Source organism: Acinonyx jubatus, chromosome A3 (genome assembly GCF_027475565.1).
Source record: "Acinonyx jubatus isolate Ajub_Pintada_27869175 chromosome A3, VMU_Ajub_asm_v1.0, whole genome shotgun sequence".
NCBI lineage: Eukaryota > Metazoa > Chordata > Mammalia > Carnivora > Felidae > Acinonyx > Acinonyx jubatus.
Genome location: NC_069388.1, coordinates 63,986,998 through 65,129,017, shown reverse-complemented (window position 1 = coordinate 65,129,017; position 1,142,020 = coordinate 63,986,998). Strand labels below are relative to the sequence as shown.

At 45.1% G+C, this 1,142,020-nt stretch overlaps 9 protein-coding genes, 4 long non-coding RNA genes, 1 other non-coding gene and 4 pseudogenes across 39 annotated transcripts in view; 9 read left to right on the top strand and 9 right to left on the bottom strand.

The window, feature by feature from the left end:
* Nucleotides 1-11,063: 11,063 nt before the first annotated feature.
* On the top strand, nucleotides 11,064-63,820 carry LOC113603264 (guanine nucleotide-binding protein G(I)/G(S)/G(O) subunit gamma-10-like; annotated as a pseudogene).
* LOC113603333 (U6 spliceosomal RNA) lies at nucleotides 38,515-38,620 on the top strand. The gene has a single exon (XR_003424912.1). It is a non-coding gene; the product is annotated as a U6 spliceosomal RNA (small nuclear RNA).
* Nucleotides 63,821-97,142: 33,322 nt separating the features above from the next.
* SOCS5 (suppressor of cytokine signaling 5) lies at nucleotides 97,143-162,416 on the bottom strand. Of its 5 annotated transcripts, none has more exons than XM_027072521.2 (2): nucleotides 162,276-162,416; nucleotides 97,143-101,353 (listed from the first exon to the last, which is right to left on the bottom strand). In XM_027072521.2, the coding sequence occupies exon 2, from the start codon at nucleotides 101,339-101,341 to the stop codon at nucleotides 99,731-99,733; it is 1,611 nt and encodes a 536-aa protein (XP_026928322.1). In that variant the 5' UTR covers nucleotides 101,342-101,353; nucleotides 162,276-162,416; the 3' UTR covers nucleotides 97,143-99,730. The 5 variants fall into 5 exon arrangements, with proteins under 5 accessions (XP_026928322.1, XP_053056529.1, XP_026928321.1 ...); XM_053200554.1 differs by lacking the exon at nucleotides 162,276-162,416 and adding an exon at nucleotides 162,227-162,244; XM_027072520.2 differs by lacking the exon at nucleotides 162,276-162,416 and adding an exon at nucleotides 161,941-162,081.
* On the top strand, nucleotides 162,390-268,820 carry PIGF (phosphatidylinositol glycan anchor biosynthesis class F). 6 transcript variants are annotated; one of them, XR_008289297.1, is made up of 7 exons: nucleotides 234,938-235,085; nucleotides 236,823-237,071; nucleotides 238,283-238,374; nucleotides 239,849-239,965; nucleotides 253,987-254,095; nucleotides 260,905-261,031; nucleotides 268,483-268,504. XR_008289297.1 is itself a non-coding variant. In XM_053200559.1 (6 exons), exons 2-6 carry the CDS (start codon nucleotides 236,844-236,846, stop codon nucleotides 268,594-268,596), a joined length of 660 nt encoding a protein of 219 aa, XP_053056534.1. In that variant the 5' UTR covers nucleotides 162,390-162,500; nucleotides 236,823-236,843; the 3' UTR covers nucleotides 268,597-268,820. The 6 variants fall into 6 exon arrangements, 5 of the variants coding, with proteins under 5 accessions (XP_053056534.1, XP_026928328.1, XP_026928329.1 ...); XM_053200559.1 differs by lacking the exons at nucleotides 234,938-235,085; nucleotides 260,905-261,031 and adding an exon at nucleotides 162,390-162,500 and having other exon boundaries at nucleotides 268,483-268,820; XM_027072527.2 differs by lacking the exon at nucleotides 260,905-261,031 and having other exon boundaries at nucleotides 234,943-235,085; nucleotides 268,483-268,820.
* On the bottom strand, nucleotides 224,298-234,868 carry CRIPT (CXXC repeat containing interactor of PDZ3 domain). Its single transcript, XM_015074715.3, has 5 exons — nucleotides 234,732-234,868; nucleotides 229,799-229,864; nucleotides 229,002-229,056; nucleotides 224,827-224,930; nucleotides 224,298-224,493 (listed from the first exon to the last, which is right to left on the bottom strand). The coding sequence occupies exons 1-5, from the start codon at nucleotides 234,745-234,747 to the stop codon at nucleotides 224,429-224,431; spliced, it is 306 nt and encodes a 101-aa protein (XP_014930201.1). The 5' UTR covers nucleotides 234,748-234,868; the 3' UTR covers nucleotides 224,298-224,428.
* Nucleotides 265,851-303,371, bottom strand: RHOQ (ras homolog family member Q). Of its 3 annotated transcripts, XM_027072532.2 has the most exons (6): nucleotides 303,230-303,371; nucleotides 302,611-302,669; nucleotides 270,890-271,054; nucleotides 270,477-270,572; nucleotides 269,413-269,519; nucleotides 269,071-269,188 (listed from the first exon to the last, which is right to left on the bottom strand). In XM_027072532.2, coding segments are annotated over exons 1-6 (570 nt in total). In that variant the 3' UTR covers nucleotides 269,071-269,187. The 3 variants fall into 3 exon arrangements, with proteins under 3 accessions (XP_026928334.1, XP_026928335.1, XP_026928333.1); XM_027072533.2 differs by lacking the exon at nucleotides 269,413-269,519 and having other exon boundaries at nucleotides 265,851-269,188; XM_027072534.2 differs by lacking the exons at nucleotides 269,413-269,519; nucleotides 270,477-270,572 and having other exon boundaries at nucleotides 265,851-269,188.
* Nucleotides 303,372-304,005: 634 nt separating this feature from the next.
* On the top strand, nucleotides 304,006-326,025 carry ATP6V1E2 (ATPase H+ transporting V1 subunit E2). 4 transcript variants are annotated; one of them, XM_015074719.3, is made up of 2 exons: nucleotides 304,006-306,484; nucleotides 325,152-326,025. In XM_015074719.3, exons 1-2 carry the CDS (start codon nucleotides 306,394-306,396, stop codon nucleotides 325,838-325,840), a joined length of 780 nt encoding a protein of 259 aa, XP_014930205.1. In that variant the 5' UTR covers nucleotides 304,006-306,393; the 3' UTR covers nucleotides 325,841-326,025. The 4 variants fall into 4 exon arrangements, with proteins under 4 accessions (XP_014930205.1, XP_053056533.1, XP_053056532.1 ...); XM_053200558.1 differs by having other exon boundaries at nucleotides 325,057-326,025; XM_053200557.1 differs by lacking the exon at nucleotides 304,006-306,484 and adding an exon at nucleotides 317,712-318,269 and having other exon boundaries at nucleotides 325,057-326,025.
* Nucleotides 326,026-333,126: 7,101 nt separating this feature from the next.
* On the bottom strand, nucleotides 333,127-334,226 carry LOC128311188 (small ubiquitin-related modifier 2-like; annotated as a pseudogene).
* Nucleotides 334,227-352,890: 18,664 nt separating this feature from the next.
* TMEM247 (transmembrane protein 247) lies at nucleotides 352,891-357,467 on the bottom strand. 2 transcript variants are annotated; one of them, XM_053200556.1, is made up of 3 exons: nucleotides 357,240-357,464; nucleotides 356,229-356,567; nucleotides 352,891-353,139 (listed from the first exon to the last, which is right to left on the bottom strand). In XM_053200556.1, exons 1-3 carry the CDS (start codon nucleotides 357,354-357,356, stop codon nucleotides 352,906-352,908), a joined length of 690 nt encoding a protein of 229 aa, XP_053056531.1. In that variant the 5' UTR covers nucleotides 357,357-357,464; the 3' UTR covers nucleotides 352,891-352,905. The 2 variants fall into 2 exon arrangements, with proteins under 2 accessions (XP_053056531.1, XP_026928332.1); XM_027072531.2 differs by lacking the exon at nucleotides 352,891-353,139 and adding an exon at nucleotides 353,146-354,580 and having other exon boundaries at nucleotides 357,240-357,467.
* A 4,130-nt stretch (nucleotides 357,468-361,597) lies between these two features.
* On the top strand, nucleotides 361,598-373,753 carry LOC106977231 (uncharacterized). Its single transcript, XR_008289299.1, has 3 exons — nucleotides 361,598-364,540; nucleotides 366,715-366,817; nucleotides 369,707-373,753. It is a non-coding gene; the product is annotated as an uncharacterized LOC106977231 (long non-coding RNA).
* A 20,957-nt stretch (nucleotides 373,754-394,710) lies between these two features.
* LOC128311385 (keratinocyte-associated protein 2-like) lies at nucleotides 394,711-396,579 on the top strand (annotated as a pseudogene).
* A 34,719-nt stretch (nucleotides 396,580-431,298) lies between these two features.
* EPAS1 (endothelial PAS domain protein 1) lies at nucleotides 431,299-515,106 on the bottom strand. Of its 2 annotated transcripts, none has more exons than XM_027072518.2 (16): nucleotides 514,523-515,106; nucleotides 467,256-467,446; nucleotides 458,760-458,911; nucleotides 458,254-458,338; nucleotides 454,736-454,854; nucleotides 454,433-454,638; nucleotides 445,581-445,687; nucleotides 440,256-440,403; nucleotides 439,379-439,593; nucleotides 438,065-438,255; nucleotides 437,440-437,550; nucleotides 435,942-436,435; nucleotides 434,933-435,068; nucleotides 434,599-434,722; nucleotides 434,114-434,275; nucleotides 431,299-433,569 (listed from the first exon to the last, which is right to left on the bottom strand). In XM_027072518.2, exons 1-16 carry the CDS (start codon nucleotides 514,546-514,548, stop codon nucleotides 433,418-433,420), a joined length of 2,619 nt encoding a protein of 872 aa, XP_026928319.1. In that variant the 5' UTR covers nucleotides 514,549-515,106; the 3' UTR covers nucleotides 431,299-433,417. The 2 variants fall into 2 exon arrangements, with proteins under 2 accessions (XP_026928319.1, XP_026928320.1); XM_027072519.2 differs by having other exon boundaries at nucleotides 434,933-435,059.
* On the top strand, nucleotides 440,398-441,561 carry LOC128311189 (uncharacterized). The gene is made up of 2 exons (XR_008289298.1): nucleotides 440,398-441,047; nucleotides 441,228-441,561. It is a non-coding gene; the product is annotated as an uncharacterized LOC128311189 (long non-coding RNA).
* An 83,719-nt stretch (nucleotides 515,107-598,825) lies between the features above and the next one.
* On the bottom strand, nucleotides 598,826-1,093,795 carry PRKCE (protein kinase C epsilon). Of its 6 annotated transcripts, XM_053200551.1 has the most exons (16): nucleotides 922,346-924,483; nucleotides 919,849-920,000; nucleotides 910,327-910,390; nucleotides 782,065-782,224; nucleotides 779,946-779,980; nucleotides 778,667-778,752; nucleotides 774,470-774,599; nucleotides 757,483-757,625; nucleotides 754,853-754,949; nucleotides 751,788-751,987; nucleotides 748,718-748,891; nucleotides 685,395-685,549; nucleotides 636,032-636,170; nucleotides 630,420-630,608; nucleotides 625,621-625,767; nucleotides 598,826-602,060 (listed from the first exon to the last, which is right to left on the bottom strand). In XM_053200551.1, exons 2-16 carry the CDS (start codon nucleotides 919,921-919,923, stop codon nucleotides 601,914-601,916), a joined length of 1,941 nt encoding a protein of 646 aa, XP_053056526.1. In that variant the 5' UTR covers nucleotides 919,924-920,000; nucleotides 922,346-924,483; the 3' UTR covers nucleotides 598,826-601,913. The 6 variants fall into 6 exon arrangements, with proteins under 6 accessions (XP_053056526.1, XP_026928336.2, XP_053056528.1 ...); XM_027072535.2 differs by lacking the exons at nucleotides 919,849-920,000; nucleotides 922,346-924,483 and adding an exon at nucleotides 1,093,448-1,093,795; XM_053200553.1 differs by lacking the exon at nucleotides 919,849-920,000.
* Nucleotides 1,070,846-1,083,236, bottom strand: LOC128311187 (uncharacterized). The gene is made up of 2 exons (XR_008289296.1): nucleotides 1,082,983-1,083,236; nucleotides 1,070,846-1,082,489 (listed from the first exon to the last, which is right to left on the bottom strand). It is a non-coding gene; the product is annotated as an uncharacterized LOC128311187 (long non-coding RNA).
* A 28,923-nt stretch (nucleotides 1,093,796-1,122,718) lies between the features above and the next one.
* Nucleotides 1,122,719-1,135,559, bottom strand: LOC113603269 (uncharacterized). The gene is made up of 3 exons (XR_003424843.2): nucleotides 1,135,077-1,135,559; nucleotides 1,134,142-1,134,221; nucleotides 1,122,719-1,125,843 (listed from the first exon to the last, which is right to left on the bottom strand). It is a non-coding gene; the product is annotated as an uncharacterized LOC113603269 (long non-coding RNA).
* LOC106977204 (60S ribosomal protein L23a-like) lies at nucleotides 1,130,349-1,130,998 on the top strand (annotated as a pseudogene).
* SRBD1 (S1 RNA binding domain 1) overlaps nucleotides 1,135,273-1,142,020 on the top strand; it is a 385,358-nt gene continuing 378,610 nt past the window's right edge. For 3 of the 5 annotated variants that reach the window (XM_053200547.1, XM_027072539.2, XM_015074725.3), the window contains exons 1-2: nucleotides 1,135,273-1,135,350; nucleotides 1,141,992-1,142,020. The exon at nucleotides 1,141,992-1,142,020 is cut by the window's right edge and continues 51 nt beyond it. In XM_053200547.1, the coding sequence (XP_053056522.1) occupies nucleotides 1,141,992-1,142,020 (29 nt within the window). In that variant the 5' untranslated portion in view covers nucleotides 1,135,273-1,135,350. Of the gene's footprint in view, nucleotides 1,135,351-1,136,678; nucleotides 1,136,828-1,141,991 lie in introns of those variants that run through there. The other 2 variants (XM_053200548.1, XM_053200549.1) reach the window with 2 other exon arrangements.

Genomic DNA, 1,142,020 nt, shown 5'->3' with positions numbered 1-1,142,020 from the left:
GGACAATGATATTTCTCACCTCATAGCCTCGTGGTGGAATAAATGGGTCTTTGTGAGAAAACCTCTAGCTCTGTGCTAGGTTCTATCAATTTGTGGTTTATTCTTTTGCTTCAGAAGTTTCCTATAATGTTTTCTCTTTGGGATCTTGTGGAGAAGAGAATGAAATGAGATGAATGTTCTTCGTGATACAATTGAAGTCTCCATGCGGATAATTAGCATTTAACAGTAAAGATATTAACTAACTTTATATAACCTTCCACAGTTTAACAAACTGTATTTAAATATTTTTAAATGTTTGTTTATTTTTGAGAGGGAGAGAGAGAGCACAAGCAGGGGAGGGGCAGAGAGAGAGGGAGACACAATCGGAAGCAGGCTTCAGGCTCCGAGCTGTCAGCACAGAGCCTGACCCAGGGTTTGAAATCACAAACCTTGAGATCATGACTTTAGCCGTGCAGTCGGACACTTAATCAACTGAGCCACCCAGGCGGCCCAACAAGCTGTATTTAATGTGGCATAACCTCACAGGGCAGACACTACTATCCCCATTTTTCAGATGGGGAAACTGAGACTCACAGAAGCTAAGTGACTTGCTCCATGTTATGTGGCCTGTCAGTGAGGCAGGAACCACAACTTTTGACATCTTTTTTTATCTTCCCCTTCTCATCACAGCAGAGCCAGTGTGAAGAGCTCCGGGTGGGTGGTATTGAAACAACCCAAACCCCCAAGCCCCACAAGGTTCCTGCCCAAATCTTGAAGTTTGGTTGGAAAACTTAAACACCCTCAAGGGGATCACTTGGAAATGATGACCTAGCAATCACAGAGGGTGCCATCAGCAGATGCCCTGGTGAGTTCACTTGCACAAACATGTGGAGGGCAATGCGAGATCGCCTCAGAACCTTCAAACTAGCAGACTGCACAGATGTCTCCCCCGTCTGTGGTTCCTGACTATCATGCTTCCGTTACCATCCTTCCTGTGTGTGCAGGGGAAGCAGAGCTCAGAGCTGAAGTGGCATTTCTTTCTCTTTCCCTTGGCTGCATTTAGGCTCTCAGTTTTCTCCAAGACAAACACTAAATTCTTGAAAGCTGAGACCATCCACCCTGGGTGTGAATGCAGATGGTAATTTAGTCTTTGGTTTCTCCAAGTATGAACTTTATTGCCCACGCTGCTTATTGACTTCTGAGCTGATTAAAAGGAAGGAAAAAAAAAAAAAACCCTCTCCCAACTAAAGACACGCACCAGACTTTTCCAAAGTTTAAATCAACTTGAAATTCGGCAGCAGGTTGGCTGCAGTTGAGAGAAGGGGGTTTGAGCCAAATTCAGCCTTTGAATTAAGAAGGTGTTAAAAGGGCCAGCCTTGCAGCTCCAAGGAGTACAATGTCTTCCCTTAAAAGGGGGGAAAGTTAGCTTTGAAAGTTGATTCCCTCAACCTTGGGTTTTGCTGAAAAGGTAGAAGCAATTACTCACATGCTTCAGAAATCCAGAGGGAGGTGAGAAGACCTGGCCACTGGTTTCTGGAGCTGGTGCAGTGTGATGGTCACGATCAGCCGTCCTGATCGCGTCACCCATGGGCCACCTGGGCACACAAGTCGTCTGGGTCTCCGGACCCTTATCTGTCAGTGCGGGGGCGGGAGGGGGGAGGGTGGCTTTTCACATGGAGGGTTGGAGTTGACTCTTACACAGATGTGTCTAGCCAACACAGGGTTTTAACTTCCCTTCCCTCCTTCCCTTCCCACAAGGTGCATGCCATCAGGAAGGCCGTACCTCTACAATTCATCATTCCTACCATTTCCTGATTTTTATACCCCTTTCACACACCCACAGAATAGGAGCCTGTTAAGGACTCTTTCAGCTTTAAAGATTCTATGACTAAGATCTTTGTGATTCATTCACATTTTGAAATACTAAAATCATTTGGCTGAAAAATACCCATTGATAAGGGGAAATATTCACAATGTAATGCTATGTATAATAATAATGCTGATACCAGAAAGTCATGGACTAAAATGGGAACCATGGAATTCTCTGGGCTTTGGGATGGTGGGTAGGCTTGGGTTTTTTTTTAATCTTTCTGCATCACGTGACATCATAATTATTAGTTTCTATCTGACGCCATGATGAACTGTAGGCTCTCTGAGTGCAGGGTCTGTGTCTAATGTATTTCTTGATGTATCTTTAGTGCCAAGAACCATGTCAGGTACACAGAAGGCACTGGGTAAATATTTGTTGAGTGAATTAATGAATGCTTTTCTGAGTTGTATGAGTTGTTGTCCAACAAGCATATATTACTTTTATCAGTATCGAAGGCTAGGGACAGCAATAAATGTTAATGAGATGTACTCTGATGAAAATTCATATCCTTAAATGCCCTTATTTGAAAACAAGCAACATCAACAACCCACAGAAATTTGAATATTGTGTAACTAGCCAAATATAGAACAGGGCTTATGCTGTTGTGTCATTTTAGGAGACATTGTCAAGTCCCGGGACCCCCAGCCATGGGGAGTCTCTCTGAGCCTGGAATCTTCCCCGAGAGGTAGTGTTGAATGCCAGGCACACCTAAGAACCTTGAGCCGCCTCAAGGCTGAGCTGACTGACAGAGGAGAGGATAGCTGTTTAAAAATGGGTGGGAGTTTGGGGTTTTGATATTTGATTGAACTAGGCTTTTTATTACAGAGTATGGGATTATTTATTAATACTCAAGAGTACATGGAAAGGTATGGAAGCTGCCTGTGATTTTGTTGGAAGAATGGGAGTTGCTAGAGGCTCTCGTCAACCTCTTCTCGCACCCTCCTGAGGCAGTTTGTCAGATGCTTGGTTTCCGCTTGTTAAGTGATCAGGACTTCTGTGTCCTTGAGGGAGCCTTGTTGACTCCTGTGTCCCCGCTTCCTCTTAGCCCGCTGCCCGGCAGTCCTGGTGCTTGTTACGTGCCTGATGTGGCCAGCAAATGTTCATAAGGAGAAGGAGAGGGGATCCTGGGGCAGCTGGGTCTGCTGTACTAGGACACTTAGTGAAGGGCAGAAGGGCAAGACAGCAGGCCCGAGAGGACGTATGCATGTGTGATGACAGCATGGAAGGGCATTAGTGGTGTGCATTGGTGGGAGCCCCAGAACATGTTCAGCCCCAAGGTACCATACATACCCTGCATGGGGCCCTCCTCCCAGGCTGCTTGTTGGGTGGAGGGTCAGCCCCTATGGCTTCATGTAAATGAGCCTGGGCAGAAACTGTGTTCTATTTCTGGTTCCTCCCACCAGCTTGCACTTGCTGAAAGCTTCCCCTTGGATTCATTGATTGGCAGGGCAGCACAAGGTCTATTTGGCTCTCAACCTTGGCTGTACATCAGAATCACCTAGAGGGCTTTTAAAGCTCCCAATGCCCAGGCTCCCTGCCCCCCCCCCCCAGACCAATTACATCAGAATCTCTGAGGGTGGACCCCGGTGGCAGGACCTTTTAAAGCACCCCCTCTCTTTCCCACCAGAAGCCAAGGCTGGGAGCCAGAGATGTACCTGAACTCTGGCCCTTCCTGATGCCTGCCCTGGCCTAATCCTGGCTGACCCCTAAGTGCTCCCCCAGAGCACTGTCCTGGGGCTTAATGAGCAGGTGAGAGGCTGGGGTGATCCCCCGCCTTGGTGAGGCTGCCTCTGGATGTGCCTCTGGATGTAACCATGGTCACCAGCAGCTCAGGCTGAGATTTACGAGGCAAAAATTTCTCTCTTCATAAAAATGTCCTATGTTCCTGTCATGAAGGGTAATTGAGGCTTTTAGCTTCTGTGTCACAGTCATCTCCCATCTCCTCGTGTGCCTGGTGGCATCGCCCACAGGGAATTAAGTCATAGTCTCCGGCAGTGAGTAACAGAGGCTGCAAAGTGGACCCCCGGGCCCAGTGACTCAGCCGGGACCTGGGTCCCAGGAGAACTGTTCCTCCCACCGCTGATCCTTGCTTCCCCCAGATTGTGCCCAGTGGGCCAGCATCGAAGAAGTTTGGAGTAGCTTCTGCTTCCTTATCTGTAAAAGGAGGTGACTGCATTTACTTCTTGGGGATCACGAATATGAAAACCTGGAGCCCACTAGGTGGGGGTTCTTTTGAGCCACCTGCCTGCTGCTTTGGGTTCCATTGTCCCCGCCCACCCGGCTGCCGCAGGACCTATTCTTGAACAAACACAATTTTACCTGCAGCAGCAGCCAAATAAATCCCTTGAACTGAATTTCAAACAGCTGTAAGTTGGGTCTGGGGCTGCTACTGTTGGGGGATTGTAGGGCCATCCCCTGTACCTTCCAGGAAGCCCTGTTCTCTCTGAGCTCACAGTCCAGACCAAGGGCTGCTATCCACAGAACCGCCGGCGCCCTAAAGTACCCCATGCCCAGTGAATCTGGATTCTGGATTTTTCTGTCCTTATCCAGGGAGCAAGGGACTGTAGAGCCCTCCATCTCCAGATGCCCCTCCCACAATTCCTCTTGCCTTGTCCCCAGCCCAGCTCTGCCTTATCAAGGTGAGCAACAAAGACAGGGTTCAGGTTTCATCGCATCAGGTGTTGAGGACATTCTATGTGTACTTTTTGTTTGTTTGTTTGGTGAAATCTGATATGGATGAAATATTGTATTATTTTTGTTTCAGTTTGCATTTCCTCCAGTTCTAACTCCACCACTATATTTATTTTGTTTTCCTTCTAATCTCAACACAGATGCGTACTTTTGACTAGCATGTGATGAGCTTTACAGTTTACAAAGTACCCGCACATGTAAAAGCTAATGCAGTCCTCCCAACCAGGAGACGTTTGCTCATTGTTCCCACTGCAGGGATATGGAAAGTGGGGCAGAAGAGGTTAAATGATGGGCCTGAGATGCAAGTGTACTGGAATACGGATCTAATGTCCCAGCCTGTGCTGTTCTATCCACCAAAATACCTTTCCTCCTGACTTAAAACATGGCTCTGCAAATATATACATTTTTACTTCTTAATACTATTTCAGAAATATGATTCCCTTACATTGTTATTCAGTTATTTTCATTTGAATAACTGCATAATATAATATTTTGCCATAATTTACTCACCAGCCTGGGTCACTGCTTGCTTGAGCCATTCTGGTTTGCTCTATTAGAAGCAATGCTGCTGCAACCTTTGGGGGTTAGAGCAGTTGTTTTCCTCTGAATTATTTCCTTATAGCAAATTCTCAAGAATGGGATTAAGGACTAGAGGAGTATGAACATCTTTATGATTCTTGATTCACCTTGGTATTACTGGCCTCCAAAGGAAGCAGACATATTTACTCATTATCCACCAGATGTATGCATTCATTGCTGTGTTTAGCCACCCAGCCAACCATCCATCCATCCATCCATCCATCCATGCATCCAGTATATAATGCATTTACTCTATAAACCTTAAATATATTGCAAGAGTTCCAGAAGGAGTGTGTTCTAGTTTACATGTGTGGATGTGGGTATAGTGGGGGAAGTCCCTGTTTCTACCCTTTTCTTAGACCAGGCCCATGCAGCTTTCCTGGCTCCCCCTGAGCAACATGTTCCCAGGCCCTGTCCCTCACTTGCTGCCCTCAGCTGACTCCCTCGTTGATGCTGGCAGTCTTGGCTCCCTCAGCTTCCCTTTGCTTATTTTGGAAGGCCTGGCCATTTAGCTGCAGCCGCTGGAGTCATTTGGGTCCAGCTGTTTCCCCAGGGCCTGGCTGGTTGAGGGTCTGTGCCAGAGACAGCTGGCCTGAGTCGGGGGAGGTCAGGTCTCTGGAGGAGAGAGAGGCCAGCAGTAGCTCTGGGATGTCCTCAAAGGCCATTGTCCTGTTGTGGGAGACTTGACTGTGGGTGGGCATGACCCCCAGCCTCACCTTGGAAAGTCATAGGATGCTTCTGAGATGCTCTACTCCCTCCCACCAACAGCCTGTAACCCACTAACCCCAAGTTGTCACAGCATGTGAGCATGTGTGCATGTGTATGCATGCGCACGTGTGTGTTTGGGGACTTTGGAGGGGACTCTTTTCTTAAAGAGAGAATCTTGACAATGAGGTTTGTTTTTTTTTTAATTAAAAAACTTTGTTTCTTTGTTAAATGAGTAAAACATTGCTGTGGTAGAAAGTATAGTTAAGCAATAAAAAAATCATCCCTGATTCCACCATCTTGCTGTGCCCATGCTAACAGAGGGTGTACACCCTTTGGAGGGGACTAGTGTGGCCAAAGCAGGGGGACTTGACCAGGGCAAGGAGAGGATGAGGTTGGAAAGTATGCGTTAGGGCCACATTGTGTGTGTCTCCAGGAGCCATGAGGCTGGAGGTCATGGGCCCTGTCCTCAGACCTGGGGTCAGAGCCTGACTCTGGCCACGTCCTGGCTATGTGATTTCGGGCAAGTCTCTGAACTTCTCTGAACCCTCACTTGCTCATTTGTCAAACGGGAACAATAGTATCTACTTTGTGGGATTGAATGAGAGTGAACGTGTCTCATGCCTGGTACATGGTAGAGGCTGTTCAGTAGGTGTCACGCCCTCTCTTGTGACTTTGGATTTTCTCCTGTGAAGCTATACTTTAAGCAGGGAAGGGAAGAGTTTATTTCTTGTGACTGATTGCTGTGAAGCATATTTTAAGCAGAGAAGGGAAAAATTGATTTCTTATGGCTGATTGATGCTTTGAAAACCATTTGCAGAAACGTGGGAGTGGTAAGGTGTGAGGGAATATTGCTCTTAAAGACTGCTGGAAAGGGAAATTTTCACTGGTACAATCTTCTCTTGGACAGCAGTTGGTTGTTATGCAACAAAAAACTGAAAAAAAACCCCTAATGCCTACCCTTTAGTGCATCAATGCTATTGTGAGTAACTGATCTGATGGAGATTATCAGTCAAGATGCGTGTACAATGGTATTCATTCATCGTGTTGTTTTCAATGTAAAAATGACTGATAAGCTAAATGTCCAACAGCAGCACGTATACATCTAACCCTGACTTGTCCTTACGATGGAAACACTACCAACAACAAATGAAGTTTTAGATCCAGGTTTATTAGCATGACAAAAATGTTTGCAATATATTGCTGAGCGAAAATAACAGGTTACAAAAGAGTGGATGTACAGTTTGATTTCATATTTGTAAAAATGTGTAGCTACCTACATTTGTGTGGAAAATGTTGGGAGAGATTTCTAAGGCCCTTATCCTCGGTTTAAGACACCCTTGATTCCTTAAACGGAGTTCCCTGAAGCCAGCTCCGAGGGGCACTAGCTGTTGGTAGCCAACCTTGTCACAACCAATTCAGAGACAAGCCCATCTGCTTGCAGCATTCCTGTTCTTCAGAATGCTCCCTGGAGCAGACAACAGATGCCTTCCTGCCTCGGTTTCCCCAGGGTAGGGTTGGGGGAGGCAACTGAAAGAGACTGGCTGCTCTCAACCCTGTAAGCCAAGAAGAACTCAGGCTTCCTAGAGGCAGAAGACACCAAGGTTAAACCTGCTCTTGTCACTTATTTGTGGGATCGAAGAGATTCAAGGTCAACACTGGCCTTGGGACATTGGTCCCAGAGTATTTATGGAGCACCTATTATGTTCAATGCACGGAGCTAGGTGTACAAAGATAAAGGAGCCACAGTTCTTGCCCTTAAGGAGCATAGTTGGGGTGGGGGTGGTGTCAAAATGACTAGCAGGAAGAAAAGGGGTGCCCCATAGCAAGAAGGGGGTGCCCTGCTTGGGGGGCTTGGGAAAGGCCTCACTGAGGAGGTGACCCCTGAGCTGGTCTTGTAGGGTGAGGGCACCATGTGGGTGGGGGCCAGGCCTTGGACCAGGGGAACAGCATGTGTGGGGCAGAGGCACCGAAGGGCTGTGTGTTTTAGAAGACCTCTCCCTTCTCGGCTCCTCTGGGCATCTGCTTCCTACTCTCCAGCAGCCACTTTCTCTGCTTTCCAGCCCACAGTGTGGGGAAGACAGCCACCCACCACCCCAACTAGGCTTCTGGTAAGGGGGACAGTTGGACCGAAGTTGCAATCTTCGTTCCAATTCCCATTTCCCGAGTCCTGCATCCACTCCTGGCCTTGTGAATTGCGTCAGGGGGCAGGGGCAGGGGGCACGCTTTACGGACAAGTTTGACATGTGGTGGGCAGAGGGCAGTTCCAGGTGGGTGCAGTGCTGAGGGGACAGGGCCCCCATGCCCCCTGTGCCATGGAGGGACAGTCCCAGAGGCTGATGCCTATAGAGTCGATAGCCCTGTTAGCTTTAGCTTTAAGACACCAGCTTGTGATTGAAGGACATTCTTATCCCAAATGTGTTGGGAAATCGTAATTTTCCAGGTACGTGCCCGTCCCACGTGCACTCAGGGGGTCCAAGCAAACACGTACACACAGGCACGCACACACGTAACCTCACATCCCAGAGCAAGAGGAGAAAAGTCAACTTCTGCAGTGTGACTGCTTCCTCCCTGGATCATCAGCACAAACAATGCGCGGTGACTCATCACCAGTGACTCACAGCGCTGCGGGGCCTGAGGTCCTGCCGGCAAAGGGCAAACGTCTCATTATTTGTCCTTTCTGTTCTCTGAGATAGAGGATCCCCCCAGCCTGGCCTCCACCTCCATCCCAGGTGAGGCTGGTGGGGAATAGCTCATTAATTTAGGAGGTGGAGGAGGAGCACCCTAGGGGAGCTCACCTGATCTGTGCTGTGGGAGTGGCGGTGGGGGTGTCACTTTATGAAAGGATTTACAGAAGACGTATTTCAACACATCATTCCCCACTGGGCATTCAGAGCAGGGTATGATTTCCCAAAACCCAATTTCCTGGCATCTTTTCAGGAATCTGCTGGTTGTGCAAAGTGAGGTTGGAGTGTTGGGAGGGTGAGGAGGAATATCCTGGTGGCGGGGGTGGGGGGATGGGCTGGGGGCAGACATTTCCAGTTGAAAGGAAAGGCCACAGAGAGTCCTGGACCGTTGGGGCCATGTCCTACCACTATCTTGGGCACAGTGGCATCGCTGGCCCTGGCCCAGCCCCCTTTGCCCCTCTGCCTCACCCTCACCTGGTGCCGGCTCCCGTCTGGAGACTGCGGGAGAGGATGTTCTGGTCCTTGCTGGTGGCCTGAGTCCCTTCAGCTGTGCCTGAGAGCATGGCCCCAGGGGGTTAGTTTCCTTCCCCACCACCAGTGTCTATCCCACATTCACTGCGGGCCCTGTGATGTTTAAGGGTGATGGGGACGTGCCACAGGCTGGCTGCGCAGCCAGGAGCCAAGAGTCACATGTGGAGTGCCGTGGGGAGGGGGGCTTTAAATTCTTACCCTGGGGTGGAGGTGCGGGGGAAGACTGCCAATTTGGGGGACAAGTTTCCATTTAGAAACGACATTGCTGCATCCGAAAGCAAGCTTGCGCAGTTCTGGGCAGCCGGATGCCCACATGTAAGGTCAGTAGCCACCCACCATTCTGGGAGAGGGTGTGCCTGGGTATTTTGATCCATCTGGGCCCGAGTGGAGCCCTGTGGGCACATGGAGCTGTGTCACCTTCTCCCACGGTCATAGAGATAAGGGGCTTGGCAGCTGCTTGATGAAGTGGTGGTGGCTGTGGCGGCAGGGCGGCAGTGGCTAAATTTGCACACTAAGCCTGTGGCCCTTTCAGGAGAGTGAAGATCTGCTCTTGAACCCTTTTCTCTGAGGGTTTAAGTTACTGAAACAGATCAGGGTGTGTACCAGATAGTCCTGGGACCCAGACCCAGTAGCACAGAAGGACCAAGATATCTCTGAGATAGAAGTCATTGTACAGACAGGGGACCAAAGTAGTGGGCTTGCCCACTGGACCAAGAGGGATGAGCGTGCCCTCGACTGATGTCCGTGTGGCGAAAGGATTTCAGAACCAGGTGTTCACGTCCAGCCTGCCATGAAGCCCATGGCCTACAGTGACTTTGGAGAGCGTACCCTATGTACCTTGGAGGACCCACTGACCAGCCAGTGGCTTCAGTGAGCACAGCCACCAGCAGATTTAAGGATCAAAAGTTTTTATAATTTGAATGAAAATTATAAGGAACCATGAACTTATTCTGTATCTCAGAATGGTCACATGGGACATCTTGGCCGTTCATACAATATACCGGTTAAGATGGGCTAGGTTATGCTCCAGTAACAAATAGCTCTAAAAATCTCAGTGGCTTAAAACAACAAAGGTTTATTTTTGCCCGCAATTACACGTCATCACAGGTCTGTAGGGGCTCAGTCTTTTGTCAGACAGGGACTCAGGCAGCCATTATTGGGAACTTTGACAATTGTCATGGAAAAGCACATACTGAGTTTAAAACTATCTTGCTGGAAGTGACACCTGTCATTTCCACTCACATAGCAAGTCACATGACCCCACCTGGATTCAGGTGGGTGGAGATGTACACCCTTCCCAAGTGTCCAGAAGGAGAGAGAGCCAGAGCTGTCCCTGAGGACAGTCCCAGTGACTTCTACCCACAATCAGAGGATATGGCTTACAACAGATTTCTGGTACAGATTCTGTTTGCCCCAGGAATTCTGAGAAGGGTGGCAACACCATGGCAGGAATCAGGGAAGTCTTCCTGAGGGGGTGAGATCCGAGGTTAGCCTTGAAGGACAATCTATCTTCAGACCTACTGATCTAGACAGAAGGAGGATGAGATCAGAGGGAGCAGCCTGAGACAGCAGATTTGGAAGGAGACCCAGCCTTATCTAACTGCCAGGTAGTCTCAAGTAATAAGTGAGCCCTTTGATGAGAAAGTGCTAAATAACAAAAAACAACATTAATTATAGATAATTCAAAAACCAGGGCCTACGTACAGGCACCTTGGTTTGATGTCAAGACCCCAGGAGTGGTCTAAAGACTGGACCTCTCCCTCCCTTAGACATGGTCACCGAGGGCCAATACTCTGGGAACACATAGTCTCCTTCAGGGCCAGCATCTGGGGAGAAAACAGGAGCCACAGCGCGAGTGAGGAATAAAGGAAAGGTGGCAGACCCCTGTGGTGAAGGAGGGTGGGCAGAGTAGGGACGGATAGGAGCCCAGAGAATTGGCAAAGAGAAATAGGGCACAGCACCTCCTGGGGCAAAGTTTGATGGAAGGGGCTCAGTATTGTGTCCAGGGGTGGGAAGGGATAGAAATCCTATATATTGACCGATGAACCCCATGGTGGGAGACTGAACTTGTAGTGAACAGGGAGCGCAGAAGGGAAGACAATGGAGAACATGGCGGCCTGGCCTGGGGCAAAAGGCCAGCCTCCTCAGCCTCAGCCCAGGGGTGTCCCCGCCCCTCTACCCAGAAGTAGGCTTACAAACCTCTGAGGGGCTGCTGATGTGGCTGGCAATGGAGAAGGTAGGGCTGGGGCGGGGAGAGGGGTTGGCCTAGGGAACAGACACCAGGTTCCAGGGACAGGGCAGTGGACCAGACACAAGGGCCAGGCTTGGGCACCCCACCCCCATCCCTAGAACTGTATGTTTATGGCAAAGAGCTATTTGACTCTTCCTCAGAGTGGTGCCTGTGCCCCCAAAACCGTCTCCTACCTTATCTCATCCAGTCAGCATGGGACATGCCCGGGGGGGGGGGGGGGGGGTGAGTAGGGAAGGCTGGCTTTGCATCTGCTGGGAAGGGGGATGGTCTTCACCCCTGCACAGACCCCCTGGTGGGCCCAAGGGCAGGACTGCATGCCCAGGCATCATAAGGAAGCACTAATGCATCCAATGATAATAATAGCCACCCACTGTTACCCAGCGCTCAGCTCTGCTCTCCGTACCTTGCAGCTGGAAGTCCTCATTACAGCACTGCCATTATACAGATGGGAAGACAGGCACAGAGAGGGGGCAGGACTTGCCAGAAGTCACAGGGCAGGAAGGGGCAGTTGGATTCTGAGCCTGACAGTTCGGCTCTCTCAGGCCTGTTCCAGCCCCAACATGAACTGATCTCCTGGAGCATTTCCCTTGGAGCCAGCAAGTCTTTGGCTCATGGCAGATGCTGCCACACTCGGGCTGGGTGCTGTGGGGGCTCCTGGCACAGGAGGCCAGCCGGGCACATGGGTTGTGGGAGTCTGAGGGTTGGGCAGGGCATGGGCCCAAGGGCAGCGGTGAGAGTGGGGTTGTGGGAGAGGAAGGGAGGGGCTGGGAGTGGGGGACAGGGTTAAACTGACAGCAAATGCAGGCCCCATTTCATATACAAGCAAATAAAAGTGAGCCCCAGTCAGTGGGCAGAAGCCATGTCCTGGAGACGGACCTGCTTTTGATTTATGTGCTTTGGTTTGCCTGTTGGAACTCCTATCCATCCTTCAAAATCCAGTTTAGGAACTATCTCCTCCGTGAAACTTTCCTTGACCTCCCTGACCCAGGAAATTGTTTTCCTCCCTGACTTACTCTCTGATCCTTATCTCAGTGAGGTTTTTTTTTGTCTGTCTCCCCTACTAGACTAAGAATTCCTGGAGGGAAGTTCCTTGAGGTCAGTAATGCCCAGCACAAAGCTAGGCACATGGATGGCATGGCTCAGGAAATGTTTATTGAGTTGAATTTAATTCAGAGGCAGAAGGAGAGTCAGCCCCCATTAGGAAAGCACAGGCCTTTCTCCAGGAAGATCTGACTTGCCAAGGGAGAAAAGCTGCCCTTTCCTACCATGGGAGTTTATAGGACACCCAAATGTAAACCAATGTAGGAATATGCAACAAGTATTAATGTGGCACCAACTGGTTCCAAAGTGAAATTCTGGAACCTTGAAGTTGAAAGGGGTCCTGAGATCCAACATTCTTGTTTACATGCAAGGAAACTGGGGTCCCAAGAAATACACACCCTTCTCTAGCACATCCAGGTAGTGAGTGACTCAGGTGGGATAAGAAGACAGGTCCCTGTGATCCCAGTCTGGGGAACTGTGCCACTTGAAAAGCAAGCCAGCCCCTCTGAGGAGTAGCCCGGGGCTTGGCCTCTGTCCCTCCCCTCCCACGAATCTGCGCAAAGGAAACATGGTGTCTGCCCCCCAGGGAGTCAGGGTGGGCATCCTGCAGCCCAGTGCCAACAGGTCTTCACAGAGGCGAGTCCCCCTCATGGTCTGCACAGGGAAGGGGCCAGCACTGAGGTCATGCGGTTCAGGATCAGGAAGTTTGTTGGAGGCGAGGAGCCAGGGTTTAACAACAGGAACTGCTGTTTCCTGAGAACACTGTGTTCCCCGAGGCCTCCCCTCCTCTCTCCAGAGCCCTGTCTACCCCACCTTCATGTAGGCACCCATCACTGCAGGTCTAGCCTCTGCTTCCAAATCTGCATCCCCATTCCCACAAGCCAGCTGGACATTGGCCTTGGCAATCACATCCTTACCATAAAGACCGAAGGTCTGAAGTCATGCTCTGGTCTTCAGTGTGACACCCCAGGTGCTTTGTCAGAGTCACCCTGTTGTCGCGAGAGCTGGTGTTCTAGGACAAGAAAGGGTCTGATCTAAGTCCAGGTGCTTTTTAGCTCCACAGGGCACAAGACACACACTCTCTCTCCACCTCTCCATTGCTCAGCTCCCCAATCCTGGTCATCTGTCTCCAGCCTCCTTGGCCTTGTCTCCCTACTGCTAAGTTAAATGCTGTTGGGGATGGGGACCACATGTCAAGAAGTGCATGGGCTTTTCAGCTGCAAACTCCCAAGGGTCAAAGACAGAGGCTTTTTATCTCCAGAGGCTCAAGGACACAGCCGACCTCCCTTTTCTCTTTTTTTTCTTTTTGCAGTATAGCTACCACTACCCACTCTAGATGTCATGGAGAGGCTGAGATGGCCATGAGATGGATATTAGATCAGAGGACTCAGAAGTACTCAAATCTTTCCCAGCCTCCCAGCCCCTCAGAGAAAAAGGTAAAGCAAAGTAATAGGATGCCTTGTTGCTGGCTGGAGCTTTGACCCCAAACCTGGTGAGCCACACCAAATGACCTTCTTCCCAGACCTCAGAGCCCTGGACCCAAGGCCCTTTACCCCCTAATGCCACACCCAAGTCTCAGGTGAACAGAGGCCAGCACAGAAGCAGTGGGGGCCCTGGCGTGTGGGCCCGTGTGGCCCAGGTGGCCTTCCTAGAACAGATTCACTCTCACCTTGTCTGAATGGAGCAGGTGGGGCCGAGGGAAGAAGAGGATGAAGGAAAGAGCTGTCTAGGGCTACTTGCCACAAGTGAGGAGTGAGGGCACATCTGTTTTAAGGGAGGGCCATCCATGGGCCTTTCCTCTCCGGGCTGAGCCCCCAGCTCAGCACTGTTCTGGCTTGGCCTGAAAGTGTACCAAGTTTTTTAAACAAGCACAGGGACCCCACCCACTAGCACATTTGCCCAAACGACATCCTTGATTTAGCTTAGGAGGGCAATGGGAAGGGAGAAGGAGAACTTTTTCCTCTTTGGGCCAAGGGCCACACCTGTACCTCCCTGCCCTAACATGCCTGGCTTTTTTTTTTTTTTTTTTTTCCTTCAGACTGCTTCCATGTGGTGATCCTGGAGGCCATTCTCTTTTTGCCAACTTTTCTGGGCTCACTATGGAGAATCAGGTAGCAGACAGCAATAGGCACAGACACAAGGAGGGCACAAGGCTCTGCAGTGCCTGCCTTCTTTTCTTAGAGGCGGTCCAGGATGCCTGGTGACCTCTGAAACTGTGGTTTTGTGTCCTAATTCAGTGATGTTCTTTTCCCACATCTCAGATTTCTCCAATTTCTCCAAACTACCCCTCCCCCAAATATAGATGTATATTACTCAGATAAAATGTAATTGCAAGGCAGTTGGCATAGTAGAAAAGTGGCAACTCTGGGCTCTGCCGGATCTGGGCTGCAGCCTCTGTTCTCTCACTTCCTGGCTGTGAGAGCTGGTCCTAGCTCCTTGGGCCTGGGTTGCTCTCATTTGCAAGACAGGAGCATTGTCTTCCCCGGGTGGTTGTGAGAATCACTGATGCCATGTGGGGACAACCTGGATTGGGCCCGGTGGCATTAGATGCTCAGAGGTAATAAACAATTACTCTAGGTTAGAAAATAAGCATAAATAGTGGCATAATGAAAAATGACATTTAGAGAACACTTATATGTCAGACATGAAGCTAAGGATTTAAAACTGATCCTATTTAATCCAAGTATAGCTCTATGAGGTAAGTCCTATCATTATCCCCATTTTACAGAAGGAACCTGGGACACAGGCAGGTAACTTGTTCAAGAAGTAGAGTCAGGATTCATATCTAGTGACCCTGACTTCAGAGTGGTTATTTTAGGAAGGGGCAGCAAAAGAGGGCAGGAGTGAGGCTGGCCCAGAGGTTTGTCTGTTCTTAGGGATGGGAACCCTCTGAAGCATATGGTAAAGATCTTATTGGGGAGGTAGGCACCCATCCTCCCCACCCCCCCACCCCCGCCTTGGCTGCAGACAGGGCCTCCTGAGACATCCCAGGTAGATGTTGGGTGGAGAGAGTAGCCTCTCCTATCTTTCAGAGTCTCTGTTGAAAGAGATCATTCAGCTTCTCACCTGACTCTGATACACTCCAGGCAGCTGGCACCCAGACAATTATGGGCAGGGGTGGCAAGAGGGGGTGTGTTGGAAGGGCCTGGTATCTCAGAATGCGGAGGGAAGGGTCCCCTGCAGTACTCATGCTGGGGACTCCAGAGAGGAGCTGGGATGGCAGCACTGCTGACTTGCAAAAGATATCTGTTGGCATGCAGACAGAGTGAAGGAAAGCTTGTAATTGTAGCCATAAATCAAATGTGGACAGAGGAAAAACCGTCAGACTTTTTGCAGTTATTTTGTGCAGAAGAGGTGGAAAAACACAGCTGTGGTGTGATAGCTGGGCCGGCTGGATGTTGGCAGAGGTGGGACTTGTGGTTTCACATCGCGGAGGGGAGGGTCTCCTGCCCCAGAAAGCTATTGCAGTGGCCCTCACCTTCGGGATGACAAAATAGCCAGTTCCCCAGAGAGGGAGGGCCCTTCTTTATGGGGGCTGGCCTGGCAGGCACCTGAACAAGCCCAGCGTATCTTCTGCATGCACTCTTGCCTCTTTGTGGGTTTGAGTTCCAGCTCTGCCACCTAGAGCCCTGAGCCCTCTGGCAAGCCACTTAAACGGAAATGGATGTATGCATTCGGTCCCTGCCATCTGCCAACTCTTGGGGTTGGCCATCTCAGCTGGAGTGTAGCTTCTCCCTCACTAACAAACCTGATTTAATTCAAACATCCTCCCCTCCGGGGCTCTTGGGTAGCTTAGTCCCTTAAGCGTCCCACTTTGGCTCAGGTGTTTGAGCCCCGCTTCCATCTCTGTGCTGACAGCTCAGAGCCTGGACCTGCTTTGGATTCTGTGTTTCCCTCTCTCTCTGCCCCTCCCCCTCTCATGCTCTGTCTCTGTCTCTCTCTCTCTCTCTCTCAAGAATAAAAAAAATTAAAAGACAACAAAACAAAACAAAAAAACTGCCCCCCTCCCCAGCTCCCTGCTTCAGCTGGGAACCATGCTTAGCTCCAGAAGGTGGTTCCTGATTGGCTCAAGCCAATCATGGTCTCATTCCTTTTGCTGGTGACTGGCTTAGGCATGGACATGTGACCTGATCCTGGCCAATGAGATATAAGTCTGTTGGAGGTGCTTCAGGGGAAGGTTTCTCATCTCCTACCCCAGGGAGGAGATGGTCGTTAACACTCCTGGATGTTGTGCCTGCAACTGCTCCCAGCCATTTTGGGATGGCAAGCATCTAGCTCCCAGCCATTTTGAGTTGGGTTTTCTATTAATGGCAATTAAGTGTCCCTACACTTTGTGCTTCACTGAAAAATGGGTAGGAGAAGTATGTTCTCTTCCCCAAGTTATAGGGTCCAGAGCTGGGCTGCTTGGTCCCAGTGGTGTAATTCTCTCTTAATTTTTCAGAAAACAAGTTACCCCCTCAGATGCAAACACATCCCTAAAGTGGGTTCAAATAACAACCACTTTGACCCAACAACGTTCAGGCCATTTTGCTGGATAGGGCTCATTAGGGCAGGTGCATTTTCTCAGGCAGGCATAAAATGATCTTAGAAAGTGCCTATGCAATAAATGTGTTATTGGTGCCTTGCATCAGTATGTGCTATTAATTGGAATAATGAGGTATTTTATATGCAACGCTAGTGAATTATTAAGCACCCATTGTCTAGTTTTGCTTCAGAAGGTCTTGTGCTCCCTGAATGAAAGCAAGTTGAGGACTGAAAATGTCATAATGCCTGCTGGGGAACTCCGGCTTTCTAATAAAGGATCCTGGAAGAGCTATCCCATCTGGGAGTCTCTCACCTCAGCCCTTTGTCTGGGGGAGGAGCTGACTAATGTAGGATGGTCAGTTGTCTCATCAGGGGAGGAAGATTAAAAACTACATCCACCCCCTACCGCTACCACACACACCTCCAAGCCAGACAGCTAGGGCCATTGAGATTCTTGTCCCTTTCAGAGATGCTAGGGGGCCAGGCAGTGGTCAGGGAGGAGTCCATTTCTGCTGGAGAAGACTCCCAGTCTGTGTCCCATATTTGACTAATGCACCCTAACCAAGTAGGCCTCTGCTTAATATACTAGAGGTCAAGTGATCAAGTCAAACAACCCCATGGAGGACTAGGGAGATTCTACATGGACTGTCCCTGCTCTTACCCACAGTTAATCCCTCCTATGGGGCTCTGTAAGGCCCAGGTTGAACTTGTGAGTAGATACTCCATACTGGTTCAGCTCTCCTGTTTACGATCTTTCTTTGACGTTGTCTGGCCTGTCTCACCCAGTCAGGAGTTTTGCTCGGGGACCTCAAATGAGAACACTTAGTAAAGAATAAATGGCAGCTCCCCAGGACTCTGGGGCAGAAAGCAAGGGGTTAGGGGCATTCAGGGCATCTCCCCTAAATGCTTTTGCCCCCTCTGAGCTGTGCTCTGAGTGTGACCCATGTTGAGTTGGAGTCCATCTCAAGGGCTGGGGGAATGATTTGTCATAAGAAAGCAAGGGGCTGATGCACACAAGAGACCTGGACACCTTTCTTCTGGTGGCTTTTAAAATATTTCAAGGGGGCTGCCTGCCTTCACCCCTCCACCCTCCCTCCCGCTCCCCCTACAGCTGTTCCCCAAGCTAGATGAAGCCATTTCTTCTGAAAAGTCTGCCTCTGGATTATCTCTTGTCAGTCTAAAAACAACCTGACCATATCAAGAAAGGAAAGTTGAAAGGAAAAAGTCAGGTACATAAATGTCAAACATTGTTATTTTTCCTTCTTTTTCCAATCTTCGTCCAAGTGCTAGCCTGTTTTCACCCCACCATCCTGTGTCCTACTTGTAAATCTGGCATCAGAAGCCTCAGTTGCACATTCTTATGATACATTAAATTGGCTTAACCCCCCTCCCAAATATGTGGGTTCCCGCTGTCTGTCTGCCCCTCTAGGTCTACTGTCCACGTTCCCCAGCCTGCTCTGCCCTATACAGTGCACACCCCTGGTATCTCTTTGTGTATTTAAATTTCAGTTCTCTCTGAACTTAATCACCTCTGTAAAGGCCCTATCCCCAAATACAGTCACATTGTGAGATACTGGGGGTTAGGGCTTCAACATGGTTTGGGGGAGCCACAGTTCAGCCCATAATTTCATTCCCCCTGCTCCTCCCCTGTGGGGTCACTGAGGCCTGGCTGTGCCCTCAACAGAAGGTCACAGCTCTTAGCAGGCAGCCCATGGCCGGTTCTCTCTGGTTCCCCTCAGGCCTAGTGGAAGTAATAGCACTGGGCTGTTACCAGCCCTTGGGGTGTCCACACATCCACACCCTGCCCACACCTTTGTAAATAAGCCTTTTCTTCTACTCTCTCCCGTTATCCACATTGAGCATGCCATCTCTCTCCTGCTGCGCCCCTGCTGGTTATACCAGGCATGGTGGCTGCTCCCGGCAGCTCTGAGGATTTCTGGGGGTGTTGTGGGAGCCACACTGGTTCAGCTCTCCTGTTTACCATCTTTCTTTGACGTTGGAATATGCTGCTTTGGTCACCTACTAGAGGGTAGAGAGGGAGATGACCTCATGTGACAATATAGCAAATGCCTCAAACAGAATGTTACACCCTCTAAGACTTCCCTGCCCTGAGAAATCCTCCTCCCAGCCCTTCCTTCACACGGATATGCATTGAATGTTCTACTTGGTAGTTCCTCTCTTTCCTCCAGCTGCCAGCCCCAACTCTCAAATTACTGTTATTTCTTTTGTATTATCCAATTCAGAGGGCCCCCCTCCACACTTTCAGCCCATCCAGGCTGATCCCTGGGGGGGTTTCACATTTCCCACCCAAAGAGGCTTCCTGGTACTGGGCCAACTCTAGGTGCTTCTGGAAGATACTGCTGCCATTTGGAAACTCACAGTTTCCCCTCCTGTGTTATCTCCTCTTTCCACCTGATATCAAAGCACACTTACGCCATTCCGAAGAGGCAGCAGGCCTCCATTTACCTGATCATTCCCCTATTGTTGTATATTTGTGGCATTTATACTTCATTAAACAAATCTGCAGATCCAATTCCTTCCTTCTTCATTTCCCTGATCTCAGGGATGTGCAAGTTGTCTGTGGACTGTGTTTTCCTCACCTTGCCACACAGAAAGCTTTGACTTGCCCTGAGTTATCTTGAGCTGGTGGTTGTTGGTGGTGCTTATCCTGGGTTTAGGGCTCTCAGGACTACCATTGGGAGGGACTCACCCCCCAGACCCAGAAAAGCTCTCTATAGATCTTGGAGCTCATCTGAAAGGGAACAGTTGGCCAGCCTGTTGAATGTAGAGCCTATGTTGAAGGAACTATGACAAGAAAAGCTTTGTCACCAAATATTTTAATAGCTGCTACTTCCTCTACAGATCTTTCTATTTACAATCCTACCACCTGTGTAACAAGCCAATGAGAACACTTGCTTTTTATGTTGAGCCTAACAAATGCAGCATTTCCCAAAGTCTGGGCCATGGAACACCAGTCACATGGCCTCCTCCAAGAAAAGAAGAATGTGGAGTGGTTAAGAAAGTTTGGAAAACGCTCTTTCTACCTCTAATGCATTTTAGTAAAGTCGCAGAATCAGGCAATAAAAAACACATTCATTTTTAAAAGCCAATGTTTCCCAAAGTTGTTAGACTTTTTTTTTTTTTTTTTTTTTTTTTTTTTACATAACACCATTTAACATCTCACAAAACTTGAGGTTTATGGAACAGACTTTAGGAAACATTGCCCAAAGAAACATTGCCTGCAAGGCTCTTCTGAATAAAAAGAAAAGGGAGAATTATCAAAGACAGTCAGTTTTATAATCTTGTGACAATTGCTGATACAAATGTGAGAGCTAACTGGGATTCTGGGTCCATGAGGACACCCCTCGGTCTGGCCAACCAGTAGCAGTCTCGGGGCGCATAGAGTAACCCTGAAGGAAAGTACAAATTAGGTCAAGGAGGGTTTTTAGTAAGGTCTGGAGTGACAGGCTGCATTATCACAACTACAAACATAAAGCAGGAATTAGGGGTATTTGGGATGCTGTGAATCTTTTGAAGAAAAATCAATGTAGAAAAATCCTAGTCTTTTCCTCAACTGTTCCTAACTACTCTTTTTGAAGTCTGGATTCTGAGCTAGGGGATGGCAGCTCTGTTCTTAGATTTCCCACTTACTGAGTAACCTGGCATTCTCGTCTTTAGGCAGCACAGGGACAGCTGGAGGGCAGATACCTGGGCTCAGGCCCACCTTTCCAGTGTCTTTAGAAAAAGGCCTGTGAAGTGGGTGGTCCTAACGCTGCCATTTTAGTGCCAGTTAGTCTTTAAAGTTGTTTTTTTTTTAATTTTTTTAAGTTTGTTTATTTTGAGAGAGAGAGTGTGTGTGAACAGAGGAGGGTCAGAGGGGAGAGAGAATCCCAAGCAGGCTCCTCACTGTCAGCATGGAGCTTGATGCAAGGCTGGAACCCACCAAACCGTGAGATCGTGACCTGAGCCCAAATCAAGAGTCTGACGCTTAACTGACTGAGCCACCCAGGTACCCCGTAGGGCCATTTAGTTTTGCCTGAGATGGTTTTCCTAGGTGCCAAACAGGACACTGCATGGTCATGAGAATCCATCAACTGTGACCTTACCTGCCTCCCACCATGTCCTAAGGCAGTCCAGCCCCCCTCCAAGATCAGCACTGGAGCCCAGGAGAGAGAGAGAGAGAGAGAGAGAGAGAGTGCAGACCCAGGAACCACTGAGTTCTCGATGAAGCCTGGCCTGGACCTGCAGCAAGGGAGGTGTTGTCTGCTTGCCAAGAGGGACAAAACTGTCCCAGAAAGATGGAGGGAAAAGGAAGGGGAGCAGGCAAGATCTGCTGTGTGAAAACAGGGGTCAAAAAGGTCGTTATGTGGCTGGTCTGGGCGCCCACTTCTGCATTTCCAGCCAGACCCAGCTGGGCAGAGAACAGAGCTTGCCCTTCTCAGCCAGCTTCCCACTGCAATGTCAGTTCAGCCTTGAATGGAAAAGCTGCTGGCAGTGGGTGCTAGGGGACAAGCTTTTTTTTTTTTTTTTTTTTTTTTAATAATTTATTGTCAAGTTAGCTAACATACAGTGTATATAGTGTAGTCTTGGCTTCGGGGGTAGGTTCTCATGATTCTTCATTTACATACAACACCCAGTGCTCCTCCCAACAAGTACCCTCCTCAATGCCCATCACCCATTTCCCCTCCCCCCAACTCCCCACCCCCATCAACCCTCAGTTTGTTCTCTGTATTTAAGAGTCTCTTATGGTTTGTGCCCCTCTCTGTAACTTATTTTTCCTTCCCTTCCCCTATGGTCTTCTGTTAAGTTTCTCAAATTCCACATGAGTGAAAACATATGATATCTGTCTTTTTCTAACTGATTTATTTTGCTTAGCATAATACCTCCATAATACCCTCCAGTTCCATTCATGTTGTTGCAAATGGCAAGATTTCATTCTTTTTCATCTCCAAGTAGTATTCCATTGTGTGTGTGTGTGTGTGTGTGTGTGTGTGTGTGTGTGTGTATCACATCTTTATCCATTCATCAGTTGATGGACATTTGGGCTCTTTCCATACTTTGGCTATTGTTGATAGTGCTGCTATAAACATTGGGGTGCATGTGCCCCTGTGAATCAGCACTCCTGTATCCTTTGGATAAATACCTAGTACTGCTATTGCTGAGTCGTTGGGTAATTCTATTTTAATTTTTTGAGAAACCTCCACACTGTTTTCCAGAGCGACTGCACCAGTTTGCATTCCCACCAACAGTGCTAGAAGGTTCTAGGGGACAAGCTTTTAAGTTACCTCCTGGGGCTCCTCCTCCAAGGGACTGACTGTGTGCATCTGGGGTTCCTTGTGAAGTTGTCCACTTGGATGCGGGGAGTTGTGGGGATATGCAGCTGTCCCCGGTTCATGCTCCACAGTGAGAGACAGGACAGCAGTGTGCCAAAGCGGAGGGTTGCCAAGAAATCAGCGGTCAGAGGGAAGATGCTGTCAGGCAGCTGGGATCATACAGAGGGCCAGGACCACGTGGCTTATGGAGGGGGCAGGGACAGGAGTGCAGTATCCTCAGAACTGGTAGTGGTATTGAAAGAACCCCATAAGCGCCTGGGTGGCTCAATGTGTTAAATGTCCAACTTCAGCTCAGGTCACGATCTGTGGTGAGTTTGAGTCCCACGTCAGGCTCTGTGCTGACAGCTCAGAGCCTGGAGCCTGCTTCAGATTCTGTGACTCTGTCTCTCTCTGCCCCTACCCTGCTCAGGCTCTGTCTCTCTCTCTCTCAAAAATAAATAAACATTAAAAAAAAAAGAGAAAGAACCCCATAAGAATAATAATATTGATGGCAAAAGTGAAAACAATACTGATAACGAGGACAATAGCAACAACAAAAGTGATAATAGTTCCTGCCTTATTCATTTAACTAGTATTCATTGAATCCCTGCTGGTGTCAGCACCTGCTAGGCATCCAGCGTGTACACGGATAAGGTCCTTGCCCTCGGTGTTTACAGTCCAGCGTGGAATCAGGTTGAGCTTGCAAATACATAATCACACCGTGATCACGGCAGCGTTTACTGAGAGAGCTTACCAGGTACCAGGCATTGCACTCTTCACCTGTATCACCTCTTTTAGTCCTCCCACAAATCTATGTGGCTAGTGCTTTTAGCATCCCATTTTAAGAGTGAAGAAAAGGAGGCTCAGAAAGGTGAAATGCCATGCCTTCAGACATCCAGTATGTAACTGAATGCGGAGAAGGAGGGACCCAGAGACATCGACCACCTTTCTTGCTCTTGGAGGGGAGGCTAAGTCTGACACAAAGTGAGAAGGGCACATTGTGCCTGCGGAGGTGAGGCGGGTGATGGTATGGCGGTGCCACATGTCAAATGGCCACATGTAGAATGCCGGGTTCTAGGAATCTGTGGATAAGGCTGGTGGGATAAAAGTGGCCACGGTGCTTTCTGTCCTGTCACCCATCTCAGGGCCAAGCACCTGCTGTCTGTGTCTGCACAGGTGCAGGTCAATGGATACCCACTGAGCTGTGGGATGACAAGGGGTTTTCCTACCCAGAGCATATGCATGCCCTGGCAGATGTGAAGACCTTGTATATCTTGTGGGCCATGGGATGTTTGGGTGTGAGCTTAAGTCTGGGGGTAGGAGTGGGCAGGGCATTTAGGTGGGAGGGGGGCAGACTGGTGGGGCAGGGTGTGTGTGCATCATGGAGATGGAGGGAAAGGCTGGGGGAAGGTTGGGCGTGACTTTAAGTGCTGGCTGTGACTTTCTCCTGTGGCTGAGGGAGTCATCAGTGGCTCAGGCTGGATTGACCTGGCAGAGGGGCAACTGCAGGCCTCGGATCCCCAGCCTGTGATGGGATGGGAGAGAGGCTTGGTGTGGGGGCATCTGAGCTTCCCCAGGGGCTGCCTGTAGGAGAGTTTGATGCCCTGTCTTCTGACAGGCTCATTGCCTCCCAAATCCTGACCCACCCATCAGCTCTTTGGAGCCACCAACCTCCCCTTCAGGGAATTGCTTGCTTTTGGACTCTTTGCAACCTGACTGAACAGAGGAAACTCTCAGGCTCCCTGGAGACCCTTGAACCCAGAATTCGAGGCAATGGCTAATAACCCTCTGAGAGTTAGGGAGGCATCAATGACTGGAATTATCTGCCTGGTGTAAAATGGCCCCAGACCCTCCAACCAGCAGGGTCTCCTCATTGGCTGCACTTTGGAATCACCTGAGAAACCTAAAAAAGTACTGACATGTGGGTCCCATCTCCAGAGGTTCTGATTTAGTTGGTCTGGGGTGTGACTTGGGCATCAGGATTTTTAAAAGCTCCCCAGGGGATTCTAGTGTATGACCGGAGCTGGGAACCACTGCCCTGCAGCATTCTGCGGCCTTTTAGGCAGCAGTGACCTTGAAGTCTGGGAGAGCCTCCCCAAATCAAAGTGTTGTCTGCAGACCCGGAGTCTTGCTCTTGCTAGGGTTACTGTAACACTGAATTTCTTGAAATGCCCCAAGGTCCTGAGAGGAGAGTTCCCGATTCTCACTGGAACCTCCTGGGACCTGACACCGAGAGGGCCCTGTCCTCTGCGCCTGTCTCCTTCTGTCCATCATAACTATTCTTTCCTGCCCAGAGCCAGGATCCCCACCCCAATCTGCCTCCAAACCAAAAAAAAATTTTTGACAGTCATTAAAGATAAAATTTTAAAAATCATCTAAGAAGACGTGTGTAACCCATTGGAAATTTCAAGGCAGTGAGTCATTGTGCTCCTGGGCCCCCTCAGATTCTTATGTAAGGTTGAGTCACTTTTTGTGAAGTCCGTGCATAGCAGAAAAAAATTGGAAAGCTCTCAAGATGTGTGTGTCTGTGTGTGTGAGAGAGAGAGACAGAGACAGACAGAGACAGAGACAAAGAGAGAGAGAGAGAGCAAGAGAGCCTTGTCATTTGTAGCTTTAAGACACTGGTGGTGGGGCGCCTGGGTGGCTCAGTCAGTTGAGCGGCCGACTTCGGCTCAGGTCGTGATCTCACGGTCTGTGAGTTCGGGCTCCGCGTCTGGCTCTGTGCTGACAGCTCGGAGCCTGGAGCCTGCTTCGGATTCTGTGTCTCCCTCTCTCTCTGCCCCTACCCCGCTTGCTCTCTGTCTCTGTCTCAAAAATAAAAACATTGAAAAAAATTAAAAAATAAAAAGACACTGGTGGTAACTCTGAATTAACTTCAGAGATTCCTCATCCCCTATTCTTGTTCTCCATCCCCTCTACTTCCTTTTCCATCCAAATTTTACCCCTTCATAAAAGTGACTTTTTTGCTCCAGAGGGCAGTCTGGCAGATTCCATCATCCAGCCACATGGCTGTCTCTGGTCCCCAGGACAGACAGGGCAGTGTGGGTGGGATGCCCCTGTTCTGCTCATCCTGGGTGGGGGCTGCGCCCCTACTAAGTGCAGGCCTGAGAGCCCAAAAGGTGGAGAAGACATGTCTGGGCCCAGTTCTGGGTCTGGGTCCTGTATTCCTGGTTTTCTCAGAAAAACACAGAGGCGGTGGAACAGGATCCAGGAGAAAGAAGAATTGTGGGCACTTCAAGAGAAGAAAGTGAGGGACCCCATTCCTTGGGGAACCAAATTACTCTTTGAGAGTTTGACCAAAAAACTGACACATGGGCATGGAGCAGACAGAGGCAAAGTTGTCCTAACAAGAGAGAATGGGCCCATTCCAGTAAGACCGATTTGGGTATAAAGGGAAGGATGTCCATCTGAAGGGGTCAGGCCCGCAGTGTAGGTGAAGAAAAGAGCCAGGCCCCAGAATGTGGCCACAGTCGGCTCCACTGCCTCGGAGAAGGAGAGGGGGGCTGGCTGCCTCCTCCCAGTGATGGGCATGCCTGCCGTGGGGGAGGGGAGGGGCAGATGTCTCACACTGTGCTGCTGAGGTTTTTAGTCTACACTCAGTGAGGACTGTTCCTGGTTCTGAGTCCAGGCTCCCCAGGGCTGGCTCTCCAAGAAGTGTGCCATGGGGAAGGGGTGGGGCCACACGCACAGATGAGAGAGCAACCAGATATAGATCATTTTCCTTGTGAATGAACAGATCCCCCTCTGGGTTTGATAGAACAGTCTGGTGAGCTTGCCCCAAGTGGCTGCTGCTTCCATCACCTGACAGATCGTCAGGAAGGCGGGGAAGTCATCAGCAAACGCCACCTCCCAGAACCCACTCACCTCCCCAGGAGTGTCCTCAGCACTGTCACAGGCCTCACCCCTTTCTCTTCTGACTTCCTAAGCTGTGCTGTTCAATAAGATACCCACTAGCCTCAAGTACCCTAAGGGTCAAAGACATATGGGATTTTGAAGATTTAGCATGAAAAAGGAATGTAAAATGTCTCACTAATAATTTTCTTTTTTTTAAATTTTTTTTTTTTACATTTATTTATTTTTGAGACAGAGAGAGACAGAGCATGAACGGGGGAGGGTCAGAGAGAGAGGGAGACACAGAATCTGAAACAGGCTCCAGGCTCTGAGCAGTCAGCACAGAGCCTGACGCGGGGCTCGAACTCACATACCGCGAGATCGTGACCTGAGCCGAAGTCAGATGCTTAACCGACTGAGCCACCCAGGTGCCCCTCACTAATAATTTTCTAGGGGCACCTGGCTGGCTCAGTCAGTAGAGCATGCGACTCTTGATCTCAGGGTCATGAGTTCGAACCCCACATTGGGTACTGAGATTACTTAAGAATAAAATCTTTTTAAAAAATAATAATAACTTTCTATACTCATTACATGTTGAAATAATATTTTGGATATATTGGATTAAAGAAACTGTCATTAAAAATTAATCTCTCTGGTTTCTTTTTGCCTTGGGTCCGATGCCTCAAGCATCTCCAAAATGAAAATAGAGGGACAAAGATAATGGAAGAACAGATAACAGCCACAGAATCTTGGAAGCCAAAATCCGATGGGTAAGGGGTCATGACCAGATAAAGTTGAATTCGACATTGCTGTACTGGGCTGGGTAGTGTCCCCCTAAAATTCTTGTCCACCTGGAACCTCAAAATGTGATCTTATTTGGAAATAGGGTTTTGTAGATGTAATTAGTTAAGTTAAAATGAGATTTTACTGGATTAGGGAGGGCCCTCAGTCTAATCAGGCCACATGAAGATACAGAGACACAGAAAGAAGCCCATGCTGGCTGCAGGCAATATAGGAGTAGGGTCTTGGGGTTACCCAAACAACTCATTGGCTCCAGAGAGTGGGGGGCAAGGGAATGGAAGGTGGGGGGAAAAACCACCTGGCTTAGCCAGCCCAGACTCATGTTTTCCTTGGCTGGAACTGGGATTCCTCTCAAGGTTTCTGCCCCCAGATAGCAGTGAGGCTGAACTGGGTAGCGGCCGGATGCTGTATTTCACTCTGTTTGTTCAGGCTGAGAGGAGAGCCAAGGATCGTCCATGGAATGTGTGAGTTATGAAGATCTCTCTCCAAGCGTGCGATCCTGCTGGCGGCTGTGGGATTGTCTTTAGAGGTGGGAGTTCAAAGGGCAGGGATTCAAAGACGGTCTGACCCTGAACCCCTAAACAGTCACACTTTTAGTTGAGTTACAGGGAAACAGGCTGGACTGTTCTGGTTATTCTTAAGGTTTCCAAGGGATCCCAGAGGTGACCTTGAAACTGCTTTCTGGAGCTTCTGTCAGAAGAGACTCTCTCCATCCTCTGCACACTGGAGTACCCATTATTATTTTTCTTGTTATTGTTGAATGGCTTCCCTAGAAACTCCCCAGACAAGTCAAGAGCTCAAGTCATCCAATTTTTGCCATGCAGGCCACCTGCACCTAACCAAACCTTTCCATGTTTGCTTTGAGGGACTCCCCGTTGCCCTTTCTGCCTCCGAGATCCCATCCCTGGGGAATTTGTTACAGCTCAAATACGGGCTCACCCAGGAGCAGTAATACAGCAAGTTATTCTTTCCACAGATGTTTACTGAGTGCCATCAGGCCATGTGCCCGACCTTTTCCAAGCACTGGGGGATTGGATTAGCTCTCCCATCCCAACTCTGGGCAGCTCTATGGGAGCTCTCTGGGCCTGTGAGTAGTGCTCAGGGGAGCACGGACTCTGACCAGTGAACAACTGGCTGGGTGAAGGGCCCAGACTCAGCACCATATCAAAGTGAGGCTGAGAGCTGGCAAACCCTTGCCCATCATGTCCAGTCTCCGGCAGGGTCTGCCTCTCTCGGCAGGGAGGCTGCTTCCCTCCCTGGGCCCAGCTCCAGCTCTCAGGCCTCTCCTCCCTGCCTGCTTCTTATCTCTATTTTCAGTGTTTAAAAAATGTCATCCTGCGTGGCCAGGGCTGTGAGCTGCTGTGAGAACAAGGAGAGATTTGCTACGGGGTGATGGGGGTCCTCTGGGGCCTGGCTTCAGTGCCCAGAGCTTGTCAGAGCTGGAGGGGCCGCCAGAGACCAACTGCTCCTGCCAGATGTCTGCTCCCTGGCCCCACCAGCCCACCTCTACCTCACCTTGGGAAAGTTGAGATTTGTAGTTTTGATAGATCGGGGAGGGAATGAGATGGTTTCTCTAGACCCCAACTTCCCCCTCCCCCCCCGCAACTGGCACTTTTTAAACAGAAAATCCAGGGACACCCACTCCGTTTTTCTTGGTCAGCTCAAGACCAGAAGACTGACCTCATCTGCTTAGGAAGAAGGCCTTCCAGTGGTGATGTGCAGACCAGTCCTGCTGGGCAGGGGGACAGGGAGGCCCGGAGGGGGGCAGCCCTGGCTCTGGGGCTTGCCCTTTCACACTGGCAGTGTAGGCTTTTTAAGGACTCAGTGCCCTGCCGTGACAGAGACCCCCAACCTGCTTTCCTTCATAAGGACCCCAGTCACTAGCTCTTCTGGTCTCTTGGCCATTTTTCCATGAAGACTGAAAAGAAGAAATGAACTTTAATCCCAGCAATGGGGATGTGGACAGACTTGTGGTACGGGGGCAGCTTGAGACTGGGGGCTCCAGGACTGCTGATAGAGCTTCCCAGGGCAGGTTATTCATAGACCAACCCCTGCCCATGGGCTTTGGTGTGTACCTAGTGGAGGCAGAACCAGAAGACAGATGTTTTCTCCAGATCTTTCCAGCCTTATGGTTTTTATAATTAGACCTGGAAAAACATCTTTTCCTTTCTTCATTTCTTTGAAAAAGCAACATTGGCTTAAACACAAAGTGATCATTGGGGCCTTTTGAAAGTAGAAAAAATAATGAAGTGACCTTTTGAGAATAATGCTTCATTTCCTCATTCTGCCTCCCCATCTCTCCCCCATGACTCCTGCCCCTGCCTCAGTGAGGAAAATGCCCCTGTTGTGGCTTTGACTCTAGAGGAGATGGGACCAGATAACAGCTCAGTGTTTCAAAGCCATTTTCCCCAAGGGCCCAACTGCTTGCAAAGCCTCTGAAAAAACCTTGGCCAACCTCCTGGCCCAGCTGCTGGCCTTGAAATCGAGGCTGCTTGGCCTGTCCAGGAAGCCCGTAAATCCCCAAGTCGGCAAGAAAATGCACTCTGGAGCTTGCCTCTTTGCTCAGATGCCTGGCTGCAGGCCCTGGACTGTCCTCAGCCAGTCTAGAAGCTGGTGTAAATAAGCACATGCATCTGAGGAAGACCTCATTTTCTGAGGAATCGTATCAAAAAGCCCATTGTTCCCTTTGGGAGCCACAGCTCTTTCCCACCTGACAGTTGATATTTAATTGATGGCTGCTGTCCTTCATAGGGTTTTTAGCACATCATGTAGGTATTAGTAAAATTTCAGCTAAATATTAATGCTTTTGCTCCCAAGACAGAGAGTGGTAGCTCTCTTAATATCTATTTAACCTATTATAAGCCCCCAAAGGATAGTTGTACCTATATCATAGTTCAAAAATCCAAATGTCTTGCCTTCGCTGAGGCCTGAACCAAGCACAGATTGCAGATGATACTTCCTGGGAGTTGAAGCAAGCTGGGAGGGGAGTGTTAGCTCAGGATTGCTTCAGACCTGGGAGAAAAGAAGGGACCTTTATCTTGAGAGTGGAAGGAGTGGGGAAATATTAATCTAGAAGCCTTGAGGGCATGAGATGTCAACTTTAGAGAGGTACAAGATGTCAACCAGACAGAATTTGGGACCCCACCAGGGCCATGCAGCAGATGTGGAGCAGATGAAGCTAGACAGCTCATGAAATAAATCTTCAGGGGCTAGGCATGGTGGTAGGCTCCAGGAGAAAGCAGGGGAGTCCTAGAGACAACCCAGGCTGACCTCGCAGCTTAAGAGCATCAGGAGGGATGCTGTTGGCCAGATGGGCTGCCAGGGGCTTATATTCTACTCATCTTGGCTCCTCAATGGCCAGCCCCTTCATTTCTGTGCCTCAGTTTTCCCATCTGTGGTAGGGGATGGTGATACTGAAGGAAAGGATTGGGGAAATGCTTAGTACAAGGAAGGAGCCATATGAGGAGGGGGACCACCGGCCTCACCTTGCCAGCTGAGTTCCATCTTGGGCCCGGGGGGGCCAGCAGGATTTATAACCACAAGCGATCCTGAGACGGCTCTTGAACCATGAAGCCCAACAAGCGGTCAATCCTGGCCCCCTAGTGGGCACACAGCCTAGTCTCAGCTGGTGGGCGGAGGAGCAGAGGGTGGGGCAGGGGCAGCGTTCTGCCTCCTGGGCTTGTCTCAGGAACTCTTGGTGGGCTGACATTGCCCTGAGAGATTCTGGCCAGCCCTCTCCCCCTCTCCCCAGTCCTTCCTGCTTGGGTGTTTGGGATTAACATGCATCCCTTGAACCTTTTCATTTTTCTACCCAGATGGAAACTTGGCCAGCAACCAGGCCTGGATGTGTGCACGGTATGGCTGGGCTCAGGCCAAGCCCACGGTAATTATAATCACATGTGAGGCTCCCGCTGGCTCACTGGGCTCCAGGGGCTGGGGGAGAGCACAGCTGCCAGAGGGGAGGGCTGGGTGCTGGGCTCTGGGCAAGTGTGCAGACAGCGGGGCCTTGGGCTCCTGCCCTCATCTCTCTGACCCTCAGTTTCCTCGATTAAATGAAGGATTGGCTTACAGGACTTGTGAGGGCCCAGCCTATGCTCTGGAAATCTCAGATAGCATGAGATGTGGACCAGTTGTCACATGCCCCCTTTGGTCTTCCCAGTCCGCCTGGCCTCACGTGTACCCAGAGTGGGACGTGCCCCTGCCCTGCTTCATCAATCTAGATGCTTTCTCACAAGACACAGAGCCGGGAGGGTAGGGGGGTATTGAGCCTGTCATTATCCCAGAAGTAGCTGGAAGTGTAGGATACCAGGGTGGGATTGAGGGTGCTTAGGGAAGAGTCTGGAAGGAGAGGCAAAAGAGGGTCCAAGACAGCCTTCACCAGCGCCCTGTGGCACAAGGGCAAACACGATCCCATGAGCATTAGCCCAGGGCTGGAGCTGCCCCTCTGCTTGGTTTGATCTGTTTTCCAGTGTAACATTATTCTGAGCATGGATGCGGCAGCCCATAGAGTTCTTTACCCAGTGGAGTTTTGTGGCTTTTTCCATTCACAGCGGAGTCTCAGAAGGCTGGAGAATAAGGAGTTGTTGAAGAGCTGTGAACAGTGGTTAGCCAGCTAAGTGGTGTGGCCACGGGCGGGGGTCACATTCTGCAGCACACGGTCTGCGTAGAGGCGATGGAGAGGAGAGTTTCTCCAACTTTGCATCACCCGTGCGAGTTCCCTCCTTTCCCCCACTTTCTACCTGCACGCGTGTCTCTCCCCACTTCTTCCTTGGTCTCTTCTGTCCTCCTCCGCTGCTTTTCTCGTTCCCCCTTGTTCTCTCTTCCTCCTTTCTAGTCTGGGAGGAGCCAGGTGATAAGGCAGAAAGAGAATGGCTCAGCTTTGAACGCTGAGCCTCAGGCTTCTAGTCTACAAAACGGGGCAGGGCTAACCATAACCTAACCACGGCATTGTTGGTAAGATTAAACAGTATAATATGTGTAAAACCTCAGGCTGGACATAGGAAAGTGTCCAGTAAAAGGCAGTATTAATAATTTATCCAAAATATCAACTGTAATTTGTCTTAAAAGATTATACTTAACATTTGTTCCCATTCTTTTTTTTTTTTAAGGTTATTTATTTATTTTTGAGAGAGAGAGAGTGTGAGAGTGTAAGCAAGGGAGGAGCAGAGAGAAAGAATCCCAAGCAGGCTCCGCACTGTCAGCACAGAGTCTGATGTGGGGTTTGAACCCACCAACCGTGAGATCATGACCTGAGCCGAAATCAAGAGTCAGATGCTTAACCAACTGAGCCACACAGGTGTCCCACATTTGTTCCCATTCTTAATAAAAATCAGGTAATTTAAACTTTTTTCTTCCTAGCTCTTATAGAATGACCATATTCAAATGGATTGCTCTTTATTGCCTGTGGCTTCTCGTTTTGCTGCCCACATCTAACTTAGGACCACACGGCAAGGGGCAGGGGGAGCTAAAGACCCTGGGTGTCCTGCTGGAGGCAGAGGCCTTGCAGAGGCAGGCAAGGTGCGATGGTCCTGCCAGGCCAGAGGACCAGTGCCCCTCGAGCGGCCACTCCCACTTTCTTGGCTGCCCTTGGCAGGAACAAGGGGTTCATAAGCCACTGTGTCCTGGGAAGAAGGAAAAGGGCATGGGAACTGAGAAGTAGCAGAGCAGTCTTACAATGTGTTGAGACAGGAATAAAGGCAGCTGAATAAAATACTTGTCTCTGCCCAGGGCACACCACAGAGTGGGGAGAGGACTGGACTGGATATTGTGAGCAGGCACCTGTAGGGGGCGCTGGTAAGTCACTCCTCCCTCTGCCTTCTGCCTCTTCATTGCAAAGTGAGGGGCTAAATGCAAAGGTCCTTTGAGTCCTAACCTGTCACGACTCTGATTTGCGTGAGCAGAAGACTGGTGTGCTTGGCATGAAGGATGGGACTCTTCAGGCCTCCTCTGGATCCTTCCCCAGGCCTCTGAAAGGATGCTCGGGTCTCTGCTGCCTCAGACACAGACAACCAAACACAACACTTCCCAGGATCTTATAATCCTCTCTTGAACCTTCACCTTGCTCCCTCCTTTTACTCCTGAGGACCCTCGAAAGCCTCAGGGTGTGAGTGTGGAAGGGTAGCACACTGGGGTGCAGGCCCTCTTGCCTTGCACGCCTCAGGCCTTGGAGGGAAAGAGCAGAGAGGGTCTGCTTACTGGTAGGGGAAGGAGGTGTGGCCTTCTCAGAGAAATTGCCTTGCACAGGCTTCTGCTCCCAGGTGGCTGTGTTTTTAGCAATGAGCCTATTTTCATTTCCTAGAGCTGTTGTAACAAATTACCACAGACTTGGTGGCCTAAAATAACAAACTTATTCTCTCACAGTTTTGGAGGCTAGACGTCTGAAATTAAGGTGGTGTCAGGGCCACGTTCCCTCCAGAGGCTCAGGGGGAGAATCTTTCCCCGTGTCTCCTAGCTTTGGGTGGCTCCAGGTGATCTTTGGTTTGTGGCTGCAAAATTCCAATCCCTGTCTCCATCTTCACATGGGTTTCCTCTCTGTCTTCTCCGTACGTTTCTCATAAGAACACTTGTTATTGGATTTAGGCCCACCTGAATAATCCGGGATGATTTCACCTCAAGATCCTCAATCACCTCTCTGCAGAGTCCCCTTTTTCCACATAAGGTCGTATTCACAGATTCCAAGGATCAGGACATGGACATATCTTTGGGGGTGGGGGGTCCATCATTCAACCCACAAGAATGCTCCCCCACTCGTGTCCCCACAAGAGCCTGAAAGAACCAAGAAAGACATTCCTTGTTCTATGGGTGGAGTCTGAGGTCACCGCCGAAGACTCTTCATGGAGATGTTTTGAATAATTCTTCCCATGTGCCTTAGCAATGTCACTTTACTGCTCTTCCCATCAAGAGGTGAAGTTGTCTCTCCTCCCTTGAATCCCAAGCTTGGCAATGTGACTTATTTTGGCCAATGGGACTTTAGCAAATGTAAGCAGAGGCTTGAAACACACTTGGGCGTGAGGATTGCCCTCTCTTTGGCCATGGTTGGGAGGCGGACATCATGATGTGGATGGGCCTGAGCTAGTTGCTGAAGAGGCCACATTGAGAACGGAAGTATCTCAGCCCTAAGCTTGCTGACTGCTAGATATGTGAGAACATGCTAGATCATCCAGCCCTAATCAAACCACCAGGTGAGTACAGCTGCATGCATGACCCCAGGGAAGCCCAGTGGACAAACCACCAACTGAGCCCAGCCAAACTGCTGACCTACACACTACTGAGCCAAGAACACAGCTGTTGTTTTGAGCCACTAGATTTTGGGGTGGTTTTCTGCTATACCTGATACAGTCCCCATGCAGGTGAGCCTCCAGCACCCCCAAGTATAGAGTCAGGCCCTGGAGGCAGACTCTGGTGGCTCTCAGGGGTGTGTGGCTGGAGCTGTGATCCCTCGTGAGCCACCATCCCCCTTTTCTTTTTAGGAATGGAACTTTTTAGTAACGGCAGAAGTCCAACTAACTAGAGACTCTACTCTGCAGCTAAGTATGATGACATTTTTACTGATGGAATGGAATGAAAGGGATGCGTGCAACTTCTGTGTTACTTCTTTAAAAGGAGTTTGCATGCCCTACACTTCCTCCACCCCCCTTCCTGCAGGCTGGAATGCAGAGCCGAGGCCAGCAGGGTGGACAAGTGTGGCAGGGAGGCAGGACTGTGTAAGATGGTGGCTCCCGTTGGCTCACACAGCCGAGTGTGGGGAGCAGTTCCACAAAAGGGGGGCTGCTATTCCAGGAGAGGGCAAGCGCTGGGCAGACAGGAGCACATTTACCACATGAGGCTCCCAGCTCTCTCCCAACCCCTTTCTCTTGTCCCCCAGCCTCCTCAGCACTTTCTCTCCAGCTCCCACAGCAGGAACAAAGAGGGAAAAAGGGGAGAGCAGAGGAAGCAGCATGTGCAAAGGTCCAGAAAGGAAAGAGGTCATGCTGCATTTGGTGCACTAAAAGCAGCTTGGAATGGCTGGGGGTTGGGGCAGGAAGATGTGAGGCCAGAGACCATGTCCTGAAAGGGGTTGGTCAGTGGGGAGTCCCCAGTTGGCTGTAACTTAAATGAATGGCTCTGGCTGCTGTGTGGAGCATTGAAAGGGGACCAGGCAGAGGCAGGGAGGCCAGTTTGGAGGCTGTAGGAGCCATCCAAGCAACAGATGATGGTGGCCTGAGGAGAAGGGTGGTGCAGAGGAATAAGACAAGTACATTCAGAAACATTTAGGAGGGAAAATGGACCGGATTTGTAGAGAAGTCTGTTGTTGGGGATATGAGAGAGGGAGGAGTCCAGGCTGATTCGTGGGGATGCAGATGGCATTCACTAGGACAAGGGACACAGGCAGAGAGGTGGTGTAGGGAAGGTGAAGCCGACTGACTTCCGTCTTGGACGTGGTGGGTTGGAGGTGTCGATGGCACATTCAGATTATCTATGCTTTTTGCATACTCCATTTCTGGAGTCTCTTAATTGGTTGCTCTCCATTTCACCCCCCTCCACCTTTTAAGTTTATTTATTTATTTTGAGAGAGAGAGGAGAGAGAGTGCCTGTGCACGCATGTGTAGGGGGAGGGGCAGAGGGAGAGAGAGAGGGAGAGACAGATTTGCACATCTTCTTCGGAGAAATGTCTATTTTGCTCTTTTGCTCATTTTTATATTGGGTTATCCTTTTATTGAATTATAAGAGTTGTTTATATATTCTGGATACAGGTCCCTTGTCAGATTGATGATTTGCAAATATTTTATCCCATTCTGTGGGTTACCTTTTCACTTTCTTGATGGTACCATTTGCAGCACAGTTTTTTTTAAATTTTAGCACATTGAAAAAAACCTGATTTGCTGAGGTATAATTTTAAATGCTTCGTTCAATGATTTTCTAGTAAATTTACAGCGTTGCGCATCACTGTAACCATTGTCATAATCTAGATTTCGAACATTTCCATCCCCTCCCCCCCCCCCCAAAAAAAACAAAAAAACCTCATATGGCCATTTTTGGTCCACTCCTGTTACACTGTCAGCCCCAGCCAGCTCCTCTGGATGTACCTGTTTGGGACATGTCACGCAAATGAAATCATACAATATGGACTCTTTCACTTTTGGCTTCTTTCACTTAGCATAATATTTTTGAAGTTTATCCATGTTATGGCATGTATCAGTAGCTTGTTTCTTTTTAATTGCTAACTACTATTCTACTGTTTATCCATTCACTAGCTGAGTTATTTCTCGTCTGTTGCTATTGTGAATAATGCTGCTGTGATTCAATGTAATTGTCTTAGTAGCTCGGGCTACTGTAACAGAACACCATATTCCGGGCGGCTTAAACAATAGTTATTTCTCACAGTTCCGGAGGCTGGGAAGTTCAAGATCAAGGTGCTGGTTGGTAGATGGCTGCCTGTTCTCTCCCTCCTCATGTGGCAGAGAGAGTGATTTGGCCACTCTCTTCTTATGAAGACGCTAATCCCATCATGGGGGTCCCACCCTCATGACTTCATCTAATTACCTCCCAAAGGCACCACTTCCAAATACCATCACATTTGGCGGGGGGAGGCCTACAACATATGGATCTGGGGGGACACAAGCATTCAGCCCATAATAGTAATTATTGATACGATTGGCTTTACATCTACCATTTCAATATTTGTTCTTGACCTAGCTCATGTCTGTTTTGTTCCTCTGTTTCTCCTTTACTGACTTCTTTGGTGTTAAATAGATACTCTTCTAGCATACCATTTTAATTTCTTTGTTGGTTTTTAAATGGTGTTATTTTCTTCTTGGTTATTCTAGGGACAATATGCAGTCTTATCGCAAGGTAAGAGGATATTTGACATTTTATGTGATGATTTGTTAGTTTGAATTAGTTAATAATTTATTGTTTCACAAATAATATAATTTAAATATCTCATATTTACATTCAGCTTATATTAATGTAAATTATTAGTTTTAAATTAATAAATAGTTGGTAATTATTTCTTTAATATTTAGGCATTTGGTATGTGGTCTCTCTACCCCTGCCCCGGGGTCTGCACATGTTGGGGGCAGACCTACCTTTCTCATATTTTCACGCATGTATTTTTTCACATAGCTATGGTCATACTATGAATGATATATTATGAATATTACAATATTTATCCTGCTTTTTATTTTATTTATTTTTACCTGCTACTTTCTTTTCTTTTTGTAATTAACAAATTATTTTTATTTTTTATTCATTGTCTTATTGTTTATTATTGTTTATTTTTGAGAGAGAGAGAAAGAGTATGAGTGGGGGAGGGGCGGAGAGAGAGGGAGACATAGAATCCAAAGCGGGCTCCAGCCTCTGAGCCATCAGCACAGAGCCCGACACAGGGCCTGAACTCAAGAACTGCGAGATCATGACCTGAGCCGAAGTCAGATGCCTAACTGACTGAGCCACCCAGGTGCCCCTATTTTTTTGTAATTTAAAAAAAAAAATGTTTATTTATTTTTGAGAGAGAGACAGAGGGTGAGTGGGGGAGGGGCAGAGAGAGAGGGAGACACAAATGTGAAGCAAGCTCCAGGCTCTGAGCTGTTAGCACAGAGCCCCACATGGGTCCCTAACTCACGAACCATGAGATCATGACCTGAGGTGAAGTTGGACATTTAACCGACTGAGCCACCCAGGTGCCCCTTATTTTATTTTTTAAAGTAGGCTTTATGCCCAGCACAGAGCTCAACGTGGGGCTTGGACTCACGACCCTGAGATCAAACTTGAGCTGAGATCCAGAATTGGACATTTAATTGACTGATCCATCCAGGAGCCCCTCTTTGTTTTTAAACTTTCCATTTGTATGAGCTCTTTATTAATATGCCCTCCTCAAAACTTTTTAGGAAGGAGGCAGAGTATAAATACATAAAACAGAGAGTAACCTTTTATCTCCCCTATTTGCTGCCAATACTTCTCCCCACTTGCCCCTTTTCATTTTTTTTAAGGCAAAAAATTTACATTTTTCTCTAGTCAAACTCGCTAATCTCTCCTTTGTGATTTTATCAGTGATTTCCAAGTTTAATAAAAGATATTCTTCCCCTGGAGATTTGATGAATGTTTAAGTCTCTCCTCTTCTAGTTTTCCTAGGTTATTAAAAAGTATGGAACTCTTTAATCTCTGTAAAATTTCTCTGTAAAGACTCCCTCTGGTCTGAGGAGAGAGATGATTTTGAAGTATAAGTTTCTCAAACTCAGCAGTTTCCTTCCCTGGTTTCCCTGCCTGCGTTGGTACCTGGGGCTGAGCCTGACCACGTCCTGCAGGCCGTCTGTCTGTCTGATGGATGGAGGGGATAACAGAATCAGAACTTGCCTCTTAAACTACACCCACATGCAAGGGGACAGACATCACAGGGAGAAAGTGGGAGAACATGACTCTGAACCTGAGTTTGGCCCCTGTGTGTAGACTCTCAACCTCCCATTCTCTCTCTGCAAAGTGGGGCCAAGGGTGCCGGATAGGGCTGCCATGAGGATGACAGGAGATGAAATATAGAAAATTCTAGAACACCACTTGGCCTATCGTGGGTCTCTCAGGGCCCTGCCTTTGCACTGACTTGACTCCTGGGTCCCACCTCATGACCAAAGGTGTCTCTGAGCCTGCCTCACCACAAAGTGTGGGCAGGCCTAGTGGAGCGTTAAGAGTATTTACTTTTTTAGGTGAGAAAATCGAGGGTTAGAAAGTTTAAATGGAGTGCTCGCTTTGGCAGTGCACAAACTAAAAGCGGAACATACAGGGAAGGTTAGCGTGGCCCCTGTGCAAAGATGACACACAAGTTCGCGGTGTTCCATATACATTTTTTAAAGACAGTTTCAGTGTCAGAGTAGCAGACACTCCTGAGCGCTCTGACACACTGCATCCCCCCGCTCCACTTTGCCTCACCACACCTCAGCTTCTTGGCGTCCTCATATGTGAAATGGAGCTAATTGTCCTCATCGGTCTCTACTGCTGAGCGGTTATTTGATGATCAAATGAAAGCCTCTGAAAAAGGCCACGGAAAAATCCAGAGGCAAGGTAGCGTCCCTGTGGGTGGCTCAGTCCACTCCCCCTCCACCTGGACACAGACGGGGCCTTGTGTTAGGTCTGTGAGGTTCCCTGCCTGCCCACCCCCGCCCCCCAGGAGAACCGCGCAGAGACTCTGTGGAGGCCCCTTGTGCCCGCTGCTCACTGGGCAGGAGGCCCAGGGCTTGGCAGAAGCCCCAGGAAGCAGAGCCTGGAGGTGAGCCGTACTCAGGCCCCACTGTGTTCAGCTTGGAGCAGCTCCTGAAGTCTCTGAGAGCCATGGTGAAGAGGAACCTGGGGTCACCCAGGTCTCGCCCATTTCACAGATGTGGAAGCTTGGGCTCAGAGGGGCAGCTGGTTAGTGGTCACGTCAGAACTTGGGCCAGGGGATCTTGGTTCCCAAGCCCAGCGCGCTTTCCACTTGGCCTCTACTGCTGCAGTGGCCTCCTTGGGAAGGGCTCCTTCGGCCTTTCTGGAAAATTCTTCGCAATGTGATGACATTTGAGCAAAACTGTATGATGTTGGAGGATCAGAGCACTTCGACAAGCGTGGCAAAGCACTAAGAATGAGATGCCTCCAGAGTCGGGAGGGAGTTCCCTGGGAGTAGAATTTTCCAGAAAGGGAAAGCAGCATTTTGAGCAGGAGCTTGAATTTACTGGAACAGCTTGGAAGAATGTGGGGGCAGTGGCTGGAGGTAGGCAAAGGTAGTGAGGAAATCTGACACCAGCACCCCACCCTGGCATTCTGGCATTTAAAAATAAAGTTGCTTTCTCTTTTAGCACTTTTTTTGTTTTGTTTTGTTTTCTTTTGTTTTGTTTTGTTTTGCTTTTAAACAGAAGCCATACTGCCCCCACTGAGGTTTGAGAGGCAATAGTCGTGAACCCTGCTGCACATTAGAATCCCCTGGGTGCTTTTAAAATCCCAATGCCCAGATCAAATCCCAAAACAACCGTACGGGAGTCTCTTGGGGGAGGACCCAGACCTCAGTAGTTCTTAAAGTCCCCCAGGTCGTATTAATGAGCAACAATGTTGCTCAGAGGACTACTAGCCCCTGAATTACTTTGCCATCTGGTTTGTGAATCTAAATATATAAACATGAGGGGCAAATGTGTAATTCTGTTTACCATGGACACTTGTCCAGTCCCTCTCAGGAAGGCCACGAAGAGAAATGTCATTCCTCTTCCTCATTCCCACCGTCCCCCTCCCAGTTCAATCTTACCGTTGGGGCCCTACCCTGAGCCCACCTCCTCTAAGAGATGGCCCAAAATCAGGATTACTTGTCTCCTCTACTGAGTTATACTGTGCTTCTTTTGACTGGGGACTCTTGGCCAGCCTGCAAATCTTCCCTGTGGCTTTACCTGACATGGGTTGTTATGTCTATTTTCAGCCATGTGCATATTCTCTGCCCAGTGAGATGGTAAACCTTCTGAAAGGCAAGACCCCCATCCTTCCCAGAAGCCCTGGGCTTCCCAGGAGCCTTCAGTTAAGACTTGTCCACAGGCTGAATGAATTCACTGGATCCACTTGGGTTATACTCAACACATTTAAAAAAATTTTTTTTAGAGAGTGAGAGAGTGAAAGTGGGGGAGAGGGGCACAGAGAGAGAGGGAGAGAGAGAGAAAGAGAGAGAGAGAGAGAGAGAGAGAGAGAGAATCTAAAGCAGGCTCCATGCTCAGTGTGGAGCCTGATGCAGGGTTCTATCCCATGACCCTAGGAACATGACCTGAGCCAAAATCAAGAGTCAAGATGCTCAACCAACTGAGCCATGCAGGTGCCCCTACACTCAACACAATTCGGACAATGACTCGGGGAAATTGGGACTGTATTATTACCACTTTTAATCTCCATTTTATGATGAAATGAATCTCAGCTCAAAAGTTTGTGTGAGGTCATGGATCAAGGAAGTGGCCATACACTAGGCCCATCACACTTCCTTCTCTACCACACAGGTTTCTGCTAATAGTAGAGATGCCCCCAGAGCAGGGAGGACCTTGTTGGGGGCCAAGCTGGGAGACCTCTTTCTCCTAGAGTCCTCTCTGACTGGACAGTTGGGGAGGACATCTGTGAAGGGCTGTTTGGTCTCCAGTTCCTCAACTCTGAGGAGGGGGTGTGACAGGGAAGAAGTTTCTGCTAAGATCTTAGGATGATAGGTATCAGTTCTCAGAGTCACCAGAGCAAAAGGCAAATTTTATGAGGAAACATTTAAAAACTTGTATTACAAATATTACAGCCTCTTTTTTGTGGCTGTCAGTTTATTGGAAGTTAACGGGAAGATTCTGGGGAAGGATTTATTTATTTATTTATTTATTTAATGTTTATTTTTGAGGGGGGGGAGGGGCAGAGAGAGAAGGGGCCAGAGGATCTGAAGTGGGCTTTGTGCTATCAGCACAGAGGGGCTCAAACTCACAAACTGTGAGATCATGACCTGAGCCGAAGTCTGACGCTCAACCGACTGAGCCACCCAGGTGCCCAAGGATTTATTTACTGAATGCCCTCTGTGAGGTGTCTGTCTCTCGCATCAAGAAGCCCAAGAGGGGGCTTCATCAGAGCTTCTTGGGGAGATGTGTATGGGATCCCTGCACTGTGGGGTGGCAGACTGGCGCTTGACTCCCGCCCGAGAAACCACAGGGCTAGAGATGGTTGGCCAGCTGCTCAGTAGACAAACCAAAGGAGAGGCTGCTGTCTGGGATCAGCCTGAAGTTCCCGAGTCTTCTGGGAGAACGGATGCCCAAATGTATCCCATGGAACACAGCAGAGAGGGTCTGCTGTGAGTTGAATTGTGTTCCAAGACTCAGAAGTGATAGCTGGTGTCTCTGAATCAGGGGCAGGGCCACAGGGAAATAAATGCAGCCTCAGGTGGGCACAGGGGGCAAGGAAAGGACTCTGGAGGCTTGTCCCGCCTCTGGGCCTCTGTCCTCTCCCCGGACTGTGGAGCCTGGCATTCAGGGTGGTTCCATGCCCCAGGGAAGCCTTTCTTGATCCTGTCAATGCTCCTGGTGACTCTGTGCACAGCAGTCCCCTCTCCTGCACTGCATCGTAACTGGTCAACTGGCCATCTCTCCTCCAAGAGGGCGGGCGTGTTTTGTCCGCACAGCTCAGTGCAGCGAGGTGCAATTTTCTGGGTTCACGTAACATAAGGGTTGGCAAACTTTCTCTTAAAAGCCCAGAAAATAAATGCTTTCAACTTTGCAGAACCATACGGTCTCTGCTGCAACACTCCAATTCTGCTGCCGTGGTGTGAAAGCAGCCACAGACCAGACATAAACGAAGGAGTGTCCTTGTGTCCTCCAGTAACGCTTTATGTACAGAAATAGCCTGCGAGCCGGAGGGCTGTGGTTTGCCAGCCCTGGACCTGGGGAGTTTCTCATGGACGAAATCACACGTGAGCAAAAGCGAAACTTGCGTTATGCTCACACCGTTCCCTAATATCCCAGTCATATGGGAACACATTTATATTTTCAGAGTGAGCGTTAAGGCAGAGCGGACTGAACGATGGGGATGTTATGAGTGAGCGGACTGGCGCCTGTAAAGCCCCACCAAGTCATCAACGGGCCCATGACCAATAGATGGTAGCGATCATTATTAGCTATGGTAGAGGTTGTTGTTGGGATCACACTGCATTCTGGATGTCATGTACTTAGAACAGTGCTTGAAACTTTGTAGTTTCACCATTTTCATGAAATCTAAGACATACTTTTAAAAATTATGGTAAAATATACCGAAAATAAGATTTTCCATTGTAGTCATTTTTGAATGTACGGTCCAGTGGCACTTAGTGCCACACAACGTGTGCAACCATCAACCATCACCCGGAAAGGAAGCCCCGCACGTACTAAGCAGTCAGTCCCTAGTCCTCTCTCCTCCAGGCTCTGGAAGACATACTTTTATTTGTTTTTTTTTCCTTCACCTCTTCACATCTCTGAGACCAAGCTGTGCTTACAGTCACGTGTCTAATGATCACTCCTTCCCAGGTGGCAGTCCCACACTGGCGTGTCACTGAGTGCATGAGCATAAACTTGACCGTAGCTCTTCAGTAAAGTTTTGTGAATTCTTGGGTATTTTATTTGAGTTTAACTGCCATCCAAACCACCTTCAAAGATGCTATGATTCAGCAGAGAAATGAAAAGTTGATGCGTGTGAAGAAAGATACGACATAGAGTGGCAGGGCATAAATCTGATTTTAATGGAGCAAATATTCATCATCAGAGGAATAACCACAGTCTGTGCTTCTTCCAAAGCAACTACCAAGTGTGTTATGGGAGAGAAAAAGAAGATACCAGTGGATAAAGCTGTGCTACATTTCGTTACTGAGGTATGTCTAAAAGATGGTCTGTCACATAGGAAGCAAGACAAGTGGAGCCCGGAGAAATTGCGAAATCCCTTGGAATAGATAATAAAAAATTTTCAAAGTAATGAGAAGTTGGTGTGACTGGCTCATGTGTCACATGGGACTATTATTAAGACATCATGTCTCAGTTTAATGGCAGTATTATTTTTCTTGATGGTACATAAAAAACAGTCTATCGTACAAGTAATGGCATCTTAAGATGATGATACGGTATTACTGTCATCACAGTGCATTGTTATTTCCATTTACTCATTTCCCCCACGAGACTGTCAATGTTTTGAAGAAAAGGAGTTTATCTTACCCACTGCCGGATTCTCAATGCCTTGTCTAGTGTCTAGCATGTTGTAGCATATGGAATGAACAAAACTCATTTGGGAGATGAAGCTCAAAGTAATTCATTAGTGTTAGCACCCAGCTTTCAGATTGTGGTGAAAATTAAACAAAAAGCCACCTTTAAAAAAATCCTGACTTGTCCTGCACTTGGCACAAAGGACATGCCACTTACTTGGTGGTTGTTTTGGTACCAAGTGGGATTGTGTTTGGTTAAACTGGTCGAACACCCAAAACAACAATGGTTGAAACAATTGAAACAAGATGGAAATTGATTATTGTTTCAGATAAAGTGGGGAAGGTGGTGCAGCAATAAGACCAACAGGCCCGCAAGTTACTTTAGTCATGATGCTGTGCCATCCTTGAACATGGTATCCACCCTTAAGGTCTAAAATGGCTGCTCGAGCTCCAGATATCGTGTTCACATCCCGGCTGGTAGGAAGTAGGAAAGGAGGCCATAAAAATGAATACATATTCTTCCCCAAAGTCATAAATGCGACTCTGCTTATATTCCACCAGCTAGAACTTGACTACATTTAACCACATGGAAACTGGGGAACACAGGCTTTTGTCTAGGCAACTATGTACCCCACTAAAATTCAGGGGTCCCATGACTGAGGAAGAAGGGGGGGAATGCATGCTGAGGGACGAGTAGCAGGCTCTGCCACAACTGTTAAACTCCGTGGTGCTGATTATATGTGCAACACGGTAACTAGACTCGTTCTGTCGAAGTGACAGAAGGCTTTCAATCGGAAGTAGGGGGCGAGCCAGGCTGCGAAAGATGAGTAGGATTTAAATGAGCAAAAAGGATGGGTAAGGGCATTTCTAGCAGGAGAACGACCAAACAAGGGCCCAAAGACAGGAAGGCACAAGATGTGCCTGTGGGTTAGTAGAGAATCCTTGGCCAAGCAGGGACTGGGTGTCAGGAGGGCTGGCTCGCTGGTTCCCAGCCCTGCGAGCAGGGGGCCAGTGCTGTGCTGACTGTAATCAGCGTGGCGTTGCCTTGGTTTCCTCCTCGGTAAAACATTCACAGGGACCATCCTATTGTGAGGATTCAATGAAATGCAGTAGGAGGAAGTCCTATGTGAACTGTAAGATCCTATCCGCTTTAGATGTTCAAAAACAACAGCCACTGTCGTCATGACACAGGTTCAGCCTTGGAACAGGAGGAGGAATTTGCAATCCACAACCCCCTCCTCAGGCAGCTCCCACTTGCAGGCTCCTGGTACAGGTGGGAAACGTGAGTGGTGAGTGGAGGGCATGCAGGCACACAGGAGCCTTTAGTGGAGAGCAGACGAGGCACAGAGATGCTCCCGGAAGGCAAGACAGTGACTGGGAGAATGCAGAGACAGTAGCCCTGGACTGTCCACTGCTCTCCCCCACCAAGGAGCACAGTGGATCAGTGTCTTGTGGCTAACCAGGGGTCGAGTCTGGTCCCCCAAGCCCATGTAGGCTCCTGGGTTGGAGGCTGGCTCTCCAGCAGGCCAGCCACGGGGGCAGAGAGCCTCCTTCACATCCCTGCGGGAGCCCCCGTGGGAGAAGCCAGAGGCTACAAAAGCCGAAGGTGAGGGGGGAGAGTGCAGGGTGGGGCTGGCCTTGGTCCAGGTTGGGCCTGGAGGTCTGACCAGGCTGCTGCCTCTCCACAGAGGGGCCAACTGTTAGTCTTTAGTCCTCTAGGGCTGCCATGACAGGATACCCTAGACTGGGTGGCTTGAATGAGATATTTATTTCTCATAGCTCTGGAGGTTGAGAAGTCAAAGATCCAGATGTCAGCTGATTTTGTTCGTGGTGAGAGCCTCTTCCTGGCTTGCACACAGCCGCCTTCTTGCTGTGTCCTCACGTGGCAAACAGAGAGAGCTCTGATCTCTTCCTCTTCTTACAAGAACACTGATCCTGTTATGGGGGCCCACCTTCGTGACCTGACCTGAACCTCCCAAGGTCTCCAAAGTCCCAAGTCCCAAGGACTCCAAATACTGTTGCTTTGGGGGTGAGGGCTTCAGTATAAGAAGGAACACAAACATCCAGTCCGTAATAAGCACGCAACTGCTGTTGGAAACATGCCCTGGGCCCTGTGGGGTCCTGCTCTGTCCCCACGCTTGGCCGTGCCTCCTCAGCACGCATCATGGCTGGCATGTTTCTGCTCTCGCCTGATGGAGGAGTCAGGTGGGAGCTCGGAGCTGCTTCCTCCTGCTGTTGCGCAGGGAGGGCCCGCCAGCACAGATGCCCTGGAGGGAGGGAGGCCGAGGCAGGGAGGTGGGCAGGTCTGCAGCCACATTCCAGGCCACCAGGGCTTTGTTACACTGATGAAAACCAAACTGTGCCTTTTCTTTTCCTTTCTTTCTTTCTTTCTTTCTTTTTTTTTTTTTTCTTCACGGGATTTCTGCAAAGTGGGTTACAAAGCCTGTAGTGATGAATGCAGAGGGCAGGGCCGGAGGGGAAGGAGAGTGAGAGAAACAGCCAAGAAGAAGCACCAACTGGGTCAGGGACACAGAGGGTAGAGCGGGAGAGGACAACGTGAAGACCCGGAGATGGGGACAAGCAAAGAAAGACACAGGAGGAGAGGGAGCCAGAGCAAGAGAGAAAACAGAGGACAAAGTGGCCAAGAACCTGAGGGATGCATGGGAAGATACAGAGGACCAGGGGGCAGCTGGGGATGGGGAAGAGGCCCTAAGGGAGGAGAGGACCTGGAGGATGGGAAGGCAGACAGAGGGCCCTTCCCCACCCCAGCCCAACCCAGGAGAGGGAGAGAGAGGAGCCAGGGGAATCCCACTCATGCTGTGGAGCTCACTGGGCATCAGGGTCTCTGCTTGGTCGGGCTTGGCTGCCCCTCTCTCTAGTTCAACTCCAGATTGGAGGTCAAAGCCTCGGGGGCCTGACAGGATGGCTGGTCAGATAGGTCCAGTGTGGCCAGGCCTGTGGGCTGGGGGTGGGGATGGTGACCTCTAGGAGCTGCTCTTAGTTCCAGGGCCTGCTGGACAGCAACAAGCTCTCATGGTGCTGGGAGGGAAAGGCAATCAAAATCAGGGGTTGAAGGCAGAAGTGAAGAAAGAAAGAAAATCACACCTGGGGCGCATGGGTGGCTCAGTCGGTTGAGCGTCCGGCTTCGGCTCAGGTCATGATCTCACGGTTTGTGAGTTCGAGCCCCACGTCGGGCTCTGTGCTGACAGCTCAGAGCCTGGAGCCTGTTTCGGATTCTGTGTCTCCCTCTCTCTCTGCTCCTCCCCTACTCATGCTCTCTCTCTCTCTCTCTCCCTCTCAAAAATAAATAAACGTTAAAAAGAAAGAAAGAAGAAAGAAAGAAAGAAAGAAAGAAAGAAAGAAAGAAAGAAAGAAAAAGAAAATCACACATTCACATCATTAGCAATTAGTTGCCTTCCCTTTAGTTGCCTTCCCTTCTGAAGAGTATGGTCTTCCCAAACCAGGTGGTTGTGAATCATGCCCATCCCTAAAGCAAGTCCATGGCTAGACCCTTCTCTGAGAGCAAATCCCAGCAAGCTAGGGCCCCATCTAACCCTGGCAGGAAGAGAGGAGGCAGCTTTATTAGAAAAGAAGCTCCATTGGCCTCTGCCGGCACCCACTGGGAAGCCCTAGACTCTAGGAGCTTGGTTCAGGACCCAAGACCTGGCTCGGCCAGAGTGGCCATCAGGGCAGGGGACAGCCTGTGTGTGTGTGTGTGTGTGTGTGTGTGTGTGTGTTGAGTACAGGGAGCTAGCTACCAGGGATCTCAGACACCAGGGCAGGAAAACCCACCTAGGGAGCCAGAGGGTGTGGAAGGAGGGGAGACAACATCACATTCTCAGGCCGGGGGGTGGGGGGGCAGAAGAAGGGTAGGACTTGCCTCTTTCCCTTGGCCCAGGGCTCCCCATACATCCTCAGAAAGGTCAAGTGTCCAGACAAAGGCCATTGGCAGGTGCTCTGAGGAACAATGTACAAACAGCCCGTAGCACCTCCTCAGAAAGGATCCCTTCATAAGGGGAAAGACAAGGGTGTTGAAAACAAAGAAGGCAATGAGAGAGACTAGAATTGCAAGAGGCATTCAAGATCTGCTGATCCACCTCTCAGTGCACAGAAAGGGGCAGGAACTTGCCCAAGGCCACACGGCTAGGCCGTTGTTTTTTTTGTTTTGTTTTGTTTATTTATTTGTTATTGAAGTATAGTTGACATGCAACGTTATATTAGTTTCAGGTGTACAACATAGTGATTCAACAACTACGTATTACTCAGTCACCATGCAACATTATTATGATATTGTTGACTATATTCCCCATATTATACTTTTCATCCCCTTGACTTATTTTATAACTGGAAGTTTGTACTTCTTTTTTTTTCAAAGTAGTCTCCATGCCCAACGTGGGTCTTGAACTCATGATCTTGAGATCAAGAGTCGCATGCTCTACCCACTGAGCCAGCCAGGTGACCCTGGAAGTTGGTACTTCTTCATCCCCTTCACCTGTTCCCGCACCCCCATGCTCTCTGGCAACCGCCAGTTTGTTCTCCGTATTTATGAGTCTGTTTCTGTTTTTTGTTTGTGTGTTTGTTCATTTGTTTTGTTTTTTGGATTCCACATGTAAGTGAAATCAGATGGTACTTGTCTTTCTCTCTCTGACTTATTTCACTTAGCACAATACCCTCTAGGTCCAACCATCTTGTTACAAATGGCAAAATTTCATTCTTTTTTATTTTTATTTATTTATTTATTTTTGAGAGAGAGAGAGAGAGAGAGAGAGAGAGAGAGCGCTTGCATGAGTGGGGGAGGGGCAGAGAGAGAGGGAGTCACAGAATCCAAAGCAGGCTCCAGGCTCTGAGCTGCCTGCATAGAGGCTCGGGGCTCGAGCTCATGAACCATGAGATCATGACCTGAGCTGAAGTCAGACACTTAACGGACTGAGCCACCCAGGTGCCTCCAAATTTCATTGTTTTTAATGGCTAACATTTGATCGTATATATATATACCATATTTTCTTCAGCCTTCTTTTGTTGTTCTGCTCCCAACCCTTCCACAGTGTCCTGCGTCTGACTTGCCTGCATCCTTCAGGTCTTATCTCAGTGGGGCTCCCAAAGCCCCGTGATATAGATAGGAGTATTCCCATTTTACCAGTAGGGAAACTGAGGCTCTGTGGCTGAGTTGCCATAGGGCACGTCCAAGGCCTGGCTGAGGCCTGAGTTCCCGGCTCAGGGCTGTCCTTCTGTGCTGTGACCAGGCAGCCCATCTTCTGCAGTGGGGGTGGCCTACACCATGCTGACTGCTAGGCCACCCTCCCCACCTTCCTGCTCAATCTTGCCCGTCGGGACCTGTTTGGGCAGAGAAGGTGGTCACCTGAGTGGAGCTCTCATTCTGTGGCCCTGGCTAGACTGGTCCATCCCAGTCTGAGGGTTTCGTTTCTTTGATGAAGCCTTGTTTTCCTGGGGCTGCTTGTTTAAACGTATGCCCCCTTCTTTGTCCTCTGCCCAGGCCACCTCTGTTCCTCAGTGTGGGTGCATGTGTCAGCCATTGCCCTGGGCAGGAGCCTGTGGGACGGCCACAGCACAGTGACACATGGTTTGATGTGGGATAGGAATATTTTAAATCTGAGTTATCCTTCAGAGACTGGAACATGTGGTTTCCAGAAGCCCAAGGGCACTGGTTCCCTGAAGAGGGGGAGGGGAAGTGAGGAGAAAGTGTGGAAAGGGTAGGGGGTGGGGTGGGGACCAGACCGATCTAGCACAACTCCAACCTACTGAGTGCAGGCCTGGGAAGGACACTCTGCCTGTCGACAAGCGTGGGTCGATTCCTCTAGACCCTGGAAAACACCGCCCCACCCCCCCGTCCCGCCTCCAGCCCTCTTGGGACCCCTGCTCCCAGCACGTTTCCTGCAGCATCAGCAACATGTTTCTATTTTTTCCCAGTCTCCCTGGTGCGGCTCATTCCACCCCACCAGAGTGAGCCTGTGTGCCAAATGCTTCGCCCCTCTCTCTTAAGAGAGTGTGTGAGGACTGGCAGTCACATTTTCCTGCCCCCCGTGCCCCAGGCAGGTGGAGGCTGGGCAGACAGGACAGCAGGGCTCCAAACTCATCAACCAACTGCAGCCTGTTGGGGTTGGGTCCAGTGGGTGCAGGTCGTCTCCTGCATGTGACCAGCTGGGCCAGGCCTTGGCCGGGGAGCAACCTCCGCCCCCCCTTGAGAGGGAGGGGGCCCCAGGGGAGTGGCCAAAGATGGCCAGAGAGCAACCAGAGGAGGAGAGAGACAATGTGGATGGCTGCCCTCGCCTGTGACGCAGGCTCTTTAGTTTGCTGGGAAGAGATGGACGGAGATGCCCTGAGTTCTGAGGCGTGGGAAGGGGAAAGGCTCTGCAACCAATGGCTTCCAGACTGGGCCAGAGAGCCATCTTCCCCAGGAGCCTACGTGAGACTCAGCAGCCTTAGGGAACCTCTTCCCAAAAAGCTGTGTGATTGGCCAGCTAGCCACCATCCTGTACAGAGTCCCCCAACTAGGTCCCTGGACTGGGCAGAATCTCTGGGTGAGCTATTGGCACAGAGGCCAGCCTCCCTCCCACCAGCCTGGGCACGGTGGCCTTTGGCTGTGGTCCCCATCCCTGGGCCAATCTGTGCAGCAGGTTGAGGAAGTGGTTTTACTGAACTTCATGCAGAAGGAACTATTGGTGGCCACTTTCCCCCAAGGAGCTCTGAGAGAGCCAGGTACCTAGAGTGTCTGGAGTGACCCCCCAGTCATTAGTACCTCGAGGCAGGGTTCCTTCATTTACTCAGCCAGCATTTATTGAGTGCCTCCTGTGTACCAGGCTGGGGATATAGAATCCCAACCCACATGGTGCTTTAAGAGGCAGGTGGGGAAGCACAGAAGTAAGCCATGATCACAATCAAAGGTGACATACTACACTGACAGGGAAGGATAGGGTGTCTGGGTGCTCACTCAGTTTGGGGGGATCAAGGAAGCTCTTCATGGAACATGGACACCTAACTGATGCCTGAAGATGTTAAAGTGAGTGGTGGGGGGTGGAGGATAGGGATGAGATTTCCGGGTTGAGGTGGCAGTGGGGGCGAAGACAAGAGTAATGATGGTACTTTCCAGAAGTGAGTCCCAGAGCAGGTGGTGGAGGAGGAAAGGGCTGCAGAGCTAAGCAGAAGCCACACTCACAAGGACCTTGCATGTCTTAATTTGTATACCTTTCTTGAATCTTCAGCCAGAATTTTTCTTAGCCTCTAACTCCAGCAGGAAACCCAGTGGGAGATAGTGATTTCCTGCCCTCGGAGAGAAGAAAACAAAACTCCAGCAATTTCTGTCTAACCCCAGAATGTTAAAACTTGACTCATGCTTGTTGGGGTAGCACAGATGATGGCAGTTTTCTAAAAACAGTACTTATTGCTTTTCTATTTATAAAGGTAATGCGTGCTCGGTGTGGAAAAGTATAAAGAAATAAAAGCACATATAATCCCTTCATGGGAGATAATCAACATCAACATTTTGCAATTTTCCTTCCAGTCTTTTTTTTTTTTTTTAAAGTACTTTTTGTTTGTGGTTACATGGTTGAGGTAAAACTATATATCAATTTTCTTATCTGCTTTGTACCCTTGATATAACATAAGTATGTTCCCTTATTATTAAACATTCTTTTTTTTTGGTGCACCTGGGTGGCTCAATTAGTTGAGTGTCTGACTTCGGCTCAGGGCATGATCTCATGGCTTGGCTTGTGAGTTCCAGCCCCACATCAGGTTCTGCGCTGACAGCTCAGAGCCTGGAGCCTGCTTCAGATTCTGTGTCTCCCTCTCTCTCTGCCCCTCCCCTGCTCACGCACTATCTCTCTCAAAAATAAATTAACATTAAAAAAATTTTTTTTTAATTCTTTGTTTTTAAGGGCCACATCATGTGGTCTTTCTCGAGTTCCTCTGCTGACTCCAGGCCTTTGTATCTTCGAGAAAAGTGGAGCCTGAGCCAGCCAATCATCAAAATCACCTGGGGATCTTGGGGAACAGCCAGGCTTCTGGCATCAGAATCTAACACTTGAGACTGGAGAATGTGCAAGTTTAAAAAGCCCCTCAGGATGCCCTGAAACCGCTGAGGACCAGCAGGTTGGTCAACCTGTCGTGAAGCCCTCCAGGCCACACGGTACCTGCAGAACTCCCAGGAACCCACAGAGTTTGAGACGTCTCATTTTCAGTCAGACAAAATTATGTCCATTATCAGGAAAACACAGATAATGCTCTTGGAACCAGGTTCTGGCATACTGTAGGTGCTCAAAAAAAAAAAAAAAAGTAACTGCTGTTGTTGGAATCCCAGGTAGAAGCCTTTGTGCTGTTCCCCAGTAGACAGACACTCTTTGTTTCCACACCCACCCCTGGGAAGGGCTTCACCGCCGCCTCAGGACCCTGCTGTCTTCAACCTCCTTGGTATCACATACAGAATTGATGCTCCCTTCTCAGTAGCATAGCTATTATATGGCAGTCATTAAAAAAAGTAAGAACACCTTGCCATGAGACAGAATGTTATATATTCAGGACTATCCCAGAAAAACTGAGGCATATGGCCATAGGTGACCAGGAAGGCCCTGAAGGGTGGCAGGGTGGGAAGGATTCTAAGCACATCATGAGGGGCCGTCAGGACCCCGCTTCCCATCCGAGAAGGAGGCAAGACGGCAGGAAGAAAACAAGGGAAATTGGCCTTTATGGAGTGCCTGCTCCAAATGCAGTGTGGTTGTCACCTGTACCAACTGTCACTGGTTGCTGATAAGCCTAGAAACTGAGAACAAACACAACTTTCTAGGGCAGTTTGATGTTGCCACAATATTCAAGTGTGTGATCATTTTTTCTAGTAATTCCCTTTTTTGCTGTCTATTACAAAACCACTGGTCTGTGGCCAATTGAAAATTTGCAAAATTGGTCCTTCACAAAAAGCTTGAGGCACTGGTCTAGAAACTGATGTGTGGCATCTTATTTAATCCTCAAACAACTTCTGCAGGGGCTTGAATGAGGGGGTCCTTTCTCCTCCCCTGCTGTAAGCTAACATCCATCCCAGTGCTCGCCAGCTAAGCATCAGCGGGAGGAGGGTGGTTCTGTTCCCGATCACCTGTCCCAACCCAATCACGAGGCGGGACCAAGACTCTTGAAGAAGACCCCACAGAGAGTCTGGGGGCTCTCAATTTCCCCAGGAGATGGGGGCATCCCACCTCAGGGTGGAATGACACAGGGAGGTAACTTCCCGAGGCCTCCCAGGGAGGAAATTGCCCAGCTAGCATCTGCCCTCCATTTGGCATCATGGGAGCTTTCCCTCCCATCCAAGCCGGGTCCCGCTGTGGCAGCTGCTGTCCTGAGCTTGCCATCAACTAATTGTCAAGCCCCTGCCATATACTGAGGCGCGTACTAGCTGCGCTGGGGGTTCCAAATGAGGATATTTTTGGTAAGCACTTACTCTGATTAACTCATTTAATTTTCACGACAACCACATGGGAGAGGTCCTATTTTTACCTTCATTGCACAGGAGATTCTCAAGGAGGTTAAGGGACAGGCTTAAAATCACACGGCTAATAAGTGGCAGGACTGGGGTTGTCTCAAGGCTGCCCTACTCTAGGCCCTGAGCTCTTAACTTCAGTGCGATGCCACAGTCCTGCCCTGGAGGGGTTTGGAGTCCAGTGGGGTCCGTGAGAGCCCTGGAGAATCCTAGCAGAGTCAGATTGTCCTGACTTATGGCCCAGGAACCTAGAGGAATGAGGGATGCTGGGGCGGAGGCCATGGAGGGACTTTGGGGAGGGAGGCAGCCATTCTTAAGGCCCTGCTCCTCGGCTCCCCCATGCTCCCCTGGGAGCACACTCATATCCTGTGTCCTTGCCCCCTCCCTCCCCAGACATGATCTCACTCCTCCTCACCCCTGGAGGCCCCAGAAAAGAGACTATTGTTTCCTCCCACACACGGGAACTTGGAGACCCGCAAGCCTCCTCTCCCCCTGTTAGGGCAGCCCCAGTTCCCGCAGTGCAGTAATGGACCCCAAGGTCCCCAGCCCCTCTTGATACAGCACTCCCTCCCTAGTTTATCCCATAAGCTCTTTGCCTCCAAACCATATTTTTTGTACTTTTCTGCCTTTGAGAAGGCTATGAAGTAGGAATCCCAGGCTCTGCTGGGAGACTTTCTGCCTTCCCACCCTGGCATCCTCTGTACCCTCTGCTCTGTGGAGAGGTGAGAGGCAGCGTAGGGCAGAGTGGGACCAAGGCAGCTGGCTTCAGGAGGTCCAAACTAGTATCTGGTTGCCTTAATCTCTCAGTGGTCAGTCATTTAAACCCTCAGCACTCTCATCCTAGAAAATCGGGGTGCTTGTGAGGATTAAACGGGAAATTGCTGTGGAAGCTCACTACCAGTTCTAAGTGGCTCTACCTGGTTGGGCTTCCCTTCCAGCTCCTGGCTTATTTGAGCCTTGCCCAGCCTTCAAAGCTAGCCTCAAGCCCACTACCTCCAGGAAGTCCTCCCTAAGTACACCTGTGTGGTTCGAGTCTTTGGCCTGAAGGCGTCATCATCCTGTGTTCCTGCAGCCCTAGAGAGACACGTGAACGGCAGGCGTCACTCTGAGGACCACGTGTTGGCATCTGTCATGCTGCCTGTGCTGAGCCAGAGCCAGGGCAAGCTCAAGTCTGCTCTACTCTGCAGGACTTCTGGGTCTTAGGACTTCTCGTCTTCTGACCGTTTTTACTGGGGCGGCCAGATCTGAGGGCTCTCTTAACCCAGGGAGGTGGTTTAGAGCGAGATTTTTGTGATCCTCACTAGACTGGTAAGGACAGTGAGGCTAGGAAAGCCCAAGACCCGGCTAAGGTCACAGGACTGGGTAGTCAATTGCAGAGTCAGGGTTCAAACCGGAATTTCTAATGCTTTCTACATTCCCTGGGTGTCACCGTTGCTCAGGGCCCGAATAAAGCCAAACCAAGCACCAGAAGTATGTGCATTTGGGGCCCATATGACCTCTTGAGTGGGCTTTTGCTATTTCTTGGCTTCCCCCTGCTCCCGCCTCCTGGCATTCCTCCAGAAGCCAACCCTCAATGCCCCGGGGAGCCAGCCCGGGCCTGGGCAAGGTGGCAGAGATGGTTCCAGGCCGGAGCCCTAGACCAGGCCTTGCACACAACAGGAATCGGGATCCCCGAAGGCCGCGAGCGGGTCCTTGCTCTCTGCAGCACAGACAGTCCTGGTTCTGAAGAGCCCCAGAGGCCAGGAGAGGGTTTTAAATAGCCAGTGACAAGCCCCTTGTGAGGCTCGGTTTAAATTAGTTGTCAGCGCTTGATTGAATCAGGTTTAATTGTTGGTTGGCGCTGAAATGATGAACGAGGTATGGCTTTAAATAGGAACCATAAGTGTTTCAGACTCACCCTGAGCAGGATCTCCAAGTACAGAGCTGCTCTCCTCCTATTCCAAGGGCTCCTGGGGGAGGGGAGGCGACTGAGAAGGTGAACTGAGCCGGGCTGGCCTGCACTGCTTCTCCTGTTCACTGGTGGTTTATTATCCCAGCAGAGAAATCCAAGAAAAGCCTGATGGGGGCTCTGGGAGATGAGGTCTTGTGATTCAATCGACCAGCCCATCAATCACTTTCCTCCCTGCCCTTTGACTAGGCTTGCTTATTTGCATCTGTGCCTTTGTAGCTGTCCCCAGGCCCGTCTTCCTAGCCTTGACGGAGGAAGAGGGGGGCCCGGCCGAGCGGACATCTCTACTGTGTGTGGGAGCCAGAAGTCCGGCATTCAGGCCTCACTTTGCCCCTCGGAGCTCTCTCAGCCTGTTTCCACATCTGTAGAGTAGGACGAAGCTCGCCCTACCTACCTCCATCTAGAAGTTGTTGTGGGATCAAGGGGCTAATGTGGAGAAAGAGCCCTGAAAACTGTCATCTGTGCCCTTAATGCTGGCGAATCTGGCCCTGGGCTGCCAAGCTGGGGTGTATGGCAGGTGGAGCATGTGGGTGGGGAGAGGGGACGCTCGGTTTGCCCCTACAGTCCAAGGGCTCTTCCCACCCACAGGGCACCACACGCTCAGTGCTTTGGTGTCTTCCTCACGGTTGCCAGGCCTTTCCAGTTCTTTGGGCCACGGTCCCCGTGCACCTCTCTCACTTGGGGCCCGACTGGTAGGCTCACCTGGCTACACCTGTCACCCTCAGCCTCCTCTAACTTCCACCTGGAGCCAAGTTCCACCTCAAAGGAGCCTCACAGAGCCAGAGTTCTGACTGCCAGTGTCCTTGGGTGGGCATCCATACCATACCCACAGCCACACCAGTCCTAGAACAAGAACAGGGCTGACCAAGAGTCCTCTGGGCCCATCTTCCCATCTCTGAAGAACAGGTAAGGCTAAAGGCAGAGACCTGGATTTCCTCCCTTTGCCTGAAATTAGATTGAGGACATCTGGGGCCCGTGGGAGCAAGTGACAGGGAGGCAGTTTTTAGTTCAACCCTGGAAAGGCTCTCACAGGGAATACTAGAGGAGCTCAGACATTGCCTGGACAAGACTTCTATGGGGAGTGTTGCAGAAGGGACGCCTCCTGGGCTGGGGCAGACCAAGCGATGTCAGACCTGGAAGGCCACAACCTGCTTCGACCCTGACCTCCTTCCTTCAGGGGCTCGAACCAATGGTCTCCTAGTCTCCCTGAGCCACAGGCCCTGCGTTTGTGAAAACAGGAAAGTGAGGCCTTCCTAAAAGAGGGTGGTGTGAGGATTGGGAAATACAAGCTAACAGATGCAAAAGCGCTCCTGGCTTGGCCCCGGGTTGGCTTTCGAAAAACCGCTATGAACCTAAGCCAGTGGGGGCTTGGCCCGGAGGACAGTGACGATCCCTTCCAACTCTGGGTGTCTACTAATCGGTACGCTGGCCACAGGCACCTGACTACCCAGGGGCAGAAGCCGCCAGACCAAGTGCCCGCAACATTGAGAAGGGATCTGCTAAGAGCGGGCAGGTACCACAGTGCCTCATCCTGGGACCGATGTCCTTCTGAAGGGGACAATGGAGAGGATGGGAAAGAAAGCCCTATCTCATGTCCTTCTCCGAGCTACGTGTGATGGCTGTAACTGTGCGTGGATGTGCTGGGAGGGCAACAGGGACTGATGGGGCCTGAGCCACATTCTCTAGGTCCTCTTCCCACAGAGGCGTCCAGGGGGCGGAATCGGGCCCTCTTCACGGTGCCAAAATAAACTTGCATTGTTTCCAGCAACACAAGAGGCCTCAGTGAAGCAGCTTTTGCCAAACCCTATAAGGAAGCCAGAGAAGGGAGGGGAGCCTGGAATGAGACATGCCCCCTCTCCCACCCACCTCCCCAGCTTTCTTTTGACTTCCATAAAACTCCATGTAGGCAAGCCCTAAGGCAAATACCCATGGGCGCTGTGGGAATCTGGAGTTTTAGGGGAAAAAGAAGGGACTGGAACTCCCATTTGTTGAATGTTTACTATGTGCTACTTATTTTGCTTATAAAGACAGTCATGTTAATGAGCTGGGGGTGCACACAGACCTGGGTTCACATTCTGACCCTGTCATTTTGCTATGTGATCTGGGAGAGGGAATGGCTCTGAGCTTGTTTCTTCATAGGTGAAATGGAGCTCCTAAGAGTACACTTCAGAGCGTTGTATTAAAGATTAACTCAGAAAAAAAAAAAAAAAAAAGAGGTTAGAGAGGGAGGGAGCCAAAACATAAGAGACTCTTAAAAACTGAGAACAAACTGAGGGTTGATGGGGGGTGGGAGGGAGGGGAGGGGAGGGTGGGTGATGGGTATTGAGGAGGGCACCTTTTGGGAAGAGCACTGGGTGTTGTATGGAAACCAATTTGACAACACATTTCATATTAAAAAAAAACAAATTCAAATAAACTATACTAGATAAAACACTATTTTAAAAAAAGATTAACTCAGGTAACATGCTTAGTTAGCATAATGCACAACACATAAAATGCACTCAATATGTTAGTTGTCATTATTATTAAATAGTTGCTATTAGTAATAATAATATTATTTTCAAACTTCGTGACAATACAGAGCGGTAAGTGCTGTAGGTAACTATTTCAAGTATGGAAACTGAGGCTTGAGAGGGATCAAGGCACCTTTTCAGGGCCTGACTCAGGATTCAAACCCAGGTCTACCTGGCTCTAAGGCCCACACTTGTCATGTCTGCATCTGAGATGGGGGCCCAACTGAGTATCCTGATACAGATGCCAGGTTGCTCTGAGGCTGGGAATCCAGAAAGCAACCAAAACAGAGCCTGCCGGGCATCATTGTCATGGTCCAACTACTCCCTAGGCTTCATAGGCTTGGCCACCATCATCCAGCTGGGCTTGGCTGACCACCAAAGCCCAGGGTTGCCCTTGCCAGGCCCCAGGACTCCTCTGTCCCTGGACCATCGATCTGAAGTGAGTGTCTGCACAGCTGGACCCCAGGCTGCCCAGTTGGTTTCCCATTCCTGCACGGATGGCTTACTGCAGTTGATCCAAAGCAGGCTGGGATTTAAACGCTGGCTCTGTCACTCATTAGCTGGGTGACACTGGGCTTGTTACTTGCTCTCTCTGAGCTTCAATTTTCTCATCTGTAATGCTGGAGCAACGGTATCTAGCTTTCTGGGTCCCTGTGAGAATTACTTGAGACGATGGACATGACATAAGTGTCTGGAAGGTTAGTTCACCCCTGCTCCTGGCCTCCCCGTCTTGAGACAAATTCTCCCTGGGACCGTGGGACTGTGGGGCCCCAGACCGGGACTGATTTTTCCTCCTTAGATATGGATTCTCTGCGTGACATCCTTAATGAAAAACGAATAACTCATGTGTTCATTTCATTAAATGCTGCCCCCACAAAAGTGTGGGCTTGTGCAATTCTCCAAAGACTGTCAACTGGAAGATATCTCGGAATTCCTCGTAAATCAAAAGGTTTCATTTTTCTGCCAAGACAGTCAATTTTCTCTGCCTTGAGTCAGGCGGAGGGGCGGTGCTGGGCTGGGATCCGAGTCAACAGACCTGCCTGCTGGTCCGGACTCTGCCCATGATCAACGCAGGACAGGAGCAAACCGCTTCTTTTGCATTGAGACTCTGAAGTCTCGGTTTCCTCCTCTGAAAGTTGGGTGGTGTGTGTGTTGGGGTGGCCTGCTAGATGGTCTTCTGTCTCTTCCTCCAGTTCTAAAATTCTGGAACTTGATCTCTTCTTCTGCCTCTGCTTCTCTCTACCCTCCAGACTCCACCTCTCCAGCCCCCTTCCTGCTCTCCTTCTCCCCTTGCCCTGTCCTTTCTACCTTTCCTGTCAATCAGACCAGATCAGCCCAGGGCAGGGACTGGAGAAAAAAACGTCTATGCATTCCTGGCAGACGACAATCTTCTAATGCCCTTATTGCAAAAGCAGCCCTTCCTTGGGGTGAAAAGAAGGGCAGCCAAGATCTGTGTTTCTATTATGGGGTCCAGAAAGGGGGGCATTTGCTCTTGGCGCTAAGGATGGATACATTTAGGAGTAAGAGGTGGCCCCTTCTCTAAATGCAGCTTTGGGAAGGGGTCCTGGGCCAGCCCAAGGGGGCTTCGTGGTTGCCTGGTGGGGCAGATTCCAGGCCACCCAGAGGGGTCTGTGGCCTGCAGGGCAATGGGGTGGAGAGTATGCAGGGCAAAGGGCCCCGAGGGAATTCAGCCGCCTAAGAACTGCAGTCTGAGCTGGTCTCTTGGGGAGGATAGGGGAGAATAGCTAATGTATTTGGGTTTCTTCACCACTGAGTTCATCTGATTGACAGAGGGAGATAGAAATAGAGGCCTGGAAAGATTGCCCAGCGCAGGGGTTGGGCGAGAGAAGGAGAGCCAGAGAGAGACGGAGGGGCCAAAGAGGGAAGCAAAGAAGGGAAAGAGGAATAGAGAAAAGAGAGAAGGGAAGGAGAGAGGAAAGCAGGCAAGAAGGAAGGAAAAAGGAAGGAAAGAGAGTGAGGAAGGAAAATGTTTCCCAGACCGTGTCATCTGAGTGCCACCAATCCTCCAAGACTGAGGGGTGGGGCAGGCATGCTGAGGGTCCAGCCCCGTGCGGGGCGACTTTCCCACCATCCCTCTCCTGGGGCTTTGCTGTGCCCACTGCTCCATGGCCTCCCCAGCAGAAGCCACTTCCGAGCCTCCTCATTGCCCCACTCTGGCAGCCCTATTTACCTAAAACACAAAGTCAGCGGGGCGCCTGGGTGGCGCAGTCGGTTAAGCGTCCGACTTCAGCCAGGTCACGATCTCGCGGTCCGTGAGTTCGAGCCCCGCGTCAGGCTCTGGGCTGATGGCTCGGAGCCTGGAGCCTGTTTCCAATTCTGTGTCTCCCTCTCTCTCTGCCCCTCCCCCGTTCATGCTCTGTCTCTCTCTGTCCCAAAAATAAATAAACGTTGAAAAAAAAAATTTAAAAAAATAAAAATAAAAAAAATAAAACACAAAGTCAGCAATTGCCCTGGAGCTGCGCAAGGAAGTAGCTAGCGGGCCCTGTGTGGCTGGCAAGTCCCAGAAGCGAATCCTAGCAGCACAATTAGACGGGCACAGAACCGAGTACTCAAAATACAGCACGCACTGTCCCACTCACTAGATCACTAAATATGCTTTTGCCTCTGTTTTTACCATACTAGCACATGTACACGTATAAACCCACTCCATTCACCATGTTTGGCTTTAAACATCTCTTTACTAGTTCTGAAAATAAAATCCACTGAAAGACCTGCAACCATTAAGAGCTCTGTCTGTCCATCTACCCATCCATCCATCCATCCATCCATGTAGAGTCTGCCCTTTCAAGGGACTTTTATTATTTATTTATTTATTTAAAGTTTATTTATTTTGAGAGAGAGAGAGAGAAAGCATGAGTCAGGGAGGAACAGAGAGAGAAGGACAGAGAGAGAATCCCAAGCTCTGTCAGCACAGAGCCAATGCAGGGCTTGAACTCATGAGCCATGACATCATGACTTGAGCCAAAGTCGGACGCTTAACCAACTGAGCCTCCCAGCCACCTCTCAAGGGACTTTTAATTGAGTATCTACAGTACGCCAGGCAGTTGGCTTTACTGGGTCAGCCACAAAAACAGGCCTTGCCCTCAAGGGGCACACTTTCTGTTGGGTAAACACACATAAATAATTTATTACTATATATATTATAAGTGGAATAATAAGAATGTTACCAATTGTTATCTGGTAAAAACAAAACAAGACAAATCAACTGTGTCAGGCAACTGTTACACATAATCTGTAATGTGGACCCTGACTTCCAGAACAGAGGTGCCCTGCTCTCTGCCACCCACCTGTGGATAGATGACCTGTCTGGCTAGTGTGTCCTGATTCAGAGCTGGCATCTACTTTTTTAAAGAAAATATTGTTTTTTAAATGCATAAAACTGGGGCGCCCGGATGGCTCAGTCGGTTAAGTGTCCGACTTTGGCTCAGGTCATGATCTTGCGATTCATGAGTTCAAGCCTCATATTGGGCTCTGTGCTGACAGCTTAGAGCCTGGATCCTGCTTTGGATTCTGTGTCTCCCTCTCTCTTTGCCCCTCCCCTGCTTGTGCTCGGTCTTTCTCTCTCTCTCTCTCTCTCAAAAATAAAATAAAACATTAAAACAAATAAATGCATAAGACCTATAAAGCAAATACCTTTGTAACCATCCATGAGATCAAGAAATAGACTAGAACATCTCCAGTACCTGTGAAGTGCCCCAACTCCACACCTCTCCCAATCAAATCTCCTCCCCTTCTCCCCAGAGGTAACACTATCCTGACTTTTCTGGTCATCATTACCTTTCTATATGGTTTTATCCTCTGTGTATGTACCCTAAAAATCTTAGAGTGAACTGTAGGAGACTAAATGGTTGGATAACAGCAATTTTATACAGTTTAAGCTAATGGTTAATTTACCTTTAGGCTTGGCAAGTAAGTACTTACTGTATGCATTCTTTTTTTTTAATTGAGGTATAATTGACTTTGTGTAACCTGCCGTGCTTCCCTATCCTAGAATGTGAGTATAGTAAAGCATAATTTTTTAAGTGTTTATTTATTTTTGAGAGAGATAGAGTGTGAGTCGGGGAGAGATGGTGGGGGGGGCGGAGGTTGGGGGCACAGAGGATCCAAAGCAGGCTCTATGCTGAGAGCCTGATGCTGTGCTGGAACTCATAAATCATGAGAGCATAACCTGAGCCACAATTGGATGCTTAGCCAACTGAGCCACCCAGGTGCCCCAAAGCCTTTCATTTCATCTGCCTCTCCAAGTGCAATGTCCATGGCCATGTTGGAGTGATCTATAAAGACACCACAAGGTACTTTCTCCTCCTTTATAACACATTTCCCTACCACTCTTTTGCTCCAGCATTTTTTTAAAGTCTGTTTTTCTTTCTCACTGCTCTGTAACCCTACCTCTATGTTATATCAAGTATCCCTATATGTGTTGATCTGTTCATGAGCTCTCTATTCTGTTTCAGTGATCTATTTCTCTATGCCTGTGCCAATGACACATTGTCTTAATTACTATGACCTTATGGTAAGTAATAATCCCTGATAGGACAATTCCTTCACTTTGTTTTTCTTATTTCACTCTCATATGAATTTTACAATAAGTTTACCAAATCCTACATGCAATAATGTGTTGGGATTTTGATTGGAATGCTTTGAATCCACATATAAATTTGTGGAAAATGACATCTTTACAATGCAGACCTATCTATCCACGAATATAGTATACCTCTGCATTTTTTAGAGTATCCTTTAGTGTCCCTCAATAAAGTTTAATAATTTTTTTATAGAAGTCTAACATACAGGCCATTGGAGCCCTGTGTTGCTGCCATGTCTTTTGGGGCCAGCGTGAATGTCCTGCAATGCCTGATGGAGCAGCTCAAGCTGGATGCCAGTGTGGAGAGTATCAAGGCCTCACAGGCACCTGCAGAGCTTCAACAGTACTGCACGTAAAATGCCTGCAAGGATGCCCTGCTGGTAGGTGTTCCAGCTGAAAGCAACACTTTCTGGGAGCTCAGATCCTGTGCTTTATTCTAAAGGCTGGGAAGAAGTTTCCTGAGGAATGCTTTTAAGCGTAAAGTGATGGATGACTGCTTCTAAGTCTCAAGAAAACACTTTTTTCCAGCCAAATGACTCTTAGATATTTTGGGCCTGTCCTGTGGCCTGGTCCTATAGCCAAAATTCTACAGAAATTGATGAGTTTCTACTCAGATAAGAGAACTGAGTGAAAGAATGGACTTTAGATAATAATGGCCTGATTCTTTTGGTAAAGTGCTTCTATATTTAAGACAAACAAAAATGTTACCACCAAATATACTTTTTTCATGAGCAAATTACTAGTGTTTCTATATCTGGAATATCATGTTTGTTTTATTGACTAGATGTTTACAGTTTGGGAAGGAAAACATTTTTGTTAAAAAATTTGTATTTTGTTAATTTGTTGTTCCTAAGATTTTTATACCATAACAAAACTTGTTATTTTCTCATGAATTTAACAGTTTCTAAATGAAGACAAGCAAGTATAAAACTGGGAGAAGAATAAGTTTTATTGATCAAATGATGTCTTGATTTTTCTAAATGAGAAGATTATTTTATTTGTAACACTAAACATGGGAGCTGTTTCTTAGCAAACATATTTGTAAAGATTTGGTCTTTATCTTAAGTTCCTCTACTTTATTGTCGTGGTTGTATCTTAAAAAAAGGTACATCATTTCATGTCTTAAAAAATGTTTACATGTGATCTTCTGAACATTGCAAATGATTAAAAACAAAATAATGGAAAATACTACAACCTAAATTCTTAATGTCACAAGTGTTTTACTTTGATGATGTGCTTTGATTTAATTTGGGACACTTAAAAAGATTTTTTTAACGTTTTTATTTTTGAGAGAGAGAGAGACAGAGAGAGAGAAAGAGCATGACTGGGGGAGGGGAAGAGAGAGAGGGAGACACAGAATCTGAAACAGGCTCCAAGCTCTGAACTGTCAGCACAGAGCCCAACACAGGGCTTGAACCCACTGCCAACCACGAGATCATGACCTGAGACGAAGTCAGACGCTTAACTGACTGAGCCATCCAGGTGCCCCAATTTGGGACACCTTTAAAAGATACTTTGTGTTTGTAGTAATCTTTAATGAGCTTGGAAATAAAATTCTGCTTAATTAATCATTTTCTAAGAAAAAAAGTATAACATAAATTTTGTTAGACTCATTCATGAATCCCTCATTTTTGTTGCAAATGTATATGATCACTTTTTAAAAAGTTCATTTTCTCACATTAGTTGTTCATGTATTGAAAAAAACTCATTGTTGGTATGTTAATTTTATACCCAGCAATCCTGCAAAACATTCTTACTAGGTCTAATAATATTAGTAGACTCTTGGATTTTTATTCACATAATATTATTTGTATACATTTAAAGTTTTGTTTCTCTATTTCTCAATCTTAGCCTTACATTGTTTTTTTTTCTCTTTATTTAAACGGGAAGGACTTCCAGCACAATGTTGATAGAAGTAGTGATAGTGACTACCCTTGTCTTTGTCTTATTTTCTATCTCAAAGGCAGTGGTTGGACAGGATGAACTCTTGAGTGCCTTCCAATGTGAAGATCTTGATTCTCCCTATGATCATATTCTTTCTGGATAAGACAGCTACTAAGACTTCTGGAGTCTTTCTCCTGGCCCAGAGTAAAAGTCATAATTTGTATCCAGACCTTTAATAGTTGCATATGTCCAGCCTGAGTGTAGAAGATCCTAGAATTTGATCTCGTATTCTCCAACTTTTCACACTTGTTGAGTCATTTCCTCCCAAAAGTCAGTTCTGCCCCAAACTCAAACTATTTCTGGTTCACATTTTGAATCATGACTAATATTCAAAAAAACTATGATGGTTGTGCCCATCTTCCTTTTTAAAAACTCTCCCTGATGTCCTTCAAAGAGGGAGAGGAGGAGAGTGACTTTGCTCCCCAGTCTAAACCCTGCCTGAAAGACCAGTCATGCTACATTGTGCTATCTTCTCTGGGGTGTCTAAGCTACATCCAGTGGTAAGAACACCAGGTATAGCATAACTGGACTCACCTGATTAGCCCTCTTTCATCAGAAGTGCCTAATATTCTAGTCTACTTTTAGGAAGGTGATAAAACAAACAGCTATTGGAAGAAGGCTTGTAAAATAAGCATTGGAGACTAGTGTTCACCAGGTTGTTCAATCTTTCTTGTATAGAAAGGAGGCATAGAATATAGTTGACCTTTGAACAATATACAGGTTGGGGTGCCAACTCCCCATGCAGTCAAAAATTCACAAACAACTTTTGACTACCCCAAACTTAACTACTAATAGCCTACCATTGACTTAAGTCATACTGATAACATAAACAGTCAACTAATACATATTTTGTATGTTAAATGTAATATGTACTGTATTCTTGCAATAAAGTAAGCTAAAGAAAAGAAAATGTTATTAAGAAAAGCATAAAAGAAAATACATTTATAGTACTGTACTGTAAAAAGTCCTCAGGACCTGTGCAATTCAAGTGTATTGCTCAAGGGTCAACTGTACATTTCTTTTGAAATTTAATATCAGCATAGTTCATTTCTCCTGTTGAACTACTATGTTTCTGCAATGGGGTTAACACTTTTAGATGAATTTTCATATCCTGTAAATCTTGTTATTCTGGGGTTTTTTTGTCCACTGAAGCAATGTTCAGGGCAGGCAGTGAGAGGAAGGCACATAAGATACTTTAATCAATTTGTCCAGATTAGATTTTTGTCTGCATCTGTAGCAAGATTCTTGGGTGGAATGTAGTCATCGTTAAGAGAAAAGGCTTTCTAAATTCCTTTAACTCTCATTTAACACAGCAAGAGTTAGGTCTGCCTGACTAGTTCTGAGAAAATGGAGAGGGGAACACCTGTTCCTTCTATTCTGATAGACTGTGAGAAGGAGAAAAGGATAGAGAGGGAATAGGTAGACAGGCAGCAAGGTTTTCTCTGCCACTACCATTCTTGCCTCTACCACCTTCCCCACACACAACTTGGCATGTTGGGAATTTCTGAATCATCCAGAAAAGCATGGAGGACACAGTGTCTGGGCCAGGTGGGTCCTTATCCAGGCATGTGGGGGAAGACCACAAGTCCAGGAGAAGCACCCACATGATAGCATGGGGGTACAGCAGGAAGTGGTGGGTAGGGAAGCCTGAGATAGCACCAGAGTAGGTGCTGAGAGAGCTAGCAGAGTGGCAGAAGATAGGCCTGGTGATAGACCTGGTGACAATAGGACCAAGAGGTCACTTGGGCAACTGGCAGGGACCATGGCCTCGAGTGTTAGTTATATCCTAGCATAACACCCCAGAAAGCCAGAAGGGACCCATCCTACTGTGGTGGTCATCAGCTCAGGTAGCTGGCTAGTCTAGCCTCTTGTGAAGGAGACCAGTGAGGATCTGGGGCATGCCACAGGAACTCAAGGACCCTCTCCTGGTTGCCATGAGGATCTTGGTCAGAACCATTCACCACAGTGGGTTCAGGAAGCAGAGAAAGCAGACTCCCAAAGGTTGAGATTCACCCAAGTCATCCAAATTACTTAAAAAAGACAACTTTAGTTACTGAGATTGGAAGTTTACCAATTTAGACAAAATTTAGTTTCTATTCCCTCACCCCCAACTCTGGGCTAGATCCCTAGTGGAACTGATAAGAAAGAACAGATTACTTATAAAGCAAATGAGGAAACTACATTTTCCCCCCTACAATCACATTGTAAAGTGAGTACCTGTGCCTCAGTACACATCTTTTTTATGAAACAGTATTATTTATCTTCTCGTGGTCTCTTTTTAGTTTTAGAGCAGAGTTGCATGTTATACTCAAAGACAGCAAATATTCTCACTTAGGCATGGAAAGAGCACAGGTTTGGAGTTAGGCAGGCTGGAGTTTGTAGCACAGGCTTGCATTCCCCTGGGGGAGCCTAGGCACTTTAACATTTATGGGCTCCTTCCTCCATTAAAAAAGTAAAAAGTGTATTTTATAACTAAATTGTTATAAAGAAATATTAATTTCTATATTAAAACATTTTCTTCACCTTAAGCTTTCTTCTTCCTCTTCTTCCCCTCTCCCCCTCCTCCTTCTTCTCTTTCTCCTTCTTCTTCTGATTTTATAAGAAATTTTAAGACATTTTCATGGGCTCCTGAAAGTATCATGGGCCCCAGGCGCCATGCCTGTTGTTTCCGTACTTGCCCTGGAACACCACTTTGTTCTTGTTTTTCTCATCTGTAAAGTGGGGTTGTCGGATTAAATGACAGAATGCATTGAAGAACATGGCACATGGTGATAACATTGGTTTCTTTTCTTTTTGGTTTCTTTTCCATGGATTTTACTTTCTATTTTAGTGATCTTGCTGCATGTGTGGTTTTCATTGTGAGTCACCTTCAAATTCTCTTTGGAAGTAGAGGGGGTATAACTTATAAATAAAAATTCCTTTTTACTTCCTCAGCACTTAGCACAATGCCTGGCTTTATATTTTCAATCCTTGTTTGTTGACTGTGCTGGTAAATGGCTCCCTCCCTTCCCAGCCTCCACCCACCACCCTGTCCCACTCAGGCCCTGACATACTCCAAAAGCATCCTTTCTCCCTTTCTTTTTCTTCTTTTCTCTCCCTCAAAAAATTTTTTCCTTAGTGGCCTGTGTTCATTGGGCACCCACTGAGCATCACACCATTGAACCAGATGGTCTCCTCACACCCCGGTTGGGTAGCATCCTGGCCCTGCTCGGTCAGTGAGGAAGCTGTGGCTCAGAATATAAGGAATTTGCTCAGTAAATGCTGAACCAAGGATCTGAACCCTGGCCTGTCTGACCATGACATGGCATAATGTGTTAAGCCTCCATGACTTGCAGTTCACAGAGGACTACGTGGGGAGGTAACCCAAGGAACGCCTTTCCAGGGGTAAGGGAGATGCTTTTAGATGCTTTGCAAGGATTTCATGCTGCTCAAATTAAATGTCTAAGTCCCTATAGGTATGTGCTAAGCTTTGACATTGTCACCTGCTACTTGCCATTCACCAAGTTGGAAGTCTGTGCTGAAACCCCCTTCCTGAATGTTAGAGGGCAGTGATGCCAGAAGTAATGGGGAGCAATAATGAGCCACGGAGATCAAGCTGGGGGGTTAAAATGTTGTGTCCATCAAGAGAGGACTGAACACATTTCCTTCATAAGCTAGATATTTGAGTGCTTTTCCTCTGCCCAGCGTGGAGACTTTAAGATGGTGTCAGTGCATTCAGTGAGTGAGTGCGTGTGAGGGCTTAGAGCAAACAGCACCTGGCATAAATGTTGGCCCAACAGAACCAAATGCACACATTAAGCACCTACTGTGCTGCGTGCTGGGGAGAGGCACGCGAATAAAACATCTTCCCACAGATTCAAGAGAAGTCGAGGCAAAAATTGCCCTGTGATGGGATGAATCTGCAATTAAAAAAAGCGAGGCATATGAAAGCTTATTTATGTCCTATTACACAAGCTCCTCCATTCTCCGCCTCCACCCTCACCCCCAATCTGTCACATTCAGGGATCTGGGGCTCCAAGCATTAGAATGAATTAAATAGATTCAGTGGCATGTCGGGGCTGGGAGGCAGAGGAAAGAAGGTGGAGGAATGAGATGGAAGAACAAGTTAAAAAGAGAGTGGATATTGGCAGTCAATACACGAATCTCCTGGAGAAGAGACTGCGGGTCATATAGAGACCTGGAATGTTCCATTTGGAACCATCATGCTATTAATAATAGTGACAAAGTCTCACATTTCCTGAATGTGTCCACTGCCAGGCACCCTTCTAAGCCTTTTACGCATATTAGTACGCATCATCTTCCAAATTACCTCGTGAGGTAGCTTCTTTCACAAACCCCATATTACTGATGAGAAACCAGAGAGGGCCAGTGACTTGAGCCAGAGTAATGCCACCAAGAGGCAGCCTCCCATCTGAGCCTGCAAGCAGCGGGGGACAGGTGAGGTCAGGGTGGGCCATGCAATACCACCACGGCCCCCCACCCCGAGGGGGTTAGGGCAGAAAGTGGGGAGTGGTACTGCCTCTGGGCTCACCACTGCTAACCCCGTGGCTTTGGCCAAGTTCCTCATCCTTTTTGTGTCTCTGGTTTCTCATATAGTAAATGAAGACAGATGATGATGATGATAGTGGTGGTGATGGTGATGGAGGTGGCACCCCTCATAGGGTGGTTGTGAGGGTTTAATATGATTCTGCACAAAAGGGGGTTAGCACAGTGCCTGGCCCCACAAGTGCTCGGTGAATGTCAGGTGTCCCTGAGACTACGATTTGTTTCCTAGAAGAGCTCCCACCATCCCATCAGCTTTGTGGCCCCCGTGGGACTCATGCTTACTCAGCACCAGTGTCAAACATCCAGCCTACCGCACTCGCACAGGCCAGCCTGCAACTTGAGGTGGGACCACAAAGAAGAGAAAGGTCGATGATAAGTGGCTCTGCCCATGGGGCCTGTCCCCAAACCCATAGCCACGTTGGGAGATGAGGATGGCTGGGCCTGCCCCGTGGAACACCTCAGACATGGGTGGCCTGTGACTGGCCACAGGGATGCTGGAGGACAATGGCTGGTTCCTACCTTCAAGTGGGCATGGTCTGGCTGGGGGCACATGGCTCTGTCATGCAAAGCAATAAGTAGACCAGGCAGGATTTCCCCAGGGCCCCACAAGTCCTGGCACTCAGAGAGCTGGTGTGAGTGGAGCAGACAGGGAGAAGGCTAAGGGGCTGCAGAAAGTGATGTGTGTGTGTGTGTGTGTGTGTGTGCGCGCGCGTGTGAGAGAGAGACAGAGACAGAGACACAGAGAGAGAGAGAGAGAGAGAGAGAAAGTGAGAGAGAGAGAGAGAGAGGGAGAGAGAGATGACTTGGCTACCCCAAGGGCTTTGGTCGATCTCCACATTTTTGACCAGGCATGTATGATTTTCTTTCTCCTTTTCTTCCTTTGTGTGAGGAGCAACCTTGTGGCCATAGGGGAGGCACAGCCAGGCCCGAGGGCTTCCTTTCCAGGGCTGCTCTGGGTCGGGCTGACTATGCAGTTTGAACGTGCAGGGCTCCTGCTGCAGCATCCCCAGTAAACGGGCCAGTACAAAGAAGCCCTTCAGAGATGTGCTCACACAGATGATTCTGTCCCACCTGTCAACGAGGGAGGCCTGGCAACCATCTGTTAGATTCTTTATTCCCACCCCTCCCCTTTCATTTTTAACCACAGATTTTCACAGTTTGCATTACTTATTTAAATCTGTTATTTGAAAAAAACACATGTATTGCTAAGTCCGGCGATGGCCGCTTTTGCCCATTGAAGCCTGTCCTTTCCCATTCCTGGTAGCTGGCTGTGGCCCCATGGGAGACCCTCATGTGCAGGCCTGCGTGTCCCTTGACCAGGCTGGATTTAAGACTCAGAATTTAGGACATGATGCTCTGTACTAGAGTTGGGGGAGAGGGGTGCAGAGTCAGGATTTCAGCCTTGGGGCTTTGTTGCTGATTCTCCTTGTCCCTTACTGTGAAATTTAATGTGACACAACCATAAGACTAAAAATGAGTCCTCAGTTTCTTTTCTTTTTTTTTTTAGAGAGAGACAGAGGCAGCATGAGTGGGGGAGGGGCAGAGAGAGAGGGAGAGAAGAATCTGCAGCAGGCTCCAGGAGTCAGCACAGAGCCCGACACGAGGCTCAAACTCATGAACTGTGAGATCATGACCTGAGCTAAAATCAAGAGTCAGATGCTTAACCAACTGAGCCACCCAGGTGCCCTGAGTTCTCAGTTTCTTGATCTCTCCTATGGGATGTTGTCGATCCCTACTTTAATCCAGAGAGGACACTACATGTTTAAATTCAATGTTCTTCAAGTCATGCTGCACAGCCAGACCATGATTCAGTTATTCAGCACCTACTGTGTACCAGACACTGTGTACCAGGCACCAGAGATACCTCAGAGCAAGTGACAAAGTCCCTATTTCCATGGAACTGATGCTTTGGTGGGGGGAGACAGAATAAAATCCAATAAGGACAACTTGGGGTCAATGCTGTAAAAGAAACAAATGGTACCATATAGAGAAAGAATAGTGAGGAGGACCTATGAGCGAGGAGAGCCCCTGGGGGAGCATGTGGAAGCTGGGATCCAGAGGATGAGAGGCAGGGACAGTCCTGAACACAGAAGGAAAGCAGGTGCAGAATCACTGAGGTACGAAGAGCTTGACATATTTGAGGGGCAGGAGAATAATCTGGGCCTGGACCTCTTTCCCACATCCTATCCTCAAGATCTTGGGTCCCCTCCTGGCCACCTCTGTCTTTGGAGCTCCTCAAGAATGGGAATGATCAGACACCGTACTTCTGCCATTCCTGCAGAACTCCCTGGAGGGCCTGGCCTCCCTGTTCGCCCATTGGTTAACTGACTGAACCACCCAGGTGCCCCATCCTACTTGCCCATTGGTTCCAGGGGCTGCCATGCCTGCTCCTGGCCAGGGGCCCGGAGATCTGAAACCTCCTCTCGCCCACATGTGCTTGCATCCCACCCTGCCTCGCTGCGGCAGCCGGCTCACCAGCCCTGCTGCCTTCTTGAGTCTCCAATCCCTCCCCGATAGCCTCATTACCCTGTTTTTCTTTTGCTGCAGCCACAAAGCTCCATTCACTGCTCCTGTCCAAACCTCCAGCCTGCAGCCCACTGCCAGGAAGGCACTACTTCCTATTGGCCTTTCTTCCTGGTGACATCTGATTTCTTCAAGGTCTCTTAAAAATTTTTAAGTTTATTATCTATTTTGAGAGACAGAGAGGGAAAGAGAGAGAGAGAGAGAGAGAGAGAGAGAGAGAGAGAATCCCAAGCAGGCCCCATGCTGCCAGCGCAGAGCCCCATGTGGGGCTCGAACCCACGAAACCACAAGAGCCGAAACTAAGAGTTGGACACTTAACCAACTGCGTCACCCAGGTGCCCCTCTTCAAGGTCTCTTCAAATACCACTCTCTTCCACACCCCCAGATGCTTTCCTCTCTCCTTCCCCTATGTTTTTGGCACTTCACTATAACACTTAGCCATTGTTAGTATTTGAGTCCCTCTCCTCAGCTTCCCAAGGACAGAAGCACTTTTATATTTTCCTTCCTAGTACCTTAACAGAGTAGATTAATCAGTAAAGCTTCATTGAATGAATCCCTCCTGAGCCTCTTAGAATAACAGCCTCATTCATTTATTCAGCATTTACCAAAGCTCTTTCAAAACTCTGTCCCCTTTAAGAGTAGGTGGTGAGCCACAGCACAGGTAGGGAGATGGAGAAAGGTTATTTGACTTACTCTATATCACACACAAATTGGTGGCAGGTCTGGGACAGTCCTAATGTCCTTACCCCTAGCCAGAGCTCTTAAACAGCCTCAGAGCACCCAAAGCTTGGAGCCAGAGAAACCCAAAACTTCTCAGTAATAAACATTAAAATATTAGTTGAAGGTACTCACCTCAGTCCAGTTATGACACAAACTTTTTGAAAGTTCATTGTTAGATATGAGCTAATACAGCCTTTCAGGCATTCATTAAGAAGCATTTATTGAGCACCTATTGTATACGGAGCTCTGTCCTCTGGGAGATACCAAAGAATTACAAGTCTTTCCTTCATAGCATTTGCAATTATTCAGGGGAAAGGACCCCCCGAGTGACACAACGAATGGAGGATGGGAGTCAATATAAGGTAATATACAATCAGGTGCAGAAACTCTGGATGGCACAGGGTTATTCCAGAAAGGTCCTTGGAGAAGGCCCCAGGAGGTCATTGCCCTGGGAAGGGGGGAGTGAGAGCAGAGAGGAAGAGTGGAAATAAAGAGTAGGGACGGACAGGCATAGTGAAACGGGAGCAGCCCAGGGACTGGCTGCAGTGAGGAGCTTCATGGGGGCACCTATGGAAGTGTTGCTTCTGGGGACTAGAAGAGAATCTTGAGAAGGTCTTCCTGGATGTCTTATCCACAAGCATTTCTCTGTCTCTGTTTTAAGGAAAACTAACTCAATCTCTGCACAGAAAGGATGCCTTATCCCAGAGGATTCTAAGAATAAGCTCTATCTTCCAACTCAACTCAGCTCAGCTCAACTCAGCTCAGTTCAGCTCCACGCAATTCAGCTCAATTCAACTCAGCTCAATTTAACCTCTCTCTTTATATTACCTGCCAGTCATAGGTCATCACTACCTACCCTCAACTGCCAGAGACAAAAGTAGTGAAGCAGGTAAGACACACAGAGAACATTTCTTTCTCTCTTCTGTCCCAACATCAATCGTGACATGTCATTCCCTTTACCTCCTTCTTCTCCCCACCCACGGTTGGCAGTCTCCAGCCATGATAGGAAAGCCTCTGTAGGACACTCAGTTCAGGTAAGAGTGTGACTCCTCTTCTCCCCCTGCAAACTGAGCCCATGGTGAAATGGGCAGGAGGACAGAAGGCCTCACTGTAGGCCCACAGCCCCACCTGACCTGCCACTGAGGTTGTGCTGGAACCCTAGTGAGACTCCAAAGTGTCCCTAGCTTGGCTTTAAAGGTTATAAGAAGGTTCCTGAAGGACCTAGCACATGTGAGTTGCATAGCAAAGCAGGTTTGATGGAGCCCTTCTCTATTCCTTCTTTCAGAGCCTTCCTGGTTGGGAAATAGGCAGAGCTCTACAATCTTTCATTCTGGCCTCAAGCAGCACTGATGCATTTTAGCAACTCTTTAACCTCAAAGACCTGTGGGTCACTGGGGAGCAGGTCACATGCATCTCTGGCTGAGCCCACTGGCCTTATCACAACGTCCTTGATCTGTTGTTCATGGCCTATAGAGGCCATCAGGTGAAAAGTCATACAGTCCCACATTGCTCCTCATGGGTCAACACAAGAGACAGTCACTGATGAAAACATCTATTGTGTTCCAACAAATATACTGGGGGAAATGTCCCCCATCTCTTTTTATAACTTCTCTCAATGTTTGATATCTTTTATTCAGCTCTAACCTGAATTTAGTCTCACACTATAATGCAAACCAGTTCTTTTGGTCCGTTCCTCAGAGACAGCCCATTGAGTGAGAAACTCCAGGCTCTGAACATTATACTGGGAGTGGGATGGTGTGGGACAGAAACAAAGGAAGAGGGGAAATCCCCCATAGCGATTTCAAAACAAGCAGAATTGTGGTAGATGCCACAATCACTATGATCACTACTGTTTATTGATCACCCCCTCTGCAGTAGACACCCTTTCCAGACTTTACAAATATTCCACTTGAACATCACATGTAGACCTCATTAGCTATTCTACAAATGAGGAAACTGGAGCCTCAGAGATGAAGTTACTTGCCTGATGCCATAGTAGTCGAGGGCAAAGCTCATATCTACATAAAGGCTTACTATTTCAACCTTATAATATTCATCTACTTAAAAAAAAAAACCATTTGTGGAGTATCTACTACACACCAAGCACTGTTGTAGGCATTGAGAACATGGGCAAATACAAACACAGATAAATATCCCTGCCTCACACATTTCAGAGACACTCACAGAATCACAGCTGCAGTGGGGATATAAGTAATCAGTACAGATGAATGAGACAGGCCCAGAGACACTGAGTGGCATCCTTGGTCACTTAGGATGTCTAAAGGCAGAACCAAGTGTCCTGACTTGGGCCTTTCCTTGCCATTCCCCCCACCTTTGGAATTCAACCTTTACCAGGCAGTCAAAAGGTCTTTTATTCCTGGATTCCCTGGCTGGGAAGTCCTTCTCCATGCTTTGGAGGTGTTTTCCTTGCGTAGGACCTCTAGGCTTACGGCCTTGGGACCCTGGTGGGGCCAACGTCTGGTGTGCAGAGAGCTGCCTGGATGCCTGCCACTTGCAGAGCGCTCTGTTCCTTGCCCTAGACCTTCATCTTTTAGAAGTATGTAAATGCATGGCATTAATTCTTTTTTTTTAATGATTGGTATTTATGAGGTTTCCCCCCCCTGGGACCACACCATGTTCTGAAATGTGAACATGGCAAACAGGATGGATACATTTTTAGATCAGTAAGTACAACCAGATGTGTGGATGGGGCTGAAGAAACACAGCAAACTTTTGTGAGGTATGCAGAGCCCTTAGATGTGGCCTGGTTCTCTCCTCCCTAGGGAAATGAGTTCATGACTGGCAAAAAAAACCAAACAAACCCACACGGGTCTAGGTACTCTCCAGATGAGTACCAGCTCCATGTAGCCCCAGCCAGGTGGGGGGCCTGGTCCTGCATCCGTCCACTCAGCTCTCAGTGACAGCAGATAACAGGCAGGTGCTTGACACGGTTCTCTCTTATCTCACTCCAACACACACAGCCACAAAACTGATGAGGAAAATGTGGGTCAGTCTGGCTCAGTAACTTGGCCACAGTCACACAGGTAGGCAGAAGGCAGGGCTGAGATTCACAGCAGGATGACTGCACTCCAAAGTGCATTTTCCTTAGACCACTACCTAATTTCTCTAGACCATCCTTTTGCCCCCAGGGGCATGCTGGCCAGGGGCGGGAGACTCGCAGGGATCCAGCAAGCTGGGGAGGCTCTGTCCCAGGTAACGGACAACTAGAAACACCTCCTGGCAGTGTTGGGGCAGGCAGTGATAAGGGCGCAGGGGATAAAAAGTAGTAGTCAGCCTTGAGGAATTCAAAACCAATGGCGAGGCAAGACACGGGTTCATCTATAAGTTGTGAGTGGCACATGTCAATACACAAATATGCTTCACTCTGCTCCTGGGGAAACACTTAAAGTGAGTGCTTTAAGAGTTCTGAACTGTGACCTAGAATAATGTGGGAGGCATTTGGATGGAGGGGTTTAAGCTGCACCTTGAAAGATGGGAGGAATTTGGAAAGAGAGAAGGGTGTCAAAAGTGTAAAAGGCTGAGTGTATAAAATGGCAGGAGCACAGCAGGGGATTAAAGAGGTGGGACTGGGGAGATGACAAATAATATATTAAGCACTGATCAAGTGTCATGAATGGTGCTGGGGGGCTTGGATGTATTAGCTCATTTATTTAAGTCAATTATATTTAGTTTTAACTTACATGTAAGAAAATGCATACACTCTAAGTGTACAGCACAGTCTCGGTGACCTGTGCAATAATACCAGGCAGTTTTGTGTCCATGAAATTGGAATTCCAGAAAGATACAAGAGAGGAGGAAACAAAAAAAAAAAAAAAAAAAAAGAAGAAGAAGAAGAAGAAATTATGGCCATATTTTCTCTCCAAATTTGATGAGAACTATAAATGTACAAATCCAAATATCTTACACAATACGATTAAGTTTCTGAAAAACAGTGACAAAGAGAACATCTTGAAAGCACCCAGAGAAAAGAGACACATTTTGTACAAAAGAACAGAGAAAATTCATCACAGACTTATTATTAGAAACTATGCACTCCAGAGGACAGTGGAATGCATCTTACAGTGTGTAAAGGAAAAAAATATATATCAACACAGAATTTTAAATCTAGCAATAATATAATTCAAAAATGAAGGTGAAATGATGACTTTTTCAGACAGACAAAAAGATGAGGGCATTTGTTGCCAGTAGGCTTGAACTTAAAAAATATAACAGTTCTTCAGGCAGTAGGAAAATGGTGCCAGATGGAAACTTGGATCAACACAAAAGACTGGAGAGACCAGGAAATGGTAAATATGTGGGTAAAAATGAAAGACCTTTTTTTTCTCATTTAAAATTTTTACAAAAAAAAATAATGATTTAAAGCAAAAGGATACATTGTAGTGTTAATAACACATGCAGCAGCAAAATGTATGACAACAATAGCACAAAGTACAGGAGAATGGCAATATGGAAGGTTGGGATGTTCTGGTATTATATTCACATATAATAATATTTGAAGGTAGGTTGTGATATATTAATTTTATTTTAAACCCTAGAGAAACTGCTAAAAAAATAAAACAAGGTGATACAGTTTAGCAAGTCAATGGGGGAGATAAAATGGAATACTAAAAAATGCACAATTAATGCAAGAAAAGACAAAAAGAATAAAAGGGGAACAAGGAACAGATGGGACAAATAGAAAGTAAGTAGCAAGGTGGTAGATATAAACCTGACTCTATCAATAATTACATTAAATGTAAATGATCTAAACTCTTTCTCCTGATGAGCAGATGGGTTTCAGAAACAGACTCCCTCCCCCTTGAGGTGCCTCAGGGAAGGGGGTTTAGTGCAAGGATCTGTATGGAAGGGATGGTGACCACTAGAACAGGAGACTTGACTCAACTGGCTCTCATGGGAGCTGGGATCTGAGATGGGAAATATATCCTGAGCTAAGGCCATACTCCCCATCTTTCCAGGAACTGGGGCCTCTAGCTGTTGCCTGAGTGTCTGCTCCATGATCTTGTCTCTACCCCTCGCCCTGTTAGGCCCTCAGCCCTCATGTGAGCCCTCACTGTGAGCACCTGCTTCTCTCCTCTTTCTGCACCACAACCTTCTGCTTTGGCGCCCATTTCCAAATGTCAGTAGCCTCTCAGTTTCCCATGCTTACACCCTGAAAGAGGCATCTTAGTAGCCCAGATCATCTTTTTCACCAGGCCACAGCTCAGGAGAGGTAATCTGAGGTCAGAGGCCCACACTGGTAGGTAGTTGCACCTAAGGTGGGAGGAGGGGAAGTTTCTCGTGGGAGTGGGCTATAGTGAACAAGATCGGCCTCTCACCTGACATCCTTTTCCTCAGTGGGAACAGAGAAGACAAAAGCCATCCTTTTGAGGATTCAGAAATGGCCTTTTTACAATACTCTCCAAAGAGAAGAGAGAGGTCATATTTAAACTTGGGGTTAATTCCATGGCACCTGGAATATTATAGAATTCACAGAAAAAAAGTTTCCATGTGAGAATAGGCAGACTCAGACCTTGAAGGCCTGAAAAGGAGCTAAGAGAACATTAGTTCTCATTGTCCTCCTTGCCCTCTTGGGAGAGCTAGGCGTAACAGCATAGCATTTGTAATTGACTCTCTTATTAAAGACCCTCCTTTTTGTCTGATTCCAGCAGAAGAGTTTTATAATTTGCTCTGTTAAATCCTCACTTTCTTGGGAGGGGGCAGGAGGTTAGAGTGAAATGCTGGTCAAGATAGATTCCAGTTCCCTGCAGGTGTTAGACATAACAAACTGGCAGGTGTTAGAGTAGAAAGAGCATTAACCAACCTCCCCACTCCCAGTCAGGAGACCCCAGGCCACCTCCAGGACTCTGAGTCCTCCTAGCCATGGGCCAGGCCTGCTCCCCGTGAAGGCTGAGTAGTGGGGCCAGGCCCAGAAGGATTTGGAGTCAACAGAGCTGGGGCAGGGCCCGTTTCTAGCCCCACAGACAGCCCTGCCAGGATGGCTTGGAGATGCTCCCTGGCCTGGGACCACCCCTGGGAAGCAACAGGCTACCAGCTCGGAGCCAGGGCATCAGATCAGGGCTGGAAAGGTCACAGAATCCTGCCAGAGCTGATGCTGACATGGCCACAGAGCAGCCTACCTTACCCAGGGTGGGGAGAGCAGGAAGCCCAGCCTTGCTCACACAACCTCCAACTGTCCACACTTTCTTATTATTGTTTTCATCATATTAACACAGGAATAACAAGTGTTTTCAACATCCTAAATCACATATTTGGAAGCTACAGCAGGTTAGAAAAACACAAAACCTACAAAGAGTTGGTCACTTGTCTCAGCTTCAAGAGGTTCCCATCACCTTGAGACCTGTCACACTTGATCCTGAACTCAGCCCAGCGTCACCAGGTTGTCCTGCCTCAGCAAGGACAGACACTGTGGTTGTTCTTACTAAGACACCAACCAAGTTCCAATGTTCTATCCAAATGTCACCATCTCCAGAACCACTTGCAAGAACTTGGATTTGGAAATTGGCTTGGTAAAGAGAGCTTGCCATTAGAAATCCAGCCAGCTGCAGTGGGGGGCTGAGAGGGCGGGTGCCATGGAATCAGGGTGGGCAGGACTGCCTCAGGCCTCAGATGGCTGCATCTAGGCACTTGATCTCTGCCCCCAGAGGGACAGCACTATCCTCTGTTGTAATAGTTTGGACTGGCCCCAGCGGAGGGAACATATTCTCAGGGGTCTGCAGACCTCCCCTATTGCCGCATGCTGCAGGAATGAGTGAAGCCACATGCCAGGCTCTGGGAGAGCCCCCACCCACCCTTGTAGGGTGCTGCCACTTATAGTTGGGTCACCTTGGACACATTAAGAGATGTGTCTCAGAGATGGGAATCTCAGAGATGGGAATACAACCCTCCCTTGCCTTGCTCACTGCACCAGACTATAATATCAGTGTAAAATACAAGAACTATATAAATAACCAGGCACTGAAAAATGTAATGATAGCACCTACTGAAATGACGTTTAACCTGGAGGACATAATTTGTTACCCACTGCATTTGCCTGCAAAAATTCAAGTGGCATTTCTTCGTTCTCTTTTGCTGTACTAGACACCGAACGAGATGCCTTCCCCCTCACTTTGTGCAAACTGCCTCCCACCAACCCATTGGGTAAAAGCCACCGGCCCTGTTAGCTACTGTGTGCAGTAACTCATGATCGTGGCTCTGGTTATCGTTAATTATTTCAGGGGTGGGCTAACTGGCTAGAAATTTAGAATATGAACGTAGCAAGAGAGTAGTGAGACCATCTCTAGGTGGCTGGATGTGTAACATAAACTCAAGAGCTGGAGAGCAGCCAGAAGGGCCAATGTTTTCTACCCGCTCTTGAACCTGGGACACAGAGCCAATGCAGGCCCTGCAGAGGGGATGCACCAAATTCGCTCCAAAGGCCTCCTCCGCTCCTCTCTTTTTTTTTCTCCTTAGCAGTGTTCAGTAGTTTTCAGTTTTCCTTGAGCATTTTTGGTTAGATTTATTCCTAGGTACCTGATGTTTTTTATTCTATTGTAAGTGGCATTTAGTTTTAACAGATAGATGTTGGCCAAATGGAAACCTGGCAGTCTTGTCTCTGACTCCTGGGGCCAGTTTGGGCCCCAGAGGAAGCAGGTTCTAAGGCCGCCTAGCCACTCTTTCTGCTTCATTCCTTTCTGGTGATTTGAGTTGCATTCTGATATCATTTCCTTCTGTCTGAAAAAAACTGCCTTTAGCATTTCTTTGTGCTGGCATCAAAATCTCTTAGGTTTCTTTCATCAGAAAATGTCCTTATACTGCCTGCATCCACGAGGGATATTTCTGCCTGCTATAAAGTGTAGGGCTGACAGATTTCTTTTAGCGCTTCAAAAACACTGTTCTCCTCTCTTTTGGCCTTCACAGTTTCTAATGAGAAATTAGCTCTTTACTGAAGTATTGTTCCCTGGATATAAAATGTTGTTCTTTTCTTGCTACCTGAGCAAGGTTTGTCCTTTATATTTGGCTTGCAATAGTTTGACTCTAATATGCTTGGTGTTCTCTGAAATCTATAAATTTACGTTTTCATCAAATTTAGGAAATTTCCACCCATTATTTCTTCAAGCATTTTTTTCCCTGTCTTATTTTCTCTCTCCTCTCCTTTTGCAATTTCAATGACACGTATTTTAGACTAATGTTATCAGAGATCTCTGAGGCTCCATTTACGTTTTCAATCTTTAAAAAAAACCTCCACATTGTGTTCCATATTGGATAATTTCTACTGATCTACTTTTTCCTCTATGTCCACCCTGCTGTTAAATTTATCCAGTAGATTTTCCAAGTCCAGTAGATACAGGAGTATCTATTTTTGTTTCTATTTATTTGCTGAAATTTCCTCTCTAGATTCACTGTGAACATATTTTCTTTTACCTCATTGAGGATAGTTATGATGATAGCTGCTTTAAAGTTCTGGTCTACTAATTGCACACCCAGTTCAGCTCAGGGTTTTTTTTTCCCCCTCATTAATATTCCTTTCTCAAGAATGTGTTCCATATTCTTGGTTCTTTGTATGTTGGGTACTTTGAGATTATATCCCCTGGATGTTATGAAGGTTAAAGTAGGAAGACTCTGGATTATGGATTATGTTATTTTATCCTGATGAATTTTGTTTCTTTTCTTTTTCTTTCTTTTTAAAAAATTCTTCCCTCCTTTCTTCTTTTTCTCTTTTAAAAAAAATTTTAAATTATTTTTAAGTTTATTTGAGAGAGAGAGCACGTGCACGCACACACATGCAATGCATGAGAGGGGAAGGGGCAGAGAGAGAGGGAGAGAGAGAATCCCAAGCAGGTTCCAGACCATCAATGTAGAGCCTAGATGCCAGGCTTGAACTCACAAACTGAGAGGTCACAACCTGAGCCAAAGTCAGAAGCTTAACCAACTGAGCCACCGAGGTATCCATCTTCTTTCTCTTTCTTTTTCTGTAAAAATGTTTTTTTAATGTTCGTTTATTTTTGCGAGAGACGGAGAGAGAGAGGGAAAATGAGTGGGGGAGGGGCAGCAAGAGGGCGACACAGAATCTGAAGTAGGCTCCAGGCTCTTGAGCTGTTGGCACAGAGCCCGATATGGGGCTTGAACTCAAGAACCTGACCCGAGCCAAAGTCAGGTGCTTAACCAACTGAGCCATGCAGGTGCCCCTTCTTTTTCTCTTTTAAAGCAGGCATGTATCTTTGTTGGACTCAAACTGCAACCAACTCTTTCTTGGCTGGCACTTCTAATCTCAATTCAGATCTTCTGTCCTCAGCAGGGCTGTTGTGAGTTTGCTCCACACACACGTGTTCCAGGGCTCAGCAGAGATGTAGGCAGGCAGAATCCGGAGATCCTCCCCCAGCGTTTGTAGCTCCCCTGCACTCAGTCTTCTGGGTCCCCACAAAGACAGCAGTTTCTTCTACCAGCAGCCTTGCCCCCCCATGCACCGCACTGACGGCCTAGCCCTCATCTAGAAGCTGTGGAAATGGACACTCACGCCACAGGATTACCCCCCCCCCCCCGCCACAAACACGGCCTCCTCACCCCAATCTGCCTGCTTCTGTTCACGCACCAGGGCCTTCAGACAGTTGTGTTTTACTTTAGAATAGTGCGCATTCTGTTCAGAGTTTATAGTTATCATCTGCAGGAGGGTTGGTCTGGTAGGGTCTTTCTCAGGCAATACCAGAAGTGCAAATTCCTGAATTTCAGTTTTAGTTTCACCAATTACTAAAGCTTTGTGACCTCAGACTAGCTGATTAACTTCTCCAGGCCTCGGTGTGCACATCTGTAAACTGGGATAATAAGAGCACTCACTGAATAGGGTTCTGATGGGGATAAGAAGAGATAACGTGTATCTGGTGCAGAGCAGTAAAGGGCAGCTATTGCGGGACTCTCCATGCTGCCGCATGGTGGCAATTCAGCTTCAGCAATGATAACGTCTTCCAATCTAACTAGCTGCTCATCTACTGAGTGGCTACTATGTGCCCAGCATGAGAGATGAAAGTGATAGTAAACACCTTGCTCTCTGGAAGCTCACATCATAGTTGAAGCCCAGTGGGCAGAGAGGTAGCACAGGCCTTCGGGAAACAAAGATGTTAAGTACTGAGTAGAGGGGGCAGCAGGGACTCACACATGAGCACACAGTCTCCCCCCAGAACTGCACAAAGCTCCTTTTCCTGCTGCAGCAGGCAAGTTTCCCATGATGTTTCCAATAACAGGCGTTTGCGGTATGAATTTAACAATTTCATAGTCTGGCGGCAAATACATTTGTGCATTTGTGCTGGATGAGCTTGTCAGACACATCTTCCCACAGCGCTTCTGTTTCCTAGTCCTAGTGGAAGGCCTCCCCTCGGACCACTCCCCCCCCCCCCCCAGACCACAGTCAAACATCAATCAGACCTATGCAACCCGCAGACGAGGGAAACTCTTTCATACCAGTCCTCGACCCCAGGTTCCCAGGGTTTGACAATACCCTTTAGTGTACTGTATGGATACCCTCAAACATGCTTTAGCTGGGAGAAGAGCTGAAGTAATCCCTTTTTTACCCTCTGGGAGTCATACTTAACCAGGTTTATGAGCAGATGGCCCCCGTCTTGATCAGTTCAAGCTGCTCTAACAAGATACCATAGACTGGATGAATTATAAACAGCAGACATGGAAGTCAGACCAGGACGCCAGCATAGCTGGGTGAGGGCCCTCTTCCAGGTTGCAGACTTCTTGTTGCACCCCCACATGGTGGAAGATGCTAGCGGGCTCTCTGGAGCCTCTTTTATAAGGCACTGATCCTGTTTAGGAAGATTCCACTCTCATGCCTTGAGCACTTCCTAACGGCCTGCCCCGCCTCCGGATACCATCACTTTTGTCTGGTAGATTTCCACATAGGAATTTGGCAGGAGTGGGGGCTACCGACATTTAGACGGCCCCCTCCCTGCCACAAGCCATGACTTGAAGGCACTGAGAGGACTACTTCTCCCTCCCCCATATCTCTTTTCACTCTCCTGCAATTGCTGCTAATGGCTCAGAAAAGAAAGGCAGAGTGTTGCCTGTTAAGAGGGGCTCTATTCCCTAATTCAGTGACATTATACTACTTGTGTACAGATGTGGAGTATTGTGGTTGGCATAATTTATTGGAGATGCTATGGCCAGAAGGTAAGACATCAAAATAAGTAAACAAAACAGGACAAAAACAAGTTCTTTCCGTAGGGTCGATGTGTGTGCATTGGGTGCAGAGGAAGCCATTTATTCAACTTTCTACATGCAACACTTTCTCAGGCCCACCATGTGTCAGTCCCTGAGATGGGACTGGTGACAAAAAGGTGAACTCGATACTGTTCTTGCGCTTCAGGCATTCACAACCAGCCCAAGTGTCGGAAATGAAAAATCAATGGGCTCTGATACAAAAATCTGTTATGATGGAGGAATAAACAGAATATCAAGGGAACCCAGAGCGGGTGGGAGGTGTCAGAGAAAACACCAGAGGTGTAAGGGGCCTAGGGTTGAGCAGTACTTTGCAAGGCAGATGGGGTGAGTGGACAGAGGGCAGGTGTAAGGACAAAGAACAGTAGGTGTGGAGGCAGAGCTGAGGGAGTGAGTGGGTGTTCAGGGCTGTGAGAATTCCAGTGTGGCTGGAGCGCAGAGCACGTGGGTGGGAGAGTGGCCAGAGGGGGGTGGGAAGGTGGTCAGTGGTCAGACCACAGAGGCCCTTGTGTGTCAGTCTAAGGGATCTGGATTGCATTTCGTGGCCCTGGGGAGTCAGTGGAGCAGTGACCTGTGGAAGTAACACCCGGGAGCTGAGTTGAGAGAGGCAGGCTGGGGAAAGTCAGGCCTGAGTAACCAGGCCAGGGCAAGGACAGGAGAGGTGGGAAGAACATCGGCCATGGCCTCTGCCTACCTTACAGTCAAGCCCAGGGCTGTCCCCCCAACCTGAGGCTCCGTGAAAGGTATGCTTGTTTCTTGTGATGCACTTTAAGGGTGTCATATTTGCTTGTTTTATATAAAAAGCCTTGCCTAAAGTAAAATGTAAAAATCACCATTTTGATCTACTTCCCAGGACTCAAAATAACCTATGTGGCAACACAGCAGAGACCCCCGGACCTGGGATGTTAGAAGGGAGCTTGGGTACCCTCTCATCCAACTCCTGATTTGATGGAGGGTCTTTCAGAAAAGGCTTGACCTTGACCAATTTCATGCAAACAGATCCAGTGCAATCCGACCAAGCCCTCTGCACATGATGCGGAAGGATGGAGTGTGTCTGCCAAGAAAGTGGCTTTCAACCTTCCAGATACCATATTTTTGAAGTTTCAAATGGAATATTTTCCATTCTTACCAAGAATTACTCACATTTATGATTAACACTACTGAAGCCAAAACAATAATGCTGGGTATAGAGATCTGAAGCTGAGTATCAATCCTGTGGGTCCTGTTTTTCTATTTTTTTATTTTAGAGAGACGAAGGGAGAGAGAGAGAGAATCTTAAGCAGGCTCTACACTCAGCATGGAGCCCAACGCGGGGCTTGATCCCATGACCGTGGGATCATGACCTGAGCTGAAATTGGTGGATGGTGGGTGTACTATGGAATGGAGGAAAGTAATTAATATATGTATATGTAAGCACACACACACACACACACACACACACACACACAACTCTGGATGAGAGGAAGTCACAGGTTAGATTCTCCGGAATCAGATACTGAAGCAGGACCTGGAGTGCAAGATACTCTTAGGGGGTGAATCCCTGTGAAGGGAAAAGGGAGAAAGGATGGGACAAGCGGGAGAAGCTGAAGTGTCATAAGGCCTTGGCCATCAGCAAGGAGCTCGGAAGCAAACGCTGTCCCCCAGAATTGTCTAAAATAGCTGTGCTTTTTTTTTTTTAAGTAAATCCCTACCTCCAATGTGGGGCTCAAACTCACGACCCTGAGATCAAGAGTTGCGTGTTCTACTGACTGAGCCAGCCAGGTACCGCATTTTGAAAAGTGTTTACTTAAAGAAATAAATTAAAAAAAATAAATAAAATTGCTGTGCCTTTACATCCTTGCCTGTTACTGCTTGCAAACCGTCTTCAGAAGGGCATGGCCTTGAACATGACGGCTTCCCACAGTGAGGTGGCTCTTTGCAGCTGAGGCCGACCCTGAGGGAGCTGGCCCCTGGAAGCTGCCCGCTGCCTGCGCTGCCCCTGGATGGGCAGCAGGTCCTTTCGGAGGTAGAGATCCAGCTGGTGCATCTCATCTACCGCAGACCATGGTACCCTTACATTCTTGGCCATTTCACCCCGACTGCCTCTTTTGGCCAACTATAACTCACGCTGGAGTTTCCTTCCCACTCCCTGTGCTGCCTCCCCCCTTTTCTCTTGGTTCAGTTTCTATCCTCCTTGCTCAACTAAAGGCAATCTGAGGGTGGGAAGGTGAAGAAGAAAAGAACTATCCCAGGCCTCTCCCTCCACCTCTCCAGTGCTGGATGTGGCTATGTGCAAATATTTATAGTTCCAATGACCTTCATCCCTGAGGGTTGGCTTCAGCTTCCGACTTCAGAGTCATTAATCATTTATGATTATTATCCAAATCATTAATCCCCTGAAATAGGCCCTCCATCCTGCCCCTATTTATCACCTTTCTTGCAAACCCCCAAATCCCTATTCTCGTTGCTCAGAAACTACATTTGAGGCAACATTTCACTATACATTTTAAATCCTTTGTTTTGTGCACAAGTTTCTGCAAAAGTTAATAACCGAGGGGTAGGGATATGCACCTTTTTTATTCCCTGAAGTGCGTAGATAGTAGTGGGTGCATGGTGTGTACTCGTGTATTTTGTATTGAACCAAAGGAAATTTCTTTTAAAAGGTATGTTCAAAACATAACGTGGCTAAATTCCTATCACATACAAGCACTTCTAGCTGCTACAGTGTCCAATCTGGAGGAAAATGAGTGCTTGGGAAGGAGTCTGGAGAAGCAACATGTGGGAATTTATGTTCATTCATTTACCAGCCAGAAAAAACAGCAATTTTTAGCCATGTGGAATGGGCTCCAGGAGTCATACTGCAAAGGTGGAAGGAGTTAATGGATCCAAGTTAGAATCCACAGCTCCTGAACTGTTAACCTTGGGAGGCACTAGTTATTTTTTTTTCTATAAGGTTTTGTTTTTTTTTAAGTTTTTTATTTTTGAAAGAGAGAGAGTACAAGCCAGAGAGAGAGGGAAAGAGAGAATCCCAAGCAGGCTTCATCCACTCTGTCAGTGTGGTGCCCGATGTGGGGCTGAAACCCACGAACCGTGAGATCATGACTTGAGCTGAAGTCAGATGCTCAACCAATTGAGCCACCAAGGCGCCCTCCCACTAGTTATTTCATTTTAAGAATCAGCAACTCCTGTGATCCAATTTTAGGCTCCACAAGATGCATCAAACAATGAAAAAGTGGCATACTTCCCCCGCCCTTGGCATATTTTAAGATTATTTAAACTCATTCAAAACTGTTGGCTACCTAGAGTGTAGTGTGGGGCTTCTGGGGGCTCTAAGACTTTTTCAGGGGATCTGTGGGGTCAAAACTATTTCATAATAATACTAGGAAATTATTTGCTTTTTTCACTTTCATTCTTTCAGGAGTATATAGTGGAGTTTTCCAGAGGACATGTGGTGTATAATGACATGGCTCTGGCAACTAATGGAATGTGTGTTTTGTGTTTTCTAGAACTTTCTAAGGTGATGGGTTGAGGGTATAAATATGTGCATTTTCAGACATTAACCGAGCATGTCTGCCATGCCTGGACTGCGCTCTTACTAGCTTTCCTTATATCTGCTATAATTTCTATAACCTCATTATTCTCCAATGCTTTGTTTTGAAATCCCAAAATTTTCCTTGCATCTTTCTGGAAACTCACCAAGAAATGAGTATACTTTGTTGTCACTTTTTGCAATAATTTAATTTTTTAGAAAATTTTCATATTTTAAAAATTGTATCTAAAAAGTTTCTTTAAGAATTTCTTATTCAAAGATAAAAAAATTCAGAGGAGATTTTTATTATTGGTAAGGGTAGACTGGTGGCCTGAAAACAAGAGATAAGAAGACTCACTCTTTCAAACCAGCCCTGTAGCCTCTATGTCCAAAGATACTGGAGAAAATGAAACTGAAGAATATCCACAGTTATCTGAAAAGGCTACTAAATTCCTTGTCTCCTTTTCCAACTACATATCTATGTGAGGCCAGATTTTCTTCATATGTTTTAACCAAAGCAACATATTGCAACAGATTGAATGCAGAGGCAGATAAATATAGCTGGCTGTCTTCTATTAAGCCAGATATTGAAGAGACTTTCAAATATTACAGCAATGCTGCTCTTTCACTATATTCCTACAAAACATATTTATTTTTCCCCAAAACTGTTATTTATGTTGATGTATGATGGGTTTATTATTTTTAAAATAGCAAATATATAATAAATTTGTCTTAATTTCTAAAAGAGTATTGTTAAATCAACAAATAAAAGGTTTTGAGGGTCATCAATACTTTTATAGAGTGTGATGGAGACCAAAAGAATTTGAGAACTGCTTTCCTAAATTGATAGGAGTCTAGGATTTTAGGGAAACGGGCTCAAGCAATGCTCTGTTCACCTTGACCTTCCTTCCCGCCCTGACAAGCCTGGAAGGAATATGTTCCTCTGCACTGAATAGCACACATCACACATGTCACTACACAGGCCAGGATGCAAGGACAAGGCAAGAACTGGAAGTCACAAACCATTAAAATCAAAATACCACTTTCTTTGGCTTGATCTGAATTATGGCTTTCAGCAACATACCTCAAAAGTGTAATATTGTTCACAGAACATTCCATTAGAAACTGCTCCAGTGTGGGTCCCAAGGACAAGATTCTAAACATCTTGCCTTAACAGAATGAAAGCACCTTTCTGGATGCCCATCAGGCATACACAGAAACATTTGGGAGGGACAACTCTGTGGTCTTTCACCTATGTCATACCACTGTCTTTGGTCTCTTTTTAAGGAAAAAACTCTTATTAATTAGGTAGAAGAACTTCCCTCTTTTTACAGATGCACTACAAGTCATATGAGCCCAACTTCTCAATAAATGGTAGGCACTTTAACTTCAAGCAAACCTGGCATCTTCTAAACCTCCAGCATTTCTAGAATCGGAAGATGTGAAGGCAGTCTCTTTACAGTTGAAAGGGGGTATATAATCAGCAGAATGATGCAATGAGACCTAAAAAGGTTGAGTCTCAATTTCAAAGTTAATAAAGTCAGGGACTTTAACCATAAGGCAGTCAGTTAATTAAGTCATAAAGTTAGAAAAAAGCACAGTGACTTTTTATCAAAGTTTTTGACATAAGGCAAGGGAAAATAAGAAGCCACACAATGCCATCTTGTTCTTCAATTCTTTCAAATCGAAGAGAATAAAATTTTAGGGGAAAAGATCATGTTTTATACTTTTAAAATATATGTACAATAGATACTTAAGTTGTTTTTGAAAATTAATTCATTCTTTCAACAAATATTTACTGAGTGCCTGCCATGAGCCAAGTAGTGAGCTGGGCACTTAGGGGTACAGCTGATAAACATGATGGTAATAAATTCTTTGCCCTGAAGAAGGCCGCAGTCATAACTAGCAATGATTCCATATGTAAAATGGGGAGGCCCCAAACAGATTAGCTGAAGGGACACTAGGGAGTTTTTCCAGAAACCTCAATCATGAAAGGAGCCACATTGGTTTTCAAGGTGTCAGGCAGCAGTTGATAACAATGTGGATTTCCTATGGGATGACACAGTTGTGATCATCTGTACTGGTACAAGATGGCTACCACAGGTCTTATGGCATACTGCAGCCATACCCCATGCCGTGTGTGTGTGTGTGTGTGTGTGTGTGTGTGTGTGTGTGTGTCCTGGTCCCATAGCCACAGCCAGGTTATAAAACGGAATGGTGCATTTGGAGAAAAAGAATTAATGAATCTCTTCTATGTCTACTGCCACATTTCTACGAGGATGTAAAAACATGAACTAAATTTATAATAACTATACTATTAATTTCAAGGATAAATTATTTCGCTTTATGGAAGACTGAAACATCTTATGAGCACTGAAATAAAATCTGAATGGAATCATGGTTGGCTTCATTCTATCTGCTTCCCAGTGATTTTCTATGCAAGAAGTTTTATAGATTTTCTTCCCCATGAAGATTTAGAGATCATGTTTCAACGTTTTGACTACGTCCTTCAATAAGATCACACATGTGGCCAACAGTATATAGAACTGCTGGCTGAATTTATATTTTAGCCATGCTTTCAGCAGAAAAAAGACCAATTTTGATAAGAATTTGATTTCAGTTCTGCATTTCTACTAATGGAATCATAATGATGGATATAAGGATCGAGGAAACAACCACAACACTTATTGAGCACGTATTACATGCCAGGCACTGTGCTATGCACGTCTCAAGGACTATTCAACGTAGCATTTCCACACCAGGATGAGGTAGGTGGATGAGGCAGATGAAGAAACCACGCCTGAGAAGTTAAGAAGCTTACCTGTTAGTAGGTAGCTGAGCCGAGGCACAGCCCAGGCAGTCTGACAACAGCTACACAGCTATGAAATAAATTTTAGTTCCTTAGAAGAAAAATGCTACATAAAGAACTTCCTTCAAGAAGGCCACAGTATTTTGTTCATGACAAGAAGCAAAGGCCAAGAGAGAACTGTGACTTGACCAAGATGACACGAGCAGTGGCTCCTCAACCTGAATGCGAGTCTTCCACCACCACCACATGCCAACTCTCTAAAAATCTCATCAGACCTCGTACAATGTTCCTTCAAGGGCATTGTTTTCCTTCTTCTTTTTTAAATGACTTTCAGTACCATGTAACTAGGGTCTGTATTTTCACATATAGTTTCATCCAACTCCATGGTTATTGCCTTAGTGTTTCCAGCACTCATTTGTTCTGGATATCATTCATGGGTTTCCCCCATTCGCCACAGCAAAGCCATCAGATTAGTTATTTCCTTGTCTCTTTTTTTAAAGCTACCTGGATGGACAGCTTTGGGCCCAAACTATGAGAGAGCAGTCTCTGCATTTCTTCCAAACATGAGCTTTTAAGTCCCCTTGAATCTCTTCACTCAATTAACAAGGACTGAAGGATTAGTAATCTTCCATCAATCAGTCTACTCACTAGAGGTTTGGTTCAGTGAACTGAGACTCTAACCACAATCCATTCGAAAACATTATAGCATACTTAGAAACTTTCTCCATTTCCAAAGCAGCGTCCTTTTGTGGCTTTACTGAAGTTCTAAATAGCTTTAAGGTGTTAGTATAAAGGCACTTTTACCTTTTGTAATTATATATATATATGCCTTCTTTGTATTGGAACTCACTAGAAGCTACCCAAAAGACTGAAAAAAAATGCATGCTTAAAAAAATCTGAACATATGAAGGAGGAAGATGATGTGGACACTCAGTAAGAAAACAAGATTAAGGACACAGATGAAGGGGAAAAACAAGTAGAGAAGTGTCTACTTAGTTTTTTCACTCCTGGGGCCCTGCATTCTGAATGTTCAGGCAGAAAACACCATCTATGTTTTTTGTATCTATATTACTTGTATTACATATACTCTGAAACAACTTTTTACAGTTTCAGATTTGGTGTTATTTCCAACTTTCTCTTTTAATCAAAGATCGTACCCTTCATTCCTTTAAATATCTAGTTGTACTTTTAGCATTTACTACAGTGGTGTACTTCGTTTTAAAGGGCAAGCTTTTCAAGAGGAATTATTTGAGAGTCACCTGTTTTTGCTACACAGCTGTGGCATATTTAAAGATGATCCAAATGCACTGAAGAAGGTATACAATCTATTACTAGGAAAGTATTTTGATTTAAACACACACACACACACACACACAGTTTTAGTAGTGTATGAGCTAAGTAGATGATAAAAAGTCAGTGGTATAATATTAATGGATGAATGGAAAGCACAGTTACTGATTCCCGTTACACTTTGCCTTTCCTGAAAAAGGCAGAAGAAATGCTGGCAAGAAGGCATCAATGGTCCAAACGTGTGAAGAGATTCTAGGAAAATACCCAGTTAATGTAAATATGTTCAAATATCCTGGCCTAGGTCGATCTTTTTCCCCTGAGAACAAAGAGTCGCCAAATATGGGCTATGAAGGCTGAGTCATCAGAGGTATTGAGGAAAATGGAAGGTGCACTGGAAGACCAGAGAAAGGCGATTCCTACCTTTAAAAAAGGGGAAGCAGGTGGTTTCACAAACTGCAGACCAATGAACTTGACATAATCCTGGGTGACATTCTGGGATGGATTACTAAAGGTAGGGCCTGTGAGAATTTAGGAAAGAAAGTGGTAATCTCCAGGAACCAGCGTGGGCTCACCAAGAACAATTCATGTCAGATTAACCTTACCTTTTCTCATATTACAAAATAACTTAATAGATTATGAAAATAGGTAGAACAATCTAGATTGTAGAAGGACATGCGGTAAGGTTTTCGTGATATTCCTGTCAATAAAGTGGAGAAATAAATATAAGTGCATTATTAATTCATTCACTCACTTAGCAAATATTAAGGATCTACCCTGCGTTAAGCACTTTGCTAGGCAACGAGAATAAAACAGACAAAATAGACACAGTCTCTGTTCTCAGTTTCTCAAGAGGGAGAGTCAAAACCCAACAACTCAAATAAAATATATGCAAGTTTTTTGTAATAAAGACTATGAAGAAAACAAAAGCAGGGCAGAGACACAGAACAATAGGAAGGAAATCTTTAAATGGCGTGATCAGGTCTCTCGGAGGAGGTGACATTTAAGCTTAGGTGTAAAGAATAAAAAGAATGTCTTGCTACGTGGAAGCATGGGGAGATGAGAATTTCAGGAGGGAGCAACATGTGCAAAGGCCCTGAGATGGGAAAGAGACCAGAGCGCTGGAGCCATTGAAAGGCCAGTGTGACAGGAGAGTAGTGAGCAAGGGGCAGAGTAGTGCTAGAAAAAGTTGGGGAAACAGTCGGGGGAACTCCCCAGATAATGAACTGGAGAATATGAATAAGGAGACCCTTTCTCCTTGGTCTGTTCTTTCAACACTTTACCAATGGTTTATAATCTATTTTTATCAGTTGTTGCAAATCTACTGTCCTCTTGAGATGTCAATAAAAAATGACAGTGTTAGAAGAGCCATGAATATGGCTAGCAATATTAGTATCCAAAAAATATAGTGGATAAGGGTCTGGGTTCTGGCCTCAGACCGGTGTTTAAATCTAGCTCTGACATTCATTCTCTGTGACCTTGGACAAGTTATTTAACCCCTGTAGGTCAGGTGTCAAAGACATGTAGAGGATTTAGACACAGGCAGCTCAGGTAAATCTTATGTACCACAGAATAATGTGTTGCATCAGGTTAGATATGGTTTCCTGGGCCTGGAAGCTATTCTGGCAGCTTTCCCTCTATGATTATTTTAGGTATATCACCCAGCCTCTGACAGAAGTGTTTATAGATCAGATGTAGACTCTTACATTTATTTTGTTCATGTCACCAATAAATTATACTGCCTCTCAGACTATCTGACTATTGGATATTAAATTTAGCATAGCCAAATTTTAGAAATTAATTTTGGCCTTCTAATCCTATCATCATTCAGGAAGAAATTGCTCTAAGACAGTGTTTTAAAGATATGATTTAGAAATTTATATCATCCAGTATTGGAACTACCATACCAAAATATTTCTCTGTTCCCAAGATGTCATTAAAATTCAGTAGTGTCTCAATTGCACCCAAGAGCACCTACAAAATATTTATAAAATTAGATGACAAGGTTTTCAGTCATTACAGTTCAATTTTGATAAGGGGTTTTAAAAAAGTCCTATAAATTTTAAATAATTCATCCTAAAAATAGAAGCTATAAAAGATAGGACGAAGTGCATAATTGTATGTATTTTAAAACAGATGAGAAAAAAGCCATTTAGTGTAATGATAAATTTCCCTGAAGTTAAAAAAAAATACCCTAAAATCTTGGGTTTCCAGTCAGGGATAAGTAAACCCCAAGAGAAAGAAATGTCAGGTGGTAATATTATACATTTCTAAATGTAACCTTGAGTATTAAATAAAAATTCAACGCAGTTTTACACTTACTAAAATTAATGAGAAAAACTACCTCAGTCACGATAGCATTTGGGTGGTTAAATTCACGAACTCTCTCTTCAATCCTTTTTGCCATGCTTTCATAGCGCTTTTTGTCAGGTAAGCAAAACTTTTTTGATGTTCTTTTAGATTTTACTTAATTTTCCCATTTTCTCCATGAAAGTATATCTAGGAGTGATAAAGCTGTCCTTATTTGATCATTTTTTTGCATTAAAAAACCCTGCCTTTCAAAAATATACTATCTATATTTTGCTATATTTAAAAAGATAGGATGCAGATTATATTAAATGGGAGATATTAGCTTGGCTTCCTATGATTTGCATGAATTTGGATAAACTATGACAAATTTAACTCGAGATCTCTTAGGCAAGCAAATTGCTCGCCTTTCTTTACCCCAAACTGAGCTATTTTTTTTTCTCTTGCAGCTTCAGATGTACTCCTCAGTTTAATTCTAGTGCTAGAAATCTGATCTAGGCAAATTTCACAGGGCTTCCTGTCTCTCTCCCAGTTATAATCCATTGTACAGCTGCTGGCATAATTTCTAATACTATCTTAAGACAGTAGATAGATAAATTCAGACTCTTCAGTCTGGCACATTCAAATGCCACAAACAACAGGTTCTTCTCCCTCAATTCTGCCCTTCATTAGTTGCTAGTCATCACCGCACTTCCAGACCTGGTTTCCCCACCACCATCTGCTAAGTCCAATTATTAGACAGTCTTGTGATAAAACAGACCTAAGACACCAAATCATCCCACCTCCACTTGGATCATTTCTGTTTTTCCTTGTCAAGCATGTAAGCACGTTTTTTAAAATTACTTTTTGCTTCGTCTATTTCCATATATTGTCATCATTAGACATTTATGTATTTGTCTGTGTCCCCACTAGTTTAGAAGTTCCATGTGGTAAGGGTTCTCCTACTGAAATTTTATTTGAAGAAACCATCAGTGACTGGGCCTTTGCAATGTCAGTTACTCTAACCCACTGAATGATCTGCCTCAAGAGTTGGAAGGGATTGAAGATGTAAAGCCCCCGCTGTTTCAAATAAGGGGTAGAATCTGTATACCATTCTCAAAATAATTCAAGGACTACAACTGTCTTCCTCTTTCTATATCTTATCACCTATCTGTATCCGTATCTTATAAACTTTCAAACCTTTCACTGTAAAGTCTCATGAAAAAATAGTGGAAGGATAATTAATAAATGTTGACAGCAGTTACCTCTTGGAAGATTACAAAAATGGGAGTTAGGAGAGGCAGGCTTGGGGCTGGTGATGGGAAATGATAGAGAAAATGACAACATGGACTGATTTTAAATTTTGGGGGCACATATTCTTTATAATCCTCAGTCCTTCCTAAATATTGCATAATGAACTGGCATTTCTCACATAAAAAAATCCATACTAAAAAAGATACACAGGGGCACCTGAGTGGCTCAGTCAGTTGGGCATCTGACTTCGGCCCAGGTCATGATCCACACTTTGTGGGTTGGAGCCCCATGTCAGGCTCCGTGCCGACAGCTCAGAGCCTGGAGCCTGCTTGGGATTCTGTGTCTCCCTCTCTCTGCCTCCCACCCCCTACTGTCTCTTCAAAATTAGCATTAAAAAAATTAAAAAAAAAAGATACACAAGCTAATTTGACATAGGAAGCATGACAACCCAACTTGATATGGATAAAACTTTAAATAGAGTGCAGGATTTAGGATTCCAGTAAGTAAAAACTTTTTCAAAAGTGAAATCCTCCACCTCTACCAAATCCTTCAGATTTTCAAAGAATCTAATGATACAGAATCTTGAATTGACAAACTAAGATAAATGTTGCCATAATTACCCTCCCCAAAGAAATATGCAAATTCCTACCTGTTGCCATCCTGTCCAACGGTCTGAAATACTATCCATAAGGTGACTCCTCTATTTCTTCCCCTAATTCTACGTTCATATATACAACTGCCTGCTCAATGTCTCTGTTGGGGTAACTAATAGAAATCTCAAAACTCAACATATCCAAGGGAGAATTCAATTTACACCCTCCATTTTGCTCCTCCACTGGTTTTCTGAAATCTCAACTAATGGCATCACCGCCTTTGCTCAAAATCAATCATTTTTTGAGGCGCCTGGGTGGCTCAGTCGGTTGAGCGTCCGACTTCGGCTCAGGTCACGATCTCACAGTTCGTGGGTTCGAGCCCCGCATCAGGCTCTGTGCTGACAGCTCAGAGCCTGGAGCCTGTTTCAGATTCTGTGTCTCCCTCTCTCTCTGCCCCTCCCCTGTTCGTGCTCTGTCTCTGTTTCAAGAATAAATAAACATTAGAAAAATTAAAAAAAAAAAAACTTAAAAAAAATAAAAAATCAGTCATTTTTTATTTCTTTCTTCCTCCCATATGATCCATTACCAGATTATCAGCTTTACTACCAAAAGAGACAACCTCAATCTGACTTCTCCCTATACCACCCCAGTCCAGGCTTTCACCATCTCTCACCTAGATGACTTCAATGGTCTCCTTTATTTTACCCCATTATAGGCTGTTCTCAATCTACTAGAGAAATAGAAAGCAGACCACATCACTCTGTTGCTTAAAACCCTCCAATGGCTTACCATCACATTCAGAAAATATAAATTCCTTTCAATGCGCTCACAGTCTGAAGCAGTCCAGCCCTTGCCAATCTTTATCACCTGCCATTCCCCACCACACTCACTGGACTCTGGTCTTATAGCCATTCTCTTTCTCATCATATAAGCTCATTCCTGCTTCCAGATTTTTAGTTTCATTGTTTCTTTCATCAAAATGCTCTCTTCTTTGATCTCGGTTATTTTCTTTTTGTCATCCAAGGTCACTATTTCCCAGTGATCCTACAGATTTGTCTTGTACCCCAATGTATAACAATCACCTAAAATGGTGACTGGCACATGAGTCTTCAATAAATAATTGTTGAATGACTGGCTGAAAAGAATCTAAATATTCAATCAAGCCTCCTGGGCATAAAAACAGTTGTTCCAACTGATCCATAGTTTGCAACAGCAACTCCTCCATTCCACCCCCAACTTCAAAACAACAACAAAACACAACAACCAGGCACTTTCCACAAAAATGCCAACCCCAAATCTCCTCAGAACATACCACATTTTAGAAGTCTATGTTCGGTATCAGCTGTTGCAAAAATAGGAAACAAAACCTGAGCCTCATAGATATACACTGTTTATGCATACACACACCATGCAGTATTGTCCCCTTAGGACACTTTTTTTCACCTTTAAGCCAGCCCTTGGTGTGCATTCTTATTTAATTTCATCTAGGTAAAGTGCATGTGTTGGGCCACAGAAACAGTGGAGAAACTGGTGTGAGCTTCCCTGTGTTAACACACTCCCAGAGATGGACACAGGCTCTGCCTCTTTCCTAGGGGAGTGCTGACTCACTCACAGCCTCTGGGCCTCTACCAAAAAGCAACTTTATAGCTTTCTTTGCTACAAAAATAAAAGATCTAAGACCAGTCTCAATAATAAGTTACCAAACTAGTGTTTACTGCCAGGGAGCAAAGGAAGCTTGGGATAAAAATGAATAGCAACCAGATCAAAACATCAAGTAAAAAGGTTCATAAACTCTGAATTTTGTCAAAGTGAAGCACAGAATTCAAGTTTCAATTTTTATGGCTCAAGCCATTATAAATCTTATATAAACATTCCAATGGACCATAAGAACACAGAACAGTTTGTGGAGTAGGATTATTTGGGCTCAGTTTTTGTTGAAGAAATATAAATTTAATAATGACTCTTAATAACTGTATTTAAACCAAGCTGTTCCTTTTTCAAAAATTTTTTACTGTGTTTAGCCAGAAAATAACTGATGCATGCTTTTTCTTGTTGTAAGGGGACTGTATTACAAATAAGGCTGTATCAGCAAGACTAAACTTTAGGTGTGGATAATCAAATTTGAATGGTACAAGGATAGTATGTGTATATATATACACACATACTATATATGTGTATATATATACACAAGAATAAGGCCTCTAAATGATGTTAAATCAGATGGCAATATTATTGTTTAAAGTAATATTAACATCATAAACGTATATACGTATGTGTATACATCCACGTGTGTATGTGTGTATATGTATATGCATACACAGAGAGAATGAATGAATGAATGAATGAGAATGGATAGGAATCAGACCAACCTTTCCTTGGGTTAATTACTTTACTATGAAGATGTGTCCAAACTTCTAAAGAATTTCCTGGTTTGTATTAAAATGCACTTCAAAAAGACCATGAAAACAAAAATTTAGTTGACAGGCTACAGTGGGATTCAGAAAAAGACACAGTGAATATAGACTAAGGTGCAATTTCATGCTGGTGATTTTTCTTTTTTAAAATGTAAGCCACTAATTTTTTAAGAAAAAAATTTTAAACCAAAGGTTGCATATTAATATTACACACAAACTGGAACATGTGACTTTTAGCACAGTGTATACATGCTCACATAAAACTCAAATATTTACACATTTAAAACAATTTCCATTTAACATATGAAAGTTCTGAAATACATAAAAGCATTAATATTTTCTATAAAACTACAATTAGAACATCAATTTGCTACAAGCATATAAAACATCAAGTGTTTTCTTGGAGTTTCAAGTTTCCTCTTTAAAACAAGATCTTGCTTGCATATATAATCTTTCTCCAATAATCAGTAAGGACTTTTTTCTTTTCCAAGAGATTATTTTCCAGATACATTATAAGTTCAAGAAAACGGACCCAACAGTTATGCAATATAATTATGTCGTAACAACTTAATTGCACATAATGCTTTAAAGTAGGTTTGGATGACGTTCTCGAACACTTTGGTATATGTTCTTCAGGGACTTCTATTAGAAATAACAGGAATTATAAGTCCCCTCAATCCCCATTTTGCTTTAAAAATGGACAAGTCTTTGGTTAAAGTTCTACATTTTGGGCATTTATGACTAATAAAAATGGTCCCCAAACCAATAAATGGCACTGATATATTCTTAGTTCACAAGACTTCATTTGTTTCTGATAAAGTGGGAGACTAAAGATCTTCATTTATTATAACCGTCATTGATAGCTTCAATCTTTCATTTATAAGCAGAGAAATCAATAGGTTAGTCAATATTTCTCTGTTCATTTTGTGTTATAATCTAAACTGTACAGTAATGTGCAGTAACTATAGATACTGCTCCACAGTGTATGTGATTATGATTGGAAAGATGAATAGCATTAAATTTAGAATCTGCTTACTCAGAATAAGTCAATATTAGACTGTACAGTAATTCTGCATTAACTATAGTAGGTTGTCAGGTAATGCTTGTTTAAAAACCCCAATACCATTGCATTTATAAGAGAAATTGTTGCAAATGTATAAAACAGCAGATATACAAGGAGAACACCAAACGTACTTTATTAGCACAAAAAAGCAGCCATAACAAGGCACAGCAAGCAGAAACGCACATTAGCAGTCAAAGGGTTAGTGTTGCATACAAATATAGCTTTTCTTTTTTTGTAGCCTTGGCAATAGCCATCAGGATGTAAAAGAACTTTCTGTAGCAGCAGGTAAGGAAACCAAGGAGCACTCACCAGTGGTACAGAGCACATGAACAAAAAGACACAAGAATGGATTCGACTAGTGCAAAATGTCTAGGACAGAACTGTAAATTCAGTTCATTACTAAGAAGCAAACACTAGAACTTGGTATTACTTCCAAAATAGCTCACTCAAGTAGTATTGCATACTATTCTAAGTGACAAAAAGGTGCTAAGTAAAGTTATTTACAGATACAATGGTTGTACAGTACCTTTTAAATCTGCAATGTAGGTTTCAGATTTTCCATTAGAAATTAACTGCACTGAAATTCTATAAATTGTACTTAAGCAATTCAGCTACGAGAGTTTACAACAAAGATATAAATACTGCCATCCAAACTGTTCATTACAGTTTAACAATAATGTCAACATCAGCAACCACTGTAGCTATTGTTATCTGACTTGGTTGGGCATCTTCTAGTCTCATTTCCTTCATGGTTCACAAACTCATCATGGGCACAGAAAGATCCAACTTTAACTAATGAATGATTAGAATGCGTGTATTAACTTAAAAAAAAATCACACACAGGACTACACTGCAGCTATTCCCAATGTGTTTTAAGTTAAAGCACTCACTAAAAAAAAACACCTAAGGCCTTTAAATAAAATTCACTACCAACTTTGTAAGCCTGAAATTTTAAGAACTATTTAGAAAACCTGGTTTATTTAACAGTACCTTTTGCAGAAGAGACAGGGGACTGACTATAAACTACATCAACACTTAAGTGAACTGCACTATGCCCTTGTGGCCAGAAAATTGCATTTTTTTTTCTCAAAGGAAGGCAGTCTTTATTTTTTGGACTTCCAAAGCTTGATTTATAGTAACTACAAACATCACTACTTTTGGAAGGTTATAGAAAAATTCTTAGAAAAAATAACAATTTCAAACATTAGTCACACTGTTGAAATACTCATCCAATATTAATAATTTGTTCTTCAGTAAGAAATAAAATTCTTCATAGCAAATGCCCCAGAGTTGCCTCACTCAATTACTACAGTCATTAAAAACCAAACCGTTAGCTCAATCGACAAAGTGTTTTTGTAGCCTCACTGAACACCTGTAGCTGTCTTCTGTTGTCTCAACAGGCACCACGTTTACCTGACTAACAGCAGACTGCATCTGACAGATACTAACACTAAGCCTACATACTGTACTGAAAAAACCTAACACTGATACGTGTGCTTGCTATAGGTGTACTGTCTGATGCACCTAAAAGCAGATCTAGTTAATGCCCTTTGGGGGCAGGAGAGTTTACTTTGCCTTGACCGGTTCTCGTTCTAACCAGCGAACTCTAACTTTTTGCTTATAATGATACTCTTTCAAAAAATCCTGCAACATTGACGGTAAAGGGAGCCCATCAATTCCATCATATGTAGTGCATCTACAGATTACTGCACGGCAGATATACTGCAGGCTAAAAGGGAAAGTCCTGTTTAGTGAGATAGTAAGCAATGGTTCAAAAAACATGCAAGAACTGGGATCTTTATAATGTTCTAAGAGTCCTGTTACAGTGGAGGAGTGAAATACACATGGGTCATGGGCATCAAAACTAAAGTTGTGGTTCCACTGTTCAATCCGGGCGTGCAGGGACCTGTTGTAGCGCCGGAAGCTCACAGAGAAGAGGTAGTCCTCTTGCGCAGAGTCCCTGAGCAAGAATGTGCCTTCAGGTTTTCCTTCAAGGAGGGCTTCTGCTTCGTAACGGTCCATCACTCCCCAGTAACAGGGATTCCCTGTAATCTGAAGCAAATCAGGCACGAGGCAGTGTATGTAATCAATCTGTGTATGGACTTTCCAAGCTCCCTGTCTGCTAACGTGGGCATGGCTATCTCCAGACACCTGACGTTGCTTCTGCCTCCGAGACTGTAGACACAGGGTAGTAGTGTCCTCTTCTGAGTCACAATTAACTTGTGGAATTGCAGTATTGTCCCCACTTACTTCGGTCATTCCAGGAGCTAACTTTGGTCCCAGTTTATATAACGGATTAACCTGTGCGGTGGCTTCAAATGTATGTATTTGTGCGTTAGGAGGAGGGTCAACCCCCTCTTCAATACTAAGCCGTCTTCTCTCTCGAAGTCTATCTTCTTCATCTTCTGTAGAAACCAAGGATGGATCAAATGTATCAAAAAATGTTGAGTGTGGGCTCACAGGGGCTGTATGCTGTTTAATCAAATGCCATTTTTGGGCTAAATCTGAGCCGGCAGGAAAAGGGCATTTCTCAAGCATTAATTCAGAAAGGTGTATTTTTCTTTTATTAGAGAAGAGGGGTTTTGACTGCTTGCTGTAAGTTCGCATGGGAAAACACAAGCCCACCGTATCCTGCAACCTCTGTCTCAGAGAGCGACTTCCCACAGTTCTGCTGGACATGCCATCCATATCGTGCACCGAGCTTACGCCATACCGCCTCTCTCTCCTTTGAAGTCCGCTTCGAGTTCTACCAAACTTTTTATCAGTATCCAATGAACTCTGTGTCTTTGTAGAACAGGAATGTTTTTTCTTCCCACCCCATGGGGCATGCCGAGAGTAGGAATCTCTTCTTGCCAGTCTTGTTCCTGGGGTGACACATGAATCATTATCCTTTTCAATGCTTATTTCAACAATCTGAGGAATTTCAGTGGCACAGTTAGGGTTTCTCCTTGAAGAATTCTTTGAAGGGCTTAATCCCAGTTGTAAGGCAACATTTTCTCTTAAGGGACTGCTTTGTTGCTGAGGAGCTGAGTCTCCTATACTGATGTTTCTCTCTTTAACAGACAGATATCTGTTGGAGTTCATGTCCACATTTTCACTACGGCTCCCTCCCTCATGACCGAAGAGATTTTGACACCTGTATTTGAAGTTATTCCACATCTTCCCCACTTTATCCATTGATTATAAGATCTAAAGACAAAATAGGAAGAGAGAACACTAAGTTAGGTGGTATGTGCGAACAAAACAGGCAGTTCCCATACACATCCCCCCCCCCCCCCCCCTTATCGTTGGAAATTTCAGTGATGCGGGTCAGGAATCTGCCCTCCCTTGCCCTGCTAAAGTGGTGAGGCAAACAATGCTGGTAGTGGTAAGGTCTCTGGCCCTTTCATGGCACTCACAGCACCACTAGTCAAGCTAGTCCTCACTCGCCATTTCCTTTCAGACAGAATACTCAGATCTCATGGGAAAGGAAACAAACCCTCTCAATTAAACTCTGGTTTCTTTTTCCCACGCATCAACCTAATGTCATTATGACACCGACTTTGGTCTCCTTACTACAACTAATTCAGGCACTGGCTCAAGTACTACAAAGGGAAGATATGTTCTGTATTGTTGAAACATATCTGTACTCAACTACTCTGAAGTTGAAATCAGGACATTTGTGTAACACATTAAAATTAGTTCAAAAATCTTTAAGTACTAATCTTCCTGACTTCACTTACCAACTGCTATACTCCACTCATCTGGCAACCTACAGCTTACAGATAAACCACTTGTAAAAATTCAGTATCCTCCCTTCCTATTCTGCAATGTATTGAATTTTATCCACAATCTTGAAGAAGCAGTTTGAGTAGAAAAGAAAGTAGGAGGAAAGAAAGAGAATATTTGGATTTAAAAGGAAAGGTGTCTTTCAGCTTCCCAATTCTTAATCCTGGAAAAGCCTGGAGATAACAGAGTAATAGAAAAAGCTGTGATACCGCAGTAATTAACAAAACAAATAAAAAATATGCAATTTGGCTTATTTTTGTTCCTTTAAAAAAAATCAAAAGCAGATTATCACACTTTACAAATTATTTTACGACTCTAACACTGACAGTCACACTGTCTCCTTCAATAACCTAAAAGTCAACATTAGAAGAAATGGAAAAATGTAAATTTAAAATCAAGTGGTTTTGTCACCAAAGGATAGCAGAAACTTTTTTTTTAAAGTTCTTTCTTTCTATTTTCTATTTTTCTATTTTCTATTTCTATTTCTTTCTATTTTCTTTCTATTTTCTATTTAAAAGTTCTATTCTTTCTATTTTAATGAGTATGGTACTTTTTTCCCCAGAATTTTGTTTTGTTCATGTTTATTATCTCATTATGTTTTACTCTTCATAGTTTACAATCCTGCTGGAATGTTTTTCTTACAGTGGTGACAGGCATTAGAGCTGACCTTTCTACAACTGTGCCTAATGCTCTTTGTGATAAATAGCTGGATTTTCAAGACGTTGACTAGGGCTAAGACAACAATAAAAAATAAACTTTATATAGCTTCATTCTAGTTTCTTACAGAAAGGGCTCTTGGACTAATAATGATGCCAACATAGAGAATTTATGCCTATGAAATCATAAAATACACTTTCAGATTATTCTTTATTATAAGCATACTGCTAGGTATATAGCAGTTAATATACAGAGGGGCAATAGGTGAAAAGTCCATGATCACAGCAATTCCTGGTCTCCTCTTATGTGACCTGTTTTTATTTTGTGAGAAGTTGCGGTTTCTTCTTTTTATCCTTAGCCTGGGCCTTTTTTACATTCATCGTGTCCTTTCCATGTCCTTCCCACTGCCCCCGTCCCTCCCTCCTAAAAGTCCTTTTGTTAGACAGCAGACCTCTTAGATTCATCTTCTGATTATATATATTTTCTTTTCAACATTGCATTTCTTTTTCTTTTCTACTGTCTGGAAGATTTCTTTAGTGTATCACTTTGCAACACTTCTACTGCAGTTAGAATGTTTCCTATCACAGCTTTAATTTCCAAGACCGTTTTTCTTATTCTCTGAATGTTCTTTTTAATAACATTCTATTCTAGCTTCTTGGATGAATATTTCATTTCTCAGAGGATACACATTTTTCAAATGTTTTCTTCTTTTTTTTAACACTTTAAATGTTTTTATCTGTTTCTTTCTTTTTTCTCCTTAAATCTTTAGGTCTCTGTTTTTTATTTTGGAGGCTTTCCACAGTGTCTGATGAGTCCCAGCCGTCCATCACAGATGATGCGGCCACTAACACACTGATCAGAAGCTCTGTCTACGTGATGGTGCAGGAGGTTGGGTTGGGTACTTGTAAAATGACTGGCTTTCCCTACAAGGTGAGGAGGCAATGAGTTGGTTTTTTATTATGAAATCCACAAATGCCAGGATCTGTAAGTCTTGTCTCCTGGCTGCTTACCCTGGAGAGAAATACTCCAATTTCCTCTCTGGGACATGTCCACCTGACTGCCATGTTCTGAGAACAGGGCAAGGAGAATAGTAGGGTTTTAACCACAATATTCAGACTTTTGCTTAGTCCTTATTTTTAAAAAGGTGTCCTTATTTTCAAAAGATACTCCACTTCAGTCCTGACTGGACCTCTTAGATTAAATTTCTCCAAACTCTAACCTCTAGTTTTACCCTGGTAAAAAAGAGCAGTAGTCTCCTGACCGCTAAGGGTAAAGGAGGGCATGTGTGAATCTGAAACATACAGACTTTCCAACACTCCTATGTTCAGCTTCATATTTCACCCTTACCTTCTGAGCTAACTGGTTCCTCTAATTTCTGAGCCAACACTATAGATTGCTTTGCTTATTTTTAATATCTTTGTTTGCAGCCATTTATATCTGTTTTCTCCATTCTGTTAATTTCTAGCTACCTGCTTCTACTGAAAACCAGTTGATCAATCAGGCTTATTATTACTTCAGTCTCTCATTTGCTTTCTTATGGGTTTATGCCTTATGCCTTCTTTTTAAATTATTATTTGAAAGAGAGAGCACACACACCAGCACGCAGGGGTGAGGCAGAGAGAGGGAGAGAGAGAATCTTCTCTCAACATGGGGCTCGATCCCACGACCCTGGGATCATGATCTGAGTCTAAACCAAGAATCGGACGCTCAACTAACTGAGCTACCCAGGTGCCCCCCTTATACCTTTTTTATTCCTTTAATTTTAGCGAGGTTCCAGGAGTGAGTAAAGTTAACATGCCAATGTTCAACCTGACATATTTAACTGGAAAGCCCTCTTTTCACTGTTACAGAGAGTGAATAGTACACCACACAGAAAACCCCCTACCCAGATTAGTGATTCTTTCCAAATGGAGAAAACAGCAAATTTTTTTTCCCCCCTGGGGTGAAGGATCCACACAATAAACACTGGCTGCATAATATAATCACCCGGAAAGCTCTTTACACTACATGATACACAGGCCACCTCCCGAGAGATTGTGATTCAATTAGTCTGGAGATGGGCCTGGACACTGCTGTTTTTTAGAAGCTCCTGGGTGATCCTAGAGTTGAGCCTGAAAACCACTGACCTACTCCAGCCATGGGCTCCAATGGTAGCTCTGAAAGACGTAAGAAGGAGGACACTGCTCTGTAGCGGCTGGAGGGATGGGAGCAGAACTAAGTACACCACCCACCACAATCTCATCACTGGTGCTCTTCGTTTCATTTTTGCCATGTACACAAGAGGCCTATGGAATCTTAGGAAAGACTATCTACAGTAGTGCCTCTTAAACTACCCAGAATGAAGAGGCAGTTTCTTTTTAATTTCACAAATAGATTCTTTTGTAAGACATTCTAAGAATACATTAGAAAAGTGAAATGTGAAAAAAGACATATGAAATACAAGTGCCAATCTTACTAGATTGAATAAACATAAAATAACTATCAAATAGCTGTAGAATATTTTAAATGCTTCTTTTTAATTCCTATACTTAACTTGTCCCAGAATGTTAACAAACAACACTGGCACCAGTTCACAGCCCTCACAGTAGCTCGTCATCTAGAGCTGTGCTGTCCAACACATGGGTTATTGAGCCCCTGAAATGTGGCTGGTGCCATATATTAAAATGATAAATAGTTTGGATATAACTAGCCAAATATATTATTAAAACTAATTTCATCTGCTTTTTACTTTTCTATGAATGAGGTTTTTTCTTTTTAAGGATAAGTGCCAGCAGCTTATTTAAAATTTTATTTTAATGTTTATTTTTGAGACAGAGAGAGAGAGAGAAAGAGAGAGAAATCATGAGTGAAGGAAAGTCAGAAAGAGAGGGAGACAGAATCTGAAGCAGACTCCAGGCTCTGAGCTGTCAGAGCTCTGTGCTGACAGCTCAGAGCCTGACACGGGGCTTGAACTCACAAATCGTGAGATCATGGCCTGAGCTAAGTTGAATGCTTAACCAACTAAGCCACCTAGGAGCCCCGAAGTTTGTTTTGTTTTGTTTTTTATGTTTATTTATTTAAAAAAATTTTTTTTTAACGTTTATTTATTTTTGGGACAGAGAGAGACAGAGCATGAACGGGGGAGGGGCAGAGAGAGGGGGAGACACAGAATCGGAAGCAAGCTCCAGGCTCTGAGCCATCAGCCCAGAGCCTGACGTGGGGCTCGAACTCACGGACCGTGAGATCGTGACCTGAGCTGAAGTCGGGTGCTTAACCGACTGAGCCACCCAGGCGCCCCTATGTTTACTTATTTTTGAGAGAGAGAGAGAGAGAGAGAGAGAGAGAGAGAGAGAGAGAGACAGAGCATGAGTTGCGGAGGGGCAGAGAGAGAGAGGGAGACACAAAATCTGAAGCAGACTCCAGACTCTGAGCTGTTAGCACAGAGCCCGACGTGGGGCTCGACACGAACTACGAGATCATGACCTGAGCCGAAGTCAGACACTTAACTGACTGAGCCACCCAGGTGCCCCTGAATGATGTTTTCGAATGTTTATTTATTTATTTTGAGAAAGAGAGAGAGTACATGTGTGTACATGCGTGGGGCTGGGGCAGAGAGAGAAAGAGCATGAGCAGGGGAGAGGCAGAGAGAGCGAGAGAGAGAACCCCAAGCAGGCTCTGCACTGTCAGCTTGGAGTCCGATGCAGGGCTTGAACCTACAAACTGTGAGATCATGACCTGGGCCAAAATCAAGATTCAGACATTTAACCAACTGAGCCACCCAGGTGCCCCTGCCTTTTACTTTTTAAATGTGCCTACTAAAAATATTAAAAATTACACATATAATCCAAATTATATTTCTGCTGGAAAGTACTGATCTGGATCAGGGGTCAGCAAATGATAGCCCAAAGACCAAATCTGGCCTGTGGCCTGTTTCTGTATGGACCCTAGCTGAGAACGGTTTTTACAGTTTTAGAGGGATAAAAAAACAAAAACAAAAAATCCACAAAGAATATTTGACAGAGACCACATGTAGCCTGCAAAGCTTGAAATATTTTCTATTTGGCCTCTTACAGAGAAAGTTTACTGACCTCAGTCTAGAGTATGTCACTGTGGACATCAGAAGAGCAGTATTCAAGAAGTCCAAAAGTCTCTCTTCTCCATGTTTATAAGATAAATTCTGTAGCTATTTATTTCAGCTATACCTGAAAAATGTCCATTTTAGAAAGCAACCAAACTTAAAACCACTTATTATCTCCTTATACAGTTCTTTATACGCTGTAAAAACAAGTGGGACATGTAGAAAACATGGACTTGCCAGGTTACAGAAGGCTGTTTCTAACACTGAACCTCGGTTTCATTTTCACAGAGCATGAAATTTAGTGAATTCTCCATTCCTAATCTGGAGACTGTTGCTAGACTACATCGTGACAAAATATTCTAATTTAAAGAAAGACTATTATGCTTCCACATCCCTTGGGGATAGAAAGTAGATTTTTCTTGACATGGGGAATGTTATGTGGGCGGCTGTAATACTGCAAAGAAAAAAATACTGATAGTGATTCACAGATGAGTCCCGTAAGAAGAATCAGGAAAGCATTTCAACTATCTTAATATTTACAATGTCAGTTTTGAGGTTCTTCTGTTTGTTTTGTTGTTAAATTTTTGGAAATGTATTTAGCTGAAACTCTTTGAGGCCTAACTTACAAGTCCATTACTTTAGGGCTTTATATAAAGTTACACAGGACTAAAAAAGTATTGAATTTCCTATGTACTGACTCTAGATTACAAGTTCATCATCCATTATAAGCTTTCATTCACATTTTTACACCTGCATAGCTGTCCTTAAAATGATCCAAAGCAAATTCCTAAAAAGTCATTCCTTCCCCCAAGGACACTCACAATTTAAAACTGGTTTTATAACTATTGTAAGTTAAAGAGCTTTTGTTGAAAAATGATATCTAACAGGATAAGCTATAAATCAAAATTATGGAAAATCAGAGGTCAAATTCCATTACTACAAAAATTTACATATATAAAAAAAATTAAGGACTATATAGTCAATGGCCCTCTTAATGTCAAGCAGTATATGTTACAAAATTTCCACAAAACAAAATAATTGAAACAGTTCCTGGGGTTCATTTCAATGGGACTTAATTCATACTTTATTAGAAATAAATTAAATTCAACAAGTTTTAAGACTACACGGCACACAATAGTGGGTAAAGAAGGGGAATATAACCCAACCCACATCCCTCCGCTATCTATCTCCCTCCTCTTAGTCTATTTAGACTACTTTAGTCATGGTAATACCTGTCCAGTGAAAAAAGTCCTTCAGTCACAGTAACGAAAATCAAGACAACAGGGACTGATTAAAGTATTTTTGTGCCAAATTCAGGTACAAGAGGAGGTTCAGGAGAAATGAGTTTTGATAGATATTTTGGTGGCACTTCAATAATTTTTAGAAAGAGATGATACAGTGTTTAATATTAAGAGTAAAACGGAAATCCAGGGATGTATGGCTGTCATAGCTGTAGTCCCGTAAAGAATCTGGGAACCATTTGGGCTTTTAAAAATGTTATTTTTTAATTGTTATTTATACACTCTCTTGTGACATGGTCTGTGTTATCTAACTGGATGCCTGTTTATCTTTTATACTGGTATTTAATATCATGTTTTGTGGGTAATAAATGGTCATATAATTCAACCTTATATACTTTACACTTTTACAACACACATAATATATTAATACAGTAGACCATGTACACGTGCACTCGAAAACTGTGAGGCCCAGGGGCGCCTGGGTGGTTCAGTCAGTTAAACGTTATGACTCTTGATTTCGGCTCAGGTCATGATCTCACGGTTCGTGAGTTCGAGCCCCACATCAGGCTTTGTGCTGACAGTGCAGAGCCTGCTTGGGATCTTTTCTCATCCTCTCTCTCTGCCCCTCCCCTGCTCACTCTCTTTCAAAATAAATAAATTTAAAAAAAAATGTTTTTTAAATGTGAGGCCCAATGATCTAGTACACCCAGATACTTCTGTTCCCACCAGTTGAGTTATACTTTTACAGAGTTAGTTATGTTAGCTTCCAACACTGTCCATGTTATTTATACTTATTATTGTAACAGTGTGATTTAATTGTTACTTAACCTACTGAAATGTGGAGGAATGGGGAAGACTGAGTTGAAGGACTCTGAAATAATAAAAGGGAGATACCACTGTAGAAATAGGTATAAGAAAATAGTAAAAGAAAAAAAATCAGAAAAAATATTGCAAAGATCTACAAGGAATTCTAAAGTCAGAATGCATGATCAGAGTCTGAATTCTTGTTCTACCTAAAAAACCCAAACTGGAAATCTTAGATGATACATACAGGATATGGTTTCTACAAGATAAGCAATATGGAATTGCAACTAGTGAACCTACTCTCAAAGAAAAGATCTTGGCCCTTAATAAAAAATCTGGCAAATGAACATGCAGTCTTATTCTTGAAATTAGAGTAAAATATTTAAGGTATGTATCCCTTCTTATGACTTCTTCCTTTATTACACTTTGTAGGCCACTGGTCCTAAGTGAATCAGATAAGAGGTCTTCCTCAATAACCATTTAATTAAAATTTATAGTAGTGCCAAGAGGGTGTAGTACAAAGCCCTAAAAGTAGAGACATGACCTAGTTTATGGTGATGGTGAGCAAAGACAACTTCTCTCTGAGGAGGTGATAGTTCAAATTTTTGTCCTGACAGATGAGTCAGGACTGTTCTATAGGCAGAGGGAACAGCATTTGCAAAAGTCCCAAAGCAGGAGTGAGCATGGCCTGTGTAATGGCTAAATGAGCAGAGACTGGCAAGTGAAAGGACGAGTGTACAGGTGAGGCTGGTGAACTTTGGAATCAATGAAATGAGAATAAGACAGAATGCTAATACTGCACTGAAGACTACTGCAGCAGACAAGTAGGAGCTCAACTAGGATGGTGATGGTAAACATGAATATGAAATATTGAGAAGTCAAATCTATAGGAGTAATGACTGATTGGAAATGAGGAATGAAAAAGAGGCAGATATCAAAAATAACTGCCAAGTTTCTGGCTCGGGGAATTGGGAGTATAGAGATGCCATGACAGAAACAGGAAACACAACAGACAGAACAGTTTGGTAACTGAGGGTTGGAGAGAGTAATAACTTTAAGTTAGGAAATGCTGTAGTTGAGACAGTTATTGAGATATCTAAGTGAAGCTTCATTGGTCCATAAATGTACGTTCATATAATGCATTACTATACGTATAGCAGGCATGATAAACTACGGTTGTTTGCATCTATATGTGAATCTCAAAAACATAATGCTTAGAGAAAGAAAGGATATAGATGATACCTACATGATGAATCAATTTACCTTTTAAACAGGCAAACCCCAAAATATATTGTTTAGGCATACCTAGATATATAATAAAAATGTAAAAACCAGGGAAATGGCTCCCTATTGAGGGGAAGGATACAGAATTAGAAAGAAGCACTTAGAGAGCTAACATGGTTGGGGGGTGCTGGTTGGCTTAGGCAGTAAAGCATGCAAATCTTGATTTCAGGATTGTGAGCTCAAACTCCACATTGGGCATGGAGACTACTTTACATAATAAACAAACATGGGGCGCCTGGGTGGCTCAGTCGGTTAAGCATCCGACTTCAGCTCAGGTCACGATCTTGCAATTTGTGAGTTCCAGTCCCACGTTGGACTCTGTGCTGACAGCTGAGAGCCTGAAGCCTGCTTCAGATCCTGTGTCTCCCTCTCTCTATGCCCCTCCTCTGCTTGTGCTCTGTCTCTCTCTCGCAAAAATAAACATTATAAAATTTAAAAAGAAAACAAACAGATAAATAAATAAAACACTGGTAATTTCTATTTCTTAGACTGGGTGATGAGTACATGGTTTTATTTATTAACTGTTCTTCAGATTGCACTTACATTTTATTCACTCTTTCCTGTGCATGATACATTGTATAACAGGAAAAATTTTAAATTATACAGGCCACATTTTGGCCACAATGGGAATTAATAACCAGATATTAAACAAAAAAACCACTAGGAAAATATAACTCTTAAGTAAAAGAGGAATCCAAAACTGAAAATTATAGACCATTAAGAAAACAACATATTCATATATTAGAGATTTTTTTCTGCATGGAAATTTGGGGATATTTATCAAAATGCTCTTACTTTTAATTTGGAAATTATAGATTTTAAACTAGATGGTTACCCTAAAGCAGGCAGAGTTAAAAAACAAAAACAGAAACAAAAAAACACAAAAACCAACAACCAGAACAAAACTCTAAACAGATTTCTCCAATGTAGTACAGGTGTCGACAAAACTTTTTCTGTAAAGGGCCATATAATAAGTATTTTAGGTTTTCCAGCCCATACATTCTCTGTGGCAACTACTGAACTCTGCCATTATAGCCTGAACATAGCCACAGAAAATAAGTAAATGAGTAAGTACGACTGCATGTCAATAAAACTTTATTTGTGGTCAATGAAATTCAAATTTCATGTCATTTCCACTTGCGACAAAATTCTTTTTCTTCTGATTTCTTTTTCAACCATTTAAGAATATAAAATTTATCATTACCCTCAACGGTTGTACAAAAACAAGTGGCAAACCAGATCTGCCCTAAGGGACATACTTGGCCACCTCTGATATAACACATTATAACACCTTTGATATTATATTTACTAAAACTAATGGACATTCTATGGAACAACTTAGGGAAACAATACCTTAAGAGGATAATCTTAAATTTGTAATGATAAAGGTATATGGATGGTTCCTAGAGCATAACAGCAAACAAATTGGGAACTATTTCTTATAAAAATGAAACATATACATATTAAGGAAGAATTAAAGCACTATATAAACACACCCAAACAAGTCTAACCTCACCTGAAATTCCACCACTCAGAGATAACCACTGGTTATGTTAGTATATGTTCTCTTTTATACAAGAAGCTATACATAAGATTCTTTAATAATTAAAAAAATCTCCTTCATGTTGGTGGCTATAGCCCTTCTCATTTCTTGAAGAATGTATTTTTTATTTAATTAGCTATGTCAGAGATGGGATCAGATTAGTAAAAGAGAAAAATGTCTAGCAGCTATGTTTTTTAAACCAACAAATAAATCCAAGAGTCTTTGAAGTAAGCAATAAAACATCAAACAAACAAACGTCTAGCAAGCCGAACAAAAGAACAGTGGTGACAGGATGGCTGAGGATGATTTCCATTACTGAATGCTAACCATGTGCCAGGCACTGATATAAAAATTTTGCTTCTCCCAACAACCCCGCGAGAAAAAATGATCTCAACTTTATAGATGCAGAAATGAATACAACAGAGAGATTAGTAATATCCCGGATGTAAGTTTCTTCCATTATTATCAGTCTGTTCAGGTTTTCTAGCTCTTCTTGAATACAGCTTAGAACAGTACACTAACAACTCTAAATCCAGGTAGTGTCATGACAAAGCTCTTTAAAACCTATAGGAATATATCATTTCTATATTTCTTCAACTATTACAGAACAAGGGTGGAACTGATATTAAAAGTTGACAGAGCCACGGGGGCGCCTGGGTGGCTCAGTCGGTTAAGCCTCCGACTTCGGCTTGGGTCATGATGTCACAGTTCGTGAGTTCGAGCCCCACGTTGGGCTCTGTGCTGACAGCTCAGAGCCTAGAGCCTGCTTCAGATTCTGTGTCTCCCTCTCTCTTTGCCCCTCCTCGCTCCCTCCCTTCCTCCCTCCCTCTCTCTCTCTCTCTCTCAAAAATAAACATTAAAAATATTTTTTAAAAAAAGTTGACAAAGCTAACACATACATACTGAAAAGAAAACTACCGCTTGTTCCATTTTAATTGAAATGAGTGAAACAATAATCTGACCAAAAGAATGCCGAGTAAAAGGTGTATTCACAGGCTTACTGTGAATGTTTTACATGTTCTAAAGCATCCATGTTTCTCCCCAGGCTTCATGGTACAAATGTGGTGGTGGGGTAAAATGGAAGTAACAAGAAAACTGATGTTTTATATAAGAAAACTATATATTTTTTATAGTTCACATATGTTTCTTTTGTCATTGTTTCATTATTTGTATAACTTCTTCATTTACAAAAGAAATATGTATGCCTATCTACTATGAAAGTCCTAACCCTTTGTATAGGCTAGTGTGCCACTCAGAAATGTTCTGACATTATTAAAACTAATGGATCTATGTAAATAGGTTCTACTTTTCTAGAATACTAGCAATAGTCAGTTAAGAATATGTTTGAAACCACATGCCTAATTTCAAGGGATGAAATTTAAGAAGTTCTTACATTTCTTCCTGCATATTAAGAGAAATACAGTAGCCCATTTAAAAAAAGAAGAAAAAGGGGACATCAAATTAAGAGTCAAGTCACAGTGTTAGACTGCATTAATACTTTCTCCAAAAAGATAACTGAAGGGCTATTTCTTTCTTTTTTTTTTTTTAATTTTTTCAATGTTTATTTTTAAGAGTGAGAGACAGAGAGACAGAGACAGAGAGACAGAGCACAAGCAGGGGAGGGGCAGAGAGAGAGGGAGACACAGAAACTGAAGCAGGCTCCAGGCTCTGAGCTGTCAGCACAGAGCCCGACGCGGGGCTCAAACTCATGAACTGTGACATCATGACCTGAGCTGAAGTCGGACGCTTAACCAACTGAGCCACCCGGGCGCCTTGAAGGGCTATTTCTAATAAAAAAAACAAGTAAATAAAATTTGTATCTCCGTTTCTCAAATTTTACTCACACAATTCTAACTTCCAGTGTGTAGGAGGGTGCTGCAGGCCATCAAAATCCCATTCTTAAACCCAAATCACTTGCAGAGATGCTGCCTGCCCTTTGCTTCCAGCAGCATAATGTAAAGGGCACAGGCATGAGACAGTCTATGAAGAAGTGGAGCAGGATACAAGGTTCAAGTCCAGCTTTACCACTTTAGAATGCTGTGAACTTGGATGTATTCATACTTGGATGAATTTCTGAACTTAAATGTCCCTCTTGGTAAAATGAGGATAACAACACCTACCTCTTGGGTTAGATATGAGAATCAGAAACCACATCTATTAAAGCCTTTCACATGTGAGACACTCAAAAGACAGGAGGCTTCAAAAATGCTACCAGTACTATCTAGCATAAAGTTTTAACTTTTAAATAATTCTCCCATTCAGTTCTGGGTCATGGCAAAATGTCAGTATCTGTCAATGTACAGTATCTGTCAGACTGTAAATTCTATTAACCATTTCAACTTCTATATTATTTCCTGGGAAACACTACAGGGATTTCAATGTTCCAAAGCAGTTGAAGCTATAGTTCATCTACAGCCTAAACTGAACATAGTTAATCTGCACCGTACTGGGCAAGGCCCAGAAACATAGTCCTCATTCATTTATTTTTTACTCTAATATTCCTTGTTAATCTATAAAAACAGTGCCACAATATTACCATATAGATACTGCATACTAGAGGAGCATAAAATCCTAATAAGTTACACTTCATTTTCCATGGATAAAGTATCTTATGTAATAAGCTAACAAATATACCATTCACTGAAACGTTTCTTATCTGGCCAGCATTACTGGCAGACCATGGTGGAACACAACGAACATATGCTTTAGCTTCAGAGAGCCCGAAAATCAAATTCAAGCACTCTGCTAGCTGTGTGAAATCTAACTCTCAGCCTTTCCATCTAAAAATAGGAACAATTAGCCCTCTCTTGCAAGGGTTTTTAAGAGGATAACATGATACAAGGTAAGTACAGCTGAGTAGATCGCAGGGGCTCAAAAATTGTAGCTTTTGTTTTACAACCAATCCAAAGCAGGAGAAGGTACATGTTGGTGACAGTAGCATAAAGCAAAGCTGTTTTATGTCTAGGGAGAGGTAACTAGTGAGTTAGTCTTTCCTTCATCTCTTGCCTCAAGGGAGGCCGCTTCAGTTAGGCAAATCAGGCACCTGCCCTAAGCGCTGTAACAGTGTGTGATTAGTACTGTAGATACTGCCTCTACATGCATACAGACACGTGACATCAACACCCCTGTCCCCCCATCTCCCTTAACACCAAAAGGCAGCTACAAACAAACAAACAAACAAACACCAACAAAGCAAAACAACTCTCTGCTGAAGAATTTGGCAGAGCAAGTTACCAGGCTGGCTAGTCTTAATCCAGAAAAGAATCTCTGATTTGGGAAAGTGCTTAACAATGAGCTCCTTGTGATGGTGCTAATAATTCACAAAGAATATTCAGTTACTAATGGTAAATGAGTAACTGTAATCTGGACCATTTCCTTCTCCAGGAAGGGTAACCATTTTATAACCCCAGGAGTTTAGTATCACAAGAAATACAAAGACTCTAAGGACTAAAATAAGATAATTTTTTTTTTATAACAATACTTTCCTTTTACCCTTTTACTTTTTGTCTAAAACTACTGAGAATACATGTATCCTCCTCGTATAAACTAAAGGGCACTACTCTCTTCTATGCCAAATTTTAGGCCTGAAGAAAACTAAGGGTCTTCAAATAATTTGATAGCTTGTAATGAATCTAAGAAAGAAAACAAACATAATTAGGACAACTTTCCTTTTTTGATCTAGATTCTCTACCAGCTTAAGAAAGAAGAAAATTTAAACATCTTGAAATCAGTCTATTCTTTAGAATATTTGGGAGGGATCTTGGAAGAAGTAAAGGCAAATAAGGATACCATTTAAACACTTACGAAAACTAATATCAGGAAGAACACTTTGACCAAAATTACAGACTAGGAACTCCAAGTAATACACCCCAGTTTTGTGTTATCTATTAACACACAACATATATTAAAAAAAAAAGAGGACAATTAAAAAATCTTTAACTTGTTAAAAGAACAGAAATAAAACCTTATCTATCAAAAGCTGAGAAACAAGTAAGCTGAAAAGATGATTAAAAATATACTCATTTTAACATTTACTGATACTGCATGTGGAAGACATTATACTGAAAGTTCACATTCTCAGATGAGAATACTTGCTCGATGCATATTTACTCTAAGCTCACCCGCATTTTAAACAAACTTTACTCTCTGTTTACCAAGTATATAGCAGTTAGAAACTCCAAGTTAGAAACGGGGCCCGGGGTTAGTGTGCCCACACACGGACCAATCAAGAGAAGACCAAAACTCTTAGAAAGCACAATAGTCTAGGGTCACAAACTACAGGGATGAATACTGTAAGACATAAGGGGAACAAACAGAGATATAAAATAAAGATTTATGGGGTAAAAGGCCATTATGAAAAACTTTAAGCCAATAAGTTTAAAAAGAAGAAATAGCTAGATTCTTTGAAAAAATATAAATTTCCTAAGCTGACTCAAGAAGAAATTAAAAAATCAATAGCCCATAACCCTTAAAGACTTTGGGTCAGTAATTAAAAATCTTTGCACAGGAAAGCACCAACCCAGACAAGCATTCCAGGCAGAAGTCACTCTAACAACTGTGATTTCTAATCACTGGTGGCCAGAGCAAGAGCTTAGGGTGAAAAGAAAAGCGACAGCCAGCACAATATGGCTAGAAGAAGAAATAAATGCATACTAATTGCAAAGGAAGAAATAAAACTGTCCATTCTCAGATGACATGATTGTCCATATAGAAAACCTAAGGAATCTTAAGGAAGGAAGGAAGGAAGCAAGGAAGCAAAGAAGGAAGGAAGGAAGGATGGTCCTTCCAGCAGGGTCACAGGATACAAGATAAACACACAAATCAAATCATATTATCTATATGCTAAGTACAAATATATCTATATACTAACAACAAACAGTGGAAACAGAAATTAAATGACTTGCAACAAAGAAAATGACCTTAAAGGGCAAGAAAACAGACTGATATTTCTGTTAAATAATTCCTTTAACCAAAGTCCTAACTTCTATATGCTCCAGAGGATGAGATTAAAATGGAAGGGGGGAAATATGCTAGAGTTACCACTGCCTTTGTGCTTCCCTAGGGAGCAATGAACCGTAAGAATGTGGTCTACAGTCCAGCCCATAGCCGTGACAGGTCTGTCTGTTCTATCTCACTGCCCCTCTTCCAGGTTCAGGCTTCAGCATCATTTGCACGTCTGAGTTGTAACAGCTACCTAGCCTATCCTCCTCCACTCCCTGCCCTCTGAACATCTTCCATAGTATTGATTCCAGGATTTTAAGCAGTTAAGAACAAAGTCTCGGTACTCTATATCTAGTTACTTCCTCCATACTTTAAGGACTATGCACCAAAGGAGCAACAAACAATAGTTCTCAGTATCATAACTTAGGAATACAAAGGTAACTAACATACCTGAAATTATAACACTTGGAGAAAAAACGTGACCAAATGGTTGTTTTTATGTGTATAAGGAATCTCTCTCTAAAAAGGAGAATTCCTTCGAAACTCTTAGGAAAAAAATTAATATTGCAAATAGTTAAAAATGTAAATAAACAACCAGAAGAGATCTGTGAGGAGTCTTTCATGGGAGATGTTGAAGAGGATAAGCAACCCTCTGTCTCTAGCCAACCCAGGTAGTCTTTCTTCCACAAGCAACTGAATTAACTAACCTCAAAGGGCTATTGATTTTTTTTTTAATGTTAGAATTAAAAAAAAAAAGCATAGCATTCCACAAATAGAGTCACATTATTTAAGATCTAGCAGCAGCACAGCAGTTACAGTTCTGATTCCTGATCACACTATTGTCCGATTGAAGTGTAATCCTAACATCCAACGTACAGAGCTGTCTAAATAGTCTCATTACCCACAGCTAGTCATGTTTCAGTCAAGTGCTGATTTAATGCTCAATTTAAACACTACAAGTCAGTGCTAGCTGAAAAAATACCTAATAAAAGCCATACTGTTCTGTCAATACAAACTCCCCCCATCCCCTGTCTCCCCCCAAAAAAACCTTCCTACAGAGTTAAGGGAATATTTACTTCCCATAAATATAGCTTAAAATGGGGGTTCTTTTTACAAATAGAGAAAAATAAATTTAAATAGTTTCAAAGATGAATCAAGCAGCTTAAAGTACAGTTAATTCTCATATTCTCCACCCTGTCAAATAATAATACTCTAATTTTCCCCTATGTCAAATTTTCCAGTTAAATACTTGGATCTAATGTGGATGAACCACTCCACAATTTCTATTTCTAAGTAGAAATCACAAATATGTATGTCAAAATCTGATTTTTAGAAATCTTGATTATTATGTTCAAACACCTAGTTTAAGGAATATCAAACCATCCACAAAGATTTTCTATGCTCTGTACCTGATCAAATTACTTCAATATGTGGTCTGCATTATTTTGACTTCCTACAGATATACTTTACTGGAATTACAACTTAATATTACACCCTCAACTTTTATTAAGAATTTATAAAATGGGGCATCTGGATGGCTCAGTCAGAAAGCATGTGACCTTGACTTCGGGTTATGAGTTGGAGTCCCACGCTGGGTGTAGAGATTACTAAAAACAGAGAAATAAACTTAAAAAAAAAAGAATTTATAAAATAAATGGCCTGTATTATTCCATATTCTAAAAAATGGTATCTGTCATATAAAGACCCACACAAAAAAACTCCTCTTTGACTTTACTGCCAAGACTTCTCTCTCTCTCAAAAAAAAAATCAATATGCTTCCTTTAAGCAGACAATGAAAAACAAAACTTATACTGTTCCTCCTCTTTTCTGCTATTATCAATAGTAAACCCACACGAAAGACCTTAGTTTATAAGTTTGTGATTGACTTGGAGATCCTCCTTCCACTCCCGTAAATAAGGCTAGATCAACTATCATTATACTAAATGTTCAACCATAGGTTTATTATTAATCATCTTTTTTCCTTCTGTTTGGAAGTAGACGGGAATAAAAATACAGCTAACAGTCCAATTTTCTGAAACTTGAAAACTGTGCTTCTGGGTCTATAATTTAGTCATCTCAAATGTTCCTATAAAAGGAATGGGTGAGAATTTTAATGAAGTAAATAGAAGGATAACCTCTCAAAAAAGAGACGGGAAAGCCTATTTAAACAAAATGCTGAAGAAAGAAACCAAAAGGAAATCCAAATACTTAATGATATAAAATTTTAAACTTTGGTTAACCAAAAAAAACCCCACAAACGAAATTAAAGGACAAATGACATACTATACCTTTAGACCATTGGTTTCACAATTAGAAATTTATTCCAAGAAAATAGTCAGGTAAGGACATAGATTTACATACAAAAGATAGGCCTCATACCATTATTTTAGCAAAAATTTGGCAATAACTGTATTGTTTAGTTAATAGAGAATTTGTTAAATAACTTGTGCTACTTTCATATGCTGGAATAACAAAAAGACATTAAAAACCATGTCTCAGGAGTTTTTAAAATTTTGGAAATCTTCATGATATTAAACGAATATGGACACAAAACAATACATCTAAATTTACCTCAACATACACATATACATATAAACATATATTTACTAAAGAGATTACGCATAGGGAATACTAATGGGGTTATCTTGGGTGGGTTTTTTTATTATAATTTCATTTTTTTCCTTTTCTGTATTTTCGAAAACATTACATTCAAATGTATTCATTTCCTAGTTGGAAAAAAAATGCTATTGAAAAAGGAAGCAAATCTTGAAAAAGACCAAACTAATTTCATATTATAAACCCAGAATTATGTGTAAAACACATAAGAAATAAATAATGAAGTATTAAAAAAACACTTTTTAAGAAAAGGTGGGGGGACAATGAGGGAGGAAAAAGTCACACAAAGACGGGGGTGAGAGAGGTCGGCGAACCAAATCAACGGGGAAAGGAATAATACAGAGAGAGAGATCTCCACAAAGCCAGCCTGATTTTCTCAAACAATACTAAGTAACAATGGACTGGGGGGGGGGGGGGGAACCCTTTCTAAAAGAATACCAATAATAAGTAATGTGCATTTTTTGGTACATGGAGATACTATGTATAGGACAACCAACAGAAGTAGATTATGCGATGCCATCCAACAATACCACTTTTGACACAGCTGAGGTCAAAAGACAAGTTTCTAAAATGTAATCAAAAGAAGGGAATAAGCAGTGGTAGCAATGGTGTGTATTCCACTGCCATGAAAACATTCTCAAGTTGTTAATCAAAAAAGTAGCACTCTGATATGAATTCAACTCTTCTGGTATCAGTCTCTTCTGGCTGCAGAGTACGGACATTCACTTAGGTTGGCAAATGTCATTGTGTATGGTGGGAGCCAAGGACTGGTTCTAAGTATGAATGTGAGGATAAGGGAAGTAGTAAGAATCCTCACAGAAATCCAACAACAAAACCAGTAACACACGTGGGGGTAGGTCTCAAGGACACTGGACCTGAGAACCCGGTCTGGTCCCAAGGCTGCCCTAGGGGATGGAGCAGAAGGAGTTGGTGAGTCCTCATTCTAGTGCCCCTGCTATTGTGGTGACTCAGCAACTCCCTGGGTGCCAGCTTTTGGTATCTGATTTGCCTCCAGCCACCAGCTGGTCTCTCTGCTCCTACAGTCTAAATTTTTTTTAACTCCATGGCCACCACTTTGTCATACCTTTCGCTAATTCTTGGTGCATTACAGGTCCCTCCTATCTCCTTCTCAAATTCTGCTTCTTTCCACTGCTTAACTGCAAAACCTTTGACTTTTTCTATGTTCTGTGATCCAACATCATCGTGTGTCTCCTTACAGCAACCACCACTCCCTTCTACTTGTCTACCCTGAGTACATCCAGACAGAAAATTAAAAGTTAGATTTAAAAAAAAAATTTTTTTTTAATGTTTATTTATTTTTGAGATAGAGACAGCAAGCAGGGGAGGGGCAGAGAGAGAGGGAGACACAGAATCTGAAGCAGGCTCCAGCCTCTGAGCTGTCAGCACAGAGCCTGATGCGGGGCTCCAACTCACAAACTGCGAGATCATGACCTGAGCTGAAGTTGGACGCTTAACCGACTGAGCCACCCAGGCGCCCCAAAGAGTTAGATTTTTTTAACCAGCCAATGAGATCTGTGGGAACCTGACTGGTTGGGCTGGTTCCCATCTGGAAAAACTCTCTGTGCTAGTGCACCCAGCTGGCCAGTGGCTGACCTATAACTGGCGCCTCTGATTTGGGCACCCACACCATTCCAACCACCTACAGCCAAATAAGAGAAGGTCATTTATAATGTAGAGCACAGCTGCCTTGGTTTACTCCCTCGGCAAATGTTCCCCTTAGACATGACTGGGAAAAGCAGGAGCTGAAACTGCTCTGTGACAACACATAATATAGAGATGTTTACTACTACTCCAGAATCCTACTCTAGAATTTCATAAATCGTGTTCTTTGCATTACTAGTATGCTATAAAATATCAAAAGGCATTCTATACATAAAGCTTCCAGTTTAAGTAAGATAATGACTGAGCTGAGAGAAGATAACTTCCTGGGCATTAGTGCCCAGACTTATTTGACAATGGCTACCTTATTAAGATTAGATAGGACACTAATATTCTATCAGTTTGGAAAATGCTATCTTATAGTGCTACAACTTTGCCCACAATCCAGAATCCACCTCGTTAGTTTCAAGAAAGCAGGGACTTTGTTTTGTGCCACGTTTGGTATGTATTATATGCTCAATATATGAATGTTTGTGAAGGTCATTAACAAGGAGGCTGAAGGAAAAATAGCAAATAGGAGGCTAAGCGGGGAAAAAAAAAATCAAGATCAAGAGGATACCATATCTGGTAATGACAGACTGGGATTTTTCAGACCAAACCTCCTGCTGAAAACAATTAAAAAAATCCCTAAATACAAAAGGAAGGAAGGAAGGAAGGAAGGAAGGAAGGAAGGAAGGAAGGAAGAAATTAAGAAAGAAAGAAAGAAAGAAAGAAAGGAAGAAAGAAAGAAATTAAGAAAGAAAGAAAGAAAGAAAGAAAGAAAGAAAGAAAGAAAGAAATTAAGAAAGAAAGAAATTAAGAAAGAAAGAAATTAAGAAAGAAAGAAAGAAATTAAGAAAGAAAGAAATTAAGAAAGAAAGAAATTAAGAAAGAAAGAAATTAAGAAAGAAAGAAAGAAATTAAGAAAGAAAGAAAGAAAGAAAGAAAGAAAGAAAGAAAGAAAAAAGAAAGAAATTAAGAAAGAAAGAAAGAAAGAGGAAAGAAAGAGAAAACACCACCAACAACAAAAACCCCAAGCCCCAAAAGCAACTTAAAGTAAAAAGCTGACAGAATGATGGGAAACTGCCAGAAAATTCAAGGGGCAACTGGGACCCCAGAGAGGTAACAGGACCCCCCTGAAGACACTCTGGCCCTGAAGGCATTTGCAGGTACAACACAGCAAATAAACCTCACAGGGTGGGGGGAATGACTGTCAGGGTAAACATGCCTCAAAAGGTGGAGAGTATAAGGGAACTCTTTCCCACATTTACCTGGGACCCCGAAGGGCTATAATCTTAGGTAAAGGTAAACTGTAACAAAACCTAAACCCTAATCCCAACCCCAGGGGATTGTAGGGAAGGTTGCTTTAGCCCAGAGAAAAGCAAGAGAAAGGAAGCATGGTGGGTAGGAAAACCAGGATACAAATCCCTAAGACTTTGTCCACCCCAGACAGGATTTGCAAACAGGGTTTGCAGTCTGGGTTTGCACAGCATATTCATGTGGTGGAGCAGAATGGGTACAATGGATTAGAGAAATAAAAATATCATACATATAGCATATGGATGAATGGCACAAAAATCAGTCAGACACAAAAGACTCCATATTGACATATATACATATGCCTGCACATATGTGTACAAAAGGGCAAAAATAAACTACATCATTTAGGGATGCACACACAGGCAGTAAACTTTACAGAGAAGGAAAAAATGATTATCACCAAAGTAGAAATGTTACTTCTGGGAGATGGGATAGGGTAGAGACAGCTGGGCTCTGATCGGGAAGGGGCACTGGCAGGCACTGTATGTGGTTGAACACGGACAGTGCTCTACTTCTTAATCTGGGTGGTGTGCTTTTTAATTAGTCATTAAAATGACCCTTTATATTTTATTCACTGTTCAATATATATGTATATTTCGCCATAAAAAGGGAAAACAAAGAGCAAAAAGGCAGCATACACGAAGGAACAAAGAAAGCAGAAAGCAGTATTTGCTGTAGGCACTAGCAAAGTGCTGCTAACAACCACCTCAGGAATCTTTAGTGAAACTCAAGTTAACAGTCCATCTCTACACTAGACTATCGTTTCCCTTATTATATTACCTTTATCATTAGTGTAACATGCTACATCTTAAGACAATTTCTAATCTAATTGTAAGAGAAACACTCCTTTGCCAAGTTTCTTTTCCTACTTGACTCCATATGGTTATATATATTTTGCTATATACACAAAGAGCCATTCCGAGAGAGAAAGCCATAAACATTTGGCACAGCAGATCCAACAAAATGTTCCACTAAAGAAAAACATGAAATATTCAATTACATACTGGCAGATTACTTCTAATGTTATGAAATTAAACTACACGTTAAGTAGTTAATTCAATAACTTACAATAATACTTAAGAACATAACTCTCCGTGGCATGATGGTATTCTGCCACAATACTGATTTATTCTAAGATGCTGTTCTTTATGAAAGAACCTAGGTTCTTGCCCCTGTTCTGCATCCCATTAGCCATGTAAGCAATTTGGATTCCATTTTCCTATTTAACAGCGTGGGAGAAGAACTTCAGTTTCCTAGGTGTAATTTATGAACTATTTAACTTACTCCCTTTAGTTGAAATGAAGCTAATGGGAAAAAAATTTGTTTGATTTTAAGAGTTTTCACATATATGTAGAAGCTGTAAGAACATGTGTTCTTGCCTTTACCGTTAGTATTTTCTAGGACCAATTCTTACGTCGTCAAGTATAGCTGGATGTGTATGAGAAGCACACTTCCAGACCACCCATTCCACCCACTTTTCAGTCCCAATAGCCTAAAAAGTCTGCCTCAATTTGGCTATTCCCAATTGTACTTCATATTCACTATATCTAAAATTATCTTAAGATTCTCCCCCAAATTGGGATATCAGTACTCATGTTCTACAGAATTTCTCAGAAAAATTTTATTTTACTCTTCTTCCACTTCCCACCCTTATATTTAATGTTACCTAGTTCACCAGTTTCTTTTTCCAGGATGACTCTCACTGCCAGTAGCCTTGTCCAGATTTCTACTGGCACACTCCTAAACTTCCACAACACCTTAGTCTCTCCTCTCTTCCTAGACTCTTAACATTGCTAGACTCCTCTCCTTTCAGGAACAGTCAACAGTCACATGCAGCATCTTTTACCCGACTTTCACTTGCTGCCATCCATCATTAAGCCCTGTTTAATCCCAACTTAATTCTTCTTCCTCTGAAACACCTTCACTACTCTGTAGTTCGCCATTCAATTCAATGTTTAATGTCTATACCAAGCTCTAATTTCTCAAAAAGGGTTTACTGCTAACATCACAGTTTGTTCTCTTCTGCTCAGATTGTTGCAGGCATGTTAACTGTATCTCTATAATGGTACTGTGAGATTCAAAAGACAAAGAAGTCTTCTACTTCTTTTGGTAACTCAAAATACCTAGGTGAGGGATGGGAATTTATATCCAGATGTTTTTGGAAAAGACAAAAAGGTATCAGAACCAATGTACTCTATTCTATTCTGGCTCTTCAGTCTTGGCTCAAGCAACGGAGTGAATCAACTGCTGGCTCGTAAGGTGGCTAATCAAGTCTGATTCACCATTTTGCCAAACTGACCAAACAATCAGCAGCAATGGGAAAGTGTTTTGATTCTGCTTCAACCACTGCACCTGTACTCTACTTAGATAATTAACTGAAAGCTTGATCTGAGAATTTTAGTAAAAATATTAGAATACTATTTGGACTATGTGACCAGTTGGATAGAGGCCAAAACCGAGAATTTTCTAGGCAGCAGTCATATTACTGGCAATCAAATATTCAATCATTCTTGTCACTAAGATAACTTCCACTTAATAACAAAGGGGGTCAGATGATAGGAACAGAGCTAATTTTCCTTATTCTACCCTTCTTATTCTTCTTCAATGCTAGAGAATTTCATAAAAGCAAACCACCAAGCTACAGCCATAATTTCTTTCTCATGGTCCAGTGACAGTAAAATCTCTGTATTTTGTTTATTTATTTTATCTCTACACCCAATGTGGGGCTCAAACTCACGACCCTAAGATCAAGAGTTGCATGCCCCTCCAACACAGCCAGCCAGGAGCCCCTAAAATCTCTATATTTTAAAATGATAGGGACTCACAGGTTGTACTCTCCTATGGCTTTAACATATAGCAAGAGACTCTTAATTAAAATGAAATCTAATCTTTACTTGTGAAAAGCCACTTATGCTTCTTTCTAATTTCACTCTTGTACCCATTTTCCAGATTTTACACCACGATGTTTTTCATAATTTTATTCTTTAGCTTATATTTCAGAAACTGTGATTGGGAGAGGGGAGTACATTACTTCCCATAAAGCTGTGTTCCTAATATAGTGATTGTTTTCATCTTCTTTTTTTAAATTTCTTTTAAAAAAGGTATATAATTATGTGGTTTGTGTTTGGGGATAGTGGTGGTGAAATTAGAATAAGACTGCATCTGTCTTGAGGATATTTGTGTAAAAAAAAAAAAAACAAAAAAAAACCTCCCCAAAACAGTGTAACACAGCAACCCAAACATCCACTGACAAATGAAAGGATAAATAAAAGGCAGTACCTATACATGATCATACTCAGCCTTAAAAGGGAAAGAAATTCTGACACAGGCTACAACATGGATGAACCTTGAAAACATTATGCTAAGTGAAATAAGCCAGTCACAAAAGGACAATATTGTATGATCCCACTTATATGAGGTACCTAGAGTGGTCACATTCATAGAGACAGAGAGTGGAGCGGTGGCTGCCAGGGCTGGACAGAGAGGAGAATACGGAGTCAGTGTTTCATGGGCACAGAATTTCAGTTGGGGAAGATAAAAAAAGTTCTGGTGATGGCTGATGGGGATGGTTGCACAACAATGTGAATGTATTTAATGCTGCAGAACTGTCTATCTAAAAATAGCTAAAATGGTTAACTTTTATGTGTCTTTTGCCACAGTTTAAAAAAACCGAGTATAACACAGAGAAGAATATACAATCTTTTAAGTAACTTTGTGTTCTGTGTGGTTAATTTAGAGGCATTACTGAAAAGGAGAAGCCACACCCTCTTATCATTGGCAGTGTCCTCTCCACGTAATGGAGAAAATGGAAAAAAAAGTTAAGTCTAAGAAATCAGTGTCTACATAAGCAATTTCCTTGTTCACATGGGTATTTAAATATCACTGGCTGCTTAGGTCTCTGACAATTTTGCTGTCTTATCCATTCATTCAATACTCTATGAGCATGAACTATGTGCTAAACTTTATGTAAGATGCTGGAGATGAAAAAGAGAGAGAGAGAGAGAAAAGAAAAAAAGAAAAAGACACTCAGCCTGAGAAGTCCACAATCTGGTGGAGAAGGCAAACAAATTACAATGCAACCTAAATTCTAATTAATTCTAATTAGCGCTGCTGGGAACACAAAGCGCAAAGCAACTACCTCGAGCTGGGGAAGTGTGGCACACTGCTAGCTGCACCCTATACGTGTCCTCCCCTTCTTCCATAATAATATAATTAGCTGGTACAAAGCCACCAAGAATAAAGACATTTGTGCCAACGAGGCACAAAAAGATACATGTTTGAGGGACCCAGGAAACTCTGTATGCCCTTAGTCCCTTTTTTGTTCCTTCCTATGTCAGGCTGCTTAAAACAGATACCTCCACTTTGGACCATGAGGACAAGGGTCGAATCTGAAGGATTTTGGAGCCATGAGCTGGAAATTACTTCCCTAAAGGCTTTATGGAGAAGAGCAGTCATTTTAGCCCTACACTGCAAATTCTGAACTCTGATAGGAGAGAAAGAAATTCTCTCCTGTTTTTAGGCCACTGTTATTTTGGAGGTTCTATTACTTGCCGTTGAACCTGATCCTAGCTAATGCAGGGGATCAGCGAAAAGCCTGACAAAAAAGGTGACTTTCAGCTAGGTTTTGAAGAATGAAGTTACCTACCAAGTGGAGAAAGGCATTTCAAGCAGAGATCATGCAAAGGTAGAGACTCAGGAAAGGGTCTAGCTTTCCAAAGGGAGAGGAGTGATTAAGACTGCTAAAGTACAGGGCAGGTGGAATGGAGTAAAAGAACAAGCAACCTTTAAAGCTGGGAAGAATAGACTTTAAAGGGTATTACATGCCCTGCTAAAAAAAGTGCTTTTATTCCTGTACTTGGCCACATTAAATGACCATGACTTCATCGATGATTCTCTGCATATTCTAATTTTTTTTTTTTCATTTTATTTATTTAAGAGAGAGAGAGAAGGAGTGAGAGAATCTGAAGCAGGCTCTGGAGCTTGCTCCCATGAGCCTAGGATCATGACCTGAGCCAAAATCAAGAGTCGGACGCTCAACTGACTGTGCCCCTCTGCACATTCTGGAAGAGCCAAACGGCCCAGTCAGAAAACAATCAAAACTGTATGGATTAAAGTATGGTGATGACAGGGGTTAGGGAAGAAAAGAAAATCTTATTTCTGTAAGAGTAAGGCTCACTAGTACTTCTGCAAATGTTGAGGACTAGAAGGAATAAATATCTGGCACAAAGAAAAGATTAGGACTCCTGAGAAAGTGAAGGGAGAGGGATAATGGACAATATGGAAAACAGTGAGCATATGTAAATTTTGGCAATGTGTGCACAGATAAAGATTAGAATACCCACCTTCCTTTTAAAGCAAACTGAGGTCTATGAATTATAACTATGAGCATCTGATTATAATTTTATTTTTATTATATGCTTATACCCATGGTTTCCTTTCACAAGTGGCTGTCATAAGTTAGTAAGAGCCAAAGAACACTAATCCTATAGTAGGAATTTGGTATTTGATGACCAAATACCTTTTCCTAACAAAGAGAGTTATAAATATGAACAAGGGAGAAAAAATAATCTGTGCTCTTTAAGGTTTTTAAGAGTTTTAATTTTTATTCAAGCAAGTAGTATTCTTTTGTTTCTGCAGTAATCATGTATTATTATTCTGAATTTTTAGTTTAAAAAAAATTTCTTTAACGTTTATTTATTTTTGAGAGACAGAAAGAGGCAGTGCATGAGCAGGGGAGGGGCAGAGAGACACAGAATCTGAAGCAGGCTCCAGCCTCTGAGCTGTCACCACAGAGCCGGACGTGGGGCTCGAACCCACGAACCATGAGTTCATGACCTGAGCTGAAGTCCGCCGCTTAACTGACTGAGCCACCCAGGCGCCCCTGAATTTTTAGTTTTATAATTCAAAAAACCACCACTAATGCCTCATCAAAAAAATTTAAAAACAGCAACTGTTATCTTACAGAAGTATCAGGGCAACTGAGAGGGTCTATGGCCTCTGAGAATCTCTAATACATTAATACATTCTCCAAAGATTCAAAGATCAAAAAATTCTTTAAAAAAGTCTTACAATGTTTCTGTTATTTTTGTTTAGCTCTTCCTATATTTATGTACCGCATTTTAGCCTTTTAACAAATATTTACTGAATGCTGATCATACAAGACTGTGTGGGATAACAGAGTTTATTAACTAGAAAACTGTAGGACATGATTTTTTATGTTTTATCCTGATATTCTTGTTTTCAATTAGTTTTAGAAAGGGTTTTTGGTACCTTCAATCAGATCATGAGTTTTATCAGTATTCTATCCTGATAACAGGCATCAAAACACTTGCAAAGGAACACTAAGAAAAATGGTTGAATATTGTAAAGAGTGAGGTAGATGCTTTCTCAACTTAGACTTACAATTATATTGTTTGTATCTAACTTTTGCTTAGAAGGACGCAGTTACCTCACTTATTAGCCCCTTAATTTCTCCTGATATTTATCCATCCTTTACAATGGTTATTCTATATTATAAAATAACTGGGGCAAAAATAGGAACTCAATAGGCAAAGAGATCTTTGACCCAAGTAACTATTTCTTAATGAATGCACATTACAATAAAAAAAAAATTCCCCAATGATGAATCACCACACCATTTTTAAGCATCGGAAAAACAAAGCTAACAGTGAAACTGGCTATTGTGAAAACTGGTTAGAAAGTCACCTGACTCATTCATCACCATAGAGAAGACTCTCGTGGCCCCACTCCTTAAACTCAAGAAATGGGAGTACAGTAATAGTGATGTCTAGGAACACAGAAAGGGCACACCTCCTAGTAAGCATATACAGCTTTTGTAATATTCTCAAAGGGGTCAAGCCCATGCAAGATCCACCCTGGATCCTGCTCACCTCACTAGAATCCCAGACTCCACCTGGGCGTCCTTCAATCTGCCCTCTGTATGGTCACCAGGGAATGCCATATACACCAGTCTCAGAAAATAAAATTCTCTGTTCAAAATGTTTCAGTGTTCTCTACCCCCTTGAGGGGCAAAATGAAAATGTTTTTAAGTGGCAGATGGGGCCACTGAGAATCTGGCCCCTACCTTTTAGACACTACATTTTAATAACAGCGTTTCCTTTTCCTTCCAAGTTCTAACCATCTTTAAACCCTGAACTATGTGTGAGCTTCCTGAACACACTGGGCTTCCATCCGCATGCTTTTTGAGGTTGCTCTTCCCCTTGTCTGGAATGCCCTCCCCTTACTCACACAATACCCGGCAAAACTACACTCATTCCTCAGGTCGAAGTTCAATAGCCATCTTTTCGTCAAGCCCTCTATCACTCCTCCTCCAGGCTGACTGAAGAGCTCCTGCTCCCTGGTGTGTTGCTAAACTAGCTCAGAAGGGGAAAAGAGCCCTGATACTGTCAGTTCTCCTCACATTTGTTTTGAAAACTCAAATTTGCTTCAGGGTGCTTGTTACACCGGGGAACACAAGCACAGCCCCAGTCCCATTTGCTTGTGTGCCATGAAGTGAGAACTGTACCCAGTGGTACCCAGCCCTGCGTGCCCACCTCAAACATTTCCCAGCTACCTCTGTCAGCCTTCTGTGTCAGGGCCATCCCTTTCCACATCTGGTGTTACCTTTCCCTCAGGTTTCAGACACCTACTTAGACAACTTCACAATAAGTCACAACAGGCAACCTTTCTTATGCTCACTTCCACAAGCCGACTTCAAGTTTTTTTTTTCAAGGTAAAGCACCGTAGTTAATATTTATGTTCCTCTTCATCATTTTAACATGTAATAACTCTGCTGCCCTTTTTATCTGGTTCCTTTTTTTTTTTTAATGTGTTACTGAGGAAGTTTTTGTGTTATGTCTCGTTTTTCCCTAAGCCTGGTGATTTTCAGAAATGCACACGTCTCGTGATCGCAGAACTGACTGTATGTATGTAGCATTTGCTGATTTCTGTGGTATACAGACCACCACAGACCATTTCAAATACTAAGAGCTGGGCTCTAATGTCCAGCTTGGCTCCAACACAACATACCCACAGTCTGTTACAGGTTTTTATCATAGCAACCATTTTTTTTCATAACAACCATTTTCCTGTTTAAAGACAGTAAGCTCCTGGGGGGCAGGGCCCTTTTCACCTTAATACCAACATTCCTTAAATAGTATTCAGCTGTTAAGTATGTTAGTACTCTGCTAATGTAGACACCACAGAGTAACAAGACTAAAAATGTAACATGAATAATGCTAACTATAGGGGTGCCTGGGTGGCTCAGTTGGTTAAGCATCTGACTGGCTCAGGTCATCATCTCGCAGTCCATGAGTTTGAGGCCCTACTCAACTGACAGCTCAGAGACTGGAGCCTGCTTCGGATTCTGTGTCTTCTTCTCTCTCTGCCCCTCCCCTGCTCACACTCTGTCTCTCTCAAAAAATAAATAAACATTAAAAAAAGTTTAATAATGCTAACTTATACCTATTTCTACAATGGAAAATTAATATCTGCTCTGCCCCAACCCCTGCCACCCTATTAGTAAGAGGAGAGATGGGATTCAAACAGTGTTTCTAACTCCAAAGTTTATCACAAGACAATGCTTCATAACCAATCTACATATACCTACTAATCTACATATACTTTAAGGTATATGTGGCTTACAGACTAATTAAAAAAAATAATCTGGAGATGTGGTCTAATGGATTTTTCCTCCTGATTGGTAAATTTATATAAAATGTCTTACAAGGGGTACCTGGGTGGCTCAGTTGGTTAAATGTCCAGCTTCGTCTCAGGTCATGATCTCACAGTTCGTGAGTTCAAACCCCATATTGGGCTCTGTGCTGACAGCTCATAGCCTGGAGCTTACTTTGGAGTCTGTGTCTCCCCCACTCTCTCTGCCCTTCCCCTGCTCATGCTCTGTCTCTCTCTCAAAAATAAATAAACATTAGAAAAAATTTTTAATGTCTTATAAGAGTATGCAAATTTATCTTAGTTATACATTTAATATTCTGCAAAAATAAAATAAAATTACACAAAATAGGACCTATTCTCCAAATACGGGCCATTTTATTGAACCCAAACTTAATCTAAGCCAGTATCAAAATCTAAGTTGATTTCTTTACAGACATACATACATATATGTATACACACACACACACACACGTACACACATATTTAAAACTTTAAAATTCGTAGTATTTGCATTTCAACTACTATTTTCTTAATATAGACAAGTATGATTTTAAAGCTGTATGTTAGTGATTTCAATAAAAAAATTAGTTTACTCAGTAATATCTGAGTCTCAAACAATGGAGAAAAGTTTCTTCAGCTTATTTCCAAATTTTGCTAAGAAACTAAAACATACTTAGTGCCCGTGAATCCTACAGCACAGAGAGCGGCTGCTCAAATTTAGCTTGAGTCCGGACAAGTGAAGCTGATCAAAACGAATTACTGGGCTCCAGTCTCAGAATTCTGATTTAGTAGGTCTGAGGTGGGGCTACAGATACTGCATTTCTAACAACTTCTCAAGTGACTCTGATGCCATTGGTCCTGGGACCACACCTTGGGGTCAGAAATACCTGTGTTCAAATCCTAGCCTGTCACTTAATATCTGTGTTCTCTGGACATAGTTTAAAATTTTTACCCTTTAATTTTCTCATATAGAAAAGCCAAAGAGTTGCCAGAAAATTAAACAAATAATATATTTAAAGTGTTGAGCACATGATGAGGACTCTAATGATAACTACCTATGTTGGCTGAATAAATGAATGTCATACTTCAAAGTACACACTACAAGTAGTGGCTGAGATGGGATGAGAACACTCCATACCCTGTCTCTCCTACTGAATCTGATTATAAAATCTAAACACAATGCATGGGGTAGTTATTTAAAGACTGTGAAAAGTAAATGGTAGCAGGCAGACTGGGAAAGAAAACCAGAATTCAAAGAACCATAGAAGCAGCATGGGTTTACTTTTCCTGCCTTGTATCTTGCTGCCTAGACTGGGGGAAACTTATTAGTGGCATCAGTGTAGGCAGTGCTCCAGGAGAAGCCCTGTAGTTCTGGCTGAGCAGGGAAAGGGATTCTACTGGCAGGAACAGCAAGGGGCCCATACGTACCCTAAAAGTCTGAGTAAAGTCCCTAAGCCCAGAAGCTGTGGTTTCAAGAGGGTGTTGCAAACCACTCTCCCAACTTTCCCCCTCTCTCTTTGCTCCCATCACTTGTCCCTGGATGTGGGCACAACTGCAAGAAGTTCAGTAGAGTAGACAAAGTTTTCTGGCTGGAGAACTAAAATGGGAGCCCCCAGGGAAGTAGAAAGTATAAGGGAAATTGATGAATGGGAGAAACTCAGAAAAGCAACTCCATAACATTATGACCTCCTGGGGCTCACTCCAGAGCTAAACATGTCGTGGAGCTCATCCTAAACAACAAACCAGAAACTCTGAGAATTGAACAGAAAGAGAAAGTCACCTATCTCCAACTGACCAATGGGCAGTATACTCATAGGACAGATCCAAATAGCAATGTGCTGCAGGCTTTGAAAACCAAACTGACACTGAAATCGCAACCCACAGAAAGCTGGCTGCAAGCTGCATGCTGAAACCAAAGGGGATGACTGCATGCTAAAACACAAAAATGAACAGTCTCCATAGAATTTAAACAAGACTCAGGGTCTTATAATACCATAGAATGCAATCCAAAATTGCATAGGAAAATCCCAGCTTGCATGGGATAATAAACAGACATCAACACTGAGATGACGCCAAATGTTGGAATTATCTGGTAAAGACTTTAAAGCATTATTATAAAAATGCTCCAAGAAGGGTGAACACTCTTGAAATGAACAGAAAGTCTCAGCAAAAAAAAGAGAATCAAATGGAAAGTTTAGAACTGGAAAATAACCGAAATAATTCACTAGATAGGTTCAATAAGTAAAATGGAGATGACAAAAGAAAGTCAATGAACTTCAAGACAGACTGATAGAAATGATTTAGTCTGAACAATAAAACAAAAAAGTAACAGAGCATCAAGGACCTTTAGGATACCAAAAGGACCAACAATGGTGTCACTGGCATCCTAAAAGGAGAGTGAAAGAGTGTGGTGCAGAAAAGTATCTGAGGAAATCACAGCTGAAAACTTTACCAACTTGGGAAAAGACACAATGTATATGCAGATTTGAGAAGCTCAGAGAACCTAAAGAGAATAAACCCCTAAGAAATGCATGCCTAGACACATCATAATCAAATTGATAAAAACTAAAAATAGTGAAAAAAATTGAAAATAACCAGAAAAAAAGAAAAGCAATGCATTATGTATAGGGTACAGGGGAACAGCAACTTGAATGAATGTGAGTTTCTCACCAGAAACCGTGAAGTCCAGAAGGAAATGGCATTGTTAAGGGGTTGAAACAAAAGAACTGTCAACACAGGATTTCCATATCCAGTGAAAATACTCCTCAGGAATGAAGGCAAAATAAAGACACTCTCAAGTGAAGGTAAAACTATGAGAATTCATTGCCAGAAGATCTATTCTAAAAGAATCACTAAATGGCAGAAGGCAAATGATGCCATGGGAAAAACAGAACGTTAGTAATGATGAAAGAACAAAGAAATGATAACCATCTGGGTAAATATAATAAACTATTTTTTTCTTCTTGAAATCCTTAAAATACATTTGGCAATTGAAAGCCAAAACTATAACACTGACTGGGTTTTCTATGTATGTAGATAGAATATATAAGGCATTACAACAACAAAAAAGAGGAAGGTAAACAGACACATATAGTGTTAAGATTTCTACATCCCACTTAAGTGTAAAAATATTCTAAGTAGACTATAAAAACTTAAATACATTACCTCAGAGATATTGGGGGTTCAGTTCCAGACCAATGCAATAAAGTGAATATTACAATAAAGGGATTCAAATAAATTTTTTGGCTTTCCAGTGTATAGAAAAGTTATGTTTACACTACGCATAGTCTATTAAATGTGCAATAGCATTTTGTCTAAAAAAAAACCAATGTACAGGGGTGCCTAGGTGGCTCAGTTGGTTATGCATCCAACTTCAGCTCAAGTCATCATCTCATGGTCTGTGAGTTTGAGCCCCATGTCGGGCTCTGTGCTAACAGCTCAGAGTCTGGAGCCTGCATCGGTTTCTGTGTCTCCCTCTCTCTCTCTCTGCCCCTACCCTGCTCACACTCTGTATCTCTCTCTCTCTCTCAAAAATGAATGAACATTACAAAAAAAATGTACATATCTTAATTTAAAAAATATTTTATTGCCAAAAAATGCTAACCATCAGCTGAGCTTTCAGTGAGTCATAGTCACTGAACACAGATTACCAAACAAATATAATAATAATTAAAAAGTTTGAAACATTGTGAAAATTACCAAAATAGGACACACAGACGTGATGTGAGCAAATGCTATTGGAAAAATGGTGCCAGTAGACTTGCTTGATACAAGCCTGCTTCACAAGGCTTCAATCTGTAAAAAAAAATGCAGTACCTATGAAGTACAATAAAGCAAGGTATGCTTTATATTATATATTATATATTATAACCTCTAGAGCAACCACACGCACACACACACACACACACACCCGAACACTAGAGTGAGATACAGTAAAAAAAACCAAAAAAAAAAAACCACAATAGGGAAGTTAAAATGTAATACTAAAAACTGTTCAAACAACCCAAAAGAAGGCATGAAAGGGAAAAAGATGAACAAAAAAAACAAAAAGAACAGATGGAAAGCAAATAGTAATCATAAAATAGTAGCACTGAATCTAAACACATAAATAATTATATCAAATATAAAACACCTAAACATACCAATTAAGAGACAGATTATCAGAATGTCTTTTTAAAAAAGATGATCCAATTATATGCTACCTAGAAGAAGTATATTTCAAGTATGATCATATGGGTAGCTTAAAAGTAAAAGGATGAAAAAAGGTGTATCATGGACATACTAATCAAAAGAAAGATGGAGTGGCTATATTAATATCAAATACAGTAAACTTCAAAGCAAAGAAAATTAACAGACATAAAAAGGGGCATTATATAATGATAAAAGGGTCAATTCACCAAGAAGATATAATAATCCTAAATGTGTATGTACCTAACAAGAGAACTTCAAAATACATGAAGCAAAAACTGACAAAACTAGGAGTAGAAATAGACAAATCTCCAATTAAAGTTGGAGACTTCAACACTCTTGTCTCTGTAGTCTGTAATTAATAGACAAAAAAATCAACAGGGAGATAGAACTGAACAACACCATCAACCCATTGGATCTGACATTTATAGAATACTCCATCCAAAAAGACCAGAGTACATTTTCTTTTCAACTACACAGAGAATGTTCACTAAGACCGTAACTTGGGTCATAAAACAAATCTGACAAATTTAAAAGAACTGAAATAACACAAAATATGTTCTATGGCCATAATGAATTACACTAGAAATCATTAACAGCAAGATAACAGAAAAATCTCTAAAAACTTGGAAATGTAATGATGCACAGGTCAGAGAAGAAGTCTCAAGGGAAATTAGAAAATATGTTTAACTGAAAGAAAATAAAAATACATCAGAATTTGTACAATGTAGTTAAGCAATGTTCCGATGAAAATTTATAGCATTAAATGCTTTATTAGCAAAGAGGAAAATTCTCAAACCAATAATGTAAGTGTCTATCTTAAAAAGTTATAAAAAAAAGAAGAGCAAAATAAACTCAAATCAAGTAGAAGGAAAAACATACCTACACCTAATATACAAAACCGTGAAAGACTGAATACTTTTCCCCCTACGACTGGGAACAAGTCACTGATATTTACTCTCACTGAAACATTGCACTTGAAGTCCTAGCCAGTGTGAGAAGTCAAGGGGATAAAAAAGCATACAGAGTAGGGTGGTGAAAAAAAGTCCCTATTTGCACACAACATGACTGTCTACTTAGAAATCTCAAAGAATTTACACAAAATCTCCTAGAGTAAGTAAAATTACAAAGCCCTAGAACACAAGGTCAACACAGTATCATATACCTACATATTAGCAACGAACAATTGGAAGCTGAAATTTAAAAATACTATTACAATACCTCCAAAAAAGTTGGAAATACTGAGGTACGAATCTAACAAAACATGTACAAGAGCTATGTGCTGAAAATTACAACACTATTCAAGAAATCAAAGAAGACCTAAATAAACAGGAAGGCATCACTTTCATGGACTGAAGTTCAACATACTAAAGGTGTCAATTCTTTGATTTGATCTATAGCTTAACAGAGTTCTAATCAAACCACTGCCCCACAAAATATATTTTGTAGCCATAGACAAATTTATTCTAAAATCAAAAGCAAAGGAACTAAAATAGTCAAACAATTTTGAAGAATAAAATTCAGTGAATCATACTAACAGGTTTTAAAACTTACTCTAAAGCTATAGTAACTAAGACAGTATGATACTGCAGAATAAACCAGTCTTGAAAGGTTACATATACTACATAATTTCATTTACATAACATAAATCGTTGTCAGGGATTAAGGGTGTGATACAGACGGTTAGCAGGAGGGAGTTTGGAGGTGATGACATTATACTGTATCCTGATTGTGGTGGTAGTTCCATGGATCTATATATGAATTAAAACTTATAGACCTATACATCTCCCAAAATCACTTTTACTGCATGTGAATTTAAGAATTTTTAAGCTTCTAAAAAATACACAGTATAAATTATTTTAGGACTTTCTAGTTTTTTTACAAATTAAGGCTCGAAACCAAATGTTTTGAGAATGTGTACATCACTACAATCAGAACATGTAGAGGTAGGAGAATTCAATTTTTAAAAATTACTCACAAAGATACAGTATAGGTATAAATTGTAGACTCAGGAACAACTATACCCCTCAACCAATCATACAGACCAACTAAACACATGTTTAATATTGTCTTGTAAAAAAGAAAATAAGATAAAACAAATACAGCATATGTCAAATCAAAAGGAAGTCTGAATGAAGACTCCACATTCGTATGAGATATTCATTTACTCCTTAGAATGGAAATGATAGTGTGCATTATCAGTATGGTATGTACCTTGTCTTTTCAAATAGCAGTTAAAGATTTACAATGGTTTATCCATATTTTTTCTCATCTGATTTCACTTGACACAAAAAACATGCACTTTCAGGAATGCTGACTGGACGAAGAAAATGTGACACATATATAATGAAGTATTATTCAGTCACAAATAAGGGAGGAAGTTCTGGCATTTGCAACAACTTGGACCAGCCTAAAGGACATAAAGCTAAGTGACAAAAGCCAGACAGAAAGACAAGTGCTATATGATCTCACCAATATGCATAATCTATGAAAGTTAAATTACAGAAGCAGAGAGTAGAATGGTGGTTGTCAGGCACTGGAGGGTAAGGGGAATGGAGAGACGTTGCTCAAAGGGCACTAACTTTCCGTTACACGATGAATAATTTCTGGGGATAAAATATACGGCATGGTGACTATGGTCAATATCATATACTTGAAATTTTCTGAGAGTAGATCTTGAATGTTTTCACCAAAAAAGAAGGGGGGGGGGGTGTAATTACTGAAGGCAATGGATGTATAAATTAGCTTGACTATGGTAATCATTTCACAATTTATGTTTATCAAATCATCACACTGCATACTTTAAATATATATAATTTTTATTTGTCAATTATATCTCAATAAAGCTGGCAGGGGTCTAGGGTGGGCAGTAAGAATGCTGACTGGAACCAAGTACCAAGACTGGTCATAATTGCACCAACACATAACCCATCCTAAGAAGGCATTAACTATTTCTTTTTTTTCTTCCTAAGAAATAAAGTCATAGCAAATGAGTCTATCAAAACATGTGGAGGATTATAATTCAAGATAGCTATTCTCTATAATCATATATATTTTTGGATGACTGCCATAAAAATTAGTAGGTCTTCTCAGATTGTGATTTGGAAAAACAAAAACACAGCTAAATGACCATAAATCATTTTATTTAAATAAGTGAGCAACCTCACGGTCCCTGACTTTTCCTAGTTCTTAAAGCATTAAATGTAAATTATTTGTGGGAGCACTCAATTGCTTTCAAATGATAACTCTTTTTCATATAAAATCTTCTGGGGTTATGAACTTTATAAAGAGCAAATCCAACTCTATCAAGAGCTGAAAGATGTTAAAAGGTAGTTTGGTGCCATTAAAAAATTGACAAATATTTACCTATTGATTGAATGCTTAAAATATTTCAATTCCTAAGGGTAATACAAAAGAGATCAAAACGACATAGGTCCTCAAGGACTTAGCTGAGGAGATGATGCACACCCTTGAGATAATTAAGACACTGGAACTATAAATAAGAAAGTAACTATATAGAACAATTAGAGATAACATCTAAATAGATGTCAAAACATTCTTTAATAAGTGTCCCATATAAGTCAAGTGGTATTTCAGAAGAGAAAATAAATTGAGCTGATGTAGGGAGGCACTGGGATCCAGCGAAGAGAAGAGCGTGCTGGGGTCCAGAGGCCTGCTTCAGCTCTGCCATTAAAAACCCTTGGCTACATAAGTCCCAACCACTTCAGTGCCCGGTCAGCACACGTGGTGCTTGACACACACAGAAAAGGACATTTGCTCATTCACCTCTGATTTGGATATGGCTAAGCAAGGAAGGGAGGCAGGCCAGGGGCTCCTACTAGAAGAAACACTCAGAATATCTGCAACTCAGGACTACGGCAAGCTCATTGCTTGAATTCAACACTGCCTTCTCAGAACCCTGTGAAAGAAAGGATGCTGACACCCAAAAGAAGGAGCTGGCTGCTCTCCTGGCCTCCTCCAGAGAGCAAAAACCCTTATACCAAGGGTCTCACTGTCCTGGGCCCAGCTGCACTGGCACCTCACGGTCCCAAGAACCCCCTGTGATGCATCAGCTGTCTGGCTTAGTTTCAGTCTGCTTCTCTGGGTCTCGGTAAGCTCATCTCAAAGAAAGCAAACTGGATCAGGTCCTTTACAACATCACAATCTATAAATATAATAAATTACACATAGAAGCCATAGAACATTAACCTTATTAAGTTGTCACCTAGAGTAAAAATAGCTTGTTAAATTTATTATCTGGACTTCACTTTTTTGTTTTACAAGAAATATCAAGCCGTTTTTACAAATGCCAAATTGGAAAGGCAAAACTACTGAATTCCTTAACAGAATGATTCGTACCTTCATCTCAAAATATCAAAATGGCTAGATCTCACAGTAAAACATAACCTGTGCAAAGATTCATCACAGTTCTTCATGAAAGTGAGTTAAATTTTACAACACAGAACAACAATATTCTTACACATCAAGTATTATTAGTACCTCTACAATACCAGCCCACTAGGGTTCCTAGCAATGTCTGCAGGGAACAAGAAAAGATCAAGAGTGCCTCCTTAACTGCCAGGATTCAAATCCAGAAGTAGAAGAAAACAAGTCATCTTAACAACTACTGAATGGCAAGTAGGAGCTCGGCACTGTGCTGGTCACTTTACATGGGTTACCTTATTTAGTTCCTACGATGATATTATTAGGTAGCTAGTTATTACCGTTTTAATGATGAGAAAATTGAGACTCAGGAAGTTAAGAAATCTGCTTACAGCTTCAGAGACCTTCACAAAGCTTAAAAATAAGGTGATCCACGAAGGATGTACCACTGTCCCAAGCCTTCAGGAAAACACACTCTGATCAGCAGACCCAACTGTTCACGTCCCTTTGGTAGATGTAGCCCTACTGTCACAATGTGCGCCATCAAACAATCACGGCTTGATATTATTTAACATAATTTAAGAAATTAATGTTGTCTTCCACGTTAAGTCTTTAGTAAATTTGCTTAGCATGCAATCACTTCTTGTGACTAAAATGAGTTTCTGGATCTACAACTGCTAGGAACAGACACCAGACTACTCAAGTTAAAGTCATTCTCTGAGGTCTGGTATGAATGGCACCTCCCTGGAGGATGTGTCTATTTCTTTTTTTCCATTAACCACAACATTCCTTTGTCTCTTCTTTTGAATATTAACTTTCTCTGTTGGATTGCTGACATGTTCTAAATATAGCAAAAAATGTGAAGCTGAGTCACTACAGTGAGTTCCTGAAGAGCACCAGGTCCATATGCTCACGATGCCAGGCAGAGAGACAGCAAATATAACATTTTATTGAGAGAACTAAAAACTATGACTTCTCTCCTTTCTTTAAAATAAGGATATCACATCTGCAAGGAGGTGGACAGTAACAGGAAGACAAAACTCCTTTACAAAAACCCAAAAGCTCTGGGAAACAGAAAAAGGGAAAGAAAGAAAGCAATACTCAATCTCTTCAAGTGTACAAAGAAGTGCTTGATAGAAACCCACAATTTTAAACTATATAACATGAGAAATTGCCTCAGTTTAGAAAAAGTTTAGAACATATACTACACATATACTGTAAGAATAAATGTCTCTTTCACTAAATTATACTGATAAAGCTCAAGCTACAGAATCTGCAAACACGGAAAAGAGTCATGATCAAGAGGAGAAAAACTAAAAATCACTTAATTCCTTCTTCCCTCATCATCCCAGTCATTAATTTTAACACAATTTTAAAAATTAAAGCAAGTTGTATTTTGGATGATTATTAACATCACAGTACATGGTTTCTGTAGCAAATGAGAAAAACATTAAATAGTATATGAGATGAATGAAAAATAACTCATTATCTCACTACTCAGCATATTTTATATTCTATCTTTTATTTATTTATTTATTTTTTAAACGTTTATTTATTTTTGAGACTGAGAGAGACAGAGCATGAATGGGGGAGGGTCAGAGAGAGGGAGACACAGAATCTGAAACAGGCTCCAGGCTCTGAGCTGTCAGCACAGAGCCCGACGTGGGGCTCGAACTCACGGACCGCGAGATCATGACCTGAGCCGAAGTCGGCCGCTTAACTGACTGAGCCACCCAGGCGCCCCTATATTCTATCTTTTAAATGAAGGTTTCCTTTTTGGGGCGCTTGGGTGGCTAAGTTGGTTAAGCGTCTGACTTTGGATCAGTTCATTATCTCATGGTTCATGAGTTCAAGCCCTGTGTCAAGCTGTATGCTGACGCTCAGGGCCTGGAGCCTATCTCCCCCTCCTCTCTCTCTGCCCCTCCCCTGCTGGTACTCTGTCTCTCTCTCTCTCTCAAAAATAAATAAAAAACATTAAACAAAAAAGATTTCCTTTTTAAGAAACTCAAATATATCACCTTACCTTTTTCATTTACTACACTATGGACATTTTCTTATACTTCACACCCTTAAACATGCTAAATCACATAATTTTTATCACCAATCATCTTTAGTATACTAAACAAAAACGTTAAAGAACACGATTTATAATGGTTTTATAGTTTTTGGTCATACAGTGGCATAACTTAATCAGTTAAGGGGTTCCTCATTTTTTAACATTATAAATAGCATTGTAATGAATAAGTAATACACACCTGTACATACATTTATATGCATCTCTTATTTCCTTATAATAATTATTATTTAATTATTAAATAATTTCCTTATTTCCTTATAATAAATTCCTAGACAGAATTTTTGGGTAAAGGTTATTGAAGGATTCTATTACCACACTGGCATTGCAATGGACTGAATGTTTGTGTCCCCCAAAATCCACATGCTGAAATCTAATCCCTGATATGATGATATATGAAAATGGGGCCTTTGAGAGGTAATTAGATCATGAGGGTGGAACCCTCATAAATGGAATTAGTGCCCTTGTAAGAAGAGGCCACAAAGCTACTAGCTCTTTCTACCATGTGAGAAAACAAGAAGTCTGCAGTTGACAACCCTTAAAAGGCTCTTCACCAGAACACAGCTATGCAGGCGTGAGCCTTACCTAGGGCTTCTAGCCTCCAGAACTGTGAGAAATAAATTCTATTCTCTATAAGTCCCCTGTCATTTATAATACTGTAAGTTTATGGTATTTTGTCCTACCAGCCTGAGCTAACGTAGCCATTTAGAATGTGCTATCAGGGGCGCCTGGGTGGCGCAGTCGGTTAAGCGTCCGACTTCAGCTAGGTCACGATCTCGCGGTCCGTGAGTTCGAGCCCTGCGTCAGGCTCTGGGCTGATGGCTCAGAGCCTGGAGCCTGTTTCTGAATCTGTGTCTCCCTCTCTCTCTGCCCCTCCCCCATTCATGCTCTGTCTCTCTCTGTCCCAAAAATAAATAAACGTTGAAAAAATAAAAAAAATAATAAAATAAAAAAGAAAGTGCTATCAATTTATGCTCCCACCGAAATCAGGAATTTGCCAACACTTGATTCTTTTTAATATGACAGACCTATTAAAGCATGGAACCTATGACATAATGATTCTAATCTCTTAGACTTTTTCCATAATTTTGGGAAATAATACCTCTTAGTGTAAATAAATATTTATCTGTGGTTAAGCAATTTTTCCCATGTTGATTTTTAATAAATTTATCTCTGTTAATTAAGTAGTTAATTGAAATAATATGAATTGCATAATCATTTAAAAACTAAAGTTATCCTTCTATGTGTATATTTGCAATAAGAGATGTCTGAAATAAAGAAGATGACCATGGTAAACTTGGTTTTGAGATATTTAGTTATTTGCTTTCTTTCTTTTTATTTTAAAATCTTTACTGATTTTTAATTTTTACACTTGGAAGATTTTAAAACATTTTCTTTCTTTTTTTTAAAAAAAAACTTTCTTCTTTGTATGTCTCTGGTATAGCGTGAAATAAAATATGAGCTAGCATTCTTTTAATGAAGCCATACTCTAAAAAGCATCACGTATCAAAAATTATGATGCTTTTCAGAAGAAGAAAAAATTAAAATAAAATCCTACATGTTTATTTCCAGTTATGCTGGAGTAACTGGTACTGGGCTAGACCTCCTGATATGAATGACCACAAAACTGGGAAATATATATGAAATATTATTTTCAGATACTGGGCAGCACAGATCTGTGATTCCTGAGAGAAGGGAAACAAAGATTTCTGAATGCCCTGGCTTTTCTGCTTGTGCCACAAGGAAGGAAACCCCAGAAAGAGTACAGAGATCTCACTGAGTTGAGGAAACAGAACTTGAAGTTTGAAGCTACTAAAGTCACTGGAATTTAACGGGCAGAATACAAGAAAGAAGAGAGCCGTGGAGAGAAAAAGTTTCAGAAATCTGTAGAGAGATCTTCTAATTCTTTACCTGAAGACTAACCTGCATATGCACAATGCAAGACTCCACGAGGCCAAAGAATAAAATCTGGGGGAAAAACAACTACAGAAGGTGAGCTGAACAACTACAGGAGCTTGCAAAGGTCTTGGAGACATTCAAATTCCTGGCAGGTGGAGTGGAGAGACTTCACTGAACATCACATGTATTTATTTGATAGAGACCCCAGGAAGGCCATACCTCTGTATTGGGGCTAAGCTAGTCCTAGAATAAATAAAATGCTAAAAACCATAGATAAAAAGAATTGCGAAAGCAGAGAGGTTAAAAAAAAAAAAAAGTATTACACCAAAAGAATAATGGTAAAAACGATCACTAACTTCTTTTATTTATTTATTTTGAGAGAGACAGTATGTGGGCATGCATGCACAAGCAGGGGAGGGGCAGAGAGATAGAGAGAGAGAGAAACCCAAGCAGGCCCCACGCCATTGGTGCAGAGCCCGACTCAGGGCTCAGACTCACTAACTCTGAGATCATGATCTGAGCTGAAATTAAGAGTTGGGACACTTAACCGACTAGGCCACCCAGACGCCCCTGATCACTAACTTCTTATCTGTAAAATTTAAGCTAGAAGGTACTTAAATGATGACTTTAAAGTACTACAAGGGGGAAAAGGTATCAACATAAAATTTTATCAGGATCGTTCAGTTTCCAACAGCCCGGGGTTCATGTGATGAACACGTGAGGCAATCATGGGAGACACAAGAAGTGGGTCCAAACTACCCTACAATGAAAGCTATTCTAGAACTACCAAAACTTAAACCCCAAAAATCCTGAAAACAAAACTCAAAAGATCAAGCTGATCCACAAATAAATTAACTGCCTGCCAGTATAAAACTTAATACTCAAGAAAGAAAGAAAAAAAAAAAATCAAGACACTCAACATAACTTCATAACAAATTACTAGACATAGAAAAAAAAAAAAGAAAAAGAAATGGCAACTTATAACCATGATCCAGAAGTGGCAGAGATAAGGAGAACTTTTAATACAAGGATTTTAAAATAGCTATTAAAAAAATCTAAAGGCTTAAAGGAAAACATGAAATAATGAAGAAAAGAGAAAAATTTCAACAGACAAATGGAAATTACTTTCTAGAAAAACCAATAGTAATTCTAGAATGATATATATATACACATATATATAATAGTTATATATATACCTGACATTAAAAATTAACTGGATGGAAATAAGCATATTAGACAAAAGAGACCTGGGAAAAAATCAGTGTACTCGAAGACAGAACAGAAACTTTCAAACTGAATGAAAAGAAAAAAAGATTGGAAGAAAAATGGATAGTTTCAGTGACCTGTGAATTAATATTAAGTGGCCAAACACATGCAGGATTGAAGTCTGAGGAGAAAAGAAACACTGGGGAATTGAAGATTTTGAAGATAGATGGTTAAAAATTTCACAAATATGATGAAAACAATACACCCATAGATTTAAGCTCAACAAACACCAAAGATAAACAAAACCACACCAAGCAGCATCATAATAAATTGCTGAAATCCAGGCACAGAGAAAAAAATCTTAAGAGTAACCAAAGGGTAAAGGCATATTACATATAGGAAAACAAATATAAGAATCACCATAGAATTGTCAGAAACCATGCAAATAATAAAAGAACATTTTTAAAGCGCTAAAAGGAGAAAAAAACCCCATGAAAACCTAGAATTCTGTATCCACTAACAATAGTTTTCAAAATTGAAGGCAAAATAAGTGGGTAGGGTAGCTGCAATGTAAGAAATGTAAAAGAAGTTTTGAAACAAAACGAATATGGTAGCTAACATAAACCTGGATCTACACACACAAAAAAAGATATCTAAAGAAATGGTTAAAATGAAGATAAATATTAAAGACATTTTCCTCATTTTTAATTGCTCTAAAAGATAAGTGTCTGACAAAAGCAAAAACCAGCAATGGGGTTTAAAGCCCACATAAAATAAAAATGTGTGACCATACTGGGTCAGAAATCAGCCCTCCACAAGTACAAAAGATAGAGATCATACCTTGCATATTTTCAGACCACAACACTATGAAACTCGAAATCAACCACAAGAAAAATCTGGAAAGACCATGAATACTTGGGAGATTAAATAACATCCAACTAAAGAATGAATGGGTTAACCAAGAAATTAAAGAGCAAATGAAAAAGTACATGAAAGCCAATGAAAATGAAAACACGATATCCCAAAACCTCTGGGATGCAGCAAAGGCAGTCATAAGATGGAAGTATATGGCAATCCAGGCCTTCCTAAAGAAGGAAGAAAGATCTCAAATACACAACCTAACCTTATACCTAAAAGAGCTAGAAAAAGAACAGCAAATAAAGCCCCAAACTGGCAGAAGGGAAATAATAAAGATTAGAGCAGAAATCAATGATATAAAAATCAAAAAACAGATCAATGAAACCAGGAGCTGGTTTTTTAAAAGAATTAACAAAATTGATAAAACCCTAGCCAGACTAATCAAAAAGAAAAAGGAAAAAACCCAAACAAAATCACAAATGAAAAAAGAGAGATCACAACCAATAGCAAAGAAATACAAACAATAATGAGAATATCATGAGCAATTATATGCCAACAAATTGGGCAATCTGGAAAAAATGGACAAATTCCTAGAAACATATAAACTACCAAAACCAAAACAGGAAAAAATAGAAAATTTGACTAGACCCATAACCAGTGAAGAAATTGAATCAGTAATCAAAAATCTTCCAACAAACAAGAATCTAGGGCCAGATGGCTTTCCACGGGAATTCTACCAAACATTAAAGAAGAGTTAGCACCTATTCTTTTGAAGCTGTTCCAAAAAATAGAAATAGAAAACTTCTAAACTCATTCTAGGAGGCCAGCATTACTTTGGTTCCAAAAGTAATGGAGAACTAAAAAGGAGAACTACAGACCAATTTCCCTGATGAACATGGATGCAAAAATTCTCGAGATACTAGTAAACCAGATGCAACAATACATAAAAGAATTATTCACCACGATCAAGAGGGATTTATTTCTGGGATGCAGGGCTAGTTCAATATCTGCGAATCAATCAATGTAATACATCACATTAATAAAAGAAAGGGTAAGAACCACATGATCCTCTCAACAGATGCAGAAAAAACATTTGACACAATACATCATCCTTTCTTGATAAGAACCCTCCAGACAATAGGACTAGAAGGATCATACCTCAAGATCATTAAGGCCATATATGAAAGACCCACTACTAGTATCATCCTCAATGGGGAAAAACTGAGAGCTTTCCCCTTTCCCCCTAAGGTCAGGAACGTGACAAAAGATGTCCACTCTCACCATTGTTACTCAACATAGTGTTGGAAGTCGTAGCCTCAGCAGTCAGGCAACACAAAGAAATAAAAGGCATCCAGATCAGCAAGAATAAAGTCAAACTTTTCACTCTTCTCAGACAACAGGATGCTTTATGTGGAAAACCCAAAAGACTACCAAAAAACTGCTAGAACTGATCCATGAATTCAGCAAAGTCACAGGATATAAAACCAATATACAGAAATTGGCTGCATTTCTATACATCAATAATGAAACAGCAGAAAGAGATATCAAGGAATCAATCCCCTTTACAATTGCACCAAAAACCATAAAATACCTAGGAATAAACCTAACCCAAGAGGTGAAAAATCTATACACTGAAAACTATAGTAAGCTTATGAAAGAAATTGACCACACACACACACGCACAAATGAAAAACATTCCATGCTCATGGATTGGAAAAATACTGTTAAAATGTCGATACTACCCAAAGCAATCTACATATTCAACGCAATACCTATCAAAATAACACCAGCATTCTTCACAGAGCTAGAACAAACAATCCTAAAATTTGTATGGAACCAGAAAAGACCCCAAATAGCCAAGCAATCCTGAAAAAGAAAACCAAAGCTGGAGGCATCACAATTCTGGACTTCAAGATGTATTACAAAGCTGTAATCATCAAGATAGTACGTTACTGGCACAAAAACAGACAGATCAATGGAACAGAATAGAGAACCCAGAAATGGACCCACAAACATATGGCCAACTCATCTTTGACAAAGCAGGAAAGACTATCCAATAGAAAAAAGACAGCCTCTTCAGCACATGGTGTTGGGAAAAGTGGACAGCGACGTGGAAGAATGAACTTGGACCACCTTTTTGGAGCATAAACAAAAATAAGCTCAAGATGGATGCAAGACCTAAACATAAGACAGGAAGCCATCAAAATCTTAGAGGAGAAAGCAGGCAAAAACCTTTTACCTTGGCTGCAGCAACTTCTTCCTCAACATGTCTCTGGATGCAAGGGAAACAAAAGCAAAAATGAACTACTGGAACCTCATCAAGATAAAAGGCTTCTACACAGTGAAGGAAACAATCAGCAAAACTAAAAGGCAACCGATGGAATGGGAGAAGATATTTGCAACTGATGGAATGGGAGAAGATATTTGCAAATGACATATAAGATAAAGCATTAGTATCCAAAATCTATAAAGAACTTATCAAACTCAACACCCAAGTAACAAATAATTCAGTGAAGAAATGGACAGAAGACATGAATATTTTTCTAAAGAAGATACCCAGATGGCTAACAGACACATGAAAAAATGCTCAACATCACTCATCATCAGGTAAATACAAACCAAAACCACAATGAGATACTACCTCACACCTGTCAGAATGGCTAAAATTAACAACTCAGGCAAGGACAGATACTGGCGAGGATGCGGAGAAAGAGGAACTCTTTTGCACTGGTGGTGGGAATGCAAACTGGTGCAGCCACTCTGGAAAACACTATGCAGGTTCCTCAAAAAATTAAAAATAGAACTACCTTATGACCCAGTAATTGTGTACTAAGTATTTATCAAAAGGATACAAATATGCTGATTTGAAGGGGCACATGCACCCCAATATTTATAGCAGCACTATTGACAATAACCAAAATATGGAAAGAGCTCAAATGTTCATCGACTGATGAATGGATAAAGAAGATGTGGTGTATAGTGGAACATTACTCAGTTATCAAAAAGAGTGAAATCTTGCCATTTGCAACAACGTGGTTGGAACTAGAGTGTATTATGGTAAGTGAAATAGAGAAAGACAAATACGATTTCACTCATATGTGGAATTTTAGATGCAAAACAGATGAACATAAGGGAAGGGAAACAAAAATAATATAAAAACAGAGAAGGAAACAAACCATAAGAGACTCTTAAATACAGAGAACAAACTGAGGGTTGCTGGTGGGGTGCTAAGTGGGGGGATGGGCTAAAAGGGCGAGGGGCATTAAGGAGGACACTTGTTGGGATGAGCACTGGGTGTCATATGTAAGTGATGAATCACTAAATTCTATTCCTGGAAAAAAGAATGTGTGACCAAAAAAGCCTCCAAAATGAGAGGAATTGGGAGTATATCATAATGTAAGATTTTTGCACTATAAATGAAATGGCACGGGGCGCCTGGGTGGCGCAGTCGGTTAAGCGTCCGACTTTAGCCAGGTCACGATCTCGCGGTACGGGAGTTCGAGCCCCGCGTCAGGCTCTGGGCTGATGGCTCGGAGTCTGGAGCCTGTTTCCGATTCTGTGTCTCCCTCTCTCTCTGCCCCTCCCCCGTTCATGCTCTGTCTCTCTCTGTCCCAAAAATAAATAAACGTTAAAAAAAAATTAAAAAATAAATAAATAAATGAAATGGCATACTATTTGAGGGTGGACTGATATTTTTTTTGGAGGGGGGAAGCATTCTTTTATTTTTATTTTATTTTTTTAATATTATTGTCAGGTTGGCTAACATACAGTGTATACAGTGTGCTCTTGGTTTTGGGGTAGATTCCTGTGATTCATCACTTACATACAACACCCAGTGCTCATCTCAACAAGGAGGGCAGACTGTTATTAAAAAGAACCCATCTAAGGGGCACCTGGGTGGCTCAGTCAGTTAAGTGTCCAACTTAGCTCAGGTCATGATCTCGCGGTTCACGAGTTTGAGCCCCGTGTCAGGCTCTGTGCTAACAGCTCAGACCCTGGAGCCTGCTTCAGATTCGGTGTTTCTGTCTCTCTCTGCCCCTCCCCTGCTCATGCTCTGTCTCTCTCTCTCTCTGTCAAAAATAAGTTAAAAAAAACAACAACAAAAAAACCTTTTAAAAAGAACCCATCTAAAAGCAAATAGAAAACCAAGACCATGTAAATGGTCTAAACCAGTGGTTGGCAAACTTTTTCTGTAAAGAACCAGATGGGGCACCTGGGTGGCTCAGTTGGTTGAGCGTCTGTCTGACTCTTGACTTCGGTTCAGGTTATGATCTCATGGCTTGTGAGATCGAGCCCCGTGTGGGGCTCTGTGCTGACAGTGCACAACCTGCTTGGGATTCTCTCTCTGCTTCTATCTGTCCCTCCCCCACTCTCCCCCCCCCCCCAAAATAGATAAGTAAATTAAAACAAAATAAAACAAAACAAAAAGAACCAGAAAATATTTTAGGCTTCAAGGACAATACGGTCTCTGTCCCAACTACCTAACCTTGACACCACAGCACAAAAGCAGCCATAAACAATATGTACATGAATGGGCACAGCTGTGTCCTGATAAAACATTTACACAAACAGGTAATAGGCCAAATTTGGTCTGCCAGCCATAGTTTTGCCAACTCAGAGTCTAAACATACCAAACTTACGAAGTTATCAGACTAAATAAAAAAGCAAGACTCAACTACATGTTGTGTACCAAAAACCCACTTTATATATAAATGACATAAGTAGGTTAAAAGTGGATGGAAAAATATATACCATGCAAATATTAATTAAAAGAAATATAATAAATTTCTAAATTTCATAAATTTAGTATCACACACAGAGACTTCAGAACAAGAGACGTTACCAGAGATAAAGAGGATATTTCATGATGACTGAGGGGTGAATTCATCAACAACCTTAACAATCCTAAATGTGCTGTAACACACGTAACAGTGCTTAAAACATGAAGCAGATCTGATGGAACTGAAAGGAGAAACAGACAAATCCAAAACCATAGGTGAAAACTTCAACTCTTTTCTTGATAGAACAAGTAAACAGAAAATTGGTAAAAACATGAGAAAATACAGAGATCACCCTAACTTAACTCACTTACGGAACATGGCACCCAACAACAGAAGATACATTCTTCTCAAGTACACACTGAACGTTAACCAAGATACATCACATGTTGGGCCATAAAACAATCAAAAAGCTTAAATGTATTGAAATGTTTCTTTTTAATTTTTTAAGTTTATTTATTTATTTTGAGAGAGAGAGAGAGAGAGAGAGAGAGAGAGAGAGAGAGAGAGATAGCAGTGGAGGAGCAGAGACAGAAGGTGAGAGAATCCCAAGCAGGCTCCACACCATCAGCGCAGAGCCCAATGCAGGGCTTGAACTCGTGAACCACGAAATCTTGCCGAGCTGAAATCAAGAGTTGGACACTTAACCAACTGAGCCACCCAAAAGCCCCTCCACTGAAATTATTAAGGGTATGTTCTATGACCAAAATGCCATTAAATGAAACCAGTAATACAATAACTGGAAAATCCCAAACATTTGGAAATTATTTGACAACACTCTTCAAAACAAACCATGGGTCAAATAAAAAATTACAAGTGAAAACAGAAAATATTTTTAATGAAATGATAATGAAAATGCATAGCTTTAAAAGTTGATAATGCATAAAAAAAATTTAAATCAATGATCAACCTAACTTAGATCAATGCTCTAAGCTTTCACCTTAAAAGCTAAAAAATGTATAACAAATTAACCCAAAGTAAGGAGGGGATAAGGAATTAATGAAAGAGCTCCACTCATAAGCTTAGAAAACAGATAAGCCACAGAAAATCAACAAAACCAAAAGCTGACTATTTGAAAGGACTGATAAAATTGATAACTCCTAGCTTGACTTATCATGGGAGGAAAGGAGAAAATGCATCTAATATCAGGAATGAAAGAGGAGGGGACATTAGTACAGATGCTATTGACATTAAAAGAAAACACTTTCATAAAATGTGTATTTTCAAGATGATAAATTTGATAAATTAGGTGAAATGGACAAATGCCTCAAGACACAAATTACCAAAACAGGAATAAAAAGAAAAACAAAATCTCAATTGTCTTATATTTATTCATTTACAAACTGAATCCTTTAACAAATAAACAAACAAAAAAACCTCCAGGCCCAGATAGCTTCATTGGTGAATTCTATCAAGCATTTAAGGAAGAACATCAATTGTACCCAAACTCTTCCATAAAAGAAAAGAAGAGGAGACATTGTTGGTAGGAATATAATATGGTAAACCCACCTTGGAAACTGTTCTGTCAGTTTCTCATAATGTTAAACATACATCCATCCTATAATGCAGCAGTTTTGACTTCTAGGTATTCATTCATCCACAAGTAAAGAATATATGTGTCACAAAAGGCTTGTACAAGAATGCTCATAGGAGCTTTAGTCTTAATAGCTGAAGACTGGAAATAATTCTTTCCCACAGCAATAACAGATAAATTACAGCATATCTATACAATGGAATGCGATTCAGCAACTGAAAGGAACTATTGTTCCATGTAACATGGATGAGTCTATATTTTAAAGAAGGGCTTTGCATAAATTTTATGCCCAAGAAAGTTTGAGAACCACTGCTATAGAAGCACATACATAATAAGAAAACAAAAAGGGGAAATATAAGAGATTTAGGTAGTTCATAAATTAATCAGTGCCATATACAACCATAAATTGTATGTAACAGTTGTCATTTTCCTTAGGTGCTTAATTGCAATTACAATTATGGTTACAATAGTCCTCTGTTCACGTTGAATTTTCTACTGATGTGCTTCAAGGACTTCCAGTTCCAAATTTTAGTCTTTGGTCCTCTAACTACCCTAATTTCTCATCAATTCCAACTTAAACTATGCATTTTAGATAAGGAATCCTGTTGACCAGTTCCTTTGCTTTTTTTCTTAATGTTCTACTTCCTTGGTACAGTTTTCCCCACCTCTTAATAGTGTTATTCTTACTGTTTCCTGTACAGCCTTGACTTTCTACCTCCTTTAAAACTGAACCAAAAACTCATCTTTTCCACTAAGTGCAAAACCACCTCAGATTCTTTCCAAATTCCCTCAGCACTTGAAGATCTTGCTCCTATTTATTTTACAGAGTTTGGACACCTCCTCTTAATGACTCACCAACTCCATCCCCTGGCTTAGAGAGGAGAATCTTTGGAAGAGAATTGAAAAGATTACAGTTCTCTTCAAGGTTCTTTCTCTTGTGATGTTTTTACTTTTCCCTCTTGGAATGCATTCTATTTGCCAGAACCTTAAGCTCTATAGTGCTAGAGGGGCAGGAGAGAAAGAGAGGCAAAGAGATGGTTGATTAGGACTCCTCTGGACTAGATTTTTTGAAGAAGGCAAAAAAAAAAAAAAAAAAAGAAAAATGCCTTCAGGCTTCAGTATCTGTTCAGACTACCTCACCAGCCCAAGGAAGCAAACAAGACTCCAAAGAGAGTTTCAGTGAGGAATAAGAAAGTGCATTTGTTACGAATTCCTTGTGTTGCATTGGGATGGCCAGTATACTACAGCACACTGTTTCAAGGACACTAAAATATTTCTGGCTTTCTGGCAGCAAATATTTCTACATATTCTTTGTAAGGCTATTTGGTGGTGGGGGGGAGGTTGAGTTGAGGGAGGCAAAAGGTAAACACTAAAAAATGTCTACACTCTTGAACTAAATACCAAATTTGCAGTTACTTTTTGTTCTGCATACATTATTATTTAGGAATTATGGTTATCATTCACTTAATTTCACAAGCTTCAACTCTATAAACTTTTTGCCTTCCAAATCCTATCTATAAACCTGGCCATACTCCTCAGCTAGACCTATATTTCCAACTGGTATCTTGGTCATGTTATTACTTACCTAAAAAGTATAACTACTTACCTGAAAGCAAACCCAGTATTACCCCCTCTCAAACTTGCACATATTATTCAACTTCCAAGTCAAGATCCTTAAACTCATCTTCAGTTTCTATCACTTCCAAACACTAACCAAGTCTAGAAGATTTAAACTCCTATATAATCTGTGAAATCAGTGCTCTTGTTTCTATCCCCACTACAAATTCCTTAATTCAGACCATCATAATCTCTTTCCTGATCTAGTGCAGAGCCTTAAATGGCATCCCTGCTTGTGATCTACCTATCAGAGGCCAGAGAGAATGCCCCATTCACTCACCCTGCCATATGCATTACTTGTTGAATAAATGTCTCCAATCTCTATTCCTCCAAACTATTCTCTTTATTACTGCTGTAACCAACTGGTTTTCTACAACAGCAAACTATTTGTGTCACTTCCCCACTTATAAAACAAAATAAAAATCCAAACTCCTAGTATGGTATATAAGACCATTAACAATTTGTTCCCATTCTACCTTGATTCTAATTGGATTTCCTAATTTTCTTTTGTACTCATTTTGACAGATCAAATTTCACCCTTCTCCTTAGCACACTATGCCCTTTCATTTTTTAATAATCTAGAATAAACAGAAACTCAGTCCAGCTTGCTTTATTTTTATGATCACCCTTATACTATTTAAAACCATTAGCTAAACCTGTACAGAAGTAATGAGTGAAGAAATAATCAGAAGATACAGCCAACTCTCAATTAGCTTATTTTCATAGCCTTATTAACATGGTCAGTGTAGACTAAATGGAAAAGTGAATAAAATGTTTTAACCACCTTCTGAGCTTCTTCCTTACAATAAATTAATGTTAAAAGTCTTCAGTTACAGACTTATTACCTTTCTTTTGATTGACAGGCACAAAGAGAACTATAATTCAAGTTTTCTCACATCTATCCTTTTCCTTCATCTTTAACACTTCCCTTTCCCATTTCTGCTGTTTCTCCTCTGGTACTATCCTCCCCCTGCTATCTTAGTATTCACAGCACGCTGTCTGTCCACTCTTCACAAGAACATTAGTATTCCTCTATCACTCTTAATTGGTAGAGAACCTAAAATTTTATGAAGTATTTTCACATATACTTACTCACTTGATTCTTGCAACTTCATTTTTTTTCCCAAAATCAACAAATATCAAGGATGTGGGGGGGTGGGGGAGGGGGAGTTATACTGTGAAAATTAAAAGGAAACAAGAAAACCTCACTTAGAATGGAGTCAGGGGCCAGCAGGGGGAGCTCACACACCTACCACTCACTTCAATTGCAGACCCAAAAAGAAGACAGAGGACCTTCCAAGTCTGTACTCCTTTAGCTACTACTTTACTATCCCAGCAAGAGGGGCAACAGCCCAGCCAATGAGAGACTGTCACAACTCAACCAATGAGAGGCCACCATACTGCCAACTCCTAGTTTACTCCAATGAACTTTTTGTTTATAGCAGCTTTCCTACTTTCTCCTTTCTCCATAAAAAAGAGGTCTTCTTTTTTGTTTTCCAGACTTGCTTGTAGTTTTGCCATAGCTTGCTCGTCCTGGATTGCAATTCTGTTATTTCCAGGTAAACCCATTTTTGCCAGTAAAATAACTGTCAGTTTTAGTTCTAAGGTTAACAATATGTAGCAGATGCTGCCCATCTAAGTAAAATTTAAGATACTTTCTTATAATTTAACTCAAGTTTGAGGAAATCCCAGTTCAAAAAAGTTCAGTTATTCATCTAACATATTGCTATTCCTTCTGCCTAGAATTCCACAACTCCTCTTCACCTGCTCATCTCTCAGGACCCATCTCAAGTCTTCCCCTACTCCCAGAGCAAGAATATTACCACTATTTCAATGCTATCTTAATGTTTTTCACACCACTATTTCACACCACTAGAAAAATCCAGGTATCTGGACTCTTCCTCTAATGTCTTTTCCACCAAACAAGATTTTCCTTATTAATGCCCATTAATGATCCAACATTTTATAGTGAAGAGGAGAAACATTTAATGCATGGCCTGTGCTGATTTTCCAATTTCTAGAGTAAATCTGTACACCAAACTATCCCCTACCTTACCTTTCCTTAAAAATCAGTAATTTGATATGCTAACTAATTTGGATGTAAATTTTAAAAAATAAAATAAAAAAAAATCAGGAATTTGAGGAATGTCTCCAAATCCTCTCAAAATACACAGATATGATCTCTCCTGGTAATGACATCCAAAGCTGCCAGAGCAAAGGAGTAAAACAGCATTTCATAAACCCTAAATTAAACTATTATAAATTTTTAAAAATACCTCTTAATATCTTGGGAAACATTTAGGATTAACAATCAAGAGATGAGGACCTTTGTCCCAACTCTACTACACACTGGGTGACTTGGGAAAGTCACTTAACGTCCTTAAGTCAAATTTCCTTTTTTGATAAAACTGGATAATGCCACTTACATTTCAGAATTAAGAGAATACAATGAAAAAAATGACAGCAAATCACTTAGCCTGGAACACACTAAAGAGTCAGAAATCGGTAATCTCTTTCATAATTATTTTCATGTACATCATTTTTGTTTTCAGAATTATGCCCAACAGCCCTCAACATGTTCCAGAACTTTGTGGCCCAGCAGCAACAACAATAAATGCCTTCAAAGAAGTTATCTCCATGACTTCTGGATCCCCTTCCTAGGTCACAATTCAGGTCCTGTAAATACCATTTGGAGTATCTCCTCCTAAATGCATTATCTTGTTCTCTGCTGCATGGAAACTCGTCAAAGGATGTTCCTGTAGCTTCTCCGTGTTTGCCTGGCTTTCAACTACCTGGAACACACACAGAGTCAACTGCAAATCTGGCAATTTGCACTGCCAGTCTGTCTTTTAAATAATTTATTAAAATGTTAAATAAAATTGGTCCCAGCACTGATCACTTGAAGGGCAATGAGGCTGGAGTACTGTTCTCATGTTAATAACCAAAGTCAAAGACTAAATAATTAGATAAGTAAGCTCCCCTTTGGCTACATGCATATTTTAACCCTTAAAAAAATACCTGGACTTCTCCCAACGTTTTTATTTAATGTCTAATAAGTTTATTCTCCAGCTTTGAGATATGTCACATGTTTTCCTAATACAAAGACATGCTAATCTGCAGAACCCAGGACCTACGTTAGGGCTAAACTTCTATAAAATCCTCATTTTCCTCCACATTTTTCTCTATCCAACCTCCAATTCTTAACTCCCCTATCTCAAAGTTACATGAAGGCTTGAAGTTCAGTTCCCAAATTAATTCTGTTCCACCATTCTACCTTCCATGTTCCATCTTGAGTATATGTATTATTTAAGTGCGCATCTATCCTTCTTAATTGCTTGAAATACAGTATATCAATACTTGATTACCACTCTAACTGAAGAATCTTGCCCAGAATAGAAAGACTGGATATTATTCCTGTTACAGGAGAATTCAAATAAAATAAGGAAGTCATAATTTGAAGACAATCCCAGAGCAGACACACAATTTCAAAAGTATTTTTTCAAATTATCTTCCTCACTGCTTCTTCTTATCAGCTTTGATAAAAGATTATTGTATGACATCTCATCAAAGCAAAGGTAAATTTACTTTTGGTGTTAAACATCACATAAGTAAAATGCTTATGGACTATCATTAGGGAAACTGTGGAAATATATTCTTACTCTACCGTACTTAGCAATAACTGTCATTATGATTATGGTCTCTCTCAAGTCATTCCTTACAATTTTTCACCTACATGTCCAATAAAGGCAGGTAACTAATTCTCAGTTAAATTCAGATGTAAACTTACCCAACATTAACATGAATCAACAGTCCTGCTAGTTACCCTTCAAGATTACTTCTGCTCTAACCAGATTCAAAAGCCTTTTGCCATTTCTCCCTAAGATACTTGGCTAATTCAGAAAAAGAAATTTATTAAATTGAGTAAAGCAAATGATTCATATTTTCCCTCAGTCATTCTCTAACAACTACACTGAAGCTAAGAAAGTAGTTTGAGTGGTCCATAACTATTCAGTCCTTGTGTCCATGAATTTTAAATATGAATAGGCAACTCACAATGCCATAATTATTTTTAAACATATAAAGAAAACTGCAACTTAATGAAAAATTGAGCAACTATCGGTTATATTTTATTAAAACATGGTATTTCTAATATCTTTTGAAACCACATTTAAATATTTTGTTCATATAATTAGATTATGTAATAGATCTAAAGAAAAGATCTGCATGTCTAAGTTCTACGAAATTCCTAAAAGCATTTCATGATTCCAAAAATATCCAATAAATTATAATTGCAAAATCTAATAGTTAATCAAAAAAAGATTAGTAGGAGCTGGTCACTCTCAAAATGTGATCTTGGAAGCTTTTGATGGCTCCATGTAATGCATTACTTCCAACTAAAGGGATGACCCATGTATTTATCACCTGAAGTACGTACCAACAGAATGCTTGAGAGCTGAAACAAAATAGCATGAATCTACTACTAACATAATAAAAATGCTTTTGCGCTACACTTGTTTCTGATTTTAATCTGTAAACTGTAAAATGCACTCAATTCAATGAGACTCTACAAATAAGGGCAATTAAAAACATTATGTGATATACATTTTTTTAAATAATTGAAGTTAATGTTTAAAAAGAGGCATAAAAAAAGTGAGCCCGTGTGCGACAGACAGGAGGAATTTACATGTTTCTGACAGGAGGCAAAAAAGCATGAAAACTAAAGTTAAGGGGACTATAAGCAGAAGAAAAGCTGCTATAAAAGCAACAGAAGAACCTGGCAGGGCAGAACCAAAGAACAGACAGAAGAAGCCCACCACCGTCATATTAAAAAACATTTGCTAAACCACAGGTTCATGACACTAATTAGACCAGGGTTACAGCAAAGTAAAAAGAACAAAATGCTACAAAATTGGAATTACACAAATTTTATCACTAAAACCCAACAGCATTATAAATGAAGTCATCAGCTTCATTGACCCAAAGCGATTGCAATTAATAATAGATCCTATAAGTTTCCTCACTTAAGCTTACCCAGTTAGCCTTTGGAACTCACTACATTTTCACTAGAATACCTACAAATCAGTTATTGGCATTTTGATTCTAGAATAATGTCACTGCAACAAGGGTCTCCAAATGACATTTAGATAAATGCACATTCCAACTTGATATGCATACTTAATTAAAGGTCCAAGACGAGCAGAAGACGGAGAAAACAAACATGGGGGCATCATTTGCACTAAGTGTCCCTTAAGACAATTATGTGATCATGTATTAATTCTAGGAATTTTTTGTAGTCTCAAAGTGACTTCATTAATAGCAAAGAAACAAATGGGCATACGAGTGCCTGTATACACCTAATGAACCATAAAGAATGGTGTCTATTATCCGTACCCTTTGTACCTTTACTGTGTGCTAAGGAAAGAAACACTTTTTATTTATTTATTTTTATTATTTTTATTTTTTTCTTGTTAGCACTTTATTTCTTTTTATTTATTGTCAACTTAGCTAACACACAGTGTAGTCTTGGCTTCAAAAGTAGATTCCCATGATTCCTCACTTACATAAAACACCCAGGGCTCATCCCAGGAAGTGCCCTCCTCAACACCTATCACCCATTTTCCCCACCCCACAGCCCCTATCAATCCTCAGTGTGTTCTCTGCATTGAAGAGTCTCTTACAGTGTGCCTCCCAACACTTTTTTTTAGTGTATTTTTTTAAATATTTATTTTGATTTTTGAGAGAGAGAGCATGAGCAAGGGAGGGGTAGAGAGAGGTGGGGACAGTGGACTTGGCACTGATAGCAGTGACCCCCATGCGGGGCTTGAAAACGCGAACTGTGAGATCAGGACCTGAACCAAAGTCCAATGCTCAACTGACTGAGCCACCCAGGTGCCCTAGAAAGAAAGACATTTAATCCTCACCACGATCCTAAGAGGTAGGTACTTTTATTACCCTCACTTTACAGATGAGGAAACCTAGGTACACAGTGGTTAAATCACTTGCCAGAGATCATAATGTTATTAAGCGACTGAGATACAAAGCCAGTCTTTCTCTATTACAACTATGATCGAAGTTATGTGTTCATGATCATCATGTAATTCTATTACTGCTCTTATTTTTAAAGGTACTAAGATCCGTTTTAACATAACCCCCACACTTCCTGAGAATAATTTTCATATAATTTACTTTTAAGATACAGGAGCCTTCTGAATTCTGAAAATCTTGTAAGCAATTTATTTTTAGAATAAAAATGACAGAACACTAACCTGCTCTAAGATGTCCATCTAATATTTTAATCTAGATGACATGATGATTTGTCTCTTTCCAACGAGAGAGAAATATCAGCACTTCCACTAACAATGCAGCATATTGTTTAAAACTTTTCAATAAAAGCTCATCCAGTTTTACATCATTTCATGTATAAAAGTAGTCAACTCAAACTTCCCCATCCTTAACAGAGAACAACATCACAAATAATCCAAACACCGTTTATAACTGGCACTACAACTCTTTAGAAATAAACAACGTGAATGTGATAATATAGAAAAACCCTGGACAAGAGTCCAGAGACCTGCCCACCCATCCTGGCTCTGTCACTAACTAGTCATCTAGTCCCTTTCACCGCTCTGGGCCTTGGTTTCCTGATCTGTAAAATAATCACCTCCACGGTCTACTCTTCCAGTTCTAAAAGAAATGTGACTCCTGTACATATATCTTTTCTCCAAGCTTCCCATTCCCATTCTACTTAGTTATCATTACACTGCAGGCATTAAACATTATTTTTCCTTAGTTCTACAAAAAGAGAAAACAGCCCATTCTCAACTAAAGTGATAAGTGAAAGCCTTCCGGACCACTAGTTTTCCATAGATGAGTCTCAAGGTGAATAATGTAGAAGCTATTATAATGCTAAAAGGTGTTAGGTTTCAATATTTTAGGCTACTGTTTGGTGTGCCAGTACATTCTCCCTAAGGACAAATAGTAAAATTCAAGGACAATAGGGGGAAAATTTGTAATTATCCATCAGTTATTGAAGAACTAAAAAGGTGCCAAATGAAAATATTAATACTTTTTTGCAAAACATTTTCCTCTGATGAATTACATTACAGGCAATGTATCACCAACAAATTTTCTCAAATATGTTTAAGTACTTCCTAAAAAAAAAAAAGCTTTCCTTTTTTAAATTGTGAGGAATTAGTAAGATAACATACATATGATTGAGAAAATATTTAAAAGATTAATGATCTAGCTATGCAATTCTTAGCTTCCTCTTCTCAGTGACATGAAGAACCTCAAAGGGGTGCCAGAGGTAGATTCTGTGGACTGCCACTGCCTAATCCTGGTATGCATTTTCTGTGTTCCTTACCCATTCTCAAGAGTGTTATGCAAATACAAGGTTATAAAAATTAAACTAAGGATCTGACATTAATATTCCAACTGTCAGCTCAACCTGATTTCAGTATTGCTTTCTAGAGCTGCTAGCTTACCAGTATCTTTCCAGTACAATACTTAAAGATGACCTTGTAAAGAAACAATTAAAAGCCAGGGAAAGAAAGCGTGCGAATTGAATTACTTAATATTATCTTCTGGAATAAAGTCAGTAGCAAATTCCATATTATCTTCTGGAATAAAGTCAGTAGCAAATTCTAACAGTACAGTCTACTCTAAATGTTAAGTCAGGAAGAAGTAAGCCACCGCTATAGAATGAGAGACCTGAAGAAAGGATTTTCAGCAGATGTAGAGGCAGCTACAAGAATTTCAAGGTACACTTATAGGCATTTCCAGCAAAGCTAGTAACTGGTAAAACATCAAACACATACATACATTTTGTACATGAAGGATAACTGGCAAGTTCCAGGAGCAAGCCTCCTCTTGGTTGGAATGCCGAAGTAAAATGTCAAAAATCACCTCACGAATCCAATCCCCCAGCCTTTCAAAGTTCGGAAACAAACCGACATGTGTACTTAAACTGCTTCGTAGCATCCTTCTTTAAATGCAACTCCCTCTCCAGAAAGTCAGTTCGCTTCAGCTATTTGAATGCCCAAATCTCAGCACCGAACGATCGTAGGAGTCCAAGTAGCTGAAGGGTCTTCCAGCAGCCGCCTGCGCACCCCTTTCCGCCTCGGGTTAAACCCCCGGAGGTGCTCCAGTCACTTCCCCCATCTAAGCTCCCCAGCTCTCTCTCTCATCTCCCAGTGGACCGCTTCTCGTTGACCTTGGCGACCCCCCGAATCGGAGCCTTGGAGCCCAAGTGACTTAGCCGGTGGCCCGTTCCCCACAGAGCGCGTAACTGCCCCCCTAGTCTCTGTGGCCTCTCACGACCCCGATCGCTAGCGCCCTCCAACTAGCCCTGGACGACCCCCTTCCCCTTAGGCACCCAACATCCCTCCAACCAGAAAAACAATTCCTCAGAAACGCTTCGAGAGCCTACTAAGCACAAGCCCCACTACGCATGGCGCGGTCTGCACAGGGCTCGCGGCCCGGACTCGCGGTCCCCCGCCCGCCGTCCTCCTCCCGGCCCGAGGGCCGGCGCTGCCTCTGCCCCGGTGTGGAGGCACCGGCCGGAGGCGGACTGTGCCGGGCGCGGGCACCGGGGAACCGGCAGGCGGCCGCTAACGCTGGCGCGGGGGCCGGGGAGCGGGGCTGGCCGGGTCAGGCGCGGGCCGCGGGGACACTCACCGGTCGGGGCGCGCGGAGCGGCCTCATTCAGGGGCACCTGCGGCCAGGCGGACGGGCCCGGACGGCGCAGTCACCGAGAAGGCGAGTCCGCCTGCTCGCCCGCCAGTCCCGTCCCGTCTCCTCCGACTGCCTGATCGAGCGCAGTCTCGCTTCCTCAGGAGGGAGCGCGGGGACCCCAGCTCAGCCGGATGCCCCCGCCAGGCCCCCACCCCCTTCCCTGGCCGCCTCCCCCCTTCACCCTTTTCCCCTCCCCCCTCCCACCAACCCCCACCGGAATGGAAAATACCTCCCGGGGCGGGGGTCGGCGGGGCACGCCTCTTTGAAGGGCAGCCTACCGTGACCAATAGCAGGCGGGGCTCTGGAGGGGCGGGATTTCTAGCGGCCAATCCGGAGGCGTGTAGGTGAAGGCCGAAGGAGGGAGGCAGGGAGCGAGAGGGGGGCGGCCCGGGAGTCAGGGAGGTCCAGCCGTTCGGGTGCGGGGTGTGCGCGGCTGCCATTTTGGAGTCGGGCAGCTGAGAAGGCGGCCGGTCCGGCCCGGGGGAAAGGAAGGAGCCAGTCAGGTAGGAAAGAAGCGGTCACATGGGCTTGAGAGGCGGGGTAAAGAGGGCTGCAGCCCGAGGGGAGGGGTCGGAGGCGGCGAGTCACGGGGGCTGCGAAGAGTCACGTGGCCGGAGAAGGGCCAACGGTGGGCTCGGGGGCGGAAGGTCAACCTGAGTTGGGAGAGGGAAGAAAGCTTTGTCCCTGGCTTAAACTCTGTTAGGGAAAAGGAAAGGAAAAATGATGAATGGAGGCCGTGAGTGCCGGGTCGGAAAATGTGAATGAGTCTCCCTGTCTCCCTCCAGCATGGAGCCACCCAGTTACTAAATTCCAAGATCCACGGAAAACTGGGCACTTCATTTGATTCAAGTAGTCCCATCCCTGCTCCCCTCTGTCACAAGCATGACTCCCAGAACTGGTGGAGGGGTGATGGCCCTCCACTTTTTGCCTGCACTTTACATGGATGGGCCCCCGCCCTAGAAATGGCTGAAAGGGTAGAAGCATAGTTGAGGCATTGTGACGCCAGCAGGACTCTACATCTGGCGTTTTAGAAACCGTGTCGTCATTCACAAATTTACTAAACACTTCTCTGTTGAACATAACCATGATCATGTTCAAACGCCTCCGAACTTAAACAAAAACAAAACAAAACAATTTGCCCATGAGTCCCTGTTCAATTCATGCTTCAAGTACAGGCTAAATTAAATTCCCCGCTAGTCCACTTGAAAGTGCTCCTCTTAAGGCTATCGGTGACATCCATATGGCCAAGTTCAAGGGTCACTTTTTCATTCTTATTTGATCTCCACTGCAGGAAACTCTACGAAGTACATCCCTCTTTAAGCTTTTTCTGCTCCCCAATGCACCCCTCATCCCAGTTTCCTTGAGACCTTAAACACTCAGATTGTTAACCTTACTAAATCTGTTATCTGTTGGCTCTTTAAGAGAGTCCCAAGAGCTGATCCCCAGTCCTCTCCTCAGTAGGTACCAAGTCATTCTACTGCACACTAGATGACCTAACCATTTTTGATGGATGAGTGTACCTTTAATGAGGTCCAGATCTGTTTGTCTAAGTGTTTTTGGACATCTCCACCTGAACCTCATTATGACCTGTCTAACTCAGACCTCAGATATGCTCATAAGTCCACAAAATTTGCTGCTTCTCCTCGGCTCCTTATCTTCTTTGATAATGTCATCACCACTCACCCAAGTCCAGAATCAGGAACCTGGGAGTAATCCTCCATGTTACTCCCTCACTGCTGTAAATACCCTCCCTACCCTTTCTAACTTTGTCATGTTGATTATATTTACTGGACGCCCTTTCCTCTATTTCTAGAGGGAATCCACTGCCTCACCTGGGTCACTAATTCATTAGGCCAATATTTACTGAGCACTTTGCCATGTTCCAGGCATTGTTTGAGATACCCAGGATACAGTGGTGAACCAAAGTGCAAGGTTCCTGAATGGGGTGAGACAAACAGTATACGAGTAAACTAATAAATGAACAAGAGTATTCAGGGGGTGATAAGTGCTATAAAGATAAAAAACAAAACAAACAACAACAACAAAAACCAATAGGGAAACCTGTAAGAACTTCCTAAATTATTGTGTATCTCTTCACCTCAAATCCTCCCCACCCGCACCCCATATCTTATCCTTTCTTTTTATTCTCGAAGAGGGAATGGCCCTGATACTTTCACCTGGAGTTTGATTTCATTCCCCTTCATTTGTCATGACTTCCCTCTATATTATAGCTGCCTGAATATGAACCCCACAACTAGAAGATAAGCTACTTTGAGGGCAGGGATCATACCTTATACATCTTCATGCTTCCACAGTGTGTTGGCTCAGAATAGGTGCTCACAAAATGAGTGTTAAATGGGAAGTTCCCGGACACCCGAATCAGGTTGCCACAAAAAGCATCTCCAGCCCAAATCAGAATGGGAAGGTCAGTGAACTTAGGTGTTAGAGTGTACTGGCAGTGGTATGTCACGGCAGGGTGGGGTGATGAATGAGATCACCTCCTTTGGTCCCTTCCGGGCCTGGGCTTCCATGATGCTGTGCCCCGTGAGTGGCAGTAGTTGCTTCATAAACACTATTTTACTTGATAGTGCCAAGTACATGTGGACAATTCAAAAGTACTCTTTGTTTCTGATGATGAGCTTTAAACCTAGAGCATTCTGGGTAAATTGCCAGGATAGGCCCTGCAGGAGAAGGTTGCAGTTGCCACTTCACTTTGTATTTCCAGGCCCTTGGGTATTGCACCCCAACAGGGAGCGAGATGTTGCCAGTTCCGTCATAGTCATTGTAATTAAATCCAAGTTCTGGCAAAGGGCAGTGCGTAATTATGAAGTATTATTATGGTTTTTATCATTATTAGGCACCCAGCTGCCCAGCCCAGGAAACCACAGTAGTAAAACACTGAGAAGCCAAGCTCCTCTCCCAGCTGGCATGAATCAAGACCAGGTGTATTGGCACCGGTCTTGCAGCTCCACTCGTCAAGATGAGACCTTCCGTCCCCTCTTTTTGGCAAGATAAAAATTTAAATGAATGGAAAGAGGAAATGTGAAGGACCTTTGCCACCACCTCTGAATCAATTTCTTTTTTTCCCCATCTACCCAGAATGGTCTCATCTATGATTTATTGTGTAAATCTTTTACAACTTTATCCTTGACCTGCTAGCTTCCTAAACATTATCCCACAACGTCTACTGAGGATATATTAGGGTGGGATATAAAGAGCAGAAAACTGTTTCTACTTTCAGAAAATTTATGATATGGTCTAATTCAGAAAGTATAGTTAGGCTTAACAAGACATCTGCCTTCTGTTGAGCACCTACTCAATACCAAACTGGGCACTTTCAGATGTGCTCTCTGACTTAATTCCTTCCACCCTGCAAAGTGGATTTCGTTATCCTCATTTTCATCAAGGTATCAAAGACTTAGTAAATAACAGAACTGTGATTCCAACAGAAATATACAGATTTGGTGATTATATACTCATGGTGGATGTGTCCACACTGGTAGATGAATATAGGTGTCAGATTTCACCTCTTTCTACCAAATTAAAATTTTTTTTTTTTTTTTTTTTTTGTACAAAGTAGATTTTAAGTTGAGCACTTTAAGGACAATTCAGAAGTGATGCTGAGGGAATGGTGCCAAATGAAGAAGCCAAATTGGCCATAAGTCTAAGATCAATCAATAAGGAGAGATTTCTTGTTCAGCAATGTCATATTGTATTCTTCAAGTACTTTTATTGTCTCAGCTACTCCAAATGCGGAAGTCAACCCCGGTCGTACAAGGGTGGGCTGATGAGAGAGGAGGGTATTTTAGGTAGGGAATATGGATTTGAATGGAGAACTCCGAAATGGCCCATAAATTGACATATCTAGTACTGGCTTCTGGAACAGCCAGTGTGTTGTACAAGGCAGTTTGCCTTTATATTTAGTGCTGTTTTTTTTTTTTTTAAGGGATTGAAGATTTCAATAAAATCTTTGAGACCTGTATGCCCTTGTAACCACTACCATAATCATGAAATAGAACATTTCCATCGTCCCTAGAAGTTCTTTCTTGCCCCTTTTCCATAGGAATTTTAATACAGTTTGCATTTTGATGACTCTAAAGTTTAGATCTCCAGCTTCAATCTTGCTTTCTAAGTCTAGGCCCATATTTTTTAGCTACCTTTGACATATCTACCTGGATGTTGCAAACAGGCACCTCAAACCAAACATGACTGAAAGATAAAGCAGACAGTGCTTATTTTTGCTACAAGAAAACCCCATCTCCAATTCCCTTCTGAAATCATTTTTCTGTATTCTTCAATTTGGTTGAGATAATCATCTACCAAGTCACATAAGCTAGAAATTTTTAAAAATAATCTTTACTCCTCCCTCTCTTACACCTCCCCAGGAGTGAGTCTTACTCACACATTTTTAAATCAGTCCTTTGCATTTCCAGTATCCTCATTCAGATACTTACCCTGCTTGCGCGATCACCAAAAAACTCCTAACTTATTTGTTCATGCTCCAATTCATCCACCAATCTGCCACTTTAATTTTGTTTTGAAAACCCAGATCTGACTGTTTCAATCCTTTGCTTTCAGGGACTGCCCAACTGCATAAAAATGGCACTGAAAATCTTTAACAATATGGTCCAACTTCCCCATCTGGACTGCTCTGCTCTTTGCCACATTTTCATTCCACTGTGCTTTTCATCAGATATGATTCTGAAACGTGCCTCCTCCTCCACCTGAAAACTCCTGCTTAGCTTTCAGAGCCCCATTTATATGACTTTTCTTCATGAAACCTTCCCAGACCGCTCCAGATAAAAATAGTCTCTCTCTTTTACACTTGACCTCCCATACCATGTTGCACATGCATTTATCACACTGAATAGACGAGTGGTGAAATAGAAGAGAGCTGAGTCACAAGATCTGAGTCTGACTTAAAAATCTCATTCATTGCTTGCTGTGTTATGCAAAGCAAATGACATAACTTCTCTGAGCCTCAATGATTTTATCTGTGAAATGGTAATAACAACTAGAATAATATCCTACTTCATAGGACTCTTGTGATCAAATCATCATAAATGTGAACACGATTTGCAGTAATCAGATAATAGATATTAAAATTACAAAGCTGTATCTTCTCATGGGTTTTGTACTTCTTGAGTACCAAACCAACATCTGGTCATCCACCTGACACAGTGCATGGCCTTCTCGTTGCCTAGATTGGTTTATGATAATTTATCATTTTTGGTAAGATCATATTCTCTCAATTAACTATCAATTCTACTTTCTACAGTGTTTCTTCCAAAGCCAATCAGGACATCCTTATTTCTTTTTATAATTGTTCATTGCTTTTTCAATTAAATAAAAGCTCATTAAAAGGTCTCTAAGGAAATGAAATAAATACTGTATTCATGATTAATGTTAAATGCCTTCATTTATTTAACAGAAACTTTTAAGAGCCATTATGTGCCCAACCCTGTTCTAAGCCCTTGTTATAGATGGAAAATAAGAAACTTCGCAGAACTTACATTATAGTGGGAACAATAAACACAAACCAACAAGTAAGATGTTAATCTATACAGTTAAAGGTGCCACAAATAGAAGAGCATTGAGGGTGCAGCTGATGTAACTGGAATGGTCAGAGAAGGCCTCTCTGAGAAAGTGGTGTAGAGTATCAGTGATGACAAGGAGGCAGCCATACAAAAAGAAGGGGAAATCGCCTTCCAGGTGAAGGGAAGAGCACAGACAGAGGCCCTGAGGCAGGAGCAAAGTAGATGAAAGGATAAAAGGCGGCCTGTGTGGAGTAGAGGAAGTGAGGGGCAGTGGTAGGAGGCTAAGTCAAAGAAGCAGACAGGGGCCAGATCATGTAGGGCTTGGAAGGGCAGGTAAAGAGTTAAATTTTTATTCTAATTGTGATAGGAAACCACTGAAGGGTTGTAAGTAGGAGTGTGATGTGATGTGATTTAGTTTTTAAAAGATAACCCTAACTGTGAATGGAGAATACACTCTGGGGGTGGTAGGAGAGCAGATTAGAAGGTAGACAAATTGTTTTAGTCCAGAGCAGAGCTGTTGGTGGTCTGGATTAGGGTGGTAGTGCTAAGGATGGTAAAGAGTAGTAGGTTTGGGAGTATGTTTGGCAGTAGGACTGACAAGTCTTACTGATGGATTTAATGACACCAATTGGGGGCAAAACATTAAAGATGGTTCAGGAGTATAATCTAAGCCAAGCCATTAGGTGGATGAAAGCTCAGTTTACTGAGTCCACAGGGCACCTGTGGAGACTCCGTGCTAGGCTCTGAGAATACAAAGTTCAGTGAATAAGACAAAGTCCTTGGCCTCAAAAAGCTCACAGTCTAGTGGAGAGGACTGCCTCCCACCCCAGGAGGACTTCTGTAGGAGGTTTTAAGCACAATTACAGAGCCACGGAGAGGTTATGAAAGCATCAAGAAGGACTGCCCTAGCCCAGTCTAGCCAAGTGAGCCAGGAGTCCTGTCTTCTTGGGAAAATTACCAGGGGACTTTCTCAACACTTGTGAATATGTGCAGTAATCCTCACTCCAGTTTAGCTGAGCTCTTTATGAATGAAGTATAATAGCTGTCCGCAGCATCTTCCAGGATCTCTGATTTGTTACTTCTTTTAAGAGGAGAGGAAAGAGATACAGAAAAAGAGTAAGGATGCTAAAGATTGGGCCGAGAGGCAAGATGTTTAGCTAACAAGTATGAGAGTCCATACGGTCGAGGCTTCTGCTGTGCAGCCCCCTACTCAAACCTACCAACAGTATGCCCTTGGTTGAGGATAGATTCAGGATGTTTTGTTTGGTTTTGTTTTGATTTTAATTGCAACTGCAGCATGACCGTATGACTCCCGAATGACTTTTCTCAAGCTTGTTTTCATTTTGGTATTTATTTAATAACTTCTGTTTGACCAACTGACACATTCACATTTCAAAAATCCAAAGAAGAAGGTATGTGATGAATAGTCTTCTCTTTTCCTGCGTGCCCCCAGTTCGCTACCCCCACCCACCCTGGTAGGTACAGATGACTATCCTGATTTTTCTACGTATCCTTCTAGTGTTTCTTCATGCAGATACAAGCAATTCTTACATTTCTTCTCTTCCTGCTTCTTACACAAGAGGTGGCCTACTTTATCCTCTGATCTGGATCTTGTTTTTCCCTCTAACAATGTATCTTGGAGATCGTTCCTATCAGTACTAGGAGAGCTTCCTCATTCTTTTACACAGCTGCATGGCATTACACTGCAAGATCTGTCATAGTTGATTTAACTATTCCCCTATTGATGAATCCTTGGGCTGTGCCCAATCTTTGCTATATATTACAAACAGTGCTATAATGGATAACCCGGCACATATGTCTACAGGTATAGCCTTAGGATAAATCCTCAGGAGTCTTACAAATACTTTAATAAAATGTTCTAAAAGAATGTTCTGAGATAGTGTGACTGGGTTGCCAAATTAGAACCTCAGCTTTCCAGGCATTAATTCTCACATTCCATCAAGAGTAGTTCCTCATTCTTCAGCCTGTAAATTGTATCTTTGTATTTTTCCCAATAAGGAATTTAAAAAATATGTAATCGGCCTCTCCTACAACCAACAATAGTTGGCATGATATTTTAAAAAAGAAGAAAAAAGACTAAAATTTGGTTGGATTGTGCTCCAGTTAGTGAATTGCAAGCTCTAGAAAATGCTTGAGTTTTCTTAAATTTTTAATGTTTATTTTTGAGACAGAGAGTGCGAGCAAGGGAGGGGCAGAGAGAAAGATGGAGACCCAGAATCCAAAGCAGGCTCCAGACTCTAGGCTGTCAGCACAGAGCCCCATGTGGGGTTCGAACACACAAACTGTGAGATCATGACTTGAGCTGAAGTCAGATGCTTAACTGACTGGGCCACCCAGGTGAATTTTCTTAATTCAATACACAGAAGCATCTGTAGAATGAGGTCTCAGATGGGGATGATAGGTTTGGAGTTGAGAACTTGCAAGATGTACCCTGCTTCAACCAGCTCTTAGTGCTACCCCAGCTTTAGGGCCAAATACTCCTTGGCCATTTTTTATTGGCATCTTTTTATTTCTTTTCTTTTTAAATTAATCTTTATTTTTGTGACAGAGAGAGAGAGAGAGTGAGCAGGGAGGGGCAGAAAGAGAGGGAGACAGAATCTGAAGCAGACTCCAGGGTCTGAGCTGAAAGCACAGATCCTGATACAGGCTCAAACTCATGAACCATGAGATCATGACCTGAGCTGATGTTGGACGCTTAACTGACTGAGCCACCCAGGCTCCCCTACCATCTCTTTTCATTTCTCTTAGTAATTCTTCATTTTTCCATAGTTGCTTTTGGAAAATAGGTTTAAGGTCTTGGTGAAACATATAGGCTTTGGTAAATGTGCTTTATAACTAGGCCATCTAAAGTAAGTATGCTATTTTTATAATACCCCCCCCCAAGACTTTTTTCTTATTTATTATATTCCAGGTATATGGGACCAGGATGGAAAAATCCTAGGGCACTTAATCTACCTGAAATCTTTGGGAGAACATATATAGATGCAGAAATATGCACAAGTGATGTGGGCCTTAAAAAAAACAACAACCCATATATATATCTGAAGAAATTAGACTACCGTATTACTATCATTATTAGAAAATAAAATTATCTTTCCACGTAGTGCTTCTCTTTAGTTTGGTTCCATGTATGTGGAGGTGTTTTGTTTTTGTATAATATAGCATGAGAGAGAGTGTTAAAAATAAGCCATGAAGTTGACAAGTTACAGCAAATAGCCATCCAGAAAGCTTTTCTTAACTCTAAAGCTCTTTCGCTTAGGAATGACAAAACCTACAAATTGTAGAACTGTCTAGTCTCTGTGAAGAGCACCTAGCTCCAGCTCTGGTTGAAATTATCTTACATTTTTAAAATGTCTCACATAAAAATTCTACAGTCTTCCTTTTGGCCATTACTTTTTCCCCTTAGCTGGTAAGACGTGGGGTCTCTCTTTTAGATGTAATCAGAACTATTCCTCTCTCCCCATCCTGCCACTGCTGTAGCCTCTTCTTCTTCTTCCTTTCCTCCTCCTCCTTCTTTTTTCTTCTTTTCACATTTATTCTTCCATAAAAAAGTTATGACAGTTGTCAACTTTTAAAAACTTCTGTTTGGATTTTGGTTGGCGTTGAGTTTTCCAGGTAGACAATTGTATCATCTGTAAATAATAGTAAATCTCATTCATATTTTTGTTCCTTTTGTATCAGCAGAATTCCTTCTTAAGTGAAAAATAATACTTGCTGACATTATTTGTGCATCTGATCCCTGAGTATCTGTACAGAACATCCATTCAACTAACCACCCTCTCATTTTGTTCTGGGGACTATGGTCCTCCCTTACTCTTAGTCCCTGGGCTTGGGGAAAAGAATGATGTCTCCACCCCCCTGCTTCAGAAGTGTAACATATGACCTTAGTCTAGGTCATCTAGTATATCCTATTCCTCCGACCACAGTAATCCATTCTAGACTTACTAGAAAGTTGGTTCTGAATTTGAACCTAGAGGCAAGTACTCCATGGAGTGGCTTGCATCCATATTGGCTACATGAAGAGACACCTTGCCCAAGAATGAAGCCAATATTGAATATGCTGAATTGAGAAATGGAGAGAGAGAAATGAAGTCCTAGGTCACCCTGTTTGAACCTTAGAGCAAGCTTCACCTGAACCAGAACCTCTAAATTATTCAGTTACGTGAACCAATAAATTTACCTTTTAAATTAAGTTAGTTTGGATTACATTTTTCATCTTTGGCTGCAAAGGATTTTTAGTTGATGCAATATCTTCTAACAAAATTAGGCAAATTAAACTCCTGTTGTTTCCATGGTTTGACAGATTACATGATTTCCCCTGCTAATTCTCAGATTCCTGAGAATCTCGCACTTGGAGTGACTCTACCGTTGCAGCATACCCTTCTAAATACCAAGCCAGAGTCCTCCTCCCCTTCCCCCAAGGACTCCTCCAGTTCTGTGCTTAAACCCAGCCCACTGGTGAAGTTAAAGAAGGAAGGGAACAGATGGCAACCTGATTCATACTGCTTTTATAGGGAATTAAGCCAATTTATTTGGGGGGTCAATTTCAGTTCAGTTCAGCAATGAATGAAGTTGTTTGAATCCATTTTTGGTTCAGGTCTATAATCATCTGCAGTAATCCCAAGTTCTTCACATGGGAAAAATACTTGCGGGGGGGGGGGGGTTAATGTTTGTTCCAGTTTGAGAGAACTATGTAACACGGAATCAAGTTGCACCTGTCTTATTAGGCCTTCTGTGCTAAAAGAGGTAGCATATGGGCAGGACAGGGAGGCGATTAATAGTATACTTAATACTAAAATAATCAGCCTAGACTGTATCCATAATAAGCAGTGTTATAAAATCTACTCTTTGGATTTGCTTTTAATATTTCCAGTCCACATCACAGCACACTTTGAAATATCATATCACATAGTATTGGCCAAATTATTAGAATATAGTTTGAAACATTTTGCCTCTTTTAGAGTAACATGCATTTTATAGGTAAAACATTTATGGTCTCTGTTTGAGAATTATTTCTGATTAGACTGTATTCTGTCAGTATCTTGAGGTGCTAAAACTCAGTGAGCAGTTTTCTGGAAAAATGTTATTGAAAACCTAGGCTCAGCATAGGGAATGTAGTCAATGTATAGTAATAGTGGTGTATGGTGACAGATGGTAGCTACACTTGTGGGGAGCACAGCATAATGTATAAACTTGTCAAATCACTGTGTTGCACACCTGAAACTAATATAACGTTGTGTATCGACTATACTTCAATTAAAAAAAAATCTAGGCTCAGAATAGTCACAGGACCATTTTTCAATTGCTTCAGGTAATCTAATGGATATGTTCTGATAGGAAACATTTTTTGTTTCATTGCTTCCATAATAAATACATATATATTTATATGTAATACATAAAAATAACTAAATAAGTGAGATTTCACAACACAAAATGTTCAGCTTGTTCCAAAATATTTTTTTGTTAGTTGATTGTATGCAAACAAAAAGAATGACAGATGCCATCCGTATACAATTTATGAAGACACCTCTTGCTTCTGCATGTGTAAGGAGGACATCGGATTTGACAAGGTGCAAAGAGATGTCTTACAGATGGTACACACGAGGCCCATGAGGACAGGTCTTCCCAAACGAATGGAGCTGTGAAAGCAGTTGTCATGTGCACGTCTGTCATACCTGTTCTACAGAGAAATTCCCACTTGTAAATATGGTCTTCAAAATCAGAGCCCAAGGCTGGCTGAGCTTAGTTTAGTTTTCGATTAGTTTGAGAGAGACTACAACTACTTAAATGGATTTCATATCTTTCTGTGACTCTTCTTTGACTTATGCATTTCACTGACATTGTGTTTTTTAACGTTAAAGCTTAAGATTAAAATTCTTTTACTTGGTCCTCAAAGAAATAGCCGTAATTTATCTTATAACATTAAATTCATTGGCAATGTGCTTTGGAGGGAATAATTTGTTTTCTGCAAAAGGGCTTGGATATACAGAATTTCAATGGTTCAAATGATGTAATTTTCTATAATATTTAGCCTGCCATTTTTAGTTTGGTATTTGTATAATAGGAGATTTCGAAGAAAAAGCTAAAGAGAGGCTAATTTGCTTGGTTAGTGCTTCTGTTCTTTTGTTCTTTTAGAATCTAAAATTAACCAACATCTGCAGTGTCAACAAGGACTCCATATGGCATTCAAGTTTGTACTTTTCCTAAATAATGCATTTGAGGCAATATAATCTGAGAGGAATTCTGAGGTGATAATGAGTAGAATTGTATATACCACTTTACGGTTTCAAAGTGATTTAACAACTAGGACCTTGTTTGGTCCTCACAATGATGTTAAGAGGCAAGGAGATCAGGTGTTTCTTATTTTTGTTGAACAGATGAGAAGATCGAGGTCCAAAGTATTGAGGAGAAATGGCCGTAATCACAAACCTGGTGAGTAGCAGCATGAGAAGGAAACCCAAGCCATCTGGTATCTAATCCAGTGCCCTCTCTACCATATTACTAGGACCACATTATTGACACCCCATGTTAAAATAGCACATTTCCAAAATAATAGACCCCATAACTCTGTAGGAAAATAAAAATAACTTAATACTAGAAAGTAAATAACAAACATGCATATTTGGTTTTCCAGAGTTTAATGGATTTCGTTTGTTCAGTTAACAGATGATTTCCACAGAAGTTCTTGTACTTACTCTTGTGATTTCTTATTTTACCTACAAAAAAAAAAGAGTTTCTGCCAAAATGCTTTTTCCTTGCAAAATCATACCTCATAAATCTTTGTCATATCTAGAAAATCTAAAAACTTCTCCTATAAGAGGTGTTGCAGCTGAGAGTGTTTTCTTCACAGTAATACATTATAATTTAAGTCTACCTGGGTTTTGAAACATTTCATTTCATCTCAAACTTCTGTAAATTTCTGCAGCGTAGCAATCATTCAGAATTTCTGGGATAAGAAAAAAAGTAGGTTGAAGTAAAAGAATGTATTAGAAACATAGCTTGTGACTGATACACAGGCATAAATTTAGCAGGAACCCATTTTTGAAAGTGTAAATAATGTTGTTGCCAATCTATATTTTATAGAAATTTCTAGCTATGTAATATTACCATTTCTACTTAAAAATGCAGAGAGATTCAGTTGCTTCCACTTCTTGAAAGTTTGAGGCTTAAAAATTATGAATGCCGGCATTCTTGAAGAGGAACACTGTGAGTTTGTAATATCGAAAAGGTACTGGCGTTCTTTTACATTGACAGGCAGATATATTTCCAACAAGTGGAAACACAGGCCTATACTGGCATAAGGAGAAGCCAGCAAGAATTTTAATCAGGATTTGGCTCAGTCTGCGCTGGTTCTGACTTCACAAAAGTGCATCTTTAGGAAGCACCTTCCACCAAGTGGAAAGCTGGCAAGACACAGCATTAGAGGTTGCTGACACCAAAGCAAGCAAAGCTCACTGAAAACTTAAAATTTTTCCTCCCCGTTAGTTGTTTGGATATGTCTCAAAGAACTACAAACAAAAAAGCAATATTTAAAATTGATATTGTCCAAAACTCTAATATCCTACCTACTCTGTGTCCAGGATTAGTGGAAATACACCAAACATTTTTGAAAAGGTCATCTAACCTAAGTAGAAGAATATTGTCTTTCCATGCATGAGCATACTTGGACATGGGAGCTGTGAAAACGAGATACAGGGAGAAAAGGACAAGGGAAACACTATGCAATGTACTTTGCTGGGAACGAGTAATTGGGAGGATTGGGGGGGGTTAAGGAATTTGGGTAGGAAAGCCTTAGAGATGGGAGGGTTAAATCATTGGAGTTGGCAATAACTCCATCTGGCTAGATAGGGGAGTCTAGAGGGAGGGGCCCAAGGGTGCTAGAAGACCGTACTTGTGATGGTAGTGCTCAGAGTTAATCTGACTGCGGAGAAATGGCATTGCAGAGGCAGGGAGAGAAGGCAACAGCATGAGGAAGGGAAGTGCCCGAGGGACCATGAGAAACCCAACTGCAGTTCTTTTTGTTTATTCAGTCAGATCCAGTTTTTCCTACTTCCTCGTCTCCACACCTCTGCCCCTCCCCACCCCCACCCCTGCAAGAAAAATCCGTGTTCACTGGCCCAAGTTTCTTTAACTTAGTCCTCCTTCATCCCCTGAATGATTTGTGGAGCCTGGGGCTGGTAATCATTATTTAGCAGTGACTTCAGCATTAATCAGTTAGAACTGGAATGATATAACTTTGTTCCCACTCAGCCGACTCACAACCACAACCTTTTTGTGCTACAGAGAAGTAACGTGGTCCCTTGGCTATCTTGCTGCTGATTAATGGACTGTTGGAAGGGCCAGTACAACTCCCACAATAGTCTAATGCTTTCCTGCCAGATTGGCTTTAAAAAAAAAAAAAAGGGCAGCTGATCGTGTCAAACCACGTTAGCCAATACCTGTATTGTCTGTCTGAATTATAAAGCACAACAGTACATCTCGTTCTCTGCAATTCATTATTAGAAGAAAGAACATGAGGAAGTATTAGACCATGCCTGTATCATATGAGATAGCTGGACAATCTTGCTCACTCCCGCACTGCCCACTGGAACATGTCATCTGCACACTGATACAGTGATGATGACTCTTAAAATTACATACAATAGCACTCTCTCCTCTCCTCCTTGCCTGGATGCAGCTGAACAATGACTCTCAGAGACGGTGGGAGGATATGGCCTTGCCAGCTGATGCCAAGGACCCAAGATTTAAGTACATAAAAATAACTCATTAACCTGCCCCTCCCAAGTCACCCGCTCCACATACATCATTGCCCTAAGAGGAATCAGGTTCCCTAAGGTCATCCTAAGGGTGTCTGTGGAATTTTTGACTTCCTCCCTCCACAGACACCCTTACACTGGTCTTTTGAGGCCTGCGCACTCCCAGGAAACAAAAGCAAATTTCTCCTGTGTGAAAACATCAAGAGCCAGAAAGAATGGAACACTGCATGATTTATCTCTGAATCCCTCATCCTGCTGGATAATGCCCCAGGGTGGAGTTATTCTTGCTGTCACAAATAATTCAACCCTGAGTGGATCAACATGTTTAAAAGAAGTTTCCAAATATGTCTTAGACTCTAGGTGCAGAAACTCAAAGTGCCAATTAGCAAGGGCAATTTCAAATAGAAGAGAAATTGGAAATTAGAAAAGCAAAGAGGCATGGGCTACAGCAGAAGGAGCCAGCTCTGTCGGTAACTGGTTGTAGGCTGTCAGTCATGATGCCCATGTCTCGGTTTCCTTGACTCCAAAATAGACACTAAGATGAAAGGAATTTGGTGAGAGAAACTTTTGAGAGATGTTGATTTATGTTCTGTCTCTGTATTTTTCCTTTTCTCTCTCTCCCATTATGGCTGGCTTACATGCCTTTACCTCAGGAGAGACTTGGGGGTTGGACTTATAAGCTTTAGTTCCAGATAAAGCCATGAGGAGAGTAGGGTTTGAGGAAAGTTGTATTTTCCAGACTAAAAAGATCTGTTCTCCCAGAAGCAGCAAGGATGTTGCCCTATGTGAGGGGCAGTCCCCTCACTATGTATCCCTCGGGGAGGCTGTGTCTTTGCCGAAGAGCCCTCCTTTTCTAGAAATGCATTTTGGGACTTACCCATGTGGGGGTAAGGGCCACCAGATATTCTTGCTTCTAAAGATGCCTAGTCCCTGCCAGAGCCCTCAGTGTGTGCATGAAAGATACTTCTCACTGACCTGAGGTGGATTTCCTGTCTGCCCTACAGCACAGATGCACCAAGTTTAAATTGAATTATCATACTCTCAAGACTAGGGAATCATCAGTGGTAAGGTGACCATTAGTTTATTATCTATTAAAGCCAAGTATTAACAACTCTTCTACACTATAGGGAATCCACTTTCTTGGGGCTGAATTCACGGAGGGTTTACTTTTGCCAGCCCTGCTTATCATTCCCTTTTCCACACCAGCCCTTTCTGGTCTCCATGTTTTCTCATTTGGGGTGCTTGAGAATGGCTGGCAGCACCTTGAAAAACAGCATGTGCCTCCTTCCAGATCCCTGCATGTTTTCTTTAAAGCTGGAAAGGAGTGTCTTTCATCCCCAAGTATACATATCTGACGTCTGTGTTGCCCTGAGGAGCAGCTCCAAGTAACACCACGTAGCTAGAAGACCAGGTCTTCAGTAGGATTCTCTGGGGGCTATGTGCCTTTTTGAAGTTGCTAACAAAACAAACAAAACAGAACAAAATAAACATTGAAAGATCTTTTATGCAATTGTCTTTGTTGTTACTACTGCTGTTTGGTGAAAAGTACATTTATTGCTTCAGGACTGTGCCATAATTAGAAAGGGGCAAAATATTAGTGCAAGTGAAAACCTTCCAGAACAAGCTGCCAGCTTTTGGGATCTCTGAAAGCACTTATTGGACATGATCTCATGTGTGTTTTTCTTGGTAGCAGCCATAAATTGCCATGTTCTTTCTGCTATGGCTTGCTTTTCTCTTTAAATATTTTAGGAGGAGAAAATGTATTTTCTGTTTGTTTTGTTATGATGATAATGATGGTTTGTAATTTAGAGAATCTATATTCTTGATTCAGTCAAAATAATCTTTGGGTCTCTTCATATTTCATGCCTAATAGTCTTTCTCAGAACTTGGAAAACAAAGTAAAATGGTACCCCAAATGTTCCCTTTCCTCTTATCTTTGTAAATCCTCTCATATCTCCAAGGAATCAACATTCTCGGAGGGTGAGGGGAGGAAGCCTCCCTCTAAGTTAAGACCTCCTAAATCTGAATTACCTATGTTGTTCAAAGAACTAAGTATTCTGAAAATTCTAGAAACCATAACTCAAATATTCTTCTCCCAATAGAAACTACTAAAAGTAGTCATGTGGTCTATCTCTAAAAGTAGAATTTATTCGTTCTTTCTTAATTAAATAAGAAATAAAAGGAAGTCATGCACCAGCTTTCAGAGCAATGACTATAAAATAAGAAATGTAGTTCCAGCCAAGAAAGAAAAGAAAAGGATGTTGCAATATAGGAGCAATATGAGGTCTTACTCAAGTGGATTCTTATGCTTCAACCAAAAGCTGGAAGAATTAACAAAAGCTCTAAATAAAGAAAGGTAGAAGAATGCAGACAGTGGAGAAAAGCAGAGGGGTACAGAAAATAACAAGTGTATAAAGTAATAAATTGGAGTCTGGGATGATTCTTAACTAAATTACTTGCAAATTGCAGTTTCAAAATAAAATACGAAGCTGAAAAAATTCATTTCCAGAACAGATAACAAAAATCAATGTGTAACAAAAGCCATTTTGCACGAAGAGCCTTCAGAGACAAGGTCAGCTCCCTGGAGAGAAGCTGAGACGAAGCAAAGTGGCACAGTGGTGTGCATTCGCTAAAAACCATCGTGGCATGACTGTCCACCCTATGTGACAGACAGTGCTCTCAAAGGCAACTGTCTTGCCTCATGTGGTCCACTTCCAAAGGGAGATGGGGCTTAGTCAACCGTATTAGTTACTTATTGTCGTGTAACTAATATCTCAAAACTTAGAACTCAAAACAACAACATTGTTATCTCACAGGTTCTTTCTGTGAGGGATCCAGCCGCACGCAGCTTACAGCCGCACGCAGCTTAGCTGGGTTCTCCTGCTGAGGGTCTCTGTCTTTTACAAGACTGCAATCAAAGCATCCACCAGCAGGGCTGAAGATCCGTCTCCCAGCTCACTCAGTGCTGTGGGAGTGAGGACCTCGGCTCCTCACTGTATATTAGCCAAATGCTGTCAGTTTGGTGCCTTGTGCCACGTGAGCCTCTCCACAGCTCCCAACACATTGCAGTTGGCTTCCCTCAGAGCCAGTGCGTGACAGAATGCCAAGAGAATGTACAAGATGGAAGTTAATCTTTTGTAATCTAATCTTAGTACTTGACTTTTGCAGTATTTTATTTATTAGAATCAAGTCACTAAGACTAGTTCACACTCAAGGGCAGGGGATTAAATAAGGGTGTGCGGGGCGCCTGGGTGGCTTAGTCGGTTAAGCATCTATCTCTTGACTTCGGCTCAGGTCATGATCTCATGGTTCTTGAGTTCAATACCCACGTAGGGCTCCACAGTGCAGAGCCTGGTTGGGATTCTCTCTGCCTGTCTCACTGCCCCTCCCCCATGCTCTCTCACTCACTCTCTCTCAAAATAAATAAGTAAACATAAAAAACTAAGGGCGTGAAACCAAGACGTAGTATCATTGGGAGCCATCTTAAGAGCTGCCACGTACTTCAACTTATTTTATTCTTTCCTGAATTTTATAGCATAGAAATAATAGGCTGTCATCTTCAAGACCAAAAATACTTTCTTTGGAGAAAAATGCTCCAGAAATCTTTATTTCCATTGTCTCTTTTATTGACCAGCAAATGGCTTTATTTGTTTACATCATTTATATGGCAATGAGTAGTCCAGATCATCTTAGCCAACAGGCAAACTGTTTGAATAAATGAAGGAAATATTCTTTCACACATTTCATTGGGATGTAAGCACTATGAGGGCAGAGATGTTATCTGTCTTGTTCTCTATTGTATTCCCAGTGTGTACCATAGAGCTTAACAAATAGTTGTTAAATGAAAGGCTTAAACTTACTGGATTGTTATGATATGCCAGCCACTTGATTTCACTCCTTTAGAAATTGAGCATTAGAAATACTTGCATTTCAGGGCACCTGGATGGCTCAGTTGGCTTAGCGTCTAACTCTTGATTTCACCTCAGGTCATGTTTTCAAGGTGGTGAGATCAAGCCCTGTATCAGGCTCTGTATCAGCAGGGAGCCTGCTTAAGATTCTCTTTCTCTCTCTCTGCCCCTACCCCGTTCATGCTCTTTCTTTCTCTCTCTTTCTAAAAAAAAAAAAAAGAAAAAAGAAAAAAGAAATAAATACTTGCATTTGTACCCAAGAGTGGAGGGAAGAGATTTTTATCACTTGGGATTTCCAAAAGCAGCCCCCATTGGTGACCATCTTTGTTAACAATTCAGAGAGTCTACTGAAAGAAAGGTCAATTCCATTTTCTCCTGAAGGGAGAGTGTGGCCTTTTCTCCTTTAACACATCTTCCTTTCTGTGGCCTATTACTCATTGTTTGAGAGGAGTGTAAAGGACCACAATGAAAAAAAACTTAAACTAGGTTTTAAAAAATCATGAAAATAAAATATACACATCATTTTAAAAAGTATAAAAGCATATAAAATGGTGAGTAAATTCTCACCCTTTGATTTCATCTCCAGTCCCACCTCAACTTCAAAGGTAAGGCATTTAACTGTTTCTTAGATATGATTACAAGTATTTTCAATGCAAATATAGTGTGTGTGTGTGTGTGTGTGTGTGTGTGTGTGTGTTTATACATATGGTTTCATCATAATATTGTTCTACACCTTCCCTTTTTTTCACTTAATGATATGTCTGGGAACCCACACAGACCTATCTTAATTTTTATTGGCTACATAATATTCCACTGTAGGGATGTGCCATAATTTATTCAATTAGTCCCCACCTATAGATACTCATTTCCACCACCACCACTCCAATGTTTTAGCTATTAAAAACAGTGCTGCAGTGGACACATCTATACAGATATCTTTGTATATTTTGGTGAGTTTATCTTAAATTTTTTTCTTAGTGTTTATTTTTGAGACAGAGAGAGACAGAGCATGAGCAGGGGAGGGGCAGAGAGTGAGGGAGACACAGAATCCGAAGCAGGCTCCAGGCTCTGAGCTGTCAGCACAGAGCTGGACGTGGGGCTCAAACCCACGAGCCGAAGTCAGAAACTTAGCCGACTGAGCCACACAGGAGCCCCATTTGGTGAGGTTATCTTAAAGACAAACCCCTAACAGTGGAATTACTAGGCCAAAGAATGTGTGCATTTAATTTTTTGAAAGCCTTTTTTATTATAAAATAAAATACAAATACATAAAACCAAACCAAACAGTTGCAGAGCTTAATGGATTGTTATAAGACAAGCACCCTTTTAACCATCACCCAGATCAAGAAACAGACTGTCAGCCACGTCGTAAGCCCTCCATGTGCTCTATGATCACAACTGCCTCCCCCTCTGAAACTAATCACAGTAATGACCTCTGTAGAAGTCACTTTCTTCTATTTTTTTAAATGACTTTACCACCCAAGTGGCATCCATAAACCTGATAGTTTAGTTTTGTCTATTTGAAAAAAAAATCTGATCTTTTATACCTCTTTAAACTTACAGTTTTCCCCTCCAAACTTTTCTTTTCCATTCAATTTCTCTGTTGAACAACTCAGGGCATTTGACCAGTGGAGTTTCCTACAGCCTGGATGTTGCCAACTATGTACTCTTGAGGCAGTTCAGCGTGTTCCTCTGTCCTCCAATTTCCTGCAAACTGATGGCTGCATTTGGAGGCTTGATGAGGCTCAGGTTTGATTCCTTTGGCAAGATGATGAGTGGTACATCAGGAGCTACATAATGTCTAGTTGCCTCTCTTTGTGACTTCAGCAATTACTGATGTTCAATGCTTAGAACCATGCATTTATTATGGGCTGCAGAATATTCTAACTATGTTCTTTCTTTTTCACTTATTAGTTGGAATATTTCTGTAAGACACTTCCTCTCATCTATGAGTTGTTTAAACCTAATGGTACCATTCAGATAGGAGGGCAAAGTAAATGCTTAATTCTTTGCTTTACTTACCAGTTTCCAAGATAAGGAATGTTCTCTACCATCACCCTGCAAAGGTGACTTTTTATTTTACTCATCATGAACTCATGTATTCATACATGTATTCAGCATATCTTATGAGTTTCAAGTCATTGCAATCATTATCTTTTCTGCAGATCAATTTGTCCCATCTTTGGCCTCTTCCATTGGTACTTGAATCTCTTTGACATGACCCTAGTTAGTGATCTGATAGTTTCCTTGCTATCTGATATGACAAGATACTCCAGCCTCACTCTGTATGTCTCATGCCCCAGACTTGAAATCTGCCACTTCTCCAATAGGCCCTGGGTTTTTGTTCAAATTTAAAGTAGAAAGTGGTATTTCAAAATGACAGTCTAGGCACAAACTGTTTCTAAGACTTTTCAATGGACAGAGCTGGGAAATAGCTGTATGTTTGTAAAGAGAAAATACTTCATGAGTTCATTTAAATACTTCCAACATGAATTTAGTACCGTAGGTTTTTATAACCACAACAGGTTCAGAACAATAGTACTAGTGCTACCACCACAAATATGATTTTGCTAAAAGTTACATTTAAAAAAAAAGTCAATATTTATTTTTATTTATTTATTTTTCAGAGTAAGCTCTACTCTCAAGGTGGGGTTCAAATTCACAACCCTGAGATCAAGAGCCACATGCTCCACCCACTGAGCCAGTCAGGTGCCCCAAAAGTTACATTTTTTTCATTTGCTCTCTGCATTTGCCTCTATTGGTCAGAAGTAATTTTTACTATATCCACATTGTCAGAGGATAGCCATTGCACACAGGAATCACTCTCATTTACCCCTCACTTAATCCTGATGCTTCAAGTAGCTCTGCGTTTAACACTCACCATTATTTTTGGTATTGATGTGTCTCTAGTCACTCTGGAGCTTGTTTTCTAGGAGATACACAGGAAGTGTTCACAGGAACTGTATCTCCTGAGTCCTTACATGTTGACAAAACTTTGTGTCCTTTGTGCCCGAAAGTCAGTTTTTCTAGATGTAAAATTATCAGCTTATGTTTCATTATGAATCTTAAATGTATTTGTTACTCCATTTTCTTTGGACGTAAGTATTGTTGAAACATTTGATGTTAAGCTAATTGTCTTTAAAAAAATAAAAACAAAAAATAATTCACTGCCTTTTAAAAACTATATGCCCAAAGGAATTTTTCTCTTTCTTTAAAATTCAGTAATTTTATTAGACTATGTCTTGGTTCATCATTCTGAATCAATATTCTCAGGGACACAGTATGCTTTTCTATATGTAGTTCTCTCTCTCTCTCTCTCTCTCTCTCTCTCTCTCTCTCTCTCTCTCCCTCCCCCCTACCCCTATGGACTTCCTATGGGTATTTGCTTTAAATAAATAAATATATATACATATATATGTATATATGTATATATATTATTTAATATATATTTAATGTTTATTTATATTTAATATATTATAGTTATTTAATACATAATTAAATATATATTAATTTATTTCAAGGAAGTTTCTTAAAGATTTTTAAAAGAAATATTTGTTCTTGTTTCTTGCCTTGGGCCTCTTCTTCAGGAACTCCCATTGTTTGTTGGGTCTTCTTTGCCTACTGTCACTACTGGTCACAATCTCTTGAACCTTTTTACTTCTTCCTTCATTTCATATAGATTTGAAAGATTTTCCCCTCATTTTTACCTTACACTTAGTTTAAGGAATTATTTGTTATATTCCTTTGCTATTGTGTTCCTTCCTTATAATTTCATTTTTACTTCTGAAATAATTTTTTCATTTATTTCTTAAAAAAAATTTTTTTTAACGTTTATTCAGTTTTGAGAGAGACAGAGAGACAGAGTGTGAGTGGGTGAGAGACAGAGAGAGAGGGAGACACAGAATCCAAAGTAGGCCCCAGGCTCTGAACTCTCAGCACAGAGCCCAACACAGGGCTCAAACTCCCAAACCGTGAGATCATGACCTGAGTCGAAGTCAGCTGCTTAACTGACTGAGCCACCCGGGCACCCTTTTTTCTTTTATTTCTAATTCTCTTCTGAGTTCTGTCTCCTCATTTCTGATTTTTTCCTAATTTTGATTTATGTTATCCCTTCATGTATAACTTTCCTGATATCTTTCACTTCATTTTGAAATGATAGGTTACTTGTTCTGATCCTGTTTAAGGACTTGCCTTTCTGAAGTGACTTCATTGTTTGTAGACATATCATTCTGCCCCTTAGTTTCTTTTTTCTCACAATGTTTGTATGAAATTTGAACTTCATTCTTTTCTGTTGCTCATTTCTATGTAAAATTAGATTTCCTAACCTTTTAGAAAGAGGCATGGTTTAGTTCAAAGGCATGACTGAGAAGTTAGGAAAGCTGACTTCACGGAAGTCCCTTTTGTTTTTGTGAAGTGTTCAAAAACAAGGTGGCTGGCTTTCTGGGATTTCCTGGCTGTGTTCTTCTCTCCATTTTTATCTGAAATTTCTCTTCCTTTGTCTTTCTTGTCCTAGTCCAGCTCAATTTTGGTTCTGCTCCCAAAAGTTCCTCCTCCGTGGAGGCATCTTGAAAGATGCCCTGGCTGGTCTAAAGAGTTCATAGGGTTTACACAACTTCAACCTCTTCAGTCCTTCTTACTGAAGGCTCCATGCAGTCACCAACTATAGAGCACAAAATTCTCCTAGATTTAGCTGTTTTTATCACATTGACCTACCATGCTTTCCAGTGAATACCTGTTGGCCATTTTTGAGCTTCCCTGGATACACAGTGCCTTCCCTTTGCTGCTTCTTGCACAGAACCATCTGTGCAAGATGCTGATAATGTGCCGGTCTTGCGGCTACCCGCTTCTGCTTGTGTTTTGAAGTTCATGGGGATACTTTGTCACTTAGCTTTACTGCAAACATTTTTGAGGGGTTTTGGATTTTCTGTGGAGTTATTCTGTTTTTGTGAAGGGACCTGGAGAGAGTCAAAGCTATGCTGCTACCTGCTCCATCTTCCCAAAATTTCTTCCCCACTTGAAAATGTGGTTGGTGTTACCAAATTACCTGAAGGGCGATGTACTTCCTGTGGACATCTGCCTTAAATTAACGCACTTCCCATTTCTAATCAGCAGAAGGAAAACAGTGAACATTCTGGGAGGAGACTGTACGTCCTAAGCATTTTCATTCTGAGCCATAAGTCTGCAAATGGTGTCAGAGAACTTTGTAAATAAGAGCTGGTGGGATCTTAAATTCTGCAGAATATTTATAGAACCTGTGTGGGCCACTCTGAGATGATCGGTGCCCCTGGAGGACGGACTGCCTTTCAGTGGCCCAGTCAGGAGGAAGGTGCATATGCCACGGCATCTTTGGAGCAGAAACTTAAGATCATTGCAGGATCAAGCTTGAATATAAATATGTTGGAGGAATTCATTTGGGCATTTCTCAAGCCACAGATCACATGTCTGTGTTTTTTCAGGTCTCTTCAAAAATTAAGTCAGCTGGGAAGGACAGTTGGTTTGTATTATATTCCCCTATTCCAACAGGCTTCTCATTAACAACAGGCAGCTTCTGACAGGGACTTTTAGTTATGTTCTAAAAACACTAGCTTTTTTGGACCTCATATTTAGTTTATGTCTATACTGTAAAAATGAGTCCAAGGCCCCTAAAATTAGCAATGGGCATGGTATTGTCTAGTCAGCTAGTGCAGATATTTAAGGTGGAAAAAGAAAACATTCTGTGTTTGACTTATCTTTCCAGACTGATGTGTGGATGTGTTCCTAGCCATTGACTAACTCCGTATTTTAGAGTATTAGACTTGGCCATCTTCTTCCTTGTACTTGGGTTGACATTTGTCCCTGTGAATTTTGTGTTCACTCCCAATTCAGTGAAATATGAGGCCACCTGCTTAGTGTCCGGATCGTGTAAAGGCATCTCCATGCAGCCCAACTGGCACTGAACCTGCCACTAGCAAATTCAAGATGAAAACCCAGTAGAGGCTTTCTCTGGGGAGTTTCAAGGCCAGTGATGGTTCTCTAAACTAGACAAAATGTGTTTAGAGTGGACAACAGTTTGGTGAAACATTGAAGAAAACCTGGCACACCTGTACTACTGATTCTCATTTACTTTTTTGTTAAAGCTTTTCCTGAGTGATTGGGTACACTGCTGCCTTCTTTCAAGATAGACTACAGAAACACTTAAAAGCATCTACTTCTAGAACTAATTAATGTATTTAAATGTGTGTTGCTATCATGTTCATATGAATTCTACTGACTACTAGACCACAGGCTATCCGGAAGGTCCCAAAGGGAATATTACCCCTGAAAACTTGAAACCTATACACTCCATCCATTTCTCATCAATCCACCACATGATTTCCATTCATCCATCAAAAACACTCACAGAGTTAACTAAACTTCCACCAGATGTCTGCGTTAAGAAATATAACCGACAGGATAGTACAGTATTTCTCATGTAGTTTTTAGAGTAAAGCCTCATCAATTATTTACTATCCATTTCCTACACACAAGGTGCCATGCTAAATCATACCCAACCTTATGGGGTCTAGTTTTAAAGCAGTCAACTATGTAAATGCAACTTTTACAATTGACATATGTTAAGTAAGAAACGTCAAAAACTGTATTTTTAAGTTCCATGCACAGAAGGTATGGTTAATTGCTAAAATTTATTTGGCTTATGAGACCTATTTTCTCCTCACTGCACTGGCCACACGTTAGCCAGAGAATGAGAAGTCTTTTCTTTTTGTTGTGTTTTTTAACATAGACTCTGTGAAAAAAAGATGAGAAAGAACCCCTACAGTGCAGAAGAGAAAATGGAGTTTAGTGAGGGAGTAGAAATGCATTAAAGAGAAAATGGAAGTGTATGGGGAATAAGGAGAGGGTTTGTTGTTCGGTATTATTCAGGAGACAGGAGGGATATGTTGTTTTTTGTTTTGCTTTGCTTGTTTATTTGCTTTGAACACACAGATGAATGCTTAAGTGTAGATAGAAAACCAAAATCAGAGAAGAGATTGCAGCAGCAGACAAGGAGTTTTGAAGGAACGTTCTAGACAAGTGTTTGCTGCAGTAGAGCTATTTTGTTCATTTGTTTTTGCAGTAGGGAAGCTCATACAGCGAGGAAATGTCTGGATAGAAAACATGGATTGATGACAAATGATTGTGTGACTTAACTGGCTTGTTTATTATTAAAGAAGTAGGTAGGCATCAACCTGGATATATATAGAACAGAGTAGCCTACAGCTCACCTGCTTATTGCCTACTCTTGGAAACCATACACATTGATACAAACATGAAGAACTAGAAAAGGTCCAGAGGACTAGTGAGCTACTGCATGGGGTAAAGACTGAACAGGAACATTATTAAATTATTGAAAGTATGAAGTTCATATACTGTATAATCAGGAATGACTCACCAGATGATCCAGTGCTAAAACTAAAGGAGAGAAGAAGCCCTTGAACTTTGAGAGATGTAATTTTAGAACATGTAAGAGAAATTGTACTTTACTCTTGGAGTTATAAATTGGTCACACAAAGAAGTGATACAGACATGGACAAAACAAATGCAATAGAAATTTAGGTAACTGCATGGAGAAAGAACTCATCATGGGTTTTTTTAAAGGGAGCTTGAGCTGTTTAGGATATGGCTATAATTTTGTAAAGATGATATCCTGCAGATTAGTTTTATCTTTCCACGAAAACATCTCTTGACTTGTCTATCAGAGTAGTCTTCTGAATGAATGATACTCGGTCTTACCAGCTGGGACATCCAGTGCTTAGCACAGTGCCTGGTAGGAAGTAGGCTGTTGGTCTTTGATTTGTTGAATCTCTTTTATACCTCGAAGAAGTATGGCCCTCAGAAACTGATGTTGTTGACCTAATATCTGGATGTTTAATTTGGATAAGGAAGTCATTTGAGCAGTGCAGATAATGATTTATTATTAATAAATAAACGGAATTAATTGCTATTAGTAATGGGATGTTAATGCGCAGGATGAAAGACTGGGTTCCACTGTGGTTTCTACTACTGCCCAAGGACTGGTCCAGTCCCCTAGATAAGTGAAATGACACAGATAAACAAGGTTAGACGAAGACAAACAGCTGCCTTAATAGCAATCTGGTATTGCTTCAAACCCATATTCTTTAAATACGTGCTTCATATTTAGTTAAAGGCAGCCTGACAACCACAGGTGAAAGAGGATAGGATCAGTCTCTTTTCCATTGGCTTGAATAATTTAGTTCTGACCCAAACTTGTACCCTGTGCTCAGCAGAAGAACTCTGCTGTTAACCCCACCGCAAACCCCTTTGATGGCAGGTGAGTGAACTTCTGTTGTTCTTTGAGCAGCCCCCTTGGGGGCCTCAGCAGCGCCTTGGAAATTTCCCACCCCAAACAGCTTCCTGAGGTGTTCTGAGTAAGCATAAGTGTCTCTATTTTATTACATTTCAGTATACAGATTGGGCTTCCATTTCATTTATAGAATGATGCCTGGAGTCCTACCCTTAATTCAGCTCTTCGGATAAAAGAAAGGGTGAGAAACAAAGTCTAGTAAATTTAAGATTTTTACTTAAGTTATTTACAGTAGCCATAGATGGTTACTGGATTGGCATCCCATGAGGGTAGAGATTTTGTGTTATTTTTGCACCCTCATCATCTAGCCCTGCATGGACAGACAGAATGTTTTTAGTCAGTGCTGATGGAGATAGCACAGGGATGACTGACAGACAACAATGCTGGATCACTCTCTCATCCTCCACTAGTGTGGTCCACGGAGGCACCCTAAAGACCGCCGTACTTTATTCTCAAATAGACTTAAGGTGATAATCAGTTCAAGCTGATGAAAGGAGGAGGCATCTTTGGGAGAGGAGAGGGCTACTCATTTTATGCTAGAAACAGCATAGGAAGTTGAGTTTTTCAAGCCCAACCATTTAAACTGTTCTGTTCTTTCTGAATAGCTCAATGTGCATTGTGTTAGATTGAGCCGTATGAAATAGCCTGTTTTCAACCTTTTTTGACCTATAGAGAAGCTCATCACAGTGGAAACAGTGTTACTTTCAGCATGACCTCATAGACAGAACATGAGGATCAGATTCTGAGTTTTGAATTCAAGTCCCAATACTGTGAAACCTTAGAGAATCCACTTAACCTCCCTGTGTCTCACTTACTCATTCAGTAAATACTGACTGAGCTGCTACTATAGGCAAGAAACTGTGGGGATCAGAGTTTCTGCCTCCTCTGGGCCCACAGTTGACTTGGGGAGATAAAATTCACTTGCAAAAAATTATAATCCAGAGCAGTATATGATAGCATCGAAATTGCATTTTTTAAATTAACTGCATCCCAGCAAGAGAAATTATTTCCTGCTGCAATAATCAGGAGGACAATGGAGAATAGAGGACAGTTGAGCTTGGGTTTAAAGGATGCTTAAGTTTTGTTACACAGAGGATTGGGGGAGGGCAGTTCAAGCAAGTGACATGGCAGGAGCAAAGGTGCAGAGGCAGAAAACACGATGCTGTTTTGGTGTGGCTGGACAGATGGTTTGTGTGGGCGGGCTGTAGGAGAGAAGACTAGAAACCTGTTTCTTCCATGGCACGTGGTAGGAACTTTTTCGTTTTCATTGCTACACTGAATAAGTAAATTAAGGAAGATTGGTAGAAAGAAACCCCAGAGTGAAAAGCGGGAGACCAGACATCGGCTTTGTCACCAATTCTCTGAACTCCTTTAAGCGACTCACAATGGGGCTGTGTTTTCCTCAGCTGTGGAATGAAGGTAATTGGACTATGTGGCCCTGAGGGTTACAAGGGTGAAATGAACAATCAGAAAGAAAACTCTTGGAAGAGTAAAACTGCTTTTCCCCCTAACGGGAGTCATTACAGATTAAAGTAAATTTAGATACTCCTGGTAACAAATGTGTGTACTTTCTACCTACAGTACTTTTCAGGATAATCTCATTTCTCATTTACAATTGAAAGAAGCTGTGTGAGTGGGGGAGCAGGGAGCTCAGCCTGTGATCATTCGGGTCAGCTAACAATACAATAAAGTCTCCTGGATGGAGGCATGGACGGAGGGGATGTGGAAATAGCTGCTCCATATCAAACGAGAAGCCCATCGTTGCACCTGGAATGAAGCCAGGGAAGCAAGCCTCCTGGAAGTAGGAGACTGGATGGAAGATTCTTTGAGCCCAGGAATCTCATCAGATTGCAAAAAGCCTCCTGGTGTCCTTCCAGTTCCACACCATGCCCTTGCTCCAGCAGCTCATGACCCGTGCACAGGTTGCTGATGCAGAACAGGAAGAAGTGCTCTTTGCCAGTGACTCACCTGGAGCCAATCTACTTTGGCGGCCAGCCACCAGGGCAGGATGGGTGTGCCTCCATCACAGCTTCTTGGATAAGCCTTGCTATTTTCAGCCAACTTTCCTCAGCTCTTAGGTTCCAGGATGGACTCTCTACCAGGTCAGAGTCTAAGAACAGCCACACATTTCCCAAATAAGATTTGGTTTGACAGATTCTTCACTGACTCAAATCAGGTCAGACACCCATGGAGACATCCCCTCTGCAGATCCCAGGGAGTGTGGCTTCTTTTGATGTTTACACTCTGTGGATATGAGAAGGTTACTGGCGGACAGACCCATCCATGTGGCACTGCCACCAAAGCCACAAAGGAGTAGCAGTCTTCTGGGGAGTTTTTCTTGGCACTCCTGGCCAAAGTCATTGCCATCTGTCAGGTCAGTGATGAGATGAGCTCATTTCCACCAGTGCGGTGAGTTATCCTAGAAAATCTAGACCAAACCCCTATGAAGCAGAGCCTTAGGGGCTCCAGTTTTCATCATGGAGTATTTCCACAGGCATCTTCTTCCTAAGCAAACACTGGAGCCACCATCTCAAGTAACGCTCACAGGCAGTTCCAGGAAAGGAAGTGAGGACTTGGTGGCCAAGACTTTGGGGCTGGGCAGAGAGGCACTGCACTGATTGCTTCTGTTCCCCAGGTAAGCTGAGTTGGGGCCAGTATCAGGTGCCTCTGATTGGGAGAATCCTGGGCTCTCTCATTCAACTTGAGCCATGCCATGGAGAAGGTCCAAACATAGTGGGAAAGAAGCGTGCAGAAGAGCAATGTGGCCAGTTGCCAGGTATGGACAAGATGAGAACAATTAACATCGCTCCATGTAGAGAATTAGAGCAACACTTCTCTGGACCCTTTGAGAAACTTTCTCTTTCAAATTCGAGTGAGCAAGAAACATACAGTCCAGGAAAGTTCTCCACCATACCAGTCTCCTGATCTGGGAAATGATATCAAAATACCTCCATGTAAATCTGGAGGTAAAAATGTCTGCCATTTTTGTGTGTGCCTGTCACTCGTATCGATATTGTTTCCGAAGGATTAGCTGGTGCATGTGACATGTCTCCTCTATCATGAGGTGGAGGAGTTTCAGAAGAGTATTGTTTATGGCATTTGGAAGTCTGTCAAAGTCCCAGTACCATAAATGAAGTTAAAGTTTAGACCTTAGGTTCAACTCCAAGAAGACAAGCACAGAGCCCGATGGTGAGCTATTAACAGGACTGGCATTTCACAGAAGAGCTGCCTTAAGCGAGATCAACCTTAACTAATTACACCTTGGCATACAGTGGGGTGTTGCTTGGCAGCCCAGAAAAGTTCTGTCAAGACAGGCAAGGGTCTGAGCTTCAAGGTTGTGTATTTGCATGCTGAGCCATCCAGGAGGACAAGGGTCAAATGAGGTCTCGGAGTTATGGGAGTAGCCATACTCTCACCTGAGGACCTGGCAAGGGTGAGCCATTAGGAACGTGTATGGGTATGTCACCACAAGTCTGCATATAGATTTATGGTTTTGATTACTCATGGCTTATTTTTATATAATGACTTATATTTATAGTAGATATTTATGTCCTAAATGTCATTATTCTCTCCCAACATAGACTAGGCTGAAAATTTTAGAAAACCTATTTTTACCATCATAGGTAGTTCACAGAGTTGGGACATATATATCGAAGATGTTTCCACTCCTCAAACAAAGAGGCTTTGGGGGAGTCATCAGATGTGTAAGATTTTCATTCTCTGATACCTACCTTCTGAAAGTGTGTCCAGAATAGTTTCACTAAAGCATAGTTCCAAAAGTAGTGGAATGGACTTTGGAATGCTTGGGGATCTGTGCCTGGGCTTCCTCTATGTGTGACTATTGCATCAGAAAGGTTTTCTTTCCTTTCTCTTAATTTTTTTGAGTATTCTCTCTGAGCAACTCTTCTCCTTCTGAATAACCCCAACCTGTTCTGCTCACTCCTTCAGTGTCCCCTCATTATTTAGGGACTCTTTTCCCTTGGAATTGTTTACTGCATGCTGCTCTGTGATAATTCTTGTCTGCTAAGCCAGAGGCTCCCCAGCACTGGGAACTGCTGCCTCATTAGCCAGGACTTCCCCAGAGCAGGGCCCAGTTCTCATGCACAGGCACAGGGCAGAAGCCTGTCTTGTCTCTTGTCTCTTCCCCAGGGCCTTTTTGTTGGCTCTTGACCTCAGGTTGCTGTTCAGCCACGTGGCTGCAACAGGACCACAGGTGAATAGGCCTCCTCTTCACAGTAAAACTTGCAATCATGGCCACAGCTGATTCACAGATCCTGGAGCCTGGGAATTTCTGGGAATTCTCAGGTGTCTTGTGGAGTCTGTTCCTTCTCTCCATTCTCATGTGCTCTCCCTTTTCCTTCCCTTCTCTTTGTCTCACGCTTAGTTTCTGTAACCTTATCTGAAAGCCTTGTACACGCAAGAAAATCTGCATCTGCCTGTACCTTTTGCATAGGTTAAAATAAAAAAAAAAACAACAACTGGGGCACCTGAGTGGCTCAGTCAGTTAAATGTGTGACTCTTGATTTTAGCTCAGGTCATGATCTCACGGTGGTGAGATCGAGCCCTGAGTTGGGCTCCTTACTGGCCATGGAGCTTGCTTGGGATTCTCTCTCCCCCTTTTTCTGCCTCTCCCCTGCTCGCGCATGCTCTCTTTCTCTCTCAAGAAAAAAAAAGACACCAAACTAAAAAGCAAAAACAAAACCAAAAAATAAAATATATTGCAAAGCCTTGGCATTGCCCTTGAGTCTTTGCAGTTGGTGGCATCAATGCTCATGAACTGGTGAAAGTTGGGAGGTGGGAGTGGGGGTGGCTGGATGCCTACTAGAGAGTTTTGGAACTCTCTGAGCTTCACCATATCATATAGCCCCAGGTTATTTGGATCCATTTTGGGGCAACTGCTTGGTCTGGAATTGTCCTCCGAGTTCATTTGTTCATTTTCTTTCTTTCTTTCTTTCTTTCTTTCTTTTTCTTTCATTTCATGAATTGGCTGCATTTAGCAGAGTAGAGTTAGTGTTTTTAATGGCCTGAAAAATGATATCCAGATGCTCCACACAAAGGAGGGGCCCTTCCCTCTAATTGCAAGCCTGCCACAGTGATCCTGAGCCTGGTCCCTCCCAGCTGGACAGTTGCCCTGAGCTCCCTGGGGGTCTACCTTGGGAGACCGCCCGGGAGCTCCAACTGGCCCCAAACCCAAGGAAGGAAGGCGAACCATCTGGAATGCATCGTCCAGATCGGCTCCACACTGCCCAGGCACCCTGACAGCTTTTTGGGACTGCTCAAGGCTTGGAATTAATCCATCAGCCTCTCTAGTTGGAGGCCTCCAGACCTCTCTGTCTCCTTGCAGAATTTGGATCCCGTAGAGGCACAATTAGGCCTGCCAGCCACTTCCAAGTTTGGCTTACTCAGGAAAAGGACCAAGGTGTGCTCTGAGAGACACCTTGCAGCAGCTCTTGGACCAGGAACAAATAAAAGAAAGGGAATGGTTTCAGCAAGAGCCTTTCCCTTTCCTCCCCTTCTATTCCCACTGCCATATCCTGACCATCCACTCCAGCCCTGGTGATTGACACTTATTTGGAGAGAAGAAAGAAACCTTGTCCATTCCAGGATGCTTTGGGGAGCCTTTAAAAAGGACAACCTGGCGTATCATAGCTTCTCTTCACCATGCAAGATCTGCTTGAGAGAAATAAAGGGATAAACTCTTAAGGGGGAGGGAGTGGTTAGAAAGAGGTTTGGAACTATCCTCCAACTAAATTGTAGAAAAAGGATTGAGGGTTTAAAATTTTTTTCTCTGAAACCATAAAGCCCTACAAGCTATCAATGCACTTATTGCAAATTATTTTTTCCTAGAGCAATAAACATTTTGTTAGAGTGCAAGAATGAATTGTTCCTTTACAAAGACTAAACCTCCTTCCCACCATCTTTTCTCTACTTTGGATTTGTTTCTTCATAGACAAGAAAAAGATAATTTAAATCCCTGACCACAGGAGCACAGATTCCAAGTTAATTGGATCCAAATTTAACAGAATCTAGTATGTCTCACATCAGGCTAGTTCTCGCAAATGGTTAGAGTGAAACAACAGCGAATCCCAGAATAACCCAGCACCGCACCTAAGAGTTGCCTTCGAAGCCTCCAGTACATTTGGCAACTGGGTATGTTTCATGTTCCTGCCTGAGTCGTCCACCTGGCAGTTGTTTCTGTGTCTAGTACTCCTCCCTGCTTCTTCCAGCCCCACTTTTAGCCTCTGCTCACCCCTCTGGTGTTGGCCACCTGGAACCAGCAGATTACAACCTAGTATCAAGACAGAATGCTGCTAGGTACACATGAATCTCAGCAGAAGTGAGTGGAGTGGGCCACACTTCTGGATATTGTCCCATTCTCTCCCCGTGTCACCCCCACAAACGTTGTGCAGGGGTATTAAAATTTGGACCAGGGAGGAAGTCTTATTGTACCACGGAAGACAACTTAGAGTTGAGTAGCAGAAGTCCTCTGGCCACTCCACATAGGGAGTCTCTAACTGGCTACTTCTCCCTAGGTTCCAGCTTCCTGCCGTGTCACTCAAACTACATCAGCCTTTTCTAGCATCTTCTTTTGTATTCGCTCCCTCTCCTCCAGTATCTTTATGCAGTTATATATTGGTATATATACCAATTCTTTATGCAGAATAATGTAACCAACTCTTACCTCCTTGCAGACAATGCCTTTGGAGCATCACTTCCAAATGAAAAGAGGCCTCAATGTACCATTGTGGATGGGTCACTGTATCCCTTCCCCATGCCGAGGGAAAACTACTTAAGCACTTGCCCTCTTTGGGACATCTTTGTGCTGGGTCTCACAGGGCAGATGAAGAAATGTGGCTAGGGAGAGATGGGCTGAGGAACTAATCCAGTGTAGAAGCTGGCCCTGAGAGTGCCAATAATAGGTAGCAAGCATCCCAAGGCCATGAAAATCATACCAAGTCAAGCCTCGGGTTTCCAATCTAGCAGACAGAGCACAGCCTCAGGGAATTCAAGAGGCAATCAATGCTCAGAAGATCTCTGGATGGGCAGAGACCACGTAGGAGATTTGCCCGTGGGCTACAGAACCCAGCCACCAGCTTTGGGTATAGACCAACACTCCAGCCCAGGAATAAGATCAACAGAAGCACAGTCCCCCACCATTGGATGGTCAGTCAGAGTGAAGCTCTAGCCTCATCAGGGCACTTAGGTACTAGGCAGGTTAAGGGGATTAGATATTAGAGACCGCAGTCAAAGCTCTGGTGAACATGGAGGACATAAGAAGAGCTGTAACTCAGGACCAGTAGGCATGACCAGTGGTTGCCACAGAGGCCTCAGATCTGTGGCATATTTACCAGCAAAGATATGAGGAGAGTAAAATAGGCACTAGCACTGCAGGAGTGGGCACCTGGCTGTGGGCACAGGACTGAATTCTAAGTCCCACGGATAGTAGGGTGAGCGGGCTGGGCTGGGCTATTTATGTACTGAGACAGCAGAGCCAGTGATGTTGGGCTGGAGAAGGCAAGAGAAAACAATGTGGAGACTGGTAATCTTCAGCCATAAAGGATAACGTGTTTATTATTAGAATAGCACCTCCCTGGCGCTCTGGCCATGTGCCAGCCTGCAGAGGTAGGGAAAGCACCAGATTAGGAGTCAGGAGGAGTCCGTTCTAGTCTGGTTCTAGCCAATAACCAGTTGTGGGCCCTTGGACATGTACTTTCATTAACTGCTGGGCTTCAGTTTCCTCATATGTGACATCAGGAGAAATCAGCGGTCCTCAGAGCACAATCCTCACACTGGCAACATCACAGCCACTTGGCAGCTTATAAAAAATGCAAATTCTCAGGCCTCACCCCAGAACTACTGAGTCAGAAACTCTGGGAGTGGGACCTAGTAATCTGTGCTTAGCAAGCCTCCAGGTGATTCTGACATACAAGAAAGCTCAAGATGCACTAGGCTAAATAATTTCTAATCCCCTGTATGCTCATATGCTTTTGGATCTTTTAGGATAGATGAAGTCAATATCTCTCCCCCCTCCCTTCACACACACACACACACACACACACACACACACACACTACACGCACACACCACAAGCCACATATAACTTGGCCTGTAAAGTACCAGTCTTCTGATCTTGCACTTAAAAGCTCTGTGAGCAGGTCTTCACTAAATGTCCCAGAAACCCAGCCCACATCCTCTTTCTCATTAGCCTGTCACTAAAATCAGAGCCTGCCTCTAAAATGGATACATTACAGTTCTAGTCAGCAGGTGGCAAATTGTACAATAAATTCTAGTCTCCTCTCCCTCCTGCCCAATTAGCCTGAGATATGATAGGAAGATTTACTCTTTTCCACAAGCAAGGTCACAACCTGAAGTCGAAATAGAAGCCAGTTTCCACCCTGGCTCTCCTGAGGCTGCTGCAGCGGATTGGCTAGGAGGCGGGTAGATCTGCCTGGTAGCAGGGATGTAATAGGCAAAGCGGTGCAGGGAGGAGAACCAAAAGGGAAGAATAGCTGTGCTAAGCCTGTTGCCTTCTAGTTTAAAAAAAAAAAATTATAGATCTATTTATAACCTGTCTTGTTCCACAAAGGATTTGAGGCACTGCCTTCTTGTTGGAAAACCCTTGATGCCAATACTTGGCATCTGATACCATGGACTTTCTGAGCTAAAGCAAGGGGCCAAGTCTTGTTCACACAACCTCTGTCGAGGGTGTAATGGCTACTCCAGGCATTCTGTTCTAGAATACCCTTTTCCTGTTCATCCCCTTCCTTCCTTCCTTCGGCCTCCACAGAGAAAATAGGGTCACCATAGTCCTGTTCCTTTTTGTTTTTAAACTGCATAACCTGACTCCTGGCATTACACTTCCCCCGGTAGGTCCAATAAACAAGATTCACTAGGAAATGTTCAAAAGACCAGTTTGAGGAGTGGTTGTCAAAGGTCTGCACACAAAGGGAACTCTTCAACTTCCCTCAATGTTCTGTTCCTCTTGGGAATGTGCCAACTGATCAATCATCAGTTGGCTACTTCTCTGAGTTGATTTGGGTCACGGCAGGGGGTAGGGAAGATTTAAATCAACTAATACCTGGTAAATGCCTAGAAGAGAGCTAGGCCCATAGTAAAATACTCAATAAGTGTTACTTAAAAAACCAACCAACCAACCAACCAACCAACCAACCAACCCAGTAATGGGCACAGATTTGTACTGGAACCATCTACATCCTCTTTGGGAGAAAACGAGCAGGGCCATGCTTTCAGTTAGGTTTATTTCTTTGTGACAATAATTGATTCCTGTGAATCTGAGTCCCCAATTCTGGCCTCTTTTTCCATTTTCCCTGATACCCTTATCCTGGAAGAGTGATGAACAGCTAAGTCACTTCTAGTTTTTCTTTTTCATAATAAATAATTCCAGTTCCTTAAAAACCCCCTCAAAGGAGGCTTACAGGAGAGGTTTAGTACCTTTATGACATCCCGGGACCACTGGACTGATAAAAATAAGCAGGACAGCCTCATCATTTTTTGACGTTGGCTGAGCTTCCCCACACCAGGTGGTCTTGCTCGGGCCCCCAGAGGCCTTGGCCCCTGCACTTCAGATATTGTCTGGTCACTGGCACCACCTTGCGTGTTTCGGACCCTACTGTACCCCAAGTGGCCCTCATTGCTTTGAATGTAGATGCTCCTTCCTGCTCCTTCTGTTTACCCATGACACTGCCTACTAGGCTTCTTTCTGAAACATGACAAGCCATTTAAACATTTTTATAGGGAAGAGATAAGAGCAAGGAATAGATAAGATATTTGTAAGAAAGAAAAGATACCTTACCAGATATCAAGACAGTATTAAGGTATAGACATTAGAAGTTTGTTATTGGGGCAAGTATATAAAAATAGGCCAGTAGAATGGAAGAGCCTAGAAACAGACCCACATGCACACACAAATATGACAGAGAAGATACAACAGATAGGCAAGAGTGATGGTGGCCTATTTCATAAATGGTACTGAAAAATTGGTTTCCATTCATACAGAAAAAGAAGAATACGGACTTTTACTACAAACATAGATTAATTCATGATAGAATGAAATTTGAAATGTAAAAGGCACAATTTATTTGTTTAAGTTTACTTATTTATTTTAAGAGAGAGCTCATGTGTGCACACCCATGCGTGAACAGGGGAGAGACAAAGAGAATCCCAAGGTAAGAGCACAGAGCCTGATGTGGGGCTCAATCCCACAAACTGTGAAATCCTGACCTGAGCTGAAACCAAGAGTTGGATGCTTAATCAACTGAGCCACCCAGATACCCCTATAAAGGGCACAATTTAAAAAATCTTTTAGGAGAAACTACACAGTAAATTTATGAACTCAGGATAAGGAAGAATATTTCCACTAAGCCACAGAAGGCAGAAACATAAAGGAAATTATTAATGCACATTTCTACATTATAATGTTAAATTTCTGTCCATCAGAATTCACCTTCAAGAGAGTGAAAGGGCAAGTCACAGTCTGGGAAAAATATTTGCAACATATGTTAACTGGCAGAGGATTCGTGTCTGGAATATATGAAGGCCACAAATGGATCAAGAAGAGAAACACCCAAAAGTAAAGGAGACAAAAGACATAAACAGGAATTCACAAGAAAGACAACACAAATGGGCAACAAACAAGTGAAAAGTTTTGATTTATAAAATGCGAATCAAATCTATAGTGAGATACCTAATTCATATCCAGCAGATAGGCAAACATTAAAAAGTCCAACAATAACAAATGCTGGAAAGAATGTGGAACAACCAGAACTCTCATACCTTATCAGTATGAGTGTAACTTGGTCCTGGTATAGGAAAACAATTTGGTATTTCCTGGTAAGGGGCAAGGTAAGCACACCTGTACACCCAGCAATTGTACACCCGGGAATATACCCTAGAGTCAGTCAGGGTATCTTCCCCTCTCTCTTTCCCCCTCTCACTTTTCCTCCTGTGTCTCCCCCTTTCTCTCCCCATATCTATATCCCTATTCACATCTATGTCTCTACCTATACCTGGAGACATGTACAAGAATTTTGGGGCCACATATTCAGAATAACCAACCCAAATATCCACCAACATGAACAGAACATGTAAGTTATGTTATGTTCATTCAGCGCACTGCTATACAGCGGTGAAGATGAACTACTTACATCAGTATGGATGAATCTCACAGGTGGCAGGTGGCCCGGCTGAAGCCCCCGCCCCTCCAGGATGTGCTCCCTTTGGCCCCAGCAGAGTGTCTCCCTAGCCCCTTACACGTTGTAGATGTTAATAAAAATAGGAATTGAGGTACTATCACAGAAGCTCCAAGAAATTCAGTTTGGACTATTACTGATCAGTCACTTGAAAAAATTGGTTAGAGGAGTTAAGACATTGAAATACTCCAGCCTTAAACGTCTTATTTTATTTTAATAATGCTTATTTATTTTGAGAGGGGGTAGGGTCGGGGGGGGGGGTAGAGAGACTTGACATGGGGCTCAATCTCATGAACTGTGAGATCATGACCTGAGCCGAAATCAGAGTCGAATACATAACCGACTGAGCCACACAGGTGCCCCTTAAACATCTTATTTTAACTCAAAACATACAAATACAGGTTTATTTGCCAGTGTTTTGATGAGAAGACTAGACTTTTCATTTGGGCATGAGTTCCTCATCATCTTTCTTGCATTGTTCCAGTTTCTCCAAGGTGGGGCAAGAACACAGTCACTCGAGAAGCCCAAGGTCACAGGGCTTGCAACAGACCTAGTACCACAGTGACTTTGTGTTTCTCAGCACAGTGTGGAGCAGAGGAGTGTCCTATAAATTTAGTTGAACTGCACAGAGCTGCTTGGAAGGGTGCCTGAGGAGGGCTGGGATGGGAACAAAGAGGATAAGCTGTGAGATGCAGGAGGGTGCCAAAGAAAACTTGACTTAAATGATAACACCGCCTCTCCTGGTCATCCCCAGATCAAGTGCTGGGCACAGCTACATACACATACACAAAGCTTCGACCAGTATCTGTCTCTTTTACCCAATTGCTCACTCTGGGACTTAATGCTCTGTTGGTTTGTGAGTGTTGGGGGGGATGGGTTTGGGAGGCTGGGCAGGAGAGGAGGACATGGATGGTAAGAGGAGCAGGCTTTGGCTTTCCTCCTAAACTCAGCTTCCCGGGCATCCCTGGATCCTTCTGTATCTAGTTTGTGCTCCGAGGTCAGAATGTAGTCCACAGCTATTTAAAGGTCTGCACTTGACCCTGGAATACTGGCAAGCTCCAGAGGTATTAGGGTTCGTAAGTACAGTTTCCTAGGACTGTTGATGCTTCATGTGAGAGCTTAGCAAATGCCAAGGAGACAGTCAACATGTGTGAGTGAGTGTGTGTGTGTGTGTGTGTGTGTGTGTGTGTGTGTATGTGCCCTCACACATGATCTTCCCTTCACCTAGGCCAGGCAAGTTCACATTGCAAAGGGAGTCAGGAAGTGCTCTTCCAGTTCATGGCTCCTAGAATTTCAAGGTGTGCATGCTACTGTAGATTTTATTGTTTCTCATAAATATTATCTTGTTTCCCCCCCACATGGGCAGTGCTCTCCCAGGGTGCAGGGGGAGGCCATGCAAGTCCTGCCTGTTAGTTTATCTTGGCTGGGCCTGCCCAGGGATAAAACATGGCTAGTATTGGCCCTTCGTGGGGTGCTGGCAGCCAGCTGTGGGGGAGCACGCAGCTGCACAGGGAAAGACATCAGGGTCCAGCCACACCAGCTACCGTGGCTGGCGCAGGAGAGCAGGGGAGTGGTAAGGTAGAAACCCTTTAGCACTGTGTTTCTCATCCTCCTGCCCCCTCAGAGATCCTGATTTAGGAGAGCTGGAGCATGGCTGTGCAATTGCTGCCTGGCAGGAAAAAGGATGGAAATTCCTGAAGTACTCCTGATTAATACTCTATGAGTATTAATCAGTTATTTCCTGGTAGTATGATTTACATTCCTGAGAGATTTGGGGTAGGCAGGAGGACGTCCTTTTAGAACAAGGATAATTAAAGCCTGGGTCAGAAGCTCAGGTCCCTCTAGAACAGCCTCCTGATTTTATAGATGTTCAAACTATAGTCCAGAGAGGTTTGCTGACTTGCCCCAGGTCACACAGCTCATTTGTGTGAGGTACATTTCATGAAGCCTTTTTTTTTAAGTTTTTATTTTAATTCCAGTTACTTAACTTACAGTGTTATTTTAGTTTCAGGTGTACAATATAGTAATTCAACACTTCCATACATCACCCAGTGCTCATCACAACAAGTGCACTCCTTAATCCTCAACACCTATTTAACCCGTCCCCCCCACCTACCTCCCCTCTGGTAACCATCAGTTTGTTCTCTATAATTAAGAGTCTGTTTCTCTCTCTCTCTCTCTCTCTCTCATTTTTCCTCTTTGTTTTGTTTCTTAAATTCCCCATGAGTGAAATCATATGGTGTTTGTCTTTCTCTGACTGACTTGTTTCGCTAGGTATTATACTCTCTAGCTCAGCCATGTGTTTCAAATAGCAAGATTTCATCCTTTTTTTAGGGATGAATAATATTCCATCGTGTATATATACACCACATCTTCTTTTTCCATTCACCAATTGATGGATGCTTGAGCTGTTTCCATATCCTGGCTATTGTTAATAATGCTGCTATAAATATAGGGTGTGTGTGTATCCCTTTCAATTAGTGTTCTTGTATTCTTTGGGTAAATACCCAATAGTGTGATTGTGGGATCATAGGGTAGTTCTGTATTTTTTTTTTTTAGGGTAGTTCTATTTTTAATGTTTCAAAAAATATTTTATTTATTTTTGAGAGAGAGACAGAGAGGGCAGGGAGAGGCAGAGAGAGGGGGGGACAGGGGATCTGAAGCTCTGTGCTGACAGCAAAGAACCTGATGTGGCGCTGGAAGTCACTAATGGTGAGATCATGACCTGAGCCGACGTTGGACACTAAACTGACTAAGGAACCCAGGAGCCCCTATTTTTAATATTTTGAGGAACCTCCATTCTGTTTTCCACAGTGGCTACACCAGTTTGCATTCCCACCAACAGTGCATGAAGGTTTCTTTTTCTCCACATCCTCACCAACACCTGTTATTTCCTGTGTTGTTGATTTTAGCCATTCTGACAGGTATGAGATGGTATCTCACTGTAGTCTTGATTGCATATTCCTGATGCTAAGCAGTTATGAGCATCTTTTCATGTGTCTGTTGGCCATCTGGATGTCTTCTTTGGAGAAATGTCTGTTCGTGTATTCTGCCCATTTTTCAATTGGATTATTTGTTTTTTGGGTGTTGGGTTTTAGAAGTTCCTTATATATTTTGGATGCTAACCCTTTATCAGAAATGTCATTTGCAAATATCTTCTCCCATTCTGTAGATTGCCTTTTAGTTTTGTTGATTGTTTCCTTTGCTGTGCAGAAGCTTTTTATTTTGATGTAGTCCCAATAGTTTATTTTTGCTGTTGTTTCTCTTGCCTCAGGAGACATATTTAGAAAGAAGTTGCTACAACCAATGTCAAAGAAGTTATTGCCTGTGCTCTCTTCTAGGATTTTTATGGTTCAGGTCTCAATCCATTAGGTCTTTAATCCATTTTGAATTAATTTTTGTGTGTGGTGTTTCAAAAAGTGGTCCAGTTTCATTATTTTGCATGTAGCTGTCCAGTTTTCCCAACACCATTTGTTGAAGAGACTTTTTCCCATTGGATATTCTTTTCTGCTTTGTCAAAGATTAATTCACCATATAATTGTGGGTTTATTTCTGGATTTTCTATTCTGTTCTTTTGATCTATGTGTCTATTTTTATGCCAGTACCATGCTGTTTTGATTACTACAGCTTTGTAATATAACTTGAAGTCTGGAATTGTGATGCCTCCAGCTTTGGTTTTCTTTTTCAAGATTACTTTGGCTATTTGGGGTCTTTTGTGGTTGCATACAAATTTTAGGATTGTTTATTCTACTTCTGTGAAAAATGCTGTTGGTATTTTGGCAGGCATTACATTAAATGTGTAGATTGCTTTGGGTAGGATAGACAATATTTGTTCTTCCAATCTGTGAGCATGGAATGTCTTTCCATTTCTTTGCGCCGCCTTCAATTTTTTTCATCAGTGTTTTATAGTTTTCAGAGTTCTTTCACTTCTTTGGTTAAGTTTTTTTCCTAGGTATCTTATTTTTGGTGTAATTGTAAATGGGATTATTTTCTTAATTTCTCTTTCTGCTGCTTCATTGTTAGCGTGTAGAAATGCAGCAGATTTGGGGCGCCTGGGTGGCTCCATCAGTTAAGCGTCCGACTTCGGCTCAGGTCATGATCTCGCGGTTTGTGAGTTCCAGCCCTGTGTGGGGGCTCTGTGCTGACAGCTCGGAGCCTGGAGCCTGCTTTGGATTCTGTGTCTCCCTCTCTCTCTGCCCCATCCCCACTCGTGCTCTGTCTCTCTCTCTCAATAATAAATGTTTAAAAAAAAAAAAAGAAATGCAGCATATTTCTGTACATTGATTTTGTATCCTGTCACTTTACTGAATTTGTTTATCAGTTCCAGCAGGTTTTTTGGTGGGGTATTTAGGGTTTTCTATATATAGTATCATGTCATCTACAAATAATGAAAGTTTTACTTCTTCTTTACTGATATGGAATCCTTTTATTTCTTTTTATTGTCTGATTGTTGTGGCTAGGACTTCTAGCACTGTGTTGAATGAAAGTGGTGCGAATGGACATCCCTGGCTTGTTCCTGACCTTAGGGGAAAAGCTCTCAGTTTTTCCCCATTAAGGATGATGTTAGCTGTGGGCTTTTCATAAATAGCCTTTATTCTGTTGAGGTATGTTCCCTCTAAACCTACTTTGTTAAGAGTTTTTTTATCATGGATGGATGTTGTACTTTGTGAAATGCTTTTTCTGATCATGGTCTCTCGTGGTGTCTTTTTCTGGTTTTGGTGTGGGTAATTCTGGCCTCATAGAATGAATTTGGAAGTTTTCCTTCCTTTTCTATTTTTTTGGAATACTTTAAGAAAAATAAATATTCATTCTTCTTTATATATTTGGTAGAATTTGCCTGTAAAGCCACCTGGTCCTGGACTTTTTTTTTCCTTGGGGGTTTTTTGATTACTGACTCAATTTCTTTGCTGGTTATTGGTCTGTAAACATTTTCTATTTCTTCCTGTTTTGGTAGTTTATATGTTTCTAGGAATTTATCCATTTCTTCCGGGTTGTCCTATTTGTTGACATATGGTTTTTTATAATATTCTCTTATGATTGTTTGTAGAAGTCTTTTTGTTTTAAAGGACTGAATCATTCAGAAAAATTTCATTAATTTTTACACTAAATAAAAAGCAAATTGGCAACTGGCTTCTCTGTTTACTAGCTCTGGTACTTTGTGCAAATTATTTAGCTTCCATGTCCTCCTCTGTAAAATGGGATAAATAACGCTTTCCAAGACCACTGTTAGGATGAATAAATTGACGTATGTTTGGCATCAATCTAAAAGCTCTCTAAGGTCTCAATAAATGCTAGGGCCCTTTCCCTTCCCTCAGTATTCATTTTTTTCCCCTCTCTGCCCTTTATATCTTTTAAACAAAAATGAAAGACATTCATACCTTATTTCATGGACAGTCTCAGCTCAAATCCATATGGTAAGGAAATGTAAACAGGAATGTCCCAGGCAGCCTAGATAAGTCAATAGCATTGTGAATGGTATCCTGGGAGGAGCCGGGGCTGAGAGGGGGTGGGGAGAGTGGACGTACTGAAGAGAAAAGGCCTCCAGATGGAAGGTCAGAAGAGACCCTCTTCCCAGTTAAAAAAAGAAATTTGCTAAAGGAGGAGAGGCGTTAAGGAGATGGCAGTGACCACAGGAGAAAAGTAAGATGCTCTCTTCCCTGGCGAGGACTGGAATGCCATCTGTGGGCGCTGGATTAAGAAAGGAGGCCAGTGAGACTGAGCAGCCCACAGATCCCAGCAAGGTGGCAAGCAGCACACTCCCCAGTGCCCCAGGGCAAGAATGGGAGCATCAGAAAGGTGGGGGCTGCCTGGGGATGAAGTCCAAGAAGAGACCCCCCCCCTCCTCTGCAGCACTGTGCGCTAAGGAAGGAGTGCCCAACCCAGGCAGTCTTTGGCAGCATTGTGGCAGAGAGGGGCTTGCCAGCTTCATATACCAGCCACCAAATTAGGGATTCTAAAAACTGTTTTACATTCATTACACTTCTTCTTACAGCTCCTGTGCCAGAGATGCTTGGCAATGGGAAGCAGACTACTTGATTTGCATAATAGATATTTTCACATACAGCATACATAAAAAACAAAAACAAAAGTGTCATAAAATTTTAATCTGGTCTTTTTGTAGCAGTAGTGGGAAGCACAGAGGTTTCATCACCATGATTATCTCCTGTCAGATCTGAAGAACAAAACAGAGCATTTGTGGAAAAGAGTGTGTTACTTTTAAGCAAAACTGGACCTGGGGACCACTGAACATAGGCACGAATGCACAGTGTGGGTGGCCCACCCCTCAAGCCCAGTTGGAGCCCAATTCCAGTCTTGGAAGCTTTCCTAGTAGAACCCTAGAGGCACATGGTGACTTTAGCTAAGTCTCCCCAGGCCACATGAATTTGTGGGAGAGGATGCAATGGCCAAGACCAGCAGGGTTGCCAGACGCTCATTTCCTCCCACAGATCGTCCTTGGCTAGTCTCCCCATTGTTGTGCACCCCTCTGCCACGGGGTGGCTCCACTCTCCAGCTTCCTCCCCACGACCCCAGACTCCTGAAGCCAGAGTTGAAATGCCAGACACCAAGGTTGCACAGCCATCACTCAAATCCCCCTGCACTGACCAGGGGCCCCAAGATGCCGGCCCAGGGCAGGGGGTAGCATCCACACAAAGGGGAGAGGCAGAATTTGCCAATCTTGGCTGCCAATGATTTGAGAAGGGCAGCATCTGGGGGAGAGATGGAAATGCAAACCAGGTACTGTCCAATCCAGTTGTCTAAGTGAAAGGGCTCAGGGGAGACAGAGGATCCATCTGGGGGCAAAGCAGTGCAGCTGGGGAGAATTCCCTGAGCATGAGAGCACAGCTTTTTAAGAGGTAGGAGAAGGAGAGATGAATGTGGCTTGGCTGGACAACTGTGTCCATTCAATGTTTACTGCCCTTGGAACTCACCCTGGACAAGAGTTCTTGTTTTCGCACTGATAACCACATACAACTCTTACTAGGTTTCCAAAATGAAGTTTATCACCCCACTGATGAAGAATGTGGGTGAGTTCCTAAGACTTTGCCAGGAGTCTAGAGCTATTTGTGAGTAACATTGCCACATCTCTTATCAGAGATATTCTTCTTTGCTTGGGTTCCCTTGCTTGGGCCAGATGGGCATGTATCTTCCCTGGAATCAGGGGGACAAATCAAAAACAGAGCAGGCAAAGGGACAGGGTTGGGTTCTGTGAGCCAAAAGATGAGAGTCAAGAAGGATGAAGCCAGGGAGGGAATTCTAGGACAACAGTGGTTTCAAGCGAGCAAGCAGGAGGATGATCACTAGAGAAATCTGGAACATGGGCTGGAGCCATTACCCCACCCAGGCTTTCCACAGCAGGAGGCAAGAAAAGGCTGCATTTATAAGCCCAACTCACCATCCGAGCCCCACACCTGGGCCTCTCCAGATGCCTCAGCTTCCCTGTCTGGGGCTTCTAGAGCTTCTTCCCAGAGGTGAAGACTTTTTTGTTGTCCCTCTTAGATCAGGAAAGTAAGGCGTGGCATTTGGGGACCAATCATCAATCCTTTTACTTTTTTTTTTAAATTTTTTTAACGTTTATTTATTATTGAGACACAGAGAGAGACAGATCATGAGCATGGGAGGGGCAGAGAGAGGAGGAGACACAGAATACGAAGCAGGCTCCAGGCTCTGAGCTGTCAGCACAGAGCCTGACACGGGGTTCGAACTCACAAATGGTGAGATCATGACCTCAGTTGAAGTCAGATGCTTGACCGACTGAGCCACCCAGGCGCCCCACCAATCGTCAATCCTTAAAGTCCTTTTTGCCACTTCTCCCCAAAGGTCTATGAGGTCTATCGTGCAAATAGGATCTTTGGGCTTGTCCTCCCGTTACTAAGTTCAGGATATTGTATATACCTTGCCCCACCCCAGACTTCTCCAACTTTACCATTTGGTCATTTTCTTAAACTGCCAGTTATATCTTTGATAATTACAGCATGTAATAATAGGTATTGTCACTCCAATTAAGCAGTAAGTATGTTATGTTTAAGTATTGAGTGCTTACAATGTTCTAAACGCTTTGGTAAGTGCTTTATATAGCTTATCTCATCGAATCTACATAACAACCCTATGAGGTAGGTACCGTAATTTATTACCTCCACTTTTCTGGGGAACAAGGTGAACAGAGATGTCAATAAACTAGCCCAAGGTTCTGGCCTGTGGGTGAATTGAGCAAATCATAATCTCTCTGTGCCTCAGTCTCCTCATCTGTAAAATGGGATGCACATCAGTTCCTACCTGCTAAGAAGTGCCAAGAACAATGTCTGGCCCTTATGTGTTTGTGAAATAATGAATCAACATCTAAATGGCAGAGCTGGATGTAACACAGGTGATTTGATTTCAGAGCACACGTTCCTAACCGCTGTCCATGTTCTTGTTGATTGTATCTTGTTCTGTTTCTTCTGAAAGGTCTGACAGGGCTTTTGGTTTCCACTTTACAAAGAAAGAGAAACTGAACTATATAGTTCAGGGCTACACACGAGCTTCTCCTTCTCATTCCAGGGTGACAGGTCACATACTCTCATAGGCCAGGCACGGCTCTGAGCACTTTACCTATATTTAAGTCTTGTAGTTCACATATGGTCTTAGGAGGTAGGTACGGTCATCCGTTCCATTTTACAGATGAGGAAACTAAGGCACAGACCAGCCTGACTCTGCTGTCATATCTGTCCTCTACATGAGGCCAACTACTTCTGCTCCCAGGTCCTGAAGTGGGAGTTCTGGGCTCCCTGGCAATCCAGGGACTCAGCACACAGGTATCCTGCTGAGGGATCTACACCACCCCTTGTCCCACCTTTCCTGCCTTGGACTATGACCAAGCCTTCCACCAGACACCAGGTTTCAATAACTGTCCTGGCCTAACTTCCATGGGTATATCAAACTCTCGTGGTCTGGCCCATTTCTCAGGTGACCAGAAATGCTCCAGCTTTTTTCCTTTAAAAAAAAAAAATTTAATGTTTATTTATTTTTGAGAGAGAGAGAGAGGTGGGGCAGAGAGAGAGGGAGACACAGAATCTGAAGCAGGTTCCAGGCTCCAAGCTGGGCACAAACTCACGAACTGTGAGATCATGACCTGAGCCGAAGTCGGATGCGCAACCGACAGTCACCCAGGCGCCCCCAGAAATGCCCCAGTTTTAAAGCTGAGAGTCCTGTGTTATGGGAAACCTCTCAGTCCTGGGCAAACCAGGATGGTTGGTCACCCTACACACTGCACAAGAGTTTTACTCTTGGTGCTTGGAATCTGTGCAGCTTCCTATAGATCTCCAGAAAATAACTTCTCTCCAAATGATTCCTCAAGTCATCTTAATTTAGCAACAGCTGCATCACATTTTGAATCAAAAGAGCATAAGGAACGTTATTAGGGAATGTTCTTTCTGAATGGAGGAGATCCCTCAAGTTTACTTTTCTAAAACACACCAACAGAACGTAAGCCAGCAGTTTCCTCTCTGCCTTCACACATGACCCACCAAATTATCATTTTATTTTCCCTTCGCGTTTTCATTCTCCCCAAACATTTCTTCTAATGATTTCCATTCAGCCCAAAGCAAACAGCAGAATAAAAAGACCTGGGGTTGGCATTAGGGAGACAGCATGAATAGAATAAAGGACGTGGGCTTTGGAGGCAGAATGACTGAGTGTGGATCCTGTCTCTGACATGTCATTTTATATCTGTGTGGAACTTACTTAACCCTCTTAAATATCATCTGTATAAGGATAACACGAGAAGATCAGTGATGACACCTGCACCAGTGACTCACAGGGAGTGGGAATGATGGATGCTGAATGGTTGATGGAAGATGTCAGAGCTCAAGAATGGAGCTCCCCACAGACTGGCAGGATCCTGGTCTGAGTTGAGGCACCCAGAGAGATGCTGCTGGGTGACTGATACGTGCCTGATGTAGTCTCTTGGCCAGCTTCTTCCCTTTTTACCTTCAATGGCAGTTCCGTAGGGAAGTCATATTACAAACTCACAGGATCCTGTACTCTTTCTTCATACTGCTTTTCACAATCTTAATTCAAAATTTAATTTCAGTCTTCCCCATCTGACCACAAACTCCCTAAAGGAAGAGACCATGTCTGTCTTGTTCACTGTTGCACATTCAGCAGCCAAATCAGTGCCTGGCACACAGTGGCCGTTCGTTCAATAAATGCTTGTTGAAGGGAATGACCATCAAAGGTAATAGAGGGGGAGACCGAATTCTGTAAGGCGGCCTAGGCAGAAATACGCCACCAGATGGCGCTATTACCCCGCGTGTAAACTATCCAGCAGGCTTTCTCAGGCCGCTGAGTATGGATGGCTGACTCAATTTCCAATTTGAATTGGAAGTGATTATGCCAGAGTGTAACGTCTGTCTTTTATTGAGCATCATAGTAGGCAATTTACAATACATTTTCTACAGTTCTGACAACAACCACAGGAGAGGGTATCCCATCTTACTGACGAAGAGATAAATTCCCAATGAATTTTAAGAAACTTTTCTAAAGACACATAACCCATGGGTGACAGAATAAGGCTCTGAGCCAGGGTGTGTTTGGCCTCCAAGCCTGTATTCTTTCCAGTATACCCCACTGCTTCCCCCTCCAGTGGTCTAATACAACCAGTGAACAGGCTTCCCACTGTGATAGGTGTCCAACCCCCCTTTTTTCCTCACAGCTGCTTGCTGTTTTATCACATATCCAATCAGACTCTCCACATAGCCTTTGGTTTCTAAAAGGTCAGCTTACATGACAGGCAGAATAAACTCACTGTTTCTTAGACCAGACGTTTAAGTCTTAAGCTCATTGATGGGTTAGGTACAGCATTCTAAGGAAGAAATAATCTTCAATTTATCAACCAGTCATCAATAGTTCTTCATTCAGCATCTGTGTTGCACATACAGGGCTGAGCAAACCCAGGCTTACAGTCTGGTTAGGGATATAAGACACGCACATACAGGACAGAATACACTGACATACGCAAGGGCATCATGGAGATACATAACAATAAGAACACTAGGCATTCAGAAGCCAGGATTCCTGTGACTGGGGCAAACCAGGATGGTTGGTCACCCTACACACTGCACAAGAGTTTTACTCTTGGTGTTTGTAATCTGTGCAGCTTCCTATATATCTCCAGAAAATAACTTCTCTCCAAATGATTCCTCATCTTAATTTAGCAACAGCTGCATCACATTTTAAATCAAAAGAGCATAAGGAACATTATTAGGGGATTTGCTTTCTGAATGGAGGAGATCCCTTCACATCACAGATGTGAAAGCCAGGGCTTCATTTCACAGCAAATGCATTTCAAGAGATAGGCGGCAAGTAAACTGGTCTGTTTCTACCAAAGGTGTGCACCAAGGACCAGCAAGTTTCACACTACTCGAGAGTTTGTTAGAAATACAGAATCTCCAGGGGCGCCTGGGTGGCTCAGTTGGTCGAGTGGCTGACTTCAGCTCAGGTCATAATCTCATAGCTTGTAAGTTTGAGCCCTGCTTTGGGCTCTGTGCTGACAGCTCAGAGCCTGGATCCTGCTTCAGATCTGTGTCTCCCTCTCTCTCTGCCCCTAACTCACTTGCATTCTGTCTCTGTCTTTCTCAAAAGTAAATAAACATTTTTAAAAAAAATAATAATAAAAAATAATTAAAAAAAAGAAACACAGAATCTCTGGTCTGGCTTCAGACCTCATGAACTAGAATCTGCATTTCAATGAGGTCTCCAGATTGGGGGAGTAAGTATTTGTATTTACATGTCCCTTTAAAATGAAGTAATACTTTGGGGTGCCTGGGTGGCTCAGTCAGTTGGGTGTCCGACTTCGGCTCAGGTCATGATCTCATGGTTTGTGAGTTCGAGCCCTGTGTCGGGCTCTGTGCTGACAGCTCAGAACCTGGAGCCTGCTTTGGATTCCGTGTCTCCTTCTCTTCCCCTCCCTGCTCATGTTCTGTCTCTCTCTGTCTCAAAAATAAATAAGACATTTTTAAAAACTAAAACAAAATGAAGTAATACTCTAAAGCACTCTTTAATTTCACTGTTTAGTTTTAATTTTGGACTTTGATTTGCTTTTAAAATAATGGTACTAAATATTCTTAAACTTCTGCCATTCCTCTCTACAAGAACCTATGGAGATTCCTAATAGCTCAATTTTCTGTGGCCTGGTGATTTACTGACTGGAAAGAAAGTTCTTATCCAAAGCACCTTTGCATGTATTTGTGCAATGAGAATTGTTCAGGAAACGAGGCCTTGAAAAATCCTAAAGGGTATTTTTTGAATCACATCACTAAAGTAAGTTTGCCTTATGTTCAGTGTAATATTGGTACACTCTAATTCTTTGCAGATAGCTAACCTGTGTATGGTATATGATGGAACCATAATACTGGCTCGAGTCTCATCAGGTCACCCCCTGTCCCTGCCTTCCCACTGTCCTTCCACCTATCATTTGGGGTTAATGAAAGCTGATAGAATGTGGAATCCGTGATAACTCTAATGGAGACACTAGCATATTGACAATACTTGATTCACATCTCAATAAGAAGTGATGATACCCTGTGTCTAACTGTGGTCCCATTTCTCTTATTCACTTGTGGAAGTTGGGTGAGTCCATTCAGAAAGGCAGCCTGGTATAAAGAAAAGCGCATTAGACAACTACATGAGGAAACATGGGCTCTGGTCTGATATATGTTAGCTGTGTAGTGTCACTTCTCTGGGTCCCGCTTCCCCATCTCTAAACCTGGGAGGTGGAACCAGGTCATTGCCAAGATTCCTTCCTGGTTTCGCAATATATGAGCCTAGTTAACTAGGAGTCAGGGCATGGGTAGTTATTCATTAAACTCAGATTATATACTCCCAAATAGAAATGTCCCATGCCGTCTTTACTTGCAGATATAATAAAAGTTGAGCAGGCTGGTTACCATAGCAATTCACCTTCATGGAGTCATTTTATAAATTCAGTTCTGTAAAGTGACAATATTATGTACTGGCACCTGCAAAACTCCCTAATGTTTGCTTTGCTTCCATTCTTGCTCCGGGCTAGGGTGCCAAGAGCTGTCCTAATCTGGAGAAGCAATCAGAGTTCTCCAGCTGCCTTTCGGTCTGCTGGAACAGAAGGTGCTGACAGGGTGGGAGGAAAGGCAGGCCCCCTTTCAGTTTACTAATTCTGCAGCCGCCCCTTCAAAATGCCGGCAAATATTTTGCGATGTTGCAAGGTGTTACGAGAAGTGAAAAGCAAGCTGTGATTCAGCTGGTGTGAAGACTTTGCAAATAAAGAAGAGTGATCTGTTTTGCAGCAAGCTATTATTTCTGCCAGAGCCCACAGACTGGAATACTGAAAGAGGTATTTCTACAAGGCACTGCCATCATACATATTGGGTTTTCCAGATAAGACCAATTTCAAATGTATTGGTTCAGCAGGTCCCAACCTGGGGACTGCAGACCCCTGGGAGCCGAGGAATTACCTCAAAGGATCTGCACACCCATGTGCATGTTTTGTCTGTAGATGAATGAAAAATCTGCCCATCCACATGGATTACCATCTCAAATATGCATAAATATTATAATTAATAAATTAACTTACATTAGTAAATATATCTTTGCCTTTTGTTATGTAGTTTCTTAATCAACTGACACTGAAAGTAGTTTCATGCTTAACTTTAAGAAAAAAAAAATTTTCTTGGTATTGCCATACAGCCTTCACACTAGTCAGATTATTTGATTTGAATCTGAACATACCTTCTCTATTCCCAGACCCCATAAAGCCATCTGTGATTGCGCCATCTCCCGGAGGTGAGCCCGCGGAGTAGCTGCACAGGATCCAGCCACATCTCTCTGCTCTTGGTATTTGCCCAGGAATTTACTTCATCCCCCAGGCGCAGGGAACTCATTTCTAATCTCCTTAGCTTTTCTTCCAAATATTTTGTCTATGCTGCTAGGTCTTTCTTCTTTCTCCTAAGCAGCTTCTGGAACCAAAATCCAGGAAGACACTCTTCTTTCTCTGCCTCTTGCTATCACTCCCTGGTCTACGGTAAGAAGCTTGAACTAGGCCAGTGGCCTGAATGAGGGGAAGGAAGGAGGAGAGTAAATATGGGGGACAGGGATCCACTGATATTATGCTGCCACATTAATATGGCTTTCATGGGTCCAGGGCCTGCAAGAGAGTAAGTCAGCCCCAAATGAAACCAGACACCGAGCAAAAAGTGAACTTTGATAGAACAGTTAAAATAAAACCTCCAGCACCAGAGCAGTTTTCCTATAGGCTCTTCACATTTTCTGCAGTGTGGTATCCAGAGCTAAGCAACTTTTAGACACGTCACTGAGAATAAAGGGATCTTCTCAAGGATGGGGTGAACAATGAGCTCCACAGTGGAACATGGAGGCCTTTTGGCCAGACTGGGGTGTCGGGAGAGGTGATGGGAAGAAAGGGGCAGTAGCTGCACACCTTGAGGCTCTCTCACTCACAGTCTCTCTAGAACCTTCCTGCCTCTAACTTGGTGTTCCTGCTCCAAGCAGATCTGAAGTCCCCTCATCCACTCAAAACCATTGACTTCCTATTCTGGGCTGCATATTGGGGAACAGGTAATCCTATTTCGGTCTTGGCAAGTGTATCTAAGTCTCCTGTTGAATAAGCTTCTTTGGACTTAAGGATTTTACAGTTTAGATGGGGGAGGGAGTTGCCCTTGGGAAGACATGTGAAAGGGTGGTCTCCTGCTGAGGTGTCCAAGAAGGCTTCTGAGTTGGACAGGAAGGGATAAGGTGGGAGGAGTCCCCAGGGCTCTGGGGACAGGGCAAGCTCTGACAGGACTGGCCACAGGCTAGCTGCCACTTACTTGGTTGGAGGCTGATCTGGCCCAGAAACAGCCCCAAATTTCCAGAAGCAGTGATGGCTATACATTTCAAATTTGATCATTATGAACACACATTTTGCTCATTCGAAAGAGCTAACTGCTGCATGATTCGGCAGGGAGATTGCATTTCTCTGTTTCTCAACTTGCGCTGTTTGAATCAGGAACCTAGGGGAGGAACACGGGGGTGGAGGATCCTTCACAATGTGAAAGCAACAAACTCTCTCCCCCTCTCCTCTTGGAGAGAGAGTGGCAGCTGACTTTAAAGAGCCTGTATTGCAGGCAAAGAAGAGTTTGTTGGCAAACCATGTAGGAGGCACCGGAGTGATAAATCAGAGCTTTTGCGGCAATGTATTTTTATCACTGACTGCTTGGCTAAGGCTCGTTTGTTCCAAGTGGGCTGCCTTAGCTAAGTATGCTCAGTATGGAGCGAGCTCCTTGAGAACACAGGTTTGTTCAAGCAATCCACAAAGATCCCAGGTTAACATTTATTTTACTAAAGGAGGATAGTGTGAGAAGGTAGGAGGCTCTTTGGCCCACTAACTCATGAAATAGGATTATGTTTCTCCAGCTGTGAAGAGTGAAAGTTAATATCCTGTTAGAGGAACCTCAACCATGTCACCTAAAGGCCAATTCCATGTTATGGAAACAAATGAAAAGACTCATTTGGAGAAAGTCCTCAACATTCCAGGGCACACAGGAAATAATTACAGAGTATTATTTTTGAGTGAATGTAGCAAGAAAATATAATCCTTGGGTAAATAACCAGAACGGACTAAAGACATATCCATTAAACTGTAAACAATGATCTAGATCAAATTACTTGTTTAGCTCATAAACGTACAATAATAGGTGCTTTTGCTTATGTCAATAAGATAATCTTTAGAGATGTATGAGTGACTTCTGGCCTGAAATGTAGTTCATAAAGTGATTATGGAATTAAGAAACAATAAAAATGGCCTGGGAAAACATGCTAGGACTACTTTGCAGCCACTAATCTTTTACATTGACCCAAGGTTTTTTTTAAAAAAAAATGCCAGTCATTTCTAGAACTATCTAGAACTGGGCTCAGCAGACTTTTTCTTAAAGGGCCAGGCAGTAAATATTTTAGGCTTTGCCACTGTGCCATTGTACACAAAAGTGACCCCAGACAACCTGTTAATGAATGGCTATGCTATTCCAATAAAACTTTCTATACAAAAATAGGTGACTGGCCTGTGGGCCATAGTTTGTTGACCCTTGATCCTGAACAACTACAGAACATCACTGAACATCACTGTGTAACCACTCTGTCCCCTACCTAGCCTCTGTCACAGTTGGCCACTTGGGTATGTACAACTTGTGCTTTGAGTCGTGCCCTAATTCTCTTTCATGCATTTGAACTGAGACTAGAGGGAAGGTGCAGTTGGTGGCAGAGATGTAACCAGAAAGGTTATATGGGCCTCAGGGGTTGGAAGGGCCCCATGTGGGCCTTGTATAGGACGTGTTCACTGAAAAAGCAGAAGTAAAACAGAGAAAGGGTTTCAGTTTCTTTTCAGTTCCATGATCTATGAAGACTGACTGTTCATTAGGAATCCTTATATTCTAGTGAGACCACTTTGTGGACTTATAGTAGCCTCTCTTACCCTTTTCTTGAGTTGTGTTCATCGGGTCTTTTCTCAGTAACTAAATCACATGGTGCTGTAGGAGGTACGTTTCTTGCCACAACCAAAACTGTATTTAATGCATTTTAGATCTGCCATCCATGAATGTAAGATCTGTGATCTACTTAATTTCTATACCAGCTGCCAGTAACAAATCCAATCAAATTCTCCTGATCAATGACTTTTCAATCTATCCTTTCTGTTCCCATCCCTCCACTATGGCCTAGTACCTTATCACTCCTATCTGGATTTCAGCCACAGTCTCCTAGAAAGCTCCTTTGCCTCTGTTCATTCCCTATTCTTAGCCATCTGTTGTCAGAGCTGTTAGAGTAATTTTTACAAACCTACTTTCATCAATCACTTAGACTAAAAGTCTATAATCCTTCCCTACTGCCTCCTGGATACAGTCTGATCTCTTCAAATCAGTACTGTAGGTTTCATAATCTGGTCCCACCTAATCTATTTATTAGATTCATGTCTATTTATTAGATTCATGTCTCCCATGACTCTTCAACGTGAATGTCAATTTCAGCCAGGTTCACCTCCCACATCCTCCATTAATCTCACTCTTCATTCCCACTTCTTTGTCTTTGTTTATTTTTGTCCCCACCACTTCTCCTATAAATTAGAATATCTCCTCCATGTATCAAAATCTAATTATATTAAAGAGAAGGGGTGGGAAGGAAATGAAGGCTGTATCTGTCCTCTTCTACCTGACAGCCCACATTCCAAAGTAATAGTTAATGTCTGGTGACCATGAGAAACATGATGAAACTATCAAAAGTGTATGAAATTGAAGCTTTTGGATAAGGATGACATAATGAAACACACATCTAAATTTTATCGTTTTGAACCTCCCCACATAAAACTACATTAAAGGTATTTTGGGGGGTGGCATAAATCCCAGGAATAAAGAGTGAAAGAAGATACCAAAGGAACTAAATTTGAGAGGGTAGAAAGTGGACAAATGGTAATGGATTTGGCAGACTTGAAAGACCACACTGTAAACTGACAGTAAGTAAAGATAAAAACAAATTTCAATATGCACTCCAGAATACTCAAGACTCAAGGATGAATATCACCTCTGAAAGTGGAGTGAATTGGGATGTTGAACTAAGGAAGACTAGTTGAATGAAGACTGAGGATCAGGACAGTTCTTGGATCTCCCAGCCCCCTACTCCATAACACTGGCTGATTGCCCCTCCCACGATCTGGCCAAAGTATAGTGGTTTAGGTTCCAGAGATGGGAAAACAGATGGTTTCTAAATGAAGGAACACCAGGCACAGCTGAGGGTGGGTGGAGAGTATTTAAAACAGGAGAGTAAGTGAATGCGTGTATATTGACGGCTCCCAGCTCTCTCCTTCCACTTTATCCTTCAGGCAAGGGAAACTGAAGGACAATTCTGTGGAGAATATGACCATCTCAAGAGGAAATATCTAAAGATACTGACTTTAAGAGTCCCCTCACAAACAGCCCAGAGAGGTCACCTTACATTAGTGATTCTCAACTAGAGACATATGGCAATGTCTGGAAACATTTTTGATTGTCACAAACCTTGTGGCGGGGGTGCTATGGCATCTAGTGGGTGGAGGCCAGGGATGTTGCTAAGGATCCTACAATTCACAATAAAGCCTCCCACAACAAAAAATTATCCAGTACAAAATGTCAGTGGTGTCACTGTTGATAAACTGTACCTTACATGGAATTCAGAGTCAACTTGCCCACCAACACAAGCAATGTTTCCAAAAAGTCTCCTACTCTATTAAGAGTGAGCAGAAAACAAAAAATGACCAGACAACTGAGGAAAACTTCTAACAAGGAAGACAGAAATCTAAATGAACAGATAAAAGCAACTGGAAAAAGGAAAAAGAAACTGCAGGAAGAAAACTCTAAAAAACAACATCTGACTTTCACTTACAACCATGATTAGTGGGGACCAGATTTACCTTCCTGGTCTAAACAACTAGAAAACTGGACAAGAATTAGAAAACTGTTTTCTGATGTTGGAAACAGGCAGCTCAGGACTTCCTGGATTTGACTTTTTTTTTTTTTTTAAGTTTTTTATTTTAATTCAAGTAGAGTTAACATACAGTGTTATATTAGTTTTAGGTGTACAATACAGTGATTTAACAATTCTGTACATTACTCAGTGTTTGTCATGATAAGCGTACTCTTTTTGGATTTGACTTGAGTATAGGGATCCAGGTTGAATTTAATGAAGAATTTCCCCACTGATTTATAATGCCACCTTTTACACATATGAATTCATCATTCCTGGTCTCTCTGTTTGTCTTTGTGCTGGTGCCATACTGTATTAATTCTTCACAATGTTGTTGGAAACTCAAATCCATCTGTTTGATCTTTAAATTGCTAAAACTGTCAATCTTTTAGCAAAAAAGATTTAAAAAAATTAAAAACCAAGAACACTATTGCCATCTGGTGGAGAGACCTACTATTACCACATCTAAATGAGACCCTTTGTGACTCACCTCCTCATTCCCCCATACAGTTAACAAGTCTTGAAAAATCTTCCTTTATCAGGTTTTCAAATCTTTCCCTTCACTTCCATTCTCCTAGTACCACCTAGTCTACTTCCTAATTGGTTAGAGTTGTTGCTTTTGAACCATCCCCTCTCTTTAGTTGCTATTCTTTCAAGATTTTCCTTGTTCCTATTGTCACACCTCACAATTTCACATTAATTCGATGGGTTATCATGTTCTTGCTAATGAGAAAACATTTTGGAACCAATAACAGCAGTCTGCCTACAGACAAACAGAGAGAACAAAGTAGAGGCTCAATAAACTTCAGCTGAACTGAAAAAGTTATTTAGTACTATTTGCTTATTTGCCAAATTTATCTGGGAGGCAGCGTATGCACATAAGTTTCCAACCTTTCTTTCTTCTGTAATACCAGACTCATGAATGACATTCACATGTGTAAATTTTCTGAGGGCTTGCTAAAAAATTATTTTATTTATAAAATATATGACCAATATAAAAAAAATTCAGAGCTCTGCAAATGAATGACTCTATGGATGATGTTGGAAGCCAGGGTTCTCACTGTGGAAGAATATACAAATACAGACTGAAGAAAGACAAAAAAGAACCCTGTAGGGCTGAACTGGAATTGGAGGTATCAGTAAAACTTGTGGTTTCTAATATTTGTATTTCTTAGCTTTTTCTGTTGAAGGGGCCGAGGCGCAATGGCAACCCAGCAGGTATCTTAGTATTCAAACACCATTCTCCACTAAAACAAACTAGGGATCTTTGGAGAAGTGGCTGATTCCAGGGCTGGGTAGGAAAAATATAAAGTAAACTTGAAACATCTTGTGCTAGAAAGTAAGGAATTCTTCAAAAAATGATGGGAACATGTCTAAAAGACCCAGGAACCACCTTGAAAGGTCTCCCACTGGCCAAATCTGAGACCTCTTAACAAGTGAGAGCAACAGACCTGAATAAAATAGCAATCCATGAATTCCTCCTAAGCTGGAAAAAGAGAAAGCTTTTTCTTACAGCAGAATACCAAGTAATGAATGTAAAAAGAATGATAGAATTGGAAAGCCATTTGGCAACTCTCAGGGTAACAATTAATTCAGCCAAAAAACAACACGGGATGCTAAAATTAGTGTAAGTTTGCTGAGAAACAGAATATTTACATTCTCAAAGTATCTCCCAACAAAAATGCTTAACGTAATAGAAAAAATAGGAACTTTACAGTGAAGAAATCTAACAGAGACCACCTAAAACAAGTCATTCAAATTAACTCCTTGTAAGGGACAAATGACACCATAAAATATACTGAAAAGGATGTAGCATCACTTCTATGATATTCTTGCCAACAATGCAGAAGCTCAATCTACTTGTGAAAAAACATCAGAAATACTCAGATTAAGGGAGGTTTTATAAAATAACTGACTTACTTGTTTTATGACCTTGAGGTTTTTGAAAGACAAATTCAAGAATTGTTCTAGATTAAAGGAGACTAGAAACATGGCAACTAAATATAAAATGTTATCCTGATTTGGACCCTGAACTAGTTTTTTGTTTTAACAAAGGCCATTACTGGAACAACTGGTGAAATATGGAAAAATATTAGATAACAGTATTAATGTTAATTTTCTGGTTTTGATCATTATGATATGGTTATGTAAGAAAATATCCTCATTCTTAGAAAATACACACTTAAGTATTTGTGGTAAAAAGGCATCATATCTGTAACTAACACTCCAATGGTCAGAAAAAAAGCATTTATTCTATACAAATATCTATACTGATAAAGGGAAATATTTTCTTTAGTGTAGAATGATTAGTTAATACAGAAAGAATGATGTAGTTAGATAAATCAGTTTTGGGGGCGCCTGGGTGGCACAGTCGAGTATCCAACTCTTGGTTCTGGCTCAGGTCATGACCCCACATCAGGCTCCACACTCAGTATAAAATTCTCTCTCTTCCCCTCTGCCACTCTCCCCCATTCACTCTCTTAAAAAAAATAGAAAAATCACAGTTTTATACACATCACAGTAAAAAATGTTTTCAGATAAGAATCATCAAAGGATGCTAAATCTACAAGAGGCAGGTTTGATGAGAAATAGAATATCAACATGGTCTCAAAAGTTTCTTGGGGTGCCTGCATGGCTCAGTCGGTTAAACATTTGACTCTCGATTTCAGCTCAGGTCATGATCTCACGGTTCATGAGATTGAACCCCAGTAAGGCAGAGCGTGCTTGGGATTCTCTCTCTCCCTTTCTCTCTGCCCCTCCCCCTGCTCAAAATAAATAAATAAACTTAAAAAAAAATTTCTCCTCACAAATTATCAACTAAGTGCAAAAGGAAAAATAGTAACTATACAGTGGAGAAAATGGGTGACATCTTACCCAAGTGATCAAAATGGACACCAATATGGACAAAGGGATATTTTGTGAGTCTGGATGTGACACTGGGAGGACACATCACTCATAGTATTTCAGCTCACACTGCATAACCCACATTTAACACAAGGAAACATCAAAAAAAATCCAAACTGAAGGATAATCTATACTTTAACTGTCCTGTATTCTTCAATGTATTGACACTCGTAGTATCAAAGACAAAAGCTACCGAAATGTTCCAGATGACAGAATCATGATAATCTAACATATGATCCTGAACTAGATTCTGAAGCTGCAAAAAAAATATCAGTGGAGCAACTGAAAGTGAGATAGGGGCTGTAGATTAAATGAAAGCATCCTATCAGTGTTAAATTCCTGAATTTGATAACTGTACTTATTAGTATGTTTGTTCTTACGAAGTGCATATGTAACATTAAAGGTGAAAAGGTATGTCTGCAACGTATTCTCGAATTGGCCAAGAAAAAAAATATAACGAGATAGAAAATGGTAAACCAAACATGAGAAACATTAAAAATGAAGTCAAATGGAGAAGAACATATGCTTCTTCTTAAAATTCTCAGAACATATACCTATATGTGCATGTAAATATATATACTTCTAGGATATATAACTATAAGTCTCCTGTTCCCCCATGTAAGGGAAGTAGAAACTAAAATGTGTTAAGTAGTTGCCATTAGGGTAAAAGGGTTAAGTCTCTCTTTTCTCAACCTTCTGTTCCACTCCACAGAGAAAACAGTACTAATTGCTCTCAGATGTTTTTGGTATGTGCACACAAGCTTATGGACATGTGTCATTCTTCACATCACTTTTTCATTTCACATTCATATTCTATGAATGAATGTACATAAAGGTATTCTATTGGTATTTAAGCTATTTCTACTATGCATATTTTAAATACAATCTGAGATTTAAGAAATACATTATTTCATCATTTTTACATTTACTTTGATAAAACCTGTTTGGCCTTAATTCTGTCAACTATAGTTTGTTTTTATGCCTTATTTTTTTTTAATGTTTATTTATTTTTGACAGAGAGAGAGAGACAGACCGGGAGCGGGGGAGGGGCAGAGAGAGAGGGAGACACAGAATCCGAAGCAGACTCCAGGCTCCAAGCTGTCAGCATAGAGCCTGACGCGGGGCTCAAACTCACAGACCGTGAGATGGGGACCTGAGCCAAAATCAGATGTTCAACTGACTGAGCCACCCAGGCGCCTCTTTTTATGCCTTATTTAAAAAAAATATTTTAAAATATTTTTATTTATTTTAAATTACTTTTTAAATGTTTTATTTTTGAGAAAGAGAATGCAAGTGGGGCAGGGGCAGAGAGAGAGGAAGACACAGGATCTGAAGAAGGCTCTGTGCTGACAGCAGGAAGCCTTATATGGGGCTCAAACTCACGGACTATGAGATCATGACCTGAGCCTTAGTCAGACACTCAATGGACTGAGCCACCCAGTCTCCTCTAAAAAATAGTTTATGCTCATGTTTTGATTTGGGATTTTCCTTCTCACTTAAAACTTTTATTCAATTAAAAATATATATATATTTACTTTGAGGGTAGGGAGGGACAGAGAGAGGAGAGAGAGAATCCCAAGCAGGCTTCATGCTCTCAGCACAGAGGCTGATGTGGGGCTCAATCTTATGAATCCTGAGATCATGACCTGAGCTGAAACCAAGTTAGGACACTTAACCAACTGAGCCATCCAGGCGCCCCAACATTTATTCAACTTATGGCAGTCATATTATTATTTCAACAATATGAAGACTTATAATACTTATAATCTATTCTGAGGTGTAACATTAACAAAAATCTTCATAGAAGAACCTGAGTCTGGCCAGTAGGTCATTTAGGGAAGGAAGTTATGCAAGACACGAATGTGAAATGTGAGTTGTGGAAGTCAAGATCCCAGCTGATACCTGAGAAATGTACTTTCCCAAAGTCGACCAACCCAACTTTTAACGGATCTGGGCTGCTCTTTAACTTGATCCTATTATGGGCCCCTTGTGTTGATTTAATGAAAAATCCCTAATTGATTAAAATGTGAGAAGATACTTCTTGCTCTCAGAGCTTTTTTATTATATTTTGTATCACCTTTGTGATCTTTCAGGATAACAACGTATCCTAGAAAAACACTGTGTTAAAAACCTTACAGATAAATTAAATGGTTAAAATTTTAAATATTTTCCGTAATAATTTTAAAGCAAATAGAAATGTAGTATCTACACCATGTGTATCATGTTCTCTCTCCTACATATTTTATAGTGATATGTATGTTCACATACTGCACTTGGCGATAGGGAGTATGATTTTGGTTTCCCACAGAAGGCTGCAGGCTTCAAAAGCAGAAGTCCAAAACCTTTGAAGGCAGCATAAGAAAAATCTTTGTCTGAACCTCAACGTAGTCTTTTAGCAGTCTATGTTATATATAAAAAAAGAGTCAAAATGTTGGTTTTGTTCTATTTATTTTTGGGGGTGGGGAGAGAAGGAAAAAAATTGGTTTTTGCTTCAAGGAGCCTTCCTAAAGAGTAGTAACTCATTTGTTACACACTACCATGGACAAACACTGTTGTTTTGGCTTTCGTGACGGTTCCAATTCAAGGTAATGTGCATAACCCGTATTTTTCTGAAATCCAGTGTGTTCATTTGGACATACATGGGCTGACCCTTGTATTCTCATAGGAAAGGGACTGGCACTTTGGCATCAAGAACAAATAAAAAGTATCATCACTACAACTTATGACTGGGGTCTGGGCTAATTACTAAGGAACGATTCAGCAATAATGGTCTCAGATGTTTCAATGCCCTGTGAACTTACAATTAATAAAGAGACTGCTCATTCTAAGAACCATGCAACAAGAAGGGAGTGAGGGAAGAGTTACAAGTCTGATGCAAAATTCAGAGCAAAATATCAATCAGTAATCTCCTTCCCACTTCTGTAATATCTATAAATAAAGTAGAGGGTGAAAAAAAGAATTATATGAATAATGATAAATAGAAAGCATATAGAGAACTGGGAAAATATTTTTCATTAAATTTTCCACTTATGCTAATTCAACAAGACGCTTGTGAGAAAAAGAACTAAGGCAGAAAACTAGTTACACTGTTGTTTAGAAATTCTTGAAAGCAAAATAAAAAAGAATACTGATCAGGTAATCAACGGTTTAATATTAACTGTCTTAAAATGTGTTATTTTTAACTTGAACATCTATGTTATGCCTTGGAAATTCAAAGCAAAAGGTAAAATCACATAGAAAGCCAGAAACGTCATTGACACATCTACACAGACGTTTGCTTGTAGTTTTTGGTATCCAAAACCTTTTTTCCACACATTGCACAGATGCCTAAAATAAACAAACAAACAAAACATGTAAGCAATCAAATCATAATACCAACTCATAATACCAATCAAATACCTACTATTAACACTTTGGTTTATTTAAATCACTCCTGAGGCTTAAAACATAATTTAACAGCATCAGAGAAGAGAAAAAAGCAAGCACGGACTTGCAGCTATGAATCAGGTTCTAAGTGTCATCTTGCCTTAGAAAAAAGAGCACTTGACTAACAGGATCGATCTCTGAAACTATGAAAGGCTACTCCTTTTCTATGCTATCTAAGTCAGTGCCAAATGTAGGCTGGATATGAACAGAAACACAGTATTGAAAGAAACTTACCCTTTTTGTAGGCACAGCCCTGGCAGTAATGGGAACCCGGCTGATGTACCGAACTTTTACAAATTCTGCAAGTAGAGAACTTATTCTTTCCATATGGATCGAATCTAGAGTTGTTTTTTTTTTTTTAAAGAAAGAAAAATGTAAAATAGAAAGAAACAGTTAAATGACTTCCTTTAGGCAACAAATGGGATTAATCCATGCTTTGTTCCCTCTGTCAAACTTTACAGTTGATAGCCACAGCACGCTTGCAGCCAGCTACCCTCTCTCACTGCTCCTGCACAACCCTACCCCTTCCATGTGAGTTGTATGCTTATAAACGACTTATCAGTTGTACTTAATCCCAAGCCTGTTTCTACGAGTTGTATTTGCCAATCTATTTGTATGATATAGTTAAATATTATGGAAACTGATGAAATGTGGGTGCAAAAAGTGACCAATTCTATGAAAGACTATGAGAATGCTTTAGGATGGCTAGATAAATGTGAATCACTGAACTGCCATTGAATTAGGTGAGACAACTTCAAAATACAGGCAAAATCATAAGTGGAAGGACTTGGCACTTTACAAGTTGTCAGTTCTTGCTCTACTTTAAGATACCGGAAATGCGCATTCTGGTTATGATTTATGTGAGGAAAATGATGAACTCTTATAAGTAGACTCATACTCAAAAGGCCTGTCTCAGTGCCAAATGACTGATGAATGCATGTACACGTCATGTGCCATGACTTACAATAAGGTATGTGTATCTTTTAATGATTGCCTATTTTAGCTGACATTTTCAACTAATTGATCCAATCCCTTTGCATAGAAGAGTTTCCGCTATATAAAAATGCCATTTTACAGCAGCTGGAGTAGAAAATAATTCCCCCTAAACTGGCTGTAACTTTTGTAACAATACTCATGTACTGAATACCAATACTGTCCTAGAGCTGGTTTCTTCTCTTGGGGCACAACAGCTTATTTTCAAAGGTTAATTTTTCCAAACCCAAAAGAATGTCACCTTACTCTGCACAAAGGAAGATAGCATAGACACTATTCCTCTTTTTAATAAGGCTCGATTTGTTTGCATCCGTATGTCTAGAGATTACTTTTGTTTAAAACCGTATTTAATCCTAAAATGCACATTTTAATATGTCTGACATCTTACAATTCATGGTAGATCTTTTTCTTTATTAAAGTAATGATACCTCTTCTAAATGTTGGTATCTTAGATTCAATGCAATATAATGGTACACTTTCCAAAGTGAGATATTTAGAGTATCCAAAAATAATAGCTATTTATTAATGATATTGGAGTAAGGCTGGGAGCAAAAAGTAACTGGAGGTATCTAAAACTGTATAGTCTGGGGCGCCTGGGTGGCTCAGTCGGTTAAGCGTCTGACTTCAGTTCAGGTCACGATCTCGCGGTCCGTGAGTTCTAGCCCCGTGTCGGGCTCTGGGCTGATGGCTCAGAGCCTGGAGCCTGCTTCCGATTCTGTGTCTCCCTCTCTCTCTGCCCCTCCCCCGTTCATGCTCTGTCTCTCTCTGTCTCAAAAATAAATAAAACGTTAAAAAAAAATTAAAAATAAATAAATAAAACTGTATCGTCTGTAAAAATTACAACTTAGTTAATAATAACTGAACTGTCTTAGAAGACATCAATAAGTCAGAGCAATACTTAGTGAGATGCTCTACTGAAGATTAAATCTATTATGCTGTTTTATATCCATTACTTAATAAGCACCATTATGTGCCAGCCACTGCAGGTAGTAAAAGCTTCATTATTATTATTATCATTATCGTTATTATTATTTCTAATCCTTGGGACAATGTCATGAAATAGGTATTAATTCTTTCAGCAAATATACATGAGTGCCTACTATGTGCCTGTTACTGTTTTACATATCAAAAATGAGCTTGACAGACAAAGCCTCTACCCTCTCAAGCTGACATTGTAGTGAGGAGACAGACAATAAGTAAAGGAACAAACATGGTTTTCAGACAGTGATACACACTGTAGAGAAAATTCAAACAGGACACTGTGGCAGACATGAGGAGAAGGAGGGGAAGACATTAATTCAGATGCTGGTTAGGGACCCACCCTTAGGAGATGACATTTCAGCTAGATCCTGGCAACAACAAGGTGCCAGCTATGTGAACTCTGCAGGATGAGCTCTAGGAGGAGGGAGCAACAAACATAAACCTCTGCCAATGGGAGTGGGCTTGGCTTGTCTGATGCAGGAGTAGTCCAACTGGAAGTCAGAGAGGTGGGAGGGGCCAGATCATGGAGAACCTTGTAAGAAAGTGGAAGGGGGCCTAGATTATATTCTACCTGAAAAGAAAAGCAATGCACATTCTGAGAAAAGTACTTATGTGCCTTTTAAAGGACTGCTCTGGTTACTATGAGACTGAATTATAGGGAACTAGAGAGGAAGCAGAAAGATACAAAGTTACTACAGCATCTACCAAATAACAGTGGTTTGGAACAGGGTAACAGCAGTGAAGCAAGTGTATTCAGGTTATATTTTGCTGGTAGAGCTAAAGAATTTACTGATGAAAGGAAAGTGAGGAAAATGTGCAGAATTCTCGCCTTTTGGTTTGCACAACTGGACCGGACAGTGGTGCAGTAAGACTCTGATTAGAAGACAAGGACCAAGAGGTTGCCTGTTAGACATCAAAATGGTAAGACAAGTAGGCAGTTGGATATATGTTTGGAGCTCAAAGAAGTCAGGACAGGAGATGTAAATCTGAGTTATTAACATACAGTATGAATTTCAAGTCATTGGACTAAAGTCACTTGAGGAAAGATTATATATTTGTAAATAGAAAAAAAAAAGAGAAAGGTCTAGGATTGAGTCTAGAGGCACTTGACTGAGAAGGAACGGTGAGTTGGGAGGAGAAAAGAGGGTGGTATCCCAGAGCCAAGAGAATACAAGGTTGCAGGGGTGCCTGGCTGGCTCAGTCAGTGGAGCATGCGAGTCCTGATCCTGGGGCTGTGAGTTCAGACCCACACTGGAGGTAGAGCTTATGAAAAGAAAGGAAGAGAAAAGAGAAGAGAAGAAAAAAGAGAGAGAATAGCAGGTTGCAAAAATGAGAGTTGTTAAAAGGTTAATCAAGATAAGAATAGAGAAGTGGGGGGCACCTGGGTGGCTCAGTCGGTTGGGCGGCTGACTTCGGCTCAGGTCATGATCTCGCGGTCCGTGAGTTCGAGCCCCGCATCGGGCTCTGTGCTGACAGCTCAGAGCCTGGACCCTGTTTCAGATTCTGTGTCTCCCTCTCTCTGACCCTCCCCCATTCATTCTCTGTCTCTCTCTGTCTCAAAAATAAATAAATGTTAAAAAAAAAAAAATTAAAAAAAAAAAAGAATAGAGAAGTGGCCATTAGGTGTGATCCTGCTGCCATTAGGTGAGAGCAGCTGCAGGGATTGATGGGGCTGAAGACCCGACCGGAGTGGCAGAAGCTGAGAATGGAACTTATAGACATTGAGAAAGCCTAAGGCTTTTGAAAACTTTTGCTGTGAAGGGAAGCAAGGAAATGGGATGGCAGCTGGAAGAGTTCATGGAATTTTTAAGACTGGGAATAATAAATAAAGCATGGTGTCAAAAAGTGGTTTTTAGGGTAGGAGACATTTTTATCTCCACTCTTAGATGAAAAAATAAAGTTCAGAGAAGTCAAGAAACTGGCTTAACTTCCTTAAGGTCTCAGAGCAAGAGAGTGACAGAGTCTAAATACAAATTTAGGTCTGACTCCAGAGCTTCTGATCTGTCCACATCTCTCTATTGCCTCCAATTTGCACAATAATGAAGATCTAGATGAAATAATGTACAGTAAACAAAACCAGGCAGTATTATTGCATACCACACTGAAGCACTTGAATGAAACTGCAAAGTAGTTTTAGCGGGGGTAAGGCCAGAAACCATCATTTTGAAAAGAAAAGAAAAGAGCAGAAAAGAAAAAGAATGAGATGAAATAAAAGTCATGTTTTCTGGTAAAAAAGAGCAGTAATATCTTCACAAATTGATAGAGTGGGGAGGATCAGGGTGAAACTGGCAGGTTATAACAAATAGCTTGGCTTTGCATGCTGGTACCTGACTCTGTTTAAATCACAACAGAATGATACACACCAAGTTCAGTATGCTTAAGACTAAAAAGAATGGAAAGTTATGTCTCCACGATGTAGCTGCTCCTTTACCTACCTTGCTTTTTTTGAAGTTAAAGCTTTATTTTCATTCAGCTTTCTTCCACCACTTTCTATATCAAAATATACACATATTTTAGTGGGTTATTCTGCACGTTTCACCATAACATGTACATTTACCACTTAACAATTTGTTAAAGAGTTCATTCTTAGACCTCCTACCAATAGACTAGCCAATATCAACATTTTCAAAATCTTCATTTAATAGCCATGTTTTTTAAGACACCACTTAAAAAGGAAACATTTATGATGAAACAATAAAATTCTGGATCATCATTTTACTTCTCAGACTCAAAACAGGACTTTAGGAACGGGTCTGCATTTAATTTATCTATTGTAAAATCTAGAAGCCATTACTTTGGTGCCACCGACACTGAATACAGTATAAGTGTTTCTTTTCTCTCCCTTTGAAAACATCTTAACTGTATATAATGATATGAAAGTGAAAACAGTGTAAATGATTTAAGAATATAAAAGTCAGGTGAAGAAAGGGGGAATTAAATATATACTCTAATAAAGCTGAATCAAATCAATTACTATGATATACTCATTAGTTGAAAATCATTTAATGATTTTGCTATCTCTTACCTCATAGATTAGGAACCTCTAACATGTAACCAAGAAAACTAAATAGAAGAAGATATTAAATTGTTGGGGGGATCTAGAGTTCTTTAATATTTAACAGATGAAATACTTTGTGCACAAAACATTTCCTTTTACAAATAGTGTAAAGGCTAAAACATCAGTCACAGGAAATATTTGATTCAACTTCTATTTTCTAAAAAGGAAAAATACCTGTGGTATTCCTTGCACCGTCTTTCCATGTGTCTGGAGTGATAACAGTACCAAGTTTCTTTTCACCTGTTGTAACAAGATAGTACAATAAGGGGAATTAGGATTTACTGTCTAATAAAGACACTACTTTGTGCCTAAAGTTCACAATGGTATCAACTATCTTATTACAGTCGGAGACTTTTCATGCTGGGGTAGGGGCTATGAACTGAGACTGAAGTTACCAGCTGTGGATAATGGATAACTGACTCTCAGTAAAATCTGTACAGCACAATGGCTTATGATAGGCTTTCCCTGTACCTGTATACTTTCAACAAATCTGATAGATCTATTTATTCCATAAACATACTAAGCACTTAAGATACATAAACCACTATGCAAAGTTTAGAGAAAAATAAAATGGTAATTTAGATAAAGCTCTACTTTCAAGGAACCTACAACATGCTATTTTCTTCAATAGTAATCCTTAACCTGGGCTCCAGGGGTAGACCTCAGAAGACAAATGAACAAGGTGAAGTTATACACCAAACTACTGTATATCCATTTTTCTTCTTGTAAGAGTCCATAGCTTTTCCAGGTTCTTAAAGGGGGTAGATACCCCTGAAAAAGAACCATTCAAACCAAAATATAAGCTAGAAAACAAAAAGCATAGTAATTGACAACTTAAGCACCAGAAGAAATACTATGAAGGAAGAAATAACCTTGGCTAGGGAAGTCCAGGGGTTTCAGGAGAAGGCAGTAGAGAGAGTGTCTGCATGTTACAATGGCTTTGGGAAGAAAAAGAAGAGAGGATGAAGGCAAACTAGAAAAAGGACGTATCCCGAGGAAAGGCATGGGCAGCTCATGGGCATGCAAAGTACTTTGATTTGGATAAAGAGTAATGAAGGTAAGTGAAAATGTAATTGGAAAGATAAGCTGGGACCTCATTGTGGAGGGTCATCCTGAATGCCAGGCTCCAAACACAGAAAGCCAGAATTATTCTCTGCTCGCTGAGAATGTATTAAAGGTTTTAAATTCAGGAAATGATACAGTACACTTATATCAGGTTCAGTTCAAATATCTGTTGTGATTACTCTAAGCTGGCATACTGATGAAGGATAGTAAGACAAAATACTTACCTTTGGTCCTACTATCTAGCATTTGGTAGGAATATAATACTTGTTGCATGAATGAAAAGAAAAGGTGACAAAATGCAAGAATGGAAGGTGGAGTTAGGATTTAATTGAGCATTTTTATATGGAAGGGGAGCTGATTAAAAGATTCCAAAAGATAGAGAGACAAATAAAGGACCTGAAAAAGGTAGGGAGGGATGGCAACAAGAACACAAATAGGATATTCCTCGAAAAAATAAAGGGAAAGAAGTAAATGGGTATGGATGCAGAACTGATTATAGGCATAGTAAAAGTAAGATGAAATGTTGGGAATGTTCCCATTTAATTACCTCGCTTTTCTTATACCTATAAGGAGCTATTTGTCAACACAGGATGGGGTAGATGAAGGTGGGGGAAGTTTAAGGCACTGAAGAGTTTGGAATAGTCGCTAGAGACAAAGGGCGAAGGCTGACTAAAGAGAAGTAAAAAAAGATTGATGCATAGTATTAAAGATCTTGGAGATCAGGAAATATACTCTTTTAGTGGTACCAACTGGTTCATTTGTGCAGTTTTTCCTACTGGTCTTCACACGCATGCAGGACATTTTTGAGAAGAGCCAAAGGCTGGAAGAGCACGGTTTGAGGGGAAAGGGGCTGGTAGGGGATAATATTAGTCTAACTCAGAGTGATGGAGACCTCAGCTAGGGTATTTGAAAGGCTAGGGAAAGTCAGAGCTGTTGAATGAGAGTAAAATAAGCAGGGCATACACGTGTTTGGATGCAAGTTCACAAAGGGATAGGAGAATGAATGACAGATGATCGAGGCTTTGTCAATAGGTGACTGGGAGGATTGTGATGCCATTAAATGATGGGAGAGAAGGTACCGGTTTGTGAAGCAGGACGACACATTCAGTCTTGGAAGTACTAAACCATTAGGTAACAACCAGATGGAGGGTCCCAGTATTGTTTAGAGAAAATTTTTCTATTGGTGCTTAGTTTAGAGAGAAGTCAGCTGGAGATGTGGATTAGACATTCATTGGCATGGATCTGCTACTTGAAGCCAGATATTTCTAAAAGAGTCAACTGTTCTTTAAAACTGCAAAAAGAGTCAAAAGAAGGTCAGATATAGATCACTGGGAAACATCTACTTTAAGGGGATAAGGAAAATAAGAAAACTTGGAGATTATAAAAGTAAAGAAGCACTGGGAGAAGTAAATTCAAAGAGAATCTACACCAAGTTTCAAAGTCAGAGGCATAGACAAGCACTGAGAGAAAGGTCTTTCAATTTGGTGTTTAGGAGACCTCCAGTGAACTTCTGAAAGTTCTTCCAGTAGTGGGGCATAGCGAAAGTTTGGAAAGCACTAAGAAGTAACAAAATATGAAGGCAACAAAAATAACCAAGCCTTTCAAAAAATTTATCGTGAAGGCAAAGAGAGAGCTAGGTAGTTGCTTGAGAGTCTACCTTTATGTATAGGAGAGATATGAGCTTACTTATAGGGTGAGTGGAATGAGTTGATAGATGGGGGATAAGAAATATGTAATAAAATTTTTTTTAAATGTTTATTTTTGAGAGACAGAGCATGAGCCAGGGAAGGGAAGGGAGAGAGGGAGACACAGAATCCAAAGCAGGCTCCAGGCTCTGAGCTGTCAGCACAGAGCCGGACGTGAGGCTCGACTCCACAAGCCGATGTTGGATGCTTAACCGACTGAGCCACCCAAGCGCCCCAAAAAGAGTATAATTTTATTTGAGGAGTAAGATGGTATAGAAGGTAGAAAGGCAGTAGAACAAAGAAATAATAGAGTTGGACTCTCAGACATGCAGGGAAGTAGAAAAGCAAATGGCCTTTTATAACACATAGCATGTCCCAGAACCAACTATGTGTATTTATCTTAATACCACATCAGGTCCTGAGTCCTCAAAATTTTTATGTACCTTAGGAAATTAACTCTCACAATTTGCTCAGTATCCTTAGTTTCCCTGGGAAAAAGCACTTATGGTGTAAAGCATATCACACAAATTAAACCAGGCAGAATACCCGTCCTCTAAAGCTAAAATGTACAGAATTAACACAAGTTACATAGAAAGACAAATTTATATGTTTAGAACTACACTACATGAGAGAAAAGGTATCACGGAAGGTGCATAATCTAAATGTGTAAGCCATATTTACTCAAACAAGCAAAACCAAAAAACTGCTTAAGTACAGGATAGAATAGAATTAAAGGACATCAATGTCAAAAAGCTTCATGTACTTTTCAGAGTGATGAAAATATTCTAAAATCGATAGTGGTGATGGTTGCATAGCCCTCTGGACATACTAAAAATAACAAAATGATACATTTTAAATGGGTGAATTGTACCTATATCAATTACATTGCAATAATTTTTTATTTTATTTTTTTAATTAAAAAAAATTTGTTAAGTTTATTTATTTTGAGAAAGAGAGAACAAGCAGGGTAGGGGCAGAGAGAGAGGGGAGAGAGAGAATCCCAAGCAGGCTCTTCACTGTTAGCACAGAGCCCAATGTGGGGCTCAAACTCACAAACAGTGAGATCATGACCCAAGCTGAAATCAAGAGCCAGACACTTAACTGACTGAGCCACCCAGGCACCCATCAACAATTTTTTTAAAGCTTAATGTGAGATGATGATATAAAGCATAGAAAAATGGATACATTATTTCCACTTTACCCCTCATAAAATGAAGGAGAGTTTAATTCTCAGTGCCACATACTGGGGGTTATGATAGAAATAATCAGTTTTTGAGTATACGTGAAGGCACTTTTTTATCAGGCTTTACCTACATTATCTGAACCCCATAAATTATGTATTATTCTCATTTTTCAGATGAGGAAACTGGGGCCAAGATATATTAGGTAACTTGCCCATGGTTATTCTTTTACCTAATATAAGAACTGTGATTCAAAATTATGGGTGCCTGTGTTCAAAGTTTTATCTACTAGGGGGGATATAAACAAAATTGATCATGTTAATGTTAACACAGATAAGAGGATTTGAAACCTTGCCTAGAATAGCCAAAGAGGCTGAGGAATAAAAAGACTTAGGGATATGACAGCCGTTTTAAAACGTATAGACAGTCTAGGATATCAAAAAATCGTAAGAAACTTTCTAGAAACCTTAAGGGTTTGCATTAGAATCACCAAATGGCGACTACAGGGTGGAAAGCCTTCTCTAAAAGTTAGTGACATTTACACAGACTGCTTTGAAGGTGGTGAGACTTTCTGAACCCTGCCTCAATACCACAGGTATGCATGCAAAGAGTATCTAAGCCATTGGATAGGATGCTAACTTAGGGTAGCTAGTTAAAATATAGGATGCCCTGTGAATTTTTAATTTCAAAACAACGAATGTTTTAATTTCAAAACGACAGTACTGTCATGTCCTAAAAGTCAGTCAAAAGTACTTTCAGTAGTGAGGAAGAGCACGCAAAGACATGTCTCAAATATTGCATGGGACATACTTCTAGAAAAAAGGTATTCCTCTTTTTAAATGTCTGTTAAATCTGGCAACTCTAGGACTTTTAAGATCCAGTCCAACCCTGAGGGTCTGTAAGGCGAAGGGGCCAGTCAAGAACTGTATGGGATAAGATCCCGGGTTGGAGGGGAAGGCAAAGGAAATACGCAAATATCTACAAAACTGAGACCACTCTGAACGCAAAACGACTATACGATCGTTGGGGAGGGACAGGAATGGTCAAAAAGGGTAAGAGGACAGAGGCTGGAACACGAGAACTGAGGCTGAAAGAAAAATAAAAGACAAGGACCCGAAGAAGCCCAGTTAGCTCCTCCTAGCCTCCTTCTCACAAAGATGCGGCCTCTTAACTCACATTTTTCGCACACCATCCTTCCCCGACGGTTCCCTTGGCCACAGAAACTGCAGCAGCTTGAAAATATCAACACAATAGCCAGAAAAATATTCCCCTTCCGGGTTACGAAAAGCCACTTCCGGCCCCTCCGCCCCCCGCCCCGCCTATCCCACACCTGAAAAGCCGCGGGAGGAATTAAACGCCAGCGGGAAGCGAGGCTGCTCCCATTGCCCGCCCCTCCACTTCTTCAATTGGCTGTGCAATCTTGGGTCTCCGCCCCCACAGGCCTGCGCATGCGCGAAGATCAGGGCGGCGGGTCGTACCTGATGGTGGCAGGTAGTAACCCCCGCTTCTCTTCCGCGGGCGGGAGAGTAGGTAAGCCAAGCCGAACCCTCCCGGCACGCGAGCCTCCGGGGGGTGCAAGCAGCCCCCACCAACTGCCCATGTGGCCGTCAGCGTCTGTGCCCCGTCCCTTCGAACGCCACCCTTCCGGAGTGACCCAGGGGCTGCCCTGATGGACCGGCCCTCTTTTGGAGTCGACTTTCTGTGTGTGACCCTCCGTTTCTCCTGGTCTCCCCGCCGGTGCTCTTTGATTATGCCTCTCAACTTGTTCCTCGTTCCTCACGCTCGTGCCGACTGAGGCTTGGGCAGAGTCCCCAGCGACCGAGTTTGGGGTGGGGCTGTAGAGACCAGTCCCGCGATTTCCGGGAAGGCTCCTATGCGAGCCGCCCAGAAAGGCCTTCTCTCCAGCCTCAATACTTGCGGACCCGGGCCAGGTCAGACGCCGGAGGCCAGGGCCGTGGCCTCCCGAGGGGCGCCCTATGGGCGTCCTCGCGTGCTCGCCAAGGTCCACCCCCCCGGGCTTCTTTCTCAGGAGGGGCACTTAATCCATCCTCTTCCTTTTTTGTTCGTTCGTTGATTCAGTAAGCATTTGAGTTTGGGTACTTGCTCACTGTATTAGATCCAAATCTGCTCATGTCATTTGGGATTCTGAGAGTGGCCCAGAAAAATGCCCGAGGAAGTGAGGTAGCTCTTAAGACCCTGTATTCCAGATCCTCTGCCCCGCCCCTCAGCCGGCAGAGGGTAGGAGCTATGCAAAACTTTCCCTTTTCACCTTCTTTGTGTATCTCTATATTAAAGAGGTGAGACTGACATGGCTCTAGCGCTTGAGAGCTTGGGACCTTGGACGTGCCTCCTAAAGTGTCCTAGCCTGTTTCCTTATCAGTAGACTATTTGCCTTTGAAAATTACAGTGCGAATTAGCTCAGAGCTGTTAGTATAAGGCCTGCACTTGCCCTTTTGTTTTTCTGGAATATTCACCACAATGTAACATGTGGACTATTACCTTTAATAAAGACCTTGCTTAACATTTGCCAATGTTATATATAAGCTCTGTTATATATATATATGACATATAATGTGTATTTTATAAAAAGAGAAAGTAGACTCTTTTTTCCTTCATTTATGCTCTAGTTTTGATTGGAACCTAGCACCTGTAACAGACATTGTCATTTTGGTATTTCTGGAGCATTGGGCTGCCTTAGTTTAGCATAACGTTCTTTGAACTTTCTTGATTACACTGGCCACCATTTGAGAATTCAAGTGTGCACTTGGCGTCACTTGTCATTTGCCAGAAGGTGTGAACTACTGGCAGGGGTTAGACAGGGGTCCACAATGGTTAAAAAAGGAATACCTACAGTTTAGCCAGAGTGTATTCATGGGGTTTATAGAACACATAGCTTATATTTCCAATAAGAGCAAATCATTAATCCATGCATGTTGTTTTCACCTCTGTGATTTTGGGGAAAAAACAAAACAAAACAACAACCAAACAACCAGACTCCTTAATTGGGCCTAGGACATGACCCTTTGACAGAAACCAGTTACAAATGTTTAAGATATTCGTAAATTTGTCCTTTTTAGCCTCTGAGAGCTTTTTTGAACCATATTACTCTACATGTGAATTTATACATATGCATCTTCTCATACTCTGAAACTAATACATTATTGCACATAGAAAATTGGTACATACTTACTTTTAGGCGTTGGAGCATTTAAACAATGGAAAAGGTCATTATTGCATATGCTCTTTTCTTAATTTGTTTTTCATTAGATAGCCACTCAAGAAAACACCATGAAAGATACTGATATCAAGAGACTACTGTATACTCATCTTTTATGCATATTTTCAATTATCCTAAGCATCTTCATTCCATCATTCTTCTTGGAGAACTTCTCAATATTGGAAACACACTTGACATGGTTGTGCGTCTGTTCTGTTTTTGTAACTGCCGTCAATCTAGTATTATATTTAGTAGTGAAACCAAATGCATCCTCTAAAAGAAGTTCATTATCCTATAAGGTAAGGCTTATTTCTTGATAACTGATTTTTAGATAGAGATGGTGTTTCTTTTAATGAAAGAATGAAGTATTAGTCATGTCATTATGGGGTTATTTACAGTGAGTAGAGGACATGTTTCCCCCTGCCCCCCTGCCAAAATCAGTGGCCTATTATTGCTGGAATGCTGCCTACAATGTTTGATAGATCCTAGCCATGCATCAGCTGTGGAATTAGAGTGTCTTCAGTGGATACTATAGCATTGTGAACCTATATAGTCATGTTTTAAGTCACCATTGAAGATAAATATGTGATGCAGTAGTCCTATCTTTAAACTTTAGAAGACATTTTAGTTTATTTTCATTTATTTTTTTGCATTTCTGAAAGAAACTTAATGGGTTTCTCAGAAATTACAAAAAAAGCCTCTGTGGTAGCTTTGTTTTAAACATGGCCTTCCTTGACCATGTTTTGGTCAAGGAAGTGACACTTCCTTGACCAGTGTTAGAATTTTCAGATGTTAGAATCTACTTTCTGAAATGTTTACTAGAGTATAACACTTAACTATTACTTTAATAAAGTCCTCACTTAACGTTATCCAATACTATATGTAAGCTGTCCTAGGTAATTTAAAACACATTTACTGCTCTGTGATTAAAAAACTCAACATGTGTTTTATAATTAGATCTTTTTAAGCTTCAAATCAAGTAGGTCCCACTCTGATTTGCGGACACGCAGGGCTTTTTTCAAATGGATCATATAATAACATGAATATGATTTAGGGATTAATTTAGTATTGGTACAGTTTTCTTAGGAATTTTGTTTTTAAATGAAAAGAATTATTATTATTTTCTGCAAATATTTCATGTATCACATAATTAGGACTGTGTGGGTTTTTTTGTGTTCTAGCATCCTGTTGTCGGTAAATATTTTATAAATACTGATTAATAACATAGCTCGATACCCTAGGAACAGAAATGCTTTTTGATTCTAGTGCTGATTGGGTGGGTGGAATATGAGGGTCGGTTTGTAACTTGTAGGCTGTTGTGTGGAGCTATATAGAGGGCCATACACCTGAATGTGTGCCAGACATGGGATCTGACTTCAGGCTACTCAAAGGAAAGAATATTCAGCTGTTTCACCCATGGGAAGAAGTTGTGTTTATAGATAAATTGGAAGCATTTGCTGTCCTCTAAGCATTGTCTTGAGTCTTTAAATCATTCTTATTTCTTTTTTAGGTAACCAGGTTTTTGAAATGCTGTATCTACTTTCTTATGTCATGTTTCTTCTTTCATGTAATTTTTGTTCTGTATGGAGCACCACTCATAGAGTAAGTGTGAAATTTTTACCTTCAGGCAATTATGTTTTGGTTTTAATTTTTTGTAATGTTTATTTTTGAGAGAGAGAGAGAGAGAGAGAGAGAGAGATTGAGAGACAGAGCGTGAGTGGGGGAGGGGCAGAGAGAGAGGGAGACACAGAATCCGAAGCAGGCTCCAGGCTCTGAGCTGTCAGCACAGAGCCCGAAATGGGGCTCGAACTCAGGAACCATAAGATCATGACCTGAGTCAAAGTCGGACGCTCAACCGAATGAGCCACCCAGAAGCCCCAAGGCAACTGTTTTAAAATGCTCGCTTACTAATACTAAACAAAGATTAAATCTGTTGGTGATTAGAGAAGAACTGTCATGTGTTTAATTACTGGATCACAGAAGGATACTGACATCATTGCCTTTCCTTAGTAGTGTTATTGTTTTAAAAAGTGGTAGAATGACAAAATTCATTAAATGCTCCTATCAACTAGCCTTCTATTACTGCATTGCATGTGGGGAGTGGGGAGGTAGATGAGAAACTATACTATACCAATAAATGTGTGGCCCTTAGGACTTGTGAGTGAATTTACTATAATGACATGTCTAAATTAGTTACAGTTAGCATATCAGTTCTTAGGAAATGTGATTCTGAAGTGCTTGAAAAGAGTTTGTTTTCTCAAGAAAAGTCAATAAATCCCTGCATTTAATTATTTAATAAGCTAATGTTTATAGTTTAAAGGTAAAATTTAACTCAAAACTTTTTCAGAGCTGACCAGTTTTTAAAAAAAAACTCAATTCATGAATATTTCTTATATATGTTCATCATGGATTGGGAAACTTCATTTAGCAGTGATTAATGATTACGGTGAAACCAGTGATGTGATACACACGCACGCACACATAGTTATGTGTATAGTTTTATACACACACTAAATTCACAGGTAATTCCTAGAGAGGGGAGGATAAGACCTTTGTAATGAGAAATGGTAGTTTCTTTTTAATCCATTTTAGAGTAGGATGAATGTCTTGAGCAGTGGTTCTAAAACCAGCAGCATCTGCATTTTATCAAAGGCAAATTATCAGGTCTCAGAAACTCTAGGGGTGCAGCCCCCTAATTTTAGTTTATCTAGCTTTCCGTTTGGTTCCAATACAAGCTAGAGATGAACCAGTGGTTGCAAAAGAAAGTTCCAGAGCCTATTCAGGAAGAAAGTTAATTATCTAGAAAAGGAGTTTCTCGTAGTGGAGTGTCGTATGGATTACAGGGCATTTAACACTTCTGAATTCTGTCTTTAAAGCCAGATACTTGCTAGATTGTTTTTTAGAGCTTGCATTTCAATACATTTTTTATAGTTATCATTTTGGTAGGACTTGTGTTATCTTTCAAAGTAAAGTGTAAGAAAATGTTTTTATATTAAATGTATTTAAGAAACAAAGATTATGTGTGTATATGAATCTTTAATGCTTTTAAAAAAATTAATGATTTTTTTTTTCCTAGGCTGGTGTTGGAAACATTTTTATTTGCAGTTATTTTGTCTACTTTTACTACTGTACCTTGTTTGTGTTTGTTAGGACCAAACATCAAAGCATGGCTGAGAGTTTTCAGTAGAAATGGGTAAGTTTTAACTTTACATTTTAGTGATTAGTAAACTTTACATTTTAAAAATTAGTGTTTTTCTATTCATGGCAGCTTGCTGATTGTTTTATGAGTGTTTTTCAGCACTGTATGTTCTCAGGGATGCCTTAAGGGCCCACTGCATTTGGGGATTGGGACAGGCAAGAGGTGGTATGCATTTGAGGAGAACTACAGGTTCTTCCTTCCACTTTCGCAAGTTCAGCTCTCCTTTTCTTCTGTATGGTAGGATTCCACTTAGCCTTTTGTTTGAAAAAAGGTTTCTGCTACCAAAAGAAGGCTTTGAAAATCACTCCTCAGGGATCCTCAGGGATCATTTGTCACTGTGATAAAATTGCTACAGATAAAACTGCTTCCATACATCTTATAATGTAGAATTGGGGTCTACAATCTAAAAACGCTTAGTGAAACAGCTATAATTTCTTGTTTAGCTTCTTTGTGGTAAGACACCTGAGGTTTTACAGGATTTTGTTTTCTTAGCAGCCATACACACACACACACACACACACACACACACGTGTGTATATATATATTCAACACAGCTGAGTTAAAATTTTAGCTTCTTGAAACGCATTCAAATCATTCCTAACAAAAATGGTTACATTGTAACTAAAAAAACTGTGAAGTTATTTGGTGCCCATTATTTTGTCTTGTTTATCACCCAGTAGCAAAAACTTCTTGAGCTCTTACTCTGTATTCCATACTGTGCAAGCTTTGTGTAGATTCTGAAATATTAGCCATGATTCTCTCCCTGAGGAGCTGTACGTTCAAGGGACATGAATAAAATGAGCAAACAATATGAGATTAAAATTGTGTAAATCATATAGTAAGTGCTGTTGGAACTCAGAGAGGTAGGAAACCAATGAAGAATGAGCTGGAAGGGGGGAATGACCTATAAAGGATTTCGATCAGAAGTGTGAGATTTGGTGAGATGAAGGGAAAAGGGAATGACTCCCATGTTAGGGAAATGAATGAAGCCATAGAAACTGAAATAAAAGTGGTATTTTTTGTGATTTGGAAAGGAACAGCCCAAGTAGTGCAGAGGAAGCATGTTGGGTCGCTAGGCTCCATAAATTACTGACTTTTTCCTTTTGCAATGAATATTGTTTGTTCCCCTTCAGAACCATCCTCTGGTGTTGATAAGGTCTCTGGAAAATAGGAATGTAAACATTGAAAACTTTTTCCCAGGGGAGCCTGGATGGCTCAGTCAGTTAAGCGCCCAACTCTGGATTTCAGCTCAGGTTATGGTCTCATGGTTTGTGGAATTGAACCTGTGTTGGGCTCCACACTGACAGCAAGGAGCCTACTTGAGATTCTCTGTCTCCCTCTCTCTCTGCCCCTCACCCTGCTTGTGCACGTGTGTGCATTTGCTCTCGCTCTCTCAAAATAAACTTAAAAAAAAAAAAAAAAGAAAACTTCCCCACGTCATTACTATAGTATCCCTAATGGCATTTATTTCTTTTAGCATTTTAGTTTGAAATTTGTAAAAATTTTGTAACTTATTTTTTGAGAGAAAGAGAATGTGTGCATGCAAGTAGGGGAGGGGCAGAGAGAGAGGGGGAGGGAGAAATCTTAAGCAGCCTCCACGCTCAGCATGGAGCCCCTCTCAGGGCTGGATCTCACTAGTGTGAGATCATGACCTGAGCGGAAATCAAGAGTTGAGACACTTAACCAACTGAGCCACTGAGGTGCCCCTTCAGTTGAAATTTTTAAATAGTGAAGACCAGTTGAAACATTGTAAGTTTGGATTGGTGATTTATCCAGCTTTGAACTGTGTTTCTGGTAATGGTATACTTGGGGGAGATGTTGTCATCTCATTCCGCAGTAAGTTCTGCTATAATGTGGCGTATGCATTCCTTGAAATCCCCGCACTATGCAAAATTGGGCAATAAAAAACAGAGCCTAGAGGAAAGACAGGCTTGAGGCATAACACTCAAAAACTTTGACAGTAACACATAAAAAAAGATAGGAACTTAATAAAAATGATAGTTCAGTTTTATATATGTTAAATAGTTAAGAAATTTATAAACATTATAATGAATATGGTACTTTTGCTTCGAAAAAACCCTGAAATTTGGTTTTGGAAGTAGGTGTGGGAAGAGTTGCCACTTGTAAATTATTGTAAAGTGGTAAAGGAGGTTTGTTGGAAATCTGACAGGAAGTTAAAGACCAGATATGGAAGATGTGACTCATACACATGAGGGAAACTAAGAGAGATGAGAGATGGGATTTTGTTTTGTTTGTTTTTGTTTTTGCTTTTTTATGTTTCAAGTTTTTATATATATTCTAGTTAGTTAACATGTAGTGTAATTTTAGTTTCAGGAGTGAATTTAGTGATTCATCGCTTATACGTAACACCCAGCGCTCATCCTAACAGTTGCCCTCCTTAATACACATCACCTATTTAGCCCATCCCCCATCCACCCCTCCTCCAGCAAGCCAGGGAGGGATTGAGATATAATTCAAATACCATACACTTTACCTATTTAAAGTGTGCAATTCAATAGTTTTTAATATACTCCCAGAATTGTGCAGCAATCACTGCAGTCAAATTTAGAACATTTTCATCACATCAAAAAAGAAACTCCATACCCTTTAGCTATCAATTCCTTATCTCCCCTCCCCTAGCCCTAAGCAACTACTAATTCTCATTACTGGTTCTATAGATTTGCCTCTTCTGGACATTTCATAAGAGTGTAATCATATAATATGTGATCTTTTGTGATTGGCTTCTTTCACGTACCATAATATTTCCAAAGCTCATCTATGCAGTACTTCATTCCTTTTTATGGCTGAATAACATTCCCTTGTGTGGCTGTATACCACATGTTGTCTGTCCACTCATCAAGATGGACATCTGGTGGTTTCTACTTTTTGCTGTTAGGGCTAAGCTCCTGCAAACATTTGTACACAGGTTTTTGTATGGACATAGGTTTTTATTTTTATTTATTTTTTTGAGTACATACCTAGCAGTGGAATTGCTGGGTTTTATGGTAACTCCCTATTTAGTTGTTGAAGAAACTGCTAGACTGTTTTCCAGAGTGGCTACACCATTTTACATTCACACAGCAATGTATGAGGGCTCCAATTCCCCCACATCCTTGCCAACCGTTGTTATTATCTGGTCTTTTGATGATCACCATCTTAGTGGGTGTGAAGTGTTAACCTCCTTGTGTTCTTTATTTGCATTTCCCTACTGACCAGTGATGTCAAACATCTTTTCTTTTTTTTTTTTTAATTTTTTTTTTAATGTTTATTTATTTTTGAGAGAGACAGAGACAGAATGCGAGTGGGTTAGGGGCAGAGAAAGAGGGAGACACAGGATCCGAAGCGGGCTCTAGGCTCCAAGCTGTCAGCACAGAGCCCGACGTAGGGCTCGAACTCACGAGCTGTGAGATCATGACCTGAGCCGAAGTCGGACGCTCAACCGACTGAGCCACCCAGTCACCCCTCAAGCATCTTTTCATGTGCCTATTGGCAATTATATATTTTCCTTGGAGAAATATCTCTTCAGATCGTTTCCTCATTTTTTATTTGGATTATTTGCCGTGTTTATTATTATTAAGTTCTTTATATATTCTAAGTACAAGTCCTTTATCATATACATGATTTGCACATTCTTTCTTTTTGTGGGGTGTCTTTTCACTTTCTTCATTGTGTCTTTTGAAGCACAAAAGTTTTTAATCTTGATGAAATCTAATTCATCTGTTTTTTTTCTTTTGTTGCTTGTGCGTTTAGGGTCATTTCTAAGAATCCATGGCCAAATCCAAGGTCATAAAGATTAACTCCTCTGTCTTCTTCTAAGAGTTAAATAATTTTAGGTTTTACATTCGAGTCGTTGGTCCATTTTGTGTTAGTTTTTGTGTACCATGGGGATAAGGGTCTAACTTCATTCTTCTGCACCTGGCTTGCCAGTTGTCCTAGCACCATTTGCTAAAAAGGCTATTTTCCCCCCTTTGAGTGATTTTGGCACTCTTGTCAAAAATCAGTTGATCGTAAATTCATGATCTTTAGTTTTTTTTCCATTGACCTATATGTGTATCCTTATCTCAGTACCACACTATCTTGATTATCTGGTAGATGTTTGAGGGATGTGCATGTTTTGTGTATTCACATACTGCTTAGTGCAATTGGGTGTAGTTTTTTTGTGTTCACTTAAGTGTTTCTCACAGACTAAATTGCTCATATTGTTCCCTAATGTATCAGTCAAATTGGAACAAATTTCAATGTTCAAAACAAGCATTTTAGCAGAACTTATTATATAGAAATTCCTAATATTTTTGAATTGAAAAAAAATCAAACTTTAAAACTCAAGGGAAACAGAGAAACTATCTATCCTTAATTTCTCTTAGTAACTTACCATGAATTTAATATGCATATATTTTCTGATCCTGCTTTAACCTGTTTCTCTGTTTACCCTGAACTATGTCTTAGAGCAATGCCTATTATTGCTGGGTTCTGCTGGGTTCTGCTGGGTTAAAAAGAGCTTTGTAAAAATTTATTATAAAATTTGCCTTTTGAATTCTTTGAGATTTGCAGAATAAATTTATTGTCACCTTGTTTTTGCACCTGTCAGCACTTTATCCCTTCTCAGAAGGATCTGTAACAAAGTAAAACTAAAAATTATAGGAAGGGAAATACCATTTTCCAGCTAGCAGACTGAAAAAAATATATAAGTTTCATAATACATTAGTGATAATGGTTTGGGGAAGTAAGCGCCAATGGGAATATAAATTGATTCAAATTCTTGTTTAGTAATACCTATAAAGATTAAAAGTATCCATCTTTGGCCTAGCAGTTCCACTTCTGAGATTTTATGTACTAGATATATTTTCATACCTACAAAATACTAAATGTGTAAGATTACTCATTGTATCTTTGAAAATAGCTTAAATGTCCTTTAATAAGGAGAGGATTGGGGCGCCTGGGTGGCTCAGTCGGTTAAGCGGCCGACTTCGGCTCAGGTCATGATCTCGTGGTCCGTGAGTTCGAGCCCCGCGTCAGGCTCTGTGCTGACAGCTCAGAGCCTGGAGCCTGTTTCAGATTCTGTGTCTCCCTCTCTCTGACCCTCCCCCGTTCATGCTCTGTCTCTCTCTCTCTGTCTCAAAAATAAATAAATGTTAAAAAAAATTTTTTTTTAAAAGAAATCTTTAAAAAAAATGAGAGGATTAAATTAAATTTAATGCAGCTATAAAAAAAAAAACAACCAGCCATTTATTTACTGATATGCTGTTAGTGGAAAAAAGCAAGGTGAAGAAATGTGTGTAGGATACTACCATATGTGTAAAAAGTGAGCAGGAGAGGATAGATATACCTGTATAACTTTGGAAGAATACATAAGAAACTGATAAAAACATTGGTTATCTCTGGGGGGGGGAGAATCTGAGAAGCTCGGAGCCCATCTCAGAAGACTTTCCACCAACTACCCTTTGGTGTCTTTTGAAATTTGAACCAAATTAATACACTATCTAGTCAAAATGAAAATTATAGTGGTTCAGGTTTTGCCAATACTTAGCTTATTTGGGGGGACATTGAAAGTTAGTCCTGTATCAAGAAGTTGTTAGATTTGGGGGCGCCTGGGTGGCTCAGTTGGTTGAGCATCCCAACTTCAGCTCAGGTCATGATCTCACAGTTCTTGAGTTCAAGCCCCGCCTCGGGCTATGTGCTGATTTAAAAAAAAAAAAAAAGTTAGATTTCTCTGATGCCACTTAAACTTCAGTAGGCTGCAAAAAAGGTGCTGAGGGGCTATAGCTAAAAATAATCAACTTATAATACGAAACATTTTATTTAACATCACATAGGGGTATGAAATAGTAATATGCAAAAGTAATAACTTTTAAAGCATTTTCGTGTGTCTTAAAGCATTTAATTCTCACAGCAGTCTGATGACATACTCCTGTTTTCACCATCTTCTAGGTGAAGGTACTAGAAAGCTGACAGATTAAGTGATTTGCCTAAGCCCTTGAATAGCCAGTAAGAGGTAACTTGAATGCAGATCATCGGATGGTTTTAGAAGGCTACACAAACTGAGGGTCAGAAAATGAATTCCTGCCCTCTCCTTACTGCTTAATAGCCAAGTGATCTTAGATAAGCTATTTAACTTCAGAGATCCTCATATGTGATATTGTTAGAACAATACTAATATGCACTTTGCAGGGTTATTGTCAGAACTGAGTGAGATGATGAGTGAAATCAAATAGCAAATGCTTCAGAAATGTTTGTCAAATGGATTAACAAATGTCAGGGAGCATTTGTATATTTCACACTCCCAATGCTGACTGCTGTTTGCCTTAGTACCTCTTTCTGGTTTAGGTAGCAGACCCAGGAGTGCAGGGCATAGGCAGCTATGGAGAAGGGAATTCTTTCAGTCGATGTAGTATAAAACTAATTTGAACTTTGTCGTGAGAGGGCAACTGCAACTTAAGTTTTCATTCCTCCACCATAACTTAGTGATAGTGGTTTCTTCCCTAGCACTTTTATCATACTTTAAGAATTTAGCATAAAAAGCATGTCAAATTTTAAATGAGTTAGGGAATAGTTAATTCGATAGATTAATTTGTTTGATGTTAGAGTTGGCCTTCTCAAACATTCACAGTTACACAAAAATATTTATCGTGTTTATTACAAAAGAATATGTAAGAGTTTGAATAGTAGAAAAATATAGGAAGTTCAAGATCCTAGTAATCCTATCAAAGAAGCAGCCATTACTGACAGATTTTAGTCTAATTTTGTCCACACATATCACTTATTTGCAATTTAAAAGCAAAAAATGGTTATACTATCACTGCTTTGTAACTTACTTTTTTTTTTTCTTTACTTATTAGGAACATCTTTAATTGTATAATCTAATTTTTCTTGCATAATGTCTTTAGTATATCTTCATCCTTAATTAAGAATACTTCTGGGGCGCCTGGGTGGCGCAGTCGGTTAAGCGTCCGACTTCAGCCAGGTCACGATCTCGCGGTCCGTGAGTTCGAGCCCCGCGTCGGCTCTGGGCTGATGGCTCAGAGCCTGGAGCCTGTTTCCGATTCTGTGTCTCCCTCTCTCTCTGCCCCTCCCCCGTTCATGCTCTGTCTCTCTCTGTCCCAAAAATAAATAAACGTTGAAAAAAAAAAAAAAAAGAATACTTCTGTTTATATTGGTTTGAACAATCAGGAAGCGGATTATCTCACATAGCAGAGATTGTATGGTTCTAGATACAGATAGATAGTCAGGGTGTAGCTGTGCTTCTCACTGATTTTCCTGGTTCTTATCCTCAGGCTGTTAGTGAGATGGCAGCAGTCCTTTCCCTTGAGTCTTCCTAAGCTAATCACTGGGAGAGAGAATGGGATCACCATGATTTAATTAGTCTGGTCATCAGGGATGGGATGAATGTTGGGCAAGCATTCCATGTACCATGGTTTATTTAATTCCCTATTGAAGATTATATCAAATTCTCAGGATTATAAATAATGTTATTATGAACATCTTTGTACTATATAACTATATATTGTATAACAGTTCCTGTAGACTAGATTCCTGGAGTAGAATTCCTACGTCAAAAGAAGTTGACAGACACTGCCAAACTAAAGTTCTAATTGGAAGAATATGTATATACCTACCAATAGAATGCTAGTTTCCCTGCATCCCAATCAGGACTTTTTACTTTTTTATAGTTTATGAGGGCTGTTGCCTACTGGGCTTTGCCAAGGGGGCTGACTGTTACCATCATCGCGTCGTCTGATTTCTAATGAGATACATAAGCCCTGGCCAGAAATTTTTGAAAGTTGGATCTATTGAACCATTTATTAAATTTCAGCTGAATATTATTGATTAAATTACAGGGATAGCATATCCCTTACCCTGCCTCCCTTCTTTTCTTCTGCCTCATGTTACAGAAAACTGAGTAGAAGATAACATCCAGCACTCAAAATTCAGCTTCAAGACAGGAAAAATTGTAGTTAAGATGAGAAGACAGCTTCCTAGATAATTCACTCATGGTATCTGAGCAAATATGTAGTGTGGGCAGCCTGCCCTTGTGAAGGTTGAGCAAGATGAAAAGAAATGGCATGGCAACTCTAGAAACACATTATAGAATAAGAAGAAGAAAAAGGCATGTGAAAGACAAAAGAATCCAGCCTGGAAGAAAGTAGTACTCAAGGAACAAAAACAAACTACCCAGTTTATCATAGAAAAATATTATTAAGGGCATAAATTCAATAAAATAAGAGCTCAAAGATAAGATGATGGGAAAAAAATGAGGTGGAGAAGGAGATTACAGAATTAATTAAAATGAGAATCCAAACCACACCATCACATGTCATATATTAGAAACATAGACAAGTTAGAAAATTAAGTTCTAGCATGGAGGAAAGGTTTGAGCTAATCAAAACAAATGAGGGGTAGGGAAGAGTAAAGTAGTTAGAAAAGAAATGATAAATGCAGAGAACAAAGGAGATGAGCTTAAGACTAGCTAGTAGTGTCCCTAAAATAACAAAACAAATTAATTCAAAATATGACAAGACAGTTTCCCCAAATGGAGGAATCATTCAGTTTGTACATTAAGGGGACTCACTACATTAGAAAAATAGTTGAAAATTAGGGTTACAGAACAATATATAAACACTACAAAAATAATATGAGCATTAGAGGTTATGTAGTGGGAGAGAGAAGATGGAGAAAATATAACTGTACCCCCCAACTACTCCGGCTGTCCCCACAACCTGAGCCTGTTTGATAAAACCTCTGGAGGGAATAAGAATTAAGTGAAATTCTATGTATCGAATAATGATTCCTCATCTTTTGCCTCGTCCTTTTCACTTGCTTGGTCCAAAACACTGGCAGCCAGGCTTATGCAATCTAGGCAGAGTACGGAAATATTTCTTTCAGTGAAAAATGGCATAAAAGAAGAACCTGCAGATACTGATATTTGGGGGTTCTCTAAAAGCCAAGGTCCCTAATCAGTCCCTGGGACAGTGAAGCCCGCTTGTACGCAGTGGACATCTAGTCATCTGTTTAGTGTTCACTTTTTTGTTGTTTTTTAAAACATACATTTATTGAGATACAACTTCAGACCATAAAACCCACCCATTTAAAGTGTACAACTTAGTAGTTTTTAAGTATAGGCTCAGCTTTATAACCATCACCACAATCTAATTTTAGAACATCTTGCCACACCAAGAAGAAACTCTGCCCATTAGCAGTCCCTCTCCTGCCCACCCTTCCCCCCTTCCCAGGCAACTGCTAAAATACTTCCAGTCTCTCTAGATTTGCCTATTCTGGACATTTCATATGTAGTGTTTTAAGTAGAATGAGAAATGAACAATCATTGGACATTTCAGGAACACCTCTAAAGTGAAAGGCAGAAATGAAAACAAAAGGAAACTCAGAAACAAAGGCGATATAAAGACCAGAAGATAACTTTAAAAATGTCCATTGTTTTCACATCTATAAAACACAAACAGGAAGCAGTCAAAAGGAATATTCTGAGAACAAGAAAGCTCCTGGAAATTAAAAAATAAGAAAAAAAAAATCAACAGAAGTAGAGACAAAGTTAGAAAGATCCCTTAGCCAAACAGAAAAGGCGAAAATATGGGAAATGGGTTAAAAGATTAAAAAAAAAAATCAGAGGGTTAATTCCACATGGTAGTATTCCCAGCAAAAGAGTAAGAAAAACAGAAAATTCTTAGGGGATCTGGGTAGAAAAAGCAAGACTTTATAAGTCTTTAAAGAGAAAATGGCAAGAACCAAAAGACTTGTGACTGTAGATTAAGAAAGCCCATGAGTGGGGCGCCTGGGTGGCTCAGTCAGTTAAGCATCCTGCTTCCTCAGGTCATGATCTCACAGTTTGTGGGTTTGAGCCCCAGGTCGGGCTCTGTGCTAACAGCTCAGAGCCTGGAGCCTGCTTCCAATTCTGTGTCTCCCTCTCTCTCTGCCCCTCCCCACTCACACTCTGTCTCTCAAAAATAAACATTAAAAAAATTGTTTTAAAAAAAGGCTCATTGGTTTCCAGCATTATGGCTGAAAAGACACCCACTCCAAGGCACAGGCTTGTGAAATTTTAGATAACCACCAGGAAAAAGATGATTCTGAAGGCTACCAGAGAGGGCAGTGTGTGTTGTAGGGGGGTTGGGGAAGGGGGGGGGGGGCACATGTTACCTAGAGAGGACTGAGAGCCAGAATGTCTGAACTTTTCAGGTGGGAAACAGAAAATAATGGAGCAATGTCTTCAAACTTCTAAGGCAAAATGATTTCCAACAACTACAATAAAGTCATTTTCAGACTTTAAACGATCTTTAAAATCTATTTTATCCTTTCTCAGGAATCTACTGAAGGAGGTGCTTTAAAAAAAAAAAAAAGGAAAATAGGAGAAAGTCTTGGAATTTGGGAAGCAGGAGACCTAAAAGCATTGAGAGAGGAAAAGGGAATTCATAGGATGATGGTGTAGGGAGCTTACAGGACAGTGGCTGTGCCTCAGGCTTAGAGGGCAACCAGTCCCACTCGCAGCAGGTGAGGTGCCCTCCACAAGAGAAAGAGGGAGAACAAAGAACACAAACAAGAATTTAGAGGTGATGTTTAGTTTCTTTAGAATATTTGAGGATGGTTTAGTGACAAGTACCTAAGCAAATAGAGATTGAAAAAGAGGCAGTTCTTAACATCCAAAGAAAATTTAAAATCTATAAGAAAGGAAATGTGACTGTGGTTTATTGTGTGGTTCAGCTATGACAAACATTTTCATAGTCATGTTAATGTAGATGCTGTGCTGTGGATTCAGCCGGGAGGAGAGGATGTTACCATCAAGGAGGGGATGGTGAATCAGAGAGAATGAGCACATGGTGATGGGAGGCTTGTGGGAAGAGTGCTAAGTCCTCTTCTTCCATTGTAGAAAGCAGGGAGTAACTAAGTCTTGCAAACTCTATACATAGTGTACGTTCTTTACATTCGAGAAACACTGACGAGTTCATAATGTTTCTGCCTTGGGAGTGGATTTCAGGAGTGGGGAGGGATGCAGGGAGGGATTGTTAGTAGGTGTGCTCATCTAATACGATGTGGGACCTTAAAGGTGCTTATACATACTATGGTTTTGATAAATGCAAAATTTTAATTTTACAAAGATAGGCTACACAGTTTTTCTATTTTTAAAACCAGCTCCTGGTTCCTTTTTTTCCTATATTATATGTGAGATCATAAACTCCCTTGGGTGCATCAAATAAAATAGAGGACAACCTCTTGCATGTTTGCACTTTTTGTAACAAATATCAAATGGCCTCAGTGTGCTATAAAAGTGAAAAATGTGAAGACATGGATCTTGCCCCTCAAGCCCAAGGAACTTGGAGCTTAGAGGTTAGATGAGACATGTACATAACCCTTGTTGAGACATAGCTTTGATCATCTCTGCCTTGATTTAAAACCTTCAGTGGCTTCTTCAGTTTGACTTTTCAGGCTTTCCTAAAATCCTAACCCTAATTCTACCACAATGAGATACTGCTTCACACCCACTGAGATGACTGTAATCAAATAATAACAAGTATTAGAGGGGTGCTTGGGTGACTCAGCCAGTTAAGCGTCTGACTTCAGCTCAGGCTATGATCTCTCAGTTCACGAGTTCGAGCCCCGCATCAGGCTGTCTTGCTGTCAGCATGGAGCCCACTTTGGATCCCCTGCCTCCCTCTCTTTCTGCCCCTCCCCTGCTTGTGCTCTCTCTCTGTCTCTCTCTCAAAAATAAATAAACATTAAAAAAATTTAAAAAAACAAACATTAGCAAAGATGGGGAGAAATTGGAACTCTCGTACACTGCGAGTGGCAATATAAGATGGCTCAGATGCTTTGGGAAACAGTCTGGCAGTTCCTTTACAAGATTAAACACCGTTACCATATGACCCAGGAATTCCATTTCTTCGTATATCCCAAAGAAAAATGAGAACACAAAACATGCACATGAATGTTTATAGTGGCATTATGCATAGTAGCCAAAAACTCAAAAAAAATCAGATGTCCAGCTGATGCATAGAGAGAATAAATGTGGTATATCTATACAGCAAAATGTTATTTGACAATAAAAAAGAAGTATTTTCAGGTGCTACAAAATGGATGGATCTTGAAAACATTACACTAAGTGAAAGAAGCCAATCACAAATTCCATTTATATGAAATGTTCAGAATAGGCAAATCCCTAGAGACAGAAAGTGGTTGCCTGGGGCTGGAGGAAAGGGGAATTGGGGAGTGAGTGCTAATGGGTAAAAGGGTGTCATTTTGGGATGGTGGTTGCACAACTCTAAATGCACTAAAGACCATTGAATTGTGTGCTTTAAGTGAGTAAATTATATGGCTGAGAAAGGGCTATCCGGGGCAGGTTTTCACTGTACTCAGTAAAGGTGCTATTTTTAAAAATCCTAACTCTAACCTACTTACCCAGCCTTATTTCCCATTCTTCCACTCAGCCTCAACCACTTTTACTTGAGTTCTTTCTGTCTGCAGTGCAGCTCTGTCTCCAGTTTGTCAAGCCCAGATGCCACTCATTCTCCCAATTCTGATGGAACTTCCTCTTCCATAAAATGGGAGAAGTAAATTCTTCCCAGCAGAAAGTAAACCTTACTCTCAGCCTCTCCCAGACTTTATGTCTCTAGGCACATCACTTTATGTATTGCAACATAGAGGACTTATGTGTTAAGTGAAAGCTAGTCAACATATTTGTCAGCCACAAATAGTCAAAAATTAACCCTAGAAAATCCTTTAAATTGCCTGAACAGTAGAGTTCCCTCTTTACGTTCAACTCCCCAGTTTTTTTTCCTCCAGGATTGGGACAGATCTCTGTTTTGTTGAATGCTTCAGCATGTTGAATGCTGAAGAAATTGCATTTTTAGGTGTTGTATAAAATAAAAAGAACAGTGAAGCCCAGCAAATAACACAGATTGGGACCTGTGGTGATTGGTTCCAACCTTCTTCCAGTCCTGATTTTCAGTACAGACAAGCTAAAGCTCTTATCTTGTGTAGGTGGACCAAGGGGGAGTAACGAGAGAGACAGGTGACAGAGGGATTGGCTTAGGAACTGACTTGTCATTTGGGGCTACTTTAACTCAGTGTATATTTTGTATGTAATGGCCCATTTCTAATGAAAGAAGTCCTCTAACAGAAGAAATGTTTTCCTTTTTTCCCACACCAGCTGGAAAAAACTGCTTTTCATAAACTTTATGTATCACAACCTTTCATTTTGAACAAGTGAATATTTGGACCCTACTTACTGCACTGTGGTGGGATTTTACTCTCCTGTAACCAGACTCATGCTCCACATGGCTAAGTGGTCACACTGTGAGAGGCTGAAACCCAGACCGATTCAGAATGGCAGAATTCTGTCTTTTCACCTTTACCCCCTAAGATACACACTTAATCAATAAGGATTGTAGGCGAAATCACTGGATATTTTGAAATTTGTTGTTCTTGTTCTCTACTCCTGCCCCATCAAATAAATAGTGTTGATTTGTTTACATGAAATGTGCAATCAGAAGAACTAGTTGAATAAGTGATGTTCCTTCCATGCAGTGGAATACTAGTATAGCTAGTATAATTAACAAGGGAAAACAAAACAGCAAAATTGGGTTTATAAATATGCATTTGAGTTTTGGTAAAGGATGTATACATAAATGCATACCATTCCAAACAAAATTGTGTATATATTTGTGCATGCATAAAATATTTCCAGAAGGATATGTACTACATTGGTGATAGCAGCTACTGCTAGGAAGGGACCCAGAGTTGATAAGGGTGGGAGGAAGTCAGCTTTCACTGCAAATTCTCTTCTATATTGTTTGACTTTCACCATGTGCTGCACATAGTACCTTTCCCACTGAAAAACATTTATATTCTCTTACCGATTACTTGTTAATAGTTCATGGTAAATATACGCCAATTCGAGATGATCGTTAAATGAACAGAGCATATGTGTGTAGTGTCAGTTTGCACCACTGTTTGATTCTCTAGCAGCTAAGGTATATACCACCAATGATTTACGTATTTGTGTTTTACAGAGTTACATCCATTTGGGAGAACAGTCTTCAGATCACTACAATTTCTAGTTTTATAGGAACATGGCTTGGCGCCTTCCCTATTCCACTCGATTGGGAAAGACCATGGCAGGTTGGTTTCAGCTACTTAAAGCAACAAAATAAATGTTTGTACAGTGATGGTAAAACTGAGGAAGCTAGCCGGTATGCCTGTATAAATGATGTTGTTCAGTTAAGTAGGGATGCCACTTCCCTGTCACTGTAATCTCGGATACCTCTTATTGGCCACAGGGCCCATTGGCATCCAGATCAGCCTGGTTCTGTCTTCTAGCACTATTTTTTTTACATGTATAAGTGAATAAATAAGCTTAGTTTACGAATATTTATAGGATTTTTTTAAAAACAAGGTAGAGGTGCAGAAATTGCCTATTTTCAACTTAGATGTTCATTGCCTTTGTGCTCTTAGATTCGTATTTTCTTAACTTGATTTATGGCCAAGTTGAATGTTAATTTTGAAAGATTTTTTAAAAGCATATAGCAAAGTACGTTTTGAAGTAGGGGTACATGATATCGAGGGGAAACTCATAAACCTCAGGTTTTTGTTTCTGATCACAATAGGAAATAGCTAATAAGCTAGGTTAAAACACTGAGTAAGTGTTCTTTTTATTCCCATTTTACAGATGAGGAAACATATAATATTTCGAAGTGCACCAAGCTAGTAATGAATATATCTTTGTCTTCCTTTGTCTTCATTTTTAATGACTTCGTAGTATGCCATTATATAGTTATCCCTACATTTATTTAGCAAATTCACTAGTGATCCTTTAGGTTATTGCCAGTATTTCACTATCATAGACAGTGCTGCGATTAACACCTTGAATCCATATTTTCATGGATTTTCCAGTTATTTTCTCAAGATAATTTTTCCCAAATGGAACTGTAGTATTAAAAACCATACTTTCTTTTTTTCAACATGAAGAGAATTGTTTTCGTATTACAAAGACAGTACATATTTATTTAGAAAATTTAAACAATATTAATAATTATAAAGGAGAAAGGAAAAATTATCAAATATCCAACCACCCAGAGGCAACCCTCATTTCATTTGTATTTTGGTGATAATTTGTGCAGTTCTCTCTGTGTATAACTATAATGTATATGTCATTTTTTTTTTTTTAATGCCCTGTCCTTAGTCACTTTATTGCTAAATTAAAGAAAGACTTTTTAGACCTTACTGTCAGGGCTTCTCTGAGCATTAACTCACTGGAAACACACTCTTTTCCTTCTTGAAACTCTTATCTTGACTTTCTGCAACAACAGTGTCCACAGCTTTTCTTTCTACTTCTCTAGTTTCTCCTTCTCAGCCTCCCAGAGAGCTTCTTCCAGACTACCTATTCTTAAAACACCAGTATTCCCTTGATTTCTAACATCTTTTTTTCTCTCACTCTCTCTGCATGACATTATTCATTGGCCATGACTGCAACTAAAATATGGCCAATGAATCCCGAATCTTTATCTCCTGCCTGTGGCCTCTGAACTTCAGACTCATAAATGCAACAGTGTGTTCCTCTTGAGGTTCCATAGCTACCTTGAACTCAGTGTACTTAAAATTCAACTTTTTCTTTCTCCCCCGTGATGTAAGTAGCACTGTCATCCACCCATTTGCTCCAGTCATCAACCTGAGAGTCATCCCTGATACTGCCTTCCCTTCACAGCTCAGATTGAACAGGTTACTGGCCCTTTTGATTCTAGTGTTTTGTTTTTTGTTTTTTTTTTATTTTTTTTTTTTTTAATGTTTATTTATTTGGAGAGAGAGACAGCGGGAGCAAGGGAGGGGCACAGAGAGAGGGAAACACAGAATCTGAAGCAGGCTCCAGGCTCTGAGCTGTCAGCACAGATCCTGACCCAGGGCTTGAACCCACGAACCGTGAGATTATGACCTGAGCTGAGGTTGGACGCTCAACTGACTGAGCCACCCAGGTGCCCTGTTGATTCTAGTTTTTTAACATTTCTTGGATCTATCTTCTCTCCATTTGCATTTAATTCCATAACTTGTACAGGCGTCTCTCATCTTGCTTTATGTCCTCCCTGCCAAACCATTCTTTACCTAGCAAACTGCAGACCTGATCCTGTCATTTCTCCTGCTTAAAATCTTCCAGTGGCTTCCTCACTGCTTGCCTTGAATAAAGTCCAAGCCCTTTCGCATAGCTTATAAGGCCTCTATGCTCTTGTTTCTGCTTAGATGTGTAGGGCTGTTATTCAGATCGCAGCTCTTCCATTTACTGTGTTATTGAACAGGTTCACTGTAACATGGAGGCAATAGTTGTGAGGACTAAATGAGATTATGTGTAAGAAACGTTAGCTGTTATCTTAATTCATAATTAACATCCTTATTTATTAAGTCTTTGGAAAATAGTACCATCATTTCCTTAGATAAATTCTTAAAGTGGAATTGCTGGGTATGCATTTTTTAAATCATTTTATTTTTTCCATCATGGTAAGTGTACTCTTTAATCCCCACCCCCTATTTTCCTCATCCCCCCCGCCCCCACCTCCCCTCTGGTAACCCATCAGTTTGTTCTCTATAGTTAAGAGTCTCTTTCTTGGTTTGTCTCTCTTTTTCCTTTGCCTGTTTGTTTTGTTTCTTAAATTTCACATAACCATGAGATCACATGGTATTTGTCTTTCTTTGACTTATTTCACTTAGCATTATACTCTGTATATCCATCTGGGTCATTGCAAATGGCAAGATTTCATTCTTTTTTATGGCTGAATAATATAACAGTGTATATATGTGCCATATCTTCATCCATTCATCAATCAGTGCACACTGGGCTGCTTCCATAATTTGGCTGTTGTAAATAATGCTGCTATAAACATAGGGGAGCAAGTATCCCTTTGAATTATTGTTTTTATGTTTTTTGGATAAATACCCAGTAGTGTGATTCCTGGATCGTAGGGTAGTTCTGTTTTTAATTTTGGAGGGAATGTCTGTACTGTTTTCCACAGTGGCTGGACCAGTTTGTGTTCCCACCAATAATACACAAGTGTTCCTTTTTCTCTACATCCTTGCTGACACCCGTTATTTCTTGTGTCTTTGATTTTAGCCATTCTGATAGGTGTGAGGTGGTATCTTGTTGTAGTTTTGATTTGCATTTCCCTGATGATGAGTGGTGTATATATGTCATTTTTAATCTTTTTTTTTTCCTTCAGTAGTATGTTATGGAGCCCATTCCTTGTCAGTGAACATTTACATATATATATATATATAATATTCCATTATTTGGGTGAAATCATAGATCAGTTTCTTATGAATGAACATTTAGATTGTTTATAGTTTCACAATTACTGTTTTACTGTTACTAATTATGGTGATTATTATCATTTTTAAGCATACATCTTTGCATATTTGTCAATTTTCTCTAGTATAATTCCTAGATAATAGCTGAGTTAAATTTTTGATATGTATCTCACTTTCCAAGGGCTTTATGTCTTGCACTTAAATGCCTATTTTGAGTCCATTCTTTGTTTTCTAGTAGATGTCTCCTAGACAGACAAGTTGTTCTTTTATGTTCAGTAAGTCTGGTGGGTTTTTCCTTCCCTATTCTATTCATCTATTATGTGTTATAGACATCCCTGGAGGTTTGTGTCACTGATACCCTTTTCAAGGTTTTAGTACTGATAAAGGTTTTTGTTTATATTTCCTTGGCCATCTCAGTGATCACTAGGAGATGGAGACTCATTTGTACTCAAGTTACCATCTATGGAACTTAATTTCATTCAACAGGGTCAGTGATTTCTAAATTGGAGCAGGACAATCAAAATCATTGAAAAGTATACATAGCAAGTTGTGTTTTAATCTGCAGTAGATTCATTACTTTCAGATACATGCAATTAAATCTAAATACAAATTATTGATATATAAAACACTATGGGCTATCAGCTTTAATGAGTTGGTAAGGTAATGTATGATTAACATGTCAGTTTGCATGTAGATGGAATATTTCAGCGTGTGTTTGGTATTTTATACCTGTCTAAATCATAAGTAGAAGTAGAAACTGATTTGTGGGGAGTAGATGTGCCTTTGTAAAATCTGGGTTTAGGTTTGCATAGAAAATATATATGTTGATGATTTTCAATCCATTTATCTATTTTGGATTGTCCAGGCTTTTAGCTACCTACTCTCATTTTTCTACCTCAGTGCTTATTTACAATAAGAGGTAAGCTATCCAAATCGATAGTTTACTTTTTAAATTAATGTAAAGTTTCCGTTTGAATTATTGACTTTTAAAAAAGATTTTCCAGCTTGTTAATTTCTGTAAAAAGTGTTGGTCTTCATTAAGAATGTTTGATTCAACTGGAATATTACTCGTTCTTTTTTTTTTAATGTTTATTTATTTTTCAGAGAGAGAGAGAGAGAGAGAGAGGGAGAACTGGGAAGGGGCAGAGAGAGAGGAAGAGAGAGAGGATTCCAAGCAGGCTCTGAGCTGTCAACGCAGAGCCTGATGCAGGGCTTGAACTCACGAACCGGGAGATCATGACTTGAGCCAAAGTCAGACGTTCACCCAACTGAGCTACCCAGGCGCCCCTATTACTGTGTCTTTAATTGTCTTTACTGTTGGGTTGTTTTTAGAGTGTTCCAGGTTAATGACCTACATATTCACTATAATCTTTTTAAAATTATGAAACCTACTGTTGGTGAAATGATAATGTATAATTAATCATCTTTATTCATATAATAATCACCTGCTCCTCTCTCTTTTAGCAGTTACTTGCTGACAAACTAGAGAAATGATGAGGTTTCATTTTTTTCTTTCACTTTTTAATTTCAGCAAACAAGTTGTTTTGTTCTGTTCTTCGTAAGTAACTACATAGAGTAAGTACTCAGTGTGGCTGTTGATACTGACAGAATCTGCCAGAGTAACAAATAAACCTGATAAAGAAATATGGCATTACCTCAAAATGGAGATTTTTTCTAGAGCAAAATTTCATAAGAAGAGCCTACTGTATATACTTAATACTATCTAAAGCATAACATGTATATAAAGAAGACATTTTAGTTCTCTGTTCCTTTTATTTATATTCTAGTCAGAGGAACAAGAGTATCTTGTCAAGTGAGTATTTCTTCTTTAAAACCACACATACAAACAACCCCACAAGAAAACGTTTACATGTATTAGTTCAATTTTCTATACTTTGAACTGAAATCTGACTTTGTATAAAGTTCCAGAGGCCAAACATAAGGTTATAATGATACGAGTTCTGTATTGAGCAATTTCAAGCATATTTATATTTCTAAAATCATTTCATCACCAAATGACTAAGAAAGGCTATTGAAAATATGTAATCTTGGGGCACCTGGGTGGCTCAGTCGGTTAAGCGTCCAACTTTTGGTTGAGTGTCCAACTTCTGCTCAGGTCATGGTCTCATGGTTCATGGCTTTGAGCCCTGCATTGGGCTGTGGGCTGACAGCTTGGAGCCTGGAGCCTTCTTTGGATTCTGTGTCTCCCTCTCTCTCTGCCCCTCTCCCACTTGTGCTTTGTGTCTCTCTCTTTCTCTCTCTCTCTCAAAAATAAAAAATTTTTTAAAAATATGTAATCTCAGTGAAAAAAGTTTTTTTCATTTACTAGTATGAATTTTAAATAATGACAAGTGACAAAAGAGAGTAGACATCTTTAAAGTTGGAGGGGAGCCTTCTCTTGCAGATGGCAGGAAGAGGATTTGATTAAAGAGAATATGGTATGGTGGCTACCCACAACCATGTTGGTCATTTTTATTGTTTTTAAAAAAAATATTTGCAAGATATCTTCTCTTCCCTGCTTTAATTACTTGCCTTTAAATATCAGCAAGAAAATAAACATTTAAATTGCCTGTAACCCAGGCAGCCCCCTTTACTCCCAGAGAATGCTCATGGTTTTATAGTTACTGACAAAATAAACATTCTGACTGTGGAAAACCTTTGTACATTATAATTATTTGCTGTAGCTAAATAGCTACATAAGTTCCTACTGTGTACAAAGCATATATTCAATGTAAGTATAACAGGTAAATATTACACAAGACTGGATTTAACTGATAACAATAATTTAGATTCAGATTTAATATGCTCTAAATGTTTTATAGAATAGTTATGAGATTTTTATCTTGAAAATGTCTTAATTCTTTTTTATCAAAAATGCCAGTGTTTCATGTTATTAAAAAAAAAAATGAATGTGAGGTTAAGAAATGTTGGTTATTCTGAGCAAAGGGAATTTGCCATAAAGTTTTTAAACCCACTTGTTTTATTAATAGGTAGATAATGTGATGATTAAGAGCTATTGCTAGGTTCAAATCCTGGCTCTGCCACTTACTAGTGAGGATTAAATTATATGATCCTTCTAAAGTACTTAGTTCAGAACCTGACACATAGTTACTGCTTAATTGATGTTATAGGCATTTGTGACCTATAAAAGGACTAGTTTAATGACTGTATTTTTAGCATTACCATAAAATACAAATTCCATTATTTGGGTTTCAAAGTATTGGAGAGCGCATTGATTGCCTCCTTGTGTTATTTGTACTGCCCAGGTTTAGGATCTAACCCTGATTCTCTTTATTGCTGGGGACTCAGAAACAGCTTTTGTCCACCCCTTCCCTCCCCTTCCTCCCCTTCCTTCCCTTCTTCTACCATTCCTTCCTTCTCTCCTTCCTTCCTTCTTTTTTCCTTCCTCTTTCTTCCTTCCTCCCTCTCTCTTCCTTCCTTCCTTCCTCTCTTTCACTCTCTCTCCCCCTTTCTTTCTCTTTCTTTCCCTTCTTCCTTTCTAAAAGGCCATAGTTTAGATCTCCTTGGAAAAGCTTGAGTAGTTATTATATTGCATTTCTTTCCACAAAAGAATTTCATATAAATGCCATGACCACTGGTGGTGTATGTATTTTAAACCATAAAATTTAATACACTTGCAGGAGAGAATTTGAAGTTAATATTCAGAGCTTTTGTGCCTAGAGAACCTACAACTGCCTTTAAACTCCGCACTTGAGTGCTGCTATCTCTAAAATGGAATTGAACCAGATAATCACATCTCTTCTGAGTATACGTATTTCCTATAAAGTTAAAAAGCAAAATTGAGCATTTTTTAAAAACAATTTAAAATTGTTTAAAAATATTTGTACTTATTTCCATAATCTATATAAGGCATTGTTATATTTAAAAACACTTTTTTGTTTTCTCTAGTTTTAGGTTAAAAATTTTGTGAAAAATATATATTCATTTTCTAAAGTCACAGATGCTACAGATAATGCATAAATTGAAGCTAGGGATAAGGATTACTGGAAATACTGCTAGAGTGAGGGATAAAACTAAGATCATGGATTTAATTATTAAAGGGTGGAATGTTTTTAGGTTAATTGGTGTTTCTGTTATCAAAGGTATTATACAGTGTTGTAGGCAGACCAAAATAAAATACGAACTTATGAATAGGATTTATGTTTCAAGCATGAGGGGAAAAAAAACCTATATAATATTTAACTGACAGAAAGTGTTTTATATTTATTATTTATTTTTTTAATATGAAATTTATTGTCAAATTGGTTTCCATATAACACCCAGTGCTCATCCCAACAGGGGCCCTCCTCAATGCAATGGTTTTGTATTTAAAAGGTGGGTTCATTGTATGGTAATCATGCTGATAATACTCTGCTGGCAGGACTTCCACATGAGAAAGACTGGTGCTAGCCTGGTTAATTTATTTGCACAATCTTGGCAAGGAGCACTATAGGTTAGCATCACTTCAACAAAAAGTTGCAGGTTGGAGACTACGCACCTCTCCACAAATAGCTCTTCTAAATGTGTGCTTGGTCATAGGAAAGTGGTAGGGTATGCCTGGATCGGTGCAGACTTAAACCATAGAAATGCATTCGGGTGAGTAGATTCATCTATAATGTATTTCTACATCAGACAAGAAATAGCATTTGCTTTAAGAACATCTGGAAAAATGCATCACTAACAATCAAATACACAGGAAAATACAAATGATCATTTAAAGCTAGTGGAAGTGTCACCAGGCTTTGAAAGATGAATTGTGTCATGCCAATGGACATTTGTGGTAAATGAGCACAATAAACTAAACATTAAACTGTAGCTTGTGGGAAATTTAGAACTAGCTCCCTGGGTTTTATCTTACTTTGTTATCTGGAGGAGCCAGTCATCCTAGTGATTGTGAGTTGTTCTGTTTCTAGATTTTCTGATCTGTAGAAAGATCAGTTTCCCTAGGATATCTATGATATCCTATACCTTTCCAAAGATTACAGTTCCGTTGCAACACGTATTTTTAAGAATTTATTGTTAAAATTAAATATCCAAAATCAAATCATCTTAGTTTCAACTTAACTGCTTGGTTTATAGTAGGGGCTCAGTAGTTTTGAATGAATGGAGTCATTCGAATGAGACTATTACAAATGGCACACACGTCTACCAGTGGTTGGTTTAAAATCAGTTTTTGTACTTATGCTTCTTCAAGTTTACAAAAACTGACAGCCAGGAGCAAAAAGTGCCCTTCTATTTCTGAGATGAGGCTACATATGGTTAATATAATGCAGTGTGTTGTATGGCTTTTAGAGTTTTCCTGTAAGCTTTTACTCCCCAGACATTTCATGTGAAGATTGGCATGTATTAAAGAGGATTACCAAGGCAAGGGAATAGTTCCTATAGCACAGTATAACATTGCTCATGAACTATTTTATTTGTTCTAAACTGCCACTTCTAATTATTACCTAGCAGTGTCAGTTACCTAAGAAATACTTAGTGACCATATAAGGTTTTTTTTTTAATAAAGTTTATTTATTTTGAGAGAGAAATAGAGTGTGCACACGTGAGTGGGGGAGAGGCAGAGACAGAGGGAGAGAGAATCCTAAGCAGGCTCTGTGCTGTCAGTGCAGAGCCCAGCGTAGGGCTCTATCCCACAAACTGTGAGATCATGACCTGAGCCGAGATCAAGAGTCAGATGCTTTACCGACTGAGCCACCCAGGTGTCCCAATGATCATAGAAGTTTAATTTTTTTCAAGTTAAAACACATAATATACAAAGTGATACCAATGCATGGTGCTTCACAGCTTTCATGACAGATTCTAAAATAGTACAATTGCCCCATGTTTTAAGTACAAGAGGTACTATTATCCCTGTTTTGTACATTGGGAAACTCAGGCTCCAATGGTAAGCGACCTGGCCAAGGCCACACGCAGCTAGAAGTGGTTCCACAGCATAGCCCGTTCCTACCCCACTGACTGTGCTGCTTATTCCCCAGAAGAGCCAAAGAAAGCTCCTAAGCAAAATATTAAGGATTTTTTTTTAAGTGGCCTAATGTTTTTATACAGTTATTTTAAAACTTCTGTTGAGTATCTGAAACTAATTTCAGAAAAAAATCCTCCTCTAATTTCAAATACCTGATCATCACTTTAGGACACCTGCGGTAGCTCATAAACTGCCATAGTCAGTGACTTACCCGACTAGCGGTCACGTGGCATCAAAACCTGTGGATGCCATTTTGGCAACAGGAAAAGGGTGAAAATCTACTTGCATTTAGTATGTATTAAATGAACCTAAGTACTATTGTGCAGATTATAATAAAATATATTTAAGTTACTTACTCTCAAATCACATAACAAATGCCATCTACGTTACTGAAATTGATCCTTAAAATGCTGAACCAAAATGTAGAGGGTCACTGTATTACTTTGGCTGACTAGAACAGTTAATAATACTTGTGAGGTTCGAGTACAGTGATTCTTCACCAGGAGTCCATAGGTGGGGGGTCTGTGAGCCCCTGATATTATATGACATATACATACAAAACCTGTGGATCATGTTTGACAAGAAGGAAACATGAGTTCAGTTCGATGTAGTTTTTAAAAAATATTTTTAAAGTACTTAAAAAATTTTGGGAAGCATTTTTTAATAGGATCAGCTTCAGAGATTGTGTATTTGGGGAAATGATGGTGTTCTAGATTATAATGGCAACTTAGATGTGTCTACTGGGAATATGAAATAAAAGATTATTAGCAATTTATAGCTCACATGTACTATGAGCCAGATACTGTTTTAGGCATGGTGCTAAGTACCACATAGTGCATCCTGTCGTTTACTCATTACAGCAGTCCCCAGTGAGGTGGGTTTTATGATGAGGTGCGTTCCTCACTTCACAGGTGAGAAACCAAGGTACCAAGGTAAGGTGACTTTCACAGGGTTCCATATTTAATAAATGGCAGAGCCAAGATTCAAATTCAGTCTAATACAAAAACTAGAGTTCTTAAATCATTCTGTACCACTTAGAACATACTTTGAAAAGTCCCAAGACTATATAGATACATCAGTAATGCCTGATCAGAAGAGAGCAGTGTGGTCTTCAGGTGGAAATAAGCTTGTGTAATTTTGAAATGTCGTTCAACCAGCAAGAATATTGATTTAACTGAGAAAACATACAAAGTTAAATATGTACTTACTGAGAAATTGTTTTTTAGCTTATTAGGGTGGAATTGTTTTATTTCTGAGGTTAACACAACTTATTGCTGATATCATGTACCCAGACCCTGTAATATAGGCCTTTCTTAATGTTGAGTATTTTAAGGGAACACTGACCTTTTTTGGTTTAAGTGATGGAAAAACAGTAAAAAGTCATTTGGTTCAGAGAAAGGATAATAGTAGTACTCTCAGCAAAATGCTTTGTTCATGTGATATAGCTACTCATTTTTAAAAATAGGTTTTCTAACAGTTAATTGTAATAATTTTACCCACTTGCATTAAATTTTGTCATGCAACAGGATTTTTTTCTTCCATTTAGTGGTTAAAACATTTTGTTACTTTATAAAAAACTGGATAAAAAGAAGGTGGTCATTTTCATGGCAAACACTTGTGAATGACTTTCTTTACATGAATGTCTTTGAGTTTTCTATTTTCCTTAAACAAAACAAGATAATTATATATAGCTATCCCAGATGACCATAATTTGGAGAAATGTCTATAACATTGTGGTTGGATTGTCTGTTCAGTAGATGATACCACAGTTGTTTTAAGCCTGCTTGTAGCATGAATGTTAAACTGAAGAAGCATCTCTGTGTATGAGACAAGTACACAGTTTTAAATGGAAGACCCCAAGATCAAAGTACGAAAATGCGTGATGAAGCTGGGATAGTTTGATAAGTCATTATGAAATCTGTTGCCATTGTGTAGTTTTAAAATTTTTAAAGCAGTTGTAAGAAGCTTAGTAGGAAATTCAATCATGAGGACTTTAGAGGAAAGGTGATTTAGTGGGCAGCCTCCCACTCAGCTGCTCTTTTTTGCCATTCCCTATCCTGGGGATAAAAAATCAGGAAGGTTGCCCTTAAATGAAGAAATTCTCCTTTACAAAAAAATGTGTTAGAGTTAAGGGCTACTTATTTCAGGAAAGTCAAGCAGGAAAACCTGATCCATCACTAGCAAACAGTCTTCAAAGCCAGTCCAACATTTTAACTTGCTGATGGCTTGGATTTCTTGAGAACTGAATAAATAGCAAGTGTTCTAAGCCTCCGCCCCTCATTAGACAAAACTTTTAAGCTAATATTTCATCTTTGGCATTCCACCGGAGGTGCGGTAGGCAGCTGTTTAAAGAATGTGCGTGTGACTGTGTATGTACATGTTTGGAAACAAAGAGCCATACTGAAATTAGAGTGATTCAAGTAGAAGTGACCCAAATTGGAATCTGGCTGGGATTCACGAGGGATTATTATTCTGTCTACACTTTGACAATGCGCTTTTTAACAAAGTGCAGGTGCTCACACTTGGCTGGTGATTAGACTCACAACATGAGAAACAGAGGAATGAGTATTATCCCAAATGTTTACATTGGGTGTTAAATAAAAACTAAGGTAAGAAGTTCAGTGCTTTACATAGATAGTAAACTATGCATATTATTTTATTTATAACCCCATGTGTTAAAATGGGACACTGTTAAAGTAACAATCACTTAAAAAGCAACAACCAACAAACCAGTATTTAATTTGGTACTTAAAAGTAATAATTAGAAATCAAATGGAAGCAATGCCTAAAGTAACTAATTCACAATAAAAACCATTAATTCAGGCTCTACTTATTAGAAATAAGATAATTCAACATGGGCTAACCTAAAATGTATCTGTAGAGACAAGAAAAAGGTACAAGTTAGCAAAGTATTAAATAAGATTTCAGGGAGCCCCTAAAATTACTCTTGAGAACTTTAGAATTGATTATATGCAAAAAAAAAATTAACGGTACGTTTCTTTTAAATTCATTCATACATGACCTTATTTGAAGCAATGCATTTGCATTAACTAGCAAAATTCATGTCAGTCAGATATTTTTGAAGTATTTTATTTCCCAGATATTTGACTACTTTGAACTAGTTGTTCCAGTGATTAGTCTCAATTTCTACTGAAACTTAAGTCTTTAATGAAGACATGCTTCTGAAAATAAGGCAATTTTTCTATAATCTGCTTATGAATAGAAAACAAATCTTTGGTTTTTAGTTAAAGTGACAGGAAGGATTGAGTGCAAAAAGAAATCCTAAAGAACCAAAGCAATGAAAAGGCTCTTAATAAGCAATGGGAAACTCCAAACCCCATCAAGGTCAATAGAGTACCTAAGGCACCTCAGGTTCAGATGATACAATCATCTTTGCTTAGAGTTCTAATAATCTATGTACAGGATTTTTACCATCTTAAGAATGTGCAGCTGAAAAAGTAAGGTCCAAAAAAAGAAGAGAATCAGAAGAGTTGATAAATGGGAGAGATGTTGGAGATCCTCTCGTTCTACCTCCCATGTTTATAGATGAGGAAACTGAGGCCCAGGCAGGAAACAGAGGTGACATCAGAGTTTGTGTTTCCAGATTCCTAGTCCATTTCTCTTGGGGCAGGACAAATTCTAGCTTTTAATTTTAACTGGCTAGTAAACCCAGGTGTGGAAAGTTTCAGAGGTGAATTTGAGAAAAAAAAAAATCCCCATCAAACCCCCAAAGTCAAGTTGGAAATGTATAATACTTTACTGTCTTAATTCCTTTATACCATGTGTTGGACAACTTAACTCATATACTAATTGATTTATGCAATTCTTTTCAGTTCTAAAAATAGCTAATAATTAATAGACCCAAATTAAGTGAGAAAGTACATAAGGATTCCATTTGAGCATACATAAGGCCATGGTACTTAATGTGAACCATCACTTCTTGGGAGAAGGAAGACATCCACTGTCCAGTTCAGAAAGAAAGTTCCTGACTAGTTATCCAGTAGACTCTCCACTCTTCAATGGGGAAGATGATGCTTATATTTTTAAAAATCTCTACAAAGCTCACATACAAGACAGTACATCCTAGATTTGTGACTGATATGAGCATTTAAGGCTGTCATTTTCAAGTATAAAAGTTTAGTGTTCCATTACCCAATCTGTGCAATAGACACAGCTATTAGCTCAAGTCATGGAAATTGACAGAAGCTCACCAAAGACATAAATAAATCATAATTTAGTCAACAGCAAGTTTAAATGTAGGAAAGACTGGAGAAAATTTTATGGGTTAGATTATGCTTCTCTGAACCGCATTAATTTGTTCACACGGAAACTTTTTGTCTAACACTATTGTCTGTTGCATGGCACTTGGAACAAGGTGGATCCACAGCAGACCAAACAAGAAAGCTTAATTAGGTTATAGAACTAGTAATTAAGATGGTTCACCTCTAACACAGTTCTATGGCCTGATCCCCCAGAGAAAGATTAGAAATGGCTCCAGTATACCAAGTAAGCTTCTCAGATGAACATAATTTTTTTTAAAGCAGGGCCTTTCACCTAGGGACCGGCATGCACTGCTTGCGGATGAAAGAAATCAACATTATTTACACTTCTGGCTTGCTTGATGTAATAGTGCGAAACGTAACATGGCTGGAGAAGATAGGTATTTAGAAGCCAGTATTTAACTGACGCTCTAGGTGTGTACTGAAGTTGTGGCTCTAGAACTCCTGCTATGGTTCCAATACCTGTGTCTGAAAGGTGACATCAGTTTTATTATGGAAGCAGTTGCTTTGTTATAAATTCCACGTAACATGCTTGAATTCTAGGTCTGTTCTCTTTAGCACAGATTCAACTTTCTTGTATTTTGGTCAACATACACTTCTCGTTTCATTGTATATATAAGCCAAGGTGGAAATTAAAGAACAAAATTGCCAACTACTTCAGACAGCTATATCGAGTCCAGGATTATGACAAAGTCTGACCCAGAATTTTAATTTGTAATTTTAGGATGTATCTCATGCAGTTTGGGGAGCATCAAACTAAATCTACAGTCGCCAGATGCCTTGTTACAGCTGAATGCACATAAAAATGTGTACATTTTTAGTGTTCGTGATAAATGCAGTTATGACCTTATCACACTTTTGGCATTCTTTAAGAAAGCACATTAAGCTTTAATATAGAAATATTTAGGTTACACTTGTGCTCAAGTAATAATAGAACAGTTGTTCTTTTTTGATCTCATACATTCTCTCCTCAGGTATGGCCCATCTCCTGTACGCTTGGAGCGACCTTTGGCTACGTGGCTGGCCTTGTGATTTCACCACTCTGGATATACTGGAATAGAAAGCAACTTACATACAAGAACAATTAATTGGAGCAAAGGGAGAAGATAATTTCTTTGTGCAGATTCCATAAAGACTGTGCAGAAATGTATATGGTCTAAGCCAGGCAGTTCCATTTACAGCACTGTTGTGTTTTTTTGTTTTTTTGTTTTTTGTTTTTATGTAGTTACAACATGATGTGATTGTAGCTTTTTAAACTATGAAACCCCTGAGAGATTGTACCTTCTAGTTGAAATAAAGTATTTATAATAGATTGTGGCTTCAGATGCTGTTTGCTGCTTCTTGGACCTTATTTAAGAAACATTCTTAATGAATTTTATAGAATTCTGAGGACAGGGTTTTTTGGGTTTTTTTTTTTCTTTCAAGTTTTAAACCGCTTCATTATCAGATGTCTGGGTATAGCTGTAGCATTTCATATGCTTTTTGAGAGAAATGGACAGTTTCCTTGGCCACTGAAGATGTTTCTCACGTAATCAAACAACAGTTTATACATCTTGATCCTATTCTTTTTTTTACCGTGTGTTTCTTTGGAGTTAAAATGGCTATGATAGCCTCATCAAAAACAGTCTTCAGTCCCTTCTGGGTTAAAGCCGAACATTCCACATAACAGCATGCTCCTATCTGGGAAAGAGGAAAAAACACCACAAACATATAAAATCTTTCTTACACATTTGGTATGATGCAACACACCATTATAAGGAAAATGATAAAACACAGCCGTGCAGAAAGAATGAAATCATTCATAGTCGTAAAACCCAGCAATAGCTAACTTCAAAAGTAAGCATATATCCTTCCACACTTATTCTATGAAAATTTATTGCATCAAGTATTTACTGGTTACCTACCATATGCCAAGCACTGAATGTCTAAACCAATTTGTCAGTGAAGCTATCTGTCTTTTTGTTTTAGGAAAAACTGTCCTCCAAAAAGTTTTCTTGCTCTCTTCTGCCTCCTGATAGTACATTTAAAAAGACTTTATTAGATTGTTTCCACAAAAGACCTATTAAAGTCACATCTGAAAAATAGAATCCAATAATGTTAGGGCCAAACAGAGAAAAAAGTAGGCCTAGCTTCGGGGAGAGGAAGAATAGAAGTTAAAAGTTATTGTGCACAACACAGTTGTATATTTTTTAGAATGCGAATGTTCTCTATCTTTCATAAAAGGGTGGAAGAAAATTCAACACGCTTCTTTTCAAACCTAGTCATACATTTTTGCTTTTAACTGCAGATTTAAACTCCTCCTGTGCCACACCACATGCACTTACTCCATGCGTCTTAACCAAAGACAGACCCTGCGTTGGCACAGTACAAATGTTTAAGTGATTAAAAAGGGCTTTTTTTGATGCCTCTTTCTACATGTGACTTACTAAGAAAATACTGCTGGCAGCGTCGTGCAGATGTAAGAGCCTGGGCTCTGCAATCAGGCCTTCCCTGCACTCCAGCTCCGCCATTTATTAGCTATGGGACTGGACAAGTTATCTGACATCGCCACACCCATTTTCCCTTCTGTAAATAGGGAACTGGTCAGACCTACCCGAGGAGATGCAAGGATTACATGAGATAATGCATGTAAAGCACTCAGCACAGTGCCTGGCATACAGCAAACGCACAATGTTAGCTTCTATCATTACCGAAGCTTGTCTTACATTCACTTTTATTTTTATTTTTTTGTTTTTGTTTTTGTTTTTGAGAGAGACAGAGACAGAGCAAGTGGGGCAGGGGCAGAGAGAGAGGGAGACACAGACTCTGAAGCAGGCTCCAGGCTCTGAGCTGTCAGCACAGAGCCCGATGTGGGACTTGAACTCACGAGCTGTGAGATCGTGACCTGAGCCGAAGTCAGACGCTCAACTCACTGAGACACCCGGGCACCCCTTACATTCATTTTTAAATTCCGTGAAGGTTCTATTACCTCTTTTGCTAGTTTCTGTCCTTGTTCCACACAAATGGGCTTTTCTTTCATATCATTCAGTCTTGCTAAAGTTTTGGGGTCATCTCGGAGATCAATCTAATCAAGAAAGTTCAATATGTCCCATAATGTTACAAGTCTTTAAAGATAAAGCCTGTAGTCCCATTTAATCCCCACATATCAAGAAGAGAGTAAAAAAGAGAACTTCACTTCTAAAACCCCAACTAGTATGATTGCTTTCCTTTGGCACTACTTTTCCCAAATTCTTATTTTTCTACAATAAATAGAATGTATTAAAACTTGCAGCTGAGATTCAACGTGCATTATCATTGGCTAAACTTTTGTACCATTTGAGAGCAACCCCACAAGATATGCCAGAGACTCTTCTTCAATGGGTAAAATCAAAGCAGACATACCTGAGTTCCTATTAATAAAAAGGGTACGTTTGGTGCGTATTCCTTAAGTTCGGGTACCCACTCCTCTTTCACATTTTGAAACGAGGCTGGATTTACCACAGAGAAGCATATAAGGAAGACATCGGTCATTGGATAAGATAAAGGCCTCAGACGATCATAGTCTTCCTAAGGAAGAGAGAAAAACCTCATTAGTCCCATTTCTTTAGTTTATTATGTATGTAAGACTACACGGTCAAGGAAGCAAAGTCCGGAGAATTCCACAAACAGGAAGTATGACACTCCACATAAAACAAGAAAATTCCATTTGTTTTGTTACTCTTCCTCTTGAGGTTACCGGTGGGCTAAGGATGTGACAGTATCATTAACAACTACAACCAAACTTGGAGAAAATATATTGTGATTAGTAAAGCTGTCACTAGAAACATTGTAAACAAAGTTTGCACAAAGAATTGATTAAAGCTAGAAGTTGTCGGAGTATTTTGGTTTAAAATGACTAACATATGCCGAATGTGTACTGCACGTCAGGACGTGATCCATACGCTCTCCCTGCGTTACTCATCTCATCCTTGTAACAACCATATGACAGAAGTACGATTAAACCTGTTCTCCAGTGTAAAAGGAGGCACAGAAGTGAAATATTCTGTGGAAGGAGCTACAACCAGAGGAACGGACATGGGATTCAAACCCTGGCAGTTTTACTCCAGAAGCTATGCCTTAACCACTACATATCTTCACCGAGACCTTAAATCTTTGCTTTCCCTCTTTATATAGTTCTCTTAATTACATGTGAGCACGTGTGTGTAAATTTAAAGATAGAAAACACATAAAGTCAATGCACAAAAATCCCCCTTTCCTCTTCAATTTCCATTCCCTTCTCCCACTGTAGGTGTTTTCATGTGTACCTTTCCGGTTCTCTTTCCATGCATGTATAAACCCACAACTGTCCATATTCAAACATCTGTACACAGAAGAGATCAGTCTGTGTTGTTCCACATGCTTCAAGTACTTCTTGGAGATCTTTCCAAACAAGAATACATTAGACTGCGATATAATTTTATTTACTATTTTTTTAATTAAAAAAAATTTTTAATGTTTTTTTTTTGAGAGAGAGGGGCAGGGCATGAGGAGTGGAGGGGCAGAGAGAGGGAGACACAGACTCTGAAGCAGGCTCCAGGCTCTGAGCTGTCAGCACAGAGCCCGACACAGGGCTCGAACTCACAAACTCCTGATCTGAAGTTGGATGCTTAACCGACTGAGACACCCAGGCGCCCCTCCCTTATTCATTTAATTTTAGAGACAGAGAGTGAGCATGTGCATGAGCACAGAGGTGGGGGAGGGGCAGAAGGAGAGAGGGAGAGAGAGAGAATCTCAAGCAGGCATGGAGCCCAATGCAGAGCTCAATCCCACGGCCCTGGGATCATGACCTGAGCCGAAATCAAGAGTCTGGACGCTCAACCAATCGAGCCACCCAGGCGCCGCTAGACTGCTACAAAATTTTAACCTGCTCCTTTGACTTCCACAGAAGGAAGGGCTGTCCTATCGATGGCTGATTTAGCATCTCTCTATCACAAAAGGCGGAGGATCGTGTTTTGCTTACACTACTCTCTATGACACAAATATTCTGCTTATTTACATTCTGGAGAGCGAGCTGTCAGGACTCTATTTTTGTCGTGGTTAGATTCTCATCTGGTTTCAGGGAAGCTTTATTCTTCATCTTGGCCACCACCCTTCACAACTAAAACTGCACAAACACAGAACTGAAGTTGTATTAAAAACACTTTCCACTCAGAGTTCAGCAGTACATTTCCCTTGCGGGACAATTTTCTTTCCACGTCACCTTCCAATGTTTTTCTTAATACAATGTCCACACAAGCGTGTTAATGTCTCCAATTCTTGACTTTGCAGTTAACCCTTCAGTTTTCCTGTGATCCTTTCAAAAAGCACACTGCCAGTCTGGAGCCGGGGAGCAGTGGAAGATTTCTCAGGTATTGGCTATTACAGGACAAGAGGAGAAATGCCCTCCCCCATCTTCTTTACCCTTCATTTTTACAACAGCGGGCCTCTAACTGGTTTTGAATAGAGCAGTGCTCTGGCGTTAATGAATGATGTTAACTAATGACGATATCAGGCAGAGTGGGTGTGAAACACATTGTACCACACAGAGCCAGTTACTTAAAGAGGGCTACTATGGGGGCGCCTGGGTGGCTCAGTTGGTTAAGCATCCAACTTCGGCTCAGGTCATGATCTCGCGGTTCGAGCCTCAGGTCGGGCTCTGTGCTGACAGCTCAGAGCCTGGAGCCTGCTTCAGATTCTGCTTCCTTCTGTCTCTGCCCCTCCGCTGCTCGTGCTCTGTCTGTCTCTCTCAAAAATAAATAATAAAAACATTAAGAAAATTAAAAAAAAAAAGAGGCTACTGTGAAAAATGCAACACGTTTTTACAAATCAGTTTGAGTGTTCAACAGTAGATGAGGGGCATCAAATAAATACACTTGCTGCTCTGCTGCCTATACAACTGCATGTCCATAGGGGAAGTAGGACAGCATTAATGTTAGCATTCTACCTGGCACTCTAGGATGCTGAGCAAACATGGGCTCAGCATGGTCAGGGAGTGAATGTGTGGGTGCTCTTGTTAAAAATCTCTCCTCAGGGCGCCTGGGTGGTTCAGTCGGTTAAGTGTCCGACTCTTGATTTCTGCTCAGGTCATGATCTCACGGTTCATGAGATAGAGCCCCACATCAGGCTCTGCCTGCTTGGGATTCTCTCTCTCTCTGCCCCTCCCCTGATCATGCTCATGTACACACTCTTTCTCTCTCGAAGTAAGTAAGTAAACATTAAAAAAATCTCTCCTCATACATATCCATTTTTCCCAGAACGAGAAATGAGGAGCCTATCTCATAGGATTCTGAGGAATCAATGAGAAATAATGCAACTAAAGCATTCAGCATGGTGCCAGGCACATGCAAGAATTCTTCCGAGGCTGCACCATAAATCCTTCGTCCCATGGGAAACCAAGGCTCCTTTTCCTCTGCAATTCCAGGCCGGGTCCCCTCCGTCTCACACCGGGGCTGGTTTCACATCACAGAGAAGAGACTCGTTTGTGAGAAAGAACATTTTCTCCACTGGCATCAAAATACACAAATCAAACTGAGGTCTCCTGAGGACAGTATAATTTTCAGATCAATGAAAGAGAATGCTATATTATCATTGTACTAATTAGTCATTTTGGAACTCAAGAGACAGGGCTGCTTTAAATGTAACCAAAAGAAAGAAAGAAAGAAAATCAAATTAGATTTTTTAATGAAAAATTTTTATTTTTCAAGCAAATTTACCTCATCAGGGAAACAGAATGTGTACTCTTTCTCCAGGAGGGGATTACCAGAAATCAAGAATGCAAAGTGAATGCAAAGTTCTTTAGAAATGCTTAATAACATTAATGCAAACATTCTACAGAACATAGGTCTGCTATACAGATTCCTTTTGTAACTACAACGAATACTGACTTTCCTCAAGGAGACACACGCAGACATATAGGAAGGAAATTGGCCTAATCATTTCTAGATACCTGTTAAATTGCAGATTTTGTTGGAATAATTAAAATGTGATAGATTGAGATTATTAAAAGAAAAACAAAGACAAGTATCTTTAGAACTTCTTGGAAGCCAATGTTACTTCTTATGTGTGAACTATCGAAAATGAACTTCTGCCTCTAATCTGCTGCTAAATAACTGGCAGTTATTATAAGAAGACCTTTCTGCTTCCATTCAGCATGAGTAATTGGAAGCCCAATAATAGAGAGCAAATTAAAAAAATAAATTATCCCCTGTGCATGCTGCACCCTGCATCACCGTATGAAATTGTTTGTGCCCACTGAGCAGTATCTTTTTGTTTTTAAGTAGGCTCCACACCCAGCACTGAGCCCAGTGCGGAACTCGAACTCACAACCCCGAGATCAAGACCCAAGCTGAGATCAAGAGTTGGAAGCTTAACTGACTGGGTCACCCAAGCATCCCCACTACTGTGCAGTATCTTGAGTGAACTTAATAATGTGCAACGAAGATTTGGATTCGGGGATAAATAAGCTGAAGCACACAGAACTTTTCATCTCCAGCTGTACATATGAAATCGGCGAAACAAAGAAAGTGGGATGTGGAGCAACAGTCCTTACTTTTAATTTTTTTTTAATCTTTATCTTTGAGAGAGGTGGAGAGAGAGAGAGCAGGGGAGGGGCAGAGAGAGAGGGAGACACAGAATCTGAAGCAGGCTCCAGGCTCTGAGCTGTCAGCACAGAGCCCAACGCGGGGCCCAAACTCAAGAAACGCGAGATCATGACCTGAGCAGCAGTTGGACGCTTAAGGGACTGATTGAGCCACCCAGGCACCCCGCAGCCCTTACTCTTAAACAGCCACTTAACCAAAGTCAGAACTCCTCAAAGCTGGTTCTCTAGTGTCCTCCTAATTAACCAATCGATTGTATTTAAACCAGTCAATTTAAAAAGGCAGATATTTAAATATCTCCTCATGGTAACTGGAACATTCTCAGGAATAGAGAAAAGCGTATTAAAAACAAGTACCTTAACATCAAAACCATGAAAAACAACAGTGAGTTTGGTCAACAGGATTGTTGGATTACTTAGTGAAATCCTTAGCTTCCTACCCAACTGGCAAGGTACCAGAACTATCAGTTTTTTAAAACTGTGTCCTGATAGCTTCATGGATAGGCTCTCTCCATTCCTGTCAAGAGTCTTTGATCTGTGATGATGACAACCTTAACCCTTGAAAACTATCATACTTTTACAACCTGACCGGAATCTGCAACAAGAAGAGACAAGAAATGGGCTCCGAGAGGAAACAAGAGGTCTTTACGTGCGACAGAGAACCGCGGCAAACGCCCATCGGTCGGGAGACCTCTCTTTACGTACAGGACAGCCGACGGTGCCCTGAGCGCCCCTACTTCTGCACCACCTCTGTCCCCTTCCTGTGGACCTGGGTGCTCCCTCCCACTTTTGTGAACCCTGTGTAAAATGCACATTTTTAGGCCGCGTATGCCTGTTAGAAATACATATCCAAAACATACACCTTAAGCAAAACCACTCACAGTGGACAGCGCGGTCCTTGCCACGTTTTGTTAGCTGGCATGCGACCACACGCTGGTCACTTAAAATCAATCAGCAGAGATTCACTGAGCCCATACGCCATGCGAGCTATTCCCAAGATATGCACACACAAAGAAAGGAAATAACTGTCCCCTCTGGAGCTTGTGGTTTAGTTGGGAATTCAGGATGTATGCATATAAAAGATAGTCATGGGGCGCCTGGCTAGCTCAGTCGGTAGAACGTGTGACTCTTGATCTCGGGGTTGTGAGTTCGAGCCCCATGTTGAGTGCAGAAATTACTTAAAAATAAAATCATTTTTTAAATGTTGTTTTAAAATTTATTTTTGAGACAGAGAGCATGAGCGGGGTAGAGGGAGAGAGACAGAGAGAGGGACAGAGGATCTGAAGCAGGCTTCTGCTCTAACAGCAGCAAACCCTATGTGGGGCTCCAACTGACGAATTGTGAAATCATGATGTGAGCCGAAGTCGGACACTCAACTGACTGAGCCACCCAGATGCCCCTAAAATCAAAATCTTAAAAAAAAAAAGATAGTCATACACAATGAAAGAAAGAAAAGTGTAAACTAGAGTAGGCTGAATATATAAGTGCTTCATCCAAGGAACATTAATAAGCACCTACTATGTGCCCAGAATGGTGCAATCATCAGGGAAATTAAGGAAGGAAAAGATTCAGACCATATCTGATTTATAAAACACCTTATAAACGTGTGGAAAGCTCTCTCATAAGATATCTGTATGTCCAAACAAAGGCAATGAGCTCACATGGGCGATGTTGGCCGTGCACCTCACCAGTGCTTCGCAGACCTCAAGGCCACAGCCTAGAAGACGACACTGCAGTGCTGGTATGGCCACACGCAGAAGTTTAGCTCTGAGGAGGAAGAATTGAAAGGTGTGGAGAGACACAAACATTTCTAACAGCTTCTGCTCAGAGGCATTTCCTGGTAAGGGAGACAAACGTATGCAAACACTTTTAGGACAAATCAGAATGGGGTAAATGCCAAGGGTTACGGTCATTAGGCAATGCTAAGAAAAGACTTAGAAGAGGCAGCATCTGAGAAGTGCCTTACCAAATGGAAAGGACTGGCACATGTATGACCTACTGGCCACGTGGCCTTGGTCAACTCATTTCTTGGAGGCTTAGTTTCTCTGCCCATAAAATGGGAGAATGTCAGTGACAAATGCTTAGAAGGCAGGAGGTTACTTCAATTTAGGAAACAAGTCATTTATCAAAACCTGTAAGAGTTTTCCTCTGTAACAAACTACAATGAGAAAAAGCGAGACCACAGCAGAAGAATTCTTTAACAGACAGGCCCCAGGCGTCTAAAGTCTAGAACAGCTTCCGACTACTTTAAGAGATAGATAAAATGTAAGACAAGCAAGCAAGAATGCCCCTCACAACTGGTGGCTTGTGAAATATGCAGGAGCAACTTGGTCACTTCCCAAGTGCACAGTAGCAATCTCCATCCAAACATCTGTTTCTAGTAAGAAGCCCAAAATAGGTATCAGGCATGGCTCTTAAACCCTCCACCCCCCAAAGGGTGCTTTACCAAAGCCAAGAGGCCACCTGCACTCCAGCTAGCTTCTGAAGATGGAAAGTGTTGTGTCTTCCATCCAACTTATAAACACTTCTGCAGTAATTCTCGGTGATAGCAGTCTGGGAAGCCTCGGCCTCTCTGTATAGTGTTTTTGGTCACCTTTGAGTTCATTTTGCATTTAACTCTGTGAAATGAAAGTATCACTTTGCACCCTGTTAAAAATAACTTTGCTTTTCAAGGAAGCTGGGTTGGGTCCCTTTGGGGAGCGTTTGGTTCAACAAGCATCAGTGAGGAGTTTATTGAATTTGCCCACCCCCTCCTTGGACTACAGAGAATTGGGGGAGGAGAAAGAATTCTGTCCAAGGGCTATACATTCCTAAGAGATCACGGTTTTTCAAAATCTTTCCAAATATTTGCCTTTATTATTATTATATATTTTTAATCTTCAGTTCGGTTGGGATACGCTATTTCTAGATCACTGGCCTGAGTAGCTGTGGGCAAAAAAAAAATTCTTAAAACTGAAGGTTTAGCTTCTAACTTTTGGCGACTGTCGTCTTCATGTATTTGGATTCAAAATAAGTCAGTCTTCCAATTAATTTAACAATTATTTGAGAGCTAGTGAACCAGCTCTTTGGCTTCTGTTCCATCACTATCTTCCTTGTGACCACCTGACTGATCACTTAGGATCAGCTGGAAAAAAAGGAGAGAAATGAGACGTGGGGCAGCAGAAAGCGCCCTGAGGGACTGGCCAGTTATGAACTAGCACTTCCTCGTCTCCAAAAGGAGAGGCCTGAACAAGACAGCCATATCACACGGTTAAAAATGCTCAAACTCACACTTTTCACCCTTGTGAGAAGCCCTAGTAACAGATTTCATGTGGGAAGAGGTTTCAACTACTGGCTAAAAATCAAGCCTTGGGATTCTATTTTATCGGAGCTGACCCCACAAGGCAGAGAGGATCAAGACTTAGCTAAATATGGCCCTTAGGCAAGCTTCATTTCCCCATCTGTGAAGGGAGAGTAAATATAGCATACACATGTTAAGATAAATGAGAGAGCCGGTCAAGTGTTTTGAGCTCTTCAACAGACAAGCCCGACTTTCCAAAAAAAGACAAACCACAACCTCAGAGGCAGTGCGATTTCTTATGTGCACCGTGAGATGACTTCCCTTGTCGTAAAGGATTTGGAGCCGAAATTCTACATTGTTTGCAGCTCTAATTACAAGTCTCTTTCACTAAAACGGAAGTCAGCTGGCCTAAGGCATACAGAAAGAAGGTAAACGTCGGGTCACACTTCCATGAAGTATCCTCCTTTTCTAATCTTTTCGGTACAAAGTTCATATTGGGGGCCTAATTGTTCATTCATTTATTCCACCAAGTATCTGCCAGCGAGGTGCCGAGCACTGTGAGCACTACAATGAAAGACAGACATGGACGCTGCCCTTGGGAATTCACAGTATAATAGAGGAAAGGCGCCTCTCCACTCGGGCAGTACTGTCCATGTTGGGGGGTATTTTGGAGATGTGGGGGGTGTTTCTGATCGTCAACATGAATAGGGGAACTCTACGGGGACCTAGGGACGGAGGTCTGCGTGCTACATAACTTGTATTAGGAGAAACGCTCCCAGGTCCCACACGATTGGTGAGCATGCTGCCAGGCATTGATGAATATGAAAAACCTTTTATAGTAACCTGAATCCGGGACCTAACTCTGTTGTATGTAAAGAGCATAAAGTATTTGTTGCACGGTTTTAATGAATTTTCTAGGAAGGTAATGTCAGGGCAAATTGAAGGAGAAAGGTAGACTGTACTTTATTTTGTTCAAGACATTACAGGAGTTGCTTATCATTGTAGAAAACTGCAAGCCACTCGCACTATCGCTCTTAGCCTGGAACCGCCAATAAAACACAACTACGCTAGTCAACATCTATGGCTGTGCATTGATGGCAATTCCACCTACAGGTGTAGGCTTCTGACTACTTCACTGTGATCTGTGGAGTACTCAGCCCTCGGAACTTAGGTTTTAATACTGAAATAAACATTTTTATTGTGAGTTACTTCCCTTTTACTCTCCTACATAGCATAAGATGTTACACCGACTTAAAATTATATGCAGAGAGAGGTTATACCTCCTGTAGATTTCATTTGAGGATAAGGAAAGGAGACGCATTCGTTATAAAAAGGGGAGATGGGTCTGATATAGTTAAGGCGCTGAGCCAGGCATTTAACAAAATGAGACAGAAGTGACATGACATGCAAATCGGGATAGTTGCTATGAGGGACAAGAGCCAGGTACTAGGAGAGAGAGCAGCCAGGAAGACCAGAGTCAGTTGGAAAGACCTCTTGGAAGAATCAACACCTAACGTGAGCTCTGTGGGACACTTTAAGGAGCCAGATACAGGCCAGTGTGTGCAAAAGCCCTGAGGCAGAAACGCCAGGGTAGATGCTGAGGGCCCGGGGGAAAAGGCCAGAGTGACAGACAAGGGGGGTAGGAGGGGTAGCCATCCTGGATCCTTAGAGCCTGCTGCAGTGGAAAGTCATTTAAAAGTTCAGAAAACAAAGTCACAGAAATTTGTTTTTTTAAAAAGGCAATTCAGGCTGCTTTGTGGAGAGTGAATTAGAGGTAGACAAGAGTAGCGGAGAAAGGCCATTACAGTAACGCAGGTGAGAGAAGATGGTGGTGATGGCACAGACTAAGCGGTAGCCGCTGACAACTAGAGAAATGGTGGATTCTAGATCTACTCTGGAAGTGGACTCAGCCTTGGGTGGATGGGCTGGGTGTGGGGTTGAATGTCAGAGAGGTCTCTGGATGAATCCAGGGTTCACTCGTGCAGCTGGATGGATGGATAATGTCTTTTACAGGAAGGAAGCCTGTGGGTGGAGAAGCACACCACAGAGAAAACTCAAGAGACCAATGTTGGAGGTGTTACGCTTGAGAGGTCAAGTACATGGTCAGGAAAGTGTATCTGAAGGAGCTCTCTGCCTTCTGAATTCCTGGCCCGGCTCTAGATGCTTCCTTTTGGCGGAATCAGAAGCATCTCAAATGCGACATTTCTGCACTGTACTTATTTCTTCCACTTCAAATCTGCAACTCCTCCTGTGTTCACCATCTCAGTAAAAGATATCACCACCCAATCGGACCCAAGCCGGTCCCCAATACCTGGCAAGACAGCCCCTTGCCCAGCTACTCACTGTCCTTCCCCTCCCGGACTTCCTTACCTGGGCGGCGTCTACTCATCTTCCAGGCTTTGGTCACAAAATCTCTGTATCCAGCAAACCTTCTCTGAACCGGCGATTCAGGTTTAGCGTCCACTGCTCTTCGTTTCCACAGCACCCTGGGCCTCGCCTGCCGTCTCATTTCTTACAACGTAATAGCACTGCCTCTCTTCTCATCTGTATCCTCCACAGACTCCCTGAGGCAGGGACAATTCAATGCCTGGCTTATAGTAGTTGCTTATTAAATTCTTGTTGAATTGAACGAGGGCAGTGCATGGGAAGGTGAAGTCCGAAAGGTACACTGCAGCTGGCTCACGGCTGGCCTGCGCTGGGCTTGCTACAAAGCTGGAAAAGGTGGATCAGGTGTCTCGATTCTCCAGGCTAACTTCTCATATTGCTGTCACTGCCGTCAGCCAAGACTCAAACTGTCTCCTGCGAACAGGGCTCTTTTTCTAATGTTGCACCAATGGGTCCAACCCATCCGCCTGAATAATGGAAGCTAAAGAGTAGAGCCTCAGACTGAGGCACTTTCAGCATTTTGAGTTCCTGCTACTGTTCTTCACCACTGTCTTTTTTCATTGTCTTGACATTTATTTTACCTAGGTAAGGAGGATACTGTTGACTGTCTATCCAGCATCCTTCTACTTCCTCCTTTCCAAAACTGATGGAGTTCAGACCCATCTCTCCTCTACCCAGACACATGCCTCCAGTGATTCTGACTCCACACTAAGCTAAAAGAATTCCTAGTTGGGCTAAACCGATCACGGAGTTTCATTCGGCACGGTCTGGTCAAAGCCATTGGTTCCTGGGTGGGCACCTGACCTAAGTAGTCCAATCAGAATGAACTAGGTCTGGATTTTCTAAGGGGCTTGTTGCCTGCCCCTGGGCTATAGTCATTGGTTCTGGGATGGGCACAGGACCTAAGCAGTCCAATCAGAATGAAGTATTCCCCAGATTATCCAAGGTAGCTACCTTCTTACTCTTCTCCTGCTGTTCCTCCTCTTCTCTATCTCTCCCTCCTCCCATCCACCCCCACTCAATATGCAAGGATTTGCCACTCACTGGCCCCATCTCTGCAGCTCATGGAGACTATATGGAGATGGCCCCCTACATCAGCCAGTGCTGTGGTCCCTGGCATCACACTGGAGTAGGTGTCACCCCAAGACTAGCTACACAGAGGGAGGCGTATATGAGTACCAGGACTGACACTTCCATGGAGCAGCCCTCAACATCTGGGCTACAGGTATCCTGGGCTTCTCACAGGAGGGGCTGTGGGGGACCACACATGGAACACAGACAGCCAACACAGAACTGGGATTATGGATGGGCCAAAGCCAGAGGAAACACCATTTGTGGACTAACGCCTGCCTTTCTCTGCCTTTGAGGCCAGGGAATACCTTCAGGGAGTCTGAAGGCTTTCATTGACGTATATGCTTACTCCTGGGCTTTTACTATACTAGGAAGCCAAGCAGTCAAGCAGCAAGAGAAGACCCTGGGAACTGCACTCTGATTAAGCCTGAAACGCTGGTTTCCTCCATGCCCGGATGAGGCAGCCAAACTGCGTGGAGGGGTTAAACCGTGACTAACAGGCCCATTTGGAATCTGAGTACTTGAACCACACTCCTTGGCCAAACATACAGTGCAATCTGCCATCAGAGGACGAGGAAGATCTGTGGGCAGGCGGTTAAGATCAGGACAACCGAATGTAGTTTGCAAACACACTTTCATGGAACAGACCCTTTAAAAATGACACACGCTTTATGTTGGGGTGATGAACAGTTTTGCAGCCACGCAGAGGTGGTGGTTGCGTGACACTGTGAATGTACTAAATGCCACTGAACTGCACACTTTAAAATGAGGAAATTTACGCTGTGTGAGTTGCACCTTAATTTCCAAAAAACACACACAGGTCCACAAGTATGCAAGACCGGGACCCTATGGGTATGCACACGTGCACACACACACACACACACACACACACTCTCTCTCTCTCTCTCTCTCTCTCTCTCTCTCTCTCTCTCTCTCTCATGGAGATTTCTCCGAAATTCCGGGAGGTATTGCACATGGCAGAAACATCCGGGGTTAGGTCACCATGACACTCCCCCACGGTGCTGAGCAGGCTTATCCTCCTTTGTGCGTGTTCTAGACCCCTGACACTACCCCTTCTGCTTTACTTCCCTCATCCACTCCCCCCGCGCCGCCCCCAGCTCTGTATGACAGAAGGTTCCCAGCAAAGCCCTTCCAAGCCTGCAGCACGTAACTGCACCACCTTATTCCAGCCTTATTTCACTTCCCAGCCCTGAGAAAAGCAGCTTGCTCCTGCTTTCATGAGAACGCCAGCTCTCCCACTGAACCAGCACCATTAGCCTATGAGATAGGGCAGCTCCCACTTTACAGATGAGGAAGCTGAGGCTTGAAGAAGCCCATCACGTGTCCAGAGGCACAGGAGAGTGGGGCAGAAGTGAGGCAGGAATGCATTCCTAAGAACGAGTTTAGGCCCTCTTAGCCCCTTTATTTTAACCAGGCAGCAGATCATGGGTTTGGTCCACAGACCTTTTGCATCTTTGACTCACAGGCTTACTAGCTGTGTGGCCTTGGGCAAGTTACTTACCATCTCTGTTTCCTTTATCTATAAAATGGACTAAGCCTTGGGAAGACTGAGTACGAATGGCACTTAGCATACGTGGTGGCCGCTAGCTTAGGACCATGCCCAGTGGTGCTCCTTCGCCATTTATTTCAGCCGATTTGGGGCAGAGGAATAAACAGGTGGCAAATGAGGGTTGAGGGTAAAATCGACTTTGTGAAAAGCACACTGAGTGGTTTTGCTGGTTTAATAAATGTGTATGTTTACATGGCAGACAAGGACTGAATACAGCTGCACCAATACACCTGAAGTGTGTTTTTTATTTTTATTTTTTTAAGTTTATTTATTTATTTGGGGGGGGGGGAGGGGCAGAGAGAGAAGGAGAGAGAGAATCGCAAACAGGCTCCACGCTGTCAGGGTGGAGCCTGATGCAGGGCTCGATCTCAGAGCTGTGAGATCATGACCTGAGCCGAAACCAAGAGTGGGACGCTTAACCAACTGAGCCAGCCAGGCGCCCCTCAAGTATGTTTTCTAAAACAAAGGCTAATGAGACCTGAGCAGTGAAAAAGTGTCACACACACATGGACTATGACATGGCCACCACAGTGCACACAGCCAAAGGCAGTTTTCGGTGGCTGGCTGTAAAACGGTAATCGGACACACACATTTGCACCAGCAATTTTGTGTGTTCCAAGAAGCTCAGCCAATCCAGAAGCAGGACTTCCCACTATAAAGAACCTGACTAGGGAGATGGGACATGTACTGAAGCAAACAGAGCCAGAGAAACAAAATCAAAGAGAAATAACACTACAGGCAGACGAGGAAGCTGGCAACAATAAAACTTGGTGAGAAAAGCACCAGATAAGTGCCATTCTCTTTGGCGTATCCTCACAAAACCCTTGGAGGCAGCACTGGGACAGGTGCAGTGATCCCGCCCTCCAGGGCACTGAGGACAGCAGCTGAGCCCAGGGCACTAGGTGAAGTGGTGTCGAAAGTCCCCCGGGAGCAGCTGGGCCGGTCAGTGGGTGGGGGGGAGGGGGGAAGGGGGAGGAGGTAGCGTAGCTTTCAAACTTAGAGGTGTGGGCCCTACAGTCCAGTCAAACTGCACAGGAACCTGTGTGGTTCCAGCTCTGAGCCCACCCTGTGCACCCCACTAAGGGGAGTCCTGTCGGAGCCCATGGACCAGCATGTCAACTCCTTTACTGAGTGTGTTATGTGCTGCCTGGAAAATCCAACAGCACACATCTCCCTTAAGGGAAGTCAAGCGATTGAATAAGACACTGGCAGCAAGGGGAAGGCCCTGGAATAGTGAATTAATTACACGTGGGGAACCAGAGGGCCTGGTCTGAGGTCCAGCTTCGTCTCTTGTGGGCAGTGCGGGTAACCTGTAGAGGTTATTTCAGTGTCTCTGAGTCTGTTTTCTCATTTATTTTAAAAAAAAAAAAAGGCAGGCGACGGGTAGATTAATATCATCTACCTCAGAAGGTCGTTGTTATGGTTAAATGGGATGAACGAGTCCAAAGAAGGCCTCAAATGTAGGCACAAAATTAATGACTGGAGATACATATGCTAAGTGGCACAGGAGTTCAGAGAGGAGATAACTGATCCACCCCTGAGTACTAGAAAAGGCTGCATGGAAAAATCCATATTACCTAATGCATCTGTAGAAGTGTCACAAGCATGGCACAGATCTTCAGACGACTTCCCTGGCCTTCACAGTACCCCTTAGAAACTCCAAACCCTTTTTAGCCTGGTGTTGGAGGCCAGCCCCAGCTGACATCAGATTCCCTTCCTAACTTATGTTTATGGGCTTTTCTGGGGACCACCCAGTGGAAGCAGCCTGCTCCTCTCCTTCCTCTCCTGTGCACCTCCTTCTGGGCTTTTCTCTTGACCCGGAATACCTTGTCTCCCGTGTCCTCTCCTCATCCTAACCCACACACACACGCCATCTCCTCACCTAAGAAAACCGTCCAGATCCTCTCCCTACCATCTCCTGAGCTGGGAGTGTTCCTTCCCACCTCCCATTGTCATTAATACCTGTACGTGTAGTTAACAAATCAAGGGGAACTATGGTAGGACACCCCAAGAATCTGACATGAGGCTACATTTTGAGAATTAGATAAATGAAAATCAAACCGTAGTCGTTTTAGTCATCTGCAGTGTGGGTCACACTGGAAAACACCCAAATCTAATCAAGGGGACTAAAATGTAACTAAGGAAAGCCTGTAACCTAATACGGTATGTTTTAAAACTGGCCTGGCTGAAACATAGGTTAAGTGAAAAGTCGCGGTCTATACAGACTCTACCCAGAGTCTAGCAAAGGAGAAATTGCATAATTAGAGTATCAGTGTCCACTCGGCTCGGCCTGGCGGTAAGATGCTGGATGTGACGGACATACAAATTCTGGTCACTAGAAGGCCACACTCTCACGTGGAAGGAAAAGTTCATCACAGGGATCCAGGACCCAGATAAAATACAAATTCCCTCTAAGACTTCTAACTCTGTGTGCTCCAAAGCCTCCATCCCAAGCAACCCTCTTCTGAATTCATTTTCCCAAGTAGCTCGATGCTAAGGAAAGGTACACTGGATAGCAGGCACTGGAAAGAATACCCATCGCTGTAACTCGGTTCTTCGTATTCATGTTTTCTAATTATATAAAAAAATGGGGATGACTTCAGTTAAATCAGTTAAGGCCAACTGAACACATGCATTTATCTCAGATCACTCCAAAATCCTCTAACATTACAGTAATTAAAAAAAAAAAAAGAAAAAGAAAAGAAAAGGCAGAAAGCCACAGGGACAAAGCAAATGGAAAAGGAGACGAGAACCACCCAATTTTAGAAGCTGGGATGCAAAAGACTGAGTGGGAATGAACTTAACAGACTCAGGGGACCAGCAATGAGGGGAAAGCCAGGAAGCACCCATCCTGCATGACAGAAGCCCCTGAAGGTGCAGGAACCAGTGGCGGCATGTTCTTCTGACATGGGTTGAAGCTGGAGCCACAAACAAGAGGATGAAGTGAGTCTGCTTGAGAAGCAGTTAAATCCCAGATTCCACTCCCCTATCACAGTGAGCACGTTCCCCAACCCTGACAAAAGGCAGAGGTATTGAGCGTCTGGGAAGGGTAGAACAGAGGGCTCCCCGGATGGGAGGACAAGGTCCAGTTGAACATACTGAACACAAGTCCAGAGCACGTGCTACAAATTAAGCCTCCCACTCTGCTTCCTGCACTCGCCTCCCAGAACAGTGGCAGCCCAAGAGGAAAGGCCAAAATCTGATGTTAAAGTTTCCCCAATGAAAAGGCCCCGACAGATCACCCCTAGCAGTGGTTCTCAACTGGGGGTGCCAGGGATAGTGAGGAGTGATGTTGCCCCAAGGGAACATTTGGCAATGTCTGGAGACACTTTTGATTGTCATGACTGGGGTGGGGTGCTACAGGAACCTAGAGGGAACAGGCCAGGGATGCTGCTAAATGTCCCACAATACACAGGACAGTTCCCCACAACAAAGAATTTTCCAGTGAAAATATCAATAGTGCTGAGGTGGGGAAACCCTGAACTTCAGTAAAGGCCAGAGTCAGCCAGCTGGACTCACACACAGAGTGCCACTCTCACAAACATGAATGGACCTCTGAGGAATGACCATGAAAGATGGAGACCAAAATGTGATACTCTGCAGGGAGACAAAAACTTTGAATAACTATCATTAATATCTTCAGAAAAATCAAAGAAGATGCTCAATCAAAAAAGTAAGACAAACCAGACTTAGAAGATGCCAAAGGGGGGGGTGGGTGGAAAGGAACATCTAAAGAACAGGAAAAGGCTCTTAAAAATTAAAAATAGAATCACATTTAAAGAAACAACTGAAGGGGTGGATGATAAAATTGAGGAACTCTCCCCAAAATAGAATAAAAAGACACAGAGGGAGCAAATAAAAAAAAATAGAGGACCAGCCCAAGAACTCCAACATCTAAATACTAGGAGTTCTAGTATAACAGAAAAGATTAACTGGAAATGAAGAGATCAAAGAAATAAACCAAGAAAGTTTCTCAGAACTGAAGGACATGAGTTTCCAGATTGAAAGGGTCCATGAAAGCCAGCTGGATCCTACCCCAAAGCCCATGTTTATGAAATTTCAGGAGGGCAAAATGGCAGATCCTAAAAGTTTCCAGAGAGGAAAACCAGGTTCTGGACAACAAATCAACTATCAGACTGGCATCAGACCTTTCAATAGCATACATTGAAGCTAGAAGACAATGGAGCAATGCCTTCAAGACTCGGAAAGGAAAAAAAAAAAAAAAAAAAGATTTCCAATCTATTTTCAAACTGTCAGTCAGGTATAAAGGAAATAAAAAACATTTTGAAAAATACCCCTGTATTTGAAAAATACCCACTGTAGTTTGAAAAATACAGTGCACCTTTTCTCAGAAAATTAATAAAAGATATACTCCAGCAGAATGAGGGAATAAACGAAGACATGAAAACTACAAAAAGAGGGGCACCTGGGTGGCTCAGTCAATTAAGCATCCGACTCTTGGTTTCAGCTCAGGTCATGATCACACGATTTGTGGGTTTGACCCTTGCATCAGGCTCTGCACTGACGGTGCAGGGCCTGCTTGGGATTCTCTCTCTCCCCTCTCTCTCCTCCTCCAAATCTTTCTCTCTCGTTCTCAAAATAAATAAACTTTAAAAAAAGAAAGAAAAAGAAAAAAAGAGATCCAATCCAAGACATAGATCCCAAAAGAATCCCACTAATAATGAAGGGAAATCCCAAGCTGTGCAGCAGGCTAGAGGTAACCAGCCCAGATTGGAGCACATCAGAAGTCTCACAAAGGATGTCTTCAAGAAGAAACTGATAGAATATATGATATGTTTGATTGCATGGAAAGGCAAGTTTGGAGTGAAGCAGGGAAACATGCAGTGAAAAAAGCAAGGGAAGAAGCAAGACAATTATTAATTCCATGGAACAAAAAGTGGTACAGAAGGGAAGAATAATTATAGTACACTACATGGCTCAGCTAAGACAACACAGTGATAAAAATACAAATACTGATTAGTGATCAAACACAAATTACACTCTAGCTACTGTGAAAGGGTGGATGGCAGGTGGAAGGCATGTGTGAAAGAGCTAAAGCCTCATCATTCATGTTGTGAAGTCAAAAGAGGGTATTTTTTTTACCAAAATAAACAGCCAAGAGTTAATGTTTGTTTATTTTTGAGAGAGAGAGAGAGAGAGAGAGAGAGAGTGAGCAGGAGAGGGGCAGAGAGAGAAGAAGACACAGGATCCGAAGCAGGCTCCAGGTTCTTAGCTGTCAGCACAGAGCCCAACGCGGGGCTTGAACTCACAAACTGCGAGATCATGACCTGAGCTGAAGTTGGACGCTTAACTAACTGAGCCACCCAAGCACCCCAACAGCTAAGAGTTAAATTGGAGTAAGAAATGGCTTTTCTGTAAGGGAAGTGGAGAGGGATCTTTTGTTTCTCCATAATAAGATCTCACAGAATAGTTGGGTCTTTAAACTGTGTGCTTATACAATCTTAATAAAAATGAAATGACTTTTTAAAAAACTGGAGAAAACTAGCATACAGTACAAAGAAGTAAATTTCTAAAAATATTCAATATCACCATGTAGAGCCAAACACTAACATTTTGACAATTTTGTTCCAATTTTTTCTTCACATATTACATATATGCATATTTTTCAAAGTTGTAATCATGCCATATATAATTTTGATTCCTGCTTTTCACACTTAACACACCATTAGCCTTTTCACATATCTTTAAATATTTGTTGAAAGCCGTCTTTAATGGCTGTGATTATTCTAATACACATCATGCTGTCATTTAACAAATCCCTTTTTACTCCGCATTGATGCATTTATAATTTATCACTATTATAAAAATCGCTGTGAAATACATAGTTTCATGTAAATCTCTGTGTACTCTGAATGCTTCCTTGGCGTAAATTCATAGGAATGGGTCACTGAAACGGTCTTTGCCAAATTAATCCCCAAACAATTCGGGTCCAGTTTTACTCTCAACAACGGTGCGCAGAGCATCAGCTTCTCTGACTCCTGGGTATCGAAGTTTCCAACTTGTCCAATTTGATAGGTAAAATCAAGTCTGTATTTGCATATCTTTGCTTACTAGTTTTTATTTGCATATCTCTGCGTATCGGATGTTCACTGGCTATAGCAGTCCCCATTTATCCATGGGGATACATCCCAAGACTCCCAGGGGATGCCTGAAACTGCAGAGAGTACTGAACCCAGTACTAGACCTGTACACACATACGTATGATACAGTTTAAGTCATAAATAAGGTACAGTGAGATTCACGGCGAAATAAAATAAAACGATATACTATAATGATATTTATGTGAAGTGGTCTCTCCCTCCCTCAGAATATCTTACTGTACTATCCTTCCCCTTCTTGTGATGATATGAGATGATAAAATGCCTACCCGACGAGACAGAGTTAGGTGAAAGACGTAGGCATTGTGAGGCCACAACTGACCTTCTGATGATATGTCAGAAGGAGGATGTTTCCAGACCACAGTTTCCAGACCACGGGTAACCAAAGCTGTGGAAGGCAAAACCACGGATGGGGGGGGGGGGGGACTTCGGTATGCTTTTCTTCTTTTTGTGAGCTTCTGGTTTATGTCTTACATCTATGTTACCACCGAGACCACATGGTAAATTAATCCTTTGGCAACCTCATTTATATCTGGATCTCTTATGAGTTAACACAAATTGGACCCATGGACCCAATGATCCGTGAGTACCTGGATCGTGTTTCTGAATCTCAACGGCCCCGCTTATCTGTGAGGCTCTGGGCAAGTGGCCAACCAAAAAGACAATTGATGTCAGCCCTCATGCTTTGCCATTTCCACCTTCTCATGGCACATCCCATTTCTACTCGCATTTTGGTCATCTGTATACATCTTCTCTTCCCACTTGACTCTAAATTCCTATCTAATGGGTCTTTATTCTGCACCTCACCTGTATTTAACAGGTACTCTGATATCTGGTGAGTAAAGACATAAAGGTGGGGAGTGGGCAGGAGACAATGATCAGAAGTACTGACAGAACCAGAACACTGGAAGGGGAGAGGGGAGACCAGCCCCACCACTCCATGAGGCAGGGGTGAAAACAGTACCAGGAGCACACAGGCGGTAGACCTTTACTTTCTGCCTCAGAACCCAAAAGCTGGTTCCCAGAGCCTTGGACAGTGTCCATGTAATAAAGACTGACAAAAAGGAATAGAAAGGAAAGAAAGACAAAGATTATTCAGCCATAAAAAGGAATGAACTACTGATCCATTCTATAACATGGATGACCTTTGAAAACATTACATCGAGTGAAAGAAGCCTGACACAAAAGGCCGAATATTGTAGGATTCCATTTATAGGAAATGTCTCGAACAGGCAAATCCATAGAGACAGAAAGTAGATTAGTGGTTGCCAGGGGCTGAGGGGAGAGGAGAATGGATAGTATCTGCTAATGCGTATAGGGTTTCTTCAGGGGATGATGAGAATGTTCTGGAATTAAATAGTGGTGGTGATTGCACAACTCTGCAAATATATAAAACCCTGAATGTGAACTGAATCCCGATTTTCAAAAAGGAAGGAGAAGTAAATGCATACACTGAACAGTCTGGCCCACCAGGAATTTCTAAAGAATCACTTTCTTCCCAACACCAGCTTGCCCAGACTGTGATGCTTCCACACTGCCCTGTTAGGTGGGGGCAGCAAGATGTCACAGCTCCCCACAGGGGAGCAGGTAGCATTGGTGTCTCCTTTCCTAGTGAGGCTGAGCTGAACAAGTCAGTCCACTCGCTCTCCCCCTCCCCTACCTTTAACAGAGTGCCACAGAACACTCTGGAGGGACGCCTGACATAAAACACACTCGAGGACTCCTATAGATCCACACTTGCCAGAGTACCCGTTCACATCCTGGTCAATATCTTAACCAAATAGACCCAGCAGCTTTTCTGCTAATGGACACTATGAGTTAAGAAATGAGTTCTATTATGCTTAAATGGGCGATGCTTTGAAATGACCACCTATAATCTGATTTTAAAGACCTTCAATGATGTCCAAACAGATCAGAATCCCCTTTAAAACAAGCTGATAAGAAAGCTAACGTGGAGGGGACGTCAACTCATCAGAAAGGTTCTTTCCACAATAATCTTTCCGACAGATTCCCCTAAATCCCACACTCGCCTGGCTCCTATGGGATCCCCCAACCTTGTGCTAAATGCTAGGCACCACATGCAGTCCCCTTCTGGGGGCTTACAATCTGGGTGCTGAGTGAAGATTTATTCATGAGTAAGACCAAACGCTAGACTGTGGCCAATACACAATTTCTCAGTTGAAATTCAAAGAAGAGGTTCAACTGCAAGATGGCTGGAGTCACAGAGGAAGAGGTCACAGGATGCCTCAGTCTCAGAAGGATGCCTCTCACTTTCTGCAGGCTTGACAAAGACCTGAAGCCCCCCCCCCACCCCACTCTGAAGGAAGAAGGGATCCTGCCACCTCTCTCCTCTGTTCCCCCTCACATCAGCCCCTTCTCCATCCCTCCAGAGCCAGAGCCTGCTAAAGACACCTTAAGGTAATAAATGCGAGCCCCGAACCAGCTCACTGGGGAGGACAGCCCTTTGAAAAGTAAGCTGGGATAAATGGAATTTTAATTGAACCAGACAATCAGGAGTAAATGTTCTCTCTCACTGGCAGCTCTTAGAGGGGGCATGCTTTGAGCCAACACATTTATAATCCCAATCATTATGCCACTTGACAGAGGATGTTTTTTCTATATTGGAACAAGTTGGAAAAAAAGAGAGGGAGGGAGGGAGAGGGGAAGGAGGGAAGGAAGGAAGGAAGGAAGGAAGGAAGGAAGGAAGGAAGGAAGGAAGGAAGGAAGGAAGGAAGGGGGGCCAGCCAGGAGAATGGAAGAGGACACTAGCACAGAAAGCTTTGGTCAGCCAGAGTAATTACTGCCGACATGCATGTTTGAGTAACAGCCCTTCCTCCAACCGCTCCTGGTGACCTGCCTGGGGAGTTTTGATACAAAAGGACGTCATAGCTCATCTGTTGCTCTGGAACTAATTTAGCACAAACCAAACTGGCATGGTCCTCAGGGGCAGGTCTGTCACCACCCAGACTGCTAACCTCAGCCACAGTGAACAGAGCAAGGCTCAGGCCCCAATCTGTCTAGCTGCTTAAAATAGAGGAGAAAAGAATGCCTTGGCACTAAGACCTCATCAAAGAATACCAATGGAGTCTACTATGTGCACAGCCCTGGGCCAGAAAGCACATCAATGCAGCCAAGGGCAGCTTAGGAAGTTCTGCTTCAATTTTCTCCTGATAGTGCCCTTGGTCCCACCTCCACCAGATGAGCTAAGTAGGGAGCTTCCAAATATGGAGAGTCCCAACCATGTGTAAAGAACTAGAAACAGGGTGTATGGAGGTGGGTTTGCTGGGGTGGGGGGGTTAAAAAGTGAATAAATTATGTTCCCTGCACTCCAGGGACAGTGTATAAGGTATAAGGTAGAGGTGCATGTGTGTGGTATCTGTGTGCACCTGTTATGTGTGTGCAGTGTGTATGCGTATAGTATGTGTGTACATACGTGGAGGGTGTGTGCATGTGTCTGGTGTGTGTGTGGTGTGCGTATGTGTGTGGTATATATGTAGTGTGAGGGGGAGTGTGGGGGGCAGCAGAGTGAGGGGGAGTGTGTGGGAGGATGGAGGGAAGGGGAGGGTGGAGGGGAGTGACTTGGTATGAGGAGATAGTACACAAATACTCATTAACTCAGTGGTTCTGACTTTTCAGCCCATGTCAGAATCACCTGGAGGGTCTGTTTTAACAGAGATGTCCCTGAATTTCTGATTCGGAAGGTCTGGGTTGGAGCCCAAGAACCTGGATTTCTAACACGTTCCTAGGAGACGTCTTTTGGTTCGAGGAGCACATTTGAGAACCAGTGCGGTAATTCAAACTTTTGCTGAGCATCCAGTACACGTAAGAATCCAATCTGAGCACTTCTCCACCTATAATTTGACCTGGAGAACCCCTACTGAGCTTAGCTCTTAGGAGCAGTTCATCTCCTATGGACAGAACCTGGCCCCCTCTGGCCCCCAATGAACGGGCACCAGTTCCCCTCCCATCGTGCAGTGTTGGCCCTACCCCTTGGCTGAACTGCTCGGCCTCTCCGGTAAGGCCTGCCCTTACCACAGGACCCTGCCCAGATGTGATACTCGGGGAAAGTTTGCTGACTGACTGCATGAATGTTGTCATTGCATCCTGACAGCCACAGCGGCTGCAGCACTGGCTGGAGGATCCGGGGGTCCGGGCAGATGTGCTGTCAATGGGGACAGCTCAGGAAGGTGAGCAAAATGAGCAGCAGGTGGGAGAGGCAGTCTTAGGTTGTAAACAGGGAATATTCAGTTGTAAATGGGACACACAGATTTGAAACTGTTTCAGTTGGAGAGTTTCCACCTACAGGGAGAAAAGAAAGGCCTAGGGCAGCCCCTATGGGACAGAAAAAGCACCTTTGCAGGTCACAGTTGCCCTGCCCAGCAGTCCAGCCCACAAACACCAAGTTCCTGCCAAGTCAAGGCTAGCAGGCAGAACAGGACACGAGGAGGTGGGGGGGGGGGGGGGGGTCCTGAGTCCTCACGGAGGAGAGTCAACTTAAGTCAGCAGAGAACTTTCCCAGCCCCACTTCCGGGGCAGAGGCTACACCCGTATGCAAATAGCACCAAGGTCCTTTCACACCCTCACCTGTACCACCTAGGAGGAGGCTCTTTTTTAAAAAATAAAAATTTTTTAATGTTTTTATTTATTTTTGAAGGAGAGACAGAGCACGAGTGAGGGAAGGGCAGAGAGAGAGAGAGAGGGAGACACGGAATTCGAAGCAGGCTCCAGGCTCTGAGCTGTCAGCACAGAGCCCAATGCGGGATTGGAACTCCCGAAATGTGATATCATGACCTGAGCAGAGGCTGGACGCTAAACCGGCAGAGCCACCCAGGCACCCCGAGGGATGGGGGGGCTCTTTTTAAGCTAGAGTGTAGGTAAATGAACAAATTAACAAAACACCCTAACCTTCTAGGGGGCAGTATTTACAAGAGCCATTTTAGCGGCAACCCTCCTCTTCCACTTATAGCCACACATTTTACCAGCTCTTCTAGCTAGAAAATGCAACACACCCCAGGGGCACCTGGGTGGCTCAGTGGGTCAAGCATCTGACTTCAGGTCAGGATCCCACAGCTCATGAGTTCAAGCCCTACGTCCAGCTCCTTGCAGACTGTGCGGAGCCTGCTTGGGATTCTCCCTCTCCCTCTCCCACTCTCTGCCCCTCCCGCGTGCAGAAGCACAGGTGTGCACTCTCTCAAAATTAATAAACAAACTTTGGAAAAAATAGAAAAGCGACTGCACGCAGAATGTACTTTTCACATGAAACATTCAACAACAGAATATATGCAATGTAAAAGAGACATTTCACACCATCATGATGATTAGCATGGGTAATTTAATGTAAAGAACCCAAGGCTTGGAGTGGGACAGCTTGCCCTGGAATCTTGCTGTTGCCTGTCACCAGCTTTGTGGCCTGGAACAAGCCATCATCTCTCTGAACCCGCAAAATGAGGCACATGCCGCTTACTTCCTTAATTCACAGAGCAGGTGAGAGGCCTCTGGGAGGTACCAAATGCAACATGCTTTGTGCTCTGTAAAAATGTCACTCAGTGAAGAGTGTGTCGTTATTAAACCCCAAATTCTATCCTGAGTCTGGGCGGGGCTGGCAAGTCTGCCGATTGGGAGAGAGGCGGCTGGTTCCCTACTCCCACCAGTCACTTGAAAAGAAACCGTGACAACAATAAAGTCCCTTCCCCCTACTCTGGTGTTCTTTCTATTAAAATCAACAAGCAACACCGCACCAGATTAATTATCTCTCTAATTACTGAGTTGTCAGTTACCCAGTGAAAAACTCCATAATTTAGTTATCAGCCCTGCTCTACAAGTTGACAACGATACCAGGGATCTGGGGTCCACAGAGAAACATTTGGGACATCCCCCCACACCTGTGCTCCCCATGCTCTTCCTCCTCACTCAGAATATGAGCTCCCCATGACCCTCTGCCTGCATGACCTCATTTAATCCAAGGCTCTCCAAGCTTTCATTCATGGGACAGAGAAGAGATTATGTGTTCTGCACACGGTGGGGTGGAAGGGCCTTGAGTGAAGTGACTGAGGTTGAACAGCCCAAGCCCAGGGCTGCCTGTTGGCCTTACCCCAACGCCTTGAGCCTAGGAGCGGGGAAGCTCAGATTTGATCCAATGACTCCACAAGGAGATGCAACTATAGTCCCCATTTTACAGATGAGGAAAACTGAGGTTCCGACAGGTCAAGACTCTTGCTTGGAAGGGGCCCTAGCAGAGTAACATGGGGGCCCACAGAAGTCACCAGTAGAATACTCTACTCTCTCTCACTTCCTCCTGCAAGCCTACATCTTCCACAGAGCTTATCCCCATCACCTCTTCTCAGCTGGGACCGTGCAACACTCAGTTTCACAGGATGACTTTTCCCAGCTGCATAGGCAGACCTTTCAGAGATCTGACCCCTCCTTTCTTCCCCCACAGAAGAGCAGAACACAGAGCAGGCACTGCACCAACTCCACTGAACCGAACTGGTGTGGAGCCCCAAAGCTGGTCTGGACCGTCACTCCCAGCAGGGGTCTGGTACTCAGTCCATGGTGGCTGAGAGTGACCAGGGTGATCCCATACACCATCTCTAATCCTTACGGCAACCCTGTGAAGCAGACATTATCTCCCCAGTGGGCAGGGAGGGAAGAGCCAGCGGACCAGAGAAGAGGAGCTGGGATTCAGATTTGGTCTGGAGAATCCAAAACCCACCCTTTCACAGCCAAGCTGCCTTCTCCTCAGAAGCTCTAGATGTGAAAGGCCTCAGGGAAGTTGCAAAGGCCTGAGACTGAGAGACAGTATTGGGAGACAGGCCTGCTGGTGACCACAAAGCCCCCGGGCTCTAGGTGGGGGTATAACTGATGCCTGCTGCATACCTCCATGCTATACCTCCTTTGAACTTTGGAGACTTCTGTATTAAATAAAACTTTTCTCCAAGAAACCGGTTGTGCCTGAAGCTATCATCTAAGGGCTATCACCTTAGTCTTTGGTTAACCTTTTAGCAGAAAGGAGTTGAAGCCAAATTAAGGATTGACTCAACCTGAGAAGTATTTGTTGTACCCCTTCCATGCCCCAGGCACCAGACTAAGTGCTGGAAACGTGCTGGAGAAAAAGAAGGACAAGGCTCTAGGTCCTCAGGGAGCTCAGAGAAAGCAGGAACCGGCCCCAGAGGGGATCTACTCAGGGAACCCGGGAGAGCTCCCATGAACCGTCCACAGCTACCTAACCTCCTCGGAGGGCCTCCCCCACTCGCTCCCACGTTTCCTTGCTTCCTTGTACGAAGCAGCTGCCTGCCAGAAAGAAGAAGAGGAACAGCAAACTGCTGAGGGCAAGGAAAGAGGCTCCTGGATCGTGGCTTGCCAAATTAGGGCAAAACCAAGCCCCTCCGAGGGAAAGGAAATCCAGCTGAGACTCAAGAACTTTAGCTTTTAAAGACCTGTGTGGTCCTCGGTTTTCTTTCTTTGTAACTGCTTCCCTTCCCTCCAACTTGCAGTTTGCTATTCTGTATCTGAGACCTCTTGGTAGTAGTGCCCGCGGCTGCCAACATATGTGTCACTGCTAGAAACTGATACCCCCGTGGAAAGCTGCTTTGTTTTGTCCTATTTTAATGCCGTTAGGTCTCCTCTCCTGAAACCCCGAATTCCACAACAAAACCGCAAACACCCAGTTTGCCCTGAGGCCCCTGACCCATGAGCTGTAAAACAATGCTTCCTACCTTTTTCGTATCCTGGCACGCACAGAAATGACAACATATGCTCAGGCCCCTTGAGGCTGCACAAGGAACCGCGAAGATGGGATCTTAACACACCTATGACACCCACTTCTGCTACACCTGCGGGAAGCTTTGGTTCCCAGAGTGTAAATGGCAGTAAACCTCAAGAAAACCATGAGAGAAGTGGAGGAGCCAGCCAGATCAGATGGCCAGGAAGGGGACAGGGCCCACCTGCACACAGACAAACCATTCAGAACTGATGCAGACTGCCCCCGCCCTGAGGCTCCTGCTTGCGGGACCACGGTCGGAGCTAACATATCCCAAACCCACATCACAGTGAGAAGAAAGGGAGCACAGGACATTCAGTCACTGCAGAGGCTTTGGAGCCAAGAGAGGCCATCCACCTTCCCAATGCAGAGGAGGAAACCAGCATTCAGTGTAATGTGGTGCAGGCTGCAGATATAAATAGCTTCTAAAAAGGTTAGGAAAAACGCACAGACGACAAATCTACAGTAGGTTACTAAGGGAAATCGGGATGTTTAGTGCCAGCAGCTCACCTGTTGAAGCTGGGCTGGGGAGGAACTCCGTGGCTTCTCCCAGACTCTGCTCCCCAGGCCCTTCAGGGACGCGGTGAGGGGCTGCTGACACCCGGAGCCTGCGGAATGCAGGCGGGTGTTTCCCGAGCCCTCCTGATGCTCCCCGCAGGGCCCCTCCAAAGTAAGGAAAACCTTTCTCCTAATTACATCTCTGTCCAGTTTCCATTCGCCTACTCACTCTCAATTTCCTCATCTGGCAAAAGTGTACCTCCGCAGGTACTGTGAGGATGCCTGCCTGAAGGTAGGAGGAGCCTGAGGTGGCAACACCCCCCCCCAACCCCGCCCCGTGGCCCCTTCCCATTATATTAGACCCTTAGGTGCTGCCCCATGAAACACACAGAAGTCAGGGCATTCCAAGGCTGCCTCCCCTGGAGATTCCCTTCTGGAGGGAAAGTACTTCCCTGGTTACCCAGAGGGCTTGGAGGTCAGCCACAGCTGCTGGGCTACGTCAAGTAAGAAACAGATCTCACTTGTCACTGAAAAGCCAACCCCAGGGACACCTAAGTTAAGGGTATTTATGGCTCTCGTGTATGCATCCTTGAACCTGTGTGTGTTTCAGTGAACAGACATAGCAACAGCACACCCAAAAGCATGCATATGGACTTCCACATACTGAGGCAGTGGCTAAATCTGGAACTTTAGGGAACCCAAAAGCACCCCCAACACACACCCTCCTGAGTGTGGGTATTCCAAGACCTGGGATAAACTGGGCGCCAGTCCTTCCCTCTTTAGGGTATCAAGTTCTGCCTTCCTGCCAAGGATTAAGAGATCAGCCAGGAGCCCACAGCTCAAGAGCAGCTTGCCAGGCAGCTCCCCACCAGCTCATCTGCACAGAGAGTGAGAGCTCTTGCCACCTCCCCTGTGCTCCAAACAGTACGGGGGCAGGAGGGAAAATACTGCCTCTCCAGTCCCACCCTGAGTGGACAAGAGGGCTGCTACAGAGCCTACCCTGAAGTCCTGAAAGCTGGGCAAGAAAGGAGAAGCTGCAGAGACTCCCAGGCCGGAAGCCAGACCCCTCTACAAGGCCCCAGCGAGGAGGAAGGCACCACTGCTCTCAACTTCCACTCCAAAACGCTGGGCAGTCAAAGCGTCAGGGATGCTCCTGGGCCACCCGGGGGCTTGGCCAAGAGAGGGGGCTTCCCCTCTGGTGTGGGGGACATTGAGGGATGTGCCCAGGCAGAGCCCATGATAGGGACTAAAGCTGCCCAAAACACTCACATTCCTACTCATTCATTCTCTCCCCCAACCTACGCTCCACCCTCCCAAACCCCCCTCCCCACCTCCACTCTAGACCAATAGTGGTAGAGGGCAAGGGGGAAGCAGACTCCTCCAGAAGGCAAAAGGTCATCTACCATGGTCATCTCTTCTGTTCCCCAGTATGTAAACTGGGTGAATGTTACCTATGGCTTTGAACTTGACTGGGGTCAAAGAGGAGACCAAGAATAAGCACATAAACTTTAAGTTCCAACCTAAGGGAGGCCCTTATTGCTGTTATTCAAATACAGCGAGTGAACATTCTGGGAGAGCATTTTGGAGAGAGAGCGACGCTTTCCAGTCCCGTGCACTTCCTCCTCAACGCTTCTTACCTCCCAAAGTAGAATCAACTGAAACCTACATACCCCACTTGTCTCTCGAAGTGTGCACTGAACTTTTAGTTTTTCTAAGTTTCTCTTACATTACTGGGGATACAGGCTCTGGGAAAGAAAGGAAACCATCTGATACAACAAGGCATTTAGAGCAGGGAACACTGGACTGCGTCCATGGGTCCAGTGATGGGGACTGTGGGAATCAGGAAGTACAAAGCTGGCTCCACACCTCCAGTGAAAAGATTCTAGGATCTGGAATCTAGTGGAATTTCTATCATCAACTCCAAACACAATACACTATCCTCTTCCACCTGTGACCCCCCCTTGCCCCAACAAAACTGACCAGGGTGCAGTACAATAATTTCTTGTAATATTTATACTCATCTACTATGAGGGAAGAACAGTGTCAGCTGTTTTCACATACATTGAACAGTTTAAGCCAGTTTACAGCACTGCAGCATAGATTCTAATTGTCCACATATTTTACTACAACACAAAGGTTAAATACAGCTAGAACCGCACGACTAGTACAGTAAGATGGAGATCTGAGCCCAGGTCTCTTTGGTTCGAAAGCCCGTGGGCTTTCCTCTGCTGTCCGTAAGGCTTAAATGCGGATGTATATGTGTGTATGCATGTCTATGTGTTTACTTATTGTAAACATGGCTTCATAGAGGCATCACATCTTAATGACAACACAGGAATCTCCTATGTAACACACATGAACAGATATCTGGTTCAGACACTTCTACTTATCCTATCATCAGCCATGGCAGAGCCCTATCTTAAACTTATTCTTTTGTAGTCCCCAGGTGCTTAGCACAGTGCTAAGGTAGACAATGGGCACTCCTCACTTAATCTCATTGATAATTACATTGCTAAGATTGCTTATTAGTAATAAACCCTTAAATGCTGAAAGATGAATTATCACTAACATTGATCTAAAAGGAAAAGTTCCAGACACTGGCAAAAACACCAAGGGGGCCTAAAATGCATCTTGGCCGATAGAGTAGGTGTCCGACCGCTGGGTAAAAACAGTAACATCTGAACCTTACTAATAGTTTGGTCCCACTTGGTATTGTATCTTACAATCTCCATAGGAAACAGCAATCACGATGACTTATGGGAAGCCCTGGTTTTGTGAGTGGGTCCAACTTCAGGTGATTCTTTGGATCTGGGTTCTCTCCTCTGCAGCGGTTGCATACAATCCCCACTCAGAGAATGGCCATCAAGATTCCAGGTGTGTCTATAGACACACAAGGAATCCAATCAACCCAGGTAGCATCTCAGCCTCTCCTGTTGCTCTCTGTGTGTATAACCACCTCAAACTGGGGCAAATTCAGACCCGTGCCCTAATCCCAGCAATACCCGTCAGTAGCTGTGCAACCTTAAGTCAGCTACCTAGCTTCTCGGAATCCCAGTTTCCTCATCTGCAAAGATAAAATATCACTTATCTCATGGGGTTGTTTTGTGGAGAAAATAAAAAGATATTTGCATGTGGCTGTCCCATGCCTGATATGTCGAAGGAACTCAGTAAATATTAGTTGGGTCTAAAGGTGCACAGAACAGGTCTGACATACATACATCCTGTTGAATAGGGCTTGTGGTCAAACAAATGGTCATGGTGACAAGTTAAATGAGAAAAGGGAAGAGGTGCTAGTGAGAGAAGTTAAAATTAGAGACGATGTTTAAAAACCTCTCTCCTTTCAACCAGTAATTTCAACCTGTTATTTATCTACTCTGTTGCTCAAAAGTTGGTCTTACTTAACTGACAGAGTTCTGCCTCCTGCCCTCCATACGTTCTGACAGAATAAGTAACAACTACAATACAATAGGGCAGGCATCCAAAAGGGGCCCTGGAAAGCTAAGAACTGGTTGTACTGACTTAGGACGGTCTGGTGAAAGGGGACAGCCTCTGGCACCTTGCACTGCCAACAGTTTCTCTATCCTCGGATGCTCCTCTAACTTAACAGTTTGGAAACCAGAAGCCACATCAAAACACTCGCAATAAAACATTTTTCAGACTCTAACCTGGTACCACAATTCTGAAATCCGAATCTAGAAAAGCTACAAAGAATAGCTCCCCTTTATTGAGCACCTGTGTGTGCCAGACTCAGTGCTAAGCATCTGGCATATATTACATGAACAGGAATTTTTTCTAACATTTTATAGAAAAGGAAACTGTACTACCAGACATCCTCCAAAGCACTCTCTAAGCCCCTCAGCTGTTCACATGGCCTCAACGACTCAAGTCTGGATGACACGTGGAAATTTCTGCCCAAGGCATCATGTCTAATCACAGGGCTGGATTCTACAAAACTTCATTACACACAATCATCCCAGCCCCACAGCAAAAGTGGGTCTGGGAAGAGGGTGGCTGGGACAGAGACAGGGAGGAGACTTTAATCCTTTAGGAGCCACCTCTGATTTGCTAATGGTCAGAGGCTGCCAGGAGGAGTGTGCATTTTCTTTCTGCACAATAATCTCTCCCAAAGAAAACCCAGACAAAGTCACCTGGCCTTCCTAAGGAAGAAAAAAAAGAGCTCTTCCTCCAAGATTCATACTGAACTCCTAACCCTTCCTCTTCCTCCTTACCCCAGGGAGTGGCTGAATGGTTGTTGTTTCTTTTCTTTTTTTCCCTATGGTCCTCTGGTAACACCACAAATTACGTTTGCAGGGACTCGAGTCCCAGAGTGCAATGATGTTGTAATAAACATAACCAGGACCAAATGCCTTCCCATCATATTAGATGATGCCATTTCGCACCAATCAGGTTCCTCGGGCAGGCAGACCACTCTCCAATGAGGGACCAGACAGAGGCTGTGAGGGGGAGACCTGGTCATCTGCAACTAAAAATAAGGGCGCTTCATGATTGGCCGCTGCCACTTTGCAACAGGAGTTGGGACCCACACACCAGGCACCATACAGAAAGCACACACAGGCAAAAACTTTCACAGCACAGGGGTTCACATGGGGTGGGCTGGGCTAGGTTTGTTGTTGCGTTGTGTGTGCTTGCCTGTGTTTCTCCTTTTCCTAATTTGCTGACTTGAAAAAAGAAATAAAGATTTGATCCAGAGGGGCCCCTCGCAGACACACCCTCCCTCTTGGACACCTCAGTTTCCAAAGGCCATTTGCAGCCACCCTGAATTGAGGAAAGGCAAGGGGATGTCGGCCAGGGGCCAAGACACTCACCTGTCCCGCCGTGTCATAGAGTCCCAGGAGGTACTGCTTGCCCCCTACGGTGACGCTGACTGCAAGGGCAGAAATGGGGGTGGGGAGAGAAGTTCAATTATCTAGGGTCTGGGGCAACCTCGCACCCCACCTGGACTCTTTTATCTCAACCCAGCCGGAGGCATGCGGCGCTCTCGGGGAGATGTCACCCCTTTTCCCTTGTGCCCTGTTAAATGGTGTGAGGCCAGCGTGTGATGTGATCCCCGCTGCCCACTCTCTTCTCCCAAGTCCCGTAGCCACGTCTCGCCCGGTGCCCTAAGTACTTCCCCCGGGGGTTTGGGGCAGTAGGGAGGAGGCTGTGGGAAGGTCATGGAGGTCGGCCCAGGGCGTCCGGGGGTTGGGAAGTGCGGTGAGCTGGGACTGGGCCGGGGGTGGGGAGGAGTAGAAGAGGGGTCTACCGAGCCGGCGACTGGGAGCGCCGGAGGGGAGGTCTGGGGGTGGGGCCGGGCGCCCGGTAGAGGGCAAGGCGGGGGAGGGGTGGGGAGCGCGCTCGGGGGAGGCGGCGAGGGGGCTCCGCCAAAGTTGCTCCAAAGTTCCCGGCCCGGGGAGCGGCCCCTTAGTCAGCAGTTCCGAGGCTTACCTGCGTAGTGGTCGAAGACGGTGGGCACGTACTCCTCCGGGAAGGCGTCGTTGGCATAGCTCATGAGTAGGCACGTCTTGCCCACCGCCCCGTCGCCGACCACCACGCACTTGAGCATCAGCGCGCCGGGCCCGTGAGCCATGCTGCGGCCGGCCGGCCTCCGGGCATGGTCCCCCCGGAGCCCCCGCCCCGGCCCCGGGCTCAGCCCCAGCCCGCCTGGGGGGTCCGCCTCCGCCGCCGCTCCGCGCAGCAGGGCCGCCCCCCCGGCCCCATGCAGCGGCTCCCCCCGCCCGAGGGGAGGGGGCGGCGGGCACGGGGCTCTGCCGCCGCCTCGGTCGCTGCCCGGATCCCCGCCCGGGCCCCGGTCGCCGCGCCCGCCCGCTGCCCCCGCCACTCGGCGCCCTCTCCCCGGCCCGGCCTCCCCAGGAGGATCCGCTGGATCATAAGACTGGCCGGCCCCAGGGGAGACGGCAACTTTGGGGAGGGCAGTGGAGGGGAGGGGCCAGGCGGCTCTCCCCGCCCCGCGCGGGTCCGGGCCCCCTCCCAGCTGGGCCCCGGAGGAGGGCGGGCCCAGGCGCCTCCCCGAGAGCCGGCTGCCAGCCCCGCGCCCCCGCCCGCCGGCTCCGCGCCCCGCGCCCGGGGCCCCGCCCGCGACCGCCGCTCAGCCCTGCCCGCTCACCCTAGCTTGACTCCCCGCGAGGGCTGGGGAGGGGGTGAGGGGGAGGAGCCGCGGAGCTGGGGCGGTGTGCGGTGGCGAGGGGGTGGGGGGAAGGTGAGGCTGGGGGAGGAGGCCGAGAAGGAAGCGCTCGGGAGGAGCCGAGGGCTCCTCGCGCAAGTGCCCGCAACGCCCGGAAGCGTCCAAAGGCCCGGTGCTTGAAGAAGCCTAGGAGGCCTCTTGGGGAACCACGACGACTTCAACGATGACGCAATAGTCATGCAAAATTATACATGTATATTTAAACCCCACCCGGAAGGTAGGATCCATCCTATCGGCCTCTAAGTGCACAACAGAACTAGAAATGGGGAAGGAAGAAAGGCCAAGAGGTTTAAAAAAAAATTTTTTTTAAGGCGCGCGAGGTGGTGGGGGAGGGGTTGTGGTGGACCACCACAGCTGGCTTATTGCTTGGCACACCCCCCCCCCCCCCCGCCCCAGTAACAACGCAGGCTGTTCACAGCACGAACTTGAATCATTTACTTTGAAACTGGTGCCTAAAGGAGTCACACCATCTTGAACCTCTGAAGCAACCCTCCAACAGCCAGAAAAAGGAGACCCTGTGGGGTCTGGATGCAAATGTACCCCTGTGTCCTCTGGAGGCAGCATTCTCTGAGGTCGCCTTGCAGTCCGGAGTGTCCTTCGAAGTGGTGGATTGTGATCCCTGAGGATACCCTTGCTCTAAGACTTGGCCTGTGATCCAGGGGGCAACCTCTGACCACTGCCTGGGCAGAGCTTGGAAATATTGTCTGTCCGGGTCCTGTTCACTGACCTACAGTGCTGCTTTGACCATTAGGCACTGGAGGAGAGGGCAGGGGAGAGTGCCAGGGAACCACAACCTCCCATCCCCTGCTGAATGTGAGAAATGGCTTTCTTTCATTGATTCACAAGATTGGAAAATGCTATGTTGAAAAGCTGTGCAGAGGTCAACTGGACCATCTCCCTTAGCTCTCTTGAGGTTGTAGATGAGCAAACAGACCTAGAGAGGCAAAGTGGTTATCCCAAAGTCTTCCAGCTAATTCCAGCATTCAAAGACCTGGAGTACTTTGGAGAATGTCCCCATGCCTCACTTCCCAGGACTCAACTCTCAAACCCCAAATCTGATTTCCACTGTCCCAGAAAGACTTCCTGGATTATTGGAAGGTCTTTGTGGAGTCACACTGAACATCTCACCAGACCCCTCCACATTTGGGTCTAAGTGTGGGTGTTGGCATTGCCCCACTACTTTAGATTATGCAGTGAATCTGGAAGATAGTTTTTGTATTCTGAATGACAGGTTAAGGAAGGCAGGACAGGGCCTTGAAATCAGGTCTTGGTTCAAGGCCGGTGTCTGCCACTTCCTGTGAGAGGGGAAGAAAGGAGGATTTGCCCCCTTTGCCTACAGGACCATTTCTTCAGGCAGCATTTGTAGAAACTAATGTTCTAAAAGGAAGGTCTATCAGAAGAGGTTAAGAAGCTACCACAGTACCTCCAGCAGGGAGAGTGCATTTGGTCGCAGCTCTGATACTTGTTAGTGGTGTTACCATGAACATGTGACTTCTCTTCTCCCAGCCTCAGCTTTCTCATCTATAAATGTGAACTCATCTGTGGAATCAGGTCTCACCCTTGAGAACTCTGGAGGCTTTCAGAATGTGTCTGGAGAGCCTGGTAAAAAGTTTGGGACAAGGAGAGAAGCAGTTGCTGGAGACAACGGGAAGGACTTTATGAGGGATGACAAGGTCTGTCCCGGGACTGGAGGATAAAGGCTTCCCTGAGGCTTCCCCCATTCAGGACTCCAGCCTCTCGGCTCTTATAATACTTCTCAGAGGGGGCAGATATTCACTAAGGATCCAAGAAACTGGAGGATCAGCTCCGGAACCTTGAAGGATAGCGGGAACCCAGGTTCTGGATGCTCTGGGAGAAGCTCTGGGAATGTCAGAGCACCCCAAGTAGGGAGCTGATGTTGGATGAATCATGCAGTGGTGACTTCATTGGCAATGGTGACCTCATCCCTTTGGCCCATAGAAGAACCCAGACTGACTGCCAGGAATACTTAGAGTTCTGGTCTGATTCCACCAGTGCGTATGTGGACGGGTGGGGGCATTATCCTGGATCCCCAGGTCAGCATGTGGATGAACTGATGGGTTAGCCGGCAGGACCAAATAGATGTCAACAGAAAGCTTACTTTCCAACAAGCAAAGAAGATAATACAGTGGTAAAAACAACAACAACAACAACAACAAAAGCCAGCTTTCACATTTCAGGGATTGCAGGGACAGGAAGCAACTTTGTTTCTAAGCATCCGCAGACTCTGCTGGCTATTCTCCCTTTGAAACTGCTAATGTCGAAACACACAGGTCTGTGTGTGAACAGTGAAATCTCTACTTAGCCTTCTCCTCGTTTCCCTCTACTTCCTCCTCTGCATTGATTCATCCTGTATTTCATTTAACAAGCATTTACTGAGGTCTACTAGATGCCAGGCTTTATTCCTGGATGCGGGACGAAGAGCTGGAAAGCCACAATCTCTGGAGAGAGAGGAGGAAAACAAACAGATGAGCAAACAGGTAATTACCGTATGATGTGGTCAGTGCTGTGCTGGAGGCTAAGAAGAGGCGTCTTGAAGTGCAGAGAAGGCTGTTGGGTCTGGGTGTGCTGAGGAAGGATTCGAAGAAGGGTATCACTGGCTTGGGTTTAAGGGGCTAATAGGAGTAAGTTGAGAAAGGCTGGGAAATACAGCCCTGCACCAGGATAGGAGGAAACAGTACACAACTTTTTGGGATTGGTGAGCCATCTAGGGTGAACAGGGTACAGGATTAGTGGTGCAGGGGAACTGGTTTGTATTAAATTGGGAACTTAATTGAGAATTTGCAGAGCTGTGTATTGTGCTCAGGTGCTATCCGGGTACTTGGTACTCATTTATATGAGCACATGAGATAAAATTTGGAAAGAGTATCTACTGGGTTGTCTTTCCAGAACAGCACCATTTGCTTCTGCTAAATGTTCTTTCTGATTTATTCTCTGTGATCATGTGGTTTAAATAGAAGCTGCCATCTTCTTACACATCCTGCCCCTGCCCCTGCCCCTGGTTGATTAGCCCTGGGTGGATGCCTGATCCAACATAGGACAGTCAGAGCCATTCCTGAAAAGCTTGAATTTGGGATTCAAAATAGGAGTCTCCCTTGTTCTATGAACTAAACTAGAAGATGTGAGCCTGGAAGCTGTTGGCCATTCATGTTTCACATTCCAGCCATTCACAAAATATCCAATCCAAGAAAATAAAGCTAAAATGCAGAGAGAAACAAAAATGGAAATATAAACCCTCCCTTACCACCATCCCCTCCCCAGAAAGGCAGAGACAGTACAGGCTATTTGTGAATTCTGCTTCTCGTTATCCCTGAGACCCTGTTGTACTATTTTTCTTCAGTTGGTCACTTGAGTTAATGAGTTCCTCCTCCCCTTTTATCTAATGAGTATGGGGTCATTTTCTGTCACTGGTAATCAAAGGAATCCTGCCTGTTGTTGAAGTAGGTGATGTGTAGAGAAATGAAGAAATTTGCCCAAAGTCACACAGCTGGTAAGTGGCAGAGATGGATTTCAAAATGATCTGTCTTCAAAGCTCAGCTCTTTCCCATGTTCCACATGAGGGAGGCATCAAAAATTTTTCAGTAGGAAAATGTTTAGAGCTCTCTTTTGAGAAGATCACTCTGGTGGTGGTGTAGAAAATAAATTTGGAGGGGATGAGAGCAAAGGCAGAGACCATGAGAAGGAGAGAGAGATCATGAAGGTCTGAACCAAGCATCACTGTGAAAATAAAGAGGAGGCCGTGGGGACTGGGGATATGTAGATGACAGAATCCACTGGGCTTGGTTAACACAGCATCCAGAAGAATAGGATAATTCTGAGGCTTCTGTGTTGTTTCCATTGACGTTCTGCCTCTCTTTTACTTTATAATCTCCTGTTTTTATTTTTCTCTACCCTTTCTTTGGGCTTCTTGCTCACTTTTCAAACCTTTCCCATCTCCTCTTCCTAACAATGTGACCACCTGCCTAAACCAAGCTGAGAGTAGAACCCCAGAAGGACAGTAAGGCTTTAAAATATATTCATTTTTTTGGTCATTTTGTTTGTGTCCCTTCACATCTACCCAAGAAATGGAAAAAGGGATTCCAATAGATCATTTGGTATCACAGGCTAGGATGCTTTTGGTTGCAAGAAATAGAACAGTCAACCCAATTGGCTTCACTAGCAAAGGAAGTATATGGGCTTCCTTAGTCAAAACATTCAGAAGTTGCTTGAGCTTCAGGCATGGCTTGATCACAACTCTGGCTCTATTTTTTTCTACACTTCTCTCAGGTTTTCTCTTCTCTTTGGGTCAATTTCCTACTTAGGTTGGCTTCCTTCCTGAAGGATAAGTGGCTGTACCGTCCAGGCATTACACCACACTGCCCAGGAGAGAGAGCTTCTCTTGACTCACTCATCACACAAATGACTCTTGGATTTCCTCTGAGCAGATCAGCTTAGTTCATCCCTGACAGCACGGTGGCCAGCAGGATATCAGATGGTTTTTACCTTACACCTGGGCTACTGCCCATCCCTGAAACCATTGCTGTGACAAAGGGTTGGGACTACCCTGATCTGGCCTATCAGGCCCCACCCGAAGCCCATGGAGGGAGTGTGCACTGGGGAGGCAACCAGCAATTCCATTCCATCAGGATTATTGCCCACCTGGGGCGCCTGGGTGGCTCAGTCGGTTAAGCGGCCGACTTTGGCTCAGGTCATGATTTCACGGTCCGTGAGTTTGAGCCCTGCGTCGGGCTCTGTGCTGACAGCTCAGAGCCTGGAGCCTGTTTCAGATTCTGTGTCTCCCTCTCTCTGACCCTCCCCCGTTCATGCTCTGTCTCTCTCTGTCTCAAAAATAAACAAACGTTAAAAAAAAAAAAAAAAAAGGATTATTGCACAACAAAGTTCCTCGGTCTCTCCAAGCTACGCTAGACATAAAGAACTTTAGGAAAAGCACAATTCAAGATAAGAGGGAAGCGAGAAGGTCCAAGTCAGATCTGTGATTTGTTCGAAATTTCAGTTAGTTGGTTTGTCAATGCATGAATCTGTATGCTCACTCTGAATCCCTAATTCTTGGCTTATAGTAGGTACTCTTCTCCACCCTCTGAACCTCTTTCTTAGAATTATTGGCAAGGAGGTAGAATGGTTATCTTCCTTTTACCCAGGCCACTCTTATCTTCTGTTGTTCTTTCCTCCATTGATGCCCAGTATCTTCAGATTGCAGCCTCTTCTCTCCCCAGGGCTCCCCTGCTTCCCAGACTTCACGTGGCCCACTTTATAGCACCATCCCATCTGCCATACCCAATCCTCTTTTCCTTACCATCGCTAAAACCTCCTGTCAGCACCCTTTTTTCTTAGGGCTCAGATATAATGTACCCTGCACAGTTTTTTCATTTTTTGTTTTTTGTTTTTGTTTTTGTTTTGAGCTAAGGTGTTAGTAATGGCTTAAACATTGCGCCATTTGGTCAATGGTCCTTAATGATCAGAATAATAAATAAATCCAATAGGATTGGCTCACTTCTTGTTATGGTTCTAGAATGTATCTAGATCCTTTTTTTTCCCAGTTCATTACATACCAGAAACTCAGAAGTATGCCCCACCCTCCGAGAATTTTGGCTCAAGAACCGTTAATAATATTTTGCCATCTTCATTCCTGTCTTCTTCTGCAACCTGAGGTCAGGAGACCGGTCATTAGAACTGATAGTGTTACTACCAGTTGCTGAACTGTACAAAAGGCCACTTCTCTAGAGGTTGCTTGTATGGAATACGCATATGATCTGGCAGTGGCCCCCTCTCATAAGCTCCAAAAGAGACTGGATCGCGGATCCCTTTTCCAGAAAGAAAATGAGTGATTTTATTCCATGCTCCAGTACTGAGTGCCAGAAAGCCATCCAAGATTCGCTAATAGTTCCTCCATGGTGGATGTTTTGGCTGAGCATCGCAATCACATTTTGAATTGGGGGAATCATCCACTTCATGAGTCTTGGTGGGAAGAAAAGCTCATTCCTTATAGAAGCTGAAAATCACAGACTCTTGCTTTCCTCGCCAGACTCAAGAGCGAGTGCAACTAGAGTTAAACACAGGGCACACTCTGTGTGGAGGTTGCAGCTTTAGCGGTGGGGACACAATTTAGTTCCTGACACAGGAAGTGGCACCTCCGGGTAGGCAGTAGCGGTGGTGGTTGTGGTATAATTGAATTCCTGGTGCAGAATTGACAGTTGTACACACTGATTGTCTAGAATTTGGTGGCAGCAATGGCACCAGAAGTGGTTTTCTCATCAGAACAGTGTCTGAGGCACGTGTTGGGCATAGTTCCTATAAAGACAATCTTGAGGGGTGGCTGGGTGGCTTCGTTGGTTGAGCGTTCAACTCTTGATTTCAGCTCAGGTCGTCATCTCTGGGTTGTGGAATTGAGCCCTGTGTTGGGCTCTGTGCTGAGCATGGAGCCTTCTTAAGATTCTCTCTCCCTCTCTGCCTGTCTCCCTGCTCACGCTCTTTCTCTGTCTTAAAAAAAAAAAAAAAAAAAAAGACAGTATTAAACAGCTTCTCTGGCCCTTCCGCAATCCTGTGAGCTACCATGATCCTTTGAGCTTCCTTGTCTGTTTAGTCAGCCACAGACAGCTTCTGTTTCTTGAGAACCTAGCCTCTTGAGAAGGGGATGGAAGAGCACATCACTATATTGAATGTGCTTCCACGGAGGAAGTAGAGATTCCCACTTCTGCCATACCCAAGTAACTTCTCCAAGACTACTTTTTTGTCTTAGTCTATTCAGGCTGCTATACCAAAATACCACAGCCTGGGTACATTATAAACAGCAGAAACTTATTTCTCATGGTTCTAGGCACTAGGAGTCTGGGATCAGGACACGAGCATGGTTAGGTGAGGGCCCTCTTCTGGGTTGCAGACTTCTTGTTGTACCCCCACATGGAGGAAGGAGCGAAGGAGCTCTGTTGGGCCTCTTTTATAAGAGCACGAATCCCACTCATCAGGGCTCTGCCCTCATGAATAATGGCTTTCTAAAGGCTCCACCTATTAATACCATCACATTAGGCATTAGAGGTAAGGGGGACACATTTGGCCTGTGATACATTCCTAATGCAAGCTACTCGAAAATTGCACAAAATATATGAAATCACGGTTTCAGATATTGGACAGCACCTACCACAGGACTGTGATTCCAGAAAGAAAGGAAGGAAGAAAGAAAAGAAAGAAAGGAAGGAAGGAAGGAAGGAAGGAAGGAAGGAAGGAAGGAAGAAAAAGAAACGAGGCAAGCTCTGTTGTCACCTTAAATTTTTTGCTGGAAGTACTTTCTGAATTGCAGCACAGGGAGGGGGAACCTAAGCAGACCATAGCGCTCTTGCTGAGTTGAGGAGTTAGCTGAGAAGACTTTTCAAGGCAGAGGATCGGAGAGGAAAGACTATAACAAGGACTCCAGCACTATCTTCATGAAAGTTGCTAACACTAAGTTGCACGTACATACAGTGAAACACCTCAGTGTGAGCTAAACTGCCAGGGAGCATGGGCTGCTTTCCAGGACTCACACGAGGCTGGGACATGTTTGACTTTCAACCAGCCAAAGTGAAGAGACCTTGTTGAATGTCCAGAAAATTCAGTAGAAACTCCAGGAAAGTTATATATTAGTAGAAGGGCTAAATTAGCCCCAGAGTAAAAGTACCTCTAGATGTCCCCTCAACAAAATTTATAAGCAAGTCTCATAAAAAATAAGTTCATCCGTGATGACCAAGACTGCCAGCCAAAACAAATTTCATGACTTGTTTAAAGGACAATGACAAAATACAGACATTCAGCAACATAAGATTCAGAATGTCAAGAATGACCAAATATGCAAAAGGGTAGGGAAATGTAATCAGGAGAAAAATCAGTCAATAGAAACAAACCCAGAAATGACAGATAGATGAAGACTTAAAAAGGAATAAGAAATAAACATTATATATTATATATATTATATATATAATATAATGTATATATTATATATATTATGAAATGACAGATAATAAAATTAGCAGATGAAGACTTAAAAAGGAATAAGAAATAAACATTATATATTATATATTATATATATTATATAATATATAATATATAATGTTTACTTATTCTTGAGAGAGAGAGAGGTAGAGAGCAAGCAGGGGAGGAGCAGAGAGAGAGGGAGACAGAATCCCAAGCAGGCTCCACGCCATCAGCATGGAGCCCAATGTGGGGCTTAAACTCACAAACAGTGAGATCATGACCTGAGCTGAAACCAGGAGTCTGATGCTTAACCAACTGAGCCACCCAGTCACCCCTATATATATAAGAACTTAAAGGAAAATGTGAACACGGGGAGGAAGGGAATCTACATATATAGAGAGAACCATACTGAACTTCTAGAGTTGGAGAATACAATACCTGAAATGAAAATTTCACTGGCTAGGCTTAACAGTCTAATGTTCAACAGATTGAACATTGTAGAAGAAAATATCTGTGACCTTGAAGACATGGCAATGGGAACTATGCAGTCTAAAGCATGGAGACAAGAAGACTGAAGGAATAAAACAAAACATGAAACACAGTAGCTGTGTCCTAAACTGCAGTTCCTGAGACCTTCAGTTAAGGGTGGGAATTCCCAGCAGATCCCATAGGGGCAGAGCTAACTTTCAACTCCTTTGCGACAGTGTGGCCCAACAGGTTGTAAAAGTGCTGAAATAATGTCACCTTGGTTGGTAAATGCCCCTTGCCCTGAATGCCCCCACCTTGCCCCCATCACTCAAGTGATGTCTCCCTCTGACCTCCTGATTCAACATCTAAAGAGTTAATGCCTACCAGAGTAGAGGTCTTTCAACACCCTTTCCCAAGTGAGGCAGGATCACTCCGGTTGGTTAGCTGTTAAATATAGTGAGTGTCATCCCTGATTAGGGGGTGGGTTAGGATTGTGGGGGCCTGCTCCAGTCACCTCTCTGAGTAGAATAAACTCAACCAGAGGACCCTGGGTGAATTCCTTTAAATAACTTACATTTTAGGAGTTCTCGTGGAGTTTTGTGTTCCAGGAGTGTGGGCAGTACACAAGGAGGTATCCCTCTGGGCCAGGTCACTGCAGAACTTCTTCGATCTTCACATGCCTGTCTCCTTTGTCTGAAAGAGGATCGCAAGTCCTATGGTTGTGATGGTCTGTGGGGGAGATGATTTCCTCATCACCCGTCATTCATCTATAGGCCCAACAAATTGTTGTTATTAAGCTACCACTGTGTACTCGACTCTGTGGGAAGTGTTAAGATGAGTATAGAGGGGTCAGAAACAGCACCTTCTCCCTCAGGGTCATTGTGGAAGTCCCTATGCACGGTGAGGGACAGAGTTGGATGGATCTGTTCTCTTCCTTGTAAACCAGAACCTTCCCTGTGTCAGGGGTTGAGCTGTGTCTCTCAGCAGAGCTGAGGCCAGTCAGGACCTGTAACAGTGAGAGTTAAATCAATAGCAAAGCAGCACTTGGCATCCGAATGTGTCCCCTGAGCTGAGGACTGGTAGCAAACATTGCCCCTGTGTGTTTCTGAGCAAGTAGAGCACCTACACTCTCGTGGGACTGTCCCTGACCGTGGCTCACAGGCTGGAGGCTTGGCCAGCCAGCTCTCTCCGAGGGCTTGTTGCTGACTTAGCACTCACCCTTGGCCTTTTCGGAGGCTTTCTGGGGCTAAGACTGCTATCCTGTGCCTACCTCCCCACAGGCAGCCCAAGGAGTGTGGTTCCAGGAAGGACAGGATGATAGGGGCCCTTTGGTCAGGGATGGAGCCACAGGGCTTTTCTTTCTGGGAGAAACCAGCACTGAAAACCTTTTAGCTATGCAACTTTGAAGCAAATTGCTCTTGGGGAGAAACTGACTGCTTTGAAGAAACCTTCCTGCAGATGTTTGGAAAGGACAAGTTAAGTTGTGAATTCTTAATATACATTATTTGGGGAGGGATATTTCTTACCCCGCCCGGCTCTCTCATTTATATAACGTGCCTGGCTCCTGTTGGCATTAGCTCTCTCCGGCCCCAACCAAAGCCTGCTTTGCCACGGGGATGGAGTTCCTGGAATAAAGCCGTATGAGGCCCATCACTCCTGAGCCACCGAAGCAGAGATGAAGCTTTATGGCCACTTCTGATTTTCTCTCTGGGTGGCTCCTTTCACTTTCTGATAAAATGAACTCTCTGGCTCTTGCTTTCTCTCTTCCCAGCTTGCTTCAGAGGGAGCAGAATGTATAATGCCTGCTTTCCTACATCTTTACCCTGAGCTGAATGGCTCAGTCCTGAGCACAGAGCTGCAGCAAGTGCCACCGGGGCCAGACCTTGAGTCACCAAAGCTGTCGGCTCCTCTACCACGTCTCCTTCCATCCCCAACCTCCCTTCCTGTGGTCTTGTCCGAGCGCTCATCCACGCAGTCTTGTCCTGGCATTTGGCTGATAGCCAGACTCTCCTGGCTCCGTCACCACCAGGCTAACCTTCCTAAATCCGGGTTTGGCCAAGTTACAGCCCTGCTCAGACACCTTTGATGGGTCGCCTTTACCTAATGTCCCGGCTCTCAATCTGACATTTTCAAACCTTCCCCAGCTGAACTCCAGCTTCTTTCTAGATATTGCTCACTCCCCCTGCCCCTGTGGGCCTGCCTGCTGCTACCAAACCGGTTGTCCTGCACATCCTCAGCATCTTGCCTTTGCCCACAGCATTCTCCCTCTCCGGACTACCTCCCTCTTGCTGAGCGTTGAAATTGTCCACTCTTCATGCCTGTCTTGACTCCTCCCTCCCGGATGGCCCCTTGCTGGCCCCTTGCTCGTAGGACCACTCCTCCAGCTGGAGCCTGCAGCCTGTGTTCTTTCCTGGCTCTCATCCCAGCCCATTTTGGTTCCCAGGCTCTTCTCTACATTTCTGAGCCAAGAAGGTCCTCTCTGGAAAGTCCAAGATGTTGCCTGGAATAGGATGTCCATGTAGACTTGAGTGATTCTTGTCTCTTTGGATGAATTCTCCTTAAGGAATACTACCAGCTCGCTACCTTTTCCAGGGGACCTGCCTCCAAAGTGAGGTGTCTGTTGTCACGGATGGTATGTGTCAAAGCACTCACCACACAGTTTACCTGCCTGAAGGGCAATACATTATAGAAGAATGCCTGATGAGCTTGGAAGGGGGGCTTAGAACCTTGATGCACTTAACTTCATTCACTTAACTTTCTTGCAACTGCTGATTCTGAACACACCAGGCTGTAATGTGAGGACCTGCGTGCCTGTTCCTTTTCCCCATTACATCGTGGGCTTGGGAGACACGGCTGGTGTCTGCCTTGTTCTCTATCTCCGGTGCCTGGCACATAGTAGATGTTCAACACACATTTGTCGAACAACAACAACAACAAAAAGCCGGGGATGCCCCCTCCCGCATATTTAGTATTTGAAATTCCCCCAAAGGAGTCATTATTCTTCTAAATTTCCTCACCCACTTCCTGGGCCCTGCAAGTTGCCCCATGCTCCAAGCTCCGGAAATCCCCTTCTCTCCCTCACCCTGTCATCTCTAAGTGTCTGGAGGCCCAAGTGTGGAGCTTCCTGTCTTTTGGCTAGGGTTGGGAGCCCACACCCAGACGCGTACATCTGCCCTCAGACTTGCTTACATACCCCAGCTGGAAGGAAGAACCCTTCCAGGGTCTGGGCATGGCTCCAGGCTGACAGACGCACTTTGCCCACCAAGCACTCCTGCCTCCCCCTCCTCCCTGTTGTGGTTTCTGGGGATGCCGCACTTTGCCAGGGTGCACACAGGCCACGTAGGCGAGGGTGAGAGAAGAGAGATTTCCAAGCGCACACTTCATCTACGGACCCCTCCTATGCCCGTGGATACAAAATCAGCAGTTTCAAAAAAGTCTCCTTCCCCAAGGTCAGAAGGAGGGTTTTCTGGGGTGTTAACAAGGTTCATTGCTCGACCTGGATAATGGTTACAGGATATTTGCCTCATAATAATTCATTAAGCCGTGCGTTTACATTTTATATGCTTTTTTGAATGTGTGCTGTATTTCACAATAAAAAAGACACACACACAAAAGAAAGTTCTCCCCCTCCGCCCAGTGCTCCACTCCCAAGCCCTTGATCCAATCGATCCCTGTTTAACCAGTGCCTGTCTTCATCCAGCCCCTGCCGGAGAAGGAGCTTCTTGTCCTCAAGGAATTTCCTGGAGGAAGCAAAATAACTGGAGCAAGAAAAAAGACACGAACTCCGGCTCTGAATTATATCTGGAAAATAGGCCATGCTGTCATCATTTGGAAGAGTCCAGAGGTCAGGGGGTTGGTGGGGCTCAAACTGGGTCTGAAAATAGGGGTGGGATTTAGGTAAGTGGAGAGAAGCAGAGGAGGGCCTTTTAGCCAAGAGAATGGCGTGATCATAAGCTGTTAGGTGCTGGTGCGGGGGGAGGGGGGGGCGTGGAGCGCGACGGCGCCTGGGTGACTCAGTCGTCGGATGAGGGTCCGACTCTTGATTTCCTGTTGGGTCATAGTCTCACGGTTCTTGAGTTCGAGCTCTGAGTTGGGCTCCATGCTGCTGGCATACAGCCTGCTTGGGATCTTCTCTTTCCCTCTCTCTCTGCACCACCCCCCCCCCCATCTCTCTCTCTCTCTCTCTCTCTCCCAAAAATCAATAAATAAACTAAAAAAAAAAAAAGCTGTTAGGTGAGACTGAGCCTGATGTGTTTGCCAGGAGTGGGCAATGAAGAGACCCTGGTGCTGAATAGTTCATCAGAGTCAGACTGGCTTGAAGAGTCTTAGATGCTGCCTGCCCCCAGCCCCAAACATGGGCAAGGTGGACACCATTGCAGTGTCCACCATTGTTGCACCATTGCAAGCCTGCGTCACTGAGCCCTCAGCAAGAGCAGACATGTGCGTTTCCCATTTCTTGGTTCATTTTGCGCTTTTGCTCAAGCCACAGGCCCATGTGGGCTCATAATCCCCATCCCAGACGGACTGGAAGTTCTATCTGCCAGACACATTACACGGCACCGCATTCTTGCAGAGATGCTTGCTCAATCCCTGATTTCAGCCCTGCTACCCCACCCTGCAGCTGCTGTTAAATCCAGCCTGATAAGCTGTTTAGAGGTAGGAGTAGAGGCAGAGGCAGGCACTCAGCATGGCAGGTTCAGGGACGGTCGTGTGTGCCAGTGTGTGAGGTGACTTCACACACCCCCTGCCCAAGAGCCCTGGAATTCAGGACTTCACCCAGCATGGCCAAGGATGTGGCTGTCACCTGAGACAATGGGCAAGGGGGCCACACGGTGTTGGGAGGTTCCCAGGCTCCAGGCAGGGCTACCAAGTTTCATATAAGGAGGCAATACTTGGGTGTGGTTCGACTTACTTTAGGGAGCAGAAGTCACATCAGTCCTAAGTACTCTACATACACAAAGAGCAATTGTGACAGGCACGAAGCCTAAAGCAGAGAAGAGCTAATAATGGCAGTAGTAACAATGATAGCGCCTGCCAAGCACGAAGATGAACCCTGCACATAGCATTAAGCTAAACATCCCCTTCTTCTGTTTGATCCTCACGATGATCCTATGATGTAGACGCTACTGTTATTTCCATTAGACAGATGAGGAAACTGAGGCTTTGAGGTGTGAGCCGCTTTCCCAAAGTCATGGAAATGGTCAACGCAGAACTAGGATCTGAATTCCAGAAGTTCGACTCCAGCACCCACACTATGGAAGCCGGTGATGCCCACTTAAGCCCTGTTTGCTCTTGGAAAGGACGTCCTCCTCACAGACTAGAGCAGAGCCCAGCAGCCCCTGTGGTGGGGGTGGCACCCTAAAGACCGACTGGCAAGTTTTGCTTACTCCGGTTTCTTATTCAACAACCTTTGGATTTGGCTTCCCATGTGACTCGCATACAGAGAAAGAGGTTGTGATCTGCCAACTTGACAGCTGTATTTTTCATTAGTCAATTAACAAGCTGGCTGCCTGGGTTCACACACATATCTGTATCTGCGGGCTTGGATAAAGTGAGCCCACCCCAGAGCCGAAGCCCACCATGTGCCAACTTAATTGCGATTCCGAGGGTGCGAGGGTAGCCCCCAGCCTGGCCTGTGTGCCCAGGAAATCCCTCTTGGCGTCCTTTTGGCAGGCTTGGCCAGCTTTCCCCAGTGACAGCCTGGCTCTTTGGATTCGAGTTGCCTGGTCAGACCGCGAGGGTCCTTTGCAGAAAGAAGGAAGCAACAGTGCCAGGTTCCAGGGAGCGTTCCAAGTTCCACATTCCGTGCACAGACTCCCGGCGCCAGAGCAGAGGCTGACCCTTGGCAGGACGCTGGTAAGGGTTCGTCTGGTACATTTTTCCCTCCACGACATAACCTGGGGCTTCCTGGATCTCCCGCTCTCTGCTTTCAATCCCAAAGCTGGTGACCAAGCAAGGTTACCCAGGAAGACTTAAAAAAATCATTTCATTGCCTTATTTAGGAGCAGAGAATGTTTTGCTCTGTTTACAAAAGTGCAGTTTTTAAAAAATCACATCCTGAAATAACAGGACAGTTTCTTAGACTTTGAACCAAAGTAAGTTTTGGTCTTCGTCACAAACATTGGGTTGTTTTACCACCAAACTTGGTGAGTGGTGCATCTTTCTGGGGCAGCATTCCAATTTTTTTAAATTTTTGAATTGTGGTAAAATATACAGAACATGAAATCTACCCTCTTAATACATTTTTAAGTGTACAGTACAGTATTATTAACTGTATCTACATTGTTACACAAATCTCTAGAACGTTTTCATCTTGACTGAAACTCTACACCCATTTGCCCATTTTCCCTAACCCCAGCCCCTAACAACCACCATTCTGCTTTCTGCTTCTGACTTTGACCACTTTAGATACCTCATGTAAATAGAATTATGCAGTATTTTTCCTTCTGTGCTTGACTTATTTCACTCAGCAAAGTATCCTCAAGATTCATCCATGTTGTAACATATCATAGGATTTTTTTTTTAATTTTTAAATGTTTATTTATTTTTTTGAGAGAGAGAGAGAGAGAGAGACATAGAGAGCAATCAGGGGAGGGGGCAGAGAGAGAGGGAGACAGAATCCTGAGCAGACTCTGTACCAGCAGCACAGTACCTGATGCAGGGCTCGAATCCACGAACTGGGAGATCATGACCTGAGCCGAAACCAAGAGTCGGATGCTTAACCAACTGAGCCCCCCAGGTGCCCCACTTTTTTTTTTAAGGTTGAATAATATTCCATTCTAGGTATATACCACATTTTCTTTATCCATTCATTGGTGGTGGAAGCACATTTAGATTGTTTCCATATCTTGGCTGTTGTGAATAGTGTTGCAATGAACATGGGAATCCTAATATCTCTTTAAGATCCTGATTTTAATTCTGGGTAAATACCCAGAAGTGGGATTGCTGAATCATACGGTAGTCCTGTTTTAATTGTTTGAAGAAACTCCGTGCTATTTTTCATAGCTGCTACACCATTTTACATTCCCACCAATAGTGCACAAAGGTTCTAATCTCTCCACATCTTTGCCAGCACTTGTTATTTTCTTTTTTCTTTTCTTTTTCTTTCTTCCTTCTTTTATCCCTCCCTCCCTTCCTTCCTTTCTTCCTCCTGCCCTCCCTCCCTCTCTTTCTTTCCCTTTCTCCCTTTCTCTTTTTCTTTCTCTTTCTTTCTTTCTTTCTTTCTTTCTTTCTTTCTTTCTTTCTTCCTTCCTTCCTTCCTTTCTTTCTTTCTTTCTTTCTTTCTTTCTTTCTTTCTTTCTTTCTTTCTTTCTTGATAATGGCCATCCTAACAGGTATAAGATAATATCTCATTCTGGTTTTTATTTGCAGTTCCCTGATGTTAGTGATACTGAGCATTTTTCACATACCTTCTGGGCATTTGTATGTCTACTTTGGAGAAATGTCTAATCCTTTGCTCATTAACTTGTTTCTTTTTTGTTTGTTCTTTGTTATTGAGTGGTAGGAGTTTCTTGTATATTTTGGATATTAACCCCTTATCAATTATATGGTTTGCAAATATTTTCTCCTATTCCATAGGTTGCCGTGTTGTTTTCCTTTGCTGTGCGTATTTTGAGTTTGATGTAGTCCCATTTGTCTATTTTGCTTTTATTGTCTGTTGCCTTGGTGTCATGCCAAGAAATCATTGCCAAGACCAATATTATGAAGATTTTCTCCTATGTTTTATTCTGGGAGTTTTGTACTTTTAGGTCTTATGTTTAAGTCTTTAATACATTTTTAGTTGATTTTTGTGTATAGTGTGAGATAAAGGTCCAATTTTATTCTTTTGCATGTGGATATCCAGTTTCCCTAGCATCATTTGTCAGAGACTGTCCTTTCCCTGTTGTGTGGTATTGACACCTTTGTCAGAGATCATGTATGATATATGTGTAGGTTTATTTCTAGGGCCTGTATTCTGCTCCATTGGTCTATATTTGTGTCTTTATGCCAGTACCATACTGTTTTAATTACTGTAGGTTTGTAATATGTTTTGAGCAAGGCCCCTGACTTTGTTCTCTTTCAAGATTATTTGGCTATTCAGGGTCCTTTGTGGTTCCATATGAATTTTAGAATTTTTTTTCTTTCTTCAAAAAAATGTCATTGGGACTTTCGTAGAGATTGTATTGAATTTGTAGATGGCTTTGGTTAGTATGAACATCTTGATATTAAGTCTTCTAATCCATGAACATAGGATGTCTTTACATTTATCTGTGTCTTAATTTAGTTTCTTTCAGCAGTGTTTTGTAGTTTTTAGTGTACAAGGATTTGGTGTCCTTGGTTAAGTTCATTCCTAGTATTTTGTTCTTTTCTGATGATATTTTAAATGGGATTCTTTTCTTTTCTTTTCTCTTTCTTTCTTTCTTTCTTTCTTTCTTTCTTTCTTTCTTTCTTTCTTTCTTCCTTTTTGTTTTTTTAGTAGTAGAAATAATAATAGCACTTATTATGTTCCAAGGCATTGTTCTAAGCACTTTACATACATTATCAACTGGCTTCATCTTTTTTTTCTTCCAATATGTAACACAGTGTTATACTAGTTTCAGATGTACAATATAACGAATCATCAACAATTCTATACATGTCTCAATGCTCATTACTCTTAATCCCCTTTATCTATTTTACCCACACCCCACCAACTTCCCCTCTAGCAAGGACCAGTTTGTTTTCTGTATTTAAGCGTCTGGATTTTTGTCTCTCTATCTCTCTCTCTTTTTTCCCCTGTTTATTCATTTGTTTTATTTCTTAAGTTCCACATATGAATGAAATCACATGGTATTTGTCTGTCTCTGACTGATTTATTTCTCTTAGCATTATACTGAATTGTTGCCTTAATTTCCTTTTTGCATCATTCATTGTTAGTGTCTAGAAACTGATTTTTGTATGTTGATTTTGTATCCTGCAAACTTGCTGAATTATTTTATTCCAACAGTTTTTTTGTGAAATCACTGGGGTTTTCTAGATACAAGATTATGTCATCTAGATCATTTTACCTCTTTTTTTCTGATCTGGAAACCTTTTATTTTTTTCTCTTGTCTAATTGCTTATAGCTAAGACTTCCAATAGTATGTTGAACAAAAGTGGCAAGAGTTGGTATCCTTGTTTTGTTCCTGACCTTAGAGGAAAGACTTAGATCTTTCTTACAGGAAAGACTTAGATCTTTTGGTTTTTCACTATTGAGTATGAAATTGGCTGTAGGCTTTTCATATATGGCCTGTATTAAATTGAGGTAATTTCCTTCTATTCCTAGTTTTTGAGTGTTTTTATCATTAAAGGATGCTGAAATGTGTTCAATGTTTTTCTGAATCTTTTGGAATGATCATGTGATTTTGTCCTTCATTCTGTTAATGCGGTGTATCACATTGATAGATTTTTGTATGTTGAACCATCTTTGCACTGTGGGGATAAATACCACTTGGTTATGGTGTATGATTCTTTTAATGTTCTGTTGACTTCGGTTTGCTAGTATTTGTTGAGGATTTTGCATCTATGTTCATTGGAATACTGGCCTGTAGTTGTCTTTTCTTGGAGTGTCTGGCTTTGGTATGAGGTTAGTACCAACCTCGTAAATGACTTTGGAAGTGTTCCCCATTCTTTAGTTTTTTGGAAGGGTTTGAGAAGGATTAGCATTAATCTTTAAATTTTAGGTAGAATTCTCCAGTGAAGCCCATCTGGTCCTGGGCTTTTGTTTTTTGAAAGGCTTTTGATTACTGATTCGATCCCCTTACTATATAGATATGTTCAGGTTTTCAGTTTCTTCATAATTCAGTCTTGGTGAGTTGTATATTTCCAAGAATTTATCTATTTCTTCTAGTTTCTTCAATTTGTCAGTGTATAACTGTTTATAGTAGTCTCTTATAATCCTTTTTTATTTTTGTATTTCTGTGACTGCATTAGTACTCCTTTTTCATTTTGATTTTGAGTCTTCTCTGTTTGTTTTTTAATCCATCTAAAGGTTTGTCAGTTTTGTTCATCTTTTCAAAAACCAACTTTTAGTTTTATTGCTTTATTTCCTTTATTTTGCTAATTCTGGGCTTAGTTTGTTCTTTTTCTAGATCCTTGAGGTATAGAATTAGACTGTTTGACTATCTTTTTTAAAATTTTTAAACAATGTTTATCTTTGAGAGAGAGGGTGAGTGGGGGAGAGGCAGAGAGAGAGGGAGACACAGGATCTGAAGCAGGCTCCAGGCTCTGAGCTGTCAGCACAGAGCATATGCAGGGCTGTAGCTCATAGACTGTGAGATCACGACTTGAGCCGAAGTCAGACGCTTAACCCACTGAGCCACCCAGGTGCCCCTTGACTATTTTTTTTTTAATGTAGGCATTTGCTGATATAAACTTCCCTCTTAGTACTGCTTTTGTTGCATACCATAAATTTTGATATATTGTATTTTAATTTTTATCTCAAGATATTTTCTAATTCCCCTTTGGATTCTTCTTTGACCCATGGGTTGTTTAAGAGTGTGTTGTTTAATTTCTCTATGTTTGTGAATTTCCCAATTTTCCTTCTGCTATTGATTTCTAGTTTCATTCCATCATGGTTAGAAAAGATACTTGATATGATTTCAATATTTTTAAATTTGTTAAGACTTGTTTTATGACCTAACATGATCTATGCTGAAAAATGTGCCATGTGTGCTTGAGAAGAAAGTGGATTCTGCTGTTGTTGGGTAGACTGTTCTGTGTATGTCTATATGTCTGTTAGGACCATTTGGTCTATATTTTTGTTCCAAGCCCTCTGTTTCCTTGTTGATCTTCTGTCTGGATATTCTACCCATTAATAAAATGGGGTATTAAAATCTCCTAATATTATTGTGTTGCTGTCTATTACTCCCTTCAGTTCTGATAACTTTCACTTCATATATTTGGGTGCTCTGATATTGGGTGCATATATCTATATTTATAATTATTATATCTTCCTAGTAAAATTATCTTTTACCACTATAAAATATCCTTCTTTGTCCCTTGTAACAGTTTTTGACTTAAAAACTATTTTATATGACTTAAGTATGGCCACTCCTGCTCTCTTTTGGTTACTATTGGCACAGAATATCTCCTTCCATTCTTTTGTTTTCATCCTATGTGTGTCCTTAAATCTAAAGTGAGTATCTTAAAGACAGCATGTATTTGAATCTTTAAAAAAAATTTTTTTTAAATGTTTATTTATTTTTGAGAGAGAGAGAGAGAGAGTGAAGAGAGGAGCAGAGAGAGAGAGAGAGAGAGAGAGAGACAGAATCCAAAGCAGGCTCCAGGCTCTAGCTGTCAGCACAGAGCCTGACATGGGGCTTGAACCCACAAACCATGAGATCATGACCTGAGCTGAAGTCAGATGCTTAACCAACTGAGCCACCCAGGTGCCCCTTGAATCCTTTTTTAAAAGAAGGTTACCTATTCAGCCACTCTAGGGAGTTTACTCCATTTACATTTAAAGTAATGACTGATAGGGAAGAACATGCTATTGCCATTTTGTTCATTGTTTTCTATATGTCTTGTAGCCTTTTTGCTCCTCTTCCTCTCCTGCTGCCTTCCTTTTTGTTGATTGGTTTTAGTGATGTGTCTTGATTCCTTTCTCATTTTCATTTGTGACCATGGATGTCCATTTCCTTTTTCCAACATTGGGGTGTTTCTTCAAATAAGTTTTCTGTCACTGGAACTCCCATATTGCATATATTGATTCAGTTATCAATATCCCATATGTCCCTTAGGCTTTCTTAAACTGTTTTTTTTAATGTGTATCTCTGACTGGATAATTTCAAATGACGTGTCTTTGAATTTGTTGGTTTATTCTTCTCTAAATTAAGATTGTTGTTGAACTCCTATAGTGAATTTTTCAATTCAGTTACATTCTTTAGCTCCAAAATTTGTTTGGTTCTTTTAAATATTTTCTATCTCTTTGTTGCTAATCTTATTCTGTTCATGTATATTTTTTCTGAGCTCATTAAGCATCCCAGGAAGGCTTTTTAAGATGTAGATTGTCAGACCCTATTGATAGAGATTCTAATTCAGTAGTCTGTAGTGGAGCCTAGAAATCTGTTTTTCTGAAAGTTTCCCTAGGTGATTCAAATATACACTTCCAGTGAAAAGGTGAAAAGACTACCCCCAATCCCTCTCACTCCCAGTTCTCTCCAAGATGTCATCATCTGTCTACTAGTATTCTGCTTTTTTGTATTAGTTGAGGGGTCTTGAAACCCTTCTGCCTCTAGACAGCCTTCCTGGATTGAATCCCATCTGACAGTGAGTTTCTTATATTTCTCCCCAGCCCATTCCAGACCAAAATGGACATACACTTCCCATTTCTGTGTTAATTTGGCATTTCATCCCTTCAACTTGCTATTTGAGTCTTAAGCCATCACTGTCTAAAAATCTTCTGGACTAAGCATACCCTAATTTTCTAATCATTTGATGATGCAAAAGTGTTGAGTGTAGCAGAGGTAGAACTCTGGGAACCTGTGTTCACATCTCTTTTCTTATAGGGTATGATCTTGGACAGGTTGCTTTTCCTTCCTGGGTCTCAGTTTCCTCATCTGTGAAATGAACAGTGATAGATGATCTTCACAATCCTTCGTTTTGGATTCTGACTCTCTCCTTCCTTCCCTTATGCACTCCATAGCTAAGGAAGTGAAACTCCAAGGTCATTCCTGAAACGCAGTCCTAAATCAAAGGAACCAGAGGGACTGCCGGTTCTCCCTCTGCCTCCTTTTCCAGGAACAACCATGGCTTTGAGTGATGTCGATGTGCAGAAGCAGATTAAGCACATGATGGCTTTCATTGAGCAGGAAGCCAATGAGAAGGCTGAAGAAATAGATGCCAAGTCTGAGGAAGAGTTCAACATTGAGAAAGGACGTCTTGTGCAAACCCAACGACTGAAGATTGTGGGGTATTATGAGAAGAAGGAGAAGCAGATAGAGCAGCAGAAGAAGATCCAGATGTCTACCGTGAGGAATCAGGCAAGGCTGAAAGTCCTGAGAGCCCGAGATGACCTCATCTCAGAGTTGCTGAATGACGCAAAGCTGAGACTTAGTGGGATTGTGGCAGATCCAGCAATCTACCAGGGGCTGCTGGATAAGCTAGTGCTTCAGGGTCTGCTCCGACTGCTGGAGCCCGTGGCGATTGTACGCTGCAGGCCACAGGACCTCCTCCTGGTGGAGGCTGCAGTGCAAAAAGCCATCCCTGAATACATGATGGTCTCCCAAAAATGTGTGGAAGTCCAAGTGGATCAAGAGGTGCACCTGGCTACCAACACAGCTGGAGGAGTGGAGGTCTACAGCGGCAATCAGAGAATAAAGGTTTCGAATACCCTAGAAAGCCGACTGGATCTCTTAGCCCAGCAAAAGATGCCTGATATACGAAAGGCTTTGTTTGGAGCCAATGCCAACAGAAAGTTTTTTATATAAGCCTCTGAGAAGGGAAACTCATGTTGAATTGTCCAGCCATAAAAGCCTAAGTTATTAGGGCAAAGGAAACTAGTCATGTTTCCTCCTCTTTGCTGCTTTGATAGGATTCTATGTACTTTCACGAAATAGCCTTTGAATGGCTAAAGGCATTGTATTTTGGAATAAAACCTGAAAACGCTTAGAAATCTACTTCTGGTTTATCCACACATACCGCATCTTCTGGTCAATTCAACAGTCTAGATGGAAGGGAGTGAAGACATCTGCTCTTTAGCTTGTCCTTCAGATGAGATGGGCATGATATTAATGGCTTGTGGGTCTGAGTGCTCTAAAGATTGTCAATATTATCTGAAGTGTGTTTTCCTTCTTTTCCTTCAGCTTTCTGTGCTTCTGTAATTTAATGGGATTTAGAGAGCTTTCTCGTGTGTACAGGGTGTATGAGCAGCATAGTTACACATGGTTCCATGAGCAGAAGAGCCCGGCACTCAGGGTTTAGTGCTCTGTAGCCAAGGCCTTGAAATTCTTAGTTTTGAAGGTGTGTATTACAAGTGAAACCTGATGGGTCTTCGGAGCCTGTGCCAGGGGCTTGGAGCCTTGGCTCATGCCTGGTACCGGCTACTGAAGCCTACCCTCCTCCCTGGATGGGTTCTTGACCACTCACTTCCCAGCTTGCTGGTGCCCTGAGACCCAGCCTCCCCCTCCCTCACCCAGTGAACAGTGCTGCTTTCTGCCTTTGGTGAGGGCTGGTGTGGGCCGGTGTGCATGCAGGGAGGGTCAACGGTGTGTGCATGTTCTGTAAAATCTTAGAGGTGGGCATGATGGTTGCCATTTCTGCCCCAGAATGGCAGATCCATGGCACATTCAGCAAGTGAGTTGGTGAGGGTGAGTCTCTTGCCCACCAGATGCTAAACACATCCGGGTGTGGAGGTTTAAAGACCTTGGGATTCACCTGTCTGCTGTGGGTTGGGTTGGCCAGTCCACTGTAATGGGAGATGTCTGGCTTAACCTCCCTGACTCCAGCCAGGACATAGCACGTGGACCTGGGGGCTGATGGGAAGATGGACCCAGCAGCTGTCAAGCTTGCTGGGCCAGAGTCTCAGATTGGGAACTTCAGGAGCTTTGAGGGGCTGCACTTGCCCCGGAAAGTCTCCCAGTATCTGATGGAATTCTCCATCACACAGCTCAGTGCCTGCGGGGGACTTAGGCTCAGCTCTTTGGCCGGCTTGACATATCTTCCAGGAGAAACCAAGAAACACAGATTGTATATGTTGGTGATTCTCCATACACGTATTATGCAATATAAAGATAAATGATAAAATTTATGTTAATGATTTAAAATGTTAATATTTATTGGGGCGCCTGGGTGGCTCACTCGGTCTGTTGGATTTCTGACTTCGGCTCAGGTCATGATCTCCTGTCTGTGAGTTCAAGACCTGAGTCAGGCTCTGTGCTGACAGCTCGGAGCCTGGAGCTGGCTTCAGATTCTATGTGTCTCTATCTCTCTGCCCCACCCCACCCTCATGCTCTGTCTCTCTCTCTCTGTCTCTCTGTCTCTCTCTCTCAAAATAAGTAAACATTAAAAAAATAAAATGTTAATATTTATTTACTTAGCCATTAAATAGCAAATAAATACCATGACAAGTCAAAAGAGAGACTACAGAAGAAAAAGCTTTGTATTTTAGGACCTTTAATTGTACTTTTTGAACAAAGGGTATTTTCATTTTGCATTGGGCCCTGTAAATTATGTTGCTAGTTCTGCACGGGTTTATTGATTTACAGTCTAATCTATGCCCAAGTGTGGTTTATGTATTAACATAAAAATTTTTTGAAGAAAAGAATCCCCAAGCAGCTCTGCCAAGGACAGAATTCGGCTTATGTGGTCAGGAACAGAAATGTTTGGAATCTCAAACACAAAGTAGCAGACATTATTAGGAAACAGGGGTGTCTCACGGAGCCTGGGGATAGGAATGTCTTACGGTCTCAGGAGAAGGCTGGACCTGGGAACCTGAAAGCCATCCGAAATCCTCTAGCCGGCTGTTTTATTTTCTTTCTTGTGCGAGTGACTTTCCCTACTGCACGATTTGAACGGTGGGGTGGACATGCCTCAGAAAATTTACATTCTAAAGTTTGCATGTTGTAGTTCCAGAAACAAACTTACTTCTCTTGGAGCCAATTCCACTTTCCTGAGAGGGGATCTGTTTGACCCAGTTTAGGTCAAATGTCCACCTTTGATCCACATGACACCTGGGGCAGTTCTCAGAGGAAAGGGGGTGTCAGCGAGAGAGACTCTGCCAAGGGTGTCTTCTGTGTGGGTCTTTTTGAGTTGTGAGTTCAGTCATTTATCGAACATTTTGTGAACGCCAGCAATGAGTTAGGCCCTGTGCTAGGTGCTGACTGTGAAGAATACAGTGTGCGAGTGCCAGCTGAGAGTTGTATAAGAGGTACTGTGAGAATATGGTAATGGGAAGAGAGGGTCACAGAAGGCTTCTGGGGTGCTGCCAGTTGAACCGAAGTAAGCATTTCAAGCAAAGGGTGGGAGGGAAGCATATGCAAAGGCCCTGAGGTGTGAAAAAGCAAATTGTGTTAGAGGAACTGTGCGTAGTTCAGTGTGGTGAAGTTTGAGGGATGAGGGCAAAGTGACCACGACGAAGCTGGAAAGAGGCACAGAGCCTGATTATGAGGTGCTGTATGCGTTGCTCAGGAGTTAGGTTAATTCTGGTGGCTGGGTGATGAGCGGTCATTGAAGGACTTTAATTTTTTTTAATGTTTATTTTTGAGACAGAGGGAGACAGAGTGTGAGTGGGGGAGGGACAGAGAGAGAGGGAGACACAGAATCTGAAACAGTCTCCAGGCTCCGAGCTGTCAGCACAGAGGCTGACACAGGGCTCCAACTCAGGAACCGTGAGATCATGATCAGAGCCGAAGTCGGATACTTAACTGACCCAGGTGCCCCGTGAAGGACTTTAAACAGGAGTGAAATCGTGAGAGCTGGACTTTGAAAAGATTACGCTAGCGTCACTGTGTGTGGAAAATACATTGGAGGGATGGAGAAGCTGGAGGCAGGAGCCCTGTTGGGGGTTATTTACCAGTCCAAGTGAGAGATGATAAATAACCTACGCAGCTCTTTTGTGAGATAGGTCACATCCACTGATATACAGGCTGGAAGAGACTAGAATTAGTGACTTACGTCTTACCACCGCCCTCTGCCCCTCACTCTGTCTGCCAGAAGACTCTTTCACTGGTTCAGGCTTGAGGCGTTCTGGTAGCTTTGCATCATCTTACAGTTTTTTCTTATAAGAATGTTCTTCTCCTCAGAGCCCTCCCCCTCCTGCCATAGCCGTCATGCCAGGCAGGCCCGGCAAAGCATTCCCTTCCCTGTTGCCCAAGCCCTTAGCCGCCTCCCCTCCTGGAAACCCAGACCCCACTTTCTGCTGTAATCCAGGAGTGTCTGAACCCCCTTTGCCCGCCCCAGCTCTGGCCATCTGAGCCGCCTTCAATCCATCAGTGGGGCTCCTGACATTAATTCATCTCCAAAACAACTGACAGGTGGATTTTATGAAGGTTTTGTGCAAAGTTAAGTTGAGGAGTTTAAGTCCCACTTAAAATATCTATGTTTTCCCAAACCTTTCTGTCTCCCGAGGCTGCCAGATACTTTCTCTTTCTCCCCAAACTTCTCCTCCTCAGCCTCTCAACCTTTGGGCTCCAGTCTCCTCCCTCATAACGTCCGCTCAGTGGAACAAAAACCCCGGTGTCTAAGGAGCACTGCTCCCTCACCGTCCCTGGCTGCAAGCACTATGCAGTTCCTGATGAGGACTTTTCATGTATCACCTTTATTTACTCTTGGCTGCTTTTTCTACTCAGCCCATCTTTTTATTTTTATTTATTTTTAATTTTTTTTAATGTTTATTTATTTTTGAGAGAGACAGAGACAGAATGCGAGTGGGTTGGGGCAGAGAGAGAGGGAGGCACAGAATCTGAAGCAGGCTCCAGGGCTCCGAGCTGTCAGCACAGAGCCTGACGTGGGGCTTGAACTCATGAGATCATGACCTGACCCGAAGTCGGACGCTCAACTGACTGAGCCACCCAGGCGCCCCAGCCCATCTTTTTAGACATAGCTCCTTATGGGCAGGGGCAGCGTCTTGATTCTTTTTTCTTCCCGTTTCCTGCTCCCTTGTTAGTTAGTGATGACCTTGGGTGTGGTTGTAGTAGATTCTGAACAGACTTTGGGGTTGTTATACTCTTTCCCCACCTGGCTCTGGTTTCTGGATGGAGGCCTCCAGAGTCTTTCTCCTCTTCAACCCATAGATTGTGCCGTAGAAAGAGGCAAGTGTGTGAGATGGGGGCCAGGGGAAGAGTGCCAGGACTGTAATCCAGGACCGGTGCTTGACAAGAACATCCTTCTGTACTGTGCCCTCCTCCTCCCCTGGGAGGCTGCAGGTGGGCGGAGCCCGAGCTCAAGCAGGACAGTCCCCTGCCTCACTTCAGTCGGGCTTGGTTACCTTCTGGACAAACCTGTGGGTTTATTGCATCCCTTCCCTCCCAGATGGGAGGAACTTTGCTTTGGACCTGAGTGCAAAGGTAGGGGTTGTGGAGGGGCTGGGTCCTCCCCAGGGACCTCAACCATGGGAGAGGCAAACCTTAGCCTTCAACACTGGCCTTGACCTGTGGGTTGAGCTGCCTTCTGACAGCTGTGCTCGTGCAGGAGTCTTTGCTTTAGAAATGCTTGCACTGGGCACTTTTGGTTAGTTGGCCGGTATAAATGTACACACATTCTTTATTATGGTAACTGTCCTACCCTCAAGAAGACGTGTGTAAGCTCCTCAGTCCCTTTGAGCCAAAAGGAGCAAACTGTTACAACCACAGGCAGGCGCAACCCTTCCCCACCGCTCTCCTCATTAACACTTCCCTGCGAGGTGCAAGGGAAACTGTTTGCCGCTGATGCAGACAGAGGCTGTGCTTATGGGGAGGCTGCCTCTGCAGGCTCATTCCCTGCTGGGGGGCGGCTGGGGGGGTCTGAACACCCACCGTAGCCAGGCCCTGCCCCTCCCTGAGGCCTCTGCCCCAGGGACCCAGGAATCCTGTTGGCAGGGGTAGTTTGGTGGAAGGAGAACATAGATTTAATTTTCCAATTTTGAGTTACCTGCAAAGGCAGAAATGGAGGGGATGTTTGAGCGTGTGCTAGAACCTCAGAGGAGTAAAACCTCAGAGGAGACCAGGAAAGCAGACCAGCAGATTAGAAAGTGCTGCGGCGGCGGGGGGGGGGGGGGGGGGCCTGGGTGGCTCAGTCAGTTAAGCATCCTACTCTTGGTTTTGGCTCAGGTTATGTATGATCTCACAGTTCATGAGATCGAGCCCCCCATCGGGCTCCACACTGACAATGTGGAGCCTGCCTGGGATTCTCCCCCTCTCTCCCCCTCTTTCTCTCCCCCTCCCCTGCTCTTTCTCTCTCTTTCTCTCTCTCTTTCTCTCTCTCTCTGTCTTTCAACATAAATAAATAAACTTAAAAAAGAAAATGCTGCAGGGCTTCCTGTTTCTGGGGTCCCAGGACCCCCAGAAGTGGGTCATCAGATCTATTCTGGGCCAACCACAACTCCCCACGCCTCTGGGGAGCAGGTGCAGCCCTTTGCTGAGTTCTCTGGGGGAAATTGCTTAGGGCTTTGCCCCCTTCCTCTGCACTCCTCTGTATCCTTCCCTGTGCCCTCTCAGTCCATTACCTCATCTCTGAAATCATGCCTGTTATTGATAGCACTGGGAAAGGATCGAGTCTTTCCTCCCACCCCACCTTCCTAAACTCGATTCCAAAGCATGATAAACCTTTGCTGTCAGAGCACCCCATGCTTTCCCATACAATCCCACAGCTCATCCAGTGGCCTTTTCTGAAGGACAGCATCCCTTTCACTGGAAGGCTTCTCACTGCAGGCACAGCCAAAGGGGTCCCAGCTGCAAGAGAGAGTCCTGGCAGACCCTCGGCCCAGATCACCACACCCTCCCCCACACCCTGGAATGATGTTTTGTCACTGGGAGATGAGCCCACAGAGGGTTTGACTCATCCTGGCTGCTACCAAGCCTGAATGGATTCGTGTCCTAGTGCTTACAGAAGATTTAGAACTCGAAGGGATTGAGAGAGCCAAATGCTCCTTTGAATCTGAAGCTTAGAGGAAGCAAGGAAGCAGTCCAGAGTCATAATCAGCTGATAAGACTCGTGGGACTGCAAAGAAGACACCTGAAAAGACAAGGTTGTTGTCATTCATTTTATGAAAAACTTGCTGTATAGATCGTCCAGAACATTGACTCCAGACAAACATGTTAGCAAACACATGGCCATGGCTGATTCCTTGGAGAATCTTTAATTTCTCCTTCCCAGGATGTCCTGACCTCAGGGCTCAGTCACAGTGAAGGCCCACAGAGAAGGGGTACCTGTGGGTGACTGCACAAGGGATGTAACTTGAGGGGGACCCAGGGAAAGACTGGAGGCCTGGGGAGGCATGTTGGGGATCAGAGTGGGGGGAAGCGGGGACCATCACACAGCACTTAGCCCAGACCCTAGGGGACCTCCGTGGAAGCACGAAGGGGAGGGAGGAGGGAAGAGAGGAAAAAGTAGAAGCATGACTCGGTGGTGCTCAACTGCAAAAGGCAAACGAAAGTGAGTATTTGAAGATTCTCATTTTTCCCCGTTTGGCATTTGAGTCCTGGGTTTTCTTTCAGTCAATTGAATTCAAATAAGCAGACATCATATTCATTCATTCATTCATCCATTCATTCCACAAATATTTACTGAATGGCACCAAATGTCAGGCGCTGTGCCAGGCAGCGCGTCCCTTGCAGTTAACGCCCAGCTTTCACAAAGGAACATTCTAATGTGGGTGGCCTGGCCACCAGTGGGAGGGGTCAGGGCTAGGGAGGGGACCCCAAACAAGCAGACAGCTGGTGCTTTCGGGGTGATCTAAGTGCCATAAAGAAGTCAAGGGTTTTGGACAGTGAGGCCTTCAGTGACCCCTGCTCGGGTAGGGCCCTGGGTACCTAGAGCAGGGGAAGCGGTCAGCCATCCCCATGCATACAGGGAGGGTGGGCAAAAGGGAAGGACTTTAGGAGCAGAGGGAGCTACAAGTATAAGGCACCAGCCACATACAGCTCTCCCGGTTTGAGGAGCAGAGAGGAGGTCTGTGGGGCTTTACTAAGTGAGTGATGGCAAGAGAGAAGGGTCAGTGTCCCATCATACTGGGTCTCGTGGGTGGCATGTAAGGAATTTGGGCTTATTCTAAGTACAATGGGTAGTCATTCAGGGCTCGCAAGCATGGAAGACACACAACCTCATTTTTTTTTAAACAAGAAGTTTATTTACACCTCAAGACACTTGAAGGAAACTACCCAGGATTTATTTCTTTTAGAATAATTTATCCCTACTTAAAGATGGGTTGCCCCACATGTAATGGCTACGTGCAAAAAAATTATAAAAAATTATAATTTATGAAATTTAGAAAATTACAAAGTTGCCTTGGTTTTACAATGACAAATGAAAAACATTAAAATTCTCCAATCAAAGAATTCTTATGTTGTCAAACAATGAGAACAAAATAACTTCCTAGGATGTAAAGGCAAGAGCTGAATGAGCATGGAAAAGGGGGCTGTTTTCATAGAATCAGTATTTTTCCCCATCTTATCCCCATTTGATGTTAATCACAACATACCACTGGCCATTTAGTTAAAAACATAATATGCTTGAGCCACCTAAGTGGCTCAGTCGGTTAAGCGTCCGACTTTGGCTCAGGTCATGATTTTGTGGTTCGTGAGTTCAAGTTGCTTCGAATTCTGTGTCTCCCTCTCTCTCTGCCCCTCCCCTGCTTGCACTCTGTCCCTCTCTCAAAAATAAATGAACATTGAAAAAATAAATAAGTAAACGTTAAAAAATTTTTAAACACGCAATATGCTCTTGTACATGCACACTTTATGTACAATAGAGGAATGGAGAGGGGAAAATGGAAGAATAGAGAAAACTATACTGTAGGAGTCAGGATGTGGTGGATCCAAATTGCAGTTTTTAATTGAGAATGTCTTCTTGGTCTGGAGGGACAGAGTTCTGGAGTAAAGTGGCAGTTTCCCTTTTTAGTAGACCCCTCCTGTCTGCTGCTGGGACACATCAGTTGTATTTCCATCCCCCATTTCCAAGTGCGAAGGTCTGTCCGTTTCACTGATTGGTTGCCTGTCAAATTGTAATCTGAGCTGCCTCATTGACAAACCTTGTGTGTCATTGATGAAAGCTTTCATTGGTGTACTAAGTGCTGTATGCCTCTTAATCCTATAGAGCACCACAGTACCATCCTGCCCGCTGCCTTCAAATGTGATGGTTGCTCTCAGTTGTGACGCCTTCCTTGGGCTTTTCCTCAGCCATGGGGAGGCTGGCGCGTCCTCTGCTGCTGTTTCACAGAACAGGTACCAGGTTTGCAGCAAAGGAGCACACAAACAGCACCAGAAGCAGCAGAAGCAGGACATGAGCTCATTTTACCGTGTAAGATGCACCAGCTTCTCTGTTAGATCCCCGGAACGGCACTTGCCTCTCCTTCTTTGCTCAAAAGAAACTGCATGGACCCCGTAGAAATAGGAAAGCAAATATCCAGTCATCAGCCAGCTCAGACAGATGGACAGGTCTCTTTCTGGGCAACACTTCCCTGGGTGCCCTATGGCATTCGGGGTCAATGACTTACACAAAGTACCTTTAACGTCACCTTTGTGTTGAGCAGTTGGAACTTACATGCACTGTTTGTACAAATCATCTATCCAATCTCCCATCTCCTTTTTTCCTTATTAAGGACACTTCCCTGCCATCGGAACTGATCAACCTGGGCTTAGCTCCACTTCTTAGCACTTTGCGCCCTTAGTATACCTATGGAATCATACAGTTTTCTCTTGGCTCTTTACGGCATGTCTTTCTGGACCACTCAAACCCTGCCTCTTCCTGACTCCTCCTGCCTTCTAGAAACTTTCCTCACTGGGCTCTGGAATTCTTGGACTTGGACACACCCGTGGACTCTCAGTCCATTGGTTTGTTTCATGTATTTTGGAGGTTGGGTTTGTTTTCCTGGAGAGGGAGCCGCCCCCACCCCTGTGACTTCCCAGATTTTTCTCACCTTGAGCCATGAGGGTTACTGACCCCCAGTGGGATGGAATTGGGGATAGGGTACTGGCTCTGGCCCCATAAGAAAAGAAAGATCTGGTAAGCAAGTATGACACTGGGCATATCTTAAATGAATGAAGCCTGGCTCTGCAGAATCATAGACTGGTCTTCCACTGATTCCCTTGGGCTTTGGATTGGACTCACCCCTACTCTCCCTGACAATTGTGTAATCCTGGCAGGTCACATCTCCATCTGTTAAGTGAAGAATGACGGCCTGATGACCAAGTTCCCTGGGACCCCTGAAACTCCCAGCTTCCCACTGCTGGCCTCACCCACTATTGCTGACTCTTGACGTCCTTTGATCTCTCTTTCCAGGCTTCCTTCTCGTGCCTACCTGGTTCAACACATGCTAGCCTCTGGGGTCCTTGCCCCTCTTATGGGGGCCATGAGCAGGGCTATACCCTACAGGGGATGGGGGAGGTTAAACTACAAATCTGCTGGCCTCTTTCCAGCCAAGGGCAAGGCATGTTTCCAAGGAGTCTGCATATGGGGCCAAGGCTGGCTGGGTGTGGGTGGAGGTGTGGGTGCAGGGGTTTGGAGAGTGGTGGGAGAAAGCCTTAGGCCCTAGGCAGCCCCACTCTGGATGCACAGAACATCAACAGGGCATGTTTCCTGCCTCCAGGCTCTCACCCATTGGAGAGAATCCAGATTTGGATCTCAGTTTGGGGTCTTAATAATAGTGGTTTCTATTCTCTAGGCAACACTATGCAGTCCTTACACAAAAGAATCCGTGTTGTTTATAGGCCAGCGCCCTCGGGAGGGAGATTACAGGTCTGGGTTCTAGTTCCATTCATTTGCTAGTTTAGCAAAGTAACTCACCTTCTCTATGCCCTAATTTTCCTAACAGTAGAAAGGGGGGAAATGCCTATTCTCATTGGGGTGTTTTGGCAATGAAATGCAATAAAACAGAAAGGCAAAAGAGATGCCCATGTGATCCATGCTAATTTTGATAAATGAGCCTTAACCCAATGAAAATGTGTTTAATTTACTTTTGTTTTTAATGTTTATTTCATTTTGACAGAGAGAGAGAGAGAGAGAGAGCAGGGGAGGGGCAGAGAGAGAGGGAGACAGAATCCTAAGCAGGCTCCAGGCTCTGAGCTGTCAGCACAGAGCCCGACGTGGGGCTCAAACTCACAAACGTGAGATCATGACCTGAGCCGAAGTCAGACACTCAACCGACTGAGCCACCCAGGTGCCCCTGAAAATTTTATTATACAAGAAATAGAAAAACATTATGGAAGTCAAAAACGTTCTATAAATCATATATAATTTTACCATCCTGATAGTGATTTTTTTTATTTTCAGATTTCATAATGATATTTCAAATAATCATGCATGATATGCCTACCATTTTGCACCTCCCATGTGGAATCATTTGGTCTGTGTAAACTTCACCTTCAATGCCTGCAAATTATTGCACCTAGTATGTTTTATAATTGATTGTATCTATTCAAACAGTAATTGACATTTGAGTTACCTTGAGTTTTCATTATAATAAATGATGCTGCAATTAGCACACGGCTTTTTAGTAGAATCAATCTGTATGTAACATTTTGTCTACTTGTCAAATTAATATACACATTGTAGAAAAATTTAAAGATCCAGAGTAGTATAAAGAAATTTAAATCGCAGGTAATTGTACCACCGAGAGATAGCATTGTGAAACTGTGGAGTCTGTCCTTCCATTATTTTTCTATGCATAGCTTGTGGGGGTGGGGGGGGCACATGTGTGTACATGTGTGATCTATTGGTGCATGTGCAGTGTTTCATCCTGATTTCTTACTACTGTGGAAGGTAGTTAAGAGCATGGGAGTTAAGAGGCTGGACCCTGGGTTCAGATTCCCTGAGTTCAAATCCTGTTTCTGCCACTTAGCCCTTTGGATAAACTCTAAGCCTCAAGTCTCACCCTTTATTTGCTAGTCAACCTTACATAAGTTCCTCCTGGAGGACAGTTTTTAGAAGAAAGATAATAATAGAATCTGTCTCCTATGGTTGTAAGAATCTATCTATACACATCATTTGGCAGGAACATCTGGCACGTGTAAGTGCAACAAATATTCCTTATGGTCATTTTTTTCGTGCATTTTCCATGTCATGAAAAATTCTTGAAAATCACCATTTTAAACACCTGCCTGATTATTATTCTTTTATACTCTAATCTATTCAAGTTCATCATACACATTTTTTAGTTTCTATAACAAGTCAGCGATTTTTGTGTACCTAAACCTTTGCCCAGTTTAGATTATTTCCTTAGACAAGCATCCTAGAACTGGAATTAATGGGTTAAGAGTACGATGATTTTTAAACATCTCTTTACTACCTATGTCAAATTGCTTTGGCATAAAAGATTTTAAAGAACAGAGCTTAAGCCTGGTTTTCAAACTGCAGCAGCAAGAAGTGCAGTCTTGGATTCTTTTTTCCTACTCCCCTCCTTTATTTCTTCCCCAGTCCTTAAATCCTAGCATTTGAAGCCATACCATTCAGGATCCTAGACTTTTGACACGGTCCCTTGGTGTGAAAGGGGCCAGCGCTAGCGAGAGGGAGGAGGGAGAGATAACCCTTTTGAAAGTCACACGCCCCGGCGGTCCTTGTAAGTGTACCAAAGAGATAGAAACGGCGGCGGTCACGTGACCTGAGCATGACCTCATAGCTCCCCGCGCCCACCGGTGGCGGGAAGGGGACGGCGTTGTCATCACCCCTACTTGGCGGGTTACCTAAACGAGCCCTGGAGGATTTGGGAACCCTCCTTGGTTCCCTGGGCGCGAAGAAGAGGCACGCTAGGAAGCCCTTCTGTAATCGTTGGTCAGTGACAAGCTGTCACCCCACGATTAGCTGAAAGCAACTGGATGCCCAGTTCTGGGTGCAGGCAAGTCTCGGTGGCAGGGGAGGTACACATTTCATCTCGCTTAGTTCTTATTATCCCCATGTTACCGGAGACCCAGATGAGAAAACTCACGGCGGCGCTGGGAGTGAGGACGAGCCCAGAGTCACGGAGACCTGGAGCAAGCAGCGGGTGGCACGCGCGCGCCCGGGGTGCCCAGCCAGCGTGGGCGTGGGTTCCGGGGGGCAGCTCTGGGGGTTCCGAGCTCCTGGAGGAAAGGAGCGGTGGAGGCAGCGGGGGCAAACCAGGAGAGAGCTCTCACCGACCTGACAGGACATCTGTAGTGGAGAGACTGAGATTTTAGAGGAACGCTTAAAAAACAAAACAAAACAAAAAAGACAGGAGGGAAGTATTGATTGGATGAAGGGAGATGTCCTTGGTCCATTTCCCACTAACGGAGCGCCAGGGAGAGAGCCCCCCAGCTTTGAGGGTGCCCTCAAGTCCCCCAGGATTTAGGAGCATATTCAAACTTGTTGGTTTTCATTCATTCTAGGCACCCATTCTTTGCCAGCAAGAGCCACGCTTGGGGGCGCGTGGGGGCTCTAAAGGTTTTTCTGGCAGACTCCTAAAAGGATTGTGAAAATCTAGGTACCACCCCTTGCACATTTGTGGGAGCAAACATTCAATTTTTTTTTCCATGGTATAGTTACATAAGGTGTGCTCTCCGGTGTGTGCACTAAAAAATAAAACTATCTTAGAACTCTGAAAAATATCTCCAAATGAAATACTATAGTGATTGACTATCCACCACCATCCTTTTAAAAGAATTTGTGAAGTTCTTAACAGTAGGGAAAATGTCACCTTTCTTTTTTTCTTTGAGTTTATATTTTCATTCTACTTCCCCTCCAGAATTTTATCCTCCTATATTTTTATGATTGAGTGACTTTTATGTATCACCTTATCATACTTCTCTCCTAAAACTATGTATATAAAATGAATTAGTTTTTTAAATTTCCTGTGACCATAGATTCTAAATATTAGAGAATATTCTATCTGGGTTTGTACCATGACAACCAGTGAACAATTAATCAAAACAAATGCTATTAGGAATTTTAATAGATTCTAAGGAAGCATAAAAAAAGCTTAATTGGAAATACATTTCTTAAAGAGATGAAGCTTTCTTTCCTGCCCCAATTAGTTCCTATATCCATGGATGAATATTACTCATTGCTAGATGAAGTCAGGGTTCAGCAGTAATTCTATTTGTGTGTGTGTGTGTGTGTGTGTGTGTGTGTGTGTGTGTTTTAATAGATGCAAGTGCTGACCTCAGAAACCTTTTCACAGAAGTACAAAGGAATATAAGGAGTTTTGTTACAGCAATGTCAATCAATTTTATAAATTCCTTTTGAGTTATATGTCAAAGATCATGTGGGTGGGTCATTGAAAATCTATCAGCTGACAATGAGAAGAGATTCTCCTTCACTTTGAATGAAAGCAGAGAATTGGAAGCTCTTTGTTGATTTACCTAGTCACTAGTCATTCCTTTCCTCAACACGGATACCAGGATTCAGATTGAAGCTTCCTTGCACCGTCCATTTTTTCCCCAAGTCAGTGCACTATGGTAACATTTGGGATGGGTGAGAAGAATGCCTTTCTTCTGAGAAGTGGCAGAAGGGTGATTATGAAATGGGAAGTGGGAGGGGAACCAGCAGCATCCCTGGACCGTGACCTCAGTGACCTCCATGCGCCCAGGCAGCACACCCGAGGGGGAGGAGTGTGTGGAAGCTGAAGGCTCACCCTGTGAGGCTCTTACAATGACCCACGCCAAAATATGTGCCCTGTGACCATCTTCGTGTACCTCCAAGAGCACTGTACCCTGGTTTCTCCTGGCCCACTGCTGGCTGGATGGGCAGAGAAAGGGAAGTGATGGGGCAAGGGGTTTCTGGAGGTTCTGAATGTCTCTTTGTAGGAGGGGAGGTACTTGTGGGCAGAGGTTCCTCCCTGAGGAGTGGTTGCCTAACTGCAGGGCCTTTCCACGGAGGGGTGGCAGCGGCAGTGATCCCAACCCACACACTGGCCGCGGTCTGACTCCAGGTCCAGGCTCTTCTCTCAGAGCTTTCCTTCTCCTTTGGCTTCAGCCCACTTTGAGCTCTTGAAAGAACGTCTGCTCATTCTTCCATGCAGGGCCCCTGCAGGGCAGGGCGGGGTCCCCACAGACCAGAGTGGAGAAGTGCAGTGGCCAACCAGGGCCAGAGAAAACTAGAGCCCCTGATGGAGTGGGGGCTACTTCACTGGCTTGCCTCTCCTCTCCGTCCCAAGGCATGCTCGTTTGCAGGGCCTTGGCTGGCCTCTGTGGCGCTTGTGTGTCATTAGAAAAAGGGCCCCCTCTGGACAGATCCAGCATCATGAGCCTATGAGGTGGGGAACACAAGATACCTTTGTACTAGGAAAAAGGCTCCCTTTCCTCTGGGCTGACACAGCCCGGTGCCCAGGGGCCTGGCTTGGCTGGGGGAGGGTGGGCTGCATTTCACCTCCCACTTGTCCCCTCAGCTGGGCACTTTGGGCATTGCACACACACCTGCATGGCCATGTGGGGTACGCTCTTGCCTCTGAGCACACTGTTTCCCCTACCTGGAATCCTCCCCATTCCTTCATGGCCCAGTTCAGATGCCACTTCCTCCTCCTAGAGCCACGCTCCTCTGGCCCACTCTCATCTCCCCCTCCTCTGGCTTCCTGTGATGTCTTCAGTCTATAGACTGAAGTTGATCCTACGGGGGGGAGACGGGGGAGACGGAGACGATGGGCCGGGATTTACATTAGAGCAGCAGTTCTCAACTGGGGACAATTTTGACCCTCCCCCCTCCCCCAGGGGATGTTTGGTGAGGTCTGAAGACATTTATTGCTGTCACAACTAAAATGGGGAGCCTGTTACTGGCATCTAGTGGGTAGAGGCCAGTGATGCTCTTAAATAACCTACAATGGGCTGGACAGCTCCCTACCTCTGACCCCCCCCCCCAGCAAGCGAAGAATTATCTGGCTCAAAATGTCAACAGCGGCCAGGAGAAACTCTGGACAAGATGATCTCTAGTCTTGAGAACACTTCGTGTCACACCCTAAATTATATTGTTGGCATTTTGATATTGTTTTAGTGATTTTAGTGTCAGTGTTATTTCCTCAACCAGGTGGCTTCTTCTTGGAGGACAGAACCATATATCTTTGCAGGTCCAACCTCAAGGGCATTCACATAGGATCCCCCAGGGTTTTCAGCCATCAGAAAGATATAGAAAAAAGACGAATGAATACTCTCTGGCCTGCCCCAGCCCTGCCCTCTGATGTTTCTCGTGAGCTTCTGCTATTATTCCTTGCTGGAACCCTATTACATCATATCTTAAAAATCAAGAACAAAAACAAAAAAAGAAAGAGAGCCAGACGGACACGGGAGTCCTCAGTATGGCTCACGGAGCCTCCCCAGCTTCCGACCGCACCTTACTAAGGGCCTGAGCCGTAAGCTCAGGTGAAAGACGTTGAGAGGCGACTTTAAATTTCCAGGTGGTAGGCAGCCACACGTCAGCTTTCTCTTCAGCCTGGAGCAAGGGATCTATCAACTGTGTCTCCCAAATTGATAAATGCAGTCTGGGAATACCCCACACCAGGATTCATGAGAAAGAAAAGCTCTAAAAGATTTTTTTCCCCTTAAACGTAGCATCTCCCAGCAGGCCAGATCTTTCTATTTGTGGGGTCCAGTGCCAGAGGACAAATGCAGGTACACAAACTATATATTTAAATATCTTACAACAGTAAAGCAAGCCAACAATTGTTAAATGTTCAAAACTCTTATCTTGAAAAATATGTCTTCATACTGAGCTGGAAGATCAAGTTTGAGTTGAGAATTCTCAGACTCCTCAGATCACCATACTGGAACAGGACCCCCAACCCCCTACTCATGGCCCATGGCCTGTGCCACTTCTCTTCTCACTCCTAGCTTGTCTCACCATTTGAGGGGCCTGATATGGGCATTCCAGCCTATGTATCCACATTCTAATCATACCCCTTGTATGCTTACCCCCAATTCAGTCTACCCTGGGAAGATGGACCTGGGGCACAGGACTGCAGGATCTAAAAAAAGGTTTGGGACCTTTGGGGCAAGGAATTTCTGGGTCCTGTATACCCAGGTTATGGTCTAGGTCTAAGGTGTGAGTGTGGTGGATATGTCCACTCGACCCCACAGGCTCCTTACCCCAGGGGGAGGGATGAGCCAGAGTGGAGCCTTCTTAAGGTGCCAGCCCAGAGCACTTTGGGTCTAAGGGAAGAAGTGACTCCCCAGGTAGCAGCAGCTGCAAGATGTGCCCTGGGCCTTCTGGAGGCTGCCCCCCTCCCCACTCTCACCCCCACCATACACTGACTGGATAGGAATTTCAAGACCTTTTTTGGGTAACAGCTTTATCGAGATATAATTCATATACCATACAATTCACCCACTTAAAGTGTAGAATTCAATGGTTTTTTGTATATTCAGAGTTGGGTAACCATCGCCACAATCAATTTTGGAACATTTCATCACCCCAAAAGAGACCCTGCATCTCACCCTAATTCCCTTATTCCCCCAACCCTAAGCTGCTTTCTTCCTATAGATTTGCCTATTCTGGACATTTCATATACAGGGAATCATACAACATGTGGTCCTTGGTGATTGGCTTCTTTCACTTAGCATAGTATTTTCAAGGTTCATTCATGTCATACCATGTGTTAGTGCTTTATTCCTTTTGTCACCAGATAATATTCCATTTTACAGATATCCCATGTTTTAGTTATCCACCCACCAGTTGATGGACATTTGGGTTGCTCCAGACCTTTCACAGTCTTTTCCTGGATCCTCTTGTGAGGGCTCTGTATGTTGGTAGTGCACAGCCTATGCTTGCCCGGTGGGTGGGGGGTGGGTGGAGGGAGCTTCCCCCAGGAGGTCCCCTCACAGTGAGGCTCTGCAGCCATTTCCCCTGGCCCTGTCACCAGTCCCTCAACCCCTCATAGTGCCAGAGCAGGGCTGTCTTCCCTCAAGAAGTGGGGAGATGTCTCCCTTTCCTGCTGAGGTTGCGCACATGAGAATTCCACCTCTCTCCACGTCTCCTAGACTCCCTGGTTTAGGTTCATCTCCACATCTTTCTCCACAGGACAGGCTGGCAAGAGTTGCCGTATTTCCAACTCATACAATCCTCCTTTATTTAGCCAAACGGGAAAGCCTTTACATGACTCAAAACACTTGGCTCCAAGTGACAGACACCCAATTCAAATCAATGTTAAAAGCAACTGAAAAGGTTAGGGATGTTTCTCATTTTTGGAAGATCTAGGGGCTCAAATCATGCCAACAAGGACTCACTTTATTCTCTCTCCTCCTCCTCCTTCCCACCTGTCTCCCTGTCAGTGTCTCCTTATCTCTTCTTGGCTCTACTCTTCTCTTTGTAGTCTTTATTCTCAGGCAGGCTTTCCCCTAATGGAACAAGATGGCCACCAGCTGCTCTGGACATACGGTCTACTCGCTCAGAGCTTATCTTCCCAGGACCTCTAGCAAAAGTCCCAGGTTTGAGACTCCTTGGTCAGGCTTGGGTCATGTGTCCACACATGAACTAATCATTTGGAGCAGGAGGTGGAAAGCTCTGATTGGCTGGTCTGGGTCTTAGGCCCACCCTTGATTGGAAATCAGTTCACCTGTACCTCATGGACTAAGCTTAGGGAATAGGGAGCGCTCCAAAAGAAAATCAAGGGGAAATAAATGCTGGATATGCACAGCAGATATCACTGGAAACCATCCTATGAACTGGCCTATCTGGGGTCGGCCACATGAGTTTATCATACATGTTCAAATATGTCTGAACCTACTGGTAGACATGCCTAGGCTGAAGTGGAAACCCCTGCTCCATGTGATAGACTAATTCCTTATGAGATTCTAGAAATTGATATCCAGGATGTTAGCCTTCCTAATGAGGGTTTGTAATTGAACATGAACAAATCCTTATCCAAGAAATTTTGCCCTGTTGGTGGAATTATAGGCTTTATGGCAGGACAATGGAGAACCTATTGTTAATTCAAGAGGCCTTTTGGAGACCCAGGGGCACAGTAAGTAGATACTGGTCCATCCTCCCCATGTTTCGAATCTAAATGTCCTGGATGTAATTTCATAGCAATTTATCTGTGCCAGTGATGAGCAGAATCAGGTGGGGGAGGGACCAGAGGAGAGTCACAGACAAGGAGCCTGGGTGGAGAGGAGAGAGCTGGTTGTAGGCAGCAGCACAACATAGCTCTTCTCTCAGATCCCCCTCACTCTTTCTCCCCCTTTCCTTTTTCCTCTGTCACCATGACAACTAATGATGCTCCCTCATCCTCGTCCCCTCTCTGGCTGGCTCTGGTCCCCAGGCCCCACCACTCTGTCTGACCAACCTCACAGAGCCTTTGCCAGCCTCCTTCCACATCACTCAGCCTGGTACCCAGCCTAGCCCTCCACCCCCAATACACTCTCCTGTCTCATTTACCTGCTTCCAGGCCCCTGCCCTGCCCCTGCTTTAATCCTGATACACGCTTGAGCCAAATTCCCATCTTCCTTCAAGAAGTTGTATGGAAATTAGATTTTTGCCACTCTAACTGGATTTGAAATGCATTAAGAGATCTGTCTCTTGAAACACCTCAAGGTGAGGCAGTTGTGGAGAAGGATCCCTTACTGCTGCTTCCGTGCTTCAACACTGCTGGAGTGAATCACATTCTATTTTTGTACTAGGAAAGCTTTCTGTTTCAAGAAATCCCCCAGCAGGTCTCTGAGTGAAACAGAGACTGTATCATAAGGGAAATCACATCTCAAGTTCAGAGATTGTGAGCCAGTGGGCCTGGCCCACAGACTTTTGTTAGGTCCATAGTATGACAAGCAAAACAAAACAAAACAAAAAAACACAAACCAACAGTTCAAAATCAGCAGGTATTACATTAAAAAAAAAAAAAAAAAAGACTGGATTCCTGGCTGTTCTTGACCTGGACAGGGACCCAGCATCTTTACATGGTGAAAATGGGGGTGGGGGGAGGGGAGTAGGGGCTGCCTCAGTTGCACTGGCTCATCATTTCCTGTTAGCCACACATCTGACCAATTTCCCTGTTTTGCCTGCTCCACCTGGGCCCTCTGGGCACCCCAGCTTTTGATTCCTGCCCTAGCTGATTTGTTTTGAGAATCAGGATTGTTCTGCACTGTGTGGTTTGCTTAGGGCAGTTATCTGGAGTTCCTCTGAAGGTAGCCTGATATCAGCTTTCTACACTTTGCTGTGTTTCCAGGGTCTTCCAGTCAAAGCTCATCATTTTCTAGGAACCCACTCAGGCAAGTTCTGATGTGGGCTGGGTGGGAGAGTTGTGGTAGGTGCTTTGTGTTTGTGAGGATATAGAAATCACCCAGAAGTGAAAGTCAGTGAGAGTAAACCCTAAGATTCCTCTCTGGGTCTGACCACCTCCCTCTTCTTTTATACACCTGTCATGGTACCCTGTTCTTAACAGAGCCAGGCATGGCTGATTCAAGAGGGAAGACTCCCAGGCCAGCTACAGACTCTCACGTGATTTGAGGGATCCAGTAGAGGATGTTGGGTGGGGTCCAGAGGCGGCTCTCCAGGGCTTTGAGTGCGGATCTCCCACTCCCCTCCCAAGAAAATGGTGGGTATGTGTGGAACAGGTGGGCCAGTGAGTGAGGACTTACATCCTCGTCCCCTCTCAAAGAAAGACAGTTCCCTCCACAGCCTTTGGTGGGAGGAAAGGAGACACTGGGTAGAACAGAAAGGTAGCTTTTTAAGCCAATAGCTTTGAAGCTGCTACCCCTAGATATACATATTTGGAGGGACCTAGTGGGTCTGCGCAAGATGATTGGAAATACACAGTACTCTTCATATATGTTATCAAAGAAGCTCTGAATCTTCATCCACAAACCCAAATGGACAAGACATAGATTTACTCTTTTTAACTCAATTTTTAGCTCCTTCTCCTTGCCACACTTGGTCTCTGCCACCTTCTAGCTGAGTAAGCTCAGGCAAATCCTGAACCTCCCTGAGTGGGTTTTCCCATATGCAGAGTGGGGATGGGAATAGTGCTCCCTGGGGAGTGGCCTCGGATGAAATAGACACAGAGCACACTGGACAGGGCAGAATGCACAGTGGGTATTGAGTAAGTGTGTGCCCCCCTCTCCAGATGCCTTCACACAATGCTTTAGCTCTCCCAGCTTGTCTCAGGTTGCCTATTGCAGCCTTTTGTTCAGTGGATTGTTCATTTTTTCGGTAAGCACTGTTAAGTCCCCAGGTATTAGGTATTAGCCGCTCTGGCAACTTGGCCAGGGTTATTGGAGAAGAGCTGCTCCGTGTTTGAGAGCCCCCTCCCCCCCCCCCCCCCCTGCATGCACGGGCCCTTCCTGGCGTGGAGAGTAGCTCCCTGAAACACCCTGCCCGCCCCCCCCCCCCCCTTCTCATCCAGGGTCGCCTTGCTCAGCACTTTCTCCAGGGCTTCCTGGTGGCTGGCTTCCAATGCCTGCTCTCTGTACCAGGACCCTACAATGGCTCCTTTGATGAAAAGTTTGAGGGAAAAGGACTGTGTCATTTGATACAGTGAGGCTCATAGGGGTAAAAAATGGAGCTTTTTTTTCTCCTGTTTTGGGATTTTTGAGTCCAGAGAAAAATGATTAGTTGAGTGGGGCTGGGGGCAGAGGCCAAGAGGGGGAAATGCCCTGGAGGAAGACTTGGAGAGCCTGAGGTTTCTTGAGTCCTGTGATTAGCAGCTGCTAGCCTGGAGCTTCCTCCTGCCCAGACTTTGCTTCTAGAGCCAGTGGGTGGACAAGGGGTCCACGTGGCCCGGGAGAAGTCCTGTCCTCCCCACAGATCACCAGACTCAGCCTCCCAAGTCTGCTCCCAGGGTCCCCGCACCTTTTCAAAAGGCACAGAGCCCACTCCCCTCCCTCTGGCTGATGGGGTGGCCTGGGACATAGCCTCTATACCCTGAGAGTCTCCTCACCTACCTCCAGGTCTGGCCTCATGGGCTTACCGTCAGGGCTGTGATCCCTGCTGTGCTTGGGAACCGCTGCCATTGTGGGGGTGGAGGGTACACTTGGTTTCCAGGCTCTTTTGAACAAGGAACCTGGCATTGTCCTTTCACGCTGGGCCCCACAAATCGGGAGCCTGTCCCCCCCACTTCCCCTAGCTCTCCCAGTCAGGTGGCAGTCAGGACACATTCCCTGCTCCTCTCTCACTAGCACCTCCCATTTGTGTAGCTCTGCATTATCCATTCCCCCTCCTCTCCCCATCATCCGTACCTGTCACTACAGCTTGTGACAGCTAAGACCACCAACTCACTGCTGAGGAAAAGGCCTTATGGGAGTATTTGTCCCTTCACCATAGGCTCCTTGATGCCACCCCTTTGTTCTCCTTGAGAAACAAAAGTGCTACCTGCTGGCGCTATCTGTGACCCCCTCCTGCTTAAGGGTGGGTAATTTGCAAGTCCAAAGCTGATCCTGCTCTTTGCTCTAAAGAGCTACCAAACCCTTTGAGGGCGCTTAATAAATACCGACTAGTGAGCCTCAGCTGCTGCTCCTTTGGCTAATTAAATCTAAATAAGTCACAGACTTTAAATTATGCAACAAGGCTTGGCCAAAACAGCTGAAAAAATGCGGGAGCCCTAGCTTTGCTGCTGTGCCCTGTGGAAAAATCCCATCTTTTAATCATGCTTAACCTTCCTGAAGGAACAGTGGCAACCTTTAAATAATGAATGAATGCATATTAGCAAGATTTTCCCAAGCTACACGTGTAGAAGCTAGATCAAAAAAGGGACAGAGGCAGAGACAGGCCTGGGGGGATTCCGGAAGTTTTTGATAAATCCCTGAGTGCTGGGATAAATCATTTGGTTCCTCAGAAGCCCAGAGCCAGGGCTCGTGAAAAGGCACAGAGGGAGGAGGGGCGGACACAAGGCCACCCTGGGCTGTGCCAGATGTTGGTGGCCTGCCCCCCTCCCCCTCAGCACTTCTAGGGGCTACAGGCTCAGTCGTCCTCTTTCTCCTTCCCATCTTGCCTCCACATCCCCTTCTGGAAGATCCTCCAGGCCAAGAGCAGTATCTTCATAACAGAGGACAGGTTGAATTGAATTGAATTGCATCACCTACAGTAATACTTCCCCTGAGAGTCCCTGGGGATATTGTCAAATGGAGCAGTTAACAGTGGGGTCTGGGCAGCTGGGGCTGGGATGCTGCATTTCTACGATGCCCCAGGCAATGCGGAAGCTGCCGGTCTTCAGATCACAGGTAGAGCAGCCAGGAGTTGGCTTTTACAATACGGCTGCACATTGCAATCAACTGGAGCACTCTTGAAGCGACTGAACCCAGATCGTTTCAGTTAAATCAGAATTCTGAAGTCAGACCCTAGGATTTGGTCCTTTCTCTCCCTCACTAAGAGTTTCAGTAATTTACAGGTCATCCAAATGAAGCCTAGAAACCTTAACCAGCTTGCTTGCAGTCACCTGCTCAAGTGAGATTAGAAAAAGAGAGGCCAGGAAGTGGCCTTTGGAACCAAGCCTGTTCCCTCTTCCCTCCTGCAGATTCCAGCTGTCTTCAGGATTCTGCTTTTGTCCTTGGGCTTGGGGTAGCGACTTGTGTGATTCCATCCGGGGAACAGGAAAGATTCTTCTATCTTTCCCTCCGGAAGCCTGCCTGAAAGTTAACTATTAGTGTTTGTCTGTTTGGACTAAAGCTGAGTGGCCCTTTATAAGGCGTAGGATCTGTCATACCTTCAGTCTTTGGCAGCTTGGGGTGAGGGGACTGACTGGAGAGACGAGACGGGGAATGGGGGCACTGGGCTCAGTTCTGTGGAATCTGGGACTTGCGGGGGGTGGGTGGGGGACTCTAGGAGCAAACTTGCATCTTGCAGCTGTGCTGAGGGCACTCAGCACAGAGGGGTGTACCGTCTAGTGCCCCGGCCCCAGCCAGGGCTGCTGTCCTGGATGTGTAGGGCCTTGGGGCCTCAGGCAGAGGTCAGGAAGATGAAGGCAGAGCTGCTCCAGCCACCCGTCCAGAGGAGAGGTCTGTGACCTTCCTGCTGTGGTATGTGAATGCCGCCTTAGGGCAGTAGTGCTGCAGTGCTCCAGGCCCGGACTGGCCACAACTGTGGCCCCAACCCATGTCTCAACCCCACTAAGACCGGCGCAGGGCTGGGAGTGGAAGCTGGGTCTAAGAAAGCAGGCTATGCTAGACACAGTTATTTGATTCTTCGATATCCATCTCTCCCGCCCCCACACTAATTCTCCCTCCCCAGAATCCTAATTTTGTTCAAGGCTGCAACGGTGCGCAGGTAAGAAACTTCCCATCTCAGAAAACATGCAGCTAAGAGCAGCCACATGACCCAGTCTGACCAATGAGATGTAAACAGAAGTCTCTGGGTGAGTCTTTCTAGAAAGCTTTTAAAAGCTGCCCCTTTTCTTTCCTCTCTTTTCTGAACTGGAGTTGTGGATGTGGTACTTGGGGCGGCCGCAACCATTTTATAATCATGGGGCTGAAGGCCATAGGGTGAGGAGGATAAAAGCTGAGTGCTAAGGAGCAAAAAGTGGTGGAGCAAAAAGCAGCCTGGGTCCCCTCTGATTTCCTAGAGCAATTTCACCAGTCGCAGACTGTCTTACCTGGGACTTCTGAGTATGTGAGAAACATAAGTCACTATATGGTTAAGCCACTTTGGTTGAGTTTCTTTTACAGTTGAATGCAGTCCTCCACGTGGTCAAGGCAAGAACATGGTCCCCAGGAGAGAGGGGGAAAGGAAGTCTTTTTTTTTTTTTTGAGGGAGGTTTCTAGCTCACACTACACTCTTCAGGGATTCTCTGTTTCCCAAGGGATTAAGTTCATATTCCTCAGACCAACATTCAAGACCATAACATTTGGCCTCCTATCAGTTTTCTAGGCCTCTTACCCTTCACACCATTTATTGGAGCACAATGAGCCTTCTCTTTCTTCTGTACACTGTGTATACACTCCCGTCCTGACCTTAGTTTGTGTGAATTCCCTCTTCCTTTCTGCCTATCCTGGGCTTACCTGCTCTTGTGGGCTGCTCTTTTGAGAGGTCTTCCTATCACCCTGGGTTCCAGGAAACTCTCCTTTGATTTCCTTCATCACTAAGGTCTGTGCGCGACATTTTCATGTATGTTAACCTCATCCTGCCAGCAAGGCTGTGAAATCCTCCAAGGCAGGATCATGGGAGCATAGTCATGTAGGAAGATCACGTGTTTAGGAGTCAGACTTGAGATCTAAGACGATTTTGGGTAAGTTATTTAACCTCTCTGAGCCTCAGTATCCTTATCTGTGAAATGGAGATAGTAAACCCTTCCAGGGTTTGAAGAGCGTCTCCATAAAGCATTTAGCAAAGTGCCTGGCACGTTGGAGGTGTTCGAGATATTCTTGGATGTTGTCTGTTTCCAACCCCTTGACTGTGCCTTCTTCCTATGTTGTACAGCTCTCTCCACGTTCATCTCTCTCCCTTCTGATTTTCTGCTCTGAATTTGGACCAGGAGAACTTTACCACGTTTGGGGAGTGATCATGAGCTGTTCTCATTTTCCCAGAGGGCAGATCTGACACTACCAGCTTCAGTCTTCAGTCACAGGACGAGGAATAGAAGGCAGATTTCATGCCCCTTCTAAGGATGGGATGCTAACTTAACTGTTCGAGGGAGTTAATTAAGTCTTTCTCTGAAGATTTGCAAGGAAAATGGATGTATTTAAGTCCAATTTACCTGGCAACAGGGCAGAGAACTAAATGGCCTTTTAGCACTTGGTATTTTTCTTTTTTTTTTTTCAAATGTTTATTTTTGAGAGAGAGAGAGAGACAGACCATGAGCAGGGGAGGGGCAGAGAGAGAGGAAGACACAGAATCCGAAGCAGGCTCCAGGCTCCGAGCTGTCAGCACGGAGCCCGACGCGGGGCTCGAACTCACAAACTGTGAGATCATGACCTGAGCCGAAGTCAAACACTCAACCGACTGAGCCACCCAGGCACCCCAGCACTTGGTATTTTTCACAAACTCCCAGTTCCGTCTGCTATAACAAATACCTGGACCTTAAATCTTTTTGATACCCTGATTTCCTTCTCCTCTTACCTCAATTCCACCCCAGATCAAATAAGATGAGTGTGAGAGAGGACCCATAGCAAAAACACCTATCATTCGAAGTTTAACGAGAAAGGAGAGTTTTCCTACTTTCAGGTAAATACGCGGCGCATGCAATTATGAATGGGAGTGGTGCCCCGAGCTGGGCGGGAAATGATGAGTCACTGCAGACTCACGTGGCTCGATAATGTGTTCGGACATCGAGTCCCAGGGCAGTGCTCTTTTTTTCATGTGTCTTCACTGAGTATCTCTCACAGAACCCGAGGAGACAGAACTGTATTCTTTCGTCCGTCTCAGGGCTGAGATCTATTCCCCAGAAAAAGAGGGGTTATGACAGACTTGACTGATTACAGAACTGTGTCCACCCTCGTTCAGTTTGCTGCATTTTCCTGAGGGCCTCCTGTGCCTTAGCCAGGTGCCAGTCCTCTCCGGGCAGGGCTGGTGGGGCCGGAGCAGCTGATGGCCTGCTAGCAGTGTGGTGTGTGTGTGTGTGTGTGTGTGTGTGTGTGTGAGGCGGGGGGGGGGGGGGGTAGGGTGTTGGCGATGGGGGAGTTGAACTCTTTGTTACATACATACCGGGAACCCCATTTTGTTCCTACTCTGGACCCTCTAATGTTCAAAGTCAGCTCCTTTTCATTGCTGCTGCCTGTTTATTTGGGGGTGGGGGGACTGTGTGTGTCACTGTTATGGACAACTGCTTATTTGCTATGCATCTGCGTGTGTGTATATGTGTGCGTGTGTGTGTTTGGGATTTGAGGGTTGAGCTGTGTGGCCTGTTTTTTTTTTTTTCTCCTCCTACTTTTCACTAATGAGCACTGCGGACTTGCTCTGGGCCCTGTCAGGCATTAGAGCCTCCCTTCCCTAGTCCCCTGGGAGCAGGCAGGGACTATGCTCTCGAAGTCTCACCCAGGCAAGCACTGCTCAGAGGTAGGGATAGCCTTTGCCTATCAGATTCTGACAGGCCTGTCCTGGGCTCCCTGGGGCTTCAGAGGCTTTCTCTGAACTGCCTGTTGCCTGAGGGTAGGGTCTTCGCCTACGTGACTGACTGTACAGTCCTGCTCATGCCCAGTGTTAAACCAACTCTTGCCCATGGCCTGGCGCTGCTCTCCTGACATGTGTGCGGAGCTGGAAAGAGCTCGGGGAGTCTTGGCTCCTGTATTAGTTCCGTGTTGCTGCTGTAACACTGTACTACCCACTTAGTGGCTTAAAGCAACTCAGATTTATTCTCTTTACAGTTATGGCAGTCTACAGGTCTGTCTAAAATGGGTTGGCAGAGTTATGTTCTTTCTGGCGGCTCTCAGAGAAAATTCATTTTTGTGCTTCTTCTAGTTTCTAAAGGCTGCTTGTCTAACCCTTGGCTCGTTCCAACCTCCACTTCTCCGAGGTCACATCCCCTTCTCTCTCGCCCTCCTGTCTCCCTCTTGCAAAACCCTTGTGATTACGTTGGACCCGTGGAATAGTCCAGGCTTATCTCCCCATTGGGAGGCCTTTAATCACAGCCCAGAGCCTCTTTTACTATGTTAAGGTGAATTCACAGGTTCTGAGGATTGGGACAGGCACATCTTTGGGGGGGCTTATCCCCGAGCCTACCACAGCATCCTCCACCTCAGAGAAGATCTGTGCAAATGAATAGATGTGGTGGATCCCGAACCAACCTGGTCATAGTATGATTCCTGTGATTCTAACAAGGCTTTCCAAACCCCTTCTCCCTCTAGAAACCTCCCTAGCTTGATAACTTCTGAAGTCCTCCTCTTAGGGCGTAAAGTATCCTCAACCACACTGAGAACCCAGGCTTAGAACGAGGCCTGAACGCGTTTCTTCACACTAATATGTAAATGGTTGACAACAGAGCCTTTCCTAACAGCCAGTTCTGATTGGAGGGAGGCTCGTATGAGGGAAGGAGGAGGCAGGGAGGCCATAGGCCGACTTGGATCATGTCCTAATTACCCATGGAGGTTCCCAGTGATGGAGGGAGCGAAAGCACCTGGAAGTATGACCATAAAGTTTTAATCAAACAGAGCAGAATGGCCGCGATGCAGAACAGGTAGTGCTTGGAGAAGAGGAAGAAGACCATCTCCTTGGTGACATAGATTATGTGTATAAAGATGAAGCAGTACAGGAACATGGCAAACTGGTTCTGGGGGAGCAGGAGATCCTGGAGGCCTCCGGAGAACTGTGGGGGAAAGAAGAGAGTGGAGCTGGCCAAACCGGGCTCGGGTGCCAGGCAGGTCTGTGTGTCAGTCCTGCTCTTGTCCCCTCCGGAATGGGACCTGAGGCAGGTTGTTTTCCTCATCCCCCGCTCACAAGACCGCAAGAGGAAGAGTGGACCGAGAACCGAAACATTCCTAGTCAGGTCACTGGCACGTGGAGGAACTCATGGGTTTTCACTTCTTGAGTCTGCCTTTAGCCTTCCTGAGCCAGGCTCCAGGTGACACCTTCCCTTCTCTGTGCGTTCTGTGCTGTGGCTGAGTCACACAGGTGGCAGTCTCTCTCTGACTCTGAGGTCCCCAGATCTGGATGCTGGGTTCTTGGGAATGTTCTCTGCATGGTTTGCCCTGACACTCGGCCTTGTTTTCTGGACAGTGACACAAGGAGAGGATGTCCCTTGAGCGCAAGTGATTGTTTCTGACCTCTTGTACTGGCATATGTCTCACAGGGTCAGTCTGTGGTCTATCAGTCTAAGGTTGGGTCTCCCTGGGGGATAGGTGGTGAGAGACAGGTGATAGAGCCTCCCTAAACCCTCACGGTATTGAGGAGGAGGAAAGCAGCTCAAGTTAGTTCTGGCTGATTCTGCCTGTGTTCTTGCTGCTCATTTCTGGAATCTATAGAATTGAGATCCAACAAGCCTCCATTTTAACTGTAGAAAGCATCAACATCGAAGTACAGCAAAAAAGCTGATATAACTATTTTGATCTGTAGTTAAGAAGGCATCACCCATGGTTTATTCTTTAAAATATCTTTTAAAATCGTGCCATGTTTTTTTGTAAGCAGGCAGATGGCAGGAGCTGTGATACCTCAAGCTGGCTAGAAACAGACAGAGATACTTTTCAATACAATGAAATCGATCTACCCACCCATTCATCCAGAAAAAGAGAGTGGGGAGGGGCTTAAAAATCAAGTCAGCTCTCTACCTGTCAATAAATGCACAACACGTGAAATACTTTTGTAAACGATTATGAAAGACAGCAGTTTCGGACACACCATTGTTGGAGTAACCACATACAATGTGAGGGCAAATAAATAAACCCGAGGGGGCAGAAAATGACTCCAGGAATGCCATTTCCAAAATGAATAGCAAGGCAGGTTGAAGAGCAGAGGAAGAAACCCAGTGTTCTAGAGGGAGGGGTGGCTGCATGGGCCCTACTGGGCACCTATGGACCTGCTATGGCTCTGGGTCCATGGATTTCCAGCGGCCCCAAAGCAACCAGCATATGCTTTCAGTCTAAAATGCTGATGGGTGATAATTATGATATTGACAACCAGACATGCATTTGTGAAACCTTTTAGACTTTTCACAACACTTTCCACAGTCTATCTTTTGAGCAGAAGACAGACAGCGGATAGGACCATACACCCAGGGTTTCAGCTCATCCAACAAGAGTAAGCTTTTCAAACTAAAAAAAGGGAAAACAAATATGGTTAGAAGGAGGCATAGAGCAAAGGCACAGTACCTTAACCACAGGTGCTTTAAGTAGTTTCAGTGTCCAACTCGGGACACATTTTATCCCAGGATACTGAGAATAAAACCCCAAGCCTGGACATGGAACTTACCTGTGAGAAATCAAAAATCTGAGGAATGTGCCAGAATCTTAGAGACAAGCAAATGTTTGTTCTATTTTTTCTTTAAAGAGGGAGTAAAAAAGATGGGATTCTGGAGATCCCACTTCCATCAGCTTGACTTGGCTTAGCAAAACCATTCGGTGTATAATTAAGCAGGCATTTTGTGAGCAAGAAAAAAATGATTAATTGTTAAAAGCCAGCATGTGTTCATTGAAAACAAATCATGCAAAACCAATCTCATTTTCTTAGGGAAAAAAAATTGACCCGTCAATTAGGGAAATTCTATAGGTAGTGTAATAACAATTATGGGAAACTGTTTGACGGTGTGTCTGTCTCAAGATAGTTTTTCTGGACAAGGTAGAGAAATGTGAGCTGGATAAAATGTGACGCAAGGGTGGTGATTAATGGAACATTGCTAACCTGTAGGGAGATCTTTTAGTGGTATTTACTTTAGGTCATATCCTCCTCAACAATTACAGTGATGACTTGGATAAAGACAGAAGGCAAGTTTCTCAGAATTGAGGATGACCCAGAGCTGGGAAGCATGGCTAATACATTACATCCCAATAAAATTGCCAAGTGATGAATGTAAGTTGTTGCATTTGGGTCAAGAAGTGAATTGCGTGAGTGCATAAAAACGGTAATAGCTAACATTTATTGAGCGCTTACCTAATCTGCCAGGCTCATTGCAAGGCACCTCACATGCAGCCTATCACTGAATTCTCACGGCAACCCTATGAGGTAGGTACTGCTTTCCAGATGCGCAGAGCGAGGCTCGAGGAGGATTTGTAACTCGCCCAACGCCACGCAGTTCATACACGGGAGAAACAGAGTTTTAACCAATCCTGTCTGATTTTAAAGCCCGGGCAACCTGCTTTAAACAATGGCGTCTTGTGTAATTTAGGACTTGTGGTGGCCCAATCACACAGTGCTAAGTCCTTCACATCCCATTTAATCAAGAATAGGCTTTTTTATCCCCGTTGAGTACAGGTTAGGGGAGAGCGGCCCATTTCTTGCCACAAGACGTCTAAGCCTTAGATGGCAACAAGGCAGAGCGAACAGAACCAATGCAGCTCTGATAAGGGGAAGGTGATGGTTTTATCAAAATCCACTGGCCAGACTGCAGGAGGGCTCACATCTCTTACACAACAGGCAGAGAGGAATAGAGAGTGGTGAAAAGATGTTGAAGACTTTTCCCTGAGGAGGGAAGCTGCGGACAGGTGGGTGGACAGGTGGTTCTGGGGCCCCCTCCAGGGTCAGGGTTAACTCTCCTTAAAGAGTTGATCTCAGCCGAGCAGGGCAGCTCTAAAGCAGCCGGCAACCCATCTCTGGCCCCGGGGCAGGGTGCAGGGGTGAAGCAGGTCAGGCGGGCTCCCCATGCAGGCAGCCCCCAGCCCTCGGGCGGGGGGGGGGGGGAGGTGTGCGGGTTGGGGGGGGGACCTGAGGGCTTCTGGCCAGCGCCCCCACCCTCCCGGCACCTACCAGGCGGGGCATGGCCTGCTGCTGCAACTGCTCCATCACCTCCTCGTGCTGCCGCTGGCGCTCGTTCTCCTCATGCAGGTACCTGAGCCGCGTCAGCTCAAACTCCATGCGCACCTTCTCCAGCTCCATCTCGGCGTTGCGCTCGGTCCCCGGGGTCCCGGGGGTGGCCGGGGCCGGAGGCAGCTCTTCGAGTTCGGGTGCGTCGCCCGCCTGGCCCTTGGCGGTGGGACCGGCCTTGGAGCACAGTGACTTGGGCGGCCCTGGACAGCCTCCGTCCTCGCGAGCTTCCATCTCCTCCAGGTAGTGGTAGGAAGAGGCTGGCTTCGGGGACTCCGCCTCCTGGAGCAGCAGCGAAGGGGCAATTCAGGGGCCTGGGGCCGCCCACATTCCCCCACAGCACATCTACAGCCCCAGGCCACAGTGGGCGGGGGCGTGTGAAAGAGGGCTATGACCTGTAAGGATCTAGAGTTCTAACCAGAGGTGCACTTACCTGGAGTTACACGGAAGGACAGGGCACACTGACGGGAAGGAATGGCACCCTGGAGTTGCAGGGGGAGGCTTGGGGCGTTGAGGTAGAAGTCTGACTTCCTGATGACTTTCCAATCACCACTGGTGAAACTTTCCCACCCCCCACTCTATGTAACTCTGAGGCCAGTTATACACCCGGTCCTCTCTGGGCTACAGAGGGAGGAACCTCCACATAGAGGACCAACAAAAAAGGGCTACGGGGGAGCCAGATCCCAGTCACAGAGGGAGGAAAGGGCCCTGAATGGGGCGCTAGACGGGAGAGACCAAAGCCAGCTTCCAGTGACTTCACAATCTCATCAAGGGCTACCTGGTCCCTGGTGACAGCTGGGGGCCAGTTGTGGGGGTGGGGTGCACATCACCTGCTCTTGTTAGCAGCTCTCTGGGAACCCCTAGCACTTAGCTCCCATCCTGTGTTCCCTCAACACTGTCCTCCCGGTGTAGGGACAGGGTGGGACAGTGAAATGAGGCACCCCCCCCCCTTACCAAAGACGGCCTTGACTTCCCTTCAGACATGGGGTCATCAGGCACCACCTTGGGGAAGGCTGGGCCGCTTTCTCCTGCTCCCCGGGCTTCCACTGATTCCCTGTCCTCTGCTGCCATCCAGAAAACTACAATGCTGTCAACTGCAGCCAAAGGACATCTTTTGAGGTGCTGACATTTGGTCTCGCTGGATTCCACAGCTGGGCCACCATCACAATCCCCTGCCCTCATAATAACCCACATTCTATTAGTTGCTAGGGCCCCTTTGGCAGAGGGTGTGACACACCTTTGAGGTCCAGTATGAAGAACTGCAGGATGAGTCTTTGCCACCCTAGGGACTGCTTTAGAAACTAGAATTCCACCACTTGAAACCCAGAGTTCCATCATTTGAAATGTCTTCCCTTGGGTCCCTCTTTTATTTGTATGTATGTATGTGTGGCTATTGATTGAGGAGGGGAGGGGAGAGGGAGAGAGAATCCTAAACAGGCTCCATGCTCATCACAGAGCCCAACGCAGGGCTCGAGCTCACAAACCATGAGATCGTGACTTGAGCCGAAATCAAGAGTCAGACGCTTAACTGACTGAGCCACACAGGCGGCCCCCCGTCCCCCGCTAGGGTCCCTCTTTTAAAAGCAGACTGTATTGGGATGAGTTACAGTTGGCTCCACAAACCCTGTTATAGGCTGAATTGTGTCTCCCCTCCAAATTCATATGTTGAAGCCCTACCCCTCAGTTCCTTAGAATGTGCCCTTATTTAGAGATAGGGCCTTTAAAGAAGTGATTATGTTAACATGAGGTCATCAGGGTAGGTTCTAATCCAGTATGACTGATGTCCTCATATGAAGAGGAGATCTGGGCACAGACACGCACAGAAGGAAGGTGGTGTGAACATAAGGGAGAAGAAGCCCATCTACAAGCCAAGAAGAGAGGCCTTGTGTTAGTAGTCAGTGTTCTCCAGAGAAACAGAACCAATAGGGGCCATACATATATATGATCTATTATAAGGAATTGACTCACGTGAAGAAGTGGCATGATCTGCTGGCTGCCAGTGGGACCTCCAGGAAAGCTGGTGGCGTGAATTCCAGTCCCAGTCCATGGCCGGGAGAAGACCGATGTCTCAGCTCAAGCATTCAGGCAAGAGAGAACCAATTTAGTTTTCTCCCACTTTTTTCTACTCAGGCCCTCAAAGGATGAGATGATGCCCATGCACAATGGGTAGGGCCTTCTGCTTTACTCAGCCCTCCAATTTAAATGCTAATCTCTTCCAGAAATACCCTCACACACACTGAGAAGTTGGGTATCCCACGGCCCAGTCAGGTGCAGACAAAATTAGCCACTACAGGGCTGGAACAGACCCTTTCCTTACAGCCTTCAGAAGGAACCAGCCCTGCTGGCACCTTGATCTTGGACTTCCAGCCTCCAGAAGTGAGAAGATACATTTCTGTTGTTCAGGTCACCCAGTGACTTTGCACTTTGTCGTGGGAGCCCTAGCACACTGGTACAACTCCCATTATTCATAGAATGGATTGAGGGAGACCAGCAAAGAAACTGGGAGACTGGGGAATGTACTTTGCCCTCTTCAGTTTTGTGAAAATGACAAAAAGCATTTTTGGTAGCTGGAGGCAAAATTGCATTACGGAAAGAGAAAGGATTGTGTTTGAGTTTTAGCTTTACTACTCTCCCTAGCTGTTGTCCAAGGGAAAGTTATTTTATCTGTCTGTTGCTCGGTGTACTCATTTAGAAATGGGGGTAAGATTTAGCCACTTCCCTACACTGTGGCACTGACATGAAGACAAGAAAGTATATTTGCCCGCTACCTGCCTCTATAGGGGCTAAGGCAATGGTCATCATCATCACCATGATCATAGTGGGTTTGTCACTGGAGAGGAGAAAGTGCTTAAGTTCTGCCATCTTGCAAATCTTACAGTTTGAAAACCATGGCTCTTCCCTCCCAGCACTTTAATGGTGACCAGGAGAACTATGTCAAGATTATTGTGTAAGATGTTGATACTGCCTTAAGCACTAGAAGTAGGATTGCTAGATAAATAGAGGATGCCCAGTTAAATTTGAATTTTAGATAGTTTTTAGTATCAATATGTTCTAAAAATTACATGGGACACCCTTATATTAAAAAATGATTCCTTGTTTTTCTGAACTTCAAATTTAACTGGGGATCCTGCAGTTTTATTTGCTAAATCTGGCGATCTTAACTAGGAGAGAGCTACCCAAAGAAACAATTATGTGTGACCAAATAATGAACTGTCGTTAAAAGTCACCAAGTACTGGGGTGCCTGGGTGGCTCAGTCAGTTAAGTGTCTGACTCTAGATTTCAGCTCAGGTCATGATCTCGTAGTTCATGAGTTTGAGCCCCATATCAGGCTCCATGCTAGCAGTGTGAGCCTGCTTGGGATTCTCTCTCTCTCTCTCTCTCTCTCTCTCTGCCCCTCCCCAGCTCTCTCTCTGTCTCTCAAATAAATTTTTTAAAAATCACCAAGTACTAAAAAGCATAATAAGGGTTATGGGTAGTTGTATTAGCTATCTATCAAAGAACCATAGAATCTCAGTGGTATAAAACAATAAACATGCATTTAGCTCAGGCATCTAAGAATTGGCTGATCTAGGCTGGGCTCAACCAGGGGGCTTGCCCAAGGCAACTTGCTTCCACATGTCCCTCATCCTCTTCTTGGGAACAGTGGGTTAGCCTGTGCATGCTTGTTTCATGGCAATGGAAGAAGCACAAGGGTCCTTGGAACTGGCACATCATCACCTCCATCTTGAGCTGTTGGCATTGGCCAATAATCTAAGGTGGTCATATGGCCACACCCATGTGGTTTGCCCACTACCTGCAAAGGTGGGAGTCAAAGGTGGGAGACATGTACTCTGCCTTTTTAGTGGGAAGAACTGGAAAGACATACAGTAAAAGGTATGGTAAAAAACATATGTGGTATGGCTAGAGGGCAAGATGAAGAGTTGGGGCCCTTAAGGCAATGTAGTCATGTTAGTAAGAAGACCAATGCTAATATGGTTGGAGCGGCTAGGGAGGGCTTAGTGGAAGAGGTGACATGAAGGGTGGGTGGAATTTGGGCAAGAGGGAAGGATCTGCATGAGCAAAATCTCAATTGCTAATTATTATCCATTTTCCTCTCCATTTCTGCTCTCTACCCCTCTCCACTCTGACCTTTTCCCAGGAGGCTGACCTCCATGTAGCTGCATCAATTTCAGCAAAGCAGTATATTCTGAAGCAAAATGGGATCTATGACTCCCATTTCCCCTGCCCCGAGGTAAGATCTTCACACACCTGTCCTTTAGGGGACTCTGCAGGAAGCTGGGGATATGGGTCTCACAAGCCTTGGCCTGGTTTCACACTCCTGGCAGCACGAAGAGGGTCTTTCCTCCTCCGCTGTGCCCAGGGAAAGGCAGGGTATGGTAAAGTCACATGAGGGAGCGAGGGAGACAGGATCATACGGGAGCCCAACAGGGACTTGGATGACGGGGCCTCACCAGGGCCTTGTCATGTTGGCTTCAGCAGCTGAGCTGGTCACTGTTAGAATGCTTTGATTCTGGTGGTTCTGCTTCTCTGTGTCCTCTTTTTACCAGCATTCTCCACTTTTTTCCTACCTCATAGCTTCTGCGTATTCAGCTAACTCGTTTCAGGAACTGTGGCTTCTAGTGGCCCTCCAGGGCCCTGACTGCACGGCCTCTCACTGTGTATTCCGTCTTATGTTTGTCCTAACTATCTTAGTCACTCATGACTTCCTAGTAGACTTTTCCAAAGACAAGAGTCAGAATGAGTTGGGTTGTCTGGGCACCGCTTCTCATTCTAGCCACTGGGGAGCCTGTGGTCAGTGTGCCTCAGCCGGGTTCAGTCCCGAGGTGAAGTGGAAGCTTGGGGAGAGCAGGGACACACAGTGCACAGCAGCCTAGGGTTGTCCGTAAGCAGGAGCTGTGTGTGTGGGGGTGGGGTGGGGTGGGAGGGTACGTTTCCTTTAGAGGGAGCACTGGGTGCCCCAGGCAGCATGTTGAGGATTTATGGGCACAGTCCTCGAGCAACATATCAACTGTAGGTTTGGCAAATAACCCGGTTAGAGGCTTGTGGATTAGCACAGTGCTCACCAGCTTTCATGCACCTTGTCTCATTTGATCCTCAGAATGCCCTTGTGAGGCCATTGAACGCAGGTACCACTATTGCCTGACAAGCAAGGAACCTGAGTGACACAGGGAGGTGAAGAAATTGGTGCCCGGGTGTGAAGGACATGATTAGTTGAGATGGGTCTGGAATGCAGGTTCTCAGCTCCTAACATGGTCATGTTAGACCATAAGGATGGCCTTTGGATCTCCAACTCTAAGAGGTGAGATGATTTTTCTACCTCATAAAAATAAAGAAGTCATTATGTACAGTAGATAACTTTTGACAACATTGTTTATGACGGGAAAAGACCGGGGAGAAATAAAATTTCCACCAGAAGGGCTCTGGTTAAATACTTAGTGCTGTATCCATATCAAGAATACTATGCACATTTAAAAAAGAATAAGATGAAAGAAAAAAATGAATAAGGGAGCTGCATCAGTGCAAATATGGAATGCTCTCCAAGATATCTTATTCAGTGGAAAAGCAAAAATGGTGTTCCCGTATGTATTAAAATATGAAAACATATTATATTTGTATATGCCTAAAATATGCCTGGAAATACACATAGTAAATTGGCTCATGGTGACTGTCTCTGAGGTGGGAGAGATGACGGACTGGGGGTTTGGTGTGGGAGGGAGACATTCTTGACTGCATAGCATTTTGTACTCTGACGTTTAAAAAAATCATATGCATACATTACATTTTCAATTAAAAATTTTTAAAGGAATCTGGGTGAGAGAGCTGTGCTCAGTGTATGTGAAGGAAGTTTAGGGTATAAAACTCGTTCTGGTTGAGGACAGGCAGGGATTGGAGCCAATGGGGCATATCCAGGCTACACATCATCCTCTTACCCTCTGACTCCCTCCCCAGTCTTTACTTCAACTGGGGATGGAAGTCTTACTGCTGAAATGTCTTCTTCCCTTCTTGGCTGCCTCAGATACAGTGATGTGGCTTTGGGACCCTTCAGCTCAGATGTGCTGGAACATTTAGAGGATTATAATAGTGACACTAATAATAGCTTATAGTTCTTGGGCACTAACCATGTACCAGGCCCTGGGAGTTTTTCATGGACTATTTTACATAAGTTTTCAGAGGTACCATATGAGTTAGGTGTTATTTTTATCTCTATCCTTATAGAAGTGGTAACTGAGTTTCAGAGAGGCCAAGTCACCTGCCCACAGGGACAGTTAGGAACAGGCGGAGACTGTTAAGCACCAGAGTCCCTGTATTAAATTCCTTCCTGCTTGAAATACTTGGGATGGTTCCTGTCTTCCTGGTGGAAGCCTGATTGATACCAGGGATATTCAAGAGGAGGAGGTGACTCAAGATGCTCAGAGGATTTACGAGGGGGGAGAATCCATCTGAGGAGGGAGCAAGGAGCCCCTCCAAAGAGTCTGTATATATGTGTGTGAGTGTTTTATCCATCGGGGCCTAATCAGGAGACAGAAACCACATGGTAATTCCAACAGGGAAGGTAGACTATCAAGAATTATTACCTAGTGACAGGAGATTGACTACTTAGAGCTAAAAAGAACTCTAAACATATAGGAAGGAATAAAATGGGAGAGGTGTCTCTCTAAAGCTGAGATTCAGGTCTCATTGGAGAGGGTGTGGCTGGTGCCACTGAACAGTATAAAAGTTCACAAAAGCCAAGGTCAAGTAGGTCAAGGCTGGTAAGCAGGAAACTGCCTAGTGGGGGGCCAACAAAACTCACCACTCACCTAGGTTTCGGTGTTGCACTCACCAGGATGTCACTGGAGAGAACCTCAGCTTGTTGTGAAGCTGTCCCTTAGGTGCCTCTGAGACTCTCGAGAGGTTAGTGTCACCGGATGTGCCCACGAGCGAGCATTGCAGCATTGAGGGATCAAGAAAAGAGAAGACTCACCTTTTCCTGTGACGTCTCTCCGTCGCCCTCTACTGACAAAGCATAACATCGCGCACAGGCAAGAGGAATGTTTATAAGCTCTGGCTTCATTACCAAGACCAAGGCAATGAAGGGTAGGATTGCAGCCCAGAGGCAGTAACACTGCAGTGTGTGCAGTTCCAGGAATTCAGTTCCCTTTCAACATAGCTACTCCAATGCCCTGGGGGAATGTCCTGTCTTTTGAGAAGTTCACCCAAAACAATAACTGGCCCCTTCCAGGTTCCTGACCCTGTGCTAGTTACTGATGGGAGCACTAAGGATCATCATACGCAGTTCTTATCTTTGTGGAATACATAATCTGGATGGAGACAGAAGGGGTGCTTCTCTCTGTTCCCTAAAAACACCCTAGCCTTCCTGCCTTCCAGGCTTTTTGCTGGCACTTTTGTCAGCCTATAAAATGCTCTCTCCTTTATCTCTGACTATGAAAGTCCCTGCAACCTTTGGGGTCCATCCCAGCCACTGCCACCTGTGAAACTGTGTGCTTTGTGTCTCTGGCTGCTTGGTGTTAACATGATCTGGTGTTTGTTTCACCTCTCCCCCTAGATTAGAGGCTTGGTGAGGGCAGGGCGTACTGCTTCACTCACGGTAGGCACCGAATGGGTTAGTGTGGCCCCTGGCCCCTGGCCAGGCTGTGGCTCCCTTCTGGCTAGTGAGCGTAACATAGACAGGCAGACCAGAAGGTCTAGGAACTATATCGTTTCCTGTTTGTCTCTACACGCCCAGCCGAACCAGAGGCCTCACTTCCTACCCACTTTTCCTGTTTGATCCCTCGGCTTTGATGTGGGTGAGTTAGCAATCGAGGGATTCACACACAGCTGGGTGTAAATTAAACCCTTGTCCCTTTAACTCTATTTTAAATGCTTGGGAAGTAGGATGATGGGTGCAGGAACTTTGCCATTTCAAGGAATTTTGTGCATCATTTCACAAAGCTCCTTTCCCCCAATCTACAACATAGGCAAATCCAATGGCCATTCATATACTGGGCTTGTTCAAGCAAAGCCCACCTGTGGTGACCTCAGAGAAACCAGAATATAGGTGCTCTTGTGCTCTAACCAGGTTCGAGCTCTTGATGGGAGGAATATTCCAATGGAGAACCTTCTTAAGGCTGAGATTCTGGGTTTTCATCATTCAGAGCTGAAAGGGCTATGGAGACCCTACAGCCTGGGCCACAGGGGCTCTCAATAACAACGAGAATCCATTTGGGGTCAGAGAAGAGGACCAGTGGAGTGCAGTGGAAAATGTTCTGCACTGGTGAGTAGGGGTCCTGGGGTTCTGGCCCAAGCTGTGCCACTGGCTAAGCCACGATCTCAGTAAGTCATTGAAACACTCCAAAGATGCAGCTTCTGTGTGTAAAAACTGGGGCAATTTAGGCCTGCCCTGCTTCCTACAGGCCCATTATCCTTGTTTCCGCTTGATGACAGGTGGGCTTGCAGGCGGTGGTGCGTCTGCTGTTAGAACTGCCCCCAGCTGGCCTTTTGGAGCGTGCTGAATGAGGTGATGGAAGGTCTCCCCTCACGTTGTTGAAGTTGCCCTCAAAAATCCTCCTTGAATGTTTCATCTGATACTCTTCTTTCGTTTCACATAAGTTAACATAAAACAAATTTATTCCGGGAAAGACCTTTACTCTCCTCATCTTTGTCCCCCTCCATCCTCCTCCTCCCTGGCGACAAGAGGTGGGGAACCAACTCTGTGAAGCAGGGGTTGGCCAATACTGCCCCCTTGTGGTCCAGCTTGTCCTCACTGGGAGGCTTTCAGCTCCGTTATCCAGAGATTACGAATTCTGACCATTTGCAGAATTATCAGAAGGCCACCCAGAAAAGCTGACCCACAAGACCCTTGGAAGGGGTTCCAGATCCAGAGAATTCCTGGTGGCAACCCAAATGTCTACACTGGCTTTGTGGATGTCTGTGTTCCAGGGAGGACTTTGGGGGTGGAGAGGGAAGGAAGACATCATAAATATCTGGCAGGTGTGAGGGTGCCTCTGGGAACAGGTGAGCACAGAGCTCTACAGAGCCATACTAGGACCTTGGCACTATGCCCTGCCACCACCACAGCCAGTCATTTATGAAGGGCTGTGTGTGCTAGGCCTGGGCTGGGGCTCCGCATGTGTGCATTGCCACATTTAATTCCCCTCTGGAGGGATTATTTTCATCACCCCTATTTGTGCGGGAGGCAACTATGGCTCACAGAAGTTCAGCGATTTGCCCATGTTGCGGCTGTGAAGTGCTAAACTGATGACCAAAGCCGATCTGGTGTCTTACTTCCTCTTGGCCGTAGGGCTCACTGTCCCACACCCGCGGGCTGAGCCGGGGGCCTGATAGCCCCCCCAAGTCATCTCCAACCAGACCCCATAACTTTCCATCTCTCCCCTTCTCTAGACACCCTGCAAGGGTCCCGGTCACCAGGGTCCTACTAACAGTGCTGCCTACCATGATGGGGAGTGAAGGCAGTGGTAGGACTCAGCAAGACATGCTTGAGCCTTCTCTGCCCTCCCTTTCTGCTGCCCACCCCCAAGTGTCACCTTCTCTGTTCCCATGGGACCATGTCCTCTCTCTGCTCCCAGCAGATTTTTCTCTTTTGAGTATTGTGTCCCGTGGTACATCTCCCTCATGACACTAATCACAGTGAAATGTTACTATTGGCTCTCGTGTTTCTGGACTTCTGAAACTCAGGCTTTTTTATTTTTTATTTTTTTAACTTAATTTTTTAAGAGACATTTTACGTTCATAGAAAAAGACTTTAGGTTCTTTCTAGGACAGAAACTATCCAACTTATCTCCACCCCATCACCTAGCATGGAGTCTGGCACATAGTAGGTGCTCAACTATGAGCTTGTTGCGCGATGAGTAAGGGCAAAACACACGGAACATGGGTAAAAAACAACAGCGAAGTATATCATTCAATTGCATCTTTGCTGTAGCACGTGAAATCAATTACTGGTTTCTTGGCAGTTAAAAGTGATTTTTTTTTTCACGGCCCTCCCCTGGTTGATTTTCAAGTTTGCTCCAGAAGCTGCTGTGACCAAGGAGAGGCCTCTCCCTGGCGGCAGTACCACCTTTGTCCAGAAGATGGCGGTCAAGGCCAGGAGAACACACCTTGCAGCCCTCCAGAGCCAGGCCTGCGCAGGTGTGACCCCTTTTTGTAAAAGATGCGGGGATCTGAACCTAGTTGCCAACCCTATAAATGCGCATGGGCGATAAGAATTGGCTTATCGAGGTGGGTTCTCTGGCTGATCCCTGTGAAAAGGAGCTTTTTTTTGAAGACGTCTTTAAAGGGAAAATGTGGAAGCTGGCTGTGAGGGGACTGCCCCTCATAAACCCTCTTTCAGTAGTTTCTTGAAACACTGTGGAAAATGAACTTAACATAAAGCAGACACAGTCCTCAAACTCTAAATGACTCAGGACAGCATCTTTTTTTGCCTCTTAGAGCTCATTTCTTTGGAGATCCTTCCCAGCTCTGTGGCCACCTCTCCAGTTGACTAGAAGCTTCTCTCCTGCCACGTCTCTGCAAGTCTTCACCCTTAAGAGAGGTAAGTAAAGGCTTTCTGACTCGAACTGACTGAAAAGAGGTTAACAGCCTAACAAAACGGCCTCGGTCTTTCTAGCACGATGGGAGGTTGCCAAACAGCTTTTTGGCAGAATTAATAAGACCTACCAATATTTTCTCCTCAGATTCAGCATAATTACTAAGGTAAGGCCAGGCCTCCCCTTCCCCCTGCTCCAGGGGACATGGGTGTGACCGTGGGAAGAGGGAAACATCTCCCTAATCTTGTGCTAAAACAGATTTTAAGGCTGCGGCCACCCCCACCCCCATTTTCCTTCTGACCTAAATCCTCCCCTGAATCTGAGCTGGGCTCTGGGCCAGGGTGTCAGCTGTGGACAAAGGCGCCCTGTTTGGGAGGCCTGGCTACTGTGTTTTCCTACCCAGTCTAACAAACCGTGTTGAACTCCCCCAAGTCAATGTGATAACACAGAGGCATGCAAAGATAGGCAGTGGCCTCAGTGCTACCTCCCAGGAAACCAGAAACACTGTCCCCTCATATTTCTGCCACCTGGCAACAGGGCTGTTCCTATGAAGCCGCCCACTCCTCTGCCCTGGGTGTGGCTGCTTACATGGAGGGCGCTGTGCTGGAGGCCTCCTCAGGCCAAGCTTGCCCTATTTTTTCTGGCTGACTGGGGAGCCAACGGTTACTCATTGCTTCTCCTCAGGGTCTTTGGAGCGTGAGTGCTGTCCCCCCTCCTCCCCATCTCTTTCTCTTTTCAGCACCCTGGCTCCTCTGCCTCTGGTATTGCAGGAGTGGTTGGGGAGAGCTGGGCTGGACACCGGGACCAGCTCTGCTCAAACAACCCATTGCCTTGCAAACTTGAGGGGACAGATCTTTTACTTCTGCAGGCATCGCTCCTGCTTCGGCAACGTGGGCATAACACACAGGCCCTAACTCGCCAGTTGGCCAGATGCCACTTTCATGTAGATGGTGCCGATGACAAATGGGGTGTTTGTTCGAGATGGACAGGGCTCTCTGTGGGCCTGGAAGGAAGACCAAGATGGAAGGAGGAGGGAGGGTCAGAAGGATGAGAGGGATTTTGACCTGTGTTCGTTTGGTGGGACGGTATGCCAGGTGGGGAAATGGTGGGAACGGTGGCACAGTGGCAGGAATCCACGGAACACTTCCTAGGAACAGGGACCACATCATTCTGGCTTAATCAGAAGTTGTGTGTGTACACGCATGCAAGTCTGCCCGTGGTGGGAACTTGGTGTGAGATCCAATTATGGAAGGCCTTGAGGTCCTGGCTCAATACTTTGGGGAATATTGCAAGTTTATGAGCAAGGTTCACCTGTCAAGTAGCATGAGGAAGATGAATGTGGCCATTTATGTATGAGAGAGGGTTGGAGAGACCGAAGGTAGCCGTTTGGGACAGAGAGGAGAGTGTGTGAGACCAAGATGGTGCCCAAGGGACCATTATAAGGGCCATTATGCACGAAGATCAGTAGGACTTGAGTCCAGGCCTGAGACGAGAGGCTGGTGGTACCCTGGCAGAAACTGGCAAGGCCAAGGAAGAAAGCCTGGTGTGGGCAGAAAGTTCAGCTTTCAGGTCTTCCACCTGAGGGGACTGGGTTCCTTTGGCCAAATAGAAGCGGTGACCAGTGTGAAGGAGGGCAGAAGCTTCCAATGGCCCTGCTTGAATGAGCTCTCTCTACCACTCTGGGTGCCTTGTCCTTTCAGAACGTGCTCTCCACCCTGACCCTGTGTCTGGACTTGGCCTCTACCAACAATCAGTTTAAGAAACTGGGCCTGCTGACCTCTAACCTGGGCCTAGGTGGAAAGATCTTTGGCTATGGCTGGGCTTAGCATCACTAGGAGCTGGTGTCCTCTCCCTGCAAAGCCAGGCTTCAGCTGTTTTTTTCTGGGTTGGTAGAAAGTCTAGCCACTATTGGCAGGCTCTATATGGGAAATAGAGGCCGGGAGTTCTGCCGAAGAAGGAGGAGAGAAACAACAATGATCATTTTCTGGGAAAGAGCAAAAGGCAGAAGGGGGCATTTTGTTTCTCCAATTCAGGCCCTTTAGGACAGCCGCTCGTATGATTGATGGAGACATTTATTTGCAGCAGTTTTCTTGGAATCCCTAATCTCTAGTAAATGCTCAGCACCGTGCGGGAGAACACTGGTAGTTTTGTAAGGTATGCATTTCAATTCTGAGGGAGTCACAGATGCAGTCAGGACATGGACGGAGCAGTGGCAGTAGAAGGTAGGTGTGAGCACCCACAAGGAGGAGTCTGGTGGAGAGGGAGAGCCCGCCCAGCTCTGCGGCAGACTAGTCCCTCCCTCCTTCCCGACCTCCATCTTCTCATCTGTAAAGTGACGGCACTGGGCTGGAGGACCTCCAAGCCCCTTCTGTACCCTGACATTTTGTGACTTCTTTTGTGTCGCGGTCTCAGCCTGGACCTGGGCTCTGTGGGCAGTGCTGGAGAACAATGCACCGACTGTGCTATCTGGAAAAGACCCCATCAAAACTGGCCGTCTCCAGCCTTTCAAAAGCTTTTGAATCAGTCTTGATCAGCTGAACAGAATTCTGGTCTTGTGAGCCAGTATCAAAGCTCACGCTGCCCACGGTGTGGCCCCTCCCACAAGCTGACCATAAGAAATAATTTTTATGACAGATGGTCAAAGACTAATTTTCAAACATTTTAAAAAGCAATTAAATCCTTGTTTTCAAAGGACTTGTTTTATGTGGACTCGAGACAAGAAGATAAAACTCTGGCTGCTCTAGTGGCAAGAACTTGCGGTCCCCAGGCCTCTGCAAACCCACAGGCTCTGAGCAGCGTGGTTTGAAAGGGGCCGACCGAGGGGGCAATCTAATGACAGATACGGGGACAAGCAAGGTCCTCATCCATGTTCATGTCCTGCCTTTGCATTTTAGCAAAAGCCGCTTTGAGGACCAGCCATGAATGCTCCCCTGCTTTAGAATGCTCTAAAGCTTTCATTGAAGACACTGCACGTATAACATCACACGATGTCCACTAAGGAATGCCACCACGTGAGAAATGGCTTTCAGCAGTTCAGAGTAGGAAAAACTTTATCTTTTCCCCAGGAACTCCGATGTCCTTTAGTTCTTTGTTCTAAAACAAACAACCAACAGGCAAACAATCACTTTGTCTCCCCTGAGAGGAACTTCACCATAAGATATGTATCATTTATTGCATTTCCCTCCCCGTGCTGTCTGGTGGATGTGGTAGATGGGCACTTGGCATCCATTTCCAACTCCTTCCCTGTGCCTTCCTGTACCTGAGGGGCTGGAAAGCTAACAATGGCATTTCCCGGATTCCCCTGCTCCGAGGGTTCTGGATTTAAAGAAGTTTCTGTCCGTAGGGCACTAATGCACTCTCTGGACGTGAAAGTGGAGGGGAGACCATCTTCACTCTGTTCTGGCTCTTGCTGGGAACCAGCGTGGTTTTGGGGTGTGGATGTTCCTGCAGTCGTGACTTGACGTCCAGCCACAACCTCCAAGAGTGGTCTTGGCACATTGGTGGGGTGGCAGTGCGTCCCTGATCCTGGGGTTGGAGGTTAGATGGTGTGTTCTTGACTTCAATAATTCTGTGTGATGGTCTTCGGTTCTCTGTCATCCTGATGACGGCAGAGGTGGGAGCTCCCTTGGCAGGTAGGTTGCATGGCGAGATTCTGATCATCCTGTCTGACAGCCCAGCCTGGAGCCTTTTTATCCCCCGCTCTTTCCATGACCCATTCTGTAAGCACAAATTCCTTGTGTTACACTGTCTTTGTTTAATAAACAAATGAGCAAGAAGGGATTGTTTCCTTTTTTAAAAAATTCTTTTTTAATGTTTATTTCTGACAGAGCGCACATGAGTGTGTGTGCACCAGCAGGGGAGGGGCAGAGAGAGAGAGGGGGAGACACAGACTCTGAGGCAGGCTCCAGGCTCTGAGCTGTTGGCACAGAACCCAATGCAGGGCTTGAACTCACGAACTGTGAGATTGTGACCTGAGCTGAAGTCAGATGCCCAACTGACTGAGCCACCCAGGCACCCCTTCCTATTCTTGATCTCTGACTAATACTCCTCGGTTACCAGCATATGCTTGGATCCAAGTCATCTTGCCCTTTGCTCCTCAGTGAAGCTTGAAGGGTCTGAGCCTCAGTTTCCACATGTATAGCTCTGTGATAGTAGTAATCTCATTGTATTGTATCCTTGAATCCCTCACTATGGGCTCCAGTCTCCTTCCATGACTAACATCTGTTTGAGGTTTTACAGCTTGTCAAGCCTTTCCCCTGTTATCACTTGACCCTCACAACCACCCTAGGAGGTCAATAGGGAATGTTGTTAGAATTACAAGACTACAAGGTAATTGCCAAGGCAGAGAGAGGCATGTGCAAAATGTGGCCAGAGAATGGGTGGAATGCTTCGGGTTGCTTGGGGCAATCAGACAAGGCTTTAGGAGGACCTGGTGCCTGAGCAAACTTTGAAGAATGAGATGTCTAAAGGGAGATAGGCAGGGGAAGACTTTACCAGCAGAGGGAAAGCATGTGCAAAGGCCGGTGGGGTGCACATTCAGGGGAGTCTGTGAGTGTGAGTTCAGGGCTGTTGGAGTGGAGAGTAGGAGGGATGGGCTAGAGACGAGGCAGGTGTGGAGGACCCATGTGAAGTCCTGGCATTCCTGACTGAAAGGGTTCAGATTTGCCCTGTAGGTGGCTGAGAAGCAGGGGAACAACCTGATGGAGCAACCATGTTGGGACAGCATCGAGGGTGGGCTAGAGGGGTGAGACCAGTATGGGTGGAAACAAGGGGGCTGGTGAATGATCTGATGTGGAGCATGAGAGAGGGAGGGGTGATGTGGGTTCCTCCCTGTTTCTGGCTTTGATGGTTGGGCAGGTAGTGCTCACTGAGAAAGGGAACTCTGGAAGAGGAGCAGATTTGGACATATTGAATTTGAGATTATCTGGTAACTAGCTAGCTACATGGCTCTGAAACTTGGGGGAGAGAGTTCTGTCTGAATGTATGAAGTTTAGGTAAGTCTATGTTCAGGTGGTGGTCAGAGCCTTGAGTGATGACCTTGTTTAAGGAGAGTGAGAGGACTAGGGAAGAGGGGGAATTAAAGATAGAGCTGGGAGGACCATCCGTACTTAATGGGAGAGAAACCTGTAAATAAGCAGGGATGAGTGGCCAGAGATGAAGAGGGGAGAAAACTGAAGGAGAGAGGTTCAAGGAAGATGCAGTGGTCAGCAGTGTCCCAGTTGCAGAGAGATCCAAAAAGGTGAAGACTAGAACGTTCCCTTTGGACCTGGCAGAAATTCACTGGTGACCTTGGTAATTCAATTCATTTGTAACAAATACTTACTGAATGCTTACTATGTGGCAGGCACTGTTCTTAGACTTTGGGGTATTATCAGTAAATGATCTCATTCTAGTGAGGGGAGACAGCTAATAAAGAACAAACATAACAAATAAGTATTTTTATAGCATGCCAAGAAGGTGGTAAGTGCTATAAAGGAAAAAAAAAAGCTGAAAATATAAGGGGAAAATCAGGAATGTTGGACAGAGGTTGCAATTTTAAATATGGTGGCCAGAAAGTTACATGTGAGCAAAGACTTGAAAGTGGTGAAAAGTTGACCATGTAACGATCTGGGGGAAAAGTATTTCAGATGAAAGGCATAGCCAGTGAATAGGCCTTAAGGTGGGATGTGCCTGACATGTTCTAGGAATAGCGAAGAAGCCAGCATGGCTGGAGGGAAAGGAGTGAGTGAGGGGAAAATAGTGGGAGATAACATCAAGGAGATAAGGTGTAGGGTGGAGGCCTCTTTCAGGACTTAGCAGACCTGGGGAGGACTTTGACTTTGAGGAGCAACTGGGGGCTTTTGAGCCAAAGAATGACACAGTCTAACTTACACTTTTAAAAAGATAATTCTGGGGTGCCTGGGTGGCTCATTCAGTTAAAGCGTCCGACTTCAGCTCAGGTCATGATCTCACAATCTGTGAGTTCAAGCCCCATGTCGGGCTCTATGCTCACAGCTCAGAGCCTGGAGCCTGCTTTGGATTCTGTGTCTCCCCCTCTCTGCCTCTGCCCTGCTCACGCTCTGTCTCTCTCAGAAAGCGAATAAACGTTAAAAAAAATATTAAAAAATTTCTGGCTACTGCATTGACAACAGACTATAGGGAGGGTAGGGTAGCAGCAGGGAAACCTGTTGCAATGACCCAGGCAAGAGACGATGGTATCTTAAGTCAGGATGGTGGCACTGGCAGTGGTCAAATGGGTCAGATTCTGGATATATGTTGAAGGTAGAGCCAACAGAATGCCTGATGAATTGGGCCGTGGGGTATGGGAGAAAGAAAAGGATTACTTCAAATCTCTCATGTTACCAGTTCCTCATGCTGTTTCCCTCAACTGAGATGGTGGGAATTGTAGGGGAAGAAGGTTTGGGTTCAAAGATCGGAGGTTTAATTTGGGGCATGTTGAGTTTGAACTGCCCACTACACACTTGAATGTGGATATTGACTAGGCATTTTCAGTGGTGTGGGAGGAGGTGGAAGCCAGATTATCCCCCTTGGGGGAGTGGATTGGAGTTGTGTAAGTGGAGGCTGAAATAGAGACTGTATGTCCTAGAAACCTGGCTATGGGAGGAAAGTGTATTGTATGTGAACGTGAGGGGATGGATAGGTGGAAGAATTTTATTTTTCTTTTAAGAGGTGTAAGTGTGTTCACAGAAGTGAAGAATCGAGTGAGAACCCATAGGTTTTTGATCCTAGAAGAGAAATTGTTCCTGATGGCTCCAACTCCTTAAAGAAGTCAGTGATAATGGGTACATCTGGGCATCAGGAATACCTTTTCTTCTGAGAAGGGGTAATGCTGAGCACAGATGTAGATAGATAGGTTTCTTGGTAGTAGCAAGGAAGCTGAGAGATTTTAATTTACGTTTCTGCAAAAGAAGAATTTGGTTCAACAAGGAGAGAAGGGAGTGGAGCTGGGGACTGGGGGGTGGGGGAGAACAGGAAGTCGGAAGAGACCCTGAGGGGAGAAGTTGGGGAGGGGGTTGCTGACAGTGGTGAGGGTGTAGCTGAGGCTATTGCCAGAAAGACAAACAGATGATTGAGCTGAGGTAGTTGAAGTGAAGCTCTGGAGGGTCCCTGCTAGATGGGGGAAGAAGCGAAGTCAGGAGATGCTGATAGATAGGGAGGACCAGGTGGAATCAGGAACTCAGAGGTCAAGGTGAGGTCAGAGAGTAGGTGTGGTGGGAGGACCTGAGTGAGAGCTGGAGGAATTGATTGTGACCTGGGAGTGGGGTATTGAGGTTAAAGTGGGGTATTGGGGTCAAAGATGAAATGGTTCTGGGTGGTTGTAATCAAGAAGGTGGGACCTCCAGGGGGATGGGCAGTTCAGCCTAGACAGGAGATGAAGGTCACTGGAACTGAGAATGTTAAGGACCTGGAGACTGGGATGTTAGATATCATTCACACATATGTGAAATTCTCTTGAGATGATGCTGGGAATTGGGGTGAAAAGGAAGTCAGTGGGTCTGGATGATAAACTTTTCAATCTAAGTTGGGGGAAGTTCAGGCGGTACCTAAAAAAAATCATGATAATGGGGAGTTGGGGACAACGAGATGCTTGGCTTAGTACCAAGGAGAGGGGGATGTTGCCCAAAAGCTGAAGAGGAATTTGATTCTCTTTCTGAAGTTTCTCTGCACATTTTTGGCACCTCTATAGGTAGGCTATGTTTCATATGGCCTCCTGCTATAACTGACCTCTTTTCAGTGTCTTTGTTTTACAACATTGTTAGGTCCTTGGGGACAGGTATAATATACTCTCACATTGAAGGTACTTAATAAATGCTGGTCTAAAAATGGAGAGTTGGACAGATTGGGACTTGTGTTGGGTACATTACCTGAAACAAATTGGTGAGAGCTGTATTTTTTTCTCCACCAGTTTGTGTTTTCAATGGGAATACCCCATCCCCTAAATTCAAGGTCTGAGGATGGCTGGCCTCACCTGGAAAATACCAGAAATGTTAGATTCCCATATGTATCCCTGCCTGGGACCTTGGGGTCTGGAAGTGTCCCTGAAACCTGAGTGTGCTCAGGCTCTTGGTGACCTGACACCTGATGGGGAAACACAAGGAAGTGGAAAAGAAGCCAAACCCAGAAGTGGCTGCTGAAAACCAGAGACTCCAACAGAAGATGAGTTGTACAATGAACAGCAAACTGTATACAAAGGCAAATATTTAATTTGAGGTGGAGCCTTATTTTCCTTACATCAAAATAATACAGACCTTGGATCAAAGCCTCTGGGATTAATGACAAAAAAATTAAATTAAGTGTAATTATATGCCACTCAAAGACTCCTGGGAAGCCATTCAAATATGCAAGAGTCCTTTGTGAAAGGTGGTGTTAGTTCTTCCTGATTGGGAAGGGCAAACTGAGGAGGAGGTTGGTTGAGTAGAGGTAATTATGTTTGATAAACTCAATTACCACTTCTCAGCAGCTGTAATGGGTTCTGCTCAAACAACGGAAAAATGATTATGTGCCCTGTCCCTTTGATGATCCAAGTGAATAAAAGAAGAAATCCCAGAGTTTCTAGAACCTGGCAACTTCAAGGCAAGACCAGATCCTAAATTTTGAAAGATACTTCAGCACTCGTTAGTACACAGGGGACTGACCCATTTAGCCAGCTGGTGGATAGCAGGTATTGGATGCCAGGGATGTTGGTAGCCCCCTGTAGGCAGGTACTATGTTTAACACTCTTATTATTCTGCACATGGCGTGGGCATTGGCCACAGTTGGTTTGGGAATGCTCTGTTTTGCTCCCTTGAATAAGGAGGGATGGATGTTTTGTTTGTTTTTTGATATAGTTGGTTGCACATTTTTCCCTTTGTGGTGGCTGTAAGAGGCAGCTTTAGTTCACACCTGATTCTATGGTTAGCCCTTAGAGAATTAGGTCTGTAAAAATAAACAAAACAAAAGCTAGCTTTAGCCATGAACGAGTTAAGAGTTGCCTGGATTCATAGTAGTCTTTTTGTATCACTATGAGTGAGTGCCCCAAAATGTTTTGCCTTCCCGATTTGTTTACCCCACCTTTCTTTTAACCTTCTGACCCACATGTCCAGTGGTTTACGGACACCTTACACAGGTATTTGAGATTCAATCCTCCCCTTCTCTACCCTGTGCCTAGCTATCCTCCCCTGGCACCCCTGCCCAAGCCCTCAGGGTGACCTAGGGACCCCTTTCTCTCTCTCTCAGTCCGATTGTGACTTCCCAAGTTGTCTTCTGCCAACTTCCCTCTAAAGTCTGTCCTCTTTCCTCCAACCCCCTTGACACAGTCCTAACTCCTGCCCTTGGTACTTGTCACATTGATGGGGGCAGCCCATCTCTAGCTGTCCTCCCTGACTGTCCTCCTGCTGAACTATCCTCTGTGATGTTGCTGGAATACTCTTTGAAAACAAAGGGGAACAAAAGACAAATGGATCACACTGCTCATGGCCTATTGGTGGAGGATGCAGACTCTGGATTAAGAGGCCCGCTCCACCATGTCCTGGTTGCAAAACCTACTTGTAAAGCCAGGCTCAAAAACGATCCCGACTTACTGTGACAGTTCAGCGAACAAACCTTTCTTGGCTAAGAAAATGAAGCTTGAGACGTTGCCACTTTATGAAGTTTCTCACATGCATACAACCCTCGGAGCAAGCTGTGGCAGCTTCAGATAAAAATCAGATGAGCCAAACCAGCCACAGTTTATACATGAGTATGTCTTGGGGGAGGGAAACTGGCCTTCAAAAGGTAAGGGGAAAAAAAAAGATAATGTTAAAATGATTGTTTGCATGGCAAGTAATAACTTAAATAATTTTAAGTTATTAATGAAAATTTTATTTTTTAAATGTTATTTATTTAGAGAGAGAGCAAGCGAGTATGGGGGAGGGGCGGAGAGAGAGAATTCAAAGCAGACTTTGTGCTGTCAGTGCAGAGCCTGACACAGGGCTTGATCTCCGGTACCAGGAGGTCATGACCTGAGCCAAAATCAAGAGTCGGACTTTTAACTGACTGAGCCACCCAGGCACCCCGGCTGTGACATCTTTACATGCAGCTTCATTTAATGATTCTTGCTCAGGGCTGTGTAATATTGCAATGAACGGGCAGCTCATAGTTTAACAAAATAGTCCCCTTTCATTGGAAAGCTAGGTTGTCTCTCTTTAAATTTGACATGGCAACACTGGTGATAATGAGTTTCTGAAAAAGGAATGTCTTGAGGGCTAACTAGGGAACAGTTTACGAAAGGAAAACTAAGCTGAGGACCCCAAAGGTGGTCAAGAAAATGACACCGGCATAAGAGTGGACCATTGTCCATCTGTCTCCCCAGATGATGCTTGAGGTGGTATGTTCTGGATGCGGTGGAGTTTGTTCTGAATACCTGTCACTGTACTGTGTTAGGTCCACTCAGATGCTGTGTAAAAGTGACTGTATTTTATCAATCTCTGCACAGCAGGAGAAGGGTGGGCCTTTCTCTATATAATAGTCTGATCCTAAAAATCCAAGCACCACATTTTTGCTTTGCATAAGGATAATTCCCTTTACAAGACCTGTACCTAATTATCTCTAACTAAAATGTTTTATTCCTGATTACATTGGTGGGGCTTCTGATTGGGAAAGGAGATGGAAAGTAGGGAGACTTTAAGCTAAAAGCCTGGGATTCCCTGTCTCCTTAAAGATTGATGGAAAAACAGTAAATTAAAAACAAACAAACAGCTAGAAAGTAAGGTGAACTACATTTACTAAACTTCAGAGTCCACTGTGGTAGATTCTGAGAATCTCAGCCTTGGAAAGGACACTTGGTCCCTCGCTCTGCTGAGTGTATGCTCTCTGAGGTCTCTTAAAGGATGGCATGGAGCCTTTGGGGCTAGAACATTTGCTGGGGTGGGGAGGTCACTACCTCCATGAGATGCTCTAATTGTGGGCAGGCTCTTCTTCCAGTGGTGATGTCTTCTGCCTCCCTTGGAGCTTCCTGTGGTGGTCCTTGGTTCTGCCCTGTGTGGCAGCCCCAAGCAAACCTATTTCCTCTCTCCACCTTCCAGCTGTTTGTGGCAGTTATTATGCCTGTCTGGAGTCAGCTCCTGTCCAGTCTAAATACCCTCATTCCTACTTGTTCCTCAGCAGATGAGGTTCCCAGCTTGCCATTCTGCTCTGTCTCCTCAGGGCAAAGGCCATCCCGTCAATGTCTAGCAAAGGAGTGGTACTCATGAGGTTTCTGGGACTTGAACTTGAGTAATCCCACCCAATGAGAGTAAAGCCTCATTGGATACAAGAAACCTTCCTGCAGTGATTTTTTTTTTCTTCTTCTTTGTGGGACAGTGAGAGTAAGAAACAGGAAAAACAGACCTACTGATTCCACCCAAATTTAGTTATTCATGGGCTCTCTCCAATGATGAGGCCAGTTACTTCTCTGGGTCACTAGGGGTCATGAGGGGGAGGATGGATAAAGGTGTATCAGAAAAGAAGAGGTAGACTTGATCCATTTCTTCTCAGAACAGAAAAAAGAATCTCTTTTATTTGTGGTCCTAGAACATAAGAGCTGGAAAATTCTTGGACGCCATATCCACCAATCTCTAGATGTTCATACAACAAAACTGATACCAGACTGATCTGCCCAAGGTCACAGAGAGATTTAACAACAGGCCTGAAACTATAGCCCAAATCTCTAGGGTACTTTCCATCAATTTCTGCTGCCTCTTCATCTCTCCTCTACCTGCTCTCAGACTCTACCTTTGTGGGCAGTCCCCCAGTCCCCAAACCTCTTTGTCCCTCTGACCATTATTTTTATCTGAAAACTTCATTGTGAAAACACAAGCACCAAAGTAAAAAGATGCCTTGGCACCTCCCCCGCCCCCCCCCATGAGAATCTTTTGCACTGTGGTTTGTGGAGGAAGCTGACGTTAGCAATGTAGGTGACGTGGTGGTTATCAAGAGAGAACAGTGGCCGTTGAGATAATGTATGTGTCTAAATATGTCAGCAGGTGCAAGAGCTGTCTTGTCCTACTGGGGCTACAGGAAAAGTATACACCCAAATATTCGGGTTACAGATAGGTCAGAGAGATAGCATAGTAACAGGGGTCAAACCAACCACAGTGTGGTTTTGATAGACACATAGCCTTCCCAGAGCCAGGGAAACAGAAATGCCCATCTCTAGAAAATGTCTTGAGTGTTCATATGGGCACCCAGAAGGAGAAAACTCATTTAAATGGGAATTTTTGCAGAGTCAAGGGCCATCTTTAATTTTAATCTGTGGTCTACTCACTGCCTCTAGAATATATCTTGGACATTACAATTTGTTCTTTTGTTTCTCCAGGCTTTGCATTCATTCTCTTATCCAATAATTATTTCAAGTGAACCCTTTAAGATTCACCTGGAATTCTAAGTCCTTTGGGATGCCTCTGTTGTCCACCCCAGCCCTCAGGGTTCTCTCTCTGCTCTTCACACTGCCTATACTCCCATCTGCTTTGGACACTTACTGCTCTCATGGGTAGGTTTGAACTCACTAACTGGATAACCAAACCAAACATTTGTTGAGCCATTGGTAGCCAATCAAGTTCATGTCTATCTTCATATTTCATTGCCAGAGCATTAGGTAGATATTATTATCATTCTCATTGCAAAGGTGACAACATTGAGGGCTCCGAGAGATCGAGAAACTTGCTGGTCACATGGCTGGAAGTGATGGTGCAAGACTCAAAACTCAGCTTTGTCTGGCTGAAATCTTCTACTTTTTCTTTTTAACCACATTATACTTGTCTTTTTATGGACTATGTTTTAGACACTTTTATTGTGAAATATACACTGAAAAAGTGCATAAAGTGCATCTGTATATATAGTTTGTTATAAAGTGAATGTCTGTATAACGAAATAGCCAACACTCCACACACCTCTGTGTATCTTTTTCTAGTATAATCCAGCCCTTCTGGTCCCCCTACAGGTAGCCATTAGCCTGAGTTTCTGTGTATATAAAGCTAAACAAAAAATTAGTTTGCTTGTTTCTGAACTTTATCGAAATGAAATTAAACTATATTCTTTCTGGCCTTGCTTTTCTTGTTTGACATTATATCAGGAATATTTTTCCATGATCATGTGTATAGTTGCAACCTGCTCACTTTCACCACTTTATAATATCCCCTTGCATGAATATAGTAAGAAGAATTCATTCACACTATACTTGTCTTAAACTTCCTTTTTTTCTGTTGATTCTTACACACCGTACCCAACTACGTTCTCACTGATTGAGTTGTTCCGATGTTTTTCTACTCTAGTTTGATAGTTATAGAAGGACATATTCACTAGGAAACCGTCATGGAAATATGGAAATGTTGGATTGTACTTGTGGCCATTTTTGTTTCTAGTGTTATGCTAATTGCTTGGGCTGAGCCTGGCAGAAGATGAAATATATACATTGCCACCATAAAGCAACTTGTTAGTACACAGCAATCACATTATGCCCTACCCTCCAAAACAGAAGTCAGTTTCTGGGGCAGAGGAGGAGAAGAAGAGGGCTACTGAGGTGGCCTAAACAGAACAGATGACTTGGTATCTGAGTTCTAGTGAAATCTCTCAGTTTTCATCTATGTGTCTTAGGATCCATATCAATTCAGTTCAAGTTTTCTATTTAAACTGGGAGTTTGGTTTTGTTTGTTTCTCGGTTTTTTTTTTTTTTTTAATGTGGGCTCTGGTTGGGCTCTAGGATGAACTCGAAAAAAGAGTTCCAACTTCTTAATTTGAAATTATGTTACCAAATTAGTAAGAGTCCGTCTTATACTGGGTGCCAGATCTGATAGGCAGTCTTGCTAACTGTGAATGAAGATCGTTTCATTTCTTTTTTTTTTTTTTTTTACCCCATCTGTATACTTATTATTTTCTTTTCTTACTGCAGTAGCTAGACTTCCAGTGTGATTGTGAAGAGGAGAGATGAGGGGGCACATCTCTGCGTTGTTACTGATCTTAAGGGGAAAGCAACCCATTTATCCCCATTAAATGTGATGTTAGCTATAGGTTTCTTGTAGATGTTGTATATCAGGTTGATGAAGTTGCCCTCTATTCCTAGTTTGCTGAGCGTTTCCTTTTTTTAAAACCACAAATGGGTGTTGGATTCTGTCAAATGCCTTTTCTGAATCAATTAATATGACTATATGATTTTACTTCTTTAGCCTGGTGATGTGGGTCACATTGACTTTTGGATGTTGAACCAGCCTTGCATACCTGGGATAAATTCTGCTGGATCATGGTATACAATTCTTTTTATACATTGTTGGATTATATTTGTTAATATTTTATTGAGTATTCACCTTGATTGATTTAAGCCCCAGCCGTGAATAAATCATTCCCTTGTTCAAAAGCCTCAACGGCTCTTAATTTCAAGCAACTAAAATCCAGATTTCTTACTCATTCAATGCCCTCTATAATCTGGCCTCATATTGCCCTTCTGTGCTTCCTCTCTCCCACTACTTTCCATGATATACTATTTCTGTAAACATTTTCCTTTTCTTTCTTTCTTTTTTTTTTCAAGCTTTTATTGAAATTCTACTTAGTTAACATATAGTTTCAGGAGTAGAAATTAGTGATTTATCACTTACATAAAACATCTAGTGCACATTACAACAAGTACCCTCTTTAATACCCATCACACATTTAGCCCTTTCCCCTGCCCACCTCCCCTCCAGCAACCCTCGATGTGTTCTCTGTAGTTAAGAGTCTGTTTTATGGCTTGTCTCTCTTTTTTCCCCCATGTTCATCTGTTTTGTTTCTTAAATTGCACATATGACTATCCCTAAACATCTTCTATACTTTCTTATCATCCTGTGCCGAATTATCTTATTCCCTTCATTTGGGACTAGGCATAACGTTCAACATTTTCCCACTCCCATTTTTTAAAATCCCATTTTTCTTCAATACCCAGCTCAAATTACATTGGGAATTGTGTCTTTTCATCTCTGTACCTCCTGAAACACAGTGTCTCCTATATAAGGTGCTTAGGAAAGGATCCTGGAATTCAACTTTGCTTCATTTCTCAGAATCTGACTTTCAGTCTTTGTTTTTTGATCTCAGATATTGAGGTCATCTAGTTCAGCAGTTCAAGCAAAGTGGCGATCCCCCTCTCTATTATCTCAGAAAAGTCATTTCTGTGATGAAGCATCTACTACCTCATGGCTGGTTCTGTTGCTGGATTTTGTAACTGTGAGAAAGTTTACATGATATTGAGCCAAGTTTTGCCCACTTACGACTTCTGTCATTGGTGTAGCAATCACTAGCTTTCATGAAGTGGTTTCAGGGAGACAGCTTGGTGGAATGGAAAGGGCCTAGGATTTAGCATTGGGTGGTCAGAGTCCACTCTGCTGCTTACTAACTGTACTGTCTTGGATGAGTCCAGGGATTTGCCAGTGCCTCTGTTTTCCCATCTTTAAAATGGGGGTAGTGCTACTTTTTGTAGAATTGGCAGAACAACAAAATGTATGTGTGAAATAAATGATGTAAAGCTTCAAGCATAGCAGCTGGAATAAAGTACTCACCAATTCAGCAATTATCAAGCTCCTACAGTACACACAATACTAGGTGTCATGAGGAATCAAACATGTATAAACTTATCCTCCTCACTTAAGGCTAGTTTGAGTTAAATTAAATTTGGTTTCAAATTTGTTGCTCCAGATGAATAACAGGAGAAACTTAGTTCCTTCACTTGCCTGTGGGATGAGGCCAGCTTGGTAGATGAGGATTGTGATTTCTGTTGGGGGCAATGTCATAGTTTCTTGGCATCAGGAATGAATCAGAATTAATTGATCCATGATCAGTTTAATTTAAATTGCCAGTGGCAGGTTTGGAAAGGCCCAACTGTCAGTATGATGCCTGTGTGGAAAGGAAAAAGTGAGACAGACCCTCAGGGTGTTTGGTGAGTTGAGTGAGCTGTGGACAAGTTGAGCAAGGGAGGGGGGAGGGACAAGTGAGAATTCCTTAGAACTTTCTTTTCACGTCATCAGAAGACTTTGTGGTGACAAGTGTCTATTTTCATAGACAATAATTCATAGTGATGTCCAAACCTTTTTTTCAGTTTAGCATTGGTATATTCTTCCCCCTTCTTTCTCACGCTAGCGTTCTCGTTTTTTTTTTTTTTTTTAATGTCTTGTAAAGATAACTGCGTGTGTAGCTCATTTTAGTTAGATCCTGCAGTGTTTCTTGTTTGTTTGTTTGTTTGTTTGTTTGTTCGTTTTTTAAATCCATGAGCTGGTATTAAGGTTCTAAGTGTCCTGGGAACTTCATTAAATGTTTTGTGGTCTTCGTGGGCAATTGGTAATGGCTGTTTTGAACATTTCCTAGGCTAATGTGCTAGTGGTCACTCTCTATGACATTTAGCTTTTGGGACCTTGCCACAGGTTGGAAGAGATGCAGAACCAATTCCTGTGGGAAACTTTGCTGATGGTCTTGGCCCTGTTCTGGGTAGGGGTTCAGTGGATTTTTATGCTGGCTCCAATCCTGATTAGGCTCCATAACTTGGCAAAAGAGGACACTGGCTCCATCCTCCACTTGGCTTATGGCCAGAGCATATTCAGCCGTCCTTTAAGAGGAAAAATAAAGCTTTTGCCTGATAGTATAACTTCAAACTCTGCAGCTATCTTCTTATCAGTAGCTCATTTTTAAGAAATGTTTATGGAGGATTACTTGAAGGATAAACCATTCGTCTGTTTCTCTATATTCTAAATATTATCCTTGGGTCAAAGGCTACCATCAGGTGTCTGTAGGCTTGGACTGCAATGTCCTGGTCTTTCAAATAATTCAGTCTGATGATTTGAACTTTGGCCTGTGCCATTAATCTATACTGAAGGATAGCCCCTTGAAACCTGCTGTTGTATTCAGTATGGGTCATTCTTTTTATTATTACTATTTTTTGGATACTGTTTTTAATTTTATTTTCTTAATATATATCCAAATTAGTTAGCATATAGTGCAACAATGATTTCAGGAGTAGATTCCTTAATGCTGCTTACCCATTTAGCCCATTATGGGTCATTCTTGAAGGTGGAATTCATTCCAAACAACTACCTTTGGGGCAGGGAGAAGATTCTCCCTGATTTCAGTACCAGCATAAGCTATGCTTCATCTAGGCACCTATTTTTATCTTTTAGAAGCCAGGAAACTTGTAACTAATGTTATCCTCTGTGTTTGCCCTGGGGAGCATACTGTCAAATTTGTGGTCCTCTCTCTACCTAGCATTGTGTCTTACTCCTTTGCTTTATCTCTTTTGCCTACTTTATTTTTCCTTCAGGCCAATTTTCTCATTGAAAGAAAACTCTCATTGTGTTGTATGGATATCTGTACCTGGTAACTGGCACAAATCCCTCCATGAGCAGGTCAGGGCAAGTCTAAATCTTTAAAAGACTACTCTCCTTTGACGAAGGTCAGCACAGCATATGGGAAATTCCAGAGGAAAGAGCAAAGGGAGGCACTCTTTAGAGAACAGAGGTCAGCATTTGCTTGCATCTCAGTTCTGCAGAACTCTCATCTGTCATTTGTTGCATGCAGTAAACTCAGGCCGCAAGGTTCGGCTTTCTCAGGAAATCATGGAGATGCTGCAGAAATGAAAGTCTGGGCCCACTGACCAGAAAGGCAGTTATACTGGGTGGGTGTTTGGGGCCACAACCAAAACCAAACACACCCTTTGTCAGAACCCCACAGCCCCAGCCTGCCTCACCTCTCGGTGAGGTGAGCAGCTGCTGTGAATACCCACCTACCCCCTGCATGGCGGAGTCTTCAGAGTTCCGTGTGTCTGTGTATCTGCCTGCATCTGCGGGCCTCTGATTAATTTCTCTAATTAATCCTTTCACCTGCCAAACAGATGGGCCAGTGAGCTCTGTGTAATCCTGGCAAAGAGGTAGATGACCCCTAGAAGAAGTCATGGACTCCTTAAGGTGAGAATGTCTTCCTCAGCCATCGCCTCTTTCCTTGAGATGCCCTCCCTCCTGTGCTCTGTGCCCATCACTCAGGCCGTTGTAGGCTGTGCTCTGCATATGTGTGCTATGGCGTCCTTCAAGCTCACTCAAGTTCTTTAAGTTCAGTCCACACCACTAACAGCCCCCCACACCTGGAATTACTCTGGACTTTGGTCTGGAGCATGCTTGGCCCTTAAATTCTGCTGTCCCTGTGGCTAGGCCATTTCATTTGTCCATGGCTCCACTCTAACTAGATTTGAAACTTCTAGAGGGCAGCATGTATACCCAGACCTTGATCTTCTATTTCTCACAGACATTAACATGGTTCGAAGCACCAGTAGGTCCTCAAAAATGTCTCCTCCTCTCCTCCTGCTGTTCCACATCGTCCTCTTCCTCCTGTTTCTCCTTATGCCTGTGGGTCTGTCTCTGTAGGGACAGTTCTGCTGTGGTAACATGTAATTCCCAAATCTCAGTGGCTTATAAAACATAGGTTTGTTTCTGTGTCATGAAGGCCACTCTGGCTCTGCCCCATGTGTCTTCTCTTCTAGGAACCCTGCTGAAGGGGTGCCCTGATTTGAGATGAGCCATGGCTGTAGGAAAGAGTGAGAGAGAACTGGAAGAAATTCCCATTGTCCTTAAGGCTTCTGTCCTTCCCGTTCACATCTCATTGTCCCAAGCCACGTCATGCGGCCCAACCTGACTTAGGTGGAGACTGTGAACTCCACCTGCAGGAAGGCAATGGTGGGATGTATGATCAATTTTCAAGGAAGGGAGCCAACAGTTGGGCACGATGAGACGTTTTACCATAGACTCCTTCTAGGTGCCTGGCCCTCCTGGGAGCATCACATAAAGCATGTATGACTATCTCCAGGCACAGTAGTTTTATGGCATGTGACAATTTTAGACCTGTTTTTTTTAAGTTTATTTATTTATTTTGAGAGAGAGAGCGAGCAAGCAGGAGTGGGGGCAGAGAGAGAGAATTCCAAGCAGGCTCTGCACAGATCCTGATGCGGGGCTGGAACTGTGAGATCATGACCTGTGCTGAAACCAAGAGTCAGATGCTTAACCAACTGAGCCACCCAGGCACCTCAGCCCTGTTTTATAACAAGGAAACAGAGGCTCAAGTAATTTATTTAAGCAGCTCTGAAATGAATGAATGAATGAATGAATGAGTGTCCACATTACTTTCAGCTTTTCTTGGCAACTGCTAATGCCCCGGTCCCATCAGCACTTTTCTTCTCCAGATGAGGCTACCATTATCACTCTTACAGTTCTCTGTGTGATCCTGTAGAAGAGCACCCCATAGGTCTCAGGACGTTATTTGTTATCTCTCCAGATTAAGTTATTTTCATTTCAGTGGGGATTTCTAAAGATGCCTCAGTCCCCAGTGGTGAGTCTAGTGGTGGAAACTTCAAGTACTAGCCACATGTAAGACTAAGGGAAGCTTGTTGATAATATCTGTTAAGCCTCTCTCTCTCTCTCTCTCTCTCTCTTTTAATGTTTGTATTTAAATTCCAACTAGTTAACATACAGTGTAATATCAGTTTCAGGTATATAATATAGTGATTCAACACTTCCATACAACACCCAGTACTCATCACATCAAGTACACTTCTTAATCCCTATCACCTATTTCACCCATCCCCCCACCCTTCTCCCCTCCAGGAACCATGAGTTCATTCTCTATTATAGTTAAGAGTCTGTTTCTTGGTTTGTACCCCCTCTTTTTTTCCTCTTTCCTCATTTGTTTCTTAAATTCTACATATGAGTGAAATCATCATATTTGTCTTTCTCTGACTGACTTATCGCACTTAGCATAATATTCTCTAGCTCCATTCACATTGTTGCAAGTGGCAAGATTTCATTCTTTTTTAATGGCTGAATACAATTTCATTGTGTGTGTGTGCGTGTGTGCGCGCGCGCATGTAAGGCCTCTTCTTTATTCATTCATCAGTCGATGGACCCTGGGCTGTTTCCATAATTTGACTATTGTAGATAATGCTGCTATAAAGATCGGGGCGCATGTATCCCATTGAATTAGTGTTTTTGTATTCTTTGGATAAATATCCAGTACTGTAATTGCTTGATGGTAGGGTAGTTCTATTTTTAACTTTTTAACAGAAATTTCATACTGTTTTCCATTGTGGCTGCACCCATTTGCATTCCCACCACAAGGGGATTCTCCTTTCCCCACATCCTTGCTAACAGCTGTTGGTTCTGGCGTTGTTATTAGCCATTCTGACATGTGTGAGCTATTATTTCATTGTGGTTTTGATTGGCATTTCCCTGATGATCAATGATACTGAGCATCTTTTCATGTCTCCATTGGCTATCTGTATGTCTTCTTTGGAAAAATGTCTATTCATGTCTTCTCATTTTTCCTCTCTCTCTCTCTCTCTCTCTCTCTCTCTCTCTCTCAAGCTTATTTTATTTTGAGAGAGATGGAGAGCAAGCAGGGGTGGGACAGAGAGAGAGGGAGACAGAACTCCAAACAGGCCCTGCCTCATCAGCAGAGCCCAATGCAGGGCTCAAATTCATGAACTGTGAGATCATGACCTGAGCTGAAATCAAGAGTCAGACTCTTAACCAACTGAGCCACCCAGGCACCCCAAAAAGGTGATTTTATTAAAGCATAGGGACAGGACCCGTGGGCAGGAAGAGCTGCCTCATTTTTCTTCTCTTAATAAATGTTCCTAATTGCTGGTCTCAAATAATTAATGGGTCTTGACTTGAAAGCATTTTCATGGGTGATCAAAAATGAAATTTAAAACATGAAATAAAATAGAATGGGGTGAAGAGTATCAGATTGCATCACGTACAATAAGGCTAAGTTTCATCAAACTACTGTCTCTATTATGTATGTGTATGTATTATATGTATGCAGAATTGCAATGTAAAACGTATTTTTTGTTGTTGTTGAGTTTACATCAAAAAAGCTTTGAAAGCCATTGCTTTAAACAATGTCTTTTTCAGTTGATTCACTGGGTCTATCCTGAGATCCAGTTCAGTGAATATCCTTCAAGGCCAAAGTTCACCTTCATTGTGCTGTTTCACCATGGAGGTCTAACCTGGATGACAAGGATGGCTTCTCCCTCTCTTCCAGGTGTCCAGACCCTAACCTACAACTAGGATGCTGTAGGCTTCTAAAAAAAAGATGTGTTTATTAGGTTACCTTATATCTGTAAGAATGAAGTGGTTGATCAAGACACTCCTTAAAAAAAATTTTTTTTAAGTTTTTTTATTTTTGAGAGAGACAGAGCATGAGGAGGGGAGGGAAAGAGAGAGAGGGAGACACAGAATCCAAAGCAGGCTCCAGGCTCTGCGCTGTCAGCACAGAGCCTGACACAGGATTCGAGCCCATGAACTATGGGATCATGACCTGAGCCAAAGTCAGATGCTAAACCAGGCACCCCTGATCAAGACACTCTTTAAGGCCACTTTCAGCTCTATGATTCCACAGTCCTACATGTTTTGTTGCAGAAAAGGGCAATCCACCACAATGTTATGGTTTGATAATGTGAAACCCAAAACATTTTGTATCTTTTGGACTGTGACCTCCTACCTCACTCCTATGTCTGTGTCACCAGATGTTTTCAAATACCCAAATGTTTGCCAATTCATAGGGAGAGTGGACATTTGTTGTTTTTGTCTAACCCCCTTTCCTGCCAGTTCTGCTCTTACTCTCTGTTAACCACATTGAACTGTGACAATTAGACAATGGATAAGTGTGTGGCCCAAAGCCAGTCAGAAACTTTCCTTGAGGTCTTTCTCTGATGAAGCGGAGATAATTTTCTCTTGTTCTGGACTCCTAGATGGACACTCAGAATGATGTTAAGCCCGGGGCCTGATGTGCCTCTCCTGTCCCCCATCTCCACGAGGAGGTTGTATGCAGTAGAGGATGAGGGCCACACTCAGAGAATGGATACGTGGTGGTAGCTTGAGAGTGAAAGACGGACTCATCAGAGCATCCTGGGTTGAAGATAACATGGTTTGAGCTCTTGGATCCATCTGACCTCCTGCCAGACCTATGTCCTTTTTCTGTGTCACATGTACCAACGTATTTCTCTTTTGGGTGTAAACTAGTTTCAGTTTGGTCTCTGTCCCTTGCATCAGAAGGAGTCCAGATCAAACAGTGGATTACAACATTTGGGTGATTTTCTAAAAATATCACTTTTGATCCAATCTGTTCACATGGCTTTCGTTAAAAACCCTCCCTTCTTTCCAAAAGTGTTGAAGCACAAAACATGTGCTCTAAACAATGTTAGATCTAGATAATAATGACTGCAACTGCTGTGTGTAGCAAGTTGTGCTTCAGTGTTTTTTTTCCGACGTTTGCTTAGTGCAAAAAATAACGTGACATGGCTCAAGAGAACCTTCCGGAGAGTAAGATTTATCTCTATTTCTGCCAAAGTAGTTTTTCTGTTTTCCATCTTTTCACGTAGTGTTCCCTGCTATGCAAGATAGTATTCCATGATGAAAATCATGGTGTACTCCCAAGTTTAGATTTCTGTTTTTTTCTCTTAACATAAAATAGAGTCTTCATATCAATCATGATTTCTGTATAACAGAGTTTCTCAACCTCTGCGCCATTGACATTTGGGGGCCTGTCCTATGCATTGTGGCCAGTTTAGCCACTGCTCTGGCTGGAGGGGTGCCCTTAGGTACCTATAGAACTCATTCCCTTCCCTCTCTCCCATTAGGACCACCAAAAATGTTTTCAGACACTGCCAAATGTCCCTGGGTGGGGAAAAATTGTTTCCAGTTGAGAACCATTGCTCTACATTAGTCCTTTGACTCCACACCATGGTCTTCTTAAGTAGGCTCCTATGTTTAGACGTTGAGATTACTCCTAATGAATTGCTGTTACAAATAATGCAGCAATGTATCCCCTGGGCATGCACCTTTTTCTATTACAAAACTGATTTCCTGAAAAGAAATTCATCAAGATCAAGTCGTAAGAACACTTTTAGGAGCTTTCAACTTGATCTTCAAAATACTTCCACTAGTGTGTACTTTCCTGTAGGAGGTACCATGTTAATTAATGAATGTAATTCTTTCCCTGCCATCTTGCTAGTATAGAGTTGAATATGTTGCAATTTCAGCTTCATGTGGTAAATGGAATCTAGAATTTGGAGTTAGCCTGGTCTGGACCCAAACCTAACATTAGCACTGACAGCAAGTTGACCTCGGGTAGTTTCCTCATCTTTCAGCCCCTATGTCTCATTTGTAAAATGTGCTCAAAAACAACTATTTACTGTCTTTGCCTTTTATCACCTTGGATGCTTGAAGTACCTCTGCCTATGAGTAGTATGCACTGAAAAATATCATTTCTGTTTTACACAGGCCATAAAGGGGCAGGACTTTACCATGATCAGACCTGTGCTTCTGAGGTGGAGGTTTATTGCATCTGTCAGTTTCCTGCTTCATTTCAGCCATCTGTATGTGCTATGCCGGGTGCCTGCCCTCCTGTAGGCTGTGGGGCCCGCAGAGAAAGGGGTGGGAGGGGTCACTGTCAGACACCTGAGATTATAGGGACGGTAGGCAGAAACAGCAAAGCCAGGGGCTAAATGGGGCAGAAGCCTTTGGTAAGAGCTATGGGTGTGCCCAGGAGGATGGGAGCACCAGGGGCCATAGGGCAGGGGTGGAAGGCTTTATGGGGACCTGGGATGGGCTGCAGGTAAGAGGTATGCTATGGAGACAGAGGAGGACACACAGAGATGGAAATGGGTGTGGCAGTTAGTGGGGACAGCTAGAAGCCAAGAAGGGCCAGGAGCCTGAGCCAGCACAGAGGGGAGGATGAGTGTCCTTGGAGCCAGTGGGACGGGGTGGTAAAGAGGGGGCAGGTAGGGTGGAGCTCGGGGCGAATCAGTACAAGGCGATATAACTGGCCCTGTCCTGTCCTGCTCCTGCTGTTTGGGTGGGTTGGACCAGGTATTTCCAAAGGAATTGCTGAGCGGACCAGAAATCTGGTTTGAGCCCCTAACAGCAGGACTCTTCTTGATGAAAGTGACAGAAATACGATGTGTGCAACTTTCAGTAAAAAGAAGATACTATTGGTGGTTCCTCAAAAAGTTGAAAAGAATTCCTGTATGACTCAGCAATTCTAGCCCAAAGTGTATGCCCATCCCCCAAATGAAAATAGATTCAAAAACTTGCACGTGCACACTCATGGCAGCACTACCCACAGTAGCCAAAAGGTGGGGACGACTCAAACGTCCACCAGTGGGTGACTGGATAAACCAAATGTGGTATATGCATACCATGGAATATGGTTCAGCCACAAAACGAAATTCTGATACAGGCTTCAAGGATGAAACTTGAAGACCTTATGCTCAGTGAAGAAGCCAGAGACAAAAGTCAACATGTTGTAGGTCTGTTTATAGGAAATGTCCACAACAGGTAAATCCATAGAGGCAGAAAACAGACTAGTGGTTGCTAGGGGGCAGCAGGGAGGATAGAGAGTGACTGCTTAATGGTATGGGGTTTTCTCTTGGGATGATGCAAGTGTGTTTGGAATGAGCAGTAGTTGTTGCACAACACTGTAAGTGTGCTAAATGCCACTAAATTGTTCTTTCTTTTCTTTTTCTTTTCTTCCTTTCTCTTTCTTTTTCTCTTTCTTTCCTCTCTCTCTCTCTCTCTTTCCCTCCCTCTTTCCCTTCCTTCCTTCCTTTTTGAGAGAGTATGTGCGAGTTGGGTAGAGAGGCAGAGGGAGAGAATCTTAAGCAGTCTCCATGCTCAGCACGGAGCTCAACCTCGGGCCCATGGGATCATGACCTGAGCCAAAATCGAGAATCGGGACACTCTGTGGACTGAGCCACCCAGGGGTCCTTAAATTGTGCACTTTAAAGTGGTTGCTTTTATGCCGTGTGAATTTCACCTCCTTAAGAGTCACTCCCATAGCCTCAGGAAGGGCAGGCTCATGGCTGGTCCTCAGGAACAGCCGGAAGCAGGGGGTTCCAAGGCCTCTAGGAGGCTTCTCTCTGTGGTTGTCTGTGTGTCTGTGTCATGCTCACTCTTCATGGAGGAAATGTGGCAGTGGACAGTTCCAGGGTGCCCTGAGCACACAGCCTCCCAGCTTCTCCAGCTTTATGACAGCGTTCCCTTATTGGCCCAGCACTGACCAACGGCCCGGTCCTGTGTCCTTCAAATGCAGCAGAGATAGGGTCAAAAGAGCCTTGGGGGAGTGGAGGAACAGAGGGAGCCAGCAACGGTGCTGTAAGGTCAGCTCTGGGGCCCATGCATAGATTAGATTTCCAAGGGAGCATTAAAAGGTCTCACCAAACTAAGTCCACCTTGCAAATATAATGTGAAGGTTCAGAGTAAATGTCCCCTTTCACCTTTCTGAGGAGCAGCGCCCTTCCTCAGCCTGTGCGCAGTATACGTCCTGATTCTCCGTACTCTCTCTCACTGGTAGGACCTAACTAGGGCTCCTGCCTCTGCTGTCACCTCTCTATAGTTTGTTTTCCACAAAGCACCAGCCCTTAAAAGGCCAATCAGATCACGTCACACCTTTCCCTAAACCCATCGATGCCTTCCTACTGCATTTAAAATAAATGCAAACCTTCTTCTGGATGGTACCTCAGTGGCTCTCAACACTACCTACACTTTAGAATCACCTGGAGTGGTTTTTAAAAGTCCTGATTCTTGGCTTTCCATAGACTAATTGAATCAGAACCTCAAAGTGAGCACATGGGCAGCTGGGCAAGAATATTTTCTACAAGCTGTAGAGCTGTTTCTCTATTGCAGTCAGAATTGAGAGCTACTGCCCCACATGGTCTGGTCGCTGGCTACCTGCCCCCCTGAAGTCTCCCTTATCACTATTTCCTTCATTCCAACACTCCTGCCACATTGGCTTTCTTTCTGCTGTGCAAGCTCAGACAAGTTCATCCTGACCGCAGGGCATTTGCACTGACTCGTTGGCTTGGAATGCCTCACGCTCATGTCTTCACTTGACTGGCTCCTTTTTGCTTTTGCAGATCTGTGCTCGGATTTCACCTTCTGACCCTCTGCCTGTTTTATCTGAAGTTGTTTCTACCTTTTCCTCTTCAGTTGCTTTCTGTCAGGTTACTCTGTTTCCCCTTTTTCACAGCACTTGTTACCAGCTGAAGTAAACTTAAAAGGAAATCTGTCCATGCCCTGTGTCTCCCATGGAAATGTCAATTTCATGAGAAAAGGGGTCTTTCATGATTTATCCTCAGAATCTATAACTGTGCCTGACATTTAGTGTATGGCTGAACCCTTGCATCTCAAATTCCACATCGTGTAGACATGGGCTATCTACATGGCTATTGAGCACTTGATATACGGCTAGTTCGAATAGAGATTAAAAGTAAAATACAGGGGCGCCTGGGTGGCGCAGTCGGTTGAGCGTCCGACTTCAGCCAGGTCACGATCTCGCGGTCCGGGAGTTCGAGCCCCGCGTCAGGCTCTGGGCTGATGGCTCAGAGCCTGGAGCCTGTTTCCGATTCTGTGTCTCCCTCTCTCTCTGCCCCTCCCCCGTTCATGCTCTGTCTCTCTCTGTCCCAAAAATAAATAAACGTTGAAAAAAAAATTAAAAGTAAAATACACACTAAATGTTAAAGTCTTAGTGTGAAAGAATGTAAAGTACCTTATTAATAGTTGATCATTTCAATACGTAATAAGTTTTTAATGTTTCTGAAAAACTGAGTTAACTAAAACATTGAAATTAATCTCACCCGTTTCTTTTTACTTGTTGTAATGTGGTTATTAGAGAACATTACATTATACTCAGTTCAGATTAGGTTTCTATTGGCCCACTAAGGAGTTGAAGGGGCACTTTGTCCAGGGTTCATCTCCACTGGCCCCCACAATTTCATAGCCCTGCACTTGGAGTTCTGGTTCCAAGAAGCCTCGTGGGTTTCTGGTTTCTGTATACAACATCCATGGAGCTGCCAGGCTAAGGACATTTATCACCTTGGCTTGAGCCCCCTCCCTTGCCTCTGGTGTTTCCTCCCTTTCTCACTGTTAGTCCCTCATTATACTCTTTTGAATTTTTCCTGTAATCTTTTCTATCAAAATCAATGCTGTGCTACTTGGCAATCGTGTTTTCTGTTTTTCATTGTATCTTTATTCATCTTTATAAAGTTCATTTATTTTGAGAGAGTGCGCATGAGCGGGGGAGGGACAGAGAGAGAGGGAGAGAGCATCCCAAGCAGGCTCCATGATGTCAGCTCAGAGCCTGACACGGGGTTCGAACTTATGAACTACGAAATCATGACCTGGGGCCAAAATCAAGAGTTGGACGCTTAACCGACTGAGCCACCCAGGTGCCCCTTCTGTCTTTAAAAGGGCCACAAAAAACTATTCAAAAAAGAACCAGAGTTGTGAGCTGGATGGGACTGCAGGGAAAATTTTATAAATTATGAGACTTGACTTCAACGAGGCTTCACTTAAGGTCACCAGGGAGATCATCAGGGAGTCCAGACTCAAGTGCAGAGGTCAGTAAGGTGTGTAAATTAAGAAGTGATGTATGAGCTGCAGCCCCTGTGCTCTGGAGACCTTCAGTACAGGTGGACAGGCAGGTGTGAACAGATGAGGACATAATAATACACTTGCTCCAGGACATGAGAAGGAGGGGGCTTGCTGGGGATCCAAGGGTTGGGGCTGGTGCACAAGGGGGATTCATAACAGGAGGGAGCTCAGGAGATGGAAGACATCTACTTAAAGAGACCGGTTTGGCTCCTTCCCAAGCCCTGTTGTGACCCAGGCCACAGGATTGTGGTTTGCCTAGACTTAGACAATTTTCTGAGGGAGTCCATCATCTTTGTGTCCAGGGGTTTCTGAGGATATGAACCAAGGCTTTAAAATCCTTACTTTGTCAGTCTGATGGGACTTCTAAGTCTATGAAAAACCACGAAATAAACCCATTCACTCATTCATTCATTCTCCAAGGACACTTGGAGAACCTGCTATGTGTTGGACACTGTGCACACAGAGTTGACTGAGACATGGTCATGTGGTACCACAAGGGAGGTCGTCTGAGGACAAGGTGAGGGATGGAAAGAACCCGGGTCCTCAGTGGTTGTCTGAATGAGCCAGTCCTGCACTTTGCTCTGTGTCTGGATCTTCTTATTTTAAGGCATTGTCAGTCAAGCTTCCTTGTTGCTTAAGCTGAAGCTGTCCTGATGGGACCAGTGTTTCTCTGGTGACATTTTTACCCCTGGCTGTGTCCCTAGGAGCCTTCTTCATCTCTCTTGTAGATCCCCATCGCTCTGAGGGAGATAAGCTATAAAAGGTACAGAATTAAGTGAGAAAGATGAAAAGACATGGTTTTCTGTGGGACATTCACTTTTCATTGATTTCTTTCCTACCTTCCAGCTCACCAGCATCCCCATTCCTCGTGTCCTTTTAATCCAGCTTAGATACTCCCACCTGTCATTGCAGAACCCTGAAACCCCACCTGGGTCAGTTTTACTGGCCACTGTCTTTGTACACTCATGCTTTCCAATCTCAAGTAGACTCTTGGGACTGGTCAGCAGTTGTACTACATTTCTCTTGTCAACTCATTCTCTCACATCCCACAAGGGCTACTTTTAAAACCCTTTATTTTTGCAAAATTCCATTTCACTCTTCAGCATCTCTGATATTGCTAGGAAAATTCAATTCCCACACCAAATCTACAAACCAATTAGTATTTTTACCCCCCCCTTCCCCTTTCTATTCTTATAAACAAGGTGCTCCCTTTTCTTTCTAAAGCCATCCATTCCTCTTTGCTTGGCTTTTACCCCTTGCACCAATTATCAATCATTTCTCACTTTTGTAAGCATTTTTAATTTTCTCCTATCTTAAGAAAAAAAAAAAAACCCAAGCCCTCCTTCCTTGATCCCATGACCTATTATAGCTATCACCCTATTTTTTACCCTCCCCCCGCCCCCATACAACCAAACCTCTTGCAAGAGTTGTCTGCCCTTGTTGCAAGACTGTTGGGATTTTGAGCCAAGTGCTTCGGTTGGGCTCCCCTCTTTCTTGGCCTGAGGCACTGACTAGGCCCAAGGGCAGGACATGATGGCTGTAGGACAGCCTCGCTTGCACTCTCCTCCCTCCTGCCTTCACTGCTGCTCTTCATGGAGATGCAGATGTACAGCCCTCAGCTGGCCTCCACGGAGTGACTCACCATCCAGGGCACCCTGCTGGGCTCTGGCCTTTTCATCTTCTCTCTTACTGCCTTCAGTAATCTGGAAAATCTTGTCTTTGGCAAAGATTCCAAGCAAAGATCTTCCCTGAGATTCTTCTCTGCCTCCTGTTGGCTCTCTCTGCATCTAGCCTCATCCACCGAGTCTGCGTCACCACCTGCTTCGTCTTCTCCAGGGTTGGCCTGTTCTACGTCAACAAGATCTCCTCCACTGTGTATCAGGCAACAGCTCCAGGGCTCACACTGGCCAAGGTCACTAGGAAGGGCAAAAAGAGAAACTGTACTTGAATGTCCAATAAAGTTGATTCTTTGTTTAAAAAAAAATATTGTTGGGATTTTGGCTGGGATTGCATTGAATCTATAGATCAATATGGGGAGAAATAATCTTTTCAATATTGTCATCAAACCACGAATGTTTTCATCTTTCCTTTGTTTTCATCTTTAATTTTACTATTTTATACTTTTCTGTGTGGAAGTCTTACTGTGTGGAACTTGTGTTGCATCCCAGAAATTTCATATTTCTTCTTGCTACCGGATATGGTATTTAAAATTTTTTATTTTCTGTTTCTTGCTTATATATAGAAATATAGATGAAACTTGTTTGTTGACTCTGTGGCAGCATTCTTGCCCAATTCACTTATAAATTGCAATGATATGCCTGTAGATGCCTTTGGATTTTTTCATGCACACAATTATATCATCTGCAAATAATATTTCTTGTTTTCCAGTCATTACTGACTTACACACTTGCTTACTACCTCCAGTGCAATGGTGACTCGGAATAGTGATAGTGTGAAAACTTGACCCATGTTTTCCTTTTTAAAATGGAAGTATAGTTGACACACAGTATTATATTAGTTTCAGGTGTATGACATAGTGATTCAACATTTATATACATTATGAAATGATCACCATAATATGTCTAGTTACCATCTATCATCATACATACTTAGTACAATACTATTGACTATATTTTCTTTACATGCCCATGACTTATAACTGGACATTATAAGTCCTCTTATACTCCCTTCACCTATTTTGCCCATCCCTCTACCACTTTCCCCTCTTGCAACCACTGGTGTGTTATCTATGTGATTCTGTTTCTGTTTTATTCATTTGTTTTGTTTTTTTGTATCCCCCATATAAGTGAAATCATAATGGTGTTTGTCTTTCTCTGACTTATCTCACTTAGCATAATACCCTCCATGTCCATCCATGTTGTTGCAAATGGTAAAATTTTATTATTTTATGGCTGAGTAATGTGTATGTGTGTATGCATATGTGTATGTGTGTGTGTGTGTGTGTGTGTGTGTGTGTATTAGCAAACCTTTGTGTGTGTGTGTGTATAGCAAATCTTTATCCATCCGTCAGTGGACACTTAAGTTACTTCCATATCTTGGTTATTGTAAATAATGCTGTAATGAATATAGGGGTGCATATATATCTTTTCCAATTGGTGTTTTCACTTTGTTTTTTATTTTTATTTTTTTTTAATGTTTACTTTGAGCGCGCGCGCGCGCGCGCGAGAGAGAGAGAGAGAGAGAGAGAGCGTGTGAGCAAGTGGGGAAGGGTCAGAGAGAGAAGGAGAAAGAAGACAGAATCCCAAGCATGTTCTATGCAATCAGCACAGAGCCTGAAGTGGGGCTTCATCTCACGAACCATGAGATTATGATCTGAGCCAAAATCAAGAGTCTGATGATTGACTGGGCCACCCTGGGGCCTCTTCATTTTGCATAAATACCCAGAAGCGGAATTGTTTTGTGGTGGTGTCATATGAGAGTTCCATTTTTAATTTTTTGAGGAACAGCCATATTGTTTTCACAGTGGCTGTGCCAATTTACATTCCCAATGACAGAGCACAAAGTTTCCCTTTACTCCTCATCCTCACCAACACTGGATATTTCTTGTCTTTTTGATGATAGCCATACCGACCATGTACCATGATATATCATTGTGGTTTTCTTTTGCATTTCTCTGATGATGAGTGATGTTGAGCATCTTTTCATTATCTGTATGTCTCCTTTGGAAAATGTCTGTTCAGGCTCTCTGCCCAGTGTTTAAATTGTTTGTGGTTCTTTTGGTGTTGAGTTGTAGAAGTTCTTTATATAGTTTGCATATTAATTCCTTATTGAATGTAGAATTTGCAAATATCTTCTTCCATTCAGTAGGCTGCATTTTCATTTTATCGATGGTTTCCTTCATTGTACAAAAGACTTTTTAGTTTGATCTAGTTCTATTTATTTATTTTTGCTTTTGCCCTTGCACGAGGAGATAGATCCAAAAAATTATTGCTGAGACTGACACCCAAGAGTTTACTGCCTATGTTTTCTTTGAGGAGTTTTATGGTTTCAGATCTTACATTCAGGTCTTTGTTCCATTTTGAGTTTATTTTTATATATGGTGTAAGAAAGTTGTCCTGTTTCATTCTTTTGCATGTACCTGTCCAGTTTTTCCAACACCATTTATTGAAGAGATGGTCTTTTCCCCATTGTATATGCTTGCCTCCTTTGTCATAAATAATTGACCATAGAAGTGTGGGTTTATTTCTGGGCTTTCTACTCTGTCCCATTGATCTATGTTTCTATTTTTGTGCCAGTATCATCCTATTTTGATTACTGTAGTTTGAGTGTAGTTTAAAATCAGGGTCCCTTGATACCTCCAGCTGTGTTCTTCTTTCTCAAGATTACTTTGGCTATTCAGAGTCTTTTGTGGTTCCATACAAATTTTAGGATTATTTGTTATAGTTCTTTGGAGAATGCTATTGGTATTTTGATAGGGCTTTCATTGAATCTGTAGGTTGCTTTGGGTATATGGACATTTTAACAATACGAATTCTTCTACTCCATGAGCATGGAATATCTTTTAATTTATTTGTGTCATCTTCACTTTCTTTCCTCAATGTCTTCTAGTTTTTAGAGTAGTAGTGTTTAACCTCCTAGATTAAATTTATTCCTAGGTATTGTATTCTTTTTGATGTAATTGAAAATGGGATTATTTTTTAATTTTAATTATTTTAATTTTAATTGTTTTTTAAATTTCTCTGTTATTGTATAACGATAATAGTAATTGTTGTATATAGAAACACAACAGATTTCTTTCTTTTTTTTACTGAAGTGTAGTTGATATACAAGATTACATTGGTTTCGGATGTACAACATAGTGGGTCAGCAAGTCTACACATTATGCTATGCTCACCACAAGTGCAGCTGCCATCTGTCCCCACACAATGGTATTACAATACCATTAACTATATTCCCTATGTTGTATGTTATTCCATAACTGGAAGCCTGTATCTCCCATACCTATTTACTCATTTTGCCTATACCTGCACCCCCCGCCCCCTCTTTCTGGCAACTATCATTTGTTCTAGGTCTATTTCTGCTTTTGTTTGTTTTGCCTTTTAGATTCTACATATAAGTGAGATCATATGATACTTACCTTACTCTGTCTGACTTATGTCACTTAGCATAACACCCTTGACGTTCATCCATGTTGTTGCAATGGCAAGATCTCATCCTTTTTTGTTATGGTTGAATAATACTCCATTATAGAATATCTGTATATATGTACATACACACACACACACACACACACACCCTAAATCTTCATCCATTCATCTATTGAAGGATACTTGGACTGCTTCCATATGTTGATTATTATAAATAATGTTGCAATAAACATGGGGGTGTATATATTTTTTTAATTAGTTTTGGTTTTCTTTGGATAAATCCCTAGTAGTGGCATTACTGAATCATATGCTATTTCTGTTTTGTATTTTTGAGGAAACTCCATACTGTTTCCCACATCAATTTACGCTCCCACCAACAGTGCATGCACAAGGGTTCCTTTTTCTCTACATCCTTACCAACAACTTGTTCTTTCTTGTCTTTTTGATCCTAGCTGTTCTAACAGGTGTAAAGTGATATCTCTTCATGGTTTTGACTTGCATTTCCCTGATGAGTGACATGAGCATCTTTTCATGTATCTGTTGGCCATCTGTATGACTTCTTTGGAAAAATGTCTGTTAAATTCCTCTGCCTATTTTTTAATTAGATTATTATTATTATTTGTGTGTGTGTGTGTGTGTGTCTGTGTGTGTGTTGAGTTGTATAATTTCTTCATATATTTTGGATATCAACCTTTTATTGGATATATCATTTGCAATATCTTCTCTCATTCAGTAGGTTCCCTTTTCATTTTGTTGACATTCTCCTTTGCTGTGCAAAAGCTTTTATTTTGGTGTAGTCTCAGTATATATTTTTGCTTTTGTTTGCCTCACCTGAGAAGATGTAGCCATAAATAAGTTGCGAAGGCTGATATTAAAGTGATTACTACGTATGTTTTCTTCTAGGAATCTTATGGTTTCAGGTATTACGTTTAGGTCTTTTATCCATTCCAAGTTGACTTTTGTGTATGGTATAAGAAAGTATCCCACTTTCATTCTTTTGCATGTAGCTTACCAGTTTTTCCAAAGCCATTTGTTGAAGAACTGTCTTTTGCCCATTATATATTCTTGCCTCCTTTGTCCTAGATTAATTGACCATATAAGCTTGGATTTATTTCCAGGCTTTTTATTCTGTTCTAATGATTTAGGTATCTATTTTTGTGTTAGTAACATACTGTTTTGATATTATAGCTTTGTAGTATATCCTGAAATTTACAATTGTGATACCTTGAGCTTGTTCTTTCTCAAGTTAGCTTTGGTTATTCAGGGTCTTCTTGTGGTTCCATACAAATTTTAGTATTGTTTGTTCTCATTCTGCGTTTTGTATTTTTATAGGCATGACTTTGCTTTGGGTACTATGGACATTTTAGCAACAGTAATTCTTGTAATCAATGAACATAGAATATCTTTTCATTCGTTTGTGTTGTCTTCAATTTCTTTCATCAATGTTTAGAGTTATAGTTTTCAGAGTATAGGTCTCTCACCTCCTTGGTTAAGTTTACTCATAGATATTTTATTCTTTTTGGTTCATTTGTAAATTGAATTGTTTCTTATTTTCTCTTCTGATGGTTTGTTATTAGTATATAGAAACACAACAGATTTCTGTATATTCACTGTGTATCTGGCAACTTGACTGAATTCATTTATTACTTCTAATAGTGTTTTTTGGTGGAGTCTTTAGGGTTTTCTATGTATAGTACTATTATGTTATCTATCAATAGTGACAGTTTAATTTCTTCATTGCCAATTTGGATGCCTTTTATTTCTTTTTGTTCTCTGATTACTGTGGCTAGGACTTCCACGACTGTGTTGAATAAAAGTGGTGAGAGTAGACATCCTTGTCTTGTTCCTGATCTTAAAGGAAAAGCTCTCAGTTTTTCACCATTGAGTATGGTGTTAGCTGTGGGTTTGTCATATAAAGCATTTATTATGTTCCTTTTATTTTCAACCATTTTGTTGAGAGTTTTTATCATGAGTGGATGTTGAATTTTGTCATGTGCTTTTTCTGCATCTATTGAGATGATCATAAGATTTTTATCCTTTATTTTTTAATGTGGTTTGATTTTTGGATATTGAAACATCTTTGCATCCCTGGAATAAATCCCACTTGATCATGGTGATTGATTTTTTAATGTGCTGTTGAATTTGGGTTGGTGATAGTTGGTTGAGGGTTTTTGCATCTATGTTCATCAGGGATATTGACCTGTATTTCTCTTCTTTTCTTTTTTCTTCTTTTCTCTTCTTTCCTTTTTCTTCCTTCCTTTCTTTCTTTCTTTCTTTCTTTCTTTCTTTCTTTCTTTCTTTCTTTCTTTCTTTTTCTTTCCTTCTTTCTTTCTTGTAGTATCTTTGTCTGGTTTTGGTATCCAGGGTAATGCTGGCCTCATAGAATGGGCTTGTAAGCATTCCTTTCTTTTCAGCGTTTTGGTATAGTTTGAGAAGGATAGGTGTTAATGCCTCTATAAATCTTTGATAGAATTCACCTGCAAAGCCATCTGGTCCTAGACTTTTGTTGGGAATTTTTTGATTACTGATTCAATTTTGTTACAATAATTGGTCTGTTCAGATTTTCTATGTCTTCCTCATTAATTTTTGGAAGATTGGATGTTTCTAGGAATTTATTAATTTCTTCTTCGAGGTTGTCCAATTTGTTGACATATAATTGTTCATAGTAGTCTTTTACAATCCTTTGTATTTCTGTGGTGTCAGTTGTTACTTCTACTCTTTCATTTCTGATTTTATTTATTTGGGTCCTCTTTTTTTAAGTCTGGATATAGGTCTATAAATTTTGTTTATCTTTTCAAAGAACCAGCTTTTGGTTTTATTGATCTTTTGTTTTTTTAGTCTTTGTCATTTACTTCTGCTCTGAACCTTACTATTTCCTTCCTTCTAATCTTGGGCTTTGTTCTTTACTAGTTCCTTTAAGTGTAAGGTTAGATTGTTTATTTGAACTTTTTCTTGTTTCTTGAGGTAGGTCTGTATTGGTATAAATTTCCCTCTTAGAATTGTTTCTGCTGTGTTCCAAAGATTTTGGACTGTTGTGCTTTTATTTTCATTTTCATTTCATTTATTTCACTTTTTGATTTCCATTGGTTGTTTACTAGCATGTTGTTTAGCCTCCATGTGTTTCCAGTTTTTTCTTGTGATTGACTTCTAGTTTCATATCGTTGTGGTTGGAAAAGATACATGATATGATTTTAGTCTTCTTAAATTTATTGAGACTTGTTTTGTGGCCTAACTTGTGATCTACCCTGGAGAATGTTCTATGTGCAGTTGGAAAGAATGTGCATTCTGTTCATGGATGGAATGTTCTATATTTACTTTTTGAGTCCATTTTGTCTAATGTGTCATTTAAAAACACTGTGTCTGTATTGATTTTATGACTGGATGATCCATCTATTGATGTAAGTAAAGTGTTAAAGTTTCATTATTATTGTATTACTGTCAATTTCTCCTTTGATGTCTCTTACTATTTGCTTTGCATATTTAGGTGTTTCAATGTTGGGTGCATAGATATTTACAGTTGTTAATTCCTCCAATTGGATTGGTCCCTTTATCATTGTGTAGTGCCTTTCTTTGATTCTTATTTCAGTCTTTGTTTTAAAGTCTATTTTGTCTGATATAAGTATTGCTAAGCCGGCTTTTTTCCCCCCACTTCTATTTGCATGGGATATCTTTCTCCATCCTTTCATTTTACACTCTGCTTGTGCCTTTAAGTCAGAAATGAATCTCTTGCAGGCAGCATACAGATGAGTCTTGTTTTTTTTTTCATCCATTCTGCCATCCTATGTCTTGTGACTAGAACATTCAGATCATTTACATTTAAAGTAATTATCAATAGGTATGTACTTATTGCCATTTTGTCATTTGTTTTCTGGTTGTTTTTGTAGTTCTATTTCTTCTCTTGCTCTTTTCCCTTGTGATTTGGTGGTATGCTTGGCTCTCCTTTTGTGTGTGCGTGTGTATGTGTGTATCTGTTATAGGTTTTGTGTTTGTGGTTACCATGAGATTCATATATAATATCCTAAGTACATAGCGGTTTATATTAAGTTGATGGTCATTCTAAAAGAACCTTTTTATTCTCTGCCTGCACATTAAAAATTTTTAAATATTTATTTATTTTTGAGAGAGAGAGAGAGAGAGAGAGAGAGAGAATGTGAGCAGGAGAGGGGCAGAGAGAGAGGGAGACACAGAATCCGAAGCAGGCTCCAGACTCTGAGTTGTCAGCACAGAGCCTGATGCAGGGTCTTATAAGACCAATGTAGTGGTGATGAACTCCTTTAACTTTTGTTTGCCTTGGAAACTGTTTACCTCTCCTTTATTCTGTCAGGGGTTTTTTTTGTTTTTTGTTTTTGTTTTTTTGGTTTTGTTTGTTTGTTTGTTTGTTTGTTTTGGAGGAAGAGCGAGAGTGTGTGAGCAGGGAAGAGCAGAGAGAAAATGTGGAGCCTGACTCAGGGCTCCATCTCATGACTGGGATCATGACCTGAGCCAAAATCAAGTCAGATGCTTAACTGACTGAGCTACCCAGGCACCCCTCTCCTTCATTCTGAATGATAATCTTGCTGCATAGAGTATTCTTGGTTGTGGAGTTTTTTCCTTTCTGCACTTGGAATATATCATGCCACTTCTGTATGGCCTGAAAAATTTCTGCTGAAAAAATTAGCTGATAATCTTATGGGGTTTCCCTTCTACCTAACTATTTGCTTATCTCTTGCTGCGTTTAAAAATCTCTCTTTAGCTTTCTTGAGAAAAAAAAATTTTAATGTTACTTATTTTTTAGAGAGAAAGAGACAGACTGCAAGTGGGGGAGAGACAGAGAGAGAGGAAGACACAAAATCTGAAGCAGGCTCCAGGTTCTGAGCTGTCAGCACAGAGCCCGACACGGGGCTCAAACCCATGAACTATGAGATCATGACCTGAGCCAAAGTGGGATGCTTCACCTACTGAACTACTGAGGTGCCCCTCTCTTTATCCTTAGTCTTTGGCATTTTAATTATCGTATGTTGTGGTGTGGAACTCTTTGGGTTCATCTTGTTTGGAACTCTCTGTGCTTCCTGAACCTGGATATCTGTTTCCTTCCCCAGGATAGGGACATTTTCAGCTATTATTTGTCTAAGATTTCTGTCCCTTTTTCTCTTCTCTTTCTGGGACCCCTATAATGTGAATGTTCTCTTGATGTTTTCCAAGAAATCCCTTAACCTATCTCCAGTTTTTCTTTTAGAAATTCTTTTTTTCTTTTTGATGTTCTGTGTGGGTGCTTTCCATTATCCTGTGTTCCATATCACTCCATTCCTCTGCATCTGCTAATCTATTGTCAATTCTCTCTAGTATATTTTTGTTTCATTGATTGTATTCTTCAACTCTGATTTTATTCTTTTTTAATATTTTCTATCTCCTTGTTAAAATTCCCACTGAGTTCTTCCACTCTTCTGTTCAGTACAGTGAGCATCTTTATGGTCATTACTTTAAACTCTTTGTCAGGCACATTGCATATCTCCATTTCATGCAGTTCTTTTTCTGAGGTTTTGTCATGTTCTTTCATTTGAAACGTATTCCAATGTCTCCTCTTTTTACTTGACTTTCTGTATTTGTTTCTATGAATTAGGCAGTGTTGCTACTTCTCCTAAACTTGGAAGAATAGTCTTGTGTATGGTTGTCCCCTGGTAGACTGTGTATGCCCAGTGACTTTGGCTGACTGGCTGGCTTGAGCTATAGCTGGTGTAGGCTGGGGGTCCTGGGGCATTCTGCTGGGGATGCCCTGGTGGGTGGTTGGAGCTGAAATGGGCATAAGCCAGGGCACTCCTGGGGCTCTCCATGCAGAGTGCTCTGGCAGGACAGCTGAAGCTGAAGTAGGTACCAACCAGGGAGCCCCAAGGCTCTCTGTGCAGAGGGTGTGCTGGAAGGACAGCTAAAACTCAAGTGGGCATGGGTTGGGTAGTGTCTGGGCTGTTCACACAGAGGGTGCCCTGGCAGGATAGCTGAGCCCGAAGTGGGTGCAAGCCAGGGTATCTTGGGGCTCTCTGCATAGGGGGCACCCTAGCAGGGCAGCTGGAGCTGACTCAGGCGTAGGAAAAGGGAGAATCTGTGTCGAGGGTGTCCTGGTTGGCAGCTGGGGCTGAGGTGGGGTATAGGTTCTAGGAGTCCTAGGGTGCTGCCTATAGGAGGCACCCTGGTAGGATAGCTGTAGCTGAAGTGGGCATGGGATGGGGTGGTCCCACGGTTCTCTTCCTGTAGGGTACCCTTGAAGGATGACTGAAGCTGAAGTGGGTGCAAGCTGAATGGTCCCGGGGTGTTTAGGCGCAGGGAGCAAGCACCCTGGTGGGGTGTGGGCCAGGGGTCCTAGGGTTCTCAGTGCAGGGTTGCTCTGGTGGGGTGGTGGGAGCCAAGGTAGTGTGTAGGTCAGTGGGTTCCTGGGTGCTCCACATAAGGGGTACCCTGGTGGGATGGCCGAAACCAAGGCAGGCATGGGCCAAGTGTTCCTGTGGCCCTCTACGCAGGGGGTAGCCGGGTGCTGTGGCTGGAACTGAAGCAGGCATGAGCCAGGAGATCCTGGTGTGCCCTGCACCTGTTGTGCCCCAGTAAGCCTTCTAGAGCCAAAGTGATGCAAGCCTGGAGTGTTCTGGTGTGTTTTGCACCTGTGTCACCTTGGTGAGTTGGCCAAAGCTATAGTGAGTGCTGACCAGGGGTGTCCCATATGTGCCACACTGGGCCACCTTGGTGGCATCACGGGGGCTGGTGTGGGCTAGAGCCCTGGGGCTCACGAAGGTGGCAAGCCAGTGATGGCATCGAGACCATGTTCCCGGCTGTTCTGTCAGGTTGGAGAGGGAACATGACCATGCTGCTGGCCAGTCCCTCCGATGTGGAGAGAGTTCCAACAGCAACCCCACCTTTAGGTAGGGTTCTAAGGCTGGTTTCTTCCTATTCTAATTGTCCTTTTAAACTGCAGCTTTTTTTTTTTTTCCTGTGCCCCAGGGCAGATGAATCTGTTCACAGTCCCTCAGTATTATCCCTCCCCACTGCAATTCTCAGCATTGGGGGTCCCTACCCTTCATTACTGTGTGTCTGTCTCTCTATCTTTTGTTGTGAAGAAGCTGTACAGTCATCCCCCAGTTCTTCCTCAGGAGGAATTGGTCTATAAGTAGATTTAGATTTGGTGTTTTCATGGAGGAGCTGAGTTCAGGGTCAGCCTGTGATGCCATCTTGGGTCAGAATTTCTTTCATTATTAATGATCGTAAGTAATTCAATTATGATATTGTTTGGTGTGGTGTTCTTGTTTCTTTTTCCTGGGATTTGTTGAGCTCTGGACTTACGGTTTGCATCATTTTTGGAAAATTTGGCCATTGTTTCTTCAAACAGTACTTCGGTCTTCACTTCTCCAATTACATGTATTTTGTTCACTCAGTTCACGGATGCTCTTTTACATTTCGATTTTTTTCCTCTAATTTTCTTAATTTTTGATACTTTCTATTTCTATGCCTTTGAGTTCACACATCTTTTCTTTGGCGTGGTCCGATTTCTTTCATGAATCTTATCTAGTGTCTATTTCAGACTTTGAAGTTTTCATTTTTAGAGTTGGATTTGGTTCTCCTTTACATTTTCAATGTAAAGTATGACATGAGTTATACTTTCTTTTTTTCTTTGCATGCCTGGTAACTTTTATTGGATGCCAGACATTAAGAATTTTACCTCTTTGGGTGCTGGGTATTCTGCATTGCTCTAACTATTCTTGAATTTGGTTCTGGGGTGCTGCAATTTAGAGAAAGTCTGATACTGTGTGCTTGCTTTAAGTTAGCTGAGAGCATCATATCCTTTAGTCTAAGGCTACATTTCTCCACACTACTGAAGCGATGCTCTTCTGAGTCCTCCGTCTGATATATCATGAATCACAAGGCTTTCTGTTTTGCCTTATGGGAATGCAAACTTCTCCAAGTCCTGTGTGAGTTCCATTGATGGTTTTTCTCCTTCTGAGTGGTCCTTTTCCCAGCTTCAGGTTATTTTCTCAACTGAATGCCTTAATTCTTAGCTGAAGTATCAAGGCGGTTGGGGGGGGAACTGTCTGCAGATCTTTAGATTTCCCCCTCTCCCATCTCTTTTTAAAAAAAATTTTTTTAATGTTTATTTATTTTTGAGACAGAGAGAGACAGAGCATGAACAGGGGAGGGTCAGAGAGAGAGGGAGACACAGAATCTGAAGCAGGCTCCAGGCTCTGAGCTGTCAGCACAAAGCCTGAACCGGGGCTCGAACTCATGGACCATAAGGTCATGACCTGAGCCGAAGTCAGACGCTTAACTGACTGAGCCACCCAGGCGCCCCCCCTCCCATCTCTTGTGCAGCTCTCTCCCTTCTGCTACCACCCCCCTGCAAACTCTAGCTTCCAGGGGCTCCGTAGACTCCCATCTCTGTCTCCTCAACTCAGAGACTGTCAGGCTCTGCCTGGGTCCCCCACCCTGCACTGTGCCCTGGAAGTGCTCTCCAATAAGCTTGGGCAATAATAGGGCTCACCTCGTTTTGTTTCCCATCTCTCAGGGATCCCTGTTATGCATTGCCTGATACCTGAAAACTATTGTTTCCTTTCTTCCTCCCAGTTTTTTTCTTTTTTCTTTTCTTTTATTATTTTATTTAATTTTTTTTATTATGAAATGTATTGTCAAATTGGTTTCCATACAACACCCAGTGCTCATCCCAACAGGTGCCCTCCTCAATACCTGTCACCCACCCTCCCCTCCCTCCCACCCCCCATCAACCCTCAGTTTGTTCTCAGTTTTTAAGAGTCTCTTATGTTTTGGCTCCCTCCCTCTCTAACCTTTTTTTTTCCTTCCCCTCCCCCATGGTCTTCTGTTAAGTTTCTCAGGATCCACATAAGAGTGAAAACATATGCTATCTGTCTTTCTCTGTATGACTTATTTCACTTAGCATAACACTCTCCAGTTCCATCCACGTAGCTGCAAAAGGCAAGAATTTCATTCTTTCTCATTGCCACGTAGTATTCCATAAGTGTAATAAAAGCTAGAAGCCATAGAGGGAACATTTGTAGGTTCTCTATTTATTTATTTATTTATTTATTTATTTATTAAATTTATTGTCAAATTGGTTTTATACAACACCCAGTGCTCATCCCAAAAGGTGCCCTCCTCAATGCCCATCACCCACCCACCCCTCCCTCCCACCCCCCATAAACCCTCAGTTTGTTCTCAGTTTTTAGGAGTTTCTTATGTTTTGGCTCCCTCCCTCTCTAACCATTTTTTTTCCTTCCCCTCCCCCATGGTCTTCTGTTAAGTTTCTCAGGATTCACATAAGAGTGAAAACATATGGAATCTGTCCTTCTCTGTATGACTTATTTCACTTAGCATAACACTCTCCAGTTCCATCCATGTTGCTACAAAAGGCCATATTGATCTCCAGGGTTGATTTGGCTGATCTGGCTGGCTAGGCAGGTGCCCCCTTCCTCCATTACCACTCCATGTGCGTCCCTCCAGAAGCTGCACGCTCGGTCGAAGAGGACAACCTTCCCCGATAGAGGAGGACTATTCTTCGGTCAAGGGTATATGAGTAGCTGTCCTCCCCTGCTAGAACCTCCAAATACAAGCTCTCCCAGTTTTTTTTTCTATTGTTGAAGCTGGGAGGATAAACCTAGTGTGTATTAATCTGGGCCAGAAACAGAAGCTCATGTAGATGTTAAGGCCTCCAGACACGAACCACTGTCTTTTGAACTCAGTGGATATTTCCATTCTGCTTCCTCAAATTAATTGTCACAAATTTAGCCCATACTGGAAACACCATACAGCAGTTTGAGCTAAAGCCGATGTTTAAATTTTCCTTGCTTTTAAAGTTGTGAGTATAGTAGATGCACACTGGACTTCCTAAATTAATCCTAAAAGATTAATTCAGTGCTGATTGCTTGCCTGCCATGCAGTAGGCCCTATTCTCAGTACTGGGAGGACAACAACGAACAAGTCATATGAGAATTTTTGCCCTTCTGGACCTTACCTTGCAGTGAAAGATGGATAGATTGGACCATGTAATAGCTAACGTTTATTGAGTGATTGCTATGTGCCAGGAGTTATTTAGGTTCTTTAGACATATAAATTTATTCTATCCTTACAACAACCCTCTGTGGTAGGTATTATTATGCCCATTTTATAAAGAAAAAGATCCATTATGTGCCCAGAATGGCAAAGTTAATAGGGGATAGAGCTGACAGCAAATTCTCGCTGTTGGTTTCAGAGTCTGGCTAAGCACCGTGGTATGCTGCCTCTCGGTATATGGTAACTCGGATGATTTCTGGGGTCGACTCACCTCAGTTATAATTTTTGAGCTCAGACCTCCGTTAACACACAGCTTTGCCAAATCAAGGTCAGTTGATCCAAATTATGCAAAACTCAGACCTCAGACCATTCTCTAATTGTTCTCTATTTTCTTGCTAGTAAATATGATGTTACCTTGAGAAGATGTCTTGTTCCAGAGCCAATTAAGAGCTGCTTGGAATGTTGAGGTCTAATCTCTTCTTACCTTTACCATCTCTACAGGCAGTCCTAACTGGTGCCATCTTGTCCCTTTTTAGAAAGGTAACTCTGCACCCCCTTAAATTGTCAGGTGAGCCGAGTAGGCATTGCTTCTAAAACAAATGTGTTTTTGTGCAACAAATGATAAGCTAGGGCTTTTCTTGGTCCGGTGTTTTACAAGAGTTGCAGGCAGGCTCCAGACTCGGCTCTTCCACTTGAGATCACCGTTGCCAAACCTTGGGACAAGTCAGGTCAAGAATATTAAAAGTGGGGCTTTAGCATTCGATTCTGGACAGGGATCAGTTATGATGTTATGATGTTAGACGAAGAAAGATACCATTTGAGTTATTTAATTGACAATTTTAAAACTATGAGTCCTGTCCTGTGTTATCTTTTATTTTCCTTGGTCTACCTGATTTGGACCACAGACTTCTTGGGAGACAGATCTGATCAATGTTCAGTTATGGAGAATTCCAGGAAAGGATACCTTACGTATTGTCTGCCATGTGCGTTACGATAACTGGTTCATTCTTGTTGGTTTATACTGGCTGTTTAAAAATCCTAAATCTAAAGACCTACAAATAATTAAATATTGTTTTATTATAAATTATATATAAATCACATAGTTTCAAATCCAATTAAAATAAAAAATACTAAAGATAGTGAAACTATTTGGGGCACTATTGTCGACCTAATGCAATGTGTCAGTCTGATGATTTATTTTATGAAATGTCAAAAATAACTTTTGGGCCCAGAAAGTCACTCTAAATCTGTAACTTTTGTTTGAGAGCCATAATTTTAATGGCTGTATATGACTTAGAACAGCTTTTGGCAAATAACCACAAGTCTCTCCCTTCCCAAGTGTGGATATTTTTGCCTGGATTTAAAGGAAATATCAATATTTGGCTGGGGAGTAAGGTTTGGTCTATTTATTATTTGCACGGTGAGCATATTTTTAAAAACTTAGGTTTTCAATCAGGAGCATGAGGACTCTTGGGTTTGTTCCTTCCTGCCCTCTCTGGGCTGTTCACTCTTGTGCTTAGAGGAGAGAACTTGGAGAAATTAGCCACCTAAATGTGTGATTTCTTGGTCTGCTAGGGCTGGGCACAAAACAGGTGCTTCCAGGACACTCACAGGTTGCCCAGGGTGTTTGCAAGGGCATGGGAAGGGACCCGCCCTGTCTAGACATTTTGGTAGCATCATTTCCCAGTGTTCAGCTGGGAACCTGGGCCATTCTAGTTCTTTCCAGTTCTCTGCGACAGACAGATGCTGGCTGTTGATGACATGTGGGGCTGACTCTTACCCCTAAAACTTGGAGGTGAAGGAAACAAGGACACAGGCAGTGCTGTACAGCCTACAGAGCCCTGAGAGGGAGGAGCGAGGGGCATGCGCTCTGGGGTATATCCAGGAATAGATGTAGAGTTAGCCTCTTCCAATCCTTGCGTGGAGTCTGTGTGATGTACGGACAAGAGCTCTACCTGCACACGGAACCCTTGGATTCTGTCCCTTGCTTGCCATTGGACAAGTAGTTTTCTCAGCTGTAAACAAGAGGGTCAGGCTAATGAGTGATCTGTGAAGTCCTTTGAGGACACACATTCTATGTTCTATGATCCCCACTTCTCTGGGTTTTTTCTTTCTTTCCCGCCCCTACTTTGGGGGCCAAACGTTAGTGCTGTATGTGATTGGATGGAGTGAGGGGGGTGGATGGAGGGCAGGGAGCGGCTTCTCCTTCTCCTGGCCTTCACTCTCCCTCCTTTCCCATCATCTCCCCTTCTCCAGGGTTGAAAGCACTGCCGAAATCTCAGAATGTGGAGTTCCCCTCAGCAGTTCGTGAAGCTCGTTACATGAATTAGTAAGCTAGGCAAGGCTCTTCTCCACTGACAGCTCTTAGTAGATACCTGTCGGGGTGTTGAGGGAAGTGCCAGGCACTTGAGGTGAATTTGGCTGGGATTGCGGTGACTCAGGGAGCTGGCTTCTGGGGAGGGACTGGTGTGTGTGTATGTGTGTGTGTGGCCGCATGGTGTGTGTGTGAGCCAGTGACACAGCCTAGCGGGACCTGGGCCAGTGGCTGGCCACTGTTGGGGCCGAGGTAAACACCTTGAGACGCTTTTGTCAACAGAGCCTAAGCCCTGTCCAAATGTGGACTGGGAGACATAATTGAGCCTCACAATAGCCCAGGGAGGGTTGGCCTTTTTCCACCTACAGTACTTAGTTTTGTCTCCAAAAACTGACCCCAATCCTTTTAGCCCTTGCCTCTCCATGCCTCCAGGGGAGGAAGGTAATGCTATCCTTGCCTCCTCAGGCTCAGTGAGGTTATGCAACTGGTTCCGGGCACCAGGAGAGGGCCAGGTCTGCCTGTGTTCTCTCTGGGCTGGTGGGAAGGGAGGGGGTTGCCTGCTGGATTCTCCTGGGGAGCTTCCTGGCTGGCTGGACATCTTCCCCCCGGCCCCTGCATGCCTGAGCCCCTCTCCACATCCAGTCTTGCCCTTCTCTTTCCTTATTCTCAGACACTCCCAGAGGATCTCATACCCTACCCCCACCCTCCCCACCATGGCTCCCAGAATACCTAGCTTCTAGCCCAGGCCTCTCTACTGGGCTCTAGACACACCACCTCCCCTCAGATGTCTCATGGTCAACGTGGAGCAGAGGGTTAAGAACACAGACTCTGAAAACCACATGATGGCTCTTATAATAGCTATAATGATAATTTTCAATCACTCTGCCTCATTTCTCAGCTGGAAATGGAGATGATAACTGCACCCTTCTCAAACAGTCAGTGTGAGTTTAAATGAAATAATTCATAGAAAGCTCCTAGATCAGTCCCCAGCACCTATTATTTTATTTCTCTTCTTTACCTTCCCTCCCCTCTAGCCCGCCCCTGCTGGGTCTCCCCAGTCCTGAGGAATGGCTCCATGGTGACCCGGTATTCCTGGACTGTGTCTGTGCTTCTCCTGTATCTCGTCGCCTCCAGGACCCAGTGACTCCCCTCGCCTCCATTCCTGCTGCCATTATGTTAGCTTAGGACCTTTTATTTCTCTTTTCCATTGCTCAGGCTGCCCAGTGACACTTCTATCCCCCATGTCCCTTCTTCCAGTCCAGCTGCTTCATGACACAACCACCAAATCCGATCATCCGATCACCCCAAAGAGGCATCTAGTTGCTGCCTGTCAGCTACAGGACCAAGCCCACCTTCTAACGTGCACATGGCCTGCCAACGTCTGGCCTTCACCTGCCTTTCTGGCTGCCTTTCACCGCATGTTCCCATGGAACAGCCATGCCAAACCACAGCCCACGCTTCCACCATCCACGGCCCATTTATGCGGTTCCTTCTTCCTGGAACACCTTCCCTACGCCCTTCCTCATCTGCTAAATGCCTGCCTTTCCTTCCAGACAGTAATAAATACATTTCTAGGACCTAATAGCTGGCATGGTTCTAAACATGCTTTATGTGTATTAGTTCACTTAATCTTTTCAACAACCTTATGGAGTAGGTACCATTTACAGAAGGAGGAAACTGAGGCACAGAGAGGTTGATAAGTTGACCAAGCCCATAGAACTGGTAGCTGGCAGAGCCTGGGTACAAACTGACTCAGCCAACTCTAGAACATGTGTCTGACCACATGCTTCATGACCCTCATGGGCACTGACCTCCCATAGAAGTCCCCACCTCTCCAGGCCTTGTTTGGTGCCCCCTCTTCTGGGCTGATGACTACTGTACTTTGTCACACCTTGGTCACATTGCTTTCTCCTTTGGACCTCTGGAGAGAGAGGAAGGACCATGTGCTATTTGTTTCCATATCCCCATTGCCTGTAGTGCCAGGGGGATGCCCATACACATTTATTAAATGAAATGAAAGAACCCTGAACGAAGTGTTATCTGTAGGGATGCCTTCTTGTTTCCACCAACCTTTGGCCCTCTGTTTCCGAGACTTACCTGCGACTTGCCTCCCCCAAGAAGCCTCGCTCCCCCTCTCCCTCTCCTTTGGCTTGAAGCCTTCTTTGCCCTTGTCCAGGACTGTGTGTATGGTCAGCTCTTGGTTAGATCTGCTGGCTGCAGAAGAGCCACAAGAACCGAGGAAAAACTCCGGTTCTGTTTGGTTTGGGAAGAAGAGGCTTGGTAGTTTGGGGTCAGATCACGCCTAGCTGACAGGACAGAAGAGTGAAGAAGGGTGTGTGGGGTTGAGGGCAGGAGACAGACCAGCAGTGGGTTCTGTTCGGATGACCCTCTGCCACCACAGCCACCCCAACTCAAATGAAAGAAAGAGTAACAGGGAATCCAAATGCAGAACCAGGGGCCATCCTGCCCCTACACAACTATAATTAAAGAATCTGACAGAGGGAAGGAAATGTCTTTCCCTAAAAGTAGTCATTCTGAAGCCAAAACTGTGAATCGGGTCAGGCAGGGCATTTTGAGGCTGATTCAAAGTTCTCTCAGTCTAAAAGCTGTGTTTCAGGGGCACTGATGGGAGCAGTGGGGCAACAGGGCCACCACTGAACAGGATCTTTCTTTGTGCCAGGCACTGAGCTGGACACCCCACATACTTCATCCCACACATTCCTCACTGAGACTCTAGGAGCTGGGGGTCATGTTCTTTGTGCAGAGGAAACTGAGGAACCAGGTTGCCCACTCCCAAGTGTCTGTCTCTAAGGCCAGTCACTCGAGATTTGGACACATCTTTTCCTTACAGGCTGTCCTTCAGCTCCCGGAAGGAACTAAGTCTGTGGGCCTTCGTGGCGTGGGCTCCTTCCTCCAGGAAGCCTCCCCTCTTTAAATGTGTGTTGTCTCCAGGTGCTTCCTGCAGCCTCTATCCCACACTTCCTGAGGAAGCTGAAGCTCAGAGAAGGTTTGGAACATTCTGTCAGCCACCCAGAGAGAACCATTTTGGTATGGATGTGTCAAAATGGCCCTGTCCAAATGTAAAATCACTGGTTATTTTTTTTTTAAGTCCCCAAGTGATGTGTCCCATAGGCCTTCTTCAGTCACTGACCGCACATTAGTCCCCATGCCCAATCCCTGACTTCCACTCCTCCCTCAGCCCCCACTTGACCCTCAGATCTCAGATGATCAGGTTGGGGGCAGGGAGAGAATAAAGATTTACACGTTAAAATTTTGTGACTTTTTAAAAGCAAAATGTTTAGTGTATTTGTGTGGCTGTGTTGGTTTTAGGTGGCCTTAAAATGTCCCCAAATGGGCCCTCTTCCAGAGTGTCGAAGTTTGGGGATTTCCCTGGGAAGTGCCCCTGCAGAGGGTGGGGCTCCCGGGTCACAACATCCTCAGATAGGCCTGGCCACAGTTTGTAAAATCCGAGTTCCCTGCCCCTGAGACCTGCTGGCTCCCTTCTTGACAACAAGAGGGGTGCTGAGAATCCTACAGGACACAGAGCTGGGCTCCGTGCACACAGGGCAGGCTACCCCTGGGGCCCAAGTGGGGACCTTAGAGAGTTTAGCCAATTCTGGTGGTGGCCATGGGGCCTGGAGGGAAGGTATTTAGCTAGGCAAGTGTGGGGTTTGGACCCAGGCTGACTGAGCTCCAGCTTTGCCACTTACCACATGGGTGACCTTGGATTGGCCCCTTAACTGCTCTGAGGCTCATGTCCTCATTCATCGTAAAGGGGGAAAATGATGCCTTAGCCATAAGTTTGCTGCGAGGGTTAAATACTGATATGTCGTTGTAGCTGTTTGCCCTTCAGTTCTCATAATTCCATTAGCCTGTGTGCTGTCCACGCTTTCCCTCACCATTGGCCTGAGAACATAGCAGAGTAGTAACAGACTCTTATTCCCGAAGGACTTCAAGAACAGTGGCTGCCTGGGGGTGGGGGTGAAGGAGAGAGGGAATGTAAAGGGAAGGATGAAACTCGGTGGATGGTGGGAATGTTCACTGTTTTTGTGGTGATGCTTTGGTAGGTGTATGTCAAGGCTGGTCAGTCTGTGTACTTTGAGTATGTGCACTTTTTTGAGAGAGAAGGTAAGCATGTGTTTGTGGGAGAGGAGCAGAGGGAGAGAGAGAATCTCAAGCAGGTTCCATGCTCAGTGCGGAGCCCAACGCAGGGCTCGATCCCATGGCCGTGAGCTTATGATGTGAACTGAAATCAAAAGTCAGTCGCTCAACTGACTGAGCCACCCAGGCTCCTGGCATTTGTGCACTTCAATTATACCACAATAAATTTGGGGAGAAAATTTAAAAGATGTGTTTCAAATGGGCACAAAGGACAAAAATGTGCTTTAATGCTACATTTGAATTTCATTAAACTACAACAGAACGTTAAAAGCAGCTTTGGTGCACCTGGGTGGCTCAACTGGTTAAGCGCTGACTCTTGATTTCGGCTCAGGCCATGATCTCACGGTTTGTGGGTTTGAGCCTTGCGTCGGGCTCTGTGCTGACAGTGCAGAGCCTGCTTGGGATTCTGTCTCTCCTTCTCTTTGCCCCTCCCAAGCTCTATTCCTCTCAAAAGCAAACAAACAAAACAAACAAACCCAACAAAACGGCTTTGTCTGTGGCCTATCAGTAGGTGGTCTCACTAGACCATCACAGTTGGTCTGTGAGCTAGGCCAGAATGTGCTGTACCTCATTCTGCCAGGATCACATTTACGGTGATATTCCTCATGCCCAGAGTCTAGTGCCCAGGAGGTATGCAAAAAGATTGATGGGTTATTGAATGAAAATATGAACAGATGGATGTAGAAATGAAGCCCCTGGACTTGCAACCAGCTCTTCTCTATCAAGCCTGCTTTGGAGCCGGAGAATGTTGTCAATGGTTCCCTCCTATTCCCCCCAACCTCTGGTCTGTCCAGGATGCCATGCCGGACCCTTGGTGTTGGTCTCCCTACCACCCTGTCGCCTGCACCCTCCCCCAGAGCACCTGCTTTTCCTGCACACATTTCCTGGGGCCTTAGCTGCTGTCTGATGGTTGCATCTGCACACAGGTGGAAGAGTGATGGTGCATGGGTGTTTAACTCCCAGATCATGTATTTTCCATTTTGGAGGAATGCAGACCGTGGCTGCTTCAGTTTCCTCGTGGGCATAATGGGGGGTTGGGACCTGATGGCCTTTGAAACCTGGTCCTTCTCTGGCACCCAGGTGCTATCATCCTGGACACCATTGTTTTCTCTTTGGATTGACGTATTTACCTGCTGACATGATACAAAATTCAAAAGGTAGAATAGTGGCTCTGCCTCCTAGTGCCTGGCCATAGAGGTGACCATCACTGCTGGGTCCTCAGGTGTCCCTCCAGGGACATTTCAGTATACAGAAACTTAGAATAAAGCTTGAGGACTTGGGCCACACTGGGTCAACATTTGTTTGTTTTGACACTGGAATGCTATTGTCGAGATGCCCCATAATTTATTCAGCACCCTCCCCCCAGCTTAAAAATAGTGCTGCAATGCATATCCTTATATATGTATCTCTGTGCACATGTACAAATATAACTACAAAAATCCTAGAAGTAGAATTGCTGGATCAAAAGATATATATGGCATTTCAGTTTGTATAGATATGACCAAATTCCCATTCAATGATATTTACAATTTATACATCCACCTACAATATAAAGTGCCCATCTGCCCACAAACCAGCACCAATAATATTTATCAAATCATTAAGTGTATAGTAGATGAGTTTTCCCAGAGTGGAACATGCCTATATAACTACCTTCTAGGTTAGAAGTCGCATATTAACAGCATTCCAGAGCCCCTCCCCATGCTTTTTTGTCACTACTCACTATTCTGCCCAAGGGTAATCATTATCTGACTTATTGCTTTTTTGAGAAAGTGCACGTGCTAGTGGGGGAGGGCCAAATGGAGAGGGAAAGAGAATCTTAAACAGGTTCCATGCCCAGCAGGGAGCCCGACTTGGGACTGGATCTATGACTGTAGAATCAATAGTCTGAGGCTTAACCAACTGAGCTACCCAGGTGCCCCAATATCTTAAAATTTATTTTTAATGTTTATTTATTTTCGAGAGAGAGAGAGACAGACAGACAGAGAGTGGGGTGAGCTGGGGCAGAGTGGGGTGAGCAGGGGAGGAGCAGAGAGAGGGAGACACAGAACCCGAAGCAGGCTCCAGGCTCTGAGCTGTCAGCACAGAGCCCGATGTGGGGCTCGAACTCACAAACTGTGAGATCATGACCTGAGCCGAAGTCATACACTTAACCAACTGAGCCACCCAGGTGCCCCTTAATATCTGACTTTTTTAATACCATACGTTAGTTTTGCCTGTACTAAACTTTTACATGGGATTATACAGTTTGTAACCTATTGCTTCTGGTTTCTCACACTCAGCATTTATGAAACTCATCTGCGTTCTTGTGTGTGGCAGCACTCATCCATTTTCATTGCTGTTGCATATTCCATTTAAAAAAAATATAGCTTGACTTAATTTGTCCATTCTGCTGGTGACAGACATTTGGGTGGATTTTAGTCTGGGGCCATTGAGAATAATGCTGTTACGTATGTTCGTGTGCCTGTCTTGCAGGACAACTGTACTAATTTCTCGGGCATTTCTATGAGCAGAGCAGCTGGGTAAGGCAGCATGCTTATGTTCAGCTGCCTGGCATTGTGTGAAAGTTCCAGCCACTTTGTGTCCTCTCCAGGACTTGGTGTTGACAGAGTTTTTTAGTCATTCTTTGGGGGTGGAAGTGGTTTCTCACTGTGGTTTTAGTTTTCATTCTCCTGATGACTACTGCATTTGAGCTCTGTTTTATATTTTTTGCCCATAAAAACTTCCATAAAGTGTCTCTACGAGTCGTTCATTAATGTTTCTATTGTTTTTAAAATTGATTTGAGGAATTCTTTATATATTCTGGACATGAGGTTTTGTTTCTTGTTTTGTTTTTTTTTTTTGGTCAGATGTAAATACTGCAAATATTGTCTCCCATTCTGTGAATTACCTTTCCGTGTACAAGAAGTCTTGTCTACTTTGAGGTGACGAAGATAGTCTCCTATGTTCTTTTCTAGAGGCTTTATATATCTTTTATGTTTAGGTCTCTATTCCATCTGGAAATCTCATTTGGTATAAAGTAGGAGTTAAGAACAATTTTTTTCCCCATATGGATATCCTATTGATTGGGTATATTTATTGAAAAGACCATCCTTTCCTCATTGCTCTGCAGTATTATTACCTTTGTAATAGAGTGAGCATGTATGAGTGGGTTGATTTCTGGGCAGTCTTTTTCTGTTTAACTGGTCTACTTGTCTATCTTTACATGACATGCTGTTATGATTTTTGTGATTTTACAATAAGTTTTGGTATCCAGGAGTATATGTCTTTCAACTTTGCTCTTCTTTAATATTGTTTCGGATACTTTTGACTCTTAGCATTTCCACATAAAGTTCAGAATACAGTTTTCAGACTACAAACACACATATACACACAAACTAAGCTCTAGTGTTCTGATTGGGATTACATTTGATACGTAACTAAATTTGAGGAGAATTGATCTTAGACAGAATGACTTTTCCAATCCATGAACAAGGGATAGCCCCTCTTTTATTTTGGTATTTAATTTTTTCTCAATATTTTTCAAGGTTCTGTATTTAGCACTCTTCATCTTCTATGTCTATTTGGATATTATATTTTTACTGATTGAGTAAATATTTTAAAATGTTATTTTTCAATTATTAGCATATAAAAATACAGTTGACTTTTATATATTTATATTCAGTAATCTGAAGATCCTTTTGCGTTTTCTGTATACACAATCATGTAGACTATAAATAATGACAGGTTTTTTTCCTTTCTAATCCTTGTTCTTTTATTTATTTTTCTTATTTTATTTCACTGGCTAGGTCCTCTAACATTGTGTTGAATAGAAGTAATGATAGTTGGCATCTTTATCTTGTTTCTCTCAAGGGGAAAGCTTTTAGTGTTACTATTAACTTCACCACTAAATATGATGTTTATTTAGGTTTTTAAATAAATATCCTTTATCAGATTGAGAGAATTACTCTCTATTCAAAGTGTACTTAGAGTTTTTTTCCTAATAATGCATTTCAAATTTGATCAAATATCTTTTCTAGATCTCTTGAGTTTATTCTGTTAATATGGTGAGTTACATTGATCATTTGTTAAATTAGCTTTGTATTCTTTAATAAACTCAGCTTTCTCATAGTGCATTTTCCTTTTTATATGTTACTGGGTTTGATTGGATCATGTTTTGTTGAAGATATTGAAATTGGTGTTTGTGAAAGAGATTGACCTCCTGTAAGCTTTCTTTCTTGTTAAATGCTTGTCAGGCTTTGGCATCAAGGCTTTATTGGCCTTGTAAATGAATTCAAAGTAGTCCCTCTTTTTCTGTTTGCTAAATGTGTTTGAGAAAGAGTGATTTTCCTCAAACACTTGGGAGAATTTAATAATGAAGCCATCTGGGACTGAAGTTTTCTTAGTGGGAAAGTTTTATTTAAGGATTCAGTTTCTTTAATTAATATGGAATTATTTTCTATTCTTGAGTCAGTCTTTTGTTTTACAAGAAGTTAGTCCACTTCATCTAGTTTAATGGCATAAAGTTGTTTTTAATATTCTTTTATAGTCTTTAACTTTATTTTTGGATATTTATAACTTGTATACTTTGTATTAATAATTTGTCTCCTTTTCTTGAGGTGTTTATAAATTTTATTGTTTTCAAAGAACTAACTTTAGCTTTGTTTATTTTTCTTTATTTTATATTTGTTTTCTATTTCATTGTTTTCCTTTCACATTTATTATTTTCTTATTTCTGCTTTCTATTAGGTTTAATTTGCTATTTATTTCCTAACTTCTTGATATAAATACTTCTATCATTGGTTTTCATCCTTTTTTTTTCTTAATGTATCTATTTAAGGCTATAAAGTTCCCTTTAAGCATGGCTGTAACTGAATCCTAGAAGTTTTGACACACTGCTTTCATTAATATTTAATGTCTGCTCTAATTTCCAATGTGATTTTTTTTGGACAAAGTACTGTATATTCCTTACATTCAAGACTTTGTGATTCTTAAACTTCCGTTTGGTTACCTACTTCTAGTTTAATTCCACTTCATTCAGGGACTATACTGTGTATCATTTAAAACCTTTGAAATATATTGATATTTGCTTGGTACTAATACTATGGCTTAGTACAGGGCCAATTTTAGTAAATTCTCCATCTGCACTTGAAAGAATGTCTGTTCTTGGGGTGCCTGGGTGGCTCAGTTGGTTAAGTGTCCAACTCTTGATTTCAGCTCAGGTTGTGATCTCAGGGTTGTGAGACTGAGCCCTGTACCGGGCTCCACGATGAGCGTGTAGCCTGCTTAAGATTCTCCATCTCCTTCTCTCTCTGCCCCTCCCTCTCTCTCTCTCTCTCTCTCTCTCTCTCTCTCTCTCTCTCTCTCACACACACACACACACACACACACACACACTCACACACACGGAATGTCTATTCTGTAGTTATTTGGTAAAAATTCTACATATGCCATTAGGTCTGTTTCTTAATTGTGTACTTCAATTTTTTATGCCATTATCTACTTTATTTTTTATTGAACTATAATTCACATGCCATAATATTCATTCACTCTTTTGAAGTTACAATTCAATCGTTTTTAGTATGTTAACAAAATTGTGCAACTATCACCACTAATTCCAGAATATTTCATCACCCCCAAAAGAAACCCTGTTCACTTCTCTCTTCTTTAGTCCTTGGCAACCACTAATTTACATTGTGTGTCTATGGATTTACTTATTCAGGACATTTCGTATAACTGGAGTCATATAATATGTGGCCTTTTGTGTCTGGCATCTTTTGATCCATATCATGTTTTTAAGGTTCGTCCATGTTCTAGTATGTATTCGTTATGTTATATGGCTGAATAAATAATATTCCATTGTGTAGTTATACCACATCTTGTTTATGCTTTCATCAGTTGATGGACATCTAGGTTGTTTCTCCTTTTTGGCTATTATAAATAATGCCTCTATAAACATTTGTGTACAAATTGTGTGAGCATAGGTTTTCAGTTCCTTGGGGTGTGTAGATATATGTACGTGTGTGTGTGTGTGTGTGTGTGTGTGTGTGTGTACATGTATAAATTTCAGGGTCATATAGTAATACTATGTTTAAATTTTTGAGGAACTGCCAGACTGCTATCCAAAAAGCTGCACCATTGTACATTCCCACCAGAAATTTGAGGTTTACAATTTCCCCACATCCTCACCAACATTTGTTACTGTCTATCTTTTAGATTTTAGCCATTCTAGTGGTGTGTGAAGTGGTATCTGATTGTGGTTTTCACTTGCGTTTCCCTAACAACTAAAGACATTGAGCATATTTTTATATGCTTATTGGCCACTTGTGTATCTTCTTGGGGGAATGTCTAAAATCTTTTGCCCATTTTTAATTGGTTAATTGCCCATTTTAAAAAGGTTATCTGCCTTTCACTTGTTGAGTTGTGTCCTTTATATATTCTGAATATTAGCTCCTTATCAGATATGATTTCACAAATATGTCCCCTATTTTTTTTTTTGGCAGATATGTCCCCTATTTTGTGAGTCATCTTTTTACTTTCTTGAGTATTATTTACAATTTTCCTGCTTGTTCTATCAGTTAAAATCTCCTACCATGATTATAGATTTTATGTTTTTTCTTGTGGTAGTATCTATTTCTAAGGCTTATTGGGTGCATAAGTCAGAGACTTATAATATCTTTCTGTTGTGCTGACACTTTTATTATGAGATGTCTGTCTTTATTTTAGTAATGCTTCTTCCTTAAAGCCTACCTATCTGCTATTAGTGTGCTATACCAGATTTTTGGGCTTTTTTCTTTTTAGTGTTTGTCTTTTTTTTTTTGTCCTTTTAAATTCTCCTGTCTGTATTCTTATTTAGAAGTCCTATATCCTGTAAGCACCTAATGTTTATTTTTTACACCCAGTCTGACATTTTGCATTTAGTTGAAATATTTAACTTATTTGTATTTTATGTAATTACTGATACATTTAGATTCAAATCTATCATCTTACTTGTTTTCAATTTGTCCCACTTATTCTATGCTCATTTTTCTCTCCTTTTTTGTTTTCTTTTGGAGTCATCATGTATTTTTTAAAGATTCAGTTTCTCTGCTGTATTAGCTTGTTAGTTACACATTATTTTACAATTCTTCTAGTGACTTCCCTAGTGATTACAATATGCATTCTTGGCTTATTAAAGTTGAATATAAGTTAGTACATTGACCACTTCCTAGACAATGCAGAAACTGAAAGTCACTCCATTTACCCCTTCCCAACTTTTATGCTATTGTTTGCATATATGTTAATTTCACAGTTATTTAAAACTCCACAATATATTATCATTATTGCTTTAACAATCAATATTCACTTAGATTTATTCACTTACCTATCCTTTTCTTTGCTTTCCATTTTCTCCTGCATTTATTTGTCTTTATCTGACATCTTTAAAAAATTTTTCTTATTAAATACTTTCTTTTTCTTTAAAGAACAGTTTTGGATTTACAGAAAAATCACAAAGGAAGTACAGAGGATTGCCATTTATCGTGCGGCCACTTTCCCCTATTATCATCTTACATCAGTATAATGTATTTCTTACAATTAATGAACCAATACTGATGCATTAACACTAGGTAATGTACATACTCTAGTCAAATTTCCTTATTTTTAACCTAATGTTCATTTTTTCCCCACGCAAGAAATCGCATTATATTTAATCATCCTGTCTCCATAGGCTCCCTTTGTGACATTTCTCAAGTTTATTATTTTTTTTCCTAATGTTTGTTTATTTTGAGAGAGAAAGAGGGAGAGCGTGAGCAGGGGAGGGGCAGAGAGGGAGAGAGAGAATCCCAAGTAGGCTCCATGATGTCAGTGCTGAGCCCAATGTGGGGCTCAATCTCACGAACAGTGAGATCGTGATCTGAGCTGAAATCAAGAGTCCAACACTTAACTGATGAGCTACCCAGGCACCCCAAGGTTACTTTTTTTTTTAACTGTTTTAATTTTAATTTTGAGAGACAGAATGAGAGTGAACTGGGGAGGGGTGCAGAGGGAAAGAGAAAAAGAGAAATCCCAAGCAGGCTCCATGCTCAGTGTGGAGCCCAGTGCGGTGCTCAATCCCATGACGCCGAGATCATGACCTGAGTCAAAATGAAGAATCAGAAGCACACGGATTAAGCCACCCCACCACCCCTCCTCTTCCTCCTTCTTTTTTTTAAGTTTACTTATTTTTGAGGACTTTGACAGTCGTCAACAATACTAGGGAGGCATTTTGTAGAGTGTCCCTCAATTGGGATTTGTCTGATATTTTTCCTGTTACTAGATTGGTGTTACAGATTTTGGGGCGGAAGAACCACAGAGGTAAGGTGTCCTTTTTTACCACATCTTGTTAAGGGTACACACAGTTAACAGGCCCCTCAAAATCAGGATCTGCCCCTGAATGTGGGTCCCCATGCCCACTGACCATTCTAGGAAATGACACATGTCCCTGAGGTAGGTTGGGGAAGTAGCTGTGGATGCTCTGTCCTCAGGGAGTCTGTCACCACTCCCTTCTCAAGGTGTGAGCATCCTGCTGTTCTGAGTGTAGTTGTGTTGAAAGCCATGCCTCTGCTTTGCAACATGCTCCCTAGATGTAAGCCAACTATTTCATCTGGTGCTCATCCAGAAACACTGCGATTGTTCTGACACTGGAGGGGAAGCTGGCGGTGCTGGGCTGGCTGGGGTGCCAGTTTTCAACAGGGTCATACCTTCTGAAAAGGTTCGCAAGGGTAATTTTGGCTCAGGTGATTTTTGTTTTACTCACTGCCTTTAGATGTGACCCCACAGGGGGTGCTTGGGTGGCTCAGTCGGTTAAGCGTCCGACTTCGGCTCAGGTCATGACCTCACGGCTTGTGAGTTCAAGCCCCGCATCGGGCTCTGTGCTGGCAGCTCATAGCCTGGAGCCTGCTTTGGATTCTGTCTCTCTCTCTCTCTCTCTCTCTCTCTCTGTCCCACCCCTGCTCACACTCTGTCTCTGTGTCTCTCAAGAATGAATAAACATTAAAAAAAATAAAAAAATACAAAGATGTGACTCCAGAGTATCTCCTAAATAGAAGCAGTAATTCTTAGAGACCATGCAGTTTAAATCTGTATAAGAAAACCGTTTTATTTTATTTTACTTTTTAAAATATAACGTATTGTCAAGTTGGCTAACATACAATATATACAGTGTGCTCTTGATTTCAGGGGTAAATTCCTGTGATTCATTGCTTACATACAGCACCCAGTGCTCATCCCAGCAAGTGCTCTCCTCAATGCCCATCACCCATTTCCCCCCCCCCTCTTGACCCCCCATGAACCTTCAGTTTATTCTCTATATTTAAGAGTCTCTTATGGGTTTCCCTCCCTCTCTGTAACTATTGTTTTTCCTTCCCCTCCCCCATGGCCTTCTGTTAAGTTTCTCAAGTTCCACATATGAGTGAAAACTTATGATATCTGTCCTTCTCTGACTGGCTTCTTCCACTTGGCATAACATCCTCCAGTTCCATTCACATTGTTGCAAATGGCAGGATGTCACTCTTTCTCATTACCAAGTAGTCTTTATCTTCTTTATCTATTCATCAGATGATGGACATTTGGGCTCTTTCCATGATTTGGCTATTGTTGATAGCGCTGCAATAACCATTGGGGTATATGTGCCCTGTGAATCAGCATTCCTGTATCCTTTGGATAAACTCCTAGTAGTGCTATTGCTGGGCCGTAGGGTAGTTCTATTTAAATTCAGCAAAATTTGCACTTTCTTCTGACCAGACAGGAAAGGAACACTTAAGGAGCCGTTCAAGTTCCCCTCTGGCTGCGCCAATTTCCACAGGGGCCATCGATGTCTGACGGCCAGGCCAAGACCTGAGCAAAGATTTGAAATCACAGTTTTTCTTTATCTTGACAAGATCTCCTGAGATGACATCGCTCTCCAAGTAGCTTTGTTTGGTGATCAGGGTAAAGACCTTATTTCCCTGTTATACTGAGCAGGTGAACACTGACACATTGGGGAAAAAGTGAGGTTAACTCTTGAGTGTATTTGCACTGAGCTGAACGCTGTCTGACCTATGGGCCTGGTTCTATCATGTGGGGCCATCCAGAAAAATATACACTATGCTTCTCTGGATATTTGAAAGTGCGCTTTTGAGCTCCCCCAAATCTTATTTCCTCTGGGACAAACTGTCTCAACTTTTCTAGTCAACTGTTGTGACATGGTTGTGAGCCCCGTCATCATTTTCGTCTTCCTTCTGTGAGTAGATTCCTGTTTATATCTCAAAGTGTGGTGTTAGAGAGGGCCATAGTGTATTGGGGTTGCTGCCTAGCTCATGGTCTTGTGGAACATAAGCTCCCAGGGCCTCAGCACAGCACAGCTCAGAGCTGGTGCCTAACCTGAGGGTCCTTGGTATGTGGGCTGCCGGGAATAGCTGGCCCTCACAGCAGAGGCCACCCCGGTCAGCATAGCAGCCACTCCATGTTTTAAGAAGCAGCAGGACTGGAAGCATATTCTCTCGATTTCCCACACCCATCTGGGCCAATTTACCCCATTCTGAGTTCTCTCTCTCATCCAGATTTGAATCTTTACTTGGAGCTCTGCCTTGGCTTTTAAGCAAGGCCCCCCAAATGATGTCAATGTTCATGCTCAGCTGCCCTCGCCTCAACCGGGCTAACAAGGACAGGAGAAGGTCCCTTTGTTTCTGGCCAATGGGTCCTCCAACCAGAGCCGACTTCCTCTGTTTCTGTAAGCTCTGGGCCCACCTACAGGGTATAAAACCCAGATGCCAAGAGGCCGGGAAGCGGGGGGGCCCTGGCTACCCTCACACCTACCCTAGAAAGCAACAACTCCACCTTTCATTCAGTGAGAACACTCGTGTGATGGTCCCTAGGTGCTGCGGGGTATAAGGAGGGCCTAGAAAATTCTGCAGTCAGGGTGGAGAAGCCATGCAGGCTGCAGGGGGGTGGTCAGCTCCCCACCCTTTGGCTTGCCACCTCTAAGAGATGGTCAGGATGATACACCATCTCTTTACTCTCTCTACCTCAGTCAGTGGTGGCAGACCAAGGCTTCCAGGTCATCTGTCACCATTTGGCCCCTGGCCCCAGTTGGTTCTCTGCACCCATCATTCTCTCCCATCTCCCATCCTCCAGATCCTTCCACCACACTCTCTGGAATCTGTCTGACATCAGCCACCTCCTAGATCCTCCCCTCTTCTCCGAACGTGCCTTCACCTTTCTCTTGAACTGGACCCTGGCTCTCTGCTGAGGCCCCTACTCCCTGCAGCCCTCGGGGAGGGGACGGTTTCTCTCCTATGGGCGGATATCAGGCAGGGCCTGGAGGGGGAGGGGGTCCTCCTGGTTTTGGGATGCTGCCTCCAAACCACTTCTCCCTTTTCCCTTCATGTCCTAGGACACTTCTTTCTCCTCGTGGCTGTCTACCTTGGCCTCTGGTCACTCCCCCTTCAGTGATTTCAGCCCACGGCTCATACCTCTCCTCCACCTCTCTGCTCAGCATCCTCGTGACCCCCACCTCATCAACCTGTCTCTCCTACTTCCTCACGTCTTCCCCTCCATGTTATTTCCACCACCTCTGAAATCTCAAAATTTGCTTTTCTTTTTAAAAGTTTTGTATTTACACAAAGTAGAATTCTCTTTCTGATGTATGGTTCTATGATTTGTGTACATGCACAGATTTGCATAACCACCACCACTGCCAGGATATAGAACAATTCTAATACTCCAAAGAACTCCTCCATGCAGCCCCTTTATTCAAGCTGCTCCCACCGCTAACCCCTGGCAACCAATGATCTGTTGTCTCTTCCTGTAGATTTTGCCTTTTTCCAGAATGTCATATAAATAGAATTATTAGAACATACTGTTTGTTATTGCCTTCTTTCACTCAACAGAATACCTTTGCGCTTCCTCTATGTCATGTGAGTCAAGTTAGTTAACTTTGGTTGCCGAGTGGTATTCCATCGTTGGGATGGATTACAGTTTTGTTTTGTTTTAAATCCATACCCCTGTGGAAAGGCATCTGGGTTGTTTCTAGTTCTTGATAAATACAGCGGCATTGTTCACAAATAATGAATATTAATGAATATGTTTGTGGGCAGATTTTGCATAGATCTAAAGTTTTCACTCAAGATAAATACCTATCGTATTTATTTATGGTGGTGCTGGGTCATATGTGAGTCTAAGTGAAGTTTCAATGTTAAGTTTCCTCTCCTCTCTGGTGGTGACTATCTGCATGCTTCCTTTTCTCCACACCTCTCTCCGACCCCTGTCTGACCTTACTAAGGCCTCCGGTTCACTGAGCCTACCGATTTTGCATCGATCATCATCCGCCTCATCTTTTTTTCTTTCCTTCTCAGACAACTTAGTTTTCATGGTCTAACATAATAGTCTTGGAAACATTCCTAGTTCCTTCTGACATACTGCCCCAGCTGCCCCCCAACCTGGTAACCTCAGCTATCCATCCATTCTGCCTCCACTAAGGTGGACCAATGTGGTTGGAGAAAAACATACAACTGTGCCAATGGGCTAATTTGTGACCCAAATCGCATTTGAACATCTAATACTAACCATCAATCTGACCTCCTGGAATGACAGTTCCATACTTCTCTCTCCTCAAAACTGATAACGCCTCCCATCCTCTCCACTGATGGTCTTGTCTCACACATCACTGAGGAAATGGAAACAATTAGATTAGAGGTTTCTCATCATCTTCCCCCCATCAATTCCGCCTGACAGGCCACAGACTCATTCTTCTCTTTACCCCCCCCCCCCCCCCTTAAAACAATCAGCTGCCCATGCTTCCATCCATGGGTAACTGCTCCATGCTGCACTGGATCCCATCTGTGGCCACCCCACCTTCTCGGTGGTGGTATTCCTGAAAGTATACCTTCTCTTTTCTGTCCTGATTGATTTTTCCCTCCGCCATCACCATATAAACACTCCAAATACTATAGCTCATCTTGAAACATAACTTCCCTGAAAAAAAAATCTGTAACTTTACAGGGGGGCAACCTGACATGCAGTACCTCAGCCAACTGAGATGAACATCAGCAGTGAGATGTCACATTGATTGTAATGTGGCCTTGATATGAAGCGATGAGAATGGCACTTTACCTCTACAGTCTTCCTCCCACAAACCCATCATCTAACTATTCTAACTATGAAGATAACGTGAGAGAAATCCAAATTGAGGGATGCTGTAATTTAAGAATATCTGAATAGCACTCCTCAAAACTGTCAAGGTCATCAACAACACGGAAAGTCTGAATGGCTCTTATGATGGACCATGAAAACTATCAGTGTAGAGAAACCTAAGGACTCATGGCAATTCCATGCAGTGTGGTATCTGGGATGGGATCCTGGAACATAAAAGAAATACATTAGGCCAAAACTAAGAAAATTTGAATAAAGTACAGATTTTAGATAATAAGAACACGTATCCATATTGGTTCCTTTGTTGTGACATATGTCCCATAGTAATAACAAAAGAGGGAACTGGGTGCAGGAATGCTCTAGAATATTCTTGCAACTTGTTTATGATTCTAAAATTACTCTAAAACGGAAGTTCATTAAATGTTAAAAAGCAAAACAACCCGTCCTCCAGCTTTACTCCATTTCCCTGCTTCCCTTCACAGGGAATCTTCCTGAAAGAGTTGTGTGTTGCTGTGGTCTCTATCTGCCCCTGCCCCACCCAGCTCATTCCTCAATCTACTCCCATCAAGCTGCTTTTCTTAGCTCTCTACCCAAATTACTTCGGACAAGGTCAGTGATGATCTTCGATCTTCGTGTTGCCAAACCTGATGTTCCCAGAGCCAACTTTGTTTCCTTCTCTTACCTGGCCTTTCAGTCTAGGGTGTGACCCAGTTAACTGTTCCTGCTTCCTGGAACACCCTCTTCCATTGGCTTTTGGGATGTGACATTGCTGGGTTTTTCCTACTCGTGGCTGCTTCTGCTTAGCCTCTTTGCTGGCTCCTCCTCTGACTTTGACCAGCACTTACATGGCCCAAAGGCTCTACCTTAGAATGGTACTCTCTATGCTCTTATCTCCTGGGTAATTTAATCCAGTCTCATGAAGTATAACTTACCTGCTGTTGACTCCCAAATTTATATCTCTAGGCCTCCTCTATGAAATAGGGACTATTATACCCAGTTCACAGGGAGGCAGACACAGGCTCTCGGGCATGAAGGGGCTTCCCCGAGGTTACACAGCTAGAAGCAGCAGAGCCAGGACCTGAACTCACGTCTCTGTGACTACAGGCCTGTGCTGTGAGTAGCCAGGCTGCCCTTTCCCCCAATCCTAGCATCCTGTCTGCTCCCCAGGGTCCCCTGCATGTACTATCCATTCTGGCCTTATGCTTTCGTCCTCCTCCTACACTCCTGGAATGACCTTCCCGCCATTCCCCCCTTACTAAGCTTCTTCCCTCCCAGCTGTGGTGGGAGGTTTCTGCATTCTTGAGGCCCAGGCTGATCTTTCCTGGCCTCCTCTGCACTGCCACAGGACCTGGACTCTGCCCAAAAGCAACTGAGGGCTCATTTGCATGTATTAGTTTTGTGCTTTTTGAACCCAGCATGGGCGTCCTTGGCCCAAGTACAAGTGTAGCTGGGGACACTGGAGCACAGTATTTGAGACAGGGACTATCTGGGAAAATGCAGGCCAAGGGCCTCCATTGTACACCAGCTCACACAGGGGAGTTGTTCAGGATTTTGTTTCCGCCACTATCTGGTAAGCTCTTGTGGAGATCATGACTTCACCAAATGAGTATAGTTAAAAAAAACAACTGTGTGTAGGGGGGGAATACTTTAAAACTCTTTTCTCCTGGGTCCTGCCTGGGTGGTCATGGAAGTGAAGCAATTGATTTCATTTTCACAGAGGCCACAGAGAAGCCAAGCAGTTCCCATTGGGGCCACAGAGGTCAAAGGACTATGCTGGAATGGCTGGTGCTAGGACTGATGGTTGTAAGCAGAGGCTGCTGCCGGCTGTCTCCCCAGCCCTGCATGGAGACAGCTGCCTATTCATAAGCAGGTCATGATTTAGAAAAGTAAAATTTGAACTCGAGAACGCATCACATATGGTCTCGGTATGAGGCGGTCTTTGCCCTTCCCATCCTACCTGGGAAGGTCCCGCTGGAGCCCTGCCACCTCCAAATGGAGGTCCTTCCTGACCCTTCGCGCAGCTGTCACGCTGCTTCACATAGTCTTCTGAAAGCAGGGCCGTGACTTCTGTCCTTGGGGACCCCCTAGGATATGAGAAAGGGCCCAGAGGCAGACAGAAAAATATGTGGGAAATATGGACAATGCAACATGGCGCCCGGTCTTGAGCCGTTCCTAAGTGTTAATGTTGCTCTGTTCTTCCTGTCGGCTGGCCTCCGTTGCCTCACAGAGATCAGCGCCAAGGCTCGTGGTCTGTAAACCGTTTAACAGATTCTTTGCTTTACGTCGGTGTAGCCCATGATAAGTCCCCACGGAACAAGAGTCACCGGCAGTGGTAGGATCAGAACACTTTAATAAGATATCAGTGTCAAAATACATTTCTTTATAAAGTTAAGCTCCCCTATAGTAATAATGTTGTCAGTAGGAGTTTGACAATACAATAATGTTCATGAACTCGTTACGTTGACAGGTAAGGTTACTATGAAGCTTGGAATATTTTTCAGAGTGTTTTAGTAAAACTGCAAGGGTAAAAATGCCCTTAATGCTGAGGCAACACACACAGGAAATCAAACACCAACACCAGCGTTTACGCGTCAGTAACCCTTCAAGTTCTGCCGCCGTGCGTGGGGCAAAGCGGTGGTGCTAAAGTGTGATTTGGTCAATGCAGCGACCGGGTCATTCTTCTTAGAGATTTCTTTTGAAATTCAGGGTTTTTTTGTTGTGTTTTTGGCAATATGTCCCTCCAGCTTTACCAAATTCTTCCCCTGCTGTGCTTTGTGTGTGTTTCTAGAAACTTCCTTGTTGTATCCAGGACAGCAAAGCTCCATGTGATTGGTATTTAAAAACCAAAAAGGTATCGTCCTTCTTACCCAGTGAGTTACAAAGTGCTCTGAGAACACTTGATTTTCAGTGCTTCCTACCTAAATAAGTCACTTCAGGTGACAGACAGAACTTGGGGAAGGCCTGAGGCTAGGGGCCACCCAGGAAGTCTGCCTGCTGTTCCTTGCTGGGCCACCTAACGGCAGGCTGAGGAAGGGGTGCGTGGCCGGTCAGGCCCAGCTGTGCCCCCTTCCCATATCCTCTCTCAGGCCAGCAACATGTGCTCCCGGCTGGTAAGCTGGGAGCACCATGGCTGGATCACGACCCCCATTTCTGAATCCAGTCTCTCATGAACTCCCACCAAAACCGTCTCGTGGTAATTCTGGAAATATCCAAATGTGCCATGTGAAAGACCTTTTGGGTCCCATAGCTCAGTGCACTTGAAGGGCTGGCAACAAAATCTGAAGAAAAATTAAAGCACTTCCCCTCCCTTAGATTTGCCCCACCCTCACCCCCACCCCATGACATGCCATCAGACCCTCTTGGCAGCAATAATAATATACATACATACATACATACATAATACATATAGAACACGAGAAGACAGCTCGCAGTGCTCCCACACTTTATGATTCCACGTCTTGGATTGTCTGTCATGCCCAGGGCATATCCCCGAAGCAAAAAGCCACCAGCAAGAGGCCTTGAGCAGTGCTGGTACAGGCCCGTGGGAGTTCTGTACAATCTGCAGTGTCAGCAACACCAGGGGAGAGAAAATGGACAGCTTCAAAAAGATCTTAAAGTGATTTCGTGAGCAGGATTCCATTTCCAAGTTTTTAGATATTACAAAGTACCCATATATATATGATAAACACTTAACCCAGATATAACTTTTCTTTTTAAAGAACTCTTATATTTTTGAGTAATAATTACCAAACAAATCCACTGAATGCGGGAGAAAAACCACACTGGGGGAAAAGCCACACTCCACAACCTTCACAGTTAACCCCATATGCTGGAGCCCACCCTTTGCATTTTCCTTTTCCCCAACAGTTGTGTCAAAATTAGAGCCGAGAGTCAGCTTAAGAAAAGAAGAAAAGATGGAAATTTATTACATGGTGATTAGTTTTAAAAAAGAAGGAAGGGCTTTGAGAGGGAAGAGGCCATGAAAATCAAGCTTGGAAAGCAAAATTATTTTGTTTCTCTTTGGCAACAACAACAAGAACTTTTTAGTTAAATGAAGCCAAAGCTTTCCCTACAAGAGAACAAATGTACACAAAACTCGTTAGTATGGATATCGTGTGTGTGAGAGAACGAGACAGAGGGACCCATGAATAATATAAATTAGAAGTAATCAAAGTGGGGGGAAGAAAAATCTTACAAAATTTAAGAACATTTCATTGACAGAATAAAACACAGCAGGTAAAACAACTGTGCATCTTAAAAATACACTAAAGTGAGCATCTTTAGAAAAAGGCCACCACGTGGGGACGTGGGCGAGTTCACCAGGTAGGTACATCTTGTAAAAAGTGTGTTGGTGTTAGAAATACCTAGTTGCAAAAATAGACGTAGAGAGTGAAGCTGGTGGGGCGGCGCGGGCAGGGGGGGCGGGGGGCCTGCCCAGTGGAGGGCCCTGGCTCAGGTGGCCTGGTCCAGGGCTCTGAGGAGGTCCCCTCCTTGCAGGAGCGTGGAGCTTCCTGGCACAGGAACATTCACCTCACAGTCATATCTGGTCAATTCGGGCAGCAGGTAGGGCTCAAAGGAGGGCCCAAGCAGCCGACTCGCCATGCCTGAAAGAATGAGAGTTTTAAAAACATGGTACCAAATGTGCCAAAAGGGTCTCTTCCATAAGAGGGGTTCTGGTGTGTTTCCCCCAAACAGTACCCTTTTCGTGATGGTATCTATGTTTTGTAAATGGCAGCCCAGGGAGGAAGACGGGCATCAGGTGCCTAACCCAGAGAACAAGGTCCAGGAGGGTGGCCCCCGCAGAGCTCTCTGGGCACGTCCTGCGCTCCGTTCCTGCCTGAAGGCAGAGCAGCACTCCTGCTATGGGAGTGAGCAGCAGGCAGTATGGCAACATGAAACCCTGAGCAAAAGACATGGGTTCGGGGACTCGTAGGTCCAAAGGGCCCTGGATGTCCCTTCTAGAGCCCTGTGGGCACACGGCACCCAGCCCCTGCTGTAGTAAAAATCTGGAAAGGTCGCTGCCTTCCAGGGCGTCAGTCTCATTCTCGTGCCCTGCTGAGCTCTGTGGCCTTGTGAGATCCAGCTCCTGGTGCTCTCTGTCCCCCGTCAGACCCTAGCATGGTGGGTCCACTTCCTGAACGCACTCACCTGACACCTTGGGAGCTGACGGCAGGCTGTAGTCCTGGTACTGGGGGGCGTAGCACTGTGGGGGGAACCCACTCTTGGTGTTCTCCCTGGGGCTCATGGCAGACGGCGGCAGATGTCTCAGAGGCTGTCCCGCACCCCTCATGGGAAGTTGGGTGAACTCATCTGAAAGACCAATGCCAGTGAGTGAGGGCAGTGCCAGGCCGAGGGAAGGGAGAGGCCGTGCAGCCCCCAGCATCCCCCTTCCTTCACAAAAGGTGCTCGGAACTAGAGCCAGCTCCTGGGGCAGCAGAACCCAGAGCTTTCTGACTGTATCGGCTGAGCCAGAGTGGAAAGGGGGTGCTGGGTGTGTGGAAGGCAGGGCAGAGGACACCACCCTGTTCTACCATGGCTCAGAGGTGCAGGCGATGAGACGGTGGGGGATCCCGGGTGGGCCCCTGCAAACACTGTCCCCCCAGCACCCCAGGAGGCCCGGGCCTGCTGCTTACCACTGGGGGCGCTTGCGCTCAGCAACTTGTCGGGCACCAAAGGGCAGTTCACGCTGCCCCTGAGGCTCTTCATCCTTTTCCACATCTGATGTGAAGTGCTGCTGCCTGACGGGTCCCCCTGGATCTAGAGGGGAGAAGGCCAGAGACCCGTTCCTCAAACTGAGTCGGGGGTGGGCTGCTCTCTCTGCAAGGCTGTATCCCTCTCTGCTGCCCGTCATAGGCTCTCTGAGCCCTCACAGCCATCGTGAGAGTTTCTGCCCAGGCCGGACCTCTGTTCTCGGGCTGTTTCCACCCCCAGCCAGCATCCCTAGGCCACACCAGGCAGATGGCTCACCCCGCTCAGGTCCTGGAAGGCCTGCTCCTCATATTCTCGCTGTCGCTTCAGCTTCAGCTTGTTGGACAGGGCTACCATGGCCGGGCTCATCACATCCGGGCCCTGGGGCCCAAAGCCTTTTGCAGACCTGCCAAGCCCGAGAGAGTGAGCTGTGAAGAAGTGGGGAGCCCCATACCCCCCAGGGCCTTCCCCCTGCTCCAGGGGCCCTCCCAGAACCAATAGTTGACCGTGCTGGCTCTAAGACCCAAAGGGCAGAGTCCCAGAGGAGGGGCAGGGGGCTTGAGATACCGATGGCTCAGATCACCTGTACCTCCCTCCACATTTGCCTGCTGGCCCAGCTGTACCCAGACAGCCTTTAGGCCTGACCTCATTCCATCTGTCTTTAAGACCTCTGGCTCCTGCCCTGTCTCTCCCCTGTACCACTGCCCAGAACCATTCCCCACTGAGGACCAGTGATGGGCAAGTGCCCCAGGGAAGTATCCAGTAGGTCCTGGGAGCTAGAAGTCACATCCCAACCATGTGACTCTGCCCAGTGAGCACCCTGCTGGTTGGCATGAGGCTTACTGGGGAGATTTAAAGGAGCCCTAAGACGTTGCTGCACTAGGACCTTGGGAAGCCAAAAGGCAGGGCGAATCAAGGGCATCTTTTTGCTTTTCTCAATCAGGGTTCTAGGAGAGAACTAAGAAAATAGTCACTCAAATCATTCTTTGCATTCTGTGGCTCAGCCGATGAACCCTGGTCTGAAGAGAGAGACGGTGGGGCTCAAGGCCCTCAACACCCCCCTTCTCTTCCTTCTCTGGGCCTCAGTCCCCTCTTGGTCTCCAGCCCTGATAGAAATGTGTCCTGCTTGAGGCCTCACATACCTTGGGGTGATTCCCTCAACGCATCCAGACTCTGAGTACAGAGAAGGCTGTGGTGGGGGAGAAGGGGAGGAGGCAGGGAGCCTTTCTGGGGCCCCAGAGATTACAGTAGGAGTCTGCTGCTGCAGCCAAGGGTCTCTGCCACTTACTTTTTCTTGAAGACGGAGAGATGGGGTGAGTTGATGGGGGTCCCCAACGGTGATGGCCCCAAGGACTCCGCGTGCTGATCCACAACAGGCCACTTCGTGGGCCCAAAGTGTAATGGCGGATCAGGGGGCCACTGTGTGCTGCTGGACCTGCCTCCCAGGGAGGAGAGAGGGGTGCCGGCTTGGCCACAGCACGGGGGCAGGGACACTTTACTGCCGCCATCAAAGAAGATGGAGGACAGGGGCCGGTGCTCAGGCTCTATCTTCTTGCTTCCCAGCTGCTGTTGATACTTGTCCAGGAGGAAAGGGCTGTGGGAGGCCCCGGGCGCCAGCGGCTGGAAGATGTTCGTCATGGTGCTGAAGCAGTGCTGGGGGGTCGACTGGGGCTTCTCCTGCAGAAGCCTCTCCTCGGGGCAGATGGGACTGAGCTGGAAGTCTTCCCCGTCCATGGGGATGTAGGGGGCCAGGGTCTCCAAGTCCAGCTCACTGAAGTCCGTCTGGGGGCAGGGCAGCGGCAGAGGAGCGGTGAGGCTGGTGCCTCCTGAGAACGCTGGTCCAGCCGCCGTCTGCCCCTCACAGCCCTGCCCCTGTCCCCCCTCTCCCGTGCCCCTCCCGGCGTCCCTCCCTTGCTTCAGCACCTCTGGCCGTTGCCCACCAAAAGGAAACCCAGGTTTGTCTACCCCATGTACGCGTCTCCCCGCACGTGATGCTAGCCTTTCCAGGGGTCCACCCCTCTTCAGCCTGTGCCCCAGACTGCCCCACACTGCTGTCACTGCCTCACCCAACCCGAAACACCCTCCTCTCTCCAGTCTACCTGTCCAAACCTGCCCCCCCCCTCTCCTGTGGCCCCAGTAAGACTTCTCTGCCTGTGGTGACTGCCCCTGGGGCCAGAGCATACACAGGGGCTCCTGGAGAGCCAGAAACAGCTTTATATGCCCCAGCACAAAGGACGTTTTACAGAATTGCGGGAGCTTGTGCGAGGCAGGGCAAAGAGACCAGCTGAGCAGCCAGGTGGGATTTGTTTTATAATTGGGACTGAGACAAAGGGGGATTAATAATTCTTCTTGGACTTTGTGAAATATCCACCCACCTCCTCCTTGTTTTTATAACGTTTGAGAACAGTGGCCCTTCTGTAACAAGTGCGTTCCTAAAAAGTTGTGCGTAAGTGAAAATTTGTCAGACGCCTGTCATTTTTAAATCCATTTCAAATAAAAATTGTTCTTACAGAATCCTAAGGTGAAGGTGTGTGTGAGGAGAGTAATTGCTCCTTATTGCTTCTAAACATCTCACAAATCTGGAGATGCTCTTTGAACATAGGGCCTCTTTAAAGAATGCAATAGCTGGATTTGGCATGCAAAGCCGAGGGCAGAGGGGGGAGAAGGGGCTACCCACTGGCCCCATTTCCCAGTTAAGACCAGGGCCTTGGCCAAGTGTTCCCACTGGTCTCCGCCAAAAGGAACGAGGCTGCAAGAATGGGTGTGAGCCTTCACGGTCCACCTACCTGGGTGCTGCCCTGGTCCTTTGCCTCTGTATCTATGGTGAAGAGCTTCTCGATCACTTCAATCTTCAGATCGTCATTCAGAGATGTGTAATAGTCTCCGGGGCTGCTGGGCTGGGGGCCAGGAAGGAGGGTGACCAAGTCAAGAGTAGGACACTGGTCTTCCCAGAAGTCCAAGGTGAAAGGAGAAATCTATTTCTGGACCCACAGAGTCAACGCCAATCCGTGGAACAAGCATGTGTAGAGGGAACAATCCTTACAAGAAGGCTATGGCGAGGGGCCAGTGGTGGGGAGGGGAGTGCTCCAGAAACTGTACAGCTGTCTGCCTCGAGCAGGGTGGTTACTGCCCTGCACAGGGAATGAGTCATGGGCTCCAAGCTGTGTGTAACTCAGCCCCCATCTTCAAGGATCTTATCACATAGATGGGGGGGGGGGTGCAGACAGATATTAATGGCAAACTGCTGGAACAGCCGGCAGGTAAGGGTTACCACTGCCCTAGGGGACTCTGGGATAGCCTGAGGGGCATGCGGGCAGTATTCTTGTCTGGGCGGTCTACTCAGCCATCCTGCAGCAGCCAGAAAGAGCAGCCCACCCTTTCAGTGTCCTCACCCCAAGACGGGGTGCTCACCGTGGAGCAGCTGCTGCTGCTGGTGGCACTTGGGGTGGCGCTCCCGGAGGCAGCCGCTTGGGGCACGGTGAAGGCGGGCAGGCTCCCGGCCTCGCTCTGGGTGCTGTGGCTCCTCAGCTCTCTGGACCATGGCTGGCTCGGGGGCAGAAGGGCACTGCTGTAGGCTGAGGACTTCTCAAAGTTCTGGCTCCCTGTGGAGACAAGGGCCTGGCCGCTTAACCCCCAAAAAGCACTAGGCCCACCCCTGGGCAGAGAAAACCCAAAGGAAGCACAGAGTGTCCGAGGACACTCTGAAGGTGTACCTGGGGGCTCCGCCCTCCATGCTCCGAGGTCTGGCTGTGACCAAGAGGCCATTACTGGGTCTGTGAGTCAATGAACAGGCTCCCTTTGAAGCAAACACCTTCCGAGAGCATCTCATTTTCAGAGACCTCATTTCAGATCCTAGCACCCACTTCCTTGACAGGCAATTGGGAATGTTGAGGGGTAGGAGGTTGCAAAAGGACAAGTGGACAATTTGCCTCAGTTCTGCCACAAAATAAGGAAGCTGCAAGACCTCTTGGCCTGGGGCTGCTGCCCTTTATAGTTTCTGAGGTTGCAATCCTCACATGGCCTTCCAGAGCACTTCTGAAGGGGCCAAGACAGTTGTAGGGTGAGCACGGGGAGGTGCTGCTGGCCCTGGGGCAGCTGTGCAAGGCTGGAGGAGGAAGATGGGGGTCACGACCTGGGAGCATGGGGCTCCCCGGGTGCACACTCAGGGTGCCTCCAGCACGGGAGGGGGACCAGGGCTGAAAATTTTGCCTGGGGCCATAGGACATGCATCTCCACTGGACTGGCATACATTTGTAAGAAATAGTGCATATGAGGGCTTCATGCTGGGCCAAAATCTTTTCTCCATCCACATTTCTGGAATTATTTCTGACACTATTTCAGCCTGGCCCTCCACCTAAACAGTCAATCTGTCCTTCAAGGCCCAGGTGGAGATTTATCCTCTATGAAAATGTGCCAGTGGCCTCAGGGCATCTCTCCTGCTGCCCCCTCCCTCGTCTCAGACTCTCTGCTGCCTGGACCAGAAAATCAGTCGACGTCTCAGGAGGGAGTCCCCCATAACCCCGCCCCACTCGGCACTGTGCAAGGTCAGAAGCAGGACTGTATTAGTGGCAGGAGCATGCGTTCTGTTTTGGGGCTCAGCACAGTCTGGCCACATGCACAAGACGCAGGGCTTAAGAAAAAGCCGAAGCCAGGGAAGCCTGCTACAGTCAGAACTGCCTCACCCAGAGAGGCTCAGCAGGCCCCTTTGAGCTAAGAAGCACCCACCGAAATCCAGGGCAATGATGGCATCCCCCGCAGTGGGGGCCAGCTGGGCCAGCTCCTCCGGCTCCTCCTTCAGCTTGGTGAACAGGTAGTCACTCTGCTCAGACACAGCCACCTCACTGCTGCTGTCAAAGATGCTGCTCATGGCCGTCAGGTGCGGCTTGAATAGGGATTCCGTCTGGTCCATGGAGAACACCACGTCGTTCTTCTCAATCTCGCTGATGGGACGAGAGGTGTGTCAGACCTTCCGGGTTTTCCAGCAAAATCCTTTTACACGCCCAGACCCGTGGAATACCAGGTAGCCAAGCCTTTCAGCCAAAAACATGGGTTCGGCCCCCATGCCAGTGCTTTGTAAGGAACCACACAATGACGTCTGGAGTCATGGCGGCAGCAATCCTGAAGAGTGCCCTCTGAGTATGGATGCATCTTGGATGCTTTTTATTATTGTGTGTGGGCTGCACTGTGTACATAGGTTTGAGGGCTTTTGTTTTTCTACCTAGCAGTGTGACCACCTCCAACTCTCTTCCCAGACACTATGGAGTGAAGGTGTTACATCTTCTCCCGGAAAGAACGAGAAATCCTCTTTCCTTGTCCCCCATTTAGAAAATATTAAGTGACAACTATGCTTTCTGCCTCCGCACGTGGGTCAGAGGCATGACACAGAGGACAAGCAGGGAGAAAGATGCAGGGAAAAAAAAACACTGTGAAGGGGGAAATTCCAGGTGTCCTATAATTCCTGAGACAGCCATAGAAATCCTGTGGGTCATAAGGATCAACACTACAAAGAGCTTTCGGAAGTAGTGCCCAGGTTCTGGCAGGTCTGGGTTCCCCAGGACTGCTGCCCTCAGTCCAGGGAGCACCGTGGCCCTCTTAGGCTTACCTCAGGACATAGTTCACACACATGATGCACTGGGGCTGCAGGTTGCGAGGGTTGTAGATGACCGTCCCCTGGGTCTCCAGCCACACGTAGCCCCCATGCTTTGCAAGCATCCGGTACTGGCCGCTCACCACCTGACCTTTGGTGCACACTGGGGGAGGAGAAACGGAGCCTGAGGTCAGGGAGGTTGGAAAGCGAGACCTCACAGGGAAGGCAGTCTGCGGGGAAACAGACAAGACTGGCCCCTAAGGCAGCAAGGACCTGCTTATGGCTTCTTTCCTCCTCCAGATTGTTCTAAGTGCTCATGTAGCATTTGTTTACTGTATGAAAGCCCTGGAAGGCGTCTCACATTCCCTACTCCGGAATTCTTCATCTGCTCCCAGTAAAAAGGAATCAATAAATCTCCTTAAATTAAAGTCTAATGTTAGAATTTCTGGTAGTTTTCCAACCTGGACATATACATTTTCATTCCTTGGGAATTCATTCTTCAGAATCCTAGCTCAGAACTCAAATCACAGAGAACTGGAAGAGGCACAGTGTAAGCATTAGAAAATCTTGCTTCATGGGGACTTTGGGAAAAGAACAATCCCCCTTAGATTTGGTTTCCTTATCTGCAAAATGAGGTACTGATAAAAATAATAGTAATGATAATAATCATTCTTAACTACCCGTATACCACAGCTATTCGTACTGGGCACGACATCTGCCTGTCTGGCTTATCAGGTGCAGAAGTGTTGACTGAATATCCTGGACAAATGCTGTATAGGAAAAGCCACCTCTTCCCCAGGTCTGCAGGTAACGTTGTGAGGGACCCCACGGAGAAGACCCAGATTCTCTGTAAACGCGGAGAATTGCCCCCCGTTCTCTGGGTACGCTCATGGGCCACCTCCCCATTCACCAGCCCTGTGTGGTGGAGGAAGGCAGCGTGGTTCACGCTAACACCACTTGTGGTCTTTTACATTAATGTTTTTCTAGGTACAGTTACCGTCTTCAAAAATTGAACAAGCACCACCTCCAGGGTGCAGGAAATACTAACTTATGGGTGTGCAGTGCTTTGCAGTGGTCAAAGCCATCTCAAGATGAACGCACTGCTGCAAAGCAACTAGAAGTGCCCACACGTAAGTGATCAATGAGGATGAGTGTTATCAGCAGCTCATGTGACACATGGTGGCACCATGAAGTGTCTCCTGTGATTCCTGTTTTACATCTGAAGAAACAGAGGCTTCGAACTATTGAGTAGCTTACTGAAAGGTCCCCTTGGTGGAAACAGTAGACGGGATCACAGCCTAAATTAAAGACTCCTAATCTAGGCTTTTGTGGTTCAGTTTTCATTTTTAAAATCAACTGGAGTGAGGTTTAATTTACCTTCAATAGAAAATGCACCTGCTTTAAGCACACAGTTCAGTGAGTTTGGACTAACGTACACACTCTTGCAGCTATCACCCCACAATCAAAGGTAAATGCCCTTCCCGTCACCCCTCCCCCACACCACCAAATTCTTTATGCCTCCTGATGGTTAATCCCCATCGCCACCCCTGGTCCCAGGCCACCCCTGATCTATTTTCTGTCACTGCATGTTGCTCTTCTCTCCATCTGCATGTAAGTGGAGCCATACAAGAGTGTGTACTCATTTGTGTCTGGCTTCTTGTCACTCAGCATGTTTTCCAGATTCCTCATGGTGCTGCAGGTATTCATGGTTTGTTCCTTTTTATAGCTGAGTAGTATTCCATTGTATGGAGGTACCATAATTGGTTTATCCATTCACCTGTAGATGGATGTGTAAGTTGTTTTCAGTTTCTTTGCTTATTACCAATAAAGCTGCTATAAACATTTGTGTACAGATCTTGGTACGGACACGCATTGTGGGTGCAGCTAGGAGTGCAATGGCCAGATCACACGCTAAGAACATACTTCCTTTATAAGAAGCGGCCACGTTACTTTCCAAAGTGGTGTATCAGCCTCGTCTAATCTTTTTAACAAAATCCTGGGCCGTAGAGAGGACAGATACGATCTTCTTTTAACAGGAAGAAACTAAAGCTGGGGGGATGGTGACCTGCTTGACATGATGCAGGACAACAGTGACACAGTCTGGGCTGGACAACAGCACTCCAGGCACCACACTCTCTTCCTATATCCCCCAAGCCGCCATTCACTGGGAAGACCTGATTTGCTATTGCTGTGGTCTGAAATCATCAGGGACTCCTTGGCCAAAGAAATCACTTCCTCCCTGATGTCCCTTTATGTGCCCGTGCTGAGGATCCCTTGCTGCAAAGAAACGATTCTTGCACAATTTCAAGTGCCTGGAGTTAACTTATTTAGTGGGATCTTAATGCAGACAAAGTTCAGGGCTCTTACTCTTTTTGATTAAACAGTACAGTGAGCAAAGGTCTTAACTGCATTTCTAGTGATTGCAGGCAAGGGCCTGCTCTGTCAGTAGAATATAATTACGCCTGCTTTCTAACCATCTGCTCATTAATGCCAGCCTTGGTGAGGGGCCTGCTCCCTGGTAGATAGGCCTTTTATGGCCTTTAATCTTGTTTTCCTAAGAGCACATAATGTCCTCACACAACAAAGAGAAACCGACCCCCCCAACCTTCCCGCCTAGCTCTTCCCACCCCTACCTCCAAGAGTAACAATGTATAAATTACTAATCCATTTGGAAATGATGGCTTTCAATTATCTAAATCTGGTTTGGGGACAGAGCTTCCCCAGTAATTTCAACGGTAAACTTTCACAGGCTAAAACACACATAGATGTGGAAACTCAGGATGCTGGTGTATAAACCTGGACCAGCCTCAAAGTTGGGCCTCCAATTATTCCACAGCATTGGTGTGAATCTGTGCTACAACTTTATTTGCACAAACCCAATCTCTCTCTCTCTCTCTCTCTCTCTCTCTCTCTCTCTCTCTCTCTCTCTCTCACACACACACACACACACACACACACACAGAAATAGATGCTTCCGTTTTAGCTGGCATTCACATGATTTCCAACCCATGCAGATTTCCCTTTGCTGGATTTGGGTTTGCTGGCTGGGTACAAGGCCTCTGAGCTCAGAGCAGCTTCACTTGGCTTCATCAGGAGAAGAAGGGAGCCTGTGATTTCTATTTGGGTCATGAATTACCTTTAAGTGTACCTAATGCTTAAATATACAGATTCAATAAAAAGCACCATATTTTCCCTGGAGTCAGCAGGAAACTGATATGACAAATTTTTACCCCAGCTCTGTTTTAAGGATCCAGGATTTTCTAAGAAGAAAGAAAAAATCTTTTTTCTATGCCTTGTGAGAAGTCATCATTTTTGTTCCCTTTGATAGTAGTTACCTCCACTTTCCCACCCCAGAAGACAAAGTACAATACTGTCCTCCAGGAATTCCCAGAACCTTCTAGTACCTTCTAGTCTACTTGTAGAACCCTGAATTGACTTCACCCTTGGCTCATAAAAAAAAAAAAAAAGCTGGACTTTTCCCCAATTTTACATCTAAAGGAGCAAAGGCCCAGAAAGCCAGGCGCTGGGCCAGAGCTGGGCCAGAGCCCAGGTCCCTGAGTCGCATTGTTGGGATAACTTTGGGAGCAAGAACCATCATGTAACAGAAAAGCATGGGGAATCCTACCATGAAGGCTGGAACCACATCCTACAATTTCAAAGCTGGGGCGGGCTAGGGCTAGGTCACATCCACGGGCACCCATCTCTGGGTCTCTAAGTGGGACTGAATCTAGGTTGGTTGGGCTGGTTGGTTTTTTTGCCAGAGAGCAGAGTGAGAAACTTCTCTGAGATATCCTCAGGGGCCCTTCTGCACTGTCAGCTCAAACCCCAAAGCCATGAGGAATAAGCAGAGAGACCAATTAGAAAGAGAAGATCCCACTCCATAAGAGAATATTAACTGTGCTCACGTACAGCTTATAGGGGTTGCTAATCTGTTAGCTGCTCTGAACTCAGCTGGCCTAGCCTTAGGACAGACAATGGATTTAAGAACAATGGACACACAGCAGCACCGCCATTTTCTTCACTGCCACCCCAAGCCACAGCTAATCCTGGAGGCCCAAGAGCAGCAAGGCCACGGGGAATCTTATTAGACTTACCTTACCCATTTTTAATCCTCCTATGATCCTCTCAGCACCTTGGTCTGCACCACTATCACCACTTATTTTGAAGCATTCTTTCCCAAATATGTGTTTTGCCCTTGGGTTTATCACTCAGTGCCTGCATTTTGCCAAACACTGTGCTAGATATTGAGGCTAAAGGTAAGAGCCACCTTGCTCCCACAGAGCCCACAACCCTCCTTTTCCTTCAGAAATGAGATCCCTTAAGTTGGGGAGTAATCCCATAAATTTCTCTGTCCCCCAGTGGGGCAATATAGGGTTATAGGCCCAGAGTCCTTGCGTGTTGACGGGCTATATGGATTTAAGGAAGTTGTCTTGGATCACCTGCAAATAGGATGTCTGAATTAGGAAAATGGCTAAGTGAATACATTAGAGTTGCCCTGTCCCATACAGTAGCTACTAGCCAGGTGTGGCTATTTAAATTTAATTAAATTAAACAAAAAATTCAGTTCCTCAGGTGCACTAGACATTTCATATGGACTATGCAGGTATAGAACAATTCCACTGCAGAAAGTTCTATTGGACAGTCCTGTTCCAGAATCTCTTTTAGAATTCAGGTTTTCATTCAAGGGGCAAAGCACAGTGTCCATATGCCATCACTAGTATGCCTGGGATAGCCTCCAACTGACTCCTCTGATCCAGCAAGATCTCTTGGGAGAACCACAGCCTACCTCAACACATCTTTTAAGTTGTGCCCTATGACTTTCACCCACGTAGCCCCATCCTCCCCCATCCTTCAAGGTGCAACTCAAGTGCTCCGTCCTCTCCTTTTCCTGAACTCTCCCAGGGCTCCTCTTCTCAGGACATGTGGACTTCCTTCTATAGCATACAACCCAGTTGACTGTGTGTTGTCTCGTACTGCTCTCTACAGAGCTGTCCCACAGGGTTGTACAGACTGCTGACTGCATGTGGGTGTTGGGTGGAGGTGGCCCGTGGGGACTGAGATTCAGCCTGCCTTCCTTCCACTCGCCAAGCTGTGTGCCTTGGCATGGGTGTGTCCCCCCCTGAGGAAGGGTGTGTGCCCTCTTCCTAATTTGTGTGAAGTTGTCATCTGGGCTGGTGGCAGCCTCAGTTTCTGACCATCCTGAGGGCACGGGGCTCGTCTGCCACAGAAGATGTGATGTCTGTGAAGGAGGTAAGCAGGTCTTATCTCACTGGTCACACCTCACTCAAGGCCATATTCCACAGATACAAGGGAGCCACATAGGGCACTCCAGGAACTTACGGTTCTGGTGACTTTTGGTCATGTTCTCTGAGTCCAGGGCATGGTAGAACTCGTAGGCTGAGCGGCCGAGCAGCTCCTCAGGGTGGTAACCAATCAGTTCTGTGATTCTGAATTAAAAAAAAAAAAAAATCACGTGGGAAGAGACACTGCATGAATGTGGGCGGAGGCTCAAAGAGCTAAATCCAGAAGGTAAATCAAATGCACGCATTCTGATGAAAACACTCCAGGCTTCCTGGTCACACCATTCATCCAAGTTAAAAAACAAAACAAAACATGTGGTCCACCTGCAACTGTGGCTCCACCCAACCTCCGCTCTTCCTGCCCTTCCCGGACTCATGTTTGGAAGGTCAGGATTCCTATCCCCCAGCCCAATATACACGTACACCTAGTCTCCAACAACCACTGGACGGGGCTCTCCCACCCTCCACCTCCCGATTTCTGCAGGCGAGGGAGCAGAGATCCAGGGAGAGCAGACAATTTGCTTGATGCCCACACAAGCATCCAGGGACAGACCAAGAATGAAAACCAGGGATCCGATCGCCAGCTCAAGCTTATGCTAGTACAGGGTGATATAAACACAAGTGAAGACGATGTGGTGTCAAGTTGGGAAAAAGCACAGAGTCGGCCTTCGTCTGTGTGTTAGGTCATGACTGAGGAGGAGAGTGGGCAGGAGATCCCCGTGTGTGTCTGATATTCGCTTCTCTGAGTGCTTTTCCTTAGGCCCTGCCTGGTGACTTTGGGTACCTCTTGGACATCAGGCTTGCCTTCCATGGCACTTTAACCTGCCCCTCCCTACTTCAAGGGAAGGGGGCAGGTGGGAAGTGCTGAGGGGAAGAAATATAAAAGTAAGGTGGTGGAAAAGTGTCTTCTCATTATACTCTGATAAAGGGGCAGCTCTGAAATGACAGGGCTCGGCTGTCCCAAGCGTCCCTGTCTTCACCCTGTAAGGTGTCTGGGTTTGATGGAAAGTGGGCAGAGAGTAGACAAATGTGGAGAACTGTGAAGGGTCATGTAACACTCTTAGGACTCTTTGCTCTGTACCAGAACCATTGAAATCAAGAAGACCTGCCCAAGAACCACCAGATTAGCCGCTTTCCCACATCATACCTAAGCATTATTTCTTGTCTTTCTTATCTCACAGCTTTCCTAATGGGCTCATTGTCTTGTTTACCTGGCCTACCACAAGTCAGAAGTGGGGCTATGTTCTTATGATTACGAGCTCTATTTCAGAACGCATGACTTCTGAGTAAAGCCCTGTCATCGATCCATTTTGGAAATTAATAACAGGGGAGAAAGCACAAGCAGAGAGTAGACGCAAGGGCCCCCTGATTTCCTGTCCCTATTCTCTCCCCGCTCCAAAGGGCCTTTGCACGTGTCTTCCAGAGCAAATCACCCTGAAATATTATTTCCATCTTGTCACTCCCCTATTTAAGCACTGACAGCTTTCTGTATTGTCAACCACTATCATCACCATGATCAAGAGTAAATATACTCTGCCTAACTTCAAAGACCCCCTGGAATCTGGTCCCCGACTTCCCCAGCAATTTGATTTTCAACTAACCTGCAGCGTGTCTTACACTCTGTGCCCTGGCAGATAGCTCTCCTCAAAGTGCCCCACACCCAGAAAACCCATTCTTGCTGCAGAGCCTTGATGCTTTCTCCTTCCCCCTCTTCTCCAGGCCCTGATGACTGCAAGGCCAGCTCAAGGCCTGGCCCTAGCCACGGAGCCCTAATTCCCCCACCCCTCACCTATGTCTCCTTCTCATGGAGTCCTAGCAGGTGGATATAACATCACAGAGAATTACCCACATCCTAGGCTGCCAACCCCTGAACTTAGGGACCACTTTCTCCTTTGGCCTTCCCTCCAATGGACACTTGATAAATACTTGAGTGACTGACCAGTGGATTGATTCTGTCTTAGGACCTAAAGTACAACAAGAGCCCTGTCTCCTCCAGCACTGCTAAGGGATCTGGGCAATAAAACTCAACTTTTTCTCCCAGAACATGAGTAACTTGTCTCAATGCATGTCAGTGAGTACACACACACACACACACACACACACACACACACACACACACTTCTCAGCAGAACCCTTCGTGATATTCAATACATCCTTTCTTCATTCTGGAAGCTGTGGCTGATGTGGTCAGAGAAGAGAAAAATTCTCTGCCTAGGTGAGACTTTGGGGTTAAATGCTTGGTTAGACAAGAAGCAGCCCAAAGGGGCTGAGCAGCTTAGGCCTCAGCTGATTCAGCCCCAATGGAGACTTCTTCAGAAAGATTTTCAGCAGTTCACTTGTGCCAGCCAGCTGCTCTCCCACCAGGAGGATCTGTCCCCTCACTTGGCCAGGAGCAGAGAGGCCTTTAAACTCATCGGCAACAGACATGTTCCTTGGCAGCCTGATCCTGGGGGTGGTGCCCAACAGCACCTTAGCGAGGTAAAGCCTGGGGGAGAACACGGAGACAGCGGAACAGTGCTGGCCTTTCCTTCCTTCCCTACAACCAAATAACTTTCTTGTTGGATCCGGGGCTTTTGAGCGTGAGCCTGGGAATAGGAATTATACCAGTGGGCCCTGCTGACAGTGGACCGGCCATTAACAGGCTTGCCGGTTTGCCAGATAAATTGCTTCTGTTTCTGGACAGGGCTAGCATTTTCTAGAGACCCTCAAAAATGAGGCCATCCTGGAAAAGATAGGATACCACTCCCTGAAGAAATTAAATTTTCTTTCAAGATTAGAATCTTTAAAATGTTCAAAGTAAATGTTTATGATAATCAGCCTCATAATAAAACATTTAAAAAATCTAATTACTTTACCATGCATTCAAAGGCACACAATGGGCATATTTTGGAAGGAGACAAACAAACCTAGATTTCAGAATTGCCAGCTAACTTCCCAGGAGTGGCCTTCATTTATCTTGTCAACTAAAATAAATATTTAATGTCTCCTTCTTCATTCCTTTAAACAGACTACTATAAAAACTGGGAAATACACATACCCCAAACACAATTGAAGAACATTCGAGTTGTCAAACTTCACAAAGCCAGGAAACCCCAACTTCAAGCTAATGGTCATTCCCCTCCATCTGCAGGCACGCAGACGCCAGTGGGGAGGTTAATGAACCCAGCTTGTTTATAGGGTCAGCTACGACAGCACAGAAGGGCCTTCGCTGCTAATTTCCCCGGGTCCCAGAGAAGCCTGTGGAGCTGGGCTGTGATAAAGCTTTCATCTGCTCTCTTCATCAGGGTTAGGGAAAACTATTTTTTTCTTTCTTTTTTTCTAATTAAGGGCCCTGACTCACTGGAAAAAAAAAATCAGTCTGGGGTCACCCATAAATTTAAAAAGTCAACTCAGTAGGGCTATTCTGTGTTAGAGAAGAGGGAAATGTAAAAGGGTCTAATTTACCAGATTTCAGAAATGAGGAGAGTAGAGCTCACTCTTTAACAATAAAGTAGAAGAAACAGATCAAGGGTGAGGTACAGAGAGAGAGAGAGAGACACAGATGGGCAGCCACAGGAGGCAGAGATAGAAGGCAGAAAGAAAACAGAAAATACAGAGGAAAAAGGGTCACTAGATTCTGAAGTGTTATGCCAAGTTAAGATGTGGGTCAGACCGCCTGGATTTGGGATTCAGAATCAGATAGGTCTTCATAATGTAAAATGGCAGTTACTCATTGTCCTTCAACTGTTCTTTACCTGTAAATGCCCACAGGTTCTTTTCAACATGGATTACCTGTGCCTCTCTTGCCTACAGTATCCATGCCATTGCCTCAGTGGGCAGCGGAAACCCAGCAAAAGGCCTAAGGTGACTCGCTCCTCCTCCAGGTGACACCGCTAAGCACACGTGCACACGGGACACGGCAGCAAGCTCCCTGACTCTAGACACCACTGCCTGGAGTCAAACAAGGTCTGGCCATGGCTTTTACCTCTGCTTCCTAGGTGGGTAAAGGGTTTGCTAAGTCAATTCATCATGTAAACAAGCTGTTTAGAGGGTATTTTAAACTATTCAAGAGGATAAAAGTTTTAAGGACTTTGTAAACCACGTATTTGTTTTCCAAAGAATGCATGTGCTAATAAACCATACTTCTGTTGAAGTCTGTTTTCTTTCCTTCCACCCTTTCTGGCCGTGGCCTGTCTCCAGCAACAACCTGATTCACCTCAGTTTGGTTTCTATAATGGGCTTAGAAGCTTTGGAACTTCATTTCCTTAATAATAGCCAGACTGCTCACAGACTCAGATTTCAATGTCTTCTGTTTTAATATGCTTTTACCCAGATTTTGTTTGCTTTAAACAGTAGTCCTTAAGCTTTGTGTTTTCCTCAAATATTATGTGGCCTTGTGAAATCTATACAAACAGCTCTGTAGTTAAGGGACAATCAGTTTTCATCTTGTCGGTGTGATGTGCAACGGGTGTGGTGACTTTATACCCAGGAAGACCACCCTAGCTCAGTCCTGGACTGACCTTGCTCTGAGTACCACCAAATGCCACAGCTGCCTTTGGTTACCTTGGGACCCCCAAGCAGTAAGAAGAAATCTGCCTTGAATTGTTGCAAGAGAGGAGCAGATCGTGTAGAAGAAATAATCTTTGAATTAGCACGTTGATTCAACTTCGAAATATATTGCAAAGAGAATTTGTAGACCTGTCTCTTCTAGGGGACTATCTCAAGCAGACCAGGCAGGATAATATATAAGCATTTCTTATATGTACGTTCCAACTCTGGCTGATTTCAGGACACTGTCATTTGGAGGAGACATAGATGCCAAGGAGAGCACTTAAAACTTCTTCTAATTCAAAGATTTAAAGAAAGTCACTACACCCTCTTCTATTAGATGTGAGCAGAAAGGCTAATAATGTGTAGGGCTGCAAAAATATTTAGAATACACTAGGTATGGTACTAAAAAACTACATGTATTAATTTGAAAGGCCACTCTGAGTTTTCAAATGCCACCTACCCTCTAAAAAAAGTACCATAATTTATTAAGTGTATCTCATGATGCAATGAAAGTATATAATCTTTTACTATTAATTTGCCTAAAATTAATGTATTTTATTCTCAGATTTCAATACTCCTGCCTCCCAAGTATTTTGATGTGTATGTATTTCATGACTCATGGCTCTTTATAGTTTTCTTCACTGACATTCTCTTTATGATCCCCAATTCTTCTCTCACTACTATTATTTTTATTATTCCAGACTTTTTTTAATGCTTATTTATTTTAGAGAGAGAGAGAGTGCATGCAAGAGCAAGGGAAGGGCAGAGAAAGGGGGACAGAGGATTCAAAGAGGGCTCTGTGCTGACAGCAGCCCTCCCAATGCGGGGCTTGAACTCACGAATCATGAGATCATGACCTGAGCCAAAGTCGAACGCTCAACTGACTGAGCTACCCAGGTGCCCCCCTCTTCTGTGTATAAAGAGAATTCGTCATAAATTTGACCCACAGAATTTGAAACACAGACATCTTAACTTACCCAATTATGCCTCATGTTGCCTTAATCCAATGGCAAAACAGGGTTGCCTTCAAATTCTTTAACTGTAGACTACACGATCCTCTTTGTTAATCTGAAATTTTCACTGTTACTCTGATACCGTATTCTCCCTATTGATATGGAGCCTACCCACAATCTGCTTTTATAATTTATTTCTCAGAGACAGGAACACTCACACACAAATCACGGTAGGATTATGTGAATTAGAGTTGGCCCTCTCCCTGGATGCCTGGCTCCCTTCACAGTTACTCCCTGTCACCACTAGGTGGCACCTCCACATGAATTTAAGAACCACCCCATTTTAGAGTTAAACTATTTGTGAATAACCTCTATCTCCCTTTTCAGTGAACGGAATGCTCTATTTTGTGCCATCTACTGCAGTTCATTAAGCTGCTGGTGTCTCAATATCTAAACTCTTGGAGATCAGGAGCCATTTCTTTTACTTATTTGCTAGAATAGTCTCCAGCACAGGGCTAGATACACAGCACATGCTCAGTAAATAACAGCTGGCTCACTGGTTGCTCAGTATTTTAGGAAACAGAGTGGAACGGCTCTGTGGGAGTCCTAAATGGAGACAGATCATCGGTCACAGTGATAGTCAGGACATCCTTCCTTAACCTTGCCACCATGGTGCTCCCCTTGTCAGGAGCAGTCAACCACATATACGCAAATGTAACTGACATGAAGTGTCACAGAATTTACTTTGTAAAATGTTTACTTTTTAGATGATTCATGTGAGACCTAATAACAGTCCTCTAACCCTTTACGATGAGGCACGGGACCAGCGCATTCTGAGCTGTTTTCCTTTATTCAGCTGTGGCTGCCTCAGAACCCCGTTGCCTGGATTCCATGGACTGTGGGAACCCAAGAGTTAAATGTGAGATTACAGCCTGATTTTCTCTCTTCTTTCTGCTTTATTTCTCTCCCCTCTCCCTTCTCCCTTTATTTCTTCTCCAACACCCTTTTTTTTTTTTTTTTTTTTGATTATCATCAGTCTGTGGTTTCTATACACGGAAGAAAAAGTACTCAGCCCTCTTTAAAAAGTGATTTTGTGGATTCCAATTGCCTTATATTTTCATCAGATTCTTTCAGTTTTCCTTATGGTAAAGTAGTCCCCTGGGTGGGAAATCACAGCCCCTCAATGTAGTTAGGTGTCATCAAATCTAGTGAATTCCTAGATTAAATGGGAAATGGAAAGCAGTCCCCCGCCCCATTAGCTATCATATGTAAGTGTTGGTTTTTGAAACGTTGATCTCGGAAGGGTATTAAGGAGGCAGAGAGAGAGAGAGAGAGAGAGAGAGAGAGAGAGAGAGAGAGGAAGAGAGTGTCTGTGTACATGTGTGTTCATGTACACCATTCCCCATTCTAATGAAAGAGCGAAAACAAAACAAGCTACCAAACCCAAAAAACTCCAGTTCTCATCAAAGCAATAGAGAAATAGCACTTAAGGATTAAGGACTTAAAATAGTCACTTTATAAACCGTCTAAGCCATGTCTGTGCCCTTGTTAACTAATCTGCTAATCGGTTAAACACAACTTCCGTGAGGCACAGCATTCTGTATACGTAAAGCACCTCTGTATTCATCCCTCCAGCCCACTGAACTCAGAGTTCGGGCCATGTAATTAGGTTTATTGAAAGGCAAGATTTTGCTGAAAATGCAATGTGTCCAGCAGAACTTAGAAGCACTATCACCCTCCACACTCTGAGTCACAAAGCCCTAAATCACAGGTTCCTTCAAGCCAGTATCGACTCTGCCTGTAAGCCCTGAGCCAGACTAAGCAGCCGGCACCAGGGATCTCTCTCTTCTCTGTGTCCGTTCCCTCCTCGACCACTGTTAGGCCAATTCCTGCTACGTGTGTCCCCTCTTCTTTTATCCAAAGCAAAGCTGCTTTCAGGAAATGACCTGAGACCCATTCAAATAAGGTAATGAAAGGAGGACAACCTCAGATTACTCTTTCCAGAGGATTTTTTTCTTCACTTTAACAAGGATCAAAGTCTTAAGCTTAAAAAATCCCTGTCTTCTATTAACTAGAGATGCTGAGTTATTTTCTCGGACTGCAGGGTTTTCCCAGAGCTTGTGGGGTCACATGAGGGATGGCTTCACTCACAGGGGCTACATGCAGCTTGCAGAGTCCCAGGCACAACAGCAGCTGCTCCGGGCTGTATGGCTAAGGCATCCAGAGCACCACCCCATCCTGGAGCCAGACATGTGGGCCACGCAGTGGGAATTCCCATGTCATCTGGAGAGTCTACGTTATAGATCTGTGTCTTCTGCCAAGAATGTTCCTTTGAATGCAAAGGCTTCATCTGACAGATGACCCCTTACACACAACATGGATTTCTCCAATGCCTGCCTTTGGGACAACCTTTATCTCCAATCTTCATCCTGATCACAATTATGACACTATTAACCACGGTAATCAACGTCGACTGTGTCAGAGTTCTAGGACAAAAGTCTTCATATGTGCATTTTCTCCCTATGAGGTTAGAGTACTTCTTACTACTTAGAGAATTAGCTGCTGCCTGGGTCCTGGTGCCATGGTGGTCAGAACAGGGGGCCAGGAATGACTCAAGGACCCTTTCACAAAAGTCCTTCAATTGTGCCTCGAGTGGAGACCAATTCTAAGAAGGGACATATGCAGTCTTAGGCACTCTTTCAACAACTTATAATAAAGAACAAGTTAGCATGAGAATAACAGCTCACACTGAACATTTCCTATTGGACTTGAACCCGGGCCATCCCGCCAGAGCCAACACTCTGAAGCACGTCACTCTCCCGTAGGAGAGCTGTCAGTGGGGCCTGGTTTGGGGGGTTAGAGTCTAGCTTAGCTTCCTTCATCAAAAAGTCTTTGAAATTAGCCTGGACAGTAGCTGGGATGGAGGTGACACAGAAGGAACAAAGGCTGAGGAAAGAGCTCATTAATGGAAGAGAACAGGTGGAAGGCTTGCAGCCATGGAGCAGTTTCAGACCCCGAAGCTCCTGGCTGGTCTCTGAATTGGGAGTGCTGATGGAGAGATCTCTAGACCCTGGTCTTCTGGGAATGAGACTCCTGGAAATTTGCTCAGGAGCCTGACACATATGTGGAGGACTATGTACACACTCAACAAGGACAACGGGGCCACAGAGCAGAATGGCTCTGCCTTCGGCCCCTGATACCGCATCAACAGGGAACCACCAAATAGGGTACCCAGAGCCCCTCAGCCGCACTGATGGGATGAAACAGTGACACACGCCCACAGACTTGTACCCGGCAATGCAACGTTCCCGCCCCAGACCCACACCTTTCCCACAGGCACAGCCACACACACACGCCCGTGCAGGTGAGACACAGCCCTGCCACGGCACACGCGCTCCGGGGCCCCCACCTGTCGTCACAGTAGGTGAACTTCATGTCCATGCTGTGGCGGCTCAGGAAGGTCTTGCTGTCCAGGGGGATGTCCATGTGGGATGGGTGCTGGATGGGTTCGCACATGATGATGAGGCAGGAGAGCAGGGGCTCCTTGAAGCTGCACAGACTACTGTGAGGGGGGCAGCTGTTGTAGACCTTCACCTGGCCGGTGCAGTGCAAGACCTGGAGACCAGCCACGGGGGGGGGATCAGCTGCGGGGCCAGCGGCACACACGGGGGTCGGGGTGGGGGACTCCAGCCCAGGCCTGCTGTCGTCCTACCTTCCAGGTGGCTGACTTGAGGTTGACGGTCCGGCCTCTGTTGGTGACGGTGCACTTCATCCTCATGAAGAAGTCCCGCTCTGTGGACATGTCTTTGCCTTTCTTCCCAAAACCAGAGCCTGGATGGGGACGAGCAGAGGGACCCGGTTGACTTTTAGTTTCATGCTTATATTCAGAAGAGGGGCCCTGATGCAGTTTTTCTGGGCAATGTATTGTGCGTGCTTCCCAAGGATCTGCTCCCTTAGCACCTGTGGCCTGCCATGAACGCTCAGTACCATATTGGCCCATGGACTAACGTTGTCTCATCTCCGGCTGGTCTCCCCACCTGGAGTAGAAGCTCCTGAAGGCTGTTCCACTGTTTTGTTTCCCACTGCACCTAGTACATAGTCAGTGCTCACTTCAGGGTTGCGAGGCAAGGGGTGACCAGTAGCCATGATCTTGGCATGCCTCTCCTGAGTCAGGCCCATGTCCCCTAGAAGGAATTCCGAGGGACGGTCTGGGTGAGACCCAGTCTCCTCAAAGGGATAAACCTCTCAGATTAGAAATGTCCCTCAGACACCCCCGTTTTTTCCTCATCCCTGGCCCTCAGTAATTTGATCCCTCCAGGGCCCTATTTTCAACCTGCGGTAGCTGCATTCAGGATACCAAGCCATCAGCTTTCTCCCTAAAGTGACATGTGTCAGGGCTCTGGTCCAAGCCTCCTGGGTTTAGTGAGCAAGTTCACTTTGAAGATTAACTCAACACGGATCATACCCTTTCTCAGCCAGAATTAAATAAATCGTCACGACAAACACCACAGCCTCCTTTCTGATAGTCTTCAGATGCCTGCCCACTCAGAACTTTTCCCATTTTCCACAGAACAGTGATGAATGTGGTGAGTGCCAGCTGAGTCCCCCTTGTCAGTGCCTAAATTCTGCCTCCACCACCACCACCTCTTGGACCTTCCTGGGTGCACTCCTGCTCCCCTGCCCAGCATCACAGAACAATCCAGAGCCTTTTTTTCCCAAATAGTCACAGCCCTCCATAAACCTCTAGAGGGCCATGATATATCGGACTGATGTATCCTCAAAGGGCTGTATCAAATGAATTTTGGCATCTCTGAATCTATCTTAAACTTCCTTAGGAGCTGTTTAGCCCATGAAATAAGGGAACAAAAGTCAATCTCTTTTTTTTTTTTTTTTAAGAGAGAACATTCCTTCAACACGATTATAAAATCATCTCTCCCAAAACTTAATGATGGTCCCTACAATTTTCATTTTCATCAGTGGGGTCTACATATCATGAGATATTCTTCTATCCTGGGGCCTGGATCCACTATTAGGATCAGTTCAGGTGCTGTTGATAAGTGGACTAGAAGGACTCATTTGTGGCTGTGGCATAGGTTACTATTGTGGCCTCCTAACTTTGCTAACCTCTAGATTCTCCCCATTCTGCCATTTAATTAATCTTTCTAAACATAGCTCCAATCAGATTACCCCACCCCTGCTCAAAAACTTTCAAAAGCTCCCCTCTGATTACAGGATAAAGTTCGAGGCCCTCTACCTGGCCTTCAAAGCCTTCCACAATCTGCCTCATGGCCTTATCTCCTTCTCGGTGTTCACTCTAACCCTTTGCTTCCAGATTGTGAGTCCATGCAGGCCGGCACCTTCAATGAGGATTTGCTGATTCATACAGTTTGATCCCAAGTCCTTGACACATGGACCAAACGACCTAAAGTTCTACTCAGATAAATAGAGTAGAATCATGCTATGAATCATGGTACTTGCCAGCAGAAGGTCCCGCCTAGACTTTGCCTGGTCCAATGCCATCAGTCTGAAAGCAGAGGCTCTGAGGAACAGAGCAATGGAGTGGCCTGGCTCAGGTCTCACGGTCAGACTGAGACTAGGGCAGTGGCTGAGCTCCGACTGAGAACCTAAGGGCTGAAGAGTTTCTGGAGTCCAGAACAAGAGACTTTTCCATTTTCCCAGGCTCCCAACACCTGCCTTAGAAAGAGATTCAGAAAGTCTGGTAGCCCCTTCCTCAGAGAAGCAGACAAGATCTTTCAGCAGCACAGATAAGGCACTGAATGGCTTGTGGAGTGCTCTCCAGCCTGTGCACTCTAGGAGCCAGGTGGCCCGAGGCCCTCAGGTGGGAGAGCGCAGGGGCTGGGTGAGAACTTTAGCGGGGGAGGGGGTTATAATTCCACACTTTGCGGGCTCCGACTGTAGCAAGGGTGGAGGTGGGCCTGGGAAGCACCTGTTTCTGCAGTGTGTGCAGGAACAGAAGCCCAACCCTGCAGGCTTGGTGCCACTGCCTCTGTCATTCAGGCTGGCCAAGCACACACCCCATGGCCGTGACAGGTAAGAGATGTTACAGGGGATGGACAGCCATGGGCACAATCTGCCCAGGACAGTGATGGAATCTCTGATTCAGAAGGGACCTGGAAAGTCACTGAGCCCTGCTTCTGCTCAAAGCTTCAGTCTTCTTAAAAATATCTTCATTTGTGCCTGTGCCTGGAGGTCCCCAGCTCTGACTGTCCTTGCAAAGTGATTTCAGCTTATGTGGGCCCTTCCATCCACTGGTATCTGCTGGATACCCCCCATAGGTAGGATACAATATATGAGAGCTTTTCAATCTCTTCTCCATCAAAAACTACCTACTGTGCGTCTTATCACCCGGGGACCAGATTCATTCCTTATCTAGTCTTCAAAGTTGGCCCCCATGAGCCATGCCTCCTGATATCTGTGGCCTTGTGTACTCACCTCCCACCCTGAGCAGGGGCTGGCTTATAACTCCCTCTAATAACAGAATGGGGCAGGGTGATGCAGTGCCAGTTTCAGGGCTAAGCCTTCGGAAACTCTGGCAACTTCCGCTTTTGTACTTTGGGAGCCCTGAGCTGCTGTGTCAGAAGTCTGGAGAGGGAGGGGCTCTGAGACTCCACAGAGTGAGAGAGAGGTCCAGCACTGCCAGCAGCCCAGCAGAGTCCCAGCCTCAGCTATTGGTCACAGGTCCCAGACGTGTGGGGGAGCCATCCTGGTCATTCCACTTAGTCCAGCCCCCAGACAACAGTAGCCCAGCTGATGTCATGTGGAGCAAAAGAACCAGTCACAGAACCCACAGAATATGACAGGTAATAAAATGATCGTTTAAGCCACAATGCACTGTGTGGTTTGTTACACAACAGGTAAAAGCAATAGGTTCCACGAACATCTGCGCACAGACGAGTGTACTGGTTTGGGTGGCCCCATTTGGCAGAGGCACTGGCCTCACAGGTGGTGAAACCTGCTGGAGACAATGTCCTAACCTAAAGGATTGCCTTACTAGCATGGCATCAGGTGCCATGAAGGGCCGGCCAGACAGACTTCTGAGTACCATGTCCCACCCGTGCCCTCCATCTCATGCTGGATATTTTAGGGATGCCAGTTTTTTTCTGGATAATGACCATGATCTATCAGCCCTACATTCATAGACAGAGGGAATACAGATCCCCTCCCAAGTGATGTAAGAAGGAATGAAACACAGAGTGAAGAATACTTTACCATTTTTGAGACTCAGGTTCTCACGAATCTCCTCGTGGTCACAGGGATGAGTGAAGTCAAAGATACTGTGTCCTGTTAGCTCCACCTGTTTCAAAAACAAGGTTGGGCTTCATTACTCCTAATGCTGAAGAAGAGGTCTCCAAGAGACATTTGAGCCACCTTCCAGGTCGGGAGACAGAGAGTAGGCTGAATTGGGTCTTCCCATATTCCAGTCTGGCTTCCCACAGACACGTGGACATAATACATAAAAGACTGCCACTGATGACAGAGAATTGATTCACAGGGTTGGTCTGTTAATCTAGTCAGTAGAACTGTCCATCAGCAATGTCAAACTCAACACCAGGGCCTGGGAGTGTGCTCCTGAGGCTTGTAGCCTGAGATCAGAGAGAGTGGGGGAGGGCACAGGTAGGGAGAAGTCAGGATGGATGTGACCAGAACCTTCCACTCATTTCTACCTCCAAAAGCAAACGTCTTTCCTTTTTGAAAGAGCCAGAGGAGGGTGTCACCTGTGTGAGTCCCATGAACTTGCTGATGTTTTCCGATAGAAAGATCATGTCGCCATCTTGGGTCACCACGGCAATGAAACCCTCCAACGCTTTCAGGTACAAGTTGTCCATCTGTTGGTTAGCCTCAGCTTCAGACTCATTTTCAGAGCAAACTGGAAAGAGAGGGTGGGGGGGGGGGTTGGGTGGCTTACACGAATGTGGTCCTAAAACAGATGTGACTGGCACAAACGAACACCAGCCAGGGATGGCTCAAAAGCATTAGGTGGACTTTTCTGGAACTCACACTGTCAACCATCTAAGTGTCACCACATGCCTAAAAAGTGGGTATTTGATAAGCACTACACAGAGGACACCCTGATGGGGCTCTGTAGGAGTGTGGCTGTAGTGGCAGCATACTTGAAGGACCAGGGGTAACTGTGGCAGCAGGCATCATAGATATGATGGCAGTCACAGTGGTACTAGAAACCATAACCTTCACCACTAACGCACGCTGAGCAATGACTATATGTATTAGGTACTGCACTGAATATACTGTCTTACCTTTACAACGCCTGTGACGTAGGTACTATTCTTTGTCTCACCTTACACACGAGGCTTAGAGAGACGTAGTCAGTCATTTGCCCTAGGTTATAAGGACTTATAAGGACTGTGGTTAGTGGGCTCAGGCAGCTGAATTCAACAGCTACACTCCAAACAATTCATAGGCTTTGGAGTCAAATAAATGCAGGTTCCATTCCTCCCATTAGGCTATGACTTTGGCTAACACCTTCTCTGAATATCAGTCTCCTCATCAGCCAAATGGAAAGAATAATTTCCATCTTTTGAGTAGCAAGGATTAAATGAGTGTCTAAAATGCCTAAAATACCACCTATCATCGTGATTTCCCCCCTCTTCTGCTCCCTCTAGGATAGTGCCGCTTCCCCCAAATTGCTCAAAGCCTAGATAGGGGACGTGTAGCACACGATGGTACAAATCTAAGTAAGAATGCAGGAGCAACAGAACTGGGTGACCAAAGACGAATATAGACAGTAAGTGCTCAAGGGTTCAGGGGAAGAGGGGGTCACTTTGTGGTGGTCAGAGACAACTGTTCCAAAAAAAGGGCATTTGAGGCAGCTCATAAAAAACAGGGATTCACTCTGTTAGGTGAAAGAACTTTCTGGGCCCGGTCGAGGTGGGCAGACACTGGGCAAACATGGAGGTGGTACGGCCTGGAGCAAGCTCCCACCCGGGGACCGAGGAGACACTGCTGAGGGGAGCCCAGCATCCTGGAGTGGTGGCATCGCACAGCACTGCTCTAGGGGGAATCACCTGGCAATGGTACTCTGAATGGTTTGCAGGCAGACTGTGAAGACCAGAGGTGCAGAGATCACACGAGGAGGCCACGAATCAGGTTGCAGAAGTAGTCACTAGGGGCAACCCGGGGAAGAGCCCACCCCACAACCACCACTCTGAGTAGCGCCAGCTTTTCAAGTGCACCCCCGCCACCTGCGGAACAGCAGATGAGATGTAGGCTCAGCTCTTGTCCCAAACAAAGCTCTCAGGCTCCGGGCCCTTGGCTGTTGTCCTCGGACCAAGGACTTTCTTTCGGCCCTGCTTCTCCTACCTCATCATTGAACTCCAAACATACATTTACTTACAAAAATTTGTATTCATCCAGTACAAACGTTAGGCCACGTAGACCTCCTTTAACTTAACAGAACAAGGGGGCTAGAGAGTAATTTGTCCCTTATAAAAAGTGAATACTCACTTAACTAAAAGGAGTCTTCCAACATGAGGCTGTTCTGGGGAATGTGAAATGCAGTTAGATTTATGGCCCACTTGGCAAGGAACGCATGGATACTGTGACATGAGGTCCAAGGCCCTCTCCATGAGGGCACTGGATTTATTTAGTTTTCTTTTCCCTGGAGCCCCTAAATTTAAGCTCTGGGCTATATGCTGTCATTCCTCAAGAACAAATCCAAATTAGGAGATGTTTCTACCATGGGGCTTCGGTGGCACCCCTGGGGACCAGCCACCTTCGGGACATGGGACCAGCACACGTGCCCGAGGCACCAAGAGAGCAGGCAGTCCAGGGACAGGCTAGCAGCCTTTAAAGCTAAGGGCTGGGCTGCAGACAGTAGTAGCCTGGTGGCTTCCCTTCTGTTTTGCGAAAATGGTGAAAACAACGAGAGAAATTCTTTCCCCTTCACACCCTAGCTAGCCTCTGGGAGGGGAGACCATCTGGGGACAGCCTGGTGCCACACACATACCCACACTCGATCCCTGCATTGGGTTTCTGCCCACCAACTAGTCAGCTGAACTGATGATAATGAGCCAAAGTTCTAGGTGTGGATGCCGTTACTGCTAATGTTGTGGTTCCAGTCAACAGCCATATTTAACCTGGGGCTTTAGGAGAGATGGTGATAGAACTCAGTACTTTCAAAGCTGAGCGTGCACCAGAGTCCCCTGCAGGGCTTGCTAAAGCCAAGGATTCGGGGGCCCAGACTACTACATAACTCAAAGCAAAAATGTGAGACCTCTCGATGAAAACTTAAGCCATGTCCAGGGCCCCTCTCAATGTGCCTTGGGGGACCACACAGGGCACACACTCATGAAGCCGGCCTTGGATGGTCCCTTCCCCAGCGTTCCTGATTCAGTAGGGCTCAAGTGGGGCTGAGAATATGCTTTTGTCACAAGTTCCCAGGTAATGTGGACATGCTGGACCTACGGCTACAGGCTGAGAATCACTGCCTTAACTCAAGGTCCTATGAGTGACCCTTAGTGCTGGGAAAAATCAAACTGTTTTGGCAGGTGGTGACCTATTTTGGGGATGGGTGAGGAGAGGTTTCCAGCACCATTAAATCACACCAGATAGGTGACTACCCTCTCCAGACAGCAAAGGCCAGCTCTGTGATTCCTGGCCTATTGAGACAATTTTTTTCTCCTCAATTTCTTTGATCTCAGTGGCAACACTGACATCAAAATCTGGTGTAATCCCAAGACAGCTCTATTTGGGTTAGCTAGGCCCAGAGGAAATAGTTCTGCTTAAAATTTCCTGTTTTTAACAGTTCCAACCTAGCCAAACTGGTTTCTATCCATGCCTAGTACACTTGCTTCCAGGAGGTGGTGAATTGGCTATAGCAGCTGGCCAGCCGGCCTCTGGGAGGAAGGCAAAGGGGCACTCAGGGACCACGAATGGAAATAGAACATCTTGGGACTGAAGTCACAATGGCTGCAGGGCCAGGAAGCCAGCAGGCCGGCCCCGAGGGACCCCTGGGACAAGCTGGCCTCATGCCTTTGTGGTACTATTTGCTCCAGCACCTGCTTTTCCTCCTAGGGGATTCTGAAGGAACCTGGCCAGCTCACTGTCAGCTTGGAGCTGAGGCTGAAAACTGCAGGGCTGGAGGCGGACCTTCACCCTACGGGCCAGGGGTACGCGTCTATCACTCTCTGCTATCACATCCCTACTATGTGTCTGCCCTGTGCTAGGCACCAGGCAGGAAATCAGTCAGGACATCTGTAAAGAAGTGTCACTATGTACTCAATCCTGTCCTAGGGAGAATCAGGGATACCGAAAGGTGTAAGAGCAATCTTTTTTTTTTTTTTTTTTAATTTATTGAGAGAGACCGTGTGCACGCATGCACATGAGTGAGTGGGGGAGGGGCAGAGAAAGAGGACAGAGAGAATCCCAAGCAGGTTCTGTGCTGGCAGCCCAGAGCCCAACAAGGGGCTCGATCCCACAAAGCATGAAATCATTCTGAGATGAAATCAAGAGTCAGACACTTAACTGACTGAGCCACCCAGGTGCCCTTAAAAGCAATCTTTTTGCTGAGGGAATCTACAGATGAGTGGGGAGGACAAAGATAAACCACCATAAGGTTTCACGACGATCCAGAAGAAATCTTCGGTGCTAAATAAAGAGGAGCGCACCAGTAGATGCTCAAGAAGCCCCCAAAGGGGTCTTTAAGTTGCCTTGGGTTCGGTCTCAGTTACTCGCTTCCCAGGACCCTTCAGGGTCTGACCCCCAGAAGAGAGAGGAGGGTCATCAGAATCAGAGGCAATCTGCTGAGGCGACGCATGCTCAGCGTGGGGAGCACAACAAGATTCTTTAATGCTAAAAATAGCCCCAGTAAACAGGCTTTGATGACGACTCCCCACAGCCAGGATATGCGCGGGCTGAGGTTTCGGAGCACTTTTTCCGGAGCACTGCTCATTTCCTTCAGGCAGCACCACCCATGTGGGGCGGGACCCCATGGGCAGCAGGAGCTGGGCATCTGGGGTGAGCGGGCAGGGTGGCAGGGCAGACATTCCTGACCAGGTCTCTGAGACCAGACTGTTACAAGGTACTGTCAGTCAGGATGCATTTTTATTCCACCAGGGTCATCTTCCCTCTTTATTTCCTACCCTGAAAAGTTCCAGGACTGCTCTGACCATTCTTAAAACCATGCTGATGTGATCTTCCCAGTTCACATGTGCTCGGCAGTCACCATTTAGTTATTATTACAGGGGCTTTCTTTTTCAATCCAATTCCTCCCCTCCAACTTTCCCAGGCCCATAGACCCACCACTGCCATCACCAGGTAGTGGGCCTGGGCTATCCTTACATCTTGGGCAGAAGACACTGTGTTTTACCTGATCTTGCTGGCCTCCCAATGGGCCTTAAACATCCACCACATGAGATTCATTCCTTTGTTCTTTACATAGCTTATTATCCTATCTTACGTCTTTGTAGTACCCTTCATAAGACGCACAGGGCCGGGGTCACCAAATACCTTTTTACCAGACTTTTTTGGTTTAAGTTAAGGGAGTGATCTGAACAAGGTCAGTATCTCTAGAAGAGATTGTGTATTAGCTGCTTTTAGCCATTTACATCTCGGCATGAATCAGCTTCTCAGCTCCTCTCCAAACAGGACAGACAAAAGGCTCGAAGTAGAAGGTGAGTGGGGCAAGACATGAATCAATCAATTCATTCATGCCAATGAATTGATAATAAACCTAACATTTCTCTTTTGAAACCTTGCTACATAATGACCTCTAGCAATCGTGTAAAATCAATTTGATTTCACCTTGTATGAGTGTGGGAAGCCAAAACTCAATTTTACAGTGGAAAGCCAATTTTGCATATTTGCTGCTGTTTGATGCCCCCCAAATGCAGGAGCAACCCTCATTTGGTCACGGTTTGCGGGGCTCATCTTGAAAGAGGATTTCAGACAATCAAGCGGTACTTCCACTGATGTTCCCGTCAGAGTGTGTTCTGTTCTCGGCCCAGCGTGGAAGCTAATATCATAAAGCTATTGTTTCAGTTTGTTTCCTGTGATATGGATCTCATTCGGCCGTCCCGACTCCCAGGCTGAATTTCTCAGCGCTGAGGTTTTCCTCTCCAACATTCCCACACAGAACAGCCTACTGTGAAAATCAAAGGGAAGCATGTTACTAAGTAAAGCAGAAACTTTTCTAAAGCAAAACCTGGTCTTTTTTAGCCTTTTGAACTCTGAGCTAGGCAACTGGCTATTTCCTATTTTAAAGTGAGCCAACACAAGTGCTCACCTTTGTTAAAAAGGCTTCAATAATGAATCTGTGGTTTGTTTTGACTTGGAAAACCCTGGCTGTCCAGCATTTTGATAGGCGTTGCTGGAAGGTGGGTATAAGAGGACAGTAAGACTTTCTGCCGGGTCTCCATCTATGCGATTTCTCCAGAAGCCTATACTTAGTCTAAATCCATTTGCTTCTTCGTAATGACTTTTATTTCTAAGCTGTAACTCGTGAAGAACCTCCTATGTGGCAGCAGAGAGGATAGGGCTTTTCTATCCACTTAGATCAATCCTCAGATAGCACTGCAAAAGAACTCCTGTCATCCCACTCGTACAGATGAGAAAGAAAAGTTCAAAGGCAGTGAAGAGATTCTCACAAACTTGTAAAGAAGGCTCCAGGGTGGGTCTGTGTGCCCACAAGTCCCATTCTCCTTTTTACTGTATGGCCTGTTTTGAAAAAGCAAAATGTGATTTAAAAAAAAAATCCTGTCTCACATGCAATTCCTGAAGATGATTTCAACAACTGGTCTAAAGAATGTGCAGCTGGAGCCTGGAAGAGAAGGCAGAGAAAGGGGATGTTGAAAAGCCATCCACTGCCTCCTCCCCATCGTGGGTAATGCGTGTTTTATGAGAACTGCTCTGTCAAGGACAGCAGGACCCGACGGCCAAATGTAGACACTTCTTATCGTTTTCCGTCATTTCTTTCCTCAGGACGGAGAGGACCAGAGCTGACGTGCTGAGGGCTCTGGTCCGTCTGGGGCCAAGACCAGCCAGAGGGCAGGCAGTTTGTGTCCACAACTTGCAACAGCTCCTGAGCGGGATGTGTGCGGTCTCACCGTGGTCCCGTCTCCCAGGGGGTGGCTGGCACACGGAGGCTCATGCCAGTACACAGGCAGGCAGATGTGCTCAGGGGACCCAGCCTCTGGTTCACGGCTTTCACCAAGCCAACCTCTGAACCACTGAGAAGAATGATTGTATGTGGGGGAGCATGGAAATCAAAGCTGTCTATCAGAAGAAAGAACAGAAACAACTCACTGAATGTGTGAGGGCCATCGCTGCACCCCCTGCTCAGGGCTGGCCCCCAGGTGCTTCTGCTCAACCTTGGTTCTCCCACCAAGAAAGAACCTGTCCCCCACACCTAGCCCTCATCAACATCTTTGCCTGACCAGGTTTGCACAATGCTCCTGCCCTCCCATGTCTGCCCTTCTCACAAAGACAGACTCCAAAGGACTCGCATAGCAGGTGCAGATTCACCAAGTGCTAAGCGTGTGGCTCTGAGCAACCGTTTTTGTACCTCACTTCTTCTCATCATTCTACAAGTTCTATGATGTTCTACAAGTCCAAATTCAATCAGAGAGCTGTCCCAGGATGAATACAGTATTCCTTTCGGGGTCTCTGGTGGTGGTGGGACGGGGCTTGCGGTGGAAGGAAGCAATAATTTACCCAAAGAAATTAATGTCTAAGAGTAGGATTTCAAGCATCATAACAGGGAAATTGAGGAGATGCTTCTGGGTGTGGAGGAAGCGTCTGTCTGGTCATTAAATCCTCCAGTGCAGACTCTTTGTGTGTGTAAAGATGATTCCAATGGTACCAGACACTGCCCTCACCTGTCCAGAAAGAGAAGCCTCTTTAAAAGAAAGAGGTACACACGTGCCCTCTGATGGTGTCTCCTGGCCACTGTCCCCTCTCTCACTAGCATCTGTGACAAAACTGCCATTCCTTGGCATTGTTTCTTTGTAAGTATTTATAGAGCATGTCTTTGCCCTTGGTTCTCCCCCCTCCTGTCTACTCTTTTCGGAGACTCTTTAGATTTGCAGGACAGGGTTAGCCCTCCGACCCTTGGACCCACTGAGCTGTCATCCTATTTTCTGAAGGTCTTTCTTTCCCCATATCCTTCCTGTGCTTCAGGCCCAGAATAGCACATGCTGGTCTGGCCTCCCTGCCTCGTGCTGGATTCCCTCTGCTCTGGGTTTCCTTCCCAGAATAGCCACTTCATAACAGGATGGCAGAGTCAACCAGCTCCCAGGCACCAGGCTCACTCAGGAAAACTGAAAGCCAGCCACAAAAGAACCTTCCCCTGCCCGCCTCCCTGCCGCTCACCGGCTGGGACGTTGCCCACCCGTGGCGCCTCAGCCGCCGCGTGGGGAAAGGTGCTACCTGCTGCCCAGTTTCCTCACGAAACTGACAGACCGGATGGGACTGTCACATAGGATCTGAAACTGGAAAACTAATTCCCCAGGCCGCTTCTTTCTGGCCAGGGCTAACAGGAAAAGGTTTCTCTGAAGATTGTGAATTCGGAGGGGAAAAAAAAAAAAAGATTGTGAACTGGAGACTCACAGTGATAGCAGGGAGGGTGAGTGAGCTCTGGGGAGGCTGTTATCCACCCAGGACTCCATGCTGGGAATGAGTGTGGCTGGCTCAGGGGCCTCACACACACTTCACCTCCTCTCATTCCCACAGACACCCTGTGTGGTAGGCATTTTACAGGCGAGCAAACCAAGAGTGGAGACACCACACAATCGGTATGGTGTACGGGCTGCTAGGAGAGAAAAGACTGCACGGGCACACCAGCTGCCCTTCTGGAGAAGGTAGCTGGAAGATAAGCACAGAAATGCTTCCTAAAGACGCGCCTGGAGTGGAGTGTGGGTCTGATGGCCGGATGGCCGGGCACCTTGGAAGCTGGTGAAAGCCACTCCTGATGCCCCAGACCTTTCTCTCCTCCTCAGCTTCCGGGTGCCCATGTGCTTCCTCGGTCCTGTCCCTGCTCTTCACCCCATGGCGGTATTCACTGTAAAGGTCACTGCTGGACAGGAGGTGTTCAACACCAAGAAAGGAAGCACCAGTGATGGTGTCTGTGTGGGCGGGGGTCCTGCAGAGGAAGACCTTCCCAGGAGCCTCCTGACCTCGGCACGACATAGCCTGCTGCGTGTAAGCACACGCTGGTAAGGACAGCAGCCGTACCAGCCTGGGGAGACTGCCAGCCTCACCTGAGGACAGGAGCTTGTGTGTGCGCAGGAAGCTGATGGCCAGCCGCATGATGGAGGCTTTGTCCAGGTGGGAGCTCACGCTGTGAGGCAGGGGCAGCTCGTGGGCCAGCTCGTAGAAGACCTCCGTCTCCTTGCTCCGTCGGCACCGGGCAGCATCCCGGGACTTCTCCTTCCTCCTCTCCGAGCTGCTCCTAAATTGAGAGAGAAGGGGTTAGATCCTGATATGTCACAGTCATCCTATCACGCCTCTGGTCAAGACATCCCCAGGGCCACAAACCATGGGGCAGCCAGACTCTTCCCCTGAACGGATGTGGGTCCATACCTGTCGTCCAAGCACACACAGCCTCAGCTGTACATTATCAGCTCTATTTTCATGTGTGTGTGTTTGTGTATGTGTGTGTGCCTCTAACCGCCTCCCTCCTCTTGTGCACCTACAGTGTCCAGACTGGGGGCTTCACATGCAGGGGCTTGGAGCAAAGACTTGCCAATTAATCAACTGGCAATGACTGGGACTGGTCCCACATTATCTGGGGACTGAGGTGAGTGCCCGGGAATGGTGGGGGCAGAGTGAGGAAGCCGTGGCCACTGGCCCAGAGGGCTGTGTCAAAGGATCTGGAGAACAAGATGAAAAACCACTTCAAGGCCCTCTTTCTGGATAAAACGCACTTTGAAAAAATTAAGCCCGGGACTGGACCTTAGATCCCATTTTGTATCAAAGAGTGATTTCCTCAGTAAACATTGAAAATGCCATGAGAGCCCAAGAAGAAACAGTCGGCCAGACATCTGTCAGGCTGGTGTCCCAAAGTGCATGCCTGGCAAGGGTTAAAAAGGATTATGCACAAACACTCCTCCTCTCTCATCCTGCCAGCATAGGTTAGCAGCCTGTCTCACCCTCACTTTCCTCTTCTTTGCAGGACAGAAGGAAAGATGACACACAGTCAAACCTGCCTCTTTCAGGAAATCCTAAAGAAATCCTGTATCTTACAAAGCCTATGTTCGGTCCTAATGTGGGCAAGTTCAAAAGCCAGCCTGCCTGGGTTGAAATTCTAATTTCTCCATGTGCCAGCTCTGTACACTTAAATTATTTAAACCGCTCAGAGTCCTTTTTCTCATCTGCAAAATGGGACTAATAGAACTTATCCCACCAAGTTACTGTGAGGATTGGATATGATAATGTATGTGAAACCTTTACAACAGGCTTATCACAACTATAAGCAATCAACGTTAGCTTATATTAATAACAAATCTGAAAAAAAAAGATCCTGAGAGTAAAAATATTACACAAGAGTACAGTTCAACCTATTTTCATAGAAAGGTAGGTATTATACGTAATACTTCTTATACATTACATAGGAAAAAATCTAGAAATATAACAAAAATAACTATTATTCTTTTTGTAAAAAAAAAACTTTTAATGTTTATTTATTTTTGAGAGAGAGAAAGAGAGAGACAGAATGTAAGCAGGGGAGGGGCAGAGAGACAGGGAGACACAGAATCCAAAGCAGGCTCCAGGCTCTAAGCTGTCAGCCCAGAGCCTAATGTGGGGCTCAAACTCCAAACTGTGTGATCATGACCTGAGCTGAAATTGGACGCTTAACCGACTGAGCCACCCAGGCGCCCCCCAAAATAACTATTATTCTTACAGTTATAACATATATTGTGCTTACTATATTCCAGGAGCGGTTTTAAGCACTCCTACATTAGCTTCTTGAATTCTCACAATTGTCCTTAAAAATAGTACTGCTGTTGTGTTTAATTTATAGATGAGGAAACACATCCAGAGAGGTGAAGTAATTCACCTGCAGTCCTTGGGCAGGTTAAGTGCAGAAGTGGCTTTGTGTCAGGCTTTTATCCATCAGTGAAGTTAGTGGAGGGATTATTATTTTTTAGTACTTATCTGTATTTTCTTACGTTTCTATAAATAACCTGTACTGCTCGTTTAGTAAACAAGTTTTTAAAAAACTTCTTCTATTTATATATTTTTTAAAGTGTTTTTTTGTTTTGTTTTTTTTTTGTTTGTTTGTTTTTTAATGTTTGTTTTTGTGAGAGTGCGCCAGCAGGGCAGGGGCAGAGGGATGGATACAGAGAATCCAAAGCGGGCTCCACACTGACAGCAGCGAGCCCCCGGCGGGGCTCGAACTCACCAACTGAGGGATCATGCCCTGAGTCGAAGTCAGATGCTAGATCGACTGAGCCACCCAGGGGCCCCCCAAAATTCTTTCATTTTTAAATAAACTGCCCAATGTAGTTAATAGATCTCAAGGCCTCATCCGACCAGCTCCACCTTGCTCCCTCTGTTCTCCCATCTGAGACTTGCAGAGCCAGCCATGGCTTCTCCTTCTGTTTGGTTTTGCAGACTATTATCTGGACAGAAGATTGGTATCTGGGGATTCACAGAATGTTGACGTGTCTCTCCAACCCCTCCAGATTTGGGGCGGAGGCACTGTTTGGCTTCATAAGATGCTTCATTTTTAAAAAACAGAGAATCCAGCTCCCTGGATGGATTAAGCATCACATACTCAGACTACGGGAAGAATGTCCAACAGCTGTTGATAGGCAGGGAGAAGCTTCAGAAAAAGTGTGAAATGGGTTAGTTATTTCCTGTCCCCTCTCCCTATTCTGTTTCCTTTACCAAACTCCTGTTTCCTCCGCTCCCCCTGCATCCATTCTCTGAATCCTCACTCCATACCCTACCATCTGCACCCTCTCAGAACCTCAGGACCAGCTTGCTCCTGTATAAGAGTTTTAACAGCAGACTGTGTATGAGTCCCTTCCACTTATATTTTAGTCCTGACCTCTGACTGTGGAGCAAAAGCAGTTGTTCAAGGCTTGCCAACATTTCAACATAGGGAAGGAGATTGGGAGGGGACAGGACACTAAAACTGGACACATCACACCTGTCTGTCATGAGAGCAGGCAAGGGAGTGCTAGTGTCTTCAAGATGCTGGATTCCACTCTCTAGCACCAACCCGTGGCTCCCCAACAAAAGCATCATCAGCACATGATCAGTATTAAGGCTTCTAGAGAAGCAATCCTGGGCAGAACAGATTGCCAGCACTGGCTGTGACATTAATGCCAACATCTGCATGCACAAAGCTTCCCTTTGCTACTGCCCCTTTCTTAGAATGCAATAGACAAGGCAGAGAGGAAGAGCCAGAGGTAAGGAAAAAAAAAAAAAAGATAGGCTGGAGTCGATGCTCTGGCAATGGCATTCACGACTTGGGTCCTACCATGTTCCCTCAACCATGAAAATGTTTATTCACACCCCCTTTTGTGCCTCAAAACTGCACCAAGGACCTTACATATATGACCTTATTATAATTCTAATGACAATATGGTAGGTACTGTGGGCACAGTTTATACATGTGGAAACAAAGGCTCTGACATGATGTATAACTTGCCCAAGGTCACAAAGTAAATGCCTGCTTAAGCCCTTGGAAAGCATGAAGTCAGTTGAGCAGACACTTAGAAGTCCTAAGACACACTGACGCTCTGTGTCTAATTCTGTCTTTACAACCTGCATGTGAGATGGGCAAGACAGGCATAACTCTTGCCCCCATTTCACAGATCTGGAAACTGAGGCCCGACCAGGCTAAGTTACTTACCTAGGACAATCAAGCTAATCAGTGGCAGAACTAGAGCTAGAACCCATCTCTTCCTAGGCCAATACTCTGTCCACTGCTTAATGGCAAGAGATAGTGGCTCTAGCAAGAAATAAAGAAACCGCAACATCTTAACATTTAGAAAAAGAAAGACGGAGAATCTCAGGCAGCCTCTTTTAAAAGTCATGAGCTACATGTTAGCTACCTTGTTTTTACAGTTGCACTCTGGGGCTAGTATAACTTTAATTAGATTATCTAGTTAACCTTGACACAGCCCAGGGATATCTGTTTAATGCTGACTCTTAGAAGAACAAAAATGTGTAACGCTGCTCTCATTTAATTAGCAACACTGAAGAAGAAGCATAATTAATGATAAGTGTGAAGGTAAGACCTCCCTAATAGACGCATCCACAGCCTACTTCAATTTGCCACAGGTTGAACCTCTTAGCAAATGGAAAAAGGGGCTGGAAGTTAGGAGGGCTGGTGTTTTTGTTTGTATTTGTTTTATTATTAATTTTTGTAAATGTTTATTTATTTTTGAGAGACAGAGATGGGCGGGAGGTGGGGGGTGCGCAGAGAGAGACAGAGACACAATTCAAAGCAGGCTCCAGACTCTGAGCTGTCAGCACAGAGCCCAACGCGGGGCTTGAACTCACAAACTGGGAGATCATGCCCTGAGCCGAAGTTGGACGCTTAACCGACTGAGCCACCCAGGTGCCCCAACTGGTGTTTTAATATACTGGCCACAAGACTATCTGATTCAGATGAAGAAATACATTCTCGGTGCCTTGATAGCCTCATCTGAAAAACGGGAGAGGTCTCATGTCTTATTTATTTGTCAGGATCAAAGGTGAGTGTACAAGGGCTGGAAGCGTTAGAAAGCTTTTCCACAAACGAAAACCATCATGACATCAGGCTAATCTGAGTGTCAGTCACAGAGTTTGGCCATAACAGCTGTTCTTCATCACCAAATCCACACTGTCCCAGGGCTGGAGGCATAACTGGGGGTCAAGCTGATCTTGACCAGTTCACGTTATGTTGCTGAACCTTCTTAGGGCAAGGAGGCTTCATGTACTAAAATACTTGGCATTTTGTTTTCTCTCCCTAGATAGGTGCTAGAATTACCTGCAATATAGACCAGCATTTTTTTGTTTGTTTTTAATGACAATTCTTGACATGGCATGTTAGAATTCTCTGCTTTCTCATCAAAAGATAGTTAAATAAGTTTTCCAAATCATCCGAAAAGACTCAAATTTATTTCTTACTCCCAATTGTTCTTTCTATGAAGTGCCCACTCCTGTCTTTCTTGGTGGCCCTCCTGCAACCACAGGGTGGTCCTGCAGAGTATTTGGTATCCAGAACGCACAACATAAACATGGCCCTGGTTAACTCTGTCCTCCTGCAGACCCAGAAGCATTTACTGAACTCCACGCTGGACCTCGTGAAACTGCAGAGTGGGTAAGGTGCTCATTCCTTGTTTGCATGGAGCATGCAGTCCACATGCAGTCTCGTTAGGAGCCAACAGCTTGAAACACCTCCGTGAACCACAGGCAGTAAACAGCATAAGCGGTTAAGATAAGGAACCAGCTAGGATGAGCAAGTCACAGAAAACTACTCAGGGAGGCAGGACTTCAGCAGATCCTAGAAGGATACATAATACCATCCTTACATGGCTTGAGGGTCAGAAACTGCTTCTGCCCCCTCACCCCCATATATGTGCTATCTCATTTGAGGGATAGGAACTATTATCCCCACTTAATAGATGAAGAAGCAGAGATTTAGAGAGATTAAGTAACTTGATAAAAGACATTGTCTCCAAGGGAGTTCTTCTGGGTCCAAGATCAAAGATTTCCCCACTGGCAGTGGGGAAACTGCTGTTTATTGCACAGCTTTGACATGCTGTGTTAGATACTTTCCCACAAAGTGGATGTCCACAGACACTGCAGGGAAAAGAGGTGGGTTAAAATTTGAAAAGGACACAGTGACATAAAGATTCTCTGTCCTTAAGTGAGTACCCACTCATTTGGGAAAAAGACCTGAAACCTCAGAAGGAGGATTAAGGGCACTATCCGTGTTCCTATTGGGTGTGAGAAGAAGGCAGGAGTCAGTGTGGTGGCCCTTCGTGGGATGCAGCCTCCATCACTGTGGGGGTGGGGTGTGGAGGGGGGACTGCTGCCTCCATCACTATGGGGTGGAGTGTGGAGGGGGACTGCTGGAGGGGACCCGCTGGAGGCTGTGGGATGCAGCCTGCAGATACGTTTCTCTCCACGCTGCAGAGGAGGAACACGTTTCTATCATTTTTTTTTTTTGACATGTTAATACCTACAAGTTTATACTTACTCTCCCCAAGGTGGAAACTCACATTCTGAAACATTTGATCCTGATCAAGGGAAGCAACCATGTAAGGACCAGGCAGCTAGTCAGAAAAGAAAACAAAACTGATGTAAAGCTTCAGTGGGTATATGCCACAACTCAGCCAGGAAAGACCTCTGTGTCCAGAGCTTTGCTCTCCAAAATGTCTCAACTTCTGGGTCATTGGTCCAAGCTTGGCTTAAGTCAATAATAGAACCATTATCAGCTCTTGGTCAAGACGATCCTGGTTGCTGACTTCCAGCTGAATACAGCCTGGTGTGGGGCCCCCAAGATGTCCCCACATGGCACCAGTAAGGCTGGATGCTTAATTAGCTATCTTCTTCTGACCTTCAGGACTCCGTGCCTAATGTCTATGGGCCACCAGGGGACCAAAACACTATGCCTGTTACCCTATAAGCAGGATGGATTTCAGCAGGTAGAGAGAGAGAGAGACTGAAGTTAATTAAGCCAGCTTGCATCAGTCTATTGGTTGGTGGTGAAATTCTTCGTTTTAAAAATGTTTATTTTTGAGAGAAGGGGAAGGGGGGGAGGGAGGGAGGGAGGGAGGGAGGGGGAGAGAGAGAGAGAGAGAGAGAGAGAGAGAATCCCAAGCAGGCTCCACGCTGAGCATGGAGCATGATGCAGGGCTCAGTCCCAAAACGCCAGGATCACCATCTGAGCCTAAATCAAGAGTTGGACACTCAACCAACTGAGCCACTACGTGCCCCGTTGGCGGCAAAATTCTAAGCTGTGCCAATTTGCAGGAGGTTGTGAACAGATGAAGGTCAAATGCCGTTGGGAGGGCTCTCGTGACCCTTCCGTAAGGGTGGGGCCTGTGTGGCCGCTGCACAAGGGCCGCCTGAAAGGGACGAAGAACAACAGCTTCAGGTCCCAGAGATCAGGACGAACCCCACACCCAGGGGTCGATAGCTGCACGGATGAAATCAGAGCAGAGCCAAAGCAAGTACTTCTCAATCTTGGCTGCTCACTTGAGTCACCAGAGGAGCCTTAAAGACTGATGCCTGGGTCCCCTCCCCCAGAGTCTGACTTAATAGACTGATTTAATGGTGTGGAGTCGGGGTATCAGGGATTTTAAAGCTTCCCGTGTGATTCTCATGTGCGCCCAGGCCTGGGAACCACTGTTGCAAAGCAGCCAGCTTAAAATAAAAAGGTTTGTGTTTTGGTTTTGGTTTTTGTGGAAGGAAAAGGAAATTGATATTTATTGCACACTGGGGCAAGGTGCATTTCATGGACAATCTCATCTGATCCTTGGTTAAACTATGGGGCGATACTGGTCCTGGTTTTTGCAGAGCAGTGATTCTCAACTTTGGCCTCCAGCAGAATCACCCGGAGGGCTCACTAAACCACAAGCTTCTACACCTGCGATCACACGTCTTCAGAGGCCTGAAACCCATGTCTATTTCTGAAATTAACCACTGCTCTAAGTATTTGGGGTGGCCATTTAGAATGAATTTCAGAGCCACAAAAGAAAAGCAGTTGTAACACTTCACAGAACATATTTCATTTTAAACCCTAAACAATATCATCCTGTTTGCCTGCCTCCTTTAGTCACCAGATTTGGCTGTGGATGGATGTTGGTTGTTTGAAAGAATGAAATGTGCCCTCAGAGATAAGGCCTTGCCACAATTGAAGTTAAAAGAATAGTCTTTAGCTCTACAGACAATTCTAAAGGAGTGGCAAAAATGTGCAGAAGAGGGTGGTATTCTCACGGCCAATTTTCTGGTGTATTCGGATGTTTGTCCAAAGGGAGCAGAAATTAGTATATGAATCTATAACAGAGGGGAGTAAAGGCATCAATGTTAATCAGTCAAAATAGAAGAAATTAAACTTGCAAACTCAGGAGGAACTGGGCATATCAGACAGACCTCCACAAGGGGGGGGGGTGGGGAACCATATTAATATAGCTTCACTATGCACACCTCTGGTGAGAGGCATGGGCTCTGCCCGAAAAGAGACCAAGCCTCACTGGGAGAGAAGACTAATACTATAGATTTGTATATCGAAAGTCCTAAAACAGGGAATACCAAGAAGAGGTGAGGGCTAGAGTGGCTAAAACAGGCGTGGATGCTCCCACTCATCTCTTCCCTGAAGGACGAATCCTGGAGAGTGTCTCATACCTCAGCCTCCCAACCTCCCCTCCACTGGGGCCGAGCCCCTGACTCCCTGACCCACGTTGATGGTCTGTGTCCCTGAAGAGCGGGCCTGGACTGCGTTCAGAGCTGACAGTAATGTCTGGGGCCCACCCAACATGGCCCTCTAATGGTCAATTCTGCTTAGGGCCCGCTGGAGATGCTTATCTCGTGGGCTTCTGGGCTCCAGGCAGCCTGGGAGAAGAGCAGCAGACCCAATTACCAAGCAGCCCCATAGGTATAGCCCATGTGGGGCTCCAGATGACCCAGCGCCTTATATAATCTGAGGACGTGTGCAGTCCCCAGCCCAGCTGGGAAAAGCCAGGCAGGCAGAGGAGTACCAGTGGTGAACTGTTGCCGTGCCTAGCTTCTCCGAGCCCAAGCCTTAGCGGGGTTTTCCTTATTCGACATATTATGAGCAACACCACTTTGTACCAATCACTACAGTTTGTAAAGCGCTTTATGAGCTAGTCTGTAAATCTCACCCAGTAGGATAGAAAGAGCAGAAACCATTATCCCCATTTGAGAGATGAGGCAACTTGAAGTTCAGAAGGGTAGTATCAATGTGCAGAGCTGGAACAGGAGCCCTGAGCTCCGAGTTTTCCAAGGACACATGAACAGAGAGCCCCCTGCCAACCAGCACTAGACATGTCACACAACTGCAACAGACCTTCGTTATTCGTTGCCATTCTATAACCTAGCTTATCTTAAATCATTTCCTTTTTAAAAAATGCTTTGGTGAAGATAAGGGTAATACACATTTAGTGTAGGCAACTTTAAAAGTACAGAAAGGTATAAACAAAACAAATTGAGATTTCATTGGATTTATGGCTTCTTAATAGTTTATCACATTTTAAAGAATTCTTTAAAGATACTCATAACAGTCAGTCATATTGTGTGGGTATATCACAATGCACTATGCTATTGTTGAGTTATGGTTTCTAATTTCTAGGTGTTATAAACACCACTAAGGTGACTGTGCATCAGGTGTTGCTTTCTAATTTATTTTTTATGATAAACGAGGACACGTATCAGCTGGCTGTCAGCTCCCCACAGCTGCCTCGCAGTGACTCCCCTGTGCAAGTTGAGGACTGACAACATTAGCATTTCCAGGGCCACGACGGCTGCTGTTGAAGGCAGGGTCTCCGGACAGGTGCCGCAGAGGGAGGTATCAGGGGCAGGAAGGTAGGAAGCACACACCCTGTCAACCACTTTCCCTGCCCAGTCTCATAGGCTTCCTTTCTCTCTCTTGCCATATCCATGTTAACACAACTGAAGAGAGATGGCCAACTGAGTTGGAATTGGAGATCCCAGTTCTGTAAAGGCAGCCACTCTTGTTGGTCAGGAGGACCTCCTTCTCCATTGTATAAGTGTCTTTCCATCTACTCTGATCTCACCACAACCAATGTGTGGACAGAGAAGGCTCCGTGGCATCTGTACCCATGAGAAGGGGAGGAAAGCGAGTAGCCGCAAGGGGCATCAGCCTGGCTCTCCATGGCGCTCTCTGGTATCTGATGCCTGCTACTGCCTGACCCTACACTGTGCAGACTCTAGCCGAGGGACTAATCAACCTCAGTGAGCTGAGATACTGTGGCTGCTGGTGCTACAGCATGAGATACTTGCTGTTGTAAAGGTCTCTCATCATACTGCCTCTGATTTAATCCTGAAACAATCCTATCAGGGAGGTATGGTGTCATCCCCATTTTACACAGAAAGAAATAGGTTGCAAGGATGTTAAGTGACATGCCTGGTATCACCCAGTGATGGAGCCAGCACTCAAACCTGTCATTAAAAAAAATTTTTTTGTAAAGTTTACTTATTTTTGAGAGACAGAGCACAAGTGGGGGAGGGGCAGAGAGAGGAGGAGACACAGAATCCGAAGCAGGCTCCAGGCTCTGAGCTGTCAGCACAGAGTCTGACGTGGGGCTCGAACTCACAAGCCATAAGATCATGACCTGAACTGAAGTTGGATGCTTAACCGACTGAGCCACCCAGGCGCCCTTCAAACCTGTCATTTAATCATAAATCCTATTTCTCTTCATTGCATTGCCACCTTCTGGGAAATGCTCATAAGCAGATCCCTCTTGCAGGTTCAAATGGGTTAGCTGAGCTGGGTGTATTGGGGGTGAAGCCTTCCCTGTAAGGATACTTTATTAGATGAATTCTCGATCTGGGAAGGGATGTCCCCAAAAGAGACACCCTGGCCACCCTCTTGCCCTAGGTCAGCCCCTTTTAAGCCAGGCCCAGTGAGATACGTTTTCTCTGCTTGGAGATGTCTGTGTTTAAAAAAAAAAAAAAAAAAAAAAAAAAAGTCCTTACTTTGCTAGCAGACTTTGCAGACACCACAGGTAAAGTGTTTCATTCTAATTTTTTTCCTATTAAAAAACTTTTATTGATGTCTAATTGACCTAAGTTATATTTGTTTCAAGTACACAACAGAATGATTCACTATCTGCACACACTGCAAAGTGATCACCACAATACGTCGGGTCCCCACACTATTTTCCTCGGGGCCACTTCCCTAGGCTTGAGACTATCTGTCCGCACTCAAGGGTCTTTCTCTAAATCTTCTATCTGCCAGCAGCCCTTCTTCCCCTGGGTCCCATGGGCTTCCAACCGCATGATCTGGTGGTTTGGCTCAAGCCATTCTGCATGTGCAGCCATCCTGATCCTATACCGCTGCGTGCAGCTAAGAAAACTGAAGAAATGACACAGCAGAAAGACAAAGGAAAAAGTGCCTGAGATGAGATGTGAACGGATTCCCACGCATGAAGCATGCACTTTCTCTGGAGGGAGTCGGGAACAGCTTACCGTCAGTGACCCCAGCCTCTACAGACCAGCTCCTGGCCTTCCCTGTCCCACATCCCACCTGATACACATGCCCTTCATCCACCTGGCCTGCCTAAGTGACACCCATCTCTCGGGACCTCCCGCAGCCCATGTTCTCCAGGAAGGCCTCACCTCTGCAGACTTCTGCACATCCCGCATCAGAGATTCCGCACTGCATGATCCAGCCCTGGTATTTATTCTCTTCTTATATCACTTCTGTAGTCTTTGTCTCTCCCTCTAGACCACATATTCCCCAGGGGAAGGACCCATCACCTGTTCTTTTGGTGTCCTCTAAAGCATAAATAGTACAAAGTGGTACAAATTGGAGACACTGGATAAAAAGCACTTGAATGATTTCTGTTCTGTGAATTCCTCAAAGTCTCTCACCGTTCTAGGTCTTTTGTAAGAATTCTAATCCAGTTCTCAATCAGAATAAAAGATTTCCATCCAGGAAGAGCCATAGACAGAGAGATTGTGTGTGTGTGTGCGTGTGTGTGTGTGTGCGTGTGTGTGTAGGGGCGCGCGCACGTTTCCAACTCCTTGAATGAAACCTGGGGTCTGAACTAGTACTGCTGACAGCTGCCTGTGGGGTCCCACGCACCAGCACTTCTCAAACTTGACTGCGCACACAAGTCACCCCAGGATCTTGTTACAGTTTCTGACTCAGTAAGTAGGTCTGGGCTGGGGCCTGTGAGTCTGCATTTCTAACAACGTTCCAGACGATGCTGATTCCACTGACCACACCCGGGGACACAACGGAGATGTCGATGTTGACAGGGTCAATGTTACCCTTGATGCCATCCTTATCCAAAGCCACCTAAAGTCTAACAAGTCAGATCTCTCTTCTGCCAGGAAGAATCTCCCTCTCTTTTTATATTTTCTTACAGGATATTTCACTGGGCTCCACTTGGATGTCCCCGCTCTCCTTTGAGTACCCCCTCCCTCCATCATCTCATCCCCTTTTATTTCTTAAAACTCCTTCCCTCGGGGCCAGTCCAAGCCCTACCTCCCGCAGACGCTTCCCGGCCACCCTCGCTCCCTTCTCCAAGGCGCTTCCTGCCTACATTACTCACTGGCCCTCATGAGAGGCCTCCCTGTCTTGCTGGCTTTTCTAAGCCAGAGCCCTGCTGCTAGAGCTGGACTGTAAGTACCTTGGTGCTTTTGCACGGAGAAGGGGCGCAGACACAACATTTACTTCTGTGCATCCTTCACGGGACCTTGGCCCAGGGCAGACACACTGGGTAAATATTTGCTAATTGACTCTAAGGACAATTCAAGCATGCCCTTTACTCTTCTCCTTTCCCTCTCAGGGCCGAAAGCAAAAGTGATCACAGCCGCCTTGGCCTCCAGCCCCAGCCCCGGGGCCTTGCCTCTCCCAGGAGCTGCAGCTGGGCCAGCTTAGATTTTGTGTAGTGCTCCGCAGCTCCTCTTCCCTTCAGTGAAGAGTTAAAGCACCGGGAAGGCTGCTTCCCACTTGGAAACCTCCATTTCCTCATGCAGCTTGAACAAGAGAACATCTATGGACGGAGGCTGAGGGAGCCAACTGCACAGGGAGTGAACTCACTCTGAATGGGGCTGTTCTAACGCCAGCCAAGTCAAGCCATTAAGATGCCAGCCCCAAGGCGCAGCCCCCAGCCTCACCTCTAGATATCCCCTCAGCTCTTTGGCACAAAGGATGAATGGTGAGCACAGAGCCTAGTGAAAGCAAGCTCTTTCATGAGCAGGGAAGCGGGGCTGGGTGCTGCAGAGTGGGTGCAAAAGTAGAACTCCTCTCTCCCCCTCCCCCTCTTCACCACGCTGAACCAAATTAACCCCCGATGTACATGGAGTTGCCCAAACCACTGCTCCTCAAAAAGGCAACCGAGGGGAGGGGGTGAGTAATAACATTAGAGAAAATATGTGCAGTGCCAAAAATAATCACCGTGTCATGAGAAAACAGAACTGGGCCGCCTCTGGGGCCAGCGCTGGGCATAGGCAGGAAGGAGGGGGCAAAAATTCCCCTGGCAGTGTCGTCAGGCAATCTGGGTGAAAAAATTTAAAAAGCTATAACTGGAGTAGCCAGTTGTCAGAAAGAACGCTCTTCTTGAAAAGAATATGATTTTAAAGGTCTGTTCTCTCCTATTTCAGACACTTTAATTTCAAAGAAAATAACATTTGTTTAGTCTTTGAATCGGGACTGACGCTTGATCATATGCTAATAGTGAAATATCCCAGGATCTGCCTTACTAATCCCAATTTGACGCCAGAAATTCTGGTGCCTGGTATTTAAAGTATTTCAAAACAGAAATAGAAAGCGGGGGGGGGGGGGGTGTGGCACACAGACAGAATCTCTTACTTTCTCCCCCCATCCCATAACACCCTCTCTTCTCCCTATTTAAAAAAAGAAGAGGAACCTGGGTGGCTCAGTCAGTTAAACGTCCGACTTCGGCTCAGGTCATGATCTCACGGTTCGTGGATTTGAGCCCTGTGTCGGGCTCTGTGCTGACAGCTCAGAGCCTGGAGCCTGCTTCAGATTCTGCGTCTCCTTCTCCTTCTGCCCCTCCCCCACTCACGCTCGCTCACGCGCGCGCACGCTCTCTCTCTCTCTCTAAGATAGACATTAAAAAAATTTTTTTAATACAAAAAAAAAAAAAAAAGAAGAAGAATGCAAGCAAAGATAAAGGAAAAAGAAAAGGAGAGAGAAAGGAACCCAAAGAAAACCTCGGGGACCCTTTCTGTCCTGGGCTTCAATCCTATTTTCAGACTGTTACACAGTTGCATGTCCAGAGCTGTGGGATCTGATTCATGGCCAAATGCTAGTCCTTGCTTTCTTCCAATTCTGCCTGCCATACTACAATGAGAAGGGAGATGTTCATGCACATTATAGAAGCTACATTCCATTCCTTTGTAGAGAAGTCATCAAAAGCCACGGGAAATGCCAAAGTCTTCCCCCAAGTTACTATCATGCTCTCAAATGATAATATTGAGCAATTTGGGAAATGGGGTTTTCTCCCCGGCAACAGCCTTTCCTCTCCACTCACTCAGCAAGTATTTATGAACCCCTCTTCATGTGCTCAGAATGGGAGCAGTAGAATGAAGCCTAGAATGACCACTCCTGGCCTCAGGGAGTTTGCAGAGAAGTGCAGGGTCAAGTCCTGAAGGGCTGGCCTGGCAATCAGCCACTGTGATGCCAGGCACCAGGAAAAAAGTCTGCAAGGCTGAATAATACAGGGAAAGCTGGCTTTTGGAAGAGGGCTGCTGGAGCAGGGGGTACAGGGAGGCAATCGGTGGGCAGGAGGGATGACAAGGACAAAGATACTGCTGAAGAAATGTGGGCGCGGGGTGGCTGGGAGTCAGGAGACAGGCTGGAGCAGGTACCAGGCTGGAGAAGTCAGAGTGGGGAGATGCATTCGTTCCACAAACACCACTGAGTATCCACAAGGTGCCAAGCACAGAGGAGGGCTTTCAACAACAAAACGACAGGAAAATAAAGTCTGATGATCAGATACCTGCCTACCCCACTGACTGGTAGTGTCTGAGGTGCCAGGTGGTGGGCAGGGCAGAACCCAACCTGAATCCCTCTTCTGCTGGATGTGCTTTTGCCACGCTGGACAGCAAGTATGAGAACCCCTCTTGGAAGTAATGCCAGGGGAAATGAGTCCCTTTATTAGGAGCTCTAAATATGGCAGCAAATTGTGGGCCACCACGGACTGGAGCCTTGGCTCAGCCCACAGAGACCTCAGCAAGGCATGCTTGCTAAACAGTAACTCATAAACGCTACCCATGGGACGAAAAACAAACTTCACTGAGGGTGCGCGCCTCTTCTGGCTCCAGTGGTGCTTTGTTTATTTTCAAAGACATCAGCCCCCATCTTCTGGCTGTTTCCCCTTGCTTCCTGATTGAGAAGAATACAATTCCAATCAGACCTCAGGGGAAGGAACAGCTCTCCAGTCCACTCCCCTTGCCCCCAGACCATTTCAGCATGTCACTGCCCTGTTTAAAAATGAGAGTGGTTCCCTACTGCCCTCCTGATGAAGCCCAAGCTCTAGACGTCCCTTGGGGTCACCTAGCCATGACCTTGCCTTCTCGTCTTTATTCCTGGAAGCCAGCAGCACCCTACCTGCTCCAGCCAGACCATGTTCCATACCGCCCCCCCATCACTGAGCACCCCTAACTGCCACCCAGTTATTTTTTTCCACCTGAAATGTGATCTTTACTCTCCTATATTCCAAACCCTATACTTTCAGAACCACCTCTTCCATGGAGATTTTTCTGATCACTCTACCCAGCCCACCCTGATCCCCCACCCCTGTCCTGAACACATGGAGAGCTGATCAATACTTACCTGTAAGGTAGCATCACCTTATTGTTCCTTATCTTATGGGCCTTCTCTGACAGCAGAGGCAAATGTCCAAGTTCTTATGTACACACAGCCTGGCACTATACCTTACCCTCAAAATAAGAGTTTCATCTCTTTCAGATGGCAAGCTGGAGTGAAGGCCAAAGCAGCCAAGACCACCCCCCACCCACCCCCCCAGTTATAGGATCAGGACTGCAGATTTCTAATGCTTTGGTGCTTTCTGAGTAGAAAGGGAGTTAATAAAGAGGAACGATGGTGACTGTCTTCCTCACTAGGTTACCTAACATCCGATGACTCCTCACTGTCCCAGGAAACAGGTCCCCATACCCTGTCTTCAAACTGAAGGTGCTGGCTGTGCCTGCTGCTCTCATCACAGGGGGTGTTCAGTGAGCCAAATGCCACTCAGCTTTCACTGACAATGCGCAAGCCTGGACAGAGGTGCCCCCCCCCGCACCAGATGAGACCAGGGAGGTTTCTGTCTCAGATCCCAGTTCCTTGGCACAACAGAACAATTTGCTGCCCAATACCACCCATCACCCAAAGCTTTCACGTCACATGTATAGATGCCCTTCTTGGAATCAGATTTTAAACAAAGAAGATGCCAGGGGTTGGCCAGGGTTCCACCCCTTTAGTGATGTAACTTGAGAAAATGGGCCAAGCCATCCCCCCGCCCCCAAAAAGCTTCTAAAGACAAAAATCCTAAGAGACAAAAACCAAACAAATTTAAAACCCAATGAATACCCTGGAGGTCAGCAAGAAGGGTTCAAGAATGACCCACACTTTGGAATAAACATCCTCCATTAGCCCAAATGTCAGTGTTTAAAAATCTAGTCCCCAAACCTCAATCCCACCCCCTCGACACACACACCAGACCAGGAGGGGGTTAATAGAACCCAGCTGCTCCCCTTATCTGGCTAACCTGCTAATGGCAAATCTCTGCTACTGATATTTTATCAGTGATTTCTGCAGATCACTTTTATTAGAGATAATGTCATTTTTACTTCATTATCCAGCCCATCAGTCAAAGAGAAAACAAGTTGCTATTTTTTTCTGTGAAACACCAGTTCTGTCCATTAGTGCTGACAGGTGACAGCAAACTGAAACTCTTTGGCCACAATTTTGGGCAAAAGACTGGGCAGTTAACCCTCTGTTTCCTGGGTGGAGCGGAGCACCCCGGAAGCCTCTTCCATCATGGCTACAGAGCCAAGGATGGTTTCTATGTTTCTGATGCCCATTACCCCGAATGCTCAAGAAGGGCCCATTGGTTTTGCCTCAGCCATCCTGCATGCTCAGTCCCAACTCGGCAGGTAAAAATGATTGTATGACATCTGGGCAGGCGAGTGCAGCAGCACTGTTAATTCTACTTTGTGGAAAGCGATAATTAACATATGAGTCAGCAGCAGAGAAAGACTTTAAGCCCAGGGAAGAAACAGCCCCAGAGTCCCTGAGGCCTCAGAGGCCGGACAGTGTTCGATTAAATGATTTAGAAGATTAGCCCTAGTATAGGGAGACCTGATCAGAGGGTGGTTGTGTAACCCCCAGTGGCTCTTTGGAGTGGCTCTCAGCTATGCCTGGAATACTCCCCACCAGGCCGCCAGCGTGTGGAAGGAAAAGGCCCATTCCTCTGGAATCAACTAAGAAATGTTCTTTTCTGTCCTACTGCTTACTTGTTTCTCCTAATTATTTTTTAAAATGCCAGATGCAGCTTTGAGTGACTTCTGATTGACTTACAGACTGGGACAAACCCATTTGTCCTATACCCACTGTGGTGGGCCACACCCCACAACTCTGTAGCACCTGGAAGAAAGTTCTAAAGCAGCCAGAGGTCTACAAAGCCACTATTTACTTGGCTAAAAGGGCAAGTACTCCTTTGCAGTTTAGCATTTTTGATAGAAGTGTGGCTCTCTGGAATTTAAATTCCATCTGGCATTTATGTTTGGCGAGCTTTTAGCTTTCATTAACTGAACATTTACTGAGTGTCCGCCCTGTGCCAGGCACTGGGGATACAGAAGGAAAGACAGGGCTCTGCCCTCAACCAGCTGACAGTCTAGTGAGGGAGACAAATAAACAAACCACGGCCAGGTGGACCGCCTGGGCTTTGGGGCTCAGACACCCCCTCTGTGACCCAGCAAGAGTCCCTCAGGTTTTTCTAAACCTCAGTGTCCTACAAAACAGTTACTCTAAAAGTGCTGGCCTCCTTGAGCTTTTGTGTGGAGTAACACATGTACATGTAGCCTCGATCCATGTCTGTGGCACACCGTGGGCTGGGCGGTGCTGAAGGTGTTGCTGCAGAAGTCAGCAGTGAGTGCTCTTGGGAGCACAGAAGGTGCCGTGACCCAAGGCAGGGAGAAGGGGAGCCTCACAGAGGGCTCTCTCAGTGAGACTGTGCAGACAAACAGGAGTTGGCCAGGAAAAAGAAGTGGTAAAGGGGTCTCGAGAAGATGCAGCACAACAGGCCTGGGGAGGTCTAATAAGGAGGTGGTTGGCTCAGGTTTTTAGGAGCACAGGCCTTACCAATCGGGGCTGGCGTCCAGAACAATGTTTGGGACCGTCCCTCCCAAGGTGTCCCAAGGTGCCCTCGGCCAGAGGCAGAATCCTGGGTCCGCTGGAACATGGGGCAACCCTGTTGTGGCATTTCTTCTATTTTTGCATTCCTCGTGTTTTGACAATGAGATGATTGTGTGGATATTACAAGAGGTGATTATCTCCATGGGCGCTGAGCCTGTTTTAGTGCAAAGACTTCGCCTTGCCAGAGCCAAGACTTCTGAGGTCACCGCTGAGTTGCCAGTTCTAGAGAACCTCTGACAAACCTCAATGCCACCAGGGAACCTGCTCTTTGCAGGATGGCTTATTTTAAAAGATAAGCCATGCTACACAGGTGTTGGATAGGAGACAGTCTGTGTGGGGGACAGTTTCAATTCAGGGTGGCACACTAAACATCTTCGTGTGCCTAGCTTTGTGTGCAAGGAATTGAGGGAAGAGAGAGGTACCCTCTGCCGTGAGGCAGTAACTGCGCAGAAACGGTCAACTGTTGGGGCGCCTGGGTGGCTCAGTCAGTTAAGCATCCGACTTCGGCTCAGGTCATGATCTCGTGGTTCGTGGGTTCGAGCCCAGCATCCGACTCTGCGCTGACAGCTCAGAGCCTGGAGCCTGCTTTGGATTGTGTCTCCCTCTCTCTCTGCCCCTCCCCAACTCACATGCGCACGCACTCTCTCTCAAAAATAAATAATATTAAAAAAATTAAAAAAAAAAAGAAATGGTCATCTGCACTTCTGGATTCCATAAATTAGGATTTCACCCCAGATTTCTGTGGACTGGGAGTGTTCAGTACAGCTCACATCAAAGGAGTGGTGAGCACTGAGCTTGTTTGACTCTTGCGTGATCAAAAGCATTAAGGTGAAACACTGGAGGAAAAGTTTTAAGAAAAGGGAAACGATCAAAATATTCCTGTTTTTTCTACATGTTACAACAAGCAGGGAAGCACATATGTTCCGGGACCTCCATCAAAATATGGTCAGCAGTTACACATTCTTAGTTGGATTTAAGTCACTGTGAATGATTCATCTTGATGCCTATAAGTGAACTTCCTGGCTGTGAAGGGATGGCTGGAGAAATTAAAATGTATACTATCCCATTAAGAAGCAGGCAGAGGCTATCCAGATAGCCAGTGGTGCTTTTAGCTTTAGGGAAAGTTTTTTTTTTTTTTTTTTAATGAAAAAATCTTACCATTCTTAAAATTTTCTTAGAGATAGAAATAGGGATGAGCACAGGCCAATGAACAAGCAAGTCTTCAGGGAAAAAAAACTTGCCGTATAGAGGGAGGGCTCCTGACTCCTATTGCTTTCAGCTGCCAACTTCCCTTGAGTATCTTCCTGTTCTGCAGAATAACCTCCATGCTCCTCTCCTGCCTTGTAAGGATCCAGAGTAGAGGCTGAGTCCCAGGAAAGAAGGAGCATTCTAGAAACGGTACCTCCTGTCCTGATGTTGCCTAGCACCCAGATGATGATCCCCAAACCAGCATCCCCAGCCAGAGGTCTCCACTTTAGGACAGGGTCTAATCACCCAGGAAGGATTTCTGGAACTGCCCTTATTAAGGAAATGTAATATGTAACTTGACTTAAAAAATCCAGGAAGTTCTAACACTCTATCAAGTTCTTAAGACGTTTTCTTTCCTCCATAATCCTTGGACAAGTTCAAAGGTGAGCACTTTCCCAGAGGCTTATTAGGAATAATGTTTATTTCATATATTTGGGGTTGCAAAGTTTGATTCCATCTTGCTTATTTGGGAAAAAATTACTTTTTTTATGAAAGGAAGGGAGGGGGTGGGGGATGAGCCAAGGGTAAAATTTGGGAGAGAAGAAAGGTGCTTAGAATACTGGCCTGGAGGGCAGGCTCAAGTTCTGAACATTTTTTATCTCTGATTTTCTCTGAAGGGTCGTAAGGCCAGCTCACTGTACCTTTCACTCTTCTGAACCTGTGTGACCGCATCTGTCCTCCCTATCTTTGTGGGTGCTTGTGTCAACGGGTGCTCTGATGGCAAATGTAATACAAGCTTGTGCCTTCACAGAGGGTGCTATATAAATAAAGTGTACTGACAGGGATTACCAAGATTTCTGGGTTCTTTACTGTGAAAGGAATTCAGCAGAAAGCTGTGTGTGAGGGTTTGTGGTCTGTGCATCTGAAGCCAGGGTGTCACAACTGGCCTATTGAGCCAGGCCATCACTGACAGCTTGGGGTGAGGGGGTTGGGGAGCAGAAGTTCTCAGTGACCGAGGGAGGCCAGGGAGTTCATTCTTGAAACTCATGTGTCATATCCACTTCATATCCATCCCCCAGGATAAAGCGCCAGATCTAACTGGCGCTGCCACCTCCCATGTTTGTGGTTAGTGAGGAGGAAGTATGGGAGTGCGAGTAGGGGGGATACAAATACTTGATGCCTCTACCCATCTGCTGACTTGGCCTCTACTTGTTCCTCAAGCCCCCAGCTCACCCCTCCAAGGACATTCCCCCACATTCCCTGGCTGGGGTGACCTCTCTTTTGTCTGCACCACTCTTTTGTCACACGGCGGTCTTCCAAGTATTGTTAAGTCTCTTGTCGCCTTTGTAGGTCAGGGGCACTCAAGGCCCAGTCTGCATATCTACCTTGAGGAACTATGGGATAGTCAGGCTGCAGGAGAAATTGGAGGCTATTGCCAAGTTTCCTCAAAACCTAAGTTCCAATGCTGATGGGCAGAGGTGGGGAAGCCTCAGGGAGCAGGTGGACTCATCTCTGATAAGGATGGTTCAGTAGGCATGAGGTAAAACCGGCCTCTGACAAAGCTGGGGCTGGAGGGCTCTGCAGGGCTGCCTCTGAGCGCTGTCCTCTAGAGGAGGGGCTGAGAACACCACCAGGATGCCCGGGGCTCGGGAGGGCACAGCGCTGGGCTTTTTTCCCACAAGTCGTGCAACACATGATTGTTTTATGCCTACTTTGTGCCAGCTGCTATGTTCTACCGGAATGATTGTCTAAGAAGATCTGGAAAACCAGTGAGTTTTCTAGACTTTGTCCCGTCTCCATCCTGATGTGTAACCCTGGTCTTGCTACAGTTCTACTTTAAATATGAATGCAGTGTTCCAAGCTGAAGAATCCTGGGATTTGGTCAACTGGTCTGAGCTGCCGTCTACAGTCTTTGTGTTGGATTTATGGCTGCTACAAATCTCCTGACTGCTCTGGTCCCCTTGATATTCTGTATTCCTATTGTCTTACCACCCATACCACCAAGATTTAAATTTCTAATATTCTCTCACTCTCTAATTTTCTCCTGAATATTAATGTCCTCTCTCCTCTTAGACTATAGCTCCTTGAGGGCTGGGGCCATATATTCTACTTTTTCTCTTTCCCACCGCGCTCAGCACAGTACTGGGACCAGCACACCACTGGCACTGAATGTATACTCAATCACAGAACAACAGCATTTTAGAGTACACACGATGTTAGCATGTATCTAGTCGGATCAGGTACCTCTGATGGACACATGAGGAAACTGAGGCTGGAGGTCATCATTCACTGACTCAAGCAGCACAAACCCTGTTTTCATGTCTTGGAGCTAAGACCAATGTTACGAGCCATTAGGACACACCCTCTGACATAGACTCTACTAGAATGACCCCCATTTTGCAGATGAAGAAACAGGAGTAGGGAATGCTTAAGCAACTTATCCAAGATGCTTCCACTAATAAACAGCAGATCCGGGACTTGAGCACAGGCTATGTGGCTCCAGGGCCTACATGGTTACCACCACTCTATCCCATTTCTCCTCTCCAGAACCCCTAGAATCATCTCTCACCAATTCCCCATCATGGAATTTACCATCTCCTGCCTTGACTATGACCACCTGCATGCCTGTCTCCCCCTACCCAGCCCCCACTAGATTGCAGCTCTCATGGGCAGGAACAAAGGTGTTTTCTTCTCCTTTAATCTTCCAGGGTCTCCATTCAGTGCCTTCCCTAAAGTGGATGTTTATGGGTAAAACTCCCAGAAAATACAAATAAAATATGCTAGACTAGATAAGGCAATAAATTTCTTCCTCCTAGAATGCTGTGCAGAACTCTAAGTTTTTTTAATGTTTATTTGTTTTTGAGAGAGAGAGAGAGAGAGAGGGAGAGGGAGGAGTAGAGAGAAGGAAACATAGAATTTGAAGCAGTCTCCAGGCTCTGAGCTGCCAGCACAGAGCCGGATCCGGATGCGGGGCTCGAACCCGCAAACCATGAGATCATGACCTGAGATGAAGTAGGACGCTTAACCGACAAAGCCACCCAGGTGCCCCTGTGAACTCTTTACACCTGTTTTCCCCATGTTTACCAACATGTTTTCCCCACGTTTCCCCTGTTTACCTACAGGGTACAGGCATCTGTTAAAAGTGCAAATGCCTTTGCCAAGGCCTCTCCACCCTGACCAAACATTGCACAACTCTTGCACAACCATGGAGTCACAAGGGAGGTTCATCCTCCAGGCAGGTGATCTGGCCACTCCTTTCTGCAGCTTATTCATGGTTTTCCTTCCCTTACTCTTTCACTCTGTACAGAAGACTCCATCCTGGCCCACATCCTTAAGCCACTTACTACTCCAAGACATCTTATGTCCCTTAATATTAAGTAGGCAGCTGGGACTGGAAGCTAATGTGAAAGCAGACCCACCATCCCCCAGCTTCTCCCAGGAACATAAGTTGGTCCCCTGCTGGCAAGACAGTCAGCAGTGACTACTGGATTTGGGTGTTTCCCAGCTCCACACAGGAGAGGGAACCGGGCTATCCCCATGGACAACTGAGGCCGGGAGCATGCGATCCCAGAAGCATGCGATCATGTCCCTTTCACAGAGAACCCCACTCTTTTCTCAAATATTCAAAACGGTGTCCCTGCTACTCCAAGGCTGCCCCTTAGGAAGACTAACTGGCCCCATAATTACAGTTTTCTTTGCAGGAAGTGATTACTACAGCTTGCTATTTTCTCTGTTCAGGATTTAAATGCTGTAGGAATGAGGGGTTTTCATTAACCTTGTATATATAGCTTTCTGTTTCTTCTATATTTTGCGTCCTTGTTTTAAAAGCAAAAAGCCCTAACACAAATTTTGAAAACCAACATGGTAATGGAATTTCAAGTTTTTCACCAAATTTCTTGTCTATACAGCAGCTATGGATAAATGTAAATAAGACCTACTGGAAGTGAGGGTGCTCATCCCAGTGGAGTTTTTCTGTAACAGATGGCAAGATGGCAGGAAGAGAGAAAAGTGGTTATGGAACTCAGAATCCTCTAACATGTGCCTGAAAACACTGGAATTCTCCTGCTGAGCAACGTGGAGGCTGACCAGCTATCATACAAGTAACCTCTACTGACCCGATTCACCTGGACTCTCAGTTGAACTGCCAGGAGGTCACCACCAGAGTGAGTCACCTCATCTGTCCCCCACTGGCTTCCTGGGCATTCTTACACTGAGACTATCAGGGATTTTACCATGAAAGACGCACACCCCTGGTGTCTCTCCCTGTCTCTCAGCCCTTAAGTAAACACATCAGTAGAGTTCACATGCTGTTTTACATTCTCCTCTCCCACCTCCAGTGGATGGGGCAAAATAGCTTTCCCTCCAAAGAATAACTATCTAAAATACTTCCAAAGACATTATTATTCTAATGTAACACAGTAATGACTTTTAACACCTTTTGGAAAACTCTGACCTTTGCATATCCAGAGTCACTGCCCAGTGGAGTGCAATGGTCCATCAGGTGAGGGGAAACCTTCTTCTCTGTGCTTAGGCAGGGAGGTGGGCTCTTCCCAGGAGCCTGTCCTTCCTTAGGGGGTTTCTCTGCTCCATCTGGGAAGTTCATATCCACCCAAAAGATAAACTGGATCTGTTTTCTTTTCTTTTGTTGTTCGAACTCTAGAACATAACTGAATATTAAGCAATCTCTGTCAATGAGGAACTTCCCAATCCAGCACTACGGCTAAAGTCTGTACCCACATTAAGCAGAACAAAAGTATGGTTCGTGCAGGCCATGAGACTGACTCCAGCCAAATCCATTTTCAGTGCAGAGCAGGAACATTCACTGGTTTTGAATTTCCTTACCCTTGACATTTAACGAAACAGGCTCCAAAGAGAGGACTCTGCCTCTTCTGTTAAGCCTTTTATTAGGTGCAGTCAGCTTCCCAATTACATAGCTGTTTTTAATACATGACTTTAAAACTTACTGTGGAAAGGAAAAACCTTGGCATCTAGGAATTGCCCAAAGATGACCAGTTTTTATTCTAACCAGCCCCAGTCTTGCCCACCACGGGGCATCATGAAGCCAAAATGGACAGAGATGATGTCATTCCTTTTCTAATGCTCCCAACATCTATATGCTATTCCCAAACTAAAATGGCCTGCTCAAAGCATGTATACTAATTAGCCAGGACAGGAGACATCATGAAGGAACCTCTTTTGTTTTTCTCTAGGGGCCCTAGGTTCAAGTTTTTAACCATTAAATGATCTGTTCTTGTTGATCTACTTCATTTAACCTGCCCAACCATGGCCAATGGCTTTCAATAGCTAACTGAGTCATCATTGTGTATCTGCATGAAACTGACTTCCAATCCCATACAGTTTCATTGAAGACCCATTCAATATCTTGGGAAGCGTTCTTGTCTCCAGACAGATTGTTGGATGAAATTTTCTTCCTCCTTTTGCCAGGGAGCTACACAGGTGGTCTTATTTTTTAAAAAAGATAGCATGACTAAAAGCATACTCATATAGAAACACAGGCATTAGGAATGTGCAGAGAAAATTGAGTTTTCTTTTTTCTCTATAAAGATTCCAAGGTGGAGATGGTCAAGTACCACAAAGTCTTTCCTTTTAAAACAATCCAGAAGGCAAAACCCAGGAAGGCCCTTCAAGGTAATAAACATAAATGCTCCCTGTAACTGCTTCCTGGTTTGGCCAGACAGCCCTGGACAGTTACTTTCCCCACCTCCAACATACATACACCTTCCCTACCGAAGCTCTTTTCAACCATGTGCATGTGACCTCAGCCCCAATCTTCCCCTCAACCCCATCACATGTCCATTTCAGATCTGACATGCAAAGTCACCCATCACTTAAAAAGAATACACACACACACACACACACACACACACACACACACACACCCTACTCACTCTCATGTCAGATATACAAGGTAGATGCATACATATACACCCATATTATATGTATGCTTATGGACATTACATTGTTTCTTTTTCCCAAATTTAAAAAAGAAAAGATCTGTGTTTTCAGATAATGAATTTTTATTGAGTATCTACTACACAAAGTCTTGCTAAATACTATGGGACTCAAGACATACGAAATTATAATTCATCCTGCCCTTCCTTTTAGGCTGTGAACAAACATTCAAAGCAAACATTCAAAGAAACAAGAGATCTCCCTATATACATAATAGCAACAGACTAAATATCTGTTGTTGGTGGTGATGAGGGCCAGACATTGTGTGAGCTGGGAGAAACATGCACAAGGTGGTGGTGGTGGTGGGGGGGGTTATTTCAGAAGACAGGATAATCACACCTGACATAATCAGTTTACTTTGATCATTACCATATATAGTTTAGAACACTCTTGACCTTTATAAAACTCTGCTTTAATGGAATAACTAATTTTTGAGTAAAATATAGCAGAGATGAATAGATTATGGCAGCCCTAAAAAATCTCCTTATTAATGTCATCTAAATTTTAAAAGTTATGGGTGAGGGCCCCTAGCCAAGGATTCTGCCTCTGCCTGGGTGCTGAACCAAGACTCTCACTGGTGATCCATGCTGTTCCAGTACTGTTTGGGATGGCTGTGCTTCTCATGGCTCCAAATCCACCAACCACTTCTCTCCGAAGCAGTGGGGACTGGAGCTCAGGCTAGGGCTCTTCAGATGTTAACAGACCGCTTTTTGGTAATGTCTCTATTTTAGGTATAGGTATAACTTATTTCGGCTCCCACTGATGGGTAGGTATGGTTGTGGGGAGCAGTGTGTGAAGGAGCCCAAGGCCATGTCTGTGCTCAGATATGCTATGCTTGGTTAATACTGCTTGTCCTGGGGGTGGACTGGATGAGAGATGCTCAAAGGCTGTGTACCTGCCACTGCTGATTCAACGGAAACAACAGAGGCTTTGGAGTGAGGGCCACACCTTCAAATCTGGGCTTCTGGCACTCTGACTATGTGACCCGGGGCAAGTCATTTTGCCTCTCTACAACTCAGCTCCTCTTCTATAAATGGAAATAATGTCTATTTCACAGGGTTGATATAAAGTACTGGCTCTCAAAGTGTGGTCTCCAGACCACCAGCAGCAGCATCACCTGGGAACTTGTTAGAAAGACAAATTCTCAGGCCCCACCCCAGATCCTGAATCAGGAACTCTGGGGATGAGGCCCAAGATTGTGAATTCTGGTTCTGATGCACACTAAAGTTTGGAACCCCTGTTATAAAGAGTCGTATGAGTCCTTAAGTTGTAAGTCCTAGAGTAACTTATTTTAAGGACAGAAGTCATGTTTTTCATCTGCTACAAAGTGACCAGCAAAGCACCAGGCTTAACCACGGGTGCTCAATTCTAACCCCCTTGGTAAGTCATCTGGGAGACTTCCTCCCCAAGGAGAGGAAAGAAGATGGGCTCATGCTTCTGTAGCCAGTGCCAACAATGATTATTCTCAGTGAAGAGAGACACTTATGCCTATACACCATGCTAAAGCAGGAAGGATTACAGCGGGTAGATCCAGCCCACAGAGGGCTTGCCTTTGTTAAATCTCCTCCAAAGAACCGCCATTCCTTCAGTCCCAAAGGTCTCCAGTTTAACACAGTTTCACTTGCTCCACAGTGCAGGCTTTGAGAATAGGTAGGTGGTCTACTGACATGCCTGTGCAATAATCACACGGTGCCTCCCTCCCTTCCACCACCTCCTACTCCAACGAGGATCACCACACAGAGAGTCCCGTTCGCCTCACAGATATAAACAACGAGGCCGTGATTTCCACTGCCACACAGGCCATCGCGCATAGGCCAACATATGCACAAAGACAAATAAACTGCTAATTGTTAGGGAAGTACAAATTAGAACCACAGTGAAATACCTTTTCATACCTGCTAGGATGGCTTTTACCAAAAACAAAAAACCAGAGAAGGGCGAGTGCTGGCGAGGATGTGGAGAAATTGGAGCCCTTGTGCACTCTTGGTGGGAATGTACAATGGTGCAGGGGCTATGGAAAACATGTGGTGGTTCCTCAAAAATTTAAACATAGAATTACCATATGATCCAGCAAGTCCACTCCTAGGGACTCAAACAGGTATTTGTAGACCCGTGTTCCTAGCAGCATTATTCACAATAGTCAAAGGTGGAAACAACCCAAATGCCCATTTATGAAGAATAAACAGAATGCAGTATAGGCACACAATGGAATATTATTCACTCTTCAATAGGAATGCAATTTTGACATGTGCTACAACATGAATGAAACTTGGACACATTATGGTAAGTGAAATAAGCCAGACACAAAAGGGCAAATATTGTATGATTCCGCTTACATAAGGCACCTAGAGGAGTCAAATTCACAGACAAGGTAGAGGAGCAGTTACTATGGGCCTGGGGGAGGAAGGAATGGGAAGCTATTTTTGAATGGATGTAGACTTTTCAATTTGGGAAGATGAAGTTCTTGAGATGGATGGTGGTGATGGCTGCAAAACAGTGTGGATGTACTTAATGCCAATGAACTGCACACTTAAAAAATGGTTAAAATGGTAAATTTTATGTTATATATTTTTTGCCACAATAAAAAGAGAGTCGTTAACCACCCTCATCCTACCACCATCACCTAAGGAAAAAGACACCACAATGGCAACCTTGTAGTCTTAAGTCTCAAAGTAAATGTCTTGAACAAAAAGGACTCCCAAACATCTCCATGTTTGAAATCTAAAATGATAATGACAGCTACACCTTTTCAAGACGATGTTCCCAATTTACTTCAGCTTGCCAAGCTCTAAGCATATCTGATGTGAAAAAGAGACACTCAGCTGAAAACGGAGATTTGGCTGTGGCTCTCCAGTGTGTTCGCTCAGTAGCTTCAAAATCCCCATCCGTCTTCCTGTTAATGAAGGTTTGCTTCGACCTTTCCATTAGCCCACAAACTACTATTAAAAAAGCCATTTATCAGATTAACACTGAGTACTGCAAAAGTCATCTGCAAGCAGCGTGCACTTTTCCACGTAGGGGTTGCCATGCCAACAGCTGCTCCATGTTCATTGTACAGAAGTATCAATTTCAACAAAGTCCCGCTTCATAGTTCTGAGGACCGATTCAGTCTTGTTGTCCCTCCTCACTTCCGAGATGTGCCCACATGGCAAAGACCCCACCAAAATCAGGTAAATGGCCGAGAAAAAGAGCAATGACAAAATTAACCAGCTGCATGTCTACATACTGAAAACGCTGTAAGGCAGGCAATATAGTTATTTCCTCTATCTCTGACCCCCATCCTAATTCCTCAGGAGTACAGTCAGGGAATCTGATGTAATAACCATTTTGCCAGTAATTCTAGAAATAGGAGTCCAGAGGGAATAAACTGAAGGAGAAACCAGAATTACACAAATTTGTTGTAATAGATTATTTGCCCAGAGAGCAGACAACTATAAACGAAATGGGGTAAGATACTTGGATTTTATTGGTGCTAATTTTGATTGCAATTTTTTTTTTAAAATAATGCCTGAGAGGTTTTAAATAAATGTGTTTCAATTGACTAGCATTATCACATTTCAGAAGGTTTAGATTTGGAAGAAGAGTCTGAAACAGAAAGCTCTAGGAAACAATTTGTCTTTGACTCAAGAGTAAACCTAACAAGCAATTTCCAACCACGAGTAATGAACCCCAGTCTCACGCTAAAACTCCTGATGAAATCAGAGAAATAGCCAAACCAGTTTAAAGTCATTCAAAGAAAATAAGCAAATGCTGTAGACACCAGGCCCCTAAATGAACAGGAGCCATTTTTATGTCAAAGTGAACTAAACCTATGTCACACTTCCAACCACCGTCAGCAAAGGAAGAAAAATAGCTCACCATAACCCTTAAAAACACATAGCTTTCAGGGATGGGACAGAAACATTGTATTGATACCATTTATACCAGCTAATTAAAAAAAAAATTTTCTAACCGTGACATACCCAAATGATACTTTACACATATTTAAAGTTTTCAGTATCAGGAACACACTATTGTGTGAAGAAGAAAGGGCGCCTTTTACAAGATATGGATTGTATCACAAAATTTCAGAAGGGCAATAACCAATTAAAATTTTAAATGGGGCTTATTTGAAATCTCGGGCACAGGAACACCACTGAAGAAAAACTTGTTCTCCCAGCTAGTGGCTCCTTGCTCAAAGCAGATACATGGGCCACACTGGGAGATCATCTTATCCAAAGTGAGACCAAGCCCAGTCCTGACAGCCCTATGGCCTCAGCCTTCTCTATGCAATCATGTGTATTATTCTAAGCCTAGAGAAAAGCTTACATGGGGGGGGGGGGAAGCACCTTTTAATTTGTAGTTATTTCTGGGATACCAGAACTAATACACTGGTCGGGAACATGGAAGAGATGCTGCTTTTCAGGTTTGAGAATAATGTTTGGGCTGGTTATAGCTTGTTTTCTGAGCCCAGACACGTTAATGAACAGGGGTTGCATTATGATACGTCTGTTAAGTGGGACGTAATACAGCTACTTATTAAATCTATGTACCATGATAGCTAAGAGATAACTCTGATATATTGCTGTATAGAAAGTGCAGTTTTCACAAGATATAATAGTATTCTATAATTATGTATTTATATTTAATATAAAGAAGTATGAGTAAGAAAATGTTAACAGTGTTATCTCTGGGTGGTAAAATTTTGCTGATTTTTAATCCTGAGGTCCTCGCATATTATGACTTTTTATAGGAACATGCATACTTTTAATGATAAAAAAAAACTTAGCTACTTTAAAAATAATCTTACAGGAGAGACAATTTATAGGGACTGCTGTGTGTGTGTGTGTGTGTGTGTGTATGTGTGTGTGTGTACATGAACATTCTTGCACAGTCTCCCCAGCTCCCCTTATGCTATCATCTCTCAACAGCCAATATGGGGAGCACCATCCCTCCTGCCTTTGACTCACAGGGCCCAGGGCACTCCTGGGTGATGTTTACACATCCCCATCCTCCCTCCATATCCTGCTCTCCATCCAGCAGCGTCACTGAGCTGCCCCTTGCGCTGGGGGCAGCCATTCAAGAAGCAAGGAAATATTATGCAAGAGCACAGGAAGTCAGAGGAGACAGGATTCTGGGCAGGCCTGGCAAGGAGTCTGTGTGAACTCCAGTGAACATGCGGACTTTGCTCAGTGGTGCTGAAGCCAGCGGAGAGCCTTCCCAGGGCGGCAAGGGACAGCCGTCCACCTCAGGTCTCCGGCCAGTGGGCCGCCATCCAGAACTTGATGTACCTGATTAAAGGCAGATAAACCCACATCCCAATATTTCTACTTTTTTGGCCCAAGTTCAAGGTGACTCCCCAACACTCAGGCACGGTGACTCACCTCTGTCCCACAGCGTGCTCCCCTCCCCCCCCCCCCCCGCCCCCAGTACAACATGATTCCATTCAGTAATGTTTGAGCCTGTTCCTCTCAAGGCCACCGGCTTCCTGACTCGGGCCTCCTGCTCACTGCCTCAGATCAATACTTTCAGGTGGCCTGTGTCCCTCATCTCATGGCAATATCAAGCCTGAGCACCCCAGTTATGTTCATTTACACACACACACACACACACACACACACACACACACACGCAAACACACACATGCACATATACCTATTCCTGTATATACGGGGGTCGTGGCAGTAATAACACCCTCTCTTGGAGCAGTTTCTATTTTCTCAGCCCAGGCAGAGATAATAGCAGCCATGTAATACAGATGTGGAATCTGAGGCTCCGAGGGAGTCCATGACCGACTGCAGCATGGTTGTGGCAGTTGGGAGCCGGTCTCTTAGTTAAGGGTGCTCTCACTCACCCCAGCAGCCCACCCCCTGCTTCTCTGGCATTAGGAGATGAGCCACTGCCCCTCCTGATAGCACACGGCTGTTCCCTCTGTAGAAACCACTGGGCAGTGCACATTGTGTCACAGCTCACCCCTTCCTACTTAAGGGAGGTCCTGCTGCTACTGTGGAAGTGGATCCAGCCCTTCTCTCTGGCATCACACCATGCCCAACAGTGACTGCCAAGTCTCTGCCCCTGTCCACTTGAACCTCCTCTTGGGCGGGGAGCAGTTCAGAATAATTGGAGAGGCTTCCTCCAGGCACCCACTGATCACCTTTAACGCCCATCCTCCTTCCCTAAGGAAGCACCTGGAAACCAGGCTCCACTTGGACTGCACTTCACAATGGAATTAGAACCCTAAAAGGCATCTTTGTGTCTGGTTGCCCCCTACTGGCCCATTTTAAAGGTGGAGACACTGAGGCCCAGAGGTCACTCGGCCAGTTAGCATGCCTCTTTCCTCTTCACCAGACCACAGAAATTCCACTAGCTACCCAAACAGGACCTTTCCCAAGCAGAGGGGACAAGATGTGAGTGGTGGGATAGACAGACCTAGGAAGAAATGCGGCTGTGGTCCTAGGACTCCCACTCCCCTTTGCCTCTGTCAGGAGCAGGCAACGGTATTCCAACATGCAAAACCAGCCACATAGGGAACGACACCAACCCAGTCACTGCCCCTGGCCTGACAATTGCCAATTGTGGTAAGGAGCAACACTGGAAGTCTCCTGGGACTCTGTTGTATATTTCCAGATGCCACCAACACACAATGGCCGCTACTCCTCCGGTGTAAACATTGCCAAATAGGGCAAACAATAACATCATCACAACACAAAATCAGTAAAAAGAGGCTGGGCCTGGGGGTTTGTTAACACGGGCTCCAACATTTTTTGTGATCACATTTTTATGCCACATGAGAATGACAACTACTTTAATCTATATCATGAGCTTTGGGGGAAAAAATTAAGCACCAAATGAATGTAAGAAACAAAAGTGCAGAGTTGAGGACAAAGACCCAGCAATCCTAGCTTAATTATTTCACTTAGCAATTATTTAAGAAGCATCTAATATGTGCCTGGCACTTTCCCAAATGCTAAGGATATGATGTTGAGCAAGTCAGCACAGTCCCTGCGCTCCAGGATATTAAAACTAGAGGAGAACAACAGGTAACAGGCAGACAAAAAATAAAAAAAATAAAAAAAATAACAGCATGTGGAAGTATTGTTAAAAAAAAAATAGAACAGGGACAGAGGGATGGAAATTAACTGAGGGAGGTCAGGAAAGGCTTCCCAAGGAGGTGATACTTAAGCTGAGACCTCAGACCTAAGTCAGCTGGCTGGCCTGGGCACGGGGCTGCAGTAAGGGCAGGTTCAGGCACAAGAGATATCAGGAATGCTGCAGATCTGAGGCCAAGTATCATGGTCACCGTGTGGCAGAGCCAGGGTCCTCCCACCCAAAGCCTATTCCCACTTCTAGTAACACCCAGAGGCCCAGGTATCATCTAGGCAGTGTATGTCCCCCCATATCTGGATCTTCCAGTAAGTTGCCTGACCTTTATTTTAAAGACCTTGGACCAGGCACTCTGTCCCTTCAAGAGCCCACAATTAGGTCTTGCTTGTAAGATGCAAAGCATCAGGTGGGTCCTGAGCAGATGTGATGTGGATACAGCCCTTTAGATCATGAGATCTGGGGTTGCCAAGTCAAAGGGAAATTCCCACTCATAACAGGATGGTAGCCAGCATGGATGCTCTGTCTCCACAGGTGAGGGGACACAGGCCAGGCATGGAAAGGGACACGTCCCAGTCACACCATTGTTCAGGAGTCCTGGAAGGTTTCTTGGTCTCTTGGTGTTATCAGATTTCTTCACGTCTCAGAGTATGGGAAAAATATAACTCATGCCCTGAAATCACTATTGGCAGGAGCCCATAATCCTGAAAAGCATCTTCTTTTAGATTCTCCTGAGACTCCCTTCCAACTGCAGTCAACAGGTAACCATGTTACCAGTTATTAGTTACCAAAAGGTAACGATGTGCTGAATAATTACACTGCTGTGCTTGTTAGTAATGATGCCTTAACGTCTGCACTTTATACTTTCAAAGATCTTTGTAGGGAGATAATGGCTGCAGAAATGATTTTTAAAGTGTAATATACTTTTAACATAAGTGGTTTTATTGAAACTCTAGCTCATTTCAACCTCATGACAGCACTCATAGAAAGCAGTTAGTGTGTCTAATCCCCATCTAGGAGTGAGAAACATTCAGAGAGGTTAAATTACTGGTTTTCGATCACACAAGTCAGAAAGGAATCTAGAACAGTCTTTCAGATTCCTTGAGACTGTTGAGAGCTCCCCTGACCTGCACGTGGAGGCAAGCCCTGCCAGGGACACAAAACAAATGAAGGTGGCCCTGGAGCATTTACAATCTGTTTGGCAACACAATGGCTAAGAAATATGGAATTCTTGGGACACCTGGGTGGCTCAGTCAGTTAAGGGTCCGACTCTTGGTTTTGGCTCAGGTCGGGTCGTGATCTAATGAACTGTGAGATAGAGTCCCACATTGGGCTCTGCACTGACAGCTTGGAGCCTGCTTGGATTCTCTCTCTCTCTCTCTCTCTCTCTCTCTCTCTCTCTGCCCCTCCCCTGCACTCTCTCCAAACAAACAAACACTTAAAAAAAAAAAAAAAGAAATATGGAACTCTTGTGGTCATTCCCTGACGCTAATTTTGGAGGCAAAGAAACTCAAGTGGGTGAAAGTTTGTCCCTTTCCAAAATAAACATGTACCCTGCTGTGGCCCAGAAGATCTAACTCAAGGAGAATTACAGCTGTCGTCATAACCCTTATAAAATCTGAATCCATACAAGGCGATACAGGTGGCCCAGAATCACAAGGCTTATGCTAATCTATGGAAATAGTTTCAAAGGTGCTCGAATGAATGGCTCGGAAAAGACGGGATCAATGTTCATAGTGAGCTCAGACTCCTTTCTGCCAGCATTCTCTTTCCCAAGGCCTGAAGTTGGCCAGAGGCTGTGGTGACCCCACCATCACCAAGAGTGTCCGGGTCCCCTGTCCTCACTGACCTAGGTGGGGAGAACAGTTTGCCAGGAGTTCTGCAGAGGCAACATTGAAATTTTTCAAAAGGAATTTTTACTTTGGAAAGGAAGGGAAAAGAGAAAAAACACAAAGGAATGGATATGCTATGTTCACAGGTTTTAGACCCCAGTGGTGTAGTCACAAATTATCTTGGTTAGGACACCTTCTTTTCCTTCCAAAGGCCTACCTGGAGCTGAGATTAAGTAGACGCCAAACTCAAGCTTCTAGCCCTAGCCAGATTCAAGTAAACACCACTTTCCGGCCAACGGGGGTTCTTAGGATGCCCCAAAGGCAACTTCCTGGGGACTGCCCATGGCCCCAGACAACCCTATATCTGGGCTGCACAGGGCTCTGCAGCTGTCTGTCACCTGCAGTCCCAGATGAGGAAGCCTCCTTCCACCTGCCTCCAGAGGCCCTTCCCTGGGTTCAGGCCCAAGGTTCAGCAGCCTGCACAGAGTAGGTACGGACATGATTACTGAGCACACCGCTGAATAAAGCTATTATGCCAGCGCTGGGTAGCAGTGTCCCAGTTTGACAACCATTTATTGATTACTGAAGGGATAGAAAAGGAATAAGAGATGAAGACATGCGGTTGTCATGATGAGATTAAATCCCAAGCCAAGAGCACTCAGGAGCTACAGGCTCCCTCAAGGTGCCATTGGACAGCATGCGCTGAGGTGACTCTGCTGGTCCTTGGTGTGGGATCCTCTCCAGTGATTTGGGATCTCTGGTCAAAGCTCTGCTCACAAGTGTCCAACCATGACCTCTAGTGCTTCTAAATACCTCCAGGGGAAAGGTTACACCTGCTGGGGGAGCGCAAAAATTTCAGCCACCCTACCCACCAGGTGACTCCAGAAAGATAATGCCTTTTCTTTCTCTTCTGGCAGCATCTGCCCAAGAACATCAGAGCTCAGGCTTTAGGGAGTGGTGTAGGCACACAACAGGAAAGGCAAAGGTCAAGGAACTGCTTGGCTGCAGTTCTCTGCACAAGAAATGCTATTAATGGGTAGAGACTGGCAAGAGGGCTGGTCTGACTTGGATTTGGTGGTCTCTCTTCCTACAAGTAGTGGTGTGTTGAAGGGGCTTTACAATAATCAGACTCAAAGCCCTAGAATCTGGGATGAGAAAGAGCAAGAAGGGACAGAGTAAGAGACTTGATCAAATTGAAGGGGACAAAGACTTTACCACCAAAAACGAGAACACAGGGTAAGGGTCATTGCACCCTCCCTCAGAGCCTGAAGGAAACTATTGTAGCATATGGTAAGCTGACCCCTTTCAGTTCCCGTTTTGTACAACGGGAGGTATTTATGCCCCTGAGTGATGGTATAGTTCTATATATATTTATATATATGTTCCAGTGTGATTTGGATACACTGGCAAATGACCGATTTCCTAAGCAATATGGGGAGACTTTTCAGTCTTGGAAGTCATTCCTATGGAGAACAACCACAGCCTCATCCAGCCATCCTGCCGTGTTCACACGAGAGCCAGGCTCCTGGTTGGAAGATAAAAGAGGTGCCCTGAGCAGCTCTCTCATGTCCCACTAATTCTCAAGAGAGACGTGGGCTGCTCCTGTGGCCCCAAGGCAGTCCAACGATTCTATCACAAGATAACTCAGGACGGACTGTTCCCAAACTTCTCTATACTGGCCCAGGCCTGGTCCTCACCTCCTGTCCGTTAACAGTGCTCTGGATTCAGCTGTGCAAGGAGCCAGCTCACCAGCCCTGACATGCACACCTTGTTTATTCCTGCCTCCTCGCTTAACTTAAGCTGTTCGCTCCAGCTGGAATGTCCCATACCCACATGCCTACCCAAGTTCTACCCAATGTTCAAGACCCAGATCTTAAGGCTCCTCTGTTAAATGGCCCTCTAATAAATGCTAACCATCTCCCTTCCTAACTATTCGCAACACACAAGACCTATTTACTCTTATTCACACTCATTCAATTACTACCAATATTCCACTGTTCGGTCAGTCTTTTATCCGAGCTAGTTTCAACTACCAAACAAGATTGTAAATCTTAAAAAGGGGCCTAGGGTTCCCATCAACATAACCATCTTGCCACGTTTTAAACAAACAATTTTAGGGATTCTTTAACACCAACACTAGACTGTAATTCCCCTGAGTGCAGGTCCATCTAATGGACCTCACTGCATGGCATGCCACCTGAATGTGGTAGGTGACCATAAATGTTTACACACAGACCTCACCACATGCATGGTGGGTGACCAAGGAGAATGGGAAAGTTGATCTGAGCAAAGGTTTCTCCCTGTGTCTCCAACCCTCTGTAACTAAGCACCCAAAATTCCGGTCACAGAATTACTGAGTCTACAAAGAACTACTGGGCACCCAAATGTGGGCCTCTGTTCTGGGTGCTATGGGAAGAAAGAGAAAGGTGACTGCCCCTTGCTCCCCATGGCCCTTTACCCCAAGCACCACCCCACAGACTGGGCACCAGATCCCTCCCCAAATCCCTTTAGTTGGGGAAGGAAGAGGACAGAGGGGAAGGGACCTGCCTCCTCCTCAGGCACCTGGGAGGGCCCTGCCTCCATTAGCTTCACCCTTTCCTAAGGGCTCTCTCCCCGCCACATTTTTAAAAATCAAACCCGAGTAAAACCACAAGTGTAATGCAAAAAAGAAAAAAAAAGGAAAGAAAGAAAAAGAAAAAAGAAAAAGATGATTGGTCCCTGCTCATGAAGGCCTTACCACCTACATGTTTTCAGAGACAGACACACACATGCACACGCACACTCAAAAGCAAGGTGTGAAAGCCTCATACAAATAAAATACAGACGGAAAACCATATAAATACAGGGGTAACCAATGTGCTGCTGATCGGGGAAGGTACCTCAGGGGAGGTGATTCTTCTGAACTGAGAGTTGTGTTCCCTTCTGCACACACTTTCCCATCTGGCCTTTTAAACACTGACACTAAGCTGGAGTACTTTATTGTTTGGCTCGCACTTGCCTTGGTGTATTGGGTGCTCCTGAAGTGAAGTGTTGACATAGTACTAGCCTGAGGTTTGCATTTGATGTAAAATCAGGTATCAGCAAGACCTGCATGTGGTTCCCCCAAGTTTTTCTTTTCCTTTTTCGTTCTTTTTAAAGGAAAATGAGTCCAGGGCTCAAATCTACATGACTGAGAAAAGGAGGGCCCAAGAGGAGGGCTTTCCAAGTGACCCAAGGGACAACAACCACGCAATTCTATGATTTTTGAAAGTTAAGTGTGATTTTAGGGACTCAAAATATGGAAAATATTACAGAACACAGCAGAAAATTTAGACACCCTGGCCCTTAAGCAACACACAATCTAGTTGGAAAGATGAGAACACATGAAATGTCATTAGATAACAAGGAAACAGAATCAGGCAGCCTCTTTAGTAAACATAAGGAAGAGCTACAGTGCGGTGGAGGGGGGTACGGTCCGAGCATGGGAATTACTACAGCAGGCTTTGCTGGAGCCGGAGAACTTGGGCTTGCACTAGGAAAGTGGCGGATATTTGAGTAGAAAGAGCATCCAAGATAGCAGTACTAGGGTGAGGGAATCTAGGTGGGAAGGAGCCTGTGACATGAGGTAAACAAGTCACTAGGGCACGGGGAGGTGGAGGTCTGCATAGCTGGAGCTCAGAAGGCATGTTGGGTGATGGTGGTTGGGGGGAGAGAGCTGGGATGGGGTCCCTTCCACTGCCGTGTAGGCTGCCCTTGGGAAGGAAATTAGGCCAAGGATCCAGGTCTTCTTTCAGACTCTACGCAAGCCAATCCTTCGAGATCTTTAGGAGAAACAGTACAATCCACGACAAAAGAAACCCTTTTCCCACCCTGAAGACTCTCTGTGCTCTGAGGACGTGACAACCCTGCCTAAAACAGGGGCAGTTCAGCACCATGCAAACCTCTGACGGGAGGCTAGGAAAGCTATTTTAGTAGCCAGGCTGCTTCCCAGCCAGTCAGATAGCAGGTAAATGCATGGGGCACCAACTTCCATGGAGCACCATAAGATGCCAGAGAGTGGGGCCCCACAGCGGACTACAATTTCCTGACTTCTTGACTACCCCAAAGGGCCTCGCCTAATGGGAGGGGCACATCAGCTGAGCCAGGACATGCTGAGTACAGGCAAGGAAGCCAAAAAACCAAGAAGGGCCTGGTTCCCATGCCCCACCCACCATTAATTCCCCTAAGTCCCTGGTTTAGAATAAAAGACAGACTCCTGCCGCACAGTGATATGGTTACATTTATAGAAGCGCCTGTCCCTGGCAAAATGTGACCTTCATACTTTTCTTATCTTAATATCTGGGTAAACATTTGTTGTGCAAGCACACAAATAAAGGTTCTAAAGGTGAAATGTGGTGTGTCTGGCAACACCATGCTGCTCCAAACCGAGGCACCAGAAAGCCCTTTTGGCTCTGCAGAGGACTTCTCTCTCCCTTTACCCTGGGCACCAAAATTAGCTTCATCAACCTTAGCCAGTGCTGGAGTGAAAGCTGCCATTCTAAAATAGGATCTGAGGACTCTTGGAAACATGGGAGAGAAATACAAGGGTACAGTGGTTTACAGACACTGAAGAGAAAAATTGCAGTGAAGTGCTCTTTAAACCAAGTGTGTAGGAAATGAGCATTATCAGGATTTACTCCGGAATCTTTATTAGATGGATGATATTCTTCTTGCTCCCTGAAATCCCCACATGGCATATTTTATAAATCCTGATTTACTCCATTATGCACGACTGTTTTCATTCAGAAAAATATTGTAGAGATCACGTTCATAAAATAGTATTTACCGAATGACCTGTGCTTGAACTCAAAAATTTTTCCTTGCAAAGTCATTTTATTTCTAGAATAATCCGCAAAAACATCTGGTGTCCCATTTCCCCATATATTTGATCATCCAGAATTGATTTTTTAAAATTTGTTTTAAAGTTCCTAGGAATGGATCCTCAAACAGCTCCTCATGAGCATAATTTTGCTGTTTCCATGTGGAATCCGTGAACAGAGCCAAGCAACCAATTTTTTTGTGTGTGCTTAAAGCCACTCTTTCCTGCAACTGTGTATGACGTATTTTTCCAGGACAATCTTTCTCAATACTCCAAAGTGCTTCGGCAACAGGAAGTCGTAAAGGTAGGAAGGAGGCCTGTAAATATTTGCTATAATTACTCATTAGTAATGAGAACAGTTACCACTTAAATTTGAGTCACCCCTTTTGTGCTCTTGTCTCTTTATTACCTTATAGCAGGAGCCTTAGGGGTCTAGCCTCACCAAGGGCACCTGGACCCAGTGGTAGATTTCACTGCAGACAGTGTGGTTTGCTCCTGTTAGCAGCTCAATTTCCCAAGTGCAAAGTTAGGATAATGTTTTGCCCTTCCTTCCCCTTGCCCCCAACCCAGGGGCAGTCAGGACCAATATACAACGTGGTTACAATATGAAAAAAAATTTTTTTGAAAATTTTGTATCACAAGTAAAATACGGTATTTGTTAATACAACATCAAGACACAGAGAAAGAGCACTGCGTGGCTAGACAATACAGCACAGTGACTTAAATGACTACCACCAAAAATAACCATATACTTTGACGTATTTTAAAGGATTTATAAAATGCTTCTGAACAGTCTCAGATAGAACCCATGGATCTCTTATGCATAGCAAACCACTGACTCTCCACAAGAGAAAGGAGCCTCAGACTGAAAATAAGACCGAGAGAGTCAACTAAAGTTGTCACAGAGTTGACAAGCTCCTACAGAAACTATAATATTGGCTGTACCCCCAGCAGTTGCAGGAAGCGAACCTGGGGATGGGGACTACCCTCCAGTAGCAGCAGCAGGAGTATAGCACAGTGGAGTCATTTTCCCACTCATATGTTTCTTACACAGCCTAACCCAATAAAATCACTAATCTGCCAAGATTTCTAGAACCTCTCAGGTTTGACTTTTTTTTTTTTTTTAATCGGAGGGTGCCATGGAAAGGGAAGTCACCAGAGGAATATAAGAAGAGAGTTCTAACAATCCATTTCATGGCTTTGTAGAATTGGAAAAATGCCCGATGGGTGTGTGGCAGATCAATACACATTTTTAACGGGGTCCTTTTCCTTACTCATGAACCACCCTTTCTGAAATACCTTCCCATGTGAGAAAAGAAACTGCTTCTCAGAGTCATTATCTTGCACAGAAGTTACTTGTAACTTTAAAACTGAAGAATTTTCCCAAATTAAGGGGGAAATGTGTGCCTCCTGGGAACACGTGAAGCCTCTGGTGGCCATGCCACGTAATCAGTGTTGCTGATGTACAAGTGGCCCCTGGGAAGGGCCCAAGGCAGTCAAACAAACCAGTATTTCTAGAGAAACTAGAAAAAAAGAAAAAGGCCACCTAGAAATAGATGACGTTCTGACCCATTCTGCACCTGCCTCCTTGGCTCCGGAGATCTCAAAGGGCCCCACCGCTCTTCCTGACTCCATACTTGCAGACCAGTCTGTGGCTTTCAATACCAGACAACTGGCAACACATTACACCCAGACTCTGCTTGAAAATCATAGATGCTGTGAGTAGCACACACCCACGCATGACCTACCACACATACGGTGATGTGCAACTGCCAGTAGGATTTGCTTCTCTCTGTGTGATGGTATGTGTTGGTACACTTATAGTTTACAGCATGACGAAAACTCAAGAAACCCGTCTAGGCCCACAGTACAGAAGCCAATGGTGTGACGGCTACGAAAAAGCTCAGGGCTCCTCAGAGAAAGGGCTCTAGAAAAACGCAATGTATTATTATTGCAACGGTCATAGCTATTCTTTATTCCCCCCATCCATTCTTTCCTTCCTGTCCTTGCAGTTTCAAAAGATCAAAAGAGCCAGAGGAAGTCTTGTGCATCTTGATTTGGAGATGGTTCTTCAGAAGCCACAGAGGAAAACTTCTAACAGGTTCTTCTGCACAATGGGGTCTGAAGGCTAAAGTAATTATTGAAGTCTTGCCACCAGTTAAGGGTGGGAGGTGGAAAGCTTTGAACTTGTTGGGGGCAGTAGAGAACCACCTCCTATCAGAGCTGAGGAAAACGCACGAAAAGTAAGAATTTCCAGGACTTCCACGTCTACCCTTCAGATCTTCAATCCCTGTCTGTGTATGAGGTTCAATCCAGCGATGAGTCACAAAAAAGTAATTGTAATAATTATAAATACAGCAGCAAAAGCAGTTATCATCTAGAGAGTACTTACCACGTATCAGGCATGGTATTAGATAGCTTCGAAAAGGTAAGGGGGAATGGAGCCCCAGTTCAGAATATAGACTCTGGAGATTATCTGCCCAGTTCAAATCCCACTCCCACCCATGTGACCTCTGGCAGTCACCTTCCTACACTTCAGCTTTCCCATCGGTGAAATGGGGATAATAACAGGGCTTATTTAACGGGGTTGTTCGGAGGATTAAAAGAGTTAATCCATGTAAAGTTCTGAGAACAGAGCCTGCCCTAATAAGACTAAAATGTTCAGGTTTTATGGTTTTGTCCTACTGCATATATGATTTCTATTAAGGACACACATTCTTACTACATAAAAGGACCTCCAAATAACTGTTTGAGGATGATGGAAAATGTGAGGACACATTTTCACGGGTGTTTTAAGAAGCATTAAGAAAATGAGTCACACCAGAGCTAACCCTGTGCCGCACACTCAGCTCCCGTTCCTTCCATCACCAAAAGCAGACATGTAGCTGGATACACAGGACAGCCAGGTACAGGTAAGGTTAAGGTGCACCACAAAATCTCTACTAGATTACACATACCAAAGCCCTCTCCTATTTGCAACCGGGGAGAGACACTGGCAGTAAATGTAGGAACTGTCTGGGACCTGAACAGAAAGATCCTGAAATGGAAGGCAGTCACCGAATCAGACACTGAAGAACAAGGGCTTGCCTTTTTCAGATCCTAGAACCTTTTAAAGGCTATTGAGAGCTGAACAGACTTTCATCCTGGGGGGGGGGGGGAGGCATATATACATAGTATCTTGCACCCAATTTCAGAAGCTCATAGACCATCCCCTGAAGCCTACTCACAAAGCCCATGTTAAGAAGTTCCCTCTCTCTCAAGGAGCACCTGGGTGGCTCAGTCGGTTAGGAGTCTGACTTCAGCTCAGGTCATGATCTCTCGGTTTGTGGGTTTGAGCTCCACATCGGGCTCTGTGCTGACAGCTCAGAGCCTGGAGCCTGCTTTGGATTCTGTGTCTCCCTCTCTCTGTTCCTCCCCCACTTGTGCTCTGTGTCTCTGTCTCTCAGAAATAAACATTAAAAAAAAAAAAAAAAAAGAAGCTCCCTCTGTCTTCTTGGCCTTCTTGAAGTCACAGCTGTCTACACTGTTATCCTCAGAGAGAGAGGGACCACAACCTCTATCCCCATCACTCCCAGGGCCCTGCTAGAGACCCCTTCCCATGCCCCTCACCCAAAAGTTCTAAAGAACAGCAAACACACATCTTAGGGGCCTTTCTGTCCATAGTATGGAAGTATACAACAGGAAATACTCCTGAATCCTCCATTTTCTCTTTACTCTCATTACCCCCAACACGGACTACCCCCGTTTGACCCTACCAGAGTCAGTCTCCATGCTGGTGATCAGCGTCTGCCTGTACGATTCCAGGAAAAACTATGAACCAACTCTCCTACCCACAAACCCACACAATACCTTTCAATAACTGCGTGCTTATGTGTATGGTTATGAGCTTCTTTTCTTTAGCTTCAAAAGATTTGATCTCAACCAAAAAGTTACATGTAAGCTGCTACCTAACTATATTTTTAGGTAAACCTCCTTATGTGTCCTCCTCCCCTCACCAATCAAACTAAACAACTTGAAGGACCATATCCCCTATTTCTTAGTCTCTTGTTTAGCATTTTCTCCAGGTACAGGTGTCCAACACTCGTTTGTTGTCTTAGGGATTTACATCATGGTGTGAACAGCAGAGTCGGTTTCCATCAGGAGAGATGACATCATGGTCCGGGGTGGTGGGGGGGGGGGAGGGTGGCGGGGGGGGGCAGGGAGGGCTCTGGTGAGCCAACATTGGTAACTTCACAATATTGGCAAACACCCGACCAGGTGAACTATCGGTGATGGGCAGTACTGAAAGCAAAAGGGAAGATTCATTAGGCTAAAATGAAAAGGAAAAGTCATGTTGGTAGGAGACAGAACTGGGGAAAAGCCAATAAAAGCAAATAGGACTGGATAGGTTTCTTAAAAAGTGAAAAAGCCTAAATCTTGAGACAAGTAATGATGGCAAGTATTTTCAAATGTATGGGGCTAAAATCCTGGAGCACTAAACATTATCTAATTGGTTCCTTCTTTCTGTAAACATTTTATAGAATAAATTCCTACAAAGTTGAGGATCACCCTACACAGGCACACACGCGGGCACACACACACATGTGTACACACAGACTGATTTACATTCCAAGTGAATTAAACACTTTAGTACCACCAACTCCATACAGGAATCAATCTAGTAGCTGCTTGAATGTGTCTCCTGACAGGGGGCTCACTACTTCACAATGCAATCTGCCCTACTGTGGAACAGTCCTTGCACTGGTTTTGTTTAATGAGGTCCACATATAAGTAAATTTTCTTCTAAGTGAAATAAAGGGAGAGCACTAAAACAACTGAATTCATACTTCCTCAAGTTTATAGACAATGGAACCAGGCTTCCTATTTTGCAAAAAGCAAACAGAACTGCTCCTGCTGCAGCTTGGAGTCTCTTATAATTATCTAGAAGAACAAATCTCCTTTCTACAAGGTTCAGTGATTTGGCGGGGGTAGGGGAGAGGGCACTGTAATCCCTTGGAAATCATCCTCACTGTTTAGAGGCATTTCAGGGCAGGGGATACTATTTGGTCAACAATAGGAAAATACATCATTAATGAAAGTAATGAACCAGGGTTCTGATTCTTACCAGCACTAACTTTCCTTGTGACTGGAATAGTCACTTAACTTCTCTGGGCCTCAGTACTAGATGATTTCCATGACTCCTCATAAAATGATCGTTAAGCCCCTCTTCAGCAACACTGAAAAAAACCTGAGCCACAGCATTCTTTTTGAACTTTGTGAAAGCTGTATGAATTAAATTTTAAATGCCTCAACCTAATGTGTTAAACCAACTCCGTATCATCTCTGCATGGTCATGCAGTGGACAGACATAATCAAATGATAAAGAAAGATTTATAGGAAATATACTTAAATTGAGAAAAAGTGCCTAGCAATAATATCCCCATCAGAATTGGGAAAAGATGGGCTTTGCGTTTATTTCAGCAGAGGAACAACTAACTCCAGCCGGCAGGGGGATGGGGAGGTAGTTTGAAAACTTCTGGTCCAGATGTCTCCAACTCCGTCCCACTACTGGCCCTGCACTAAGTGACCTATGCATTCCAGAAAGGTGCTCTGAGCTGGGTCTGGCTTTGGGGTAGACTTTGCTCCCTGATTATCCAAAGATCTCATTTACATTTACCTGAACCACTGTCCAAATCCCCACATTGCTAAGGATTTCCAAACTCTTCTCTCCCAGGGAAGGGACTCAGGAATGGTTTTATCAGGAGGTGAGACACTTTCTAGCTCTTCAGAGAATCAGGAACCTTAACTAATGAGACCCCCACTTGCTCAAGATAGACTGATACAGAAAGGGGAGTGCAGTACCCTTACCAAACTTCGGCTTCTGACCTCTGAAATCAATGGGAATGCCCACTACCACCCAAAAAGAGCACTTTGATACCCATTCTGGAGGCCAGCCAGCCAACCTTTAGAAAGCAAACTCTTTACTATTAAACATTAACATATCCATGGAGGCATAAACGTTTTTGGAACAAAATAATCCCGCCCACTTCTTGAAGGGCTGTTGTTAGAAGGAACATTGCAAAAGCTCTGTGCCTCTTGAATTTGGGGTAAGAAATGGTTCTGTTGAACCAGAAGATTACAAAATCTTAAGAACCCATGTGCAGAATCATCATCCTGAGAGCCCCCTGGGCAGGCATCACTTGTGAGGCACGTATGGAAAGCTAAGAACAGACACTTAGATGTAACTAAGACAGTAACTAAGACAGTATCTTTGAATGTATTGGTTCACATGCTTTAATTACACCTTGGTCCCGCAAGGAGCCTGCAGCGAACAAACAGAGCCGGGCAGGAAAAGTAAATATATCTCAAAACAACCCAACAGGAATTGGACAAGCCCTCGTGGGGCTCTGGAAGGTGAGGGGCATGCTGTGTATGCTGCCAGTCTGGGACGCAAAAATCAAAGCAAGCCACAGAGGGCAGACACACTGGGCTCGGTCACCAGCTCTGCTCCTCAGCCCCAAGGGGGCCTTCAAGGCGACTTCGCACGCGATCCCCACAGCAGTTCTCACACCCGCCGCAGTTCGGGAGAGTTAATTGGAGTCTGTTTATCCACTTTCTTTCCTTCTATTCCAGCTCTCTCCATCTCTAACCAAGGAGGTAATACAGCCAGGCTTATCGAAGTAATTATTTCCCCTACTCCCAAGTTTCTTGCAATTATTAAAATACGTAACACAAGGACCCAGGCGCTGAGCCGCGGGGAGAAACTGACATTTCACACATCTGTCAAGATTACCATCAGGCCCCACCTCCGCGATTGCGACCTTCCCGATAGGCATCACAGTTGTAAAATGTACCTACCATAAGTTCCCTCGCCGGCTCCGGAGCCCAGAGCGCGCTCATAAGAGCGGACTACAACCTCGTTTTTTGGTTGTTCAGTCGTTAGTATTGGCATCATGACGATGCAGGCTGGGTTGGTTTTACAAAATACGTCTGAAGAGATCTTAAGGTCTCTTGCTTTGCCGCCGTCAAAAGACACAGGACCCCAGAGAAGCTGCGAGGCCCTGGGGACCCAGCGCGGCCGGGCCCACGCTCCCTCACCCGTGTCAGGCCGGGGGGGCGCCACAGTGACGCGGGAGGGGGAGCCAGGCTCAGTCCCCTCCCCCGGCGATCCGGGAGCGCCGGCCCGGGCGCCCTGCCAGAACGCGCGCGATTCGCTCCCGGTTATCAAATCCTTATCGGTGCCCCGAGGTGGGAACCGCCGCTTGACCGAAAGATGCACTGTTTCTGGCGCAGGTCCCACAGTGGAACTCAGAACAAGAGCAAATCAATCCCGGAACTGAGCTCTCCCGGGCCTCGGTTCGGGGTCAGTCACCCCCTCCCTTCGCGGCTCCGTTCCCCCATCTCCGCACCACCGCCCCGCAGCCCTGCAGCTTATCTGACCCGGCTCTGACCACAAGTTCGATTCGGTTCCCCCAAACCCAGCCCCGCCAAGCCGCCGCCGAGGGCAGGGCTGCAAGCGCCAGCCCACCGGGCAGCCCCAGAGGAGGAGACCCTGAGCAGTTGGGGTCTAGGTGGCCGGCCTCGCTCCATTGCTGGAGGCGAGGCCGTGCCCACGCCGTGCGGCCGCGCCGCGCGCTCCCACCCCCGCCCGGAGAGGGCCGGGCGGGGAGCGGCTGGGAGGGGGCGGGAAAGCAGTGAGAGTTGGCCGGAGTTGCCTCTCACCCAGAGCCGAAGAGCTAACGAGGGCAGACGCGCAGATCGTGGCTGCCCTTCTCTGTCCTCTTGAGGGAGAGACACCAGGACCTGCCGGGGTCACCCGGTGTCGCCATTCCCTCCTCGCACACCAACACACCTGCCCCCCGCGAAGCAACCTGGCCCACCACCCACTCCTCTCCGGAGTCAAGGTGCGGGACCGGTAAGGGCGTTTCTCCAGGCTCCAATAAGGTCTGTAAACCCAGAGTTGGGGGGGGGCCCTTTGCTGCGTACTGGCCCTTCCGCGGGGGCGCGTCCCAGAGCCGCGCTCCGCTTCCGGCCCCTGGCTAGTTTGGGGCGCAGTACGAAAATAGCTCACTTGCAAGAACCCGAGGGGTCCGAAGGAAAAGAAGACGAGTGGATGGTGCCCCACATGCAAGACCTGAGAAGGTCGAAAGTTGACCTAAGTCGAGTCAACCCAGAAACATTTCAACATGCTGGCCACATGAGTTCGGTGCGGGGACTGGAGCGGCGGCGATCTGGGAAGGTTCTGCGCCCCAGAGCCCCTCCGACCTCCAGGGCCATCTCCCTGGGCCTCCTGGCTTCGTCGCGCGCTCAGATTCGTGATTCCTTCGGGCCACAGAACCCTCCCCTGCGAAGCCGCAGCCCCGAGTCCGCGTCCAGGGACGGGGCACCTGCTCTCCCTCTCAAACCCCTCCAAACCGATCCTCGGGCCTCAAAGACCTCTCCGCACTTCTCTCCTAGCCGCTCTTGGTCGTGCCGACCCCGCGCAGCCTGGCCATCCCGCTCCAACCAGGTCCCTCGCCGGCTCGGACGCCTGCTTACCTTTTCTTCTCCTTGTCAGTTGTCATTGTCGCCGTGGTGCTCTGAGACGCCGGACACCTGGGCTCCGTGGCCGGTGGGGATTGCAGGCGCCGCCTTCGCTGTGGCCCTCGCCAACTCCTCGCGGCCGGGGCCGGTGTTAAAGGTCCCAGGTGCTCACAGGTCCCGGGCGCCCCGCACGGTCAGGTGGAAGTTTGCGGGAGGCTGGGTAGGTGCGGGGGAGGAGGGTGGAGAAAGGTGACTGGGAGGAACCTGCACAGGGAGGCGGGGTCGGGAAAAGGAGTGGGAGGAGGCTGTCAAATCCAAAAAGAGGGCAGAGAGAGCGGGACCGAAGTTCCTTTTTCCCACGAAGAAGAGTCACTTTTCTGGGTTTTCAAAAAAAAAAAAAAAAAAAAAAGAAAAGAGAGAAGAAAAAGTGGCTGCAACGATGGGAGTTGGAAGAGTCCAGGGCCCGGCAGGCGCGTACGCGGAGATGACCGTACAGTCTCAGGACACTGCCGAGGATTGTACAGCCTCCTCAGGCTAGAGCTGTGTTGGGTGCAGGGACTGTGTCGCGGACCGCTCTCGAATGTCCGGCTCCCGCGGCCGCCCGCCCACTTTAAAAACTCCTACGGCCGCGCGGGGGAGGGCGCTGGGGGCGCGGACGCGGGCGCCGGGGGGGGCGGGGGCGGGCGTGCGCCGGCAGGCCCCGCCCCCGCCCACCCCGCCCGCGCAGCGCCGCGCGCCCGGGCAGCCCACTGCGTCCCGGCCAATGGGGAGGCGCGGCCGCAGCCTCTGCCCTGACCCCGGCCCGCCCCCTGCCCCCGCGCTCCCGGCCCCGCTGCGGCCCGCCCGCCCCGCCTCCTCCCTTCGCAGTTTCAGAAGTTGTTTATGAGGTCGCGGGGTGGCGGGTGGCAAGGTGGGACTCCGCACCGGGCAGGCGCAGCTTAAGTGGGGCTAACCGGCAGCGAGAAGTCGGTCTCCGGGAGTGCTGCGAGCACCGGGAGCGCCCCTTTGCACCGGTGTCCTTCCACCTCCGCCATACCTTTGGGTCTAGGGCAGGACCGCGAGTTCAGAGGGTCCCGCGCTCTGCCGGGCCTCGCAGAGCCGCTCCTAAGTGCTGCGCTCCTGCTTCCCTCGCCCTGCTGCCTGGTCCCCTGGCCCGATGGGGATAATTCGAGGGTCCAGCAGCCGCGCTCCGAGCTTAGGCGATGCACTTTTTCGGCCGAACGCAGCCGACTTTGCCGTCTGGAAGAAGAGGCGGGGAGACCACCTGCAGCTGTTGGGTCTGGGGGATACAGTTCGGTGAGGCAGAGCTAGGGCTTCGCCTGCTCTTCCGTTCCGACTGATACACCGGTTTGCTTGCGGGGCTGTGTTGGACCCTGTGACCTTGATAAGGATGCGGGAAAGGAGGGTCCTCGCTTTGAGCTGTCTGGCCTGCCTGCCGCACCCTATTCTCAACACCTGGCCACCACAGCGTGGGCCTGTGCCACTTCAGAATTGGCCAAGGCAGTCTGGCTTCCCAGTGTAATTTTCGGATTAAGAGTTGACAGCGTGTCCTCAAATCACAGGATCTCAGGCCTGCCCTGTGTGTCTCCAAGGTTTTATTGAAGCACTAGGAACATGAAAACTTCAGGTGTCGAGTGTGGGGAGACCAGAGATGTAAGGAGCGGGCCGTCAGAACTCAGGGATTTTCCAGATGTGCTTTAAACGCTGCCTTTGGGACACCTGGGTGGCTCAGTCGGTCAAGGATGGGATTTCTGCTCTGGTCATAGGGCTCTGTGCCGGCAGCTCAGAGCCTGAGCCCGCATGGGAGCCTGTGTCTCCCTCTCTCTTTCTCTCTCTGCCCCTCTCCCGCTGGTGCTCTGTGTCTCTCAAAAATAAACATTAAAAAAAATTTTTTTAAACGCTGCCTTCAATCGGTGCTGGCCCAGGCACCTATGTTCTATGTGACTGGGTGGACTCTGCTCTCCCAAGAATCCCACCCCATCGTCTACCTACATTTGGTTAATCCAGGTGGTAGGGATCGGGGACAGGGGAGGCTCAGTCTTCCAAGCCTTGAGAAAAGCCTGTGGGCTTCACAGGTGTGAGTGGAAAAGAAGAGAAAGGCCCACAGAACTGGTAGCCTGGGCACCGAAAGCCTTGCTGTATGTTTCCCCATAAGCTTTGCCGTATTTTATATTAAATAATCTGCATAATGAAACTCTAGGACTTTATGCAAAGTGAGAAAGGCCAGTCACAAAAAATTCCGGATGATTCCACTTACATGAAGTATCTGAAGTAACCAAATTCATAGGAACACAGTAGAAAGGTGGTTGTGTGTGAGGGGGATGGGATGGCAAATTAGTGTTTAATGGGTATACAGTTTTGCTTCTTGCAAGATGAAAACATTCTAGAATCTGTTGCACAAAATGTGGATATATTTAACTCTACTAAACTGAACACTTAAAAATAGTTAAGGTGGTAAATTTAATGCCATGCTTTTTTACCACAATACAAAAATAAATATTAAGAAAAAATAATCATAAGTGGAACTTTTTTTTTGTATAGGTTTGTGTTATCACCAAAATACAGAGTTTTTTTTTTTTGTTTGTTTGTTTGTTTTGCATATCAGGAGGGGTGGGAATACTTTTCAGGTGCCTGGAAGGCATTGGAAAGCGGAGGAGAAAACCTGCTGAGAACCGGATAACCAAGCACATTTTCTCATTTTCCTAGAGCCACTGAGCACTGTGTACACAGACTTTGAAATCAAACATCACGCCTGACAGTGAAGGGATTCAAACAAAGATTGCAAATCTCTTTAGGGGGCCATTTCTTGGAGGTGGTGGGTTTTCAGAAATAGAGTGATTTCAAACTGGGCTTCTCCAGCCGCCCAGTCCTAGTGGACACATTAACCTTAATAAGGAGATTGGTAAGACACAGCGCTCCCTTAATCAACAATTAGCTTACTTATCTCACTTGGTGCAGGAGTGGGAGAAGAAACAGGTGCTTTGGCAGCTTCCAAGGTGCTCAAAGTGGTTCACTGCCAGAGCAAGGAGAAACCTTCTGAGTCCTGGGCTGTGCTCTCAAGTCACAGAACAACACCTCCAACCTACACAGAACATTTCAGTTGTACTGAGCTTATGAAATTAGATTTTTTGATGTTTAAAAAAAAAAAAGAGGAAAGGTAAAGGATCACTTAAGAACACATCTACCATATCAATATTTCTCCTTCCCCATGGCCAGCCTGCCCATCTTTCTAATTGGGATTTTGCCCTCTAAGTGAAAGGTCCCCAAGCTCTGATAAACAACTGGATGGATTTCGTGGAAATCCCAGTGAGTAACTTTGAAGAGTCTGGGATTGAATCCAGACTCTCTGATTGAATCTGAGAGATTCACCAAAAGCCCTATACAGAAGGATTGGCCCCAGCCTTGCTTAGAGCAGAGCTGAGCAGCCCAATGACCTTTTAAGATTTCTTCCAGGATTCAGTTCAACAACCTTTGCAGGAAGGAGCTGAGAGTGTGAACCCAACACCAGCTTGTGGCTGGAGGGTCCCATTTTACTTTTTAATGCCCATGGAGCACTAAAGGAGAAGAGCTTTAAAAGATAGTGGCGGAGAGAGATGGATTCCAGGATTTAGAGGAGTGTCTCTAGAGACACTGATGTTTTGGCCACAGAGGGCAGCAGAGGGCATTACTAAAAGAAACTCCCAAACTGCTTAAAATGGGAGCAGCTGCCCATCTCCCAGCAAATTTCCCTCCCTGTCCCCCAGCTGTAGCCTGGACCTCTTGGCAACAAAGTCTGTGACCCCAGGAGAACACCCTCTTGTTTTAATATGGGACAAGACTGGGTCTCCAGCTTCCTCTGTCCTCTGTAGAGCACAGAGGGATAGGACAGGATAGGGTGGGATAGATGCGAGACAAACAGTTAACTTACAAACTTAGTAGAGAGCGGGCACTGGGAGGTAGTGGGCAGGTAGAAGACAGAGGGCCTCAGTAATCTTGTTAAAGTAACAGTATGATCCAGGATATGGTTGGAATTTAGGTTGGGATGAGTGGGATCTAACAGGAGAGATCTTGGAAGGCAGGGCTGTTTCTTTACTATTTTACAACTTGCAATGTATTGTCACATGTCAGGGCCAGGGTGCAAAATTTAAGGAGGTATTTACTCTCAGGGTGGTACCAGCCCTGGCCCTGCCACATACGTCATCTCTCGTAACACCCATCTGGCCTAGTCTCGCCATTTATTTGGTTGGAAGGGAAGTCACCCCTTCCCTCATATTTGCCTGTTAGTCCTCCAAACAAAACCAACTCTTAAATTGTGACTTTACAAATCTATCCTCATACCCCTCATCAGTGAACTCTGTGACCAGAAAACCACACCCCTTGTGTTTGGCTTCAGGCCAAAGCCATGGGCTATTTCACACAGACATATGCTATATCTACAGTGAAATGTGACTTTTGACCGTACAAATCCAGAATTTGTCATCTTTCAAAAAGAGTTCTGTGACTCTTATTGAGGAAAAGGAGGAAGAAAAAGTAGAGCTTTTTTTTTTTCTACTTGAATTCTTAGTGCTTACTAAGAAGGATCCAGTTTTAAAAGAAACACAGTTTCCCCATCCACCCTCCCATCTGGATGATCAGTGACTTAGAGATTAATGTCTTTGCCCATGAAAGGTCTTGTGTGTTTATCCTTTTGTCACTCAACAAATAGTGAAGAAGTCTTCCTCTCCCAGACTACTTTAAAATGCATATATATAGGTATGTATTCTTAGAACTTTTTAAATATGAAAATTGAGAGCAAAATCATATACTCTAAACAATAGGTGTTGTGAGAATCTGGTGATGGTGTGTGGGAGGGTGGAGAGAGTGAACAAGAAGGCAGGTAAACCTTGAGTCCCAGCCATATTCACTGCTAGGACTCAGAGACACCTCGCCCACACTGGCCCGTCTGCCCGGCTGGTGGGTGCGAGCTCTGGGGCGGTAAAGTCACACACATGTGAGAGGAATGGCCGATAGGAAGGATGTGCCAGCTCCACCTTAGAGTGGAAAGGACACAAGCAGAAATGAAGGTGCCGCTGTCAATAAAGATGATGACATTGGGCCCCAAGCAACACTGCCCTGAAGTCTGGTAACTAAGAATGACACAGAGTGGGGGGCAGAGACACCCTCCCCACTCCTATAGTATGGCTTTGGCCTGTAATAGGGTGTTAAAATGGGACTTTTTCTAGCTCAGTTTCAAAATACAGAACTGGACAGAGTGATTTTGAAAATGGTTTTGTGTGCTTTAGTCAATGCCCATCTCAAGGGAATGCATGAACTGATAGAGACAAGGACTAAGAGTTCGATTTCTGGGGTAGAGTTGTCAACATCATGGAATTTCCCCTCCCTACACCATGGACAAAGGAATGCTTTTCAACTATCTCCAAGTCCTGTGACTGGGGCTTACTGGAGACCACATGAGAGCTTGATGTCTGTCCCCTGCAGCTTGAGGGACACAGGACACTGCCCCCGGGTGAGAGCTGGCTTAAGTGGCTATTGCAGCCAGGTGGAGGGCTGGGTTTGGAACTTACTCCCTCTCACCTAGTCATGGCAATGGTGTATTTTGCAGGCTGGATTCCCTGGAAGCCAACAGGAGGGGGAGATTAGTGTTCAGCAGGTTGATCAGGGAATGCTCTGAGGGATCACATTTGGGGGACAGAAGTGGGATTGGGCAGAGAGAAGTGGAGCCTCAACAAAAGTCTCATCCAAACCCTCAGGGGGTCTGGAACTGGAATGGCTCTTCACAGTCCCAAAGTGGGGTGAAGGGGCCAGGCCTTTCTATCTCTGTGTTGATCAGTCAAGGGGTGTGGCTTTGGGCAACAGCACTCAGCGGGGGAAAGGCCTTCATTCCTGCAGAGGGATCTGAGTGGGGATTTGGAGCTCCAATACAGAGCATGATGTTTACAGATCAGATGTGGAATCCACAGGAGGAATACCCAGTGAGGATTTTTAAGACGACCTTGCCACATGGACTTCTTCAAGAAGGTCTCAACAGAAAAAGATGGGGGGCACTACTGGAGGCAGAAACTGAGGAGGATCACAAGTGATCTGCTGGTGGAGGGTCCTTTCAGAGCCATGGGGGTTGCAGTTGGAGGAGACTGTAAGGGGAATATCCAAGGAATCCACAGAGATACCAAAGAGGCAAATAACTGCAATGGCGAGAGAAAACCAAAGAGAAATTACACTCATGCTAGTGAAGAAGAAGAAGAAGAAGAAGAAGAAGAAGAAGAAGAAGAAGAAGAAGGAGGAGGAGGAGGAGGAGGAGGAGAAGGGGGAGGAAAGGGGGAAGGGGGAGGAGAGGAAGAAGGGGGAGGAGAGGAAGAAGTGGGAGGAGAAGGAGGAGGAGAAGGAGGAGAAGGAGAAGGAAGAAGAAAGAGAAGGAAGAAGTAGAAGAAGAAAAAGGAGAAGGAGGAGGAGGAGGAAGAGGAGGAGAAGAAGGAGAAGGAGAAGAGGGGGAGGGGAGGGGGAAGAAGAAGAGGAGGAAGAAGAGGAAGAAGAAGAAGACCTTTCTTATCTTCGTTTTCCCTCTCTCCTAGCCTAGAGGGGCCAATGTAGGCTAGTAGAGGGGTTAGGTGTAGAGGTGCTAGGTAAGGAAATATCTTAGCATCCTCAGTGCCTAAGAGGGCATCTGGCATAAAACGGGCACCCAGTAAATGCTGACCAAACAAATATGCAAATGTATAAATGAATGAGCAAATGAATGGATCAGTCAAGATTCTAAGGTGTAAGCAATGTATAGCATCTTGCCTCCTGCACAAGTTTCCAAGTTCAAGGAAGTCTGAGCTGGGGAGGACAGAGCTTTAAGTTGGGGTGAAGCTTGGAATTTTCATTATCTACTGGATTTGGACATTTATTTAATATGAGCAAAGGAATTTCTATTTTTACTACTAAAGAGTGATTTAAAAAGTCTTGGGACCTGAGATTTTATTTGAAGTGGGAATAAAATAATCCATCAAATGGACTACTTAAAAGTTTAATGGAAGAAAATAATAATGTTGCCTTCTGATTGTGTCATACGCACCCTGTTTGTTTAATGTAACTCTTCCAGAGGTCTTGAGACCCCTTTCAGGTCTGTGCGTGTGGATGATGTCAGAAGCCACAGTAATGCTTAGAGACTCGTTGGAAGAGGCTCAAGAGGTGGCCCAGAAAAAAAATTGGGCCCGGGAGGCAGTGGTAAATGTACCGACCTAATTTTGCAGAAGGCCTTAACTATGGAAATCACAGGAAGGGTTGTAGAAGGCCGGGGGAAAATGGCAGCAAAGGCAGAACTTATGAAAAAAAGCTCCAGGGACTCCCAGAAATAAGTAACGGGGAGACCGAGGAGCAAGGAGGGGGCATCCTGCAGCAAAAGTCAGCCAAATGGAGCAAATAGAGGCAAGAGTTGGCTAAATGCACAATGTATTTACATCTTGCACCTACATTTTCTTAATTTATTGGTGGTAATGAATATTTTCTTTCTTCTTAGCTCCTAAGCTTCCGAACCTTAGCACCTTTCCATGACTGGGTAGTTCCTTACTCACCTTATTTAGTAAGGCCTGCCTTTCACTAAAGATAGTAAAAATGCTAGATTAATCTCAGCTCCCCTAGAACCCTTGGCATGGACATGTGACTCAGGTTCTTTGAATCAGACACGTCTCCCTAGATTTCAATCTAGTTGAATCTGGGGGAAGTGGGCACCTTGCAAAGTGGTTGCCATCTTGGTGCCAGCAGTTCTGACATCAGCATTCAGAGTCGTGAGTTGGCGGGTTGGCCATGCGAACTACAGTCACCTGCGGTGGCAACTATGGGGCTCTCGTGGTTCCAGTCTGGGATGTTATTCCTCGTTGCCTCAACCTCTGACTCTTCAGTTACCACCCCCACCCCAGAGATTTTGTGAGATAACCAGAACCTTCTTAATAAATCATTTCTTCTCAAATTGCTAGAGACAATTTCTGTTACTTGCAGCTAAGAATCTTGGCTGATATATTCATTCCTTCCTTCCCTCATTCATTTGTATATGGTATTTACTTGATCAGCACCTGTTGAATGCTCACTATATGCCAGGTATGCTGCTTGGCATTGGTGACACCAAGATCAATGAGACATGCTCCATTCCTCAAGGAACCTACAGGCAGATAACTTGAACAACTAATTTTCTACCTCTGGCCCTGAGTTTCCTTTTCTTTAAAGTGAGAGGGCTGGATCTTTAGATACTTTGGGCTCTGACGTTTGAATTGGCTATGCATCATTCAATTAAATGGAGGTCTTTACCCCATTAGCTTCAGCTGGCAGAGATGTGAGACCATCTGTGGATTACTTTGGGTCAGGCCATAAGCTGTGTCTTTAGGGCTTCCATTTCCTACATGGGAAATTAACCACTCTCGGCATCTTACTTAGGCAGGTGCTTGACTAACGTTTGACTCGGCGGGAGCTGGTTTCCAGCATCTTCTCACCCCGCCTTCTCTTGATCTCACTTAGAGCCCTTCTCCTGCCAGCCTGAACCCATCCCTGTGGCAGACCACAGAGCACCCAGCAAGGTCTGTGAGGGAGCTTGTCTACTACGAGCAGATCGTAGTGTTGTCTGGCCCACTCTCTCTGGGTTTAAATTTCAGATTTAAGCTAATAGAAACACAAGGGAAAATGGAAGGAAAAAGCCTCACGACCTCACAAATGGCTTTCCCTGCAACTCATTATCATGTCTCCCCGGCACAGCACCTGCAGATTCAAGAAATAGTCAGAGATAACAAGATATAATTGAGACTTTTAGTTGGGAAGGATGGTCACATGACATTTAGGGGGTCTGGATACTATAGGAGTTGGTTTTGAAACTTATTAATATACAGGGAATGAGGAAAAAGTTTGCCCCTTTATGATTTCCATGGCTATGTAAAAGCTTTTCCTATCTGCATCACTTTGGAACTAAAGCTGGGTCCTTCTGCAGCACTGATGTTAGAGGGGAGAGGGTCAGGGGTGCATACTAACATGGCCCTAAGTGCACCTGTACATTCACGCACCTACATGCACCTTTACCTCCCCAGGTGCCAAGCCCAGAAATAAGTTCCCACACAAACCTCATTGAAATGTTTGATTTTCTCTGAATGCATACCTCTGTCTTAGCCCTTTGAAGAAAACCAGAGATGCAATGCCGAGAATGTGCCTATAAATACTTAAGATTTTAAACTCCGAGGATTTTCTCTGGGTCTGCTTCAGAGGATTGCAGACTCAGGTGCATGAATGCTAGGGTTGCAAGCCCAGCTATGACCAGTGTGCTCAATGATCTACTCTGATGGAGGGGGAGGCATAGACATGTCAAAGCCTTTAGACAATGGGTCTGGGCATGCTTTATCTTGGTAATTTTAAATTAGAGCAGATTAGCATTCCTAATTATTCTATTTTAGGCTAAATTAAAGTCAACCTTGATCAGACAGGAATTTATGGTAGAGAGATGCCTTCTGCCATAAAAACATGCCAGTGGTAAAGCTCTAAGTAGATGACTCCAAGTCAGAGAGCCCAGAGTTCATTGCGTATCAAAGTGAAGCTCATATACCCAAGGTTCAATAATTAGGATCATACTTAGGAGAGTAGTTGAAAGATCTAAAGGCAATTCCATAGTAACTTTACCAGTTAAGAACAGATAGCACATTTTAAAAGTCATAAAACAACAGCGTTTAAAAATGCACCTTTCCAAATTCTCTCCTCAAATCTCATCGCACGTGAGGCATCATCCCCTTCGCGAGAAGTCCGATTTTGTTTAATTAATTAATTTTATTCGTTCATCCTTCCATCCTTAAGCATTTAATGAGTGCCCAGCTCACACTCATCAATGTGGTTGAAATTCAGCTTGGGCGGATGAGTGAGACACAGCCCTACCCTCTAAACTCACAGTGTACCGTTGGGGACAAACTCGGAAACAGACCAAACACCACACGGCAGAAGTTTACAACCCTGTTTTTGTTTTTCTGGGAGTTCAGAATAGAGAATGATTCTGTCAGTCTGGTGGGGGTTGGGGGATGAGAGTAAAAGCCTGCAGGAAAGGTGACATTTTGGCTGGGTCTTGAAGCGTAGACCTGGAGTTTGCTAGTCAGAGAAGTGGCAGAACAGCATTTGGGTCTGGGAGTAGGGACCAAATCCTCTTTTACACCCCTCAGAGCAAAGGGCAGGGCATACAGAAGCAACACAAAAGACCCTTCAGGGGGGTTAGTTATTGTTGTCATCTGAGGTCATCAGCTATCATTGGCTCTATAGAGCACGTAGACCACCTGTATTCATGCCTCCTGGGACCTTTGGAGGATGACAGCAACACCTATGCTGGTGAGGAAGGGACTGTGACCCTCTTCTTTTAGCCATGACATTCCAGTTTTCCCATCATGAATTTGCTCCCAATAATTAGGTGGCCATTGTGGCAGTAAAGATGCCACTGTATAGGACTGAGTATTTCTCTGCAAACTCTGGGAGCACATGTGGAAAGGAGTGTGGATGTCCTTGATCTGGGCAGCCCTTGACTCAGGTTACCAGGTAGCTTTTCCCAGGCTTTCATAAGAACAATTTATCATTCTTGTTCAGCAACCCCCCCCCTTTTTTTTTTTTTTTTACAAAACCTTCATGCTCAGTTTATACTAGAGTTTTGCACAATAGGCATTAACATCAGAGCAAACTTCCTGTAGGTTCTAGAATCTCCTGGGTACTACCTCTCTAAGCAAGGAGCCAATTAGTACAGCCCTGAAATTTGAGGGGATTCTGGTCTGTATGCACGGCCCTGGAAGTATAGACAGGTAGCTGTAGAGGCCATAGCATCTTGGGGATGTTAAGTAGGTTCAGAGGCAAATCAAGCTCTCCCCACAGTCCAGTTCAGGGAATATTTATGTGTAAGCAGCATGGGGGAGGCCCCTGGAGGTGTGACGGGTGGACACAGGCCCTGCAAGTTTCTTCTGTATGTCTTGCCATGGGCAATCCCACCCCCTACCTGCTCCCTACCTTCTTCCTTCTCTTTCTCCACTCGTCTCTCCCAGTGAATACACCTTTTTTCTCCACAAGTTTCTACTGAGTTTGAGGGTTTCAGTGACCATGCGTTTCCCAGCCACAATGATCCCAGGGATAAGAAGGCCACTTCCATTAGTACCTGCATAAGAGAGAGCACAGTTGAGAGGTCTCTCTGCGCAGGCCTGCCTGGGCTGTTCAAGATGAACTGGTGGCAAAGATGTGTGGGAGGTGACACTCCAGCCAGCTTCTGTGACTTGAAGTCACTCAGACCAGTGCTGAAGAAGCCAGCACCGGGTTGCGCATCAGGCCCACAAATGCTGGAGAGGTATGACCGAGAGACCTCAAGAGAAGGCATGAGGAATAAATACATCTCGCTTCCCATTTGTTCCTACATTTATTTTTCTTCCAAATTAAAAGAAAGGTGAGAAAGTTAATGAGCCATGGAATGAGGAGAGTCTAAAGCCCTATATAACCATAAGGACCTGATTTGACTGAACTGGGTCTGTGTGAGCTCAATGCTCTGGGCTGGGCTAGAACAGGAGGCACATTCAAAGGTGCCCTTTTCTCCCTTGGGCCCAGAGGCTGTGCACGGGGCAGCCCCACTGGTAGGCTTGGAGTCTGAAGCCTGGAGCCCAGATTCTGGCCTCCACTTCTTAGGTGGTCACTGATCCATTCAACTGAGTCCCAGTGTCCCCATATGCAAGATGAAGATACTAAGGGTTCCTACTTCACAGACTTCAGGACAGGGTCAGATGCAATCCTGTGCCCAGAAGCCCCTTATAAAACTATGATACAAATGTGATTATTAATGTCCTATCAATATCATAGTTTCTCATACTGTTATAGATTTCCAAAGGGAAAGCATTAGCAAGACGGAATCATCTCAGACTGAACTAAAAAAAAAAAACTCTGAATTTTGCATACTGATGTAAATTCCATACCTTTGAAGCTTAGTATTTATCCAATATAATTTTAAACCAATTTATTTTAAAATTAAGAGGCATTTTTTTTTTAAGAGTCAGTAAAGACCCCTGTCTTCTGCTCTTTGCCATTGCTAAATTAGCCTACTTCTGGAAGGGAGGCCCCCCCCCGCCCCCGCCCCCCCCCACTAGAGTAGAGCTATCCAGCTGAACTCCCTCCCCTTCTCCCTGAGCAGATGGGTGGGGACCAGGTAAGCCTCTAGTCACATTTTTAAAATAGTGTAGAGGGAGAGAGAGAGGGAGGGTGGCAGGCAGGGAGGCCTACTTGACAGGAAGGGCAGGTTCGTCTTCTTCTCTCCCTGCCTGAGGTCCTAAAGCAGGCCAAGCAGCTGAGCCCCACACCCTGTCACCTTGTCACCCCAGAGGAGCGTGGGCCCAATCGACGGCACTATGCTGGCCCTGCACAGACTTACCGCAAGAATTTGTCCTTCCCACTGTGTTTCCCTTTTCCCCAGGGGCTTCCCCCTGACATAGAAAGAAATCCCTTTTCCTCGCTCTCGGTTCCTGCATGCAGGCCCTCAGTCACTCAGTCACTGAGCCAGCCTCAGTCTCGGTCACTCAGCCAGTCACTCAGCTAGCAGCTGGCAATGCTGAGAGAATGACTCTGTAGGGAAAATGGGCAGCGGGGCCCGGGGCTGTGCCTAGGGCATCTGGGCTATCCTGAAGTGTGCGTGCAGTCTGTGCTGGGCACTCCCGTGGCCCTGTCCCGGCTTTCTGCTGTGCTTCAGAGAGACATACAACCTGAGTCCCAGACCCTGGAAAGGGAAGTCGTCAGGCCCTCTGGCCTTCTCATGGTGGTAGCTGAGCCCATATCATCACCCTCTTCCACCCGTCAGCATTGCACGGACCCTGATTCACTGTTAGCTCCTGGTCATCTCCTTCCTCAGTGGCCAGCCCTGCCTCTCCTCTGGGCATAGACACGGCTGCATCTTGTTCTCAAATTATTCTTGAATCTGCACACCTCCTGCCTGCCTGCCAGACCTCTTCCCCAGGCCCGTAATTAACATCTGCTGGCTGATTGATCATTTGTCTTTTGATGGATTAAATGACAAGCCAGCCCCAAGAGGTCTGACTTTGTCCTCAATCATCTCTGGCCTGAGGGGTTCCCAGAATGTCTGGAGAACTGGCCTTCATGGAAAGAACTATGGAGAGGTACCCTAAATGCTTTAGGACTGTGAGCCTCAGGGCTGGGGTGCACAAGGCCTTGGAATCAGCTGACCGGGCCTAACTCCCAGCTCTGCAGCCCATCAGGCAGCCTTGGACAAATCCATTACCTTCTCTGAATTACCAGTTTCTCAGTCTGTAAAATGAGGATGATGATATCCACTCGGTTAGGAAGAAGTGAGCTTTAATGCAGTCACAGTGCTAAGGCACAAAAAGCACCTTGATCCCACCCAAGGTGTATGTGCCCATAGACTCTGGCTTCTTACGGTTTTGTTTGTTTGTTTGTTTTCTGCTTCGTGCATGTGTTTCACAAAATGGCCTTCCGCTGGAATCCAGACTGCAGGGCTGGAGGCAATAATCTTTCTTGATGTATCACAGGCTTTCTTTCCCAATCCAGTGACAACAGTGGTAGTTCCCCTGGCAGCAGCAACAACAGGACTAACACTCCAGCCCCTCCTCGGGGGTTTCTGTGGATCTCACACCGCCCCCCCCCCCCCCCCCCGGGAGAAGCCGGGACAAGGCCCTATTCCCCATTCTTACGAGGCAATTGCCTTGGAGGAGTGAAGCAACTCAGCCATATGGCTGGTTTGAAACTCATCTTCAGTCCCAGGTGATGTTCCCATTCCCCTGCACAGAGGCTGTCTTAGTGGTGGTGGTGGGGCGGCCACTGGTTCTGTGGGGCCGGTGGTGACCAGTGACATCCAGCTAAAAGCTGTCTGATCAGGTTGTGGCCCGGGGATGGAGGGAAAGAATCTGGCTGGCACTGGGGTTGAGTTTGGCCTCATTAACCAAATGAACTGACCAGCCTCTGTGCCAGTGAAGACTCAGACGCCATGATGTTCATGGAGGAAATGAACTCAAGTTCTTACGACGCAGACCCCACTTCTTCACTTGAATTTAGTGTGTCTAACATACTGAGGGGCAAGAAGATACCACAGTCTTTGTTTTGTACTGCCCTTTGTCCTTTAAAGGTAACGTTTTAAATGGTCTATCACTGATTGCTACCCTGTCTCTATGACGTAAATAGCCTAGATACTACTACTGGCATTTGACAGACAGATAAGACAGGAGAGAGGCTAAGTGATGCATCCAAGATCACACACAGCACACTGAGGAATCCAAGACTCCTATCTCCTTGCCCATTGTCCTGTTTTGTTTGGTTTTCTCTTGTCACCGCTCCAGGCTATTCTCCACACAGTGGCCAGTCATCTTTGAAATCTCAGATGAGGCCGTGTCAGTCCTTTCTTTACACCCTCACGTGGCTTCTATCTGCAATGGAAGACAATCCCTTCCTGGTGCAGCTGCTACTCCTTCTCTGAGCTCTGGTCCTGCCCACCCCCCCAGGCAGTGTTGCCCTCCAGGCTCTGGGTTCCCAGCCTCCTGCTCCAGCTCCCCACTGGCCTTCTGAGCCCTCTCCTCATCGGTCACAGGGGCTTCTCCATTTCTACCCACTGATCCTTGCTAATTGCCAGGGAAAGAAAGAGAAGGGAGAAGACAGGATTGTTGATTTCCTTAGGATGAGGGCACACGGTCTCCCAATTAGAACTTAAGCTCTGTGATATCCATGCATCCCTGGAGTTTTGCTCCCCAGATTCACGCTCCCAGTAGCTAGCATAGCACCTGGTGGGTATTCAGGTAAGATCGGGTAATCAGTAAAGGTTTTTGAATGAATGGCTATTACACTGTATCATTAAGAGACAGAGAAAAGGTCCTGGGCAAGAGAGGTTATTAGCAATGGGAAACACACGCCTCCAGTCCCCTGAAGGATCAGCTGCTGTGAGAGGCCACAGGAGCCCTGCCTGCCTGGTCAGCCCAGCCCAGCCCCACTCAACTGGGCCTTCCTGAGCCCCAGCTTCTCTAAGCCAGCTCTCTCGCAGAGCTCTCAGGCAAACCAAATCCAAGCAGACTGACTGTAAATTGGGCCCTTCACCCTAGGCCTGTCTGGTAGCCCCAGCATCTTCCCTGACTTTGCCCCACCCTGAATCATCACCTCAAGTTGCTACTCGAATGGCAATGGCACGGCAGACTCATAACTATAGTCTCCATGGGCTAATTTCAGACCCCGGAACCAGCAGACTCATTCATCCCAATTCTGCCATAACTCATCCTAACAAACTCTGCCTCAGTGCCACTAGTAGATGCTGTCACGTGAATTACAATCAGAGACAACAAAAGCTGGAAAAGACCTTAGAGATGATCTCATTTCTTCCCTTCATGGGTGACGTTACCATTAATGGATGCTATCATTGCTTTCCTATCTGTCCATTGGTTCTGTGCTCATTTTTCTTGTACTCTTTCAGATCAACTGCGGATTATAACTTAATATTCCATTTTACCTCCACTCTTGGATTTGTAGCTAAACCTCTGTGTTGTTTTAACTTTTTGTTCTAAGTTTTAGCATATGCATCCTTAACTTCTCCCAGTTTACCTGGGCTTTGCATATGAGAACTTAAACCAGTGCAAATCCCTTTCCTACCCCCCCCCCCCCCCACCCCCCATCCTTTGTTCTGTTGTCCTGTATGTTGTTTCTTGAACATAAGCCCCAGGGTACATTGTTGTTGGTGTTGTTATTGCTTTTGACAATTGTCTTTTTCTTTTTAATTTTTTTTAAGTTGACTTATTTTGAGAGGGAGAGAGCTCGTGAGTGGGGGAGGGGCAGAGAGAGAGTGGGGAGAGAGAATCCCAAGCAGGCTCTGGACTGGCAGCCCAGAGCCCGATGTGGGGCTCGAATCCACAAACCGTGAGATCATGACCTGAGCCGAAACTAAGAGTCGGACACTTAACCAGTTGAGCCACCCAGACGCCCCTCGACAGCTGTCTTTTAAAGAAATTAAGAATGGAAAGATTGTTCTGTTAGAGCTACCCATATAATTACAATTTCTGATGCTCTTTATTCCTTTCTGTAGATCAAGCTTCCATGTTATTATTTCCCTTCAACCTGCAGAACACCACAATTCTCTTCCCACCTCCATGGACACTGAAGCCTCCAAAATCTGCAAGTTTCCATCCATTCCCCATAGTGCAGTTAACTGCCAAGATACAATTTTAAGCATTTCCAAACTCCCTGAGGATGGGTCCAGATGGAGCTACGAGAGAGGAAAGGGCAAGTAACAAGGGGCCTCCCTTCTTTCCCCTTGCTGTGCCACCACCCCCTTCCCTGCCTCTGCCCTCCCTCTAAAGGGTATCTGCTTCACCCCAGAATGAAAAATTAAACTACTGCATTTATTTACTGTTCTTACATCCGTTCTTTCCTGGAGGAGGGAGGACAGCAGACAACCTTTCAGCAGTAGTGTAGACCCCCCTGTCAGTCATTCACAGGCATTTACTGAGCCCATCTCAGCCCATGCCCTGTGCTTGGTGCAGGAAACATGGAGGAGAAGCCTGCATGGATGTCAAGGGGCTTAAATGCTAGTCGGGAGAGCACGTGCACCCATCCTAAGGAAATCAACAATCCAGTCTTCTGCCTTCTTCCTCTTTCTTTCCCTGGCAGTTAGCAAGGATCAGTAGAAATGAGGGTTGTAATAAATGTAACTGGGTAAGAAAAGATGACCAAAGAAGACCTCTGATTCTGGACTCCGCTGAAGGATGTGGCCTCCAGGGCCTATCCCATCTCTAAAGATCAGTGTAAGAGGTAACAAGGGGCCTTTCAAAGACCTGGGAACATACAGGTGAGGACAAACTGAAAGTTGTGCTGCGGCATACAGATTTGAAGAGGATGTGGGTAATTGCTGGAGGCAGTCCTCTGAAGGGTCATGAAAGTACGAAGGATGCCAGAAGGGTGTCCCTCAGCTTGAAAGCAATGATCAAAAAGACGCACAGCTGGCACCAGGCCAGGCCCCTTCCTGGCTTCCAAGTCCCCCAGCACTGTGTTCCTTCTCCTCCTCCATAAACATCTCCAACGCTTCCAGGAGCTGACTTCTACTCATCCTACAGAACAGACTCAAGTTCCACCACTGAGGCTTCCACAGCTACCGTTACCATTTCTCTACCCTTCATAATTTTTTCTGATTAAGAGTTCTACAGCCAGTAAGACCTGGGCTCAAATCCCAGCTAGACCATTTGCCAGTTGGGTGACCTTGGATAATTCACTTCTTCACTGAGTCTTGGCTTAGTCATCTGTAAAAATGGAGATATTTTCTTCTTTACTTGGAAAATTCTCCAAGAATAAGTATGATGAACATAAGGTTATGTTTATAACCTTTAAAAGATAGGGTTCATCTAAAACATCAAGAAATATATACTAAGACAAAAACAGGAAGGTGAATAGGCGTCATGAACAGATAATCCCCCAAAATGAACTACAAGTAGCTAATAAACATTTCAAAACATTATCGTTAATAAGAAAAGTGAAAATTAAAGAAATGGATCATAATCAGTATTGCAATTATCTCTGGTTATAAGGATACATTTTGGAATGCAATTTGGCAATGTGTGCCAGTAGCTCTGACAATGCTCGTAGGCTTCGACCTGGTAATTTCACTTCTAGGAATGTGTATGAAGGATATGATCAGAGATGAGGTCAAAGATTAGTATTCACAGATATTCAAGATGTTCAGGTATTCATAAGAGAGTTACTAATGGAAAATTTGGGGAAACAAAACTCTAAGTGGCCATGAATAAAAGAAGGCTTCCATTTGTATGCTATATCCCTACAGTGGCATTGGGCAGCTGTTAAAAGTAATATTGTCCAGGTGCCTGGGTGGCTCTGTTGGTTAGGCATCCGACTTCGGCTCAGGTCATGATGCAGTTCGTGGGTTCGAGCCCTGCGTCGGGCTCTGCGCTGACAGTTCAGAGCCTGGAGCCTGCTTCAGATTCTGTGTCTCCCTCTCTCTCTCTGCCCCTCCCCCACTCACAGTCTGTCCCTCTCTGTCTCTCAAAAATGAATACATGTTTAAAAAAAAGTTAAAAAAAAGTAATATTGTCAAAGATAATTAATAATATAATTAACAATACAATGCTTGCTGTTGAGCAGGCTGGAGCATGGTATATACTAGTAATACTAATTTTTTGCAGTCATATTTATTTGTACTTACATATGTATGTTATTGGAAAAAACGCTGAGAAATAAGCACCCCAAAATGTTAATAACAGTCATTTGAAAAGTTATGATGCTATTTTCTTTTTTATGCGTTCCAAATATTTCACAAAAAACAACTCTCACTTTTGAAGTCAGAAAATAAAACTACTATTTAAAATCAGTTACACTGACCCCAACCGTTCTTCTTCAAATCTATCAAAAATACAAAAACAAAAAACAAACTCAGAAATTCATAGAAAGATGTCGGTACCAAGATGTTACTGAATCATTATTTATAATTTCAAAGGATAGAAAAACAGATGCCCGGTAGTTGGGAAATAGTAAAATTAGTTGTAGATTTGCAGAACGGCCACTGCGAAGGCACTACAGATGTTATTTTAGAATTTTCAATGACATAAAAATATTTCTGTTGTAAAGTTCAGTAAATAAAAGAATAGAAAATTGTAGGTACAAGGTAATATCACATATATTTAAAATGGATTTTAAAAACTGGAATATACACGTATATAAGTGCTAATAATGGTTATATCTTTGTTATGAGATTAGAGATGATTTTCTTCTCTCCCCTGCACTTTTATATTATTTTCATATACCATGTTTACAATGAATATGAATCACTTTATGACCAAAAAAGAAAAAAAAAAAAACAGGAAAAAGAACAATGGAGAAAGGGTGTGAGAGGAAATAAACTATGTTGGGGAATGCAGCTAATGACAATTATCTCCCAAGATTTGGGGGAAGATTAGGCGAGGTAACATATGTAAATGTGATTAGCACAGTGCCTGGCACACAATAGGTGCTCAGTAAATGCAAGTTCATCCCTCCCTCCCTCCCTCTCAATCCCCACACCCGCTTTTCCCATCCTTATGCACCACCGGCAGTCTGTCCCACTCTCTTATAATTGAGTAACATTTGTCCCTCCAGTGGGACCATGGGTCCAAGAGGACTGAGTTAGTTCCTTCCGACAGCTCTTCCTTCTGGGCAAGGGGCTGGCAGGAGCTTGCTGCCTTGCTGACGCTGACCAGGGACAGAGGAGCAGACAAACATCCACAAGGTTTCTCATGGTGATATCTAAAGAAGTAAGGTCTGCGTGGAGTAAGGGAGTGGTAGGTTTCCTTGTAAGTTCCTTTCTCCTCTTTCTACCCTGTGCCCCTTGTCTCCCGCCCTGCCCCCGTGCCCTGTCTAGAACCGGCAGCACAGAAGGCAAGGAGAGCGGGGTATGACTGAATGGCTCCGAGAAAGGTTCTCATGCCCACCATTCCTCCCTTGTTGATAACTGGCATTCCACCATAAAAGCTAAATGATGGTTCACTAATGCTCTTTCCAGGCACCTCTGGCAATGCAGATTCCCTTTGGAGGACAGATGTATGAAATTCCCGATCCCTCAATATGCATATATTTATCAGCTCCCCTTCAGAAGCATGTAGGTGGCAGCCCCGGCACATGGCAACTGTGCAGGGAATGACTGGAGACAGGAACATCTGGGACTGAGGTCTGGAAACTTCCCATCAGCAAAGCCACACTGAGCCTGCTATCGTGCACCAGGCATTGCTATAGCACAGAACATGCCAGTTGGCAAAGGCAAGCTCTTGTCCCTAAGGCTCTTGCTCTATGAGTAGAGAAGTGAACTTGTAAAAAATGACAGCAAAATCACATGGTCGTAATACAACTGCAGGATGGAAGGGACCCTTAAAGCTCTCAAGGTCAACTGTCTAGTTATTAAATGACTGTCATAGGTAGTAAGCATATGTGATCCAGGGCTCAGAGATGGGTAGCCCAGGGCTGTCTGGACAGGTTTGTATGTGGAAGCATTTGTTAGGATTGGGTAAGTAGTGAGGAACAGGAAAGGCATCGAGGACAGGTAAAGCCCAGAGTGGGACAGTGCTTGAGAGGCAGTAAGTACACTATTGCACAGAGTTTGGTGACAGGGAAGGGTAAACAAAGGTGCACACAGGGGAGTTAAGGTCAATCTTCAGAGGACCCAGGACACCAGGTTTGAATGTTCAGATTTTGTCTTTTGACACCCAGAGTCACCTCTCCAAGTGGAGGTGAGAGGTGACTTGGAAAACAGAAGTGTCTGAAAATGGTTCTAACATTGGAAGGAGAAGGTAGGAACTGATAGGGGATGGAGACAAGGTGGTGAACCAGAAAACCTTCTGGGCTGTCCACATGAGAAGACAGGGGCATGGGTTAGGACTGTGCATGTCAGAATAGGAAGAAAAGGACAATGACTTTCAAGGGAAGGCTGGCAGGCCTTGGAGGCTGAGCGGTGACTGGCCAGCCAGTCAACTGCACTTTTAATTTTTTTTAATGTTTATTTATTTTTGAAAGAGAGAGAGAAAGAGAGAGACAGGGGAGGGGCAGAGAGACAGAGGGAGACACAGAATCCAAAGCAGGATCCGGGCTCTGAGCTGTCAGCACAAAGCCTGATGCAGGGCTCGAACCCACGAGCCATGAGATCATGACCTGAGCCGAAGTCGGATGCCCACCTGACTGAGTCGCCCAGGCACTCCTCCACTGAACTCTTTGTAAGTGGCGCTTCTGCAGGAGTGCTCAGAGTTCTGGTGGGAGGGAGAGGAAGCCCATTTCTGACCAGGGTTTCCAGGAGTTGTGTGGCCAGCCACAGACTGGCATCCAAGGCTGGGGTGGAGTCAGGGAGAGGGGCAGCCTCTCCTATTCTCTCGGACAACAATGCCCCGTGAGCCCGTCATTTTCTGTAGTTAAAATGAAGGCCTTTCTCCCGGCCAGTCCCTCACCCACAGGAAATCCGTGACCCGGGAGTCCACAGCTGTGAATACAGTCTGTTAAATATCCAAGGGCAGGGCCAGGGACTGGTTGACTCAGGCCTCAAGGCACTCAGGGAACCAAAGCAGCCAAGTACTGCTCACTCATTCAGTCGAGTTGCCTTTACTGAGCACCTACTCCATGCCAAGCAGGTGCTGGATGCTGAGGATACAGAGGTGAGGGAGCCACCGACAAGAGGCCACCGACAAGTCAACACATAACTGCTCCGTGGCCAGACACTCGCCTGTTGAGATCTGTGCCAGGCATCACATAAGCAGAGGACGGGCTGGAACATTCAAGGGGAAGTGAAAAGGGGCCTTATGGAGGATGTGACATTGAACTGACTCTTGAAGGAAAAGTAAGGGCTTGTCAGGTGGGCACAGGTAGGAGGAATGTGTGTGGCATTCCAGGAGATGCCATGTACCCAGGCCTGAAGCAGCACGATGCACCTGGGGAACCACAAGTCACTGGGCAAGCTGGGCACCGTGCAAATGGAGAGGGCTCCGATGAGGGACTGGAGACAGAAAGAAGGCCCAGATAATGAGGATACCTGTGGGCATCCCAAGGTATATCAAAGGTATATCAATGTTATTCTGCAGACCGAGGGGAGTCACTGGAGCACAGACGTGGCCACTCATGTTGGCCCTGCCTCAGGGAGATTTTTTTTTTCCTTCAACTGAACTCTGGGGGTCCAGGTGAGGCCCAGGTGGCTAAGGGGGGTGGGGGGGGGGTGGTGGTTGGGGAACAACGATCTCTGTATAAGTCACATTCTGCCAAGCAAGCTCTCACCTCAGCGCTTTCCATTGCCTGTTTCCTCTACCTAGAATGTTCTTCCTCCAGACAGCGATTTGGCAACTCCAACCCCCCACTCCCATTATTGATCTTCCCACCCCCTCCTCTTTCTTTCCCTCCGCAGCACTTGTCGGCTGTATAATTACTTATTACATCCATTATTCATGGTCTGTCCCTCCGCTGGAATGAGAACTTTAGGGGCAAAGATCCCTGGCTGTGTCCCTAGCGCCTAGAACAGTGCCTGACCCATTAGTGCCTGGCCAAATAGTTAAAAGAACAGTAACTACTTGTGGAACGAATGCATGAGCGAATGAATGAATGAATGAATGAAGCGGAAACCGTCTTTGTAACGCCATCAGCCAACACAGCTTGGCAGTACGAAGTGCTATAACGATCCGGGGGAAGGAACGAAGGAACGATCCAAGAAGCGAGCGCACCCGGCTGCCCCTGCAAACCCCAGGGCCTGATTTGGACCCCAGCGTGGCGCCACCCCCCTCACCTCCGCCCAGCGGGGCATTTGGCACGGCCAGAGGCGAACGTGCCACTCGGAGAATCGAGCGCTTCCTCGGCGGGGCCGCCCTGCCAGGCTGCCCGGCCGCGCGTCCAGGAAACGCCTCCCCCCGGCCGGCGGCGCGGTCCCCAGGCGCGCGCACAATGGCTCGCCGCGGGATGGCCAAGGCCGCGGAAGCCTGGGCGGGTTTTTCTAGGAAGCGACCCCCTCCCTCTCCGGCTGCTCTGGCCCTCGGCCCGCGGGAGAGGCAGAGAGAACCTGGGGTCAACTGGCCCCAGACACTCCGGAGCGGGCCGCACTGAAAATATCATGGAGAGCCGGTCCCCATTTGTAATTTTAGAATTACATTGTTTTTATTTACACAAACAGAACGCTGCACAGAGTTGTAAGAATAGGATTGACTTGCCGACTACAAGGGCACTCTGCTCTACCTGAAATGTTTATTTCTTACAAAATGAAATGATTGAAAGCAAAGGCGAAATCAATCTTAGCTTAAATTTTAAGCGGTGAAACTCTGGGTGCTGGTTAGATTATTCTGTGACTGTAAAATAGCTCAAGATTCAAAATAAAATCAGCATAAGGAAGAGGGACCAGATTCATATTTTCTTTTCCATGATGATCACTTGGAGGTTGGCTGAATTAGTGAATGTCCTGGATTCCTGCCTGGGTGCTGTTGTTTAACCCTTCCGGAGAGGGAGGCACCAGGACAGTTCTGTGGGCAGAAGGGATCTCATAAGGTTGGTGTAGACCCAACCTCATCTCTTGAATGTCTATGAAATCAACGACTCTGCTGGTATCTTAGCTCTGGCTGCTATAATAAAATACCATAAACTGGGTGGCTTAACTGACAGACCGCTGTTTCTCACAGTGGCTGGGAAGTCCAAGATCAAGATGTAGTGCTTGCCAATTCACTTCGTGGTGAGGGCCGGCTTTCTGGCTTGCAGACAGGTACCTTCTCACTTCCTGGCAGAGAAAAGATGCCCTGGTGTCTGTTCCTTTTCTTATAAGGGCACTAATCCCATCAGGGGGACTCCACTCTTATAATTTCATCTAATCTAATTAATCTAAATCTCATTACCCCATAAGGTCCTCACCTTGTAGTATCACTACATTGGGGGTTAGGGCTTCAACAGATGAATTTAGGGGGACACAAACATTCAGTCCATAACAGGTGGGAAGCGTCTTGGGGGCCAACCCCGACAGGTGACAGAAACAGCCCTTCTGACTATGCACACACAGTCTCCCTTTTAACTTCCTCAGTGACAGGAAACTCACTACCTCCATCCACTGAAAAGAGTTCTGCTGTCTGGACTATACTAAACTTGCCTGACCCTTGTCCACAAGGCACCCTTCTCACATTAATAGACTGAGTATTCCTTTCTTTAGACTAAATGCCCTGGCTCCTCCCATAGGTCTCCCACTCTGAACAGGTCTGTGGAATGTCAATGATGCTCCCAAGAGTACTTGGAAACCCCTAAAGATTGACAAGTGATCAATGCACTAGCTGGACACGACAGCTTGGCATTACCCAAGCTATAAAATCACCCAACTCTGTTGATTTCCTGGTCAGCTGGGTCACAGAGTTGGTTAAAGATAGAGTGGCCTCCTAAGGTGTTTAATCTGGGCTCACATGGGGCTTGGAAATTTCAGGACTTTTTACAGGAATATTCTTTCGATTACTGCTTCATGTACCTTGTCAAGTGTCAACTCTTCAGGGCAATAGAAGGCTAAGGAATCCTCCACAATTATTTCAGAAGATAGACAGTGTAGTCTGGCCTAAAATCCTTAAAAAACCCGTGTTTTATGTAGATTCACATGGCCCTCCATATGGCACCATTTCAGGGGTTGGGGTTGGGCCCAGAATTCGTCTATTGCAAATGTTTGCTGTGAACAGGAGGTATTGACCAGTATTTCTGATCTCTAGGGAATCAGGATGGAGCAGAGAGCTGCAGTGTGTCTGTGTGTGTTGGGGGGGCAGGGTGGGGAGTGGGTGGGTGGGGTATTGGGGGTTAGAAGATGGGGGAAGGGAGGTTCTAATTACAAAGAAAGAATGGGTGCTAGAGGGTCCTGACTTCCTTCCTGAGACACTCATCATCCTTCCTGCCTCACCCAGAATGTAATCCAGCTCCCTGGTGGCTCCTCTTTATCTACCCCCCACCCCCATCCCAGATTTCCTTCAGAGATTTCCTTCAGCCGACCGTGGGCACTTGTGTGTGCAGGCCTGAGTCGGGAGCCACAGTTTTTAATCTGGGTTGCCTGCTGACTCATTTTGACTCTGGATAATTACACAGGGCTGGGCACAGTGTCTAATTCAACACTGCATCTCCTGGGACCCAGCCAGGCACCCATACATGTCAGGAGGCCCTAGGGAGATAGCACAACAACGAATGGGTTTAGAGACCCAAACAGGTACTCGGGAACATGGAGGGCCAGGCCTTGGGCACCATATGCCTCTGGGGCACAAACCAGCTCTTGAAAATGTCTCTGTTTTTTTTCTGGGCCTGCTGGGGCTCAAGGAAGTCAATATAGAACATCTATGTTTTCCTCACACAAATTCCAAAATACAGAAACAGCAGATAGAAGTAGAAATGTCAGCTCTATTTCCTGGAAGGATAATGCTCCCCTCCTTAACTTTCACACAGCAAACCCAGCTCCCATCAGTGGGGAGGGGTCTTGGGTGAAGCAAGTAGTCAGGAAGGTACAGAGAATTCCCTCCTATAAAAACCACGAGAGTGGGGAAGAAGCCAGCTCCTATCTAGTAATTTACTTCCAAGAAAAAAGCTTTGAGATTCGGGGTAAAGAGTTTTGGTTAGGAATTGGCAGGGAAAGTTGGAAAGGAGTCACTGAGGGAAGCCAGTAAGTCTCCTGGGCGGGGCAGAGAGGAAGCCTTCAACTCAATTCCACAACAGCGTGAGTTCCACTTGTGATGCCGGGGTCTGGGCTCCCCCACGAGAATGGCAATTTCCTGCCTTCTGCATTCCCCACTACAGCCGTCCAATTTCTGCTCCATGAAACTTGGAGCTGGGTCACACTGTGCTGTCCGGAATTAAGGTATGAATCAAGTGCAGAAAGAGAGGAGGAAGCAAAGTTTCTACAGGGGAACATTCTAAAGGTGAGCAGATACAGGGTAGCCCTGAGGACAGGACAATCATGGAAGCATCGAAGGAAGCTTAAATAACATCCTATCTAGAGGCAGAAGATTGTGCTAGTTGGATCACCTCTTAAAAATCCCAAACTGGGGCGCCTAGGTGGCTCAGTTGGTTAAGCATCTGACTCTTGGTTTTGGCTCAGGTCATGATCTCACAGTTCCTGAGTCAAGCCCCGCGTTGGGGGCTGTGCTGACAGCGTGGAGTCTGCTTGTGATTTTCTTTCTCCCACTCTCTCTGTCCCTCCCCCCCCCCTCAAAATAAATAAATAAACTTTAGGGGGGGAAAAAATCCCCAAACTGTAGCTAACTGTAGGAGTGCTAGGTTTAAAGCAATAATCCTCCAGGGAGAGAAACCATAGTCCCACCTAGGCCCCAAGTCAGCTCGTTTGCTTTGGGCCGCACCTCTGCACCAGTCACAGCTGCTTTCTGCAGGGCTACACCCTGCTTTTGCAGTGCTTTCACTGGCTTTCTGAGACAACTTTTTCCCAGGTGCCAGCAGAACCTCTGGGGGGCCTCGGGTCAGCCTCCAAGGAACCTAAGTCATCTTCCTAACCCTTTGGTTAAATTGTTCCAATTATGAGGTCTCACAACCAAATGGCAGGTCAGGAGAAGGTTCTCCATGTAGTAGTGTTCCCCCCCATGAATATTAGAATTATCTGCCCTAGAGGTAATTGTTGTTGGGGCAACAAGTGCTTTCACCCTAGAGAAGCGGCCAACCTTTTCCAGGGGCCTTTCTCAATCACACAGTCCCATCCACCTGACCATGTGACTGACCAGGTCTCCCAGATCCTGGCGAACAGCTCAGGGCTTCTGTGGCAGCCATCGGCCCCAAGCAAACCACAGTGCTGGCTTCTGAGCCCACACAGCCTTTTGCCCAGCTCTGCAAAGCCGTTACCCTCACTAGCACACACAGGCCAATTACGGCTGGCCCAGATTTAATAAGACGTTAATACCCAACAATAACAAAGAATTCACTTAAGCAAAAAGAGAAACCCAAGTTTCAATGCTCCATGTGTCAGATTGATTTGCCTCCTTTGGGGCCAGGGCAGGGTCCTGGGAGGCCACAGGGTTGGTAGAGGGAGTTGTGTGTGCCAAGAATGCTGTTGAGGGGAGGGGTGCTGTGTGGGACAGGGCTGGAGGCCTGGCCAATCCAGGTCTCAGTTTCTTCATCTGGTCTCTGGGCTAGAAGCTACCTCTGGAGGATGTCATGCAGATGACATGCAATCACACGGCCACATTGTGAACTCTGCAGAGGGGGTAGTGGGTGCTAATCTTTCCTTGCATATTCTACAGCCCTTATCAGAGTATTCAGCTCTTAGAAGCCACTTAGCAGAACGAATCTTTGTTGAACAAATGAATAAATCTGTTTCCTCCCTGCCAGAAATCCCCCATCCCCAAAGGGAAGCAAGTTTTGGGTGAGTCACAAATATTACAATTGTTGTATCCAGGACCTTCCATTTCCATATTGTCTGTAGTTCTAGGAATTTGCTGAGAAACCTCAGCAAAGGCTTTGCTTTATAAAGGAACAATGCTCCTGAGAAGTTGGGTGTAAATCAGAGTTTTGTGAAAACAATTTAGTATTTTAAAGGCACAATGGGAACTGGCTATTTTAAGAATGCTGTGAATTTGTATAGAAAGTGAATAATTTGTGAAATCAGTGTAAGGTGATCCAACTAAATCACACATACAGATACATACTCACTGCACCCTCCCACATCTGTTTCTTTATCTGTTGCTAAGGGACTAATCCTATATAAAGATTGTATTACATTATCAAAAAGAAAAAAGAAAAGAAACTCACTACTAGGGCTATGGCCCTTAAAAATGCAAATAAGTGATAGGGATTCTCCTAATCTTCCAGGATTGCAGCCCTGATTTCCAGTAGAAGCACAGGGGAAAATGGGCTGGTACATCACTAGTCACCAGTTGGTTGATTATCTTCTGGGAAGCCAAATGAGTCACACAGTGGCCCCTGTGAGTAGCCCGCATGTGCTCCTCAAGAATGACCATGAGTCTACTCTCAGAAGGGGCAGGGCAGGACCCTCACAACCATAGGGCAGACCCAGCTGGAGTGTGGGAATGGGACAGGAAGTGAACAGACATGGAGGGGACCTACCGAGACCTCTACACCCAAAACAAATTCCCCTAATTGGTCTTGGAGTGCTCTGCTGCAGGAGGTGGAGGCGTTAAGAGTTCTCTCAGTGGGGCAGAGTGCGTGGGGGGTGGGTGGGGTGGGAATGGCCCTCTCCCCAACCCCAGAATTCTTTCCCCCAGGGGTGAGGGAAGTGCTGGGGGGCTGGTCAGTGTGGTGGATGGTACTCCTCTTCCCCAATAGTCAGTGCACTCCCTGCAGGAGGATTATAATTTCCCACCTATTTTAAGTCTTGCTGGGCCATATGACGTGCTTTAGACAATGAAATGTGAGCAGAAGTGACCTAGGTCATTTCCAGGCAAAGGCCGTAAGAGCCAGCACCCACAGTTACCACTGTCTTCCTGATAGTGGCTATGGCATCATCCTGGATCCCAGAGGGGCCATGACACAGAGAAGAACTCTGGCCAACCTGTGGTGGGTGTGCAGAGTGAGCAAGACACAAACTTCTGATGTTTTAAACCACTGAGATTTGGGGATTGTTTATTAGCACAACACAACCTTGCCTATACAGATGGGTTTGTGCATAAATACAGATGGAGGAAGCATAGATCCTGAAGGAAGCTCCCACAGAACCACAGAACACACATAATGCGGGCTGACCCTCAGGGAGGTGGGGAAGAGGGTGGAGGGCAGGCATGCATCTCCCAGGTCACCCCTGAGCCTCGAGTAACCAGGCCTCAGAGATCCAAGGGAAGGCTCATCTTGTCTCTGGGAGATTAAGATAACCTTCAATGAATCCTTTCAGAGCTCCCCCCAAGAGAATCTTCCTTTCTGTACTCTGAGCTTCTCCATCCCCTGTTGATTCCTATCTATGGATTAAGCATGAACTAATACCCAGCCTCGCAAAACAGGTGGGCTTGTAGACCCAGCGCACGGGAAGCCTTCTTGAGAAGAAAAGTCTAACCTTTGAGAAAGATGTAGAAGCAAGATAATTCAGAGCCGACCATAAACCCTACAACCCTCGTTTTGTTTTGTTTTTAAATGTGGTAAAATACACATACTATGAAATTCACCATCATAACTTTTTTAAGCGGACAGTTCATGGCATTAAGTACATTCTCACTGCTGTGCAACCAGCCCCACCATCCACCTCTGAACTTTTTTATCTTGCAAAACTGAAACTGTACCCATTAAATACTAACTCCCCATCTCTTCTCTCCTCCTCCCCAGCTCCTGGCAACCACCTTCTACTTCTTGTCTCTGTGAGTTTAAATACTCTCGGTATCTACAGTACTTTTTGCTCAGGCTGAAGGGCAGTGGTCTGTCTCCAAATCTTTTCAACCAAGAACTCCCATCAGCTAAATAAGTTTGCATACATATAACCATTGTATCAAGAATTGTTAATTTTAAAAAAAGTTTATTTATTTATTTTTAAGTTTTGTAAATGTTTACTTACTTATTTTGAGAGAGAGTGAGAGAGAGTGCGTGCCAATGGGGGAGGTGCAGAGAGGGAGAAAGAAATCCCAAGCAGACTCCAACCTATCAGCTAAGAGTCACATATGGGGGGGCTAGATCTCATAAAGCGTGAGATCATGACCTGAGCTGAAACCAAGAGTCGGACACTTAACTGACTGAGCCATCCAGGAACCTCTAAATGTTTATTTATTTACTTTGAGAGAGAGAGAGATAGTAGGGGGAAAGGGACAGAGAGAGAGAGAATCCCAAGCAGAGAGAGAGAGAGAGAGAGAGAGAGAGAGAGAGAGAGAGAATGAGCGCACGGGCAGGGGAAGGGCAGAGAGAGAGGGAGAGAGAGAATCCCCAGCAGGGTCCATGCTGTCAGCCCAGAGCCAGACATGGGGCTCGATCTCATGAAGCTTGAGATCATGACCTGAACTGAAATCAAGAGTTGGCTGCTCAACTGACTGAACCACCCAGGTGTCCTTATAATTGTTAATTTATAAATTAATGGAAGTATCTCAATATATGAATACATTATGTGCATTTTAAAACATATGAGAGCAGTGAAGTTTTTATTCCTTTTTTTAAAAAATTTTTATTTTGAAAAAAAATGTAAACTTCCAGAAAACTTGCAAAAATAGTACAGAGAGTTCCCACAAAGCCTTCTCCCAGTTCCTCCTAATGTTAATATCTTACATAATCATAGGACAATTATCAAAACAAAGATAGTAACATGGGTACGATACTGTTAACCAAACTACAGTCTTTATTTGGATTTTCACTAATTTTCCCACTATTATACATTTTCTGTTCCGGGAGCTAGTCCAGAATCCCACACTGCATTTACTTGTCATGTTGCCTTCGTCCCCCGGTCCATTCTGTGATAACTTCTGCCTTTCCTTGTCTTTCCTGCCTGTGACATTTTGTAGAATTTTCCCCAGTTGGGATTTGTAGGATGTTTCCTGTTGTTTAGATTGCGGTTCTACATTTTCGGCAAGAATAAATACCACAGAGCCCACGTGTTCTTGCCACTGTGTCATAGCAGGGTCTCCACGATGCCACCAGACTCACTACTGGCTCTGTCTACTTGAAGCCTTACTTAAGGTGGTGTCTACTAGGTTTCCCCACTGTCAAGCCGTAGTGTGTCCCTTTGTAAATGATAAATATCTTGAGAGAGATGCTTGGAGATTATGCAAATATCGACTTTCTCCTCAGACTTTTGCTCACTAACCTTAGCATCTGTGTGGGTTTGCCTGTAACATTTATTACTGTGCTGTTCTGACGGTGGGTTTTCGATTTCCTTCATTCTTTCCACATTTCTGCATTCTTTCTACGTTTAGTAGCTGGAATTCTTCTGAAAGGAGGAGCTGTCCTTTCACTGCCATTTACTTATTTATTCAGTTATTCATATCGGTATGAATTCATGGATGTGGCTATAACGCAAGATTATTATTTATTTTATTCCTCCAATTGTTGTAGCTTTGGCTACCGGGAGCTCCTTCGATTTGGCTCCTGTGACTTTTTTTACATGTTCCCAACCTTTTATTTGATTATTATTTTTTAATGTTTATTCATTTTTTTTTGAGAGAGAGAGCATGAGCAGGGGAGGAGCAGAGAGAGGGTGAGAGAGAATCCCAAGCAGGCTCCACACTGACAGCAGTGAGCCCGATGTGGGGCTCGAACTCACAACCATGAGAACCTGAGGAGAAGTTGGATGCTCAACTGACTGAGCCACCCAGGCTGCCTGACATGTTCCCAACCCTTTAAAAGCATTCCCTAACTCTCTGGGTCCACAAGATGTTACAGACTCATCTCACATTTCCCCTGTCCCAGGCCTACAGTCAACCACTTCTCCAAAGAGAAGTGTTTATAAACTAGGATCTGGGTGCTAGGTACGTCCATTGCTCCTGGAGTATAGTGGCTTCATGGCCCTCTCAGTGGACAGAGACAGGAAAATATGTTGTGTCCTAATACATGGACACTCATGTCTCCATATTCATTTCTGTAGCTACCTATCTGTATATAAATTTAAAAAGTCATGAGTGTCCATCAACAAATGAATGGATAAATAAAACATGGTGTAGACAATATGGTATACAGTAGAATATTATTCATCCTTAAAAAGGGAATGAAATTCTGGGGCATGTGGGTGGCTCAGTCGGTTAAGCGTCGAACCTCAGCTCAGGTTATGATCTCATGGTTTGTGGGTTCGAGTCCTGCATCAGGCTCTGTGCTGAGAGCTCAGAGACTGGAGCCTGCTTTGGATTCCGTGTCTTCCTCTCTCTCTCTCTCTGCCTCTCCTTGACACATTCCCTGTCTCTCTGACTCTCTCTTTCTCTCTCTCTTAAAAATAAATAAATAAATAAATAAATAAATAAATAAATAAATAAATAAAAGGACGAAATGCTGCAGTGCGTAGATGGCTCAGTCAGTTAAGCTTCTGATTCTTGGTTTTGGCTCAGGTCATTATCTTATGGTTTGTGGGTTTGAGCCCCTCATTGGACTCCAAGCTGGCAGCATGCAGCCTGATTGGAATTCTCTGTCTCCCTCTCTCTCTGCCCCTCCCCTGCTCTCTCTTTCTCTCTCAAAATCAACATTTGTTTTTAAAGGGATGAAATGCTGATACATGCTACAATATGGATAAACCTAGAAAGTAGTATGCTAAGTGAAATAAGACAGAAGAACAAATATTGCATGATTCCACTTACATGATGTATCTATAATAGAAATATCTATAAAGATAGTATAATAGAGGTTAACAGGGACTGGAGGGAGGGCAGAATGGAGAATTTTTATTTCATGCCTACAGGGTTTCTGTTTGGAATAAAGAAAAAGTTCTGCAAATGGATAGTAGAAATGGTTGCACAACATCATGAACGTAGTTAATGCCAATGAATTTTAAAACTTAAAAATGGTTAAAATGGTGGGGCACTTGGTTGGCTCAGTTGGTTGAGCATCCCACTTTGGCTCAGGTCATGATCTCACGGTTTGTGAGTTCGAGTCCCACATTGGGCTCTCTTCTGTCAGCACAGAACTGCTTTGGATCCTCTGTCCCCCCCCTCTCTGCCCCTCCCTCACTCCCTCTCTTTCTCTCTCAAAATTAACATTTAAAACTTTATAAAATAAAATTTCCTTATTTTCCTCCTTTTCCTTATTTGTAACTTCTTTCTCTGACAGTGAGAAATTGGGCTGTCCTTATCTAGAATATATTTACGTATTTGTCCAATGTAAGTATATTCATTTTCAGATTTGCCAAAGCACATCCCTGTGAGAAACAAACCACAGAATTTGTGTACAGTCTATTTTTCCTTTAGTCTGACAACATCCAGTCAAAATACTAGTTTCTGGAAGTACATAGGTGAGGTCTTTTCTTTTCCATCCCAATTCAGGGTAGTGACATTATTCATTTATAATACATTGACGTTCATTTATTATAACTTGTATTGTATTTTGAGTTCATCCTGTATCCTGGTTGGTTTTTTCTTAATTTACATATTGTAAAATTCACTTGCTATTATGCTCAGTTCTATGGGTTTTGGAAAACACATAGTGTGGTGTATCCACAATGCCAGACACGTGATGCAGGACATCCCATCACTCCCATGTCCCCTCATGCTGGTTCTCTGTTACCAACACTCCTCCCAGCCTCTGGCAACCACTGATCTATTCTTTGCCCCTTCCGTTTTGCTCTTTTTGGAATGTCACGTAAACAGAATCACGCAATACGGAGCCTCTTGGCTCTAGCTTGTTTCACTTTTAAAATACATTGAAGATTCATCCATGTTGTTTGAAACAGATCTTTGTTCCTGTTTTATTGCTAAGCAGTAGTCCAACCATTTTATGGATGTACCATAGTTTGTTCATTCACTAGTGAAAAGGCATCTGGGTTGTTACCAGTTCAGGACAATTATGAATAAAGCTGCTAGAAACATCTACATACAGGCGTTTGTGTGAATACATGTTTTCGTTTCCGTTCAGTCAATCCCAAGAGGAAAGATTGCTGGGTCACACAGTAGGTGTATATTTCACTTTATATGAAACCGCCAAACTATCTTCCATAGTGCCTGTGCTGTTGCTGTCCTTCCAGTAACTGATCAGACTTCCAGTTGCTCCAAATCCTTACCAGCACTTGGCATTATCAGGGTCGAGGGAACCCATGTTTTTGTTTTCATTTTGTTTTTACTCTAATGTGGGTGGGGTAGTATCTCATCTTGGTTTTAGTTTGCATTCCCTGGTGACCGATGCTGATGATCTTTTATTTATTCATTCTTTAAGGTATAAAATAAATCTGAGTAAATGCTCTAGTATTTTCTAGCTTTACCCTAGTAGGAGATAAATTGTGGGCACTTTGGAGGCCATTGCTATAGGAGGTGAGGAGGGAGAGCTCAACCTGGCTTGAGGTGGTTCAGAAAATTACCGGGGCAGTGAATGTGTGGGCTGGTGTTGGTGTTAAACTGGCCCTTTAGTGGTGAGGAGCATCTGGCCAGGCAGGGACTGCCCGGATGCATTCTGAATCCCAGCTTCCGGGGTCCCTACTCAAAGTCCTTGAGGTGAACAAGAAGACAGCAACGAGCCAGAGGAGTAGAACTGTGTCTTTACCAATCCATGCCTGGTTCTCTCAACTAACTCCTATCTGTAAGGCGCTTGTATGTTTCCCACTCACAAACTCCTTAAATCTTCATAACCACTGCTGGTGTAGCTACTGAGATTACTCCCACGTTACACACGGGGAAACCGGCTTGGAGAGGTTAAGAAATGTGGCCAAGACTACCCTGTTGGAAGCAGCAGAACCAGGACTCATGTCTGGATCAGTTCATTCTAGATCTTGAGCTTTTGCCATTTTCTATGCATGATGGAAGTGGGGGGGGGGGGTGCCACTGTTTTCACATCTCAATCTTGACTTTATTTTCATAGACAGATATATCCATGTATTCTATAAATATTTACTGAGACTTTACTGTGGATAGATAAACCACTCCTAGGTTAGGTGGGGGTTCAAAGATTAACAAGACATAGTTTTTGCCTCAATGGACCTACCTGAATATAAATAATCTAAATTTGATTAATTCTTAAATTTATATCTTTGGCTTTGACCACTTCCCAAAATTGCAGTCTAGTATCCAACTGCCTGCCTGACGTCTCCACTTAGATTTCCAACAGACAATTCAAACTCAAAATGTTGAAAGCCAGACTCCCGATCTTCCCCAACCCCCACCAGCCCTTCTTGTCTTTCCCCTCACTTAATGGTGACCCTACCCTTGCATTGCCCAGTCCTAAGGTCTTGGAGTCATCCTTGACTTCATGCTTTCTTTTATATCCACATTCAATTAATCAGCAAGACCTGTGGGCTTTACCTTAGAATAGATACAGAACCTGACCACATCTCACCAGCTGTGACACAACCACTTTGGTCCAAACTGCTGTCTTCTCCCTCCGTGTCCCCTACAGTCTCTCCTCAATACAAATGATCCTGTTAAAATGGAGTCAGATCAAGTCACTCCTCTATGAAAAGACGAAAGACCAAGTTCTTACAGTGGCCCCTGAGGGCCTGTATGATGTGGTTCCCTGTGGCCCCTTTGACCTCATTTACACTCACCAACCCCTGCCATTCTAGCCCCACTGACCCCCACTGTTCCTGCTCATATTCTCTTGCCTCAGGGGTTTTGCACTTGCAGTTGCCTTTGCCTGGACCACTCTTCCTCCAGGCTGTCACATGGCTCATTCTTCAATCTCCCCAGGGCTTTCTCAAACCCATCCTCAGTAAGGCCCTGACCTGTGCCCCATCCTCCATATACACACGTTCCCTATTCCCCTTTCCTGCTTTGTGTTTCTCCACAGTACCTATCACCATCTGGCATATGTTGTAAATACAGGATGTTTTATTTCTTAAACAAAAATTTTTTTAAGTTTTTTAATTTATTTTGACAGAGAGGCAGTGAGCAGGGGAGGGGCAGAGAGAGAGGGAGAGAGGGAATCCCAAGCAGGCTCTGCACTGTCAGCACAGAGCCTGATGCAGGGCTCAAACTCATGAACCTTGAGATCTTGACCTAAGCTGAAACCAAGAGTCGGATGCTAACTGACTGAGCCATGCAGGCACCCCAGGGATGTTTCATTTCTTTATTTATGTGTCCATCTGTTCCCGCTAGAATATAAACCCTATGATGCATCAGTTTTTATCTGTTTTGTTCATGATATACCCCAGCTCCTGGAACAGTGCCTGGAATGTAGCAGGTCCTCAATAAACACTTGTTAAGTGAAGGAAATAACTAGTATAAGAAGAAAGAGATTCGTGTCACAGAATAGGTGCTATAGGATTGCCTAAGGGAAGTGACCATATCGGAGGGAGTCAGATGGAGGAGAACTGTAATTATTTGAGAAGAAAAGGACTTATTTTATAATTCTGCATGCAAACCCACACTGCTTGCATTCTTCTGTATATTTCTAGCTCTTTGCTTGTTTTGAAGCATTTACGATTAGGATTTAGAAGTAACCACATAAAAATAAACTGCTCTAATTACAAGTGTGTACACATACACATACAAAAAATGGTTTTTAAAAAAAGGCTTATTTCAGACAGCCTTATCTAATGCCCTTTCCCCCAGTTTCTCCGCAGCTCTGGGAGCCTCCATGTGCCCCCAGGGGCTGGACCACGGTGCCTCCTCTGCGTTCCCTTAGTCCCACACTGACCCCTTTTTTTCTCAGCCATTTTCTTGCCTCTTTTCTTGTCACCAGAGTGTTTTGATAGCTTGGGAGTCTTTTTTCCTGTCTACATCTTTCCCAAAGAAATTTAAGAAAGAAATTTCTTACCAAAGAAATTTAAGACAAACCCATGGAGTAAAATTGGGCTGCCTGAAGTTGAGGCTTTTTTCATTCCATCCAGTGAATCCAAGAATGGTGACTTTGGAGGGCCCTTCTATCAGGCCTCAGGTGTGGCGTGGGGTTTCTCAGGCCTTCCTGACTACAGACCATTATTAACCCATTCTACACGCCCAGCTGGCTCCCAGGTCACCAGGCGTGAGAGAGTGAGGCTTCTCAAACCAGAGGAACTTGCGTGCAACAGAGTGGAAGACTTTTCTCTCCCTTAGTCATAAACCCAGACCCTTCCTCTCTACCTTCTGTGTCATTCTACTGTATAGAAGTTGACTGCTGGTTCCCATTTTGCCTGCCTCCTTCCCCAATGCAGGCAGGGCCCACGCACACCACTGAGTCCCTGACTCATTCAGTCATCAAACATGTACTGTCTTCCTACTTGATGACAGGTCCAGGGTAGACCCATAAGCTACAGAGAGAGGTAAGGCCCATCCCTACTCCGGCAGAAGTCTTGGGGCTCAAATATCCATGCCTCATCTATATATGTTTTGGGGCCAGAGTTTTCAAGGGAAGCCATCCCTGAAAGTTTTAGGAATTCCAGGATGGGGTAGAGGAAAGTTTGGAGTAAAGAGGGATAATGGGGGAGGGGGAGAAGGACTAGATGAGTTTGGAGTGGGGAAGATGTCTCTGGCGGGAAAAATTACAATACATTCCGCAAATAGTAAATCAATAGCATCTCAGTCCTTGATATTTTTCAAAACCTTCCTATGTATTATCTTATTCTCTCATGACAACATCCCTGTGAGTAGGCAAGGCAGGGACAATTATCTCCAATTGATCGATGAGGTATTTGAGGGCTCAGATTGGGTAAGCGCCTCACCCAAGATTGTAGAGTGAGTCAGCGGTGCAGCTGAGGCCAATTGGGATTTTCTCTCTCCTCTACCAGGGTGAAGGACATTATCCTATTATGATGATGTCATGTGAGGCATGTATATGTGTCTTCTAATTAGATTCATTTCAGTCAATTAAGTGTCATAATCTTTTATGAGGACATGAACTGTTGCTCTTGCCCCAACCTGCTTTGATCTGTGATTGGTTGGCCGAGATGATGGGCACCATGGTGACGGGTTGGCCACCAATAAATTCGTAGGCTTCCAAGCAAAATATTTTGTTAGGAGTAGTCATTGTACATGTTGGTGTGGTTGAGATTCCTAAAATGTGAGTTGGTTGCCTGCTATCGAGCCTGTGTGCCCTAGCAAACACCTTTCTCTGGACTTAACATAAGGGAGAAGCCTATGGCTTCTGCTCTCATGGAAGCCCCTCATTTGGTGAGGATGGAGCCCTCGAGGTGCCCCTAGGTGAAGGAGGAGGCTCGGCTCCCATCTTCAGTGAGGCTTAGTGAACCTCCATGGGAGGAGTGTCATGGTTATGATGTTAGGGGCCTCCTGGTTTGGTTGGCTCTGTTGGTGACCCAACCGGCTCTGTAGGTTTCTGAGTTTCTGGTCCAGAACCCTCTCCCTAGTCATTTAAAGGGTGCAAATTTTTCACCATCAAGGCTTTCCTCATCAATGCCAGTGAGTATAAGAGCCTGAGCATGCATTCTTGGAGTGGGAGTAAACTTTTAAGGCAGAAAGAGACCACTCAACAACACCAATTGATGCCCAGTTGAAATTATGGCTTAGAGGGGGCAAATTCCATAGTTTTCTAAAAAACAAACAAACAAACTGGAAATTGGGTTCTTAAGTGAAATTCCTCAATGTTGAAATATTGGCTTAACTTTTTTTTAAATGCTGTAAAGTTGAAGTTGTATATTTCTTTGGGCAAGATTCGATTATTTTTTATTTTTATTTTCCCCAATTTTATTATGTGGAACAACTTCAAATCCAGGAAAGGTGAAGGAAGAATAAGATCAATCCCTATATTCCAACTTCACTTAGACCAGCCTATTGTTACCATTTTAACACATTTGCTTTATTTCTCTCTCTTTACACACACACACACACACACACACGCACACACCACACATTCTTTTACTGCTGTTGGAGAATAAGTTGCAAACGTCATGATCTTTCCCTGCCTAAACACTTCAGCATGTATCTCCTAAGAACAAGATATATCTCTACCTAACCATAGAATGATCATCATATTGAAGAAACTAAACGTGTCTTCATCTCAAGAAAAAAAAGTTTTTGTAACTATGTATGGGGATGAATGTTAACTAGATGTATTGTGGTGACCATTTCACAATATATACAAATACTGAATTATGTTGTACACATGAAACTAATATAATGTTATGTGTCGGTTATACCTCAATAAAAAAGAAAAAGAGAAACAAACTAAACATGATACAATATTGTCTAATACACAGCCCATATTCAAACTCCCCCAATTGTCATAATCCTTTCCTCTGTGACTCTTTTTTTTTCCTCCTCAATCAGCAACCTAATCCAGATGTACACACATCTTTAGTATCTTTTAGTCTCCACCAGGTCCTCTGCCTTCTTTGCTTTTCATGGCAGTGACAGTTGAGAAGAGCCACCAGCCAGGTGTTTGGAGGCTGTCTTGTCTATGGCTGCTCAGCAGTTGGAAGGTCAGACATCTTTGGCAAGAATACAAGATAGGTAATGTGTCCTTAGTGCACGATGCCAGTTTGTCCTACGAGTGGTGATGCTAAGCTTCCCCACTTAGTTAAGGTGGCTTCCGGGGGGTTTCTCCATTGTAAAGCTGCCTTTCCCCGTTTGTAACTAGTAAGTGATCTCTGGAATGATAATTTGCGACTGTCATCTTTGGTTTCACACCTTTGCAGGTGTATGGGAATGCAGAAAGAGACAGCGGCACATCAGTAACCAGATGCCTGCGTTCCGAATCAGGCCAGCTGCCCGGGAGCCCCTGGGCCTGATGTGTGCAGTCATTAGAAGTGAGGACTGTATTTTTCACAAAAAACGGAGCATTGTTAGTCCAAAACACACCTGCAAACCGGCTCAAGCACAGCGACCTTGGGAGGGCCCCAGCTGACTTTCTCCCTCAGGCTCTCAGTCTCCTCATCTGTAGAGTCGATTATATTACATGATTTTCAAAGTCCATTTCAGCTGTAATATTTTTATTTTTAAAACGATTGGGGCATCTACTATGTGCCATGAGTTTCCCCATCTGGTATCTTGTTTCAGTTGCCAAGAACTCCTTGTTTACCTAGGGTTCTGAGGCCGAAGAAGACTAAGTAAACTTGCTGTAGTTGCAAGTCTTATCAGTAGGTGGTTCAGGGCTTGAACTGTGGTATTCCTGAGTACAAGAATCTTGCGCTCTGATCCAGGGAGGCAAAAAGCAGATTAGTGGTTGCAGGGGGTGATGGGAGGGGGACATGGGGAGCACAATAGGTACAGGGTTTCTTCTTGGGCTTTTGAAACTGCTCTGGAATTAGACCGTAGTGATGTTTGCATAACATTGCACATGTACTAAAAGCCACTGAATTATGTCCATAAAAAGGATGAAAATAGTGAGTTTTATGTTATGTGCATTTTACCTCAATGAATAAAAAGAAAAGCAAGAAGAAAAAGATAATATGCTTTTTTCCCCCTTTTTCTATGCTATGTCAGCTTTCTGGTCACAGACCAAACTAAAACTGTATCAGAAATGTGAGCAGATTTGTAGGTGGATGCCAGTCTCATTATTCTTCATTAAAATGGAAACTTGGAAATAACCTAAATATCCAACACTAGGAAATCAATGAAATAAATGGCGAAATAGCCAAGGAGGGAACATTGTGGGGCCATTCCAAATCACGTTAAAAAAAACCTTTCAATGACACAGCAATGTGCTCATGATATAATGTTAAAAGAAAAAAAAAAACAGGATGCGATACTATGTATAATTATATACAGTGCTTGTGTGTGTGCTTAAAAAAAAAAAAAAAAAAAAGGCCTATATGGAGACATGCCAAACTGTTAACATCGGATGTCTCTGAGCTGTGAGATTATGGAGGATTTCTTCTTCTCTCTGCTTTTGCATATTCCAAGTTTTCTCTAGTAAGCAGCTATTACTTTTATAATAATAATAAAAAAAAGTACAGTAAAAGTTATTAAAACAAATTTAAGCAAAGTTTCCCTGCACTCTCTCTGGCTCTGGGCATAGTTCCCAGGACCTCTGTTCTCCTCCGCACCCTGCCCAGATAAATAACAAGCAGATAAATATTTCAAAAGGTCTTGATCTCAGATGCTGCCCAATTCCAGCAGCAAATTAAAGGGACACTACCCTGCTTACAGGCCCAGGGCTGAGTATGGCCCTGGAATGTCCTATTTTTGATGGGTGGAATATAAGAGCACCTCTTGGGAATCCAGATGAGCCTTGTGGGACACAGCTACTCACCCCCTAGATGAAGGTTTGGGAGGCGTGGATCCAGAAGGGCCCTATGGCTCCTCCAGTTCAGACAAGGGACGTCCTATCAAAAGGCTAACTGACACATGACTGTTATCAGTCATTGACACCTCAGTGTGACTGAGCTTGTCAGTTTCCTGAGCAGGATTGATAAGAAGAGAAGGAAGTCACACCCCCAAGAATAATGATAAAATCCAAGTTAAATTTCTTTAGCTCCTTGGATACTGACTCTGAGAAGTGGCTTTTATAAATATACAAAATTAACAAGGATTGAGGTCATTTCAGGGCAGGGACTCTCAGTCCTGGCTGCACACAGAAACAGCTGGGAAGCCTTTTAAAAAAGACCAATGCCCAGCACCACCCCCCAGAGATTCTGACATGACTGGTCTCAGGTGGGACTGAAGCATCAGTACTTTCTTAAATCTCCCTAAGATTCCAGTCATGGTTGAGAGGCACTGGGTTTATGCATCTTTTTCTTCCAATAGCTCTTTGCTGTTAAAATAAAGTAATTTATGGGCGCCTGGGTGGCTCAGTCAGTTAAGCATCTGACTCTTGATTTTGGCCCAAGTCATCGAGCCCCACATTGGGCTCTGCGCTGACAGATTCTCTCTCTCCCTCTCTCTCTGACTCTCTCTCTCTCTCAAAATAAATAAACTTTAAAAAAATTTAAAAAATAATTTAAAAGATGCTGTTTCATCAAAAAAATAATTTAAATAAATAAACTTAAATTTTTTTTTTTAAATACAGTAATTTAAAGATTGCAGCTAAATGGAATGCCGGGGTAGCTTAATAGGTTAAGCGTTTGACTTCAGCTCAGGTCCCGATCTCGCAGTTTGTGAGTTCAAGCCCCGCATTGGGCTCTGTGCTGACAGCTCGGAGCCTGGAGCCTGCTTCCAATTCTGTGTCTCCCTCTCTCTCTGCCCCTCCCCTGCTCTCACTCTGTCTCTGCCTCTCTCTCAAAAAGTGAATAAACATTAAAATTGTTTTTAACGTGCAGATAATAAAAGCATTCATAATATCTGACAATAAATGACCCCTTCTTTTCTGAAGAATAACTTAGGATGGGGGAGAAAAAAAAAAAAGAAAACTTTATCTTACACTTGGGCATATCAGGATTCATAGCCCTAGACCCACATTCTGCTATTTGGAAGAGAGGAAAAGAAAATGATCTGAGATGTAAAGAAAGACTTATTTAAAAAGATGTTATTTATAACATCAAAAATTCTGAGACAGTACTGTCTGTTGTTTTTGATTCCCTGAAACCTGGTACAAGTTGAGTTTGGTCAAGAAAATAATCAGGTAAGTAATTTTAAACATAATACTGAGTTTTTAGACATAACATGAGGATGGTTCTATAGCTCTCTGTGTGAATTAGATCCTTCTGTTGCATAGAGGAGACATGCTTTGGTTTTTCAAAAAACCTAACAGGAAACAACATTAAATGTACTAAATGGCCAAGTGTCAGGGAGCCTGAACCATCAGTTGGAAAATACTGTATTTCTTAGGATGCAACCTAGCTGTAGTGACGCGATTATTTAGCCACCCCCTGGGCAATTGATGATGAGGCCCCGTCTGTCACACTCCATCATTATGGTGACTGGGCTACTCTCTCTGCTCTGGCTCTACCGACTTTCTGAGCCTTTCCAGGGCAGACTCCCAGGAAGGAATCTGATTGGTCGTAATCATTTTCTAAGTCCTTAATTCAACAAATATTTACTACACACCTATGATACACCAGGCTCTTTTCTAGGCACCAAAGACGAAGCAGTAGGCAAAATGCACAAAGTCCTTGTGATCATGGTTTTACATTTTAGTGAAGGAAGACAAGAAAAAGTTACACACACATCTGTGTCAAATGTCAGATGGTGCCACATGCAGAGAAGAAGAGAGTATCACGAAGGAAGAGAGAGAGAGAGGAAATGCTATGTGTCATTGAGCAGTAAGGGGGACTTCTCTGACAACGTGAACTTCAAGGTGGAATCTGAACACAGCAAGTGCACTCAAGAGATAGGCAGCAGGGAGGTCAAAAGCTTGCTTACTGCGTTGGAGGAAGAGCAGGAGGCCAGCATGGCTGGAGCATGGTGAGGGGGGAAGGAGTGATGGGAGGCCCCTCAAAAATGGTCTTGTAGACCATGGTAAGGGCCTTTGCCTTGCTCCCAAAGTGGGGTGGAAGCCCCTGGGCAGAGATGTGATGTGATCTACTTTTCTCCCCAATTTCTCCCTGATTGCACAGTATGGAGTTCTGACATACCCCCTTCCCTCAAGCTTCCTCGATTATTTGCATCTTACATTAGTGTGGCACATCTGTTGCAATGGCTAGGCTGATACTGACACGTTATTAACTGAAGTCCGCAACTTATGGTAGGTCTCACCCTTCCTGGTGCATATAGTGCAGGTTTTGACGTGGACGATAGGACCTACTTTCTGTGTTATGAAAGGATCACTCTGGCAGCTGTGAGTGGAGCATAGAGACTGGGGACGGGAATGGAGCAAGGGGAGAAGGGAGCCTACAGTAGGTTTCTTGCTGAGGTGAGGGTGACGTGGGCCAGGGAGGTGGTACAGAGTGGCCAAGTAGAGCTGACAAAAGTTGCCGATGGATGCCACATAGAGAACTAGAGAGAGGAGAGTCAAGGGTGACTTGATAGCTCGAGTAGCTGGAGAATAAAATTGGTGAGATAGGGACATACTGGGGGTGGGGAGAGGGGGCCGGGAAGTGTCAGGAGTTTGGTTTTGAACACATTTAGCTTGAGGTCCAAGGGGACGTTTTGGACAGGAATTGAATGTACGCGTGGAGGTTAGGGGAAAGGTCTGGACTGAGGTATACACCTGGGATTGGCATTCATTTGAACATGGGGCTGCATGAGCTCAACTAGAGGGAAGTATGGATGGTGACAACCAGAGCTGAACACTGAGCCCTGGGATGTCTCAGAGGTCACAAATCAAGCAAATGAAGTGGGTCCTGCAAAAGAGACTGAGAAAGAGCTGCCAGCAAAGATGGAGGAGAACTGAGAGAGAGTGGCCTTGGACACCAAAAGAAGAAATACCTCAGGGAAGAGAAGAGCCAGCATCCATGTCAAGCACTGTTGAGATGTGGAGGAAGATGAGGACTGAGAATTGTCCGTCAGCTTTGGAACGTGATGGCCATGTGTGGCTCCTTCGAGAGTGGAAGGTTGGGGGAAGAAGTCTAACTAGAATGAATTTTAAACTTACAGACAGGAGAAGCACTCCTTCTTGCCGGAGACAGCGAGTGGAGACAACTCTCTGCAGCCAAAGAATGAGGCCATGGCTACATAAGGTTGCTGGGTGGCAGGGAAGGGGGATGGACCCACATATGTTGTGGATTGCTCAGTCAGCACCGAGTGGAGCACACTGGTGGGTGGAGGGGGCAGAGATTTCATACCTGCTATCTTGCCTGCATAGGGTTGCCCACCTGGTCTTGTTGGCTGTAGTCAAAAGGGGTGTCATGTGGCACCAAGCCCAATGACCCTCTAGATGAGTCTCTCTCAGGATGAGTCATAGCAGCATCCAGTCTTCCCAGGAGGGGCCAGCGTTTCTAACTAGTACCTTGTATGGCTAATTTGGAACGATCCTTTCTTTAACGGAAGTGATATATTTTTATTTATTTAAAAAACATTTTTTTTAATGTTTATTTATTTTTGAGACAGAGAGAGACAGAGCACGAACGGGGGCGGGTCAGAGAGAAAGGGAGACACAGAATCCGAAGCAGGCTCCAGGCTCTGAGCTGTCAGCACAGAGCCCGACGTGGGGCCCGAACTCACGGGCTGTGAGATCATGACCTGGGCCAAAGTCGGACGCTTAACGGACTGAGCCACCCAGGTGCCCCGGAAATGATACATTTTTAATTAACCCAAGGAAAGCATTTCTTCATTCATACACTTAAGTGTTTGCTCTTCTGAGGTATTAGAGTCTCCTTTTCACAGTTGTATAGTAATGTCAGTATTGGTCACGCTGCCTTGCTCTGCAGGCAAACTTTATATTCTTCTAAGCACCTACCTATACAGCCTTGCCATTCAGATCTCTCAACTCCATGGGGTAGGACAGATAAGCATTATTTTCCTCCTTTCAGTGTTGTAATCCCAGAAATATCAAAGCCCTGCCCAGGAATGTGGTATTAGGAACCTGGTTCCTACAGGAACCTGGGATTAGGGTTGAGGTGTCCTGATCCAAGGCCAATGATCTTGATTTTATCAGGCTTCCTGGGGGGCCAGCTTGCTCCAGGTTCTGAGGTGTGTCAGAAAATGTTTTACATTCACTGAGATTCAGGGCAGAGCATGGGCCTTCTGTGTGTGTGATCCATTTATGGTGGTGTGATGGATGCACGGAGGGGTCAAGTTGAAGGTCATGGTCCAGAGAGCATCATCAGGAAGCTTTGACCCGGGCAGAAGACCCTAACTGGCTTAAATAATCTGAGAAAGCCATTATATTAACACCTCCATGTGATAAATGGGAACTTCGAGGCCAGAGAGCAAGCAGAGTGACAGCCACCTCAGTGTCTTAGTTCCCAATCCAATTGCTTCTCTTCTTCAAACATTCTCCTCACTCATACTCTGGAGTTTCCCAAAGTCTTGATAGCAGTGGTGATGAGACTTGGCCATGTTTTGGGTGTTTGGGCCCTGTCAGTATGTCAGGCCTTGAATCCCACTTGAGGGAGACTTTATCCCTCATAGGACCCAGTCTCCTGGACACTCTGCTCTGGATGAAGTGTGGCCTCTGGCATTACCTCCAACCTCCCTCTCTTTCTCGACCCTTCCAACTTGCTCCCAGGCCTCTGGAAACATAGGATCTGCCTTCTGCTCCCATCGTTCTTGGGGGCTGAGGTCTTTCAGGTATCCTGTCTATCCCCAGGCCTCCTTTCCAGCTACCCAGCCAGCCTTTGTTAGCTCTCTCCATCTCTCTCTCTCTCTCTCTCTCTCTCTCCTCTCCCCATCTTCCCCTGGCACACCACCCATCAAATGAACTGAGTCACTTGGAAAATGTGAGAAATCACTTAATAAAGAACTGCCCTGGGGAAATGGACAGGTAAAAGGCTTTAAATAAATGATTTCATCTCACGCTTAATTTAATAAGAACTATGCCCACAGTATCTCCACTAGTAAGGAAGATAGACAGCAGATAAGTGGACAAGAAGAACAAGCTGTCAGCTCTGGGGCATGTAATCTCCATGAGTCCGAATGTCTCTCTCCTGATGCAAATGCGGCTGTGCCAGGGAAGCAGTTCTCTGCCTGGCCCTACGGAGAAGAGAAAGGACTGGGAATCAGGCCAACCTGATGTCAATTCCAGATCTGTGTAACTCAGGGTAAATGACTTAGCTTCTCTGAGTTACATTCAGGAAATGGAGGAACAATACTGACTTAACTTTATCCATTACACCACACACACACACACACACACACACACACACACACACACACATGACAGGGCAGAAACAGAGAGGCTGGTCGACCTTTACCATCCAGAGCAAAGAGGTGCTATTGGCATTTGATGACGTCGTGGTCAGGAATCCTGGCAAATCAGAATCCTGCCCTGCTTCTTGTGTTTTCTCTCTTCCTCTCAGCTCCAGAAAGTTCCCATAGGAAGGAAGAGGAGCCAAAAGGGAATCAAAATTACACTTATATGCTGCACAAATGCAGATCTTGAACAAAAGCTGGGTTGAAGCATGAAGCTCAGACTGTAAGCTGAATGACTTCCTACTTCCTCCTAGGCCCGCATCCAAAGTTTGTGAGCTCACCGATTTCTGTCTGGGCTGCATGGAGGAAGTCAAGGACAGAGGGGAGTAATAAGGCCAGGTCTGTAGAGTAAGACACGGCCTATTTACTAAGCCAGCTTGCCTATCTAGCCAGATGGAGAAAGAAAAGTGAATGCATGTGACCCATTAATGCACAGCATTCCCGCCCACCTCTTCAGGTTAGTACTCTCCATGGAGAAGAACTAGGAAGAGCGAGGTTATAAGGAATTCTCCTTTCTCCTAGATGAGTCAAGCTAAGAATCCGGAAGCCCAATGGGAAACCCCCAGAGCTCTTCAGCCAGGACAATGCCGAAGTAAGATTTGCATCTTTAAGAAGCACAAGTGCTGGCTTTGTTCCCCCAAGATCAACCCAGAGGATCTGTGAGATAGAAAACTGTGGGAACCCCCAGGGATGACAGGAGCTATTTTGATTTGTTGTGTGGGGGTGGTGACTTTGGCCTGGGGCTGCAAGCACTCCCTGGGACTGTCAAATAGAAAGAGCTGTTGGCAATCCACAACTGCTTCTCCACCAACAGTTCCCTGAGTCAAACCCCGTATTTACGCCGCCTGGGAGGTGAAATTGGGGCAGTGCGGAGCGGGAGCTGTAGGCTCCAGGTGCTGACAAAACCCAGGCGGGGACCAGCTGGCTTGTTTTCTTATCCCATCTCCTTCCCACCCCCAGGGATGGGGAATTACATTCTAAGGAGTGTCTCCTCCGAAAGCACTTCTGCGTCTGGGGTGTGGAGAGGAGGGTGAGGACCAGACCTGACCTGAAGGTTGTTTGGATGGTGAGCAGTGATTGACTATGTCTTATGGGGGTGGGGACAGTGCCCACGTGAGAGGATCCGGAGACCTTTCCTTTATAAAATATATTAAGAATTATATTTTATGACTGTACTAACATAAAGATTAATATAATCCAGGCTGGATTCATTATTACACATACATTGTTATTACGTTAGTTTTTTTCTTTTTATATTAAAGTGAATTAGAAATGACACATTCTCATGGGTCTTTGAAAGCATCATGGAAGCCAGGCACCATGCCTGCTATGGTGAATGGATAGAGAACTGTGGTTTTCTGCTGCCTGAGGCTCCCTCAAGGTTTATTCACTGGCCATCCCTTGAGACTTTTGGCATCTTCCCCGCCCACCCCCTATAATTATTGCCTAACACAGTAGCCAATACACATAAGAGAAAACTAGCCCCTGGCCAAAAGAGCTGGCCACTTGAAGAGCTCATAAAAAAGGAACCAAGTAGAAATATTAGTTATGAACACCTAATGTTTCAAATATAGAACACAGTAGATGATTAAATAGCTGGATGGTCACAACTGAGAAATGAATTCATAAATCAGAAGATGAAATTGGAAAAGCAAACAGAAAAAGGAAAGAAATGGAAATAGGCAAGGAAAGTTAAGGAGACATGGATTTTAGAGGCAGAAATGCTAATATCTGGATTAGAAGTTACCAGAAAGAGACAAATAAAAAGGGAGAAGAGAAAACATTTTTTAAAATGTTTATTTATTTTTGAGAGAGAGAGACAGAGCATGAGCGGGGGAAGGCAGGGAGAGAGGGAGACACAGAATCAGAAGCAGGCTCCAGGCTCTGAGCTGTCAGCACAGAGCCCAATGTGGGGCCCCAATTCACGAACTGTGAGATCATGACCTGAGCCAAAGTCGGACGCTCAACCGAATGAGACACCCAGGCGCCCCAAGAAAACATTTTATAAAGCAGCCGAGCTGTATTCCCCGAAATTAAAAAGAAAGAAAGAAAGAAAGAAAGAAAGAAAGAAAGAAAGAAAGAGAACCTCAGATCCAGAGGACCTGTAGAGTGTCAAAGAGGAAAACATTAAAAGGCTCATACCTATCCTCAGTGCAGTGAATTTAAGACTATTAAAGACAGAAATCCTAAAAACCTAGGAAGTTCATCAAGCTGCCTGGATAGGAAATCAACACTCAAAAGTCCATTGCATTTCTACCTGCCAGCGCAAATAACTAGAAAATGCAATTGAAGGGAAGGTAGCATTGACAATTGCATTGAAGAATATAAAATACTCAGGAATAAATGTAATGAAAGGTAGTAAAGACCAGAGGAATGGTATTAAGAGATATTTTTAAAGTATAAATAAAGGGGAAGAAATACCATCAGGAAAGCTGATTATCAGAAAGTTGTCAATTCTTTCTAATCTGATCTACAGAGTGAATGAAATTCCACTGAAAATCCATTAAGATGTTTCTTTCTTTCTTTCTTTTTTAGAACTTGAGAAAATAATTCTAAAATTTAGTTGGGGAAGTATAGGGCCAAGAGTAGCCAGAGCACTTCTGAAGGAGATGATCAGGAGAGGACTCATTTTGAAGCTGTTAAGGGTAAGATCGTGTGGTACACCCATACGGTTCAGGGATGATGAGGCTGACCAGTGCAGTATAGCAGAGAGCTCAGAAACAGGTTCACACAGCGTGGGACTCTGGCACGAGATAGAGATCACACATTCAACTGATGGAGAGAGATGATTAGTTAATAAATGAAAATGGGGAAAAAATGATTGCCCAAAAGGAATAGATTAAATAAGATCTCTTCTTCATAACGCCATGTGGATTAAAGACTTAAAATTTCAAAAACAAAACTTAAATTATGCTTGGTAAAAAAAAATGCGAATATCTTTTATACCTTGGGGTAGAGAAGGATGCCTTAACATACAAAAAGTATTGCCTCAAATATTAAAGGTGAATAAATTTGAGTATATTAAAATAAAGATTATTTTGTTTTTCAAGAGACAACCTGAACAGGGTTAAAAAAAAAACAATTCAGACACTGGGAGAAGATATTTGCAATATACGTGATAGACCAGGATTAGTGTCAGAATATATTTGTATATATATAACAACAGACATTTTATTTATTTTTATTATTTTTTTAACGTTTTATTTTATTTTTGAGAGACAGGAGAGACAGAGCATGAGTGGGGGAGGGGCAGAGAGAGAGGGAGACACAGATTCTGAAGCAGGCTGTAGGCTCTGAGCTGTCAGCACAGAACCTGATCTGGGGCTCGAACTCACGGACTGAGAGATCATGGCCTGAGCTGAAGTCAGATGCCCAATCAACTGAGCTACCCAGGCGCCCCTACAACAGACGTTTTAAATAAGAAGATGGGCCCAATCAAGCCAATAGAAAGATGGATATGAGCAGGGATTTCACAGAAAGGAAGCACATATGGCCAATAAACATATAAAGAGATGTTCCTCATCATTGGTGATCAGGGAAACACAAATCAAGACCATAATGAAACACTGTTTCACACTCATTTGATTAGCAAAAAATTTTTTAAAGTTTTGGAGTCTGTGCGCCCACAGCCACATGGTCTTTTGTGCGTTGCCAGTGAGGGTATACATCAGTGGAGCCATTTTGAAAAAGTAGTTTTTGCATTATTTCCTTAAGTTTCCAACATAACCTACGCCCCGCATTTTCACTCACTCACATATACTCAGGAAACACGCGCAAGAGTATTCAGAGCAGCACTGTTCACAGCAGCAAACACCTGCCAACAAGCCAAGTGTCCATCTACACAGAGTGGACAATTACAGTGTGGCATATTCCCGTGTATGGGTTAAAATAAATGCACTGCAAAGATAGACAACAATATGAATAAAACCAGCAAAGCAAAATATCAAGTGAAAATTACTATTTTCCCCCCACACCCCCGTTCTACACAGCATGGTATTGTTTTTGTAAAGGTATTAATAGGTAAAATTTTACAAATAACATTTTAGGAATTATATAGAGTAAGAATCTTAAAAAGGAGTACAAGGAAACAAAGAATCTGGGATTCAGGATTATTACACCTGATGTGAGGAGGAGGGAGAAAAGGTTAGTTGTGAGGAGTGATCATATCATTAGATATAAATTCATAGAGACAGAAGTAGATCAGTGGTTGTCAGGGGCCCTAGGGGGCTTGGGGTGGGAGAATGGGGAGAGATTGCTACTATGTACAGAGTTTCTTTTTGGGGTGATAAAAAGGCTCTGGAATTAGATAATGGTGATAGTGACTCAACTTGGTGAATATATAAAATCCACTGAATTATAAGCTTTAAAAGTGAATATTATGACCTATGAGTTATATCTCAATTAAAAAAACAAGAAAAATTTTATTATAAAACTACAGTAATTAAAAACAAAACTCTAGTAATTAATATAGTGTGTATTGGTTTAAAGATGGACAATCAATGGAACATTGAGTCCAGAAATAAATCCACAGATATGTGGTCAATTGATCATCAACAAAAGTGGAGAAAGGATAATCTTTTCAATAAACAATGCTTAAAAAACTGGATATATGTCTAAAAAAGAGGAAGGAAGGAAGGAAGGAAGGAAGGAAAGAAAGAAAGAAAGAAAGAAAGAAAGAAAGAAAGAAAGAAAGAAAGAAAAGAAAGGAAGGAAAGAAGGAAGGAAGGAAGAAAGAAAGAAAGAAAAAAAGAAAGAAAGAAAAAGAAACAAGCTTTGACCTACCTTGAACTACATAAAAAATTTAACTCTAAATGTATCATATACCTCAATGTAAAATCTGGAATTATTATAAAAGTTCTAGGAGAAAACACAAGAGAAAATCTTTATGACCTTGAGTTAGGCAAGAATTTTTTAGATGCAACGTCAAAAGCATGATTTCTTTTATTTAAAAAGGGATTTTTTTTTTAAAGAGCAAGTGGTAAATTGGACTTCATTAAAATCAAGAACTTCTCTTTAAAACACATAGAAGAGCACGAAAACACAAGCCACAGACTGGAAGAAAATATTTGCAAATCACATTTCTAAAAATGGAATTTTATCCAGAACATGTGCAGAACTCTCAAAACTCTGTAAGAAGTAAACAAGCAACCCAGTAAAAAATGGGCAAAAATTTCAACTGACACTCTACCAAAGACAATATGTAAGTGGAAAATAAGCACATGAAAAGATGGTAAACTTATTTGTCTTTAGCGAAATGCAAATTAAAACCACAATGAAAGACTGATACTAATTTTAGGATGCCTAAAATTAAAAAGACTGATCATATCAAGTATCATGATGATGTGGAACAACAAATTCTCATGTATTGCTGGTGCGAATATAAAACAACCACTTTGCAAGCGAGCCTTACGGTTTCCTAAAAAGTGAAACACACCCTACCACGTAACTCAGTCATTCCACTGCTAGTTATTTGCCTGAGAGAAATGAAGTCAGATGTATACATAAAAACTTGTACCTGAATGCTCATAGCAGTTTTCTTTGTAATAGCACCAAACTGGAAGCAGTGCAAATGTCCATCAACAGGCGAATGGATCAAAAAATCATAATGTATCCTTCCAGTGGAATACTACTCAGCAACGAAAAAGAATGACCTATTGATACACACAACAACAATCTCAAAATAATTAGGCTAGGTGAAAGGATCTAACAAAAAAAGAGTATTTGCTATATGATTTCATTTATATAATACTCCAGCTAATGTAAACTCTGTTACTATGACACATCGGTGGTTGCCTGAGGATGGGGGTGGAGTGAGCTTCGAGGTAAGGATTGATTACAAAGGGGTATAAGGACATTTCTGGTGGCCATAGATATGCTCAGTACCTCGATTGTGGGGGGGGGGGGGTGAGGGGTTGTTCCATGGGTGTAAACATATTTCAAAACTTAATGAATTATCCACTTGAAATATATGTGATTTATCATTGTTGTTTATCCTTCAGATAAAGATGCTGGCCTGTGTTCATAATTGGAAGCTCGATGATGGGTATATGAAGGTTCGTTACACTATTCTCTCTGTTTTTGCATATGTTTGAAAGTTTGCCCACTAAAAAGTAAACAAATGTCCATAATGGTGATGGTTTTAAAATATTTTCACAAGTTCTTTGATCCTCCTCCCTTCCATAGATGAAGTCCAAACTCCACCCCTTAAGTGTGTGTGCTGTATCTAGGGATTGGCCTCTAGGCCAATCAGAAACTGGCCCATAGAAACTGGAAGGAATGGTGCATGATTACAGAAACTATGTCAGAAATGACAGTGCAGTTTCCCCCTTTCATTCCTTCTTGGATAGCTCACTCTGGGGGACGCCAAGTACCTCATCATGAGGATTCTCAAGTGGCACTCATGGCAAGAAACAGAGGCATAATGCTAACAGCCAGTGCAGAACCAAGTTCTCCTGCCAGTGACCATGGCAGTGAATGTAGAAGTGAGTCCTCCAGCCCAATCAAGCCTTCAGATTACAGTGCAGCCCAGCCCAAATTTTGACTGTAACCTCATAAGAGACCCAAGGCCAGAGCCACCCAGCTCAGCCATTCCAGAATTCCCAGCCCATAGTAACGTTGTGAAAATGAATGTTTGTTGTTTCAAGCCAGTATGTCGTGCCATCGTTTGTTAGGCAGCAACAACTAATATACTAACATTAAAAAAAAAATCAAAAGACAGGCAGAAAAATTACCCACATGAAACATGATCGGGCATCTTAACCAAGTCAAAAGTTTCATTCAAGTGTCAGCTTCTACAGCAAGTGTCTACAGCTGATCCAGACCTCACCCGTGCCTCCCCTTTTATGACCAGCTGCAGCCCTCACCTGGTCCACACAGTTAGTCCACACTACTCTGCACAATCTCATCTCCCCAGAGCCAGTCTTTGTGCTCGCAGGGAGGCCTATAGATTCCAAAGGTCATCCCCTGCTTCCCTCATGACACAAAACACAGGGCAAAGCTCATGGGAATACATACTTTTTGGTAGATACAAGTCAGGGAATCCAAACAGTACCATTCTCTACCTCATTTAAATTAGAGAAAGAGCAGGCATTTCTCTCTTGAGAGTCTCATCTCACTCTAAAGAATGATGACAGCAAAAGCCAACAACGTTCAGAGGTAAGGATTTTCATCTGTTTTACTGATGAGGAAACGGAGCCTCAGAGAAGTGAAGTAGCCCCCGCAAGTTAGCACATCTGGAGAGTGACAGCATCACTATTGGCCGTCAAGCCTCGCTTGCGTGGGTGCTGGTGTGCTCACAAGATGTCCATACCAGGGTCCGTCCTCCCTCTACTGATGAGGGCGTTCAGACCCACAAGCTGGGGAACAGTGTGTGCGTTACCATCAGCTGGCCGTGTTGTTCCTCCCTGCCCAAGATAACCTTCCCAATCCTCTGAGCTTCTCCTTGGTGAGCTGCCAAACCCACTTCCTCTCTCTGCATTGCCTTCCCAGACCCTCTGACCCACCATGCTCTTCCCTCCCGAATGTAATACAGCACTGCTGGGATCCGGCACCGCTTTCTGGATGGATTACCGATTTCCTTGTGTGAGCAGACTGGGTGTACCTAGATCCTCTGTCCACGGGGCAGGAAACACATCTCAGAGATTTGCCCCACGGTGCTGTGTTCAGAGACTATGGCTACACAGCCATCACCTCTGGGCCTCTCAGACGTGAGGACTCTGATTTCAGGTGAGCTGAGGCATCACAGCCCAGACCTTGCGGCTGCTGTCAGGAACCTCCAGCATGGCTCCCAGACCCAAACCATCAGGCCAGGCTGCCCTCAGGGGGTCAGCTCCACCTGGTCCAGCCCTCTGTGGGAACAGGATTTCTGAACATACTGGAAAGACCACATAGTTTTGTATCGCAGCTGCAGAGGCAGGGTCGGAGGCCCTCGTCCTCTTTACTTCCTCCCCACCCTCCCCACCCAGGCATGTGGAGCCCAGGGCCCTGGGGGGTCAGAGGTGGAGGGTGGCCAGAATGCTGACTCCAGAGGGAGGGATAGAGGGATCTGCTGTCACTGCCCCTGTCCTCAGGGGTACAGAAGCCCTTTGGGATACCAGGTCAGAGGGCCATGTCTGCCCAGGGCTCCTCTTCCCAAACCAAGACACTCCCCTATGAGGAACACGTTCTTCCAGGTCACAGTGTTTCTGAGACTATACAAAGCTACCCTGGTGACCTTGTGGCCCAAGAGACAGGCTAGGAGACAACTGCAGACAGAGGGTCTCTTATCATCATCACTATCTTGAAGGCATGAGGAGCTAAGGACACAAGAGAATAAAAGTCCCTACCCTCAAAAACAGACCATCTAGTTGGTAGGTAGGTACAATGTTAAAAAAAGGATGTCTTTTTAAGACAACAGCTGGGGGTGTAAGTCCAGATGGCCACTGTACTCACCAGGATGTCAGGAGCTCAGAGCAGGGAGAGTGACAGTGACCTGAGGTTATGAGCATGGGGGCCTAATCCCAATGGTCTTAGTCAGTGAGTATGGCAGTGGGACCCCAGGAGGGATCTCAGACATTTCTGAACCTTGGTTTCCTTGTCTTGAAAACTGTGGTGCTAACAATGCCTATTTCATGACTTTACTATGAGACTCGAGTGAGAGCATGTATGTAGTCTGCACAGAGACACCAAGGTCCACAGTGTGTCCAGTCCATGCTCCAGCACGCTAGTGTCCAGGGAGCGCTCCGTAGCAGGTGGCTGCTGCCACTGCTGTTCCTGACAGCCCTGAGTGTTGAAGGATGCCGCAAGAGCAAGAGCCGGAGCAAAGGTACAGAAGCAAGACTGGGCAAGCCTTATGTAGCAAAGCACGAAGCAGCTCATCATGTTCCACATTGGGTGAGATTGTAGGAGGGGCTAGAGATCTGGCCGTGGTCTCCCAGACGAGGAGACCCTAGATCCTCTGTGTAATGTATGCTTTTCCCTGTCCCACGCTGCTGCCAGGGGGGCCCAGAGAAGAAAAAAAGCAGAAGCAGATTAGGAGGATGCCGGGCCCAGTGTTGGTCCACTCTCTCCTGTGGCTCGGCTCTGCCCTGCTGGGCTGAGGGAAGCCTTCACAGAGCATGGGGTCCAGGTGGGGAACATGAACAACTAGGGAGGTGGAGAAAGCCATCCCAGAAGATGGTAAGGAAGTGGTGGTCAGTGCTGTGGGTATGTGGGTACACACATTCAAGCTGATGCCCACACACACAGGTACTCCCCCCTGTCCCCAACAAGAGTATGGACAGATCCACCCAAGGCAGGGATAAGTGCACAGAGGTACACAATGACATCACATGTTCACACAGTGAATAGACACAGCAGTACAGAGATGCACAGACACACCAGAGCTTGAGTGCTACATCTAAAGGAGGTAAGGGCCTTTCTGGGCTGCTGTCTTGAAATGGGTGTGTTGTCCAGTGCACAAGGGTGCCTGGCTTAGCCAAGAGAGGACAGTGGGACTGAAGTCCAGCCCCCACCTCCACTTTCCAAGTTATGGGCCTTAGTTTGGGGCTATGTCTTCAGGGGAAAAGGCTCCTTTTCCAGTAAATCATAATTTACTGGCCATGCCCTGTACCCATGAGACCACGCTCTGTACCCATGAGACGGCATCCACTGATAGGATAACTTTTTCTACTTTGCCAAATGGGCTAGCGATGGCCCTACATCTGCCTCGTTCCAGGCTGACTCCCCAGCACCTAGCACTATGCCTGGCACGAGGTAGGTGCTCAATAAATATTTATCAAATGAATTAAAAGTATATTGAGAGGGCAGACCCAAGTGCCTATGCAGAGGCACACACATCACATGTATAGACATAAAAACAAGGATCCTCATAGAAACAAGTGTGACTGCAGGCAGTGGGGAGCCTAGCAGGGAAGCTTGGGCCTGGCCAAGCTTGACTATTCAGAGAAGGGGAGGGTATTGAGGGAGGGGGGATGTAGGGGCAGCAGAAAGAAAGGCATGGAGGGGTTCTGAACCCAAAGTCCAGGAGTCTGCAAGAGAAATCCCTCTTGTGAGTGTCATGCTTTCCAGTTTGTAAATGATTTCTCCGGCTCACTTTACATTTGAGAGAATCAAACTCAGAAGGGAAGGGACAGGTCCAGAGTCACATGACTAGGAAGTGGCAGTCTCTCCTATCTGTGTGCAGTAAGAGTGGACGATTGTAGGGTACCTGGGTGGTTCAGTCAGCTGAGCATCTGACTTTGACTCGGGTCATGATCTCGTGGTTCTTGGGTTCAAGCTCTGCATTGGGCTCTGTGCTGACAGCTCAGAGCCTGGAGCCTGCTTTGGATTCTATGTGTGTGTGTCTCTCTCTGTCCCTTCCCCATAGGTAGGGGTTCCTCACAGGTAGACAGGTTCTGTCTCTCAAGAATAAATAAATGTTAAAAAAATTAAAAAAAAGAAGAGTGGACGATTGTGCTGGAGGGGTCTATGTATGCTAGGCATGGAGGACCTTGAACGCCAGGGTAAGACATTCACGTTTAGGAATGGGGAGCCACGGGTGGATGTGAAGCCCTGTAGATACCCACCTGCACTTCCCAACACAATCACTGTGCCTCGAGATGCCTAGGGACTGAGGTGCCCTGTTCCCATTTAATGGACACCATAAAGCCTAGACCACTTTATAAAAACTAGATGCTGTACAACATGGACATACCCACAGACACGGAGATCCACACAAGCCCATGCAGTGGGACACACATAAAGAGACCCCCCGGAGAAGCAGGCTGTGGAACAGAACCTTCCCTGCAGTCACAGGAAAACTCCCACTTGCACACTATAGCACAGACAGACATGCTTGTGCAGGCACAGAGGCCCACACACAGATGCATAGAGCACAGGCAGGGCCCTTAGGTTTGGGCAAGCTGACTGTCCTTCTGCCTCACATTTTGTCACAGAGGGATCCATGGGACGCTTACACTAGTGGTCAGCAAGCCAGGCCATTGGCCCCAAGCTCCCTTAGGTGAGTCTGAGACCTTTCTCTGCATCGCAGTATGCCTCAAATAATCCCTTGGGCCGAACTTCAGCTTCTGCTCTGCCAAGTCCCTTCCCTGTATTGGTATCATCTGAGCCTCTGAGTGCTCCTGGGTAGCAGTGATATTATCTCCACTGTCAGGGGAAGAAGCCAGGACCTGGCCTAACCAAGGTCAAGCAGTGACCTAGCAGGCCTCTCTCCCCACACTAAAGCAATGCATTTCTCCCAGAAGACTCTGCCAGACCCCCTCTCTCCTATCTCCTCAAACCCTCCCTTGACAAGCCTTGCAGAAATGTCACAAGGACATGGGAGTGACATCTGTGGTGGGTGGAGAACTCTCAGAGGAAGGAGCCAGACACAAGGGCCACTGTGGGAGCTGAGAACAGAAGATGAGGCAGCTCAGACATCCTTTTTAGACCCTTTCCGTCATGCCTATCCATTCTTCTATCCCCACAGAAGCCCCAGAACTTACATGCTTAGGACTGGGAGGGGACGGTGGAGACTGGCCCTCAACGGGCCTCAGCACTTTGGGGCTCCCTGTAGGGCAGAAAGCTAGTTAGTACCTTTGTGCACATAATGATTTGCCTGAGGCCAGTGGTGAGCTGGCTGTTGGCTATCCTATAGCAAGCAAGACAAGGTAGATATGAAGAAGGACTTTCTGTCTCTGAAGCTGAAATGCAATAGTCTATGGGTCCAAGGAGAAGAAGCAGCAGCTATGGTTCTTAAATTCATTAGGGCAGACCAACCTAGGGGGTGAGGCCTGTGGGGGCCATCCAGTTCTCTAGCTCCCCAAACCATTAATAGGTCTGATAGCAAGTAGCATTGGCATTGCACATCTTTGTTTACAGACTGTCTGCTATAGCTTATTTTTGTCAATGAATATATTCATCTGGGAGGAAGGAGGTCAAGAGTGGCAGTTGGTCAAGAGTGGGAGCCTAGAGTGGCTGCCTACAGTCAAATTCCACTGTATTCTGTCTCGTTTGGGCCAGTCTTTTCCCTGCTCCAGGCCACAGTCTTTTCACTTGCAGAATGGGGATAATAGTACCAGCCTCCCTGCCTTGAGGGTTAAAGGAAGTTGTTAGCATGGCACCCGGCACCTCAGATAGTTCAGTAAATATTAGCTATTTGGATGAATTCTTCTGTTGATTGGTCCCTGCCTCTACCTGTAAAGTTGGCTACAAACTTGGATTCAATCTTCCCAGTAGCCCTGGGGATAACCATGTTTGTCTCCAGGGTACAGTTAAGGAACCCGAGATCCAAAAGGTCGAGTGATTTGCCTTGGTCCCGTAAGTGAGTCCAGGCCTCTTGCCCAGACCTTTGGGCCCCCAGTGTTGTGTTCCTTCCCGGTACCGTTAGTTGACCCCGCTGTCCTGTCATGCAGCCCCTGGAGCCTGGATTGGGGACTCTGGAGGAGTGGGTAGGAGGACAGGGCCTCTTAGCTTCAGAACTGGGAGCTGCATGGCAGTCTCTAGATGTGCATGGCATAGAGTCTGATGGTGTGTCCTTTGACATGGATTTATACATTTTTAAACCTGAAAGCTGATCTACAGTGACATAAATCAGACAGCGGCCGAAAGGAGAGGGGGCTGAGTGGAAAGGGGCATGAGGGAACTTTTTGGGGAAATGGGAATATCTAGAACTCCGATGGTGGTTGCACCCAAATTGTAAAGAATGATCAAACTGACAGTACATTTTGTTGTATGTTAATTTACCAAATGGTATCAAGTTTAGATGTAATTATATAAATTACATAAACAAAGAAGTCCAAGCCTGCCTTTGGGGACTCTTTGAGCTATATAAGGGGATTAACTCCACCTCAGTGCTCTGTGGCCACCATGGGCAGTGCAGGGACCTCTGAGGAAAGGCTTCAACTGCATCTGCTATGAGGGGTGTGCACCCTTGCAGGCACACATGTGCACACACGTTCACACTCAAACTCAGATGTAGGAGAAATGATAGGGACAGGGCAGGGAAGCATAGGACACTGGCAACTGAGCGCTCAAGGTAGGCTCCAGTCTCCTGTTTGCCCCATAGAGCTGGGCACTGTTGAGGGCACCAGAAGAATGTGGGGTGGGGGCACACAGAAGAGTGTGCCATGAGCTGTAGCTGGAGTGAACCGGCCATCGCCCCAACTTCACTGCCCTCCTGGCCGTTTTCTGGCCTCCCCTTCCTGGGAGCCCTCCAGAAACCCTGCTGGGCTGAATCGGTTCTCTGTCTGGGACCAGGGCATTCATCCACGAATTGAGATGCTGGAGCTGACTCAGAGGACAGGGGAAGCTTCAAGGACGTGAGTGAGAGCATGCTGGAGCTGCCCATGCCTCCCACACCACCCAAGCCCCAGCAGGAGTCCCAGGCTGCCCTGACAGGCCCTCCATGCAGAGTCCATGACCACACAGGTTTCCTGGGTGGTCCCCACCACCCCTATCACAGGCCACCTGCTGGGACAGAGGGAAGGACTCTAGAGGAAACGAGGAAGAGCAGCCACAGGGTGAGAGGGAGGGGGTCTTTCAGCTCTCAGGGTTTTAAACTCTTGTGTTTCAAAATATTTATAAGATGCATCTAAGAGGAAAGAAATAGTTTTGAGATCATCTGCTATGATAGGTTATCCAGACCATATATTCATTTATTTATCCAACAATGTACTCAACTGGAAGCTAGCTTATTCTATGCACAGCTCTGTAAGAGGCCCTTGAATTGCATAGAAAGATGGATAGTATAGTCTCTGCTTTCATAGTGTTTACAACCCAACTAGGCAGACAGGCAGGTAACAAATCACAATAACACAAAGAAGGACATCAGGACAACTAGCAGCAGTGGCCCAGAATGAGTGTTCATTCTGGCTGGAGGGGTTTACAGGAGGCTTCCTGGGAGGGAAGCATGGGTTGAGCCATGAAGACTGAATGCATCTGGTGAGGGGAACAGCATGAACAGAGATGAGGAAGGTGAGAAGAACGTGATGGGTTCCCAAATACTGAGCCTCTGGAGATGGTAGGTGGGGGTCTGGCCAGTCTGCCTGATCATCACCTCCCTGCTCCCAGTTGACTGGATCAGGCCGGGCACTGCTCCAAGTCCTGTCCGTGAGGTGGTCTGGTGAGAACTCTCCACCCAAGGAATATTGGGACTAACCGGCTCAAGAGATTCTTTCCCTGTGCGGGATGAAGTAGATGTAGGAAAAACAAGGCAGCTAGCTGGTGGTAAGAGCAGAAGGAAAAAGGCAGAGAAGGGCAAGATGGCACACCTGTCTGCAACAAGTAGAGCTCAAGAGTCGAGGAGGTGATGAGGTAGCCCAGGTTCTAAGCTCAGGAAACCAGAGCTCACTGTCCACCTAGGTCTTTCTTGGTGGCTTTTCCTGGCTTTTGCCAGCAGCCCTAGTCACGTGGTTGAGGTTTGCCATTGCCTGATTTCCCTTGTCCTCCATTCCCCACACCTGCTGCAGGGGCAGTCTGATCTTTACAATGAACATCATCATGAAACAAGTACTTTGAAGTACAGGCCGAGGAGCTGAAGTTCTGGTTTATGGGCAGTGGGGCACTTGGCAGATTTCTGAGCTATTTAGGAAGACCCTCTGGCAGCAATATGGAGCATGGGATAGAGTAGAGCAAGACTGGAGGAAAGAAGGGCCTCCTGATGGCTGTCCCGGCTCTAGCAGAGAGGCCCTTAAGTGGAACTGGTAACTGTGGCATAGAGCCACATGGATGGTCTTCAGAGACCTTAAGGAGGTAAAATAGATTAGATATGGTGACAGGTAGGTGGGGAATTGGGGCTGAGGAGAAACAGTCAAAGACTCCTGGGTGCAGAAACCATGAGCAAAGAATAGGTTTGGGAGAGGAAATGGGTTGAGTTGAAGGACCTTCTAAGACATTGAGCCCAGGAGAAAGATCTGGGTCAGGACATAGAAAAATGGCAGGTATGACAAGAAAGTTTTCAACCACAAAGCATGACTGACCTCTCAGGTGGGCCAAGATGGAGCCATAGGTGGTGAGTGACACTCTCTGGCACTCTACCCCTCCTCTTGGTTCCAGATGAGGAGATTCCAAAGGCACAAAGACATTCAAACATTATTGAGATGACCCAACTAAAAATCGGCAGGTGATTTGAACAGGAATTTTACAAAAGAGGACATCCAAACTGCCAATAAACACATGAAAATGTGTTCAACAGGCCCACCTCTAACACTTATGGTCCCAGAACCCACAAGTCTAGTGATATCCCAATTAACATCAGTCTTAATATTTCAGTGATAAATTGAGTTAACTATTAACTAAAATATATTCTATCCACCTAACTCCACAATACACATTCACAATGACCTGGGAGGCCAGGTTCAAATTTAGAATCATCAGATTCCTGGGAGTTCCATGCCTGAACGTGGAAGTTCTGATAGAGTGGACCCACTCTCCTCTTTTTCCTACCCCCAGTGGCATCTCTCTCTGCAGAAACTTCACACTCCATAGGGATAGGCCAGCCTATGTGTCCAAGGTCCACCCACAGCTAGCAAATTTCTGCCCTGTAGCTACCCTTGAGAGTAGAGACAATGTATATATACAGTACAGTCTACCCTTGGAAAACAGGCCTGGAGAAGTGGTCTGTGTAGACTCTGGAACCTTGTTTGTGGACATTTGGGCAAAGAATTCCAGAGTCTTATGCATCAGCTCAATCCCTAACTGAACAACTTAACTTCTATGAGCCTCAGTTTGGTCACTATAAAGACTCAATAAAACCTCCTCCACTAGCTTGTTATGAGGTAAGAACATTATGTAACTCTTAATTCCCATTCAAATGTTAGTCCCATAAATTTAATAGTACTGGGCTGGGCACTAACCTGACAGCTTGGCCAAGGCTATGGGGTGTCACCAGGAATAATGACAAGCTGAGAGGGGGCTGGGCTCCCGCTGACCCCCTCCTGCAGCCTCACAGGAAGGGGAAAAGGTAGCTAACCAGCCCAGTCCCGGGACCAGGTGGGCAAGAGCCTTGGCCAGTTTGGCCCCCCTCAGGCCTCCAGGCGATCCACAGCCTTGGCTAGAATGCCTGGCTGGGCTGGGAGCTCTGGCAGCAGCCCTGAGTTGGGTAACAGGATTCTGGCCCCAGCAGCATATCTGCCAACTGGGCTGGCTTGCAGCTTGGGTAGAGCGGTGTGAGTGCCAGAAGCAGGGAGACCTATTTTTGCTCCAGCCACAGGCCAAAGGCTGGAAAAAAAAAGTTAAATTAAGATGGCCTTTTTTTTTCTTGGCACATAAAGAGTGCAACTTGCCTACTTTTGAACAGAAGTGATTACAGAATCTGTTTGGTAAAAACAACGAATCCTAGATATGTGTAGGTCTGCCCTGAGGCTGACACAGGGGTAGACACATGAAGACAGAGGACAGAAAGAGAAGTGAGGAAAAGGGGAGGAGGAGGAAAGGAGGATAGAAAAGAACAAGCAGGAAAGTGAGAGGAAGAGGGGCAAGGGGAGGGAGAGAGAAGAGGGGGATGGGGGAAAGGAAAGAGGTACAGATGCACAGATACACCAGGGAGCCTACAGGAGAAAGAGAGGAAGAGAGACAGACTGACAGAGACAGAGAAGATTTGGCAGGTTTGGAGGAATGCATGGAAGCAGGCCGTGAGGTGATGTGTCTTTGGATGTGATTCTTCCTGGCTAACCATTGGTCAAGCTTTTCAACTTCTCCCATCTGCGAACCCCCAGAGAGGCTGTTTTCAATGCACAATACCAAGCAATCCATGAAAGAAGAAGAAGTTATTCTCGATGACCTCAAATTTTGTCTCAAGCTAAGGGGGCACCTTCTTTTTCTGTGCCCCTGTTACTTCCTTGAACGAAGGCAGAAAAAGGGTCAACTGGGAGCAGACCCTGGTAGACAGGGGCCATCCAGCCCACCTCATGGTGAAGATACTCAGAGAAGGTGAGATATCTCCTTCCAAATAGCTTTCCAAAATATCAGGGTCCTGGGCCCAGGACCAGCCAAGACATTGGTCAGCCGCCTCCAGGGATGAGATTTGAGAAGTGCCAGGGAGACAGCCCTACCCTACAATATCACCCTCATTCTCTGTCAGGGCCTTGGCCCCAAGGTAACAATCCTCAGCCGGGCCGGGAGTCAAGCTGCTAGCTGGAGGTCCCTCGCAAAGTTCTCCAAGTCCTAATTTCCTATCTTCTATCAGGATCACATTCATTTCCTGCCCATTTCCCAGGGTTGCCATGAGAACCAACCTAACAAATGGATACGCAAGAAAATGGCCTGAGTTTGAATCTGGCTCCGCTGCTAAGTAGACAGGTGAGTCAGGCCCTCTGTTTCCTCACTGACAATATGACCAGGGATAAGTTGCTGTGACAAAGAAGAAAAGTAATTATTTATAGGGATCTAGCACCAGTTGGTGGCCAGTAGGAAAGTGCTCAGGTACTTTCTCTGGCATAAGCTGTAAACTAAGACATTATTAGGATTCCTTTGTGTGTAGGGACCCATATCACTTTTTGGACCCTGATGCATGTATTCCTGGGAGGGAAACACGTCTGACTTGTTGTTAACATATTTTCACAAATATTTTCCAATAGGACAGGCGGTAGAGAGCAAGTTTCTGATGGCCTGCTGCCACACAGTACGGGTAAGGTCAGATGAAGATAGGTGAGAAATTGATATAAGGCTGGGCACTGCCAGGGTTCAACCAGGAAATCACTCAGTACCCCACCTGGCAAATTCTAACATGTTCTTGAAGACTCAACCCAAATGTCACCTTTTCAGTGACACTTTCCCAAGTAGAGATAGCTCCTTCTCTGGGTCCTATCACTCTTTTTCACTATTCTGTTACCTTTCTCACATTTTACTGCAGTTATGGCTTGCCTCCCCCCATCAAACTGAATTCTTTGAGAGCGGGGACTGCATCATGTTCAACTCTGGATCACCGGCCCCTGGCCAAGTGCCCGGTTTCCGAAAGGCACCCAAGGTTTATTAAATAAATACCCAGGCTTGCCTGCCCTCTGGGGAAACCAGAAAACAGAAATGTTTAACCTCTGAGAAGATCCTGTTACCAGAATAAAAGCCCTTCCGTTTGCAGAGCCTTTACAGATTACAAATTTATATATCTCATTTTCTCCTCAAAATGGTCCCATGGGGTAGATTGGAAAGGTGCTGTGCCTCACAGGACAGCTGAGAAAAAGAGCTAAGGAAGGCTAATGGTTTTACAAGGTCATCCAGCCAGTGAAGGGTGGAGCCAGGACTGGCGCCCAGGCCTTCTGAATTGTAGTCCAGGACAAATCTGCTAAGTTCTTGCTGGGCTGAGAAACTCCAGCCAGCTGAGGAAAGAAATGGGGGATATTATTTTCTGTTTTTTTTTTAAGCTAAAGCACTATATATTTTTTAAAGAAAGCTTGTTAAAAAAAAAAGAGCCCAATAACTAAAACCTATAAAACATCTAAAAGCAGAATATTCTATAAATTTCTTTTATACATTTAAATTTATTGCATTTATCATTATTGAGTTGCTGAATGAGAACAACAAAGCTGTTATAAATCACACAGAGGTAGAGATTATACATGAGCTCTGCAGCCTAGTGAGCCTCATTATCAAATGAATTTATGTATTTTGTCTTGAATCATAATTGTTGTTTAGTTTTATAGCTTATATTAGGGAAAGTAGCTAAGTGCTTTCTAATGACCATCAAGGAGGTGCCAGATCATTACAAATATCACTTTTCTCCATTTGTCACACAAATGGACTCATGCTATAAATATTGCCAGAAGCTTTTTTTTTTCTTCTGGCTTTATATATGTTGTCCTCTCTTTGACATGAACAAACACAGATCAGCCTCTCTTCTTAATGGTGCAGAGTATTCTGTATGCTAAGTTCTGGATGTCTGTGTCTCCCGAAAATTCATAGGTTGAAACCTAATCCCCAGTGTGCTGATATTTGGGGGTGTGGCTTTGGTGAAGCAATTAGGTCATAAAAGTAGAACCTTCATGAAAGGGATTAGTGCCTTTATAAGAGACCCCAGAGAGCTTCCTCACTCCTTCTGCCATGTGAAGAGCCAGAGAGAAGACCACTGCCTTTGAACCAGGAAGCAGGCCCTCACCACACACTGAATCTGCTGGTGCTTTGATCTTAGACTTCTCAGCCTCTAGATTTGTGAAAATCAGTTTTTGGTGTTTATAAGCCCCCAAGTCTATGGTGTTCTGTTATACCAGCCTGAATAAACTAAGATACCATGAAAAGGATGTATCACTATTTGCTTAGCTAGTCCTATACTGAGAGACATTTGTGGGTTTCCCAATGAATGAATGCCTTTAAACCCAGAGTACGTACTTGTGAAGTATATCTATAGGATTAAATATCAGAAGATGGGCTGTTCAAAGAGCAGGAGCATTATACATTTTCACAGATATTCCCTATTGGCCTTCAACAAAGTCTGCCTCAATTTGCACTCTTACCTACCTGCTGATCTGCCTTTACCTTTGTTAGTAATGAGTATAAAATTCATTTTCTGTGTCAATATACTACAAAGAAGTGGCATGACATCATTCAATTTGCATTTCCTTAATTATGAATGACATGAAGAATTTATTCATGTGTCTCTTGATTGTATTTCTTTTTTTTGTAATGTGTATTCATATTCTTTGCCTCTTTTTCTCTTGGTTTTCTCTTTTCTCCATTTTTGATTCACTTATCTCTTTGAATATTAAGGGGGGTTCCACCCCCAGTGTCGACCAAGAATCTTTTATCTGGCAAAACTCCTTCAGAAGTAAGGGAGCTATTAAGACATTCCCAGATAAACAAAAGTTGAAAGAGTTTAGCCTAAACCCAAGGGACCACCCTGTGGGCAATGTCTATGTCAAGTACCAGCACAAAGAAGATGCAGAGTGGGCAGTGGCTGAGCTCAGTAACTGCTGCTTCAACAGTCAGGCTGTGCATGCCAAGCTGTCCCCTGTCACCAGCTTCTAGGAGTCATGTTGTTGGCCACATGAGATGGGGAAATTTACCCATGGTGGCTTTTGCAACTTCATATCCCTGCAATCCATCTCCCAGAACCTGTGGTGGAAGCTCTGGGGTGGGGGGTGGGGGGTGGCGCAGGTCCAGGTACCTCAGGACCAGCCTTCTAAGACTTCTCATACCTTAAGTTTCCTATACCCTGAGATGAACCTGATGCCATGCCTCATACAGTATTTCAAGCATCTTGTACCCTAGGACTAGCCCCGAGTGCCACCCTGGGACCAGCACCTAATTCCTAAGTTGGGACCAAAACCCAAACCGAAACCAAAACACACAAGGTCTTCTGTTTCTTTACTCATATTTCCATTTGTTCATACATTATTTTCTAGATTCTCTTCACACATTCCTTTGGATCTTTAAGTATATTTTGGCTGTTTTAAAGTCTTTGTCTAGTAGATCTGCCATCAGATCTTCTTCAGAAATAGTTTCTGTTGACTTAAATTTTTTTCTTTGAATGGGCCATTCTTTCCTGTTGTTGTTGTTGTTGTTGTTGTTTGCACGCCTTGTGATTTTTTTTTTTAAACTGGACACTTGAATCTGATAATCTGATAACTCTGGAAATCAGATTTCCCCCCTTCCCTGGGGTTTGCTATTTTTTTATTATTGCTTTTGTTTGTTTGTTTATTAATTATCGCAGGGTGTCTCTATGCCACAGATCTGCCTGAGGTGTAAACTTAAGGTCTTCTCAGGTCTTTTCTGAATTTGGAACTTCCTTTGGGCATGTGTTATCACTTTTGTTTTCTTTTTCTTTCTTTTCTTTTTCTTTTTCTTCTTTCTTTCTTTCTTTCTTTCTTTCATTAGAGAGAGAGAGTAAATGAGCAGGGGTGAGAGGCAGAGGGAGAGAGAAAGAGAATCTCCACGCTCAACACAGGGCTTGATCCCATGACCCTGGGATCATGACCTCAGCAGAAATCAAGAGTTGGACTCTCAACTGACTGAGCTAACCAGGAGCCCCATGTATGATCACTTTCTAAATTTCCTTATGTATGCAGTTGCTTTTAAATATCCTGATTTTTAATGTCTGGCTCCCAACAGTGGAAAAAGAGAAAATTAAAGGGGGGACAGGGAAAGGAGTGGTAGCCATTTAAATCCCCCTAGAATGGATTTCAGCTCCATGCAACAATGGGAGGAGATGCAACAACAATGGCCATCCACCTCTTTGTCCACACTTCTGTGAAAAAAAGCAACTGTTAGAGGGCAGAGTCCCTTCTGCCTACCCTGGTTCCCACATGCTTCATGCCAGCTGCTCCTGGAATGTGTGCTCAGACCTCTGCCATGGGGCTGGGAATAGGGTCTGGGTGTCCACAATAGTGCTAAGAGCTGAACTTGAGTGAAATTAACAGCAATGTACTGTTCAAGACTTCCCCTGGAAGTGGCAAACCTTCCACAGACTCCAGATTTCTAAAACAGTTACATCAGACACATTCTGCCTGTGTAATTGTTGTCTGGGTATGAAGGCAGATTACTGGTTCCTGGTGCTTCCCATTTTGCTGCCTTCTGAAAATCCTCTTTATTTTGATTAAATTTACATGAACATAGTTGGAAGATTACAGTAGTTATATAAGGCTTATTATGAAAATTAGCACACTTACCCTCATACCCTCCATTAAATGTTGTTCCCCAGAGGCAACCAGTTTCAACCACTTAGTCGATTCATTTGGTATTTACTTCCACATCTCTAAGGAACATGCTTATACTGCTATTTATTGATTTTTCAGTTCTAGATATGACCTAGCCTGCTATGGAAAATGAGAATCTAGCTTTCTTTTAACCCTGGCTTGCCCCATCACATTTCATTCATGAACACTCTTCATTCCTCTGTCCTTCAAATACAGTTACATCATAATTTAGTTAGATTGCTATTCTGTGTTTGCATTTTTCATGACTGCAAATGCCAGTTCCAGTTGAGGCAGAGAGTAAACTTTGATTGCTTTACCTTTCCCCGCCATGTTTTGTTTTCTCTGGAATTAAGAATTTGTTTTATTTTCCCATTATCTTCCGTTTTGACGAACTCATCACTAGCTCAACTTCAAACTCTCTCTCAGTTGTGTAAATCTCTCACCGTGTTCATAAATCTTAGGTGTTCTATCAATTTAATCCTCTCATTAAATAATCTCCTGAGTCTTCTGACCTGTTCAAGTCTGTCCTCTTTGCTCTCTGCACTTGGCAATAGCTGTTGTCTTTGGAATTTTTTTCTCCATCATTTTGGGGATTTCCTTCTTCTCTTCCTTGTATTGAATCTCTTGTTTCCTGGATCTTCTGTTTTCTCAAAGTTTCTGAGAAAGAGTGTGTGGGAGACCTTTTTTTAAACTTGAATATCTAAAAACGACTCTATTCTGCACTAAAACTTGCTCGTGGTTTGTCTTGGGTATAAAATCCTATATTTAAAGTAATTTTTTCATCAGAATTTTAAAAATACTGCTTCATTACATTGTCTTACACACTTGCCTTTGAGAATTATGAAGGCATTCTGATTCTAAATGTTTGCATGTGACATCTTTTTTTTCTTTCCCGGAATCTTGAGAGATTTTTTTCTTTGACTTTCAGTGTTCTGAAATTTCATGATATGCATTGGAGAGAGTTTATTTTAATCCATTGTTCTAGAAACTTGAAGAGCCCTTTAATCTAGAATCTAATGAGCTCCTCATCTAGGGCATTTTCTTCTATGTATTCACCTAGTATCCACTAGTATTCATGCTCTTGGGAAGCCCCCTCCAATATTGAAAGGGATAACCTTTCTGATCAGTTGGATATTGGAGTAGTGATGATGCATGATATGTAAAGCTTGTCATAAAACACATTTCAGCCTTTTCCTTCATCTCTTGGGTCACTTTCTTGGGGGAAAGCCAGCTGTTATCCCAAGAAGACATTCAAGCCACCCTGTGGAGAAGCTCACATGGTGAGGACCTGTGGTCTTCTATCAAGAAAGAGCACAAATTTGATAGCCATATGAGTGAGCCAGTGTGGAAGCAGCTTATTCAGCTATAGGCAGGCCTTAAGAAAACTGTAGTATTGGCCAATATCCAGTTGAATCTCATGAGAAACTCAGAGACAGACCATTCAATTAAAGTACTCCTGAACTCATGGTCACATAAACTATGTAGTCCTTATTCATGGGAGAGAAGTTTGAAATGTTTCTCTGTACTAGATATCTGTTGTTTTGCTTGGTCAGCATTTCTTCTTCTGGCAAAATTACTATGTCTTCTCCTCTGGGGAATCATCTGTGTGGGTTGGAAAGGGCTTGTTCCTTCCCCTCTATCAGAAATGAACTGACCCAGCAGGCAGAAAATCAGTGAGAACAGAGTTCAACTCAACAACACCATTAATCAACTGGATATAATGAACATCGATACACTACTTTATCCAACCACAGAATACACATTCTTCTCAAGCTCACATGGAACATTCACCAAGATAGACCATGTTCTACACCATAAAACACAATTTAACAAATTTAAAAGAATAGAAATCATACAATGTGTGCTTTCAGACCACAAGGGAATTAAACTAGAAATAAATAATAAGGTTACTGTAGAGGCACCTGGGTGGCTCAGTCAGTTAAGCTTCTGACTTCAGCTCAGATCATGATCTCATGTCTTGTGAGTTTGAGCCCCGCATAGGGCTTTGTGCTGACAGCTCAGAGCCTGGAGCCTGCTTTGGATTCTGTCTCTATCTCTCTCTGCTCCTCCCTCTCTCATACTCCATCTCTCTCTCTCTCAAAAATAAAAAAACATTAAACAAATATTACTGTAAAAATAGAGATTAAACAATACTTTTCTAAATAACACAAAACAAAAAAATCTGAAGAAATTTAAAAAGATTTCGAACTATATGAAAATGAAAACACAACTAGCAACATTTGTGGGATACAGTGAAAGTATTGCTTAGAGGGTTGCTTAGTATTAAATACATATATTAGAAAAAATAGATAATGACAAAAAATTGAAAACTTGAATGAAATTAATACATTTCTAGAACCATCTAAAGGATGATGGTTTTATATGGAAGTTTTGTTTCAGAGAATAGAAAAATACACAAATTATTTCAGATAATAGAGAAGAAAAGTTATCCAGCTTATTTTATCCAGTACATTAGTCAGGTTTTGCTGTGATAATGCCATGTAACAAATAATGCCTTAAAACTTAGTGATTTACAACAACAATTATTTCTCAGTCATTTGTCCAGGGTCTCTATACTCCACCTAATTATATCCATCAATATAGAAAATATATGTAATAAAAGCCAACACTCAATCATGATAAAGCCAACAAACTAGATCTCGTAGCAAACTAACATTAGAAAGTAATATGAAAAGACATGGCTTTCAAAAACCTATAGCAAAAATACAGGTTACAAAACTGTATGAAAAACAAACAAACAAAACAAAACCAAGAACCCAAAACAACCCTAAAAACAAACTTTTAGCAATCATTATACTCAATGTTAAAGCTATAGACTTCCTGTTAAAACTAATAGCAAATCAAGAGTGTTGGCTATAACGGCCTCTATTCAAATTGTCCTGGTGGTCCTCACCACAGTAGATTTGGGGAGGTGGAAGGATGAAGAATTTTTTAGCTGATGGCTTTTATTTTCTCCATGAAGCATAAGGCAAAGTCATGAGCTGAAAGTATGGATGGGAAGAACTTGTCAGAAGTACAGCAAGAGAGGAAGGTATTAGCTAATCATCTTCCATAATGGAAGAGCAAACTTATTTGGGAACTATCTGAGGATTTCCAGGAACAGCTAAATGGCCACTGTGCTTTGTGGTCATGAAGGTAAGGGGAAACCTGTGATTTAGAGTTTGTGATTTTTCTCAACCGATATTTAGCTGCTCAGGGGTAGGCACAGTGAAATTGTTGGATTTAACCAAATTTGGGATTTTTGACAGACAAGTAATGCTAAGCCCCAAGGAAGCTAAGAGTGTTTGAAAGGTAGTCATAATGATGATGGACTCTAAGCTGGGTAAAGAGGACTATGAAGACAAAAGAAGGATGATAGATGACGAAGAGGTGGTGGGCTCAATGGATTGGAAGTCTCAATGAAGTTGAAGATTCCTTGAGGGGATACAAAACGTAAGTACACTGTTGGCTAGAAGGCTAGAAGGTTATGATGAGAGAGTCTGAGGCTTGTGGTTGAGTTTCAGAGATGCTGCAGTTACTGGGTCTGAACAGGAATGGGGCAACCATCAGGGTAGGGGGTGGCTAGGTTGGGAATGGAAGAAAGTTGGAATTAGAGGCAGGGAGGGCAGGGAACTGGGAGATCAGGGTGTTAGATGTGGGGGCTCCATGGATGTTACAGTTTCTTAGAATGAGGTCAGGAATGGGAAACAATGACCCCAAAACTGGAATCTGCAATGAAAGAGGGAAGAGCAGGGAGGTCGATAGTAGAGAGGGATAGTGACTGCAGATGGTATGGAGAGATGGGGTCAGTGTCACCGGGATTTGGAAGGAAGGTACAAAAAGGCTTGGGAATGTCAGTGGAGGGCAAGGAAAACACCTACCCCAGCTCTGGACCAATGGAAAGCTGCCTCCACCTGGGAGGGCTGCAGGGGACAGGAAGACTTCAGTGAGGGCTTAAGGCACCCAGGCTGAGGGTGTAGTGGAGGTTGCTAAAAATGGGTCTGAGGTGATGGAGGTTCAATGGGAGGGCTTGAGAAGGAAGGACTAGCAAAGGATTGGATAAAGCTGGGCCCAGGATTCACCAGAGCAGGAAGATCCTTGAGGACATGGGCAATGGCTGAAGTAAACAGGGATTATTTACTGTCTTGGGGAGGGTTGAGAGGAGAGAAAACTTTTTAAACTACCATCTTGAGTCCTTGGTTGGCGGCTTGGGGGTTTGGGGTGATGAAAGCCTTATCAATTCAAATGAAAGCGGATTATGGAAGTGGAGCTGCTTTTGAGAGAGGGCCCCTCAGTGGGTCCTGAGGGAAGTTTCTGGAAGGGGGCAAAGCGGGGTCAGGACAACTCCCTGGAGGTAAGTGTGGGTCACAGGCTCAGCTCAAACTGAGCTGCAGTGGCTTCAGAGGGCAGAAGCCCTGGGGAGCAAATGTGTCTGGGCAAAGATAATGTCTACAGGAGATGGTTTAACCAGGAAGTGGTGTCCTGTCCTCTTATCATTGTTCATAAACAACAGGTATTAGGAGTTCTGCTTTTTCGGGCTGGACCCAGGGGAGCAATCTTAGTGGGTCCTATAAACATTGGTTTTAAGGAGCCCCTTTAGGCCAAAGCTGGGGTAGGGAGATCCTAGGAAATGGTGGGTGCTAGCCTTCCCACAGGTCCTGAAGATGAGCTGACAGGTTTCTTTCTACGCACCTTTCTAGGGTACTGCCCCGAATTCTGCAAGGAAGAGCCACCCTGGGCACGTTTGGCATCTTATCCCCACCCAACAACCCTGCGAGGTAGGGATGAGGGTCTCTACTTTGCCAATGTGAGCAACCTGCTCAGTGTCCCATGGAAAGTGGCAGATCCCTCAGACTTCAGAACCTGTGCTTCCTACATGGTATCTCCCTGCCTCTCATTCAATGCTTCATGTATTTGTGGGGCACCTACCATGGCAGGCCCTCAGCTAGAAATCAGGGACACCCTATCCACAGGAGAACAGTTTCATGGCCCTGGTTATGTACCAGGTCACCTTTGAAACCCCCCACCCTCAGACCTGACTTCATAAGTTGAGGGGTGGAGCCCACGAGTCCCCATTTTTATTTGAACAATATTCGGAAATGACAATACTAGTTCCCATTTGTGTGGGGCCCTCTTGAGCCACCAGCAGCTGAAGGAGATCGGTTTCCCTTTCTAGGCAGGCAAGAGAAGTGGGGTGGTCTAGCTTTGATCACTTGCAGCTGGACTCTGCCTTAGGCAGGGGTGACTGAGACAGCTCAAGGCTCCCCTGCACACCTTCCACCACCACCCCATCTCCTCCAGGGTGCCTGAAACTCCACAGTTAGAGATTTATTTCTTTGGGTTAGATTTTATCTCCAGCTAAAATGCAAATCCCTCTGGAGGGGTGGTGGGGAGAACATCAGCTATTATAGGTTGGATTTGGGTGAGTTTGTCACATCAAGACACTAGGAGAGCAAATATTCAGGACCACTTTTTTTTTTTTAAGTCACAGCCCAGGCAAGTAATGGTGAGAAAACCAGATCAGAACCTGCCCTCTGGGAAGTTCTAGAAGGGAAGTAAGGAGAAAAGGGGAATAGGTCCAGAAGCCAGGGCATTGCCCTGGAGGAGTAGGTCTGGAGGGGGGTGGCGGGAAGGGCATTGGAGCACACAGGAAATCCAGAGCTTACAGAAAGGAGGATGGCTCAACCAGTGGACCAGCTACTGGGGTAGGAGGTGGGAGTCCCAGGAGCAGGAGCGAGACCTGGGAGGTGTCTGTGGGGAGGGGGCATCATGCCCAGGAGGGCCAGGGAAGGCTTCCCAGCAGATTTGTGATGTCAGTGTTAAAGAAGCATCTGATGTGGTGGAGGGTGGCTGGGAAATGAAGGGCACAAACAGAGGGACAGCAAGGGCACAGGTACCAGTCTGTGCAGAGGACCATCCATCTGGGGGACAGGACCCTCACCAGGGGGGTAGGTGGGCCCTTGCTGGGCCAAGCCAAGGCTGGGCTCTGGCTGCAGTCCCTAGTCTTTGTTAGTTGTGGTCCCCTCCACTGCTTGAGCGGCAGTGGGAAAGGCGGGTGGAGGGCAGGACTGACAAAGTCATAGAGCCCTGCAAACCTGGGGTACTGCCCGAGCCAGGCCCTCCCTGACCTCACCCTCCAACCAGAGAAATCTTCCCTGAGGCCTGCAGGGGAGGAAAAATGTTCCCTTCTACTCTTCTAGATTCTGTGGCTGGTCTATGAATTAAATTAACATAAGATAAACAGGGGGAAAAAGCCAATTTTAATTACATAGGTGTTGTAGGGTCAGTAGCCCCACAAAGATAAGAGACTCAAAAGGTGACAGCCAGTTGATGGGACAGGGCCTGGGGCTTCTGGAGGGGGAGAAGATAATTCACTGGAAGGGGACAGGAGGAAGTATAAGGAAGGAAAGTTTGCCCAGCTTTGCAGATCAGTCTCCCAGGTGAAAAAGTTATCTCTGGTAGAGGTTCCCTTCTTAGCACTGGGAGGGAGACACCGGGACCAATGGTGATTTCCTTTACGAAAATAAATTTCCCTACAAAAGGGTAACTTCTACTCTGTTTACAGAGCTTTTCCTGTGTCTTCAGTTTCTCAAAATAAGCAGCACAAAATGATCCTGGTGCCAGGGAGACATATTTTGGGGTGGCAAGTTCTGCTTGCCTCAGGCCTCTTTCCCTTCCCACTGGCCTGTGCACTGAACAACTTCTACAGAATAAACTAGGGTTTTAAAAGATTCAGTTAATCTCAATGGAAGGAGGGGTTATTCCCTGTGTTCAGTTCCCAAGAGCCTTTAACTCCAGCCAAGGACCTGGCCTGCTCTTGCAGGATATCTTCTTCCTCTCAGAGGTGGCTAGGGACCACAGTGCCTCTCTGGGCAAAATAAAAAGGCACATTAAAAGAATTACAACCTTTAAAAAAAAGCAACTAAAAAAGAAAAGTCCAAGAACAACAGGAAGCTGAACAGGAAGTTCCCATAGAAGATGAAAATATTTGAGAGTCATGCTGAGTGCAGAGGCTGAGGGCAGAGGGGGATTGCAGGGATACACAGCATGGAGGTGGTGGTCCATGCCACCCCTCCTCTTAGCAGGATGCCCCTGGTCCTGCTGGCCAGGCCCTGCCCACCTCCAGGGGCTCCTTCATCAGGCGCATGCACATACATATCTATACACACATGACAACTTTTACATGTGCTTGCCGAAATATGTCTGTGCACGTTCATGTACACCTATGCCAACTAATATGTGTTCATGGTGAATTTATTTATGTACCCAAATGCAGAAGGACAAACACTCGGAGATGTTTTGTGTGCCAAACTGTAAAGAAAGTGAAAGTTAGACTGTAGCCCCTTCGTTTCACTTGCTGTGTTTGGCCACCTCTCCCAGGCATCCAGGCTTCTGAGTTGTTGGGGTCTGAGAGGTTTCTCGTTGGCATGTGCTTCCCTCGCCCCGCCCCCCAGGGCAGCCCTCCTTGGGCAGTATCCTAGCTCTATCCTTTATGACCTGTGGTCCTCAAGTTTTTTGATCTCAAGATCCTTTTCTACTCTTTAAAATTAGGAGGGCCCCAAAGAGCTTTTTATTGATGTGGGTGACATCTCTCAATATAGCGGCATTGTTTTCCATTTCTACAAATCTCCTTTTTTTCCCTACAAATCTCTTTAATGTGCAGCTTAATAGAGGACAGCTGGATTCTTGCATATGCTTCTGCATGAACTCTTTTGGGTGAAATATATGAAGAAAATCCAGCATCACGGAGATATGTTGGGAAAGACAGAGCCTCATGGATTTCCTGTTAGGCAGCATCTGAAATCTCTCCCAATGACCTCTGCCCCCCGATCTTCATGCCCTTGTGGAATCCCCTCCACTTGGGTGTGGGCTGGACCTGGCAATTTGCTTCTGAGGAATACATAGAACAAAAGTGATGGGATATCATTCTGAAGATGACATCCAAAGACTGTGGCTTCCGCCTGAAGTGCCTTCTCTTGCTCTCTTGCTCTGGGGGAAGTGAACTGCCATGGTGTAAGCTCCCATGTGGTGCCACGGGGAGGTCCACCCAGCAAAGAACCGAAGGAGGCCTCTGGCCGAGGTCCTGAGTGATGAACTGAGGTCCACCCACAGCCGCAGTTGGCAGTTAGAAGCAGACCCTTCCCTAGCTGAGTCATCAGATGAGACCACAGCCCTGGCTGACACCTTGACTGAAGCTGGTGAGAATCTTCCAGCTAAGCCACGCCTGTGCTCCTGACTTATTGCAAGTTACTATGAGGTAATATCTGTGGTTTTAAGCTGCTAGGTTTTGAGGTATTTGATTACATAGCAATAGATTACTAATAGATCACACCCCATGAAAAGATCTTGGAGATGCCAAGAGTCCTCAGACCTCACCTCCTTTGGACCCATCTATCTTCACCTGCCCTCACAGATTTTCCCAGTCAGTATCTGCTTTTCTTTCAGTGTCCTGCTCTCAGCTGGTATGGGGAAGAGGGCTGGTAAGGGAAGCAGGCCTGCACAGGTGACAAGTGACAGGTAATGTGCAGGTGAGGTATAGGCCAATGCCTGTGTATGGGGTTGCTGCTCCCTGATGGTGGACTTCCAGGCAGTGCGCCATTAATAAGGGGTTAGCTTATTGATTCAGTTAATGATGGCAGAGTGGGGACAGTTTGTAAATAGTGGTTCGTTCCTTCCACGGCCAGTCTACACTCTACCCACTGCCATCCCTGTGTTTTCTAGGGAATCAAACCACATGTGAGTGGTCTTCATCCCAGATTATCCTAATTCCTCTACAATTTGGGTCAACACATAGACAGCCAAAGTCCTGACACCTGTGGTGTCACAGTTCTTTTCACAGATGGAAAAAATATTAGTGGCATCTAGTCAGGGCCCCACCATCTATGGTGGAACCAAAAGGTCGATGTCCAAGTGGTGGAGGGATTCCTTGAACCCTCATCTACCACGTAGAAGTAAAAGTGCCTGACCTCTTATACCCTCCCAACACTGACGATGATGCCTCATGTTCTGGACTGCTTCAGGCTTTCCCCATTGGCATGCACCATGGAGGATGGGAACCTCAGGAACCATCTGGGCATACTGTCCCACTGCAGAGGAACCCATGGAGACCTCGGCCCATGAAGTGATGTGACCAACCCAAGGTTACCTGGCAAGTTGGAGACAGTGACGACACTGGAGTTTCAGATAAGGCTCCTACTACCTGCTCCTGCCCCCTCCCCCAAATCTGATTAGAGCTTCACATGTGAGGCCTACCTTCCCTCACAGACTGTTAGGGTCTGTGCAGGCTGTGTTGGGCTCACAGCACTTAGCACTCAGTAAACTACTGAATGGATGAGGAGACTGGCAAGCAATTGAGTTTGTTCTGTGGCCAGGGTTAGGAAGCAAAGCTGTAGTTAGTACCAAAGGTTACTTTCTGACAAGGTCAAGTGTAGAGGGTCAGTGTGTAGCCAGGATGAGGAAGTGAACCATAGGAAAGGACTAGGAAGTCAGGTTTTGTTGGGGGCCAACCAATCTCTGACGGGGGTTAGAAGCCACTGGGGTGGGGTGGGGGGGCTGGTGAGAGGTCAGCCTTTGGCTGGGGTGAGGTCTCCACCCACGGTTAGAAGCTAATTAGCCTCTCTGGTGTTTTATGTAGGATTGCTGGCATTCCAGGGCTCTGGCCTAGTCTCAAATGACCCGTATCCTGAGTAGGGGATGAGGAAGTCAGTTCTGGCTCCAGGAGCAGAGGGGTTTGTAAGTGGCACTGAGGATCCCAGTCTCCAGGCTGGGGGTTGGGTGGCCTTGTGTCTGGGCCTTTGCTCAGCAGCTGGCCTGGGACGCAGACCCTATGCGAAGGGCACGCAGTGACTAAAAAGACTTCAGACCCTTGGAGGCATTTCCTGTTTTCCAGTGAACTGAAAACCGGCTTCCTGCTTAGAATAGTCCATAGGGAGGGGTTCTTTTTCTGGTGGTGGGAGGGGTGTCTGAGGGTGGAGGACTTGCCGGGCTCAAGGACCAGCTCTCAGGGCCCTGCTAGGAGGGGGTGGCATGGGGACAAGGGTGGGGTAGGAGAGAAGGAATTCCCAGATACTTCTGCCCATTTCCTGGCTGTGCCTCAGTGTTCACACTCAAAGCTTTCTGAGAGAGCAACACAAGTCTAATTCCATCAGACAATCATATCTTTTCACTGGGAGGTGACATTTCTCTGGGAAAAAAAGCAAAAAGCATGCAGGACCTATGTGGGGACAGTGACCAGAAGCCCCACGGGTAGAGCCAGGTTTGGGGCACCAATTAGATGCAGATTCTTTTTTTTTTTTTTTTTAATGTTTTTCTATTTTTGAGAGAGAGACAGAGAGACAGTGTGAGCAGGGGAGGGGCAGAGAGAGAGGGAGACACAGAATCTGAAGCAGGCTCCAGGCTCTGAGCTGTCAGCACAGAGCCTGACGCAGGGCTCGAACCCACGACCGCGAGATCATGACCTGAGCCGGAGCTGGACGCCCAACCAGGTGAAACCCCCCAGGCGCCCCTGATTAGATGCAGATTCATGTTGCAAGCTTGAGTCCTGCATCTGCAGGGGACTGGTTATGTGGCTTGGACAATTTCCTGAACTTGCTGAGCCTCAGAGCCCTCATTTCTCAAGCTGGGGACCTAATCAACACCGCCTCCGTGGCACAGTTCCCGCCCTGTCCATGGCAGGCGCACCGGAAACCAGCCTCCTTCCCTCAGTCGAGCACAGCGGTGAGGGGGTTACTTGGGCAAGAGGATGAGGCACATCCGTCCCCACAGCAATCCAGTTTGCTCCCCTGAAGCCGAAATGCTCCCAGCTACTGTGGCCAACCCTTCCAAGACCCTGCCCCGTCTCTCCTTTCCACACCTGCGGGCACATCGTGGTCAGCCAGCTCCTCACCCGCTCCCGGATCTCTTCATTGCCTCAGTGGGTGGTGATGAGATTTGGGAGGACAGACTTTCTTCCTTGGCCCCACCCACCTTGCTTTTGGCTGCATTTATCCTCACCAGGCTAGACTCTCGCTGTTCTTCTTCCCCTGCCAGGGGTCACGCAGGAGCCCCTGACCCCCAACCCAGAGTTCACACAAGACACAGATTAAACACCCCCACACACAGCGGGGATAGGTGGAGTGGAAGGCAGGGCCATTTAAGACCACAAGTTTTAAGGAGGTGTTGGCCAGGGTAAGTTCTTCTGATTCTAGCCCCACTGTGGACCTGAGCTGCAGAGGAGGGGCTGGCCTCAGCTAAGCAGGAGGGCAGCAGGGGAAGGCGGGGAGGGGCTGTCCAGTCCATCCCTTGCTCTGATTTCATCTGCCGTCTTTTGTGTTACCACTGTCTCCTCCTAGTGAACAGAACCCACTAGGAGGGGCCCTCAGGAGTGGACCCCCTTACAGTAACTGGAATCGCTGGAGGTGATAAGCCCAGAATCACAGGTACTTACGTAGGTGTCTTTGTCAAGGGACAGGGCTAGCGCATATTTAAAGGTACCTTGACTTTTAACTTAAAAAAAAAAAAAATATATATATATATATATATATATATATTTAGCCCTATGATCTGGACCTCCAGTTGTACTCTGGCTTCAAATGTTAGGGGTGGCCTCGACCTTCTTACAAATTATGTAATTCACTTACTGGTCGTATTTGTTGCTTGTTGTCTGTCAAGATCCCGCCCCCTCGTAAGTTCTGTAAGGGCAACGATTTTTGTCTGTTTTGTTTGGTTCACTGATGTCCAGATGAATGGTTGGCACGTGGTAGGAACTCTATGAACATTTGTGGAATAAACGGGGGAATGAATAGTTCTGCATTATCTGTTCTGCGTGCAAATACTTTCTGTCCTGTCTGAGCAGACCCTACCAGTCACTGGGTCTGACAATTTGGGCAATTATCTGTAGAATGGGCACAAGAATACAACAGTTTCATGGGGTCATAAGGACTAAGTAAGTTAGAAAATTTCTGAGCTTCAGTTTTCTCATCTATAAAATGGGGGTAACTGGAGTATCAACCACCATATAAACTAGAAACTACCTAAATCGTGTGATTTTTGTGAGGCTTACATAGATTGCTTATGTTAAGAGCCTAGCATGGTGTTCGGAACAAAGAAGGATAATACATGTGAAACTTAAATAAATAATTAACAACCCAAAGAAGGAAGCGTAAACGGTGAGATTCTGCAGTTGGTGCCCGGAGGGGACCGCCCCCCCCCCCCCCCCCTCCAGAGCTCCGAGAGCAGGGTGGCTGTCTGCTCCAATGCACAGAAGGTCTGAGAAGCAGTACAGTTTACTTGGTGTTTGGGTCCTAGAACTGAGAATGACCTGATCTCAGTCCTCAGGCAGCAACTACCGGGTCCCATCGGGAGAGCGGGCAGGGAGACCTCATCTCTCCTGTCATACACAAAGGCAGCCCTCTACCGAGGGCTGGGCTGGGCTCTCTGAGAGACCATGCCACCTGCAGAGACCATTAAGGCACTTTGAAGGATTCCCCATCCCCTGACAATCTCCTGCTGAGAACAGAAGTTACAGCATTGTCCTGGAACTCCAGTTCCCCACCCCTGCCTTTCCCTGCTACTCCAAGCTGAGTGCAGGTCTGGTATTTTTGCCGTAAGCATCCTTGGTATAGATGCTTAGGCCCAAACAGATTTACAAGTGTTTTTGCCCACATGACTAGTTGGCCATAAAACAGTTTGCCATGAAGATAAAAAACAAAAACAAACACTGGTTGATAGTTTGGTTTCGTTTCTCCACTGGTACAGTGCTCCCATTTCGACACTCTGTAAATCTTAGCTCTCGTGCTATACAGCAGCACAGGGTGTCGAACCCATGTTTCCCATAGAACGTCAAAGCATCTGTCAATGGACGTGAGACAATACACCGAGAGCAAACAGCAGGGTAGAAGGCCTTCACAATGCGACACAAAGCTCAGTTATATATATATGCATCCTAGCACTTGGAAACACATACCTCTCTTAATGAGGGAAGAAAATTCAGTGAGGAAAGAAAAAATGAGATAACAAACAGGGAGATGAATCAACCAGCAAAAAAAAAAAAAAAAAAAAAAAAAAAAGTATAATATTACGATAGAAAGACTTTGAAGTGCTTTTGTACAACACACAAAATATAATCAGTGGCGGGGTGAAAATGCTTGTGGCAAAGTTGCTTACTGCCCAATTCCCTAGAACCAGCTGAGTGGCCACCTGGAAGGCCCTCCTCTGCCTTTTGTGTACCCATAGCTTCATCATCCTTCAGTACCCTCTCACCACTGCCTCCTCCAGGAAGCCTGCCTGGATAGCACACACCTAACCCCTTTCTCTGGACTTCCCCAGTGTCATCTGAAGGGCTTATCTTTGTCTCTCTTGTCAGCCCTGTGCTGCTCTCCTGCATGGGCCTATCACGTCTTCTGCTGGTCATAATTTCCCTGAGCACCAAGACCTTGTCCTCACCACTCTTCTCCCTGCTCCCTTCCTGCCCCCAAAAGGGTCTTTCACAGGTGGCGTAGGGTGTGCGGGTGCCCCAGGAGAGCTGAAGGGCAGGACATCCGGAGGATGAGAGACAACAAATCAGAGCGAGGACAGGAGAGCAGTCCTCAGGAGACCAGGCCACGCCACTCGTGGTGCAGGCTGGCCTCTGATGAAGGACAGGGCACCTTGGGGAAGAGAAAGAATACTAACAGTTCTAGATGCTGTGCTCTGGAATCTTTATCTCCCTGACCCTTCACAACAGGACTTTGAGGTAGTAGGTCTTGTTATCGCCATTTGATGAATGTGGAAAGGCACGGTTGCCTGCCCAAGCGGAATGAGCTAGAGCCAACCCTTGCTTGCTGCAGACTCTCTGAACCAATTTTTGTGATGCATTTCCCCGGGTTCTTTTTGGTGATCTCAGTAGCTGCCAGAGGGGGAGGCTTAGCTGCTCCCTGACGACCTCACTGACCATGTTCTGAGACATATATGGACAAATATTTTATTAGCAAGCAGGCACAGAATAGTCTTGTGGACATTCCGCAAGTTGCATGAAGTCCCAGCTCCGGCATCCTGGGTGTTTCCAATAGGGCCTTGAAGCAAAGGTCTACCCAGGTCAAACGCCACCCTGTGCCAGCCACAGACGAGGCTGTCTGTGGGAGTTAGGCAACCAAGGCTCTGGCAGGACAGCAGGGGGACATGGGCAGCTTATGGGGCCAGCCTAAAGTGCCATTCCCAAGGGTGAAAGACAAACCTCATCCTAAGGTAGGTATGTGTGTGTGTGTGTGTGGCAATTTTTTATTGATGTACAAAACACATAGAGGGAAGTGCACCAATTGTAAGGGTACAGCTCAGTGAATCATCACAAAGCGAACGTAGCTCTTTGGCAGCTCCCAGCTCAGAGAATAAAACTTAACCAGCATCCCAGAAGCTGTTTCGTGGCCCCTTCTAGTCACTACATCCCTTCCCCATGAGGGCAACCACTCTCCTGATTTCTAGCGACACAGATGATCTGTTTTGCTTCTCTGCACAAATGGAAGCATACAGTCTATACTCCTTTCTGCCTGGCTTCTTAGACTCTGCGTTATGTTGTGAGATTCATCTGTCTTGTTACACGTAGTTATAAGTCATTTGCGGCTATATAGTATTCTGTTGTGTAAATACTCCACAATTCATTTGTTATTCCACAGCTGCTAGACTTTTCTGTTGAGTCAAGGGTATTCATATTTGGCTTTAGCAGACTTTGAGTAGCCAAAATGTTTCATAGTGGTACCATTTTATACTCAGACCAGAAACACCCAAAGTTCCAACTGTTCCACATCCTTAACGAAACCTGATACGTCTGCCTTTTGGATTTAATCATTCTGGCAGGTATACAGTGGTATTGCACCGATTTAAATTTGCACTGCCCTGATTACTAGGGGAGGAGAAGGCTATTTTCTTACATTCTGTTTTTTTGTTTTTTTTTTTTACTTTTAAATGCAGAGATTTGTCTTTAAATATCTTTGCCCATCTATTATCCCAAATGTATCACCAACGTCACCTTTCTAACATTCTTTATGCTAGTTAACAAGCCACCATTTTCCTTGAGAAAATAGTTTCCTGGAGTTCCTTATGCTGGTGACAAGACCTCCAGGTGTCGATGGGAGATAAGAGAGTACATGCACTTGTGGTAGGCTTCTGGAAAAACACTATGCGATCAGCTGTCTGTCGCTAGAGGAGGGATTCCTGATGGGCACAGCCGTTCCATTCTTCAGGTATTGCTGACAAACAATGAGGCTAGAGTAAGAGGAAAGTAAGGAAGAGACTTCATAATATGACATCTAAGCCTTCTTTCCACCCCCATCTCTCTGCGGCTGTAAGTGCTATGACAATGCACGTCACGTGGCTCAGTCCTCTCATCACATGGGGATCTTTAGGCCACTGCTCACCCAAGCGCTGGACTCTATTCAGGTGCAAGGAGATGGAGAAGGGGCAAGGTACTCATTGATCCTATGAGAAATCTGTTAGACTGGCAGGTTTTCAGTTCCAGGGCACAGCTGCCCAGACAGGCTTTCCTGAAGCGGTTCTGGAGCCATCTAGGCCTCGCCAGGAGACAGCGTTCCTCTTCCTGGAACAGACCTACCAGCGCTGGGCATTCTCTCCTGGAATGTGGCTAGCGGTGGGGGGAGAGGTTCCGAACCAGGGATGCTGATCAGCCAGTGACTTTTCCTATAGCTTCAAAGTGATTTGTGCAGTATATAGATTTGGGAGGATGAGTTCCCTCATCTCCGGGACTTTGGAGCTGTCTCTTCTGGGCTACCAGGCAAGGGAGGTGTAGGCTGGTCAGATTGCATTCAGTGCAATGCTTGGAGAGGTCCTCTGAACTCTCTGGAATGGCTCCTTTTGTTTCTTCTGACTTTTATGTAAATTAATAAGACAGATAAGCTGGCAAGAGGTTTGCTTTTCCTTGGTCACTTACCTAGAAACTTACCAGCATCAAGGGAGGAAAATATGTGATGTATACAACTTTCCTGTTGGGGTGGATCCGGGGGTCCTTTTCCTACATCTCCAGGCAGGCAGGCGACATTGCTAAGGGGAAACCGAGAGTACATTCAGGATGACATGCCATAGTCATTGGAGGGCTCACAAGGAAGCACCACCCTTACCCCTGAGGATGACAGATGGTAAAACTGCAAATATTTCCACAACTTGGAAGGAAGACAAAGTTGTGGCTAATTGAAAGTTGTGGTATACTCCAGAGCGTACTTAGGAGTTTCAAATATGCTTGAAAAATCTGTGTCAGAGAAGGAAGAGGAGGAGCCTTGCAGAACCAGCAGCGTGACATGAATGGAGTGGCCAAAAAGGAACACTCCAGAACAAAGGAGGAAGTGGAGAGCCCAGGAGCCACCATGGTAGCCACGAACATTGGCTGAGCAGGGGCGGTGGGCACGCGCTAAAGCTCAGAGCCCCAGTGACCAGTCGTGCTCCGGGACCAGCCTGCAAGGGGCCCCAGTCTTGAAGGAGTTTCCTGGACTCCAAAAGCCTGAAGTTCTGAGCCACCGGCCAGAACCTGAGTCCTGACGAGGCTTGAATGGGCACTGGCTTCCAGAAGATTCAGTGTTTGCTTTGCTAGAAAGGTAAGAATGAGGGTGCTGCCTGCTTTGCTTGCCCAAATTCCAGCACTCCCAGGCCGACTGCGTGCTTTCGCTCTGCGCCCAGACAGCCCAGAGCCACATCTGATCTACTCAGGCCCCCTCCATCTCGATGGTGGTAGTCCCAGAAGCACAGAGGCGAGGCTGGGTGGGCCAGTACGGCCATTTGCATCCTTTGTGCATATTCTTCTCTCTTTTTTAATGTTTGTTTATTTTTGAGAGAGAGAGAGAGAGAGAGAGAGAGAGAGAGAGAGAGAGGAAGAGGGGAGGGGCAGAGAGAGAGAGGCAGACACAGAATCCAAAGTAGGCTCCAGGCTCTGAGCTGTCAGCACAGAGCCGGGTGCAGGGTTCGAACCCACGAACCGCAAGATCATGACCTGAGTCGAAGTCAGACACTGAACTGACTGAGCCACCCAGGCGCCCCTCCTTTGTGCAGCTTCAAAGGGAAGGGGAAAGCCGAAACCGTGCCTAGGTTTCGGAATTTGGAATCCCTAATGTACAAAAGGCACAAAGCTTCATTGGTGCCACGCTGCCACTCCCAAAGAAGATAAAGAAATGCTCATTGGAGCCGAGAAATAAGATTTAACGCCATTGTATTTATTAGGTTCTGAAACAATACACATTCACATCCTTTTGAATACAGTACATTTGGCACAATAATGTTTACAATGAAATAACACTAATGAATGGCAAGAGATTAAAATTACATCCAGAAAGGAAAAAAATGTACAAATAAAGCATCACAATACAAAAAAACCCCTAAAATTGAGTACATTTTATATTTAGCCAGAATTATTTTGCACATAATTTAAAAAGAGGTAATTTCTTAGCCTTCTTTTTTTTTTTTAAAGCAAGAATGCATTTTTTTTTCACCTTTGGAGGAAAAAACGATGTTTCCACTTCACAAAGTCCATAATGAGAGAACACAGGAGAACAGCTATCCTTCATATATTTTTTGGCATTTTTTTTTTTGCACTCAAGAGCTGGATAGATTAGAAAGAAATGTAATAGTGTGTCCGCTTCCTAAGCCTTGTGAAAATTGAAATGAAACAGTGAATACTCGAGGAACACACAAGCTTTTTTCTATAGACGACATGGGATTTGAACCCGCCTGTGAGGGAACTGATCAGCTCCGGCCCCAAGCAGGAGGCATCCCAGCCAGCCCAGCTTCGGTGCTGGAAGGGGGCATCTCTGGGCCAGGCACCCCGCGAATGACTGCCTGGAGCTGCCGGGTGGAATGTATTACTTGACTCTGCAGCCAAAATGCCAGTTGTCCTGTAGGAAGGGCCCGAGCCCTGCTGACATGGGAACGCCACCGGGGCCTTGAAGCAGGCCGCTCGTCCTGCAGGTAGAGCTTGCTTGGCTGTTCCAGGTTCATCGTGGTGAAGGAAGCAGAGGAGAAACAGAGCAGTAGTGATGCAGGAGTATGATGGGCAGTATTGTCACGTCTTCTTAAAAACTGAGATGATGCCACCGTGAAGATGTTTCTGTGCTTGTACTCAACTCCGGAAGATAGTCTCTCCCCCAGTACGTCAAGTTACCGAAGAGAAATTAAGTTAATCTGTTCTTCTTCACTGGTACGCCAAACACACAAACTGATAGAGTAATAGTATTTCTAAGTATCATAAGAACGGATCATAACTACACCTGAGTTTTTCAAAAATAAAAACAAAAGGAAACTGAATGTCATCCTTAGTAATAACAAAGGCTACGGCCAACCAGATGCAAATATGGACACCAACCTTCTATGGGCTCGAGCTGGTCACCGTCCAAGCTTCGAAACCACCATCGAAAACATTCCTTTCGCTTCCCCATCCCTCTCAGGGCATAACAGAGCACAGGAGAACTGTATGTGAGATTTAATGTAGCTTACTATATGTTTACGTCTTTTGAAATAAACCAAAATGAAATAAACAATACAAAGGACTCCTCCCCATCCTTGAAAAAGAAACACACCTTATCTCTTGGTAACTTGAACCAATACGCTTACAGAGTATTGCACCTGGACATTATTATAATTATTCTTTCATAGACTAAAGTTTTATAATATGCCTGAACATGCAGCAGTTGATACCTCTAAGTTCAATGAATTAATTCCACAGGCCTTGCAGCAAACACTATATACAAAAATCTCAAATGTACAAAAGGCAAAAAGCTTCATTAATGCCACTTTGCCACTCACACGTATCTATATTTAGGGGCAGCTGGGAAATCCGCGTGCAACAGTTGGAATGGATTCCATTCCCTGCTAAAATCAGTTCGGCAAAATAGATAATCAAATAACCTCCGGGAAACATATACACAAAGCCACAGAGAACTCTTGGAAATCAAAGAATGTAACACTGTTAGCATATCTACAGGAGGTAACATCACATCCATGAAATAGTGTCCCACACGAGTTGCCATTTGCATGTCACACAGAAACAAAACTCCGAGCACGTCTCTCCACATTGGCAGTTTGCAGATAAGTTGCTGTTCCGTCTCTGGATTCCCTCCGCATAACCCACGTTTAGCCTCATTCAGCTTGCTCCGAAAGCAGAGATTTCATATTTAACTTTACATGTTTAATGTCTAAAAAACACAACATAGCAGTACTACCAATTCTTCGTAGAAGTGCGCAAAAGTAACACACCGTTGCAGGAAATAAATAGAGCGTATGCTGGGAACTCAGAACGAAACTGGAAAGAGAATTTGGGAGTGAGTTTTCCTAGAACCTCAGGGTCTTGGCCATTGCTGCGGTGGTCTCTGTGTTCAGGCAGAATTTGAAGAATGAGGAGCATTACTTGTTTTCTTCTCTCTCAATTCATCCAGCCCCCATGTGCCACAAACCACAAAAACGTTAACAGCCTAAACCCTGGACAGTTGGTTTCTCATTGTATAATAGCCCTTTAATATCTACCTGCGTTAATATTGGAATTTATATCATTTGGCCGATTAGAAAGCCAATTTGGTGATATATTCTTCAAATGTTAACCGAGTTCAAAATCCGATTTCTTTTTCTACAAAGAGTGATTTCTTTCACGAGACACATGCTCTCACAACTTTGGCATGCCCAAGAGCTACAACCGAAGCAAGCCAGCGTTGGCCATTCTGCCGAACACGGGCAGCCAACCCATGCATCTCGCGGTGTGCCTCCACCACAGCGCGCCTCGAGGGCACCCACCCCCATGCCGAAGAAGCACCTGTCTCTCCTGGACAGAAGGGCGGAGGGCGGCAGGCTCTCAAAAGTGGGAGCCTCAGAACCGAGGCTCTCAGAAGTGAGAGTGATCGGGCCCCTATGTCCAATAGCACGGCCAGGCCCTTCTTGTTTGCTTTTCTTGTTGCTCTTTGAAGTAAAAGAACCGAAGCTGCCTCGCTGCCAGGAGCCCCCGAGGAGGGGAAACGGGCTTGCCAACAGACCAAACACGCAGTGTGTCCAGCCGACCGCTGACCCCATGCGATTCTGCATCACTGGTGAGACAAGAACCAAGAGTGCCTTCTGGTCCCCAGGTGGAAGAGGGAGGAGCCCGTCTGGGGTGAGGGAACACAATAAATAGAGGGTAGACGAGGGACTGGGGCTCTGGAGAACAGGAGAGGCAGTTCAAGGCCTTCTGAGCCTCCAGAAATAGGACTCTTCTCGGCACCCTTTCCTGCAGCGTCACCAAACTCCACCTGGAACAGCTTCTCAGGGCATCAGGTCTTCGCCAAAGTAGGAGAAGCCTTTGAATTCCTCCTGGTTGATCTGCTTCACGATTGCTTCATCCACGAGCGTGAGGACGGGCTCTTCCCGGGTAAAGTCTTGGTCAAAGTTATTGACGTCTCTTTTGGTTTTCTGTGAGAAGAAAAGAGAAAGCACTGACTCCAGGCTGACCTTCCTCCCAGGGCCCCCCCACAGGGAGTGGGCATCACACCGACCAGCCTCTCACCAAAGCAGGCCTCTAGCTACTGAGAGAAGACACGGGGCTGCTCCAATGAGGTCACGACGGATGGCCCCAGGACCAGGAGGTGGCAGAGGACTTGGAAAGGAAGAATGAGTCCAGGTGAGAGGGAAGAAGGGGTGAGAGGGTATGATGGAAAAGCAGGGAAGTGGGATTCCCACAGACTGCCGTGTGGGGGTGGAGCACGCGTGTTTGGGAGCGTGGGATGCATAGCTCTCATCCCGTACCCCCCTGCTAATCTAACCCTCTGGCTCCATCGAGACCTCCATCCCTGTGACCCGGGGAACAAACTTGAATCTCTCTCCCATGGAGTCTCCAGTGGTCTTTCTTGTCTCTAGGTAGACCTCCATAACCTTGCCAGGTTTGCTCCATATGACCTCTTCTAAGTAGGAGGATGAGTGGAGTGGGGGCAGGGGACCGTCTTCTGGGAAGCCTGCCTTGATCCCTACCTGCATCCACCACGAACCCTATTTTGTGCTCCTACATTCTTTCCATGATTATACTCAACATGCTGACTTGCAACGAATTGTGGCTATTTGCCTTGACCAAGAGCTCCTTAAAGGCAGGGGCCTTGTCTTACTCAACCTTGGGTTCCCTACAATAAGCATCTACTGAATGAATGGCCATGTGGAAGAACCCGCCACTGCACTGACTCCCCAGCCCCGAAGGACCCATACCCAGTTAGAGGCTCAAGTTCCCGAAATAGGGCTTATGGTCCATGGGGGATGGAGAGCAGCAAACAAACAAATCCTGGCTTTTGGAGAAAAATCTGGAAGTGTAAATAATATTCTCTCTGCCTTTCGGGACTTCCAGTTGATCTGGGAGCCAGTACTACTGTCTAGAACACATGCTGCAATAGTTAGAAAAACTTCCGTGGAGAAGTCGAGACTTGGCTGGGACCTGAAGAATGAATTACGGTTGTGTTGGCAGAGAGGGGAAGAAGTCACCTCGGCAGGGAGAGGTGGGACAAAGATGGTGGGTGGGGAGGTGGGAACACGGAAGATGTAGAACAGGGTTCACTGAGTTGCCCGGGGTGGAGTCCAGCATGGGGATGGAGGGAGGCAGAGTGAGTCCAACTGTGGAGGCCTTCAACGCCCGCCCCCCTCGCCCTGCACTACATGGCACAATGCCCAGAGGATTGAAGGAGCTCTGGCAATACCCTTTCAGGTGCTGATTAACTGGTGTTACCCAGGATTAGTGACCTGGATGATGGAATAAATCTTGTGGAAAGATTAGCATTATTATTTGTAGGAGGAATATTAATTAATATAAGCTTTGTTCTGTGGAAGCTAGTAACCTAAAAGATGTTAATAATACTCTATGAAAAAGGTGGTTTAGAGACAAAGCTATTTTTGCACCCTGCTCTTGGAGGTTTGCCACATACAGTGGCAAATTAAAGGCTCTGAGATGTCATAGGGTCAAGAAACCTGGTTCACTTTGTTTAGAACAGCCTTCCTCAAACTTGACGTGAAACTTTCTTTTTCCTGAATAGCTTTTTTAAAAAATTTAATTATTTTGAGAGAGAGAGATAGTGCACATGTGCAGGGGAAGGGCAGAAAGAAAGAGAGAGAGAGAGAGAGAGAGAGAGAGACAGACAGACAGACAGAGAGACAGAGAGAGAGAATCCCAAGCAGATTCCGTGCTGTCAGCACAGAGCCTGACTCGAGTCTCAATCCCATGAACCGTGAGATCATGACTGGAGCCGAAATCGAGAGTGAGACGCTCAACCGACTGAGGCCCCCCCACCCCACCTCAGGCACCCCTTTCCTGAATAGCTTAACATCCGTCTCAGATGCAGAGTTCTGCAGGACACGGTTTGGGAACTGTGGTTTTATAGTTTATAAAGCACCTGCCCATTTGTTTCCTTATTTGATCCTTAGAACAGGCAGATACTATTACCCTGATTTTACAGATGGAGACACTGTGGCTCAAAGAGATTTGGTAACCAGGGTCACCCAACTAGTTAAGAGCAGAGTTGGATTCAAATCCAGATCCCTGCATGATGCTGCTTGCATAGAATGTCTAGAAAGCTGGACACTGGAGAAATGGAAAGACGTGGCAAGGATCAAAGTCCACCCGGAGACATTCAGGCCAGACTGCTAGGCCTGGAGCCAGAAGGGCTTGCCAGTGGGTGAGTGTGGCAGGAGAAGCTGTGGGTCGGGGTGAGAGTGGGTAACCTGTACTGGGCGAGCTTGGCTGGGGGGAGGGGGCATGTGTTCAGACCATCCCAGGCTGAGATCAGAATCAGGAGGATAGCACACAGCAGGGATGACTGGATCTTTCGGCCACATCAGTCCTGCTTCGTGTATTTTCTCTGGGCTTGAGCTGCATAGTTGAGTGGGTCTCAGACACCTCAGAAGGGAGACAGAAGAGAGATACAGAAAATCCAAGGGATGGAAACAGGACCTGAAGGATGTGTGTGTTGCCCTTGGGATGAGGAACGTTGAGAAATCTGGAACTGCTCAGGCACTGGCCTTCCCTGTCTGCTTACTTGTTTATGCTTCACCTTTTCAGTCATTAGTGTCCATGGAAACTGGCTTCATTGCCTGAGGTCGGCTGAGCATAGTGACGGAGCTAGATTCCACAGGACATCTGAATTTCATCACTCACTGACTGTGTACCAGGCAACCAGGTTCGGTCAGCACAGCAAGGGATGTCCTTCCCAGAGGACCTCTAGCTCCATTTCATGCTATTTTGGGGCACCACCAAGTCAGCTCTGGGCTCTCCAGGGGTCACAGAATCATGGGTGGCATTTCAGTGAATGGGTGCCATTGTTTAAGAACTCTAGAGAAAGACATACTTGCCTTGTTCGCCCCCTTATCCAAACTGGCCCAGGCCCTGGTTTCCTTGGAAACATTTTGAATGCATGTCAGTTACTCATTTCCAATTCAAGAAGCCAAGATCCCCACTATGTGCAATTCCTGACCATTAACCTTAGAGACTTGAGAAGTTTTCCAAAGCAAATATCTCTGGGAAACACCACTCCCTATTAACAGCACGTAGACAGCATAGCATCCTCAATGTGGAGGGGATTGGGCATTATATCCTTTATTCACCGATTTTATTCTTTGAAAAGCTGGGGCCTCCCTGTGAGTGAGCATAAGACTCAACTCCAAGGTTCAGATGGACAACCCCCCAGAGACATTCCCCGTTGACCTAGATCCTCAGTCTTCCCATATGCCTCCCCTAGAGTCTAAATGTTAGACTCTTAGCCCACAGTGTGGAGCCTGAGAGGTGACCCTGGGACCTCTTCAGTCTTTATCTCCTTCATGAAGCCCATCCTACATGCTTGTCCCACACTTAGCGGGGCGACACGGAGGAGGACAGAGAGCACTAGCTGACCTCTTATCTTGGTACTGCCCCTTCCTGGCTATATGACACTGTGAGGTCACTCTCTGAGATTTAGTTTTTTCATCTGTAAAATGGGGGTAGTGACAGGCACTCTATAGATTGCCTTGAGGACTCAATGAGACATCAGATGTTAGGTGCCTCAGTGCAGACTCCAACATGTAATGGGCACCCAATAAATGCACCTCCAAGTCTTAGCACCTGGAGCTAAGTTGCTTAGCTTGGTTGCTACCCAACACAGTCTGTGTGACCTGCCCATTGATGCCATGAGCTTCTCGAAGGAGGGACTGAGTCTTACGTTTATCTGTATGCCTCCAAATGCTGAATGAGTGCAGAGCTAGGGTCTACCTGAACATCCCAGTGCTTTGTCCAGAGATTGAGATTCTTCCAATGGCACCTGACTGCCCTTGGGAAAAGTCCCAGGGTCTTACAGTCCTCTACTTCTAAGGCCCTTCAGGGTCTTATCCCCGCATAGCTCCCCACTGCTTCTGGGCCCTGCTGGACCATGAGGTTCTCTGGACTCACTGGTTTCCCCTGACTCCAAGCCTGTGCCTGGAACCCCCTCTCCCACCCCTGCCTCTGTCCCATGTCCTCATCACCCAGCTGAATTGCTTACCCTTCCCAACCAGGCTTAGATGGCCTTCCTTCAAGGAGCCTTCCCGTCCTTCCACCCCTCTTATGGGTGCTCCATCATCTCTCTCTCTCTTTTTTTTTTTTTATGAAAGAGAGAGCAAGAGAGTGAGTGAGTGCACTAAAGCAGGAAAGAAGGGCAGAGGGAGAGATAGAATCCTAAGCAGGCTCCACGCTCAGCACGGAGCCCGACACAGGTCTGAATCCTACGACACTGGGATCACGACCTGAGCAGAAACCAAGAGTCAGATGCTCAACCGACTGCGCCACCCAGGAGCCCTCTCCTGCCTTATCACAGCCCTGATCACACACATCCTCCTCCTTTCCACTAATCTGTGAGTTTGTTGGGGATGGGGACTGGGTTGAACTCACATCCCATCCCCATCCTAGTGCACTGCCTGGCACACAGTGAGTGCTCAATAAATAGCTGCTGAGAAATGAGTGAATGCACTGCTCTTGCTTCTACTGTATCCAGAGCCAGGTAAGTGCTCTGGCTTCAGGACCACTGGCAGCTGTTCTACCAGATGGGCTTTTCACGTCGGGGGGGGGGGGGCAGGTGATGTGGCGAGATGGCTGAGGTCTGATCTGTGAGGGGCCTAGCGAGGGGCAGCCCAGAGAAACAGGCAGACTTAGGCCTACTTCATGGGGTTTCCTCTCTGAGCAGCAGTCAGCTTGGGGCACTGGGGTTCCCTGATTGCTGGCAGGAGACCAACACAAACAGGTTCAACCAGGGTTTGGGAAAATTCCATCAAAGACAGATGGGCTAAGGGGACTTTATGACACTAACCCTTGTGGCTGATGTTAGAGGAAAATGACACTCCCCTTCCCTCTGGCATCCCTTCCGAGAGAGAGATAAGGTCTGGGATTTGAGAGGTCTGGGGCTGACTCTGGGGCAAGGGCCTACCTTTGGTATCTCCAACGGGGGAGTGAGGTAGGTTATGGAAACAGTTACAGGTCCCTCCAGATCCTTTTGAGAAACTGCAACTGAGAAGCAGAGCCACTGGGCCTGCCTTATAAATCACCGGAGGCGGCCGAGGGCTTGGGGGATCAGCCGGCTGTGGTAGTGCTTGGATCGCAGCACGGACATGGGCAGGCGGCCTGAATGCCTGCTTCCTGTCTGGCTGGCGCAATTCTTTCTCTCACTGTACTGAAGTCATAAACACCAGCTTTCAGAAGAGCCAGCGATTTCTGCTTCTGTCTTCATCTGATTACGAGATCAACAGATGACTTTGTTCTGAAGCACCAAGAAAACTCCCTAATCTCACCAGCTGGGGCATGGGGCTGGCTTTCATGTGGCTACCTCGCTGGTCCCTGCCCACACCTCTTTACCTCTTCCGGGCATGACGAGAGCACAGGTTGTGGTCACTCTGATCCACACACACAATCAGAATGGGGGAGGGGGGAACATGCTGTCTCCACACAGTCTCCAAAATGCCAGCTTTTTTTGGTCTTGGGCCCACATCAGGTTCCGAGTCCCTCTTCGGAGTTCCCTGACAGCCACCTTACCCAATCTCACCCTCCTCCCAGCTCCCACAGCACTTTCTGGATCATGCATTTGGCCCCTTCTAAAATGCTATGTGTGTCACAGCCTCCTCTCAGATACCTTAAGACACCTAGGACACAGCAGATGATGTGCAAATATTCATTTGCTTGAAATAATTTCATTCACCAGAGCAGTCAAACCCCAAGTTCCTCCTAGCTTTGAAATGTCAAAATTCTCGCCTAAGCTCCACTTGGCTCTTTTACATACTTGAAAACAAAAAGCAAGACTTTAAATAATTAGAATGCTTGCTCTCTATTAAACAAATCTTTGTAGACACATATCTATTCATTATACCCCTACATTGTAAATAACAGCGTATACGTGTGTATGTTAATGCACCCATGCTTACATGTGAAGTTAAATGAAACAAAGGATGTAAAACTGCATAATGCCTTGCCTGGCAAAAATGAGGGCTGGAACAGAATTTCAAGTTAACGATCATTTACCTAGAAATTGCTCCAAACATAATCTTCCATTCCTTTCTTCCCCTCTTGATCTTGTTAACCGAGAATTGGCCACACTTCGGGATTTTCTTTATAGAAATCAGAGCAAGATGTACGGGCTCCCCTGGCACTCGGCCGCCCATGGAGCTTTTATGGCACCTATCCTGCCCTGAGCCCTCAGTGGCTCCCTCCTTTTTAAAATCCACCTCCTTCTTAGCATGTAGTGGCCACAGCTGACCTTTCCACTCCTGACTCTGGTCTGAGCAATGCCAAGTGCTGTGGCATGACCTTCTACTTGGTAGGAACCCTCAAGTTAATCCGATGCCTAGTTCCATTTTTCAGGGAGCTGTGATAAATCAATGATGCTCTTCGTGTTACCTATCCAGTGAGTGTGACCCTATTATGGGTTGAACTGCATCTCCCAAAAAAGAGATGTTGAATTCCTAAGCTCTGGTATCTCAGAATGTGACCTTATTTGGACATAAGGTCCATGCAGATGTCATCAAATTGAGATGCAGTCATGAGGGTGGGCCCTCAACCAGTGTAACTGGGGTCCTTACAAGAAAGGGAAGTTTGAACAGTGACAGACCTGCACAGAGGGAAGCCCACGTGCAGAGACATGGAGAATGTCACCTGAAGAACGGAGATGTTGCCACAAGCCAAGGAATGTCTGGAGCCACCTGAAGCTGACAGAGGCAAGGGAGGACTCTCCCCACCACCTCTAGGCTGTGGGGGCGCCAAGGCCCTGCTGGCAGCTTGATTAAAGACTTCTCCTCCCCAGAACTGTGAGATGATAGGTTTCTGTTGTTCTAAGGCACCCCGTTTACGACACTTTGTTTGGGCAGCCCTAGGCAACTGATACAAATGTCAATCTTCTGAAATAGATTGTTTTGAATCAGATGTAATCCTTTGCATTTGACTCTGATTTCTTCTTACTTTGGTGCTTATTTCCGGCTTGTTGAGATAGTCATAAATAATGATTTTGTAACTTACTTCTCTGATCTCAGTCTGTTACCAACAAAGTAGGGATAATAAATATGCCTAGCTTGCCGAGGGCTCTATGAGAGCATATAAGCAAAGCTCATGTAAACGTGAAAATACTATGGGAATATAATGTTAATTCTATCATCCATCTTGTCTGCTATATCCTTCAACACTATATCCTTCCACAACACTGTGTCATCCTAAAATATGACTGGCATGCCTCCCATTACTCCAGTAAGACATGTATAAAAATACCATGTAAGGCAGGCTCAGGCTTGGACCCTTCTGGCCTGCCCTCTACAAACAGCCCTCTTGCAAAGCCAACATCCAGGCACCCCAGCAGACTTTGGGGGCATTATGGTTAAATCCACTGTGAATTGACCAGCCAAGGTCACTTTTTTAAAAATGTTTATTTATTTTTGAGAGAGAGCACAGGTGGGAAAGGGGCAGAGAGAGGGGGACAGAAAATCCGAAGTAGGCTCCTCACTGACAGCAGCAATCCTGATGTGGGGCTCGAACTCCCGAACTGCGAGATCATGACCTGAGCCAAAGTCAGGTGCCCAACTGAGCCACCCAGGCATGGTCACATTTCCCATCTTGTTCAGGAGGATGATATCAAAGACTTGCAATTGCTTTGCTGGAATAAAGACACCTAACGCTGTTGCATTTCTCTGGTCTATTGGTCTAGAAGTGAAGTTAATTGGTTCCAAGTGATCACCATTTTCCCCGTGTTCACAAAATATCTTTTCATAAAAACTTCTAGAAATTGCTTTAACAGCACCTACCTCCAAGTATCCCGATTCTACATTTTACCTATTTTTGAATACGGGGAGACTGTCTGCCCATCTCCCATCGCTTGGTGTCACTGCTGGATTCTGGAAATCCAAATTACCAAGTAGTGGGCACAGCAGATTTTTTAGTAACCTGACATGTAGTTCACCTGGGCCTAGACCAGTGACTGCACACTGGACTGCCAGGAACTTGACATAACAGTGATGCTGGCCCCACATCAGAGATTCAGTGTCACTGCTCAGGGATCCGGCCCGGGAATGGCCTGTCCTAGCTCCCCAGGTGAGCTTTATCAAGTGCAACCGATTTGCATTCGACTTTGATTTCTCCTTATTTTGGTACTTATTTCTGGCTTGTAATGACTTATTTCTCCCTTGGAAATCAGTTCATCTTTACTGGGTTTTGCCCTAATCTTTGTACTTCTAAGAGACTTCTCTTTGGGGAAAAGTTAGAGACAAGGTAACAGCCTTGCTTTTTGTCACTGGTAACAAAGGAGTTCTCCATCCTGCCTGTGCATCAGAAACAAAGGGAACCTGGACAAGGAGCCCTGGTGCACTGCTGGTGGGAACCCAAGCTGGCCGTGGCTGCTCTGGAAAACAATGTGGAGCGTCCTCAAAAAGGTAAGAATAGAACTACCCTGTGATGCAGTAATCACTGCTGGGTATTTACCCAAAGAAAACACTACTTCAAAGGGATACATGCACCTCTAAGTCTACGGCAGTGTTATTTACAAGAGCCAACATATGGATGCAGCCCAAGTGTCCACCGACTGATGAATGAAGAGGTCATACACACACACACACTCACACCCACACATACTGGAACATTACTCAGCCACAAGAAGAATGCAATCTTGCCATTTGCAATGACATGGATGGAACTAGAGAGTATAATGCAAGTGAAATAAGTCAGTCAGAGAAAGACAAATACCATATGTGGAATTTAAGAAACAAAACAAGGGGAAGAAAAAGTAAAAAGGGAGGCAAACCAAGAAACAGACTCTCAACTCTAGAGAGCAAACTGCTGGTTACCAGGGGGGAGATAAGTGAGGGTGAAGGAGGGCACGTGTCATGATGAGCCCCAGGGGGAGCAAAATAAAAACTTAAAAAAAAACAACAAAAAATCCAACAGTGTGCCCACATGGACACCTGGGCCTTGCCCCACACCTCACTAATTGGACCATCCAGGGGTGCGGCCCAGACCTGTGTATGTGTTAAAGCTTCCCAAGTGATCCCGACAGGCAGCCTGAGTGGGTCCCTCTGTGTAAAGGAGCAGTGGGTCCCTTTCTTCCTTCTTTTCCTTGGCAGTTTCAAAAGGCCTTTTTGTGGCTTAAAAGCCTATGTAGGGCTGTAGTTGCTGTGGATTTGGCTTTCTCTCAAGTTCACACTGTATATTGGCATTCCTTCTCAATTTCATGCCCTCCTTTCCTTATTTGATATTAGCCTTTATAAACTGGGACATCCAAGAGCTCACTGGGAAGCATACTGGTGTCTCCAGGTGCTGCCTCTGAGAGGCAGTGCAGCTCAGTAGGTTAGCACGAGAGCTCTGTGGCCAGAATGCCTGGATTTCACTTCTGCTTCTCTCCAGCTTTGCGGCTTTGGGCAAATCACGTGGTCTTCTCTGGGCCTTACTTTCATCATCTGTAAAATGGGGATGCTGGTAGCCCTCCCTGTATATTCGTTATAAGGAGTAAGTGAAATAATACATTTAAGTGGTGAGAACAGCACATGGCATAGAAGAAATGTAAATTATTAGCATTGCTTCCTCATCATTATTTATCACAACTGTATGGTTAGAACAAACAGCACTGTCTTTGGGATGATCCTTGAGAGCGATTTCTACTTGATCTTGGTGCACAGAACAGTCACTATTTCACCTGGACACCCTGGGTGCTTTCTCGTCCCCCCCCACTCTGCCCTACAATTAACAGTCTGCTCTCAAGAGCTAAGAGCCACATGTGTGACACTCCCACAAAGAACATTCCTGATTTTTTTTTTGTCTTCCTGCCTTTGTTTTTCTTTCCTCATTTTCACTGATATTATATTTAGAGTATGTCCTTTATATATCCTGGTGGGCCATCTTTAAACTTTCAAGAATAAAGCAAGATAAGAAAAACAAGAAGAAGAAAGAAGACAAATTTTACTTTTGGCGCTGCTGGCTGTGATGTCATCTCTCCTCTGTAATGAGCAGGGTGTGAGTGTGTGTGGGGGGAGCCTGGGGAGCTTGGAGCCGTTAGAGACTGGGGCACGGTGGGCACCACACGGTGATGACCCCTGTAGGAACAAGACCCGGGGCTTCCAGGGCTTCTGAACGTCAAGAAATGCTCCAGTTACATTTTCACATTAGGGGTCCTAATTTTTATTTTATTAAAAATTTTTTTTTTTTAACATTTATTCATTTTTGAGAGACAGAGCGCAAGTGGGGGTGGGGCAGAGAGAGAGGGAGACACAGAATCCGAAGCAGGCTCCAGGCTCTGAGCTGTCAGCACGGAGCCTGAGGTGGGGCTCGAACTCACAAACAGTGAGATCATGATCTGAGCTGAAGTCGATGCTTAACCAACTGAGCCACCCAGGTGCCCCAAAACCCACAGAACTTTAAAAGGAGAGCCCAAGACACCACTCCCTGGAGTCCCCTGCTTAACATGGTCAAGTGGGGAGCTCATCAAGGTGATTTTCAAAGTCGCTTTTACCTCTAAATTTTACAGCTCAATTATTTTTTTTAAGTTTATTTATTTTGAGAGCGAGAGCAGAGGAGGGACAGAGAGAGAGAGGAAGAGAGTGAATCCCAAGCAGGCTCTGCACCGTCAGCACAGAGCCTGACACAGGCTCAAACCCACGAACCATGAGATCATGACCTGAGCCAAAACCAAGAGTCAGACACTTAAACAACTGAGTCTCCCGGGGCACTGCATACAGCTCAATTATTTTAAGTAAAGTATTTCAAGCAAGCCTCTTAACCTGGATTCTCACTCTTAAAGCAGGGGTGGCAAATTTTCTCCAAAGGGCCATACAGTAAATCTTTAAGTTTTGTGGGCCACGGGCTCTGTTACAATCACTCCACTCTGCTGTCGTGGCTCAAAGGCAGCTGCAGACAGTTGCACGAGTGTGGCTTTACATATGGATGCAGAACTTTACATATGGATACTGACATTCGAACTTCATATAATGCTCATGTGTCATGAAACATTCTTCTTCAACCATTTAAGAAAAATGTGAAAACCATTCCTAGATCGAGGGCTGAACAAAAAGAGGCAGTGGGCTGGATTCAGCCTGTGGGCCAATTTGCAAAGCCTTGTGCTAGGGAATGGACTTCAGGGCTTCCGTGAGCCTCGTATAGTACAGCATGTTGTGCATGTGGAAACATCTCACTGCAGCAGATTTTTGAAGGGGCGGTGATTTGATTGCTAAGAACCACAGATTTGAAAGTTTCCCTTTGAATAAAGCCTGAATCTGTCCAACGTATGATAACTCTGAGGAATCCACATAGAGAAGAAAGATTCTCAGGACATGAATTGTCCCCTTGGACCATGGCGAGGGGGTCCCCAGCACGGGGCGTTCCCTCTGGTGTATTCAGTGCTCTGCCGGAAGGCTGAAGCGACTCTATGAAAATGATTGGGAAAAGTCCCCCAGACACAGACTGTGTATCTGAGGCTCTTTCCAGAAGGTTCTTTTAAGGCCAGGTGAAGTCATTTGTATCAGAGTCTTAACTCCACAGACAGCATTTCTTCATTCCTTTTGGGGAAGGAGGCATTTCTGTGCGGCTCTGAAGGGTGTTACTTCTACCTGCTCGAACGCTTCGGGCCTTCCAAAGTCCACCCACATGCACACCTTTGGCTGTGACAATTTGATTCTAAAATTTGGTGACAAATGCATAATGCATACATTTCAGCCAAGAGTCATTTTGAGCCACGTGGCTAGGGAGAAGTCCTCATTGTCTGTACGGTGCACACAGGTGCTTGATGACATTCAGTCTGGAGTTTATAACCAGCCTGGAGGTGCCTCTAAGTGGCCTGTAAATCTTGGCTTCCCGGTGAGGCAGGCATCTCACCAGCGCTGCCTGGCTCAGAGCTGGGGCCTTGCCAGCTCCCGGTTAATTAAATGGACCCTGCTGCATCCCCAGAGGATGGCAAAGTGCAAAGGCTTTGTTCAAAAGGTGAGCCTGCCCTCTGAGACCAGCAATGAGAATAAGGGAGAGTCCACTGCCCTCTCAAAATGCTGTAAAGGAGTTCTGAAACCATTCCTGAGGCCACAAGGCTTCCATTCTGCCACTAAAGACAGGGTCTGGCGCTGCCATGTGGGGAAGGAAATGCCCCTTGTATCAGTTCCCTTTCCTGGGGAACCATTCCCAGCCTAGGCTGGTCCCCCCCCATACCCCTCGGTTGTCCCGTGCCTCTCTTTCCTGGTACTCCTCATAACTAGCGCTAAATAATGACGCACTGGGCATCTCTCTTGTATTCTTAGCGTCGTCGTACAGAGCCTGGCACACTTGTTTCCACACATGAAAACGTCACTAAAGCCCACGGATGGAGGGTTTTTCAGGTGCCGGGCTCTGTGCTAATTGTTTCCCCTGCCTGATTCACTCTTGCTCACCGCCCCCCCCCCCCCCCAGGGGTAGCGAACACTGCCAGAGACCCCGCTGGAGAGACTGGGAAACAGTTTGCCCAAGGTGCAGCCGGGACTGAATTCAGGTGTCCTAACACCAAGGCCCATGCTCCTGACATGTGCCGTCCTGCCTCCCTCCGAGAGGCATCGATGCGTTCATGTGCGCGATGGGCTGCTGCACAGAGCCCAGCACAGGCATGCTGTTCAGAGCTTTCCACCAATAGCCTTGTTATTTGCATTACAAACGCACACCTGCAATCTTCCCTGTACATGAAGCCACCGTCCCCACTACAGCTCATGGGGTCATTTCTTAGACATGAGGAGCGAAGAGGGGCCTAGCCCTTCAGAACTTTTTAGTATGACCAACAGTAAGAAAGACATTTTGTCTATAACCTAGTGCGCATCACCTCATCCCATCAGCGCAAGAAATGATTCAGCAAGCCATAGTTTACCTAGATTGCATTCCGTGCTATAGTCTGGTATTCTACTTATTCTTTAAAAACTTTTTTTATTATTCATTTATTTTTGAGAGAGACAGAGTGTGAGAGGGGGAGGGGCAGAGAGAGAGAGGGAGACACAGAATCTGAAGCAGGCTCCAGGCTCCAAGCTGTCGGCACAGAGTCCGATGCGAGTCTCAAACCCACGGTCTGGGGGATCATGCCTGAGCCGAAGTCAGACGCTTAACCAACTGAGCCACCCAGGCGTCCCATGATATCCTACTTATTCTATTCTGTTTGATTCTACTTGACCTGACCCTACTCTACCCTATCTTAGTCTTTATTACACTTTTTTCTTCACCTGACTCCTTAAATTGACTTCACACCCTACTGCTGCGGAGACCCTGAAGTAGGGCAAAGGGGCACTCAGTTGGGGTGTCTGGAACTGACAACACGCGGAAAACCTGGGTGGATAGCCAGCCATAAAAAGGCTCAGGAGGAGACAGCGCCCTACATGCTGTGGCCCGCCCGAGGCCTGAGCGCCCGAGCTGGGCTCTGCAGGGAGCTGGCCCCACACAGCGGGACGTGCCGCGGCAGGACCTGTGCCCGGTGATGCATCAGGAGCCTGCGTTCTCCAGCTGAAAGTGGGGAGGCCCACAGCGGCAAACCTGGCCCCATTCTGCTTCTAATCGTGCAGGCCTTTTTCATGTAGCATCTACTTTTCAAAGCAGTGTCATGGTTGACGCCTGTTGGGTTGACATCTATCTAATTCCAGGGACTTTTTGGTGCCCAAAGAAACTTTTCAATCTGGTCCTGGCAAAAGCCCTGTTCCTCCACTCACCAATACCACCCCCCTTATTTATGAAAATGTTCTAGATAGAAATCAGTTCTCTTGGCCCGGAATGTATTGTTGCTCTGCCTGCTGGCTTTGAAACGGGAACTGTAAACACCCGAATATATGCCTCTCAAGTCAAGATGAGGTCACCCACCTCTCCTACCATTCAACACTTTCAGGTTTCCCAATGCAGGATCTTATCACCCTAAATTCTGAGGCATAAACTGGAACAGATCTTGGGCCATAAAAGGTGACAAGAGAATTTAGAGCTGGAGCTAAGAGAGAAGTATTCTCTGGAAAAACACTGGCGATCTATAGAACTTATTCATTCATTCACAGTATATGTTACAACACCTACTACGTGCCGGGAGTTGCTGAGGACGCTGCTGTGCACAAAACAGATAAAAATCCCTCCCCTGACAAATTAACCAGAGCAGGCTAGTTGTTGGTGTTAGGTGATGGGCACATGGGGATTCTCTCTACTTCTGTACACGTTTGACGTTTTCCATGGTAAAAAATTAAAAATATAATTCCTAAATCTCACATACATGGATGCTGAGTGAAAGAAGCCAGACACAAAATCACAAAACAGCACACACTACACGGCTCCATATATGTGTGTGCGTATACACACACACACACACACACACACACGAAACTCTAGAAGACAGATCTACTCTCCAGTGACAGAAAGCAGATCAGGGACTGCCTTGGGGCACAGGGCACCTGGGAACAGTTTGGGGTAGAGATCTTCTTTCACTGTGCTGGTGTAACATGGGTGCATCCATTTGTTAAAATGCGTCAAAATGCACATTTTAAATGGGTTAAATTTTATTCTATGTATATTTTATTATAATAAAATTGATTTCCAAAAACCTCCAATCCCTGCCCTCATAGGCTGTAAGACATTTTAGGGATTATGTAAGTCCCTCATTTTATAGGAAGGGAGCAGAGAAATTCAGTGATTTGCTCTGAGTCTCAAAGATATAAAAAACAGAGGGACCAGCACCCAGCCCTGTCCAGTGTTTTCCTCTTAGCTCGTTGCCTCTCATACAAAGTGGGGGCTAAATTCTGGAATCTCATGTTTTGGGGTGACTATATTCTGAAACTTTTGGTGGATCACCCACATCCCAGGTGCCTGGGTACCTGTAGCCTGAATCTGCCATGCCTCCCCCAGGAAGACCACCTGTGGTTTCCAAATACTGGCTAAGATGCGGGAGGGGTGGGGAGGAAGTCTGGCTGAAGCCCCAAGTCAAGGTCTGCTTTATTTCCTGAGTCATAGCAGTTGGTAAGCCCCTCTGTGGGCTTATCTTCCCATCTCCCTACTCAAGGCGAGTATCATATCTCACTGTCCCTGCCATTCTTGACCTTCTTCCACACCTAGTGGGGCTCACACACCTGACATTCAAGCTCTGTGCACCGATAAAATCCCTTTGGGGTGGAGCAGGTCCCAGAAAGAAGAGGCCAGAATAACGTGGGGGTCTGAGTCCCGCAGGCCGGGATCACCTCGCTCTGAGAGTGAGGCTGATGTGGAACTGTAATGATGTGCCACAGACCTAATGTGTGTTTGTCAAATCCCAGAATTCCAGAAGAATGTCTGAGTGTCGAGTTTAAGCTAAATCCAATTCTGTTACCATCCACTAACCTGGCACAAACAGTGGGGAGTAAACAGGGCACTAATGCCCCCGTCCCCCAATGCAAGCTGGGTTTCCAAGAGCTTCTTTCCTCCCTGATAGCCAGCTGTGCCCCCTTGGAGCCTGGCATGGGTGGGGAACACCCCCAACCCCTTGGTGCACAGTCTCCCTTGGTGTCTGCACCCCTCAGAGAGCAAATGCTGGCTGGAGGCCTGGAGGCCTAAGCCCCCCACCTGGGGAAGGTTTGAGCTTCTATCTGCTTCTACTTCGATGCACATTATCCAGCCTGGGACCACTGCCCCTCTTTTCCTGGCTGCCAGACCACCACCCCGGGAGGGACCTTCTATGAGACTGCAAGTGGCCAGTGGCTCCTGTGGCCCACAGAGGCCCTGCCAGCTGGCCTGTCCAGGGAGGCTTTCCTCTTCACATCACCTTTCCTCCCTGCCCCCTAACCTTAAGAGGCAAACCCCAAGACCCCTGCCCTGAGTCAAGGCCTGCATTTTGTACTGTGCCTGGTATTCCCCAAGCCCCTCAGGATGGTAGCATTCAGGGGATTCTTCTTCTTTCTTTTTTTTTTAAATTTTGTTTAATGTTTATTTTTGAGAGACAGAAAGACACAGAGCATGATTGGGGGGTGGGGTGCAGAGAGAGAGGGAGACACAGAATCCGAAGCAGGCTCCAGGCTCCAAGCTGCCAGCACAGAGCCTGATGTGGGGCTTGAACTCACGAACTGTGAGATCATGACCTGAGCTGAAGTCTGACACTTAACCAGCTGAGCCACCCAGGCGTCTCTATAGGTGATTCTTCTTACGTCAACCAGCCTTCTCCCCTACAGCTTCACAGAGGGTACAAAGTACACGCTCACTAAATTCCCGCTGAAAAGACCTGACGTGAATCCTGCCTTGCCCTCCCCTGCTGCCATGCCTCTTCCCGGTAGCTCTCTGCCCCTAATCCTTTTTGGCTTTCTCTTCCCAGATCCAGCTCCTCTGGAGAACCTTCCTTCCTTCAGTCACACACAGCCCAGTAGGTCCCACGCTCCCCGGCAGGCTGTGTGTGTTACCTCAGGTGCTAGTGGGGTGGGGAGGAGATTAAATTCAATATACATTAGTTCGATGAACCCATGAAGGCAAATCTCAACTGAACAGCTATGAAGTTATAAATGAAAACTTCGGAGCTTACAGAAATGCCCAGCCCAGCCCAGGGCTCAAATTCCTCCCCTAGGGTAGTGGGTGGGAGCACCAAAGTGATGTGCAGGTTGGGCTATAGGAACGCTCCTGCAAGCAGAATTCCCAGACAGAGAAATCCCTTGTGCAGAGTCAAAGATGCCCCACTGAGGCTGTTTAGCTTAGAAACACTTGGGAACCCTCCGTGCTCCTACGGCCACGGTCATGGGGTCTCATCAGACTGCCAGCACTTTAGGGCTGGGCTGCACGACTGTGCTCGGCAAACAAGACCAGTGAGGACAGGGGCAAGGGAAGTAAAGGTGGTGGCAAGGTCACACCGTAAAAGGGGGACAGACCCTGTGGGGAAACTTGGGGTTCCTCAAGGGGCATTAGGGCCGGGGTGAGTCTCTGTCTTGCCCTATCTCCTGTCTCCCTGTGCTCTCCCATCCCAGACCAGGGGCAGGGCCGGAATGAAACTCCAGAAGGCTCCCTGCGGGGACTGGATGGTGCTATTTGCTAGTCCTCTGCCTTGCAATGGCAGCTTCCCCAACCACATGGTGTCATCCCTCATGTGAACCCCTGGCCTCTCCGGGAACTGCGACCTCTCTAGCCCCCTTGGCTTAGACCCCCAGGGTCTCCAGTACTGTCAGCTTTAGCTCTGTCCCAGCACCCGCGGTATCCCAAGGAATGTGCTAATCACTTCACTTGATTTGCTTTTCACTCCTCACAGACATTCGACATGGTACATACTAGTATCCCTGTTCTATGGATCGGCTCACTGAGGCTTGGAGAGGTGAGACGACTCTCCCAAGATCCTGCAGCCCTAGTTGGAACCTGGCCGCCTCTGATTCCACAGCCTAGCCTCCATACACCGCACTGCCTCCTTAGCTCTTGATTCCTGACGCGAGCGGGAGAAGGAGGGGCTTTGACAGGCTGGGTGGGGATGGTGACTGGAGAGAAGAACTAAAATTCATAGGGAATCTACAGGTTTATCTAATCCTGTTCATAATTTTATGAGTGGATATTTTTATCCCTATTTTACAGATAAGGAGCTCAGGCCCAAGGAGGCCAGGGGTCTGCAGATGAAGTGAACTCCCGGGCTTACACGGCTAACCCACGACAGCAATTTTGTTCCAACCCAAGTCTCTCTGCGGTCAAAGCCGGTACCGGTCCACTGTGTCATGTCACTACCTGGGCCAACTGCCAGAAACAGCTTCCTGGACATTTCCCATGATGCCCTCTAGGCCCGGACTGGTGTCCTGGCTCTTTGCAGGACCTTGCAGCCTCTTGGAGATGAAGGGCTCCCACTCTGGCCTGGACACAGTCCGGGGGGATGTCCTCACTGATGTCTCTAGGCACTGGCCGGGTCCCGTCCCTGCTCTGCTAGGTGGAGGAGGAGGACAGCCTTTGCCAGTCACCTGGGACTCTGTCTTCATGGGGCCCACTAACAGGTGGTCTCCTGGGTGGGTTGACGAGCTTCAGGGGAAAGGGTTGCCTTTGCCTGCTCAGCAGGGCTCCTCCTCAGGTTGCTATGTTGGTGAGGTTGTGAGGGTCTCAAACCCACTTCCCGGTTTTCTCTCAGCACAGCCCGGTCATGCAGGAGCATGCAGGAAAGGCCTCCCTCGAGGGTCCCGCCATGCAGTGTGGACAACTGGATGGAAACAGATCATGGGGTTGGAAGGGCCTCCATGTCACCGGGCCTGAGAGGGCTCACCTACCTGGACAGACTCCCCATTCAGGAGGCCTTACCTTAAAGAGGGACATTCACACTGAAGCAAACTTGAAAAGAGAGAACACGTACACAAAGAGAAGTTTACTTGGCCAGCATTTCCCTCATTGCCCTTGGCTTTCACTGAGGATAGCTAGGTTTCTGGGGAGGCAGATCTCTCCCCCCTCCACTGGCTTCCCCCAATTCCAGCGCTGGAGCCCTGGGAGCCATAATCTCGGAGCCTAATGCTTTTTGGGTGCAAGAGGAGTGCCCAGGAAAGAAGCCTGGAGCGAGAAAATACCTCCAACATCCGCACGGTCACATGATGCCGTTCAAACACACCGAACCCATCACTCTGCCCTCTGTGGTCCCTAAAGAAGGTGAGCTCACCAGTAACACAAAAGCAAAATGTGCTACATTTATTGGCTACTGGAGGATGCCATCACCTTGGAACTAAATCCCCAGTGGGAAAAACGAATGAACTCTATGCCGGGAGATTTTTTTCCAGCATCAAAGGCCTTGGCTCCAGCCTTACTGGCTTCTCTAGTCCCCCAACCGCTGCTGGGGTGCCTGCCACCCACCCTGTGTGCCCTTGCCGTGAGGCCAGCCACCTCCAGAAATCGATTTGAATACAAGGGTGGCACAGAGTCTTTGGTTTGGTGTTGACGGCACATCGCTTGTGCAAAATCAGTTGCAAATGTGGGTGGCCAGAGGGTAGACAGGACGAATATAAAAGGGAAAGTGAGGGCGGGAGAATACAAGATAGTTGGCAGGACGAACGAGACGAAATCCCCACATTGAAGCAGAGGCCACTGAAAAATGTCCCGAGGTGGGGGTTAGTGCAAATGGGCCTAAACCCGAAGGCAGGCAATCCAGTCGGACTAATGACAGCTGGTGAGTCAGGGCAGGGGTTAGACAGGGAGGCTCAGGCTCGAGGGAGCAGAAATCTAAGCTTAGCAAACGTCTTGAGAAAGTAAAGGCCTGGAGGGGACAGCAGCCACCTGAGGTCTGTGAGGGAACTGGACCAGAGGCCAGAGGCCAGCTAGGGATCTGGACAATCTCGGTGAGATCTTTGGAGGGACGAGGATTCCTACGGAGGGGATGGAAACCAGGCCTGGGAACCTGCCATATCCTCAGCCCCTACGGGGGCGACTGAGCCACCCTAGTCTTTAGCAGAGCCAGCCTGGGCAGTGTACAGGTTTGCTCTCCCACCACAGGCTGTGCCGTGGAGGAGCTTCATCCCTGCTGCGTGAGCGGGAAGAGTCCGGAGATGCAGAAAACATACCACGGAGTCCTGGCTCTTCTTAAGCCCTGGCGCCTGGATGATGTGACCTCGCCTGGCCTCACTCCAGCACCTCCCACCAGACAGAACCAACTCCCTCCTGAATCAAGACAGGCAGGACACCCCCAAGGCTCTTAGACTCGGTATGGCCGGCTCAACCAGTGGGGTGGTCGCTATCCGGCTGTTTTCTGGGGGTGGTGGCATTTTGCTGTGATGTCAACAGGACGTGGGTAGGAGCTAGTGGAGCTAGCCCAAGACAAAGGAGCCCCAGGGTTCTCTCTGTGACTGAATGCCTGGGGCGGGGGGTTGGCATGAGGAGATTAGAGGGTTTCTGTGTATCTCGTTTCACTGCCTTCTAAAACACACACCCTGTGTCTTCTTGAGGCCACCGCCAAATTGCAAGGCTCGCACACTTGTCCTCTCCCTTCTCAAGGAGGCTGTCTGTCTCTAAGATCCAAGAAGCTCACACTGCCCTGTCCACTTCTTCCCAATGTCAGGTTCCAAAGCAACTTTCCTTCCTCCCACTGTCACAACCTTTCCTTCTCAGCTCTCCTCAAAGGGCATCGATGTGCCCTAAGGTTATGCGACACCCTCAGCCGGTGGACAGCCTATCTTGTGATGGAACCCCTCCCCTGTAAACAGAAGATGACTTCTGTGGGATGCACTTCAGCCCCCAGTGTCTCTGCCGTGACCACTCGTGGGTGGCTATCTATTTTGCCTGTTGGTAACTGGCCCTACTTACAGAGCATAGCCACCCCCACTGCTGGTATCTGAGCCAGGAGGGCCTGGCTACCTGTGGTCCCCCCAGGGTTAATCCTGAGTTAGTAAGAGGTGGGTGTTGGCTTCTTAAAACCTTGTGTGAGTTACACGTGGGTCTTGCAAGGCTTTCAGACACGGGAACTAGAGTACGTTTGTCACTGTGGTGGGCTTGAATTCAACTTAAAATTCATTTCTGCTGTGAACAAGCCCACAGAGGACTCAGGGTGGTACCACCAACATTTTTCAGAAAAGAGCTTTCAACTTAGGGGCAGTCTCAGGCAGACCTTTCCAACCTGCTAAGGAGATGTAGGCTATTCTTTTCTTTCCCATTTTGATATTTCTCCAGAGACAAATCTCTAGGATATAAATGAGATCAGATACTTAAAAGAACTTGAATACATCTTTAAAGACCTGTAGCTGAGAACTCTGTATGGAACATTATTCGGCTCAAAATGTGACCAGAGACACCTGTTGCACAATGGAAGTTTCCTTTCTTATCCTTCCTTTGGATGGCCTAACTCTCTCTTCCAAACGGAATTCAAACCAGCCAGATAAATGCTCTTCCTGCCTCCTCCCCCCCCCCCAACCCCCAACAGTGTTAAGGATAACTCTGGAGTTCTGTAGGGGTGAGTAGGGACTTGCACAGAAGGTGACGTGTGAGGTAAGGATGAACTCAGTCTTTGGGAATGCTGACTCAGACAGTTGGACATTGTTGGGAGCTCCTGAACCGCCCCTGCCTCACTCTTTGCCATCCTCTCAGGGGATGGTCTGGCCCCAGGAAGCCTACTTGAGCCCTTCGGCAAAGGAAGCGAGCAGAGTCCTGCCCTCCTGTCCCACACTGGAGGCTCGGGAGAGACCCAAGGGAGGGAAGCACGGGTCCCTTGTGCTCCGGGTGGAGTCCCACCTGACCTCCAGGTCAGCCTGACCCCCTCACCCAGAGATGTACTTCTGCTGCTGGTTCCCAGGGACCCTCTCCCACCCTGGCCCACAGGAGCCCCTGCACGCCAGGCCGGCTACCCCTGCCTGTCCAGGCCGGGTGAGGCCTGTCTACCAGTGGACTGGGTCACGGGTTGGCCTCCCGAGTCACCCTTCTCTCCTTCTTCCTCTGTGTCTGGCTCCTTCTCCATCCTGCAGTCCCACAGAAACCTCACGCTTGTTCTTTACGCCCTTCCCTCACTCAGGGGAAGCCAGGCACAGCTCAAAGGGTCGCTTCTCTTGGGTCTGCCCTTTCGTTTGGCTCAGAGGTGAGACAGAGGGTTGCAGCCTCAGGAGGAATCCCTGCTATTGCTCGGCCTTAGGGACAGGCTTCTGGAGACAGGAGCTTCGCAGAGCCCCTGAAATCTCAGAGCACTTTCCTCTGCTGGGTTTGAGCCATGTTCTCCCTTCTCTTTATCCCAGAGAGAGACTCTTCTCCATGAATCCATACTTTAAAACTTCTTTGGGCCTTTTATCATAAAGATTCTCCCTAATTCCTTGCTTCCCTGTGGCTTCTCAGCAAAGACTTGGGTGCCTGCCTCCGCCCTACCCCAGGCCTGCTCTTCCCTTTGCACCCCCTGCTGACGGTCCCCTCAGCTTGCCCTGTCGTCTGGCCCCACATCCGCAGGAAGAGCTGCCCCTCCAGCCCTGTCTGGCTCTCTCTAAGCCTAGCTTTGAGTCGAGTAAGTCATTTTGCAGACCTGTGTTGACTGACTGGTCCCTGCTCTTGCCCTGGGATCCCTTTTGTCAGGTGGATTCTCTACCTTGCTCTACTTCCCACTTTGCTTTGGGTAGATTACCTTAGACTAAACCTGCAATAACATTTTATCCTCGGATCTGAGTCTTTAGTTTACCCCTCCTTCTCCACCTGGTCTCTGGTTTCCTACTTCCCCTTGCTTTTTCCAGGACACGGTTGATCTTGTCCTTGTAAACCACTCACAGAGACCCTCTGGGTAGGGGGGTAGCCTTTGAGCACAATGGCATGTGCAGGGAGCCCTGCCCAGAGCCAAGGGGGAAATGGGCAGGAGCAAAGGTGATGCTAACAAAGAAAGAAGGTGAGCCTGAATCTAGCCTGTTCCGAGCTGTGTGCCAGCCAGTGAAAGTCGTAAAAACCAAAGGAGGAAGCAGATGAAGAACAGTGACCCGATCAAGCATCCAGGGACAGTCAACCTTCCATGCTCTAGACTGGCTGAGCCTGGACCATGCTGAGAGTTGCTTCCTACTTGGGACATTTCACAGCACTATCAGTAACTGCTCCCCAGAAAACCTCCTGGAATATAACAGAATTCCTCTGTGATCATTCCCAAAGCACAGGAGGGTCCGTCCTGTACTTGGAGGTGAGGGAGAGGGGGTTGCATGACACAGTGTGGGGTGACTGAGGCTTGACTGGATGGTCTCAGGTCTTTCCTGCCCAGGACCCCGGTCTCAGCATTCCGGGGCTCTTGGCCTGTAATTTCCTAATATTACATACCCCCTTTGCTCCTAGCATACTAGCCAGCTGGCTACCCCAATCTTGCAGTCTGAATAATTGCCTCATCAGGCCACAAGCCAGCAGACTTGGGATACTCCCCCTACACAGGCCTGTACGCACACTCTCAACTTCAAGGAGAGCCCTGCTGACCAGAAGGCCTCCCTCCAGCAGAAGGTCACTGCTAGGACATGGCCTCTGCTCTCTGATTCCTCTTTCCAACAGCTGAGCTTTGACACCCTTTCCTGCAGCCCCTTCGACAGGCATCACCGGGACAGGGCTGAGAACCTGGAAGGAGGTGTACGCTGGGCCGGAGGGAGGCCAGCAGGGACAGCGGGGCAGAGGGGGGTGGGGAGCCCTACAGAGACAGCCTCTTACAGACTCGGCCCCAGGGTTGGTGCAGCACAGCCCTACCCCAGGTGTTGGGCACTGGGTCTTACCTTCTCACAATGCACTAAGTCCACATAATGACCATGACCGTGACTCTTATTTACCTAGTAAGTACTTTTCTTTAAATTGACTCAGTTATAAAGCGAACCCATTTGTTTATAAAGAAACCTTAAATCTCCACCATACACGGCCAACTCATATCATTTGTAACTTCTGATTGAAATCAATCAATTGATCTCTGTTAAAATTAAAAGTCTTCTGTGTCCCATACGAATCAGCATCTTGGTTATGGCTCTAGGTTATGTATTTTTGACAGTAAACTCTGAGGGCTAGGAGACTCTTCCAGGGAGCGGCTCGGCCACCTCCTGCCCTTGTCATTTTGGCTGTAAAACGTGCCCCAGACCGCTTTTTCTGCGCACGCAGGCCCGACCTACAGTGTGGAATGGGCTCTGGGGCCCTACTTACAATTCGAGGCTTGAAGGGCGGCTTGATCTTCTTCTGCTCCAGGAGAACCCAGTCGATCTCCTTGAAGAACGGGTGCTGCTTGATGGCGTCCTCGCCGTTCTGTGCCGCCACACAGCCCAGGCGCTTGTGGGGGTTCTTGGTCATGAACTGCAGGGAGGAGGGCATAACAGAATGAGTGACAAAGGCTTGGCAGGGACAGTCTGTGAGGGAAAGATGAAAGTCAGCCATGGCAACAGCTTCAAGACCATTTCCCAAGCCTGTTTCCTGCACTTTGAGGGACTCTGCCCCTCAGGGTAGTCTTGCACTCTTTTTTTTTTTTTAATGTTTATTTATTTGAGAGAGAGAGAGCGAGCGAGCGAGCGAGAGAGAGAGAGAGAGAGAGAGCACACGAGCCAGGATGGGGCAGAAAGACAGGGAGACAGAGGATCCAAAATGGGTTCCGTGCTGACAGCAGAGAGCCTGATGCAGGGTTTGAACTCATGAACTGTGGGATCACAACCTGAGCCGAAGTTGGATGCTTAACCGACCGAGCCACCCAGGGGCCCCAGGGTACTCTTTCACTCTTATACAGAATTTACCATATGCCAGCCATCATTCTAAACAACGTATATAAATTAATTCATTTCATTCAAATGCAAGCCTCTGAGGTCTATTATTATCCCTATTTTATAAGTGAGGTACAGAGAGGTTAATTAACTTGGCCAAGATCAAAGAGCCAACAAGGTAACAATGCTGGGATTAGGAACTCAGGCTACTACTAACTCCCTGATTCTCCTCAGGTTCTCAAGTCTTCTAGTTGGGGAGACTGAGATCAGATAAACTCACTCATGCTGAGAGGTCCACAGTCCTTGTTGAGGCAAGGAAAGAGGACCAGATATTCATGCCAAGGTAAATTATCAAAGGCACCCCCTCCATTTCTCCTTTTCCTGGACCCTCTCATTTTTTTTTTTTTAATTTGAATTTGTAACCTCTAGCATAAAATATCCATGTAGATCAACTGATTACAAAACAAACAAGAAGAGGAAAAGCTTACTGCTTGTCTGGTAAACCACATGGATGTGTTTTCCTCCTTAGCCTTGTGAGAAGAGCTTCTGGCTTGGAGGCAGCTTCCCCAGATGTTAAAATCTGTACTTTTATCTGTATCCCTGATAGTTCCCCACACACCCAGGCGAATTTATTCCTGTTAAGTGAGTCAGTCCTGATGGCAAGTAATTTGAGCAGATGTGTACCATATAACTGAAAAAAAATCAGTGCTGGTAGGTGGAAATATTTCTGATAGCCACCCAAAATAAAGGCAGGGGTGTGTGTGTGCACGTGAGCTGGAGACAAAGAGTTAGATTTTACAGGGGGAAGGCTGAGAGCCTGTATTTAAACAAAGGAATTTAAGAGGACAAACCATAATCCAAAGGAATAAATTTATACTGATACAATTTCAGGCTTCATCTTCAGGGAGATTTTCCTGGGCAGGGAGAGCCTCTTGCTGACTCTTGCCTGGTGCCCCTAAAGCCAAAGCACATGGACACTGAGCTGGGAGAGCCACAGGTAAGAGAATGCCTTAAGGGGTTTTGGGCAGTTTGGAGTTAGAAATGGTACCAATGCACACCTTGCCCTCTTAATCTAAAAGTCAGCAGAGGCCACCCCTGCTTAAACACTCCTGATTCGTAACACCCATAGGATAAAGTCCATACCCCTCAGTTTGGCACACGGAAACTTCTCAGTCTGAACCAAGATTACCTGGTTAGGCTTTTGTATCCTTTATTGTACCTATAATGCCCATATCCAGTCCCTGTGTATCCTCTAAGAACCAGGCAAAATACTGCCTCCTCTGTTGCAGCCTCTCCAGATTCTCTCCCCTGTAGGAACCTGGGACCTCATGTTTCTCATTTATTTAAATTATAATGTATGGGGCGCCTGGGCGGCTCAGTCAGTTAAGCGTCCGACTTCAGCTCAAGTCATCTCAGTTTGTGGGTTTGAGCCCCGCATCGGGCTCTGCGCTGACAGCTCAGAGCCTGGAGCCTGCTTCAGATTCTGTGTCTCCCTCTTTCTCTGTTCCTCCTCCGCTCATGCTCTGTCTCTCTCTCTCTCCTTCAAAAATAAATTAAAACATTAAAAAATTTTTAATTATAATTTATCTAGGGGCACCTGGGTGTCTCAGCCAGTTGAGTGACCAACTCTTGATTTCAGCTCAGGTCATGATCTCAGGGTCATGGGATCAAGCCATGTGTTGGGCTCCACACTGAGCGTGGGGCTCAGCCTCTTTCCCTGTGTCTCTGCGCCTTCCCCGCTCATGTTCTCTCTCTCTCTTAAAACAAAAAATTAAAAAAATTATAATTTATCCAAACATCCCTTACCCTTGGTGAGCTCTAGGATATAGGAATCAGTCCCATCTTCCCAGCATTTGGTTCAGTGCCTAGCTTCTATTGTGCACTCAGTACATTTAAATGACTAAATAGGGGGCTGAACGCTGGGCCTCAGAGCACAGTGGTAAGGAAGGAAGGCAGCAGGACCAGCACTTACTATTGCACAGGTTGTGCACTGCATAACTCTATGAGGCAAACGGCCTTCTTGAGAGCTCTGCACCACTTTGATGTAGGCAGCAGGTCTCAGAGACAGAGCTCAGTGGCCAGTCATGAAACCTGGCCTGGCATTAGAGTGTGAGGAAGTAAAGTGTTCCAAGGCCAAGGGAACAAAGATTCTTCCTTACTTCCTTAGCTCTTCCTGTCCTTCCACTTCTGGGAGACAAAGTATAAGGGCTACTGACAAACATATAGATTTTAACATCTCAAGAAGATGCTCCTGAGCCAGAAGCTCTTACAGGGAGATGCCTTCTCTCAGAGACTTTGCCCTCACGGATCAGTGGACACAGGCACAACTTCTGAATCTCTGTAGGTCAAAGTTTCTCAACCTCTGTGCTAATGACACTTTGGATGGGGTACATCTTTGTTGTGGGGACTGTCCTGTGCACGGTAGGATGTTTAGCCATGTCCCTGGGCTCCACCTACTAGATGCCAGCAGCAGCAATGCTCCCTCCCCAAAAACATCTCCAGACGTTGCCAGACGAATCACACCTAGCTGAGAAACACTGCTCCGGGTTGGCCAAAATGAAAGAGCCTAGTGGCGGTGCTGGCAGGGGGTTCACTGGAAGGTTTGCCGGGCTGGTGTTCAGGGCGCCGGGCGAGTGATCAGCTCTGCTGGGCTGGTACTCTGGGTGTTTTGGGTGCTGCCTGCACGTTTCTCCTTAGCCGGCATCTGACACAGTGCCTGGTATATAATAGATGCTCACTGGCACACACTAGGTGAGTGAACACACATATTCTATCTGCTTCCTTCACCGCTTTCATCCCAGTGGTGACTATGTGTGGATTTATTTTTTATTTACTGCCCACGTTTGCCTGCTGGATTGTAGTCAACCAATCCAGCAGGACCCTGGCTGTTATAGCCACCAACGCTTACTTAGCATGAGGCATGATGCCCAGCACATTGGAAACACTCAATAAATAATAGGTCATTATGGGTCATTATGGCTCAGTTGGTTGAGTGTCTGACTTCGGCTCAGGTCATGATCTCACAGTCGGGAGTTCGAGCCCCGCGTGGGGCTCTGCGCCGACGGCCTTCAGATCCTCTGTCTCCCTCTCTCTGCCCCTCCCTCACTTGTGCTCTCTTAAAAAAAAATAGGTCATTAAATTATTGACTAGGAGGGAGAGAAGGTGGGGGGAGGGAAATTGATGAGTTGAGGGAAAGAAGAAAGGAGGAAGAAAAAAAGAACCGCAGAAGAGAATAGCATGCTCTGATGTCGCATTTTCCGGAATATGGTATGTGTGCTCCCAGACACCTACAAAGTGATTTTAGGTCTTTTCACCAATTTCATATGATGATTTATGTTAATTAGTTATGGCAATGATACTGATTTTCCATTTATGACAGCGATATAGAACTTCTTTGTAAAAAACATGCCATTAGGTAAATATTGGTAGTGGATTGAAAGAACAAGTAAATCACAGTTGAGAGGGTACCTCATATGGGAAATCTGGTGAATGTGATGTGCCAAATACTGAACTTTGGAGCATTCTGGTGGGTGAAAGAAGTCAGGACTGGAAGTCAAGGTTCTGGGGCTGTCACCTCGGTCCTGCCTCAACCCTGAGGGTCAACTGCTCTGCTCACCTTCCCTGCACCCCAGCTTTTACAGCTTTCCAAGGAGGTCAGGGAGCTTCACGTGCTTGCCCTAGCACAAGTGGCTTACATGGCGGAAAGAGCCGTGCTGAGGCAGTACTGAGCGTTTCACGAGTGAGGGATTATTTGCAGGGCTGGGGATAGTCTCTCTGTCATGTCTGAATCCAGCGCATGGATTCCACGCCCTAAGTGGACACTTCTTTTCCGATCAGGTCTTCTGCCACAGAGATGCCGTCCTGCACGCAGATACACTGTGCTCGCCTCCCTCTTGTCCATCACAGGCTCCAGAGGAAGACGGGTGCAGGTGGTAGGGGAGGACGCAGGGTCCAGTGCCTGGTGTGTTAGGGGGCAGAAGTGATCCTGGCACGGTTTGGGTTGGTCCTGCTCCCTCTGAAATGCAGAGCTCCCTCTCAGGAAACACAAATGCGTCCCTGGCCCACAGAAAGCAACTCGAGCCTCAACTCCCCACTGTGACTGCCTACCATTCGGCTGCAGCAGAGGTGGGCCAGAGACGGGCGGAGAGGGATGGTGAAAGGGCTCATGGGATGGGAAAGGAGTGACAGGGACAGAGGGAGAAGACAGAGGCCAGGGGAGCAGGCACGAGGGGGAGGGGGAGGGCGAGGACTCACGGCTTTCAGGATGCTGACGGCCTCCTTGCTGAGCCAGACGGGGTAGAGCACGTCGTCATGGAGGATGGACTCAAACAGGTCGTCCTCATTGTCGGCCTCGAACGGGGGCTGCCCAGCCATCATTTCATACATCAGCACCCCCAGGGCCCACCAGTCCACCGAGGGGCCGTACTCCAACTCCTGCAGGATCTGTTCGAGGAAACAGGCAAGGTCAGGGCTCACCAACGATCCCCACCCACGGCCGCCCTTGTCTCAAGTGCTGTGCGAACTGCCTCGTTATTTCCAGCTTGCTTCTCTGCACAGCAGGGCCCAGGCTGGTATGATTTAGGCTCGAAATCAGCCAATTCAGTGAAAACTGAGTTTAGAACGCGCGATGCTGGGGGCTAACTATCAACTTTCCTCCAAAGTCAACACTGACAGCCTGTCCTCCCGTGGGAATAGATCCTGTTCTTTGAGCAGATGAAGTTCCTGACTTGCGCTTAGGACCATATAAAAATGCGTGAGTGTTTTTGACACTAAATTCAGGGTCAGAGGAGCAAGATGCAGACTGAGAGAGACATAAGCAAGCTGTGAACGACAGAGAGCAAACAAGGATCGTCCCACACTGAGCACGGCGCACACAGTGAGAAGGTGAACAGAATGTCAGTCTTCTTTAAACTGTGACAATGTCAAGTTCACCTGAGTCCTGTGCTTTTGGAAAAGAAACTGTAGTCAGTAAGTCTCCCCATCCTTTTGTGTTCTAATCACAAAGGATGACTATGTTTTTGGATGTTCCAGGAAGGAAAAGACCCATCTCCAGCGTTCCTCACGACTCCCATAAAACCCACTGATGAATCCCTTGTTTGCCTGCCTCTGCAAAGCCCAGGCCCCTTCACTTTCTGTGAGGCATTCTCCTTATTGCAATAGCCCCAGTCAAATCCTCTCCTTGATCATCCAGTGTGCTTTATCTTTGTCAACAGTCACTTCTCTCACCTAGGCTCTCAGTCTCTCTTTTTTTCCTCTGACTGCAGGCACAGTTGAATGCATTTATGTTAAATGCATGTATGACACGTGGCTGAGGAATGTTCTGTGCCATCACCTTTCTGCATAGAGTGTGGGGACTGCAGTTTTAAAAAATGAATCACAATTTCAGTATCTGGGAGAAACACCACCTAAAGTTAGGAAGCTACAGAACCTTTAGAAAAGCGAGTAATTGCCCTGATCCTATTTTTTTCTGGAGCACTGGCTATGGGTTCCAGTGGAAGAGATGGAAGACTGACCGGGATGTTTCCACTCTATTCCAAGTTGGGTGCTAAGTTCTTTCTGGGTGACCTGGAGCCACTCACTTGACTTCCTCATCCGATGAAGCTCAGATTCTCAGCTCAACCTCATAAGATGAATCAAGGTGGAAGATTTGAAAGCATATTGCAAAGTACAAAGCTCCAGATAATTGGAAGGTGGTAGGAGATCCAAGTTTTCTTCTGTTAGCTTTGGTCTCCATGTATACAAAGTACGTGGTAGGTCAGTGGTCTATGTGTGGCTCAGGGTAGAAATAAATGCTGCGCTGTCCCCACTGCTAAGGAAGGGATTATGAAGTGATGTCCCCATCCCATAATTATCTTCTCCTCTTATCAGAGCAGGAGTAGGCCTGGTGCTGCCCAAGAACAGAAGGGCAGAGGAGATGACCTCTCCTGGTTTCTCTCAGCTCTGTAATTCTATGGAGAATTCCCCAAAGTGATGGTGACAGAGGACAAGCATGGGTGGGGTGCATGTCCTAAAAGGGGTGTGCATCCAGGACTCTCCCCAAAATGGCAAAGGCCATGAACAGTCTCATCAGTTTGCAGGTAACTTCACACGGAACTTGTCCAGAGCAAGGCTCCAGTTCAAGTTCTCAGATTTCAGGACAGCCAGGGAAGAGGATGCTGACCGTGAGGACCGGGGCTTTCCATGGTCTCTCAAAACACCCTTCTAGAGACTAGAGATTGCTTGGGATTAAGTAAAAAAAGACTTGGGAGGAATCATTTTGAAAACATTAAAAGCATGCATGATTTAAGAATTTAAGAATCCTTTTAATTTAGAATGAAAAGAAATGCAAGCAAACGCAGCCATCTTTGAATTATTTGGGGCTGGCACTCTGTTTGGTGAGTATCTTTGGTCTCTTAGCTCAGTGGTCATCACATGGTATCTGAGGGTCAGTAAGCTCTGCTGTCCCGAGAAGCCAGTAATGCTGCTCTGTGCCAAAGCCAAAGCCAGCGAGTGGCTCTGTCAGTCATGAATGAGCCAACACCCCGTGCGGCTCAGCATGGCATTGCTGGTTTTGAGGGCATCACTATCACCCATCTTGTCCAGAAAGCTTTCTCATATTCCCCCAGCTTTCCTCTTATCTTCTGACATCCTAAGACCCTTTCCTGTCCCTAAGATCTTTAGGCACTTTCCATATACTACCGTGATTTGGGTTATTTTTTTCATGGTCAATTGTTCCCTCTGGGCATCTCTAAGGCACCAGGCATAAGGGTTCTAGCATGCTTCTGAGTAACGCCGCCCTCCCCGGCTCCCCCACAACCAGGCCAATTGCAGCACTCGGGACACTGGCTGCCACATGTGCCCCAGTGTGTGTCTCACCGGGTGTGCTCCCTTCTCTCTTGGGTTCAGGGGGCTTGGGGTGCCAGGGTGGCCACCCTCCAGCCTCCAGGAGGTGGAAGATCTGGGTTCAGTGCCTCCACAGGGTGGTGGGGAGGTGACCTCCAGGTGGCCCATGTGTGCTCAGCCAGGATGGCTCTGCAGAAACCACAGAGCGGCCCTGCCCACCCTTCCCCAGGCCCACTCCAGAGCCTTCCCTTTTGGGGAGGCATCTTTTGTAAAATTCCTTTCGGGCTTGGCCCTAATTTTATGCTTTCTCACCAGCTTGTCAACAATGGAGAGGTGAGAAGGGCAAGGCTTCACACGCCACGGGAGGGCACCTGGTACGGTGGCTACCCCCTTGAATTGGTCAGAGCCCGGGTAGAAGAGAAGGGCAGGCATTGGGTCTAATGGCACCAGTCATACCCAGGGCTGGCTGCCATTTCCTGGGGAGCACGCGCTGGGCATGGGAAATGGAGAGGGGGTGCAGTGGGGGCTAGCCCAGGTCGCATGGTAGGAAGAGAAGCCTTGGGGAAGAGCTAGCACCAAATGAGCCAGCGCCTCATTAGGTGTCTCTGGTTTCAGGGTTAACCCAGGCGCCTCACAACCCCTCCCTGTTTGAATAGAGGCTTATGGTTTCTCAAGCATTTCCATGCTCTAATCTCATTAGATTCTTATAACACCTTGATGAGGTAGGTAGGGCGGGAATTGTTATTCCTATTTGAAAGATGAGGAAGCTGGGGGGTTGAAAACATTTTGTGACTTGGTCAAGGTCCCATGGGGGCATCAGTGGTCAAGTCTAGCCTGGAAACTCAACTCTCAGGACTGTGCTTTTCCCACACTGCACGTGCCAGCAACAGTGATGATGGTGACAGAGCTACTACGTATTGTCCCAGTGCTCACTGTGGGCCAGGCACCAGGCTAAATGCTTTAGAGGCATAATTTCATCTAATCTCCCCCGTAGCCCTTGATAAAAGTAGCTATGTCTCTATCAGTTGTAATTTGCCTACAGGAAGACCAGGGATTGCTTTTGGCATTGCACACATAGTGGAGATTCTGTATCGCGGACATAAAGATGAAATGGGAAGGAACAGTGTCTGCGCCTCCTTATAGACAGAGAGATCAGCCCTATTCATTGTGACTCTCATCAATGGACTGCCTTTCGTGAAGGTTGTGTGGGCGTTTTGTTCATCATAAAGTGAATGTTTGCCTTGGGCTGGGTCCTTAACTACTATGCTGGCCTGTTAACCCTTTGTCTCTGGCATCAGCTTACAGAGGAATTGGAACCAAGTATTCTGATGATAAGAAATGAATGAGGAAGATGGTAAAAAAGAAGGTCCCAATTGAGAGCCCTCACTTTTGCTGATTTCTCCTCAAAGATTAAATTCCTAGTGTTCCTACTAAGGAAGATATTTTGAAATCTCTCCTTTCAGATCTCTTAGAAGATAAAGGTCCTAAGGGAATTCAACTATTACTTACCATCCTCACATCTCTCCTCAGGCCCCCCATGTCTTGTCCGGTCTGTGAAAAGTCTCTTCACTGACCTTCCCTCACTCTCTGTCTTCTGAGCTATATTGCTGTTGCCTGTCTGTGTCCTGGGACAGGTGTGAGAAACCTGGACACCCTCCAATGGAAAACTCTTAGTGGGTCTATAGAGCCGACAGGAAAAAGACCACTTTCCTTGGTCCTTTTTCCTAATTTTATCTATTACCATAAATAGCTATACTATTTTCCTTTTCTGAACAAGGCCAAGAATATTCTCATCCCTTCAACTGTGTTCGTGGTGGAGTGCCACAAGTTCAAATTCATTTATTCATTCAACGAACCATGACTAAAAGCCTGATCTGTGGTCTGGTTCCTGGACTCAGATTAGAAACACAGCCTCTGCCCTAAAGGATTCAGAGCCCAGGGATACTGAACCTCCTGTACTGCCCTGCCCCCACCCCAATCTTCCCTGTTGTTTTCGGGAATGCTTCCCACTCCCTACCACCAAAGGAAATCCTGCTGATTCTTGACAACTTAGTTAATCTACCAGGTGCTCCAAGAAGACTCCCCTTATCCCTGAGGATACCATCTTGTCTCTCATATCTATTTATTCTGCTTAATTAGTTGTTTACTTATCTGCCACTGCCTCTAGACCAGAAGTTCTTTTAGGAGAGTGATGAGTGTTTAGCCAATTCTTTATCCCCACTTTGCTTTGTGTCTAGCAGGTGCTCAAACAATGCCACTGAAAGGAAATGAAATCTGAATGGGCTAACACCTACCCACCACGGGCAGTGCTTAATGGAGATTGGTATTTCCTTCCCATCTTACATGTGTCAGAACCCTCAAGTCCATTTTTATTAAGCATCTGTGATATAATTCGTCCTAAATTGGAATCATGTCATACTAGGTATCACTCAACCTAGGTAAGATTGATTTGGAGAAATTCGAAGCAAATACTTTATGAGGAACAAAACATCCAGACAACTTGACAAAAGGCAGCCCATCAGTAGGGCTCCCAGTGGACATCTCTGATCTATATGTATCAGATATACATATAGCTTTCCTCTTCCTGCTTGACCCTGTGCACCTGCTATGCAGAATCGCCACACCATTAGGAAGGGCAAATAATTCTTGGTTTTACTGTAGGTGCGTTACAGCTAATGAAGAAGCTAACTGCTGCCTTTATCGATGGTGCTCCTTTATTCCGGTTATTAAGAAGTGAAAACAATGATAGAAGTTTACAAAGTTATCTTAGTCTTACTTTCATTGGTAGTTCTGGACTGAGAGGGAAGGACCTGCCCAGGTTTGGGGAATGGCCTGTTCACAGTTTGCCCAGTATCTCCCTTATCACCGTCAACTTCCTTATGGAGAAATCAGCAAACCTTCTACCTTTCCTTTTCTCCCTCCTCCCTCAGAATCTATCCTAGTTTTCTAGAGCCTTCCCCCAGCACCAGTAAGTGACCCCAGTGCATGGGAATGGATCCCTGCCTCTGCCCTGGTGGAAGAAGGTGGTTAGCACATGGTCTTACCTCGGGTGCGATGTAGTCAGGAGTTCCACAGAATGTGGTGGTTGTGACGCCGTTCAGAATCCCCTCCTTGCACATCCCAAAGTCGGCTAGCTTGCAGTGACCTTCTGCATCCAGAAGGATGTTGTCCAGTTTCAAATCCCTGCAAGAGGGGTCAGAATCACATGATTAGTGTTTCAGCCACCCCAATATGGTCTTCTTGAGTTGGAGAGATGTGGCCACCTCAGGGAAATCTGCGATAAAAAGGAAAACCTTTGAGGAGGCTTGACCTGCTGGCAACCAACCTCTGTCCGGGGCTCTTGCCCAAGTTGAGCAACCCCTAAAGGTGCCTCCATTGTCCCCAACATGAGAGGGGAGCTCCTAATATCTCAAGACTACTGTGGTTTAATAAAATCAGTAGCTATTTATTGAAGCCCTACTATGTGCTGCAATTCAAATTATTTAGACCTTGATATGAGAGAGAGAAGCAACTTATCCCCCTTCCTTCATGGGTTAACCATAGGGATCAGTTGGAGGGACAAGACTAATGCATAGTAACATCGATGACTCAGATAAAACCACAGAAGGATCAGATGCTACTTTACAGGACACTGACTATGTGAGCTATTATGTTTCATGGGGAAGACCACTGACAGCAGCTGCAGTCTGGGAGAGCTTCAGAAAAAAAAGGACTCTCAAGAGAAGCTTGGAGAGATGGTTAGGTTTGGAAAGGGCACAAAAAGAAAAGGTGGGAGGGAAGGGAAAGCCAACACAGCAGGTGCAAAAGGCAGTGAAAGGACCAGAGAATTGGGCTCCAGTGAATGGCGGGGCAAGACAGGCAGATTGAAACCAACCCCAAAGAGCCTAGAATGCAAGAGGGGTTTGAAATTCCTGCTGAGGACAACGAGAGACCTGCCTGCATGAGCACGATCTATTTGTAAGATCAGTCTTCTCTGGGCAAGCAGGCAGAGGGGGGAAAGGTTCTGGGGACAGGAGGGAAGACACACTGGTGGCAACGACCAGGGCCTACAGAGACCAGGTGGTTCCTTGCAGTGAGTGAGGGCCACAAAGGGTGGGTGGGGGCCTGCTGGCCTCAGTCAGTGTAGCTCTCTTGCATCCTGCTTTACAGTTTGGGGTTCTACATAAGACCCTGTATAAAATCTGAAGTTCTGGATAAGAATTCCCCTACCAACCAAATCTGCAAACCCCAACCCTGTCCTGCAGAAGAACCCAGACTGTCAGATGGAGGTCCTCACCCTGGACCTCCCTCAGCATCCTCTCTGGAATGGGGCCAGGGTCTTCCAAAGAAGGCCTATTGCCCCGCACACAGAGCAAGAGGGGCCTTTCTCACAAGTCTGCTGGCATCTGGATTTGAACTTCAGCCATCATCAGAGATCTGGGCCTGAGTGCAAAGGTGGGGCAGGAAACATTTCAGGGCCTGCCTGCTTTGCACCCACAGCCCTGTTTCCGCGTACAGCTGGGACTTCTTGAGAAAAGAGAAAGCTCATAAAATATGCTGTTCTAAGCAGATGCTTGTGAACTAAAGAAAGAACAGGGAGCCCAACCAAGCCGCGCCACTGGGACAGGGCTCCTCGACCTTCTACCCTGGCCACTGTGTGTGGTCAGGGCTCAGCTCTGGCTGGGGTGGGAGGGAAGGGAGAAGAACACTGATGTGGGCACAGGAAGCCTGGGTTTTAATCCCTCTTGTGGCATGGCCCTGGTGAATTCACCTTGTGGGTCTGTTATCTGGTCTATCAAATTGGGATGACACTTTCCTGCTTGTCTAAAGGGTTGAGATAGTATGTGTAGAAGTAGCAGGCCTTTATACCGTTACACCCACTTCCTTCACAAGGAAACTGAGTTGGAGGGGAGTGGGTGTTCTGTCTGCCCATCTGAAAATGTTGGCGTCGTCAAGAGGTGAACCTATGTGCCCCACTGAGTTACAACCCCTTGCTGCTCCCTAATCTAGTGTTGCCTTGTCAAGGCCCACACGCACGCACCATGGTCACCATGGCAACACTTGCAATTGTAGCAGCAATAAACAAGCATGTGGAAAGCACCTCTGTGGTCTACAAACCACATTCATGTTCTGAACAAGGGTTCAGAAGAACATGCTTTGCTATTATCGTGGCAGCGGTAAGCAAGCGGAAGCTGGAAAGAGGTAGGTGATTTCTGGAAGGTGACGAGGGGGTTGATGTAACTAGGACTTGAACTGGGTCCTCTGCTCTAAAATCTGGTGTTCTTGCCTCTGTGTACTACACTCCTCTACCTTCCTGCCTTCCTGTTGGGGGTCTTCTTCCAATGCCAGCCACCAGCCCCAATTTAGAAAGGCCCCACCTGCACCCTCTCAAGCCCTCTCTTTTAAAGCCTTGTCATTGGAAGGGTGCATTCTGCTTTGTACGAATGGAGGAGATTCGGAAGATTCCAAGCCAGCCTGAACTTTGCCCTTCTAAAAATTCAACTCCGCACTTCCTTCTGCTCAGGATTCCTACTCAGGACAAGAGAAGGTGGAATGTCTTTCTTCTCCCTCTTCTGCTCTCGGCCTGTCCTAGCCCTGGTCCAGGTACACACTGTCCCCCTGCTTCTTGCCTCCTCTTCTCCCCGAGGGAAGAAGCCACCCCATGCTGAAGGCCCAGGGGGACCACGAGGGCCGAGTATGTTTTGTAGGCAGTCCACGGGCAGCTGTCCCCTCTGCCGTGGGGAAGGGAGGCCCCAGGCCAAAGCACATCTTCACACTGTCCCACCGCTGATGCCAGAAATCCTGCCACTACTCACCTCTTCAAATTTCCCCTCTGCTGTCTGTGTTTCTCTAGAGCTCTGCCTCCCCACAGGAAACCATGTCTCATGGAAGAGACGGTGACTTAAGTTCCTTTCCTCTGTGACAGGGGAGACTGGCGCAGCTGGAAAGTCCCCTGGGGACCAGAGATGCCACAATTAAAACTTTATTCCCCTGGGGGTCTTCAGTCTCTTTAAAAAGAAAACTACCCACACTGCTGGGACTAAGCCTGCCTGGTGCTGGGCTCTCAGTGAGTTCTGAGTGGGGTTTCAGTGGATGGCACAGCCAGGGCCATGTTTTGCTCAGGCAGAGGAAAAGGGAGAGAACGCCCTTCTCTACAAGGGCGTAGGGGCCCAGGGCCCTTCATGGAAGGTGGCGTCCCTGGAATCCTGCTTGTTGAATGGCTGGCTGAGGGTGGTGGCTCCTCTTGGTTCATCCCTCCCTCCTCCTTGGCCGCACTGCTGCCCCAAGACCCCCCGCCTCCCCCTCCACTTTCTACTTGCCGTTCCGGCCCCAGGATCTCCTCGCCTGCTGGCTTTTAGTGCTGCCTGTTCTGAGGGGTCTCTAAAGCTTCCCTGGGAAAGAGGTCAGAACAATGGTTTCTCAGCCTTGCTGGCTCTGAGGCCCAGCTTGCAGGGCAGGGTGAGTGGGCTCTTCTCCTTCCTAGGTGTTCCCCAGGCGCTCAGGTCAGGGGCCGGGCACATAGTGGGTTCTCATCGAACTTGTTGACTGATAGCTTTGCAAAGAGGGATTTCTGACTAGATATTAACCCCCATCAGTCCTCAAATACAAGGGCAGGGTACATTTGAGGACTGGGGACATTTTTAAAGGAATGGGGTCATTTTTTTTAATAGTGGAAAAAAATACAGCAAAATCCTTTCCCCTATATATGAATCAATATGACTAGCTTTTACTTATTAATAGTTTCAACACTTTAAATAGACAATGCCTTCATATGTTCTAAAACCCAAAGTATACAAAGGGCATACATAACAATAAAAATTCTCCCTACTGCATCTGTCCTCCAGACACCTCTATTTTCCCCCTACAGGCAACTGCATTAAAAAAAATGTTTAGGGGCGCCTGGGTGGCTCAGTTGGTTAAGCATCCAACTTCGGCTCAGGTCATGGTCTCGTGGTTCATGGGTTCGAACCCTGCGTCAGGCTCTGTGCTGACAGCTTAGAGCCTGGAGCCTGATTCGGATTCTGTGTCCACCTCCCGCTCTGCCCCTCCCCTGCTCATGCTCTGCCTCTGTCTCTCAAAAATAAATAAATGTTAAAAAAAATTTTTAAATGTTTATGTTTGAGAGTGAGCAAGGGAGGGGCAGAGAGAGAGAGACAGAGACAGAGACAGAGGATCTGAAGCAGGCTCTGAGAGCACAGAGCTTGATGCAGGACTTGAACTTACAAACTGTGAGATCATGACCTGAGCCTAAGTCAGATGCTTTGACTGAGCCACCCAGGCGCCCCAGGCAACTGCATTTTATTCATGTCTTGTGTATCATCTTGGTCACATTTTACGCATAAATAAGAACACTTCATGTCCCCCCTTTTAACTAATCACGACCTTACTACATGCACTGTTTTGCGCGTGACCTTTTCCATTTTATATGTATTGGAGATCTGTCTTGGCACATAAAGAGGCTATTTTTTGTGGCTGTATAACACTCTACCATATTTATTGGGGAGCGTTTAGCGTGCTTTCAATTATCGGGCTATTACAAACGGCGCTGCTGTAAAGATGCTTATAAATATATGAAAGTAACCGTACATGCTTTCTAGAAAGGAAATTTCTGAGTCAGATAGAACGGGAATGTAGATTTTGATGGATGTTGCCAAGCTGCCCTCCTTAGAGGTTGAAGGATTTACACTTTTTTAAAAAATGTTTATTTATTTTTGAGAGGGAGAGACAGACAGACGACAGAGTATGGGCAGGGGAGGGTCCCTGAACTGTTAGCACAGAGCCTGACACTGGGCTAAACCCATGGACCATGAGATCGTGACCTGAGATGAAGTTGGACACTTAACCAACTGAACTACCCAGGCACCCCAACGATTTATACTTCTGTCAGCAGTCCATGATAGTGCCTCCTTGCGAAATGGTACATTATTGAGTTTCTGGTAGTCTGACAGGTGAAAACAGTATCTCAGTATATTCTTAAGTTTCTCTGTAAGTTTGAATATTTTTTCATACGTTTAAAAGATACCAGTATTTTTTTTCTGTGAACTGTTGTCGTTTTTATTTTATGGTGTTTGTTTCTCATTGTTTTTTTTTTTTGTTTTTTTTTTTAAGGAGCTCTTTCTAGATTAGGAAGTGAAATTTGAGTGGCAGAGGAATTGCAAATTCTTCTCCCAGGTTAATTTTTGATATTGCTTATGGCAGTTTATTTTATGCTTTTTGGATTTTATGTCTTAATTTGAAAGGATTTACCCCTTTCAAAGTTAATAAAAGCATTTTCTCAAGATCCCCCTTTGTACTTTTCTGCTTTCATTTTATTAAAAAAATTTTTTTTTAATGTTCATTTATTTTTGAGAGAGACAGACAGAATGCAAGCGGCTTGGGGCAGAAAGAGAGGGAGACACAGAATCCGAGGCAGGCTCCAGGCTCCGAGCCGTCAGCACAGAGCCTGATGTGGGGCTCGAAGTCACAGAGCTGTGAGATCATGACCTGAGCCGAAGTTGGATGCCCAACCGACTGAGCCACCCAGGCACCCCTGCTTTCATTTTATAAACAGAAGTCTTTTGATGTGTTTGGAATTTGGCCTGATAAAAGTACGAAGCAGAGATCCAACTTGGGTTCAAATCCCATAGGTTGGATAGTTCATGGACTGAAACACCACTTTTTCAAATGCTGTTACTAGCTCTCCATAAGCATTTGGACTTATTTCTGTACTCTTCATTTGATGATGTTGTTCTATATCACACTTTTTAAATTACTGTGGGTTTATAAAACATTTTCACATCCAGTAGGGCTGATCCCCTTCTTTCTTAATATTTCCTAGCTACTCTTGCTTGTTTATTTTTCCATATGAACTTTAGAATCATCTGTCTTGTTTAAAAAAAAATCCTTGTGATGTTTTTATTGGGAACATGTCTAAAGCTATAAATTAACTGAGAGAATTGATATTTTTATGATGTTGAGTCTTCCTATCCAATAATATTGTTTGTCTTCCGATTTGTTAAAGTCTAATGTCCGTGAGGGGCATTTGAAAGTTCTCTCTTATAGATCTTGTGCATTTCTTGTTATATTTAATGGCAGCCTGCTGGTTGTCCCAATACCCCTTCTCATTTTCTTCCTTAGTAAGAGAACGTTGCTGCTATTGTTGTTGTTGTTGTTTTTTGAGCCCTGCTCATAGTGATGTAGCTATAAATTGGGACTCAAAGCCTTCCTTAGAGCTGGGTGTGGTTATGTGACTATGTTCTAGCCAATCAACTGTGTGAAGTCGCAAAATGAAGAAACTTACTCTTCTCTTTCCTTCCTCTCCCTACTGCCTGGATGAGGATATCATGCCTGGAGAATCAGCAGCCACCTTCGACCATGAAGAAAAGGACCAAAAGCCCCAGTAATGGTGACTGGACTTCCCATCTCCAGTTAGCATTCATATGAAAAAGAAACTTGTATCTTACTTAAAGCACTGTTGTCTGGGGTTTATATGATAATTACAGCGGAATCCACTTCTAAAGAATGCAAGTTGTTATTGTCTGTTTTAAATTCCAATTATACATGGGGTCTTTTCTTGAGGGTGCCTGTGTGGCTCCGTGGGTTGAGTGTCCAACTCAGGTCATTATCCCAGGGTCGTGGGATTGAGCCCCCTGTGGTGTGCTAGGCTGAGCATGAAGCCTGCTTGGAATTCTCTCTCTCCCTCTGTCCCTCCTCGTCCCCTCACTACCACTCATGCGCTCTCTCTCTCTCTCCAAAAAAACTTTTTTTTATTAAAAAAAATTTTTCCTATTATAAACGAGGTCTTTTCTTCTTCCATCATATTATTTATCTGGTTGCATATGTATTTACTAGTTATTAATTTCTGCTTATCATTTTATGCCCTGCCACTATACTGAATGTTTTTTATTTAAAAAAAATTTTTTTATATTTTATTTATTTTTGATAGAGGGAGACAGAGAACAAGTGGAGGAAGAGGGAGAAGGAGACACAGAATCCGAAGCAGGCTCCAGGCTCCGAGCTGTCAGCACAGAGCCTGATGCAGGGCTCGAACCCACAAACTGCAAGATCATGACCTGAGCCGAAGTCGGATGCTCAACCGACTGAGCCACCCAGGCACCCCAAATGTTCATTTTTGTAAAGGAGTTTTCCAGTTGATTCTCCTGGATTTTCCAAATCATCTGTCGTTGCTGATCATTTTTACTTCCTCCTTTTCAGTGTTTACATTTTTAGCTTACTTATTTTGCCTAATTGTGTTAGCTAGAACCTGAAGAACAATGCTAAATAATGATGGTGATAGTGAGCATATTTGGTAGTCTTTGATTTTAGGGTGGGGTCCCTCCCAGCACTTCCTCAGGCAGAATGCCTTTATCATAGTCCTTGTCACTTGGTACCTGACTGAAGGCGACTAGACCTCCATTAGACTGAAGACTTGTGAGAAATTCCATGGAAACTCCCTTTCTCTCCCAGCTTCCAGAGGTCCAAATGAGGTGTGGGGAAGAGGGTAAGGAACAGGGTGTACAGTGCCCCCCTCTAGTCCTGGGTTTCTCATCCTTGGAGCTGGATTGACATTGGCAGCTGGATAATTCTTTGTTGTGGGGGGCTGTCTGGTGCATTGTAGGAAGTTCAGTAGCAACCCTGACCTCTGCATATTAGATGCTATTATCAACAACCCCCCCCCCCCCCCGCCCTGCCTAGTTCACAAGGCCCCAGATGGCTCTAGACATTGTCACATATCCCCTACAGGACCTCTGGTGGACTGTTACTGCCCTAATCTAAGTCTTAAACAGTGATCAAAGCTCCAAGATGGTCTGGCCCAGATCATTAAGCCAAACAGGGATTTGACAGCAAAGCTATCAGGAAAGGGTACATCTGCCTGGAATGTCCTCTGCCATTTTATCCTGGGAGACAGGAAGCCTGACCACACCAGCCTTGCGGACATTTGGTATACCATCAACCAATCTTTTTAAACGTCTTAGGAAATCGAGGCTCACCCACACGTGCATGGCTGGTAAGAGGAGGTGCTGGGCTTATGCCACACAACTACCCGTGACCAGCTTTCAGACCAAATGTAAGATCTGTAAGCTGTAAATCTCTGTCTGCTGATGGGACTCCAAATTCCTTTGGTCTTATAAAGGTGGGCTTCATGGTGAGAAGGGAAATACAGAAGCCGAGAGGTCACAGCTGCTGACAGGGAAGGAGTGATTTAGGGGCAGGATGGTATAACCAAGGCTCCCTTGAGATAGGAGCACAGATCTCTTCCAGAAACTCAAAAGACAGTCAAGAAAATCTCAAATATCTTTGGGACTCAGTTTCCTTATCTGTAAAATCTGGATAACAATTGCCATGATTAAATGATGTAACCCATGTGACAGTTCTAGCATAGTACCCAATACATGGTGGTTACTCCAGGAGTAACTAACTGTCTCTAAGAGTCTCCAGGGGTCTCCAACCATCGTTTCTTAAAACACACATGCCCTGTGAGGGCAGGTGAGTAGGTCCCTAAAAACTCTTTGAGAAGTACTTATTACTTCCTAGTGTGTATACACCACAGAGATAGACTCTGTATGGCGAAAACTACAAAGTATATGTAACTATAACATACGGGGAAGTGTCAAATAATACTTGAGAGATGGAAAGAGACTGAAACTTTTAGTCTAGTCCACTGAAAAAATCATGGATTCCTTTCCCCTGGGCCTGGGGAATGACACCTCGCACGCACCGAGGGGAATACCAGTGCCCCAGGGGAGAAAGCAAAGGTGGAGGCCATGGTTTAAGTAGTAGGGGGTAGAGCAGCACAGGTGTCACTAATCAGGATTGATGTGACAGCTTCCAGACCCTCAGCAACCTTCCCAGGCCCTTGGGGGTAGGCGCTCTGCACAGCCAGGGAGCAGCTGTGGTAGCGGCATGAATCTGTTCCTGTGCTTTGTGGCTCACTGTGTGCTATCACACACCTTATCTCTCTTTCTCCCAACAGCAGCCCCAACTTGCAAAGAACATGGCGGCATGGCCCGGCTGGGGGTGGGGGGGGGGGAGCATCAAGGCTCTTGAGGTGAGCAGGGACCTGAACAACAGAAGCTGGGTGGAGTCCAGCTTTCCTCCCGCTGTGCCTCAGCCATCTTATTTGAAAATCATCCTTTCCTACTTGTGAAATCGTATTTTCCCAACTTGGCAGATCCCCCAAGAATAAGGGCCAGAAAACTCTTCTGTAAACCACAAGCATTTAGCAAAGGGTTGGCACAAGTTGAGAACTTTCACACAGAAGAAAAAAATTGAACAGGGGCACCTGGGGGCGGGGGGGGGGGGGGCTCAGTCAGTTAAGCATCCGACTCCTGGTTTTGGCTCAGGTCATGATCTCATGGTTTGTGGGATCGAGCCCCACATTGGGCTCTGTGCTGACAGTGCAGAGCCTGCTTGGATTCTCTCTGCTCCTCTCTCTCTGCCCCTCCCCCTGCTTGCTCTCTCTCTCAAAATAAATAAACTTAAGGAAAAAAAAAAAAGAAAAGAAAAAGTTGAACTTTTTTTTTTTTTTTGCTTGACTTGAAAACTCACCCCAAAGGAAGAGACCCACATGCCCCCATCCTCATCAACCAGGCTCCATAAAAGTTAATGCCTTCATTTCCCTGGTGCTACGCTCACTGGAATATTTCTCTGGCATGCTAATTCCACAAAGCTCAGGCCTGAATGCCACACATATGATAGCAAATTCTTCCATTTACTTGAAGATAAGAGATTAGAAGGATTACTTCTCAGGATGCCAAATATTTCAATCACCAGAGAGCAGGCCCCTCAGGGGAGATTATGAAGAAACTCTGCTTGTTTTTGGACAAATAGTGGAGACTAGCACATGATTGTGGTTAATCAGATGGGAATATAGGCCCTTCTGGCAGATGTCGCTAAACACCTTCGTAAATTTAACAACACATTTACAAGAAAGACAAGTTTCCCCTCTGGGATAGCACACTCTCCTTGACACTGTGGCAAATGTTGGTGACCAGCTGATGTCCTTTCTCCTGGCTCCTTCTGTGGCAGCCACCCGAAGCACACCCAGGAAAGCCAAATCACTCAAGCACCACACCGGGCCAGATGGCACTGCAAGCACGGAGCCTGTAAAACCACCCTTCATGCCTTTCACCAAAGAGAAAAAAGCAGAAATTGCTGCAGAGTCGATCGAGGTAAATGATTTAAAAATTCTCCACTGCTATGCTGATACCTGAGCTGAGAGTCAGTGGTAATGTTTCACTCCGGACCAGCATGCTGGGAAATCTCTGAGTCTTTCCATAGGAAAAGCTCAATAATTTAGGACAAAACAATTAACTACATTTTTTCCCCCAAATGCTTTTGCCCAGGCTCAGCATTAAATCTTTAAATGCATTATCTCATTCAATCCTACCAATAGCCTAGGAATGTGGCAGGACTATTGTTATCTCCATTTTATTTTTATTTATTTATTTATTTATTTATTTATTTACTTACTTATTTATTAATATGAAATTTATTGTCAAATTGGTTTCCATACAACACCCAGTGCTCACCCTAATTTTAAAGATGAGGAAGAAGGGTCTGAGGGGTTATTTACCTAGCCCTGGACACACAAGTGGGGAGTGACACAGTGGATTTGCCTGATATCAACTCCCATGCTCTGAATCACTTTGCTATGTTGTTTGGTGGGGGGGGGGTGGGTAGGGAAGTGTGGAACATTGTATTTATAGCTGTGCTGCTGTGGGATTGACAACACAGTTGTTGCTATTGGGGTGATGGTTGTTTCTGACTCATGGCAACATGGTTATAAGATGTAACTGATAAGCTAGACCATGCTGTTTTGACCAGCAGGCCTTCAGCTACTATGCTGACCTCTAGAAATCTGAGGGGTGAAATGGTACTCCTTTCGTGGCCAAAATAAATAGCCTGGGGCTGTACCTGGACATGAAGACTTGGAATCGAAGCACTGTAGAATAACTTATCTGACTGCATGATTGTCCAATTACTTTTTAAATTTTTTTTTTAAGTTTATTTATTTTTGACAGAGACAGAGTGTGAGCATCAGCTGGGGAGGGGCAGAGAGAGAGGGAGACACGGAATCCGAAGCAGGCTGCAGGCTCCAAGGTGTCAGCACAGAGCCTGACGCGGGGCTCAAACTCACAAACTGTGAGATCATGACCTGGGCCAAAGACGGACGCTTAACCAACTGAGCCACCCAGGTGCCCCGTCCAATTACTTTTTTAAACCCACAGTCGTGAAAGCAAATTCTTTTTTTTTTTTTTTAATTATTATTTGAGAGGGGAGGGGAGACAGAGGAAGGAAGAGAGAAGGAGAGGGAGAAGGAGAGGGAGAAGGAGAGGAAATCCTAAGCAGGCTCCATGCTCAGCATAGAGCTTGATGTGGGGCTCAGCCCAACGACCCTGGAATCATGACCTGAGCTGATTATCAAGAGTCTGATGCTTAACCAACTGAGCCACCCAGGCATCTCATGAAAGCAAATTCTTAAGCTTGACACACTCACAGACAATATCCTGACTTCCACCGAAGGGAAAGAAGTCTTGACTTGTGTCCCCAGCCAGTGGGATGGATCCCTCAGACCATCATGACACTTACCCCTGGCCCCCCCTATTCCTCTCCAGGTCATCAATCAACCTACACTGGGAAATGGCTATTTATGGGCTTTGGTGTACAGACTGGGTCCAAGGACAACGACAACCTCAAGCAAATCACTTCTCTGAGTTCACTGTCCTCAAATATGAGAAAAGACGGCTGGATGAGTCAATCCCCAAGGACCTTCTCGTCTGAGATCCTGGGAAGTGAAGGCAGCTGGAGCCCATGAAGTCTGAACTTGCAGTCCTGGCTGTTGCACACCAAATGTGTCCCTTTCCACTCTGGAGCAAATCTCTGCCAGCAGGCGTTTTTATAGAAAACGTAAATCAGACGACGCTCTCCTTCCGCTTGCATTCTTTAGAGGCGCCCCACGAACATGCTTCCTGGCATAGTGTGCAAGGTGCTTTGGGGTCTCCACCAGCCTGGACTATCAGCCTCATCCCTCACTGTACTCCCTCATAATCCAAACCTGGGCCTGTGGGCCTTGGGTGCTTCCCAGGAGTGTGAGCCTGTTTCCTGCCTCAATGTCCTGGCTATAAGGATCTGCCTCCCACAATGGACACCCCATGGGGGTTGCTGAGATGTCCCCCAGTTGCCAGATGCTCTCTAGCTTCTCAATACACATCCTCCATCAAAGGATGAAAGAATCAGTGAGCAGGGAGGGAAATTTGTGAATCGTGGCCCCAGGCAGCCAGACGGCCCGAACAAATGCTTTCAGATAATATATGGAACTATTAAAACATGTTATTATTAAAAATTGTTAAGGCCAAGGGCAAACCATCCGAGGCAGCTGATTGCATCCGTTCTCCCATTACATTCAGGAAGAACCCCTTCGCTAACGCAGCAGCTTCCATGGCAGTCAGCGGGGAGCCCCAGACCCTCGCTCTGGCTCTGGCACTGGCCCTCCCCTCCCTCTCTTTTGCCGCCACCTTCCCATCCGTCCAGCCCCACAGGGGACTCCGACAGCACTTTCCTGCCTTGAGACCTTTGCCGCATCGCCGTTCCGTCTCCCTGGAGAACAGACTCTTCATCACTAGGGTCCCTGACTTGATCCCCATTCCATAGGTCTCTCTCTGGCCACTGTGTCTAAAATGGCCCACCACCACTCGTCCCCCACCGACCCTGACCCTCATCTCTGTCACCTCAGCCATTCCCTTCGCGGCAACGACCACAGCCTGTAATGATGTTGCTTGTTTATTTCCTGGAGTAAATGGTTTTCCCCCGCATGAGCTCCATGAGAACCGGGGTGGTGTCTTTGTGTTCCCAGTGTGGTCCCCAGAGCCCTGCCAAGTGAGCCTGCACTCACTGTTGGCTGAGCGTCTGGAGGAGCCGGATCTGTGTTAAGTCCACCTTGGTGATGGTGTAGTTAATGGCATGATTACAAACCCTAATGCACCCATTGCCTAGATGGCCCTACTGTGTAACGTTCCATTATGGTTGCCACTCAGAGTCTGCCTTTTGTAGCAGGCCGTGAGGATACCGAGAGAGAAGACAGTCCCTGTACTCGGGGTCTGGAGGGAGAGGTGGAAATGAGGCCAGAATGCCTGGGGTGGTAAGTTCTACACTAGAGGGACAAGCAGGATGCTACTGCTGCCCTTAGAAGGTAAGGGCTGCCGGCCTCGCCTTTTTTGGGCCCAGCGATTTGCAGCTCAAAATCCGGCCAGCATTCTGTCATCACAGAGAGGGCCACTCCGACTAAGGGACCAAGAGTGACCCTTCTGGGGGTGTGTCGGGAGCCGAGCGGAAGTGGACTCTAGACCCTCATGCCCAGGACTCCCAGACAGGAAGGCCAGAGCGCCACTCTCCGAGCTCCTTGGGCAGGGCGAGCGGCTGCCCAAACGAGGGCAGCGTAGGTCTTCCTCGTCCGGCCACATGGGCAGCCGCGTGCTAGAAGAGCGGTCAGCGCCTCGCGGGTCACCTCCACCCAGATAAAGAGCTGAGGGAGCACAAATGTAAGTCCGCACAAGTGGAGGGGGATGTAGGGAAAGCACGTCTTCCTGCAAAGTGGGGGTCACCCAAGTTACTTGGAGGATAGCAGAGGCCTCGTGCGAGGCCAGGGAGCTGAAAGTGGACTGACCTCTGAGGGGACAGAAAACAGATTTTATTAGTCTTAAAAAAAGGCGTCTTACATTTGTATTTGTTTAATTTGGCCACGCAAGGGATTTGCTTCTAGGACTATGTGGTGCTTTTCAGCTGATCAGAATCGTTAATATGGGAACGTGTGCGTGTATATGCATGCATACATGCTGCAAGGACAGCGACAGGGCTGTGCTCGTGCCTACACGTCTCCTTGTGGGCGTAGGCCTGCAGCCAATGGCCGAGGAGAGGGCACAGGCCCACAAGGGGGAGGCAGGCGAGGGAGATCCCTCCGTGTCTTCAGGGAGGACAAAATCTGGTGGAATTTATAAAGCAGACAGCCTCCATCACTCCACCTGATGAATACTGAATGGGCCGCTACCACGCACCAGGGAGGTCCTGGCTTCCGAGTGAGGGCAGGGGTCTCCCAATACCTCAACCTGCCCATGCGGAGTCTGAGGTGACTTGGAGACGTCTAAATGGACATGCCGACCAAGTGGTGAGAGATGAAGGTTTGGGCTAGAGAAATAATGAGCGTGGGTGAAACAGTCTGAGAAGAGAAGTGGGTTAAGACTGGTCTGGGAGCAAGGCCGATATTTAACGGGACAACCAGAGAGGAAACTCAGGAGCCTGGGGAGTCCGGAAGCCCACGGAAGCCCAACTATCCACCTCAGGCTCAGAGAGATAAAGGCACTTGCCCTTACTTATATTTATTGAGATTTTCTCTCTATGCTTAGATATTCCAATGCATACTCAGAAATGATGATGATAAGTTGTATTTTTCAAGAAAACGCTTTCCAGATCAGTAGAGGTATCATGTGCCAGAGTTGGCCCAGTGAACAGCTTTAGTAAAGAACAGAACTGTAAACCGCAAATCCGCCAGTGGGAAGAAGGGAAGGGATTTCCAGGATTCTGCTCAGGGGAAAAAGGAAAGAAAGCATCATCTCTGCAGTGACCCCGGGAGATCTGCCCATGCACAAGACAGCAGCTGTCTCTGTGCAGGAAGAAGCCCCGTTCAGAGACACCCCTGTTCAGAGACATCCCCCCCGCCCCCCCCCCCGCCCCGAGCTCTGTGTTCTCCAGGAGCCTCCCAGTCTCCAACCAAGATGGACCTAGTGCCTCCTTCTCTTCCCAGTTAGTGGATTTAGAGAGAGCCCAGCTCGACAATAGGGCAGTTTCCTGAGCCGTCTCGCTTCTCTACTAGCCCACTGCCTTCTGGGTGCCCTCCATGGACTCTTCTGCTCCATCCGAGGGGGCCACTGTGCTCTGTATATTTCTTTGCTTCCTTCTGGTTAGAAATCACCTACCCCCAGGGTACCTGGGGGGCTCAGTCGGCTAAGCGTCCAACTTTTGGTTTCCGCTCAGGTCATGATCTCATGGTTCATGAGATTGAGTCACGTGTTGGGTTTTGCCCTGAGAGTGGGCAGCCTGCTTGGGATTCTCTCTCTCCCTCTCTCTGCCCCTCCCTCCCTTTAAAATGAATAAATAAACATTTAAAAAAAAATAACCCTCCTCCAAACAATAAAACCCTTTGAATTAGTTGCAAATCTGTTCAATGTCACTGAGCTAAGGTGGGCACTTATGCCTTGAAGTATAACTTCCCCCAGGGAACCTGCCTAAACTGAAGACAGGACTCTGGAGAGTTAGTAGAGAAGATGGGGTGTGGAGTGGGGGGCACAGCTTCAATACCACGTCTCAAATCCTTGCTGGAGGGAGCCTAGACCCCTTCTAGGGGCCACTGGCTTACCCCACCTCTGGGTCCAGCCTGAGCCAGCTGCTTCTTTTTATTTACCCCTAGGAGCATCCTGGGAGGACTGGATTTTCTTGATGTCATTCAGCTAAAACTCAGGGTGCTGCTCATCCCCTGACTTCGCTGGAAATCACCAGCTGCATTGATCTTCACACTGGAGCAGGCTGTTTGGCCACAGATGTGGATGAAACAGTACTAAGTTATGTCCAATGGAGGGAGGTACTCAAAAAAGGTTGACTCATCTCTGCCTTGGAAAAACGTGATACCCAGCTTTTAAACAAAGTCTCTTTCATTACAGTCAAGGTCATGGATGGGTAGTAAGGGCACGGGGTACACACAGAGCATAGTGGACCCCCAGATTGAGCAATAGTGTTACTACTCTTGAGCTAGCACGAGGGTGTATGAAAGCAGCAATTTCTACCTGTACAGAGAACATCTTTTAATTTGGTTTTGAATGGAGCCAGTTTGTGGTGTAAGCCAGCTGGCCAGAGAGTGGTCAGACCAAGTGAGATACTGATGAGGTCTATGAGAGGAATAGTTTTCAGCTAGAAAGCACATTGTTTGACCAAATTAAGCACAAAAATGTGCAATCTGTGGGTGTTTCAGATATATGACAAATAAGTTCTCCAAATATCCTACTCCGAAATAAATTATGACTTGTGAATTTATTCTAGCAAGTGCTGTGGCAAAAACTAAACTGTAGTGAAAACTAAAAAGGAAGTGAACATGGCTGTGAGGATGTGCCCAGGCAACACAGAATTCTCAACATCTCCCCATCCACCTACAGCTCTACATTATACTAATCATACTCTATGCTTTAGGATACACACACTGCATTACCTATGTGCTTTATTACATATACATAATAAAGTATACAGTGTTATTCACATGGAGACAAATTAATATTTGTAGACACAGATACATACAGAGACGCTGGGAGCTATGTGTTGCCTGTATATATACAAAGACATATATGTGTAATAAAGTAGTTAACATGTTGTGTGACAATGAGTGAAGCTGTAACTCTCTCACATATTAATCATACTCGGTACTTTGTTGTGTGTATAATATGGTATATAATAAATTATATATATGTAATAAATATAAAGTAATGATAAATACATATGACATAGAGAGATATGGGGAGTTATACATTGCACATATATATATATATACACACAAACACAAAATATATATATAATAAAAACAAGTAATATAAGTATATATGTAACATATATGTAATAAACATGTAGCATGATTAACATATGCAATATTTATTTGTATATGTATTTATATTTATATAATTCATGTATGTATATATGAAACGTGTATACAGTGTATGTTTTACATCACGAAGTTTAAGTGACTTGTTAGATTATATTTGGTGTTGTTGGTCTCTTTCTAATTTTGCAATATATTCCTGCCTATTCGTTTATGGTAACAGAGATGGAAACAATTACTCTTGAGGCCTTAAGAGTACACAAATGCAAAAAAAAAATTCACTCTTTTCATGCACTAACAGCCCCAAATGGAGGTTAATTAAACAAATGCTAATTTCCTAATCTGTTGAAGACTGTTAAATAGTTTTTATTGCCAGAGATTAGCTGTTAAGATGTATATACCCACAACCATACCTGCTCTTTTTCAAAACATAAATGTTCAGATTTGATGGAAAATCACTGCAGGGCACAAGTATAAACTATAAAACAATTAAAATCATAAATCCAAATGGCAGCGATTCCCAGTGAGTTTTACAACATTACACTAAGCCACTGCCAATCTGAAAAGCTGTGCCCTGGGCCCTGCAGGTGAGCTGGCTGGAGCTGGGTCAAGGGACCGGCACAGGCAGCTTCCGTGAGAACCCAAGCCTGGCTGCAGTCTGTGGGACAGTGGGATCATTAACCCCGGGGGCTCAGGAGGTCCCGGGGCTAAGGCTGCCCACAGGTTTCTAGCCAGCCTGTTTTCCTCTCTTAGGAAAAAACATTCATTCGTGCATTCAGATATTACGGAGCAACTGCTCTGTGGCAGGTACTGTTCCTGGCATGGAGGAAACAAAGTCCCTGCCTCATGGAGCTTACCTTCGAGTGTGGAAAGAGACTTCAGCTAATGTAACAATAACTAACGTGTGAAGGGATGCAAATGCCGGGAATATTTTGGGTGGGATTAACTCTGGTCCATGTCCTTATCTCTCTTCTGTGAAGTGACGAGTATCGAGCACCTTCTAAATGCCTAGCCTTTGTGAGAGGACTCACATGAGACAGAATTCTCACACGTAGCCTTTGTCACTCGCAGATGAACCGGGGAGAAAGCTACCTGCTCGATGATGGTATTTGGTGAGTATTTACTAGCGCACCTCATGTGGATGATCTCATTTAAGTTGCCCCCAAACTCTCTGGAATGGGCACTGCCACACTCCCATTTCATAGATGACGAAATTGAGGCCTGGAGTAGGTGAATACCTTACCTGGAAGCCCACTGCTAGCACTGGGGTGGGGACAAGGATTTGCACCCCATAGACCTAGCTCCTAACCACGCCCTGGGGGGAGGGTTCTAAACTGGGTGGTGGAGATCATTCGCACTGGAAGAATTCATGAGCAGCTGCAAAGAAGGGCCCCCATCTGCTGCACTGTCCATATTCTCCCTTGGCTCTGGTGCCCGGAAAAGTCAGTACATACTGACAGCTGGGTCGTTCTCTGGAGGTCTCACATCAGGGTCACCCCAATTTCTAGTCCAGTAGGTTGTGAGGTGTGGTCGTTCAGCCCTGACTTCTCAATAATGGCATTTCATTGGCTTGTCAGACTTAATTTTTAATGGTCAGCCAAAGATCTAGATCTGGGGCCTCTGGAAAACTGGTTAAAGATCAAAGGCATAAGGATTAGGAGACATTTACCAAAACAGGGACTATTCATGATCCCACTTAAGGATTAATAAGGCAAAACTGCCTGAGACCGAGCGGGAGACTGAGACATCTCACAGATAGGAGTCTGAAGATTACTCTGGTTCTGACTTACTATTAACGATATGTGAACACAGTGACCTAATCTCACTGAGCCTCAGGTGTCTCACCTGTAAAATGGGGATAACAATTACTCATTTCAAAGGCTTACTGTGATGCTTAAATAATATGTAAAAATTCATTACGGTTCCTGGCACAGAGTGGGTGCTTGACAAATATTAGTTCCAATTCTCCTTTGTGAGCAATTTCCAAACTTGATCACTGAAACCACTCATTTCTTACTCTTCTCTCACCTACAAAAAAATGACTGTCTGCCGCATAGATTTGAATGTCTGGTGTGTGTGTGTGTGTGTGTGTGTGTGTGTGTGTGTGTGTGTGTGTTGACTGACCACATTACAAATGACACTGGAAGGGAACACCGCAAATGGTAAACAACCAGAGGGGGAAACCAGAATGAAGAACTCGGAATTACAGAGGGGTAGCTGTGCCCTTGTTGCTTAGACTTTATCTCCCACAATAGCTGACTTTGTGTGTGTGTGTGGGGGGGGGGTGGTGGTGGTGAGGGGGGCACCCCCCGTGTGTGAGTTGTGGAAGGACACGGGACATCAAAGTCTGGCCAGCTTGGTACTCCTGTGACTTTTGAGGCAGAGGCACAAAGGTGAAGGGACTGAGCTGACCAGGCTGTGGTTTCCTATGGTCACCGTCGACGAGGCACGGCTGTGTCCGGCCTCCTTGATCCCTGCTTATTTCTGATTTTCCAGCTTGCCCTTTGTATCTGTGAGCCGCCCCCATTGCTATCCAGCAAATTCCCTTTTTTGTGCAAATTAGCCAGAGCTCTGCTTAGCTAAGTCCCCCATCTAAGCCCCCAGACCAAGGCCAATCTAAAAACCCCTCAACTCATTAGCGGTAGCAAGCTGCCTGTGATGACAGCCACTCAGCCTCAAAGGGTTACAAACTTGGATCTGTCTCAGGAGCCGGACCAGCGTACTCTGAGAATGGAGAGAACTTGCTGGTCCTCGTCCATTCACAAGTACCTGCAGATCGCCTACCATGTGCACACAACGGATTGAGAACAGGGACGGCTGCTGGGAAGAGCAGTCAAGGGCAGCAGAACAAGCAACACCAAATTCAGTACATCTCCAAACTCTAAGAGAAGCCTGGAATGGGTGGAAGCCAGTCAGTGTGTGTTGACATGACCTGAACATCCGAAAGCTGAGAGGTTGGGATCAGATGCTAGCTCATGGCTCAAGCTCTCTCTCTCTTTTTCAAAATAGACTACACAGCTGTTTCTACACCAACTCCAAAATAAGAGAAAACATTAGGCACACGATTAAAAACCCGGAGGCAGCATCGCTAGGGACACTGTGTTAAGAAGATTATAAGGAGGCACTTGTTGGGATGAGCACCGGGTGTTATATGTAAGTGATGAACCACCAAATTCTACTCCTGAAACCATTATTACACTATATGTTAACAAACTTGGATTTAAATAAAAAATTTTTAAAAAGGAGTTTCTAAGAATCCAGGGTTTTAGCAGTACGGGAAGGAAATATCAATGGCAAATGTTTCAGGGCAAGGACCAATGGTTTTAAGCAGAACAGACCTGGAAGTTAAAGACACAAAGTTGGAGCACAGAGCTAATTGGGAAGGCCCAAATCTGCAGGCTTTCTGGCCCTGAAGTCTTGCTCTTTCCATACTTTGCCCCTCAACTCCTAGGCTAAGGGTCTGGAGGCCTAAAATAGCATCAACCGTCTCTAGGTGTTAAATAAAGCTCAGCAATAATACCCATATGGCAAGGGAGCTCACCTAGAGAAGCCTATTAAGGCCAGGCCTTAAGGAAAGTAGAATTCAGAGAGGGGTCTTCACTCTCTGGAGCCTCTCCACCCTCAGGCATCTATTCTGCTGGCCTCTGCCAGAAAGGCTGCCACAGAGGTATTATCCTCGGGGTGAACGCTCCGGAAAAGAGGGAAGGGAATTCACATTTTTCAAACTGTTACCACAGGTCAGGTTCTGTAGGGAGACCCAAGGATACTAAGAGAGTTTCTACTGGGAAAAAGCTTTTAACCCGGCCTTAAAATGGGAAATATATATTTACGTATCAATAAATGTCAAATAAAAGGTGTAAATAGTAAGACTTTTGCAGAAACTGCTCTCTCTGCCTACAACACTCTTTCTCTCTCTTCTCTGGCCAGCTTCCATCACTTACTTCCTGCAGGAAGCTCTCACAGGCTCCCCCAGTTAGGTTCCGTCCCCCTCCTAAGGGGTCCCAAGGTGCCTGGATCGCCCCTGGCATAGTATTCACGACAGTAGAATCTGAATGCCTATTTCTTTGCCTCCCAAACGAGGTGCAAAGAAGGATGAAGGCATTACACTGAGTTCACCACTGTATCCCCATACGACCCTGCACGGGGCCTGAGATGTAGCAGGCACTTAAAAAAAAAATCTGTTGGTTGACTAAGAATGAACACGGGTACTAAGAAGAGACTCAGAGACATCTCTGTGGGCTGAAGAGGGTCAACTTTCAAGACAGCAGGCGCTTTGGAATATTGACTAAAGAATGAACCATTAAGTAATTTTCTTCTGGAAACTTAGTGTTGCCTGTGCCACAGCTCAGATGTCATGCTGATAATACAACCCTGCCTGAACCCGCTCTACAAGAACCAACCTGCTGGGTTATTAGTACCCTGGCCTGGCAGCTGCAACCCCGTTGCTTCCATCTGCCATGCTGTTTGCAAAGATTAACTTCCTTAAATAATTTTTAATCATTTTAAGCAGGTACTTCACTCAGACACATTGAAGACACGTACAACTTGATTTTGATTCACACTCCATTTTGTTATGGCAGTAATCATGTATGGACTGGACTTTGATTTTCATACCTATTTAATCCTAATGTGAATTACGAATGACTCACTGTCCTAGGCTGAACATTTGTTTTTCTCAGTGGATCCTTACTTATGTGCCTACTAAGGGTCCCTGCACTGTTAATGCTTTGTTGTGTGTGTGTGTGTGTGTGTGTGTGTGTGTGTCCACATTTATAAGCACGTGTGAACTTAGAAGAAGGGGATTATCAAAGACACTAAAAAGTAGAAAAAGTTCATCAGTTAGTTATATTTGACTAGATGAAGTCAATGACCAATTCATTTCCTTCCTGATGATATATAGTTAACCATATTCAGGGAACTGACTTTCCTTCTCCCTTCCTCCCTTTAAGTCCTGCATGGCAACAGCCAACCCCCAGTCCAATATACCAACTTCAGAAAAGATCCCTTTGTTCCAGATAAACTGGTTCCCATCAACTCAAACTTTTATTTTGAACTCAGTCACTGTTACCAAAAATGTCCCCTCAAAGTCATGACCTTGTTCATTTAATGACTGGTTCCAAAGAACTTTCTAGAACAACACAGTATACCAGAAACTAAACAATCTTCTTTGTTAACCATGTGATGGGGACTATGCCTATTTTTCCTTTCTAACAGAATTTGGATTGTTGAGTTCTCTTGGATGAACAAACTATGGAACTGCTCATCAATTAATTTTCCCAAATATTCTTCCAAAGGCATTTTTCCTAATATTTAGATACATGTCAAGGCAAATCAACTAAATTCCAATTTTTCTAGAGTTTATATACGTCAATAGGACTAAAGTATGGCAGTGAGGAACTGGAGAAATTACTAGAGAGAGAGAGATCATTGAGCAATTAGTGGTTGAAGTGGACAAGACACCTTTGCAAATAATTACCCAAGTGTCCTATTGGTGCCCCAGTGGCAGAGTCCAAGTGAGACATCCCTTTTTTCAGAAGAGATTTCACTATGTGTAAATGGTGTAACATCCACCATATTTACCAGTTAAATGGAGGTTGCCAGTGGAGAAATATTTTTAATTGTGTAGGGGCACCTGACATTACATAAACAGGTAACACAATCATCCTTATCACTCGCAACACTGACTGTAAGGAGCTTTGCTAGATGTAGAAGATCAGAGAGCTGGAGGACTGGTTCTTGTCCTTAAAAGAGTTTGTAGCATGCCAAAGTTAGATCAACGAGTGAAGTTTTGGTATAAAGAATATGATCTCTTTCCTCCACCCAGCAGCTCTAACATAAATATAGAGCCATGGATTTACATGGTCATTTTTAACACAAGCAGGAATTTCCAACTGGTGAATGAACATAGGGCAGTGTCAAGGGTACTGATAAGTTTCATAGAGGAGGGGGATCTTGATCATATTAATATCAGCTTATCAGGTTAGTATTTAAAAAGAAATTCCCTCTAGATAGTTGCCTATTCATATTCCTTATGATGTCTAAATATACCATACATTAAAATAAGAACAGCATCCACTGTTTGACACTAATCTCTTCGTTTACAAGCAAACATTTTATTAACAGATTTTTTTCTTATATGTTTTTATCTATTTTTGAGAGAAAGAGAGAGTGTGAACAGGGGAAAGGCAGAGAGAGAGAGGGAGACACAGAATCCCAAGCAGGCTCCAGGCTCTGAGCTGTCTGCACAGAGACCGACGCGGGGCTCAAACTCATGAACCACCAGATCATGACCTGAGCTGAAGTCAAATGCTTAACTGACTGAGCTACCCAGGCACTCCGCAAGCAAACATTTTAAAGTCACTTTTCAAACTAGCGGCTCTTGGTGAAATCACTTGACCACCATCAGTTGCTTGAACTCGGCAGTGCCTTGAGTTTGCTTCCCCTTTGGATCAGTACGTGCCTCATAAACATTCATTTTCTTCATTTATTGTTGGCAACTTGATCTCTTTGTGCTTGGGAAGGTGCTAAACCTTATCACCAAATGCCAAAGAGGGTGGAAGGAGGAAGAAGATACAATATGACCTTAAAACCAACATATTTGCTTTTGACCCATGTGATCCAGAGCCCTTAAGGATTCTTAGAGTAAACAGGTGAAATCATTCATTCCTCCAATAAAAGTAATTCCTTGTTTCGGGTAGTGCTTTTGACACTTCCCCCAAATTCCTTTATCCTCATGTTCCATCAAACCTTATTTTAGTCTCCTACTTCTCAGTAACTGTCCTACAATTGGAGGTAATAGTTTAAGGACATTAATATGTGTGACTTATCTTTTTACTCTGAGTTTCCTTTTCACAGTGTGTAGACAAAAAATAAGGGGGCGGGGGGAGGCTCAAGTGTTTTCCTTTCTAAGGCTCTTCCTTTCCTTGTATTTGTACATTTTTGCTAGTGAACTTAAGTAAACTTTCTTTTTTAAAGACTGAACACAGCACCTCAAAGGGAGGTTTCAGAAACCATGACCACTGGGCATTAAATATTGCCACAATGACCAATGGCAAGGTAGTCTGGCAAAATTTTCTAGAATCTTTCCTCAAGCTTTACTAGGGAGGACTGAAGTCAGTTTTATATGAAAAATAATCTGGCTTTGCTCAGACTCTTCTATGTATAATGGAGGCAAGTACCTGCTGGCATCATGCTAAAGGAAAGAGGCTTCGGTGCCTGAGCCGGGTTCCAATGTGGCTTCCCCACTTCCTGCCTACAGGATCTTTTTGCTTCAAGTTACAACCTGAGTCTCAGTTTCTTCATCTGTAAAATGGGGACAATGCTGTCTACCTCCCAGACCACGTTCCTGAGGGTTAAATGAGAGAACATATGGAAAACCTCTACTGCCAGGCATGACTTAACCTCGGTAATCACTACTAATAATTTCCAAAGTGAGGGAGTGTCACATGTCAACCCAGACCCAGGTAAGGTCAGAAGGATACAGTGAGGGCTAATTAGGGTATCCTATCACTAAGGTCATCTTTAAAGAGACGTGAATGTAAAACTTACCTACGGTCAGAACAGTGGCTACCTCTCAGGGGGTGGGATGGTGCTGATTGAAGGGCTGTAGGAGAGCCTGCTGGGTGCTAGAAATAGTCTGTATCTTGATCTGGGTTACATGGGTGTATATTCATGTAAAAGTTTGTTAACATATAGGAATTGTGTACTTTGCTATAAGCTTATTATACCGCAATAAGAAAAAAGAAATAAGAAGGAGGGAAGGGAAGGGAAGGGGAGAAAGAGGAGGAAAGAAGGGGTAAAGAAAGAAGAGAAAAAAACAGGGAACAGACATAAATAATTTTTCCTTTAGTCTGCCTTTGCTCCATTTATGTTACCTACAAACCCAGCTCTGGAGAGGATTGTTCAGCGAGTGAGCCGACTGTACAGAGACATTGACGAATGTCATTTTGGGTATATATTTAGGTGTATGAAGCCATGGGGGTGTGTGTTCAGAGATGGCATGCTGGTCTGTTTACAAAACAATGTACCTACTGACCTACTGAAACTGGTGAACCTGACCACCAACCCAGAATTTCCCATCAACAAAGTGGTCAACATTTTCTCTAGCCACTCCCCTAAATAGCCCTACACTGGGCTAGGTTCTGTAACTTCCCGGTGGGCACCTATGCCATCTCAGAGCCCACTTGCTATGCTGCACAGACCGGGCAGGTATTTGCAGGCACCGACCACAGGGCATTGAAGACAAGGGAGTGAAGGCACTGGGTGCCCTGGTGTCAGAACAGAACCAGGAGACTTCTCTCAGGGTGCAGGGTGGACCCTCTCCCAGGGCACTGGGGACAGAGCCTCTGCAGACTGATCTCGCACCATAAAACGTTCAAGGCAGTCTGGTCCCAAGAAGCCATAAACAATACGAAGTCTACTTTATGACGGGTGCACTGAGGTGGAAATGAAAATTGTCTACCGGTGTATTTGTAATCCTTTTAATCCCAAGAACACCAAACCATTAACTGGCATAACCTTCTCATAAAAAGATTAAAGGGTGGGGTGGTGTTAAGGTGCTCTGGTTAGATCGGGTTATGATGGTAAATTGACTTTAAAAAATTTTTTTGTTTTGATTGGAGCAAAATTTATCTGGAGAGAAGTGGTTTTGGTTTGTGAGTGGGCCAAGCAATTCCAAAGGATACTGCCACATGTTCATTTTAACCATACGTGAGGGCCAACTGGGGTGGGGAAACCCACATTAATACAGCAATAAGAAAAGAGGATCATACTTAGACTATTTCAGCTTTTATGGTATGGATAAATATCTTTCTTAACATTTACAGAAAAAAATATCTGGTTTTTCAAACATGGGTGGTATTCTTTAGGGAAAAAAACTCAATGCGATCTCAGAGGTTATGCTGTAGAATCTTAGAGAGTGGAGGAAAGGAAAGGAAAGGAAATGACAAATGGAAATCTCTCCCTTATGCCTTTCTTATCTTCAAAAGGGTTTTAAAAATCTTCAGCATCTTGATCTGATTTCTTCAGGGTCTGAAAACCCTGCACTTCTGGCTGTGCTCCCCCTAACATGCACACACCTTACAAGGGCTAAGCAAGGGTCCTGTTAACTCCCAGCCTCCCCAAGCCATTAGAGCTGCTTCAGCAGAGAACTTTAGAACCGAGGCAGGGACTTTTGGTCTCGGCAGCCCCGGCAGGTTGGTCGGACAGCGTGCGCTGTGGGCTGTCTAGCAATACTCTTGGCTTCCGTCCACTGGATGCCAGCAGCAGCCCCCTCCCCAGATGCGACAACCCAAATTGTCTCCAGACATTGCCCATTTCCCCTGGGGGCAAAATGACACCAGCTGATGTCAGAGGAACATCAAGAATCACCTGGTCCAGTCTTAACAGAGAACTGAAAAAGCTATGGGCAAATAGAAGTTTCTGAACCTGAGTTCAGTGCTTTTTTCCCCCCTAAACAGTGCTGTTGCTTGAGAACCAAATTCTGTTTTTTTCCCTGAGCTCCATGCTGGGAGCTGAGTTCCCCAAGTCTATTGTCCAGAATGACAACACTTCTGGGAGCTTTAGGAACAAAGGAGGCTCATGGCTCTATAGGCAGAGTGCATCATCTCTGGGCGGTGCCCAAGGGGCCACCCATCTGCAAACTCCCAGGGCACACACCCACTGAAAGCCAGGAGAATCCAACCAATTCCCAGGTGGCATTTTAAGACACATTACAACTACAACTTCTACCCAAATTCCAGCAACAGGAATTGAGAACCTTAAAGCCGAAAGTAAGATATGCTAGATGAAGGTCATTTACAGACCAGGTGGATGTTTCTTGCTATCTGCTGGTTGGTAAGAATTTAGCTCTGCATCGGAACATTGTGTGTCCCTTAGTCCACTGGTTCAGAAGATCTCTTTGTAGGAGTTTCTTTACTTGCTAAGAGGTGATGGTTTCTGAGAAAAGAAATTGCTGGAAATGGTTCTGCCTTTTCCAGCCCTAATATACACCACACTGCAAAACGAGGCACTATGCTAAAAACTAAATTCCTCCTGAACAGCCTAGAGGCACTAGCAATTGGAGGATCAGAAAACATGAGCTCCCAGGGCTAACAAACCACATTTAGAACCACTTGAATATATTTTGTACTTAAAGGAATTTTATTTATGATAAGAATTTGAATGTCTTCTTGCCTCCTCCCCACCCCTTATTTATAAAGATTAAGTGACATCATTTAGCTAAAGAATGCCCTAAAAAGAACTAATAGGCCAAGTTGTTTCTACCATTTAGGAAAGGAAAAAAAAAAGCGAAACAAGAACAAACCCAAGAAACGCTGTTTTTTTTTTTCTCCTTCACAAAAATAACAGAAGGAAAGCTGCTACTGTAATCAGCAGTGATTGCAGGCATTTCCTGTATTTTTATATCAAGCTGCTTGTTTTTTTTCCATTACATACCCAGTGAACTCCAGTTAGGTCAAGATGAGAGAAAAACAGTACTAATTATGCCTCCAAACCCACAAATCTGCCTACTTAGCTCTGCTAATTTGTGTTGACTCCATGGTTCCCAGGAACCAGTGGAAAGAAAAATCTTCGTAAGCCATTGGCTCCTTCTCCAGGAGCCACGGCCCTCGATATCCTCCGCCCCCCATCCCACTTAGTTTCCAACATCCCGAGAACAAACTTTTGCCCTATGTGTTTCAGGTTTAGATTCAATCAGGTTGCTCAAATGAAAGGGTCTTGGGTCAAAGATCTACTTTCTCAGGAGTTCCCAGGCTCCCTGGGTCAGTGCTCCAGGCCTGCTTATGGACAGTGAATTCCTAAAGCTCCAGGTGCCACAGTTACTCTTGCCCATCACTAGGGATCTTTGTCCTTATGTTTTATCTCCAAGAAGGTCTTCTTCCTTACTCGTCACCTTCCATCTCTTTGGCTTTAAGTCTGTTCTGTCTCCTTTGTCTTCCATGGTTACGAGAGAGCATTAGAAGCCTCATTACTGAAGTCAGTATATTACTGTATATCAGTAATATCAGTATATTACTATGCAGTGATAATCAAATAGGCTCATCTCCATTTTTCTTTTTTGTTACTTCAAGGCTTTGCATGAAAAGCGTCCCCTATTGTGTTTCTGCCTTCTCCCAATATTTGATTGCTTATGATACTGCGTCACACTGGGCTTTGTAGTCAACGTGGTATTTTCAGAGCTGCGAGGGCCTACTCTCCCTTTTGTAGCTGAAAAGGTATGAAAACCTTATCAATCTGAGATCATCATAAGAGGGTGACAAGATCTTTGGCCAACCTTGGGCAGTTTTCTCTTTCCCCGCCCTGTCCCACGACTGCCCAAGGGCCCACTCTCCTTTGTTCGTGGACTTTGAGGTAGGTTTTCTTCTTGGTGATGCCTCCCATGTTCCAGTTAAACAAATGACCTCATCGGTTTTGAATGACGAGGCCACAGAGGAGCCTTTCCGGTTGACAAAACTGTCCCAAGGATATTCTCCTCTATATAGGGTTACTTGAGTCTCTGACAGTTTATTTTTCAATTATCTATGCTACTTAACATTTTTTCTTATTGTTCATATGAATTCCTTCGTTTCACCTAATAGTCAACTTCACAGAGTAGGATTGCTGAGGTGGAACTCTGGGGTAAATAAATGCCACTCTAAAAGAGTTTCACAGGAATGAGGATTAGACGTGTTTCCTAGCCCTTCTACAATGACCTCAGATGACCCCGCTCGTCAGCTACAGGTATACTTTGAAGTCAAAGCCTGACATCTTTTGCATCAACCTCACAACCAACCCACTGCTCTTTAGTGATTACCTACCATGTACCTGGCTCCACAGTCAGATAGTATGAGGGAAGAATAATAGCAATGGAATTACTATGCCCTGCCTATGTGCTTTTCAAGCATTACCTCATTTAATATTCCTAACAGTCACAGGGCACCTGGCTGGCTCAGTCAGCCAAACATGCAACTCTTGATCTCAGGGTTGTGAGTTCGAGCCCCACACTGGGTGTAGAGAGTATTAAAAAATATATATGTATACCTACACACACACACACACACACACACACACACACACACATTATATATAAACTTAAAAAATAAATATATTCCTTACAGTCACAAGAGGTAGGTATTATTCCTATCCCAGGTTTTAAATGAGGAAATTGAAGGTCAGAAATGTTCAGAACAGGCTGGCAGGCAGAGCCAGGACCTCACCTGGCCCAGGTGTGTCTGGCTTACAGGTGGGTGATGGCCCAGGCAGGCTGCTGCATGTTGGATCCCTGGAAGTTACTGGAGAAAGCAGTGAGGGTGCTGCTTCTGCCTGCTTGATTTCTGGACCTCATGTAGAACTTACTTTAGAATGTTATCACTGTAAAGTCCCTCAGAAAATCGAGGTTTTCCCATTATATGCACACATTATTTTTGATACAAAGTATAGGATTTTCAGAAATCAGATTTACTCCTAAAGGAGAACCATCATACATGAAGGTCACCACTTGAAGAAGAAGCTGGAAAGGAGTGTAAAAATATTCAAAGTGAAAGCAGTATTTTCCCCCGAGAATAAAGTCTCCCAGGAGGACTCCTTTAAAGGAGATGACCATACTCATTCGGATAGGCAAACTCTGGTATGTTTGTCTAAAAAATCAGTCCATTTCCTGATGGCAGAATTGAGAAAATCCTGGCCTCCTGATGCCCTTGTGTGCTTTCTGGAAGAGCTAACTTGACAGGATTTTATAGTATGTTTGACAGTCAATTGTGGTTTTCTCCCTCAACGTTCTTTCAAACATTCAATTGGGTTCTTAGCTATTGAAGATAAAATTCTTCATTTCATGTTGCTTCTTATATGAAATTTGACCCATAATTTTCTTTACTGTGGGCTTCCCTTTGAACAATAGCAAGGAAAACCAGCACAAAATTCTTTAGCTTCTCCAAGTGAAATCGTTCTGTTCTCCACAGTTTGCTTTTCCCCTCTGTAAACCTCACCACTGAAGTACCTTCTCATTTGCTACTTTCTCCTTCCCCTAATTTCAGTATGGGGTGTTTTTAATCCTCACATTTTCTAGCCAGCCTTTCAAGGAGTTTTCATTTGTTTGTTTTTTTAAAGAGACATTTTCTCAGAAAAAGCATTATTTGTGATTATTAAATTACCGCCTCTGGCCAACCACAGGGGAGAGTGGGGATGGGCAAACTTGGCTGGTGAGCCCATATAGGTTGTGGGGATAGCATTGTTATCAGCACAGACCAAATCCCGTCAGTGAAATGGTGCACTTGGTTGCAGTTAAGGTGGGGACAGCAGGGGAGTGGGGTGTAGTGGGAGGTGAATGGGGGGATTGCAGGGGAGAACCCATACTCAGGATAACCCAGAGTTCTTAGCCCATGATCGATCCTTCCCAGGTGTCAACCATACCAGGCTACCCCAGCAGGTCTCCAATCTCCTCTCACATTTCTCCTCATCATCTTAGCAGCTTACACCCATGGGTGCACACGGTTCTCTGAGAAGTTCTAAGAGGCAACTCTCACTTGACACTCTCCATCTGCAGGTGTAGTATGCCCCCTTGTCAACAGGGATATCCTCTCTGAAGCCAGCTTACCTCCTATGCAGCTGTGAGGCTGGGCACCTTGGAGGACCTGGGATGAGGAGAGGTCATGGCCCCTGACCACCAAGGGCTAACAGCTTAGTTGGGGAGAAACAACAAAAATGAAGCATTTCGAGACAGAGCAAGCACTACATCCCTACCTACACTCTGACATCCCATAAGCTACTAGGCAAATGCTCATTCACCTTTCAGGGAAATCTCACCCTAATCCTCCTCCCCTGTAACATTATAAGGCAAGATCTTTCCTCCTGTAACTTTAGGCTTTCAGTTCCTGATAGTGAGGACTTTTGTTTGTCTCATATTGAAAAGAAAAACAAAGAGTCATATACAAACAGAAAAGAAGGCAAAGGATGGGAGAGCTCTCTCTGAGCTGCATTCCCCAGGGTACCCTCCATGATGGGGTGCTAATTACAGAGAGAAAGAAGCCTGTGTCTGATTCTAAGTGGGTTCTAATTATAGCTCTGTATCTTATTTCCATCAAAAACACTGATTTATAACACACACACACACATATAAACTTGGTAGCTTTGAAGCAAGTACTGATGCATATATATTGATAGCTCTAAAATCTGGCTTCATGCATGCAAAGATATGTCCCTCATCAATGGCCAGATACCATATTGTATGCACACAAATGTGTCCTTAGACTATAAAGGTCCCCACTGGAGAATACTGTGGAATCTTCAGGGAAGCAGGGCTTCTGGGTTTGTTACACCTCTTAGCACATTCTTCCAGTCATGTGCTCAGTGGCTCAACTCTGGACAAGATGGACTAGGTGGTCATTTTTTGCTGGGGATTTGAATTTTATGAGAAGTGAATTTCTCTGTGCCAGCAAGAAGTTAGGTTTTCAGGCTCTCACCTGAAATGGCAATCACCTCCACTACCCCTCAGGAATATGGAAAGGATGAGACACAGCGTCTGGGACTAGGCCCTCTCTGTGCAAGCTTACAGTATCAGGGGGTGAGAGTCTAAGGTGACCAGCTGAGCCTGGAACCTTTGTTCTGCTTTGGGTAGTGGATAACTCGTGAAATACTTCCCTGCCACTTTATCCAAGTATAACCTTCCAGTGCCTAGGACTGAGGCTTCAGCTCCACCGTATCCAGGAGGGACACCAGATGCAGAAACTCTCCACAGTACGCTTCACGTGGAGGGCCACTCAGGACAGGCTGGAAGCCTTCATGGAACTGTCCCTACATCTCCTCAGCAGCCCAGGCCAATGCGACAGGATTTTCCTGGGATCTTGCACAACACACAATCTTGAGAAAAGGGGTCCCCAAATATATATTATGAAGGGCTCAAATCCTTTTTCTTCAAATCCTGCCTTTTTCTTACACAATCCAGATAATTGCTTCAATTCACCCATATTTTTAAAATTCATGTCAGTATATCACAAAATTCTCACTGAATCATAAAGCACAGCAAAGAGGCACTCTTGAGGGAAAGAAGTTTCCATTCTTCTAGAAGCCTTGGACTCTGGAAGGGCAATGTTGTTTCCTGCTAGGTTAGCCAGATGATGGCTTCTGAAAGGTTGCAGTCTTGACTCGGAAGAATCATGAACAAAGCCCCCTGACCACAGAAAACTAGGTCAGACATAGAAATTTCCTCTCAGGCAGGCCTAGATCTGCATGTGTTTAGTTCTGTGCTGTTTGACATGCTCACCACTGTGGTGAAACAGAACCAAGCACTATAGGGTTTTTCTGTGAAGGTACTTCTCCCTGCTCATCTGGGTCCAAAGGCCAGCCTGGTGGTTATTCAGACATTAAAAATGTATCTGGGGAATGAATAGAGAGGCAATGATTCACTCCCATTAAAGCAAAACTGCAGATTCAAGAAAAAAATTACATACACACACACACACACACACACACGTGTGTGTGTGTGTGTGTGTGTGTGTGTGTGTGTGTGTATGGAAAGTAAGGAAATAAAAAAATGAAAAACTAGCAGTATCTAGAATATTCTTGAGAAAATTACAGGGATCAAGCACAGTCACCTGGGACTGAGATGAATATGTAGGTGGTATTCCACCAAGATGCACTGCTTTATGATGGATGTGAGAATGGGGTTACTGTCCTGTGGCCCCTGTTGCCTGCATTGGCCAGGAGTCTCTTCCTGCCCCAGAGCCAGCCCTGTCCAGGGTTGAGAGGTAATCCCCTACATGAGGTACACTATAAAGTGGCCCCATTCCCTTTCCCCTGACACGTATACCTGGAGAGATTTGTCCCTATGGCTCAAGGCATTTCTCCTGCTGATGCTTACATCCTTCCATGAGCCTTCTGCCTTCCTCAGGTCCTGCCTAGAGTTTCCAGCTCAAAAAGAGAGACTAAGGCATAGGGATGTTTTGTTTACAGGAAGAGATATGACAACTGATAAGAGTATATCTATGATTTGGTCACCTGTTAGGTCCTGACCACATTCTATAAAGCATTAATACAAGCATTCTACAGGTAAGGAAACTGAGGCTTGGAGGGGCTTAGAAATTCCCCAAAGTCATACATTTGTAAGTGACAAGTCTGGAATTCAAATACAGGGCTGTCTGACCTCAGAGTTCTGTTTAACTGTGGACTACAGAGCAGGTCAAGAGAACATATTCTCAGCAAGTGACTTAAAACAACAACAACAACAACAACCCCAGTCCAGATCTATATTCCTATGTATTTAGGGTAATTATTTTCAACTATAGTGCAGTAAGGGAATTGGGGTGTCTAAGTCAGCTATGAGGTCCACAAAGTAATTGGATAGTACTAACACAGTAATTATAGTAATAGTTAATGTTTAGTGCTCACTGACAAACCAAATACTGTGCTAAGTACTTTGATGAATGATCCTATTTAAGCCCCATAACCTCCTTATAAGGGGGGTATTAAGACCATGTTTTATAGACTCTAGAACATAATTCTCCCCCACATTTTCATAATTTTGATGATGCATCTTACAATTGAAACTGATAATTTTTCTTTTTAGTTAAAAAGCATCAGAAAAAAGTGGGGGCGGTGCAAGAAAACAAAGAACGTAATGAATAGTTATAAAAATGGTAGATATGAATTCAATTATATCAATAATCTGAATATACAAGTTAAAGGACTAAGATTGTTGGAGTAGATTTGAAAACAAATAAGACCCAATTATATGTTTTCTATGAGAAACCCACTTTAAATATAAAGATTCAGACAGATTAAAAAAGGATGGAGAGAGAAAACCTAGTACTAACACCAGTCAAAAGAAAGCTGGATTACCTATTTCAATTTCAGACAAAGCAGACTTCACAATGTGGAAAATTATCAGGAATAAAGAGGCATATTACCTAATGATAAAGGGGCCAATTCTTCCAAATGACCTAAAATCCACATAGCCACATAGGTATGCATCTAAAAACAGGGAGTGAAATAGAGGGAAAAACTGAGAGAACATAAAACCACAATGGGCTATACATCCCATCCACTCGGATCTGTAATAAAAAATGCAGACAATGACACGTGTTGATGAGGATGTGGAGAAATTACAATCTCCACGTGCCGCAGATGGGAATGTAAGAAGGTGCAGCCACTTTGGAAGACCATCTGGCAGGTCTTCAAAAAGTGCAACACAGTTGCCATCTGGCAGAGCACTGACACTTGTAGGTATACAGCCAAGAGAAATGAAAACCTACGTCCACTCAAAGACTTGTACTGCAACATTTCTAGCAGCGGTTGGATAACCCAAAGGTCCAGTAACTGAGGAATGAGTATACAAAATGTGCTAAATGTGCTACCTAAGCCACATAAAGGAGGGAAGTACTGATGTATGTTACAACACGGATGGACCTTGAACACATGTGGAAGAAGCCAGTCACAAAAAACCACATACTGTATGGTTCCATTTCTATGAAATGTCCAGAAGAGGCAAATCTAAAGAGAAAGAAGGCGTTAAGAGTGGCTGCCTAGGGCCGTGGGGGAGGGGTGGGAGGCTGAGGGAGTGATAGTTAAAAGGAATGAAGCTTCCTTTCGGCCCGATGGAAATGTCCTTACACCGACTGTGGCGATGGTTGTACAATACTGTGTGAAGACACAAAAACACATTTGATCTGTATACTTCTGGTGGGTGAATGGTATGGTATGTGAATTACATCTCAGTAAAACTGCTAGGAAAAGAGATGTCCATAACTGAAAGGAGAAATGGACAAATGGATCTGTCAGTGACAGATCAGGCAGGCGGCTAATCAGTAAGGATGTGGGTGACCCGAATGGCACTGCCCAACTTAACCTCCGGATTCCTTTTACAGCAGTGTGCCGGTAAATGTTTAACAATAGCTCTTGAGGGGAACAAACCTTGAGCTGTAGCATTTGCTGAGCTCCATGGCTGATTTCAAACCATCAGCAAATATCACCGATCTCAGAGTTGGGAAGAGGTGCATATAGTCAGCTGTCCCTTCGGGTACACTGTTGCTGGCTCGTACTGGCGCACAAACCAGACTGCTCAACTTCCAAGGATTTTCTGAGCTGATTGTTAAATATGGGTAGTTTGAAATTGGCCAGGGGTTAATATTTATATCACAGAAATCAGCTACAAATTAGGTATTTCTGTTTAGAGCCAGTTTATTAACACACACCATCAAAAAAACACCCAACTCACAATTCTGCTTGTGTCACCAAGAGACAGAACGACCTTGGGTAAGTCACACAACCTCTCTGTTTCAGTTAATTTATCTATAAAAGATGGAACTGGGGTAGCTGACCTCCAAGTTTTCTTCCACCTCTGAAATTCTATTAAATTGTAGGCCTCTCTTCCCCAGCCCCTACATACAATACAATCTAAGATCGTGTACTGACATTACCTCTCATGGGTCATCTACGGTCCCTCAGGATGAGGACCCTGGTCTCCCCTCAAGCCTCATTGCTCACCAGGCCTCCCTTTGTGCTCTGAGATACAGGCATGTAGAAATTCTTTAGCCCACAGCCCATTTGGTGTTGCCCCCACCCCAAGCCTTCGCACATCCTGTCCCCACTCCTTGGCTCATTCTCCCAGGTTCTTTTATTCTGGCCATCAGGTCTCTATGGGAGAGGTCACTTCCCCCAGAAAGCCTTCTTTGATGTTCTCCAGCTAGCTGAGATATCCCTGCTATGTGGTTCCCTAGTACCCTAACCTTTCCCTATCACCATTCTTATCAGTTTTTATTGTTATTGCTTGTATTACCGTCTGGCATCCCCACCCAAACTTAAGTGCTAAGAGGGCAGCGAATGTATGTCCTTTCCTTTCCATCATATATTGAAGTCCTATACCTGACAATGCCAAGGGGACCAGACAATCATTGATTGAACAAATGAGCGTCTGCTTAAGCATAGTGCTCTCTAAACAACAGAGACATTTTCTTGGTTGTGTCTCAAGAAAAGGTATAAACCCAAACAGAAATCCCCTTTGGGATTTAATCTGCTTTTACATTAGCAGATTCCTAACAAGGGAACACATTTCACCGGACAGATGCCCCTCTTCTGAGAGGGTTTTTGACCCCTGGGTGTGAGATTCTCAGTCCTGATGGGTCCACAACTATCTAAGCCAGCAGCCGTATTCTTCACCCAGTTCTTGCGTTTCAGCCCCTCAAGGGATAAACATTTAATTTGGCAACATCAGAGCCTTGAAAAACTATTCATTCTGATTAAGAGAGAGGACTGAGGAGACATTAGGGAGGGGAGCCCCCATATGGTGACTTGATATTCAGAGAGCAGCTTATGGGACCACCTCCAATGATGTCTCGTGTTCCAAGGGATCATGGGAATCACGGACCACATCTCTGAACCTTTCCAAAGGGCACCAGGCACCCTTGCTACTTTGATTCAGTTGCCTCCAGAGACGCACTGAAATCATTTGGAGAAGCCATTTTCAGACTTTCATTTTCAGATTCTGTTCAAGGCATTCCCAGACCAATAATCTTATGGTCACAGGGCTAGATCATCCAATCCTGCCTACACGCAGGGTACTAAAGTCCAGAAGGGAGAATTTGCCTAAGGTCACAAGGCTGAGGCAGAGCCCTGTTCGAGTTCTGGGCCCTGAGTCCCAGCCCATGCTTTTCACTGCAGCACTTCATCAACCAGGCACCGAAGAACAGAAAGACCCATGGCAGGGGCACAGCATACAGAAAAGGGCCCAGGGGAATGGTAGTCTAGCAAGAAGTCCATTAGAAAATACACCCTGTGGGGATGCCTGGGTGGCTCAGTCACTTGAGTATCTGACTCCTGATTTCAGTTCAGGTCATGATCCCAGGGTGGTGAGATCGAATCCTGTGTCAGGCTCTGTGCTGAGTGTGGAGCCTGTTAAGATTCTCTTTCTCTTCCTCTGCTCCTTTTTCAGCTTGTGCGCTTTCTTAAAAAAGAAAATCCTGTGGCCAAATATGTTTAGAAAATTCTCCCACCTTCCTGGAGGGGGTTCCTCGATATGTTTGAATGGGTTGGCCAAGAAATCAAGGACCATGGGGCAAAACCTTAAGTTCAGCATAACTGGGGGAGCTCTCTGTATATGATCTTTCAACCAAGAAAGTTACAATACGATGTAAGAAATGCTATCATATAAGGTAGCAGGTGCAGTGTGAACAGGAGAAGGAAGGGACTCAGTGTGCTTGAAAAGGCCAGGAGATAAAGAAGTTGTGGTTTATATATACAACGGAATAGTACTTGGCAATAAGAAAGAATGAAATATGGCCCTTTGTAGCAACGTGGATGGAACTGGAGAGTGTTATGCTAAGTGAAATAAATCATACAGAGAAAGACAGATACCATATGATCCTGAGAAACTTAACAGAAGACCATGGGGGAGGGGAAGGGGAAAAAAAGGTTACAGAGAGGGAAGGAGGCAAACAAAACATAAGAGACTCTTAAAAACTGAGAATAAACTGAGGGTTGATGGGGGGTGGGAGGGAGGGGAGGGTGGGTGAGGGGCACTGAGGAGGGCACCTGTTGGGATAAGCACTGGGTGTTGTATGGAAACCAATTTGACAATAAATTTCACATTAAAAAAAAAAAAAGAAAGGGCCAGGAGAAATGAGCCGAGGCAGAATCTCAAAGGATATGAGTTAGAAAAAGTAAAAAGTGAAAAAGAAGGTATGGTATTCCCGGAAAAGGCAAAGGGAGGAAGGAGTCCTGTGACTGGTAATGTTCAGGATCTAGGCAATACATGTCCAGTGTGTGGCTGTGTTGATAAGGACATCTGTTAGCCTCAAGAAGATATTCGAGCAGGAGCTGGGTGGGAGAAACACTTGAAAAGCTGGGGGTAGCAAGAGAATGTTCATAAGTTCCAGAGACGAAGCTAATTAAGAGAGTCAGCTTGGGGATGGCTTTGAGGAAGAGGTAGAAGAAGTCTAGACATTATCCTGATAATGGAATGTGACCGCAGACTTCTGAGCAAGAAAGTGCATCAACTCGTTATTTTATGATAATTAATCTGCAAGGAATGGTCAGCCTGTTACCCCATGACCAAAGAAAGAAGCAAAGACAATTAAGTGTGACCCCTGTGGCCTCAATGTGCTGAGGCACCCTGTCCCCCCACCCCGAGCCCGAATCATTCTGGACTCAGCCAGGGCCCACAGAGACCACAGGACAGGACCAACTCAGGTGTTCATGTACATTCTGCTTACCATGGGGCAGAGCCACCCATTGTTTGCTAAAACAATTCCCATTTTTAGTAGTTCAATCATTAGCCAAAGGCACTGAAGAAACAAAATCATATGACTAAACCCAGGAGGGTTCAGGCTCTTATTATCGACTACTTTCTAGAGCACATTTTATAGTCCTATAATAACAGTGAATATACACATATTGACTGCCTTCTCATATGGCAGCTCCCACCTCCTCAGATTAGTCTTCATTTGGAAGCTCTGATGTGACAAGGTGGTTTTCATCCATTTGCCAGCTGGCCGGATACGTTCAGGGTGAAATTCTCAAGATAGACAAAGTGAATCTTATCCACTGTTCACTCTGCCACTTGTGAAATAGAATAATATGACAAGGAGGACAGTAGCTAACACCTAGCGAGTGTCTACTTTGTACCAGACACAGTCGTAGTTACTTTACAGATGAAGAAACTGAAGTTTAGAGAAGTTCCTTGCCCCAAATCATATACCCGATGAGCCGTGGAGATAGCGTTTGAGCCCAGAAGTCCTTAACCACCATACCAGGTTCTCAGCTCTACAGTAGGTAGCATGAGAGACACAAAAGTAGATGACAAGGTCCCTGATAATTTTTTTTTTAAACACATACTATTAGCTGAAACACTGAAACAAATTTAATCAGGAGTTTCCCCCTGGTTCCAAACTTCCTGTTTGCTCTGAACATCCGATGTCAATGAGAGTCAGAATCCTACTTCTGATCAGGTCAGCAGTAATGTGGCTTCCTCAGAGGAATGTAAACTTGGCCTTTCAGCCCAAGCAGCTCAGTCCCTTCCTCTCATTCTCCCTCCCCTTTCTCATGTCCCAGTGACTTTACCCCATGCTGTGACGGGCAGGTAACACCACACAAAAACAGTTTGGGGTAAAGATGATCTCACATTTAAGAAAATCTGGACCCACAAAAAAGCAATTACTCCTGAAAAACTCTTGATGATATTTAGCATTCCTTTATCAGGAGGGTAAGCACTTTAATTATAAGAGATGGTACAGGGGCAGAATGATTCTCATGACCAAAATGCACATTTCTGAAGTCAGTGCATTTGGGGAAGCATGTCACGTGGGAAGCGGGTGGTGCAGGTGTGGGAGGGGGTGACAATGGATGGATGCAAATGGAGCCCAACAGGAAGGCTGAGGCACAACAGTCAGACCTCCAAGCTTTCCAGCGCAAGCACATCTGTTCAGGCCACTGGTCGCTGTCAGGCGCATTTATCAGGAGTTGCCTGTCCTATCCCAGGGCCTCTGAGTGCTCCCAGTATTAGAATAGCACCAAGGAGAGGCCTCCTTTTCTGAAACGGTGCTTGGCCCTGAGGTCTGGCCCTGCCCTTGGTGGGCCCCTTTACTTGCACGGGGCACACGACATCACATGTCCACCATCCTGCTCCCCTCGAACAGGGGCATTACTACACCATCATTACTGCCACGTGCCTGTACCTCTGCAAGGCTTGCTGGGCCCCAAACAACTTCCAGAGGCCTTTCTGTGTGCATTAGCTGATTTAAATCTTTCAATTTATGCCGAGACTGCAGGCCTGGCCACCTTATTTTATTTATTATTAGCAGCTCCATTTTATAGATGAGGAAACTGGGGCTCAGGGAGACTAGGTCATTTGCCCAGGATGACACCAATTCGTAAGTGGCTGCGCTGGGGCTTGAACCTGGGACTTCAGTATTAGTTTGTTAGGGCTGCCATAACGAAGTACCACAGACCAAACGACTTAAGGGAAATTTATCTTCCGAGGCTACAAATCCCACATTAAGGTGGCAGCAGGATTGGTTTCTTCCGAGGCCTCTCTCTTTGGCTTGTAAATGCGTCCTTTCCTGGGATCTTTACATGGTCCCTCTAGGTGCATTTCTGTGTCTCAATCTCCTCTTCTTCTAAGCACACCAGTCATATCAGATTAGGGCCCACCTATGTGACCTCATTTTACTTTTTACCTCTTCAAGGGTCCTCCCTCCAAATAAGCAGCCACGTTCTAAGGTTTGGGGGATTAGGGCTCCAACATATGAATTTGGAGGGGACGCAATTCAGCACATAACATCCTCTGACTCCATAACCTATTCATCTAACAAATATTTCTGGAGCCTCCTAGGGGCAAAGGATTGTACTTAGTACTTCTGTAAATGCTTTCTCATGCGATTCTCAAAAGCAGGCCTGGGTAATTCCACAGGAGAATGAGGGCACTACATTTCAAGCAGCTTGAGGATCCTGCCCAGGGAAACACTACAAAGACTAGGCAGAGCCAGGATGCGGCCGCAGCTCTCCGAGTCCGAACTCAGCGCTGTCTCCAACATACAACTCTGCTGCCCACGTGAAATCACAGCTGGCCTGTCAGGGAGACGGGACATTGGCGGCAGTGGGCGGGTCTTCAGAAAGATCACAAATCCCGTGGATAATGGCAGTATCTACTGCCAGTATCTAATGGCAGGGGGCTGTGAGGATTGAATGAGTTAATAAGTGGGAAGCGTGCAGAACAGTGTCTGGTTTGTAACAAAGGCTAAATAAGGGTCTTGCTATTCGTGGTTGTCATTGCTGCTGCTGTGGCTGTTGTTGTTGTCGTTGTTGTTATTACTATTGACTTCTGGATAAAGAGAGTAGCTTGAATAGCCACAACGACTTTTGTTTCCTTCCCAAAATTACACACAAAGGCCTAAATACACAAAGATGGGGAGAAGAAGAGAAGAAACAACAGCAACACAACGTTGGAAGCTGGCAAGCAAAGGGATGAGTGGTGAATAACTTAGTAGACCCGAGAAAGAGCTGAACCCAGGACACACCATGGGGAAAGTCAAGAATAGCTACACGTACGCTGTAGAATCTCCCGTCCTCTGTCCCACCCAAAGCTCAGGAATTTGCAGTAACGTTTACTTCTGGAGAGGACGGTGGAGAGAGATAAAATAAAAACAGTTGGCTGAAAAGGAGCCATAAACCCAATTCTCTTCTTCACTCTGCATAGCCCCTTCCCTGCCCCCAGAGGTTTATTCTCTGGAGAAGAGAAACAGAGGGTCTCTGGACACAGGGTAGGATGGGGCAGAGGGCAGGCACAAGGATACAGAACTGGAGATGGAGGATTCAATGGACAATGTATCCTGGGAGCAGGGCCCTCCAGGTCTCCCTCCTCATGTGGCTCCTATGATGGAGCCTCTTGTGGCTGCTAAGCCCTCTCTCTTCAGGCAGGATGCTGGAAGAGTCTTCCCAGGGCAATCTGAACATTCTAAGAGGAAAGTTCTAAAAATATTGACAATCGGGGCCTCCCCAACTATGTAGCCAGCCATATTAGTCCACAAGCAAGCCCAAGTTGACTAATCCAATACCCAAATGACAGTTCCAGAAAGAGAAAACAGAAGGAATCATTAAAGAAGTATTTTCCAGAATTGAAGGACATGATTTTCTAAATTGTAAGTCTATCCAGAGCCCCGTTCAATGGATGAAAAATGGCCTACCCCACATCATTAAGTAATCGCCAGCCTCCAGAAAAAAAGAAATAGATCCTTACCAAGGGATCAAGAATAAAAATAGCTTGGGACTTCTTAAACAGTAACACTGGAAGTTAGAAGGCAATGGAGCAATACCTCCAAATTTTGAGTGAAAATGGATTTCAATCTAAAGTTCTATACCCAGCCAAAGTCTTTAGCAGGGTTGAGAGTAAGATAAAGAGTAAAGATAAAGATAAAGATACAAAAGAAAGGTCTCAAAAATTTATATCCCATCCTTTTCTTCAAAAACCTTCTGGCACTGCTTCACCATATCAAAGGAATACATGGAGAAAGGGGAGATGGGGGACACAAGACCCGAGATTCACAGAGGAGAGAGGCCAAAGGAAGCCTGGCAGCAGGGGAGGGAGAACGCAGGATGACAGCTGGACGGCAGCCACGGGGGCGGTGTTCAGACTGGAGCGGTCTGGAGGGCTCCAGGAGAGTTACCCATGAGCATGCAGTTGATAGAATACCCACTGCATGGAAACATCCTTCAGGGAGATGTGGACAATTTGTAGAGTTTGTGTTGAACTAATAACCACGTAGAAAGCAAGGAGATAATGATGATCTCCAGGGAAAACAAAGAAAATGTATAGGAAAAGTAATGATAGCTTACCACAGGGCTTAGTTCCACAAAGTCTTTCACTGTCATAATAATGTACACAACGTATACTCATTAACCATGATTGCAGTAAACTCTAAGGAGAGGAAGGGAGGAAGGGAGGAAGGGGGGTTGGTACCAGAGTGTGGATGTGGGTGGGGCAGGGAGCGGGTAGAGGGTGGGGCAGAGAACCAAGCTCTCACTTCCACAGTGGAAAGTCACTATAGAACGCCTAAAATAAAGTCTGACAAAAGTAACAATAAAGCATGCTATTTAGAAATACGAAGGTCCATACGAAAGGCAGCAGCTGGAAAGATTGCAAATGGTTATCTCTGTGGAAGAGGAAACTGGGCAAGAGGGAGAGTGGAAAATGGCTTTTTATTGGCTTAGGCACCTTGTAGAACAGTTTGAATCTTTATCTATATGGGTATCTCTGATTAAAATAACATCGAAGCTTTATAGTGCCTCAGTGTGTAAACGTTGGGGAGTTACTGCTCAGCTCTGGTTTCAAGTTCTGCATCTAGAAAATAGAATTGGATTAGGCTGTCTCTGGGCCCTCCTTGATTTAGCATTTGAGATTCCTGCCACCCTCTCATTACACACTCAGGTCTGACATCCTTAGGAGTATTTTATCACAATATCATGTTCTAGAATGTTTGGGGAAAGGCTGACAGTAAGGGACAGCGCTTTGTGAGGGAAAAGATCCCCAAATGTCCTAGGAGATTTTCTGAGGGCAGGCCACAGAAGTCTGGGAAGGAAGAAGGAAGAAATGATCCTAATCCCTCCTCCTCCTCCTCCTCTGCTGTTTTTAGCATTAGAGAAATCGAGAATGTAGTGAAAGAAGATAGGACTCTAAATATTAGGACTTCCATTTGTTAGCACAGGCTTTAGCTGGAGACCTTCACCAAGTCAAGAAATGTCTAACTGCCAATGGCAGGAGATGGCTCTGGGGATCAAGGCAGGCCATCATTCCCCAAACTAGGCACACATGTTCCCCCTTGGACTAGCAGGAAACAAGGCTAGTGTTTACATCATGACTCTGTGTGCATTTTCCAGGGGGTTCTGGCTTGCAAGCATAGCTAGAGACCTCACTGTGTCTCCAGCTCTGTCGAGGGAAACCCCCCTCAGCCTCCCGTTGTTAGCTTTGTCCCCCAGTCCTTCTGAGGACAAGGCATTTAAGATTCACGTTTATTAGGTATTCTGAGGTTTTACCTAAATCTTTGTTCCATGCTTCTCACTCTTATTTGACTTCTTGTGAACATGATCATCAACAAGGAACGTCTTTTCTAAGCACCTCTTGAATATAGAGTGATCTAGAGTGAGCCAAAGCAGAGACACCCTTCTCTCTCCTCCTGGTGCCCCACTGCCCCTACTTCTGACACCGGGCATGCAATAGGCCCCTAGAGCAGGATAGCTCTTGGGGAGCAGTGGTGATGATGTCTTGTTACAGATGGAAAGTTCTGAAGAATTAACAGAGGAGAGCATTAGAAGTCATTGTCCCCTGTGCTAGATCAAGACAAAATTTTAGTGATCGCAGTGAGACATCATTCATTAATGAGGCTTCCCATGAATAAAATGCCTTGTCATTTCCCACTTGCTTTCAGACCCTTCACCTGGACCTGGTCAGTGTGACTTCCAGGAATCACGCTCTGCTCCTGCATGAGGGAGACAACGCAGGCATTGTCTGAGCTCCAGGTCAATGGAGGCCAGTCACAAGGAGGTTCGGCTATTTGCTCAAGAAGAATTCTCAAAGGATTCTCTAGAAACTGTTGAACTATTTTACCGTGGATGGCTGCAAGGCTGGTGAAGGGAAAACTGACTTCATCCTTCACTCTGCTGCTTAAATTTTTATTTTTCCTATGATTACTACTTTCATCATTTAAAAAAAGGAATCAAATTGTTTAAGAAGGAAAAAGGAATTCATTCTTCTAATGTGATTCCAGGAATCCCTTTTGGAGCCTGGATTGGTTAAAAGATCTCCAATGTTCTTTCAATACATTTTAATAAAAATCAAGATACAATGAGATAGCTAACCTTTATTGGGGACCCACTGTGTGGCAGGCAGTATTCAAAATTACTTAGGCCTATCAGATCACAAAATCTCTACGACCTCAAGAGATAGGTATATACAACTATCATTCCCACTTTAGAGGTGAGGACACTTAGGCGTCAAGTGTTAAGACGCTTGGCCAGTGTGACAGCGGCCATGTTCTCCACCACCCTCTGCCACAACGGTCCTGGCTTCCGAACTCTAAAAACACAAAAGATACATTCCTGTCTGCCAAGCTTTTGGTTCACTTCCCAGGGGCCCCCAGCCGTCCTCTGTCTGGGGTGGATCACACCGTCTTTTTCTCTCATGTTGCACACACAGAGAGAGGTGTGCTGAGAGTCAGCTGCTCCCAATAGAGCAGCTCAGAGGAAAATGGAGAGGCACCAAGCCTGATGTAGAGGAAGAGAAAGTTCTCTGAACCCATGCTTTTTTTTTTTAAGGCAGATATTTTAAAGTTGTTTTTTTTTTTAATGTTTGTTTATTTTTGAGAGAGACAGAGCGCCAGCAGGGGAGGGGATACACAGAATCCGAAGCAGGCCCTAGGCTCTGAGCTATCAGCACAGAGCCCTACGCGGGACTCCTCCTCGTGAACAGTGAGATCATGACCTGAGCTGAAGTCGGATGCTTAACCGAATGAGCCACCCAGGCGTCCCTGAACCCACTCTTAAAGAAGGCCCACCCTTCAAAACCTCTACCTTTCACGGTGTATGTGTGTAAAGGAGGGAAAGCGATTCTTTTTAAGCCATAGTTGGGAAGAGTGGACCCACAGTGAGCCACACAGAGGAGTCCCAGGAACGCTGGGCAGGGGACACAGAGACAGTGCCCTGTGCAGCCTGGTGCTGGAGCCTGGCTCAAAGATGAGAAGAAAGGGGGCTATGGGCCCTCTGTTGTTAAGTGTGAGCCACCAGCCAGAGAAATGACTTTTTTCCTTAGTTCTTGAACGCTGGCCAATTAGCCGCTAATTAGCATGTATATAAATTCCAGAAAGAAGGCCGGAAAATTCAATCTCAACTCCAGCCATCAGCTTCCTCCTCCAAAACCTGGCCTTGCCAATCTCCTAAGTAAGACCCTGGATCACACAAAATAGGGTCTCCGTCTGGGCTTCAGGACAGAGGCAAATGGCAGAGATACAGTGTCTCTAGCCAGCGGCATACAGACAGACTGCCCCTTAGCACAAAGCAACATGGGAAACAGAGATCATACCATGCTCATTAATCCATAAAATGAGAGATATGAAGGAACTGGGGGGCCTTTTAGGGTCAAGGAGTTAGGAATGCTTCCAACACAGACTTTTAATCAGTATGCACCTATGAGGGAGCAGCCCACTGGACTGGAAGGCTCTGGAACATTACATACATGAAGAACAAATATTTAGTGAACACCTACTATAAGCAGGCTACTGTTCTAGGCCAACCAGGTAAGGACTCTTGTGTGGAGTTCTCAACCACGGAACAGGCATCTTAAGTAAAAATATAAGCCCTGCAAAGAGAATCTGCTAAATGCCTGGTATGGAGAGACGTTATGTTGCTCAGGGAAGGCACGATTGCCAGGACAGCCTGGGTGGTCAGGGAAGGCCTCACACAGCAGGGGAGCTTGGCATAGTTCCAAAGGCACAATAGAATTTTTCTCGATCTGTGGTCCCCAAGCCACCTGAGGAACACTTTACAAAAATAGAGATTCCTGAACCCCATTCCAGACCTACTGAGTCAAAAACTCTAGGAATGTTACCCTGGAGTTGCTAGTCTTTTTTAAAAAAGATATTATAATTATATTTAAATAATTAAATTTAAACATATAAACAGTAGATAGGATACTGAAGCCCCAGGTACCCATCACCCAGCCTCAGCAATCATATACTCATGGCCGTTCTTTTCTCGCTGATACCCTTATTGGTTTCCCCTCCTCCAGTATTATGGAATCTACACACCTTTTAAACCAGGGACTCAGAGGCAGTCAGAACACGGATGAGAACTAGGAACTGCTCATTGATGAAGACACAGATTAGAAGCAAGGGATTTCCAGGGACAGGTGTACAAAGGCTCAGAGAAGTGAAAAAGAATGGTACTGGGGGAGGGGGAGAGGGAGAATGGCAAATAATTTGGAACACTTAGAGGGTGGGATGTGTGGTTAGAAGGAACAGTGATAAGGGTCACAAGATCACTGGGGCTACTGGGGCCCAGTTAGCACATGTGGTGTCTTTGTGAGAAACACAGTAAGGCATCTCCTCTGGGTAGAAAAAGCACCCCTTTCCTGGGCTGAAACCACCCACAGAAGCAGAGCTGACCTGGATGCCACCCTCCACTCACTGCCTGTGCCCTTCACTGCTAAGCCATGTCCAGACCACAGACCTCTGCACAACAGGGCCAGGGCATGAGGGAGTCTGAAGGCCAGAGAAGGGGACTGTGCTTTATCTTTAGGGGCTGAAGAATGCTAAAAAGGGGAGCATGTGACAATCGTGTGCTTTCAAAGAATGCTGGGCAGCAAACGGAGGGAGGACAGAGAGGAACGATGGGACACCGAGAACCGGTGAGGGAGTCAGGTCAGTAAACTACTGGAAACTCACCTGGGAAGAAGGAAGAAGGCCCCCAAGGTCAACTCTTGAGAGAGAGAGGTTTGGGATAGAGATCTTGTTTGGGGGTCTGGGGATAACTGGGGACTGGATATAGTGACATAGAGTTGCTGGCACACAGGAGTCATCTGAAAGCATGTAAATGTTGAAATCGCTCGGGCAGAGTATTTAGGGTGGGAGTAAGGAGGGATGAAGGCCCTGGGGAAAACCAGCATTTAGAGAATGGACGTTGGAAGGGAGAAGCAGCCGGGCTGGGTAATACGGAGACTGAGGAGAAAGGGTCAGGGAGGTGGGAAGGAGTGGGGGGAGGGGAAGGTACAGCGCATAAAAGCCGATAGAGCAAGTGTTCACCACTGCGATGAGACAGACTTGGAAAGCAGAAAAGTAGAAATGTAAGGGAAAGTCAAGTTTTGGAATACCTGGGATGACAAGCCTAAGAGTCTGGACTTGGACCTGAAAAGGCAGAGTAACAGGTGTCATGGCGTACAGCACAAGCTTGCTTATCAGTCACTGAGACTTCCCGGGTCTGTCACTGACCAAGTAGGGCCTTGGGCAAGCTATTTAAGGGGAGTCTCTGAATCCCTGCCAGTAAACTGGACAGTTTATACCCACTCCTAACAGGGATGGAATGGGGATGACATCTCAAAGGACAGAAATTCTTCCTCCTGCCACTGGCACCTAACAGCGCACTGCCTTGCAGGATGGGTGAGCCCTTTGCATACGTAACTCCTGTATCTGGAACTGGCTTGTGAGCTGCTCTGGGGGCAGAGATTAGGGTCTTAAACTAATTGAAGTCAATGGTCATTTGTTGAATATTTACTATGTGTAAGACAAGAAGAGTAAGTAAAATAAGATGATTGAGGGCTTAAAGAAGAAGAAGAAGAAGAAGAAGAAGAAGAAGAAGAAGAAGAAGAAGAAGCAGCAGCAGAAGCAGCAGCAGCAGCAGCAGAAGAAATGGTCCTTTAAGGTTGTTTGCAACTTGGTGAAGGATCCACAGCGATGCCTACTGCTAACACAAGGTGGACAGCGGTAGGCGCAGCGACGCAAGTCTCAAATCCCATTCATTCCCAAATTGCAAATGGAAGTGCCCAGCCTGGAAAGACCTGCTCTGGCTGGTGAGACCAGGCTTTGTGCAGGCAGGCAGTGTTGTGTGAGGCCTCTGGGCTGGACAGGGGAGGGAATAAGCACAGGAAATTGGGAATTGGCAGGTGAGTTTGAGAAAAGCCACGAACCTTGGCGAGGTCAAAACAAGGTGCTATGGGGAGTAAGGAGAGAAAGGTGTCCTGGGCTATAGAGCAGATACAGCCTAAGCTGAGCCCCACTGACTCATACACTGGTATAATCCCGTAACCCCTCCCCCAAGTATGGTGGCAGCTGTGACTTAACTCTAACCAAAAGAAAGTGGAAAAGATGATACGCTATCACTATTGTGATTATGTGACATTATAGGAAAAAGGACTTTTGCAGAGATAATAAAGGTCCCTAATCATTTGAGTGAAACCAAAGGGAGATGATCCTGGACAGTCCTGATCTAATCATGTGATCCTTTGAAAAGAGGACCCAAGCCTTCCCTGAAGGTAGAGACTCAAAGCAAGAAAGGTTTTCTTTCCTGCTGGTCTTGAAGAAGCCAGCCATGTGCTTCGAAGAAATGAATTCTGCCTACAAGCACATGAGCTAAGAAGAGGACCCCACACTCAAGACAAGCAGGCAGCCTGGCCTGACACCCCAATCGCAGCAGAGAGACCCCGAGCAGAGAGCTGGGGCACATGATGTCTGAACTCCTGACCCATGGAAACTGGGAGATAATAAATGAGTGCTGTTTTAAGCCCCGAAGTCTGTGGTATTTTGTTACAGAGCAATAGGAAACAAATACATGGACGCAAGATGCAGAGGGCCATGACTAGGGGCTAAAGAGCATGGGCTTTATTATGTAGGCCATGGGGAGGTCCTGACTATTTTTGAGCAGAGAGATGCATACTTTAGGAAACTAAGACTCATCAGTAGAAAGGAAGTCTGGGGGGCGGTTGGTCAGAACCCCTTCAAGAGCATTTACTCAGAGCACTATTCCCAGGAGAGAGTCAGAAAAGTTTTGGTGACTAAGTTCCAGGTTGAACCCAGCCAGCTATTATTCAACCCAATTAAAAAAGGGGGGGGGAGCAAAAGCAATGGACAGTCATTGAGAAAACCGTAAGGAACTTTAGTGTCCTTATTGCTAATTATAAATATTTACTCCCCCCAGAATTCCTGACCTCACAGAAGAGCCTGCGTAAATAGCCCTGCTCCCTTACTGGAATATCAGTGTGTGTGTGTGTGTGTGTGTGTGTGTGTGTGTGTGTGTGTGTTTTCTTGGAAAGGGGACAGGGCGGCAGTAAGGGACTGGATGATCTGCAGTCACTTCCTGTTGGATATTGTCTAGCTCCCTTCCCCTCCTCCTCCTTGAATCATAAACCCAGAGACCCCCAAGCAACTCCTCCTTCTCTGATTCTATCTGCTGGAGACAACTAAGCCAAACAAACTCAGGAAGTGGCAAGAGGTTGGGAAGGGAGGAAGTTCATGGCACAGAAGGAAAAAGTAAGGAGAATGCCCTGATGTTGAAGGAAGAGGGTGGGGAGAGAGAGAAATGAAGGTCACCCCAAGGTCGCTCGGCGCCAAGCCTTTAAAATGTTGTGTTTGGGCTTTCAATCAAAACTGGCACAAACGGTGGGCCAGATCTCCTGGGGCTATTCAAATATTAACATTCACAGTGATAAACAGCCCCCAAAAAAGTCCTCTGTGAGCAAATTGGAACAAACAACTAATCTAAAGCGGGTTGCTAAGAGACCAGTTGGGCAGGAGCCAAAGTCAGTTCAAGTGCCTGCAGAATTCTTTATTTTCTCGCTGTCAGGGAAGGGAGGCGGAGGAGGAGGGAAGAGCTACCTGTAGATGACTCCATGTTGGTGGAGGAACATGAGGGCTGACGTAACCTCTGCAGCATAGAACCGGGAACGAGGCTCATCGAATTTTCGAGAGCGCTGAATCTGGAACATGAGGTCTCCACCATTGACATACTCCATGACAAAAAAGAGGCGGTCCTGAAAGGAGAACAGAAAATGCCATTTAGGTATTTCTACCGCAGCTGCCCACGCAGGCCAGAGAGGGTATCGTGAGCCCGACACAACAGAACTCGAGGGGGAAGAGGGTGCGGAGGTGAATGAGTCCTGGTAGCACCCAATCCAGACAGAAGACAAATAATGCAGACAGCACACGGATTAGGGTATGAGGTGTTATTTTAAATCTCTTCCTCTGTTTTATTTTTATGAACATCAGCTTAGTCTAGTGGAGAAAGCCCAAAGCTGACAGAAAGGAGACTTGGGTCTTTGTCTGATTTCTGTGACGACCTTGGAGTGTGTCCTTGGGCAAATCTCTGCCCCTTTGGAAACTCCAGTTACCTTTACACGTGGGGTAGGTTGGATAATGGCTCCCCAGAAGAAATCCATGTCCTAATCCCTTAATGTGCAAATGTGACCTTAGCAAAAAAGGACTTTGCAGATGTGCTAAGGATCTTGAGATGGGGAGTTATTCTGGATCACCAGGGTGGGCCCTAAATGCAGTCACAGTTGTCCTTATAAGAGAAAGGCAGGGGGGAGTTTTTTGAAGCAGGGAGAAGGCAATGTGGCCTCAGAGGTAGCGACTGTGATGTAGTCCCAAGCCAAAGAACATGGCGGCCACCAGAAGCTGGAAGAGGCAAAGATGGACTCTCCCCTGGGGCCTTGGGAGAGAGCAGGACCCAGCCCACACCTTGATTTTGGCCCAGTGACACTGGTTCCAGACTTCTGGCCTCTAGAGCTGAGAGAGACTGGATTTCTATTGTTTTAAGTTCCCAAACTGGTGGTGATATGTTAAAGGCAGTCCTAGGAAACTACTACAAAGTAATGAGGCTGCAAGTGCCCCTTCTGCGAGGGCCACTTTTCACTCTGGAGGAGGTTCCTTCTGGGATTCCCATCTTGGCACATTTTCCCGTGGATTCCTCCCTCAAGGCAGCCTTCTGAATGGCCCGACCACACTCCTACCTCATGGGAGGAGGGGCCTTCTTTATCTGCCCTACTTGAGCACGTTACATGAGCATGTGCGAGGCAGATAGATGGATATTCATTTTGCGGTGAATTTCTTGACTACTATTTCCTAAGGCTGTGGGGGTGTGGGGTGCTGGGCTGGGTAGGAGACAAAGAATGACGAGCCAGCACTGTCCCTGCAGAACTTATGATCCAGGGGTAGAGATAAGAAATGGGCAGAATGAAAAGCAAAATAGGAGCAGAGTGTCTTAAAGATGAAAGAGCAAGAGAAGGGCGGGTTCTCTAAGCCAGGGACCATGGAGGATTCTGGACAGAGCTAGGGCCTGAGAAAATGAGGATGCAGGGGTGGAGGGCATGAACAAATCCCAGGATTTGGGGACAGAGTGAGAATGCCCAGGACAGGAGCTGAGCAGCTCAGCGGGGGGGGGGGGGGGGGGGGGGGGGAATGTTCATGGAGCAAAGGGAAAACATTGATGTTGGAGAGGCCAGAGGAACAGAGCACATTCTTAACATATAGACAGAGTCTGAGTGAAGCTGCCAGGAGGAGGTGAGCATACTGTTTTCAACCAAAATTAGTAGAAACACTTCCATTAAGACTGACTAAAAATCACAATACTTCTTTATTCATGAAGCAGTCTTGATAGCATATTTACTTTACAATTGGAAGTGCTCTGAAAATCAGTCCCCCGTTAAGAATTGTTATGAATTCAGACTGCCTTCTCCTCCCACAACTGTGTCCAGATTTATTCAAGCTGTATTGGTATTCACAAAGGGCCTAAGGTCTGGCTTCTCTTCCCTTTGTCTTCTTTCCCCTTCAAGACCTGCCTTGTTTTCTCCCCCAAGTATGATTCTGACTCAAAAATACACAGGCTGCCTTGCCAACCATTCACTCAATCATCCACTCCCCATTCAAGCCTTCATTACAAGAACCAAATGCCCAGGCTGACCCCAGCCCAATGACACCAGGATTTCTGAGGGTGGGACTCGGGCATTGGTAGTGTTCAAAGCTTCCCATGTGACCTCAACGTGCAGCCAGGGTTCAGTATCAGTCTTCCATCTGGTTTCTGCCAAGGTGTTTTGCATCTGTGAGATACATGGATTATAAGCTATTCGGATTTTCCCTCTTCTGGTTTCAAGGATACCCCAAGAACACGGGTTTGTGTATCGGAATCACACAAAGACTTGTTAGAACATGGATTCCACCCCTCGTTCCCCGAGGTTTTGATTTGGAAGACCTGGGGTGGTGAATCTGAGAATCTGCATCTCTAACAAGTTCCCAGGTGATGTCAACGCTGTTGGTCTGGGGACCCCACTCTGAGAACCGCGGCCCTGAAGCACTGGGGGCAAGCCTTTCCACCCAGCAGTGCAGCTGTGTCACGTATCCGACGCTGCCCTGCTCTAGCTGAAACACGCCATCAGAAACAACTGCTACAGTGCCTTCCTATGGTCACCAGCCCGGACTTGGGCTTTAGCAACAACGCTGCATTTCCTCAGCTGACTTTGAAAGAATCCAAATCTTTCAAGAGGAGAAAACTTCGCTTTCCCATGCCCCTCTCCACTCCCTGACTGCTTTTTATTCCACCAACCCCAGACACACAGCATTTAAGAACAGGGTCCATGGAGTGACGGAGAAGAGCTCCCTCCTGAATCTGTCACTTACTGGCTATCTGAGCTCGGGCAAATGACTTCATTCCTGTCCTCAGTTTTCTCATCTGTAAAAACCAGATGACATAGGACCTGCCTTACAGGTGTCTTACAGGGGATGAAATTATATGTTAAGATGCATGGTTCACGACTGGTACTCTGTGAAGGTGGCCTATTCCTATTGTCACTGATGGCTGTATAGCTGCCACCATTACCAAGTCTTCATTTTCCTGTCCTTTTAGCAGCATTTTCTCGTGATCACATCCTCTTCCTGCAAACGCCTGGCTCCCTTGGCTTTTAGGCTGGTTTCCTCCCCATGTCTCGGGCAGGTTGTCTTGTGCCTACTCATGTGAGCATCCTGAGGGAGGTTAAATCCCTTACTGTATCTCCAGCAGCTAGAATGGAGCCCGGCACCTAGTGGGTTACTAGTGTGTCTTTGTCGAATGCACAAGTTCTTGAACATCCACCATGCGTGAGGCTCTAGTTGCTGGAAATTCAACAGTAAATCAGAGCTGGTTTCCCGTGTTATTTCTATCGTTAACCTCACTTTGAGTTATTCCAACATTAGCTCATTCTGAACTTCTGTTTTAACCTTTCTACTCAATATACCTCAGTGTACATGGCCCCAAAGCAGAATCAACCCTTTTTAGATAGGATGGACTGCTGCTAAGGCAAGATCAGTTTTTCACTCCCCCTCCCTCTGTTCAGTGAGTTTGGATCCTTTCTGACCTCCGCACCTAACACATCTGAGAAGCATGTTTTGATGCATAGTGAGAACCTCAAGTCATTCTGGGAACTGCTTAATTACATAAACTGAAATCAAAAGAAAGCTGGCAAACCCAGCAGCTACTCGTTAATCCCCTCTTGGCATCAGTAGAAAACAAAACAAAACAAAAATCCAACTTCCTGGTAAAGTAAGCAAATATGTTTTCTGAGGTAACCAAAGGTTTTAAAAGCCTTATTCCACCTCCTCCTCCCTTAATCTCACCTGAATGTCTAAAAAGTTACGGTCTTGTGATAGTAAGTAAAATAATAAAATTAGGAAAGAGATTATATGTCATGGCCATTTAGGGTAAGAATAGTTAATAATGACCTACAAGCCGGAAGGGCCACACCGTGTGTTTGAAATTCCCATTGGGCTCTGTTTTCCCAGAGCGCTAACCTTTCCTGCCTTTGAAGGAAAAGCTGGGCCTGCCCTGTTCATCTTTCAAGGTGTGATGGATAGCCAGAGGCTTCCTCTCAACAGCACCACATGTCCTGCCAATTGGATTTGTTTGGACGCACATTCTCCATCATTTGTTAGCTGTTTATATGTGCAAAGATTCTATCGCTTTTGAATCAATTTCACATGAGTGCCCAACAAAAGACTGGACTTGGAACAGTCCTCCTTTGATGTGCCAGTGACAGGATGAACGATTTCTCCAATGCACCATCTAAGGGAATCATGGATCCTCACTTCACACTCTGTGACATCTCCTTGACCCCTCCACATCTACACCATTTAATCTATCAGTTCAACAGGTCTTTCTTGGGTGTCCAGCCCTGGAGTGGGTACTTGGGGGGATATGAAAGATAACATAAGCCAAGGCTTTGGTTTCAAAGAACTAGAAACTGAACACGGGAAACCACAAAAAGCAACACAAAATGTTCTATTGTTATGTACGAATCAGATCGTGAAAGCTATGTATCTGGGTCATTACTTTCTAGCCACCATAGAGAGTAATCATCTGTCATCCAGGCCTTAGCACTTATGATCATTATAGGAAACAGTCATGGGAAAACCCTTTTTATATTTTATTTTCCATAATATCACTGGTCCTGGTCGAAGTGGCCATTTCTATAGGAATTCGGATGACACAAATCTGAATTAGAGTCAGGAGGGGGGGCGGGTGGAGGAGAAGTCCTGGCGAGTGAAAGCAACAGCCCTCGAGGACAGAGGGAAACAGAAAGGGACACTGCATGTGGGGATGGGGAGGCTGGGAGCAAGCAGGTGGAAAAAACTTGCTATCTAGGAAATGGCATAAACTCTGGGTGTGGGTAGGAAGACAGACTGGGTGGTGGGGGTGGTACAGGGAGGAAGTGGTTCTGAAGACACAGGGAGGAACCAAAGAACCCTAGAAATATTTCTGAGTTGTGAAATGGCATAAAGAAAGCTGATTTTATGCAAAGCTATTCTGGAAGCAGACTTCAAGATGGAGTAGTAGAAGGCAGCCTGAAGTTATTCCCACTGTTCCCTATTGCCACTGTCCTAAATACTTCATTATCTTTGAACAAGAACAACAAGCCATCCTTCCTCCTCTCTATTACGCCTCCTTGGTAGAACCAAAGGAAAAATCCAATCACTCTGGGAAACTTAACCAAAATAATTTTTAATTTGTTTTTTATTTTTTTTAATGTTTTTGAGAAAGAGAGACAGAGTGAGAGTGGGGGAGGGGCAGAGAGAGGGAGACACAGAATCCGAAGCAGGTTCCAGGCTCTGAGCTGTCAGCACAGAGCCTGATGTGGGGCTCAAACTCATGAATCATGAGATCATGACCTGAGCTGAAGTCAGACGCTTAACTGACGGAGCCACCCAGGTGCCCCAACAATTGTATTTCCCCACAAAGAAAGCAAGCCATCATCACAGGAAACATCCTTTTTCTCACTGGAGACTCAACTGTCAATTAATAGAGAAGAGTCTCGTGTGAATAAGAATTAGGATTAGTGATGTCAGCGTCCCGATGCGATAACAAAAATAATTATCACTTAAATAATGTTGTCTACAGAAAATCATTTTCACACATTCTCAGTCCTTCTTTTCATAGGCCTTCTCTTCCTTTCATCTCCCATCATTCAAAGGCCTTACTTGAGTGTAATGACCTTGTTGTGATATTTCCTCAAATTCAGATTTATCTCAACTGAATGCCTATCACAATAACCGATTCTGCCAACAGCAATGGTAGCACGGGAAAGAGAGAGTGGGTTTTCACATGGCTGTGTCTTGTAACGATCTTCTAGAAGCCATCGAGGGTAGAGTCCACCCTACTTTGGGTAAAAGGGGAGACGCTTATTTTCATGTGGGAAAGCCTTAATCAGAATTGGCCAAATGGTAAAAATTCCACTTGACAGTTTGCCGGTTGAGAAGGTCTAAGCTTCATTCAGGTACATCTGATGTTTGTCTCCAATTGCTTAAAACTATGATTATTTGACATACACAGGATGCCCCAAGTTTAAAGTGACCTAAAGCTGTAGCAAACTGACTCACCCAATAAAGTTCAAATAAACATTTCCTGCCTCTGACTAGAGCTTCACTTTGCTCAGAGAACAACTTTACGTTACTGCCAACCTGCACCACACACTTTCAACTGTGTGAAAGCCAGGGGCAAGAGGAAGGGTGTGCGTTCAATACATCAGAGAACACTTTCCTTTTACAGTGGTCATCAACATCTTATGAGAAAGAAGCTTCTATGACATGACACGACAGTACGTATGGAACAGCCCCCAAATAGACTACATGTCCACAATGTTGACTGCTGGAGTGTCTTCCTGCCATGAACAAGGGCAGTGTCTGAAGTTAAGTGGGAATAATGGCATGTCGTTAATTCCCCTCCCCATTTTAATGTTATTTTGAGAGAGAGAGAGAGAGAGAGAAGGAGGGAGGGAGAGACAGAGGGAGAGACAGCACAAGCAGGGGCGGGATAGAGAGAGAGAGGAGACAGAATCCCAAGCAGGCTCCATGCTGCCAGCGCAGAGTGCGACGCAGGGCTCAAACTCACGAACCAGGAGATCATAACCTGAGTCGAAATCAAGAGTTGGACGCTTAACTGACTGAGCCAACCAGGTGCCCCAGTTCCCATTTTGAAAATGATAGAATCAAGAGGGTTTCAATGGGGAACAGTGAAAAGGATAGCAGTGTGGCTTTGCTGAGTCTCTTCCACTTCACCACATCATCAGAGCGTCAATGTCTTGTACCTCAGTGGCACCTCACAAAACCCAAGGTCCTTCTTCCTGGTTTCCCCCATTGGCTGCTTTGTTCATCAAGTGCCACTCCTGGGGTGTAGCATCTGATGACTGTCCTCTCTCCTTGGCTGTTGACCTGGACTCCAGGAAAGCAACAAGGTATCAGGAACCTTGCCCCTCACTCGTTTGCTCAACTTAGTGGCCCAGTCACCCAGCAGAGGTTTTAGGATCTGTGCTATGCCTACTGCCCACCCAGAATCTGGTCCTTCCCATTCTGGGCAAGATGGTGGCATAGGCCAAATCTGTCTTTGATGATACCAAGAGATCATTTAAAGAGGAAGAAGACACTGCCTGTTCATTAGAGCCCATTGTCACCAGTTGTTGGCTGTTTGAAGCCAATGTTAAGGACCTCTGGAATGTTCCTTCTAAGTGTTTTTAAGCATAGGAATAAAAGTATTCTTGTTCTAACTCCATTTTCCCAACCCAGCCGAGGTCCACATCATAGTCTTATTCTTTACCAATGTTCTTCCCATGAGCTCAGGCTGTTCCTCCCAGTCCAGTGTGTGACTGTATCCAACTCTGCTTGTTTCTCACGCATAAGCCTTCCTGTGTCTTTGTTAGGTCATAAGCACCAATAGGTGGGGCTCAGGACATCCCTGTCTTGTGTAACCCCATCTTGTCTAGGCTCGGTGCATGTGCAGCTGAGTAAAGAACTAGCTGAGATGCTCAGTTTTGATGCTAGAGATGGACCCCACACAGGACTGAAACAGCTCATTTAGCTGCTGCTCTGATTCCAGAAACTAAGCCATCACCTTATCGTTTCCTGGGCCCAATACAAAAAGCAGCACCTATAGAGGTCATATTGAGGTCTGATTTCCAGGGAGCTCATGCACCTACTACCACTGCAAATAAAGCCTGTGGTCCTGGGTTAGGTCAGTCCTTGAAGCAGGTTATTGCTGTTGCTATTGTTTTTTCTGTTTCTCTATCTTTGTTTTTGTTTCTGTGCTTACTTGATTCTATTTAGAGAAAAATCCAGCTCACCACTCAGAGGATTAGAACGTACCCACATTCATGGTAAAGTGACCAAGTCTATTCAGTGAAAAGCAATCAAGGAAAGTTTTTTTCAATCTTGTGTATACAAAACAACTGACCAGTTAACTGAATTGTTCCCTTTACAACTAGCTCCTTTCTTACCTTTCTTTTCTTTCCAAAGATTATGCAAAGTTCTTGTGCCAGCTTTAAAGATAAGCAAATACCAGGTAGGTGACTCTGAATGGAGAAAGTACATCAATATTTCCCTTCAATTGTGGGAAGAATACAGAACCTGCTTAGATGGAGATATTCAGGTTGATCCGCACCAAATGTGAAGAAAAGAAAAGCTGCCCCCCACTTCTCCCGGCTCTGGGTAGCAGACAGAGCTGATCATCTGTAACAAGATCCTAGAATGTAAATTCCTGAACCAAAGGTTTCCAGCTTCTTCCATTCTAGCACTCTGACGGACAGAGTGTGTTCTCATGAAAACCACGGCTTTCCACAACAGGAGGCGTCTCCTGGAGTGATCAGAGCCCCGTCCCCTGCATCTGGCTGCGTCTCTGCTGTGCTTAACACCATGCTGAGCTCATCCAAGCCATTCAAGTAATGCTGTACGAAAGCACTTACTGTGTAGCTGATACTGCGTTGTGTTGTGTGTTTTGCAACTGTAGGGCCATACGAAATCAAATCAAGGGCCTGAAGTTCCCACCCGGGGCTAGAGAGCTGTGGTTTCACTGCATCATTGTATTTCTGTCTTTTCCTTTCTATCAATCCCACTTGGCTTGACTTTTAGTCCCATAGTCACGTTGTTGGACTCACATGCATGGCTGCCTTGAACCAAATAAGCCACTCCATGATGGCAAGGAAGCGTGGTTGACATCTCCACTGTGCTAAATCCCCTTTCATGTTCTGACTCCTTTAATAAAGCCGAAATGAAAATGTGCTAATCTGGGGGAAACTGGCAACTTGGAAATAATACACTAACGTACCCATACAACTCAATCCTGTGGATTCTGAACGCTCAATCACATTGTTTTAAATCTTAAGTGGCATGGTTGGTGGCTGCAGGCGTGCTAAAGAGGATTTCCATACCACTTCACTAATACTCTCATTTGATGGCAGATAGAGCGTGAAAGGTGGTTTTTTGATTATTAAATTCTTTGATCTCCATACTACTGCCCAGGTTTACTCAGAATGCCAGGCGGCGTGGTGAGATAAACTTCTAAATATTTGGTGTAATAGCACAGGGCCCTCTCAAAGGAATTGTTTAGCTACGGTTGTGCTATTGTAAGAAAGTGCTAAATTCCGGCATGTGTTGCTTTCAAAAATCTATGGGCACGGACTCCGATCGACACAGGTAGTCTGCACTAAACAGGTATAGGTACTCAAAAAGCGGAACACAAACAGCGTAGGTTTAATCTGTTCACAAACCTTTTGTTCTTAATGACCGGGAAAGGTGGTGATAGGGACAAAGCAAGAGAGAGTTTCGGGTTGAGTTGTAGCTCTGATGCAGACCGGGGGCGGGGGCAACAAATTTAATTTGGCTAGAACGCTGGTTTCTTTAAATGTAGAAATCCATTCTCTAAATAGATTCATTTAATGCCACGAATGAGGGAAAAAAAAAAGACTCAGGAACTTGCACACCTCAACAGGAATAGGGTATTGACTGGACTATAGTCAAATCCTATTTGTGGTACCTTGTCAGTGGGTGTTTTTTAATGTTCTGATATCGTTCTCCATCCACACTCTCACCTGCTTGGTGTAGTGGTCCGAGCTCAGCCTGTGGACCCAGATTGCCTGCGTTTGAATCCTAACTCAGCTGCTTATTGGTTGTGTGAGCCTGGACAAACACGGACGTTGGCTTCCCCAACTATCAAATCAAGATCCGATAGCAGTGACCGCACAGAAAACAGATTACCTTTACTATAGGTGCTTGGGTCTGGAAAAAAAACAACAAAAACCAAAACTGCTAAGGAAAACATTAGTTCTAATTTTTCATTCACAAGCCTCCTTTTATTTGGTGGCTGCACGTGGCTCACTCAGTGATGGACTCATTTCAAATCAGTCCTTTGTACTACGTTTTAAACTATAAAGCACCATAAAGGTGTTTGCTATCATTGGTGACTTAGCTAAGTTTTTGCATAACACACGCATTAAAACAAAACCCCTACTTACAGAAACCTACCATAGATGCACACCACATCACTACCCAGACAGGACCTACCCTCAGCCTTCAGAAACCACTTCAAAGAGCATTTATATGACTTCAGCTCCCACAGTTAAATGACTGGCAATTTGGAGAGGTTTTCTCGTGCAGGTGGTGACCAGCAGGTGAGTGAGAATTACAAGTGAGAATACTGAAGAAGCGTACAGGTTGAAGACCATCTCCCCAAGGCCCTGGTTTGCTAGCTCACTAAAAAACAGGCTACCTCTCTACTCCAGAGCCTTCAAAGGGTCTCCACTGTCATTTGGAACAAAGCCCCAACTATCTGTAATGGTGCTTTTCAAACTTCAGTGTACAGAAGAATCAAACGGGTGCTTTTTTAAGAACACAGATTCCTGGACCCCAAATCCCCAAATTCTGAGTCTGTAGGTCCAGATTGGGACCCAAGATTCTGGATCTCCAGCAAGCTCCCACGCACTGCAATACTGCTAGTCTGGGGATCGTGTTTTGAGTAGTTAACACTAGAACCTCCCCATCTGGTGGTGATCCAAATTTCAGTCTATCTCACTGCCTCCTACTTGACTTGATTTTACTTCATCTTGCAAATAGTCCTTGGTCTTTGTCACTTCTGAACCATCTAGGCAACTCTGCTCCCAGGGCCTCCTCTCCACATTTCAAACACTTCCCATTCTCCTCCTCCTTGGCGACGTCCCTTCCAGTGAAGACAGCATTTACAGAACCCTTTCTCCAGTGAACTCATGGCAGTCCTCAAGCCTCCAAAGAGAATGAGTAATCATATCCTGTGCACTATAAACTTATACCATTGGCATATATTGTGAATGCATACAGGGTTATTTGCCTCAGTGCTATTTTTCTACCCTACTTCTTCAACGAGACTTTCTCAGGCCATGAGAGCAGGACTTACACCTTGTATGTAACAGCCAGTCAATAATAATGACTGATTAATTAGACTTATCAGTCCACGTATTTAATATAATTTTGGTTCTGCCCAGCTAAGACTGTCTGAATTATGAGGTAGGTGAGTACCACCAGACAATCCAAGTCAACACTTTTTTGTGGTCTTGGTTCCTCCAGTGGCTCCTGAGGTCTCTTTCTGAATCCTTTGCTGGACCTAGCACACAAGGCATGCTTATAAATTAGATGGTTCACCACTGATGAGGCTCACCCAAATAGATTACTTCTCTTCATCCTGGATACAGACTAGCTGAGGTTTACACATGTTCATGACCCTTCTTTTAAGAATTCCACAGGGGAGATCTATCCACCAATGATGTAAAGTGCAGGCAAAGCATCGCAGTCTCTTATGAACAATGAAAACAAAAGACTTTTCAATTGCCTTCTCACTAATTCCTTACTTAGTGAAATAATCAGTGAGCTGGTAAGGAAACCCTGCTTTCAACCACAGTATTATGTAAAAAATGTGCACTCTCTTGCAATACTGACCTACAAACAATCCAATGCCAGGAAACTCCAAATAAATGCCTGGAAAAGAGGTGCATTTCCAGATTCACATGAATTTTACTGTTCCTCTGCTCTGCGTCAAATTCTTGGTTTGCCACATCAGAGGAAAACTAAGTAACTATTCTGAAATAAACTGGCTTCCTAAGGATGGGCGGTCCTGCATCCGAGAGCCTTCAGGCCCTGCCTGGCTAAGTCTAAGTTTGGTACCTTCATTTCATAAATGTCAATCAATCTTTGGCAGATACTTTCTGAGCACCTACTAAACACAAGGCAGCATGCCTCCAGGGTATAAACTGCTCATTCTCCATCTCTGTTCTCGGAGAACTCCAAGACATGCCATGCCACCTCTTGAGATTATCGTTGGTGTTTCATTATGTACCGTGTGGACTGGGCCTAAACCTGAACATGTGCTGAACAGACAGAAGAGATGCACAAGACTCCAAGAGGGCACAACATGCACTGCCTTAAGCTGCCAGGTACCCCTCTCCATCCCGCTTTCCAGGCACGGTCCAAGTCGCTTCTCAGAGGCCGCCTCAGGCTGTTCTTCAGTGCTCTAAACCACTGTTTAATATCTCTTTCCGTAAGGTGGACAAGGCCTCAGTATACAGTGCACTTCACCCATGTGGCATGTGTCCAAACACAATGCTGTAATATCTCGAATGGGAATAAATTGAAAATTTATCTTTATAAAGGAATGCATTGCTTGGCCAATGAATGGCCAATTCAAATGCATGAAAACTGTGTAACTAACTGAAGAACACAAATCTTTAAGCACACTGACAGCACCCATCTACTCTCTAGCAAATGTGCTAATTAAAATTACGCTTATCGTTTTATCATGGAAGGTTCCTAGGGAACCTCTACCTGGCAGCTAGGAGTTAGCAGTTCTAATTCCTTTCCACGCACAGGGGTAGTAGCACATCATCTTTCTGAACATATTCCACATAATTCAGATTTACCACCAATTCTAATTGTCCAAATTAGTTTTCTTTTGCTGTGTATCTCTGTTTGGATAAGATAAAATTCTGCCAACTTGGTTAAAACAGAAGCACTGACACAAGAATAATTAGCAGAAGCTCCCGACAAACCCGAGGCGGACTTCGCCCTAGAAACGAGCTTTTCTCCGCGCCATGAAGGCCTCGACCAAGTTCCCATGCACCTACAACCCAGGGTCAGCCAGTGACAACAGTTGCCTGTAGCTTAATAGTGCCACAAAAAACTTCTGCCCTGCTCTGATCATCCAAATGGAAAATTTATGAGAGACACAGACACATCAGTTCACAGACTATGCCCCGAGCACTAGAAATCACTTATTTTCACAGTTTACTCGAAGACAATGCACTGAGTAATACAAAGTTGTTAAATGAATATACGTCTAGGATTTCTAATTAGAGCAGGTGGTCTCTTGCCCTCTTTTCCCCAGACACTGGTTTAGCAAGAGGCAACCAACAGTTTTGCCAATCCAACCTCTGATTATCTATTTCCATTTACAAATGTTTGGGAAAAGAAAGGAAGGGAAGGAAAGCAAGATCAAAATAAAGGCAGGTGACTCTGATTACTGCAACATTTCCTTTGGGGTGACTCTAGCCACGCCGACACTCGAACGGGCATGCAGGCATAAACGGAGGGGAATCTACAAAACCCAGGAAAAGGAGTTTATAAACTCTTCTCCCTCACCCGATATTGTACAGGGCTATCTCATCTCCCCACAGACCCCCTGAAGCCCCTTACCACTTTCATGTCCTTCCTCTAGGTCCTGGCCTGCTACTCCTCTATTCTCTCAAGGGAAATGCCAAGGTTAAAATGGTGGCTGAGCTATCTGCAAGCAGCCTTTTGGAATGTCTGTGAAATAGTAATCTCCGGAGGGCTGCTGCTGGGTCTTTACAAATGTGTTGGGGCGGGGGAGAGGAGGGGAGCAATACCGTCTCAGAAGAGATAGCTATGACAGAGTCAGCAGCGGCATTCCATCAGCCCCGTGTGCATAAGGCAAGGGGCCCTGAGCTTCCAAGGAGACAATGCCATCAGCTAAAGCATGCGTCAACTGGCCCCTTCCACTTTCTCAACTTGTGTAAACACCTTCCTGGAATCAGCAGCATGACTCAAAGCATCTGTGATCATTTACAGCTGGGAAATATAGTAAAGATATTTCAGGGTAATTTTCCAATTGAAAAATATTTAAATGTTCTTTTTTGCTTATGTTTCTGACCTCTAGTCACACCAGACCTTGATCATTAAGACAAAGCAAAGACCTGTCAGAAGGATCTAATTCCAGAATAGGAAGGTAAAAGGGTGTCTGCTAAAATCTGAAAAGTAACGTTTCCACATTTAGTTACAACAGATCTTCTCTGAACTGTGGTCCCCACACCCACATGATCTTTGGCAATTCCAATGAGAAGAATACCCCATTTCCCCCAAATGACTGTGTCCTTTTTCTCACTGTAAAGCTTAGCAATCAATGGACAGACAGTAACATGAATGGTCTTCTGGTAGAGTCAGAGAAAGACTTTCCAAGGAGTGACACTGGCATTCACTTGTTGGGAAAGAAACTATTTCGTGAGTAGGTTAGAAACTATGACAAACCCCAACAACCAAACACTGTTCCTCATGGAGACTTGGGGAGAGGTTGCTTAGATCACCCAAAGACACGTTTCCTGACACTTGGATACTTGGTGGACAGCGTTATTTCAAGGTTCAGGTCTTGGACGGTCGCTTTCCCCTTTTCTCTTCCCTTAAGGGTAGGCCTTTAGGTTTAAATGAGCCAGGAATTACATCAACACCCCCACCCCCACTCCTTTACCTGTCCGAATAAAAGAAGCCTGGAGAATTATTACCCTATACTCTAGGATCCTAGCTCTGAGGTGTGGAAACAAGGAAAATATTTCAAAGGGTTAAGAATGTGCAAGGGTCAAAGAACTTAAGAGTATGGTCTTGTAAGTTAGAAAGTCAACACTTGCTCCTTCATACCCTGGCTAAAAGTAAAGAGCAACATCTGTAGAAGGCGTCAGCTCACTGTCAGCGACAACACCTAACCCCCCTTCCCCGCCCCCTCAATCACATGCAAAGGAACATAAATTCCCCGGGCCAGGGACTTCCACAGGCAAAGAGAGACATGTGAGCATAAGGTAGCAAAATTCTGTAATACTAAGGAGCCCACAGAGAGAGCCCGAAAGAGCTAGAAAACATCAGTCGCTGTTGACTGTGCTTCCTGCGGTAGTTGGTCGTGCTCCCAGCGTTAGGCCGGTGAGGCGTTTTCCAAGTCCCAGTCCACACCGTCCCCCAACTCAGAGTATAGCCAACCTCAGAAAATGTTTCCTTGTACCTCCCCGGTTCTTCTATCTAATCTAGAAGAGAGATAGCTTTCAGTAAGACTTTGCTTCTAGTGCAGGCTGCTGATGATAATCTCAATCCCTTGAGCTATAGTTGAAGCATTTGTGGCCAAGATGTCCTTCCCATTATCATCCACTACCATTTTCTAAAGAAGCCTTCCATGCAGGGAAGTCTAATTGATTTTGGGCTGCCCAATTAGTCAGTATTAAGAAACACACCATTAATTGACGTTCATGTGAACTTCATTTATAGATATATTTAGATGACTTTTGGGTGTCAGAGGAGTAAGACTATTGTAATGGCAGTTAGCTGTCCTTCTGTGCAGCAAAAATTAGCAAACGAAGGATTTGAGGACTAAAACCTTATTATAGTCAACAACCCTTGGGGCTCAGAGGGGAAGGAGGGTTCTGTCAGGTCATTAGAAATGAATCCTCTGTCCTCTCCCTGGGTTATTTAACAATTTGCATCTTCAAGGAGTTTGATAGGAAAATGCAACTCCAATCTAGGCAGAAGAGGGGTCCAGGGGTCCCTAGTAAGAACTCCTGCAGCAGAAAGAATGGAGACGAGGCTTTCTCAGGAAAAAAAAAAAAGCTGCAAAAGAGTTCTCTGTCCTGGGAGCGTGCTAGGCTTTCATTTTCAAGTGCAGGGGAAAACAAACTTGGGCTGCTTCACACAGCCTCAAATAGCTTCAGCCCTTGTCAGGTGGGTTTTTGAGGGCCCAGACCACAGAGACTGTCTGGGAGTCTGTGCTCCAAAGTCCAGAACAATTCAGAAATTATTTCAGCTGTTCTCGTTTTAGAAGTAAAACAAAAACACCAAGTAGGAATAAACAAACACATGCTTCTATGTATCTATTTTTAAAAGAAAAGCACAGCTCTGCCCCTGACTTTTTGTCCGTGTTTTGTTTTTTTTTTTTCCCTGCGTAACTTCAGAATCTTGCTCATAAGAAAAAAAGTGTCCTGCATTGCTGGACATGGGGGTAATTCCAAAATTTATTCTCCTAGAATATCACCAATTCACTCACTTAGCTGAGCCTAAAGCATTTTAGCTCTCCCGCCTGCTTTTCCTGGCCGTGGATCAATCAAACATAATAACCTGTGGCTATTTCATCAGTATCGCGTAGTTCAATAGCCACCCTCTCTGCCCTCCCTTCCAAGTACCGTCGCCCTCTAGCGGCACAAGCGGCTAACTGCAAGATGTTCAGCAACTGGCTTGAAGAGAAGAGAAAAAAAGATCAGCTTTTCCCCACTCCGCTTTCTGCTATGGTTTCCAAGAATACACTTAGCAAAATGAGAGACGTGCTTGAATATTTGTGTGCTGTGGTTGTAAATGTAGGAAAACCTACATTAATAAGCTGAGTTTTTATCCTTCACCTCCTAGTTAAAAGACGGGTAGTGAAATGGGGAGAGGGAGGGGTGGATGCAAAATAAAGAAAACGGAAAGTGAGCATATCGCCGAGAACCTCAGCCATCATTCTGTCCAACTCTCCTATTTACCCCTCAGTCCTCATGCTTTGTGTCCAGTCCCGGATTCTCAGGGATTGTTTTAGAATCACAGCGGGATTTTCTTGGCATGCTGGGCTTCTCATGGCTTCCTGAGGGGAACACTTTGCATGAAGAGGCTGACTAGATTGGGTAAGACACATCCGCCCAGGGAGTGCCCACAGGGATGACCTATCACCAGAACACACAGACTATGCACTGGGACAGATTTTGCCCCTGAAAGCCTAAAAGTTATCCCCAGCAAGAGGATAGGGGCCACGTCTATCTTACTCATTTCCACATCACCAGCATCTGACGCAGTGCTTTGCATCTGGGAAGAGAGCAAGAAACACAGTTGATGCATGAATGACAGCAACATGCTGAAAAGGTACTCAGGAGAGCAAGCATGATACTACTCTCCGGGAGACTCTGGACTACCAGTCCTGATTTCCCCCCATCAACGAAAAGAGGGGATTTAAAATTATACTCCAGGAATCCCAGGTACCAAGGAGGAACTTTGGGGGCCAGCCACCAGAAAGCCAAGTCCCCTTTTATAATTTTATACACTGAGCTGCTCTGCAGGTTTTGTTTTAAGGAAGGGTTCCATTACTATAAACAGCCTGGAATCACCTGCTGTAGGGCATTGGTCTCTGCAGAATAACAATGAATCCAAGAGAATTTCTTCTCCGAACTAGAGAGCACAATGCTAAATCAATTCTTAAAAAAAAAAAAAAAAAAAAAAATTAGAAGGAATTGGACACAATTAAAGGAAAAAATAAGATCTGGCGCTAACATTGACAGGACTAGACAGAGTTCTTTGGGTGACTGGGATGGACACACAGACTGAGATGCCTTCAGCGTGAGCAGGGCTGAGTATCCTACAAGCATATAGAACACTCCAGAGCCCTGCTCCCAGTGGCCCATTGCAACCCAGCAGCGCTGGAAGAAAGGCCTGCTTCGTAAAGCTACCGTGAGCGGTCACCACCTGGTGTGCATGTGGGCTCCCCGGGTCGGCGGGGGGTGGGGAGAGGGCGGTAGAGCTCTGAGACTTAATGCTCCAAGGCCTTGCCCACGCAAGTCTCACTCACAACAGGTATCCTGAAACCTCGGACAGGGTCTCCTTTCCATGTCCAGGCAATGCTCATGGAAGGGCTGTCTGACCTTATGTGTGGTGGTTATACACGAACTGCTTTCGCAGTCATCCACGTTGTTAACTTCGGCTCTGGGGGCTGAAAACACATTCCCAAGTTGAAATGGTATGTTCTATAGAGAACAGATACGGCAAAACTACTCTTCTCACGGCATTTAATAGTGTACAGCTCAAAGCCAACAACATGCTCTGTTGTTCTTTAATAACGTACAGGATAATTCACGTTTGGTTAATCCTATGCCTGGTATTTTCTTTAGTCCTTTAAAGGTCTGTTTGGTTTTCATTCTTATCGTACATGTAATGGTGCACCCACATGACCTTGAGCATAGAGCAGTAAGGACATGTCAAATTAGCAAGGAGAAACGCTCTGGTTGGCTAATCTTTAAAATGTTCAAACATCCCTTGAATTCCAGTTCATTTGAAAATGAATTCAGATACTTGTCTTCAGTAAGCACATGACAAGTAGCGAGCAGATGGCCCAAGCCAGACGCTGGGTCCGGAGAACGTGAACACGCACAGGGGTGGTAGGGAATGCCCACAGTGGAGTGCCTCTCACATCTGCTTGGAAACATTAACAAAACCACTAATCCCTGCAAAAGCAAGATGAATCCCAGTGGTCTCAAAGATGAACTGTTCTGAGTCAGACCACTCTGTACAGACTCACCGATCACTTACAACTGCACTGGTTACCTAAGGATCTGAGTGACAACGAGTGCCCTGGTTGATGCAACAAACTATGTGCTGTGGCCACTGTCCCCGAGGAGTCGAAGAAGAGAACTTCACTGGCCAAAAGAAACAATTAATGTGCAGGCAAACAGGCATTCATAATATTTTACTTCACTTAAAGGTGACATTTTTAAGTAACAGAATCAAGAACCATTCAATGAGATGGAACCCATGGCATTTGGTGAACCTTTTGGAACGTCCAGAAAACCGGAAGTCCCTGGGTCTGTCCTGCTTGGGTGAGAGCGCAGCCCTCCTCTCACCAGGTGGTATATGCGGACCAGGTCCTGAGTGAACATCTTGATCGCAACTTCTGATCGAAAAAGACTCTCTTCTTTCCTTCCGCACTGTCCGTTCCCTCTAAGCCAAGTCTGTGGGATTTCAAATTCAGACCCTTTGACTAACTTCTTCAGCTGAAGTCTGGTTTGACCAAATAAACATTTAGCATCCTAAACAATGAGCCAGTTCCTTTGGAAACATTTCATCCCATCCCCACACAATGGGCATCTGGATCCCAGCCAGTCCAATTCCAGCTTTCCAGGGGCTGGGTGGACGGCATGGCCAGCTGACCTCCTCGTGTCCTGACCTGCCACAGGCCACCTAGGCCAGGATATTTGTGTCCTGTCAGGACAGAAAGCTTTAGTCCTTGATCCTGGTAGGCCCTGCAAACGCAGGTCCTCCCTCTGGCCTTGTCTAGCATCTGTGTGAGCTGTAGCAGGCCGTTTTCTCTCACGGGAATTGAACTAGCCAGTCGCTAAGGTTCCTTCCAGCTCAAACTGCAAAGTACTGAGAAGGGCATGAATTCATCCATTATTTTGCTCCTCTTGCAAACCAAAAAGTGAGGGCAAAGAGGGGGTCGAGGAGAGGAAAGTGGGTTAAAAGTAATTCTTGAGGTCTGAACCTAACCTTCTCATTTCATGTCAGTTGGCTGGTGGGGGGCCTTTGCCTCTTCTGTGTTTCAGCCAGTGTAAGAAAAGTCCCTGCGAATAATCCTGACAGAGATCTTTTTATATTCTCATCTTTTCCCAAGGGGTTCCTCTTCTCATCCTTCCAACAGCTTGGCCAGGAAGCCAGGGAAGCTATATCCAAATCCCCGTTTTTGTGGAGGAACAAATTGAACTTCTGAATGCTTGAGTGAAAAAACCAAACCCAAACAAAACAGAACAAAAATGCAAAGTCACAGAGCTGAGTCATTCAGCAATTTGAAAAGAGAATCTTTCTTGCCTTATCCTATGTCTCGCCCTCTTTCCAGCACTTTACCCCAATAACTTTATCAACTGTGTGTTAGAGTTCTACGTCAGGCGAGACTGGGTGGGAAGAAGGTTGCGTGTTTTCCAGATTGCTGCAAATTCCTCATCCCATGTGTCCCTTGAAACTGGGTGGGTTTCTGTGGAAGAACTGATGCAACGTGACTCCTGAGGTTAATCACAGATGGCACTGAAGGCTCCCCATTGTTCGCTGGAATGTTCTCTCTTGAAATCTTCGGCCACCACACCTGCCCTGGGGCCACCATGTTGTAGGGAAGCTCAAGTCAACCCATGCGGTGAGAACACAGGGACAGGCTTGGAGACCCCATTAGGAGGGAGGGATGCCAACCAGTCCCCAGCTGCTTCAGCCCCCTGCCCCCTGTTTCAACCACCCTCTGACTGCCCTCAGCCAGAACCAACCAGCTGGGCCCTCCAAGCTGAGGTGACCTCTTTTGCAGCAAAAGTAACCAAAACAGGGCCAAAGTCGCATCTTTCTATCAGGGAGGAAATGCCTTCGTCTCTTTCATATGTTCGGGGTTTCTCATTAGCATCAGAGCCATGAATTCCACCACTAAAATAAAAGGTTTGAGAGCTATCTTTAGGAAAGAGAAAAGGTAATTTCAGCCCTGCTGCTACCCACAGGAAGGATGGTGTCAGGAGGACAAAATCGAACTCCAGGCTTGCCTGGTTTCCAATATTCATTTTTATACAAAGAGACAGTTACTCACAACACACAGTAAAAGCTCTTAATGAATAGTGATTTGGGAGGAAATAATCTAGGGGCACCTGGGTGGCTCAGCCGGTTAAGTGTCCAACTTCGGCTCAGGTCATGATCTCGTGGTTCACAAGTTCGAGCCCCACGTCGGGCTCTGTGCTGACAGCTCAGTCTTGGGATTCTGTGTCTGCCCCTCCCCCACTCGTGCTCTGTCCCTCTCAAAAATAAACAAACATTAAAAAAAGAAGAAATAATGTAAAATCTAGAAACACCTAAATGCACTAATTGCCACCAATTTCTGTCTTAATCACTACAACACCTTTTGAGAAAGGAAAGGAAAGAGGATCTGGGGACAACAGCATATGCTCCCTCCAGGTAACACCTATGAAATGAACAGCTTTATCAGGAAGCCTTGTGCTGACACATGAATCCCATCTGAAAGTGACTGTGGGCTCAGCTCACAAGTGGGCTTGGTCAGACACATCAGGGGTTACAGAGTCCAGCTCTGGCGTCTGCTTTTGGGACAGTTCTTTGCAGGCAGAGTGTACCCAAAAGAGCGAGATCCGAAAGGAAGGTCTGTAAGCCACGAGAGGTGGTGGGGAGGCGGGTAAAGCAGCAAAGGTGCTGACATGAAGAACAGGAAGCTAGACTGGAGTGACCAAATATGGTAAGAGTGAGCAGCCCCGGGCGCCTAATGTTGCACTCCTCCCAAGAGCTTGTTTGCATTTTACAGATGAGAAAACTAAGGCCCAAGGTTACAGAGTGTGTTTGTCACAGAGCTGGGCTTCAAACCCAGGAAACGGGACTCCCTGAGCACTGTTCCAGAGGCAGAACCGGGGCTGAGGATGGAACTGACAAGGCCAACGCCACCTGGGGCTCAGAAAGGAGGAGAACGTTCTATCTAGAAGGGCTATCAAATAATAGTCACTATAGGGAGCTTCCCAGGGCAGAAAATGCGTAAGAGGAAGCTGTGTAATGAGCTTTTGGTGAATATGGGTGAAATTGCAGAGATGCTGAGTTTGGAGAGGAGTTGCCCTGAAGATCGAAGATTTTTCGTTCTTCTGTCATTCCTCTCTAACTTACATTACCTTATGGATGTGGGACGTGTGCTCGCAGTGAACAGGATGGGTGTCAGTGTCTGAGGCAGCAGAAACACACCAGTGAATTGATGGGCAACTTACGTCATGGCCTTGAATAACTGCTTACAGGGTCTGTCCCTGCACTTCCTCAGTTATATGCAAGTGACAGGAGGCCGTACTGGGCCTGGTGAGGAGTCACCGTCCTGTAGCCATGCTGCACGAATTTGTACCCCAGCTCTGCACCTTCTTAGCTGTGGGTCACGAAACCATATTTGCCTCAGTATCCTCATCTGTAAAATGGGCATGAGAACAGTACCCACCCCCTTGGGCTGGTTTGAGAATCCAGCGAGCTTGTATTCTGTAAAGAGCTGGGAGCAGAGGCTGGCACTAGGCAGGCATGGAGTGAAGATGATGGCAATTCTGCTCCTATCTCACCAGAAGGCTGTAGTGTTGGGAGGGGGGAGAGGGGGGAACAAAACAAAACAACAACAGCTACATACAGGAAATAACAAAAAGAATTTGAAATAAGTAGCTATTTTATATTAAAAAGTTAAGTTCCCTTATAACATAATAAGGTCCTTGTTAGGTCCAAATTTCTTGGTCTGCAGATGACCCGTGGGGTCCAAACAGTGAAAGGTTCCTGCTTTCAGCGCTGGGCTTCTCACCATGTCTCTAATCTGTTTTTCTCTCCCATCCAGTAATTTCTGCAGAATCACTGAAGGTCCTGCTTGTATCTCTTTGGACACTGCCCCAGGCCTTTGACATTCTCATTCTGGTGACTTCACAGGAAGCTGTAGGTAGGACAAGGTCTCACATTTAGGCTTATAATTCGCTTTAAGTGGATTTTAGCCGATGGTGTGGGAGAAGGTTCTACATGTCCTGGCACCATTTGATGAAAAGATGATCCTTCCCGCAACTGAATGGCCTTGTCCCTCTTGTCAATGATCCATCCATTCACCATAAATGTGAGAGTTGATTTCTGGAATCTTTGTTCCACTGATCTGTAGGTCTACCCTTATGCAGGCGCCACACTGTTTTGATTACTGTAGCTTTACAGAAAGTTTTGAAATGAAGAAGTGTGCCTCTTCCAACTTTGTTCTTCTTTCCCAAGATTCCTTTGGCTATTCCAAGCCCTTTGAATTTCCACATGAACTTAAACTTCAGATTGCCGCTGTTTGCAAAGAAGCCTGCTGGGGCTTTGATAGGAATTGCATCGAATATGCAGACCAACTTCGGGAGAAATTCCATTTCAATAATATTGTTTTCTAATCTATCAAAATGGACTGTTTTTTCATTTATTTAGATCCTCCTTAATTTCTCTCAGTACTTTGGACTAAATTTTTTTTTAATGTGTATTTGTTTTTGAGGGGCAGAGAGAGAGAGGGAGACACAGAATCCAAAGCAGGCTCCAGGCTCTAAGCTGTCAGCACAGAGCCTGATGCAGGGCTCAAACCCACAAACTGAGATCAAAACCTGAGCCAGGGGTGCCTGGGTGGTGCAGTCGGTTAAGCGTCCGACTTCAGCCAGGTCACGCTCTCGCGGTCCGTGAGTTCGAGCCCCGTGTCAGGCTCTGGGCTGATGGCTCAGAGCCTGGAGCCTGTTTCCGAGTCTGTGTCTCCCTCTCTCTCTGCCCCTCCCCCGTTCATGCTCTGTCTCTCTCTGTCCCCCCAAAAATAAATAAACGTTGAAAAAAAAATTTAAAAAAAAAAAAAACCTGAGCCAAAGTCGGACGCTTAACCAACCGAACCACCCAGGTGCCTCCAGTACTTTGTATTTTTTAGTATAGAAATCTTCAGCTTCTTTTATTAAGTTTATTCTTGAGCACTTAATGCTTTCAGATGCCGTTGTAAATGGAGCTGTTTTCTTAACTTCATTTTCGGGTTGCTCCTTGATAGTAGATAGAAATGCAACTGATTTTTGTAGGTCCATGCCCTTGCCCTTCCTCTGCTCTTTTATTAGTTCTAGTAAGTTCTTTATGTGTGTGTGCATTTGTTAATATTTTCTACATACGGGATCATACATGGTGACTTCTGAAAGAGGCTCAACCCTTAGATACACTCAACTACTAGAGGGATGAGGGATCATGTCCAAAGTGACACAACCATCGATTATTCAGTTTTTCTCCTCTCTCTCCATGCACCCCAGAAATCATCCCTAAATATTTGCTTCTCACTTGACTTCAGTGAAGCCTTAAAAAAGAAATAAATAATACATGCAAGTGGTAAAGCACCGGACAGACAGAACAGTCCCTAACAAATACTATGCCGGGGCACCTGGTTGGCTCATTGGGTTGAGTGTCCAACTCTTGATTTTGGCTCAGGTCATGATCCCAGGGTCTTAGGATTGCCGCCCATATCAGGCTCTATATGGGAGTGTGGAGCCTGCCTGGGATATTCTCTCTCTCTTTCTCTCTCTCTCTCTGTCCCTCCCCTGCTCATACACATGTGTGTGTGTGTGTGTGTGTGTGTGTGTGTGTGTGTGTGTGCGCACGCGTGGGCACACGTGCATGCTCTCTAAAAAAAAGAAAAAAGAAATGAAATGCAGCATGACTTCAAAGTGGGTACCAGATCCAGGAAATAGCTTCCAGCTTCCCCCAAAGGAGATCAGAGCCACGTTAAAGTCTGCATCTGGTAAGAAAATAGCAAGGGTACTGCCTCGTGCTCAGGGGTTCAACCACGCCACAGGCTGCATGACTGAGCCTCAGCTTCCTCATCTGTAGAAGATAAACACACCTGCCCTGTTCACAACTTCCCAACCTTCACCACCAAGTCTCAGACACAAAGTGACAGCCTGTATATGGTACACAGAGATGTCTGGACAACTCCTTGCCACTGGGAACCACCAGCCCGAGGACCCGCTACTCTAGGCTGCCCCAGGGCTGGCCTCGTTTTTGACAGAAGCAGTCACGTTACAGCGTGCCCACAGCGCCCTGGTGGTACCCTGCCTGGAAAGCTCACATCCGAGCATCAAATGACACCAGCCGGAGGTATTTTGAGAACTGCTGTTGCAAAGAGAATTTGTGTTCAGCATCCAACCTGACACGACACACAGATCGCCACCCCCCTTCCTCTCCCACTCCGCACAGAATGAAGGTGCAGGGAGAAGAGGATCATGAGGAACCGTGGCCTTTATGGGACCCCTCAGATGGTGACCCAGGAGGTGCTTCTGCCCATGGGGGACCTCGTGAAAAATCACCATTTTGGTTTTTGTATGTTTTGCCTTCATTTTCCTGGCAAAGAGTGAGGCTTTGATTAAAAAAAACAAAATGGAAGAAGGCACATCCCAAATGTACTCGCCCGCCCACAAATGACTCCCAGGACATGGCTGAAAAAAAAAAGTAAAAAAAAATCAGAGATCTACCAAGTCATGTTCTTTCTAAGCCATGGTAGCAGTGTCCTGAAATTGCCCCTGGTACCCTCTGGAACATCACCAAGGGGCCAGTGCTGGGGGCGGGGGAGGGGAAAACCAACCCCCAAGGTGGTTCCTTCCCAACCCCCAAGGTCACACCTAGCATTTTATAATCCATTTGGCTCATAAGGGAGGGGCTGGGAGAGAGACGAGGCAGAGAAGGCTGGAAAGGAAACCAAAAGACCAGAAATAATGCTTTCTCTCCACTGCAACCCACAGGGATGAAAGCCATTAAGCTTGGAGTGATTACAGAAATGAGACTCCTTCTAGGGAGCAGGACCCAGAGCCTAGGTGTGCCCCAGGGCAGGCACATAGGGACGCCCAGTGAGCAGCACTCAGACAGCTTCTCACGGCTTGGGGATTAGAAGGAAGACTGTTGACATGAATTGCAGAAACTCAACAATCACACAATTGCTCATAAGAAATTACCAGGGTTAAACAAAACTAAAAGGCAACCAACGGAATGGGAAAAGATATTTGCAAATGACATATCGGACAAAGGGCTAGTATCCAAAATCTATAAAGAGCTCACCAAACTCCACACCCGAAAAACAAATAACCCAGTGAAGAAATGGGCAGAAAACATGAATAGACACTTCTCTAAAGAAGACATCCGGATGGCCAACAGGCACATGAAAAGATGCTCAACGTCGCTCCTTATCAGGGAAATACAAATCAAAACCACACTCAGATGTCACCTCACGCCAGTCAGAGTGGCCAAAATGAACAAATCAGGAGACTATAGATGCTGGAGAGGATGTGGAAAAACGGGAACCCTCTTGCACTGTTGGTGGGAATGCAAACTGGTGCAGCCACTCTGGAAAACAGTGTGGAGGTTCCTCAGAAAATTAAAAATAGACCTACCCTATGACCCAGCAATAGCACTGCTAGGAATTTACCCAAGGGATACAGGAGTACTGATGCATAGGGGCACTTGTACCCCAATATTTATAGCAGCACTCTCAACAATAGCCAAATTATGGAAAGACCTGAAATGTCCATCAACTGATGAATGAATAAAGAAATTGTGGTTTATATACACAATGGAGTACTACATGGCAATGAGAAAGAACAAAATATGGCCCTTTGTAGCAACGTGGATGAACTGGAGAGTGTGATGCTAAGTGAAATAAGCCATACAGAGAAAGACAGATACCATATGGTTTCACTCTTATGTGGATGCTGAGAAACTTAACAGAAACCCATGGGGGAGGGGAAGGAAAAAAAAAAAAGAGGTTGAGTGGGAGAGAGCCAAAACATAAGAGACTCTTAAAAACTGAGAACAAACTGAGGGTTGATGGGGGTTGGGAAGCAGGGGAGGGTGGGTGATGGGTATTGAGGAGGGCACCTTTTGGGACGAGCACTGGGTGTTGTATGGAAACCAATTTGACAATAAATTTCATATATTGAAAAAATAAATAAATAAATAAATAAATAAATATTAAAAAAAAAAGAAATTATCAGGGTTAGAGTCTTGGTGGTGGTGCTTGTAAAGCTTTCCTGCTTTGGCCCTTTTCTTGTGAAAGGTAAACATGACTTAAAGGAAGTGACTTTATCGATGTGGGCCATGAGCTCACCTAAGCCACCCTGTGAACAGGGCAGCTGAGTGAACAGCAGAAGGCCAATGTAGGAAATGCCAACCCCCCAAGGCCACAGGGCTTAAAGTTTCCCACTGGTCCAGAGGCCTGGTTTTCCCCTACAGCCTTCACTGGCTGTGACAATGGCATTTGAGGCTGGCACTGTGCTGAAGGGCCTGGTCTTTGCCCCAGGGGCCTTATAGTTATGAAGGGGAAACGCATATCACAAGAAATTAACCGCAGAACATGAAATAGTGTGTCCTCAAGACCTAAGTGGGGGTAAAGCAGGAGGAATTGGACAGAGGGAAACCAACGAGGGAGATTAAGATAGGTCACCTAGAACAGATGGGACTTAGGACTCAGTAGAAAAGTGGAGGTTAGGTCCCTCAACCCTTGGTGACCCAGATGGAATCAAGTGAGAAGACTTTCCCACAGCTTTCAGGAAACCAGAAGGGATTTCCTGCAACAGGTATATAACCTACAGATGCTTCCCTCTTGCCAGAGTGCTCCTCAGGAACAGTTCAGGCTTAAACCAGCATGGCTCCTCAAGGCCCGGACTCTGGTCTGGGCTCATAGTTCATTGCAAACTGTGTGTGTAAAGGGCTCTGCACCATCTGGTACATGATTTCCCGTCTCACCCTATCTCAGACCACTTTAAGTCAACAGAGGCTTAATGGACCGGTAGGCCTCAGTGAGGCCTGGCTACAGGCATCATCAGGACTGGAAAGAAGCCTGGATGGCACTAATCCAAGGGCAGGGGCTTCCATCACACTCTGAGCCCATTCTGCAACTAGTCACTGCTTGGGAAGCTTCTAGACAGAAACCCTGAGGCCCCTGGAGACACTAAAAAGGGCCAGGGACCAGATAAGGAGAAGACACCAGGAAGGATGGGCCTGGACTGGCTTTCCTGCCCCAAGCTCAGTCCAGAAGGGGAAAGAAGGGCCTGTGTCTTCTTCTTGACCTTCTAACTCTGTCAAGGTCAAGTCATCTCTATCAGGGGACCCCAAAGAAGGTCTTTGGGACTCTAGACTGCAAGGAAGAACCAACTAACCTGTTTTTAGAACTTCACTGAGTTCCTCCCATACAGGTGAGAGACCAGGCTTCACTGGAGAGCCATATAACACAGGCCCAATGATTACACTGTGTGATTTGTGTCATGTGGACGTGTGAAAGAGGAGAGTGCATTTTCTCTGGGAAGGAGAAGGAAGAAGGCAGAAGTCCTCGGAGATGGGTCTTGCAGGATGAGCACCATTCCCCCAGTTGGAGAAGGCTCTGAGTGCCCTGACCAGGCCCCTTTTGCATTCAAAGCCCAGTGCATTTCCTACCCAAAGGAAAGGCTCACCTCTCAGATGCTAGTTTCCTTCACCACCACCAAAACCCCCATGCAGAGCAGATCACTTCCAGCTATCACCTGCCTCTTCCTGGACAAAGGCCAAATGTTAGGGAAGAATAGGGTCGAGGACCACTGGGCAGATTCCCTACCCTGGGTGAACTTGCCCCTGGCCCTGCCCTCTGTGTGGAGACTGAAGCCCTTGCTCAGAAAGCCATCTGTTTGGTGGGAGGCGCTGGCAAGTCACTGAATGCAGTGAACACCATGTGGGCCCTGGCTGGAGGTGAGGAATCCTTGGAAGTGGGAAGCTGATGGCGGAATACAAAATACAGAAAGAACACACAGGAAGACTTTTCCATTTTACTAACACCCTCAGGGCTCTACAAAATGCTGTTTAAGCCTGAGGACAATGAATGAATGAAGCAGGTAAGGACTGTTGTCCCCATTTCACAGATGGAGAAAATGAGGCTCAAATGAATCACCATCCAGCAGCCCTGACTACAGCTAGTCAGAAACAGAACAGAAAATAGAACCTAATTGTCCTGGTTTCCCCCATGTGCCCCTGAGCAAGGTGCCAAACCTTACTGCGGTGGGCAGGTGCACAGGAGTTCCTGTCCACGGTGCAGAAGGAGTTCAATTAAGACACTGATTTTATGACTGTTGATAATAGTTAACACATACGTTGGCCTTCCAATGTTCAAAGCACTTTTTTTTTTACATTTAATGAGCTACCCAGCTGGTCTTGGTGAAACTGAGAGAGAACAACATTTCAAAATCAAGTTCAATTTTCCAGGATTTGCTTGGCACTTGACAGCAAACTTTCTGTATGCAGGTCAGAGGTCAGCAATCAAAGTGGAAATGCTTTGATGGGATTTTTTTAGGCCAAGATATCTTCTCTCTTGAAAATTTTTTCCCCAAGTTTTGTTTTTGAGTCATTTACCATGCTCACTCAAAAATAAATGAGTTAATGATTAAGTAAATAAGAGAGGGGAGAAAGGGGACCACTTTGATTTAAAGCCTTGAATGAGTGAAACAACCAACATTGTCAAGTTGGACCCAGTCCACTTGAGTGTTCTGAAATGTATAGCTTCTCAAACATTGACCATCTAAAATGTTCTTAATGGCCTGAGCACTATGGTGACCTCTAACTTGGCAAGTTAGCCAGGATGTGCCAACTACATCGCATTGACCTTGCACTGACCACACGGCACTGTGAGCTCGGTGGCCTGCTGGGTGGGCAGAGGGTGCAGTGACTTCCCAAAATGTCTTCCATGACACGTGTTTTGCCTTATTCTTGTTTCAGCTGTGGATCTTCATCACTCTATAAAAGAGCATGCGCATCACCAGTTATCTGTGGTATTTATCAACCCCTAACAAAATCTTGTCAAGTTCAAGTGCTTGGTCCCTTTGGCCAACTGGAGAGGAGATTTCTATACTCTTTTTTCTGAGGTTTTAGAAAACAGTATAGCAAAGAGTGATTCAGATGAGGAGCACAGCTTCAGTGAGAGCCCTTGCCCATCGGCTCATCTGAATCAATCTATTCGTGTGCCTTGAAACTTACTCTAACGAGGGATAAATACAGTCAGGAAGGCTGGGTCTCCCAGAAAAATGCCACAGGATTTCTCCCTCAAATAATTCATGGATATCAGATACATCTCTCCTGACCCAAGAAGAATCCACTGCAGGAGAAGGGACAGAGAACAAGGCTGAGCATGGTCCTTCAGTGCTGAGTTGAGGAAAGCGGCAGAAAGCACAGTGTCAGGCCCATGGGGAGCTCTCAAGAGTGGCTTGTTAACTGGCAGATGATATTGGAAGTAGGGTTGTTCTAACGAGGTTCACTTATTACCAGAAATAGACTGAGAATGTGGAACACCTCGTGAATCCCATCTAAGTCCTTGCTTATAAGATGGTATTTTCAAAAGGATTTCTGAAGGAGTCATGCCCAAGGTGATGCCCCAAGATCAGTGCTCTACTGTTGCTGCTGTAGATGAAGAGTTGATTCTCCCACTTCCTTTCAGTTTCCAACCAGCCACATAGCAACCCTAACCAAGAAGACTCCACAATGAAGCCGAATTAAAGTTTTTTAATTATGAAAGAATATACCCCACATGCTTACGTTTTTCCATCTTTCAGTGTGATATGTATATCAAAGAAAGCCAAAGCTGAGATTCTCAAACTTTAATGCATAGAAGAATCCCCTAGAAGGCTTGTTAAAAAAATCACCTGGGACTCAGCCCAGACCTTCTGCCTCATCAGGTGATTTTGATGTGAAGCTGAAGTTCTGTGAGCCACTCTTGGGGAAGACTGCTCTGTGGAGCTGCTCTGCCCCATGTCATCCACCAAGGCAGCCTCTTTTCACAGTAGGATCTATGGCCCTCCGTCATCTGGTCCCAGCCTACCTACCCAACCCCCCTTCATTTCCCCCTCTCTGGTCAGGTGAGTATACCCTCACTCTCTTCCCTAACCCTGAAACTACCGTCCCATTTTCTCTCTCTGTTTACAGCTGCCTTTGAGACTCTATTCGTGCTGATCCCCTGGCCTGTAGATTCCTCCACTGCCCATCTCAGAATTCAAACATTGCCATTCTGCCTCCTTGATGTTATGTAATCGGGACTTAAAGTGCCCTTTCATTATTTCACGTAGCTAAAGCTTCCATGCTAAATAAGAACGTCAATGCCTTAAGGACCAAGCCCAGATTTTCTCATTCACTCATTCATTCAACAAATATCTACCAAATATTTGTACCACTAAGCACCACGTTACCCTTCTCTCTTATCCTTGGTCTCTAGACCAGGGTTTTGGAGAGTCTCCGGTCTACACCGCCTGTATGGAAAAGAATTTAATGTGCATAGCTGGTGACCAAAATGAGAGACGTGTATTTTAGCCTCAGGCCTAGGGTAGCTGGCTTAAAGCCTTAACGAGGACAGAGCCCATGATGTCACCCATCGCTGCTGTGTTCAGGACACTCAAGCCAATGGACCCAGACACTCCCCATCCTCTCTTCACAGGAGGGTCTTCCCCACTTTGGAATTCTGCATCTGCCGGGAAGTGGCTACAGCCAGAATACATGAACCACTCCGACACAAAAAGTCTCTATTTCACTCACAAAAACACCCACATTTTCAGACAAATTGATAAGAGCTGTAATGATTCATGGACGTGGAAACAAATTCCTTTCTGATTCCTTCCATGTGGAGCTCCATGATGAAAATACAGGGGAGCAGTCAGAATTAACAGAACATTTCTGTCACCTTCCTTTCTCTGAATGATCATCACAGGTGCCTCCAGCCCTGCCCTGTGCCTCCCACCCGCACCACATCCCCACCACCCATCCACACAACTGGGTCTCCTTTTTTTTTTTTTTAAATTAAAAGAAGTTCGGTGGATGCTTCCATTATTTAGCATAGTGCCTTCCAGGCAACCATCACCTTGAGCGCCACAGATCTCTAGTGGAAGGTACACTATGTAATTGCCCCTTGAGTTAAAACATTTCAATGTAACATATCAAAAAGGAGATCAACTGGGCATTTCTAATGTTACTTAAAAAACAAAACAAAACACTGGAATAATTACCGCATGTATGACTCTTACCCTCCACTGTTGGACTGAAAGTTGTTTTTCTTGCCATATAAGCATGTCTATAAGAAGTCCAAACAAGCTCTGGGTTATATAACATATTTCACATTTTTTGGGGGCTATAATTAGAGCGATAAGATTATGGCAATGATCCTAGAACAGATTAAGGACATAATTGTGATGAAAGAGGGCTCTGGGTCAGTAAAAGTACAGATCTGAAACTGTTTTATTTAACATGGTTTTGGCACAGGAGCAGTAGTAATCCCCTATTTACAGAACACCTTTCAAAAAATGTGTTTCTGAAGGCCCCACAAAGTTTTCCCACTTCACATGTTTAATCTGGATGTAGAGTTGCCTTGTGAGTTTAGAATGAAGTTATAAAACCAAGAGAGGGACTCTCAGGAAAACCACCACAATTTTGAAGGGCGTAAAGAGGCAGGTGACTCGAGAGAGGCCAATATGGTTTCTAAAACTTTACCATGTTCTCCTATTAAAAAACGGTACACACAACACAGCTGTGCTGGCATATGATGTCTGAAAATCAAAACGCTGACGAGGGCAGTGCCTGTCCATGAAGCAGTGTCCATGGAAAGGCCCACAGTCAGGTCGGAGTAACCACACTGCCTAACCTGGGGGAATCAGGAGAGGGTCTCTACAGCTGAGCTTCTGGGAGTGAACCCCTGCCCCTTGCCTCTGACATTCTGTAAGATGGACAGAAGTCCCCCTTGGAGAAGGAGATTTCTTCTCCCACTGGTGACTTAACAGTATACTCCTCGCACTCCTCTTGGGGAACAGTATACTCCTCCACTGCTCTGTGGAGCTGCTCTGCCCCATGTCATCCACCGAGGCAGCCTTTTTTCACAGTAGGATCTATGGCCCTCTGTCATCTGGTCCCAGCCTACCTACCCAACCCCTCTTCCTTCCCCCCTCTCTGGTCAGGTGAGTATATCCTCACTGTCTTCCCTAACCCTGCAACTACCGTGCCATTCTCTCTCTCTGTTTACACCTGCCTTTAAGACTCTGTGCTGATGGTCGAAACTTAATAGAAGGACCAAGAAAGGGATACCTGGGCCTTGAAGATGGAGGTGGAGGGCCCTGGCCCTCGTTCTCCAGAGGCAAACAGAACAGAACCGTAGGCTGGCATGTGGACCTCTTAAGCCTGGCTGGCCATTTGACTCTGTGGCTAGAGCTTATTTAAAGTTGGAACAGAATCTCGGACTCTAACCTCTCCTGCTTACTTCTGTTTGTTTTCTCTTCTTACCAATGTCCCTTTTGAAAAAGCCCAACTTTTGCAGGCAGTAAACAGTCAGAAAAAAAACTTTTTCCTTCCCTTAATAAGAATTTAAAAATGGGGGGGCAACCTTCTTCTAGGGGGGACTAGGACATTGGAGGTAAGAAGTGAACAGGAAAAGGGAACTCACAGAGCCAGAATGTGGGTCAGCCACGGAAGCTACAGCCTGAGTCAGAGGGTTTGATGAGATCCACATGCTACAAAGACCCGCAGGTACGGGTCCTTACGACGCTGTTCATTTACCCATTCTGACTTGTCCTTTTCACACTGACCTATTTTCAGCTGGCCAGTATTCACAGTCGTCAGCTTTTGGAGCTTACATAGAACTCGCATATTAAAAAATGAGACAAACAACAAAACAAGTGAGATCCCTAGAAAGGGGGCTGCCACATCAAATTATATTGCACCCTGTGATACAGAAGTCAGATATTGTGGTAACTAAAAATCAGTCACAGAAAAGAAAAGCTTATATAATGTCCGTAGGGTAGAAAACAAGAGGGTTTGAGCTGAAGTGTTAAAACGGCAGACTGGCTTTTTCTACACCGGATTGCCAGCAGTGCATCGTAGTTGTAGAATTTTAAACAGAACTATAAACAGTGTAATGTAAACTGACCTACCGTTTGCCATGATGCATATGGAAAGGTATTTGCGAGGAAACACTTCAGGACGATGTCGTTCATTCCACATTAAGCAAAACAGCTATTATTTGTGACCAGGCAGTTAGCTTAGTAAACAAACGCAAGGTCGTCAGTGCCTTCATGGTTACTCAGGACAGTACCTGTAAAGCCCGTCCTAGACTATGTGCCCAGATTCCTCCAGTCCTGCAAATGCTGTCACCTCCCGCGTTCTACATTTTCCAGCCTTTCCTCTAGAAGTCGGCATGGATGTGAGCAGAGTTCCAACAGGTGTAGGGAGAAATAGGCATAGGTGAGTTTCTCTCTTTAAAACCCAAGAGGGGACATGTTCTCTACTAAGTGGGTCTGATTTATCGAAAGCCCAAGCACCGGGTAGTGACTTACGGAAAGAAAGATGAACGGAACAAGTCCCGCATGAAAAGCATTCTATTTGTTTTAATACTGCTTTAAAATTCTTACACAGGACATGGGCATCCCCAGTATTCTACGATCAAAGGTAATTATTTGTTACCTTAAACCCTACGGCACAGTTACTGGTACCAATATGAGAAACGCCCGAGACTGATTCCACACTATGAACCTGAAGGCCTGAGGAATGCAACCCTATATATGAAACGAATGCTTTGCCTCACTTACTCATGAGAAGAAACGATCTTCAAAAAGTCAGGATGTGACGGTTATACTAAATGATTTATTTTGAATAGTAGAAATATAAACAGTACCCTAATGAGCCTGCTGGCTTCTCACTCCTGGGATATATGGTGCTTTCGCTGTGACCTAGATATAGGGTAAAGTCTGAACTACATTTAAAATTGAGATTAGTCAGTTTGCAAGCATTCAGGAAGTCAGCAATTTTCAGAGTGCAAGGGTTACAATTAAGGGAGAGCAGGGGCAGGCGAAGTCTTAGTAAGTCGTTAGCACTGCCTGCCCCAGTGGTTTCTAGCCCTTATCATTTATTCTTTGTCATTGACCGATCTCTCTCATTGATTTTTACTCCTCTTTCTAGGGTTCACGCCGGAATCCTTAAGCTCCAGCCTGGAAGGCTCTAGAGGCAGATTTTGCCATTTCCCCGAGACTGTTACCAGTTTATTGTGAAAACGGCCTCCTGGGTGTGGGACTCTTGCCTTTCTGCAAAGTGTCCTGGCGGTTCTCAGCCCATCCCCAGAACCTTCCAGGCCCCACCCGCAGGGATTCAGTTTTAACCAGACTAAGGTGAAGCCATGAGGGGGTACGTTTTTAAAGTAGCCCGAGTGACTCTAACCAGAAGCCAAGGAGACAGCACTACGCTAAGGTACTCAGCACACAGCCAGCGGCTGCTGTCTGTCCTCCCCTCACTGCAGTAGGTCACTGAACTGCAGTCGGCTTGCCATTCACCATTCGTGATCCCTGCTTCCTGCCTGCTTGGGCTCCTCCTTCGTGTGGAAACTTCTTCCTGGAATGCTCCGAGCTCCCCACTTCTCCCAGGGACCATCCTACTCATCCTTCAAAGCTCACTTAACATTCCCTGGGCACCCACTGGGAGCCAGACGCTGTGTCGGCTCAGAACACAGCAAAGATACACAAGACACAAGGGCCAGCCTTCACAGAGCTTCCAGCCACGGCTGAGAAGTCAGATTTTCTGAGACGCTAGCCCCAATCAAATGTCCTACCCTCAGCAGGTAAACACGGCAATTCTAGAAACAGCGTGGGCCTATATGCATGGTAGCCCAGAAACGTAACCGCAATCAACTCAGGTGGTGGAAGAATAGATCTAGGATGCCAGGGAGACCGATGAAGAACCTAATGACAGTAGATGGTGGTGAGACCCCACACATCCTCCTCCTTGCTCAGTAGTGATCAGAGGGAACTAGCAAGTGGAGCCTCAGGTCTAAGCAAAAGGGCTTCATCCCCAAAACTTATCATCCCGTTTCTTGAATAAACAATAAATAAAAGATACTTTAAAGGATGTTAGCTAGAGCAGGTGTCCAGAAGAGGAAGACTGAGCCAATCCAATCCAGAGATCGAACTTAGACCCTGGGAGCAGAATTGTTTTTTGCTTTTTGTCTTTTAAGTTTGGTTTTATTGTTTTGTTTTGTTTTTGCTTTTGAAGTAAGCTCTATGCCCAATGTGGGCCTTGAACTCACAACCCCAAGATCAAGAGTCACATGCTCTATTGACTGAGCCAGCTAGGCACCCATTTTTTTTTTTTAATAACATGAGCCAATAATACAGCCAGAAAAACGTAGTAGCGATAAAAGAGACAGGCTTGGTGGAGGTTTACTTGGCAACTGTTTGGAACATCAGTGTGGGAGCCTGAAGCCCCAAGTCAAGTGCAATGCCAAATGAAAATGGCGGCAACCCTGCTAACTGGGTTCCAAGCTCTCTGGAACTTGTGAGAGGCGCAGAGAAACTGGAGGTGGGAAAACAAGGAACAGTAAACTTGCCGAGAATGGTAATAAAAATCATAGCAAATTTTGTGTGCCCTATACTTTACATTACAGACATCACCTTAGAGTCATTCATCTAAATCCTCAAAATGAGCCTTATTAGTTACGGTTATTTTCATTTGGCAGATGAGGAACCTGAAACACCGGGATGTCAAGTAGCATGGCCAAAATCACACAACCAGTCAAAAGAAAGGTGGGATTTCAAGCAAGGTCATGATCTTACCACCACGTGAAACTGCATTTTCACAGCAGAAATGGCGCCTAAAGAAGTAGATAGACTGCACTTGAAAGTCTTTTTTGAATATGTGCTCAACGCCAGGAACTGTGTTGGCACTTCAAACGTCGATTAGTAAGATCTAGTTCTCAGTTTGAAGATGTTCATGGTGGCTACAGTGAAAAGTACAAAAATTCAAAGTGAATCGGCATTTAAAAAAAAAAATCAAAATAAACGTTCTATTTTTCATTTCACTGTTTGGAGTCGGCAGAGCAGCTCTGTTTATCGTTATAAAGTATGGCTAAGCCTGGAAGCTTGATGTAATGGAACAAGAACATTACTCACACGGAAATATCTGGAAAAAGTGTGTTTGTATGTGAGAGTGTACGTATTCGGGAGGGAGGCTGGTAACCACGATGCCTTCACTTCATCTTTCCAGGCTATTTCTTCCCTATCCCCAACAACAGTGGTGAATACTGGGGGGCATCTGGGAGGCAGGAGCATCTGTGGGTCAAATCATTTTCGAGCCTCTTCTGAAGTCAGTTCATTTTAAATTGACAGAATCACTTGGAGCTAACAGGAGTTTGAACTTTTGCCCAGCAAGATATCCTGCCCACTGGTAAGTAAACATGCACCGGGGACAAACAGTTTTTATACAACTCTTCATTGTATGATGATAAGATCTGGGGAAGCTTTTTTTTTTCCCCCTAGTTTAGATTTCTTTATTCAAATATCACACTCAGAAATTCCCCACCCCACTTTGCCAAGACCCGACATTCACTCCCTTGTCTGGGAACTTCAATAATTTGGCATTGGCTGCCAGTAGGCTTTTTCTTCAAAAAGAATTTTAAGTGCTATGTAGCCTCCTGAATTTTTTTTCCCTCAAAATTATACCAACAGTATAATTGGCTTATAAAGAAGATAAATATAGAGGAAGGGCCTCCGGCCAGTGACTACCACACCCGACTGCTCCCCTTGAGTCCCCAGCTGACGCTGGAAGGAAACTGGCTCACTGAGGTCCCTGTGCTAGGCATTCATAAACATCTTCCCATCTGAACCTTGAAGCAGCTCTAGCAGATGGTAACGGTCACCCTGTCCCCATCTTCCCCCCTGCTTTACTGAGATACAACTGATATATGACATTGTGTAAATATAATGTGCACAACCGTATTGATTTGATACACTTACAGGTTGCAAAATGATTACACCACAGTATTAGCTAATACCTGCCCCCATTTATTATTTTAAGATGATAAAACTAAGGTCTGAAGAGTCTCAGTAATTTGACCAAAGCCAACCGGCACCGAAACCAGAGGTCACACAGGTGTCTGGATTTGAAGTCTAGGGTCATTTCCTCTTTGCCAGAGCGAGGCTGCCATGTTTTAAGACGTTCCCTCCCACCCCCAAAGGCCTCTTAATCCTGCCTGTAATCTGATCATAACCCAGACCAGTTTCTGGAGGTTGAAGGGTGGCCTACGAAGGAACAATAGCCCCACAATGTCCTGCCCACAGAAATAAGGTTTAGAAGTTGCTGCTGTTTCCTAGTATTATTACCAGGCTGAATAACAACGTGGGTATATTTCTCCCTCTTTTGAAAGATGGCAAGTAAAACAATACTCAGCTCTAGAGTTACCAACGTAAGGATGTCAGCATTAGCCTGGGGGGAGCTTCAAACTCCTCCGGAGTGTTTTATGTAATAATGCATCTCTAAGCCAAATGGCACTGGCAGGTAATCCCTTCTCCTTGTTTTATGGCAACAGTGCCTCCCCGCTTCTCTCACACGTGGCTAATTGCTGATGGAAGGAAGGAGGTGAGCTGGTCTCAGGGTGGCTGGCAGATAAGCCTGCCTTGGAGTTGGAGGTCCTTATCTTGAACTCTCGCATGCCTTTTCAGTCCAGAAGCTGAGTAACACTTTTCATAATAGCTGCCCACCCCCTTCCTGTGGGATTCCAGTGGTTCCAGAAAGAGCATTCCTGCAGACCTCAGAGATTTATGTCCGGGGAGGGTGTCTGTGGCTGGGAGGGGACCTGGTTTGTGCCCCTGGCAGAGTGATAGTCATCACTGGAAGGGATACAGGAAAGTCTGAGTCAGCAACAGCAGGGTTGAACCCGAGGCAGGGTTTGAGACGCTCTGGAGAGCCGGAATCTCCACCAGGCTGGGCCAAGCTGCCTGCTTGGTGGGATCGAACCCTGGACAGCCAGGCCCGCACGGACTTTTCACAGCCTCATCTGCCATCTGAGGCCCTCTGAACACGGCCCCACTTCTGGGTTCAGCTTTATTGTCCATTAGCTTCCTTCACATCTCTCCTGCCTGGAACATCCTCACCCCCACCTGGCCATGCTGCCCTTCCTCTCATCAAGCCTTTCGTCTCGCAGGAGGCCTTTCTTGACCACCCCAGCCCAGAGAGGATGCTCTCTTCTCTGGGTGTTTTAAAACTGTCTGTGCCACTCTGTGTGTACTTACCACATCCTGCTTTTCTCAGGTACCTAAGTTTTTATGTGACTATGTTCTTTCTTTCCTAGCATGGCCAGGTGAGTGCCTGCTGTCCTTCTGACTCCCATCTCCTCCTACCCTCCTTTTGGCTCACTCTGCTCCAGCCGTGCTGGCCTCCTCACTGTTCCTCAGAAAAGCCAGGCACACTCCTGCCCCAGGGCCTTTGCACCAGCTGTTCCTTCTGTCTGGAACACTCCTCCCCCAGGTTAATGTCTCACTACTTCCCTTCCTTAAAGGCTCTGCTCTGTTATTGTAATTTATCAGAGAGGCTTCTGGCATTACCCCAGATTACAACAAACAAACAAACAAACATTCTTTCCCAGAACTCCACTTCTACCTTCCCTTGCTTTGTTGTTCTCCTTTCTTTCATCATGGATTTTTAAATCTGCTTATTGCCCTTCTCCCCCTACTTGAATGTAAGCTCTATGAGGGTTGGGATTCCCCACTATTTTGTACAATGCTGCAACACTAAGGACAGTACCTTACATGTAATAGACACATGCTAAACAGGTATTGAATGAATATCTCTATGTTATTCTGGCCCTTGTGCCTAGCCAGTACTAGGCCATACGTGTTTATGTGTGTATTTGGGATACACACATGTGATATATACCATATATGGTAAATGCTCAACACATATTTGTTATAAATGACAATATTGCTGTTTCTGAGCTCAGACCCCTATTACTGAGGTATCAGCAAGGTGGGGGGGGGGGGTATCTCTGGGTCTAAAGAAGGGAGGTATGGGGTGGGGTAGAGCAAGCACGGACCAGGGAGGACAGAGTGTCCTGTTGTCACACTATGTCCAACATTACAACCTACCAGCCAGGTTGGGCCCATGCTCACAAGACAACTATAGAGTCGCCCATTGGGCATCTGGTTTAAGTGTGAATTCCTGGCTGGTAGCCCTGAGAAATCAAGGGAAAAATTTTCAAGTTAACCTGCATCTTCCTGAGAGGAGCCTCAATGAGAGACAAGGGCTAGTCATGCAAAGCCCTGGCCCTCTCTGCTTCCTGCCCACATCGGAGATTCGGACCTCGTCGCCTCTGTAGAAGGGGGCTTGGGTCCTTACAGCCACAGGGAAGTCTCTGGACCTTCAGCTCAGCTCCGATTAGGATATTTCCACAGAAGTATAAAGTACACCCTGAAGTATGGCTGACTGAGCTGAGCTACGGACGAGCCTGCTGGTGTGTGGACACCTGGGATGGGGGGCTGATGGGGCTGTGAACGTTCTTTGCTCAGAAGCCCTGAGATCAAGGACCATCCTGATTTTGCTGAGTGGGAGTAGAGGAGATCCTGTCTGAGGCAAAAGACAGCCAAGGCCTTCGGTTGCAGCACAACTCACGTGATCACAAGCTCCTTCTGAGAACGGATGGGCTGTTTGGGTAAAACCCAAATACACGGTCCCCTTCCCAGAACCAAGATCTGCGCATAGTGGGGCTACCATGTAGTCAGTCCAATGTACAAGCAGCACGTGCCGGTGAGCAAGCAGTCCCCAAAGTTGCAAATCTCAGAGCATACCATCAATAATGAGTCAAGCTACTGTTTATTAGTCCCTGATATGTGACTGGTGCTATGCTAGAGTAATTTTCCCAACCACCCTCCATGGTGGGTCAGAACGGCTCATTTGCTGAAGGACTCGCTGCGGTCACACAGCACAACCAAGCCTGGGACCCCTGGTCCAGGATGCCAGGCTGCCTCTCACAGCCCATGGCCTCAGAGTGCTCCCAAGGCCAGGGGGGGTGAAGGTTACAGAGACTGAGCTACTGTGGAACCCCTCCAGGTGTGGGGGGGACGTCTGCACAAAGGAAGCAGTGATTCTGCCATTTCTTGAGTTTTGATGGACTGGTGGCCAGAAATCTACAATGTTTTCAAAATTGACTTTGGAGGCAAGATACTCTGACTGAGGAAGAACATAATAGCAAATACACAGGCACAGGCACAGAGCTGCCCCCACCTCCATACGAGAGTAGTGGGGGGGGGCCCTAGTGACTGCTATCATTTATGCAAGGCTAACAGCCCAGCACCATTCTCAGTGCCTCACCCAAGTTACCTCATTTAATCCTCATAGCACCTCTCCCCAGTAGGAGTTAATATACCCATTTCTCAAATGAAGAAACTGTGGTGTGGACGGGTTAAGAAACGTGCCCAAGGTTATTTAGCTCATAAGAAACAGAGCAGTCTGACTCCAGAGCCTAAACTCTTAACTCCATCCAGGCTGGGAAGTCAGAGGATTTCTGCTGTGGTCATGGCCCTCCCCACCTTGGGAGGATCGCCTGGCCTACCAACCCAGGTTTTCTCATCTTTGAAAGTGCAGGTTGGACAAGGGCCTCTAAGATCACTCTTTTGCTGTGCATTGGCTGAGTGCAATTCTTTGCCTGGCACTGAGCTCGTCTAGGAGAAAACAGAAGTGGACAAGCCATAGACTCTGTATTCAAGGAACTCAAAGCCTGGAAGGATCCTTTCCAGCCAGAAAATCAGAGGCTCCACTGCAAGGGGACCCTTCTAGGCTGCCTCAGGAAGTCTCAATTCCTCCACAGCCTCTCTCAGCTCTCTGGAGTTAGGACCCAGCCTGTTCTCCATCTGCCTGATTCACCTGTGAGCACTAGCATCTTCCAGCCCTGATGCTGTGGTTCACGCTACTTAAACCTACCCAACGTCCCAAGGACCAGTAGACCATCCAAAGGATCCAAACCAAGGACCAGCAGAAGCCCCAACTCCCTAACTCCTTCAAGATACCTACATTCCCTCTTTTTTCCAAATTTCACTACCATTTACTGCCTGGCACATACAGTTTAACTCATTATTGGCATATGTGTCTCTACTCATTTTGTTTGTTTCAGCCTTGTTTACCAGACATGGTTTATACTTTTTTATTCCCCACAGTAAGAAACACAAAGCTACACACAAAAAGAATTCCAAGCTGGCCTACGAGTTCCACCAAGGTTGTCTCTTTGCCCAAGAAGGGGTTCTAAACTGGACTTCCTTGACTCACGTCCATTCCTCTCAAAGGAGAGTCATTAACTTTGGAAGCCTCAGCTTCTTCATTTATAAAATGGAAATGATACTAGCATTTCCCCCATCAAACTGTTATGAGGATTCAACATAATGCATAAAAACACTCAGTTTTAGTACCTGACAACAGTGAAAGCTCAGTATTAACTGCTTTCATGACTGGTAGATGGTCTCCAAAGATGGTCCCACTGATTCTCCCTTTCCTTGATGGGCATGCTCCTCCCATCGAAAAGTGAAGTTTGTTTCCCTCCCCTTGAACCTGGGATGGCCTGTGGCTTGCTTTGGGCAAAATACACAGAAGTGATGCCAGAACTGTGCTAGTTCTGGATCTAATCTTAAGAGGTCTGGCAGTTTCTGTTTCTGTGCTCTCTAGGGCAGTGAGCCACCATGCTGGAAAGAAGCTCGGGTGCAGCCACCAAAGGATGAGGCCCTTCGTGGGGGCTACCAGATGTAGGAGTGAAGGCTCCTAGCAACTTCTAACCCTATCCCAGTGACCAGCTGAATGTAGCCAAGTGAGGGAAGCCACCTAACCCAATTTCCCAAATTCCTGACCCACAGAATAAGGAAAATTAACTTATCATCGTTTTAAGCCACTAAGTTTTGAGGGTGTTTTTTTGTGTAGCCTGGATAACTGAAACAATCAACATTATTATTGTAACTCTCGTGATTAGATAGATTGAACTCAATCAGTTAAGGACACATTGAGGGGCTACTGAATGCAAGACAGGTATTTGTATCCCCCATGATCCTCAGAGCCAAAGCAGATAAAAAAAAAAATAAACAGGAGTCCTATCTAATTCTTCACCTTGAGGTTTCCAGTCTAGTTTGGTGGGAAATGCTACCACAGACATAACTACCATACACATAAGCATGGGGTACATGGTACTCAGAGTGACAAAGTCTCAGGAGGATAAAAGGAAGAAGAGATGAGCCTTGTTTAGGAGGATGAGGCGGCACAGGTCATATGGGCATTCATAAAGAGAAAGACGTTTTAGATAGATCTCAAAGGGCAATAGGAAAGGAGTTTTTCTTTTTAAACAAAGCAGAGCCCTAAAAATGACTCCAAGAGCCTTGGTCCTCACACGCAAACTGGTCTCAGTGGGGTAGCAGAAGGGTCTCAGCTGCGGACCAGAGGGACTCAATCCCACCCCATATCACTGACAGGATTTCAGGAACACTCCACCTGTTTTCTTACCCGTTAAAGGAGGTGACAGTCCCCAAATCCCACCAAAGGCTCAAACAGAAGCAAGAGCTTTGAAAATCTGGAACATACTCTGCAGACAGGTATAAATAGTGAGGTCTGAACTGTTAGAGGCCACAGCCTACGTTGCCCCCGTCACCCTTTGCGTCAGAGTACAATTCTGAAAGCCCAGAGTGTCACTTGCCATCTGCAGCATCATCGGAGCTACGTCCTGACCTGTCGGTAGCAGGTGGGGCCGCCGCCCAATCTTGGCTCACGGACACCAGATTTCAGGGAATCTCGGCCAGTGCCCACTGAGCCCATGACTTTCACAAAACTGAAATGTATGTTTTCAGGCTGGTGAAGTACCAAACTCAAGGCTGCACTCACACTAGTGGTCCCCCATCACAAATGCCTCCTTTCCCCTCTGAGTCATCAGTGCAGATGCTGCTGTCCTCCAAGCTCAGCTGGAGCCCCCACCACCCATGCCCCACCGGCCTTGACTCTCCAGCCCTTTGGGAGCTCCTCTGGCGGTCCAGCATCTGAGTCTGCCAAATCCTGTATGCCCACTCCAATTCTTCCATACATCTCTCAAGCATGAGGCTTATGGTATGTGAATCTTTTGCAAATCCCAGTGGGGCCTACGACAGTGTCTAGGACAGTCACCTGCCATCTAAGGCCAGCCGTCCCCAACAGCAGGTGGCTGTGCCACTTTCTAATGAGAAAGATAAAGAGCGATAGCTACCTGACCCTCCTCTTGCCCCTCAAACGTTGATGTGCTGATATGGTGCCATTCCTACAGACGAAAATGATAGGCCTGAGTCTGTAGCCAATGTTTGATTCACATTTTCTCCTTTCTAATCCTCCCAGAAATGACCGATATTTGTAAATGCTACATGTTGATTTCATGCCGTTGCTTCGTGAGTGGGGGCCATCCAGTCCATGCTTCCATACCGTTCACACTGATCACAGAGGAAAGTGGGCCTTTTCTCCTCCAGCTGAATGGCTCCAGGTCTGTAAATGAAATCTCGACCTTTAGAAGCAGTGCTGAGGATAGATACTTCATTCTCCAAACTTTCCTGTTTCCAGTTCATGATGAATTCCCGGCAGAGTTCCTTTCTCACAGCTGAAAACATTGGCAGGTTGCAGATTTGGAAGTTTCAGCCGGGAAGCATGAAATTTCATTAACATCCCCCAAAGCACACACCTTGGAAGAGTAACTTTACCCAAGACTAATTAGAGTCACTCTTAATAAGGAAATTACAGGGAGGATTAAGACACTTCATCCCTTTCTCTTGGCTTCCCATTAGGGGCTTCTAGGGTTACAGGGCTTTTCATAAATCACCACCCGTGTAGCCCATCTGACTCCAGCATCAACACACCATCACTGCCTGGGTGTTTTCCAGCCCAGCCAATGAAAGCTCCCAAGACACCTTGGAACTTTCCAGAATAACTGGGATGCAAGAAAAATACATGGTAACCTTGAACAAATCCTACTGCTGGAGGTAAGCAGGGGGGAAGGTTCCAGAGGGCTGGGAATAAGGAGGTGGCTTGACCATAATGAGGGCAAATCTTGCCAGAAACTCATGTCCATTCTAAGAGGAGAGTGGTAGGCAGAAGTCAGGCGCTGGGGCTCAGTCTGTAGGCACAGGCTGCCCCCTCTCCCCACTGCCCACAAGGCGAATGTTGCCAGGAGGAAGACCAGGCATGGCAAGGTCTCAGGTCTGGCCCAGCCCTTCGTGAATCATGGGTCCTTGAGAAGACCCCTCGCTGATTTGTGCCTGTTTCCTCGTCCCTCAAAGGAAAATATGCTACTGTCCTGCCTATCTCAGAGGCTCTGTGAAGATAAACTGCAGTGAGAGCCAACAAAGGACTCTGTAAGGTGGCTGAAGGGCTGCCCGTGTGCACCTGCTGGGCACTGTGCTAAAGGCCGGACAGGCCCACACTGAATTCTCGTGGCAGCCCTTTGAGGGGAACATCCTTACTTCCACTTTGCAGAGGAGGACACAAAGACCTTTTCTGGAAGTTTAAAAAAAAAAAAAGAAGAATAGGTCTCTGAAAACTAAATGTCTGTGCAAAATAAGGGCTCCTGTGCATAAGGGGCTGGGCGCTGGGCATGTCTAAGGGGAGGGGAGGCAAAGGAGAAGTTGGGATTCTCTCCCATGCTACCTGTGGTCAGTCAGTAGGGGCTGGCAGGGGCAGTGCAATGTGTTCAGGAGTCTGCAGCAGCGTGCCCAACGGAGGAGGAGGAGGGCGGGTTCGTCGCACGACAGTGGTGGTTCAGTCAGCTGATTTCAATTCCCGAAATGATTCCTGCTGGGTGCAGTCACATTACCATCACTGCCATGGCGACCACAGGAAGCACTTACTGAGCACTTACTTTGGGTAAGCAGGCTTTTCCTAAACACACACACACACACACACACACACACGCACACATGAAAAGTAGGAAGGGGTAAAAAAAATGTGTCAGCCTTTGGACACATATAGCTGCTTTGGGGAGGTAAGACATTTGCGCACACGAATCTAACAGCTAGTCATGCTGTATATGCTGGGTGGCGAGTAGTGAGTAATTAATAAACACTAGTGAAGTTCCGATGAATCGAAGGGTTCACAGAGGAGGCAGATATGGATAAGAGGTGGGCTGTGTCTCTTAGGCAAAGGGAACGGGCAGAGAGGCAGGAATTGGCATGGTGGTGCCCAGAACTTGGGCAGTGAGATGGACAAGGGCAGGCTGTGATCCGCTGGAGGATGTTTTATTTTGTAGGCCATGGGCAGAACGTTGTGGCAAAAGGGGCAAGCTCCTTTGGTCTATTTGTAAAACTCCTTCCCTGATTCATTTCAAATTAAAATCAAAATGGCTAATCCCACCATAATCTGTTGCTCCTGTCACCACCCGACATCCCATTTAGGTAAGTCCATTTCAATATTCATCCCTACTCATAGGGAGTGTGCTACGTCATCCACAAGGAGGCAGCTCAAAAGTAGGATGCCCGACGGGTAAGGAATGATGGATACGGAACGAGTGCAAGATGCATCCCCCAGAGAGGTTCCCTTCTACCATGGAAGGAAACACAAAACGAAAACTGTTTTCAGGGAGAAGAAACTTATTCTATGGATGACAAAGATGGCAAGGAGCCTGGAGTTTGTGGGGCAGGAAGACAGGGACAGTCTCCCGTCACGCAGGAGCAGGAGAAAGCAGTCATTTCAGTGGTTAATTCCTTTTACCGGGGCATAGTTACAGTTTGCTACAGAAAAGGGTCACTCAGGGGTGCCTGGGTGGCTCAGTCGGTTAAGCATCTGACTCTTGATTTTGGCTCAGATCGTGATCTCACAGTTAGTGACCCTGAGCCTCGCATCAGGCTCTGTGTTGTCAGTGCAGAGCCCGCTTCAGATCCTCTCTCTCTGCCCTTCCCCAACCTGAGCTCTCCCTCTCTCTCAAAATAAACAAACGTTAAAAAAAAAAAAAAAGTGTCACTCAGCAGCAACCTTAGGAGACATTGATTTCAATGATTCTAAAGGCAGCAGTGACTTTACATCTTATCACATCCCCCAATCACCTCTGAAAGATGCCATTGCTTTTCAGAAGGAATACCAGTGGGAGAGAACGGACAGCACTTACAAATCTCCAGGTTTAAGGGGAAACTGGGTGGCTCAGTCGGTTAAGTGGCTGACTTCAGCTCGGGTCATGATCTCATGGTTTGTGAGTTCAGGCCCCGTGTTGGGCTCAGTGCTGACAGCTCGGAGCCTGGACCCTGCTTCGGATTCTGTGTCTCCCTCTCTCTCTCTACCCCTCCCTCGCTCATGCCCGGTCTCTGCCAAAAAATGAATAAACATTAAAAAAAAAAGTTGTTTTTTTTTTTTTTAAAGAAATATTCAGGTTTGTTGTGTGGCTGGAAGGGCCCATGGGTCATTTTGGCAATTGCATCTTCTGACCACCTAATCCCCTCCCCCGCAAGCCCCACTGCCCAGCACCACTGTCCTTCGGGGGCCCTGGGATACAGGAAGAGCTGAAGTCTGACGAGGCAACCAGGAAGGCCCTCTGGAGAATCCTAGCGTGGGTGTCAAGGATGTGGACATTCCCCATCCACAGGAAGTTGATGGCTGGGGTACTGGTGAGAAAATGAGCTAGTTTTTTTTGGTACGTCAGCTGTGTTTCTCAGTGTATCCTTACCCTCTCCAAGTACATGGGGGATGCCTAGAATACTGTCTATGTTCATACACAGAAGACAGAAGTGAACATAGTCCACCTGCAGGACAGGAGGGCCACAAAGAGCTGTCAGCGTGGTCACCCCATGGGACCTCCCAAAGGTTTTGCAAGTGAGGACTTTTCACCAGTCCCTGATGGGAAGTCGCTTAACTTTCTGATTGGTATTCACAATCTTCTAGCCATGTTTTGTGGGTGGACTTTCCTCCCGACATCACAGCGAGGGCATTCAGAAGAATGCGCAATGTGGGAAATATTTACCCAAGTGTGCAGCCTGGGAAGGGGGTCATTATTCATGAAGCCTTCTGTCACAAAGTCCCCAGCAAATGCCCCTAAATATAATTTCCTACACTTACATTTAAAAAAGAGAGCGAGAGCAAGAGCGAGAGCGAGCTGGAGGAGTCTGATATTTTCTAACAGTTTTCTTTTTCCTGATGCTCTCTGTACAGGATGATGTAGTTGTTTACTTTAAGGCTCAGGAGTCAGCCAGCATTGTATGAAAAGCTTTCACACACACACACACACACACACACACACACACACACACACACAAAACAACAAAAAACACACATATAGCGAGACAAACTCCTTTCCATGATGTTCGAGCAATTAGCAACACATGAACAGGCTTGCTCATGCCCTCGCTCCAGGATCTGCTCCTTCCTCCTGTCATAGAAGCCACTCACCCCAGGATTGGCTGGGGTAGGGGGGACAGGGAGGACACTCATTTCCCCAGGGAGTGGGCTGGGGGGGGGAGTGGGGGGGCAATGAACAAATGGTGTCCTCAACGGTCCCATATCCAAGCCACTTTTGTGGCTTCCTCTGCTGTTCAACCCTGCGTGAAGTGAAATTACAAACCTCAGTATGCCTATCTGTAAAATGGGGAAATAAGAAAGCTTTCGGAGGCACGGTTAGAATAAATCACACCTATAAAGGTGTTAGCATGTTACCTGGCCCGCACAGTGGAATGGTGGGCACACAAATGAAGGAGTGAGGACGATCTGGGTTCAAATCCCAGTTCTACCACTTATTGGCTGTGTGATATTAGGGGAAGATCTTTCTGTAGCTCAGGAGACCTACCTCGTAGGTCCCTTGCAAGCATTACTGGTCAATATATGCAAAGAGTTTTAAAAACAACAGGTACATGGTAAGTGTTGTCAAAATGCCAGCTCCTATTATTTTTGGCTTATAGAAGACATTGTATAAATGTTTGCTGCTGCTGAGGACAGCGAGGAAAGCGATTTGAAAACCAGTGGCAGGACAGGGGAGGGTGACACAGGAAGGGTCATGTTCTCCGTAGAGGATGTGTCAGAATCCAGAAAGAACACGTACATGTACAGCTTAGAAGCAGAGTTAACTCACAACATAATTTTATAGATGGGAAATGGAAAGATGTCTGTGGTTTTCATGATATAAAGTGCCAAATGAAATCTTTGACTACATCTTCTTAGCTGTAAAATGTGGTTCAAAAAATGCTGAGAAATGCCAAAGTTGTGGAAACCAGGAGAGATTTCTCCCCTCGTCAGAGCCACGTGCCGAAAGAGTAGGGCTCGGCTAGGTCACTCCTTGAGAATTCTCCACCCGTGAGGCCACAGGCTGGGCTAACAGCACGCCAGCATTCCACCTGGGATAACCCTGAGGTCCCAGCCTCATCTTGGCCTTGGTCTTGGGAAGGAGACAGGGACTGTGCTTTATCCTTCCAGCTAACCAGACCACGTGACCAGCTGCCACACTTCCTGTCCTTGAGACAGACCTCCCTGCCAAAGACAACAGGAAAATCAAGACTTTGGTGGCAAAATACTGACATGCAGACATTGTCCTCAAGCTCAGTTCTTACTACAGTGAGGTTTTTTTTTGAGGGGAGGGGCTGGATATTATAACTTAAAATGTTAACATCTCTGGTAGTTTAGATACTTTCACGATCTTGTTCTATCCCCCCCCTTTAATTATAAAATACACCTACAGAAGGATATACAAAATGCATTTATTTTAAAGAATAACCAAATAAAACAAACCCCTTTTAGCCATGACACATCTTGACAAACAGAAAATGGTTGCTTGCTGGTCCTCAGAAGCCCCTTTAAACCTCTCTGGCAGCATCCCTCCCCCTACTTCCCATCCAGGGGAAAGGGTAACCACCATCTTGTTTTTCTTTATAGTTTTATCACCCCTGTGCTTGTCTCCAAATAATATGTTGCTTGTTTTTTTTCTGTTTGGGCCCTTTCTATATGTGCAGCATGCTACACGTGTCTTTCCAGAACTTGCGTCTTTTGTCTCTGTGTCCTCTTTAAATCACCAGCTCTTACAGCTCGGGTCTCCATTCTGAGTGGGGGAGGGGGCTCCCTCTTTGTCTTTTTAAAAATTTTTAAAATGTTTGTTTAGTTTTGAGAGAGCATGAGTGGGGGAGGGGCAGAGAGACAGGGAGACACAGAATCCAAAATAGGCTCCAGGCTCTGAGCTGTCAGCACAGAGCCCAATGTGAGGCTTGAACTCATGACCTTCGAGATCATGACCTGAGCTGAAGTCTGATGCTCAATCAACTGAGCCACCCAGGTGCCCCTCCCTCTTTGTCTTTTAAAAGCACCTTTATAAAACATCCCTCAAACATCCTCCATAAAATATCATGACACAGCCACTGAATGGATTCATTCCATCCCCTTGCTTGCTAACCGGCTGCCACATTTACTCAAGCTGTGGCCACTTCCTCACCTTTATAATTCAAATGTACTTTCCTTAAATCAAAATGACAATGACGTATTTTGGGTAGATTTAAAGATAAAAGAAATGCATTCAAACCTTCCAGATGATAATCTCTTCCAAAAGGGGAGTTCCCCGCCCCCAGTACCACATTCTTAATATTTTTGCACATTCTGTGTTTCTTTCCAGTTTTGTCCAACTGCTCACACTCTTCCTATTCTTGCCCTTCCTTACCGATGAAGTCTAAACATCCCTTTTTATGGAATTAGGATTTTAAGTCTCACATCTGTACCGTAACCTTTGACCAATTTGTATAGGTGTTCACAAAGCCCTCTGACTGTATTTTTCTCCTCCCACAGAAGTGCCTATTTGGATCAAATGGGCTTTTTACTCTCATAATTCTGCAAACTGTTAGCACCATTTTCTACAGAGCAGGAAGGAGCATCAGACTGTCTGCGTTTTATCCTAAACTTAGTGTCTTCAGGATTCAGGATTTACCGTGGAGCTCAAAGAGCTGAACGGAATCCATCATCCCGGGGATACAGATGCATAGGAATCACATAGTTTTTGCACTAGAAGCATCTATCATTTTTCAGTTTAGGGGAGGACCCAGTTTGTTCCTGCCTGTGCCATACACAACATATTGCCTTCCTGTGCTCACCCTATGCCAGCGCATCAGGCTCTCCCCAGTTCCCAGGATGGGGGGCTGATTTCCCTGCCATTAACCTGCTTTAACACTGGGAGATCAACACTGGGGGGCGGGGGAGGGGGGGTAACAGCTGGATGGGAGGACCTGAATTACAAAAACATCCAGACTAGTCTCACACGAAGTTTGTTCCTTGTCACAGAATGACAGGACCACATAGAGCCAGTCCCATGGACTCAGCCGGGCTCTCAGCACTGTGCTCCTGACAGAGATGGACCCAGGCTCTTCCTCCCATGACAAAGCCCCTCATATGTGACAGTAGTGCCCCTCCCTTGTGCAGGAGTGTGCCTTCTGCCCCAGCCCACTCATGCCTCCTTCTCTGACTTCCTAAGAAAATTTCTGCATCACTTACTTTTGTACAGATTTCATTTTCTGGTTCACCTGTGCTGGTCTTACCTTCCTGCACAGACTAGAAGTTCTTTGGACAAGGATTGTGTCTTTTCCTATCCCTGGCATACCTGCCACTAAGCTGAAGACATACCAGGTATTGAAGAAATCCTGGGTGTCTACCATATACCAAAGCAGGACACTTCCTCTCTGGCTGATGGCGCGTATTCTGTGTGCCTTCCCTTCCTTGGGACCACTCTTCCACTGCCACAGGTTTTAATGCTGTAGGTTAAATACCTCTACATGTCAGCCGTTCCACCTGGCAAGTCCAAGTGGACCTCGTCAACCCAAGGTGTTTTCTAGTGAATTCTCTGCTAAACGTTTTACAAAAGGAGTTGGCTTTTGTAAGGTGAGCAATCACGCCTAAGTATGTATGTATGTATGTATATTTTTTTAAGGGTCAGATTTTATTTTCAAGTTTTCTTGTCACTTCTACTTCTTTGAGGTTCACTTCTAATTTACGTACAATAAGAAATGCTTCCCGTATTTCTAATAAATTCCCCCATAGGAAAAAAAAAGTCTGAGTGAATTAGACTATGGGATTATTGCCACATTAACAGCAGTGCATTTCATTTGGTTGTGTTTGAGTGTTTCTAGTGTTAACACCGGTGCATCTAGGAAGCCTTCATAAGTCAGGACTTGATAAAGGAGGTTATCAATCTATGACTTGAAAGCCAAAACAAAACAAAATGGGTGTCAGCTGGATAAATAATGAAGAAACGCTAAGAACAAAGCCATCATTTTCCCCAACCACTCCTTCCTCAGACTCTTACCATACTGCATTCTCCATGCTCTTTCTGGAGGACCAGGGAAGGCCTCAAAACTCATCACCACTCCTGTAATTATCAGTTAGCCAGGCCCAAATTGAGCCTTAGAGCTGAGCAGCTCAGCTCTAAGAGCCAGGGCCAGGTAATGAGCTTAGTTCCCTAGCAACCTGTACATAAGTATTCCTGATAAAATGGATTACATACTGCTGACGAATCCCAAGTAAATATCATATTGACCCAACAAAGGAGTTAATTTGTACCTTCTGCCATGCCATGGGGGCGCTGAGAGAATTCTTTATTCTCTGTTTATATTATCCCTGGAACATCATGGTAAAATAAAATGCCCCAATGGGGTCAAGAGTAGATGTTTCGACTTCTTATCGCCCCTGCAAAATAAAGGTCTCATAACAGGAATAAAAGGGTCTGTTTTTCCTTCCATTGCTTTCCCAATACAATTCAGATTGCCTAAAATACTACTCCCCAAGGAGTTATTCCAGAATGCCCTGAGCAACAGACGTAAGTAGTCACCCCACCGTAAATCAACCAACCGCCATTTTATTTACACCTGGTCTCTTAGGAGTTTGGTTTGTGTTCATCAGTCTCAGGGGCCTAATCTGCACTGGATATTCAGACAAAATGAAGTTTCTAGAAGCCAATGGAGTGTGAATCCAGGCTCTGCCACTTCCAGCTGTGTGACCTCTCTTTGGAATAATAGGTCTACCTCAGAGGCTTGACTTGAAAATTAAATGAGTTAATAGATATAAAATGTTTGAAATTGAACATGGAGTATAATGAGTCCTATAGAAATTGTTGCTATAGTATTGTCATTATTGAGCCAAGGACGACCCTGAAATGGAAGGTGAGGACTAGCCCACCTAGATGACCCCTGTCCCCCTTTCTCAGACCACCACAAGGGCAGTTTTGCCCAAGATATTCTTTACTGGAACCAGTAACCTCTTCCTCTCACATTGGGGACCTGGCCCCAATATGTGACCCCCTCCATCCACCATCTCAGTCATAGGAAGGAGACAAAGTGTCTAGCAAGAATTCACTAGAATCTTGTGGATGAAACAAAGCATTTAGAGGAGATATGCAGAAACCACTGTCATGGTGACCTTGTGTTGGCCCTAGTTCAAGTTATGGGTTGGGGAGTCAGAAGGATGAATTACTTAACTCCTAGGGACATATAATCACAGGCGTGTTCCTCACACCTTAACTAGTTACACTTCTAAGTGTAATTGATTTCATCATTAAGAAAAGATTTTATAATTAACAAAAAAGGATGGCCCCTCCTGATGTACTTATGAGAGGAACAGACGAATTCAGAGAATGAGCCACAGCTATAGTCAAGGACAATCTGGGCTCAGGTTAGGGGACAGGTAATATATATTTTCTCTTTGTTTAGCTAGTATGCCTGGGGGTCAAATCTACCAACAATGGGGGCTCAAGTCTGTTTCATGAACAACTGGCCCACTGGTCAGAAGAGGTCATCATTATAGGCAAACAAAGCAGGACAAAGCTCTCTATCCAGTTTGGGGCCTATTTTTGTAAAGGATATTGAAATTGTTAACTAGGTAAGACAGAAGCTAACATTTATTGTGCCTTCTGTGTGCTAGAAACTGTGCTATGCTTTAATGAGAGCACAATAATACCTCCTAGGAGCTCTTCTGATGTGGCACCATTAGTCATTGAAAGTATGTCTGAATTTGAAACCCTGATGAAGAAGGAAAGCCCTGTGAACGTAAAGGCTTTGATCAAGTAGAAGCCTTTACTGAATTGAGCTCTGAAAAGGGAACACTAAATAGAAGCACTGTTCATTGATTTCATCCTTGTTTTTCTCTCACATTAACAGCAAGCAAGTCTGGAAGGGTCCTGTGTATGGTTCCCAGCGAGTTGCATTTTTCAAAGATCTTTAAAATCCTATAGATCATGCTGTCTAATTCTTTCTGTGTGTCCTCCCCCAGCTTTTATGATGAGTGAGGAAATCAATGCCCAGAGAAATATCTAAGAACCATCAGTGTCAGAACCAGAACAAGAACCAGAATTCCTTGATTCACAGTGCCTTCTTTCCTATATCCCATTTTCCCTACAAATCAACAGGGCACAAACACACACAAGTAGCTGAATGGGACATACCCACTGTCTGGCAAGATCTCAAAGTCAAAGCATTAATGGCCAGCAGGACCATCTGAAGTACCTGAGACCACTGTAACAAAAAGTTCAGGTTATGTGAGGAAAGCCTGTTGCCTAAGTTGAGCAATCTCAATAGACTGACTTCTCCAAATTGCCCCGTGTGTAAAACATCAGTCTACTATCAAAATTCAACATGAATCTAAAAATGGACACAGATACACACACACACACACACACACACACACACACAGAGTAAATCCCGAAACCCAGCAGATGGTGTTGGGGGGAGGTGGGAGGTCTGATGTCAACCAATGAGGAAACTGGCTTTGTTTGGTGAATGGGTTCGATGACTTGGCCCTCTGGTTTTAGATTTCAAGTTGAAACTTTGTATTTAAATCTGATCCTGTGTACCCATGAACTGTGAGCAAAGGACACCTTAGAAGTGTGTAGGTCACCGAACCCAACTGGCAGCTATCTAAATTCACATTTCTAATCTGTCTGGGATTACACCACCAATATTTTCTAGACTATCCAAAGGAACACTCTACTTTCTTCACCAGCCTTTCTAGATGCAGAGGGAAGGTCAAATGGCCTGTGGCAATTCTTCCTTCAGAAGCTCTCTCTTACTGCCTCTGGACACATGTGGGTTATTGAAACAGCCTCTTTCCCAGTATGTCTGCTTTTCCTTTCTCCCTTTTGTCCATGGCACACGGAGGCGTCACGCTGCACTAAGTCCTCACTTCCCATGTGACCCTCAAGGAACCTTTTATCTCCAGAGTAAGTCCAGACTGCTTGCCAGGCATTGTAAGATCTCCCCAGCTTGGTCAGAACCTCCTCAGGAAGGTGTCTTTCTCATGCCCTCCCACTGTGGGCCTCCTGTTTCAGCACAGCCATTACTCTCCTTTCACTGGCGGGTCTGTTCCTGGCAAGCCCTTCTTCCCTGTGGCTCCCTGTGCTCTGAGCCCCAGATCTGTGTGAGCCTGGCCAAGCTGTTGAGCACCCCAACCTCAGTTTCCTCATCTGCCCAAAGAGACGGCAGAAGCATCACACCCCATGAAAGTTTGTGTGAGATTACATCAGTTCTATGCAAGATTCACCACATAATAGGTGCTCATTAAGTAGAAGCCTCTCTGTGCCCCTCATCACATACTATATTCTCAGTTACTGATTGATGTATATTTTATCTACTCCCCTTGAACAGAAGAGTTACAGTCCCTGCTATCCTCCAATGCACCTGATAGGGTGCTGGCACAGAGCAGAGCTTCATGACCAACTTTCTCGTCATCAGAGTGGCATATCCTAGCCACGTTCCATCTACTTCCCTCTCTCTCTCTCTCTGGTAGAAAACCTTCCTCAGTGAGCCAAAGTGGTTTATACACTTGCTTCTAGGTACTGTTTTCTGCAAATGCTTGTATTAACCATCCAACCCATTCAGAGATGGCACTCACAGAGAATATGAGAAATCTAGGTTTTAAATCTGCTTCCCCAAATTCCATCTCCACCTAAATCTCAGGAATGCACCTGTTTTAGTAATGGAAGGACCTTTGTAATGACAGTCTTCAGGAACCGCTGCTCCATATAAACATCAGCTTACATACGGGTAGGTAAAAATCATCAAGATTTATTCCAGACTCTCAGAAGTTACAGTGTTTTTAAACTGTTGTTTTGTTTTGAAGTGAAATCCCCTCTTCAAACGATAGGTTACTTGGAATCCTAATGTGTGAAGAAGTTAGAAGTGCTCCTTTGGGAGAAGGAGGTGAGCGAGGGTTCCCTTGCCACGGCCTATCCAGGGTCTGTGTGTCCTCATGCGTGTGCACACACATGCAGGCACACACCGCACCTCCACAAAACCTCATGCAAAAATTACAGCTTAGAAGAATATGCAGATAGTTTAGGAAGATGGGTAAGTATATTCCTTAGAGGTGGAAAGAGCGTTTAAATCTTGCTCTGCCACATGTCAATGTCAGATAGATTATTTACAATTTGCACTCGAGTTTATGTTCTAGAGAGAGAGAAATGGCAATAGAAAGAGGCAGTTCTGTTGCAGAGAGGCAAAAGCCATTTCTGGGCAGCACCTTCTGGTTCACTTCCTGCTGACGCAAGCTCCACAGGAAGCCAAGCATGGACTGATGGCCTGCAGCCCCCAAATACAGCATTTCTCTACAAGAGGCCCTCACATATTGTAGAGACCTTGGAAATCATTTGATGGAAGAATAGTGACAATGGGGATGGTTATACGCTGTCACCTGGTGAAACAGTTCATTATATAGAATATCAACTTTATAAATAAACAGATAACTACTTTTAAACTGAAAATACATCAAATACTAGTCATTAGAATCACTCTTATTTTCTTGAGCTTTTCTGAATTTTCCAAATTTTCTACAATGAACAAACATGCTGTGATAAAATTTAAATATTTTTTATTTTTTTAAAGTTTTTATTTGGGAGCATGAGAGAGAGCATGTGCGCATGCATGAGTGGGGGAGGGGAAGAGAGGGAGGGAGAGAGAGAGAGGGAGAGGGAGAGGGAGAATGAATCCCAAGCAGGCTCTGTACTGTCAGCACAGAGCCTGACATGGGGCTCTTTTAACTCATTTAACATGAGATCATGACCTGAGCTGAAACCAAGAGCCAGACGCTCAACCAACTGAGCCACCCAGGTGCTCCAAACTTAAATATTATTTTTTAAAAGCCAAGGACAACAGTTTCGGAAAGAAAACAAAGCAACGAGTTCTGGGCAGTAGGTGCATGCCAGCACTTCTCACACTGTGGCGCAACAAACATGTTCCAGTGAAGCGTTGAGTTCCATAAGGCCAAGAAACATAACTATCTGGTTCACCACTAACTCCCTCAGCAGGTGGCATGGTGCCATGACACCCATGGCATGGTACATAGTGGTTGCTCAGTAAGTGATGGCTGAGTGGTCAGGTGTGAGGACCTCATCCTATTCCTGCCCATTTCGGATATATGGACAGTCCCTGATTTCCGATGGCTCAATTTATGATGTTTGTGACTTACGATGTAGTGAAAGCAATATGCTTTCAGTGGAAACTGTACTTCAAATTTTGACCTTTACACAGGCCAGTGATTGTGGCACTCCCTTTTGAGGCTGGGCAATGGCATGAGCCCCAGTTCCTGGTCAGTGACATGGTCACCAGGGTCAACAGCCCACGTGCTTACAACCAATCTGTATCCATACAACCATTCTGTTTTTCACTTCAGGACAGCATTCAACCAATCACATGAGATATGCAACAGTTTGTTGTAAAATAGGCTTGGTGTTAGATGATTTTGCCCAACTGTAGGCTGATGTAAGTATTCTGAGCATATTTTCAACTTATGATGGGTGTGTCAAGATATTACCCCCTCATGTAGAGAAAGAGCTCTAATTCCTGTGCCTAGGTCCCTTTCTCTTCCCTTCTCTTGCACTCCCAGAAAACAGACACATTTCCAGAAACGGTCTGATAGATCCTACTATATCTGCCAGCATTTTTTAAAATTTCAATCTCACTGGGTCCAAGTCAGATAGAACTATCATCCTTAGACCCTTTCTCCTATGTGTGATAGCAAATGCAGACAGGGGAAAGGAGTTTGGAGGTGAGGCTATCTGAAGTAGAGAATTTAAACAGTAGGAAGGAGCTCCACAGAATAATGTGTGAACAAGGGCCATCAGGAAATCTCCATTCCAATCTGGATTCTATTACAGACAAGTTGTAAGGCCTTGCTGGGCCTCAGTTTCCCATCTGAAAGACAGAGTAACCATACTCACCTCCCAAAGACACATTTAGGGCATGTTCAATGGCTGATATAAGCGAAAGCATTTTTAAAAGCAACTGTCCATTTTTAAAAGCAACTTTAAAAGGCATTTTTAAAAGCATTTTTAAAAGCAAATGCAAGGTTTCCTTAGAGGCAAAGAGACAGGAGCATCATAGATTAAGAGCCAACATGCATACCTCTCTGCCCCCAGGGCACATGAACATTAATTAACTCTATAACCTTTGTTTCATCAGGTAGAATGTATCCTGGTATGTTTCAAGACCTGAGTCAGATCCTTCTCCTCTGTGAAGCCTTGCCTGATTATGAAAACTCTTATCTCCTCTGACTGGCTTGGGCATGCCTGGCCTGTCTGCACATAGACACATCCTACCAAACACACACACACACACACACACACACACACACACACACACACACCACACACACACACACTTTCTCTCTCTCTCCCTCTCTCTCCCCACCCATACTTTCTCTCTCTCTCTCTCTCTCTCTCTCTCTCTCTCTCTCTCTCCCCTCTCAATCCCCACCAGCCCTCCATGGCCTCAGACCACCCCTCCTCAAGAGAATTGAATGTGTCCGCCATACTAGTTTGATTTGCGAGCATCTTGATTACCAGGTGGCTTTCTGACCCACACGCCAACTCATGGTGTTGAACATGTCAGTCTACTCTTGTGAGGCACCAGTTCCAATCAAAACTCCTCCAGCCCCTTCCACGTCTGGCTGCCTCATACAAGCACGCTCTAGTAGGAGGCATACTTTGTTCAACTGTTTCTTGGCTCTTATAATCTGACACAGTCATCTGTTTTTCAAAATATCTCCCAACGGCCTAATTTTTAACTTTGCTTTTTGCTTCTGTGTTTGCCATCCTACAGAAACAATGATCAAAACAAACATCAGGGTTCCTTGCAACTGTCATTTTTTTCCCTATGCTGTCAACACCCCTGCTCTGTAGTTCTCACCCTACGCTCACACGGATTACTAAAACTCATTTGAAAAATGTCTCCAGTTGCTTTTTAAGGATTTTTCCATTCTGCATTTTCCCCAGGGCAGCGAGGGAACCTGGCCAAGGGAGATTCTCTAGGAGTTCACCCTCTGTTTCCTTCACAGCAGCTGAGAGAGGCACAGCCCTCCAGGAGCTAGCTTCCCAGGCCTGGCGGGAAATGCCAAAGGGAGGGGGATGGGGGCGATGAGGTAGAGATTAATATTTTTAAAGAGGAAAAATCGTGGATGAAATTACTCGAGACAAGTTTTATGGGATCCAGTCGGAAGCAATGATTTCACAATGGGGTTCATACATAGAATCTAAAAATGCCTGAGAATTTTATTTCCTGTAACTACAAAAACAAAAACAAAAGCAAAAACAAACCCATCACTCAGTGGCTCTCTCGTCCCTAAGCTTTCTGTGCATGAGTGAGAGGCCTGAAGAGGCAGTTCCTGAAGTCACTCCTTGCCCTAAGCCCTGACTTTGACCAAACCTGTAACTTGTGGAGCTGCACTGGGTGCCTCGCCCAGTGAGGTTGGCTCATAGTACAGTAGGTCTGGAACAACATGGCAGTTGGGGTGCGCAGCCCCTGAACAGTCAAAAATCTGCATAGAACTTGACTCCCCCCAAAACTTTACCAATAGTCTTACTATTGCACAGAAGCCTTGCTGAGAACACAGTCGATGAGCACATATTTTGTATGTAATATGTATTACACACTGTATTCTTACAATGAAGTAAGCTAGAGAAAAGAAAATGTTATTAAGAAAACCTTGAGGAAGAGAAGACACGTTTGTAGTCCTGTACTGTCTCGAAAATAAGCCGCACATAAGTGCACCAGTTCGAGAGCGTGTTGTCCAAAGGCCAACTGTACTTCCGCCCCCTCTCTACCAATCATCTGATCTCGCAGGTGCAGGAATTTTCTGAACATCCTCTACTCTTCCTCTCCTTCACTGCTGTTGTTCAGCCATTTTCATTTGCTTGCGGAAGTAGGGCACAGAAAGAGGTGAGAGTTCCAGCGTTGGGAAAACAGTGTCGAAGAGGAGATTGGTCGATAAGTTCTAGGTTTCCTCAGTCATCTCTCTGCCCTTATCCTCTTTCAAATGCCACCCATGCTTTGAGGTCCTGGTTTTGTTCCACCTCCTCTAGGAAGCCTTTCCAACTACCCTTTGCAGGGCTTCAAATGTCTCATCTCCGTGGCCCCATTAGAAGAGCTGTCCATCACTCCACATACCTGTCTCCCCAGGAGACAGTCATCTCCCTGAGTTCAGAGTTGGTATGTTTGGAGCTTTGTAGCCCCAGAATCTAGCAGTGTCTAGCCTATAATAGATGCTCAAAAAAACCTGTATATTCATTGAAATCATTATGGACACTACTTTTTTAACCAAGAAACAGTTATTGTGTGTGAAAATAGTAAATACCATTGATAGCAGTTTAACATCATCCATTTAAAAGTCATCTGGCAGTTTTAAATATGGAAATTTTAGTTTCTCATCTGTATCAATAGATGATACTGTAATTCTGGATGGCTATGTCAATCTTGATGAGCATAATGCCTTTATGAAATAAGAATTACATTGAGGGTTCTTTAGTTGTGAGAGAGAGGGTCTGATAGAAATGAGGGTTCTCTATCTCAGCTGGAGTTGGAAGTCCCTGACCCACCTTTCATACTACGTATTTGATAGTTAATTAAATACAGTTTTGTAGCTTTCCCTAATTCCGGCTATTCCACCAGCCCCAAGAGCACACAGCATAGCAGGAACTGAGGTCAAATATACTGGTTTGAATTGGACTGAAATTGAAGTTACTGGCTTAATTTACTGGCCTGTCTGCCTTTTCTTACTAGCACTGGAACAATGGAGCTGTTTCATTTGCTTTTCTTCCTTCCAGATCTCCAGGAGAAGGATCAGAGTATATGAACCAATGGCAGGTAGGCACGGCACAGAAAAGGCCAAATTGGCCTTGAATCGTACCTTCAGTGGGCTGTGAGGACCATATCTAATTCACGACTTGACATCATGACTGGTGCCAGCAGGTTTATATACTCATCACCATTGGTCACCACACCAGACATGGCACCCACACCTCACACACATTTAAGTCCCATCGGGCAATCTGTATAATAGTGTATGGCCTGAAGCTATGTGCAAACTATCAAGAAGTTCTAAAGGTGTGTTTCTATGGGGGCCTTTTCCCCTACACACTGAAAAACAAAGGCTCACCTAAAAGTAATTAAACCCGACTTAACATTATTGCTGCTTTGTGTGTCATAATTAAGTAAGAATGAAAGAAATCTTAATAGGATTGCAATCAGATCTCACATTCCTTTATCATGTATTAGAGTTTTAGTTGAAACCAGGTTCAGGGTCCTTTCTTTTCAGGAAAAGTGAAATGAAAGCCAGACTGAGCTATGGCTACTGAGCCCGGTTCCTGTTCCCACCCAGACCCTGGCCCAATCCTCCCCTCCTCACAGCCTGGCTTGAGCACCCTCCCCACTCCAAACCCCAAGAGCACCTCTTCTCTGAGTCCTCCTAGTTTGAACACCCACCCAATACTCTTTGCTGCCATTTGTTTACAGAAAGAGTATAAACTCCCCATTGCTTATGGAGTAAACCCCTCCACATTTTGCTGATAAACCTAGAGCCAGCACCTACCTCATAGTCAGGTGAGTGAATAATAGCTACTCTTTAAAACCATGACTCCTGGGGGCACCTGGGTGGCTCAGTCGGTTAAGCGGCTGGCTTCGGCTCAGGTCATGATCTCATGGTTCCTGGGTTCGAGCCCCGCATTGGGCTCTGTGCTGACAGCTCAGAGCCTAGGCCTGCTCTGGATTCTGTGTCTCCTTCTCTCTCTGCTCCTCCCCCACTCATGGTCTGTCTCTCTCTGTCTCTCAAAAATAAATAAATGTTAAAAAAAAACATGACTACTGGTTGTCAGAGAAAAAGTCACCTTTTCTAGAAGTTGGGAGTTCATAAAATGATTCTTTGTAAGACTGCTTTCATTAATAAGCTAAGGTCCTTCAGTGAAGTTAAAATATGATTCACTTTCAAAAACTGAGATGAACATATGTCTGCTGTGTAAAGTGGGGTGTGCTATTTCTCTATGGAATGATGGTGGCAGGGAAGAGGTGGGGCAAAGTTGCTCCTGTAACTATAGCTACCTGACATCAGCCTGAGAAAAAGAGTTAGTAAATATCTGAACTATTAAAGTCTCTTCTCTGCCCAACCCCATGCTTTAGCCATCCAGACCCCAATCTCCATGTGTCAGTTTGGGTATTGTTCTCCCATAAAGGAAATCCATGGTGTTTATTAAATACTGCTTTGTGTTCCAAAAGCTGCCATACAGTGAGGAACCTTAGCCTTGATATTCTACAATGCACAGAGGAGAACACTGCTGACATGGAAGACATCCATTCCCATATCTCACTTATTCAACAAGAGGTGTAGGAAAGCTGACCCTCCACTGTGGCTTCCCAAGAATGTTGAACCTCTTGGCAATATGTCCAAAGAAAAAACACCAGTGTGGATCTCTACCCATGAAACCACCTCAGACAGGGAAAGAGATGGCTACCTGCTAGGGGTAGGGGAAGAGGGGGAAATCTCCCCCCACAGAGGGGGGCACGGTGCTGGGTCAGGCAAGAGAGAATATCAGTGTGATATCAGAGCAAGGTCCCACTGGACTAGGAGTCCCAGAGACCAGATGCTAAGTCCACTGTGGCCAAAACAGAGTGTCTATAGGCAAAAGACTTCTACCTCGTTGACATCTGATTTTCTACTGGTGCAAAAAGTAGAGTAGAAGAGATAATTTTTATAAAATCTTCCAACCCTCCAATTCTGATAGTGAATACCCACCAAATGTGAGGCCCTGTGATAGGTGCCATGGAAGATAAAGACTTACAGGACACATTTTTTCATTAATCTAGAATTACACTCGAGTGGAGAAAAGAAAAAGTTAACCATATGACTGATCCTCTTTTACCGTGTTGAGCTCCGCATATGTACACATACATGCATAGACCCACAAATATTAGGAATTACATAACACATTTCAAAAACAAGGATAGCTAATGACTCCTGCACCTGTTCAGAAAAGGGATTTCCAGATTTTCAGAAGGTGTTTCTTATCTTCCTGAGAGATCAGAGGGATAGGAAATATCCACTACATCACTGTTTCTCAGTGTGGAATAGGTGATTGTAGAAGTGGAGCTTGAGATCAAATAATTGGGAAATAGTAGATTAAACACAGGCAATCTTTTTTTTATCCCCCCATTGCATTTCTCCTCAGGGACTTAAATAAGCAAGTACATGTCGAAGCAGTCTAGAAGAAGTCAAAATTTCAATTCCCCAAACTATGGGCCAAAGGATCCTTTATTCTTAGAATTTCTCAAGTGATGAGGGTTCAGAGAAATACCCTTTGAAAAACAGTGTACCAAAAAGACTGTAAATTCCCTGAGGTGAGAGACTGGAGATACCATTGTATCTCCAGTACCTGGCACATGGGAAGAAGTCAATAAAATATCATAAAATAAAAATTTGCCAAATGACCAATAATAGTTGAATTCAAAGTGGAAGAACATCATGGCAGTGACATAGAGGTGAGAGTGTGCCAAGGGGCAAGAGATTGTCTCTCCATGATGGTGCCCTGTACTGTCTGGGCTCCAGATGGGCACGGGGGGAGTTTCAGGTGAGGTTGCCTTTGCCTTCTCAAGAAGCTAAAGACGACAAACCCATAAGCCACCATAAAAGACCTTCACTCCCCGCAACAAAAGGGGCTTCATAAAGAATGTTGGCATTTCTTTACTAACAAACAGTAAGTTAAAAAATCAGTTACGATAGTCATTGGTCAGACTCCATAATGCAGCTACAAATTATTTTCATTTCTTTACTGCCACCTTCTGGTCCCCAGGCTCCCGCACAGCCAGCTGAAAATGAGCATTGTAAGCACTTGTCCACATCCTCTGCCTCATATGACATTATACAAGTCAGAAGTGGTCAGGGTGGGCTTTACTCCTTTTCATTTGATCTGAAGGCAACAGAGAACTTAAATGATTTGCCTAATGATAGAAAGTTAGGAGAAGAGCAAGGACTAATCACGCCTGTTGTTTTTTCCAGGGAGCAAACACTGGGTTTAGCCATTTGGCTTTGTCCAGCTGCATTTGCAAAGTTCTATTGCCCTCTCATCCCTTCACGAGCACAGCCCTGAATGGAAAATTCCGCACCCTTAAAAAAGAGGATGCCGTTCAGATATACCCTGATCTTTTCAAGGGTAAAATCCATGCCACTTCACAAGGCCTGTTAGAAAATAATGGAGAGGGTCTATAATTGATGTTTTTAATCAGACATCAAGATACCATCACATCATACAGCACTACCTCAAGATGGTGGCTTCTTCCTAGACATACCTTGGTCTGAAAGCAGCAATAGAGTTGGGTCAGGTACGGGTGTTTCCGCGCCAGAGCCAAAATCCTCTTCTCTGTCATCGTGCAGTCCACATCATCATCCTGGAGGATGACATCCTTCTTTAAAACTTTCACAGCATATACTTCATCTTTGCCTTTCAGCTCGGCCAACATGACCTGCAAGGAACCAAAACCACTCACAGCAACCTATCCACGCATGGAATCCAAAGAAGAAACACAAGTCAATCTCTAGCACAGAAAAAAAAAAGAAGCAATACATATCTGTTAAATAATTGTTCATATGTTCATATAGATTTGTCCTGCTTATAATCATACTATTTCACATATAATTTTATTTAAACGAACGTGATTTCATAAGGTTTCATCACCTACATCGTCACCAACATTATCAGGGATGCTTATATTTAACTCAAGTAAACATATTACTGGAGCGCCTAGGTGACTCAGTCTGTTAAGCATCTGATTCTTGATTTCAATAAATAAATATATATTTATTGGATTGGGTGTTTTTGTACATGTACTTTTTTTTTTTCAACCATATCCTTAAGCTAGAAAGTCTTAGAAGTTGACTACAGGGTTAAATATTTTGCACATTTCTTGAATTTCAAAAAGGATGTACAACAGAATTTGCCATCAGGAGTGGAGAGGTGCCTTAGTTTTATGGCAATGTACCCACATTGGGTGTTTTCACTTAAAAAGCATTTTTGCTCATGTAACAGGTGTGATATATAACCTCCAGGCTGTTTTTTTTTTTAATTTTTTTTTCAACGTTTTTATTTATTTTTGGGACAGAGAGAGACAGAGCATGAACGGGGGAGGGGCAGAGAGAGAGAGGGAGACACAGAATCGGAAACAGGCTCCAGGCTCCGAGCCATCAGCCCAGAGCCTGACGCGGGGCTCGAACTCACGGACCGCGAGATCGTGACCTGGCTGAAGTCGGACGCTCAACCAACTGCGCCACCCAGGCGCCCCGAACCTCCAGGCTGTTTTAACTTGCAGTGAAACTTGTTTTTAATTTTTAAATTTTGTTTAAATCCCCATTAGTTAACATATAGTGTAATAATGGTTTCAGGAGTAGAATTTTGTGATTTATCACTTACTCATGCCAGTAAATGCCCTCCTTAATGCCCATCACCCATTTAGCCCAACCCCCACTTACCTCCCCTCCAGCAACCCTCAGTTTGTTCTCTGTATTTAAGAGAAACTTGAAAAACTTTTTCCTCTAATTGTGTGAACTGTCAATTTCTATTTGTCAAGGTAACTTTGGCTAGTTATCTACTACTTTATATTATTTTCTTATGAGTTTGTAGGAGTTTTGTATATAAAGATGCTAACACTTTGCTTTCTGCAAAGGTTTGTCTAAGCCTGTTTTAGGATTTTCTGTTCTATCTTCTATCAGACAGGATCACTTGTCCTCATGTAGCTACATCAGTCATGTTTGCCTTTGTGGTTTCTTCTAACACTGGGAATGTGATTCCTTTTCCAGAGGGCAAATTACCAGTTTATTAAAGTTCTCCTATCACTTGATATTTTTGCACTCATTTCTGCACAACATGACAAGTCTTTCTCCTGTTAAACAGCTCCTAAGCACACTATTCCAAGGTGAGCTGCCAGTTCTCAAGAGTGGGAACTCAGAAGCCTCAAGAGGGAATTCAGGGGGCTACCTAAGGACCTTTCGTTGCCCACACGTAATTCACTCTTTAAAACTGGCTCCAACGTTGGCTACAATTTTCCCCAAGAAACAACCTAAATACTCCAGAGTCTTCCAAGTTCCCATCCTGCCTACATAGTATGGAGACCTGGAAACTCTGAGCCTGCTTGTTTACCTTGAATCTTGTCCAAAATTAAAGTGGCTCACATCCCGGAGTTAGGCCTGGACCAAGGGACTGGGGCCTGCTTCTTACTTACTCGGTCTCTGAGGAATGTGATTGCTTCAGCATTTGCCATTTAAGCCCCCTCTGGTTACCTTCCTGCTACAGTAATCTCAGGAGGAGATGGGGCAGGTGAAGGGCCAGGGGGCAGGCCCATACCCTGGAGGCTTCCTGAGCCCTTCCCTTCAAGAGCAGAAGAACGGTTCAGCAGCTCCGCAAGCTGGCTGACCGGCCAGCTGAGGCTTTCAAGAGTCCAGGACACGGGAGGGCACGTAACCCTGGGGAGCTGCGGGGGGGGGGGGGTGCCTGGGCCCCAGAACAGGGCCTGGGGAGACACCTCCCGTGGACTCCTGCCTTTGAGAAGAGCGAGGGAATCATCGGGGGTGTTGGCTGAAATGTTAGCCGACATCCCAGGCTTTCCGCCCTTACACCTTCTTTCTAAAACGAACAGTATTTACGCACCCCACTTTGCCAGCCATCAGAAAAGTGCCTGATCGCCACGAAAGCTTCATGGGACACGCTTGGCACCCCTACCCTGCATGGTTCTGCTCACCTCAGTGTGGGGCAGGACAGGGAGCCTGGCACCGAGGGCAAAGCAAGACCCAAGACATGAGATGATTATCCTCATTCTCTCGCCAATGTGGAGGATAAACCCAACATGTAGTAAGTGCCAGAAAAGTCAGTTCAATAGCGTTTACCTTTCAAAATAACCCACACTCAGATTTGCTTTGAGCCCCAAGCTCACTGAGTGCAGCGATTCTAGAGTTCATTTTTTAAAGTCTTTGCAACGAATGAAAGCCAAAATTTCGCATGGAGCTCTGAGGAAGGGAAGTAGTAGCTAGTAGTACTGCTAACAGAAAGCCAAGCTCATGTAAAGCAATTTAAGCTTTTCAAGGTGCTCTTCTACCCGTGATCTCACTGGATGCCTGTGTCACCATCTGACAAATGAGAAAAACTGAATCCCAAAGAAGTTAAGTGACTACATTGAAATCTCATAGCTACTTAGCAGCAGAACCCGGACTCCCACCTGCTCAGCCGCAGGCCGTTTCCACTGAACAAGGAAGGAAGACGCAACAAGACTGGGCTGAAATGTTCATAGCTTAATCTGATTTAGATCAGATAGATGAGGCAACGCCACAGGGCAGAGAAAGTCAGCGGTTGTACCCACGCACGCCACAGACCTTGCCAAAGCTGCCTTTGCCCAGCACCTTGATGAAGGTGAACTCATCCAGACCCAAGCGCTTGGCCTGGCCCTGCCGCACTTCGCCGTTCTCGCCGGGGCTCGCCAGGTGGCCATCGCTGCAGGCCGCCGCCCTGTGCTCCTCCCCTCGGTTGTCAAATGACAAGGCCTTCCGAATGTTGTTTTCAAGTTCTTTTATTTCTAGGGCCAAGGGTGACAAGATACCACATTAGTGCATGCCTCATGATCCCTTTCCATCAGGACCCAGCACTCAGAACGTCCCCTGCCCCCCAAGCGTGAGGCCTCCACCCTCCATCTGGTTCTTCACAGCAGCCAATCCAGTGCGGCATCTCTTCCCACATTCATTTGCTCTACACACCTTCATTGGCACCGAATGTACATGTAACGTACACGCTTTCATTGGCACCGAATGTACCTGTAATGTACACGCTTTCATTGGCACGAACGTACACGCTTTCATTGGCACCGAATGTATGTGTAACGTACACGCTTTCATTGGCACCTAAGGTACATGTAACGTACATGCTTTCATTGGCATCTAGGTACGCAAACAAGAGGACACGGTCCCCACCAGCCAACACCTTCAGATTACACAAAAACTCGGCCCTCTCTCTGAAAGCCCCCTTGGCTAGCAGCCTGTTGTTATCTTAGGTGTCGTGCAGGAATCCTAGCCTTGTCTGGAATCCTGCAGAGTCTCAAAGGCAACAGGTACCTGTCAAGTCCCTTTGAAACTTAGAACAATGACTGAGAACAGTCATCACAGTTATCACTGGTGATATGACTATATCAAAAGCGAGGACCAGGAAGCCTTTAACTTGTAAAGCACTTTACTCGGCCTTGTTGTTGCGTTTATTCTAATACCCATCTCCCAAGAGGATATTAAACCAAATGAGCAATGGGCTTATCATTAAGTGAAGAACTGTTTCCCGAGACTGGCATGCTGCAAATTTATCGGAGCCGGGGCAGGGATTCCTCAGTTCCATTTCACGACCATGGGACAGTCCTGTGCCCCGGCAGAGCATGTGACCTAAACTACCTGGCGGTGATAACACTGGATGACCCCCTGACCTTTGCTGTTTGGGGAAGCTTTATTGTTAGCTATTCATTCACCAGGACACACACACACTCCTCATTGTAGAAGTGGGCACCGAAAGCATACTCCGGTTTTAAGAGATGCTCATGAATAACTGGGATGGTCGAAGGAGAACACAGACCATTAACCCTGAGGAATCCGGGTTAGGCATGATAAGCATGTGCTGCCTGACATAAAGAGATCTTCAGCTTCTTTGCAGGACTGAGGCCCATGAAGCCTGCTCAAAGAATCTGGATCTTTCTTAGACCTGGAGTCCAGTTCCTCTAAGATGTGCTGGGGTGGAGGGGAGGGCAGGGTGAGGGTGGTTCCTGAGTCTAAAGCTCTCCCCTTGGCCAATTCACCCATTTCCTCTCTTTTATGCCTCTACTGAGTATAACTTCTAGTCTCAGCAAATGGCTTAAAGTCTCCGTTTTCAAGGCAAACTATTAAATGGGTTTTGGAAAACAGGACTTGGGTGTTTAGGGGCTTTAGAGCTTAAAGAAAATGTCACTGTGGGTGTTCCTTCCTGGAAGGAAGAGAAACTATGTGGCATCCCTGTTGTGTAGCAATGCTGTGTCTTGCTAAGGGTCTTTGCATCCATTTGTGCCCACACCACTGCCGGGTAATGCTCGTGCCTGCACTGACCAGAGACAAACACAGGCACTGCGTCCTGCCGGGTCTGGGCAGCACGCTGGCAGGAGCCAGGTCTAGAAACTCCAGCCAGCTCACTCTTACTGGGGGTCTCTACCATAGAACCCCGGCTCCTTGAAGCTCCCAAAGGAGGTCTCAGCACTAACATGGGGCACAAGAAAACACCTGCACGGGTTCTAGGATAATACCTACTAGTTTGGAGGCCCCCTGAGTGCCACTGGAAGTACATACAAATGGACCAAATTCTTTTTTGGAATTAAGCAGACACAGGAATAAAGACACAGGAAACTAATCAGAGCAGCAAGAGGAGGGATGCAGGCCGAGTACTTTGAGGCCTCAGGATCGGCATATTGCCCTGCAGCTGTTTCGTCTACTGCTGGATAAACTGAAGTGGGTCACACCCCCAGGGAGAGTATGACAGCACAGATTCTGAGGTGGGGCGGCAGCCCGGGGCGGTGGGGGGGGGGGGGGGTGTCCCAAAACCAGGAGGGGTATGGCGTTGCTCTTACTGCTGACTTAGTTCCAGGCCTTTGGACAGAACTTTTTGACTCTCTGATCTTCCGCTTCCCACCCTGTAGCATGGGGCCAGGGATGGGGCACACCAACACAGAGTTAGTGTGCGGATAAGATGAAGATAAGGAACACACCTGGGGCTATGGAAAATCAAGGCACTATTGCCACGCAATGATGATTATTCCTGCTCTGCAGGAGCAGACATCCCTTTCCCAGGGAAGCCTGGGTCTGATCACCAGAGGGCAAGGTTTTAAATGTGTTAGTCTCCCCTCAGCATTCTTGGATGCCTGCAGAACTCAGAAACTTCGACTACATGAGGCATATTCTTACGGGGAAGAAGGAAACATCCTAAGCTGAACTTTAGGAAGGGGTCAGGCCTAGAGCTGGCTTCCTCCCTTCTCTCGTCTGTTCTCTGCTTGGCACTCCTGTCCCTGCTCAGCCACAGGCCCCCACTCATGCCCTGCTTTCAGGTTTTTGGGTGTGATGACCAGAGTCAGGAAAGAATTTGCTCTCAGCTGAGTGGCACAGACACATGGAAGGTCTGGGAGCAGGCTCAGGGTGCTTTCCTCTACTTGGAACCCGGGAAAGAGGCAGGAGTAAAGAAAGAACCACAACATTCCCTGCTTTTTCTCTCTTACCCTGGCATGGACAAGGTTTAACACGAGCAGAGCCATTTAGTGCCTCTCCCTGAAGAAATACTTGTAGAGAGAAAAGAGTAGCTAATGAGTCAGCAGGGAGAGGGTGTCTGAAGCCCTCAGTCCTTCAGATGATATTACTCAGAGGTCACAAAGCAAATCTGAGGGTCTCACCCTGGTCACAAGGGGAGGTGGGTGCTGACTTGGATCGATCTTCCTCAGACGGTGAGCTTCCGGAAGCAGGCTGCGGAGACTCGGCGCCAGCGATGAGCTAGAGAGAGGGAGAGAGAGGGAGAGAGAGGGCGGGGGTGGAGACATGAGAAGGGAGGGTGGGGAGCAACCCCCAGGTCAGAACCGCCCAGATGCTGGACCCCAGCGAGGGCTGTAGGAGCCCCGGGGGCACAGCAGCACTTGCTGAACTGACCTTCTGAAAGCCCAGACTCAGGTTCCTCCTGACAGTTAAAGGGAAGACGAGACTGCACGTGGTGATGCACGCGAGTGCTGAATCACTAGGTTGCACACCAGAATCCAACATTACACTATGGGGCAGCCAACAGGAATTAAAAACTTAGGAAGAGACTGTGGTTTGTTCAGTTTTCATCCTATGCAAAGGCAATTGAGCAGTCTAAGCAAAGCACAACTGCACCCCTTCCGTGAAAACCCGCTCACCAATGCAAGCAGCGCGAGTTATCACGTTTACCCGTCCTCTTGTTCAGCTGTGTTTAGTTAATGGCTTCTGCTTGTGGATACTGTGTGGGGCACTCTCCTTGGGTAGACTATAGGCTCTTTGAAGGTAAGACTCTATCTAGCATTTGTATTGCCTCTGGCGCCTTGTACCAAATGATACCTTTAGTCGAAGCTCAATAAATATTTTTAGGTGCATTGATATCGGTTGGCAAATTTTAACAGGACACCCTCCAGGGAAGTCTATTTCCCAGCACAGGTGTCAGTGCACCCATGTGGAGTTCCCACCAAAGTCAGAGGTTTGGACTAAGCGGTCACACATACTCTGTTTTACTCTTGCTCCAGAGCCGTGTGCACACATCCTTGCTGGGTGAAGGACTACTCGCAAAGGGCAACGTGAAGACAGACAATGCTCCAGCAAGCCTGACGCTCTTGCAAAAAGCCCGCTTAGCTTCTGAGCAAGAGACTTCTCTCCCTTCCTCACACGCTAAGGGACCAAGGGATCCAAGCCACGACTTGGATCATGTGGCTTTTTTCCAGCTTTTGCATCAGAAGCAACCCAGCAATAAAAATATCAGAATCCTTTAGTCTTTAACTCTGTCTCTTCTTGAATTCCTCCATGTTGGCTTCATATCACCAGGTGCCCCCAAACCTCAGACAGACAATGGCTGGTTATTGGCATTATGGCCTGTGTAAATTGGGGGTGGGGGGCAGGGAGGGCAGGTGTGTATTGAGTTTTCTTTTAAAATGCTTCATGATGATTAATGAAGGTTCTGTCTCCATTTCCTTCTAGCAAGGAGAAAAGCCATATCTCCTGAAAAGGGCTCTCTCTAGAGCTCATAAATGTGTATGTCCAACTCTGTCATCACAAGGTGTTTACTTAACCCACTCCTTCGGTGGGGGTCTAGCATTCCTGGGTGCAGACATTCTGCTTGCAATTGCAATGCCTTGGGTCAATAACTAAAGTCCTACTTCCACTGGTGGGATTTACAGAGCTAAGAGTCACCAGAAGCACAAAATCCCATAGCTAACCAACCGGGGAGAAGAGAGTTCTTCTCCTCCAACCTTTGCTTATTGGGAAGGTAAAGAAGGAGGAGTTTAAGAAGATTAAAACGATCCAAACCTCCCCATTCAAGGGAAAGGGCTCTTCTGAGATGCACCCGGGAAAAGGGGTGGGCAGCCTCTAAAAGAAGGGAAACACAGAGCCCTTCAGAAGGAATTTTAGGGCAGGACTTAGGGAGAACATTGGGAGTCCAAACTGTAGAGCACCTGGTGTGAGAATTACTTTTCTAGAAAGTGCTTGAGAATGCCTGGTACTGGGCGATGAGGATCACTGCCTGCTTCTCACCTCCACCAGAACTTCTTGTCCAGTTAAATGTGGTTCTGATTTTCTCATAACTTACTTTTTCAAAAACTCTTACATTTTCTAGGCTGGGAGCCAAGGCTAAGAAGGGCCTTCAAACAAAATGCTATGGATGCCTTTAGCTCTGTTTACATCTGTGGGCCCTGACTTACCAAAATAACATTTTAGCAAATGGATCTCTTCCCACTGACATTCCAAAGGTCACCCGGGTAGAGACGGGGGCTTAGGTCTCCCAAGAAAGACCCAGATGTTTCATGTCACGGGGCATTAACAATGTCCCTTGGGCAGCTGAGTGCGGGCACTAGCACAGACCTTCTTGGCTTGTTCCCTAGAAAAGAATGTGGATCCAGCTCTTCGTCCACTTATCCTCATTACAGCAATACCAGGGGGCAAAGTTCAAAACAGTGACATTGCTTTCATGCCAGTTCTGGAGGCAGATAAGCCTATTGCCTTGTCTAGAATGGTGCTTTTTCTAGAGAGAATTCCAAAGTCCTCATCTCAAAGGTTATGTTTCCCCAAGGAATGTAACACTTGAGACTTGCTTTGTTTTCCCCCCACTTCTGGAACTGAAGGAGACTTTAATGTCACCTGCCTAATTTCTTTTTTTTTTTTCCTTCCCTTTAAGCACATGCTATTTTGGGTGCAGTGTCTCAAACCCAGTGATCTTAGAACCTCACTCCGTGGGGCTCTCAGGAAGCCAGCACAGAGAAAGTGGGCCCACAGAGAGCTCCAGAAACACCACCAAATAGCCAGTTACCTTTTTCCTCCTCTGGCCGCTGTTGGTGATTTTGTCTGGAGTGACGCCTAGGTCCGCCAGGACTTTGGCAATTCCTCTGGCGTCCACTCCACAGTTGGGAGCTACGTTGGTCTCACAGCGTCGGTGAACGTTCATCTTGCAGACTGTAAGGAGACACGGAGAGGAGACTTCCAACATTCATGACTGAAAACATTACCTTATTTTTTTCCTGATTGTAAATGTAATACATGTTCATTTGACAGAATTTGGAAAATGCAGAAAGACAAAAAGAGAAAAATAAAATCACACAGAACTAACAGCATCCATCCAAACACCATACAGTGGTCACCACTGTTTGTGGATAAATATCACATTACATTTCCTTTCAGGGAGCAGAACACTGACTATGAAAGAACAAAACTGGTTTATTTAGAGAAAGTTCATTTGGATCCTGAGCACAGATGGGTTACATATATACAGCGCATTATACTGCTTTGCTAAAATGTGCGAATATTACCCAGAGAGAAGTGCCCATAGTAGAGCCTGAGACACTCATCTGAACATGAGGACACTGAGTAAGGAGACCCCCAAGGCTCCTTTCAAATCTAAAATCCAATTTCAAAGGAACAAGAGCCGTGCCTGAAAGTCTTGTTTTGCCCATATCACTTAGTTGTCCTTGGTATAGAGCATCGCAAGTGAAAACATCAAGCAGCTGGTTTCCAGCTTAGTATTCTGGTTTCCAGCTTAGCATGTACAGCATTTGGAGGACATCACTGGGTCCTAACAAGCACAAAGCTTGCACGAACCGGAAAACTCATTCTTCTCAGATTTACCAGAGAAGGAAGGTCACAGGGCAAACGCTACCGCCAAAATGAATGAGACAGATGGGTAGCTACAGTGAACCACAACTCACCAGGCAGAAACTCCCCAGCAGCAACCTCTGTGGGGGCCAGGGCAGGGGAACTAGAAGCGAAACTGACAAAGTGTTGGAGTCTCCGGGCAGACAAGGCTGAGTCCAATCTCTGGGCAGACCCAGTCAGTCATAGGGACCCCCCACATCTTTGTCAGTTTTGTTTCTAGGAGTTTGACCAGGTTCTCAGAGTAAACCCTAGAGAAAAATTCCCTTATGGTTCTGGCTGCGGGGGAGGGGGGGGGAGGGCAGGACAGTGGGAAACCATTTTGAAATAAACCAGAATACTTTGTTCTTAACAAGGCCTGCTTTTAGGAGAAACTATTTTACAAGAGCCTCAACTATAGTAGTTTTATCAGATGCTACCTGACCCTGGCTCCGGGGGGGGGGGGGGGGGGGGTGGCGGATACCCTAAGTCTAGCCTGCTGTAGCTTCCCATGTGGAAGAAGAAAGATACCCAACTCCAGCCCACTCCAGCCATACTGTCCTACCTAAAGTGGGAGGGAAAAGAAGAAAACAAAAAACCCTGAGTAATAGTCACAAAGCTCATAGTTCAGAGGAACAGGCTCAGGCAAAGACAGATCTAATTACAGGACTATAGAATGCTTCCCCTCCCCCACACCCTCGCCACCACCTTATTAAAGGCCTATTTACTGCAGTTCCTTTCACCTAGTACATCATGTCCAGCTATCAAGAAAAAGTTAAAAGGCATTCTAAAACGGCAAAACACACAGTTTGAAGAGACAGAGCAAGCAGTCAGAACCAGACCCAGACATGGCAGGAATGCTGGAATTATCAGACTGGGAATTGCAAACAGCTATGATTAATTTGCTAAGGGCTCTGATCAATAAAGTAGACAGCATGTGAGAACAAATAGGCAATATAAGCAGAGAGATGGAAATTCTAAGAAAGAATCAAAAGGGAATTCTAGAGATCACAAACACTTAACAGAAATGAAGAATGCAATGAGCCTGGGTGGCTCAGGACATGATCTCACGATTTGTGAGTTCGAGCCCCACTTGGAGCTCTGTGCTGACAGCTCAGAGCCTGGAGCCTGCTTTGGATTCTGTGTTTCCCTCTCTCTCTGCCCCTCCCCCACTCATGCTCTGTCTGTCTCTCTCTCTTGCTCTCAAAAATAAACATTAAACATTTTTTTTTTAAATGAAGAATACCATTGCTGGGACCATTGGTAGAATGGACACAGGTGAGAGAATAATCTCTGAGTTTGAGAATATGTCAATAGAAACTTCCAAAACAGAGAAGCAAAGAGAAAAAAAAAAAGACTAAGGAAAAGAGAGACTGTCTAAGAACTGTGGGACTATAAAAGGTATAATGTGTATGATGGAAACACCAGAAGAAGAAGACAGAGATAAACAGAAGAAATATTTGAAGCAAAAATGACTGAGAATGTCCTCAAATTAATGTCAGACACCAAACCACAGATCTGGGAAGCTCAGAGAATACCAAGCAGAATATATGAAAGAAAAAAAAAACAAACAAACTATACCTAGGCATGTCATACACAAACTTCAGAAAATCAAAGATAAAGAAAAACTATTCTTGAAAGAAGCCAGAAGGAAATAACACCTGACCTACAGAGCAGCAAAGATAAGAACTACATCTGACTCATCCCCAGAAACCATGCAAGCAAGAGAACACAGTGAAATATTTAAAGTACTGAGAGAAAAAAAAAAAAAAACCACCAACATAGAATTCCGTATCCATGAAGTTATTCTTCAAAAGTGAAGGAGAAAGAAAGACTTATTTCAGACAAATAAAAACGGAGGGAATTCATTGTCAGCAGACTGGTCTTGCGAGGAATGTTAAAAGAAGTTCTTCAGGAAGAAGGAAAACAATATCGGTCAGAAACTCAGATCTGTGTAAAGAAAGACCATCAGAGAAGGAACAAGTGATGGTAAAACAAAAACTTGTATTTCCCTCAGTCTTCATCTAAGAAATAACATTTCCTCAAAATAATGGCAACAATATAACCAATTACATATGCTGATGTACATCGTATGTATATAAATATGTGTGCTTACATGTAAGGGAAATGAACCATAGCAATGATACATGGAGTGGGAGAAATTATGATTATTTTGTTATTATAATGTACATGCATTACCTCTGGAGCATTAAGAGTATTATTTGAAAGTGGATTTGGATTAGTTGTAAATGTATATTGCGAACTCTAGGCAACCACAAAGATAATTAAAAAAGGAAAAATAATTGATATGTTAACAACAAAGAGAAAATGGAACCATATGAAATATTCAATTAATTACAGAAAGCAGGAAAAAAAGAGAATAAAAATAGGAAGAACAAGGGCATCAAATGGAAAACAACAGCAAAAATGGTAGCTATTAATCCAATGATGTCAATAATCACTTTAAATGTCAATGGTCTAAATATACTTGACCCTTGAACAACACAGGAGTTAGGGGTATTGACCCCCCTGCATAGTAAAAAAGCCAAGTATAACTTTTGACTCCCTCAAAACTTAACATCTAATAGCCTACTGTTGACTGGAAGCCTTATGGAAACATAAACAGTCGATGAACTCATATTTTGTATTATATACTATATTCTTTCAACAAAGCTTGAGGAAAAAAATGCTAGTAAGAAAATAATAAGGAAAATACATTTACAGTACTGTAAAAATTTCACATATAAGTGGACCCACACAGTTTAAACCTGTGCTGTTCAATGGTCAACTGTATGCCAATTGAGATTTTTAGAGTGGATCAAAAAACAGGACCCAATTATATTTAATCTACAAGAAATATACTTTTTTTTTGTTCTTTTTGAGGTTAATTTCTTTTAATTTTATATATTATTTTTTAATTTACATCCAAGTTAGTTAGCATATGTTGGAACAATGATTTCAGGAGTAGATTCCTTAATGCCCCTTACCAATTTAGCCCATCCCCCCTCCCACAACCCCTCCAGTAACCCTGTTTTCTATATATATGAGTGAAGCCATATGATATTTGTCTTTCTCTGACTAATTTCATTTAGCATAATACCCTCTAGTTCGATCCACGTAGTTGCAAATGGCAAGATTTCATTCTTTTTGATTGCCGAGTAATCCTCCAGTGTGTGTGTGTGTGTGTGTGTGCGCGCGCGCCACATCTTCTTTATCTATTCATCTGTCGATGGACATTTAGGCTCTTTCCATACTTTGGCTACTGTTGATAGTGCTGCTATAAACACTGGGGTGCATGTGCCCCTTCGAAACAGCAAACCTGTATCATTCGGATAAATACCTAGTAGTGCAGTTACTGGGTCGTAGGGTAGTTCTATTTTTAATTTTTTGAGGAACCTCCATACTGTTTTCCAGAGCGGCTGCACCAGTTTGCATTCCCACCAGCAGTGCAAAAGGGATCCTTTTTCTCCGCATCCTCGCCAACATCTGTTGTTGCCTGAGTTGTTAATGTTAGTCACTCTGACAGGGGTGAGGTGGTATCTCATTGTGGTTTTGAGGTAAATAATCCACAAGAAATATACTTTAAATGTAAGACATATTTAGGTTAAAATTAAAGGCATGGAGAAAGATATACTGTGCTAACACTGACAAAAAGAAGGCAGAAGTGGCTATATTAATTTCAGACAGAGCAGACTTCACAAGGTAAGTTGACAGGGATAGCAAAAGGCATTACATAATGATAAAGGGATCAATTCTCAAAGACGACATTAAATCTTTAATGTGCATGCACCTAGAAGCAGAGTGTCGAAATATGTGAGGCAAAAACAGAACTGCAAGGAGAAATAGATGAATCCACTGTTACAGTTGGAAACGTCAATACTCTGCTATCAGAAATGGATAGATTGAGAAGGCAGAAAATCAGTAAGGACATGGTTAAAGTCAACAGCACCACCAACCGACTGAATATAATTGACTACTATATCTAGCAATTACTCCATCCAACAGCAGCAGAATACACCTACTTTCGAGCTCACATGTAACATTTACCAAGACAGACAACATTCTGAGCCATAAAACACACCCTAACGGATTTAAAAGAACAACAACAAAAAAATCATACAATGCCTGCTTTCAGACTATAGTGGAATTAAATTAGAAATCAATAACAGAAATATGTTTGGAAAATCCTCAAATGCTTGGAAATTAAATAACACACTGCTAAATAACACATAGGTCAAGAGGAAATCTCAAGAGGAATTTAAAAATATTTTGAACGGACTGAAAATGAAAACCCAACTTCTCATAATTGGCAGGATACAGCAAAACCATTCCTGAAAGACACAAACTCTACCAAACCTCACAAAAGAAATAGACAATGTAAAAGGTCAAGTTCTATTAAAGCAATCAAGTCAGTAATTAATAATTTTCCAAAACAGCATCAGGCCCAGATAGGTTGACTGGTGAATGTTACCAAACCTTTAAGTTAGAAATTATACCAATTCTCTATAGTATCTTTGGGAAGATGAAAGCAGAAGGAATATTACAAGAAAAGACAACTACAGCCCAACATCTTTCATGAATGTAGATGTAAAACTCCTCACTAAAATACCAGCAAATGGAATCCAGCAGTGCATAAGAAATATAAACCATAAGCAAGTAGGACTTATTTCAGGTACACAAGACTAGTTCAACATTTGAAAATCAGTTAATGTAATCCTTCACATCAATAGGCTAAAGAAGGAAAATCACACAATCCTATTGATAGATGCAGAAAAAGCATTTGGCAAAATCCAACACCATCACAATCAAATCTCTTAGAAACCAAGAAATACAGAAGAATTTCCTGAACTTGATTAAGAACATCCACAAAAAAACCCTACAGCTAATATCATACTTATGGATGAGAAACTAGAAGTTTTCTAACGTTAAGTACAAGGCAAGGATGTCCCTTCTCATCCCTACTATCCCTTTTGAGTATTGTATCAGAAGTACTAGATAATACAACAAGACAAGAAAAAGAGATAAAAGGTATACAGACTGAAAAGGAGGAAATAAAACTGCCTTTATTCACAGATGACATTGTCTATGTAGAAAATCCCAAAGAGCTGAAAAAAATCTTCTGGAATTAATAAACAAGGATGTAGGATACAAGGCTAATATACAAAAGCCAATCCTTTTCTTATATACCACCAACGATCAAGTGGAATCTGAAATTAAAAACATGATACTGACATTAGCACCTAAAAAATACTTAGGTATAAATCTAACAAAATATGTCCAAAGTCTATATGAGTAAAACTACAAAACTCTGATGAAAGAAATAAAAAAAGAACTAAATAAAGGGAGAGACATTCCACGTTCATGGGTAGGAAATCTTAGTGTTGTTAGCATGTCAATTTTTCTTAAGGCATTTTCAATCAAAATACCACATTTTGTGGATATTGACAAAGGGAGTCTAAAGTTTATATGGAGAGGCAAAGACCCAGAATAGCCAATGCAATATTGAGAAGAGCAAAGTTGGAGGACTGAGACTACCTGAGTTCAAGACTTACTCTAAAAGGTATATTAAGACAGTGTGTATTGGTGAAAGAGTAGACAAACCAATCAATGGAACAGAAACAGAGAGTGCAGAAAGAGATCCCCATAATTATACAACTATCGATCCCTGATAGAGGAGCAAAGGTACAATGGAGCAAAAGATAGGTTTTTTCAACAAACAGTGCTGGAACCCCAAGACATACTCACACACAAACGAATCTAGACACAGACCTCACACCCTTCACATAAATTAATGGAGCACAGACCCAAAGATAAAACTCAAAACTATGAGACTCCTAGAAGGTAGAAGAAAACCTAGGTGACCTCAGGTACAGTGATGACTTTTTAAATACAACCCCAAAGGCATGATCAATGAAAGAAAAAATTGATAAGCTGGACTTCATTAAAATTAAAGACTTCTGCTCTGCAAAGGACATTGTCAAGAGAATGAGAAGACAAGCCACAGACTGGGAGAAAATATTTGCAAAAGACAATCTGATAAAGGCTTATTATCCAAAATAAGCAAAGAATTCTTAAAACTCAATGATAAGAAAATGAATGACCCAATTTAAAAATGGGCAAAAGACCTAAGCAGAAACCTCACCAAAGATATACAGATGGCATCCGTTGAAGATGCTCGATATCATATGTCATTAAGGAATTGCAAATTAAAATGACAATGAAAACACCACTACCATGCCTATAAAAATGGCCAAAATCCAAAACAATGACACCAAATGCTGGTGAGGATATGTATGAAGCAACAGGAATTCTCATTCATTGCTAATGGGAGTGCAAAATGGTACAGCCACTTTGGAAGACAGTTTGGTAGTTTCTTTCAAAACTAAATATACTCGACCATACAATCTAGCTATCACATTCCTGGGATTTACCCAAATGAGCTGAAAACTTATGTCCACGTGAAAACCTGCACAAGGATGTTCACAGCAGTTTTATTCATAATTACCAAAAGTTGGAAACGGCCAGGCTGTCCATCAGCAGGTGAAGAGATAAATAAACTGTGGCATGACTAAAAAGAAATGACCTATTAAACTATGAAAAGACATGGATGAGCCTTATATGCATATTGCTAAGTGAAGGAGGCCGATCTGAAAAGGCTCTGTGTTGCAGGATTCCAACCACATGACACCCTGGAAAAAAAAAAAAAAACAACAAAAAACCAACTATGGAGACAGTAAAAGGATCAGTAGTTGCCAGTGGTTGGGGGGAAGCAGGGATAAAGAGGCAGAGAGCACAGAGGATTTTTAGGGCAAGGAAATTACTCGGTATGAGACCATATTGGTGAATACAGGGCATTATACCTGTCCAAAATCATGGAATGGACAATACCAAGAGCGAGGCCTAATGTAAACCGAGTGATAACAATGGGTCAGTCTAAGTCCACTGATTGTAACAAATGTACTGCGCTGGTGGGGGATGCGGATAGTGGGGGATACCAATTGTGTGTGAGGGTATGGCGTATATGGGAAATCTCTGTACCTTCTCAATTTTGCTGTAAACCTAAAACTTCTCTAAAAATTAAAGTCTATTAAAAAAAAAAAAACACAGACAAATCTTTCTGAATGAAACCAAGCAGGGTGGCTGGGCCTCCTCCTGGACCTGCATAGCCTGATCACTGACCTGGAGGAGGGACCGCACAAATCACACCCCCGACCCCAACTCAGGCTTGGAGGGTTCAACTGAGCTATGGAGCTCAAGATGTCCACAGAACCAAAGATGAGGGTACAAGGTAGGGGTGCTGGTGGGAGGGGCCTTTCTCAGACAATACAAACATATAAGGAAGCTCCCCTGCAGCCTAGCCAAGGTGCTGATTGCATTCACTGAATGACTGCTAGTGAGGTCCGGAAATCCTCAGGCCCATCATGTACTCCCAGCCCTCTGTTCTAAATTCCCTATCCCGCTCCCTGTAGCAGATGCTACCCTCTGACACTCAGCTCACCTTACTACTCCTGCCCACCAGCCCTGTGAATGCTTTCTCCTGCCTCTTCTTGAGGTGACAGAAAGGACAAGAACAAAGCAACCAAATTAAAAGGATTTCTTAGCAAGGGCAACTGATCTACATAACTTAGCCTCTGGCGCCCTCTGCTGTTAAAATGCTGACCCTGTCGTAACGAAACCACAATCAGAGTGAGTTGGCAGATAGGAGAACAGAAAGTCTTCAGGGACTTCATTTTTTACTTTTAAAAATTTTGTTTTCTTCCTCAAAGATTTTGCTTTTTATTTTTAAAGACTCTGTTACTTCCCCGAGAGAGCCATGTAGTTTTCTTAATACGTAAGAAAAAACAAATCCCAATGATGTGTCAGTTCAAACGGACGGCACGAGACAGTGACGTTGAAAGTGCTTTGAAAAGTCTGGAAACATGACAGCACAGCTGGCTGAGGAAGGGGAACTTGAGATAATTCAGGCAGCCACATGGGTCCCCTGGAGGCTGGGGGGTGATACCCAGAGGCTACAGACCAATAAAAGTATGTGGCCCTGCTGGCTGGATCCAAAAGAAACCTGAGGTTCACTCACATTAATGGGGACCAAACAAACCACCCGCACTGTCCTTCCTCACCTCCACACCCCACCACTACTGGTGAACACCAAAGTCAAGGGCCATCAGCCCTGGGCTGCCAGTCTCAGCCCTTTAAGGTTTCCCTGTCCAGACTGCCTTGAATGTCCATTTTCAGTGGTTTCACCTGCACAATTCATGCCGGGAAGAAACAGAGAGGGCCTGCTGGGGCTCTTCTAAAAGGACAATCATTATTCTGCTACTTCCCAGTTACTCATAATTGTTGAGCTCCTACTGCGTCCTGGGCAGTGCCACCACGCACTCACCTACGTTTTCTATCATCCATTCTACCGTCCTTTGGAGAGATTTTCTATGTTTGCAGCCTTTTCTTTGAGAAGATTAAGGATGGTACCAAGGTGGGTCAGGCTGTTGGGAAATTTTCCAAAGCAAGCAGCCAGCCTTCTGAGAACAATGACGGAGCCATGCCTGAAGAGAGAGGCAGGCCCACGTGTCCTGCAGAATTCTCTTTATGTTAGTGTGATCTGGCCCTTGAGCACGAGGCAGGGCGCTGGTTTGATTCCATAGCAGGTTAGAGAGGGTCGTGCCGTGCTCGGAGGCAGAAGATAAACAATTGTCAATAGGAAACGGTGTAACTATGTAATGCAGGTTGGCATGGGGCAGGAATGACAGACTGTGGAGTCCCAGGCAGAAGATGATAAAGGAGGGTAGAGGGGAAGCTGCCTGGCGGGTCACACCGGGCACCGAATGTCACTGGATAGAGATTTGGGAGCCCTGATCACACTGGAACCACCAGTCAAAGCTTCCCAGGGACTGACTGACCAACTATCTGCTGCCCAGCACTCTTCAGATGATAATGCTGATGGAACGCTCCACCGAACATGCAAGCATGGCCCCCAACATCGCCAGGTGCCACTGCAAAGGAATCCAAATCAACCAGACTCCCGTGGCATTCTGGTGCTGAGCACAAAACTGCTTCTTCCTTCCGTGCCCTCCACTTCAACTGGTTGCTTACACTTCCCTCTTGCCCTCCTTCCTGTTCAGGTCCTTCTCCTCACGGTATAGCTCAAGCCCCATCTACCCTCAAAAGCCTGTCCTGACCGCCTGAGTCCCGAGGGCCTCTCTTGCCCATGACTTGCTCACACTTATTTCTGACTCACTGCTTGATTTACTATTATTTAACTTGTTAATGTTCACCACCCAAGTAAGGTGGAAGTTGCTAGAAAGCTAAAATAATGCTCTATCTCCATGTTCTCCATGATGCCTTGCACAAAGCAGGGTGCCACGCTCTTAAATGAATTTAACTCTCGAGAGAGTAGCGGAACGTTGGCAGCATAAGGGCAACTCAAAGACCAGACCCCAGTACGTGACAGTGACTGAGATCCTAAACTCCCTACACAAGCATTTTCCACTCATGCAAAACCCAACGTCAAGGCAAAAGAAGGGAAAGCAGTTATGTAAAGAGAAACAAACAACAAACGAAAGTCCCCTAATGTAATTATCTCCTCATGCAATTCAACCACACAAAGACCAGGACTTAAAGCTATTGCAGGACTTCTAGGGGCCTTTGTCCCATAACTATTTATACATATGTGTGAAGATACACATACGAGGATGTTTGCAGCAGCTTGAAATAGCGAGGCCGCAGAAACAAGTAAGTGTCCCTCAAGAGGGCAACGTTGAAATGACGGATGGAATGGTCATAATGTGGATTATTAAGCAGCCATTAAAAAGAATGAGGTAACTTATATATACACTGACTTGGAAATACTCTAAGATGTACTGGCAAGAAAGCAAATTACATAACAAGGCATAGACAATTTAATTAAATATTTATTGAGTGCCAAGGTATCAGACACTGTCGTAGATGCTGGGGAAATAGAAAAACAGATGGAAAAAACCTTTTGCCTTTATGGACCCTTGGAGAGAAATAAACATTATATATAAGTAATTTAGAATATTAGAAGGCGATAAGTGCCATAAAGAAAAAGCAAGCAAAGGAAGGGGATGGAAGGTAAGAGGTGAGAGCTTCAGTTTTTAAAAGGGTAGTCAGAGTAGCCCTCACAGAGGAGGTGATCACACGTGTGTGTAGGAAAGCATGGGCGTATGGGGTGGGGGGGTGTGGGCAGCTTCTAAGATGGTTCCTAATGGTCCTCCTGGTACCTATGCCCTCATGTCATTCCTTCCCATTGAGTGTGTGCTGAATGTAGGAATCTGTTCTCATGAACACAGAATGTCAAAAGTGATGGGATGTCATTTTTGAGATGAGGTTACAAAAAGCTGTGACTTCTGTTTTGGGCATCCTTGTTCACATTCTTGCTTGTTTGCTCTGAAGGAAGCCGGCTTCCGTAGTGTGAGCTGCCCTAAGGAGACACCCACGTGGCAAAGAACTGATGTCTCCAGCCAACAACCAGCAAGGACCTGGGGTTCCAACAGCCACATGAGCGAGCTTGGAAGAGATCTTCTTCCAGTCAAGCCTTCCTATGAGACCAGAGCCCCAGCTTGCCTACAAGCTCATGAGAGACTCTAAGCAAGAAGCACTTAAGCCAAGCTGCAACTGGAAAGAGACTCTGAGATAATATTGGTTGTTTTAAGCCTCTAGGTTCCAGAATAACTTGTTATGCAGCAATAGATACCTAACACAGAGTGAGCGAGCGAGTTTAGGTATCCATGCAGCAAACATACCCAAAAACATCCCTGGAAGGACCCATAGCAGTTAAGTCTTGGGATGGAAGTAGAAAGAGACCATAAAAGGTCTTTAATATCTTTTATAGAAGTTTTAAGTCTTATTGGAATCTTTTAGAGTGAGAATGACTTACATATTGCTTGTTCTTGTTTGTTTCCTTCTAAAAATACAAACAAAATTTGAAGTTATGACAAGGAGCCAAGTTGCTAGAAAAATAATAAAGGATCGACATTTTCAGAAATGATGAGAATAAAATCACTGTTGTGTGTGTTTAGTGTTTTACAAATGGCCAAAATACTTAAAAAAGAGAAGAGAAGAGAAGAGAAGAGAAGAGAAGAGAAAGAAAAGAAAAGAAAAGAAAAAAGAAAAGAAAAGAAAAGAAAAGAAAAGAGGAAGGAGGGAAGGAAGGGAAGATTCTTCCTTTCTCTGGTCTTTCTGGCTCCCCACAGCCACTCCCCAAAGTACGCCACAAAGGTGGCTCGGTTCACCATTTTCATTGCAGTTCCCAGAAGGCAGGAGGGCAGCTGAGATTAGAAGCAAGCCCAGGGTCACCAAGCCAGAGTGACTCCTGCAACTGCTCAGCCAGGAGATAATAGAACCAGGACCGAAACAGCCTCCAAGACTCTAACCCTGTGATCTCGATGGGCCACAACTCCCCTAGGTCATTTGTCCCCAAACAAATTGACCCATTCTTCATCACTTCTTGGAGAGTAAGTGATACTCTGGCTCCTTAGCCCATGAAAGCAGCCTCAGAGCAGGGCGGTTATTAAGATGGGATCTCGGAGAAAGGCAGGGAGCCCGGAGGATTCTTTGGGAATCTCCCAGCCAGACTTTCCCCCCAGGGTACCGTCACCCCTGCCTGGGGACAGAGATGCAATCAGAATGGCACATGCAGGCACAGGGGGCCCACCTCACATGGGGATGACAAAACGCCAGCGCTTCTGCAGGTCCCTGCAGGGCACACTGTGAGCAGTGTAGACGGATCTGGCTTTCTGCTGCCTTGCTCCTCAGTGCCCGATGACTTCAGGGCAGCTGTGCTGGAAGATGTGAGTGTGGGGGGATCGTGGGCAGAAGAGAAATGGAAGGCAGGCTACGAGGAAGGTGAGAATGTGTATCTTCTTTAGAGACGAAAAGAAAAATCATAAGGTATTAGGTGTCTTTCCCTCCAGGGGGACTGAGTCCATGTGTCAATGGAAAAATAAAACACAGGTGCAAAAGGGGCTGGAGAGGTTCATGGTGCAGGTGAGGTCACATAGGGGAAGCCGAGCAGTTAAAATAAAGTGAAGAATTGGGGCACCTGGGTGGCTCAGTCAGTTAAGCGTCTGACTTTGGCTCAGGTCATGATCTCGCAGTTCATGAGTTCGAGCCCCACGTTGGGCTCTGTGCTGACAGTTCAGAGCCTGGAGCCTGCCTCGGATTCTGTGCCTCCCACTTTCTCTGCCCCTCCCGCACTCATGCTCTGTCTCTCTTTGTCTCTCAAAAATTGATAAACATTTAAAAATAAAGTGAAGAACAAGGATTCACATGCATCAGGGGCTCAGTGATGCTGGCCTCTGAATGTCTGAAGCCAGTTTCTGGTCTAACAGTGGTTGGGGTGCTCAGGCAGACCCATGAATGAATCCGGAGAGAGATGCAGACTCTACGGGCACCTGAGTCCTAAGAAAAAAGAGATGAAATGTTTTGTCTGCGTACTTAGTGCTGGTGTTTTTCCACCCTTTACTAAGGAGCTCGGTTACCCAACAAGTGTTGGTGAGTGTCCTCCTTAGGGTCCAGTGCCTCCGGGCCGTGGGCGGGGAGGGGACAGCCCAGAGGACAGAGGTGGGTCCCTGTGGGTCCCTGCCTGTATCCTCCTCGTGCACTCCAGTTCTCCATCCCCCACCAGTAAAACAGGGTGGTTATGTTCCCTCTACCTGGCCGACAGAGGGACGGTCTTTAGGGGAATACACACACAACCCATGAACCCACAGGGCTCAGGCAATTTTAGGCTGAAGGGAGATTAACCAAGACAGCCCCGTGGGTCCTTCCCTGTAGACCCAAGCTCTCAAGAAAACGGTTTCACTGAAAATACGTGACCCTATTCACAGGAGGGAGACAACAAAGCTGAAGGCATGGGCCACGGGACCAGGGCCCCAGCCTAGGGGACCAAGCCAGCATGATCCAGCGAAGGTGGGAACCTGATGGAGGCTTCCAGAGCAGGAGAGGGCATGGAGCAGAGATCGGAGGCAGGTGGGGTAAGCTCTGGCCCCACAGGAACGTGCTCTAGGCCCCTGGGCAGGTCTCTAATTCCTGGTTTCTTTTTTTTTTTTTTTTTTTTTTTTTTCCAGCAATCATAGCAGCAGAACCAGACTCAGACCCAGGCAAGAGGGGCCCCTGCTCTGAATCCTGCTGGCCTCTTCAGACCATTACCCTCCCTACAGGGTAAGGGGTCCGCAGGAGCAAAAAGACATGAGGTTGAGAAAGGATCAAAAGGGAGAAGTAAACACAGGAGATCTGGAGCAAGGAAAGCATTCTGTAGATACCATGGGGGTGGATTCAGGTCACTGTACATTTGTCAAGACCCAAAGAATGTCCAACTCTAAGAGTGAATCCTAATGAAAGCTAGGGACACTGGGTCCCCAGGGTCCTACTGTGGCAATGGAGGCTGAGCCATTGTAACAAACGTACCACTGGTGGGGGGCACATTGATGGTGGGGAGGCTGTGTGTATGTGGGTGCAGGGGGTATATGGGAAGTCTCTGTACATTTCTCTCACTTTTGCTATAGACTTAAAGTTGCTCTAAAAATAGTCTGTTAATTAAGGGTGGGGGAGAGGTAGCCAGGATAGGGAAGGAGTAAGAGGGAGTGACCACACCACGGTAACAGGGGAACAGGAGAGGGGAGACCTGTGAACGTGTGCTGGGGACCCTATATTCTGACAGCCTTGGCCTTGAAGTCTGTGTGGCCTGCCTCCCATCCGCTGCTCTGGGCTCCTGGGAACAGGTATCCTTGCTGTAGGTAGCCTCACTGTCCCCTTCCTCTGCTTGAGCTGGCATGAGAGCGTTTCCTGCCAAAACAGCTGAATACACGTCCCTGAGTCCTGCCTTCTTCTAGGGTCATCCAGGGACCCTACAGCCCTGGCAGTGACATCTGGGTGCCTGGGAGGCTTTCTTAAGATGTCAATATTTATGAGATGATGGTATTTTCATTTAGATTCCCCACATTGATCAGTCAGTAATATATTTACTGAAACCCAGACATGGCCTTATCAGAGTGGCATCCAAAGCAGCGCTGTGCTTCCCGGCAACCCCACTCAACAGTCTCTAAAAGCGTCACTCCTCTGCCAACAACACTCGAGAGTCCTGCTCCGCTCACTCCCTCCTCTTCCACTGTTTTGATGTCACTTAGTGTCAAGAAGGATTTCGGGCAGGCCCTGCTTCTTTGTCTCAGGGTCGTGTGCGGGAATGCTGGTCTGAAAGTCTGGAGAGCTCACCCAGGACAGATGTGTGGACAGCCAGAACTTCCTCCTGCCCCTAATCAGGGTGCCCTCGGTCTCCAGCATAGCCGCTTCCAACCTGCACCACCTCGCACACCCTCCACCCACTCCTTACCTCGACTTCGAAAGGGATCTCCTCGTTCAGAAGACAAGGGGACTCTCGCGCAATGCCCTCAACAGAGTCAGAACTTAAAGGGTCACCTTGTGTCCTCACCTCCTACCCCTGACACAGGAAACACATCCGCACCTGTGCCTGGCCTCGAGGCTTCCTGTCCACCTGGCAGGAGGGGTGTCCATCTTTCTCCCCAAGGCCCACTCCTCTCCCTCCCAGCTCACTAATCTCTCCTATTCTCACAGTCTTTTCCCTCATTACCTTTTTTAAAAACATTCTGAAAATACTTCATCTACAGCCTCCACACTTGGCCTTCAATCCCACCAAGACACCTCCTGTCAGGAGGTCACTAGAGGCCGCCTGAGAGTTAAATCCAACTCTATGTTCTACTTCTTACCTTGAATGACCTCTTGGAAACATCTGGCGCCACTTATCACTTCCTTTGAACATTTTTAAATACTCTCTCCCTCTTTGTCTTCCGCGATGCCTTTCCTCAAGACCTTTCCTCCTACCTTTGAAGTCCCGCCATAGCCTCTGCAGGCTCATCCTCGAATGCTGGTAACCTTCCTCCCCCAAACCTCAGGGTGTTACCCTCTCTCTCGACGCTCAGGTTCTTCCAGGGATGAACTTTATAGCTTTAAGTACTACCTACTATACCTTTAACTACTACATTGACAAATCCCAAGTCTGGATGCTCACCATAGCCTTCACCCCAAATTTCAATGAGAACGCCCAAAAGTTAGCTCTGGTAGATTTCACACAGGCACCTCAAAGGTAATATGTCCTCAACTCAACTCCACCATCTTTGCCTCTAGCCTGATCTCCTCTCCTATTTCCTCTCAGCGAATGGTGTCACTGCCCTCCCAGTTGGATCTGGTCACACATCCAATAAATCACTCCTCAGTATCTCTTAAGTTACTCTCCTTCTCTTTATTCCCTCTACACCTATAAACTTTGTTTCCAGTCCTCATAATTTCTCATTGGGATCCTTCAATGACCGGCCTGTTCATGGCCTCCAGTTTCCTTTTTATCCTTTACCTTTAATTTTTCCATAGTGGGAATTTATTAATAATATATTCAGTACAAATCCCAACAGTTCATGAATGTCCAATGCTGCATGCCAACTGGACCAGCCCATGAAACTAAGCACTCCATTCAGATCCCCAGAGCATGTTCCCTCCTCCCCACATTATTATGTATTGTTACCCATCTCATCCGAACAGAAGACAATTCATGAGCAGGACAACAGGAAACAGAGGAAGGAAGTCGAGGCTCAAGAGTCAAGGTTCAAACCTTATTTTTACTCATAAGCGGTGTGGCATGAGCAAGTTACTTAGTTGCTGAGCCTCAGGGTCATAGGAATAATATCACCTATGGAACAGACCTATGAAGGATCAATAAGACGTCTTAGGTGATAGGGTCCTAACATGGCTCCTCCCAAGAGTAAGCTCGGAACCATGGATCGTGACAAGGTATTACTTCTTTCGGGTCCTCTCTCCAGAAATATTTCTTTCTCCTCTGCTCCAACCTATCTTTTCCTTAAATTATTTCTACACTTTTATAGACTCATCGTGTTGCTCTGCCTTGTTCATGGTCCTGATGGAAGAAGCACACCTCCCCCCTCCACATCCGCTCTGTGGAGTTTCTTTGGCCGCCATCTGCACGGCGATTGTTTAACAAATTCACAAGTAACTAATAAGAGCCAAATAAGGGTTTGGGCTCAGTCCTCTGGCCAGACCTGGAACTTACTGGGGAACAAAGATTTTTCAAAAAGGAGACCAAGGGGACACACGAGTACGGAAGGGTGAGGGCCGGGCATGGGGCGCCTTACCTTTGCACTGCAAACCCTGCCGTAAGAGGCCCCAGAGCAAGGACCCACAGTGGTCGCAGAAGGTGGGGACCTTGTAGTTGTGGATACCAAACTTGTGGGGCATGTTGACGCTGAACCGCTGGGAGCCCACCTGCAGGGACGGCAAAACACAGGGTCACTGCCAAGCTCATTCACAGCCCGGCGTGCTTAGTGCTGGAGCTCCCAGAAGGCATGACCGCTGAAGGGGGCCAGGTCCGAGCGGGGCTCTGGAAGCTTCCCTGACAAACGAGGTGAAGAGAACCTCCCTGGACCTCTGCTCCTGATGCCTGTAACTCATTCTCCACCTATCGGTTTGACCTTGCGAGGGCAGGCCTGCTCCCCTGTGTGGTCCCTCCAGGACCGCAGGCTTCAAACTCTCACGGTGCACAGCACCCACTTCGTACCTCATGTTTTGGCTTTTGAGGAGATGTCGCCGTGTGCTTTTCAATGTCGCTTTGGGCATGGAAGCTGCACCTGGGCAGTCTTTCAGCAGCTTGATGGTGGGCAGATTCCATAAACACCCTGAAAACCCAGCACAGCTGTGGAGACTGTCGGCCATCCATTGGGACAATCACTGTGGTACGGAATGCTAATGCAGAGTTGTGACCACTACGGGCACTAAGCTACCAGTGCTGGCCACAGGCCAGGCACTACCATCACAGTGAAGCCTCACCAGCACCTACGGGCTAGATGCCATCATTAGCCTGAGTTTACAGACGGGGAAGTTAAGGCAGCGTGAGATTAAGAAGCATGCCTGGAAGCTGAGGAGTGGCAGAGCCAGGATTTGATGCCCACAAGTGTGAATTCAGAGCCCAGGCCTTTTAACTACTCTGTTGCCACTTACCCGTTACTGAAAAGGGGTAAAGACAAGGTGGCAAGACGGATGGGGAAGGACTGGAGGATGAGTCGGGGAACCTGATCTGCAGGCCTGGGTCTGCCACCAACCAGTTGTGAGGTCTTGGACAAGTTCCGTGACTTCATGGGGCTGCAGATTCCTTACCTGGGCAAATAAGGACAGCACCCCCTATCCCACCTAATGTCACAGGGCTGTGGGGTGGACAAGACACACGGAAATGAGGGGTCATCAGCATGGTCCACCATTTTGGGTCTCCTGTGCCCCTCCGTGGAGCCACTCTCCACCTATGTCCCTAGCAAAGCAGCCACATAAACCAGGTCCCCCTCAAAACGGGCAGGGACCAACACCTGAGACCCCATGGACTGGGAAGAAAGTCGCTCTTGTTACATTGGGAATCAGGGGGTACAAAGCAGGCCGCAAAGAAGCTGTCCTTGGCTCGCTGCGTACTGGTGAATGAAAGGCCCCCATGGGGGGGGGAGCATCAAACGGGGGAAAGCGAGACACAGACATGACAAAGGTGTGGATGCAGACTTGAGCACAAATGTGGAGGCGTGCCTGTGCACACGCACACGCACTCAGGGTCACTCGCCTTCGCAGCAAGGCACAGAAAGTCTGATTCTTCCAGTGGGCCAGAATTTTACTGACCCCAGCTAGAGACACATGGGCTATCAATTAGGGTCTTGCCCCAGTACAAGATCCCCTGATTTACTGAAAACAATTGCGCCCACCCCTCCTTAGATGCATAGCTTAGGTGTATGTATTAGTGAATATAGTCACCTCACCTCTATGTGTGCCTGCCCACCCCGAAGGATGTACATCATTGTACCCACCCTCTTCCTGCAAATGCTGAAGAATGTGGTGGACCTACGTGGAGAACAGGGTCGTGGTTCCCAGGATGAGCCTCACAGGGATATGGGTGACAGACACAGGTGAAGAGATGGGGAAGTATCCAGGAACTAGGAAGTTCAGGGAGGGGTGGGGAGAGCTGTGTGACTCTCAGCTGGGCTCCCTAAGGACCTGAAGGTGTCGGAGAATGGTGGGAGGTGGGTGGGGCACGTGCAAGAGCCACAGAATCAGAGAGGCTGCGAAACGGGCACGAGAGCGCACGCATCAGGGCCCAGCTGTGCACACACCACTCTACCAAGGAAGACTAGAAACGGGCGAGCGAAACCAACCCGGAGCTCATGGGGAGGAAGAAAAGAGCAGAAAGACAAAACTGGAAGGTTAAAAAGTGAAGGAGGGAAGGTAACACGAAGGAGAGCTTTCCTTGGTCACCACGCTCAGAAGTGCGGGGAGAGGGGTGTCAGGAGTGCTAACCCCCGGATGCAAAACAGGGAGAGAACACCAGCTGGGTGCTCACGGTGTCCAAGTTCCAAAGCATCTGATCAGAGGAAGACCCTAGACATTTGGTGTTTAAAGCTACGTGTGTGCACGTGTGTATGCACATGCAGGCAGTTATGGGGGGAGAAATGAGCTCGAAGGATGCTCCCCAGCAGTGCTATATTGGGCAGAGGGCATGTCGGTCGCCCAGGTATGCTGCAGTACACCAGTGCTAAGGGAGACCGGTCCTGGGAGCAGCGGCCCACAGCCCCCGTCCTCAAGCCTTGACAACTTATCTCCCTTGGGAGACCCGCCGAGTGTGGGAACACACCTCACCGGTGACTTCGATTCACTGCCAATATGCCAGGAAAGACAGAAGAACTCGGTCACAGACTAAGCTGCTGTGGGTATTTCAAATCTCAACCCTCTAACCCTCATGGCCGAGGGCTCATGTGAGACTTCTTCTCTCCAAGGAGACAGGAAAAAGCTGGAGAAATATCCAGGGGCTCTCAGTGGATGAAACCTGTGAGATCCTGGAGGGCAGGAGTTGTGTGTTCCTCCTGGTTCTGAGGGACATGTACAGTAGCTGGTATACAGGCAGTGCTCAGAGGACTGTCCAGAGGAAGGAACAGAGATGGACAGCGAGCCAGCCATGTATCTCTCATTTACTAGAAGAGTAACAAGGGTGACAATCTATTCGGGTTACGATCCTGGTGCCGGAGCCAGGAGGCCCAGGTAGGGACGACCTGCAGTTTCCACCATGACAGTAAAGCTCCTGCAAACAACTTCAGTGCCCTGGGCTGCCTGCCCCTTGGGGACATGGAAAGTTCTACCCTGGGCTGCCTGCCCCTCGGGGACATGGAAGACTTCACCCAAGCTTTGTCCCTTGCTGCTTTCTGGAGACCGCGTGAAAGCAAAGGGAAATGAAAGATAGGAGATGCTTCAGATGCAAGGATGCCATTTGGTTGAATTATTTAAGGAGTAGAAGGTCCTGTAAGTCATTCCTTTTGGAAGACACATTAAAAATCCACTTGATTATGAAGCCACCGAGGGTCTCTCTGACCCCCAATTCTAATGTCCTATGATTATAACTGTATTTATTTCACCAAGAATTAAAAGCATGCCTTTGAAATCAACTGTTGTGAACACAGATAACATCCAAACTCTCAGTCACGCTCTTCTCCCACTTGCTTAGTTAGGAGGACTCTACCTTCACTGTTGAATCACCTTGCTTCCTTACCCCTAGCGACCTTCCCTAATAACCAATCCAATACTAGTTGGTAAGGATAAGAGACAATGAAGTCTGGCGGTCAAGGGCTCAGACTCTTCTAGAACAGACCATCTGGGTTTGAATGGGGCTCTTTCACATAGCAGCTGTGTGATCTGGGGCCAATTAATTTGACCCCTCTGTGCTTCTACTCTCTTTGTTGCAAAATGAAGATGGTAAGTGCATTGATCTCATTAAAACTGTTATGAGATTAAATAATATTCGATGAAGTACTGAAATCGGGACATGGGAAGTATCCAGTGAATGTTGGCTCTTATTATTACTGTGGCTATTTCCACCTCCTTAGTGTTTCTTGGGTCTGCTGCTTCTACTCCGTTCCCCCATCACCTCATAAAGAAAGGTCCCTGCTTGTGCATTGTCTCACACTGTTTATAAACAGTGTGGAGCTACTGACATGTCAGCTAGCTACTTTTCCGTTCCAATGAGATAATGACATAAACCAATTCACATTTTCCTCACAGGCTTTAGCTCTGGGGTCACACGGCTCTTGGCACAACGTCCAGAGACGCAAACCTGACTCTGAGCCACGCTCATTCTGCAGAGTGTGCCTCACGCTGGAAGGCTGTAGACAACTGCTTTAATTTTGATCAAACACAATGAAGAAAGCAAGGAGAGCTCAGAGAGATAAGGATTTTCTCAGGGAACCTGGAGGAGGCAGGGGAGGGTGGGAGTGGCAGAGAAGAAAGCCCAGAATTTCAATGTTAGAAATAGTTACCTCGTCGGGAGTTTCCTGTTTCTTTAATCCCGCACACTTCGTAATTATGAGCTCATGGCATCGCTTGTGGACCACGCAAGTGCAAACTGCAAACAGCAAAAAACGGAAGGCTGAGCAACAAGTGGGGGGTAGGGAGGTGCCCAACCCAAGATTCAGCTCTGAGCAGAGGGCTGAGGGGAGCCACGCCCCTTCTGTCACCAAGTCTTAAAGTAATATCCTGGCTGAAGCCCTTCGTGCTTCGTCATTTCAAAGCACTTTGCCATCAGAGCCATTAGGGTTTCCTAAATGCTCTGGAGAAGAATGCACCACTCACACCCAGAGGGCGTCAGCACTTTTCTCTAGTTCCAGAAGTACCGATCAATTTCCCTGCTTCTTTACGCCAAGGTCAGGGAACAGTTTCCCTTCCGTGAAGCAGGTCTATTAAAGGTACTGCAGCAGCCTTGTGGTCCACTCTGGAACGTCAATGTTGCGATAGCAAACACTGCAGCAGGGGAATGGATGTCTTGTGGCACAGGAGTTCCTAAGCTTTTTGATCTGGCTGTGCCCTTACGTGCCGAACATTTTTGTTTAATTTCATAGCGGCCTGTAGCTGTGTCATCAGTGTCATGGGGCAGTGTGGTGGAAGAGGTAAGCAACTGTTTGTACACGTGATACCCTAAGGACATGGGAAGGTCCAAAAGAACCTATCCAAGTTCCCCAGGGGTGAGACCCAACTTAACCAGTGGCTGACATGACCACAAGCGCATATCCACCCTCCAGTCCTAGACAACCTGACCTAGCATTTTTGCCAAAGAACCAGAAATAAACAATCTGCAGTAACTTCAAGTGAGTCTTAAATGCTTAAGAGCTAAAGATTCCACAGTAGACACTAAAAAAAGAGAATCAGCAAGGGCCATTGGGTGATAGGAGTGAAACGAGGTGAGGGAACTTCTCCAGGGAGCGAGAGAAGGAGGGAGCAGACAGGAGACACAAAGCCCAGCTCCTTGTAGAGTGGGGCCTCCAAAGGGCACTATTGTGTCTCACCAGGAAAGATGCTAAGACCCCTAGGACACCTGGAGACGGGTGGCACCCCCAGGTACTCTGCTCTCATATGTGAATGCAGGAGCCAGGGCCAGGCAGGGACAAAGAAAAGCAGGGTCTTGCTTCTCACAGAGGGACCATAAGCAGGCAAACAGTATGGAGCCTTCAAATGTTGTCAAACCCAGCACACGCTTCCCGTGTCACTGATCCCGATAGGCCTGTGGGCCCCCAAGGATTTAGTTCATACAATGTCTCTTACCTTGACACTGGTATCCCTGCTTTCCTATGACACCCCTGAAAAGAAGAATACAACCTTTTAATAAAATTTAGCAGGTCAAAAACCATACAAAGCCACCCCATTCTGGCCACCACCCACAATGCACTGAGTACACGGGAGGACCAGCTAGTGGTTTCACGCCCACTTGCAGGGTGCTTTAAAATCGGCATCAGAGGGTAGACCCAGTGCTTGGGATGAATATAGAGTTTGGTCAGTATCAGGTCTTGGCTCCCTAGACAAACAGCCATTCCAGTGGGGCCATTAGTGTTCTGGAAAGCCACAAAGACTCTGTCTGCTCAAGGCAGGCCTTGATTAGTCAAACGTGCTGTTCCTTGTGGGTAATCATGTAGGCAGGCTGCAGCTTATAGATACATTTCCTGGGCATTCCAGAAGCAGTCAAGAGTTCCAGGTCAGCCTGTGGCCAGGACTAGGGGTTCAGTGTACTCTGTGGTGAAGGCCAATGTTAGAGGTTCCCTCCATGGCAGGCGTAGGGTTCCCTGGAGCAGGGTTTGGGTCAGCATGGATGGACAAGATGGACCATCTGGACCAATGGACACAGAACAATCCAACCAACCTGGCCTGGGCCCTGTCCTCAGTGAACCACCACCAAATGGCCAGGGGGCAATCTGCAATTCCCAGCCCAGCAAGAGCAGCCAGACGCCACTTGGGGGCAGTGCCTCAGGAAGCCTAGAGCCCCGTGGAGCTCACCATGGGCTCAGAGGAGAGCCGAATCCATAAATCTCAGCACTCACAGCCTACTCCCTCCAAACACACAACTTATGACCGAAATACAGAAAATGGAGGTCAGAGGGCAGAAGCAGCCTTGGGGGTGAAATGTATCTGTGGGTGGGAGTGGGGTGTTATTTCTGCTTCCATCGAGTCGAGTTTGCTCTGATCTGCACCGCCTCAGATGCCCATGCCAACCTCGGTGGCTAGTCCTGGAAAACCACAAGGACAAGACAAGCCACTCCTGGACACCTTGGGAATCCGGGGGGTCCTCAGAGTCCAATTCAAACATCCCCTGGCATGATCCATGCTGCAGACTGGCCTCACTCTTTCTCCGCCACACAGGATCCAAGTATACTGGCAAACTTCAAGAGCTCAGAGAGGTTGCCAGAAAGGCTGGTGGGATGTCAGAAAAAGCTTTCCGTCGGGCCTCTGACACTTCATACCTGGGGGATGCCAGACTAGTCTTGTTTTCATTTCTGAGCCTCAGCACTGTTGTTAATGAACTGGGTTTGATAATACAAAGCTTGTAGGACACTGGGAAGATTGAATTAGACATTTTCAGTGCCTAAGAGAAAGGCTGGCACATGGTAGGTATTCCTTAAAATCCCCCCTCCAATACCCAAGCAAGTGCCCCTTATCCTTCTCCACTTCCTCAAAAGGCCTACAACCTGTCTCTGCCTACCAAATCCCAGCCATCATGAAAAAAGAAATGCCACCTCCTCTAGGAAGCCTTCCCTGAGCACTCCAGCCGATGCTCTTCTCTCACTCCTCTGAAATCTGGCCACCCTGGTAGCACCACTGTTAGAACAGTTATTAACAACTGCTTGGAATTACAGGTATTGGCAATCAAGTATTTTTTAGGCTTTATAATGGAAAAACTCAGATGTATACAAAAATAAAGAGATAAATGTAACGGGTCTATCACCCACCTCCAACAATGATCAACACGTGGCCAGTATTATGTCCTTTACCCCAAGCCCCTGTCCTCTCCTTCCAGATCATTTTTAAACAAATCCCAGACACATGATTTGTAAATAATTAAGCTTGTGTCTCTAAAAGAGAAGGATTCTTAAAAAAAAAATACATCACAATATACCATTACTAGTTATAAACTTTTAACTCCTTAAACGTGATATGTGATATGATTCTAAGTATTAAGTCACCAGGAACCATGGTTTGTTCTTCCCATTTATCTCCCCTTCCCAAGCACTAAACATTCATTTAGCCTTCCAGAAAAGTCTTCTCCAATCAAATAGAGGACATAAAGCACATCAGCGCTTTAAAAATAAAGTTTCTATTCTCCGACACCGCTTCCCCGACTCCTTGCCTCAGAGAAGGCATAGCTAGAAGTTCCCGGGAGAGAGGGCCTTACCAGATAAAATCTCTGCAGTGAGAGCAGTAGGTGGGCTGCCGAAGGTAGGTGGCCATGAACTTGTGGCCGTTGACCTGGTGGACCCTGCGCCTGACGGCCCCCTGCCGCTTCCTGGGCCGCATGCGCTCCCTGAACACTCGCTCTTCATTGTCTTTAGGGGCTGGGGAAGGACAAGGGCAGAGAAGAAAACACAATCTGGGTTAGCACACCTCACAAGAGACCGCCCACCCCACTCTCGGTGCCTGGAGTGGGAGAGGCGTGGGGGCAGCATTCACCGGCTGAGGGGCTCCGGGGTCTGAGCCTCACTGCCCAGCCCCAGCAAGGGAGCACCACTCAGGGCAGGAAGGCCCAAAGTGTGCCTTTCCCTGCACCAGTGGCGCCCTCCAAATCCATCCCAATCCCAGTCCTGCCCTGGTCCTGTGGCTGCTCCATCCCCCGGCTGCAAGGGTGTGGGAACCCACAGGCTCAAGCTTTATTGAGCTTTATTGCAGCTTCTTGCAGTGTGACCTTAGACAGCGGCGTTTCCCTGCCTGGAGCCTCTGAAGGCCTGGCCCTCTGTAAATGGGAATAACAGTGCTGAAAACACAGGGTGCTGTGGAGTCGGTGGTGTGAGCCCTCTGCACCCAGCTGCCTGGCCCAGAGAAGCAGCCACCAAATCTGACTTTTCTTCCTTCCCCTCTTCCAGCCTAGGACAACCAGGAGCCTTTTCCCGAAGGTCAAAAGGAAAGGGAAATATAACACTGTAAGAGCGGTTTTCCAGAAGGCTCAAGACCCACCACCGTGGACTTGAAGACCTCACTGGAGACAAAAGGACTGTCCCCATTTCTTCCTTCCTTCCACAGGAGAGGTTGCTGCAAACCTAAGTAAGTCCTGCAAGGGGGCTAATAAATGACAACAACAATAATAGTGATTGTTATGGACTGAATGCTTATGTCTCCCCCCTCCCCAACTCACATGCTGATGCTCTACCTGCCAATGAGATGCGTTCATGATGGTGGGATTCCCAGGATGGGGTTAGTGCCCTTAGAAGAGGAAGAGATGTGAGCTCTCTATTTTATGAAGACACAGCAAGAAGGTGGGTGTCTACAAGGTGGGAAGAGGGCCCTCACCTGACCATGCTGGCACCTTGATCTCAGACTCACAGCCTCCAAAACTATGAGAAATACATTTCCACTGTCGAAACCACCCCGTCTATGGCATTTTGTCATGGGAGCCCAGCAGATTAGTACAATGATAATAACGGCTAATGCTCACAGAGGGCTTACTCTGGTGGCAGGTGCTCACTGAATCCTTACAACCACCCTTTCTTGAGGATACTGATAGCATCCCCCCTTCATAGGTGTGCCAACTGAGGAATAGAGAGTTCACGTCTCCTGTTCTCGCGAACACAGCTACCAAGTGGTGGAGCCCAGGTTCTAACCCAGACAGCGGGGAGAAGCCACCGTTCCACTGTCCACACATTGCTTTGGGGGACAGCCCACTTTCCCAACAGCAAAGCCTCAAAGCTCTCATAACACAAGGGCTGAGTTGCCTTTAGCTTCTCCGAGGGTAGGGAAGGTAGGCTCTACTCTCCTGCCTGGTTCCCAGTACTACTGCAGGCCCTGGAAGGTCGCCTACATGGCACTGAAAAAGCTCCATGCTCCCAAAAGTCCCCCCACACTCAATATGCCACCGTGGCAGTACCGTTACTGGGGAGAAGAAACACGGCTCCTCCCAGACCCCTTTGAAAATAAGGTTCTTTGCAGTGGAGGGCACCTGTGTGAGCCAAACAGCTGCTGACTCCAAGGGCAGCTGTGGGGTCAAGGCAGAGAGGGTAGGGGTGGAGGGACGTAAAACTGGAGGGAAAGGCAAGACAGAAGCACATGCCCAGTGTGGGCTTTTAGAGCGAAGCAGCCTCCAAGCAGACAGGCAGAGCTGCTGATCCCCAGCACAGACCCTGAGACCCCGATGGGGGGTCTGCCTGCGGACCCCCCCACTTCCTGGCCCCCAGCCTGCCTGGGTCCCCTTTCTAACTGGTGCTTATTATTTCAAAAAGTCTCTGACACAGAAAGATATGGAATATGGAAAGCCCACCTCCTACCCTGCCACAGCCTAGGGACCAAGACCCAGGTGACCAAATTCTTATGGGGACATCCCAGCTGTTTTATTTTATTTTTTAAATTTACTTTTCCAGTTCTGTTTTAACACAGAGACATGCACACACACACACACATATACACACATCAAGAAATCTGGCAACCATCACCCAATTGTGCAATGATAGGTGACTTCCATTTCTGCTTCCTACTTTTCACTGCATTCAGAATATTCTACCATTTTTATAAGGAGGAAAAAAAAAAACATGGTTAATAAAAAAAAAAAAAAAAAAAAAAAAGAATCTATGCAGCCCTTACTTGCTACAAACCTCATCTACAAAAATCCAGACGCCAATTTCCAGGCCTGGGCAGCTGAGGCCAGAGGATGGAAATTCTCTGCAAAAGGCAACCTCTAACTGCCTTCACCGGATTCCCCATGGGACACATTGAAATAGTAAGTTGGCCTCCTATTGCATTTAAGGTGCAATTTGATTTGCAAATCCCTCAAGCTCACTAGTCATTTTGACCCTGGAACGTTGTGTTTTCAGTGAAACTCATGATGAGTCCAATCTAGTTTCCTCAAGGGAGTCCTGCTGGAACGGGGGTTACAGGTATCCCTGAAGGCCTCATTTCTCAACTTTTTACAGAAATGACCAGGGACCAAATCAAACTTCTAGACTCTGTTTCCAATGATTTGATACGTTAACACAGCATCCCATTAATTTAACCCCACTGATTTTTAAAGATCTCTTGGAGGGGTGCACTCACACCTGGAGAGAAGCTGTTTAATGTCTGTGGCGGGTGAGGGGAGGGTCCTGGGGACAGGTTAGACAGACAGCCAAGAATAATTCCCCTTAGTCTGATTGTCAGACTGAACTTTCCCCCAAAGGTTCGGCCACTCCTGCCCCCAGAGCACATCCACACTGCCTCATGAGTTACATTCTGTGTCAAAGATGCGTGAAAACAGAAGGCTATAGGAGGGGAAGAACACAGGCAAACTTCATGCTCCCTTGAGGACCTCCCCACCTGCCATGTACACAGTAGTAGTAGGACAGGCAATAGGAGAAAGGGGACGGGGCCCCGGGTCGGTCAGCACACTCCCTCCCACATTCCTCTGGACAGGGAAGCCGAGGGTCCGGCCAGAGCATCTCTGTGCCTGTCACCCACATGCCTGGATCATGAGGGGAGCCGCAGGGTTCCTCGGCCCCACAGAACCTCCCTGCCGGGCCTGGAGTCACCAGCAGAAACTGGTCCCTTGAGCATTTCCTGCTGCTGTCAAGGGTCTCAATTAAAATGCAGTTCCTGTGGGATAATGCACCTGTGGGGTAATGCATCACACACGTGTATATGTGAGTGTGTGGTGTGAGTGTGACAGGATTTATAAATGTATACAGATGTGTATATAAAAATCAGCTAATAGATTAGATATTAAATATATCATGAATAATTTCTATTATTTATAGACATACATAATAATACAGACCAATAAAGTATTATTACATTTATTTACATCACGAACATAGTATAACCGTATATTATAATTACAATATTAATATTATGATCATGTTTTAATCATAATATTATTAATATAGAGTATATAATAAGATATAAACCTATGTAGTTTGGCTAAACCATTTGAAGGTGGCAAACACAGTGACACCTTATCCCTAAATACTTTAGCCTTCATCTCCTGAGAACAAAGCCATTCTCCTACAAAACCACAGTATTAGAGTCAGGAAGTTGAACATTGCTGTAACATTATCTAACATATAGTTCATTTTCAAATCTCTCCAATTGTCCTCCCCCAAAATACCTCTTATAGTTGTTGGGGCTTTAAATTTTTTCAGAAGCTACTTAGAGCTCATGCCTTGCATTTAGTTGCTGTGTCTCTTTAGCCTTCTTAATCTAGAACAGCTTTGTTTTCTTTTTATGACACATTTATGTTGTCTTATGGAATGTTCCACAATCTGGATTTGTCTCTTTTCTCCTGATTAGCTTCAAGTTAAATGGCAAGTATACCACAGAGGTCTATGTATCAACACATCCAAATATATCCATTAAGATCCCTAGAGACAACTGTGTAAATGACATGAGCATACAATTTATGGGGGAGATACAAAATATTCACTCTTCCTAGGAATTTTTAAAATGCAAAGCAGAGCAGTCTTGACATACCTCTGACTTACCATATAATACCTAATAAAGAAACAAATTTGCTTTAAAATGGTATTATCCACAGTATACCTACACAATGTGACATAACATTTCCAAAAGTGATATTATAATAATAGCAAATACCACAAAGAGACTCACATCCTTTCATTTGAGTTCCTTAGCTATTAACTCTAAGTCAATAATTAAACTAAAAGCTATGTAATTTACAGATGTTCCCCATCGCATATCTAATTTGGCCAACAAACAGAAGTAACTTGATTGTCTAACATTAAGAGAATGGTCTAGGGGTGCCCGGGTGGCTCAGTCAGTTAAGTGTCATACTTGAGCTCAGGTCATGATCTCACAGTTCATGGGTTCGAGTCTTGCATCTGGCTCTGGGCTGACAGCTCAGAGCCTGGAGCCTGCTTTGGATACTGTGTCTCCCTCCCTCTCTCTCTCTCTGTCCCTCCCCTACTTGTGCTCTCTCTCCCAAAAATAAATACATAAACATTTTTTTAAAAAGAGAGAGAATGGTCTAATGAATTATATTACATCTATAGCAATTTAAAAACGGTAAGTGGAGACTATGTAGGAACACGGGGAAATGTGATAGAATACTGTAAAACAGAATTCACAAGAGCACAAACCTATGGAAAACACATTTGCAGGTTGAAGGTAACAAAAGTGAGAGTTCCTATGCTCTACTAGGATTATGGGTTTATGTATTGTACATAGTGTTTGAAAACAATGTTCTCTAATGTTCCTTAATGACTTTTAAAATCAGTTCTCTGTGCCTAAGGGTCCTTTGTGCTGCGGAAGCGGGAGGCTGCCTGGCATGAACGGGGAGACAGGCTGCAGTGCAAAGGGGGACAGGACAGATTTCATCAGCTTCACAGCCGCCCGTGCTTCTAAACTGAGCGAAGAGTCACCCTGACCTGTCTCCCGACGCCCGCTCCTAAGGATGCTCACTGCTGTCACTGGATGCACCCAACTACGCCCACCTGGTGGGACCCTTCGTTTGCAGCAGCCCCAGAGGCAAAATCAGGCTAGCTTTCCTCCCAGAACCCCCATCTGGCCCTTTCCAGATCCTTTGTTTTATGGGTGTGTCTGCCACACAGCAGAAGGGGAGACCGTAAGTCACGGAGAGACCAACAAAAAGCTGGATCACTTCTGCCAAACTTTCTGTGGAAACGCAGATTTGGTCGGTCAGATATAATGACAAGAGTTCACAGAGGCATCAAGTGAAGCAGCGAATCCTCTGGAGCAACCCTGAGATCCTCTGTAACCTCAGCCTCCAGCAACATTCCTGGCAGGTTTCCCGCGTGGTTCGATTAGTCTATCAACTTCAGGCTCTTAGGAGCTTTACACAATGAGCATCCTACGTCCCCCAAGCTCAGAAGAATCTAGGACAGCCTGCAGGCAGGTGACAGAGCAGCAAAAAGAGCCGACGCGTTGCAGTTACGACTCTGTTGGTCTCTCCTCACCTGGCCCCTTTTCCCGGGGCTGAGACCTCCCTGTTGCAACCACAGGGACACTCTTGCACACAGAGAAAAGCAGCTCCTGGCACCAGTCTGATCGTTGAAGATCTCACTGCTCCGCCATGTCCTCCCTCACCCCACCTCACCACCTCTTACACAAAAAGGGAGCTGGCTTGACAGGACTGAACACCATCCCCTACGTGAGGTGACAGACACCCTTCACCTCCACACACCTGGGATATCTTTCAGTTTAAGAATACCGAGCAGGGAATTTCTGACAGGCCCAGACCTATGAACACCTGGATACCAGCACTTCCTTCCAGGTCACATGTAGCAAGTTCGGCCAAACCCAAGGATCGACCCTGCCCAAGACCCTTGACCAGAAGCCTGGACCAGACTGACCAATATGCATGACCAGCAGCCTCTGGGTACCACTGCTGTTCCTCACCACAGGACAGTCACCTATCCTTATGCTCAGGGGCACACGGGGGTCTTTTCCACAAGCAAGTAGCTGTGGGGTCGTCTTTATTTTTTTCTGACTTCTCTCTTTTGACCTCTTCTGCCAATATGGTTGAACTAGGCATTAGGAGACCAGACAAATGTTGCCTCTGCCCCAAACTTGCTTTATGTTCTAGACCAATTCATTCAATGTCTTTGGGCTTCTGCTTTCTTATCTATCAAGCAGGGGTAATGCAATGGCTCAGCCTAAACCCCAAGCTCATGTGCTTCTCTTTTTCTTCCTGGTGCGAACACAATACCTCCTTACTGCGGGGGTGGGGGGTGAAACAGCTTCACTCCCCACCCTGCGAAACCTGCTCAGTCACCCCCTAATTGCCCCACCCTGCTGGGGCCCAGCTGCCTCCAGATGTTCCACACCTGTCACTGTGAGTAAGAGAGAGTCAGCATTATCTCTCCCCACCCCATCCATTAGGAGCTTCAGAAAAACAACTCCATCTTCAGACTTGGCAAGCTTCCAGGAAGGTTGGGCTGGGCGAGGGACACTGACTCAGTTCTGGGACTCAGTGAGAAATGTAACGGGTTTGGGGAAAGGCTGGGGACCTTCTCAGAAGGCTTTTCTTAGAAGCCAAGCCAAGAATGAATCCAGTCCTCAAAGGCAGGTAATTTCACAATACAAAGAAAACTCAACCATCCTCGTAGTTTTGGTCTAAGTAACTGTCAAACCTGAGAAACGGGAAGCTGAAAAATAACAGCTACAATTTATGGGGCCCTTGCCATGCACTGAGTACCATTCTAAGCACCTCACATCCATGAAATACTATTCTGTGCCCATGAGGTACTGTTACATACACATGAGGTGCTGTTCCATATTCATGAGGTACTATTACATATCCATGAGGTGCTGTTCCATACACATGAGGTACTGTTCCATATTCATGAGGTACTGTTACATATCCATGAGGTGCCGTTACATACACACGAGATATTACTGCATACACATGAGATATGTAAGCAACTTACATACATCCTCTAATACTAAGGAGTGGTATTATTCTCGACTTACAAAGAAACCAAACCTTCAAGAGACTAAATAACTTATTTGTTGAAGGTCATACAGTTAATAAACAGTAAACGTCAGTTCAGAAATTCCCACCTTGGCCCATCCAGTCACACCTCCCAAGGATGGAGGGATGGCCTGGGGGTCCCACTTGTACCCAACTGTGTGGACAGAAGTCACCTCCTGCTGCTGCCCACCTCCCTGTCCACACGTCCACCTCTGCTCTCGTCTGGAGATGTAGGAAAGGAAGCTTAAAGGGACTGATGAGTTCATGATCCACCCACATGATGGCATTTAATGCAGTGGTTTAAGAAAGGGAGATATGCTTAATCCATCAAGAAACAATAAATAGAAAAAAGAAAGCTAAGAAATGTGTGTATAGTCTGTACGTATATGAGAAAGAGAAAAGGATAAGCATACTCAACTCAAACAACATAAGTGAAAAGACACACTGAAAATCTTCGAAGGGAATAAAATAAACCATTCATCTAAAAACATTTATTATGTGGATAATGGATATCAGGCACTGTTCTGGACACAGACTCCACACCACAAAGCATGGCCTGTGGCCACTCTCTCAATTATTGCCCTCGGATATTCTAGATTTGGTCCTTAATACACAGATCTCCACTAACAAAGCAACAAATACAAGGTTATTCCAGACAACGGTGGTTATGGCTTGGGGGGAGTGCCTAATAGAAGCCAGACAGAACCCTTCCCATTCCGTCTCTGAGGGGCTAATTTTCCCTCTCAATAATTCTCTGGTCTGCCTTTATGGACTTATTGGTGAAAAGATACAAGATAAATGGAAAGAAGACAAAACCACCCTTCCCCCAAAACTAGGTACTGAAAATCAAAGAAGCAGTGACTTTTCTTTTTTATTTGCCGTGAGGAAAATAGGTTATAATATTTTCAAGTGGAATTAATGCTTCATGAGCATGAGTTTTAAGTATTAAGTAAATATTTATGTGATGCCAGAGAATATGTTCTACATGCTGTACTCACACAATAAAGAAAATTTCTGTTCAAAACAGGAAAGAGGAAACAATTAACTCCCCGGGAGAGATTACTCTATGCTATCTATATCTTCCCAGAGAGTCACACAAGGAGAATTGGAGATGTCTGAGGGCGGAGGCTTGCTGTTGTCTACATGTTTTATTCGGTGTGGAATCTAATCAGAAGAGCACTGGGGGCATTTCAAGATTAGCATCTCAAATGTAATAGAAACTATTTCTTCTTTCTCTGCTTTCTGAATGATCTGTCCTGTGTTTATTGCAGAGTCTGAACTCTGTCCACATAGTAAAATAAAACTTAAGCTGGTTTGTGCTTTGTAGGGAGAAAATGTGAAAGAATCAGACGCTGATAGGTTAGGGAGAGAGCAGAGTATAAGGTGAGGTGGAGGGGCGCCTGGGTGGCTCAGTTGGTTGAGTGTCTGACTTTGGCTCAGGTCATGACCTCATGGTTCATGACTTCGAGCCCCATGTCAGGCTCTATGTGGACAGCTCAGAGCCTGGAGCCTGCTTCGGATTCTGTGTCTCCCTCTCTCTCTGTCCCTCCTCTGATCATGCTCTGTCTCTCTCTGCCTCTCAAAAAATAAAGAAACGTAATAAAAAAAAATTCAAAGTGAGGTGGAAAATATGCTGATGGCCAGACAGTGGGATGATGATCACTGAGGGAGAATGGGGAGGGTGACTCCCCCAATCCCACCACCCATGTTCTGATGCAAAGCACATACATGAACACAGAGAACCATTGGACAGCAGCAATTTCACTTAAGCATGGAATGTGCTCCCCTCCTGCCCTTCTGTATTCATTCATTCATTCATTCACTCACTCATTCATTCCCTCTCTCCCTCCTCCATCCATTCAAAATTACATACTGGAGTTACACTGGAACTTCACTGCATGCCTCTGGAACCCAGGAGAAGTCACTACTTGCCAGGAGGAAACCACAGAGCAAAACCCTCCAGGCTGACCTGCTAAAAACTCCAAGAACTTTCCCAGCCCGGGAAATCAGCCAAGTGGGGCACCAGCCAAGGGTGGGGCGAGAGGCCCCGCGGGTGCCAGTGACAGTCCTATGATTCAGATCGCAGGAAATAGAGCTGCTGCCGCATTCCTGGGCACCTGAGCCCTAACGGAGCTTATGTCCATGAGGTTGCGTACTGTCCACTGTTCATGTTTCTAAAATACTGTATTGAAAAAGGCCTGTGGGAGAATAGTGGCAGAAGTCTGTCTCGGCAGGGCGTCTGTCCACTCCCAGGTGCTAACTGGTTATTGTGGAGAGGAGTGTCAGAGAAGGGGTGTCAATGACAAGTGAAGGCTGGCTCCCACCTGCCTTCAAATATATAATAAGCCTTCTAATGCCACGGTCACCCCCACCAAAAATGTTATGGGGTTACAAAAAGCCCACACACATCCAGCGTTATTGATATCAGCCCTTCTACATCATCCGGTCAGCGGTAGGCAGAGCTCAGAAAGGTCTGAGCACGGTAAACTACCAATCATAATCTCTAGTGCCCCAGGGCCCCTAGCTACCTCATCCTGGGCTCCACCCAGCTTCTCAAAATTGCCTGTACCATTTTCAAAGACATCACAATAAACTAACTCTGTCTTCTCCAACCTTCTTCTTTGCTAAGGTAGTTTTGAGTGCTTGCTAATGAAGTTAAAGTTCAAAAGACAACCCACATCCTGTCCCTGAGTGATCTGGAGTCCCAGGCAGGGGTCCCAGGAAGCTGGCTAGGTGGGTAGGTCTTGTTACACTGGCAGGAGAGAAGGAGTGTTTCAGGGAACTAAAAGATGGAAAGAAGAAAATAAAAGGCCATGTAAGAATGGCAGGACAAAGGAGCTGGAGCAAAAAAATAAAAAGAGGTAAAGATGATTGTGAAGTCACAAAATCCAGGCTGGTAATGGGCTAAATGAAGGCCACCCCTTCCCAGGAAGTTGAGGGCTTTGCCTTAAGTACTCGATCCACCTTCGCCAGCCCTCTGGTCCATGCCGACCAAGAAGCGAGCTCACCTTCCTTCCACCCTCCCTCTTGGAAGCCCAGCCCAGTCCAGACCCCAGGGCATATCACGCAAGAAGCTTAACACAAGTGAACAAGCCCCATGTCTTTCTACTGAAACAGCTATAAGGGCCCCAGCTCTTGTGGAACTTGGATGTTTTCCCCTGGCTCTGAAACCCTGCTTAAACTTGTGCTTTCAAATTTTATGTTCCATTAAGAGTGTGACCAAAACTCTGCACATGGAGAGAGGGATGAACAGGTCAAAAGCAATAATGCTTTTGTTATGAACTGAAAGCATCCCACAATCCAACCCATGCTCCCTTAAGGTGCGTGCCTATGCTCTTGTGTGCCAGAGGTCTCTCTCCCACCCTCCCCCCACCCCCTGCTCCAGGTATTCTCCCCACCCAGGGGACACTGCAGTCGAGGAAACCTAATAAATCCCCAGTTACTGCTTCTTAGGGCCTCGGAAACTCCTATCTCCCCCTCAGCTGTCTTTCCTAGTGATATGGGAACGTTGGGAAAAGAACAGTCACTATTGTAAGGAAAAAAAAAATGTTTTTCTAATAACTCTGTCAAACAACAGAGCCATTCATTGAAGTTTGGGCCCTGTATCTATAAACTCCCATACAAAGAAAACAAAAACTGCTGAGAGGAAAAGAGGTGTTGGGGGTGGGGGGGGGGATCTTCTTTTGTTCCAGTTTAATGAACATAAGAAAATATTTTGAGGCCACAGATGCTGAAGGGTGATCCAGTTAGCTTAGGCCTTGGTGCTAATGAAATCCAACTGAGGATCAAATTCTCCAAGTAAGTGAGTTATCTTTGTCCACAGGCAAATGTTTTTGGCCACAGGCTCTGCCTTGAATCTCAGTAACTTCTTGCCCGTATATATTCTTGGTCATCAGAGCCCTGGGGAAGAAGTGGTTCTGGCTCAACATTATCCAACCTCTGTTCTAAAAACATAACTCCCATCCTACACCCTACTACCTCTGGGCAGCCCAAAAGTTACGTCTTTGCTTATAGAAGGTGGTACTTTCCTAATCCGGAAATCTGGGTCACGCATACAGTGCAGCGACCTCCCTGAATTTTCATTAGGGCTTGGCTTAGCAGTAACTGAGACTATGCAGCAAGGGTTAAGCTGAGGTTAAGGTCTATCACATATTTAAGAGTCAAGAACCACTGGTGATGGATTAGCATTGCCCCTGGCCAAAGCACATCTCTGCCACATCTCTGAAGTGCGAGTGAGTCTGGTTATCCCTAACTAGGTCATGAGATGCCTAAGAGGAGAGAATTGAAATGCATCTAGAAGAAAAGTGGTAAAAAGGAATTTTAGTTTCTGGCAGAAATAAGAAAGGGTTGAATAAGAGGTATCGTAGCCAATCTCCAAGATGACCCCTAGTGATCCCTGCCTCCCGATACTCACACCTTTGTGTAGCCCCCTCCTACAATGAATAGAAGCAACCTGCTGACTTATATAACCAAAAAGATTCTGTAGACTATGACTTCTGAGGCTAGGTCATAAAAGACATTGCAGGTTCCACCTTGTTCTCCCTTGGGTCACTCGCTCTGGGGAAAGCCGGCTGCCATGTCAACAGAACACTCAAGAAACCCTAGAGCAAGATCCATTTGGTAGGAAACCAAAGCCCCCTGCACACAGTCAACCCTGAATCGTGAACCATGTGTGTCAGCCATGTTGGAAGTGGATCTGGCAGCTGACCAAAGCCCTGGCCAACATCCCATTGCAACCTCCTGAGAGACCGTGGGCCAGAACCATCCAACCTAAAGTTGCTCCTGAATCCCTGGCCCCCAGAAACTGCGAGATAACACATGTTCATTCTTGCCTGCTAAATTTAAGCTGCTAAATTTGTGGTAATTTGTTGCATATCAACAGATACCTAATTCAAGAGGTAAAAGATAAGCCAAGCAGAAGAGATATAAGGTCAACATCAGAAGGAATCATTTTTTACTTGTGAGAATCAGTCATTCACTCAATCAGTGTTTACTAAGTGCCTCTTAGATGCTAGGCACTGTGTACTTTGTGTTACACACCTATCCTGCCTATGGAGAGAGAGGGGAGAAGAATAAATACTAACAGGACAGACTGTATCAGATTGCTGTCACATGGATCCCAGAGTCTGTGTGAAAGCAAGTTTGGCTGACCTAGCTCTTGAATCTGGGAATTCAGAGATATTACTGGCTGTCCTAAAACCCAAAATGATCCCTGTAGGCGTTCGACTGTACTGCATAAGCTTTATCCTTTAAGTGTGAGGCTTTAACCCTGTTAAACCCTTAGATCCTCTGGGAGGGCCCTCATGAGTTTAGTTTGTGAATCTCAGATCCTATTGGGAGAGGTCAAGCTGGGAAGGGAGGAAATTGTGCTGCATGAAAAGGGGGAGGACCTAGAGAGAGTGGTGGCAAGAGACACATTTTGGAAAGTTCATATCCAAGGCTGGTGAGTGCTTGGCACATCTAAAGCAAAATATGAAATCTATTTTTTTTTAATCTAAAACTCAGGGTTCCTGGGTGGCTCAGTCAATTGAGCGTCTGACTTCAATTCAGATCATGATCTTGTGGCTCGTGAGTTCCAGCCCCATGTCAGGCTCTGTGCTGACAGCTCAGAGCCTGGAGCCTGGAGCCTGCTTCAGATTCTGTGTCTCCCTCTCTCTCTGCCCCTCCCCACCTTGTTTTCTCTCTCTCTCTCTCTCTCTCTCTCAAAAACTAATATTTTTTTTTTAATTCTAAGAATCATGGTGAGCACTGAGTAATGTACAGGATTGTTGAATCATTCATTATATTGTATACCTGAAACTAATATCACACTGTATGTTAACTGTACTTGAATTTAAAAAATAAATTTAAAAATAATAGAACTTATTTACTGCATAATAACTTCTCAAAAGGGTCCTCAGTATTGCCATTATTACCTGCACTCTACAAATGAGGGGTAAGAAAATCTAAGTGACTCACCCAAGGGTGCGTAGTTATTACGTGGTACAGCCTGATTTTGCATCAAGGTCTCTCTGGCTCCAAAGTTCATGGTTTCCCCACCATATCTCACATGTTAAAGAATATGAAATGGGACATTCCCCCAACTCTTCCCCTTTCATCTCATATGGAAACTAGGGAAAACACAAGAAAATTCAAGCATGCTGTTCATATTTCTCTAACAGGTGGCTCATAGATTTTTTTTTTTAGTGACCTTTCCTTCTTAAATGCTGTAAATGAAAAAACACTATGTGAAAAATTATTAGCAGATTGGAAAGGGAGAGGCCAATTTCTTTCAAGTGAATATGGGGTTTGATGAGAAGTTCTGAACGTTGTTTTGGAAACCAGACCGCCGGCAAACTAACAGAAAATGCAAACTCACAAAGACAACTAACTCACTTTCATATATACACCAGGGAGCATAAGGGAGTGACAGAAAGACCAGAGACCCCACTTTGGGTCTATTTGTACTGATCCAGTTAGGTCGTCCAGAATTTTGAAAAGCAGGAGGAGATGTGAGGTATGATGCAGGGACAAATGCAATCACCACATAGGCAACAACCTTCTGGAACAAAAGGTTTGTATTCACTCAAGTCAAGCAAGGAAGCAAGTTTCATTCAGTTCTAAGTGTTCCCCAAACCTGACCCAAGTCATCTAGTGTCCAGCAGGAACACTGGTCATGGAGAAAAAGTCTATTCTTTTCCCCAGGTCGGTCCCTTCCTCAATCCTGAGGCTACAAACATGGAAATTTAATGCTGCTGTTTTGTTTCATTTTAATAAAAATCATCCTCTTTTTCCAAACACAGCAGTCAACAAAGGCTCAGTTCGAATCTATTACTGGAAAATTAAAAGTGAGAGGTTAAAATATCGTGTGTGTCTAAGGTAGAGAACTAACATGAAAATATGACATTATATCTTTTGCTCTTTTAAACCATTTTCCTGAGGGGAAAAAGCTTGCAGTGTTGAAGATGGCATCCCTCCTGTATTCCGCAGCTGCCCTGGCCTCTCTGGCTGTAGTCTGTCCCAGACCATCTGTGGAAAGGCCACCTCTTCCTGCATTTGCCGCCCAACACGGGAAGAACAGGGCGACAATTTTCCTCTTGCAGTCAGGAAGTTTGAGGCTTTTTCATGTTTATTTATTTTTGAGAGAGAGAGAGTGCAAGTTGGAGAGGGGCAGAGAGAGAGGGGAACAGAAGGTCCAAGCTGGCTCCGTGCTGACAGCAGTGAGCCCGACGCAAGGCTCGAACTTACGAGCCATAAGATCATGATCTGAGCCGAAGCCAGACGCCTGACTGAGCCAACCAGGTACCCCAAGTTTGAAGCTTTTTAAAAGCTTACACAATATTCCCCCCTTATTTGCAGTCAAGAAAACCCCAGTTGACTTTTGGGTGGGAAGGACCTGGCACTTGACACTCACTAACCAGAAGAACCTTAACCTATCAACCTGATATGCACACCCATTAGATCCCTGACTTGGGTCTATCTGAAGTTGGTGTCTTGCTTGAAAACCTTTCTCGATATCAGAAATGCCCTCTCATTCCTCAAAGGGAACCTCATTTCCTGTTGGAGTGTGATGGCCACAGGAGTTCAGAGAAACATTTTAAGGGCAGGAAGGAAGGGAAAAAAGAATCTCTTTCAGACAGACAAGAGCCACGGTCTCTGGTCCAATCTGAATGAGAACACAGAAGAACCTGATTAAGCCCATTAACATCATTCCACCATTATTTTCTTCTAAATGACCTAAATTCTGAGATCTTCACCTCCTTAAAAAAAACAAAACAAAACTGTGTTTTTTTTCAAACTTCAGCATGCATCAGAATTACTTGGAGGGCTTCCTGAACACACGCTGTTGGATTCCATCCCCAGGGTTTCTAATCCAGCAGGTTTGGGGAGGCCCTGAGGATTTCATTTCTGACCAGCACACAGGTGATGCTAACGCTGCTGGTCTGGGACCACATTTTGAGGACTGTCTAGACCACATTAGGCGCCTTATCTGAATCACTGAAAAGTGCTACACTTACTTATCCAAAAGGGTTAGGGCCCTGCTAAGAACGTAGAAAGACCATCACTCCCACCGCTGCTATAAAAAATAGACAAACAGAACAAGGAAACAGAATAGAGCCCAGACATTAGTCCACACATACACGCTCAACTGACTTTCAACAAAGGTAGTTAGGCAATTCGATGGAGAAACTGTAGTCCTGTTCAACAAACAGGACTGTAACAATTGGATACCGGTATGCAAAAATAAACTCAAGATAGAGGATAGACAGAAATGTAACAACTATTACATATCTGGAGGAAAATAATCTCTGAGACCTTGGGATTAGGTAAATATTAGATACGACACCAAAAGCACAATTCATAAAAGACTGCAAATTTGAACTTCACCAAAATTAGTAGTAGCTGCTGTTCACAAGACATCGTTAAGAGAATAAAAAGGCAAGTCCCCAACCTGAAAAAAATAATTGCAAATTGCACATATGGTAAAGCACTCAGGTCTAGAATATATCAAGAACTCCCAAAACTTGATAGTAAGGAAACAGTCCAATAAAAAATGACCTCAGATTTGAAAGACACCACACCAAAAAAGACATACAGATGTCAGCTAGGCCCCCGAAAAGATGGTGAATGTTAGCTTTAGGAAGATAAAAATTAAAACCACACTGAAAACAGTACGTACCAGTTAGAATGACTAACATCAAAATAATAATAATAAAACTTGAAAATATCAAGTGCTAATGATGATGGAAAGTAACTGGAATTTTCATACCCTGTTGGTGGGAAAACAAAATGGTTTCACCACTTCGGGACACAGTTCACAGTTTCTTAGGAAATCAAACTCACACTTCCCACACATGTTCTAGCAATCCCATTTCCAGGTATTTACTCAAGTAAAAAATTATAGTCACACAAAAACCCATATGCAAATATCTCTAGCAACTTTACTGGCGATCCTCAAACACTGCAAACAATCCAAAGTCTCTCAGCTGGGGGACGGATAAACAAATTGGTGAACACCCATACAATGGAATTCTACTCAGCAACGAGGAGGAACAAATCACTGACACAATCAGCAACACGGATGAATGTCAAATGCACTGTGCTAAATGGAAAAAAAAAAAAAAGCTAAATTCAAAAGGCTATATACTGTATGATTGCATCCAAATGCCATCCAAATGACATTCTGGAAAAGACAAAACTGTAGGCACTGAAAAGGGATCAGTGGTTACCCCCTACCCCTTCCCCCGCACCCCACATGTCAGACATTTTTAAGGTAGTGCACTGTGAAGGGGAAAGATAATGGGGGGATTTGGAGGGTGATAGAGCTATTCCATACTTTGATCATGGTAGTGGTTACATAACTGTATGTATCTGTCAAAATTGGCAGAAATGTATGCTAAAAAACAGAGGAGTTCTACTGTCTATAAATATTGCCTTAACATTTTTTAAAAACAGTAATTAGGGAGGAGCTTCCATATCCTCAGCCCTGAGTCAAGAGCCATTAGAGATAGAAAGAGCCAACCTGAGGACAGCTTAGAATGAACATCTACCTAAAGCATTTAAGAAAGCCTGCTGAGAACTTGGGTGAGCTGGAGAGATGGTAAACACCAGAGAGAGCTGGGGTACCTGGCACAGAGCCAGTCCCCGCCACCCTCTAGTTCAACCGTGAACCTGAAAGCTTTTGTTCTTCTGCTCCTGCTCTCACCAGCCTACAAAGGTCCATCCAGACGGTCCTCACAGAAGTCATGTTTTTCCTCCCTCCAAGCTTCCTGTAAGTCACTCCTCCTTCCCAAGACATGGATCTTTTCCTATCTCCCAGTCTAAAGCTTTCTCATCCTTTAAGGTCTAAATCTTCCACAAAACATTTCTTTATCTGAGCAGTCCATTAGGATCTTCTCCTAGCACTTGGAGTCTTTACTATTCAATTTGATATCCATTCACTAAACACCCATTTATACACCTTCTGAGTGCTTGATGTGGTGCTCGTACTGTTTCCTCAGCTATGGGGCTACTTGCTTTAGGAAAAGAAGCCCTTAAGATTTCCTGTGTGTCCTTCTCCCCTACCTTGCCTCTAACACACCCACTGCCTAGTTCCAATCATCATTAATTGAATGAAACACTGAACTATTGACAATAGTAAGAGAATTAATGTTGTATTAAACACATTGCAATTCATTTGCTTATAGCTCAAAATACTTGTGAATATCTTCCTCACTGACAAGGGGATTAAAAGGTCTTTTCACAAAATAAAACCCATCCTGGTTCTAAACAATTTAACAATCCCTAAAGGACCCACAATCGTACAGCAAATATATGCATCTTTTGATATGTGATTGTTTCCATGTATTAGATTCCTTTCATGATAGCACATGGGGATGAGGGTCGGGTTGTTTTCCTTTAAAAAAACAAACAAACAATAATCAAACAAATTCTACATATTTATCCTCTAGAAGTCCTTGACTAAGCATCTTGAGTTCGTAGGCACCCTCTATGGATATTTCCTATTTTCATGCATGCTTATGTTTAAATTAGACAGGCCAATTTAATTAGTCTTTCAGTCCAGCAGAACAGCAATGCAAGAACATCATGCTGGGTTATTGCCATCCTATTCTGAGTCTCAGGCTACATTTCATTATTTGTTCTTTGGTTATGCTACAGTAAATTATAAATGAAAAGTGCTGTATTGATGAGGAATTATTTGATTGCAAGGAAACTGTCATTTCGTTAGAAATTTTCTAACCAGCATTTAAACTCTTCACTCTGTTGAAGTTTTAGTGATAAGGAGACTATCCATCCTGTTTGGCTTGGATACACAGACCCCCTCCAATACTATATCATAGAGATGTGTGTGAATGAGTTTGAGAACTGTGATCTTCCCTGCCCAGAATCACTGGGCTGCACGAAGAGGCCGTGCATCCCTGAGGCAAAGCGGAGGTGAGTCTTAAAAAGGCTTGGAAAGTTAAAGAGGACTTGTCCAAACTGATAATTTTGTCACTGGCCAGTTCTTTCTAGGTATAGCTCACAGGTGTGATTTGAGGTATTATCTCCAGGTAGACAAACTAAAATAGATAGGAGAACGTTACTAAATCAGTAAGATTAAAATAAAACCACTTAGAGTCCCTGGAAGCTTGTTAAAGCACAGGTGGCTGGGCCACAAGCCACCCATTCAGGAGGCCTGGGGCGGGGGAATGGGGCTGAACATCTTCATTTTTAAAAAATATAATGTATTTCCAAATTGGCTAATATACAGTGCGTACAGTGTGCTCTTGGTTTTGGGGGTAGATTCTCGTGATTCATCGCTTACATACAACACCCAGTGCTCATCTCAACAAGGGCCCTCCTCAATGCCCATCACCCGCTTTCCCCTCTCCCCCACACCCGATCAACCCTAAGACTGTTCTCTGTATTTAAGAGTCTCTTATGGTTTGCCTCCCTCCCTCTCTGTTTGTAATTTTTCCCCCTTCCCTTGCCCCATGGTCTTCTGTTTTCTCAAGATCCACGTATGAGTGAAAACATGATATCCGTCTTTCTCTGACTGACTTATTTCACTTTGCATAATACCCTCCAGTTCCATCCACGTTGCTGCAAATGGTAGGATCTCATTCTTTCTCATTGCCAAGTAGTATTCCATTGTATATATAAACCACATCTTCTTTTTCCATCCATCAGTTGATGGACATTTAGGCTCTTTCCATAATTTGGCTATTGTTGAAAGCACTGCTATAAACATTGGGGTACATGTGCCCTTATGAATCAGCACTCCTGTATCCTTTGGATAAATTCCTAGTAGTGCTATTGCTGGGTCATAGGGTATTTCTATTTTTAATTTTTTGTAAGGAACCTCCACACTGCTTTCCAGAGTGGTTGTACCAGTTTGCATTCCCACCAACAGTACAAAAGGGCTCCCTTTTCTCCACATCTTCGCCAGCATCTGTTGTTTCCTGAGTTGTTAATTTTAGCCACTCTGACCAGTGTGAAGTGGTATCTCAGTGTGGTTTTGATTTCTATTTCCCTGATGATGAGTGACACTGAGCATCTTTTCATGTGTCTGTTGGCCATGTGCATATCTTCTCTGGAAAAGTGTTTATTCATGTCTTCTGCCCGTTTCTTCATTGGATTATTTGTTTTTCAGATGTTGAGTTTGGTAAGTTCTTTACAGATTTTGGATACTAACCCTTTATCTGATATGTCATTTGCAAATATATTTTCCCATTCTGTCGGTTGCCTTGATACTCCACTTACAGCAATGGGCAGATCATCCAGACAGAAAATCAATAAACAATGACCCTGAACGATATACTGGACCAGATGGACTTGACAGATATATTCGGAACTTTTCATCCTAAAGCAGAATACACATTCTTCTCGAGTGTACATGGAACATTCTCCAAGTAGATCACATAGTGGGTCACAAAACAGCCCTCAATAAATATAAAAGAATTGAGATCATACCATGCAGATTTTCACATTACAATGCTATGAAACTTGAAATCAACCACAGAAAAAAGTTTGGAAAACCTCCAAATGCATGGAGGTTAAAGAACATCCTACTAAAGAATGAATGGGTCAGCCAGGCAATTAAAGAAGAAATCTAAAAATATGTGAAAACATGAAAATGAAAACACAACAGTCCAAACCCTTTGGGATGCAGCAAAGGCAGTCCCAAGAGGAAAATACATTGCAATCCAGGCCTATCTCAAGAAAAAAGAAAAATCCCCAATACAAAATCTAACAGCATACCTAAAGGAACTAGAAGCAGAACAGCAAAGAAAGCCTAAGGCCAGCAGAAGAAGAGAAATAATAAATATCAGAGCAGAAACAAACAATATAGAATAAAAAAAAAAAATAGAAGAATAGATCAATGAAACAAAGAGCTGGGTTTTTGAAAAAGTAAAACTGATAAACCCCTGGCCAGACTTCTCAAAAAGAAAAGAGAGAGGACCCAAATAGATAAAATCATGAATGAAAATGGATTTATTACAACCAATCCCTCAGAAATACAAGCAATTATCAGAGAATACTATGAAAATTATATGCCAACAAACTAGACAACCTGGAAGAAATGGACAAATTCCTAGACATCCACACACTACCAAAACTCAAACAGGAAGAAATAGAAAATCTGAACAGATGCATAACTAGTGAAGAAACTGAATCAGTCATCAAAAATCTCCCAACACGTAGAGTCCCAGACCAGATGGCTTCCCAGGGAAATTCTACCAGACATTTAAAGCAGAGTTAACACCTATCCTTCTCGTTTAAAAAATAGAAACGAGGGAAAACTTCTGGACTCATTCTATGAAGCCAGCATTACCTTAATTCCCAAACCAGAGACCCCACAATAAAGGAGAATTACAGGCCAATATCCCTGATGAACATGGATGCAAAACTTGTCAACAAGATACTAGCAAATCGAATTCAACAGCATATAAACAGAATTATCCACCATGATCAGTGGGATTCATTCCTGATCTGCAAGGCTGGTTCAATATTTGCAAATCAATGTGATACATCACATTAATAAAAGAAAGGATAAGAGCCATATGATCCTGTCAATAGATGCAGAAAAAGCATTTGACAAAATACATCATCCTTTCTTAATAAAAACCCTCAAGAAAGCTGGGATAGAAGGAACATACTTAAACATCAGGAAAGCCATATATGAAAAGTCCACAGCTAATATCATCCTCAATGGGGAAAAACTGAGAGCTTTCCCCCTGAGATCAGGAACATTACAGGGATGTCCACTCTCACCACTGTTGTCTAACATAGTGTTGGAAGTCCTAGCATCAGCAATCACACAACAAAATGAAATAAAAGGCATCAAAATTGGCAAAGAAGAAGTCAAACTTTCACTTTTAGCAGATGACATGATACTCTACAGGGAAAACCCAAAACACTCTACCAAAAGACTGCTAGAACTGATATGTGAATTCAGCAAGGTCGCAGGTTACAAAATCAATGTACGGAAATTGGTTGCATTTCTACACACCAATAATGAAGCAACATAAAGAGAAATCAAGAAATTGATCCCATTTACAACTGCACCAAGAACCATAAAATACCTAAGAATAAACCTAACCAAAGATATAAAAGATCTGTATGTTGAAAACTATAGAAAGCTTATGAAAGAAATTGAAGAAGACATAAAGAAATGGAAAAACATTCCATGCTCATGGACTGCAAGGATAAATACTGTTAAAATGTCAATACTACCCAAAGCAACCTATACATTCAATGCAATCCTGATCAAAATTGCACCGACATTCTTCTCAAAGCTAGAACAAACAATCCTAAAATTTGTGTGGAACCACAAAAGACCCCAACTAGCCAAAGTACTATTGAAACAGAAAACCAAAGTGGGAGGCATCACAATCCCAGACTTTAGCCTCTACTACAAAGCTGTAACCATCAATACAGTATGGTACTGGCACAAAAACAGACACATAGACCAATGGAATAGAATTGAGAACCTAGAAGTGGACCCACAAATGTATGGCCAACTAATCTTTGACAAAGCAGGAAAGAGTATCCAGTGGAAAAAAGATAGTCTCTTTAACAAATGGTGCTGGGAGAACTGGACAGCAACATGCAGAAGAATGAAGCTAGACCACTTTCTTACACCATACACAAAAATAAACTCCAAATGGAAGAAAGACCTCAATGTGAGACAGGAAACCATCAAAACCCTAGAGGAGAAAGCAGGAAAAAACCTCTCTGACCTCAGCCGCAGCAATTTCTTACTTGACGCATCTCCAAAGGCAAGGGAATTAAAAGCAAAAATGAACTACTGGGACCTCATCAAGATAAAAAGCTTCTGAACTGCAAAGGAAACAATCAACAAAAAAGAAAATCTGCATTTCTAATAAGCTCCCAGGTGACTGCTGCAGCTACTGCTGCTGGACCAACAAGTGAGTGCACTGTGAGTATCACTGGCTGCCGCAGACATCTCTGGTCCCCTGGATCACCAGAATTAGCGGGGAATTCTGCACTGATGGACAGGAGATAGTCCAAGAAAGAAGAGCGACAGAGATGTCTTCTATCTTTATGTGGTTTATGTCTAAACCACAGTCCTAACAGTGGCCCCAACAGCTCCAAGGAGGGACACCCCCAAGGCACTGCCCATGGGCGTGCCAGTGCCCCGCATCTCACATCTCCATTCAGTAACCCGCTTCTAGGAGCATGTCAGGGAGCAGGGGACTTGGGCTAGGGAAGGAGACTGGCAGTGCAGGGATCAGAGAGCCTGTGACTACGTGAGAGACAGGGGGAAGAGCACCACTAAACAGGAGAAACTCAAATTCTCTGGCAACTAGAGCACCTGCTGTGCAGAGTACTGAGCCCAACTCTGGGACCGGGACCTGAACTGTCAGGATGGCACTTTGCCCTGGTGGGGGGCCTGGGAGCTGGACATCCCGCCCTCCCTGCAGAGGCTCGTTTCTCCCGTGGGCATGTAGGGTCACCACGTTGGAAGCTGAGAAGCCCTCATTTATGACTAGCTTCTTCCAGTCTTCTCCTAGTAAAAGACCCTAGAGCCTTTCTCCCTGGGAAAAAAAAAGGGAGAGCTTTAAAATACACAGAGGCCTTACCCCATCCACCCACCAAGGGTTGCCATTTAAATGGCTGGGGGAAGTGCCCTGGAAGGAGGTAGGTTTTAAAGCTCCCCAGGGGATTTTTAACCTGGGGTCAAAATTGGGAACCACTGGTGTATCAGATCTGAGCTTCTGGGCCCAAAAGAAGTCTGTATTCCGACATTCCCTGTCCTTCATCTGGTGATGAGGGCATTTCCACAGCCAGGAGATTTGTTTTATTCCAAAATCCAAAAGAACTATAAAAAATGGCATTTAAATAGGTGTCCTTTAGTTCTCTTTAACAGAAAGGCAGTAGATAAGACTGTAGGAGGGCAATGCCGCTTCTATGCCTTGGGAAAATAGACAGCTTTTGTGAATCCATTCCCCTCCCTGAAAGCTCAACCCCCTCCGGGTTTCGCCCACATCAACTGGTAAATTAGCTTTAGCAGGTACAAAAATAATTAGAACTAATATTGCATGACACTAGCTCTCAACCCAGGCTGCACATCAGACTCACTTGGAAAGTACTGAAATATGCCAGTGCCTGAGGCCCACCCCAGATGACTGAATCACCATCTCTGGGGGTGAAGCACAGGAGTGCTAGTTCTTTAAAGCTCACCAGGGGATTCTAATGTGCAGCCAGTATCGAGAAGCACTGGTGGAAAGGGTGGGTGGTGGTGCAAATAAAACTCAGGAGAGGCACGGAGGGACAGTGGCATTGATCAAGCCGGTGGCTTCTGACTCAGCAGCTGCCAGTGACCTTGAACAAATGTTTGGGTTCCATGTTTTGGGGGCATGACTCAGAATTGGGTATTCCAGAGGAGATATTGCAAGGATAAGAGAGAAGAAGGAATGGGAGTTGGTTTTCAGGGAGGGGGAGGGAGGGAAAGAAGAGAAAGGAAGATTCTGTTCTATCCTAATTGCGAAGTGTACGTAAAGTGCCCTTGACTGGGAATCGGCTAATGGAGGATAAAGTCTTGGCTCTGACACTGATCAGATGTGACCCTGACATAAGCCCTTTTGCTTGCCTTGGTCTCAGCTTCCCCCAAATTACATGGATGGCTGTGAATTTGCAAGTCCCTCCTGGTCCTGACATTCTCCAGGTATGTTCCATCAAGATCGCCTGAGTGTTAAACGGACATTAATCCGCCCCCCCCCCCCCCCCGCCCCGGCAAAAGGAAGAGGAAGGAGCTTCAGAGCAGAGTCTCTTCTAAGTAACCTAATACAGACGCTCAAGTTTGAGAACTGGTCCAGGGTTATTTCAGAGCTATCAACTATTTGAGAAAGTTATCTCCAACACACTTGGTAATGTCAAAAAAAGGTAGCTGGCTTGAACTTCCTATCCATGAAATTGGCTTTGGGAGGGAACCCAGCCTACTGTATAAAACAAATTCGCATACTGGAATCTACAGTTTTATTTGGCTGCTGTGTTTTTGTGTTTTGTTAGTTTATAAGCTCCCTGGAAGTAGAAACTGCTTGTCTAATAGAACCTTGGTGTTATATGGCGTGACTTACAGCACTTTCAGTGTTCTTACTTTTCCTACAATTAACTTGTGTTCCTGGGAAGCTGCACGTCAACGGGATTCCCATCAATCAAACCCAATTTTAAATGTATCTTAAATGCTGTGTAAAGGAGCCCCGTGCTGAGTACTTTTGAAGCCTGGCTAAATTTTTTGGTAATGCTAATAATTACACCTTAATTCAAATTTGGTAAATCTAAATTTTAATGTAGCAATTTAAATGTAAAATAGAGGTTTTCTATGTGTCCTTAATTTAAACCCTTAGCAAGGGGCTCTGGGGCATATTATAATAAATTCTGCTATAGTTCATGCTCCTTTAGAATACTTTCAGCAAAACGAGGGGTGTTTTGTTGGTTTAAACTTCAGTGTGTTTCTGTGGTTGAGCCACTTATACACACAGAACAGTGATAACTCTCACAAGGCCTAGGAGCTGCAAGGTGTGCTGAAATGAGCACAGTCACAGAGTTGGGAGGCCTAGGTTCTTCGGCCTAACATCACCTATTGTGTGCTTTTGGGGGGGGGGTCCCTTTTCTGGGCCTTAGTCTGTTTATCTGTGTGATGGGAATATTGGACTAGGTGATTCCTGAACTCCTTTTCAGCTCTAGCATCCTAAGATTTAGGGTTCCTTGGAGAGTCTGGATCATCTGAGGTTGTCAAGTTTCACAGCCCTAAACCCCTCTATTAGCGCTTCGACCCAGCTTGAGGCAAACTCGGAGAATGAGATGTGGGAGAACCAAGCCCTCTGTGTGTGATCGTGTAGCTTGTGCACTGCACAACAGCACTCAGCCTCTGCTACATTTGCCCCCAGCGCGGGGCGGCGTTAGGTCAGTTATGGCCCCTGTTATGTTAGATGCTTCATGGTCCAGCCTGGCCCTGGTGATAGCAGGACCTTTAAACCTAAGGACCACAAAGCACAAATTCTGTGGTTAACGTCGTGACACAAGAGTTATCCTTCAGGGCTCAGAGGAGGTTTGGCTTGTGGATGGAGATCATGTACACATAAATATCACCTAGTTTCAGTGAGGAAGCCAGGATTAAGGGGGAATTATGGAAGCCCAAAGTCTTGCAAGGTAGAAGGGCATGTCTGCGAGTTGGCTGTGGGTGGAAACATTACTTAACGCTCTACATGACCTGCTTCCTCCCTGGAGCCCAAGGTTAAAGCTGTGTAGAGCAGGGGTTCTCAAACCTGGCTGTTTTTTAGTCGCCTGAGAAGCTGGTGCAACCACATACCCCTGAATGGGTACCTGATCCTGTTGGATGAGGCTGGAATATCTGTCATTTCAGTCCGCTCCCCAGGAAATCTGGTGCAGCCAGCCAGGCACCAGACAGCGCTACAGTGTTTGAAGAACGCTGGCTTAGAGCGATCACACGGCACTGGGTGAGGCGTAAGCTCTGGAAAGGGTCACAATATACTGCGTGATCCTGATCAGAAATAGACAAACGCCAGGGGAAATGAAAGGAGGTCATCTGGGGCCTTCTGTCAGGGTGGCCGAGTGGACGTAGTCCCAGGCAGAAAGTCTGAGGCCACCCAGTGGGCAGAGACAGGCCAAAGAAACGATCGTGGTGGTCAGGACATTAACTGAGGCGAGCCAAGTTCTCAGAGGTACTCAAGGCACATCTGTCCCCCTCATCCCGGGACACCTCTCCCCGACCGCCAACAGGAGTGCGAACCACAGAAACTGGCAGCCTCCCCAAGGCACCGTCTCTCTCTCTGCCCTCCGTGTGCCTGTGGTAATCTTCTTTACTGCATTTCTTATTAGACACTTGACCTGGGGTATCAGCAAGCCAGGCATCTGGCAGTCCCTGGGGAAACTGGAATAGAGTCAAGAATAAACCCCGCTGATGACCTTGAAGCCTATTTATTTTCTCCATACCCAGAGCTACCCATGCAAATGTGCTGTGACATCTTTATTAGCTACCCTTAAAATCAGAAAGCGAGAAACAGAAAAAATGAACTCTGGGAGTGTAACTGCAATTCTGCCAGCAAATTTCAAGATCAAGCTTTTAGTAAGAAAACATGAAAATCAAATGCACTCATCCAAAGACCAAACATCGGTTGATGTCCAAATTACCTGATTTATAAAGCAGTGGTATGTTTTTATACCTACTATTAGAACTCAGTGTTACAGTCTGATAAATATATTGATTTTATTAAAGGAAAAAAACCCACAAAAAACTAAACTGAAGATAGCTGCAGGCGTTGGTCAAAAATTCATTTTGCAGAAAACAACCTTTGTTATGTTCCCCAGGATACCAATTAGGGATATAGTTTCTAAGTATTTATTTTAGGCAAATGTTTTACTTCATAAAAACTTTCAACTCAGGAATTAAAAAAGCCTGAATAGAGCTATAATCTTTTAAAAACTCAATAATTCAAAAAAAAAATCAATGCATTTCCAGTTTAAATCCCAGTTTTTCATGGAACTTGAGAAATTGATTCTAAAATTTACAGAAGAAAAATGGCCAAAAATAGTAAAAAGAAAAAAAAGAAAGAAAGAAAAGTTAACAAATCACAATAAAGAATGAGAGCTTGCTCTATTAGACACTAAGATCTGTTTCACAGATAAAGCAATTAAAACAATGTGTATGGGTTCAGGGATGGACAGACAGCCCAAAAGAATAAAACAATGATAAGATAATGGATAAGAAAATGGGTTGAGGGTGCCTGGGTGGCTCAGTCGGTTAAGCATCCGACTTCAGCTCAGGTCATGATTTCACAGTTTGTGGGTTCGAGCGAGCCCCACATTGGGCTCTGTGCTGACAGCTCTGAGCCTGGAGCCTGCTTCAGATTCTGTGTCTCCCTCTCTGTCTGCTCTTCCCCTGCTCACTCTCTCACTGCTCTCTCTCTCAAAAATAAAACATTAAAAAAATTTTTTAATTAAAAAAATAAAATAAAATGGGTTGATCACAAAGCGATCTTAGGTCCATAGGTTGTTAAACTGGGGGTAAAAACAGAATTAGGCCCAAGTGTAAAAAGCAAAACACTGAAACTTTTACTTGAAGGCTAAATAGGAAAATATCTCTGTCACTTAGACAGGGAAGGCTTTATTAAAACAGAATGAAAAAAACACAAACCCAATATAATCATATTTAAAATGTGAAACTGCACAGAAGACACCATAAATAAATTATAACGACAAGCCACAGACACTGTGAGAAGATACTTATAACATTTAACAGACTTGGATTTGGTAGTCCAGTTTATATATATTCTTCTCAGGGGGCACTTAGCCAATAACCCTAGCAGGGTCCTCAATCTTATTTATAATTATTCAGAGAAACACGGATTAAAATACTAATGGCATGCCACATTATACTTACTGGTTGGCAAAAATTAAAATCTAGCATTAAGTGATATTGGTGAGAGTATCAAGAAACAGACTCTTACACACTGCCAGTAGGGGTGTAAATGAATATAACTATGTTGAAGGCCATATAGCTATGTTATAATTAAGCTGATGATGTATATATCCTATAACCTAGCTGTTCTACATACTGTATACACTATATGTTGTAATATACCCAAAGAGACACAAAGACGTTTACTGAAACAGTCTGCGGTAGCAAACCACTAAAACCAACTTAAACGCCCACCACCAATGGAATGGATGACAATTGTGATGCTGTCTTACAATGAATATCATTTAGTAGTTAAAATGGACACACTCTAGTGCCACAGACACATTTTTAAAGCATAACATTCTCTTTAAAAAGCAAGTTACAGGGGAGCCTGGGTGGCTTAGTCAGTAAAGCGTCTGACTTGATTTCGGCTCAGGTCATAATCTCACGGTTTGTGAGTTTAAGCCCCGAGTCGGGGTCTGCACGGACAGTGAGGAGGCGGCTTGAGATTCTCTCTCTACCAGCGCCCCCCCCCACATGCTCTCTCTTAAAAAAAATAAGCATTAAAAAAGTAAAATAAATAAAAAGCGAGTTACAAAAGAATATGTAAGGTATCAGTTTACCTAAAATCAAATTCACAAAACATTGATGGACAGACACACGTATGTAAAAAGAAAATAATAACAAACATAAGAATGAGCTAAATACCAACATCAGCTCAGTGGTTACCTCTGGGGAGAGAGGAAGAGCAGAAATCCCTCTTCAAGGTTACTTCAACAATATCTGATGTTTTATTTCTTTAACAAAGTCAATGCAAAAGACTGGAAGCAAATGTTAAATTTTTATATTTGCTAACTAGGGGAATTAGATTGCCACTAAATTATTATTGCTTTTTCATCTGTTTGAAATATTTTCAACATTCTTAAAGGTTCTGTGTTGTCCACATGCTGATGAGCATTTGTTTTGAATGTGCCACATTAGCATATAGCAAGGACTCAACTTCAGTGCACTGAATTTGGAGATAGGACCCGTGAGCACTCCATAAGTGATTGCGTTGCACAGCACAACTTTACAACCGATGCAATTTATAGATTAATTGTTCCCCACAGCTGTAGTTATTAGCCAGTGTCTAATGTTTAGACAATTTATATGTGAGCAATGTCTGAGCACAGTCTAGGGTCGGGGTGGGAGAGTGGGTTTTATCACTGTTCCAAGAGAGCACTGCTGATCTCACACGTTCATTGTTCTCTGACTTCCCCTGCTTCTAAGTCATTTTGACACCTCCAAACTTGGTTCGGTAAAATAGGCTAGAAAAGAAATATAAATTGCATGGCAAGAGATTTGACTAGATAGTCCCACTCCAAAAAAACAATCCTAAAGAAATTTTGGGGGGCACCTGGGTGGCTCAGTTGGTTAAGTGTCCGACTCTTGATTTCGGCTCAGGTCACGATCTCACGGTTCGTGGGTTTGAGCCCTGTGTTGGGCTCTGTGCTGACAGCATGGAGCCTGCTTGGGATTCTCTTTCTCTCCCTCTCTCTCTGGCCTTCCCCCACTCATGCTCGCTCTCTCTTTCTCTCTCTCTCAAAATAAATAAATAGACTTAAAAATTTTTTTTTAGTTCTACATAAACACCACTGCCAACAAATCTGGAAAACTGAATGCCTATCAACTGGAAAATAATTAAGCAAACTATCAAACTGATAGAATACAAATGACAATTATAAAGACTATGTAACAAAATTTAAAAAGATTTGCTTAAAAAGAAAAATGAAAACAGTATGCTGTGACTATGCCTGTGTAAAAAAGGTGTCTCCTAGTAAAGATCAGAAGACATGTAAAGTTAAAATAGTTATGTCAGCATTGTATTATTATAAACATTATCTTAATCTTTTCCTTAGCATTTTGATACATTTGTTTCTTTTTTTGCTAACCACTTTGAGCTATAATTCACATACCATACAATTGACCCCTGTGAAATGTACCCTCAATGGTTTTTAGTCTATGCAGAGTTGTGACGCCATCCCCATAGTCAATTTCAGGACATTTCATCACACCGAAAAGAAACTTCCATACCCTTCACCTGGCATCTTCCGTATCCCTGCCTCCAGCCCCAGGCAATCTCTAATTTACTGTCTCTATGAATTTGCCTGTTCCAGACATTCCACATAAATGGAATCCTATAACATGTGGCCTTTTGTGTCTGGCTTCTTTCACTGAGCAGAAGGTTTTCAAGGTTCATCCATATTCTAGCAAGTGTCAGTACTTCATGTCGTTTTATTGCCAAACAATGTCCCATTGAATGGATATACCACACTTCACCTACAAGGTGCGGTTCTTACAATAACAACAGACACACTCTGCGATGGACAGAGGTTCAGAGAGTGCCCCATCCCGCCTACTCTGACACGGGTTACTTTTGGTGGCTAAAGGTGATCTCAGGGCTGCTACAAACAGCCATAGGGTCTAAGTCTACTGAGTCATAACCGGGACTTAGCTGGTGGGTAGAACAGGCCAGACGTAACGGGCTGTGATCTGGGGACCAGAAGTCTCTAGGGGCTGAACTAACAATTGGTGCAGTCTGGCAGAGATCAAGGGAAACGAGGTTTTCTGGCCCAAGTAGTAGGTGGGAATTGTGAAGGACAGTGCAGGGCAGAAGACAGGCAGAGGTCCCTACAGGTGACCAGCTGCCCAGGGTGGTCCGGCCACACGAGCAAGGGCCCAAGCACAGGCCTGGGCTCAAGAGCAGGCCCAGAGCATGGAAAGCCCTGGCACACAGAGCATGAGTGCAGGGAGTAGATCTGGCTGCGGGCTCAGAGTGGCCCTCCACCAGAGAAAGCCTGGTCAAGGCAGAGCCAGGCTACTCAAGCAGGGGGTTTGGAGCCAGAGAAGGACCAAGGGGGCGCAGAGCTCGAGAGGATGCTGTCCCTGGGTTCTGTAGACTGAGCCCTCATGGGAGGTAAAGGTTACAGACATCGTGCAACTCAAAGGACTGGGACAGAGGAAACAGTTATCATCATAACTGGCCCCACTGATTATTTGCTGTGCACCAAGCAGGGTGACAGGTGGTTCAACATATATTATCTCATTAATCCTCACCACCGCTTATAAGGCAGGCACCATTCTTATCCTAATTGCACAGATAAGAAAAGCAGGACTTCAAGAGGTTAAACAATGATACATGAGATGTGACAAAGCTCTGAACCCAACTCTGACTCCAAAGCCTGCGTGGGCAGCTGTGAGGAGGGCAGTGACAGTTTGCCCAATCCCCGGCAGGCAGCTGTTCTCGGTGCTCCTGGCCCCTGCAAGCTGGGATGAGGCCACTTTCCATCCCATGCAGAGGACTCAAGGCCTGCCAGAGGGTGGTGACAGCTAAGCTGTGCAGCAGGCAGCATCCTGAACTGATCAAGAATGTGGTCACACCCCTCTTTATCTGGACTCTGTTTCCACTGAAGCCCTGGGAGGCAGGTGGGGGAGGATTAACCCAGTCAATCTGTTGGTGCCTTGATCACAATCTGGTTCCACTGGCCTTTAATGCATCTCCCCCTCCCCCACGGCACTGTGACAAGGACCTCCTCCCGGGGCACCGCAGAGGACCTCAGAAAGATTAAGCTGGCAGGGGTGATTCTCCCACCTCTCACCATTGTTGACCTTCTTCTTTGAACAGGAGCTCGAGATGTGTTCGGGATTGGGCAGGTCTGTTCTCCAGGTTCTCACCTTCCCTCCCCTCAAATGGACAGATGTTTTAGCGGACCCTGCTTTCCCTGCAAATCCCGGGAAGAGCTGAGACAGCATATCCCCAGGCTCTGACTTGGGTCATTTATAACCCATTTCATTTCCATAAGATTTAAATGAAAAATAGATTCAGGTGAAGGGAGCCAGAAAACAAATGGGGGAGGAAGTAGGCCAAGTGGCCTTATTGCACGGTCAGTCACAGACTGATCAAGCATGACTCACAGTCACCCAGGGTCCCACGGGCCTGGAGCCCTGCGGTGGGCAGGGATTTATAAGACGCAGGGATCCTCCTGGCTCCTCAGCAGAGTGATTCTGCCAGTGCCAGTCACCTTGGTTGGTATTCAGCTAGCACCCTATACCCGGGAGGGTCTCTGTCAGGTTCATAATCAATCCTGGCCCCACAGATGATGGTTTAATGGCAGCCCTCATCGTTAATAAACATGAAACAATTTGTACATGCAGAGCGCCGAGACCAATTCAGTTTTCTTGGCTTATCATCACTGCCATCCAGGGCTGACCTCACACAGAGGTAAAGGCGGCCATCGTGTGGTCTCACCGAAGGATGTGGAGAGACCCTGTACCAGTCTTCCCCACAAGGGCCTGACATTCTACCACTAGCAAGTCATTATTTCCTCTCTAGGGACCATATGAAAATAGAGACAACTAGCCTTGGCTTTGGGGTCACGTGCCTGGATTCGGATTCCGGCACCTACCAGCAGGGCACAGTTACACAGCCTCTTTTTAGGAGATCCACAAGAAGAGGGTGATAACAGGATTTACCTCGTAAAAAGCACTGAGCACAGCGCCTGGCACATAGTACAGACTCGTTGAAGGACAGCCGCGGCTGGGGTCGCGGTGTGCTGTGGCCTTCTCCGGACCCCCTCTGAGACTGAGACCCCACCTGGCAAGTGCCCTACCCTTAGTGCTTCGGTGCTTAGTGTCAGTCACTTTCTTTTCTTGCCTAATGGGGGAACCTGTGGCAGCTGAAGGCTCTGGAAGGGGCAGGTGGGACGAGGAGCAGGCAATACAAGACCCATTATTGGAGAGGAAAAGGCACTGAGGAGGAGGACTAGGAGTCTGAAGACAAGTGTCTCCACTCCACAGAGGGCAACCTCCACAGGAAAATGGTTTTGGGAGTGTGTGGAATTCACCAACCTACATGCCCAAGGATTTACAAGTGAGGGTTTTGTGTGTGTATGTGTGTTTTTTTTAAGAATTTAAAAGGATTCTTTTTGAGAATTAGTGTACGTAAAGTGGAATGTATACATCTTAAGTGTACAAGTTGATGGGTTTTGAGAGATGTCTACACCAGTGTAACTACCACTCCAAGCTAAACTGCCTTACACGTACGTGCTGGCTCAAGGGCTTCCACACAGAGCTCATGAGTCAGAAACACACACTTGTGGGGACATGGACCTTCCCCTGTGGCTCCAGTGCCTGAGGCAAGCTGCCGAGTGCAGAACAAAAGCGATGCCAAGAACCTTGAATGGCATCAAGGGACTTAGAACAGTGAGGCAGACCATAAGAACTGAGTCACCAGCTAACTGGTTCGATCTGCAGGGGCCGCGGGATCAGGGCATGTGGGCAAGAATCTGCAGAGAACGCCATGGTGGTGGAGCCCTGGAACTGATCGTGACGCCTAGATTCCTTCCACATCTGACTCGGCCACGGCCCCGCCATCTGTCTTTGAGGAAAACACGTCACAGCTCCGTGCCTCGGTCACTAAACCTGGACAACGGGAGCACACTGGACACTCATTTGTGTCCTTTCCGGCTCTAGCAACTTACACAGGCTAGACTGGGCAGCTCCACTGCACAGTGACCCCAGATTCTCCCCCGTTTACTTAACTCAGACACAGCCTCCCCCGCGGCCGTCTGGAACACTCTGCAAAGCTGGGACGCTCGATAAAGAGGACACTAAGAAGCAGGCGCAGGGGCTCGGTTTACGCCAAGATAGTGGGACTTGGCTGACACAATTTTCATGTCCTGGTATCTGGTGAGAACTTCATATTCCTGTGTCTTCCTCTAAGGCATTTGGGACAGTGGAACTTGAAAATGTTTAAGAAAAACAAAGGAGATGTGGAAAGAAGAAATTCTGGTCTGTGTAACCTCAATGATTCTGAGTCTTTGCAGGAAAACTCGTTTTCATCCGGTACGTCTGAATTCTGATTAACCGGCAAGGCCCAGTTCAATCATTCTCTCTCCCCAAGAAGCCCTTTCCAAGGCCCTGGCCGGTGGGGTGCACGCCTCGTTCCTGTGTAGTTACCTGCGTCCATCTGTGATCTCCCGGCTGAGATGGTTACCATCCCTTTAATCTTTCACAGGCTGGGGGTTTTGTGCATGCTAAGGGCAACATCCTTTTTGATTTTATTTATGCATTTATTCATTTTTTTGCAACGTCTCTTTCTAAAATGGAGGATTCAGTGAATTATGGCCTTTAACAAAGGAATTTGCCTCCTACGATGCTCAAAAGGAAAAAATTACATAAAATGAGTTCTTAAATCCTCCTGAATCTTCGTTGCTGTGTTTGAGCCCACAAAATGCACCCAATCTCTCTAGCTAAAAGGTCAACTACAAACCATCATACAAGTTGAAAGGGTATCTGAAATAATAAGGACAATAACTGCACGTATTTGTGTCGCCTTTTGACTTCTAGAAGGAAAGGAACGGCGACCGCAGCCAGCTTCCAGGGAGAGGGGATCAGGAGTCAGGGAGGTCAGGCACCTTTGACTCTACTCCTCAAAACACTTTTCTGTATTGTTAAATGTCTTCCTGTAAGCATATGGGTTTTTTTTATTATTTAAATACCGTTTAATTAAAACTAGAGTTTACAGAGAGTGTCGACATTGATACACTCCTTTAATTACGTGTGTATTACAATATATACAATGCATACAATGCATTATAATGCAGTTTATTGTTGAAAAAACTAAATCTCAAGGAGATTAAATGACTTGCCCAAGAGTTAACTGCAGAGCAAGGAAACAGTATACTTATGTAACGAAGCACAGGGAAGAGGGAAATTCGTATTCCACTCACAGTCTAATCCTTCCTGTGAGGACCTCATTATTAGGCCAACGTGATTTACTCAGTGCACACCCTGTGCCAGTGTCTGCTACTCTCCTCCCGAGAGCTGGGAAGACCTTGCACATCACACTGGCTGCAGAGTCCTCTGCACATGATGCGTATGTGAAATGCACAGGCTTGCTGGGTTGCATCACCTAAATGGACTCTAGGAAGGCAATGTTACTTATATTGTTACTTTCTTTTCTCACCAGTACAATTTAGAAGTCATGGACCAAATGCAGTTATCATGTTCTTATCCTAATCCACAGGCAAATTTTTTGTCAGCATCTCAGGGTACACCCAGATAAGCACTGTCTTTAACCAGAAATGTTTCTTTCATTGGTGTCTTTGGAACTTAACCAGCACAATGATTCATTCTGTCAACATTAAACAGGTAGAAATAGAATCAATGTCTAATTTGTTCTGCCTCAGATGAACACAAGAAGTGAAAAAAATATTTGTTTTTAATAGCAGGGTCCTACAGTTCTCTAAGCAAGAAGGCTGACGTTCCACAGACCATGCTAGACGGATCATGCCTCAAAAAGAAGGAGCAAACTCAGAACGGCAGCTAGGTTTGGTTTCCAAGAGTTTGCTTTGATAGCTGTTTGGAAAGACCGAGCCCACTCAGAACCTCCAGGCATGTAGCAGCCTTCTGCCTGGGTCTCCAGTTTTCATCCGTGTAGGAGAGGTAATCCTCTAAAGCAAAAAGGGTCTTTCACCCCAACCAACAACCTCACAATCAGTGAGTGTATCACCTCTTAACCAGAACCAGCCAGGAAAGGCTGTGTTATCGTAAAGCCTCAGGTGGACTTTCAGAGTTATCTAGGCCATTTACTTTCCACCACTTGAAATCCCCCTGAGGCTTCTCCAGTATCCGTGTGGACAGCCCAATGACCAGGGCACTACTTGCTTTAGAATAAGCAACTTTAGGGGCGCCTGGATGGCTCAGTCAGTTAAGCATCCGACTTTGGCTCAGGTCATGATCTCACTGTTTGTGGGTTCGAGCCCTGTGTCGGGCTCTGTGCTGCCAGCTCAGAGCCTGCAGCCTGCTTTGGATTCTGGGTCTCCCTCTCTCTCTGCCCCTCCCCTGCTCACATTCTGTGTCTGTCTCTCTCAAAAATAAATAGACACACACACAAAAATTTTGTTTTAAATATGCAAGTTCAGTTTGGCGGGTCCTCGGTCACTGAACAAATGGAATTGTGCTGGCTGAATCTTCTCTTCCCTCTTACTTTTCAACTCAACTATCTATCCCAGCTGAAGTCTACTTCTTCCTCAAAGTTCTCCCACCGACTCTCCTCCCTCTGAACTGCACAGTCTGGCATGTTATAAATACCTGTCAGTGCCTAGTTTGATGGTCGATATCACCTCTCAATCCAAATATTAAGTTTCTTAAGGCTGGAGACCATGTGTTTTCCTCTTGCCTGCCCTCCTGTCGTCTAATCTATCGGTGACCACACACCGATGGTGTCCACCAACACCTGGTGGGCATGCAGAAAATGCCTTGGCCGCTAAGGGTCAGTGTGCACGTGCAGTGTGCTGACTTCCTGCCGCCCGGGTCGACCCCGGCCATCAGAATGGGTTACATAAGCCAGCAGGTGGCCACCGGTGCTCCTCCAAGAGACAAACGGCCCTATTGCCTCCCCTTCTGCTCCTGGGAGTGTGTGTTCCTGCTTTGCGCTAACACACAAGTTATTTGTTTATTTGGGAGTGGGTGTCTATCAAGTTTGCAATCATCGCAGGTTATTAAGCTGAAGGTGCCCGTCTGTGTTTGCGAATGTGGGGTGTGCGGGTTTGTGAGAGTGGGGGAGGGGGTGGGGAGTGTTTGTAAATGGACGTAACCATGAGTATGTGAGGGTATGAGGGAAGGCGCATGTGTGCGGTGTGCACGTGGCATGTGGGTGTGGCGTCTGTGGTATTTGTCAGTACAAGCATGTGAGCACACGTGTGAGGATCCAAATGCATGCTGTGTACATAGTGTGAGTGCATGACCGTGTGTGCACAAGTGTATGGACAAGTCCCCGGATGTAAGCAATCACGTTTGCTGTTGTTCCAACTGGCATGCTCTCGGCTTCATCTACTCCTGGCATCTACGGGGGTCAACTGAACCAGAGGTCTCCCCGTGGTTTTGACTGCAAATACCAGCAAAACCCTTCTGGTCTAAACGTTTCTCACGAGCTGTGAGCATGGCAATCTATTTACAAAACATTGAAGTGAAATCACGTTGTTTCTGAGAGAAGAAGGTAAATACAAATGGAAGGTCTGTTGCTTCTTTCCCATAGTCAGTAGCCCAGCTTGCCCAGCTTGGGCCGCATGCAAATTCCACTTTGGAGGCCGCTCCTCCAAATCACAAGTGCCCCTGATCTGGTCTCTCACTCCACTCCTGGCCAGTCACACAGACACACGGACACACAGACACACCCTGATGAGGGTTAGCCCTGGATCGCTCAAAGCAAATGTCCAGCGATGGACTGGAAACAGGGTCTGTGTCCTTCTGCACGTGAGGACAGCCTCCACTGTGCGCTGTTGATGCCCATTTCTAGAAGCCAATAAGTGAGAGACAAAAGAAAGAAGCCAGGAAGATGTAGAGATGAGTTCTAAAACATGAAGTCAACTAAGCAAGGAGAATCTTTGAGGTTATATGGGGCCAAAGGGGTGGTGGTAGTCATGTTATTCTGGTGTGTGTGTGTGTGTGTTTTAATTTGTTTTAACGTACTTGCTGGCAGTTCACTGCCAGCCCAGCATGGTGAGGGGCTGAGTTATACCTGCATCTCAGAATTGCCAGCAGATTCCCAAAACAATTTACAGCAAGCGTGCCTAAAAGTGCATTAGCTAACTACTGCTGGAATCACTTAAGTAAAACACTTTTTTTTTAATTCATTGCATTTCATTTTAATGACACAGAGTTGAAAATGTCTCTTTGAAAACCTTAGTAATCCAGCCAAAGAGAGGGCCCAGATACTATTCTAAGGAGAGTAGGATATAACATAATGAAAAACACAGCAAAAGGCCACCTCCAAGACCCGACCACCTGACAGTAAGGCTTATTAGGGGCTGAAATTCTGAACCCTGAGGAAGATGGGGGTGCTGGCTTTATACAAGCCTGTCTCTTGTCTGTCACTATTGGGGCACTACCAAGATAAACTCAAGATGTTTGATCACGTTTCACACTTGTATCAAATTTCGCTTTTCCAAAGCGCACTTATATCCATTATTTCACTGAAGGCTCTGAAGCGACCATATGAATGAGGCTCAGAACAGTACAACGTACAGGGGTCTGTTTTTGTTTTTTCACATTTTCCAGAGAAAAGACAACTTGGAGAGGGACAGTCCAGCACCTCCCCCACCCTGGCACGGTGCTCTGGGCTGGATCTCGCTGGGATGGTCGCAGGGTTGAACGAGGTTGGAGCCGGTGGGGAATTAGCCTACTGCACTGGATTCCTGAGTGTTGGTGCAGCCACAAAACTCCACGAGGAGAGAGAGCTAAAGTGCCAGAGTGAGATCCCAACGTGGTGCCCACTGTGCCTCACTGGGCACGAAGACTGACTTCTGCCCTCGGGGGTTTACAAGAGGATCTATCACAAATAGGGCCAATGTTTTTGAGACATGGAAATGAGAAAGAAAACTGGCATCATTTTGTAAGTAGACGCTTTCTCAGTTTAAGCAAATTGGTACAGTTGTTCCTTTTGTTCCCAAAGTTGCTGAATAAGATACAATGAGTTTATGGTCAAATAATCAGGAAGAGGCAATGTTCAGGCAAAAGAGAAGGGATCCATAAGTTAGTAAAGAAAGCACACTGGATGCCAGAAAAAGCGTGCTAGCTGAATAAATATCTCCTACAAGGACTGGTGGGGGTGAGGAGGGCAGGTATGGGAACACTGGAAGGGTACCAAAGGGTGGGTCATAGAAGCAAGGTGGGAAATTCAGGGAGATTTATAGAATAGGGAGAATTAAGTTCTGATTTGCCTGAGAGAGTCCTAGATTTTGCCCGTTTTCCCACATTCATTGTGAATAGTGCCACCTTCCATGCTCAATTGTGTCCTTCTTGAAGAATAAACTAGGCAGTCGCCCTAGTTCTCAAAAACCCACAAGATGCCTCCAATCACCAGATAGCACCCCCTTCAGTCAGGCTGTCTACACTGACAATATCGACACAAGCTCTCCAAGGGGCTAAACACCACTTCATCAGCCTGTCCTGCGCGGGGAGAGTTCCTGATTTTTCCTGAACAGATGGTAACAGTGTGAGGTCACACAGTCCTTTGTTTCTGGGGCCACACTGACTCCTGAGAATGGTATGAGGAGTGGAGGTGGGGGAGAGAAGAGGTGGAAAGGGAGAGATACCACAGAGATTGGAGGCTGGGGCCCATCATATTTTGGTCCCCCACTCCATAACATCATGGCTTAGGTCACCCTGAGGCAGAGAGACATGGGAAGTCATAAGGCTGGACTTGGTGGGCCAAGAGATACAGCTATGGCTGGAGTATCAACAACATCTAGTATGACCACCTAAACAGGTATTTTTACTTAATTACAATTATAAAACTACACACAAAGGGAAAAAAAATGTAAAGGAGATTTAAGACACATGAATAAAAACGGAATCTATTCTTCCCAAAGGGGATCACCTTGTTCACTCCCTCTCCTCTCCACATCTTCTCTCCTCCACATCTCCTCTCTAAGGAGCACTCTGGAAAGGACCCAAAGAAGAAGGTCCAAACTCCTATGGCATTCAAAGTACGAGCACCAGAAGCCTTGTGTCTGAATAGCACAGCCCTAGCAGGTGTTTGCAGATGCCTGTGATTGATTAGAGCCTGCAAGTGTCAGGGGGGAAAGGCAGACCTCTAGCTTTTGTTCCTGCCCCTCTGAATAAAAACCTGCACCTGTAAGAGGCTGTGGGTCGGAGGAAGTCTCCCAGAACTAGAAGGGGGCATACCCCACACCTACCAAAAACCCAGCCCCCCACCCTCACAACTCCTCACAACCACTCTTCACACCTCAAGTTGAACAAAGCCCTAGAATGCTTACCTGTTAAGAAATAGTAGCAATAAAATTAAAAACTACATGTATCAACAAAGATTATGTAAAATGTCTTTTTCAGGAGGGTGCCAGGCCTGCAGGTGCCGGCTGCATCCTCCAGCCTCCACGTAAGGAAAACCCAGCTGCGTTTTCTGAACGCATCCACCATGGCCACACGGGGGCACTCGAGTCAACGCCTTGGACCTGGGGCCTCTGGGCGGCTTCCGCTGGGTAAAGTAAGAAAGGAACGACGACGACGTTGGAGGAGGAGGAGGATAGATGGTGAGCGGAGAATCACTCTGGATGATTCCTTGCTTGGCCCACTGCCACGAGGCCAGTGACTCAGACTAATCTGCCTTGGGTGTTTCAAAACCGTGTGGGTGCCAGCCCAGAAGGTCTCCCCTCACTTTCCGAGCACCTTCCCAGCACTGCGGCCTGGGCACTGGTTACTGTATTATAGGGGGTGGGAGGGGGTGGGGCACAAATGAAAACCACCTAAACTGCCGTCTGGGGAGTAAATGAACCACCCCCCCCCCACACACACACACAAAGGAGGGCTTGGAGGACAGACAGCAGGCTGGGGGTGGGGGTGCGAAGGCATCGCCTGTTCTTCTGTGTTGTCACCATGGTGTCCTTGGCACGAATGGCATGCTCACCCTGAGTGCCTGCCAGGTCTGCTCAGAGGGTAAAGAATCCAGCCTGAGATGCAGGGCAGCAGGCTGGCTCCCAAACAGGGCAGTGCTGAGCTTCTGGAACAGAGGCTCTCCCACACGCACAGGCTGCAGCTTCCTCCCCACCACATACTACATGTCCACACCCCGGAGACAGGCCAGCCATCCAAGCTCCCAGCATCAGCAGACATTCGCTGCAAGGCAGGCGTGAGCTCCAGGCCGCAGGCCATAGGTGGACCCGCCATAAAGATCACTGTGGATCCCACAGCACTGATCCCACACTTCAATTAGAAGGGAATTTAAATCACCAAACTACTCCTATTACGGAAGAATTCAGCTAACTCATAGAATTCCTCTCACAGAAGAAGTATGTTGTTTTATTTGAAGATTTGGGGGAACAAAATTTATTTTGTTTTTAAACATGGATTAGAATGCAAATATTGAAGTATAAATATTGTTGCTGTTGTTGTTTTTAAGGCAAAACTACTTCAAGAAGTTCCTAGCTTGAGGCCATCCAGGAAAGAGGAAAGATTCCTTCCCCTAGGCCCTCTTCTCCATATGAATAGAACAATGTTCCATTGAATGAGTCCATTAAAGCAGAGAATCATGCAAAACTAAGATATGTAGTTTCAATATTTTAACTGACAGCATACGTTCAAACTTAAAACATTCATCTGAAAATATGTCCACCCACTGGCCAGTACCATAGAGCCAAGGACTTTTCTTTAAAGCATGTCCCTGTGTTCAGCAGTGTCTCGTAGATAATGGGTCATCTGTGAGTTCGAATTTGTTTCTTTAGAATGGAACAAAAACTCTAATATATTAATGAAGCAATCTGAATTCAGAATCTTATAAAAACTCTATTATCTGCACCCCTCCCCCTGGATCGTATGGCCTTCTCTTACACACGTAGTTCAACAGCAATTTTATTAGCAACTTATCTTTCCAATGCCTTCAATTTCATTTTCACACAAACTTGTCACACTCACATATCGCCAGTTTAAATGAGACTGTATCAAACTTAGGCAATTACTGTAAGAACAATAAGCATAAGTGACTTTTGATACTTATACAATTGACGTGTCAGGACGGAAGTCCACGTGCTCCAGAGAGCAAGCTACTATGCTATAGCTGAGGGTTTCAAGTGTGCTCTTGGGTGTCAGTCAGAGCGAATGGAATGCAGAGTTAATTTAACCAGTCTGTAGGGCAGAGGCGGGTTAATACATAACCTTTCCTAAACTTTGGTAGAAATATCTGAAAAGTCATAGACTCAGCATTTATAATATGGCCAAGTTCCCTAATTTATATGCAACTCTTCAGAAAAACAAAATGGTGCCTGTACCCATGTATACATCCACCAGTCACCTGAGCTGGTTACCAGTGGCTCGAGTTAACACGTTTCACCAACGTGCTGCCCAAATCCTAGGTTCCCACTGCAAGTATCCCACTTTCCCTAGGATTAAAAAGTACTCCCATTTGAGACGGCAGACATATTAGATGAAAGGTAAAGTGATAAAGCTTCTGGAAGAGAACACAGGTGAATATATACCATGACCTTCAGGCAAGCAGCACTTCCTTAAATAGAAGGCAAAAAGAGCGCTAACTATAAAGAAGAAAAATGGATGAAGAATACTACATTCATTGAGGACTTCTATTCATCAAATATATTCTTATGGAATGAAGAAAAGGCAGGACACAGATTGGAAGAAGTTGCAAATAATATACCAACAAAGACTCATTTCTGGACTATATTAATATTTCCATAAATCTATAAGAAAAAGGCAGACAATCCAATAGAAAAATGGGCTTAAGTCTTAAAAGACTTAAGCAGGCCCTTCTAAAAGAGGATATCCAAATAGCCAATAATCATGGAAAGGTGCTCAAGAGAAATGTCAAGTTGTCAAATGCAAATTAAGATCAGAATGAAATGGAACGATGCGTGGGTCAACAGAATGTGGTATATACAATGGAATATTCTCAGCTTTAAAAAAAGAAGGACATTCTGATTTACCTCTGGATGAGCCCCAGAAACATTATGCAGTGGAAATAAGCCAGTCACAAAAAAATACATACTGTACTTAGTCTGAGGGTGAGTAGTCAAATTCATAGACATGAAGTAGGATGGTCTGGAAACATAAAAAACGTTCTGGGGATAGAAGGTGGGGATATTTGCACGACAATGTGGATAGACTTAATGCCACTGAATCATATGCTTACAAATAGTTGAAATGGAAAAAAATGGTTGAAATGGTAAATTTGAATGTTATGCATAGTTTACCCCCCCCCCCCCCACACACACACACAGACACACACCCAAACAGCTGGGTGTGAGAAAGAGACGGATAATACCAAGTTTTGGTAAAGGTGACTTCCAAGTAAATCTATGCTGTGCTCTTGGGAGTCCGGATGGCAGAAGAAGGTGGATGGTGACAGTAAGAGGGCAGGGAGAAGGCTGGTCATGTTGTGTTGCTTCATCTGGATGTTGATCACATGGTATATCCACTTGGTGAAAATTCAGTGTGCTGTACACTCACGAGCTATGAATTTTCCTGTGGGTATGTGTCACTTTAATAAAAATGTTGACATAAAACAAAATCACATGCAGCATTGCGTCTAGGGAAGTATCCAATTATGGAATATTTAGGACACAAGAGCATTGGTGAAGGGAAATAATGCATGCAGCTTCCACCAGATGTGATTCACCACCAGGGAGTCCTTCAGGAGTGGGGGAAATTTAGGTCAATGAGCTGAGGACACCAGAAGGTGTTGTTGGAGCATTGACCACCTAGGTCATTCATCTTGACATCTAATCGCATCATGCCTCGTTTTGTTATTTAAGTGTCTGATGAGTGTTTGCCTTACCTATAAGCTCCCTGAAAGCCGAGACTGTGGTGGTATTTCCCTGGTATCAATCAGAACCTTGCACAGGGCCAGGCATGTTGTAAGAGTCAAAGCCACTTGTTTAATAACAATACACCACAATACTGGACTTAGGTGACGAGAGCATAATAAACTAAATGTGTTATCAGCTAATGCAGGGACTTAGACATGTTAGAATATCTATCTAGGGGCAACTTTATAATAACCAAAGAGGTTTGGCTTTGAAGCATGACAGATCTTGGGCAAGTTATAGAATATCCCTGGTATTGTCTTTGCAGCCTCAAAGTGAAGGTAGCAGTGACCTCACGGGGTTGGCATGAGGATGAAACAAATTATAGGAGGCAAAGTGAGGAAATGGAAGATTAGGGGCACAGTTATGTGCCCAGCGGCACACAGACAAGCATGGTAGTTGTCTTCCCCTGAAGCCTGTATACACTTCTGACCCTAAGCAGAAGAGAAGGCAGGAAGAAGAATCTGGAAGCTTCTCCATCCTTCATTTCCTTACATCTTCCCGATGCCAGCTCCTGGAGGGATCACACATCATGCACACGTCGTGCTTTCTGATCTGTTACCAGGAATCCCTTTTGCCATCACACATTCCTCTTCATGAGCCAGATGCCTCTTCTTTATTAATTTCACAGTTCCACAATTCAAGAATAACTTGATTACCCCAGTTAGGGCAGGGGTTGGTCCTAAAAAGCACTACAAATTTCTAAGTACAAATATGCCCTCACTGCCACACTTAACTGTTTCAAGCCTCTTCTCCAGGCCTCTCTCCCATCAAATCCCTCCCCTGTCCCCATCGAACACCCACTGAGAGCCTCTCACTGCTGGAGGCCACAGGTGCTGGGATCTCATAGCCCCGCTGTGATTCTCAGAGATGACACCGTGGACATTGGAGCGGGGAGTCCAGGGATGAATATCCAGTACATCCTCTGTGAGATGCTGGCCTGCTGGCCTCCCCTCTTGGGACCTTGGTTCTCCCATCTCCACTGTTAGATGCATTCAGATTCTTTCATTTGCAAGCAACAGGGACTAAAAGAGGCATCTTCAGCATGAAGGAGAATTTATTGGGAAGACAATGGACCGTCTCAGACTCCAAGGGATACTTGAACCCTGAGCCCCCAGAAAGAGGGAAGGAGGGCTGCTCAGGACACCCCAGCAATGGGAGGTTGTGGAGCTGACAATGTGACTCAGCTCTAGACAGACACATTTTTGAGTCAGACAAAGCCAAACAAACAACAGATGCATGAAGTGGACTGTAGGTGGAATAAATCATGTGAGTGATGGCGGTGTGTCCCTAACCACGAGGCAGCAGAGTTCATCAGGGGTAACTGCAACTGACTTGTCCTCTGTAGACCAAATACAGGCCCTCCGATGGTAAGGTGGGCAGCAAGAGCCTTTGCAGCTCCCTGTGGGTGGGAGGGCTGCCCTGCCCCCAAGATGTCCCCTTCCTTTCCAGCAAGGGGCAGGGTGGTGTCTGTGGAGGGCTCTGAACTAGGGTTCTGAAGATGGGCCCTGTGCTTGTTTGTAAGGCTTACTGAGCGTCCTACGTGACCCCTCAGGCATTGTCCTGGAGCTGCCACTCACTAAGCATGCCACCTGGGGCAAATTTTATGAACATTCCAGGCCTTCATTTCCACATTTTAAAACTGACCAATAGTACCAGGGCATCTCCAAATCTCTTATCAACCCGTGAGCTTTCCAAACACGATACTAACTGTCCTCAATTTCTGACTCACTCCGTGACATCTTGTTCAGATGTCTTCAGACTCCTCAAGTTCTCACTGTGGAGTATCACATGGGACGGTAGTCAGGTGACTGGTGAGCTGGATGGAAGTGCCACTTGGCTGCCAAAAGGAACCTGCCCCAGACCTGAATAATGAGAGCAGGATTCGTCTCTCATAATAGATTTTTAGAAACCATAACATACCCCCTTTGGTTTGACCATTCAGTGATTCACGGAATCATTCATGTATTCAACAAGGAAGTATTTGGTGCTCACCTTGGACAAGGCACTGCTCTGGGCATTGGCTTAGACCAAGGCCCTGCCCCCAGGGTGCTCACATTCTAGGGGAAATGCAGACCTTAAACACTAATCACACAACAGGGCACGGTGAGGGAGAGCTGTGCACGTTGGAGGCAGAGGGACAGATGCCAGGAGACAGGTGTTGGAAGATGTAGGAGAAAGAGACCAACTGATGCAGCGAGGACCTGGGGGAGAGGGGTTGCAGATGGGGACAAAGCTGGAGGAAAACAGTATTCCCTTCGGTTTCAGAAAACTCCCTAGTGTTAATTTCCAAGGCAGAAAGTACCTTTGGAGAATTTGAGTCTTCTGAGTGTCTGGTTTCAGGAGACATCTGAAGTGGGAGCACGGTTTACCCTCATAACATCTGGCCACCTCCCTAGACAGCGCCTCGTCTGCTCTTGACGGGCCGCAGCTCTCTGCACTGTTCCCTTGTTACTCAGTCTTCATTTCTGCTGCCCAAATTCAGTTCCGTGGGGGATGAGAGGGAACTGAACATGGTTAAAAAGCCACAAAATGGAGAGTACGCACAAGAGTAAAATTATTTATATATGAGCATCTTCCGCTGGGAGGAGACGCTTCCCTATCACTCTTTGGTGTCTCAGACTAAGGCTTAAACACAATCTTTTGTGTGTGTGTGTGTGTGTGTGTGTGCTGTTCCATTCCAATTAGCTGCATATTTTTAGCACGTGTTATATAAGGCTCATCTGCCCAAATTCGTTGGCTTGGGGCCTTTCCTTCCTTTCATTTCACTGGTGGATTGACCCGCGTGCTGGAATGACAAATCTCTAAATAGCCTGCCTGAGGAGGGGTGGATGGGAAGAGAGCTCTCGAGATGAAGTGAGGATTTGTATTTGGCAGGCCAGAGCTAAATCCATCTCTTCTAAAAGGGGAAGGCAGAAAGAACGCATGATTCCGAATGGAATTGCAACACGCTAGGAAGGGCCGCTCCGCCTACGACAGGCACACGCGGACCAGAAGCACAACTCAGGCAGGTGGAGCCGAGCACCCGCAGACAGGCCCCCGGACTTCCACTGAGCCAGGCGCGGACGGGCCAGCCTCGGGTACAAAATGCTCCAGGGGCTCCGGCAGCTGCAGAATCATCTAGTTCTGCCTGCCCATGTACTACAGGTATTAGTCGCAGACCTTTCTAGGAAAAACAAAATGCTCATGGCACTGTCAGTGGGAGGCAGGAAAAGGCATGCAGTGGGATTCAGAAAACCTCTCCCTGGCCCCATCGCTGCCAACCATTACTGCTCTAGGGCAGACCCCTCACCTCTCTCAAGATTAGCATCCTTGTTGGGGCACCTGGGTGGCCCAGTCGGTTGAGCGTCTGACTTTAGTTCAGGTCATGATCTCACAGCTCGTGGGTTTGAGCCCCATGTTGGGCTCTGTGCTGACAGCTCAGAGCCTGTAGCTGCTTAGGATTCTGTGTCTCCGTCTCTCTGTCTGTCTGCCGCTGCCCCGCTTGTGCTGTGTGTCTCTCTCTCAAAAATAAACATTAAAGAATTAAAAAAAAAAAAAAGACTGGCATCCTTGTGTTAAAAACACCTACCATCTCTTCCAGACACAATGGATGTGTCCAGGAAGGTATTAAAGTTACATTCTGATGTAAAGCATTAATGCTATAGGAGTCTGAACTGTAATCCATGACTATAAGCCCCAAGTAAAACTTGTGGTGGGCACAGGGGCTAAGGCACTTCCTTTTAGAGACCACATCATGGAGTCAGTTCCTCTAGAACTGAAGCCTAGAGAGGAAATGGGGAGGAAATCTAAAAGTCAAGGAGTTTAGTGGTGGGGCACTGCCTTAGAGCCCCAAAGAACATCCAAAAGCCAAACACCCTTCCCCAGGTCCTGGGCTCATGGGAGGTAAGTCGCCTTCAGCCCACATCCCCCCTCCGCCCCCTCCCAGGCTATAGGTTATGCACCAGGCAGCAGTTACCACAGAAGGCACACATTTGAATGAAGCCTCAGAGGTGTCCAACCACTCAAAGTCACTACAGAAAAGTCTTTCTAGAACTGAAGAGAAATAAAGGTGTATTTTTTCTCAGCATACACCAGCAGTTGGCAATTATATGTTTATCTGTTTAAAGAGAAGGCATTCAAATCCACTGCAAGAGAGCATACCAGCATAGAGACGGATGGGACCTCCCGCCATTTTGCAGTTCCTCTCTCTGATGCCCTTCCACCTGAGGCGCAGAATCCAGTAACCTATGCCAGGCTGCATATCTGCGGGCCAGCCATCACAGACTGGCACTTAGCATGCTTGGTCTTGGCCAGGCACTGGGGTGCTATAGAAAGATGGCCTTTGGATCATAAGGGCCTGGATTCATGTGGCTTTCCTAGGTGACCTTGAGGGAGGTATTTATTAACTTTATGCATCAGTTTCCAACTGTGTAAAATGAAGATAATTCCTACTTCAAGGGGGGGGGGGGTGTGAGGATTAAACTGGATGATGTATATAAAAGTGCATTTTTTTATTTAAAAAAAATTTTTTAATGTTTATTTGGGGGGGGGGGGGCATACACACAGCATGAGCAGGAGAGGGGCAGAGAGGGAGATATAGAATCGGAAGCAGACTCCAGGTACTCCGCTGTCAGCACAGAGCCCGACTGGGGCTTGAACTCACAAACCGTGAGATCATAACCTGAGCTGAAGTCAGGCGTTTAATCGAGCCACCCAGGCACCCCAAAAGTGCACATTCTTTAAAAGGATGTATAAAAAGCATAGGGCTTGATAGGTTGAAGAGACTCAACAAATACTCATTTCCTTCCCTTCTCTACATTCTGATTCAAGGAAGTTACAATTAAATTCGTTAGTTCACAAATTATGTCCTTACTTTTAAATCTTCCTCTTCTCTGAAAACACCCCTCCAACACTCATAATCACAGATACACATACACACATTCTCACACCTTTGACTGTCCTGTGTCCTACTTTCCACCCCAAATTACTAAGCTCAAATTCCATTTCCAGAAACCATTTTGGTGCTTCTGGCCTACAGCAGCCCCTTTCTGTGTGAACACTTCTAGCCATAGCTTTCCATGCCACTCATTTGCCGACAAGAAAACAGTGGTATTTAAACAAACAAACAAACAAACAAAAAACACAAACAGCCCTATCGTACAAATTCTCTGAATCTCAGCCTCCATTTCTCAACTGGAAATATCACTACCTTTTTTCACCTCATTTATTTTGAGAGAGCAAGAGAGAGCATGAGCAGGGGAAGGGGAGAGACAGAGGGAAAGACAGAATCCCAGGCAGGCTCCATGCTGTCAGTGCAATGTCTGATGCAGGGCTCGATCCCATGAACCTTGAGATCACAGCCTGAGCCAAAACCAAGACGTTTAACCAGTTGAGCCAACCAAGGTGCCCCCATAACACTACCTTCACCGTCTACCTCACCATTTTGCTTAGATTACCCCTATGGAAGAGCTAAGCGATCTGCCAGTATTACACAAGTACAAGGTCTCTTCTTTACCACCATCATTGTCATGACTATTCCTATCATCACCATCACCCCTCCATCATCATTAGTACCACTATCACCACCACCTCCATAATCATCACTGCTGTCGTCATCACCACCATCATCATTACCATCACTTCCACCATGTCCACCACCACCATCACCATTACCTCCACCACCCCTACCTCCATCACTGCTACCACGATCATAAATACCATCACCATCATCACCATCATCTCCACCTCTACCACCATCACTATCATCACAACACACAAAGGGTTATCAGGGCTATAGGCACTCACATAAACCATTGAATTCACTAGCTGCTCCCAGACTGGCTGTGTAATGGAAATTTATTTCTGTCAGGCTTTTCCTTGAAGACAGTGGTTATGTATGGCAGTCGCCCTAAACAAGGAGTGGATAACCCTTCTACCACACACACCCTTGGCCAGGGCCCTGGAGAAAGGAGAATTCAAAATTAGCCAGCTAAGTTTCCATGAATATCATTGCAAGCCCCAGAAAACTCAGTCAGCTGCTGAGCAGCAGACTGAAAATTCATGCCTGCTAACCTTGTCAATTCTCAAAATTTCTGAGTTATTTATACTGCACAAGTCTGTGAAATTTAAGTCCCTAGTTTCCTGGGATGTAAGAGAAACTGGCACAACGCTCTTCTAGAAAGGCCCGACCAAAAGTAGGAGGTACTAAGGTTTCTAATATTCTACCCCACTGATTTCTCCCAATCTGATTCTACCCACCTACATTAGCCTTGACTCTTCACGGACCCCTACCCTCAGGGAACCGCTGCAATCTGCTTATGGAAAACCTTGAAGTTCTTGCCCAAATTGCACCTGTTGCTAGAAGGAGGTCCAGGCTTTCCCACCCTATGGTGATCAATGATCCACATAAGCTTTCTCTCATCACCATCATGGATCTTAGTTCTTAACAGTAAGCTCTGGCAAAGTGATTCTTGACCAGCCAGTGAGCTCCCAAAGCTTATGCTCCAGCATTCTCCCCTGGGTTCATTGCTGGCTGGGCGTATCTTCTGTACATGTAAATACTTGCTGATAAGATTTGATAAAATTGCACGATGCTTAAGAGGTCAGGCAAGATAAGTATCAGAACAATTTGCAAGCTTATCAGGCCTATAAGAAAGGAAAGGGGAAAACCCTCACCCTTTAGTACATGGCGTAAGTCTCAGAAATAAGCAACTGGACATTTTAAAGAATAATCCTCAGGTCCTGGTGGCCTGATACCAGGCTCCAGATATTTCTCTCTTTCCTGGGAGTCCTAGCCACCGCAATCAGACAACAAAAAGAAATAAAAGCATCCAAATCAGTAAGGAAGGAGTAAAGCTTTCACTATTTGCAGGTGACATGATACTATATATATAAAAAACCCAAAACACTGTACCAAAAAACCTGCTAGAATTGATAAATGAATTCAGTAAGTTGAAAGACACAAAATCAATGTACAGAAATCTGTTGCATTTCTGTACACCAATAATGAAGCAGCAGAAAGAGAAAGTAAGAAAACAGACCCATTTATAATTGCACCAAAAATAAGATACCTAGGAATAAACCTAACCAAAGAGGTGAAAGACCTGTACTCTGAAAACTATAACACTTTGATGTAAGAAACTGAAGAAGACACAAAGAAATGGAAAGACATTCCATTGCTCATGGGTTGGAAGAATAAATATTGCTAAAATGTCTATACTACCGAAAGCAATCTACACATTTAATGCAATCCCTATCAAAATACTAACAGCATTTTTCACAGAAGTAGAACAAACCATCCTAAAATTTGTCTGGAACCAATAAAGACCCCGAATAGCCCAAGAAATCTTGAAAAAGAAAAGCAAAGCTAGAGGCATCACAATTCCGGACTTCAAGTTATATTACAAAGCTGTAGTGATCAAGACAGTATGGTACTGGCATAAAAATAGACACGCAGATCAATGGAACAGAGTAGAAAACCCAGAAATTAACCCACATTATATGGTTAATCACTCTTTGGCAAAGCAGGAAAGAATATCCAATGGGAAAAAGATGGTCTCTTCAACAAATGGTGCTGGGAAAACTGGACAGCTACGTGCAAAAGAATGAAAAGGAGCCAATTTCTTATACCACGCATTATTCTTTTTTTTTTTTTAATTTTTTTTTTCAACGTTTATTTATTTTTGGGACAGAGAGAGACAGAGCATGAACGGGGGAGGGGCAGAGAGAGAGGGAGACACAGAATCAGAAACAGGCTCCAGGCTCTGAGCCATCAGCCCAGAGCCTGACGCGGGGCTCGAACTCACGGACCGTGAGATCATGACCTGGCTGAAGTCGGACGCTTAACCAACTGCGCCACCCAGGCGCCCCTACCACGCATTATTCTTATATCTTATACTACGCATATTCAAAATGGATTAAAGACCTAAATGTGAGACCTGAAACCACAAAAATCCTAGACAAGAAACACAGGCACTAATTTCTCTGACATCGGCTATAGCAACATTTTTTTAGATAGGTTTCCTGAGGCAAGGGAAATAAAAGCAAAAATAAACTATTGGGGCTACATAAAATTAAAGAGTGTCTGCACAGTGAAGAAAACCATCAATAAAACTAAAAGGCAACCTATGGAACGGGAGAATATATTTGCAAATGGCACACCTGATGAAGGGTTACTACCCAAAATATATAAAAAAAACCTTATAAAACTCAACACCCAAAAAACAAATAATTCAATTGAAAAAGGGGCAGAAGAACAGATATTTCTCCAAAGAAGACATCCAGATGGCCAATACACACAAAAATGCTCGAAATTACTCATCATCAAGGAAATGCAAATCAAAACTACAATATCACCATATCACCTCATACACGAGAGAATGACTAAAATCAACAACATAAGAAACAACAAGTGTTGGTGAGGATGGGGAGAAAAAGGAACCCTCTTGCACCGTTGGTGGGAATGTTAGCTGGTGCAGCCACTGTGGAAAACAGTATGGAGGTTCCTTGTAGGAGGCAATCGCACAATGGGGTATTTACCCAAAGAACACAAAAACACTAATTCAAAGGGATACATGCACCCCTACGTTTATAGTAGTATTTACAATAGCCAAGATATGGGAGCAGCCCAAGGGTCCACTGATTGATGAATGGATAAAGATGATGTGGAATATATATGCAATGGAATATTACTCAGCCATAAAAAGGAATGAAACCTTGCCATTTGCAACAACATGGACGGAGCCAGAGAGTACAATGCTATGTGAAATAAGTCAATCAGAGAAAGACAAATATCATATGATTTCATTCATACGTGGAATTTAAGAAACAAATGAGCAAAGGGAAAAAAGGAGAGACAAACCAAGAAACAGACTCTTAGCTATAGAGAACAAACTGATGGTTACCAGAGGGGAGGAGGTGGGGGGGGATGGGTGAAACAGGTGATGGGGATCAAGGAGTGCGCTTGTGATGAGCACTGGGTGGTTAAAATAAAAATAAACAAAGACTTTAGCAAGCTTACCCTTGAGGCAGAGTTGGATACCTTTAAAATACCCTGCCTATCATGCCGAGCATCACCTTCCCTCATCCTCTTTGGTGTTCCTCAGTTTCCCCTCACTGAGCCTATCCATGAACTCTGGCTTAGTCCTGGCTGCCATGGACCCTTAAGCTGGTCCCTTGTCCTCTGTTCTCAGAGCTGTCCACATCCCAGCTAGCTGATGAGCCCTGAGGCATCCGAATTCTGCTGGCTTCTGCATAGCCCAGGCCTGGCTTTGGTAACCAGCGTGTGCCTTCAGCCATGAACACCTGCCCTCAATGCAAGGTCTATATTTGGCCTCACTTCCCCCATAAATCAATTTCGTGCCACCAGTTCAAATTAAAACACTCGTTCTTTTCAGCGTTGTGTTTGAGGCCAATAATAAAACAACAGTATCTCTAATATTTACTGAGCACATACTATTTGTTAAGCCCTCTTCCAAACACTTTATGTGTGTTCTCTCCTTTAACGTTATGACAACCCCGTGAGGCAGGGGGCTGGGTATTAGTATTTTCCCTGCTGAGTTAAATAACTAGGTCAAGGTCCCATTGCTGGGAAGTGGCAGAGCCCTGTCCAGTCTGGGCAGGAGGCTACGTTCCCAACCTCCCTGCTCTCCATTCAGCACCCATGTGCAGTGAAGAATTCAACCGACCCCAACAACCATTGTTTTCTTAATGCCTCCTCTGCCTTCAGTCCTTCATCTTCCTATTCAGAACCAACTGGTCTGGTAAAGAAAGACTCAAATGTATATAAGGATTTCTTTCTTCTGGCAGTGGACATATTGGTTTTACCAGTCCCCAAAAGTATATTTGTTTCCCTTTGTTAAAATAATCAAGGAACAAATTACTTAGCAACTACATGGCTGGGCCAGGGATGAACAGTCTATTCTACTGCCCCTCCCCACCCACAAGGAAAGGTTCCCACTTAAGTTCCTGAGAAACTGAAGCCGCAGGAGAAAGACGATTCTCCCTCCACAGAGAATATGGACGAGTGAATTGGATCCATTTGTTTATTGGGAATGAAGTCCTGTGGAGGGAGAGCTCACATTCATACTCCTCCCTCCCTCCCTCCTTCTAGCTCCAAGGAGTCTAAGACAAAAACTCGTATTTAAAGAAACATTGATTTAGTCATGCCCCTCTTCTCAAAACTTCTGATAAACCCCTCTCCTCACATTGCCCATTGCACCCAAGAACATTCAGCTCTGGTCAGTGAGGTTCCCACACACTGCTAGTACATTTCATGCTCCTTCCAACCACTTCACCTTTGTCTACAAGGCTCTTCCTGCCCCTCCTTCCCTCTGCTCATAGAAATCTGTCCTCCAAGGCCAGCCCCAGCCCCACATTCCCCATGGAGGCTTCCCAACCCCGTGAAGCCTGAGGGAGAGCCCCCACTCTTGTTCCTACCTCATGAGGTCCATGCTACACAAGTCAGTGTTTAACTAACTATATACCATCATGCCCTGTTTTACATGTGTCTTCTCAACTAGTCTAGGGATAGAAATCAAGTGTCTTACACTTCTGTACCTTCCACAGCGTCTGAAATGGTGTCAACATGGCAATTTGCCAGTCAGAGTCACAGATCCTACTGACCGCGCATAACATCTCTTCCTCTGGTCCCCAGGCCCTCCTCCGTGAGCCTCAGGGAGTTGGGCTCACAGCTGTCCCATCGGGGCGCGCTTCTGGGCACACAAGCACATTTGTCTGCCAAACGACTAGTTAAATCCTCCAAAATGATACAGCACTCCTATCTCCATATCTGAGAGCTGTCAAAACCTCAAGAAGAAGTAAATATCAGCTCAGGGGGCCAGGGACCTATACTTCCTGCATTTTCTAAAAGAATTTTAGTGTCACCCTCTCTCCAACAGAACCTTCCTGAAATGTTCTCACTCGGGTAAGCTTAGTCCTCCCCGTACAAATGAATAGTCACTCTGAAGAAAATTCAAAAGCACCAATTCCCTCCCCTCTATACACACAACACTCAATTTCTGGTTCTTTCCTTTATCTCGCTTTACAGGTGTGTGGTATTTGCTTCCCTCTAATGTCCTAAAGAATCACTGATCCCTGTAAACCTGGGGATATGGAACACGATCTTTTGTGTACTTGTTATTTCCAATGACAAATACATGAAGGATGTACCTACCCTTAAGTTATAGGGATTTAGCATAAAAGCAGACCTGTGAGAGAACGGTTTGGTGGTTTTTAGGTGCTCGAGCACATCCCGGCACCAGATGAGATACCCACGTGTGGCCTCAACTTCGTGATAATCTCCAGGCAACCAAAAGCCAGCTGCTTAGCAACACGAGCTGGAGAATCAGCTCCTGTGTCTCTATTAAAGAGCAGTTCTGGCCTCTTGGTAAGCACAGGTCTGCACTGCAGGTGCCCTGGGCAGCCTGCTGCCTGGCAGAGATGGGGCCACACAGGCTTGGGGTGAGGGCATCCCAGGAGGAAGGGTTTAGTGAAGACAGTGAGAAGTGAGTGGGTGGCAGACTTTGCAGAAGTTAAGGGAGGAATTCCAAATGAGACACAGGCTACAATTCCAGGGAGGGCACTTAACCCCCTCGAGGGGTTCTGAAACACCACCTCACACTTAACTTCTTATTTCTCCATTTTCCCTCTCTAGACACTAAACCCCTTGAGGTCGCAAGGGGGCCTTGGCTTCAGAAAGGTCTCAGAGTTGGTTAGTTCAGCCAGTACAAAGCATTTGTACTGGCCTCTACTGCAACTCTTTCCCATTGGACCACACCTAAACCCAACTGTAAAACTAATAGGGATTCGTGAAACCGCTATTTAACAGATCGCAAAGGAACTCAAGCTTTTCCAGTTGCTCTGAGGGGTAGAAACAAGAACATAGGAGCAGAAAGCAAGCTATGATTTGGAATATAGGGTACCTGGGCTGGAGATCAGGCTCTACCACTCACCAGCTCTAGAACCAGGGGGGAAAAACGCTTTCCAAGCCTCACCTATAAAAGAGGGATAATAAATACTTGCTTTGTTCACCCCGGTGTCGTTGTGAAGGTCAAATGAGAAAATAGGTGTCTGGAGGAAGTCTGTGGAGCTCTAGTATTAATACTATGCAGGGTGCCTGGGTGGCTCAGGTGGTTGAGTGCCCCACTCTTGATTTCAGTTCAGGTCATGATCCTAGAGTCGTGGGATCGAGCCCCATGTTGGGTTCCGCACTGAGCAAGGGGCCTGCTTAAGATTCTCTCTCTCCCTCTGCCCCTCTCCCCTGCTTGTGCCCTCATTCTTGTCCTCATGTTCTCTCTCTCTCTTAAATAAATTTTTAAAAATACTATCATAGATCAAGAGACCTGCCCTGAGGGGTGCTCAGCTGGAGAGAGACCAATGTATGATACAATGTGAACTAGGAAGCAGGTGGCTGGCAAAGCTGTAGGAAAAGGGAATCCAGAGACGGAAGTGTCTTTTTCCCATTGCCCAGTTTCCTAACTGCTTGCCTAAAAGCTGGGCAATGAAAAGTATAGGAAAAGCAATTTACACTAATCCAGAGGGGTCCGCGGGGACAGCTCCTTTGAAGTAGGTCTTAACTGGTCCGTGTCCTGAACCAATTCTATGGATTTTAATTATCCAGGCTACCGCAATCCCCCGGAGTCAGAGACAGCCTCAAGCGGCTGTCAGTGGAGAGATACTCATGCCATCTCCACCCCAGATCTTTCGCTGTGACCTCCCAGAGGAACAGCAGCTCATTAGTAACCACACACATGTCACCAGGTGTCCTTAAGAAAATCAAGTCCCTAAAAGGAAGACATCTCCTGTGCAGAAAAGGTTTTGAGATCTCAGAGTACCCGCCCACCTGTAATCTCATTTGAATCTTAGGCTCACTTTTCCAATATAAGGGTGTAAAGGGATATATATTATTTATAATTATAATTCTATCCCTACTACTGACAAATATAAAAAACAATCTAGAAATCAGTTAACCACCTTCATTTATTATACATCCAAATTATGTATCAAGTCCTTTCTATAAGCCAGCAGACATCATACCAGGCAGAGATACCAAAATGAAGACAACACTAGCTGTGCCCTCCAAGGTCTTGCAGAAGGGCTATGGCCCAGGGTTGTCACACCAGGGTACCCTTGCCATGGAATGGCACATGTGGGAAATGATAGTGTTTGACCAGCACATACATGTAACTGGAGGAAACTGCTCATGGCCAGAGACAGCAGGCCACAGTCTCTGGCAACTGGGACCACCTTGTCAATTTATCCTAGCTCTGCCACTTGCCAGCTGCAAGACCTTAGGCAAATGACCAACTTGAGTTTCCTAATCTAGAAAACGGGGATGATAACAGCAAATAACTCATCGGCTTGTTGTGAGGAACAAATACACTAAAACTTACAAAACGGTGTCTGGAACAGCATAAATGCTCCATTAAGGCCAACAATCACCAATCTGCCCCATCTTTTAAGGGAATCCCATTAACTCCTTTTAGGCAGCTGCACCTTATTCATCTTTATTTTCTACCATCCCCAGCCAGTTTCTCTCAGAGGACATAGGAATTTCAGCAGCTCCAACCCCACACATAGTACATCTTCTATTTACAAAAACTTTGGGGACTCTATCACAGGCTTTGCCGTGTAAGATGTAGTTCCCCGCCCCACCCCCTCCCCGCCCTTCTCCCAACACACACACAGCTGTATTTGACCCATATTCTTCAGTATCCTTTGGTTCATTGAAGACCTCAGCCTAATCATTTTACTTCTCTTCTGTGATGTATTTTTAGGTCAATGTTCTAGGGCAGGGGCCATCTTGACTTCCTTGCGTCCGACGTGTTTTACAGAGTTTGTGCTTCATTTCTGCAGCTCAGTTTAGCAGCGATGGGCTGATTGCCTGGCTGCTTGTTAGAAATGTTTAACCACAGGCCCATGCAAGGGGTGGGGAGGGGACAATTATTGGGTTGATCTTTTTAAAAAAAACAACTTCACGTACCATAATTTCATCCCTTTAAACTATACCATTCAATGCGTATAGACTTGTGCAACCATCACCATAGTCCATCTTAAAGCACTTTTTTCACCTCAAAGATAAGCCTCCTTTAAATTGTCACCCCCATAACTCTCCAATTCCCCATCCCCAGCCTAGGAAACCACGAATGTACTTCCTGTCTACACATTTCCCTACTCTGGACATTTCACACGAGTGAATCCTCTAACACATGGTCTTTTGTGTCTGGTTTCTTTTACTTAGACAATATTTTCAAGGTTTGTTCATGCCGTACCATGTATCCATACTTCATTCCTTTCTATGGCTCGATAATACTCCCTCGTATGAAGATTCCATATCTTAATTATCCACGCTCACGGACATCTGCGTTGTCTCTGCTCTTCGGCTCTTGTGAATAATGCCACAAAGACCATTACAGGCTTTGTATGGACATAGGTTTTCGTTACTCTTGGGAACATACCTAGGAGTGGAATTGCTGGGTTAGGGTAAGTCTCTGTTTATTCACTGGAGGGACTGACAGGCTGTTTCCAAAGCAGCTGCACCATTTACACTCCCCTATGTGATTAATTATCGAGCGGCCAGTTAGAAAGCCTAAAGCTGAAGCCTTAGTGTACTCCCCTTCACCTTCTAAAGTTTTCCCTCAAGTGAAGGTCGCTTTACTTCCTCCATGAGACCTTAGGAACAAAGCTTTTCTCTTGTCAAAGAGAAACTCAACTGTGAGATTGTTCAGACCCTGCCTGAGTATCGCAGAGCAAAGCAGTGTCCTTACCCTTCAGTGGGGCTACTGGCCCTTGCCCCACCAGTCTTGGGGCTGCAGGAGATGAAGACGACAGGGGTGGACTGCCGTGGCTGGACCACCATGCAGGCATGTGGAAACGAAGCCTGAGGAAACCCGCGGGCCAGCCCAAGATCACTGGGTGACTGGCAGGGTCGGGGTGAGACAAGCCAGGTCTTGCTTCCGAGTGCCTTCCTTTTCCCCTTACCAGTGTCTCTCCTTCACCCAACCGAAGCCTTCCCACACCTGACGGACACCGGCACCAGCCCTCTCCCCACCAGGGAGGACCCCACACACATGGAGTCCTCTCTTTTGGAGAGGTTCTTACATTTCTTTCCTTCCATGTGTCAGAACAGACCCCACGCGTGCTGTGACAAATGTCCACAGTTGTTTACTGTGCTCTTTTCCAGCCCCCACCCGACGGCCTGGATTTAAAAAAAGCAAGGCCGTTCCTGACAACAATCTCGGGCTGCCCTACTCAGCTTTTCCGTGGCCTTTGTCTCCTGGTAGCCTTCCCACCCCCATTCTTCTCAGTGTTCTCTAAAGCGTGAGCCAAACAGCACCGAGCACACCAAGGGTACCGGCTCACCACGTGAAAGAGGTACGGGAAGGGGCCCCAAACTCAGGCCAAAAATGTGGCATAAACACACACTTCGGTGGAAAGGCAGCAGATCCAGTGAGACTGGAGGGTAGAGGCAAACACCTTCACACACACACACACACACACGGACTTCCCTGCGGCCTCCCTTGCCTAGTAATTTGGAGATCACGTGCCTTGGAAAGGAAGAGGCTCTCTAAGGCCAAGCCAGTGCCGGAGGGTCCAGCGTGGCCTGCCCACACCTGGTCTTCCAGGGGAAACTGGTGCTGACAAGTGTCGGCCTGCTTTTGCTTCCGCTCGCTCCCGTTCCCAGGATAGGCTCTCGGTGCTACATCACCCCCGCCCCCAGCTCAGGCCAGGCCTCTTTCCCGTGGTCCGCCCACCCCCCTCCCTTCCTTCTCTCCGGGCCCTGAAGTGCTCCTGTTTTCAATTAAACTGAAGTGAAACCAGCTGACTCCGTATAGCCACCTTGATTTACATAAGCCTTATCAAGCCAGAACCGGCTGGCTTCGGGCCTGTTCTGACACACTCTCTGGGTGGCTGTCCGTCCCCACTGGGATACCCTGGCCACTGCCACATCCTGCCAGCTCTTCCCAGTGAGCGTCTCCAGGCCCCTGAAGTAGCTTACATTCTCCTTCCTCTGCACCCATTAGCAGCCCAACCCCCCCTTCTCCAACCCAGCCCATGGATGCCTTCCCTGGGGCTGTGACCCCCTCCCCCTCCCTGTCACTGCCGGCCTGTCCCTACCACCCCCTCTGACATTCGTTTTCATCTGCCTGTGACATCTCTTGAATAGCAACCTTATGATTTCCATCATGAACACTCTACAAGATTATTGAAGAAAATCTGGCCAATTAAACAGGTGTGGAAGAAAAGCTATTCAAAAACTCCACCATCCAAACACAGAACTGTTAGCGTTTGGAAATATTTCCCCCAGGGGTGTCTGTGTATGTGTTCACATCACGGATCTTGCCTTGTTTAGCTTTTTAGTTCTGCCCTGCTTGTATTTCTATCTGAAAAGGAAGCTCCTTGAAGACAAGGGCTGTTTGACAGGAAGGCAACATAAGTTGGGCCCTGGAAAGAGCTGTGAGGCCTTCCAACCTCTGCGACATTTGGCCTAACAACAGTATTCTCTGGGCTTCTGCAAAACACAGGCAGGCTTGTGGGACTCAGGCTCAGAGGCCTTGCACTGCCCCACCCCCCCCACAGGCTCCTGTGTGCCTCGCCCCACCGCCAGCCTTGGCCAGCCCCACCACAGAGGACTCAAGCCGGCAATAAACCTGGCCCATGAAAAATAATTCCTATATGTGCCTTTACTTTCCAGCTGGTGGACAGATTGGTTTACTATACACAACCATGAAAGCTTCAGGGATTTGGGCTGAATTTGAGTCATCTGGTTTTAAGGGAACTATAGAAACCTAAAAATGATTTCTATGGTGATTTTCCCTCCTACAATTCCGTTTATTGTCCGAACCCTTTTCTGGTCCTTAATCCCATGTAGCCTTTTATGGTCATCATCTAAGTATGCGTGTTTATACACACAGGCCTTCACATAACAAGAGCTACCTCTGCCTTGGCTCCTTGACAAGTCCAGATGCTTCTTGGTTCTGGTCATGCTGTCCTCCACAGACCTTGCAAAATGGTAGCCGAATAATAGAGGCTTAAACTCGATGCATGTTGCTGGTACAACATGTGTGGTACAACAATCAGAGCTTCAGTAAAAATACAGGAGTTGTGATTTTGAACAAAAGTTCGAGTGAAGTGCCTTCAGAGAGCAGACACAGAGAGGTGAAGCTAGAATCCTCCTTATAAACCTCCTCCCTCACAGGTCGGGGGAGGAAGTGCCCACCGCCCCTCCCACGGAGAGCAGGCAAGGTTTCATAAGCAATATTAAGTGAGCTGATGAATAGCAAGACACCGCCATGGGGCTTTACTGTGTAAGGACAGTACGCTCTTGTAAAAGTATAGCCGAGACAGACCAGAGCATCGAAGATTCTCTATTCCACTAAGCAAATACTCAGTGTGAGAGGATGTGGAAATTGACCACATAAAATGCTATTACTGCAGACATGCCTCTGTCAAGTCAGAAATTTCCCCAGTGCAAACAGAAGAATCCCACGGCTCTCTCCTGCAATAAAAACACTACGTCCTAGAAAACTTTCAAGGAAAAGTAAGTAGTGATGGAAGAGACCAGCACAAGCCCACCAAAGAGCAGAGGGGTCCTTCTCTGTGCTTATGTTTCCTTCTCAACCTAGTGGTCTCTCCTCACGTGAACCCCAGAACCACCTCAAACTCTCCAAGTTCTACCTTCTTTTCACAGTAAAGGGTAAGATCCTTTAGACCAATTCAGAGCATGGTCCTACCTTTTCTGGCTGATGACAATTCTAAGAGGATGTGGATGCTGCCGAGGTCTCCATGGTCGGGGGGGGGGGGGGGGGGAGGGCCAGGTAGGGAAAATGTTCTCCTGGGTTTGTTCAGCCCACCACATCTCTTGTGACCTCCCCTTTGAGACCAAGAGCACACAGGGCTGAGTCACACCTGAACAAGGCCACGACATGACCCTGCCAGCACCATCGTGGAAAAGATGGTGTGGGTTTTGTACCACTTTGGGAAGGCTTGAAAATCTACATCCATCTCTAGGAAGCTACGGTGACTTTCATTTGCCCTTTTGTTCACTCCTCAGGTAGAAAATACTTGCTCCTAGAAAGGCCCCTGGGGGACCTAATCTCTAATGATGAGGGGCTGAGTTCTTTAAGGTTCACTGGAGCTTTAGTGAATTCTAGAACACTCATAAGAACAGCCAATTCTCAATCCGATTAATATTTAAAACCTTTCTTCTTATAAATTCATTGCATGGATCTTGAAGATGTGTTTAGATGCTAACAACGGATGGGCTGGCTAAACACTTTTTAAAAAAACATCTATTTATTCCTTAAAAAAAAAAAACCTCTCAACAGCATGTCCTACTCCTCCATTGTTTTAAATTATTTTGCACAAAACTTCAGGTGTAGGGAACGAACAAAAATCTCTTCAGTCTGAGGGGCGCCTGGGTGGCTCAGTGGGTTAAGCATCTGACTCTTGATTTCAGCTCAGGTCATGATCTCACAGTCATGAGATTGAGCCCCATGCTGGGCTCGGTGCTGACAGCCGGAGCCTGCGTGGGATTCTCTCTCTCTCTTTCAAAATAAATAAATAAACATAAAAAAAAAATCTCTTCAGTCTGAAATTATACAGTATGGTAAATCCTAACAAAAAGATACTTTTTTCAGTGTCTGATAATAAAGGAAAACAGAAATTTGAGGAAGGAAGCCCAATAAAGAGTTCTCTATTGGGTTTCCATGTGGAATCCCCAAGGGCTGGGCTCTCCGGGAGAGCTATGCATGGTATTCAGTCATTTCTATGTATGTCAAGCCAATAAAAGCAACACTTGAATAATGTGCCATCAATGAAAGACTCTGTGGACTCTTAAAAAATTCCTAATCTGATTATAGCTCATTGACTTTAACATGAAAGTGAGAATAATATTTGCTGTTGAGAGTCATATAGCCCCTCCCCCTACTTAACGCCAAAACCAGAACTTTGTAAAGTGGGTCACTCAGCCAAGTGGCCTCCCTTTACAAATGAGGAAACCAAGGCCCATAAGACGGCTCGCCCAGGGTCACATCACTAGCACTGACGGAAGCAGAAGTCCTCCCTCAATGCTCCGTTTGCACAGTATTTAGTGAAGTGTGCTCTCTTTTTGACAAATGTTCAAAAAAGTTCAAAAGGCTCAGAGATGCTAAGGTAGGCTTGAGAAGACTCTTGCTCCCATAATACCCTGAATTGCTTAACCTGACAAAAGGAAAGCTTCAGAGAAAACAAAACCCGCTTTTTCTTCTCTGCAGGGCCATCCGTGTGAAGGACATGACAGATTCACTCTGTAGAGCTCCAGGGGATTGACCAAAGCCAGCCAGAGTGAAAGCTTTAGGCAGGCCCGGTTTGGATCAGCCCCCAGGACAAGTTTCTAACAAGAAGGTGCATCCCACGAGGCATTGAATGCCTGCTGTTCTGTGAGGAAGCAGCTCACAAATGAGGCTATTCATGCACATAGCTGGTGGTGAACAGGGAGAGAAAGGCTGGCACCCAGAATCTTGGTTATCACTGGCCAAAAATAATATAAATGGGAATCCACTTTTGGGTGTGAGTTTGAACCTGACCACCAGATTTTCAACATGGTTGATCGCTGAACTCTCTGGGGATGCTTTCTAATGCCAATTACTCAAAAACAATGGGTGGAAATCGGCCTGGAAATAGGGTAGTTAAAAAAAAAATTCTCTGATTTCAAGGATTCTACAAATAGGGAGCCAGTGAAATGGGTCAGTGGCTCCCATACTTTTTGACCACAACCCCAGAGTATGGAAAACATTTTTGGCACAGAAACTCAAGACACACACAACTATATAACTGAAAGAGAAATTTCACAGAACAATTGTTGCCCCTACTGCATATGATGCACTTTGATATTTTCAATCTTGTGTGTGTGTGTGTATGTGTGTGTGTGTGTATATATATATATATAGATATATATATATATCTATATATATATATATATTTTTTTTTTAAAGTTCATTGAGATTTACTAAATTCACTTCACAACCAGCTATGGGTCACTTTGGAAAATAGTGAACTACATAACCACCAAGGACTCCAGAAACAGTCAAGGTGAGAAAAAGGTAGAGTGCCCACAGAAAAAAAGGAACCATGATGTTAGATTCTTTTGGCAGTTTGCATGTGGTTTGGTTGCTTTAGGTATAGATGAGAAGGAACCAGGCAGAACCCTGAAGGAAACGGCTCATTCAAAAAACAAGTATCAGGGGCACTTGAGTGGCTCAGTCGGTTAAGCATCCAACTTCAGCCCAGGTCATGATCTCATGGTTCATGGGTTTGAGTCCCGCGTCAGGCTCTGTGCGGACAGCTCAGAGCCTGGAGCCTGCTTCAGATTCTGTGTCTCCCTCTCTCTCTGCCCCTCCCCCACTCGTACTCTGTCTCTCTCTCAAAAATAAATAAAACATGAAAAAGAAAGTATTCAAAGAGGTGGCTGCTAAAATAATTTTTAAAAAATCCTCATAGGTAGGCACTTACTGAATCTTTCAGAAGCAAAACATCTGAACAAACCTCTGGCACAAGAGTTATCTTCCCTTTGGAGAGCTTTGAAGAGGCAGCATAGATCAGGCTAATCTACACAGCTCAATCACACTAGCAATGGAAAGGGTATTTCCTTCCTTTACATCTGAATTATTATTTGAAGAAAATGGCTGTTAATTAAAAATGTAGGAAAACTTGCCCAGAGCCCAGGGTGTTCCATCAGCCTATTGTCAAGGGGGCCACCATGGCCCCGGTTCCATGGCTTGGTGGCCAGTGCATGCTCTTCCTGGTAAAGGGAGCTCTTCAAGGCCCTCTGAGCACATGCAGCTTCTCAAGCTGCTCATGGAAGGGAAATGCGAGTCTTTCACCCCATTTCTCTTCTCCCAAAGTAGTTTAGGTCCTTCTTACCTGAAACCTGGGTTACTAACATGTGGTACGGGGGTAAGCGCAGAGCAGTGCTTCTCACACTTTAAAGTGCATGTATCTCACCTGAACTTTGTTCAGGAGCTTCTCTTTTTTTTTTTATCTTTTAAAAAAATTTTTTTTCTTAATGTTTATTTTTGAGAGAGAGAGAGAGAGAAAACCAGCGTGAGTGGGGGAGGTGCAGAGAGAGATGGAGACACAGAATCCGAAGCAGGCTCCAGGCTCCGAGCTGTCAGCACAGAGCCCGATGCGGGGCTCCAACCCATGAACCGTGAGATCATGACCTGAGCTGAAGTCGGACGCTTTACCAACTGAGCCACCCAGGCGCCCCACAGGAGCTTCTGAGTAGGTCTGAGGTAGGGCCTGAGAATCTGCATTTCTCAACAGGTCCCAGGTGATGCCCACGTTACTGGTCCCTTCCCGCGCCACACTTTGAGTAGCAAGGTCCCAGACTTCGGAGCCAGGCATATTGGGATTTGAATCCCTACTCGGCCACTCTCTATTTGCAGTACCTTTGGAAAACACTGAATAACCTTTCCGGGGGCAGGGAACGGGGGGGGGGGGGGGGGCGGTGGTGAGAGTGGGGGTTTCTGTTTATAATAGTAATGTGAAAAGGGACAAAGTATTTCACCTCTCTGAGCCTGGTCTCTTCTGTAATCAGAAAACAACAACCCCACCTCAAGTGGGTGGTGGATATTAAAAGCTCTCACCCATACTTTCTCCTCCCCTTACAGTCCTGAAGGTGGCCCCTCCTGGTCCCTTCAGTGCACCTGGCCTCAGCTTCCTCTTGAGATGGCTCTCACCTGGGACGCTAGGTTCCAACAGGTGCCGCTGCCCCACTCTCATCTGGATCCCTCGTGAACATCGGAAACTAGCTACCTTTTTGTGCCACAAGGCTCTTTGGTTTGGGGAACAGCCCCCACCTCCACCTCCCGGTTTTCCTTCAGCTCCTCTGGCCAGCCCTCCTCCTTTGGAGATTCTTCTTCCTCTCCCTGTCCAAGCATCTGGGGCTTTCTTAGGCTCTTGCTTTTTGTCAGATTCTTCTACACACGCTTCTTTGACCATCTGGCACTGGGATTCTCCAAATGTTGGCAATTCCCAAATCTAGATCAACAACATGGAACACTCTTCTAAGCTCCAGACCCAGAGAGCCACCAGCTCTGTGTCCTCGAGATACCCCCAACTTCACACGACCGAACAGAACTTGCCTCTTGTGTACCCATATTCAGTCCCTGGACCTGCCATCCACCCACCTTAGCTATTTGAGGGGCTGTGGCATTTACCCTACACCCGGCCTGTATCATTACTTCTTCAATTCACATATGGAAGTATTATCTCCCTAACAGTTATGTAGTAAGACTTCCTAATGGCCTCAGAGCACTTACACTATACCCATACTTCTAATTTAAGTCACCAATAAGTTATTTCAGAAACCAGCGTGTGAATTACACTTTGCTACACACGCAGAGAAAACTGCATCTGCTAATAGCTCTTGGCTTTTTGAATGTTTCTACCTAGGAAGAAAAGTACTAGGTTCTGTTAAGTTTGTAGGTCACAAATAAAATCTCAGAATTAAAAAAAAAAAAAAAAAGCAGGGGGGGAGGTGAGGGATCCTTGTTTTCCTAGGACTTGAGGAATAAACACTCACGTTTTGGCTGGCGGCATTATCAGTATAGTCCTGGAATTATCATGGGTGAGCAATATTCACTGTATTGCACAATAACATGTCTGTTTATACACCTGGCTCCTCTCCCTGACTATATATGAGGTAGACGGCAGGTTACAGCCCCAGAAGCCCAGGGCTGTGCTCAACGTATTAGAGTTGCCTCACTGAGTAGATGGACGAGTAGACAAAAAACTGGCCTACTGATGCTCAAGTAGGTCTTTCCACCTCAAGTCCTAAAAATGGGCTGGAGAGATTAGACCGGGCCTCACACTTCAAGCAGCTCTCAGATGAGATCATCTAATCCAACCCAGAACCCAGTGTTCCTCTTCATGTCTGACCATGATCTCTCCTTACACAAAGCAAACACAAGCTCTGTCTTCTCCATAAATCCAGGGGCTAGAGAGTACACAGATCATGGGATACTTGTCTAGCTCCCTCATTAAGTGGCTCCTGAGTGCCAATTCCACACACTGCAGCAACATCACGGCTATTGCTCTGTCTCGAGCGGCCCCCTGAGGTATGGGCTTGAACTTCATCAGGATGCTCACTCCGGCTCTGGTGGGGTCAGCTGGTGGCCCCCAGGAAGCTCCCAGGCAGCATACTACAAATGTACAGGTGGGCCCTTTCCCAACACCTGGGCTAAGTCAGTCTGTTTTGTCATTTCCAAGCCTTCCACGTCGCAGACTTGCTAAAGCTTTTCCTTTGAAAGCTATTCTGTATTAGAAGCCTCCACCTGGCTGAAGCCAGGGGCCAGGAATGGTTCCTGGCTGCTCCAGTGGTGTTTTCTGGCAAGATATGCTTCTATGATGGGTCTCTGAGGCCACTCCAGGCCACCTGCAAAGCCTGTCTTTCAAATGTCCCCAGGGAGGCTCCTTCCAGCCTCCTGAATTATCACCCCTGCCAGGAGCTGTCAGATGCCTTCTTCTCTGACAAAGGCTGGAGTCTCAACTTCTGCAGTCAGGGCCCTGTGGTGTATGGCAGAACCCGGCCCCCACCCACCCCTCAGGAAGTTACAGTTCCAAGGCAAAGTGCCTTCCTCCCTCCTGAAGGCAAAGCAGACACAGGGTAGTGGGGGTGATCCCTGATTGTGATTTCCTTCCTCTCTGACCTTCCTTGCACCTGAAGCACGCTCAGAGGGCAGTGCTACTGACCTGCAGCTGGGGAGGCATGGACCACGGGGCCTTCATCTGTCACTGACAAGCCTCGTGGCTTCAGGCAGAACAAGTACCCCGCATCTCATCTATCACGCAGGATAACACCTTCCCTGCCTTTCAGAGTGTTGTAAGAATCCAGTGAGATTAGGAGTGCGTTTGGGAAATGCTTGCTTTCATCCTGGCGTTTTCCTTATTGCTATGACCAATACGCCCCACTAGTGAGAAGCCACTCTCGGGGTTCTTCCTTAAATTCAGTTACCAACAGGTTTAGGCAATATTCTCCTGGCTCCCTAGCAAACTAAACATTCCCTATTTTTCTCTAGTTTCTTTGTAAATGCGCCTGCCTGTGACTGCTGCACCACACTGCCTCCAGTCCCACACTGCCTCCAGTCCTTGAAGCCAGACACCATGAGCAGACCAGATTCCCAAAGTCTCAGAAGATGCACAGAGGCTCTGAGTGGTCATCTGATCAATCCATCCCCTGCCTTCGGGTAGGGCTTACAAAGAATACTCCTTAAAATCAATTTCTCATCTGGTCTCCAGGGTTTAGGGGAAATGAAACCACATACAGCCCAGGAGCATGGCCTTGCCGGAAATGGAGTCACAGCTGCTTCCAGTCACATTTGGGATTTGGTGACCCATTATCCCAAGGGACCACCACGCTCTGCATGCATAATGCAGCACTCCTGAGCCGGCAGCACACTCATCACCTAGCCCTCTGCAGGCCCGGTCTACTCTGAGGCCTGTTTCCTCAGTGATTCGTTGTTTTTCTTTTTCCCTTTCTTTTTTTTTTTTTTTTTTTTGAGAAATGTTGGGGAGGGGGGTTGAGAAATGTAGCAGTGGGGCTGGGGAAGGTGCTTATAGCAAAAAAGACACAGCTTTTTTGTTGTTGTTTTAAGGAACGCATCTCTCTTCCTAATGTTGGTTGATGAGCGTTTCCCCTGGATTCCAGTCAGAAGAAATTTGTAAGGAAAACCCGTTTAGGCTGACAACGCCAAAGGTCCATATCTCTTGGGTAAAGGCGGAACACCCAGGCCTTTGCTTAGGTTTGAGCAACAGTGCACTGCTATGGGCCGCCTACAGCAATCGGCGCAGCTAATGTGGAAACCAGTGACCCTCTCTGTGATCAGCATCACCTCCTGCCTTATTTTCCATGCTTCTTGCATATGTCCAGGACTCTGGACAAGCTCCCCTAAGCACATACGCGCCATGGGCCTCCATGCTGCATATTCTGCTGCTGTGCTGTGGAATCCGGTATGCGTCCCTGCTCCCTGTCCACGCCTGCAGCCCCAACCCCAGCCCCCACCCCTCGCCTTGCACCCTTCCTTCCCCTCCGCCACGGCTCCACCCTCCTCTGATAAGTGGGAAGGAAAAGAAGGATGGAACTAGGAGTGTTCAGGGAAGGCCTGCTATGTGCAAGCCACCATGCTAGGCTCTTCAACGTGCACCGTTTCACTTTGATCTCGTAGCCACCTAAGAAGTCAAGGCGCCCAGATACCAACAAGCCACCCAAAGTCCCCGAGCTCATGAGTGGAAGAATTAACGATCTGCTCCACAGCCTGCCTCTGGGAGAAGCGCTCCCAGTCTCCTTTCCACAGCACAGCTGGAACCCCGATGCAGTGCTGGATAATGGGTGCAGGATGGTCTTCCCTCCAGATGGCAAATCCTTTTGGGGCAGGATCCCTGTTTGAGGACTCTCTGGATTCCCCGCCCTCACCTTCTCTCATTTCCCAGTTACCCCACCTGGAAACGGTGCGTGCAGCCGTAGGGACTCCAGAACTGGGTCCCAGTGGCAGTGGTCTTCAGAGCCCATTTTATGGTGAGGCTCTCCTTGTGCTTGGTGACTTGCTTTTTTTTCTTTTTTCTTTTCTTTGTTTTTACACAGCAACTTAGCAGTTACTTTCCTGGAATCATTAACTACAAAAGGAGCTTAGAAGGGATTGTTCTCAGGTGTCCTGTTTTGCTGTAAGTACTCTGTAGGGTGAGTTTCAGGGCCCTCCTCACAGGTTCCAGGGCACTCGGTTGGGGGCGAGAGTACCGGAAGGGGCGCTCACAGACAGGCCGCTCTGTCACTTCCACCTTGCACAGACGCACAAGTGTGATTCCAGCTCTATTTGAGGGAGAAGGCAGTAGACCGTCTCCATGGCAACTGGAAGCAGCCTGTGAAATAGGAGCCTAAAGAAGGTTTGGGGCAAATTCAGTTGTGGCTGGCCACGTGTCCATCCCACCTTGTCACGGCCAGGGGCTTGATATGCCTGCCTGAAGGCAAAAGAAAGGTGTGGTGGCCTGGAGGAACCGTTCCAGAAAGGAGTCCAACATGCACCACACAAATGACCCCCTGCTTGGCTTTGCTAAATGCTTTCCTGAGGGATGTCAACCGAGCCAGGAAAACCAGGCAAAGCGTGTGTGCACGCACGCGAGTTTGAGAGAAAGTGAGAGAGCAACTGAGTAACTTAAAACACGCTTTCTAGTTTATATACTCTATGGCTTGGTTTTTGCTGGTGTTGTTGGCTTTATTGTTTTTTTTTTTTAAAAACACTTTTTTAAACTTCAGAGCATTCTCGGCTATGCGCTTAAGTAACAATGTGGCCACTGTCATTTCAGGAGGAGTCCTAACACCCAGCTGCAGGCAGGCCACACTAGGAGTGTCATCTCTGATATGGCATCACGAGGCCTGGGCTGGGGCAAATTACGACCCAGGGGATTGGCAACTGGTTCAACTAATTCCACTCCATAAGAATATGCACCCATATCCCAGTTCTGCCTCTCAGCACCCTGTGATCCTGGCAAGCTCATAAACCAATCTGAGCCTCAGTTTCCTGAAGATGATAATCTTTTATCTCATAATGGCCGTTGGAGTATCAAATAAGATAATGGTGATGAAAGTGCTTTGTAAAACAGAATATAATCCACAAATGGAAAAGAGTGCTATTATCGTATTATTAATAAATGCAGGATTTAATGCAAAGAGGTCGCATTACTAATGACGTTATTTTAGTCAAACGGCTTACTGCTTTTCCTGCCTAACCTTTTTCAGAGTTCAAAGAGACAGTGAAAGACAGAAGCCTGCATGGCTGGCCGGCTGGCTTCAAGGTCAAAACTCAGTCATGCATTTTTCTGTGGCACAAAATGTGGCCAATCGATTGGACACAGAAATCAGAGCGCTAAGTAGAAAGCTGCCTGAACAGATGACTGTGGGGCTCAGAGGAAGGAGCAGGAGGTACCAATCTGCCAGCTGCACAGCCAGCCTGCTCCCCTCTCTCTAGGGCTGCACCCACCCTGGAGGATAACCCTTCCCTCTCGGGGAGAGCAGAGCAATGTGCTCTCAGAGAGGTCCTCCACTTTGCCCCAGTGGGACCTCATTAGCCTGAGTGTTGTTCCCATCCGGCTGGTGTTGAGAAACCTGTGAGCCTGAGGAGGAAAATAAAAGCCATGCACAAGGGAAACAGAAGCGGTGCACACCGATGGGAAAAGACATCCGGCCCATGCCCATGCGCCCTCTACACCCTCACCACTGGGCCAGGTCCGTGAACAGCGCATGGGCAAGACTGGGAGTTGGGGAGAAATGCAGAACCTGTGGCTGTACTTGGACCCACTGACTCAGAACCTGCATTGCAGTGCGATGCCCGGGCTTCCCTGGTGCAATTCAAGTCTGAGAAGCACTGCTCTTGTACCCAAGGGGTAGGAGACGGGGTGAGCACTCCTTGGGGGGTGTTTGGTAAGCTTCACCCACCTGCCTTGATCCTGATGAGTTCTGGCAGCCCCTGCCTCCTGATCACTTGGTACAGAGAAGGACCACCACCTGGGTGTGCCACTTTTCAGCAAGAAGCCCATAGGCCAAATCGGCTTTCTCCTCCTCTCTACTCGGGGACAACCGGTGACCTCAGCCTCTTCAGTGCTGTGGGAAATTCGCCTTTCCAGTTCACTAGGCCTCTGTCCAAAGAACTTGAGAGGCTGGAGTGGTCACTTCCAATCACACTTCCTTAGCACTTGGGAGCAGGCTGCACTCTGGGCCTTTAAACCCAGACCGCGGGGTCAGTCCCCTCTTCAGGCTGTGCAGCGGCCTGGCCTACAGCACCGTCCCCTCCCCCACCTCCTCGGCACTTACTTTCTCCAGGCGCTGAGGACTGACCTTGTCATCTGTTAGTTTGTCTTCATTCCGCGCCCGGGAAGCAGGCCCCTATAGCGGATGATGAGACTGGGAAACTGAGGGAAAGTGGAGGGGCTCAGATGCAATTCCTTCTCCTCTGAAAGTGGTATGGTCAACGGCTCCGGCTTCTTGGTTTCCACCCTGCCCATCCACTAACCAGCCATGGGCACTCTGGCAAGGTCTCCAAAGTCCCCTTGTGTTTTCCCCTTTTCCAAAACGGGGAGAAAGTCCCTCCGCACCTTAGAGGTTTGTAGAAGATGAAACTACAGGAAGTGAACACTGGGATGAACAGATCATTCCGGACAAGGTGTTTTATTCATTAATATAGGCGGCGGGCACAGCTCTCAGCACCTCACGCATGCTGATCCTATCGGCACAACAGGGTCCGGTTTAGGATAAGGCCCGGAGACCCAGAGTCAAGGAGTTTGCTCACGGTCACTCCTGTGGAAAGTGACAGAGAAGTGCTGTGATTCCAGCTGGAGCTCCAGGCTGGTGTCCCACAGGGGCTCAGAGAGGAGGCCTGCCTTGACAGCCTTGACCGTTGTCTAGACTGGCTCTTGGGCTGGGGGAAAACACAAGATGCGTGACAGGGGTCAGCCACACCCGCCTCACCCGCCTCCACCAGGAAGCCCTCAGAGAAATGTGCTCCATCCTTGGCTACCACCTGGTCAGGGACAAATCCAGTCGAGTCTAGTTTTTTCCTAATTGCACAGGAGAGTGACCCCCAGAAGCTCTTCAGAAAACACAGTACGGCCTCAAAGACGTTCTTGACCTCTGAACCCAAATACAATCTGGTGCATTCAAATGTTTCCTCAGTATCTAATTGGTCTTGCCTCTGACTCCTGAAAGTTGCTCAACAGGGGGTTGATTTACTTCTTCCTTTTCCAACTGCCAATCCACTGAAAACCCTGTTACTCCCAGTCTGACGCTCTGTGATACGTAGGCCTGGACTTTCTTCTCTCTCGGGCTTACTCCTCCACTGCTGATCCAATCACTTCTACAGTCCATCATTTAACCTTGAGCAATTTAACATAGGATGACCCCTGGACTCCTTTCCTCTATTTCTTACCACACTTACACCTCCCCTGGCTTGTTCTGGAGCTGACCAAGGAGGCCTCCCCGCATGGTGTCTGTGGGGGGCCATGAAAGATTCCCCCTCTCTGCCCCTTGCACTCCACCGGGGGCCCCCACCAGGTTCTCTGGATTTGGACCGACCAGCAGAATTCAGTGCAGCCCACAGGGAGGACAATAGGCAGACACCTTGCAAACCCCTGCCCCAGCCAAGGGTGGGACAGTCTCCAACAGGCGTTTCAGTCAGTGCTGGCCTGGGGCCTCTCCACAGGGCTTGCACGCTCAGCCAGGTGTCTTGGAAGCTGCTGGAATACTGACACCCAGGGAGACTGGCAGTAACACATCATGGCCTTTGCTCCTGCTGCCCCTTAATCAGGGGACATGTGGGGGAGCACATCACCCTGTCAAGGCAGAGACAGCCGCCCGCCTACTTCCCAGCGGTAAGATCGAGGGATGACCCCAAGATCCACACCAGCCAGGCCTGTGTTCAGAACCAGGTGAAAGACAATCAGGGAAAGCACGCACCCTGCACCCTCCTCCCTCATTCCCACCTGGGTTAAACCAAGCCGTGCATAGCCCCACAGGTAGAAAGGCCTCACCTTGTTTAATTGTGGGAGTTTGGGCTTTGTTTTAGTAAATGCACACTTTTAAATCTTCAGAGTCTCTCAGAGCAATTTTGCAGCTGGTGAGCTATAGGGGTTTAATTAGCCCAATTACCTTCAACTTCCTGCCTCCAGAAACCTGTTCTGTAAACATTGGCAGTGACCTGGCCCTGTGGTCTCGGCCCAGGCAGAGCTGCCTGTACCCTGTGCAAGCCGGGCTAGACTCTCAGACTCAGCATCGCCACACCTAGCAGCGGCCCCAGTGGGCAGGAGATGCCCGACAGTCCAGGGGCCGAGACTGTTCGACTGCTCATGGCCCAGCTAATTAGGAAAATCCATATGAGATTCCAACGTATGACCAGAAAGCACGTCACGCTCCAGACCTGGGGACATGCAGGTGGGAGGAGGAGGAAGGCCGGAGTGCTTCACTGAAGGCAGCCCTCCTCTCAGCTTCCCCTGCCCATGCACACTCGCACAGACAGACACATACATGCACATCATGCTATGCACAAACTGCCCTCCTCCCACTGAGACTCTCAGAATAAAGGTCTTAAAGAAAACGGCTTCCCAGTATAGGCGCCATGTCTCACCCAGTTTGGGGTCCTGAGCACAGAGCTGGGGAAGCGGTTAAGGGAAGGATGTGTGCTTCTGGACTGCAAGGGGCAAGAGCCAGCCCCCATGAGCCCTTCGGTACACAGCCTGCCTTCACATCACAGTTGAGGGGCTTTGCCCCCGGCTTCCACCCTCCTGCCGGGCTCCTGTTCACCCCAGTACCTGCAGAGGCTTCAGCTGGGGCCGTAGCCGGCCCCTCTGTCCTTTAGGAAGAGCCCATAGGGCCATGATACAGGGCTCAATGCAAACACTGCTCTGCCAGGCTTTCAGGGAAGCACAAAAGGCTCCGATGTGTGGAAGCTGTGTTTTACTAGACTGCAGGATATCTTTAGCTGATTATAAAGTCACGGTCTACTATGGCCCGTCAACAACCAATTTGGCCCCGGTAAAATGGATTCCAATTCCCTTAGTACTAGTCTCCTAGAAGTCAGCTCATCAATATACATCATGTTTAGAAGCTGGATATTGATTGTGGAACCTAATGGACTCATTATTTAGGATTCAGCTTGACCTCTGGAATAAATTTTTTTGGAGCTCCCCTCTATTTCCACTACCAAATTCCAAAACGGGTGGTGGTGTGGGGCAGCAGGAATTTTGAAGAGCAAGCAAAGAGTTTCCTGGGCCTTGACCATAAATAAAGAATGCTCATAATCCAGGGGTTTCCCCCAAGCCCACGTGAAGTGGCCTGTACCACTGCCTGCCCCCAGATTCACTGAATTAACAAGGAGCTGCCGTTGCCATAGGATACGGCAAGCACCAGTGGTGTGATTAACATTGGTGGCACCCATGTGTCACAATGCCCGCAGAGGCGACTTGGAGTCCCTACCAGTGTCTTTATAATGATCAGCAGAAGCTCCGTGCCCTGACCCTCATATATGGCCCCCACAGCCCAGTTCCCCAGTGTTCCCCAACTCCTCACTCAGGGCCACCAACACCCATCCACTGCACAGGAGCTGCTTCCAACCTCCTCCTAAGTCCCTGCTGTCAGGAGCACGTCCCATGCATGGCTGGGGAAAGGTGGGCTCCTGGGGCAGAGAGCAGGTGGGGGGAGGGGGTCATCAGGAAGAGGAGGGTAGCTGTGGTGGGCAGTCCAGCCACCCAGCAGATCCTGGGAAGACCTTTCCAACAAAGAGATTGGTTTGATTCTTTCTCCTCCTGATGATATCCCTGAGCAGAGACCACTGATAAGGCCTGACCTTTTAGTAACAACCATCCCATCACTAAACACGGAAAGGAGATATTCCACTTCCCAGCAGGGAAAGGGACACCAGAGTCTGTGTATCCCAACTAAGGATAGCCCTCCCCGGCCAACCTTCATTTACAGTTCTTTTGGTTTCAAGACTTCTAGGTTCAGACACAACTGGCTTCTTCCTATAAAATTATAGGATTTTACATTTTCGGATCTGTGCTTTTGGGGGTAAACTTTTGGATCTGACATTTGTTTGTAAAAGCGTGTGAGCGAAATAAAGGTTATGACCTCTCACATACAAACTCTCCCACGCCCAGGAGAATGGGGGCGAGCGCAGGGAGGGGGCCTGAGGCTGTAGTCACACATCTCCTAGGAGGGAGGGCCTAGGCTCTCAGGAACTTGAAATACATCCACGTTACCTTGCCTTTACACTGTAAGTCACTTTCTGGTCCTAGTGTGGCTAGGCTCCCCGAGCATCTTGGGCAAGTGGGTCAGATTTAGAAAATAAAAATACCAGATGCCTTGTTAAATTTCAATTTCAGATAACAATGAATAATTTTTGTGTGCAATCATGTCCCATACAGTATTTTGGGACATAGTTATACTGAAAAATTATGCAGAGTTGATCTGAAATTCACATGTAGCTGGGCATCCTGTATTTTATCTGGCAAGTCCCCAGTGCCAGCTAACGTTCAAGGCTCTGTCCCTACAGTGAGGCTATGGTGTGGATACGAAATCCTTCCCCGTATTTTAACAGAAGCAAGGGCATAACAGTAACAAAACAATTATTTTGTAAAGCCTGTGTTATGTGTGTATTCATATCCTGGGGAATAACTTCTGAACTAAGATGGTATTTCACTCCAGGCTGGGCATCCTTGAAGGACCACTTATTTGCTGGTTTCTTTAAATGAAGTTCCTCTAAATTCCTTCCAATCAATCCCCTTGGGCTTTCAAGACCACTGAAAACATGACTTTATTGCTAGTGACTTGCACTGAAAAAAACACACGGAAGTAAAATCATTTAGGTTAGCATTTCCCCAACTCGATTATACTCTTTGGAGCTCTATTCCTGCAGGAACCTCCTGGAGAAAAGACATGGTTCTGTGGTCAAATAAGCAGGAAACTGCATGTTATATATGCCCATCTGGGAAAGTCACTGTGAATGTCAGCCTATAAAAGGCCTGAGGAGTCTTGCAGCAAGAAAACTCTCAGTTGCTTATTCTAGCACTATCCAAACTTATGTGACCACAGAGCCCACTGGCCTCCAATTCCCCCATTTAATACCTACAAACCCTACAGATAACACGTTGGATATTAGAAACAGATGAATATTTGAGTTAACTAACAACTAACCCTTGAGTTAGTATTTCTATTCCTTACTTGGGTCTGGAGTCCTTCTGGGTTCTTCCGAAGTCTTTTCCTAGCCTCGCTTCCAGACCTGTTCAGTCATGGCCCTTTGTCGAGGCCTTCCCCAAGCTCCACGTGCTCCAAGAAGGCTCCCTGACCTCACACCTCTCCAGCCCACAGTGACCACCTCCTTGATTACCTGATCTTATCCAATCAGCACCTACTGTCAGCACAAATCGCTTGCCTTGAGGACATTGATCCAAATATCCTGATTTTTTAGCTATTATTTCCTGATTCTTTCATTTCTATATATTTTGGCTCTCCAAAGAGACTTGAGGCTACTTGGGGGCAAGACTTCCTGCTTAACTACAGCCACTTAGTGCAAGATGGATTGGGCATCCAGCAGGCCTTAGCAAATGCTTGTTGACAGAATTATGTCTATTCATGCACCCATATTCTAACTGTTGCAAATTTCAGGGGCGGGAAACGGATGGTTTCCCTAGAAGAGCTATGAACTGGCTTCTCTCGTGTGCCATGAACGATCAAAGATCAATCTCAGCGTTGTTTCCTGAGCCACACGTGGTCACATCAGTCACTACTCCCCTGGCAGAAGCCCCAACTCTGACCCAAATTCCTGGGGGTGAGAAAGACTTGATTTTCTTCAAGCTGGAGTGACTTCTCAGTTAAGTTCATAAGTCAAAATTCCCAACAATTATGGGACCCACAGCCCCGTGCTTCTTTCCTGGGAAATACCACAGCAGTATCCTAAGGCAAAGGCAGCCATGTGCTCTTATAAAAAAAGAACCATTTGCAAAATGACTGATCTCAAACTCTGAAGTCACTGTACTCTTTTATAATGTGCCTGGCTGAACTTCAGGGTTTTACAGACATTGTGTTGTGAGCTCCATCACAAATCAAGGCCTGTGCGGTGCAAACTTCTAACGATTCAACTGCATTCCCATGGTCCTCAGGGGGCTCTCATCTTCTGCCCTGAGACTCTGACTTAAAAAGACAAATCTGGGCAAAAACAGGGGAGTCTCTAAAATACATAATGGGAAATCTAAATACCTTGTACAAATCAACTGTGCGCTCACTTCATTGTCCCAGAAGCTGTTTTCTTTCCATTGTAAGTTGTTAAAAAAAAAAAACCTTAAAACTCCACAAAGCTTTAAATAAATAGCCTTGGTTTCTAGGGTAAAAAATAGACTGATCTCCTCCTGAATGATAATGTGATAAAAATATCAGTAATAACTGATTTTTGTAAATCAATTGTTTTCTAAAAGGCATAATAGTCTTCCCAAGAAGGCTTCCACTGCATTTAGATCCTGAAAGTGTTAAATGAACAATATGTGAACCAGTTAATATCATTGCCTGGGTGAAAACATTACTAGGTCTGAACATTTGGAATTCAGCAAGAAATATTTTAATATTCTAAGCCACTAATGCTTTGCTTGTCCCCATCTCGATCCTCAAGGTGTCAATCAGGAATACTTGGAACGTTGTTTGCAAGCACAGTTCAAAATAAGCTTTGGATTCTGCAGCAATTTCTGTATCTCAGAAATACCAATATGATTTCAGGTAAAATGAAGTTCAAATATATTCGGTAGGTTCTGGTGGATCAGACTGTTTTGTATCGTTCAGGACTTTGCCCAAATGCTGACCCTTCAGAGTCCTTCCCAGGCTTCCCCAGCTAAAGCACCCCCGGCCCATGCACATGCAGGACGTGGTTCTAGACCACATCAACTACCTGATTTTATCTTTCTCAAAGTCCTTACGGTACCCACACAGCCCTTCTCGTCTGCTAAATGTTTATTGCCCACCTCCCATCAGTAGAAAATAATCTGAAAGATCTTGCAGTCAAGTCCTCTGCCTGGTCCAATGCTGTCTCCAGTGCCTAGGCCTAGCAGCATCCATTTGTAAACCACTTGCATTAAAAAATGGTTAACTTCATTGTGACAAAATGTATATTACATAGTGTGTATTAATTTAATCATCTTTAAGTGTACAGTTCAGAAGCATTAAGGACGTTCACTTTGTTGTGCAAAGCATCACCACTCTCTATCTCCAGAACCTTCTCATCTTCCCAGACTGAATCTGCACCCATTAGACACTGATTCTCCATTCCCCCCTCCCCACTGGCAACCACCATTCTACTTTACGTATCCATGAATGTGACCACTCTAGGTACCTCATTTAAGTGGAATGATACAAGATCTGTCCCTTTGTGTCTGGCTTAGTTCACTTTGCAGGATGCCCTCAAGCTTCATCCTCACTGTAGTCTGTACCAGAATGTCCTTCCTTTAGAGGCTGAAGAGAATCCCATCGTAGACATATACCACACCTTGTCAATTCATTCATCTGTCAACGGACAATTGAATTGTTTCCACCTTTTGGCTATTGTGAATAATGCTGCTCTCAACAGTAGTGTACAGAGATCTGCTCAGTCCCCTGCTTTCAATTCCCTGGGGTGTCCATCTGACGGCAGAACTGCTGAATCTTATGGCAGATTCTAGGTTTAACTTTCTGAGGAAATGTCATGCTGTTTTCCACCTGCTTCCAACTTCTCCTCATCAACACTTGTTGTTTTCCGGGTCTGTTTTTGTTTTTCGCATTTTGGGTTGTCAATTGCCTTTTACTTGCACCAACAGTTCCTCCTTATGTCTGCTGTTGATTAATGGATCTAATGAGAACAACCTTTGCATGTGACTTGGCGTACCACCTAATGCATACATAGGCAGCAGTCACAAGCCGCTAAACAAAAATAATTTAACTTCCACAGCTCAGCCTGAGCTAATTAGCACAGGATTACTTCTGAATACTTAGACTCACCTTACACTACACCTGTCAGCAAGTCAAAGTAAAGAGAACCACCTGCTGGGTAGCTTTCTCCCCATACTAGTATCAAACAGCCCTGATGAACAGCAAGCGGGACCTCAGGCAGGAGCTGGTCTGTGCAGCACTAACTTCAGGCCTGTCGCTTCTGGACAAGCACGAAGGGGCCTCTGGAAATGGTGTGGCATGGGCCATCAAGACTTGGAGGAAAAAGGAGTGGAAATTACGGCCATCTGAACGCAACTACCTGGCTTTATCTTTGCCCAACACTCTGAGAGCCTATAAACATCAGCAGGAAAAAAGTTTAATTTCTAGACACAAAATTTTCAGAGCTATGTGACCTCTGAGAGAATATGGCCATCTGAGAAAACTATTTCCTGCAACTCAAATCTAGGCTTTGGGGGTGAGGCTGCCTGCGAAGGCTCAGTCTTCCACTCGAAATGACTGTGTATCAGTCTTTCCTGCTGGAGAGAAAAGGCTGTGGCCTACCTAAACACGTTGCCACATCCCTTAGCAGAGGCCCTGACACCCAGCTGGGAATAAATACATATTTCCTGAAGCAATAAATGTATGGATGACAAGTCTAAGAAAACTGGGGGCTTTCTGGTTCCAAAGGTGAGAGAATGTTGCCTTCTTGGTACTTTCTACCCCAACTGTTGCCTTTCTCAAGGACTAGGCCTCGGTGTCCCATAAAGACCCAAGATAACGGTCCTTCACAGAAATCCCTGTAACTGTCACAGCCTCACGTGAGTTTATGGTCAAGACAGGCCTCCTCCATTCCTGCGTTGCCTCTATTCCTGAGCCAGCCCTCAGGAATACTAATCTGGTTAGAATAGTTTTCAATCCCCAGTCCATTTTTATGCCCCACTCCTGTGTCTCCCACAGCAGTACCTCTTTCCAACAATAACAACAGTTGTGGCGATAATGACAGAAACAACCAGCTTCCTTTATTGCTTTATGGTTTACATAGGGCCTTCAACTGCATTAGTTTATTTGACTCACGGCATAACCTGACAGGAAAACCAAAGGGAAACTGGATTTACCAAAGGTATGTGAGGAATATATGGTAGAACCAAGTTTCTAGATTCCAAACACTCACTCCTCTTTCTTGTTAGTGGCTTCCTATTCCTTAAATACTACCCAAGCACATACTAATCTCAAGACCAAAACTCTCATTCTTTAGGAATGTCTTCAATAACCCACTGAGAGGAAAGATGGCTCCCAGTGAAGAGATCCTAACCATACTAATGACTGAGAATGATCTCACACGTTCGTGGTTGTTTTAAAATCTGTCCACAAATTCATACTCCTCTCTTCAAAAGGGGGAGCTTACTACCCTCCCTTTGAGTGTGGGCTGGATGGACTCCGTTACTTGCCTTTAATGAATAAAGCGAAATGATGTGTGATTTCAGACACTAAGTCATAAAAGCCCCTATGGCTTCCTCCTTGCTCTCTCTCGGCTCACTCTTGGTGGGGGAAGCCTGCAGCCATATCGTGACAACACTCAAACAGCTCTACGGATGTGGTCACATGGCAAAAAACTGAGGTCTCCTGCCAACAGCCATGAAAGAGTGTTTGGGAAGTGGATCCGACAGCCCCACTCAAGCCTTCGGATGACTGCAGTCCTAGCCAGAAGACTGACTACCTCATGAGAGTCCCTGAATGGGAACCAGCAAAACTAAGCTTCTCCTGAATTCCTGACCCACAGAATTGTGAGGTAATGTCTGTTGTGTAAAGTAGCTAAGTTTGAGGATAGTTTTTTGTACAGCTATAGGTACCCTAAGACAGTTTTCTACCACTTTGGGACCATACTTTAAAAAGGTTGCCTTTAAAACAAATTATATTTATACCATTAATGTATGCTAATATTAGAATTTTGAGTATACATGAGAAAAAAGACATTTAAAAAATTATCCATATTTTTATTATGGATTTTATATGGATATTTATGGATGTTTATTTATATGGATTTCATATGGATATTTATGGAAATTATCCATATCTCTTTCAAAGATAACTAATTTTATTTTAATGTATAGCGTTTCATGTTTTCTATTTGTGTATGTTTTTCTTACAAAAATGAACTCATATTACTTGGAATCTGCCTTATCATTCAACACTGAATAATATTTCAAGTCATTAAAGAAAATTACAATATGTGGAATCGTTGCATAGTATTTTATTGTACAGGTACACAAAATATACTTAATTTTTTTTTAAGGAGATTTAGGCTATCACCAGTGGATAACCATCCATGTGGCTTTTATGTGCTTGCTTGAGAGAAGTACAACTGCTGGGTAAGAAAAGGCACATATGTCTTAAATGACTGGCATACACATTGCCAAATCACATCAAACATTGGGCAAATTTAGATCCTTCCAGCAGTTTATCAGTGTCTTTCCCACCCTACCCTGGCCAACAGCAGTGCTCATCAGAATCATTAACGGCCAATTCTTAATGAATTGAATCTCTAGTGGTGGAATTTCTAGCAGACTAACAAAAAGATTTCTGGGCGGCTGAGAAAGGATCTCTCTCAAATCATACACCATACTGCAATATTACCTCTGGTCTATGTCCCTCCAAGCTTCCTCTTAGCTCCTCTTACTTCAGCTACACAGACCAGGGGAGGAGGCAGAGGTAATCTCTGCCATGAAAGTCCCCAAATGCAGTTGCAGAAAACGTGGCACCATCTTCTGGTGCCCCTCCAGACAGCAGTTATCTTGGGCAAAAAGCACCTTTCTCCCCTGAAGATCCTCAATTGCATGCTATTCTCTAACACTAACCATTCATCCCTTTAACCTACGTAAACTCATTCTCTGATTTGCAAAATAAAAATGTAAAATAAAAACCATCAAATGACTTATTTCTGTTGGCATGGACCAAGATGGGCAGGCGGACCAAAAGGAGGAGCCTTGATTCACCGGACCCATGGACACACGGCCTTGAACAGCATTTACCAGGCAGTGTTCTGTGGAAAATCAGTGTCCTACAAGAGGTCTAAAGGTAGGAGGTAAGAGTCTGGGGGATGCTAACGTTATGTGGATGGATGGATGCATGGATGGATGAAAACAATAGTAATGCCTGTATTAGTTAATGGAACTAAAGAACTTGCTAGATTATTTGAGTGTATGTTTAATATAATTTCAGCTATTTTGAAGGACATAATATTACATTTAATGGTACTACCAATCCAGTTAATGGTCATTTTTCTCTCGTATACCCCTGCAGCACATGAAGCTCTGGGCCACAGTGGGTCACTGCTGGTCACTTACAAACACATATATATTTATCTCAGGATTATTTACCAGCTGTGTATATTTTCTCCATAATCCATTCAAATAAAAATGTGTGTATTTTACTCCTTTGATAAGGGTATATCAACTCAAAATTGCCTCTTATACAGAAAATATGCACATTGTGCTGTTTGCACAGTTTAAAAAAGCCAATGTCTTGATTCAAAGGTATAAATTCGATATATATCCAAAGCCAGGGAAGGGGAATACAGAAAAGAGGCTGAAGGGGAAAAAAAAAAAAAAGCATTCAGGTGGTTGTTCACACTATCCTTGAAGCAGGATAAAAAGGTGAGACTCCCAGGAGACGGGATGGAGCAGAGAGGTGCTTGAGCCCCTTGTCAGCTATGGAAAGCCCGTGACTCAAATTTCTTCCCTTGCAGCCTGTGTAGACCACCTGTAGGCAGGATGGGGAGGACTACGACCACTTAACCCACCGGCAAGAGCTACATGCATCTGAAAGAGGCTACCATGACTCAGACGAGGTAACGGCGCTGGGCACGGGGCAGGGGCAACACCCAGGTAACAAAAACACCTTTGTGGCCAACTGCCCCAGCTCAGGCATGTCTAGGACAGCCATCCGAAAGTGCTGGGACTCTGTCAAGTGCCTTTGACACCTGAGGCCTTCCTCGTGGACACATATTCACGCAGAGAGCCTCAGCCACAGCCCAAACACCAGCTCCTCTGGAACCCTTGCCCATGCCCCCACCTTTCCATATTAGTGGCTCCATCCTCCGGGCCCCACAGCACTTCTGTACCCCTGTAGCTCATCTTGCCAAGACAACCCCTAGTTCCCTGACCCACTGGGATGGGAAGCATGCCCTCCTCCGCTTGGGTTTCCCAGCCCTTAACAGAGCAGAAGGGCTCCGTAAAATCTGACTCAGCTGAGATGGAAAAGCTTACATCATCCACCCTGCATGCCTTGAGAGTGACTTCTACCAAATGATGAATAAAACATGATCACTTTGCATAAATTCAGAGAAGCATTTTTCCCCTAACCAAACTAAGGAAGTAAAGAATGAATTAGGCTTTCCTCGTGTCCTACAGTTACTCTTCTTAAAATCACCACATGGCTGTCTTTCTTGGTCCCGGGCACCATTTACCCACACAGTCTGAGGTCAATCAAATGCCATCAGAGCACCCGGAGACAGCCAGGCCTACTCTCACTGCAGAGTAGAAGCTTTAGGAGAAAGTCTACCGTTTCCATGGAAACTCCCCAAAGCGCGAGTCCCCAGCACGGGGCTCACCGCCGCTGGGGAGCTACCGTCGCGGCTGTCTGCGTTCTGGAGGAACACACCAACACCCTGTCGTGTGACCGCAAGTGAAGATGAACCAGAACAGAAATCACCTTGTGAAAACACACCCAATCCACACCCTTTATGCTGCAGAAATTTTATTTCTCGGCAGACCTTCTCCTCAGCATGCGGCCAAACCCTTACAACTTAATGCCGTCGACACGCACCTCTGTCCACCTAAGTTCTTGAGTTTACCCAGACCCAGACAGGAGCACGGATAATGGGATTGGGCCCACTTTGAAAATGGTCAGGATTTTTCCCCTTCAGGGGGAAGTGGTCACATCATCTTACTGTGTGCCAGGCAATGGGAAGAGTGTCTCACATACACGGCCGAGTCTGTATTCGCATCAACTCTGAGCACTGGCATTACCCCCACCCCGGGCTTAAAAAGCAGCTGGCACCCTGAGGAAGGTGAGAAAGCCACCCGCCCTGTCACCCGGCCAGGCTGCCTCACCTCAGAGGATGCCTCCACGTTACTACACGGCACTAACTCTCACGCATTCCAGCTATACTTCCTCTTAGGTTTATCCTATTTTTATCGTTCCCTCTACTGAATGCTTAACTTCCTCTCTCTGAAGAGGCCTCTACCTGGCATTAACCAGATATTCATTGCTCAGCAAAGTAATTAGTTACCTTAATCTTCCTTTATCATCAAACCTACGTCCTTAATCCCTCGGCATAAGTTCCAGGCTCCCCCCAGCGGTTCTAGATCTGAATGCTGGCAGGCTGAAGTCCGAGCCCTAAAAGAAACCTTCAAAAACAGATACCATTAAACTCTCATCACCATCGAACAGCAGGTATCGACAGAACAACTATTATGCACAGATCCTGTGTGGTAACATGCATGGGCTGCAGAGGAGGGGAGGGGTGTTCATTTGGACAGCGTGTGAATGCCCACTCTAGGTTACCTCTTTAAAGACATACATTTGTGTTCTTTTTACAAATGAACAGACTGGAGTTACAGACTTCTTCACCTGGAAGCAGAGAGGCAGGATTATGGCCCTAGAGCCTGAGCCCTCCCCCCACCCTCATGCTGTTTGGCACAGTGCTAAAGTACCCTAGGGCATACACAGAACAAGCCAGTTCCAGGCTTCGAGCTTCAGCCCGGCTCTTGAGCAGAAAGTGGACCCACAATTCAAGTGAGTGTTTGCAGAGGGATGAATGGCTGTCTGAACAGAAGGGGCCCCTGAGGCAGGAGGAGATGGGCTTCTGGGGAGGCCCTGGGCAGAAAAGACATGAGCCAGCTGTGATGAGGGAGACAGAGGCTGCTCTTGAAGGACAGCGTCACCTCAGAGCCCACAGCACATTGACCCCACAGGATGGCGGACATTCTCATGGGCCTGTCCTTCCATCGCCCACTCGCCACAAGCCTCAGGAGGCACAGGTCACTTCTCTGCTTCCACCACTCTCTTGGTGCCCCAACTCTTCCTTCTCATTCCTCCCTACTTGAACTTTGCTGTGGACGTGGCCCTCAGGGTTCCATGAGGGATGTAAATTATCAGCCCAAACTGGGGGCCCCCTTTCAACACTTTTCTGGACAGATGAACGAGACTCAGGGGAAAGTGGGCAGGAGGCCCCGGGCTGAGTCACGGTGATTTCCTGAATGCCTGGCTACGCCGCCTGTGAGAAGTCACCTGTCATCAGCAAGCCAGGCCAGCGGGGTGAGAGGGTGCATTAGCGACTCCTATGCATTTCTGAGCTCTCGGAACCCTCCTGCTGCAAAGACCACAATGATCTATCTCAAAGTCCCCCGCTGGTGTGAGCTACGAGGACAATCTTTCTGCCATCAGCGTATGCTGGTAAATCCACGTGCCGTTCAGCAGCCAATGTTGCTCAAGCACACGCCACTCTTGCCTCTGTCTAAACAAAAACATGCTGAAGTCTCCAGAAAGCCTTGCTGCTGGACTCTCGGCCACCTTCGGAGCATCTTTTTGAACCAGGTGGGCGCTCAGAGCACACGACCCAAGTGTACTCCACAGAGCAGATACGCAACCACCCCATCCTCCCAAACTCACCTTCCACGCCAGCTTGCCTGACCTCCTGCTTTTCCACCTCTGCATTTTACATTTGACCTTCCCTGTTTCTAACATCCCCCACCCCCTTCACTCCTTCTTTGAAAAAACAAAGCTTCAAATGTCTGGGGAGCTCCCATGTGCTCTGCACAGTGCTGGCACGTAAGAGAAAGACGAGGACCAGCAGCATGCCATGCAATGAGCTCATCGGTCCACACGGACAGACATGGGCCACGAAGGGGCCCAGTAAATGCCCACACGTGCCGCAGGGCTGAACGCAGGCAGTCCCCCCTCTCTGGGGAGGTGCACAGAACCTGAGTGGAACAGAGACTTTGCTGTGCAGGCAGCAGCAGCGAAGGCCTTCTGGACAACAGAATTATCAGCAAACAAAACACGAAGCCAGCAAGGCACAGGGTATATCTGAGGACCTGCTTAGTCAGGGAGAAGAGTTTCCAGAATGACAGACAAGGCTGCAAATGGAGACCAGACGTCGACTGTGAAAGGCAGGGCCAATGGAAGGAGTCAGTCTTTATCCTCCAGGCAACAGGAAGATAGCAAAGAATTTTCGAGCCACCGTGCTGTTTCATGGGGATGGGTGTGACAGGGGCGCTGAGTAGGAGGCCTGCAGGTGGGAGCCACCAGAAGGAACCTGCTCAGATGCTCTGAGACACCTGCCGGTGAGGGGCACCTGGGCTCTCACCGTTGCCACGGGAACAGAAAAACAGGATCGACGCATACAAATGGCTTTTTTAAGGAAAACGATGTTGTGACGGTGCTGAGAGCAGTAGAGAGAGAACAGTCAACGAGGACAGTGATGTTCAGAGTGGACACTTCTGTTTTGGGGGACTTGGCCTTTAAACCCTTTTCTGTCTCGGAAAAACCCTCCCCACCCCCCCCCCGACCCCCCAGTCACATGCTTCTTGATGGAAGGCAGAGCCCATATCTTCTAGAGAAGTTGAAGGAGACAGACTGTCCTCTCCCCCTCCCCTTGGCAGCCATTGTTCAGAGGTATGACCTCCCCCAGATGGTCCCACCTGGACTTCGAAACTCAAGGGGTGACAAGGACATAGGGACAGTTTAGGATTCAGTCCCAGAGGAGGCATCCAGCAGCAATCAGGGCCGGATCCAGGGCTGTGATCAAGCCAGAGAGCTTCTGTGGTTAAACTTGGGCCGGGCTTCCTGTGGTCTGGCAGAGCATGGCTCTCCAGCCATGTTGCAGCCTAGAGATTCCTCAGTTACTCAACGGGCCCTTAACAGATGCCTTTAGTCAGAATCATACTGATAAAAATATCAAATCCAATCCATGCTCTGTGCCCCTCCTCAAAGCCTTTGTCCCCAAACACCCAGATGGCACAGCCTCTTGTCCTGCTGAACCCTTCTAGCTCCTCTGAACATAGACGCTCACTAGGCAACCCCTTTGTGCTCACTTCTATTAGCCAGTGTTCCACTGACTAGGCTGCAGGTGCAGCCAGGACAGAGCCCACATCTTTTTTTTTTTTAGGGTGGGGAGGGGCAGAGGGAGGCAGAATCTTAAGCAGACTCCATGTTCAGGGCAGAGGCCGACATGCAGCTCAGTCCTCTGACCCCGGGATCATGACCTGAGCCGAAATCAAGAGTCCCACTGAGCCACCCAGGTGCCCCCCACGTCTTCTCTTAAACTTACTTCTGTGGTCTTGCTCCATTCCACCCAGCAAAACCTGGCCCACTCCCACACTAGCACAGCACTGTGGGTAGGAAAGGCACTCTGGATACACCTACAGAGGGATATGAATTTCATTTATTCACTCTGGGCAAAATCTGAAAAGCCTCTCACAGGAGTGAAAAGTCCTTAATGCTGCAATGTTTGGAAAATTTTGTAAAAATATTGAGAGATAAGGTAGAGAAAGAAGAGGGCTGCTAGAGTAACATCAAAATATATTTAATGATAATTTTTGCCTCAAAATAATCCAGGGGAACAAAGAAATGGGTACAAGTATAGATTCAACGAGACTGGCCGTACATGAACGGATAGCTCAAGTTAGGAATAGGCACATGGGGATTTATTTTCCTATTCTCTTTAGTTTTGATGTTGAAATTTTCTATAATAAAAACCTTAAAAAGGTTCAAGATATCAAAATTAAATGGCTGCCCATGAGAGTCTAAGCATGAACAGAGAGGGGATTGAAATCTCCCGTGACCGGGTAATAATTGCTCAGGACGGATAGTGAGCAGTGAGCTCCATGTTTTTAGGAAAAGCTTGGATTTAGTAATAATGCAAAAACTTCCATTTATTAAAGAGCTTCCAGGGGTAGAGGTGGGGGAGAGTGCTTCAGTAATGGAATCAGCATGGAGGGATTTCAGCCCAAAGAGCACACAGGGGTAAGCGGTGGTGATAATACCCACTGTGCAGTGCCTACAGTTCCCTGCCCCGTTCTGGTCACCTCAGGGTGACCTGGAGGAGAATGACTGATACCCGTGATTTACCTTTGTATACATAAGAAACTGCCATCCATCCCATAACGTCAGGTGCAGTGAATCAGAACACGTAAAGATATAAGGAGTCAGAAACATGCTCTTGACCGCAGAGACGTAACTTCCACCTTTCACCAAACTGATTGAATCTTATAAATCCCATGTCCCCGTTCCTGGGAAAGCTGCATATAAATCTACTTAGGGCGCGGCAGACTGACTTCTTATGGGAACCCACCTAGTGTTCAGAAACAGAGGTGTACAGTCAGATTTTTCAAAAACCCAGTGCATCATTTCAGTTCAGTGCTTCGACTGAAACTTCAAAAAGGGCCTGCTTGAGAATGACACACCTTTGCCACAGATGACCTGTGTGTCAGATGGCAGAAAATTAAAATCAGTGGAAGATGAATTGTAAGATGGAAGTCCATCTCTGGAAGGGTCTCCTCTTACCCTCTTCTGCATCACCATAGTTTTAGAAGGTGCTTACCGACTACATTTACTGCTGGTCCGACCCTCATTTCCATCTCTGGCGTTTTGCCATCATCCTGGCTGCAAATTCCTCTAAGCAGGGGTCTGCCTTCCCCTGCCCTCAGCTGCAGCTGTCACTCACAGAGGTCCCCTATACTCACCCGCCTCCCCCTCTTCTACCCAGGACACTCACTGGAGACTCTGAGCTCCCTCTCCTGCTGACCTTATATTCCTTGAGCTACATGCAATTCCCTCCCTGCGCCACCACTTGCTTCTGTAACAGATCAACACACGAGATGTGGCCTATCACTGATTAACACTTTATTATTGTTGTAACTTCTCCTAGTAATTACAAGGCTACTTCCTTAGAGGCCCCTAAACGTGCCATCTGGGTGCCTAAGGGAACCTCCTCTGTCCACACAGGCTCATTTCACCTAGGCAGGTGAATGTCCCCTCCTTTCTGGTTCTCCTTGAAGGGAAGAGGGCCACCCTCCCTTTAGGATATCCTATCATTTCGATGGTAAATGTTCCTGATGGAGGCTAGAGAGAAGGTTCAGTTCCTTGGAAATAAAATAAACCCCTCCTCCAAGGTACTCCCTTGCTTCCTCTTTGAATTAGAGGGGATGTGTGTTTCCCACATATGTTGGGGAACACTACTTCTACGTCTCTTAAAAGCAGGGCTTTCCTGTGACCAAGTTGGGAGAAGCTTGCATTCTGTATTCTCACTGAAGAGAGATTCACATACATATTAGTATAGTAAAGACTACAATTAGGACTGTAATGTATCATTTCCCCTAATAGCATCCAGTGAGATTAGAATTCTCTAGAACTCTCCCTTGGGATGTTGCAGCTACAGCTTAATAGTCCCAAAGAAGCTAAGCAGAAGCCAGAGGGCAAACCTGTGGCCTTTCCTGCTTTTAACTCCTTGCTGTCTGTTATCTGGAGTCATGAACACACAACCCCCAGAAAGATTCATGATGATTCCCTGCCCTGGCTATAACCTCATTTCTGTCCACGTCAGCTGACTCTGAAAATCAAGGCCCATTTCTACTGACCATCAAGCACGGAGGATACAAAGGATTGGTTTTCAGCACACGTGCTACCCTCTTCCCAGCATGCCCACCTGTCCTGAAGGGGATGGAAAGCCAGAACTACATCTCCCAGATATCTCATGGCTAAGGTTCCAGCTGTGAGTTCAGCGTGGCCATTCAGATGTACTGTTGGGAAATTTGGAAAGTAAGAGTGAGGCAAAGGCCATAGTTCTCTGTTGCCGCTCCTTGCACAGCAAGAAAAGTCCAAGAGGCACTAGGTTCTTCTATGATGGTTTTAGCCAAGGTTCCAGCATGCAGGTGCCAGCTTCATGGGTGTCAGGAAGCAGGACTAAAACACCCATGTGCTGGTGCAGATCACAGCAGTGTGGCCTGGTTTTGATCGAGGCAGCCTCTCAAGCATGGAAGTGCCAGTGTGGTCCTGGGGAGGTTGCTCCATCACTGTGGAAGAGGCAGCAGCTTCCTTGGTGGTCCAGCTCTTTAGCATGGCTTTGGGACACTCAGTCCTGAAACCTCCACCTGGAGAACTGTGTCATCAGAACTCTTAATAATTCAAGCCATTCAATTCCCTGCAATAAATCCCTTCCTCCTGGAGTTTGCTATGGTGGATTCTGCTTCCTGAAATTGAACCTTGATCCATACTCCGGCTCCGTCTGTGTTCTTGCAAGGATGACCCAACCTCTCAGTCGCGCGGTGATGGCTGTGGGATTCTAAATAGTCATGGTCTATGTTCCATCCAGGAAGGAAGCCTCCTGTATGGCTGACTGTGGGGGAAAATGCTGAAAACCTGAAAAGCTGGACTTCTGCAACCAAGTATGCATCCTGGGTCAGTTCAATATAGATGTCTGCCTCCCAAGCAAGTAATGATGCCAAAACTCCTGGAGTGGCAACTATATGTTGGATGCCACCAGAGGTGGAAACCACGTAAAGCCCAGGCAGCAGAGTTTACCGGAAGGAGCAATATACCTGGGTTCTAACTGCAACCTATGCCATTTAAACTTTGTGAGTTGCAGACCCCCCTGTTCTGCCCAGTGGGGACAGTGACATCATCCACCTCAAGGGGAGACAGGAAGGAAGAGTAACCTGAAAGGTCTTTGGGCAGTAGGCAGTGGGCGAGGCGGGGGGCTTGGAAGGGAAGGGGGAAGGGTGGTGATGGGAGACGGGGGCGAGTATTATTATTTTTGAAGGATGGCATTTATTACTACTAATTATTATTAGGATCCAGAAATCATAACCAAGAAAAGTATATTTTCCATACTTTGAAATATACTGGCTAAATCTTTAATACTCATAACTTTTCAGCACATTGGCATTTAGAGACAAAATTTTATGAACCTCATAAAAAAAAAATCAGAGCACTAAAGTGCAATGCTTCCTTTAGATTACAGCCAAACATTGGAAAGGTTTTTTTTCAAAAATCATCTAATTTCAATGGTACTATTAAGACCCATCGCAGGGTTATTATTTTCAGGTCAGTTATCCTTTTGTGCTGTCCCACAAGTTGGCTGGAATATTTCCTGTACCTCTGTGGCTCTGGTTTTTTGTTGTTGCTATTGTTGTTTTTGTTTTTAAGCAAGAATCATTCCTGTTTCTTCAGTTTTTGACACAACAGGAAATCAATATGGCAGGTTTCTCTCACCACTAGCCTTAAAATGCCATGACCCCTTGAAGCAAATCCTCTTGACACAATCTCAAAGTGCTGCTCTAAGATAACAGAGAGCCACAAGGCAAGGGGTTCTCGGGAAGAAATAGACTAACAGGCAGGAAAGCAGGCAGTGGCCAGACCAAGGGGAAGGAGCTCCGCGCTCTCAGTGTGCAGCAGAGCAGTGGGTTAGGAATTGGGACAAGTGACAGAAGGGGACCGAGAGTCACGTAGCCAGAGCTCCCTGGGCTGAGGACAGTTCTGCAATCAACTCACCATGCATTCTAGAACCCAGAACAGAAGTCAGCCACAGTGTGGAGCCCAGAGCCCATGGGCTACGGCAGGTAAGGGTTATACCTGCCAGCAAGAGCTGGGTCCATCAAAAGAGGCCAAGGAAGGCCCCTGGGGAGGTCCCTGATCAGGGAGTCCTGTGGAAAGGATCCAGACCCTAAAGAGGGGGTGGGCCCAACACTCTCTCCACACCCGATTCTTGCACTTATGTTACCAAAAGTCTTCAGTAAGACAAAACAAAACACATAACTCAACAGGATTCCTTTAAGGTTCCCTAGTGCATTTAACATAGGATTTAGCTTTTTAAATGGTCTTACACATAACATTTTGGGAAGATAACAAAAATCAAACAAAAAACCATAAATCTATGGATTTTTTAAAACCATAAAACATTTCACGCTGCAAAATGAAATCCTAGGAGGTGCTCTGACCCTAAAATATTCACTTTAGGATGTTTGAAGTGTTTGCTCTAACCATGGAACTAAACCCCATTTGTTGTCAACAACAGGCAAAGAAGTCAGACTAGGGGATGATTGTTCAGTGCTGAAAGAACAAGCAGGTCCGATGCCATCAAAGGGATACATGAATTCATGTAGATTAACTGCTTTTTAAAACGAAGTTGACTAGATTTGCTTTGTGTATAGGGAGACATGTTTTAAAATACATGCAGCCACTTTCTACGATCCAATTAATGGCAACAGCTTTATCCAAGGACACTAAAGAGTTAGTTGCAAATATAAATGTCCCAAGCAGAAGGGCTCTGCAAACAGGGCTGCCTAAAGACAGCTTTGCTGTATTCTCTCAGATCCAAAAAAAAAAAAAAAAAAAAAAAGGGGGAGGGTGGGGGTGGGGAGCTTTGTTAGGTCCTTCCCTCCAGACACACACATCATTTTATTTGGAAGTCACATGGTGTGATTAAATTTAACTGGGTGGAGCAGTGGAAAACCACAGTATTAACAACACAATTCTTTTTGAGGAGAGATTCTTTCTGCCAAGTGCAAAGGAGATAATTCTGAAAGTGGTGAGCTGCTAAGAACTACTTTCTGCATTTTTTAAAATCTAGAGGTACCAAGATAGAAGATCTCTGCTCATTATGGCACTGCTTCTAATAACTGAATCCAGGGAGGGACCTGGGTTTTCATCATTTGGGCTCATGGTGGGAAAAAAAAATTCATAGCCCATATAGGAGAGATTAGCTGCTTACATAACTTATGTAAGTTAATACCTGTGCGTGTCCATGTGCCCAGTTTCTGGAAGGTTACAGAAGAAGTAAACAGAAGTCATCTCTGGAGAATAGAACAGATTGGGGGAGGAGTGTCTTTCCCTGTCCCGTTTACACCCTTCTGTCCTAGCTGAATTTTTATGCTAAGTATTACTTTTATAATTAGAAAAACTAGCCACGAACACATGCTTAAAAATCACTTTAAGAGCCCACGGGCCAGGAATCCTAGAAAGCTCAGTGTGAGCCCTGCTCAGTCACCAGGAAGCTATAAAGGTAGAAAGGCTCTACAGCTGTAACACTCTGCACAGTTTCCAGGGCATACACTGTCTCCCTTTATTCCTGTAACACTGTCACTGGCATCAAGACAAGACACTCCAGAGACCGTGACTGCTCCTATTTAACCCATAAAGAAATGGAGGTGCTGAAGACTAAATGTCCTTCCCGGGGCCACAGGAGCTACAGTCAGAGAAGCTGCACTTGGACCCAGGCCGCCTTCATCACCGCCATCCTGTCTTTATTCTGGAAACCTTACACAGGTCACTTCTGGGTCTTGGTCTACCCGTCAATAAAATGGAGACATTATCATAGGCATCCTTTCAACAAATGAGTAAACAGTATCTTATTTTACTAAAGACACCACTGAACTCAGGTCAAGTAACTTGCCCAGTGACAGACAGCACTTGAACCCAGAAACCCTCTCACTCCATTTCCTGGCTGCTATCCCAGCCACCTCTCCCGATTGTCCCTTCCACCTACAACAGGGCTGGTTTCAGGCCCCCAGATGTTCACAGTCTTGACTTGCAAAAACAGGTGTCCTAGAACGTGCATGGCAGGGACAAGGGCCGATAAACCGTCCACAGAGCTACCCACTCTCAAGGCATTTGCCTAAAATCTGCTCCATGCCCCAGAAGGCCTCGAGCAAGCTCACGGATTCCAAGCTGCTCTGTGGGAAGGGAGAAAATAAACTTCGGCTCTGCAGAACACTGACAATTAGGGAAGCAACTTCCAAGGAAAGATTCCCAGGACCTTTCCTCAAAGCCAGAGCCTGCACATCTCTCCAGGAGATGCTGGGGAGAATGATGGTCTCCCACCCACTCCCATGCCTGAGCTATGCCCCGACCTCCAGTGCCCACTACGGCTGTGCAGAAACAGACATGCCAGCCCAGCCCGCCCTTCCCCACAGTGTGGCAGGGAGAGAGGCCAAGTCCCTCCTAAGGTAGGGAGTAGAAACTATCCGTGCAGGGAGGGAGACGGCACTACAGTCGTACGGGCTCACTTTCAGCGCACGCGATGAGAACAGCTATCAATGCATGAAAAATACAGTATAAATTTAACTCCTCCTGCCCAGGAAAAGCAAAACCCCATCCAGAAGAGCCAGGAGGAGGAGTCCATCAGAATGGCCAAGGCAGAGGGAAGTAACTCCATCTGTAACCCTAACACACAGGGAGCTCACCCCAGGAATCTTCCACACACATGGCCTGGCTCCCTCGGGGCATCAGCCACTGGTCACAGCTCGGGAGCCTATAACAGGCCTGGGGCCCTCACCCACACCCTGGGGCCAGCCGGGGGTCGTCCCTGCAGGGCCCTCAGAGTCCTGTTCCAAGTGCCCCGCAATTGCTCTGCAGCTTCCAATCAACGCAAACTCAACATCCAGTTAATCTCTACAAAATCAAAATCCCTACTTGGCTCTGTTCATGAGCCATCTTTTAGGGAAGCCCCCATGCGGCTGGCTGAAATGCAGCGAACACACACAATGACCACACAGTGCCTGGCTGCAGCAGTGAGGGGGAATACCTAGGACTAGGGCTGAGACATTCATTTGTATACGTGAGTTGTTTTGTTTTGTTTTGTTTTGTTTTTTCCCCCCACTAAGATTTAAAGCCCAGATAGCCAAATAGTTTAGCGGTGACTGGTCATCGCCACACACTGCTGTGGAGTGCGGTTTCTGTCCAGCTCTGGATGAGCGAATGGCAAACCTTTCCGAGGTTTGGCCGAGTGGTGGCCAGCTTTATTAACAACATCCAAGTCCTTCTGAATGGAGCCTGCTTTCCTCCACACAGGTTCGCCCTGCCAGGGGCGATGACAGAAGCCGGAGCTACCCTGGAACCGGCGGACTCAGAGGCGCCGCGTGAAGACCTAAGAAGACAAGTGCAGTGCAGGCCCCAAAGGGGCAGGTGGAATCTTGAACTCTAACTCACCAGACAGACACCTTCCATTCATTTTCCTCCTCGTCCTTCTTGTCCATTTGTGGACAGGTCCCCAGGGTCAGAGAGTTGCTGAGTATTAGGCCAGTTTGGGGGGAATGCAGGAAAAGAAAAACGCCCACCAAATATCAAGGTGAGGACAGGCATGCGAGGAAAGGCAATCGATGCCTTTTTATCCCGCAAAGAGAATTTTCCAAACATCATCTTCCCCCGGTCACTGAACACAAATCCCCAAGACATCTTTGTATTCTTCGAGCCCAGCTGTCGTAGGAGGACCCAGCACCACAGAGTAACCCGCCCAACAAAGAAACCCTCAGAGTCCCACAGGCTCAGACTGCTGTGTGACTGACACCGGCAGGGCAAGGGTGTCGCATTAACTCCCACGTGTCCCTTGCCAGCTTCCACATGGTCGTGTGCAATGGGACAGCCCCACCCTGAAAGCTGGAGCCTGCTCTCCACAGAGGAGTAACTGCATCCCCAAGAAATACAAAGGAAGTAGGCGAGACAAGTCACCAAAGAGGAGAACCTGCTGTAACAGAGCCATTTACTCTTTAAACGTTAAAAAACATTTACTTATGTTTGGGTTTTGGTTTTTTTCTTTCCACAAAAAAAAAAAAAAAAAAAAAAGAAATGCCTTTTCCCTTAGCCAGCCAGACCTGACACATTAGGTTCTTTTGGAAATAACTCAAAAATCCAATGGAAGGCAGGAAAATGCCCCTGCGGAGGCTATGGCATAATGATGCACAGAGCTCCAGAGGTCCTCCAGCTACCACTGAGCTTTTTAGTCTCTGGTTAACATGCACAGTGGCACACAGCCCTGGGTAGCCTCAGAAAAGCCACTTAGAATTCAATCTTGTTCCCTGCAACACTAAAGTAGGAGATCAAGAAGATGGACATCAGAGCCAGAAGGAAGGGCTCTGTTCAAATCGTGACACTGCCTCTTACTGTGTGACCTAGTTACGCCACCACACCGGGCCTCAGTTTCCTCAACTATAGAAGTGGGGACTATAAGAGCATCTACCCCACAATATTGAAATGATTAGATGAACTTATAAAACATATTTAATATACTTCTTGAGATATAGCCAGCACGATGTAAGCATTGGCTATTTAAAAAAAATTTTTTTTTGATGTTTATTTACTTTTGAGAGAGAGAGAGAGAGAGAGAGAGATACAGAGCATGAGTGGGAGAAGGGCAGAGACAGAACAGGAGACACAGAATCCAAAACAGGCTGCAGGCTCTGAGCTGTCAGCACAGAGCCCGATGCGGGGTTCAAACTCACAAACCAGGAGATCGTGTGCTGAAGTCAGACACTCAACCGACCGAGCCACCCAGGTGCCCTAAGCACTGGCCATTATTAATTAGAATTGCTTAATGCACTGAGGACCTACTGAGGACTGTGAATGCAAGAGCTTCTACATTGCAATAATAACTATATTCATAAATTTCTGACTTGGGTACTTGAGGGTTATTGGTGTTATGCATCATCAAAATATAATAGTGAGGCTTGGAAATTCTGTCGATTTGAAATGTGTACACCTAGATAATTTTAAAGGTGTGCACCTAGACTGCCAGATGTGCTCACCCTTTGTTTTTCAGGATGTACGGGGCAAAATTCAAACACGGTGTGTCCTATATATGGATTGCCTTAATTCTGTGGTCTGGCCTCTTCTGGAAGACACTGCATAGAGCAGGAGAAGGTGGGCACGTTCAGATGCCAGCTGCAGTCCCTGAAATCTTGAAAGAGCTGTTCTGAGCCCTTAGGATCTAGCTCTCACTTACTGATCCATGAGGAGGTGACAAATTGTGCTTCCTGACAGAACTGTATTCAAACCACCACAGTCCTTTGCATCCAGCCAGAACCTACAGACCCAACAGAGACTGTGCTGCGTTCCTTTTCCGAGAGACCAGGTATTTACTGCACACCTGCTATGAATGAGCTGCCATGCTAGACGCTGATATACGTACACTCTCTGCCCTCACATAGCCATCCAGGCCGATTTCTTTAATCATAAAAATACACATAAAATTATAAATTGAGATAAACGTATGAAGATAAAAACAGGGTTATGAAAGTGTATACTGAGGAGACATAATGGACACTGGCCTTAGCCAATTCTCTGCTGAAGAAGTGACGTTCAAAGTGAGACCTCCAGTTTCTGGTAATGGTAGATTAGGTAATAGTAGTTGAGCCAACTGTATCACCAAAAATAATGACCAGATTAAAAAAAAAGTCAGATAAAATTATTCTTTAAACCATCGAAAAGTATAGGGATGCCTGGGTGGCTCAGTCGGTTAAGCATCCAATCTTGATTTTGGCTCAGGTCATGATCTCATGGTCCATGAGATCAAGCCTGTGTCGTCAGGCACTGCGCTGACAGTGTGGAGCCTGCTTGGGATTCTCTCTCTCTCTCTCTCTCTCTCTCTCTCTCTCTCTCTCTCTCTCTCCCCCCTCCTACCCTGCTTGTGTGAGCAAGCTCTCTCTCTCCCCCTTTCAAAATAAACAAACATTTGAGGCAAAAAATAAATAAAGCATCAAAGTATAGACGAGATAGTGGTGAAGAACAAGAGAAATTGCAGAGAAATAGGAACACAAGGAGCCACTTTTGCCCTGAGGGTATTTGCCAATTCTGAAAAATTTCTATTGTTTACGAGCCACTCAATCTATGGTTTTTGTTACTGCAGCCCAAACAGACTAAGACAGAAATAGCAGCCTGGATGAGATAAGACAGAGACCCAAGCCCTAAACTTGGCTTAAGTTAGCTCTGGATACCAGGCATTAAGCAGGAACAAATGCTAGAGGAAGGCACCTTCGTAACAGGTCCCAAATACAAATCAACACAACAACCAAAGATAACCAAGTCCACAAGGAAAGAAGCACCATGAGTAAGAACTAGTTGAAAAAAAAACCATAAGAACAGAACTACAAAACCTTCAAGTATTGGAACAGTCAGACCATAAACTATGCTTACAGCGTGGGAAGATTTTAAAAAGACCACTTGGAAAATATGTACCAGGAATAGGAAAACTAGTGACCTGAAAGATTTTAAAAAGAACCGAATAGAAATCTAGAAATTAATATAGTACCAACAATTTAAAACTCAAGATTTTAATACCAAATTAGATGCAGTCAGAGAGAGATTTGAAAAATCAGACTAAATTATCCAGAGTATACCATTTAAAAGACAAAAAGATGGAAAATACAAAAGAGAGGATAGAGGATGTAGAGGAAGAGAAAATGAAGTGTTCTGTAATCAAGACCTCAGAAAGAGAAAAGGGGATGGGGTAGAGGTAATATGTGAAGAGATAAAGGCTGATCATCTTCCAGAATTTTTTTTTAAGTTTTAATGTTTTATTTTTTTTTTTAATATAACTTGTTGTCAAATTGGCTAACATACAGCATGTAGAGTGTGCTCTCAGATTTTGGAGTAGATTCCCGTGGTTCATCGCTTACATAAACACCCAGTGCTCATCCTAACAAGTGTCCTCTTCAATGCCCATCACCCATTTTCCCTCTCCCCCATCCCTCCCATCAACCCTCAGTTTGTTCTGTATTTAAGAGTCTTTTATTTATTTTTGAAAGACAGAGCACGAGCAGGGGAGGTGCAGAGAGAGAGGGAGACTCAGAATCCAAAGCAGGCTCTAGGCTCTGAGCTGTCAGCAGAGCCTGACACATGGCTCAAACCACGAGATCATGACCTGAGCCAAAGTCAGATGCCCAACCAACTGAGCCACCCAGGTGCCCCTCCAGAACTTATGAAAGACATCAATATGTAAATGTAAAACCCATTCAGTTCTAAGAAGGAAAAATAAAAAGCCAAACCCTGACACAATACTATTAAAATATACACCCCCAAAGATAAGGAGAAAAATCTTAAAGGGATCCTGAAATGAAGCCAAGCATATTACCTTTAGTAGTGACAGAGTGATGGGTGTCCTCTCAGTAAGAACAATGTGAGATAGTGGAATGATCCCTTTAATGTGCTTGAAGAAAATAACTCCCTAACTAGAATTCTATACCAACAAAAACAACAAAATCATTCAAGGATGAAGGTCATCAGAAATATTTTTAAGTAAAACTAAGAGTGTTTGCCATCAGCATACTGAAATGTGAATTGTAAGGGAATTTATAAAGGATACACTTTAGGCAGAAGTATCCTAAATGATAGGTTTGAAGTATATGAAAGAACAAAGGGCAAAGAAAGTGGTAAATATGTGGTACTATCAACAGAATATTGGCTACATAAAACAATTATAATATTTTATAGTTTCCTTTAATTAAAATTTTTATCATGAACAGCATGTAAGATGAGCATGAGGAAAAGAAATGTAATTATTCTAAGAGCCTTGTATTATCTGAAAAGAGAGTAAAAGTTTGATTAAACTTTAAAATTTGAAAAGTGGGCATAAATATATTTAAGTGGTAATTTCCAAGGTAATCACTAAGAGAAACAGACATTTTCAAAACTAATGGCAAAAATAAAATGATAAAAAAAAGAAGAAAAGAAAAGAAAAGAAAAGAAAAGAAAAGAAAAGAAGGGTAAAAGACCAGGGTACATGTAGGAAGAATAAAATGTTAGGTTTAAATCCAAATATATCAGCAATTACATTAAATATAAGTAGATAGAGATATTCTAGTTAAAAGGCAAGGACTATCAGACTGGATTTTTAAAAATTCTGCAGGATATTCACAAGAGACAAGATATCGGAAGCTGTTGATCTGACCAAGAATAGTTTTCCAGGCAGAAAGAATAACATATGCAAAAGCCCAGGAGTAGGAAAGCTCAACTGATAGGAGGTCAATGTGGTAAGGTGTAGAGATTAAAAAGACACACAGCCTAAACTGAGCTGGAGGTGTAAGCTTAGCCACTCCACACAGGGGCAGGCCAGAAAAGAATCACCGAATTTATCTAAATGCCTGAGAAGTATTGGATGAAGTACACTACACACAATCTAGGATCTCAAGCTGCAATGAATAGACTTAAGCAGAAATGATAAAAAAAAAAAAAAAAAAAAAAAAGCTAGTGCTTCCAAGGGCACCTTGGTCCATTTGGGAAATGGTGTGGCTCGAGTATGAATTCTGAGGTGAGAATAAGCTGAAGGTGACCTGGGAAGAACAGCAGGGACCAGATGATGGAGGGCTTGTATTCTGATAAAGGAATGTAGATTTGCATGTTGCAGGTGATAGGGGACTGCCGAAGGATTTTAAGCTGTAGAGTAATTTGATGAAAAGTGCATTTAAAACCATTCAGGCATGACTGTGGAAGATGAAATAAGAGGGGGATTGGAAGTAGGGAGACCAATTAGACCACTCGTGGTTTCAGAGCCACTGTCATTTTTTCATACTACCTCTCAGTGATATACAGAGAAATGAGCTTTTTTTTTTTAAGTTTATTTATTTTGAGAGGGAGAGAGACAGACAGTAGGGAAGGGGCAGAGAGAGGAGAGAAAGAGAATCCTAATCAGGCTCTGCACTGTCAGAGCAGAGCCCGATGTGGGGCTCATACTCAAGAACCTTGAGATCATGACCTGAGCCAAAATCGAGTCTGACCCTTAACTGACTGAGCCACCCAGGCACCCCAAGAAGCGTGCACTTATCTCACACTCCCCAGACAGAGGGACCAAAATCAGGGAAGCAGAAATGGATTTTCAAGCACCCATAGTAGATTATTCCCACCATGGTCACCAAACTCCAGAAAGTGGCTTCATTTTGAAATTATAAAATCTACCCACTGTACTATTAATTAGCAAACATTTTTTTAGCATTTTCTGAAGACTAGGGATCTGCTAACATGGTGGGAAATACAAAAGACCTAGCACTTTTAACTAGGAAGAGATGTTATGTCATTCACTTTCCAAAATGTCTGAGGAGTTTGACAACTCATTAAGTTCAACCTCCCAGGCATTGCCCGAACCCCCTGTAGGCGGAAGGTTAGCTGACATCTATACGAACATGTGGAGGGATGGGAGCTCACCATCTCCACAAAGCAGCCTGATTAACCGTGGGGAAATCTTTACCTTGAGCTTGCATTTTACCCCACTGCTATTTTCCCTGATCTGTGCAGAACAAAATGCATCCCTCATCTATAGAACCACACTTCCCTGGGAGGTGACTGCCTTGAGGCCTTGATCCATGCCAGGTGTCTCTTCCCTCAAGCGACCCCTCTCCTGGTTCCCTCCAGAGTGGGCTGGGGTGTGCCAACATCCTCCTTAGCAGGCACCCCCTGAACCGGTCCCCAACATGAAGTGTTCGATATGGTCGTGAACACTGAATTAGCAAGCTTTAAATCATAGCGAATTTAAGGCTATAGATGAAAATGCTTAACCAAGACCAAGGTCAGACATACTGTGGGATTTTCACCACAAATACTGCCGGCTGCACCTTGAGCTCAAATGTATGGCTTTCTCTATTAATGGACTAGAAAACCTGCATTTGGTTGTTCTTTCCTCTCAGACTGCTGTCCCACCGCTGCCCTGGGCCTACCTGGAGAAGCCGCCCTCACATCCACACCATCCAAATGCTCAATCTTGCAGCTTCTCAGGCGGCCCATGGAGATCAGGTGCACTTGTTGGGGGTTTTCTATATTTGTAGGCATACACACATAGGCATACATATATTTCATAACTAATTCATATATATATATCTATATATGGATATAGATATTTCTTCCTACCAAAATAATACAGGATACACTCACCTGCTTGAAACAAGCTTATAGACATAAGCTTTACCCCCAAATTAAAATAAGAAACAGACAAACAGAATGAGGCATTTAATTCCCCAATATTCCCAGTTGCCATCTGTTCGGTGGCATATTCTGAAATCTGTGAGATCCAGGGCCAGCAGTGAGCAGAAAGCAGGAATCCTCTCTCTCTGTAAACTGTGGAATGCAGTTTGTTGGAACAAGCCACCAGCCGCATTTCATCACCAGGAATGTAGACCCCAACAGCAAGCGTTACTTACATGACACTTTAATGAAATAAGCGGGACACCTTAGCTAGGTATTTGACACATCTCATGGCCATGCTCTGCCCAATGTGACTCTTCCAACAACCCTTATCAGACAGTAAGAAGGAAAGAGAGGGGGCCCCCGAAAGAGTGGCAATTGGCAACTGGCTCAGAGGCAAGGGACACATTGGAAAAAGAGCTCCACGTGGCTCAGTCCAACTGTGGGGAGGACGTGGTTGAGAGCTGGCAGCCGTCTGTAGGCTGAGAAGCCTCCTCCCTCATTCAGTCTTGAAGATGGCAGGTGGGAGGAAAGGTACCAATTCAGGGCAAAGCAATCACAGGAGCCACCCCTCCCCCACCCCAGCTGGAATGGAGCCCCCTGTCATTCCATGAAAGCCCTACAAGGCGGCCCATCCAGCAACCTGGGATCCAGCAGGCTCACCACATAATCCTATGAGCAGACAAGGCAGGGAAGGGAGAGACCTCAAGAGAAGGAATCACCCTGAAGGTCCCACCCAGAAGGAAGAGCTTGAAAGATAGAAGGTGGGGCAAGGCCGGAGTCCTAAGTAGGAAGCTCCCTACCTGGTGTGATTTGACAGAACTTTGATTGACAGATTTTTGACAGAACTAGGGACAGTACCAGCTCCTCTCCCTAGGTACCCCACACCACTATTTCACATAACACTCCCAACAAGCTACGACGAGGAGATGGTCACCCCGTTTTATACAAGGGGAGGGTTAAGACTCAAAGACTTACAATGTGGGGGGTCTTAGTAGACCCGGATTCTAGTCCAGATTTTCCAACTAACTCCAGGTATAACACTGGGTATAACCTTTTACACTCCTGTGTCACTGAGTTTCCCTTCAGAAGATGACAAGTTTGGGGGCACCTGGGTGGCTCAGTCAGTTGAGCGTCCAACTTTGGCTCAGGTCATGATCTCGTGGTTCTGGAGTTCAAGCCCTGCATCAGGCTCACTACTGTCAGTGTAGAGCCCGCTTCGGATAATCTGTCCTCCCCACTCTCCGCCCCTCCCCTGCTGTACTCTCCCAAAAATAAATAAATATTAAAAAAAAAAAAAAAAAGATGACAAGTTTGAACCAGGCAGCCACCAAGGAGCCTTCCAGCTCCCAGGTGTCATGCTCTCCAGACTTACAGCTCCATAGACTGCCTACCTGCTCATGATTCCTCAGTTCCCATCTCCAGCCTGGACCTCTCCCCTGAACACCAGAGACATACATCCTGCGGCCTACTTGATGCCTACCCTCAAGATCTCCCGGACATCTCGAACTAAACATGACTGAGGCGGAGCTCCAAAATCCACCCCCCCCCCACCCCTCTTGGTCTCTCCCGTATCAGTTAATGGCCAACTCCATCCACGCAATTGCTCAGACCAAAAATCTTGGAATCATCCTTGATTTCTCCTTTTATCTTGCAACTTCCAACATACAAAAAAAATTTTCAACTTACATGTTCACATGTATCCCAAATGCAACTCCTTATCATCCCCACCACCCTGATCCAGGCTACACCATTCTACTGCTGGCCTGACTCATGGCAGTGCCTCCTAATAGGTCTCTGGTTCTGCCTTTGCTCCTCTGCTGTCCACTCGTGCACAGTAGCCAGAAGGATCCTGTTAAAACCCAGGTCACCTCTCCTCTGCTCAGAGCCTTCCAGGCTCCCCCCGCCCCCTTCCTTCAGAGCAAAGCCCTGCATAAGCTGGCTCCCTGCTGCCCTCTGACCTTGCTTTTTACCCTTCGCCTCTTTATTCTCTCTGCTCCAGTCACACAGGCTCCCTTACACGCAAAGTCTTTCACTTGCCGTTCTCTCCACCAGAATGTTCTTCCATTTCTGCAGAGCGCATCCCGATTTCCTTCAGGAATGTACCTGAAGGTCTCCCTGGTCCCCTAACATCTCAGGGTCCACGACCTGCCACAATTCATATTCCCCTTTCTTAATGTTTTCTCCTTAGCAGTTACACTTAGGTAACAATACTTCATCTTGTTTGTGGTCTGTCTCCCCCACCAGAATGTAAGTGCCCCGAGAGCAGCAATTTTTGGTTTGTCCCCGGTCCAGCTCCAGGGTCCACTACAGTGCCTGGCACAAGGTAGGTGCTCAACACATCTGTGGAACAAGGGAAGGAGTTCCATGGGTCACTGGTCAAGCCGGTCCAATGTCCTCTGGTCGCTCCGTCTCCACTTGGTCACCAGATCCAGACAGCGAACATCTCAGGCCTAAGGGGACAATTCCAGCAAGGGGTGATAAAGGCCCGTCCCCATCACTGTCTTGAGAGGGGACTGCACAGACGTCCGCTCCTCACAAATGCCCCAGCTTCCAAAGCCGCTGCTATGCACCGTCATCTCTGCAAAGGAAAATACCCCCTAGGATGGCTCTAAAAACCTAATCCCATGTAAACCCTTCAGCTGTTTACCTGAATTCCATTTAATCTCCTATAAAGATGCCTCTAAATCACCTGCTGTCAAGGACTGGGGGGGGGGGGGGGGGGAACCACCAACTACTCCCCAGAAAATGTTTTTATCGCCCTGCTGCTGAGAAAATAGGCTTTAATTTCCATCAAGAGAAGTACAAAGCAATAGAGCAATTATTTATATTTTTTCCTCAGTGCTGGATTATCTAACCACGGGTCTCACAGCGTTTAATCTCCAACAGGTAAAGGGCTTTACCCATGCAAATGCACCTTCAGACAACGATCTCGGTCCCCAGCTACAGGCTTATGTGTGAACCTGCTGGACCTTCCATTTGACCTCATCAGGGAGGTCATGAAATACTCTCAAAGCCAGAACCATTACAAATGAGATCTTCCTCTTTAGGGGCAGGAGGTGGGGCAGAGAGGGTCTCTTCCCTATCTGTGGTTCACGAGATGTCTGCTGTCTCATTCCACATCCAATGGCATTCCCTCTGAGAGGAGCAGGACACCCCAGAGGATCTCAAGACAAGAAACACCCGGAAGCCCTTGGGGCACTCTACTCTCTAAGAAGTCCCTTCCACAATGTCCCAGACAACCAGGCCCACTGTTTGCCCAGATGCTACTGGGGACAGGGCATTCCCTCTCCATCTTCTGGGAAACCTGTTCTTCCTAAGTGCCATTGGTCCCCTGGGTTTACTCTTTTCAAAGATCCTGGGCCTTTGTAATCACTGAGTGCTCACACTGTGCCCAGCACTTGACGTAATTTACCTCACTTAGTCTGAGGAGAGAGTTACCATCCCCATTTTCAGATGGGGAAATGGAGGCTTCCACTCCTTCCACCCCCTCCTAGCCACTCTCCTGTGACATGGGTCCTAATGCGGCATTTTATCTTATGAATGCTGTAACCATGACTGGAATCTCTTTCTCTCCTATTCTAGAAACACAAGCTAGCACTTGTAAATCCACTAAAGTCTTCAAAGACAGGGAGAGAAAAAAAAAAAAAAAACAACACAGCATGCTTAGCCTAAACCCCAAGAAAGAAACTGAAGAAACTCAGGTTCATCACACGTTTCAAATAATGAGGCAGGTCAGCCTCTCAGCTGAGATTAGACCCCAATTTAGATGCCAACTCTGTGAATCTTCATTTCACCAAGGCCCTCTATCATTTTTGAAATAGCTTTTAGAGTAGTTTTAGTTTTATGGGAAAATTAAACAGGAAGTACAAAGTTCCAAAATACCCCCTGCCCCCAGAAACACAGTTTCCTCTCTTATTTACATCTTGTCTTACTGTGGTAAATTTGTTAGAACGGATGAACCGATGCATCCACGGCTTCCTTTAGGGGCCACTCTGTATTATGTTCTACGGGTTTGGACAAATATATAATGACGCGTGTCCATCATTATTGTATACAAAACAGTTCACTGCCCCAAAAATCCCCTGTGCTCTACATGCTCATTCCTCCCTCCCGTCCCCAACTCCACCCTCTGGGAACTGCTGATCTCAAATAATTGACAAGAAACCCCAGAACTAATTAGCAATTAGAGCAAGGTTGCCTAATACAAGCAATTGCTTTCCTATATCCTAGCCATGAACGATTGGAATTTGAAATTAAAAACACATTAGCAACAAACAAAACCCAAAAACCCTCAGGTATAAACCGATATGAAGCTAACAAAATACGTACGTGATCTATAGGAGGAAAACGATAAACCTCTGGTGAAAGAAATCAAAGAAGATCGAAATAAATGGCCATCCCTTCGTTGAACTTTAAAAGCAAACCCTCCAACTCCCTCTGTTACCCTGATCTCAAATTGTAGCGGTAGTTAACAGACAAAACCCCCAAGCAGAGGTAACCCCACGGATGTGCGGCTATAAACCCAAAGTTCAGGCCCTCCGCCCACTGTGGCAGGGAAAGAGGTGCCCAACGGGGTGGAGACGTGAAATACAAACAACTGCTTCCTAGTATGTATATATCTCAAACTTTGCACGGAACATATTTACGCTAAACAATTAGAAAGTTACTTGTACTTTAGCTACATTTGAAATTTACCTGGGGCTCCTCTTGCGGTATCTGGTGACCCTACTCCAAGGCCTCACTGTGGCCACACAGGGAACAAGGAAAAGTAACAAACCTCTTAGGTGTATTCAGGGCTTGACAGTTTTCAAAGCCTTTTCAGTTCTCTTTCTCCGGATTTGCTACACGTCTGAGAGGAAAACAGGACAACTATCTCCACCCTCATTAACCAGAGGAGGGGGAAAGGCAGGCACCAAGCAATGGAGCCGAGGCCATGCGGTCAGGAACACAGCTGGCTCTCATTATGCCTAAGCCCACCTGTTCAATTAGTCCAGTGGCTGAACCTTGGGATCACCTGGCGAGCTGCCAAAAGCCCCTGAGGATTGGGCCCCCCTCCCAATGTCCGGGCACCTTTTAAAAACACTTCATGATAGAAAATATTAAAGATGTATAAAAGTAAACAAGAAATAATGAACCTCCAAGTACCCAATCACTCAGCCTCAACAATGATCAGCTCATGGCCAATCACATTTCACATACCAGTGCTGCCCAAGTATTTTCTGTCGTGATGGAAATGTTCCGTATCTATGCTGCCCAATATGGTAGCTGCTAGCCACATGTGACTAATGAACACTTGAAACGTGGCTGGTGTCATGGAGGAACTACTTTTTCAGTTTTTAAAAATGTTTAGTTGGTTTCAATTCAAAAAGTCACAGGTGCCTGGGGGCTACATATTGGATAGCCCAGATCAATACCCTCACCCATTTCTCCCCACCACCATGTTATTTATTTTTTTAAGTTTTTATTGATATTCCAGTTAGTTAACATACTACCATGTTGTTTTAAAGCAAATCCCAAACATATTATTTCACCCATGTATCAATAGCTTTTAAAGCTTTCCAGATGATTCAACTGTGAAACCACGGTTGGAGACCAATCACTAGTCCATCAAATACTCAAAACTGTAACACTCCATTTAATTTGAGGACTTTCAGCAACTTCACAATCTTGACAACCAGATTCTAGCCTTGAGTGCTTATCCAATCGCCTGGGGAGCCCAGACTCCACTCCCAGAGATCTGGGTTTGGGGAGATAACTTTATCTTTCCCTCCTCCTCTTGCTCCGTCCCCATTTTTCCACAAGCTCCTCATGTGATTCTAATGTGCAGTCTGAATTCAGAAGCACTGCTTAAAAGTCTTTCTATATAAAGCATCTTCCACAGACCAGCCTCACCTGGAAGCTGGTTAAAAACAGCAGAATCTCGGACCCACCCCAGACCTTCTGAATCAGAATTTACATTTTAACAAGCTTCCCCAGGTGACTGACATGCACACTGAAGTTTAAGGAGTACTACTCTGAAGCAGTGGTTCTCAGAGTGTGGTCCCCTGACCAGGACCCTTGGGCTCCAAGCTTGTTAACAGTGTAAGTTCTGGAGCCTCATCCCAAGCCTACAGAATCAGAAACGCTGGGGGTCAGGCAGAGCGATCTGTATTTGTACTTTCACCAGCCCTCCTGGTGATGCTGATGCATGTTCTAGTTCAAGACCCACTGCTCTGGAGTCTAGAACGTGACTGTATTGCCCAAGCAGCAAGTACTGATTATAAAACAACACTTCGCTTCAAAAGAGAAGCTGAAGCCATCCTTGGGCTCCTATGCAAACAATTATACATAAATTAAGATATCTCTTTTTAACTCATGACATAGGAAAACAAGGAGAATTAAAAACAAAGCAACCTGGGATCCTTAGGAAAGCACAGGCCAATAACTGATGTTCATAAAAGCATCCAAGATATTAAACATGTTGATTATGTTCCATACATTCTCCTCGAGAAGGCACCCAAGTTTACATTTTAGAAATAGTTCTATTACAATGTTTTAAATTTCTTTCAAGCAGAGAAAGAATTGCTTAGGACAGTGTATTGTGTCACATAGTTCATTCCTAAAATGGGGAGGTGGGAGAGGGAAACAAGAAGAAAAGTCCCTCTGGGGTGGCATGGGAGGACCCAGCACCATTCTCTGGAGCGGTTGCTGTTAAGCTTTTTGAGGTCTTGAATTCTTCTGAGAACTGGAGCAAAGACCTGCCCTTAAAACACGTATCCAGAAAATTTTGCACACAGCGTCAGAGGAGTCAAGGCTCCTAGGCCAGTGGGTCTGATGCTGAGGACGCCTATTCTGGTACAGAAACCAGGCAGAGAGAAGAGAATGCAGCTCTCTCCGGGGGAGAACCATTCAGTCCCCTGCCAAATCCTAATTTATTCTCTCACCAGCTAAACAATCAGAGATTCATATTCCACTGAAAAAGTGGGTGCAGGAAGGCCAGTTTTACTGCTGCCGTCTACATACGAGTAAGGAAACGGAAATCCGGAACAGTGAGGCACTAGTCTAGGTGGGCCAGTGACAGAGTCAATCTCAGCCTTTCCACTGGCCCATCTCCTACATACCAGGATGCAAGAACCCTGCCTTCCTCACAGCCCCAGGACGGCCAGGCACACCAGTCTCAGCTTTACCGCCCACCCTTTAGGGCCCATCTCCCACACAGCCACAGCCTGCCATCTGTGACCATTTGTACTCTCCTGACCAGGAAAAGCCCATCTCTGCCTCCAAGCCTCTATTCCAAGCCGGGTAGGGTTGGCCAGCCCGTCCTTGAAGCCTCAATGAATCCTGAACAGGAAGAAGTCTTAAATCAATGACACTATGGCACTGACTGTTGTAATGCCTATTCCCACAACTAAAAGCATGAGCTCCTTGCCAGTAGAGTCGTGTGACTCACCTCTGCATCCCCAGAGTTGGCCAGTGAGCACTCAACAGATGAGGAAGGGAGGCCAGAAACCACTACAGCCTGTGAAGATTCATAATGGAGAAGCCTTCAGGCCTTTGCAAGTGTTAGTTTCCCTGGGATTGTGTTTGCAGACCAGGCTGTCTCCAGTACTAAACTTTAAGCCCCTGAGGACGCAGGTGAGTTTTCCTATCTTTATGTGGGAAATACCAAGGGCCATGTTGTATAGGAGTTATATATACAGTGGGTGGCCTTAAGACCCTCCATTTTCCTGAAGAGTCAAGTTCTTCCAAACAAAGTAGCCATAGGGTCTAGGCTGAATGCTAACGAGATGTCAGGAAATGGGGAGCCTAATTCTACACACCCACCTTTCAAGAACCCTAAACACACATTAACGGGACAAAATGCAGGTCCGACCGCCCTCTCCCACAACCTCACAGCTCCTCAAACCACACATGCTGCCCCCAACTTCTGCCTTCTCCTCCAGCAGAGCCCCAGCAGGTTGCAGGAGGGGGCAGTGGTGCCTCCAGGCATCAGGGAGTGGAACAGAGAACAGGAAGGCTGCTCTTTGCAAAACTGTTCTCCGCCATCACGCTCTGACCTGGGGCGGGGTGGGAGGGTACCTGCGTTTCCAGCACGAATGTCGCTTCTGTGGAGGTTGCGGAGGACACAGCATCGGCAGAGCTTAGAGCCCAGGGGCACACCACACAGGTGATTGTGAATGCACGTGTGTGCGCGTGTACGTGCACGAGCACGCACAAGCACAAGCCTTGGGGGTTGGAACAGAGCTGACTTTAGTAATTGGCTGCCTGCCCTGAGTCCTAGCAGCAAGCAAAGCCCTGGGTATTGAGCCCTTATTCCTATCACCTGTAGGGGAACAAGGCAATATACGTTTCCCAGCAGCCCTTGAGAATGGGTCACAGAGGCCATGACTCAAGTCCAGCTCCAGGAGCCACAGACAGCCCAAAGGGCCAGGCAAGAGATCTTTGCCCCTCAGGCTGCACCTTGAGGCCTTCTCGTACAGTGTCATCTTCTCTCCGGACAGTCTGGTTGAAGAGCAGTGATAACTGTGAAACAAGGCAGAAAACAACCTAAGAGAGGCCTAACGGATTGCTAAGCTGTGCAATCAGAGAGTTCTGTGGGGCTTCAGAAACAAGGCCAATGAGCTCAATGTCAATGAGCTAAAATGACATGGGGGCAGGCAAAAGTCCTTTGCTCTGATTCCAACTCTGCAGAGGTAAAATTCTGCGTGTGTGCACAGGTCTAGTGTGCATATGCGTGTGCGTTTCTTTTTGCACGAATGGGATCATACCATATCTACTGTTTCAACTTACTTTACTCAACCATTTGTTTTGAACATCTCTCCCCGTTAATATATAAAAATCAGCCTAAAAACTTGTAATGGTTGCTTATTCCATTATAGGGAGGTACGAAATTCCCCTCAGCTGTAGGATTTTTCTTGTTTCCAGTATTTTGCTATTTCAAATCCTGTGATTTGTCTTTGCCAGTGGGATAATCCTGCAGCAGAATTTCTGGGTCAGGGGTAACTTCAGGTACATTCCTACCACCAGCTCAAATGGCACTTACCGAGCACTTACCATGTTTTACGAAAGAGGTCAAATAAAACAGCTTTTATTTTAATGACACTGAAAGTAAACTGATCCTGAGCTCCTGACCCCAACGAGGAGGTGGCCCTTTATTGAGGGATGAGTTAAGCGCATTTCTATTCTTTCTATATTTTTTCTATTGTATGCACATATACATTTTATGATAAATATTAAATGTGCATTCTAACACGTGAGTTATAAAAACATCACTGCAGAACAGGTAATTACATGGCATATTTACCCCAATCTAGTACACATCATAAATTCTTTTCACTGTCTTCAGCACAACCCAGTGTGTGATTAAATTATGTGCATAAAAAAATCACCCTGCGCTTTTTTAGAATTCTCTCCCAGGGGTTGCAAGGATTGCCTGTAGGGAAGAACCAAATTAGTCTCTAGCCTCAAACCCACCCCCATCCCTCATACCAGCCCCAGCACGAAGGAACATTAACATCAGGCAATAGCTCAGCTTGCTGATTTCCCAGCCGGAAAACCAGGGAGTAGGAAGCAGTGCTTCCCACTTGGGTTCTGATTTCCTGAAAAGCCAAATTCTCACTGCTTTCCCCACCCAGACCCTTTCTCTGCCCCCACCCTTTGATCAAAAGTGAAAGTCACTGCCACAGCACACAAGCCTTGGCTTCAAAGATTCGTGTTACTCACTGGTTCCCAGAAAAGCACTTGTCTGGGACACGGGTTAAGGAGCAGCCAAGAAGAGGTCATTGATCTCCGTCTCCAGGGCTCAGCGGCTTTGGCACCAGGAGGGGCCAAAGCTTTCCAGATGTTCCACGGAATGGCTGGAACAGCGCCAGGAGAGCCCTGCAGACCTACAAAGGGATGCCTGTCCCCCAAGCGTGCACCATTCGAAATCACAAGCTCTCTGAGGAGAGCGCCCTCCAAAGCGGGCAGGGCCTTCATAGAGAGGTCTGCGGTGTCCTCACCCTGTGTCCTGGGCCACCACCCAGCTCTGGAGCTCTGCCACTTCCACGACTCCCCTCCCCCAGCATTCACATGCACACACATTTCCCCCAAACTACCAGCTCTGGTTTCTATAGCAACAAAGCAAAAGCCAACAGGGTTTGAAAAAGCGGCGAACTTGACGGCAACCATGCAGAAGGGCAGAGAAAAAAGCCTGGGAAACTCTGGTCTCACCCTAGCAATCTGCCCTCAGAGGAGTGCCAGCCCACCAGGGGCCGGAGCTACAAATCTAAAAACTGAGCTCTCGGCTCCCAAGGGTGCAATTCCCTTCCTTTGGCTCCACCTACCCTCCCTGGAAAGAAGAAGGCTGGAGAATACACTGAACAATGCCCTACACAATTTGGAAAGTTATCTGAACAGGGAACAAATCCTAAATACAGTGTTGGGACGATCGCACCGCTATGGTACCCTGACTGCTACAAATACCACTGGCTCAAACTCACTGCACAAACATTTTTGAGTACCTACTCTGTGCCAGGCACCAATCCAGATTGCCAGGAATGCAATGACAACCCAGCAAGATAATACTTGCCCTCTGCAGCCTATATACTAGAAAGGCAACTAGATAATAAGTGAACAAAATGTCAATAATAATTTCAAAAGGCACCCACTGCAATTTAAAAAAGCAACTCAACAACAAAAAAGATTTCCAGAGAAGATGTTATGGTATAGAAATGAAGGCAGTATGATATATGTGTATGGTGCTTTACTTTCAAAGTGGGTTTTCATGCATAAAAACTCCTCCCGCCATCACTCTCTGTTAGTGAGTAGGGTGGGAATCCGTCAGTATGCTCACTTGATTGAGCAGAAACAGAAGCCCAACCGTGTGAAATGACGTGTTCAAGATCCACACGTTTCACGCCTGGGATCTCTATTTATCAGATGACCACGGAGAGAATGTAAGTATCAGCCTCGTATAAACATTAGGGGAAGATATTTGCGACAAATATAACTGCCTCTGAAGCTATAAGACCTAGAAAAAAGCTATGTAAAAGTGTAAAAAGTAATGAACAGCTATCTTTCATGAGTGATCAAAAGCCTGTAGATACATGAAAAGATTCTCAATGTCACTAGTAGAGAAATACAAATTAAAACTCCAATGATGCATTACCCACCGTACTAGCAGAAATGTAAAAGTCTGATAATACCAACTATGAAGCTATAAAGTGATTGGAAATTGCAAACATGTCTGGTGGCAGCAGCAACTGGCATGATACTTTGGAAACCAATTTATCATTACCTAGTGAAGTTGAACATACACAAAAATATTGAGCCATCATTTCCACACCTAAATAACTTAAAGAAGTTATAGAAGCCAGTATGCCCCAGAACACAGTATTATCCCTGATAGCAAAAACTTTAAAACAACCCAGGTATCCTGAATAGGACAGATAAATGAACTTTAATATATTACTATAATAGAATAAAAATGAATGAACTACAGCCACCCACATCAATATGGATGAATTTCAAAAGCATAACAGTGCATGAACCACAAAAGAATTTATATAGGATGATACCACTTAAAGAAACCTTAAAAAGTAGGTAAAAACAGGGGCACCTGGGTGGCTCAGTCAGTTGAGTGTCCGGCTTCAGCTGGGGTCATGATCTCACAGTTCGTGAGTTTGAGCCCCATGTCAGGCTCTGTGCTGATAGCTCAGAACCTGGAGCCTGCTTCAGATTCTGTGTCTCCCTCTCTCTCTACCCCTCCCCTGCTCATGCTCTGTCTCTCTGTCTCAAAAATAAATAAAAATTAAAAAAAATTATTTTTAAGTTGGTAAAAACAAAACAATGTATTATTTAAGAAAACACACGTAGGAAACAACACACAATTCAGGACAATAGTTACCTTTGGGGATAAAGGGTGAAGACAAGATCAGCAAAGGGCCACAGAGGGCTACAAAGGCACCAGAAATGTTCTTTTTCTCTATCTGGATCATAGGTACATATGACCCATGATATATAATATGATATAATTTCCGAATAAAAATAGTGGGAAGAGAGTAAGGGAGACAGAGAGTAAGGCTGATTTAAATTTAAATCTGTCTCAAAGGACAGATTGATTCAAGGGAAACAGATCACAAGAGGGTATTTTTGCCTCCAGTCAAACCAAGAAATTATCATTTTTCATTTTCTAAGGCAAGAAAGCCTGGTGAGGGCCTCAGACAGCATGGAAGGAAATGCTCAGTCGAAAGTACCCTGGTTTGATATATGTTTTAAAAAATTAAAAATAAAAACAAAATAGGTCCTTCTGCAGTCCAAGCTAGGTGTTTCTAGCGGGCCTGGCAGTATAGTGGCTACAAAGGCCATAATTACAGCCAGGGAGAGGTCCAGTGGCTAGACGGACATCTGTAATTAGGCAGGTGAAGTCTGCCTTACAGACTCCAGCTGCTTGGCCGACAACCCTGCTGACCCCAAACCCACCTATGACAGGCAGTTCTCGGCTTCCATACATCTCGTGTCCCGACAACACACATGGGCGCTGGCCATCAGCCGGCAATCGCGTTCCACAGTGGTGTCCTCTGTCTGCCAAGCCACTGTGCCACCTTCACGCCTTCACCGTATTTACCTGGACAGCAGCCACTCATTAATTCACACAACAAACATTTCCTAAGTATGCCCAGACCCTGGCGCTGTATGAGGCCATGAAGGTAGAGCAGAGACCAAAACAGACATGGTCTCTGCCTCCATAGGACTTAAGAGTCTAATGAAAGTGATTTTGCAATTATTTTAATATTTTATTGCTTCCTGCCTTTTTTGGTTAAATAAAAATAATAGTAAGAAAAAAATGAGAATATTGGCCTTTGTGATAAGATACATCTTTTCTACTTCGGAGAATAGATTCTAATACAGCAAATCAGCAAAGGGTCCTCAGGGGGCTGCAAAGGCCCCTGGTTAGCCTCGGCTGGGACCTCCCAGCCTGTAAACAGGTCGGCAGGCTGCCCAAATGACCAAGTGGGGAAGGATGCTGGAAATAGGACCAACGATGGTATCTAAACACCGAGACACAATGAGAGCATTTTATAACATATGTTTGTTCTCTGACATATCTAGAAAAATGCTGCTACAGCCCATGTCAAAAAAAATTACTGCCTACACATTTTTCTAAGAGTTTTATGGCTTTAGGTCTCAACATTTAGGTCTGTAATCCATTTGGAGTTTATTTTTGTGTATGGTGTAAGAAAGGGGTCAAGTTTCTTTTGCATGTAGCTGTCAGGTTTTCCCAATATCATTTATTGAAAAGACTCTTTTCCCCGCTACCTTTGTCATAGATTAGTTGGCCATAAAAATGTGAGTTTATGTAAGGGCTCTCTATTCTGTTCCATTGATTTATGTGTCTGTTTTTGTGCCAGTACCATATTGTTTTGATTACTACAGCTTTGTAGTATATCTTGAAATCTGGGATTGTGATACCTCCAGCTTTGTTGTTCTTTCTCTAGATTGCTTTGGCTACTCGGGGTCTGCTGTGGTTTCATACAAATTTTAGGATTATTTGTTCTGGTTCTGTGAAAAATGCTGTTGGTATCTGATAGAGATTGCACTTAACCTGCAGATTACTTTGGGTAGTGTGGACATTTTTTTTTTTTAATGTTTATTTATTTTTGAGAGAAAGAGAGAGACAGAGACAAACCAGGGAGGGGCAGAGAGGGAGGGATACAGAGAATCTGAAGCAGGCTCCAGCCTCTGAGTTGTCAGCACAGAGCCCGACACAGGGCTCGAACTCATGAACCTCAAGATCATGATCTGAGCGGAAGTCAGACTCTCAACCAACTGAGCCACCCAGGTGCCCCAGTAGTGTGGACATTTTAACCATATTAATTCTTCCAATCCACGAGCATGGAATATCTTTCCGTTTGTTTGTGTTGTGTTCAATTTCTCTCATCAGTGTTTACAGTGTTCAGAGTACAGAGCTTTCATTTCCTTGGTTAAGTTTATTCCTAGGTATTTTATTCTTTTTGGTGCAACAGTAAATATTTTAGCTCTCTGGAATGTAATCTCCCATTACAACATTAACTCAGTTATTCAAACTTTCACTCTTTTGACCTTCAGACACCTTTTTAGAAGTGTGTACAAATTTAGGGACCTACCTACAAACCTAACTGTTGGTCCTCTGAGCATGAGGAAATTCAAGAAATGCTTAGGATTTCATCTTTCTATAAGGATTGGTCTTTCTTTTCTTTTCTCTTCTTTTCTTTCCTTCTTTCTTTCTTTCTTTCTTCCTTCCTTTCTCTCTTTCTTTCTTTCTTTCTTTCTTTTTAAATAAAAGAAGAGTTAGATATTCAATGAGCATCATGAACTTAAACCAGCAAACACATGAAAGTTCTGGAGGTAAAATTTCAAGCATTTAACAAAACGTAGGTCACCATTAAGGGGAGATGGGCCAACCTGCCTTCCTGGTGCCCCACCTCATATGGGCAATAAATTCTTAATTGTAATCTTTATGCCAATACATCACCCATAGTGAAAAGCTATCTATTCAAAATCAAACCATTTCTCAGGGCAAGAAGCTGAGTAAAGTCTTCTCAAAGGAACTTCCATTCTTCCTACTTCTATAGCTCCTAGGCTTCTTAAGTCTGAGGAGAAACTCCTTACCCCCCAGCACACATGAATTGATGCTGCTTCCCCTACATCAGGGGCCTTGGTTGCCATCCTTCTCTCCCCTGGGTGATCTCTTCACAGATGCACACCAAGGGACCACTCTTTCAGTGATTTCTGTGTGCATACCCGCAAGAACGAGAACTAAGGAGCGAATACTGGTGTTACAAGAGATTTTCCATTTACAAAAAGTATTCATAACAGGGGTGGACACAGTTTGGGGTCCGTTCAAATAGAGATCTTCCCTAGTTCTCTGGAAACAAGATCCACATTGTAACATTTCCATTTTTGCCTAAATTTTCAAGAAATATAACTATTCTGTAAATAGATGCTGAAACCCAACTTATTCCGTGTCCCCATTATCCCATACTCTCTTGTTCTCTCTGTTTTTACAATGAGGACCTTGGATTTTTTTTTTAAATAAAATAAAGTAGCCCTACGATTCTCCATTTGTACATACTTAAGGAAATTATGTTACAAATATTCAGACCTCACAAAAGACCATTAGGAGATTGATTTTTCTACAATATTTTAAAATGCTCATTCAGTCTCTGAATACCTCCAGCGACGGAGAGCTCCCTGCTTACTGGTCAAATGTGTTTAAATGCTGGAGAGCTCTGTCTACTAGAGGCATTTTCTATACACTAAACCAAGCTTAAAGCTGCCTCCCTGTACCCCTACCACTCTGGTCCTAGAACTGCCCCTAAGGGGTCATGAGATAAACTCTCCCTCTTTACTTAGCCACCTTTTAAGTTCCTCAGACTCCCACCATGTCTCACCCACTGCTAAGGACCCTGTGCTTTGGCCAGGGATAACTGAGTCTGACTTCCCGGTGGTAAGTAGGGATAAGCAGAGTAAGCAGGTAAAGAGGGATTATGAAACCTTCTCATTGAGCCACACCTGTATTCAGAAAATCTCCGATCTGACGTTCTGGAATCCTGAACATTCACTGAATCACCGCGTCTTAATGCTGTCGATGCAATCCAGTCAAGGGCTGGAAACACTCAATGATTTGTTCACCTTTAACTGGCTGGTTAGTAGCAGGTCCAGGAACCAAATCCAAGGTTCTGATGTCAGTAAAGGGGTTACTCCTATTGCCACTTCACCATAAACTGCTTAAATGCTTAATGCTGAAATTCACTGTAACTAATCAGGGGGCCTTGTGCCCAGCACTAGCCAGGCCCGGCAATAATCAAGGCTCCCATGGACTGAGTCAATGTCTCTATGGTATCCCGTACCACCCTGGGTTTGGGTGGTCTGGTTCCTGGCTGGATGGAGAGGCCCCAAGTACAGAGATGGCCCTTGCTTCCCATCTAGCTTTGTATAGTCCTAACGGTAGGATGGTCTGCGTTGTCATATTGTGAGGCCACCCAGGAGCCTCATGGGTGCTGGGCCAGCTCTTAGCTCTGGGCCCCTTTTACAGAAACCTCTGTCCTCAGATGGCTTGTGGCTTACTGGGGCGGGAGGGCACAACCAGGACTCTCGTTATAGATACAATATAAATATATGAGTACACGGTTGTACAGAAAGACACCGAGGAGTGTGGGAGCAAACACAGTGTTGTGAACCAGCAGGTGGGGGTGGGTGGGCTGATGTGGGAAGGCCTCTGGCAGGAGGCAAACTTGAAATCAAATTTTGAGAGAATGGAGAAGTAGCTGAATAAACAGGGAGGGGACAGGGTATTACAACTGGGGACATGGTGTGTGTGGAGGCTCTGAGGAGGCCTCAGAGAGCCCCTAATAAGTGCAAGGTACAGAAAGCTTAAACACGCAGGCCCTCGCTCACCCATGAAGTCCCCAGTGACTATACACTGGAATATGAAATAACTGGCTATCCAAAACAGAGTCAGTCCAAACACTTGTTTATCTCAATAGTTTCCTTTTAAAGTGGCACTTTCTCCTGTTATTTCATTTAGCCACGCATTCATTTATTCAACAAATAAAAATTATGCCCCTCCTGTGTACCCAACATCTCATCCAGAACTCCCTCTGTGTTTCCGCATCCATCAAAGGAAGGTGCAACCTGCCTACCTCATCAGAGGAACACATAAAGGTAAGTTCTAGCAAGGGCCCTGGGTAAGCTGTTTTCATCAAAGCCCCAGAAACCGGGAGAAAATTAGCACAGTGGGATCACATTCAAGCACCACTCAATACTTGCAGGTATTTATAGAAAAGCAAACACAAAAACAAAAACTCCAATATCCTGACTGCTTTTTGTTTTCCTCGTGCTCCTCGCTGAAGAACCCCAACGCCCTCCACTCTGACCTTCTGCAGACAACTAAAGCCGGGCCTAGAAAGCCAAGGCCGGGGAATTGCTCACCTTCCCTAAGAATATCAAGTGCCTTCTTAGCCCCTTTCCCAGAAGAAAGGAGAAGAGGGAAGGAAAAGGATCGAAAGGTATTGACTTTGAGACAGGATGTAGATTTCCCTCTCAATTTCCAGTGAAATAGAAACTGATGCCTTCTCAGCATGCTGCAAGGACACCATCAAAGCTCTAGTAGTGTCCTGCTTCTCAGAGTGTTGTCCTGAGGATCCCCAGCACCTTAATCGCCCTGGGGTGGGGGTGGGGGGCTGCTGAGAAATGCAGCATCTCAGACCCCGCCCGAGGCCCACTGAGTCAGGATCTGCATTTCCTCAGGATCCCAGGTGATTCACACTCTTCAACTTTTTTTTTTAATTTTTTTTTTAACATTTATTTATTTTTGAGACAGAGACAGAGCATGAACAGGGGAGGGTCAGAGAAAGAGGGAGACACAGAGTCTGAAACAGGCTCCAGGCTCTGAGCTGTCAGCACAGAGCCCGACGCGGGGCTCGAACCCACGGACCGTGAGATCATGACCTGAGCCGAAGTCGGATGCTTAACCGACTGAGCCACCCAGGCGCCCCACTCTTCCACTTTTTAAGCCTAATTCTTCTCATATGTAAAATAGGATCAAAGTTACCTGACAGACCCCTGGAGGCTTCAATAAAATGATTTCTATATGAAGATTTGGCTTAAAATTTTGTACTCACCACTTGCCCCCTTTCAGGTGCCTGGCTGTGTGTAAATACTTGGTTTTGGTTCAAACCACGGAGGGAGAAGGTGCCCTTAGTCCCCATCACCCTGCAGGTATGGAGGAGGCCCCTGAGGCCTAAAGAGAGCCTGTGACTTCTGGATGACAAGCCCTAGCCTGGGGGCACCTGGAGGGCAGGGCCTCGTCTTTCTCGCCTTTGATTCTCCAGCTCTCAGCATGGCACACAGCCCACAACAGGTTCTCAGATGATGTTTGTTCAGTCAATTGGTAAAGCCAGTAATTAGTGCGGCAGGAACTACAATGCAGATGTCTAAGGAATCCTGGTCCCAATAACACCTAGACATACCTTGAAGGGAATTTAACTTCCCCTGACAACTCCAGGAGAATTCACACCTGGCAAACTGTAGCGGTCACAGGTTCCTGTTGGAGAGAACATCTCTGTTTGAAATAAACATGACCGTTATTTTCAATGTCGGGAAACAGGCAAACTTGAGGGTCTGGAGAGGGGGAGTAACTCACCCACTGGCAGCCAGCTGGCCCTTCCTGGCTGGACAGGAGGTACCCCAGCTGGTGAAGCCACTTGGTCTGTGGACATGACCAAGCTTGGGACCAGTACCAGCTGCCACTAAATGCTGGAGAGTGCTGTTTGGTGCTAGAGAAGATGCCACCATGAGATTGTGCATCCAGGGGGGCGGGCCTTTCAGCAGCCTCAGGGCTAAGCACCCAGAGGCAAGGTGCTCCGTGGAGTGAACGTCTGCCCACATCACTGGTTCATCACCCACTCTGGCCCACCTGCTTTTCCACACTGGGGCACTCGGTCCTTGGTGACAGGCACAGTCTGGGGGATCCCTACATATCCTACATTTCAGCACATCCCATTACAAATCAGAGGTGTCTGTGGAGTAATGCAGAGCATTAAGAAGGGCATTATCCTTAGAGTCTCTGGATATGATGGGTCATTCCTCTCTGCAGGGTCTTCTGGAACTTGTCGTAGCCTCTGGCCATGGACAAGTTGCTGTGTCTCTGTGTATGGCAATGGTTGTATTTCCATCTATTTTTTTTTTAAGCTTCTAAGTGATTGTTTTAAAAGCTAATACACATACATGGGAAAGAAAAACAAGATTACAGGTATTGACAGGAAAGTCAATTTACCCTTTCCCCTCTTTCTAAATTTACCCTTTCCCCTCCCCAGAGGCAGCTGTCGTTCCCAGTGTGTTAGGTATCCTTGCAGAGACAGCCTACACACACACAAGCATAGCCACTAAAGTGTAAGGCCCATGCGGCTTTGTATTGTTTATAGGGTTCACTTCTGGGCCCCTAGCACTCACAAGTGTAACTGGTACAGTTGCCCAATAGCTAGAAGTTGAATGAATGAATGTATAAATCAGATATATTCCTGCAAAGTTCAAATTTAGGTAGATCAAAGTCTTTGTCCACCTTTCTTTTACCTTCTGATTGGACAGTGGCTCTGTTTCTTCAACCAAGGAAAACTTGCCTTTTGGGTTTGCCATGAAGAGCTGATGGGAGGCTATGGACCTGTAATCTTGTTTTTCTTTCCCATGTATGTGTGTTAGCTTTTAAAATAATCACTTAGAAGCTTAAAAAAAATAGATGGAAATACAACCATTGCCATATACAGAGACATAGCAACTTGTCCATGGCCAGAGGCTACAACAAGTTCCATCACTGACGGACTGCCTCCTCCAGGGTGAGCCCTCAAATTGAAAGGAGTCTCTTCGGTGGTCCCACAGCATGCTGTTCTGCCAGCCGCTACACAATAGCTAAAACATGTCTATCGCCTGCCTCCTTCTGCAGGAGTATAGATACCTGAGAGCAGGGGCCAAGTTCATTAGCTCTACTCCCAGAGCCTACCATATCTTAAGTAAACAAATACATGATGTTTCCAATCAGTGACGGAAACTAAGGACGAAGGGGAGACAGAAGAGGTGATTCAGAGACATTCGTTCTCATCTACGTGTGTGTGGACAAATGCACAGACTTCCCAGTCACCCCAGCTCACACCAGCTCACACCCCCCCCACCCGAGCTCACACCAAAGGTCTGTAAAGAGGAGGAAGATAAAAGCCCCTGTGTTAGCAACTTGAAAAAGATGGTGAAGCACTTGATTGTGAAAATGTGAATGTTTCAACAAAGCTAGGTAATAAGGAAAATCAATAAAACTGTCAGCACTGGCCAATTTCAACTGGATAAAAGAATAAAGTAGTTGATCCTGAAAGACAGCTCTCTAAATTAGGTTAGATGAATGGAAATACTCTCTTGTTTTAAGCCAAATCATGAGGACATAAACAACAGTCAATGATTAAATTATAGGCCGCTTTGACCCAGTGTGAACTAAGCTGCAAACATGAATTTCCCAAAACAATCTTCTTTATAAGACACAGAAATGATGCATAGCAAGACAACAGAGACAGAATTAGAGGCCATGCCAGGAAACACAGGGCTCACTTCTTGACTAAAGATCTATTATAAATCCGCCCTTTCTAGAAGCTGCTTTCTTCAACATAACTATTCCTTCTTCAATTACTTCATTAGTGAAATAGGCACAAAAGTCAATAGAAAATACACATCTATACTCCATAATGGCACAGGGGAAGGAGGCTTTGGTAGTGATACGAAAGAGCTCTGCTCTTTCAACACTCAGGATTCAATTCTGTTTTTCATCTGCTAATGGGTGGCATTTGGTCTTGTTAACTGTGGATGACTCATTTCAGAGGAAGTGCTTTGCATCTAGAGCCTATTTGGAAGGAAATGAGGGTTTCTTGGTTTATTTCTCATCAAGCATTTTAGCACTGTCTCTTTGGGACATAATAAACCCCTTGATGGGGGTAAGGTGCTCTGTTTTCTCCCCTTGGTTCACTGCTGACTGCCCCCCCCCCCCAATGTCTGGTGCATATGGTCATTTCTAGGAACAGGCATTTATTCCATCAGAAAATAGAGCCAAAAACCTGGAGACTAAGGGCTCTGTGTCCTGGGTATCAGCGGTAAGTACTTATGCCGGGGGGGTGGAGACGTGGGATACACACTGCAAGATCAATGTTTTTGCACATCTGGACTTTATTTTCACTCTTATCAAGCCCCGAGGCTGCCTCTGTGCTCCACATGCTACTAGAGAATCTCCCATGCCCATGCACGTCGGGGGAGTCTGCGGGGTGAGCCGGACCACATCCCACTGCCTAAGGCACCTCTTAGGAGGGAGACCTCTCAGCATCTTGAAACTGGAGACTGACTTTGAAATCCCATGTTTGGGAAAGTGAGAGCCTTCTTTGCTTCTCAAGCAACGCTTCTCATTAGAGACTGAGCAGAACTTGCAAAGAGAAAGACGGAGTGTCAGGGCTTGCTGGGGGGACACAAGCTAGATAGGCTGGCGAGGAGGAGGGTGGTGGAGGTGGTGGAGCACTTACCATAGGACTCCATGTGGTTACTGAGGGAGAAAAGGGGGGGGGGGGCAGAAAAGATACAAAGGAATGCCTCTACCTGGACTTGATCTTCTAATCCCCTAAGCCCTAAGCTTATAATAAAATGTGCTCTACTCAACATCGCAGACTTGACCAAACCTGACCTAGAACATTCCTCCTCCTTGGGCTCCAAGGTGGGTGAGAGGCCTTGACCATGAAGACACATCTAGAAAGAACTGCCTCCAACCTTCAAACACAGCTTAATCATTTCAGGTATTTCATTTTCTTGTTTGCACTGTATGAGAGTTTCTGTCTACAATACTGATAACTGTCTTTGTTAGGAAGCTCTTAGAGAAAACAATTTGTATCTATTTAATTTATCATATCTATCCAACCTTACCTAAAAATAAAAGCCACAAAGCTGTCTTTGATAGCAATGATATGATGCCCCTGTGCTCAGAATGCCCCTCCCCCCCGTTTCTTCCCTGTCAACCCAGGCTATCTATCTTTTCCTTTTCAGCCCAAGCCCTGCCTCTTCTCTGAGGTTGTCCTGGGTTATTCCAGCCCCAATTTGTTCTCTGAGGTTGTCCTGGATTATTCCAGCCCCAATTTCCCATTTGGAGCACTCTTGGTAAAACCCAAGTAAGCATTTCATGTGATACTACCTTGCATTTCTCTCTAGTACTTTTGTCCTACAAGTGAGTCCTGGATTCCTAAATGAGCTGTACACTTCCTTGAAGGCAAGGCCTTCTTAGGTCTTGTGAAGGCCATCTCTTGTTTTCTGCTTACCTCCCCACTTCCCATTCTCCAAACCCAGCACGGGGCACCATGCTGGGCACATTTGTTAAAGCGCGCTGGTGACTATCGTTCATTTGAACTAATGGTTCTTTTTAACTATCTGGTAACTGAAGGCATTGGATTAAATGCTGTAGAATTCTCAGGAACTAGAGCTGAGAGATATTATCCAGATAGAAACTGCCCAGTGGGCGAGGCAGTCTCCAGAAGCCCTCCCCTTCTATTTCAACACGGAGGATAGCACTCTAATGCTGGCCATGGAAACAGGGTAAGAAAGACAACTAACCTGCTTGGATTTGAATCACGTCTAGTTGCAGACCAAGCCTTAGTTAGGAACCCACCTTCCAGAAAGCCTGAGAAGGAGCTAATGGCTCCTGAACTAGGACTAAAGGAGTTCTCATTTCTAAGAGAGCAGAAAAGAAATCTGCTTACATATGAAAAGGACTCTGGGTCACCTTTGGATTCAAAGCTAAGAATTCTAGCTCCTTATCACTGTAAAAAAAAAAAAAAAAAAAGCTGAAGAAAAAACTAAAACAGAGTGTTGGGGAGGTCTTTGCCACGTTGGCACACTCACTACTGAGGCCATGATGTAGAGCAGGGCACCAGATTGCAGACTGGGGGTCTAGACCCAACAGGGTGGTACAATCAGACTTTTGGCCTTGGGCGTGGCACTTGACCTCTCAATGGGACTATCTCCCACGTGGAGGTAACACTGTCAGGCACGTGCCCTACACACCTCTACACACATTACCATTTAAGCCAAGCAGGTCTGATCGTGTCTATCTGCCCTTGCAACTTGCAAAAAAGTCCAGAAGAGAGCTGCGAAGATGAGTTAAAGTTCTCAACGATTCCTTCAGAAAAGGTAAGGGATTTGAATGATCAACCTGAAGAGGAGAGATTTAATGACTGTCTTCAAATCCATGAAGGGCTTTTACCCAGGGGCCAGTGAGAGTGTGGGGCCCACATGTGCTCAGTCTGCACTGAGCAGAGAGGGCACACCCAGGCTCCAACAAAGACAAGTTTCTGACATCCAAGGCCAGAGATACAAACAGGATAGAGAACGTCCTTCTAGGAAATAGTTCACTGGGGGGAAGGGTGAGGAAGAAAGAGAAAGACAGAAAATGGGGCAAAACTATGGCAAGGTCTGAACTCTGCAGAAAGCAGTCTGTTAGCCCCAGGCAGATATAGATAGGAGTCTATAAATGGCCTCTTTGTCACCTTGATCTGTTCTTATACCTTTTTAATATGCCCCAGAGTCAGAAACCTGCCTTCAAACTGCTTCCCGGTATACCCTTCCCGCTGTTCCTTCACGGGCTTTGCCCACCTCCCTGCCTGCAGGGCTCCAGGGCCTTAGGACATTTACTGAGCATCACCTATATTCAAGGGCACTGTTCTCATAGCGATCTGACCGTAGTCCCTGCCATACACGGAATTATCCCCCTTCGCCAGTGAGAAGCTCCAAACCAGTAAGCACTAGAGCCAGGATTTAAGGCCAGGACTAATGGGCTCCTGGGACTGTACTCTGCCTACCCCACCTGCTGGGGCTCCCAGGGAAGAGACTGAATGGTGTCCACAGCATGTGGCTGCAGGAAGAAGGGGACGGCGTGGGTCCTGCTCCCTGCTCTTCTGCTTCTGCAATGCTCAATCACTCCACTCCAAAACCTGATCGAACTGCATTATTTGCGATGCCTCTGTTACAAAAATCCTTCAAATTATTTAATCTCTCCTGCTTTTTATTGGAGAAGCAGTTTGGCAATCCAAACATATCAGTGAGACCCACTTTTAGTTCTTTCTGTTGTTGTGTAGGCTCTGAAGGACTCTCCGGGGTGAACACTGTATCTGGATGGAAGGCAGGGAAAGGAGAGCTTAGAAATCCCCGGGTCAGACCCTGCTGGCCCCTCTGGGAGCCTGCACATAGTGGTGCATTGTCACATCATTATAAAGAATCGGAGTAATGGACAAATTGCATCACAACAAAGGTAGAAAGGCTAACTAATGTGCACAGCAGGAGACAATACTTTGCACACTTGAGAATAACATTGCTGTTCATGCGTCTGTCACCTGGGCTAATTATGCTCTGATTTAAGTATTTAAGTATCCGGTGAGCCTGTAGTGCTATGTTTACCAGGAAGCCAGGTGGCTATTACTTAGGATAAAAGCAAACACTAAGAGGCACCCGAGACTGGAAGATCCCACGTGAGTATTCTGGAAGGTTCACTACTGGGGATAATGTAGGTAAAGTGCCTGGTGTGGTGCCTATCCAATAGAGCCCATTTCCTTCAACTCCTTCAACCTGCTACAGATACTAGCCAGTCCTCAACTTTGAGCTCTGATAGCTATTCACATGAGACCAGAGATCGAAACTGCATGACCGGAAATGGCCTTCACTGTCATCGTGCCTGACCCCTTACATCTGGGGTTAGGGTGCCTGGTTTAGCTAAAGCACACACCAGTCAAATCCCATTATGGTGAGCTGCACAGGACATGCAAGCAGTGGAATTTTATTAGACAGCTAGAAATCACATTAGCTCCAGCTCTGGCAGACACAAACGTCCAGGCGTTCTACAGTGTGTTAGCAAGAAAAAGAAACCTTTGGCACATCCTGGGTTCGGAGCCTCATCCCACACCTTTCCACACAGCCTCATCCCACACCTCTCCCTGGGCTCTTTGCTGTTTGCCTGTGTTGTAAAGTGTATGTGATCGCTATGAACATAGGTATTTTTCTCCACTGATGGGACTGGAGCATTTGAGACAGGCGAGCTGAAGGGATGCCGGACGGCAGAATAACAGAGTGAACCTGTCAGCCCTGCTTCATTGCAACTCTCTTTGCATGCTTTTGTAGAATACAGTGAGGTGCTTTCACTAAAGAAAGGGACTTAGATAAGAATCTGTGAACATCCACAGTCCAGCTGGGACAACCATGTTTTGCACTGGACCCTTCTCATGCAGTCTAGGTAACACATGTTGTGGCTACCCAACCTTTGCTCCTCTCCTCGCCCCACCCCCCCCAACCCCTTCCCAAAACCTCTGGAGCAGGAGATCTTCAAAGTCTCAACGGTATGATGGGCGAACAGATGTACAGAATGCAAACGGAGCACAACAAGGTCAGCTCCTACAAAGGGGTTGCTGGAACTCTTTCCCGCCATCCAGAGAAAGACTCCCAAATCCGGGAACAGTGAGAAAAAAAAGGGGAGGGGGGCAAAAAAAGTTTTCCTTTTCTTCAGAGCAACACATGCTAGCACTTTACAGAGTCTGGCATGTGTCAGCATTTCTGAAGTAAACTCTATTTTCTTAAGATGAAAGAGATAAAAAAAAAATACACTCCGAATTCAGCCCAATGAAAATTGCTTTGGCCATTCACATGCAATAAGCCACAGAAGCAAGGAGGAAAAAAATCAATTGCTTCTGATTTATTTACTCATTCATTCGTTCCCTATCCTTTCTGTCTAACGTAAAAAAGGGGGTCTTCCATAATTTCACAAGTGTTTCATCTTTTCAAAGCAAAATAATAATAATAACCTAAGCCCTCCAATCGGTTACCCAGCATTTTGGCACAGGAAAGGTATATTTTGTTAATTTTCCTAGTTTTCCTATGACATATAGATTATGCAAGGAAAGGGGAGTTGATTTTGCTCATCAAAATTTTCGCCGGGATCTACAATCAGGAGGCCACTGTAATACTTTTAGGTCTGCTGAATTTGGGATCACACACTACGTTAAAAGCAGCGCAAGCTTCCACCTTAATCATTGCTTTATTTCTTAATCTGGGTGGTGGGTACACTGGTGCTCATTTTATTATTCTTCAGGCCCTTTGGCACATCTTAAATATTTCACACGAAACATTGCTAAATCCCTGAATCTTCTACAACAGATTCTATTCTGGGCTGCTCAGAGCCGAGGGTAGAGAAGGAAAGCTGGAAACGCCAAAATGTAATTGCAGTAAAGAGAAGAAAATGTACGAGACCAATTTTGGAAGGCTGTTTAAAGTTTTAAACCTATGCCAAATAATTGAGATCTATTCAAAGAGGACTGAATTCTATTATAAGCCCCATATACACACAATTATTGAATTATTCTGAACACCTGTTGAAACTGGGTGATAAATTAGCCAAATGAAAACCATCAGGCACAACTGTCAAGCACATCGTTTGACCCACTCCACTGAGTCTGCGAGCATAATCTCTCCTCCCACTACTGAACTGCAAACTAGAGCTCATCCCTAAAGCAAGGAGACCATGTGGCGTTGTGACTTTGTGCTTGCAATATCCAGCATTCCGGAGAGATGCTATAAAAGACCCCGGTCTTCCAGCCAGGTCTCCAGGAGCTGACTGTCTTTCCCTAAAGACTGCCACAGTCCCTGAGTTCCATTATTTTCTCATCACCAGGAGGAACCAGCCTTGGCCTTCCCATCCATCTTTCTGCCATGACATTAAAGCCAACTGTGCTGTCCTCCTGCGCATAGAGAGAGGAGAGGAAAGATGGTTCCCAATAAATTCCAGCCCTAGTTCCCAGCCTCCCTGGGGCCTACATCTGCCACCATCTCCCTGTTCTGTGTGGACAAGGTTTTACTGTCCAGTCTTCCCTTCCACTCTGATTGCTCAGTCCTCGCCACCCGGCAAGCCTTTAAAGGTAGTAAATGTGCCAAGACAGGACGGACAGAAGAGGGTGTATGGAGAAAGAAAGAAGGAAAATCCAACCATCAGAGAACGTCTACACTCTATTTCATCATCCAGTGGGGAGCAGACATTCCCTTACCCCATTATTTCTCTCTATAAGCAGGGCTTTTGCCTGCGTGGGGAACTGTAAAAAGAAGTAACACTTCTATAAAAGCTCGAAAAAAATAAGATTCTGAAATTTGACACCTTATTTGTTTCATTTCAGAATACCGTTAGACCAACTGGTTTTACTTCCTTCCCCCCACACTCACACACACCCCACGCGAGCCTCCGGGGAGAGGCTGCCGCTCTACTGAAGCCTGCCTTGTGCACCAGCGTGCAGGGACGCCTGCTTTGTTGGCCTTACTTGGTAAGTCAAAAATCTTCCCTCTGCTCCACCAAAGCTAACAGATGGCTGGTCCCTTTTGGTACACAGGCGTAAGCATCTTCAAAATAACCTTTTCCTTTGAAGGGTGCCAATTAATTAAATGTCACTGTAATACGTCCCAGCCACAGAGGGGAGGGAGACAACGTTAGACAAAGGGTCAATGGAAGAGAACAATGAGGAGAGATCACATCCTCCTACCTTCACCCGACGACCCCGACAGATCAATGATCACATACACTCTTCCTTCTGGCTCCAGATCAATCTGCAATTAAGAAAATGATAGTGACTCTGTTAATGCATTGTGGGAAACAGCTGGAGAGTTCCATGACTTTTCCACCCCGAACTGCTAAAACCTAGGGTCACAGCTCCGTTCAACTCGTCAACCTGTAGCGTGCCAAGTGCGGGGTGAATCAGGAATGCAGGAGAATCGGCATTTGTGGAACGTCAGCTGTGTCCCGGATGCAGCACGAGGAAGTCTGATACAGACCCAACAGGTAATGTCATCCCAGTGGTTCTCAATTGGAAGTGATCTTGCTGCACAAGAGAAACTTGGCACAGGGGACGCTTGACACAGGGAAGCTTTTTGGGACACAAAAACTATCTGGAGATGTTTTTCATGGTCATGTCTGGAAAGGGAGGGCTGCCAGTGGCATCCAATGGGTGGGAGCAAGGGATCGTGCTAAGTATCCTACAGCGGACAGATGGTACCCACGACGAAGCATTATCCAGTCCCAGATGCCAATAGTGTCAAAGTTGAGAAACCCCGGGTTACGCCATTTCACAGAGAAGGAAGCTGAGATCAGCGTTTTAGCGAAAGTGGCAAGGCTGAGATTCAGTGGCAAGACCGTCTAGAGAAAGCCGTGTTCTCTGTGCTACACAAACTGCTCACAGGGGAGGAAAGAAAAGCATAAGATGCCATTCACACTCTGAAGGTGTTTACACTCTCATCGGGGAGTTAAAAAACGGAGAACAATGCTGAACCCGGCTTGGTGATGAGCGACAGAGGATAACCGGTTAAGTATCTGGCAGGTTGGAAATCAGTGTTGAAGAGCAGTCTGGGAAGACGTCATGAAGACAAGAAAGGGGAGTCATTCAAGGTGGAAGAACCGAGACAGCAGAAGCAAAGGCTGGGAGTGTGCGTGGTGCCCATGCAACACTGGAGGGCCCGAGTGCTTGAGCTGCGTGTTGATACGTGTGTTTTGCAAACCCCAGATTCTACCCGGGTTGTAAAGAGTGAGCCAATACTGCTACATTCTTACCATCGGCCTTCTCCACCCACCCTCACTTCCTCCCTGCCCATCTCCAAATCCAGCTAGCTGCTTCTATATAGAACCAGGCTGACAAGTCAAGGCAGAACGCCTGGGCCTCTTCCACTTGACATCTTTGCAAGGTCTGAACTGTCCTTACAGAAACTGTGTTCTCCATGAGAGAGGAGTAACTCTGGAAACCCTGGATCACCAAGTACCCCCGGTGGCCTGTCCTTGCCTCCGCAATTCCATCTGTCTGCACAGAGCTTTAATTGGCTCATACGGCCGTGCCAGGCCCGTCTCCCCAGCAAGCTGTGAAATTCTTGAGGGCAGGAACCACTACCCCTCCTTTTCTGTTTCACTGTCTCCAGCAAAGAGCAGAGACACACATTCATCAAGCACCACTTAGAAAGGGTCAGTCTGGTGAACACCTCCTTCTCATTCAAGGCTGAGGTCAATTATCCCCTCCTCTCTGAAGCCTTTCCAGATATTCCCAGTCAGAATTGATCACCCCTTCATTTGTGCCCCGACGAGACACATGCATATCTGACCTACGGTTCCTGTAACACATTGTCCATATGTCCATCTCCTCGGCTAGGCAGAGAGTATGAGAATTACATGTATATATCTAGCGCCCACCTCACTGTCCATTAGTCAGGAGACACCCAATAAAGCTTCGTGGAGGGGGAAAGACTTTAGGTTCAGAACTCTGAGAGCCTATTCTGGGGTCATTTGCCCCTGCAAGCCCCACCTCCAGGAAGGTAGGCAGGCATGTGATCTGTACTAACGCGACATTCAAATGAAGTAGCAGGGGAAGAAGAGGTGGCTTTCCCACGATCACTATGTACTCCCTGTGAGGTGAAAAAAATTCACCTTGGGACTGATATTCTCCAGGTCCCTCCCCCAGCACCTCATGCCCCTCACAGTACAGGTTTCCCGAGACATGCATGAGCCCTACTTTCTTTGTGGACTCAGTCTTTTTTTTTTTTTTTCTAATTTTTTTCTCAATGTTTATTTTCAAGAGAGAGAGAGAGAGAGAGAGAGAGAAAGAGAGAGACAGCATACCAGAGTGAGCGGGGGAGGGGCAGAGAGAGAGGGACACGGAAGATCCAAAGCCGGTTCTGTGCTGACAGCAGAGAGCCTGCCTGCCTGCTGCGGGGCTTGAACTCATGAACCGTGAGATCATGACCTGAGCTGAAGTTGGACACTTAACCAACTGAGCCACCCAGGCGCCCCCCCTCCCCAGACTCAGTCTATAGTGGTTGAGTGTTCAAGGTTTCTCTCAAAATTTCAGTTCCACTGGGGCACCTGGGTGGCTCAATCAGTTCAGCATCCAACTCTTGATTTTGGCTCAGGTCATGATCTCACAGTTCATGGGTTTAAGACCCACTTTGGGCTCTACACTAACAATATGGAAGCTGCTTAAGATTTTCTCTCTCTCTCTCTCTCTCTCTCTCTCTCTCTCTCTCTGCCCTCCCCCGCTTATGCTCTCTCTCAAAATAAACGTTAAAAAAGAAAAAATCCAGGTCCACCAAAAGAAGTCTCCAGTGGTTGCCCCACAGGGGTCGCTCACCTGAGTTTGGGATCTGGAGATTGGGATCCAGATGGAAACCCAATAACAGAGTGGTGATGCCAGGGGATGACTCTCCCCACAGTTTCTGTCCCAAGAATCTGTGATTTTAGGTTTCTGTCTAAAGAAAATGTTTTCTGGCACCCTCACCACTAGGAATCCCCGCCCCGCACACCCCCCCCCCGCCCCCACACGCACTGCCACAAGCATAACCCAGCCCCCACACGAAATTACAAACAGGAAAACCACCAGTCAGCTCCACTGAACAGAGCCAAACCAAAATCCTGTCCCTGCCACAAATATCAGGGGTCCTCTTGTCCAAAAGCATGGAATTTAAATAATGTATGCCTTTCAGAGATTAGATCATCTCTATTAAACCCTGCCAGCTAAATGAAACAATTTCTCATATCCTCCAACTCGGAGGTTTCCCACGACTTCGGACTGCATTGGCAGAATACAATGCTATCTGTGAAAAGCAGGGAGGGAGACAGAAAAGGAATGAGATGGGCTGCGAGGGCCTATTGGAAGGCAAGCAGCCTGCCTCTCTTTGCAAAGGGCGAGTGAGAACTTGTGGCAAGGCAGGGGACAGGTCATTGACGATAAAATGTATTAGGATATTAACATTCAAGATAGCAATCAGACACCATTTTAGCACCCACTGCTGCCTCAATGCCGATGAACTGCATTTCCAAACAGAAAAATAGAAATTAAGCTATTAAGCATGCCAAAAGCAACAAAGAGCTTTGCAGCCTGGGCAGATGGCCACGGAGGGCTGGCTGGGCCCCAGCCGGCCGAGTGAGGAGGCGCTGAGAACCATGTAGGGAGGTAGGACTTCAACGCAGATGACTGGAGGCTTATCAGGTACAAAACGTGATGGAGTGTGCAGCAACCTCATGGTCAAATTAATTTAATTACAAGTTCTGCTCACAATTACCTGGCCGGATAATGAAGCAACGAAGGTGCCCAGCCCTGCAAAACCCCTGCAAGCTGTCGATTGCCGTCACCACCAGGCAGCTGGCAGTACATGAAAGGAGGCCTCCTCTCTCCTCCTAGCCATTCCCAGGATTGGTTCTAAGCTCTTTCTCCTGCATTCAGGGTTCCTGCAAATGATCCCAGATGCAACCCTATTTATCAAATCGCCTTGAAACTCCTACCTTTACTTGATGAGTCTTCCCAGCTACCATCACAGAGATAGTATGTCTATGTCTGTTTTCTTTGGACCTCTAGCGCCTTTGGCTACCCCTCCAGCTGAGGCCAGGAGCAAGGCAGTAGAACAGTGGGAAAGACAAACACAGCCTTTGGAGTCAGACCAGGGCTGAATCCCAGCTCAGGCAATTATTTGCCTTCTCTGAGCCGTGGCCTCAGTCTCGTCATCTGTGAAATGGGCTGCTGTAAAAATGCCACGAAACACACATAAAGCACTTGGCACCCAGGAGGTACTCGGTACAGGGTGGTTATGTATGAACCTACTGGCTCTCCGGCCTGAAGCAAGCGACTACCTTCTCTGAGCCTCAGAAGGCTTCTTCACGAAACGGAGCTAATAACAGACCCTGTCACATCTGTTAAATGAGATAGCCTGTGTAAAGCACTCAGCACGGTGCCTGGCACAAAATACTCAGTTACCGCTGGTGCTCTTGTTATTAAAAAGCCAAGTCTTCAAATGTGCTGCATAGTCCAATATTCCCTCCACTCGGTCAAGCTGTGCTCCAACAAAAAAGGCATTTTCTTGCCCTAAATTGACATTATTACATGCTATTCCAGGACATCTGACGGCGTTACAGAGTTGGGATTATCAAATAAAGCACTGTAGTGAGAGTTTCATGCCCAGCCTGTGGGGAACCCCGGGGCAAAACAGGCTATAGCCTTGGTCACCAGAGGGGTCATGAGGTGCTCATGAGAGAAGGAGAAGGGGAGGGGGACCGTGGAGCTTCCGAGCTCCCCCTATGCCTCAGACACCGTGTGGGTGCTTGATCTGCATTCGTTCCCGTGTGGCCAGCAATACTCCCTACTTTTTGGATGGAAAAACTGGAGCTCAGAGGGCTTTAGGCAGGATTCTGACCACCCTCCCTCCCCCCCCCTCCCCCCCCCCCCCCCCCCCCCCCGCCCCCAAGGCTGTCTGGAGAAGACTCTGCCGGAGCTCCTGTCCCAAAACCCCAACCAGCCTGGGAAGCCTTCTCTGACAATCCGGGCCAGGCCTCTCTTCCCAAGGCCTCCGGCTCTCCCGCTTACCTGCAACTGACAGGCTCCCCAGCCCGGGCAGCTGGTGACAGAGCAATGCCTCTGGCACCCTTCTGGCCTCCCAGAGCTCTTGGGGGCAACAGGCTCTGGGCGTAAACAAGAGCTCCCCTCTTGTGAATGAGGAACAAGGCAATGGGGAAAGAGCCTACACCATAGAAACCCATGCAAGAGCCACCTCTGAAAAGCACAAAAGTATCACAGGCACTTCTCCAGGTGATGCCCGACTTCACAAATCCTTCACGCACACTATTTCATTTATTCCTCACAATTAACCTGTAAGATAATAAGTACTGCGAGCGCCACTGTATGCGTGAGAAAGCTGAGATTAAGGAAGGCAAGTGGCCAGCACTGCGCAGCTAGGGAGAGAGCTAGGGAGGGATGAGCGCCCCAGAGCTGGACAGCCTGGAGTCCCAGCTCGAAGCCTCAACTCTGGCCTCTCAGCCAACAGGCCTCCCCCACACCTCACCCGTCCAGCGGGAACTCCCGCCGATGCCGCTGCAATGGGCGGCCTGCTTAGGCGGTATTGCCGTGTGTCACTGTGACCCACAGGTGTCTGCACGCCCGTGTTTGGGGGGGGGGGTGGGGGAGGGATGGGTGATCGAGTTCAAGTCAAAGGAGGTAAGAAACTCACTGTCAAGACTCCCCCTAACCACAGGCTCAACTTCCTCCGGAGACCTCTAGACAAACCTCCCCTTGGAACAATCCACAAAGGTCACACGTGCCCAATTTGAGTTTTGCTTCCTTTTCCTTCTGCTGTCAGGCTCTAGGGCCTAGAAAGAAGCCAGAAGTAGGGAGTGGGTCAGAAAAAGACAAATCCAGGGGCGCTTGGATGGCTCAGTCGGTTAAGCGTCTTACTTCAGCTCAGGTCACGACCTCACGGTTCGTGGGTTCGAGCCCTGTGTCGGGTTCTGTGCTGACAGCTCAGAGCCTGGAACCTGCTTCAGCTTCTGTGTCTCCCTCTCTCTCTCTCTGCCCCTCCCCCACTCGCACCCTGTCTCTGTCTCTCTCAAAAATAAATAAAACATTAAAAAAAAAAAAGAAAAAGATGAATCCAGAAAGGATGAGAAGGAGGAAGGGAGGCTTGCACTGCCTGTGTTGCCTCAATTAAGCCCTAGATAAGAGTCTGTTTCTTTTTCCCTTGGAGGAGGGGAGGGGACCGGAGTGAGAGACGCAGAGGTATAAAGGGAACCATCAAGAGAGAAACTCCAGGGTTCCTTCCCCAAACAGGGGTCCCATTTCCCAAGTCCTACACACCCCTTTTTGCTGGCCATTGTCCCCTGGTGACGCCACAGTCATATCACAGTCTCTGGAGGCACCTGGCACGGAAGAGGCACCCTAGACATTGCAGGAGACCTTCAGGCAGCAGGCATCCTCCTCACTTCCGCTTTGGAAAACCCTGAACGATGAGCACGCTGCTGGGCGCCAATGTTGAAACCGGCCGCTGATTAAAGACTTCATTTGGGGAGGACGTGGCTACCAGGCCTTACTGGTAGCATGCACTGTTTGAAAGCACAGAGTGCCCACGTAATTAAATATTTTAAGGCTTCCAATAGCATTTACTTCCCTAAAATAAGGGAGACGAGCGTTGTTTCTCTCTCAAACACTTTCCATGGCAGTGCAAAGATATTATTCGGGCTTTAGTGTATATGCCCGCAGGGCAGAGTCCTGTCTGACCAGCACGTGGGAGGGATTTAATACATATTGTGCATGTTGGCTCAATGGATGAATGGCCTGACTTTAAAGTGAATCTGCACGACTGAATTATGGAGATGAGTCACTTGGGAAGCCAGCAACCTGGACATAAATGTTCCCAGCAGTTTCATTCATAACAGCTAAATGCTGGCAACAACCCAAATGGCCAACAACAGGTAAAGGAGTAAGCAAACCATGCTGCATGCATACGATGGAATTTTGCTTGGCAATGAAGAATGGACTACTGATATATGCAACAAAATGTGTCGCTGTGAGAACGAAGCCAAACTTTAAGAGAATATATCATGGGCGATTCCACTTATATGATGTCCTAGAATAGGCAAAACCAATCTATAGTGATAAAAAGCATATCTGTGATCTCCCGGAGGTGAAGGTGGGTGGGAGGTGAACATAGAGACACAGAGGAGCTTTTGGGCATGGGGTTAATTTTTCTGTATCTTTTTCTTTTAATATTTTTTATGGTTTTATTTACTTTGAGAGACAGTGTGTGAGCAGGGTAGGGGTCGAGAGAGAGGGAGACACAGAATCCAAAGCAGGCTCCAGGCTCCGAGCTGTCAGCACAGAGCCCAACACATGGCTTGAACTCACCAACCGCAAGATCATGACCTGAGCCAAAGTCAGATGCTCAACCGACTGAGCCACCCAGGTGCCCCCAGTTTTCTGTATCTTGATTGAGGCGGTGGTTACATGAATGTATACATTTGTCAAACTCCATCAAGCCAAACACTTAAAATGAATGCATTTTACTGTATATAAATTAGGCCTCAATGAAGCCATTTTTTAAAAGGGAAAAAAAGAAGCCATCATTTCATTTTGACACAAGGATTCCTCTGCAAGTTTCCTCTAAATAACAAATCATCTTCCCACCCTCAGGGCATTTAAATTTTCCTATTCCAGTTTTAAAAATAAAAGGGTTCATTCAGAGTTTTTCAAGAGTACATCTGTCACACAACATAATGTACACCTACCTGTGTAGGCACACACATTCACACATCCACCCACGTGTGCAAAACACACTCACAGGCACAGCCACCTTCTTCTGTCTTGTGTGATCAAAATACAATAATAGCAAGAAACACACATCCAAAATGTAGGTTTAAGAGCCTGCTGACTTATTTAAATCTGTCTGTGTGTGACTGTCTTTCAAGACAATAACACCAGATGCTTTAGAAGATCTTTAAATGACCTTAAGTACCTAAATATCCATGAATAGGGAACTGCTTAAATAAAATAGGATACATCATGTGGTAGATCGCTAGACAAGCCCGAAAAAAAGAATGAAAAGGTAGAAATGTGCTGATCCCTGGGATATATTAAGTGGGCCGGGGTTGGGGGGGACAAGCAAGGTGCAATGTGTTTATTATGCTAGGCTACTGTGTGAATAAAATGGGCGTGTATGTGTGTGTACGCCCTCACACACTCTCACACACCCCCTCACACTTGTTCCACATCGATTATGTCCAGAAGTCTTAATCAACAGGAATCAGGGGTTGCCTTAAGAGATGGAAACGACAGGATTGGGGACCAGAAATCAGGAAAAGGCTTATTCTTCACTAAAGCTCTCTTGAACCCTTTGATTTTTTAAGTCATGTTCTTGGGTTAACTTTTTACATAATTTAAATTTAAGTCAATACCTTTTGCCTTAGCTATTTCTAACCTCCAATCCCCCAGAGAGCAGTTTGCTTCAGTTACAAGACACATCTTAACTTTTTTTTATGTTTATTTTTAAGAGAGAGAGAGAGAGAGAGAGAAAGCACGAGCAGGGGAGGTGCAGAGAAAGAGAGGGAGACACAGAAACCGAAGCAGGCTCCAGGATCTGAGCTGTCAGCACAGAGCCCGATGCGGGGCTCGACCTCATGAACCATGAGATCATGACCTGAGCCGAAGTTGGGTGCTTAACTGACTGAGTGGCCCAGGTGCCCCACCAGACACATCTTAAACGCCCCTAGAAACTGGCTAACAGATTGTTTTCCCATCCCCTGTAGCCAGGTCATGGCAACCAACCCACCAGCAGCCATCATCTCCATGTGGCAGTCCTCCGGGCTGGACTGGAGGTCTGTGTCACAGATCCAAAGCTCTTCCAAGGCCACAACTGAAGTCAACTCAAGTTAGCACGTGCTTCCTCTTTTCAACAGGCTCAGAAATAGACCCAGAGAGCTGGCTCCGTGGGATGACAGAGGTGGCTAAAAACAAATAACTCTATGTGTACACAATGCTTTCCTGCACTAAGAAAACATCCAAAAGTGCCAAACCCAGGATCAACAGTGTGCAATGGTTTACAAAGCTTCAGATAGGAACAGTATAGATTTTCTATCTTCCTTCAGGGAAACGGCAGTGCATGATTGTGCATCCCAAGAGGAGATGGTGCATGCAAACAGAAGGAACTGGAGGCACTTACCCTACCCCCAGTGTTGTGAAGTGAAAACTATCCCACTACCAATCTGCAGTTTGCATTTTGCATTTTGCCTTGCAGTGGTCTCTCTCTATGGGTATATTTGTATGTGTGTGTTTTATTCTACATTTCCTATTTGTCACAGAAGGCCAATACATTGTAGTGTCTAAAGCTAGCCCACCTGGGTTCAAATCCTAGCTCTGCCTGTTACAAGCTGTGTGGCCCTTGTTTCAATTTCTTCATCTATGAATTGAGAACATCAGTGGCGCCTGCCTCATGGTGTTGGGAGGTTCAAATGACATGGTGTAGCACTTGGAGCTGTGCCTGGCACACAGCTCACAGCCTATAAATGTAAGGTGTTGGGCCATTATTGTTACTTCCTGCCCAGACTGTGAGCCAAGTGTTCCTTTGGGGTGGGAGTGTTCTGCACTTCTTGCTCCAGGGCTGGGCACAAGGCAGGTGAACACTAGAGACTCCAAGTGAAACTGAATGGATCCATGGAGAACAGCTTAGGCAAGCTGAGCTGGAGGAGCTCAGGACTGTGCAACCAGAAAAATTACCTTCAACTTCTCTGTCTCTGTGCTAGGACAACCCAGCAGAACCTTCCAAAAATGGCTGCTCACAAAGATGTTCATTTCTTGACTCCATTCAAAATCCAAGACATGTAATTGTTCTCCATCACTTCTGAGCTCCTCGAGAGGGTGTCTGGTTCCTAATAATAATCACAACCCCAATAAACACCCTTTACTGAGCACTTTACACGTGCTTTCTGTGTAAGGGAGGCAATGTCCTTATTCTTTCAGGGATGAGAAACTGAGGCTGATAGATTTAAATAACCTGCCCACATTCTCACAGCTTGAAGATGAGAAGCCTGGATTACAGCAGGGCTCTCCAACTCTGGACCCAATGCTCCTGGTTGCATTTTATAAAATTCACATAAGTATGAAATTCAAGAGTCATAAGCCACTTGGAAATCACCTGGTTAAAATAAGCAAAGAAATAGGGTGCCTAGGTGGCTCAGTCAGTTAGGCCTCTGACTTCGGCTCAGGTTGTGATCTCACAGTTTGTGAGTTCGAGCCCTGCGTCAGGCTCTGTGCTGACAGCTCAGAGCCTGGAACCTGCTTCAGATTCCATGTCTCCCTCTCTCTGCTCCTCCTGCACTCATGCTGTCTCTGTCTCTCAAAAATAAATTAAAACATTAAAAAAATTTTTTTAAATAAGCAAAGAAATAGGAATTAAAGGGTAAGAGTTTTTTAAATGTTCTTTTTCCCTATCAAATGAACCACAGGTGCTTTAGCTTTAGGTATTTTTGTGTTATTTGCTTATTAAAACATAAACAAAATTAAGTCTCATGATACGTTCAGTTGTTAAAAATAAAAAACTACATGTGAATCTTATAATGAGAAGCAACAGTCCCCTGCCCCATTATTCCCCAGGGGGGGCCAATTTTAAGAATTTCTATTTGGGTTTTGCTGGTATCACTGCCATGTCCTTAAATAAAATGCTTGTACCTCAATTTCCTGATTTTTTATTTTAGACACTCTCTTTTGCCTTGCTGCTGTGATCAATGAGGATTTAGTACTCTCACCGCCTCCCTCCACTTTCCCCCTCCACAAAATATACATCACAATTCTCAGTTCCTTCTCTATTCTCTGCAACTGCAAAAAAAAGCAATGTCAAATGTCAATCTCTTGTTCTATTGGCTATAGACAATATTTCCTAGGCCTCCACATTACAACTAGAGGACATTGGTGCCTCCAGCCCTCTCTGTCCTGCGATCACCTCTCCCACCGACCTCCACCCCCATCTATGTGTCTCTACTGTTAGACTATCAATGTTGACAACAGTGATGCTCTGTTCTCTCATCGTAATTGAGTTTTCTGTATATGCTGTTTCAAACATCTGAAAACAAATTAACAGTGTTTATTTATCCTAACTTTGTAAATGGTATTACATATATTGTCTTTTCCATGGGTCCAGTGTGAAAACCCATGTGCCACCCAATGGAAACTATATCTAGTATCCAATCTAAATGGATTTTTCCCCCCACTCAGTCAATTGCCTTTCTGAGATCATCAAGTTTTCCCTGGGTCCTTATCTCTTGGGTTTGCCTTTCTAGAAACCCCCACTCTCCTCCTCTTCCTAGTGGACGGACCGCTCTCTGGTCTGCTACACAGCTGTAGTGCTGTGACTTCTTTTCACTGCTCTGCTGAATGCAGCCACTGTTGCTGGAATCCATCATCTTCTTTGTTCTGGGTTACTCCCTTGTTTTTACCAGTAAAGTACTCACTGAGATAAAGTTCTGATTGAAATATTGATTAAGAGTACATTGAAATCCAGCTAAGACCTTGTGTGCCTGTCCTCACACATGATTGATACTTGGCTCTATACAGAATTCTAAGTTAAAAAAAATCATTATCTCTCAGAACTTTCTTTTTCTAACATAAATATTGCCAACGAATCTCATGTCAGCTTGACAGCTTTTGTTTAGTAGGTGACTCCATTTTGTTTTCACTCTCTGGAAGTTCTAGAATCTTTTTTATCTTAGTGTTGTGGACTCTCACAAAGATACGTCTCAGGCTGTCCTTTTCTGATTCATTGTGCTGAAACTCAATTTGTGGAAGAGGCTTTTCTCTTTTGTTTTTTGTATTGGCCTCATTTTCTCTATGAAACGCCTATTATCCAGATGTTGGACCAGTAGGATGATCCCTATGTCTCTTACTATGTGTTATACTTTTATCTTCTTTGCCCATATTCTAGGAGATTTCCTTGGCTTTGACTTACAACTCTTCCACTGTACTTTTATTCCTGATGATATTATGCTGTGTTTCCAGAAATGCCTTCCTATTTTCTCCTTTCTCATAGCATCCCTTTTAAAATTTTGACTTATTTATTTAGGTTTATGGATGCAACATATTTCTGTGGATACCAGTCCAGTGGTCTTAAGGTTAGAGAGTGGGAGCTGACCATTCTAGCAAGGGATCCCCACACCAGCCTTGCCAGTTCTCCCCAAAGCATTGCACCATTTGCTTTTGAAAGAACCATCCATCTTTTTACCTGGGAGTCAGAGTCTGGCTCCAGGACCTTCTGTAGTGAGAGTAGGGAGTACATAGTTGTACATATAGACCTTTAGATGGGCACATGTTTTCAGCTACACATCTCACGTCTTCGAGGTTCCTACAGTCTTCAAACTTGGAGCCCCTTCTGGGTCCTGCAGACAAGGCTCCAGTATCTTCTGCACATGTTCCTGGCTGTGACTCTTCAGTATTGCCATTCTGTCCCATCAATTGCCACCCTGCCCTCTACTTTCATCCCCAGAAAGTCACTGAGATAATGTGATGATAGATCCCTTCTGCTGACTCAGTTGTTATAGAATTTTATCCCTCCCCTTTTTTTCTTTGTCTGTTATTTAGATGGGGTCTTTAGTAGGCAGAGGAGCAAACATTTTTGCTTCAAGACGATCTTGAATGGAAAATCTAAAAGCATATCATCTTAAATGATATAATCCTGTGCTGGTGAGAGTAGAAAAGAAACAGACACTCTTGCACACTGCTGATGAAGTGTAAATTGGCACAGAATTTGTAGAGAGGGGTTTGGCGTTATATAACAAAAATCCTTTGACCTAGCAATTCCATTTCTGGGAATTTATCCCAAATCACACATGTGCACAATGATTTAACAACAAGGATGAGCATTGCAGCATTTTTTTAAGAGTGTAAAATTAGAAACTAATTGTTTAATAGTAGCCAACTATTTAAATAAATTGTGGCATATTCAAATCATTAAATACCATCACAAAGAAAGATCTTGCTGAATTATATTTAATGACATAAAGAGATATGCAACGTACTGTATTAAGTGAAGGAAAAATGAGATGATAAAGGAATATATATTCTATGATACAATTTTGTAAAACAAAAACAAAAGGTATATGGGTGGGTATATACACAAAGGGGAAAAAAAAGATTATCTAAGGAGGAGTGAAATAGTGTATAAGGTTTTTTTTGCATTTCTATACTTTTCTAAACATTTTACTTTTCTTCTATGTCCCACTATAACTTTTGTGGTTAAAAAATCAATAAATTTGTTGTTGCTTGAAGAATATTGTGTTGCTCAATCCCCTCATTTATAAGTAAGGAAACTGAGGCACGATGAGATTAAACAATCCATTTAGGCACCTGAGTAAATTACCCATAGCCAGGAAAGAGGATAGGGAAGGGAAGAGAAGGGAAAGGAAGGGGAGGGAAGGGACGGGAAGGGAAGGGAAGGGGAAAAAGAAAAAAAGAAACTCAGTTATTCTAATTTTCAGTAGAGTTACAGTGCAAGTTAAAAATGAGAAACATTATTTTAAATTACATATTTTTTAAAGTGTAGTTTTCTGGTCATATAATAATAGCACTACTCAATCCTAATCACCCATTTGGGAGTAACCAGGCATATTCTTAATTAGATACAATTTGAACATATTAAGGAAAAGCTTCCATAGCTCAACCAAATAGACACTACAAATCCTTTTCTTTGATCAAACCTCTTTCTCTACATGTGTTCCTCTCTTTCTATTGGGTGATGTGGTCCACATTTTTACACCTTATACACTGTTGCCTTTAAACTACCTTTCATGGGGGCACCTGGGTGGCTTATTCTGACTTCAGCTCAGGTCATGATCTCTCATTTCATGGGTTTGAGCCCCGCATCGGGCTCTGTGCTGACAGCTCAGAGCCTGGAGCCTGCTTCAGATTCTGTGTCTCCCTCTCTCTCTGCCCCTCACTTGCTCACGCTTTGTCTCTCTGTCTCTCAAAAAGAAACATTAAAAAATTTAAAAACAAGTAAAATAAAGAAATAAACTACCTTTCATGTAATAGACTTTCGTAACAACATAGACTTTATTCATCAGGTAACAAGCAAACATTTTTGTTGTGACACGCCCATACAGTGCCTATGACCTAGCTAGCTATGCTGCATCACCATTTTATTTCTACAGGAATACTTTGGAATATATTCTCTATTTGTCTTCAAATTTTAGAAGACATTGAAAAAATAATAATTAACAATGCTTGTTCTACAAAACTCAAGCATAGGTCTCAAATTTATACACTATAAAGAAAAATAGAATTTATTTCTATATTTCTATATCATAATCAGTAAAAAATTTTCCACCCATTGGATACTTACTCATCATGGGACAGGTTGTGACTCTATTGAATTTTGAAGGAAAACATCAAATTCTAAAAACTTCTAGATTTTGTATCAAAAAGGTAAGTTAGGCATAACTTCCAGTTTTCTGGGACACAGCCTGCCTGAACATGTACTCTAATGAGTGCGTGTTAAAGTTAAGTTGGATTTTTTTTTCTATAAATAAATGAATATGTAAGTGTTACATGTACAAATTATATATGAATGCACAGACTAGTCTCTGAAAATGGACAAGTCCCCTTATACATTCTGCTCTCATTTTCTCCACCTTAATGAAGTCCCAGGTCTTATAAAATGAACAGGTTAATGCAGCTGGAGGCACAAATCAGACATATGTGTTCTGAAGGCCACACCAACATCTGAATCAGAAGGAGAGACCTTCCTAAAGCACACAGCAAAGGGGACCTGAAAATTATCTGTTCAAGCCCTAATGTCAGAAATAGTTGCTTAACTCACAGTGTTCTATCCTGGATGTTAGACTTCCATATATATTTTGGACAACCACAGAAAAGAGTTATATCACATATATATTGTGCTATAGACCATATGAGATAGATTTCATGAACCCAAATCTACTTTGTGAGGACAGCTTGGGGCTATCTACAATCATTAATTACTTAATTAATTAACTGGGTAGGGCTTGAAAGAAATAGAAGACATAAATCACTGCTCAAGCATAAGGAAAGTTCTCAGCCTTTCAAAGAGATCAAAGAAAAATAGAACATCCAACTCTATCCTTACAGTAGTCAATGTTTTGTTTATGGCTCAGAGTGGATGTGTAACTGGAACTTAGTTTTCGTTAATAGATCTCTTCTAATGTGTTGGAGTTTTTGTTGGTTTTCATTTAGATTATTTCATGCCTTGGCTGCAGAAAGGCACTTTTCAAAGTTTGGGTTTGGTGATTGTATGTTAATGTATCTGTTAATTCATCAAGGATGGCCTTCCTGATACTCAAAGGATCCAGGCCTGTGGGTTTCTGGAAGGAGAATGGAAGCATCGGAAGCAGAGGAAGAACCAGTGCAAAGGCGTAGAAGTGGGAGAGGACTTGGCCTGGCCAGGAGTAGTGGAGGCAGGTGTGACTGGAATAGAGGGAGGGGAGGGGCAGCTGGAGGTGAGGTCAGAGAAGTGAAGCACCGTGAGTACTTGGGCTTTGGCTCCCAGAGAGATGGGGAGCCAGGAGAGAGTCTGAGAAGAGCAGTGACATGCTGTGGCTTACGCTTTGGAAGGGTCACTCTGGCTGCTGTATGGAGAATAAATCTGAGGCACAAACAAGGAAGCAGGAGGGCGGCTTAGGAGGCTCTCCTAAGCATCCAGGTGGGAGACGACGGTGGCCGGGAAGGGATGGTAGTAGTAGTGATGGCCAGTGGCCAGATTCTGGCTATATTCTGAAGGTAGAGCCAACAACAGGATCGGACGCAAGGTTAGAGATGAAAAGTGGGCCCAAGGATAGCGCGGAGATTTTTGGCCTGAGCCAAACATGGAGCTGCCATCAGCCGAGCAGGAGAAGGACCGGAGCGGGGTGGACGGGAGAAGGGGCGCCAGAAAGAGGGTGTGCACAGGCTGGGCTGGAGACACCTCTGAGACAGCCAAAGACAACTGCATACACGCAGGGAAGGGCCCAAGCTTATGATCTGGATTTGGTAGTCACTACAGGTAAACGGTACAGATCCACAGGCCCTGACCCACAACCCTGACATGCAAAAGGCTCTAAAAATTTGACTTTTTCTGAAGTTTGGGTCAAAATCATTTGGCAACAAACCCTGACCCATGTTAACACAAGGCTATTTATTGTTCCTATTTACCCCATTAAAGTGAATGTTTATCCATTTGTGCTAGAAATCTTAATTTGTTTGATCATGAAGGGCTGCCCTACGGTCTGCTGGAGGTGTTGTGTAATACATAGAATATATACTATATGAACCTTCTAGAATAAAAAAAAAAAATGATTTCTAAGCAAATCTGGCCCTAAAGGTTTTGGATAAGGGTTATAGGTCTGTAGTTTGAGTGAGCCATGACACTGGAAGGCTGAGAATTGATCCCAAAAGCCCTCCAACACACAGAGATTGGGCGATGTGTGAAAAGACCCCCATGCAGAGGACTGACCTCCAATCTTGGCTGGAGTCAACTTTGACTTCCCTCCTTCTTTCCTCCAAACCACCACCACCAAGCAAACAAGCACTTATCATAGATACATGGCTTATAAAAGCCTTGGTTTTCTTGGTTTTCTCCATGTCTTCAAAAGAGATGGCAAAAAATCTCTCTCTCTCTCTCTCTCTCTCTCTCTCTCTCTCTCTCTCTCTCTCACACACACACACACACACACACACACACACACACACACATCCATAGTTTTTACTAAGACTGTTAAACACTGACTTTATGCACCGCTGAACTACTCGCTGTAGTTGTTGCAAGGTGGGGTGTGTGTGATGAGGGGGAAAAAATGTAGAAAACCAGAAATAATGCTTGTAGTTAGCATAAAGACATTTCCTGTTTCTGGGAAGCCCGTCTGCCTACTGCTGTTGCTTTAATAGACTGAGTGTCCTTCCTCCCACCATCTAAACACCCAAACTCCAAACTTCTGTCAGGATGTGGTGGCAGAGGCTTCCAGAAGGACACCCAGACCCCAGGCCTGTCACAGGAAAACACTGCTCCTAGATGCGGTGTCTCAGCCCCTCCCCCTGCCGTCCCCTTGAGCTGCAGAACCACAAGGTCCCGACAGGGGCAGCCTTGTGTTCTAAGGCAAGACAGAGAAGAGGTGAGAGGATTTAGAACAAGGCCAGGGAAGCTGCTGTGGACATGGCTGCCATCATGCACACTGCTATGCCTACATCCATTCCTGAGGATAAACGCGCTCTGGACCATGCTTGCTGGTTTACTGAAGATAAGTAACCTTGTACACAGTTACAAAAAAAATTAAAAGGTAGTTCTACTCACAAATCCATCCAACCCCCAAACAGACCCAGGTTCTGCTGCCTTCCCAGACCCCACCACCCAACCCCCCGCCCCCCATCCATTTCAACTGCCCAGGATGCAGATTCCGAGGCTCAGAAGACCTCCAGATCAGCCTAAACCATTGGCCCATCTCAATTCTAAGAAACAAGAGACAAGAGATCTCTATTAGAAATGCTGGAAGCTCCTTTATTCATAAACAGGTGAGCAACACGCAGAAAATGGAAAACCGGTCAAGATAAGTGTTGAAACCGGGCAGTAGATAGAGGGGAGTCCATTATCCTACCTTGTCCACTTCTGTACATGTTCGAAATTCCCCATAAGACAAAAAGAAGGGTGGGGGGGAGAAGGAAGTACTCAACTTCAATATCCAGGTGGACCCATGTTCCAAGGCCAACCCTAGGTTTTTGTAAAGACCTCAGCTGGGGAGCAGGTGCCTCGTTGAACTCAAACCCTTCCCACCTCCCGTTCCAACCAATTCAACCCAATACCTTGCTAGGGACAAAGGGATGGGTAACCACAGCCACTGCTGTCCTTTCTGGCTCTCATCACGGCCCCTCTGAAGAGACTCTCCGGGCCTTTTCCTGACCCTCTCATGCAGATACAGTAGGTGGCTATAGCTCTTAATGTTGTGTTGAGGATTCACAACGGTAAGTGCTTTGCAGAAAAAAGGAGTTGATCACTTCCTGCTTTCCTTTCTTCATAAAGACGTTTTCCCTGACTTCAAAGGCTGTCTGTTTACCTTAGATGATTAGGGAGGATTAATGGCATTAATTGAGTTAACAATAAGACTGTCCTGCTGAAGCCTGCAAATTACCCCCGATTCCCTTTGACTGTCTCGAGATTACCTCACCACCACCAAACCCGGTAAACTTCCATATGACCAGGCTTGGCTGGGCCGCTGTAGCAAGCCGGTTGTGCAAAGTCAGCAATCGGCGGGACAGAAGCTGCGGCAGCCTTCGGAGTGTGAAACATGCCTGCCAATCTCCCAGCAGTGCCGAGGAAAAGCCAGCAACCCGATGAGCATTCCCTGGCAGTGCAAAGCTTGGTCCCTGTCAGCCTATCCAGACGCCCTGCCTTCACGCATGCCGGGAACGGTGACTTCTGGCTGGCAACTGCTGTGCAAGCCACCAGCGAGGGACAAAACCAGCTGCCCTGGGCACACGCATCTCAGATGCCTCCATGGTGCCAGAGGCAGAGCAGAGCATGCCACCAGAGGAGGAACTGAACCCAGGGAGCAAGCCGGGAAATAGAATGCAGCCAAAGGAATAGCCATGGAAAACCTGAAGCTGTCTGTCACAGACACATGGAAGGTGTCCTCCTTGGAAACTTGTGGCCGGCATTCACACCAAGCAGGGACGGGGGAGGGGACACTGTCATGGCCCACTCGTGACTTCCTCTCTGCCTCCCCACCCCCACAAATTATTGCTGTGGGTGACTCTCATAGGGTGTGACACTGACCCTGGTATCTAATGAGCCAAATATGCGCAAACCGACCACTCGATTCTCCTCTGATCCAAGTTACTCTGATTCTTTCATTCGTTAACCTGGCGGTGAATAACAGGCTTCCCAATGTAATGGGATCCAAAGCCTGCAATAGTCTGTCCGAGAAAGTGAATTCAACGTTTCAGCCACCGCACGAAATATTTTCCAACAAATTCCAATTTCTCTTTATCCAGAAAGAGCAGAGAATCAAGGTCACCGCTGAAAAACCTGGCGGCCCCGGGTGTGCTGTTTGGGGCACTGGGAAGGATGTGGCTGTCAGGACCAGTTCCCTAGCTGAGCCCGCTTCCCTCTCCGCCAAGTCTCCTGGGGCACACAGGGCTTGACAACGAGGAACAACTTCCGTGGGAGCCTGGGCTCTTGCAGAACAGGCCCCCATCCACCTTTGTCTCCCCAGGCCCAGCATGGCACCTGTGCAATTGGGGTGAGGGTTGGTAACAGGTGTTAGTTACAAGGAAGTGACCGTCCCAATCGGAAGACTAACGAGAAACTTCACATATTTGGCGTATCCTTTTGTTTAGGCCATTACATACCAATCATAGGAACAAGGGTAATTATTAATGCGAGTTTATGCTTTGCATAAGGGCATCATCGCCAATATACAGAGCTAAGAAGCAACTCTCCTAACAGAGAGAGAAGGTTAAAAATAAACACTCCTAAGGGAGAAAACAGAAACCAGTCTTAGGAGGGTTAATCCTCGATCATGCAGCACATGCAGTGAGGGACATAGATCCATACCTCCTGGTCCACAACATCCCCAAATGCACCTCTCGATACCTCACCTGCCAAGTTAACCAGGCTGAAAGCGCACAGCCCGCGGCACAAGGCTCTCTCCTGCCCAGAGTCCTTCCAGGGCATCCACAGCTGGGCGAAAGGAAGAAAGTAACCTTGCAGAGTTGGGGACCGCGGGCAGTCACCCTTCACTGCACACTCTCCCTGACTATATCTCCTGGGGCAGCCAGCGAGTGCACAGTTCTGGCTGCTTTTCTAATTTCCCCTAGAGCCGCAGCACCGCTCCCCAGGGCTAGCTCAGGCTTCCTTCACTGGAAAGTAGTGCTCTTCAAATGCCACGGGCTCCATGCAAACAACAAAATTACCTTCCCCCGCCCCGCCTCTGGAGGTGGTGGGAACACAGCTTTCTCGCCTCTGCGTGTGTTTGTACACACACACATTTGATGTACACAACAACCAGTACACCCTGACTTCACGCAAGAACTTCCGAAGGCATACCTACAAAGAATTCGGAAAGACAGAGCGCTGGACAAAGGCCGTCTCGGGGTCCTCCCACACCGGGCCCCTCACATCTGGTCAGTCACTGAGCCCCTCAAATCCTTCTTCAGAGGCTGCTGGGCCCACGCTTTGTTTGCATTCCCATCCCCCAGGGCCAGCCCTCACAGAATCGGGCCTGAGGACCCCAGAGCTTCCCTTCTACTCCCCAGCACTCATCCACCCTCCACGCGCAAACCCAACTGATGGATGTACCACACGGTCATCACGATGCCTCTTTCCCCACACCTCTCCCTGCCCACAGGGTGACATTCGGCTCCCTGTGCTCCTCCCCATCGCAAAGGCCCCATGCTCCATGCAGGCCCACCCAGCCACCAGGCTGCCCGTGCTGGCCTCCAGCCTCACACTGTACTCTGGGGCCCAGCCTGACTCCTCACACCTCCTCCAGGATTCTCCAAGGGGCCCTTCCTCTGGCACTGAGCATCGTTTAGGTTGTCAGGAAGTCTCCTCTCACCTGTATTACTGGTCCTGGGGTAGACGCCACAGGGAGCTTGCAGGGGCATGACCCCGCTCTATACTCTCCTCTTTCCTTCTGTCTTTCAGCCCCCAGGCCCTAGTTAAGGACCCCAAGCATAGGAGCTTTTCAAACAATATTTGCTTTGGGGGGTGCCTGGCTGGCTCAGCGGGTGCAGTGTGCAACTCTCGATCTCTGGGTCGTGAGTTCAAGCCCCACGTTGGGTGTGGAGTCTATTTACCAATAAAAAATATATTTGTTACTTGTTTCTACTCCAGGCTGTGATACTCCATCTTTCCTCAGCAGTCTAACTTGGAGGACATAATTACTTCAACTTCTAAGTGTTCAATGTTGAGCAAAGTGACTCTAGACGTAAATGGTAGTTTTCAAAAGCCACACCTCCTTTCCATCAATCAACCAGTTTGTAAAACAACAATCGGGAAGTGTGCCTACACTATACGAGATGCCCAGAGGGCATGGGGGCTTGGAAGGGTGAATGACCCCAGGCTAGCCTTGGAAGTCCTAAACACAGCGCCTGTCTCCCCCTACCCCCACCCCCATCCCAGGCTTGGCTCCCTCAACCCTTGAGGCTCAGAGATGCTGGCTCTCTGCAGTCTTGTGTAAGGGATCAAGCCACACAAGCTCTCTGGAAGTGAGAGAGCCAGAGCTAGGCCTCAGAGCATTTCAGCTTGTTACCCTGCAGAAGGAGAGCCCGAAAGCCAGGTTTGTCACCTGGCCTCTGCCACTGGGCCCACATGACTCTGGGTCCTCTCTTGCCCCTGCCCCCAGCCACCTCCACTGTTCATTCCCCCAGGGACAGGGTGGGGAATCTACAACCATCATGCATAAAGCAGAGTGTTCAGAATAGTCAAGAACTCAATAAATGAAGCAATGAAGCTTTCAGCTTGAGAACTTCAATGTCATTTGGGTCCTGAATCAAGACTTAAAGACCAAAGTTCCCCTAGGCACCTCAATTTTCCAAATAACAAAGTTAAAATCTTCGGTTTTGTCATTTCTATTGCCACAAGTCACAACTTCTCTTGTTGGCATTTAACATTCTTTAAAGCTCAGCCCCAACTGGAATTTCCAACTCTCTCTCCCATCCCTCTGCTTCAGCCATACTGGCCCCCCCACCTGCCACCGTCCCCCTTCCCTCCCCACCCCATCCCTGTCCCCCTCTCGTCCTGCCTTCTCCCCCAACTGGCACCCCACCCCAGGCCTTCCTCACTCCACCCTCCCTTCCTCAGCACAGGCTGTTGCTTCCAACCCCACAGACTGAAACTCGATAAAACCTACCTAAACTTTCAGACCTACGTCCACCCAGAACCTACCCCCGCTCTCAATACTGGGACCCCTCAAAGGCAGGTCCGCACCTACATCCTTGTATGCGCCCCCCCCCCCCAGATGCCCCTCTCCCACCACGAGCACATGGACTGTTGGGCAGTCCTTCAAGTGCTGTTGGGCACTTGAAGTGTTCAATGACTCTTGTTTGTTCAATGATGTCATACCAAGAAAAACTGAAGCGCCATGATGTTTCCATTACCTTCAGCTGGAAAATCCCATTGAAGATCCACTCCTGCGGTCCCACCCCCTGAATACATCCTCCTTCATTTTGCTGCTGAGTTCATCCCAGTCCTGTAAAAGTGCCACATCCCAGTTCCATCTGCATTCTCCAGACCAGTGATCACTTCCAACCCCTGTTAAACTCCCCATTCCTTTTCAAAGAAACAGCCACTCCGGATCCATACGCTATGGAGGCGCTGGGCTGTGCAGTGACATGGCTCAGCCCCATCTTGATGCAATTACTTCCTTGTGTTGTTGCTTCCTGGCAGTGTCACCATTGTTCTTCATTTACCCAGAGAGCCACGTCTGAGGCTTTATTGGAAAAATGAATTACGACTTGCATTACATCCCACACTGCCCAATGCACCACCACGGGTTTCAAAGCATTAAGTTGGGGGCTCTCGAGGCTCCGAGGTGAACAACTGCATGAACCAGCTTGCCATACAGTGTCATTCAGCTCTGGCCCCCATCCTCCAACCTCCACGTCCCATGTCCCATGTCCCATCTGTACTATGTATGCCCTGCCTTTCCATCACCTGGACTCCCATCCCCAGCTCAGGAACCTGAAAAACCACATGCTAACAACCAGCCAGCCTGGCAGAGAGCAAGCTGGAAGAAAAGAAGCATTCCTGAAACCACATGCTTTGGAGGAACGGAACAGCCACTCAGCCCCATGGCTGTAACAATCGAGGACAACGCGTCCTCTTGGATCCACACTGTACACCTTGACTCATAAAAGTGGCGTCCTCCCCGCCCGCCCCAGAGGAAAGACAGCGTTGTGAGCCAGGTGAGTTCTTAAGTCAAGAGGAAAACCTACCACATGGTGCACAAATGACTGAGGAGCCAGACTTCCTGGGCTCCAGCTCCACGTCATAGCCATGTGACCCTGGGCAAGTCAATTACTCCCTTCACGCCTCAGTCTCAATCTGCAAATTACAGACACAACAAGACCTGTCTCATAGGGCTGTTGTTCATCTATATAAAATGCACAGAAATTACGCCTGACGGTGTAAATACGTATTAAAGCCACCATCATCATTATGGTTATTATTACCTCCTCCCTTTGCTTTGTTTAGGCAGGAGAGGAAATGCCTCCCCCTCGACACAGATCTTCCTGTCACTGAAGACTACACTCCAGGTTTTCCTCCCTACCTCCTTCTCATCGCCTCCAACATTTCAAACATGAAATATCCATCCAAGCATTCAAGCCAACACGATGAACTGTTGTCACTTGCATTCTCTCCTCAGCAAACACCCCAGATTCTTGCAAGCTACTGGATACACTTTGTGGCAACTTCACGGATGTTTATACAGCTTTTCATCCTTGCACATGTTTTGGAGACATGCGCGATAAGTGCTGACGCAGGGCAAAAGGGAAAGCAAGACATTCCAAAGATCAGAAACAGGTCTCCACCTCCTCGTAGTGAAACTGCAGCCAGCGGTCATTCTCCACCAAAGCCAGAGACTCCTTGACTCTTCTGTTCTTCTGAATTGTCAGCTCAAAGAGCTGGCCTGGGAGTGAGATAAGGCAGATGGGAAAAACTGCGGATGAAAGAGGGATAGAGGGCTGCATCCCAAAGTGTAAGATGAATCCTTTAGATGTTCTCATTTAATAACTGTTTCTGAGACTTGCCCACCAGGGTCCTGTCCTTCCTAAGTAAACATCTGTTAGGATGACTGAGACCCAGGGTAGTTTGTTCTTTCTTTGCTAAAACTTCCGGTGAGGTATTGATCTCATAAATGTTATCCTTATGGCTCAGATGAAAGTCAACTTTCAAATCCAGAAGGGGGTGTGGGCCACCCAGCCTATCCATCTTCCGAAGATAGAGATCTACAAGTTGCAGGATTGATTGGTGTTTACGCCTCCATTCCCAAATATTTGGAACGAATGCTTTGATGTAGCAAAAACATGTCCCATGAATGCCAAAAAAATAAAAAAACAGAACTTACATTTCTATGCGACAGATAGTTAATGGTACCTTATGGGCCGGCCGATTACGCAAAATGATTGTGCAATTCCTACCGCTGGTCACTGAATCACAAACGGATCACCTTCTTTTCTCCTGTCACACTCCAAAGACCAAACTGATTTAAACTCTGCACAACTCCAGGCTTAAAAAGGAGAAATTCCAGGGAGGCTGAGCCTCGTCTGGTTCCTACCCCAGCTGGATGAAACCCTGCCTGTTGCTTGCCCAGAACCCCGAGAGCAGGCCGTGACATGACCCCTGCCCCTCCCAGCTCTCTGCAAAAGCAGGAAGACAGAGCACTGAGACTGCCTTAACACACAGGCCTCCAGGGTGCCGTCAGGCCACTAAACCTACTTGAGCCTCATTGTTGGCAGAATTTGAGGGTTATTTGAGGATTTTATAAGATAAGATATTTGACAGATGGTATTGGCAAACTGCAAAGTCCTATCACATGCAAACTGCAATGCCCAATAAGAAGCTAGCTACTGCCATTACTGGAAAGGATGGATGGGGTTGCAGCTGGTGGTGTAGAGGCATGTGTCCCCTCCCCCACTGCCACCGGGGCAGGCACCTACCCGTGTCACATACACACAGAGACGCTCAGCACACATTGAGTAACTTCCTCACCGAACAGTCTCCGCCACCCCCCCCCCCCCCAGTTGGGTACGCTCCTATGGATTTTTAGTGATACTCTTATTTAAAAAGTTCATAGTAGGGGCACCTGGGTGGCTCAGTCGGTTAAGTGTCTGACTTTGGCTCAGGTCATGATCTTGCAGTTCGTAAGTTCGAGCCATGCATTCTGTCTCTGTCCCTCAAAAATAAATATTAAAAAAATTTTTTTAAAGTTCATAGTAGTAATTGTAGAATAGAAACAAAACCTCAAAAAAATCACCATAATCTCACAACCCCAAAGACAGGTTGCAATATATTCCTTCCAATTTTTCATGTTTGTGTCTATGTATACATGTATGTATAAGTACTGTTTTTAAGTTTATATATCTATTTTGAGAGAGACAGAGAGAATGTGAGCAGGGGAGGGCAGACGGAGAACGAGAATCTCAAGCAGGCTCCTCACTGTCAGCGCAGAGCCCAGTGCAGGGCTCAAACTCACAAAACTGTGAGATCCTGACTTGAGCCGAAATCAAGAGTCAGACGCTTAACTGACTGAGCCATCCAGGTGCCTGTGTATAAATAATTTTTAACAATACAGCTAATATGTATTGAATACTTTTTCTGTGCCAAGTACTAGTGTAAACACCGAACATTTTTTAAATCATTTAATCATATCAAAACCCTTGAATAGGTACTATTCGTCCCTCATTTTACAGAGAAGAAAACTGAAATACATGGGGCGCCTGGGTGGCTCAGAGGGTTAAGCGTCCAACTTCGGCTCAGGTCATGATCTCACGGTTCATGGGTTTGAGCCCCGCATCGGGCTTTATGCTGACAGCTCAGAGCCTGGAGCCTGCCTCAGACTCTGTGTCTCCCTCTCTCTCTGTTCCTCCCCTGCTCGTACTCTGTCTCTCTCTCTCTCAAAAATAAATAATAAATATTAAAAAAAAATTTTTTTAAACGAAAACTGAAACACAGAGAAGTTAAGAAACATGTCAGAGGTCACACACCTTGTAAGTGGCAAAGCCTGGGCTCACACCCAAGCAGAGTCCAACGTTACAACATCAAACCAAACATAACAATATAACCTGCAAATCTTGTCACTTAATATATTTTGAAAATTTCTGCACTGAATTCACTTCGTTTATTCACTTCTATCATCATAACTGCATAGGCTTCCACAGTATTGATGAGCTGAGTTTTAATCAATTGTTTAATAGGACTATTTCTGAGTAGCTACAACATACCCCCATTGGGGATATTTTCCAGTTTTTCAATATTTTAAACAACACTAAAAAGAACATCTTTTATATACATCTATGATCATTCTCACCTAGAAATGGAAATGCTGGGTCAAGAAATATGTATTGACAAATGCATATTTTTAAAGTTCTTGATATTTTTTGCCATATTGCCCTCCAGAAAGGTCTCATCAATTACACCCCCACTTGCACCATAGGAAGAAATCCGTACGTCTTCATCAACACTAGGTAGTATCATTGCCTTAGATCTTTAAAACATTGTTTAATAGTGCAACACATCTAAAAGGAATTAAACGTACCCCTTCATTCATGCCTTGGGCCACTTAACGCTCTACCAATTAGGGAAAGGGATGTGGAGGGTTACTAGGAAGACCAAGGCGGTCAAAGGAGCAATCAGCTGGCAGGGAAGGGCAGTCTGACGAATGGGGGTGCAGGGTGCTGTGTGGCATGGGGAGAGACAGGTACAGGAGTAGGATTATGGAAGACGGGGCAGAAGGAAAAACCAGGGTGGTCCAAAAACAAAGGCCTGGCACTTGAAAAATAATTATGATAATAAAATGGCAGGAATCTAAGGATAAGGAAAGAAAGATTCGTTGAAAAGAAAACAAAAGAACCAAAAGCCAGAAGTTTCACAGGAAGTTTGGAGTCTGGCCAGCGCTGGGTTGCTTCTGTCTAGTTGATACAGAAAGGGAAGCACGCCTCTAGGGGTTAGGGATGCTGAAGTGCCAAGTTACCCACCTGTGCACTCCATCCTGGAGAAAGTGCCCCTGGAGTCATCCCCAAGAAAAATCACTGATCGATGTTTTAGGTCAGAGGGCCAGGATACCCGCAAAAGCTTAAACCTCAGTACAGTCCAGGGAAGGGTGAACACAGACCACTCAGCCTGGTCAGTTAGGACAGGCTGTTCTTGCATATACACGGCGGGTCCGGGACTCAGGGAAGAGCCACATGGGGCTTTTAAAGCAGAATCTTGAGCTCATACCCACTGGCCAAGGCCACATACCAAACCTCCATACATGCAGTGCCAGGCAACAACAGTGGTAGGGATTTCAGTAGCTGTGATAATGAGTGGACAGGTGAATAAATGCAAATATAAAGGAAGATGTGTCTTTCCAGTACACCTCATAGACCAGGAGAAAGCGGGTAGGTGAAAGTCCCATCTACGCCTGGGACGCATCTTGCTTTAATGGCCAGATTCATGAAAGCCCTGCGAGCATTTTCATCTCACTTCCTGGCATTCACACGCACCATCCCAGTGCCGGCACTGGGCTGGTGGGGTGGATACTATCACTGCCATTTTTCAGATGAGAAATTGAGACTTGAGGATGCTTTGCCCGAGATCATCGAACTGGAAAGTAGCAGACAGAACTAGAACCCACTCATTCCAATACCAGCAACTCCCAGCAATGGTGATTTTCTCCTCCAGCTCTATGTTATTGCTCACCAACATCTCCTGGCTCTTTCTTATAAGTAAGAGAGAGAAATTAGTATGCTTGCTGGAACATTCTATCAATAAAACACTCCCCCCACAGGGAGGGTCCGGACTCTGGCTAAAACATGTGGTTATTTGCAACTACCTGAGGGATTTTCACCTAGGTTGTCTCCCCCTTGAAGCGAGTGAGGAAGAAGTCACTAACCAAGCATAGGTCCTTGCTGAAGTCTCATGGGGGGAGCCCAGGAAGAAAAAGAGAAGGCATCCAGGGTTGGAAAGCTGAAGGGAGATGATGAAATATCAAATCAGAATAGGAGCCTATAAGACAGGGTCAAGAGAGAGGAAGGATCTACTGGAGTAGTGGAGGAAGGCACCACCACCTGAGCTTTGGATTCCAAAGAGGATTCCAAACACCCGGAACCACGGCCTGCCTGCTATGGTCACAGCTCAAAGAACACACAACTTTCTTTTGGCTCCAGAACCAGGATTTTACCCAATGCACTTCTTGCTACAGATTATAAAATAAATAAGTAAATAATAAGTCATATTCTTGACCCTGAACCATCAAAGAGAGAGCAAAGAAAGAGGGGGGAAACTGCTGTATCAAATTTCCTGCATAATCCTCTTACGAGATTAGTGCCTTCTTAATGGTAATGAAGTTCTGGCTTGGGAACTAAATTATACCACTGTTGAATGCTCCCTTGCGGCTAGGGAATGCCTGATGATATGAAACAGGGTGGGAGCACAGACCTCGGATCCCTTGCTCCGAACGAGTGCAGCTGGAGCCATTTCAAACCAGGTGCTTTAGAACCAGAAGGAACTTAGCACCCAACCCAATCCAAAGCCGTGTTGGTTTGGATTTTGGAGATGTCACATTGCCACAGCCTCCAAGCCCACGGCATGGGATGGTGTCCCCAAAACCCCTTCTTGGACCTCTTCTCTTCCTAAGGGCCCATCTGACAAGCGCAACCTGTGTCTGAGGTGCGACCAGAGCCCGGCTCCCTGGTCCCCTCCGGAGAATCGAAAGTGCCCTGCAAGACACCGTCCAGGGCTAGGACATTTCAGCAACTCTCTTGCACTAAATATTCTTGGCGCCTCAGCCACCTCCTGTACGTGCCTGAAGTCTGAAAGAATCAAGATGCCTGGCTCACACCCTGGAGCAGCTCGGGCCCCAGAACAACCGGCGCTGCTCGTTTCCTCTCAAACTGGCAGTGACTCGGGATTATCCTTCCCTCCTTCTCCACATACAACGACATGTTCTGTCCATGAGTTTTATTTGCCTTCTGGGTTTTCAGCATGAAAGAGTCCTGAAATCCCACTGGAGGAGGAGTGAGCTTGGACCCCAGCAGTGGTGCGAGGAGTGAAAGCAGAGATGCGGACAGAGGCAGGGCTGTGAGCACCAGCTGCAGCCTGGAAACCTCTGGCTTCCACGCAGGGAGCGCTTCTGCAGAGAATGGCCCCGCGTCATTCCTGGGGGGCTGAATTTGCTCTGAGCCGTTGTCAAGTTTGCCACTTCTCGTCACTGGCTCTGGCTTCCAGAGTCTTCTCAACCTGGCCCTGGAGTCATGCTCAGGCCCCCAACACAAGCACCATCACCATGGCTGGGGCTGGGGGATGGTTACCCCCTACACCACCCCAACTTACAATCTATCTATCCAAGTCTCTCTTTTTTTCTTTCTCAAAACCAAGGTCCGGGGCAAGGGGGGTGGGGAGACTTTGCTGATTATCCTGTCCACCCTAGGAGCTCAGTTCCCTGATAAGGATCAATTTATATGATTCGTGTTGGACTCACGGAGACTATTCTCATTTTTGAGTTTCCTGTGCGTGCTCCTGGAGGTTTAGATTCCACAAACACCCAGTTAGGCTCAGCCGTGTTGATGACCTAACAGTGGAGAACCAATTTGGACATTCTGGAACATGTGCTCCATGAGCCAGATTAGGGACTTTACATTATCTCAGTAATTCCTGACAGTATTATACCCTGCAGGCCATTTCACAGAGGAAAACCCACGATAGGGCGCAATTTGGACCCTGCTCTGCCGGCTTTGCCCCTGTAATGTACTGTGTGGCCACTGGAACCCTGAAGGCCCGAGTGCTGGGTCTGGCTGGGCCCGTGTCTCCAGCTGACCTCCTGGGGCCTCCTGGAGCCCCAATTTTCTCACTTGTGAACATGTAGGGATGGCTCCTGAGGTCTCTTCATGTCCTCATGTGTGTTTAGCAGGGGGCTCACCACACAGGTGGAAGGAAAGAGGAGGACAAGGCTGCCCCTACCCCTCCTCTCTACTCAGGAATATGACACTTCCCCCCGCCCCCCCCCCCCCACCGTTCCTTATCATAAGCACCTATATCTGATCTGCTTCCTACCATCTGCACCCAGCCATTAACCCTGTGAGCCCCTTCCCGCTAATGCAGCCAAAGGGTCACTTTCAGGTCCTTTATAAGAAATGACTTGAGGCTGGCCAGCAAGGGGCAGTCCGGGAGAAGCCTGAGAGCCCATCCCGGGACCTTCCAGACAGCTGGGCTCCTGAATGGCCTTAGATAAGTGCCTCAGGAAGGCGCAATGGCTTCCCGGCTGGTGATTAGCACATTGGATGAGATAATGCCAAATTCCCTGAAGTTTTGCAGCCTGGAACTAGACGCCAAAAGCGTATTAACTCTGTCCCAAACAAGGCTCACTCCAGGCTGCTAGTGGGGCCAGGAAACCCCAGAAATACAATTTCCAATAGCTGTTTTCTCCTAATGGCCTTCCATGTTTTTTGCAACCAAGCTCAAGATTCTCCTTAAGGTGCTTGTTAACCTGCCAAGGCTCCGTAACACCGATGAGGGCACTCGATATTTACACATTCACCTGGTGCCCTACTATTTTGCTAGTGCAGGCTCTTTCATGGGAGTCCTTCCACCATGAGACCGTACAGGGCACAAGGGCAGAGAGCAGCGCGATCAGCACCTCGACTTCTCCACCACTCACTGCCCCTGGGAGGCCAAGTCACGGGGTTCCTGGCCCTGGGCTGGGTGCTTCACAAATCAACAGCTCTTTTCATCATCTCCACCCACAGAGGTATCTTTCACAACACGTCCCACGTGCCAGGCATTGTTGTTAGAAGTGCTCTACGTCTATTAATTCATTTAATCGTCAAAACAAGCCTATGAGGTGGGTACTAATAACCGTCATTGGACGGAAGAGCTCACTGAGACACGGAGAAGCTAGGTCACCAGTCTGACATCACTCAGCAGTCAGGGAGTTTGTGATCTGCCCCACCCCACCCCCGCTCCTGCCTTCCCGGGTACCCTGCAAACACTGGTGTTTTGGAAGCCACTGACACAATTAGCTAGCTCTTCGGGCTTCGTGTTTCAAACGGCTCTTCTGCCGCCGAGGGTGGAATTTCCTATAGGAGGTTTGAGATCTGTGCCTTCTCTCTCAGCGGGTAATAACAATCCTTTGCATTTGAATAATGCTGTCGTTTCACACGCACTGACAGTTCACCTGCCCACCAATCATAAATCCGGACAGTGTTCCTGTAAGCTAAGTAGAACAGCGCATGGAAGTAAGCCTCGAACAGAGGTGGAGTCTTTCTCCAGAGATGTGAAGCGACACCCAAACTCATGTGGCTCATCAGGGTTGAGGCTAAAATCCAGGCTTAACTCTTGATTCACATTCCTTCCCAACTTAAGAAGAGATGAGTATAAATAGTCCCAGCAGATCTGCCCAGTAGTGGACTCTCCCAGCCAGGAATATATGGATATGGACACAGACACGGATATGGATAGAGACAGATGTGTGGGAGGGAGTGTGTAGAGAGGTGAACTATAATAGCTACCATAATTTTAAGTTTTATTTAATATTTTGATTAAAATATGTACTGGTGGGAGTCAAAGTGTAAAAAAATAATAATGTTCTTAAATACCATTAAGGCTGTAAATAACATAAGATCCAACCAGTTCAAAATTCAAGAATTACAAAAGGACATGCAGTGAATGTCCTGTGTTTTCATTCTAGGATTCCATCATTTTCTTCTTTGAGCCTCCCGCTTCTCCTGATACTTGGGAAACCCAGTAGCAACAATTTAGAAACCCTGCCCCCTCCCCAGCCTCAGACCTACTCCAATATTTCTTTGAGCCACACATGATGGTGACTTTTATTTTATTTTATTGACGGCAGACAATACGTGAACACAGTACAGGTTCCCAAAGTACCAAAAAACAATTATAGTAATGGAAAGTCAGCCTCCCTCGTTGCTCCCTGTCACGCAGAAACTTTTACTTCTTTCTCTTGTTCCTTTCAATAAGAACCTATATATTTATGTGCATATTCACATGTTCTTCCCAACTCAAACGAAGGTCCTGTGTGTGTGTTTTCACAGAACAAAGTATCTTAGAGATGTCTACATCAGTACTCATGTAGCTGCCTCCCTCTTTTACTGGCTACATAATATCCCATTGTGTGGACATACCACAAATTACCTACTTGTCTCTGTTTGCTATCAAGAACAATGCCCCAGTAGCCATAGATAACAGTTGAGCAGGGGCTACTGGCTGTCCTCAATGTCTTATCTTCCCCTTCCCCCATACAAGAGAATCTTATAAAGTCCACATTTCCCAACCGCCCTTACAACTAGGTGTGGACATGTGACTAACTTCTGGTCATAGGATGTAAGCAAATGCATATGTGGCAATTTCTAGGAACTTTCCTTAAGAGAAAGCAGACGTATTCCCTTTACTTGCTTCATCTTTCACTTGCTGGGAAAATTGTGAAATGGACAAAAATAATTACTGGTGTCCTGGGTAGAGCACGACTTCTGTGTTCTATCAGACTTTGGTTATCTTGGAGCAATTTTACAACCCTGTGAGTGGTAGAATACTGTTCATGGAAATGAGCCCTGTTCATAAAAATGCAAATTTGGGCCAGCAGAGATGAAGTTGATATCGCAGTGAGTACTGATCAATGCTGCATCTAGCTGTAGGCTCATTTCAGCATTCTTTTTTTTTTTTTATTTTTTCTAATGTTTGATTTTATATTTTGAGAGACAGAGAGAGACAGAGCACAAGCAGGGGAGGGGTAGAGAAAGAAGGAGACACAGAATCCAAAGCAGGCTTCAGGATCTGAGCTGTCAGCACAGAGCCCGACGCGGGGCTCGAACGCATGGATGTGAGATCAAGACCTGAGCCGAAGTCGGACGCTCAACCAACTGAGCCACCCAGGTGCCCCTCATTTCAGCATTCTTGGTGGGCTGTATGTGTGTGTGTCTAGCTCTCCTTTGAACGAGCCCTAACACCTTACAAGTTCCTTCATAACTTACAAGGTGTTTATTGTACATTTGTTTTGACCGGCATGATTTTACCTTTTCAAAAAATTATCCTTTAACAATCCTTCTTTCCATCTCGCTGCCTGGAACACAGAGGGTGCCACCCTGGACAGTAAGACTGAGACCACCCTAGATGGAAGGAGCCTGGGTCCCTGAGAGTCTACAGCACCACACCCACACTGGACTTTCCCCCAGACTTTTATGTGCAAGAAAAGCACGTGTCTGTCTCGTTTAAGTCACTGTTATTCAGAGTTTTCTGTTAAAGTCAGACCTAACAGCAATAACTTCCAAGAGAGATTTTTACTGATAGAGTATATAGTGATTTCATCTTTGTGCAGCTGCAAATTCCCCCTCAGATGGCTCGTGGTGGACAACATTCATCAGTCACGGTGCTTTGTTTCCCCCAGAGCCCTTACTCAGAATGCTTCTCAAGGTCACATTCTAAGTGGTCATTAGTATCAAGAAGAGTTATGGATGACATTTAATTGCCCTCCTGCTACAGGATAACAAATCAACACAAGTTTCTCAGTCGTCCAGGTTCTAACCCAAAACTCACTGATTTATACCCCACCTTATTCTTGAGAAGATTATAACCAGCATGCTCCAGGGACCTATGTAAAAAAAAGCTGGTAGAGTTTCAGAATGAGCAAGAGTATCAGCTCTTCTCATCAATCCGGGATACACCCACCGCGAGGTCTTTCCCCTCAAGGAGCTCACTCCCAGTCTTACACCCACGTAACTTACAGAGGGAACAAGTCACCTGGGTAAATGAGTACCATCAGGGAGAAGGGTGGTCTAGGTCAGAGAACAGCGGTGATTTAAGAAAGATTGGCCTCAGGGCGCCTGGGTGGCTCAGTTAGTTGAGCCTCTGACTTTGGCTCAGGTCACGATCTCACAGTCTGTGGGTTCGAGCCCCGCATTGGGCTCTGTGCTGACGGCTCAGAGCCTGGAGCCTGCTTCGGATTCTGTGTCTCCCTCTCTCTCTGACCCTCCCCCATTCATGCTCTGTCTCTCTCTGTCTCCAAAATAAATAAACATTAAACAAAAAATTTTTTAAAAAATAACAAAAAAGAAAGATTGGCCTGGAAGCGGGTAAAGGGCAAGATGTATGAAGAGAGCCCCCAAACTATCATTGTACACATGCCAATCCCAGGTAAGGCCAGAGAATGAGCACTGAGCTAGAGTCGGGGATGCCAGTAACCCTTCTGGCTCTACTCCTAATTAACTGTGTCACTGAGTGAGGCACTTCCCTTCCCTGGGTCTCAGATTCCCCAGCTGAGACTGGACTAGATGATTCCCTGACCCCAAAGTATGTACTTCCTTTTACCTAGAACAAAATACAGTCTAGGCAGCCTTGAGAGCATCTTCAGCTCAGCCGGGCCAGGTGCAGAGATAATTTTCCCACCCACCCTGACTCCTCAGCTCTGGGGCCCCAATCTGGCAGCACCCTGGCAGCGAGCTCAGTGGCAGAGGAAGGGCTGGCGGGAGAGGTGACATTGGCATTCTCCAGACCGTACACAAACAGGAAGCCAGAGAGGGGTGATAATTGTTTAATCAGCTCTCCAGCAACACCTGTTGAGTTTCCTCTAATGATGTGAAAAGCCGGGTGTACAGGGAATAACAGTTTCTTATGATGATTAGCGCTGATCTTGACCGCCAGAGATGACAGGGACAGCATTCTCCTCACAATTTTCCACAGTTTCTTTTTCTCAAATAGGTAAATTTTGAGTGTCTACCATTGGTGCTTAGAATGCAAAAACGCACACTGAATGCCGAATGGGAAAGAAAGAACTGGAAGGCTCACTCACTCCTTGCCAGCCAGGCATCTGCAACTCTAGCTTGGGGGATAAGACGGATCTCCAGAGAAGCTAACTGATGAGAAGGGCAGCAGTGAGGGGGGCGGATCCTAAGGGTGACAGATGGTCAGAGAGGAAGCAACCACTATGGGCTGGCATGACCAGGTATGGTTCTGAGGGCGGCCTCGAGGGATAGATAAAATCCTGATGAGGTAAGGGAAAGAAGATTGCAAGTGTAGGCGTGAGGCTGGAAATGTCCCTTGTATTATGAGGGAGACCAGTCTGGCCGGAGCAGAGTTTATGTAAAACAGCAGGGGGAGAGAAAGCAGGAATGGTGGCGGGGGCTGGAGCGGTGATTCTCAAACCTGAGTGTGCACCAGACAGCTTATTAAACGCAGGTGCCAGGGCTGTCCCCAGGGCGTCTGGTTCAGGAGGTCTGGGCTGGGGCCTCAGAATCTGCATTTCTAACAAGCTCCCACGTGATGCTGCTCCTGGCCCAGGGACCACACTTTGGCAGCCGCTGGGCTAGACCGTGGAGGGTCATGAACGCTGGGCAGTTGGGAGTTCCAAGAGGTCTTTCTGCAAGGGAGAGGTGGCATGGGGGCCGTGCTTTGTGTATTTTGTACCCTGGTCTTTTCCATTTCTACCTGAGCTTTTCTGCCTGTCACTGTTTTCTGTTTCTGTATAGACAGGATCCGTAGACATCAACCACTACTAACTGCCTCTACCCATACTCTTACTCCTCATTTCTGTGTGAAACACGATGCTTCTAAGAGAAATTAGCAGTCGTGATTCAGGGCCAACAGCAAAGACCAGGAAACACTCTCCAGTTGGGAGATTTCATCCTCTTTAAAATGCCAAGTGGGGGGCACCTGGTGGCTCAGTCGGTTAAGGGTCCAACTTTGGCTCAGGTCATGATCTCGTGGTTCATGGGTTCGAGCCCCACGTCGGGCTCTGTGCTGACAGCTCAGAGCCTGGAGACTGCTTTGGATTCCGTGTCTCCCTCTCTCTGCCCCTCCCCCCACTCACACTCTGTCTCTGTCTCTCTCTCTCTCTCAAAAATAAGTAAACATTAAAAAAAATGCCAAGCGAGTGTGAGAAACCCATCTTGGATCATTCCATGGGTACCATTTGTGAGTGCTTCTATGCTTAGACACAGCGTTTCACACTGTGTACACATCATTTTTTTAGAACAACGTTGCAAGGTAGGAATTGTCATCCCCATTTTACAGATGAAAAACTGAGGGGAAGACTAGTTAAATGGCTTGCTCCAGATCACATCTAATAAAAGGAAGAGGCAGTGTTCAAAACCAAGGTCTACCTGCTCCCCCGCCCATGCCAGGCCCGCATCCTGCAGTCTTCCTGCTCTATCCACCCCGGCCTGCAGAAAGCTCACAGATGCCGCTTCAGCACCGTCTTGTCAGCCTCGGTGAGGACCGCGGGCTGTGGCTCTCTAGGCAAAACGTCCGCAGAGCCCCAGTTTCTAAACAAGCCTCACAGAGGTTCTGAGTGGCGAGCCCCACCCCCCACTCACAGCCCCCTGGGGCTTCAGAGCTTTCCCAGCCCCCCTCTCCTTGGGCCCTGACACACACGTGATCTCTTCTGGCACGCTCACTTCCCTCACAAACCCTCAGGTCCTCCTCCATCTGCGTGCAACCTGAAAACCATTGAGGGGCAAGACTCAAGTGGCCTAAGTAACGTAAGCCCGTCCCCAAAGGACGATACTATAGGATTGCAGTTCCGTGCGGTCCCTAGAGCAGTGAAATAGACACAGAGTAGAAGAGTGGTTGCCAGGGGGCTGCAGGGAGAGAGAGGTATGGGGAGTTGTGTCTGATGGGGACAGAGTTTCAGCTGGGGCAGATGAAGAGTTCTGGCGAGGGATGGTGGTGATGGTTGCCCAACACTGCGAAGGTACCTCATGCCACTAAACCGTGCATGTTAAAGTGGCTGATACAATTAACATGGTAGAGTGTATGGTGTGTATATTTCACCCTAACTTAATACCCGAATGAACGAGTGTGAGAGAAGAGAACTGGTCCTGTTCTGGCCAGCCTGCATCTCCTGTATCCGCTGCTCACAGAGGCGCAGTCGGAAGTGAAAGTGAATGTCAGCCGGGGGACAGGTGAAAATGGTGTGTGTGTGTGTGGGGGGGGGGTGTCTGCTGGGCTCACACGCATATCATGGAATACTGATGCTGTCTATGGTGCTCTTCAGTTCACAAGCGTTCTCACACGCCCTTCCCTCGTTTGGTGGATGTACCTGCCAGGATCCCCAGAACAAAACCCTTCTAGAATCTACTTTCTCAGTGACGTACATGTTCTGTTGAGACCTACCCCCCCCTCCCCCCCCCACTGAAGCTGGGAAGGAGGGCCTCAGTCTCACATCCTGCTGCTAAAAGCCTGCATTGCAAAGCCTAGCCCCTGAGCTCAACTGAGCAAACATTTACTGAGTTAAACGTTGGGGCTCAAGGGCATGGATAAAGTTGCCCTGGATGGCTTTGTGGCCTTGGGAAATTCCCTCAGCCGCTCTAAAGGTCATTCCTTTCTGGGTAAAACAGAAGAGCTGTGAGAGGATGCAAAAGGCAATGAAAGCAAATGCTTAATGGAAGTTCTTTGAGGATCTTTTTTTTTTTTTCAAGTTTTTTAACGTTTATTTATTTTTGAGAGAGAGAGAGAGACAGAGCGTGAGCGGGGAAGGGGCAGAGAGAAAGGGAGATGCAGAATCAGAATTGGGCTTCAAGCACAGAGCCTGATGCAAGGCTTGAACCCACAGACCGTGAGATCATGACCCAAGCCGAAGTCGGACGCTTAACTAACTGAACCACCCAGGCGTCCCTTTTGAGGAGCTTTAATTGCCAGGGTCTGTTCTTGTCAGACCCCCTCCTGTCCTTCAGAAGTCATGGCCCAGGGAAGCAAACAAGGAAGGAACAGGTACAGTAAACACCACCACAGTGTGCTGTGTGAGTGGGCAGGAATGCCGAGAGAGGACACAGAACCCAGCGAAGAAGATAGGACTCATCGCTAAAGGCCCCTTAAAGGCCCTACGTTAGCAGTTAAGAGCATACAGCCATGCAGCCAGACCGGGTTTGAATCCCACTGTGTGATCTTGGGCAAGTTAACCTTCTCTGTGCCTCTGTTTTCTCATCTGTAAACTAGGGATCATAAAAGGTGGCTAACTCATAGGGTTCCTGTAAAGACAGGATAAATTCATACTCAGATACAAATTCATGTATCTGAAAAGGCGAAAACGGTATTTACAGCTTAGCAATTTGAATTATTGGGTCTTTGACTTGTCTTTTGTATTTTTCCCCTTTGCTTCCACACATCTAACCTCATTCTAGGATTTAGGCAGCAGAGCTGGGAACCTGCAGTAAATACTCAAAAAGTAGTTGATGAATTTAATCGAACAGAGTATTTAAAAGGCTTAAAACCATATCCTGTCCCAAAGAAGCAAACAAATAGAGAAGGCTTTGAGACCACCAAATTTGATTCCTGGTTGCCCTTCCTGTGCTAACATGCCCTAATCTCTGATTTCCGACATGCGGACATCAACACGGTGCAGCCCTCCTGCCAGAGACGTACTTCCCTCCGTCTCCATATTCACTGGGTGATGGGGTGGGAAGAAGAGCCATCTCTCCTCTCGGTGAGAGAGCTGAATTGTTGGCCAGCGACAAAGCTCATAGTGCTTTCTGGAACATCCTGCAAAGATGTGCCCAGGGGTGGGTCCTTCCTCTAGCCGCAGCCTTCAGCAACCCAGTGTGGAAGTTACTCCTGTTTAGGACAAAGCCTTTCCAGATTTGCCTTGCTCTCAGCCCTGGAAGACCATTAAAATAACCTGCAGCTACCTCTCTGGGGCAGGTCCTCACCTTGGTTTTCAGGTCACTAAGTCTGGGGTGGGGTCTGAATATTTGTATTTTTAAAGCTGCTTCAGATAGTGCTGATGCTTAGGGTTGAGAACCACTCCAGTATTTTCCCTAGCAACTCTAAGCTCTGGCTATACTGCACTAAATTTTTCTCTACTGGTTGTAGCATCTTCTTGAAGCTCCCAGTAGGGTTGTGCATTAAGCATTCATGGTAGGCAAGACACTGAACTGAATGCTGTAGCAGTGGTGACAAAGATGACAGACAGCCTGGGGACCACAGAACCCCCATCCGGTAAGGGAGAAACGTGCTCCTGTAGGACAGGAAATGTAAGGCTTGGCTCGAACTTGTGACCACAGGTCCCTCTCCCAGAATGGGGTGAGGACACGGACCCGGGAATCCTGACTTCGGGCTTTGCCCATTTAAGCAACATTTTCTCTACAGAATCCCTGCAAGTTTAAACAGGCTATTTTATGGGACTAACCCCCACCAAAGCATAATACATTGTTTAAAACTAACTAAATTTAAAGTGCAGACAATATTTTGGAGGGGAAGCACTCGGTTACTAAAACATTTCAGAAACAATTTACTAAACATTTATTCCTTTGGCCTAAATAGAGCCCAGCCCACGGTGGCCGAGCCGGCATTCATCACCACTGACGATGGTAACAAGCCACGACTATCCAAACGCAAACCATAGACAAATATTAAAGGCCAGCATATTGCTGGGGCCAAAGAGGCATTAAAGTTAAAAGCTTCAATGACGACTCTCTTAAGTCTAATGGGACAAGCAGGGCCCAAAGGATTCTAGCAAACCTTCCCCGCTATCTCTGATGATGCCAGTGGAAAAAGCATATAGTCACAGGCTACCTTCCAGTGTCAACCCATGCCCAAGAGCAGCTGAAAGTGCCCATGGGACAAAACTCCAGGGGAGGGGGGGTGGGCGGGAACACGCTGGAAACTTGACCATCCAGGTCCTCCAATTCCACATAGACCCCAAATACCTTATTTTGCAACGCCAAACGGTTACAGCTAAATGTCACATCACCGTGTACAATTCAAACGCCTGGACAGAGTTCAAATCTTGATCTCTTGTATCTAAATATTGCCCCTTTCCTTCCAGGGCTCGTAGTGGTTATTAATATGATTCCTCTGGGATCCACCACTGTCTGAGACATTTTAAATTTTGATTTTTCTTTCTTTAAAGTTGCTTTGCATATTGTTTAGAAGTCAAGTTCCACCTTTCAAAGCAATGTTTTACTTTTACTTTAAAAAATACACATCTCCAGGGGCGCCTGGGTGGCGCAGTCGGTTAAGCGTCCGACTTCAGCCAGGTCACGATCTCGCGGTCCGTGAGTTCGAGCCCCGCGTCAGGCTCTGGGCTGATGGCTCGGAGCCTGGAGCCTGTTTCCGATTCTGTGTCTCCCTCTCTCTCTGCCCCTCCCCCGTTCATGCTCTGTCTCTCTCTGTCCCAAAAATAAATAAAAAACGTTGAAAAAAAAATTAAAAAAAAAAAATATATACATCTCCAGGGGAGCCTGGCTGGCTCAGTTGGTACAGCATGTGACTCTAGATCTCAGGGTTGTAAGTTCAAGCTCCACGTTGAGTGTAGAGATTACTTAAAAATAAAGTCTTTTGTGGGGTGCCTGGGTGGCTCAGTTGGTTAAGCGGCCAACTTCAGCTCAGGTCATGATCTCATAGTTTGTGGGTTCAAGCCCCGTGTTGGCCTCTGTGCTGACAGCTTGGAGCCTGGAGCCTGCTTTGGATTCTGTGTCTCCCTCTGTCTCTGCCCCTCCCCTGCTCATGCTCTGTCTCTCAAAAATAAACAAACATTTTAAAAAAATTTTTAATAAAATCTTTTGAAAAAAAAATATATATACACATCTCTGTCCACATAGCAACATTTTGCAGTATCTTTCATAAAATTAGTCCAATGGTTCTATGCTAGTTTGGTTATAGTTCATGTAACACTTGGGCCTTCCTCAGTAAACAGGTGATGATAACAGAATCATATACAGATGCTAGCTGTGTTTTTAAGTCAGTAACTAAAAAAGCTGAAATAGTAGTCAAAATTCTCCTAGAAAATCTTAAACCACTCATACCATAGAGTGTATATGTTATGTGTGTTTATGCTTCTGTGTGCAATGATCTTAATTCTCATTGAAATGTGAGAGCCACTGAACCAGATCCCTCGGAAGGAACAAAAGGTGCGGCATTCACAAACCTTTCAGCTTTTAGACATCTATCAAATCCACCGCCACGAAAGCGGGCTGTGTGGGGAGTTCTAAAGTGCCACAGCTTCCCTAGAGGGTTTACTCCAGTTGTTTAGAATTACGCCCTTAATACATTTTAATTTGTTTATTGTCTTGAAGATTAAACCAGAAGACAGACTCATCTGCAGTGGGAGGAAGGCTGTCAAAGACTTATAATAGTCTTACTTTGTTGATATTTTCAAAACATACATTAATTACAGTAGTTCAGCTAATCTAAGACACCATCACTTTTAAGACAGACCATTATCTTATCTATCATTAAAAAAGAAAAATGCTGCCAACAGGCTACCATTATAAGAAGGATCTAGAATTGGTAGATGTTAAAAGGTACAAAACTGTGCATCTTAGACTAAGTGAAATACCATCTTGCTTTGAAATCTCAACCTAGATGGCGGGTCTTATGAGCCGTATTTTGCAGAAAGGGAAAGGAGGAGAGAAGATGGGCCCCAGTCACAGGGCTAATACAAGCAGCAAAGTTGGGACCCTGACTCAGCTCCCTGACCAGTTCTGGTCACCACCCTCAGACCCAGAGTGACCTCCCTCCCTCTGGCAGGGCAACTTGCCTTGGTAACTGCCAGGAGGCACCAGGGAAGGACGTCCTCCCTGCGACCTCCACTCTTGCTGTGCCCCCACCGGCCTTCTGCAGACTCCTCTCCACCAACTCCCACACTGCTCTCCTTACCTTCCCCCTCTCCCCCAACACTTACCCCTAAGTCCTGTGGATTCCACCACCTAAATATTTCCCCAGTCCTCCCCTTCTGTTCCAATTAACACAGCCCTAGTTCCTATTCCTGCCACCTTCTGCCTGTCACTGGTTTCCCTCCTCTGGTCTTCCCTCTAAACACATCCCTGAAAAATTCATTTTAAAACTCAGCCTTTAATGAGGCACTAAAATGGCCACTCTTCAGCTTCAAAGCCTCCCATCATGGTCTAGGTGAACAAGGGGGACCGCAGGAGCCCAGCAAACAGGGCCCCCGGGTGTGGCTGCCCCTCCTCGAACCCTCCTCCATCACACCTCCCACACTCTCCTGCGGGGAGATCCCACAACACACCACGGCTGCGTCCCTGCCTGTGCTTGTGCTGCTCCCCTTCCTGGAAGGCCCTTGAGCAGCTTCTGAAACTGGCCAACGAGTCTTTCCTGGCCAAGTGAGTGATCTATAGGGCTGCGCTGGTCTCAGTGTATTGTAATGGGCTTCTCTTCTGTCTGCCTTGTATAGTGGATTTTCATCACTTGGTGGGGAGATGCTGGGACTGTGGTTCATTCATACAGTGCATGATGCGTGGGAGACAATCCATGAATATTTGTAGAAGGAAGGGGGGAGACCAGCTTTACTAGCTCTGCACCAAATTCCTTTCCCAATTTTTTTTAATAAATAAATAAAATATTTATTTAAAGACAGAGAGAGCGTGAGCGAGTGGGGGAGGGGCAGAGAGAGAGAGAGAGAGAGAGAGAGAGAGAGAGAATCCCAAGCAGGCTCTGCACTGTCAGTGTAGAGCCCAATGCAGGCCTCGAACTCACAAACTGCAAGATCATGACCTGAGCCGAAATCAAGACTCGGACGCTTAACCAACTGAGCCACCCAGGCGCCCCTGACTTACAACATTTTAATATTTAGACACATGGTATATAGATCTTCATCAGCACCTATACGAGGTCTCATAAATGCAGGGCAGGAATGTGTATGGGGTGTGTTTCAGCAGTAAGAGTTTGGACTTTTAAGTTCAAATCACAGCTTTGCTACTTATGGGCTGGATGACTTAACTTTGGGGAGCCTCAGTATCCACATCTATAAGATGGACAGAGTAACATCTAGCTCGTGTTGTATACTCCATAAATGTATATTCCTGTTTTACTCTATAACTCTATTTTTTTATGTCTCATCTAGCCTTATCCGAGGGAAGTGTGGTTTCAGCTGGGTGCTTCATTTGAACAAATGAACTCTGCCGAGCTCCTTAAGATCAAGCTGGGAGAAGTTCCACTAAAGGAGTGGTCCTGGGAATCTCATTACACATGGCCTCACCCAGGACACCAAGGAGCCAGCTTATGGCTGGTTTATGGTTTATGACATGCATCCCCGAGAATTCTTCACGGGAATATAAAATAAGGGAATGGGAATGAGCCTACATTCCTGGTTTTACAAATCCAGGGGCTCAGGAAAGCCAGCGCATGGTTTTGCTGTTTTGGCAACTTTACATTCTCCTTCCAGCTAAAATCTAGCTGAACACCAGAGCCCCATAAGGACGCCTCCACACCCGCAACCTTTACGGAGGCAGAGCATAGCAGCATTTATACTTAAAAGCAAAACACCAAAGGTGCCGAGGTGGTCCCGCTTCAGTAAGACGGGGTTCGGGACAAAATTAAATGGCAAAGCGCAATGCAGTCCCTCCTGAGGTATGGAAGTTGCAGCCATCCACTTCAAAACCACTGTGAGACCCTCTGAAGAGATGGGGTCCAGGGCCTGTTTAACTGCTCCTTGTCTTTCTGAGGGGTTCCACCTCCTCCTCGAGCAGAAGCAGGCTCAACTGGTTTGCACAGCGAATAAATAAATGACCTCAGCCTCTCGCCCAGGAGAAGTCTGCCGGAAGGTTCAAAAGAAGCCATAGGATGTGGCCGCCAAGCTCTGGAAAGGATGCCTGTGAGAGTGAACAGGTGTGCTATGCATCGTTTTCCTGGGCACCTGGGTGTAAACCTGGACTGTACTGGGCAACACCAAACATGGCCGCTTCCGTAAGTCTAGTAAGGACTTGAGGGTTCGTGGCTCCCTCTCCCCCACCCACCCAGTTGTCTTTGCTATGGGTTTGGCTCAAAGAAGACCAAGCAACGAGTAGGAGTAAAGTGACCTGGGTCCTGAACTCAAGTGGCCAGCTGTGTGATGTCAGCTAAAACAGGTTCAGGTGAGGTTAATAATACCCACCAGACCGGTTACACAGATCAGGTAGCAGGCAGTCTGAAAATACGACACACTACACAGGAAGCGGTGTATACTCTCCCTCGTCTTCAGTCTGCGTTGTCTAAAGCATGTTGCACACCCTCTCCTGCACTGTTATATATCTCAAATAAATAGCAAATAGAGCTACGTGACCTTGAGCGATTTTTTAACTGCCTCGATATCTTTATCTGTAAAGTTCAAAAGCCTCGTGACCTTGAAGTCCTTTCTAACTCTCCGATTGTTGACCTGAGCCCTGGGGGAAATATGCAAAATATGCAAAAAATAAGGTGGCTCTCCCTTACTGACCACCAAGTGCCAGGCACTGTCCTGGGCACCTCACCTACTCATTTCATCTCCCCCAGTGACGGTGATATTCTAGTAATGCCATTTAGCAGACAGAGAAGCTGAGGCCAGGAAGGTGAAGTCGCCTTGCTAGAATCAGACCTTTCAAGTCGAGATAAGATAGTAGCTTCTCTTGAGAAGTTCAAGTTTAGTAATAATTTCAGTTTGGCACATACTAAATGCTACCATAAGAGTTCAAAAAGAGCCAGCACATGTGGCACTTACGAAGTACCAGGCACCGTTCTCAGAGCAAACCAGATATTAACTCATTTAATGCTCTAAGAAGTCGAAGTTATTTTCACCTGTTAACATATGAGGAAACTGAGGCATAGAGGGTTAAGTAAGTGCCCACGATCTCAGCTGGTAAGTAAGCACTAGGATTTGAATGCAGGCAGCCCGGCTCCAGTCTGTGTTACCAGCCACTGCACTACACTAACTACACCAGCACGTTTTGTGCAGCGAAGAGGGACAACTTACCTGGGGCAGGCATTGGGATGGGGATGCTGAAGATTAAACAATTAGCTGGAGTTAGGCAAGTAGAGCAGGGAAGCGCATTCCACACTGAAGGAACAGCATAGGCAAAGGCACAGAGGTGTAGAGAATAACTTCATTCAAAGAAATGCAAATAAGGCTAGAAGAAGGAGGGTGGGGGATGGGAGAATTTCTTAGAGTAAATGACCTGTGTTCACTTTTCTATTCTTTTCAACGTTTCCGAATGCTTCAAATTTTTTGTAAGAAAAAATTTTAGAGGCACTTGGGTGGCTCAGTTAGTTAATCTTCCAACTCTTGGTTTCAGCTTAGGTCATGATCTCATGGTTTTGTGAGTTTGAACCCCCACATCGGGCTCCGTGCTGACAGTGCAGAGCCTGCTTGGGATTCTCTGTCTCCCTCTCTCTCTCTGCCCCTCCCCAACTCATGCTATCTCTCTCTCTCTCTCTCTCTCAAAATAAGTAAATAAACTTAAAAAAAAAATTTAAGGGGCACCCGGGTGGCTCGGTCAGTTAAGCACCTGACTTCGGCTCAGGTCATGATCTCGTGATTCGTGAATTCAAGCCCCGTGTCGGGCTCTATACTGACCGCTCAGAGCCTGGAGCCTGCTTCCGATTCTGCGTCTCCCTCTCTCTCTGCCCCTCTCTCATGCTCTGTCTCTCTTTCTCTCTTTCTCAAAAAGAAATAAGCATTAAAAAAAAAATTTTTTTTTTAATGTAAAGCACTGTTGTGCCTCAGTGGGGATTATCCAAAAAAAAGAAAAAGAAAGGGCAGCATAAATCTGCATTGTTGGACAAATGCATGGGGTCCTGTGGCAAGGCCCACCTCTGCTCTGCTCCTGGCCCCTTGGGTGGGGTTGGCAAACAATGAAGAGAGAAGGTACAAGAGGCACAGTGGCCGAGCCCCAGCAAGCCCCTGGTGAGGAAGTCAGAACCCAAGGAGCCAGTTTGTATGCTTTTGAAGCAGTTGGCTACGGTCTTTGGGCCAGGCAGAGAATCCACCGTGGCCAAGGAGCAGATAATAGGCTGGGCAAACTGGAAATGTTCTAGTGTTTAGGGTTTGAGGGAGGGCCGGCATGGATGTTCAGAAGGGGAAGAAGTCAAAGGCAAGAGGTAAGAAGCTTGAGGTCGGAAGGGGATGTGCCAAGGTGTCTCAGGTGTAGAAATTCCACGTGTGAGCTCACACACACATGCACACCAAGGAGGGCCAGAGACTATGAGGCCAGAGGGCCAGCTGGCTGATCAGCATAGGTCCTACAGTCTCTGGAAACCCCAGTGGGGAGAGACCTGGAGGAAGGGAAGAGGACGGTCAACGCCGGCCCCTTGACCTGGCAGCAGTGATCTCCAAAGGGAAGGGTGGGTAGCACAGAGATTCAAGAGCAGTGTCTGGAAGACAACAAAAACTGTGCCTGAATCGCTCTGCTCTCGTTACCTCTGTGATCCAAAAATTTCTACTTTATTTGAGGTTCAGTTTCTTCCTCTGTTAAAAAGGAAATGGGGGCGGTAACAGTCGCTCCCATATAGCTCTCGTGTACTGAATGAGCTACTGTGTCGCCCAGTACAGTGACCACTTGGTGAACAACACATGGTGGCTACAGTTATGGTGAATATTTCAAGTAACTAGAAACGGAGAAAGATAGTCATTCACCCATCCCAAATCGGCACTGTGTGAGGACGACAGGAAGCAGAGACCCTCTGAAGGAAAAGCACAGAGCTGTGAGTAGTCAGGGACCAGTCACACATCTCCCTCTGGGGACAGTGTTGGTGGGCGATATTCACGCTCTTCTGGAGATTTCCAGCAACAGCGACGCTCGGCTTCTTCCCCAGGCGCTTCGAACCACACAAAAGGCGTACATGGCATTCGGTGCTGGAAAAAGGCACCAGCCGGGGACAATAAGCTTCTTGCTTCATTCAGGCGGGGTTAATCCCTCCCTCAAAGATAAGAAGAAACCCAACCCAGAGCGCAGTTCCTTCCTGTCTGTCCTGGCAATGCACTTGCCATTTTGAAAACACAAAAATCTCTCCCTGAATAATTCATTACTCAAAGGAAACATCAGCCCAGAGTGCTCTACTCCATTTATTCTGGCATAAGAGCTAATCTCGGGCCATGTGTATGTGTCTCTGCAAAGGATCCACACGAGAAATCACTTTTGAAACATCGATATCTGAGGAGGCAAGCAGAGAGTTTAAAAGGGCCATAATTCATAAATCAATGACGCCACACTCCTGAGGAAGCATTCCACATTGACTGCTCAAAGACCCCATTTGCAGCAATCTCCAACATCTGCGTCTCCCTGGGTCGCCCACCAGGGTCCCGGGGCTGTGGTCCTGCGCTAATGAGGCAGTGTTTCAGGGATGATCACAATCTCATGTTCTTTGGGATTTAGGCATGGGGATGTGGGATTGCTGTAGATTTTCTCTAAATCAAGGACTTTTTTTTTTTGAACAATTTTTTTTATGTGTATTTATTTTTGAGAGAGAGAGAGAGCACGCACACACGAGCACATCAGCGGGGGAGGGGCAGAGAGCGAGAGGGAGACACAGAATCCAAAGCAGGCTCCAGGTTCCAAGCTGTCAGCACAGAGCCCGACACAGGGCTCGAGCCCACAAACCATGAGATCATGATCTGAGCCAAAGTCGGACACTCAGCCGACGGAGCCACCTGGGCTCCAATGTACCAATCACTGGAACCGATCTGAAATAAGCAAAAACCAACGATTTGCATGGTCATAACTTAGCATCCTTGTTGCCTTGGTTATTTAGCAAGCCTGTTCGCCAGCCAGTGTGAGAACCTGCCCTCATCCTTCACAGGCACCTGTCTAGGTTTCGGCTGAGCCCGAATCCTGGGTCCAAACATATCTGTGGGGAAATGTCAGCAATTGTTGCTGTTGTTGATGGTTTCCGATGGCCTCGATCGAGCATAGTACTTGGTGCTGCTGATCAGGGCTGCGGAAACAACCCTGCACTGGGCACTGGCTAAATGCCCAACAAATGTTTATGCAGAAATAAAAGCCAGAGCATCGGGGAGAAAATCAGTAAGCCCGGGCCTCTGGTTAGAGCTGCTTTTTGACACAAACCGCACCACTGCTGGAGGAAAACAGCCTGAAGCTCAGCCTGACTGATAATTCTCACTGCAGAGAAACAGGAGACAGGATACCAGGAGTGCTCAGGAGTTCTTTTCAAAGAGCAGGGCTTGGGAGAGTCTACGTACGATTTCTTCTTCCTCCTTCCTCTCTCAGCTTGCTCCCCTCCCCCTGAACTGTTGAACCAAACACAGAACACACGCTAGCGGAAGAAACAGAACAAGCGAGAGAGAAGAGCAGAAGCCCAGAAACAACCAAGAACCGGTAGCATTCGGAGTTGTACCTTTCCCCCATTCACCCAAATTCAACAAATAGGAAGAATCTTGCACTTGCTCTCTCACAGTCATCAAAGAGCTCTCCGGCATATTTTGTATACTAGATACCTCTTCTGTGCCCTGTTTCGGTCTATTCTGGAACAAGCAAGGGTAAATAAATCATACTACCTACCATTTACCAGCCTTTACAGAATGGGTATGTTTATTAGCATTATCTCATTGAATCCTAAAACCAATTCTCAGAAAAACTATTCTTACCCCTACGGTGCAAGGGAGGAAGCCTAGGCACAGAGAGGCTACATAAATTGCCCAATTAATTTCACTTGGTTGGTGGGCGGTTAGAAGTGGGACGCAAACTTGGACAGTTTGGCACAGGAGCCACCCCCCGGCTGCCAGGCTCTCCTGTGTCGGCAGAAGAAGCTGACTAGAGGTGAGGGGGTGGTTTCTCCGGTGTTGTGTTTAGGACAGCAATGGGAAGTGGCTAGTGACAGGAACACTTAACATACACTGAGCGCTTACGATGTGTCAACTAAGCAGCAAGCCTGTGGTCATTTACAGTGCCCTGTGGGAAAGGCACCCCTGTCCTCATTTTACAGATGAGAAGACTGAAACCCAGAATGGTTCCTGGGGTGTGTATATACTAGAGCCAGGATTCGCATCCAGACAGCTGGGGTCAGAGGCTGTGTTCTTAACCATCACGCTCTACTGGAGTTACAGCTGGCAGTTGAGAACCTGAGCTGCAATGCTGCGGTAATATCAGCAGACACGAGCACAGTACCCCCAAAGCAAGACAAGGCTGTCTTTGAGGAAAGCGCAACTGCTTTACATAAGCTATCAGGATTTAATTCAGCAGCTATGTAGTTGGGCTCCTATTTGGTCAGTCAAGATCAATCAATCAATCCATTATTCTAGAAAGAGATAAAACAAAGGACACGGGAGGAAAACATGGAGTTATAGAAATATAGTGTAATGTGGACCCTGTCGGCCCCGAGGGGTGCCTGAAAGAAGGAAGCGAGACCTCATGGGCACAGGACCTGGCTGAGGGGCTGCTATGTACGTTCTACTGGGCAAAGGGTTCTGGACTGAGACCACCACCGGGCCAACTGTGACCTCTCTCCATCAAAAACCTGAGAGCCAGACCCACAGCTCCTGGGGGCTTTTCCAGCTTTAGCGTGCTGTTATTCCAAAAAGGAAATTTCAGTCTTTTAGTAGCAGGATTTTCTTTGTCAGAAAGCCTAATATCTAAAATGCACACCAGGAGCCGACAGATGGGAATGGGGAAGGGGGGTTCAGCAGAGTGTAGGCCACCGGGTCCTATTAGCCCAGCCCCATGACAAGACAGGTATCTTTGCAGGCCAATTTAGAAACCTCCCCTCTGTCACCCAAGTGAGCTGGCTATAGACCACAACACTAGGGGCGGTGGGGGCCATATATGCAAAATGTCTGGACATGCTGGCCTGGCCTCTTCAGGAGGCCAAGATGCCTTTATAGAGGCCCTGAATCAGGTCCAGGTCCCCTGTCTCCCAGGGCAGGGGCTGCTCACCCCCTCACCGCCACCACCACAGCCATCCAGACCACAAAGTAACACTGGCAGCTGCCTGGCTGGAGAATCAACGACCTTGAGAGCCTCATCAAAAGAGATACAAAGTGTGTCCACAAATCATCTGTCCCAGAGCCCAGAACTTAGCACATCCCTCGTCCAGCGTGGCAGCCTTCAAAGTCTGCAGAAGATGGAACAGGAGCAGAAAAAAAGTGGAGGGTTACCCAAGGTTGCAAGCACAATGCCCAGAATGTGTGTAAATACTGGAGTGGCCCTGTGCCGCTTTGGATCCCCTGATATAATGGCCACTTCCTGGAGCCCCATTTCCTCTCATTGTATTTCAGCAGGACAAAAATGTTACAGTGAGCAGCTACTCAGTCACATAGGTTATTTTAATAGATACATCCTACAAGCCTTGAAAACTTGCTCTGTGCTCTGATGACAAGGCTAAATATAGCATAGTCCCTAATAGTGAATTTCAGAGCCTGAAACAGGGAGATCGGTACACACATGTGGTTTTCTCCATTTTCTCACATTCTGGCCCCCTCCACATGGATCCACCCGATCCTCCCCCCGACCCTCCGCTGAATCTCACTTAAACCACTGCTTGCATGCAACACTAGAGAATTCTACGGCACCGATGCATGTCTTCAGCATCTCTGATTCAGCTGCACATTAATCTGAAGGCTGAAGGATGATACACTCATTTCTGTCCTTGTGCATTTTTGCAAATACAAATGTGCACGACAGACAATACTAAAAAGCTACTTATGCAAGAGCTGTCCATCCAGGTGGCCATCGCAGAAGCCAATCCTGCCACAAACCATTTGTGAGCTCCTGCTGGATCCATAATTCACAGTTGCTCTCAGGATTTCCACTCTCGTGATCAGAGACAAATCTGTGGTGTCCCAGGTGTCTGATTAAGTTCTCCTTTCCCTCCTAGCCTACCGACATGAACACATTCTACCACGTGGGTGTTAGATTTGTAAAGCTAATCTAAAGACAAAGGTTGCCATTATCTCCGGAAAAACACTGATACATTTAAAAAAAGATCTCCAAGCCTCTCAGAAAATGCAGACTTATAAAAAGCAATCTTCCAGCCCAAATATCTTAAACCAGTGGTTCTGAGCCCTAATTGCTCACTAGGAAAACCTGGCAGGGGTATTTTCAAACTGTTCCTAGCTCTTCCAGGTGGTTGTCGTGGGCGGCCAAGGCTGAGAACCACTGTCCTAAAGAAACACAGCTCTTCAGCATGGTGGTTTGGGAAGGACCTAAATCAATGGTTGTCAATCTTGGTTGCATTTTAGAATCCCAAGGATATTTTTATTTTTTTTTAATGTTTATTTTTGAGGGAGAAAGAGAGTGAGTGACAGAGCGTGAGCTGGGGAGGGGTAGAGAGAGACAAAGAGGGGAGACCCAGAATCCGAAGCAGGCTGCAGGCTCTGAGCTGTCAGCACAGAGCCTGACGCGTGGCTCGAACCGCAAGATCGTGACCTGAGCCAAAGTCAGACGCTTAACTGAGTGAGCCATGCAGGCGCCCCAGAATCCCAAGAATATTTTAAAAATATTAATGCCTGGGCCTCACCCCCAAAGATTCTGACTTAAGTGGCCTGGGGATGAAGCTGAGTCCTGGTATTTGAATATGATTTGAAAATTCAGCCAGGGTTGAGGACCACTGGTCTAAGTCGACCCACTTCTCTGATTGACTCATCCTTAAATATGTGAAGATAGAGAGCTCACGGTATTTATCTTCGTGTATTTCTTCAGCTTTACAAAATCCAAAGGGCAGCTCTACTTTGCCTACCTAAAATACGAAGCAAGTAACCAAGGCACATGAATGTACAAAAACATGATGTCATGATGTCCATGGACATCCTTTCCAGGCTGAGTGTCCCTAGGGTCTTCATGTATAGCTTGTGTCATTTCATACACTGTTGAACCAAGATCATTAATCTGGTTTCTACACCAACAGCAGATCAGAATCAGGCAAACAAGTGACAGAGGGGGCAGGCAGAAAGGAGGGAGACTATTAGAAACAGGTCCCCTGATTCAGTGCACAGTGATGGCTAATAGGGAAGAGGCAGAAAGACTGAAGTTGGACACTGCACTAACAAGCATTAAAGTCAGGGTCCTTTAATGAAAGGACTCTGTGGACACCCAGGACATCACCGATAATCCTGAGAATATCCCAGAGTCACTTAGAACAATTACAACCTGGTTATGGAGGCTGAAATGTATGTGATACTTCCATCAAAAATAGTAATAATAAAAGTGAGAGCTATGAAGAGGATGAATCTTTAGCTATTTGGAAATCCCAGCCACCTGGAATGACTCATTTCCTGAGGGTCCCAGGTGGCCGTAGACTTTTTCAGGAGATATTTTAGCGGGTAAGCTTCAGCTTACCCAAGAAGAATTCCCCTTCCCTATCAGAGTCAGAAGATAGTGAGGTATGGGAGAGGAAAATGGTAGTGGATGATTCTGACCCTTGGGGTTTCTAGGCACCAGGGCATAGAGAGGGTACTCTGAGCTTTCACTGAAGACTTAAGATCAGGCACAGCTAAGTCCCAGGGAAATCCTTTCGGGCTGGTAGGATCTGATTGCTCTGGGTGGGCCTCCAGTTCAATGGTATCTCCATCGCACAGGGTCTCCAAGCCTACAATTCCTTGCTGAGAACATCATCCCTCAAGGCCACACATCCCACCATCCAGACATGTCTTTAAAATGCAAAACCTTGGGATAAATAATACCATATATATACATATACGTATATACACATGTATAATATATAATTATATTATATTATACAAATAAAATGGGACACGCCTGGTTGAAGGGCTCTTGGTAGCTCAAGTCCCATCAAAGTTCCATGAAACACCTGCTTAGGAAACCACTTGGAAAGGACATGCTCCCGGCCCCGCCCCAGACCCACCCAAAGGCTCAGTCCCCCTGTGACTCTGTGGTCAATGTTTCCCAGGAGTGATGACTAGTGTGGAGCCCCTAGCTGCTGTTCTCCTTCATGGGAGCAGCTACCCCCTCCCATTATATTTTATTCTCCTGGTCTTTCTGATCCCCGAACCCATCCCCAGAGCCGTCTAGGTCTGCTGATTGAGCCTGTGTACCTGGAACCCATTTTGATCACACTCCTAAGCCAAGGCTATGTCCCAGCTGACACAAGCTGATGTTAGGAAGCCACTGCCAGCGGTGTTCCCACCAAAGCCTGCAACCAGAGCCCAGGCTCTCCCAGCTGGGGAAATAGCACCTCACTTCCAAATGGCCGGGGGCCCAACTTCCTAAAGCCACCAGCAGGGAAGAGTCACTTAGGGTCTCTTTCGTTGTTCAGATTCCTGTACCCACGGGATCCTAGTGGCTGATGGAACTCCCCGGGGAATCCACACGGGAACCAAAGCCTCAAGTGATTCCTATAACTGGGTGAAGCTGAGAAACACTGGCTTCACACTGGTTAACTATGAGGCTCTGGAGCCAGACTGTCTGCATGTGAATCCTGGCTCTGTTACTTCCCATGTGACTTTATGCAAGAGACCCAAGCCGTCGGGGCCCACAGTTTCCACATCCGTAAAGCAGGGATGATGCTGCTGGCTGCCTTGCTGGGTCACTGGAAGATTAGGTGGCCCTGAGAGCCCCCCCTGGCACGTGGCAGATCCCTGGGAAGGGTTGCCGCTTCTTGGTAATGAACTCAGACCCTGGCCACCTGGCTCCCACCTCTGACTTCTCATACAAAATACTCTGCCTTCCCCACTGAGCCTCCAGCACCCGAGATGACCCCCTCCGGTGCCCCGTAGGCCTGTCCCATCCCTGGGAGTGGGCCTGGCTCCTGCGGGTCTGCCTTGTCTTGTTGCAGTGAATGAAGTTCCGTGCAGATGGAGCCTAAAGATAAAACGGCTGAGGGAGAAACCAGGAGCAGCCAGGGGGAGGTGGGGTTGGGGGACGATGGCACACAGAAACACAAGGTGGCAAGGAATGCACACTTCTCTGATGTCATGGTTGTCTAGGAACCCGGTGGATGAGGCAGTTAAACCCCACCTGCCATGTAAACGGTCTTTTCACCGTAACGCCTCCTGGAGAGGGGGTATGAGCTCTACTGGGCCACCAAACCAGGGATGTGCAGACGCCGGACGGGGGACTCGGAGAGCACAGGCTCCCTGGGAACCTGGGGGCCACGAGCAGCAAGGACATACGCCCGTCACAGAAGGACTACAACCGATGTTCCCAACGCACTGTTTATTTCGAACAGAGACCCTCCGCATGTTATCTATGGAGGCCACGGGTCCCTGGAGAGCCCATGATGGCCCACAGGGCCTGGCTATAACCTGTTCCCGAGCAGGAACCTACAAGGCACTGGGTCACAGCAGCAGGTGAGTAAGGGAGAGGGCTCAAGGGAAGTTCACGGCCCTGTCTCTCTCTTACTCCAACAGACAGCATGGCTGGCCTCTCAGTCACTGGGAGCTGCTGTGAGGTGGCGGCCAGAGTTTTGTGTCCAGCTGAACCACTCACATCTGCTGTTTCTGGGGTCTGGACTCACTGGTCTCCCGCCCACCACAGATGCCCGGATGGCAACAGCCGTCTTTCGACGCCACTGGCTCTGGGGGGCACTGCCCCCCTGAGTTCAGAAAACACAGCCAAACTCGACAAGGAATGTCTGAGTGAATCCGGACAGATCATTTTTTGGCAAGACCCTTCTCCTCTGTCCCACAGGGTCACCCGGAAGTAACGACCCCCGACCCACCAGTGTTTCCCAGATGTCTGCCGGCCACGTGCCATTTTCCAGTTTTCACTCTGTATGCTTACCGCTTCTGTCTCCCTTCCTTAAATTATTTTATTTTACTTATTTACTTTTTATTTTTTGAGAGAGAGAATCTCAAGCAGGCTCCACATTCAGCATGGAGCCCGATGCAGGGCTTGATCTCACGACCGTGAGCTTATGACCTGAGCTGAAAATCAAGAGTCACTTAACCGACTGAGTCACTCAGACGCCCCTAAATCATTTTATTTTTGAAGAAAAAATATTATAGTACTACTTAGGAGAGCTAGTATCAATAGGCATAAATAATTTTTTTTTAATGCAATGAAAACAAGATAATGTTCTTTTGAGGCCTCTGGCTTTTGTTTAAAAAAGGAGGGATCAGGGCGCCTGGGTGGCTCAGTCAGTTAAGTTCCCAACTTCGGCTCAGGTAATACGATCTCGCAGTTTGTGAGTTCGAGCCCCGCGTCGGGCTCTGTGCTGACAGCTCAGAGGCTGGAGCCTGCTTTGGATTCTGTGTCTCCCTCTCTCTCTGCCCCTCCCCCGCTCACACCCTCTCTCTCTCTCTCTCTCTCTTTCTCTCAAAAATAAACAAACATTTAAAAATTAAAAAAAAAAAAAAGGGAGGGAGCTAAGTATTAGATGGTATCACCCTCTGGCCCCAACCAGGTTCTCCTTGACACGATCAAAAGGACTGAAAGAAAATTAGGGGCAAGAAAAGAGGAACAACTTTATTTTTTAAGGTAGACTAGCGTGCAGTGCTTAGATCTTTTATGCAGTTTTGCTAAGTTTGACAAACATACAAACTTTTGTCACCAATGCCCCCATAAAGATGAAGAACTTTATCATGATCCCAGAAACTCCTCTCTTGCCCTCTTAGTCAACCCCTCGCCCCCACCAGAGGCAACCACCATTTTGATTTCTATCCCCACAGGTTAGCTTTTTCTGCTCTTGAACTTCAGGCTGTTGCCTCACAGGGATGCATTTTTCATGGTTAAATAGAAGTTTTGTTCCAGGGCACCTGGGAGACTCAGTCTGTTAAGTGTCCAACTCTTGATTTCAGCTCAGGTCATGATCTCACAGTTCGTGGGATCGAGCCCAGTGTTGGACTCTGTGCTGAGCATGGAGCCTGCTTGGGATTCTCTCTTTCCCTCTGTCTCTGCCCCTCTCCCTCCCTCTTTCTTTCTCTCTTTTCTCTCTCTCTCTCCCTCCTCCTCTCCCAAAATAAATAAATAAACATTAAAAAATTTTTAAGTTATGATGGTGTTATACCTTTGTGTATTTTTGAAAATTTTTATAATAAAATGTTCTGTTTTGTTTTTCAGTGTTGGAACACCCTGTGCACGCTTTACCTACCATTTTCTCCAGACCCTCCAGTGGAATGACACCTATAATTTTGGGCACCCTGAACTAATGAAAGGGGAAGATGCCAAATTAGGAAATTGGATTCTGACTTTGCAAATCCCAACATGATCCTGATTATAGCATTGATTTGCCAAATTTTCTCCCCAAAATCCCAACTAATCTGATTATCTTCTAAGCTCCCAAAAAGGCAGCTTAGACTCACATTCCTTCCCGGCCAACCCAGTTCTTCCTCCGTCTTGGGTCAGTTCAGCTCCCTTCCTCACTCACGCAAGCCCCTCAGCCCCACTGTGGGCTGTTGTTCATGCCACTGCCTCTGAGGAGCTGCTTTCCTGCTTACCTCCCAAACTGCACTGACCTTCCTCAGCACCCCGCTCAAGGCCAACACCCTCCATACCATTAAAATCAAGTTTAGGGGCGCCTGGGTGACCCAGTCCGACTTTGGCTCAGGTCACTGTGCTGACAGCTCAGAGACTGGGTCCTGCTTCGGGTTCTGTGTCTCTCCCTCTCTCTCTGCCCCTCCCCTGCTCGCACTCTGTCTCTCTTTCTCTCAAAAGTAAAATAAACATTTAAAAAAATCAAACTTCTATCACACATTTACATTCAGCTTTCCTTGCGTTCTGTCATTACTCCTCTTTTACCGTGAGTACACCTTATCTCTTCAACTAGACCCTGAGCTCCTCCAAGGCAAGCACAGAATTGTCTCGGCATCAGTGAAAAGATATTGGAGATGGAGAGGTACGTGTGGGTGAACGTGTTTATAACAGAAGTGAAGTGAAACAGCCTGCAGGTTGGATCCTGACAAGGCTCAGAATCAGCCTTGAAGAGAAAAGATATGCATGGGGCCAGAGTTGTATGATCTGTACACAGACCAGCACTCTGTGACTGTCCTTTCTCAGGCTCCTGGGCCCCACCACCAAACACTCAGACTTAGGCCAGGTGTTTGCATAGTCCTCAGTTTCTGGAAGATCTACTGCTGGTGGTTCAAGGACCACACCAAAAGAAACACCACCTGTGAACAGAGAACGGGGTGGGATAATGAACATCCCTGCATGTACCAGACAAAGGAAAACAGCGTTCCCAGCCCATGTTAATTCTACCTCTGTCCCCGGAGGTGAGATTACATGGTAAGAAAACCACCTCAATACAACCAAAAAGGAATGTGAAGTGAAATGAAAATGCAGAGAGAAGGGGATTCCCAGGGAGGGAAAAGCTGAACCCCAGCAAAGGAGACCAGGGTTCCTGGCCTGAGACCTTGTCCTATTTTCCTTATAATGTTACATAGAGGTATCTCTATGTTTCTGGAAGGAAAATCAAGAGTAAGGTGAATCCTTGGGGTGCAACCTGAGGCGGGTGCACTGAGTGATTTAGAAAAATTTTTAAATGGGGCACCTGGGTGGCTCAGTCGGTTAAGCATCCGACTTCAGCTCAGGTCATGATCTCACAGCTCGTGAGTTCGAGCCCAGCATCAGGTTCTGTGCTGACAGCTCGGAGCCTGGAGCCTGCTTCGAATTCTGCGTCTCCCTCTCTTCTGCCCCTCCCTCGTTCACACACACTCTCTCTCTCCTTCAGAAATAACTAAACATTTAAAAAAAGAAAAAAAAAAAGAAAAACGTTTAAATAAAAAGGCTAACCACAGGGCAGCTACCAGCAGGAGGATGTCTGCTGAGGGAACTGGCATTCTTACCACTACGAATGAAAACCCCGAATATTTGTCCTCTGCAACCAGGGAACAAAGGGGGTTTTGAGATGGCTGTGTGTGCAGGAGGTGGAAGTCATTCCAGCACTTAGGGGTTCAATTGAAAATAAACAAACAGCCCAAGCCTGCCCAAGGACCCCAGCTGCCAAGCACCAGCCCGGGAGCGCACGCGGGCCGCTGGGGCCAGCGCACGGCTATTTATATCTGTAATCCAATTTGGATGGGGAAGGCGCATGAAAAGAAATTGATTATCTTGAAACTGTAAGGGCAAATTTGCCGGGACAAAAAAGTAATGAAATAATAAAGAGGAAGTACCTGAGTAGGGTCAATGGAGGGGGTGTTGCTCATGAAGCTGCTTCCGACCCCGTTTGCTTTTGGGATTCGGGTATGAGGAAACCGCAGCAGAGGACTTGCCAGAAATCTTATGTCAACCGTGGGTAGAGGTTTGCTGAGATCCCCCCGCCTGTGCCGTGTGTGTGTATGTGTGTGCATACATATGTATATAGAATCAATCAACCAAAAAAACACTCAAGAGATTATATGACAGAGAGCTGATTATCTCCACTCAGTTTATAGCTTGTGAGGAAGAAAAGTGGGTAGTTCATAAAAAACAACCATCCTTCCCAAATCTAAGGGTCAGACAAAAGCATATATTATCCTGAAAACACTGGCCTTTTATCTTAGATCTCTCTCATGCCCCCTTCCCTAGAGGCTGGATTCAACTCTGCCTTTCCATAGTTACAATGGCAACCATTTATTAAGCATGTGGTGCATGCCTAAGGCTGGAGATGTACAGTCTGCAATGGCCACAGCAGTCCTGGGATAGAGATTGTCAGCCCATTTTAAAGATGAAGAAACTAAGGATGGTTATCTAAGTGACTTGCCCAACCACCACCCTGCTACCAAACAGGGACGGAGGATTTGATTTCTTTCATTACACCACCCGTCTCCATGAAAGGACAGGAATACGGTCTCCAAAATCAACACAGATTCCCAGGAAGTGTGCAGTTGAGCCTGTGAGTATTTGTCAGTCCAGAGTTGGAAGAAGGATGCGGACAAAAGACAGCAAGAAGAGACGTGGTGAAGCATTTTGGTAGCTCAATCAGGAAAGCACTCACCCCCTAACTTAGCTCAAAAGAGTTTATGCAACAGACTTAAGGACTCACAGACTGCACCTATGAAGGATGCCTGTCACTATGGCCTTTACCTCTGTGGGTAAATCATAAAAAAAAATACAAGGATTTTGACAAAACTCAAATAGACATAACCGAAGACTAGGCTCAAATCTCACTTCCATTTGTTACTGATTGACTCTGAGAAATGATAGAACTCATCTAGGATTCAGATTATATATCTATCTATATATCTCTATCTATAGATACAGATATATAGATAGAGATATAGATAGATATATACAGATATATATATATATATATATATATATATATATATTTTTTTTTTTTTTTTTTTAAATGAAGGCCTGGGAGCAAGGGATCAGACAGAAGAATCCTGGACAAGGCTATCTTCTGTGGTCCCCTCCAGCAGAATCTAGTAACTAAGAAAAGTAACCCTGTGGTAGCCCAGACTCCTAGGAGCTCAGGAAAGTGAAGACAAGACTTTTAATCTTTCAAAAGGCCCAAAGAAAGGTACGCATTTCACTGAGATAAGACTACACAGCAAATTAAATTATCAACCTTCGTTGCTTTAATGTCATGTTAGTGTACAGACCTTGTATTTGCTGCTGGTGATGAGCAACTCTGGGCCCAAGTCTTTGATTGATCGAAAATAGCAATCAAATTATCTTTAAGAAATGCCACTTATTTCCCATGGTGGAGGCAGGGAGAGCTAGCCAAAGGTACTGAAAAACTGGAATGATTGTTTAAGAAAAACGGGGCTGAAGATGAGTTTCTAGGGATGGGGTAGGAAGTCAGATTCAGAGCTAGTCATATAATTTCAAAATTAAGTGATTCTTCTACAGGAGTGTGTGATACGAAGTGTAAGGCATTTCAAGAGCACTAGTAATTTCTGCAAACACTGTCCAGATCTCTCCTAGCTCTGAGCTGAGACAGTTAAGCTGTCCTTGGTGGCTCAGCAGTGTCATCGGGATAAACTTGCTGGGAAGAGGAGAGAAAAGCATTTTTATGGTGTTTTTTTCTTTTTTTTTGAAGTGGAGATGTTGGACTTGTGGGAAGAAGGGAAGGAAGCCAGTGCAAAACCACGAGAGAGGAGAAAGCCATAGGCTCCCATTTGAGAGAGCCAGCTGCCGGTCAGCTCTAGCTGACCAGATGGTGGAGTCAGATGGCCCCAGGGGCCCCTTACAGAAGGTTCTGATGAGGTGAGAACCACCCCCACCCCCAGCAACTGAGCATCCTTGAAGCCAACCCTACAAAGGTTTGGGCACAGTCCCCTTGGGTTGTTGGGAAAGGCCAGTAAAGTGTCCCTTTCTTTCCTGGCCAGTTTTGCCACCAAGTTTGCTCCTGGTCACTTCACTCCCCTGCCGAAGCAGCTCCAACCTTTTAGCCAAGGAATCAAATCTGATTCTGCTCAAGCTCCTAGAACTAACCACCTGCTTACAGGAAATATAGGGACAGAGAAATAGTTTAAAAGACACCATGAGGATATACAATCAGCAAAATCCAGGATGTGGAAAACTTTACAGGACCAATGACTAGTTTCTTCAGCAAATGAATGGCAAAAAGGAAAAGGAAAAGGAGAGAGTAGAAATCTGTGAAGAAAAAGAGACTTAAAAAGCATCAAGCAAATGTAATCTATGGGCCTTATTAAATCATGATTCAAACACATCAGCTGTTACAAGTGGAAAAATTTGAACACCAACTAAATAGTTGGTGATATGAAGGAATTCATGCTTTTTAATGTGATGATAGCATTGTGGCTGTATTTTGTTTGAAAGTTCTTTTGAGGGGCACCTGGGTGGCTCAGTCAGTTCAGTGTCCAATGTCAGCTCAGGTCATGATCACACAGTTCATGTGCTGACAGTGCAGAGCCTGGAGCCTGCTTTGGATTCTGTGTCTCTTTCTCTCTCTGCCCCTCCCTCCCTCGCACTCTGTCTCTCTCTCAAAAGTAAGAAATACATTTAAAATAAAAGTGTTCTTTTGAGATAGATACAGACCTATTTACAGACAAAATGTATGGTATCTGAAAATTTCTTTAAAAAATCCTGCTGGGAGGGGGCGCCTGGTTGGCTCAGTCAGTTGAGCGTCTGATTCAGCTCAGGTCATGATCTCACAGCTCTGTGAGTTCGAGGCCCTCATCAGGCTCTGTGCTGATGGCTCAGAGCCTGCAGCCTGTTTCAGATTCTGTGTCTCCTTCTCTCTCTGCCCCTAACCTACTCGCATTCTGTCTCTGTCTCTCTCAAAAATAAATAAACATTAAAAAAATTTTTGTTTTTAATCCTGCTGGGAGGACACTAGGAAGAGGGGCAGAGGTGAAACAAGATTGGCCATGTATTGACAAATGTTGAAGCTGGGAGAATGGATTTATTACAGTATTCTATTTTTATAGCTGGTTCACATTTTTAACAATAAGATTTTTTAAGAAGCTGGCTGTAATATATTCCTGAGTTTTTTTAAATAACAAGGAAATTATAAAATTATAGTTTAAAATAATCCAATTTAAAATAACTCACACTATACGTGCACATATTTATGTGCGTATGAGTGGATGTATTTATTTGTCTATATAATTTTACAGGAATAGGAAATCTTTGGGGAGCGTATGCACCAAACTTTTAACTATTAGTTCTATTTCCTGATGGGGGATGGGTGTGAAGGGAGACATTCACTTTGTTTACTTTATGTACTTCTACATTGTCTCAATTTCAATTTCACCAAGCATGTCTTCCTCACCAATTTACCAATGTAGCAGGGGAGAAGACATGGTGACTCCCTGGAGCCCCCAGCCTAGCTCTCAAAGCTTCTGTACGCATGACACCAGGCTTGGCCCTGGACAGGCAGCCTTTCCTTGCCCACAGACATTCCCCATTCCTGTGCCACCTCTGTGCCTTCATCTATCAAATGTTCTCTTCCCACTCGGCCTTCCAAATCCCAGACCCACCTCTTCTATCTGGGTAGTCCTGCTGGGCTACTTCAGGGCACAGGGTCTCCCCGACTGTGCAAGATGGCCAGGACCTGACAGTGCTTTGCCAGTGTGTCTGGATAGTACAGTTTTGGAGGAAAACAGGCTGTAATCCACATACTACCTCTAGGAGACCTCTTGGCATGCCATGGTTTGAGTGCATGCCAGGTGCTCAGTAAAGTGCCAAGTTACCTAACTTTCCGAGCCTTGATTTCTTCATCTGTAAATGGGGCTGCACACACCTGCCTCATCGAACTGCTGTGAGAATTAGTCAAGGGACAGGAGGTAGAGTTCCCCGCACCCATTGCAAAGGTTCTGTCTGCACCTCACTGACCCCTGCAAGAGAATGGAAAACGGACCTGACAATCCATTTGGATCTGCTCACTTAGAAGAACACTGTACTCACAGCTGCCCATTAGTTTACCTATTAATAACAGAAATAATGCACTGGGGTCAGGAGGAGGACCTCTGCAGGTCACACTCTGAACTCCCACTAGGTGGCAGTGTTGTTTTCTTGCTGTTATGCAAATAGAGGGGCGGGCCTGAAGGGGAAAACAAACCTTTTTCTGAGGCTGATACAAAGGAGAACATGTCTATATCAATTTCCCCATGATACTGAAAGAGAGGTTGGTGTGAGATAATGCACCAACTTAGAAGAGCGTCCAGTAACACTAACGATGAGATCCCATCAAGGATCCCTTGTGTCTCTGGGAAATAAAAGGGGGTCGGAGGGGATGGTGATGAAGTGGAGCTTCCATCTCAGAGAGGGGATTCCAGTCAGGAGTGAGAACTTACTAGAAGTCCAAACCATGATTCAACCTTCCTCATCTGAAAAGGCACATGAATGAGAACAGTCGTAATGGATCCCCCCGTGAGGGACCCCTAGAGCACAAACTCTGTGGATCTAAATGGCCAGGCATGTCCCCTTGGGAAGTCAGCCTCTAGAGAAACATAGTTGTCAGATAAAGGCCTCTCAGGCTCTACTTTCCTAAAGCAATACTTTCTTCTTCTCATCCCCCTACGGACAACCTCACCCTGGCTCCCCGCTACCTCAGGACAAAGTCTGAACTCTACCCTGTGACAGAGTCATCAGCAGTGAACCTCCCCTACCCATCAGTGGACTTCAGAGGACATTCTATCACCCACCCTCACCGTTCCTCAATGTTGCTGAAGAAGAACACAAAGCCCAAGAGGTGAACTGCCTTACCCCCAAAGCCGAACCTCCACTCAGCTTGGTTTTCCCATTGGTGTTGTGTTATGTTGTATTACTATCCTTTCTCTCCGAAAGACCACAGCTCCGTGAGGGCAGACAAAACATCATGGTTCAGCAGAAATACTGCAAACCGAGGTTATGGTAGGAGGAAGTACAGGGTGATAATTAGGAATGTGGGGGCTCTGCAGTCCTGACCCTACTCCGAGCGGTGTGACTCTGAAGGGGTTCCTTAACCTCCCTCAGCATCAGATTCCACATCTGTAAACAAGGAACGATAACAGTACTCACTGCACAGAGCTGCTAGTGAAGATTAGATATCAAGCATGCAAAGCACTAGAAGTGTGTCCGTCACATGCAAGGGCAAACGCGGCTTTGTGTTCTGCTCCCAGTTCTTTTGCTTATCAGCTGAGGTGCCCAAACAAGTCACATTATCTCTTGGGCTTCATTTTCTTCACTGGCAAAATCCAGGGGGAGTGAGGGTAGGAGAGGATGGGTTATATAGCGTTCTCTGAAGTCCACTGTGCCTCTGAAAAATCCATGCTTCTATGGAACACATCTCCCCCTTTCCCCAAAAGACCTAGTATATGAGTATGAGGGGAGATGAATCCAGGTACTGACTTCACCTACTTAAAACTAGCCTTCGGTCGGGGTGCCTGGATGCCTCAGTCGACTGAGGGTCCAACTTTGGCTCAGCTCATGATCTCGTGGTTCACGAGTTCGAGCCCCCCTTCCCGCTCCATGTCGGGCTCTGTGCTGACAGTTCAGACTCGTGAGCCTGCTTGGGATTCTGTGTCTCCCCCTCTCTCTGCCCCTCCCCCATTCTCTCTCTCTCTCTCTCTCTCTCTCTCAAAACTAGATAAACATTAAAAAATTAAAAATAAAACTAGTCTTCAGTCAACACACAGCACAAACATCAGCTTCGCAAGGAAGTTTTCCCTGACATCCCCCACTCTCACCCCACCCCTCTTCAACTAGGTTCAGCCTCCCTGCTTTATGCTTTCACAAGACCACATACTTTGCTTTGAAATACATACCCCAAATGTCAACTCAATTATTCATTGTGCACTGCAACCCCCATTTTGCAGATGAGCAAACTGAGGTTCCAAGAGTTTATGTTCTTCATCTAAGACCCATACTCCAGTAAGTGATGGGGCAAGACTCAAACCCTGCTCTATTCGACCATAGAACCTGCAGGATCTTTTTTTAATATTTAGCTTATGTAGCTTATTATTTTATATTTGTTACACATAAAAGAATATTTATAATATATATGTGAGTTATGTGAATTATGAAGCATAACAAGAATTCTAATGAATCGAATAATCCAAACTAAAGACAGTAATGGAAACTCAAAGCTTCCAGGACACTTCTCTCTGATGCCATCTTCCCACATTCCCTCACCCCCCAAAGAAGCCCTCCCCTGAAGTGGTGGTTATTATTCTCTTGCTTAATTTTCTCTTCTTCTTAACTTTGCACTGAATTGGAATATATTTACAGAAAAGTACACTAAGTAATGGCAGGTGACCAGTGACACAGAAAGAGTAAGCGTGCACCAGTCAGAAGTCCCTGGTGCCCCAGGCAGTCATGAGATCTGATATTCTTCTTGCTGGGCCAGGCCAATCCTAAGGGCTCCTTAGTTCTGTCTAATCAAATGCAAATGTCCACAGCAAGATTGAGGTCTTTCTCACAGACAAGATGCTCAGTCGTCAGAAAGGGTTGGCATTCTGGGCTCTTGGGAGGAGTCTGCTTGGAGAGTTCTGGTCCAGAAAAGAATCAGAGTCATCTGTGAAAAAAAAGCCAGTGGGGCTGTCCACCCACCTGTGGCTGGCCTCATCCAGCAGCTTTCTCCAAGGCTCTGGAACCACACTTGGACTTCTTTAAACAGAGTCAGAGTGCAATGGCGGGTGGGGAGGAGTGGGGAGAGGAGCATCATAAAAGCATCATGTATGGTTTCGATTGGATCATCTGAATTAATAGTTCTCACAGCCAGGTCTTGAGTAAAAGCAAGTAAGTTTGCAAACGGACCACCTACTGAAAACTACCGAGGTTGGTGCAGGAGTTAAGATTCAAGTCCCCTGAGGAAAAGCTGGCAAGAATATGTGGATGAGATACTAGGCTTGGTCAGTGTATTCAGATGTCCTGAGAAAAGCCACCCTTCGCCCTTTAATCTGCAAGTTCCTGGTAATTTATTCTCTTCAGTGGGCACTGGCAGCTTCTGTTCCTCTCAAGTCAACCGGCGTTTATCGAATATGGGTGAGTACAAGGGCCAAAGTTCGCAGAGGATTCGAATGACGATGTCTGAGCCCTGACGTCAAGGAAAATGCCAAAGCAATGGCTCAGAAAATAAGGAGTTGGTATGGGACATCTGGTGGTCAAGAAAGAATGTCTTGTGGGAGAAGGGGTTTAGGTGGGGAGTTGGAATTAGGCCTTAGCAGGGTGTGGAGGGCCCCATCAGATTGTTTCTTCTTAGAAGCTTCGCTATTCTGTCCCGTGTTACGTGTTGAATTCATTGTCCATTGGAAGGCAGAATTATAATCCATTATGTGAATTATGAAGCATAATAAGAATTCTAATGAATCAAATAATCCAACCTAAAGACAGTAATGGAAACTCAAAGCTGCCAGGACACTTCTCTCTGATGCCATCTTCCCACATTCCCTCACCCCCCAAAGAAGCCCTCCCCTGAAGTGGTGGTTATTATTCTCTTGCTTAATTTTCTCTTCTTCTTAACTTTGCACTGAATTGGAATATATTTACAGAAAAGTACACTAAGTAATGGCAGGTGACCAGTGACACAGAAAGAGTAAGCGTGCACCAGTCAGAAGTCCCTGGTGCCCCAGGCAGTCATGAGATCTGATATCCAAGTGCTGGGAGAGGAACCAGTTCGATCCTATTGGGTTCTATTATAACCCTTTTAAAAATTTTTTTAGAGACAGAGAGAGAGAATACCAAGAAGGCTCCAAGAGGTCAGCACACTGAGCCTGATATGGGGCTCGAATTCACGAACCCTCGAGATCATGACCTGAGCCAAAATCAAGAGTCGGCCACTTAACCGACTGAGCCACTCAGGTGCCCTTCCGTTATAACCCTTTTAACTTTCTCCACAGCCCACAAGGACCCAAGGCTGAGGGAAGTGAAGCAACTTGGGTCCCTTAGTACCTGAGAGCAGGCAAGGATGAGAAATGCCCTTAAATGACTACCCAAAGCCTAAGCGAAGCCTTTCCGTCTCCATGGAAACTCTCCAAACCTTCACTTCATTGGCACCCAATGTTCTGTAAGGTGTACTCAGTGTTCCTAATTATTCCCCTCTTATCAGTCAGCAGGAGGGCTTTTTCCAGGCCAGTTTGGACAAAATGGATATCTACTTGTGGTGAGTATGACCTATGATAACCCAGGGCTGATCTTGGTGTCCTGACTCTTCATATTCAATGATGATGGCACCCCATTGCAAAAACCCCACAGTTAGGTGGTACCCCTGCCCTACATGGAGACCGACTCTATTTGCCATACTGCCTACACTACTCTCTCTGAATTTTTAGGAACACCTTATACGTGTTGTGCTTTTCATTTCCAAACTCCCAATTAAGGAAACGTCCCCAGCACGTGGCTCACGTATTATATTTGTGTTCCTGCCTTGTGGATCTGTCGTGCTAGTCATTTTATATAGTGTGTCTAATCTGGGTAGAACAGAAGCGCCTCAGTGAAAATGAATTCACCTTTCACTGTATGATCCGGACAGCGGGTCCTTCTAAAACAGAGGCGCACACGCTCATCTGGGGAGGCTTTCACACCGGCTTCCTGTTGGTTCTCAACAGCTTGAACACCAGCATGAAGGGCATACTGGGGAGGAGCCTGAAGGGGGTTGAGAACAGCAAGGTGGTCTTCCTCATGGTCTCCTGCAGGCTCCCTCCACAGAACCGATGACCAAGCTTACTGGTGCCCCAGCTCTGGAAATCAGTAGCCAACACACCCTTCAATGAGTAGCCAAACCTTACAGTTGCTTTTTTGCAACCTGCTGGCTTACTCTGGCTGGAACCCGGGCAAGCACCAGCACCTTCCTAACAGGTGCCCATAGGGATGCAGTCAAGTCCACTTAAGGCATTGCAGGAAAGGAGAAGGAGGCAAGGGCCAGCCCTCCTGATCCTGGGAGATGGGGAGCAGGGCCCAGACCAGGTGAGCTCAGCATCAGGTCTGGCTCTCTCCACAGGCAGCAGGAAAGTCGGGAGCAAACAGCCAGGCTGTCAGTGCTGTCTCCTCCAGGGAGGCCTGGCATTCCCAAGGTGAAACCCCGCTCAGTCTCTGAGTAGTCTCTGCAGCCATGGGCACATCATGTATCTTCAGTCCCACTCCCCGTTCAGGGAAGATGTGCAGACAGCATGAGATGATCCACACACATACACCGCAACTGGCACATGTTTCATGCACGGTATACTCTGGTACACTTCGGCTTTCTATGCCCACGTTACATCTTGATTTCTCTCCAAAAATCGAATTGTTTTCTTCTAACATAAAACACTTGGTGGGAGGGAATCTTTAGCTTGGGAGTAAAACGCCAGGTTCTGGTCATGAGTCCCTCGCTGACCTGATCTGTGATTTGATTCATTCACCAAATATTTACTGTGGTGCCCACTGTGTGCCAGGCCCTGATCTAAGCACTTGGGATGTGTCAGTGAGCCGACAAGGGGAAAAAAATCACTGTCTTTACTGAGCCCGCAGGCTAGCTATAAATAAATTGCATGATGTTTCAGAATGGGACAAGTTCTTTGGACAAAAGACTAGAGAGAGCAGGGTGAGAAATATCGGGGCAGGGGAAGAGGTTGGTTGTTTTCAGTATATTTGAGAATATTTAACGATGTTCTGGGTATACCTCATTGCAAGGTCACTGGAGCAAAGACTTGAAGGGCAAGCTTCCGATATCAGAAGTGATCCAAGCAGAGAGAATGGCCAGTGCAAAGAAAGTACTCGGTCTGTTCTAGAAACAGCAAGAGACCAGTGGAATGAGTTGGGAGAGAAAAATACAAAATGAAATCAGAGAGGTGGGGTTGAGGGTGCAGGGCCTTGTTGGCCACTCTAAGGATTTTGGTTTTCACCCATGATGAGGACCCTTGGTGGGATTCCAAGCAGAGGAATGACATAATCTGAAGATCACGTGGGCTAGGGCAGCAGGGAGAGGGCAGGGATAGAGGCAGGGGGGACCGGTTGGGAGGCCACTGTAAGTGTCCCGGCAGGAGACCTAGAGGCTCAGACCATCATGGTCGACACACAGAGGAGGGGTAGGATTCAGGATTTATTTCCTTCTTGGACCCTCAATTTCCCAGTCTGTAAGAGTTTCTGCACCCCTTTCCATATTCCAGGCAGGTATGAAAGTAAGTGAGAAGCAACAACCATCTGGAAATGTTTGGGGCCACTTAGATTTAAAATGCCCCTGGAGATGCTTGGGTGGCTCAGTCAGTTAAGTGTCCGACTTCAGCTCAGGTCATGATCTCACAGTCTGTGAGTTCGAGCCCCGAGTCGGGCTCTGTGCTAACAGCTCAGAGCCTGGAGCCTGCTTCAGATTCTGTGACTCCCTCTCTCTCTGCCCCTCCCCTGCTCATGCTCTGTCTCTCTCTGTCTCAAAAATAAATTAAAAAAAAAAACATTAGAAAAAACAAAGATAATAAAATAAAATAGAAAAATAAATAAAATGCCCCTGGAAACTCACAGCAGTATGAATAAACTCTTGCTGGTGGAGGGATTTTAGGAGCCTCCAATGCCATGAGAACTGGGCGAAGCATGGGGATGGATGGTCTGCATGGAGTCTGTCTTTCCATATGTCTGCCCTCACAGCCCCGCGCACAAGTGCGCACGAGCACACACACACACACACACACACACACACACACACACACACACTCAGTAGGAAGACAGCCATGGAGGGGCACAGACCTGTCAGGAGCTTGGCTACGACCACAAGGCTTAGTTCCTTATGAGCAAATGGGATAAAAACATGGACAGATGAGGTCAGGGGGACACTGACATGAACAAATGTGGGCAAAGTGCCTGTCACAATGTCTGGCACATAATATAGTCTCAATAAATCTTAGTTCCTTCCTTGCTGCTAACCCCTTTGGGATCCCCTCCCACCCTGGGAAGAGAAAGCTGTGGATCATCTAGAATGCAGATGAACCCACTTGTAAATAACTGAGAAGTGTCTACACTGCTATTGTTGTTTTACTATCCTGTTTACCATTGAGAAAAACAACTTCCTTCACCACACCCTGCTGGGACCATGTCACTGTGCTTCCTCGGGTCAGCATGATACCCTGGACTTGGAGACAGCCTCAGGAATGGGAGGAGCAGGGCTAGTGCTCGGAGGCACACAGGAAAGGGGGTGCTAGCTCCAGGGGAGGGTGCTGCCTGGGTAGCCCTCTCCAGGAGGGAGCCAGGATCAGGGTGACCAGAAGTCCCAGCCTGATTCGCCTCCCCGGAGGCAAGGTGGGAGGTCAGATGGTGCCAGAGGCCCAGGCCAGCATGTCTTGCTGGGTGTTGAGAACACCCCCATGGTGGAACACCACTCTTCACCTTGCCCTGCCTCTGTAGGGTCACAGCAATCCACATCTGACTCCTAACACCCAGCTCTCCCCGAGACAGGCAACCATGGGAGGGGGCAGTAACGGGGAGCACAGAGTGCTTTTGCACAATGGGAAGAAGACAGGACAGATGGGGAGGGAAGGGAATTCAGTGAAAAGGAGGACATAGAAGCACTCAGTCCCTAAAGCTGTGTCAAGGCTGCCTTTACAGGCCCCTGCCTCCACTCTGCCCCATGCCATGTTCACGGCTCAGTTCAACACGTATGTAGGGAGACCCTCTGCAGTGGAAGGCTGGAAGCTACAGATGGCCCGGTGAGCCTCCCTGCCAGGCTGGTGTCAGATCCCTTTCTGGGCACTTGTGAAGCAGCTTGGACAGAGGGGAGGCCTTGAAGCCTGAGAGCCAGCCACAGGCCCTGACCACAGGGATGGTCCCCCGGTGCACTCCAGCAGGGCCACCCTAGAACTCCCAGGCTGACAAGCCCCTGGCTTCCTCCAGCCCCCTGCCCCTCTGAGGGAGGCCCCACCAACAAGGCACACAGGTGGGTCCCCCAGATGAGCTGCGGCAGAGGGGAGGGCTCTGGGGCCCAGCAGGAAACTTCTATTTCTAACCTGATGTGGCTGTCAGCAGCAGCTGCGGGGTGGGGGACAGCAGCAAAGGGCTCTGAGTAGTGAGCTGTGCTCGGTGGGATAGTGCTAATGGCACAGCCGCCAAAGAGGCGAGGCTTCGGGCATCCCCCGGTGTGCCTTCTCTGGGGCCTGGTGGCTCTGGGGACAACAACCCCAGGGGCACTCAGAGGGAGCCCAGCGAGGCATGCTCGCTCCAGGAGGCCAGGGGAGAAAGGAGCCAAGAAGTAGGCACTCAGCTACTACTGGACAAGCAAAGGCCCAGCTGCTTGGCTCTTCCCCTCCCCAACACTTGGGAAGCACCACCGTCCGCAAGGTCTTTGCCCACCTGGGATACCTCCTCTCTAAACAGCTAGAATGACAGTGGCACGGGAGCCTGAGCAGACAGTTCACTCAAGTCCTAATCTTGCAGGCAAGTAAAGAGAGGCCCAGGGGTAATAACTGGGGAGGCAGAGTGCCCTAATCATCAGCACAAGGTCTTGGGTGCCAGGAAGACTCAAATCCCAGCTCTGCCTCCTGGCGCCCAAGAGTTCCCCAAGTTCCAATTCCTCACCTGCACGAGGGGTGTACGGATAGCACCTCCATCCTAAGCTGTGGGGAGGATTGGACCAACTGGTGCTTAGCGCAAGGCCAGGCACAGGGAGTAGTGACCATGGACATCTTCACCCAAGTCACACGGCTGGCCAGGAGCAAGCAGGATCCAGGTCTCCTTCGGCCCACCACTCCCCCTCTGCCCTGCCCCCCACAGCCCGGGCACCCTTCTCCCAAGGCAGATCTTCTTCGACTTGGGGTCTTGAAAGACGTACCCTGAGGGACTTCCTGGTCAGAAAGCTCCTCACAGGCGTTAGGCAGCCTGTGCCCAAGGAGACCCAAAGGGGACAGAGGAGCCAGGAGCAGATTGGTGGGTGGGGCTCTGGTCCTTCCTGGGGACAACAAAGCTCCTCCTTGTCAGATTTATCCAGCCCAGATACATCACCCCACCCCCACCTGCTGTCACCGTGGTTCACAAGAGCTAGATTCTAAACACCCAGCAAAAAGGCACTCACTGGGCGTCACTGGTGGCCAGGTGAGCGCGGCTCACTTCACATTTCTCCAGCGTCCTTCCACATCAGGGTAGCGGGGGGGGGGGGGCACATTTTCCAGCTTTCTCTTCCCCCACCGAGACCCCCTCCCTCACTGCCATCCCCACTCAGAGTCGGTCACTTGGAGCTCACGGCTTGGTCCTGAATGGTGCCAGGTACACGGCACGTGCTCACACACCTTTCTTCGGTCAACAGCCCTTTGCTGCCTTACTTAGTGCTCCCAAGTGTGTTGGCCCGGCATAGGCTACAAACTCACTGGAGCTTGTCTCTCCCAGTCTCAAGTGCCCCAAAGGGTCCAAGACCAGGCACGCTGACCAGAAGATGACCAACAAGCATAAAGAAGCAACCGCGTGCCGGCAGTGATGGAGAAATAATAGGACAGGTTAACAAGACCCGCATCCACCGGGGAGGGAGCCCCTGCCTGTCCTCCTCTCAGTGACCCCTGGAGGTGGGTGGGAGAACGTCCCTCACCAGGGCCCCACCCCTGCTCCGGTTCACCCACCCCCCTGCTCTGTTTCCCCTTTTTCTTCAGTCACCTTTACTTCCCTTGCTTTTCCTTCGCTCTCTGGCTTTATGAAGAAGCACTACATTAGGCACCAGCATGTCTGGGTGCTGATTCTGACTCTACTGATCAAACTACCTGCTTTCGCCTGGTTAAATCAGCCGCTCCATCCCCCGGGCCTCAGTCTCCCCTTCTGTCCAATGGAGACGATCACATTTCCAAAAGCTGTTGGGAGAATGAAACGACGTGACAAGGGGCCGCCCATCCCTTCCAGACCCTTCCACCCGTCCGCAGTGTGCTTTGGGAGGGGAGGGGGCTGTGGTTCGGCCCTCACGGCAATGAGTGAGCATGCCAGCCAGGAAGCTGGAGTCACGCATGGTTCTGGCTCCACTCTCCCCTCTCCACCCCCAGCAGCGTGTGCAAGAGCCGGGAGCCTAGGGAAGGGTTTCCAGAAGAGGCTGGAGGCCGCTGGAGAGGAAGGGGCACAGCCTGTGGCCACTGATGGAGGGCAGCCCCCCTCACACACACACCGTTACAGAGTCACCCCAACAGAGCCCCTCCACTTCCCCTGGGTCTTAGGCAAGGGTAAAACCGGAACGAAAGTTCTGAGAAAAGACAAAGGAGGAGGAAGGGGAAGATGGCCAGGATTCAGTCCGCGTCACAAAGGGCGGCTCTCAGAAGGAGGCAAAACCTGGGCCACAGAGCACACGCTGCTCGGCGCCTGCACCTCAGAGGAGACAGCAGCTGTGGGGAGAGGTCACCCTGAGGCCACCAGGTTCCCCAGGTCCAGCTCACGCTGGGGGAGGAACCTCTCATTAGCTGTCTGCTAGGCTCTTCCCCAGCCCACTGCTCGCAGCGTCTGCCAGGAAAAGGGTCTGCTTAATGCAAGCCTACATAAACAGATTCTGCTTGTTCCTTTTCGTGCGCCTTCTTCCGGAGCCCTGCCCTCTGCTTGCCTCCCAGCTTCCAATTCCCCGAGGTCACCTCCATCTTTACCAACACAGGGCAAGTGTGTGTCAGCCTGGGCAAGTATGAGACGGCCAGCCTCTCCCACCCGGCTCGCTGTTCACCAGCAGGGCCCCCCCCAGAACACTGGCGTCCCTCGTCACCACTGAATTTGTAGGGGGCGGGGTGGGGCGGGGTGGGGCGGGGGGGGGGGGGCCCGGGGGGCGGGGGGGGCCCCGTCCAGGCCCAGGGCGCTCCGGAGCAAGGAGGACATGTAGAGAGAACAGGACGGTGGTTTCTAAGAGTCCGTTCCTAATGCAGCCGAACTGGCCAGCCTCAACAATGACCAAACTTAAATATTTTCCACCCACGTTAATCAGCTCAATAATTCCTTAATGACTTCCTAAGAAAAGTGTTACAAAAAAAAAAGCCCTTGTTTGTTTTGATTTGGTTGGTCTTTTTCACCCTTGGTTCAGGATTTCATTGTCTCCTCATGGCAAGAAGCAGCCTGGATTTTTAGGAAGGAAGAAATAATGTGCCGTGCAGGGGCCGGCCCCTGCTGCCCCACGGGTCAAGAAAGAGGGTGCGGTTAGGGAGCTGGCACCCTGGCCCCAGGGCTTCTCGCTGTCTTAATTTCATCATCCACCTATGCAGTTAAGATAGCCATAACTACCGCCTGCCTAAATCACAGGGTGTTTTTGTGGGTTTGGGGGTGGGCCCATGGCTGTGCCAGCCTGGTCCTCCTGTGAAGGTATGAAGCTAAAGTGATAGTCATCCTGCCGGGCAGACAGTCAGTCCGCCTTCTGGGAAGGCCCAGCAGCACTGCGGAAGGGACGCCACACGTCTGAAATCTCAGAACACATCTCGGGGTGCCTGGGTGGCTCAGTCGGTTAAGTGCCCGACTCTTGATTTCAGGTCAGGTCATGATACCACAGTTGTGAGATTGAGCCCCGCATCGGGCTCTGTGCTGAGTGTGGAGCCTGCTTGGGATTCTCTCCCTCTCACTCTGCCCCTCCCCAGCTTGTGCTCTCTCTCCCTCTCTCTCTCTAAGAAAAAAAAAAAAAAAGATCGAATACATCTCAAACGCTACAATCTATGTGAATATGAAAAGCTTGAGTAATACTCATACCTTGGAAACAGAAGAGCGGTATCATATTCTTAAAATAAAAAGCCACAGCCAGTGTTATGTTTTCCAGATACAGGAAGCAGGATTTCCACCTTCCTGATGCATCTGTGTAGTAATTCCAGCTCGTGCCTGGCTGCTCAGGGCTGGGCCCCGGGGAAGAGATTCCACGGACAGGGAGAGCAGCAGAATGTCACCGAGCGGGACCCTGAGGGTGGGCTGGAGCTCACCCCCAAGCCAATGCCTGGCATCCTCTCTACAAGAACCGCCCAGGAGAGGGGACAGCAGACCTGCGAGCACAAGGGAAGGAGAGCGTTTCATAGCCTACCTCTTGCAGAATTGCAAAGCCTTTGTGGAGGTCGTGCATCAGTGTTCAGCTGGGCATCCAGGGATGTGGATGTGAGTGACCGAGTGACTGGGTACGGGCTATGCACGTGCCTGTTGCACCCTCAGAGAGCAAGGACCCACGGAGGTCGGGGCTGTGTGTGTGCTTCTATCTGTCCCCTCTCCTCTCCTCCCACGGTTGTATCCAAGATGCTAGAATTTGAGGGTTTGGAGACAAGTGTTCACTGAGAGAAGGCTACGCATCCACAGGTTCGGCGATCCTAGAGCCTGGGTATGACCCCAAGTAGCAAAGCACACCAAACTACGTGAGCACAGAATACAAACTTCATGCTGACGGGCAACTGGTTAAGGCCCACTGAAGAGAAAAGAACTCACAAACTCAGGAAACAGAACCCCTCCACAATTCTGTATCACAGGAATCACACCACTGAAACAATGTCAGTGAGAAATAAACAATAGCCTGTGGAGGCAAAAAGCTATTTTTTCACTTTGTGAGGGCCCCGGATCCCTCTCTGGTGCCGTAGTACTCACGTAGGGGCTGCACTCCAGCGCGTGTGCAGGGCTATGTGCAGGCACGATACTCAGAGACGCACACACAGAAGCCCACACGTGTGCGTGTGTGCACGGGGGAGGGTACATGCACATGCGCATACATAAGCGTACATGGGCGTGCACACACGTGTACGCAGACGTACACACACATACACACACTCCTTCCAGCCCTGCTGAAGGGGAGGCAGCACAACCGTGGAGCCATAAAAGCGAACAAAAGGGGTGGAAGAGAAAACGGCAAGTACGAAGTACGGGTGAGGAGGAAGGAGAGAAAGCTCCTGGAAGTGCAGCTTGACTCACAGTTTTCAAGGCGCGAGGTGGGCGAGGGTAAAAAGACCTGCATGGAGCGCGTACAAAGGAAGTCAGGGCAACAGTTGGGCCTCGCTGGCTCCCACACAGAACAAACCCAGCCAGACTCCAGATGATTAAAAATGAGCTAATCTGATTAGAGAATTTTAAATTTGGATGGATTGCCTAGCTCACCAATAAATGGGAACAAATAACATAAATCCTGCCCCACGGCTCTGTTGCCAAAATTGCCCGAGATCCGCCAAACACTGAGAGCAGGCTTTGATCAGACGACCGGGGCAGTGGCGGGACCATCAGATGTTCCATAAGTGTCCGTGGCTAAGCCCTGTCCTGGAGATGCGGGCACGTAGAGATACCCAATCAGCTCGGGGCCACCAGGAAGTGACCTACGGCTAAGCAGACACGCGTGTGAATGAGAGAAAGCGTAGCCAAGAAGTAGGTGTAAAAATCATGTTAAACTGGGTAGAAAAGACTGTGATTGCTGTAGATATTCACAGAAGGGACAGACAACGAGAGGCGGGGGTGAGTTTTCCTTCATCTGGCATGTGAAGGGCACAGAGGATACGGATAAACAGAGAGGGAAGACAGCATAACTGCTCACCTCCATTCTCCTGCCCATTCGTTGGGCCCACTATTCAGGTAGGGCTCCAGGTAAGAAGAAAAAGAACTATCTAGTACTGTCTCTCAGCCCTGACTGTCCCTTCTAACTCTCCCTTGCCCCCATTTATTTTAGCTTTTGTGGAAGGAGAAGAGGGAAGGGAAAACTAAAATGTTTTCATTTCTCAATTAAATTGGATAGTGCCATGAAGGAAGGGACCCAACTAATGAAACGCGATATGGTTCTCAACTGTTCCTTCCCAAACCCATCCTCATGGGACTCGTGCAGGGAGCATGTCATTTGGAGTTAATCAGATGTCTCTATAAATAATTAGAGCCAGGCAGGGATAGGACCAAGAAAAAAAAAAGCACTCCCAAAACGTACATGTAGCAATGTAGCTGTCTTTTGAGGTTCATTCATTGTTTTGATTTTTTTTTTCTATTAACAAAACTGGACAGTTTCCTCAGAGGTTGGCTCTACTCATCCGAAGACATGTGGGTGAAAGAGGTGTGAAAAGCTTGGCCATCTCAGAGTCCCTCCTCCATGACCTCAGTCACCAGGGCTCGGGTGGCCATCCACAAGGCCTGGCCAGTGCTTTGCTTCCCACCAGGGCACGGGCATTGCTGCTGAGGAACAGCCCCTCTCTGGAAAGCTTCTGGAGTCTTGGCTCTCAGAGCTTTAACTCCTCAGCTTGGTATCGGGCAAACTTTCACTCTTCGTGGTATTTTTGCATGGATTTTGGTATTTTGCATGCATGGTATTTTGCATGGATCCACTATTCCCACAAATGTTTTCTATCCTTCAGTGTTTCTAGTTCACGAAGCTCTCTCTGGGAGGCCAACACCTGTGACACCAGGAAGGGTAGGACAAGAGATGTCCCCAATGCCTCAAATAAAGCCCTATGTCTTCCTCCAGGAAAACCATCCAGTAAGGAATCCAAGATTCCACCCAGGGGACACAGGGCAGACAGCACCCTGGGTAGACAGCAAGTCAACAGAAATTCTGTTAGGAGGGAAGGCATACTTTTTTCTGAGGTTGTTTCTTTGACCCATAATAGAAACTGAGGGCAGTAACCAGAGAAAAAGTAGTTTGAGTGTGCCGGATTATAAACATATTCCGTGTGTTCAGCCTCCAGGATTACAAAGGCTATGCCAGAGTCCTCCTGTATAAATGCTGTCTGCGATATGAACTTGGCTGAGCATATACTCTCCTTCTAAACAAATGCCCTTAGAATGCAAAGAGATAGGAAGGCCAAGACTTTCATATCAGCAACACAAGGATGCCAATTTCTGATATAAACACTGCCGAATTCTGAAAGTGCTAAAAATTACCTGTTAGGAAGCTTTTGAAAAGGGGACGTGGCTGTGCAGGCTTTTTACTTTCTTGTTCTTTAAAAAAGATAGTTTATTTATTTTGAGAGAAAGAGAGGGAGCGCATGTGAGCAGGGGAGGGGTAGAGACAAAGGGAGAGAGAGAATTCCAAGCAGGTTCCGCGGTGTCAGTGCAGAGCCCGACTTGGGGCTTGAGCTCACGAACCATGAGATCACTACCTGAATGGAAACCAAGAGTTAGACCCTTAACCGACGGAGCCACCCCGGTGCCCCAGTTTGTTTTTTTTTTTAAACATTCACAAAGAACAGCAATGTATTGGGTTAGGAAGGTGAGATAATTCCTCTCCACCCTCCTTTCAGGAGAACATTTTAAGAAAACTACTGCCTCCATCTGATTTTTGTGATAATTATTTGTTCCGATCCCTTCAAGAAAAGAAAAAACAAAGTACATCTATATGGGAGGCAAACATGAAGATGTATGTCATTTTCCCACATTTACTCAAGGAAGTCAGACTTGTTCTTCTGTCTCACCATTAGGAACTTGAATGTAAGTGAAGAGGCCCCTAGGAGATGTGACATAGGAGACTCAGGCAATGACATTCACCCCAACCAAAAACTAACCCCCATCCATTAGCCCATGCTAGCATCTAAAATTCTGCCAGTAAGATTTACTACTGGGAGTTAAGAAATTACACTATAGGCTCTTTTTTTTTTTTTTTGTCTTCCTGTGATTTGCTTATCAAACTTCTCTCACTACCGCTTCTCTGCTTGTCTCTGTATCTTAATTAATTCTCCAGGACTTTCTCCGATCTTTTTCAAAGTAAAATAGAAGGTCCACGAGCTGGAGAAAAAGAAGAGAGTTTGAGCCAACCTGCAAGTGGCCACAGGGCTCTCTCTCGCTTACATCATAAAGTGCTAGATTGGCTTCTCGCTCAATTCTTCCTTCAGAACAGAGATCTACACAGAACCTTGAACCAAAAAGGGAATAGAATATTGGTGTAAGTCCTTCAGATTAATAAGCAATCTTCTCTTTTTCTTCCCCCAGTTGATTATTTTGGCCTGAAGTTTTTGGATGAGCAGGAAAATTAACTGGCTATAGGGTCCACAGACCTACATACTTTTATCTGCCGCAGCTCAACGTTCAAATCCCCAAAAACACAGATAAACTTAGGTACCTGCCAGCAACACAAGCGACCTGCTTGCTGTGCCTGCCAGAGTCCTGAAAAAAAATCTCTCCCATCTCCAGTATCTCTTAAGTTTCCTAGTTGCCACCTTGAGGTAAGGGTCAGGGGGTCAAGCTGGAACCAACTTCTGGACATGCAGGTTCATTGCAATAAAGTTCTTAGTTCTTTCTGCTACCCACATTTACCCAATGCAATTCCCTTTTCCTAAACTTGGTCAAGACCAGCTCTTCTGGCTGGAAGTGAGAGCAGGGAGGGTGGCAAGAGAAAGGGGAAATCCCCTTCCATGCAGGGATCCTCTGTGTTCTAGAAGGCAAACTCCACCAAGAGCCCAGTTCTGGGAAGCAGCTCTAGGGGCAGCCCAGGATCCTGCTGGGTGGTCTCATCTTTAGGCCTGGGGTGGGGGGTCAATGGTCCAGAGTTCTATTTCCAGCACCATCAAAACTTCAGCCAAGATATTTGACCTCTTTTCATAAGCCCTTTCCCCCAAATGAAAATGAAGAGCAGGGTTGAGAGAAAGAAAGAAGTAGAAGGGGAGGACCACACTGTGGCAAGACATAAATACTCGGTGCTGTGGAAACAGACCACAAAAGGTATCGTCACACAGCAAGGTGACCCTGTAGGGAAGAAGGAGGGTTTGAGAATGAGGTCAGTTTGGAGCTCAATACCCTGCAGCTTTGAGGCATCTGCGAGTTCAAATGAAGACCCTCTTCAGAATTCCATCCACAGGTCACACCTGAGAACCCAACGTAGCCCTTCAGTAGGCTCTGTCCATTAGAGTTGCCCCTTTCAATAAACATATTTTTGTTGTTGTCAATAAAACCTCTTCAGAAAGCTTAATCTCCAGGCTTCCTCACCATGTGACTTCTTTTTTAAAAATGAAGGAAAAAACACTGAGGAATTAAGTAAAAATTAATTAGAAGCACATGGCTCAATTTCTCTTAAAGTTACACATGGCTTAAGAACATATTAAGGGAAAAGCATTCCCTCCACGCTGGCTTGAACGTTTGCTGAAAACAAGGTCTGTGTCAGTGCGTGGGTTCTGAGGGTCTGACATCTAGAACTGCCCCAGGCCAAGGCCATAGGGAGGAAGGCTTATAGCTTAAGTCGGATCCCCATTATTCAGCATGCCCACTGCTGATGGCAAAGAGAGATCCAAGAAATACCAGAGTTCCCTTTGTCCCCAAGGCATTCACGTCAAACCACTTTGCAAGATCTCAAAGAATAAAGGCAGGAATTATAAATATTTTTGATATATGATTTTAGTGGTTTTTTTAATGTAGTCTAATTCATCTCCAACAGAACAAATGGCAATTTCTTTCCATTCCAAAAATAATCATAAACCCATGCCGTTACCTTCTGGCACGGAAATAATAATTTGAATTTACTTCTAGGCGGCCTTACTAAATGAATTTTTCTCAACTTTCCAGTTGTAGGAAGTGGATAAAGAGAAATCTGGAGAGTCAAACCCTGCCATCAAGCACCACTTTCATTCAGCCTCAGATCTCACATCATTCAGCCTATGATTCCCTTGTTGGGTTTCAGGGCCATGACTGTCCCACTACATGCATTTATGCTACAGACTTACCTGTCACACACACGTGTACGTACATATGGATCGTGCCTGAACACTGAACCCTGGTTGCAATAGAAACCAGTTAGCAGATTATTTTATTATTTCTTAAAATGCTAGTTTGGATTTTATTGTGGACCATAATCACTTCCTTCTTTAAACTAAAATTGTTTGTCTTCATTTACAAGCTCTTGGTAAAACGTGTGTGAGAATTTCCTCAAGTTAATTAGAACTGTGGCCATCTTGGGTTGAGCAAGTATAACTTAAGTGGGTCAACAGTTTCACCCATCGACATTCTTACAAGTGGGCTTCGCCTTAACACACTCAAAATAAGAGGATCAGCATTTTAAAAAACAGAACAAGACAACTATTCTTGGTGTGGAAGGACTCGTGGTTCCTCCAAAGATTCACCAATAACAAGAACTCCTGGGGGACTGTGACTAATAGTGGGTGCCCATAAGCCTTCCTTGAGAATAATGAGAATGAATTTTGTGATAATCTAAAGCATTTTCTCTGAAGGAATAGCATTTCATGACCTCAAAGATTTCTTCTAGTTCTTTCCAAAATATCAAGAAGAAGGGAACATTTCCAAGCTCATTCTGTGAAGCCAGCATTACTTTGATACCAAAACTAGATGAAGATACCACAAGAAAAGAAAACTATTGACCAACATCCTTGATGAACATAGATACAAAAATTCTCAACAACATATTAGCAAGCTAAATTCGAGAACACTAAAAGGGTCACACACCATGAGAAAGTGAGATTTATGCCTGGGATGCAAGAATGGCTGAACATATGCAAATCGATAAATGTAACAAATCACATCAATAAAACGAAACATAAAAATCACATGATCACCTCAAAAGCCCAGAAAAAGCATCCGACAAAATATAGCATCTTTTCATGATAAAAAAGAAAACGCTTAACAGATTGGATGTAGAAGGACCATACCTTAACATAATAAAGACCATATATGACAAACCCACAGCTAACATTATACTCAATGGAGAAAAATTGAAAGCGACTCTTCTAAGATCAGGAGTAAGGCAGGGATGTCCACTCTCTCCACTCCTATTCAATATAGTACTGGAAGCCCTAGGCAAAGAAATAAAAGGCATCCAAATTGGAAAGGAAGAAGTAAAATTGTCGCTATTTGTCTATACAATCTTACATAGAGATTCTGTGATTTGATACTAAACATCGGAAATAGCCTAAAACATAAGCAAGATGGGGGGTGGGGAGGCATGGTTGAGGATGAATTAAGTCAAAGGATTTCAGATCTAAGTGGAGAAATCCAAGCATTCAGGAAAGCATCCACCAAAGCAAATAATACACAAAGCTCCACCACAAAAAAGACTGTTAAAGTGAGTGCATTCAAAAACATGATCTCTTAGGTCCTTCCCGACTCTAGAGCTCACCAAGTTTGGGCAGGATGGTGGCAAAAGAGAGTGGAAGCCGGACCCCAACACCTAAAGCAACATGAGAAAAAAGGAAGACTGGAGAATCAAGCCATATTTGGATATTATGGAATCCAAATGCTGAGACTTTCAAGAAGAGGAGAAATCAACGAGGGCTGAGGTCGTCTCAAGAGGACATCAGGGGAGACTAGATGGGACATGGTGAAGACTTGACATTTCCTGCACCTGGCTGTGTAGCACTATGTCTGGATTTAGATAATGGAGACAAAGACTGATATGAAACCATTTCAGCCCCTGCCCTTTGGCCTAAAGCTTGGGCTCAATCTTCCACCAACCAGTTTCTGCTGTTTTGTGCTGCAAGGGCTCTTCATTTGAGGGGAAAACCCCTCTCCTCTCTCCAGGCCTGAGCCCAAGCACATTCAGGATCTCCAAAGAGGGGCCAAAGAGGGGACTATCTCACAGGGCTCTTGGGCCACTCGGGGCCTTAACCTGAGGATATCCCACAGCATGGTGGTTCACATTCTGGTCCTGCCACTTTTTCATCTGTAAAATGGGCTAACATATATCTATTAGGTTGCTGTGTAAATTAAATAAGTAACACACTTAAAGCACTTAACACACACTCAAAAAATGGGAGCAGTTTATGTTGATGGAAGAAATGAAGCTATCAGTGCGCATTCATATGTGTGCTCCAGGGAGTTGCTCACAACGTAGCTTTTAGACATCTACCTTCTTTGCCTTTCCAGGCCAGCCCTTGCAGACACAGCCCAATATGAGAGGCCAAGTTGGTCCCACTGAAAATACTGTCCATCAAAAGTGCCAAAGAATATTAAAAAAAAAGCCCTCCTGTTCTGAAAGGGGCTTCCCTCTGAGTCTCTGCAAACGTGCGTTTGAGGCCACCCAGCTCATCCCATCCAGTTTCCGGTGACAAAGGTCAGATGGGAGCAAAAGACAGATGGAGCAGGGACAAAGGCAGGAATTTCGGCCTAAACCCAAGAGTTACTTAGCTGGTCACCAGCTTTCCCAACACAGTGGGACCAATTTGGCAACATCCCCAGATACGCAATCTCTCCACATAGGAATAAAGGCACATGGATCCTAGGGTCCAAAGGGAGGAAGAATCCCAAATCCTTCAGAAGTCAGAGAGCTTGACAAAATGCCTTTCTCCTCTTTTATTGATGGCAGTGATCAACCTAATGTAGTTTTAAAATATTTTTGATGGGATAAAATCACAATGGCACGTGGCAGCCACTCACCCTGGAGAGTGGCTGAGCAGAACGCCAGCCTGAGGAACGCCGTGGGAGGATGGAATGGACCCTTGTCCACCCCTGACTTGGCAATATCCTCTGTGGAACTTGCTGGGTGGTCCTGAAGGGAAGGCGAGCTTTAAAATGAAGGAGACCTGGACTCTGCTTTTATGATCCTTGGAAGGGACTGATGGGATGCAGGCATTACTGACTGAAGCAGAAAGGGTGAGGAGGTGTGATTCTGGAGATGGAACACAGCAGCGTGGGGCCCAGAAGAAGAATGTCTGAGATCAGATGGGCAAGTGCCTATCTCATACAAAAGGCCAGAGCCCCAGGGCAAGCCTGAAACAGACAAACACAGCCAGAGAGAAGCGGTTTGAGACAGGAGACGGAGAGATCCGTGGCCAGGGAGAGACAAGGAGCCAAGACTCGCTCCACCAGACCCAACGGTGAGGCCAGCTGGAATCTTCCTCAGACTGGAGGCTTAAGAGCATATTGAAATCTCCACAAGCCCCAGTCTCTCCAAAAAAAATGGAGACGATAACAGCACATACTTTTGGAAGTTGAAAGGATGACATAAACATAATACAGGTAAAGTGCTGAGGACAGAATAATGCTCAACAAAGAGCAGCTGTTGATAGTTTCGAATCATTGCAAAGCCAACTTACTAGCATGTAATCTCCTCTGTACCCGGACCTAGCTTTTTTTTTTCAAGTAAAATTATCCCTTCTAGACTTCAAACTGCTTGAAAACCTGTCAGGAACGATTGCACATGCTTCACGGCTTCAGTTAACAGAAACATAGGAATGGGGTACTAAGGAATGCTGGTGATAGAGACAGAGACAAGACCAGCTCTGGACCCTGGAATCAGACACGTGTTTCCTTTATGCCCCCGGCTGCCAGGACACCCAGCACCAAATCTGATCCCCAGACAGGCTAATTGTATGATGGAGAGTGGGGACCGAGGGAGGGAACATCCACAGCCTCTCCCTGGGTAGAACCTTACCAGGGCCAAGGAGATTTCCCCTCTGAATTGCCCCCTAGAAAGGCTCCATCAGGGATTTCTCCTCTGTCTACTCTTCTGGAGGATGATCCTAAGTTCATTTTGCATCAAGTCAGAGTCCCCGAAGCCACGTAACCGGATCCTGCCAGCTTAGCCACTGGCCCAATTACCTTCATGTTGTCACACCTTGGTGTTCAATCCTCCACATTTATAAAAGCTTTTGTTGCTGATGGATCAATAGCCATTATACCCCTGTGTCCTCTGTATAAACTGCTACATGAGAAAATAATTTTAGAAAAATGTGCCGGGAAGAATTTTGCCTCCCCTTTCTGATCAAGAGAGCTGTGTAATTAACCTGCTTTTCATTATGTCCTGCCTGCCAAGAAGCTCAAAAACAAATGCAGCACTCAATCACAGCAAGTAAATTAGCCAATTCTTTCTTTTTGTGGCTTCGATTTTTTATTTATGCTTGTTAACTTTCTGGCATAAGGTGCTTCCACCCTTAGGAGACAAAGGCAGGTGGAGAATCAAGTGAAAGCCAAACATTCCATCCCTTATGTCTCCACCTGCTCACATACCGCGTCCTCCAGGAACTCTTCCCTGACTACCCCAGTCCACAGTGATCCCCCGCCCCGTCCCCAGATTCTAGGGGCTCTTACGGTCCCTTTCACATGGCACTTTTAAATGTATCCTCTTAACCTGCGCGGAGGTTTTGCCCCTAAGACCCAAGGGCTGTGTCCTGCGCTTTTGGTACTGCCCATAAAATCTAAGCACAGTCACACGGTGGGGACCACAGAATATCAGGTGCTTGGCGGGTCACCCAGGACGGAAACTGTGAGGAATTTTAGCCAGGGCTTCCCTGAGACCTCCACCTCCCTTCCCCCCAACTGTAAATGTGGGGTGCCTGAGCACTCACTCAAACTTTAAACAGCACATAACGCCATGGCAGGGACGATCCCTGGGAAATCTTTCAGAAGATTACTCACCCACACGGACTAGCTATTTCTGTCTTACTCCTGAGAGCATAACTGAGGTGCTTCTATACTTAAATTCCAAGAGTGTAATAACTGACATTTCAGATTGGAGCTAAGAGGTCTGCCCTTAAAGAGATGACGCTAATTGCTGAACTTGAGGAACAGCGGGGCGTCGCCCAGCCACTGGGGCCCCTGCCTCCCCAAGGGGCTCAGGTGTGAGGGCGGAGGCCCAGCCTCCCAAGGGCCAAGCAGCCTGGGAGCCCCGCGGCAGCACCGGGCCGGCCTGGGCTCCTTCCCGGCCATGCGCTGACACGGAAAAATCAGAGCCATCTGGCTGGCTCGTCTTCTGACACATGTATCAGCCCCTCTCCCAGCCTCCACGCCCCCTCAGCCTAATGCGGTCCTGATGCCCAGAACCTGAAGTCGGCTCCGTTTCAAAACGGAACAGCTCACGACATATTAAAACAATGACCCCACGTACCACTCACTTGGCATTTACCGACGCTGCCTGGTTCTAGCACATTCGTCTCCCACGTGTGTCTGGAGCAGGATGCCCAATGCAGGGCATTGGCAAGAGACAGCACAGAGCCCAATGGAGAGAGGAGAGAGTTTGAAACATCATATTCAAAATTACCTTTCAATGACTGGGTTCACTTTGCAATTTCAAACAAGGCATCAGGAGCAGAAGGTGCTTAAGTCTCCAAAAATAGGAGGTTTTTTTTTTTTTTTAAAGGAGAGGGACAAAAACATACAAATGTTCATAGCAGCATTATTCATCATAGCCCAGAAGTAGAAGCAACTCAAATGTCCATGAGCTGGTGAACTGAGAAACAGAAGAGTTACAGCCAACACACGGAATACTATTCAACCATGAAGGGGACCCAAACTCTCCCAATACACCCTACAACACAGAGGAACCCCAAAGACGACACACAAAGGGAAGGAAACCTGACGCAAAAGGCCACCTACTTTATGATTCCGTTTACATGAAATGTCCAGAATCAGCAAATCTAAAGAAATAAAAAGTAGACTAGTGGTTGCCACGGGGCTGGGGAGAGAGATTGCTCCCCAGCACGTACGGGTTTTCTTTTGGGGGTGGTGAAAATGAGCTAAAAATCGAGGTGATGGTTGCACAACTCTGTTGAATATACTAGAAACCACTGAACTGTACATTTTAAATGAGTGAATTGTATGGTATAATGAAGCCATTATGAAAAGACGAGGGGGAGGGGAGAGGCAACACTGGCCTCGACCACAAGTACTTTGTGGGCAGGAAGGAGCTTCTCTCCTTAGAATCCATAATATTAAGCACAGGCCTGAATACAAATCTTTGCCCAACAGGGCCCTGACTAATGAGAAGAAGGAAGTGATTTACATTTTTTTAATGTTTATTTTTAAGAGAGAGAGAGAGACAGAGTGTGAGTGAGGGAGCAGCAGAGAGAGAGAGGGAGACACAGAATCCAAAACAGGCTCCAGGCTCCGAGCTGTCAGCACAGAGCCTGACACGGGGCTCGAACCTACGAACCATGAGATTGTGACCTGAGCCGAAGTTGGACACTCAACCAACTGAGCCACCCAGGCACCTCAGAAGTGATTTACATTTCTGTGTCAGTGCGGTCCAGTGGGCCAAGGCCATATCCTTCCTGGATGCCCTTTCTCCTTACCCTCTTCTCTCGTGAGCCCAAACACTCTCTCATGGCCCCTGCATCACATCACCCCTCGCTGAGACCCCACACCCAACTCCCCCAGAAGCACAGCAGCTTCAGGCTGGGAGGGCTCGATAGGTTTACGGGTGAGGAGACTGAGGCCTGAAGAAGCTACACGACTTACCTCAGGATACACCTTGAGAAATCCGCCAGCCAACAAATATCTACTGAACATCTACTACATTCCAGGAAGTGTTCAGCCTCAGAGGATAGGGCGGTAGACAAAGCACAGTGCCTGTGGAGCTTACGTTCTGGTCGGACAGGGAAGACACAAGCAAACAGATCGAAGTTGGGTAGCAAGTGGTGAGGGGGCTGTTATTTTTCAAAGTGGTGGTCAGTGAAGGCTTCTCTGATGGGGTGGCAGAGACCTGATACATGTGAGAGATGTCAAGGAGCAACCAGGTGGACATCTCAAGGAAGAGTGTCCCAAGCAGAGTTGTCCCAGCAAGAGCAAAGGTCCCGTGGTAGGACCAAGCTAGAGGCAGTTCTTCCTCTCACTGCTTGTTTCTTGATGATCCTGGCATTCAAGGTCCTGCCCAATAGTACATGATGATGATGATGATGATGATGATGATGATGATAGTGATGGCAGCAATGACATTTGTTGAGCACTTAGTATATACCAGATATGATTCTGAATACTTTCTGTACGTTAATTCATTCAATGTCTACCTTAACCCTATGAGGCATAGACTATTACTGTTCCCATTCTACAGTGAGAAAACCGAGGCACAGAGATGTTAGGTGATTTGTACACAGGTTGCCCAGTTTCTAAGTGGTGTGGCCAGGACACACAGCCAGGCAGTCTGGATTCATCCAGCATCCAGCTTAGTTCTTGATATGAGCCCTTCTCAAAGTTCACCCTAGTCTTCCCTGCACCTGCCTCCCTCTTGTTGTTCAACTCGGCTGTTGACTCCATCTTTAGGCTTTGCTCAGTTGGCACCTCCCTGCTTTTTTTTTTAAGTTTATTTATTTATTTTGAGAGACAGCAAGAGCGCAAGCAGGGGAGGAGCAGAAGGAGGGAGGGAGGGAGGGAGAGAGAGCGAGAGCGAGAGCGAGAGAGAGAGAGAGAGAGAGAGAGAGAATACCAAGCAGGCTCCATGCTGTCAGCACAGAGCTTGACGCAGGGCTCGATCTCACAAACCGTGAAATCATGACCAAGATCAAGAGTCAGACGCTTAGTCAACTGGGCCACCCAGCCGCCCTGGCACCTCCCTGCTTTTAACATGCTCTCTGCTCCATGAAGTTCATGTGTGATACTACACCCACCCAGAGATTTTCCTGACAGGTCCTCAAAGGCAGTGCCTTTTTCACCAGTATTCACTTCCATTAAGGCTTGCCTTTAATTGTGTTTGGTGTTAACACTGGCCCTTCTTTGCCATCCTAAGCTCTGTGAGGCTGTCCATTTTTTTTCCATTCATTTCCACTGAAATGAATTCATCCTGGTTCAGGGATGGGAACACAATACATTTGCCATAGTGGCTTATTTTAATGAACTACACTGAATGTCTGAAATTTTTAACAGCTGGTGAGGTATAATTAACAGACAATAATTTGAACCCACTTAAAGAGTAAACTTGGACACATTCTGACATAGACACCTGTGGAACTATCACTACAATCAAGAGAAGAGACATCCTTCGGCTCCAAGAGTCTGCTCATAAATTGGTTTGCATTTTCAAGGACTGTCTATGAATGGAATGCTATTTTTCATCTGGCTTTCTTCACTCAGAATAATTATTTTGAGATTTATCCTTTTCATTCCTCTTTATTGCCAAATAGTATTCCATCGTACGGACACACCACAATTTGTTTACCCACTTGTCTCTTGATGGACATTTGAGTTGTTTCCAGTTTGGGGCTATTACACACAAAAGCTGCTATGAACATTCCTGTACGAGACTTTGTATGGACATATGCTTTCATTTATCTTGGGTAAATACCTAGGAGTGGAATGGCTGGATCACATGGTGGGTTTATGTTTAACTTTTAAAGAACCTGCTAAACTATTTTCCAAGGCAATTGTACCATCACCACGGTTTTCAGTCTGAAACTTTGCACGCTTCCATCTCCTCCAACCCAAGTGTTTCTTTTCCAGCTAACCCGCCAGAGCCCTTAATCCTCCTCTTCCTTCCTGCCCCATTATCTGGTGTTTGGGGACATGCTTTTTCGAAGTCCAAGAACCTAGAAAATAGGGTGGATCTCCGTCTGATAAGCAAATGTTTATCTCTGTCTTAACCCGACTCATCCCCATCAGTCTCCCCAGGAACTGGAGTGAGCATACGTTTTAAGAATTTTGTAGCCACCCTTCCCTGTGGTCAGTCTGTAGAGTTCTTGGCAGTTCATAGTGTGTCTAGCAAACACCCAGAAGCCAGTGGTTCCAAACCAATTAGCCGCACCTCTCTATTAAGCCAGTAGTGCAAATGCAAAGTCTCTTCCGATCCTGCCAACACGGAACCTGCTCTCCCTCCTCTTCCTCCTCCTCCCATCCACCCTGCCCAATTCTCCACTGTGACAGCCCATTCCGGCCTCCTTCGGGAGGGCTCTCCTGACGACTCGAGTGCCCAGGAAGATCCCCCTCATCTGAACTCAAAAAGAGCCACCGTCTGAGCCATTTTCAGCACTCACCAAACACGGCAGCCTTGAGTGTCACTGGGCAACTAGACTGGAGTCTCTGTTATTATGTGTAGACCACGGTGCCAGGGCTAAGGAGGATGGGAAGAGAAACCAAGTGTAAATGCTGCCCTCATCACACACCATGCAGTCTAGATTAGGGATAAGACATGGTTACAAGTGAAATATTTCTCAGCGGCCTGGTTATTGCCATGAGAAATCTGAGCTCAATGTAGTGGGGGTTTTCCAGGCAGCAAAATGTGAGGAACAGGACATTGATAGGGTTTCTCAGCAAAACAGTAGCCATTAGCAGGCACATTCCAATGAAATCCCATACCTTGGGTAGATTAGTTGTTCTATGACATTCAGAACCATCCCTGATTTGTTTTTGTTCTGTGTGGTTAACCTAATTCACCACAAAGACACGTCCCTTCCCTCCATTTCCTGGGCTGCAGCAACGAATTTGCTGAGTACCACTGTGTACCAAAGGTCAAGATGGTCAACATCACTGCCCCTGACGATCTTCTAGTACAAAGGAGAATAAGGACAGGGCAACAGCTCTTTAGAGCCCAGTGTGGTTGCTGCCCTGATGGGACCACAGCAGCGGCACAAAGAGGGCAGACAGGGGGCACAGGGGACTGTGCTGGACTGACGTGTGGCCATGAGCCACTCACTCTCTCCTCTCTTCCAGGTCCTCTTGCTGGGTCATTCAAGGGTGCTGCTCCCTCAACTTTGAGCCAATGATGGAAAGCCCCCAGCAGTCCCCTGACCCTCAGGCCCCTGTTCAGGAAAGTCCTCCCCTCTCAGCAGCCTCACGTTTCCATCCTCAGCCACGCTTGAAGCTGGCAACCCCTCTTAGCACCGCGTTGCGGGCCATATGGCAGTACAGCTGATGCTTCGCTCTCCAATCCACGTCAGCCCCAGCCACGGGTACACTGTGGCATTTAAACTGCAGCAAGGGACCTTTGATTTCGATGGGGAAACTAAATTAGAAGCCTGTAACATGTTTGCAACACCTACGTGAAGAATGAGTGTGGAGGCAGGGCTGTGAGGGGGCCCGGCACCGCACATCAATATTTATTTATCATACTTCTGGCAGGAAACCAGGCCACCCAAGGGGACTAGGTGTGCACGGGAGCTCTCAGGGCTGGGAGCTCCAAGGAATAGTTTCCCTCCGGGAAGCCTGGATGGAGGCTGGATTGTTAACAGAGGGAGCAAGGAAAGCCCGTGGAGAATAAAACACACATCCCAGACACTCTAGAACACCCACAGCCAAGAGTCCTCGGGGCCAAGAGCTCCTTTTGCTGAGCCTGGGCAACCGAGCTGCTTTTCCAAACATATCCTAACGGATACGTACTCCCACATGAAAGCAACTCACTGATCTAGAAGTCACACGCCTGGTCTCCTTGCCTCTGCAGATCAAAGAAAATAGAAGAAAGTACAAGAACATCTGTGCAGACGACAGAGATGTCTCCAAGCCCCTGAACCAGACCTGCGCTCTCCTTACAGACCGACACTTGAAACCCGTTTTCCCTACTTTAAATGCACATCATCAGCTTTGGGTAACCAGTGGTGATTATCTCTCCCCAATTCACGGCAGACCCATGCCCCCCCACCCCCAAGTAGCAAATTCGAAGGTAAGCTACCTAACAATCAAAAGCTTTGAGGACATAAACCTTTTTTCCATCCAGATCCAACTGGAAAGACTTTTTCGAACAACTTGGAAAATGGGAATACAGTTTCAGTACTAGATGATATTGAGGAATTACTGTCGGATTTGTTAGTTGTGATAATGGTCTTGTGGTTAGGCAAGAAATGTCTTTATTTTTTAGAGATGCAGTCAGAAATATTTGGGAGTGGAATGTTATGATGTCTGGGATTGACTTTAGAATAGTTCTACAAAAAAAAAAAGAAGCAAAAATGTTAAAAATCCAGATGATGAGTATATGGGAATTCATTGTCCTACTCTCTCTACTTTTATAGGTGTGAACATTTTAATAAGAAAGCTTTTTCAAAAGCTCTGGACAGGAAAGGAAACTACAGGTATACCAGCCAGCATGAGGCGGACCGGCCGACCTCCAAGGGAGGGTTGAAAAATGTAAAACACAAAACAACAACTCAAACAGCCTGGACCAACCTCAAGGGGGTCCCAGAGACCCCCAATTACAGCCAACCATAATAATGAACAGTCATAATTATGACTATCTATATAAAAAAGATACTCGATTCTTTTTTTTCAGTATATCTCAATACAAGTATATCATTTTTACCTACACACATAGCCAGAAGGGCTTCAGTTTTGGTTTCGTTGTTAAAAGGATGGGAAGTTTTAATTCTCTGGCACAGTGGTTGTCAAAGTGTGGTCCCTGGACAAGCAGCTTAGGCATCACCTGGGAACTTGTTAGAAATGCAAATTGTCAGGCACCACCCCAGACGGCCTGAATCAGAAACTCCTCCCGGGTGGGGCCCAGCAAGCTGTGCTCTGAACAAGCCTTCAGGGGATTCCGGGGCACCTCAATCTGTGGTGCTAGGTAAAGCAGACATCTCTCTGAGCCTGTCGTATACACCCCAGAGGTGTAAACACGTACACACAGTGTTCAGACCCTGCGCTCCACCCGTTGCCCTGATCAGAAAGCTGGCAGGGGAGGGAGCCTGGGTGGCTCAGTCAGTTAAGCATCTGACTCTTGCTTTCGGCTCACATCATGATCTCACGGTTCGTGGGTTTGAGCCCTGCATCGGGCTCTATGTTGACAGTGTGGAACCTGCTTGGGTTCTCTCTCTCTCCCTTTCTCTGCTCCTCCCCAACTTGTGCTGTCTCTGTCTCTCTCAAAATAAATACGTAAACTTAAAAAAATAAATAAGTAAAACCCATGCAGGGAAAGAATCAAAATGGCACAGCCCCCTTTCTATGCATGCGCTGTAAGAAGCCTATAAACCTTGAGGACCCTCCCCCTAAGTCCATGCTCCAGGAAGCCCCATAAACAGCAGGCACCCATCTGCAGTTCAAAGGATGCACACTCTATTAAAACGGATCGTAAATGGATTACATAACCCACTAAATCCCAGACGCTCGGCAAAACCCACTGAGAGGGGCGGGCTGGCTGGCAGCTTCTCCAAGCACACTGAGGTGCGGGGAGGTACCTGGGTCAGGGTGACCTGACTGCTTGCCTGCATGAATGGAAGATAATATGCCTGCAGGTGCGCAGATGGGGAGTGGGGCAGTGGGGGGGAGGGGGAGCCGTGGCAGGGAGACACGGCAGGAAAGCAACTCCCTGCTTCAGTGCCTAATTCATAAAATCATGGAACGTTCTAGCTGAATAACAGAGATTGGGGAAACCAATTCCCAGATTTATAGACAAGGAGACAGGCTCAAAGAGGTGAAATGATTGTCCTAAGGTCTCACAACAGGTGAACGCACAGGGGAAAGAAAATCCAGCTTCCCTAAGTCCCAGTTCTGATTTGTCCATTAAACGTGAGGCAGGGAGGAGGTACATGTTGGTGGGTGTGGGAAGGAGGGGAGGCAGTTTAGCACAGAGTAAAGAGTATAAACCCTAAGGCCAGATGGCTTGTGTTTGAAACGCAGCTCCTCTATTCACAAGCCTTATGGTCTTGCACAAGGCACCTGTTTGGTGCTTCAGTTTCCTACTCTAAAACAGGGATACTAGTAACCCTTGTATCACGGTGGGAATAAATGAGTCCAATCAGATGTACACTTAGCAAAGGGCTTAGCACATAACAAGCACTCAATAAATATTAGGTACTATGTACGATATTAACTGGTTCTAATGTTAGTAGTGGGTAACATCAGAGGTAGGATTACAGGAAATTTTCATTTTCATATTTTCAGAAATTTCTAACGTTGCTTTGGTAATTTTTAAAAAAAATTTTTTTTAATGTTTTTATTTATTTTTGAGACAGAGAGAAACAGAGCATGAGCAGGGGAGGGGCAGAGACAGAGGGAGACACAGAATCTGAAACAGGCTCCAGGCTCTGAGCTGTCAGCACAGAGCCCCACGCGCAGCTCGAACTCATGAATCGCGAGATCATGACCTGAGCCAAAGCCAGACGCCCAACTGACTGAGCCACCCAGGCGCCCCGCTTTGGTAATTTTTTTAAAGTTAATGAAATTCATCAGGTACGTGTTAACCCTATTCTGTCTGCACGACCTGGTGCTACATGCTACAGAGGATCAGAGAATAAACGAAGTCGAAGGCCCTCCTTCAGGGACCTGACTTCTTTCATCTGATAAGAGAAACAAGAGAAACTGTTTAGGAAACAAATCAGTACGTGACGTTAAGGGACGATTATATATATCTATACATATGTATACACACGTGTGTATGTGTATACACTCGGGAAGAGGACAGAGTCAAAGGCAAGGTGGTCACAGACCGCAAGTCCCCATGGAGGAGGTAGGAAGAGGGAAAACCAAAGCGCAGAGGCCGTGGGGAAGTACAGAAGACAGCAAGGAAGACGGCCCGGGAACGGACAAGCAATCTGCATGAACGGCATCTGAAAGCAGTTTGGGGTCAGAATGATGAAGGCATTTGCTGAAGTTCACACGGTTAGTCTGCAGCGCCGGGGCCCCTCTTCACAAGTTGGCATTAATTGGTCAGACTAATCAGGCCTTTACCCACCACAGTCCTGGACGAATGACGGGGCACAGAATAGGCAAGTTGTGAAGTGTGGGCGGAAGCAGGGAAAGGCCTAACGCACAGAAGGGGCCTGGCTAGGGCAGCCCTGTGAGAGGGCCTCTGGGTGGCAACTCTAGCTCCAAGGCGGCGTTTTGGGACCCTAAAAGGTCGAGAAACAAAGCCAGCCCATTGCACCAACTGGCTCTGAGTTCAAGTGACTTCCTCTCCCTGATGGAAGCAGGGGCTGGGAATAACCAAGAAGATCTCTCATTTTCATTCAATTTAAGAAATAACTGTAGAGGGGCACCTGGGTGGCTCAGTCAGTTGAGCATCCAACTTCAGTTCAGGTCATGATCTCACGGTTCATGAGTTCGAGCCCCGCCTTGGGCTCACTGCTGTCAGTTCAGAGCCTGCTTCAGATCCTCTGTCTCCTTATCTCTGCCTCTCTCTCTCTGTCTCTCTCTCTCAAAAATAAATAAACATTAAAAAAAAAAAGACTAGCTATAGAAACTCTGTTCGCAGGGCCCCCTCTAGGCACAAGTGGGGATACAAACATTACAAAATACAACCCTATTCTCAAGGAATTTGCAGCCTACTTGGGAGAGCAGATGTGTGCAAACAGTCTTAATAGAATGATGTAATGATACGAAGATAACTAACACGTCCCAAACAATTACCAGCTGTCCCCCACATGTGTGCTTTTCATCTCAGGTGACATTGCTACGTGCTATGTATCATCTTCGTTGTGTATTATGTCAGATAATCCTCAGAACAACCCTGTGATGTACGCACTATTATGAGGACAAAAAGCTGAGGGAAAGAAATGAGCACAGCTTTGCCAGGTGACAGCGAGTGGAAAGTCATTCCCAACAGAGGGAAGACTAGGAGCAAAGGTGTAGAGGCTGGCAAACCCAGGCGACCTTGCGAGCCGAGGGTGGCCCAGAGCAGGGCTGGGAATAGGCTCACAGGGAAGAGGATGGGCAGAGAAACCAGAAAGGGAAGGAGTGAGAGGCACAGGGCCTTATATGCCAAGCTGAAGACCGAGAACTCTCTACACTAGGCGGCAGAGAGTCATGGCAGTTTCCTGAGATGACAAGTGGCCAGCGCTGCTTGGGTGACGACATCCAGACCGGCTCTGAGCGCAGACGGGCCAATGAGGGGCCTCTAATGTTATCCCAGGGGGTGATGCAGGGCCCAGTCTCATTTCATGCCACCAAACCAAGCATGTGCTTCTAACACATAAAAAGCAATTCCCATACGCGAGCACTGTTCTAGGTGCTTCCCTGTATTACCTCACTTAACCCTCAGAATGGCCCCATGATATTGATGCAATCCCCATCTTACAGGGGAAGACAACCAAGGCAGAGAAATATTAACCAACTTGCCCAAGGTCAAGAACAGAACAAGGAGCTTCACATCATCTCACTGAATCCTCCAACCACCTTGACCAGCTCAGAGAGGCCACCTCACTTGCCCACCTTGGTCTCTCTGATCCAAAAGCCATACCCACCTGGGGTCACAGCTCTCCGTGGGGGCCGTGAGGCTGTGAATGTTGGTACTGAAAGGAGAACCTCGAGTGGCAAAATTAACGGGATGTACACAAGGCCACACGGTTTGTACATTCATTTACATGAATTGTAAATTTCCATTTACATGAAATATTGAGGTCGGCAAATCTGTAGAGACAGAAAGCAGATTAACGTATGCCCAAAGCTGGAAGGGGGAGGGATGGTGAGCGACTGTTTGATGGCCACAGTGCTTCCTTCTGGGGTGATGGAAACGTTCTAGAACTAAACAGTGGTGAAGGCTGCGCAAAACTATGAATGTACTAAATGTCACTAATGGTATATTTTATGTTGTGTGTATTTTACCCATTTTTTAAAAAGCCCTAGCAGGACAAAACAACCCTTTGGGTGTGGGGAGCAGGGAACTGTAGACGGTGATACACTCTTTGCTACTCAGATTTAAGAGCCTAGGAAAATCAGCCATGCTGTAAAAACTCGGGCTACAGACAAGTAAGGTTTCCTTTAGTACAGAAAAGATGTGCTCCCCAAAAAAGTCCTCATCCTTTAGCTGACTCATGGCCCCTATAAATGTCTCTGGACATTTGTCTCTAACTGTGGGCATAGGTAAAAGGCATTTATATTGACTTCCATTTTTCAACCAATGTCCTATCTTCCAATAGCATGTGAGACAGAGAGGTGGTTTAGTATGGCATCTGAAAGCAAAGATTTAAGAAACGAAGCAGAATCCATCATCCACCAGTTGTAAGATTATGGAGAATTCAATTCGCCTCACTGATAATAGTACCTACACTCCACAGGATTTTTACAAAAAATAAATGAGATTGTATTCATAAAGTATTTTACGTGCTCATTATGTGGGTTATAAGTGCTAAAATATGTAATTCACGTCATATGAATGCCACTCTATACCTGGAACTGTGTGCTCCCACTTTGAGGCTGGTGGAGCCATCTCGTAACGACTTCCCTTCATTCATGACACGCTTTCATGCAAATAGCTGGTCTGTGTCCTGTAGCAGGACTACATCCCATGCACTGCAAGCCACAAGCCAACGACACTCAGTGATAGACATTCAATCCCAACTAAACCCGGGCCCAGGCAGCTAGAAAAATGCAAAATCCAAAGATGGCATTTCTTGGCTCTGACCACACTGTACAATTTGTTTTGTAGCATATTTCCTTCCTGAGTATGTTTGGTTCAGCATGACATTGGACAGGTGGGCTTTGCAGAACACACATCCATGGTGGGTCAAGAAACATGTAAAATCTGTTCCCTCTCTGTTCTTGGAGCCTTAACAATCTTCACTACGCCATTTACTCAGCTTTCAAAGGTGCAACATCTCTCTTTGCTCTAAGGTTGTGTTTGCTGCCTGGTCTAGCCCTTGTAGTGTCTACTACTTCGGGGAGGGACTGTCTTCCCTTCCCCCAATCCCACACAAACTTCCTGTTGAATTGGATCGATTAATGCCTGTGAGCAGCTCTGAGAAGTCCCAAGCCAGAAGCAGGACGGCAGAGATGATAGATTTGAAAAGCCAGAGTATCTGCCCTCCCGACGCAGGTTGAATAAAGAAACACCAGGTATTTGAGTCACACCAAGAGCCAAAGGTGGAACGGGATCATATTTTGCAGAGTCAGGGGTGCTGGCAGTGGCCTGCTTGCCTGTCACAGGGGTTTTTTAATGAAATCCAGAGAACAAGAGTGATGAGCAACACATGTGTGAAGCTTGCCCACACGCTCTCACACACAGTCTGAAGGCGCAGGAGGCGAGTGGAGTCAGAAGGGCTTGGCTTCCCATCCCGGTTCTGCCACTTCTTGGGCTGGAGGACCTTGAGGAAATTTTTGGACTTCTCTGAACCTCAGCTTCTTCATCTGTAAAATGGAAGGGATACCTCACACCTTCCAGGGTTGTTGGGAGTTCTGCATGAGATCAAGGATGGAAAATACCAGGCATATATCCATAGATCAAAAAAATTCTAGGGGCACCTGGGTGGCTTAGTCGGTTGAGCGTCTAACTTCAGCTCAGGTCATGATCTCATAGTTTGTGAGTTCGAGCCCCGTGTCAGGCTCTGTGCTGACAGCTCAGAGCCTGGAGCCTGCTTCAGATTCTGTGTCTCCCTCTCTCTCTGCCCTCCCCGGCTCACACTCTGTCTCTCTCTCTCAAAAATAAAATAAACATTAAAAAAAATTTTTTTTAATTTTTTCAAATTATTTGGCAGCTGGCATCTCAGGACCTTCAAGTGTGGATTCCTATAGTATGGTCATTGGTTAGCAATGAGATCCTTATCAAAAAAAAAAGTACCCAGTTATTTCAAATCATGTATCTGACAAGGGGTTAATATCCAGTGTACATAAAGAACTCTTACAACTCAACAACAACAAAAAAGACATCATCTGATTAAAAAATAGGCAAAGGACTCAAACAAACATTTCTCCAAAGAAGATATACAAATGGCCAATAACTATGAAAAGATGCTCGATATCATTAACCATTAGGGAAATGCAAATGAAGGCTGCTAACAAAAACAAAAGCAAGTACTAGCGAACATGTGGAGAAACTGGAATTCTCCTGCACTGTGTAGGAAAATGGAGTAGCCGCTATGGAAAACAGTATGGTGGTTCCTCAAAAAGTTAAACAACGAATGACCACATTATCCAGCAATTCTGCTTCTGGAAATATACACAAAAGAACTGGAAGCAGGGTCTCCAAGAAATATTTGCACACCCCTGGTCACAGCAGCATTATTCATGATAGCCAAAAGGTAGAAGCAACCCAAGTGTCCTTGGGTGAATGGATGAACTAAATACACACACACACACACACACACACACACACACACACACACCTAGAATGGAATATTATTCAGCCTTAAAAAGGAAGGAAATTCTGACACAGGCTACAACATGGATGGACCTTTAAGGACATTATGCTAAGTGAAATAAGCCAATTACAGAAAAACAAATACTATACGATTCCATTTATCTGAGGTTCCTAGAGTAGTCACATTCGTAGAGACAGAAAGTAGAGTGGTGGTTGCCAGGGGCTGGCGGAGGGGGAGAATGGGGGTTATTGTTTAATGGGTATAGTATCTCAATTTTATAAGACAAAAAGAATCATGGAGGTGTGTGGATGGTGGTGATGGTTGTACAACAATGTATTTAATACCACCGAACTTGACTTGTAAAAATGGTTAAGATGGTAAATGTTACATTACATGTATTTCCCCGCCATTTTTTCTTTCTTTTTTTTTAAGTATAATGTATTGTCAAATTGGTTTCCATACAACACCCAGTGCTCATCCCAACAAGTGCTCTCCTCCATGCCCATCACCCACTATCCTCTCTCCCCCATCCCCCATCAACCCTCAGTTTGTTCTCAGTCCTTAAGCATCTCTTATGGTTTGCCTCCCTCCCTCTCTGTAACATTTTTTCCCCTTCCCCTCCCCCATGGTCTTCTGTTAAGTTTCTCAAGATCCACATATGAGTGAAAACATGTATCTGTCTTTCTCTGCCTGACTTATTCCACTCAGCATAATACCCTCCAGTTCCATCCATGTTGCTGCAAATGGCCAGATTTCATTCTTTCTCATTGCTAAGTAGTATTCCATTGTATATATAAACCACATCTTCTTTATCCATTCATCAGTTGATGGACATTTAGGCTCTTTCTATAATTTGGCTATTGTTGAAAGTGCTGCTATAAACATTGGGGCACCTGTGCCCCTATGCATCTATAAAGAACTCACCAAACTCCACACCTGAAAAACAAATAATCCAGTGAAGAAATGGGCGGAAGACATGAATAGACACTTTTCCAAAGAAGACATTCCGACCATTGTTTTTAATCTGAAAATTTGAAAAACACAGTTATTTCATGCTATATGTACTACAGGATGAAAAAGAATGAGAAACAAAAGCCCTGGCCTCAGGTGGTGACAATCTCTGACGAAATGACATGAAAACATTCGGGGGAGGCAGGGTGCAACCAATGTGGGTAAGTCCTGGAGAAATGAGAGCACCAAGTAATCGGTGCAGCTGCAGAGGGGTGGAGGGCGGGGGGTACTCTGGGGGAGGATGGGACTGAGGCCCTGAAAGATAGGAAGAGTCTGGAAGGGCTGAGGACATAGAGGACAGCGTTCCAGGCCTGGGACCAGGAGAGGAGACCTAGAAGCAGGAATGTGAGGACATGGCCCTGAGACAGTGAGGAAGTCTGCCTCCTTAGAGAAAAGGGGTGTGTGGAGAAATCCTTTGGGCAGACAGGATAGAGATGTGTAAAGCAGTCTTGAATAAAAGCTGCATAAAATGCCCACATGATGCAGCAGGCACAAGGGGGACGCTGAATGCTCTGGGGAAGGCATGCAACACGAAGCCTTGCGACAATATAGAGCCATTCTTTCATTACGTCCCGACACCGTCCGCCACAGATTCAGTCATACCCACATTTTAGTGGGGTAGAAACTGCGGTCGGGAAGCAACACACATCTCATTAGCCATCGAGTAGGGAAGGCACCCACTCTTGACTCAAAGCATAAAGGTGTGAACTCTTCATTTTCTTATTCTTCATTCTACAAATATTTATCGAGCACCGACTATGTGCCGGTATTCACTCTTCTGGACGCTGAGGATGAGAAAGGGTCCACAAGGAGCAGATCTGGGCAGGAAGACCAGGAGCTCAGGTCCGGACATCTGAAGTGTGACAATCCATGGGACACCCAGGCAGGTGGATACAGAAGTCTTAGAGGAGAAGTTCAGACAGAAGGAGAAATTTAACAACTGGCAATATAGGAAGCGTCTGAAGCCGTGGAACTGGAGGTGGCTGGTAGCTTTCCCTACCAATACAAACAGAAGGGAGAGGAAGGAAAGAGAAATTCTCAGAGAGAAGAGACAAGCGTACTTAGGATTGCTGCCTAATTTCCTTCAGTTCCACTGCGTGGCTTCTTTTTGCTATCGCGTACAGGCACTTGATAATCGACATCTTCATTTACAAAAGAGAAGGACATCTAGTATGGTAAAAGTCCATAAGCTTGTGACTTCACCTATAACGCCCTCTTAGGCCACCCATTTAAGTTAGCACAGTGACTGAGGATGAAGTTAAGACAAGGCAGGAAAGAACTGGATGCTAAGAACAGAAAAAAAAGAAAAAAAAAACCCTGAAATCCAGAAACTGGAACTCTGATTCTCAGAAAGAACCCCGGTGCTGCTCTGGCTTCCCTGTCTCACACTGTTCAGATAATGGGGACACGGTAAGCGGCAGGTCCCCATCTGTGCTCTTCCTGGGAGACAAACTGAGAAGGCTGGTCAGAGCCCACTCTCCTCCCCAGGTACCCCATTAACCACCAGAAACAAAATTGCCTGAGATTATTAAGGGAAGCTGGAATTTTGTTTAATACCATACCCACTTCCATTTGGGGGCAGTTATCCGTACAGACCATAAACACAAAAAAGCAAAATGTTCATAAATTGCAGTTCATTTGTTTTTTAATTTTTTTTAATGTTTATTTATTTTTAAGAGAGAGAGAATGAGCAGGGGAGGGGCAGAGAGAGAGGGAGACACAGAATCCAAAGCAGGCTCCAGGTTCAGAGCTGTCAGCACAGAGCCTGACATGGGGCTTGAACTCACAAACTGTGAGATCATAACCCAAGCCAAAGTCAGACGCTTAACTGACTGAGCCACCCAGGCGCCCCCACATCTCGCAGCTTAAATTAGAGAACTTCCTCTGAAATCCAGAGGTCAGATCTCCCCGGGGCAGAGTGTGCATTGCGGATGGGGCAGTGGGAAAGAAGGATTGTTTAGCAGAGATGAAAAAGGGAGACTCACCAGAGCGAATAGGAAAGCAAGCCCCGATTCTAGGCACAAGTTCCAGGACCGCTGGAGGGAGAGGTGTCGTTGGCCTGTCAGAGCACAGTGAGACTGGGGCATCTGTGTACCGGGGCTCCCCACGTCCACCACCATCTGCTGCAGGAAGAATGCAGTGGTTTCCGGGACCCCCACTAACAGACAAGGACGAGTGTAAGAGGTGACTCATCTCAGGGTCCTGAGAAAGCAGCCCTCCTTGCCCTGCAAGCCTTCCCTCGGCAATCCCACACCACACCCCACACTCCACAGTAATGTTTAAAATTCTACTCAGGGCAATGAATTCCTCTGGGTTCGAGCAGAAGGCACATCAGAATCACCTGGAGGACTCCAAAAATTACAGAACCTAGGGCACCACAGGAGACTCACGAGTCAGAATTGCCACAACTGAAAAGCCAGGCAAGTGCCTTTTTTAAACCACTCTATATGGTGTGCCCAGAATTGAGGAGAACATATTGCCTGGTGTCGGAAATTTTTTGGAAAGCAAAACTGCAGACTGCCTAGCTGATAGACAGTATTAATAACAATCACTACCGTTGATGGAGAGCCCCTTCCATTACCCATCCTGAGCTGTGTTTCTACACGTATTGTCTCCATTATTTCTCATATCAAACAACATGGCTGGTATTATTATTCTCACTTGACAGATGAGGGAACTAAGCTTGAAACATGAAGCGAGTTACCTAAAGTTACCCAGCTTGTGGTGGCTCAGGATTTGAACCCAGAGCCACCTGCCTCTTTCCCACACGTCATTTTTTAGATGCACTATCTAAAGAAAAACAACAGCCAAAGCCACAGTCCTCTTGGCTTCTAGGGGTCAGGCTTCTTCCTGTACGTTCAGGTCTCCACACTCTTCACCGGGGCCCAGTGATGAGGTCATTCTGGCACTCGGGCCCTCTCTGGCCAGGCCAGCTTCCTATTTTGATGGCCCAGAGGCTGAGAGAACATCTGTAGGGGACCGGGGCCGGAATCAAGCTCTCTGTAGAGTCTGCTCATGTGGGTGTGTTGGCTCAAACTATTTGGACTGAACAGAATCGAAGAAAGCTCATGCTTGGGGCAAGGTTTTGAAAAGAAGCAGTGGGGGCGGGGTGGGGGGGAATACCCACGCCCACAATACGGATGTGAGGAATAAGTAAATGTACACAGATGTAGCCAGGCAGGGCGGGATCTGAAAGATAAACCAGAGTTGGCTCAGTGGGAAGGGATGAGCTAACTTCCGACATCAGCTTCTCCCGGTTCCTTTCTCCGGAGCAGCTTCAAAGGCAGAAAAGCATCCGTCTAGCCTGGAAGGTTCCTGGACCTGTCTGTGAGGGTAGGAAACAGCAGGAGAGGAGAAAGGCCTCCACCATTTCGCCTTTGGCTGACTCTTTATCCCAACTCTTAAAGTTTTAACCTGGCCAGTGTTAATAAGAAGGAAAAAAAAAAAAGTCTGTTCAAACTATTATCCTGTGCTTCATTGCGTGGATAATTTAAGGCTGTCTCTTCGAGAGCAGGAGAGCCCTGGCTGTGTCCCCAGCTGCCAGCTGGCAGTCCCCTTTCAATCCCTCAGACCCCCTCCAGCCTGAGTCTGTAATCCCTTCGAGGAGGCAGGCCCAGAGGTGCGCCCAGGTCCATCAGCGGCATAACTCCGACAGGTGATTTAGGGCACACCTGCTCGAGAAGGAGGCCAGTTTCCAACCCCAAGAGTAGGTGGAGGGCATCTGGACGCAGGCCCCACAAGTCCACCCGTGCCTCACCGTGGCCTGTCATTCCAACATTGCTGCGGCACAGGGCGCTCACTCCGGGCTGTCAGAGGCCGAGCATTACAGGGGAGTAGCTGCGAGACCCTCCTGTCTCTGGCCTCCCCAAAGCCCAACTGAGAGGACTGTGCTGGAGCAGCCGAGCCCTGTTGCGCTCCTGGCCGCACTGGCGGTGGGGTTGGCAGCCTTCCCGGGGAATCCAGCACAGGCTGTATTAGCACTGAGCTCCCTCCTGAACCTGCCCTTCGAGACCACAGCCCGCAGCCTGTCAGCAATGCCATCCAGCCCGGGCACGGGCCCAAAACGTGTGCATGCCCATCTGCCGGGCTGGGCTGGCAAGATCTCCGAGCCGATCGGTGGACCCCGGCTGGGGGGCTGTCAGAGCAGAACAGGCCGCGTTCCACCCAGGCAGTGCTGGCTCCCCGGGAGGACCCCTTGCTCTCTCTCTCCCTGCCAAAGCCAGGCCCTGATATTCATCCCCAAAGGGCTCAAGACACTGTCTCATTCCCTGATCACCACTGATTGTTTCTGTGCAACTTAAGGCCAGAAAGTGTCAGACTGCATACACAACTATAAACAACCTCCAGGAAATGTTTCCTGTGAGCTTTATTACAACCGGAGTCTCATCTCTAACTTGTTTCCAGGGCATGTTGTTCAATCTGATTTTCTAACTCCTCAAAAAACTCCTAGTTGCTGAAATGGAACAGTCTCCCCTGACCCCAGATCCTACCTATAGCTCAGCACAGCCTATTTCCGTATCCGGTGACTCCTTTACAGGCACAGATAGACGTGACCCCATTTGGGGTTGCCGTGACCCACTTCCTAAAGCCTCAAGTCTACCACCAGAGTTTTCCTTATTTTAGTTTTAGTAATTGGTGAGCAACATTTGGGGGCAGGGGTGGTTAAGAGAGTTGTTTCAGAAAAAGTAAAAATGCTTGCAGCTTATGCATATTTTTAATCAGATGTTTTCAATCAGAAAATGCAATCGATATCTACAACTGGATGGATTTGTTATTTCCCTGTCAGCAGAGACATTGAACAGAAGACCGCTAACATGTCAGAAAGCACTATGCGATTTGTACATGTGCATGCAGTATCTTATCGCGATGCCACACCTTTGAACAGCTGTGGTCTGAGATGAGACCAGGTAGAATCAAGGTGGGCCAAGGAGAAATCAAAGCATTTGTGGGTGCAGACGTGAATAATCAGACAGGAATGAAAAAGCAAAAGGCCCAGATTGCAGCTGGTTGAACCAGACGGGACCGGGGAGACACAGGGAATACAGAGACTGGCATATGACAGGACAGAAAAGATAGTCCCCTGGGAGACGCTGGGAGCCAAGGACAGAGAGTACTGTATGAGGAATGCTTGTGGTAGGGTGGGTGACGTGGGCACCTGAGTGGGTCCTAAAGAACAGCACGGGGTGGCAGGGGTGGCCAAGTAAGGGGGGGAGGGGTGAATGCTAAATACTGGGAACAGTCCTATTCTCCCATGTCCTCCCAACACACCAGCCCTGTCACCCATGCCCCGCCCTCAGCCCTCTGCACCAATCCCAGACTCCCCAGCTCCCTGGAAGCGTCCACCGGACGGACTCAGCCCAAGGGAGGGCAGCTGGGGCACAGCTACACTGCTCTAGTCAGATGGCAACAGCAGAAGGAGCGTGTGATTCACTGAGCTCAGGGAGGGCTTGTTCACTTCCCGGGAAAAGAGAGTAATTATTCTTGAACAACTCCAATACTTGGTGATTTCTCGTTCTCCCTATGAGATTATGGGGATATCGCAAAGCCCCTTAGTTCATCACAACCTACAGTTGTGATGTTCGTGAAGATGCAAATCCCGTTGTCACTCGGGCCTGAATGGGATCTAAGATCAGGGCTTTTTGTTGTTGTTTTTATTAAGGTATAATTTGCATGCCATAAAATTCACCTTTTTTTTAGTGTACAGTTCTGTGAGTTTTGACAAATATATGCAGTCTTGTAAACACCGCTACAATCAAGATATAAAACAGTCTAGGGGCGCCTGGGTGGCTCAGTCGGTTAAGCGTCCAACTTCGGCTCAGGTCATGATCTGGTAGTTCGTGAGTTCGAGCCCTGCATCGGGCTCTGTGCTGACAGCTCAGAGCCTGGAGCCTGTTTTGGATTCTATGTCTCCCTCTCGCTCTGCCCTTTCCCGGTTATGCTCTGTCTGTCTCTCTCAAAAATAAACATTAAAAAAAAAGATATAAAACAATCTATTATGTAAAAAAAATCCCCCATGCCGCTTTGTACTCAATCTTCCACTGCTACCTCATTCCTGGCATCTGTTTTCCAAACCTAGAGTTTTGTCTTTTCCAGAACATCGCATACATGGTATGATACAGTATATAGCCTTTTGAGTCTGGTTTCATTCACTTAGCATATTGCTTTTGAGCTTCATATCAGGTTTTTGAAAAGGATGGGAAAAAAAGAATTAGAAGGAACTGGACATTACCTGAGTTCTCTGGTAAAAGGGTCCAGAGAAAGGAAAACAGACACCCCAACAATACAATCTGCTACCTTTGCAAGTGGGCCAGGGGCTGCCTTGAACTAAAAAATGACTCACACATAGACATAAAAGACACTGGTTGTCCAGGAACAACTTACAGTAACTCAAAAAACACGAACTTTGGTCAGAAGATGCATACATACTTGAGTCTGTTGTGTGACCTTGGGTAAGTCACCTAGCCTCTCTGAGGCTCAAATTTCCTTCCCTGTCCAGGGAAGCCCAGACCCAGCCAATCCGAGTATCACATCTCCTTGGCCACAATGATGAGCTCGAGGAAAGACTGTCCCTTGGCCACAATGATGAGCTCGAGGAAAGACTTTCCTAGTGACTTCTGCTGAAGCTATCAGTAAAGACACTTTCTCTTGTCATTCTGTGGGTTTCTAAAATAGTAGTAGTTGTTTAAGCATGGAGCTGCTGGTGGCCATTTCCACCACCACATGGGAAAAATGTGTCTGTGAATATGACCAGCCAAAAGACAGCAGTTTGGAGGGACAAAGATATCAATGTGATGACATCACATGAGCGTGCTGATGCAACTTGATTTCCATCTATCCCTGGACTGGTACATGAACCAATACAGACCCTTTATTTGCTTAATACAAATAATACAGGAGCAACCTCATGGCTCAGAGATATTGGAGGGATCATAGAATAACACTTAAGGCAGAGCCATGTAAACTACACAGATACATGATGTTAAAATGCATCTATTTCAGGCTTTGGAAACACGATTCCCAATCCTGTGCCTTTAAGAGCACAATCCTAATTTCCAGTAACTCTAAGGCCAAAGGCAAGGCATTTCTTACACCACATATGACAGCCAAACACACCAAGACTTCTCAGCAGTGGTTAGGCCTTCTTGGAGACTCATGCTGGCTCTCCCCAACTTGCTACTATCCAGTGCAGTTCAGCCAACACTGACAGAGAACAGGAACAAAGCTAGGATCTGAGGTTAGATAAGAGTTTATAAGCTATAGCTTACCATAAAGGCAATTTGAAGGAAAGAGAAAACGCATCTGATTGGGAAAATCAGAAGACCCCGGAAGACATGTTATTTGAGAATGAGATTTCAAACAAAGGAGAAAAGAAGGATGTGCATTTAGGGGAAGGCAAGGCAGAAGCAAAGGTAGGCACGGAGGAAGGAAAAACTCATCTTCTTCAGAAAACAGCAAACATGGGAATGCAAGCTGGTGCAGCCACTCTGGAAAACAGTATGGCGGTTCCTCACAAAACTAAAAATAGAACTACCCTACGACCCAGCAAGTGCACTACTAGGCACTTACCTAAGGGATACCGGTGTGCTGTTTCGAAGGGACACATGCACCCCCATGTTTATAGCAGCACTACCAACAATAACCAAAGTATGGAAAGAGCCCAAATGTCCACCGATGGATGAATGGATAAAGAAGATGTGGTATATATATACAATGGAGTATTACTCAGCAATCAAAAAGAATTAAATCTTGCCATGTGCAACTACGTGGATGGAACTGGAGGGTATTACGCTAAGTGAAATTAGTCAGTCAGAGAAAGACAAAAATCATATGACTTCACTCATATGAGGACTTTAAGAGACAAAACAGATGAACATAAGGGAAGGGAAACAAAAATAATATAAAAACAGGGAGGGGGACAAAACAGAAGAGACTCTTAAATATGGAGAACAAACAGAGGGTTACTGGAGGGGGTGTGGGAGGGGGAATAGGCTAAATGAGTAAGGGGCACTAAGGAATCTACTCCTTAAATCATTGTTGCACTATATGCTAACTAATCTGGATGTAAATTTAAAAAAATAAAAAATAAAACAAGTTAAAATTAAAAAAAAAATAAAACAGCAAACAAACCCTTTGGCTGAGGTGTAGTTTATCAACAGGTGTAAAGGAATTAAGTCAGAAAGGCTAGGTCAATACTACAGGAGACTCTAGTTGTTAGGCAGGAAGTCATTATTTAATTACAAAGCAAAGAGAAAAACCCTGAAAGATTTGAGCAGGAACATAATTAAAACTGGGTTAATTAATGAGTGCCATTAATGTAATGAAAACTATACATCTGGTAATCGTACGTAGGCTGGGCCTGGAGGTGAGAGAGACTGGAGCAGGGACACCAGTCCAGAGGAAACAAGTCACAGACACCTGCCTGAGGAGAGAAGGCAGGATCTTGGTTCAAGAGGCTGTCAGGAAACACCAGGAGGACAAGGTGGGGGAGTGACACACAACGAGGCCGGAAGAATGGCCATGCTGTCATCTTCAGGAAGGGAAGCCAAGTCGAGGGGAGGGATAGTAAGTGTTCTCCTGGGCCTGCTGAGCTGGGACGCTAGGGTAATGTCCAGATTGAGATACCCAAGGAGCTTTGGAAATACAAACCGCTTAGCAGATGGGGCAAGCCTCAAGACCCGGAGCGAGGAGAGGAAGCACTTGGGGCGGAGGGGGTTCTCCGAGCAGAACACAGAGAACCTTCAAGAGGGGATGGCGGGCAGAATCAGCAGAGGGCACCTGGCTGGACTTGACTCTTCTAACCTTGACTGTCTACATCTCATGGCTCCAGAGGAGAGGGGGTTCACGATGGCAAATGCTGGAGAATATGTACACGTGAGGGATGAAAGGGGAGACCCCGTGAAAGAGCAGAAAAGGCGCTGAGAAGTCAGAGGAGAACCAGTATGACTTTGTGAGGCAGCTGGGCGGGGAAGCCACAGCCTTGGACGAATCGGCCCCCACTTCGGACCTCAGTCCCCAGCCAAGTCGATGGACATACTGCCTCGTGCCCCGCCTCCTGGGCCAGCCGTGTGAAAGGTGGACAGGTAACGTGCATACAAGTGTGCCGAGGAAGAGCGCGGAGGGTCCCATGGCTGGCAGGCCTTGACTCCGCCAGGCTCAAGGCAGGGCAGGGAGGGGGGATGATTCCATGGGGAGCGTTGGGAGTTCCTGATTTATCTAAAAACTGAGAGAAAGCTCAAGCAAGTAGGCAGGCTGTCAGCGAGCCAAGACGTGGGCCGGGGGTAATTCATGCCCGCTTGCTCACCCGCCTCCCTTAAGGATTTCATTTTGAAGACAGCTGTGTAGGAAGAACATTTGGTCTCAAGTTGGCAAGGCTGGCATATCCACACTCCCCTGGGGGAACCATCCAGTCCCCTGTGCCGCGGGAGGGACACTGGCCACCAGGTTTGGGCCTGACCGCACCCAGGAGGAGAGGTACACGGGACTGGGGACCCCGCCGCTCCCAAAGGCAGCAGCTCCCCTATAGATCGTGCCCCTCTGCCCTCTGCCCTACCTGACCCCTTTCCTCCTGTTCTCCAACCTCTGGGTCTGGGCCTCTCCTCCTCAGCGAAGCCCCCCGTGACCACCCTTCGCCAAAATGAACCTTATCTCCACCAGATTTTTAAAGCACCTGAAGCTGCAGGTGACTTATTACCGTTGTCCAGTGTTCGTATCTGTTCATGCCTTCCACAAAGCTTCCTGAACACCTACTGGAGGATGCTCAAGGAAAGGCAACATGCAGGGCTATGGAGGGGAAGAGGTTCAGCCCTCCTATTCCCTAGACACTTGACTCCAACGGGAGTGAGAACAGCTCCCCTAGTTGCCACAACACCAGGTAGAAAGGGAGAGGAGCCTCAACAGAGAAGTCGGAGCAAGGGGCAGACTCCAGGGCACTCAGGGAAAGCTTCCTGGAGGAGGTGGCTTCTCTGTCTGATTTGCCCAACAGACTGATTTGTGTGAGAGCAACTGATTTATTCCCATGCCCTTCTGGCCCTGGCCCATGACAGCACTTTAGTGCTGTCAAAATGCTTCAGGCAGTGTGATCTAGCCACAAGAACACGGGCCCTGCTGTCACACAGACCTGCCTTCCAATCCCGCCTGTTACAGAACAGCTCTCTGACCTTTCACAAGCAACTTAATGTCTCCCAACCTCAGTTTTCCCATCTGTGAAGCGGGGATGAAAACGCATGTCAAATGGATATGGTAAGGAATGAATGGCACAACATATGGTAGGATTTGACACATCACCTAGCACACAGTAGGTGCCCAATTAGCGTTGGCTCCCTTCCCACCCCCACCCCCCGGCCCAGCTCTAGAATCCAAGCCCTGGCCTTTGTGAGTAGCATCTTTGGTCCTTGTTTCCATGCTCCTCAGCATAAGGGGCTGGCAGGCCCTCCCTGTGCATCTTCGGACAAAATACACCAAACAGTCACGTTCTAAGAGCTTTTTTCACCTTGGCGCCCCCCCAACACTTTACTTCTGTGCCACCTGCCATCCCCTCCGAGCACCTGTCTCTTATTAATGTTCTAAGAGCCGACGGTTACACAGGGACGTGCCAGGCGCCCCTGAAATTGCCCTCAAGGCACTACTTCACTCAATCTGCAAAACAACCCTATGAGGTGGTCACCATTTTGCAGACGATGAAGAGAGGTTAAGTGACTTGCCTGTGGTCACCAAAGCTAACATGTAAGGGAGCTGAAATGCAAACCCAAGCAGTCCGGATCCAAATTCTAAGCCCTTAGCCCCAAACTGCACCACCTCACGTGTCTCACGGCTGCTTTAGACTGATTGCCCTTCTCAGGGACTAAATCGCTTTGACATATTCATTCATATTGAGGTGACGGTCCCCGAAGAATGCAGAGAGCCAAAGGAGAGGCCACTGGAAGAAGGACAACAGGTAACTCAAAGATACAAATCTCCAGTGATGACAGATATGGCAGACAGCCTTGCCAGAGACCCAAACCACCCCACAGAGGTGATGGGCCACACAGAGTGATGCACTCACGTCTGTCCCTGTGGCTCCGAGGGATCTGCCCACACCGCAAGCTACTGTTTCCACCAGGGGCTGGCCTGGCCTAGCGTCACAGGTTGGGTTTCTGGGAAACAGACTCTGAGATGAATTTTTGTATGCAGGAGGTCTCCTGGGGACCACTCTCAACACCAACCCCTGCAGGAGGAGTGAGGGAAGCAGGGTGGGGCAAGGGAGAGGGGGACTGTCACACAGTCCTAAAGGCCTCAGCAGACCCTAAGGGGACCTGTGCAAGGTCCTCTGTAAGATGGCCTTACAGAGTTGGCCCAAACTGGGGGGAGGGGCAGGGCCGTTTTACTCCCCAGAAGCTGGTCGTTCCACTTCCCTGGGAAGGTTGGGACCTTGGGCAAGAAGGCTCTCTTCAGCTGAGAGTAGCAGGCGGGGCAGGAAGGTCTGCTGTGACTGAAAGCAGCCCGGCGTCTACAGTCCCAGCGGTTGGGGGAATAAAGGCTTCAGGCCTGGAGTTGGGGGAGGGGGGGTGTGTGCACCACACCATCCACCATAATACTTGGGCTCAGGGATTATCTCGAGGCGCTAGAAGCCAAGACCAAAAGTCCTACTGCCCCAGACCTGGGCAGCTCATCACCACCCTGGCTTGCCTGACTCCTGAACTGCACCAGAAGGCCGGCTCTTGTCCTCCAGACATTTGCCGTGTCCAAACACTCTGGCTGCTCAACCCAGGAAACCACACGTGCACACAGAGGAACACGCTGCCTTTCTAGATTGCGATCATTATGCAAAACAAGTTCAACTATGGACATGGAACTGAGTGTCAGAGGACAACGAATGTCATCGGGCTGGACTTCCACCCAAACAGCCTAAACTGTGTACCTTTGAACCAATTCACAATGACTCAGCCTCAAAGGCACATCCCACACTGTGCCACGTGCCATACAGTACACATGAAAAGTACAACATGGTCCCTGCCTTCAGGAAGATTTTTCTGAGACGCTAAGACCACCCTGGATGGATCCATGCTGGATCTCAAGAAGCACAGGCTTGAAGTGAAATCAGAGTTCTCAGAAGGCAGGGATTGGCAGGCCCAGGGTGGCTCCTTACTCGGCAGAGTGGGAAGAGACCACAGGGTGATCATCAGAGTCATGTTGGAATCCAGGCCTCCCCAAACCCCAGGACTCACCTGCCGTGGTACCTTGGGACACAGAGAAGAATGACCCACAAAGATGTGAGAGGGAGGACAAATGGCCATTTCAGGAAGCTACCTGGCCAACCCCATGACTTGCTTCAACTCAGCTCAAGTCCCACCCTCCCAGTGAGGTCAATGCTCACTATCTAAAATATTGACTAAATCAAGGGCGCCTGGGTGGCTCAGTCAGTTGGGCATCTGACTCTTGATATTGGCTCAGGTCATGATCTTGTGGTTAGGGGATCGAGGCAGGCATCGAGCCCTGCGTGGAGTCCCCCATCAAGCCCCCTGTCAAGCCCCCCATCAGGCGCTGTGCTGGGCATGGGGCCTGTTTGGGATTCTGTTTCTCTCCCTTTCCCCATGCCCCTCCCCCTCAAAATAAATGAATAAACTTTTAAAAATAAATAAATAGGGGCGCCTAGGTGGCTCAGTCGGTTGAGCGTCCGACTTCGCTCAGGTCACGATCTCACGGTCCGTGAGTTTGAGCCCCGCATCAGGCTCTGTGCTGACAGCTCAGAGCCTGGAGCCTGCTTCAGATTCTGTGTCTCCCTCTCTCTCTGGCCCTCCCCCCGTTCATGCTCTGTCTCTCTCTGTCTCAAAAATAAATAAATGTTAAAAAAAAATTTTTTTTTTCAAATAAAAATAAATAAATAAATAAATAATAAAGTATTGACTAAATCATACTGCAACCTGCCACCCCCACATCACCTGGGAGCATTCCAACGTCCCTTACCCTGCTTGGTATTATTTCTTTTTCCATAGCCCGTATGATCTTAGCACATCCTGCATCATTAATATTTACTTTGCTTCTTGTTTATTATCTGCTTTCCCTTGCCAACATGTAAGCCCCATGAGAACAGGGATCTTTGTTTTCTGTACTGAGGCAACACAAGCTCCTAGAATGCTTGGAATATGGCAGGCATTTAATAAATACTTGATGAATGAATGGATGAATGAATGTGAACATTTCTCGAGCACACTATATACAAAGACAGGCCAGCTACCAAGGAACAGGCAGTGAGTGAGCCAGACTCTCTGCCCTCACCAGGCTCACGGTCGGTCTAATACTTCCTCAAAGGTTCTGAAAGAGAAATAAAGCCTCATGCCCCAAGCCACGGGGTCAGCAAACTGCAGCCTCTGGGACCGCCTCTGGGACCAAATCCCAGCCAATGCCTGTTTTTGTAAATAAAACTTTCTTGGAACACAGCATTTATTCATTCATTCATTCATTCACTTGTATTGTCTCTGGTTGCTTTTGTGCGACAACAGCAGAATTGAGTTGTTTTGACAGAGACTGTATAGCCTACAAAGCCAAAAAACACTTACTTTCTGGACCTTTGGGGCAGAAAGTTGCCAACCCCTGATCTAGAGCATCCATGAATTATCATGAATTAATATCTCTCCTGTTCATCCACAATCGTACCAGTTACATACCATCCTTGGGAGAACTGAGAAAATAGTCACTCATGTCATGTTTTTGTTCCGTGGTCCATTTGAGGGATCCTATTTGAGAAAGATACTGAAAGAGACAAATAAGCAAACAGGAAAATACCAAATAGCATGCTAACTGCTAACTGGGGGAAGTACAACAAGATACTACTGAGGCACACAGACAGTGGCACGCATAGCCTGATTTGAAGGATCCATGAAAGCCTCCTGAAGGAAGGGGCATGTAAAATACTATTGTTATTTTTCCCACCACTACTACGGCCCCAAATCAGCTATTCGTAAAACACAACAATACAGACTGACTTGAAACCTTTTTTCAAAGAAGTGGATATCAATGGATGTAATAAGCCCATAGAACATGGGTAATGATCAATAATATTGTATTTGATTATTTAGTAATCCCCTGGTTGTATGACAGTTTCTCTGAAGCATACAGCTGCCTTGTGAATTGATATCAGCACACAAAGAACCTCAAAATATCCTAGATTTCAGCATTGTTAGTCTGGGTAGAATGTAATGATAATGGCATTCAGGGCACCCTATAGAGAAACCTGAATTCCCGAGACCTGTCGGTCTACAACCTCCCCATGTGGGGCTCCGTTCTGCCCTGGGATGTGCAGGGCCTTATATTCTCTCGTCCCCTCCAATGACAGTCAGTGCCATGTAAAGCTTTCATAAATTTCATTTACACTGATGTTCAAATGACTGATAAGATGGTGTGGTCCTATTCTAGAACATCTGTCTTTTAACCTAGTCGTAAAAAGGTGTAGGTTACAGGTAAGACTTTCTAAAGGTTTCTGAAGGTAAAGATTTTCAAGGACTGTGGTGGAAGGCAGGACAGATCTGTGGACTGGGAGATCATCCCTAATGCTTGATTTGCATTGTTAATGGCAGTCTGCTGCAGGACAGAAGGGCAGGAGTTCAGAAGACCTCTGTTTTTAGGCTTCAGTCTTCATTTAACTGCCTAATCCTTGATACACTCCCTGATCACGACCAAGATCCTGAATGTCCCTTCTCCTTCTCTCCTTCTCTCATCCACAGAATGAGGTGAGCAGCAGAGAAGGAAAACTGAATTGTTCCCAACAGCCAAGACGTGGAATCAACCAACCTCCATGTCCATGGACAGATGAATGGATAAAGAGAAGGCGACGCACACACACGCACACACAAGGGAATAACATTTGACCTTTAAAAAGAAGCAAATTCTGCCATATGTGACAGCATGGATAAGCCTGGTGAGTGAAATAATTATGCTGACTGGAATAACCCAGACACAGAATGAGAAATACTGCATGAGTCCACTGGTATGAGGTCCCTACAACAGTCAAACTCATAAAGACAGAGTAGAATGGTGGGTGTCAGGGGCTGCGGGATGGGATCACAGATGCTGTTCAGTAGGTATAGGGCTTCAATTACGCAAGATGAGTTAGTTCGGAAGGCAATAGTGCTTATAGTTAACAGCACTTATTGTCCACCTAAAACCTTGTTAAGAGGGTAGATATCGTGTTCAGTGGTCTTACCAAAACTTAAAAAAAAAAAAAAAAAACTTAAGGGACTCAGTAAATGAAAAATCTCCAGACAGATGATTATTGCTCTAAGAAAAGTCCACCTCTCTATCCCTTTGGGCATCGCTTCCGGGCCACACATTTCTACATCACACCCAATAAGCCATAGAACTGATGGTCCTAAAATATTAGCTGTAAAACCCCAGAGAATGGGTCTGCTTTAAGTGAATTACCCAAAAGGGTAAGCTGTAAAAGGCAGGTGATCTTTTCGGCAAATGGCCTCCGTCCTGAAACCACACGAAAACAACATGTGTCGGTCCATCACAGGCAAAGATGGTGTGTCCCTCAGTTTAGTCACATCGTGCTCCCCTGAAAGTTGCAGTGATAATCATCCTCTTCTGTAAAAGCAGAGTGCTAACTAATCACAGTTATCAACTGGCCCTAAAACTCACCTTCTTCCCAGGCCCAGACTGTCCCTAGCTGCTGCCTCCTGCCTAAGACTACTTCCTGGTTCAGAAGAACCCAAGCTTCCACTATCTTCCACATTTCTATTTCCTACAGCTCAACATTTTTATTAACAGCCTCCACATGTTGTTTCACACCAACGGGATTGGGTTTCCTTTTAGGTAAACCTGGGGAATATCATTTTCGTAGTCCATGAATGTTAAAATTTATTTTTAAAACATTTTACAGATAATAGCTCTGTGTCTCCCATGATACATCGGGCTGACACACAGAGCTGATTTCTTTTTTAAGTGGGAACTGTTTCTTGGGAGAAGTGTCTCCTAAGAGACAGGAGGAAGGAAGGAAGGAAGGAAGGAAGGAAGGAAGGAAGGAAGGAAGGAAGGAAGGAAGGAAGAAAGAAAGAAAGAAAGAAAGAAAGAAAGAAAGAAAGAAAGAAAGAAAGAAAGAAAGAAAGAAAGAAAGAAAGAAAGAACACAAAACCTGGTAGGGCCGAAACCCTTGACCGTTAAAAATGTTGTGATCCAGGGGCACCTGGGTGGCTCCATCGGTTAAGCGTCTGACTTCAGCTCAGGTCATGATCTTGCAGTTTGTGAGTTCGAGCCCCGCATTGGGACCTGTGCTGACAGCTCAGAGCCTGGAGCCTGCTTCGGATTCGGTGTCTCTCCTCTCGGTCCCTCCCCTGCTCATGCTCTGTGTCTCTCTATCTCTCAATAATAAATAAAAGTTAAAAAAAATTTTTTTAAATGTTGCACTCTGGGAAGACCCCAATAACAATTCCGGCTCAGTGTCCCTGGCAACGTGACTGTTCTCTCGGTGCTGTTCTTCTGATATGACGTTTTTCCATCTTTCTTTCTCTTTACTAATGCAAGGTTAATGAAGGGACTCAAAATCATCCATTCTTGTCAGTGCTCTTGAACTGTAAAATTATGATCCTGCATCCTTAAAAAGCAATGCAAAATATGCACATGCCCCAAAGATCCCCTCTATAGTGATTAATTTCTCTCATAAAACCCCAGAAGGGTCTAGAACCCTGCCTCCCATTTGGTGGGCTCCAAAGCTGTTGTTAAGTCTGCTGTCCTTGGAGTGAGGTGAAGGTACCAGTCTCTCCCTTGTAAAGAAGGACCAGAGAATCCCTCAGACCCCACTCCAGCCTGCATCATCAAAGTTGGCATGCAGGCTGACCACTTAGATGGCCAGTGTCCCTTGGAATATTTTCTGCTCAAACTTGAAAAATAAGCCCCCATGGAGGAGGAAGCCTCTGGCACAGCACAGAACCTCTAGGAGAGATTCAAAAGCAGCTGTATTCTAGATCCTGCAGATCCCTTCACTACTACGTAAAAATTCACATAAGCCAGAGGGCAGTGATGGTAGCTTTACTGGCCTAAGCAATATCCTTCAGGCTGTTGGTATAGGAAGTGGGGCAGGAAAACAGAAAAAGAAGAGTGAAAGGCAGAGACACAGACGCATATGAGTAAGACACAGACGCATAGAGACCTCAGGCAGGAGCCCCTCAGCTAGCTTGCCACCACATCTGTACTGGTATATGCTGGGCCATCCGTATTAGAAACATACCCTTTGATGATAAAGATGACACGGCTGACCCCTGCTTGAGGTGGGGATGGGATTCACAGAGCCCTCCATCTGCTCTCTCTCTACTCTGTTTTGCTCAGTCTCTCCTAAGCTAATGTAAGAAGGGACAGGATTATGCCCTCTGCTGCCCTAACCAGCCAAGGATTCCTGGAATCAATGATATGATCTCAGCCCCTTTAAGTCCCCAGGATAAGGATAAGGCTTCTGAACCACTGAAAATGCTCCAAAGGAAGGAGGCCGGGCTCCTGAGTCGTCATGGTGGCCACGGTCAGAATCCTACCTTCATACTATAGGAGAGAGGACGGTCCCGGTGGGACAGGGGAGAGGAGTGAGGGGTAGAACCAGGCGAAGATGTGAGAGCAGAGAGAAGATCTAACTTGGGAAACACGGTGCAAGCACAGCCTACCCGTTAAGAGCCGGTTCTCTACAGTCACCCACGGCATTCTCCGTTCGAATCTCTGCACCACTACCTATTAACATCTGACTGGGACCATATTCCTCGACCCCTCTGACCTTAAAGGAGGAATGATAACAACACTTCCTTCATACAGCTGTTAAAAGAAATAAAGCACTTCGCACAGGGCCTCAGTAAGTGGTAGCGTTGCTATTTTCTCAGATACTGAAGAAAATCACGAACTGGGTGATGAGAAACTTGGATGAGTCTCGGGCAATCTGCGTTCTCAGTTCCCCATTTTTAAAATGAGGGGCTTATAATTAAGGTTCCTTCCAGCTCAGATATTCTAGAAGTCTGTGACTAAGAGCTAAAGACTAAAATGTCATGTGGTTATTACAACTGTAATATGAAATGACACCCAATAGCACATTCGCCACCATCAAAGGAAGCTACGTGCACAGCAGGCTAGTGTGAAGACTGAGTGGGTGTGGGAGTGTTGGGGGAGGGGCGCCGGTGGGAAAGGGGGTGGTTAACCACAACTGTCATTGCTTATATTGTTTTTCTTTGGTTTGCTAGACCAGCCTCCAGAGAAGTTTCTGGCCATCTAGGTACCAGGCAGGCAACTAGGCTGTTATTTTATTTTTTATGTTTTTAATGTCTATTTACTTATTTTGAGAGACAGCGTGCAAGCAGGGAATGGGAAGAGAGAGAGGGAGAGAGAGAGGCAGAGGCCGACATGGGGCTCGAACCCACAAACCGTGAGATCATGACCCAAGCTGAAACCAAGAATTGGATGCTTAACAGACTGAGTCACCCAGGTGCCCCAGGGTCTTATTTCTAAAGTTTCCCCTAATATCAGGAGGGAGAGATTTCTCCTTGCTCTAACCTTGATTCTCTGCCCTTTGAAGTCAAAACTGATAGTACCTGTATTTTTTTTTTTTTAATATTTATTTAGAGAGAGAGAGAGAGAGAGAGAGCATGCTTGCGAGCTGGGTAGGGGCAGAGAGAGAGAGGGAAAGAGAGAATCCCAAGCAGGCTCCACGCTGTCAGTGCAGAGCCCAATGTGGGGCTCTATTCCACCAAACATGAGCCAAAATCAAGAGTCGGATGCTTAACCAACTGAGCCATCCAGGCACCTTTTAATTTATAAAGAATAACTTCTCAGCCATCATCTTACTCTCTTGATGGGCTACAAAAGGCTTTTGGAGAGAATGTGAAGTCACACTTTAAAAAATACACTCAAACAGACAGGCATAGTGTTAACATAATACACCGCCTCCCTCAGCTTAGTTTAGACCAACAGGGCTTTAGTTTCATTGGTGTCCTTCCTCGCTTCCCAGAGTTCTGGTACAGCATGAAAATACATGCCCTAAACGTGGAGCCAAGAAGCAGAGACCACTGTGATGGCAAGAAAATAGAGTCATCAGTGACTCAAATGATAGCCAGCACATCTGGGCAGAATGACAGATGTTGCACAAAAGCTTAGTCAAATACTCTAAGCTACTGGGAATGCCTTCCCTCCTGGTCCAAATCCTCTTAGCCTGCAAGGCAGAGTTCAAACCCCTCTTCTTCTGGAAGCCTCCACTGATAGCACCGCGTGCCCAATGGTGGCTCCCATCGGGGATACCCATTCACATGTACTGCCACATACTCACGGGACATACAGAACATTCTGCAGCTTGTTTTCTGTCCTCACTACATGCCTCATTTTCATGAAACGACATCCAAAGTGCTTGCATATCACCTTGCATTTGGCTCACACTGAATAAATAGCTGTGGCCTAAACAGGTGAGTAAACCATTCTCATGATACACACAATTTTCTTCTCAGGAGTAGACTGCACCATTGGCCTACTATTCCCCGTCGCACAGCATCAGTTTCACTTTGGGCAGAGAAGGGACTGTGCTATGACAAACATCAGGCATACATCTTCACCTAGAAAATATGCTCAGTGAATGGCAGGTCTATTAATAAGAACTCTAATGCCAAATCTTAAACTGAATAGAGCTTCCCTTACCCTCCAGCCATCCTCCAAGGCCCTCTATGCCACCTGGGAGAACAGGAGGTCTGAAGCACAAGACGATACCATCAGAAGCCAGAGGCTCTGATTCCTTAAATCTGGTTCCTTAAATCAGCACCATTTTGTCTCAGAAAAATGTATCTTGAGACTCAAAACTATGCAGTGGGGACACCAGCGCACTATCCAGAACCTGAAGCCAGGCAGTGGTAACTAGAGATTCTAGACTGTTTGAGCTGTTCGAAAACAAGAACTAAAAGTGGGATCTTCTAACAGAATGCAAGAATGGGCCATGTCATGACAGCATGAAGAAATTAAAAGAACATGTGTTGGAATGTTAGACCCTAAACCAGTGAGCTGTCCTGAGTAGCAGAAAATCCACAGTGGGCAGAAGGGAATGGTGAATCATGGCCATCAACAGGGAAAACTTGTTAGGAAAAAGGACAGCACCTTCCCCGTGAACAGCAACAAGCCACACACACTTAACCTAGAGCCCAGAAGCACAACAGTGTTGATAATTAACACTTAAACCTCAGGCCCTGGAAGATTCCTGGGGCTCCATTGCAGGCAGCCTCTAAGCACTACTACCTTGGAAACACATGTGAACCGGATCCTGGGCTCACAGCGCCTCTCTTCCCCAATTGCATATTTTAACAGGGAAGATTCACAGCATTTGCTACCAAGAGTCTCCAGGGGTGAAAGAGCCACATGTGTAAACCATGTGGACTGAGTGCTCCGAGAGGGCAAAAGTTGTATCTCGTACTCTACTTGTTACCCGCTATCAGGAAATGGGGAATAAATGCTGTTATCCCCTGGCCTACTACAATACATTCCCGGGTTTCTACGAAAGGAGCTATGAGGCGCCTTCAAGACATACACAGGGTGAGATTAGAGCTCCAAATGGAAACAGGCCAAGTCTGTCACCACCACCGCATCACATCTGGTTAGGACACATAGACTCAAGAGATGGACCAAACACAATCATTCCCAAACTGAAAGGGTAGTGTCCAATCTGCTTTCCTTCTTCCTCCCACTTCCTAAGGGAGACCTGCCATGACCAATAAATATCCCAAGTTCAGCACCGTCTTCTGCCTACATTTAAGTCCTACTGCCTACACTAAGTCCTACATTTAAGTCCTACATTAAGTCCTACTGGTTCACAGCCAGTGTGGTCCAGGGACCCCTGAGGGTCCCTGAGACCTTATCAGTGGGTCTGCAAAGTCAGAATTATTTTCATAATACTATTAACTCATTATTTTGTCTTCTTCACTCCCATACACTCAGGAGTGTACCGTAGAGTTTCCAGGGGCTACATGACCACATGTGATATGGCAACAGACTGAATGCAGGAGACAAAAGAATCCAGCTGATTTCTGCCTTGCCAGACATGAAAGAGATTTGTGAAACTATAAAAATAATGCCATGCTTCTAAGATGTTTGTCTTAGAAAATGTAGTTGTATTTCATAAAAACATGCTCTTATGTTAACATGTAATAGATTTTTTAAAATTGTTTTTTATGTTTATTTTTGAGAGGGAGAGAGTGCAAGGGGCGGGGAGAGAGGCAGAGAGAGAGGGAGACACAGAATCTGAAGCAGGCTCCAGACTCGAGCTAGCAGCACAGAGCCCGAGGTGGGGCTCGAACTCCCAAGCAGTGAGATCATGACCTGAGGCGAAGTCAGACGCTTAACCGACTGAGCCACCCAGGCACTCTGATTTTTTTTTTAATATTTATTTTTATTTATTTTTGAGAGAGAACACGCACACATGTGCAAGCAGAGAAGAGTCAGAGAGAGAGGGAGAGAATTCCAAGCAGGCCCTAGCCGTCAGCACAGAGCCCGACACGAGGCTTGAACTCACAAACTGTGAGATTATGACCTGAGTCGAAATGAAGAGCCGGATGCTTAGCTTACCGACTGAGACACTCAGGCACCCCTCATGGATTTATGTTTACTTAATTTTCAAATGTACTGGTTTTAATTTTGATATGGTTTTAATTTTTAAAATCGATAGATATAGTCCATGTAAACAAAACACTCTCTGGAGTCTCCAATAATTTTTAAATACTTAAGTAATTGAAATTTCGGCCTTGAGACCCAAAAGTTTGCGAACCACTAGGTCATAAAAAAGAACGGTGATCGCATCCCATCTGTGTTTCTTAAGGAACTAAATCTGGGTAACTCTGCTCCTTTCTGTCCATCAAACCCAACCCATCCTTCAGGGCCCTCTAAATCTTCCTCATCATCCCGCCCTCTGAAGATTTCTACCCTCTGATCTTCCCTAATGACTAGTTGTTCTATATCACCTAGCATTTCATTGAACATCGCCCTGTGACATCCACTGCATTATTGTCCTGGTGCTTTTCCAGCATTGCCTAACCGGGGATTTCTCTGAGAACAAACTGCTATAACAATCTTGAGCACCAAGCACAGAGCTGGCATGCAGGAGGCTGATCAGTCTTCCCAAGTGTGCTGGTATGACAGGCAGAAATGACCTTAACAATCACCTGCACTTATTAGGCGAGTGAATGATGCATGAATCAATATGTAAGTTTGAGTCTCACCAGGGTGCAATATGCCCTCCTAAGGGGACTCTGGGGAATGAGCATGGGCAGAGAGCTACTGGCTTTTAGTGCACAGGAATTATTGACATCTAGTAGGCGGGGACATGCCTAAGTCTCCGTCCACCCAAGTACCACAGATTTCTATCTCAGACATGAACTTTACCACCTCCCTGTCCTGGGTGGTGCCTCACCGAGTACACAGCAGCATAAGCTTCTCGCTCACAGAAGAGGGTCCCCAGTGTCTCTTCCCAGCCATCCCTGGGGGTCTCTAGGGTATCCCCCAATCCCTAGGAGAGATGCCGGCTCCTCCAATCTCCCAGGTAGGCAGTTCTCTTACTAACAGGTTGAAATGATAGAGTGTCCACATCACTTTATCTCAGCTCCCCAGAAGGGTAGGAAAGTGGCTGCTCCCAGCTTTGCGAGCTTGTCTCCTTCACCTAGAGCACCTTCCTTCAGTTCTTCTATCCCTCTGACCCCTCTTCCTCACTCTCTCTCTCTCTGGCAGACAGCCCACAGCTCCATCAGGGAGAGACAGGAAGCAGCCAAGGAATGCTTTTTCCGTGTGAATGTGGATTCCACCGCCTTGGATTGTAATCCCTGGGAAGGGACTCTAGCCAACAAGCCCCTGTGTGTGAACTCAGGACAGGCGTTCTGAATATTTTAATTGTTTTCTGGGGAGTCACAATTCTGTTTGATCTTGCTTGCAAAGGAGGGAGAAAAAATTTCTCCCAAGCCATATCCACATGCTCCATGTGCTGAACAGCTACGTACGATGCATCACGCACATAAGTGTCAGATGTACCATACCTTGGAATATTTGTTAGATAAAACCCTGACCCTGTCTTTCAAATGTGATCCACCATCAGTTCATCCCACCACCCACTGAGTACACATTTCCCAAGGGCCCACTGCCCACCACTGCTTTCCCGAGAGTGGGAATGAGCTGGATGGAATGAAGGTGGGGGGATGCCCGAAGAGTCCTTCCCATGGCCCGCAGGACCCCCTGGGGATATGGGCTGAAGGGATGTCAGGACTTGGGCCTCCCCGGATCCTCCTTAAGAAAAAACTTCAAAATAAGAAACATAGTTTGCCCTCTGAGACCAAAACTGTGAGAACACAATAATGAATCAGTGCAAAAATAAGAAAAGTCCATCACTTAGACTAGATCTCAGATTACTAACACATTAACATAATCTCAAAAAGAAAATCAGAGGCTGAAATGGGACTGGAGTGGGGGGTGGGGCGGGGTGAACCAGCAAAGAGTCAAGAAAGAGAGAAGTCCCAAAACATAATAATGACACTGCCCAGCCCAGCACTGCTAGTGAGGGTATCCTATGGTGGGGACGGGTGCCTCCGTGATGGAGTGTGATGGTGGGCCACAGACTTGACTTCTGAAGTCAAGACCGATTAAAGAACTCAGATAAAAGGAACACATTATGCTCCTTGGGACCCGCAGGTATGCACAAAGCATGAGTTCTGCTTTAGAGGGGAGCCCAGGATGGTTTCCTTGTGCAAGCAAAACTCTCCCAAATATGTACATATCTGTGTTTGAGCACATGTGCCCATGTGTGGATAAACAGATGAAACAAGATGGGTGATGAGTGGACACACAGATGATTGATTGACTGCACGATTACAAAGTGGCTGGTATCTAAGTTCTGCTCCTTAACCCACACGTCCTTCTCTCCATCCTAGGGGAGTTTCTGTGAGACAGACACACAAACAACCTGCAAGCCACAGAAGCTGCACTCTGGTAGCTAATGAGAGGCTTAAGCTCTGCCTTCCTCACAGGCGTGACGTCACCCTCACCAGGGCCCAGCCTCTGGGGGAGGCAGACACAGTGGGAGCCCCACCGTCCACTCAAGGACCTTGAACAGGTTGGGGCAGCTGGACTCTCACCATGGCATTAGCCTTGACGTTTGAAAGCTGGAGAAATGACCCTTCCCAAGGATTCAAGTTCTGCCTTGGCTCCTATTTAACAACTGTAGATGAATAAAAGAGGAGTACACAGAGAGGAGGGAGGGCAAGTGTTTGCAGGCTTGAAAAGGCACCTTCCAGGTTACGAACTGAAAACAGGATTCTGACAGGTGGGACTCAGCTAAGCTTGGGAGGCATGGCACTGGGAGGAGAGACCTTTGGGCCTCTACCCAGGAGGGAGGGGATCAGGGGTGCTCTGAGGTGACAGGCTCCAGGGGCGAGGTGCAGAAAAGAGAGGACAAGCAAGGCTTTGTGGACTTCAGTTTGCCTTCAGCTAACACTGCTCAACCTGTCCCAGACCATTAGACCCCATCCTGCCCCAAAAATAGGAGCAAGAGGAAATAACTGAGTCAGCAGAGAAAGGCAGTTTATGTGGTACAGAGAGAGGGCAAGAAGGAAAAATAAAAATCGAACTAGCAGTCAAGAGATCCAAGTGAAAGAAACAAGATGACCTGCGCCACGTGGAGGAAAAAAGCACCCCACCCCAATGCCATTATTCACCGCAAACCAGTGAGAGCACTTAGGTCAGCACAGAAAACAAGGCACTGTGGTGTGGCAACACACACACAGGCTCTGGAGGCCAACAGACCGGGTCTCGAGCCCTGGTGCCACCACAAAGCTGACTGACCTCAGGCAAGGTGATTTCCTCCCCAAGACTCAGCTTCCAGCTCTGCAAGATGGCGGCAACAATGCCTTTCTCCCTGGGCTGTGAGGCCCAGGGTGGTGCAAACAAGGCAGAGGGCTCTCAGAATCCATCCATGCACGGTCCTTCCCTCCCCCACTTCTTTATGCCCTCACCACATGCAAACTATTTCTGAGAGGGATTTGATTCCTGAGAATATACTAGTCTGTTTCTATGGAAACAATAGACTAACGATTGTAGAAAATTCCAGAAGAAGCCAAGTCTTTGGGAGGGATGGCAGGATTCCCTTGTTCCTCAGAAGCTCCATGACAATAAGGGACAATAGATGGATGAAAGTAGGAGGAGAGGGGTTTCCTCTGAGAGAACGAGCTGAAATTGGTCAGGGAAAAGAACCAAAGTGGGTGACATAACTTAAGATTCCCTAGCATCTGCTGAGGGTGTCAAGGGACACTGGGTGCTGAGGGGGTCAGAAGAGAAGGAGAAGAGAAGCTTCCCCCACCAGGAGCTTAGGCCTGGCAGAGGTCCTAAGCCCAATACACTGGGAACAGTCCATGGCAAAAGATGACCAAGTGCAGACCAAGGGCATCTGATGGCACCATAACACCCACCCCTGCATACAGTCGGTGCTCAAGAAATATTCGTGGAGTGAATGAGTTACTCATTAAATTCACATCTTTGAGTCGCTTGCCTGCGGAAAAGCTCTGTGGAGCCCAGTCTCCTTTTCTTCCAGGGAACAATTCCAGCCTATTTCAGGGAAAACAACAAAGCTTGGGGAGGGACCTGCAAATGATGGAAACCCTGAGGCCAAGAGGTGAGCCGCCCTGTGGTCGTCTGCTCGGCCCAAACACCCAGACCGCGGGGCTGCAACCCACTCTTACTCACATGTGTGACAGTTATTAATACTCTCGGGTCTATGGCCAGCGCCTCAGGTCCGCCTTGGTTCTGAGAAACACAGAAATCACACTGCCAAGCGCACTGAGAGATTCCGGGACAGGCTCAACAGGCTCGAGGCCCATCGCCTGAGTCAGGAAAGGCATTCATGAAGTCTGATCAGGATCACCCACACTCCTCCCCACACACTCTGTCCACTGCACACAGAAAGGACATCACCTCTTTAATAGGCGAAGCAGTGCTGGGCCAAGAAAACCTTTTACTAGGCCACGGCAAAATGAGACAGGTTGGAAGGAAGATACAAATACCTTGTAAGTTTTTCATAGAGCTGAATGTGTTTAAAGAGTCATCCTTTATTCTGAGTTACGTCTATCCTACTTTTTCTACTTTCAGTCTTGAACATACCAGGTCCTTGCCCACCTCAGGGCCTTTGCACATGCAGTCTCCTCTGCCTGAAATACTTATCTCCCTTTTTATATCCAGCTCCTTCTCTCCCTCTGTGTCTCAGTTTAATTGTCCTTTCCATAGGCCTTTGTTGAACATGCCACTGGAGGAGGCAAGTTTCCTCTCCTCACCCTGATCTTAGCCTCCTGTTTTTCTTTAGAACCCCTTTTACAATGTGCACCTCTTTATTGGCTTATCTCATGCCAAACCCCCACCCCGCTCTAAGTCCCAGCAGAGCAGGGCCCATGCCATTCCACAGCCACTACCTGGCACAGTGTTTGGGACATACTGGCTCTCAATAAATGCTTATTCAATCATTGGATTAAAATGCCCCTTGTTTATGGTTGTAAATCTATTCTTCAAATTCTTACTTGGAAAAATTAAAAGAGCTTAACTCTAGGTTGGTGCCCTCCTCTTTTTCAGGGGTGGTGGGAAGAGGAAACATCTTATCGTTTTAAGAAATGCAAAAGTTTGCAACCAATGCTTTACAGAACAAAAGTCCTTTTGTGAATATTATGAGGGTCCCTCTGTTAAAAACAAGAGGCTTTTTTTTTAAGTTTCTTTTTATTTTGAGAGAGAGAGAGTACGTACGAGCATATGCGAGCGGCGGAGGGGCAGAGAACGAGGGCGAGAGAGAATCCCAGGCAGGCTCCATGCTGTCAGTGTGGAGCCTGACATGGAGCTCAATTTCACGAACCATGAGATCATGACCTGAGCCCAAATCAAGAGTCAGATGCTTAACCCACTGAGCCACCCAGATGCCCCCAAAACCAGAGGCTTTTAAGAGGTGCCTGAAACAGGTACCTATAAATGGAATGACTACAAATCCAGATCTATTTCCAGAGAAACTCACTTTTTCAGAGATGTTTTATCTTCATTCATCCTTCACCAACAGTGGACACTAAGATCACATCTCAGGCTCTTCTGGCTTCCCCTTTCTTTACCGAGTTCTTTATTGCGTAGGTTTTAATTTTTCCACGCATAAACATTCGTGGGTTTCTAATTAAGGAAATGCCGATGAACCCTTTCTTCAAATGAAGAACCAGTTTTGTTAGCATTAATAATTCCCCACTGTTTTGTTGATTTGGATGTTCATATAGTGAGTTTTCTTACAACAGGGTTCACCTGAGCACCGTATGGCTCCCTGGAGGCCTGACCTCTCGGTCAGTAATGCAGGAGAAGGACGTATATCCCTGCAGCTATCCAGGACATAATGAGTCTTTCCATCTATCCATTTCCACCAGGCATTGCACAACTATGTAGGGCACAGAAAAATACACATTATCAGCTACCCCCAGGCTTGCGCTCTCCCGTGGCTGTTCCCATCTGGCAAAGTGATTGGCTATGGAGTCCAAGGGCAAGATGTGCAAAACAATGACGCCCTCTGTATGTCTGAAGCTCCATGCCAAACACATTCTTCAATAAGCATCCACTTCACCTTTACAAGATCCTTGGGATGGATGTGACTGCAGATCTTTTACAGGTAGAGAAACTGAGGCCCGGAGAGATGCTCTTGCAATGCTACATGTCAGCTCCAGATCAGGATGAGGATAAAAATGCAGAGGCATGAGAGCTTTGAAGTCATAATGTGCATTGGAAATGCAAGGCAACAGTGCTGTGGCTCTCATCAATATTCATCCATTCAAAATCTTGGAGCATTTACTGCTGCCACATGTGCTTCCGGACTCAAGGAGGTAGACGCGGGGGTGAATACAAAGATAAATGACACACAGTCCCTGCCCATCAAGGCCAAGGATGTGTACTGGAGGAGCTGACTGTCTCTTCAACAAATCAGTACCAGAGAATAGAACCCTAGAGTCAAACGGCTGGGATCCCAGGGGAGGACAGCTCAACTCCATCTGCAGGAGCAAAGACAAGGGGACATCTGAGCTGGAACTTGAGGAAGGGCTTTGATGGATGGAGGGAAGCAATGGACCATTCTGGGCAGAAGGAACAGCTTGCTCAGACCCTGGAGGTGTGCCAGATCATGAAGGGACTGCAAACGTCAGGTGCGATCAGCCAGGGCCAACTGGCCAAGAGCCTCATGGGCCTTGCCAAGGAGGAGAGCCTTTCCTGGAGGCTACCAGTAGGATGTGTCTCCAGTGGGGGGCATCAAACAGAGGGACAGCATGATCAGATTTGGGTGTCAGGAGGATGAGACAAGCAGTAGGTTGGCGAGAGGGTACCAGGGGCAGCTGGGAGCACAGAGACCAGTGAGGACAGCACACAACCGGTAAGGCAAGTGACAGTGGGGGGCTAAACAGGGGATCTCTCCATCACTGAACCCTTTACCCACAGAGCATATACATAGTATTTGTCCTCATTTACAGGACGATGATGAAGTTCTCAGTAATAATGGAAAGACAATAAAAATAGTAGCCAACAAGTATTGAGTACTTGTACTTGACCATTTACTTAGCATTTGCTAGGCACCAGGCATTGTCCTAAGCACTTACCAGTACTAGTCCATTTTCTCCTTGTAACAACCCGGTGAACTTTTATTATCCCCACTGTACAGATGAAGAAATGAAGGCACAGAGAGGTTAAGTAACTTACACCAGGTCACACAAGCAGTAAGTAATTGAGCTGTGGTTTGCATGCAGGCTGTCTGGCCCCGGGTCCCTGCTCTTACTCAAGTCCATGACTCTTGCTTGTCACAGTGCAGCACTGTGGTGAGAGCCTTACAGCCATTGTTTGTTACTTCAGTCCTCACAATAATCCTATCAGGTAGGCATGTTTAATCTTGCTTTGCAGATAAGGAAACTGAGACAGTGAGGACATATACTTTGCCCATGGTTACACATCTAGTAAGTAATGAAGTTGCAAACTGTACCCTGAGTCTGTGTGACTGCAAAGTCTGTGGGTTTTTTTGTGTTTGTTTGTTTTTTTTTTTTTTTTTTTTTTTTGAGAAAGAGAGAGAAAGAGCACATGCAGGGGAGGGGTAGAGAGAGGGGGACACAGACGATCCTAAGTGGGCTCTGCACTGTCAGCCACAGAGCCCGATATGGGGCTCAAACCCACAAACCGTGAGATCACGACCCTGGCCAAAGTTGTATGCTTAACCAACTGAACTACCCAGGTGCCCCTGCAAAGTCTTTGTTTTTAACTGCTTTCCCCTCTGCGTTCATTCTAAAAGGATGAAAAATAAAGGGGGGTGGGGACAGGGAGGGACAGCAACCTGGAAGGAAGGCCAACCACCAAGTGCAGTGGGCCAGCAGACAGAATAGGTTTTTGCCTGGCCAGAGTGTCCCAGCCAAAGTCAAGCAGCACCCGCATCCCAGCACCCCCTCTCAGCCTGGCACACAAGTGAGGCCCTGCCAGCCAAGCAACAAAACACCCCAATCCCTTGGGGTGAGGGTCTGTAGGCCTCCGTGCTGGGAACAGGGGTGGCAAACAATGGTATCTGAGTCAGGCCTGGGCTTCACTGATGGGTCCTGGCAAAAACAAGATGTCAGTTCTGTACAGTTGTGAATCCTTGTGACAGCAGCTCCCCAGGCCCTGGGAACACTCTGGGCCATGATGGAGCCTCAATGTCTAGAGCCTTCTGCCACCTCTGAGGACTGGGAGTCCTGGCCTGGGGCCTAGTCATGGAATCATTTATCTATAGACAGGCCTCCTAAGGAAGAAAACATGCAGGAAATGTGACAGAAGAAAACAGAACTGAAAAATGATTTCACCAGGTTCAGCTGAGCCTATGCCATCTAAGGCAGTGACTCCAAAGCAGGAGGGCAAAACCCCCAGAAGGGCATAGTAGAGGTTCTGGGGGATGTGTGGACCCAGAAGGAGCACTGACGACAGGCTACATATCACAGTGGTCAAGGGCATGAAGCCAGACTCCCTGGGTTCAAACCCCAGCTTGCTCATTTGCTGGCTGAGAGCCTTGGGGCAAGTTCTTTAATCTCTGCAGGGCTCCGGTGTCTCACCTGTCATACAAGGATAAGGAAGGCACTGACCTCATCAGGTTGGTGCAGAAATTAAACGAGTTGCTCTATAAAAAGCTCTGAGCGTGCTGCCCAGCACCTAGGCAGTGCTAAACATGTGTTTCTTAAATAAGATAAATGGGCTGGGGGAAATAGATGTTTCATATCTCACGGTGTGAGATATCATAATATCCGGGTTCATGGAGGTGGGGGCCAGGGATGAGATGCTTCTATTACTTTTGAAAGAGTTTAGACTTCGTTTAACATTAGAAGTTATTGCTTTGGGGTCACAGGGAAGTTGGAAGCACTATTCAGCAACATGTCGCAGCAGCTACACAAGGCAGAGGCAAGGCTTTGCAGTCCAGGGTGGGGCGGAGTGGTCCAGGAGCTCCAGGAACTCCTACACTGTGGTCTGTACTAGAGCTTTCAAAATGCACACTCAGGAATCATCTGAAATCATCTAGTCCACACCCGACCCCCTGAGCAGGAAAAGGATCACGCTGAGGGCCAGGGAAGGGCCTTGTCCAAGGTCACATAGCTGGCTGGCGTGGGGAAACAGAGCAAGAGCCAAGAGCTGCTGGAGCTGTGGCATCTTCTGGTCCCGCCCCAGGTAGGCTGGGAGCACCGCCCACCCCCCCCCCCCCAGCCACCCATCCAGGCTGGCCCCGGCCCAGGGCACTCCAGAGCAGTAACTGCCCCCAAGCGCTGGCAGTCCCTAGAAGCCTCGGGCCAGATTTCTTCTTTCGGAAGCAGGGATCGGGGTCCTCGCCTCCTATGCTCTCACACCCAGAAGGGGCTCCCGGCCGGGGCGCTAGTCCAGAAGGAGCTGCTCAGGAATTCCTACAGTGTCACTTGTTCCATCCATACTGATTCCATGTTCCTGACTCAAGCCAACAACACCATCCCTAAAACCAGTATAGTAGGGAAATAGGTACATCCCCAAATCTCAGTGGCTCAGTGCAAACCCAAGCCCAAACTGTGTGCTCCCATCTGCCCAAGAGGGCTCTCCTCCAAGCAGGGATTTGGAGACCCAGGCTCCCTCCTCCTTGTGACTTTGCCACCTCCAACCCATGGCCCCCACAGTAACCAAATTGGCTGCTTCAAGCCAACAGAGTGGGGAGCAATGACCCTCTGGGCTTTTGATGGGCTTATCCCTTCCAGCCACCTTCCGCTAGCCAGATTCAGCCACATGGCCACACCTGGCCAAAAAGGAAGCTGAGAGGTGTAGTCCAGCTGTTTGCCAGAGACAGAAGAATGGGCTTTGGTGGACACATAGGCCATCTGCTCCAATCCACCTTACAGCTTTGCTGTGTGGCACTTAACGGCCCTGGCCTGGAGCCCCAGCTTAAGTCAGTGACCTGCTCTGCCCAGGTGACTCAAAGGGAGTCTGATGGCCCACAGTGTCCAGGCTGTGACACGCAGGGAGGAGTGACAGGGACAGACTGTACTAGACCGGGAACTCGAGGGCAAGAACTGCACAGGGCTCCCTGTGGCATCCCCAGCACTCCGTGCACGTGGCCATCACAGAGCTGGCCCCGTGCTTGTTCGCTGAATGGGGAGAAGGCGATGAGTGTGGTGCATGAGTACCAGGCAGGAGTCGTGTCACAGGAACGCCACAATGTGACTAACTGGAACTTCTTGCCTGGGATTCCCAGGTCCACTTTACGGGGAGGGGGGGGCGCCGCGAGAAGGGAACAGCCAGAGCCATCTCCTCCTCTGTGCCCAGCTCTCACGTCAGAGGCAGACTCTCAGCTTGTCTGCGTGGGCAGGAAGCAGGAGCTGTTTCCATTTTATTTCATCTTCATGACGAACTCTGTCCCACGGACATGAGAAGCCACAGGATAAACGTTCTCCCTCCCCCACGGCGGTCTCAAAAGCAGGAGCCCCAGGAGAATGTAGATGCGAATCCCCTTGACTTCAGGGGACAGACAAAGGCTCCCCCAAAGGGGCCAGCAGGGGAAAGAGCCAGAAGCAACGACAGCTCTTGGTTTGCTTCGTGACCTTGAGCAAGTGACAGATTCTGTGTCTATTTTTCCCCATCTGTCAAATGGAGATAATAAAGGCTGTTCTGAAGTCAGAATGAGATAATCAATGTTTAAATGGCTCTGGAAAGTGTAACACTTTATATGGGAATATAAGGTGTTATTATCCACTCACCCTTCCTGCCTCTCCAGTGAATTCAGATGTTTGATAACAATTACAGTCTCGGCTAGGGCTCTGTCTTGATGAGTAGCGGCCTCCACTTATAAGAGAGGGGTAGTGAGGCACGAGCCTGGGCTAGACACAGGCCCCGTATGTTCTGGCACACACGCTCTACTCAAGGAATATTTGCGGGTGAAACAACAAACTGTGATCCACGAGGGCCTTCCCCTGCACTCATCGGAAGCTGGCTCTTGCAGACTCCGATGTGGTATCTGTTGCACTGTGAGGAATATAGTCGAAACATTGCAGAATTCTACAGTTGACCAGGCCCCCGGTCTTTGGGGGAAATGATCTAGTCAACTCAATCTCCCACTGACCTGTGAAAGGCAAAACAGGTTCGTGTGTAGCATCATTTACTCAGTTTGGGACCTTCAGCAAATCACTTATCTACCCTGGACCCCAGCATCGTCCTCCTCAGAGGACTACAGAGCGGGAAAGGACTCTGGTCACTAAAAGACACAGTTCACACGAAAGGTACTTCGTGCTATCGAGGATCAAGTTTCTTACCTATGAATCACCTGCCGTGTTCTCAGATTCTCTCACACACAGAAGACAGCAGCCCCCGTTTTCCTTCTGCTGGAATTCAATTCAACGTGGGGGAGGGGGCAACCTGTCCCGCAGCCAACACAAAACCCTACCTTGGGATAAACAGGAGAGAAGATGCTGCCAGAATGAGGCAGCAGAGACTGTGACACCTGCAAACGATTAATTCAAAGCAGAAGCAGGAGCAGAGATCATTCTGGACTCCAGTCTGACTCCTGCAAGGGCCGAGGCCAGGTTTCCAGATACCTTTCCAGACGGCTTGACAGCTCCTGCTTCATGTCCCACTGACCTGACAGAAGCACAGGATGGGGCCCGAAACAGGGCAGGCAGGAGTCATGGAAAAGAAGGGAAAGATGAGAATAACAAGAAACAGGGTACTTTCAAGAGCCCCGTTTTCTCATCACCATTACTGTGCATTTATTTCCTCTGTTGAAAGGGAAAAAAGTTTTCCATTGAGAGTCTAGGGCAATTCCATGTAATATTTCACTCCGCGGCCTCCTTTTCTTGCCAACTGCCTCAGCAGCTGTTAAGCACTATCCTTCCTGTCAGCCCCAGGGCACTTCTCCCCAAGCGTCAACTCAGAATCCTCCTCCTTTTCCCTCCTTCCCTGCCCCCCTCCCCCCCAAGGTGTCACCTGGACACTTTTCTGTTCAGGCAAACCCCTGGCAGAAACAGTCTCTAGGCCTTGAGCAACGGAAAATTCAAGGAAGACCAGAGACCCCTTGATGTGCTAGAATGACCTATGGGACAGAGTGAGCAGAGGAGGGAAAGCCAGGTGCGGAGCTCCAAAGCGTACATCTGACTTGACATGTCTGATGGTTACTAAAGCCCTGCTCAGCACCGAGTCTCCGAACCCTGTTCAAAAAGCTCCCCGGTCCCACCAGCCACGGCTCTGGACAAACTCATTATCTTTGGCTCCAAGGCAAGACAGAAGCTTAATCAGGTCAGCAGCATTTGATCTGAAAATAAGTACCTTCTTTTGACACTCGACGGATTATAGGAATTACGCCTGGTAAAGCCACCTATACCAACATCATGTCAAAGGATATTCGGGGATATTCAGCTGAGAGGAATAATTACATAGTCACATGCCACCAGACCCACAAAATGAAAGTAAGCCCACCCATCACTCCAGAAGCCAAAGCTTTGAGGTTGATGTAACAGTGGAAAAAAACAACCAGTTCCTAAGATTTGTCCTGCCTCCCTCCTTCCGTTGAGCCTATAACCTAGACTGGGGGAGGGCAGGGGATGGGATGGCTGGGGCTCCACCCAGCCTATTCTGATGGGTACATATGCCCTGGTTTCTGGTCACTCCTATGTTTTCTGAAAAGCTATTGCTTCCAGCTAAAATTTTCCACTCCTGGACTCAACCCAAAGGTGAGTTTATTTTGGAAAGTCTGAGCCAAATTTTTCTGCAACTAGAGTTTTAAGCAGGTGAAATCAAGGTTGCTGCCTCCCCTGACATGAAATTATGTCCTACAAGTACAACAATAGTTCGAACTCCCCCCGCCCCAGGTTCCATGGAGCCACTCTCCACAGGTCCAGGGGCAAAGTATGCATGAAATGTGGCGTGAAAAGTTATGCTTCCAAAAATGATACTGAATGAGAAACTCAGATTTAATTTTGACATATCCAAACACGGGGGTGACAGGGAGTTACAGACAATTATAAGCTTTAGACTTCTCAAAATACTTGACCCCAAGCTCTCATCCATGCCACAAAGCTGCCATGGGGATATGAGGGGACCTTCCATGCTTTTATCTGACATATGGTAAATGGGAGCAAAGGAGAGGCCAAGGAGGACATGGGGTCACGTTATATGATACTCGCTAAGGTCAAGACCACCCTCTTGATCGCTGGTCTTCTTAGGCCAAATTCTATAGCCTTTTATAGGAGTTACAACGAAATCTTAAAACATGGCACTGAACTACATTATCAAAACTTCTTAAAAGTTTATCTTGTTTGCTATCTTTACAAATTCGAGAGACGAGGAAGACACTGGAGTTTGCTGAGCACCCACACACGTCAGATACCACACCAGGCATTTCATTCTCACAAAACTTCTACACAACTGCTCTGGTGATGCCCTTTTTTCAGAGCAGGTAGGCGAGAGAGCCAGATAGTAACTGGGGGTCAGGGTCAGTACTAGGGATCAAGTGGGTCTTCTCCCAGAGGTCATATCTCCAGACCAGAGTGCCAGGCTCAGGAAAACTCAAAGACCCCAGGTCACATTTTATACAGGAAAGTCACGTTAGTCTTACCCCCTCCTTTCCTGAACCTCTCCAACAGCCCCGTCTCCAGAAAGGGAAGGATCTTGCCCAAAGGTATGGAATATTCAGGGGATGAGGTAAAGAACCTACAAACCAGAAAACCAACCCCTACATAGGAAGCCAGTAGTGGTCTTCCTGTATACTGCACTGAAGAGGCACATACAGGCTTTTTACCTTACATGTAATCCTTAAAACAATGAAAGAAATTAAATGGAGGTACAATGCTAATAATCTCAAACACTACACACTGCTCCCTGCCATGACTTCCTTGGCCTTTTTCTATGTAGGTGTGTATTACCCATGGGTCTCTGGGCCTGCACCAAGTAAAAGCTCAATGATTGGTGGATTGTTGGATGGATGGATGGATGGATGGATGGATGGACAAAATAATAATGTTTTCAGTAATAATGCCTCTTAATCTAGATGGAATTCAAATCTGCACTCTTCCAATCATTTGATATTTGGAGACATATTTGTCACTTTAATACTTGTAATATAAAAGAAGTTATTTTAGCTTTATCTTCTGTGAGCATATGTACGAAAGAATATGAATGTTTTGTTGTGAGTGAACAGACTGCATAGTTGAAGATAGTTTTCCCAAAAAGTGTGACAGAAGCCCAATTATTGTCTTTTTAAAAAACAAAGCAAAATAAATGTTCTGGGAAAGAATTTTTACAAGAACAAGTGGAGCTTTCTACTTAGGACAATAAAAGAAAATCCAAAGAAGAAACTGTTCTACAAATGGAGGGCTTCTGTCTGTCCTTCTAGTAGAAGGTACTCTGGAGATTCCAAATAAAACGCCTCTTACCCTGCAGGAGCTTCTAATCGAGTCATGTATTTCTGAGCTAGAGAATAAAACTTAGGAGGAAAGGAAATAGTGCCTGGTCTCTAAGTCAGATAGGGGGGCCTGTAACAGTCACTTGGAATGCAAAAATAATTACACAGAAGCTGAGGCCCAACACATTCCACCTTTACTAAGGGCAGCTGACTTGTTAGATTTATAGTTGAAAATAAGGACTAATTTCCTTCAAGCAAAAAATAAAATCCCCTTCTAGTTCTTTCTACGCTCAGAGTAAGGTTTTTGAAGGGCTCCTTTGAGGGTATTATCCAAGGGACGACAAAGGACAGGGAATGAGACAGAAGAAGCAGTCCTTGCCCCGCCTTCAACAAGAGAAGCTCCTTAGATTTACTTTACGTGCTGGGGTTCCCCTAGAGTTTTATTTAGAAAAAGAAAAGGGGAGGGGGTTTCCTACTACTAAAAAATATTAATAATTTGGATACCACTGTTGTAGAACATTGGCTAAATCTCATTCAAGTCTAGATGCTTTAAATAGTCGAGATATTGAAACAACCTATGTATCTGTCAATGGATATGGATTTTTAAAATGTCTGCACTGAGAGAATATTATTCAGAAATAAAAAAGAAGGAAATCTTGCTATCTGTGACAGCCTGGGCAGACCAGGAAAAATTATGCTAAGTGAAATAACGCCTGACAGAGAAGGACAAATACTGCGTGATCTCACCCATATGTGGAACCTAAGAAGTCCAACTCATAGAACCAGAGGGTAGAGCCATCGCTACCAGGGGCGCGAGGGAAATGGGACGAGGTTGGTCAAAGTGCACAAACCTCCAGTTATGTGATGAATGAGTTCTGGGAATCTAATGTACTGCATGGTGATGATGGTTAATATTGGCCCTGATATTTGCCAAGAGAGTAGATCTTAAGTATTCTCACTGGAAAAAAAAAAAAAAAAGTGAGCATGTGAAGTGATGGGTGTGTTCATGACCTTGGTTGTGGGAATCATTGCACAATGAATTTACCATGATCACAAAGTCTATGTATATTAAATCGTTACATTGCACCCCTTAAAAATCACATTGTTCAATTATAGATAGATAGATAGATAGATAGATAGATAGATAGATCGATCGATCAGCCTTCAAGAGGCATAAATCCTACAGCTCAAAGTAAACATGTCCAACAAGCTGACTGGGCAACTTCACAGGTGCCATCCCATATGATCGCCACTGAAGAACTGCCTATAGTGGCAACTTTATATCCCACTCTTCCAGGTGAGGAAATGGACACTGAGAAAAGGCAAAAACCTTGTCCAACAGCTGGGCCTAGAACCCCAGGCCACCTGACACCAAAGCCGCCTCATCACAAAGCATCCTTGCCAGCTACTGAAACCAGGTTGATCTCCACTTTCGTGTTTCAGCATGCCACTCTCCAAGTCAGGTTTACTCTTCATATTTGGCTTCTGGTTTTGTATCTGCTAGGTGATTCCTAAATTTCAATACTAAAGAGAGAAAGGAAGGAAATATCTAGACTCCTCAATGTCTCTAAGAATCCAGATGTCTTCTAAAACCCCAATGTAAATGGTGTTTTACATTGTTTCTTAGCCTGAACCAATAGGAAAAATTCTGCCTTCATCCAGGGTCAGGCCTGGGTTAACCCACGAGGTAGGCAAAACTTGCTTTCTTCCCTGCCTTCTCCTTTTTGGAATGCCCTCTTCTGCACTCCAGGCCTTTATTGCCCTCGGAGGCTCTGTGCTCTCCCCTCTCTAGATAAAAACTACCCCTAAAAAAGATCTGGGGATTGGTCATTTACTTGTTAGTGAATCTTCAGGTCACTGTGACCCACCTCCCAGTGCACCTGCATTTTAAAGCTCTCCACTGATAAAGGACTGGAGGTCTCATCGATGGAGGCATTTATTTTTAGCATGTGAGTATAGGGGATTCTCTAGAGTGGCTACCAATGTTATATATACCGATCAGGCAGCCCAATTTAAACTTTGAATACTTCCTATTTTTCCAAAACCAAAATAAAACACCACACATCGGCACGCACTCACACACACACACACACACACACACACACCAAAAACCAAAATGAAGCCTGGCCCTGTTTTCCACCCAATAAGATAGCAATAGCTACTATTCACTGAGCACCTATTATGTTCCAGGCCTTGTTCTAGGTGTAAATATATTTATCTGTAATCTTCAACACAACCCTTCCTTTTCCTTCTTTCCTCGCTGTATTGGTTTCCTGGGGCTGCCATATAACAAACCACCACAGACTGGGTGGCTTAAAACAACAGAAATGCATTCTCTTGCAACTCTAGAGGCTAGGAGTCTGGAATCAAGGTGTGGGCAGTGCTGTGCTCCCTCCAAGCCTCTAAAAGAGGACCCCTCCTTGTCTCTTCTAGCTTCTGACAGCCTCAGATGTTCCTTGGCCTGTGGCATAACTTCAATCCCTACCTCCACCCTCATGTGGCCTTCTTGTCCCTGTGTCTGTCTTTGTATCCATATTTGTTTCCCTTTTTAAAGGTACGCTAAACATACTGTATTAGAACACACCCCAATGACCTCAGTATAAATTGATTACTTCTGCAAAGACTCTACTTCCAGATAAGGTCATATTCTGACAAACCGGGACTCAGGGCTTTAACACATCCTTACAGTGTAGGGGGGGGGTACATAGTTCAACTCCTCACACCCACCTATGAGATGACCTCGTGGTCCTTCAAGGTCCTGGTGAAGGCAAAGTTCTGTTTCATTTCCTAGATTATTCTAGGTCAAGCAGAAGCGCGGGCTCGAATATCTTGAAGGAATGTCTCCCATCAAAGCTGGCAACGTTATGCTGCTTCCTGTTATTCCCTCTGCTTCAGGCCTCTTCTGTGCCTTCTTTATCCAACTATGCCTTTTCCTCCTTTACATCTTGGCTCACACATTGTGACCCCAAGAAGCCTTCCCTCAGCTCCAGACCAGGTCAACCCATTTCAGGATCTCTGCACACCATCTATCTCCCTCACTGCCCTCATCAACATTGAAATTTCCATTGTTCAGATATTGACAGACCTCTCTCCGCAGCAGCTGAGCCCCAGAGGCAAGGACCTCTGTTTGTTCAACGCATCCCACTCTGCCTCAGTGGCCAGAGCTTGCCTCTGCCAGCCATCATCTCGCCCATCGGTGAGTCATCTACTGGGCCTGCCTCCATCGAGCTGCGCTCCCTCGCACCTCGGCCATCTGCAGAACATCCTGCACCCAATTCCCCTTCCCCACCCAGCTCTCATGTGGGGTCTCCTCCCACCGAGGCATCGCTACTTTCGTCAAGATCTCTCCAGCAGCTGGGGAGGCCCCTGTGTTCACACCTTCACAGCCTGCCCCAGCTGCCTGCTCCCGGCCTCATGCCGCCCAGCCTGGAGTGGGCTCATACTGGGACCACCCATCAGAGCGCCCAGCGTCCGCAGCGCTGGCCCTCTGAGCCAGAGCCATCCAGTCCCTCAGCCCCCACCCCACCCGCCCATCAGTGGAAACAGGTGTTCCTCCCACCAGAGGCAACATCGCCTGAACTTCCAGGTCCTAGAGGTGTTCACTTCACCCTCGTCACTGCACACCAACACACCTCCTCGAAGCACGATGTCTGAGAGTCAATTCTACTTCAACACCTACAACCCGTACACCACACCCACCCTGCTCCTGAAATCCTCCAGGACCCCAAAAGACAGGGCTGACCTCCTTGGGATCAGCTTTACACAGTCAGTGCAGCTAAAGCAAGTGTGGCCTGTGTACAGATAAGGACAGCAGAGGCACATCTACAATGACCGAGCACGGCGACTGGCCTCTTACCCCCAAACCACAGCCCCTCCAACCAAGGGACTCTGGGTGGCACCACCGAGGAAGGCCATCTGGCCATTCCTAGGATCCTTCACCTTCCAACTCATGATAACTCACTCACCAATCTCTTACTGGGTTCCTATAGTGGCCATGGGACAATCTAAGACACTGGAATTGACAGAGTGGGGAAAAAAGAGATCCATCATGTTCCCCCATTCCAGCACCTTAACTCTGGAGAGACACAGACAAGAAATCAAATGAGAAGGCAGTGGAGCAAATGCCCCAGCAGAGGTAAGCACTAACGGGCTGCAGGGGGGGTGACATCTCTGGGCAGTGGCTGGAGCCCCTCCTCTGCCTGTGAAGGACAGTAAGGGAGGAGGTTGGGAGGAGGCAGGGGGCATGAGGCAGAACTTCCAAGCAGAGAGAAGAAAAAGATGTTATGGGAACAGCAAACCACACCATTTGCCTGCAGTGTAGGGTGTCCAGTAAAAATAGAAATAGATGAAGCTAAAAAGATAAAACTGGGGGCCAGCTTATAAAGGGTCTTGTAATGAGCTGACAAGGCGTAATTTGTTACCACTCCCTTGGTGGTATGTAAGTTTTGCCCTCATCCTAATGGTGAATTTTAAGTTCATAGATGTTAATTTTCTCAAAAGGGGTGTAAGCATGTAGACATCTCTATGTGATGCCTGTTCTGTTCACCTCTGCACACACAGCCAGACCCTAAGAAACCCAGACAACTCACACCCGCATGGCTGCCCGTGGCCATCCTCAGGGCTTTCTCAGATTGGCTGTTATTCCAGATGGGTTCCTGGGGTACATGCGCTCGCAATCATGCCCCAGATACAAGAATTTGGATTTGAAGAACTAAATCTCATCCTTGTTTCCTGCTTACATTACTGACCTCCCTCCCCTTCTCTTCCTCTCACCTTCCCCTCTCTCTCTTCCTTTATAGTTTGTTTTTTTTTTTTTCTGTGCTCACTGCTCTTTGCAACAGCTGCAGAACCTCACATATCTGGGAAGTCCATTAACTTGTTGTTTACTGACATCATTTACTCCACATCATTAGCAGAGATGCTGAGCAAAATCAAGCCTCACTCCCAGGGAGCCATAGCCCCTCGTGAAACTAGGGACACTCCCTCCAGCTGCCCCTTCTTCTCACTCCCCCAACCGAAGATGGATGTATGTTTTCTATCAAGCCAGATTATACTAACTTCGCTACAATAAGATTCTAAATACGATGTGGGATGTGGGTAGGAAACAATTCCAGCAAACTCACCTACCGGGAATCTGGACAGTTTAATGTAAATCTACACAGCATCAGACACAAAATCTGCTTTTAACCACTTGTCCAGAATTTGCCCACAAAATGAGTGCGGGCTGCCTGACACGCAGCCAAACGTTACATTTGCATGTGGCACCCAACAGAGCATTTGTGGGAAATAAAGCCAGCGCAGACTGATGTCCGCTCTAGTCGTCACTGCCTGGACATGGAAAAATAAGCCTATGGGGAATTGACACACGCTCAGCAGCACTTTGGAACCTGGTCTCTTCCTTCTGTCAAAAGGCCCCACTCCACTCGCTCTGGCTGAGAATAAAGTGCTCCAAGAGTTTTAACGTTCTTGACTTCTTTCAACATAGAAAGCAAATACACACACAACTAGAGAACTCGGGAACAAACTCTGTCCACTTGCAGGAACACCTGGGTGTTGGCTCATCCAGAAAAGCTCACAGGGAATGGAGTGGTCAGCTGAGCTAGTATGAGCATTCGGTCTGGGCCGGCAGGGGAAGGATGGGGCTCTGAGTCAGAAAGCTACTTCCGGGCAGCTCCTGGGAATGGAAGCCGGGGAGGGCCTTGGTACTCCAGCCGAAGCTGGTCCCTGTAGGAAGCCACCTGAAGGGTGAGGTAACCAGGTCTAGAGTGAAAAAGACAGGCTGGAGACAGTGCCAACCAGTTTCCACCAAGTTAAGAGCAGAAGCCTATTCTATGTGGGCCCCTCACTTTGCTTTGTCGGAAGGCCCTGATTGCTATTGCTACTCCAGTTTTGTTTTATTTTTGATAGTAAAAGTCCATATCTGTCGTGGTTGAATGAAGAAGAAAATGGACTTTCACCCACATTTTGGCCACAACCAATAAAGGACCAGAGCACCATTAGGGGGCACAAAAGGCAATAATGTCAGCCAGACTACTTCTCTGGGGCTCCAAAATAAAATTCTTCAGGACCGTTCAGAGCCAAGCAGAACGTGGGCAGCCACAGGGACGGGACAAGGCCAGAAGGGAGCCCCCCTCCCTACCCCCCCAGGCCCTCCCAGACCCTCCCGGGCCCTCCCAGGCAGAACACTGGCTTTGAAATGACAAATCACTTGTCAGGTACATCAGACTATTTCACTTCATATGGAGGCATCTTCCTGAGAGTTAGAGAAAAATCCATCTTTGACCTCAGGATAATCCTCCGTATCACCATGGGTGTGAATGGAAGAGGGGTCACAACAGGGTTTGCCTTCAGTTCTGCACCAAACATAGCCCTTTTTGGCAGGTACAGAAGCCAAGGCAGGCAGGAGGTCAAGAATAAAAAGGAAGTAGGGTTCAGCGCCCAGGAAGAGAAGAAGGGCTCTGTGACCATGGTGGTGTGGTCACATGATAGGTCACGGGCCCAAGCAGTGTCCTGAGCAATCATTTCCTGGTTCTCACCTGCACAGTCAAGGGTACTAGAGCTTTTTCAAGCTCTGTGATGAGCCCAGAAATCTAACAAAAGGTCCGATGCTGGAAGAAAAAGCCACCCAGTGTCCAGATTTCACTGTGTGGAACAACCTAACCGTCAGCATTCTTGGCTTCCTGTGAGAAGATTCCAGCCCGGTGGGAAAACAGAGGTCTGGGTTCTCAGATCTCTGCTCACCCCCACCATCTTGGCAGGTCCCTGTCAGGTCTTTTGCTAATTTCTGGAAAGCCTCAACTATTCAAAGAAAATGAAAAGATGATGCCAAGCAGCACCTTCACCTGCCACGGGGCCCTGTGGACTCTCTCCTAAGAGTTGTGAGAAGAGGGTGCGTGGCGGGAAGGAGAATAGCAAAACGCAAGACGTGAAGTGTAGAAACCAGAGAAGCCAATGGCACACACGAAACACCTCAAGCAAAACTCAACATGTGAAGGCAAGGGGGGAAGGGGTGCACTCCCCTGTCTCCTGCCAAAACCCCCACCGGGATCTGGAGAGACAAGGGTCTCTCTCGTGGCCCCAGGAAACCCATTGTGAGGAACTGCCGCTGATATTTAACAGGGCCCCAGAAAACCTTTTTTTTTTCATAATTTAAAAAAAGTAATTATTTTAACCGCTGATGTGTATAATAAACTCTTGTCAGCCTGACATAAAAATCTGTTTCTTTTCTCTGCTCCCCACCCGCTTCCCCACAAAGCCCTTGCTTCCCACAAGTGTGGCACATGCTCCAGTATTGTTATTTTAGGATTTCTTCAAGGAGCTCGGTGACGGGCAGCTATTTTGTTAAGTGGCAGCGCATTTATCTAACACACACACCATCTCCCTGCAGGAAAGGAGAGAAGGCTTGGAATGCAGTCAGTCTCTCAACCTCCGGCTGGGACTGTGTTCTCTTCAGCGAGTGGCAATGGCTTTGGAAAAACCACTGTGGATACAGGGAAAATCTGAAGAAGAATGGTATCAACGTCCTTAAAGGCCAAGGAGAAGAGACCAATGTTGAGGGAGAAAGAAGAAAAAAAACGAAAACCTGATTTTTCCTCTCAAGATGTACAATAACCCTCATTCTGCACAGTCTGGAGGAATAAACTCAAGCTCCTCAGGAAATTTTCCTGACAGAGAGAGGAAAAACAGGAAGGAAGAGCTGCCCTCCTCCTTGTCTGTGAGTTCCATAGGGCAGGAAACACGGCCGGTGCATCTTGCGTGAGGTGGTTAGCTCTTCACAGCCAAGCTAAAGTAGAAAGGAGAGGCACTCTCCTTTCTGAAACATGGGCTTCCTCATGAGACTCCTTTTCTCTAACTTCCAGTAGCTCCCGGTCTCTCTCAGACAAAAAGTCCACACTCTTCAGTCTTATATTCAAAGCCCTCCACAGACCAGATTCATTCCACCCAATCAAAGCCCGCTCCCAGATACAATCCCTTCTTGGCTGGCCAGTCTTCTCACTGTCTCCCGGACACGCAACATTTGTGCCAACATGGTAGCCATCAGCCCGAGACGCTTCTACATTTCTTACCTATTTATGTAAACAAACTACTCATCATTCAGAGTCTCTCTCCTATCTCCCATGAAGCTCTTCTCCCCCACTCTAGCCAACACTGCCCTTGCCTCGCCTTTCTGCACTACAAAACTAGCACACGTGCGTTGCTCAGGGAACTCTGGTCTCCTCCGCTAGTGTGGCACAGGCTCTAGGTCCCACGTAGGTCCCATGAAGGCAGGACACCCATCCCTCTTGTGTCTGTTAGCACTTAGCATGGAGCTCGACTGGCTGATTCCTCTGGTACCTAATGAGTATGGCAAAGGGTTGTGGTCACACACTCCAGGCTTCCTGACCACATCCTCATTCCCCTGCCCCATTCTCTAGACCCAGATCCAGAAATTCAGATCTCGAAAGAGGTAGGAATGAAGGAAAGAAGAGAGCTGTTTCTCTGGATGGTGACAGAGGGAAAACAGTTGTGATTTCCAGGCCAGGCTCCTACAGCACTTTTGTTTCTGAGATGAGCCATTTTACTCGGCATTAGTTGTTGGGCCAGAGAAAGCCTATCTGGGATGTAAGCCCTACCTTTTAGTTTTGGAAATAGCTGTAACATGAAAAGGCTGGACAATCTATGGGGAAACCATTGGAGGTGGGGTGTGAGTCTTCTGTCTCCATGACAGTATGGTACAGCAGAGGTCAATAATCACAAAGTTCTGTCCCCAGGTCAACTAGTTCATTCTCCAGTCTTCAGGGAGGACTGTGGACCCCACCACATGAGTGATTCTCATTGACTAAAAATCTCCATGAGATTTGGGGTACCTGGGTGGCTCAGTCATTTAAGTGTCCGACTCCTGGTTTCAGCTCAGGTCATGATCTCACAGTTTTGTGGGTTCAAGCCCCACATCGGGCTCTGTGCTGGTAGTGAAAGCCTGGTTGGGATCTCTGTCTCCCTCTGTGTCTCTGCCCCTCCCCCGCTTGGGCGCTTGCTCTCTCTCTCTCTCTCTCTCAAAATTAATAAGTAAACTTAAAATTTTTTTCTAAAAAAAATCTCCATAAGACTCAGATCTCATGCACACTATGACTCACTTCTATTTTTCTCAAAATTCCCTTCAGAGTCTCAGTTAAACTTCTTCTCTCCCTGCAATTTATCCCATAGCCCACCACCTATTCTAGAACTTGGTTCATCAAGTAATTATCCTCTTTTCTACCTTCCTGACTGACTATTCCTTCTTTTTACTCTGCTTCCTCCTCTACCCCCTACCATCTCTCTTCTCCCTGCCAAGAAGTGACAGTCAACCCTTCTCCCCTTTTCAAGAGTGACAGACTACCCTTTACTGCTTTGCTTCCACATCTCCCTACTTGTCTCCTTAACCTCTCACAATTTGGATTCTGCCCCCAGTTGCTTCGCGGAGAGGGTTTTCTCGCAATCAGCCTCTCAGACAGAACGTCAACTGTCAGATCTGACAGTCTCCTTATTTTTCATTCTCCTCAGCTAACTCAAGGCAGGACGTGGCCCTGCTGGGTGTACTGTCTCAGCTCTCTCCCTGCTGCCTTTCCGGCCTGCACTGTCTCCTATCCCTGTCCATCCCCTAGGCTTTGCCCAAGGTTTGAGCCTGCCCTGCCTCCCTTTGGACCCTGTCCACTCTCACATCCACTTCACCCGCTCCCATGGTTTCAACAATCACATTGGCATCGTTGCCTCCAACCTGGACCTCTCCTCCAGAATGCCAAACTCAGGTTTCTAAATTTGTGCTGAACATCTACACCCAGAGACACAGTTATCTCAAACTCAACATACTGACAAGCAAACGCATTACTTCCCTTTCAAATGTGTGCTTTCCTCCTGAGTTCCCTGCCCCGTCCAATGGCACCACCATCCTCCCAGTCAACCTCACCAGAAGCCCTGGCATCAGCTCTCCTCTGGCCATCTCCCCCTACCCACCCGCTGCCACCTTCCATCAACTCCCTGCCCCTACCCCGCTCTTCAGGATCTCTCCCTGACTTCTCTTCCCACCACCATTTCCAAGTTCAGGCCCTCCTGAGCCCCCTGGGCCTCCTGCAGAATCTCTCAACTGGTCTCCAGTCTCCAGACTGCCAATTCTTCCCTCACATTTCTGCCAGACGCATCTTTTCTTCCGGGTCTGACCGAGCGTGCTCACATTCAACTTGCAATGCCCTTCACTGCCCACTTCTTTATAACGGAAATCCACCTACCCTTCCAGGCCACAGCAGGAATACTCCACAGAACCTTTATAACTTATCAATTCTCCATCATACCATACATGTGTATTTGCTGTTGGTTGGGGTATATGTATGCATGTGCCTGTGTGCGTATGTATATACGTGTGCGTGCACATGTGTACGTGTATGTGTGTATGTATGTGTATGTATCCTCCCCTCTTCAGCCCAGCATTTGGGTCTCTGTTAGCGCAGATTTCACCAACCTTTTCCATCAGCTTCCCCCACTGATTTGGAAGCTTCCTGAGGTCAGATGGCTTTATGGGTTGCTCCGTTGAAAGCTGTGTTGAAGCCCTAGGTCCCTGTGAATGTAACCCTATTTGGAAATAGGGCCTTTGCGGATATGATCAAGTTAAGATGAGGTTGTAGGGTGGGCCCTAGTCCAATGACTAGTTGTCCTTATAAGAGAGAAGGAAGAATGGGAGGGAAGCCATGTAAAGACAGAGCTGGAACATGGACTTCCACTGACACAAGCCAAGGAATGCCTGGGGCTACCAGAAGCTGGAAGAGATCAGGAAGGATTCCCCTGCAGATTTCAGAGGGAGTGTGGCCCTGCCTGCGGACAACTTGACCTTGGACTTGTAGCTTCCAGAAGTGTGAGAGGATAACTTCTGTGGTGCTTTGCCACAGCAGTCCTAGGAAATGAAAACAGATGGGAGTGAGGTCTTGATTCCTCTTTGTGGACTCTCGGTATCCAGAGGATCCACAGAATTCTTTTTGTTTTAAGTGTATATGTATTTATTTTGAAAGAAAGAGAGAGAGAGCACACATAAGTCAGAGAGAGGCAGAGAGAGGGGGAGAGAGAATCCTGAGCAGGCTCCATGCTGTCAGCCCAGGGCCCAACACAGGGCTCAATCTCATGAAATGTGAGATCATGACCTGAGCCAAATTCAAGAGTCAGACACTCAACTGACTGAGCCACGCAGGCATCCCAGGATCCCCAGAATTCTTGAGACTCATCAACTTCTTGGTGAATTTGTGAACAAAAATGAACTATGCACACCGAGGAACTTTTACCATGAGTGCATATTTTAAAGAAAACATCTATTAAAAAAAAAAATCTCAAGGCGCCTGGGTGGCTCAGTCGATTAAGAATCTGACTCTTTATCTCAGCTCAGATCATGATCTCACAGTTCTTGAGATTGAGCCCCGAGTCGGACTCTGTGCTGACTGCACGGAGCCTTCTTGGGATCCTCTCTCTTCCTCTCTCTCTCTGTCCCTCCCCTGCTTGCGCTCTCTCCCTTTCTCAAAAGAAATTCACCTTAAAAAAATCATAAAATAAATTTTAAAAATAAATTTTAAAAAATCTCTTAAATTTAAATTCACGCTTCAGGATTACTGACTTATAAGCACTAGAACCTCAGTGTGCGTTCTGTGTCCAGAAAGACAAAGAGGTGGGCTGAGTTTAAGGCACCTGTACCCTCTTCACCTGGGCTTCCTATCCCTCATGGAAACGCTGGCGAGGCAGCTGGCCGGGCCTGCTGGTGTCCTCTACAGGAAAGTAACGCCTTCCTCCGTGCAAAGCTGTGACCTTGTACTCATTAGCACAGGGCCCTGTTCCACTAAGCTAGTGACCTCAAATAGCAGTCAGCAGAAACTAGATTCGCTAAAAGAGAGTGGGGAGAAGAGGCTGATAAAGACGGTATCTCCCTTCACATGCAAGGTGAAGCCGAGCATAATTCGCAGGACGTCAATGCTGACACCGAAATGCTTTCTATTCAACCAAGTGGACAGTCAAACCACACGCCTTTTAGGAATGAACCGGGTGGGGAGAAGGTGGCCAAATCAGCCCGAGACTGAGTTGTTCTCTTTTCTCTTTCTTGAGCAAACACTGAAAGCCAACACATTGGGGGCATTCCAGAAAAACCTCTGAATGGAAAGAGGGGAAACACTCTCCGAGCCTGTGTCACTCAGTCTGTCTGTTGCTACCAGCACGGTGGCCATAAATACTACTCATGAGTCACAGCGAAAATCCACAGTCTCTCTGGAGACACCGCCGAGCAGCAGCAGGTGCGCCTATAGCCCTGTTCCTGTGAGGAAATCAAATCTCGGGGGTGGTAAAACAACTATCCCTACCACAAAAATGCAAATGGTCCATTCTTCCTTGAGCGCGGTGGAAAGGAGAACTGTACAGCCGGGCCCCTGCTGGACATGGCCCGCTGGTTTCCAGAGCCCCGCCACCCCCACTAGGGCCAGTTACCGCCTTTAGATCCTCGGTCCTAAAACTTAGCGCTATCCATGTGTGTGATTTCAAATAAAATGAATACAAGGGCTCCTGGGTGGCTCAGTCGGTTAAGCATCTGACTTCAGTTCAGGTCGTGATCTCACAGTTCGTAGGTTTGAGCCCCACCTCAGGCTCTGTGCTGACAGCTCAGAGCCTGGAGCCTGCTTCAGATTCTGTGTCTCCCTCTCTCTCTGCCCCTTCCCCGCTCATGCTGTGTCTCTCAAACATAAATAAACATTAAAAAAATTATTTTCCTTTAGAATGAATACTGAGCCATAGGGAAGCAAGTCCGATAAAGTTCGTGATGACTACTTTGAAGGTTTTTTGTAAATATGAGACATAAAATTCTCTCCAAAATAAACATGCAATGTCCCCACTTTGCTGGTGTTTCATCAGCCTTAGGTACTTGAGTGTGGCCCATGCTGTCACTATGTCATTCCTCAGTGGTGAGAGCCCCCCCCCCCCGTAGTCTCCAACTGCCAGTCCTTTGCCCCCACTCCATACCCCTTCTCGTGTGTTAGTCCGGTCACTTGATCACTAGACACAGAGGGCAAATCACTCCTGCCCTCGACCTCCCTGATTATCTTAGCTCCGTTACATCCAGCTCCCCTATATGTGCTTCATCCTCTGTTCCGTGGGTTCTTCAGGAGCCCCCAAATTTTTAAAACTTTTTTAAATGAAAAATCTCTAACATGTATCTATCATTTTTTTAATGTTTACTTATTTTTGAGAGAGAGAGAGAGAGAGAGAGAGAGCACAAGCAGGGGAGGGGCACAGAGAGAAGGAGACACAGAATCAGAAGCAGGCTCCAGGTTCTGAGCTATCAGCACAGAGCCCGACACGGGGCTTGAACCCACGAACCGCGAGATCACAACCTGAGCTGAAGTCAGATGCTTAACCGACTGAGCCATCCAGGCGCCCCACAACTATTTTTTTTTTCTTACTCGGACATCTTCTTAACCAAGATGTTAAAGTCATAGACATTCAGAGCTGCAGGGAACTGATGATCTATGAAAATAAACTATTCATCAACAAGACACTAGTTAAACTAATTACCGAGCTGTGGATTACTACACTGTAGAGTCTTCCAGAAGAAGAAAGTAGATCAATGAGAGCCTATAATCACAGCTTCCGAAATTGTTAAGTAAAAGAAGCAAGCAGCAGGACAATGTGTATGCCAATGATCTCATCCGTTTTCAAAAGATATACACATAATATACCTGCAGAAGATTTCTGGAAGGATATACAAGGAACTAGTATACTGGTTGCCTCTGGAGAGGGAACTGTGGGTCTGGGGTAAGAGGAAGGCTAACGTTTCACCATCTGCCTTTTCACTATTTGAATTCCTTACAATGTATATGTATTAAACCTTTTAATCTTTTAAAAAAATCTTTTAAAAATATTATTAATATATAAACATATAAACACAAATAAAGCACAGATTATATACTTTCAATTTTTAACAGGGAGAGAGACCTTGAAACCATCTAATACTCTCATTTTCCCAATGAGGAAACCATGGTCCAAAGAATGGCCTGAGGGTGGCTGGAGGCTGGACCTCTGACCCTTCGGTTCTTTCTTTCTGCTTTTCTACAGTGTTTCCTTATTCATAGCCATGTTCTGGTTGCCCAAGGTTACCTGAAATCGACCCCCCAGTTAAATGAAGCATCACTGTTCTTTATTTCATTTATATTACATGTTTACAACAAGGAATCCGTGATCTAGATTTTTTTTTTTTAATCAAACTCTTCTCAATTTGCTATGAGTTGTGCTTCAATCACTCCTTTCGTGAAAACCAAAGTGATCTTCCAGCCTATTAGGTTTCTTTAACCCTGCTTTTCTTTTATGGCGTTTGCCTTAAATAGAGCACAGCTCTCTCATTCCTCCCTGAAACGTTTTGTCCATTTTTCCTTGTGTGCCTATGTTCGGGCCACACCAGCGCTATCTGCTTTGAAATGTGAGCTCCCCAAAAGGTCGGCACTGATTCCCTTCTATCACTGGTGTGTGGCCAGTGGATATGCCGCATACAGGCACTTCAGAAGCCTTCTGATATGACAGCCTCTGCAGCTAATGCACTTGATGCATTTGCTATAGGTGCAATATGTTAAATTATCCTAACAAATAATCAGAGTATATTCTTCCAGCCCAGATAAGACGTTTGATTTGAGATCTTGTTCCCCATGTCTTTTTTCTTGACTTAACCAATGCAAGCTGAAATGTTACATAAGTCAGGGAGATTCTAAATGCTTGGGCTCTTTCAAGAAACCCACAAAATCAACACAATCATTTGGTGGTTTAGGCTTTTGCCATTAACAAAGCCCAGACTGATACTCTTATTTCTTATGGATGATATATTCATCCAAGTTAACTTCTCTTCATTTTGCTAAATTGTAGCCACTGCTGTTTATAAACTCCCAGAATGGTTATTTTATTAGGCTTTATTTTGGGGTTGAGGGGAAAAAAAAACCCCAAGGAAATCAAACATGGTATTTTTATAACGATATTTTAAAGAAACAAGCTTAAAACCAAAGTTTTAACTTCCCACGAATTTCAGCTTACCTTCTTCTATTATATACCCTTTTCTGGACAGATAATAGCTATGACATCTTATTCTAGAGCTTTTCCTGTTTTTTTTTATATTAAAATTTTTTTACCCCTCCCCCCCCCCCCATTAATTACTCGAAAATATTTCCTTCTGGCCTCCAACTGCTCAGGGACCTCCCTTAGCAATTTCCTTACCTATGATTACAACGATGGGCTGTGTAACAGGCTACATCATTATCTGAGTTAAATTAAGGTTGGTGTAAATGTAACGTCACATCTGAGGGCTCCCCGTGTTCTGGGACCCAAGGAGATGGCCCCAGGGGAGCTACCCTCTTGAGGCATCCCAGGCCAGGCTAGATGCTCCCAAGTGGCGAGGGCCACATCGTCCAGGTGCTCCATCCTCTTGGGGCCCCATGCCAAAAAGGCCACCAGCCACCCCTGTCACAATGCTTCCCAACCATCAGTGTTTCCCTGAGCATTTGATGCCACAGTAGAGAGAAGCAGGCAAAAACCCAGGACAGCTAAGATGACTTTGCCCTGGCATTTCAATTACCTATAAGGTAAATACCTTATAATTAGGACTCTTTCTTTTTCTGAAACACCAGAATAATATCCTAAATTGAGAGAATACTTTTCTTCTTTCAGGCAGCCTCGCTGTTTCTGAGACACCCTCATACCAACCATTTCGAGTGTCAGGAAACTAGAATCATTATTTCTGCCTCACAGATGAGCAAAATGAAACCCAGAGTAATGAGGACCTTGAGATGCTGCTACGAATATTCTCATACATCTCTTTACACCTAAATATTTCTGAAGGATAACATCTCTGGAAGTGAAATTATTGAGTTAATGATACCCATTTTAATAAAGATTATCAAAACACCCACTACGGAAGTCATTCCAATTTAAGCTCCCATTATGCATGAATGTCTGCCTCCTTCTACCCACAGTGATAATTTTTTTAATGTATTTACCATTCTGGCAATTTAAAAAAAATAGCTTATTATAGGTTGAATGTCCTTTTATATATTTGAGACTCATTTTATTTATTTTGTCTGTCAATAATCTGTTCTTGTCTTTCCTCATTTGTCTCCATATTGTTGATCTTTTATTAATGTATTAGAGCTTTTAATCTACTAAAGATATTGTCTTTTTGATTTTATATATGATTCCAAGTTCACTGTTTTTTGACTTTGCTTATGATGGCCCATGAAGCTGTGATAGATGAGGCCTGGGTTTTTTCCATTTTTTGAAATGTAACATATCAATCTATGTTTTTATGATTCCCAAGGGTTTGTGTTACACCTAACAAGACCATGCTACCACAAGATTTTTTAGACTTCTCTGTTTTCTTCTACTGTTTTTAATATCTAAATTTTTTATTCATCTGGCACTTATGTTGGCATAAGAAGTGACGAATGGATCCAATTTTTGTTTTCCCAGATGGCAACCCAGTTGCCCCAAACTATGCACTGAATAATCTATCATTTTCTTACTGATACAAAATGCCACCTTGATCTGAAGACAAAGTATCTGTATATAACAGCATCCAATTCCAGATCCTATTCTGTACTATTGATCTTCCTGTCTGTTCCATACTACTGAAATATACTAGTGAAATATACACAGTGTTGTTTAAAACACATAATATCTGGCACAGCTACTTTATCTTAATTATCCTCACTTACTACGATGAAAAGAACCTTTGCTCCCATTCTATTTCCCACCTGATTGTTTTCTCTAAAGCTACTTTCTTTATTAATTTCATGCCAAGCCACTTTACTATAGTCTCACGTTGTTTACATTAAATCGCATCTCATCTAGCTATCACATAGGTATATCACTTGCACATAATAACTCCACCTCTTGTTTTCCACATGTGTACTTGCCTTCTCTATTTCTCTTGTCCAAGAGCATCATCCAGTTCCTACAGACCAGCATTTAATAAATGTAGTGGATATGCTTATTTTGATAGCAGCATGACCCCTAACGATGCTGTAATCATGTAATCCTGCTGGCTCTATGTCCTGCAAACCCTTAGAAAAAAAGAAAAAGGGAGAAAATCACATTGCCGATTTCCACTCTGGGATCTGGGTGAAACAGAAGCAGGGAAATTATGAAGAAGGAAAAGCTTTTCTCTAGGACCCCACCCCCACCCCCGCACTCTCCCTGCTAGGGCCCCCCTGGGTTTCTGCTTGCCTTTCTCTCCCCTTTATCGGCCACACTTTAGAGGGCCAGGCGGGTGCTCTGTTGATGACAAATACAAAACAAGGGACTGATAGACCATTCTAAGAACCTCTGTGAGTGATTCCCTCTATTATACCTACAAAATCTCCCATACTTAAAGTTTTAAATAATAGTAATAACCGAAACCTATTAAGCTATATAACTTGTCTCGTGGAGCTACCGGGCAATCAGGATTCTATGAATGGACAGGGAGCAGCTAGACTTCCAGGGCAGGACCTTCACAAGCTCTAGTCTAAGTGTATCAGCACCAGCAGAGGCGTCTTGGCTACAGCATCCAGAGTATCAGCCAGTCTCATCCAAATACTATCCAGTCCATGAAAGCCTGAATCACATCCCACCCCCTTTACAACGCTTTCCTACACCACTGTACCCAATACCTGGGGAGAGATGCTAGTTGCCTACCTCAAAATCCATTCTTCCCTTCTTTCCTAGTGATAAACTTCCTGAGAAGCACCTGGGTGGCTCAGTGGATTAAGTGTCCCACTCTTGGTTTTGGCTCAGGTCATGATTTCATGGTTTTGTGGGTTTGAGCTCCACATAGGGCTCTGCCCTGGCAGCTCAGACCCTGCTTGAGATTTTCTGTCTTTCTCTCTCTCTCTCTCTCTCTCTCTCTCTCTCTCTCTCACTCCCTCCTCCCCCACTCGCACTCTTTCTCAAAATAAATAAATAAGCTTAAAAAAAAAAAAAGAAACTTCCTGAAATTTAGCTGTGTATACAATTGCTTAGAAAAAGGCTGCACTTCTCAAACTTCCTCAAAAGGGAGAAAGTATATCTTTCTTCTCTCCTTTCTTCTGGAATGAATATGTGGTGGCTGGAGATCTGGCAGCCATCTTGGACCATGTGAATGAGGACCACACTCTAATGACGACAAAGCAGAGAGCTGGATGGAGCCAGGGTCCCTGACAGCTCTGTGGAAGACATATCAGCTCTGATCAAGACTCCTTGTCTGTGACAAAATAAAACCTTAAGTCTTTAAGCCACTATTGATTTAGCTTTCCTGTCACATGCAGACACACTTAATCCTAACTGGTATACGCTGAGTGGAACCTTTACTGATCACCATGTAAAGGGGTCTCAGGGCACTTTCTCATGCTTGATCAGGAAAAAGTCTTAGGTTCCCCTCAACCCTGCTCCCCAAGGGCCCCTGCCCTTCTCAGTTCTGCTTCAGGTCAGGTGCCTACTCAGTATTGGGGGACACAATAAATATTCAATAAATATCTGCTCAACGAGGAACTCTGAGTGACATGAAAGAAATACCAGTAAATTTCTCTGCTTTCCATGGTGTTATTAAGGACATGAGGGGAAAAGAAAACTTTTTCTTACCCTAGGAAACTTGGCAAATGTTTTATTAAGTTTAATTAATTCCCTGACACTCCCTCCTGGCACAATGGTCATTATTTGAATAACAGCAGTTGAGTTTCTTCCATGGTGAGGAAATTCATGCTCAGTGACCAGCTAAAAGTGGAGAAAATTCATAGAATTCAAATGAAGGCATTCATGCAGATGGACAAATATCTTTTTTTTTTTTAGAGAATTTGTTATCATCCATGGTGACTATAAGAAGCTATTTAAACATCTGACTCAGTCTCAGGTACAGAGAATGTTTTCAACAAATATTTTTTGAGTTTATTATTTATTCTCTATTTATTTTTTCTCATTGCTCTTTCCTAATTTTCCCACACAGACAAAACTTCAGCTCTTCCCTTCAGACACCCCTTGGTTCTGTAAGAGGCAGTGGCTAGTGGTCAGGTTACCTAAGCTCTTTTGTCCTTTGTCTCCGTTCAGCACCTTCCCAGTCTTCTGACCACAAAAGAGGCCATGAGAAAAAAGCCAGAAACTGATACACTAGACCAGCACCAAAACCATGGCAGTGTCCTTTCTCTGGATCTAGCTTCTCCACACCTGTGACTTTCTTCCTTCTCTTTCTTCTGCATGTGACCTATTGACAGGACACTATGGGCCACACAGATCCTATCTAAATTACAGATGGTGTGGGGGGGGGGGGGGCACACAAGTCCCCTGCCTGCCTGCCTTAGACACATGAACTGGGCACGTTATAAAAGCACCTCCTTCCTCCAGCAGATCCAGTCTGAATCTGGATGCCTGAATCTCAGAAAGGAGATCTGAGTTTCAGCCCCACGTGCCCTGCCACAGGAACCCTAGAACAGCATCTGGGCCTGGCCCTCTAGCTCAATGTGCCACTTGTGAGTAGTGAAATCAATTTAAGACGTCCAATCAACATTTTTTAAATTAAGTAACAGGCTAGTAAAACGGATCGGGTGTCCTCTCGTGTAGCTAAGTGTTATTCCATGACTCCTCATGCGTGATACGAGGCCGAGTGTGTTTCCTACTGTGGGTCTAGCTCAGAGGTGAGAACCCAGCCTGAAGTGGGCCCACGGTGCTCTTTTGAACGCAGTCCGAGAATCACACCTGTCTATTTTTCATCTCCTCGTGGGTCCTTCCCCAGGCTGTTTAGCTCACCAAAGAGACCCAGATTCAAAAGGCAAATTTCCTGAAAAGGGGAACCCCCTGACTTAAGTCGCACTGGGGGAGAAATGGCTGACGGCAGATGTTCCCGAGAACAAGTTTCAATAAGGTGGGGAGAGACCATCACCTTACTGAATGGAGAGGAAGGGAATGAAGACATCTCCACTTAACTTCACCACTTTGTCCAGCTCTGGCATAACTTCTCCTTCCCTCCCACCCCTCAGCCCCCCAACACCAAGCCAGTTGTATCTGAAATCATTTATGGTGTTGGATGGCAAGGACAATTGAAACTTCTGCCTTATAAAGCCTTGGGTCTCCTTGCGGATGGAGCTTCCCAAACGATTTCTATCCCCCTAACACTGCAAATGATTGCAAACTGGCTGCAAATGTAGCCGTCCATCAATAGAAAACATATGTCTAGGCAAGGCAGGACAAAACAGGAGCATCCACTACTGAAGACAGACATTGGATCCCTGCTGAGTGTGGCCAGAGGGGCGGGAACACTCAAGGCTGTGGGCTGTTTGTTTTTTCAGACTTTATTCTTGTGGCATCAGTATACAGTTCCAGCCCTCACGATTTGTTCAAGGTAAGAAGATGCCTTCTGAAATGGCCGTAAATATCGCTCCCAAGAAAGGTTTACCCAGCTCCGTGAAACATGAAGGCTTGATTACAACCCATCTCACTCCGTGAAAACAGGGCTGAAAGTACTTGAGGGCAAAGACTTTCAGCATCTTCTCCCTGCTGTACCAAGGCCCACAGCTGCGTTCAGAATGAATGTTTCTGGGCATCTTGTGCCTCGGGTATTTCTTTTCCTTATCTCACTTCCTCCCTATTTCTGAGAAAGGCGGGACTTGCAGAGACTGAGCCTGAAAACAGTTTTGCCTCTTGGAGGATGCCAAAGAAAGATGTCTCACCTTTCCTGATGTTACTTGGCTGACTGCTTGGGGGAAAAAAAACAAAACTGTTACAGTCTATGGCAGTGATAATTAGAATCTGTTAACCTACCCTGGCACCGAACTACCCTGCAGGGCCAGCTCAGCACTTTCGAAAATCAAAGAGGGATCCGGAGAGAAAGATTCTGCAGTGACCGGAGCGTCAGCTTACTGTCCTGTCTGAATCTTCCAGCTAAGACTTAGCCAGCCAGCATCTCTTCGCTCGGGGAATAAAACCACTGCTGCATTTGTCAAGAGGAAAAAATGTCCTTAGTTGCTGAGGGCATTCTAGTTTATAGTAAAGTGATGTATCTGTCAATGAATTTAATTTTGGGAATCATATATGTGTGTGTATATATATGTGTGTATATATATATATATATATATATATATCTCATATCATCATGTTGGACACTTTAAATATATACATTTTTATTTATCGATTATACCTCAATAAAGCTGGAAAAAATACATGGAAAAAAAGACCCTCCGTTAAGAAAATAAAGGATATAAAATATTTTCTTTTTTAAAGGGGACACAGATGAAAACTCGAGCATTGCACACACATGACCATCAGTGACTGGGACTTATCACATGCCTGCTGCATGCCAAGAGTATCTCAAGTCCCCGTGGCAGGAAACTACAGCATGAAATTCATCTGGGTGCCAAACTACCCCCTTACCGCCACACAAGTGTCATTTCAAAAGTTTATACCTTACACTCCCAGGCAACTTACACGAAACAAAATCAGTGCTTATTGAAAAAAAAATTGTTTTTAAGTAAGAAATCAGATGTGCCTGGGCTGGCTCAGTCAGTTAAGTGTCCAACTCTTGATTTTGGTTCAGGTCATGATCTCGCAGTTTGTGGGATGGAGCCCTGAGTCAGGCTCCACGCTGACAGTGAGGAACCTGCTTGGGATTCCCTGTCTCTCTCTCTCTCTCTCTCTGCCCCTCCCCATTCATGTGCACTCTCTTTCTCTCTCTCTCTAAATAAAGAAATAAACATTAAAAAAATAAATCACATTATCAGCTCCAAATTTATCAAATTGTATACTTTCAATACATGTAGTTTCCTGTATGTCAATGGTGCCTCCATAAATCTGGTTTTTCAAAAGTAAGTCCAATTAATCCATTTATAATTGGTTGAATAAACAATACTTATATTTTCATAAATCAAACACCCCATTTAAAACACAAATCAAGTTTGTTCCTATAATGAGCACTCGTAAGAATCTGAATGGGAAGGAAACCCCGTGTCCACACCGTGGGGCAGTCAACCTGCAGAGGAGAAATTAATGCACGCAAAGGTTACTAATAACCCAACACAGGATGTAATAGGTGCCAAATGAGTGACTCAGACAATGAGTGCTATAGGAACAGTGACTGTGGCCATATTCGCTCAGGGGGACCAAGCCACTCTGCTGTTTCAGAGAGGCTATGCGTTCCTCTTTCAGTCCCAAGGGCATCACACATTCATGTCCACCCGCATGGGCACAGCATTCGTGGCACCAAGAAATAACCCTAGCAGGGCATCTGGGTGGCTCAGTCAGTTAAGCATCATACTCTTGATTTCGGCTCAGGTCACAATCTCGCAGTTTCTGAGTTGGAGCCCCGCGTTGGGCTCTGTGCTGACCACACAGAGCCTGCTTGGGAACTGTCTTGTCTCCCTCTCTCTCTGCCCCTCCCCCTCTTGCTCTCTACCTTTCTCTCTCAAAATAAATAAACATAGGAAGGAAGGAAGGAAGGAAGGAAGGAAGGAAGGAAGGAAGGAAGGAAGGAAGGAAGGAAGGGAGGGAGGAAAGAAGGGAGGAAGAAGGAAGGAAGGGAGGAAGGGAGGAAGAAGGAAGAAGGAGGAAGGGAGGAAGGGAGGAAGGGAGGAAGGAAGGAAGGAAGGAAGGAAGGAAGGAAGGAAGGAAGGAAGGAAGGAAGGAAGGAAGGAAGGAAGGAACCATAGCTTCTGGTCTCCCTGACCTCACCCACAGGCCAAGGGAGGGATAAGCAAAAGAACTAGAAACATTTTGGAACACAGTAACAGATGAAATGGCTCAAGGAGTCAATCGTGGCATTAATCACAGGTATAAACACTAAAGCCAAAACACTAAAACGAAAACCAGATTGGCCTCTGTTTCGGTACATAAAGTCCTACTTGGGCACTCTGAAAACTTTATGACTCAGTTTATAGATAAACGTAACAGGACCAATTTCCAAATGGCAATTTAAAACCCACCTGACTAAAGTTAAGGATAACTACATTGCCCCAGATACTGGATCACAACTACTTCTTATTATGAGACGCACGAGGAGAAGCTATATAGCAAGTACAGGAAGAAAACACTATGTCTCTGACACTTATAGATGGTAATAGTGGGTGCTACAATTTCTGGGGTTTTTTTAATGTTTTTATTCATTTTTGAGAGATAGAGCACTAGCGGGGGAGGGGCAGAGAGAGGGGGACACAGAATCCGAAGCAGACTCCACGCACTGAGTTGTCAGCACAGAGCCCGACGTGGGGCTGGAACCCACATACCTGAGATCATAACCCGAGCTGAAGTCAGTCGTTTAACTGACTGAGCCACCCAGGCACCCCTGAGTGCTATAATTTCTAACCTCTAACACAGTGCCTGGAACACAGTCAATAAATGTCTGTTGAATGAGGAACAAATACGTTGTATAAGAACTTAAGAGTGTCTAAGACAATGCTCTGTTTTATGTGGATCAGCCTGGCTTCCGTTAGAAGCACCTTAAGACAACCATATCTTCTTATTTATTTTCACAAGCTGAAATGTAGAAGGTGTTGGAAAGTCTCTATAATACGTACATTTGTTAAAAGGATTTTCTTCTCTCCTGAAAATCCCTCGACAGCAGGATGCTTAGGGTATGTATGTATGTGTATATCTCGGAGTGACTGAGTTCTGGTCTAATGGCCAAAATGGGCTGTGCTTTATCAGCCCGGCTCTCCATGTTCTGAGCATGTCAACAGCCCGATTTTAATGTTTAACCCTGGGCAACATAAAACTATCAAAAAAACAGGTTTGCACCTAAAGGGCCAGGACAAGCCTCCCTACCATATATTAGCACATATTGGGGATATATCAGGAGCGTGATCTTCTTCTCCCTTTTGGTGGGGGAGGGAGAGGCATACAGAGCCCATTCCATCAGCCTGAACACATTAGAATCTCCTAAGTTGGAAAGAACAAATCATGCTGCTGGATGAACAGGAACAAATCATCCTAAGATTACCAGCCCTCACCATTCACATTCGACAGAGTCGGCAACCTGTAGAATTGTAAGCCTCAATGCCAAACCACCCCCTTACGATGTGTCTAGTGGCTTTTCCTTGTTTCTAAAACCGCCAGCGCTGAGTCTGTCAAAGCCAGCTTCAAACCTGCACCCTCACCCTTCACCCCAACACACTCCTGTTAATCTTTGAGTCTATCTCTTTGCCTCTCGATACTCATTACAATCTCTCTCAAAGTCCTCTGTTACACAAAGAGATGCTAAATCTCTTCCCAGAACTAACAACATGGAATAAAAGCATGGGAAATAGGCAGAGCCTAGATTTGGGAAACAGACTCGCCCCGCCCTTCGCTCAAGGAGGACCTCAGCCTGCACAGTCCTCTGGTCAGACCTGGAAAGGCTAAGCTGAGCTGGTCCTCTGTCCTAGCTGGCAAAAACCCAGATGAAGGAAGGTCAGAGTCCCCACAGGGGTTAATCAACAAACCCACAGAAGGGCTCCACATTCATCAGCTCTTGGCAGTCCCCAGCACCTCAAATACCTTCTTCACATGGGCCCCAACTTGCCCCTGTCTTTTAACCCATCGCCCAGGGTCCACTTCTCCCAGCAGGACTTCTCGACTGTCACAGCCCATATGCCCATGAGCTTGACCTTCTGAGATCAGTGCTTCCTGCCTGTATCACATACTTGGCACTTATTACAGACTTTGATTGTAACATATGTGCATTTTATTTTCCCAATTGAATTGCAAACTCTGAGGGCAGAATCTTCCCTGGCAAAACCACCTTTTCCATAGACACACTAAAAAAATGTGTGAATTGATGTGGAATAAAGATAAAGTAGGAGCTTGTGCCTCCCCTTAGTGTAAGCTTTAGAGGAAAAAGCCTCAATCCCAGTAGAAATGCATAATTAGGCTTCCAATACCGTGTTTTTCTTTTGCATCTAATATGTGGGCCTGTAGTTTAGTGTTTCCAGCAAGGGATTATCTGTGGAAGTCCATGGGCAGATTCTATTGTAGCCACATTACCATTTGCTCCTTGCATATTTATGAAAAATTATCCTTTCAGGATGAAATTTTCCATGACTGGTTTCTGATCCAAAATAAGGGTGTTTCTCTCTCCTTTTTTTTTTTCTTTTGGAAAATTTGAACAATATCCAGTCAGCCATGTAGAAGTTGGGCATTAGCGAAAAAACAATGGCATGTTTTGTCTTTCAAAATCAATGTAAGCCTTTCTTTTGCGTGACCAATTAAAAAACAACTAAACTTCAAAATGAGAAACTTCCACTTGTCTAGGCCTCATCAAGGATGAACCTTGTTGCTAATGAGATAATGCAATGAGAACAGAACAGAAACCATTGAAGTATGTATCCCTTCGTGTTACTTGCATTAAACTTCACAAATGCCCACAGATGTAGTCCGCCCCCCAGGCCTTCTGAAATTTAAAAATATGCTGTATCTGTGAAATCTCAGCATCCACTGAGGCTGATCATCAGCTCTGAGAAACAAACAAAGTTTCCAGATAATCCAGGATAAATTTCTAGACAGTAAGTAATTGAATTATCTTGAAAGAAGGATTCCCTCCAAATATGGCAGAGTTCTCTCCCTTAATACAGATTGGTTAGCCTTCAAACTTCTCATCAATAAAACTTCCTCAACTTAATACTTGTTTTAACACTCGGATTGACTCAATTTCACTCTGTGCCCTTAAAATCAGAAAGAATCTTAGAAATGACCAGTCACCTTAACTAGCATGTTCAATTTTTATTTGGCAATAGCTGTTGCAAAACAGTTGCAATCTACAGAATATAACAACATTGTAGACATCTTCAAACCTGATCTTCACTAATGTTACCAAAATTATACAACATACTAAATAAATTTTAAAATCTTGCCTTTAGTTTCTTTTATTATTTTTTTAATTTAAAAGAAAGACATTTTAGGAACATTTTTGCATCACAGAATTCAAAAGAACTGTATTATATATTCTGAACCCATTTGACCATAGACGGAAATATTAAAAGTTTTTTTTCTTTTAAAGAAGCCCAAATTTCAATATGAAGTATTCACATACACATACAACCCAAGAAAACCAAAAAGAAATAGATGAGGAAGGCAGAAGAGCCAAGTGGGTAGAAATTCCCCGGATATAACTAAGACACAGAGCTTTCTCCCAGATCAGTGGATGAACCGCCAGTTTGGTTGATTAGGTCCTAAAGATTTCTCAGACTCACATAAAATAAAGTTGATATTTACATTGCAGGAGCAGAGAAAAGGGAGGGGAAAACTACTGGTATGCTCATCCCAGCTCCTAGCACCTCTTCAGAGTTTCTATCACTGAATTCACCCTTCAGTCCTCCTCATCACTCCTGCCTTACACAGCCCTATTTATTCTGTAACAAAGCCCATCTACAGCAGCCGTCAAAGACCCAGCACACATAAAGGCACCTGCTCCTCTGAATCGCCCACAGTCAGTAAATAGAGCCCACAGCCACCCATTGCTCAAGCTAGAAAACTAGATTTCATCCTAGATCCCAGCCTTCCTCACCTCCCTCCCACCCCCCACCCCCATTCAGTCCACTGCTGGCTCTAACTTTCACAATCACTATCAGCCCTGCCAATTTCCCACTTGGGGTCACCAGCATCTCTAACTGGCTCACTAACTACAACAGTTCTCTCATTTTTTAATCCCTTCTCTGGTCCATTTTTGAGAATGATAAAATTCAAACCTGATCAGGCTATCCTGCAGCTTGAAAATCTTTCACTGGCTCCCCTGTTACCCTCAGATACAGCCCAAACTTACAAACTGCTGTGCACTTAAAGGGGCCTCCCATGACTCCTCTTTTTTTTTTAATGTTTTATTTATTTTTGAGAGAGAGAGAGAGAGAGAGAGAGAGAGAGAGAGAGAGAATGAGTGGGGGAGGGGCAGAGAGAGAGGGAGACACAGAATCAAAAGCAGGCTCCAGGCTCTGAGCTGTCAGCACAGAGACCGACACAGGGCCCGAACAGACAACCCGTGAGATCATGACCTGAGCCAAAGTTGAACATTTAATTGACTGAGCCACCCAGGTTCCCCCAGGATTAAATCTTTTTTTTTTTTTTTTTAGTGTATTTATTTAAAAAAAAATTTTTTTTAATGTTTCTTTATTTTTGAGACAGAGAGAGACAGAGCATGAACGGGGGAGGGGCAGAGAGAGAGGGAGACACAGAATCTGAAGCAGGCTCCAGGCTCTGAGCCATCAGCCCAGAGCCCGACGAGGGCTTGAACTCACAGACCGCAATATCGTGACCTGAGCCGAAGTCGGACGCTTAACCGACTGAGCCACCCAGGCGCCCCTAGTGTATTTATTTATTTGGTGAGTGGGGGAGAGAGAGAGAGAGCATGCGTAAGTGAGTGAGCAGAGGAGGGGCAGAGAGAGAGAGAGAATCTCAAGCAGGCTCCACATTCAGCACGGAGCCTGATGCAGGGCTTGATCCCATAACCCTGGGATCATGACCTGAGCTGAAATCAAGAGCTCTTCAACTGACTGAGCCACCCAGACATCCCTCCAGGATTAAATCTTAAGGAAGGAAGAGAAGAGAGAGAAAGAAGGAAGAAGGAAGGAAGGAGTCACTGACAATACAGATTTCATTCCTCCGCATGCTTCCAAGTCACCCCCAGCCACCGCCCTACTTCACAATGCAGCTGCACTAAACTATTTTCAGTTTCCCATTTTAGGTCTTTGCTCAAATGTCACCTTTTCCCAAAAGCCGCCCCCCACCCCCACACATCTAGTTCAGCACCCCTTTTATGCCCCCACGGCATACATCACAGCAAGTCGCATACCATATAATAACTGCCTATTTGTGTATCTGCCCCCAATTTGATGTAAGCCTTCTGAGGTCACGGTCTGTATCTGTCCTGTTCCTAGTTATACCCTCAGGGCCTAGCTTGATGTCTGGCACATGGCAGGGGCTCCCTAATGACTTGTGGAATGAGTGCATGAATGACCTGGAAAACAGGAAGAAAGAAGGAAAGGATGGAGACACTTGATACCTCCCCCCCGGACAATCAGAAGGATGGGCATGTGCTGCCCTCCCTCACATCTCCTGAGAACCTGCGGTGAGCTTTTCACGACCCTCTTCACACAGCCTTTCATCACAGCGGAACTTTGGGTGTGTCCAGCAAAGAATGCCAAAGGCCACAGTATCTGCGCGCACGGGTGCCATGTCCTGGCTTTGCTTTGGTGTGTGGGTCAGAATCGATTTCAAGCAGCACCTTCCTTCTCTCCTGTCTTGAACTCAATCTCCTCTCGATGTGAAAATACAGTCCTTATTGATGTCATTCTGAACCGCGTGTGTTAAGCGAGCAAAAGGCTCTGTGTCATTTAAGAAATTATTAAAATGTCTTAAGTGATTTTGTTGCCCTCGTTTTGGTTTCTAAAAATCTCTTTCACAGCAACACTCCAGTCACTGGAATGCTTGCCTTGTGAGGCAAACAACGATCAAAACACAAGCTGCCGGGCCACCCTGCACAGGTGAGCTGTAAAATGTCAGCCGGGCTGACCGTCCAGCAGAGAAGCAGGGGCAGGAGTGGGGGGCACCCTGAGACTGGAAAGGATTCGGGCAGTGATCTCCTCCAGTGAAGCCATCTTGGGGCTCCACGAAGTTCCCAAGGCCCGCAAGAGCTCCCCACTCCGGTAACTTCTTCCAGAAAAATAACAGCCACTGGCACCCGTTAACCACCATGACTCTAGAGCCGAGGCACAACAGCAACGTGGACAGGCTGAAGCTTCTCTTGTCAGAGCCTGGAGCGGAGGCAGTGAGTGTGAGGAAAAGAAGCCCAATGCTGAAATACTTTTTCATATCCATGACCAGCATCTGCCCCTCTCCAGCCCCCGCCCCATTCCTGCCAGCTGCATGGGGCTTCCCGGTGGACGGCGGCCTCCCACGGAGGCCCAGCTCCCTGAAGACCCCTAGGAATTCCGAGTGGTGAGAGGCCTGGCAGCTTCTTGCATGACCTTCGGCCCAGCCCCTCCCCCTCAACCCCTCCTCCCAACCGAAGATGAAGCGAGATAAGGCGCCAAGTAAACTGGCAACTCTGACTCTCTCCACTCTCTCGGAAGGAGCCCGAGTGGAGGGGAGTAAGGGGTGACCAAACCAGGAAATGCACCGCTGCATTTCCCCAAACCACACGGACCTTAAAACTCGTCAGACCGGTTTCAAATTAGCCAATACCCAGAAGAATTTATTAAATGCAACTGTTATGATTCATGGAGATTCACTCCAATTCCAAAATGAGAAGTGACAGTGTAATGACTGGATTTATTTCCCCCAAAGCAGTCACAGTAAAAGTGCCTGAGTAAAAGATGGGATAAAAGCATGAAAGCAAAGACTTAAAAACGGCTCCGTGCTCATCCGCTGTAGGAAAAGGAGGGCAGAGAAGAGTTGAAAGCTTGGGTTAAGACGATGAGGGGCTCGCCGGGTCTTCTCCATTTGAGGAAACTTTCTGGAAAGGAGACCGCGGTACGTGTCTACCGAGTGCTTTCTCATGCCGGTCCTATTTTGTTTTGCAATATACAACCTTCCGGACTGTTCCGTTTGTTTGGAATTTATGATGAAGTCCAGTCTCCAGAAACTGTCTGCTTTCTCCCTTGGTCAGCCAGCCTCAGAAACTCCCACTTCATCCCTTCTTTTCCTTCTCCAACATTTAACCAGTATTCAATTGGAATCAGGTACATGTCTGGCCTGGAGAATTCTCTGCCTTGTTGGGGCAGATGTCAATTAAGATACTGGATCTATAACAGGCATAATCCAAACCCAAAAACCTTGCTACCAAAGTAATCCCTTTTGCCATCCCAAGCCGTCCAACCACCTGCTCGAGTGAAGACAAGTGAGTCTTCTGGTTCATCATCATGAGGCCCAGAATACCCATAAACTTGCCAAAGACACCAGAAGAGGAGTTTTTGTAGACTCACTGAAGTCTCCCCTCCCACCCCCACCTCCACTTCTTCAGGCAGTGGCTCCCTCTTTTCAGGAAGCAATCTCTCTTTTCCATTCAGCTTTCCATAAAGAAGCTGGAGTTTTATTTTTCCTTGGCTTCCAATCTGTGCTTTGGACAGTCCCATAAAATTCCTTAGGAATTTATGGCCTGCTTTTCCTTTCAAGTGGAAAAGCACTAATCCCTCACAGAGGGGAAGGACAAGTGTTTCGAATGGGAGGTATGCTAGAAATATGTCCATTCAGCATAGGTGAGTTGGGGCCTGACCCACTGTTGAGGGCTTCTATGATGAGCCTAGCCCTTGACATAGAGCGTGGTCTCAGTAACAGCCTGGGTAAAAGTGAGTGCTTGGCTTTGAAAGATTTCTCTTGACCAGAAAACTTATCTTCACCTGCCACTGCCATCCAAAAATTCCCAAGGCAGAGCTGTCACCTAAATGTCATCCTCTACAGCACTCTTCTAAAATGCCAGCCCGTATAACTCGTTATTATGTGTCTACACCTCAGTGTAAATGAGTTTATCAGCGAGAGGAATCCAGGAACACTGACTTTGCCCCAGGCTAAGAGGGGGTCTCAAGGGCATGAAAACCTGAAGTCCATCTTTGCCTCCTGCCCTCCTTCACATTTTTTGTTGCAAGTCGGCTCCAAAGATCTGATCACACTCAGATCTGTGCAAATAGCTTTTCACCATCTTTTCTAATAAACATAAGGGAATGGGATATTAAAATATGCCTTCACAATTGAGTTGATTGGTAGCAACAACCAAGTAACAGATGATTTCTGAGGAGAAGGAGGGAGAGTTCACTTGAACTTGGATGATATTCAGCCTGATTTGAAGCAGGAAAGAGGAGGAACCATGGGGTTCTGTCTCAGTCCATGTAATTCTATATGAACAATCTCAGAAACCATAACATTAGCTTTGCCACTGCTTTATAAATGTCGTTGACTAAAGACAGAACAAAAACTACTACAATATCATTTAGACAATCTTGCGAATGAGGGACCCATTTGCACCCCTATTTTCATATAAAAATATTTGTTCAACCTCAGCTTTTCTCCCCAAAACAGTGTTGCATGATCAAATGAGCTGGAGAACACTATTCACTAAACTGTCATCCTGGAGATTAATGGAAATTAGCATATTAAAGGCTCTGAGAAGGCATGCAATAAAATGTTTAGCTTTATTTAATCTATCATGTCACAAATCTACTTGATTATGGCATTTATTGATTTACTTCTTTTATTCTGCAGACGACATTTTAGAAAACCCTGCTCCAACTTAAGAGGAAGGATCTGGCCATTGCAGTAGGCTGAATTACAAAGTAAATGCATCCGAACACTGTAGAGAATTCTGGAAGTGGGAGGAACAAAAAGGAGAATCTTACAAAAAAAAAAAAGTAATCATCCCTCATCACAGTTCTTACTATCCTTTTGACAGGTAAAGACCAACCTCTAAGAGACAGGTGAAGGGTTATCTCAACAAAAGAGACAAGTCTCCACTTTTGTCAGCCCAAAGGGTGAGCTGATAAACTGTTCCAACTTCAGTCAACAGCTGGAGAACAAACTGGAAGCATAAATATATCCATCAGCCTCCTTATTAAAAGTTCCAGACACATGGTATCGGCTTTAACTTGTGACCGATAACCTGGATGGGCAGATAGATGGGAGTGGATGATGGGAGTGTAGCAGGTGGATAATGGTTTGGATCCAGCTAGCTACATAAGCACCTCACTAGGAATCGGGAAACCTGTTTGCTCCTAATTTCTGTCTCTACTGCATTTTTTATTTTGATCAAATCACTGAAGTTCTGAGCTCTTATAGTTTTCCATCTGTACATGACGATTTAATGAATATCTGTTACTAGATATCAGTTTTCACATTCTTTCAATTGGAGGGAATATGTTCCATAGGCCTTTCGACCACTTAGGGATGATTTGATGATCCCTAAGAGGAAAAGAGAGAGAAAGTAAAGAAAGGGGAAGCAAAGACGAAGGTGGGAAGGAATTTTGACTCATTTGAATGCCTTTTGAATAGAGCTTAAATGTATAAATACATAAAGGTAGGGACACCTGGGTGGCTCAGTTTGGTTGAGTGTCCGACTCCTGATTTCAGCTCAGATCATGATTCCACGGTCATGGGATCAAGCCCCGCATGGGGCTCTGCGCTGAGTGTGCAGCCTGCTTAGGATTCTCTCCCCCTTGGCCCCTCTCCCTGACTCGTGCTTGCTCTCTCTCTAAAAAAATAAAAATGAAAAAAAGAATACATAATGGTATTGAATGTATCATGGCATTGATAGCAATACCTTCTGGACCATGCCCTGGGCCTCTTGGACTCAGTGTGTTTGGGAGACTATATATCCAGGCATGTAAACAGTAAATAGTAATAGCTAAAATAGTGAAATAGTAAATATAGAATAAGTAAATAGCTCTTCCTAACAACCAAGAAATGCAGGTGCTTATTCATCTGCCCCAGCTGTCGATCCATCATTTAACTTCCCTGGGTCTTACTTTTCTGAGATGTCAAACTAAGAGGGAGAACATGTATCCGTGAGGCACCACTATGTGATTCTGCATGCCATCTGCAGGGATTTCAGGAGATGGCAGGGCGGGGGGTGGGCGTGCTCCTGGAGAACATAAAGTATTTCAGTTCATCAGGTCATATCTGCATCCTACATTGTTACGGGACTTGCTCACGGAGGAGTCGTTGGGCAGGTTTTTCAGAACCAGTCTAGCCTACCCATTCTTCAGAAGCCACCTCCTGCACAAAATCCTTGTGGATCCTCCCCTGGACAATCCTAACACATCTGCCTTTATGGAACTGTCTGGCTGAGCACATTCAAAGCTTACTGAGAGCAGAGAACCCTGTCTTTTTTGTTTTCCGCATCTTACTAGTACTAAGTAAAGTTCTGTTAAATGAAAATTGGTGTTCTAGGCCATTATTTCTCAAAAATTTTTTTATTTTTATTTTTTTAAGTTTATTTATTTATTCTTGAGAGAGAGAGGGAGACAGAGACAGAGCGAGAGCAGGGGAGGGGCAGAGAGAGAGAGAGAGAGAGAGAGAGAGAGAATCTGAAGCAGGGTCTAGGCCCTGAGCTGTCAGCACAAAGCCTGATGCGGGGCTCGAACTCACAAACCGAGAGATCATGACCTGAGCCGAAGTCAGACGCTTAATTGACTGAGCCACCCAGGTGCCCCCCAAATTTTTTTTATTGGGACCCACAGTAAGTATTAAGATCATATAAATAATACTCATATAAGTAAAACTGAAACAGAAGCTTTATAAAGCAACATCTACCCTTACTGTATGCAATGCCTTCTGATAATTTTGATATTGTTCTACACTGCTTCCATATTTAAAATTGCTATTTGAGACCCACCTAATGGATTTCATGACCTCAAATGATGGGTCCTGACCTATAGTTTGAAAAACTACTCAAGATATGCCCTGATCCTCTTTTCTCCCCCGCAAAATGAAAAAATGGATCCTCCACAAGAAGCCGATGAAAATTCTAGAAGTTCTTCACTGATTTAAATTTGGAAAGTGTCAAATGATGCTCACGTGCCTAATATCCAAATCCCATTAGAGAAGGCACACGGCAGGCAGCCTTACTGTGTGTGGGCGTCACTATCATTCCACCAATAGGTTAGGACAGGATCTACTTTCCTTTCTAAAACTGATGTGATCAGTCTTTTCAAGCAGGCATTTCTCCTTTTTATATTCCTGAGTGTAGGTAGGAGACCTCTCCTTCGGAGCCCCTATTCCTCGTAGCACTGCCTCATGCACAGGGCAGGGCTCAAACCTCCAGGAGGGAGAGCAGTAAACAGCACACCCCTGGTGAAAGCATCCACATGTGAAGGGTGCTCCGTCTGGGTCTGAATCTTCTCTGAGCACTGGAAAGAGCTTTCAAACACATGCCTGATGGGCCTCAGTTACTCTCCAGGGACTCAGGAGGCTTTCTGAGTCTACAAAACTGCTATGCATCCCACCCACAAAGGGGACAACCACATGACTCCACTTTCCTGCTTGTTTCTGAATCACTGTCTTATCTGTCTTCCTCCCTTTCCCCCTTAAAATAGTTGGCTTCACGGTTGTCTGTGCACAGTCATATGATAAGCAGTGATAAAGAAAAAAAATTTTAAAGAGCCAGGGAGGAGTAAGGAAGCAAAGAGAAAGAGACGTGTTCTCTTGCACATGGGATGGGCTCCTAAGACTCCAGTTTCCTAGAAACAAAGCCCGCAGATCAATTTTAAATCTTGAGCCCCGGCAATGTGAAAAGGGCTAGGCTGAGAAACCCAAATGCTGTTCAGTGTTATCAGGCACTTGAGGAGATAAGAGCTAAGCTCTATTCTAGTCCCTACCAGGAGACACCACTGTCCTCAATTTTCTCATCCACAAACTTCGGATGAAAATGCTATCCCCCCTCCCCAAATCTGAAAGTGGTTCATCACTATGACTTGTGTGTGTGTCACATGTTTCATTTTGCTGAAGTATATAAAATGAGTATCCAACCCAACGAGGTAGGCAGAGCCAATATGACTATTTGCATTTTACAGTTGCAGGAACTACGTTCAGAGAAGTTACATTTCTTCCCTGAGGTCACACCGCTCATTCCTGTGGAGCCGAATTAATAAAGAATAAACAAACACCTTGTGAATGCAGCCTTTTGTGAATGTATACTGGCCCACAAATGCTTGAAAGCAGGCAGCAAATACAAACTTAGCAAGCCATAGTGATTTCCTACGCAACTCATTCTAATTAGAACAACCCCTCTATCCAAGTCATGGATAGAGATGGAAAGCAATCCGTAATCCCTAGAGACCCTGCAACACACAGAATCTAACCAGGCACTCTCACAACATAAATCCTAGACCACATAATCTACAATTTATTTTTTACAATATAACGATAATGATGATGATGATGATGATAATAATAATAATAATAATAATAGGGCTCCTGGGTGGCTCAGTCAATGAGACATTCGACCCTTATCTTAGCTCAGGCCTTGATCTCAGGGTCATGGTCAAGCCTCGCGTTGGGCTCCATGCTGGGCATTAAGACCTACTTAAAAAAAAATAATAATAATAATAATAATAGCGACAACAGCTAACATTTTGTGTGCGCTTATCATGTGATAAGCGCTTTTCTAAGCATTTGCTACACGTTATATTGTTTATTCCAAATAACACGATTAGAGAGATATTACTGATCTTGTTTTATAGATGATGAAATGAAGTCTCAGAGAGGTTAGACAACTTGTCAGAAGGATGCACAGGGGTGCCTGTGAGACCGACTCCGGCTCAGGTCATGATATTGCGGCTCATGGGTTCAAGCCCTGTATTGGGCTCCATGCTGACAACTCAGAGTCTGGAGCCTGCTTCAGATTCTGTGTCTCCCTCTCTCTCTCCTCCCACTGCCTTCCACCTCGCATGCTCTCTGTCTCTCAAAATTAAACTAAAAAAAAAAAAGGAACGCAGAGCTGGTTCAGTGGTACAACCAGGATTGGGACCTGTCCCTCTAGTGCAAAGCCTTTGCATTTAGCCATGATGCCACCTGCTTCAAAATGCAGTCACTGTACTCTATCTTTTTCACCTTTTCTTACAAGTCAAATATATACACATACAGTTGACCCTTTAACAACCTGGGTTTCAACTGTGCAGGTCCACTAATAGGCAGGTTTTTTCAATAAATACAGTACAGTACTATAAATGTATTTTCTCCTCCCTATGATTTTCTTAATAACATTTTCTTTTCTCTAGTTTTCTTTGTAAGAATACAGTATATCGTATCTATATATTCAACATAGCAAATAATGTGTTAATCTATTGTTTAAGTTACTGGTAAAGCATCTGGTCAATCACAGGCTATTAGCAGTTAAGTTTTGGGGGAGTCAGGTTATACTCAGATTTTTCAACTGCACAGGGTCAGTGTCCCTAACCCCCTCATGTGCAAGGGTCACCTGTAATAACAGGGGAAACTATATGTGCAAATGAGGCAGTATATGGGAACTGCCTGTACTTTCTGCTAAATTTTTGGTAAACCCAAAACTGCTCCAAAAAAAGCAAAGTTTAGGGGCGCCTGGCTGGCTCAGTTGGTTAAGTATCCAACTTCATCTCAGGTCATAATCTCCCAGTTCGTGGGTTTGAGCCCAGTGTCAGGCTCTGCACTGACAGTTCAGAGCCTGGAGCCTGCTTCAGATTCTTTGTCTCTCTCTCTCTCTCCCCCTCTGCTGCTTGTGCTCGCTCTCTTGCGCTCTCTCTCTCTCTCTCTCAAAAATAAACTTTTGAAGAAAAGCAAAGTTTATTGATTTTTTTAAATAATGTTGAAATGAAGGTAAAAGATAAAAATTCTCCCTATTATGTCAGCACCCTCCCTTGCCTTTTCCTTTTTAAAAATAACATACGGATATGTGTGTGCGTGTGTGTGTGTGTGTATGATTTTTAAATATTACCACACTGTCATGGAAGGAAGGAGAACACTCCAGAACAAATGTTTATAGAACACCTACTGTTTAGTTAAATACTATTATAATTTAATGTTAAAATTTACTTAAACAATCGAACCTCTATCATGTACAAGGCAATATGTCAAGTGTTAGCACATATTGGCCCAAGTGTTTACTCTCTGGGATCTTTCCTACCTCTGTAAGAGAACAGATAGAGAATACCCCAACATGAACACTAGACATCAATAATTTTAAGTAGAGAGTGCAAACAGTAAAAGCTACCAGGATTCCAAGGGCCAAAAGAGCTATAGCCCGGAGAGTTCTAGGAAGGAGGCCCAAGGAGGAGGGAGACTAGGAGAGGTGGTTAGAGTATTCCAGGAATATGGACATGCGGAGATCAGAGTACCAAGAAATACTGGACAGGATGAGAGAAACAAGCCACCGTGCAGGAGGCTCCCAGCATGCAGGATGCGGGATCCACTTAGCAGAAAATGGGGGAGGGGATGGACACAAGCCACATAGGACCCTGAATGTCTGCTGGAGCGATGAAGCTAGATTCTATTCTATAAGTAACTAGGAGTGGGGGTGGGGGGACAACTGGTTCTGAGCACCCCAAAAGGGTATTTAGTGCCATTGCACAACTCTTATATAAATCCCCTGGATTCCGGAGAACAAGGCTAATAAAGATATGGAAACGAGCCCTAAAGCTATCATCATGAATTCGTACTCAGGCACCTAAAACTTAAGTGAGCTATTCTTTTCTAAAATGAAAAAAATATTTTTAAAACAGCTAGGTGGTCATGGCCAGTGACTTGCACTTTCTGTGAATAGAGCTCTCATACTCAGTACTAGGAAAGTGAGAAGCTGTGGGGTCCTGAGGCACAGAACAGGCCAGTGGTGTGGACTGAACTTCAAACTTTCAGGCAGGAGGCTGCCTCCATGATTCCAGGGGTTCTTGAAAGGGGTCATTCATCAGAAAAACATGTTCCCTACTTCTGGCTAATGCTGGAATTGTGTTAACAAGGGGCTAAGCCTTCCATTTTAAAGTGACTGCAAATCTCCCTCTTCTGCCTTCAGTGGGACAAAGAGATGATGAACATATCCTTTTCCTGGGCATGTTTTGTTACTGGGGTCGGGGGACACAGGTCCAGCTTTAGCAAATAAAAAGGCAGGATGCCCAGTTAAACCTGAATTCTGCACAAGAGATACTTTGGTAGTGTATGTCCCACGCAATGTTTAGGACATACTTATAGCAGAAAAGTATTTGTTGTTTATCTGAAGTTCAAATCGAACTGGGCATCATGTATTTCATTCCATCTCGCAACTCTGGGCTCTGGGCACCTAACAGAAATAGGACAGATTCCTGGAAGAGCAAAGGATACAGATAAAGGAGACTGGGTGCCAAAAACAAACTTTTCAAATCAATTTCAATATATGAAGGTCTACAAAAGCATACCACTGATCATCAATAGGACTCAGAGTTAATGCTGACAGGCCCAAGAACCTTCACCTACCTGTCCCTCATTCAATCCTGCCCACAGCCCTACAACCCAAGAAGGGTGACTATTGCTAACCCTTTTCATAAACAAGGAAACAAAAGTTTGAGGAGGTCAAGTGAATTTTCACAAAGTCACAAAGCTATAAAACAGAAGACCCAGATCCCCGCTCTTGGGTGAATTCTAAAGAAGGTTTTAAAGGAAGAAAAGGATTCATGTGGTTGAAGGCAAGAAGAAAAGACAGTTTGCAAGAACTGATCCTTCATGGTCATATGAGCTCTCTGCTACCTTTAGTCTCATTACTTCAGTATCAATTATCTAAAATGAAATCTGAGCTTAAAAACCAAGGGTCCTAACAGAAAATTAACGAAGGAATTATGATTCCTTACAAGCCTCCCATAATCTTTTCAAAAGGCTGGCTACCCTTCAACTCATGTTTACCTTAGCAATTCTGATGTCCTGGTCAAAAGCAAAGTCCTGGTCTCTCAGTGTGGTACCTTTGTGCACTACCGACATTCAGGCCAGAACACGGCAACCCGTGTGCATTCCGTTAGAGGCTGGGCTTACTGAAGAGACACATGGTAGGAAAACGCAGTCAGGTGCTTTGGCCCAGAGAAACGGGATGTACACCTGGGCCACAGCAAACAGACGGTAAGAAATCCTCAAACCTCAGTCACCCCATTAGGCTCATGAGTTAATGCAGGTGATGTTCAGGTTAAAATGCAACACTGAATCTACTTTTTAAAAATTCCAGGGGTGCCTGGGTGGTTCTGTTGGTTAAGCATCTGACTTCGGCTCAGGTCGTGATCTCACAGTTCGTGAGTTCGAACCCTGCCTGCTTCGGATTCTGTGTCTCCCTCTCTCTCTGCCCCTCCCCCACTCACACTCTGTCTCTCTGTCTTAAAAATAAACATTTTTATAATTTTTTAAAAAATTCCAGAGGGCGCAATGCATCAGGTAGGTCAGGACCAAAGCTAGCCCCCAGACAGGTAACCCATGTTCCCTGAACCTCCCACCTCAGGGGCTGCCTAAGAAGCGCCAAGTTCTAGTTCTGCACACCTGGAATCTGGCAAATGCTGAATTCCTGTTGCCAGCTTATTTCAGAGAGGGAGGGAAGTAGGGAATGGAACAAAACTCCTCATTTGGCCATTACTGAATGAAATCTTCAGACAAAAGCACAGTTTCACCTTTATCAAATAAAAAGTATTAAATGCAGACAATTACCAATAATTAATTACCATTTATTGAGAACTTGCTGGAAGCTGGGCACTTTTTCATGTTTCATCTGTCATTATAATAACTCTACAAGGTAGCTATGAGGGGACTGGTAGATAGGTTAAATAATTTTCCTAGTATCATGCAGCCGTAATTGAGAAAACTAGAATCCGACCCAGGACTGACTCCAAAGCCCACGTGACTGTTCAAGATCCATGAATTTAGATTAAGTCACCACTCAATGACATGAAGAATGTCATCCTACAAAGCTCTTCTTCATCTCTATCGGGCCTATTAAGAAATAAACAAAGAAAATCAGCTGGAAATATAGCGTGGGAGATTGGGGTTAACCCTTAGGATAGATTCCCTTGATAATCAAGAGTTCAACATATCATCGTAGTGATGCTGTTCAACACCTTGCTCTCAGCAAAATCCCTAGAACGTAAAAAGTGTTTATTATTTATTTGTTGAATGGCTGGCCGGCTAGCTGGATAAACAGATGAATGCATGAATATCCATTCTGTCCACTGTTCCCCTTTCTTTGGATAGCTTATCATTTTGGTTTTTGTGTGTGCTTTGTTAATGAAGCAATTATTTTTGGATTGCATCCCTCCTTTGACCTCACTGGTTTCCTAACTGCCCTCATCACCCAAAATGCTAAAAAACTGCTTGCCCAACATTTTGTATGCTCTTCCTCCCATTTAGAGGGGCTCCCTTCCCTGCCCAGATTCCATTTTTGACAAGGCCTGGCTCAAAATCTTATGAAGAAGCCTTTGCCAACTAGTAGAACCCATATTAATCTCCTCTCCTGTGATGTCCCACAGGGTCTTCAACTTCACTGTTTCATAAAAGGGTGTTAATCCCGAATCCCCAAAGGGCCCACTTGAGGAAGGTCCATTTCTTCTTTTATCTAATTATAATGTTTTGCAAAGTATGTCCACAAAACACTAGTTCTATGATGCTAATAGTTTTTTCACAAATAAGGGCATTCTATGATGGATAAGTTTGAGATATATGTAGCTACACACAGAGAGATACAAGTCCCTTTCCTACAGGCCATCTTGGCGCCTTAAATATACTAATGCGCATTTGACTCTGCAAAATTTCCCAACCTCTTTGATCAGAGCAATCTGAAATTATTAGAAGGCTCCTACTCTTTGAAAGATACCTTGGCAAACACTGGTCGATTACACGTCCCATCCTCGGTGGCTGACTGATGATTCTCTCAGCCGCCCAAAATGGTTTAATCATCCATTCCAAAAGGTAGGGAGATGGAGTCATAAGCCCTGCATTCCAGAAATTCTGCTTGCTTGTTTGCTTTTGGAATATCTTTGGAGTGGCTCAGTCATATAGACGGAGGGCTCCATTTAAAAAATAAATATATTTTTGTGGGCCTTGAACAGTACGTAAAGAAGCAAGCTATCAAAAGTGACTTTGTGATTTTGATCACAGTAATAAAGATAAGGAGGGAAAAAAAGCAGAGGCTGGCAGTTTTTCAGAGATATAAGACTTAGCTTCATGGAGAACAATAAAGATAAAATATCATCAAGTGCTGGGCTGAGCAAAGTCAAGGCCCAAAATGCAGAGAGCCAAGTACAGATCGCTGTTAACAGAGGCCTTACCCAAGGGTATCTAGATCTATACTAACGCCTGCCTTCACAGGTGTGGAATCTAAGGTCAAACCCCATTGATTAATAGAAATCACCTGACTCCTAGTCAATAAATTTCTCAGGGAGTTGGGGGGAAGTATTAGTGAACCCAGCCCTGAGGAGGTGAAGCCTAGGGTGTCCCCAGGCTCAGAAAACCCTGGGATGGGCTCTCCTTCTTAATTATAATTTTATTCACCAAAAGATCTGTGTTACTCATAGATTAATATTGTGTCTCCTACCAGACTACATGCTCCATGAGAACAGCTCCTGGCATGGCACCTGGCATATAAAGTATTCAGTAAATATTTGCTAAATGGATGAAAGGATGGCTGGAGCAATGAATGAACATACCACTTTGTCCACTGGTTAGAATCTTTTGCGGGTTCCGCCATCTTTCTTTCCAGCACTGTACTGGATGGTGAACTTCTAAAGTTTCTTTTTTTTTTTTAATGTTTATTTATTTTTGAGACAGAGAGACAGCATGAACGGGGGAGGGTCAGAGAGACAGGGAGACACAGAATCTGAAACAGGCTCCAGGCTCTGAGCTGTCAGCACAGAGCCCGACGCGGGGCTCGAACTCATGAATCGCGAGATCATGACCTGAGCCGAAGTCGGACGCTCAACCGACTGAGCCACCCAGGCACCCCATGGATGGCGAACTTCTAAGAAGAGCAGAATCTAAGTTAGTCTGATGAAAGAGTGCTGCCGGATGAGTGACTGGCTACCTGTACTCCCTGAGTGGCTCATACTCTGCTTGGTGAACCACTGGGAGGAAGACACTTCTACTCACAAGATGCTTGTATTTGGCTAGGGTAAGACTACTGGCATCAAGAGATAGTACAGTCTGAAAAAAAAATCTACTCAAGAAGGACATAAGCAAAATCAAAGTCTATGTTTTTCCTCGATAATTAATTACTGATCTGCCCACCATGATTTTCCTAAACCCTTCTTGAACCTGATTGTATCTTTAATCTGATCTACCCCTTGGAGTCATTAGCTCAACGAGTTTATGCCTTGCTGGCAAATAAAGGTGACTTTTTCACTGGCTTAAAAAACTACCTCTCTGAGACTTCAAGGTGAAGTAGAGGGGACCGGGAGGGATAGGGCAGGAGAGGTTCTCATTTCTGTGCTTGGATTCGTTAACAGATTGTGCTTTCCCCCTTCCTCCCAGGCATGATATCATGGGGCTCAATCATATTCCCTCTGGAGTCTCCACTCTGTTTAGTGGCCAGTAAGCTGCAGTGACAACAGTACGTTCCTGTCCCCTCTGCAATCCCAGCACAGTACAGACTTTTGGCCACTTCACATGGTTTCTGCCAGAGAACTGGATTTCAAACAGGTGCAGCCCTGCTGATTAGCATTATAATAGATTGTAATTACTTAACCAGCCCATATATACCCGGAGGAACTTGGAGAGAAATATAATGTTTTGCCAAGTGTAGCTTTTATTTATGTAAAATACTGCAGGCCTGCTCTGGAGTTCTTTTAGTCTAAGTGAAATCCTGGAAGCTTTGTCTGCATATGCTTCAATGAGTTCCAGCACTGGAGTTCAGGCACTGGAATTTAAAATTTCATTTCTTGTTGTTGTCAATTACAAAAGGTTTTGTATCTAAGGCCCTTAGGAGAATTTAAACTTGATTTTAAACTTGGCAAAGGGAGGACAAGTGGGCCTTTTTCTTCTCCCCTTCCCACAGCACCTTGCACAGGCCCTGACACCCAGAGTGTTTATAAGTCCTCTCAAAGGGGTCCCTGGGTGGCTCAGTCAGGTGAGCCTCCGACTCTTGATTTTGGCTCAGGCCATGATCTCATGATCATGGGACACAGCCCCACACCAGGCTCTGCACTGAGCCTGCTGCCTGCTTGAGATTCTCTCCCTCCCCCCTCCCTCTATCCCTCCACTTTCCACTTGTGTGGAAATAATATGGCTTTCTTCCATAAGAACAGCTTCAAGGATCCCACAGATTTTTTATGAGATATCCTTTCCTTCTGTCTTCTCCTCACTTCTTTCAACTGTACACAAAGACTGTTTAAAGGAATTCCTTCAACCGTTTACCACACTGGTCTTCCCAGCTAGATTTCACCCTCCTTGATATCATAGACAACTTTTGTCTTACCAAGTCCCCAACTTGCTAAGGGAATACACACTTGTTTAATTAAATTCATTCACTCATTCAACAGGGGACCAGGAACTGTCTGGGATACCAAGGGTAGAGCAGTGAACAAACACCAGTGCATTTATAGAACTTCTGTTCTGGTGTTAGAGACAGACAATTAAGAAAAACATATAAGATAGAGATAAGACCCAAAGAGTAAAACTAAAGCAAGAAAGGAGTATGTAAAACATCAAGGAGCAGGGTGAAATTTTAAATAGGGTTACCAGAAAAGGCCTTACTGAGAATGTGATATTTGAGTAAAGGCTTGATCCATGAGGATATCTGGGAAAGGAACATTCCAGAAAGATGGAACAGCCAGTGCAAAGACTGAGGTAGGAACATGGTGAATATGTTTAAGGGGGTCGAGTGGGTCAACATGGCTGGGAAAGGAATGATGGAAAAAAGTAGCAAGCAATATAGGGTCAGAGAGGTCATAACGGGAGGCTGACTGTGTTGGCCTTGTAGGTTATAAGGACGTGGGTTTCTACCAAGAGGTCTGTGAACTGAGCGGCATGAGCTGGTGAAGTTGTGTCAGAGGGGAAACAGTTAGGATGCTGTAGAAATAATCCAGGTATGAGATGATAAGGTCTAGGGCCAGAGTGATGTCAGCAGAGGTAAACAAAGATGACCATATTTGGGATATATTTTGAAGGCAGAGAAAACAAATGCTGCTGTGCACCTGGATATGGGGGCATCAGAATGCCAGGCATCAAGAACAGTTTCTCACGGATTCTGGCCCAGGCAACTGAAAGGATGCAGTTGCCATTTCTTGAGATGGGGAAGCCTGTAAGAGGCTTAGATTGGGGAGGGGGGAATCAGATATACAGTTTTTGACATAATAGAGTTTGAGATGTCCTTGCACAATCAAATGATAATGACCAGAAGGCAATCACATATATGAGTTCTGAAGCTATAGTTACATGGGCTGGAATTAGGAATTTGGAGTCAACAGCATTGAGAATGTATGTAAATCCATGAAACTAGATGAAATTGATACAGTAAAACCAAAACAGCAGCTCCCAAATATCCTTATTTTCAATTGGTCAGATGCTTCAATAAATAATTAACCTTTGACTACAGTGGCCACACAATTCCTAGACTTTTCAAAACAATCTCATTTCAAGTGATTCTAATATTTTCAAAAAGGCAATTGTTAAGCGTAATTAAATTAACTTTATTTTTAGACTATGTGAGACTTTTCATATAAATACATTCACAAATAAAAGAGAGAAATATCACTGGACCATATGTTCTGATTTAAGATTCTAAAACTATGAATATACACATATAACTCTTCAACTATTAATAAAATTGTTAGAATGTACTGTAGCCTGGCCCTTTGCTAAGAACTTTACATAGATTCTCTTATTTCTCATAAAAACCCCCAAGAGGTTGTCAAACTTTATAAGAACTATTATAGTCCCATTTTACAGATGAAGAAACAGACATAAAGAGCCTAAGTCACATGCCTCAAGAATGACAGATGCAACCTGGGGCACGTGGGTGGCTCAGTTGGTTAAGTGTCAGGTCAGGTCATGATCTCATGGTTCGTGGGTTCGAGCCCCTCATCGGGCTCTGTGCTGACAACTCAGAGCCTGGAGCCTGCTTCAGATTCTGTGTCTCCCTTTCTCTCTCTCTCTGCTTCTACACCACCCCCCAACCCGCCCCCGAGCGCGCACGCGCGTTCTCTCTCTCTCTCTCTCTCTCTCTCAAAAATAAATAAATAAACATTAAAAAAAAAAAAAAAAGAATGGTAGATGTATCCCGTAGGTAGAATCCACAGATCCAAGGGAGAGGGGCCCACTGAAGAGTTAGGGAACTGAGGGTCTCAAATATTCACTAACTCAGCTGCTGGTCAAAGACAATACAGAGGAGAAATAGGGCTGACAGACAAGGTCTGACTGCCCAGAAGACCCTTTAACTGCGGGGCCCCCATGCCAAGTGGCTTTTTGTGATAGCACTGGGGCAAGAACTAACCCTTAGGGCAGTGGTTAAATAACCAATTATGTACCATAGGGAGCAGTATTTAATGAGATGTTAAGTATTATAGGAGTCAGTAGGGAGTTGAGTATGGAGAAATCCTGGAACCTAAGCTGTTGGTGGACAAATTCAAGGTGTACGTGGCATAGGTGGAAAGGGGCTTTGACCACGCCCAGTCCTTCCACACCCCCTTCTAGAACCTTCCCACCTCACTCTATCTAAATGATAATAATAGCTTTCAGGGATCTTCTAAGATTTTCCCACAAAAGTCCTGAAGGTAGAGAGATGCCTTCAGGCAGTGTATATCGAGGGGTACTCAAGCCACCCTCCCTGTGAGACAGAACAGGGCCAGTTTAACCACCAAGCCAGTCCTCAGGCTCTGCCCAGAGCATTAGCATCTGAACTAACAGGGGGTTGGCCTGGGCCTCTGCTGTTGTAACAGTCTCCCCATGGGATTCTGGGGTCAACACAAAGTAACAGTTCCTGAGCCTGACCCCTTCAGAAAGAGTGTCGGCCTATCTCACAGGGTCAGCAGGGTGGAATAATTTTGAGAAACCTTGTTAATGAGCTATTTGGGAAATATGAAACAAACACTAGTGTCCCATTCCTTGCCAGACGAGGCTATCCAACTGAAAAGAAACATTTTGGAGATGAAAAACCGGCTTATTTAGGTCCTGTATAATAATCAACTCTATAAAGAACCCTTTCTGGGACCAATCCCATGGTAGGCTTAGGGGACATAATACTAACTGTAGTCGCTAAACGTTCATGAGCTCTTGCTGAGGGCAGGCCTCGGTCTATCACTTTCCATGTATTAACTCCTTTCATCCCTTCAACAAATGCATTTTGTTAGAAGTAGAGACTTTTACTGTCATCCACTTTTTACAGAGGAAGAAACAGGAACACAGGTTAAATATCTCACTAAAGGTCACAAAAGGTATTGGTGGTAGAGGCAGGATTCGAACCCAAGTGGCTTCCCTCCAGAGCTCTGCCCTTAAGCACTGGGCTGTACCACCTCTCAGAAAATGACTGTCATTATCACTGCATTAGGAGTGCCTCTTCTACACCGGGGAGGAAGCCAGGGAGTGACACAAACCAAAGATGTCTTCAGAGGCAGGGGTGGTGGAAGAGGGAAGGGCCAAGCTCAGAGTACACACTAAGTGAGGTGACCGCAGAGCAAACTCCAGACTGCGAACAGGAGCAGTCAGCTGTCACGTGCTCGCTCCTTCCACCCTCTGCCATCCACCATGCTCTCACCATCTGTCCTCAATGCAAAGCAGCTCCATCCAGCATTCGCCGGGCCCCTGCTTCTAAGGAATCCCCATCCTTCTTGTTTCCACAACTATGCTTATAAATCTTGCTTGAGGAATCACAAAGGTCTACTATAAAATTTCAGGACATTTCTGTGTACAAAGTCTCGATACAAGAATTATCTGGAACCCTCCCTCCCCTGCTGTTTTATTCTCCCCCAATGTTTCTCAAAGCATGCTTTGGTCAAATTCTCTTGGACCACTTGTTACAAATGAGGATTCCCAGCACTTGTCCTAAACTACCGAATGAAAAGCTCTGAAGGTACAGATATAGGCAGACCTATATTTTTAACACCCTCCCCTAGTGATTCTAATGCACACTCAAGTCACAGAAGCATTAATATCTCGTTCCTGGAAAACAAGCGACAGCAACAGTGTTTAATGGGTTTCTGCTTTCAGTACAAGTGAGATCTTCCCATCTCTCTGTAATGAGCTTTCTCTAAAACAACTCCCTTTGTCATCACAACTGATGCATCTCTCATTATCTGGAGAATAATTATCTCAGCCTGGCTTTCAAACATTCTAGAATCCACCTCAGTTTTCTAAACTTTCTCCTACTCCAGTGTATCCAAATTGTGACTCCCCGTATAGCTAACGATGTGAAGAGGTACCTGACATGAACTTCCTTCCTTTTTATTTTAGAAGCCATGTGTTTATGTTCATGTGAACGAAGAAAAATTGCAACCGCAATATTCCAACCTGTGACACTGGGGCTAAAGTGAGAAATAAGGGAATCAGTGTTTAAAGGTTTTAAATAAATAATAGCACAGGTGGTATGAAGACAAAAGTCTTAAATGGGGGAGATTTTATCCTGTCTGACCCTTGCTGACAGGCACCCTCAGTTTGGGCCATGCCTGTATGTTCCCCAACCTTGACCACAGGTGTTCTCAACCTTTATTCCAGCAGTGTCTGTGCCCATGGAATGATGTCTCCTATTGTGAATACCTCTTTAAATGCTACCCACCACCTCATGCCCAATTCATGCCTCCTTCTGACCTTTTTGTAACTCAAGTTTTGGTGGTTTTTTGTTTGCTTTTTTTTATCTGTCCAATACCTGTTGTACCTAATTCATATTTGCTACGAGACAAAAGAGATACGATTTTGAAAGCACTTTAAATTATTGTGTACCATGAAAACATCAGGGACACGGCACAAGAATCTGCAGGGAGAATACACTGCAAGGACCAGGGGGCTCAGTTCTCCCCAGACAAGCCATGGGCAATAGATGTAGTGGGCCCTGTGCTTGTCATGTGACCTTGGGTACCCACTGGGCTTCTCTGAGACTCAATGTCCTTGTCTCTAAAACCTGCATCTGCACTAGCTGATCTGGTCCAGAGCCAAGTCCAACATGAATTTGCGAACCTTACAGAATAATAACCAGACAAGGCTAGTGCTCACTGGATGCTTCACGGCAAATGGTCCAACGTGGGGACGGTGCCCTGATGAACCTAGGGCTGGGGCAGGCTCCGGCAAAGCATCACCAGAGACACTCGGGCACCTCTCCCTCCAACGAGATGTGTCCTGTGGCTAAAGCAGCCCCACTGTTCATCCCACCTGCTCTCTGCCTCACTCTCTACCTCCCTCATCGGCATAGACAGCAAAGACCCTATGGATGGCTTCACTGCCATATTCATGTTTTTCCCATCCTCTTCCTGTTCTAAGACAACAAATTCAAAACCACAAGTTCTTAGTGTGAAGGTCTGGTCCTGAAATTAGCTATCCCTGCAGCTCCCCCTCAGACATGCACTACTTTCCTGAGTCAAAGAGCCCACGTGTGGAAAGGAAATGGGGAGTGGGTGGGAAGTCTGATGGTGGGAGGCAGGCAGAAGGAAGGGGCATTGCTGAAACAGCACAGAATGGGATGGCAACGTGTTCTTTGGGACTCCACAAAGGTCTGCCTGCTTCCCAAAGTGTAAGCCGCAAATCTCCCAGGGTGGTACTTGGTATGGTTTGTTGGAGCTTCCCTGTAAGCCCCGTAACCATGGTTTCGGGCAGACTACATCACAGCGTGAGCATAAAGAGAAGAGGCTTTTTTCCTATTTTCCTCTAAAAACTCCATCTCCTTTTTAAAAATATGTAAGGTGATACGCCAAGGTGGTCTGTATGTAACCTCTGACCCTAGGAAAATCAGCAAGTGGTCTGCTTTTGATAATTAGAAGGGCATTCCTCTATATTTCTCCATGAGGATCCAGATATTTCTTTTCGTATAGACCAAAGAACCCTGAAAACGTATGCACCCAGAGCCACACCTGCTCTCGGTGGAAACATGTAGCATATCGGAAAACACCAAAATCCATTTCCTAATTTAATACCTTCCTTCCAAAAAGGGCAAAGGCAAGGTTTGTTTCCCTGCTTCTGTGGGGGCCACGGTTGAATGCATTTGGCTTATAGTACCTGGACAGGGGAGGCCTATTTCCAAGTCCCTAATATTCTGACAATGTAATCAATCAACTCAATGTCAGACTTAGAAACAGTATCACACTGCACAGTTACCTTGAAAAATCAAAACAGGGAAATAATATAACTTTAAGTGGGATTCAAAGCACTGACTTCCAATTTCTCACAAGCAGAATCATTTTAAATCTACAACACTCATTCTGGATGAATGGGCGATGCACAGGGCAAAACAAGCTGGTCTTACGTTGCTGGGACCCTGGAGGAGACATCCTAGAGGAGAACACATTTTTCTCCCTGTATGTCAGAAGATGAGCTAACCACCATGCAACAGAACAGAAACAAGCTAGCTTCCTCCCGGAGGGAAAAATAAAGCAGCTCCTCACTGGGCTACACAGGACAAAGCCAGGACGTGCGAGAAGCCTTCAGTCTAAGGCTCCACGTGCCTCTCCAGGGACGGAGGAACCCACCCACACACAATCACACACAGCCAGCCCACCACGCGCCTGCGGAAGGCGCCGGGTTCTCTGCCAACCTTCAGCACCAGCGGCTGGGGGCTCCCCCAGCTTGCGAGCGCCCTGTAACACCCGTTGTCTGGAGGGGACAGAGGGCCTGACCCTCTTGCCAAGTTTTGTCTTCCTTGCCCCAGCACCTACTTCTCCCCACCTACGAAATGAAGTATGCTTCCCCAAGGCAACTGAGACACATACACACACACCCCAGATGGCAATAATTCTCGGCGCCCCATGACCAACGCCAAGGCCGCGAGTGCTTCCCCGGGACCCCACAGCTGGGCTCCTGGACCCGGAGGCGCCCGACTCACCCAGTCCTCGAAGTGCCGGCTCCCGTTCTGCAGCAGCTCCTCAAACTGGATGGTGCAGTTGGCCACGAAGTCGTCGTAGCCGATGGGGGCATCGTGGAAGACGGCCAGCTCGATCTTGCGCCCATTGCACACATCGGTGACGAACTCGTCGTGCCAGGCCGGGCTATTGGTCTTCTGCTTGGTGGCCGTTTGGCCGATGCGCGAGTCGTCCACGTTGAGGGCGATGTAGGGGTCGAGAAGGAAAGTCTGCGGCCGGGGTCCCACCGCATGGCGCAGCGACCAGGCTGTGGGCTTCAAGCTCACTGCCTCGCAGATTTTGATCTTAAGAAGGCCATTGAACACTACCATGGTCGGGGCGGGGAGTGGGGGCCGGGTCACTCCGTCCGCCCCGAGGGCAGGAATGAAGAACCGACGCCCCGGCGCTCTGAGCCACGGGGACTCCTGGGTCCCCTCTCACCCCACCCCACACTCTCCCTACACCTTGTAGCGTTGCGCCCTAGCGCGGGCGATTCTCGGCGAGTGCATGTATTTCCTCGCCGGGCTCCTAACGGAAAACAGGGAGGGGGGGAGAGCTGGGGGACGTTCGCGTTTGGAGCAAGTCTCTCCCCCCCTACCACCAGCAGCACCCCCAGAAGAGGAGACGAGCTGTCGGCTTCGCTGCAAGCCGCGGGGGCTGTGTCGCCGCCTCGCTGGCTCTCCGGGTCCGGGCTGCGGGGACGCGGGCGCCGCGCCCGGCGCTTACCTACCTTTCCGAAACATAATCCCCGGGAAATTTCGACTCCGGGAGGGGGAGGGGGAGGTGGGACGGGGCGGGGACAAGAACCGGGGGCGCAGATTTCAACCCGGATCCTCTTCGCACACCCAGCGCCTGCCTCTGACCGCGCGGGGCGGGGGATGGATCGAGGGATGTTCAGTCTATCCGGAGGGATGCATGTCGAGAGGAAATGGTCCTCCTCGGAGCCAAATTTTTAAAAATCCACAAGCCGCACAGCCCGCCTGGCCGCCTCCTCTTGGGCGAAGCCGCGCGGCGCGGCAGTCGGCGATCGGGAGGCGCCAGGAGCCCGGAATCTCACATCCGCGCGGGCTGGGGAGTCGGGGTGGCCGCCGCTCGGGCTCGGGGCGCAGGCCGGCACCGGGCGGTGCGCAGCGCGGCGGCGGCGGGGCCGGGACTGCGACTCGGCGCGGCCCCACCTCCCGGGCGCCGGCGCCCGCCGGCCGCGCTCCCCGCGTCCCCGCTCTCGGCTGCCGCTCGCTCGCCGCCCGCCCGCTCTCCCCCTCGGTCTCTTCTCCCTCCGTCGGTGTGCGAGCGAGTCTCCCTCCCTCTAATGCAGGAAATGCGCAAAAGACGTCAGTGTGTGTGTGTGTGTGTGTGTGTGTGCGCGCGCGTGTGTGTGTGTATGTGTGTGTGTGTGTGTGTGTGTGTGTGTATGTGTGTGCACGCGCGCGCGCGCTCCTGTGTTTGGGGAAATAGAAAGTTTTGCCTGTTGGGGGAGCAATACGGGAAAAGTGAGCTGAGGAGAGGAACGACGCAGAGAGGGCGAGCCTGCCGGGTCGCGGCGGCGGGCGGGGGAGCCGAGCAGGGGACCCGCGCGGGACCCCGGGGAGTGGCGGCGTTGCGGACGGCGGTGCGGACGCCTCGGGCCGTGGACACCTCGTCTCTGGTCTCCACCGGGAGATCAGCGGACCGCGCGTTTCCCCGGGGCTCCACGGCCAACACGGTCTCGTAGAGCCGGGGGGTGGGGGAGTGGTGGGGGTCGCACTGCGGGAGGAGAGTCGGGACCCTCCCCCAGTCCCACCCCACTCGGGCCGAGGCGGGCGAGAGCAGCGGGCGGAGTATTGGCCCGTCTGTCTGTCATTCTGTCCGGAGAGTCCCTGCTCCACCGCGGTGGGGGAGGGGAGAAGGGAGGGGCGTGCAAAGCTTGGTGCGAGTTTTTTAAACATTCATTCTCTCTTCCCTTGCTTTGGGGGGCATTTCTCCCCTTTGGGATCTCTCCTGGACTTTTCGGGCCGCGAGAACTTGTTGACAACTGAAAGCTCAGTAGAGCCCCGGCTCTATTTGTGTTTGTTTATATTTTACAAAGTGACTTCATATTTACTCCGGGCCTTGTCTGTGCCCTTTTGGGGGACATGGCTCTGATCAGCGCGCTGACAGCGGCCGTCGAGCTGCGGCAAAACGGGGCGCGCCCTCCGGGGGGCGAGTGCCTGTGTCCGCGCTAATTTCCTCCGTAACCTTTAAACTCTCGTTGGAAGCCGCGGCGGCGGCTGATCACGTGAGGCGAGCCTTGGGCTGCTAGGGAAGAATTTCCTCCGCGGGGAGCCGGGGACCGGGTAGGCGGCCCGGCGAGGGACGGCCCCGCGCCGGGGGACGCGAACCTGGGGGGGGGCGGGGCGAGAGCGCAGAGGCCCTGGGCGCGGCCCCGGCTGCTACAGCCCAAGGACTAGGCTGGGAAGAGGTCATCTCCGCTACCTGCGAGCAGGAGGTTGTGCACACGGAAAAAGAGAACCTCGGCGCTCCCCCCACCTGGTGCCGATCCAAGTCAGGGACTTTGTAGGCATCGCGATAAACTGAGTTTTTATCTGGCGGATTTGGTTAGTGTAGACCAAAATTTTAAACCCACCCCTCAATTGCGTTTTCTCAGGAGAAAAAGGTTATCATGGTTTGTAGCTTAAAGGCTTAAAAAGGATTAAAGGTGAGGAAGGAGGCAGTCCCCTGAAACAACTGGATACCAAGGGCAGCAACACAGGACGCAAGAATGATCAGAAAGTCCCAAGGTGATCTCCTAAGGCCTGAAATCCCTGCTCTGCCTGATCTTAGAATTTCTCCCATCACGCCCTGATGAATAGGGCAGCTGGGTAGAGAGTGCTAAAATGCAGTCTTAGGGACTATTGAGATCTTGAGCATGTAAAAAGTCAGGATATAAAAGTTATTCCTTCCTTACATGGCCACTCCCACCAGCTGGAGGTGTATTTTAAAATCTGACAGTTGGACAAAGCGTGAGTGGGATGTCTCATTGCTGTTTAACTTTTATATGTCTTTGTTCATCAGAACTTTTTCCTCCTTGCTCTTTCCTTCCACCATGTTATTGTTATTAAACTTGTTTCCCCCTTCAGGGGGCATGTGATTGAAGGCAATGGCAAACAGGGCTCCATCATTGGACAATGCATCTGGGAAGCAGAACCAGCACTACAGCTGAGATACTTGACAGGCAAAATTTAAGGGGTACCAATAATAATCAGCTAAGTAATCAGTAATATTTGAATGCAATATTTTTGAAAATCAAAATTAATGTAAAAATGAATGGGCATAATATCCAACTTTTAAGTAAATTTAAATGTTGCATTAAAATATTACTTATGTTACTGAGTTTATTGGCACGCTTGAACTTCTGTACCTGAGGTGAGTGCTCCATTTGCCTCGCCCTCCCCCCATCCCTCTTGGGAAGTCTAGAAAGTCAAGGATTTCATGAGTTTAGGGATCCATGAGGGTTTCATACCTTCTCTGTACTTTCTCTGGGTGAGATTACCATGCAAACAGAAAAGTACGCAGGATTGAAAAACATTAGCCAAAATACCTCCTTTTCAATGGGTTAAATAGGAAATAAGTTTAGAATTAAGGGCATGATGAACTTGAACTTTTTGCATGATATCCTATTCCACCCGTCCCCAGACAAGACCTCCCAAGTATATATAAATAAATAGGGTCTGTTGACATCTCAGTGCATAGGCGTTCTTAAAAGCCAGTAACCTACAAACTTCCAACACCAAAATTCCTTGTGACCTGGGTACGGTTGCAGAAGGACAGCATCTGTTTGTTACGCCATGTAAATAATCAGGCTGCAATTCTCAAATGTGACCAATACCAGTGTGACCTCACCTTCCTTTTTTGTGGGTTTTAACCCTTCACTTAAGTTTTTACTTAAATTCCAATTAGTTAACACAGAGCATAATATTAGTTTCAGGTGTACAACATAGTGATTCAACACTTCCATACAACACCAGGTGCTCATCACAACAAGTGCACGCCTCTTAATTACAAGTCTTTCTGTCTGGGGTGGAGTCACTCAAAGACTTGGCCAAATACACTGCCTGTTTTGTATTGAATGAATACTTAAATGGAAAGCGAATGTCAGTATTCTACATTCAAACATCGCTAATTTCCTTCTCTTCTTACATCCTTATTTCTAAATAAACCTCTCACTTGCTTAACTCTCGAACCCGGCGGCATACAAATCTGTATTCTCCGGGATCACCACTGCAATGCCGGATGTGAGGTTGCTGAGGGAAATTTACCTTAAATTTACCTGAAGGGGACTGCTGGGGAGAGAGTGGGGTATCCAAAATAACCCTTTGCTCCAGATTCCTGTGAAAAGAAAAACAAGTCCTTGCAGGTGGGAAACTTGAGAATGTAAAATTTCAATCAACAACTATTATCTACTTTCACCTTCTCTTGGCCCCTGTGTAGTCCTGAAAGATAGGACAGAGATGGCACTGGTGCTAAATTAGATGCCCTGTCCATTCCAACTATGGCCTAGTAATTTTGTGACCTTTGGGAGAGGGAAAGGAAGAAAAATGATTTCAGAACTTAACAAAGATGATCAAGATGGTACCCCCTCCTTCAAAAATTAAGTTCACGGGGAAAAGGACCAATTGAGCAAGAGTCCCCAGGGCCACATGATAAATGCTGCAATAAGATTAGGGGTGCTCCCAGAGGCAGGTTCACCCCTTGCCTGGGAAGGCATCAACCAGCAAGTCTAGACATTCCAGTAGACAAAGAGAAGAGGGAAGGGCACTGGAGGCATTGGGAACAGAGTGTGCAGAGCATGAGTAGTAAGAGTATGGCTGTGTGGGATGAGAAAGCAACCAGGCAGTATGGCAGGCAGTAAGAGGAGGAAAGGTAGGTTGGTTGGGATAATTAAGACTCTGTTGAGCCTGTAAACAAGTTTGAAGTTTTTCCTTGAGAGACACTGGTCATTCTAAAGTGGGGAACAGCATAACCAGAGTTAATGCCTTAAAAAAAAAAGCCATTTTGTAGGGATGGATATTTTCCTCTTCAGCAATCTCCCCTCCGCCCCAGAAGACTCTCCCCACAACAGGATGTTAGAGAGATGGAAGATCCATGTCTGAAGATGGTTTACTCTAATCAAAAAGAAACACTCTGTAGCTATTGTTTAGATTGGCTAAAAGAAGCAGAGAGGGGGTGCCAGAACCTTAGCCTAGCATATCAATATTCATGTCCTTGTTGCTGTGCAAGTTGCCATTTATAGAATGTTAATGGCTTCTGCAAAGGTCTGCCTGGTCAGGGACTGTCATACATTCCACACATGCTCTGTGGAGCAGAATTCAACCACCTGGGCCACAGGATGGGACACGTAGTAGCATAATGACAGGAGAAGCCTTCCAGAGCTCTGTTGGCCTGGCCTGGCCTGGCCTGGCCCAGCCCCACCTGAGTTCCAGCCCAGCTTCTAACCCCACCCCAGGTCCTGCCTCTTGTTGCTGGCCTATGCCTGGCCTGCTGCATCTTCTAATTTTGGCCCTGTCTCTGCTCTGAACTCTGTTGCAGTGACCCAGAGAGCAAGCTTCACTCACACCCTGCAAAGAGATGGAGGGGTCAGAGGTAACCCCATAGAGCTTAAAGGTAGATACTGGCATGCTGCCCCTCCTTCCTCAGTGCCTTTGACCCTGAGTCCCACTCTCTCAGGCAGCATATGGAAAGTGACATCACACACCACATCTCTAGCTGTGATATTGGGTTGCATCTGGGGACTCGTAAGCATATAAATCAATCCATGGGTCTTGCCAAGCACCTGCTATGTTCACAGTCCTGGGGCAGGTGCTCTAGAGAGGACAAATGGATATATGGACAATCCCTACTCCAGTGGGAGAGATCGGAAGAGCGATTCAGTCAGTCATTCATGCCACAGTTGGTATTGACTACCATGTCATTTGGAGCCCTGGGGAAGCAAAGATGATGACACACAATGACCCTTTATTAGTCAGAATGGGCCATGGCATGCTGCTGTAATAAACAGTCCCCAAATCCCAAGGTCTTAAAATAACAGGCTTCTCCTCACACTGCCTAAGACCATAGTGGGTTGCCTGGGAGCTCTGCTCTGCCTCGGCATCATTCTCACTCCTGTACCCAGACCACCAGAAAAGTCACTACCTGGAACTTAGCTGGTCATAGGTAGCAAGCAACTACCCAGGCAACTGAATAGTCCACTGGATGTGCTAAATGTCACTCTGCTCACTAGTTATTAGCTAGAACCAGTCATGTGGCCTCTCTCCCCGAAACTCTAGGGGGCTGAGAAGTTGTCCCACATGCAGGGGTGAAGAGTCTGGACTATTTGGTGAATAACACTGAAGAATACCATAGACCCTGTCCTCAAATACCTAGTGCAGAAAGATCACTCCAGGCAGCCCACACTAACTGACAGATAAGTGGTACAGTCAGAAAGTGCTGTAGAAATTCAGAGGTGACAACAATCACAATCAGATCCCCCATGGCCCTGGGTCACCACATGGAGAAAAGACTTCCGATGACACGGAGAATGCAGCCTATATCAGAACTAGCAGCCACCTAAGCTCCCTTCCTGCAGTATTTTTTTTTAACATTTATTTGAGCAGGGGAGGGGCAGAGAAAGAGGGAGACACAGAATCAGAAGCAGGCTCCAGGCTTCGAGCTGTCGGCACAGAGCCCAACGCGGGGCCTGAACTCAGGAACCATGAGATCGTGACCTGAGCCGAAGTCTAACCAGCTGAGTCACCCAGGTGCCCCATTGCCTCAGTATGTTTAACCTCACAGGAACTGTAGGTCCTTCAAGTGACTTCAGAACCAAGTCAGTACGAAGAAGGCATCTGGACGTGACAGAACGAAGACCTGTTTGTTGCATGCTCCAGGATTTGAGAGATCACCTGGTCTGTATTCTTCCTTCTTATTAAATTCCTCTATTAAATGAGGAAACAGAGACCTAGAGAAGTTAACTGACTTGCCACAAGGGGAATTTTTAATGATAATCAAAAAAAAAAAAAGCACTAATTAGAGGTCTAAGATCAACTCTTACACTACAATTCCTGGTTGGAGTTTACTGTTTTTCCTAAACTGTCATGCTGGAGCCAATGCCATGCCATTTAGTGATAAGAACTCCAATTACGTTTTAATGCCTTGGGAACAAAATTTCTGTAAATCCAAGGTCCAGGTTTGTTTTAATTTATTGGTTCCAAACTTAACTGGCCTTAGCACAAAACAATATTATAGGTTTGTGGGGCACCTGGGTGGCTGAGTTGGTTAGGCGTCCGGCTTCAGCTCAGGTCATGATCTCGTGCTCTGTGAGTTTGAGCCCCACACGGACCTCTGAGCTGCCAGCTCAGACCCTGGAGCCTGCTTCGGATTCTGTGTCTCCCTCTCTCTCTGCCCCTCCCCTGCTCGTACTCTCTCTCACTCTCTCAAAAATAAACAAACACTTAAAAAATTAAAAAAAAAAAAAGCAATATCATACAGGACACCTGGGTGGCTCAGTGGGTTAAGCGCCCAACTTTGACCCAGGTCATGATCCCGTGCTTCGTGGGTTCAAGCCCCGCATCGGGCTCTGTGCTGACAGCTCAGAGCCTGGAGCCTGTTTCAGATTCCGTGTCTCCCTCTCTCTCTGCCCCTCCCCTGCTTGTGCTCTGTCTCCCAAAAATAAATAAATAAATATTTTAAAAACCCAATATTATAGATTTGTTGTAATAATTCTCTGGGAGGACTATGACATTCATAGAATTCTTCCTTAGGCTGTTTTGGTGATACGTGTAAACAAAGTCCTTAAAACAAAAGGACTTTATTGTTCCTCTACATCTCTATTTTTGCATGTTACCTCCTAAGACCAATTAGATGTATCTTTGGCCTATGGTTTTATGACACCTGTACCGAGTATAACAGCTGTTTCTGCAGGCTCCCGTGGCTATTTCAACAATTAGCAGAAGGACTAACTGTTCAGATTAGGTTATATATCTGTAACCCATTGTGGACACTTGGCCAGTCCATTTCTACTTCTAATTTACCTTTCAAGATTTAGGAGCTCGGTCTCCAGGGCAGGGAATGTTGCCTTTTGGCACTGATAACACTCGTTTAGGAATAACGGATGTACAACCAGAACTAGCTAAGCTCACAGGTTCTGTTGCAACCAAGCTGTGATGCGGGTGGCAAATCCTTTCCTCTCTTAAGAGCCAACCCCTCCCTGTCCCAGTCCTTATTCCCCTAGCTGAGGCTACAGACTCTCCTGCCTGACCCCTCCCACCACTTCCCCTCACTTCTCCTCATAGCCCTGACCTCTGCCTGAACTCCAGTTTTCTATTTGGCACCTGTCTTAATTCAGCCACTTCTCTGGAAAGTCTGTAAGTTTGGAGATGAAGTATGACTCATCTCGATACTTACTCTCCAGGATCTTGGACGTAGTAGGTACAACTTTGCGCTCTCTAAATACTTGTCACAAAGATGACACTTTGAAATAAGAAGGGCGTCACAAATCTTGTTAGCTTCTTTCCTGCTTGCACAGATGAGCGCCTTGGCGAACGCTGGCTCGCGCCGCTCCACCGCAGCTGGGGATGAAGAGACGAAATCACTGAGCAAATGGGCAGCTTCGCATGGCCGCCACCTCCAGGCCCTGGACCCCGCGGCCAGCTCCGCGGGCCGATGGCGCCCTCTGGCGGACGCGAGCGCGCCCAGCCCGGCTCCCAAAACGGAATTACTTGACAAGGCGAAGGGATGGGTTAGGGGTAGACCACGCGTCTTGGGACTATTAGTTTTATCCACATCCCCATCATGAGCAGGGAACAAACACAGTCACCGAGCAACTGCCTTATGAAAAAACTATGCTGAGTCTTTACAAAAAAAAAAAAAAAAAAGGTTCTTAAACAAATAAGCTTCCGAAAATGAAGAGTTCTGTTCCAATCTCAGCATCAGAACAATAGGCCATCCATTTGCCAGTGAAATCCATGCTGGGTTCAGGAAGAACAAGGAAGGAGAAGCAGTCCAGGTTTTAGAGAAGCTAAAACTTGAAAGTAAAGGAATGTTACCTCGGGACAGGCCCCAGGGACCCACCTTGCCTCTTTCCAGATGTCAGACTGCAGGCCAGTTCCTAAAGCTGAGGTGAGGGCTGTGAGAGATGGCCGAGGAGCCCTACTGGAGCAGTCACCCCCAGACTGGGGGATACTGGGAGTGGTAGAGAATTGAGGCCCTTCCAAGTTTGCTCTTCTGGTTCCAGCAGAAAACTTGGTTTCCTTTTCTGACAAAACACCGAAGCCATCAGCCGGGGGCTCACTTGACTTTCTGCCACCTAACTCCACAAACACATAGGAAAAAAGAAAGGATGCGTGTTGTCTGTCTATCCCACGAGGTGTCATGGAAGCAGGTCCCCCCAGCCCAGGCCCCTGCCTGTGTCCTGGACCCATTACCCAGCCCTACTTCTCAGGAACTCTGCTGCTGGCCATCCCCCCCGGCCCCGACCCCACCAATCTCTCCCTCAACCTCCCCCTCTCTGCCATTCTTGCCCATCAGTCAGTCTCATCCATCCTAAAAGACATCTCACACCCTTCCTCACCTCACATTTCTCTCCAGCCACCTCTCAAACCTTTCCTCCTCCCTAAACCCCTTAAGAGTTGCGTATTCTTATTTTCTCTACTTTCTTACTCTCTATTCTAAGCCCAAGCCCACGCACTGAGGCTCACTGAGACACCTCTCGTTGAGGGTACCAATCATTTCCACCCTATGAGGCCCAGTTTTGGAGTCTTCACCATACTTAACTACTCTTTTGGCCCCACCTGACCATGACATGCTCCCCTCCCTTGGTTTACATGACATCTGAGCTGTCTGAATTTTTCTTCCTGCCCCTTTGACTTCTCCTTTTCAGTTTCTTCCATTCTCTTTGTGCTTTGCCCACCTCTTAAAGGCATGATTGTTTTATAGTTATACTTCAGAATGCTACGGCAATAATGTAAAAGCTGACTCAATGAAATTGTGACCCTAGGTGCTATAAACTTTGAAGGAAGGAAAGATCACTGCAGCCTGGAGTGGTAAGGGAAGCCCCCACAGAAGGAGAGAGATGGAAATTAGAAATGGAAGGGGAGTAGAATATTATAGGCAGAGAAAAAAGAGTAAGGGTGTTCCTGGGGGAAGGACTGCCCACTAAGTTCACAGACATAAGGTTTAATCCAGTGACTGTTAAGCATCTCTTTGCTAGGCATGGCATAAAATAGAGAAGAAAGACATGAGTCCCTAGTCTAAATTTTAGTTAACATTCCATTAAATAGCAACATAAGGTAGCATTTGGTAGAGGTACGGGGGGTGGAAAGAAGGAAGAGATCAGCATGAGCTTCCTGGAGTTGGCAGGACTTACAGGCTCCTCTGCTCTGTATGAATTAGGGTAGGCTAACCGTTCCAACAGGTATACCCCCAATGTATAAAAGCTCAAACACAATAATGGTTTATTTCTTACTCACTTAACAGTATTGGGTGAGTGAGTATGTCAAAAGGGGGGCCCTGGCTCTGTAGGCTTCCAAAGTCACTCTGGGGTTGAAGCAAACGGAGCCATCCAGAAAGAGAAAAGATCACGGGGGAGCATGGAACCTGGGGGGTTGTTATGGGCCAGATTGCCAATCCCATTGGCTACAACTTAGTCACATGGCCTCATATAACTGCAAGGGAGGCTGTAAAACAAAGTCTAGTGGAGAGCCAGGAAGAAGAGGGGAGCGCGGCTTTGTGGCGGGCAGAGAGCAGCACCTCCCACGTGGTCCCTTCCCCCTTCACTAGCGATTAGGACGATCTGTGTGAATTAGCCCTCAGTGCAGATTTGATCTCGTTGCCATTTTCCCCTCCGATGTGTGAAAAGAGCTACAAGGACTCTGCAGCTGTGAAAAAGAGATGCAGGTGCCAGTCTGGGCCAAGATAAGGGTGATGAGGCAGGAGAAAGAGAACAGTGTGCTGAGCTACGGGTGTCCGGAGAGGACATGCTCTTCCAGCCCCCCACCCCCCACCAGGTTGCTTTCATCTTTGGTGCAGGTTGTGACATGACAGGAGACGTTGCCTGTTGCTTTCTGGGAGAAGGGTCCATCCTCAGGCCACAAGTGAACTTAGTCAATGTCCTCCTTCCCTGTGACCTTGGAGACGGTGCAGTGCAGCATGGGGTGAAAGTGTGGGATGGTGAGTGAGCCACCAGGCAGAGACTTCAAATGTAATAATATTCTGCACTTTGAACTTCTTAGGGGGCTTTTATGTCTATCCCTCCTTTATTATTCCCTTCTTTGAATCACAAGTTCAGGGCAAGTATCATTATTCCCATTTTACAGATGGGGTAACTGAGGGGAAAAAAGGTAACCCAAAGAAGGAGAGGGACTCAAGTGCCCATAGGAGCAGAGCCCAGAGCAGAACCTGGTTCCCTAGAAGGGGCTTCCTTTCGGCGACCAACCTTACCAGCCTTACCAACCTTATCTGTGTAGTGGTCAAGGCTTAGTGGGTGGCTGTTCTATAACTCCCCGGGGAAACTGAACCTCTAAGGAGGCCTCATTGCCCTACAGGACATAAACTGCTGCTCTAGCTGGCAGGCTGCATGGAGACACCGGCCCCAACATACAAGTCAGTCCATCTGCTCTCTGCTGGAGATTGTGAGGGTTGAAAGAGTACTGGTGGGGGCACATTCGCATTGTGGTGGAACAGGCAAGGCACTGGGTGCATAGAGAGGAAATAAGGATATTCAGAACACCACCTTTAAAACTTAGAGCCACTAGGGCAAGCTCCTTGTCACTTTTGGAGAGGGCACTAACTTCACCCCACTCTGGGTTAGGCTAGATGTCCCTCAAGTTCTTATCTCACTGAAGGATTTTATTTTATTTTATTTTATTTTATTTTATTCAAAGATTTTTTTTAAGTAATCTTTACACCCAATGTGAGGCTCAAACTCATGACCCAAAGATCAAGTGTCACATGCTCCACTGTCTGAGCCAGCCAGGTGCCCCAAGGATTTGATGTGATTTAATTTGATTTTTTAACGTTTACTGATTTATTTTGAGAGAGAGAGAGCGCATGCACAAATGGAGTGGGGGCAGAGAAAGGGAGACAGAGAGAACCCCAAGCAGGGTCCACACTGTCAGTGCAGAGCCTGATGTACAGCTCAAACTCATGAACTGTGAGATCATAACCTGAGCTGAAGTCAGACACTTAACTAACTGAGTCACCCAGACACCCCAAGGATTTTATTTTAAAAGACAGTCACTCTGGGGCACCTGGGTGGCTCAGTCGGTTAAGCGTCCGACTTCAGCTCAGGTCATGATCTCATGGTTTGTGGGTTCGAGTCCTGTGTCGGGCTCTGTGCTGACAGATCAGAGTCTGGAGCCTGCTTCACATTCTGTGTCTCCCTCTCTCTCTCTAACCTCCCCACTCATGCTCTGTCTCTCTCTGTCTCTTAAAAATGAATAAATGTTTTAAAAAAATTTTTTTAATTAAATTTTTTTTTCAACGTTTATTTATTTTTGGGACAGAGAGAGACAGAGCATGAACGGGGGAGGGGCAGAGAGAGAGGGAGACACAGAATCGGAAACAGGCTCCAGGCTCTGAGCCATCAGCCCAGAGCCTGACACGGGGCTCGAACTCACGGACCGCGAGATCGTGACCTGGCTGAAGTCGGAAGCTTAACCGACTGCGCCACCCAGGCGCCCCCCCAAAAATATTTTTTTAAAACACAGTCACTCTCCACTTCTCCTCCCTTCCTTTTCCTATCTTTTCTTTCTTGGAACGTGTTGCACCTCAGGTTAATCTCTGACAAAGGAAGATTTCTGGATTGTTTTATTCCTATAAATGCAAACAAAAGCTAGGAGAGGCAGGCCAAGGACAGCCAATACTGGCCTGTATTCTTAGAGTCTGGGCACCCAGCCTGGGTCCCTTCTCGTGGGATCTGCAATTTCTCAAGAAGCTTGTAGAAAAGGTGTAAGCCGTGCCCAGGGCAGGTCCTGTTAACCTCTGGAATGTGGCAACTCAGGGCCCTGCACTTGGGGAGGGACCTAGTGCCTCGGGGTCAAATAAAGGAAGGAGAAAAGGCATCCCTGTACACTGTGGCAACTCCTTTCCCTCACCCAGATCCTGTGCCCTTTTATTCCCTCTGCCAGGACTCCCTATCCCATCCTGGATGGAAAGGGGCATAAGCTTAGATGGCATTTCCTCTGAGAGACTCCTCTGCTCCCCCATCAGCCCTGAAGACATGTTACTGTCAATGCAGCTCTACTCGTTGGCTTCCCCCAAAGGCAGAATTGCAGGGAAGCTACTAGAGCTTACAACTTCAGGGCCCTCCCCTGCTCCTTTCCAGACCCTTTTGCTAATTTTACATTCTTTTTCCCAAAGACAACTTTTCAAATTGTTTAAGTTTAAGCCACATGAAACCCAGGTCTACTTGTGGTCTTTCCCATTACTCCTCCAACTCCCTGATTCGGGGTTGTGAGTCGGATTCCCTGGGGTGTTTCCTGGGTCTAGAGCACAGGAGAGGCTCTCCATAGTTTGTTAAATGAATGAATGAATGAATGAAAGGAAGGAAGGATCTTTAGCTGGTGCTCAGCTGAACAATGATTCTCATTAAGGGTCCTCATCGCTCTCACCTGGGCAACCCGGATAGACAGATAGACAGATAGACGGCATTACATGCCTGTCACTTCAGTGCAGCACAGCGTGGGGTGGGATCCAGCCTGGAAGCTCCGGGGGCCTAGTTCCGGGAGCCTGGGCATATCACCGGCCTCTCCATGGGACCTTGTTTGTTCAAATGTAATAAGGAGTTGTAACAATTACTTTCTAGAATAATAACAGGTATCGTATTACAGCTAGGCACAGTACCTGGCACTAAGTAGTTCTCAGGAAATTTCTTTATGTACTCACTCCCTAAGGAACATTTCATTTTTATGGTCCAGGTGGCTCCTGAACAACAAGGTTTGGGTGAAGGGTTCAAGCACACAAAAGAATTTGCACTGGGCCCAGCCCCCCAATGAGAATGGTTTTGAGACCAGGTCTGGGGTATCCCCCTATATACTGCTCTTTCCTGCAATAAGATAGAGGACTGCAGGACAGATTCAGGGAACTTGAATAAAAATACAAATAAAGAAAACGTATGTGGCTAACCAGCTTCCCTTTGCAGCCATGGTTGACTTTTCCAGCCATTTAACCCAACCGGAACCCTAATTTATGTATACCCCTTGGTGGTTGTAAGTAGTAATTATTTCTCTCTGTCTCACAGAGAAGTAACTAAGACTGAAATGGCATTGAGCCACGTGCCATGGGGGGCAAGCCGCAGACCCACAAATGCAGGCCAGGTCCCTGCTCCTGCCGCCTTACACATGGTTTCCTGCCCCTGTCCTTCAGTGCAGGATTGACACAGGCAGGCTCAATTAGATGCCGTTCCCACTCTGACTCTCCCATCTCGTGTGTGTGTGCCAATGCAAGAAACGACCTTGCCAACACAACGTCTAGAGTGTCATTGTGGTTTTTCTCTAACAAGAATTGAGAAGTGGTAAATGTTTCTCACGTTTTTTTTGTTTTTTGTTTCTTTTTCTGGTGACGTCCATACATACTGTGTTTGCATGTGTCAGAGCTTGAAAATTCAACAGCAAAGTAGGTAGGGCATGCAGAAGGCAGGATGGAGTGGGAGAGGCATTTTAGAATGTATTCCAACGCAAGTTCCGCTATTCGTTTCTTAAAATAATAATAGTAGTAGTGGTAATAATAACAACAATATAATCATAATAATAGCTAACAACTATTAATTGAGAACTATGTGCCAGGCATTAACATTTAACTTTTTTTTATCATCAAAACAACCCAGCGGAATAAGTATTATCACATATCTCCAATTCTAAGACACACTTTTTTTAAAATCACATTTTAACATCTTATAATGCAAGATAAGGAAAGTACTGTGTTACAGTTTAATTGCTGGTGAGATTTGTTAAATCTCTTACTGGTACATAAAACTAGGGTACATTTTGCAGATGAAGCAATGGAGATGGGAAAAAACTAAACAATGTGCTCAGAAACCCATCACTAGTAGGTAGCACAGCCTGGATTCAGACACAAGTGGTCTAGATCTCCAGGGCCCACCCATTTATTCGTTTGTTTTCTCTGGCATCCTGCAAACATCTTCCCTAATAGCCATACGTCTGTCCATCAGGAGCTGGATCCATGCTGACCACACCCTCTATAAAATAGGCTATGTGTGTTTGCCATTCTTACTGATTTTAACTTGTACATGTAACCATGATTCTGCCTCTTACAGAAAATTCTGAATTTAGAAACTGCCTTAAGAAAAAGAGGCCAAATTAACCCTGGCTGGGTAGGCTTGGGGTGAAAGGCTGCAGAGATGGTTACCAAGAGTACATAAACTCTCATGGTTGTTTCATCCTTTTTTTGGCCTTACGTTACTTTCACTTTCTGGCCTCAGTGTCCCCAGTTGTAAAATGAGGGGCGTGCACCACTTCCCAACTTTTTGATGATGTATCCTCTTAGCATTCGAAACATTTGAGCACACATCTTCAATATCTGTATCGTTTTTATTTCACTTACAAAGCATAAAATGTATGTGTGTGTATATGGGTGTGTGTACATCTATGAGTTTTAACTCCTGTACAGATTTGTACAACCACCACCCCAATCAGAATACAGAACACTTCCATTACTGGCCCTGAATTCCCTTACTTTATCTTCAGTAGTGAAATGGCCTCCCATATCTAACCTCTGGCAACTACTGATCAGGTCCTCTCTAGAGTGTTGCCTTTTCCAGAATACTGTGTAAATGGAACCATACAATATGTAACCTTTGAGCTTCATCCACATTACTGAGTGTATCGATAATTCGCTCCTTTTTATTGTTGAAAAGCTATCCATGAAAAGGTATGTTATACTTAGCCATTCACTCACTGAAGGGCATTTAGGGTATTTCCAGAATTTGGGTGATTATGAACAAATCTGCCACGAACACTCATGTATAGGTTTTTGTGGGAGCATAAGTTTTCAAGTCTTGAGAGTAAACGTTTAGGACTGGGATTGCTGGGTTATGTAGTAAATATATACATAACTCTGTAAGAAACTGCCACAGCTACCACCTGTCACCTACCAAAACAGCAACAACCACAAAAATGTAAAAAGAAGAAATTAAAGGAAGAAAAAAAGAAACTGGCAAACTGTTTTCAAAGTGTCTGGACCATTGTGCGTTCCCACTGGCAGTATGTGAGGGTTCTAGCTGTTCTGCATCCCCTCTAGCATTTTGGCTATTGTTTTACTTTTTATCATTCTGACAGATGTATCCTGGTATTTCATTGTGCTTTTAATGTGCATTTTTAAAATGACTAATGATGATGAGCATCTTTTCATGTGCTTATCAGCCATTCCTGTGTCTTCTTTGGTGAAATGTTTATTCAGGTCTTCTGCCCATTTTTAAACTGGGTTGTTCTCCTATAGCTCGGTTTTGAAGTGTATTTATGTGTTCTGGATACAAGTCCTTTGTTGGATATATGATTGGCTAATATTTGTTCCAAGTTTATAGCTTGTCTTTTAATTCTTTTAACAATGTCGTATGCAGAAAAAAAGTTTCAATTTTGATGAAGTCCAGTTTATCATATTTTTTTCTTTTATGGGTCAGTTTTTTATGTTATTTCCAAGAAGTCATTGCCTAACACAAGGTCACAATCATTTGCTCCTATGATTTTTATTTTTTAAATATTTTTTAATGTTTATTTTTGAGAGAGAGAGAGAGGAGAGAAACAGAGCATGAGGAGGAGAGGGGCAAAGAGAGACGGAGACACAGAATCTGAAGCAGGCTCCAGACTCTGAGCTGTCAGCACAGAGCCCGATGGGGGCTAGAACTCACAGACCGTGAGATCATGACCTGAGCTGAAGTTGGACGCTTAACATACTGAGCCACCCAGGTGCTCCACTCATGATTTTTAGGTATAATATTTATGCTTTTGGTTTTACACTTAAATCTATGATTTTTTGAGGTTAATTTTTCTATATTATACTCTGATATATAGGTTGAAGTTTATTTTTTTGCATATAGATGTCTACTTGTTTTATTTGTTGAAAGGACTATCCTTTCTCCATTGAATTGTTTTCATATTTTTGTTCAAAAATCAATTGATCATGAACTGTATGTACACTTTAAAATGATTAAAATAGGAGTGCCTGAGTGGTTCAGTTGGTTAAGCATCCAGCTTTGGCCCAAGTCATGATCTCGCAGCTCATGAGTTTGAGCCCCGGGTCAGGCTCTGTGCTGACAGCTCAGAGCTTGGAGCCTGCTTTGGATTCTGTGTCTCCCTCTCTCTCTACTCTGCTCTTCCCCTGCTCACACTCTCTTTCTCTCTCTGTCTCAAAAATAAATAAACATAAAATAAAATAAAATAAAATAAAACAAAATAAAATAATTAAAACAGTTAATTTTTACAGATGTGAATTTTATCTTAATAAAATAATCTATCTATCTTAAAAAATCAATTGATTATAGTTGTGATGATCTATTTCTGGACTCTCTTATTTTATTCCATTGATCTATGGATCTAAACATTCACCACTACCATATAGTCTCGATTACTTAGCTTTAGATTAAGGTTTAAAATGGAATAGTGTGAGTCCTCTAACTCAGTTTTACTTTTCCAAAATTATTTTGATTATTCTAGGTCTTTTGCTTTTTCATATATATGTTAGAATCAGCCTCCCTATATTGACAAAAAAAAAAAAAAATCCTGCTGGGGTTTTGACTGTTACTGCATTAAATCTCTAAAATCAATTGGACTCTGTAGGGTTGTCAGATAATATATAGGACATCCAGTTAAGTTTAGCTTTAAGATAAAAAGAAATGAATATTTAGCATAATAACATCCCAAATATTGTATGGAACATAATTATACTAAAAATTATTCATTGTTTATCTGATATTGAAATTTAATTTGGCATCCTGAAATTTTTTTTTACTTCTAAACTTGACAACTCTTGCTTGGGGAGAATGAACGCTTAACTATATGAGTGTTCTGATTTATGAACACTGTATTTCTATTTATTTAGGGCTTCTTTGATTTCTTTCTTCAGTGCTTTTTAGTTTTTAGCATATGAATCTCACACATGTAGATTTATATCTAAGTATAACTTAAAAGAAATTTTTTTTAATATTTATTTATTTATTTATTTATTTATTGAGAGAGAGGGAAACAGAGTGCAAGCGAGGGAGGGGCAGAGAGAGGGAGACACAGAATCTGAAGCAGGCTCCAGGCTCTGAACTGTCAGCACAGAGCCCGACTTGGGAGCTCAAACCCAGGAACCCGTAAGGTCATGACCTAAGCTGAAGTCTGGCTTAATCACCTAAACCACTCAGGCACCCTGGAGCAATGATTTGTTTTTAAAGATGCAGGATGTCAGGCAATAATGAAGAGTGATCCCTTTGAGATGGGAAAGAAACAAAGGAAGCCCTGTGATTGACCCAGCTTAATGCCTTGAGAGAATTTCCAGGCCATAATGCAATGAGGGAGAATCCAGATAGAGCTTGATGGACTGCTTGCTGAGCTGGGGAGGTAGAGCTGACAGTCTAGGAGATCACAGTGGCTAATAAAAGTTGTAGGACATAGTAGTGGAGAAGTGAGAATGATACAGAGGGGTAATCTGGATATGGAAAGAGTTCTCACCCATGAGCTAGTTTAATATGTGTGTTAAACTATCTGCCTGAGAAAGAATCACCTGAGAGGATTAGAGCGGATAGTGTTCCAGTACCAGAAATAGGGACTCTTCTCATCATCCAGAATGGGAAACCTCACTACTCACAGAGCATTGAGTACTTGGAAAGATCTTCCCTTACTAATGGGGAAAATTAGCCTCAGATTGAGCACTGCTCTAGCTCTGCCTAATAATTGTAAAAGTATACCCAAAAGGATCAAATGATTTCCAAGTAACTTAACTGTGCCCCAGAACAAGGCTTAAGAATATTTAAGGAAAACAAAAATATCCATTGTGTAACAACTTTAAAATGCACAATGTCTAACATCCAATCAAACATTACCACATATGTGGGGTGCTTGTCTGGCTTAGTAGAGCATGTGATTCTTGATCTCAAGGTCATGGGTTCAAGACCCATATTGGGATGTGTGGAGCCTACTTAAAAAAATTACCAGGTATGCAAAGAAGTAAGAAAATATGTCCCATAATGAGGAGAAAAATAAATTGAAATAATTGAAATGGATGAAGAACTGGCACAGATGTTAGAATTAGCAAAGACATTAAAACAGTTATTATAACTGAATTCCATATGCCCAATAGGTTAGAGATAGATAATATTAAAAAAGACACAAATCAAACATCTAGTGATATAAACTATAATATCTGAGAAGAAAAACCACATTGAGATTAATAGAAAATTAGACATCACAGAAGAAAACACTGAATGAATTTGAAGAATAGCAATAAAAATCATCCAAATGAAACATACAGAGGAAAAAAGTATTTAATGAAAAGGTCATCACTGAGCTGTGGAACAACTTTAAGCAGCCTAATATATACAAAATCTGTAATTGCAGTCCTAGAAGAGGAAATACTGGGAGAGATAGAATAAATATTTGAATCCAATCCAACTCTATCACTTTTATAATTTTAAATGTAGGCAACTCATTTAAAAAGTAAAATAATTTGCAGGCCAGACATTTCCAGTAGGCTGCCAGTTTGAGGTCTCTGGCATAATGGGATGAGTAAAGTAAGATACTTCCCATGGCAGTACAATTGCATAATGAGGCAATAGTTTTTCTCCCAGTGCTCCATTGCCTGAACTTAAACTCAGTGCTTAAAATCTGAACTTAAAACTGAACTTAAAATCAGTGCTGCTCAGTGGGTAAGATGCCCAAAGGATACTTTGTACTTTGGTGGAACTTGAGGTAGACTTGAAAGGTAAGACTAATAACAAGACAACAACAGTCAAGACAGTATCTCACAGGGTGTAACTTACGTAAATTGTACCAAAAGCAAATATAAGTTCCATGAATTTAACACTAGTGAAAGGTGGGTTCCTGGATAACTCAAGGGCAGGGGCTGCTCCATGAAAATTGCTTTTTTGACGTTTCCTCTGGAGGGAAAAGGTTTACCCTTTACGCGCAGGTTGCAAGTTCAAAATCAGGCTTTGTAAGATAAGGCTAGTCTCCCTGCAGTCTCCAGGCTGATTTAAATGCAGATATCCCTGGTCATTCTTCCTCTAACAAAAAGTCTTGCCAACCTGTTTTCAGCCATATCTGCATAGCCAATCATTTTTCCAAGGAGACATCCTGAGTTCTGAAAAGAGCTTTTTCCCTGGTGCTTTGAAACCTCAGTAATTTAAAAATACTGAGTGGCCATGCTTGGCTATTTGCCTTATGACAAGGTAGCTGTCTTTTGAAAGAATATTTAAAAAAAGATCCAGTTGATATTCATTGAAATGCCTTCTCCCATAGCCCCTGGCATTTCAGAGGTATGAGGAGAGCACATGCAGAAATGCCAGATGCTTTTTTTTGCATCTTTCTTCCAGCCAAGTGCCCCCGACTAGGTATGTGCCATGTGGTAGAGCACTGCACACGGTAGAGGTCAGCTCTACAGCTGGTAGGAAAGGGGGTAGCTTGTGTGTAGTGTAGACACTGGTAGATGCCTTCCAACAACCATCCACTAACCCCTACTTCCTTGTTGAGATTGTTTTGTTTTGCTTTTTATGGGAGGTTACATGTTTCTCAGAGGCTGGACCATCCCTACTTCCCTAGCCCCAGGAGTGAATTCCTGATCAGTCTCAGGCTCGAAGCCAACCATGGGAAGTATAAAGTGGCTCCCTTACCTGCGATTAGTTTAGGAGTGAGCATGTACAACAAAACTATACAGGGGAGTCTTTTGGGGGATCTTTCTGAGAAGAAAATGATAAAAAGAAATAGTTCTTTGGTACTGCCCAAAATACCACTATTAGTGATTATTTTCCTTTTAAATTAATCATTGCCCTTTTCTTTAGGTTAATATATATATTTTTTCAACGTTTATTTATTTTTGGGACAGAGAGAGACAGAGCATGAACGGGGGAGGGGCAGAGAGAGGGAGACACAGAATCGGAAACAGGCTCCAGGCTCTGAGCCATCAGCCTCGATGGGGCTCGAACTCACGGACCGTGAGATCGTGACCTGGCTGAAGTCGGATGCTTAACCAACTGCGCCACCCAGTCGCCCCTAGGTTAATATATTTTTAATGCAAATACAACTGGAAGGAGTAATACCTGGGCTCATGTTGTCATGAATCAGTTGGTCAGCAATATAGGAAGGATCTAGGTGGTTTAAGGGGATTTCATGGTAGCCCCCTAAAAGATAGGATTACCTCTTAATTTCTGGAATCTAATCCTTGGAACTGTGACTATTACCTTATTTAGAAAAAGGGTCTTTGTAGGTGTAATTAAGTTAAAGATCCTGAGATGAGATCATCCTGGATTATCCAGGTGGGCCCTAAATTCAATGACAAATATCCTTGGAAGAGTAAAGCAGAGGGAGATTGACTTAAAGAAGGTGATGTGAAGACAGGGGCAGAGATTGCAGTGATGAGGCCACAAGCCAAGGAAGCCAAAGAATGATGACAACCCCCCAAATCTGGAAAAGGCAAGGAAGGATTCTCCACTAGAACCTCCAGAGGTAGTGAGGCCCTGTTGACACCTTGATTTCAAACTTCTGGGCTCTGGAACTGTGAAAGAATAAAATTTCTGGTGCATTAAACTCCTGGCTTATGGTAATTGGTTGCAGCAGCCACAAGAAACTAAGATAGGTGACCTGGGCTTGCTGAGTGATTAAATGAAATAAAGACCAAGAAAGGGAAGTCTTCAGGTCATGAAGAAGAGGTCATTGACTCTAAAAGTTCAGCTTTTCCTCAGAGTCCCAGCTTGGACCCTAAGTAGGCCAGTTAGCCTGTGCCTTGCTCCATACTCAAAGATACACTCACAACTCCTTCTAGTCACACATTTCATCTCGACCCTGGCTATAGATGTTGCTCCTCACCTTGACCATCTGTCTTTCAGATGCATGCCCTTCAACACAGGAAGTCAGATGAAACATTATGGCACACTGTTCAGTACAAATTGTTCTCATTCTTGGGGATACAACTCAGAGGGTGCTGTCCCTCCAAAAGCCTTCAAGTTTCCATGAGAAGAAAGACAGAGGCGCCTGGGTGGCTAGTCAGTTGAGCGTCCGACTTCAGCTCAGGTTATGATCTCACGGTTCGTGGGTTCGGGCCCCATGTCAGGTTCTGTGCTGACAGCTCAGAGCCTGGAGCCTGATTCGGATTCTATGTCTCCCTCTCTCTCTGCCCCTCCCCTGCTCATGCACTGTCTCTCTCTGTCTCTCAAAAATGAATAAACATAAAAAAAAATTTTTTTTTAAAGGAAGAAAGACGTGTTTGGTAGATTCACTCCCCCAGGTGACTCTGACCAGGTTAAGTGACATAATTGAAGACTGGAAGAGAGCAAGGAAGAAAAGTTTGGGGAAAAGGAACCAATGTTTGTTGTGCAAGTACTGTGAACCTGGCCCTGTGTTAGGTATTTACATACACAATCCTATGTAATGCTCACAAGAATTATATGTGGTGTTAGTATTCCTGTTTCATATATGGGGAAACTGAGACTCAGAGGGGACACAATGTGTCCATGATCACACAGCATGTAAGTGATAGAAACAAGACTCAATGTGGTCTATTTGGCTTTAAAATACATGTTTTCTACACTAAAAATTGCTGTCTCCCTGTGGAAGTGAGAAAAGGCTCAAGACTGAGAGCAAAAGATGAATGAGGGAAACATTGGATTCATGCTTCTCTGTCACTCTTTCTCCACAGGCAGCAGAAAAACACCTTCAGTGTCCCTGGAAAGGAGTAATCAACTTTTTGATAAATGTGTCTAGGCTAATTAAGGAAAACTGACAGTCTGCATATGAAATGACACAGAGCTATCATGTGGCTCACTGGAGGCCTGAGCTTCACGGTTACCCTGGAACCATGGATCATTCGGAAATGAAAAGATAAGAGTAGTTGCCTACCTCAGGCTTTGGGGCTTGTTTCAACCCAGGTCTGATGACTAGTACTGGTGTCAGCCAAAAGTCTATTTGAAAAAGGAGGCAGTGTTGTTGACTTTTCCTATTCTTTCTTTTTTTTTTTCTAATCTCTATTTATTTTTGAGAGACAGAGTGCGAGCAGGGGAGGAACAGAGGGAGAGGGAGACACAGAATCTGAAGCAGGCTCCAGGCTCCGAGCTGTCAGCACAGAGCCCGACGTGGGACTCAAACTCACAAACCGCAAGATCATGACCCAAGCCAAAGTCACTCAACCGACTGAGCCACCCAGGCGCCTCATATCCTATTTTCAAATCAAGCAACCACACACTCATTCCTTCCATTAATGAGTTTAGTTCAGAAGAGGCAGGTGGAAGGCAATCTCTGGAAAACTGTTATGAGTATCTGCATTAAGACTGGCCTTTCCTTCACTGGCTTGTTTGCTTTACTTAGCTTTGAAGATTACCAAAAACTTCTCTCATCACCACCTGGCAGGATCTATTTACCCGAAGTTCAGCTTTCCTTGTGACTTTTCTCTTAGAATATGGACTGGATCCAGGTTGTAAGTCCCTACCTGACCAGTTACCAGCTGTGTGATTTGGAGTGAATCACTACATGGCTCTGAACCGCAGCATCCTCATCCACATAAAAGAGGAGAGTCATTCCTGCCACCTACTCACAGTGTTGATCTCAAACAAGAGAGAGAAGATATGTGAAATCACAATGAAAATACAAGAAGCTGGTAGCAGGTGTAAATGATACCATTGTGAAAATCTTTGCCCCACCAGGATGTTAGCTGTCACCACTGCTCAGTATTCAGCACTGTTCAGAGACCCTGAACTCCAATATCTTGTAGTTTGATATATATAGAGAAGAACTCTTTATATCCATTTACACTAACAGCTCAGCTATGGCCCACTCTAAGTTGCAAACGGAGTATCCTAAAATAGGATACTATACCATGGGGGTGGGTGGTGGGAGAGGAATGCCTTTAGATGCCCCTAAGAAGATATCCTTTGTTTTCATGTTGGGAACATACACATTTCTGATGGTGCCATCAAACCTCAGCTGGGACCCTTCTGGGTAACTTCCTTTAAGGGTCCCCTTCTCATGTGGGTCAGTTACGACTGTTAGCAAATGCTTCATAAGTGAGAATCCAAACTTATCTTTACTTTTTTTCTTCCTGCGGGAGTCACATAGAGAAGGTCTGCCCACTCCTTCACAGGCTGGAAGATATTTGCTTGCTTTATATCTTTTTCAGATATCTTGTGGTTAGCATATAGAAATGCAACTGATTTCTGTATGTTGGTTTTATATCCTGCAACCTTACTGAATTCATTGATTAGCTCGAACAGTTGCACTTTTTGGTAAAGTCCTTAGGAGTTTCTACGTATAAGGTCATAATATCTGAGAACAGAGACAATTTTTTTCCTTTCCAATTTGGATGTCTTTTATTTCTTTTTCTTGCCAAGCTGTTCTGGATAGAAGTTCCAGTACTATGCTGAATAGGAGTGTTGAGAGCAGACACCCTTGTCTTGCTCCTGACCTTAGAGGAAAAGCTTTCAACCTTTCACCATTGAGTATAATGTCAGCTGTGGGGTTGTCATATATGGCCTTTATTGTATTGGGGTACATTCCTTCTATCCCCAATTTATTGAGAGTTTTTATCATAAAAGGAGGTTGTATTTTGTCAAATGCTTATTTTGCATCTATTGAGATGATCATATGATTTTTATCTTTCATTCTGTTAATGTGGTGTATCACATTTAATGATTTGCTTATGTTGAACCATTCTTGCATCCAAGGGATACACCCCATTTGATCATGGTTTATGATCCATTTATTTATTTATTTATTAATATAATTTATTGTCAAATTGGCTATCATACAGTGTGTAAAGTGTGCTTTTGATTTTTGGGGTAGATTCCCATGGTTCATCGCTTATATTCAACACCCAGTGCTCATCCCAACAATTGCCTCCTCAATGCCCATCACCCATTTCCCCCTCTCCCCTGCCTCTCCCTCATCAACCCTGTTTGTTCTCTGTATTCAAGAGTCTCTTATGGTTTGCCTCCCTCCCTCTCGGTAACTATTTTTTTCCCCTTCTTCTCTCCCATGGTCTTCTGTTAAGTTTCTTCTCAAGATCCACATATGAGTGAAAACATATGATATCTATCCTTTGACTGACTTATTTCACTCAGCATAATACCCTCCAGTTCCATCCACATTACTCCAAACGGCATAATTTCATTCTTTCTCATTGCCAGGTAGTATTCCATGGTATGTATAAACCACATCTTCTTTATCCATTCATCAGTTGATGGGCATTTAGGCTCTTTCCATAATTTGGTTATCGTTGATAGTGCTGATATAAATATTGGGGTACATGTGTCCCTATGCATCAGCACTCCTGTATCCTTTGGGTAAATTCCTAGCAGTGCTATTGCTGGGTCATAGGGTAGTTCTATTTTTAATTTTTTGAGAAACCTCCACACTGTTTTCCAGAGTGGTTGCACCAGTTTGCATTCCCACCAACAGTGCAAGAGGGTTCCCATTTCTCCACATCCTCGCCAGCATCTGTAGTTTCCTGAGCTGTTCATGTTCGCCACTCTGACCTATGATTCTTTCAATGAGCTATTGAATTTGGTTTGCTAATATTTTATTGTGAATTTTTGCATCTGTACTAATCAGGGACACTGGCCTGTAGTTTTCTTTTTTTGCAGTGTTCTTAGCTGGCTTTGGTAGCAGGGTAATTCTGGCTATGTAAAATGAGTTTGGAAGTGTTCCCTCCTCTTCCATTGTTTGGAAGAGTTTGCGAAGGATTGGGATTAATTCTTTAAATGTTTGGTAGAATTCATCAGGGGAACCATCTGGTTCTGGACTTTTCTTGGGAGGTTTTTGATTACTGATTCAGTCTTGTATTCAGGTTGTATGTTTTTATGAATTTATTCTTTTGTTCCTGGTTGTCTAATTTATCAGCATATAATTATTTCTACTAGACTCTTTGATCCTTTCTATTTCTATGGTATCAGTTGTAATGTGTTTTCTTTCATTTATGATTTTATTTGAATCTTCTTTTTCTTAGTCTAGGTAAAGGTTTGTCAATTTTGTTTATCTTTTCAAAAAAACCAGCTTAGTTTTGTTGAATTTCCTTAAAATAGCTATTTAGAATTCTTCATTGGGTAAATTCTAGATCTCCAAGTTATTGAGGTCAGTGACTAGATTACTGTGACCCTTTGGTGGTGTCATGTTTCCTTGATTTTTCATGTTTCTTGAAGTTTTGCATTGCTGTCTTGGCATTTGAAGTAGTAATCACCTTCTCCAGTGTTTACTAACCTTTCCAAACTCATATATATATATATATATATTTTTTTTTTTTTTTTTTCCAAAAGTATGCTGGAACCTCTCTGCTGGAAAGCTGGAAGCCTTCCACAAATGCTATCTCATCCACAAGTGATTGTCTGAGACAACGTTTTCCAAGGCTCCCAGAACATGGTCAGGAAGGGTTGGAACTGGTTCATAGGTTGCTGTAGGGTCCACAGCTGGGACAGAAGTTTGTATGTCCATTACCTGACACATATGTGGGTGATACTCCTCCCACACTCCTTAGCGTATGGTGTTGGATCCCTCAGCTCCCAAAAAGGCACTTTTGTCCAAGGATGGATGCCAAATTGTTGTTGTTGTGGGATGGGACATGATGAGGGATGTTTTATTTAGCCCATGATGCTGATGTCACTGAGCTGGAAAATATTTGCACACAAAAGCCAGGTCCTCATCAGACGTTCCTACTTGGGACAAAAACACCTCAAGTGCATTCCACACATGACAGGGCTTCACACCCTAGTGCCTTCCTGAGTGTCCTTCTTGGTACACACTTAAGTTTGTTAAAGTGTGTGTCTTAGTCATCTATTGCCATGAAGCAAATTACCTAACGTTTAGTTGCTTAAAGTTACAAGTGTATATCATCTTGTATCATTTCTGAGTGTACAATTTGGTGATTTTTAACATATTCACAAAATTATGCAACTATCACTACTATCACTACTGTGTAATTCCAGAACATTTTCATCATTCCAAAAAGAATTGGACAGGAACTCAGAAATGACTTAGGTGGGTGGTTCTGGCTCTGCTCTTTCATTAAGTCCCAATCAAGAATCAGTCATTTGAAGGCTTGACTGGACCAGCAGGATCTGCTCCTAAGAAGGTTCATTCACATAGCTGTTCCTTCTGGTTTCTAGCAGGAGGCCTCCATTCTTGAAGGCCCTAGTTCTTTACCATGTGGACCTCTCCATAGGGCTACGTGAGTATCACCAAACATGGCAGCCTGCTTCCTTCCGATATAGTGATCCAAGAGAGAGAGCAAGAGGGAAGCCACAACATGTTTTATGTCCTAATATCAGAATGACATACTATTACTTCCTCCTTATTCTATAGAAACAAGTTATTAAGCAAAACCTACACTTGAGGAGGGAAATTTGGCTTCACCTTTGAGGGCACCAGCATCAAATAGCTTGTGGACACAATTTAAAACCATTAGTGAGTTTTTCTAAGCTGGTCACAATGGCCACGATGGAGTAGAATCTGTGCAGTTTGCTGTCAGGTTATCATATCCCTTGATCTGGACTTTTCATCTTTTCTTTTTTTTTTAAGATTTTATTTTTAAGTAATCTCTACACCCAATGTGGGGCTTGAATTTACAATCCCAAGATCAAGAGTTGCATGCTCTACTAACTAAGCCAGCCAGGTGCCCTTGTACTTTTTATCTTTTCTTAATGCAAGTATGGTTCAGTGGTCAGGCACACAGGCCCTAGAGTCAGTGCTCTTGGACAAATAACTTCAGGTTCCCTTTCTGTAAAATGAAGAAAATAGCCATTAGCAAAGTTTTTGTGATGATCCTGGGAATACTTGACTCAGTTTCAATGTCTTCAAGTGTCGATGAAACTCAAGACAGCATATTTTCTTTTTTTATTTTTTATTAAAAAAATTTTTTAATGTTTATTTAAATTTTTATTTATTTTTGAGAGACAGAGAGAGACAGAGCATGAGCAGGGGAGGGGCAGAGAGAGAGGGAGACACAGAGTCCAAAGCAGGCTCCAGGCTCCGAACTGTCAGCACAGAGCCTGATGCAGGGCTCGAACCCATGAAGCACGGGATCACGACCTGGGCCAAAATTGAACACTTAACCCCTTGAGCCACCCAGGCGCCCTGTATAATATTGTTTTTTGTTTTTAATTTTTAAATGTTTATTTATTTTTGAGAAAGAGAGAGAGAGAGAGAGAGACAGAGGGCGAGCAGGGGAGGGGCAGAGAGAGAGGGAGACAGAATCTGAAGCAGGCTCCAGGCTCCAAGCTGTCAGCACAGAGCCCGACATGGGGCTTGAACCCACAGACTGTGAGTTCATGACCTGAGCCGAAGTCGGATGCCTAACCAACCAAGCCACCCAGGCACGCCTTTTTAAAAAAAATTTTTTTTTAAGACGGCATATTTTCTTAAGTAGCCATTTCAGTCTGTTGATTTGTTATGAATGTTCATAGACAATTCAAAATCTCAGTTTTCAGGGTGCCTGGGTGGCCCAGGGTCCCTGGGCACCTCAGGGTGCCTGGGTGGTGACCTCAGCCTGAGGTCAAGCGTCTGACTCTTGATCTCAGCTCAGTTCTTGATCTCAGGGTCTTGAGCTCAAAACCTGTGTTAGGGAGGGAGGCAAACCATGAGAGACTCTTAAACACTGAGAACAAACTGAGGATTGATGGGGGGTGGGGGAGAGGGGAAAGTGGGTGATGGGCATTGAGGAGGGCACTTGTCGGGATGAGCACTGGATGTTGTATGGAAACCAATTTGACAATAAATTATATTAAAAGAAAAAAATGAATAAAAATTAAAAAAAATTATATATAAAAAGCCAAACCAAACCAAAACAAAACCTGTGTTGGACTCCACTCTGGGCATGGATGCTACTTAAAAAAAAAAATCTCAGATTTCTTTTCGCTAGTATTAAGCTGCAAAGTCTGGCCTCTGACACTGAATATCTATAAATGCCTTTTAAATTAATTTTTTAGAATAAGATAATCCACATGCTGTAAAATTCATCATTTTAAAGTGTATGTTCAGAGATATTTAGTTTATTCACAAGACTGTATCACTATCATCACTACCTAATTTCAGAATATTTTTATCATTGCCAGAAGAAATCCTATACCCATTAGCAGTCATTCCCCATCGCCCCATTCCAATTACCCTGCCAACCAACAATGTATTTTCTGTCTGTATTCATTTGCCTATTCTGGACATTTCATATAAGCAGAACCATATAATATGTGGTCTTTTGTGTCTGTCTTCTTTCATTTAGGATCATGTTTTTAAGATTCAGCCATACTGTAGTATATATCAGTACTTCATTCCCTTTAACAGCTGGATAATATTCCATTGTATAAATGTGCTACATTTCATTTATCCTTTCATCAACTGATGTTCAGTTGGGTCATTTCCACTTCCTGCTTATTATACATAGTGCTGATACGAACACTCATGTGTAAGTTTTTATATGAATACATCTTTGATTTCTCGGGGGTATATATTTAGGGTGGAATTGCTAGATCCTATGTTTAACTTTTTGAGGAACCTCCAAACTGTTAGAAATAGAGGAGTTCAAGGACAAATTTATTAAATTTCCTTTTACTGATTTCAGAAATTGTTTTTTTTCCCCAGTAGAATGATTTTATTTGATTTATCAATGAACACGTTGTGTGGAATTGCCAGCCTGATTGGAACTAGGTGGAAATCGAATCCACATTTCTTCATCACTTCCATGAAGATTTCATGAAAGACAGCAGACACTTTGCTTACTTACACAAACAAACTCTAGATCTTCCAAATTCTCCAGGTTATAGTTAAAATATAGATAGTTATATATAATGTAATCACAACCAGGTTTAATTAAAATGTAATTCATTGGAACAAAGTTAGGAAATAATAAATGTAATCTCTTCATTTTAGAGAAAGAAAAGTAAGATGAAGTGACATGCCCAAGGTCACTACGCAGTGTCAAAGACAGGATTTGAATCGAGTTCCATTTTTCCCCGGGTTATGCTTGCTGTTCTTTTCTTCTTTTTTGAGGGGGAGAATCTTTTTTTGTTTGAGTGTGGTTGACACACAATGCATGTTTGTTGTTCTTTATAGGTCACTCAGGGCACAGGTGAAGGGAACAGTCACCTGACTGTTGACAGGGTATAACCATTTAGTTCGCTGGCAAAGTAAGCCATCACTTTAGACACCTAGATGGCATAAGCTAGGCATAAAATTTCCAGCGAACCTATTCTGGGCCTTCCTAATTACCTCTTTTTCTTTAAATTACAAAAAAAAAGTATGACATTTTTACTTTTTAAATGCTAACAAACTATCTTTTTATTAAAAACATTTTTTTTAATGTCTTTTTTTTTTGAGAGAGACAGAATGCGAGCAGGGGAGGGGCAGAGAGAGAGGGAGACATAGAATCTGAAGAGGCTCCAGGCTCTGGGCTGTCAGCACAGAGCCCAATGTGGGGCCCGAACCCGTGAACCACAAGATCATGACCTGAGCCAAAGTTGGACACTTAACCGATTGAGCCACCCAGGAACCCCTAAACTATCTTTTTAATAATATATTATAAAAGTTTTGTGAATGAGAAACTTTACAAATCTGTATATAGCATAATCTACATTTTCGCCTTTTGTAAACACCTTTCATACCATCCCCAGTCACCTCTTCTTTCCTTCATATTTCACAGTAATTCCCAAGAATGATTTTGTTACATCTGTGTGTTGTTACATCTGTGTTTAGTTGTGATTTGTCTTTCTGCACACTCAGAGACTTTAACTTCTGTAAAAGGACTCAATATCATCTTTGAGTTTTTTTTTTCTTTTATGGCAAACTTAAGTCTTTCTTCATGATATTTGTTCTACACTTTCCGATTTGAATATCTTTATCCATGGAGAAGAAACACAATAAGCATCACTGGGTTTTCTTCTCCAGTCCTCTGCAGCTTATTCGTGATCTTTTCCAAAGAGTGTCCTGTTCTTTCCCTTTTCACTTTCTGACATAGGGCATACTCATTAAAGACTACTTTTCACAGTGCTCCCACATTAAAAACGAGAATAAAATGCCTCAGATATTGATACGAAATAAGCTCCAGGAAATATTGTTAAGTGAAGCAAGCATGGTACAAATAATAAATGTAGGCTACTATCTTTTGTGTAAAATTTTAAAAAATATATAGACCATATTTCATTGGTTCTAAAATGCACAGGTTTTCACATTTTTGATGTCTTTGAAATTAGAATTCATTGTACAATCGACACCAAAACATAGTTTAATTGGCAGGGCTTTAAAAAATCTTTTGTAGTATTAAAATAATATACCATATTTATAGTATATATAATAAATAGTATATACAGTATATATAAACAATATTTGCATCTTATATGCAATTAATGGCATCCTAGGTTTGATAAAATATATTATTTCAATTGATTGCATACGCAAAAAATTTTCCCTAGGAGGATTTGCAAGAAATCAGTGACACAGGTTGCTCATAGGGATGGGTATTAAGTGTTTGGGGAACAGAGGTGATAATTTCTATTACATTCCTTTTCATATGTTTTGCATTTTGAATCCCATAACTATGTTGACAAATAAAATGTTAGAATCATAAATTCAAATTTAAAAAATGCAATTGGAGGGGCGCCTGGGTGGCTTAGTCAGCTGAGCATCTGACTCTTAATTTCGGCTCAGGTCATGATCCCAGGGTCATGGGACTCTGCATTGGGAACCGCACTGAGCGTGCAGCCTGCTTGAGATTCTCTCTCTCTTTCCCTCCCTCCCTCTGCTCCTCTCCCCTGCTCACACACTCTCTCTTCCTTTCTAAAGTAAAAAATTAAAAAAATAAAAAATAAAAATAAAAAAGTCACCTGGACATGAGTCGACACCACTGCTTCATTCAGATTTGCACAGTTTTGTGTTTGTTCCTAGTAATGACAGACGAGCACTGTGAAGGAAGGGCTGTGCCTGCATGCATCACTCTTCATCCAGAGTCCAGCACTGTGCCTGGCCAGCTACTAACTCCAGCAGACATCACTCCTTTTTCCCAGGATTTTTGTCACTTGTAAATCATCAACTAGATATTTGCTGGTTAAAATTAAGTTCAATATAGCTATTTCCCTCATTGCTTCCTTGACAGTTCTACTGATGAATCTGTCCCATAAGGCAAGGCATACATATATCAGATGTTCTGTTTTTGTTAGACTTTGACTTCCAGAAGAACCATCTAGCAGCATCTAGATGAGTGAGGAGGGAAATATCTTGAAAAGAAAAAGAAAAACATTTTAATTGGCACCAGTGCACTTGGCAACAACAGGGATACCACGATAGCTCATACATGGTGCTTGCTAAATAAACCAGGAAGCAACTGCAGTGAACGACTCGAAGATGTTGGCAGTTATGCCATTAAAACAGCACTGCTGACTCATTCCTGTTGATGATGATATTTAGAAATGCAAAGATCCACTTCCCAGACCACTCTGAATGTCTTATACACACAAAACGTAGTATTAAATCTCAAGTAGGCAAAATCAATCCTAGCAATCCTGAGTGGCAAAGAATAACTGATAACCAGTGTTGAAGAGGTGAGATGATACCAGGACTATTGTGAAAATAACTCAAAAGAGTTTAACACAGAAGTAAAATTTTTAGGGTCAGAACTTTTAAGCTTGACAGAGATGGGAGCTGGTTGGGTGAGGATAAGAGCGGGAGCCAGGTGGTTGCCATCAATTACTGTTGGCATTTGTGTTCCTTGTTGTAGGCAGGCTGGTGCGGAGTGAAGCAAGCTTAATGTCCCAGCAGCGAAATGAACAATTCTCAGTGGTTTGTGTTTTCGGTTACAAATACACCACTTCCTAGAATTAGGACAGACCTAACTTTATATAAATTTATTTTTTAATAAGATTGTTTAATGTGCAACTAACATAAAACATTTCCACGTGATGAAAACTTTTCAGATCTTACTCTCTTAGTAACGTTCAAATATACAGTATTGTTAACTACAGTCATTATGTTGTACATTACATCCCTAGAACTTGTTTATCTTGTAACTGGAAGTTTTTACTATTTTATGAAATAGCCTACAGACATTTTTTAAGGCATTATTTTTAATATATTTTTAAAATATGTACTCTTATTTATCCAGACTCTGTCTCTCTGGACTCCAGTTCATTCAGTTTATTTACCGGGAGATTATTTAAAATATTTACAACACTAAAAAATTATTTTGGGGTAATTTGTTTTGTAGCGATAGGTAACTAATACATAAAGGTCTAGTTGAAGTAGGCATATAACTATATATTTTTTTAGTTCTTGAGGTTTGTGGTACATATATTTAATTGTGTTCTGTATTTGGGGTGAATTAAACTTTCTAAGCTTCAGTTCCATCATCTTAAAATAGGGATAAATATATCACCTATTTGCTTTAAAGTTACTTTTAAATTTTTTTTTCAACGTTTATTTATTTTTGGGACAGAGAGAGACAGAGCATGAACGGGGGAGGGGCAGAGAGAGAGGGAGACACAGAATCGGAAACAGGCTCCAGGCTCTGAGCCATCAGCCCAGAGCCTGACGCGGGGCTCGAGAGAGAGAGAGACCGCGAGATCGTGACCTGGCTGAAGTCGGACGCTTAACCAACTGTGCCACCCAGGCGCCCCTAAAGTTACTTTTAAAACAAACAAAGTATATACTTAGCAGAGTATCTTACAAATATCAAGCAATCTGTAAGTGTAAGCTATTTTCAATTAATAAACTACACCATGGTAGTTAGTGTGGCTAGTAGGAACTGAATATCTGGTCTTTCTTTTGGAAGGGCATGTTTAAGGTTAAGCCTCATAAAACACTATATTTAGAAACCATACGGCCACAGCTCAGTCCTCTAACTTCCTTTTTTATTTTAAGATTGTTTGTTTGTTTGTTTAGATAGCATGTGCAGGGGAGGGGCAGAGAGAGAGAGAATCCAAGCAGGCTCTGTGCTGTCAATATGGAGCCTGACTCAGGGCTCTGATCCCATGAACCATGAGCTCAGGACCTGAGCCAAAATCAAGAATCAAATTCTCAACTGACTGAGCCACCCAGGCACCCCATCTAACTTTCTTAAATCAAGTGCCCAGTAAGAATTAGACCAATCTTTTTGTAATGCATAGATACCCCATCTGGTCACCTGGTGTTCTCATACACGTGTAGACACCAGCTTAAACTCATTAAATTGGGATCCTGGGGGCTAGTGGGTGGAAATCAGCATTTAAAAAGAGCTCTGCTGGTGATTCTCATGCATATTAAAGTTTGGGAAACACTAGTTAATAATTTCTAGAAACAGGTTTGAAAGTTTTGGGAATTATAGACCTGCGTCTTTTAACTGACAAAAGCTTGTGGCAGAAAGCTATAGATGGCCCTTATATATGCAATACCTATTTCTCCTTTTTTTTCCTTAAGCTTTTATTTTTAAGTCATCTCTACACCCAACGTGGAGCTTGAACTCACAACCCAAGATCAAGACTCTTGTGCTCCACTGGCTGAGCCAGACAGGCACCCCTTTGGTACCTACTTCTGCTAAACTCTCTAAGTTGCAGGATCCAGCAGGAGTTTCTTGGTAAACTATTTGGATTTTCTTATATTCAGATCATGGTCGAGACTAACCAAAATATCCAGTAATGCTGTATGAACATTATGGTTAAGCTAACTTTCCACATTATTTGCTAAAGCTTGTGGGTACCACCTTCTCAATTTTAAAGCATTCTTTTAGGGTGATCATCTTTCAGTGTGAAATTAGGTCATTTTTTTCTCCAAACAATGTTTTCTGTATGTGGTAATGTTGGTTGCAGGAAAATTCATGTATGTAAAAATGTTGGTGGTTTTGATAACATCTATTAGCTAGCTTCTTGAAGAACATTTGGCTGTGGCAGAGTTTTCTTTGTGGTTAGAGAAGAAATCAGTTTTCTGTGTGCTATTATGCTGGCAACTGCCTGTGCTGACTTATGACTCTTAAAGCTAAGTGTCATATTTGATAAAGGACTAGTATGCACAATATATAAAGAACTCTCATGATACACAAATCAACAAACCCAATGAAAAACTGTGAAAATATTTTAACAAACACTTCACCAAAGAAGATATATGGGTGGCATATAAACACATTACTAATAAACACCATTAGTCATTAAGAAAATGCAAATTAAAGGTCTAATGAGATACTCCTACACACCTATTAAAGGGTAGAAAAAAAAGAAATAAAGAAAAAACAAACTAACTATATAATATCAAGTCCTGGCAAGGGTGTGGAGATCTCATGCATTGCTGGTGGGAATGCAAAATGGTACAGCCACTTTAGAAAATAATTTAGTAGTCTCATAAAACTAAACATTTACCACATGACCCAACAATCCTGTTCATAGGTTATTTACCTACCCAAGAAAATGAAAATATACGTTCACACAAAACACCTGTACATGAATGTTCATAGCAGCATTAAAAATAGCCAAAAAGTGGAAAAAACTAGATGTTAATCAACTATTGAATGGATAAACAAACCGTGGTACATTCACAACGGACTGCTAATCGGCAATAAAAAACCCTATTGATATATGAAACAACATGGATTAATCTCAAAAACAGTATCCTAAGTGAAAGAAACCAGACTCAAATGGCTACTTACTGCATGATTCCATTTATATAACAATCTGGAAATGGTAAAATTATTGAGACAGAAAACAGATGAATGTTGCAGGGGCTGATGGGGAGGAGGCTGACTACAAAGGGGCATTTTTTTTAGGTCATGGAAATGTTTTATTTCTTGATTGTGGTGGTGGTTACATGACCGTATGTGTTTGTCAGAATACAATAGTTAGGTTTTACTCTATGTAAATTATACTAAAAAACATGATTAAAAAAAAAGGCAGGTGCACAAATGTGGACATAGACTGATCTGACACACAGTGCTTTTTTGAATTTGAATTCCAGTTAGTGTGTGAGGCTTCCAGTATTAAAACTCTGACAACAGGCGTTCTGAGTAAGTATTTCTAGCAGGAATTTTGCGGGATAGTTCCAGCTTCTTAAGCTGTAAGATGGACCAACAGTGTTAGAAGCAAAACCTAGGTCTGATGTAGAGTCTCCAGACATGGCTCCCTATGGTGAGGAACAAAATAAATCTGGCCCCAAGATGCTGCCTTTCATCCCTTCCCTGCAACCCAACCAGCCATGCCATCATCAGGATCCTAATGACTCTTGTGGGGTTTCTCTGCTTAGATCTCAGGTTATTTAATGGATATTTTAGGCCTTTGAGGGGGTCCCTGGACACTACTTGAGGATGAAAAGCTCATCAGGAGAAAATTGTACAATATGTTTGCTCATGAATGCAACTGATTGAGCCAGTGAATTTGCCAGTCAGGTGATGAACAGAACAGTGGACCTTGCAATAGATATAGTATTTCATCTATTATTCAGGTATTTTTTTGTCTTAATTTTGCTTTTAATTGCATTCATTACAAAATACCTTGAGGGTTTGTAAAAAAAAAAAAAAAGTAAGTGGGACAAAACACTGGAAATCTCAGTTTTCAGCTAAAACAGAAATTATATTTTAGTTCAACATGTACGTCCCATGATTTTACTTCAAGTAAGATAAATGTATTTAATTCCTTTGAATCACGCCTGAATATCCATTTCCTAGAAAAATCTACAATTAATTTTCTCAGGCTTAACTGATGGCTCTTCAAGATCCATTCAATATTTTATCAAAACTCAGGATTTTAATCCATTGAATCTATTTTCTTTTACACAAAAAACTGACATACTTATCTGTGCTAGAACAATGTCCTCAGACTAGACTAGCCCTTTGGAATTATGCTGCTGTTCCCAGACTGAAAAAGTAATAGGAAAGGCCAAGTTTGGGAACCCATTCACCAGCCTGGTCTAGCTCTCTTAACAAGAAACCCCTTTGCCCCTTTCACGAAGATGGCGCCGAAGGCAAGGAAGGAAGCCCCTGCCCCTCCCAAAGCCAAAGCCAAAGCAAAGGCTTTGAAGGCCAAGAAAGCAGAGCTGAAAGGCATCCACAGTCATAAAAAAAAGAAAATCCGCACATCACCTACATTCCGACCATCCAAGACACTGCGTCTCCAAAGACAGCTCGAATAGCCTTGAGAGAGTGCCCCCAGGAAAAACAAGCTTGACCATTATGCCATCATCAAGTTCCCAGTGACTACCGAGTCAGCCACGAAGAAAATAGACAACAACACTCTTGTGTTCATCGAGGATGTCAAGGCCAACAAGCACCACATCAAACAGGCTGTGAAGAAGCTCTATGACATTGACATGGCCAAGGTCAACATTCTGATCAGGCCCGATGGAGAAAAGAAAGCATATGTTTGACTGGCTCCTGACTATGATGCTTTGGATGTTGCCAACAAAATTGGGATCATCTAAACTGAGTCTAGCTGGCTAAATCTAAATTTTTTCATCATAAAAAAAAAAAAGAAAAAAGAAACCCCTTTCTCATTTGGAAAACACAGGCCATCCCCTCTCTGCTTAATAATCATTTATATTTTGCAGGAAACATCTAAGTTCATGGCTGAATTATTGAGAGAAGCTCATTGAAGCCAATGAGTTTCAGTATGAGGAATGAGAGCTGCTAGAAGTAGGAAAGTGGATGGGTGAGGCTTATACGCAAATTTATGAAATAGGGCTTAGTTTCAGTTTGTGCATTCTCTAATCTGAAACACTCATCTGCTTTTGCCAGGTGATTAACTCTAAGGGATAAAAAGTTTGAACTTCCATAAGTACACTTGAGTTTTTATTTATTTATTTAACATTTACTTATTTTTGAGAGACAGAGCATGAGCAGGGGAGGGGTAGAGAGAGAGGGAGATACAGAATCAGAAGCAGGTCCCAGGCTCTGAGCTGTTAGCACAGAGCCCAACACAGGGCTTGAACCCATTAACTACAAGATCATGACCTGAGCCAAAGTCAGACGCTTAACCAACTGAACCACCCAGGTGCCCCTACACTTGAGTTTTTAAATGGTAACTCACTGGTGGCAAGAACTTTAGATTACTTTCATAGTGCGAGAAAAGATGTATTTTTTTTTACTACAGGCACATTCTTTGGGCCACGCATTAGTCTACTATTTTATTAAGTACTTATTATTTGTCAAGCATTATTGGGCACTATGTGGGTGGAGGGAAAAGTTAGAGAAGGAGAGACCAAAATGACTAAGACTTATTTCCAAGGCTTAGATCCAAGTACCTTACAATTTAGCGGGTGCAAAATATAGTGCATCTTTATTAAGAATTTTTGTTCCCATGGAATTTTGATTAGTTTGAAGTCAAGGGAGAGAAGAGCCTTGTTGTATCCCAGGTGGGTAGATAGTACTTTATTTAGTGTATTTAGAGATTCAACAGTTCCTGAGCATCTCAAAGATTCAGTCTTGCACTGGCCAATGTAACAGATAAGGAAAGATCTTTGCTTTGAGTGGAGGTATATGCAGGTCTTTCAGAGTACTAGGTTTAGATCCAGATCTGCAATTTAATAGCTGATGTGACTTTGGATGAGTTATTTAACTTCTCCATACGTTGGTCTTCTCATTTATAAAAACAGGATAATAGCAGTATCTCATTGAGCTGTTATGTGAGTTAAATACACACATACATGTAAAAACTTAATTTAGTGCTTGGCATAGGGTAGATGATCAATGAATATAAGTCATTACTATTATTACAGTCTCCTTGGGGAGACAGAACCATAGGGAAAGGACTTGAAAACACAGATAATAATGTATAAGTGATCACATACCAAGGAATAACATATGAATAGCTACATGCTTTGCAGCAATAAAATAAATAGCCTCCAAAACATGTTTCATTACTCCAAAACTCTGTTGCAATAAGTCTCAGGTGAGCATCCAGATTATTCCAGGCTAAAGTCATGAATTTTTTGAAATTCAGCACTTAAGGTGCAAAAGTAAACAATAGATTGGGCAAGGACCTGGAGAGAAAAGGCAGTCTTTGTGGTGGGGCCTGGTTTATACTTAGTGATTATAAATTTCCCTTGACAGCTTTTAGTGGGAGTGGCTGTCTTGCAAAATTCCAAGAGAAATGTTTTCTGGACAGTCTTACTTATCTTTGGAGCAGGTTGCCACCTGCATTACTTTCAGAGGACACCACCCCAGCTTTTATTTTTCCCAGATGTCTGATGTCTAAAACCTTACAGGTTATTTACTTTCACTTACTGATCATTTTTCTTCCCCAGTTGAAAGGCAAACATCTCTGATGGAGGAGTCAAGATCCAACACTCCACTGTCCAATCCTTATACTCACTCTCACTTTACCACTGTGGCTACTTTGATATACAACCTAACCCTTGAATCCAGACTGTCTTGTATGGATCTCTGTCTCTTACAACTGTATATATTCTCCAGTCTTGTTTGTAAATTCCTCCAGGGTAGAAATTATGGCAAAAGATTTTGCAAAATACTGGTTTATCTTGACCGTTTTTACTTCCTACCTTAAACCTGTATAGCACAATTCAACATCAAAAATAGGTGAATAGTAAATAGTAAATTATTGTTGATTATTATGGCCTGGTTTCCCTTCCCATAATTCTGGACTGTAATGTGTTCTCTAGTATTTTCAGAACTAGAAATTATGGAGCAGACTGTGATTGTAGCAGACAGTTCCAAACCTTCTGGAATCACTGTGAAAGGCAACATAAGACTACAAATTAAGGAGGAAAAAAAAAAAACACCAACTCTGAAAAATCTCAGAAACTGATCCTTACTGACCAAGAATCTTAAGATACAGATGAACAGACTTACTAAATTGAAAAAGAGTCCTATTTTCTTCCCATAGCAAACATTATCTAGTAAAATTTATGCTTACTTTGGGTGAATCTATAGTTAGCAAGGCCCACTCATAAGGTATTTCAATACCTTGCTTGGCCTTTCAGTACTCAAAACACATGGAAAAGAGTCATTAGTATGGAAAGCTGCTCTATATAATCTTCTAAAACAAATCCATGTTTGTTTTCTCTGTAGAGATTTAAAAAAAATTTGTTTTCAGGTAAACTCTATATCAAATATGGGGGGCTCAAACTTAGGACCCCGAGATCAAGAGTCACATGCTCTACTGACTGAGGTAGCCACGCACCCCAAATCCGGGGTTTTGATCTAACAACAGACTTTATTCCCTAATTTTACGTCTAATTTTGTTGTCTGTTTTTGTGAGTTTAGAATTTAGTGTGTTTGGCAAAAAAATACATCACCAAAAAACAAGTCATTTTTTCTTTTTGCTGAATACTGATTTTGAGAAAATATATTCAAGGTAAAGGGAAAGAATTGCTGGGGAGGCCTTTATAGCTCTTAATTTGGGTTAGTCAAAAAAAAGTGGAGCTTAGGGAATGGCAGTGGGGTTAAAGCTTCCGACTTCAGCTCAGGTCATGATCTCATGGTTAGAGTTTGAGCCCACATCGGCTCACTGCTGTCAGCACAGAGCCTGCTTTGGATCTTCTGTCTCCCTCTCTCTCTGCCCCTCCTCTACTCAGGCTCTCTCTCAAAATATAAACATTTGGGGCACCTGGGTGGCTCAGTCGGGTAAGCATCCAACTCTTGGTTTCCTCCCAAGTCTCAGTCTTCTGCCCCTCTCCTGCTCGTTCTCTCTCTGTCTCTGAAAAATAAATAAACATATATATATTTATTATATACTTATATATACATAAACATTTAAAAAACAAGGTACCTTGGAGTCATTCAAGCAAAAAGCAGGAGCTACTTTTGTGTTTTGTGGAAAGGGAAATGGAAATTTGGGATACAGAGGAAGACTCGCCTAGGATACTGTTATTAGGACTTATAAGTAAGTCATAGCACTCTCCAAGAATCTGAAAATGAAATGGATCAGGGTTTTCCCATTTTTGCCCAAGGTGAGGTATCTGGGACCTGCGTTTACTTTGAGTAAATTAATTGAGTTTTTACCTCTAATATGGAACGGGGTACCTTACCAGGTGAGGGGTAGGATGGAAGGGAAGCCGGTAAAACAAGTTCAAAGACATAAAAGGATTTGCCAAAGTCTATCAGTAAGTTTCTAAGAGAACCCGGTTTCCAAATCGGTGTACCTGGCAGTACGAGCTGCCTGAGAGACTGAAGCAAGGCAGACGTGACTCTAGGGTTAAACTCCATTAAGGTAGCATGCACCTCAAGGGCTGTGTGAGGGCTTCTCAGAAGAGGCCAACTTTGTGTATTTCCATAAGACTAGAGCAAAACCCTTATCTCGGGGCCTAGGAAATAATGAAACAGGCTAAAAGTATGCTTAAAACACCCTGAGCGAAGTTCATTAATGACACTTAAAATTGACTTTAGAAAGAATATAACTTGCTTCTCCTTTTTCTACTGCAAATTAAAAATAATGTAATGAAAAGAAACATTTTTGACTGAATTTCAAAGACCAGGATGCAAAGGGTAAGCCGGGTGAGGAGAAAGAGAAAGAACAAGGAGGTGGGTCCGCGTTAACATCACCGCGGGCTCCGCTTCTGGCAGTATCCGGGGAGAGAGTGCTGGTTTCCAGTCCCGCCACACCCCGGGTAGGGCCCCGCCTCAGAGCTCCCGAAGGATCGTCGCCTTAGCCCCGCCTCCGTCCAGCTTGGCTCCATCCCGCTCCTGCAGTCTGAGCTGCTGCCGCGAGTCAGGAGGAAGCGAGGCGGGACTTCCGGCGTTTGAAAAACTTCCGGCGGGAACCGGAAGATGCGGTCACACACAGAATCCCGGGCCTTCTGACTCGCCGGGCGGGAAGGTGAGCTGAGCGTCCGCCTTGGCGGTGTTCCTGCGGGCTCGCGTGAACCCGGCGCCCGGGCTCCGGTAGTTATGGGGCCATTTAAAAAATTTTAAGCGCTCATTTGGGAAATAACATCCCTTTTTAAAGTGAGAAGTGTCATTACATATTACGGTCTGCGGTCTGTATCTTCCAATCTACACCCAGAAAACCCCTCCTAGCTGCCGCGTGTCACCTGGCGCGTCTTCTCAGTCAAATCGCAGCTCTTAGCACGTAGGGACAGACGTGGGAAAACCCAGGCAAACCTAGCTTGTTTCCACACTCAAGTTATCGGAGATGGGGGAGGAAGCACCCTTTTTACCATCAGATCATGGCCTTGTCGGCATCATCCGCATCCTCAGCAGCGTGTCTGGCATTTGGAGGCGCTGAATAACTCTTGAGGAAAGGAATGAATGGGAACTCTAGGCAACTTTCCTTAAACCTCCCCCGCGCTAGCATGTTATACTATAATGTTTGTGGAATGGGAAACAAGGCTGGTCTTGCTGTTTGGGGCTTTGGATTCTACCTACATAATTAGAACATTCCCTTTGAGTAAACCATCTCATCTCCTGGATCTCAGGCTTCTTATTCATTAGGGGGGTGGGGAAGAACTGTCTGATTTCTTAGGATCTTTACAGGTCTGTTACTTTGTATTATGTAGGGATCTTTGCCGACATTCCAAGCACTTCTGTTTGTACCCTTGGGGAAGCTTCTTCAGCTCCCTCCTAAAAAGTTCCCCTGTGCTCTTAACATTTCTAATTGTGGTTTTCCCATTTTTAATGTAATATTTATGTGTGTGCAGGTTTCTTCACACCCCCTTCCCGATTTTCACTCACCCTAATTTAGTGCCTTCTCCCTTAGGACCATCACAGCAACTGATTTTGAATGTGCTCTTGTGTCCACAGAGATAAGACAGCGTTGAGAGGGAAAGATCTTAAGCCACTAAGAATAAGAATGTTCTTCTGTACCATCACTTTTTCAAAAAGAAAACAATGAGTGCCATGTGTGATATTGCCTAATAGTTATGGGGAAAAATGTATATTCCTTTATAGAGACCATTTTGTATATATTCTTATGTTCATTTAATACATGTATGTTGTAGGGTAGCTATTAAGTGCTAAGCTCTGTGTTATGCAGAAAAAGGCGAATGTGGCTTCTTCCTTCATGGTGTTTACTGCCATGAAGTAAACATGGGGGATGCAGACAATAAACAAGGATAATTCTAGACTATGTTATATAGTACTGTATAAAGGAAATAAATAGGGTCCTATAATAATACTATATTTTGGAAACCCATTTTAGGCCTAAAATGCTGAGCTGTAAGAAATGAGAAAGAGCTAGTCCATTGATAAGCATCGGGAATAGTGTTCCAGACAGAGTGAACCTGAGATGGCAAAGAATTATGGTTCATTCAGGGACTGAAAGAATGTTGTAACTGGCTGAAGAGCTGCAACAAATGGTAAATGTGGTTAGAAAGACAGGCAGGGGGCAGTCCTGTAGGGCATTTTAGAAGGTCATGGTAAAAATATGATTTGATTCTAAGTGGAGGATGGAGTGGGAAGTGGGAATGGTTTTTAAGCATTTTCTAAATGATCTTTTGGGTTCATATGTGGAGAATGGGTAGTAGAGGCAAGAGTGGAAGCAGGGAAGCCAGTTAAGAGGTTATTATAGTCTAGATAAGAGATATGGGGACTAAAGAGATCATAGAAGTGTAAGCTGTATTTTGGAGGAAGAATTTATGTTGCTTATTAGTAAACTGGGAGATGACAGGAAAAAAAGATTTGCAAGCCTTTAGCTTAGCAAATGAAACTTTGGAGGATGATAGATGTATTATCTTGGTTGTGGAGATGTGTATACATATTCCAAAACTTACCATGTTTGTACACTTTAAGCATGTATAATTTATTGTATGTCATTTATAGCTCAGTGAAGCTGTTAAAATTTTTCCAAGGTTCTGGCTTAGCCGCCTATTTAGATGGATGATGGTGCCATTTACTGAGATGGGAAAGACCGGTAGGAATGGGTTTTAAGACAAGAAATGGTTATCAAGATTTCATTGTGGGTATGTTACATTTTAGGTAAGTATGAGGCATCTACATAGTTTCTTAGGCAATATGAATAATTTATTATGTAAATCTGAATCTTAGGCAAGATTTGGGTTGGAGGTATTAGGATTGTTAATAAGTAGGTGATACAGATATTTAAAAGCATGGAAATGGATGGAATTTTGGTTAATTGAATGAGTCCTGTGATATGAAGACCGGAACTTGGGAGGAGTGGAGATGGAGAAACAGCTTCTAGAAACATCAGCCTTTAAACTGGAATATGTATACCCTTGGGAGTATACCTGGCATAGGCAGTTTTGAAAAAATTTCTAGGTCCTTAGCTTCTATATATACTCTTTCTAGAACCAGTCTGAAATTGGCCTACGTGCTCAAGCATATTCTCCTTCCCCACCTCCCTTTTCAAATTCATATTTTTCTACTTGTCAGAGGATAAGTTTACATCTTACTCATCATTCAATGGTAACATTGCTTCCAGGGTGCCTAATAAAGGGGAATTTGGACATACTTGTTTTGGGAAAGAACAATATTTGTTTCTTTAATGGTTACTCAGAATTTTATGAGATTGCCATGGGTGTGTCTACCCCTATTTTAAACACATTTCTGTTAAAGTGTGGAGTGAGAATTGGTGCATGGTGGTCTGTATGGGAATGTTCTGAATTCTGGTATATTGTAGAACGGAGAGGTGCGAGTAGATGATCTAGTTGGGTTGTTTGTTGGGGGAATTTAGTATCTTCAGGTTTTTATTTTTGGGCTGGTCAGATTCTCCAGAGAAGAGTCTTTCCGTTTTCCTCCCTGGAGAAAAGGTCTGACTAGGAGCTTAGTAGCAGAAGAGGACTGGTGGGGAGGGGCCCTCTTCATTTACTGTTTGGTCTGTATGTTTCTCATGCCCACAACTGTATTTGGTGTCCTGTAGTCTAAAGATGGTTTTATTCTTTCCAGGCTTTTTCCCCAGGCAGTTGCTTAATAGCATGAAGTGGAATAGGGCCTCTAGAGATATTTCTTTGCCTCAGACAACTTACACCAGCCCTTAGTCCCTTCATTCTTAGTTCCAAGGTATCAGGTGCTGCTTCTTGTGATTTTTTTGATGATAGTGCAGAATAAATTGGTTTGGTTCTGAAGCACTCCCACTACTGACTTGGAATTTTAATTTTTATATAGTGAAATCTGTCTCTCTTTTGGCTTTTGAAATTTTGAGTTATGCCTAGGAAAACTTTTCTTCCCCTACCTCCACTCTAAATTATGAAAATGGTCATATTTATTTTCTGTAGTACTTTTGTAGTTTTATTTTTTTTAATGAAATTTTTTTTATTTTAGGGAGAGAGCATGAGTCGGGGAGAGGGGCACAGGGAGAGAGGGAGAGAGAGAGAGAGAGAGAGAGAGCTTTTAAAAAAAATTTTATTTATTTTAGTGAGAGAGAGCTCGAGCAGGGAGAGGGGCAGAGAGAGAGAGAGAGAGAGAGAGAGAGAGAGAGTCTTAAACAGTCTCTATGTTTTGCACAGAGCCTGACTTGGGGCTCAATCTTGTGACCCTGAGAGCATGACTTGAGCCGAAGTTAAGAGTCAGACCCTCAACTGACTGAGCCACCCATGTGCCCCTTGTAGTTTTATTTTGTACATTTTATTTTTAATTTATTTTTTATTTTTTGACTATCTCTTTTACATTTATTTTTTAATTATTTTTTTCCCTTTTTTAAAATTTAAATTTTAGGTAACATACAGTACAATATTGGTATCAGGAGTAGAATTCAGTGATTCATTATTTATAAACAACATCCAGTGCTCATCATATGTGCCCTTCTTAGTACCCATCACCCATCTAGACCATCTCCTACCCATCTCCTCCATCAACCTATATAGTTTGTTCTCTAATTATTAAGAGCCTCTTGTGGTTTGTTTCCCTCTTTTCCCCCTCTTCCTGTATGTTCATCTATTTTGTTTCTTAAATTCCACATATGAGTGAAATTATATGGTATTTGTCTTTCTCTGATTGACTTATTTTGCTTAGCGTAATACATTCTAGATCCATGTTGTTGCAAATGGCAAGATTTCACTTTTTGATGGCTTAGTAATATTCCATTGTGTATATAAACCACATCATCTTTATCCATTCATTAGTCAGTGGACATTTGGGCTCTCTCCTTAGTTTGGCTATTGTTGATAATGCTGCTCTAAACATTGGGGTGCATGTATCCCTTCAAATCTGTATTTTGTTTTTTATCCTTTAGGTAAATACCTAATAGTTCAGTTGCTGGATCATAGGTTAGTTCTATTTTTAGTTTTTTTTTTTTTTTTTTTTTGAGGAACCTCCATACTGTTCTCCAGAGTGGCTGCACCAGTTTGCATTCCCAGCAACAGTGAAGAGGGTTCCCCTTTCTCTGCATCCTTGCCGACACCTGTTAATTCTTGTGTTGTTAATTTTAGCCATTCTGACAGGTGTAGGGTGGTATCTCATTATTGTTTTGATTTGTATTTCCCTGATGATGAGTGGTGTTGAGCATCTTTTCATGTGTCTGTTAGCCATCTGGATGTCTTCTTTGGAAAAATGTCTGCTCATGTCTTCTGCCCATTTCTTAACTTGTTTTTTGGATGTTGACTTGGTAAGTTCTTTGTAGATATTTGGATACTAACCCGATATCAGATATGCTTTTTGCAAATATCTTCTCCCATTGTGTAGGCTGCCTTTTAGTTTTGTTGATTGTTTTCTTCACTGTGCAGACTTTTATCTTTATGAAGTCCCATTAGTTCATGTATACTTTTGTTTCCCTTGCCTTGAGTGATATGTCTGGTAAGACGTTGCAGCGGCTGAGGTTAAAGAGGTTGCTGCCTGTGTTCTCCTCTAGGATTTTGATGGTTTCCTAGCTCACGTTTAGGTCTTTCATCCATTTTGAATTTATTTTTGTGTATGGTGTAAGAAAGTGGTCCAGTTTCATTCTTCTGCATGTCGCTGTCCAGTTTTCTCAACACCATTTGCTGAAAGACTTGTGTTTTTCTATTGGATATTCTTTTCCTGCTTTGCTGAAGATTGATTGACCATATAGTTGTGGGTCCATTTCTGGGTTTTCTATTCTGTTCCACTGATCTTTGTGTCTGTTTTTTGTGCTGGTATCATATTGTCTTGATGATTACAGCTTTGTAATATAGCTTGAAATCCAGAATTGTGATACTTCCAGTTTTGTTCTTCTTTTTCAAAATTGCTTTGGCTATTTGGGGTCTTTTGAGGTTCTGTACTAATTTTAGGATTGTTTGTTTTAGCTCTGAGAAATATTTTGCACGTTTTAAATTATTAGTTGTGTGGAATATATTTTTGTTCAGGGTATGGCAGTAGGACTTAAATATTTGTTTTCCTCCAGAAGGATAGCTTGTTGTCTTAATACAACTTTTTGAACAACTCATTTCTGCCTTGATTTGAACTGGCACCCCATGATACACTAACTTTTTCTGTTTGTGTTTTTGTTTTGTTGTAGTCAAGTTCATATAACATAGAAATCAAAAGTTACCTATTCCTTTTTGATCAGTATCTAGAAACACTTATTTGAAGAAGGCTGACTGGCATAAGCGTACAGTGCCACAAAGGGAGGTGAAGGAAAAGATGGAAGATTATCCTGTCCACTTCCTGGAGACCCTTTTCCTTTTGTTCTCCTGGTTTACTCTGGGTGCACTGTTGACTAATCTGCAACTACTGGACTGAATTGAGCTAAAGAGCCGAGGGCACGTGTATGCTTTTGTGACAACCCCTTTGTATTTCTATGAAGCATTCCTTCTTCTTCTAAGTGGAAGTTAGAACTGGAGGCATTGTAACATGACTGGTTAAAGGGTTCCAAGCATGTCAGAATCTAATGTGGATTTTAGGGTTTGACATACACTCTTTAGGTAATAAAATTTATTAGCTAAAGTAAATTTGCTGACTTCCTATATTGTAGGATGTCTCTGGTTATTTGTCTCCGTGTTTTGAAGAGCTGGTAACTATTTCTAGTGACATTAGTGATTATTTTTTATTTTCCAATAAGTCTTTTATTTAAATACCATAAACTAAGGGAATAGATGTTCTTGTTTTAAGAATAACGTGGCTGCCTTTTCAGTCCATCAACATTTATTTGACTGTCAACTTTATAGATAGGCCTTTATATTGTAAGAAGATATAAAAGTGGGAAAATACTTCTTATCCTTAAAATAGTTTGATAAAGGACTTTATCATTTGCTGTCTGATAAAACAGCTAATAGTGCTTGCGGTATATTCACACGTGTAACTCTAAAAAAATCTAAAAGTTGTCACCCTAGCGGAGCTTACATTTTTCCAAAGGTGGCCCACATTCCTCAGGCTTTTGAAACCATTGGAAGGCTGTTAGCTGCTCTTATATTTGGCAGCCTCATAGGAGGGGAAACCGGTGTTTGGGCTTTTGAATACTTCTCTCTTTTTTTTTTTCTGTGGCATTTTTTTTTTTAACAGCGGAGCTATTGGAGTGTTAGTTTTGAGTGGCACATTGCTTTGTAGACAACGTAAGTGATCAGTTATTCAGGTGATTCACATCATGCTGATTTTATCTTCTGCTTCTTCCAGATGTCATCATTGCCAAGAAGAGCAAAAGT

What these genes read in the sequence shown, in the direction of transcription:
- SOCS5 (XM_027072521.2), bottom strand. Translation starts at nt 101,341, where the DNA reads ATGGATAAAGTGGGGAAGATGTGGAATAACTTCAAATACAGGTGTCAA.
- CRIPT (XM_015074715.3), bottom strand. An exon ending in CGGTGCAAGGAATACCACAG is followed by an intron (nt 229,057 to 229,798) that starts GTATTTTTCCTT and finishes ATTTTGATATAG; the next exon opens with AAAGTGGTGGAAGAAAGCTG. An exon ending in TTAACTTCAAAAAAAGCAAG is followed by an intron (nt 224,931 to 229,001) that starts GTAGGTAAAGGA and finishes AAACAACTCTAG; the next exon opens with ATTCGATCCATATGGAAAGA.
- PIGF (XM_053200559.1), top strand. Translation starts at nt 236,844, where the DNA reads ATGAAAGATACTGATATCAAGAGACTACTGTATACTCATCTTTTATGC. An exon ending in AGAGTTTTCAGTAGAAATGG is followed by an intron (nt 239,966 to 253,986) that starts GTAAGTTTTAAC and finishes TGTGTTTTACAG; the next exon opens with AGTTACATCCATTTGGGAGA. An exon ending in ATTGGGAAAGACCATGGCAG is followed by an intron (nt 254,096 to 268,482) that starts GTTGGTTTCAGC and finishes TTCTCTCCTCAG; the next exon opens with GTATGGCCCATCTCCTGTAC.
- RHOQ (XM_027072533.2), bottom strand. Translation starts at nt 303,371, where the DNA reads ATGGCTCACGGGCCCGGCGCGCTGATGCTCAAGTGCGTGGTGGTCGGC. An exon ending in CGTCTTCGACCACTACGCAG is followed by an intron (nt 302,670 to 303,229) that starts GTAAGCCTCGGA and finishes CTGCCCTTGCAG; the next exon opens with TCAGCGTCACCGTAGGGGGC. An exon ending in TTTTATTAATAGGAACTCAG is followed by an intron (nt 270,573 to 270,889) that starts GTATGTCTGCTT and finishes TTTCTTGATTAG; the next exon opens with ATTGATCTCCGAGATGACCC.
- ATP6V1E2 (XM_015074719.3), top strand. Translation starts at nt 306,394, where the DNA reads ATGCCAGGCTTTATTCCTGGATGCGGGACGAAGAGCTGGAAAGCCACA. An exon ending in ACAAACAGATGAGCAAACAG is followed by an intron (nt 306,485 to 325,151) that starts GTAATTACCGTA and finishes CTCCTTTTCCAG; the next exon opens with GAACAACCATGGCTTTGAGT.
- TMEM247 (XM_053200556.1), bottom strand. Translation starts at nt 357,356, where the DNA reads ATGGCAGCAGAGGACAGGGAATCAGTGGAAGCCCGGGGAGCAGGAGAA. An exon ending in GGAAGTCAAGGCCGTCTTTG is followed by an intron (nt 356,568 to 357,239) that starts GTAAGGGGGGGG and finishes CTGCTGCTCCAG; the next exon opens with GAGGCGGAGTCCCCGAAGCC. An exon ending in AGCAGGCCATGCCCCGCCTG is followed by an intron (nt 353,140 to 356,228) that starts GTAGGTGCCGGG and finishes TTTCCCCCACAG; the next exon opens with TTCTCCGGAGGCCTCCAGGA.
- EPAS1 (XM_027072518.2), bottom strand. Translation starts at nt 514,548, where the DNA reads ATGACAACTGACAAGGAGAAGAAAAG. An exon ending in GAACCTGAGTCTCAAAAATG is followed by an intron (nt 454,855 to 458,253) that starts GTAAAGTATTCT and finishes GTCCCCATCCAG; the next exon opens with GCTCTGGTTTTGGGAAGAAA. An exon ending in GACCAAAAGTCACCAGAACC is followed by an intron (nt 440,404 to 445,580) that starts GTAAGTTCCTGG and finishes CTCCTCCCCCAG; the next exon opens with TGTGCACCAAAGGTCAGGTG.
- PRKCE (XM_027072535.2), bottom strand. Translation starts at nt 1,093,795, where the DNA reads ATGGTAGTGTTCAATGGCCTTCTTAAGATCAAAATCTGCGAGGCAGTG. An exon ending in GCCGGCACTTCGAGGACTGG is followed by an intron (nt 910,391 to 1,093,447) that starts GTGAGTCGGGCG and finishes TCTTAATTGCAG; the next exon opens with ATTGATCTGGAGCCAGAAGG. An exon ending in GTCGGGGTCGTCGGGTGAAG is followed by an intron (nt 782,225 to 910,326) that starts GTAGGAGGATGT and finishes GTCCTTCCCCAG; the next exon opens with CCCCTAAAGACAATGAAGAG.